The sequence below is a fragment of the Macrotis lagotis genome, chromosome 1 (genome assembly GCF_037893015.1).
Source record: "Macrotis lagotis isolate mMagLag1 chromosome 1, bilby.v1.9.chrom.fasta, whole genome shotgun sequence".
NCBI classification, from domain to species: Eukaryota; Metazoa; Chordata; class Mammalia; order Peramelemorphia; family Peramelidae; genus Macrotis; species Macrotis lagotis.
Genome location: NC_133658.1, coordinates 703,296,393 through 704,157,782, shown reverse-complemented (window position 1 = coordinate 704,157,782; position 861,390 = coordinate 703,296,393). Strand labels below are relative to the sequence as shown.

Here is an 861,390-nt window from a genome sequence, read left to right as displayed (position 1 = left end):
TAATTGTATCTAACATATTTACCTATCAGGTAAGTTGTGAAAGAGGAATTAGAACTAAGGGGGAAATACATGGAAAAGAAATTTAAAAAAGTGAACACAGCATGATTTGCTTTGCATCCAGACTCCATTTTTTCCTCTGAATGTGGAGAGCATTGTCCATAGCAGGTCTTTCAGGATTGTCCTTGATCATTGAACTACTGAGAGAAGCTGCTCCATCATAGTTGATTATCACACAGTGTTGCTCCTGACCATTCTCGAAAAGAAAGTCAAGCCTCTTGGTTTTTATTCTCAGTGACAAAAATATCAGCTCACTCAGCTAGTTAGCTGAATCCTGGTAACTGAGGTTAGGTAGAAAAGGATATGGAAAGTAACCAGATTGATTCAGTCACTGGTTTGGGGGACAAAGAGGGAAGATAGTTATACCAGAAGGGTAAAAATATTTGCTTTACAAAATTCCACAAATTTAAAAGGACTCTGAGTCATTCTAAATTTGATCATTTGGGTAAAAGAATTCTATCAGATGTAATTCAGTAATCAATATATAGAAAATGAAAAAAATTAACAGCTAATTGCTGAACAAACTTTAGATATTAGAGAAGGAAATAAGCATTTCATATAATGCTATGTGCCAGACACTATTATAAGCTCTTTTGACAAATATCATCTCTTTTATCCTCATTTTTATAGTTGAAAAAGACTGAGGCAAACAGAGGTTAATGACTTACCTAGGATCAAACAGCTAAATGTCTGAGGTCTAGATTTAAATTCAAATCTTCCTTACTCCAGATCTAGCCCTCGTTCCACTGATCCACCAGCTGCTTCTAGTTCATACAATTAAAAAAATGGCATAGCTACAAGACAAAATTATGCTAAATCATATTTAGTACAAAAATTATTTCTTATTTCTAATCATGCTATACTTTTTTATATTCTTTATATTATCACCAACTAAAAGGGGTGGAGTTCTATCTATATCTCACACTCATTCTTCCTTTTCAGTATCTCTGCTACATCATCTCCATTCTCTCTGCCACGATTCTAGGCTAAACCTTCATTAGCCTGTGTGTGAATTATCACAAAAGACCCCTCCAGGACATCTCTTCAATTTCTCCCTTCCTTTAATCCATCCTGCAAACTGCTGTGAAAATATTCTCTTTCTTTCCTCATATAATTTCCCTTCTCAAAAACCTACAGTGGTTTCTTATTAATACTGCCAGATAGACTTTTAACTCCTTAAGTATGCCATCTATGCTTTTCACCTGGTCTTTATCTATTTAATAATGATAGAGACATGATCCTAGAGAGATGAGCTGAACATTTCCACAGTGTTCTTAACACTCACATTGGCAGAGCTAACTCAATATTTGGGAGTCTCCAAACGAAAGTGTGGGAGAGAAGAGGTATTAGACCTGACAATCAAACTGAAGGTCTCAGAGCTGTTGTGCTGACCTCATTGCTCTATGCTTGTGAAACCTGGACAGTCTACCAGTGCCACTCCAGGAAACTGAATTGCTTCCATTTAATTGTCTTCCAATTAATTTTTTTTTTTGCAAGGCAAATGTGATTAAGTGGCTTGCCCAAGGCCACACAGCTAGGTAATTATTGTCTGAGATCTGATTTGAACCCAGTTACTCCTGACTCCAGGACCGGTGTTTCATCCACTGTGCCACCTAGCCGCCCTTTTCCATTTAAATTTAAATTCCGAGGATCACCAGGCAGGAAAAGATATCAGCCACTGAGGTCCCTACTCAAGCTAAACTGCTGACTGTCCCAACATTATATGGAGAGTGCAACTAAAATGGGCTGGACACATTAGAATGACGAAAGTAGGCTATTCTATGGAGAACTCACAGAGGGCAAGTGTTCACAAGAGGCTCAGAAGAAGCAATACCAGAACAACCTGAAAGTCTTATTGAAGGACTTTGAAACTGACTGTGCAGCTTGGGAGACAGTGGTACAGGACCACCCAGCATAGCATGCCCTCATCAGTGAGGAGAGCTGTGCTCTTTGAGGAAAGCTGAATCAAAGTAGCTCAAAGGAAATGCAACATCCATAAGTTTAGAGTACCCACCCTGGGTGTTCTGGACTATTTGTGCTCAACCTGTGGTAGAGCATTCTGAGCTAGTACTGGGCTGATCAGCCACAGTCTCAAACATGGTCTTCTTCCATAATGAAAGATAAGAACTATTTAGGATTATCTTCCAATATCCCCCAAAAGACCTCTGTTTGACCCTAAATCTTCCCTGCTTCCCTTCCAACACTGACACACTGTCCTCATGAACACCTTGGTCTCTTGCTGTTCATGTTTTTCCTTTTTCTTCTTCCATGTCCCTTCCCCAGGTCAACAAGTATTCTCTTCTCTGCCTAATCCAATTTCACCATTCTTTAAAGCCCAACATCTCATCTCTTCCACTAAGTTTTTCTCATGCCATCCTATCTCTTCTATTTCTGCTGTAATAATTAGTTTGTACCTCACAAATGGCATTATGCTTTACATTTTTGGGTAATTCATATCTCCTCAAGATTATACACTCCCCAGGGTCACAAACTTTCCTTTTTCAACCTTTATCTTTCTAAGCATGTAACTAACATTTCATAATTATCTATTGATTTGCCTTGGCTTACTTAATACGTAAGTATATCAGGTAATAGGGAGAGAAAAAAGAAAGAATTCACCCTAGAAAAACTTATAATTTTCCTGGAGAGAGTGGGAGAAGGAAGGGAGGAAGGGAGAAAGGAAGGAAGGAAGGAAGGAAGAGAGGAAGGGGAGAAGGGAGTGAAGGAGCGAAGGAAGAAAGAAAGGAAGGAGGGAGGGTGGGAGAGAAGGAGGGAAGGAAGAAAGATGGGAAGGAAGAAAGGAAGGAGGGAAGGAAGAAAGGAAGGAGGGAAGGGAGAAAGGAGGGAAGGAAGAAAGGAAGGAGGGAGGGAAGGAAGGAAGGAAGGAAAGGAGGGAGGGAGGAAGGAAGGAAAGGGAGGGAGGGAGGGAAAGAGGAAGGAAGAGAGGAAGGGGGAAAGGGAGATAGGGAAGGAAGGAGGGAAGGGCATAAATATACAAAACAAAGAACAATTCCATGCAATAATAATACTTTGCAAACACTTTTTCATCCTAAATAATAGATCATAATTCTGTTTTTTAGAATCCCCTTCACAACTTCATTGGACTCAAGTTTTTTTCAACAAAGGCTATCTACTGAAATGACAGGAAAGACTATAGTGAAAAAGTATTTCTTCTTAAATCAAGGATAAAATCTTCCAGAAATACACACACTGAGTCCAAGGGAGGAATAATGGACTCTCTTAAAGTATAGTTGATAGTGTGGCTACATGTGTAGGAGCAACTCTGGAGAGTCTTTGGACATTCTCTGGAGAGCATGGTAAGGATGATAAATGACTTGCTCTGATGCTCAGGTGAATTGTCTCTTTGAAGGACACAGTGTCTCTGAGACTCGTGGATCAACTGGATTTGCTCTTCCTCTATTTTAGTACTTTTTGGAAAGCATATGAATTTTTCATGTTATGAAACTTGGACATTCATGAGATAGGTGTAGAGTAGATAGAACATAGGATCTGGAATCAAATTTTAAAAATGGCCTCTGACTCTTCCTAGCTGTGTGACACATAGGTAAGTTACTTACCCTGTCTACCTAACCAGTCTGTAAAATGGGAATAATGAAAGCTCTGACTTCTTAGGGTTGTTGTTGGGAGGATAAAATGAGAAAACATTTGTAAAGCATTCTATAAACCTTAAAGCACGATGTAAATGTTAGTTACAATTACTGTAACATGTATACATATATATATATTTAATTTTTTAAACTATATTTGAGTACACTTGACAGGCTAATTAATTAGCAATATTGTGAGAGAAGTGAACTCAGAGGATTCTGCTTTTTGATTGCAGAATTTGTAAATTATTCTGTTCTAAGATCTGCTGTTTGTCTGGATACAGATTGTGAAATGATCTGGCTATCAAAATACATTTTTAAAGATTTTGTGGTTTAGAGTTGTTCCCAAGTTTTCATCTAGTTAGTGAATTGGCCATAGACCACTGAGTCATTTCCTTTTTGGAGTAAAGTACTTTTACATTAGAATAGAGAAATATTTGAAAATTACAAGTTTTCATAAAATTATTCTTTGTCTTTTGGTGCTATTTCCCCTTTGATGTTTTATTAAATTTTAAATTTTTATTTTATTATTGAATATCAATAGAATGAACTGAATTTTTTGAGTATTTAAATTTTAAAGTAATTACATAGATAAAGTATCATTTTTTTGATCAGTCATTCCAGGTCATTGTCAAAATTCTGTATCTTTCATTTTTAATAACTTTTCTTCTTCATAGTTCTCATGTACTTGATTATCCAAGTTCTGTTTTTTTTTAAACTTTGTATTATCTCATAAAGGTCTTTTTAGTTTTTTTTGTATTCTTCCTACTTAACAGTTTTAATGGAAATATAGTATTGCATTACATTAGTGTACCATGATCTAGGCAATAGTTCCCATATTTTATGTTGGACATTTGGTTGTTTCCAGATTTTTGCAATTATATATAATGCTTTTATGAAAATCTTTGGAGAGCGCCTTTTTAAAATAACATTTGCAGGCTATATTCCCAATAATGGAATTACTGGATCAAAGAATACATTTGTTTTTGTATATTTTACAGCCTAGTGCCAAATTGTTCTCCAAATATTTCATCAGAAAACATCTACTTCTTTTTCCATATCCCTAATTAACCCAATAGACATGTCGATCAGAGCCCAAGTTTATATTAAGAGATGCTGGAAAGCACTTACAGTTATGGAGATAATCCAGGTTTATTGTAATGATAAACAGGAACATGTTTCAACCAGCAGCCCAATCTGTACTAAATAGAATTCAGAGCAGGCCCAAATAGCTATACACCTTCCCAGATGCCAGATTCCCATTTAGGGAGGCACGGTGGGCTCCATAACTAAAATCTACTAGGAAAGCACTCTAGCAGTCCAGGTCTCCAGGTCTCTAAGCTGATACTGCCTGGGAAGGCAGTGGAATGGAAAGGCATGGAAAGGCCTTTATACCTTTTAGGAGCTAAGTGACAAAGTCACTGGGGTTTCATTGAAGCCAGTTCCCCCAAGGTAGAATGCAATCATGCCTCTGATGTTAGGCTTGTGGATTTATCTCTTTTTCAAGGCCTTCCTAGCTGGCCTAGAACAGGTACATGCAAAACAGACAAACAAAAGCAAGAAATATGGATAAAAAGTGAGGGATTCACCCCTACCCTAAAGTGGATGGAAAAAACAAGAACTGATTTCTAGAGCATGGAAAATAAGAAGCAAAACAGAGGAGAATCTAGCTGCCACATCAAATAAAGTACAGGCTCTGGGCCTTTCAAGAAATTTTATGGCTTAAAAATATACACTGTGGTCCACTGCATCCTGCCATCATTGAGTTGTTTTAAATTCATAAGATCAATCACAGAACTTGAGCTGTAAAAGACTTGCTTCAGAAACGGGATTTGAACTTACTATTTCTGTCTCCAGTGTCAGGGCTCTTTCCACACCATTGGAATTTGAAGTGCTACCTCTAAATTGTTTTTATTTGTATCTTTTTTGATAATTAATGAAGCAGAGTATTTTTCAAGGGGCTATTAATGACATGGTTTTTCTATGAAAATTGTCTGCTCAGATCCTTTGATTCCCTTGTTATTCTAGGTTTGCTGGTCCAACAGTATACAATATTCCCTACTTTTCCTTACCCATAGCAAGTTCATATTTTCTTAAAACCTTTCTTAAAGACTGCCCCTAGTTTGATCCAATCACGTTCCATGAGGACAATGCCTATTTCGTATTTATAGTTGCATGTCCTCTAGCATCTAATATAATATTCTACATATATAATTTATATAAATTATAACATATAATAATTTATTATATGTAGAATATCCATAGGCTTGAATTGGTGTAGCTCAAAGCTTAGTGTTTAATGCAAGTAACTATTTAATGAGAAATTTCTAATGTACATACTGACTTCTTTGTTTAAATTCATGACACAATTATCAGTGGCTACTTCCATTTATGCTAATATTTATTAGTTTTTTGCAAGGCAATAGGGTTAAGTGACTTGCCCAAGGTCACAGCTAGGTAATTATCAAGTGTCTGAGACCGGATTTGATCTCAGGCCCTCCTGACTCCAGAGCCAGTGCCCTGTCCACTGCCACCACCTAGTTGCCTCAATTTATGCTAATATTTGAAAAATGTAATATGGCTTAACAAATCTTTGGCATCAGTATTCCAAATTGTGACAAAATAAGATGATGTCTTGAGTCTCTGCTGTTTGTCTCTTTCAGTTTCTAAATCTTTCAGTATTTTTACTGTAATTATTTGTTGCTGACTATATATATGAAATTTTACTGAATCTGTCTTTCCATTTCTTTCTGGAAGAAGCCTATAATCTAGTTGATAAAATACAATAAGTTATTTCCAAAAGGACAGAAGTAGATAAAATATGAACAACATATAATAAGAGCTCATGGGAGAAAATTACCATGGGAAAAGGTAACAATTCATCAAGGCTTTGAAAGAAGATAGATTTACAAAGGAAGAGTCTTTTGGGCAAGAATAAAGTATGGGGTATAGGCTGTGATCAGACTTGAGCATTAAGGAAACTAACATCAGAGGGTATAAGATAGGTTGAAGGGAAGATTGGAAGTGGGGAGAGCTACTAAGAGCTAAGTGAGGGGCAGCTAGGTGGCGTAGTGGATAAAGCACAGGCCTTGGAGTCAGGAGGACCTGGGTTCAAATCCGGTCTCAGACACTTGATAATTACCTAGCTGTGTGGCCTTGGGCAAGCCACTTAACCCCATTTGCCTTGCAAAAATCTAAAAAAAAAAAAGCTAAGTGACAGTAGACAGTTTAGAGGTAATAATGGCCTGAACCAGGCCAGAACAAATTATTAAGAAAGAAAGAGCATTGGATGCTGAAGGATTAAGTATTTAGAGCTGAAAGGGACCTTAGATTCCAGATTCTAACCCTTAAATTTTGAAGTTGAGAAAACTGAATCACAGGGAGGTTAAGGGATTTATTTGAACCAGAGTCACTCATTTAGTAAATATCAAAGGCAGGATTTTTTTATTGCCAAAGTAAAATCAATAAGACTTGAGAGACTAAAGGGTGATGGTAGGGGAAAATCAAGGATGATTTCAAAGTCTCAGGATAGGCAAATGGGAGAAAGTCATTGAAAGAGTAAGTAAAAAAGAAAACACACACAAAACAAAAGTAAACATAACAAAACTATAAAGATCAAGTATGACTTAAATGAAGATATGAGAAGACAACCCCAAACCATCCTTTCATGGAAGTGGATCTTTAGGTTGCAGTGATTTTTCCCCCCTCTTTAAAAAGTACTATTTGCAATGAATCAAGACAATTCTGAAGGACTCATAAAAATTGCTAACCACTTCCAGAAAGAGAATTGATGAGCTCTGAATGCAAATTGAAGTATAATTTTCTTACTTTACTTTTCTTTTTTGGGTATCAGTTTGCCTAATCAGTGGGAAAGGGAAGGGCTAGAGGAAGGAAAGAAATTTGGAACTTAACATTTTAAAAAATGTAAAAAAAATTGTTAAAATTAAAAAAATTCCATGAGAGGGGAAGGAGGAAGGATATTGGGAATAACTATGATCATTTTAAGACTCAGAAGACACTAATGAAAATTTATTTTTTACAAAAAGAAAGGGATGGATAAGCTGGAAGGAAGATGATGACTTTAGTTTCAGATAAATTGGACTTGACGTTTCAGCAAAACTTCTGCAAGTGACTGATGAATTGTTACCTTTTCCCATGGTAATTTTCTCCCATGAGCTCTTATTATATGTTGTTCATATTTTATCTACTTCTGTCCTTTTGGAAATAACTTATTGTATTTTATCAACTAGATTATAGGCTTCTTCCAGAAAGAAATGGAAAGACAGATTCAGTAAAATTTCATATATATAGTCAGCAACAAATAATTACAGTAAAAATACTGTGAAATGGGACTTGATGCTCAAAAGAGTTAGTCCTGTTAATCAGAGATTTAGGAATCATTCACATAGCAATAACTTTTGAAGCCATTGCAGATGGTGTTATTAGGTCAGAAATATTACACTATTTTACAAATGAATAAGTGAAGATTAGAAATGTCTGAGGCATTATAGTTAGAGGTGAAAACAGACCTAATCCCAGGTCGTCTGCTCCCTCTGACTCTCAACAGATGAATAATCTTCACTATAAAGTGTTAAGCATATTTAGAAAGTGTTTAGATGGCAATTTCATAGCACCAGTAAATATTCCCCTCCCAAAGAATATTTCTGCTCTTGACTTTAAGGACTATAATGTAGAAATCAGTGGATCTGGTTTATAATAGGATTTTGCAACATATAAACTAAAAGCATTCTACTATGTCCAAAATCTATCCTCAAAGGAGATTTTTATGGAAAACTGACTAATATCATGGAAGAAAAGGATTTTATGATACATTTGGTAGCAAACATCTAAAAATTTAAAGAACTCCAAATCTTTTTTCTGTTTTTTATTATTATTTTTATTTTAATACCAATAACCTAAAAACAATGTGAAGTACAAAAACATATCAAAGACAAACAATCAAACCACAAGCTTACTGTAAATAAATGAACTCCTTGAAGTGGTCACATTAGCCTTGTATATTTCTACTGGGGCCAGAACTAAAGAATGAATGAATAATAATAAATGAATGAATTAATAAATGAGGAAGAAGTGAATTCCAGGGGATAGCTCACATAAAAGCATGAAGATCCCATTATCCCATTAAATCTAGGTAAGGTTGGTTTGGTTGTGTATGAATTAAGAACTGTGTAATAAAGCTGGGAAGGTAGTTCGGCATCATATTGTAGAAGGGCAAAAAAGATGCACCAAAAAGATGAGTTCCTGTCTGATCCTAAAAGCAGTAGGGAATTATTGGCCTTTATCAAGAAAGTTAGACTTTTACTTTGGAGAAACCTCTGGCAGCCATGTGGAGATTGGATGGAGAAGAAATCTGAAGGAAAACAAAAGGCAATTCCAGAAATCCACATGAGAGATTCTGTGAACCTGAACTACATGGACAAATTTCACTAGCTTGGGTGACAATGAGCTCTGTGCTTTAAAGAAATTTATATTAATACAATTTTCTCATATTGATCTTCTTTACCATTTAATATTTGCTTCCTTTTTAAAAGCTCAATGTTTTTTCATTACTACTGGATAGATGAACCAGTCATTGCAAGTATTGGAAGACAAGGAATGTGTCTAATTAAAAATTTTGCAGGCCCCATAGAAATAGCTACTATGGATGCTCACTAAGTATATATTATTGAAAGTGATAGTAGAAATTCTTCAAGTAGTGATCACAAAAGACAGGAATATGGAATTCCCTCCTGTGGTAGGATAAAATCTGAATAATAGCTACAAATGTGTAATGGCTGAATCTAGGAGTCAATACCCCTTTTGTGGATTACAGTTTCCTTTTGCAGTTTGAGGAAATCTATGAACCCTTTCTCACAAAAACTGTTCTTAAATATATAGGATTTCAAAGGAAATCAATTACATTGAAATGCTCTTATCAACATTACTTTAAAAAAACAAATACATAAATATCTTGTTTAGTTTATGGTATATTTTTTCTTTTAATGCGGGTAGTTCATTTAAATTCTATTAGTTTCTTGGGCAGACATCTGGCTTCTAAGTAAAGGAATAATTTGAAAAACAGTACCTGAACCTTGAATATCCCATGATAATTCAACACTGTTTGTTTCAAAACTAACAGAATAATAGAAATAATAATTCATTTTAATTCAACAAACATTTATTATCTATTACATAAGATGAAAGTAAAACAATCCTTATGTTTGGGGAGTTTTACTTTGCAAATATGTCCGAAGAGCATATGCTAGAGGACTGCATTTTTAGGCCAAGGATAATGCATGTTCATGTTTTATAAAGTGGCCAACGTGTTTCTAGGCATTTACAATTCAATAGCAGCAATAAAAAGTAAAAAGATTAATAAAATTTGTTTTTCTTTCTGAATAAAATGTCATTCATCATTACTCTTCATTTTTAAACATTTATTATAGATACAAATTTAGAAAATTCAAGATATCCTCAGATTTTGTAAAGGAAATGATTTTTGAATTAAAGAAATCACTAGGAAATCTCAATAAAAAAAGCTGATTTTTTTTGCTATTTCAAAAATACATAGCAATTCATTTAGCCATTTTTATGCTTTGGTATTCTTGAACAGGAACTGCAAGGTGGGGGAGTAGATAAGCCCTGGGCTTGGAATCAGGAGGACTCATTTTTCATAAATTCAAATCTGGTCTCAGACATTTACTAGCTGTATGATCCTGGGGAAAGTCACTTAACCCTGTTTGCCTCAGTTCTTCATCTGTAAAATGAGCAGGAGAAGGAAATGACAAACCATTGAAGTGTCTTTGCCAAGAAATCCCAAATGGAGTCATGAGTTGCATACAATTGAAACAACTAAACAACAACAACAACAAATTCTTGTACAGTTTCCAGATGCCACTTGAAGAAGCTTCTATTTTTCTCAGTAGTCGTAGGAGTTCTTTGGAAGCATTTTGTGGTTTTGTTTTGCTTTGTTTTGGGGGGGGAGGAGAAACATGAATAGATTGATTTGACTTTTTTTGCATTTCAAATGATAAATCTTGTTGATCTAGATCCAGAACTAGATACCATCAAAAAAAAGTTAAAAGAACATGGTGCTAATTCAGTTTAATTTATGTCTCTAAACTGAAACAGAGGAGAAGGAAGAATCTTCAATAAGTAGCCAACTTTTCTCTTCTTAATATATCAGGAAAAAATTGTACTCTTGTAGCAAATAAGCTGAAGGAATTCAGTAATCATTGTTCATTGATAAAGAGTGATTGGAGAATTTTAACTGGGCTTGCTCTGTCTACTCAAGGAATGCTCAGAGATTCACAGAACCAATGCTTGCTTGTTCTCATTGGCTTTTATGGAAACTAGGAAATATCAGAGTGGAAGGGCCAGAAGAAGGCTACCACTCCTGAAAAGAAAAAGACCAATATCTATTTGCTGCATGAAATACCAGAGATCAGGAAATGAAAATTGGAAATAAATAATAGCAATGACATATATTGGAATGTCTTATTTATTTAAATCAATTATTGAGGACTTATTTCTTTTCCTTCTGAGTTTCTGTCTTTTTTGTAATTTTCCTGCAAGTGAGTTTCAAACCAAATCTATACAAGCTTCTTAGCATTATATGGCTTTGTGAATTTTTTAAAATAACTGCTCACTAATAATATGAAACCTGACAGAGTATCCTTCCTCCAAAAACCTCAAAATCAATGTTCTCATTCATCCCTCAGTGCTCCTGTGCAATCATTGTAAAATATGACTATATTCTTTGTAAAAATATAAAGTTCAAAGAATTTAGAGAATATTGTCTATTATTAATCTTCATCACTAAACATACAATGTTCTGTGTAGTCCAGTTTTGGAAACATGATAGGCAATTCCACCCACTTTTTGTATTGTTTTTTTTGGGAATTATTTTTAAAAGCCACCACAAAATTTTTTATTTTGAGACAAGGTAAATCTAAACCTTTGTTCACCATCATAGTTCCCCAGGCCTGAAAAGAAAAAGAAAAGAAAAGAAATGGTGTAAATTTTATACATAGTATATGAAGTATCATTTTTTTTTTGGCTGAAAGGACAAAATCAACAGGCTTACCTGGCCACACTGACTGCAAATGATCTCACCATTGGTTTGATAGTCTGCAAATTTCTTTTGTAGTGATTTATTTTCTCTTACAATGTAGAGTTTCCTAAAATTTGACAAGGAATATCAATTAAGTCCTTTTGTATTTGCTAAGTTGGAATTGGAATTAGAATTTTGTCCTGTGAAACCAAGTATCAGGTTATACTGAATATCCCAGTCACTGGACTTCAATCAAGAAACACAACTTCATTTTCCAATATTTACTTAAGTCCTTCTGAATATTTCAAATGGCTATTTTTTCCCATTTTGCTAAAAAGCACCCCCTCCAATCTTAAAAACACTGCCCAAATTTCCTGAATGTTTTCTTTGACCAGTTTTGATGCTCATTTCCCTATCTGCAATCTATTCACACATACACTGGCCTTGAACTAGCTTCATGGCTGTGAATAACCATTTAACTTCTCTTGCCTCATGTTTAAACTGATGTGTTACACTGGGAAATCATGGTAGTAGCTGACATTCACAAAGCACTTTTGGTAGGTATGTCTGAGAGGGAGCCCATCCTAAATTTAAGGTCACTCTCTTGTTTGATGGAAAAGTAGCTTTTCATTTCCCAACTTCTGATAGTGGAAGCTCTAAGGACCTAGTTTCCAAGATTCTATCTTGGGAGGTATGGTTCTCCCCAGACCTCCCCATGAATGCTTGTACAGTAAGCATATTTAGAGAAATATTAATGAATGTGTATGTTAACCTAATTATCTAATTCTATTTTGTTCTGGAGGTTAAAGTTTGTACCTTATTTGGACAAACTTGGAAGGTGAACACATATTTAATTTATGTATTATATTTCATGGAGGTCCTCAATTCTTAATAACAAACATTAGATGCTTTGGGCAGTCATCATGTCTGCAACTTTCAAAGACACTGAACTTGATTTAGAGTAGGGGTGAGAGCCTTTTTTTTCTGGCAAGGACTTTTTAGATATTTATAAATCATTCATGGACCATACAAAATTATCAACTTAAAAATTTAGCCTGCTATATTTGGTCAAACATTTAATTGATTCATCCCTAAAAAGTGCCTAGATTTTTTTTTTTTTTGAATTTCAAGTCCTACTTGCTTTTTTGCCTTAGCAGTACCAGACCAAATGATTTCAAGGGCCTTATTTGGCTCCTGATTTAGCTTAAAGACTAGATGATCACTTGTTGGATAACCAAAAAAAAAATCTTCTTTGACTATTTCACTGTTCAAATGATTAGATGAAATTAAGATCACAACTAATGTAACATCTAACATAGTTCTGAAAAAAACAGGCAGAGATGTCGTAGGGCTATGATAATCTAGGATGATAACCCAGACTTTGGGGGGGGTGAGTATCATTGCATTGCTGTAATGACTGGCAGAGTTAAGTTCTATGTCAGTGTGAAGGGGGTAATTTTTCTTTTATCAGAAAAATTCATTCTCTAAAAGGTTGTTTTAGAATTTTGAGAAGGGTGTGAGAACAGAAAATAGAAGATCTTGCAATCAGTATATGTTGAATGAATTTTAAAAGTACCTACAATTAAAACTATAATACACCCTTTAAGAAAAACCTTAAATGTTAATTGAGAGCTTACTTAAATTCCTGTGTCATGTTGACATGATGCATATTCTCAATTACTTGGATGTTTTCTCCAGAACAAGCCAGCACACTACAATTTTTACAGAAGAAGGTTATTAATGATGGATTATCCTTGAATTGCTTTGCAAGACTTTTCTTAGTCTTCATTTTCTTTTCCATTATACTTTGCATTTGTAGCTCCAAAATCTGCACCAAAAAATAGAATTGAAAGTTGGATTTTTAATACCAGAATACTTTAAAACCTCTAGATTTTGGGTCACTTGGATATCATGAAAATATTGATATCTCTGTTGCTCTGACTGTAAGCTTTATATTTTAAAAACATATTAAATAGAGAACATAAACACATGGTTTTTGTGTCTCAGTATAATAATGTTCTGCACAGGGTAGATCTTTCCTGAATATTGTTAAAGTTGGTAAATTTGTGGCAAATTACAAGGAATGCTTACATGAGATGATGGATGTAAAATACTTGCAAACCTTATAGTGATATGTAAATAATAGTTATTATTAGCCTCTAGTATCCAAGCCTCCAGTCAGATTACATTCCCTGAGGCTTTTATGGCAATTCTGCAAGACTTTAGACAACAATACAGAAATGTGTTGGTAAATATTTAACAACTGGGCCCTCTGGGGGGGAAATGTATATATACACTTTTCTAAGTTAAATTCCTATTGTTAACATTTTTACAGTCTAGACCACCAATGATATCACAAATCAAATCCTGACTTGTATCAATTGTCAATTTCTGAAGTGTAAACATTTATCCTTAAATTTAACAATCAGCTCTCATAAGTGGTTGAAGCCTGTTCTACTATATCCTTGCCAATAACTCAAAGTAAAACTAAATAGGTCTAAACCAGCTAGACATAATAAGAGGATGATTGGTCTAGGAGTCAGGAAGTCAATAAGCATGCACTTTCTAAACATCTAATAATAGGCATCATGGTGATACAAAGACAAAAATGGAAAAGTCCCTGACTTAGCAGGATTCTGTTACATTAGGGGAAATTCTGTGTTCTGTCTGCCTCTCTCTCTCTCTCTCTCTCTCTCTCTCTCTCTCTCTCAGACATAGAAAATAAGGGGAAGTTAGGTGGCGCAGTAGATAGAGCCCTGGAGTCAGGAGAACCTGAGTTCAAATTTGACCTCACTTAATAATTACCCAGCTGTGTGACCTTGGGCAAATCACTTAACCCCATTGCCTTGCCCCCCCCCAACTGATTTTCTAAGACACAGAAAATAACAATTTAAGGGAGGGCTCTAGTAGTAGAGGAAGATAAGAATTCTAAGTGGTGGAAGTGGGTTAAAGTATATTTAGGCTTGGGAGACAGATCTGAGTTCTAGTCCCAGTTATAGTAGCCAGACTACTTAATAAAGGTACAGATTCAGCAAATTTCTGAAACTTTCTAAGCCTTTGCTTTCCCATCTGTGAAATGGAGCAGATCATAATGACTTTTTAACTGCTATCTAGTCCTAACATTTTAGGAGAATTAATATACTGGTTCATTATCTATTTTTAAGGACTAGCCATCAAAAATATTAATCCTAGACTGGGTTTTTCTTTGTCTCATGCTCCTGGGAGTAGTTCTCTCTGTAAATGAAAATCAATTTTAATGTTAGCTCAAAGAAAATTAAGAAGGTGTGATATTTAAAAAAGAAGCATAATTTCTGAAAATAATAACTAAATTCATCTGGAGGAATAAAAGGTCAAGACTATCAAGGAAATTAATGAAAAAGATGCAAAGGAAGGTAGCTTAGCTATAACAGATCTAAAACTATAATATAAAGTGGCAGTCATCAAAAACTGACTGGTACTGGCTAAGGATCAATGGAATAGATTAGTTACAAAAAAGATAGTAAATGACTATATCTTTGTTTTTTTATTTGATACTATTTGACAAAAACTGCTGGAAAAACTGGAAAATAATATGGCACAAACTAGGCATAGGCCAACACTTCACACCCTATACTAAGACAAGGAAGAAATGGGTACAAGACTTAGATATAAAGAGTGATATCATAAGCCTCACTTAGGAGAACAAGAAATACTCTATCTTTAGATCTATGGAGAGGGGAGAAGTTTATAACCAAAGAAGAGATAGAAAACATCGTAAATTGCAAAATAGATAATTTCTGCTATATCAAATTTAAAAAGGTTTTGCAACCAAGATTAGAAGAAATGCAGATAGCTGGAAAACAATTTTTCATAGTTAGTATTTGCTGATAAAAGAATCGTTTCTAAAATATATAGAGAACTGAGTCAAATTTAGAAGACAGTCATTTGTCAATTGATAAATGATCAAAAGATATCTATAGTCATATGAAAAAATGCTCCAAATCATTACTAATTAGAGAAATGCAAATTAAAGTAACTTTGAGGTACTACCTCACACCTATCAGATTGGCCAAAATGACAAAGTAAAATGATCAGTGTTGGGGAGGATGTCGGAATACACTGTTGGTGGAGTTGTGAACTAATCCAACCTTGATGAATGTGATGGGACACTATTGTTCTGTAAGAAATCATGAGAGACAGGACTTCAGAATAGCCTCGAAAGACTTGCATGCATTGATGTTGAGTGAGATGAGCAGAACCAGAAGAACATTGTACATATTAACATTGGGCGATGATTAGCTCTGATGGACTTGTTCATTTTAGCAGTACAATAATCAAAGACAATTCTAAAAGACTTGTGATGGAAAATACCACTCATATCCAGAGAAGGAACTGTGGAGTTTAAATGCAGACCAAACTTTAAAATCTTCAATTTTTAAAAGTTGTCTAAGGTATTACACTTTTCTTTTCCCTCCCTCTCTAATGATTTTTTCTGTTTCGATTCATTCTTTTTTCACAACATGATTAATATGGAACTATGTTTAGCATGGTTATATATGTATAGCCTGATTAGACTGCTTTCTGTCAGGGGAAGGAGGGAGGGAAGGAGGAAAAATGTAAAACTAAAAACCTTTCAAAAAATTGATTGTTAAAAACTACTGTTGCATGTAGTTGGAAAAACATATAAAGAAAATATTAAAAAAAATTAAAAAAGACAACCTAGGGGCAGCTAGGTGGCGCAGTGGATAAAGCACTGGCCCTGGAGTCAGGAGTACCTGGGTTCAAATCCAGTCTCAGACACTTAATAATGACCTAGCTGTGTGGCCTTGGGCAAGCCACTTAACCCCATTTGCCTTGCAAAAGCCTTAAAAAAAAAAAGACAACCTATTCTGATAGTGAAGCATGGGGGGGGGGGGGGAGAAATGCTTGTTCTAAGAGAAGGAAAATTATGCTTATATATCCCTAACAGACAAATAATTAGTAACATTTGTATTCTTGAGGCATAACCTATCCATTGGAAGCTTTCTACTCATTTTCTATAATAGTCAAGTGACTGTTAACAAGGGATTTTTTTAAATAAAATGATTCAATTCATAAACACCATTCCTACAAAGCACTGAAGAAAAAAGACAAAAACAGAAGAGAACAGGGGCGGCTAGGTGGTGTAGTGGATAAAGCACCAGCCCTGGAGTCAGGAGTACCTGGGTTCAAATCTGGTCTCAGACACTTAATAATTACCTAGCTGTGTGGCCTTGGGCAAGCCACTTAACCCCATTTGCCTTGAAAAAACCTAAAAAAAACCCAACCCAAACAAACAAACAAACAAACAAAAAAAAAAACAGAACAGAACAGACCCTACCTTTGCAGGGTTTTCTAGGAAAATACAGGAGTATACAAATTAGCAATTATGGGATTATATGAGGAGGGACATTAACTAGGAGACTTGAGGAAAACTTGAGAATTTTTAGGTTTTGTTTTCAGGTTTGTTTTTTTTTGCAAGGCAAACGGGGTTAAGTGACTTGCCTAAGGCCACACAGCTCACCCAGGTACTCCTGACTCCAAGGCTGGTGCTTTATCCACTGGGCCACCTAGTCGCCCCTTGAGGATTTTTTAAGAGATGAATCTTGAAGCAAGATAAAAATTCTAAAAGACTAGGCTGACAAAGAAGTACTTTTTAGATCTAGGGAATAGCCAACAGAAATGAAAAGAAGGGATAGAGTGAGTGTGCAGAACAGCTATAAGGGATAGAGTGAGTGTGCAGAACAGCTATTATCTAGTTTTTTTCAACAAAGAATATATGAAGAGGAGTCATGAAGAACCTTAATGGCCCAAAACTGAAGTTTTTTAATATCTCAGAGGATAGTTTGCTTATGAAGGCTTTTGACCAGGGAAGTGAGATGGTCAGACTTGTGATCAACAAAGGTAATTTTGGCAATGAGGTGAGGGAGTTGAGATTTGAAGCACTGGATATTTTATTAGAGAAGAGATAAAGACAAGAGATGTTGAGGCAGAATCAACAGGATTTGGCAATTGATTCACTCAAACAGTATGAAACAGAGGGAAGAGTCAAGTATTGCTCAGAAATAATCTATTTAGGAGAGCAGAAGATAATCAAGTCCTCAGTTGAAATAGGGAAATTTGGAGGTTTGGGGAGAATGATCATAAATTCTACTGCATGCTTTGTTAACATCTTAAAATCAACATGTCTTCAGGATAATTTACAAACATTCTTGATAAACCTCTAAACCTTCCTAGATCTAGAAATTTGCCAATGAAAAAGAAGGATAGATTTAAGACAGTTAGGAAAGTGGTAAAGTCAAATGAAGATTTTTTTTTTTTTAAGGATGGAAGGAAGTTTGAGCATATTTTTGGAAAGGATTCAATAGATAAAGGCTGAAGAGAAAAGAGAAGGAGTAATAAGAGCAAGGGAAAGAAAAGAGACACAATAGCATGAGTAGAGTAGTTAGTTTTGGTTAATTGATAATCCTCTTCTCTTCAAATTATCTGTATTATTTTTATAATATTTATAATTATTTATCTGGGTACATGTTGAAACTTCTCAGAAAAAGTTTAAGTTTCTTGAGCATAGATATTGTTGAGGTGACTGGAACATAGTAAGCCCTTAATAAATGTTTGTTGAATTGAACTGAATTGGCAAGGAATTAATTGGCCATGGGGAGTTCAATTTTCTGACATTAAATTATGTCTCCTCAGTGTAACTCCTCTTGGTGTGTTAAGTCCTGAGTATTTGTCATCTTTTGCCTTCATTGCTGTATGAAAGCACATGATTCCAGAGGAAAACTGAATCCACAGATGGAAGGGATTTTATAATGTATTGTTAAAATTGGGTATTTGCTTTTGGATTATTTCTATATGTGCCAAAGTTCCTATGATGGCCACAGTGTTGTGAGTTGACTATGCTGAACATATTATTTATGACTTATTTCATTTCATTGGACACTTATTTTTAGGGCAAGTATCACTTCTTTGATGGAGCCTTCACTGATTCATCTACCTAGCAATACCTTCATTTTGAATACTCATGTACTTTCCACCTCTTTAATGTACATTTCTTTTCCATATTATAAAGAATTGAGTTGAATACATGTCTATTATTATGGTCTATGCTAGACCATAAGTTCTCTGAAGGTATTAATCATGTTTTATTCTTCCTTGTATTCTCTTACAGTATCAGATAGATAAGTTAAATAAAAATAAAGAGAAACATATTTCATATGTGTGTATGTGTATAAAGTATTATATAGAGAATGTACCCAATATATTTGTTGTTTATTTTTGTTTTGTGGGTTGACTTGCCCAAGGTCATACAGCTTGGTGTTATTAAGTGTCTGAGGTCATATTTGAACTCAGGTCTTCCTGACTCCAGGGCCAGTGCTCTATCCACTGCATCACATAGCTGCCCCCAACTCAATATATTTGTTAAACAGAACTGGATTACAGAGAAATTCTGAGTATGTATTGATAACACACAATGGTAACAACTGTGAAATATATGGATCTTGGACCCATATTTTCAGTCAGTTAATCAACAACCATTTATTAAGGTCCTCCATAATGTTGGGCACTATGCTAAACTCTGGGATTACAAAGAAAGCTAAGAAACAATCCCTGCTCTCTAGGAGGTTATAGTCATATTCTAATGAGGAAATCTTGCCTTTCAAATCGGCTTTTTTAAATCAAATTGCTGTATAAGTCCTTCTTTTCAGTCATGTTGTGATATTGATTAGTGCTTATGGAATTCTGCTAAATGTCATTCTATCTACCCAAGCATTATTTTTCTGTATAGCTCAGGATATGTATTACATATATGGATGCATACATTACTACTATATCATGCTTGGGGGGCTATGGATGACAAAAATTAAATTTTATATGACTGTAGAGGACAAAAAGGAAAAAAACTCCAAATCAAAACCATATGCACATCACAAGCCTTTAGGTCATGGACTTAATCAATCAATTATAAACACCTTTTATATATATATATGGCAACATAATATGAAGAACTGAAGTATTATGTTTGCTAGGATGTTAGCTAGGCTAGTGATACTAGAAGTGAATATCAAGACATCTGCAGTTCAATGACCTGAACAGAGGAGGCATTCCAGCATAGCACCATGTTCATGTGGGTGCTTACAAAGGACTAGGTGATAAAACACCCACAGTAGGCAGAAGAAACATTTTAGGAGTACACAAAGACTATGTAAGATTTACATAAGAACTGAAAGAACAGTCTAGAAATATTACAAAGCTCAGAAAAAATGAGAACAAAAGGACAATAAACATTGTGATGATGAAGATGATGATGATGATGAGCATTTTTGCAATCAGATTATAAAGAGGAAGGTGCTGGATGAATTACAGAGAAAAAGGTAAATAGGTTTGGTTTAGGAAGTTTAAAGTCAGGAACAGAGTGGACTGATTGCTTCAGAGAAACCAAAAGAATGCTGAATTGATTCTGTGTCAGCTGTATAGACTAAAGCTTGGTCTAGGGAAGGCCTGGAGAATCTGAGTTTGAATTAGAAGTTGCTACCCTGGAGTTAACTTGAATAACTCACATGTTTAGGCAGGACTTTTCATTTTTCATTAAGAATCCAGTTTGTTAATTGCCAATGGAGTGGATTAAAAAGTCCATGAAGATAGGGGTCATCTTTTATCCAAATTTTTATTTTTTCTAACATCTAACATATCATCCTACATACAGCAGAAATTTAATAATTATTTTTCAAATGTCAGGACATGTTGACTGAAATAATAATTTCCCAATGACATTATTATTAGTCCTAGGGGTAGCTTAGCATGGTAGGGGATAGAGAATTGGGTTTGCAATCGGGAAGACTCATATTCATGAATTCAAATCTGGCTTCAGACACTTAGTAGCTGTGGTTAAATCATATAAGCCTATTTGCCTCAGTTCTTCATTTGTAAAATGAGCTGGAGAGGGAAATGGCAAACTACTCCAGTATCTTTGCCAAGAAAATCTCAAAATGGGGTCAAGTAGAGGCAGACACAAATGAATAACAATTGTCAGTTCACAGATATTTAGTTTGTTTCTGATCTAACTTTGGAAACTTAAAAGTTTCAAAGATAAGGTAGCATGTTATAGGGTAACACTGGATTTGGCATTAGAAGACCTGGGTTCATATCCTAATTTAGCTAGGTATGGATTCAGTTCAACAATTTATAAAATAAGGGGGTTGAAATAAAGTAACTCTTAGGCCCATTACATTTCTAAATCATAACACTGTGTGACCCTGGGTAAGTGTCTTAAACTCTTAGTGATCTAAGCAACTATCTATTACTCAAGTTGCAAAGAAAGTGTAGACCTTTACTGCAAAAGGGAGTTTCTACATCAGGAATTCCTAGCATTAATGGATAGAGATCCAGGCCTAGTCCTATGATCCTATGGTATTTAGAAGGGACATTAATCTGATTTAGTGGATTTGGACCAAATTAAAAAAAAAGAAAGAAATTATTCAGGATAGAACCAGATTCCATGTGTTTACAAAAAAACAAAAACACCCACATCTTTCCCTAAATTCTTCTTCAATAGTACATCTATCCTTCATTTTATTATTACTTATACCTTAAATTATATGTTGGATTATAGAGATACTGTCATTGCCCATGTGGGAAGGTTCACTATACTACAACAAACAGTAGCAGAACTGGTGAGTGACATGAGTCTCCCTGGGTCAGGATTAACATCAACTAATGCTGACAAGGCCCATCATTGGCACAATCTGACCTATAACATTCATTTGAGATTTCTTGCATCCTACAGAATTTAAAAATATTATTTCTAATGTGGATTTGAACTCAGGAAGTCACTATCTCCAGTGGAAATATAGCTTTCCTCCTCTATGCATAGAGATAGGTATCACAATTGCATGTGAACAATTTTTTCTTTTTGTTTTCTTGTTTGTGACTGGTTCTTCTTACCTCACACAGACCACTAAGGGATCCAACTCTACTCACTAATGAGTGACTCGGAATTTCTGACCTGATCTGTTTTTGACCCAGGCTGGTTTTAACATTCCCTAGATGGCCTGGTGGCCACAACTCCCAGGCAAATATCAAACTGATGTGACATATTGTGTACACATTCAACTGGCTGAACCTATTAGAGTTTAGAACTCCAGAGTCCAACGATCCAACAATCACCTCAGACTCTCTTTTAAAATGTAAAAGATGTTGACAAAAAGATTCCTGAAGGCACAGATGTGACTAGGGGTCCCTAGCCCTGGGATTCTATGATGCTCAATGGAAACTAAATGCAAAGTAAAGATGGCTTCTAGTAATACCTTATAAGCATACTCCTCTGGCTTCATATTTTGAACCCGGTCAATAGCTTTATGCATCATCTTCTCACGATACAAATTAACACTTTCACGTTCAACAACTCCCGAGCTACCACCTGCCACCAATACATAGGTGCTTTCATCAGCACGAGCTCGACCCCGGGCCTAAAAAAAAAATCAAAGAAATAATTATTTATGAAAAATCCTGACTCTAGCTACCTCCCTTTAAAACAAAATATAGGATGATACTATTCTTTGCCTCATGATCATTATGCTGGAAGCATAATATTGCAATAAAGTCAATAGAAGCAGACTATTGCATGTATTCCACAACCAATCTAACCACCATTAGGTACCTGTGTGCAGAGCACTGAGTTAGGGGAGACCTAAAAAGTAAATAAGACAATTTCTAGTAGCAAGTTATGACACCTGTTCAAACAACTAGAATATTAAATATTTCTCATCTAACAAGTCTTCATACATCCCATTATTTGCTCCTTTGAATTCACATTTATTTCAAAATGCCACCAACACAAAATACAATGAAACTGGTTTCTTTAGGGTACTTACAGTATTTTCTTAGCAATTTTAAACTTTTATATTTTATTTTTATACATTTTTTGGTACTTTATATTTTTAATTTCTAAACTGATTTTGTTATAGTTTATTTCATCTGTAGATTGGTAGATTCTCTTTTTGTCAGGTCTAGCCTTATTGAAAATGCTGGTATTAAATAGTTTTATTTATGTAAAATTGAACAAAAAGGAAGAAGAGGGTCTATGCAATACGTGAAAAATATTTGGAGGTTTTAGAGTAACAACAAATGGTGGAGCTGTGAACTGATCCAACTTTCTGGAGAGCAATCTGGAATTATGCCCAAGAGGCAATAAAAATGTGTAAACCCTTTGATCCAGCAATACCTCTACTGGGCCTGTACCTGAAGAGATCATGAAAAAGGGTAAAAAAAACATCACTTGTAGAAAAATATTCATAGCAGCCCTGTTTGTGATGGCAAAGAATCAGAAATCGAGGGGATATCCATCAATTGGGGAATGGCTGAACAAATTATGGTATATGTATGTTATGAACACTATTGTTCTATTAGAAACCAGGAGGGATGGGAATTCAGAGAAGCCTGGAAGGACTTGCATGAATTGATGCTGAGTGAGATGAGCAGAACCAGAAGAACACTGTACACCCTAACAGCAACATGGGGGTGATGAGCAACCTTAATGGACTTACTCATTTTATCAGTGCAACAATCAGGGATAATTTTGAGGTATCTACAATGGAGAATACCATCTGTATCCAAAAAGGGAATTATGGAGTTTGAACAAATACCAAAGACTATTACCTTTAATTTTTTTAAAAAGGTATATTATTATGTAATTTTGCTATCTCTTATATTTTATTTTTTCCTTAAGGATATGATTTCTTTCTCAACACATTCAATTTTTATCAATGTATAGCATGGAAGTGATGAAAAGACTATCAGACTGCCTTCTGTGTGGGGTGGGGGTGGGGGTGGGGGTGGGAATCAAAATTTGAGGGGAAAATTGTAAAATTCAAAAAACAATAAAAAATTCTTTTAAAAAAGAGTACCAACAAAAAAGCACAATTTAGCAGGAATGGCGTATATGGCCACCTTATCTCCACAGGTTTTTTCATAAAAGTTAAAATTTAATATCCACTCAAATAAAATACTCTCTTTTGTCTAACATTTTGGTCTTCTTACAATATAAGAGAAAACTGAATAAGAATTGAAAGGATTCTGTAATGAATATATAGAAACCAAGTCTAAGTTATGTTTTAGGTTAGAAGTCTTCCAAAGTTCTAGAAAATCCTGAAGGCTGAGTCAATGCCATGAATATAGTGCAGGCATCCTAAGAATGAAATGGCCTATATCTACCTCTGCAAAAGCATAAAGTAAAGTTTCAGTAAACAGAGACAAAAAAGATTCAAGTATTACATGCTGGAAAACTGGGCTGAAGCTTTTAATATGGTAACTATATTAATTAAGTAAAAAATAAAACTGTGTAAGTTTATGCTTCCTCTTTTACTAGTATAATAAAATAAAACAAATTTTGAATTCATTATCCTAGAGGATCTCATGAGTTCCCAACTGTTCAATGATCAACTCTAAGCAGCTAGATCTTGGATCCATATATCCAAACCCAATCTTTATCTTAAGCTCTAGTCTTACATCAGTAACTTTCTATTAGACATGGATATTTTAGAAGCCTTTCAAACTTAACATATCCCAAACAGAGCACATTATCTCTGTCCCAAAATCCTCCCTGATCTCCTCATAGTTTTATTTCTGTTGAGAACATCTCAATTTTTCCCATCCCCTCTCTCTCTGTCTCTGTCTGTCTGTCTGTCTGTCTCTCTCTCTCTCACACACACACACACACACAAACACACGCACACCCAACACTCCTATAAAGAACAGAGAAAGAGGACAGGAGAGGGACAGAGAGAGGGAAAGGAAAGAAAGAGACAGAGAGACACGGAGACACAGAGACAGAAAGAGACAGACAGAGAGAGGAGGTAGCCTAGTGTAAAGTGGCTAGGGAAGTGGTATCAAAGCTAAGAAGATTCAGGTTCAAGTGCCTCTCTAACACATACTACCAGGGTGGTCCTGGGCAAATCATTTAACCTTTTACCTCTCAGTACTCTGAGCTATTCTCTAAGACTCTAAGTTGTTGGAAACATGCCAACCTATACAGGCAAAGTATATTTCCTCATCTGGGAGTTCTTTAGACCAATTAAATCACAGGTCCAGTGGCAATACCCATCTCTATTAATCAAAGAAGACAGTTTTTGATATTAAATTATTGTCTGATTTGGGTTAAGACACTTTGTCTAGGCCTCAGGTTTTTATTTAGTGAAATGAAAATATCTATGAGAATCCTAAGGCCAATTTCAACTTTAATATTCTATTCTTCTATAAGTACTTTACACTATTTGAAGACAAATGGCAAAGTAAAACAGACAAAAAGAAAAAATGAATAGAGCATTAAAGAAATTAAAGTGGACTAAATATACCTGTAGCATGGCTATTTCGTTGGTGACGAGACCATAACGGATAACAATATTACATTCTTTTATATCCAGGCCTTCTTCAGCTACTGTGGTAGCAATAAGTAGGTTTATTTTCCCAGTTCGAAAATTATTAATTACTTCCTTTTGTTCATTCTGCAGAAAGAGTTCAGAAAGTTAATTTTATGTTGCTGAACATATTAAATGTTTTTCCATTGGAAGAGTTTTTATAAATTGAAGCTTGGTATAAATCAAATGGTGTCACTAGTTTTTGACTTTGAGCAAATTAATATCCAATTTTCATTTTGAGTATATATGACACATTAAAAAACATTTCCAACTTTTAGTCTGGAAATTGGAAAGCTATAATTTTAAGCTATGAAGATGAAATGGCGGGTAAACTGGAGGTGAAAAGGAAGTAACTTTGAATAGAAATATTAGATAATTATTTTTACAAATTGCAAATGATATTTTGCTTGGATTAACTTCAGAATTTTGTACTTTCAAAAGAACAGAATATATAGTGGCAAAATGTTGGTGCAAACCAGGTTTTCTTTGGTACTGCCACTTACATTTATATTCCCATAATTTTTGCAGGTTCCCTATGCCCTCATATGCTCACCATTCAACTTCCAAGGTAGGGCAAGACAATACCCTATCTAAGCCTTTCAGGATTATCTCCTGCTTTTATCCATAACTCGAATATACCAAAATCCTTTTGTTGTTGTTGTTGTTTTTTAGGTTTTTGCAAGGCAAATGGGGTTAAGTGGCTTGCCCAAGGCCACACAGCTAGGTAATTAAGTGTCTGAGGCCAGATTTGAACTTAGGTCCTCCTGACTCCAGGACTGGTGCTCTATCCACTGCGTCACCTAGTCGCCCCTACCAAAATCCTTTTAAATGATCCAAAGGAAATGCTGTCTTTTAGCTGGCAGTCAGTTTAATAAAATATTTCTGGAATAAATATTAAAAAATGATGAGAGCATATTCTATTTTTTTCTGGGGAAAAATTTTGAAATCCTTATAATCCCGAAGTAGAGGCAAAGAGGAAAGAGATAGTAAGAATGGCTCTTATTCATATTACATTTTTCAGTATATGGTGTTTTCAAACCTAAAATCCTTTAATATAAATTATTATCTGATTTTACAAATGAGGAAAATGAAGTCTCAGAGAGTTCTCATGACTTGCCCAAGAGCATGTCTAAAGTAAATGGTAGAGCTGGGGTTCCAAGCTAGGCTGTTTATTTCAGATTAAAGGCTCTGTGTGCCTTGACACTTCTAGGAATAGAAAAATCTACGTGCAACTGGTTGCTTTTCCTTTTGTTAAACACACTACTTTGGCTCCCAGAAGGCAGGGTGCCATTACACTTCTGTCCCTGTGTCTCCAGTGCCTGTCCCCGGCCATATTTCAAGAATAAAATTCAAAAAGAAAGTACAAAGAATTCATATAGATATACAATTATAATAGAGTCTTATTTCAGTTAATGTGATACCTGTGTCATGGGTTTAAATTCACTGCAATTTCCAGCCCCAATCAGATGGTGAGCTTTTACTCCTACTTCAGCGAATTTTTCAATGTCATTTATCCATTGAGAGAGAGCAAATGCACTTTGCCGAGTCTTGGTGAAGATTATTCCTCGGGCAATAGATCCATCAGTTTTGGTAAACTCTTCCATTATGGTGTTTCGTAATTTGGTCAGTTTTTCGTTTTCATGATCTGGAGTCATGGCCAGTTTTTTCAATTTTTTCTTATTTCCTTTAAGAAGCAATTAGTGAAAAAAAGTCAATGAATATACAAAAATATTAAAAAATCCCAAGATTTAGGGAACTTGACTACCCAAAGATTCAAAGTTGAGTTGATAAGACTCAGATGTGGCATAAAACCATCAAAACAGTCTTGCTAAAAACTGGTCAATTACAAAGCCCATACTACAGAAATTTCAGTCACATTATTAACAGGCTAAAAACCAAAGATTTCCCTATGTTAATTTTCTTCTGATTCTTTGAAAAATCCAGGATATACATGAATATGCAAAGAATTTGTGATCTTTTTTGGGGGGGGAATATGGAATTCCTGCAGCCTGCTTATGATTTAGTTTATAAATTACAGGAACTTTTCATGAAATAAAGGGGATAAATGAACTGCCAAGGGCTACAAAGCTAGTTAAGTGTTAGAAGCAAGATATAGTTCTATCTAAACTAATCAGAAGCAGGTTCTCTCCAAAGAGATAAGTAGTGTGAAGCAGGCTTGTAATGTAGTACAAATAGGTGGCCAAACAGAGAGTTCAAATCTAGCCTCAGACACTTACTGGCTGACTTGTTGGGCAAATCACTTAACCCTGTTTGCCTCAGTTTCCTCATCTGTAAAATGAGTTGGAGAAAGAAATAACAAACCACTGCAGTATCTTTGTCAAACCTGCAGCTAGGTGGCACAGTGGATAGTGCACCTGCCCTGGAGTCAGTAGGACCTGAGCTCAAATCCAGTTTCAGACACTTAATAATTTGCCTAGCTGTGTGACCTTGGGCAAGTCACTTAACCCCATTGCCTTAAATAAAAAAATTAAAAGTAAAAAAAAAGATGAGTCACAAACAGTCAGACATGACTGAAATGACTTTAACAACAACATATGGAATGTGTTTACTAGGTGCTAGACTATAAAGATAAAAAATGATACTAAAGGAAATATTATATAATAATAATAATAATATATACATATTCACAGATAATTATTATACAAGGTAGAATTTGGTAAAGGCAAAGAAGAGGTTCAAGCAAGGAAACAAAAGATTTTATGGAGGAAGAGGCATCTGAACTAAGAAAGATTTTGGTAGGCAGAGGTGCAATGTTCTTCAGGCATGGAGAAGCAGCTTGAATGATTGATTGTTCATAGTCAGGAAAGTAGAGTAAAAGATGGGAGAACAGGAAAAAAAGGTCTCTTAAGTTGAACTGGAAAATAAGATTGGAGCTATAACATTGGGGAATTTTTAAAAATAAATGTTAATTTTTAAATTTAATGTCTCTTCAAATTGGATATTTCTTCATAAATTCTGAAATATACCTGACTGGACTCCCTTCTTTAGCTTCTTCAACTGTAGATCACCTGTTCTTCAATAGAAGACATCAAATGAGGAAAGAAAACACCATTATCTCTTAAAGTATCTCATGCCACTTTTGGATTGTTTTCTAATTGTTAGGAAATTATTCTTTATATAAAATTTAATTCTACCTCTCTGCAATTCAAACAAAAATTGATTCTTACCATAAAATAAATCTAGAAGAAACATATCTGTTTCATCTAATTTCAATAGTTTCCCTTTATTGTCATCTTCCTCCTCCTCCTCTTCTTCCTCTTCACTATCATATTCTTGGGCTGCTACCTTCTTTTCCTTTTCATCATTATAGAAACTTTTGAGGTGGTGGTATGCATCAATCATTCGGATTGTGTCATTGATTTGTAGGGCTTCATTGTACTTCCTCAAATGCTCTGCACAAACACGTTCTTTCCGATTCCCTTCTTTTGCAGCTTTAAAGAAAAAAAATGACATAAAAGAAAATATTCCCTAGGGTCATGCTATACACATTCCTGTGTAAAATGCTACATCTTATCCAAATCTTCTCTTCTTAGAGGTCAATCCCCACCCCACTCCCGCCCGGGCCCCAATGCTGCTCCATATCTGATGTAACTAGTTGAAGGAGAGTATAAAGCACAAATGTGCATTAGTAAATCTTCTGATTCTGTAGCAGGCACGCCCTAAGGAAAGGGGTGGTATCAGGCACAGAATCTAAGGTAGTCATTATTCCCAGATAGTGCGTATTTTGCCAGTGGCTATAGGCACAAGGCACAACCTGAGAGTAAACACACACACACACACACACACACACACACACACACACACGCAACACCCATGAGCCCACTCTATTCATTTCTAACGAGGCCGGTGTGTCTGTAGAGCACACAGACAAACATGCACACCCAGTGGGCCTCAACACAATGACAACCCCATCTGCTGCCTTCTCCTGCTACTTTCACACTATAAAGCTCTACAACTAAGGCTTGTAAAAGGCTACCCTCACATATACAGAAAATGACTTTCCAACATATGGATGTATGTCTGTGTGAGTGCACACACATATACATATACAGGGCATAGATCTATAAATAAAATTCTGTTGTATGTGCGTGCACATATGTGTTTGTGTACACATGCACACACATACACAGCCTATATAATTCTGCTACAAGTGTATGTATCCATACATACTCACAGAGGCAGTCCTAGCTATGTCTATATCTATTTCTGCCTGTCTGTATCTGCCTCTCAGCTTCCATGCATGTATTGTGCATGTCTACATATATGTGGGTGGGTGCGAGCAGCAGGTGCCTCTGAATGGATGGAACTATTAGGCACTCTTTTCAGTGCCACTGCCCAGGCTTGCCATCTTCCTGCATTGATGATTCTGCTACCTTGTCTTTCCTCTTATGTGAACCCTCTGAACCCAGGAGACTATAACATGGCTGTTGCACTCCCCCAGAGACTCTGCTGCGAGGCAGGGTAGATCAGGGCAAGGGAAGCTGATTTTCTCACTGCCGCCACATACCGCTTGTGAGCCCTTGGTCAAGTCACAGCTCCCTAGGGCTCATTTCAACTTCTGAAAAATGAGTGGGGTAGACCAGATGATCTCAGTTATCATCCATTGAACATGGATTTGTAGGGACTGTTTAAGAATGAAGATACCCCAAACATGCCTACCATTTAACTGGTTGATGCCACTCCCAATCAAAAGAGAAACCCTCCCTGTCATTCCCAGGTTTTAGAATCCCCTGCTTGAAGCAGCTCAGCTATACTGCCTGCTTTTCTTCAACTAATACTGTGGAAAATGTGCTTGGTCTATTCATCTTTTTTTTTGTTTTGTTTTGTTTTTACAAGGCAATAGGGTTAAGTGACTTGCTGAAGGTCCCACTGCTAGATAATTATTAAGTGTCTGAGGTTAGATTTGAACTCGGTCCTCAAAGCTACCCCTCTATTTATCTTTTAATATTCACTTGTAATGTTTATCTTTTGGGGGAAGCATGATGAGACAGAGATAATGAAGAGGTCAAGATGCTGAAGAAATTGGTGATCAAATGTCAAGACATATTGGTCTTTATCCTGACATAAATTTTAGAAGATGAACATGAGTTTCTGAAACAGTAATACGATAAATCAAATGAAAAGGTACTGAATAAAAATGCAAATTACCTCTTTTTTCCTGATGAATGACCCATTGTTCATAGGTTTGTGTCCCAAAGTCAGATGTTGGATTCATTTGACAAAAGGTTTGAATGTTTGTCATTATTTCTAGAAGTTTCTCTCTAAATGGATTCTAAAAATAAAATAAGGAAAAAAGTATAACTTTTATATTGTGACTGACAGACCTTTGTTAAAATAATATCTATATTACCATGAACTTCAACAGAAATATTTGTTTATGAAAAGAAAAGGCTACATTCTGATGATCCAGAGTAGTAGTAAGTAGTAGTAGTAATAGTAGTAGTAGTAGTAGTGGTGGTGGTGGTGGTGGTAGTGGTAGTGGTAGTAGTAGCACCACCAGCAGTAATATAGTAGAAGTAGCAATAAAAAATAATAATGATAACAATTTAAAAATCTAGCATTTATATAGTGCCTACAATGTGCTAGGCATTATGCCAAGTAATTTATAATCAGTACCTCATTTTAGCCCCATGATAACTTTGTGAGGTAGATGCTGTCATTACTCCCATTTTGCAGTTGAGAAAAATGAGACAGACAGCAATTAAATGACTTGCCCGAGGTCACAAGCCTAGAAAGTGTCTGAGGCCAAATTTGAACTCAGATTTTCCTGACTCCAAATCCAGCTTTCTATATACTGTGCCAACTAGCTGTCCAATATATGTCTATATGTCCATGACCATATAAGTGCTCTTTCTCTTTTTCTCTCCCTCTTATCCTCTACTTTCCTTCCCTCTCTTCTTCCTCATTTCCCATTTTTCTGTGTGTGAACACAGTACCCAAATCAATGTATACTGCTCTTGTTGGAATTATAATAATTAGCAATCCAATAATTTCAGAGTAGAATTAATGAATGATAAATAACTTTCATATATGGTAAAAGAGTCTATAATTATATTTAAGGAAAACATTTCTCTTTGAAGAATTGCCCTCATTTTGTTTTTTTTACCAATTAGGTTGAAAATTAGTATAAAATCAAAAACAATTTTCAACTTCTTAAAATTCAGAAGCTATTCATACAAATGAGAAGCAGAAATCATAAACAACCAAAGAAAGGAAGAACAGTACTGTTAATTCCACTGTTTTATATGCTGGTATATTTGATTTAAGGATTTTTTGAAAATATTAAGTAAACCAAAATGGTTTTAAATAAAAGGCAAGAATAAGCAAATTTCAAATAGTGGCTCTAAGTAGACTTGGAAGCAACACAAAATATATCTTAGTCAAATATATCTTAGTTTTAGTTTTTAATCTTACACATAAATTTACTGACTAACTTATGGAATGCTAATGACCCAAACTGAGATATATATTTATACCTCAATGAATTGTAAAAGGAAGGGTAGAGGACAAATAAATCAATCAATTATTTATCTCCAGTCTAAAGAAAGTAACTAAGAAGCTAGCCCTTACAACACATCAGATGAGGATACCTCTCCTGATTAATCCATCACTCAAGGATATAAGGTCAAGTAACTGAAGAGTAAAAGCAAGTTGTTTGAAACTGAATGACACAGCACAGAAGGTGTATTGAGATTGGTTGAATGGATTCAATTATTGCTTGTGGGTCTTCTGTAAGATAATAAAATCATTCCAGAACTTATCATTTCTGTGTCTAGAAGCCTAGAGGAGAGAGTAGTTCTAGCTAAATTCTTGAGACCAAATCACTTTACGCAGAAGCCCCACTCAATCTGTTCAAAGGAAGGTCCTATGAGTTTGAACATTTGGAAGAATTAGATTTTTCATAGATATTCTATTTCCTCAATGGAACTGTTTGTATTTGGATCCCAGGACAAATATACATGATGAGGGAAGATAGCTTCAAAACTCAATGACGACCTCAAAGGAATCTATATGATGTGGAAGGGGAATTTACTGAGGGCTCCATGAAAGGGAGAAAAGGACTTCTAGCCAAAGAACTTCTAGGAGCTGTGAAAGTACTCATTGTCACATGTGATTTATTCTTGAGAATTCATTTTCTCCTAGACTTTGAATGAATCTATAGCTCCAATTTGGAGGGATGTCTTTACCAACTTTATACTATTTACTACCTTAGGAACCTAAGCCAGTTAAGGCTGGCTGGTTAATTGATATCAATGGATAATCAATAGGAAAACCATACTGGTAGGGTTTCATGAGCTATAGTGCTCTGATTACTCAGGTCTCCTAGAACCCTGAGGTAAGGAGTAACTGACCTATTTCTGGGCATTTGACCTGCCAGTGCACAGCAGTCCCAGAGCCTGTGATATACGCACCTATAACCCATAATAAATTCACAAATGAATAAATGCATTTATATTTTGCTATCAGTAATATTTTCTTCAATAAGTCAAAGCAGTTTGCAGTTATGTGACCCTTTTAAAATCATTTAATCTTTGTTTACTTCACTGTCTTCAAATGTAAAATGGGGAAAATAATAGCACCTACCTCCCAGGATCATTACCAAATTGTATACAAATTGTAAAGCCTGGCCCATATAAATTAGTTATAATTATTATTTTAGAATTTTTGGGAGTGTAACAGTGGTTTAGTTTAACAGTAATGGAATTCTGAACAATGAGTACAGTTAAAGTTAATTACTACCCTAATTTTTATTCTAACCTATCTGCAACAGAAAGTTAAAAATTCAGAAAAGAAAAAAAAATTCCTCTAGTTTTTTTTCTCTTGCTAGCAGTGTAAAACAGCAAATCTGAGTTTTTATTTTCTAATAGTTTTGGATAACAATGCCTAAGAAGGTAAGGGTAAAATAGCCATAAATTTTTTAAACCTGAAATAATGATTATTTTCAATTTTTTTTTTTTGGTTTTTGCAAGGCAAAGGGCTAACTGATTTGCCCAAGATCACACAGCTAGGTTATTATTAAGTGTCTGAGGCCAATTTGAACTCAGGTCTTCCTGACTCTAGGGCTGGTGCTCTATCCACTGTGCCACCTAGCTGCCACAGATAATTTTTACTTTTAAAAATACCATTTGTATCAACAAAGGCAGTATAGAAATGTCCAAACCTACTTCTCTGATGTCATCTGCAATCACAAACTTCTTATATGGTTCTTTCACTTGTTCCTTTAAAAGGGCAGCATTTTCTTTAACAGTGATAATTGTACATGCATCAAGATTAGCACATATCTGTAAAAAACAAAGTTTTCAATATTTAAATAATTATTCTTCATTTATATGTTGGGTTCAGTTTGACATAGAGGTCATTCTCATGTAAGAAACAGGTACTATTCCTTACTTGCTTTGCTCCAGACTGTCTCTCCCGCTAACCAAACCCACTGCAGTTGCCCCAGTCTGGGCACATACCCCTGCCCCTTTCCTCCTTGATATCCTGGGACAACTCCCCTCTGAGGCTGAACCTAATCATTCCTCAATGATTGGCATACTTTCCTCCTCATCACAGTGATTCTGAAACACATATTGCCAATACTCAAACTTTGCTCTTCTTTTCACTTCTTCTTTAACCCCCTCGACTGGGGAGGTGGAGTAGGGGGGTAGACATAGAGCCAGCTCCAACCAGCTTGTGAAAACTGACTGTAAAATTTTCAGTGTGAGCTTTTACAATTCAGAAATCAGTAAATGCTACAAATCAGAACTTCATATGTTTTGTTGATTGTCTAGACTTAAGAAAGTGATGGAGAAGTTGATAATGTAGACTAAACTTAATGGTGAGTCATAAGCATATTTTTTCCCCCAAAACCTAATTTGTCATAGATTTACCAGTATATCTCCACAATTTCTCTTATTTTCTAGTCCATAGTCATGCTGTAGAAAATAGAATACTCCTTGATCATCACTGCCACTTGAAGGCTCATTCTCTGCCAACAAAACTCAGTACCTCTCTACCTTTGAGATTCCATTCAATCTATATTTAAAATATTCTAGAGGTCTAATGACCTCCAGGATACCCTCTTTCCATTCTCAATAGATTCAGAGCCTGGTTTACAATTTTTGTCTTCTCCTACCCTTATACTAGGGGACTTCCAGATTCATACTGATTCTTCTTCAAATAATCCAAGCAATCAGTCCAGTCGACTCATTTACCATGACTTACTCTTCCAACCCACCACATAATACAATTGATTCATTTCCCATGACTTACTCTTTCCAAGCCACCACATGATACAATTGACTCATTTCCTATGACTTACTCTTCCAACCCACCACATAATACAGAGTTGGCCATACTCTTGATCTTGCTACCACCCATATATATGTACTACTTCCATGTTCATGAACTCTGGCATTCCTTTATCTAATCAGAATCTATTGTCAGCCCACTTCTTTTTATATGTAGCTCCAAAACTTGTTCTTCCTTACTAAGACATCTAGGTAGCTCATTGGATCTCTATTAAGCAGGGTATGGTGTCAGACTTGAATTCAGACACTAATTATGTGAGCATAGGTGAGTCACTTCACTCTGTTTGCCTCAGTTTTCTCAACTGTAAAATAGGGATAATAATAGTCCCCACTTCTAAGGTTATTGTGGGTGGGTAGGGGTGGGAAATGTGCTATTATTTATAAAAATGCTTTGTAAACTTTAAAACCACATAATAAATGCTAGCCATTATTACAATGATCTCCAGCCCTTCTTTCTGAGACTATCATCCTCTGCACTGGCTATACTCTCCTTCCTTCCCCATTTTGACAACATAATGAACCAGTTCAATGCTACACTGTCCTCTTCTTGTATCCCTTGCTCCATCAAACCTCAACCCTAGATCATTGCCTCCATCTACCGCCTTCATTCCAATAGACATGCTGACAAATGGAAATGGAGAAAATCACAATACTGTGTTGACTGTGTCCTCTAAAGATTTATTGAGAGCTATGCCCAGCAACTCATTGATAAAGATAGAAGCCATGTATGCGTATAAATTAAACATAGAAATAACCTGGGCTTGGGGATCAAAATACAGATATGTACACGAATCTGTGTTCCACTAACTTTACTGAGTTCAATTTATGATACAGAACTTAATCTGTGCTTCCTTAGTGCAAAGCCTTGAATGGAGCAGAATACTGAATGAACTGAATGTTTAGTAAACTGAATCTATGTCTGTCCATATGCCTTGGCACCAAGTGCTCCTTAGAACTCCTAAACACTCATATAGTGATAATAATATTAGCTAATAGCTAACATTTCTTTTTAAAATTTTAACTTATTTTATTTTTAATATATGGACTAAACAAGCATTTCCATAACACAGTATAATTTAAAAAAGAGAATGTACATGGAACTGTAAATCTACTATGTACAATTTGCTATTTCTTTTAAATATTTAGTAAAATTATGTAAATTTCCTTTTTTATATAGTAGGCACTATGTAATTATCAGCTATTAATAATACTAACAACTAATAGCTAACATAATATGACAGACACTTTACTAAGTTCTTCACAGACATTATTTCACTGTATTATCACAATAACCCAGGGAGGTAGGAGTTATTATTATCCCTATTTTATAACTTAGTTAACTGAGGCAAAGAGATCTGTGTCAAACCTCAACCCTGGATCACTGACTCCCTCTGCCTACACCTTCATTCCAATAGATGTGCTAATGAACAGAAATGGAGAAAATCACAATACTGTGTTGATTGTGTCCACTGCAAATTTATCACAAAGTCAGTGGATCTGAATTCAGGTCTTCCTGACTCCAGCCCTCTTTGGTTCTACAAATAAATTGAAGGACATCTCTTTATGGTCAGATGTTTTTAAAACATGGGAAGTCAGGAAACTGGCTTGTGATGGTTTGAAAATTTAATTTATGTTCATTTAATTTTTAATGAACAAAGAAGGTAATATGTACAAACAAAATCTGTATAGATAACCTACAAAATGTGGATTCACTTGTTCATATGTGAAAGAGAATACTGAATTAAGGAATACTACCATATTTAATAACCTGGTCTTTTTTTTTTAACAGAAAGGCACTGAGGAGTCATGGGAAGAACACTATATTTTTCATTAAAAAAAAGTTAAAATATGAGATCTGTCAGTTGCAGAATTTGAGGTTTGAGTTGCAGTTTCACTACTACTTATCCAAGACATTTAATTTCTTTAAGTTGCCACTTCCTCATCCATAAAAAAGGGATAATAATGCCTGCTTACCTAGATTATATGGTTTTTGTGAGACCCAAATGATCTGGCTGGAGAAGACACCAGACACTGAGGACCTTTCTTGAGCTAAACTGCTGAGCATTCACACATTACTACAGAGAATGCAACTCCAATGGATCATTACTACAGAGAATGCAACTCTAATGGATTGGTCATGCCCTTCCAACACCAGGTATACATTTGCCAAAAAAGACTTTTTTTTTAATGGAGAACTCACACAGGGCAAGCACTCATAGCAGGATCAGAAGAAGCCATACAGGGACACCCCTGAGGGTCTCTCTTAAGAACTTTGGAATTCAACAGAGAGGGTGCTGCTCTATGAGGAAGGCAGAATTGAAGTAGCTCAAAGGAATCATGAGATATATAAGTTTACAGTAAATACCCCATGTGTTAACCTGAACTATTTGTGTCTAATCAGTGGTAGATCTGATTGATCTGATCAGCCGTAGTTGGATACACTGTAATGGACACACTATAACTTGTCTCTATCACAGTGATGTCATTTTAGTCTTCTTAGATAATGAAGGACAAGAATCACAACCAGAACTTCTCTTTATGGTCACTGTCAGAAGTTTTGAAACATGGGAAGAAGCACTTCTGTCAGGAGAGATGGTCAATCAGGTATGAGTTTTTGCTTCTGTTCTTAGTTTTTTTGTGTGAAATTGATAGGTTCAAAGGTAGAAATCATAATACTGAAGATTATGTCAGATAGAAAGCAATTCAGAGGAAGGTTACATTTTCAGATATACATGTCACTTAGGAATAATACTATCCTCCCAAGGTAAAGTGGAAGCTTTAACATTTAATGAATTATACCTTTGCTGAGGCATTTCTATGCAAGGCTATTTCTGTATGTAGCTGTGGTGGGACGGAGAAGTAGGTCATGAGAAATGAGAAAATTGACCTGAGAGCTTAGGGTGATTGAGGAAATATCAGGCAGAGAAGAGAAAGACTGTGAACTAGGCATTAATGTTATTAAGTTTACAAAACTTGAATACACTTGAATAGCCTTTCAGATTTTGTAAAGCACTTTCAAAGATCATTTGGGTCTCATAAAAACCATATAATCCAGTAGGATGGGCATTATTATCCTTTTTTTTCCAGAGGAGGAAGTGGCACCTCAAAGAAATTAAATGTCCTGTATCAGGTCACAGAAGCTGTAACTCAAATCTCGAATTTTTGCAAATGGCAAATCTCAGATTTTAACTTGTCTTTTAATGAAAATTTCCATGACACCTCAATGCTTTTCTGTTTAAAAACAAAGAAGCGACTGCACCAGGCTATTAAATATGGTGGTATTCCATAATTCAATATTCTCTTTCAAATATAAACAAGTGAATCCATGTTTTGTAGGTATTTATACAGATTTTGTTTGTTCATATTAATTTCTTTTAAATATAAATCATTGAACACTTCCTTGTCCATTCCATCAAACATTAATGAACATAACAACATATTATGAACATTATTAATTAATATACATAATGAACATTCAAACATAATTAAATTATAATGTCAAACCAACACAAAATTACAATGTATAATTTATCTTTGAACTGGATTTGTGATTTCATTAAGATAGAGAATTCCCTTTAACAATGCAGCTCAGCACCTCCATCTGCAATTTATGGTCTAAGACAGTTGCTTTGGTTGGTGAGAGAATAAATGACTTGAAAAATAAATGAGGGAATAAATACCATAGCCAGTATGTCAGAGACAGTACTTTAACTCAAATTTTCCTGTCCATGAAGCTAGTTCTCAATTCTTTATATGACAAGGATTCTTCTATAGTGCACAATATCACTTTTAAATTGTTCACTTTCCTGATATCTTATTGTCTGATCTTACCATCTCTTTTACTTTATGTTTCTTCCTTAAGGATATTATTTCTCTCTCATCACATTCAATTTGTATCAATATATACCATGGAAACAATGTAAAGACTGGAAAATTGTCTTCTGTGTGGGGAGGGAAGGAAGATTAGGGGAAAAATTGTAAAACTCAAAATAAATAAAATCTTTAAGTACAAAAATAAGTAAATTGCTCACTTTCCACTTTAAACTACTTACTTTTAAAATATGTTCTTCCGCTTTAGCTTGCTTTTTGGCTCCTCCCACACCTGGTGAAGCTGTCAGTCCAAGTATTTGAGGTTGAGGTACCACTGTCTTATTTTCCTTCTTGAATCGATTGTTCCTAATTTTTTGTTTCAGATAACGTGTCATTATGTTATTATAAACAGCTTCTTTGTTGGTATGATGGCATTCATCAATAATGATAAGGGAAAAATCTAGAAAAAAATTAAAATTGTTTAAACTTTTCTTTCAATTGAACTCTGAATCGATAGGGTTCAACTACCATTTTTTAAAACATTAAATTATTTCTAACTTGTATGTCTTTTGGGAGAATGTTTTTGATTTTTAACTATAGAGTGGCAACATTTCATTTGTCACAGAATAACATTGTGATTTTTTAGGTAACAATTATTACCTCATAGGCTTCATAAGATTTAGAACTAGATGGGATTTTTATAGGTCATCGAGTTCAATCCCTTAATTTTATTAGATGACAATATAAATCTTAGAAAAGGGAATAGGGGCGGCTAGGTGGTGCAATGGATAGAGCACTGACCCTGGATTCAGGAGTACCTGAGTCCAAATCCGGCCTCAGACACTTAATAATGACCTAGCTGTGTGGCTTTGGGCAAGCCACTTAACCTCCTTGCCTTGCAAAAAAAATAAAAATAAATTTAGAAAAAAAGGGAATGAAACTTGCTCAAGGTCATACATATAGTAAATATTAGAATAAGCATGTCTTCCCCAAATCTTAAAATGATGGTTAAATTGTTTTATTTTCTCAAAATTTTAACGCTATTATGAAAGATTAATATTTAACATCTCTTTAATCTTCCATTTTGTTGCTTTAGTACAGTTCCCTTTCTCCCAACAACAATTCTGAGAGGGATTTTTTTCCACAGGTAGATCTAATAACAAGTCCTTCTATTATGGATAAAGAAAAATATAGTACTCCTCTAATAAAAAGACTGAAAACTAAATTGAAAGAATCATAAAATACCAAGATAAAGGTTTCTTTTTCCTTATATCAAAGTCCTCCTAACTTCTATTCACAATAATAAAACTATCTTATTCAATAACTACCTGATAACTGGACACCATCATCATCTCCATTCTCTGAATTCAAAAGGGAATTTTCCAAGATTTGAGCTGTACTGATAATAACATCATTTGATTTTACAACTTCTGGAAATGATATTTTCAGTTGGGAATCACCACTTACTCCAATAACACGATACCACTTCTTTAAGTAGGGATTAAACTCTTTGCGGAAATGTTGTTCAACTAATGGTACCTAAGTGGGGGAAAAAAGTTAACTTTAATATCAATCCAGCAATTACTGAGATCCTATTTTGTAAACTCCCTGTTAGAGACATTCACCTTTTACAAATGCAAACTGTTCTCCCTGAGAAGGTGAATAGGCTAAATGAATGCTTCTCTATGTATCATTTACCTAAAGGGGTCAAAAGATTCATAAATGGAATGAAAAAAAAATCAAATGCATAGTCTTCAGTAAACTTCAGTAAACTAGCAACATGTTTGTTATCACAGCCCTAAATGTGAAGAAAGTGTGATTGTTCTAGTAGACAGGAACTCTGATATCCATGTCCAGATGATAACCACTGAATGGTCCAATTCAGGTGCCATCTTTTTCATAAATCTCCCTGATCCCTGTCTCCTAGTTGATTTCTCCCTCAAATTGCTCATAGTATTTTTCCTGAAACTCTCCTTTGTACTTATCTCACTTTCTTTTGTATCATAGTTGCTAATTTCCTTATTCCTTTTGGATTGAAAGATCCTTGAGAACAAGGTTCATGTCATATCTATAATCAGACCTATAAACAATTATTGTTTGATGAATTAAATTTATTTGTATTGAGAATTACAATGTAAGCAAGGCAAGAGTTTGGCCGATGCTTTACTCTAATATGAGCAACAATTCTACCTCTAGACATACTGTTAAATGAACAAATGAATTAAGGTTAATTAGAATCATGAATGATAATGAACTTGAAAAGAGTTGAATGGTGAGGGGGTAGACTTTTGACAGAAAGATTAGTCAGGAGACTATAAATGAGAAGATATAAGAACTTTTAATGAACTTTTTTGGGGGAAGGTAGAAAGCAATAAGCAGATAAAAGAGATAACAAAAAGGTAGAAACTAGAATCTGACAGCTGATTTGGATAAGAGGAAATGAGGGGAAAGAGTTAAAACCTGACTGAGATTTTATAGTGGAATGACTGGCCTACATAAGACTGGGAATACCAAATATATAAATGGAGAAAATTTGTAATGGACATTTTTGGTCAGTAAAGAAAGAGAGTTTAGTTGCACGTATACTGAGTCAGGGGTGTTTGTAAGGATATCCTATGCAATAGACTAAGCAGCTGGAAATATTGAACTATAATGAAGACAGAGATGTAGATGTAAAGGTGATTGTATCTGAGAGTGGATGAGATTATCAAAAGAGCATATGCAGAGTGAAGAGAAGAGGTTCAAGAATAGAACTTTATGGGAAATTTAATTTCAAGACAAACAGTCAGCAAAGGAGACCAGAAAAAGATAAGGAAAATAACACCGAGAAAGAAATAGTTGGTGACATAGAAATTGATCTTTGGAAAATCATTTTTATTTTTAGACAAAGTCTAATTCCAATGATCACAGTTTACCTGAAGGTTCACTTATGCTATGCACTTAGCCATATCTTTTTCACATCTTTCTCAACAACTCACAGAATAAGACATGCTTACCAAATCTATGAATGACAAAAAGCTAAAAAGAAGCCAGAGCAAAAAATCAAGACTTTGTGGGAGATTTGAATTAAAGGATTTTAAAGTCTTTTCCAATGCTAAGATCCTATTATTATTATATAACTACATATAAGGGATGGATAAAATGGACAAATGAGTGATGAATGAAATCTAGGCTCTCAGTGAGTGGAAGAGTGTTGATATCATGGACAGGGAGAGAGGAAAGACTAGAAATCTTTCAGGAATTACAGAAAATCAGCTCAGTTTTGAACTTTTCAAGTTTGAGATGCAAGTGTAAATGATAAATTGGAGATAGAGGATTAGTTTTAGTTTAGGAATTAGGACCAGAGATTCAGAAAAGGGAGTCATCAACATGGAGCTGATTGTTGAAAACATGAGAACAGATAAGCTCATACAGTGAGTTTTTTAAAGAGAAAAGAGAAGAAAAAAAGGGAAAAAAAGACAATGAACTAGCCCTTGAAAACAGCAAGTTATTGGACTGTGGTGGAGAAGCAATAAAGCAAAATATGATTTTAAAAAAGTAGTTAATTTAGGTTGTGTCTCTGTAGTGTTTTTTTTTTTTTAGGTTTTTGCAAGGCAAATGGGGTTAAGTGGCTTGCCCAAGGCCACACAGCTAGGTAATTATTAAGTGTCTGAGGCCAGATTTAAATTTATGTACTCCTGACTCCAGGGCTAGTGCTCTATTCACTGTACCACATAGCCACCCCATGTCTCTGTAGTGTTAAAGAAACCAATGCAAGAAAAGATTTCAAGGAATAACAACAGTTTCACTAATAGAGTGGAAAGTCAAAAAGAATGAGAAATATGGTGAATGACTTCACTTATTAGTTAGTTGAAATACAAAATTGTTCCATATACTTTACATATTTCTCTTATACAACAATTCCCTGAATCCAGTGAACTATATGTACTATTTTTTGTATGTGTTGAGTAAAAAGCAGTGTAAATCAGTCACCAACTCCATATATAAAAAATTTATGCTTACCAGTCACATATATCATATAATAAGAGAATGACAAGCAATGTCTATTCCTGGCTATTTTACCCCTAATCCAGTAATCTGTTTTTTCCTCAGGGACCAAGGTCTGTATTTCCGTGCTCCAACAACTCATACCCATTCCCAATGAACCTCCAGAATTTTGGTTAGTTTCACACACACACACACACACACACACACACACACACACACACAAACACACATAGAAAAAAATTACAAAGGTGCTCCAATTCTTAATTACATTCATCTGAAATAGTAGGGAATAGGGTTAGGATAAGGAAGGGACTCATAAGGGCATGTAAGTTAAGAAATAACAGGGCATGAGACGGCTAGGTGGCGCAGTGGATAGAGCAACAACCCTGGAGTCAGGTGTACCTGAGTTCAAATATGGCCTCAGACACTTAATAATTACCTAGCTGTGTGGCCTTGGGCAAACCACTTAACCCCACTGTCTTGCAAAAAAAACCTAAAAACTTAAAAAAAAAAAAGAGAGAGAGGAGCAGAGTAGGGAGGCAGTGGTCAGAAGCAAGTTAGACATCAAAGGAAGGAGAGAATAAAAAAAGAGGAAAAGGAGGTGAGGAAAAAAGGATGGAAGGAAATACACAGTCAGTAACAGCTTTAAATTTGAATGGAATGAACTCACCCCTAAAATGGAAAAAATAGAATGAATTAAAAACCAGAAACTGACAATATATTGCTTGCAAGAAACACATTTAGAAATGAGAGATATGGGCAGCTAGGTGGTACAGTGGATAGAACACTGACCCTGGAGTCAGGACGACCTGACTTCAAATCCGACCTCAGACAGTTAATAATTACCTAGCTTGTGTGACCTTGGGCAAGTCACTTGCCTTGCAAAAAAAATGAGAGCTATACAGAGAATAAGAATAAAGGGCTGGAGTAGAATTTATATGCTTCTGCTGATGCAAGAAAAACTGGAATAGCAATCATGATCTTGGACAAAGTTAAAGTTAAAATAGATTTAATTAAAAAGAGATAAATAAGGAAACTCCATTATGATAAAAGGTATTATAAGTAATGAAATAAGCAATTACTATTATATGTACCAAATACTATAGCATCAAAACGTTTAAAGGAAAAGTTAAATGAATTCCAGTTAGAAATAGATAGCAAAACTATAATAATGGGAGACCTCAACCTTCCCCTTTTGGAACTAGATAAATGAAATCAAAAACAAACAAACAAACAAACAAATAAATAAATAAAAATGAATGAATGAATGAATAGGTAAGTAAGTAAATAAATAAAATAAATAAATAAAGGAAATGAATAGAATCTTAGATATGCTAGGTATTATAACTGGAGAAGATTGAATGGGAAAAAAAAGAATATGGCATTTTCTCAATTGTTTACATAAACTGCTCATCTATTAGGACTTTAAAATTTCATAGTTTTAAATGCAAGAAAGCAGAAATATTAAATATATTCTTTTTAGATCATAATGCAATAAAATTATACTTAGAAATTAAAAATTAATTAAAAACTAAATGACCAGGGCGGCTAGGTGGTACAGTGGATAGAGCACCAGCCCTGGAGTCAAGAGTACCTGAGTTCAAATCTGGCCTCAGACACTTAATAATTCCCTAGCTGTGTGGCCTTGGGCAAGCCACTTAACCCCATTGCCTTGCAAAAAAAACCACCTAAAAAAACCCTAAATAACCTATTTTTACAAAATGAGTAGGCTAAAAAAATAAGATATAGAAACAATAAATAATTTTATTAAAGACAGTGATAATAAGACCACATACCAAAACTTATGGGAAATAGCAAAAATCATAATCAGAGGAAAATTTGTATCTCTGAATGCTTACAAATAAAATGGAAAAAGAGTAGATCAATAAATTGGATATGCAATCTAAAAACAGAACAGAAAAAGAACAAATTAAAAAGTCCCAAATTAAATATCACATTGAAAATTGTAAAAATTAAAAGGGAGAATAATAAAATAAAGAAAATAATTTAAGAGATATCTAAAAATAGGAGTTAATATTATGAAAAAATAAAACAATTGGTTAATATGATTTAAAAGGAGAAAACCAAATCACTAGTGACAAAAAATAAAGATGAAATCAAAGCAATTATTAGGAGTAAATTTGCCCAAATAATGCAAATAATTTTAAAAATCTAATTTTTAATAACTTAAGCAACTTATAAAAATATAAACTGCCTAGATTAATAAAAGAGAAAATAGAATATCTAAATAAACCTATTTTAGAAAAAATAAATTGAACAGGTCATAAATGAGATTCTTATGAAAAAAGCATCAGGACAGTTATATCTACAAATGAATTCTACCAAATATTTAAAGAAATCTAATTTAAATATTAGTTAAATTTTTTGGAATAATAAGCAAAGAAGGAATCATTCTAAACTTCTTTTATGAAACAACTATGGTGCTAATACCTAAACCAGGAAGAGCAAAAACAGGGAAAGAAAATTATAAACCAACTTCACTAATGAATGTGGATATAAAAATTCTAAATAAACTACCAGCTAAGAGGCTACAACAATATCTCACAAAGATTTCACATTGTGACCAAGTGAGATTTTTATCAGGAATGCAGGGATGGAGGAAAAGATAATTGATTATATCAATAACAAAAGTGAAAAAAATCATATGATTATCTCATCAGATGTAGAAAAAAATTTCTGGCAAAATACAAGACTCATTCCTTTTAAAAACACTTGAAAGCATAGGTATGAATAAAATTTTTTCTTAAAATTATAAGAAGCATCTACATAAAATAATCAACAAGCATTATCTGTAATAGAAATAAGCCTTCCCAATAAGATCAGGAGTGAAACAAATATATCCATTATCACTAGTATTATTCAATATTGTATTAGAAATGCCAGCAATAGCGAAGAGAAAAAAAAGAAATTGAAGGAATCAGAATGGGCAATGAAGTAATAAAACTATCCCTTTTTGCAAACAATATGCTAATATACTAGACTTTCAGCTAAAAAGCTGTTGAAACAATAATTTTAGCAAAGTAGAAGGAAATAAAATAAACTCACATAAATCAGTACTATTGATATATCACCAACAAAACCCTGCTAGAAGAGATAGTAAGAGATATTTGATTTAAAATAATTGTAGGCAGCAGAGAATGCCTAGGAATATATCTGCCAAGAGAAACTCAGGGATTATATGAACATAATTATAAAATAATTTTTATAAAAATAAAGTCACATTTAGATAATTAGAGAAATATTAATTTTTCATGGGTGGGCAGTGTCAATATAATAAAAATATAATGCTACCTACTCTACTTATTTAATGCATCTCAAATTACTGAAAAATTATTTTATTAAATTAGAAAAATAATAAAATTCACTTAGAAGATAAAGGTAAAAAAAAATCAAAGGAATTAATGGGAAAAAAAAGTAAAGGAAGGAAGTTTAGCAGAACCAGATCTCATTTAATTATCAAAACTATCTGGTATTGGTTAAGAAAAAGAAAGATGAATTACAGGAACAGAGTAGAAATATAATACACAGTAGGAAATGATTATAGTTCATGTATCCATTTTAACTGTATCTTTGTAAACTGTGTAAGACATTGAACTATATCCAATTTCTACCAAACAGCTTTCCAGTTTTCCCAATAATTCTTTCCAAATAGTGAATTCTTATTCCAAAAGCTTAAATCTTTGCATTTGTCAAATACAAAATGACTAATCATTTACGGAGATATCACAAGTAAATTAGAAGAACATGGAACATATTACCTTGCAGACTTATGGCTAGGAGAATTTGTGAATAATTAAGAGATCAAGAGCATTATGAGATGTAAAATGATATTGAGCACATTAAATTTAAAAATTTTGTATAAATAAAACTAATGTAGTCAAGATCAGAAGGGAAGTTGAAAATTGGGAAAAATTATAGACAGTTTCTTGAATAAAGATGTCATATCTCAAATATACAGAGAACTTTGTAAAATCTATGAGAATGAGTCATTCCCCAATTGATAAAAGTTTAAAGGATAGCATTACTACTACTAGGTCTGTTTCTCGAGGTAATCAAGGAAAAAGGAAAAGAACCTCTATGTTCTAAATATTTAAAGTAATTCTCATTGTGATGGTAAAGAACTAAAAAGTGAAGAGATGCTCAACAACTGTAGAATGTTTAAACAAATTGTGATATAGGATTGTGATGAAATACCACCGTGCTGTAGGAAATGATGTTCTGGTTGAGTTAAGAAAAAAATATGAATAGGCTTGCACAAAATATTGAAGAGTGAAGGAGAAGAAGCAAGAGAACGTTGTATATAGTAAGAGTAAAATTGCTTTAAGAACAAATGTGAAGAACTAAGTTATTCTGAGTGATAGAAATAGTCAAATCAACTACAAAGGACCTATGAAGGAAGATGCTATCTACCTTCAGAGAAAGAACTGATAAACAGAAATATGCATAGTATCGTTTTATATCTGTCTATCTATCCCTCCCTCCATCCATCTATCCTTCTCTAGAGTTTATGTCTCTCTGTCTCTCTGTTAAAATGGGTACCCTTCTCCAGCTAGGGATAAAGCAATGAAGATAGCTGGATCTTAAAACATAATAAATAAATAAAAAAAATGATCCAGTCTATTTTAGATTGAATGTAATTTTATTTTCAATGATGTTAAGCTGATGGAGTCTATGGCATAACATTATTAAAATATCTCAAAGTAACACATAAATTCTAATTAGCTTTTATTTTTGTTAAAGCCACAGAATGAACTTCTTGCTCTTCCAATAGGTCATTAGTTTGTGAATGGAGCAACACAAATGTGTGTCTCTTACTGGGAGAAAAAATAACAAAAATCAAACCATATTCCCATGATTCTTTATATAAAGAACTCTTTATAAAAAGAAGACAAGTACAAAATACACTGCAGGCTACATAATGGAAATGACATAAAAATCTGGATTTTTACTGAACTTGGGGGACATATGTTTACTTTGGCATTGAAAATTGCAGTAGCAATATTACAAGGTTACATAAAAATTTTTATGTCATGAATTGTTGATTCTACATTTCACAGATATATCTTTTTAATAATCTCGAAGATTAAATAGAAAAATTGCTTCATTTTAGATTGGGTGAATGACATTTGGAGACTAGAACAGTACTTTTAATGACCTCAAGTGACTCCTTGTCAGAAAGAAGCATCTTTTTTTAACACCAATATTCAACCAGGAATCCAATAAGGTGATATCATATGGTTGTTGATCATAGAACCACAATTACCAAAGAATTAAAATTATAAGGCACTAGAGAGATACACACAGTTAGCCTTAAATTAACTACAATAATATTACCAATGAGGCATAGGAGAATAAAAAATATCCAAGGAATAAGTAATCAAAATACAAGGTGAATAAGTCCCTTAGCAAGAACAAGTTATTACATGTGGATGTTCTGAGTGCTACAAAAACTATACAGGCTGAGGTGTGGGTTAAGTCATAAACTACATTGTGAACACCTATGAGATCATAGAACCACTGAAATACTGATGTTAATATTAAATTACTTTATCCAGTTTACAGTCGGAATATGATGAATTCTGAGACTCTCTGAATTGTTGAATCTATGAATTGGGAGGGACCTTAGAAATTACCTGCTTTTGTGGTTTCACACTCAAAGAGAAACAGATAAATTATAATTTGCATATTGTCTTAGAAAAACCACAAATTTACAGTTTCTCTATTTTGTCATGTAATTTTATTTATTTTGCTAAACATTTCTCAATTATATTTTCATCTGGTTTAGGTCACACTCAGGAGTTTTGCAGATTATTGATTTGATACCTCTGATTTAGTTTAACCCCTTTATGGAGGCTGTAGGTAATATATCAGAAATTATCTGACAAACAAAAAAGTGAAAATGAGCATGTTTTTCTATAATCTATAATAAGATATATTGTTTTGCCTTCTTAATTATAAAATTGTTAAATTGACAAACCATTATAATCTGTAGCTAATTAGAACTTTCAGTTAGTGACGACAATCTATTCCCAAACCATTGCTTATAAATAAAATTTATTTACACACATTGTGTCCAAAGGCATAAAGTTAATCATCTCTCCAAAAAAAGCCCAACCTAATTCTAGATTACTGTTTCTCCCATTGGGATCATCTATATCAATCTATTATAACTTCTACTAGCACAAATTAACATTAAGTAATGTCAAGGAAAATGCATTGTACATTCATAACTCATAACTATTAAAATGTTAGATTTTGGTATTAAGAAAAAATTTTAGAGTGAAAAGTTAGATGTTACCTTTAGCTTCAGGTATAAGGGAGAGGAGAAAAATGACAGCATCCCTTTAATTAAACTATTTTCATGTGAGTTATTGTTACAACAACAATAGTGAGGCAATGTGTTAGATAAAATAAAAAGCAGTATTTTGGATGTGATTATATACCTTATTCACAAGCACCATAACTTTTCCAAGCTGTGATGTTTTTTTCCTCTTATCTAAGTGATCCTTGGCAATGTAAACGGCTACTCTTGTTTTCCCACTTCCTGTAGGGAGGCATATAATAATATTCTTCCCTTCTAAAGCTGGTTTGGCCACTTCCATTTGATAGGACCTGAGGACCAGTTCTGGCTCAGGAGATGCTCTTTTCTTCTCATCATCTTGGTCTAAATGAAATCAAATTGGGGAGGGGCAGAAAGGAAAGAGAAAAAAATAAGGGTCAAATAAGGTACACTAGTAAACACTGAATGAAATATGGGTCTTGTCTCCCATATTCCTTTTTGTGTACAGTCTAATTCAAACCTTTTCTTGCTCTGCTGCACAGATGGAGTTTCTGCTCTCAGTTTGCATTTATGAGATTAAAAAAAAAGGAGCTTTGGGTCAAAAAATTATTTAAATATCATTCCCTTTAGAAAGTTTTAAGGACCATCTGAGCTTGATAGTTGTTAATAGTGAATTTATTTATGTACTAATTCTCAAAGAACAAAAACAGCCTCATTGAGATAAAGTTAATACCATTCCAAATTAAAAATCCATCCAAAGTATTAAGAAATTTCTAGAGAAAAATGAAATTGTAGGACTTACCAGTATTACATTATAATAAGCAATAGGCACTCTCTTTCTACTACCAATGATTCCAATAAAATCAAAGAGAATCCATTAGCTAAAAAAAAGTTGCTGATGGTTCCATTTCAAAATGGTTTTTTAACTTATTTTGATAGTACTATTTGAACGGTAGGAAAATTCACACCAAACAGTGCTTAGTAATAGTCATCTACTAACCCTGCAGGAAGTTTGCCTTCTGTATGAATGAATACAAACAGATGCATTACATTTAAACTAACATTGGATCATCTGTCTGATTCATTTAATTTCAGTATCATCAAATTCTCATTCTAGCCCACCAGACTTTAAAATGCTATATTTTGAGTTCTTTTTATGCTTATTTTGCAGTTAGTTAACAATTATTAGTAATTCATTTAAATTATTTATATTAAGATGAACTCTTATCCAAGAACACCATTACTTCTTCAAAAAAAGACTCTTTATAGATCACCAAAATACTAACATTTCACTTATTTTAACTACATTCATCACTTTTTAAAAATACTTTTTTGCATAAGAACTAGTACATTTGTAAGAGAAGATATATTTTAAGCAGTGTTTAACTTCAAGATCAGTGTATTTACTTTTGCTAATTTGCTGTTTGAGCTAGACAGTTTGTTAAAAGGTATCAACAAGATCAGTTCTCTTTTGTTTTATTTCAATCTGCATACATTTTTGCACAGATTAAAAAAATGCTGCTTCCATCAAAATAGTTACATGTATTTTAAAATTTATTTATAAAATTGTTCCTCCTGTTGTCTTCCACTCTTCCTACCCAACTCATGCTACCCTATCTGTGGATATTAAGATTCAGAGAAAGACACAAGTCTTCTTTCCCAGAAAGGAGCATAGATCAAACTGACATAGAATGAGATTAGGGGAATAGAACTTGGAGAATATTGAGTCCCACCCTACATATTTTATAGATGAAATCAGTCTCAAAGAAAGTTATCCAACTGGTTCAACTGTTCAGTTTCTAAGGTCCTTTTCTGATTTTAATATCATATGATTCTATTGATTATTTTAAATTCTATAAATTAGTCAAAGTAGATTTTTTTAATTGCTCAAGTAGTCAGGTTTAAGTGTCATTCACAATTTTTATATAACTTTTTCCATTTGTTTCAATCTCTTTGAAGACCATGAAACTTGTTGGAAAACTGCAGCTATAAGAGGCAGGGATAAGAGGTGTATTCAATATTTACAGAAATTTTTTTAAAAAGCCCTGCTTCCTTAATAATTCCTAACCAATCAGCTTTATTCTTACCATATCATTTTTTTCTAATGTGAGTAAGAAAGAATTTCTCTATGTAGTCAACAGGGAAAGAATTTTCATCCTTCTGTGATTAAAAGAAGAGAATTGAGCTGATTTTCATCTAACCAAGCTACTAACCAGTTTCCTTAAAAAAATCACTCTTTGAATTTTATTTTATTGTGGATATTTCTTTTAAAAATCATTTGTTTCCCTTCAGGAAAGTGAAATCAATTAATGAAAATGACATTTAAATGGGTAAAGATTTTAAAAAATATGCTCCTGCTACAACAAATATTGAGTTTGAAAATATAAAACCCATTTTTCTTTTTAGAATTCTATAGCTTGTAAATGTCCAAATTAAAATAAAATATTCTTTAAATAATAATATGCGACTGGAACCACACCATGTGGCAAATTTCAGCCTCAAGTTGATTTTGACAGCTGAGTTATTCTTGAAGAAAAAGGTCTGTCACTGCATGTGTTAGAAATCCAAAAAGCATAACTCCACCTAAAATAAGTAATGATGGAAAAGTACACCATTCCAGCTGGACAAGCTGAAATGCATTATCTACAAATCTATGGGGAATAATAACTACGCTTTGAGCAAATATTTAAGGCCAAAAATATTATCATTTTGTGAGAAACATTTTAACCCAACATAAATGATTCAGAAAAAAATTTTTTTACGTGGGACTAGAAATCTTCAACTTCCAAAAGAACAATTGATTATATAGTTTTTGGGTATAATATGCATAGATACAAACAGATCATCACTAAGTTTTTCTATGGGGTGAACAAATCAAAGGTTCCTCAAGGAGTGAAAATTCTGATAGCTTCTCTCATGTTGGAAAGTCCCAGCAACAGACTAAGTTCACTTTTCAAGGACCATCCTAGCTAAGTATTAGAAACCCATCACCAGTAAGGCTGGCCATGAACAGTCTATGAAACAAATAAACATCAGTACTCTAAGCCTAATCTTCTGTTTCTTGTAGTGATGGCGCCAGTGCCAGGAAAGAGGGATAAAATGCTTGGAATCACATTGTTTCTGATATTTACTAAATTTGATATGCTTGATCAATTCCTAGTTAGGCACATATAGAGAATGGGTCAAGAGGGCTGGCACTCAAAGAAGATGAAGGACTGTGAGAATGCTTTCTCAGGATGTGTTAGCATATGGTTGAAGATACTAAATTTCATTAATCTTTATACTTTACTATAAATTAAAGCAGGAGTAAAAAAAAGTGGCAGCTAAATGGAAGAATGGTTTATATTTCTCCATGGACAGGCAAATAAAGGAATTTTGGTCTGTGCTCAAATACAACAAGAAATATTGCATAGGACATTTAGTCATCTTATATATAATAACAATAATAACACACCATTTTATGTAACTGAATCAAATTGGTCCAGATCCATTCTAAATAATTGCACTATGGGGAGAAGGCTATGGATACAGTGATGTGGTATCTGAATATAGTAGCTTAAACAATGTAAATCAGTTGCCATAAAAAATAAAACAAAAAAGCCTAAAAAGTATCTTTATCATCACTAAACATTTTACTTCTTAAGCAGAATATAATGGCTGCCATATGAAATTTGAGTTTATAATGCAAATTTGTTCATAAACTTTCACAGAGAAAGATAACAGATAATAATTATCCTTACCTAAAATGGAGAGAAAGAGCAAAGGGTAAAATCAATTTAAAGAAAGCTTGGCACCAGATCCAACTAAGACAATTCATCTTGGGAAATTTAAGGATAAAAATGTATGACAACAAACAGAAAAAATAGAAAGATCTGTAAAATTTTTATAACAAATCATTTTTAACCAACAACAACCAGTCAGTCAACAAATCTAGTCTCTAACATCATGATTCCCTGATGTGCTTAAAGAGGAGCTAGAAAGGATACAAAGGAAGAAATAGTAGGGAACCCCTGCCATACAAACATGGAAAAAAGAAGCTGGATTAGGCCAGTGTCCAAAGAAGAGATTCTTGCTTGAGGCAATACAATTGTGGTGATAGCGAAGGATTGTTTCACAATATATTTGAAAGAAGGGAAGATAATAAAAAGGAAAGAAAAAAATCTCAGATGATCTTATTAGTACCACAAAGGCAACCAAAAGAACAATTACTACTGTATTAAATTTTTATAACAAACTATTTTCTATTCTCTATATCATTTTTCTGCAAATAAATCAAAGGCCTCCTCAATGTGCATATTGGGAGGGGATAGATTAATCTGTATATAATATTTGATTACATGTTATTTGTTTACCATTACACAATTGACTGCATGATACCTAAGATACAAGATCTCACTGTGCCATCTTTTGATCATTTTAAAAAACCCATTTTACCCATACAGGAAAACACTATCTAAAGGCCTATCTTCTAACCATGTGTCTTCCATTGATATAATAAAATTATTCAAGAATTCTTGAAAGATCTAACATAGATAACCTTGTTTGATGACTCTTTGATTGCAAATATCAAACTATGATGAAATAAGAGATTTATAGCTTGCCAAATGTTTGGTCCCCGTCATGAAGGTGTTGTAGTCCGGAGTACAAATTGAATGCTCCTATTCTCAGATAACACTGCCCTTTACAACAAGCCCTGGAATGCTATAAAGACCCATAATGACTAAAGAGCTTAGTCATCCTTTGCTCAGAAAAAGTCAAGTGGATGAAGACCATCTATAGTCCAGATAATAAACTATAAAAATTATCCATCATTTTGCATGGATTTTGAACAAATATTAAAGTGAATGAATAATAGTTAAATTCAAAGTTAAATAAGAGGGGAATGAGATAGTTTACTTCCAGTAAACTGAAAAGTTTCTTTCATAATCTCAAACCTTTCCCTAGATCAAATACTCATCATTTTAAAAGCAATATTTTATCGGGTTGTCATTTGTCTATGGGTCAGAGAACACTAAAAATTAATTAAAAATGAACTGTCAAAACTATTAATTGAACTATTAAAAATGAGTACCAACCAGTGGTCAATGGAAGGGCACATGATATGTATGCAACATACAACAAACATCAAAAGATGAACCATAGTAAAAGTATGTCACAAAGGAAACATATGCCTGAAAAATATGGTAGGCTGGGAATGTGGTAAATTATTTCTAAAGTTCTTTCTCATTCTATATCTGAACAAAGACAAAATGCAGCACCTATGAATATGTGTCTTTATTTCTGTGACTAAAGAGTAGACCCTACTTCACATCTGAAATAAGGGGGGGGGACAGCAAATGTAAAAATTTGGAGGTTATTCTTTCCCCATTCCCACATTTAATATATGGAGGACCCCCAAAATCATAGTGCAGTTTAAATAGACTTATTTGAAATCTTAACAGACTTTTGGGATATTCCTTGTACTTCCTTTCCCTATTTGGTCCATCTGGAAGCTTCTCCAAATCTACTCCCCACATCACGACTTTACTTGATGATATTATTTTCTTTAAAATTTTCAATAGAAGTGATCTTCCCATCTCCCTTTATGCTTAAGATCAAGAAGTAGCTGCATTTTCTTACTCCCAGTTGGTAAGGCTAGGGCACTGCTGCTGCAATTACTCAATAACCTTTCCACTTTGGAACATATTTACCTGATTATACTATCCTATTCTCCGCCCACTCATTTATTCTTCATCCCCAACCTGAAATAATCATTACTTTTTTCCTCCTCTCTTTTAGCACTTTGACATTTATTAATAGAGTGATCTGAGAAGTACCAATCTCAATTTCTCCTGGTGGTACTCACAAAGTATGTTTGAAATATCGAATGTCTATGCAATTTCAATGATTTAGAAAACTCCCAGATGCAGAAACTCCATCTACCAATGCAGGTCAGCTCTTTCTCTTCAAATTATAGTCTCAAAGAGTTGACCAGAGCATTAAGAAACTAGGCAACTTGCCCAAGGACAGAACCATGCATCAAAGGTGAGATTCTGATCCAGCTTTACTTGATTCTACAGTTTTCCTTCTACAATACTCTTTTATCTAAAAATGAGAACAAAATTAAATAAGCATTAATAACAACTTATATTTAAGTCATTTTCAATTGATTTAAGACCCAATATGCCTGATATGATATGGGTAAAGTACAATCATCTCCATTTTATATATAACAAAATTGAGGTTGTTACTTGCCCAAGTCACTTCACAGATAAAGAAGTATATATATATATTAAAATATGAAACTGAATTATTTTAAATTGAAAATAGAAATGCTTTTTAAAAATTATATCTTAGCTTTATATTCAAAATTACATTTTTCCTATTGTGACTTTAGAAATAGGACTAGAAGAAAATGAAACTATTAAAAGAGAGCATGAATTTCCTCTTGAGATCTTTAAGAACAATGTACAATTATCTTTCTGGAAGATTCTATAATGGTATCTCTTCAGTACAATATTTCTCTGATTTCTCTAAAAATCTCTTCAATTTTTTATATATGGGATTCTTTTTAGTGCTTGGCAAGGAGCTCCCAAATATATACCGATTCTTTATTTTGTTTCTCCATCTCTAGGCTATAGAATCAAAAAGGACTGGAATATTTCACCTCTAATGTAGCCACTTTCCTAACTCTGAAATGGGAACAGCAGATAAATTTTACCAGTGGCTTTCGCATAAGCATTTAAAATGTTTGTCCCTATAACAAATGACCAAATCTCTTTTCATTCCTGTTTCTTTTGCAGTGATATTTACAAGAAAATTTTCCTTTCGACACACCCTTTTTGAATTTGCATTTTATTATTTTTTAATTTTTTATTATCTACAAAGCTATATACATTTTAACTCCTCTCATTAGCCAATTCTTTATTAATTCTTGGATTAAAAATATGCCCCTGGGCATTTGGGCACATGTACAAAAAAGGAATACAGAATCCAAAAGCATTAAATTAAATTATAACAGATTTCATAAATAAAATAGCCATGACTCTATGGAATTTAGAATGTGCCAGACCAAAAAGACAGGTTCTGAATCTAAATTAGATTATTTAGTTCTGAAAGACTTTTGTAGGTTACACTTCAAAAGAAGGTATATGGCAAAGTTCCAAGACGACCTCACAGTGAAAAAGAATTGTTTCACTTCCTTAAATACACTTAGTAGGGTATAAGCAGCAGCCCCCACTCTTCCTACTATATGTTGTCTTATTTCACACTTTTTAAGGTTTACACAACAGTTATGCGGTACCTGAATCACTTCCCATGGTGCCTGAAACACTGCCCATGTTGCTGTTATGTCCAAGACTTTCATCTAAGCAGCTGACACTTCCTTCTGCCAAACTTGTGTCTGATTCTGCAAAGGAAAACATTTTAAAATATTTTTAAAATATTTCCAAGCGTAAACGTATTTTTAACTGCACACCTCTACAATAACAGTACATACAGTTCAGTGTGAGTGGTGAAGGCACACCCAAAGGAGATACTGACAAGGTAAGGTAAGAGTTTCTGGCCAGACAAATTAAGAGAAAAATGACCATTATGGGCAAGTAACTATTGAATGGGAAAGCAATTATTGACTATCAATCATGAAACAGTGGTATCTTAGTAAGTGCAACATAGTGCATACCTACCACAGGAAAATAGGGAAGATCCAATGACATCACAACGTTGTCCCTGGATTTACTAGATAGAACACTCTTTTCCATCTGTGCAAGTTTTGCCTCAAAGGGAATAACTAGATTTGACATCATTATCATATCTACCAAAAGACTGTGATTCTAAACATATAAATATTGCAGGATATTATTCAAGTCAACTAATACACTGGCTGACTATGAAAATACTATAATTATGACAATAAAAACCCAATTTCAAATCACCAAAATGAAATTTCATTTACTTTTCATTGATAAGAAGACAGACTGATTTCAAATTTATACTAGAAGGAGGAATTAAGATTGGATATCAACCTAGCCTTTTATTCCTATTAAGCTAAATTTTAGTAAAAGAATGATGACTCACATGGATAGCCAACAAAAGGATTCATTGACATTACTTTAACCATTCTGATTTTCCTCCTTTTGGTTAAAATTACTTTCATCATCCCTCCAAAGATTCTCCCTTTATGTATTTCTGTTCAAGGGTTATTATGGAAGGGTACCGTTGAAGAATCAGGATCAATAATCAAAATCTCTTAAGATGCTAACAACATCTCGGATTCTCTGGTTTCCCTTCAAAGCTCTGTACAGAGACCACCTCCATTCACAAGATCTTAAAATCATGATATTATTTGTCTGTGTATACCCTTAGGGAAGTTATACTTTAGATGATCTTTCTTCATTTATATGTGCATATTCTCCTTCCCTTGTAGAATCCAAGCTCTTTGAGGGCAGAGGCCTTATGTTTGCCTTTACAATTTGAGGACCAGGACCAAGCGACTTGTACATGATAGGCACTTAATAATTGTCTATTGGATGAATAAATGAAGTCAATCAACTTAAATGATTGCATTTTGATAATAAAATGGAAATTACATATAATTTTCAATTCACTATGGAATTTTAAAAAAATTACACATGGTTTTTGGAGATTAAATCCTTTTTTTTCATTTTTATCTCCAGATAGTTACTATGATCTCTGGTTCCCTAGAGTTAAATTTTAATCCCAAATCAACAGATAAAAATTAAGTATAACCTATTTTTAAAAGATTAAGAATTATATAAAGATATTTTCCCTGTTTTATTTTATTTCTTGCCTTTTCCCACTAAACAGCATCTTCCCTTCATTGCTACATCTGCCCATAAAATTATCCTACTTGACAACTCTATCCCACACTCTCCTCAGAGCTACTAACAAGAGGTACCTCTGGGAATTGCAAAGTGCCATATTTAAAATCTCTCAGAGAGATGTATAGGTTTTCCCATGCAATCATAAGGGAGCCTTCAAACCTGAATTTTCTAGCTAATCTGTGACAACTGATAAGCACAGTATTTTCACATTTGTATATTTATGTTGTTCTAATATACTTAAACAATATGCATATTAGCAGAGAATTTTTCTATAAAATTCTTATCAGCACTCATTAATTTTCAAGAAATGTAATGTGCCTATTTTATTCACTCACACTATAAATTCTCCAAATTTCATAAGCTTAAAAGAACTCATTCAAAACTTGGAAGGGAGAGTTCAACTTAAATCAACAAATATTTATTAAATGTCCACTATTAATGTACAAGACCAGATGCTGGGAAACTAACCTAAAAAATGGCACAGTTGACTTACAAGGTAACGATCCACTTACCTCCTTAAATCAATTGCCATTCATGTTTTATTTTGTTTTGTTTTTTTGCAATGGGATTAAGTGGCTTGCCCAAGGTCACACAGCTAGGTAATTATTAAGTGTCTGAGGCTGGATTTGAACTCAGGTACTCCTGACTCCAGGGCCATTGCTCTATCCACTGCACCACCTAGCTACCCCCCTCCCATTCATGTTTTAATAGAGGATTATGGGTTTAAAACTGGAAGGAATTTTAAAAGTCATTTAGTCTAATCCCCTCATTTTATGGATAAGGAAACAGTTGGAAGTGACTTGCCCAAGTTCATACAACCTGGGACATAATTTGATCCTAGATCCTTTGAGTTCTCATTCTACTATAGCATGTTGCTTCCCTTATCAATCCCCAACCACTTACACATCAACCCTCAATCACTTACTTTTTCTACCTCTCCATGCATGCTGCTGATGATGCCAGAAGACCATCATGAATTTATTTATTATCTGTTCTAATTTATAGGTACTTGCAATTAAAATGTAATCATTTTACTCTTCTCTAATTAAGTCCTCACTGTGAGTGTTCTAAACCTTTTCTTTTTTGTTCAAGCTTTCCACACACTTTTCCTTTCTCTTAGCAAAGAAATTTTCCTCCTATGTTGCTAAGAGGCTATTCATGAATTCTCTCTACTCTATTTTGCATTCAAAACCCCCTTGACATTGTTTGCATTTCTTTTGCTCTAGTCTCTGATGACGAGGTGACCCTTCTCCCATGTGAAACCCTTTTATCCCATTCCATACAATCTTTTTCAGATGACTGACACACTATGATCACCACATCCTCTAATTTTCAATTTCACCTTATCCAATCCTAACCTGTCTCATCAATTGAATGAGATAGTTCGAATTAGATTATCTGTCAATGTCTCAAACTCAACATGTCCAAAACAGAACTCATATCCACCCCTACCCCCACCACACACACACACACACACACACCATACACCAAATCTATCTGGCATTAGAATTTTCTCATTACTGTTGAAGGTACCACCATTCTTCCAGTCCTCCGTTTGCAACTGTGGTGCCATCCTCATACCCTCACTCTCACTAACTTTCCATATCCAACCAGTTGCCAAAACTTGTCATTTCCATCTCTACATCATTTCTTTCACATGTCCTCTCCTCTCCATGTTGCCACCCCAGTTTGCTTTTCTTCTCACGAGATGATTGCAATAGCCTCCTGCCTGACTTCCTTGCCATAAATTTCCCCCCATTCTATTCTATTTTCACATAGTGATAGTCTTCAAATGACTTTCCCAAAATGCAAGTCTGACAATCCCAAAGGAATCATGAAAAAAGCACACTGCCACCAGAGCTTTCTTTCTTTTTTCCTTCATCTCTTTCTTTGTCTCTCTTTCTCTTTTCTTATTAGAATTGTCTTGAATAAAAAGACAAAATATTTTACATGATTGTATATGTATAAACTATATTAGATTGCTTGCAGTCTTGGGGGAAGTAGGGAAGGATAGAATTTGGAACCCAAAACTTTTTTTTTAAAAAAAGGTAAAATTTATCTTAACATGCAACCAAGGAAAAATAAAATATTATAAAAATATGGGGGGGGGGAAACAATCTCAGGTGGCTCCTTAATACTTCCAGAATTTTGTGTAAACTATATTTTTTTGATATTAAAAAAAATCTCTTTATATCCTGACCCTTTCTTATCTTTCCTATCTTATACATTACTTCCCTCCTAGGCAGTGAGGGCTAGTCATACTGTCATACTAAACTCTTCAAAACAAGATATCATTTCTTCTCTCTATGCTGTCACCCCATCTCCAGTGTCTTGAAGGTCTCTTTTTTATCACCACCTCTTGGTTTCTTTCAAGACTTAGCTCAAGTGCACACACATACACATGGAAATATGGAGAGATGCTGTATCCATCCTCAGCATAGTAATTTCCTAAAGCAGTGGCTCTGCGGCCTCAGCTATTAAGACGATTCCAGGCACCTATTGAGCACTTAAATTGTGGATTGATTAGTGGAGATATTTGTCCTTTATGTCTCCTCCCTTTCAAAGAAAAGCTGTCAATACTTGTCTCCTCAATACTGCCTCTCCTCCAATCTCAAATCCCACTGCAGTCTTGCTTTTGACCTAAAACTGCTATTTTCTATGATGACCTTTTATAAAAAAAATTTATTTTTCAAGTAATAGTATTTTAAATGTTTCTTTTTCCTCTCATTAACCATCTCCCACAGTTGAACAAATTTAAAATAAAACAAATCCTTTAATAGTTTGGTAAAACAAATTCTTCTATTAGCTACTCTCCAAAAATGTACATATCTTTCTATATTTTAAGTTCATCTGCCAGGAGGTGAGTGGTGTGCTTCATTTTCCTTTTTTTTTTTTTTTTTGGTCTTGGGTTGATCATTGGGTCAATTAGAATTTTTAAGTCTAAAATCACTTTTTTCCTAAAATTATATAAATTGTTTTCCAACTTATGCTCATTTTATTCTGCATCAAGTCATAAATTGTCCATTTCCTTATTTGTTGTGGCACAATAAAACTCCACGCTCTTCACATACCACAATTTGTTTAGGCATTCTCCCATAGGAAGACAACCTCTTAGCTCCAGCTTGGTGCTACTATGAAAAGAGCTCCTATAAATACATTTTTAAAAATATAGGTAATTTTAATCTTTATTTGATTTCTTTGGTGTATAGATCTAGCACAACTGGATCATAGTTTGGCAACTTTCTAGACATTGTTTCAAACTGATTTCCAGAATGATAGTACCAGGGCAGCTAGATGGGTGTAGTAGATAGAACATCGGCCCTGGAGTCTGAAGGACCTGAGTTCAAATCTGGACTCAGACACTTAATAATTGCCTGGCTGTGTGACCTTGGGCAAGTCACTCTTAACCCCATTGCCTTAAATAAATAGAATTTTTAAAAAAAGAATGGCAGAACCCTTTTACGGCTCAAATAACAGAGCACTAATGTACCTATATTCTCACATCACCTACAACATGTATCACGGTCCTCTTCTGACGTCTTTTTCCAGTTGTGGTTGTGACCTCTGACCTCTTACATGCGATACATTCTTCTTAACCTTGTTGTAGCAGTTGATGCCCTTGCTCATCCTTCCCCTTTCCAAGGGTCTCTCCTTTCTGGGCTCTGCTCCCATTCTCTGGGCAGCTCCTTCCCCATTTCTTCCACTAGATCCTCATTCACGTTCCCATGTTCCCTTGTTTCCCAAGGTCACACAGCTAGCAGCTAGGGCAGCATGGCAGACAAAGCACCAGGATTAGAGAAAGGAAGACCTGAGCTCAAATCTGACCTCAGACTCTTACTGGCTGTGCGACCTTGGGTGGGTCAGTCACACTCTGCCTCAGTTTCCTGAACTGTAAAATGGGGAATAAGGCCCTAGATACTTATTCCCTTCCCTTACTCCTTTCTTTTGGCTGTGTCTCAGAGTCTATCTTGGACCCTTTTCTCTTCTTTCCCCACACTCTCTGGAGAACTGCATCAGCACCCATAGGTTCTAGTATTACCTCCATACCTAGGACACCCATATCCATATTTGTCCACCACCATAGTTCAACACAATTGATTATTCTTAATATTCAGGTATGTACCTCTGAGCAAAAAATCTCCAGGGGCTCTATTTTACCTTTACAATAAAATAGGGACTGCCCTATTAGCATTAAAGTGCATCTGAATCTGGCTCCAGCCTACATTCCCAGGATTATTGCACATTATTATTCATATACTTTACATTCTAGTCATATTAGCCTACTTGCTATTTCCAAACATGCCATTCTACCTCCTCTGTTTCCATCCTTGAAACGGCTGTCCCCCAAGCCCAGAATTCACTTTGTTCTTACCTCTGTCTTTCAAAATCCCTGGTTAGAGTTTCAAGCTCAAATGCTTTCTTCCTACCTAATGACTATCTGTCCACTCCACACACACTCCATCCCAAGCCACAGATTACTTGATATCTATTTTATATCTGTGTTCATGTGTTCCCCTATATTCTTCCTTCTTCCCCCAATCAAATGGAATCTCCTCAAGGACAAAAACGATTTTTGTTTCTTTCCTTGTATCTCCAGACTTTAGCACACTGACTGGAACATAGTAGGTGTTTAATAAATTCTTATAAAATCAATCACTGTGCATTTATTAAGTGTTTACTGTGTACTAGTCATTGTACTAAGCCCAAGGATATAAAGACAAAAGTAACAAAAGACCTCAAGGAGATTACATTCAAATCAGATAGACAGGCATTGCCCATATTATATGGACAGCAAGGCGGTTCAGTGGCCTGGAATCAGGAAGGCCTGAGTTCACAGTCAGCCTTAGTAGTTGTGTGACCCTGGGCAAGTCACTAAACCCTGTTTAACTCAGTTTCCTCATCTGTAAAAATGACCTGGAAAAAGAAATGGCAAAGTACTACAAGATCTTTACTAAGGAAATCCCAGTGGGGTCACAAAGAGGCATAACTGAAATAATTGAAACAACTAAATACAATATCACCAATATTTGTGTATTTGTAAAATCAAAATTTGTGGATCCAATGAGGGGCTCACCCAGTCATTCAAACAGATGCAGTTTGATCTGTCTAGTGCCAATTCACATGAATGTCCAAGTACTCTGCTCTAGAAGTATATGGCATGGAATGAGAGGTCTTGTCCCACAATTTTGGATTATGTATAGGTATTCTGTGGCTGCTCTGTTACATGCTGAAGGATGAAGAAAAGCCTTTTAATTAGCTGATGGACTGAACTGAAAGTCTAAACAAAAGGAACTAATGAGCTAATTTGATCTCTTCATGTGGAGATCAATGCAAGGACTACTATTAACCTTTAGTCAGAAGAGAACAATCATGACCATTTTTTACTCTTCCCACCTTAAAGGACCTAAAGCCATGAGTTCAAAGCATTGTCTCTTCTATTTTCTAGTTACTTCTGTCTCTGTATCCCAGGGCTTTGTACAGTGATCTTTGTACATCATCTGCAAAACATAAATGCATAGTGATTGATTTTATAAGAATTTGTGTTTTATAAGAATTGTTGTGCTTTATTCTTTCTTGTTGATTGGTTAGCCAATGAGCTATCCACACTTCTGGGAAATTCATTTATTCATTAATTCATCCATCCATTCATTCATTTAGATTTTAGCAAGGCAATAGGGTTAAGTGACTTGTCCAAGGTCATGCAGCTAGGTAATTATTAAGTGTCTGAGGCCACATTTGAACTCAGGTCCTTCTGACTTCAGGACCAGTGGCAGAATGGATAGAGCGCTGGACCTGGAGTTAGGAGGATGGCAGTTCGAATTTAGCCACAGATACTTACTAACTGTGTAACCTTGGGCAAGTCACTTAACCCTGATTGCCATTGTATTCAGAGTCATCTCCAGGCATCCTGATTCATATTTAGTCACTGAAATTAGGTGGCTCTGGAGGAAAAAATGATGTTGGTGACTGCACAACACCCTCTCACTCAAATCCAATTCAGGTGCTTGTCATGGCATGTCCTTCAAAAATGAAGGACAAAACATTAATAATAATAATAATAATAATAATAATAATAATAATAATAAATTGGAATAGGTTACAATCTTAGGAACTTTGAAAGGTTGGACAGGCCACCAGAGAGGTCTATGAACTGGAGTCAATATGATGTTGCCAGTAATTGAACCTGATAAACCAGTGTAGCCCTGAAATCCAAATAGCCTACCAGCAGATCAATCAGCATCTGAGATGCCTGTCTTGTAAGTAAGGGAGTGATGCCATCTATCATTTATGCTACATTTGGAAGTGAACTTGGTAGACATGAATCCTTTGTAACAATCACATAAATATCACTCTCCCCAGGGGTTGAAAGGCAGGGGTGAGAACGTTTTATTTGGGGATGTATCTCTGTACTTTTGCTATATTTTTTTTTAGGAAAAATCCTTTCATAAAAGTTGATTGATGTTAATTGTCAATGATATCAAGAATTCAACTATCTGATACTAGGACAATAATCAATGCAGATTGATTTTGAATGTAGGCTAGTGCTGAGAGACTTAGAATGAACTCCATGGCCCCTCAGGGGTATTTCTAGAACCCAGGAATAAGTTGAAGAGAGTGGAGAAAATGATACTTTCTGATGTCCAGGTCTGTTTTGGTTGCATACTGAGTGATAAAAAAAAAAGCCTTTTAATTAGTTGATGGATTGGATTTGAAAGTCCATACAAAAGGAACTAACCAATTAATTTGATCTCATCAGTGTGGAGGAGTGAGAGTGGAGATAAAGTCTTCTAATGCTTATTTTAAAGTGCTATATAAAAGTTATCATCATCATCATCATTAAAAAGGAAGGACTTAAAGTAAGATCTTGAAGAGTTAGAGCATAATAGACTTTTTAAAATTCAAGGTATTAACTGGATCCCTTTGTTTCAAACCATTTTTCTATGACATAATTGGCTTAAGTGTTTTCCCTCTTATCTTTTGATCAATTCTGTCTAAAAGTATAACTGTCATTAAAATTTTTTAAATTAAAAATATTTGAAGACATTTCTATAACAGTTTATACACATTCACTCATTTAAATCATGCCATGACCCTGTCAGAAAAATACTAAAGATATATTATAAAGATGAGGAAACAGGTTCAGAGAAGGCAAGATCACAAGTCAGTGTTAGATACAGGATTCAAACTCAGGTCTCATCTGACTTTAAATCCAGTGTCTATACTATAAAACCAGAGTTAAAAGATATCAGTTTAAACAGTTGTGGTTCCCTTATAGAATTATAGAATGGCAAAAGAGAGAGAGTCAAATGGACAGAGACAGAGAAATAGAGAATAAAAGAGACAGAGAGGGGGATGGGGGATGGGGGTGCCACACTGTACTCTTCAATTTATAGTCTACTAAACTTCAAATTGTCATCTAACCATGCTTACCCTGTCCCTTATTTGAAATGAATTTCTAAAACTCAAATGGAAAACTTTATGTTTATGTATAATGAATTTCATCTGACTAGATTCAACCCAATACTCTAGTCATTCCTTCAAGATCTTTTGAATGTTGACTTTGTTCTTCAGTGGGTCATCCCTTTCTACTCTACATCATCTGCAAATCTAAAGCATCTACCTACTATGTCTTTTTTCATACAAGGATTCTCATACCTGCCCCTCTGAAGGATTTGAAATGCTCCAAAATATGCAGCAAATAAGATGCATCTACATATTGTCCATTTCTCAATGGACTTGACAATATTATCTGTTACATCAGAGTGTCCTTTAAAAAAAGGACCAAAAAAAGATGACAAAAATTAAAATCCAGTAAGAAATGAAATGGATGCTATTGATTTCATCTTACCTGAATAACACTACTACTTGATGTCAAAATTTAGTCAGTCTGCCTAGTTTTAAATCTATGATAACAGAAAACTACTTTTAAAAAGAAAATCATTTATATATCTTTCCTGTGCTTCATAACTTTCAAGTTTCCAAATATTTTGGATTAATACTAATTCCAAATGAATGAAGACATATGACTATTGGAGGAAAGACATAGGATCTAAAAAATTAACTGTCCTAATTGGATAACTACATAGTAATGCAGAAATTAGTTGTTAATATGATTTTCAACCACCCCCCTCTGCAAATGACTTTACAAAAAAAATAGTAAAATTGAGTCATTTCAACGATTCTGTTTGGCTTTTTTTTATTGTCCAAAATTTTCTTCGTGTTAAATATTCATGGTTTACAAAATACAGTTTAGTATCCCTACATGTCTGTGAGGCATTATTCATTAACAAAAGATTGGGAGAAAACCGCTTGGCAAGAAACAGAATACACATTCAAAGTTCTTTTATTTATTTTTATATGAATGTTTTACTGAACAGAGAAATAACTAAGTATAGTTTCTCCTAGGAAGCACAAAGAAATATATGAAAAGACTATAAAATAGCATTAGTTTATATTAATTTTTAAATGAAGTTGAGCAGATCATGTTCTATCGGATTTTTAAAAATCCAAATGTGTCATTTCATTGTCAAAGGAATACATTCTACCAATGCATATCAGCAAGTGCTCTCTATCAATTTTTAAAAATAGTTATCAATTTTATTTATTATTTTATCTTTATTTTATTTATTAGCAAGCCCAGGATCACACTCTCAGTTTTGATTCCAAGATCAACTTTCTCTATCTACTACACCATGCTGTCTCTTACTATATTGAAATAACAGAAATGAAATTTAAGTAATAAGAATTTCTGTGATATTTTATCAAAATAATATGCTATATCACACATATGTGGCATGACTATAAAGTAATAAGACTCATTTTACAAGCCATACACACAAATCAACCTAATCAGTTTATACTGGTAAAAAAAACACATTAAATGACAACTGACAAATTCAATGTGTGATTTAGTAATAGCTTATAATACCATATTGATGTATTAAGCCAATTAGAGACCCAAAGTAAAATGCAATACAGTACATTAAGTTTTTAAATGCCAAAGTTAACACGCATTCTCTCTCTCTCTCTCTCTCTCTCTGGCAGGAATTAATTTTAGATTTATCTCAATGTGAAGTGTGCCCTCTGCTGGACAAAAATAAAATAACAATAAGTTGATAATTGTGTACTGCATATTTTATGTTTATATTATAATAATAATGAGCAGATTCAATGTATTAAGGAGGAAATTCTTAAATTTAGACTTTCTGTTGTGCCTGTGTGTTCTCTCCAAGTCTTCTGAAAAAGCACATCATATTATTTACAAGACATCCCCTTTCCTTTTCCTATTCACTTCCTTACCTTCATAATCCCCTGTTCCCCAAAGTACAAGATAAAATAAATAAATTTAGGAATGGAGTAGATTTAAATGACTACTATAAAAGATGAACTTAAGCTTCAACTCCACTTTATATTACAGAACTGAACCTCAACCTTAAAATAACTGAATTTCCACCTTTCCCAGGAACTTGATTTCTCATCCAATTCTGATGACTGGCTCATTCTTGATGTCCTGAGGCACTACCTCCCCCAGATACACTTGTCTCCATATTGGTGCCATTCACTGTCTAGGATGAATCCCTCAAACTCATGAGTAAGAGTTGTAGTTTTTCCCTTTGCCAGAATATGGGAAATCCAATCATTTTTAATAACAAATTTTTTTGGGGGGGGAAATCCTGCCTTGTCTGACAAACATTTTAAAATTATTTGAGAATATATGTATATGTATCTACACACACACACACACACACACACACATACTTACTCACTCACTTTGGTCTCTTACATTTTTTCCCTCTATTCCAGGGAACATGTGTTCTATGAGTGCAGAAGGGAGAAAAGCCTCCTCCACCCACCTCCCACATTCTCTCCTGGATCCAATTCAATTTTTTAAAAAAATTATCAAGTATGCACTGCTAGTAAAGGGCCTGTTCTAGGCCCCAGGGTTGAATCAAAGATGAAAAAGACTAAAGTAGTAAAGATGATAGGGAAATAAAAATAATTTTGATACAAATTAATGTGAGGATAGATGCAAAGTCTCATAAGAAATTAAAGGGAAGAAAGAACACTTTCAACTGAGATTCTGGGGAAGATTTCATGGAGAATATCTGAGCTGTCTCTTAATGGTATTTCAAGGGGGGAAAAAAGGTAGGTAAGGGAGAAGGGGCAGAAAAGGAGCAGGAAATACTCAATTTAGAGCTGAAAGCGATTCGTGAGATCAACTAGTTCAATCCACTCATATTTCAGATGAAGAAAAATAAAAGCATCTCCCAAGAGTGGTGTGGGCCAGTCCACAAGCCTTTATTAAGGCTACTATGGGTCAGGCAATGTGCTGGGAATTCAAAGTAAAGTAAAAGGCAGGACCTGCTCTCAAGAAGCTCAGAATCTAAAAGGGAAGGATGTTGAAGCAGAAGAGGACAGGGTGAGTTGATTAAAAAAAAAATGAGTAGCTCAGTTGGGGCAGAATATGTAAAAGCAGTCTGGAGACAGAGTGTTACAGGTCTTGAGTACTTTCTGCTGGAGGGTTTGGATTTTATTTTGATGGGTGTCAAGTCATCTTAGCTTTTTATTTTTTTAGGGCAGAAAACTGATGCTGTAGAAGTGGTGTAAGACAGACTAGAGTATTGGGAAACTGGAAACATAGAAAACAAGAAACTATGGTAATCTATAGATCCAGTTGAGCCTCTCCCTCATGCTTCCTATTCACATTTTCATGTACCTATTGGAGATTTCAAGCAGATGTACCAGAGGTTGTCTAAATTCAGTGTATAGGATGATAATTAGCATCCTAAGTGATTCCTAAAATGGCCCATTCACTTCTTTTGATGACATGACATACCTCTCTATTCCATCATCAGTGTTCAAAATTCATCCTGTCCTTTTCCATCTCCTTCTATTTAGTCTGAAGTTCCTGTCAATCTAACCCCCTGGCATTTCTCTCTCTCATCTCCTTGTTCTAGACTCTCATTGCCACCTACATGATAGAATTGTCTCCAAGTTCTCTTCTATCTAATATATCCTTCAAACCATTGCCAGGTCTGATCACACTATGGGACCTTTCAATGGCTTTCATTTAACTGTCAAATACAGACCAAGCTCCTTAGCCTAGAATTCAAGATCTTCCCAAACTCTCATATCTCCAAACTTATCTTATATTGTTCCTATGCTCCAACCAAATTATACTACATGCATTATCATGTACATGCTAGGTGATTTCCTATGCCTTTGCTTGTCCTTGTTTATAAGTTTCCCTTTGCCTAGAATTGAAAACCTACTCATCCTTAATTTTTTGTCTGCTTCAGAATTTCTTTCCAGATCTCTATCAAAAGAAATAGTTTTTTCTTCCTCCAGTGTTACACAGTACTTTAACCTTAATATACTGAATCCAAATTATACTCGTATATTGTTTAATTTTTTTATATCTCTGTAATAGACTCCTTTTAGACTATTTGTTATCTACCTCAGTGCTTAGTATAATTCTTTACACACAGCAGACACTTAATAAATGGATATTGAAAGAATTTCTACAATTTTAAAGGTAATGAGGGCTTGAACTAAAGTGGAAATGATTTAAATAGAGAAGAATGGATGTGTGAAATGCTGTGAGGGTAAAAACCACAAATCTTGAGTTATCTAATTAAATGAGGATGGGAAATTAGACGTAAAGAGGATTCAAATATGACTTAGAGGAATAGGAGAGTTGGAAGGAGATACAGTTTTGGATTTGAGAGTGGGAGACTTGAGATTTTGGGATACAATGAGTAAGAAATGTCAACAGGAAACTAAAAATTCAGGGCTTAGAGAAGAATCCAGGACTGGATATAAAGAATTGAGAGTCATTCATAGAGTTGATAGTTGGAGTTTATGAGTGAAATCACAAAGGGAGACTCTATAAACACAGAAAAACAGCACAGGACAGAGTTTTAGAAAATTCCCATATTAAGAGGCTAGAGGAAGATGAGAAATAAAAAAAATAAAGAGAGCAAGACAGATCAACCCAAGTGAACAGATAACAGCTGAACTGGCTGACTGGTCTTTTCTCTTTGAGGCATGCCACATACAGCTCCTTGCCATTATGAAGTTTGTCTCCAAGCCCTGGAATGTACTCCATCTTCACCAACACTTTTTGTAATTTTTGATTGTCTCAAGATTGATGTGCGATCTTCAGGGGGAAGGCTTTTCTGATTTCCTTAACTCTCAGTGTTCATCCTATCTCAAATATATACTTATCTCTTAATATGTTGCATTATTTTAGTAGAAAGTTAGGGCAAGATCTGCTTTGGTTTTTTTTTTTTTGTATTTGTATATTCAGTAACCAGTATAGTGTTTTGTATAACTGTTATACACTGAAATTGTGAAATAAAAAATATGAACTCCCACATTCAAATATTAAAAGTGACCTGCCCCATTGGCCACCCTATAAGAAGAGGAAGAACAAGGCATTCATTGATTCTCTTGTTTATTAAGTACCTATTGCCATAAGGTATTGTGGAATTATTGGAAAGGCAACAATCATTAAGAATGAGGGACATGTTAGGTGAGAATGAGTCAGCATGTTTCCAATGCCAACAGATGAGAAGTGGAGAACTGAAGCTTTGGCAAGTTGGCTGAGGGAATCTGGGTTCAAATACTGATTCAAGTACTTTTGATAAAATAGTGACATTGAGCAAATAAGTTACTTAAGGCCTTTAGGCTTCAGTTTCCTTATCTATAAAATAATAGATTTTGACTGAATTACTTCTAAGGGCTCATCCAGCTCTGAATCTATGATCATATGAGAAATGCAATCTTCCATTTTATAAACTAATATTAGAAAATAAAATATATGAAAAGTTAGGAACATATCTTGGTATATAATTTGGTATTTAATTATCCAAATGATGCAATCTTTCTTGTACCAATTTCACTTTAAAATCTGCAGATTTAAAACTTAAATTTTAAAGCTATACTTCACTCATTATTTCAAAGTTGGTCACCTAATAAAAATTTTTAATTTAAATGAACACTAACCCTTTCAACTGAATTCAATTCAATTCACATTTCCTAAGAGCTACCATGTATAGTGAGTGTAAAATACTAGATAATTGAGATTTAAAATGAAAAAAAAAACTGAAGGATTTGACCTCAAGGAGCTTACAATCTAGTAGAAGGAAAAGGCATGTACACAAATAACTATAATACGAATCATAACTTAGTGTATGAGAAGCTTAGAGAACTAGTGGATGCAGCTGAAGGTGCTGCTACCCATCCTTCATTGTTTTTGATTTTTGGCAGTTCATGAAGTATGCTATCCATATTTTCTGGGTGGGGGAGTGGGGGGGGGGGGCAGAGAAGAAGGGGAATTGGTAAACTAGGTGATGATTTATATGGATAGATGAGAAAGAAATTTGGGTTTGGAAGGAATAAGGGAGATTTATCCAGAAATAAACAGAAACCAGACCCAAGATTGGACTTTGATATATAAAAAATGCAAGGGAAAATGCTACAACAGATGGGGGAGGGGGAAGGTATTTTCATAAAGGTCAATTTTTAAACTCCTCCTACAGAACACGATCTACTCTTTGCAAAATATATCTACGATAACTCCCAGAATATAATGTCACCAGATAAACCTTAGGAATGGAACATATGGGGAAATATGAAAAAGAAGGTACTGAAGTCTGAAAACAAGCAGGTTGGTGAGCTCATTAGCTGGGGTGGAATTTAAAAATCTTCACGTGAAAGAATATATAAATCAAAATAGACACACGTATTCAGATGCATGCGCACTAGGCATTCACACATAGCATTCTCATATACAAAAACTTAACTTTCTATCACTGCTGAATTATAAGGCTGCTACAATGGAGTTTCACTGTCTTTATAAGTGCAAAAGCACCCTCTAGTGGAAAATTCAGGGTATTTGTTATAGTGAGGAACTAGAGCAAACAATATCCACAGACAAAAAAGGGGTGTGTGGGGGGGTTTGCTTCATTTTGAAAATATGAAAAGGTTTTTTAACTACTTTTCCAAATTTATAGTCTTAATTGACTTTACTCTTAGTACCCTACATTAACCACTCCAAAACCAAGGCACAAAAAATGAATATTTAAAAATAAGCAGTCAGTTTTAATAAATTTAAGCAGCATTTTTCAGTGCTTAGTTAGATATTGAGATCTTAAATTTACTGAGACAAATGACAACTTACTTTTAATTATCCTGGTAGAGAGATTATGAAGCACAGTACAAAGTAGGGTTAGACTTAGAATCAGAAAGTTCAGAATCTGCCTCTAATACAAATATGGAAAAAAAGGTTAAGTTATTTAACCTGAGCCTCAATTTCCTCATCTGTAAAAAAGGGGGAAAATATTACTTGTAGTACCTACCTCATAGAATTATTGGAAGAAATATGCTATGTAAAGGTTCTAATTTTTTCTGCTCCCTTCAGGAGAGGTTGGTATATGAGGCAGAGATTTGGCCTTAGAGTCAATAAGATCCAGATTCAAATCCCAACTCTCATGGGTAAATATAACTTCTCTAAGTCTCTGTTTTCTCATCTGTAAAATCGATATGATCATGTCTTTATTACTTTTCTGAGAAGACTGTTATGAGGCTCAAGTGAAATGACATAGGTAAGGCACATTTCAATCTTCAGATACACACACATAAATATAAATATTTGTTGATAATATTCACTAGCAATAGAGAAATTATAGTTGGCTTTCTCTTGAGTTTCTGCTGAAGATGTCCAGAAATTTCAAAAAATTGTTTACTTCCTACTACAATTTTGATGGGGGGAAGGTTCACTCTCTTTAAAAATTACTTGGAAATGCTTTGGCTAGATATATGGGAAAAAATTCCAACATGCATCCTAGCCTGTCTTTTGACCTCCAATCTTATCTGTCTGCTGGACATCTTGAACTGAATGTTCTATAGAGAACATTCCCAAACTACTCATGTCCAAAACTGAGCTCTACAACTTTCCCCATCAAACCCTTCCCTCCTCCTAACTTTCCTGTTACTATTAATGACTCTGCCATCTTCCCAGTCCTTCAAACTAACAGTTCTCTTGCATCCTTGACTCCTCATGGCTCATCCTTCATTTCCAGTCTGTTGCCAAGGTCTGTCAATCTCACCTTTGCAACATCTGTTAAATATGCTTCTTTCCTTTGATGCTTCCACCATCCTGTCTCAGACCTTCATCCCTTCATATCTGAGCTATTGCAATTGCCATTTGATGGATCCACAAGCCTGAAGTCTCTCCCCACTCAAGTAGATCTTTCACTCAGTTGTAAAATTGATCTTCCTAAAACACAGGTCTGACTATATTCTCCTCTTACTCTGCATACTCCAGTGATATCCTATTAGCTCCAGAATCAAATAAGATATATTCTGGGTTTTATAATTTTTTCAAACCGGGTCCCTTTTTGCCTTTTTAGCCTTTATTACATTTTAGTCCTCCATATAATCTATGATCTAGTGACACTGTCCTCCTTGCTGTTCCTCAAACAAATTACACCATTCTTGATTCCAGGAATTTTCACCAGCCATCCTCCAAAACCTGGCACATTCCCTCTCTTCATCTCTATCTCCCAGTTTCACTGGCTTTAAGTTTCAACTGAAATCCCCTTTCTCCAGGGCTTTCCTGAGCTCCCCTTAATTCTAGTGTCCTTCCCTCTCTTGATAATTTCCAATTCTTCCCATATTGAACTTGTTTATGCATAGTTGCTAGATTGTTGTCTCCCCTATTAAACTTTAAGCACTTTAAGGGCAAGGGCTATATTTTGCCTTTTTCTGTATTTCTAGCATTGTTTTTAATGTCTAATATATAATAAACTTTTAAAAAATATTTATTGACTTAACTGATGTGCAAACCATTAGAGACTGAATCATGTTGCCAACCAATTCCAAATAATAGTTCACATTTATACTTAATGTGGATTAGAAGTATCATTCTAATCCAGTACAACACTAGCACAATGCCTGCATGTATTAAGTATTCGATAAATCTTTCTGGAATGGATGGATTCAAAAATACATATTAATGCTAAATCTGAACCTGCAGGTCATTTATAAAATTTTGCCATCCCCAGTTTTGTCTTTCTGCAAGTGAATTTAGCACATGTAAATATGCCAGATTGATGATTCTAAAAACTGAGGTCTTCTGTCTACTTACAGAATGAGTGCAGCTTGAGTAACAAGTTTTTTTTATGCTGCTTTGCTTTTACTGTTCGTGATATCTTCATAAAATACATTAGAATCTAAAATGAGGCCTATTCGGTATAGAGAAAAACTAAGGCAACAAGCAGGCAACAATGCACAGTAAAGACTCCAGAGAACTTGAATGTGGAATAGTGGGGCTTTGGAGTCAAGACAGCAGTTTGAATCCAGGCTCTGCTATGAATTAGCTGTGCAATTAGGGGTAAATCATTTAATTTCCCTAAGCCTCAGTTTTCTTATCTGAAAATGAAGATAAATATAATAGCACAGTCACTGTCAGTTAGTTTTGCTTAAGTGATTTTCTTTATTACAAGGAAGAGTTCTATGGGAGAAGGGTATATTGGGAAGTAAATTGTGTAAAAAAAAAGGAACCAATAAAAATGCTTTTTTACAAAGTTTGATTAATTTAATTTTTTTAGTTTTTATTCAATTAGCCAAGGACATATAGAAAGAGAAACAAATAAAAGCAAATACTTTTTTCTAAAAAGAATTTGAAATGTTTTCAAAAAGAAGGGAAGATATCATTTAACTATTATTGAATCTGCCAGTGGTATAGCAAATAAGACTTCTGGACCTTTAGTCAGAAAGACTTGAGTTTAAATTCAGCCTCAGATACTTATTAACCTTATGATTATGGGGCAATCACAACTTCTGTTAGTCTCAGTTTCCTCAACTGCAAAATGCAGACAATTGTAGGATTTACTTCACAGGGTTGTGAGGATTGAATGAGATCACATTTGTAAAAAGTGCTTACCAAAGGACCTGGCAGATAGTAGGTACTATATAAATACTTATTCCTTCAATCTTAAAAACTATATCTGATTGTTCATCTAACTATATACTTTGACTATCAGCAAGTCTATCCATTCATCCTGATCATGGTTCAACATCTAATACCAAGAAGATCTATAAAATGGGGTCAGTAGCAATTTCTATCAAAGTTGTTGTAAAGGTCAAATGAGTTAATACACATAAATTTCTTTGCAAGCCTTAAAACCTTATTAAAAACCTCTGTTATTTATAAATGTGCTAGTAATTATTATTACAATTATTAAATCTGATGGTTAAAAGAATAAATCCTTTAATTAAAAAAATTTATACTCCCAGGTGAGTTATTAAAAGCAGTTCATGAAAATAAAGGTAAGTTAAAGGACCCTAAAAAAAGAAATTGAAGGTAGTTGACAGCTAGACTCTCTGGGGTCTCAGGTAGTCCCCACAAAAGTCCTAGAAACAATTTCTATAAGTTCTTCTAGCCCAAAAGGTCCACAGCTGGTCATAAATCAATACAATAGGGCCAAGCTCAAACTACTCCAGGTCTGCTTTTCCCTTCACAACAGTCCCAGCTGTTATTGTGGGAGTGTAGGGTTATCTCACACCTATCTGGTGCCACCAGTGGACTGGTCAACAATACTCTACTCTCTTGACTCCAGACTGCCAACAACAAAGATAATGATACAACAGCTTTACAGTTCAGCTCATTCTCCATTTTTATAGCATTGATGATGGCAGGAAAACTGCAAAATAATTCAACCTTTATTGCTGGTCTGCTTAGCTGGCTAGAGCCTGCCCACAGCAGCTGGCAGAGGCTCATCTGGCCATTTGCAGGGAGGGATATGTGGAGCAGAATGAGGGCATGGGCTCTTGTGCCTAAAAGCTCATGTTTGTGACCACCTCTATATTATTGGCTGCTAGGAGTAAAAGGGTTGAGTATTGTGGATCAGGATATTGGTAGAAATGGGGGGTATGAGTTAACATTCACATATACACATACATAAACTTCCCTCCCAAGAGTTTTCTATTTCCTTAACAATGGAGTTTACTTTCTTTTACTTTAACAAAGTATCCTTTACATTAACAAAGTAAAAGTACAGCTTTTACTTAAGGGTATTTGTATATGTGTTTGATTCATTATTTAAGCTCTCTGGTCCTGAATTAGTCTTTGCAGCAGACAAGAACCATGATCAGGATCCAGGAAACAATGTTCTCTAAGTCTTTCATATCCAGTTCTCTGATTTTGACTTTTAGAAGTTTTAATAATTTGGTTCAAAAAACTGATAAACTCAAAACCCACAATACTCCTTTACAACTCTGATGTAAAACTGTTGCTTTTTTTTTTCATTTTGTCTCACTCTTATTTACAAGGAGAGGAATATGTAGTAGAATTCTGTTGTTGTCCTCAAATAACATATTCATACAAAGACACAAGTCCCAAATCCCTTCATGAGTTTTTAATTCTAGCCTTTGAAGATTATAATGTTCAGAGTAAAAGAAGGTAGTAAAAGAAAAGAAGTAAAAGAAAAATAGGCTTTTCCTTTGTTACTACTTTTTGTTATATTTAGGGGCATATCTTTTAAAAAAACAACTGGATATGCAAAAGTTAAAGGTACAACTGTAGTTTATCCTCCCTAACCATAAGAAGACTTCATAAATTACAGAGATTACAGTAGTTATCTAGTTTAGTTCACACCTGAACAAAAATAACTTCTACAATATCACTAACAAATGGCCAACCAGCATTTGAGTTCAGATTTTCAGTAAAGGGGACACTACTGCCAGATGGCATGGACAAAATTCTGAATGCATTGTCAAGAAAACTATATCTGACACAATAATTATGTGATTGTTCCAAAGCTTATTCCAGTCCCCAGAGGAGATGTGGTGATATATCTCATATATGCAAAACCAGTCAATACATGAAGAACAAAAGCTTGAATGAATCAATGTTAATTTGTATACTTAATCTATAGCAGACTGAGATAGGACTGGAAGAGATCAGAATTGAGTGAGAAATCCTGACCATGAAACAAATTAATGGCAACTATACACATATTGTTAAATTATTATTTCTGAACTTTAAAGTACTTCATTGAATTATAATTGTCTCTACAGAAGGGCTAGCCTTTGGCCTATGAAAAATTTATAAATATTTCAGAGTCTAACCAAAGTTATGAGATAGGATCTTATAAATCTATAATCAAGATTGTATCTAGTCAGTCTTCATCTTCCCTTACTTCTCTCTCCCTGATCTCGAAGCATACTTCTAAGAGTATAAGTAACACATACCTATGAAATACTACCCTAGAGCTATAGAAAAGCAAGGAAAACTGAAAGATTGTCCTTAGCACACAGAAGAGATGGAGGCAATGGTGTGAAAAAAGGCAAGGTGGGAAACCAGTGCTAGTGCACTTGTAGGAACTGATCTGATACCACATATAACTAGTGAAGGCCCGATTTGGAGCATCCTTTGACCAGTCTTCCTGAGGCTTTAGTTAAACTGAAAATAATGACCTTCAATAAATCTAAATTTAGAATATATTTGTACTTGGGCAATTTATTTATTTATTTGTTTGTTTGTTTATTTATTTATTTATACTTTTTGCAAGGCAATGGGGTTAAGTAGCTTGCCCAAGGCCACATAGCTAGGGAATTATTAAGTATCTGAGGTCAGATTTGAACTCAGGTATTACTGACTCCAGGGCTGGTGCTCTATCCATTGCAGCACCTAGCCACCCCAATTTATTTTCTTAAAGACACTGTATTGCAAATCAAGGAGGGCTGGGAGGGGGGGAAGTATTTGACCAGTTTTCTTTCAGACTCAAAATGGTATTAATAATAATGGGCAAATCTGACTCATAATAAGCACTTAATAAATGCAAGCTGACTTACTGACCTTTTCAAAGCCAGTTTTCTGATCTGTAAAAAGGAGATATATACACTATTTATCTCACAGGGCTATTTGTAACTCAATTGAGAAGACAAATGTAAAGTGCTTTGCAGATCTTAAAATTGTATATATGTGTCCATTTTTTAGTGGATTTAAGTCTTATAAAGATTTTTTCCCCTTTCTATAGAATAAAAATCTACTTCTCTCAACCTTCCACTCCCTGCAGAAAAGAACAAGATTTAGCTCTTTCATCCTAAAAAAGGTTTATAATGAAAGACTTTATTTTTTTTTCTTAGGATTTTGCAAGGCAAATGGGGTTAAGTGGCCTGCCCAAGGCTACACAGCTACGAAATGATTAAGCCTCTGAGGATGGATTTGAACTCGGGTACTCCTGACTCCTACTCTATTCACTTTGCCACCTAGCTGCCCCAAGAAAGACTTTGCATACCTGCCGGCCCCTGTTACATTCAATTGTTCCTTTGAAGTACTACCCAGGTGACATGATCTCTAGTGATGTCATCATCATGATTGCCTCCCTTGGCATACAATCTGGATAGTCAATGTCCTTGCTTTATAAAACATCTCTCCTATTTGCATTGCTGAGTGAGATGAGCAGAACCAGAAAAATATGGTACACCCTAACAGTAACATGGGGGTGATGACCAATCTTGATGGACTTGCTCATTCCATCAGTACAACAATCAGGGACAGTGTGGGCCTGTCTGTGATGGAGAATACCATCTGTATCTGGAGGAAGAATTGTGGAGTTTGAACAAAGACCAAGGACTATTACCTTTAATTTAGAAAAAAAAACCTGGTATCTTATTGTCTGATCTTGCTACCTCTTATACTTTATGTTTCTTCCTTAAGGATATGATTTCTCTCTCATCACATTCAATTTAGATCAATGCATACCATGGAAACAATGTAAGGACTAGCAAATTGCCTCCTGTGGAAGGTGGAGGGAGGGAAGTAAGATTAGGGGAAAAAAATGTAAAACTCAAAATAAATAAAATCTTTAAAAAAAAATCTCTCCTAAAACTGAACAAAGTACCATGGCTTTGATCTGACCATGGCAGAATCAAACAGTAGGGATGCGGGGCAGGTAGGTAGTACAGAGGAGACAGAGAAGGCAGGGAGATCAGAATCTAGCAGACCTGAATTCAAATCCAATGTCTGATCCTTATCAGTTGTATTACATTGAAGAAGTCACTTATCCTTTGTTTTCAATTCAGTAAATATTTATTAAGCACCTTCAATGTGTTAAGTACTGGGGAGTATTCAATTAGGCAAAAGAGAGTTCCTGCCTCAAGAAGCTTAAAATCTTTTTTTTAGTTTGTTTTTTTTTTTGCATGGCAAATGGGGTTAAGTGGCTTGCCCAAGGCCACACAGCTAAGTAATTAGTAAGTGTCTGAGGTTGGATTTGAACTCAGGTACACCTGACTCCAGGGCCGGTGCTCTATCCATTGCACCACCAAGCCACCCCAAGAAGCTTATAATCTAATGAGAGACAACATGAAAACAAATTAAAGGAAGCCAGGGAAGTTGATAGCCAGAGAAGACGAGGGGGAGCATTACAGGCATGGGGGACAGTTAAAGAAAATGACCAGCACCAAACTTGTAGGGTTGTCGTGAGGAACACATATTTGTAAAGCCTGGTTTCCTTCCTGCGTTCTTTACATGGGGTCACAGACAATTATAATGTAAGCCTAAATATAGCCTTGCATTAGCAATTTGACTGCCATGACATACTTATGACTTTTTTTTAATTACCCTCCACCCCAGGATTGTTTTTCTCAGAGAAATTATTATCTAGCCACACCTCCCTGACCCTGTACTTATATAGAAGAGGATGTAGGCGTTTAGGGAGGACTAGTATTTCTGATTTGAAGGCTGCTCATCCACTTTTGGTGTTTACCTATCACCCAACACTCAATCTGTGGCTCAAAGAAGATGCAGCATGCACAGAGGCCAAACCCTGGTAAAAGTGTCTTGACAGTCTAAACCAGGTTGAGGGTAACTAATTGGTTTCAAATCCATTGGGGTGTTAGGGGGATATCTTGATTTTCCCTGGTATAATGGGGTGGATGAAAATGATTTGTTCCAATGCCCATAAAAGAGGCTGAAGCAGGCACTTAAGAGCTTGGTCAGACAACAAAGATACCAAGGTCATCCTCTCTACCCCAGACCACTACCAGTCCTCTTGTCTTGCCACTGGATTTGATGACTTTGCTTCACTTACATCTAATTCAGGCATGAATTAAGACTTTGCCCTGTGGTGTCACTGGACAACTTGAAAAATGAATGAAAAACAACAACAATATCTTGTCCAAGAACACAAATATTAGTCCTTTTTATCCATATTAAATTTGGATTTATTTAATTCGTTCTGGTTTTTTTGTATCCTAAGCCTAATTGTTGCTGTTGTTTCACTCATGTCCTATTCTTTGTGATCCCTTATATGGGGTTTTCTTGGCCAATTTACTGGAGTGGTTTATCATTTCCTTCTCCAGGTCATTTTACAGATGAGAGGAATCAAGACAAAGGAGAAAGTGACTTGTCTGGGGTCACAGAGCCAGTAAGTGTCTGAGGCCAGAGTTGATGAGTCTTTCTGATTTCAAGTCCATTGCTCTACCTACTGCATCACCTACCTGCCCAAGCTATCCAATGTTAGTTATCCATTCCAGATTACTATCATCTGCAATATCTATGCTTTCATTCAAATCATTGAAAAAAAAATGTTGAAGAGCATGGGATCAAGGCATGTGTCATTCTTCTTCCTCATATTCCTTGACAATGACACTAATGATTATGCTTTGAGTCTGGTCAGCCAATTCCAAATTCAGCTCATTGAATTATTGGTATGTAGGTATCATATAACTTATAATCAATCAACTATAATTTTAGCTCTAATAATGACAACTAATATTACAATTGAATTCTCTTTTAGTTATGAAGATCTGACTTTTATATAGTTTTCATAGCTTTTATTCAATCATTTATAAATAAATGCTATAACCAAAATATGCAATTATCTTATTATTCCCCCCAATGTATGATTTTGTACAATATGCACAATATGAGGTGCTGAAGTAGTTCAAAAATTTTTTTCAAGTGAATCAAAACTCATTTTGTTTGAATCATAAAATGAATGAATTATTCATTAATAATGAATTATAAATCTTAAAATACCACATAAATTAGTACTATAGGCAACTTCATAATTACTATTTTTTACACCAAAAATTACCATTAATGATTTAAATTGTTTTAAAATCTTTTCAAATTCCTCATAGTTTGTTTTAATAACTTAAATAAGATATACATACTATTGATCAAAGAAAAGAAAGTTTGTTTCGTTCCTTTAAAGCAGTGGAGTCAAACTCAAAGGGGGGGGGCATTAAAGTACACTTGAGAACCCTTAAGGCCATATATAGACATAGAACATCACATATTAACACTATCTATGTTTTGCTGTATTTTTACTTATTCAAAAAATATTTCCCAATTACATTTTAATCATTCCAACCACTCCAAAGTATTGCTGGTTCATTTCTGCTTTAAAGGTTGATTCTAATTTTTGTAAATGTTCAGAAAAGCATGTAATACCAAAATAATTTCCCTTTTTTTTTTGTTTGGCTCTTATTTCCTCTATCCTAATTAGATGATTATTACTCATTGTGTAAAATTAGAAGTCTTTTTAATATTAAATACTGCTATGTTACCTGAAACCACGTAAGAGTCTGCAAAAGATGATTCCAATTCATCACTTTCCAGAGTTGGGTTATCATTTTCTTGCTCTTGTTGATCCAGTAAAGAAACAAGTGTCTCTTCAATGACATGATCATCCTTGGGGGATAATTTCTCAATTCCATTTTCCTCAATCTCTGTTTTTTGAACAAAAAATTAAAATACAAATATATTTCAAGAAAAGGTGCTTTCCATAGACACCATACAAATTTATATATCTTGCAAATGGAAACATTTCATTTTTTTAGGTTTTTTTTTTGCAAGACAAATGGGGTTAAGTGGTTTGCCCAAGGCCACACAGCTAGGTAATTATTAAGTGTCTGAGACCAGATTTGAACCCAGGTACTCCTGACTCCAGGTCCGGTGCTTTATCTACTATGCCACCTAGCTGCCCCTCAAATGGAAACATTTCTATTAAGTAACATTTCTGTTTAAAATGAAGTTAAGTTTAAAGTGCTTGTCTTACTCAACTTATAAAAGACAGGACCATGCATTTTAACCTTATAAACATTTATCTTCATAAAATCCTACAGAGGTTCCTCCTTGTGGCATGCATACAATCTGTGTTTTATAAGGTTCCATCAGTGAAGTGCATGTTCTGGAAGATGATGCTAAGATAGAAAAGTTTCAAGTAGGTTGTTGATAAGAACCTATTTCTTCCTTCCAGAACCAGCCTAGCAAAGTATAGTGATGCTCATTACCATTGGGTTTGGAAAAATTTGGTGGCATTACTTGAACCTAGCTTTTCCTGACTGAGAAATCAGATGAGTTTCTTAGAGACCAGATTTATTTAATGCAAAATTCAAGACTGAAGTTAAACTGACTAGAAACCCAGTCAGATCTGAAAATTGATCCAAGGAACAATTTCCTCTTGCTAAACATTTCAAGGAAACCTTGAGTTTTAACTGGCAACTGCCTCCAAACTGGTCAGTCAGTTACTATTTCTATAGGTCTGAAAGCTATATAATAACAACTCAAAGATCTATAGCTCCCCCCCCCCGTTGACTCTCCTCTATAGATAGAGAACGAAATAAACTTCTTTCTAAATTATTTAAGCTCTGGATGGTGTTACCTGACACCTCATGGACTGAAAAGTTTGTGATGAATTCTTTTGACACTGAAATATATGAAACAATGAAAAAATTTTAAAATGGCCCTCAATCCTATATGGCCCTCTTCTACCTGAATGGCAATTATGGAAAATTGGTTCTAAACTAGACAAAAACTATGCCTTTTTTTAAAAGATAATATCTAATGTCCTAGTACTCTAAATCTGAGATCCTGCCCAGGTACCAACAAGTTGACATAGTCCTAGAGTAACTTTATTCTAAATAACTGACATCATTACCAATGAAATCAGAAGACAATTGTACATTCCAGCTGAGTGGAAAATGATTTCCTAGGTTTTCTTGTAGAGAAATAAAGGAGTTGCTAATAAAGTTGATATTATTGTACAATCAGAGACAACAAGAAATATTTCATGTGACATTTTGTCATCTTATATTTCAGTGTTCAAAACGGATATTTGCAAAAAGCGCCATTAAAATAATTGCAGTTTGTGCATTAGTATTTTTTTAAGAAGCCAAGGACATTCTACAAAAAAGTTCCATAGGAACCTCCATATTTTGTCAACATTTACTTTAATGTTCAGTTGCTCCAGTGCCAATGCAGGCATAGGAGGGCAGCAAAAATTATATTGGAAAACATAGTTCAGGAGTAAGAAATAAGAAACAAAAAAAAGCTTGTAGAATATAAAGAATCCTTGTACCTACACATCATGAGTGGATTCTTCAAGAAAAGAGTCCAGCTGTTCCTTAGAATAATTAGCAGTATCTATCTGAAACCATCAACAAGCATTATATTCAATGGGGAGAGGCTAGAGGCATTCCCAATAAGATCAGGGGTGAAACAAGGATGCCCATTATCACTACTACTATTCAATATTGTGTTAGAAATGTTAGTTTCAGCAATTAGAGAAGAAAAAGAATTTGAAGGAATTAGCATTGGGAAGGAAGAAACAAAACTCTCACTCTTTGCAGATGACATGATAGTATACCTAGAGAATCCCAAGAAATCATCCAAAAAACTACTGGAAACAATTAGCAATTTTGTTTAACAAAGTTGCAGGATATAAAATAAACCCTCATAAATCCTCAATTTTCTATATATGACTAGCAAGATACAGCTAGAAAGAGAAATCCCATTCAAAGTAACCTCAGACAATATAAAATACCTGGGAGTCTATTTGCCAAGGCTGACTCTGAAACTTTTTGAAAAGAATTATAAAACACTTCTCTCACACAAATTAAATCAGATTTAAGTAACTGGACAAACATCAACTGCTCATGGATAGATAGAGCTAATATAATAAAAAATGACAATTCTACCAAAACTAAACTAACTACCTGTTTAGTGCCCCACCAATCAAAATTCCAAAAAATTACTTTAATGAGTTAGAAAAAAGTTGTAAGTAAATTCATATGGAGAAATAAAAAGTCAAGAATTTCCAGGGATTTAATGAAAAAAGTGCAAAAGAAAGGGACTTAGCCCTACCTAATCTAAAATTATATTATAAAGCATCAGTAATCAAAATTGTCTGGTAGTAGCTAAGAAATAGTGGTAGAACAGTGGAATAGACTAGGTGCAATAGCAGGAAACGATTACAGTAATCTGCTGTTTGATAAACCCAGAGTCCAGATATTGGGATGAAAACTCTCTCTTTGATAAAACTGTTGGGAAAATTGGAAGTTAGTATGGAAGAAACTTAGATCAGACCAACACCTCACACCCTATACCAAGATAAGATCCAAATGGATACAGGATTTAGACATAAAAAAACAATACTATAAGCAAATTAGAAGATCAAGGACTAGTTTACCTGTCAGATCTATGGAAAGGGAAGCAGTTTATGACTAAGGAAGAGATGGAGAACATTACTAAAAACAAACTAGATGGTTTTGATACATTAAAAAGCTTTGGACAGACAAAATGACTGTAAGCAAGATCAAAAGAAATGTAGTAAATTGGGAAACAATCTTTACAACTAATGTTTCTGACAAAGGACTCATTTCTAAAATATACAGAGAACTGAGTCATATTTTTAAAAAGAAAAGCCATTCCCCAATTGACAAATGGTCAAAGGATATACAAAGGCAATTTACAGATGAGGAGATCAAAGCAATCCATAGTCATATGAAAAATTGCTCTAAATCATTACTTATTAGAGAAATGCAAATTAAAGGTTCTCTGAGGTACCACCTCACACTTCCCAGACTGGCCAATATGATCAGAAAGGATAATGATCATTGTTGGAAGGGTTGTGGGAAATCTGGGACACTATTACATTGCTGGTGAAGCTGTGAACTTAGCTAACATTTCTGGAGAGAAATTTGGAACTACGCCCAAAGGGCAACAAAAATATGCATATCCTTTGATCCAGCAATACCACTACTGGGTCTATACCCTGAAGAGATGATGAAAAAGGGTAAAAACATCACTTGTACAAAAATATTCATAGCAGCCCTGTTTGTGGTGGCAAAGAATTGGAAATCAAGTAAATGTCCTTCAACTGGGGAATGGCTTAGCAAACTGTGGTATATGTATGTATGTCATGGAACACTATTGTTCTATTAGAAACCAGGAGGGATGGGAATTCAGAGAAGCCTGGAGGGATTTGCATGAACTGATACTGAGATGAGCAGAACCAGAAAAACACTGTATACCCTAACAGCAACATGGGGGTGATGATAAACCTTGATGGACTTGCTCATTTCATCAGTGCAACAATCAGGGACAATTTGGGGCTGTCTGTGATGGAGAATACCATCTGTATCCAGAGAAAGAACTGTGGAGTTTGAACAAAGTCCAAGGGCTATTTCCTTTAATTTAGGAAAAAAACCTGATATCTTATTGTCTGATCTTGTTATCTCTTATACTTGATGTTTCTTCCTTAAAGATATGATTTCTCTCTCATCACACTCAATTTGGATCAATGTATAACATGGAAACAATGTAAAGACTAACAAATTGCTTTCTGTGGGGGGTGGGGGGAGGGAAGTAAGATTAGGGGAAAATTGTAAAACTCAAAATAAATAAAATCTTTAAAAAAAATAAATAGATAATAGATAAAAAAGAAGAGAGTTCAGAATGCAAGATAACCAAGATACCATATTTGAATTCTAACACTATAGTTCATAACATAAGGTCCTATTTGAGGAAATAGAATTCCATTAAAGAAAACAAAAATAGAAAAAGGGGTTTGGCCAAAACTAAGATACTCAGAGTTGCACTGTGCTAGAAGCAACACAATTCTGAAAATTTTTGGGAAAGAAATTCTCAAAGAATATAGAAGGTTCCAAAGGCTTACCAACCCCCCCCCCCACAAAAACAGACCTTATTGCTGTCCCCCCAAAAAAGATGTCTAAAGAAACATCAATAATTGCTAACTCATAGCAGCTCTGTGGTGGGAAAGAAATGGAAACTGAAGGAATGTCCATCAATTGGGGAATAGCAAAACAAACTGTAGTATATGTATGTGTTAGAACGCTAATGTTCTATTAGAAACCAGAAGGGATGGGAATTCAAGGAAGCCTAGAAAGATTTGCATGAACTGATGCTGAGTGAGATGAGCAGGGCCAGAAGAACATTATACACCCTAACAATAACATGGGAGTGATGATCAACCTTAATGGATTTGGTTATACCAATAGGGCAACAATCAGGCACAATTTTGGGATATCTGTGATGGAGAATGCCATCTGTATCCTGAGAAAGAATTGTGGAGTTTGAACAAAGATCAATTTAAAATTAAAAAAATTTAAATTTAATAAATAAATAACAAATAAAGAAATAAAATAAAAATTAATTTTTAAAAATGCTGTCTTATTATGTAATTCTGCTATATCTCATGCTATATGTTTCTTCCTTAAGGATATGATTTCCCTCTCATCACATTCAACTTAGATCAATTCATACTACAGGAATGATGTAAAGACTAGCAAACTTCCTTCTCTGGGGGATGGAGGAGGGAAGCAAGATTGGGGGAAAAAATTGTAAAATTCAAAATAAATAAAACCTTTTTAAAATAAAAAATTGCTAACTCATATGCTTGAGAATAATCTACATGGGGCATCAAGATCTCATCCATGATCATGCTATAATAGTTATAAGATAAAGGCATAGGAATGAACTTATCAGGCTTTTTCACATGTTAATCTCTAGCAGATTGCATCTTTCTACAATTCACTAAAAAATAGAGAGATAAAGCAAACCACACTATTCTTAACTGTAAAAGATAACTTGCTTCAACAGAATAAAATGTCTCTTAAAGTCACTCTTCAATAAGTCAATAAACATTTATTAGGCACTTACTAGGTGCCTAGTAAACCAGACACTGTGTTAAGATGCTGAGGATACCAGACAAAAATCAAACATGGTACTCCTCCTGAGGAGTTTATAAACTGCTGGTGAGATAGAGTAGAAAATAAATAGAATAAATTAATGGTAGTTAAATTCAAGATAAATATAAAGTAGCTAGGGGGGCTCAGGAAAGTTTTATTTTATAAGATGCTTAAAAGTTAAGTCTTGAAGGAGGAGAGGGATTCTAATAGACAGGACAAGGAGGAAATACATTTCAGTCATGGGGGACAGCCAGTACAGTCACTGAGAAGGAGATGGAGTTCCATGTCTGAGGAACAAAAATGACCAATTTGGTTGAGTGGGAAGGGGTGTATTTTTAACAAGGCTAGAAATACAGATGGAGCCATGTTATAAAGTGTTTTTAAATTCAAATAGTTTGTATTTTATCTGACAGGCAATAGGATACCATGGAAATTGATTATGGGAATGATATTGTTAGATCTGAACTTAAAGAAAAACACCCTGGTATATACTGCTCTATAAATAATGCATTGGATTAGAGCTAGTCTTAGACAGGAAAACCAATTTAAAGGTTACTGTGTTAAATAGATCAGGAAAGAAGCGATGAACTAACTTGGTGGCTATTTAATAGAAATATGAAGATCTGGTAATTTGATATATTGAATGAGAGAAAAGGAGGGGCCAAACATAATTGAGATTATAAACCTGGTAAAATGCAAGAATAGTGATGCCCTAAATAGAACTAGGGAAATTAGGTAGGGGGGTAAGGTGTGAAAGATAAATGAATTTTGTTTGATGCCATCAGCACACTGTCAACCAAAAACAAGATCAAAATGAGTTTGAGATGTTGCCAGAGCTTCAGTTAGAAATATCCATCCATAGAGGTGGAGCCTGGCTGATCTTTTGAGCTGCAATACAGAACAGGTCAGAGCTGCCTCAGGGGTGTGTGTGTGTGTGTGTGTGTGTGTGTGTGTGTGTGCATGTGCACATAGAGTTAGTGATGCAGCACTGGAGTTTAGGAGAGTAGCAACTCATATCTGTGAGTTACCTGAATAGAGAGGATAATTAAAATTGCAGGAGCTGATGAAGTCTTCAAAAGAAAGACTGCAAATAGAGAAGTGAAGAAAGCCCAGGACAGATCCTTGGGCATCTACCTTAGGAGGCATGATATGAGGAGCCAGCAATGAAGTCCAAGAAGAAGCAATTAGGCAGGTAGAAGATGTGACATGAAATTGCAAAGAGAAGATCTGGTAAGAAGGGACAGTCAATAGTGTTGCAACAAATACGGTGGAGGTCAAGAAAGATAAGAATTTAGGAAGATCAGATCTGGCAATTGAGAGATCACAGCGTTTTAGAGAAGGCTGTTTCAGTTTAACAATGAAGTTGGGGTCAGACTGCAAAGATGTCCCTCATGACTATGTTGAAATTATACAGTATTCCTTTGAAACATTTAATAGCTATTTGTTTAAAATATCTCTGGACATGGATATCAAGCAAGTTATAGAAAGGGAGATGGCTCACCAGAGATTTTTACCATTGTTATTATGGATGACAGAAGTTTAATCTAAATACAAATGGAATTCCTTTTGGATGGGGAAATCTTTTTTATTTTCAATTGATATTGTGCTGATGGCACAAGGCTCTAGAAGATTGCAGAGCTTTATAAATGCTCATAATCACTCAAGAGAATTGGTCTAACCATCTACCCATGAAAAACCCAAGTGGATAAAAATAAATTTTTGCCCTGATGGAACATGCAACTAGAACTGATCCATCAAAACAAAATTTTAAACTATAAATGGAAAATGAAGTCAAAATGCTAGGGAGATAATTATTCAGAATATCTTTAGAAATTTTTGGAATGCTTTCCATGACCCCAATATTCTTCCAATGATGTTGTATGGGAGAAAGTTACAACAACATCCAAAGATTTAATATTATTTGTCACTCAAAGGATAATGGACAGATCTATGATAGGCATGAGCTTCAACATTTAACCAACAAATTAAAAAAAAACTGTACAAGAGAAGAACTGCAAAGGATACCACCAGAAAGATGTACAATAGAAAATGAGATGAGATTCAGGCACACTTAAATGTGACCTAACAGTATCCATTCAATGTCAAGTGATCTGAAGAAAAATTGTCCAATATGTCAGGTGGTCCTGTGAGGAAAGATTGGGGAAAGGAAATCGAAAGGATACAAGAAGTATGTAAAGTTGTGGTTGGGTTGCTACCTGTACTGCTGTAGGGAGCACAAAGCCATAAAAATGACAGTATTTATATTTTTAATAGGGATGTCCTTCATTAATGCCTTATTCCAGTGTCTCATTATGACATGGGTTAATGTCATGTCCTTAAAGGCTATGACAAACCTTTAGCTCTGGTAAGTTTTAACAAGATATTAAGGCCTGACCTAAACGATTGACCTATTGAGTATATGTCTTGTCCAAGGATAAACATAGCTAAATTGGTAGCAGATCATCACCATAAAATTAATCCCTCAATGATTATTTATTATTTGACTGCTAATTCATGGAAATGTGGAGAATCTGTGATCTGCCTCCATAGGACTGATAAAATTATGAATTCCATTTATATATGTATAAAGTTATACATATGCAATATATGTATGAATATATATATATAAAATCACTAATTGATATTTATACAATGAAAAAATATAAGATCATATGAGGAAAGGTTTAAAAGCAAAATGAATTATCAATTTTCACCTATACTATTTATCTATTATATAAGCATTACTATATACCTTTGTTAGTCTGTATGATTATGTAGCACTGTTTCTACAAGAAAAGTCAGAAAAATACTTGTTTATATTTTTGAAATGTAAACATATAAGAAAAAGTATCAGAATAGGCCATGAATACTTCTAGAAATAATCTAGAAGTAAGAAAAGTCCAAGTTCAAGGTACAGCTCTACCACTCAAGGTTTATGTGACCCATGGAAAAGTTAATTCCCTTTTATGGAACTGTTTCCTCACCTGTAAATTGTGGATAACTTTTTATTACCTAACAGGATTTTTATTAGGCTAGAATGAGATGATACATTTAAAGAGCTGTTTAAATTGATAAGGCACTATACAAAAGCTACTTACTATTTTCATCATGTGCTTAAATTACCTTAGTCACTTCTCAACATGAGAACTTTTTCTATAATATCATAAATTAAAGTCCATAAGACTTTCTTATCTTGTGTGAATCTCATACTTATCCTTCCAAAAAGTCATCATAGTGGATATAACCAATGCACTGGAGAACTTACTGTAAATTTCTAAGGGAAAGGAAAGATTCTAACAATTCCCAGAAACTGAATCAAGCTCTAGTCATATGACTAACCACCACCACCTGCTTTTCTAGTTATATATGTCCTTGATTGATTATAACTTTTTTTTGTCACTTATTGTATGAAAGTCATCATCAATAATATGTGTATTTGTATTTGCCATGTACCTTTTCATAGTCCTTTATGTCAACTGAAATTTGGATTCTTTTCATAGTGTGCTATATTTTATCATTTGCACCCATATATTCTCACAAATAAAATACTGATGTTAAGAATACAGATTTGGAAGACAAGGTCAAGATCACTGAAAGTAATTCTCAGTTTCTCAAATATAATCTACCTTGCTCTCATTTTCCTAGTTGATCATTGAATATATATATATATATATATATATATATATATATATATATATATATACACATATAATAGCACTAACTCAACAAACTACTCACATACTTGCATACCACAATTCAGGAACCAAATAATCTTTATTTGATTAGTTTTTTTTAATTAGGCCAATTTCTCTTAATAGAGCTCACTGAAAAGAACCTCTAGTATTCTAGAGTAATCAACACAAAATCATTCATGATAAGTAGATACTCAAAGAACCTCAGCATCTACAGAGAAATCTTTTTTCCATGTGAACTTTTCAAGGTATCCTCCTTGACATTGGTGGATATCTTTACTAGACCCTGATCTCCCTATTTCTTGCCTCCTTTGATATGGATCACCTTAAAGATTTATAAACAAAATTATTTCTGTGGATGCACCTATCAAGAAATTTTGAATAAGTATGCAAAACATCTTGTTGAAGAATAGCATTTAAGACTGATTTTTGATTGAGGCTCAGGCTCAGCCTTGAGTTGAAACTAAGGTTGACTACCTACTCAATTTTATTTGTGGGAGTTATTGACAAATAAAAATCACACCAGGATGCTTTTTTCTTTAAATCTTTCATTCAACTGTATAAATATGAAGATGTAGTCTGCTATAGTGAATTATCTACCAAAATTTGCTTGTTTCCACCTAATTCATCAAGGATATTTTAAAATTATCAGAAGAGATAGGAAGTAGTAAGATCAATAATACAAATGGAGAGACTTGGTTGCCACTTCATTATCAGAGACTGGAATAAAGGAGGTCAGAATTGGGAATAATATCAAGAGATTTTGCTATGTAGAACTTAGAGGGGTATAAATGTCTCTTTCCTCAACAAAGTATGAGATGAATTCTGCTTAAAGAGTAGAGGGAAGTGGATAAAGCACTAGCCCTGGAGTCAGGAGTACCTGCGTTCAAATGTGGTCTAAAAATTACCTAGCTGTGTGGCCTGGGCAAGCCACTTAACCCTGTTTGCCTTGCAAAAACCTGAAAAAAAAGAGAATAGAGGGAACAGAAGTTTGGGAAGTTATAATGGAAAACAGAAGGTGTGGAACAGCTACCCATGAAAAAAATCAATTAAGGAAGAGTAATTGCCTTTAAGTAGTGATGGCAAAATGATAGATAAACTTGTGGTGTATCAAGTATGCAAGGTTGTATGCCTTCACTCAGCATCATTTAGCAATCTATGAGAAATGTAAAAGATAGAGGGTAGGGATCCAGGATGGGGATAAGAGAGTTAAGGGCAGTGAAATACTGAACTGATTAAAGGATAGTGTAATACTGAACTGATAAACTAGAGGGTCAAGATTGAGAAGAGAGGAGGGAGCAGAACCAAGAGAACAATATACACATTAACAACAACCTTGTGGGGTAATCAATCTTGATGGAAGCAGCTCCTCTCAGCAAGTTTAGAGGGCTAGAACAACTGTATTAGGCTACCTATGGACAGTGTTATCCCCATCCAGAGGAAGAAAAACAAAACAAACCAAAAAACCCTACAGAATCTGATGAACACTATATGAAAATGATCACTTGTGTATTTCTTTCCCTTAATCCTAAAAATGACTAATCTATAAACTTGTCTATCAAAAATATGTATATACCATGTTAACCTGACTGTTCACCACTGAGGGGAGGGGGGTAGGAAGGGAGGATGGAGGGAAATTTTGTAACTTAAAATATGCATATGGATGAAAGTTGAAAAAATTTTCTTAACATGTATTTGGAAAAATAAAATCTCAATAAAAAAAAAAACTGAGAAGGGAGGGAAGTGAGGCTGTAGTAGACAATTGATATTCTTCATTTCCTTGAGGTTTTCATTAGGTGGCTCATTAGGTAAACTCTTTTGAATAGTTGTGAAGCTCAGTAAGGATTCTAAGATTCTTAAAGGGCTTCATGCAGTCAACATAGTGTCATGTGCAAACAGGTATATCAGGAAAGTTTTGGGCATCTATGGGAACTCCCCCTTCCATTTTGACTCAATCAAAAATCTTCTATGACAGTAAAGAATACCTTTGGTAAGCAGATATGTCTCCTAATTTCAAGTCTAATTGGATATTGATAATAAAGTTATCTCTATTATTTAATCTTTCAAAGGAACTTACATTATAATAATAATAATACACACAGGGAAAATACTTTTTTGAAGGAGAGCCTTTAAGGTGACTTTTTTTTTAAACCAAGTAAAATACCTTTTAATGGGACAAAGACTGGATCAGTTGTTTCATGTGAATGGAATATTACCTCTAAGAGTTAATATTCCTAGTGAAGTCCTCTCAGGGTTAAAAATCATTAAAACAATGACAAACTATTACTCCTAGACTATTCTTAGAAGAAAGAGGGAGAGAGACCTTGCATTCCAAGCCAGGCAGCCTCCCAACTCTGTTGGGGATGGGGGTGGGGAACTATCTTAACTGGGAGAACAGGAGACTTATGAGCTTCCAATGAAACTCATAAGACTCCTCTTGTTTGATGATAAGTAGACTGTTCGTAGACAAGTTTACTTCAATAAGATAGTTATAATCCTGAAGGTTATTCTCACCATCTGGATGGTGAGGTAATATTTTATGAAAACCTTTCGTTCTTTTCTTGCTAGGGTAGATTTGCACAAGTAGAATGTAACTCTGAAGACTAACCAATCAGTCAACAGAGAGGGAAGATGGGAAGGAAGAGGGGATTGCATTAGGCCATATATTCTTGCTTGACTATCAATTCAGGGCAGCTCCTTGATCTTCACTACCTTTGTGAGACTTGGAGTGTGCCCTTTACTTGAGAAAAGCCAAAATAAACTTTTTTTTTTTTTTTTTTTTTTTGCTCAGAGGAGTCTATATTTTTTTAAAGTGGATTTTTATACCATGGATAAAAAAAACTCCCGGAAGAGAAAATTTACTCAAGGTACAAGTCCATACCTTTTTTTTTTTTGCAATTTAAAGTCTTAAGAAATGTTCCTATCATTCATTTCTAAAATATACAGAGAACTGAGTAAATTTTTTTTTAAAAAGCCATTCCTCAATTGACAAACGGTCAAATGATATGCAAAGGCAATTTACAGACAATGAGATCAAAGCAATCCACTCATATGAAAAATTGCTCTAAATCATTACTTATTAGAGAAATGCAAATTAAAGTTCCTCTGAGGTACTACCTCACACCTCTCAGACTGGCCAATATGACCACAAAGGATAATGATCATTGTTGGAAGGGTTGTGGGAAATCTGGGACACTATTACATTATTGGTGGAGCTGTGAACTCATCCAACCTTTCTGGAGAGAAATTTGGAACTACGCCCAAAGGGCAATAAAAATATGCATATCCTTTGATCCAACAGTACCACTACTATATCTATACCCTGAAGAGATGATGAAAAAGGGTAAAAACATCACTTGTACAAAAATATTCATAGCAGCCCTGTTTGTGATGGCAAAGAATTGGAAATCAAGTAAATGTCCTTCAACTGGGGAATGGCTTAGCAAACTGTGGTATATGTATGTATGTCATGGAACACTATTGTTCTATTAGAAATCAGGAGGGATGGGAATTCAGAGAAGCTTGGAGGGATTTGCATGAACTAATGCTGAGTGAGATGAGCAGAACCAGAAAAACACTGTACATCCTAACAGCAACATGGGAGCAATGATCAACCTTGATGGACTCACTCATTTCATCAGTGCAACAATCAGGGACAATTTGGGGCTGTCTGCAATGGAGAATACCATCTACATCCAGAGAAAGAACTGTGGAGTTTGAACAAAGACCAAGGACTATTACCTGTAATTTAAGAAAAAAATTGACATCTTATTGTCTGACCTTGCTTTCTCTTATACTTTATGTTTCTTCCTTAAAGATATGATTTCTCTCTCATCACATTCAATTTGGATCATTATATACCCTGAAAACAATGTAAAGACTGGCAAATTGCCTTCTGTGGGGGGGGGAAGTAAGATTAGGGAAAAAACTGTAAAACTCAAAATAAATAAAATCTTAAAAAAAAAAAAGATGTTCCTATCCCTAGAACACAGAGGTTATGAGACTTACTTAGAGTCACACACTTGATTATCTTAGAAGTGGGTCTTGAGGGGTGGCTAGGTAGCACAGTGGATAGAGCACTGGCCCTGGAGTCAGGAGTACCTGAGTTCAAATCTGACCTCAGACACTTAACATTTACCTAGCTGTGTGGCCTTGGGCAAGTCACTTATCCCCCTTGCCTTACAAAAAAAAAAGAAGTGGGTCTTGAACTTTTATTTATTTCAAGATTCAAGGTTGGCTCTCTAACCACCATGCCTTGGCTGCCACTTCTTTAAAAATCAATTTTAAAAAACAGTGCTATCTTATACATTCTGCATTTTGTCAGTCAACTGTGAACTTGTAAAGTAGTACACTGTTAAAATATCATTTATTAAAGCCTGCCTGATGTTTTCTTATTATCTCCATCTAAACTCTATTTAAAATGTGTGTCAGTCATTCTATTATGGTTTTACAGAAATGAAGAAGTAGGAATGTAGGTGAGTAATTATAAATGGCCTCACAATCATCTTTTATGAAAAAGTAGTAATATAGAATGTATTATTTTTTCCAATTGTATATCTTTTCCTTTTGTTAGAGCATTGATCTGTTAATACTTTCAAAGTTATGCTTTCCTTCCCATGGATGCTTTTTGTGCCTTTTTTATCTAATCTAGCAGCTTTTCTTATCTTCTTTAGTAGCATTTTCACTAATCATAAGATTATAGCATTTGGAATTAGAAGGAACTTTAGAGATAATCAAATTCAATTACCTCATTTTATATATTTAAGCTGGCTGTGCACTGGACCTGGAGGTCCAAGAAGACCTGAGCTCAGAATTTAGCCTCAGAGCCTTACTAAGTATGTTATCTTGAACAAGTCACTTGTCTGCCTCAGTATCCTCAACTGTAAAATGGGATTACAAAGATACCTACTTCAAAGGATTGTTGAGGCTCAAATAAGATATTTTTAAAAGTACTTAGCACAGTGCCTATCATAAAGTTATTATTATATGAAATTGCTTAGCCCCTTCCTCATTTGAACAAACAAAATTACCTATCATGTGCAAGGCACTGTGTACTATTAGATTCTGGGGGATACCAATACCAAAATCTTCATCCTCAAGGACCTTACATAGTGGAGCCTGAAGAGGGAAGATGATAAAAGAATATACAGAAAACACAAAGCATTAAAAAACTAATTAATTTTCAAAGGTACAGAAGGGATGAGGAAAGTCCTCATGAAGGGAGGGGAGCATCCGATCAGGCGCTTATGAGTACATAAAGTAAAACTGAAGATTTCTAAGCTCTTGGGAATCCTTAAAAAAAAAAAGGATTTTAGTTTACCCTATCAACCCCCTCAAGCTATCATCCATATCTTTCTTCCCTTTCATAGCAAATTCCAAGGAAAAGTAATCTTCATTTGTTCCTCTCCTTTATCTCCTCTAACTCACTTTTTTTGGCTATTAAACATTTTTTTCCTTTACTTGCCACCTACTGTGAGAAATGTAGGGTGTTTGGTTTCCACAGTGTAAAGCAATGGAAGGGTTAAGTTCCCACAACAACTTGCTGAAAAAAAACCAAACACTGAACAGACCAGGTCAGGATGGTGTAAGTAAATAAAGGAGTTAACTTTTCACAGCAGCATGGAAAAACATCTAATCAGAAGTGGACAGGGTCAGGATGGGGGGGGGGGGGGCGGGCCTGGTCCTGACCTAGCAAAGACTTAGGCCTTTTTGACCTAAGAAAGAACAGCGTCTGCTTAATAAGGGCTATACATATTACTTTACATGACACATCATCCCTGACCCTGTCTGCTTCTAATTAGATTAGTAAGGCTCTGAGGCTAGATTCTGAACTCAGGTCTTCCTGGACCTCCAGGTCCAGTGCACAACCAGCTTAAACTGACAACTGTGACAACTCCCTGTAAAAGAAAGCTTCATTTCCATAACAAGAGAAGCATGAGGAAAGGCTTATCCAGAGGATTGCAACCTGGGAAAAGTTAGACAAGTCTAACTCTTGGAGGGGAGGGTTTGAGGGAATTGTATCATACTAATCCCATAAAAGCTTCCTCACTTCTGTACCCAGTGCTCTGATCCCTCCTCTTTTAAGAGTAGAGTCCACTTCTGGCCAGAATCATAGGATTTCTCTAATTTCTTGCTACAATATACTGCCGCTATTTCACTGTGTCAAGTGGGTTTCTAACACCACCCTTCTCAAAAAAAATTTCAAAAAAGGACAAAATTTTTGTAATAAATATGCATGGTCAAATAAAACAAATTTCCCATATTGGCCATGTCCCCAAATAAATCTTTTTTGACTTATTAGTTTACCACTTTTCTGCTGATCCTCTGAAATCATAATTAATAATCAAATTAATCAGATTTTTTCAGTCTTTCAAAATTATTTGTTATTTATGATGTTGATATATAGCATAAATTATTCTGGTTCTGCTCACCACTTGACAATCAATCCATACAGCCTAAGTTCTGACATCTAATTCAAGTCTTTTCAGAGGGTGGTGGTGTGGCTCATTATGATTTTTGCCAGTGGCTGTATCACTGAGCCAGTCACAGAAGACCACCAGGCCTCATGGAAACTGGTAAAGAAACAATGCTTTGGGTAATTGTCTGGAACTGAGCAGAAGAGCAGTGTGATCTGTTTCAGGTGAGGGGTGGAGTAAAGGTAATGACTTGTGGGAGGTACTGCATTAATTGGTGGGGTAGCTGGGGCCCCTGTGGGGGCCATAAGCTCTGGCTGCTAAGTGTGGTAGATGTCTGGGCAATGCCATGGTTGTAGTTGGTGACAGTGCTGGGCACCAATGTTTGTTCTGTGTCAAGTGCTGTAGAGTTCAGGATCATGACCTTGACTTACTATGGATCTAAGCATTCTGTTCCAACAGGACTTCATTGATGGCAACAAGTTGCCAATTTGCTTCTTTAGTTCTTCCACTCACTTCCTGAGCACAACATTCTCATCTTCTATCACCTGCAGTCCAACCCCCTGGAGGTGGGGCTGGGCTACTCTCAAATGTGTCATTTAGGGGCCATCCACCCTCTCCCTGATAATGACTGAGTTGCTCCTCAAACCTCCAGTTCAGAAGATCATATGTGTCAGAAATATCAAGGTGACAGTTGGTGGGCACTGGAAATCAGGAAAGAATGGAAAAAAGACTTCAGTCAAAGTTCAAAGATAAATGCATGTCAGAGTAATCTCACAGACAAGAAATCTTTTGAATATAATGTGCAAAAGTCTTCAATCACAACTCAGTCTTTATTCCCCACCTGAAGTTTTAAATAAGACAGTAGGAGGAGAAAGTTAAATATGGGGAAGATATTTCCCAGATCTCAAACACTGTGGTTTACTCACTCAGTCATGTCCAATATATTGTGACCTCATGGACCATGTTGTCAATGGGGTCTCTTGGAAATGATACTGAAGGGGTTTTCCATTTCTTTCTCAAGTTGATCCAGCATAGCCTTTTGTCAGACAAAGAGCTCGGGATCACAATACCTAGGATGTGTCTCAGATTGGATTTGAATTCATGCCTTCCAGACTTTAGGCTCAGTGCTCTATTCTCTGAGGCACCAGCCACCTCTGAATCACCACCAAAATCAATGGAAATAAAAATCACAAAAATAATTAGAAGAGAATGCTGCAGAATTACAAAGAACCAATATGACTTCCCAAGGAGAGATGAAGAAACATGCCAGTTCTTAGCAGAAGTCCAAATGTGTGGAGTGGTGCTTATGTTTTCAGACTCTTTCCTATAATTAATGGGGAATTGGGAGATTTGTTAAATTATTTAATTTTTAAAATATTGTTCATTTAAAGTTTTGAGTTTCAAATTCTCTCCATCTTTCCTTTCCTCCTCTTCCCTCTCTGAGAATGTAAGCAACCATATATAGGTGATACATGTGCAAGTTTTCAAAACACTTCTACATTTCTTACTTTGTACAAAAAGACCTGAATAAAAAAGCAAAATTTAGGAAAGTGAAAAAAAAGGATAAGGAGGGGATTGTTAACAGTGTCATCTTAAAGGTCAGGAAGGATATGGGCTGAGAAATGCTTCTGGATTTTGTATTGCCATCATTCATCAGTGATAACTAGATAGAATTTCACCTGGGTAGGGAAGCAAGAAGCTTTATAGCAGAGTTGAGAAATAAATGGGAAATGGGCAAAAAAAGAAAATGGCAAAGATTGGAGGTACTGATGGAAAATAGGCACATAGTTGAGCTGTGAATTGATATATCCATTTGGGAAAGTAGTTTGGAGCTACTCCTTCCACAATTATTAAAATGCACATACTCTTTGATTCCATCTACCCCAAGAAGTTAAATAAAACATAGGAAAAGAATTCACATGTACAACATGTATAAAAGTTCTTTTTTCTGTGGCAAAACCCCTGGAAACCAAAGGAGTACCCATAAGTTGGATGAAAGTTCAACAAATTGTGGTATATGAATATAAAGGAATATTATATGTTGTAAGAAATAAAGAAAAAGACACCCTCCTCCACATGATGACTTTTTTTTTCATGAATTTTCATGCTGCTATACTTTCTTAGCTCTCTTCATTTCTGTCTGTTTGCTCCTTCTCAAACTCCTTTGCTGTTTTATCACTCACAACTACCCATTAAATTGGGATGACTCATATGGCTCTCTCCTGAGTCTCCTCTTTTCTCTTTACCCTCACTGAATGATTTCATTAGCTCCCATGGTTTCATTTATCATTTCTATCTATCCAGGCCTAATTAATTTCCTGAGCTGTAATTCCACATCACTAACTCCCTAAAATCAATTAGGCATCTTAAACTTAACACATCCAGACCAGAACTCCTTTACCTCAAAATTCCTCATTTCTGCTGAATACTAATTCCTCTAGTCACTCTAGTTTGTAACTTCAGATGATTTTCAACTTTCTCATCTTCCTCATCTTCAACATTCAAAATGTTGTCAAAACTAGTTTATTTTTAGTTCAATAATATCATCATTGACTTTTCCTTCTCTAGGGCAAATTTTTTTGAAAATGAATAAAATATTTTTATGTTGTATTATATGTATAGATTTATAATATTTCTGCATTATATTATATGTATATTTTAGTTTTGTATAATGATTACTTATCAACAATATCCTCCACCACCACATCTTGCCTAGACTCTATCTAATCCAGTTTCTTCATTTTAAAGTTAAAGTTGAGACCTAGGGAGGTTAAGTGGTGGTAACTAAAAATTCTTCCAGCCTCAAAATCTACTATTCTAATATCTTAGATGATTGGCATTATATAAACATAAATTTCATTAACTGTGCAATGCATTGGTAAGGTATCTAGATTTGTCATGTGATATCTAAAGAAAAAAAAAAGAAATAACCTTCATTGCCTTCTAAGCAATTAGAGCCCGTAAGGTCTTCAAAAAGTTGAAAATATTCAGTTTCACGAAGAATACTCAGAAATGTAGAGAACCAATCTTCCTTTTGTACTATTCTACTCAGAAGTTCCCGGACAGCATGTTCATTTCCAGAATTTTCATCAAATTGAACAACCTAATTCAAAAAGAAAAGTAGAATTAAAGAATCAAAAACTTTAACATATCAAAAATGTTAAAAATTATCAGAAAAAAGTATGTAATTAGTCAAAGTATAAATAAAGGCTCAAACAAGGACAAGGAAACCAGAGATGTTCCTACCTAGCAAAGAGATAGCTCTCACCACCAAAAACAACAGTTTGTATGGAGCAATACTCTTCCTTTTTCAATAAATGAATGAGTAAATAAGTATAATAATAAGTATACTAAAGGAATTAATCATCACTTCATTAATTTTTCTTAAAATAACATGACTATTTCCTTAGTTCATATTTTGCTTAAACAATAGGAAAATTAAAATTTAAATACAAATGAGTAGATGTACAATAAAATATATAAAATACATTATTTCTGCAATCTGTAACATGAGGGATTCTAGTTCAGCTCTCTCATTTTACAGGTAACTCAGCTGAGGCTCACTTGTCCAAGTCTAGATGTTAATAACCAGGCTTTGAACTTGGGTCTCTCCTCTCCCAATCTAGCTTGCTTTCTGATGCATCAAGCTGTGCCCTAAAGAAGAAAGTGAAAATGAAAAAGTAATAGGCACCCTTTAACCTTCCATCCACTGCCACTCAACTTCTCTAAATCTTATCAGTATCTGGGCCTAGGGATGAAGAAAAGGCTATTATATCATTTAATCAAGCTCTTTGAAACTCTAATTAAAGTCTTATCATTTCAATAAATAATGTTTGTCCTTCATTCTCAAAGAAGACCACAACATCAGGGAGGTGATGCCATGACATGAATTGGATTTGAGTGAGGGGGATGCTGTGCTAAGTATCCAGTCTCACTTTTCCTCCAGAGTCATCTGGGATCAGTGGTCAGACATGAATCAGAGTGACTGGAGATGGCCCTGAATGCAGCTAAGTGACAGGGTTAAGTGACTTGCCCAAGGTCACACAGCTAGTGAGTATCAAGTTGGATCTGAACTGAGGTTGGATTGGAATTCCCATCCTCCTGACACAAAGGTCAGTGCTTATCTCATTCTATTATTATCCCCATTTTACAGATGAGGTTGAGAGGAGTTAACTTGCCCAGGGATACTGTTTTTTTAAGTGTCTGAGACTGAATTCAGGACTTCCTGATTCCAGTAGCCCTCTATTTACTGCATCACCTACAAATTTAAAAAATAACCAGCTTAATGGCAAAGAACTGGAAATTGAGGGACAGCCCATCAACTGGGGAATGGTTAAACAAGATGTGGTGTGAATATAATGAAATACCATAGTTCTGTAAGAAATGATGAGCAGGCAGATTTCAGAAAAACCTGGAAAGAAGATGAACCTATGCTTAGTGAAGTGAGCAGAACCAGAACACTGCACACAGTAATAGCAACATTGTGATGATTCCCTATGTTAACTGAGTCTTCTCAACAATACAGTGATCAAAGACAAGTCTAAAAGACTTGTTATGAAAAATGTCATCTGCATCCAGGGAGAGAATATGGAGAATGAATGCAGATCAAAGCATACTATTTTCATTTTTAAAAAATTTTGTTTTTTCTTTCTTGTGCTTTTCTCCTTTGGTTTTGATTTTTCTTTCACAACACGATCAATATGGAAATATATTTAACATGAATGTACATTTATAACCTATTTCAGATTGTTGCTGTCTTGAGGCAGGTTAGTTGGAAGGGAGGGATGGAGGAAGAAAGAAAAATTTAAAACTCAAAATTTTACAAAAATGAATATTGAAAACTATCTTTACATTTGGAAAAAATACTAAAACTGAAAAAAATTCCCTTAAATAACACATAAAAGATGAATTATTTTTACTACCATTTATAATTAAAAATCTCTTTTCTATATTACCTAACTCCCTGAAACTAACTGATACAAATGTTAAAATGATCAGGTTGTAAACCTTATTTTAACCCATGACATTCCCATTTTTCATTTATACTGTCCTTTGTTTTTTAATCCCTCTGTTACAAAAGCTAATCAGAAAGTGTTTTTCTAAAAAGAATGAATAAATAAAATGAATATTGTATTAAAAGTCTAGGCACATTAATCCTACTAATTTTCAGACTACTTATTTATCAGCTAATTTGATTTTTAAAAGCATTCACAATTGTGATTGTTTTGTCTTCCCTGAATTCAGGAAGATTAAGCATCAGAAAACTATTTTTCCATTAAAAAAAGAAAACTATTTTTCATTAAAGATTTTGTTTTGTTTTAATATTCATGTGAAACTCTTCATTACATTTGTATAACTTGGGTAGCCTACTCAACATCCTGGTAAATAAATCCTCCATTTTGAGTGTTGGCAAACATCAAATCCTTGGGAAGCAATAGTTTTACCTAATTATCTACTACAAAAGAGTCTAAAGAAATTCAATTTTCATATATATACATAAATATATGTATTTGTAATATTTATGCATAATTTGCCACTAAACTCCTGAAAAATTGAAACCCGAAGAAACAATAGTTAAAAGAAAAGAAACAACAAAAACGATTAAAAAGTAATCAAAGATATAAGGAGGCTCAAAAGAAGAAATGTCCAACAAACTATAATAACCAAACCACTGTTTGTAAGATGAATGCAAATCAAAATAGTTCTGTGGTTTTGCCTCACACCTGGCAAAATGAAAAAAAAAAATGAAAACTGTTAGGCCTGGTGTTTGGTTTTATGAATTGCTGGGAATGCCCCCCCCCCAAAAAAACCAAACCCTCAAACAAATCAAAAACAACTTTCTGATGGCAAGAAACCTTTTTGGTGATGAGTTCTATAATTAACTCGAATAAGCCTTGAACAATAAGCCCTCAGTCCTTCTTAGGATCTATACAAAGCTGCTAACATGAACCCAAGGGTTCTATATAAAGGTGGCATGGCAAATGTCAATTAACTATAAAAGCTTTGGTTCTTATCAGGATCAAGTTAAAGAAAAACTTAAGGAAATTTATAAGCCACAATTGGAAAAGAATATTCAACAAGATTACAGCATGAATTCAATTGGGCACAACCTCCCTTGCCTCTCTGTTAGTCATCTTGACATTCCAGATTATGCTCCTAAACTTTTTTTAAAGATGGGTTCATGATTATTAATATCTGGATTGCCTTTTTTCAGTAACTTAATCTGTGATTGTTTTTAAAAATTCCCTCCTGTTTTTTTTTTTTGTCTAGCTTTGGAATTGATCCTTCAATGACCTCAAAATCCTACCTCCTCCAATAAGTGTATCTTTGTAAACCCTTGGTTTTGTCCTCTTCCATATGGTTTTCTCTGTAACCTTCTATGAGGGTTTGTTTCCTCACATAGCACACTAGGGTTGATGATGTTGCAAAACAAATGTAAGAACTGGGATCAATGAGGGGGAAAAAAACTAGAAGAAACTCTCACACATCTGTTTTTGTTGTTGTTTTTGCAAGGCAAATGGGGTTAAATGGCTTGCCCAGGGCCACACAGCTAGGTAATTATTAAGTGTTTGAGACCGGATTTGAACCCAGGTACTCCTGGCTCCAGGGTCACTGCTTTAACCACTGAACCACCTAGCTGCCCCACTCTCACACATCTTTAACAATTGTTGTTTCTTTGTGGTACTGGTTTCAACCTTTAATGGATAGAACTTAATTAGGTACTTTGACAAACTTCTTACAAACTTGGAACAGTTAAAGGATTAGAATGTCCCAGAGTTAGATCAAGAAGGGAGCTCAGAATCTATCTAGTAGTCTTTTTTAACCAATAAGCAAGGTGAGACCCATGTTACTTATAGATATAGGTAATCAGTGTCAGAGACTTAATTAGAACCCAGGACCTCTGACTCCAGTCAGTAGCGTCTATACTGTAGCTTGCCTTTTGTATCTACTATATCTCATTGTTTTATGATGCAGTGTACTATAATATTTTGCTCTCTATTCCATCAGATTTTAAAGATGAAATTCTAAACTGGCATTGCCCTTAGCCACCATGTCTCTGAGCTTGGTAGCAGTTCCCTGAGCTCTTCAATTTCTCCTTCATCTTCAGGAGGATGTTGCCTAAGAAAAATATTATTTCTCATTACCTTATTCCCCCCCAAATAAGATCAGGTCTTATATAAATTTTTGTCCTAAAGATGCATTAAGGATTAATTTTCTCCCTTGCACAAAAATCTACAATTATTCAAGTACAGTCATGTTATCTTCTTCTGAACATCATCAAAACTATCCAAACCCTGAATTCCAGCCTGACTTTCTTGTGACTCCATTTCCAGTAGAACCCTTGGGCCCCAATCTCTTGTCGGTAATAGGGTTCTACTTAAATGAGAACTTTGTGTCCACGTAGCCTACTTATATGCATTTGCAACACAGCTGTCAGTGATTTTATCTCATGAATTCTTCACCCATGTCATTACCTCTTCCAGGTCATGGTTTCCACACTGATTTCTCTCCATTCTGTTTTCAATGTAGTCATTGATTTCCATGTGCACTATCAAGACTCTGGAGCGAGGCAGCTATTCTTGCGGAATCATTATTTGATCTGTTCTTCTCTCTGCAAGGAAGTTCTTCATGTCCTTAGTGTGGTTGAGTGCTGGTGGAATCCAGGACTAGTAGACCTCTTTGGCCACCTCAAATTACAAGGGGCCACAATATTGACTCACTGCTTGTGGGCACCAGGCTTTTTTAGCTTCAAGAACAGAAATGGCTGGAACATGTTCAGTGTTATCTTTCTTGTCCTTAGTGATGATTAGAGGTAGAGCTTTCTTTCCATCTGGACATTATCAAGTTCACACATTATTCGTCAGTCATGTCTGTACTCCGATTGATCATTCAGCAATAAGTTTCAAGTTCACCTATTTATATAGGCATTTACCTCTTGTCCTAGAAAGTCTACTTGGGTAACTATAAATACTTAATTATAATTTATATTATAATTTATTTTAATTATTAATGTCAATAACATTATTTATTTGTATTTCATTATATATTAACATTTTTATTTTATATTTCAATACATCCCTCGTGTGTTGTGCTAAATGCTTCCATCTGGCTGATGAACTTAATAGGGCTTATTTTTGAGGTAGGGCTTAGATTACAAACAATTGAAAAATAATCATGCTAAGGCTTATATTTGAGGAAATATGGCACTGAATTAGGTCAAAGGCTTTTCCCCCTTTTCTACTTTCTCATCCAGAAATCAACCAGTGTGGGGAATCTTGGGCAAAGACATATCCAGTCAGAAAGGCTAAGATTTAGTCATTTTGGGTTAGGGTCTCAATACCCTGCATACTAATTACCTAGAAAGATGTCTCTAAATGTCATATGCTTTTATCCTTTAATTCAGGGCTGTCCAACCTTACTTTTCAAAATGGTCAACCTTTTCTCAAAGGATTGCACAGACCTGGTGAACTAAGAGAGGGTCTCATCATACTGGACATTTTAGGAGTAGGCCAACTGGTTGAGGCAGTTTCTGAGCTACTTTACACTGTTTATTCTGGCAACTGATTTACATCAGCTAAACTTCCTAATATTTGTGTGTGTGTGTGTGTGTGTGTGTGTGCGTGTGTGCATCCATGTCTGTTGCTTTATCCACATCTATTTTTTGTCTTATGGCTGTAAATAACTTGTTTAAATTTATCAGGATGGAACTGTTTTAATTAAGTGCCATAGCGTCTAAAATTTTTCTTCTCGTTTTTGTTAAATGTTTAACTTTTCTTCAGCAAATCAATAGGCTAATTATATACATAGAGCTGATCTGAAAATGACTCCCACATCAGTAAGTACTACTTTCCTCTGCATTAAAATATAATCAGCTTCTGCTATAGTCAAAATGCTTACCTTCCTACATTTTTTTTAGGCTTTTTTGCAAAGCAAACAGGGTTAAGTGGTTTGCCCAAGGCCACACAGCTAGGTAATTATTAAGTGTCTGAGACTGGATTTGAACCCAGGTACTCCTGACTCCAGGGCCGGTGCTTTATCCACTGTGCCACCCAGCCACCCCTCCCCTTCCTACATTCTTGCTGAAGAAGGTACTCTTCATTATATGGGTGTGATGCTTCATTGTGGTTTACCCACTTTTGACTACTTTCATTTGTCAGTCCTGAGCCATATTTCCAAACATCTTTTCTATTCTCCCTTATGCTCACCTTTGCTTTGAAGTCATGGAGTATTAAAGTTAATTTAATTTGGAGGTATTGATGAGTTCTTTATAGAATTGCTTTCCCTACTTTCCATACTGTGCAATGGATGATGGCACATGAGCTACATACAACTAGTTTTTCATGTTTGGAAATATGGCCCAAGATTAACAAATGAGAATAGTCAAAATTATAGTTATAATACTGTTGTAGAGGCCAAGAATTGGAAATTGAGGGAATACTCATCAACTGGAAAATAGCTGAACAAGTTATGGTATAAGAATGCTATTGGAGTACAATTGTTCTGTAAGAAATCATGAACTGCCAAACTTCAGAAAAGCCTGGAAAGACTTTCATGAACTGAAGCTATGTAAAAGTGAGTAGAACCAGGAAGACACTGTACACATTAACAGAAACATTGTGAGATGATCAACTATGATGGAAGTAGTTCATTGATCAAGGATAATCCTGAGAACCTTGTTATGGAAAATTTCATCCACATCCAGACAAAAAACTATGGAGTCTGAATGCAGAGTAAAGAATACTATATTCACTTTTAAGTTTTCTTTTATGTTTTTTCTTTCTTTCATATGGTTCCTCCCACCTTAGTTCTAATTCCTCTTTCACAACATGACTACTATGGAAATATATTAAAAATGATTGCATATGCACATCTTATATCAGATTTTTCTCTGACATGGGGAAGGGGAAGGGAAAGGAGGGTGGTAGAAAAATGTAGAACTCCAAAATTTGCAAAAGGATGAATATTGAAAACTACCTTTGCATGTAATTGGAAAAATTAAATTAAATTTAAAAAAGAAAGGTACAGTTCTTTATTAGTTATGGTCCCTTTCTTTAGGAATGTTTATTTGGATGAGGTTGTAAATCAGTGTGACCCTGAGTCCTATTTGTACCCAAATGCCACCGAACTCTATATTGCCTTTGTGTCAGTCCCCTTGCGTTATTCCCAGCTGTCCTAGGGCTTGCCAGGAATCAGATCTTGGATGAAATCTCACTGGCAGAAATTCAACCCAGGCAAGACAAAAGTGATGCTGATAGGCAGAAGTATTTAGAGTAAATAATGAGAAGTGCCACTTCACTGGCAATTGGAAGAGTATACCCAGCAAATATAAACAACTTTGTGGTGTTACTGGACTCTGTTGCTTCTGGACTCCCTAACAGCTACCGTGGCTGGAAATGCCATCTTCCATCTCCAGCTGGCTTGAAGGCTGTGTACTTTCTTCCAAAATAAGATTCTGCCACAGTGATGTACACATTTGTCATATCCAGCTGGACTACTGTAATGTGATCTTTCTGGTTCTCAATACACAAAACAACGTGAAGATTACAGAGGAGTAGAATTAAATAATTTAGTTAAACTGGGCCATCAAATCTATATCTTGGCTTCAGTCTTTGCCAAGACTATAAAAAGTTGAATATGATACATAAGATGACCAAAATGAATTGACTGTTACAATGATTAATGCATTCCCTGGAACTCAGCAGTAGTGATGGTCCAAAAAATTACTCTTAAAAATTGCTGAAATGATGATACCTTCAAAACATGACTTCTGACTTTGATCATAGCACACATTGTTTAACATGAGTTTAGAACAAGATTTTGACTCATGACTAATTTTTCTTAAAGGTTCTTGTTCAGCATTTATTCTGACATTATGTTCTTGAGACAGTTTCCCAAGAAACAAGCAAAAAAAAACACCCAAACCCAACTATGTTATGTGATCTGAGGAATTCATTTGACTCCCTAAGCTGTCAAAATATCTATCATTAGTAAATAATTGTTCTTAATTTTTTTTGGTGACATGGATCCCTTTGACAGTTTGATGAAATTGACAGCCTCCGTTCTTGGAATTGTGCTTTTAAATGGACAAAATAAAATATCTATAATTACAAAGGAAACCAGTTATATGAACACTGTACATAGATCATAAGATTTCATTCTTATTATTTTTTTTTACTCAAAAAGTTTGGAAGCTACAATTAAAGTCATTCAACTCTTGTAGCTCTTCATCCAACTTCATTCTCAACTCCCTTCCATTCCTCATTCTCATAGCCTTTAATAGTCATTCTCCAAAGTTTCAACCATATACCACCCAGCCTTTCCACTGTGCCTTTTGGAATGCCAGTGTCATCAGTAACAAACTTATTTCATCTTAATCTTTTCATCTCCCACTCCTTCCATCTACTAGCTATTACTATTATTAAATCTGCTTCCTCCTATTGACACAGCCTCCCTGGTCACCCTTTCCCAGTACTAACTTCACTTTCACTTACTAATAGAGGAATGAGATTTGGAATACTCCTCTGCTATTTCAAACTTCCTCCTCTACCTCCATCACTCAGTAACTTCTCTTCCTTTGAGGGCTATGCTATTCTTATCTATTGTTTATCCTTCATCGTTTGAGAGGACCAGTGACATCATGATGATAATGTCTTGACTTGAGCATGGATTAGATTTAAATGAGTCAAAGTTGATCAAAGTCTTCAGCCTTACTCTCTCACAGGCATCAAAATCCAGGAGCAACACAAACATCAACATAACTGACAATGCCCTAAAATTCAGCAGATGACCTTGATGTTTACAGTGTCTGACTAAATTGTAAATGCTCCTCAGTGTCTTCTTCAGATACCTTCATGGCCAATGGAATAAGTTGTTCTCATCTGACCATCCATCAAGGGAAGTCTTCACATGCTTGGGGTGAACAGACCTCTAACTCACTGATGGGTTTGAGGTCTATGAGTTACTTTCAATTTGGTTCATCCTATATCTTGATTTGCTAGGATGTGACCCTATGCATGCTATAATTTCTTGAAGTTACAGATGAGATTTGGTTGACAAGGCATCAAAAATGAATGAGCATCCCTGAAAACAGTGAGCCATATACTGCATCTATAGATCCCCAGGTCACTCCCCTTCTTTTCTCAATAAATGCAGCATATGACACATTTTTTCTCTTCTTCCTCAGGTCTCATATTAGGAGATTTCAAAAATATACATGAACTTTCCCTCAATCATCCCAACCACAGTTCCTCAACCTTCTCACTTTCCATTAGTTACTCCTCCACTCCAACTCAACCACAAGCATGGTCATTAGTCCTGCCATCATCTACAAATGTACCATTCTATGTTTAAAATTCCAAAATCTTTTTATCAAATCATAATTTGCTGGCCTTTCACCTCTCCTAATGTCTTCCCTTATAAAATCCTACACTTCATTCATACTATGACCTCTAATTTCTTCAGCACTCAGTTTTCTCCCAGGCCATCAACCCTGCACTAATCATTCTCTTGTCTTTTCCCTATGTCAATCCCTTGATGAACCAACTCAACTCTACACTGACTTCCTCTCTTGCCTAGTTCCCCTTATCATAATGATGATTATGCCTGGCCAAGCTTCAACTTTGGACTCCCTCCATTCACTGCCCTTTTTCCTTTACTTATTTTCCCTGAACTTTTTGTTAATTTAACATCATTGACCACTACCTCTTCCTTGATACTCTCTTCTCACCTCACTAGTTTTCTAGGACACCATCCTTTCTTGATTTCTCAATCTACCTTTCTGACCACTACTCTGCCTTCTTTACTGGATCTTTTTTTCCATATCATGCCTTCTAAACATATGTCTCCCCCAGGGTTTGGTCTTGGATCCTTTTCTCTTCTCCCTCCCTTTACTTAATGATCTCATAAGTTCCCTTTTTGGATTTAATTACCATCTCTATGTTGACGTTTATCAAATCTTTCCCAAACTCTATGTTGACCTCAGTCTCACATTTTCAACTACCTTTCAAACATCTAATGGATGCCCAATAGATATCTTAAACTCAATATACCCCAAAATGAGAACTCAATTTTCTCCTCTAAACACTGCTTGTCACCCTTGTCACTTTCTCTTTATACTGTAGAATGCAAAGCCATATTTTTAATCCCACAGACTCCCAGTTCTGGACTCTTTATTTTGTCTCACTCTCCCAGTGAGTGAGACAACCTGCTACTAAGTCCCATCAATTTCACCTTTACATTATCTCTCAAATGTGCCCTTTCTCTCCCCTCATACTGCCATCACCCTGTTGCAGGCTCTTATCAAAAAACAACTTAATTAGTGTAATAGCCAGCTGATGGGATTTGCCTGCTTCAGTCACTCCAGTCCATCCTTTTACTCAGCTGTCAAACTGATCCTTCTTTCTTTTATTTCAATTTACATTTTTATTTATTTACACATTACTAAAATGGGCTTGTTGTAAGAGTAAGCATAATCCCCCTTCCCCCTACAAAAACAAAAAAAAAACTCCCAGAGAGACAAAAGGAAAGAAAGAGGGAAAAGATGTGCTTCAGTCGGTGTTCAGGCATCATCAGCTCTGTCTCTGGGGTGGTTAACATTCTTTATCATAAGTCCATCAGAGAAGTTACATCCATATTTTTTCCACAGTTGCTATTGCTCATTGTAATTTCCTCCATCTATTCCTCCCCACTATCATTTAATATATTTTTTTATCTCATTTTACTCTGTCCCTCTTCAAAAGTATGCTGGGAGCAGCTGAGTGGCACAGAGAACAGAGTACAAGCCCTGGGGCCAGGAGGCCACAAGCCCACATCCCACCCCAGAGACTCAGCAGCCAACCAGCCCCATGGTCCCAGAAAGGCCAGCCAATCCCTCCACCTTACAAAGAAATAAAGAAAATGCATTATATCTGACTATCCTCTCCCATGATTTACCCTCTCTTCTGTCCCCTACATCCCACCCCTCCTCCCCGTTCTCCCATTCCCTTTCTCTCCTTTTTTCTTCTAGATTTCTATGCCTTATTAAGTATGTATGTTGTCTCCTCTCTGAGCCATTTTCAATGAGAATGTAGGCTTCCCTCATTTTCCCCCTCACCTTCCCCCCTTTCATAGCATTGCAAAATCTATTTCTTGACTCTTTTACATGAAATATCAGCCCATTCTACCCCTCCTTTCCTTTTCTCCCAGTACATTCCATTTTCACCCATTGACTCCATTTTTACAGTATATTATACCTTCAAATTCAGCTCTCTTCTATGCCTGGTCTATATATGCTCTCTCTAACTGCTCTAATAAATGGGAAAGTTCACATGAGTATTATCAGTATCATCTTGTCATGCTGGAATACATGCAGTTCATCATCATTAAATCCCTCATAATTTACCCTTCTCATCCACTCTCTCTATGCTTCACCTGAGTCCTGTACTTGAAGATCAAACTTTCTGTTCTGAAATTTCCCTATTTCATTGAATGTCCATTTTTTCCCATAGAGGATGTTCAATTTTGCTTGGTAGTTGATTCTTGGTTGCATTCCAAACTCTTTTGCCTTCTGAATATTATATTCAAAGCCCTATGACCCCTTATTGTGGATGCTGCTAAGTCCTATGTAATCCTGATTGTAACTCCAAGATATTTGATTTATTTCATTCTGGCTGCTTGTAATATTTTATCTTTTACTTGATAGTTCTGGGAGATAATATTCCTGGGTTGTTTTTTTTTGGGGGGGGGGGCATTTCTTTCAGTGGGAGATAGATGGACTCTCTCAATTTCTACTTTGCCCTCTGCTTCTAGTATATCAGGGCAATTTTCCTGTAGAAATTCTTTTAAAATGAAGTCAAGGTTCTTTTCCTGATCAAGACTTTCAGGTAGCCCAATAATTTTTAAATTGCCTCTTCTGGATCTGTTCTCCAGGTCAGTTGTTTTTTCAATGAGATACTTTATATTTTCTATTAATTTTTCATCTTTTGGTTTTGTTATATTGTTTCTTGATGCCTCACAAAGTCATTGGCTTCCTTTAGCTCCATTCTACATTTGAAGGAGTTGCTTTCTTCAGAGAGCTTTCTTATCTCCTTTTCCATCTGCCATAACTGCTTTTAAAGATATTCTCCTCATTAACTTTTTGGACTACTTTTTTTTCCCCATTTGACTAAATTATTTTTTAACATGTTGTTTTCTTCAGCATTTTTTTGTACCACCTTGACTAAGCTGTTGACTTGGTTTTCATGTTTTTCCTGCATTCCTTCATCTCTCTCATTTCTCTTCCTAATTTTTCCTCTACTTCCCTTACTTGCTTTTTAAAATCTTTTTTGAGCTCTGCCGTAGCCTGAGCCCAATTCCTATTTTTCTTGGAGGCTTTGGATGCAGAAGCTTGAACTTTGTCATTTTCTGAGTGTGTGTTTTGATCCTCCATGGGACTAAAGTAATTGTCTATGGTCAGGTTCTTTTTTCTTGTTTATTCATCTCCCCAGCCTTTGCCCTGGTTTTGGAGTGCTTCCTGAGCTTTTAGGTATTATTGGGACACCCATGAAAGGACCTCAGTTCCTTCCAGGTCATATGAGGGGCTCTGAATACTCTTCTGCCTGGGCTCTTGTCTGTAGATGACCACAAGCACTCCCCTCTTCCCTGGAGCTGTGAGGAGGGTTCCTCCTCTATGGAAATGGGGTCTCAGACTGTGACTAGGGTCTGAATATGGACAAAGCACCAGAGTCCTGTCCCAGAAGAGAGACCTCAACAGTCTCCTCCCACCCCCACATCTTCTGGCTGAGTGCTCTAGAAGCAGGTGCCGGGTAGCTCCCTACTGGGGGGTTCTGTAGGCCTGCTTCCATTTCCTGAGATCCAGGCTGTGCTGAAGGTCCCACTGGCCTGAGTTTCATGTTCACTCTGGCAGAGGTTTCCCTGTTGATCTTCCAAGTTGTGCTTGGTGTTTCCTGGGTTGGCAGGTCAGTAGGCAGCTTCTGCTGCCAGGTACCAATGCTCCCTGGGACCCAGGTGTACCTCAGGCTGTTCCTGAAAGGCTGGTACTCCTTAGCTCCCGCCCAGTGATCCTGCCGCACCCTCCAACCCCATGGAGCAGAGTCTTTCCATGATCTTCCAGGTTATCTTGGACTGGCAATTGCCTCACTGGATCTTTCTGTGGGTTCTGTCTCTTGAAAACTTAGTTAGAGCCATAATTTTAAGGTTTTTGCAATATTTTGTAGAGAACTCTTGGGAAAGGTTGTTCTCATGCTTCCATCTTGGTTCTGCCCCCCCCCCCCAAATTGCTCCTTCTTAAAGCACAGGTTTGACCAGATTCCCCTTTTATTCAATAAACTCCAGTGGCTCCCTATAACTTCTAGAAGTAAATAAGAAATCTTTTGTTTAGCTTTAAAAGTTTTTAAAAACTGGTTCTTTTTTACCTTTATAGCCTTATCACATTTTAGTCCCCCTACATAATCCAAGTCAGTGAAACTGACAATGCTATGTCTGAAGAAGAATTCAATGAAAAATCACTCATTGGGCAAGTATCAAAATGGTCTAGAAATTGGACTCAAATACAAAAGTTCACTGAAGGCCTTAAAAAGGAATTAAAAAAATAAATATGAGAGGAGGAAGAAAAATGGAAAAAAGAACTGAAAATCATGGAGGAAAAAACTATAAAATTGAGCAGAGAATTCAACACCTTTAGAAAGAAAACACAAAAGGTAATTGAAGAAAATAAAACCCTAAAAATGAGAACTGAACAAATCATGAGGGATGGGATTTCAGAAAAGCCTGGAAAGAATTGCATGAATTGATGCTGAGTGAGATGAACAGGACCAGAAGAACACTGTACACAGCAATATGGGGGGGTGATGATTAAACTTAATAGACTTGCTCATTCTATCAGTGCAATAATCATGGACAATTTTAGGGGGTTCTTGATGGAGGATACCACCTGTATTGAGAGAAGGACTGTGGGGTTTAAATGAAGACCAAAGAGTATTATCTTCAATTTTTAAAAGTTGTCTTAGGTATTATGTAATCTTGCTATCTCTTATGTTTTCTTTCTTCCTTTTAGATCTGTTTCTTTTCTCACAACACATTCAGTTTTGATCTATGCATACCATGGAAATAAATAAAATAAAATAAAATAAAAAAATAAAATAAAAAACTATATCAGATTGACTTCTGTTGGGGAAGGGAAGGGTGGGAGGGAGAAAAAATTGTAAAATTCAAAACCTTGCAAAAAAAATATTTATATATTAAAAAAGAATTTTAAAAATCAAGTAAGAGCAAGGTAAAGGCAACATGGTGGCATGGAGGCAGGAATTCCCAGAATCTCTTCCCCCCAAAACTCCAGATGCTGTAAAATAACAACTAACCAAATTAAAGAGGAGCAGAACCCATAGAAAGACTGAGTGAAACAATTTTCCAGCACAAGACAACTTGGTAGATCAGTAGGAAAGGTTTATTCCACCAGTCCAGGGATGGAAAGAGCCACAGTGCAGCCTGCAACCAGAGCAAAATAGCTCTAGCCTTCTAGGAACAGTCCATGGGCACTTGGGTCCCTGGGGGCACCTGGGTCTGTGGCAGCAGGAGTGGTTTCTGTACCTCTTGGCCCAGTGATTGCTAGGGTCAACAGGAGACCTCTACCATACCTGAGCAAGCATGGAGCCTAGGCTAGCATTGACTTCAGGGCAGCCCTGGGAACCTGAAGAGCTCCCAGGAGCTGCTTACAGAGCACTCATCCCACAGACAGCAAAGAGGTGGGGAGAGACTGCAGAGGTCTCTCTCCTCTCCCTGGGGCAGGACTCTGTTGCATTGCACACACCCAGATCCAGGGCCTCATAGAGGAGAAGGGATCCTCCTCACAGCACTCCACACAGAGAAAGGTGCTTGTGATCATCCACAGACTGGAACACAGTCCAGAAGAGCAGTCAGAGCCTCTCACAAGACCTTGAAGATATTAAAGTTCCTGAGGGAGTATACCAAAAAACCCCAAAAGTTTTGGAAGTGCGATAATTCAGTCAGAGACTGAGGAAATGAACAAACAACAGAAAAAAAGAATCTGACTATAGACAATTACTTTGGTTCCATGGAAGATCAAAACACACACTCAGAAGATGACAAAATCAAACTTCTGTATCCAAAAACCTTCAAGAAAATTAGAAACTGGTCTCAGGTTGTGGAAGAGCTAAAAAAAAAAAGACTTTGAAAAGCAATTAAGGGACTTCTGGTCAAGATGGCAGAAAGAAGACAGGCACTGTGTTAAGTGCTCCTGTTTTCCCTCAAAAATAATATGAAGGAAACCTCTTAACAGAAATTCAATCAACAAAACCCAGAAAGAGAAGCTAGGAGAAGAACACTTATCAATAAGGTCTGTCTTAAGGGACCATGGGTGAACAGAGTTTCAGATCACACCTGGAGGAAGACCAGCTGGGTGGGGGACCTGAGCTCCATACTTTCAGCAGAGCCTCTTACCAGAAAGATCTGTAAACATCCCCCAAGCCCCTCAGACTCATATGTGGGCAACAGAGTTCACTCAACTGAAAGGGAGATTAACTCCCTCCCCTTGGGCTCAGCCCATTGTTCAAGGTCAACTCAGACCCTGCTGCTGAGGGCCTGAAACACTCCACAGAAAGCAACCATCATCCCTACAGGCTGGCCCTTGGAATTACTAAGCCAAGTGAATAAAGCCTCTAGGATCTTCAAAAGCACACCTCTGAGAGCCACTCCCCCCTCCCAACACAAGATCCTAGAAGGATGAAGAAAGGCCAGAAAAAGAAAGAATACATTGATCCCCTCTGGAAAGAGACCCTAAAATGAAAACAACAAGGAATGTTGTGGCCAAATTCCAGAACTATCAGATCAAAGAGAAAATCTTTTTTTCTTTTTTTTTAGGTTTTTTTTTGCAAGGCAAATGGGGTTAAGTGGCTTGCCCAAGGCCACACAGCTAGGTAATTATCAAGTGTCTGAGGCTGGATTTGAACCCAGGTACTTCTGACTCCAAGGCCGGTGCTCTATCCACTATGCCACCTAGCTGCCCCCAAAGAGAAAATCTTGCAAGGAGCCAGAAAGAAACAAACAATTTAAATACCAAGGAGCCACAGTAAGGATTACGCAGGACCTGGCTGCATCAACATTAAAGGATCAAAGGGCCGGGAATGAGATATTCAGAAGAGCAAGGGAGCTTGGAATGCAGCCAAGAATCCACTGTCCTACAAAGCTGAGCCTTCTCTTCCAGAGGAAAAGATGAACATTTAACAAAATGGGAGACTTCCAACATTTCCCAATGAAAAGAACAGAGCTAAATAGAAAATTTGGACATCAAACAGAAGGCTCAAGAACACATGAAAAGGGGGGCTGCTAGGTGGTGCAGTGGATAGAGCACTGGCCCTGGAGTCAGGAGTACTTGAGTTCAAATCCGGCCTCAGACACTTAACAATTACCTAGCTGTGTGGCCCTGGGCAAGCCACTTAAACCTATTTGTCTTGCAAAAACATTAAAAAAATACAACCCAAAACATGAAAAGGTAAAAAAAAAACCAAACCAAACTGCTCTCCAATAAGATGAAACTGGCTATATCCCCACTTGAGATAAAGATTCTCATAACTCTTGAGAACTGTAACTCTATTAGAGAGAATATACTTAGCCAGAAGTGATGGACATTCATGACTTATTCATGAGACTGTTATCCAATAAGATGAAATTGGCCAAATCCCTACCAGCTAGAAAGATTCTAATTACTCTTGAGAATTGGAACTCTATTAGAGAAAATATACTTAGCCAAAAGTGATGGACACTCATAACTTTTCTGTGACTCAGATAGAATGATTTAAAAACAATACCTCCTTAAAAAGGGGGACAGTAAGTAGATGGCAGGATGGAGGAGATTGAATGGGATAAATCTCATTATATCAAGAGGTACAAAAGACCTATTGTAATAGAGGGGAAGAAGGGAGGAGATAAGAACCACCTGAATATTCATCTCATCAGACTTGGCTTAAAGTTAAATTACACACACTCAGTTAAGAAACTTATCTTACCTTTCAAGTATTAAAAGGGGAAAAGGGGGAGATGGGGAGGGGGAGAAAAAGGAAAAAGGGGAAGTAACAGAAGGAAGGGAAGAAGGGCCAAAGGGAAAGGGGAAAGAAAAGGAAGGGGGGTTGATATAGGAGGGAAAACATACTGAAGGTGGTGGCATTCAGAAACAAAATACTGGGGAATATGGATAAAGGGGAAAAAAGGGGAAAAAATACAAACAGAAGGAAAATAGCATGAAGGCCAATAAAGTTAGTAATTATAACTTTGAATGTAAATGGAATGAACTCTCCCTTGAAACATAATCAAATAACATAGTGGATTAAAAACCAGAATTCTACAATATGCCACTAACAAGAAACTCATTTGAAGCAGAGAGATACATATAGAGCAAAAGTAAAAGATTAGAGCAAAATATATTTTGCTTCAGCTGAAGTGAAAAAAGTCAGTGTAGCAATACTAATCTCAGACAAAACAGCTGTAAAATAGATAGTTTAAAAAAAAAGATAAGGAAGGAAACTATATCCTCCTAAAAAGGTACCATAAACAATAAAGCAATTTCAATACTAAATATGTATGCACCTGATGGTATAGCATCCAAATTCTTAGCGGAAAAGTTGAAAGAGCTACAGGAAGACATAGATAGAAAAACTCTACTAGTGGGAGACCTCAACCTCCCGCTATCACATCTAGATAAATCGAATCATAAAACAAACAAGAAAGAAATTAGGGAGGTAAATAGATTGTTAGAAAAATTAGATATGGTACACTTATGGAGGAAACTGAATGGTGATAGAAAGGAATATACCTTTTTCTCTGCAGTACATGGAACTTATACAAAAATTGACCATGTACTAGGACATAAAAACCTAATGATCAACTGCAGAAAGGCAGAAATAGTGAATACATCTTTCTCAGATCACAATGCAATAAAAGTCATATGCAATACTGGGCCAAGGAGATACAGACTCAGAACAAATTGGAAACTGAATAACCTCATTTTAAAAAATGAGTGGACCAAAAAACAAATTATAGAAAGAATTAACCATTTTGTCCTAGATAATGATAATAATGAAACAACATACCAAAACCTATGGGATTCATTCAAAGCAATTCTCAGGGGATATATTATAGCTCTAAATGCTTATATGAATAAATTGGAGAAAGAGGAAATCAATGAACTAAACATGCAACTAAAAAAATTAGAGAAAGAACAAATCAAAAATCCCCAAATACCAAATTAGAAATTCTAAAAATTAAAGGAGCAATTAATAAAATCGAAAGCAAAAAAACTATTGAATTAATAAATAAAACCAAAAGTTGGTATTATGAAAAAACCAATAAAATTGATAATCTTTTGGTCAATTTGATTAAAAAAAAGAAGAAAACCAAATTGCTAGTATTATAAATGAAAAAGGTGAACTCACCATCAATGAGGAGGAAATTAAAGTAATAATTCAAAATTATTTTGCCCAACTATGCCAATAAATTTGATAATCTAAGTGAAATGGATGAATATTTACAAAAATATAAGTAGCCCAGGTTAAATGAAGAAGAGATTAAATACCTAAACAACCCTATCTCAGAAAAAGAAATTCAACAAGCCATTATTGAACTCCCTAAAAAAAATCTCCAGGGCCTGATGGATTCACAAGTGAATTCTACCAAACATTTAAGGAACAATTGGTTCTGATGCTATATAAACTCTTTGGAAAAATAGGGAAAGATGGAACTCTGCCTAACTCTTTCTATGAAACCAATATGGTACTGTTACCTAAACCAGGAAGAGTTGAAACAGAGAAAGAAAATTATAGACCTATTTCCCTGATGAATATAGATGCAAAAATCCTAAATAAAATCTTAGCAAAATGACTACAAGTCATCACTAGGATGATACATTATGATCAAGTAGGAATTATTCCAGGAATGCAGGGTTGGTTCAATATTAGGAAAACTGTTAGTATACTCAATTATATCAACAACAAACCTATCAGAAATCATATGATCATATCAATAGATGCTGAAAAAGCTTTTGACAAAATACAGCATCCATTCCTATTAAAAACACTAGAGAGAGTGTAGGAATAAATGGACTGTTCCTTAAAATAATTAGCAGTATCTATCTGAAACCATCAACAAGCATTATATTCAATGGGAAGAGGCTAGAGGCATTCCCAATAAGATCAGAGGTGAAACAAGGGTGCCATTATCACCACTACTATTCAAGACTGTATTAGAAATGTTAGCATCAGCAATTAGAAAAGAAAAAGAAATTGAAGGAATTAGAATTGGGAAGGAAGAGACAAAACTCTCACTCTTCGCAAATGACATGATGGTCTACCTAGAGAATCCCAAGAAATCATCTAAAAAACTACTGGAAACAATTAGCAATTTTAGCAAAGTTGCAGGTTATAAAATAAACCCTCATAAATCCTCCAACTTTTCTATATATGTCTAGCAAGAAACAGCAGGAAGAGCTAGAAAGAGAAATTCCATTCAAAGTAACCTCAGACAGTGTAAAATACTTGGGAGTCTATTTGCCAAGACAGACTCAGAATCTTTTTGAAAACAATTATAAAACACTTCTCACACAAATTAAATCAGATTTAAATAACTGGGCAAATATCAACTGCTCATGGATAGGGAGAGCTAATATAATAAAAATGACAATTCTACCAAAACTAAACTATCTGTTTAGTGCCCTACCAATCAAAATTCCAAAAAATTACTTTAATGAGTTAGAAAAAATTGTAAGTAAATTCATATAGAGAAATAAAAAGTCAAGAATTGCCAGGAACTTAATGAAAAAAAGTGCAAACAAAGGTGGCTTAGCACTGCCCGATCTAAAATTATATTATAAAGCATCAGTCATCAAAACTGGTATTGGCTAAGAAATAGAGTGGTGGACCAGTGGAATAGACTAGGTGTAAAAGCAGGAGAGGATTATAGTAATCTGCTGTTTGATAAACCCAAAGAGTCTGGCCATTTCTTTGATAAAAACTGCTGGGATAATTGGAAGTTAGTATGGAAGAAACTTAGGTTAGAGCAACACCTCACACCCTTTACCAAGATAAGATCCAAATGGTTACAGGGCATAGACATAAAAAACAATACTATAAACAAATTAGAAGATCAAGGACTAGTCTACCTGTCAGATCTATGGAAAGGGGAACAGTATATGACTAAGGAAGAGTTGGAGAACATCACCAAAAACCAATTAGATGATTTTGATTACATTAAATTAAAAAGCTTTTGCACAGGTAAAATCAATGTAATCAAGATCAAAAGAAATGTGGTAAATTGGGAAACAATCTTTACAACTAATGATTCTGACAAAGGACTCATTTCTAAAATATACAGAGAACTGAGTCATATTTTTAAAACAAAAAGCCATTCCCCAATTGACAAATGTTCAAAGAATATGCAAAGGTAATTTACAGATGAGGAGATCAAAGCAATCCATAGCCATATGAAAAAATGCTCTAAATCATTAATTATTAGAGAAATGCAAATTAAAAGCTTCTCTGAGGTACCACCTCACACCTCTCAGATTGGCTAGTATGACCAGGAAGGATAATGATCATTGTTGGAAGAGATGTGGGAAATCTGGGACACTATTACACTGTTGGTGGAGCTGTGAACTCATCCCACCCTTCTGGAGAGCTATTTGGAACTATGCCCAAAGGGCAACAAAAATGTGCATATACCCTTTGACCCAGCAATACCACTACTGGGTCTATACCCTGAAGAGATGAGGAAAAAGGGTAAAAACATTACTTGTACAAAAATATTTATAGCAGCCCTGTTTGTGGTGGCAAAGAATTGGAAATCCAATAAATGTCCTTCAATTGGGGAATGGCTTAGCAAACTGTAGTATATGTATGTCATGGAACAGTATTGTTCTATTAGAAACCAGGAGGGACGAGATTTCAGGGAAACCTGGAGGGATTTGCATGAACTGATGCTGAGTGAGATGAGCAGAACCAGTAAAACACTGTACACCCTAACGGCAACATGGGGATGATGTTCAACCTTGAAGGACTTGCTCATTCCATCAGTGCAACAATTGGGAACAATTTTGGGCTGTCTGCAAAGGAGAGTATCATCTGTATCCAGATAAGGAGCTGTGGAGTTTGAACAAAGTACAAGGACTATTCCCTTTAAATTTAGAAAAAAAAAAACAGATAGCCTATTGTCTGATCTTGTTACCTCTTAGACTTCTCTTCTCTTTAAGGATATGATTTCTCTCTCATCACACCCAATTTGGATCAAGGTACAACATGGAAACAAAGTAAAGACTGACAGAGTGCTATCTGTGGGGTAGGGGTGGGGGGGAGGGAAGCAAGATTGGGGGAAAATTGTAAAACTCAAATAATATCTTTAATAAAAAATAAATTTAAAAAAAGAAAAAGAATGAATGGATCAAGCAACAAGTTATAGAAAGAATTATTTCATCCTAGATAATGACAATAATGAAACAACATACCAAAACCCCCCATCGGGGGATATATTATATCTTTAAATGCTTACATGAATAAACTAGAGAAAGAGGAAATCAATGAACTAAACATGCTACTAAAACAAATAAAGAACAAATTAAAACCCCCCAATTAAATACCAAATTAGAAATTCTAAAAATTAAAGGAGAAATTAATAAAAGCAAAAGCAAAAAAACTATTGAACTAATAAATAAAAATAATAGCTGATTTTATGAAAAACCAATAAAATTGATAAACTTCTGGTCAATTTGATTAAAAAAAAGAAGAAAACCAAATTGCTAGTATCATAAATGAAAAAGGTGAACTCACCACCAATGAGGAAGAAATTAAAGTAATAATTCAGAATTATTTTGTCCAACTCTATGCCAACAAATTTGACAATCTAAATGAAATGGATGAATATTTACAAAAATGTAAGTTGCCCAGGTTAAATGAAGAGGAGATTAAAAACCTAAATAGCCCTATCTCAGAAAAAAGAAATTCCAACAAACCATTTTTGACCTCCCTAAGAAAAAATCTCCAGGGCCAGATGGATTCACAAGTGAATTCCACCAAACATTTAAGGAACAATTGGTTTCAATTCTATATAAACTCTTTGGAAAAACAGGTGAAGATGGAACTCTGCCTATCTCTTTCTATGACACCAATATGGTGCTGATACTTAAGCCAGGAAGAGTTAAAATAGAGAAAGAAAATTATAGACCTATCTCCCTGATGAATATAGATGAAAAAATCTTAAAATCTTAGCACAACGATTACAACAAGTCATCACTAGGATAATGCACTATGATCAAGTAGGCTTTATCCCAGGAATTCAGGGTTAGTTCAATATTAGGAAAACTGTTAGTATAATTACTTATATCAATAAAAAACCCATCAGAAGTCATATGATCATATCAGTAGATACTGAAAAAGCTTTTGACCAAATACAGCACCCATTCCTACTAACAACACCAGAGAGTGTAGGAATAAATGGATTGTTCCTTAGAATAATAAACAGCATCTATGTGAAACCATCAACAAGGATTACATGCAATGGGGAGAGGTTAGAAGCATTCCCAATAAGATCAGAGGTGAATCAAGGATGCCCATTATCACCACTACTATTCAATATTTGTATTAGAAATGTTAGCTTCAGCAATAAGAGAAGAAAAAGAAATGAAGGAATTAGAATTGGGAAGGAAGAGACAAAACACTCATTCTTTGCAGATGATATGATGGTATACCTAGAGAATCCCCAAAAAATCATCTAAAAAGCTACTAGAAATAATTAGCAACTTTAGCAAAATTGCAGGATATAAAATAAACCCTCATAAATCCTCAACATGTCTAGTAAGATACAGCAGAAAGAGCTAGAAAGAGAAATTCCAAAGTAACTTCAGACAATATAAAATACCTGGGAGTCTACCTGGCAAGGCAGACTCAAAACTTTTTGAAAACAATTACAAAACACTTCTCACACAAATAAAATCAGATTTAAATAACTGGGCAAACATCAACTGTGCATGGATAGGTAGACCTAGTATAATAAAATAATAATTCTACCAAAATTAAGCTACTTGTTTAGTGATCTACCAATCAACATTCCAAAAAGCTACTTTAATGAGTTAGAAAAAGTTTTAAGTAAATTTATATGAAGAAATAAAAAGTCAAGAATTTCCAGGGATTCAATGAAAAGAAGTGCAAAAGGCAATCAGGTTAAATGACTTGTCCAGGGTTACACAGCTAAGTAGATATCAAGAGTCTGAGACTAGATTTGAACTTAGGTCCTCCTGATTCTAGGACCAGTTCTCTATTCATTTAGTTGCCTAACAATATATGAATATAAATATATATATATATATATATATATATATACACATATACTTACATATATACATGTATGCATATAAAACCAATAAGGAAGCGATGAAAAAAGCTTAATAGATTTGAAAACAATGTATAGTATCAATCATTCAGGTTTTCTTTAAAGGGAAATTTATTATTTTATATTGAATCCTCTCATGATCTGCTATGCATATGGCAGTTTTTTTTTCTTTTCTCATTTTTGCATTTAAAAAGAGAGAGAGAGAAATGAGGGAGGGAAAGGTGAGGATTAATGACTATTGGTCAGCCAGGGAAAAGTATTAGATAGGGACACAGGGAATCAATAACTATTATAAAAAGAACTAGCTTGGTGCCTATGGATGAGGCATAGGTCTACAGGTATGAAGTATTAAATATATTGTCAGTTTTTTTTTAATTTCATTGTTCAGATTTGCTGCTTTTTTTCCTTTGAATTTTTCCCCAAACACATGTAAAAACCATTTTTAACATTAATTTTTTAGAAAATTTTGATTTCAGAGTGGCTAGTTGGCGCAGTGGATAAAGCACCTGCCCTGGAGTCAGGAGTACCTGGGTTCAAATCCGGTCTCAGACACTTAATGATTGCCTTGCTGTGTGGCCTTGGGCAAGCAACTTAACCCCATTTGCCTTGCAAAAACCTAAATAAAATAAAATTTTGAGTTCAAAATGTTTTCCCTCTCTCCCTCCCACTGTCCCTAAAAGGGTAAGCAATGTGATATAGCTATATATGTATATATATATATGTATATATATATGCAATTATACTCAATATATTTCCAATCATATTGTGAAAGAAAACCTTAGACATTCCCTGAACAGCACCACCACCACACACAAAAAGAAGTGAAAAAACAGTTTGCTTCTATCTGCATTGCCAGTTCTTTCTCTGGATGCAGATAGTACTTTTCATGAGTTCTTCGAATTATCTTAGATCACTGTATTGTTGAGAATAGCTAAGTCATTTGGAATTGATCATTATATATCATTGCTGTGATGCCGCTACTATATCCCATGTTCTCCTGGTTCTGCTCACTTTACTTTGCCTCAGTTCATGTGAGTCTTTGTAGGTCTTCCTGAAATCATCCTGCTTGTCATTTCTCATAGCACAACAAAATTCCATTAGGATCATATACCACAACTTGTTCAGTCATTCCCAATGAATGCTTTTCCTTTCTTTTTAACTGTTCAACAAGTTAGAGGGGAAAGATTGGGCAAGAAACAATTTAAGTGACATAAAATAAATAACGTATACAATTATAGAAGCCATTTGCTTCCATTCAGCAGAGTTCTTACCTAAAAGAATGCAGCATCTTTGACCTGTTAAAAGGCACAGATTCCTACAGAATGGGAACCTCTCCCTTTCAGTTTTTAAAATACCAAAAATTCTCCATCAAAAATGAGTTTTTCACGGCAGAAGCACTAAGACAGAAAGAAAAGATGGGATTGGATGGGACCGCAGAGATCTTGACAGCAGTCATACAATAAAATGTATATAGTGTATCCTCTTAGAAATAGTCGGTCCTCAAGGACCCTTCCAGTGTCATCGGACTTACTTGGCAGGAGGAGGAGGAGGTGCTGGGAGGAGCTAGGAGCACAGCCCGCCCCGTCAGGAGGAGGAGCCCCCCCTCGCAAGCTGGGGCTCGCTCCTTTGACAGATGGGGAAACTGAGGCCAGGGGGCTGAGGGGATTGTCCAAGGTGACAGAAGAGGACGCATTTAATCCCAGGTGCTCCAATTCTCCAAGTTCTCTTTTCCCCTACTAAGCTAGCTACCCTGTAGTCAAAGAATAATTCTGCCAAATTACGCCAGAGGATTCCGGGGCTGGAAGGCGCACCCGGGCGGCGGGCCGGGCCAGCCGTCACCTGTGGGACCCCGCCCCGCGGCTGAAAAGGCACCTACCCGACTTCGGTCTTCCTTGGTCAGCAGCGCCTTCTGCACGCAGCGGTCCACCACGTCGGCGGCTCGAAGCCGGGCCACCAGGGTGGGCTGCAGAAGGTCCAGCAGCTGGACGCACTGGTCGTGGTGCGCCTCCGCGGCCGGGGAGGGCAGGTCGGCCAGCTCCGGGGTCATGTAGCGCGCCGCTAAGGCGCAGCCCCCCTCCCTGAGCCCCGTGAGAAGCTCCTGGGTCCAGCCGGGCCCCCAGGCGCCCCTCTCCAGGGTGCCCAGCAGCAGCTCGGCCGCCGCGGCGCTGCCCTGCAGGGCGGCCGCCTGCAGAATGCGCTCCTTCTCCTCTCTCCCCAGGAAGCTCAGGAAGTCCAGCACCGGCTCCACGCGGATGTACCGCTTCAGTCTGGGTCGGAAGCACTGGATCAGATTTAGGAAATTCCTCTCCGGGGAAAACTCGCTCGACATCTTTCCCAGGTGTTTGGGGAGGGGACGAGGCGGCCCCTGGACTCGGCCTTCCTTCGGGGCTCCGGGGCGGGGTCAGCTGGGAGGGGCCGGGGCGCTCCGGGGGCTCGCGGCTCCGCCTGCCGCGGCGCTGGGGGTCCTCGAGCCTTGCCCCCCCACGGACGGCGGCTCCTGACTGGGCGGGTCGCGCTCCGCCGGCCCCGGAGGCTCTGCTCTGCGGCTCCCCGCCGCCAGGACACTTTATAAAGTTTGGATTGAGGCGGTTTCTGTTTCGATTCCTGACGCCAGAAGTTTCCTTCTGAGAGCAAGGGGTGGAGTTGTCGGGGGAGGAGTTCTCGCACACTTAACAAGGTCGTTCCTTTGTTAAATGAACAAAGGAGAAGCTGGCCTTGCACTAAGGACTTTCCAACTAGTGTCTACTTAGTGCACCCCCAGATTTCTAGACCCAAAGGACTGACCGGTCACTCGGACCTTCATTTTCTAGTGTCCCCAGATTTGCAGACCCAAAGGACTGACCGGTCACTTAGACCTTCATTTTCTAGATTTGCAGACACAAGGGACTGCCTGGTTCTCTGTAAGATGCAGGAGCTAGACAGAATGATCTCAAAAAGACACTTCCAAATTTAATTTAAGATTTTTGGGAAAACATATCAGAGTGAATTAACTTCAGTTACTTGCTTAAAAGAAGAAGGCTTCAACAGATGCAGTGCATTGGAATCCTTTGTCTGGGGGTCAGGAAGCCATCTCAAAGAGAAAGCATTTCCTTTTTTTTTTAAGACAGATAACTTTTAATTGGCTTCTGACTGGAGATGATTGGCTGGTGGGAAATCTAGGAAATAGAATCTTACCTGGAAAAGTTGCACGTGGTCTATGAAAATGCACTGAGAAACCAAGTATTTTTTATTTTTTTTCTTTGGACCTCTTCCCTATTAGAGATCAGAGTGGTTCATAGCAGATCAAGGCCGTATTCTTATTAGGGTGGTGTGGAGAGGGAGCAAGTGATTTCATCCAGTTGCCTCCCCTCTGGAATGAGTAGGGAGCCAGAACTACTTGCGCTTGACTACAGCATTCCGAACACAGGTTGTTAGACTAGAGGATTTTCCCATCCCTAGGGTGCTTAAATTCCTGCAGAAGCACATAAGGTTGATGTAATAGACCTCTCAGTCCAAGGGCAAAGTTGATGGACAATGCTCATGATCCCCTGTGACCCAAGTAGTGGGGAAGGGCATGAGATTAAGATCTAAAAAACAAAAACCTGGGACCAAGTCTCCTAACCAGGGAAGGAAGACTTCTTGGGCAGAATCCAATCAACTCTTGGTTGCCTCACTATCCATGGGGGCCTTTATTTTTTCCTCAAAAGGCAATGTTATCTGGAAAATTGTCTCTAGAAGATGAGGTTTCTCTTGAATTTGGCCTTTACCTTTGAGGCAACCAAGAGTTTTGTTTGGGATCTCCAGTGCTGCAGAGATCCAACAGGGAAACTGACTTTTCACCCAAGGATGAACTTCCAATCAATCTTAAGAAACAAATTCCTTTTAGAAAGAGTCCTATACATCTTGGGAGCTCATTATATTTTATCTTATTTGGGGTTCTTTTTAAGAGTTACCTTATCTGTTATAGCAAGGAATTAGAACATTTAAGAGAGACTAAGTAAGAATGTATTACTACAGAGATACAGCTTTCAGATTGATTCACCCAATGTTTTTCCTTTGAGAGGAGAAACTTGGTCTTCCCTTATTATTTTTCCTATTTTCTCTACTATTTTTAAGTGCTTGTTTTAGTTTTATTAATTTTTCTAATTAGTTTGGGAGAGGCTTTTAACAGCAGCAAAGGGAGTTATGAGCTTATAGGTCCTTTATATATTTTTGTTAGTTGAATTCATTTGGGTGTTGGTATAAATTTCTAAGCTGAGTAGCAATGGATACAGGCTTTCACAAAAGATTATTAATTTGGGGAGTGTCTAAGAAATGGTAATTAGAAAACAAAATTAACATTATATTCTATTTTAAATTTATTTTGTTAAATATTTCCCAATTATATTTAATCTTATTCTGGCTACATTCTGGAGGCATTGCAGTCTGTAAAACAGCCAAGCCAGTCAGATTTTTGACATCTCTGCCAAAGATATAACCTATATAAGGGTCCTCAATAATTTTTAAGATTTTAAAGGGATCCTTTGAAAAAAAAGTTTGAAAATTGCTAAAACCACTTTAAAGTTAAATAAATCTTAAAATTATAGAATATGCACGAGTGAAAGAAATGATAACCATATATATATATATATATATATATATATATATATAAAGCTATTTATAATATTTTGGCCAGTATCACAGCCAAATATGTGTCATACACAGACACATGTTGCACACATGTCACTTCAAACACTTAATATTACAGTAATTGACCACATCACTTATCAGAAATCTCATTCTTAATCCAATCACTTCACTCCTGGTACTAATTAAAGTTTCTTTTCTCAATATTTCTCTTCAACATTAGCCCTCTCTCTCTTTTTTGTTTTATTTTTAGTAATAACAGAAAATAGTCTTTCTAAAATACAATGTACTTGATAGTTCTTCATCAATCTTGACCTCTCTGCAGCTTTTGACACTATTAATCACCCTCTTGATACTTTCTTTTCTAGGTTTTTGTGATACTTCCTCTCCTACTTCTTATCTTACCTATCTGATCATTCCTTCTCTATCTTGCTAGATCCTAATTGGTCCCACTAACCACTAGTGTACTCTCTAGCTCTTTCTTGCTCCCTTTTCTCCTTTCCCACTATACTATTTTATTTGCTAATTTCATCAGCTCCCATGGATTCAATTATCTTTAAGTTGATGATTCCCAGTTGTACTTATCTACCCTAATCTCTCTCATGATCTCCAATTTCATATTTTCAACAAGTCTATTAGACATCTTGAATTGATTGTCTTGTTGACATTTAAACTCTACATGCCCCCAAAATGAAATCATCTTTCTCCCAATCCTCTCTTTTCCTAACTTTCTTATTTCTTTTGAGGGCACCACCATCCTCCCAAATATTTAAGTTTGCAACCTAGACATCCTCAGTTCCTCATTCTGTCTCAACTTCCATATCTAAATCATTGCCAAGTTCTACATTCCAAATATTTCTTGTATATATCCCTTTCTTTCCCTCTGACACCACCATCATTCTGGTCCAAGTCCCCATCATCTCACAGCTGGACTACTGCAATAGCTATCTGGTTGATCCCTATCTTAAAGCTCTTCTCATTGCAGTCCATCCTCCACTCCACCCCCCTCCAACTTTATTCAATAAACTCCACTGGCTACATATTACCTTCAGAGTCAAATATAAAACCATCTGTTTTTTTTTTTAATTCTTTATAACCTGGCCCCTTCTTTACTTCCCTTCACAAAATAAATAGAGAGGAATAAAATTTTTCTTTTCTTGAATATGATACTTCTAAAACTGTTTCCCCATATCTAGAATTTTCTCTTTCCTACTATTTGTCAAAATTAAACATTATAGATATGGAACCATTAACTATAAACTAAAATACTCTAGTTATGTCAATGCTCCAGACTTTATTTATATGTTTACCTTAAAAATACTTTTTTTTAATCATAGGAAATTGAGATTTCCCCATTAACTAATTCTCAAATTATTTCATATGAACCATTAGATAATATTTTAATATCTAAAACCTATGTAGTATAGTAAGTTTTACAATTTATTTTATGAATATTATTTCATTTGATCTTCATAACAATCCTTGAAAAAAGGTGTTATTACTATTCTCATTTTACAGGAGAAACTGAGACTGAGAGATAAATAGTATTTGAGGTGGGATTCAAACCCAAATCTTTCTGATTACAAGTCTGGCATTCCATATATGATACTACCTAGCAGTCTTTGAACAATAGAAGGTGCTACAACAGAACATCTGGCATAGAACTAGTACAAGAAATGAAATGGGTTATTTATTTTGGAGTGTTATATACTGAGTATAATAAAGTTCTCCTACATTAGGCATGTAGGACCTGATTGGGATGAAGTCTGTGGGGAAAGGGAATGAGGGGAAAGACATGACTGCTATTGCTCAATGAGGGATTGCCAAAGTCTTTTTAGAGATGCTCATCCACTTTTGCTGTCCACCAGTCACCTGTAGCTCTAAGAAGCTGTAGCATACACAGCAGCCACACAATGATAAAAGCATCTCTACAGATGGCCTACCAATAGGCCTCAAACCTGTTGGTGGTGAGTTAGGAGATATCTACCCTGTAATGGGTAGATGAAAATAATTTGTTCCTATGATCTTGAAGTCAGCTGAAGCAGGTGCTAAGGAGTGCTTAGAGCTTAGTCAGATAGCAAAGAAGCCCAGGTCAAACACTGCATCCCTGGGCCATCATCATTGTCCTGACTTTTGTCTTGCCACTGGATTTTGATAACTCTGGAAAAGAGAGACTGACAACTTTGTGCAATTCTGTCTCACTTAAATCCAATTCAAGTATGAGTCAAAGAAATCACTCTGATGTCATCGGAACTCTTGGAAAAAACAAAGACCCTAAACTCCCCAATGAACCAATTTGTCCTCTGTAAGTAAAATGCAATGGTTCTCTTTTACTGTGAATTTAGAGCATTGTTGTCTCATATCCAAAAAAACAAAACAAAAACAAAACAGCAATGGAAAGAGATAGAGCTGAAATGGACTTTAACAGTCATCTAATTCAAATTTCTCATTTTACAATAAGGAAACTAAGACCCAAGAAGATTTAATGACTTGCTAATCCTTTAGAGTAGGACTTAAAACCTGGTACTCTGACTACAGATTCAGTGCTCCTTCCATTGCGTTGTTGCTGTTCAGTTCTTTCAGTCATGTCCAACTCTTTCTGACTCCATTTGGGGTTTTCTTGGCAGAGATACTAGAATGGTTTTTCATTTCCTTCTTTTTAAAAATATTTTTAAATTTTTTTTTTTAGGTTTTTGCAAGGCAAATGGGGTTAAGTGGCTTGCCCAAGGCCACATAGCTAGGTAATTATTAAGTGTCTGAGGGCGGATTTGAACTCAGGTACTCCTGACTCCAGGACTGGTGCTCTATCCACTGCGCCACCTAGCCGCCCCTATTTTTCATTTCCTTCTGCAGCTCGTTTTACAGATGAGGAAACTAAGGCAAACAGCGTTAAAGTGACTTGCTTCAGACATCTAGTATCTGAGAATAGATTTGAGCTCAAGTAGATGAATTTTCAGTCCCATCTCTACCCACTATACCATCCAGCTGTCCCTTTCCATTGTACCAACTGCCTATTTGCATAGCTGTCCCTAGGACCCTAATGACAGTAACAGGGTGTTTCTCCCCCTTCATTTATATAGTGACTTTCAAGCTCAGACCTAACAAGGGTAAAGTTGCTTTATGTTTATCAGGAATTTAAGCAGGAAGGATTCCTGTCTCCTAGTATGCAGGTTCCCAGTTCTCTTTAATATAGAACTTTCCTTTTTTTAAATTTTATTTTTGATAAAGCTGCCATTCTTTTCTTGGATTCAATACAACAAATTTTGGCTGAAGCAACTAGCAACTTAATTAGCAACTAATGTACCAACTTGTAGTAAACATCAACATTTGTCTATGTCATAAGGGAAAAAAAGACACCCACATCAAGAAAATGGCAGCTACATTACAATATAAAACCCACATGAAAATAAGGTTAAAAGCTGCTACTAACCAAAGATCTTCAAATATCTCCCACAATTACTGATAGCAATGTTGTAGTTGAGTCATTTTAGTCATGTCCAATTTTTTGCAACCCCATTTGGGGTTTTCTTGGTAGAAATACTGGAGTGATTTGTCATTTCTTTCTCCTGCTCATTTTACATGTAAGAAACTGAGGAAAACAGAGTGAAGTGATTTACCCAGGGTCACTGCTACTGTCATGATTAGTATCACAAAGTTCAGCTTCACAGGAATAGGTTATCCTGAAATTAGAGACCTGTAAAAGATCACCACTCAGGTGTGATATAAACAGAATTCTGAGCAGGATGATCTCAGTCAATAAATAGTACATATTAAGTGTATACAATGAGTAACACACTATGCTAAGAACCAAGAGGGAATCACAGAAATATATAAAACATATCTCCTCTTCTTGAGGATTGCTACCTAGTTATGAATCATGAGAAGGGTTAAATTATGTATCAATTGAATCTAATATCAAAAACTATGATGTTATTTATGAGAAAAGACAGGAAAATGCCTAAAGTTTCATTGATGGGGCAGAGTTTATACTGAACTTGGCAGGGTAAGTAGCATTTACATGGGTAGTGAAGAGAAGGGATAGAGCTCTAAGAGTTCTTCACTTTGTTTTTGATCTTAGCTCTCTTTGATCATCTGAAACCTATGGGTCTCTTCTCAAATAATGTTTTTAAATGATTAAAATAAAATATAGTAGATAGAGAGCCAGGCCTGGAATCTAGAAGTCCTGAAATTAAATCTGACCTCAGATACTCACTATCTGTATAACCCTAGGCAAGTCACTTAATCCACTTTGCCTCAGTTTCCTCATTTATAAAAGGAGTTGGAGAAGGAAATGGCAAACCACTCCAATATCTTTGCCAAGAAAATTCCAAATGGGGACACAAAGAGCTAGACATGACTGAACAACAATAATTAAAAAAAATAAGTAGCCAATTTTATGGCAATGCAGTTTATCAAGATATATTTTTTAAAAATCACAGATTATACCTTAAGAGCTCTTCTAAGTGAATAAAGCCTAGGAGATAGGAGAGTCCAAGAGTAAATTTCAGGAATAGTGAGTAGTCACTGAAATAGTCTATTCATAATGGGGAATTACAGAACTTAGTCTGGAAAGATTAAACAATACCAAAATAAAGAGTGTGGATTTTATCCCATAGGCAAAGAGAATACTGAAGGTTTTTAAGCTGGTGGATAACAATGAAAGTGGTATATGAGAAAAATTAATCTGGCTTTGATGCTGCTGACTCTGCTGATACTGACACATGTTGATGACAGTCATTGTTTCCCAGTCTGCTTTCTTGAGCTCCAAAAATATTATTTTGCAAGATGCATTAAACTCAGATAATTTCCCAGATGGATTCATGGCCCAGAGCAGGTTCTCCTCACCCCCAATTTTCAGTTTCTTTTACTCTGTCTTCCCTTTAGATTGTGAGCTCCTGGAGACCAGGGATTGATTGTCTTTTGCCTTTGTATTATCAGCACTTAACACAGCACATCCTGGTACATCCATAGGAGGTGCTTAATACGTTTATGGACTCTAATGGACTCTGAACATAGGCTCTCAAAAGATGCCGAGTTGGAAAGGCTTCCAACATGGGTCTGCTAAGAGATTGCTGTGTGTCTGCAGCCAAGTTCCAGCCAAGTTAAAATTCTGAGAGGCTCATCACAGGGCAGACCATAGGATGATGTCATTTTCAACCACATTAGCTCTTAAAAACCCATTCACTAAAGAAGAGTTGCAGTCCCCTTTGGTCTACAAATCTAAACCTTCTTGAAATTACTTCAATACTTGGAGTAATTGGCTGGGATATATAGGAATATATTGGAAAGGTCAAAGATTAAGGTCCTTCAATCTGCTCTCATGGCACACCTCCACCCCTTCCCCACACCCATATCTTCCTTGAAACACCTGGAAATTCTACATGGGCCAGTTTCTGATCACTTCTCCTAGGGCAGGCTGCTGGAGGCAGCCCCAGTGGTAGAGAGGCTGTTATATTCAAGGATATTGGATACAGCTGCTGCCTTCCATTCCCACAGGTCATACTACTTGTAGTATTGATTTGTTTTTTGGGTTTGGTTCTACCATGTCCTGCGATGAATTGTGACTCAAATTTTGGAAAGAAAATAGAGATTTTATTATGTAGGGTGTTGGTCTTCACAGGGTGTGGAAGGGAACCCTTAGGGAATCCATTGCAAAGGGGGAATGGCCCAGCCAATCACAAAACTGGGAGAGTTTTCCTAATCCCATTCTAAGGATAGCAAACCCCAAACCATTTCTCAAACGGTTAAGAGAGCTTGACCTAAAGCTACTGAGTGAAAGTAGCAGAAACAAAATCTGAAATCTTTAAAGGCTGTTAAATCTAGTTAAATGGGTGGGAGTCCCCCAGTCTTAAGATGTAAATCAACTAGCATTGTTTCACAGTATCCTGACTTCCTCAGGCTACAGCCTTCTACCTAATTCTGGGTCCCATGGGGGAAGGAAGTGAATTCACCTTTTTGCCCTCTGGACAAGGGGCAAGACCATAAAAATCTGAGTTGGACCTCTGCTGGGCTATCTCTGACTCTGGCCCAGTCAACTCTGCTTGACCATTCTTTTATCTGTCTCTCTTTACCTATTACTTTCTTTTGGGTTGTAACTTTTTTTTAGGTTTTTTTGCAAGGCAAATGGGATTAAGTGGCTTGCCCAAGGCCACACAGCTAGGTAATTATTAAGTGTCTGAGGCCGGATTTGAACTCAGGTACTCCTGACTCCAAGGCCAGTTCTCTATCCACTGCACCACCTAGCCGCCCCTCCATCTCTGCCTAATGACAGGGATGTTTGAGAGGCTTGGGAGAGAAAATCTAGGTAATTAAGTGTCTGAGGTCGAATTTGAACTCAGGTACTCTTGACTCCAGGGCCCGTGCTCTATCCACTGTGCCACCTAGCTGCCCCAGGTTGTAACTTCTTTTAATAAATCTCAATTTTCTTCCATACCTGCATTCCCTGATTTGATTCATGATTTGTCACAGGCAATAATCAAACTCAAGCTAGCAGCTACACTGAGACACACACATTGATCCATGAAGGGAAAGAAGAAAGACCTTGGAATACCCGAAGGTCCCCCAAGGAGGTTGTCCACTCTTGTCCTTACTTTAGAAAATAGACTTTTTGGTAGCTGTCTATTTTGACTATACTCTATAACTAGGTGCTAAAATCATTGAAAGCTAATACTGGGAGGACAATAGAAACAGTGATGACTTTTAGAATAAACAGAAAGATAATGAAAGAAGAGGCCAGAATAAGGATATTGTGTAGGTGGAAAAACTGGGAATTTCTGGACCAGTTCTGTTTTATAGAAGAAGAAACTAAGAATCCAAAAAAGGGAAATTCATAGAGGAAGTTTATTCAGCTTTTATTGAAACTGTTTACGGGTAATCAAATACAGCTAAAATCTCACAAAGTACAGAGGTCAATCCCCTCCTTTTGCAGAGGAAACAGTTGATCTCACAGAAGGAATATGGTTTTCCTAACTCCCTGTCCCTAGCTCTTTTGGGCTTCCTTCAGGACACCGGACCTTCCAGGGTAGTGGTCCTTGGTCTCATGACCCAGGATGAGCAGTTGACTCACCAAGTTTCCATCCCATCCCCTACCCCACCTCCATCTCTTCCTGTCTTTTTTTTTTCTTTTTCTTGATTTTGCAAGGCAGTGGGGTTAAGTGGCTTGCCCAAGGCCACACAGCTAGGTAATTATTAAGTGTCTGAGGCCGGATTTGAACTCAGGTACTCCTGACTCCAAGGCCAGTTCTCTATCCACTGCACCACCTAGCCGCCCCTCCATCTCTTCCTAATGACAGGGATGTTTGAAAGGCTTGGGAGAGAAAATCTTAGAAAGGAAAAATAAAATCTCCTAGGATGGGAGAAGCAGAAGTATAACTAGGAAAGTATAGCCTTTAAGTAGAGATTGAAGATCTCCTTCCCTTCCTGGTCCTTACTTTGCCTAGAGTTAGTCTCAAAGAGCCACTATTTCCACCTTGCTCTCCATATTGTACTGAGATATATCCCTTTCTTTGTGGACTGATCACAGATTTGCCCTTTCCATCTATGGGCTTCTTGGATGTGGTTTTTCTTTTGGGGAGGGCAGAGAGGGAAATCAACTATGCACAATAATACTTAGGTTTATGTTGCTGGTAGACCCTGAGGTCCTTCTTGGCTCTGGCTATTCTGCCTTTAGTGCTTTTCCAGCCTTCTCTACTAGAAATGTCCGACTTCACAGAACCCCCAAGGGATCCTGTAGGATATCTTGTACTGTTGCTGGACAGCACATATAGAGTCAATAAGACTTGTTGATTTGAACTGAAGTTGTGGTTTGATTGCTGGAACTGATCCACTTCCGTACCCCCTGCACATCTTTATGACAAGCCAGGTTATCTGTTCTAAAGATATTTAGCACATTAGGTTGTCTTTAGTAACCAGGTATCTCAGAATTCATGATTTTAGTCAGACTGGGTCAAATAATCTTCTCTTCCAAAATGATTCCAAATTCTTGATTCCTCTTATACTCTTTATTGTATGTACCCTGGCTAGGCTGCTTTGGATGAAGTGAAGGAGTCAAGTCCAAGAGCGATATCTAGTCTAAACCACATCCTCTTCTACCAAAAGTTTTCTCTGAGTTTGAGAAAAATGTTTAAATATGATTGTGCATGTATAATCTATATCAGATTACTTGCTATCTTGGGAAGGAGGAGAAGGAAGGGAGAAAATTTAACAAAAATGAATGCTGACTTTGAGAATAATAGAGATTGGAATGGAGTCACTGAGCTAATTCTGGATTGATTGATTGTTTACTTCAAAGGAATGTCTGCCCTAGTGGGAGAGGTCAAAAAGCTAAAGTTCAAAGGTAGATGCTGTGTTGCTTTTGTAAACTATATTTAATTGACTATGCAGTGCTTGAATTCAAGTTGTTAGCCTAGGATGTAATGGTTTTTGGTAGTTGGTTTATTTTAAATATTTTCTTAGTATTTAAGAGCAAATAAGGGCAGTAATGTAATTTCATTCAAATTGATGAGGATTTATTAAATGCCTATAGGTACTAGGCATTTAGGTGTTAGGAATAAAAAAAGAATGAAAAGGCTTTTTTTTCTCAAGAAACTTACAATCTAATGACCAGTGAAAACTGATTTGATGAATGTGGTCCCAGTCCCCAAGGATGCATTAATGCAAAGGATAATACCAACCCTCCTACCCAGTAAACTCTTGCAAGATTGGCACAAAATGAGTTTGACTGAAAGTAGCTTTTCCAAACACAGAGTATGAGTGGGCCAAGTCAAGATTTTCATAATTTTTTAATATTTCAGAGTGATATTTCATTTCTTTACCCCTAGATTAAATTTTGAATCCAGCTAATAAGGACAATTAACCCTTTTCAAGTAGTGCCTAAGGTGGGAGGGAGCAATAGTCTAAGAGTTTGCAGGTGAACACTCTCAAATGATGAGGTTTGGAATTGATTGTAGTGTCCTCTCTAAAGAGTTATACGACTCAGACTGTCTCATAGCAAAGTAAGGGGCATTTATTGTGGGGGGGGGGAGATGTAACTTTTCCTATGGGACTCTGCTCCCTAGGGGAGGCAGGGTGCTGAGCTGGGTGAAACCTAGGATAAAAAAAATGACAATATGTTTACAAGTAGGCATTTATTGCTATGAGGGAGAACATAGCCTTGGCAGAACTACATATGTGGTTTCCCAGAATGTATACGGAAAAATCCACCAAGAGGAGTATTAATGTACAGTTATGAATATTAGAATGAACTCAGGGTAACTGTAAGGTAAACCAAGATTAATAGTATGCAGGCTCTGCTCTAGGGAAAATTTCATCTATGATTTTTTGGGCAACATTCTATATGGATTATGCATTCATTGGTTAAAAAAAACCCACAAATGTCACTAAACAAAATTGTTGTTAACAGCACTGCTATTCTATCAATAGTGCAGGCACTGAAAGCCCACAGGGATTCACTAGATGCTTTCTGACAGGAAAAAAACAATGGTAGGTGACTTAAGTGTAGTATTACCTAGTAGACAAACTATATATTATATTCCCTTGATGTATAATTAAGTTAACCTACTTATTTATAGATCATAGAAGGCAGAGCAATAAACTAGGTCTAGGTTATCATTTTCACTGCAGTACAACCCAGTAGACATCTAACTCTCACCAATAATCATATATATATATATATAAAGTAATTTTGGGGTGGGGGATTGGGAGTGCTAATAATTGGGGGGATGAGAAGAAGCCTCATGTAGTTGGTGATATGTGAGTAGTCTTGAATGAGTCTAAGGATTCCAAATGGCAAAAATGAGCAGGGAGAAGCATGGAGTCAACCTATGCCAAGACCTAGATAAGGACTATTCTATTTATTTCCAGCAAGTAAACTATCTTGGTTTCATTGTAAATCAGATGGAGAGAAATGTGGGATAAACCTAGAAAAATAAGTGGGAATCAGATTTTGAAGGGCCTCAAATGCCCAACAGAAAAGCTTATATTATTTCAGAGGCAACAGGGAGACAGTGAAGTTTACTTTAGGAATATAATTTTGAGCTCTCCATGAAGGATGGAACAGAGAAGAGAGACCAGAAGCAGCCAAATTAATTAGGAGGCCCTGGCAAGGCCTCTGGGCAAGAGGAGATGGAAGCCTCATCTAAAGTGGCAATGGGAGTGCAAAGAAGGGGATTCATGGAAAAGATATGACAGAGCTGGGATCAACAAAGCTCAGCAAATGTTTGGATATGGGAAGCGAGCTCAAGGGAAGAATAGAGCCAGACTCCAAGACTATGTATGAACCTGAGTGTCTGAAAGGATGGTGGAGTTCTTGAGAGGAGAAAAAAACACTGTTAGGAAGAAGTATGTATTTAGGGGACAAATAATAAATTCTGTTTTGGACAAGTTTAGTTTCATTTGCTTATGCTTCATGCAGATGGGGATGTCTAGTGGGCAGCTAATAATGTAATACGGGTGCTAATTAGAGAGATCGAGTGACATCATGGAATAGGCATGGGAGGCATCTACATAGAAATGATGATTAAACTTATGGAGAAATGGTAAGATCATTGAGAAAGAGATAAAGGGATGAAGGAAGAAGGATCAAGCCAGAGCCCTAGAGTACACCCACATTTAGAACATAAGATTTATAATGTTGTTGTTCAGTTGTTTCAGTTGTATCTGACTCTTCATGAACCTATTTGGGGTTTTCTTGGCAAAGATAGTGGAGTGGTTTGTCATTTCCTTCTCCAGCTCATTTTTACAGATGAGGAAATTGAGGCAAATAAGGTTAAGTCCATAACCAGGGGTTATGGACAGATTTGAACTCAGGAAGATGAATCTTCCTGACTTGGGACAGTACTCTAACTATGGCACTCTAGCCACCTGGCTATCCTAGGGTCACTTAGTGACTACCTGGAGACCAGGTCACCACTGGCTAAATGGAGAGAAGTCTAGAGTTAGGATTGTATGTATGTGAAGTTTAGGAAAAATAGAAGTGCTGTCTTTTAGAAGGTTCCCATAGTTATGGTATATCTCCTTTAGGAGATGCCTAGTTGTCCCTATCACCATTTTGTTATTATCTCTCCAATGTTTACTTTTTTTCCATCTTACTGTTTGTACACTGATTCCCTGCATTTTCTATTTTATCTTCTAATAGAGTTTCAATTTTGTTTCAGTTTCCTTTCCCCCACCACAAGGTTTCCTGATAAGTTTCATTTTCATCTTTTCTTCCCTTGAAGAAATTTGTTTCCTTTCCAAGTCTCTTCAACTTTTTTTTGAGGTAGAGAAAGCAAATCCTGCTGATTGAGTTCTCCCTTTCAAACTTTACCTATTCTTAGAGCCCAGAAGGAGAAAATCATTCTTAATGTGTTTCAAAGGCCACTACCATAAACATTTTGTTCTCTTAAATACCAATAGAGGGAGTTAGAATGCACTCAAAGGACACTGCTGTTAACTGACCTTTTATTCTCCAAAGAGTTTTCCACATTTAAGAAACAGAATAGCTGGCAGCTATTATGACTTTGATGAGATATGACTGCTAGATAAAAACTATGCTTTGAAATTAGATAACCTATTTAGGCAGTAATAACTTGTTCAAATGAAACTATAGCAAATTTAGATTAATACAAATAACTTCCAGATTTTCTCTTTCAGCAGGAAACTAGAATTACTTCTACACTTATTCTTATGACAAATGTCACAGTTAACACATTGGTTTAAAGCATGTTTTGTATCATTTCTGCCAGACAGCCTGTCCAGTAGCAGAATGCTCCCAAACTGGAAATTGGCATATTAATACTTTATTGTAAATATAACTATTTTCTAGTTTTTCAGCTGATAGCTATCCATTTTATGGATTTTTCTCATGTCCTTTCTTTTTCTGTTATTGTTTAGGGATTAATGAGGGTTAGTGAGTTCTCTAGAAAGGTTTGCTATAGTACTTGTTGCCAGGTCTAGATAGACTTAGACTAGAAATGAAGGTAAAGTTACTGTATGAATAATATTCCTTGATAACATTTATATAGCACTTTACAATTTCAAACTTTGGAGAAAGGGCTTACCTTCCTTGCCATCCCCACCATCACCACCAACTACCTCTGATAGACATGTAGGTCCAAGGATTATAAGAGTGGCAGTGCCACCCTCTATCACCATTCTTTGAAATCAAGCCCTACATCCATCAGCCAGTGGATTGTAACCTAGCAACTAGGTTAAGTGCTTCAGCCACAGCTCCTGAAAGCCCAGAAAGTTCTTGCCACCAAAGTTCTTAGCCCTCTTTAAAGAGTTCATCATAAAATAATATGATTTTAGTAGAATTAGTTGTGATGTAAATTAAAAGTGAGACATTATCAAATATTTTTCCATTGCCCTCAAAGATCACAAGACTTAGCCATTTGACTTGCACCTGAAATCTTCTGTGTTCCCCCATTAGACTGTATCTACCTGGCAGCAGGGATTAACTCACTTTTCTATAGGGATTATCTCTTTTTTCCTATTCCATTTCAAGCTTATTTTTCTTTCCCAGTCCCAGAATTTAACCTAGTACTTTGCAAATAATAAGTACTTGGTAAATTCTTTTTTATTCATGCATTCACTTATTCATTTATTCTAAGTGCTATAAATCCATTTTTTTTTTTACTATTTCATACTTTCTGACCACAGGTAATTTTTATTTGGATTTTTGCCATCTCTCCCCCTTTTTTTTTCCAGTTTCTGATACTCCTTATTCTGGTATTAAAGGCATTCCATAATCTGACCACAATTTACATTATTTAATCTTATCTCTTGTTTTGGTCTTAATTGAACTGTCTGCTCTAACCAGACTGGATCGTCAGTCAGATTTGGCATTGTATCTTAAAAACACATTTGTAGGGGCAGCTAAGTGGCACAGAGTACCAGCCCTGGAGTCAGTAGGATCTGAATTCAAATCACTTAATAATTACCTAGCGGTGTGACCTTGAGCAAGTCACTTAACTCCATTGCCTTGCAAAAACCAAAAGCAAAAGCGAAAACAAAAACAAGAAAAAAACCCCACATCTGTAGGAAGACCAATTAAAGTATACCAGGAGGGCAATAGCCTACAAAAATAAAACTTTCCTGCTCTCATGGACATTATATTCTACTGGGAGAGGAGTATAAATATATATACAGATAAGTTTAATACATTGTAATGTGAAGATAGAAGGAAAAAGAACCAATAAATGGGGTGGAGGTGAAGCTGGAGAGAGGGACAGCTGTGCCTACCCAGAGATGCCAAAAACATGCCAGAAAAACTGGGGTGGGGGGTTTGTTTTGGGGGTTGAAGAAGGTACCAATTTCTGACTCAAGGAGATAAGAAAGACTTAGACTTTAATTCACAGGTCGCAGGAAAGTTTACAAGTACTACAAAGTTCACAGGCTAAGTTCTTTGGAGAAGCAGCAAGATAGTGTGTTCCTTAAGGGACAGGTGATTAGCAGAAGTTTTGAGGTTAAGAAAGACTCAAGTGCTTAAAAAGAAAAGAACAGAAGCTGAGATCAACATGGATCCAGCCACATTATTTAGCCATATTATTCCAGCATTGTGGGCCAGATGATGGGGATCCAGTGGAGGGGAGGGGCCCAGCCCAGAGACAAGGAACAAAGGACTCCCCCCACCCAGGATTTTTGCTTAAATGCATTTCTTGTGATGAGTGGAGACAAGGTTGGTGCTGGAGCACCTGGCCCCTAGTATTCTTCAGTGTACATGTCCAGGGGCAGTCCCCAAGGAGTGGCTAAGACTGTACCCACTGCACTTGAGCAGCTAGTTATTAGGATTACTTTTTTTCCTGTCTCAAAGGGGTGACCAGAAAGTAATGGAGGACATTCCCACAGAACATGTCTGTGTCCAGAGGCCCCTGCCACAGGGGCCAGTCTTTGAGAAGAGCTCAGGGTGTCTGCTCTTTGTGACTCTCCTATGGGATTCTCAGCAGGGTTACTGGAGGAGTCTGCCATTTCCTTCTCCAGTTCATTTTACAGATGAGGAAACTGGTGCAACAGAGTTAAGTGACTTGTCCAGAGTCACTGTGTCTGAAGCCACATCTGAACTCAGATCTTCCTGATTCAAGTGCTCTGTTCATGGCTATCACTTAGTTGCCCTAAAGAAGATGAGGTTTCTAAAGACCCAGAAGAGTAAGAAAATGCCTCTAAAATAAATAAATAAATGGAGGTAAGTTCAGAGAAAATTTGATTAATAAAGGGAAGAAGTATGAAAATGAAGATGGAGAGGTAGGGAGTTTTCCAGTTCTCTCAACAATAATTAGGTTTCTCTGAATTCTCTGAATCACATAGGGAAATATTTGTGGCAAACCTATTGGACTTGAGGCAGCAGATGTTTTTCTGAGATTGCAAAGCCTTGATTTAGTGTCTATTGAAAAATCAAACTATATTCTTGGATTTTCTGAGTTTTTGCATCAAAATGAGCCTTTGCCTGCCGGATTTTCATGATACCACAACTCAGAAAAATTTAGTGAGCTTTGGGAGACTGCAGACGCAACTCTTCCTTCCTATTTAGTCTTGTGATTTGGCATTGTTTCCAACACAAAGGTTACCCCATATTAATGAAGCCTTGTTCCTCTGTAGTCAAGGAAAATGCACATTTTTTAAAGGATCAAACTAAATAAAGAATATAGTTGAAAGATGTTTGACTTATTTGTAAATTATTGGGTCAAGATCTAAACTTTGAGTACACTTTGAGTGCACCATACACTTGGAGTACACTATCTATATGACTCAGTAAATATTGCTGTTGTGGATGATGATGGCAAAAGACTTTCAAAGCTCCTAATGAAAGGGTAACTCCTCACCCCAAAGAAACTGGCCATTTTTGAAAAGGGTCTTTAAAGATTTGTAGTGTAAAAAGACTTCTTTCTTGGTATATATATATATATATATATATATATATATATATTATATATATATATATTATATATATATATATATAACTCCAACAGTTTTAAATTCCTTCCAAATATATATATATATGAAACTAACTCCAACAGTTTTAAATTCCTTCCAAACTGGTTTGACTCTTAAGTATGGAGTTAGTTCTTCATTGCATAAAATGTGGGAATTTTTATTTGGATGATCACTGGTCAGTGACCTTTTTGGTCATTGGTAAATTGACTAAATTATAACTTTCTGATCCACAGATTAATTTGTTCTTTATTTCTGAAGTAAATTTTCTCTTCATGGTAACTGTATTACCACATTTCTTTCTTTCTCTCTTTTTTAAAATAATGTCACTGAATATTTAATTACTCAGACTTTCCTTTTAAAAAATGGTCCCTGATATGAAATCCATCACTGAGTTCTAGGCATTTTCTTCAGCTGTTCTTCATGTTGGGAATACTCTCTCTTCTTGGTCTTCTTTTTTTTCAAAAGCAAATGGGGTTAAGTGACTTGCCCAAGGTCACACAGCTAGGTAATTATTAAGTGAATGAAATCGTATTTGAATTCAGGTCCTCCTGAATCCAGGGCTAGTGCTCTATCCACTGTGCCACCTAGCTGTGCCTACTCTCTTCTTATCTCTGCTTCCTAGCTTCCCTAGTTTCCCTCAAACCCAGCGCTTCTTAATTCTAGTGGTTTCCTTCTTTTATTTCCTACTTCCCCCATATATAGCTTGTTTGTACATACTTGTTTAGAGCCCTTGCCCTGGAGTCAGGAAGATCTGAGTTCAAATATATTCTCAGACACTTACTAGCTGTGGGATTCTGGGCAGTTCATCCTTTTTGGTCTGTTACTTCATCTGTTAAAAAAAAAAACCTGGAGAAGGAAAGGGCAAACCACTCTATTAGCTTTGCCAAGAAAACCCCCAATGGAACCTGGAAGAATCGGACATGACTAAAACAACAATAACATACTTGTTTGTGGTCTCCCCCATTACATTGTGAGCTCTTTGAGGTCAGGGACTCTCTTAGATCTCTTTTTTTTTTGTATCCTAAGCACTTAGATGGCACATAGTAGGAATTTAATAAACGTTATTGACTGGAATTGTGTTATGTTTTCCTTTACACTAATTTCACATTCCTCCATTCCTCAGTTTCTCTTCCCAGTCCATTTCCTTGTACTTCCTCTCTGTGATTGCATTTTCTAACAACTGTGTGCAATTTTCTTTAGCAATTTAGGAGAAAAAACAAAAACAAATAGCCTCCTCCTTAAAGGTTCCTGTTGCTAGGTAACAACTTCCTTCCCTCCCCTTTTCCTCTGGGCAGTCTGGTTGCCATAGTGCCCCCTTTTAGGGAAGACTCTAGTCATTACTCAGTAATCAAGGTTGTTGAAGAAAAAAGTAGGTTTTCTTTTTATATGGCTGAGTCAGTCTACTGAAAGCTTTAACATGGTATTCAATTCATTTCTGAAAAAAGATTCTCTAGTTTGTGTACTGTATCCTGCAGTCTTATTCAGCATAGTTTATTTAGTTTAAAATTGCATTTCTCAGAAAGTAACATGAATAGGGTTCTCCAACTGACAGAATTATTAAATACTAAAGTGTATTACAAAGGAATATTTTAGGTTCTCCTTTTTTTGGAATTAAAAAAACATAAAATGGCTTCTTAGTTACTTTTGCTAGTTTATGAATGGTCCTTTAAAATAAAAAAAGATTATTATTATTTTCTATTAAATTGCTTTTTTTAATATTAAGATTTTTTAAGAGTTAAGATCAATTAAACCTAAAAGATATAGTTAGGGAATAAGAATTAAGCTTCTAATTACATGTAGTAGGGTTGGTCAGTAAGCCTTTTATTAAGTACCTACTATGGGCCAGACAATGTGCTGAAAGCTGGGAGATACAAAACAGGCAAGGTTTACCCTGCAAATTACATTTGCCTTCTCATCACATCCCTAAATTATTCTCTACACTACCCCATTCCATTGTTCAAGTTATTGAGATGATGTCAATAAACTTTTGTAAAGTACCTTGTCCCTCCCAATCAATTATTAGTTACAAATTTTAATATTTATGAACTGAGTCCTCTTCGTTTATTTAAAAAACTCCAACACTATTTCAAGGCTGCTAATGTAGCATTCAGATCATAAACCTGTTATCTCTCATTGACTGGGGTGACTGGGTTCAAGATAGAAGTTAGAGGGAACCCTAAAACACTTCTTCAAGTCCTTCCCACTTTTAGATATTATAATTATAAATGACCTTGAAGGTTACTTTAATCTAAATTCCTTTCCTTATTCAGTTTTATAGAAGGGAAAATTGAAACTAGAAAGGTGACTTTCCCGAAGTCACATAGCAAATTGTTATAAAGCCAGTGCATGAATTGTATTTAATAGAGGCCAAGTTGCATAAAGTCTTCAACTTCACTCCCTCTTTGCCAGAGTTATCAGTCCAGTGACAAGACAAAAGTCAAGATAAATGTTGAGGGTCAGGATGCAGTGGAACATCTTGGCCTCTTTGATATCTGACTAAGCTGTAAGTAACTCCACAGCACCTGCTTCAGCTGCCTTCATGACCATAGGAACAAACTGTTCTCATCCACTCATTTGCCAGGGGACAATCTTCACATGCATGGGATAGACACCACCTCCCCCAGACCACCTATAGGTTTGAGGCCTTTAAGTTAACATCAACATGGTTTAGTTCTCTGGAGCTTCTTGGAGTCAGATGGTGAGAGTTGGGCGCCAAAGGTCGATGAGAAGCTTTGAAAAGGGCTTGACAAGTCCCCAAACTAGAGGTACTAGCAGTCCTCCTGAACATCTCATACACCAACAGAAGCAGCATAGCAAACAGAGGACTGGACTGGTGGTCTAGAAGATTTTGTTGTCAGATCCTTCCTCTGACATTTAGTTATGGGACTTTGGGAAAGTCATTTAACCTCTCTCAATTTTCCTTTCCTCATCTCTAAAATGAGAATAATAAGATCCATCTCACAGAATTGTGAAACTAAAATGAGATCTTGTAAAATAAGTTTTACAAACTTTAAATATCAGTTTTTTTAATTTGAAGCTATGCATTAGTTTATTCTTTTAGAGAATAAGAGTTATGATTTAAAGAGATTATAACAAAGTAAAATTGGCTACTAGGACTATGAAACTTGATGTTTAATTTGTATTTTTAAAAAGTCTGATTTGCTTGTTTAATACAGTTTATTAGTTGTTAATAACTGGTTGTTGTATAAGAAATGAATCCGGAGGTTCCCCTCTCCACCCCCCCAGCCCCCACCCCTGCCTGCCCCAATCAATATGATCCCAGAAAGCCCAAACATATAAGTTGAATTCTATGCAAAGTGTAAAATAGGTGTGAATAAGCAGATCTTAGATAAATTTGAGAGGATTATAGAATTTGGGGCAGAAGAAATAATAGATAACCCCCATACGGGGAAGATCTTGTAATTGACTGCAAAGTTCAAATCACATCTCTTAGGCTATCCATTAAAAATGGAAAGATTGATTAGTTAAATAGTGACTTATTCTAAAAAGTTTGGAGGATTTCAGTCCAAGAATTGGAGCTAAGTTCCAAGAGGAATTTGATCTTTGTTGTTGTTGTTGTTTAGTCATGTCCAACTGTTGGGACTCCATTTTGGGTTTTCTTGGCAATGAACTGGAGTGGTGTGCCATTTCCTTCTCCATTCATTTTATAGATGCGGAAACTGAGGCAAACACAGATAAGGGAATTTCCCAGGGTTTAGTATTTGAGGTCAGATTTGGACTTAAGAAAGATGAGTATTCTTGATTCCAAGTCCAGTGTTCATCCACTGTTCCTCCTAGTTATCTACTCATAGACAATATACTACAGCTCAATTATTCATGGAAAAGACAGACCAAGAAACTGGAGATCTGAAGAGACTTAAGTCCCAGCCCTGCTGCTTATTAGTTATGAGGGCAAGTTAATTAACATTCCTAAGCTGCCATTTCCTCATAGGCAAAATGTAGGAATTGAACTGTTTATCTAAGGTCCCTTCCAACCCTTACATTATGCTGTTATGTATATGCCTTCCCAGGAATCCTCACCTAGTGTCTCTAGGTGGGGTTATCGGAGGCTACTTTAGCTGTATTGCCAATAGTGTGGATTTCTTTGAGGAGCTATCAATATCCAAGAAAAACCTGGTTAGAACCCAAAGTTCTTATTTGTAGTTTCAGTCAGAAACACAACTCCCGGGCCATTCAATTCATTTACCTTAGACTCTCTGAACTCTATTGTACTGTATTTATTTTTCTGCTGCCACCTTGTGGGAATTAAATCATCATTCCCAATGAAATAATTTTATTGTTCACTTTGTCTTAGTAACTATTAAACAAAATTATACAGCATAATTTATACATTTTCCTTGGATTTCCTGCCCTCATCCCAGTCAGTAGATGATTGAGATTTTCAAATGAAAGGATTAAAAATGCAATTGCAATTTAGTTTTAACAAACTGTATAGAAACAGGAATCTCTAATTTTATGTACTAATTTTATACTATACCCCAGTTGTGATACTGACACAACCTTTTAGGAAGATGTACTTTGAGAAAACCAAATAGATTTCTAAGTATGCAATTTTAAACTACCTAGGTCTTCATCCCTGCTAATGGATAAAAATTCCTTCAGTGAATAAAGTGATATAAGTCAATAACGGATAAAGTGAATATAATTTTTTATTTATATAATAAATTAATCAATCAACAAATAGGTATTGCATTTCTGTAATTAGTATGACACTTTTCTGGTTATAATAGAGCATGAGTCCTTTTTTAAGAGTTTAGAATTGAATGTCTCTCTTAGGATTGTGTCATTCATAATGTGCTTCATAAATACTTTTATAACAATAGAATTTGTGCAAATATGAAAGAAAATATATTTCATAAAAGAATTACCTTTTATTACATTAGATTTAGTTACTAATGATGGTTAATTAATTAAAATTAATATCTACTGACAACCAGTTAGAGATGTTTGAAAGACAGCTGGAGATGGGATGTTGGAGGTCAACTGAGAGATCAGTAGATTTGAGAATTATCTGTATGGAGATGGTAATTAAATCCATGGGAATTAATGAGATCATCAAAGAAACTCTCCTCACCTCCTACCTTCCCTAATACTGTAGAGAGCAACACCACCCTCCCCAGTCCCTCAGGTTTCCAAGCTATATATCATCTGAACTACTCACTATTTCTCACCTCCCATATCCAATCCATTGCCAAGGCCTGTAGATTTCAACTTTCCAACATCTGTCAAATATGGCCCTTTCTCCACTCTGACACTGCCACAACTCTGGTACAGGCCTTCATCACTTGGACTAATGCAATAACCCACTAGTGGGTATGCCTGCCTCAAAACTCTCTCTTTTCTAAGCCACCATTAGAATAAGAATTAATATTAGATTAATTAGAATTAATACTAATAATGGTTAATAATGATTTAATTATGGAGAATTTTCTATAATAGAAACTTTTTATTCATCCAAATCTAAATGTCAACATTCAAATATTACTTTTTTTTCCATTGAAATATTCAAGAAGCACATTTGACTTTTCATAGATTTAGATGGAGGGACTTTAGAGGTCATCTAGCCTCTCATTTAATTTTGCAAATGAGGAAACTGAGATCCAAAGGTTTGCCTTAGTATTGCATAGTAAGAAGCAGAGCTAGGATTCAATCCAGTAAATGCAATTTGTTTGGAGTTCAGATGCAGACTAACTCGTTGTTTGTTCAAATAGTATTTATAATTATTACTTGGGTAACACAAGTAGTTTTACCCATCATGCTAATGGTTCTAAGTGATACTGAAAATGGAGATTCAGGGATCACATAAGAAGTTAAAAAGTCAAGTGATACTTTAATTTCATCTATATTTCATAACTCATTTGAGTTATACAAATTATTATAAGGATATGCATAGTATTTTTAATGTTTGCTGATTGAACGATTATAGAGTTAAATCTAACTGTAAGGTATATCTTGCTCAGGTAAGTTGTATCTGTCCAAATGGGTTGTCAAAATGACTAGATAGGTGACTCAAAGAAAAGCATTGATAGATTTCTCTGAAATCTTGCTCAACCTCATTTAAGGGAGACTGTGATTCCTATTTTGAGGGAATGGGGAAGATAAAGGAAGAGATGATGCATTTATTCAGTTCCTGCAGTATACCATTTTTCAGTCATCTTATTTGATTTACATAACAAGCCTGGGAGGTGGGAGCTACTGTTGTCCTCATTTCACAGTTGAAGAAACTGAGACATATAAAAGCTAATGGGTCACCCAACTAGTAAGTATCTAAGGCTGGACTGGAATTCATTTATTACTGATTCAAGGTCCAATGCTCTATTCACTGCACCCCTTTGCTATGAAATCAATATATTTCATAAAAGGAATTATCTTTTATTACATTAGATTTGGTTACCAATGATGGTGAATTAAATAAAATGAATGTCTAAGGTCATGAGGCTCTAGAAGAAGGGTATAGGGCTTGCTCCCTATATTTGCTACCATAAATGCTGCTGGTCTAGGGGCATAAATAGTTCAAAGTGAAAAGTATCTTTCCCAATCACTTTTTTTTAAAAGTTTTTTTGCAAGGCAATGGGGTTAAGAGGCTTGCCCAAGGCCACACAGCTTGGTGTGTGTCTGAGGCTGGATTTGAATTCAGGTACTCCCGACTCTAGGGTTAGTGCTCTATCCACTGCACCACCTAGCTGCCCTGCCAGCCAATCACTCTTTTTTTTTCTTCTAAGCTTTTTTTTCTTTTATTTTTTTGCAAGGTAATGGGGTTAAATGGCTTGCCCAAGGCCACACTGCTAGGTAATTATTAAGTGTCTGAGGCTAGATTTGAACTCAGGTACTCCTGACTCCAAGGTTGGTGCTCTATCCACTGAGCCACCTAGCTGCCCCTTAGCCAATCACTCTTAAGGGCAGGGCCAGGGTTACTCCAAGCTTGACCCTTTCCTTCTCATCTAACAATTATACAAAAACCATCATAGTGAATGAATGTGGAATAAACACCTTTAAGCAAATAGCAAAATCAAACTGAAGTTCTATGAATTAGAATATACCAGAAAATACACAAAAATGAATGAACTCTTTAGCTAAGAGTAGGATTAAAATCATTCCTTCCCGCATATGAGAAGGCCAGCTAGAAATCAGGGACATGCTGGGGATGTAACTTTCCCCTACATAACTGCAAGATCATCTTTTTCTTTCTCCTCTCTGTTGTTGGCCTCATACAGAGTCTGGTGCTTTGAATGTCCCTATGGAAAAGGATGAAACATACTTCTCCTTTCTAAAGCTCTTGCATCAAGCTCTGTCCCTGACATAATCAGTCTGGGTCTTATCAGCATTCTCTTAGTTTCATGCAAAATGCTTATCTGGGAAACCTGGGCTACACAACTTTGAAATACAATATGGATAAATATAAAGTTTTAAACGGGTTAAAACAATCAATTACATGAACAAATAAAAGATGGGAGAGGCATAACTAGCAAACAATTCTTTTGAAGAAAGACATGAGGCTATTAGTGGACTGTAATCTTGGAATGAGTCCACATTATGATATGACCATCAAAAAATTAGTGGGCTCTTAGGCAGTATTAATACACTTTTAGAAAAGGCAAGATTTCTGTTATACTCTGCCTTGGTTACAATACATTTTCGTGTGTTGTATGGTTTTCCCAGGATTAATGTGCTTTGCTGTACAAAGAGTAGATGAAGTAAACTGAGAAAACTTAACTTGAAGGAGAGAGGATCCAGTCAATTGTGCTCACTGTTCACAATATGTGAAAGTATGTCATGTGAAAGACTTGTTCTGAAAGGTCCAGAGAGAAGAACATGTATATAGGTTCAAGGGATATAGATTTTAGCTCATTATGAGGAAGAACTTCTTAATAATTTGAACTGCACAAAAATGTTGTAAGTTGTCTCTTGGGGAACCTGGGTTTCCCATCATCAGATGTTATCAAGCAGAAATTGAGTTACCTCTTTGAATGCTGTGGAAGAGATTCATGCTGTAGATGTGGGCTGGAACCATAATCTCTAAAGGGTCTTCCAACTACAAAATATTGGTGGTGGGATTCAGTTGTTTCTTCAGTAGTATATGACTCTTTGTGACCTAATTTGGGCTTTTCTTGGCAAAGATAATGGGACTGGTTTGCCATTTCCTTCTCCACCTTGTTTTACAGATGAGGAAACAAACAAACACAGGATTATGTGACTTGCTCAGTGTCACACAGCTAGTAAGTGTGAGGTCAAATTTGATAAGTCTTCCCGATTCCTGGGCAGGTACTCTATCCACAGCATCACCTAACTGCCCTCCAAAATATGAGTTACTTTTTCTTAGGTTAGTTCCTAATCTGTCAAAACGGGAATAAAAATCTATCTGACCTACCTTATAACTTTGGTGTTAAGATTAAATGAAATGAACTATAGGAGAAAAAACCCCATGAAATACCTAAAATCCTCTCTATTCAGATTATTAGCAGAAATGGCTAGCATCCACTGGTTGATTTTCTGCATCTAAATTTCCTGGATGCATCAAAAGGCATTAATGGTGGTGCAGTGGATAGAACACCAGCCCTGGAGTCAGGAGTACCTGAGTTCAAATATGACCTTAGACACTTAATAATTACCTAGCTGTGTGGCCTCGGGCAAGCCACTTAACCCCATTGCCTTGCAAAAACCTAAAAAAAAAAAAAAGTATTAATGCTGTTGTGATTGAGTCCTCTAATAATAGGATGAACTTAGCTGCTAGCTGGTTTACCTGCTAGATTTCTTTCTTAAAAGACCATGCCTTAAACCCAAATCACTCTGGCTCTCATTGATTGGCCAACAATTGCTTCCAGACCAAGCCTCATTTGCTTATTGTTTGGGTCCTGATTGGTTCAAAATGCATGCAAAGAGCAATTATTTCTGTTTTGGCTAGAAACCCTGAGTGTCTTCCCCTCCAGGTTGATTTTTTTTTTTTAAACTGGATTAAAGAGCTCAGTCTTTGCCTCATTTCTTTCTTACTTAGATTTAATCACTGGGACCTTGCCTCAGTCAAACTGACACCTGTTAAAGATCTCACATTAAAAAGGCCTACTTAGCCCCCTGCATCCAGAGCCATCTCCAGTCATCCTAATTCATATCTGGCCAGGGATCCAGATAACTCCAGAGGAGAAAGTGAGGCTGGTAAAGTTAGCACAGACCTCCCTCACTTAAATACATTTCACTTGTATGTCATGGCATCACCTTTCAACATTTCTAGAATGCTAACTTTCTGACTGTATTTTATCTATTATTTATTTACATTGATTTTTTGAATATGTACTGAAACTCAAGTCATCTGAGTTGTGGTTATCTGACTCATTTCATTTGAATAATATATTACTTCTTTTATGCTATAGGTCATCAAAGGTTTATTGCTATTAAGGATCGACAATGAACTCAGAATTGAACAGAAAATAAACACAGAGTCTCTATTCTCAAAAAGTTTGTGTAGCCTAAATTTTAATAAAAGTGAAAATAATAAATTGTTTCTTGTTTAGAAAGGATTTCATTAATATCATTTCTCTGGGTAAACTTTTCAAAGAAGTAGTTCACTAAGGAACAAAATCTTAGAGTCAAATTTCTAAAGTCCCTGCTCAAATAACTCCAGCGGTTCCCTATTACTTCCTACATTAGCGTTCTCTATTTGGCATTACAAGCTCTTCCTGACCAACCCCTTTCCCCTTTCACTCCAGTGACATTGACCTGCTACTTTTCCCTAAAACAACACTCTCTCTGGGCTCCAACCATTTTAATTTAGAATTCTCTCTTTCTCATATCTGCCTTCTGGCATCCTCAAGTCTCAATGAAACCCCTCCTTCCTACTAGAAGCCTTTCCCAATCCTGCTTAATTCTAATGTCTTCCCTCTGCAATTATTTCCTATTTATTCTGTACATAGTTTTTTCATATAGTTGTTTGCATGTGAGCTCTTGCAGGGCAAGGATTTTTTTTTTCTTCTTTGAATTAGAAGGTGTTTAGGACAGTGCCTGAGGCAATAAATATTAATAAATACCTATCAGAAAAGAGATTGAAGTCAACAAGCATTTACTATGTTCTAGGCTTTGGGCTAAGTGTTGAGAATACAAATACAAATGAAAAGAAATTCCTTGGTCTCATGAAGCTTATATCCTAATGAATGAAGGTCACACAGAAAAGGAAACTAAGAGAGGGGGTAATGGGGAGAAAGCCTTCTTGAGGGGCAGATCTGCTTTTAGGGCATAGAGAGAAAGTACAGAAAATTAGGAGTAAAACCTGGAGAAGAATAAGGATACGATTAACCAGGACACTTTGCTGGATCATACTCAGTCCTGGCCCCATCTACCTTATGAGGTCATTTTTCTCTAGTGTCTCTTGCTCATTATCTATGATTTATGCATTGTGAATAGACATTTTAGGTTATGACCTGATGACCATCCCCTCCTTTGGATTTTGTTGCTTGATTTTTGTCTCTTTAGTTTCCCTTCCTAAACTCTCTTCACCCCAAGTGCATCCTGGGAATTGCTGGCAAAGTAATTTTCAAGCAAAGACCTGAAAATTAGACTTTCCTACTTAGTCAATTCCAGTGGTTCCCTTTTGCCTCCAAAATTATAAATATAAAATTCCTCTCTTTAGTCTTTCAGGGCAGCTGGCTGGCATGAAGGCAGGGGGGTATCTCTTCGCGAGTTCAGATCTGGCTTCAGACACTGTCACCCTTAGCATTTCGCCTGAAGAAGACAAACAGAAGTAGGCTGTGTGTGTGTTTACTTCCCTGAAGCCAGCAGCTTGTATACATGGGATCTCCAGTGAGAAAACTGGGCTCTATTTGGGATTAGGTTTCACAGAACATAAAGGCAGAAACTGTAAAGCTGACTAGACATGGCCCAACACTGACATTTCCCAATGTTTGTGGTACTGTGTCTTGACTCCATCAGAGACTGCAATTTTCTCTGAAAGGGGTCACCTTGATGCCAGGAAAAAAATGTAGCCAGCTAAAGATTTAGGTAGAATATGAAAAAAAATAATGTAAAAGACTGATTCCGACTCAGAAAAAAGGTTTAAGTATTGATGTGGATAGCAGAAGCTGAGGGAAAGAAAGACTAAAAGCAGGAAACCACTGGGATCTAAGCAACCTAAGCCACCTTGAGAGGAGGAGCAATAAGGGAATGTTTACAAGAGAGGCTTGGTGGTAGGGCTGCCCTCCCAAAGGAGGACCAACAATCTACTGAGGGGTGGCAGGAAAATGAGGTAATTCAGTGGATATTGATGGGGGCAGTAACCCAGAGAGCAGAGATGAGGTAATTAGGGATTTGTCCATGAGGGATGATAGCTCAAAAGCTCAATCCTTTCAGACTAGGGAACAATACCAAGGTTTTGTCAATTGGGGCATGTCTTTTGCCTGCGAGGGGCAGGGATTTACTGAGTCCTTGCCAGGGAGGAGGGGCAGGATACTTTACTAAAGTTCGATGACCTCATTTCATAGCTTGGACAACAGCAGTGTTAATATAAGGTACAGAGGTCAGTGCAGAGGGAATAAATTAATGGGAATTAATGGGAATCTTGAGACACCTTAGGGTACATGGAACAAGGAAAAGGGTCAGGATGGAAAGCACCCAGGTGGGTGAATCCAGAACAGATTTCTAGAGAATATTCCCCGCAATGGTGGTCTTAAGGCACTGTTTATTTTTCCTTAGAGAATGAAAATGGGAGTCTAGTCACAATTAGTGACCCTAGACAAGTCCCTTAAAGCTGCTTGCCTCAGTTTCCTCAATTGTGCATCGGCCAAGAAAATGCCAAATGGAGTCACAGACAGGCCTGAATAATAACACAGCTTTTAAAGTCTTATGAAACTTGGTCCCAATTTATTTTTCCAGTTTGTTTCCTGGGATATTATTCCCTTACACACACCCTTTGGTCCAGTCAAATTGGCCTTCTCCGTGTTCCTCCACATAACACTGTCTCCCCTTTTTGTGCCTTGTTTTTGCTGTCCCATGTGTTTGGAACAGACTTAAATCCATGTCATGGAGCTCCTCTCCTTCTTTAAGATGCAGTTCAACCTTCTTCATGAAAATTTTCCTGATCCCAGTCCAACTATGAGTATATATTTGTATTGTTGATCCCTAAAAGCAAATCCTATTGTCTTAAGGGTCACTGGGTGTGTCCATAAACTGGAGGGGTAGGATTAGCATTGCTTTGTGGAGCTCTTTGGCATAATTGAGAAGATACTCCTTTTTTAATGGAATGTCTGATACCTTGCTCCTGCACCCCTCTCCTAAGTTGTGGGGCACCCCCCATCAGAGGTTGAGGGCCCTCCCTTCCTTGATAGACAGGCTGGAGGTGGCTTTTCAAATCTGGCCTTCTCAAAGTAGAATGTATAAGATTCCCATTCTAAGACTCCAGCCAGGTCTCCCTCCCCTCCAGGACTTGGACTTAAAGAAATATCAAAATATTAAAAACACGTATATTAACCTAATTCTAGTTTGTTCTTATTTGAGAGATCAAATCCTGGAAGTTAAGGCTTGTCCCTTATTAGGATAAACTCTGAAGGTTAATACATATTATTGTAAAGGCCAAACTCCCAGAAGTCCTAGGATTCATTTACTTAGTATTTATATTGTATAGGTACTTGTATACATGTTTCCTTCCCCTTTGGAATGAAATGTCCTTACCAGTATCTCTAATAGGTTCTGATCTAAAGTAGATGCTTAATAAATACTTGTTGGCTTGATGTTAGATATTGATTAATGGCCCCAAATTCATGAAATTAAGGGATTAAGAGAAAGAGATAAAGTTGTTTCCCTTTCAGACTCTAGCTTGTGTGCATATGAAAGGATCAGAAAACTAAGCAGAAGCCTGGCAGAGACACTGGATTTGCCCCAAGTGTGCCTTTTTTTCTTCCAATTTATTAACCTGAGAAAAGGCTCAGGCAGGAGAGAGACTGAGTTCAAAAAGGAGGGGGTGACCCTGCTAGTATTTGAGTTGCTGAGGAGAATGACAGCTATGGAAGAAAAATATAATTTGTTCTCCAACATTTTCCAGAAGATTTCTTTCTCTGTATTGTTGATCTCTAAAAGCAAATCCCATTGTCTAAAGGGTCACTGGGTGTGCCCATAAACTGGAGGGGGTAGGATTGCCATTGCTTTGTGGAGCTCTTTGGCATAATTGAGCAGGTACTCCTTTTTAATGAAATGTGTGATACCTTGCTCCTCACCCCTATCCTAAGTTGTGGGGCACCCCCCATCAGAGGTTGAGAGCCCTCCCCTGACTTTGACTTTATACTTTAAAGTTTTATGTGGTTGGCCAAAAGAATGCTTAACATTGCCTGAATAGAAATATAGAAAAATTTATTGTTGGTTCAGTGGATAGAGTTGTAAGTCTACAGTCAGGAAAAAACAGTTCAAATGTAACCTCAGATACTCACTAGCCTTAATTCACTGGAGAAGAAAATGGCAAATCATTTTAAGCATATTTGCCAAGAAAACTCCAAAAAGGGTCACTGAAGAGTCAGACATGACTAAACAAGAAAAAAAGGTGAAAGAAGTTTTGCTGAGAGGAGGGAGATATGTTTTATTATAAATTTTCTGGGACAACTACTCATTGTTCAGCTTTTTGGCACTGCCCTTTATTTTAAGGTAGTCTTTGTTTATATTATTCACTACTCACTAAACACATTCTGCTGTGTGACCCTGGGCAAGTCATTTAAGCTCTTCTGTCTCAGTTTCCCCAACTGTAAGATGAGAATCACAATAGCACTTACCTTCTAGCATGATAGTGAGGGTAAAAAGCTATATTTGTAAAGTGCCTAGTACATGGTGAGCTCTTAAAAAATACTCTTTTGCTTCCTTCCTTCATCTTGCTTTCCTAAGGCTCCTCCATTCTGCATGAATTCCTAAGTCTTATGTTTCTCTGAATTCCTCATTATTTTATTATATGGCATGTGACTTGATCATATTTCAGTGCTATTTTAAAGGGAATGCTTGGGTATTTCTTTGATCTTTTGCCCTTTAAAGTTTTTAAATTGAGTAATAGTCAATTTTTATAATATATATATATATATACATATATATTTTACTTAAAATTGAGAAAGCTAATCATTGTTCATACTATGAAAGAATGAGCTCCCCAAAATGAGAAGCTCTCATTGAATTTTGGTCAGCTGGAAATAAATAAGTTTTATCCTTCCCAGAGTTTGTCCTAATCAAGGACAAAAGTTTCCAGAAGTTTGGCCTTAAGAAAGAAAATGGAATTAGGTTAACAAGCATATTTAATGATATTTGTCTAAGAATAACATAGGCCAACAGGGTGGGGGGCTATGTATCCTGTTGGAGAGCTACACTCTCCCAAAATGGAGGCCACTGTGGTCCTTAAAGAACCCTAACCATCAGAAGGTGTGATTTGAAATATCACCCCCAGCTTGTCCAATCAAAGAAGGGTATGGTCCCCCAATATAGAATGGGGGGGAAGGGCAAAGCAAAATATAGCTGGAGGGCCTCTTGATCCCAGGAATAAGGCAAACCTTTATTCTTTTAGGATTAAAAAGAGTAACACTCTTTTCTTTCTTTCTTCCCCCCCCCCTTTTTTTTTTACATTTTTGCATGGCAAACGGGGTTAAGTAGCTTGCCCAAGGTCACACAGCTAGGTAATTATTAAGTGTCTGAGACCGGATTTGAACTCAGGTATGCCTGACTCCCGTGCTTTATCCACTACGCCACCTAGCCACCCCTAACACTCTTTTCAATTGCTAAATTGACTCTATTAAAGGAGGCTTCCCTTAGTATCTGAAGGAAAGTTTGCTAATACCCAAACTCTATTTTTACAGATTCAGAAATATAATTATTTAAAAGGGCAAAACTCACTGTTGACAAGTCCCAGTGGAATAGAAAAACTATCACATCCTCTAATTTGATGTCAGTTCACAGCCTCAATTGTGTATTGTATCTTTCAACTTTCCTTATGATGACTATCTGTTTTTTTTGTCTGGTATGGCCAATTTTATAAGAGTGAAGTGAAACTGAGATATTTTCATTTAAATTCCCCTCTGGCTTTGAGAGCATAATGAATTTTTCAAAGGATGGCAGGGAAGAAGGAGTTGCTATGAGCCTAGTCATTAAGGGGCATATGAGGTGTAGCACCTATCCAAAAAACTCAATTCTCTGCTGTGATTCTAAGAAGCTGCAGCATGTTTAAGGGCCATACCAATTTGGGGGTAACCAATGGGCCTCAAATCCATTGGTGAGTTGGTGGGGTGTCTACCCCAAGCATGTGAAAATTCCAATCCCCACCCCAATGGATAGATGAGAACAATTTGTTCCCATAGCCATAAAGGCAGCTGAGGCAAGTGCTGAGGAGTATCTAAAGTTTGGTCTGACATCAAAGATGCCAAGGTCTTGCCAAGGTCATCCACTGCATCCTGAGCCAAGACCAGTGTTCTTGACTTCTGAACTTTGGTGACCCTGTCTCCTTTGGAAACTCTGCCTCACTTAAATCTAATTCATGTACAAGTCAAGATGTTACTTCATGAAATCAGTGATCCTCATAACAATTATTATGAACAAGTGTAGAGTGCCATGATGCAATTTCCTATATTGAAGAAGCTGGGAAGCCCATTTTTGGGAGAAGTGACATATTAATAAAAATGCCATAGAGGAATTTGAAGTACATATAGACTTTTGGTGGCTGACTCTGGTCTGCCAACCACATGGTGGACATCAGTCTCATTAATTGACTGAAGTAGTAGAACCTGAGTTAAGATTTGAAGTGGGGATGAGTTCAAAAGGCCTGGTTTCAGCCTTTCCTTTTCTTTTAATCTTACTTCCTTGGAAGACTTCTTTCTTATTAAAGGAAGGAAAAGACAAAGCTATACAAAGAAAGTCTTCTGCTGGGAAGGAGAGCTCTTCTCATAAATTTAATTTGAACAAGGCACCTGGTTCAACCATCTCTTCATTTATGACTGGGTTTCACTCTTCCAGGTGATACCTCCACTCTTCACCACTTTTGGGTTGTTTTCTTTGTCTTCTCCCTTGGGTACATCCTCCAGGGATGCAACTCCCATGGATGCACTTGAGAGCAGGAACTGACTTTTTACTTCCTTTGTATCCCCAGCTGAGCTCAGTACCTGGCACTTTTTTAGATGCTCAAAACTGTTTATTTTGACAATAAATTTTATAAACATAATATAAAACAAAATTTCAATTTATATGACTGAATGAACATGGGCTTTTGTTCCCTGCCTAATTCTTCATTTTTTTTTTTTTTTGCTTTAGGCAAATAAAGTTGGAGATTGGAAACTTGAACTTATTAGTTTTGAAAGGCCAGAAGAACAGGCCATCTGGGAATAGGGGAGTTTGGGAATCAAATCCTTGCAAAGATTTTATAGCTAGCCCAGCATTGTCCTTGAGGCAATAGCTGAGATAAAGACTCATACTATAGCCAAATCTGGGCCCCTATGTAGAAATTGTGCTAATGTGAGGCCCATTGGTTACCCCAGAACTCAAAGTGTCATGGTAGAAAGTGAGGTATAGTTAGCATAACATGTAAGAGTGTGGCCCTTATATGTTGGAGAATATGTCTGTACCTGTTTTTTGAAATAAATATGCCTTTGAAAAGCTAAAAAAATTTTCTCTTAATGATGTAAGTTTTTCATGCCTGAGCGGTTAATATTTTTTATTTTGTCTTATTTTACTTTATCATTTGAAGCCTTTTATGAAAAACATTTTCTTTCTACTTCTTCAGAACCATCTGTTAAACTGCCACCCCAATTTCTATTAATAATTTAGCTTGAACTAAAAGTATAAACCTTTAATTGGGTATATTAATGAACTAGGTTTTACCAGTTGTTTCTAGAGTTTTGCTTGGACCATTGCCATGGACCTTTTTGCTTGTTCCTATTCAAAAAAGAACTGTTCCATGTTTTGAAGGGCTTATGTGTGTTTTATTCCTCTCTACAAAGTCAGAAAATCAATGAGAAGTTTTGTTTCTTTTAGCTTTTCCTTTAGTTTTGCATAATTAACATGTTTCAAGCAGGCTTACTTTTGTTCTTTGATAAAGGCTAGATATCATATTACATATGTGATGTATAGTATGAAAGCTATTCATTCCTCAATGGATTAATAGACAAAGGATATGTATAAGGCAAAAGAAGAAATCTAGGCAACCCAAAGAAAAAACTGATCCAAACACTAATAATTAGAGAAATGAAAATTAAAAACACTCTAAGATTTTACTTTAAAACCCATCAGATTTTCAAAGGTAACAATAAAAGAAAATATCAGTTGCTGAAATGGTTGGAAGAAGACAATCACACTTATACATTTTAAGTGGAACTGTGAATTAGTTAAGCCATTTTGGAGAACAATTTGGATCTATGCCCCAGTAGTTACAGAACTCTACATTTCCTTTAATCCTGTAATACTAATATGAGACTATAAACAGAAAGACCATAGAAAGAAAAAAGAAAAATGTATAAAAACATTTATGGGCAGCTCTTTTTGTCTTAGAAAAGAACTGGAGTCAATAGAGAAGCCCATTAATTTGTGGATAGTTGAATAAATTGTTATATGAATTTATTGTTTAGTTATTTTTTTCAGTTGTGTTGATTCTTTGTTAAACTATTTGGGATTTTCTTGGCAAAGATACTGGAGTGATTTGCTATTTCCTTTTCCAAACCATTTTATAGATGAGGAAACTGAGGCAAACAGGGTTAAGTGACTTGCTCAGGGTCACACAGTTATTAAATATCTGAGACTGGATTTGAACTTAGGACTTTCTGACTCTGGTCCTTGTACTGTACAGATTGTATATTATAAAACTTTAAGAAATAACAAAAAGAATGGTTGCAGAGAAAACTGGGGAAATTTATGAACTGATGCATAGTGAACTGAGCAAAACCAAAAGAATATTTGATTCAGTAATATCATTGTAAATAAAAATAACTGAAAAGTTTTAAAACTCTGATCACTCAAATCACCAACCACAATTCCAAAGGTCTGCTGAAAAAGTCTCCTGACAGAGTGATTAAAAGACAGAATTAGACATACATTTGTGAATATGACTAATTTGAAGATTTATTTTGCTTGTTTGCCCATTTGTTCAAGCATTATGTTTCATTAAAAATTTGGGTTTTTTTTTTGGATTTGGAAACTCTAATGAAAATGTTGATAAGTGTATGAAGAAAAAGAGGGTCACTGACTTAGAAACAGACTCTCTTAATTCTACTGCTCTCTCTCTTTAAAAAACTTTTTTCTTTATTTAAGGCAATGGGGTTGTGACTTGCCTCAGATCAATGGGGCTTGGTCATTATTAAGTGTGTGAGATGGAAGTCAAACTCTAGTACTCTACACTGTACTTTCTCTTTTTATTTATTTCCTATTTATTCTTAATATAGTTTGCTTGCCTCTGCATATGTTTGCTTATCCTCCATTAGATTGTGAACTCCCAGAGAGCTGGAATTGTCTTTTGCCATCTTTTGTATATTCAGGCTGATATCCCAGTGCTTAGGACACGGTAGGTGCTTAATGAATGTTTGACAGACTGACAGACAATAGTTTTGAAAGGAACAAACTGAATTTACTGTATACTCTAAAAAAAATAATCTGTACATAATAGAGATGTGCATTTTCATGCAACTCTTCTTCTGTTTCACCTTGTAGATGGAAATGTTTTCTTTTTTTCCCCTGGAAGTTGTTACATTTAGAATAAAAAATTTTAAAAAATCACTGGAATTTTAAATGAGACGGGAGAAATTAATTTGGGGAATAAATCCTTAAATTGTTTAAAGAAAGGAACACTTGGATCTTTTCATGATCCTCCTCCCCATTTTAAACAATATTCATCATTTATTTTTACTTGAAAATTGGAAAACTAGTCTTTTCTCACAGGGGTAGCAGGAAGTTCACCAAATGCCCCAGTTTGACAAAGGTTATTGGGAAGCAGTTCTAAACTCCATGTGCCTTTCGGCTGAAATGTTCTAAGATTGTAATGTTGATTAGAGGCAGCTGCGGGAAGAAGGCCCTTTGAAGTCCCAGGACTTCAAATAGAAGGATAAAACATCCCATGATCCGTGTCATGGAAATGAGCGAGGGAACACAATCTGAAGAGAAGGCCAATCACGTTACCTGAGGCTTAGTTTTCTCATCTGTAAAACAAAGTGATAGAGTTGGAATATCATAATCTACCTTTCCTCTGCGTGTACTGGTTCGGGGAAGATTTTTTTTTTTTGAGTAATTCCGTCAACTTGGCAAAGATGGACAACGTTCATCAGTCAATATTAAGGGCCTGTATGAGTCTAGGGTAGCTCACCTGCTTTTCCAGGTAACAGATTTCCTTCTTATCCAATCCACTTTGCCGGCCAAGTTCGGCGGCAGCTATCACTTCCCTGTACTCACTCAACTCCACTGACTCCCGGATGGCTTCAAGATTAAATAAAAGATACAGTTTGACCTTGAAAGCTCTTCCCGGGGCAGCTAGAGCACGGGCCCTGGAGTCAGGAGTACCTGAGCTCAAATCCGGCCTCAGACACCTAGGGTGTGCCCTTGGGTGAGCCACTTCACCCCAGTGCTTTGCTAAAAAAACCCCCAAACACCCAACAAACTAAAAAAAAAAGTTCTTCTCACCTGGCCTTCTCCCGGCTCCCCAGCTGTCTGACAGCTCGACTTTCTATGACTGTAGTCCCTGTAGGGCAGGCCCTGTTTCTGCCCCTTTCCTCCCCGCCGGGCCGGGCCTTGGGAAGGCGCCGGCGGGATGGTGTAGGGATGGGGCCGGGAATGGCGGGGGGCTGGGGCGCACGTGGAGCCCGGCGGAGCGCTTCGCCCCGCCGGCCTCGCCTCCCCACACCGGGGCCCCGGGGGAGGTCCGGGCCGAGCCCCGGGGCGCGCGGGGAGGCGCGAGGGGACGGAGCGGCCAGGAGCCGCCTCCCACCCCAGCGACCCCCCGCGACCGAGGAGAGGTAGGGCGCCCTCGAGCCCGAGGGGCAGGACACGCGCGTGTCCTCGCGGCCGGCCGCGGAAGTCTCGCGAGATCGCCGGCGGCCAATCCGGGGCCGAGGGGCGGGAGGCGGGGCCGGGCGGGAGGGGGGGTCGCGGGGCGCGGAGCAGAAGAAGAGTCGCGCTCGCGTCCTTCGGCCGCGCTTCCCGTCCCTCCGGGCCGTGTTCCCTCGCGCCGCTCGCCATGGCCTATCCCGGATACGGAGCGGGGGTAAGTAGCCCGAGCGCGGTGCCGCCGCCCGGGCCTCCGCCCCCCTCGGGGTGTGGCCGTCCCCAGCGGGCGGTGCCAGGCCGGCGAGGCCCCGCCTCCGGCACCTGCCGGCCGCGGGGGGGGGGGGTCCCGAGGCCGCGCCTCCTCCCTCCCCCCCCCCCAGACTGACGCGCCCCCCACCCGGGGAGCCGGCGAGGGTCCGGGTCCAGCCTCGGCCGGGGCGGTGCCCGCCCAGCTCCCCCAGGCCCGCCGCCCCCCGCGCCCTCAGGCCGGGCTTTGTCCGGATGCGGCCCGGCGGCGCCCTCACCCGTGCGGGTGCGCGTGCGGGGGCCCCCCGCGCCCGAGGGAAAGTTTCCCCGGAGCGACGTGCGTCCCCGCGGGCCGGGACAGTCGCCTCGCCGCCGACCTGTTGCTTCTTCCCGGGAGGCTGAGCATCCTTCACGCCCTTAAATCAGTGCTGGCGGCTGGAGCCCAGCGGGACCGGCCAGCCTCGCGCCACTGCCACGAGCAACACAAGCGCTTCTTTTTTATTAGTTTTTGCAAGGCAAATGGAATTCAGTGGCTCGCCCAGGGCCACACGGCTAGGCCATTATTAAGTGTGTGAGGCCGGATTTGAACTCAGGCCCTCCTGACTCTGGCGCTCTATCCACCGGGCCACCTAGCCGCCCCGAAAATACTCATTTTCAGTGTTATCTGGCTCTTTCGCCCTTGAGTCGCGGGGAAAAGGACTTCTGTTGTAATGTTATTGCCTTCTAGAGTGTTAGAGATAACTTCCCCAAATGATGTGGACCGGGATCCTTGCCTTCTTTTTCAAAACTCTTCATTTAACTGTTTGGAAAACCTTGCTATTCACGAATTGTACTTCATTACCGCGATTTAGTCTTTCTTGGACTTTCTTGATTGTACTCTTCTCTGCTTTTTCACTATTTCTGCAAGACCTGTCCTGGGTTACCATCTATTTCATTAGTGTTTCTCAAGCTACTACTTCCTTCAGGAAGCTTTCCTTGACGTATTAAAATACTAGAAATTTCTTCACATAGGAATGATGAAAGAATGTTTCCCCACTATTTGATCTCATAAATATTATGAGTTTATTGTACATTTTATCTACTTCTGTTTCATTTTTATTTTGATGTCTAAAATGTATTTGAATTATTTTTTTTTTTGAGGGAAATGACTAATTTTGCAGTAGTACCGAGTATCACTCCAATGCCTGTGGTTGCTTAAAGCACAACTTTTTTGGATAGAGCACCAGTCCTGGAGTTGGGAGTACCTGAGTTCAAATCCAGCTTCAGACACTAAATGATTACCTAGCCGTGTGACCTTGGGCGAGCCACTTAACCCCATTGCCTTGCAAAAAACAAACTAAAAAAAGCATAACTTTTTGAAAGTAATATACCACAAGGTTGTTTTGTATTACTTATTTAGTCTAATATTACAACTGAAGCAGTCATTAAATGAAAGTATAATAGGACTAGGCAAAGCCTAATAATTATAATGGTTTAAAAAGATGTTTTAGAATAGAAATAACTTCACAATATAGATGAAATTACAGAAATATTTTTAATTTCATGAAACATTTTTATAAGTTTTTTGGGAATGTATGATTTTTCTGCCTATTGTATCTGTTTAACTCTTGAAATATCTCATTTAAGGAGAAAAGGCCAAGCATATATTGACTTGATTTGTGAACAAATGTATAATTTTTAAAAAATTCTCATAAAAATGCCCTAAGGTGATCATAATCATAGCCATGTTAAGCCTTCTAACATGGTCTCTCCTAAAAATAGCTTTAAATGGACATGAAATTCTTGTAGTTGTTAGAGAATGAACTAGTATCATTCTTCAATTAAAATTATTTTATTTCTAAATATTTTATTTTTTCCCCAGTTATTTAAAAAACAACTTTTAGCATTCATTTTTATAAGATTTTGAGTTCCAAATTTTTTTCCATCCCTTTTCTCTTTCTAAAAAGCAATTTGATACAGAATATATATGGATATTATGTAAGACAGTGTTTCATGTTAGTTATAGTTGTAAAAGAAGAAACAGATCAAAAGAAAAAAAATCCACAAAAAAAGTGAAAAATCAGCTTTCAGAGGCCATAAGTTCTTTATCTAGATATCTTCCATCATGGATCCTTTGTCTTGGATCAGTATATTGTTGAGAAGTGTGAAGTTCATTCATAGTTGATCAGCACATAGTTTTTCTGGTTCTGCTCATTTTACTTTGCATCAGTTTGTACAAAGTCTTTCCACGTTTTTCCGAAGTCTGCCAGCTCATCATTTCTTACTGGACAATAATATTCTATTATATTCATATACCACAACTTGTTCAATCATTCCCCCATTGAACATCACCTTCAGTTTCCAGTATTTTTTCACCACAAAAAGGGTTGCTATAAATATTTTTTGTTCATGTGAATCCTTTCCCCTTCTTATGATCTCTTTGGGATACAGACTTAGTAATGGTATGGCAGGATCAAAGGGTATATTGCAGTTTGTCCTTTGGGCATAGTTCCAAAATGTTTTCCAGAATGGTCTGATCAGTTCAGAACTCCAACAACAGTGCATTAGTGTTCCAATTTAGAGCTGTTATTTTCAAAAAGATTTAGGTTTGCCAGATACTTAACAAAACTTAAATGCTCATATTAGATTTGGTCTCTCTCTGCCACAAATCAAAACCACAAAAATTTTTTGTTTGTTAAATGATCATCAGTGACACAAACATTAACCCCAAATTATTTGCAATAATTACTGGTATATTTGATTTATATGAAAAAATAACATCTAATCAAGTATGTTTTGAAATAGCTTATGAAATAATACTGATTTAGTTGGTATGTGGAAGATCATTCAGTTTAGAGTGATTTGAATCTTGTTTTAGTCTTCCTTTAGGTAATTTAAAATATTAGTTAAGTAGGTTAAAAATAGAGCATATGAGGATTTTAAAACAAGTAAACAAACCTAAATAAAGCATGGAATAGACCAAGGGCTGTCCATAAGAAGACCGAAGATATGTCCCACCTCTGTCTGATGTTAGCTGTATATAACCCTGGTCATGACTTCCAATTCTCATTTGGCTCAAGCAACTTGTTTATAAAACTTGAAGTCTGCAACATATCTCAAGTTAATTCTTTTTATTTTTCACATAAGCTACCATTCTATTTTAGATCCTTTATCATTTTTCACTCAGACTATTAAATGACTTTCTATTTGGTTTCCCTGCCTCATCTCTTCTGATTCCTTTTCCACTTTCACACAATTGCCAAAGTGATTTTCCTTGAGTTTAGATTTGAGATCACTTTTTTACTCAACCTTAGTTGAGTAAGGAAATATAGGAAAGATTGAGTGAGGAATTGAGCAAACACCTCTCTTTAACTTTTTTTTTAGGTTTTTGCAAGGCTTGCCCAAGGCCACACAGCTAGGTAATTATTAAGTGTCTGAGACTGGATTTGAACCCAGGTACTCCTGACTCCAAGGACGGTGCTTTATCCACTACTCCACCTAGCTGCCCCCCTCTCTTTGACTTTTAAAGCCCTTTTAATACCAGTCACCATCTAGGCATTCCAGTTTCTTTATATTGCTTCCCTTTTTGTACCCTGTAGTTTAGCTGAACTGATCTTTTTTCCTGATCCTCATACATGAAATTCCATCTTTCATCTCTATCTTTACACTGGCTGCCCCGCCCCCATGTCTGGAATGCATTTCTTCTTTACCTCTGCTTCATAGACTCTTATTTCCTTTAAGGTTCAGTTCAAAAAATACTTTTAATTAATCCTTAAGCAAAAATTACTGCATGTATGTCACTATCCTAGACGCTGGGACATAAATACAAAGAATGGAACAATTTCATTTTATATTTTAAGAGGAGTTGGCAAATATACATTTAATATAAGTATATATGTGTATGTATATATTAAATATAAATAGAATAAGTGCAAGGCAGTTTAAGATAAAGTCATCAGGAAGGAAGATTTTGCAGGGGTCAGGAAAGGTTTCATGTAGTGTAGTAGGTGTTGCTTGAACTGTATTTTGAAGGGTGAGGATTTTGTGAGAACAAGTGAAGGACCAGTGCAAAGATATAAGATGAAGCAAGTGATTGACTATGGTATGAGGGAGCGTGAGAAATTGAGCACAACACTGAGGTTATGAATATAGTGTTGCCTTCAGCAGAAATAAGGAAGCTTGGAAGAAGATGGAGTTTGGATAGAAAGATGAGTTCTGTGTGTGAAATGTCCCTGGGACATCTATTTCAACCATCAAGTTGCTAATGATAGACTGATGTTCATTTGAGCGTCATTTGAATAGAGATGATATTTAAATTCATAAGAGCTGATATCACTAAGACAGCATAAAGATAAGTGAAAAGAACTCAGACTAGAACCTTTGGGAAAGTCCATGGTTAAGGTTGTGATACACCTGATAAACCAGAAGGTAAGGAGAGGTTTGGTGGGAAGGAGAACCAGGAAAGGATCACAAAAAATTCAGAGAAGAGGGAGTATTCCAGAGGAAAGAATGGTTAATATTATTAAATGCAGCAGATAGAAGTATGAGACTGAGAAAAAACTATCAGATTTGGCAATTAAGAGATTTTGATTCACTTTAGAATAGTTTCAGTTGAAAGATGAATAGATTTAGAGGAGTTGAAGAAGAATAAGAAGAAATGGAAGCAGTGAGTATAGATAGTTTTTCTAGGACTTTGGGAGAGAACAGATGATAAAAGATTATAATAGGAGGGATTGGAAGGATATAGTGAAGGGTGTCAAGAGTGAAAGAAACTTGGCCATGTTTGAAGACAGTAAGTAAAGGAGATGTGGAAGACAGAATGATTTGAAGAGAGTATTAAGAGAATGAAATCAAGGACACATAAAGGATTTGGCCTAGACAAGAAAAAGGGACTCATCAAATAAATAGAGAAAGGAAGAGACAGTGTATGTGTATGTATGTGAAGTGCTGTCAAAGAATTTTGCGATGAAAAGAAGAGTGAACTGGCAATTTTCTCAGTAAAATTAGAGGTTAGGTTCTCGTCTGAGAGTCTGAGGGGGTGTGGATAGGAATAGGGAATAGTAGGAAAGGGAAGCTTGAAAAAAAGAAAAAATTTAGGATAGTGTCTATGAGGAGTAAGTCAGGGAGAACTTTAGGAGGGAATAAAAAGATTGTAAGGATGAAAGATTGAGTTATCTGAAGATTTGAAAGTTGATGACTGGTGAAAGTTGATTTAGGTCAGATCTAGAATTAAAATTGGGAAGGGAGGCAAGTAAAGTTATTACAGGTTGATAATCTGAGAAAATGCTAAGAGGTTGAGGGATTGATGAGGGTTGAAATGGCTTAGGAGGGGAGGAGAGGAAAAAGGGAGAGATGGAATAATAAGAATTTTGTCTTTTGTGTATATTGTTTATTAATTAGTCAAGCAAACAAGTATTTATCTTAATAAATATCTTAAAAACTTATCTTATTAAGCCTCACCTCTATTTTGTGCACTTGTGTTAGTTCCTGGGAATAAAAATACAATGAAATAGTCTCTAGAATCCCCGAACTGCCATTGGGGCTGGGGGTAGCAGATGTAAATAGGTTCTAAACATACAAAAAAACCACACAAATGGTATGTGACATCTGTGCTTATATGTGCCTTATATACATTGTAGGCGCTTAATAAATCCTTGTTTACTGATTGATAAGTTGTAGAGAAGGTAAAGATTTGAATTAGTTGAAGAAATTCCTTAAAAAGTAGTGAAATTACTAGTTCACTCAAAACATCACTCATGCCTTTCAATGGATGCTTCTTTATCAGAAGATTAATTCATTACTTTTTAAAAAAATTTTTTGGCAAAGCAAGGTTAAGTGACTTGCCCGGGATTACACAGCTAGTAAGTGTCAAGTCTCTGAGACTGATTTATTTTTTTTTTTAGGGTTTTTTGCAAGGCAGTGGGGTTAAGTGGCTTGCCCAAGGCCACATAGCTAGGTAATTATTAAGTGTCTGAGGCTGGGATTTGAACTCAGGGACTCCTGACACCAGGGCCGGTGCTCTATCCACTGTGCCACTTAGCTGCCCCATTTGAGACTGAATTTGAACTCAGGTCCTCCTAAATGCATTATTTTCTTTAAGTCATTGATATGTCCAGCTGCTTTTTAACTGAAGTAACTGTGCAAAAAAGGCTAACTTGAATCTGAATTTAGGGAATCTATACCAAAATTCCATGATTTTGTTTCCACTGCACTTAGTTGCCCTGGTTAAAAAAAACCAAAACCAGTGACTTGGAAAATCTCAGATTGAAATCTGAACCATTGTTTTCTATAAATGTGAGTATAAGCAATATTGCTTAAATGCTCTGAGATTGTTACCTCATCTTTAGATTGGTGAAAATTCTAGCACATAAAACTTTGAAAGGTTTAAAACATAAAAATATAAATTATTTAATATTAATGATGGAAAAACAAAGGAAAACATTTATGAGTCTTTTGCTGCAGAATTATCAGTGCAAGATGCAAGTAGTTTATTAAATTGTTGGGTAAAGTGCTAAGTTATGTTTTGTTCAACAAATACTAAGTATTTACCTGTGTAGCACACTCTACTGTAACTAATTATACAGGGTTTAGATAAGGAGCTTAATGTCAGGTTTTATCCAGACAGTTTTAAAGAAATATTTAAAGTAAGTGTGATTACAGTATATAGCAAAATATTTAAATGCAACTGAGATTGGCTTAATTTGTGAAGAAAAAAATGTGAGCTATATTTTAGAATATTATTTCCAAAATGATTAAACATAAAGTGTTGTCAGCATTTTGGAAGACTGATAAGAAAACTTTGTGGAACTGAATGTTTTCAGGAATGGTTTATTGGTTATTTTTAACCTACAGTGACTTAATATTGCTCTGACAATAACCTTGCCATAACAGTCTTGCTAGTTTTTGACAATGCCTCTGGGCATCCTAAAGATCTAGAAGCACTGAGTTTAGTGGAAATTCTGTTTTTGTCTTTCACTACAGCATTATTATTGCAGTCTGTGGGTCAAGGTGCTGTTACTATCTTAAAGAATTATTGTCATACTTTTTGCCAAACTGGTTCAGCTGAAAGAGTTGATGATAGACATATCAAACAATTTTGAAAAGAATTTCACATTCTCAAGACAGATGTTACCAGGGTGAAAATCTGTAAAGAAGTTTCTTAATATTGAATGGTGTCAAGGCAAAAGTTGTACCCAGGTAGTATTCAGGATTTCAGAGAGTTTTAGTATTGACCAACTGCCATCAAAGTAGAAATTGTATCCTTAGGGCTTTATGAATTAGACAACAAAGATTTTGAGGTCATAATTAAAATTCACAATTAGGAACTAGTAAATTAAGATCTCATTAAGTTGGATAATCAAAATAAAGAAAGGGAATAAAATTGAGGAGATACTCTGATGATTAACTTGAAAGAACTTTGAAGAGCTAACTATTGAGAAAGCTAATAAAATTTTTGAGAAGTGATCAAGTTGTAGAATAAAGATCTGAAATGCATAAAAGTGTTGCTAATGAATCAAGATGTTATAAATATATTTTTTTTGTATGAAAAGAAAAGAACTGCTGTTCAGGTATAATTGTATCACTATTTTACCCTTAAAAAAGTTAGATACCAAAACCCTGAAGTGACTAAGTAGCTAATCTCTAAAAATGATTAAAGAAGAAAACTAAAGTTTTGAAGTTGCCATTTTATCCCCTCAAAATTTAGTGTACAAACCAAAACTTTAGGCTAGTAAAGGTAAACTATTTAATGTTTTAATACATACTATTTTTCTGTAAACTTTAGAATAATATGAGTAACCATTGTCATTATATAAGGATAATGCTCTTTGTGCTTAAGCTCTTACAAAAGTCCTTCTTTTAAAATTTGATGTTATTTTTATTGCTTATATTTAATATTTACATGTTAACATAATAAAGATTACAGTTTCAGATCTCTCTAAAGACCTATTTTAAAATTTTAATAATTTTAAGTTTTGACCCTGTGGAATTAATCTCCCATGTATAATACTGTTCTTAGGAATATAATTGACCCTGTAACATTTTTAACCAATCAATCAATTGTGTTAGGCAGGATGTGCCTGTATCTCCTTTTTTTATCTTACTACAATCTTATTTAATGCTATGAATGGAGGGAGGACTGAATAAAGTTTTCTCAAATAAATTCCAGGATTTGATGTATAGAGCTTTTGTAATTGGTAAACCTAGTATTTTAATTCTTGGCAACTACAGGGAATTTAGCAGTGCAAATAAATTATAACCCTTTTCCTCTCAACCCCCTCTCCCCACCCTTTAACAATTAAGTTTAGTAGATAATGCAGTTTTTTTAATCTTTTTTTTTTCCTTTTACAAGTATGGAGGTTACAGTGGTCAGATGCCTGGAATGCAGATGCAAATGGGACAGCCAATGCCAGGAACAGTGCCAAATATGCCTCATGGTGGATACTCTGGATACCCAGCATATTCTGGTGGTTATTCAGCGAGTGACCCTATGTGGACTTACTTCACTGCTATTGCTGGACAGGTAAAAATGCCAAATTCTGTGTAATGATATTAGACTTAGAGAATTGGTATGACAACATTTATATTAAAAAAAACCCCTGAAACTCTTTATCCTAATCTAAATGTAAATTAATCTTAATTTTATTGGAAATAGTTCTTTTTGTAATTTATGAGGACCATTGTGTCAGTTGTAGATTGGTGAAAGGTGATGCTTAAGTTTATTTGACTAAGCCCAGTATAAATTTTTTTCATTTGAAATAAAAAGCTGATGAAGAATAGAAAACAAAGAAAAAGAAAACCCTCATAACAAATCTATGAAGTCGTACAAAACAAATTCCCATATTGATCATGTCCAGAAAGCAATGTCTCATTCTATATTTTAAGTCCATCCATCACCTCTCTGTCAGGAAGTGAATAGCATGTTTCATTTTTGGTCCTTTGCAATCCTGACTTGTTATTGCATTGATCAGAGTTCTAAAGTCTAATGTTGTTTTTCTTTGTAATATTGTTGCCACTCTAGAAATCATTCAAATTTTGTTTCCTTCACTGTGCATCATTTAATAGGAATCTTCTTCTGAAACTATTCATTTCATCATTCCTTATGGTGTAGTAATATTTCACATACCATAACTTATTTAGCCATTTCCAAACAGTTAGGTACCCCTTTAGTTTTCTTTTTGTCTACTTTAAAAATCTGCTATGAATATTTTTATATTTATGAATTCTTTTCGTCTTTCTTCAAGGCGTATGGCTTAGCAATGGTAAGGTACTAAGTTGAAGGACACTGACTTTTTGGGCATGATTTCAAATTGCTTTGCAGGATATTTGCATTAATTCATAACTTCATCAGTAGTGCATTAATGTGCCTATTTCCCCATAGTCCAATTGTCATTTTCTTCTTTTGTCATCATTGCCAACTTGATAGATTACATTGATAATATTGTAGAATTGTTTTAATTTCCATTACTTTTATTATTAGTGATTTGCAGCATTTTTTCATGTGGTTGCTGATAGTTTGAAAGCCTTTTGAAAAATGCCTATTTATATATCTTTTGACAGTAAGTTGGTTGAATTGGTTATGTATGTGTCTTGGATATGAGACATTTATCAGTGAAACTTGGTGCAGAATTTTTTTTCCCCAATCACATATTTCCCTTAATATTTTAACCACAGACAATGAAGAATTACAAAGTGGAAAAAATTTGTTCCCCATTTTTTTCTCAACTTTTACCTTTATATCTAGGAAATCTTTGCATGACTTTTGTAGATTTCTTGTTATTGCTCATACCTTTGAATGACTTGGTGAATGGAGGGCAGGTTAAGGCCTTAATTATAAATAATTATAAAATACATTTATATTTATACTTATATATTAAATATATACATAGTATATATGTATGTATGTATGTGTGTGTGTATATATATATATATATATATATATATATATATATATGTATATGTACACTCAATTATAAATAATTAAGATGGCCTTGGTTCAAATCCACTAAACTGTTTTCATGATTCTGGGCAAATTGTTTAACCTTTCAATGACTCTGGGAACTCTTTAAGACTATTAAGTTGCAGAACAGTTAATATTCTGCCTTAACTGGAGATCTTTGAATTCCTTTACCAGTGAAATCACAAGTCTGTACCTCCCTAGTCTTCCCAAATATTATAAATACTAAGACATATGAATAATAATGTCATTTTGTCTCCTTACCTTTTTCTAACTTTTCTGTGCTGCTTTCCTTTTCTGTATTTGAAAATTAGAAAAATCTTTATATTAGTGAGTGCTTTTAGAGTTTAGAATTAAAGCACATTTAACCAATTTACTTTTACTTATGTGGGGATAAAGTTGGTAAAATCAAGAGACAGGAAAGGGAGATAGGCTTTTGAATTCATTAATTATTATTTTAAAATCTTGTATTTAAATATTTAAATTGTGAATAAATATTCACTAAATTAGATCAATATAAGTAGACATTTTTTATAGAATGCTTTTTTTTTTTTTAGGTTTTTGCAAGGCAAATGGGGTTAAGTGGCTTGCCCAAGGCCACACAGCTAGGTAATTATTAAGTGTCTGAGACCAGATTTGAACCCAGGCACTCCTGACTCCAGGGCCGGTGCTTTATCCACTACGCCACCTAGCTGCCCCTATAGAATGCTTTCTTACAATACTTTATTTATTTTTCTTATGAGGTAAATTGGTAATTTATACTTTTTTCAGTATGAGGAACTTTGGTTATGGTAATTATTGCTTTATCAAGTTAGTCAGCTTTATCCTGTTCTTAGAAAAGGTAAACTAGAGTAAGGGTTTAGAGTTGCTTTTTTTTTTGTTGTTGTTGTTGTAAATTGACCTTTTGAATTCAAATCACAAATAAGAACCATTATCCAAGTTATAAGGTTTACCAAACAAGTCAACAAGCATTTACCTAATATTTGCAGTCTCTGATTTGCTTTGATACAGGGATTTAGGAGGCCCAGCTTATCAGGCAAAGCACAGGACTGTAGAAGGATATGGCAAACTACTCCATTGTCTTTGCCAAGAAAATCCAAAAGGGTGGGGGTGAGGAGAGTCAGATAGGACTGAAATCACTCAAAAATAACAAATAAAGAAATAGGCCTTATGGCTCAGATTCAGTATTTTGTTTATAAACCCTCTTAGTAACTTACTATGAGATTAATGATCAATACCTTCTTTGACTTTAAAAAAATTGCCAAGGAGCGGCTAGGTGGCGTAGTGGATAAAGCACCGGCCCTGGAGTCAGGAGTGCCTGGGTTCAAATCTGGTCTCAGACACTTAATAATTACCTAGCTGTGTGGCCTTGGGCAAGCCACTTAACCCCATTTACCTTGCAAAAACCTAAAAATAAATTCCCATTATTGAAATAGTAATAATAGTAATACAATTATATCTTAATCCTTTACATTATTAAAAGCACTTTCACATTTGTTGTTTCATTTTATCCTCCAGTTCATCCTCCCTTATATAAACTGGCTTAACTATTAGTTTTCTAACTATGATAATCTTATTTAGTGACCTTGTTCATCTTGGGATGAACTAAATCATATCAATATTCATATTTTGTTATAATTGAAACCAGAAGATGAAAGGAAATTGAAATTGTAGCAGAATACTTGATTTAGTAAGGAAGAAGACTTGGGTAGCAGTGTGACTCTGGGAAAATCTTTCACTTAATTTTTTCTGAGCCTCAGTTTCCTTTTTCAGAAGGTAGATTTAACAAAACTTCATTATCTATCTCACAGGACTTTATGAAACTTAATATGAGATTTAAAGCTACTGTTAAAAATACTGTAAATGTCTGCTAATTTTTAAAAGAATGGATATTTTTAACGGGTTTTTTTGAAGAGAAAAATGGAGTGGGCTTTATTATGTGTCTAAAGGCAAGTGAAAATGCCATTCAGTTCAACAGAGATCTGTTAAGTGATTTCTAAATATATTCAAGTTATTGTCCTTTGTGCAGTTAAGTAGTGGTGCAGTGGAGAGAGCACCAGTCCTGGAATCAGATATTTGACACTTACTCGCTGTGCGATCTTGGGCAAGTCACTTAACCTCATTGCTTCACATCCAGGGCCATCTCCAGTTGTCCTGATTCATATCTGGCTACTGGACCTAGATGGTTCTGGAGGAGAAAGTGAGACTGGTGACTTAGCACAACCTCCTCACTCAAATCCAATTTATGTGCTTGTCATGACATCACCTCCCTGATGTCATGTCTTTTTCTTGAGAATGAAGGCCAAATATCATCATCATCATCAGAAGTATTTATGAGGAGCATTTGCAAAATGAACACTGTGGAGAGAAGTGACAATTATTATGCCCCAACATCTGGTGCAGAAAATGAGGATGTAAAGAAAATTCTTGGAGTTTTTATGCCAGGTCTGGAAACTGCTACCACTGCCAGGGACCCAGGCTCCCTGTGGTCTGTTACTGGATGGCTAGAGTCTGTTTGCTCCGGCACAGCCTGGGTTGTGCTGTAGTCCCTTTCTAACCCTGGTGTAACAGACCTTTTCTGCAGATCTTCCCAGCTGACCTGGGCTGGAAAATTATGTCACTTAATCATTTTGTGGGTTCTGCAACTTTATAATTTGGTTAGTCATTATTTAAAGGTAATTGGAGGGGCAGCTAGGTGGTAGAGTGGATAGAGCATGGTTCCTTGCTTTTTTTCTTTACTTCTGCCCCTTTTGCCTCCACTATTTTCAAGCCTCAGTTCAAGTGCTATTTTATTCAAGCTATCTTTTTTTTTTGATTCTTATAGTATGTTCAGAGTAGTGTTGAGTAGTGTTTAAGAGGAAAATGGAGGAGATACTTCACATACTTTTATGTGCAGTTGATAGTCCATCAAGTCATAGGATATGACAAAGCCTAATAAGATCCCTCATCATCATCTATAAGCATTTATTTAACATCTGATATGTGCCTGGTACTGCTCTAAGTGCTAAGTGTTCTAAGGGGTACAAAAAGGCAAAAGACAGACCCTGCCCTCAAGAAAGAATCTAACTGGGGGGGGATATAATAGTTAGCATTAATATAGGGCTTTAAAGTTTATAAAACACTTTACACAATAGCCTTCAAAAACCAAGTGGATGAAGTATGCATGTTAGCTAAGCTATAATCACAGTTAAAATGGATAAACCCTAGTTAAAATGGTTAATTGGTACTAGTGTTCGGAGAATCATTGGAGTTGCACAAATAACAGGACTCAGAATTAAAGGTTGACTTTGGAAGGAAGTGATTACCAGTATTACCTTTATTGTATTTTAATAGCTAAAATAATAATAGCTACTATTTTAAATTTTTTATTTTACTTTTTGAAGGTTAATCTGCTTTATTAACATTTTCTTCATCACTTTCCTAAATCTTGACAATCAGTTGAGCAGTAAATCATATCCTGATTTTTAGTGTTTGCCAATTTCAGAGGTTCATGCTGAAAATTTAATAATTGTTCTCAAAAAATTAGTTCAAGTTGCCTCTAGGTTTGGTATTCCATTCATTATGCCATATCAACTCACTTCTCTAAATTTAATTCAGCAAAAATTAATTGAGTATGTATTTTGTGACCTAGAAATGATTCTTCACAACTTTGCTTCTGGTAGCAGAATAATCACAAATCTTACCTAAAAGTGAAAAATTATAACAATGTCTTTTTTAATCTATATTTTAATTTGGAACAAATTTGTGATGTTATCTTGTAGAGAGTGCCACATGATAAAACTCCTCTTCATATTGGCACCTGTTCTGTAATTTATAATCATAGATTATTTCTTTTTTTTTAAAAAAAGACTTGCGGGGCAGCGGGGTTAAGCGACTTGTCCAAGGTCACACAGCTATATGTCTGAGGACAGATTTGAAATCAGGTCCTCTTGACTCCAGGATTGGTGCTCTATTCACTGCACCACCTAGCTGCCCTGATTATTTCTTTTTTTTCCCTCCATATTTTTTATTTTTCTTTTCTTTTTTTTTTTTGCACATAACTAAAATATTCTTGTTTTAAGAGTGAACATGGGGTGGCTAGGTGGCACAGTGGATAAAGCAATGGCCCTGGAGTCAGGAGTACCTGGGTTCAAATCTGGTCTCAGATACTTAATAATTACCTAGCTGTGTGGCCTTGGGCAAGCCACTTAACCCCATTTGCCTTGCAAAAACGTAAAAAAAAAGTAAACATAATAACCCCCCCCCCCCCCACAAAAATATAAAATCTTATGAGAAATAAAGTAAAAGAAAGAGAAAAACAATCTGTTTTCAGTCTGTGTTCTGATACCATCAGCTCTTGTCTTGGGTGGTTCACTTTATCATAAGTCCATCATAGTAGTTACACCCATATTTTCTCACAGTTGTCCTTGCCAATTGTAATTCCCTCCATCCATTCCTCCCCACTACCATCTTTTATATTTTCTCTCTCCTTTCACTGTCCCTTTTCAGAAATGTGCTGTGGGGCAGCCAAGTGGCACAGTGGACAGAGCACTGGCCCTGGGGTCAAGAGGTCTGAAGCCCACATCCCACCCCAGAGAATCAGCAACCACCTAGCCTCATGGTGCCAGACAGACCACCCAATTCCAGCACCTTGCAAAAAGTTAAAAAAAAGAAAATGTGTTATCTGATTATCCTCTCCTATGATCTACCCTTTCCTCTATCATCCACATCCCCACATCCCCTCCCCTGTCCCTCTTCTCTCCTTTTTCTTCTGGATGTCTATACCCTACTGAGTGTGTGTGCTGTTTCCTCTCTGAGCCATTTCCAATGAGAATGAAGGCTCCCTCATTCCTCCTTGCCTTCCCCCCTTCCAAACCATTGCAAAACCTACATGAAATAGCTTAGCGTATTCCATCTCTCCTTTCTCTTATTCCTAGTACATTTCTCTTTCACCTATCGACTCCATTTTTACCATATATTATATCTTCAAATTTAGTTCTCTCCTATGTCTCATCTATAAAAGCTCTTTCTACCTCCTCTTTTAAATGAGAAGATTCGTATATTATCAGTATCATTTTTCTATGCAGGAAAACACACAGTTCATTATCATTAAGTCTCTCATAATTTACCCTTCTCTACCACTCTCTATGCTTCACCTGAGTCCTGTACTTGAAGGTCAAACTTTCTGTTCAGCTTTGGTCATTTCAACAGGAACATTTGAAATTCCCCTGGTTCATTGGAAGTTCATCTTTTCCCCTAGAAGAGGATGTTCAGTTTTTCTGGGTAGTTGATTCTTGGTTGCATTCCAAGCTCTTTTGCTTTCCAGAATATTATATTCCAAGCCCTATGAGCCCTTAATATAGTTCCTGCTAAGTCCTGTGTGATCCTGACTGCAGCTCCACAATATTTGAATTGTGTTCTTCTGGCTGCTTGTAATATTTTCTCTTTGACGTGGGAGTTCTGGAACGTGGCTATAATATTACTGAGGGTTGTTTTTTTTTTTTTTTTTGGATCCCTTTCTGGGGGAGATAAGTGGATTTTCTCAATTTCTATTTTGCCCTCTGCTTCTAGGATATTAGGGCAGTTTTCCTGTAGAAATTCTTTAAAAATGAAGTTGAGACTCTTTTCCTGATCATGACCTCAAGGTATCCCAATAATTTTTAAATTATCTTTCCTGGATCTGTTTTCCAGATCAGTTGTTTTTTCAATGAGATGTTTCACATTTTCTTCTATTTTTTCATTCTTTTAATGTTGAATTATTGTTTTGATTTCTTGCAAAGTCATCAGCTTCCTTTAGCTCCATTCTACATCCTCAGAGAGCTTTCTTATCTCCTTTTCCATTTGGCCAATTCTGCTTTTTAAAGAATTCTTCTCCTCAATAACTTTTTGAACTGTTATATCCATTTGACCTAAGCTGGTTTTTAACATGTTATTTTCTTCAGCATTTTTTGGATCTCCTTGACTAAGCTGCTGACTTCATTTTCATTTTTTTTCCTACATGTCTCTCATTTCTTTTCTCAATTTTTCTTCTATTTCCCTTATTTGGTTTTCAAAATCTTTTTGGAACTCTGTCATAGCCGGAGCCCAACTTCTATATTTCTTGGAGTCTTTAGAAGAAGAGGCTTGGACTTTTCATCTTCAGATTGAGTATTTTGATCCTCTATGGGACCAGAATAATTGTCTATGGTCAGGTTCCTTTTTTTTTTTTCCTGTTTACTCATTTCCCCAACCTGTGCCTGGTTTGGGGGTTCTTCCTGAGCTTTTGAGTTTTATTGGGACACCCCCCCCCACAAGGACCTCAGTGTGTGAAGCTCTGACTGCTCTCCTGGTCAGCACACCCCTCTGCCCCAGAGGCTGTGGTGGGGGGAGTCCCTGCTCTAAAGGGGCCTAGACTGTGACTAGGGTCTGAATGTGCTCACAACCCCAGAGTCCTGTTGCAGGGACAGAGGACAGACTTTAGCATTCTCCCTCCACTCCCCTACCTTCCTTGGGCTAAGCACTCAGGGCGCTGCTGCCTGGAGGCTTCTGTTGGATGGCTCCATGAGCCTGCTTTCATTTCCTGGGATTTAGGCTGTCCTGAGTGCCAGCCACAATGAGGGCCTGGGCTGTGCAGAGTGCCATGGCCACACTGAGTACCTGGGCTTTGCACTTATTCTGGCAGAGGTCTCCCTGCTGATCTTCCAAGTTGTGCTTGGTGCTCCCTGGGGTACAGGTCAGGAAACAGCTGTTCCTGGGAAACTGAAGCTCTTTTCCCTTGGGCATGGTGCAGCTCTTCCCATCTGGTGGAATAGAGCTTCCCACTATTTTCCAGGTTATCTTGGACTGGAAAATTGCTTCACTGGATCTTTCTGTGGGTTCTGTCTCTTGAAAATTTAGTTAAGAGTCATACTATTAAGGTTTTTGAAATATTTTTGAGAGCACCTAAGAGAGGCTCTTCTCTTGCTGCCATCTTGGCTCTGCTCCCCCGATTATTTCTTCTGAAAATTTTTATTTTTTATAAGTACATAAAAAGATAGTTTTCAGTGACTTTCCCTATCCCCTCTCCATGGCAGTTGAGCAATCTGATATAAGTTGTACATATATAACTTACATATTAGTCATGTTGTGAAAGAAGAATTAGAACTAAGTGGGGAAAAATCCATGAGAAAGAAATAAAATGAAAAATATTTTAGCAAGTTTAGTAGGAGGGGGTGGAGCCATCCATGATGGTGGAACAAAGGCAAGGTCTCTTGACTCCCGGACTGCTGCTCTATCCACTCTGCCAACTAGCTAACCCTCCAATTACCTTTAAATAATGACTAACCAAATTACAAAGTTTTCAGAACTCACAAAAAGACTGAGTGACATAATTTTCCAACCAAGGTCAGCTTGGAAAATCTGCAGGAAAGGTTTGTTACATTGGGGTTAGAAAGGGACTGCAGCAAAACCCAGACTGTGCTTGAGCAAACAGACTCTAGCCATCCATTAACAGACCACAGGGAGCCTGGGTCCCTGGCACCAGTGGCGTTTTCCACATCTTTCTGCCCAAGGATTGTCAAGGACAACTTGGAAGTTCAGCCAGAAAACTCTGCTATATTAGCATAGGTCTCAGTGTAGACCCAACCCCAGGGAACCAGGAGCAGGCCTAGGGAATCACCCAGCAGAGAACCACATGGCAGCTGCTTCCAGAGTGCTCCACCCTCAGCTATCCTGAGGCAGGATGTTGCTTCCCCCATATTCAGGTCCAAGTTGCATTCTGGAGCCCAAGTCTCAGGAGGAGCAGAAGTACAACAGAGCCTTGGAACTTGAAGGTCTCTGGAGGGGTGTTCCTGAAAACAGCTACAAAAACCCTCAAAAGCTTGGGGCAGTGTCTCCTCCACCCCGGAAGCACAGCCTGCCCTTAACAAAGAGTTAAAACCAGGTCATGCACTGCAAAAATGATAAAATGACAGAAAGGAAAAAAAAATCCAACCATAGATGATTACTTTGTATCCTATAGAGGATCAAAATATACTCTCAGAAGATAACAAAGTCAAGTTTCCTGTATCCAAAGCCTCCAAGAAAAATATCAATTGTTCTCAGGTTATCGAAGAGCTCAAAAAAGATTTTGAAAATCAAGTAAGGGAGGTAGAGGAAAAATTGGGAAGAGAAATGAGAGCAATGCAGGAAAATCATGAAAACTAAGTCAGCAGCCTGGTGAAGGAGATATAAAAAGTACTGAAGAAATAACATTTTAAAAACCAGTTTAGTTCAAATTGAAAAAGCAGTCCAAAAGGTCATTGAGGAGAAGACTTCCTTAAAAAGCAGAATTGTCCAGGTGGAAAAGGAGATTAAAAAAGCTCTCTGAAGAAAACAATTCCTTCAAATGTAGACTAGAGCTAAAAGAAGCTGATGACTTTGTGAGAAATCAAGAAACAATAAAACAAAATCAAAAGAATGAAAAAGTAGAAGAAAACATGAATTATCTCATTGGAAAAAGAACTTACCTGGAAAACAAATCTAGGAGAGATAGTTTAAAAATAATTTGACTACCTGAAAGTCATGACCAATAAAGACAGTAAACTTCATTTTTTAAGAACTTCTTCAGGAAAACTGCCCTGTCATTTCAGACGAAAGAATAGAAAGAATAGAATAGAAATTGAAAGAATTCACTATCACCCCCTAAAAGAGATCCCAAAATAAAAACTCCCAGGAATATTATAGCCAAATTTCAGAACACCCAAGTCAGGGAGAAAATATTAGAAGCATCCAGAAAGAAACAATTCAAGTATCATGGTGATATAGTCAGGATACCACAAGATTTAGTAGCATCTATGTTAAGGGTTCATAGGTCTTGGAATATTACAGAAGGCAAGAAAAAGAACTTGGATTACAAATGAGAATCAACTACCCATCAAAACTGAGCATCCCCTTTCAGGGGGAAAGAAGAACATTTAGTGAAATAGGGGACTTTCAAGCTTTCTTGTTGAAATGACCAGAGGTGAACAGAAGGTTTGATCTTCAAGTCTAGGTCTCAGGTGAAGGAAAGAGAGGGCAGGTCAAATTATGAGGAATTTAATCATGTTGAAATGCATGTATTCCTGCATGGGAAGAAGATACTGATAACTCATGAACCTTCTCATTTATTAGGGCATTTAGACAGAACATATATGGACAAGGTATGGGAAGGAGCTGAATTTGAAGGTAGTAGATATTAAACAGATAGAGTTAATGGGGGAAGAAAGGAATGCCCTGGGAGAAAGGGAAAGGAGAGGGAGATTGGAGCAAGTTATTTCACCTAAAAGAGGCAAGAAAAAGCTTTTTGCAGTGGAGTGAAAGAAGGGGAAGATGAGGGGGAGTGAGGGAGCCTTACTATCATCAGAAGTGGTTTAGAGAGGTAATCACAATCATGCTCATTTGAGTATAGAAATCTTTCTTAGGCTAGAGGAAAATAGAGGAAATGGATGGGAGAAAGGGAAGGAACATGGTTGCAGAGAAAGATAGGGAGGTGTAGGTGATAGAAGAGAGGGAGAATAGTCAGATATATAACACTCAAGGTGGGACAGGGTGAAAAGATAGAATAGATAAATGGGGGGTGGTGGTTAACAGGATTGAGGGAAGTACAGCTAGCAATAACAACTGGACTTAGGATAAAGAATGCTATCCATCCCAAAGACAGAGCTGATGGTTTCTGAATACAGACTAAAGCATGTTTTTTTTTCCCTCACTTATTTTTCTTTCATTGTGAGATGTTTAATTTTACAACATGAAAGTTATAATGTTTTTCATGACCACACATTTTTAACCTATACCAATACTATACCAAAACCTATACTTTCTAAACCGGGATAGTAAGGTGGGAGAGGGAATTGAAACTCAGGGTTTTGGAAATAAATGTTGAAATGTGGTTTTGTGTGTAGCTGGGGGGGGGAATTAAAAATAAAATAAATAATTTTTTTAAGAAGTGAATATAGTAGACTGTGCTCTGCATTCAGAGTCCATAATTTTTCTCTGGATACAAATGGAATTTTCCATCACAAATATTTCAAAACTGTCCTTAAGAAACTGCATCCATCACAGCTGATCATCTCTTTAGTGTTGCTGTTAATGTTGACTGTGTTCTCCTGGTTCTGTTCATTTCTCTCAAGTTCATGCAAGTATGTCCAGGTTTTTCTTAACTACAACCACTCATGATTTCTTTTTTTAAAAAATTAATTTATTTCTTTTATTTTTTATTTCTTTTATTATTATTATTATTATTTTTATTTTTTTTTGCAAGGCAATGGGGTTAAGTGGCTTGCCCAAGGCCACCAGCTAGGTAATTATTAAGTGTCTGAGGCTGGATTTGAACTCAGTTACTCCTGACTCCAGGGCCGGTGCTCTATCCACTGTGCCACCTAGCCGCCCCCATGATTTCTTATAGAACAGTAATACTCCATCACATTCATATACCATAACTTATTCAGTCATTCCTCAATTGATGGGTATCCATAATTCTTTGTCTCTGTAAAAAGCTGCTATAAGTATTTTTTTTCATATGAATCTTTTTCTCTTTTTTATGATCTTTGGGATACAGACATAGTAATGGTATTTCTGGATCAAAGGGTATCCATAGTTTTATTGCCCTTTGGGCATAGTTCCAAATTGCACTCCAGAGTGGTTGGATCAGTTCACAGCCCTACCAGCAGTGCATTAGTTTCTAGTTTTTCCTTCCAGCATTGATTATTTTTCCTTTTTTTTTTTTGTCATTTTAGCTAGTCTGATATTTGTGAGGTAATACTTCAGAGTTGTTTTAATTCACATTTCTCTAATTAATAATGATTTGGAGAATTTCTTCATATGACTATAAGATAGATTTAATTCCTTCATTTGAAAACTACCTATTCATATCTTTTGACTCTTTATAAAATGGAGAATGACTTGTCTTATAAATTTGACTCAGTTCTCTATTTTAGAAATGAGTTCTTTATCAGAAACGCTGGCTATGAAAATTATTTCCCAGCTTTCTGTGTTCCTTCTAATCTTAGTTGCATTTGTTTTATTTGTGCAAAAACATAGATTTAATGTAATCAAATTTATTCATGTTATAATTTATATTGTTCTCTATCTCTTGTTTTGCCATAAACTCCTCCCCTTTCAATAGATCTGACAAAAAGACTGTTCCTTGTTTTCCTCATTGGTTTATGGTATCAACCTTTTATGTCTAAATCTTGTACCCATTTTGACACTATCTTTGTACAGAGTATGGGATGTTCATCTATGCCTAGTTTTTGTGATACTATTTTGCAGTTTTCCCAGCAATTTTTATCAGAGTGAGTTTTTATCTCAGAAGGTGGAGTCTTTGGGTTTATCAAACAGTAGCTAATATAGCCTTTTTAAAAAAGATTTTATTTATTTTGAGTTTTACCATTTTCCCCCTGATCTTACTTCCCTTCCCCACCCCCACAGAAGGCAATTTGTCAGTTTTTACATTGTTTCCATGATATACATTGATCCAAATTGAATGTGATTAGAGAGAAATCATATCCTTAAGGAAGAAACATAAAGTATAAGAGATAGCAAGATCAGACAATAAGATATCAAGTTTTTTTTTTCTAAATTAAAGGTAATAGTCCTTGGTCTTTGTTCAAACTCCACAGTTCTTTCTCTGGATACAGATGGTATGCTCCATTGCAGATAGCCCCAAATTGTCCCTGATTGTTGCACTGATGGAATGAGTTAGTCCATCAAGGTTGATCATCGCCCCCATGTTGCTGTTAGGGTGTACAGTGTTTTTTCTGGTTCTGCTCATCTCACTCAGCATCAGTTCATGCAAATCCCCCCAGGCTTCCCTGAATTCCCATCCCTCCTGGTTTCTAATAGAACAACAGTGTTCCATCACATATATATACCACAGTTTGCTAAACCATTCCCCAATTGAAGGACATTTACTCAATTTCCAATTCTTTGCCACCACAAACAGGGCTGCTATGCATATTTTTGTTCAAGTGATGTATTTACCTTTTTTTCATCATCTCTTCAGGGTATAGACCCAGTAGTGGTATTGCTGGGTCAAAGGGTATGCACAGTTTTGTTGCCTTTTGGGCATAATCCCAAATTACTCTTGAGGAAGGTTGGATGAGTTCATGGCTACACCAACAATGTATTAGTCTCCTAGATTTCCCACAACCCTTCCAACAATGATCATTATGCTTTCTGGTCATATTGGCCAGTCTGAGAGGTGTGAGGTGGTACCCCAGAGAAGCTTTAATTTGCATTACTCTAATAAGTAATGATTTAGAGCTATTTTTCCATATGACTATGGATTACTTTGATCTCCTCATCTGTAAATTGCCTTTGCACATCCTTTGACCATTTGTCAATTAGGGAATTAGCCATTTTCTTTTGTACCCTAATCAGTTCCACTGATCCGCTTTTCTATTTCTTAGCCAGACAGGTTTTTTAAAAAATGTATTTATTTATTTTGAATTTTACAATTTTTCCCCTAATCTTGCTTCTTCCCCCCCCCCCAAAGGCTTTCTGTTAGCCTTTTCGTTGTTTCCATGGTATATATATATATTGATCTAAGTTGAATGTGATGCGAGAGAAATCATGTCTTTAAAGGAAAAAAATAAAGTATAAGAGATCACAAAATTACATAATATAACAGGTTTTTTTTTGAATTAATGTTAACAGTCTTTGGTCTTTGTTTAAACTCCACAGTTTTTTCTCTGGATGCAGATGTATTCTTCATTGCAGATATCCCCAAATTGTGCCTGATTGTTGCACTGATGAAATGAGAAAGTCCATTAGGGTTGATCATCACCTCCCATATTGCTGTTAGGGTGTACAATATTCTTCTGGTTAGCCAGACAGTTTTGATGACTTCTGCTTTATTTAATTTTAGATCAGATATGGCTAGGCCAGTTTCCTTTGCATTTTCCCCATTAATTCCCTTGATATTCTTAACCTTTTGTTCCTCTAGATGAATTTTGTTACCTTTTTTAGTCCTGTAAAATAATTTTTTGATAGTTTGATTGGTATGACACTGAATAAATAATTTAGGTAGAATTGTCATTTTTTTTTTATATTAGCTCTGTCTATCCATGCCCTATTGACATTTTTCCAATTGTTTAGATCTGATTTTGTGTGAAAAGTGTTTTACAATTGTATTCATATAGTTTCTGGGTTTATCTTGAGAGGCAGATTCCCAAGTAGTTTATGTCGTTTACAATAAATTTAAATGGAAATTCTCTTTCTACCCTTTGCTGTTGGGCTTTGTTGATATATATACGTATATATATCTATATCTATATATATATAGATATATATACGTATATATATATATATATACACGTATATATATATATATTGAAATGATGATTTATGAGGGTAATAGCTAGCATTTTTCAAGTTTGCAAAGTGTTTTATGCATATTATCTCATTTAACAGAACAACCCTGTGAAGTAGGTGCTATTATTAACCTTATTTCACAGGTAAGGAAACTTGTAGGTAAATGAGGCCAAATGATTTCTCCAGGGTCATACAATTAACAAGTGGTAGACTTTAAATCTGTCATTCAGTCTGCTACACCCAATATTTAATCTTTTTTAATAACACTAAGCTTCTTGCTGAAACAAAACCTGTCTTTTTAAATACAACTTCCTTATGATGCTTCATTAGTATAAATTATGAAATATCAAAAGCTCTGAAGAATTAAATTGCAAAGGGATATATTCAGAAAAATATGAGATAATTTTTTCTAATTTTCCTTTCCCTCCCTTGTTTCTCTCTTTCCATTAATGTTAAGCTCATCAAGACCTAGCAGAACTACTCCCACCTTCTGTCTAACTAGAGTCCCTCTATGACCTTTGATAGTAGGCTTCAGAGTATTTAAATATAAATAGTTTTTCCTTCTTTAGTCCCTTATGCTTTTTCATTTATGTTTACCTTTTAATGTTTCTCTTGCTTTGTAATCAGTAATGCTTAGAAGAACTCTATTTCTTTTTTCCTTTTTTTGGGGGGGATGGGGAGGGGTTTGTAAGGCAATGGGATTAAGTGACTTGCCCAAAATCACATAGCTAAGGAAGAGTCTGGGTCTGGATTTGAACTCAGGTTCTCCTGACTCCAGGGCTAGAGCACTATCCACTGTACCACCTAACTGCCCCTAGATGTCTGTTTTATTAAAGACCCATTTTCCCCTCTGTATATGTATATTCTTTGGTTAGTTTTGTTGGGTAAATTATTTAAAAATACTTTTTTTTGTTTGAATCTCCCCAAATCTTCACACTCCCACTCTAATCTTTCTTCCCCGTACCAGTTGATAACATAATTTCTTGTTTAATCTTGTACTTGAATAACTTTGTTTTCACAATTTGTTCCAATGTTCTTGGCAAATTCTGGTGCTTTCTGTAGTTTCAAGTGATAAAAATTTTTATTTTGTTTGATACATACTGTCTACTTTTTAAAAATAATATTTTATTTTTCCTCAGTTAAATGTAAAAATACTTTTAAGCATTCCTTTTTTTTTAAGTTTTTAGTTCCAAGTTCTATTCCTTCCTCCCTCCCTTCTGTACTCCTTTCCTGACTTGGTAAGCAGTGTGACTTAGGTTATACACGTGCAATCATATAAAACACTTTCCTGTTAGTCATTTTGTGGAAGAAACTCAAACTGAAAAAAAAAGTGGAAAATAGTAAGTTTCTTTCTCTGGAGGCAGATCGTGTTTTCATCATGAGTCCTTTAGTATTGTCATGGATCATTATATTGCTGAAAATAGCAAAGTCATTCACACTTGGTCATCATTCAGTATTGCTGTTAACTCTGTATTATGTTCTCCTGGTTCTGCTTACTTCACTTTACATAAGTTCTTGTAAGTCTTTCCAGATTTTTCTGAAATCATTCTAGTTATTTCTTATAGCACAATATTATTCCAATATAGTCTTATGACACAATTTGTTCAGCCATTCCCCAATCGATGGCCAACCCCTCAATTTCCAGTTTTTGGCCACTACAAAAATGAGTTGTTGTGAAATATCTTTGTAGAATTAAGCTGTGCACACTTTTATAGTCTTTTGGACATAGTTCTAAATTGCTCTCCAGAATTATTTGATCAGTTTATGACTACATCAGTAGCTCCTGTGAACCAGTTTTTCCATATCTCTTCCAATATTTGAAATTTTCCTTTTCTGTCATTTTAGCTAATTTGATAGGTGTGAGTGGTACCCCAAAGTTGTTTTAATTTGTTTTTCTCTAATCAGTAATTTAAAGCATTTTAAAAATATAATTATAGAAAGCCTGGATTTGTCTGAAAATACCTTTTACCTTGACCATTTATCAATTGAGGAATGACTTGTATTCCTCTACAATTGACTTAGTTCTCCATGTATTTATACCTTAATCAGGAGAAACTTGTTATAAAATTTTTCATCCAATTTTCTTCTTTTTTGGTTTAGACCAAACCTTTTTAATTTAATATAATCAAAATTATTCATTTTTTTCTTGCTGTTCTCCATATCTGTAGTCCTAAATTCATCCCTTACCTATATCTCTGACAGACAAAATTATCCATGTTCTTCTAATTTGCTTATGGTATCTTTCTTTATATCTAAATCATGTTCGTGTTTTGATCATATCTTGGTATCTGGTGTGATTTGTTGGTCTGTAACTAGTTTCTGTCATACTGTTTCTCAGTTTTCCCAGTTGTTTCTTGTATTTTTTTTGTTAAAATTCCTATTCTTGAATGGTTGTTATATTTTTTCCTTAAGATTGAGACAGTTTTGAGACAGTCTTGATTATGGATTGTAACTTTCATAGTATACTTAATTTCAGTTTTCTAATTAGATCTAATTAGTAGAAAATTAAACCCAGTAGAAATGGTATGCTACCATGTCATTCTAGCCATTTAAGAAGTATTTTTATAGTAATGATCCTGTTTTTCCAATAATCTGTTGGAAGATTGCATTTACTCAATAAGAAATTATTTTCTAACCCAGTTGAAAGTTTATTTGTGAGTATATATTTTTGACCATGTTTCCTTGAGATTTGAAGAAAACCCTCAGATTCTTTTTTTACATTTTGGCAAAATACAAGATTAGTGATGGATTTATAATAGAACTTTTACAAATAATAAATTGTTTCATTTAAGAATTAAGGAAAAAATAAAGGTAATGGAAGACATTTCTGATTGAGCAGTGAATATGAATTATAGGAAAAACTATTGAGTTTGTGGCTCTGAACACGAAAGTTGATTTTAAAACAAAAGTATAAGTAATATATTTTGTTACATAGTTTCTTTCAATACTTGATTTTGTAGATTCAGATTTAAAATTAATTATGAAATATTTTTATTGAGTTTTATTCATAAACTACAATATAGTCATGAATGTAAATCACCAACAGAAAAAGAGTCCTAGGAATATCTTATTCTTCTGTAAAATGATAGTTGGATATCTAACCACCTCTTCATAATGTTAGACTAGGAACTTTATCTTGGCCTATCTTTATGATTTATCACTGGTCACAATTTACTTCTCTTTAACTCTCTATTTAGCTCTAAAATAAAGAACTAGGTAATCTTTAGGGTTCCTTTAATTTTTTTTTAATATAGGCATATGAAATCTGGAAAACTGGAATTATTTTGTGCTTGTTTTGACTTCAAATATACTAAAGTATTTTGATTAGAAAAATGAGGTTAACACCCCCACATCTATTTAAGGCAATAATATAAAACATTGAGGTTCTTAATATCTTTGTTATTACAGTCCTTTTGATATTTTTTTAAGTAAGCTTTTTTAGTCTATAAACAGTGGTCACTTTTATTGTTTTTTTTAAACAATTTTTTATAGGAAAAAACCCACATGTACAAGAATATTTATGGTAGCTCTTTTTATGTTGGCAAGGAATTAGAATTTGAGGTGATACCCATCAATTGGGAAATGACTGAACAAGGTGTGGTATATGAATATAATAGAATATTATATAAGAAATGATAGTAGACAGATTTCAGAAAAACCTAGAAAGATTTATATGAACTGTTGCTGAGTGAAGTGAACCAGAGCCAGGAGAGCATTGTACACCTTAATAGCAGCTTTGTGACTTAGCTCTTCTCAGCAATTCAGCAATCAAAGACAATTCTAAAAGACTTGTAATGGAAAATGACATCTACAACTAGAGGAAAAAACTGGAATCAGTGCAGATCAAAGCATATTATTTTCATTTCTTTTAGTTTGTTTTTTTTTTTTTTTGCAAGGCAAATGGGGTTTAGTGACTTGCCCAAGGCCACACAGCTAGGTAATTATATAAGGGTCGGAGGTCAGATTTGAACCCAGGTACTCCTGACTCCAGGGCCAGTGCTCTATCTTCTGTGCCACCTAGCTGCCCCTATTTTCATTTTTTTTAAATTTGTTTTTTGTTTTTTCCTTGTGGTTTTTCCCTTTTTGTTTTGATTCTTAATTCATAGTGTGACTAATATGGAAATATGTGTAGCACAGTCATATATATGTATAATCTAAAAAAATCCATTTATGGTCAAGACCAATATTAATATCTTTTGTAAGTCCCTGGGTGTTTTCTTCCTACATGACATATCTCATTTCTTTTTTCTACCTTTTTCTTCCCTCCCCCCACCCAATTATTTAGAATGACAGACATATAGTATATGTATATATATATATATACCTATTGCCTACATAGTTTCAGGAGGGAGCTATAGGGATCATATGTAGTTCTGGTTTAGCATTAATTTACTGCGATTTCAGCTTGGTATCTCTTAAAATAGATAGCATGTTTATTCATTGAATTAAATCCATATCTTTTTTTTCCAGAGACATTGAAGTTTCATTCCTTCCTTACTTGTCCCGCAGTGTTACCAAGTTGTCATTTTGATTTGTCTCTGTTTTTGTTGTTTTTTTATCTTTATTATACATTTATTAACATTCATTACCATAGCCTTTGCCCCAGGAACCAGCCTTCATATCTAGGTCCTGATCTATTGGTTTTCCTTGGCAGGAGCTATAGCCCTTCATTATCATTATTTTTCTTCTCATTGCTGTCTAATTTATATCCTTGTTCTAGACAGGTAATCAATCAGGTGTCTTCTATTTCCAACCTTCTATATGAGGCACTAGGGATACAGAAACAAACATGAAATAATCCTTACTCTCAAGGAGCTTGAGTTATATAGATATCCAAGTATATGCAAAATAAGTCCAATGGTTTTTTGTTTGTTTGTTTAATGAAAAGGACATTAGAAGTGGTGGAAAGGAGTGAAATGGTGGTGGTAGAGAGGGGGTTTAGGAAAAAAAATTCACAAAGGAGAAAGCATTTGAACTATAGTTTGAAGGAAACAAGGGATTATAGGAAGTAGATTCAAGGAGGGAGTGCACAAGAGGCATGAGGGATAATTGGCACAAAGGTACTGAAATGGGAGGCGGAGTTTCATTTTTGAGAATTGCAAGAAGTTACAGCTGACTAGGATTAGAAAATTCAGGGAGGGTAATAATGATGGTAGGTTGTTGCAGCTTGGAGTCAGGAGGACAGGAATTCAAATTCGGCCCCAGCAACTTGACTCGCACTAGCTGTGTGACCCTGGGCAAGTCACTTAACCCCGATTGCCTCCCATCCGGGCCATCTCCAGTCATCCTGATCTCTGGCTACTGGATTCAGTGTAGTTCTGGAGAAGAAAGAGAGGCTGGTGACTTAGCACAATACCCCCCTCACTTAAAATCCAATTCATATGCTTGTCATGATAGCTCCCTTGATGTTGTGGACTTGCTTGAAAATGAAACACAAACATTATAAAGGACTAAAAGAAATTAACTATCATCCTTAGAATATAAAAGCAAAAGCCTAATATAGTAGTGAAATATTAAGGAGAGAACAGAAGAATGGCCTTTTACAGTTTACCTTAGACCAGTAGGTTCATAATTATTTTGGGTCCTTGCAATTGAACTGATTTTTGGGTAGGCACATCTCACACATGAGCACCCTAACATTTAAAATCTTGAGGACAAAGATTTGAAGGAAATTTTGATAATAGAATCAGCATTGTATTTATTTAAAGTTGTCCTGTTTATAGTTATCTACCTTAATAATTTAGTTCTGGAAGCAAAGACTTAACTGCAACCTATCTCCCTCATATCCTTTTGTTTTGTTTTTTGAAAGGCAGTGGGATTAAGTGACTTGCCTAAGGTTCACACAGCTAGGTAATTATTAAGTGTCTGAGATTTGAACTCAGGTCCTCCTGACCTCCCAGGTCCACCAGCCCCTCTAGGGCTGGTGCTCTATCCTCTGCACCGCCTAGCTGCTCTCTCATAAACTTTTGAAATAGATTTTCATTTAGCCCTAGAGATAGGATTTATTAATGTTTTGTGACATGGTAGTGACTGCTTCTTTACTAGCAAAATCTGTGGAACCTTCTCAGAATACTATTTTTAATTACATAAAATACATAGGCATATAAAGGAAGCCAATTATATCAGAATGTAGTTATTAAAATATTGAAACAGGTTCATGGCTGTTGACCCCAGGTTAAGAACCTCTGTCCTTTGAAATGATATCCATAATAATTAACCAAACAGCAAGGGCAAACATCTTTGACTGTAATAGGTATTAAAATGAATATAAAATCTATTCTTTTTCAAACTGGCCAAACTACATTTTTGTACTAACTGACATTGTTATAAAAACCAGATGGTTGCTTAGAAACAGAGTTAAGCTCAAATTTTTCATGTAAATCTATTGCTTTAAAATTAGATATTTAATCTTCAACGTAATTCTTTCAAAAAGAAATTTTTGAAAAATTCCTAATTAAGGCCTATTCAATATTAAATCTGGTTTATAAAGAGATAAAGTATGGATAGATATGCTATTAAGTAACGTTTTTTGGTTTGAGCTTTCTCTTCCTCCCAAATTGCCTTTTTCAATTGAATCTTTTTTAAAAATCAAATATTTAAATATTGCTTTTCTTTGTTTTTCATAAAGATATTTTTAACATAACTTTAAATAAATTTGTCTCCTATTTTGCTAAATAGCAAGAGCAGAAACTTTTAAGTCAAAAACTTGGTTTTTCATTTGACTCATCTCACTTAAATCTAGTGAATATAACTTAATACCTGAATTTTTCTCAGTGAATTTTCCTCTAAACTTTTGGGACATAATTCACAAGAAGTTCAAGCGATAGGGCTAGCAGAATGATTTATCCAACCAAATAGGAATGGAGGAAAATCATCACTTAATCAACTGTCTGCTTCAGTACAAAATACCATCACATCTAGAGAATGAACCATGGAGTCTAAATGCAATTTTTAAAATTTGTTTTATGTTTTATGACTTTTCCTCTCGTGGCTTTTTTTTCATTTTTTCCAGATTCTTTTACAACATGATTAATAGGGAAATATGTTTAACATAGTTATAAATGTATAATCTATATTAGATTGCTCTCTGTCAGGAGGATGGGGGAAGGAAAGGAGGGAGAGAAAAAAATGTGAAATCCAAAACTTTACAAAAAAGAATTGTTGAAAACTATCTTTTCATATTGGAAAAGTAAATTTAAACATTTAAAAATCTTATAATTAATATCTAACCCTTGTTCCTTATTTCTTTTTTGTTGTACCTCTTTTCCTATATTTGTACTTAATTTCAGCTTACATACTTAACTGACAAGAAAAACTATTATGGAAAAAGTCACCACCACCAACATGCTCATTTAGCATTTTTTAGCTTTTTAAAGTTTGCAAATCACTTTGAAATATGATCTCATTGGATCCTCACAACACAACAATTCTGTACAAGATGTGCTATTATTATTCACATTTTACAGATGAAGAAACTGAGACAGAGATTAAATGACTTGTCCAAGGTCACATAGCTAGTTAATATTAGATTCTGAATTGTAACTCAGGTTTCTCAACTCCAAGTCCAGCTTGGAGTATCCATTTTGCCACCAAAATAAGTTACATCAAATAGTTTTCTCTTGATTTAACATTTGTTGGCTTCTCTCTTGTTCTCAAGATGAACAAACACATTTTTAGTAGTTAGAATGTATTTAAGATATTTGCTTGAACAATTATAAGCTAGCAACCTGAAAGCATTTCTTGGGTTTCATTAGTCTAGTGAATATAAATGTCATTTTTTGCTTTAAAAGGACTTTGATGAATAAAAAATATTTAGCTAATTTTAAAGCAATATGTTTTCAGTACAGAAAATTTGGTTTTTTATTTCTCCTCTCTCTCTCTCTCTTTCCAATACTCTTACTTGGTGGCGTAGGGAATAGTGTCCTGGGCATGATGTTGGGAGCAACATCTGAGTACAAATAAGGCTTTGCACATTTACTAGCTGTGTGATCCTGACAGGTAACAATTTTCTCATATGTAAAATAGAGAACAACACCTACTTTCCAGGGTTGTTGTGAGTTTCAATGAGGTAAAATAAAGGCTTTACAACCTATAAATGTTGTTTTTATTATTGTTTTTGTCATTATTATGATACTCTTCTTTCCTAATTCTAAGACAGTACTTAATTAGGATGTAATTTTTGATTGCTGATGATATCTTGAGATTTATGGTCTAAATTTCTTTCTTAAGGACCTTACCATAAACACAGATCAGTCTGACTTTCATTGATTGACCTACAGTAGGTCCAAGACCAGGTCCTATTTAGTCATTATTTGGGCTCTGATTGGGTCAGAGTAACTATTAATAGCAGTTGTTTCAGTGTTTTGGTCAGAAACCCCGAGCATCTTCCCCTCCCAGATTGATTTTTTTTTTAATTTATGTTAAAGTTTCATTCTTTGCCTCATTTCTTCCTTACTTAACCTTAATCCCTGAATGAACATTGCCTGTCAAACTGAGATCTGTTAAAGACCTTAGCTTAAAAATGATAAGGTCTCCTACTGCATCTAGGGTCTCCAATTGTCCTGATCCTTATCTGACCACTGGTCCCAGTTGACTCCAGAGTAGAATATGAGGCTGGTTACTGCAGAGCCCTCCCTCACTTACATTCAGTTTTTTTGCATGTTTTGATATCATATCCCTGATATCACTGTCTTCTTCGAGAACAAAAGGCAAACAACAACATCAGCAATAACAACAATTGGGAGTCCCTAGAAAGATTCTAGGGTTGTCTTTCAAATTGATGTTGAAAATAAGTTACATTTTCATTTTATTTTCACTGGTCTCTAATTGAAATCTAATCTTTTCTGAAGTATATAGTGAACTAGTGGACTGCCTAAGGCATCTATGACCAAAAAGAAGTTAAGAACCGTTGCTCTATCTGACTCTAACCTGCCTTCTTGTTCTTTACACACTGTACTCATTTCCAGGCTCCAGACTTTTGCCTAGGGTCTTATTGTCTCAATGCCAGAAATACTCCTATTCTTCACCTCTGCTTTATAGAATTCTTTCAAGTAAGGGTCAGCTAGGGAGCTAATGGTATTGGGCCTGGAGTCAGGAATACTTATCTTCAGGAGTTCAAATCCCGACTCAGTTACTTACTGTGTGACTCCAGGAAATTTGTTTAATGCTGTTAATCTCAACTCTCCATTGGGAACATGAGTGGGAGAAATATAAATGGCAAGCTACTCTAGTATTTTTCAAGAAAATCCTAAATGGAATTACAAAAAATTAGACATGACTGAAAAAATGACTGAACAAAAACTTAGTTCAAGTATTTCTACCTGAAATCTTTTGTGCTCTTTCAGTGACAGTACCTTCTCTTTCTAATCTACTTTGAATTTTTTGTTTATTCTTTATATATTTATATATATGTAAATGCTGTCTCCTTTGTTAAGGCAATCACTTGGGCGAAGAGATTTTTATTTTTGTCATCATATTAACTAGTCAGCTAAGTGACACAGTAAACCACAGCGTGGGACCTGAAGTCAGAAAGGACTCGAGTTTAGATTCAGCCACATACACTTACTGTGTGACCCTGGCCAAGTCCCTTCACCTCTGGTTTTTTTTTTCTTTCAGTTTTCTCATCTATTAAATGGAGGTGATAATAGTAAATCTCTCCCAGTACTGTTGTGTGGATCAAATGAAATGATAGCAAGTGCCTCACTATATAATGCTACTGTTGTTGTAATTTATTGTCATCATCACATTTAACACAGTGCCTGGCATAGAGTTGACACTGCAATATGGGCTTTAACATAATGCCTAGAGGTAAGCAATATGAAATATCTAGAAAAGTAGACTGAAATGAAATTGTAAAGGGATTTGATGCCCAACTTGAATTTTATGTCAGAGAATTAAGGTACCATTGAAGATTTTTGAGTTGAGGATTAACATAATCCAACCTGTGTCTCTGGAGTCTTATTTTGGCAGTAATGTCGATTGGAAATTAGTGGATACCAATTAGAAGTTATTACAATAAAGAAGCTGGAGAAACTTTCTGAAAAGGGTTTTTCTATACAATGAAGAGAAACCAAGTCTGTTAGAGATGACGAAGACCTGAACTATGATCTAGTATGGTTGGCTATGTGAGAAGAAAAAAGTGGACCAGTACAATAAATGTTATTTATTATAATAGATAAGATTAAATATTTGGTGGGGGGTAACTAACTCATAGTCGTATACATAGGTGATTGGAAGAATGGTCTCCTCCTTAGAAATTGAGAAATTTGGAGAAGGGGTGGGTTTTGGGTTGAATGAATTCTATTTAGTTGAAATTTAGTTGAGATTCATGTGGGTTAAACCAGTTGAGATAGTTAGCAAGCAGCTGATTGGGCTATTAGTTAGAAGAAAGATTAGAACTGAATATAGAAATGGCAGTCATGTACACAGATATGAGTTGCACTTAGAGGAGATACAGAGTAGAAGATAGATGATGATTCAGGTAAAGAAATTGAAAAGGTATAGCCAGATAGGTAAACAAGTAAATCAGAAAAGATTTTGTCTAAAGACAAAAGGAATTGTTAAAAAAAAAAAACAAACTTGATTCTTAGGGAGCAAAAAAAGTCCAGATCAGGAAAAGCATTATTAAGGATCTAATAAGCATAGTGTATATTGGACTGAACTGGAATCTGGAAGAGCTAGATTTAAATTCTGCCTCAGACATTTACTAGTTATGTGATTCTGGATAAGTCATTTATCCTCTTGCCTCAGTTTCATCATCTGTAAAATAAAAATGATACTATCATTGGTTTCCCAGGATTGTTGTAAGGCTCAGATGACCGGTATTTGTAAAACACTCAACAGACTTTAATTTTATTAATTTTTTAATCATAGTAATATTATATTGTGAAAAGCTAGAGGAAGGATGGACAAAAGTCAGTAGAAGAACAGTTACAGGCCACATTAATTTTTTGTTCAAGTCACACTTGATATTGGGTGGGTAATGTACTCTATATTTAGACCTGTTCTTTATCTGTATCTTTAACTCTGCATCTATGAAATTTTTATTCAATGTGGGGAAAGTGGATTTTTTTCCTTCTGAGGTTTGGTCACTTCCTTTCCCTCCAAAAAAAGAATCCCACCAAAAAAAATCTTTTCTAAGGTCTAGTAATTAATCACTTAATTCAGAAGGACCTCCTTCCCACTTTGTAAAGAAATTTTCAGTTTTTTAATGTTCTTAGGGAACTGTACTGAGCCATTCCCCCCCCCAACAAAATAAAACTTTTTTTAAAAAACAAACTGCATTAGGTATATAGCTTTTCATAAAGATAAGAAAAGTATTTGAATAATATAGTACTAATCATAAGTGCCAATGGTTAGGCAAATGGCAAGTTCTAATTGCCACCACCCCAGGAGAAGTCAATACATTCATTTTTAGAAATTAGTAGTAGACTTCTGGCCAAGATGACAGAGAGAAGACAGGCACAGTTCTAAAGTCTCCTGATCTTTCCCCATATATGATATGAAACAAACCTCTTAACAGAAATGCAATCCACAAAACCCAGAAAGCAAAGCTAGGAGAAAGAAATGTACCTCAAGATTTGTCTTCCACAGCTGTGGGTGAGTCCGGGTGCAGAGGGCAGATCAGTAGATCAGCCTGATTAGTGGTGGGAGTCCCAGGAGCCTGAGGGCCCTAGTGCCAGACCTGCTTGATCAGTGGCGGGGCTAGACCACGGGGGCTTGGGTCTGCTAGGGAGCAGAGGCATTGGTTTGGTGCTGACCCTCTGGAGCTTGCTGACAGGGCTGGAGGGAGAGTTCCACTGCAGGAGAGCTGCAGACATCATTCCCAGGCTCCTCAGATCTGAGGAACTCTGAGTCCACACCTCCATTGCAGCTGAGGTCTCTTCCCAGAGCAAACACAAATATAGACTTCTGCCCCAGGCACAGGTGTGTGAGCAGAAGAACCTGTCCAAGCTGACAATAGGGAGAGGGATGATTCTCACCCCAGGCTAGAGCCCACCATTGATTGAAGGCAAAAGTATTTAACAGCTTCAATCACTCCTTCAGGCTAAGGGAGTAGGCCTCAATCAAGGTCACAGACACACCAGAGAAAGCAACCAGCACCTCCTACTGGCCAGCTGGAGAAATTGCACTCAGTAAAAAAATCCTGTAGGGATTCTAACACCAAACCTCTGTGAACCAGCCCCTCCCCAACTCAAGGTCTTAGCAAAATGAAGAAAGGTGAGCAGGAAGGTGGATCCATAGAAAAATTCTTGGAAGAAAAAGACCCTAACTCAGAGAGAGACCTAGAATGTCTGAGGAGAATATGATCTGGTCTCCAGCACAGAAAAAACTTCTTGAAGAAATAAGGAAAGAGTTTAAAAATCAACTGGAAAATTTTGGAGAGACAATTAACACCTTGCAACAAGAAAACAAATCATTGGAAAATACAGTTGGTCAAATACAAAATGAGAATAAATCTCTCAGATCCTCAATTGGGCAATGCAAAAAGAAAATAATTCTCTCAAAACCTCAGTTGATCAAATGGAAAGCTCTTTCAAAAGTAGAATTGACTAATTGGAAAAGGAGTTGCAAAAGGTAAATGAAGAAAACTCTTCCCTAAAAAAAAGAGTCTGCAGAAGCTAATGACTTCATGAGACAGCAAGAGCCTGTTAAAATCAAAAAATAGAAGAAAATGTAAAATACCTCATCAGCAAAACCAATGACCTGGATAATAGATCAAGGAGGGGCAACCTTAGAATCATTGGACTTCCTGAAAACATTGAAGAGAGAAAAAAAAAAGCCTGGACTTAATATTACAGAATCTAGCAATGGAAAAGTGCCCTGATATCATGGAACCAGAGGGCAAAGTAGTTTTTGAAAGAATACATCGATCCCCTCCAGAAAGAGATCATAAAATGAAAACACCAAGGAATGTTGTGGCCAAATTCTAAAACTATAAGATAAAAGAGAAAATCCTGCAAGCATCCAGAAAGAAACAATTTAAATACCCAGGTGCCACAGTAAGGATTGCGCAGGACCTGGCTGCATCAACATTAAGGGATTGAAGGGCCTGGAATGAGATATTCCAAAGAGCAAGGGAGCTTGGAATGCAGCCAAGAATCCACTATCCTGCAAAGCTGAGCCTTCTTTTTTCAGGAAAGATGGGCATTTAACAAAATGGAAGAATTGCAAAAAATTCCTGATGAAAAGACAAGAGCTAAATAGAAAATTTGAACATCAAACAGGAGATTCAAGAGACACATGTAAAGGTAAAAAGAAACGGTGGGGGGGGTAAAGGGAAAAAAAACTGCTATCCACTAAGTTGAAACTGGCTATATCCCAGCATGGGGAAAAAGATTCTCATAACTCTTGAGAATTGTAACTCTAACAGAGAGAATATACCTAGCCAGAAGTGATGCATGACTTATCTATGAGATTGTTATCCAATTGGATGAAACCCTGCTTGGGAGAAAGCCTCTAATAACTCTCAAGAATTTTAACTCTATTAGATAGAATGTAATTAGCTAGAAGTGACAATTACTCAGAATTTTCTGACTCAGATAGAATGATTTTAAAAACACTTCCCCCCCTTAAAAAGGGGGGACAGGAAGGAGGGAGGGAATTGAATGGGGGTAAATCTCATTACACTAAGCAGTACAAAATACCTATGGTAATAGAGGGGAAGAAGGGAGGAGATGAGAAACACCTCAATCTTCTTCTCATCAGACTTGGCTTAAAGTTAAATTACACACATGCTCAGTTAACTTACAAAACATCTAACCTTTCAAATATTAAAAGGGGAAAGGGGGGGATGGAGAAAGGGAGGGGGAGGGAAAAAGGGGAACTAACAAAAGGAAGGAAAGGGAAAGGGGAAAGAAAGGGGAGGGGGTAGATATAGGAGGGCAAACACTGAAGGGGGTGGTATTCAGAAACAAAATACTGGGGAATATGGATAAAGGGGGGAAAGGGGGAAAATTACAAACAGAGGGAAGATAGCATGGAGGGCAATAAAGAATTAGTAATTAGGGGCGGCTAGGTGGCACTGTGGATAGAGCACTGGCCCTGGAGTCAGGAGTACCTGAGTTCAAATCCAGCCTCAGACACTTAATGATTACCTAGCTTTGTGGCCTTGGGCAAGCCACTTAACCCCCACTTTCCTTGCAAAAAACAAAAAAAAAAAACCTAAAAAAACTGAATTAGTAATTATAACTTTGAATGTGAATGGGATGAACTCTCCCTTAAAATATAAGCGAATAGCAGAGTGGATTAAAAACCAGAATCCTACAATATGCTGCTTACAAGAAACTCCTTTGAAGCAGAGAGATACATATAGAATAAAGGTAAAAGGTTGGAACAAAATATATTTTGCTTCAGCTGAAGTGAAAAAAGTAGGGGTAGAAATCCCTATCTCAGACAAAGCAGCTGCAAAAATAGTATTAAAAGTGATTTCAATATTGAATACACAATATTGAATACACACACACACACACACACACACACACACACACACACACACACACACACACCAATGGGGATAGCATCCAAATTCTTAGAGGAGAACTTGAAAGAACTAAAGGAAGACATAGACAGCAAAACTCTACTAGTGGGAGACCTCAACCTCCTGCTCTCAGATCTAGATAAATCAAATCATAAAATAAGAAAGAAGTTAAGGAGGTAAATAGATTGTTAGAAAAACTAGATATGGTAGACTTATGGAGGAAATTGAATGGGGATAGAAAGGAATATGCCTTTTTCTCTGCACTACATGGCACTTATACAAAAATTGACCATGTATTAGGACATAAAAACCTAATGATCAACTGCAGAAAGGCAGAAATAGTGAATACATCTTTGTCAGATAATAATACAGTAAAAGTCATGTGCAATATTGGGCCAGGGAGATACAGACCCAGAACCAATTGGAAATTGAATAACCTCATTTTAAAGAATGAGTGGATCAAAAAACAAATTATAGGAAAAAAAATCATTTTATCCTGGATAATGACAATAATGAAACAACATACCAAAACCTATGGGTTTCACTCAAAGCAGCTGTCAGGAGATAAATTATATCTTTAAATGCTTACATGAATAAATTAGAGAAAAAAGAAATCAATGAATTAAATATGCAACTAAAGAAATTAGAGAAAGAACAAATTAAAAATCCCCAATTAATACCAAATTAAAAATTCTAAAACTTAAGGGAGAAATTAATAAAATAGAAAGCAAAAAACTATTGAATTAATAAATAAAACCAAAAGTTGGTTTTATGAAAAAACCAATAAAATTGATAAAACTCTGGTTAATTTGATTAAAAAAAAAGAAAACCAAATTGCTAGTACCATAAATGAAAAAAAATGAACTCACCACCAATGAGGAGGAAATTAAAGCAATAATTTGAAATTATTTTGCCCAACTCTGTGCCAATAAATTTGACAATACAAATGAAATGGATGAATATTTACAAAAATATTAAGTTGCCCAGGTTAAATGAAGAGGAGATTAAATACCTAAACAACTGTATCTCGGAAAAAGAAATTCAACAAGCCATTATTGAACTCCTTAAGAAAAAATCTCCAGGGCCTGATGGATTCACAAGTGAATTCTACCAAATATTTAAGGGGCAATTGGTTCCAATTCTATATAAACTCTTTGGAAAAATAGAGGAAGATGGATCTCTGCCTAACTCTTTCTATGAAACCAATATGGTGCTGATACCTAAAGAAGAGTTAAAACCGGAAAGTAAATTATAGACCTATCTCCCTGATGAATATAGATGCAAAAATCTTAAATAAAATCTTAGCAAAACAATTACAAGTTATCACTGGGATAATACATTATGATCAAGTGGGATTTATCCCAGGAATGCAGGGTTGGTTCAGTATTAGGAAAACAGTTGGATTTATCAGAAATTATATGATCATATCAATAGATGCTGAAAAGGCTTTTGACAATATACAGCACCCATTCCTACTAAAAACACTAGAGGGTGTAGGAATAAATGGGCTGTTCCTTAGAATAATTAGCAGTATCTATCTGAAACCATCAACAAGCATTATATTCAATGGGGAGAGGCCAGAGGCATTCCCAATAAGCTCAGGGGTGAAACAAGGATGTCTATTATCACCACTACTATTCAGTATCATATTAGAAATGTTAGTTTCAGCAATTAGAGAAGAAAAAGAAATTGAAGGAACTAGAATTGAGAAGGAAGAGACAAAACTCTCTTTGCAGATGACATGATGGTATACCTAGAGAATCCCAAGAATTCATACAAAAAACTACTGGAAACAATTAGCAATTTTAGCAAAGTTGCAGGATATAAAACAAACCCTCACAAATCCTCAACTTTTCTATATATGAATAGCAAGATACAGCAGGAAGAGCTAGAAAGAGAAATCCCATTCAAAGTAACCTCAGACAATATAAAATACCTGGGAGCCTATTTGCCAAGGCAGACTCAGAAACTTTTTGAAAACAATTATGAAACACTTCTCATGGGCAGCTAGGTGGTGCAGTGGATAGAGCACAGGTCCTGGAGTCAGGAGTACCTGAGTTGAAATCCAACCTCAGACACTTAATAATGACCTAGCTGTGTAGCCTTGGGCAAGTCACTTAACCCCATTTGCCTTGCAAAAAAAACCTAAAAAAAAACCACTTCTCACACAAATTAAATCAGATTTAAGTAACTGGGCAAATATCAACTGCTCATGGATAGGTAGAGCTAATATAATAAAAATGACAATTCTACCAAAACTAAACTACCTGTTTAGTGCCCTACCAATCAAAATTCCAAAAAAAAAATTACTTTAATTAGTTAGAAAAAGTTGTAAGTAAATTCATATGGAGAAATAAAAAAATCAAGAATTTCCAGGGATTTAATGAAAAAAGTGCAAGATAAGATCCAAATGGATACAAGATTCAGACATAAAAAAACTACTATAAGCAAATTAGAAGATCAAGGACTAGTTTATCTGTCAGATCTATGGAAAGGGGAGCAGTTTATGACTAAGAAAGAGATGGAGAACACTAAAAACAAACTAGATGATTTCGATTACATTAAATTAAAAAAGCTTTTGCATAGACATAACCTCTGGAACCAAGATCAAAAGAAATGTAGTAAACTGGGAAACAATCTTTATAACTAATGTTTCAGACAAAGGACTCATTTCTAAAATATATACATAGAACTGAGTCATATTTTAAAAAAACCATTCCCCAGTTGACAAATGGTCAAAGAATATGCAAAGGCAATTTACAGATGAGATCAAAGCAATCCATAGTCATATGAAAAATTGCTCTAAATCATTACTTATTAGAGAAATGCAAATTAAAGCTTCTGAGGTACCACCTCACACCTCTCAGACTGGCTAATATGGCATGAAAGGATAATGATCATTGTTGGAAGGGTTGTGGGAAATCTGGGTCACTATTACACTATTGGTGGAGCTGTGAATTCATCCAACCCTTCTGGAGAGAAATTTGGAACTTCACCCAAAGGGCAACAAAAATACGCATATCCTTTGATCCAGCAGTTACCACTACTGGGTCTGTACCCTGAAGAGATGATGAAAAAGGGTAAAAACCTCACTTGTACAAAAATATTCATAGCAACCCTGTTTGTGGTGGCAAAGAATTGGAAATCGAGTAAATGTCCTTCAATTGGGAAATGGTTTATCAAACTGGCATATGTGTGTCATGGAACACTAGTGTTCTATTAGAAACCAGGAGGGAAGGGAATTCAGGGAAGCCTGGAGGGATTTGCATGAACTGATGCTGAGTGAGATGAGCAGAACCAGAAAAACACTTTACACCCTAACAGCAACATGGGGGTGATCAACCTTTGATGTACTTGCTCATTCCATCAGTGCAACAATCAGGGACAATTTGGGGCTGTCTGCAATGGAGAATACCATCTGTATTCACAGAAATAACTGTGGAGTTTGAATGAAGTTCAAGGATTATTCCCTTTAATGTAGGGGGAAAAACCCTGATATTGTCTGATCTTGTTATCTCTTATACTTAATGTTTCTTTCTTAAGGATATGATTTCTCTCTCATCACACTCAATTTGGATCAATGTATCAAGTGTAAACAATGTAAAGACTGACAAATTGCTTTCTGTGGGTAGGTGGGGGGAGGGAAGTAAGATTGGGGGGGAAATTGTAAAACTCAAAGTCTTTAAAAAAAGAGAAAAAAGAAATTAGTGCTAGAATTTTTCATTTATGATTCATTCAGGATCATTGGAATCACTGCTCCAGATGTGAAAACAACTCATTTTTATTCCCTTGGTTTCTAACATGGTAGTAGGTCTTATTTTTTAGGTCAATGGTATTGTTATTAAGTACTTATTGTGCTATTATTGGACATACAAATATAAGAAAACAAGATAGTCCTTGCCTTCAGGAAGTTTATGTCCTAATAGGAGAAAAAACATATAAAGGGGAACTGTGAAAGTAAGGAGTACTCAAGGCATCAATAGTGGTTACCAGGAAGTGATGAGGCCTGGATCTGGGTAAGATGAGGAGGAAGCTTATCTATTGGAGTCCAAATTGAATCTAAGGACAGAGTCCAGACTTACTGTGGGAAGCTGAGAATGATGGAATGTAGGCTACATAGTTTGGAAGTGGTGGTCACGAAGATGAGGCAAAAGCTTCAAATCTTATTAGAGTTCAACATAGGTTAAATAAGAAGTCATTTGCTTCACTATTTTTCCAGCCTTCCATATACGTCTATTGAATGTGTGACTCAGACCTTTCACTTGCTTCCCATGTCCCAATAAATTCCAAGACCCTATCAACTATACTTTCATGCACACTTTTTCTTTCAGTTCTAATTGCTACTACTCTTAGCAGGTTCTCAGCCATCTGGATCATTTTGTTAGTCTCTTAGCTGTGGTCTCCTAGTCAGATGTATCTTCTGATTCAGTTTATATTACAATTAAATACATCTTTCTTATTAATTTGAGTGTATGAGCCATCTCAAACCCTTTAAGTTTCCCTACTATCTATTGAATAAAATATAAACTCCACACAAGACTAAACATAATTTTTCCATGCCCTAATTTGCTAACCTTAGCTGACATCATACTGGTTCACATGTGCTCTACTTTAGAGAAACTGTACTATTTGCTTTTGCATTTAAATTTCCTCAACTTTCCCCAAATCCCAGAATTTCAAAGTTGGAAGTCTCAGCAGCCTTCCAGTTACGAGATTTTTAAAATTTTGTGTCATGATCTCTTTTGGCAGTCTAGTGAAGCCTGTGGATCCCTTTTCCATTTTCTGTCCTTTGTTCATATCAAATTATATGTTTATATGTTCCTTATATCTTTCTCTTTCTCTCATATTTGTAACCTATTAAAATTGTACTTGTCTTCTAAGACCTACAAATAGTTCATATTTCCTCTGAATTTTTTCTAACTGAAAATGATCTCTTTCCTTTAAACATTTTTAGTATTTACTGTCTTATTAGCTATTTAACACATATTCCAATATAATTGCCCTTTTAATGTGACTTTGTTTCCTCTAAGTAAATTTTAAGTTTTTTAAAAATAGGGATTAATTAACTTGAATTCCTACAATGACTAGCACTTTGTGAGTATATGATAACTTTTGCTATTGTTATGGATAAATTTTAACAATAAAAAGTAGAAAAAATTTTTTTGTCAGAATCTTTAAAAATTGCTGAAAAATATTTTAAAGTTAAATAATCTCTTATTTAGAAAATAGGACTTATTAAGGACAAAAAAATAAGTATTCTTTTGGAACAGAAAAGAATGGGAATTCTTTTCAGTTGTTATTGTAACTAGGAATGTTGTTTTTTTTGTTTTTTGAATTTTGCAATTTTCCCCTTAATCTTGCTTCCCTCCCCCATCCCCCTCAGAAGGCAGTCTGTTAGTCTTTATGTTATTTCCATGCTATGCATTGATCAAAATTGAATGTGTTGAGAGACAAATTGTATCCTTAAGGAAAAAAGAAAATATAAGAGTTAGCAAAATCACATAATAAGATACTTTTAAAAAAAATTAAAGGTAATAGTCTTTGATCTTTGTTTAAACTCCACAATTCTTTCTTTGGATACAGATAGTATTCTCCATTGCAGATACCTTAAAATTGTCCCTGATTGCTGCACTGATGAACTGAGCAAGTCTATTAAGGTTGATCATCACCCCCATGTTGCTGTTAGGGTGTACAGTATTCTTCTGGTTCGGCTCATCTTGCTCAGCATCAGTTCGTGCAGATCCTTTCAGGCTTCTCTGAATTCCCATCCCTCCTGGTTTCTAATAGAACAGTAGTGTTCCATAACATACATATACCACAATTTGTTCAGTCATTCCCCAATTCCCCTCAATTTCCAGTTCTTTGCTACCATAAACACAGCTGCTATGAATATTTTTGATCAAGTGATTATTTTATCCCTTTTCATGATCTCTTCAGGTATAGATAGACCTAGTAGAGGTATTTCTGGATCAAAGGGTATGCACATTTTTATTACCCTTTGAGTGTAATTCCAAATTGCTCTACAGAAAGCTACACCAATAGCGTTTTAGTGTCCCCTATTTCCCACATCCCTTCCAACGTTGATCATTGTCCTTTCTGGTGAGGAGGGTGAGATGGTACCTCAGAGATGCTTTAATTGCATTTCTCTAATCAGTAATGATTTAGAGCAATTTTTCATATGACTGGATAGCTTTGATTTCCTCATCTATAAATTGCTTTTGCATATCCTTTGACCATTTGTCAGTTGGGCAATGGCTTGTTTTTGTTTTTTTGGTTTTTTTTTCCTTTATAAATTTGACTCAGTTTTCTATATATTTTAGAAATTGATCCTTTCTCAGAAACTCTAGTTGTAAAAATTGTTTCCCAATTTACTTTATTTCTTTTGAGCTTGGTTACGGTGGTTTTGTTTGTGCAAAAGCTTTTTAATTTAATGTAATCAAAATTATCTAGTTTGTTTTTTAATGATGTTCTTATTTCTTTAGTCATAAACTGCTTCCCTTTCTATAATCTGACAGGTAAACTCTTCCTTTTCTCCTGGTTTTCTTATAATATCATCTTCTATGGCTAAATCCTGCACCTTTTTTGATCTTATCTTGGTATAGGGTGTGAGATATTGGTCTAATTAAGTTTCTGCCATATTAACTTCCAATTTTCCCAACAGTTTTTATATGGAACAGAGACTTCTCCCAGAAGCTGGGCTCTTTGGGTTTATCAAACAGCAGGCTACTATAATCATTTCCTACTGTCTCTTTTGCACCTAATCTATTCCACTGGTCTACCACTCTATTTCATAGCCAGTACCAGACAGTTTTGATGACTGATGCTTTATAATATAATTTTAGATCTGGTAAGACTAAGCCACCTTTTTTTGAATCTTTTTTTTCCATTCAATCCCTTGATATTCTTGACTTTTTGTTTCTCCATATGAATTTAGTTAAAAGATTTTTCTAGCTCATTAAGTAATTTTTTGGAAGTTTGGTAAGACACTAACTAAATAAGTAGTTTAATTTAGGTAGAATTGTCATTTTCATTATATTAACTCAATGGAATGTTGATTGTTAATGTGAATAGAATTGGGGGCAAAATAGTAATACTATGATCAACTTTTAGTTATTCATATTAAAGAGTGGATGAAAGTGTTTCAGCAAATAATCCAAAAGTCATGTATATTTGATTTTGAAATGGTAGACTTTAATCCTTCCTCTCCTCTATTTCTCAAAAGGAAAGAGTCATTTTCTTGTTTATCTTTTATCTATTGTAATTTTAACATCAGGCTTTATTTTTTTCAGTGAAAATAGCAGGTAATCATAGGATAAAGCAGAGCAAAAGAAGATAATGTAACCAAAAAAAAAAAACACCTGAGGAAAAAAGGATTAAGAATTACTACATACAATTTTGCCTTTATATGTGTATTCCTCAGTTCTGTTTGGGGGAACAATGGAAAATAGAAAATACCTCCCTGGATTATAAGATGTCTGTAATTCCAGTAAATTATTGATCCTGTTTTCTAAAAGTAAAGTCTTTGGTAATATAAGATAGAAACATAATATGCATGCATTTTGCCACAGTTTTAAAAATGAACTGTTGAAAATTAAGTGGGAAGTTGTATTAATATTTCATATGCCATATATATATCATTATGTACAGTATAGTATGTCAGAAGTATCTGTAGCATAAAAAATCTCAAATTTTTTTTGTGCATGTCTCTCCAACCAGAAAGCTGAGATTCACACAGGGCTTATTCTTTCAGTAAGAGATACTACTCTCCTTATTACACATCTATTATATTCATGAGCCATTCCATATGTAGTTCACTGAATTACTATTATGTGTAACCTAATTATCACTTGTTTGAGAACTAAGTTTCTTATATTCAAAGGACAGAGGGTCTTTGAAATCAAGGTTTTATGTTACTAAGAACAACACTCTTGCCTTTGTCTTTTCTTTAGAGCTTTTGTTCACCTTCTACCAAGGTAGACAATGACTCAGTCATCTTTCAGCTTTGGATTTTCTTAAGATGATCCCAAATTGGAAAACTACTTGTATCTGTGCCCCTGATTAACCATGTAATTCTTCTACTCCTTTTCAAAGGAATGGTGAGGCTTTCCTTTGTAGAGGATCAATTCTGTTATTAAAAACAAGCCTAATTTTCCTGTAATTGCCAGGTCAACTTAATTTGGTTCCCATTTGATAGTGGACTCTTTTATATATGTTACATAAATTGAACCTATCTAAGAAACAGAAATTTATAGAAATATAAGTGTAATTGTAAAACTTTCAGCTTGCACTTATAGTATACTTTATTTTTTCTTTGATATGAGAAGCATGAGATAATAAATGTATGACAAGCAGATATACTTATTGGATTAGTACCCCTGAAAGCAAGGAATAGACTGTATAATTAATCCATTTATTTGCTTTTTTTAGTCATTCAAATTGATGCTAGAGGAGTGGATACTTTTCCATTTTTCTTCTTAGTTTTCATTTGTAAGTAAAAATTTTGAGAGAGAGAGAGAGAGAGAGAGAGAGAGAGAGAGAGAGAGTGTGTGTGTGTGTGTGTGTAGAATTAACATGTAGCAGAATTTTCTAACAAAATTGTTGAGGTCTCAAGAATTGTGAGCCTCACTTGTTGAATCTATAAACTGAAAGTCAAGTGCTTTTCTTTTTTTTAACTTTTGTCCTTTTAAAATTATTTTTTCTTAATAAATGAGAAATAGTATCTGAAAGTCTTTTCTGTTACTTTTTCTGTGCCAACTTATATTCTTTAAATTCATCAAACTCACTGAGATTATTTATGGATGATCTTATATTCATAGAAAGTAAATTAGCTGGTACATTTGTCCTGTTTTAAATGCTCACTTTTTTGATTGAGATTTTATTTTTCCAATTACATGCTATGAAAATTTTTCAACATTCATTCACTTGCATATTTGTAAAATACAAAATTTTCTTCCACTCTTCCCTTCCTACAATCCTCTCCTAAGCAGTGAACAGTCTAGTGGATATTGTACATGTACATTTGTGTTTTAACATGTTTACATATTAGTCATTTTGTATATGATGAATTAGGATTAAGGGAAAAGAAAGGAAAGCATGAGATAGGAAGGAAAAGCATAAGAGGAAGTTTTAAAAAGTGAACATAATGTTTATTCAGATTCTGTGGGGTTTTTTTTGTTGTTGTTTTATTTTGTTTTGGTCTGAATGTGGATGGCAACCCTAACAGTTCTCCTTGGGATATCCTAGCTCTCTACTGAGAACAACTATATCAATCAGGGTTGATCAACTCACAATGTTGTAAATGTGTACAGTGTTCTCTCAGTTTTGCTCCTTTCACTCAGCATCAGTTTCTGTAATTTGTTCCATGTTTCCCTAGGGTCCAACCATTCGTGATTTCTTATCAAACTCCATACATTCATATATCTTAACTTGTTCAGCCACTTTCCAATTGATGGGCATCTCCTCAATTTCCAGTTCTTTGTCACTACCAAAAGAGCTGCTATAAATATTTCGAAACATGAAGAACTTTTCTCATTTTTTAATAATTTCTTCTGGATAAAGGCATAGTTCCACATGGCTCTCCAGAATGGTTAGTTAGTTCAGCATCATACATCATAGTCCAGCAAATGCCTCAATGTTCCAGTCCTCCCACAACCTCTCCAACATTGATTGTTTTACCTTTTTGTCATCTTAGCTAATCTGATAGTTGTGAGGTAGCACCTTTTTTTTTTTTTTGATTTGTATTTCTCTAGTCTATAATGATTTGGAATATTTTTATGATTTTATATATAGCTCTAATTTCTTCATTTGAAAACTGCTTTCATATCCTTTGACCATTTATCAATTAGTGAATGACTGGTAATCTTATAGCTAAGTTTGATTCAGCTTTCACTATATTTTTAGAAATGAAACCTTCATCAGAACCCCTAGATGTGAAAATTGGTTCCCAGCTTTCTGTTTTCTTTCTAATCTTGGCTGAATTGGCTTTAATAATGCACAAACTTTTAAATTTAATATAATCAAAATTATCACTTTTGCAATTTATAATGTACTCTATTTCTTTGCTGGTTATAAATTTCTTCCCTTTTCATAGATAAGGCAGAGTATTTTTTTTTTGATCTGTTAATTGGTCTATGGTACCACCCTTTATGTCTAGATCTTGTACCCATTTAGACCTTATTTTGGTATAGAGTATGAAATGTGGGTCTGTGCCTAGTTTTTGCCATACTGTTTTTCAGTTTTCTCCGAGTTTTGTTGAATATTGAGTTTGTATCCCAGAAACTAATGTCTTTGGATTTGTCAAAAATAGTTTGCTATTTTTGGTCATTTACTACTGTTTCTTTTCAACCTATACCACTTCATAATATAGTGTTAGATCTGGTAGAGCTAGGCTACCTTCCTTTACATTTTTTTTCCCATCAGTGACCTTTTGTTGCTGAATTTTATTATTTTATTGTAATGCTGTAAAATAATTATTTGGTAGTTTGATTAATTTGGGTAGAATTTTCATTTTCATTATATTAGCTTGACCTAACCATGTACAATTGATGTTTTCCAATTGTTTAGATTTGTCATTATTTGTGTGAAAAATGTTTTGTAATTTTGTTCATGTAGTTTCTGGGTTTGTCTAGGGAGGTAGATTCCCAAGTATTTTATGGTGTTTGCAGTTACTTTAAATGGAATTTCCCTTTCTATCTCCTGCCCTTGAACTTTGTTCATATTTAGAAATGCTGACAATTTATGTGGGTTTATTTTATATCTTGCAACTTTGCAGAAGATATTTTTTTCAAGTAGTTTTTTAGTTGATTTTCTAGGGTTTCCTACCATCATATCATCTAGAAAGAGTGAAAGTTTTATATCTTCATTGCCAAGTCTAATTCCTTCAATTTCTTTTTCCTTCTTTTATTGCTAAAGATAATTATATCTAATACTATATTGAATAGTAATGGTGATATTGGGCATCTTTGTTTACTCACTGATCTTATTGGAAATGATCTTAGTTTATCCCCATTACATATATTGTTGATGGTTTTTAGGTAGATATTATTTTAAGGAAAACTCCATTTATTCCTATCCTATCTAATGTTTTTAATAGGAGTGGATGTTATATTTTTTCCAAGGCTTCTTCCGCATCTATTGAGATAAATATATGATTTCTGTTGTTTTTTAAATTGATTTATTCAGTTATGTTGTGTGTTTTCCTAATAGTGAACCATCCCTGCCTACCTGATCATGTATATTTTCCTAGTAATAACTTCTTTGTTAAAACCACTCCCTTTTTGAAAAGACATTCTCATACTCAGGATGAGTGTATCTTGACTCAGTAGGTTTTGTCTTAGGGATTTGTGTATTTTACATAAACCATAGAAGTTATATAATAAAGATCTTTGTTATAAATAAAATGTTCAATAACGATCTTTATTAATGGTTGAGGTGATAATATTTAAATTGCTAAAGATCTTTTGAAAAAATATGAAGAATTATTTCCTGATTTTTAGCATTTAATTCTCAACTATGAGAATATCATAGTAAATTTAGTTTTTTGTAGGGGGAATACATACTCATTCCTGGTGTACGAGGCACATTACCACAGTCTGTCATCTGCCATGTAGCAAAGCAGACCAGTGGGGTGATGGAAGCGCTGGCCTTGACTTGCAGAGAACTGAGCAGGTAGAAATTTGACACACAGAGTTTATTGACTTTTTTCTCTTCTTGCTTTTTTGGTGGGGAGGAGGGTAAGTGCTGAAATTGTGTTTTTGAGTTTATATTCCACTCTTAATATTCAACAAAAGACTCAGAAATGCAATGCTATTTTCCAACTCAAAATAAGTTTAATTTTGTCTCTTACTTTTAGATATCTATATCTATTAAACCCTCTTCCTCTTCTTTTAAAAACATTCTTACACTGTAAATACTTTTAGGGTTCCTTCTGTACTCTAGTGAGCATAAAAGTGCTTATGGATGCTGCTTCTATGAGCTGAAGTTTTTCCTCCCCTATTTTCATTAGCCTTAGGTGAAGGTAATAAAACAGGTTTGAGCCTTACTTATGATTTACACCACTGGATCAATCCAGATTCGTTTCCCTTCATTCTTGCAATTTAAAAAAGTTAATTTTTCCTTTTCCAAAACTTATGACTGAATGTGTGTTCTGTTTGCCTATACTGTTCATAGGCAAGTGTAAAATGAAATGGAAGGAAGCTGTAAGATTGGGATGAAGCCTAAAAAGTTCTTGGCTTAATAATTTCACTAAAGAGGTACATCCTTATTTCCTAAAAGAATAGTTGTTGGTTTCATATACTCTTCTTCCTCCTTTACTTTGCAGTTAATAAGAAAATTTAAGTAGAAATGGAAATATTTTCCCTACTTTAATTAAAGTAATGAATTAATTCAAGTAGTTAAAAAACAAACCAATGACTTTACATTTTTCTCTCTTTAGAAAGAGAAAAACCTTGCTGTAGTAAAATTTATTACTAAGGTATTAAGTGATTTTTAATATATTTGACTGCATTAGATTTGTTGTTATTGCTATTGATAATCTAAGGCATTTGTTGAGTTAGATATGTACCCAAGGGTTCTAAAGGGGGGGTTTTAAGTTTTCAAACTATTGCTCTGTGGCCCATATTAGAGAGATAATTGTTTCTTCTTGTTAAAATAGAATATATTACAATTTCTTCTTAACCAATTACTGTTAATACTGTTAATGCAATACTCATTTGGAGGTTAAGTTTTGCATTCTAACAATCTTAATGTAGTTAATCTAAAAGGGTGGTGTTTATGTTTATGGAATTTAAAATTTTATAGTTAAGAGCAGATAAAAGTATTGTGGGAACCAGTATCTTTTATAGAATCTGAGCAAGGAAGACCTGTATGCACAGTCTTTTGCGATGTTTCACAACACTTTTCTGTCTCTGCTTGAGCCATTTGAACTTGTGTTTGGAGGTTCATTTGCCAGAGACAAAATTATAATATATTTACATTATAAGTATTCATGTGAGTTCTAAGTATCAGATTTCCTGAAAGTTATTTAGTGGTCTTATCTTAGTTAAGAGATTCCTAGATACTTGGGGATGTGTATCTTTCAGATTTTTCCATCTTGTCTCCTGGTCTCATTTGATGTAATTGTGTGAAATATTCTTTTTTTATAGTTTTTATTTGGCCTAAGAATAGAATTGCAGGAATAGAATGAGGCAGAACAAGATTAGAGCATGGCTAAGGTTTTTAACCATAGGTTGATATTAACTCCTTTCCTTATTTTGATTTCTTAATTTGGATTGTTAGTTTCTTTGCCATAAAAAAAGTTTAGTTTCTGATTGAACATATTTAGGTAATAACTTGAAGAATAACAGCAAAACCGAGGGGAGCCCTGAAATTTCAACAAAGGATGGGAGAGTAAAAGTAAAATGTTTTTCTTTAATTTCTTTATTGTATTAAAAACTCCCCAAGAAACAAGAACTTGTTGTTTGAGATTTTTCAGGATAAATTATTTAATAATTTTTTTCTATTTGCTGTGTAAATGAATATATTTTGACTGCCACAAAATATAAATAACTATATTTTAAAGGAGGATGGCTTTATTGTCTGAATTAATGTAGAAACTTTTATTTAAAATTATGATTGAAACACTAGCATAAATTACATTGTTATTAGAAAAAATAGTTATGCTGATTCAACAAAATCTTTTATTTTCATAATCATTTTCTTGTGTTTCTTAATTGTTTATAAAGAAAAGCTTCGAAAATGATATAAAACATGTTGATTTTAGTACTAAATTGATATTTTTTATTCTTCTGTGAATATGAACCATTAACATATTTTGCAGGATGGTGAAGTAGATGCTGAAGAGCTTCAGAGATGTTTAACACAGTCTGGGATTAGTGGAACCTATTCTCGTAAGATTTGCATTTTTTACTTTTGAAATAAAAAAACTAATTTACTTTAAAACTAATTTTGACCTTCATTCCTTTTTTGCTTATTACTCTGTATATAGGGTCCCATATTAAAAAAGAAAATAAATTTATCACTTCTGTTAGTAGAAATTTTCTTTTTGGCTTATATTTTTCAGATTATTAAAAAACTCCATAATTTTGAGCTACATTAGCCCAGCAGAGCATTATTTAGTTTGCTGAAAGATAATTTTAATGTATTTTCCAGAAATTTCTGACTTGTACCAGAAATGAGAATCTTACAGGACCTTATAGGCTGTTCCACTCAAGAGTTCTGTGATTTTCCATAAACCATCCAGTCAACTAGATCTATCCCAAAGTGGAATGTAGTACCCAAGTAGGTAGTGGTTTGCCATTCATTTGAGGATTTCAAGGAAACCATAGATCATCACTTGTCAGTTAAATTGTAGAGAGGATTTTTTTTTCTAGGTATTGGGTAGATGCCCCAAAGATCTTCATGTCTTAATTTCAGAATTCTCACATACCTTTGAGACTGTTGAAGTGCTCCATCTTTACTGAAGAACTTAATTGCTTTCTCCTTGTCTACTCTCCCTTTCATATCCAACCCTATCCAAAGTGTTAGTATTCTCTGCCTCCTGCAGCCAGGTCCATTATTCTTCTATTCCTTAAGAGAATGTATGGACTTGGCATCAAGGATTGTTTCATTTCATCTTTATATCTTTAACATCTAAAGTAGTGTCACACTCATAGTAGGCTCCTAATGTTTGTTGAATAAACAAAGATCACTTTTAACTCAAAGTATATATTAAAATTTATATTCAGAGTGTTTGCATTCTTATAATTCATAATAATAATAATAGAGCATAAAATAGTATTTTAACAATGGTCCTGTTTGAGGAAAATATTAGTTAAAATTAGCAACCACGACTTTAGTTAGTATTTGTGATATATGTGTTGAATTATTAAAATGGATCATATCCAGCAAGCCTAAATGAATAATTTTTAAAAGGGAGATTTTTAGTATTTCATTAGGTATCTTTATAGCTAAATAGGATGTCTACTTTTATAGTTTCGAGTCTTGATTTTTTAAAATATATACTTAGCATAAGAATTAGTTGGCCAAAATATCACTAATGATATTGAGTAGTCTCCATTTCAACTTTTCATTATATTTTTCAGCCTTCAGCTTGGAAACCTGCAGAATTATGATATCTATGTTGGATGTATCCTTAAATAAGAAAATGTTTTGAATTGAAAATTGAATAATTTAGAGTAATTCCGTTTTTGAATATCACTTTAAGCCAATTAGTAGTTTAAAACTGCTATGGGAAACTAGTGTTTAAAAATATTTCATAACACCTTCTTTTAGTGCCAACCTTTTAGAGTTTTGCATAGAAATTATGCAGAATTTGGCTATGATTGCTGAACTCTTTTAGAGTTGAAATACTATGCGTTTTTCTTGTCATTGATTTAGAATTTTGCATTTAGTGAATTCTTCTTGACAGTTATTTTTGTTAAGAAAATAATATCAGAGGGATTTCACAGGGAAAATGGGATTTAATGAATTCAAGGAACTTTGGGCAGTTCTTAGTGCCTGGAAGCAGAACTTCATGATGATTGACCAGGACCGAAGTGGGACTGTTGAGCTTCATGAACTGAGTCAAGTGATTGCAGCTATGGGTAAGAAACCATGGAAATTCGAGCATTTAACTAGATGACTGTCCGTCTCTGAATAAATGTAATTCATTTCTGCATTAGGAACTGTTGAACTTTAAACTATAGGGGGTTTATTTTCCCTCAAGAGTCACTTATTACTGGTTTTGATTCTCAAGTTGCAGATATATTATAGATGAACACCTTTGGCAAAGTTATTTACCTATAATTACTAAATTTGGAGAATACATATTCATTATAGTTATAAAAGTTTACAAAAGAAATTTATAAAAGGGTGGTGTTTACCATATTTTTCAGGTTGTATTCTTTAATACATTAAAACATTACTTAATTATTCTAAATTTACATTGATTATTTATCAAACTCCTTTGTAAATTGTGTTGCTTTCAGAAGTAACTTTAGTTCAGCTCAACCTGACTTTTCACATGTCCACTGGTTGTAATAAATTTTAATTATTATAGGAATGCTGATAATTTTTATGATCAGTGATTTGAATTGGAAATTTTTATCAACACAAATAATTTTCATTCTTCTAAAAACATGTGTTTTCTGTAGTACATGAAGCTTAAATTCTTTTTATGATATATCCAGAGTTTGGAAAAAAAGTATGGTTCTTAATATAATTGTTAGAAAATTAATGTACCTTCCAAATTAGGCAAACATACAGTCTGTTCAATTGGATTCTTATAGTGGGTAAGATAATTGTGTTTTTAAATTAAGCAGGTTTAGCTGTATTAATGGACATGTTTATTTTGTTGAGAGTAATATAGGATATTATATAAATTAATATAATTAGTTTAAAGCAGTGTCTCCATCAGAGTTTTCCTGAAGAAGCTCATCTTAGCTATGACTGTAAAATTAGGAGAAGTCCAAAATGTATTTACAATTTTTTTATATCCTCATTAGCTAGTAGTTAATGTTTCTTGGTGAAGGCTTTTCTCTTTATTTGTAGGCAATTGTTTTTGTTTTTGCTTTTTTTTTTTTCGCAAGGCAAAGGAGTTAAGTGATTTGCCCAAGGGGTCACAGAGCTAGGTAATTATTAAGTGTCTGAGGCTGGATTTGGACTCAGGTCCTCCTGACTCCTGGGCCAGTGCTCTATTAACTGCACTACCCCCTTTTTAAAAAAAATTAAAAAAAAATTTTTGCATCATTTATTGACTTTGTTTTTTTACCTTGCATTTTTCTTACCTAGTTTCTCAAGTCTTCTGTCAGAAATGTATGGTGGCAGTGAGAATATGACAAAAAGCCTAGAGAAAATGTGAATATTCAGTAGCTACAGTTAAAAGCAATTGGGGAGAGCAGTGAAGAGACTCAGTGAGTGGGGAAATTAAGGTATAGGGAAAGAAATATAAGTTACCTGCCTATCTTTCAGCAGAGCAGTGAAGATTCCCTGGTCTCCCAGTGCTATACTAAGTTCTATTAAGTCATGTTTTCCAAGGTCGTTCCTATAACATTTGAGGAGAATTAGAGAGCATACAACTTTGTAGTAATATTAGTAGAAATAAATTAAGTATTGTGTATATAATTATTGTATTTTGAAATGAAGATGACACTTAAGTAGGTGCAATAATGTTCTTTCCATAAGCTATGCTATATTTTAAAGACAGGGAAAACATACTGATAAGTAATGCTAATACTTTCATCTGCTAAAATTCTGTTTGTGTTGTATTTAGTTTCAATTTAGCAAACATTTATTAAATGAAAACTTTGTTCAAAGCTCTAATAGACACATCAAAATGATCTCTTCATTCAAGAAGATGATTGGGGGTGGAAACATAATCATTTATATAGAAATATAAGCATAGGAGAGGGCAAATAAAGTGATCTGAGAAATTAAAGGGAAAAAGTGTTACTTCTAGTTGGTGGAGGTGGATCTTTAAATCATTATCAAGGAAATCACACTTTAGTTGAATTTTGAAGGATGAAGGAAGGATGTCTGTAGGCTGAGATGGGAAGGAGGTCTGTTTAAAGTATGAAAAGACTGGAATGGGTAGAAGATGTCAGATGGGATTTGGAGAAGAACTAAGTTCTCCAGTTCAGTTGGAAAGAAGATGGATATTACCTTAAAGGTAGAACCAGATTAGGGAGGGTTTTAAATCCCAGGGAAAGGAGTTGTCTTAATTAATGTTTACTCATTAAGCAGTGAAGATCCAGCATAAATGTCAGTGAGCCGGGAAGTGATTTTATTCAATTTTCATTAGGAAGATTACATTGGCAATGTGCTGTTAAAGGTAGATTGAAAAGGGTAGAGTTTGAAGCAGAGTTCATAACCTCTTTTGTGTCCTGTACCTCTCTGATGGTCTAGTGAAGCCTATGGATCCCTTTTCAGAATATTCTTTTTTAAATGAAGAAAATGAAGTAGTTTGTTTCACAAGGGAAGACATTTAGGTTGTAAAAAGTTATCACAGTTATGTACTTTTTAAAAGTTCATATCCTGGTTAAATACGTAGATAGGTCTTAGCAGCATATTGCATATAGGAGGTAAGGGGTGGGGCAAGGAACAAGAATGACTCCAAAGTTATATGCAGAGACAGATGATTGGGAGAGTGATTATGCTAAAAATAGAAGTTGTTTTTATAATACTGACTGTGGTATAGCTTTCAGTGACATTGATTTAAAGACCTATAAGATACCTTTTTTGAACACCCATTCTGGAATATAGGATACAGATGCAGAAGGCATAGTAAATAGAATAAATTACAGAGCAATTTGCTGATCTGCATTGATAGAGGGAATTTCTTCCCTGGAATTCTCTATGTGGATGAAATGACATCTGAATTTTTTTAATATTAGGAATCTCTTTAAGATCCAGAAGTTTTGTAGGTCATTATTTTTATCTCTTTCTCATTTAGGTTATAGGTTAAGTCCTCAGACATTAAGTGCTATAGTAAAGCGTTATAGCAAGAATGGCAGAATCTTCTTTGATGATTATGTTGCTTGCTGTGTGAAGCTCCGAGCATTGACAGGTATTGATTTAAAAATGATATTTCTTCTCTCTTTTTAAAAATGGTCAGTTCTTTTTGTGCTTAAATACTTACTTTTTAGGTTTTAAGCACTTTTTTCCTGTGTCATTTTTGATGTTTTCTCCTAGTTTGCTAACTGAACCTGTTTTCCTTCAACATAGGGAAAAAAGTTAAAATTTTAATTATAAAAAGTTTATTGATGTCTCTAAGAATTCTAAATGTCCTATTTAATTGAATGTATAGCTATTATATTTTTTAATCTGTACCATATATTTTAAAAATTTAAAAATTTTTAAAAATTGCTAAATATGTTTAAAAATTTATGATTACTTTCTGTTTGAAGATTTCTTTAGGAGAAGAGACAGTATGCAACAAGGTTTTGTGAACTTTGTGTATGATGATGTGAGTACCATGTTTAACATATTTAATATTCATATGCATTATATTGTAGCATTCTTGACAAAAGTCTAAAAAATTAGTGCCCTTAAAATGATATAAGCAATTGTCTTATCCTCTCAAAAATTGCATAAAACCTAAAACTTTTACATATAAATTAATATGTATGTTGAAGATGGAGAGCATACTTCTGGTTTTATGTACATTTTATTTTTCAGTAGTCCTGTGTCTTCTAAGTGTTTGCAAGAAAATATGATGTCATAATTTCTTTAAGTGGCATCAGTGATTTAGTGGATAGATAAATTTGGCCTTGGAGTCAGATATGACCTCTGACAGAAAATATTTAGATGCCTTGGGCAAATAAATCACATGACTCTATGCTCTTAAAGGTTGCTCTTTTAACTGTAAGCTAGAGAACAAATGTGTACTTGCATTGGTTAATTTTCTGTTATCAATGAAATCACAGGGCTGGCCCAGATTTTGTTCTTTGTTTTTTAATTAGAAATTGACTAGAAATTGGGTTCTTTCTAGGAGAAAAAAATCAGAAGAGTTCAGGTCTTGGTGTTAATAATCATTGAAAGATTTAGAAACTTAATCTTTTTGTACCTTTTACTATCCTTATTTTTGAAGTTGTGTATACACATACACACATATAAACATGTACATACACATTTGGTATATGTCTTTCTTGCATCCTAATATTTTGGGAATTTTTTATGTTGGCATGATTTATATTTATCAGTAGCTATACATACCTCAAAAGCAGCTTTAAAAATATATTTTCTAACATACAATTTTTTTTAATCTGAGAAATAACTCACTGTCTGATGGCTATTAACCATGATAAAATATAGAGATTGGTAAGATATGGTTTTTGTTGAGAACATTATATAGTAATAATTCATGAGTTACATATGCTTTTGGCAGCCTGGAGTTTGAACTCTCATGTTATTAGAAACTGGTTCTAATGGCCAAAATTTTGAGATTTTTCAAAGGGAAATTGTGAAAATAGTTCTATGGGAATATAGTGTAATGATTTAATTAAAATCAAAATACAAAACTCACAGAATGACACTGGGAATTTTGACATTTTGACAGGAATTGAGGGTTGGAGTTATTTTTGTATCTTTATTTTCTAGTTGCTAAGAAAGCTAATGGTAAGATATTTTTTAAGAATCATCTTTGAGGATTCTTTTCATTTTTACCAACTGGTAAATTTTGCTTTCTTCTTTAGTTTTTGCAGGGTACCATGGCCATATGATTTTCCAACTGATAAGTGATGTTGGGGAAGAGAGAGAATCCTGTGAATTCTTCTGCTCAGAACTATAACTGAACCTGTTGTGAACTCAAGCTCTTCTGGACTTTTCTTTATTCTTGCCTGTTATCTGTATGTTTTAATCTTAGTGCACAATAAAAATTGTTTTGTTTATGATGTCATAATTTGAAAAAGCATTTTTGCATATTTTTCATCTGTGAAATGTAAGAGAATATGTTATTATTGTTGAAAAGTAAATACCAAGCACAAGGCTGATCTTGTTATCTTTACAGTCTTGGGTGATTTTTGGCTTTAGAATGAATATATATAAATACATATATATATATATATATATATATATATATATGTATATATATATTTAACCAAAATGATCCATTGAGTAATGTTTAAGTAAAAAAGTCTAAAACTTGAAAATAAACTTTTTCTTTTAGTTTATGAACATTATCTATAAACATTAAGAAATTAATGAAAAGGAACTGGGTTTTTATACCTAGGTTTGTTGATCATGTAATTAGAAAACAAAACCCTAATTGTACCTAAAGGGGAAAAACAAAAGTAATAGTCTGATGATCTATTACTAATAATTACCACAGTATTTTCTTATGTGAACCAATAGACCTAAGATTTTATTTGCTGATCTTTGCTAACGCATTTTCCCATCTTTTTCATTTGCTTATTTTAGTGACAAGCTATAATTCACAGTTTTGTTTGACCTTTTCACTTTAATTAGTGAAAATAAAACCTGAAAGCATGAAGTTAAGAGAATGTGGCTTATATTCCAGTATCTGTAATGAAGGTACTTTGAATGGAAATGTCAGCATTTATTATTTACTGTAAGTTTTACATGGTGCCAAGATAATGGTTGAAAATTAAAAAGAAATCAGCCAGCCATTTGTTTTATTTAAGCAGTGTATAAAAAACCCCAACAAAAACCCTTTGACTGATTTTGATTTTTTTCGGCACCGGTTCAGCAATAAACATTTTAACTGTCTCATACTTTGCAAATCAGCATGCTAGGCATTATAAGAATTTAGAACTTCACTTAGCACTTCATATTATCATCATGTTGCAATAACTGATAATTGACTCCTTTTGGTCTACCATTAGTAGACAAATTAACTTTGGAGAGATATTTTATTTAGCTTAGGGTGGTGATAAAAACAAAGGACTAGGAGTCAGAAGACCTGGATTCTAGTCCCATTACTACCATTAGCTAAGTCACAGTTTCAGTGAGAGCAGTTTCCTTATTTGTAAAGTGAAGGAGTTCAACTATAATAACTCTATGGTCCCATTTATCTCTTAAGATTCTAGACCTTTTACTTCATAGACATTTCCAATTTTATTTTAAACATTTCAAGGAATTTGAAAATATATAAAAAAGGTTTAAATTATTATTACTTGAAAATCTTCTGAAGGTTAGTGGTATAACATGAGAACATAGTTAACGTGTGGTATATGAGCTAAGTGATATGCAGTTTTTTTCTCTAGTTTCCAAAAAGTAATTTAACATTTAAAGTTACAGTGGTTTAGGAGAAATAACAATTATCCATTTAAAGCATGAGGGCAGATGGCAGCATATTGATAAAAACTTTTTATAGCACAAATAGAAATTTAAATCAACATTCACTTTCATAATTTCTGAAAAGTAAAGTATAGCCAATTTGACATTGCTACTCTACAGTAACTGGTTGCCTTTAAATTTTGGTAAGTAATATGCATATTTTTAAACTTGAATGTTTAAAGAGGACTTTTCTGGAAACCATACACAGTTTTTAAATTTTTTCTACTCCCATAAATACCTTTCCTCTCTTAAATCCTGCCTACTCCCATCAACTGTTCAGTCTGCTTTCATATGATAACAGTTTGTCAGTGTGGGAAGAAGTTAACTGAGCCATAGTAAAATATGTTTTTCTGGTTTAGACTTTATAGAAAGAATCCTAAACTGTAGCTAATAGTAGAGGTAAGAACTAGATCTATTATTGCATTGGTATAGGGAAATCCCAGAAAATGAAACTTCCTTTCCCAATGCAGGTCTGTATCTCTCAGCAGCTGATAGTCTTAGAGAATTGCTAAGGCACAGAAAGTTAAGGGACTTGACCAGGTTGTTCCTGGCTTCAAGGCCTACTGGCTACCCACTATACCAGAGTTGCCAAACTTGCAGCCTACAAACTCTGCAGGGCTTCCTGAACCAGATTAAAATGCATTTCGAAAATTTTTAGTAACATAAAAATATAGTACAACATTTGCGGTTTTTTAAAGTCAATTTGTGTCCCACAGGAATCATTTCTGTTTGTTTGACACCAGTACTCTATACTATGTTGCCTCTCTATTTTAGCAATTACTGGCAACTGATTTGCTCAATTTAAGCATCCTTTGTTATTGAATGTGATAAGTCTATATTTCTCTTTTTTTTTTTAAGACGTGTACTCAAAGTCCCAGTGCCTTTTGCACACGATGGTCAAAGGTTGAGGCGAAAACTTAGAACTACATTAAAATCACCATTTGAATTTCTACTAAACACTTGGCTTTATAGTTTTCTTGTATGTTTAATTTTCATTGTAAATGCCAGATAATCATATTGCTTTTATGTTAATTTAAATATTTTCATAAAATATTAAGCATAATTACAATTTTATAGTATTTTTGATATTAAAATATCACCAGCTCTTGAAGTTTTTACTCTTTTTGTGTTATAGTAATTATAATATCTATAAAATACCCAAATCAGTGAATTAAAAATTAAGTATCTGTGTGCTCATGACTGGATTATAAGTGTGATTGGTTTGTTGGTTGGATTGATTTTTTGAAGTCAGTCCTGTTCTGTTTTCTTTGTTAGTATTATAAATTATTGAGTGATTTACGCTGTCAATGTACAAGTGCTTTTTATTTGTACAGTAAACAATTATCCAAGTCATCTTGAGAATTTTTTAAAGAAATAAACATCCAAATAGCTTCCTGTAAAGTTTTGCGTTATATAAAATCTGTTCACATACACATTATTAGATGCTACATTTCATAAAAACAGTACGGTAGTTCACCTAGGTCTAAAACTGCCAGATTATAGATGTCAGCATTGCAATTCTATGTTAAGGTGGTAGCATGGATATTGTCAATTACAAAGTTAAGGAAGTGTGGAGCCATCTTAATAAGTAGCCTTCATTTTATCTGTCTTAAACTTAATGCCAAGTAATTGGATTGTGCTCTTTTAAATTTCCTAAGCATGCACTCAGCAAGCAAAGTAGCACAAAATCAAAAATGCATTAATGAATTATGAGCATTTTTACATGTATTTGTATTTAGAAAAAAACATTTTACCTATGAAGTAAAAGTATGGGAATCATTGTGATTTATACTTTTTGCATCATTTAAAAAAGAATACTAAGATCATTTTTGCAATTATTTCTCTGAGTGAAATAGAGAAATCAAATCTTGCATGTTGTTATCACTCAGATTAAGCATTAATAAATTACCTGTAAGAAACTAGATTTTTGTCTTTGAAAGAAAATTCTTAAAGTCACCATCTCTAATAATATATTTTTGCCTATTATAGAATAGTAGTGCTTTGGAAATTAACAGGAATATTTAATATTTTCCCACAAATCCAGGAAATTATGTATAGAAAGTAAACTCATGAGGAAATTAAATCTTTTTCTTCCAACAGTTATTTGAAAATGCAGCAAAGTAGTTTATTGATTTCTCTTGAGACATGGAAAAAACCCTTTTTTCCCACTTGAGCTTAATATATAGGGAATGTTCTACAATCTATTTTAGTTCCTTCAAATGAAGGATATCCCCTCTTACAGTATTGGAAGTATTTCAGACTATTATGAACTTTAGTTGGGGCTTTAGTCTAATTATAATTGATTAATGTTTACATATTTTTCATGGTCCTAAAACCTTAGTAAGTTCATATTGCCATATATTGAGCTACTGAGTTATTCTTCACTGTAGTCAGTAATGCTCTAGTGACCTGCAATAGCTTTGGAAGCTTCCTCCAAAACCACACATCCTCTCTATGTGTTTCTGAACTTCTAAACCATCATTTACCTTTCACAATTTATTTGTTTTTCTTGGACACTAAGGGGAATGCCTGTCTTCGATATGTATTGAAAAGATTCATGATAGAATGTGATTTCTATTCATATAGTCTGGTAAAGACACCTTGGCTTTTTATAGTATTTGGGGGATAATGAGATTCATTAGCATGTCATCTATAATAGGGTTTGGCAATGCTTTCATATCACAGTACTCTTAGGAAATGAGTTGGGCAGGGTGTGGTAGTGAATCTTGTGATTTACTTGGGTAGCAATAGAAGCATTTCTCTATGGTTCCCATATTACACTAAGACATACAATTAAATAGGGCAACTTGGGAACCTTTTGGGTCAATGAAGTTACCTTTTAGTAACTTTTAGTAACAAAAAATAATTTTGATATTTGTGCCAGACAGAATGGCCTGATATTACCCTCCCAACATTTCTAGGCTTGCTAAAGTCTGCCCTATAAAATGTGAATACAAATATAGCTAGCCATGTGCCTTTACAAGCAAATGAAGTTTAATTAGATGGTACTACTTAATTATAAAAATATACATTGCTACAGTTACTGTAATTTCAAAGGAGTAACTAAATAGTGCTAGTAAACATGCCCCGGAGCTATACAGGTTAGAAATCCATTTTCTTTGATATTGTGGGTTAATTTTTGATGGACTTTGCTCTGGTATTCTTTGAATGCTGATCTAAAATTTTCCCATAGCTGTCATTCCAAAATTGTAATCCTATAACAAAAAACAAGTTTTAAAATTTGACTCTCTGCTCTTATGTACTCTAGAACCTAGAGTTCTCATTAATGTATGCTACTTTAGTATATTTTCTTTTGTTTCAACATTTATTTAAAATGAGAGTATTTTCCTTGTGCCAGTTTCTTGTTAAAAAAGTTAGATATCAAACCAAATAAATTACTAACATCCCTTTATTTCACTTTATATTTGAAAGATCTAATTGTCAGTAGAAGGGCCAACCATTTCTCTGTTACGTTTTATGTGTTTTATGTTCTATATTAGAAAACAATTTTTGCAAATGCAACATTTTTCCCTTAGGGAAGGGACTAAAAAATACATAGAAATTTAGGGAAATGAAAAATATGGATATTTTTCATTTTTCAACCAAAGGAAAAGAGAAATGAATACACAGTGCATTATTTAAAACTTTCAGTTTAAAATTAAATTGAATGTTTAAAGATTAGAAATCTTGTACAACTGGATAAATGTTTTTATAAAGAAAATTGCTATTTTAGTGAGTCCTTTTTGGGTGTAACAAAAACACTTAAAAAAAGATATTTTCTTAATTTTAAATGTAATAGTTAACATGCATCCACACAAACCTACTAATCAATGTTCTGATAGAACCCAGCAAAGTGCAGCACTGTTTTTATAATGAAGTGATTTTTTAAAAAAATAAATCAGCACCATCATGCCTCTATCTGGTGCTATACCTAATTAAAAATGTTGGAAATACAGTTAGCCCTCCAAAAGTTTCTATCTTAACTATCTAAAACACAGACAACCACCTCATATGCCTCCAAACAAGCCATGTATGTGTTTGAAATTGTTCAATTTTCTTATCAAATAGTCCAGAAATTATTTCCCTCAATCTTGAATCTATATGTACGTTATATTTTCAGTACAACTTTTGCAGTTTAACTCCCTGTATGCTTTTTAGCTACCAAAAATTTGCAATAATTTTTACAGTGCAATTTACATTTTTTCTATTTACAGTTATTTTCAGAGGATTATTGCAAAACTATTTGTGCAAATGGTTTATGCTGTCAGTATCACATAATCTTTGAAGAAAACATTTGCTAAAAAATAAATATTTCTGTACAGTTATTTCAAAGTCACCTTTGTGATTTCATGCTACATAGTATGAGTATAAAGATAAAGGGAAAAAGTATAGCATGTTTTGGTAAGCTGTTTCATTATGTTTGAAACATTCCAGGATATTTACTACTTAAGTAAACAAAGGTATAATCAATGAGATTTTCCCCTTAATTGTCTTATATGTTTGAAATATTTTAAATGATTAAAAAAAGCATTTCTTTCAAAATATACATTTCATTGGTCTTATCTCAGCATTAGAAAACATTCTAACATTTTTCAATTACAATGCCATTATTTCATATTTTAATCACAAATACTTACTTTGATATTATACCTTCCATTAAAATCAATGGGAACTATTACATGGTTGCAACTAGAAATTACTGAAAATTTTTCTTAAGGACTGCAACATTATTTTTAGAGGAGGAAAAAAATGTTTCCTTAAATCCAAAGGAATGGTATAATTGTTTTCTGATGACACATAGAGAAGCTACTAGTTAAAAATAGGGAATATGGAAATTCTGAGAAAGTAATAATTGTATCTTTTGTTTTGGTGTACTCTAAGAAGTATTATTGTAAAATAAAAATTTTGTTTTTATAATGATTTTGATAAATCATGACAAAAGACTATTAAAGGAATTTAGAAGAGTGAACAGAAATGACAACCATACCATTTCACATGTATACAAATATTTTTGGTTGCTAAGAGTTGTAAGGAAACATTTAAACAAATGCAGACATGCTTTAAAACTGAAAGTTAACTAAATGTCATCATTTAGCACAAGGTAAACAAAAAAATGGAATTCCTATGCTTATATGACCTTGGGATTCATTTAGATACTATTACAGTTTTTTCTGGTTTTGGATTGGTTAGCATCTCAAATGGCCAGACTGAGGCCTTTTATCCCTTGACCTGTGTACAAATCAAAAACATTTCAGAGACTTTACTCTTATAGTAACCTATTGTACACAATTAAGAACTTGATTTTTTTGAAGAAGTTACTGTGCTACTAATATTTAAATTAGCATGTGTTGCTGTACGCAATCATGTATTTCTGAAAAATTATCTGTAAATCAATGTATATTACTCCATGGATTTTTCATTGCTGCTTAATCTTCAACTGGTAGTTTGGTAGCATTTTTGCTTTGCAATTCTGTTTCCTTTAAGTGAGCATACTTAATTGTTTTCAAGAGAGATTCATCTTTAAAAAGTGCCCCTAAAGTTAACTCTTAAAATGTTACCTAGTTTGTGTTTTTGAAAATATGTATTTTTCTCTAACAGATTTGTACTGTATAATGGATTTTTGTATTAGATAAAAACAAGTCACTTGCTTTTTTAAAAAATACATTGCCCTGCCATTCAAGTATTTAAATATGTGACATCTTTTAAAAGAACGAAAGGATTAGATTACCATTTATTTAAGTTAGTGTAACTTAAGGAAGAAGATAATCTATTAGATGAGAGAAGCTTGTATTAAATTTAAGTATTAGTGAACACTTTGCTGTTGTCTTAGTGTTTTGTGTCAATGGGACAGATATTAGAGTGACAGAGTGAAAATGATTTTTTTTTAAGCCCTGAGCATTTAGTTTTACATTGTGGGGAGCCAAACAGGCAAGGTGAATTACTAGAAAGAGCACTCCTACAAACTTTTTGATGCAAATTAGCTCTGTAGATTAGATTCCAATTGATTTTTTTAAAAAGTCATTTGGATCAATAAATTTTCCTCAACATCTAGAATCATCATCTATGGTTGGGTTTTAGACTATATCATCTGAATAGCTATGGGACTTTGGACAAGGCGATTATCTGGACTTCATTTTCCTTGTCTGTAAATATAAGTTGAACTTGATGAGTTTGAAGTTCCATTTCAAGTATAATATTCTATACTGAAAGATAGGATTTGAGGTTAGACTATTAGAAACCTCAAGAATCCATATGATTTTCCATTTTAGTTAGTTGGTATTTACAAATAATGCATTCTGCAAAGGTGAGTTTTTGAGACAATTTTCCCATAAACCATTTAAATCAGAAAAGATGTTGGAGTCATTGAAGTTATTGCACCAAAGATATGTATCAAGAAATTTTATCCAATAGTTTTATCTCATAGTGTTGAAATTGCCTTCACACTTATGAATGTAATAATTACTTATTAGTAATATAATCTAAAATCATGGTTCTAATAGGTGTTGGGTGCCATGAAACAACAGAATAGACGTGTTATTACATTCATGAGAGAACACTACTTAATTGTACCCCATGCCAGTTTTCCTGATTCGTATTCAAGTTGAATATTATCTATAGATAGATTTAAAAGTCTCTTTAATTTCTCATATGACTGATAAAATTATGGACAATTTTGCCATTTTCCTGTTAGTTTTTTACAAGAAGTCTAAAACATGCTACTTTATAGGACACAAGCATTTGCATGCATATGATGCATGTGTTCTTAAAAAACTATAGATGTATAAATGGAAGTTTAATGAAAATTAATATTTTTATCATTGGGGAAATGTAAAAGTATTTTAGAAATATCTGAAATTCATTGCTCATCTACTTTTTGTCATGCAATTTAAGAACCCTTCTTAGTCAAACAATTACAATTAATGGTTAAGTATGTTATAAATAAACAGCCTAAATAGAATTCATATTTAGTCATAGCACTTTCAGCTTCCACAGAGCATAGTCTGTGCATGCTCATAAATGTGATTAAAATAACTTTTTAATGCAAATTAGCTCTGTAGATAAGGTTCCAATTTTTTAAAATGTCATTTGGATCAATAAATTTCTTCCAGAAAGTAACTAGAATCATCACCAACAGTTATACAACTAAAAGATAGCTTCCAACAGGCTTTCCCTCCAAAATAAGACAATTCTTGCACATAGAAAATCAAATTTTAGTCTAAAGTTGTACAATAATGGCATTGTGCACTAAGATGGAAGGGGAATTTTCCTTTTTTGTAGCCTTGTAATGCATCTTTTTTTTAAAAAAAATTATTTAAGGCAATGGGGTTAAGTGACTTGCCCAAGGTCACACAGCTAGGCAATTATTAAATGTCTGAGGCCAAATTTGAACTCAGGTCCCCCAGGGCCATGCTTTATCCACTGTGCCACCTAGTTGCCCCTACACTAGTGCATCTTCAGAAAAATGTAGAAAGCAGCTCCTAGTGTTTGTTGGGTGAGCATTTATGAAGTTTAAAATCCTGTCAGAACAATATTAATAGGTGTTTATTCATCCTAGGTTCGTAATTTAATAAGGGTAGAACACACCAGAAGGGGTTTGGACAAGGTAGGTAGGATAGCAATCCACTAGCAAGATGAAATATTAAGTCTAAGTATGTATAGGTGATCTCTCTATCTGGTGAGAAAAAGTAGAAAAGCAGAGCTAAATGAATTTGAGCATTATTTAAATAGAAATTTAGTTGGGTCAGACACTAAGTAGCATTTCTAATGTTATAAGAAAATCTAAAGGATTCTTAAGGACCAAGGAATAAACAAAGATTCTTAAAGAAAAAAAGGCTATATTAATGATGGAATTATGCTGGACTTTGGTGAGTCAGTTGTCTAAGAATGATCAGACTCGCCTTTTTGGAAAGGAAATGGAAAAGATGATTTTTAAGAAAATCAAACATTACAAACTCATTTCATATTCCTTGAACCACTTCACACTGCCTGTTAAATTCTAGATAATTGTAAATAAATTGGTGGGAGATATTACCAATACTCAGTTACTTTCCATCTATTAATCAAATTATATTACTCCTGCCTATTTTTATAATACTATATTAAAATGGGTTTTAAGTTTGCCTTCCAATACTAAAATGCAACAATTAAAAACCCAATAAGCTGCTATCTTAATTCAAAGGAATTAAAGTACAAAAGGTTATTTTTATGCAAACATTAATTTAAATATGGTAAAATTCTCTCACAATCTTTATAATTATGTCATCCCTCAATTATATTGAAAAAAATGTGTCTTTGTGGAAGACCAGATTTTGTGCTTGTCTTCACAATAAACATAATAAAGTATTCCATAGTCAAACTACCATGTTTAAGTTGCCTTACTTGGCAAGGAAATCTGTATTGTATAGTAAATTTTTAGGTGACAATATTCTAAGGCTCCTTAAACCAAAGATTGGTATTTTTTTTGCCAAGTCATTTTAGCTGATGATATAACAATAAAATGCCTATTGTGAAAGTTGTATAAACAACAACAAAGAACAGGTGTGATTTTTTAAAAGAAATTGTGGCATTGTAAACCAGTCCTAATAACTTGTGCTTCTCTGTTTTTCACAAATTAAGTAGAGTTACAAAATATAATCACCATCTGTGCAGATTCATTTTCCACTTCCCAACTAAAATTTAGAAAATTAACCAATAATCCAGCCATGTTGTAAAATGTAGGTCTGAATAGGATATTTGACCTATAATGTGTGAATCAGTCAGATATTTAAGAAATAAACCAAGGGAGTCACAAAGTGCTGGTCATGTACAATGTATGCAGAATTTGCAACTTTAGAAACAAGCTCTCAGATTTACAGGTAGTTAAAGTTGTACACAAAGATATATAACATATATATTATATATAACATATAATATATACATATACTAAAAAGATGATCATTTTGTAATACATAAAATACTAATATGCTTTAAATATCTCTTGATGAATGACAATATGGACTTAAAAACTGATAAAGAAAATTGAAAAGAACCACTCCCCCACCCTCACCTCCCAGAACTCATTTATGGGCACATCTACCCTAGTATTTTAAAAATTGATGTAGGGTACATTTTTAAATGAAAGAAAATCTCAGTTAAATGGAACTCAACTCAGAACCCTCCACTAAATTGGAATATATTTCTCCCCTCTGTTTTTGGGACAGACTCAAGAAACAGACTGTCATATTACTGGTATACTAAAAAATATCTTCTATCTAGGGTATGTTATTGTATCATGGGACCAATAAACATTTTGTTAAATCTCTATTATCTTCTATAGTTCTCTAAAATAACAAATGATATTTAGAATAATGGCCTTGTGTGAGATGGAGTATTCAAAGAAACAAGAAATTACTTTCAGTATATTTACCTTAAGGCAAGAAAATGTACTAATATATTTTAGAAAGTGTTCTATGGATTGAAATCAAATCTGCAAAATGAGATTTGATTGATGATCTTTAACTTTCCTGCTTCAAAAAGTCTAGTTGCAAACCAGATTTGAATTTAAGTCTTTTCTAACCAATATATTCTGTAAACATTGCATTTAACTAGGACAACTATGTGGTACAGTGGATAGTGCACTGGGCCTAGGGGCAGCAGGACCTGACTAGCTATGTCACCCTGGGCAAGTTGCTTAACTCCAACTGCCTTGCCCTCCCCCCCCCCTTCAAAAAAAATTCTACTTAACTGAGGATTACTGTGTTATTTTTGTCAAATAATGAAGATATTATGTACCACAAAAGACAAGCCCATGAAAGACTTCTAATGCAAGTGGGGGTATTTTAGAGGGAATGGGGATGAGGGTTATAAGATGGCAGTCTTTGAAAGAACAGTGGCATGAAAATAATTTGTGTCCTAAGGTTGACTAACAAGAAATAATTGTGTGAATTGCCTGTCAGTCAAGTTTTATAAGTTTTGAGGAGGGTCAAGAAAATAAAAATTAAAGAAATGTGTTCTTTTAAAGTCAAAGAAATATGTCAGTAGAAATTACTGAATTAATGTGTTTTATAAATGCAATTGGTGATAGTCCTTTAAGTCAAGGAGTTCAAACTTTTAAAACACCTACATTTATTTGGAAGAGATTATTACTCCTTTAGTGATTTTATAATATCTTAATGGAATAAGTGTCATTGAGTATAAAATACTCTTATGTACAGAAAGCTGATTACACCGTTTCAGGGTGTACAATTTTTTTGTACTTCTTTTAACTTCAGATGAGCTAATTTAATAAATTCTGAGTCATGTCCAAAAACTAGATCATTCTCTGGCCTCTTATTTACTTGGAAAGCATTTTACAACAAAGTATTCTTTTAGTGAAAGCAGTAAATGATATTGTTCATGCAACATGAGTAGGAATTTCCTAACATGCAGATGTTAAAAAATAAAAATAATAAAAATATAAGATGCCTTGAGATGCTGGCAGGTTTAACATTTGGAACATAGTTCATAAGTATATTTACATCTAACTGCTCAACTTTACCTTACAAGCTTTAATTTAGGAAAATATACAGTACTTTTGCATATAATGGTAACTTGTTAGCCCCTGAGTCAAGTATAGAGGATTTAAATACAAAAAAAAAACAAAAAAATCAAAAACCAAAAAAACCCAGCCATTAAAAGCACTTACATTTCATATGAAGTAAATAGTAAAAAAAAAATAATAATGATTATTTTCCAGGAAGACCAGGATCAGAAACATGCCTATGAAGACCCAAGATTCCTATATTGCTTAGGGAAGAATCTGGTAAGGAAGGATGATGCCTGATGGGATGAAGATAAGTTTTACTGTGCTGAGGATGGAGCTCTAAAGAGCGATCAGGTTCTTGTTCTAAAAGTGAAGTCAAGTTGTCTTCTGAGGCTGTGTTCAGGTGCACCCCACTGGAGAGTGATTCTTTGGATTTAAGTTTAGATTTTTCAAGGTCTAGGAATTCAGGACACTGATGGGAAGAAGAGAAAACAAGACAGTTTTATATATATCCCTTCAATAAGGGTCCAAAATATGTTACCAAACTTTACTTCTCAAATCATTCATAATTTTAAAATATTTTACAAATCAGTCTATATTTCTTTAGGGATATGGTCTTGCAGTTTCTCACTCCAAAAAAGTTGATGCAAGAGAAGGATGGGGAGTGAAGATCCAAGACCTGCCCCTAATATATTTTTTAAAATGTTTATTTATTTAAGGCAATGGGGTTAAGTGACTTCCCCAAGGTCCACAGCTAGGCAATTAAGTGTCTGAGACTGCATTTGAACTCAAGTCCTCCTGACTCCAGAGTCGGTGTGCAATTCACTGCTTCACCTAGCTGCCCCTACCCCTAATATTTAACATATAATTTCACAAAGCTCCAGGATTTAAGGAATCCTGAGCACGGGAAATTAAGCTAGAAAGCAGTCTTTTTAAAAAATATTTTTCCTATATTTGTTTACATTATAAATTCAAAGATAAGCTAAGTATGGAACTCCTGAGAATTTTAGTGCCTTTGAATGAGGGCAGAGGATGGGAGGAAGCAGAAAGGAAGAGAAAGGGAATAAAACTATTTGCTTATAAAGTAGAATTAAAAGGACTATAATTCTCTGGAAGCCAAAAAATTTTTACTGAATCATGTGTTTTTTAGCTATTAACCTAACTACAAAGACATTTCCCCCCCCTACTTTCATAATTTAGGTTTGTATTATTTTTTTCCTAAGCATATCACCACATGTTATAACATAGTTTTTCTGGCTAGAGTACACACAGTTAACTTTCCCATAAATTTTGTGAAATTTTTTCCAAGATAGTTCTTAATATTTACTAGCTATACTTGAAATATCAATTTTTTATAGTATTTAAAATATGAGTGCAATATGATTCAACCAATATTCATTAAACACTTGAGGGCTCCACTCCTTGTTATTTTAGAGGGAGCTTATATTCTCTGGGGGGGGGATAATATATAAATAAATATGTACATGCTGATTTGAGGTAGGAAAGAACATTTACAAATAGGGAGTTCAGGAAAGACTTCCTGTAGGAAATTACAATGATCTGAACCTTAAGGAAGCTAAAAATTCTAAGCAACTGAGACCAGGAAGGTACTGGAGAGAGACTATTCAAATTGTGGAAGTAGGACTAAAATAAAAAGTGTGGGGAAGAAAAAAGTACTTTTGGTTGGTAAAATCTTGCCTGATTTCTGGAAGGTCAAGCTGAGAAGTTGCCATTTTTATCCTTTAGACCACAGGGAACCACTGAAAATTATTAGCAAAGGTCAATGGCATGGTCATATTTCTGCTTTAGGAAGATGATAGTATGGAGAATGGTGGACACCATGAATCCAAGTAGGAGGGGGTTGCAGTAGTCTAGGGGTCCATGTAAAGAGGAAAGAGGACTTGAATATAGAGGTTGAGTCAGAGGGAAAGAGTTGGGTTTGGAACCATGAATATGAACTTGGGTAATTGGGGAATGGAAGTGTCTTTATCCAAAAGAGGAAAACTTGAAGGAAAACTTGATGGGTTTTGGAAGGAAGATAATGATTTCCCTTTTGGACATGTTGAATTTGACATGCCCTAGGGACATGTTGGAAATGTTAAATTAGAATTTAGGAGAGAGATCAGGGCTACATAAATAATATATATAATTATATATAACATTTCATGATTCTTCTCCCTTTTTCCCTCCTTCCATTTGTATATAGGTGAAATCAATTTGAAATTTGTTAAGGCTTAGGGGGGAAAAGAAGGCAATACAATTTTTTCATTCAACCTTGGAGATAAAGTGAAATTTTATATCCTCCTCTCTAACACAACTCGGCTAAAGGCAAGTCACTTTGATTCCCTATATTTTAAGGACTAGTTTTCCCAGAACCTTAGTAATTTAGTCTTCCAAAAGAGCTTTTATATAACATTGCTTTCAAATAACAAAGAATCAAATTGTGTCTGTACTTACTTGTGAAGGACTGAAGCTTCTGTCAGTTTTAATAGATGCTACATGTTGATGAGTTTTTATCACTTTGAGAGTTGGTTTTTGATATTCTGCCCCTGTTGTTACCATACTATAAGCCGGTGGGACCACAGGAGTTTGCCTCTGTAGTAACTGCAGAATAGTTTGAATATCAGTTGTCATTTGAGATTCAAGTCTGCAAGAAGGACAGAAATTGGATTATGATCTAGTGTTGAATGATTATTCTAAAGTAATCTGAAATTCATAAGTATTTGAGAAAAAAATTCAAATTCTACCCTCAAAATGGATAATGAAATAGCTGTGTTTGAAACAGGATGGACAGAAGGGGGAGCACTAAGATATGTGCCGAACCTATGCTTTCTTTTCTGAAATTTAAAGGATACTTCCCGAGATTCTTATTTTTAAAAAGATATGAATAGGTTATACATTTGGTGGAGAAAAATAAACAAGCACAACCACAACCCTTAGTTCAGGGGGTAATGTACCTCGAGATCCTTTCAATTCTGATTTATCTATTTTCCTTTGTCAGTGCATTCTGATAGACTTTGAAAAAATTTGAAAAAAGATGAGTGCAATTTAATCCCACATGCGTTTATTAAGAACTTACTAGGCACAAGAGAGGGTGCTAGAGATACAGTAAAAAAACAAATCAGATCAAACACTACCCCCCCTCAAATATAAACAAAACAAAACAAAATCGAAGTTTTGCCATCTCCAGAAAGTAAATTCTACTGGGGAAGTTGCGACACTCATGAAAGTAAATGTATGCTATGTAAAAGCAAAGTTGTATGTACTACCCTCTCCAACACCCTTAGGAGCTGCATTTCTTTTCAGTTTGGAAAGAGAGAGAACTAATGTCAGATCAGGACTAGAGGGCTGGATTTCTTCCCATATAATAAGAATTTTGAGGATCTTTCTAGGGAAGAAAAGGGGAGAAAAGGAAGATGGTGAGATCGTCTGAGAGATTTCATAGTTACACATCAAAGAGCAGAATTACTATGAAAATGAGCCATTTTAAAATCTGCAGGAGTATAACCTAATGACTGAGGATTAAGATATAACAATAATTTCCAACAACTGGGAAAGAGCCAGATCTGGAAAGGCCTTATATAGGAAGTGGCACTTGAGCCAAGATTTGCTTTGAAGGAGACTAAAGGGATTCTCAGTGAGGAGGGAAAATATTCCAGGCAGAGGGACCACTTTTGTAGAGGAAGGGAAGTGAGAGATCAATTAATCAACCAGTTGCGAAAATGTATAACTTGGTTTTCTTGAACCCCAATTATCCAGATAACTAGAAAGAACCATATGAGGACTGGCTGATTTGGCTGACCTATCAACACTCCTTTATGATAGAGAGTAAACCCAACTAGCTGGGTGTGTAGAAAATCAGCAGCTCTGAAACAAATTAAAGCCATGACAGTTTTGAAGCAGACCCTTGAACCAATGGGCAAACAGATGGACCTTCAAGAGACATTCATATCTTCAAAGACTTTGGAGACAACTGGCTCCAAGAATTATCCTGTTTCTGGAGACATCTTCTAATCAAGCCTTGAATGCCTTCATTCCCTCCTCCACTCAAAGATGAGGTCCATTGATTATTTGTTCTAAGTCCACCTTTCCCTCCACATTCCTTACCTTTCTTTGATCAAAAGATATATAAACTCTCCCCATCAATTACTTGGTGAACCATTAGCATAGGCTGGTGGTCCCCATATGCATCTGTTTAATAAAAACTTTTCTTTCATTTCATAGGCATCCTCTTCCTGTTTTTATTCCTCTTCTAGGGAAAGGGGGAATTTAAACCTCAAGAACTGGCCTTTGTGTTCTCTGGTTGTCTTCCCCTTTGTGGGAAAGAGAGATCTAAATTCCCCCAAGAGAGCATTTGTCTAGGTTTTACACAATGAACAAATAGTAGGAGGTTAATAATATGTTCTGGGCACTGTTCTGGGTTATAGGTATAAATACATATAATGAAACAATTCTTATTTTATTTATTTATTTATTTATTTATTTTGAGAGGCAAATGGGGTTAAGTGGCTTGCCCAAGGCCACACAGCTAGGTAATTATTAAGTGTCTGAAACCGGATTTGAACCCAGGTACTCCTGACTCCAGGGCCGGTGCTTTATCCACTACACCACCTAGCCACCCAGAAACAATTCTTACTTGAAACGAACTTACAGTCTAATGGGCAGACAGATGTATATGAATTAGTTAGAAAGGCAGTTTGAGTGTTTGAAGGAAGGTAATATAAAATTAGTTTTTCAAGGTATGTGAGAACCAGAATTGAAAGTTTTTTTTTTAGGTTTTTGCAAGGCAAATGGGGTTAAGTGGCTTGCCCAAGACCACATAACTAGGTAATTATTAAGTGTCTGAAACCGGATTTGAACCCAGGTACTCCTGACTCCAGGGCTGGTGCTTTATCCACTACACCACCTAGCCACCCCAGAAATGAAAGTTTTAAATGTCATCTTGCTTAAGAATGAGTGGGATAAGGCCTGAGATTTCTTGAGTAGACTATTATAGATTAGAAATAGTTGAACTGTGTGTTTTATCTCTATAACTGTGTGTTACATCTAGCTGACAGAGGTCAATGACCATTCTTGGTGTGGCTAACTGTTGGACTTGCGGTAATTCACAGCAGTTTGAGAATTGGCCTTGGGTGACAGTACCCCTGGGTCTGGCCTAGATTCTCAGTTCCTGGTCAGAGGTGCACTGTGGCACAGGATTCTTATCGAGAGGAGAGAAACACCGGTAGCATGAGACTGAGTCAGTTCAGGGTGACTATTGATTATAACTGACTGACCAGGATATTTGCCTGGGGAGTAGTAAATGTCTGGACATGCCCAGAAGCAGGGCACATATATTCTGGACTGTACAATTTAGAGATGGGTGGTCTCAGACTCATGTGAGATTAATGATGTTACCTGGATCTCTTGTAAAGATGCACAAACTGGAGTATTTGTTAAGGGAAACTGATTATGAGTTAGTATGGACTTGAAAGGAAAGTGCTGAAATGGCCATTTGCAAATAAAATAATTTAAGAAACATCACTAGGTATATTAGCTATTCTTGGGGTTGGTCCGATGGCACAAAATTAGGAATTTATTTTGATCAATTTTGGAGCTAGGAAGACTTTTCTAATGACAATGGTATAAAAACCTGCCAGAGGAATGAGGTACAGCAACTTTGGAAATGCACCTATTATCATGATGATTATATGGTCTATTTAAGGGGGACCCTTAGAAGTAAGGAGGAACAGTATTATCCATTTGTTGGAAACTATATTCTTGGAAGACCAACTAGCACTAGAGGGACATTATTGGATTTGTAGGACTACTGCCTAAACCTAGTTGTCCAAAGAGTTGGTCAGGGAGTTGCTATATATAGGGTTGATCAGGGAGTTGTTATCTGGATTTAAGGGCCTACTACCTGGGCACAGGATGGAAGTTGGACCCCTATATGTATGATAAACAGAATAATTAGGCTCCATGCTGTTGTAGAAATTATTACTAATCAAACAGGGCCCTAGATCTTTTGGCAGACAAGTCACCCAAACAAGAGAGGCAATGATTATTCAATACAGATTGGTAATGGACTACTTATTAGCTGAAGAGGGAAGAGTATGTTGGAAATTGAATCCATCCACATACTATATTAAGATCGATGATAATGGACAGTTGGTTAAAGGGATCACTAAAGACATTAGGAAGTTAGTCCATGCTCCTGTGCAAACCTGGAACTCTCCCTTTGGTAATTCTTGGTGGTCCTGGTTTAATGGGGGTTGGTGGAAGCAGATTCTTTTGTTAGCCTTAATCGGACTTAGTGGAATTATCTTACTGACAATTTGTCTACCCTGTTTAATTCAATTGATAACACAAGTGTCTCATGATAGTCTTAATAATGGTGACAATCACTTCCAATAAGACAAAAATGCTGATCCTAAAGGGACAGGGATGGATTCCTCTTAACAACATAACTTATGAGGATGATGACCAGATGGATCAACAATGTGAATTTGTATTACAGAAATTTGAAGAAATTTCATCAAAATAAAGAGGAAGGATTGAGTGGGACATGGCCTGATATTTCTTCAGTAGAATATTATAGATTAGAAATAGTTGAACTGTATGTTTTATCTCTTCTGCCCCTATTCCCTTGACAAGCAACTTCTAGGGGTTTCAAGACCAAAATGTAAAGAGTCAACTGACCCTGTCTTATGTGTTGAAGTCCGGATGTCTATGTATTCTCTGTCTGCATTTCTTGGGGCTGGAGGGTAATCCTGTCTCTGAATTATATGCTTTTTTCTTTAGATTGTGAAGACCACATTCCTCACTGTTGAGGATGAGTCAGTGTTGAGGAGGGAATCCTGTTAGGATATATGACCCTTAGGGTCTTTTGTCCCTTTGCCTTATTCTCTGTCTTTAAGGCTGAGTGGGGTTTGCTTCTGAAGAATTGAATAAAGCTTTTTCTCTTCATACTTTTTTTTAGGTTTTTCCAAGGCAATGGGGTTAAGTGGCTTGCCCAAGGCCACACAGCTAGGCCATTATTAAGTGTCTGAGGCCAGATTTGAACTCAGGGACTCCTGACTCCAGGGCCAGTGCTCTATCCACTGAACCATCTAGCCACCCCTTCTCTTCATACCTTGAGAAATCTCCAAAATTTATTTAAGTGGTTAAATTCATCCCACACAAGAACATTCATTTTATCTTAAAAGACAAAATTCCATCTTCAGAACAAATGAAGCCACTTAACTTCAAATGCCCTGGCAATGTGCTTCTTCTCATCCATTTTCTACTTTGCTGCTTCTCTTCCTATTCTACTTCTCACCTTTTTTCTATACCACTTACACTTCTTGTTTTGAGCTATATCTGACTCTTTGTGACCTCACAGAATTTTTTAAAGCAAAGATTCTGGAGTAATTTGCCATTTTCTTTTCCAACTCATTTTTACAGAGAAGGAAACTGAAACAAATGGGTCTCACAGCTAATAATTGTCTGAGATTGGATTTGAATTCCATACCTCCTAACTCCCTAGCACTTGAACTTACTTTCTTGCCCCTCCACTTACACAGAGAATTGTGATTAATTCAATTCATCATGGCCTTTTGAATGGGGTGGGTCAACCAGGGATTTCCATACCAAAACACCTAACCTTGACCATCACATCCTTATATGTGTAGTCTTTTCCTCTTAGGCTATAACCTCTTTGAGGCAGGGACTATCTTGATTCATATTTCTAGAACTTCACAGTTCTTGATTCTTAAATATCTAATAAATGTTTTCTTTACTCCTTTTAATTCTTTGAAGACCTATACTATTAGTTCTTGAAAAATAAACTTAAATAAACTTTAAAAATAAACTTAAACATTAGTCTTAAAAAATAAACATTATTGATACTTCTATTCATGACACCTCTGGTTTACAAACACTTCTCTGATAATTATATTTTGTTAAAATTTACAAATAGTGAAATGGACAGCTAACTTAATATTCCCTTAAAATTAAAATTAAAGGTAAAATTACAAAAAAAAATTTGCTAATCTGATTCACCAATTTTGAATTTGTTAGCACTAAAAATTCAAGAATTTTATGGGCATCTGGATAGGGAAATTGGATTATATGTCTTTATATAGACTTCTTTTTTTAAAAAAATTTAATTTAAATTTATTCCCTCCCCCCCCAGTTACATGCAAAAACAAGTTTCAACATTCTCTTCCAAAACCTTGAGTTCCAAATTCTCTCCCTTCCTCCCATTCCACTTGCCATGAGAAAGCAAATTATTTGGTTTAGGTGAAAAATGTGTAGTCATGAAAAAAACATTACTATAATAGTCATGTTGTAAAAGTAAACAACCTCCCACCCCCAACCCTCAAAGAAAAAAGAGAAAGCACCAGAAAAATTAAGTGAAAAATAAAAGCATGCTTTGGTTTATATTCAGACACCATCAGCTCTATCTTTAGGATGAATAGTATTCTTTTGTCAAAAGTCCTTCAGAGTTCTCTTAGTTCCATCATTGCTGAGAAAAGGTAGGTCATTCACAGTTGATCATCCTGTACTCTTGATGTTTCTTTATATAAAGTATATTTCCTATTGCACCTGCTCTTTATATAAAGTACATTTTCTTTTTTTTTCAGATTCCAATGGATCTGTCTCTGGAGTGAGTTGCTTTCTTTATCATAAGTCCACCAGAGCAGTTGCTTCAATATTTTTTCCCACAGTTGCTATTACTATCTGTATTTGCCTCCACTCTATTCCTCCCTACTCTCATTTATTCTATTCTTTCTCTCCTTTCATCCTGGCCTTGTCCAAAAGTGTGTTGTATCTGAGTACCTTCTCCCACAATCTTCCCTCTCTTCTATCACCTATCCCCCCCTTCCCTACCCCCATTCCCCCCTTATCCCATCCCTTTCTTGTCATTTTTCTCTAGGGTAAGATAGATTTCTGTACCCTATTAAGTGTGTATATTCTTCTCTGAGTCATCTCTGATGAAAATTAAAATTCCCCTTTGCCTTCTCCCATTCCACTCCATTGAAAAAGCTTTTTCTTGCCTCTTATATGAAATTTCTTAGGTGCTTCTTCTTCATCTCCTTTTCCTTCCTCCCAGTACTTTCCTTTATTACCCATTGACTACATCTTTTTTTTTTACTATTTTGTACTATTATATTCCACTCCTTCTTGTGTCCTGTCTATATATGCTCCTTCTAACAGCTCTTATAAGTGAGAAAGTTCATATGAGTTATCAATATCTTCTTCCCATGTAGGAATACAAACAGTTCAATATCATTAAGTTCTTCATAGTTAGTCCTTCTCATCCACCCCCTCTGTGGTTCACCAGAGTCCTGTACTTGGAGATCAAACTTTCTAATAGGAAAGTTTGAAAGTTCCCTGTTTCATTGAAAGTCCATCTTTTTCCCCTGAAAGAGGATGTTCAGTTTTTTTTTCAAAGTTTTGAGGATTTATTATACAGATGTGCTACACTTAGCCACAAGGAAAACAACCAGTCCGGAATGACAAGAGTCCTATAGCACGCAATCATGAGGCAGGGAGGCTGGATCTGCATTAAAAGATGGTATGTCCTTTTTTGCCAGGGAGGTGTGTCAAATAGAGTCCTTTATCAGATGGTAGAGCTTGTAGAGTCTTTAGTAGGGCGGATGATGTCTGTCTCCTGAAGGATTCTGCCTTCCCAAGAATGTCACCAAGGGGCGTTCCATCTCTGCTCCTGTGGCCGGCAGCGTCTGGTTACTTGGACCTCTGTCTCATCTTTCTCCTTTTGCGTTTCAGCCTATGCATTCGCTTCTTCCTCCACTTGGCTGTCATGGCGCAATGGAAGTCGACAAAATGGCACTAAGAAGAAGAGAAGAGGATGTTCAGTTTTGCTGGGTAGTTGATTCCCAGTTGTGAATCAAGATCTTTTGCCTTCTGAAATATCATATTCCAATCCCTATGGCCTTTAATGTAGATGCTGCCAGATCCTGTGTAATCCTGACTATGGATCCTGAGTAGTTGAATTGTTTTTCTGGCAACTTTTAGAATTTTCTCTTTGATCTGGGAGTTTTGGAATTTGGCTATAATATTCCTGGAAGTTTTTCTTTTGGGATCTCTTTCAGGAGGTGATGGTGAATTATCTTGATTTCTATTTTACCCTCTGCTTCTAGGATCTCAGGACAATCTTGCTGTATTATTTCTTGAAAAATGAAGTCTAGGCTCTTTTCCTGTTTGTGAATTTCAGGTAGCTCAATAATTTTTAAATTATTTCTTCTGGATCTGTTTTCAAGTTTGGTGGTTTTTTTTCCAATGAGATATTTCACATATTTTTCTAATTTTTAGCTTTTTTGGAAGAGTTTTATTTCTTCCTGATTTCTTGCAAAGCCATCAGCTTCTTTTAGTTCCATTCTGCATTTGAAGGAGTTACTTTCTTCAGAGAGCTTTTTTAATCTCCTTTTCCAGCTGGCCAGTTCTGTTTTTTAAGGCATTCTTCTCCTCATTTGCCTTTTGTTTTGCTTTTTTCCATTTGGCCTAAACTGGTTTTTAACATTATTTTCTTCAGTATTTTTTTGTATTTCTTTCACCAAGCTGTTGATTTGGCTTTCATGATTTTTCTGCATTGTTCTCATTTCTCCTCCCAATTTTTCTTCGACCTCCCTTAATTGCTTTTCAAAGTCTTTTTTGAGCTCATTCATAGTCTGAGCCCATTTTTCTATTTCTCTTGAAGGTTTTGCATGAGGAAGCTTTGATTTTGGTCATTTGAGTATGTTTTTATCTTCCATGGGACTAAAGTAGTTTTCTATGGTCAGATTCTTTTTTTTCCTGTTTACTCACTTCCTCAGTCCAAGACTAATTTACAGCACTTCCAAGGCTTTGGGGTTGTTTTTTGTGGGGGGACACCCCACTGAGACCTTTATTCCTCCAAGGTCTTATGCTCTCTTGCCTGTGCTTTGATACATAGATGACCATAGCACTCCCCTCTGCCTTGGAGCTGCAAGGAGGAGCCCTACTCAGCTATCTTAGTATGGAAGCCCAAACTGTAACCTGGATTTGAGTGTGGGAAAACAGAAGAGTCCTGCCTCCAGGAAGAGCAGAGAAACTTCTGCAGTTTCCCCTGACACCCTTGCTGTCTGTGGGCTGTGCTTTGGAGGTGCAGGCTGATTTTTCCCAATTCTTGGTGCAGGTTCTGCGGCTGATGCTCCTTACTTCACACTCATTCTGGTGTAGCAGAATTCTCTCACTGGCCCTACAAGCTGTTCCTGGGCTGAGCTGCAACTGGGGCTTTTTCCAACTCCCGGTCATGGTGAAACATATCTTTTCTGCGGAACTTCTAAGTTATCTTGAACTGGGAAAATGTATCACTCGGTCTTTCTGTGGGTTCTGCCCCTCTAAATTCTGACTAGAGTGATAATTTGATGGATTTTGGAGTTTTTTGGGGAAAGGAGTTCCTAGGAAATGTTGCCTTCACACTGCCATCTTAGTTCCCCCTATAAAGTACTTTTTCAATGACACCTGCTCTTTTTACTGAGGAGAATCCTGTTCATCATTTCCCAATGAAAAGCAGCATTTCATTTCAATCATATACCACAATTTGTTCAGTCATTACCCAATCACTGGTAATCCCTTCAATCTCTAATTCCCTTCTACCAGAAAAGAGCTACTTTAATATTCCTATACATATAGATTCTTTTCTTCCTGTTTATACAGACTTGTAACTCTACTTCTTATCATTTCTGTTTTTCCTATGACAGGAAAATAGAAATAACACTTAAAAGCATAGGGCTAAATTCTGTCATATTAATCACACTACCTTTTATAAAATTCTGGGGAGAGTGAAGAGACAGCACAACCTTTGATGTGGTAAAAGAATATAAGCCCATTGAAGGGAAGAAAACAGCTGGAATAAACTGAGAAGTTTCCATTCAAATAATAATTTTTAAAAGTTTTTTTTGTTTTTTCTTTTAATTTTATTTTTGCTGTCCATGCTTTCTAATATAGTTTATCCTCATAGACTCCATATTTCATGGCAAATATGCTTATAGTCCTGAATTACAGTCTATGGAGTTGTGTGAGACTGATTATGCCTTTACAATATGACAAGTACCCACTAAAAAGAGAAAATTTCAATTAATTAGCTGTTTGACATGTCTGTAGAATGGTAGTCAATTAGTGCTTTTTTTAACTGAATCACTTCTTGTCTGACCAAATTGACCATTTATGTTATTATTTTATAGCCATAGTCCCAAATTGTCATCTTTTTTTCTTAAAAGATGTTTTATTTATGACAAAATCTTCATCATTCACTAAAATTTTGGAATTTTAGATATCTCCAAAGGAAAGAAGAAAAGAACCAGAAGTTTCTAGCAACCTCAAGTCTCCAAAAGATGCCATCACTTACTCCCATATGCCCCTTATTTTTTTCTTTCTACACTTCTTCAGTTGATCTAAGGCTGATATACTGACATCAACTATGTTCAAAATGGGGGAAAATGTCAAAGTACAAAAAGTTTCTCAAAACTATATTCCTGGTAAAAGATTAATTACTTTAGAGAGCACTTAACCTTTGCATATCAGGAGGTAAGAAATGAAGACTCCTGAGTATTTTCCCTATGTTAATTACAAACTCTGGAGGACAATAATTTTATTTTTAAGAGTCCTTTTCTTTCTATTCAGAATCTAGTCAAGACTCAAAAATTGTCAGCTTTGTTTTACTCTCTACAATTTTGATGGAGATATCTTAAGCAGCCTCTGAGAACAGGTGTATTTTGATATCATAGATTGTATTGATGTAAGTATCATCTGTATACTTTTTTTAAATCTATTTGAAGGACAGGCTTCAACAAACACACCCAGAAAGTGTAGGCAGCAGTTCTACATTGTAGAATCAGATCAATGTGACATTGACACTTGTCTTTATGCCCAGGGACAAGTGATCACCTTGCTGATCAGATACACTCTCAGAGGGTGATGCTTTCCTACTGTTCCACTCCATATATTTAAATTACCTGCAGCCATTACCTAATTTAGCTTGAAACAATATCCAGCTGTGACTAACTAGTTATGGCTCAGATAGGAAGAAAAATGGGACAAGAATCTTTAGGATTCTAGTTTCTTCTTTAAAAGAGAAGTAATCTTGTTTGTATTGGATCTAATAATGCAGAATTTGGTGCTATGCATTTTCTTATTTTTTTTGTAACTTTGGTCTCTCCTGATTTTTTCTCCTATCTATCTAATTGCTCCTTCTCAGTATCCTTTAAAGAAATCATTATCCAGTTTTTAACACAGTCAACAGTAGATGTCCCTCAAGGTTCTGTCCTGGGCCCTCTTCTGCTTTTCCTCTATACTATTTCTCTAGGTAGTCTCGTTATCTCCCAATTATTATATTTAGGCAGAGGATTCTCAATTCTATTTGTCCTAACCTTCTCTCAGGAGTACTGAGGTAGTCATAAGTCACTGAAATGAATAAAATGATATACAGCCTTCCCTTGGCATGATTAAAGGATGCCAGGGAGAGCTTTCTGAGATTTACTAAACCTAATTACTGCTACCCACTTCTCACAGGGACAAATTTTCCTACCAGAAGAAAAGTACTTTTAAGGTGAGGAACCCTTGAAAAAGCAACTAGAGACCTTAGGAGCTGGCACTTTTGTTCCTCTTGTCAATAAGAAAAGTGAAAAGCAGATAGGAATTGGGGTGCCCATCAATTGGAGATTGGCAACAAATTATAATATATGAATCTAATAGAGGATGATTGTGTCATAAGAAATGATAAAAAACTCAACTTCAGAGAGTCCTAGGAAAACTTGAATTCATAGAGTAAAAGGATCAGAACCAGGAGAAAAATTTTTGCAGTTAACATTGTAGAGAAATTAGGAAGATTCAATGTTATAACCAACCGTGTCTCCAGAGGATCAGTCATGTCCTGGCAGAAAGGGCATTGATTCAAGGTACTTAATTGGACATATATTTTGGATAATACTTTATTGCCAGGGTTGAGTTTTAATTGGGTAAGAAGAGAAGGAGATGGGGTAAAAATAGTTAGTCATAGGGTTGCCCCCCCCAAAAGAGAGAGGAAAATAAAAGGAGGAAAGGGAGAGAGAAAGAAAAATTACTTACTTATTTCTTTAAATTCATAGAAGAGATGAAAATTCAGAAAGAAACACAGAAATACAGGACAGCCTTGAAAATAATATTGAATTTATTATATGCTTTAAAAAATCAAACTGTACATAATAAAAATTTGTGTTTTCTTGAATCATGAATCTTTTTCTACTCTACTGTGTATATAGAAATCTTTTGGGGGGAGATTATTTAAATAATAATTAAAATAAAATAAAAAATGATAGCTGACAATGGTATTTGGATTCTAGGACCTTGGCTTAAGATACACAGTATAGCTTTTGGTCAGAAATGGAATGCATCTAATGAAAGTTACCTATAATTAGGCAAAATATATTTGCATGAACTTTTGTAAAACTGAACAAGAAGACTTTAGATTGAATGAGATGGGAAGGTAAAACATTGTTCACACACATCTACCAAGTCAGAAACTAGTCTGGCATGGAAAGTAATATTGAAAAGGACCAAAAATTTATGGAAAATAATATTCATGAAGAAGGAAAATTGTGAAACCCATAGTCTCTGCTATCTATTCAACTCCCTAGTAATATAGTGATATCACAGTGAAGTAAAGAAGATAAAAGTCAAATAGTATTGTATATCTAGAAAATATAGATATTGAAATTCATGTTCCTGAGAAAGTTTGCTAGGAAGCATTTGGTTAAAAAAATTAATGGAGGGTCAAAATGGATAAATGATGTAGTTATAAAGGATATCATAAGTAAAATGAGGAATCATGGAAAAATTTATCTATCAGATCTATGAATAAGGCAAAAGCTTATCACTAAGAGATAGAGAGGATCATAGGAAGTAAAATGGATAATTTTGATTGCAAGACATTTAAAAAGTATTTGCTCATACAAAACTAATGCAGTCAAAATTAGAAGGAAACAATTTTTTTTTTCAGCAAAGGCCTCTTTTCTCAAATACATGGGGACCTGAGCCAACTTTAAAAATAAGAGTTATTTCTCATTGACAAATAGTCAGAAAATATGAACAGGCAGTAAAGTAATGAATAATCACTTGAAAAAATGCTCTAAATCACTACTGACTAGAGACATGCAAATTCAAATCTCATACCTATCAGATTGTTAGCATGGCATAAAAGGAAAATTACAAATGCTGGAGAGGATATGGAAAAATAGGGACACTAATGCCCTGTTGTGGAGCAGGGACATGATCTAACTATTCTGAGGAACAATTCAGAACTTTGTCCAAAGGGCTAGAAAACTATGCTTACCCCTTGACCCAATACTATTATTAGGTTTGTAAAACAAAGAGACTAAAGAAAAGGGAAAATAATCTATATGTACAAAAATATTTATGGCAGCTCTTTTTGTGATGACCAAGAATTGGAATTTTGGGGGGGGGTTCTATCTGTCAATTGAGAAATGGCCAAACAAGTTGTGGTTATATGATTGTAGTACAATACTATTGTTCTATAAGAAACAATGAACAGGATGGTTTCAGAAAAATCTGGGAAATCAAAGCAAAGTGAAGTGAGCAGAACCAGATCATTATACACAGTAACTGTAATATTATAACAATGATCCAAGAAAATTCCAAAGGACCTATGTTAAAAAATGCTATTCATTTCCAGAGTGGTGATTATAGAACTCTGGATGCTAAAGGCTGAATAGTTGATGGATATATCTTTTACTTACCCAAATTATAATTTCATTCTTTAAAAAGTAGAGGAAGTAAAGGATAAAAGTTGCTGACTTGGATTAGATTTTAGTAAAAAATCAATCAATCAATCAATAAACATCTCCTACTGGGCTGTCACAGAGTAGGAAGAACTTATTGAAATATAAATTATGGGAACATTGGAATTATACCATTTATGATATATGAGGAAGTGAAAGCTGGGCAAAAGCTATCATAGACCTTAGAGCAGAACTCAAATAAATCAATCAAACAGTATTTATTAAGTTGTTTAGGAAAAACAGGTAATCTTGTGACCAAAAATTCTACAGAAGTCAGGGAAAATATTATATGAATTTCTGATGATACAAATAAAACCAACTCATAAATGAGTAAAGGGGCATAATTAAGAGTTTGATGTGATTACTCAGAGAACTCATTGACTAATTACATTTTCAAAGGATACATACAAAGATGTAAATAAGGAAAACTTGTTAGGGATAAAAACAAGAATGATATAGTCCAGTTAAAAGGTGTTAAGAACTCTAAAGCTCAGAACAAGATGTGACTAGTGATGCTAGTTAGCTTTAGAATGTCAGTGACAACAAAATGAGCTTAGAATTGGCTGCCTGAGGAATAAGAGAAAGATCAAAGAAGGCACAGAACCATAGATATGAAGATGAAGAACAGGAAGGAGAGAATAAGCATATATCTATATATCAGTTATAGGCCAGACATTTGGCTAAATTTGCGGGTTTGTTTATGAGTGTTTCTATGGATATATTTTTAAAAATCTCATTTGATGAAGGAAGAAAAAACAAGGATAACAATCTTTGAATTAAAAAAAAATGAGATAGTTAATGGAGAAATTAAAATGCAAGATAAAAGGGAGCACTTAGCTGTACTCTGAGTTTGATTAGGACTGTCCAGTCTAAATTTTATTGTACTGTATGAAGTGGTAGATATTCTTGTTGAGCATATTAGCAAGCTTTGAAAAATTGTGAAGACTGAGACTTGTACAGCAAGATTAGAGAACAATAAACTTGTACCAATTTTAAGGATAAAAAGAAGAGAGGGGAGTTTTCAGTTTCAACTTGACTTCAATTCCTCTAAAATAAATTATAGAATATTATTAAACTAATGGTTTATTAAGGAAAGGAAAAGAAATAATAACACCATTATTTGATAGTATTAACAGCTATGTGATTTCATTAAGAAAATGGTTTCATAGTAACATAGTAACCAAAACTTTTTTTTTTGATGAGGTAAAATCTCTTGTTTTTCTTGTGAATTGAACCGTATGATAGCATATGTAGGAGAATTCATGAGAATTCATGAGAAATCATGAATGATCTGCTTTAAAAGACAGAAGGCATATCCTTCATTGAAATGCTTTAAGTAAAACTGAATAATTATTTTTCAAGTATGTTATAGAGGGAAATCCTATTTAGTTTTGAATTGAACTAGATGACCTCTGAAGTCCTTTCCAACCTTAGGACTGCATTTTTTTAAAACACTGCTATCACTATATATTTATTTTGTAAGTGGAATAATAATGGGGACCTAACGTTTAATTAATGTAGAGAATTCCCCAGTGTGGAAACCCCCTCTCCAGATGTGGATTAGCAACATTTTAATTTTTAATCCTAGAGAATTGGCTAAAGCAACTGAGAAGGTAAGTGACTTATCTACGGTCACATAGTATGTATCAAAGGTAGAATTCTTGATTCTAGGTCTTCCTGATTCCATTACTGGACCTCAATGCATTATATCACACTCCATGTCATGCTTCCATAGTAGGCGCATACAATTCAGTTTTTCCATTTCTGTACTAATAGAACTAAAATATAGTAGAAACAGGTTCAGACATGAAAATTATATATATTTGACTTTGAAGTGAATTTTCTTGTGCTTATTTATGATATATGTGCTTTATCCAATGAAGATCCAAACAACTAGAAAGCTTTGATTATGCTGCCAAGTTCCAGTTTGACATAAACTGTCCTGTTTCTTGTTGTCTAAACATAGGTAGATGACCAAGAATTTTGGAATTAACACTGAACATTGAATTAAAATTGAACATTAAAGTTTAAAGAGTACTGACTGAATAGTCAGAAAATCTGGGTTCAAATAATACTTCTGATAATTAATGTGTATGTATATGACCTTAGGCTAGTCACTAAACCTCACTAGGGCTCAGTTTTCTCATCCATAAATGAAGAGGTTGATCTAGATGGCTTCTGAGAACCCTTGCAATCCTTGAATTATATGATTCTTTGATCCTTTCTGTTTCTATGTATATTCTCTAGAATAAAATCTAAACTCTTCTGTCTAGCTTTTTAAAACCTTTACATGACATCACCCCACCGACCTTTCCAAATTATTTGTCAGTTACTTCCTCTTTTGCACTCTTGTGTTTAGAGAGCTAAACTGTCTTTCTCTCTCTATTCTCCACTCCTAACATTCCATCTTCCAAATTTGCTTCATTGGCCATCTCCATGCCTGTAATGTTCTTCTTTCTTACTTTTATGACATGGAGCCCCTCTTTTCCTTAAAGATGCAGCTCACACATCACCTGTGTATAAAACCTTTCCTGGTCCTCCCAAATGACAATAACCTCCCTCCCAAACTATCTTGTACCTTAATGTTCCATATGTATTTACCCACATTTTTTATTTATTAACTTTATACTGTATGTATTTTAATATGTACCTGTTATTATGCCCCATTAGAATGTAAACTTATGAGTAGGGATAATTAATGATTACTTGTCGATTTAACTGATTAATAACCCAAAATAAGAATGTTTTTCCTTTCCTGCTTTAGAAAAAGACATGTATATTTACTAGTTTTGAGTGAAAGTGAGCTTAATCTAAAACTAGCATATGAAAAGTTTTCTCTGGCCCCTAACCTAAGCACCATACTGCTCTTCCACTCAACCATAAGAGTTGAATGGCGGCAAACTCAAATATTCAATCTGACCTGTAAAAGAGGAAAGATGAAGCAGAAGCAGATGCTACTGACTACAAACTACTTGCTCTTTCACATGATCTAGAACTCATCTCTCCTTTCTAATATTAGACTCTTAAAACCATTTGAATCTTGTCTGACAAGAGTGATTATTTCTTTTAATGTAAGGTCTACCTACCTTCCTGAAATTAATTCACTAAGTTATCTTCCATGGAATCTCTTGACATTCTGGACTGATTGGTTGTTGTTTTTTTGTGGTTGGCTGCAGTACTTGTAAGATTAAGTCAAACAGTAATTATTAAGGACCTACTATGTACCAGGCCCTTGGAAAGGGGAAGAAAAACAAAAACAAAAAGAAAACCACAAAAATCTCAACGTGCCCTAAACCAAACCAATCAAGCCCTAAAATAAATACCCCACCTTCTCAGCAAAACCCTTCCAAAACCCTTTGCTCTCAAGGAGCTCACAATCTAATGTGGGAGACAACATGTACACAACGAGAAACAAAAAGAAATGTACAGCATACATTTGAGATAATGTCAGAAGATGAGAATAAAATGGCAAACAACTCTAGTATCTGTCCAAGAAAACCCCAAATGGGGTCACAAAGAGTCAAACACATCTAAAAACGACTGAAAACCAACAACTTCAGAAGCTGTGCACTAAGATTAAGGAGAATAATAAAAGTGTTACAAAAAGTTTAATTGACTTTCTCTTTTTTGTAACTTAAAATTGGTTCACCTGATAGATAACCACAAACCCCAGTATCCAGGGATTCAGGGCTACTATATACTTAGTGAGAATCAAATTCTGCCTCTCCTTTCACAGATGAGGAACCTGAAATGTAATACAAATTTTTATCTTCTGTCCCTGGTTAGAATGAATACAAAATACTCTTTGCAGCTAGTTAGGTGGGACTCTGGCTAGAGCTCTGTTTCTGGAGGCAGAAATATCTGAGTTTCAATTCAGCTTCAGATATTTCTAATAGTATGAACTTAGGCAAATCACTTAAATCTGTCTCACTTTTCTCATCTTGAGTGGTGTACCTTAGTACAATTTGTGGTTGTTGTTCAGTTGTGTCCTACTCTTTATGACCCATTTGGGGTTTTCTTGGCAGAGATAAGGAAGTGGTTTATCATTTCTTTCTCCAGCTTATTTTACAGATGAGGAAACTGAGGCAAAAAGGATTAAGTGACTTGCCCAAGGTCACCAGCTAATAAGTATCTGAGGATAGTTTTAAACTGAGGAAGATGAGTCTTGTTCCAGGTATGGCACTCTATCTACTATACCACCTAATGGCTCCTATGGAAATCCCACCTTAGATACTTATTACTTGTGACTTTGGTTAAGTCATTTAACCCCTGACTGCTTTAGTATTCTCTCCTGTAAAATGGAAATAATAATAGCATTAACCTCCCAGGGTGTGTTAGGACTGAATGAGAAATTTGTAAAGCATTTAACACAGAGTCTGGTGCAAGGTAAACACTATAACTAATAGCTATTGTTCTTGCTGTTGGAATTTACGGAACAAAAAATATTGGGAATTTTTGCAAGGATTGGGGATTAAATGACTTGCCCAAGGTCACATAGCTAGGTAATTTTTTAAGTGTCTCAAGTCCTCCTGACTCTAGGGCCAGCACTGTATCACCACTTAGCTGCCCCTGTATTTAGTTATTAATAGTTTGTGATCTTTATTGATGGAAGAAGTTGCCATGCCAGGAGGTCCCTAATTTTTGTTTTAGTATAGCAGGAAGCACTGTTAGTTCTAATATCTTTTGTTCAAATCCTGCCTCCTGTATTTATTGCCTCTATGGATTTCCTTATCTAAAAAGTAAGTGCATTGGTTTAAATCTCTTCTAGCTTTAAATCTTTTGACTTATGGTTTAATTACTACATGTTGTTTTGTATACATTATGTGACCTTAATTATCATTCTGTTCAATAATAATATAATAGCATTATCCGATATATTCCTCATAAGAACATTTAAGGCAGGACTGGTCAATCATTTCAATTCTGTGAATTCTGTGTCACACAATGAGTAAGTAGAAAATCCAAGGTTCAGGATCTCAGTCATGAATGAAATGACACGACAATATAGACCATAGGAATGAAGATCATGGTCATTTTATGAACAATTTTAATTTAATTTTAATATAGTACTAAATATGGTAATATAATACTAAAGTATACAGCTGCATCACCCAAATGTTATAAAAAGATGAGTAGAAAGAGTCTATTTATTTTAAACATTCCCCCAAAATCTATAAAAAAGGCAACTAGAGAGAGTTATTCCTTCTTTCAATGTTCTGTTCTCTGAGAAAAGACAACACATGTATTCTGGGTAGGAGAGAGACAAGATGGATTTAGTTTCTGATAGAAAAAGGGGAAAAAAAAGGATGCATTGTATTATTGCTTTTAGTCATGACCTTGTTTTTTGATACCTGTTAAGTTGTTCTTGAAGCAAATCTAACCGATGTTCCACTTCTCCATAGGTGAGATCACTTTCAGTTTCACAGATCCCCCAGGTAACTCGGTGGTATGCTGAAGGACTAGGCACCTCTTGGTGTCCCCGGGAATTTTCTTGTTCCCAATTTTTTGCATTGGTGATATCTATGGAAAATATCAAGGTTAATATTACCCTTATAGTTACACCTGATATAGCATTTCTTTGCATGAGTATCCTCCCTAAAAGCTAAGAATTGAGACTTGTTCTGTTTTACAGAATCCTTAAATATCATAGCGGAAAGCAACTTTACCGATCAAACATTTAGTCTAACCTCCTTATTTTACAAACAAAGAATCTGAAACAAAGAAAGATTAAAGTTAAGTGCTTTATCCAAGGCTACACAATTTGTGGCATGAGCAGAACAATACACTGCATCTTGACTTCTGGCCCAAAGTTAGTTATGGTAGTAGTCACTGTTGCCATTTCGCTGTCCTACATGCTTACCTCAGGTGGGTGAAAATGTGTTGTATATTCTCACCTAGGTAAAAAGATACAAGAAACAGTATCCTTTGAGGCACTTCAGCAGAACATTTCTAAAACTGGAGCAATACAAAGAAGATTAATATGGCTCCTGTGCAGTTAAGACACACAAGTTGGGGAAAATTCCTTATTAATTTTTTAAAATAAGGAATGTGGGGGCAGCTAGGTGGCGCAGTGGATACAGCACTGGCCCTGGAGTCAGGAGGACCTGAGTTCAAATACGACCTCAGACACTTAATAATGACCTAGCTGTGTGACCTTGGGCAAATCACTTAACCCCTCTACCTTGCACCCCCCCAAATAAAATAAGGAGTGTATTCCATTTATAAGTATAAAAGCCATTTCCCAGTTGATCATGGTCAATGGGAATGAATACTCAGTTTTTACAAGAAGAAATCCATGTTGTCAACAATCATAAAAGGCTTCAAATCATTAATAGAGATATGTAAATTAAAGCAACTCAGTTGATAAAAAGCTGACAAAAAAGGAAAATGACAAATGTTGAAGAGGCTGGGGAAAGCAGGAATATTAATGCCAAGTTGGTGGAGCTGTGAATTGCTCTAGCCACTTTGGAAAGCAGCTTGGAATTATGCCTGCAAAATTACCCCAGCCATATGACAATTAAGGTAATTCCCCAAAAATATTAAAGAAGGAAGAAAAGGACCTATACATATATATATATATATATATATATATATATTTGTATTATATATAATATTATAGTAGCTCTTTGTGGTGACAAAGAAAAGTGGAAATCAGGGGGTACCCATCAATAAGGGAATGAGAACAAATTATGGAATATGGATGTAATGGAATAAATCCTATTGTGCTGTGTGAGAAATAATGAAAGGATATTTTCAGAGAAATCAGGATGATTTCTATGAATTGATAAAGAGTGAAGGAACAGAGAACAGAGAACAATTTATACATTAACAACATTATAAAAAACAGACAACTTTGAGAGACTTAAGAACTATGACTAATGCATCAATCATGATTCCAAGAGACTGATGATAAGACTCCATGCAAACCACCTTTTGACATAGGGAAGATGGACCCTTTAGTTCATGCCAAATGAGATATATTTTTTAACATTGTCAAAGTAGGGATTTGTTTTGCTTTACTATGCTTATTTGTTATAAGATTTTGCTTTTCTCTTTTTTGCTAATGGGGAGGAGGTATGTGAGAGAGAAAATAAATGCTTGTTAATAAAAGAATTAAAAATGCAAAAAAAGCACTCTTCTAAAAATGTAGGCTTTCTGCCAACAACAAACAAACAAACAAACAAATATACATGGGGAAAATATAACTGACTAAGGACTAGGTTCATAGGATCATAGATTTAGAGATAGAAGGGATTTTAGAGTTTATCTAGTACTCCCTCATTTTACAGATGAAGAGATTGAGTCCTTTGTGCGTTAAGTGACTTTCTTGAGATCACACACCTGGGGAAAGAGATGGATTTGAACTCTTGTCCTTTGATCCCAAATCCACTGTTGAATTCACAGTAGTTTTTATTTATGTGAATTGAATTGTCCTAATTAAAGGAGTAAGACATTTCAGTGACTTTTGCAAAGGACTTGGATATGATGCTAAGAAGAAACAGAAAAAGTTGCTGCTTTAAAAACTAGAGAAAATCAAAGTGGCAGAAGTAAGAGAAAGAAATAGTTAATGTTAGTTTGACTACCAAATACCATTTTCATTGTTTGTGGAGTTATTAGTTGGTTCCACCATTATGAAAAATAATTTAGAACTATAGGAGAAAAGTAATTAATAGGAAAATATAATAAAAGCATAAAAGAGTATGCACATACCATCTTTTTCAGCATCAAAAACCTGGAAACCAAGTGGTTACCTACCAGCTGGGAAAGGGTCAAATATTTAATGAAACATTATCGCTTTATAAAAAAAGGATTAATGTGAGAAATTCATAGAAATATAGGAATTTTCATATGAAGCTATAAATAATTAAATTTGTAATATTAGGAAAACAATATACATAAATATAATATTGTAATTAAAACAAGACAAAAGATGAAAATACACAATTATCTTTTGGTAGGAAGGTGGGGAACTACAGGTAGAGAATATCATATATTAAACTGTCAAATATAGTCGGTCAGTTGGTTTTTCTTTGACGTTTTTCTTTGTTAAAAGTGGGGAATTCAATGGGGGAGAGCATATTGGGAAATTATTATCTTATAAAAATAAAAAGGCATCAATAAATTTTTTTACTTAATAATGAAAATATAATAATTCTAGTGATTTTTTTCATAAAATCTCTTTGGATCAAACCATCTGACTCATTTAAAGTTTCCTTTTCATACTTTGCTTTTAAAAAAAACAAAAACCCAAACAAAACAAAACAAAACAAAACAAAACAAAAATACCTTTCCAGTACATTTTTGTTTTTCATACTTTTATGCTAATATATTGCTGTATGCATTATTTAAATCACATTCCTTATTTCTCAGCTATTCCATAATTTTTAGAGCTCAGATTATTTTGTACATATTTATTTACAAAAGAGATACAGTGTAAAAGACATATCATCAATGAAATGTGTGAAGAAAAAGGATAGATTGCTTACATGTTGAAAAAGATGGAGAGATCTCCTGCATAACGCATTTGGCATCTGTATAATGTCAGAGAAAATGGGGAAGACCACTAGCATGATGAGTGGATCTTCAATGGTGAACTAACGGTTAGTTCTTGTTCTTCATTACTGAAGAAGACCAAAATAACATCTTTATTTCTGAGACAAATTACAGTGTGTTGGACTGTGGCTGATCAGACCAATATGAGCATGGAATGCTCTACCACAGGTTGGACACAAATAGTCCATGTGAACACCTGGGGTGGGTACTCTAAACTTATGTATCTTTCCTTTCCTTTTAGCTGCTTCAATTCCACCTTCCTTATAGAGCACAGCCCCCTCACTGATGAGGGTATGCCATGCTGGGTAGTCCTGTGCCAGTGTCTCTCATACAGAACATTCAAGTCTAAAGATCTTCAATGAGACTTTCAGTGTGTCTTGGTATCTCTTCTTCTGACCCACTTTGTGAGAGCAAGAATGATGCAGGATGGTCAGATATAGATGAGTTGAGAGATATTTTGCTGTTAGGTTTATTCATGCCAATGAGCTCACAGATTCATTTGAATATTTTCATTATTTTTCTTTAAAGTTTTACTCTTTCACAAAAGTCCCATTCCAATTGTATGGAATGGAATGGAAATGACTGTTTTCTCAAGAGTTAATATACAAGATTCATTTTCTGGTTGTCTTATTAAGACAAATCTTAATTTTATTTTGTTTATTTTGTTCAGGGTATGAATTGATGTGTAGTTGAAATGCATATAAAAAATCTCTCTTACTCCTCATCCTAATTCATAGAAGAATTTAAAAAATGATCAACTAGAAAGTAATTAGAGCCACCTATAATACTTAGAAGATGGGCACTTAAACTCACAGAAAACAATGAGTATTTTTTTCCTTCTCTTTGAGAAAATGATCATTATAATAAGGGAAATATTCCCAGTTGTTCATCATGCTTGAAGGCAATCATTTGTATTGCAAAAAGATTTCAATTAACCAAAACTGATTCAGTTTGATTCTATAAAAATTTATTGAGACTTCTACTTGTAGAGAATTAAAGGACACAAGGATTAATTAGATTTAAGCCTCTCTACTCTTTTTTTTCCTAATTAAAAAAAAATCTTAAAGATATTTTATTTTTTCCCCAATTACATATGATGATAATTTCTAACATTTATTTTTTTAAAAGTTTTTGCAAGGCAAATAGGGTTAAGTGGCTTGCCCAAGGCCACACAGCTAGGTAATTATTAAGTGACTGAGGCCAAATTTGAACTCAGGTACTCCTGACTCCAGGGCTAGTGCTCTATCCACTGTGCCTCGTAGCTGCCCCTCTAGCATTCATTTTTGTAAATTTTTCTACTTCATTCTCTTCCCTTCTCCCTCTTCAAGACAGCAAGCTATCTGATATAGGTCATACATGCACAATTATTTTAAATATATTTCCATATTAATCATGTTTTAAAAGAAGAATAAAAACAAAAGGGAAAAGTCAAAAGAGAGGAAAAAAATCTAAAAAATAATTAAAAGAAGTGAAAGAAGTGCTTTTTTTTTAAAGGCTTAATAACTTTAATAGACATAATGGATAACAATGATCCCAGAGGACCAATGTTATAGCATACTATTTTCACCACCTAATAAAGAGGTTATGAACACAAAGTGCAGAATATCATACATTTCTAGATGTGGGCAATGAGGGGAATTTGTGTTGTTTGACTGTCCCTCATAAAAGGAATGTATATAGCACCCCCAAGCATACCATTTTCCAGAAAGCTTTGTAATTAGTGAGTAAACTTTGTATTGCAAATCCCCAAATTTTCTTTTTTCTTTTTTTTAAATTTATTTTTTATTCTCATTTTGTACAAATGTTTTTTTCTTACATTAATAAAAATATACTTGTTTACAAGTAAACAAAATACCCCTCCCCCCATGAATACAGATAGACTTGCTTGGGTGAAAAAGTAAAGGGGAGAGAAAAAATTAAAATTAAAAAAAATAATAGTAATAATTGTAGGTATGGTCAGGTGGCTCAATGGATGAAGCACCAGCCCTGGAGCCACAAGCACCCGAGTCCATATCCAGCCTCATAAACCCAATAATCACCCAGCCATGTGACATGCAAGCCACCCAATCCCCACTGCCCTGCAAAAACCAAAAAGAAGAAAAAAAAGACCCCAAATAAAATAAAGTAGTAATAATAGTAGGGGTGGCTGGGTGGCAGACAGAGCATTGGCCCTTGAGCCAGGAGCACCTGGGTCCGAATCCGGCCCCAGACACCCAAAGATCACCCTGCTATGTGGCCCCAGGCAGGCCACTCAGCCCCACTTGCCCTGCACCCTCCCCCAAATAATAATAACAAAAAATGTGCTTCAGTCTTTGTTCCAACACCATCAACTCTGTCGTGAGTGGATCACATTCTTTATGATAAGTCCATCACAAAAGTTACTTCCATATTTTTCCAACGTTGCCATTGCTGATTGCAACTCCCTCCTTTCTTATTTCTCCACTACTATGTACTATATTTTCTCTCTCCTTTCACTCTGACTCTGCTGTAGGGTCACCGAGTGGTGCAGCAGACAGATCCCTAGTCCTGGGGCCAAGAAGCCCTGAGCCCCCATACCACCCCTTAGGCCCAGAATCCACCTGTCCCTATGGTCCTGGGTAGGCCTTCCAATCCCAGCCCCTTGCAAGGAGTAAAAAAAGAAAATGTGTTATATCTGACCACTGTCCCCCCATGGTCCATCCTCTCCTCCTTTATTCACATCCCCACCCCTTCCCCCTGCTCCCCCCTCCTTCTAACTCCAGTTGTCTATACCCCACTGAGTGTATTTGCTGTTTCCTCTCCTAGCCATCTCTGATGAGAGCAAAGGTTCCTTCATTCCCCCTTGCCTCCCCCCCTTCCATATCATTGCAATAGCTCATTGTATTAAAAAAAATCTTATTATGTGAGATATCTTGGACTATTCCCCCCTCTCCTTTTTCTTTCTCCCATTCCATTTCCCTTTTTTTCCTATTGACTCCATTTTTACACCATATTTTATCTTCAAATTCAGCTTTCTCCTGTGCATCAACTATAAAAGCTCCCTCTACCTGCTCTATTAACTGAGATGGTTCATATGAATATTATCAGTATCATTTTTCTATACATGCAGTTCATCCTCATTAAGTCCCACATATTTCCCCCCTCTCCTCCAATCTCCATGCTTCACCTGAGTCCTGTATCTGAAGATCAAACCTTCTGTTCAGCTCTGGCCATTCCAAAAGGAACCTTTGAAATTCCCCTGGTTTATTGAAAGTCCATCTTTTTCCCTGGAAGAAGACATTCAGCCTTGCTGGGTAGTTCATTCTTGGCTGCATTCTAAGCTCTTTTGCCTTCTGGTGTATTGTATTCCAAGCCCTATGAGCTTCCAATGTAGTTGCTGCTAAGTCCTGCGTGATCCTGACTGCAGCTCCACGATATTTGAACTGTGTCCTTCTGGCTGTTTGTAATATTTTCTCTTTGACTTGGGAGTTCTGGAACTTGGCTATAATATTTCTGGGGGTTGGTTTTTTGGGATCTCTTTCTCGGGGGGATCGGTGGATTCTCTCCATTTCTATTTTGCCCTCTGCTTCTAGAATATCAGGGCAATTTTCCTGTAGTAATTCTTTGAAAATGATGTCAAGGCTCTTTTCCTGATCATGACTTTCAGGTATTCCAATAATTTTCAAATTATCTTTCCTAAGTCTGTTTTCCATATCAGTTGTTTTTTCAATGAGATATTTCACATTCTTCTAATTTTTCATTTTTTTTTGGTTTTGAAGTATTGATTCCTGATTTCTGGTAAATTCATCAATCTCTCTGAATTCTATTCTTTGTCTGAAGGATTTGTTCTCCTCAGAGAGTTTTCTTATCTCTTTTTCCATCTGGCCGATTTTGCTTTTTAAAGCATTCTTCTCCTCCATAACTTTTTGAACTGTTTTATCCATTTGACCTAAGCTGTTTTTTAGCATGCTATTTTCTTTAGCATTTTTTTGGATTTCCTTGACTAAGCTGCTGACTTCATTTTCATGTTTTTCCTGCATCTCTCTCCTTTCTTTTCCCAGTTTTTTTCCTAACTCCCTCATTTGATTTTCAAAGTCTTATTTGAGCTCTATCATAGCCTGAGCCCAATTTCTGTTTTTCTTGGAGTCTTTAGATGCAGGAGCTTGTGCTTCCTCATCTTCAGACTGAGTATTTTGATCCTTCTTGGGCTCATTTGCAAAATGTTTCTCAATGGTCTTCCTCTTGTTTCTTTGCTTGTTCATTTTCCCAGCCTAAGCCTGTTTTTGGGGGGTGCTTCCTGAGCTTTTGGGACACTCCCATAAGGGTCTCAGTGTGTGAGGCTCTGTCCTCCCTCCTGGTCTGTGAATGACCATAAGCACCCCCCTCTGCCACGGGGCCGAGGTGGGGGGGCCCTGTTGTTCTATGGGGGGGCCTAGACTGGGTTCAGGATCTGAATGTGGTCAGAGCCCCAGAGTCCTGTTCCAGGGGCAGAGGACAGAGCTTGGCAGTCTCTCTCTTCACTCCCCTCCCTCAGCTCAATGGGCTCATGCCCTGGGGGCTCCTGCTTACCTGCTCCTCCTGCTTCTGTTTCCAGGTCTAGGCTGCTAAAGACCAAGCTGCTCGCTGTGTGCCCTGAGGGCTGGGCTCCACGTGCTCCCTCTGGCAGAGGTCCCCCGCTGGCTGTTCCCCCACTTTGTGCCGGTGCAGCTCAGGAGACTCCCCTGCTGCTGTGAGCCACGGCTCCCAGCGCCCTGGGGCTGCCTCCGGGAGGCTGAAGTTCTTTTGCTCTGGCAGGCCACCCCTCTGGTGGGCTGCCCCTCCAACCCGTGGAGCAGAGCCTTTCTGCTCTTTTCCAGGTTACCTTGAGTAGGAGAACTGCTCACTGGGTCCCTTTGTGGGTTCTGTCTCTCAAAAGTTAATTAGAGTCCTTAGTTTATGAGTTTTTATCAAAGAGCTCCTAAGACTCTATCCCTTCATGTCGCCATCTTGGCTCCACCCTCTGAAAGAAGTGCTTTAATCTACATTCAGACACCATAGGGCTATCTCTGTATATGGTGGCATTTTCCATCACAAATATTTTAGAATTGTCTTTGATCATTGTATTGCTGTATTGCTGAGAAAAGCTAGTTCTATCATTGTTGACATTACAATATGTTACTGTTATTATTACTGTATACAGTTTTCTGCTTAATTCACTTAATGTCAGTTCATTTAAGTCTTTCCATGTTTTTTTCTGAAATTTGCCTACTCATTATTTCTTATAGATCAATAGTATTCAATTACATGAATATACCACAACTTGTTCATACATTCTTCAAATGATGGGCATCTCCTCAATTTCCATTTTGTTGCCACCACAAAAAAGAGCTACTATAAATAATTTTGTATATATGTGGGTTCTTTTTCCTTTCTAATTATTTCTTTGGGATACAGACCTAGCAGTGGTAATGCTGAATCATAGGATATGCAGTTTTATAGCCCTTTCAGCATAATTCTGAATTTAGCCCCTGCCCTTAAAGGAACTCATACTTTGGTAGGGTTGGTTACTTATAGCTTTTTTCTCCTTTGCTTAACACCTTCTGGATTCCAAAATCTACTTTAGTTTTTTTACTGATAAATAATTTTTATTCATATATAATTGTATACTATTTTATATTCATACTGTTTGTAATCTGTTTTCCAAACTTCTCATTTAATTTCTCCTTCTGCCTGGGTTATCTACTTTATATGTATCCAGCAAAATCACTTCTTTTTCTCCCTCCCTTGATCCTCTTTATATATGTTCCCCACACTATTTCTTACCTTGGGCTATAGGATTCTTCACATGAATATAACTTTTTAACACACAGTGTGCCAAAGTCTCTACCCTTTTCTTTTTTCTCATTTATTTATTTTCACATTATTACAATAGTCTTGTTGTAAAAAGTAAACATAATCTCCCCTCCCCCCACAAACATAGAGAAACCTCACAAAAAATAGTGAGAAAAGAAAAAAGTGTACTTTACTGTGTGTTCAGACACCATCAGCTCTGTCTCTTTATCATAAGTCCTTTCATTCTTTATCATAAGCCCTATCATTCTTTATCATAAGTCCATCAGAGAAGTTGCTTCAAAATTTTTACCCCACAGTAGCTATTATTAGCTGTATTTCCCTCCATCCCATTCTTCCCCACCCCAATTTATTCTATTCTTTCTCTCCTTTCACCCTGACCCTCCTCAAAAGTGTGTTGTATCTGACTACCCTCTCCCATGATCTTCCCTCTCTATTACCTACACTTAGAGCTTTTGTTTAAAAATTTCTTTTGGAAATCTGGGCCATTGAAAGAAACTATGACTGATAAAAATCTTGATTGCACAATCTTCCTTCCTTTCAAGGTGCAATTTCAGAATTTTGGTTCAAGGTTTCTCTTCTGACTAAATCCAAAGCCTGACAATTGAGAGGTTGTTAAGTTGTCTTGCTGAATATTTCATGCTCTAACTTTAGATCATCTTGGATAAATAACATGTACTTCTGTTTCTTTTTTCAAAATTTAATTAGTTTTCTTTTCAGTGAACAAAATCGTATTTTCTCTTCTCAATCCATCCTCATTAGAAATAAAAATAAAAAGATAAATAAAATACTTCTAACAAATATACATAGTCAAGAAAGATGAATTCCTGCACCAGTCATGTAACAAGGTGTACTTCTGAGACAAGGTGTACCTTCTCAATTTTTTGGCAAGACAGTACAGTTCTTGGATTTTTTTGGGACACTTTGTATTTTAAGATGTAATATTAGCTGTGTTGCTATGCTTCAGCAGTCGTAACAGACTCATGCTTCGCTCATCTTAGATCACAGAATTGCTAAGATATTCAGAAATAAGATTCAACAAGATAAATTCTGTACTTTCCTATACCAAAGGGTGCAGAGGTTAGATATTATTAGGCAGAATTGAATAAATGATTTCTATATTCTTTTCCAGTCCCATAGACTAATTCTATGTGTGCCACAAGAGACTTTATTAAGGAGAGAAAACCTATATCAGAGAGTGATCTTGAGATGCTTTGATCTATTAGTAAAACTTCAGTGCTACCAGCAAAACAGTCAAAAAAAGATGAGGTAGGGTCATAGAAGAAGTTTACTCATAACAATCACATAAGATAATAGTATAAATATTATCATTCCCATTGTATAGCTAAGGAGACTGAGACTGAAATATTAAACAAGTTGTCCGTGATGAGGTAGCTAGTATTTAAGGTAGACTTTAAATCTAGATCTTACAGTACTAAAACAATCTTCATTATGTTGATTTTTTCTGCCTACCAAGTAACTCTGGAGACAGGGGCTAAATTAGATCATTGTTTGAAGTCTTTTCCATGCTTTCTATAATTCTATGCATATTTATTTCTCCAAAAATACAGGCAAGCAACTTAAAAACTTCTATTTATTTCCAGTACCACATGAAATTTTTATAAATTTTTGGGGACATTTTTTTCTCTTGCTTTCCTTTTATCATTGGATTTACACAAATTTCTCTAATGAGGGAGCTGCAATTTTGATAGTATCTCATATGAAATAATGAGCATATTCATAACCAGCCTAAAGAAAAAGATCTAGAGAAAAGTAAATCTTTGTGCCATGAAAGTGATGAATGGATCCCAGTATAAAAGTTTCTACATTTCAAATAGGTATTAATTTCTTTGGTTCAATCTTCTTTATTTTATGGATTGAAACTCTGGCATTTTTTCTAACAGCACACTAATTTTTTTAAGAAGATATTTTACCAAAGGAAACAAAATGAAAAAGTTTGTCAAAAAATAAGTGTTTGGGTGATAATTTAGTAACAGATTTCCACTATGAATTATAATTCTTTATTCATATGTCCTCTTTAAATGAACTTATTTAAAATTTAAGATAGCTGTTTTTCTGAGTTTGTCAACTAGCTTTTCAGCTTCCTAGAAAAGTCCAACTAAATTCAGAACACAGATATTATTTGGGTAATATAGTTATGTGAACTATATCAGTAATTACCTTTATTTAGTATGCCTTATGGTTACAGTGGGGATGTATTTAAAGATCTGCCTAATTGGACTCCAAATGATAATTCTAGGATTATTTCTTATTACTCCTCTTCATACACTGTCTTTTTGCCATTCTCTGAATTTTCTCCATATTTTTGCCCTGACTGTATCTTATATCTGGAATACTTTCTCTTCCTACTTCTGCCTCCTTATAATTCCCATCTTCTTTCTAGATTCAACTCATATGTCATAGAATATTTTTAGTTATTGTAAATATGAATTTCTGAAATCAGCATATTAAACTTATTTATTGAAATTAGCAATACATATTTTGTATCCCATGGGTATACTGGTTGTTAAATTTTCAGTGTGAATATTTATACCTCAGGAACTGGCCATTAATCAATTAATGGATACCTGCAGATTAGGACCTGATTCATTGCTTATTGATTGTGTAGGCTTAAAAAAGTGATGGAGAAAATGTTAATAATAATGGTTTGTTGTTAAACATTGCCAGCACATACCTGGTTATATTCCACAGAACATAAATACTTTGAGGGCAGAGATTGTTTAATAAGTGCTTATTGGATTGAATTTTTCAAGATAATACTAGAGAATGGTTATTATACTAGAGAATATTGAGCTAAGATAGATACATAGCATCTGCCTGTACTTAAACTGCTCTTGGTTCTATTATTTCCGCATTCATATGTTATCCATTTTTTTAAAGAGAAAACTTTGAATCACAGAATAATAAATTATAGGTGATGATAATTTTTAATACATTAAGAGAAAATTTTGATCTCTAAATGTTATTGCAAGACACTTCTGAGGAAGCTATATTGATTTAATTTTATAATTTTATTGTAATATAAAGAAAATTGACTTTCAATAACTGCAAAAATAATAACAATAGGAGTTCAAAGGGAGGAATGATGCCTTGTAATCTTAATAAAAATGAACATCCATGGAGACACTTTTAAAATATAGCTCAAAATAGAATCAGAACTTTGTTGCCTTGGAAAATGTTGCTATAGTTGCAAGGACACATTTCTGGAAATGAGTGAAAAGAAAGTAAACTTTCAGATGGCTGTGGGGACACAAATCTGGTAAACTTAACTTTTGACCTTTCTCCAAAGAGAAGTCTATTTAACTTTTCTTTTGTGAGGGAGAAGGATCAAATGTGCTATTCTCTGCTATTTGGCATGGAAAACCTTTGACTCGATGTCAAAAATTTGATCCAATGAAATGCATTTTTGTTGATGAAAATGCATTGTGTGAGAAATGGAACAATAACCAATTATCTTAAAAACAATTCTAACTGCAACTGCTATTAAGTGAATCTTCTAAAAAACAAAACTTTCAAAATAGTCAATTTCTTGGATGTTCCATTATATTCTCCTTTAAGAGTTACTGGGAAATAGGGGCAGCTAGGTAGTTCAGTGAATAGAGCATTGGCCCTGGAGTCAGGAGGACCCAAGTTCCAATACCATCTCAGACACTTAATAATTACCTAGTTGTATGGCCTTGGGCAAGTCACTTAACCCCATTGCCTTACAAAAAACCTTAAAAAAAGAGTTACTGGGAAATTAAGTAAGTTTGCTACTGTATATTTGGCTTATATTTGCTCCTTAATTATCTTTAACTATTTATACTAATTAATGCCACATGGCTTCAATTATTTTAGCCAATTATGGCATTTACTTTGATTTACATTTCTTAAGGTAATTCTTTTTTGAACAGTGATGAAACATTTGAAAAACCAAAGAAGTGTGGATATTAAATTTGTTGGTGGAATAATTATTTAGAATCGTGTGGGTGGGATGGGGAAGCTAAATATAATAATTAAAAGAAAAGAACAAAAGAAAATCTAGGCTGAAGGACAAGAAAATGTTCCTCATTGGTGATCACTCTTAGATAATAAAATTCCTTCCTAAAGAAGTTTGACATTTAAGTAATTGAAAATTGAAGTGGAAAAAAAGTCCTAGAACACATCCTATCAGGACCAATCCGAATTGACCTTTATAAGAGGTAGAGGTGACAAAGAGGTTTGCAGAATTGCCGACTTAGGTTATACAACCTGCTTCTATTTCTATTCTTAGAGTTCCCAAAATATCCACTTTTCATGAATAACTGAAATAAAACATTTAGTAGCCACAGCTAATATTCCATATTTCCACTGTGACAAATGAGGAACTATTTCATTCATTTCCTCAAGATTTTAGATTGACTGAAGAACATTTGCCTACATTCTTAGCATATTTCAGAGATAGCAGGGCAAAAGCTAGTTTTCTTTCATTTGTCATTCAACGGGGTTTCATTGACACTCTGCTACCAACTCTCTTCTTGAACTCAGATAAGTCACTTTATGCCACTGCTCAGTTTCCATGTCTGCAAAATAAGATATTTGTAAGTACATGGAATTAAAGATGACTTGCAGTTCTAAAGTTGCAATCCCATTACGTGCAAGATACTGGGAGATATAAAGATGAAGATATCATCTCTTCTCTTAAGCAGCTTACAGTTTCATATTCTGTTTGTGTGTGTGTGTGTGTGTGTGTGTGTGTGTGTGTGTGTGTGTATGTGTGTGTGTGAAGAGGGATAAAATACATACAAAAATACGGTACAAAGCAAAATATGATTAGTAGTTGGATGTTTATTTTTATTTGGGGAGGAGGGGCTTAGTAAGGCAAAGGTATTATGTAACTTGCTCAAGGTCACACAGCTAGATAATTATTAAATGTCTGAGGTTACGTTTGAACTCAGGTCCTCCTGACTCCAGGGCTGGTGCTCTATCATTGCACCACCTAGCTGCCCCCTAATTTTTATTTATTTTTATTTTTTGGGGGGTAGTACACTGGCCTTAAAAGAGTAAATGGGAGTAGAGAAGGATTAGAAATATCCTCTTTGGAGAGCTTCATTCATGAAACAGTAGAACCCTAGTTGTCCTCTTGCCATTTTTTCCCCTTCTATTGCACCTTCTAGACAGGTGGATCCTACTATCTGACCTACCATAGAGCTTCTTGGATCAGATCATATTCTGTAGGACTAAAACATCTTAGTTATAGGACTCCTTTCCTGGGGTTTTATTTTTTCCTATACAGTTGTACTTCTAGACCTCATTTGAATATCATCATCCTAAAAAAAAAATCACATCAAGTCTGAAATTCACTTCTTTAGTACTTCCTGCCCCTGGGGAATCTTCTTTCTCTTAAACTTGAGAGGGTGGAAGGAAGATGGACACTGGACAGCTAGTGGATTTGAGCACTGGGAATCTGGAAGAGACTCTTCTTCATGAGTTCAAATCTAGCCTCAGATCCTTACTAGCTGTGTGGCCCTGGGCAAGACACTTATCCCTGTTTGTCTCAATTTGCTCATCTGTAAAATGAGTTGGAGAAGCAAATGGCGAATCTCTCCAATATCTTTGCCAAGAAAATCCGAAAATGAGATTACAAAGAGCCAAACACAGCTGGAATGACAACAAAAAAATGAAAGGTAGATATTGGAGAGCTTTTCCCAGATCTTATATTTAAAGAGGATATCTGGGGCTATGCTCTCATTAGTCTCCTACAGTTTCATTTCTGATTTCATCATACTCTCACCTCAAATACCTAACCTATCTCTTCTTTTTGACTTGTTTTTATGTATTTTCTTCTTCTATTAGACTGTGACCTCCTTAAGGGCAAGGGACTTTCTTTTACTTTTCTTTGTATCCCTCACTACAAAGTATAATGCCTAACATAATGAAGGCTCTTAATAAATGTTAATAAATAATGAATAACTGAATTTATTACTGTCACACAGTCCTCTATATTAACAAGTCCTAGATATGTTTCACATTGTACACTACTTTTTGCCAACCAGTACATGACCTCTCCTACCAGATTGTGTTCTAGCTTTGGAACCACAAGAAAATTAAAAACCACCATTGGTTCTGGAAATGGCCTAACAATCAATTCCTCTATGACTTTTCAAGTCAACATACCCTTGAATGGCCAACCTGCCCTTGTGATATTGTTGAGTTGTTTGAAGTCATGTTGACTTTCTGTGACCCCATTTAGGATTTTCTTGATAGAGATATTGGAGTGGTTTGCCATTTCTTTCTCTGGCTTATTTTATAGATGAGGAACCTGAGGCAAACAGGATTAAGTGACATGCCCAGGGTCTCACAGCTACTAAGTATTTGAGATCAGATTTGAACTTATGATGATGAATCTTCCTGATTTCAAGCATAGTTCTCTATCCACTGTGCCACGTAGTTGTCCTTACACACACACACACACACACACACACACACAGATACATATATATATATATATATATGTATATATATACAAATTAGTGCCTGGTATAATGTAAGCATTTAATAAATGTTAATTGACTTTTTAACTGACTATTTACCATTAGAATGTCAATTCTGTGAGGGCAGGAACTGTTTCTTGTTTGTATATATTTATGTATGTGTGTGTGTGTGTGTGTGTGTGTGTGTGTGTGTGTGTGTGTGTGTATGTGTGCCCCCAGTTTGATATAGTTTTTGGAATATGGAAATTGCTTAATATGAGCTTTTTCATTCATTCATTGAAGTTCGGAGCTTGAAGGGTGTGTGGTATTCTGGCAGGCCAAGATCAATGAATCAGTGGGGGCAGAGTTCATAATGTACTGATGAATTTCTCTTCTGTTCAGGTTTTGATGACTTATATTCAAATGTTCCTTACTTTCAATTCATATGATTGCTCCTTTCACAAATATATTACATAACTATATTTTTTCTGATTGCTTTGTTATGCACAATACATTAATTTCAAATTATTTGTCTTGCTTTTATCATTCATAGCATCTTTCTTTTTTCCTCATAATTTCCACTAAACAGGAAAATATTTTTGATGTATTTGGAATATTGTTTTGACCTTTGTGAAGTAGGCATTAATGCTCATTTTTATCTATTCTTGCAGTTCTAATTACTTTCCTTTCCATGTCCACCACAGTGTCTTGAACTTGCTATGGAAAGCATTTAGGATTTGTTGAATGACAGCTCAGAAGGAATAAAGGATCTTCACAGGCTTTAAGGTGTCATGCAGCATAACAATAATAGTTAACATTATCATATCTATAATATGCAATGGTATTATATACATTATTATTATTATTGTTGTTGTTATTAATATTATAGCTTACAGGGGCAACTAGGTGGCACATTGGATAAAGTACCAACCTTGGAGTCAGAAAGACCTGAGTTCAAATCCATTCTCAGACACTTGACACTTACTAGCTTTGTGACCTTGGGCAAGTCACTTCACCCTAATTGCCTTACATCCAGGGGCATCTCCAGTCATCCTGATTCATATCTGGCCACTGGACCCAGATGACTCTGGAGGAGAAAGTGAGGCTGATGACTTAGCACAGCATCTCCTCATTCAAATCTAATTCATGTACTTATCAGGGCATCACCTCCCCAATGTCATGGTCTTCTTTGAAAACAAAGGAGAAACATCATCATTATAGCTAACTATGTGCCATGCTAAGCACTATACACTTTACAATTATTATCTCATTTGATCTTTACAGCTACTATAATTATTCTCATTTTATAGATGAAGAAACTGAGGCAAATAGGTGAAGTGATTTTCCCAGAGACTTGATTTGAACTCAGGTCTTCTTGACCCTAGACCAGAACTCTACACATTGCTCCACCTAAGTATATGGTTAATCATTATCTCAATGCAGAGATGGTGAAGTGGAAAGACCCCTGGGTCTGGTGTCAGTACAACCCAGGTTCAAATGTGACCTCAGACTAGCTGTATGATTCTGAGCAAATCACTTAGCCTCCATTTGCTTCAGGTTTCTCAACCATAAAATGGAATAATAGAAGCACCAATCTTGGAGGATTATTGTGAAGACCAAATGAGATAGTAATTGAAAAGTAGCTGGCACAGTGGCACATACTAGGTAGTACATAAAGGCTTCTCATCTTCTTTCAAGGTGATATAATTGGATGGATGCCTTTGTAGTCAATACCAAAGTCATGAATTTGTTAAAAAATTGAAGAAATATATTTAGTTTGCTAATTGGTAAATATCCCACTGCCTACTCTAATAACCAGTACTAAAGAAAGACAAATAATGAGGAAGTCAATTACCTTTGTAAGAATGACTTTTTTTATCAAGATGGAGTCTTTCTGAAGTGGTCATAGTTTGTTCCTCAAAATTCAAGATAGTTCTTTTCTCTGTCCCTGGAGCATAATCCATTATTCTGGAGAAAAGAGGTTTTTGTTCATCATCAATGGAAGAGATAAATGATGATGATCCACTTTTCTTCTCTTCAAAATGTTTCTTGGAACACTGATAACGTCTTGTGGTATCTACAGAGTCTTCAGGGTCATGTGGACTAGTCCCTTTGCGATAATCTATCAACAAGAAATGATTTTATACAAGATAATAAAATTGGTACAATCAAAAGCAGTCTTTGTTTCTACCATGTACTGTGCTAATGTATTGTTCATTGAAATCCTTGTATGCATTTTCTTTAAAGAACTTTAGCAATGACTCTTAAGAAATCACCAGCTTAAACTACCTTTATTTTTCTATAGAAAATGGAAAGCCTGTTATTCATTTCTAGTATATTGTCTTCTCAAGCAAACAAACTTCAGGAGCCATTAGATCCTTGATTACTCAAATTATTCATTTCAAAATCAAAATGTACCCTTATTAGGTGTTTTTAAGATATCCTTTTTTTGATAGGAAATTATAGGAAACTCAAAAACCTGTCTACCTAACCCAAGAAATATTATTAAGTTCTAAAAATTAATTTTCTGAAACTAATTTTTCAGGGAAAAAAGAGGAAATATTGCCTCTAATTTCAAAATCTTAATTGTACAAGCTTTTTTTTTAAATGCCTATGGTCTCTCTCTCGTGGGACTCCACCCTTATAAAAGCCATTATGTGGGATAATAGTCTCTCAACTGCAGACAGGTTGGATTTCAACCTCAATTACATGTACAAAATCTCCTTAAAGCCCTGGTCTGTTGGACAGTTTGGCTGTTTCATGACGTGAAAAATATAAAGCTTAAATACAGTAATTAAGGTACTTTTAAAAAACCTAATTACATTAAGGCCACTAGTGCATATTGCCTGTTTTCAAATGAAATGTCAAGATTATACCAACCCTGAAGGTTGAGTTAAAACATATTTCAGCAGGAAAAGCTCCAAGAGACAAATTCTGTGACTTGTTTCCATTAGTGTCCTGGGGAGACAGCATGATTTCCCATCTGGTTTCTGCTAATTACTAATCAACATAATTCCAGAATGCATAGCATTTTCTACAGAAATGGTTAAAAGTGTCCCCATATACTCTATGCTGTGTTCCCTAACATTATGCTTAATTGCTTATTCATAGAAGACCAAACTAATTGATTTAGGACCATACCACAGAAACTGTCAACAGAATCTTTAGTTCCCATATGGCAAAAGAAACTGTTAACAGAGCTATTTTTCTCTGTTATTTTAAATATAATTTCACCAAGAAAACAGCCTAGGGCAAAAAACGAGTTTGATTTGAAGTTTTCTACATGAGAAAATTATTGTTATTAAGTAATTAGTTCATGTTGTGCCCCCACAAGTTTAGTACAATGAAATCTGATCTTATTCCCCTATTTAGGGCCTCCCATTTTGTTAGCTACTTTATTGTTACTGGCAACAGACGTTTTCTTCAGTCAAGCTTTGGAGCGTCTCTCTGCACATGGATATTTACTTACTACTATTTGCTGGTTATCTTTTCTTCACATTATCTTTTTCAGTTGTACCCCCTTACTTTCTGGGGCTATATCACCACCTCCCCCCTCCCCATCTCTTACAGATCTAAGGAATTTTCTTCTCAAAAGCTTGCTTACCTCTAGGTCAACCTATCTCAAGAGTTACCAATGAACTTGCCTTAGTGAATGTTTTCTTTGCACTTAGCATTACTCACCTCAAAACCTTAAAAATGACTCCCAATTTTATTCTGATATAGGTTGAGCATTCCCCATCGTGGGACTCACCACAATCTACTGGTTTGCTTTAACTTATTTTCCTCACACCTAGTTACAGTACTTAGCACAATGTAAGCAATTAATAAATGATTACTGATGGACTCTGACTCATGAATTCTTTGCTATAAGTGAATGTATGAAAATGTCTTTATTTAGCACTTATTATATGTCAAATCCTATGGTAAATTCTGAGTGGAAAAATATGAAAACAAAGACAATTTTTGTTCTTAAGACACTTGGGAATGTAAACAAATCTTGAGATGGCCAAGGAGTAAATTTTGGTTTTGAATATTACAGGAATCATGTGGGGATCCTCAGGGGAATAAATTGACACATATCAGTATTTTACAGTATCTGTCATAGTATTAATTTGGAATTAATCTGGAAAGGGGAATGGATGGGAGAGGTAGAGGGTGTGCATTCAGTGATAAGGTGACAGGTGGAAAAGTGGTCCATGAATTAAGTGAAACATTTCCAGATCTTGCTTAGACTCCTTGTATGTCACATCGGTCACTCACCAAACAGGACAGGCTGAGCCTGCTTCATATTCCTCACCTCTGGGCACACATACAACTAGAGCAACACTTTCTTCCAATCCAATATCCATAATACCATAATACCATCCATATCCAAATACACCCTAGTCACTCTCATGAAGTATTTTTTTTTCTAAAAAAGATGTTAGGAACATATCATCAATCCCAATCAGTGTGGATACATGCTTAATAGCTGCATGTGTTTTCATTTGCAAGATGTTACACCATCTCATCTATTTAGAGTTTTAGATCTTTTCATAGAGAATTGCTAGAGCAAAGGATAACAGATGGGCATCTTGAGTGCTGCATGGGTACCCATTGATTGTTAAAGTCCTGGAGAAAGGCATACAGTACACTAAATAGCTTTTATATGGAGGATTTGTGTGAGAACACAGACAACAATTATACAATATGAAAAAGCATAGGTATGTTATAATCTTAATTATTCTTGGAGACATAAAAATATTATGGAGATCAAAGTTGTTCTATGTAATTTTAACTTGTAGTATATAATAGTGTGCTGTATAACACCCACTGATTATTCAACAAATAGACAGGGAGAGGGAAGGCACCATACTTTCAAGCCATTATTTACTTGAATGCATCCAGTGTTAGTTGATTTAATCCAAGTATTTACCAAATATATTATGAGAGTAATTCCTATCACTTAACCCCCAATAGTCATTGGGTTGATTTGGTACTAGATCATTGGGATAGAGACACCTTATAAGAGGAAACTTCCTCTCTCTTTTCTGCTCCTAGAGCCCAGGAAGTGCCCTGCTTAGGATCAGGCTATCAAGCAGGAGTAGGACTAGAATTCAGGTCTTATTGGTTTTAAGGCCAGATCTGTCATTATTGGACTATGCTGCCTTTCAAATGGAAGCAGGTAGATAATCTGACTAGGAAGTATACATAATCTAGGCAAATACAGAGTGCCAGTTAAATGAATGCAGTTACAGAATTAGGAAGTAAAGAGAGTGACTAAAACACATGTAATTCTATATTCAAGCCACTGATGATGATGATGATGATGATGATGATAATAATAATAATAATAATGGATTTTTCCCATTCTATGTTAATTTCCTTATTACTCTGATTGCAGAACATTTTTTTCGCTATTATTATTATATTTGATTAAAGCATCATTTGAAGATTCTTCTACTCAAAGAAGAGAATTAAAATGATCATCCATTTGTAAATTTAACAAGATAAAGATTTATATATGAATCATATGTAGTACTAATGGAGGATATGGAATTGGGTCTTTAGGTAATTATTTAGTCAGGATATGCCAATTTTTACCCATTTCTAATTAAACTCTGACTGAATTGAAATGTAACAGTTTTTTAGGTGAGAAGCTTGTTCTTTCCCTGACTCTGGCTCACTGCCTGCTAGGTGAAAATGGTACTGTGAATTCTCTGACTGTGAACTGTGAAGTTGTCTTGTCTCCCCACATTCTATTCTTCCTTTTTCCTTTTGTTTGGAATTGAGTTTGAATAATAACTTCAGATGGCAACACTCCTAAAAGATTTCTTTTTACCCTTGTTACACTGCCATAGACATCACTTTAGGATTCAGAAAACTGGAAATTCTCCCCTCCCCTCCCCTCCCCTCCCCTCCCCTCCCCTCCCCTCCCCTCCCCTCCCCTCCCCTCCCCTCCCTTCCCCTCCCCTCCCCTTTCCTCCCTCTCCCTCTCCCTCTCCCTCTCCCTCTCCCTCTCCCTCTCCCTCTCCCTCTCCCTCTCCCTCTCCCTCTCCCTCTAACTGACAGATAACCTCTTGTTTTCTCAAAGGGCCCAATTTAAACTCATTTTTGATTTGTTTCCTAACTGCTTGCCCAGGATCCAAATGAATAAAAGAGCAGACATATGTCCTGATATAACTACAACTGCATTTGCCCTCTAATCCTTGAAAGTTATAAAATAAAAAGTTCCTCCAGCTCCACCAAACAGGGGTCAAGTGCTGCTGTGCTGAGTTCTTATCCTAATGTTCTTTGTTTTCTCAGACCCAACTGTCATTTATATTTAGCAAATTTAGTAGATAGTCATAATGCTTGGTTGATGAATTTTATGTGATCTTTCAGCATTTTACTTTTAAATTTTATTCTGGTAATAATTTCAAGGTGTTTTTCAGGCAGGAATAGTTTAAAATAAAATAACTTCATTAGAAAATTCCATTAAATAGGTTGCTTACATTGTATCACATTTCCTTAGCCCCATTCCATTTCTGTAATTATTCTATGTAACTTAAGAGATACAACATGAAGTTTCATGGCCTGTGGCCTCAGCTTGTTTTCCTTACAACTGAGACCCAGAAGTAACTCGATAAATGATAGAGCTGATTTTATGGGTATATGAAATAGGTCAGTTATTTATGTACCATGATTTGTTGTTCCTCTAACACATACTTTCTCAGTTGCTACCTGAGAGAATTTATCCTTCAGTTAAGTAGCTTCAAAAATTACCTTTAAAATATAAATGTTCACTCAAGGATTAATATATTGTGGCTAATACCTGAGCATGAATGAATTTTCAAGATTAGAAGGTATATGATGACATCAAGTGGGGAGGAGAACCAGAGAGGGCAGAGACTTAGATCATGAGGAAGGGAAGCAATTCCAGAAAAAAAAGCAAAGACAAATCATAAGGATGTGAAAATGAGAAGTTAGAAGAAACATCTGGGCTTTCAAAATGCTTTTGATGCTTTTCAATCACTTTATTGATCAGTCAACAAGCATTTATTAAGTGCTCATAGTGGTTTAAGTATTATCGATGAAAAGAAGGATAAAAAAAATCAGTTCCTGCTCTCAAAGAGCTCATATCCTAATGGGGAGACAAGGAGTAAATAACCAGAACCTATATCATATACAGAGTGACTGGAGTCGGGGGGGGGGGGGCTGTTGTAAGAACCCCTGGCATGGAGATGAAAAACCTAGAAAAAGGAGACCCAGGACAGAGCCTTGGTTGATACTCATACTTAGTGAACTGATCTGAAGAACCAGCAAAAGAGACTAAGAAGTGGTCAGACAATAGGAGGATGACCAAGAGAGGGTAGTGTTATGAAACCCAGAGAAGAGAGGGTAGTCAACCATGTCAAATTGTCAAGGGAGGTCAAGAATTATAAAGCTCAAGAAGAGTCATTATCTATCTATCTATCTATCTATCTATCTATCTATCTATCTATCTATCTATCTATTTTCAGTTAACAGATCATAAGTGGATATAGTAATAATACAGCTATATTTTATTCTATTAATCTCTCCTACCACCACCCCTACCCAGAGAGAGAGAGAGAGAGAGAGAGAGAGAGAGAGAGAGAGAGAGAGAGAGAGAGAGAGACTGAGGATGAAAGATTGAATATGATTGTGAGGGCAGTTTTCTGGAATCAAGGAATTCATAGGATAAAATGAATAATAGTTTACCTTGGCAAGCAGAAAGGGCATCTTACCTTCAGAGACTGAAATGACAAAGCTAGAGGGGGCAATGTTAAATGGATGGGAGGTGAGAATGGGGAGAGGACGGAGGGATCTCTCAATGAATGTCCTTTTTTCCATTGAAGTATATGTGAGGTACTAAGTAAGAAGCAAAAAAAGGAAGTGGCCCATGAAAGTTTTGAGGGGAGAAATAAAGGTTTGAATTTGCTGTGTTGGGTTGTATAAAGAATAAGGGAAAAAGCAGAATTTTCTTCTGTAGAGTAAAAGTTCAGTTTACACTAGCTAGCATAAATTTATTAGCTAGCATGATTTGGTGATTTCTTCCAGTTCCATTCAGTATGATGAATAAGGAGACAAAGGAATTTAAGGGTAGAGAGACAGTGTACTGTTAAACTGCGGCACCAAGGGTCAAAAGTGGGAAAGGAAGAGAGTGAAGACAGGGACCACAGGTGTTTCAGGAAGCATGGGGAGAGATGGAAAATTATAATTTTGATCAGATAAAGAAAACTTGAATATGAAATTACAATACATGTGAGTGATATTAGGGTTAAGAGTATGACCTTGTTTAGCTGAGATAGAATGGAGGAGAAGCTCAAGAGATGATGATGATGTTTGTCCTTTGTTCTCAAAGAAGACCATAACTTCAGGGAGGTGATGCCATGACAAGCATGTGACTTGGTTGAGTAAGGTGATGCTGTGCTATGTCACCAGCCTCACTTTCTCCTCCAGATTCAGTGGACAGCTATGGATATGAGGCAATGATCAGGACCACTGGAGATGGCCCTGGATGTGAGGCAATGAGGGTTAAGTGATTTGCCTAAGGTCACACAGCTAGTAAGTGCCAAGTGTCTGAGACCAGATTCTATTTCCCATTCTTCTGACTCCAGGACTGGTGTTCCATCCCCAGCCTCATCAAGCTACTAAGGTCAAGAGATTGGAATTTTTGGAGGAACTGGAAGATTTGGTTTTAAAAGGAAGTATATACATATATATATATATGTATATATATATATATATATATATATATGTATGTGTGTATGTGTGTGTGTGTGTGTGTGTGTGTGTGTGTGTGTGTGTTGAAATCTACTAGAATGAGAGGACTTGTTACAAAAAGGAAGACTGAGCCAGGTACTTAACTCATTGTGAAAGGAGGGGCAGTGTCCCTAGATAACTGTTAAGGAATTCTGTATTGGGTGATAAATTTGGATTGAATGAATCTCAGAGAAGAAGTTTCTGAGTGATAGTGGTAGAAATAGAGTATGAAAATGGCTGTGTGAGCAGTGATTAAGGGATAGATTTGAGAGATATAGAGACAGAAAAGACAAGACTTGGCAAATGTAGGATATTTGGGTATAAAGAAGTGTAGGATCAAGGATAACACTGAAGTTGTAAACCTGTTAGATGTATAGAAGCTCAGAAGACAGGTGGCTTTAGAAGAAAGATGAAATTTCTTTTGGTCATGTTGAATTTGAGGTGTCAATGAAATATCCAGGTTGAAATGACCAATAAGTTGTTAATGATGTGGGTTTAGAGCCTTGTAGAATGACTGAAGTTCCTGTGATGGGTGTGTGTGTGTGTGTGTGTGTGTGTGTGTGTGTGTGTGTGTGTGTCTGTCTGTCTGTCTGTCTGTCTGTCTGTCTGTCTGTCTTTCTATCACTGAAAAGGTCCTTAGAAGTTATTTACTTCAATTATTTCATTTTTATTATTAGGGAACTAAGTGTTTAACGGACTTGCCAAGGTTACGCAAGTAGCAAATGGCAAAGGTGACATTTGAATACAGGATTTTAAATGTGATTCTATTGTTCCATGAAGCTTCTTTGTGAGATCTAGAATTCTTCTGATTCTAGCTGATAATTAGATCCATTGAAAATGATGACATTGCATACTATGTTCACTTTTAAAAATTTCTTTTATGTTTTTTCTTTCTTTCTCATAGATTTTTTTCCATCTTAGTTCTAATTCCTCTTTTACAACATGACTAATAAGGAAATATATTAAGCATGATTGTGTATATACATATATACATACATACATACATATATATATATGTATATATATATATATATATATATATATATATATATATATATATATATATATATATATATATGACTGCTGCCATAGAAAGGGGAAGGGCGGTAGAAAAATGTGGAACTCAAAAGTTTGCAAAATGATGAAAGTAGAAAACTACCTCTGCATGTAATTGGAAACAAATAAAATAAAATAAATGAAAATGATGATATCACTAAATGAAGAGTTATAGAGGAAAAAAAGCAACCATGACAAAGCTTTGTGTACTTACATAATTATGGGTTATGATATGATGCCCAAGTAAGGATTATTTGGAATGATCAAACAGGAGAACAAGGAGAATGTAATGTCCTCTTGAAAATTAAGTTCTATTCTAAAATTAGGAATCAAAATTCCAATAAGAAATGTCTGCATTTCATCAGAGTGTATAACTTAGAAAATTACTTAATATTGGGAAGAAATGAGCAACAGATAGCTCTCTTTGCTATTCATAACACAGGATAATATAATGTAGGAGTTTCTGAGTTGTAATCAACGATTAAGCATTTTCTTCCCATATTGTTGTGTCTGGAATTATCATGAGTTAACCAAATGTTTTAAATGTAGTTTTCTCTCAAAATCAGATTATTTTGAGAAAAAAAATCAGTCTTCATTTCTGTCTTGACATAGAAATGGGAAAGCTTTTAGGACTAAACAAATAAGAATAGGATAATTAACATTATATAGCACTTTAATATTTTCAGATACCACAATATGATATATCAAATTGGCACTCTTTGAAATATGTAGAATAAAGGGCATGAGATACTATTATCATTTCTATAATCTGAATTAAAGATTATTTCCAATGAAAAAATCTTTGCATTTTTATGGAAATATTATAGGTGCTGAAATCTAGAAAACTTGATACTCTTTAATGCACTATGCCCAATTAAAAAAATCTTTCATTTCTAATTCCTACCCCCTTAGCAAATATTATTAATTAATATTATTAATGTTATAATTGTGACAGGTCATTAGGCATATAGAAAGTTAGCATGCTGAATTAAAAAGACTCAGGTTTTGAAGTGAGTCTTTTGAATTGAATATTTCTATGTTATTATTTTTATTTTTTTAAGAAATCATATTATACTACAGATTAGGAAGGAAAGGCTGGAATTCTCTCTAATAATCTAAAAGGTAAACATCTCCTTAACCTGATCATCCACCAAATACAGTTTCCAGGGATCAATCTCATCACTCATCTATCTGATCCTGGTTATTTTCAGCAGCTGGAGAAGGGAAAGGAGCATAAATTTGCAGGGGCAGCGAACCTCCAATTTGCAGTGAAATCATGTGGTCTGGTGCTGCCATGGCAACTACAGGAGGGACTTGAAATTCAATAAATATAGGAGCTTTTTATGGTTGAATTACTTAAATGTTTAATCAACTATAGCAGGCTAATTTTTAAGTTGATAATTTTGTAAGGCCTGTGAGTGGTATAATACATATTCAAATGACCCTTAGCACAAAAATGCCCTATTAGAGGAAGGGGAGGGAAACCCTCCCCTTCATAACCTCATGGAAGAGGGAATGAGAGCATCTAATTCAAATGGAATCTCATTTTGAGGGATTTTTCCTTAGTGTTCCAAAAGAAACAGATGATGGACTTCAGCACTTTAATTTTTTATTCAAACTTGAGCAAAGAGGAAGACATGATCATATTTTCTCCTAATATTTGAGTAGCTCCCTTGAAAAACACATAGGTTGCCTACTCGAAAACCATAGATTGTGAACAGAAAACCATTATTTCATGATGCCTGGAAGTTCTTATTCTTCCAGAATTGAAAAATCTTATATATTGTATGTTTTTCTAATTTTTATTTTTTGGAGAGGTCAGAAGAAATGATTCTAAGATACCCTGTAGGTCTCTCTCAAGAACTTTAGATTGATTGCGCAGCATGGGAGACCCTGGCACAGGACTGCCCAGCATGGCATGCCCTCAGCAATAAAGGTGCTGTCCTCTATGGGCAAGGAAGAATTGAAAAAACTCAAAGGAAACATGACATACATAAGTTTAAACACCCAGGTGTTCACATGGACTATTTGTGCCCCACCTGTGGTAGAGCATTCCAAGCTCATATTAGTCTGATCAATCACAGTACCATATACTGTGATTTGTGCCAAACACAGTGATGTCATCTTGGTCTTCTTTGATAATGAACAATAAGAACCAACCAACCAACCATGCTTGGCACTATATAAAGCACATTACAAATATTATCTCATTTGATTTTCACAACTCTTGGAGGTAGGTGTTATCACTATCCCCATTTTACATTTGAGAAATCTGAGGTAAATTGAAGTTAAATGTCTTACCCAGGGTCCCACAGTTGTAAATATTTGAGGTCAAATTTGAACTCAGAGCTTCCAAACTCCAGGAGCACCACACTATCTATTACACAATCTCTCTATTGCAAGGTGGGGAGGCTGGGAAATATTAAATATAGATAAAAGCACTGGATGAAGAGCAATCGAAATGGGATTGTATATGAAAGCAAATTAGCTTAAATAGGATCAGAAGCATAGTGTGATGCCGACCTTGAATATCTAGCAAAGAAGTTTGAATTTTACAGACAAAAGGGAATCATGGAAGGGTTTTGAACAGATTATTGACATGGATAGTTGCTCATATTGAAAATGTGAAGAGCATGAACAACGAATGGCATAAACAGGGGAAAAGAAATGGGAAGATCCATTAGTATGATTTGTATGAATGAATGTGCCACTGAACTATTCTGGTGACAGTGAAAGTAAATAGGAAACATGCCAGAAATAGAATAAGTAGAATTTGCACCTAATGGGATGTGAGAAAGGAACTAGAGGGAGTAGTCACAAGGTTTCTAACATGAGAGGCTTGGTAAATAGTAAAGTCAGAAGGAAAAACAAGTGTTATGAGAAAGATGAAGAAAGTTTCAGATGTTCTAAATTTCAATTTTTTAGTAATAGTGACAATTGACATAAAGCTCTTCAAAGCTTGCAAAGTGCTTTACATACACTATCTAATGATCTTCATAAAAACTGTGTGGAATAGATACACAGGAATGATCAAATTCATTTTACAGGTGAGGAAACTGAAGCTTAGAGAGTTTTGGTGACTCTTCCATATTTAGTAAGCTGTTGTGAGAAGGTGGATTTAAATTCAGATTTTCCTGACTCCAAGGCATATTATCCACAATAACAGATTACCTCTAGAGACTAATTTAAAAAGAAGACTGAAACTGAACTCAAAAAATGTTTAGAAATCTTTCTTAAATGCAAGTCTACTTTTGTATAAATAGAAGAAATATCTATTAAAATGGTACTGTGTAGAAGAGGCAGCTAGGTGACTCAGTGATTAGAGCATTAGGCTTGTAGACAGGAAGACCTGAGCTCAAAATGGCCTTAGACACTCATTGCTTATATAAACTTGGGCAAGTGATTTAACCCATGTTTGCCTAATCCACTGGAGAAGGAAATGGCAAAGCACTCCAGCATCTTTGCCAAGAAAACTCCATCTAGGATCATGAAGACTTAGACATGATTAAACAACAACAAATAAGAACAAAAACAAACAAATAATAACAACAATGTGGGGTGCTAGGAAGGGAAAAAACCCACTGGATACCCACTATCAGATTGTGAGGATGCCTGAAGTTCATTGTCATAGATTTCAAATCAGAATCGTCAATATATATATTATCTAATTTGATTCTTTAATTTATAGATAAAGAAACTGTCCCTGATAAATAAAAGGACTTGTTAAAGGTATAAAAAGACAGATTGGTGTATATGGATCTTCTGACTTCAAAACTAGTACTTTCCCATTGTGCCACTGGTTTTCCCATTTTTGGATTCAGACATCAATATAATGATATTAATAATTGTCATTAAACCCCTTTTATTCCTAAAATTTATTAGTTTTTTTGCAAAGAGCAGGGGGTCTGCATTAATGGGATAAGTAAGTTTTGGTTTAGAAAAGAATTCTGGAAAGTTTCAGAAAATGCAGTCTAGGTAGGATAAGGAACTTGGGGCCTAGACAAGGGGAAATATGAGAGCCCTAGATGGGTTAGCAGTGCTAACTTGGCATTTCTCCCCAGGGTCAGCCTTTTTTTACTTGTATATGTTTCAGGATTTCACTGTTCCTGAGCAATCAAAGGGACAACAGAACCATGGAAACAAAATATTGTTTCACTTTGTCTGTTATATGGAAAAGATACATAGGCAGACTTTACTTATTCACTTTCAGTGAAGCAGTTTTTCTCTTTGACACATTGTTAACTGATAAGTAAGCTTTTGTTTGAGAAATTCTTGTCTAGATAGCCAACATGAATTTTCAGAAACCTAACTACAAGCAAGGTAGGAAAAAAGTGGACTTTAAAGATACAGCTGCTCACATCAATTTATATCTCTGCCAAAATGTTCATTTGCCACCATAACTTTCCTGTCAGTAAGATCTTTATTAGTCTTATTTTATTCTTAGTGAAGATAAGGAACAATTCATCACCATCTTCCAGATAATAACCCTTCGTGTACTTTAATTGCGACCCAGACATCTGAATATTATCCATGACCTTTTGACAGGTTATTTACAAGATATCTTTTTATCTTTAATCTGCTAAATGATATAATTTGATTTCCACCATAGTGAGAGAGGCATTTCTCTAGGCAGAACTCTAACCCAAGAGGGACAGCTTCTTGGCAGCTCAGAGCAGAACTCTGGGAAAGAAAGGGAATGTAAACCTCATGAAGACATTTTTAAGCCACATTTTGTTCCTTTTAAATTTACAATGGAAATGGTTACTTGAAATTCTGCAAGCAATATCAACTGGGAAATGGCTGAACAAATTGTGATACATGAATGTAATGGAATGATACTGTACCAAAAGAAAGAATGAATGCAGAGGTATATGGGAAGAATTATATACCTACTGCAGAATGAATTGAGTAAAGCCAACCCCCCCCCCCCCCAGTATATACCATGGTTACAGAAATATAAATGGAGAGAGCAAAAATAGAACCAACACTCCTTCCACTTCTTTCACCCTCCCAAAAAAAATCTAACCTCAAATGTCACATAATTATAATAGACAAGCTAGGCCCCAAAAAAGAGTTGAGAAAAATACACATCCTTTTTTTTTGAAAAGGAGATTGATGGGGCTGCTAGGTGGTGCAGTGGATAGAGCACCGGCCCTGGAGTCAGGAGTACTGAGTTCAAATCCAACCTCAGACACTTAATAATTACCTAGCTGTGTGGCCTTGGGCAAGTCACTTAACCCCATAGCCTTGCAAAAAAAAACAAACTAAAAGAAAAAAGAAAAAAGAAAAGGAGATTGATAATTGTTGTATAGAATACTATATATATATATATATATATATATATATATATAGTCAGATGTGGCTAATGTTTTTGTTTTGTTATATTTCCTTCTTTACAAATTTATTTTTCATTCTTTGTTATAGGAATAGCTGACTGGGTTGAAGAGGGGAAAGTATGTATTTGGAAATGAAGTTTATCCCTTAGCTACTACTGTCTTCTCCCCTAAGTTTTTCCCTATCATTTTTAATATATTTCCTTTGCATATACTTTGTATGTGTTTATATGTATATGCACGTATTGCTTAACCTAATAGAATATAAGCTCCTTGAAGACAGGGACTATTTTTTCATATATATATATACATATATATATATATATATATACATACATATATACCTATATTCACAATAGGAACTTTATAAATGTTTGTTCAATTTAAAAATCAAAATATAACAATAAAAATGATATAGTTTAAAATTCTACATGCCAAAAAACTATAAGATCTTATGAAGTTTGGGTGTATTTTCTTATGGGAATTTTATACAAGCAAGCTACCTCTGAGAAAAGATTAATGTTGAACTCAGAGACTGAATATTTCACAAGGCATGTCTTGACAGATTTGTAGATGCTATTGAGATTTTTTCCTTCAAAATGCAGCTTTGTCAGATTAGTAAAATGATTTTTACATAATCAATATATTTTATGGGAATCTTTCTTTCCCTCTAATTAGGCATACTCTATCACTTAATATTAAGAAATTTTTGTGCCCTCTTTCTCCCCCTCAAGTTATCTATGAATACTGATATTAGATACCGCTGCTGCAGCAAGAAGGAACAATTAAAAGTCAAATACAGTATCATGAATTGAGGGTCACAAGGCTTACTTCCCACTCATGGAGCATTAGTTAGGGGCAGTGGTATTAGAATTCTTTATTATTTGTGTTTGGGAGTCATATGGAGTTTTCTATTATAGAGATCCCTGTTGGGAATTTTTATAAATTTCTGAATTCAGTCCCTAGATATCTGAAGAACTGGTAAGAATTCACTTTCAAATGTACCATCTTAACCCTCTGAAAAATAAGAGAATCTCAAAAGGCTTGTAAAGGAGGCCATACAATAGTTAGATTTTGTGTCTATATTCTAGATTAAATAGACATTGGAGGAAAAAGTCTAATGCCAATTTCTAAGAATCTCGCAAGTCAAATAAATAATTAACTCTGCATGCTGTGACAGGTATTTTTAACATTAACAACATTTAGAAACATTAGGTCACTGAGAATTAGGGTAAAGTAGTAGGAAGAGTAATATATTTGGAGATAGAAAACATAAACTCAGATCCCCTCTCTATATGAGCTTAGTGACCATGAACACTTGACTTAACCTCTCTGAGCTCTCAGTTTCCACAATGAACTTTTTGTATTTTATTGCTGCCCCTGGGGAAAAATATCACTGTTATTGTTTAATGACAAACCCCCACTTCTTATAAATCCTTCCCTTATAATAAAGGAGTATAGTCAAGCAAAATAAACCAGTACTGTCAATGTATGCCTCATTCTATGTTTATAATCTATACCTTTGTACCATCATCTGTTTTAAAAAAGTCTTTTCAGCTTTACACTACCCTCTTTTCTTTAGTCCCTTGCCCCCTTATCTTGCCCTTCCAAGCATGATCTTCTGTCATCTATTGCCATCATTTCTCAAATACTGATGAATGAAGCTGGAGGAAATTACAAAACCATGCTGATTAGATCTACTACAACTTTATATTATTCAATTAGGCCTTCACTGAAGCAAGATTGTCCTTTTGTACTTCCCTAATTGATTTACTATTACGCTTACAATAGGGTTTTCCTGACCTTTTTATCTCTGCAAATTACCATAGGCTCCCCCTGTCCCCATTTTCTCCTCTGAAAACTCATATTTCATTGAAAAATATTGAAGCCATTTGATGAGATGTTCTTTTATTACCTTCCTCATCTCACATCACTCAGTCAAGTTCTGTGCTATCTTTTCCTTCACCCTGGTTTAATATGACGAGGTTGCCTTTCTCCTTGCTAAGAGATCCTATTGCATCATCTTCTTCAGAACACTGCCCCTTCTGCTATCCCTACTCCCTCACTAATCTTCAAGATTTCCCCATTTATTGGATGATTTCCTAACAACTCAAAAACATGCCTAGGTATTCTTAATCCTAAAAAAAAAGTCTCTCATGTCCATCCGTCCATATATATGAGGTACTATGAATGGACATGAGGAATTTTTCTCCTATATGACAGATCACTTCTCAGTTACATTTGTCTCTGACCTAGGTCTTCTTCTCTTTTCCCTCTATACTATTTCTCTTGGTCACGCATCATGGATTCATTGGTTATTTCTATGCAGATGATTCTCAGTTTTATTTATATAGCTCTTGATCATATAATGAATGCTAACTATTATTGATTTTCCAGCACTGTTATCAGATCATGTAACATCATGCCTTTCTAAAGTGACCCTGCTTTCTCAAGAGCATAGTATAAGCTTTGTCAGGCCACTATTTAAAAGTTTTAGGTACAGACTGTATGTGTACTTTATGAGGATCAGCCTAGCTAAGGTTGGAGAGGTTTATCACTAGAAGATTGCCTCATAAGATAAGGGATTTTTTTTCACCACTAAAATTTATATCACTTTTTCAACTCAAACAATTTTTCTTGGGATTGCAATTTGCATCAATGAAGTAAATGTCCACATCCATGAAACCATGAAACCACAGATCCTTGAAATATTCTTATTGCTCACAATTAAACTCTGTACTAGAACTTAATCATAATCATAAATGTAATGTGTGGTGTGTGTGTGGTACTATGTGTATGTGCACATGTGGACCATTAAAAGCTATAGATTACCTTTCTCTGTTTCACTTTCAAAAGACAATTTCCTTCTTCGAAGTTTACAATTCTCTCCATCAGAATCATTTGCAGATTGTGATCTTATTATGAGATCAGCCTTTGTTAATAGAGCAAAAAGAGGGAATAAATGATTAGACCAATTGGATATTAATATCTTGCTGTCGCATAATTTTAACATATAAAAATTTTAAATTATTTCAGCTTAATGGCAAATAACTATTATATATTATTTAATGTTCATCTTTAAATCCTATTATTGTTTTGTGTAGATCTGTGATTTCATCAGTGTAGGGAATTTCAAGTGTAGAAACTCCTTCCACTGGTGCAGGTCAACAAATAGCATGCAACTTTTAGGATGAGATTGTTGCTTGGGACACTGCGAGCTTAAGTAACTTGTCCGTGATCATTTATATGTTAGAGTTCTAGGGTATTGAAATCAGGTTGTTCTTACTCTGAAGTTGACCTCTTAGCCACTATTTCAGTCTGCCTCTTCTTTAAAAGAGAGAATAGCATAATTCTAATTACTTCATCCTAATATAAACAAATTCTCAGCTTTGAAAATAAAGCATTCTTTAGTGCAAATGGGCTTTATGATTTAAATAAAAAACAATCTATTTTTTTGCAGAAATTGTATTATAGATGGAAGAAATATATGAACTAATCATAATCAACTATGATATTTAGTTACATGGTAATGATCGCCAAGTTAAATTTCACAATAAGCAAATACAGGGTTGCTGAAAATGGGGATTTTTCAGGGAGCACCCTTTATTATTCTCATTTTTAGCATTATCTTATCTCATCTATTGATTCATTTTAGCAAAATGTTAATGGAAATTTTGTGGGAAAGTAGTTATTGATGGACACATCTATGTGACTATAAAACTTCTGTTTGGAAAAAAAATTTTGATTTACCAAAGTTTTCTAGAGAAAATTAAGAAGGAATTTAGTAACATAAAGAAGATTCTTAATTCACTAAGTTAAAATTTTTATATATAAAGTATACCTAATTCATGATTTTATCTTTATACTCTTGAAAATTCCTTTGACTTTTAATTTCTTAAGCAATAAAAAAAAGTAGTTTAGTGAATTATAGACCATTGGTACTGTCAGCTTTCAGGATACCATCCACACATCTTCCAGAGAATGACATTAGTGTTAGGGAGAACAAATAGTCCAATACCTTTAAGTTACACTCATGTCTTTCTTAGTAGAGGAACACTAGAAGCTCATGACTTTCTAAGTGGGGACAGTTTCAAAGCTTTCCATGAATTAAAGGGCATTGAATAAAAATTGATTTCTTCTAAACTCAGAAGGCATCTAATAAGAGAAGACATTTCTTTTTGATTTATTCAGTTTAAAATAAGAAAGAAGCCCATAAGGAGTAATCTTTTTCGATTCAGAAACAAAACATATTTGGCAAGAAATAGAGTGTTATAATGTCTACCACCATCCCCTTACACCCTCCCATAAAAGAATATTAGGTCCATAAAAGAATATTAGGTGAAAGATTGATATTAATATAAATCCACATATATGCCAATGTACAACTTGTAATACAAATAAACATAGCTGATAGTTAAATATAAAATATAGTTAATATTTTATTTCTAGTAAGCTGTTTTCCTTTGAAGAACTCATTAATTTAATCTAAGTAATGTGTTCTTTTCCCATTTGGAACTTTTGATCTTTTGGTTGAGGTTTTACTTGAAGTTTTTCAAAGCATTATTTATGGGGAAAGAATCAATAGAGCATACAAGAACAAGATTCCAGGGAGAATTAAACTTGCACCAAAGATAAAATATTTTCCAGCATCCTTGCAGTGCTGGGTAAAATGTAACTGATCCAGATCAAGTTGCTTCAAAGTCATGAAGCTGAATTTCTTGAACACATATATTATAATTTAAACATTTCCAAATCCAGGTAACCTTTTCCAATAAAAGCAATTATGAACAGAAGAAATAAGTAAAAAATAAAACCAACTTCATATACCTTTGCATTTTCATGCCTTAGATTAAAAGTCAACTCTAGATTAGTCAGAAAGTGATCAGAAAATTCAGGATACATATCCAAAACCTCTAACAAGTCTTCTCGCTGGATCTTATGCAAGTCACAGTATGTTAAAGCTCTTACATCTGCATTTGATTTTCCAGGTTTTGCATAAAGATGAACCATTTCTCCAAATATGTCATTTTTCCCTGTTAAAAAACAAACCCCAAACCCCCCCAAAGATTAGTGTTTTCTTCATGAGAAATCTTCTAAAAGTTAGTGGTCCTAAATGACTGTGCACAAAAAAATGGTACTCTCTAACTACCCATTAGAATAGCAAAGTGAAGTGATTTGCCTGATATCACTATTCCAAGAGGTATAAGAAAGACTGAGATAATTTCATTCTAAAATTCCATCCTTCTTTCAACTTATACACTATATATTCCAACCATATTAGTCTGTTTGGTGTTCCATTTTGTTATTGAGTTATTTTAGTTGTCCCCATTTGGTGGTTTCTTGGCAAAAATACTGGAGTAATTTGCCATTTCCTCCTCCAGCTTACTATACAGATAAGGAAACTGAGACAAACAGAGTTATGTAATTTGAACAAGATCACAACCTGAGGCCAGATTTGAACTCGGATATCAATGGTCTTCTTCACTCTCTACCTTCTATGTTGCAGTTTAGCCTCTTTCTCTTTTCATTACAAGTTCTGCTATCCCTTTGCCTCTGATTCTTTCTGGGCCACCTCTTTAGGTAGTTCTCCTCCCTCTCCATCTCTAGCTCTTATTTTCATGCTTTTGTATAATTCTTTATCACTAGCTCCTGAAATTCCTTGCTTACATCAAGGCTCAGTTCAGGTGACATTTCATAGATGATGCCTTCTTTCTGATGATTAATATTCTTCCTTCCCTTGAATTTGTTTCACATTTACTTTTACATATCTGTATTCACTCATCTATTTATCTGTTTACATATCTATGTCCTCATAGGCAATATAGTTTCCTTTTTTCCCCTTTTTGCTTTGGAGCCCTAGTATTTAGCTCAATGTTTGCATTAGAGGAAGAAAATGAAGCCAGAGTAGAGGTGATGAACTAGAAGAAAAAGATGAAACATGTAAGAAAAGTTGCTCCTTTGAACCTGATACTGCCCAACAAATAGGAAGTGGCTGCTAAATTTGAAATTATTTTAAGAATTATGAAATTATTTTAAAAGATGACCAGGAGAAGGAAGATATTTGGATAGGAAAGGGTAGAATAGAAATAATTACCATAGAACTAGTAAATGCTAAAAAAAGAACCTTGGGGGAAGTAGTCATTCTATCCTAGAATGGAGGGGAAAAGTACTATGACATGTACCCTGTGTTTTGTGAAAGAATATTTCAAAGGGAAAGAGAATAGAATAATGCCTTGTTCTAGATTCCTATAGAAATTTAAACTAGAATGGTAGAAAATCCTTAAAAAAGAAAATGATAACCTGAAGACAAAGGAAGAAATTATTCTTATGAGGAAGAAAAGGGTGCACTTTCTAAAGAGTAATTTGGACACAATAAATTCAGAAGATTAAAAAACATATGGAAGATGAAAACAATGGCAAATTCAAATATAATATAAAATTTTTAAGCATAATATAAAAAGGAGCAGCTGGGTAATGCAGTGGATAGAGCCCCAGACCTGGAGTCAGGAGGATTTGAGTTCAAATTTGACCTCAGACACTTAATACTTACTTACTTAGCTGTGTGACTTTGGGCAAGTCACTTAACCCCATTGACTTGCAAAAACCAAAAAAAAAAAAAAAGAATAGTACCAAAAGCACTAAAGTTCCAAAGGAGATGAAACTGTAGATGAATGCTAAAGGTAACTCAAAGGTCTTTTTTATTTATTTAGTTGTGTTACGGGCAAGTGGAAGATCAAAATGGGAGGATCATTGTTCATTGTTCTCATTGTGAATGAGAAAATTATTTTAAAAGATGATAAGGAGAAGGTAGATAGTTGGATAGGAAAGGGTAGAATGGAAATGATTACTATAGAACTGCAATTCAAGATAAATGAGAAGAGGATAACAGAGCATCTAGCCATTCTCAGTGAGTAAGAAGCAGAACTATATCTTAAGATAATGAAAAAAACTGAAGAATATCATTGTTCATTATTGTCAGTGATTTTTTGAGACTGTCAAAAATGGGAAATATGCTGTGAGACTTGAGAAGAGCAAATTTCTCCTTGATTTTGAAAAAAAAGTGAATCTGTGAGTAACTGAAAATTATAAACCTGCAAATTTGACTTTAATTCTTTACATAATTCTATACTTTTTAAAAAATGGAGTGTCACTATTTCATTCAGGATGGTAGTAAAGTGATCATTCATATGCTCAATTCCACTAAAAATTGTCATGGGAGTTTTGAACTATTGTTTTAGACCTGGGCTGATTGACTCTTTTTATGCAGTTTGTTAGTTCCTCCCTCATGGAGTTCATCATATTGGTGTCAGATTTAAGTGCAGACATACAATTGACTTAGATCACTACAGAAGAGAACTCCTTAGTTCAAGAGTTACCATTGACCTCCTCCTTTCCAGTAGATAATTCTATTACAGGTATGATTTATGAATATTTACACAGATTCACAGAATCTTAAGAGTTAGAAGGGAATTCAGAGAGCATTTAACTTAACACAGATCTGAACAAGAATTACCTGAAATACTCATTTAATCTCTGTTTGAAGACCACCAATGAAGAAGAATCCACCAAAAACTCTCAATAGCTCTTATTAAAATAGTTTTCCTTATAGTCAGTCTCTTTGGAACTGTCTTTTCTACTAGTTTCATCCTGTCTGGGAGCTGAGTAGAACCAGCCTACTTCATCTTCCTTGGGACTGCCCTTCAAATGACTTCTTCCTAAGTACTACTGCACAGTGATCATGTTCTCTCAAGTATTTTTTTCTCTAGGTCAAATATCAATCATACATCCAGCTCTCTTAAGGAATGATTTCAAAGCCTTTCACTATAATGTTCAATCTATGGATGCTCTCCAATTTATCAATACCTTTTCTCAAATGTGGCACTTAAAATTGAACAGAACTTGAGATGTGTTTTGATTAGAGCAAAATACAATAGAATTATCATTTCCCTGCACCTGACCACTATGTCTTCAATAATGACAGCCTAAGATCACAATAGGTTAATTGTCTGTCCCTTCCCACTATTGCCTCATATTGAACTTGCAGTCAGCTAGAATCTTCCAGTTCTTTTTTCAAATGAACTGCTGTCTATTTATGTATAGATTTATTTTGTAATTATGAAGAAGTTATATTTGAACCCATGTTCTAAGTAAGTTTTCACTTTTATTGTGATTAAATGTCATCCCATTTGATTTGGCTTAGTGTTTTTATTCTTTTGGAATATTGACTTTGTCATCTGGTACATTATTATTCCTTCTAGCTTTGAGGCATCTGCAAATTTAATGGACATATCTTTATCTAAGTCATTGACGAAAATATTAAAAAGAAGGGATCATGGACAGATACCCTAGGGGCACCTCATTAAAGACTTCCTTATTCATTAAAATTAAAAAAATTATAATTATTCTTTGGGTCCTGCCAATCAATTCTGAACATATATTATCTGGAGTATTGTTTAACCCACTATTTTCATCCTGCCCACAAGATTAGCATAAGAAATTTTATCAAATCTGTGACTAAGATTAGGTAAAGTGCATTTATTATATTCCATAGATCTATTAATTTTGTAATTCTTTCAAAAAACTGAGAAACTGTCATTCTGTCCCAGTTTGTTATTTATGAGATCTTTTTAAAAGAGATTATGAAATATGACTGTCATCATCATTTTTTTCCTAGATGACTACTAACTCTCCCTTTAACAATATGTTCTAAGATTTTTCTAGGGATCCAAGTTAAACTCATTTAGTCTGCAGAATTTTCTCTTTCCCCATTTTTGAAAATCAGGACAATATTTGTTCTTTTCTGATCCCTTTGTAGTTCATCAATTCTCTGTGACTTTGATAGTGATCGTGGACACTATCAGTGTACAAGGACAAGAACTAGAAAAATTAATTACTTGAATAAATATAGATGGTGTATTTATCACTTGTGTAGAAGGCACCAAGTTGAGAGGCATGGCTAATATACTAGATACCAGGGCTAGGTTTCAAAAAAATATCATTGACTAGTACAATGAGTCAAATTTGGTAAGATAAAATTCAATAAATTTTTTATACTTGGATTAAAAAAATCATCTGTACCAGGGGAAAGAGAAAGGGAAGAGAATTTTAACAAGAACATATTTTAGTTTCTACCACACGAGTATGTGGGGCTCATGTGAGGCTAGTGACTCCAACTCACTGAGGGCAGTATTGTCCTATCATTATCGCTCTGCTTATTTTTGGCATCAATTCCCTTTGGCATCAATTCTCTTTTTTTTTCTTTGTATTTTCTAGACCAAAGATCATTATTCTCCTTGGCAGAGAAAAAAGATAAAAGTTGACTAATTTTGCCTTTCCCTGTCATTTAAATAATCATACTTTTGAGCCAAGCCTATTCTTTCTTTGTTTTTATTTTCCCCAATAGAATAAAAACAAAAAATAAACAAAGTAACAAGACTCTTCTGTTGTTGTTGTTGTACTTAATTTCCTTGATAGTCTCAGTTAATAATGAATTATTACCTTTTCAGAGTTTGTTCTTAAAATTTGATGTTCCCCTTTTGTATTTATTCTCTCTTAACATGCCTTTGCTATATAATAGGGGAATGAAATTAAGAGGAATATTTAGGCATTTGAAGTTAAGAGGACCTAGCATTCTCTTTTTAACCATGAGAGTGATTTATGTCTACTTCCATCTTTGAGTCGAGGGCACTATTGACTCAAATACCAGAGTTCTTAGAGATACACACAATTTCTGAGAGAGATTAAGAAGAGGAAAGGAAATCTAAAGAGCAGCATTAGAAAGACTCAGTGGTTCAGGGGCAACAGTTCCTTTAAGGAAAGGAGAAAGAAAAAAGCAAAGTTTCTTTGCAATAGTGAAGGAAAAGATTTAGGAGGGGTCATCTACCCCCTATAGGTATCTCAGAGCATGACTCAGACTGAAATAAAAGGTTTAAGAAATGAGAGAAGTTCCAAGAAAAAGTTTGTTCTCCCCCCCCACCCAATTTCTCTCCCAAGGTCTATTACTCTAACATTTCTTATGATCTGGCATGATCCGAAAAGCAATTGATAGAAGCTTGATGTAAAGTGAAAAAGTGGAATCTAAGAAAAGTGTTCCAGGAACATGTTCTATGTATTATTTAATATTTTTAAAATAATTAATTACTTGGCTAAACATAGATGGTCTATTTATCAAATGTGTAGAAGGCATAAAGTTGATAGGGGTAGGTAACATACTAGATGCCAGGGCTAGGGTTCAAAAAAAAAGATATCAAGGGCTAGAATAATGGATCAAATTTGATAAGATAAAATTCAATAAATTTCCTATACTTGGATCCCAAAAAAATCCTCTCCATTGGGGGAAAGACAAAGGGAAGGGAACAAGCAGCTTTAAGTGCCTCTGATATGCCAACTGCTTAGAACTTTAAAGATAGGCTATTACCATTCTCATTTTATAGCTGAGGACACTGAAGACAATAGTTAAAAGACTTTCCCAGAGTCATAGAGGAAGAGTCAGATTTGATTTTAGGTCTTTTTGACTCTATGCCTGCTAGCAGTAGGATGAAGGAAGCATAACTAAATAAGAGTTCATGTGAAAAAAATCTGGGAGTCTTAATAGACTGCAGGTTCAATGAGTGACATGGTGACTAAATTCTAGGCTACATTAAATGAGGCTCATGTGAGAATAAGAGAAGAGACAGTCTTGTTCTATTCTGGCCTAAGCAGATCACATATGGAATACTGTCTTCAGATTGGGTGCTACATTTAAAGAGTACTGTGAGGGTTGAGCTTAGATAAGCACGATTTTGAAATTAAGTTATCATCCCATGTGACTATTGTTCCAAACTCTACCCCTGATACTGGCCTTTTGACTAAGCATATGATATTTAGCCTCTCTAGGTGCTTTAAAAAACTTTCCAGGATTTATCTACTAAGTTATTGACAGGTCATGATCTTCATCGATGAAAGCTATTTCTACACCTGGGTCATCAAATGCATTTCAGGAAAAAAAAAGAAAAATATATTTCAGTACTCATACTTGTATTACTGATATGAAAGAATCACAGGATCAGAAAATGTTAGAACTAGAAAGGACCTTGAAAATCATGAAATCATCTATTCTAGCACTTGTATTTACAGATACGGAAACCAAAGCTTAGAATGGTGACCTGGACTACAGTCACATGGCCTGTAACTAGTAGATGGATAGCTTATGCCCAGATCTTCAGATTATAATTGTTTTCAACTTCATCATATTTCTTTATTGTAAATATGTGAATTAGGCACTCGTATTTTAAGGGAACTGAATTTATTAATGTAATAGATAATAGAAACTTTAAGCTCTAACAGCTAAAAGGAGGAGGTTTGAAATGTATTTTTAAAATTCATTTTTATTATTTCCTCTGGGAAAAGTGACAATGGGAGATGAACTTCCAGGGACCCTGGATGCTTTCCAGAGAGGACAGAAAAAAGAGAAAATTTGTTATTTTCTGGATTCTCACCCCTGTAACTGGAGGAGAGGGAGACTGACTTCATTTACTCCTCTATTGCTTTGAATACAATAAATTATGTCATTATATATGACAAAACAGTTATTAAGTATCTAGTATATACTAGGCTCTAAGGAGACAGATACAACACATACCTTGATCTTAAAGAGCTTGCAATCTCAGGGGAAGTTTATTGGGAGTAAAGAAGGACAGCATTACAGTTTTTATAAGGAACAGTTCATTAAGTGCCAAGATAAGAGCTACGGTGCTGGTGAGACTTTTCCTATAAAAATGTATTAAAGTTTCTACTAGCTAAAATTAAATTAGCTTTTAAGGGTGTCATTAGCTATTGCTCTCAATCAGCTGATACTTTTTAAAAATTATCTTATTATCTCATATTTCTTCCACAGGTGATGTACATAATCTTACAAAGACACAACGAGCTTTACTGTGCTGAGGTTACAAAGCCCTTTCACCTTCTTGAGGAGCAGGGAAGAGACCAAATTCATTGAAATCCAAACTATCAAGTCATAAAATGATCATGGTAGGTTTATTTTTGCAAGGCAGTGGGGTCAAGTGACCTGTCCAAGATCACATAGCTAGGTAATTAATAAGAGTCTGAGGTTGAATTTGAACTCAAGTCCTTCTGACTCCAGGGCTGGTGCTCTATCCACTGAACCAACTAGCTGGTTCCAGGACATGATATCTTAATGACTTACAGGAACAACTGGGAATACAAAACCTGAAAACAATACTGATGAAAGACCATCCCCATATTTTGGCCTCACATCCCTAAGTAATGTCAAGAACAAGAACTTTTACATCGGTTAAACACACACAGGAAGAAAACCTAAAGAGTCTAAAATGAATTCAAGGAAGTGTTCAAATTACTCAGAATTAAAATCGTAATCATAAATGTGGGCCAGTCTTTAAAAATCATGGTCGAGAAGTTTTATATACAAGCTGTGAAATAATTTGGCAAAGAATTGACTTTCCACTACTCTCCTGTTCTCAATCACTTACCCAGAATAGCCACAACAATGTCGTCTTTGAGGATTTCAATGGAGCCTCTGGAAAGGAAGTAAAGTGCAGTGAGGACATCCCCACAATGAACTAGGGTGTCTCCTGGAGGTGCATGTGTTGTCTTAAACTTCATAGCCAAAGCTCGGAGGCAACCTTTACTGGCCCCCCGAAAAGCTTTGCAGTTCTGAAGTAATGTCTGGTTGAGATGCAGGCAAATGTCAGCTTGCAGACACTCTGGAAACCCCTTTAGGACCTGAGGGGGGAAAATGTAAAATGTTTCATACTACCAGTATATTGATTGTCTTGATCTGCACAAAATATAATCCTTGCCCAACAGGACATATAGTTATAACTATACTGTTAATTGGGAGGCTATTGGGAATCATTTTACTTTGCTGTGGATAAGGAATGTTTAGTTTTCTGAATGTGTAAAAAATTTCATTCAAATATCTATTCCTTTAATTAATTTCAAGCATTTAGACTTAGTATGTCTCATTAAACTGTAGAGCCTACAAAGCTTTAATGTCTTTCATTTCTCATGATGTCATATAACATCACACTCTAGTAAATATAATAGAATGTAACAATTATTCAGATGTAACTAATGAAAGGTAACACAACCAGAAAGGTAACCACCTTTCAGAAGGCATCTTAAGTGTCAATTTGGACTGCCATTGTTGCTCCATATATTATTTATAATTAACAGAAGTTTTACTCTGGAAATAGCCTTGGTATTTGTAAATGTCATATACTGCAAAGAGTTTGGAACCATACCCAGAATATTTATAAGTTGGTTTGCACATTGTTAATATTAAGTATTTTGAATTGGCATTAAAAACAGAGAAAGGGAAGGAGAAAAATCATGCTTTGAAACTCCTGAGTGTGGGTTAGTTTTCAAAAATGGGTATTATGCCATCATTAATTAATGCACATCTAATGACAGCTTTGCCATTCACTTAGGAATTAACTGTAACTAGGAGGGACAGATCAAATATCACATTTGGATAAATATGATTTGATTCATACTGAGTCAAATTTCATAGAGTTTGCAAAAATAGAAGTTGTCAAATTTGTACAAAACAGAACTAACTTCTAGCCAACTCCTGATTATCTGTTCATGTGTTATCTGCTTTGCAACTTATTGGCTAAAAAATTCAATTTGTGTCAATTTCCCTGACAGTGAGTATGAATTGCTGTCTCCTGCTATCAGCATTTTTCTCTCTCTGTGTGTACATAAAAATATATGCAAAATATATGTAATTGGTGATTGCAAACCAATATTAAAGCTAGCTTTAATATGAACTGAAAAATATTGGAAAAATATAAGATGAGTAATCTAATACAGGAGGAGAACATTGACTTTTGGAGTTTTGGGGAAAATTAGACTGGTTCATAGGCTATCAAAATATGAAGCATTGACAAAAGTAGCCCAATTTTGTTAAATATTAAATTTCTGATTTTGCCAATATATTCTATTTTCATTATCATTTATTTATTTTCCTAGAAAGAAATTTAAGGTCATTGTTTACTTGGCAATCTGTGCTTCAGTTTCTCCATCAGTAAAATGAAAATAAATCTTAAGTTAATCAATCCTTACTGTGCATAAGACTCTATATTATGTATTAAATGAGAAGGGGTCTATTCTTGGAAGAAATGGTGGCTGTTAAAGTAAAAAAATGATATGTTAGTGTTATGGCTCTTTGACTACATAGGCTCAAGAGGGAAAGCTAAGGAATTATATTATTGATAGGGACAAATATTAGATATTCTGAAGAGGGGAAAATCGTGCTTCCTTCTTATACTAGTGACAACTCAACTCAAGCTTATGAAATAGATGAAATATGTCTTGGGAACCCTTTCTAGGTTCTTTTCCCTGACCTTGATAGTAACCCTCTAGCACTTGTCAAGTTGACTTATTCTTTTCTATGTGTGTCTAATAAACACACTGACACAAAAGTATGAATGATGAATAGAACTTTTGTTTTTCTAAGTGTTTGCATGTCAACAGGGAACAACTAAAGTATTAGAAATAGATATGTATATCTGGAAAAGAAGAATCAAATACATAATCCCATATCATTTTCATAACAGTTCGAGTTAAGCAGATCCCATTTTACAAACAAGGAAACTGAGTTTTGGGGACTTCATCAAAGTAAGGAAGTAATGGAGCCGAACTTCCAACCTGTTTACTCTAGTTCTTTTCTCACTGTATCCGTATTGTGGAAGAAGCAGGGGTTAGGGAGAAGGGTAAAATGTTATGAAGGGAGCAGGTATAGGGAGATGACACTTAATTCTTTAAATTAGCTCTTTATTCCATAGGAAGGGTTTAACATATTAGAATACTTTTAAAAGTATATGTTGATTTGGGCATTGGCTGTATTCCTGAAAAGGTATAGTATGTATAAATCACTTTAGTATAGTATCATATTCCATGAATGTTAGAGAAAATATTAATGAATTTTTTTGGTATATTTCTTTTGGTAAGGAAAATTACAACCAGCAAATTTGTTTGTAAATTTGGATTTTCATTTTTTTTCTTTACTTGGAATCCAGGACATACTGGGAAAAAAGTTTAAGGTTATTATCAAAAATAATTATAATGACTAAAATCCCAGATTGGCAAGAAGGAAGTGTTTTACTTAAGATAAATTCATTCTTTTCTTTTTTGTAATTCTCTAGAAATAAGTTTTTTTAAGGTTTTTGCAGGGAAATGGGGTTAAGTGGCTTGCCCAAGGCCACACAACTAGGTAATTATTAAGTGTCTGAGGCTGGATTTGAACTCCGGTGCTCCTGACTCCAGGGCAAGTGCTCTATCCACTGTGCCACCTAGCTGCCCCCAGAAATAAGTTCTTGGAAAGAACTTGAAAGGTATAAAATATTGTACTTATATTACCTTTAAACAACTTAAAAAAACAATTAACATCTAAATGCCATCTGGGGAGGGGGTCAGGACATCTTGGACAACAATCTTTTTTTATTCTATGACCATATCTTTTCAAACCAATGGGAAAGTAGTCTTGTTTTTTCCCTTGCTGTTCTCATTATCTCTTATTCCAAATCTAGAATTCCTAGGCCAATCCCACTTTGTTATATCCCTTTAAAGTAGATTTTTGTTTCACATCTCATGTTGAGACTTAGGAAAGACCTTAAAAAAGTCAAGGTCTCCCATGGTATCCAAAGCCATCTCCAATCCTCTCTCTGTCTCTGTCTCTGTCTCTGTTATAGTTATCTATATGTATATATTTATCTCTTGGTGGTTCAGGAAGAGAAAGTAAGGCTGGTGACTTTGCATAGCCCTTCCTCACTGAAATCCAATTCACTTGCAAGTCATGGTACAATCTTCCTGATGGTCCTCTATGAGAATGAAAGACAATGAGAGGCTAAATTATTTTATTTATTGTCTAATGGAGGCAGAAGGATACACAGGATGTTGACACAAAATCCATGTTTATATAGGGGACATATGTTGTGACATTTCTTTCTTTCTTTTTTTTTTGATAAGGCAATAGGGTTAAGTGACTCACCACACAGCTAGGTAATTATTAAGTGTCTGAGGTCGGATTTGAACTCAGGTCCTCCTGACTCCAGGGTAGGTGCTCTATCCATTGCACTACCTAGTTGCCCCCTGTGGCATTTATTTCAAACAATCTTTTCCTAACCTTTATCCTTTTTAATATAGCTCAAAGGAAATTTTTGAAATAAAAAATACAAGTTATATATGCTGAACTCAATCAAGCTATCAGTTTTAAAATTGTCAAACAGGGATTCTTCACCTTTTTTTTTGTTATAGACCCCTTCTGTAGTCTGATGTCTCAGTATAATGTTTAAAATAATTTAAAGAAATGCTAAATTTCAGATAGGAGTTAGTGAAAACAAAAATGTAATATTTTTCCCATTGAAGTTTGTGGACCTCATGAAATCTATTCATGGAGGGGTCTATGTGCCCTAGGTTAAGCACTCTCCTAGACTACTGAAATATAGAGTTTTTCTAAGAAATAAGTTGGACAAAAATGAGAGAAAAGTTGGAGATAAATAGAAAGGAGGCATAAGGAGATAGGAAGTGTATTTAATATTAGACTCTAACCTGAAAACAAAAAGAAAATCACAGAAAGAGAACCCTGGAATATTTAATTCATTTCTGTGACTTTTTTTTAGGTTTCTTACTCCTTTCTCCTGTCAACCTCCCTATTTTCAGATTCAATTTCTTTACTAAATCCCCTGATTAACCCATATTTATAGTACATTTTTGTCCAGGGATAAGCAATAGAAACTGGGCATTCCCATCAAAGGGAGTTATTTTTTTTTTTTTGGCAAAAAGAACAAACACCAAGTAAATACTGTCACTGCATTTCAACTATAAATCAGAGGTGTGAAACACAAGGCCCCTGGGCCACATGTGGCCAACAGCATAGCCTAGTGAGACTGAACCAGATAATAATAAAATTAGGAAAAATTTTAAAAAATACAGTAAAACATAAGTAACATTGAAACCTAAGTCAATATGTTCAGGTAGATTTATGTGTGGATCAGTGGCCTCTGTTTCTATTTGAGTTTGCTATTGTTGCTCCAAATATTCCTCTTCTCTTTTTTTTAAACACAGTCTTTTCTGCCTAAATGTTTTGCTGATCTAAGGAATAGGAAAGTCATAGCTTTATCTACTTGTCTTCTACACAAGAAAACAGATTTAGTCTCAAATTTTCTTCTATTATCTTCCCTAATTAAGGAAAATTTCATGTAAGAAAAATAAAATTCAATTTTCCAAATGAGAAAATTTAAACATAAGGTTTCTAATAGTTACTTTAGAGATTGCTAATAAATATATAATCACCTTGAGATTTTTGTTTTATTATCTGGACTGATATAAGAAATTCCCATTTTAGAAATTGCCTCTGCCTACAGATAAACCACTGCTTGGTGACTTAGTTAAAGAAAACCACCTTGGGGCATGGGAAGGGTAAATAGCTTGCTCAGTCACAAAGTGAGGTCTTCCTGAATCTATTGCTGTCTCTCCTAACCATGTTATGTTGCCTTTCAGTCATGGAATAATAACAATAAAAACATTTTCAGAGCTATTAACATTCACAAAACACAGCATCTCATTTTATAAAATATTCACACATTACCAACAGGGTCAAACTCCCATAGACTTGGCTGAATAAAGGAAAGTTCTTTCCATTCATTTATTTTGTGTTCCACTAGACTCTCAGTTGGGGCGGGTGGCTAAACATTGTCAAAAGTCCAGTGAATTTTTGGTATATATTTTTAAATTTGGCATAAGCTTCTGTATGTTTCTGAATGTTAAGTATACAGACAGACATATGGTAGACTTTGTACTAATATTTATACTGAGTGTTAAAACTATTTTAGCACTTGATATAATTATAAACTCTTCCAAAGAGGCAACATTAAATGGCAGTTCAGAATAACTGCATGTAGCTTAACCTTTTCTAATGTAATTTCATATACTGAAATAATTCTAGTTGTCATAAGTATAGTTTCTCAGAGCCAGAGACTTCTCCTTTGTTAAATAAAGGACTTGAGTTTTGAGACTTCTAAAGTCCTTCTAGTTTTAATTCTAGAACATTCTCATCATTAGGTTTGTGATCATTTGGTGTTCCAGTGAAAGTTGAAGGTTATAACCTATATGGGCCCAATCACTCTGTAAGACTCTTATCCATGCACCCTCATAAATTTATCATATAGGATCTAGGGGATTGAGAGAAATGCAACATTCTTGCTTTCTCTTGAGATTTCAGTAAGGGCACATAAACACCATTTCATAAAAAATAATTTAAAATTTTGTTAATGTGAGATTCATTCCCTTTCCCTCAGCTTGAAGCATTCAATATCTGCATTATAAATAAAATGAGTACTTTAAATTTAATTTGAAATATGCTCTATGCTTATAAATAAGAATTACATTAGAGTTAATAGTGTACTGGAAAGATATAGAGCACATATTATTTAAAAATCTCAAGAAAAATGTCAAATACTACTTTTTTTTTTTTTTTAGATTTTTTCAAGGCAATGGGGTTAAGTGGCTTGCCCAAGGCCACACGTCTAGGTAATTATTAAGCGTCTGAGGTCAAATTTGAACCCAGGTACTCCTGACTCCAAGGCTGGTGCTCTATTCACTGAGCCACCTAGCCACCCCCAAAATACTACTTCTTAAGGTAAGTTTGTTCTTCAGAAATTTTTCAGTGAAAGTCTGATTCTTTATGACTCCATTTGAGATTTTCTTTTTTTGTTTTGCAAGGCAATGGGGTTAACTGACTTGCCCAAGGTTACACAGCTAGGTAATCATTACATGTCTGAGCTGGATTGGAACTTGGGTCTTCCTGACACCAGGGCTGGTGCTCTATCCTCTGTATCACCTAGCTGCTCCTGTTTGAGATTTTCTTGGTAAAGATACTGATGTGGTTTGCCATTTCCTTCTCTAGCTCATTTTACAGATAAATAAACAGAGGCAATCAGAGCTAAGTGACTTGCCCAGGGTCACCCACTGAACTCATGAAGATGAGTCTTTGTTTTTCTAGACCTGACAGTATCCACTGTATCACACAGCTATCCTTCTTATTGTGAATACTCTTTCTCATAAATCTTCAAAGAAAGCCATATAAAGCAAATTAAAGTATAAAAAATGGATACTATTAGTTTTTAAAATCAGCATTAGCCAAATATTATGAAGTATCATTTGTTAGTTTTAATTGATTATCTTTAGCTTCATGATGACTAAACTTTAGTAAAATGTATATATTTATTATACATTGAATTATGCTAAAATTTAAAAAGTGATTATTATTCATTATTATTTAAAAAGTCACAACTAGAAATGTTTAAGAGAATCTTTTTCTATCAATTTTAAAAAAGATCTGAGTTTATTTTTATTTTTCTGTAATATATCTGAAACATTTCAATTTCAGTATATTTGTTATTCATTAAAATTCCATAAAGATGTATGATATATTAAATGTTACTTTGCATATTTTTTTAAAGATCTAAATATTTTATTTATTTTTCCAACTTCATACAATAGTAATATTTACCATTTTTTGCAAGGTTTTGATTTTTACATTTTTCTCCTTCCTTCTCCCCCCCCCCTTCCTTACAGAAAGAAATCTAATATAGGTTCTACTTTTATATCCATGCTTAAACATAGATCCATATTGATCATGTTGTGAAAGAAGAATTAAATCCAAAGGAATAAAAAAATTGAAGAGAAAAAAATACATGACAACTTTTAAAATTGAAGATAGTAAGCTTTGATCTTTATACTATACAGTTTCTTCTCTGGATATCTTTTAAAATTGTCTTTGATTATAATGTTACTGCATATATTTTTAGGGTATAATATGTTTTATATAACTTTAATTATATAACTTTAACATTCTGCTTTAAACATTTAACATACTGTAACTAAGCCTATTTTAAGGGTCCAATGAAATTTTGGAATTGAATTTATAAAAGCAATAATAATAATAATAATAATAATAATAATAATAAATGTTTGTCCTTTATTTTCAAAGAATACCACAACATCAAGGAGGTGATGCCATGACAAATTTATGGATTGAATTTGAGGGGGGTGCTGCACTAAGTCACCAGTCTCACTTTCTCCTCTAGAATCATCTGAGTCCAGTGGTCAGTTATGAGTCAGGACAACTAGAGATAGCCCTGGATATCAGGTAATCAGGTTAAGTGACTTATCCAAGGTCATACAGCTATTAAAAGTTAAGTGTCTGAGGTAGGATTCAAACTCTCATCCCCTGAATCCAGGGAGACTCTAGTGCTCTGTCCACTATACCACCCACCTGCCCCTAAATGCAACAATAATAGTAGTGACCATGTGTGATAGACAAAATAACTAGATTTTTTATAGCTTGTTAGTATTATGGTAACTTATATTTCTGTTCATGCTATATTTTATCCCTAACACATCTCATAAATGTATTATACTCATTTTAATTTGATTATTCAATTATAGATACTATTCAAAAGTTTATCTCTTATTTTCCTGGTGGACATGTTTTATGTTTTATATTGACTAAACTTTTATAAAATGTACATATTTATTATTAGAACATTGAAAGGGATAATTGTGATTCTGATTATTTTTGCATTATTTCCTTTTTATTAAATATACTATAGGATGTCCCAAAAGCAGTTTTGAGCTATTAAAGATGAACTTGGAATAGAATATGGTATCCAATAACTCAGTGCAGTTTTAAGCTTTAGGTTGTTAAAGTTTATGAGAATAAATTAAAGCTTAGAATAGAATATATAGGGTATTCCTTAAGTCTTAGTGAAGGGTAAAGCTTTGCACTGAGGCTTTTGACACACTTCCTTTATCCTTATTATTATAACTTTATCTTAGGGGCCTATAGTATGGGACCTTCTGAGGTAAAATTTATAGTGAAGTTTCTTTGATATTTCTGGACCTAAACCATCTTAAAAACATCTAAGATAGACCAGAATTTGAATAAATACTCTTTTAGAGAAAATGTTATGAGAATTTTTAGTGTGATTGCTTCTCTTTTCCACACTAGCTATGATTAAATGACAGCGTTTGCTCCCAGTACTTCCTTTTTGCTTAAAGATAATAATTTTACATGGTTACCTATGAGGAAAGTATTTTATAAATAGGAAAGTTCTATATAAATATGAGTTATTATAATCATCACCATCATCTTTATGTTTAGTATGAAAGAAAGAAGAGAATGGGAAAAGTCAGAAGACCTCGGTTTGAATCCTAGTTCTGCTAGCTGAGTGATATTGACCAAGTCGCTTTATTTCCCTGGGTCTCAGTTTATAAAACTTTATTTTATTTATTAAAACTTATTTAATGTATTAAAATTTTATTTTGTTTATTCATCTATAAAATGAGATGGCTAGACCAGATTATCTCTAAGGTCTCCATGGGCTCTAGCTTTCTGTGATTCTGAGGGAAAGATCTAGCATTAAGAGGAATTGAGAAAGTTTTCTTCTAGAATTTTAGTTAGGATTTCAAGGAATTCAGGGAAGTGAGGAGGTAGAAATGTTAGGATGTCAGAACTCCAGACAGGATGGACTGTTAGTGAAAACGCACAGAATTAGAAGTATAATGTGCAAGGAACAGAATGAAGGTTAAAAAGGTAGTGCCACTGAATAGCAGATTATAGCCAGTACTGATCAGTAACTGATGATCAAAAGCAGGGATGGGATCACAAAAGTATTATGAATTCTGGTTATGATAACCTCTCTACTTGCCCTACCCCAACATAAATAGAAAAGAAGAGGGTGACAGGAAAGGAGAAACATTTTAAAAAGAAGTGAGACTTTAGTAGGTATGTATAATAATGCAATATTTGTGATACAGTCACAAGATTCCACAAGTTTAAGCTATATAGCTCTATTATAACTATTTAGGAGTTCTCTTCTATGATATGGATTGCAAGCTATCCATGTTTGCTCGTCCTGTGCCTATACCTTCAATTTATAGATTTTGTCTGCCTGAGCTATTAATTAAAAGGCCTTTAACAATGGACTATATATATATATATATATATATAATGTTTTGCTTCCATAATATTTCTGATCATTGGATTTTTTTGCAAGTCAATGGTCTTGTCCAAAGTCACACAGCTAGGTAAATTATTAAGTGTCTTAGGCCACATTTGAATATCCTGACTCCAGGGCCAGTGTTCTATTCACTGTGCCAACTAGCTGCCCATGATCATTGAATGTAATGAAATGATCAGAACTGACTGACTGTCTCATATATTACATATTCAAAGACTATCTGGAAGGTTTTCTATGTCACACAAAATAACTTCTGACCTATCAAACCTTGAACAGAATATAAAGAATAAAAGGGATCATTTATGAAAAAAATACTCTGTCAATTATTTGCAATGTGTAACTAAGAGAAAGAAATAACCTAAATGGAGTAAATATTCTAGAAAATTGATTAATTCCATGAAAAACTCTCTGATGACATGTTAAATGGCATTAGAAGATCTTCTAGGTAAATACTGATGGTCACTTAAGTGCGCTACTTGATAAATTAAGATTAATCAAAATATAAATTAACATTCTACATGATGTTGAATCTGCTTTAAAGCATATTTTTTAAATAGCAAACTCACTGACTAGCTCTTAATCTCTGTCTTAGAGTGCAAATTGTAGAGTATTTTCTAATTAATTCTCCTACGGAATTTGGATGTGTTAGAGTATTATAATAACAATAATAATAATAATAATGATGATAATAATAGTAATAACATTTATAATAATAAAAACATAAAATAAACTTGTCTCTGCACTAAGTCAGGATTCTCACTAAATTTTAGCATCCTCTATTAATTTAGGTCAATCGGATTATTTATGTAGCATAATCCCTATAGTTGAGTAAACAAGAAAAGACAATCTACACATAGCTATAATGTTGCCTTGTACCTTGGAAAACATATTTAACATATAATAGTTTTCTTCTATGTCTTTAAGATAGATGAGCAGTTATTATAATCTTAAAATTCAAATATGCGGGTAAACTCAGGGCTTTGACACTTATTTTTCTCTTCTATCTTATTTATGTTAGAACTTCTGAGTAATTTTGAATGATTTTAATATATGAATTGGAAACACCTTCTTGAAAAGTGTTTTTTATAAATCAAATGCTTTTTCATTATTAATAACTGTGGGATCCTATAGTCGTCACATCTTTCAATAAATTGTGAAATGGTAAAGATGTGGTTTACTTTTGAATATTACATCTAGAATTCTACTTTTTCCCCTATTAATTAATATGGGCATCCAGTATGCCCCTCAATACATGTATAGATGACTCTATGAAAGATCTTGTATAAATAGCAGTATCATAAGGTAAACTGATAGATACTATTTTTTCTTACTTGCTTTTTTAAATAAAATAAGGTCCGAGGTTTCTTATAAATCCCCTGATGCCCTCACAATTATATGATCTATATCTCAAATCTCCTCCCTATTCTGCTTTTTAAAAAACCTAATCTTTATTCTTTTTTAGTTCCATTTATACTTCTCCTTATAAAGCATATCTGGAAAGAAGATATTTATTCCAAGCATGGAAAATTGTTTTATTACCCTCAATGGAGAAAAAAAAAGTTTTTTAAAACAATTTTTGTGAATCAATTTTATTTTCTTTGTTCTGTCATTTTTTCCCCTTTAAATGCCCTTGGAATGACCTTTGCTTAGTTGAATGTCTTGTCAATCAGTTCTTTAAACTGATTTTTCACTCCAATGCTTCTCTTTGCCTTATAAGACAGTATTCTTCATTTTCATCCATCATCTTTCTTCATCAGATTTTAAAAATGATTTTATAAATATTATAGCCTTAGTTGCATTGACAGCTATTCCTTTCTAGTTGGTAAGTCATGTATTTTCTCACTTAGTCACCAAACTTCTTTGGTCTCCTTGTGGCAAACAGTATCATTGGCTACTTTTCTGTGTAAAGTTAGCACAACCAGTACTGATATTTTATTTTTGCTGTTCCTTCCCTAATTCTGAGTGTCAGTTACTTATCAGTACTTTCATGTTGTACTTTCCTGTGACATAAGCCTTCTTAGAAGCTTTTGGACTGTTTCTTGCACAAGACAATCCACTTCCTATCACAGACTGTCCCTCATGTCTAGAATTCTTATGTTTTTGGCATTTTTTTCCTTGCTTCCTAGATTCTTTGAAATTTCAGCTAAAATTCTATGTTTCAAGACTTTCTCAACTCCCCTGGAATTGAGAGCTTTCTCTTAGTGATTATCTCCTTTACATAGTTGGCATATTATTTCCTCTATTATGTGACTTCCTTAAGAGTGGGTAAAATTGGAGGTTTTTAAAAAAATTTTCTCCTCATATTTATCCAAATATGATATGTGTTTAATAAAATACTTCTTGATTTGTTTAAAGGTGTTTCTATTGTATGTAATATGTTTTCCCCCTATAATTATGCTTTCTTGTTTTTCAATAATTTTGATTTTAGTACTGATGAATATATGTTCTGATTATTCATAGACAGCTGATCCAGGGAAAATGATCAGAAAATTTTTTATCTGTTAAAATATAATCAATTGTATTTTGTAAATTTTATTTGGTATTTAGCATGTTTAGTTCTCGCTAGTTTTCCCCTCAAAGAAACAGTTCATTCTGTAAAGGTCTTAGCCCTGTCTATTGTCTTTCTCATTACTTTCTCCTGACTGTCCTTTCCATTATTTTGACTTTTTTACTCTTTTGCATTAAAGTCTTCAGGTGTCATAATGCAGGTTGATTTAATTTGGAGGACCTTATCAAGTTTTTGTAGAATGTATCTATCTCTCATATCACTCAGGAAAGTAACCAATGCTAGTTTATACACTAGTAATTTGTTATGGTAGACTATTTGCAAATTATTATCATTAATGTTACAAGAAATGATGACTAAATGTTCTGTGAAATGTTCCTTGTTGTCTTTAGGGATATGATAAAATTCTACCAAACATTTTCTTTTTTTTTTTTTTTTTTTTTTTTAGTTTTGATTCTCCAAAGAGTAGGTATATGAGCTAATTTTCCTTTTGCTTTTTAAGGTAATTTTATTTTATTTTAATTTTTTAATCAATAAGCATTTATTTTCTCTCCCTGTCACTTCCTCCCTATAGTTAAAAAAAGAAAAACAAAAAACCTTATAACAAATATGTGTTATCAAGCAAAACCATTTCCGTATTGGTAATTTCTATAAATATATGCATCATTTTCTCTCATCTGTTTTTCAGGAAGTTGTTTGATCATTATTGATCCTCATTAATATTATTGATTAGAGTTTTTAAGTAATTTAAATTAAAAGTTTTTACAATATTGCTAATGTATAAATTTTTCTCTTGACTCTGCAACTTCCTCTTTTTTTTCCTGGTTTTCTTTTTAGCAAAAATTTAAGATAAATGTTTCAGATTTTCCAGCAATTTTGCTACTTATGATCATTAGACCTTAGGGTCAGTTAACCACTAATTCCCTCAATTGCTAATACTTATCAGAGGAGAGGAAAGATATAGATAATTGAAATGTAGTATGGGAAGAATGTTTGCTGCAGAATAATTTTCAATTATCATTCCAAAAATGGGTTTTAGGAATTAATCCAGCATTATATATTTGTGGAGAGAAGGAAAAGTATAATAAACTACAGGATATTTGTACCTATATATTTGGACAACATAGCAGTATTAATAACAACTTCAAATTCTACTACCTCTATTTTCAGTAGAGCTTTTCAAAATATCTTCATCTATATGATCTCCTCTGAAAATGCTATGTTAAATAAATTAATAGGGTAAAATTGATTACTTTAAAAAATTTTTGGGACAGGGGATTGGGGATGGATGGGTGAATGGATGGGAGATTTGGGGAAAGGAGTCCAAGATATTAAGATAAGTCAGGGCCAAAGTTAAGAAAGAAATGAAGGTCTCTTGCTTTCTTTTTATTGTACTTCTCAAAATACTTCTCTGAATGACTTTTTGATATCTCATAACATTATAGTAGAGACAAAATACTCCCCAAATATTTTGTGATTTTTCATGTAGACACAGAAAGGTCAGGGAATAGTAAGGGAGCTTCTGATTGGTGCCAGTTTGTATTCATCATGTTGGGAATAATAAGGGATATACAAGATGGAATTTCTGAGGAAAGTCAATAAGGAAGTTGTCTTACAGAGATGACTATTGCACCCTCAAATTATCCAGTCCTTAAGGAAAAAACAATTAAAATTTTTTTTATTTTCTTTATTTAAATATAGCATATGATATAAAGCCATTGACCTTAGAATTAGATTATCCTAACATGGCAATCATCAGTATTAATTATATTCTTATTGAATTATCTTGTATTTAATTCTCTGTTGATATGTTGTATCTCTCAGTAGAAAGTAAGTTTTTTGAGGATAAGAACTGTTTTGGGTTTGGGTTTTTTTTTAGTTTTGCTTTAATGTTTCCCAATGACTAGGTCAATACTGAATCCAAATAGATACTTAACAAATGTTTATTGGATTTAATAGTACATATATATATATATATATATATATATATAATTAGGCATAGAATTAAGTGTAATGATGTAATTGCATAGAAATATAGAGTTCTACTTACTCAGGGGTATATTTGTGGCATTTCTACTGACCACATATCCGTAATTCAATGAATACAAAATTTCATCCCTCTAAAGATGTAGGTCAGAACCCTGCCATGCCTAACCATCCCTTGTCACACTTCTCCTAATCCTACATAAGTTCCCCATAAGCAGTCACTCATTATACTTGAGATCTTACTAGAATTCTTCTCAGAGATAGTTTGATGGTGCAGTGGATAGAGTTCTGGGTCTCAATTCAGGAAGAAGAATAAGAGAGGCTTCTTGTAGAAGGTAAGGCTTTAGCTGAGGCTTGAAGTAAGCCAAGGATGCCAGGAGGTAGATTTGAAGAAGGAGAGAATTCCAGACATTGGGGGGGAGCAGTTGGTGAAAATTCCCAGAGGCAAGAGATAGAATACCTTGTATGAGAAAAAGCAAGGAGGTCAATGTCACTGAATTGGAGAGTCTGTGGAGAGTATGTAAAGCATAAGAAGACTAGAAAGTAAACTTTGGACTTCTTCAAATAGTGGCATTTTGGTTACAATGGAGATTTCCTGAATATTGAGTTTGTTGTGAATTTGTACTGAATTGAGACGTATATAGATAGCGGGGAGCAAAATAAATTACCCAAAGATGTTATATAAGTTGATTTCATATAATTAACTAATTTGACATGTTTTGGGAAATTGTGAGAAATAATGATAGATGATTGATGAGTCTGGCCTAGGGTCTTCAGAAATGTAGTGTTTTATTTAGGGCAAGATGTTGGGCTGTTTATAGGGAGCAAGAAAGTCTTGCCAAAAGTGAGAGATTTAACCAACAAAGCTCTAGCTAGGAAACAAATCAAAAGATGTTCTTTAAGTGTATCCAATATGGAAAGAATTACTGATTACACATTGTTCTTTCTAACCACATTCCTACACATGTACAGCATCCTCAGGAGCAATAGAAATAGCAGTAGCATCTTTAAAAAGGAAAAATACAGAGTTATTTCAATTTTGAGAGAAATTTATGATTTTATCCAACTGTGGGATAATCCCATAGTTGAATATGATTCATTTCAACAAGTATTTACTAAACATCAATATGGGCAAAGCATCACTCAAAGTGTTAAACATACAGAGGAAAAATAGTCTCCAAAATCACTGGGGTTTATATTCTACTGACGTTGGGGTGGGGATAGGCTATTACATGTACATAGATAAAGTCAAGATAATCTTATGAAGAGAGTGTACTAAGAAAATGTGTGTCTGTGTGATTGAGGGGAAGCCATTAGAAAAGGATTCATATAGGAGATACCTTGAAGGAGCCTATGGAAGAGATTAGCAAAGGTCTAAAATGGGAGTTGGATTGTTCACTTTGGGCAATAGCTCATTGATTAATTCGACTAGACCCAAAGAGGAAGGAAAATAATATGAATAAAGTCTGGCAGATCTTATAATCCTTCCCTCCCTCCTCAGTATGATTTTTTTTCAAAATTTTTCATGTAGTTTCTCCATAGATGAGTTACACTATAATATCTATGCTAATGTTAATTCTACAAAATATTGAGTGACACTATGAACTCGGAGATAGAAAACCTGGCTTCAAATTCCCTGGAAAACATAAAAGAAAAACTAACTGCCCCCCAAAACCAAACCCCAAATAGTTCTTATCCTCAAAAAGTTTACCTTCTACTGGGAGATATAACATATCTGGGATTTAAAGTCAGGTTTTTTATCTTCGAGTTCACAGTGTCACTCTAATACCTTTCTGGTGTCACTCTAATACCTTTCTAGCTATGTGACCCTGGGCAAATCACTTTCTCTCTCTCTCTCTCTCAGACTAAATTTCCTCAGCCATAAAGTGTAGATAACAAACAGTTAGTTCATAATCCTCAGGATTGTTGTAAAGCTCCAGTGAAATAAAGTACATAAAGTGCTTTGGACACAGTAGTTAGAGAGCTGGGCCTGGAATTAGGACCTCAAACACTAAATGTATGACCTTGAACCCTTTGTCCTTCTTTGCCTCAGTTGTCTCATTTGTAAAGTGAGCTGGAGAAGAAAATGTCAACCACTCCTGAATCTTTGCTAAGGAAAAAAAACACAAGTGAACAACACAATATCTCTACAATGGCTAGTGAGAGATTCTCTTCACTGTAAATGCTACTCCAATATTTCCTTTATGTAAATACTATTCCAATATTTCTTCTATGTAAATGCTATTCCAATATTTCTTCTATGTAAATACTACTCCAGTATTTCTTTGTGTTGACTTTTAGGAAGTCTTTCCCCCCAAGTCATTAATGCTAATAAAGTTTATGAAACTGTAGAGCTTTTGAAGAAGGGCCAAGCACAGGGACTCTCTGACTGTATGATCAGAGGGCCAACCTAACCAAGCTCTGGATGTTAATAGAGTTCCTCATTAGATGTTGATTTATCTTGATCACAGCAACCCTTGAAACTAGCTCCTAAACGTGGAGGAGCAGCAATCTTCGCTTGGAGCACTGAGGTAAAATTGTTCAGCTTTTTTTTTTTTTTTTTCAGTGGTGCCTGACTCTTTGTGACCTCATCTGGGATTTTCTTGTTAAAGACCTGGAGTGGTTTGTCACTTACTTCTCCAGCTAATTTTATAGATGAAGAAACTGAGCCAAACAAGGTAACTCAGCTAGTAGTCTGAGGTTAGATTTGAAGTCTGGAAGTTGAGTCTATCCACTATGTTACTTATTTGCCTATTGAGGTAGAGATGATACACATTACAACTATACCATGTCTATTCATCCTGTGTGATTCTTTTATTCATTTTTGTTGCAAACTGTCTTTTAAAAATATTTTTAAAAGTTTTTATATCTTATTTTTATATTATATAGAGTTATAGATCACTTCCATTTCTTTATATGTTATTAGTAAAGCTAATAATACAAGGGTCTTATCTGAAAGTATATGCAACATGTAGCATGCCCCCACCCATTGCTTTATTAAAAAATTGATAGAAAACTTCTCCGACTTACTCCATTGGGGAAAAAAAGAAAAATAAATTTCTTTTAATAAATATGTATAGTCAAGCAAAACAAATTTCCTCAATGGTTGTAAAGAAACAATGTATTTTTTTCCCCTATGATATCTCACAAATACTTCCTAGATGGAGTCCTACTCAATATGCCTAGATTTTCTCTAGGCCTCTTGACCTTACACAGACCTCTTGCTCTTGCTAAATTATTGGTACATTTATTTTTTTCCTAGCACTATGTTTCTGATGCTATCCTTTATGTTATTTATTCTACATAATTCTTCATTAATATTTCTCAACTTACTCACACATACCATATACCCATGTTCATTTACTTTTGGGCATCCTCAACTTTAATTTTCAGAAGACTTAATTATAACACAATTCTTAGTCATGCAAAAGTCTCATAAAAGAATATTGTTAAATATTGTTAAAAATATTGGACTTAGAGAAACACTCAATTAATTTTTCAAGAAACCTCCACTTATTCTTGATATCTTCCTCGGGGATTAACTCCTGACCTTGCAAACAATAGGCATTTAATAACTGTTGAACTGAGCTAAGGAACAAAGAAATTTCTTGTCAAATTGGATGGAGCTTTGGTTACCAATTCCACTGAGCTTTGTTCTGTAGGAAACTGTTCACTTTTTATGTCAACTAAACTACTTCAACATCAACCATGGAATTTTAAGCATTATTATTTTGCCAAAAAGAATATTTTAAAAATGACTCCATCTAATCATTACTTCAATTTAACCTTAAATTAGAATATGATCCTAAACTAAGTTGGTTAGCAATTGGTCCCATGTCCTATGACTATAAAATGTTTAAAGACTACACTTCTTTCAAGGTAATATGATATAATTAGAAAGGGAACCTGGATTTGGAATCAGAAGACTTGGGTTCAAATCCTAAGTCTTCCACTTACTGTGTCATTTTGGACAAACCACCAAATTTAACTGAGTCTCAGTTTCCTCATTTGTAAAATTTAAATTAATTAAAATTAAATGAAAACTTAAATGGTTATTCTTGTGAATATATAGTTTTGTGGAACTCTGAGTATTTTCTTCATTTTTAAGTATCTAAGCAAAAGTTTTTGACAAAATTTAGTTTAATAGTACTATCAGGGGATAATTCTTAATCACAATTTACAAATAGAGAAACAAAGCACAAAAACCTGTGGCTAAAATGTGAAAGCTATATTTATAAAGTTTTCATTTATTCTTTTTCTGGTGATAACTTTTAAGTTTCATTTGTTTGTCACCACTAGTAATTGTTCTTAATTTGGAAATTGCATTTGCCATCATTTTATACAGCATGCACCATGGAGCCAGTTGCAGATGGGTACTGAATATTTTTGACAATGACAATGATGATGATGATGATGGTGAGAATGACTTGTTGAGGGTGACTTAGTGAGTACATCTTTGACCTAAAATTGCTCTAGGTTTATGGTATTTTAAATGTTCTTACTTAGTGTCAGAATAATTCAGATTATATTAATTTTTCTCTTCTTTAAAAATAACTAAAATGTTTCTAAAAGGTTCAAGGAAATGTGACAGTTTAGAGGACCCAGATTAGGAAAAATACTATCTTTTCTTAAACCACAGTTACCCTATAACTGTCATTCTAGTAGTCAATGATTGCATAAGACTCTGAGTAAACAAAACATCTTTGAAGAGAGTAGAAATCATGATGATAATTTTACTGTGTGCTTCTTATAAAGCTAGAGAATTTCTGTGAATTTATATAGTGGAAAGCTGTAGACAGCTGTAGCTTCAAATGCTGACTTTAGAATTTATTACTTGTGCTTTGTCACTTAATTTCTATATGCAGTCACCACAAAGTAGCTAAGTTACATACTTGTAATTTATTTTGGTGAAAAAAAGTTGTCCCTCTATGAGCTATTCATATCAACAAAATCACAGATCCTTCTTAATGTATGGTAATGTATGGTAAAATACATTATTTTTACATAATTAAAAAAATTATCCAGCATGTTCTGAGGAGGTAGTTCTTCCCTATGAGAAAAAAAAATTGTTTGCTCATATTGACCAATATGTACAAATTTTGTTCTTAGTTCTACTTTCTATTTAGAGTGTTACTTATTTGAGGTCAAATGCTTTCAAGGATACATCTATCTGCTTCAGCAAATGAAAAGCATTCTGTTACTCCATGGAACAAAATGCTATATTACTTTTTTAAAAAAATTTCAGGAAGCATTGGAATAAAATGAGTCCATTTCTTCTCACTCCAATACATCAAGGATCCATGATCTCAGAGTTTGGTGATTCAAACTGTAGAAGTGGATCTCAACCTCTCCATGCCTTAGCAGATAGTCTTCCTGAATTGTTATGGCATATACATATTCTATTAAGCAGCCTCTCTGCACTTAGCTAGGGTTATATACACCTATTGCCAAATATTCCAAGTTTTCCAGCACAGGAGGACTAGCCAGGGCTTGGGTTCCATTAGCATCACTTTTGTGAACCCCAGGTCACTTCCAAACTGTGCTAAAAAAATCAGAACCTAGGTTTAGGACATAGACTCTTTTTCTTTATGCTGGTTAACTGGCTATGACTCTAAGATTTTGCCAATTTTTGTCAGTCCACTTACTTGACCCCAGGACCAGTGCAAATCTGGAAATACTGGTCTAGCACACATGAAGACCTTCTAATGAATTGTATGCAGAGAACTGCAATAAACACATCTTAGATTGGATAAGGTTAGACCAAGTTTGAATGATTGGGTCAAAGGTATCATTGGATGCCATCCTGATTCAGGAGAAAATAGAAACAAGCATTGAAATAAAATTGATTTAAAGGCCTAGTAGACTCTTCTAAAAGATCTCACAAATCTCAAGAAAACATGAGAAAATTTGAAAAATCAATACCAACCACTTATAAATTCCTTTCTTAAATTCAACCAATATTTCTGGTAAAAAGAAAGAAATTCAAATATAGCTTTTTTGGGAAACTGGCTGTGGCTTTATAATAACTGAACTACTTAAAAGTTTCTGTTTTATTCATTTTAAGAAAACTTTTACTTTTTGAGATAGAATTTATTCTAAAGAGCCAACAAAACAATCATGGAAGGATTTGTTTTACCTCTACCTAAAATGTAGGGTTGGCCAGGGCAATTAAGTAATCAGGTTCCCTAATTAGTCAAGGGTAGTTTTAAATGAAGTGAGAATGACCCTAAGTTACTTAGTTACTAGGGATTTCACATACCTAATGGTTTCAATTCTAGCATTTTGGGGGGCTAGCATTAATATTTGGCACTAAAGATTGTACTCAAAATTTTCCAGACCAAGCCTTGGGAAGCCAGAGACTTTGACTTCACTCATGACAATCCCTTGAATGAGTCTCAGAGTTCCAAAAATGTCTTCTAATTTGAGAGACTCAATTATTCAGATTGCTAGTAGGGAAAGAACATCGCAGAACAGATTTGGAGATGGGATCATAAATCCTGGGTAACCTTGAGACAAACACAAACCCTCATGAACTGTGCCAGAATTCTGACACAATTTTGGAAATGAGCTTTAGGTTTCAATCATCTGACTGTGCTGACTCTGATGCCTGGATCACAGAAAGGAGTTTATTGAATTACTAATATCCCCTGGATATGAAGTTGAAGACTGACAGTTTTTTCCAGGATACCTTAAGTTTGTATACATTATAGGAGTGGTCCCTTAAAGAGGTAAAGGATCTTATAGGAAGGAAAAGAAGATACTATTATATTATTCAATATTTTTCCACCTTTTTTGTTAATTGCTAATGCAATCAAAAGTTTTGGCATGAAAGACTATTTTAGATCAATTAAATATGTACATAGTACGGTTAACAAGCTATAACATATTCTACTTAGAAATCTTATGGATATGGATTAGTATTGAAATTAGCTTTTCTGAAAGGTTTTCAGAGAAATTATGATCAAATTATGGCCTTGTAGAAATAAGAATATTATTTTGTTACTGTCTCACTCAACTTAAGTAATTCTCCCAAGTCACTCAAGGGCTAATTTAACAGCCTACATACTTTTTCAGAAGAAATTCACACCTCTCATTTTTTTCTAGTAAATATAATAATGTAGTTTTTAAATAAGTATTTTTTGGTTATTAGGTTTAATACTCAAGTATATGACATCAGATGTTTCAGAATTTGCTAATTAATCTCATATTATTAGTTTTACTCACTTGGTAATCACGAGATGAAAAAGGCAGACACTGTATACAAATAGAAGTTCGTGCAAGGTCAAGCTCTCAAAACCACATGCAAATCTCCTAAGCACATGGTTTAGAGCCCAAACAGCCCAACAGCAGGTTATATAGGCATGCAGATGATAGAAAAGAAAAGTGCCTACATAAGGAAAGTACAGGATGACCAGAGAGTGACATTTCTTCATGACAGCTATCTAATGCAAACCGTATACACATGACTTTTTGTTAAAGGTATGTGTTTGTGTATGTATGTGTGTGTTTGTGTGTGTTTGTGTGTGTATGTGTTTGTGTATGTGTATGTATGTGTGCATGTATCTGTGTGTGTGTGTGTGTGTGTGTCAATTGGGATCAGAGTACAGAAATGTGATTTGTTTTGGGGAATAATTAACTTAAATTTTTTCAGAGCTTTAAGCACTTTTTCACTTTAAAAATGTCTAATTTCTACTTTATTCTTCCAGAGATTTCGATCTAGTGTTGCCTACCACTCCATCATGCAAAAAAAAAGGTTAAAACTGAAATTTGAAAGCATTAAACAAGCTCTAAACCTGACAGATAACATGGATAGTCTCCACATTTTACACGATAATTAAATTATATATAAATACCTCCTGCTCTTACCGGTGGGTGTTGTGATTCCATGTATTAAGGTATGAAGCAGACAGGAAAGAGATAAATCTTTCATAAGTACATCATCAATTAGGCATGTGGTATATAAACCATAGTCATAGGTAATAGATTCAAACAATAATAAGTAAATAGTCACAAAAGAAGACTTGTGCTCACAAAATGGTCACAATACTAGAATATTTAGGGAGAAGAAATGATACTATATATGTGTGTTTTTTTTTTTTTTACTATTGTGGTGCCATAAATTAGCAGTATGGAAAGAAATTTTGTGATGCAGATTTTAGTTAAAACATCATTGTACTGCTTGATTCTATACAGCAGAAAGCCTCCAGTACTTTCTGAATGATTAAAAACTTGGTTAAACAATAAACTCTCACTGAAATGGAGGTTATCAATCAATTTGGGAGTATTCTTTAAAGTGATTTTTTTTTTTTAGATTTTTCAAGGCAGTGGGTTTAAGTGGCTTGCCCAAAGCCACACGGCTAGGTAATTATTAAGTGTCTGAGGTCGGATTTGAACCCAGATACTCCTGACTCCAAGGCCGGTGATCTATTCACTGCACCATCTAGCCGCCCCTCTTTAAAGTGATATTAAGGTGTTCTCTTAGCAGTGAGATTCATTCATCAAAAAAGAAAATGAATTTTTCACAGAAAACTTTGGAAGTATTGGAAAAAAAATTTAGAGTTCAATGAATATTTTAGATGAAATATATTAATCAGTATCTATAAGGACAGCCTCGATTAGCTCTTAAAATTAAAATGCTTTATGAACAACAATGACTTTATTTCTGATTAATATAGATTACATGCAGCTGTGAGGAATTTATTCACATATAAATGGATGACTTGCAAATTAGGCAACTGTTTTTTTTTTTGTACTCCGACTGATAAGTATGAATCTTTGTTCTTTTCCTGAAGATTTTTATTTTGCTCAAGCTTCTGGATCCATGAGCAAATGGCCATCAAGGAAGCACAAGCTTATCAATTAAAATAGGTATGACTGCCATTGTAAATTAAAATCATTTCCTTTTTTGGAAAGATTTAGAAACTGTGGCTGACTTTGAAATAGTGGCCACATGGATGAAAGCTTAATTCTGACCATTGAATAGAATGCCACAACAATGGCTCACTAGGTGACATCTGGTTGAACAATCAGTTCAAACAGCAAGTCAAATGAATATCATCATCATATTTTAAAATTTTCTTCTTATAAAAACTAGAGCTTATTGGGATAGCATATATTTAATTGTCTTTCACTTTGAGTCGTGGTGCAATAAGAAGTGGGCTAGGACAAATGATTATTTTGTGTGCTTTGGTTAAAAGGAATGAAAGAATACATACTTCTTCTTGAAAGAAAAGATTCATTAAACTGGGTTGGTTACAATAAGAAGGGCACATAAATTAATTGCTTACCAGCACTGAAAAAAAAAAGAAAACTGTACTTAAAAGAAAAATTAAACTTTCTATCACAGAATGCATATGAAATTTCTATGAATCCTGATGTTTGGCATGCATTCCCCAAACCATCCTGACTTTTAAAGTTTGTTAACCTTAGTTGCTATTTTAATGAGGACTCATTCTGACCTTACCCAGATCTGATAATGACCACTTGCCATAGCTTAATTTACATTGGCCCAGCTCTGTTTTGATTGCTGGATCCTATCTAAAACACTGATAGTATGAAGAGGGAATTCCTAGCACATAAAGTTATATCAGTTTGCATCACGTTATAATGCCTTTGCCACACAATATAACTAGATATAGCACCATGCAATGCCATGAATTGATAATGAAAGACTATCTTCAGGGCAGAAAATAAATATTTGAGAGAGGAAAAAACAAAAAAGCAGGGGATTTCAAGCTGGTGAGGCTTAAAAAAATTTTAGCTGTAGACTACAATGATGGATGTTTCACTCTTGAAAGCAGAGCTACATACCATATTCATGTCAATGCCATTGGTGTAAGTCCAAGCATGTTGGAAATATTCTTCAAGCCGCTGCCTCAGAGGGTTAGGAATTTGGTGAAAGCGAATGAATTCTTTTACTCGCAGCATCTGCATGTGGTACCTGGCAGTTCCTGAGTACAGTCTTTGGATAATTGCAGATACATTCCCAAAAATACTTGCATACATTAGTGCTAGATCAGATAAAAAACAAAGTTAGAATCACTGAACCTGTGAACATGTCAGATATTACCAGTACTTTGAATGATTTAGGCTGACTTTGGCCTTCTCAGATAGACAATGAACAGATTCTTTGAAGAAAACAATAAAAAAACAATTTTCCTTTAAATTTTAAATTTTAAATTGAATAGTAATCTCTAGAAGAAATGTAGCCAGTCTCCATCAAACTTTTAAGTGAAAGATTTTTCCTTGAGCTATCTATTAAAGTGTCTGTTAAAAACCCACTCATACCATTTACAATGTAAAATCTGCCAACAACAAATAGTATAACGACATCAATAAAATACAGTTCTAGTGGGCTAGAATCCAAATACACTATTATGCTAATAATTATAAAACTGCCTTAATTGGATATTTTAGCTATGCCATCAGGATAATATTACTGGGTATAAATGGTGCTTTGTTACTTTAAAATGCTCTGGACTTCTAATTCTGAAGCAAACATCACCTTATCCTCACTTCCAATACATCCATATTAAACAAAACCAAAAATCAAAACTTATTCTTCACCCTCCTTTTCTCTATCTACCCTTTCCAAAATTTTTTTCTAATCTTACCAATCTAAAAAATATTTTGAATTACTTACTATTAAATGATTAGTAAAGATATATAAATTTTTGATCAATAATTTTGATAAAGTCAATAGACTCCTTTAAATATGAATCCACTATTAATTGAGTTTGAATCTGGCTTCTGGATCTACTAAAACGTGTTTTAAGACATTTTTGCATTTTTTTATTCCTATGAAGAACAAGAGCGATATGGAAAATTCCATTGTGGGGGGGAAATAAACTATAAAGATGTTGCTTACTCTGAAATATCAGTTTCTATCTTGAGCTACAGTTACTAATAACCATGTTTCTCATGTAAAAACAAAACCGATCATGTGTTTTGTTAATTTATTTAATGCTGTAGGCAATGCTAAAACAATGTTTGATACTTCAAATTATTACTACTATTACTATTGCAAAAAAATATTCTTTCTTCTTAGTCTTACTCTCTACTAAGTTGGGTATGATACCTAAATAACAGCAGTGTTGCTTGACTGCCATAAAATCTCAAAAGAGGACTTCTGTTTGGTTCTATTTGAAAGATAGAAGGTTTAAATAACATTTAGATGCTAAAGATGGTAGGTGGTGGACAAAGTCCATGCTGGTGTTGATATAAGTCAGGGAAATATGATAACAGTGATGGCTGGGACACATTTTCCTCCTTTAGGGGAGGAGTTTAAGAAGAGCATTGAGTAGTAAGGACAAGGCAGTCCAAGAAAATAGCTTGCTTTATGCCTTAGATGCCTCCTGTGAACAAAACATATTTATATGAAGTGTATATTTCATGAACCCCAAGAGAATATATTTATGTATGCGGCTCATCCTAGATAATACTCTAGAAGAGAGGAATATTCTAGAAGATGATAGACAAAAATTTTCTTAAGATTAACTAATACTCCAGAACTTCCAAGTCAAGAATTTAATAAAGACTAAATTAGGTTGCTTCAATTATATTTTCAATTAAAATGACATCTTTACACATCAAAGAAAAATTTTAAAAATATTTCATTTTATTTCAAACAAATACTATATTGTGATTTTCTATTGCCATTGGGTAAAAAAAAACTTAAAAATTTGGGTTACAAACAAATTACACCCATCAGCAACATGGCAAATACTAAAATAAGGAGAATAAATATGCTAATCCCTAACATAGCTACAAAAAATCTCTGAGATTCAATCTTTATGACTTAAAAAATACAATAAAAATTCTTACCTAAATAATATTAGTTTTTCTCTTTAAATAGAGAAAAAGAAAAGGAGATGTTTAATATTTTAAAGGCTATAAAATGGAATAAATACAAAGATACTGAATTTAATTGATATATTTTAGCCCACTTATAATAGCAATATAAAGTATGTGGCATCATGAAAAGAGAAAGTTGATTTCAAATTCTGAGTCTTTCAGTAGATTCAGAACTTTGGACAATTCACTTAACCTTGCTGTGATTTTTCCTTATCAAATGGAAAGAATAATGATGTGCTACTTATTCCATAGGATGGTGATGAAAGAGCTTTGCACGTTCTAATATATATCATTGTCATTATTGTATATTAAGAATAAACAAATTAGTATATTGTATCCATGTTTTCAATTAAAATAAAAAATATTTAAAGACCTTTGTAGAGCAATTCCTTCCACACTCTTTCAGACAACCTATACTTGCTAATGTATTTGAGATCAGAGTTGCCTTCTTAGGGACTTTTTGAATAATATATGTGCATATACAACCAGAAAAAATCTTACTCTAATGACTCATCATGATGTGGTGGTGACCCAGTTTTGGAAGGCTAAACTAGTAGGGCACAAATTACATCAGTAAAGTTCTACTAAACCTGAGGGGAGTTAAACAAGATCCCTATTTTTCAAGGACTAGCTAAATCTGATGACAAATATCTATAGGCTTGCTAGTAGGTGATGATTTCTTAAACCATAGCAATGGATGAAAGAAAATAAAATTCAAAATGATACTCAGTCCTTGAAGATCTTTTCTTCTTCTTGGGTGATCAAAGCATAGTGGGAAAAAGGGAGGTGGAGGGTGCTAAGAACCTCAGTTTTAGACCATCTCTATAAATTAATTTAACCTGATTCTCTAATTGTGATGTCCTTAGCCAATGACCAACAATTAGACACATTACTTCAGGAACTGAATCACATCAATAGAATCACATATTGATTTTAGTGAAATCAGAAGAATAAAGAAAATAACTAAATGGAATGATAGTTCACAGGCTATTTTTAGAAAGGTAACAGGAGTGGATGGAACTGGTTTTATGAACCAATACCAAGAAAGATCACTGTGCCAGAATTATGCCTATTTCACCTACAGTGTCCAGAGAGGATGTAAAGAAGATAATTTTAGTTTATATGCTTTAGTTTAGTTTATGTTACTCTGTCACAGTAGATGAAATGATTGAGACAATCTAGGAAGAATTCCTAATTAAATCTATATATACTTTACTATTTGGGGACTTTAATGCAAAAGTGGACATGGGGAAGAAGATGGAAAATAAGTAGGAAGATATATTACAAATCTCTCAATGCCTTAAAGATTCTATTTCTTTCAGTACTGAAAGGGGATCATTGAATTGTTGTGGCAAATCATGTATTACTAGTTGGTGAAAGTTGCATGGACCCACAGCTTTTTTTTTGAATTTATCTTCAAAACTTTAGCTTACTTTCAAAGAAGGAAAGCTTATAAAATAAACAACTTTTAATGAATTTTGACCAATGGAATAAATGATCAAACATGATTTCATAGATCTGATACTGAAGAATGCTTTTCACTACTTGATAAAAAGTTGATAAATATGCAGAATGAGACACACTTTTTGAAAATGATCAGTATGGAGTTTTTCCCCCCACTGTTTTACAATGTAAATTTGTTATATAGGTTTTTTTCCCCCAGATGGTGGGAGAGGAATGTGGGAGGGAGAAAAAATTTCTTAAATAAAAAAATCATTTATAAATTATTTTAAAACAATACTCTCTAGTTATGCATTAAAAAGACAACAACTCACTTAAACCCCAAGAAATATTTATCTTACAATGAACATGGTGTCCTCAAAGTCTGACTGTAATTTAAGCTACTAAAGTATTAAACTTCACTGACTCTTAGGATACACTGAATGTTCTTTCTCTAAATGTAAATACCCACATATTAAGAGAAGCAAATGACAATTATGGAATCACAAACTATTGGAATTGGAAGGGACCCCAAGGATCATCTAATCCAGTTTATCCCTACTGAAAATGAAATTCCCATTATGTTGTAAATTGAGGAATAAAAATGCAAATTCTGTTTAAAATGTAAATTCTGTTTAAAGGCTTTCTATAAAGGAGCAATTCAAACCCAGAGTTTAGGAATTATGTTTTGTTTTGTTTTATTTTGTTTTTCTTGACCAAGCTTAAATTTGTCTCTCCTTCAAGTATTATTCTTAATAGACAAAAAGGGCAAGTCTATTCCCTCTTCCCTATGGTAACCCTTCAAATAATTGAATTTTCTTGGGAGGGGCGTTGGAAGGATGGTTCTCTCAGTTTTCTTCAATCTGAACATACTCATTTCTTTCATTGGATCCTCAAGACTTCTTTATGGTTGCTCTTCTTAAGATGGTTTATAGTTTGCTAGTAATTCTCCTAAACCTTGGTTCCTGGAGCTGACCATGATATTCAAGGCATTCTAATTTCCTAGAAGTTATATTTTTAAAAATTTGACTTAAGATTAAATTACTTTTATTAAGTGAGCCACATCATGGTGCTGAGACTCATTGAACTTTCAGTCTTTTAAATCTTCAGATATTTTTTAATTAAATAGTTGCTTTGTACTTTGTTTCTCACATTTTGCACTTATGAAGCCGATTTTTTTAACCAAACCTTAAGGCTTTACATTTATCCCTATTTATTTTAATCTTATTAGATTTAGCCCTTATCAGTCAATATTTGAAGATACAGATGGGATTGTGTTTTAGCTCTTCCTCCAAGACATGTCATTGGCACATTTGATAACCATTCCATCTATGACTTTTTCCACAGAGCTAGGCATAGATCCCCAGAGCACTCCATTGGAGATCTTCTGCTATTCTGATATTTTACCATTAGTAGCTACCCTTTAAGTTCTGTCATCCAATCAGTTTTGAATTCACACTTTGACTATCTGCCCCATCCCCCCAAATAGCACCAAATAGCATGGAAAATTTCATCAAATGTTTTGCTAAAAATTTAGGTAATTTAAAACTATAACATTTCTCTTATACACCAATGAACAAACTCTTTTTTAATTTTTAATTTTTTAATATTATTTTTGGTAATGGGGTTAAGTGACTTGCCCAGGGTCACACAGCTAGGTAATTATTAAGTGTCTGAGGTCAAATTTGAACTCAAGTTCTCCAGACTCCAGGGTCAGTACTCTATCCACTGCACCACCTAGCTTCCCTGATGAACAAACTCTCAAAAAATGATATAAACTTATCAGCACCTGTTTTGATGAAAGCGTAATGACTCTTTGCAACTACCACTTCTAATCACTACTCTTTTTAATGATTCTATTTAGAATTTGTCAGTTATTATTGATTCATCTATTCTAAGCAGTGGTCTTTTCTCTTTATTGATCCTTTTCCCTTGCCCAATATATATATATTAAGTGAACCATATTCGTTTTTTGTACTTGACTTTTTGAAATCAGCCTTAGCCTATTGTAAAGTTTAGTGCTCAATGGTTTTCATGTATTGTTTTATTTAGGTCCACCTGAATCATGAAAACTCTTATTAGAGGATCTTTGTTACATCTTGGATATATGACCAAGGAAGATATTATATTTTTTCTAGCATTTTTCCCAAGCCTTCAAATAACTACAGTGTCTCTGAAGAGGGATTTGCCAACTACCAATGCTACCTTTCTTTTCTTCCTCTGATCCTTATTGGATGATCTCTTGATAGCTTCAGTGTTTCTACTTTATCAATCTTAGGAGGTCAAACAGTTGCTTCTTCTTTACATTAGCCAGTTGCCTCCTCTTCAGAAAGTTTCAAATTAGAGGTTAGTTTTAAAAGCTCTAAATGTATAATTGTTCCTTTTCTTCCTTTTGTCCTATGGATCACATTCTTCCAGGCTTTTTAAAAAAACCTCTTGACAGAAGTTAAATTTGTCCTCAGCCACTTAATATTCTCCTTTTTCCCCATTGAAGCCTTGATTCAGATTTTGATTACTGAAAAGGATTCCTTGAGTCCTTTCACTTTCTCTTCTAGAATGTAGACCAATCTACACTTTGAACAAAGCAGTTACTTGGGACAATGGCAGAAATTTAAATATTACACACAAAAGTCAAGAAACTGCCCAATTCTACCTGCTTTTCATATTGATTTAGATTCTGGACCTTGTTTTTTGAATTGTTTTTGAGTGTTTATATTCCTTCCTAAATATCTGATACCTCTAAAGACTTTTGTCAACACTTAGCAACTTGAGAGCTAAAGCTAACTTTTTTCCTTTTCCTCAATAATACCTAGACAACCATATCTATATTTTTTGCCTCCTCTCGTTAGCTTTGTCTTCAACAATTTGTTTTACTTAACCAATTCATCTATTTGTTTTATTTACCTTTTCTGACTTTTGTGGGTCAGGGTACTAGAGGAATTGGGGAGGTATGAATTAACACTTTCCCTCCCCCATCCCAAAATATAAGCTAGGAATATTGTGAGGAGAGAAATCATGGTATTGTCTTGGTGAAACTTGAATTGACTTTGCCTCTAGATGGATTAATCTGAGATTCAAATATGGGTCCTTTAGGGAAGAAGAATATAAATGTAATTTCTCATTGGAAACTACTATTAATTTTTTTTTTTTTTGCTGAATGTTTTTGCTTGCTTTCATTTTCGTGAACTGCTTATATCTGAGAATTTATTTCCTTGCTGGGAGCTATTACTTTAACTGCCTTATGAACTGTTTTTAACTGAGAATATATAATTTTTTTTTATTAGACAGATTATTGATTTGAACCTTTAGATTCTGGGTGATCAACTGGAACACACAGGGCACCACTACACTTTCTTTTGAGTTCTTCTCTTCAATCTTTTTTTCTTCTTTTAGAATAAACCTTCCTTTATGCTGAGTTCTTCTCCACCTTTAGGCCAAGTTGTTCTCCTGTAGCTTTATCCTTAAGCTGAGTCAGACTTCTGCTCAAATTCAATCTCTAACTCTTTCCCCAAGGTTTTAAGTCCTTTAAAATCAATTAAAAATATTTTTTCTTAGTCATTTGACTCTAGTTCTTATCTCTTCTTCTAAAACCTTTCCCCATAGAAGCTAGAAGGGTTTTTTAAATCATATATAGTCAGCCTTAGATTTATAAACAGAGGAAATAAATTTAAATTCAATTCGTCACTATGCTTTTAGGAATTCTTATCAAATGAGGGCCTCAGTTTCCTCATCTGATTGGCCTAGATGACCTCAAAGTCTCTTCCAGTTCTACATCCTATGAGCCTGTGATCCACTGTGTTTGGACTCAGTTATGATCGCCAAGGTGGTTTATGAAGAAGCAAAATTCAATACAGTTAAATAACAAAGAAACAAAGATGAAAAGGACAGCTAAATCAAATTAAATACACAGAAAGAAATGAACACAATTGATTATCTGAATGAGGGAAAGGAACTGAATATTATTTTTTTGAAACTATAGATGTCATTATTTATTGAAAAGATATGACCAAGGAATTAGCAATAACTATTAATTCATATGCATATTTTCTATCTCTACAAAATACATGAGAATAATTTACTTATGTTTCATGAATATTTTGTGAGATGGGAATATGCAGGTTGTTACAAACCATATATTATAGCAGACTATAGCTTTACAATCTTAAAACTGACAGAAGGGAATATAAGAGAATAAAGTTTCTACCATGCTTTCTTTTTGTTAAAAAATTGACTTTGTGCAAGAAAGTCAAGGTTAAAGGCTCTTCTTTAACAAGGTATCTATTTTGCTTGCTAGAAAAGACTATAAAAGATTCCTTCATACATACAAATATATAACCCACTTTAGTGATCTTTGATTATTAGTGTCAATTGTGGCATAAAACAAGAAAATGCAAACCAGACAATGGAGAATTTTGTTATGGAGTCTGTCATAGTTGACAGATTCCCTGACTATCTAGTAAAAATTTCCAAATATTACTGTTAATGCAGTCAAGCCCTGGAAAACTGAAACATTCTGAATGTGGATCATAATCACTCAAAAGAGACTGGACAAAGTAGTCAAATAGAAAAAAACTAAGTGGAAGAAAATGTGCTTCAGTTTTGCAGCTTGTAGAATTAGTCTAGCAGCATATCTAGATTGGATAATATAAAAGGATAATCAACTAGGCCTAAAATGAATAAGATATAGACTATGAGCTGTGTTGTATTTGGAAAATTGCAGTTTTCAATGACTAAAAGCTTCTTCCTGAAACAAATGCTCACCTTTTATAAAAATATCAATATTCTTCTGTGGAAGGCAATCAATAATAAAATATTGCATCAAAATTGCAGCTTAGTCAATGGCATTGAAGAGATGCCTGGTGGGTATAAGTATACAGAAGATTTTTACCAAGAATGAAATGCAAGCAAAAAGCAGGGTAATATCTATCACCGAAGGGATTGACGACTGGGAAGGGAGGTGAGCCATCTATTCAATACAGTAACAATCAAGGTAAACAAATGGACTGCCTATTTGCTACATTGTTATCTATGTAACCTCAAGAGACCTAGAGGGAATTTCAGTGGGCTGATCATGGAGTATGTATAGGAGGGCTGTACAAGAGTCACACAGGGTGAGCTGACACGGATGATTTGTTTCTTCATTGTTGGAAGGAATGCCCACATTGATAAGATAACAGAACCACTGGAACATTTAGCTGGAGAAGAGCAAAGTACTTTTCAAAATGTTTATTAAATGCATGCTAAGCAGCAAAGGGGTTATAAAAATAAACCAGACACAGCCATTGACCTTGAAAGCAATTTATAACCCAGTAGGGGAGAGAAAATATCAATAACTATAAAACAAAATATACTATTGTAGGTCTATAAGGATTATAAAGTTCTGTGAGAGTTCAGAGAGATTAGATTTCCCAGTTGGATAAAAGGTTGGGACAGAGAAGGATTCTTTGAAACTTATCATTTGAATTGGATTTTTAAGGAGGATTTAGATCTCCATGGGAGGAAAGGGGGGGATGTAGGCCTCAGAAACCATTTGACCGAGAATGCTCACCAGAAAGTAAAGAGTTACAGTAGACAACTAGTTTGGCTTAAGAATAGAATATATGAAAGGAAATAGTTAAAAATAATCTTGGAAAAGCAATCTAGAGCTAGAGGACTGTTAATAGATAGAAGTCTGTAACAGTGTAGAGCAGAAGACCTTGAATGCTAGAATAAAAAGTTTTGACTTAATTCAGTAGACAGTCAGGAATCACTAAAGGTTTTTGGATAGAGTAGTAATATAATCAGAGTTGTGTAAAATTAATCTGATGAGTAGAATGGATTAGATCTGGGAAAGACTATAGGCAGGGAGATTGTTGTTGTGTAAGATTAATCTGATGAGTAGAATGGATTAGATCTGGGAAAGACTATAGGCAGGGAGATTGTTAGGGGAGAAGTATTAATTCTCTACTTCTTTCAATATTTTGCTTATTTATCAGTAATAAAGATCGAGGAGAGAGGCAGCATGCCTTAGTAGATAGAGAATGTCTTGGAGCCAGTTTCACCTGTGGCTCATACTGGTTGTGGATAATTACTTCATCTAGTCTTCAAGGGAATTCTCTATGGAAATAAATTTCAGAGAAGATGCTGGTTCTATATTGATAGAAGGAATTTCCTCTTCTGGGATTTTGTTATACCAATGAAATATAGGTCCAGTCTTTAGATGACCCTAAAAAGTAAGGATCTTAGTTCAACAAAAGTGGCTTTAAAGCCACAATTTGCCTGATTTTTTAAAAAAAGTATCACAATCATAAATTGTTATTGAGACAATTATTTATTGAGGCAAGATGGATAGAGTGCTGAGTCTAGAAACAAGAAGATCTGAGTTCAAATTTGGCCTTAGACATTTATTAACTTTGTGATTCTTGGCAAGTAACTAAACCTCTATTTGCCTCAGTGTTCTGAAATGTATAAATGGGGATAATAATAGCATCTATTCTTGGGTTGTTGTTATAGTGAAAGGAAATAATATTTGTAAAATGCTTAACACAAAGTATAAGTACTATGTAAATGTTGCTACTATTCCTATCATCATCATCATCATCATCATCACCACCATCATCATAATCCTCATCATCACCATCATCATCATCATCATCATCATCACACCATTATCACTATACCATCACCACATTATCACATCATCTTCATCATCATTATTATCATTACTACCACCCCTATATCACCATCATCATCATTATCATCATCATCACCACCACTACCACCATCACTGTCATCATCATCTTGATCATCACCATCATCATCACGACCACCACTACTATTGCTATCATCATCATCACCACCATCATTCTAATTCTCATCATTACCATCATCAATCATCATCATCACACCATTATCACTATCATCATCACCATCATCATCTTCATTATCATCATCAGTACCATCCCCATCATCACCATCATCATCACCTCCACCACCACCACCACCACCACCATTATCATTACCACCATTATCATCATCATCATCATCACCACCACCACCACCACCAACATCATCACTTTCAACATCATCTCTTGACTAACCCCTCAAATCCCCAATATTTCTTTTTGATCTAAGCGATAGTTCCTAATAAGGATAATAACTATTTCTTATTAGGTTATTGACATAACTTATTGACTATATCTTTTTTGCTTTCCTATTTATACTATAGCCTTTAAAATGTTAAGCTGCTCCTACTACTGGTTAATGATCTAAATCAAGGAAAATATTTAGATTTGTCTTTCTCCCCTCCCTTTATTCACAACAGACTTATCCTAGAGTTATCAATGTATTCAGACAGAAATTTTACTTACAGCCAATCAACATGACACAAATGGAAAAGATTTTCTCCGAATTGGTGTTAGGAGAGACATTCCCGAATCCTACACTTGTTAAACTGCTGAAGGTAAAGTAAAGTGCTGTAACGTATTTGTCTTTAATGGATGGTCCAGAGCTTGCATCACTTTGATTGTAACGTTTTCCAATTTGTTGTCCTAAGGTATCCAACCATCCAATTTTGTCAATCAGGTAAGGCCTTTCTACATTGCCAATGGCATACCAAATGCAAGCCAGCCAATGTGCAATTAGCGCAAATATGCACATGAGAAGCATGAGAACAGCAGCACCATATTCAGAATATCGGTCCAATTTCCGTGCCACTCTCACCAATCGCAGAAGCCTAGCTGTCTTCAAAAGGCCAATTAATGTTGTGGTCTGCAGAAACAAATATGCAACATCAGAAAATGTTACTACTCAGGAGGAGTCATGTTCCCAAATAGTAAATTCAAGTTTTTTTTTTAAAAATGCTTTCAAGTGCAAGATCAAATTATAGCAGTGAGTTTTAATTAAATATTCACTTTATTTCTTAGATAAGATTCTGAACCACCACATTGTGAAATAGGTTTCAAAGAGACAATTTGCTATACAGTAAGGAAAGGACATTCTAAAAACTAATTATACTGGAGACTATGCTTCACATTTTAGACTTCAATTGATAGCCTTTTAGTCTTGGACTAGGAACCTTTTCAGTTTGTGAACCTGTATCTTCATAAGAGAGTTAAAGAATATTGTTGTTTAACTGATGGAATTTAACGCTTCAACTTCAAGGTGTCACAAATAATCATGCATCTCTAACAAAGTAATTATTATTGACCAATATCTAATGGTAAGACAGGGTCATATAATAAAAGGACATGAGTAGGTATTTAGTTTTGAAATCTGATAACTACAAATGATTAATTTCTTAGATTTCCTAAACAATGCCAACTTTAAGTGCTATATATATAATCCATAGGGTATGTAATCATTCTATAGTTACATGGTAGTTACTAATCAATTATTAAGTCATTTTATATTTATACTATTATGAAAACTATTTCATAGAATATGAAACTGAATTAAGAATAATCACCACATGTAAAATAATGAAAGATGAATGCAAACATAAAAATTATCTTTACATAGTCTTAAAAAAAAACAAAACCCCAGTTAAAAGAAAAGCTAAAATATATTTCATTGTATATTTTCTTTGGATACTTTAGCACTATCCTGGGCAAGAACACTAGAGCTTATCTTAAGGAATCTCTCTGACAGACTACTACAGTTGAGGTGTATTCATTTTAATGGACACAGCAATTTTTTTTAAGGAAATGCAAAATCTGTAAAGTTGTACTCAGGAGCTCTGATTTTTATTACTCTATTACTTTCATTGGTCAGATACTGTGGGATAATGATGGGAGGCAGGGTAGTGAGAAGGAAATCAAAGATCTGAGAAGTTTTTAAGTTTCAGTGTGTGAAAGGAGAGACTGAGGTAGAATTGGCCTATTTCCTGGGCATTTCATTTATTTATTATTATTATTACTATTATTATTTTAGGTTTTTGCAAGGCAAATGGGGTTAAGTGGCTTGCCCAAGGCCACACAGCTAGGTAGTTATTAAGTGTGTGAGACTGGATTTGAACCCAGGTACTCCTGACTCCAGGGCCAGTGCTTTATCCACTGTGCCACCTAGCTGCCCCATGGGCATTTCATTTAGTAAGGTTTGGATTCTGAAATTAAATAGAACCTTTGAGTTCTGAAAAGAAGAAATATATCTTCCAATTTACCTAACTTTCCTCCCTAAGGCAAAACCCTTGTAAGAGGAGGTAACACTTGCCTTCCAGCTTCATGCACAAACCATCAGAGATTTTGAAAGACAGAGATTTGAACTGACTACACCTACTGTTTGTCATGTTGACAGGAATTTTCCTGACTCACTCACCAGTTCCCCTCTGCTTTTATTTTGAATATTTATCCTTACTTGTACTGTGACCCATTTATTTGTTTTATAACTAGAAAAAACATTTGAGATTTGTTTTCTGAACTGCTATATCTGTATAGTAGCTTGGGGGCAAATTGCTGCATTGACCTAAAATAAATAAAATATAATTTTGAAAAACATTAGGCAAGCAGTTATTTAAAGGAAATGCTTCAAAACAAATATGAAGTGTTTTCATAACATACTGAAGTGACCAGGTTAAAAAAAAAAACTCTCAAAGCTCCATACTAAAAAAAAAAGATGCTTCATTTATCAATGGAAAAGTCTCTTAAGCATGCAATATTACAAAAATTCATACAGTATCTCCTGTTTTAAGGTTATTCATAAATTAAAAGAAATTAATTTTAAACATCAAGTACACTAAGCCTACAAATTGACATGATAGCTATAACAAAGAAAATAAGGTGAATATGGTACTAGGAGGGATATAGTATAGAGTTATATATCTAATCATGAGTGCTGTTATTCATTGAAAATGATTATGTACAGTCTATCAGAGCCACAGAACTTATTCTGAAACCATTACCAAGCAATTGTTCTAAGTCTTTGTTGAATTATAAGGATGAATGAATATTGACTTCAATAATCAAAGAAGTTCTCTTGAGGTTCAGTAATACATGACCAAATGCTATTACTTAAGCTGTTTTGACAAGGTAAAAAATGACCCTGACTCATATCCATTGTTACCCCATTGATACCAATACACCTGAGCATTCTTAGTCACTATAGTATATAATACAATACCACCAAAAGATAATTACTTTTATATTATAGATCACACTTTGTATTAAAATATCACTTTTTATCTTCAGTGGTTTTAAATGCTTAATTCTCATAACACTCTGTCAGACTGGAAGTTTATTGCCCCAGTTTACAGATGAGGGCTAAGTGATTTTCTCAAAACCTCAGAGGGATACAAGGAAAGAACTTGAATTCTCAGATCCCTGCCTCATCACTCTAGCCACTTAACTGTGTCTCTTTCAGTAGACACATTTGGAAAATGAATATCCAGGGAAAACCAACAACAACTTTCAAAGTCTGCCCTGAACAGTTTTTTTCTTTGCTAAAAAAGAAAAAGAAAAAGAAAAAAAGACTGTCTAGTTGAGCCCATTTTCCATGGGGGAAACAAAGACAAAATCATTATCATATCACTATAAAAAATGACCTGTTCCTTCCTTAAATCTTATTGGACAAAAACCACCATACCTGAAAAGTTAAAACTGTTCTTACCCAGAGATTTGAACTGAGTAGAAGCTAGAAGTTATTCTTTACCCTAAACATTTTTTTTGAAGCTTCAGCCAATTTTTCTGGTGAACATTAACTTGCTCAGAATGGTGGAACCCATTTATATTTGCTTCATTTTATTTTTAATTTAATTTTTTATTTTATAATAACACTGTTCAAAACTGTTCATCTTTTTTTTCGCTTTCTTGTAGATTTTCTTCTGTTCTCTGTGGTGTACCTCCCCTCCATGCCTCCATGATGGCTATAATTAGGCATGTATATATATATATATATATATGTATATACATATATATATATATAAACATAGACATATATATACAAATATTCACATATACACTTCTACTTAATATATATAAAATCTACATAAACACACACCTATATTCAAATAGATATATAGATACATAGATACATATACACATACATATTCATACATATATATAAATATTATATATATCTTATAACAATTTCTAAAAGCAACATTTCCATGCAACTCTACTTGCTCTCCTATTCTGTAATTACCTGCCCTTCAAAAAACCCTTCCTTTATACACCCTAAATCTCCTTCCCCAATGACTTACACATCTTTCTACATTCCTCATTAATCTACATACCCTTATATATACCCTCTTATTACCTCACCCTCTAACTATAGTTCCCTCTTTAACCCATTTCAGAGTATTTATTTCCAGAACCACCAATTCTCCTTCCCCCATCTAATTTCTCTGGATCAATTCTTTTTTTAAACCTCATTTGTATAAGATGATAACTCTTTTAAAAAATCTTTCCCCAGACTAGTTTGCTTTTAAGAATTCCATCCTAACCAACTCTACCTCATCTTTTCTTCTAACTACCCAATTATTATTATTAACTCTTGGATATATGGTTTACATTTCGATGTATAGATAATAAACAATTTGGTTTTTTTATGTTTATCTTCTATTTTTCTGGTTTTGGTATGTTAAATTTTCCATTAAGTTCAGGTCTTTTTGCAACAAAATCCTGAAAGCTGGCAATTCAGTGAATGTCCCTTTTTTCATTCAGAATTATGCTTAATTTAGCTGGGTATGATATCAACTACAACTGCAGTTCTTTAGCTCTTTGATATGATTATTCCAAGATTAGCAGTCTTTTAAAATAGATACTTCTAGGTCTTCTGTAATTCCAATTGTGGTTCATCATATTTGAATTTTTTTTCCTTGTTGCTCTTAATATTTTCTCCTTAAACTGAAGGTTTTGGAATTTTGCTATGCTATTCCTGTCAGTTTTCATCCTAGGTTCCCTTTCAGGTAGTGAAATTTTTCTATTTCAACCTTGCCCTCTTGTTCTAACACTTCAGGATAATTTTCTTTAATTATGTCTTGTATTGTGTCAATATTCTTTTTTTTGAGCTTAACTTTCAGGTAGCCCTTATGTTTTCTGTTCTTGTTCTGTCCTCCAAATCTTTTTTTTTTGTGAGATATTCCATCTTCTCTTTTATTTTTTCTTTATTTATATTTTGTTTTATTATTTCTTGGTCTCTTATAACCTCACTTGTCCTATTCTAATTTTCAAAGAGTCATTTTATTCTTTAAAATTTTAGATCTCTACCTTTTTCTCTGCAGAACATGGCACATATACCAAAATTGACCATGTACTAGGGCATAAAAACCTTACAATTAAATGTAGAAAGGCAGAAATATTAAATGCATGGTTTTCAGATCATGATGCAATAACAAATTACAAGATTCTGGATATCCTTTTCCAGTTGGTTTACTTTCTTTTTCATAATTTTCTTGTTTTTCTTGGATTGTTCTTATTTTTTTTTTTAGTTTTTCCTCAATCTCTCTTATTTGGTTCTTAAAGTCTTTTTTTTGTTCCTCTGGATTCTTTTCAAGCAAGTGACCAGTTGATATTCTTTGAAGTAGGAGAGGCTTTTTTTGCTTCAGCATCTTCCTCTGAAGACAAAACCCTAGTCTTCTCTATTCTCATTGTAACTGCCTGTGGTTAGGTTTTTTCCCTCCTTTGCCAGTTTATTTTTAAAAAGCAGTGTTTTGTTATAGTCACACCTAGTCCTGCAGTGTGATGCCGTCTCTGATCTCAGGAGGTATGTTCTGGGCTCACTTCTGCACTCCTTTCCCCCTCCAAGCCACAGATGGAACCCTCAGCACACTGTGCTAAATATCATCTCATTCTCTGAGAACCCTCCAGTGACTATAAGCTTCAGTTCTCCCCTCTGGTCTGGAATTAAGATGAGAAAATTATATTGTAAGTGATCCCAAACAGCAGTATCCCTGTGCCACTGTCCCTGCACTACTGGGCATGTGCTATTCCTTCTGGACCAGGGCTTGACTTGGTGTTCCTTAGCACCAGAGTTTCCCTCTCTTCCCTAACTCACATGCCCAACACCCCACACTGTCTGGGAGGTAAAAATTCCTGTGGTTGAGGTGAAGATTACCTCCCAATTGAACTGCTCTGAGGGACTCGAGGGGCTCAAGGGCTTGCCTCTTGCTGATTCAAGAAGCTAGCTTGGAGATAGATGGTTGCACTTCACTCAGCCCAGATCTTTCTTTGGATCATTTCTGGATGTTTCAGAAAGAATACTGTTCTGCTGCAACTTTTGTTTGTTTTTGCCACTTTACTAATGACCTGAGGTTTTTTTTTTTTTTTTTTTTGATGTGTTAGTGGAGGAAATCTGGAGAGCTTAGAATTTTACCTTGATTTTAAAGGACATAATTGGCACTTAGCTTTCAAACTAATCATAGTCTATCAGCCTTTTGGTAAAGGCAATTTCATTTTAGGGATATAATTTATCACACAGAATATTCAAAGTAATGTAGTAACCAGTTATTTTATATTATGGTCTTCTGTATTTGTCATTTTCATTTAGGAAAACATTATCTATCTATCTATCTATCTATCTATCTATCTATCTATCTATCTATCTATCTATCTATTTAAGGCAATGGGGTTAAGTGGCAATTGTTAAGTGTCTGAGGCCACATTTGAACTCAGGTTCTTCTGACTTCAGGGTCGATGCTCTATCCACTGCACCTGGAAAACATCCTTTTTAAATGGAACCGTGATCCATATCTAATTGATAGAGAAGTTATGTACTGGAAATGAAGATTGGTATTCTTTTTCTTCACTTCAAGATTCAACTTAGGTGCCAATTCCTCCATGAAATCTCCTATAGTATCCCTGGCTATGAATAATATTCCACCGACAAATTTCTCAATAAACTTTGAACTTCTTTGCAATTATTACAACTCTGTATTGTGATTACAATTGTATCATGATTTATATTTCCCCACTAATAGATTGTGAATTGAAAGAACTGTCTTTTTTTTTTTAGATTTTTTCAAGGCAATGGGGTTAAGTGGTTTGCCCAAGGCCACACAACTAGGTAATCATTAAGTGTCTGAGGCCAGATTTGAACTCAGGTACTCCTGACTCCAAGGCCAGTGCTCTATCCACTGCGCCACCTAGCTTCCCCAAAAGAACTGTCTTAATTGAAAGAACTGTATCCTGTTTCATGTTAAATCCTCAGCATTTGGTCTTGTACACAATAGACCCTTAATAAAAATTTATTCAACTGTTGACTTTTCACTTTTAATTAGAATTCAGAACATATTCAGAACATGTACCTAAAGGTACAAGTTATGGTTCCTGGCTGTAGTTACTATACTTGATCCTTGTCAATAGAAATCCTCCTGGTACAATAGAAAGTAATAGTTTAAATATTGGGGGAAAATCAAGGAAATTAATTACTGCAGTGGCTGGAATAAATGAAGAAGTGAAAGATTAGGCAATCGAACAACACTAAACAAAATAAATATTTTTTAATCTCTTTGAAATGTATAAAAATATATAATGAATATGAATAATTCTCCAATTACAGAAACAATCAGAATGACCATTTAATCATAAGCATCTCATACATATTAGAACTAGTAATTCCTTTTAAATGATTAAGATTATAAACTTTCCATTCTACAATGTCAAGGACTTAAAGACTACTTAGTTAAGAATTTTATTTTAATGTATATATAATCAGAATTAGTTTTTTTTTCTGTGAAATGACTATTCTAGCTGTTCAATTCAATTTTCTGAATAGTATGTGGATTCTATTTTTCACAGTTTTAAATATAAACTGTCCATGTTTATATTTTCTAAAATCACAGATAGTTCTGTATCTTTGAGATAGAATTTTTATGAATAAAATAATCATAGAAATGGAAGAAAATTTGGAGTTCACTTAATCCAATTTCCATTAGTTCCCTTCTAGAGTATCTCCAGAAGTGGTGATATAACCATTGCTTTATCATTTGTTACATTTTTCTGCCTATACCTTTACTTGTTTTAGTGTTATGGACCCCTCTGGAAATTCTGTGAAGTGTATGTGCATGTATATGATCTCTCTCTCTCTCTCTCTCTCTCTCTCTCTCTCTATATATATATATATATATATAGAGAGAGAGAGAGAGAGAGAGAGAGAGATATCACATATACACACATAGATATACACTTACGTATATATATATATATATATATATATATATATATATATTCTTTTTCAGAATAAAGTTTCTAAGAGATTAAAATCAAATACATTGATTCCAAAGGAAACTAATTATATTGACCTCAGTTTAAGAAGTTCTGACTTAATGGAAACGTGCTATTTTAAGGGAAAGTCTGCTTCCTTTGTATACAGATGCCGATAATTTATGATCTTAGAAAATATCCTGGAGGATTGAAAGGTTAATTGGTTTGCCTAGTCACATATCTAACATGAATTAAAAAGAGGACTTGAACCCAGGTCTAATTCTAGGCCAGGTTCCTCTTTCTACAACATTTCATCACCTCTCTATCTAGAGATTGTAGGATTGAAAAAAAAATTTCCCAAATTAAGACTAAATGTCTTCTAAATCATGCTGAAGAAATACCATTTATGAAATAAAAATTATGCCCAAGAATATGCCAGTGTCCTTTACTTTCAAATACTCAATAAACTAAAATGCTCAAAAATCTATGGATGTGACAAATTTTGTAACTTCATTCAAAAAAAATTTCCAAAACTTTGTATTTCAAATTGAGTATTTTTGCTCTTTAAATCTGTTGCTCATTGTAGCTTCCCAGCAAGGGAACAGAAAAAAATAGAGGTTGTAACAGATTTTGAAAAATCATCAGTTTGATATAGTACAGGGTGCAGTGGATTCTAGGTCTGCTCATCTATTTCATATTCATGAACATATATGATCTATGACAAATGACTTCATATAGCCATGCCTCTGTTTCCTCATTTGTAAAATTAGAGAACTTTTTGGTTGGGTGATGCACATTCCTTCCATTTGACTTAGTCACAGGACATATCTTTTTTTTTTTAGGTTTTTTTTTTTGCAAGGCAAGTGGGGTTAAGTGGCTTGCCCAAGGCCACACAGCTAGGCAATTATTAAGTGTCTGAGGGCGGATTTGAACTCAGGTACTCCTGACTCCAGGGCCTGTGCTCTATCCACTGCACCACCTAGCTGCCCCCAGTCATAGGACATATTTTGAAGATACTTGAAAACAACTATAACAAAGACTCCCAAACAAGGAAATTTCATAACTTTCAGAAACTTATTTCAATATTTAATTATAAGTAAGCTAATTATTGAATTTAGAAAATGCTTATAAGGAAAATATTTGAGGAGAGTTCTTCAATAGGCACTAATTATTAATAAATAGGAGAAACTTTCCACTGGTGAGTCAAAATTGGAAAAGGCAGTTTGAATATGGAAAAAATTCACTTCTGTCTTCATGAACTAGTCAATCAATAAGGATTTGTTAATAATAACAGATATTCATATTTTATTAATTTATTCATTGATGTGAATAATAATAAAAGCACTTTTATATAGTGCTTTAATATTTACAAAGCGCTTTACAAATATTTTCTGATTTGATCCTTACAAGAACCCTGGGAGGTGGGTACTATTATTATTCCCGATTTATAGATAAGAAAACTGAGACTGAGAAAGGTTAATTGAATTGCCCAAGGTAACAAAGATAGTAATTCTCTGACTTTTATTCAGGATTTTTTGACTCCATGTCTAGTGCTCTATCCATTATGCCATTTAGCTGCACTAAAGATCTAAGTACTTATTATGTGCCATATACTCTGTTACATATTGGAGATATTAAAAAAATGTGAAAATAGTTCCTGACCTCAAGGAACTCATATTCTAATGGGAAAGACAATATGCAAGCAATTTTCTACACACATATTTGTATGTACATGTATATACATATATATGTATATATTTATTTATTTAAAGGTAATATTAGAGAGAAGGAACTAGCAGTAAAGAGAAGTGAGAAAAGCTTCCTCCAGAAGATGGGATTTTAATTGAGTCTTAAAGAGAGCAGAGAGATGGAGGTAGAGTTGAAGAGAGAGAATATTATAGGCATGTCACAACCAGTGAAAATACATGGAGTTGAGTATTCAAGTGTGTTATGTGAATATCATTTGAGACCAATGTTGTACATGGAAGGGAATAAAGTGTAATAAGACTAGAAAGTTATTAAGAAGCTGGGTTACAATGACCTAAATAATTTTGTATTTGATTTCAGAGGTAATAGGGAGCCATTGAAATTTGTTCAGTTAGGAAAAGAAGGTGACATGGTCAAATCTGAACTTTAGGGAGGAAACTTTGCTAGCTGAATAGAAGATGGACTAGAATTGTAAAATACAGGGAAACCAACAAGGAGGTTATTGCTCTTTTGGGTATTATGTGATAATGACTTGTACCAGTGTTTGGCAGTTGTCAGAAAAGAGAAAAGGGAATATGTGAGAGAGTTTTAAAAATTAGAATCAATAGGACTTGGAAACATTGTAGGAGGGTGATGAGAAAATCGAGTCCAGGAAGACACTTTTGATATGAATTTGGATGATTGTATAGATGATGGTACATTTGACAAAGAATAAGGAAGGCAAGAATAGGTACAGTTTTGGACATGTTTTGTTTAAATGTCAATGGGACACACTGAGATGTTCAATAGATTTTACAAGGGAGTGTTGGAGTAGACTGTTGGAATGGGATCACACTTGTAGAGTAATGGAGTTTACTTTGGCAAGGAGAAGGCATCTCTTCAAAGGAGAAGATACTGGAGGATGGAATTTGAGAGATATGAAATAGGAAGATGATATATAAGGGAGTTCTTGACAAATGTTCTCAATTTTTTTTCAGTCAAATATAAGACAAGATTTTTCAGCTGAGAGGGTAGAGGGAAGAAGAACCTTGGGATATTTGAGGAGATCTGAAAATTTTAGAAAAGCCACTTTGGTGAGTGTAATTAGAGAGATGTGAAAGGATTGCCTTGTTGCAGTGAGGGCTTAGTTGAAATTTAATAACATAAAGTTGTAGTGGATATAGTATGGTTTGTGATTTCTTTAGCTCTTTTCAGCAGTTTAAGAATAGGAGCAAAGGTGGGATGGTGGGGTGAATATAAGACTGGAGCTTAGTGAGGCAAGACAGATGAAAGAAAAAAGGTGTATGGGACCCAATTGTAGAAGACAATATAGAATTGAACTGATTCTTCAGGAAGTTAATATAGAGAAAGGATGAGAGTATATTATTGCTATTTAGTCATGTCTGACTCTTTGTGATCAGTTTTGAGGTTTTCTTGGTAGAGATACCATCAAGTATTTTCTTCACTTCATTTTACAGATGAGGGAATTGAGGAAACAGTATAGTTACTTGCCCAGTGTCACACAGCTAGTATGTGGCAGAGGTCAGATTAGAACCTAGGGAGATGAATTTTTCTCACTCCAGGTCTGGCCCTATCCATTGTGCCATTTAGTTGCCCCAACTGAGAGTATAGCTAGCACATGGGTGATGACTTGAAAAGAACAGGTGTGGAGAGACTGTAAGTCATAGTGAGGACAAAGAACAGAGTTAGGGATTTTAAGATAGAGTGAAAGGTGGACTGATAAAAGATTATGATCAGATAAAGAAATTTCATAGTTCATGAACATAGGAGAATATTTGTGAGTGATGGTAAGATTTAAAGGTATAACTATTTCATTTTGTTGTTGACATGTGGCATAGGAATAGGTCATGATAAATGAGGAAATTAAAACTCAGAAATTAGCATATTTAATCAATCTGTTCATTGACATATGATATGAGGGCAGGAGTTGGGAAGAAAACTCCTTAGCCTAACACTGATTTTCTTCAGGAAGGAAGGGTAATATCCTGGGCTTCAGAAGACAGAAACTACTGAGAATCTTGATTAGATAATTTGATATTAATTTAATGACCCTCAAAGAAGGAAAAATTACTGAATGATGATGATAGGGGGAGAGTTTGAAAGTGGTAATGGATACCAGTGGTGGTGTGGTAGTGGTGATGGGAAGTAATGAATGAAGTGCAACAGTGCTGTTCTGGAAGTTGCCCAGGATGGAGTTAGATCTTGATGAATACAAGAAGATGCAGGGAATAAGGAAGGAAAAAGTTTAAGATGAAAGCAATTTCCTAACTTTGAAGTGGGTATTTTGCAAAATAGAGTGGAAGGGTAAATAGATGTGCGGTGAGCCATTGGGGGATTTAGGTTGAAGGGCATGGGAGTAAGGATGCAGACAGGAGGGAGGAGAATAGTGTTTGTATAATGACATCTAGGAGTTTAGAATCACTGAGATGGAGAGAATAAAATAACGTGAAAGAATACTTCTTTGCAAGTAAATTGACACCTTTGAACTTCAGTTTCATCTGTATGATGATGACAAGCATATCTGTAAAAACTACCTTATAGAATTGTTGTGTTTCATATGAGATAATGGGTATAGAGTACTTTATGAACTTTAATATACTCTACAAATTATAGTTATTGTTGTCATTCATATTGTTACCATGTGCCAATGGTATTGAAACAAGTTTTCATGGGTAATGTGGTAGCTGGGGATGCAAAAATTAGAAAAATGGAAGATTCGTTCACCCGATTATCTGAATAGTTATTCACCATTAGGAAAATATTAATGCCTAGACCAATCCACTTAATGTCAGTATTCATTTCCCCAACATTTCTTAAGAGTTTCTACCAAGTGGTATGAAGTTCTTCAAGCTGAAAATGAAATGACAAATTTTAAAGAATTCAAGCAGCTTTGTTCACATTTCTAAATGTCAACATAATTAAACTTCTATTCTATTCATTGTTAATATAGCAATTATGCATGTAAAATAATGTGATTAAAAATTCAAATATTTTCCATTTCAAGAGCTGAATTCAAATTATAAAACTTGCTTGAAATAGCCTACAATTGAGGGCAATGTGGAAAAGGAAAACTTTAATTTTTAACTGGAATTAAACAAAATATTATTTCATGCTGATTGCCATTAAATGGGCACATTTCCTGTGAGTGAATTCACAATTCTGTGGTGCATGGAAGGATCATTTTGCCAACTAACTTGAAATTAAGTGAGTGTAGATGTTCTCATTTTCCACTGAATGACTTGAACAGTGTAGTCTTTTGAGTTAGAAGTCAGTCCGCAATATTTGTAGAGAATTTCAGGAATTTGAACATATGCATACATGGAAAGCTTATACAATACTGATGTTTAAATAACAATGTATAAATGAGGGATATAAAGGATTTAAAATGAACTGCAAAGGATATCAGACTAGGACTGCCTTTCTCAAAATTCCTTGGGAAGCAAGAATGACTCTTTATCTTTATCTTCATCGTCATCATCATCTAACTTTTATCTATCTGCCTACCTATCTATTATCTATCTATCTATCTATCTATCTATCTATCTATCTATCTATCTATCTATCTATCTATCTATCTATCTATATCTGTGGTCATTTAATCCTGTTAACCTCAGTTTCTTCATCTATAAAATGAACAGGAGAAGGAAATGGTATGCCATTCCAGAATTTTTGCTAAGAAAATCCCAGATTTAATCTTGATGAATCAGACATGATTGAAACACTCAAAAGCAATAGATCTATCTTTTCCCATGCCTTTGTACATCCTATTCCCTATATCTGGAATGTTCTTCACCCTCATCTTTATTTCTTAAACTCTTTTGGTTTTTTGTTTTTTTTCATGTATAGTAATAGCAGCAGCAGTAGCAGCAGTAACAGCAGTTGGTATGGGCTCTCCCTCCTCTTTTAATGTGTGTATAGATCATTGATAACTTCTCATCTTGTTTGATTTTTGTCTTGGTCCTTCACATAGGAAGCTCCACAGAGAAGCTAATCAAAATATTAGAGGACTTTCTCTGGCTATTTAAAAATTATTCAGCATTCAGTTTATTTTTCTGTTATCTTTTGTAATTATCATATGAACACTTAACCATCTTTTCTTATCATACTTTTTCTAATGATAGTATTTTACACTACTTCTCATATATATATATATATATGAATTATCATTAGTAATCTATTGTAGTTTATTTATATCCATTGTGCATCTTTCCAACTGTCCTATCTGCAACTTTGATCCTTTTGTAGTTTTGTTGTTCAGTTGTGTCTGACTCTTCATGACCCCGTTTGGGATTTTCTTGAGGGTTGCTATTTCCTTCTCCAGTTCATTTTACAGAAGAGGGAACTGAGGCAAACAGGATAAGTGATTTGCTCAAGGTCATATAGCTGGGAAGAGTCTGAGGTCAGATTTGAACTAAGAAAGACGAGTCTTCACTCTCTATCCATGGCACCACATTGCTGTCCACTCTTATGTAGATAAATTTGCTAATAAATTCATTTATAGTCTACTCTGATGCCTCATCATTGTGTGAAGCTGACTTTGGTATCTCAAAGACTAGCTAAGGAACTTGAGGTCAAGCTCTGGCAAGATAAAAAGTTCTGAGCATGGGTCTGATGACAGACTTCCATGGAAGGAACAGCCTAGCTAATTGTTAAGAGGCTTCCCTGGATATTTGGTTACAAATGATGAAATATATTTTTTGACTATTGCAACTCATGAAACAAATATAGAGGTTATTATTTAATGGAAAAAGGACATATTAATAAGACAAAGGATTTAATAAAAAAGGATTTAGTACTGAAATATCTCATGGAAATTGGGCAACTAGGTGGTCTAGTAGATAGAGCATTGGAACTGGAGTCAGAAAATCTGTATCTTCTGACCAGGTACTTACTAACTTTGTGACTCTAGGCAAGTCACTTATTCCTTTCTGCCTCAGTTTGCTCATCTACAAAATGAGCTGGAAAAGGAAATGACAAACCACTCCAGCATCTTTGCAAGAAAACACCAAATGGGGCCATGAAGAATCAGAATCAGACATGAATGAATCAAATTAATAACAATAAAATGAAAAATAGTATTCAGTGACTACAAAGTATTATCTACCTTAAAGTGTCATGATGAAATTCATGTTGTTAACCATATACATAAATGTAAACTTCAAGTAATACAATCTCTCTGATCCTCAGTTCCCTCATTTGCAATGTGGGAATAATAACAATAGTTGACATGCCTTTCTGCAGTCTCTTCTAGTTCTTGGCTTACTTATGATTTCAACAATGAGGTAAATCTACATTATAATTAGCCAGTCTTATGGACTACTACTGAAGAGGGAATTTCAAAGGTTGGAAATGATGTGGAAAAGTGCTATGAAAATGAGTTTGCAACACACAATCTCAGACTTGTAAGGAATGTCAGCAGCCAACTCAGTCCTTACATGAAAAAAGAATGCTCCCCACAACTTTCTTACAAGGAGTCAGGAATTGTTCAAATTGCTCAAATATTTCCTATGAGGGGAAAATTCACCACTAGCTTAGGTAGTCTGTCATCCTGTTGGGAGGCTCTAGTAGTTAGGAAGTTTTTCTTGACATTTAGCTTAAATTTGCCCCTTTGCAATTTCTACCTATGGATTTGCCCTCTGGAATCAAAAAGAACATGGCCAATCCCTCTATTATAGGATAACCTTCAAAATACTTGAAAATAGCAATTCTGTTCTGCCTATTCCCACTCTCCTTACTCTTTTTAGTCTAACCACTCCCTGTTACTTTGTAAATAAAGAAAAAAGGATCTATAAAAAAGGATTAAACTAATCGGAATCTTTTACTGAAAATCTAAAATGAATAAAATTTAAGTGCTACATGAAGAGTTTAGATTATAAGGAAGATTTTTGTGACTGAATATTGTTGTAAATGGACAAAGGTTATATAATAAGCTGAAAGAAATGTATTTTAAAATAGTATATATTATTATCTGACAGGCATGGCTCTGCCTGAAGTCAGAGGAACAGCCTTTAGGATCTCTCAGGTTCCCCTTTCAGTCTCCATATGGCTTTCCCTAGCCCATATGGTTCTCAATGCCTACAAGAAGAGTAAGAAGTAACATAATTACCACTTTATGTAAATTAGTAGCTATTATCAATAAAGATTAGGAAATATTATACACCTGGGTAGTAGCCAGGAGTACATTTTGCCTTTATTAAGCTTATAGTAAGAGGAAATAGGCATAACATATGAGAGAAGAAAATGAGGTTCTATACAAAGAAAAGCCAGGTAGGTTATAGAAACTTTTCTGAAGTCTTTAGAAATAAAAAAAAGTTAAATACTTGGAATAGGTTAAGTCAAATCCTGCTGAGCAACACAGAAGTAGATGAGCTAATCTCTCAAAGACCCTTCTAACATGATGATTCTGTGATTTGGTAATTTTATTCTAGACCAAATACCCAAAGAGCTATTTCTACATATGATCAAGCTTACCTGATTAGCCCATCTGAGCACATAATATCTTTCCATTGGAAGCACTTATTTGTACTTGTTTAGGATCATAGTGGATTGAAACTACATTAATAATTTTTAGGATCAGTCTAAGGCCCTGTCAGACTTGGTGGGAGACTGAGGGGCTAAAAGGCCACCGAAATTGGTTTAGTTTAATGACATAGTTGTGATGAATGTAAAGTCCAAGAGACACAGGTTTTGGATAATTAACCAAATTATTAATTAGTCTAGGAAATGTCAAATTGATAGTCAATGGACTCCACCATGGAGCTTCCTGAATGCTTAAATACCTTTAGAAAAAGAGGTGCCCCCTCAGGTAGAAATTAATCCTGATTAGTGAACAATTAATGAGGCATAGACTTTTAAATAAGGAGGTAGGCTAAAAGTTTGCTGCTGCTGAAAAAGTGTTTTGATCTTAAGACTCATCCATCTCCAACAATTTGGATAAAGGGATACATCTCTATTCAGATCATTCAGGTTGCTTTTCTCCTTCATAAGCTTGGTCCCCCTGGACTCTTGGATTCCTTGGACAATGATATGGGCTCAATGGTTTGGGGCTGAAATGCACCTAAAGTAGATACTGTTTAAAATATAAACAAAAGTAAAGTCTCCTAATTGAGTCTCCTGCCCAAGATCAAGAAGATGTTCCCAGAGAATTAGGCCAGTCTTAACTATTAAATATTAACTAAAGGACAACTTCAGAGACAAGTTGAATTATTTACAAGGTTTGGTCCCTAAATGAGGGGGAAAAAAGGAAAAAGAACACCTCTAGCCTAATTGAATAATTGTTTATTAATATATTATAGAAATAATCATTTCCCTTTATTAAAGATACATATATTCACTTTGCTTAGTGTACCAACAACACTAGGGTAATCCTTACATTTTTATAACATTGTTAGAAGGAAGTCCTTGGATAAATTATGGATCAAATAATGTAACCTGAAACAAAATTACACACAGAAAAGCATGATAGAAGGTTTGCTCATTAAAGGTGTCATTACTGTTTCCATGGTTAGCTGACCTTAGATGAAATTATGACATAGAATTCATATGAGATATCTCTCCTTCAATTAAAAAAAATACCAAAGCAGTCAGGTAATATAGTGAATAGTGTTGGAGTCAGGAAGATCTGAATGCTAATCCTAATTTAGATACTTGCTCTGTGACCCTAGGCAAGTCACTTATACTTTGAGGTTGTTATTTTTTTTAAATATGTAAAGTGGGTATAATAATAGCACCTAAATGACAAGTTTGTTGCAAAAATAAAATAGATAATATAGATTAAGCATTTTAAGGAAATGAACTATATAAATGTTAGTTACTATTATTATTCAGTGTCTCTTCCAATCTCCTTTCATGGATTTTCATACTTCATCAGATTGCTTATAATGGAGATCTCAGCAGCTCTCATGACTTTACCATCTCCTTGCTGAGATCAAATTTTCCTCTTCTGCCCGAATCTCTCTGCTGCTCTCCTCTCTTGCATCTCCAATTGCCCTTTCGATGTCTCAAACTGAATGAGCAGCTGATATTTTAAACTCAATATGTCTAAAGTGGAACTCATTATCTGCCCCCCTGCAAGATCTCTCCCCTCCCCACCCCCCACTATCTTCCATATTACTATAGAGGGCAACACTAGTCTTCCAGTTCTTTAGGTCCCTAAACTAAGTCATCCTGGACTCTCTCAGTCCTTCTGAATTCATACTACTACTAAGGATTTTCCCTTTGCAGCATCTCTAGGATGTGTGCCTTTCTTTCCTCTGACACCACCACCATTCTGGTGGAGGCCCCTAATCACCTCACACTTGGACTATTGGAAAAGTCTCCTGGTGGAACTACCTGCTTTAAGTCTCTCCCCTTTCCAATTCATCCTCCATTTTCTCAAGTAATATCCTACAGGACTTTTCACATCTCTCCCACTCAATAACTTTCAATTGACACAGGGAAAAGATGTAGAGAATTATGAATGTAGAAATTGGATGGAGATATAAATTGACTATCACCTACTCTTGAGATGTAAATTGATTAGAAGTAGAGAATTATGAATGTAACAGAAACAAAATTTGTAATCTTAAATCTTGTTAAATTGGGTGGAGATCCCCATTCTTGATGTAAATCAACTACCATTGATTCATTGTCCTGATCTCTTTAGACTTCACCCTCTACCTAATTCTGGGACCAGTAAGGGGAAAGGGAGTTCACCTTTTCCCCTCTGGATGAGAGGCAAGACATAAAAACCTGGGCTGGACTCCACTCAGAGCTTCCAGTCTTCTCTGACTTGCTGTTTTTTTTTTTTTTATTGTATTTCTTTACCTACCATTTTCTTATGTATTGTAAATTCTTTTTTAATAAATCTCTGTCTTTTTTCCAAAACCTGCATTCCTGAGTCTGGGTTGCGATTCATCACGAGGCAGAACTGAACCCAAGAAACAGGCCAATGGCTACATAATGGCGAGACAGCCAGGAGAAAATTCTCTGCCCAGAATTGTGAAACTGGATTGAGCTCTATAGATGAGAGAAGCACACTCCTTTTTTTTTTTAGCTCCTAGATTTTTAGAAAAGTAGGAAAATTATTGGACTTCAAGCCCTCCTTCTATGTTTCCGTTTTTCCCAGAAAACAAAAAAAAGTTGAGTTTTGTGGGTAGTCAGCTAAAGTGTGGCATCTGACATGGCCCATACACTGATCCTATGTGATATTTCACAGTAGCCCTTATGTGGGCCTGCCCTGTGTTGTTCCCACTGACCGGAGAAGGCAAATACCCCACTGTGGAATGAGGGTTGTTAAGGGAGGATGTTTGGCATATTTCCAATTGAAATATTTGCCTACTTATAAACTGACAGAGAATTAAAACATGGGGAAAAAACTTGGTACCAAAGACTCCCATCCCCTAGCTGTGTGCTAGATCCTTGAAAGGAATTAGATTTGATTAGCAAAATACCTGAGCTCCTGGAAATTATCTTTGGGTGGAAATTTCTCTCTCTCTTTGAAATTCTCTTTCTCTTTGAAATGCTCTTTCTCATTCCCTGCCACCCCTACCCTTTGTAGAAGGAGTGGGGAGGGAGAAGGAAAAAATCATCCGTTTTAGAACTTAGAAACTCAAACCTATGTCTCAGATGGTTTGTGTGTGTGTGTGTGTATGTGTGTGTAAAATTCAGATCTAAAATAGTTACAGTTATCTGAGTTAAATATTACTCCTTTTAGTTTGAATTGAATTTAATTGCTTAAAAGGTCTAATTTTAAGTAATTAATGAAGTTGGGATCTGAGCCTATCCCCTTATACCATTTGAAAGTTTTTAAGTGGCAAAGTTTATGAAATGATTTCAGCTGTGAGCTAAGCCTTGTTAAACTAATATTGATTGAAGGCTGTATTCAACTTATGTTAATTGAGACTTTAAGGTTTAGTAAATGTAGACTTCCTGCCCTCAAGAGGCTTTGAAAAAGGAGGGAAGACCTTTGATAGGAAAAAGGTCACCACCTTGTATTTAGAAAAAAAACTGAGAGCTAAATGGGAGTAATTTAGTCACTTTTGAAAGTTTTCTAACAAGTCTTGAGAATTTATATGTGTTACTAAGAAGGAAAATATAATTGGGAATAAATTGTATGACAAGGAATTTGGGAATATTGAATTATATATAATATATTTACTGATTTCTCTTGGGAAAGAAATATTTCACTAAATTTTGTAATCTGATTTGTTATATGTTATATCGATATTGATAATTGTCAACAATCTCATAAGGTCTTTTGTCTTTTATCACGTTTATGGAAGGGAGTATATATTGTTAATTGAAAATAAGAAAATGTATTAACATTGTCTAATATTTATAGCATTTTGATTTTGTTCTAAGGGGAATGAGATGTTTAAATAAGAATCATGTTCAATGTAAAATTAATAATGTATGCTTAATTTTAAAGAAGTCAAGAATATGGACTTTCTCATGACTGAACATAATAATTGTGTGGTCCCTCTAAGGTAACTTATGGATGAAAAGGATATATTTATCAGTTATGTAATATTCTTTTTTAACTTCAAAGAAATCATATTTACTGTGTTTGGTTTTCTTGTGAACCTGTACGCTATTTGAATACTGCAATGTTAAAGCCTGGAATTAACACGTGATTGCTTTGAAGGGGTGCTAAAAGTAATATCACAAATTATGACCCCCTTCTGGGATCCATCTGTGGATTCATGTATAATATAATTATGGAAATATTATTTTGTAAAATTTAATAATTCGTGTTGCTAATTGACTTGAATGCCTGGTTATTTTTTCTATTGTTTTATTGCATTGGAATCAATAGCACATGTAGAAATTTAAGGTTACCTAACATGATCTAATGTTTTTTTTTAAGAATTCTGAAAATAATAATTTGTATTCTGAAGATGGTTAGTAGTTAAAAGTTTATGTATAGAAGTTTCTAGCTCTTTCTCTCTCTCTCTATGTGTGTGTGTGTGTGTGTGTGTGTGTGTGTGTATGTATGTAAACTGGGACTAATCTGTGTTAATTGGCTTTTGAGGGTAAAGCACCAATGTAACATGAGGAAGATAAAATAATGATGATAATTTGATATTTCTCTGTGGCAATCTCTAGCCAATTGTTATGTGAGAAGTATGGAGATGATGGGCAATCTTCTAGCCAAAAGGAGACATTTAGTTATTTCACACACAGCTAATAACTAAATGGGTTCATTGCAAAAAGTGAATTTTATAAAAAAATTATGAATTAGGATTATTGTGTTTTTTATATCTCAATCTGTTTCTTGCATTTCATTTACAGCACTGTCCTTAAGTACATGAGCAACAATTGAATTATGATTTTTTCCTCTGGATCTCTTATACCAAATTACAGCCTGGCACACTCTCCTTAGTGCTTAAGCCACCTGAAGCTCTGGTTATAGGTAATTGCTATATTATCTGCCTGACATCAGGTATGTTAAAATAGAAAGACAATATGCCAATGAAGTCATTTAGCCCTATGGGATCTGGTGTTAAATGCTGCAGATGGAGTAAGTGACCCTTGAAAGAATGGTCCTAGCCTCAACTTGGGTAGGATTCTCTTAAAGGAATCCCTCACCTATTCATCGAAAAGGATTGTCTGTGTGACTTCATAAGGGAACATGTCCTCATGTCCCTCTCTGCTCTGTAATAGCGAATTGCTGTGATCATTCCAGGTGCATCATAATTAAATATGAGAGTGAGGCATTGGAACTCTATCTTCTAAATTTTAAATAATTGTCAAGTATTTTTTGTCTTGGCCTTTTAACCTAGGATGTGACTTTTTACCACAAGTTCCCTTAAGGAAAAGAAATATCAGTATGTCTGCTTATATCAGGACAATGCTATTGGTCTATTTTTAATTGCTTTAAAAGAGAGATCCATTCTTCAACTACAATCTTTGTTCATTCTGAACATGGCCAAAGCGAAATATAAAATTTTGTTGAAAATTACTTTTTAGACACATGAAGTTTTAAAATGCTTTTATAGTACATTTGTTTACACCATTTTTGAGCTTTTGTTTATAATTTATGTGGCATTCATCAATGATTCTGTGTTATATTGGAACCCATGTTCTTATAAAAGGTATTTTGATACTGGCTTAGGATCATAAATTATAACTCTTGCCCCTTATAAACCTTCTTGTTTTTTTCCCTAATTATTGGACCTCTGTTAAATAGCCTTCTCTGTTACAATATCTCTGGTTTTTGCTTGCTCATTTTTTTCCCTTGAGTTTTGCTTCTCTAGCTGTAAATGTCCAAGACCAGCCTCTGCAGGATGCTAACCAGCTGTCACAGCCAATCATTCTCTGGACCCTGCCTTAATGAAGTCCTTGCTAAATGGATTCTAAAACACCTAGAAGAATCTAGGTCCTGAATAATTTGAGGGGGGGAATGATACAGGGGAAAGATGAAGAGAATTATGAATGTAGAAATTGGGTAGAGATGTACATTGACTACCAGTTACTCTTGAGATGTAAACTGACTAGAAGTAGAGAATTATGAATGTAACTGAAACAAACTTTGTAATCTTAAATCTTGTCAAATTGGATGGAGATGCCCATTCTTGATGTAAATTGACTACCATTGATTCATTGTTTAATGTAAAATTTGTATCCTAATCTCTTTAGGCTTCACCCTCTACCTAATTGTAGGTCCAGTAAGGGGAAGAGAGCTCACCTTTTGCCCTCTGGAAGAGAGGCAAGACACAGAAACCTGGGTTGGACTTCACTCAGGGCCGCCAGTCTTCTCTGAATTATTGGTCCAGTCAAGTGCTACTTGATGGGTCTTTTGTCTCCATCTTTCTTTACCTACCATTTTCTTATGTGTTTTAACTTTTTTAAATAAATTTTTATTTTCTTTCTACCCTTGTTTTCTTGATTCTGAATAATGATACCTCATATGCAGAACTGAACTCAGTAGCCAGAGGCTACACAATAACTTCCTGTTGTTTCTAGGATCAAAAACAAAATTCTTTATTTGACATTGAAAGTCATTGATAACTTAACCCTTTTCCATGTTTCCAGTCTTCTTATATCTTACTCTTTTTATACTTTATACTTACTATCCTTTACCTTATACTTTTTGACCCAGTGACACTGGCTGCCAGACTGTAGCATGAACAAGCTACTTCCTCTCTTGTCACCAGGCATTTTCCCTTGCTGTTGTTCATGTCTGGAATGTTATCTTTCTTCAACTCTACCTACTGCATTTAAGTCCTAACTAAAATTCCATTTATTAGAAGCCTTTCTCAACCCATCTTCATTCTAATGACTTCTCTCTATAATTTTATTGCCTATTTGTTCTATATATGGCTTGCTTTGTGAATATTTATTTCCATGATCTCCCCCCCCCCTTGTACTGTAAATTCCTTGAGGGCAGGGAAGTCTTTTGATTCTTTTTTTGTATCTCCAGCACTTAGCACATAGTAGGTGCTTAAGAGATGCCTATAAATTGATTAATGACATATTGATGTCTGACTTTTGAGGGCCAAACATAGTTGTGATTCAATAAGGCTCATCTGGGCCAGTTAGGTGTTACAGTGGATAGATCACTGGATCTGAAGTCAGGAAGACTCATAATCCTGAGTTAAAATCTGCCCTCAGATACTTACTAACTGGGTGACCCTGGGTAAGTCACTTTACCCTGTTTGCCTCAGTTTCCTCTTCTATCAAAGGATCTGGAGAAGGAAATATCAAACCACCCCAGTATCTTTGCCAAGAATACTACAAATGAGATCACAAAAAGTTGGGCACAACTGAAAAAAAATAAGGTTTATCTACCCTCTTTTAAAGTTGGGAACCTCATCAAACATTTTCTGTCCCATCTCCCATTTCCTCAGGGCTCTAATTTTAAAGGTCAATTCATAAAAAAGTTAAAATATTAATGGATTAAACTATACTATTTCTCATAAGAAATAGATCTGCATTTTTTAAAAGGGGATATATCAAAGGAGAAAGGTTTTTGGAATACCTTTCAGGTCACATCATATTTAACTGTATCAAAGTTTACCAACCACATAAACAGAGTTTATATTTTTATTTACCTGAAAGCTTTCATCTCAGGTGACAGTGGGTGGATTTTTGTAAAACTTTGCTCTTGTCAACTAAGGAAGCTTTAGAAGGCTAGATATGTAGCAGAAAGCTGGTTTGAAACAGTGAAAGTCTGAATAACAAATACAGTGAAAATTTCAAAGGCCTGTGGCCCAGGGATTTACTAGAAGTTTTGCTTTAGCGAATAAAACAGAAAGACTTTATAATCACAACTACAGAACTAAGAATGCCAGAGAGTACCTTAGAGGATATTAAATACAATTTAATCTTTAATAAACAACAGTCCAAAAACATCCCCCATCCCCCTGCCCCATTCCCCCAGCTGTCTTTCAATATACAACAAATCCACTAAACTTTCATTCAGCCTTTGCTTTCTACTGAGTGAACCTACTCCCTTTTGAGACAATCCATTCCATTTTTATCACTGTTTAGTCATTTCGCTTGTGCCTGACTCTTCATGACCTTATTTGGGTTTTCTTGGCAAAAATATTGAAGTAGATTTCTTTTTTTGTTGTTGTTTTTGCAAGGCAATGTGGTTAAGTGGCTTGCACAAGGACACACAGCTAGGAAATTATTAAGTGTCTGAGGTGGGATTTGAACTCAGGTACTTCTAACTCCAGGGCCGGTGCTCTATCCACTGCACCACCTAACGTCCCCTGAAGTAGTTTTGTTTTGTTTGTTTTTTTAGGGTTTTTTTTTTTTTGCAAGGCAAATGGGGTTAAGTGGCTTGCCCAAGGCCACGCAGCTAGGTAATTATTAAGTGTCTGAGACCAGATTTGAACCCAGGTACTCCTGACTCCAAGGCTGGTGCTTTATCCATTAAGCCACCTAGCGGCCCCGAACTACCTAGCCGCCCTGTGAAGTAGTTTTGAAAACAATTTCTTCTCCAACTCATTTTATGGATGAGGAAATGGAGGAAAAATAAGTTAAGGGACTTGCCCAAGTTCATACACCTAAGTGTGGCCAGATTTGAATCCAAAAAGAAGAGTCTTCCAGATTCTAGGACCCACATTCTTTATCCAATATGCCCCCTAGTTACAATATTAGTTTTCTAGTTTTAGTTAGCTCTAATTATTATAGAAGTCTTTCCTTTCATTAAGTCTACCTTTCACAGTTTTTGATTTCAGCCTATGGCTTCTAGTTTTACTAACTGGGGCCAAATAGAAAAGAAAAATTCATATTTAATTCATATGACAGCCCTTCAAATCCCCAATTTATCAAATCCCCAGTTAAAATTTATCTTCTCCATGGTAAAGCAACTATTCCAGTTCTATTAACCAGTTCTCAACCCATGATTTTAAAGTCCTTCACTATACTAGTCACTTGTAATATGGTGCCTAGAACTAAATCTGATAGTTCTTTTTATTTATTTATTTATTTTTCCAACTACATGTAAAGATAGTTTTCAATATTCTTCTCTCCCTTGCCTCCCTCCCCCTTTCCCTTCCCCTTCCCTTGACAGTGACTAATCTATCATAGGTTATACATGTACAACTATGTTAAACATATATATATATCCATATTCTTCATGTTGTGAAAAAAGGAATCAGAACAAAAGGGGAAAACAAACTATGAGAGGGGAAAATCCATGAAGCAAAAATCAAATTTAAAAAAGGAAAATATTATGCTTTGGTCTGCATTTAGACTCCATGGGTCTTTCTCTGAATGTGGATGGTATTTTCTATCACAAGTCCTTTAGAGTTGTCTTTGATCAGTATGCTGCTGAGAGAGCTAAATCTATCATCATAACCTATCATTGCACAATGTTGCTGTCTATGTGTACAGAGTTCTTCTGGTTCTGCTCACCTTAATAGCATTAGTTCATGTAAGTCTTTCCAGGTTTTTCTGAAGTTTGCCCATTCATAATTTCTTACAGAACAATAGTACTCCATCACATTCATATACCACAATTTATTGTGCCATTCCCCAATTGATGGGCATCACTTCAATTCTGGTCCACTACAAAAAGAGCTACTATGAATAATTTTGTACATACACATGATAGTTCTGATGCAGTTTAACCAGATCAGAGCATCCCTTTGGTCCTGGATACTATATTTCTATTAGGATGTTCTAAGATCACCTTAGTTTTGACTTGTGCTTCATCCTTAGGACTCACATTGAGCTTGCATTAAACTTCCAGATTATTATCAGCTGATCTATTGACTAACCACATTGTTCCCAACTGGTACTGAAAACTTTATATTTCTCTACATTAAATTGCATCATTTTAGGTGTGGCTCAATCTTCTAGCCTGCTAAGAAGATCTCTTTAGATTCTGACTTTGTAATGTACTGTTAATTATTCTTCCAGTGCTATGCCTTGTGCAAAATTTTAAACAATGCCATTTATACATTTGGGCCAAACACAGAACTGAGATATTAATGATGAATCAGTCTAAACTCTGGTCATTTTCTTTATGGCATGCCATTCTTTCCACTTTCAAAGAACTTCCATCTCTGGTCTGGCCTTCTTCTTCACTTTGCTACCAACTCTCCTCAGGTCATTTCTTTCAAGGCTGATAGCCTGGTGCTTTCTCTCTTTCTTTCCTCCTCCCTGTATCCTCCTAGTTCCTTCGAGCTTCCAAAGCTAAGAACTGTGCTGCATTGTTTTTGGAGGGAGCATGTCAACCTTCTTCAGGCCTATCACAATTCCAGTAACATTCCAGAGCAAAGTTCCCTTCCCAGTCTACTGGTCCTCATTGTATGTATTGCTTTCATTAGACTCTATGCCCTAATCATGGTCTTTGCATCTTGTACTTGTATCCCCAAGTTTGGCATATATTAAAAAAAAAACTTTCATTCATTCAGGGTAGGTAGATGGTACAGTGGTTAGAATGCTTGGCCTGGAGTCAGGAAGACATTTTCCAGAGTTCAAAACTGGCCACAAATATTTCCTAGCTATGTGACTTTGAGCAAGTTGTTTAATCCTGTTTGCCTCAATTTCCTCATCTACACAATGCAATCCATTCTCTTTGTCAAGAAAACCCCCAAAGTGATCATGAAGTGTCAGACATGACTGAGAAACAACCGAACAACAGCTTTTCCATTTTATTTGCATTATTGAACTTGCCACCTCACCTTATCTCTAGAAAAACAACAATTCATTTTGTCAAATGTTTTTCTAAAATCTAGGTAAATTTTAGCATTCCAACCTCACAGATTTACAGCTCTAGTAAACCCGTCAAACTGGATATTAGATTTTTCTGGAAACACTTGTTTTAGATAAAGTTATCCTGGCTCTTATGCCCATTATTTCTATGACTCCATTCAGAAATGCTTAGGATGTGATGATATCATTTAAAGGAAAATTAGCAGTCTTATTTGTTTTCTTATAAGTTTTTCTATTATAATCTCATTTACATTATTCAATTTTTGTCAATCCTGAACATGTTTTTCAATAGGTAGTGCTAAACAAAATTTTCAGTTTAAATTATTACAAATTTTAGAGAGGTTTTACAGTATTTTTTTCATAGATTTATTTTTGTGCATAATACTTACAATCCAGAGCTTTTAACTAACACAATTACATTGTTTTATAGTTAGTACCTAGAGGAAGATTTAGGTTTCAGATGCAAATCAAGTAGAAAGGGTTATCACTTCCTAAGCTGTTACTTCCCTTACTACTTCTCCCTCCCCTAATCTTAATTAGCAGAGTGATTTTTGTCAAATAAATAGTATGACTCAAGGAGCGCTAAGAGCACTCTGAATTTCTTGTAATTCTGCCTCTGTTGATCCAGGGCAGTAGTCTCTTGGGTATAGGGAGCTCTCTGTACTTATGTACATCAGTAACTTGTACAATTTAGAGAGTTGCTTCAAGCATGAGAGATTGCCCACAGTTGAGACTTGTTAGAGGCAGGACCTGAATTTGGTTAGTCCTGGTTTAGAGTCCTGGCTTAGAGTTCTGCCTTCTACCTACCACCCATGCGATTTTTCTAAATTCGAAATACCCAGGAAGTTTTTTTTCATCAGTCTACTCACTTAACAATGTCAGTTAAATGATGTTTTTTAAATAGTCACTGGTGTGGATTTACCATTAGGTCTGTTAAATTGATGGGACTTGGTGAAGACAGGTTTTCCTCTCTGGAGACTCATTTCTTTTCACTTGGACCACTATAACTAGGGAACTATAAATGGGGAAAGGCTAAGATAGTTTTTCAAGTCTAGTCTAGTTTTCAGGAAGCCTTTCTTCTTGTCTTGATCAGCATTTTCTAGAACAATGATAATTAACCCAAATAGTATTGTGATGACAGACAATTTAGCTTAAAAATTCCCAGTTTTCAGGGCATTAACTCATTTTAGAAATGGGAAGGTTACCGCTTCTTAGACCATTAACTTCCTGTATTGACAAAGGCAGTAGCAAAGAGCAGCATTGTCCTGGGGCAGCATGGAGCTCACTTATTCTTTATCAACATTTCTATGCACAGCAGGACACTTGGCTGAGTCAGAGAAGGGGGGAGTAGGGACCACATGGGATGCTTCCCTGTAGCCTCCATATTGTTCAAGAGAAAGGATGTCATACAAGAAGAAATTTCAGAGGGGTTAGTTTTGGTTCTTTTCTTTCTTCCCACCACTCCTCAAATTCCTTTTGCCCCCACTCAAGCCCTTCAGAATGACAGCTTCGTTTTTTGCATTCAAACATATTGATGTGAATTTAGAAATTGAATTGCTTAAGCAGGAAAGAAAGAAAATGCTGCCATTATAGACTTAAAAAACCATCAGAGTCCTCTAAAAAAATCAGAAATTATCTTTCAGCCTTGCTGATATTTTACATTTTACATTTCACAGGTTAACTAGAAGCATCTGTGAGGTAAAATTGGCATTAAAAATCCTTCAAACTTTTAAAAATAGGTTATTATTCTAATGGTATTCTCATTCAGAAAGCAGAATTATAAAGCACTTCTTACCTCATCAGAGCCAGATCCAAAAATCAGCAAGTCAAAAGGTATTGCTGCAACCATATCAATCAGGAACCAGCCTTTGAAGTAGTGAATTGCAATTTTGGCTGGATCACTTACCACTTCTTCATTCTGGTTTACATAGGTTGTTCGAAAGTTTATTAGAATATCTATGATAAACATAATATCCACAATCAAGTCTACCACATTGAGGGGGCTGCAAGAATAACCACACTCTCTTCTCTTCTGTTCTTCTCTGTCATTCAGGAGAAAGGCTGCAGAATAAGGGGTAAATATAGCAGTGTATATGACCAGCAACAGGATAAGCCAGTCCCAGACAGCTTTGAAAGGACTATAGTGCAATATAGTAAACTTGTTGATCCGAGGTGTTTGTAGTTTATATTCTGGCAAGACATCAGCTCCTAAGGATAGAACCTAAGAACAGGAAAGAAAGAAATATATTTTGTAAAATATTATTTAGGTTGGTGAGACAGTAAAAAAAAATCTGTTAAATGAGTAATAATAAGATCATTTGTTGTTACTATTAAGCTATGGAATTTCAGCATGCAGAGTCTTAGAGCTATTTGAGATGGTGAAAAGGCAAGTCACTTGTCTAAGTTCCTGTCAGAGAGAATTTTTTCTTTCAGGTCTTCTAAACTTCCAAGACCTACCCTCTATCCATTAAGCCAAACTATTTCTCAATAGAATCAGCTATTTAGAACTGGAAGGAAATTTATTCCTTAAGAAAACAAGGGTGGGGGGAATGTTAATAATGCAGGTTAAAATTAAAAGTTTGTTGTGAGAGAGCCTACTGTTAACCTTTTACCTACACACTACTGATCTTAGAGGTCATCCAGTTGAATCTTCCCACTTTACAAATGAAGAAGATGAAGCCAGGAAGGTTTAGTTCCCCCCCCCCCCACCATGTATTAAATAAGTGGAAAAGGCAGTAGATAATCAGATTTCTAAAGTAAGCATACTCTCCACTGAACTATATTCAACATTGAATTTCACTTAGAAATACATATAGAGACATTTTCAAGATTAATAATAAAAATCCAATAGATTTGGGCTAGTTCTATTTCATAAGAGTAAAAAGGCAACTTTCTCAAATACTCTATGAAAAAAACATAAATAACAAATGTTACCATTTAGATGAAAAAGAGCTTTTGGGGGACTAATTGCAATTCTGTTAGGTAAATGTTCAATTTTGAGTCATAAACAATCTGATTCATGAATAAAATAGCCTAAGAAATTAAGAAACACAATAGAAAAGCATCTTGGGATCTCAGGTCACAAATTTTAGTTATCACTTAACAATTAAATTTTAATTAATAAAATGTATTTAACCAAAGCCTTCAATTTACTAGATTCTTTCCACTCTCCATATATATATATATATATATATATATATATATATGTATACATATATATATATATATATATATATACACACACACACACACACACACACACACACACATATATATATATGTATATATATATATATATATATGTATGTATATCCCATTTTGCATATGGAAGAGCCAAAATGAAAAGGATAATTTCACAGTTGGGAATTGATTTGATTTATTTGTTTAATGGGAAAGGTCTTGAAAGTTATATACTGAGATCAATATCCATTTAACCTCTGATCTGGCAAAGGAGATACATATCTACCAAGTCTTACCGAGAAAACTTATCATGGGATACAGGGGACTGACTTACTGAAGCAATACCAATAGAACACAATGGAACACTGGTAGGCTCTTCTCACATAGAAAGACATTGAGTACAGTCCCAGTGACAGCCTACTGTTCATGAACTAGCCTAGTTAGACTCTGATAGCTTCCTCATCAGAAGGTTGATGTAATAAGCCATGAAAGAGATATATAATGTGGTCCACAATCTTTTTGTAGTCTTCTTCCATTTAGGCAGTCATGACAGAAAAGGTGGGAGTGGGTTAAAGGAATCACATTTGACTATTAGATTTTATGACAGTTATTTTTTAAAAGTTCTATTATTCCCATTCCCTTCAAATAATCTGCTTAACAACTAAAGTCTCCTCCTGGTCATTTCCTGTTCTTATTTGGCCTTTTTTTTTTTTTACATATATATATATATATATATTTGTACTTTCTGTTTCCCCATACCTGGGACAGATTTCCCTAACTGTTGAAAGTCATTTGTTCTTCCAAGGTCTATCTCTGCTACCTTCATGCTTCATGCAAGCTTCAATGATTTCTCAACTATAAGTGACCTATCTAATCTCACATTTATCATGCCACTTTGTCTCCTCACTTGGATAATTGTTATTTGTATACATCCTTGGCCAGGTTTAGTCCTGCTGTGACAGAAAATTGTTAATATAATGACAGTAGTTGTTAATATAAAATGTCATATGGACTGCCACTCCCATAAATGATCTTTGTAATGACAGAATTTCAGTAATGTCCTTACATTCCTACTCTTAAGACATTTACTCTTGATTAGATTGAGCTGAGCCATATCCTCAGTCCCCCCACCCAAGTATTTTCTTTTTGGGGAACCCAACTCAAATTGGATCTCAGAGTCTAGTGTTCTTGCTCCTTTCATTGGGCTTCATGGAACGAAAGGTAAAACAGCCAGAATGAAGTGATTTTCCTTGCTGGGATTGTCAAGGGTCCTGGGCTTGCCACCACATACTACCTCCTTCCCTTCTCCTCTTAAAAGTATTAAAAGTTTTTGTATGAGTCCTGGAGTTGGGAAATACACTGGACAGTTTGCTACCTCTTATATCAAAGTCACTTTTTTCTCAACTCATGGCTTTATTTCAGGACTTGATAGCTGCTAATGTATCAGTATCTGTTGTTGAAGTTTTTTGGCCTCTATCTGTGATTTTTAGCAATATAGGGAGCTCCTGTTATAGGGAGGAAATTGCCTCCGATGATGGAGATCAGAAATTTTTAGGCACCTTAGAAAGTTACTTGGGGGCCCTAAGAAGGCAAGTGAATGGCACAGTACCACAAAAACAGAAAGTGTTAGAAGGTAGGTCATCCTAACTCCAAAACCATGCAGACGCTTTAAGTATGATTATAGTTTTCTCTTTATTTGTATAAACTATCCAAATCATAGATCCTCAGCTCTGACCTCATGGTACTGATGGCTTACCTGTGTGGTGTTCTGCAAATGCAAAGAATGTTAATGTGTCTTCTCCAAGGAAAGGTGTTACTCCTGTTGCCCTGTTTTGTGTCTCATGTGCAGAGGTTTTAAGTAGAGGAATTCTTCAAAGAATTGCCAAGATTCTTAAATTTAACAAATCTATAACATGATACTAGCTGACTTCAATATGGAAATGGACATAGAACACTATGAACATTATGTTAGGACATATATCCTGAGATTAAGAAATCAAAGAGGTCAAAAATATGTGGATTATTTAGAAGCCTCTGAGTATTGTCAAAGAATGATATTAAAAATAGTTAAAAAATTTAAATGATCAGAAATGGCTGGTTCCATATAGAATAATTTCAGGATGAGTTGTTTGTATTTAGTCAGATTACTGATTGATTAAAGTACAAGTTTAAATCAATACTAAATAAGAAGAGATGTTAAAGACAAGATTATGTGAATATAGTAGTTCTATTCCAACTTTAAAAATTCAAATTATGAACTCTGACAAATGAGAAATGGACAGTGATAAAGACATTGACTCTGACATCATTTCTTAGAGAAGCTGAACTGGTCCAAAACAGTTACCACAACAAGGAGAAAGAGAACTGAAACTACCTAGCCAGAAAATATTCCATTCTATCTTAGCGCAACTTTGAATCAGAAATATAATAGGAAAAAAATACCAAGGAAGCAGGATCATAAATTTAAAGCTAGAATGGATTCCAGAGATCATTTAGTTTATCACATTATTTTACAAAATAGGAAACAAGACAGCAATAGTTAAGTGACCTGTCAAGATCATAAAGCTATTTAAAAAAAAAAGCTACAAACTGGACCAGGGTAGAAAGAGGACATTGTAGAGAGAAAACTTTGAATGAAATAGCTTCATTAACTGGGATGATAAATTGTGAATATTCAGAGCATCAGAACATGTGAAAATATATTCCACAGGCAAATAAATACAAATAATTTTTGGATTATGTGTAGCTTTGGTCTTTCTGTTATCTAATCAAGTCCAATCCAACTAGAATTTTTTGAGTCAATATGTAAAACATTGTTCTACAGAATGAGTTATACCTATAAGCACTCTGGCCAGAACAAATTGGAACATTTCATACGGTACTGGAGAGATAAAAGGAGGAATGCCAAGAGGTTTATACTAGCCAATCTATCTATTAGTAGTGCTTTCAGGCAATGTTCTAAAAAAAATGAACTGATTTCAAAAAATGACTAGAAGATTATGCAATATTTACGCTATAAAGATGAAAAGTATGTTTGTGTATTGTTGACCAAAAGAAAAATGCTTCATTGGTATGTAGAGTTATTCTCTTTATTTGTGAAATAAAATATTTTAAAATAAAATTTATTTATTAAAAAATCTTATCTTAAGGAATAAAAAGAAAAGCAAATTATACTGTATAAATAGAGGAAATACCATAGATCCAAGGCTGTGTTATTTTCCTTTTTTATTTCTAAATCAGTAATTAAATGTAAAGTTTCCTATAGTACAAAATATGACTTCTTTTTACAAAATACATTTTTTTTCTCTTTGCCAACACATGGCTATTTGTTTAACCTGGAAGTTAAGTGTTACATAATACCTGAATACTTAGTAACCTAAACCACATTATTTATTCAATGAAGCTCTACTGTGAAAATTTTGCAAGAACACCAGGATTAATAACCACTCTTCTCTTTTGAAAAGTGCAATAGGGAACGATTAAGCCATCCAAAAGATTATACAGTGCTTTTGGCAGCCCTTAAACACCATGCTGAGGTGTTGGTAGGGAAAGCTCATTTGTTATTTATTCTTTACTTGGGGCTTGCACTTAACTAATGGGCTAGCTGTATTTTTGTATATAAGAAAGATTAGTCAGTAGCAAAGTGAATCAGATAGAATTATATAGCATCAGGAATGGATTTAAACCCCTCAGGTTTTTATTGTGAAACTTGACTAAATACAATAGAAGATTTAAAATTGTCATCCTAAACAGGTATTCTCTTTGCTAATCATCCAACTATTTAGATTAAGTTAAAAAGGAAAAAACCAAACAAACACCACATGGTGCACAATTTGAGTCTGCCCCATCCCAAGATGCTTTTTAAATTTTTCATTTGGAAGAAGTTTAAATTTAGACACGGTATTTATCATACTTTGCTCTGACGAATACTGTAGTGCTAAATAAAGGCAGAATAATTATACAATTTAACAATGTGTCCATAGAGAATCTCCATTTTGCTCCTTGTCTCTTCCATGTCCATGCCCTGAGCAGAATGTAAGTTTCTAAAGGGTAGGAACCATGTTTATTTTTTTCCCTTTTTAATTTTTTGTGTCCCCAACATAAAACATTTGTTGAATTTCTTATCCAATTGTCAAATTCAATAAGAGAATGTACTGGACAGTGGACTGAGCTCTAGGCCTTGGGAGGATCTTGATCCAAATTCTGCCTCTGACAGAGACAGTGACTAGTGAGTTCTGAGGTGCGTCCTCTGAGTATTAAAGGATTGTGCAGACCTGCATGAAGGTCTTTATCTATCTTAACCCTGATAGTTATATTCAAATATCTGGGGTCTGTTTACTACAACTACTCACTTTGTTTACTCTTTAGTCTAAAGCAGTGTAAGCAAAAATGTTAGGAGTAGCAAGTGAGTTTAACTCCAATAGATCATCACAGGCCTTCTAATGTCCTGGTATGGGCACAAAAGGGATCCTATTAGCCATCTCACAAGGCTGACCCATACAATTATTGCATAACTAGAAAAGTCTGTGAATTTGAGCTGGGTCATTTTTCTTTCAAACCTGAAAAAAAGGTAATTGTGGTTCATACTTTGTTCAATTTTGTTGGCCAGGTTTAGTTCATAGGCTTGTAGTTATAAAGCTGGAAGCCAATCAATCCAAGCACCTCATTTTGTGGATTCAATTATCATTTCTATGCAGATGATTCTCAGACTATCTATGTATGCCTATGAGACCTGGACAATATGCCAGTGCCATTCTAGGAAGCTGAATCATTTCCATTTGAATTATCTTAGGAAGATTCTGAACTTTACCTGGCAGGATACCAGTTACTGAGGCCATTTCTAAATTGCCAAGTAATCAAACTCTAGAGAGTGGGCACTCTGATGAGCTGGCCATATTGTTGAAATGCCAAAAATTCTTGCCCAAAAGACTATGTTTTTGGAGAACTCATACATGGTGGTCAGAAAAAGCAATACAAGGACATTTCAAGGACCTTCTTAAGAACTCTGGAATTATGTGACTTGGGAGACTTGGCACAGGACCACCCACCATGGCATGCCCCCATCAGAGAAGGTGCTATGCTCTATGAGCAAATGAGAGTTGTAGTAGTTCAAAAGAAATGTGAGATGTACAAATTTAGGGAATCTACCCCAAAGGTTCACATGGCTTATTTGTTTCCTGACCAGTGGGAGAGCATTACAAATTTGTATTGCTCTGATCAGCTAGTCAGTCTCACTGTAACTTGACTCTAACATAGTGATCCTAGGTAGGGTCATTTTGGTCCTCTTAGAGAACGCAGGACAACAACCAACCAACCAATGTCCTGGGGATACACCTGTTTTAGCGTCTGGTTCTGTAGCTTTGACCTGGTGCTCCCCAAGAAATGCTCATCATATTGGTGCCAGTGTATCTGAAGACACTCCCCCCCTGCCCAGATATCCTAATGACTTTAGCCCACTACAACTCAGAACTTCCAAGCTCAAGTGTTATACTAGGCTTATAGCCTAGGACTTATAGCAGGACTGTGCACCACCATGCCTGGTTCTTAGATCTCTTCATTCAGCTCTAATCTTTCTTCTGACATTTATGGATATCCCATATTGGTCACCCTATATTTGATGAACCCCGCTGTCTCCATATTACCTACAGGATCAAATATAAAATCCTCTGATTTTTTTAAGCCCTTTAAAGTCTTGTGTTTCCAGTATTCTTACATTTCATTTTCTTCCATATCTCTGTGATTCATTGATATTGGTGACCTTTATCTTCCTCACACAAAATACTTCATCTTCTGACTCTATGTATTTTCACTGGCTGCATCTCACACCTGGAATGTTATCTTTTTTCATGTCCCTCTGCAGACTTCACTGGCTTTATTAAAGTTGCAGCTATAATCCTATCTTCTGCAAGACATATTTCTCCTTCCTGTTTCACTTCTCTCATTCTTATTCTTACCCCTATTACTGCTCAGACCTTTGCTTAGTTTCTCTGTGACCCCACTTGGGACTTTCTTGGTAAAAATAGTGAAGTGGTTGCCATTCTATCTCTAGCTCATTTTAAAATGAGGATCTGGGGGGAAAATAGGATTAAGTGACTTGCCTAGAATCACACAGCTAGGAAGGGTCTGAAGCCAGACTTGGACTCAGGAAGATGACCCTTCCTGCCTACACATCTAGCACTGTGTTCACTGTGTCCCAATATTACCTTCCAGCTCCACCTTAATGAAATTTCCTCTAATTTAGCCTATATTATATATATATATATATATATATATATATATATATACACATATATATAATTGTTTACATGTTATTTCTTCCATTTTAATATCATCTCTTTGACTGAATACAGAAGAGGAAACAGGCCTAGTTTGGTTAAATGATTTGTCTAAGTTTTCATTCAAGGATTAATCATTGAATTGGGGAATATGAGCCCAGGTCTATCATCATCATCCTCATCCTCATCCCACACAAATACAACACCCATTCCATGTCAAAATATTTTAGATATTTAACTTTATTTTTAGAATTTGAGAAATTCACCATATTTTTAAGTTGCTTCACAATTTTCTGAATGTCTGAAAATTGAGACTTTTGGATTAATGAGCATTTGATTTCTAAATTTAATTTTGTACATAATGAATAACCAATAGTTCCATTCTGCCCTGGACTTATGGTGCCACCTGCTGGTTGAAACAGGAAATCACTTGATTATACCTTTTTCTCTTATCGGAGAACCACACATAAGTAAGTTTATTTGCACAATCCCTATTTTATTTATTTTTCAAAGTTCACAGCTTGGTGAATTCAACCTCAAATCATCTCTTTTTAAAACATATTCATATAATGATAATTCTGTTCTTTCTCCCTTTTTCTGCCAATTCTGAATTTACTTCTAAAAAAATCACTCCTTCCTAGTTTAAATTATGAGCCCCATCCAATGAACTTCATCAGGACATAAGAATATTGTTAATAATATTGACAGTATTAAGCAAAAAGAAAAGTCATACATCTTGATATGAGATTAAATAAAATAAAGTGTTCCATCAACCTTGTGAATATTTAAAATCAAAAAATTTCTGTGGGGGAAGGGTCTGCAGAAGTTATTTAGACCAAATGGTACCCAAAGAGGTCTCTCCTAAAAATTACTCCTCACAAATAATCCATCAGTCTTTGGTTGAAGGTATTGGTTGGAGTTCCATGGAGAAGGATTTCCTAATAACTTCCTTTCTGTAACCTCAGTTTTTATGAAATTACTCCTTATATTGAAGAAAAAAATATTTTTTCCAGGGGGGCTAAGTAAAAGCAGATAAACAATATATGTCTGCCCCTCTACTGTATGAAAACTCTCTATTTAACAACATCTCTCATGCCTTCTCTTCAATGAGCTAAATATCCCTCAGTCATCCCACTGAGCTTCCATTGGCAGAGTTTTAAGTCCTTTCACTACCCTCATTGTTTTCCTCTGACTATTCTCCAGCTGGTTAATGATTCTATGAATGTTACAACTCCATCAAGGTTGGCTGGAAAGGTTCCCTACCTGGTTGAGAGAATGCTACTGCACTCTGTGTGAGTGCAGAAGGAACATTGTGGAATGGTTGCAGAACATCAAGTGGAGTGATTGAGAGGATATAAAATAAAGGATGAACTCTACTAGGCAATGCTTAGTTTCATTTGATTTAAACTGTGATCGAAAGCTATTAAACCATATTTCAATTAAAATAAATAATTTTATATACCAACATTTCAAAGTAAATTAACTGTACATTGACTTAAGAGGGAAGGTGATAGACAAATCAATCAGGAGGCATTTCTTAAGTGCCTACTACATACAGTCCTTGTGCTAGGCACTAAGGATAAAGATGAAAATCATATAGCCCCTACCCTCAGGGAGCTTACATTCTCCTGGTAGAGACAACACATTCATTCTTCTAATCTTTTATTCACAAGTAAGATTACATAAAATAACTATATGGTAATTTAGAGAGCTGGAGTCACTTATAGCTTAAGTTCAAGTAGAACGTGAAATCTGTGTAGAGTTTTATAGGAATTAAAGACATCTTTAAGATAAAGATGAGGGGGAATATTTTCCAGATATGAGAGACAACCAGAGAAAAGATCTGGAGACAGAAGATGGAATTCATATATAAAGATCTGTTGGAAGTTTGGTTTTGTTGGATCATAGAGTGTGGAAAGAGGAGCAATATATTAAAAGTCATAAAAGTAGGTCTTTAAATAGGTTGTAAAAGTTTTTAAAAGTCAGAGTAATAGGCTATTGTACATTTTCTTGATCAGGCAAGTTTTGAGAAACTATTTAGATTATTTGTGATTATCTTATATTCTTTCAAAATATCATTAAGAGATGGGTAAATGTCGAACATTTTTTTTACCCTGGTACATATAAATTAAGAAGTATTTCTTTTTGTTTGTTTGTTTTTGCCAGGCAATGGGCTTAAGTGGCTTGCCCAAGGTCACACAGCTAGGTAATTATTAAGTGCCTGAGGCTGGATTTGAACTCAGGGACTCCTGACTCCAGGGCCGGTGCTCTATCCATTGTACCACCTAGCTGCCTCCAGAAGTATTTCTGAAATCACAGTCATTGTTAGTCTGATCCTGACCATATCTTTTGATGTGGTTTGGTGTTAGCTGTGGATTCCATTCAGTCACATTCTACTCTTTGTTATTCTATTTGGAATTTTCTTGTCAAAGATACTTGAATGATTGGCCATTTCCTTCTTCAGTTCATTTTATAGATGAAGAAATGGAGATAAATAGGGTTAAGTAACTTGTCTTACACAGAGAGTAAGTGACTTAAGGGGGTATCTAAACTCATGAAGATGAGACTTCCTGATTCCTAGTGCCCTAAGCCCTGCATCACTTCGCTGAACATTTATTATTGGCTGAAAATTACTGAATATCCACAGGATAGGAAACTGCTCCAGGGAAGTACTATTTCCTTGGGCTTAAAATATCTTTTTAAAAATGAGTTAATTTTGAGAATAGTTATATATACTACAAATCCTCCATGTTGTAAATGTTTTCTTGTCAGGGATTGGGCAAATTCCCTATAGTCAATGCTTTTCCTACTAGTAATTTAGTGGTATATGCCACAGTGGGTTTTGTTACAGAAGAATTTATTTCAAATATTAGAGGCAGCAAAACCTGTTCACACAGTCAGAAATGATGCCAGTCATTTACCTTAGCAATAGACTCCTGGAAACTTGCCATTTGCCCATTGGATATGCTCTTTACTGAAGTCTGACTGGCATTATTGCATCTCCCCAGAAGAGTAAGTTTATAGGAAATGTTACAATTTCAGCAGTCAGGTTAAGTCCAACAGAGTATAATTAAAATAGGAATGAGAGTAGGAACAATATTATTTGAATTAATTCTAATTTATTTAAAAAATAAACCAAGTATTGATTGAGCAATCTGTATTCTTTAATTAAAATTATAAATGTGCACTGATAGACTACCCTAATTGTATGAATTAATGAGAATCTGTTGTATTTACATTCTTAAAGTCTCAAGGCTTAATGATAATTAAGAGGAGAAGTTAGGCAGTTCCACATTTAGACTAGATAGGCCAAGGGGAAGCAGCATGTATGTATAGGGGAAAGGGATGCATAAAAACTAAAGGTTTGGGAAAAGATTGGGCATAACTCAGAGCTGTATGATAAGGAGTAACAATTTTGATCTGGAACTCCACAAAAATACTAATTTCCTTGGGGATCTTCTACCTTGCATCCCCAAACACCATTAATTTTATTGACTACCATAGAAGAGATGCCTTAAAAATTTTTCCTAGATGCTGCTTTACAGCCCAGTTTAAGCACTTACTTCTACATTAGCCTTTTCCTGATCTTCCAATCTTCTAGTGCCTTTCCACTTGAAATTATGTTGTATAATTACTATAATTTTGTATCTACTAATATTTGTATGCACAGTTTCTGACAATAGAATGTAAGCTACTTGAAGGGAGGACTATGATTTAAAAATAAATTCTTTTTGTTGTCTGGACTTAGCAAGGGACTTAAAATAGAGATGGCTCTTAAAACTGAGGCTGCAGGTGGCATAGCGGATAGAGTGTGATTCTGGAATCAGGAAGACCTCAGTTCATGTTTGATCTCAGACACTTAGTAGTTGTATGACCTTGGGCAAATTATTTAATGTTTATTTGCCTCAGTTTCCTCATCTGTAAACTAGGGAAAATAATAGCACCTATCGTTCCTGGGTGTATCAAATGAGATAATATTTGTATAAAGAACTTAGCACAGTGCCCAAACATAGTAGACAACAACAAAAACATAAGTATACTTTATTTCCTTTCAACTACTTATTGATTGATTTTTTTTAGGGATATAAGAAACTTAATTCTTACTTGTTTCATAGTCAAAAGCAGCTTTTAAATTAGATTTGATTTAAATTAAATTAAATTTTGTTTTTCAATAAAATCTATTTTCTCTCACTGTCAACATTATATTGAAAACCCTTGTAACAGATATTATAGTGAAGCAAAAAAAAAAAATTCCTGCAGTGACCTTTGTATTGGTTAATCTTGATCATAGTGCTTAAATCTTTCAAAGTTGTTTGTCTTGACAATTGTGATTGCATTTATCTCCTTAGTTCTGCTTACTTCCCTTGGAATCAATTCATAGAAATCTCCCCAAATTTCTCTGAAACCATTTCTTTCATTATTTCTTAAAGCACAATAGCATTAAATAGTATAGAATAATATTCCATACAGATAAATGCAATAAATTGTTCAATAATTCCCCACTTAATAGATAACTCCTTAGCTACCAGTTCTTTGCAAAGGCATACTTCAAAAATAATCTTTTAAGTCTTAGAACAAGATCATTTTACCCAAAGATGACAATGACATCTCATTTACCAAAAACACAAATAATTCAGTTTATGCACAAAAATTCAAATAGTACTAAAAACATTGGGAAAATAAAGCATTTTTAATTTTCTATCACTAGAAATCATCTTTAATAAATTCAATGGAAATAAGAACTTTTCAAAATACATTTAATGGTGATGATTGGCATTATATACTACCTATTTTATTTGAGAATGGAAACTTAAATAGCTTCACATTGGAAAATTAAATGGTTCCTCTAAAAATGGTTCTTAGTGACAGCCAGGTCAGGCATCTTGGAATTAAATCTGAGGGTTAGCTCCACTTCAGAAGAGAAATAGTTATGTGCACTTACAATTCATATTGGAAGATTTTTTTTTAAAGAAACTTGTTGAGATATAACTTCCACTTTGTGGTAGGCAAAACCAAAAACATGCCATAAGTGTTCTTCACATTTCACATTGGCCTAAAGTGGACATAATATATAGATTTAGAGTTGGAAAACAAAAGTTAAGCAGTTCAGCTCCCACTTTTTACAGTGAAGGAAAGTGAGGTTCTGAGAGATTATGACTTGCTTTTTATTACACAGTTAGCAAGTGTCATAGGCAGGATATGAGCATAAGTCTTAACTGACTCCAAATTTAGCAGCCTGTTTATCACATTCTTCCATGAGAATCACTTTTTAACTTTTAAAAATCACTTTAAAATGGACATATTCAAAACTCTACAAAGATGGAAGAAAACAATTATGCCCTTTGTTCAAATTTAGAAGGTTTAACAGAGAAGCATAATTTTGTGCCAGAGATTCATTAGATTACTATTTTTATGTACCACCACACACAGGGCTATCTTCCTACAAGGTAATTTCTCTTGATTCTTGTCTTGAATTTTATTTCTGCTGATATTGTAAACTATCTTCCACAGGGTCTTTGTATTCTTTTGCTAGACTATCAAAAAACAAAAACAGAATTCTTCATCTGTCCAAGCCTCCTAGGGGGACACATAAATCTTATATTCAAGACCTAAAACAATGAAGCCTTATAAAAGTGATAATGAACAAATGAAAATTAAACCAGTTTTTGCCCTCTGATCACAAGCATAACTATTTTTCTATCTAGCCTCTAGACTATTAGAGGCTAAAAATTGAAGCTCACACTTCAATCACCTTGATTTCTTCATTCTTGAAGCCTTTTTGTCTTCCTAATAAGACTATCCTGGCTCTGCGAAGACAAAAAATCTTTCACATTGTCTGTCTCCTCTGATTCCCTTGCTAAATGCACATTTAGAGAAACAAAAGAAACTTCTACTTCTTCAAGTTGAAAAATAGAAAATGGCATGAGGAAGTCAAGTAATATTTTTATGACAGTTCGTTTCATCTCCCCTCTTAATTTTAATTGTATAATTAATCTTATATCATATTACCAAAATCTGTATTAAAAGTAACTAATAGCATTTCCAGCATTTCTTGGTCATCTGTTTCTTTATCTGTAAAAATGCTGGAGTTGATTGACTGATATCTAAAATCTTTTTTTCAATTTTAACAAGCTCTCACTCCAGAATTTGAAGTTACTATATCTTTTTTTGTGGTATTATAAAAGTGAATAGTAACATTTTGCTTCTGGCACAGATTATTTGATGTAGATCTACCAATGAAAATTCCTTAGTAAAACAGATTATTTAAATTACTTTAAGCTCTCCAAAAACAAATCAATTGCTTGTCTTTACACTTATTTTGATAGTAAACAAAACATTGGTGATTTTTATCTGTGGGAAGAACTCCTAGTGTGGGAGTTCAGATAGATGCTATGAGATATAGGTTTACGTCTGGAAGAGCCTTTGGGGTCATTTAGTCCAAACATTTTATTTTGTAGATGAGGAAATTGAGGTTTAGGGAGATTAAGTGCAATATTAGGTAGGTAGTAAGAGGCAGAATTGAGATTTGACTTTTGATTAGAACCTAGCCATTAAAAAACCTTTTTATTTTCTTCCTTTCTTTCTTCTTTCCTTCTTTCTCTCCCTCCCTCCCTTCCTTCCTCCACTCTTTCTTTCTCTATTTCTCTCTCTCCTCCTTCCTTCCTTCCTTCCTTCCTTCCTTCCTTCCTTCCTTCCTTCCTTCCTTCCTTCCTTCCTTCCTTCCTTCCTTCCTCCCCATGAATAACAGGAAAATATTTCCCCATGTCTAAGACACACCCTTTTCTGAAAATTTGGGGTCTAAAACCTGGGAGCATCCTATACAGTAGTTGTAGATTTTTTTTTACTTGCATTTCCCACTTTTTCCCACTTGGTGTCTGGGTTCATTGTTTTGCATTTGTTACCAGTATATTAGGTTACATTTTGCCATGTTCTGCCCGGAAATGGCTCAGAAAAGATTTTCATCCAGTGCCAAGTTCAGGTTCAAAGTGATCCAGTTTGCAAAGGTGAATGGAAATTGTGTTGTTGAATGTCAGTTTGGTCCTCCTCCAACTGAGAAAACAATCTGAGACTGGCTACGGGGAGAAGAAACCCTCCTGAAAATGCCTGGGCTGAAGGAGGCTATGAGAGGCAAGTCAGCCAGGTGGCCTGAGTTAGAGAGGGGATTGAAGAGATGTATTGAAGAGCAAAGGGCCATTGGAATTCCTGTGTCCACAAAGATGGTTTAACAGTAGGCAAGAAGAATTGCTGGTGAAAAAGAAGTGACAAAGGAGGACACAATTGGTACTTCAGATTCATGAAATGGAATGGACTAAGCATGTGTCCACGCACCCAGCTTTGCCCAGGGAGTGCTTGTGGTCAACCAGAGCACAGGCAGGAGAGTGGTCAGAGCCTCTCCTGAGATAGTGATTCAACATCAAACACACATGAGAATGAGCTAATGGATGGGATTTTTGACAGTGATGAGGAGTTGTATCAATTTTATGATGAGTAAAGCTTGAGTTCAATGACTTCCTGCAATACATTTTTTTTTAAATTTTGGACCCACAGATTAAGGTGCATCTTATACATGGGGAATTATGGTATAACCTTTATCAAATTACTTGCCTTCTCAATGAGGGGAGGGAGGGTAGAAAGGGAAGGAAGGAATTTGAATTTAAAATTGAAAAAAATTCATGTTAAAATTTCTTTTTACATGTAATTGTGAAAAAATTTTAAACAAATATTTTAAAAGATTGAGGCTTTAAACTCCAAACCCAGGTCCTTTTTCACATCATTTTCACTGCACATAAGGGAGTATTTAGAGGTTGTCATTTGTCTAGGGTCATCTGACCAACTTGTGTCAAAGAAGAGACTTGAAGCCCTGTCTTTCTTTTTTAGAGGCCAGATCATTAATCCAGGGGGCAGATGAAGCAGACCTAGAACCTCTGTCAATCCTAGCCTCATTCTTCTCATATATATAAAGAGAAAGGGTTGGACTAGGTAGTTTTAAGATCCCTTCTTCATCTAAATGGAATTGTTTAGGGGTTTTCTTGTCAAAGATACTGGAGTAATTTGTTATTTCCTTCTCTAGCTCATTTTACAGTTGTGGAAACTGAGGGGAAAAAGGTTCAGATGACTTGCCTAGGGCAAACAACTAGGAAATGTTTGAAGTTAGATTTTAAACTTGGGAAGATAAGTCCAGGGCTCTATCCACTGGGCAACATAGTTGTCCCAGCAGCTCTAAATCCATGATCCTACTAATCTGGCTCATTGTATTATGCTGCCTCTCAGTGCTTCTATGGCAAGATAATATTATCATGAGATTATCTAGCATATTTTATTTCCTATCTTTCAGGATCACAAGATGCAGAACTTTAAGGGACCCCAGAAGTTGTGGAGTCCATAGTTCTCTAGCTCTGTTTTATAGAGGCCTAGAGAATTTAAATGATTTACTCAAGATAGTAAGAAATAGATCCAATCCAGATCTTCTGACTACAAATCTAGCTTGTATATTTCTCTAGACTGCTTATGAGGCTCAGTGTCTAGGAAAAGGTTATAAATAGTCCCCAGAAATAAAAATTAACGGGTATATTAGTCCTTGTTTTATTGGTCACAAAAAATCAAGGATACCTTTTTTGGAGGGATATATTACCTCTTGAATCATATTGTCCAAGTATTTAATCTGCCCTTATATTTGGTGTGTTAAATCTTTCAGGGCCCTATAGGTCTACTCATTACATTGACAATTTGGTGGACTTAGCCAAAGAAAGTTATAAGTCACAGGAATTTGATCTTGGCCTTGCTATTTTTATTGTTTTATATTAATACTATAAATTTGCAACTATAACAAAAATTCATGTTATCTTATATATATGAATAACCTAATGCATGATGTATCTTGATTCCTTTCTCATCTTTTGTGTATTTTTCAAAAATTCCAATATATTTTATTTTGTTTTAAATTTTCTCCCTTCTCTCTTTCCTCTCTTGACAAATTCTTCTTCCCAACCATGATTAAGTAGGCAAGAAAAACAAAAGCCATTACAAATATGTCAAGTCTTGCAAAACAAGTTTTCACATTGGTGATGTTTTTCAAAGAAAATTAAGAGAAAGAAAGAAACAATATGTTTTAGTCTGCCCTTTGAGTCCATCAGTTTTCCATTTGGAGATGGATTTCAATTGAGACTATGGTTAGTCATTGTATTAATAAGAGTTACAGTCTTTCAGAGTTGATTATTTTTACAATATTGATGTTACTATTAAATTGTTTTCTGGTTCTGCTCACTTCACTTTGCATTAGTTCATGCAAATCTATCTAGCTTTTTCTGAAACTATTTCCTTCATCATTTCTTATAGCACAATAGCATTCCAGCACATTTATATAACATAGTTGTTGGACATATTTCCAAATTGCTTTCCAGAACAGTTGGACTGATTCACACAGCTACCAATGTACTTTAATGTATCTATTTTTCCATATTTCTTCAAGCATTTATCATTTTCCTTTTTTTATCATCTTAGCAGTATGATGACCATGAATTAATACTTTACCTCTATGCATTTAATTATTTTTTATTTATTTAAGGCAATTGGATTAAGTGACTTGTCCAAGATCACACAACTAGGCAATTATTGTGTTGGAGGTCACATTTGAACCCAGGTCCTCCTGACTCCAGGGCTGGTGCTCTAACCACTGCACCACCTAGTTGCCCCACCTCTTTGCATTTTTAAGTAATCATAATGCTTGTCTCAAATTTTCTGTCAACCTATCACTAACCATAACTCACATCTTTCAAATCATTTCTAAGATTCATTTTTCCTGTAGAATTTACTTTGCTGTGTTAAATCTCTGTAGGTAATTGGAATCAATTTGATAATATACAGTTGAGCCTGAAAGTATACTTTTCCTTTTCTCCAGCCTTATATACATTTCACTTCTTTCTTGTGTGTGTGTGTGTGTGTCTTTTTTCTTGTTTCTCCTTATATAATGTCTTTAATTTCAGTTCTTAGGTACCCCATTAAATGTTGATTTCTTATAGCATAAGAAAATGTTAGCTATGTATTGGAAAACATAGAGAAAAGATGAATTTCTGAAATGTCTGATTCTGCTGACTCTGTCAGCACATGAAAAATCATTTGGTGACAACTGAAAAATAGTTTTGGGTGTAAATATTCAATGTGATTTGTTCTATTTACTCAATTACAAAATCAATAATTTTCTAGAATGGCAGACTGCAATGAATATGATTCAAGATTTCATCTGGATTAATATTACTTTACTAATAATTCCTCTTTTTAGTATCTACATACAAGAAATACATGGAATTCTTGAATTTGTGATAAAATGGTGGAGAAAGTGTTAGAATGGAAAGTATTCAATATGCATTCATGAAGAATTGTGTTAAAATACTCTTTTAACACCTGTGTAATCCTAGGCAATCACTTTGTTTTTCTGAACCTCAGTTTCTGTACTGACAAAATAAGGAGAATGAATGAAATGAGAAATCATATATTTTGCACCATGTACCAAATACTGTTCTAAGCTCTAAGATAGAAATAGTAAATAGGAAATTGAGATCGTAGGTACTATCTGAAATATCTCACATTTTAATTAGTGAGAAAATTTGTATAGGAAAGTTCAGTAAAAATGGATGGGAGGGGTGGCTAGGTGGCACAGTGGATACAGCACCAGCCAATCTGGCCTTAGACACCTAGCTGTGTGGCCTTGGGCAACCACTTAACCCCATTACCTAAAAGCAAAAAACAACAACAACAAAAAAATGGATGGGAACTTAAGAATGATGAAGCTGAATAGAAGATAAGATCTTTAGACTTGAAGAGTATGGTGTTATTTGAGGATCAAATGAAGTAAAAAATAACAGCAAAAATTGAAGTATTGTACAAATATAATTCTTATTATTAGTAGTATGTGATGCTTATCTTTTCTCAATAAGTTCTTTTTGGCATCAGTCCAGAGACAAGTTTTTATATTCCATTATTTAAGTATTAGGATATAAACTAATCTTCTGTCTGTTTCTCCTCCTCCCCCTCCTCCTCTTGGTCCATCTCCCCTCATTCTTATAGTTCAAGCTAAAATACTAAGGATTTATAGAAATCACTTAGAATAAAGGAAAGAAGTTGGATTTAAGAGACATGATCTTGATCCTGGTTCTCTTCTTTTATCAGCTTTGTAACCAGGACAAATCATCTACCTGCTCTGAGTCTCAATCATCTGAATAAAATCGTAATGAGGAGACTTGTATTATTTTCTTTCTTGTGAGAATCAAAAAAGATAATGCAAGAACAATTTTATATAGGTGAAGTCCTCTATAAATATAATATGACATTACTGAAATCATGTCATTACTAATCACTCTTAGCTGGAACAATTTGATCAGGCATTTACAAGTTCAATAAATCAGCATTAATAAATCAAGAGGTGATCAAGGGGTCTGTAATAGATTAGAAGTTAAAGGTGACATTTGAGTTATTTTAGAACAGTGAGGGTCATTTTGTAAAATGAATAGGTGACTAGTTATTTCAATCAACTCTTGATTATTTCCCCAATAGAGGGAACAATTGAATTGTTGCTAGGCAGTACAGTGGATAAAGAGCTGAAACCTGTAATTAGACAGACATGGGTTCAAATTCTACCTTAGACATTTACTTGATGTGTGATTCTGGGCAAGCCATTAACTACTACCTGCCTTGTCTATGAAATAAGTATTATAATAGCACTTGTCTCTCAAGGGTGTTGTGAGGATAAAATGGGATAATATTGCAAAGAGCTTTGCAAAACTTAAAGTGTCATATAAATATTACTTAGCTATAATTATTATTAGTTATGATTGTCTCAGAAAGCATTTAGATTCCAAATGATTTGTATTTTACTCACTGATAGGTTTTGCTTTTTGCATCCCAAAATAGAATGGTTCTGATAATTTATAAGATGTCTCAGCAATCATGGTACCCAACAGTGGGAGCCTCAGAAGTTGATCTTGTTTCCTATTACTGGAAGGGACCTCATGGTGTAGAAAACAGTATCATGCCATGGAAATGCTGAAAATAAAACTTATTCTTGATTTAAAAAAACACAAGAAACTCAGAGAGTTATTCTGTCACCAAGATTTTGAAGGTAACATTTAAACTAAGTTCTGAATTTTATGTACTGTTATCTGATCAACTGCAGAAACATTTGGGTGATAGATGTACTACATTCTTCAGTTTTTTTGCATCCTTTCTCCTACATCCCCTCCATTTTAAGAGTGTAAAGACATTGTTTCATATGCATATATAAGACTAAATGTTTATTTCTTGTGGATGAATCCTGTTGCTCTCAAATTTCTAATTAGAGTAGGAAAATTCTGAAGAAATATCTAAATGAATATCTAGAGACAATGATCAATGACTCTCTTCTAATGAGGGAACTTTGGTCCAGATCATAATCAAAGCTTGTCCCTCCTCCTTCCTTTCTCTCTCTCTCTCTCTCTCTCATTCTTTTTTTTAAATGGAAAGAACACCATCAATTTTCCTTTGTGCTTAAGTTACCCTTCTCTGAAAGTTCTTCTGCCCAAATTTGTCTAATTTCTAGTCTAACAATACCTTGCTTAACTATTATTGTGTGTATAAGTTCTTTTGATGCAGAATTGAGAGGGGGTAATTGGGAAAAAGTCTAAAACAGAGAAAGAGAGAGAGAGAGAGAGATTAAGAGTACTATTTTGGCTAGCATCTGCTAAATGGAGTCTAATGTTTAGAGGAAACAAAATTTGATTTCTTTATTTTTTAAATTTAATTCAGATGATAATGAGATTGGGGTATCTCTCACTGGGGTATCCCTTAGATCAAAATTTATCAGTGCAAGTACAGAAGCAAGCTGATTGATAGTGTCAGGGATTCACTATTGCCTTCTCTTTGTTGGGATGGTCTAAAAGGAAACTACTAAGAAGTGAGGGAAGGGAAGCTGAGAGAGTAGCAAGAGTCCTGGAGTAGTCTAGTTCATATAAAAGTAGGGGAAGTAAAGTGACTGGCAGTTCTGCTTATCTACATGCTAATCCAGCAGAATAAATTTGCAGTCTTTATACATTAATATAATAATTTTGGTGTTATGAAGTGTCAATGAGTAGTATGGATCATTAAAATGTTCTTAATGTAATACAAACTACTCTCTTGCTATTTGCTATATGACTGAATAATGGAAAACTGATTTCCTACAAGATACCATAAAGGTAGAAATATTGGAACAACATGGTCTCTGAAGAATCAGTATTTCCCAGATGATACAAAAGAGTGAAATTGAGAGATGTGTTCTAGTCACAAATACTCTGCAGCATATTGTCAGTGGTCAATTGTGTGTAAAAATATGATACAAGAATTATGGTACAAGGAATCTATGAATGGGAAAGAAGGTGACAGAATTAGGAAGATAATTGATGAATAATCCATATTTTTTATTGTTCTACACAGAATGTTAGAAGTCTTAAAAGGTCTTTAGTGCACTTGGTAGGTCTTCTATAGTGGATTTGTGAAAGACCATGCACAACAACAATGGATGAATAATAATGCAAAAGATGTTTGCATTCTAAAACTTAATCAACTTTATAAAGGAATTATTTTATCCTCTTGTGCAATGGTGTTATTAGTACAGTAAATATTAAAGGAGTATAGCAGGATAATGAATTGTCCTCATACCAGTTCTATCTGCAAACCCTCAGACAAAATGAGATAATAGTAATAGTTGTAGTAGTATAGTTGACATTTACAGAGTGTTTTAAGGTTTAAAAAGAGCTTTTTATATATTATAAAAAGACATGGATGAGATGATATATATACAATTGGAAGAAATATTCACATCGATGAGAGCATAGATCCAAGGACATATTAAAATAAGTATTTGTAGATTACCCAAATATACCATCTGGCTTAATATCTTTATTGCATCATCTGGATGGACTGCATCTGTGGACACATGAAATCTGAGGCTTTAAGGTCAATATTTTCTTACTTTTGAATTTTATAAAGGCATAAATGACAAATTCGAGCAGTTTTTTTAAAGGGCATGAAACTGACAATAGCCAATATGGAGAATTAGCAGACCTGGGATCTACAAAGATAGCAGAAACAGAGGACTTAATAAAATAATTTAATATTTCTTTGGGCTAAAAATAAATTCCTGATTCCAAATATCAGCCATTCATGTGAAAAAGACCTGGGGTTTTACTGGATTGAAAAGTCAACATTAACTACCTTTGTGAAATACTAGCCAAAAAATGTTACTTTTATCTCAGTCTGTTCAAAGGAAGAAAAGAGTTGTCTTAGCAGGTAGTGATGTGATATAGCTCAATTGAAAGAGCACTGAATCTTGAAGGAGGACCTTACCACATCTTACCTAGGATGATCTTGGGTAAGTCACTTCCCTTCCTTCCTTCCCTGGGACTCAGTTTCTTCATCCTTAAAAATGAAGTGGTGGGACTAAATGAACTCTAAGGTCCCTTCTAGCTCTAGATCTGATACAATGATGATCCCCTTATCTAGAAATCCTCTAGGCAAGGACTGATTACCACTAGAGATGTTATAGACTTGGGGGTATTTTATACTAGCATATGTTGTAGAATAGCTTCTAATTTAGATCTGTTGTTCCTGCTTTTGTTATTTTGGACTAGGCTCCTTTCAATTTTATACTTCTGTGATTCTAAGTTTGTAGCATGCAGAGACTCTGACTGCTTAATACTAGGTGAAAAGAATATAATCAGGACAATGTCTGGCTCTCAAGAGTCCTATAGATGCTTTTTGAAGATGATAATAATATATGCTCTTTACCTTTATTACATTAGGACTTAGCTTATTGATAGTTTAAATAATCTCCATTCATTGTGTCATCTCCCCAAGCAGTTAACAAAGCAGAAGCAAATCCCAAACTGAAGTTCCCAAGGCCTGCCCCCACACCTATGCGTATTCCATCAGGCACATGAGTCACCGGCTTCATGCATACAGCCGGCTGCAGATGAGCTTGGCACCCTTGAAAGTGAAGCAGCTGCACTAAACAATTACTGGGTTCTGACCGAGAAAATTTCCCATGGGTAACAAAGAACCAGCTGGGCATTTCTGGTGCTTGCCTGGTGGACATTTGTTAGTTTGTGTGAACACTGAAATTCCCAGGGCAGCAATCAATGGATCAGATAATGCAGTCAAAAAAAAGCACCAACCCAGAAACTGTGAAGGGAAGCTGGTCCTTTTTGCAGGAGCACGTTGGGTCTTCAGTTGAGCAAAGGGACAAGAATTGTCCTTCACATTTCAAGCCAAATATAAAACTCTTTGAAGTGTGGCAGCTCATTAAATGAGCCTGGCACCCTTTAATGAAACTGCTAATCTAAAAATCCCCAGATTGATCAATATAACTGGCTCATATTAAGTATTTGAACTTTCTAGTGAAGGGCACTCTAGGAAGAGACACATAGAATAGAACTTTGTCTCATGTGACTTACAAGTTCATTATTAATAGTGGCTGTCACCAAAATATTAATATTTTTTCTTGGCATTATTGTTGAATCTTTGACACAATGTATCAAGACCTTCTTAATATAGTCAGTAATTTAGGAAAAAATCATTAAGCCTACATTATCATTTACCTTGTGATAAATCAGATGGCAAAACAGGGAATATTTTATCATATTTTTAAATGCAATATGATTTTAAAAACAAAGCTTCACTATTTTAAGCCACAGTTTCATTTTCTTGCCAGTCAGTTTGAAATTATATTCATATTATTGAGAAATACATCTTAATCTAAAATATATCACTAGCCTAGTGTCTTTAATCTCAGAGATTTATTGAATAAGTTTCAATAGACTCTAAATCTTCTACTAATTCATAGATAACCAATGCTGCAGAGGTTAATTACTGCACTATCTTTAGTAAGTGGTAATAGGAAGAAAAAAAAGCCCTGAAGGCTGACTCATTTACTAATGAGTTTAAGGGCGGGGGTGGGGGGGTGGGGGGGAGATGCCTTTCTGAAGAATATTTTCAAAATTGGAGCTTCTAATTGGAAAAGAAAATTTAGAACTATTGATTGCTGTCCAAAAGAACATAACCTCTAAGACATAAAGAAATAGAGATCAATCACCTGACAAATGATTAACTCCTGTTTTTAGGGCATGAGCTGAAACTGCATTTGTGGAAAGAAACAGCCTTTTGTATTTAAGCTATTGCTGTGTAATAAAAATAACATCTAAAAGTATATATCTGTCTGTCTATCTTTCTGTCTATCTATCTTTCTATCTCCCTTCTGTCTGTCTGTCTATCATATTCATATAATGTTTCAAACACTTTATAATTATTATCTCATTTGAACCTCACAACCACCTGGTCCTAGAAATGGGAGACAATGTGTATTCAGACAATGCATACAAGCTTTTTCTTTCATCAGCTCTAAAAGAATTGGTTATTTTGAGAAGTTTCATAACAATCAGTGAACAGAAATATAATAATGACAATAACAACTAACATTTATAGAACACTGAGCTCAGTGCTTTACAACTAATCTCATTTGATCCCCCTTGCAATCCTGGGAAGTAGTTGCTCTTATCAAACTCATTTTACAGATGAAGAAGTGAGGTAAACAGGTTAAGTGATTTTTCTAGGGTCATTCAGTTAGTAAGTGACTAAGACCAAGTTTGAAATCAGGTCTTCTTGACTCCAGGTCCAGCCCTCTAAACACTCCACCATAGAAAATTCAAGGAGTTTGAAAATATAGGCAGGCATTGGGTGACTTGTGAGGGCTGAAAGGCTAAGTTGGAGGAACTTAAGATCATGTATTATCATTCTACCACTTTTGAAGACATTTATTTTATGTTAAGTATATCATTCTAGTTTGTGGTTTTCCTGGGAAAGATTTAGAAAGAATACCTCACAAGCATTTTCTAAGGAAACATTAACAGTGGGCTTACTTGAAGGGATGGGGAAAGGCCACAGAAAGCTATCTAGCTTTTCAAATTATCCTCTTTTCTTCTATATTCTTCCCTTATTTCTTTCCCTGTCAGAAGGGCTTTATGGTATTAGGGTTTAAAGCAGGAGACAAGATGAAATGGGATCATTTGAACTTTGCATCTTCTGTTCTGCCTGGTTTCAACTCCATGGGACAAGATGCCCTAGCAGGTACCCACTCCTTTCCTTTTCCTGTCTCCTTTTGTACCTTGTCTCCTCCTTAGAGTGTATGTTCCTTGAGGGCAGGAGCTTTCTTTTTCTTTCTTAATTGTATCCTCAGCATTTATCTCAGTGCTTGCACATATCATAGGCTCTTAAGAAATGTTTATTGGATCAGGACAAGTAGAAGGATTAGCCATGGTAAAGAGTAAGGTCATTTCATCATGTGAGATGGTGTGAAGGTGGAGATAGGGAAGAAGGCATCTGACTGAAAGAAGATGAAGGGGGATAGGAGTGAGCTCTGAGCATTTGGGCTCATTTTTCTTCTGTAAAATATGAAGCCAAGTTCTTAGCTGAGAGAGTGGGAAAGAAGAAAGGAGGGATGAAAATCTTTGCAAGGGCTGCTGTGGAGAGTCAGATAGTGAGTTGACAAGGGAGGTATAAAAGGATTGCCTGGCAGTAGTGAGGTTCCAGTTGAGATGCATGACATAAATGTGTATTGGATCCACTCAGAAGGGTTACATGATTTTCTCTATATCCATTCAGTAGCACATGTGAGTGGAGGCAGAAAGTGGTGGGAATTTTGGAGAATGAGTGATGAAATGTGATCTGTGATATGATAAGGGGCTGAGGATTCAAGAGAGAAAGATGGTGTAGAGTTTACTTGCTCCCTAAGAAGTCAAGGTGGGGAAAAAAGAGAAGAGTGCCTGGTGCAGGGGAGATGGCCCAGGAGAGAAGAGAAGAGAAGGATCAAGAGTTTGGAGGTCAAGCTGGGGAGAAAGAAGAGGATTTTTAAATATGGGAGACAGAGGGAGAAGTGAAAAGCAGATAAGATAAGGGTAGATAAGGCGATTTTGAAATTTTTGAATATGGATGTGATGCTTTTGTGGATGAAGGCAAGACTAAGGGTACCATTTTTTTGTATGTAGCTGAGGAGAGGTGGTGGAATAGCTTAAGGAAAGTGATTAGGTTGAGGAGCTGAATCATTGAAGAGTCAAAATGTATGTTGAAGCCCCCCTATATAAGGAGAAAAAGATAAGAATTTCTCTTTCTGATTTATTGTCAAATTTGATGACTTGATGAATTATTTGAAAGATACATAAGGATGATGAATTTTAAAACATAGCAAAACATTTAAGAATTATATAAGATGTGAAATACTATGAACCATAATATTCACTGTAGTACTTTTTTGCGATAGTAAAGAATTGGAAATAATTGATGCCCATCAAATGAAGAATGGTTACAAAAACTGTGGTACATGAGTGTAATGGAATATTATTGTGATGTGAGAAATGGTGAATGTGACTAGTGAGAAACATGATCTAAAGCAGAGTGTAGTAAAAAGAGATGAAAATATAAACAACTATAACAAGGTAAATGGAAAGAACAATCATAAAACAATTAAAAATTAAATGTTGAAAATTTACAAAGAATGATCTTGCTTCCAAAGAAGAGACATAAGAAGATTGCTTCCGTTCCTAAACCCCCTTTTGCAGGAAGATCTATGAATGTAGTACAATGCACATATTTTCAGACTTTTTAATGTATTGCTCAGTTTTGCTGATATTTTTCTTTTGCTTTTCTTCTCTGAAAATATTATTTACTATATAACATGACTGTTTTGGAAGGGAGAGAGGGAACGGACTGTGGAGGAAAACAACATATATCAATATGATTCATTTTTCAGAAGAATACTGTAAAATGTGCAGTTACCATCTGTAGCAAACTTTACTTATTCACTCTAACAGGAAAGATGATCATGACTAAGTAGAAAATACAACAGTATCTTACAATCTGTCAAAAAATTTAGTTTTATTACTTTCTTTCAATAGAAGGTTCAAAGAATAAAGTTATCAGATTCTAAGTTAGTAATAATAATGCTAATAAATGACAATGGCATTTATATAAATAGCAATACATAACATTTAGATTGAAAAATAAATTTTATTAGATCATAATATCCCTGTTTACATATTACCCCATTTGTCATTTGTGTTCACAACAACTCTGTGACACAATTGTTATTTTCCCAACTTGTCCAAGAACAAACAGCCAGTAATTTATTGAGGTATGATTTGAACTCAGGTCATTCTGTTTTGATAGTCAGTATTTTATCCATTATGCCATCTAGCTGCCCCTAGGACAATTCTTTGTATGGATTTCCAGCCTTTACTTCTCTCCTGAGCTGTGGACTTATACTTCCTTGGACTTACACTTTCAAATGGGTATCTTTGCATGGAAGCCATTTTGATCCTTCAAAATCAGTACATTAAAAACCAAAAGGCCAAGGCACTACAGAGATGTGAAAGGACCCTAGAAATCATCTCGTCCACTCCTCTAATTTTATACATGAGAAAACTGAGACCCAGAGATCAATAAAGAATTTGCTAAAGGTCACACAACTATCAAAGGCAGGTTCTGTGACTTCATGTTCAGCAGAATTTCTACTATACCTGCTATTTATTATCTAGATAATGGTCAAGTTCAGTTCCAGTTATACATCTAAGATCTGATGACTCACATTGCCTCTAAACAATCTCCTCTTTCTCCCCAAAAGATCAGCTTCTCCTTATAAACTAAATTTTAGTTAATGGTACTAGTAATTTCCCAGGCTCCTTACCCTCACCTCGGAGATTTCATTGACTTGTTCTTTTTCCTTAATGCCTAGGCAGTTAGATTGCACAGTGGGAAGATCGTAAACCAGACCTGGAGACAAGAGTGCAGCTCTAACTTCAGACTCTTAGCTCTGTGACCCTGGGCAAGTCAGTGAAGTCATTTGTAAAATGGGGGTAAGGATGATACTTACTCCTTCCCCAAGCCACCCCTCTTCCAACCCTCCTACCCATTTTCAGCTCAGGTTTGTTATAAGGATAAAATGAGGTAATATCTGTTAAATGCTTTGCAAACTTTATTGAAGTCCTAGCTATATATAAAACCATCAGTTCCAAATGTTAATTTGTTCATTCTATTTTAGAAGTCTCCTGAACTTTTTTTCCTATTTTCTCAGAAAAGAACTTTAATCTTCAATACCTATCATTTGGACAATTCAGTTTAACTCAATAAATATTTGTTAGACTTCTTGCTAATAATTAATAGGATAAAATTACAAAAAATGATCTCTTTGGCACTTTCATATTAATAAAAATTTAACTCTGGTCTAGATATCTCTACGGTTGCTTGTAGATCTATGTCGTTCACTAGTTTTAGACTGTCACTCGAAAATAATAAAGCATAATTTGGATTGTATCCACTTAAAAACATTCCAAAAACATTCTGAACAAACTGTAAACTTCATATTCTCTTATTTTTAAATCTCTATAATTTGACTGTAGCCTAACTTTATATCTTTACCTTATATTATTTCCTTTCACTTCTGACAATCTGAATTATTGATCATGGCTTCTGAACATGTCTAGTGATTTCCCATCTCCATGCCTTTTCCTGTTATGTCTTTCTGTTTGAGTCTTACTTATTTAAATCCTGCACAGTCTTCCAAGCTTCATTCAAAAGCAATCTTTTTTTTTCACTAAGCCTTTACTAATCTCCCCACACTTGAATAGTTGGCCTCATGCACTTAATATAGTATTTAGGACCCAGGAAACACTTAATAAATGTATTTAAATGAATTCAATCCCAAACTCTTTCATAACTATATTATATACTTGCAGAGCTCTATTTGGCATTTTTTGATCTTTGCTCTTGTCTTTTCTTTTTTGCTTCTCAATTATGAGCTCTTCTGTGCAGGAGATGTAGTTGCTGTTGCATTATATCAACATCTCACAAAATGTAGATGTTCAATGAATGTTTGGGACATTGATTATTTGGAAAAAACCTATTAGAGAAATGATTTTAAATAGATTATTAGAAGTAAAATATAAAGACAAACTAGCTGCCCATGTACTATGGGATGATTGAACCAAACTGTGGCATATTAATTCAAAGATCAATATATCATAATAATGTCAAATACTATCTTTATGTTATTCAGGAATTTTTCAGTTATATCTAACTCTTAGATCACATGTAGAGTTTTCTAGGTAAAGATACTGGATTGGTTTGCCATTTCCTTCTCTAGTTCATTTTACAAATGTGGAAACCAAGGCAAAATGATTTTCCTAGAATCACACAACTAATAAATATCTGAAGCTAGATTTGAACTTAGGAAGATGAGTCTTCCTGACTCCAAGCTTGGTACTCTATCTATTGCACCATCTAGCTGTCCTTATTCATAGATTATAAACTGGGAGTATGATGATGCCTGGGCATATAAACAAATGCCTATGAACTGATATATACAGATTAATAAGAAACCAGGAATATATATACACAATGGCTACATTGTGTAGTAATAAAAATATCACTTAAATGAAGACAAAACCTGAGTAACTTGTGACCAATTTGACCTTAAAGAGAGATAGAGGGATAAAGAAACATCTCCCACATTTTAGTAAATCAGTGAGAAATTGTTATATATCCCAAATGTTATATACACCTTTAGTCATGATTATCTTAACAGCTGACTTTGTCTATTTTTTAAATATTCAAGGAGATAATTGGGGGTGTATCTGGAAATGACTGAGTTATAAAAAAGGCATAAATTAAATTTATTTTTAAAAATAGAAAATCTGTTGGTCGTTAGGCTAAATATTTTCTTGGTTTCTATGCTAATTTGCTTAACAAATTCTGCTTTGCTCCTAGAAAGTGAAGTTTTGCTTTAATCCCTATCCAAATTATCAGAAATTCCAAACTGATTTTCTGAATTAATGAGGTTTTAAACTATATTATTATAATTGTTAATTTCCCATCTCTCTAGCTAATACTGAGGCATAAAAATATGATATAGTGACATATCTGGAACTAATTTAATTCCTAACCTGCTGTCCATTAGGTTAGGGTAGGCCCTGGGGCAGTTTCAAGCTTCTGACCTACTTCGATGTTTCTTTTGTACTTCTAAATGTAGCACATTTTATAGACCAGGTTAAATTCTAGAATGGATCATTAATCATTGTGGCTTCCTGGGCTTTCCTGATATTATAGTAGATGGAAAGGAGATAAAATTGCTACAGTAAAATATGTGGAAACTTTTCTTTCAAAAACTTTGGTTCAGTTTGCAGAAATAGTCGGGGAAGGCAAGGTGAGATCACTTAAATTGTGTAAAATATTCCTTTAAAAAGTGAGCTCTTTTGATGGAGTAGAAGACTCAGAAATGATGAGACAAGACACATATGCAGATAGTCTCTAGAATATATAGAACAAGTTTTTCTAAAGCTTATCTTTAATGACACAGATATTAGACGTGAGAGTCAATCTGAGTGATTAAGCAGTTCAATGGCTGGCTAGGTAGTGAAGGGAATAGTGCACCGGCCCTGGAGTCAGGAGTACCTGAGTTTAAATTGGCCAAACGTATTAAGACTATACATTTGACCAATTTGAAATTCATTTGTATTAACAAGACTTTTAAAAAATGAAACTGAATCCCAAAGAGGGAAAAAAAAACCCCTATTGTTCATTCAAAGTCTTAGAATATATTAGTTTAATCTGCTCCTTAAAAGGTGGAGCTATTTCATTTTTGACTTTTAGTTTTAGTGCCTAGTACAATGACTTGTACATACATAGTAGGCACTTATTAAATGGTTTTAATAAATTGATTTTAGGCATTAGCAATATTCAGAAAAAGAGAGTTTTGATGAGAGTGGGGAGAGATATATTTTTGAGATGGATAGGTCCAGGTAGAATAGAACCCTTTAGAGAGATGGGGGGAGTTTGAAGAGATTTGATATTTGATGACACTTTTTGGTTGGTTAACTCATCCATAAAAATAGAGTTAATGAAGGCACCTATCTTCAAGGGTTGTGAGAATAAAATGGGAATACAATAATATTTGTAAAGAGCTTTGCAACAAACCTTTAACTATTATATAAATGTTAGCTATGATGATTATGATGGTGATGGATAAAAGAGGTAGGAGAAAAGTTGAGAAAAATAGATTACAAGGTAAAACACTATCTACTTTGCAGTTTTTCCTTGGCTGATGGATTGTTATTAAAATAGGAATCTTTACTGAAAGATTCCTAAAATTGGGAAACAATTTTTATGACTAGTATTTCTGACAAAGGACTAACTTCTAAAATATACAGATTACTGAGTCAAATTTTTTTTTAAAAAGACAATCCATTCCCTAATTGACAAATGGTCAAAGAATATGCAAAGGCAATTTACAGATGAGGAAATCAAAAAGATCCATAGTCATATGGAAAAACTGCTCTAAATCACAAAATTATTAGAGAAATGCAAATTGAAGCATCTCTGAGGTATTATCTCACACCTCTCAGGCTGGCCAATATGACCAGAAAGGACAATGATCAATGTTGGAAGGGATATGGGAAATCTGGGACACTAATACATTGTTGGTGGAGCTGTGAACTCATCCAACCTTTCTGGAGAGCAATTTGGAATTATGCCCCAAAGGTAACAAAAATGTGCATACCCTTTGATCCAGCAATACCATTGCTGGGTCTATATGCTAAGGAGATTATGAAAAAGAGTAAAAACCTCACTTGTACAAAAATATTCATAGCAGCCCTGTTTGTGGTGGCAAAGAATTGAATTAAGTGAATGTCCATCAGCTGGGGAATGGCTTAATAAACTGTGGTATATGTGTGTGATAGAACACGATTGTTCTATTAGAAACCAGGAAGGATGGGAATTCAGGGAAACCTGGAAAGATTTGTATGAAGTGATGCTGAGTGAGATGAGCAGAGCTAGAAGAACAATGTACACCCTACCAGCAACATGGGGGTGATGATCAATATTAATGGACTTGCTCATTCTAACAGTGCAACAATCAGGCATAATTTTGGGATATCTGTGATGGAGAACACCATCTGCATCCTGAGAAAGAATTGTGAAGTTTGAACAAAGACTAAAGGCTATTACCTTTAATTTAAAAACAAAAAAAGTTATCTTATTGTGTAATTTTGCTATATCTCATGCTTTATATTTCTTCCCTAAGGATATTATTTGCCTCTCATCACATTCAACTTAGATCAATGCATACCATGAAAACAATGTAAAGACTAACAAACTACCTTCTGTGGGGGTGGGGGGGAAGCAAGATTAGGAAAATTGTAACATTCAAAATAAATAAATAAAATCTCCCTAAAAAATTAAAAAAGTAGATGAAGGCAGTTTAATAGTAGCAGATCTCAAACCATATTACAAAATGGTAATCATCAAAACAGTCTAGAACTAGCAAAGAAATAGTGGTAGATCAGTGGAATAGATTAGGTATAACACAGTAGCAAATGACCATTGTAATCTCTTATTTAATTAACTTAAAGATCTCCCCAAAAGAGAAAGATTCCTAAATAGGGAATGCTCACAAAATTCAAGATACTAGCTATCCCTACAGCCCAGTCTTGATTGTCCAGTCCAGTTTCTCTCAGTTTAGTTAATAGTATCCCTAAAGAATACTTAACTTTCCTCCACTTGGCAAGAGAGAAAAGGAAGAAAATAAAAAGAAGATTCAAAGGATTAACAGGAGGGGATAAGTATTCTTCTAGTGCCTTCTATGAACCAGGTCCTGTGCTAAACACTTTATGGGAGTGTGCATGTGTCTTCTCATACCCCACCATTTCTTTCCTTGTTACAATATTATCACTATAGAACACTATAATTAGTGGCTGCCTCATTTAGTCTGATTTTAAAAATAAATCAATAGGTACTTAGTAAGTAATGTGATAGGTACAAAGATATATGATATATGTTCTATATATGACGTAATTAAATCATTAAAGTTTTGTACATACATACATTTGTACATACAAATAGTATGTAGTTATCTGGAAAGAGATGGTAAGAGTTTTAGGTGACCAGGAAGCATGTGTGGACATTATTACTAGCACTAGCTAGAAGCCAAGGCACCATGAAACTGGTGGTCCCTGGGAATGTCTTTGAACTGCTGAGATGGAGACGTTGGTTTTCTCTATTAGTCCATGAATCCAAGATGTAAATGGAAGCTTCTCACCATCTTGTGTACATTCCCTATTGTTTTTGTCCATAATTCTGAGAGATGGAACTAATATTCCTTCCCTATTCCTTTTTTTACAAACCTTGGGTATGTTGTCAGGATTTCCTGTCTAACTCAAAGGTAAGGGAGGGCATCTGGGAGAAGGATGTGAAGGAGGATAAACATGAGGATTATGAGTTTTAGGGAAAATATTTTTCCCCAGACAAGATAGCTTCTAGAAACCAAGACTACATAGGGATGTATAAATGAAGACCTTCATTTTTTTCTCATTTAACAAAAAGATCAAGAATGATTCTATTTTATTATTATTTTACTCAGTTTTCTCAATTAATGCAGAGATAATTTTCAACAGTCATTTTTTGGTAAATTTTTGAGTTTCATATTTTTCTCCCTTTCTTCTTTTCCTCCTTCCCCTAACAGAGAACAATCTAAGATAGGATATATATATATATATATATATATATATATATTTATATATATATATATCTGTTAAACATATTTCCATATTAATCATATTTGAAAGAAAAATGATTCTATTTTAAAAGAGGCCTTTACCATTTCCTGTCAACATAGGGGGATTTCTGATAAAACTAACCACAGAGAGATGGGTTTCATACAGGAACAAACCTAACCTTTCACAACTCGGCTTGAAGTTTTCTTGCACACTTCTCCCAGAAATACTGCAGTCTGTTAGGGAAGAGCTAAATGTGCCAGAGAGAAACTGATAAGGGAAGGTGATAATTCAAGAAGAAGCCACCTGGAAGATAGAAATTGCATTTCCTTGTTTGCTTAAATAAGTTAATATTTAATCCAATGAGCCAAAATGTCTCAAAGTGAGAAACAGAGCCATTGGTTAGATTTTGATTAGTAGGAGAGAGAGAAGACCATTGCAGTGAGATTAAAAATAATAGTTGGGTGAAGACACAGGTTGAGCATGAAATGGTGACACACAAATCAGCTTAACTCTAGTTGAGTATTCCTATAGAGAGGTAGTGGGAAATGTTGGCTAGCCAGAATGAGTCCCAATAATATGGGCCTTGGTAAACTGAATAGATCACTGAGCTTGGAGTTAGGAAGAACTGAGTTCAAATGTAACTTGATACTTATTAGCTTTGTGACCCTGGGCAACGCACTTAATCTCTATTTGTTCCAATTTCCTCACCTGTAAAATAGAGATATTAATAGCTTCCAGTGTTATTTTGATCATCTAATGAAATAATAATTGTAAAGTATTTAGCACATAATAAATACTTGATAAATGTCATTATAATTATGATATTTAAGTAAGAACTGGTTTCCAAAGTTATTCTTTTTGAAAGTTATTTCTTTCTTTTGAAAATAGCAAGCATATCAGAAGGGCTAACTTTTCTAAAGTTTTAATTCTGTTCTATCTTGGAAAGGGCTAAGGATCATTTCCCCAGGTTCTTATTTCAAACCCCACCTGCCAGTTCTATTTGATGCACTGGTTGAATTAGACTCAAAGACAATGACTTAAGTAGCCCATGTCGTGTGCTCCAGTCAAAGCACAGAAGATTTTATAATTAGAACACTTTGAGAACATGGAAAAAATCACAAAAATCAGGTCTTCTAACATGTACAGCCTAATTAAGATTTTTTCCCAGTATCTGAGCCAAAAAAAATTACAGATATTCCAGGGAGTAGGAAGGGATTCTGGAACACCTGGTTGCCAAATGTCAGCATAACATAATTATGCCATAGTTAACGGCAAGTTGATTTTCACCTGTTTTACCTGAAAATTACTAGCGTTCCAATGATCCAGAAAACATATTCTGTTTTTGAACCCAGTGACTAACTCAAATGCCTTATAGTTCTTCCACTTATATTCCCTTATTTGTAAATGCCCTTTTCTCTTTTTTAATTCACACATATTCAAAATAGGATGTAGCTCTCTAATAAACTTATTGTGTAATAATTTATATTATAGTTATCTACATATATGCTATAGTAGCCTATTTGACTGCAAATTCCCTGAAATCAGAGAGATTATATCGTCAAAGAATCAGAGAATTACCACCATTTGTCAAAAGTTCCTTCTTTTCACATTATTCAGACATCCTCCTCTACCATTTTCTCTCCTCACAAGAGGAGGTTGCCATCTTCCTTGCCAAAGCAAGTCCCTCTAAATGTTCCCTTGCTCTTATCTCCTCCCATCTTCTCCAGATTTCTCCCAGTCTTGTCCTCACCCTCTTGCTAATCCTCAATTTCTTCCTCTCTGCTAGCTCCTTTCTTGCTGTCTATATGTTTCCATCTTTAAAAAATTTTTAAACTATTCACACCATTATTATATTCCTCTTAGCAAGTCTGTTGAAAAAACTGCTTACAATAGATACATTTACTTCCTTGCTAGTTATATACATATATATATACATATACATATATTTCCAAATTCATTATTCAACTAGAACAGCTTTTCTCTTTTTTTGAAAGTCATCAATGATCACATCGGTGGCAAGGTGGCACAGTGAATAGAGTGTTGAGCCTTGAGTATAAAGATTGATCTTCCGAGATTCAAATCTGGCCTCAGACACTAGCTGTGTGACCCTGGGCAAGTCACTTAATCCTGTTTGTCTTAATTTCCACATCTGTAAAATTAGTTAGTCAAGAAAATGGCAAAGATACTGAAGTATCTTGGCCAAGAAAACCCCATTCTTCTTCATTTCAACTCCTTCCTTCCAGGATTTCCTTCAAGATTCAGTCACAGAATGAAAATAGTCTGATCAGGGAAGAGTAGAGGACTATCACTTCATCTCTGGAAGCTTTGCCTCTCTTAAAATAGTCCAAGATCCTATTAACTTTTGTGAATGCCACATCACATGGTTGACTCCTGTTGAAGTTTCAGTGTGCTAAAGCCCTCTGATTTTCAGTTGAATCTTAACCAAGTCCAAGGCTACTTTCCTGTACTTGCAAGGTTAATTTTTTGAAATGATGTTTAATACTTTACATTTATCTTGTTGGATTCAGTACAATACTCCAAACAAGGCATCAACATATAATATATATATATATATATATTTTATATATATAATATATATACATATATATAATATTATGTTAACCACCTATATATGTAAAATATATATAGGTGGTTAGCTTATATATTTTGCAGATATATATTTTACATATATACATAGGTGGTTAACATAATGTTATTTATAAAGTAGGAAGGTAATAAATATTTTCTGAATCTAATTGAATGGAATCAGTAACCATTAAAAGCCCCATTTTATCACAATAGTCAATTTTTTTTCAAGGCAATGGGGTTAAGTGGCTTGCCTAAGGCCACACAGCTAGGTTAATTATTAAGTGTCTGAGGCCGGATTTAGAACTCAGGTACTCCAGACTCCAGTGCTGGTGCTCTATCCACTGTGTCACTTAGCTTCCCCCTCAATAGTCACTTTTTAAAGAACAGGAGACCAATATTAATTTTTATCTTTTATTTGTGTTCCTAGAAAGAGTTACTGCCTCTTACCCCAATAAATACCTTTTGAAGCTGTTCTCATAAAAAAGTGAAGTTTTTTTTGCGTGTATATAAAGACTATCTGAATAGATGAAGAAGAAAAATCTAATCTAAATTATAATGCAAATAAGTTTGAAGACTATTAAATCATATAGTTAAAAAGAAGAAGCAGTGTGGTAAACTAGGAAGAGTTATTATATTTGGAATATTCAAACTTGGGTTTAAATCCGATCCATTTCCTACTACTTGTGTTACCTTAGACAAGTTTCCTAACTTCCTTGGCTCTTCCTTTCCTCACAAGAATCATAAAGTTATTTTACCTATAAAATCTTGTCTGCAGTATAGGTTAACTTGTTCTTTATAATTCTAAGAAAGTTCAAGGAAACTCATAAAAAAGAAAGAATAACTCAAACTCAGGGAATATGGATGGATATTTTATTTAAAATAATGGAGTGACCAACTTTGATGGAGACATTTTTAAGTTGTTGGAATGAAAAGTCTGACACAACTGCTAAGATACCTACTGATCATGGGAAGTTTCACAATCTATTAAAGGCAGAAGAATCCAGGGGAAACTACTGTCAGTTCAAGCTTCAATTCATCTACAGATTATATAATCATTCTTTTCTTGCTAGCTTGATGTGCCAGAGAGGTTCACAGAATAGAATTGAAATAGGAACGAAGGCATCTGTTTCTCTCCTGGTTTCTCTTAACTTAAAAAAAAAGATCTTTCAAGAGTCACAGAATAAAACAAGCTATCTCTAAGGGGGGAGGCAGCCATTCAAGGAGCACACAAAATTTTTTACCTTCTCTTCCATAATATTTTAAACTTAGTGGTAGGCATCCAAACATGACATTTCTAAAGATAATGCATACAAGGGTTGTTCTCAGAAATCCTATCATAACTTAAACAAAGAAGGAACATATGGATCATCTCAGCAAAATATTCTGGATGTCTAAAATAGCAAGAAATAATTCCCATTTTTAATACTCAGTAAAACCTTGTTGAGTTGTAAATCCAACTCCTAGCATTAGATAGGATAGCAGAAGGATTTGTGAAATTTGTCAATGTAGGAAAAAAAAGAGAAGACCAATTTAAAGTACATAGCCTTGATGTCACCCACAGTAAATGGGCATGACATGGGGAAAGATATAAAACAGACTGAAAAGGAGTGATCAGATCAATAAAAAGAGTCAATAGAGAGCAGTGTCATAGAAACCTTGAGAGTAACTATAAGGAGAGAGGATGTTCAAATAGTGTTAAATACTTCTGAACGTTAAAGAAGGATTAGAATTGAGAAAAATCCATTAGATTTCACAATTAGTAACCTTGGAGAGAGCAATTTTAGTTTAATGAAGATAAAAGCTGTGGTGCTGAGAGTTTTGAAGAGAATTAGAGGAGAATAAGTGGAGGCATCAAATGCAAATAACTTTTTAAAGCAGTTTACTGAGAAGGGGTGGAGAGTTAAGAATGATAGTTAGCAATCATAGATTAAGCAAATGAGAGGTTTTTTTTAAAGAATGGGGGAGGCTTTTAGAATTTTAGACAGCGTGGAGGAAGAAGAAAGAATCAAGATTAAAGAGAGATGATAGTGAGGGCAATCTATTAGAAAATACTTTGCTGACTGTGCAGGAAAACTGGGATGGACCTCTCCTTATCTGGTAAACTAAAGTTTATCTCTCGCAAAGGGAATGAATGAATTAAAGATTGGTAGTGACATCAGAAAGTATATCTTAAAGGGTAAGGGATAGGAGGGCCCAGATCTAAGATTTTGATGCAGGTTATTGAACAGAAAAGAAACTAAAATTCATTTAGCCCTACTTAAAATGTTCTGAAAAAGGAAATGACAACTACAATATAGTTGCCAGGAAAACACCAAATGGGGTCACAAAGAGTCAGACATGACTGAAAAAAGACTGAAAAATAAGAAAAGTCCATCTAAAGCAGTATCTATTGGACCTCTTTAGGGTATTATAGCAATCATTACCTGTATTATGTGTAAAATAAAAATAGTATATTGAAACTGCCTCTGGGATGAAAGAACTTGTTTACTTTAAGAGGAAATATCACCAAAACCAAAAAAACAAAACCCCATTACATTTTATAATCTTAAATGTTAAATAAGATTTTTAAGCCTTACATTGACAAGATGAAATGAACTTAAAAACAACTTTAAAATGGGAGCAGAGGCAAAATTTTTGTTACTTAAATAATTAAATTCATATTTCTCCTAGAATTAACAAATTCAAAGGTTATGTTTATCACTGTCTCTCTATCTCTATCTCCATCTATCTCCAGCTCCATCTATCTCCATCTCCATCTATCTCCATCTCCATCTCCATCTCCATCTCCATCTCCATCTCCATCTCCATCTCCATTATCTCCTTCTCCTTCTCCCTCTCCCTCTCCCTCTGCCTCTCTCTCTCTCTCTCTCTCTGTCTCTCTCTCTCTCTCTGTCTCTCTCTCTCTCTCTCTCTGTCTCTGTCTCTGTCTCTGTCTCTATCTCTATCTCTATCTCTATCTATCTCTCTGTATCTAAATATATAAAAGTAAGGGAAATATTCTAAAGTCCAAAATATATGTACACTTTGAGAGAAGGGCCCTTATTTAACTTTAAAATGGAATGTCCCTAGAGATTTTTAATAAATGTTTATAGAATAGCAAATGAATGAATGAAATAATGAATGATTGAATGAATTCTCATCAGGGTACTTCAAGTAGAAACTGTTTGCTGTTGCCTGAATTATCTTTGTAGCATGATTCAGTTTTCCATTGTCTTTCCATGTATAGACAAAGAGAGCTGACCAATTTTTCTTCTTATATACCAAATGCTAGAGAGAATATTTGCACAAAAATTTCTGGTTCACTCAAACCAGTTTGAGGAATTGTATAAATGACAATAAACTAATAGACACAAAAAGTAATGTCAAATTAAATTGGAAATGTTCAGAGACATTTTTAAACTTTCACATTGCTTTTCAAATTTAATTTAAAATTTTGTGAACATCACTGTTTCTGGCAGGTCAAGATGATCTGTATGGTTGCAGTTGGAGCTTGCATAATGTTTAAATTGGGTAAGACGACAAAGCAGGTTGACAAAGCTGCTACCCATATTGTAGTCATTTTGCATTTTCAAAAAAGTGAAGTGAGTGAGGATCAATTTATTTTCTAAAACTTTTTATCGTTTCTTCTATTCTCTCCTCGCACTCTCCCATAACTGTCCTTCCTTTCCATTTCCATTGCTAACACCCTAGTTCATATTCTCATTAGTGCTCTCATAAGTTATTGCAATATTATTATTGGTTTCCTCACCTCCAGTCTACACTCTCTTCGATTCAATCTTACCAATGCACTGAACATTATTCTGACACTGTTGCTGAACTACCTTCAGTGTTTCTTTCCATCATCCCCTTTCCTAATCTCCTTGGCATGATATTCAGTGTCTTTCACAATCTGGCTCCAACCCACCTTTCCAGATTTAACTCACATTACAATCCCTCACATCCTCTTAACTCTAGTCAAATTGTTCTACTCACCATCCCTTAAACACATGCAATCCCTTTCTGTCTCTGCTTCTTTTTTCTTATGCTGTTTTCTTTGTTTGTAATATCTTCTTGGACATATCTCCTACCTTTACTGCCTGTTTTTTATTATCTCTTATCTGATAAGTAAAGCACAATCAATAGAATGCTGGACCTGGAGTCAGAAAGCCTAGGTTGTTGTCCTGCTTCTGGAGCTCAGTAGATGTGGAAACCCAGGGAAATTATTTAATTTCTTTGAACCTCAGTTTTCCCATCTGTAAATTACGAATAATAATGATTGTGGCATTTATCTCATGGGGTTATTATGAGGCTATTATGAGGTAATTATTATTCATTAATATATTCAAAATACTTTTTAAAGCTTTAAAGTTCATAGAAATATCGTTTATTCTTATTATCATTCTTAGGAACGCAAGTAAAATTCTTTTCCCTCCAGAATGTCTTCAATGACCTTATGTCTGCCTCTGTCCTGCATTTTCAACCTGTCAGTGATCTTTCACTCCCTCAATTAATCTCAGAGTGCTTTGAGGCTCTATTAGACACTGATCAGTCTGCCAGGAGAGTAAGAGTTGATGCCAAGAAAATGACTTTAAATCTTACTCCAGACACTGACAAGGTGTATGTCCCTGGGTAAGTCACTTAATCTCTGTCTCAAACTACTCAACTATAAAATGGGGATAATAATAGAATATAATAATTGAGGTTGCTGTAAGGACCAAATGGGATAATATTTGTAAAGTACTTTATAAACTTTAAAGTATACTTTATTTATTTATTTATTTTGGGCTTTTGTAAGTATATAAGGCTAAGTGACTTGCCTAAGGTCACACAACTAGGGAATTATTAAGTGTCTGATTTCAAATTTGATCTTCCTGGTCAGATCCTCCTGACCAGTGCTCTAGCCACTGCACCACCTAGCTGCCCCATTTAAAGTACATTTTAAATGCTAGTTATTATTGTTATAATTTTTTTCAAAAATTTATTTATTTTGAATTTTACAATTTTCCCCCATTCTTGCTTCCCTCCTCCTACTCCCCACAGAAGGCAGTCTGTTAGTTTTTACATTGTTTCCATAGTATATCACATTCAAAGTTATAATTTACATTATAATTTTTTTATTTTTTTTTGCAAGGCAAACAGGGTTAAGTGGCTTGCCCAAGGCCACACGGCTAGGTAATTATTAAGTGTCTAAGACTGGATTTGAACCCAGGTACTCCTGACTCCAGGGCCGGTGCTTTATCCACTACGCCACCTAGCCGCCCCTACATTATAATTTCTAATGATTTGTACCATGGTTATTTAGGTGCATGCCATATCTCCCCTTTCTCACTGTAATACTTATAGCTGTCACTTTTATAGTGCTTTAAGGGTTGAAAGCACTTTCTGCATATTATGCCATTTGATTCTCATAATAAGCTCCCCACAAAGTAGATTCCATCAGCATTTTTACTTCCTATGTACAGACAGGAAATAGAAGTCTAGAGAGGATTATGCCCATGGTCATATAGGAAACAAGTGTTATTATAGACTGGAATAGAACTCAGGGTCAGCTTTTAAATGCCAGGTCCAAGAGGGCCTACTAAATCATATTGTCTTTTGAGAACACTGAATTCCAGGCCCGTGTTTCAATTATTTAATCCCAAGAACCTAGCCCAGTTATTTGCATATAATACCTAATTAATATATATATATATATATATATATATATATATATATATATATATATTTGCCTGTTAACGAATAGAGATGAACAAAAAATGACATTTTTGGCATATGACATCCATCCTTAAAAACACACACACAGATACTTTGCTAAACATAAAGCTAGTTTGTATGTCTAAATATGTCTGAAGATGTAATTTTTTTATAACTATCTTCCTTGGTTGAAGGCTGAAATTGCCTTTTTTTGAGAGAAGCATATAAAAATAGCAATATTAAGTAAAGCTTTTATAAGTTTTAAGCAATAAATAACATTTTAAGCCTTAGATAATATTGTAAGATCAATGCAATGCATCTTAATTTACTAGCAAGCATAGTCAATAAATTGTTTTGGAGAAAATGAACCAAGTAAAATACCTTAACAAAGAGGTGGTAAGCTGGTATTATGACCAAAGTCAGGTCAATGGGAAACAGTAAACCATATTCTATAAGATTTTTCTTATGCCATTAAAACCTGTTGTGTACTTCCCTGACAAAGGGGTAATGAATAACATGTCACTGATTAAAAGAAAAAGATCATTCTCAGCTTTTCTAATCTAAAAATTACTCAAGACACTGGAAAGTAGCCTTGAACAGGAGATAAAGCAGTAGATAAAGTATCCCTCTTAAAATGATTTTTACCAAGAATTTGAAAAGTAAGTTTTAACCCTGGTTGGTGAAATTCATTACAGTTATGTAATCATTTTAATCTTATGAAATATTCTGAATATATCCAAAAGCACAGGTATTTATTCTAATTTCTCTGAGTATGTGAAAGCCATACATTAATTTCAGTGAAGATGATCAGGGACTGTTGGTCTAATGAAGATAACCCTCTGTGGGGCAATGGATAGAACACTGGTCCTGGAGTTAAGAAGACCTCAATTCAAATCCAGTTTTAGACCGTTATTAGTTGTGTGATCCTGGCAAAGTCACTCTACCTTTATCTGACTCAATTTCCTCATCTGTAATATAGGAATAACAATGACACCCACCTCCCAGTGGTGTTTTTGAGTATTAAATAAGACAATAATATTAAATTGCTTGGCAAACCTTAAAGCATTAAATAAATGCTAGCTAATTTTATTACTTAATATGACTGAATGGTCCAGGAAGATCACCAGGTTCATTTTTTTCTTCAAGGTTTTTGGTGTGTAAATCTTCTCAAATGAATGGGAATCACTTTTTTTTTTTAAAGAGTAACATAGAATTAATTCCAGAATACTTAGTCCTATAAACTCTTCTTGTTTTTAGCCTTTGTAATGCAGTGTAAACTAATTTCCCTGGTTGCTCATTACTTTAATACTCTCATAGTAAGTAAAGTGTTTAACGACATTCCATTCTAATGAGTTTAAAAATCCTCCTTCCCCATCTCTTCTTTAGGTGAAGTCCTTGTTATTTTAACTTCCTATATACATATAACTTCCTGGATTTTTAACTTTGTAGCATCCAACTGAGTTCTCTTTCCATTCTTCTCTTGGCTTGCTCTGACTTTTCAAGTTTTGTCATCATGATTCAGTTACAATCTCACAATGGAATTTTTCTCAGTGCCTCGAGACTCCTCGTTGTGATATATCCAGGCTCCACTAAAATTCTCATTTTAAATATCCCTTTACTATGCCATTCACCTTCTTCTACCTGAGAATTCCTATTAGAGCTGCCATTTGGGACAAATGCTCAAATCGGTTAACCCTTCATTTTCTTCCTTTCTCTGCTTTTGACTTTCCATTAGTACCTCCCCATTCTCCCTAAGCTTTTCAGCTCTTTTTTTTGTATAAATTTCTCCCCCGCATTAGAATGTAGACTCCTTGAAAGCAGAAGTTGAATTTATTTTTGCTTGTGTTTGTATCCCCAGGACTTAGAAAGATTTGGTAGATAGTAAATATCTAATAAATATGTTTTGTTACTAAAGGGCTTTTAAGTTGTAATGGTCATACTCACATATAGCAATCTAGTTAAATTTGACCCCTAGTGAGTCTATTAAAAAATGAGCAAGGTACTTTCATGAAATGCTACAATAAAAATTATTGTATATACCAGTTAGTTGACATGGAGCATATACTACTTTGTATAGCTCTTTATCATTATTATTATTACTATTATTATTTTATGTATATAATCTTTTTTCAATGACATTATACACCTCTTAAGGACAGAGTCCCATTTTTAAAAAAAATTATTTAAGGAAATAGGGTTAAGTGACTTGCCCCCAGTTCTTAGGTGTCCGAGGCCAAATTTGAACTCAGGTCCTTCTGATACTAGGGCTAATGCTCTATCCACTGCACTACCCAGCTGCCCCCAGAGTCCCATTTTTTTAATACTACTTTATATTCAAAGTACTTACTTTAGGGTCCTGAACTGAATATTCACTTCATAAATACTTGTTGCTTATAATGATGATAATGATTGTTTATATCCCAATTCTTTATTTATATGCCTCTATCTTATTCTCTCTCAATTAATAATAATATTTCATTCCTATCTTTGTATCTATAATTATATCTTATACTTTGCATGAATTTGTTATCCTATGCAAATTACTCATTTATTGATTCATTTATTCAATCAACATTTAGTAATCTATGTAGCAAATTGTATTAGGGAATTGAGAAGGAACACTGATGAATAGCACATGATTCTGAATTTCAAGGATTGTACAATTCAGGAAGTAATGTCAGAAAGGGACTTAGGACTTGTCATGAGTAAATAAACAAATGGACAGGGTTTTATGTTTATTGACCTTGAGTTTTGTATTTTTGTATTTACTGGATAAATAGATAAGGATAATTACAAAAGATAATCACAAAAGGATGGGAGAGGACCTGGAGCTGTTATTCAATTAACACAGGGGATGATTCCTTCAAGTTATAGTTTTATAGATTTACCTGGAATTCTAATATGTTAAATGATTTGACTCAGGATCATATGGCCAATATATACATATGATGGGACATGATCTCATGACCTCTTACTTTCAAGGTTAGTCCTACATTTAGAAAAGATTAGTCTGCCCATGATAGTGGTGGGAATAGTGGCATCTACTCCTTCTACCTAGATCTTCCCCTAACCTGATTTGTTAACTCAGATCTCCTACAGAAGGTTTGGAGATGGAGAGGTAAATTCTCAATACATAAATATTATTTATTATAAAACAAATTTGCAAATGAAAAAATAAGTTTTTGGACCAAAACTTCTTACAAATTCACCCTATTATACTTCTTGTAATAGGACTGATGAATTCTTATTAGATATGAATCACTACTAGATAACAACTATCTGTTAGTTACTCAAAAGCATTGATATTCTTGTCAAATACATTTCACCTATTCCACTCACCTAAATCCCAGGCTCACATTGTCCCACTCTTTATAAATTATCACAGATATAATTTAGGGTTATAGAAAGGTTAACTTATAGAAAGTATCAATAAAGGCAACATTTAAAAATATAGTTTGTAATGTGAAACTTGTAAAATCTGAAAATAAAAGCTGAAAAGGTACGCAATATGCAGGGATGTGATAGAACCAAGTATTATAGACTTGAGATGCTTGTTAAATGTTCAGTGTGAGCCTTGGGAATTGACAAATACTACAAATCAAAGGCTGAATTTTTGTCTAGACTTAAGAAAGTGGTGAAGGAAATGTTAATAGTCCAGATTAAACTTGAAATTCTATAAACATTTCCCTGAAAGCCAGTATTACATATTTACCAGTACAACTCTGACTATAATCTTATAATACTCCTATACTGCCGGCTAGAAATGAACCAGTTTCAAGAACTCAGAAGTTCAAGTTGCGTCTCAATTTTCTTTTTGCTTTATTGTGCCATTCCTGGTGAGGCAGTTACAGTTGGGGCTTCTTTTGTCCACTGAAGAGTTTCAGCACCATGGAGTGGATAGCAAACAAAGTAGTCCCCCCCAGTTCTTTCAACTCTTTCCATATGTTTTTGGTTCTTCTGAACATGAGAGTAGGAAAAAAAATAACAACTAAAGAGCTTTTTATCCAAAGGTGTATAGATATAATTAAATTTCATTGTATGTGAGCTTCAATACCGGAGAAAAATAAGACTAACAGAATCACAAATCTAGAGCTGGAAGGTACCTCAGAGTCCATCAAGTCTGAAACTCTCATTTTTCAGATGAAGAAATTGGGATTCAGGCAAATTTCAAACCTGCTGTTTCCACTGTATCAGTTGGCTAGAATTTAGGAAACGGATTCCAGTCCTTGTTTGATAACTTGCTATATGTGAGACTCATGGACAAGTTTCTCAAATTCATTCAGTCTCACTTTCCACATATTTGAAATGAGAGTGATTCTTGCTCTGGCCTACCTCACAAGCTTATTTTGAGGCTTAAATTAAATACATCTGTGAATGAAACATTAAATGCTATGCAAATATTAGACAATAATTTTTCTTGTACCTTAAGCAAGGTCATATGAAATATGATGAAATTCAGGGGAACATTTTCAGAACGTAAGTCCAAGATCAAAGATGAGAGTAACATAGGTGGGAATATCGAGGGAAGAAAACTGAAAATGAAATCAAAGGACTGAGTTCAAAGGATGACTTTGCTAATTAAAGCCTGTGTGACCTTGGAAAAATATATAACTTCATTGGTCTTCAGTTTAATCATTTGGAAAGTGAAAAAGTTAGATTAGATAATCTCTTAATACCATATGCCTTCACTAAGAAAATGTTAGCAATTCTAAAAAAAACAAGGACTTGGATAGGGTGTGCTAAATGTAGAAATTATTTCATAGATTTGTTCATGCTTATTCTCCTTATGTTGTATCTACCCTCTAGTTTCTTGTTGCCTTTTCTTATTTAACAATCCTCCTTTTTTTTGGTCTCTTTTTTTTCTAATTCATTGTTGCAGTTTGGGAATGTTTAAAATTCATTTTAAATTGTATTAATAGATCCTTCAGATTTTTGAAGAAATGTAAATCCTTTGTGATAAAAACAATGATAACTGAATTATTATTTGAAGTTATAATTATTAAGCACATCAAATAAGTAAATACAATAAATAATACCACTAGGCTAAAATAATGCTCCCGTAAATCCTTAGGAAATATCCTTAGAAATCCTTGACAAGGGTAAGCAAAATAAGAGTTGAAAAAAGATGAATTATTTCTGATCTTCATTTGATTTCCTTCACTCTTAACTGATTACCATACACATTCAGGCATTCATCAGTTATATGTAAGAATGTGGGCTGGTGATTTCCCAAGACTGCATAATAGGAATCTAAGAGCTAATTAATAATTGTTAACATTTCTATAGCTATATAGTATTTTCAAAGCATTTATTTTATCTCATTTGAACCCAAAACTGGCCCTGTGATCTCCTTTATACTCAGTTCAAGAGACTCTATGTACTTGGAAGTTATAGAACTCTATTTTAAAAGAAATATATAATTATTTTAGGTTTTTGTAAGGCAAATGGGGTTAAGTGGCTTGCCCAAGGCCACACAGCTAGGTAATTATTAAGTGTCTGAGACCGGATTTGAACCCAGGTACTCCTGACTCCAGGGCTGGTGCTTTATCCACTTTGCCACCTAGCCACCCCCGAAATATATAATTTTTAAACTAAATTATTTAATGATGAAATGTGACAGTACCTATAATGTTGCTTACAGTAGCAAAAAGCAAAGTTTGTATGTCTCTCTCTCTCTCTCTCTCTCTCTCTCTCTCTATATATATATATATATATATATATATATAGATACACATAGATCTGCATATGTATGTTGTATATGTGTATGTAAGTCTTAGATTGAGAGCTACTGTGGAGAGCTGCCATTAACCATCTGGATCAGTTGATTTCAGGATCTGTACTAACACATGTATTTCCCAGGGGAAATCATTTAATTTCTCAGTGACTCAGGAAACTCTCTAAGATTGCAAGTTTCAAAACTTTTGCCCATCAACCTTGGCAGATGACTAGGGATTTACTTCACTAACAAACTAAATTGGTCTGGTACAAAAACAAGTGTCTAATTAGTTAACTAGATTTATGTAGAGAAATTTATAATACTAAAACAGAATCCTTTTTAAGGACAATTGGGAGTAAAACAATACATTTAAAATTGATAAGGACCATATTAACTACACATTCCACATCGATTCCTAGTTAAACTTATTTTGCCTTATTAGTTTTATAATTGATAAACTCTCACTACATAGAATCATTTATTGTGGATCATCCAATATTTAAGATAAATGTGATTATAGATGCATCTGCTGCTGATTCTTATTGTGTTAGGGAGAAGTGTATTTCACATACAAAGAAGCAATGAAAGAAGAGAAAGAATAAAAACTCAATAGAAAATGATTGTAAAACATACCTACCTGGGTAACTTTCTCTGTCACATTATGTGTTCGATCTTTAACCTTGGGTGCAATAATTGTTTTCTCAGAAGAAGGAGGGGATGTGTTCTTTTTTTCAGTTTTGATGTCTGAAAAATTCAAAGTAAGCTGAGGAATCTTGTTGATGGTGCTGTATTTGTTGAGATTTGAATCAGATGTGGATCCCAGTAGACTTGACTTGATATGATTAAAAGGCCCTGAAAAATCAGAAAGCATTTAAAGTAGATGATATTAGGAAGGAACAGAAGAATAAATGAAAAATGGTTCTAAATGATAATACCATTTAGCTATGTCACATACATACCTAACTCAGAAAAGACTAAACCCAATTAAATCCAATTATAAGACTTTGGGTCACTTTCTTCTATCCTGCCATATAACATCCTGAATGTAACATGTTTCATGAACTAGAATTTGATCCTGTGTCTATACCTAGATAGCAGATGACAGGTTTAGTTCCTCCCTTCATTAAAGGTTGGAAAAAAATTAAAAACACCAATAAGACTGTCATTCTTCAAATTCTGAATTCAAATGCCCTCCTGAAATGAAACTCCCATTATAATCCATGTATATCTTGGATATGATTCAAGGAAGAATTTGCTTATGGGAAAGATATACCAACTATGAAAATTCCAGACATGCAACAACCCCGGGTCAGATTTGTATTCCTTTCCTCTTATTATTCCATGGCTTTTATGCCCTGGATGCTTATTTGATATAGCTTCCCATTCTAAGTCTGAGGTGAAATGATAAGCTGATTGGACCCCTTACATGTTTTTAGCTTTGCATATAACAAGGCTTTAATGCCTTCAAGTCTCCTGAGAAGAGTATGTTATCCTTTAAAGGATGGGTTAACTCAAAGTATCCAAGGGCTAACAAGATGGGTTGAGTACAGATGAGGTAGAGGATGGGGTGCGTGTATGGAATAATTGGGATTCTTTTAGTGGAGAATTTTTTTCTTCCCTTTTTATTATGACTTCATTCTAGCTTAGGATTGAAACTCCTTGAGGCCCTGTGCATCTGAGAAAATGAGATCTATGTTTCTGCCACCCATTCCTTCTTATCTTGGAAATAAGATTTTGTAATCTTGGAAGATTTGCCTGAATTGAGTGTCATATATATACACCCTCTCTCTCATCCCCCTTGTGCACTAAGACAAGTTATTAAGAGAACATTGTCTCATTGCTCATTTGCTTCCTCCTTTCCAATGTGTCCTGATATACTTTCCTCTGTCATAGAACCCACTCTGATGTGAAATTCAAAGCCCATTCTTATTTTTCTTAATTAGCAAAGAGGCAGTAAGGACTATTCAAGAATATTGCTTTAATGGTGTCGAGGAACATGTATCATTCATTATAAAATCCCACAGTGTCATATAGCATATATATATATTTGAGGACAATTCTAAGTCTGCTTATCCTGCTTTATATAACTAGCTTTCCCTTTAAGAATTATGCCATAACTTGCATTTTAAGTACTAGTAAGTAATAGTATAAATGCTTCTTTAGTTTCAAATGCTCATTAGCAAATTGAGTATTTTAGAACACAATGAACACCCAATTCTATATAAATATGCTGTTAAGAAATAAAAACTACCTATAAAAGATGAGTTTATAATGAAACTCAAAGGAAATCACAAGGTATTAAACTATGAAAGGTTTAAATAATTTTAACAGAATAGTTGTTTATTAAAATAAAACTATATTTCTTCTTCCTTGCAACTCTTCACTTATGGATTTTCATTCATGGTGACAGTCAGGACTGTCACTGTGATGTATTCCATTGCAATATCCTGGCACATATTGCCTAGAATGTCCTAATTTGAATATAGATTCTGACTCTCGTTTCCATTCATATGACAAGGATTGTAATAAGAGGAGAATGGTCCCAAATTAATCTAGTCTTATGACAGGCTGCAGATAATAATCTCATTCTTATGGTCTTTACAGAAGTCCCCACTACACATTACAAATTTATTTTCATTAGATGCTAAAATTAATATGTATATATGTAAATACACACACACATACATGTAAGCACTTTCCTAAGACCAAATTCAAGAATACTGACAACTTCCATCACAAGTCAAATTGTGACATTTGTGGTTTTTACATTTTTTCTTTGTGGTTAATTTTCTAGTCCCCCCAAACTTCTAGTCTGCAGTAAAAGAAACTTGGTTATTGATAAGGATTTTGACCAGGTTTTATGAGAGGGTGGGGTGTCCAAGAAAATGTTCTCTTTTTAAAAAATAAATAACTTGAAATTCTTTGATGGAATGTTATAGTGGCTATCTAGCACCGACTCCTTAAAGAGTTCTTTTGTTAATATGAATCAGGACAGTGTTATTTAGATAGGATTGTCTCATATGTGAGTAAAAAGAAGCATGACACTCTCAGTCTTTCACATTATGCTTTTTTAAAAATTAATTTTGAATTCAAATGTTTATATTCCACAGCTTTTGAAAACCCATAGGAGGAAATGAGCATATTTAATTAGGGCATATTTAACTTTCAAATTTTTTTCAGAAATGAGAGTATTCCTCCAATTTGAGTCTCTGTAACTTTATTTTTTTAAATTTTATTCTTTTTTAGGTTTCCTCAAGGCAAATGGGATTAAGTGGCTTGCCCCAAGGCCACAAGGCTAGGTAATTATTGAGTGTCTGAGACCGGATTTGAACCCAGGTACTCCTGACTCCAGGGCCGGTGCTTTATCTACTGTGCCACCTAGCCGCCCCTCTCTGTAACTTTATAACCCTCATTTCATAAATGAGAAACTTTAGACAGAGAGCATGTAGCCACAAAGCAATTGGATTCAAAAGCTAGCAACCAGAAATAAGAGCTTGCTACTTCCTTTTTCTGTTTTCAGAAATAACTTGTGCACTGAAAGGTGAAAGGCAGCCTCACTAAAAACTTAATCTTGATCACTTGAAAGCAATTAAGATTTGAGAGGACTATGATGATAAAGAAAGAAAGAAGAGTAACCTGAGAAGCTGAGGAGATGAAGTCAAACAAAATGAACTCCTACCATCACAGGGCAATAATAAGATGAGTTCATATTTAAAAGACAAAGAAATATGGGAGAGTCTGATATTCTTAGTGAAATAATTACCAGTTTAAAAGACTCAATTACCAAAAGTATTAGGAGATGTTGAAAAACAAGAAAATTAAAAATTCAAAAGCAGGAATATGGTAGAAATGACTAACGAAATATAAAACTAGACCAGATTCAAGCGTTTGGGTACAAACACCCTAGATATGCTTAGAAAAACCAAATCTAAAGGTTTTGGGGGGGACTCTAATAGGACATTTGATGATGTTTGTACTTCATTCTTGAAGAAGACCATGATATTAGGGAGGTAATATACACATGAATTGGATTTGAGTGAGAGAGGTGCTGAAACAAATCATCAGTCTCATTTTCTCATGCAGAGCCATTTGGGTCCAGTGACCAGATATGAATCAGGACAACTATAGATAACCCTGGATATGTTAAATGACTTGCCTGATGTCACACAACTACCAAATATCTGAGAGTACATTTGAACTCAGGTCCTTCAATTCCAAGGCTGGTGTTCTATTCATGTACACCTAGGTGCTCACTTGGTTAACCAAATAATTTGCATCAAAAATAGAAACTTGTACACCTTCTACCATTGCAGATTGGAACCTCTTTGCAATTTATAGTCTTAGACTACAATACTAAAATGCTACTTAAATTCACTATGCTTTGAAGGAAGACTAAAAACAATATCCTCATTGTATAAGAAAGGAAATAGTCTAAGACATGGTGCTACTTTGAAGAGAAATTAGTTTTTCTATAAGAAATAAACTGCAATCAAAATCAAAGCCTGTGCATGGTGATGGAATAGAAAGAAATCAAACTAGGACAAGTATTCACATCAGCAGGTTTAAGGTGTCTCTTAGTAATACAGAGGTTTTCCCCTGTATTATTTTGCTGAGTAGCCTTAATATTTGAAAAATACAAATAGGTCCTTTTTAAAAAAATGATCACGGGATTATAAAACACCTCTAAAAATCACATGCCAATCAGGTTAACACTTGGAAAGTTGCTAGAAGAAATGTCTATGCATTTATTATTGAATTTTATTTAGGCTAAGTAGTGTTTAATATATTAAGTGTAAGCATATAAAATATCAAAGAGCTTATGTCATTAGAGAATCAATTTGCAACTACTTTAACAGCTTTTGTGGTCTAAAACAGCTTGTTTCTATTGAAGATAGTCATTATATTCTTAGCTAGAAAAGGTGAATATTATAAGCAGAGATTTTGTTTTTGTTACATGGTAGAGACTTATACAAGTTTGGGACAAGGTTATTCCATTGTTGAATGGTGCACATTCTTATCACATACAGTGATAAGAACTCCAGATCATATATTTTATCAGTAATTCAGATAATAAACAACCAACATGGGTATTGATGTTGCAGAAATTATAGAAGGAACTGAATAGTTTAAATGAATTAGAATTTGAATAGCCTGTGACATGTTACAGTAATGGTTATAATATCGATATAGTTATATTCAAAATTAATGAATTAATTCTTCCATTTGTTTTGATAATGGCGAAGTCTTCCCTTATAGACCATGGCCAGTTATTTTGAGGAAATGTTAGCATCAAGCATTTAATTTTATTTAAGAGGATGGATAGATTTTATGAGAAAAGGTTAAGTTAGAATGACTTAACTTTGGTAAATATTTCTGGAATTGATAGTTATAGCAAGCTACTTCATGATATATTTGAATAACCACTTGAACATTATCTAGCAACTTTCAAAAGTAGTGCTATGATGATTCATTTATATTTAACTTTCAATTTTCACATCTGAAGATTAAAAAATTATTTAAATAAAAATTTTCCATAAAAACGAATTAAATACAAATCTCTCACATAATGTAGCTATAGAGTCAAATCTATATGTGAAACTTTAAATTTTATTTAAAATAGGGAATGTAATTAAATAATACTGAAAAAATTTTAGAGAACAAAACAAATTAGTTGAAAAACAGAAACAATATTAAGATGGAGGTCTGTGGATATTGAATATCTGAACTATATTTTCTTGAAACAATAATGAAGATATGTTTCTTTTTTACTGAGGAAAAACAAAAGGCTGAAAAATTGCTCATGAACTTTTAGCTAATTAATAAAATGTAAAGGAGATGGTTGTTTCAAATATAGTTCAAGTTGACAGGCACTAAAAGTTAATACTATCTGCCTATACAATATTGGTAGCAGGATAATGCCTGAATCATAGTCACAACAAACCCTTATCACCATAATTGACACTAATTGGCCTCCTTGTTGACAGTTACTGTGAATAGGATGAGGACTGAATTCACCATAGAGACTGAAACACCATCCTACCATTACAGGTAATCCTTTCGGTTCAAATTGTAAGGTCTCTGGATAAAATCAAAGTGAGGGAATTCTGCCCTGTTTTCATTTGCCTGAAATTAGCCCTTTGTAGTAAGGTCTTCAGTATGCAGTTCTGTTTATTCAAAATCTTTACTAGCAGTGAAAAATAAACAAAAATACACACCATACGGAACACCACTGATATTCACAAGAAGCCAAAATAGTGAATTTTTAGCAAACCAGGGATGGTTGCTTTACAAAATTCGCGCATGCTTACACACGTGCATCATAATATTTAGTTGCATGCATGGTTTCACAAAAATACGACAAAACAGTTTTCAATTTAACATTAAACGATGCTGTTCTTATCTTTTATGACTCATATATCTAATGGGATATTATACAAAGTAGACAAAACAAATTTCATTTTTTAATCAAATCCAAATTCATTAGAAGGTGTGGCAGAGTAGCCTTTCCTTTTTGCTGTTCCAGTTAATATGTGTGATTTGAGACTAATTTTGGATGCAATTAAAAACTATTTAAAGGTGATATTGATATCAAGAAATGAATATCATGCATGCACATTTTATTACTACAGTAAGCTTGAAACCATACCCCCTGCCATCCAGGAACGTGAAACTAGTTTTAAGGAGACAAAAGAGGAATAAATGAAGAGACTACTATGGAGCTCTGTTCCCACCATTTAAGTCTACTCATCTGTTTCATATATGTGAAACAGATCTATGGGCCTCCTTCCCAGTGGAATTAGATTAAATATCTTAACTCTTTCAGATGCACCACTGTCAATTTATCCTCATACTTCTTCCAGTAAGTACTGGCTTACAGTAACTTAGTGGAGTGCATTTTAATGTCTCTAGTAAAAACAAGCCAAACTCCAAAATACATCAATAACATGCCCGGCCCTATAGAGGTCAGCATTAGAATGGGATATTATATAGATCATATGACAGGCAAGGTAACATGCCAAATAACATGGTACTTTAAGCATCAGATAACAAAATTTATACTTGTACATTACCTTTGACATGGCGACCATTGTCTGTATTCAGCATTGTAAAAATAAAGAAAAGGAGAGAAAGATAAAAAGGAGACGAAAAACTGCATTTTGTTCTCAGTTACCATTGTATAATATTTCAAAGAAACAGAATGCAAAAGATTAGAATGTGGCATTGATTGGAATTAGCACAAATCTTATTCTTCAACCATGCAAAAGGATAACTAATTTAAATTAAATTCATTTGATGTTGTAAAGGTTCCATTTTAGAGCACATTAAAAAGTCATCTTGACTTTATTTTTTTAATGATGTTCAATTATGCTAATATGAAAAATGGCAATAATTTCAATGCAAAAAACATTAATCCAGTTATGTGCTAAATTCCAATATTTCCTGAAGTAGCACCTAAAAGATATGTGAGAAGAAAGACCATATAGTATTATAAATTTCAGACTAATTTTCATTTTGGCGATTATACTTTCTTATTAAAAGTGCATTGCAAACATTTGTTAAGTATGGATGTAGTCATTTCACTACATATATGTATCCAATCATAGTGACATTCATTTTTTCAAGAAACTAAGTAGATCCAAAATACCCTAGCAAATGAACTTATATCAAGTGTTTAATAGACAATATGTTAATAGTAAGAACATATAAAACATTTGGCTATCACAAAATACTTATAAAATAATTTTTAAAAGTCTATTGTGATTGCTTAATACATTTGATTTCTTAATATTAATTAAGTTCCCACCATGTTGTAGGTGCTAAATTCAGTATATCAAGATACTGTAAATATGAAGATTTCAAACTGCTTTCAAACAGGGAAATCTTCAATTGATATTATAGCATTTATTTTGCCTAAGTGCCACAAAATTACACTTGAAATAATTAGTTATTTCAAAATTAGAGAAATATATCCAAGATTTTTAAAAAAATGATTAACATTTTGGCACCATCTATACTACAACTAAGCATGTGGGGAAAAAAAACTTGAGATATATTCTAATTGTTTCAATTAACAAAATTGAAACAATTTCAATAGCAAATGTTCAGTTTATTGAATTTTAAAACTAAACATGTCCTTGGACTCCAATAAACAAATAGAATTGAGGCATATCTGAACTCTTTTCCTCTCTTTTTGGACTACAAGTTGCAGATATATAGGACATTTAATAGAGTGTGAATATATGGGTTATACAGGATGATCACTTCCATTTGAACTGTGTCCATCCAAGATGCTGGTGTGCATTTAACTTTCGGTTCTGAAGTTGCTTTAAATGATTTGAAAATCATTTATGTATTTTCCAAGACCATTTCATCACTCCAACAGGAGTGAAGAAATGAAAACACCTAACATATAAGCAGATAAGTCTCTTGTTGCAAAGTCAGTTATCAGAATTAAAAAGCAACTCTACTAGGAGATTTTACAACATAGTTTTCTATTATATAGAATATATAATTATATGTTATATATTATTATAACATATATAATATAACATATTATATAGAATATATAATTATATTGAAAGGATGAAACATTGATCCACAAAAAAGTGTCAGTAAAAAATTTTTCTATTTCATTTAGAAATGAATCAGTTTCTAAAAGATTTCAGAGAACATATTCCTATGAAATCTGGACAATCTTATTTTTATCTACTTGGGAGTGGTTACAAATGCACAATAGCACAATAATAGAATGAAATATTTGTTATCATTCCATAACAGATGATTAAAGAAAGATTCTTGCAAGTAAAAGATGTACCTTTGGGGAGTGATTGGAAAGTTCTAGAAGGGGAAAGGGAGGAAAAGGAAAGGAAGCTCTGAATGAACTGGGGAAAACCTTGGCATTGAGTTTCTGTTATATCTGCAATTTTGTTTTCAAATAATGGTAATTACCTGTTTTTTGCAGAGACACATATGAAATATTAAATCAGTTGTTAAATAGATAGGATTGAGTTATGTCAATAACTTAACAAAAATGAAGGCCCCAAAGATCTAAAGAATAGATTTTAATCAAATCTTCCTTACATTTTTAAAAAAGTCTGTGGTTATGCACTGCTGTTTGCTCAATTTGATTGTTTCAGACACTAGGATTCTAGACAATGAATTTGACTTCTATTTGCCTGAATATTTATGTTTATTTTGGTCACTTAGTTTACTAAAGTGATAAATTGATTGCATAGTCCCTGGTTCTGTGATTGATCTCTATAGATTACTGTATTTGTTTACAGTTTGTGCATTATCTATGAGCTTTACAGCAGAAATGAGTAGTTTCAATGTCATGCCATTAGGCATGGTTATTATCTTTTCTGCAAATTCTACCTTCCCTCATTTCCTGTGAAGATGGAATTTTCTTCTCTTCTTATCCTTTGAATGAGGTTCCTGTCTCCTCTGATTTTCCAATTTCCCCTAGTTTTTTCAATGTTCTACAGCTGTTAATTCTAAATTTGTTATTTATAAGGTTTCTGCTCTTTCCCCTTTACTCTTTGAGTGTGTGGGATGTGGTGATCTAATCTACTTAGATTATTTTAATGAAGTTTTCAAGGATTGTTTTGCAGATTATTCTCATTCCAATACTCCAGTTTGTCATTTTTTTCCCTCCAGGATTAGATCTCAGCTTTTGAACTTCTGTATTTAAACATCTCGTCAAAATTTCAAATGTATCCTGTCAAAAATGATACAATGATCAATTTTCTTTCCTTACCAACATACCTTTCTATTTTCCCCATTACTTGTAACATTACTATGAAGTAATCCCCTCTCTACCAAACTCAGGCTTGATTTTGAATCAGTAACTTTGAAATCCTTTCTGTCTTCTTCCATCACTTCGATTTATCATTAAATTTGATTTATTTCTTATAAATTGCACAGTTCCATTTTTCCTCACCTTTCTAATTGTTCTTATTTAGGTTGCTATCCCTTTATGCCTTGATGCTTTAATACCATGCTAGATGATCAAGCCACTTATAATCTTTTGGAAATAGAGTACTTAGGATATATATATAGCGTCTATTTCTTTCAATGTCATTTCCTTTATTAAACAAACCTAAGTCATCAACATTTATGACCCTTGATGACTCTGAATTAGTGAAGAATTTCAAACTGTTTTAATGGAAAATAGTTTGAATTTTACCAAATATATTACTAAGCTAATTAACAAAACAGTCATGTTGGTCTTTTCAATAGAAACACTATAAGACTTAATTTAATTAATATAGAGAAAAATCTTATTTTTACTAGTGTAGTAAATGTATGTAAATTGTCAATGATAAAATGTTTTTTAACAGTATTTTAAATGGGGACTTAAGCCAGGCAAAACTGAACTGCTATATCTATTATGTATAATATTTTACTTGCTTACTAATTTTTTAAAAACTTAATTAGTACTAGTTCTGTTTATATAAGAATTATCACAAATTCTAAATTTATTAAATTGGGATTATGTTTTAAGTTGTTAATTTGCATTTTAGTAGGATTTTGTTGTTATTGTTGCTAAGTGCTATTATGCATTTGTATGTTTTCTGACTTTGCAATTAGATTATGAGTATCTTGGTGGAGAGAGTAATAGGCTTAATCTTGTATTTTTATATCCCCTAAAGTAATTAAAAAGTATCCTGGACCAAAGGAAATATTTCTGTCTGGTTCAGATTAACTCTTTTGAATGAATTAGAGTATACCAATAATTAAAAATAATTCATTTAAAAAATGACAGCATTTTATCCTACTATGAAATACAGTATAAATTTTATGGCAGAAGAGTTTATATGATTGACATATTTAGGCCATTATATTATTAAAAACCCAGACTTTTCTAATTTGATTAAAAGTATTAATTACTTATTATATGCAAGATGCTATGTTAAATACTAGAAACATAAAGATGAAAATAACTCAATTCTTTCATTAAAGAGATTATAATCTAATATAGGAAATAAGAAATATGTACTATAGATAGATGATAAACTAGGAAATGGAAAAAGAGTGTTTAAAATAGTGTTCTAGGATCATTTGAGGAGGAAGAAATCACTTTTTTTTTTTAGATTTTTCAAGGCAATGGGGTTAAGTGGCTTGCCCAAGGCCACACAGGTAATTATTAAGTGTCTGAGGTTGGATTTGAACCCAGGTACACCTGACTCCATGGCCAGTGCTTTGTCCACTGTGCCACCTAGCTGCCCCCAAGAGATCACTTTTTCCTCAGGGAATTACAAGTTATCAGAGAAGGTTTCATATGGGGGGCACCTAATATGAATTTTGACAGAAGAAATGAACTTAAATTATAGGGAATGCATTCTAGATATAAAGGGTGATTTTATGCATGACAAGAGGAGAAATATACAACAAAATTAGGCTTATTTTCAACTATTTGATTATTTCGGTGAACCTCTTTGTACTTAGTATTTTTCTTTAGAAATAATTGTTTAATAGAATGCCTCTCTATTCATAGCAGCTATCTCTGAACTCTTTTTTCCTTCCAGGACATACAATGATCTGCTAAATATAATAAAAATGAATGATATTGTACACCACTACTGTTTATCACCTAAGAATGTCTCATAAGCAACATCAATTAATTAACACCAAATGGGGTACATAGAGAATACCTGTTGTAATACTGGAGAATTAAAAGCACAGAAAGTCAGGTCATCCATTTGGAGTTACAATAGGAATAGTTATGAAAATCAGCCTTAACACTTTCAAAACTCTACTTTTTGTCAAAGTTTTTCCTCCTAGCCTAAAGGTCCAACTTAAAATCAACCACAATGAGGAAATGATCTCTCAGGATATATCAAAATATACTTAATTTTTTTTTTTTCAAACATACCTTCACTTGCATGTCGGTCCCTAAACACATTTTTGGGATGGACACTGAATCCTTCTATATCATGCACTGAAGATGCCCTTCGTATACTACAAATACTTTCCTTTGATCTGGAATGGGTCAATTGGGAGCTTGACTGCAGCATGTCAGGATAGAGTCGGTCCCATTGCCGTTTTGGAGAGGAATGATCAAGTGGCCCTGATATATTAACCAGAGGAGAACATTTGCTAGGTTGTATCAGTGCTTTTGTGTCGTCTGCTTCAGAGGGGCTGCAGCTTTCTTTTGTAGGGGATTTAAAGTGCTTCATGGCCACTGAGTCATCACTATGCTTGGACGAATCAATCACCACCACATCTGGATCTTCTTGTGGTAAGGATTGCTTTCGGTAAGTTAGGAGCCTCAAACCAGGTAACTTGAACCCAAAAAGCTTACCTACAGATAAATGCAAAAAGAAAAGGAAATAACAGATAAGAAAAGAAAAAAAATTATAAGTCATTTTTTGAAAAATGAAACATTTCTTCAGCCTGTGTGTGTGTGTGTATGTGTATAGAAACAGCCAATAAGTGTTCACTTACATCTATATCAACAAGATGAGTTATAAATGAATGGACTGTTAGGTAGTTCAGTGGGTAGAGAGTGCCAGGTCTGGAGAAAGAAAGAAATATCCATTTTCCTGAGTTCAAATCTGGCCTCATATACTAGCTATGGGACCCTGGGCAAGTCACTTAACCTTATTTACCTCAATTTCCTCATTTGTAAAACAAGCTAGAGAAGAAAATGGCAAATTAGTCCAGGATCTTTGCCAAGAAAATCCCAAATGGGGTCATGAAGAGTCAGGACTGAAAAACAACTGAAAAAAATAAATTAATACCTGAGTCATCCATATCTGGAACAACTCTGCTGAAGAATTCTATAAGAATGACAAGGAGTATAATTATTCCAAGTAGGAGGTAAAAGAATACATGTTTTTGAATATCAGAGTTGCCTAGTCACATTGAAAATAAACGATAATATATTAAAGTATATATAATTAATTGTATTATATTAAAGTATGCTATATTATTGAAATTGAATACACAAATCAATTTTATTTCCATAGGTGCCATATTTATTATAGGCATTAATAAACTAGGTGAATATGGGAGACAGGAAGAGGACAGTAAGAAGTACAAATAAAGGGAAAGATAGAGGAATGATCATGGTAGTACAGTGGAGAAATATTAAGGAGATGAACTTGATGGAAGTAGTAGGCATATTGGAGACTACTGAGAAATTTGATTATATGTGGGAGGGGTTCAAGTAATGCATTAGATCACTCTCCGTGTCACTATGAAGTTCTGCAAACGTTTTGGCCTTTAATTAGGGAAGGAAGTAGTATGGTCTATTTCTCCACCTGTGGAGAGAACATTGTACTGATTATCTTTGTTTTTTCTTTGACTTTTGAAACGATCATTCCAAATATATCCCAGAGTGTGTAATATAAATAAAGAGAACAAGAAAGAAGTCTGGGTGCAGAAAATGAAGAGATTAGGGAAAGCATCCAAGTCAATTTTTTATGATACTCTGGTGCCTCTAAATACTACAGATTTTCTAGTCCATTGGTTTCTTTTTTTTTTTCTTTTTTTTTTTAAGGTTTTTGCCAGGCAATGGGGTTAAGTGGCTTGCTCAAGGCCACACAGACAGGTAATTATTAAGTATCTGAGGCTGGATTTGAACTCAGGTACTCCTGACTCCAGGGCCGGTGCTCTATCCACTGTGCCACCTAGCCGCCCCTCTTTTTTCTTTTTCAATTGAAATTTTATTTTATTTTTCCAATGGCATGCAAAGTTTTTTTTAACATTCATTCATTTGCAAAATTATGAGTTCCACATTTTTCTACCACCCTTCTTTCCCTCCACCCTTCCCATGGCACGAAAAGTCTAATAAAACTTTTACATGTACAATCATGTTTAACATTTCCATATTAGTCTTATTGTGAAAGAGGAATTATAATGTTTGTCCTTCATTCTTGAAGAAGACCATGACAGCAGGGAGATGATGCCATGACAAGTATATGAATAGAATTTGAGTGAGGGGGTACTGTGCTAAATCACCTTCTCCTCTGGAGTCATCTGGGTCCAGTGGCCAGACATGAATCAGGACGACTGGAGACTCTAGATGGTGCAGTGGATAGAGCACTGGTCTTTGGATTCAGGAGGATGGGAGTTCAAATCTGACCTCACACTCTTGCCACTTACTAGCTATGTGACCATGGGCAAGTCACTTAACGCTGATTGCCTCCCATCCAGGGTCATCTCCAGTCATCCCGATTCATATCTGGCCACTGGACTCAGATGACTCTGGAGGAAAAGTGAGGCTGGTGACTTAGTACAGTACCCCACCCCACACCCACACACTCAAATCCAATTCATGTGCTTGCCATGGCATCACCTCCCTGATTTTGTAGTCTTTGAAAATGAAGGACAAACATTAGAATGAGGAACTAGAACTAAGGGGACAGAAGGAAAAAAATACTGAGAAAGGAAAAAAGTTTTTAAAAAGTAAATATAGTATCCTTTGCTCTGCATTCAGATTAGTTTTTCTTTAGATGTGGATGGCATTGTACTTTGCAGGTCTCTCAGGACTGTCCTTGATCTCTGAACTGCTGAGAGGAGCTGCATCCATCATAGTGAATCATCTCATAATGCTGTTGTTAATGTATACAATGTTCAAGTTCTATTTACTTCACTCAGCAACAGTTCTTGCTAGTCTTTGCGTGCTTTGCTAAAGTCTGATTGCTTATGATTTCTTGCTGTTTTTCTTTTTGTAAGACAATGAGGTTAAGTGACTTGCCCAAGGTCACACAGTAACTTAATTATTAAGTGTCTGAGGCTGGATCTGAATTTAAGTCCTTCTGACTTCAGGGTCGATGCTCTATCCACTGCGCCACCAAGCTGCCCCTACTCATGATTTCTTACAGAACAATGGCACTTCATAACATTCATATATACCAGAATTTGTTCAGCCATTCTTTTTTTTATTAAAGATTTTATTTATTTTGAGTTTTACAATTTTCCCCCAATCTTATTTCCCTCCCCCCCCCCACAGAAAGCGATTTGTCAGTCTTTACATTGTTTCCATGTTGTACATTGATTCAAATTGAATGTGATGAGAGAGGAAATCATATCCTTAAGGAAGAAACATAAAGTATAAGAGATAACAAGATCAGACAATAAGATATCAGTTTTCCCCCCTAAATTAAAGGGAATAGTCCTTGTACTCTGTTCAAATTCCATGGTTCTTTATCTGGATACAGATGGTATTCTCCATTGCAGACAGCCCAGAATTGTGCCTGATTGTTGCGCTGATGGAACGAGCAAGTCCATCAAAGTTGATCATCACCCCCATGTTGCTGTTAGGGTGTACAATGTTTTTCTGATTCTGCTCATCTCACTGAGCATCAGTTCATGCAAATTCCTCCAGGTTTCTCTGAATTTCCATCCCTCCTGGTTTCTAATAGAACAATAGTGTTGCATGACATACATATACCACAGTTTGCTAAGCCATTCCCCAATTGAAGAACATTTACTTGATTTCCAATTCTTTGCCACCACAAACAGGGATGCTATAAATATTTTTGTACAAGTAATGTTTTTACCCTTTTTCTTCATCTCTTCAGGATATAGACTCAGTAGTGATATTGCTGGGTCAAAGGGTATGCACATTTTTGTTTCCCTTTGGGCATAGTTCCAAATAGCTCTCCAGAAGGGTTGGATGAGTTCACAGCTCCACCAACAGTGTAATAATGTCCCAGATTTCCCACAACCCTTCCAACAATGATCATTATCCTTTCTGGTCATATTGGCCAGTCTGTGAGGTATGAGGTGGTACCTCAGAGAAGCTTTAATTTGCATTTCTCTAATAAGCAATGATTTAGAGCAATTTTTCATATGACTAAGGATTGCTTTGATTTCCTCATCTGTAAATTGCCTTTGCATATCCTTTGGCTATTTGTCAATTTGGGAATGGCTTTTTTTTTAAATATGACTCAGTTCTCTGTATATTTTAGAAATGAATCCTTTGTCAGAAACATTAGTTGTAATGATTGTTTCCCAGTTTACTACATTTCATTTGCTCTTGGTTACAGTAGTTTTATCTGTGCAAAAGCTTTTTAATTGAATGAAATTGAAATCATCTAGGTTGTTTTTGGTGATGTTCTCTATCTCTTCCTTAGTCATAAACTGCATCCCTTTCCATAGATCTGACAGGTAAACTAGTCCTTGATCTTCTAATTGGCTTATAGTATTGGTTTTTATGTCTAAATCCTGTATCCATTTGGATCTTACCTTGGTATAGGGTGTGAGGTGTTGGTCTAATCTAAGTTTCTTCCATATTAACTTCCAATTTTCCCAGAAGTTTTTATCAAAGAGAGAATTTTTATCCCAATAGTTGGACTCTTTGGGTTTATCAAACATCATATTACTATAATCTTTTCCTGCTATTGCATCTAGTCTATTCCACTGGTCTACCACTCTATTTCTTAGCCAATACCAGACAGTTTTGATGACTGATGCTTTATAATATAATTTTAGATCAGGCAGGACTAAGCCCCCTTATTTTGAACTTTTTTTGTTAAATCCCTGGAAATTCTTGACTTTTTATTTCTCCATATGAATTTACTTACAACTTTTTCTAACTCAGTAAAAGTAATTTTTTGGAATTTTGATTGGTAGGGCACTAAACAGGTAGCTTAGTTTTGGTAGAATTGTCATTTTTATTATATTAGCTCTACTTACCCATGAACATTTGATGTTTGCCTAGCTATTTAAATCTGATTTAATTTGTGTGAGAAGTGTTTTATAATTGTTTTCAAAAAAGTTTCTGAGTCTGCCTTGGGAATAGTATCTCAGGTATTTTATATTGTCTGAGGTTACTTTGAAGGGGATTTCTCTTTCTAGCTCTTCCTGCTGTATCTTGCTAGTCATATATAGAAAAGTTGAGGATTTATGAGGGTTCATTTTATATCCTGCAACTTTGCTAAAATTGCTAATTGTTTCCAGTAGTTTTTTGAATGATTTCTTGGGATCCTCTAGGTAGACCATCATGTCATCTGCAAAGAGTGAGAGTTTTGTCTCTTCCTTCCCAATTCTAATTCCTTCAATTTCTTTTTCTTCTCTAATTGCTGAAGCTAACATTTCTAATACGATATTGAATAGTAGTGGTGATAATGGCCATCCTTGTTCCACCCCTGTATTGGGAATGACTCTAGACTCTCCCCATTCAATATAATGCTTGTTGATGGTTTCAGATAGATACTGCTAATTATTCTAAGAAACAGTCCATTTATTCCTACACCCTCTAGTGTTTTTAGTAGGAATGGGTGCTGTATATTGTCAAAAACCTTTTCAGCATCTATTGATATGATCATATAATTTCTGATAAACCCAACTGTTTTCCTAATACTGAACCAACCCTGTATTCCTGGGATAAATCCCACTTGATCATAATGTATTATCCCAGCGATAACTTGTAATCATTTTGCTAAGATTTTAATTAAAATTTTTGCATCTATATTTATCAGGGAGATAGGTCTATAATTTTCTTTCTCTGTTTTAACTCTTCCTGGTTTAGGTATCAGCACCATAATGATTTATTTCATAGAAAGAGTTAGGCAGAGTTCCATCTTCCCCTAGTTTTCCAAGAGTTTATATGGAATTGGAACCAATTGTTCCTTAAATGTGTTGTAGAATTCACTTGTGAATCCATCAGGCCCTGGAGATTTTTTCTTAGGGAGTTCAGTGATGGCTTTTTGAATTTCATTTTCTGAGATAGGGTTGTTTAGGTATTTAATCTCCTCTTCATTTAACCTGGGCGACTTATATTTTGCAAATATTCATCCATTTCACTTAGATTGTGAAATTTATTGGTATAGAGTTGGGTAAAATAATTTCAAATTATTACTTTAATTTCCTCCTCATTGGTGGTGAGTTCACCTTTTTCATTTATGATACTAGCAATTTGGTTTTCTTCTTTTTTTTAAATCAAATTGACCAGAGGTTTATCAATTTTATTGTTTTTTTCATAAAACAAACTTTTGGTTTTTATTAATGCAATAGTTTTTTATTTTTATTTTATTACTTTATTACTTTAATTTTTAGAATTTCAAATTTGGTATTTAATTGGGGATTTTTAACTTGTTCTTTCTCTAATTTAGTTGCATATTTAATTAATTGATTTCCTCTTTCTCTAATTTATTCATGTAAGCATTTAAAGATATAAAATATCCCCTGACAGCCAATTCGAGTGAATACCTTAGGTTTTGGTATGTTGTTTCATTATTGTCATTATCTAGGATAAAATAATTAATTCTTTCTATAATTTGTTTTTTGATCCACTCAATCTATAAAATGAGGTTATTCACTTTCCAATTGGTTCTGGGTCTACATCTCCCTGGCCCAATCAGTCATTCTTCAATTGATGGGCATCCCCTCAAATTTCAATCTTTGTCACTCCAAAAAGAGCTGCTATGAATATTTTTGAACATGTGAATGTTTTCCTATTTTTTATGATTTCCTTAGGATATAGACCAAATATCGGTATTGCTGGGTCAAAGGGTAGGAAGAAGAGTTTTATTGCTCTTTGGGCATAGTTCCAGATTGCTCTCTAGAATGGCTGGATCAATTCACAACTCCACCAACAGTGCATTAATGTCTCAATTTACCCACATCCTTTCCAACATTGATCATTTTCTTTTTTTGCCATCTTAACCAATTTGATAGGTATGAGGTGGTACCTCATAGTTGCTTTAATTTGCATTTCCCTAATCAATAATGATTTGAAACTTTATTTTTAGGTTTTTTTGCAAGGCAATGGGGTTAAGTGGCTTGCCCAAGGCCACACAGTTAGGTAATTATTAAGTGTCTGAGGCTGGCTTTGAACTCAGGTACTCTTGACTCCAGGACAGGTGCTCTATCCACTGTGCCACCTAACTGCCCCTGAAGCATTTTTTAAATGACTATAAATATCTTTAATTTCTTCTTTTGAAAACTGCCTGTTCAAATTCTTTGATCCATTTATCAATTGGGGAATGATTTATAATCTTATAAATTTGATTTACTTCCCTATTTTAGAAATGAGCCCTTCATCAGAAATATTAGCTATGAAAATTGTTTCCCAGTTTTCTGCATTCCTTCTCATCTTGATTGTGCTGGTTTTATTAGTGCAAAACCTTTTTAATTTAATATTGTCAAAGTCATTCATTTTTCAATTCATAATGTCATCTATTTCTTGTTTGGTCACAAACTTCCTCCCTCTACATAGAGCTGACAGATTATTTCTTTTTCTCTTAATTTGTCTATGGAAGGGCTGTCCAACCTTACTTTTGGAAGATTTTATTGAAATAATAGACAACATATTTTGATTTGCCATTTTTAATGAGAGTTCTGTGGTAATTAGGCTTTGTTTGCTAAAACAGTTAATAAACCCATAGGTCACCACATAAAATCACACTGTAGGCTGCGTGTGGCCTGTGGGCTGCATTTTGGGCAGCCTGGTCCATGTTATCGTCCTTTATGTCTAAATCCTGCACCCATTTTGACTTTATTTTGATATAGGGTGTGAGATGTGGGTCTATGCCTAATTTTTGCCATACTGTTTTCCAGTTTTCCAATCATTTTTGGTCCAATAGTGAGTTCTTATCCCAGAAGATAGTGTCTTTGGATTTATCAAACAGGAGATTACTATATCATTCACTACTACTTCTTTTGTACCTATTCTATTCCTCTGGTCCATTTCTCTCTTTCTTAACCAGTAGCAGGCAATTTTGATTACTGCTACTTTATAATATAGTTTTAGATTTGGTACAACTAGGTCACCTTCCTTTGCATTTTTTCATCAACTCTCTTGATATTCTTGACCTTTTGTTGCTCCAGATGAATTTTTGTTAGTCTTTTTCTAGCTCTGTAAGATAGATTTTTGGTAGTTTGATTGCTATAGTACTAAATAAGTAATTTAATATGGATAGAATTATCATTTTTATTGTCAGTCTTGCCTAATCATGAACACTTGACATGTTTCCAATTGTTTAGATCTGACTTTACTTTTTTGAAAAGTATTTTGTAATTATGTTCATATAATATTTTATGTTATCTATAGGGAAAATAGCTCCAAATTATTACTTTAATTTCCTCCACATTGTTGTTGAGTTCACCCTCTTCATTTTTGATACTGGTAGTTTTATTTTCTTTTTTAATCATATTAATGAAAAGTTTGCATATTTTATTTTTTCATAAAACCAGCTCTTAGTTTTATTTATTAGTTCAATGCTTTTCTTACTTTCAGTTTTATTAATTTCACCTTTGATTTTCAGAATTTCTAATTTGGTATTTACTTGAGGAATTTAATTTGTTCTTTTTCTAGTGTTTTTGGCTGTTTGTGCAATTCATTGATTTCCTCTTGCTCTACTTTAGTCATATAAACATTTAGAAATATAAAATTTCCCCTAAAATTTGCTTTGACCAAATCACATGTATTTTGGTGTGATGTCTTGGATAAAATTGTTGATTATTTCTGTGATTTGTTGTTTGATCTATTCGTTCTTTAACATTAGGTTTTTAGTTTCCAATTAATTTTTGGTTTATCTTTCTGCATTTATTACATGTAATTTTTATTGCATCATGATCTGAAAATGGTGCATTTAATATTTCTGTCCTTCTGCATTTGATTGTAAGGTTTTTTTCCCCCTAGAACACAGTCAGTTTGGGTATAGAGGCCATGTACTATGGAGAAAAACATATATTCCTTTCTAGGGCCATTTAATTTTTTTCCAGAGGTCTATCATATCTATATTTTCTAAAATCCTATTCACTGGTTCATTGGTTTCTAAGCTTTTTGAGTTTGTTGATCTCTTTTAAATATATATTTTTATTGTTATGGTAGGAGCTTGACTCAGGATAGTCTCTGGTAGTTTGTGATTAGTATTGGAATAAGATGAGACCCTCATAAGTCATTTAATAGTTAGCAAAAAGAATTTACATTATGCTACCAGGAGAAGGTTATTCAACAAGGATAGGCATTGAGGAACCCTAAGTGTAACTCCTTTGACTTAATTTTCCCATTGTGTTACATTGGCCAAGCATCACAGAGAATGCCAGAGTTCCTCCTGACTTGGATACATTCAAATGATGAGGAAGCAAAGTCAAAAGCTTGAGCCACCTAAAGCAAGTCATTCATAGCAATTCCACTCCTTGGTCCTCTATGCTTTCCATGGGTAGGATTTGTATAATAATCATTGAATGTTGTTTTAGAAGCAATGTAGAGCCAATCAGCTCAGAATTAGAATAAATGAGGGGTTAGAGTTGGGTTAATCTTATGTCCTGTGCATTCCGGTGTCTAGCTTTCTCTACTGGACTACCATGTTTCTAGGAGCCACTCTTCTCTCTGGGGCTCACATCTCTGCCTACTGTCATTGATATCTGTTATTACCAGGGTCTTCTCCATTTGTGCTCATTAACCCCTACCTAGAGAACATGACCTGGATCTTATCCTCTTGACCCAAGTCAAGACCACTGGGACCTGAGTCTGCACTTCATGCGTGCCATGTATTAGAGAAAGCATTCTAGTTTTTTAGTATTCAAGTGACCAGGAATTGATAGGATATCCTTAACCTTTTAGACCCCTGAGCCAGTCAAATCTTGAGGATGGTATCAATACCTTTTAAAGAAGAACAAAAAGAATTATTTTTTCTTTCACGAGGGCAGGAATTAGGATATTGTTCCTATCATATTCCCACTCACAGTAAGTTGGAGTATGATCAGAAGAACCCTTGATCAATTTGATGAACATTTCAATAGATTTGATGAGATTGTAGGTTGTAGACTTTTTTAGACAGGTATTTCCCATGGAGGTAGACATGCATCTTAGTCTTCTAACTAAGTAGAAATAGATAACCCTTCTGATTGGTTCCTAGTAACTGGGGTTGCCCCTAAAGGGAAAAGAGGATAGATTATACTTTGAAGAGCTAACCTTTTTGTGATCTATATGATCTGATCCTTTTTTTTTGTATCTCCTGTACTTTCTTTCTATTAGATTTCCAAATTTGATCACAGCAAGGTGGTGGATGGGATTTCTTCTATTCACTTCTCTGTCCTCAAGGCAAAAAGTAAACTTGCAAGAGAAGAAAATGAAAGGTGACCTATAACTTCTCACCTTAATCTTGAAAGGAGAGTTTCTGGGTCTGTAGATACTGAATCTGAGCACAGGTAAGAGATTAGTGATCCTGAGAATGGTTATTTCAAGTCTTTACCTCGTGAGTGATTTTCAGTTCCTGGGTGAGAGTTTCTGAGTTTGAAAGATTCCGAATTCTTAGAAGGAAAATATTTCTTCACTAGAATGCTTTTTGGATAAAAAGAATAATTCTGTAATTGGAGGACTAAAACCATCCTATAGGATGAGTCAAGAAGCCAGGATCTTATGAAACTGCTTTATGGTGAGTTGTTCAGATGATCCAGGTGAATAGAGAATAACTTTTCAACAGTCTCCCAAAGTATCTTTATCTTTTAGAAAGGGTCTAAAGGGTTTAGAAGAACTTTAGAAAAAGTTATTTGCCAGTTCTGTGTTTCATGCATTTATTCACAAGCACCTATGTTGTTGCAGTCATGTATTTTCTGTGGTGGGTGAAATAAAAGATATTCTTTACTCATTTATAAAATCAGATGATTGGACTAGTTGTCAGGTAGGATCTCTTTTTAGCTCTAAATGTTTCTGTGGCCCTGTGAACCTTCAGTACCCATGGGTTTGTCATTCATTTCTTTTTGGAAAACAGACATGCTTAAGCTTAATTACAGAAATGTTTAAAAGTCATACCCCAGGATCCAATACTGAATCTTCAATGATATAGGTGTCAATAGCAACTTAATGTTGCTGTTGTTTGTCCTTCATTTACAAAGATGATCATGACATGCAAGTGAGTTGGATTTAAGTGAGGGGGTGCAATGCAAAATCATCAACTTCACTTTCTCTTCCTGAGCCATCTGAGTCCAGTGACCAGATATTGACTTATCAGTATCTATTGATTCATCATATGAAAAAATGCTCCAAATCATTATTGATTAGAAAAATGCAAATTAAAACAACAATGAGATATCATCTCACACGAATAGCCAAGATGAGAAAAAGGAAAAATGATCAATGTTGGAGAGGTTGTGGGAGGACCGGGACATTGATGCATTGCTGGTGGAGTTGTGAACGGATCCAACAATTCTGGAGAGCAATATGGAACTATACCCAAAGAACAATAAAACTGTTCATACTCTTTGACCCAACAATTCCAATTCTAGGTCTATATTCAGTAGAAATTATAAGAAAGGGAAAAGTCCTACATGTTCCAAAATATTTATAGCAGCTCTTTTTGTAGTGGCAAAGAATTGGAAATTGAGGGGATGCCCATTAATTGGGGAATGGCTAAGTAAGTTATGGTACTTGAGTACTATGGAATATTATTGTTCTATAAGAAATCATAAATGGTTGGACTCTAGAGAAGCATGGAATGATTTATGGGATCTGATGCTAAGCAAAGGGATTAGAACCAAGAGAACAATGTATATATCACTAACAACATTGTGAGATGGAAGCAGCATCTCTTAGCAGTCCACTGAGCTAGAGCAACTGTATTAGACTGGTTATGGACTATATTATCCTCATCCAGAGGAAGAAAAACACAACACAACAAAACACACACAGAAACACCCCTTCAGAATATGCTGAACAAAAAAAATTGACTCTTATTTATCTCTCTCCCTTAATCCTAATTCCTCATATCAAAATTACATACACATGTTTATCAAAATATGTATGTACCATGCTAACCTGACTATTCGCCACTGAGGGCAGGGGGTGGGAAGGGAGGGTAGAAGGAAATGTTGTAACTTAAAAATATACATGTGCATATGGATGAAAATAAATAAACTTTAAAAAGTATCTATTGTTTGAGGAAATTCATGACAAAGAGGTATTATAGTTATTATTTTAAAATGAATTTGTATTTTGTTAATTATAACAGGGCCAATATAAGGGATACCATGGTGTAGTGGACATTAAGTACTTGCCTTAGGGACAGGAAGACCTGGTTTAAGTCCTATTTTTTAGATATACTAACTGCAATGTTCATGGATAAATTGTTTATCATTTAAACTCTCAGGAATTTCAGACAACTCTCTAAGAAATGAATTCTAAAATTGGATCCATTAACTTGTTTTAAAAATGTTTTAAAAACTATATTTCAATATAATTGCTTTCCTTGCTAATCCCATGTATTTTTAATATCTTTGAAAATATTTTTCTGATAAAAGGTTCATAGGCTTCCCCATATCACAAAGTAAGCCATGATACAAAAAAAGGTGAAGACCCTTCAGTCTGGATGATTTCTTATGTCTCCTGAACCTCTAAAATTGATGATCCTGTTTTCCATTTTCCTAACCAACATTTTAGTTCAGTCCTTCTTCAATCACCTCAAGTTTGAATTATTACAAAAGTCTTTTATTTGATAAATATACTTCCAGCCTTTCTCCTTTTCCATATTACTCATTAGTTAATTACCAGAAAAATATTCATCAAACATTTAAATTATCAGGACACTTCTTTCTTTTGTTAACTATACTGATTCAACTTTGTCCATTATCATACTTCACAATGGCCTTGTTTATTCTAGTAGGACCTGAGTGTTATCTAAAACTATTCCTTCTCTGTATGGAACTATTGTCTCCTTTCTAGCAAACTGTCCTAAAATGAGAAATAAACACACTAATATATGATATGTATGTCCACATAGGTTGTCCAAATATATAGATGTGGCTTCTGTATGGCCTAGATAGATAGGATCTGACGCCTTTCCTTAAGCCCTGGTTAAGATACAACTCCTCTAGCAATTTTTTCTTATGATCTTTCAATATTTAAATGATGAGTGGTTCTTATATTTCATTACTGAAGAAGACCAAAACGGCACCACTATGCTAGAGACAAGTTAGAGTATGGCTGACTGTGACTGAGCAGACCTATATGAGCTCATTTTGCTCTTCCACAGGTCAGGCACAAATAGTCCATGGGAACACCTGGGGTGGGTACTCTAAACTTGTGCATCTCATGGTTCCTAAGAGCTACTTCAATTCTGCCTTGCTCTTAGAACACATCATCCTTTCTGATGAGGGCATGCCATGCTGGGAGATCCTGTTTCTACATCCTTGTGTTCTCTAGTTATTTTATTTATGCATGATTTTCCAAACTACATTATTATTAATTCTTGAGGCAGAAGCTATATCTTCTATTATTTATTTTTCAAAAGCTCTACAGAATTTAATCCTATGTTATTATGTAGTCAATGGATTCTCTGTAAACATGTGCTGAATTAATTCAAGATTAAATTTTCTGGGTGCCTATAAACTCCCTGTGTACTCAATTTACTTACACATTAGAAAGAAGAATAGACTTTTTTCATTGTTTTGATATTTTGGGAAATTACCTTCCAGTAATGTGAAATATTGGGGCAAATTGCCCTAAAATGAGAAATTAGCACATTTACTAGTATATAGTATGTATTTCCACATAGGTTGTCCAGATGTATAGGTGTGGCTTATGTGGTCTGGATAGATAGTATCTGATACCTGGTCTGCCTCTCCATAGAAGAGGATAGCCAGGGGCAGTGCTGATACTGTTGGCATGCTAGTTGGGTTAGAAGGGACGGTGGTACAAGGAATACAGAAAGACCAGGCTCTCTTTACTTTCCTCTCCTAAAGGGTACTGGGGTGGGCTTAATAAATCTGTCTGCCTTCTTCATAGGTCACTCTTCTAGGAGTTCAGGTCTGAATTTAGAAGGAAAGTCACTTTCTTGTTGCTCTTAAGGGTAAGATAGAGTCAGCTTCTTCCTATGAGTTTAACTGTTTCCTCCAAAATATTGTTTACACAAAAGACCATCAAAAATAAAGCCTATCAAATAAGTCAATTTATCCAATCAAAACACTAAATAGAAATTGGAGAAGTCCTACTGATTAGACTATACCAGAAATACAGAGGGAATGAACACTGACACATGGGGCAAGAAAATATCTCAGTTCAAACCAAGAGAGAGGATACAATCTCTTCCAAGGTGGTCCATTCTAGCAGTTTTGGGGGTAGTAAGCTAGAAAATCAAAATCATGTTGATGTGACTGTTGACTCTCTTGAGGATTCTCTGGAATCATGTGCCTATCAAAAAACAAAAATAAAAACAACTCTGGACCCAACTTGGTAAATCCCTTAAATTTTGTTAAGTAATGCAACATTATATCCTGTTCAGCATTTTCTCTGCCAATTTGGAGCCACATATCCCTTCAAGTTATTGGGCAAGCTAGGTGGTGCAGCAGATAGTGGGCTGGACCTGGAGATCCTTTCTGGCTGTGTGACCTTGAATAAGTCATTTAATTCTGTCTGCCTCAGTTTCCTCACCTGTAAAATAAGTTGGAGCAGGAAATGGCAAACCTGTCCAGTATCTCTGCCAAGAAAATCCCAAATGGGGTCATGAAGAATTGACATGACTGAAAATGACTGAACAGCAGTGTTGTTCATACACAACATGCCTGACAGTGATGGACTTCTCTTACCATGCTTGGGTAGGAGCTTGGTTACACAAAAATCCATTGTTCCATCAGGACCAGGGGTCAAATAGGGAGGATAGTCAGGACGAATTATTCCTTTCATTATTGCTTTTTCTTTTCTTCTTTCTTTTCCCATGAGAGGGGGATTATTCCTTCTCTGATTTAAGATATGGACTTGGAGTGTTTTGAATCAGAGTGCATTTCAGTAAGGTACCTGCACAATAGGCAATTTGGAATAATAACTCTGCTAAATAGGCTATTTTATTTTTCTAATCAAATGCTACAATTTCATCACTAACCTTTTTATTTGTGATCTAACAACCAGCAGTGCTGTGCATAGTTTAAGTAGAATGTAGCTATTTTATCTTCAAAAAAGATGCCAAAGGACCCCACTCCCACCCAATCAAGTGTATTCACCAATAAGCCACAGATAAACAGGATGTAGACAATAGCTGGAGGTTACCTATTTCCAATCTGTACAAAAAAGATTAAATAGAAGCACATCATGGCAGCCGTTTAGGAAAGAGCTCTTACATAGTTCTCCTAACAAATTACATATACTTGAGTCAATTGCCTACAGTTAAAACTTAGTGAACTGCAGCAAAATCAATTGATAAGTTTTTTTTAATGCATATGAAATTGAGTTTTAAAACGGTTTATAGATCTTTTTAGCAAACTTATTACTATATATCCATGGTCAGATGCCTGCTATTACTCATTTGTCATTGATTACATTATACCCCCTTTAAAAAGCATTTGTAGGATTTCCTTGAATTAACTGTTATACAAGACTTTTCGCCTGCTCCCTAGTTTAGTCATATTTATGATGTTTCAGATGGTCTTTTCTGCACCACTGAGCTAATATGACCATGTTACTGATTTAGCTGTCTAGCTTCAGTTCATCTGGAAAGAATACACAGTAAGAATTTTGTTCATTGCTAGAACTTTAAGGTATGAAGTAGAAACATAGATGAGTACTATATTATTCCTTTAAAGTTAAATGGTAAGAAATGGTGACAAGATAAATCCTTATTTCCTAGAATGCTTTTTTAAAAAACCTCATAAAAACCATCTGTGTTTGGATCACTGGAGTTTTTTTTATTAAAATTTTCAGTTTAAGGAAGGAAAGAAGAAAATAAACATTTATTAGGTTTCTACTCTGTATCAGGAACTGTGCTCAGCACTTTACAAATATCTCTTTACAATAACATACCCATCCTAGAATTAAGTTTTATAATTGTCTCTATTTTAATAGACCAAATTAAGTGAGTTGACTATGTTCACATAGCTAGTTAGTATTTGAGGCTGGATTTGAACTCAGAAGTTTCTGTCTCCAGAAGCAGTACTCCATCCATCACTACATATCTGGTTGTAGCATTGAATCTTTTGTTGTTCACTTGCTTTCAGTCGTCTGACTTTTTGTGACCCCTTTTGGGGTTTCCTTGAATGGTTTGCCATTTTCTTCTCAGTCCATTTGACAGAGAAGAAAAGGATTAAATGATGTTCCCAGGCTCACAGTCTTCCTGACTCTGACCCTGTGCTCTAGACAATGTGCCATCATTGAATCTCTAAGGACAGCAAAAAAAAAAAAAGAAATTGGATATTACACATTTCCACCTTTTTCATGTAAAATTGCAAATGCCATTTGCCAGTCAGCATGATTTTTTTCTAGTGTCTTCTTTTGCTCACAGCAGGTACAGGGGTATTATGACAACTGGAATTATTCTTTGTAATTCATGTACTATAGCTTTTATTTTCTTAAGACATGGAGCACTTAGCAACTTGCATCATTGTATAGTCTGGCCTGGACCAATTCTAGTCTTTTCTTATTCTACCCTCATAAGATTATAAGATCATTGCTTCTAGAGACTCCTGAGGTATCTAAGGAAAACCTTATTTTACAGAGAAGGAATCTGAGGTTAAGATCTATTAAATGACATGATGATGGTAGTAGAACAGAGTCCTTTTATTTTCCTATGAATCTCAAGAATTCTCTCTAACTATTTTTGAAGGGGCAAACAATAAAATCACCCATCTGCATAAGAAAAGCAGGGGTACAGGAAAAGTCATAGATTCATAAATTTATAGAATGATTGTTTTCCATCTAGTTCAATACACTCTCATTTTACAGATAAAGAAATGAGATAGCGAGGGCCACATGGGTACTGGTTAACAGGGCTGGGATTTGAACCATGTACCTTTGACACTAAATGCAATGCTCTTTTTACCATACCAAGATAAAGTCATAAGGCAAATTAAGGATGAAGTAAAAAAAAAGACCTAAAGTTACCCAAATTTTAAGCCAATACCTTTGCTTCTAAGACAATGTGCTTCTGCTGTTGCTTGGCTCAGCAATAAAGCACTGACCCTCATATTATTATGTCACATTGTCTAATAAATGTACAACCCAAGAGTCTGTGACTATATTTCTGGTGCTTATTAAAATTTAAATAATCACAAGATCATTTTCTTCCCTACCTGCTATGGTAATAGGGTTTTAGACAATGGTTTTTACTAACCACTTGCCCAAATTATATAACCTCAGGTGACTGCACTTCTCTGTTTTCAATAGATAATTTCCTAAAGATCTTGACTCCATAGCTGATATAAGAATGATCTTTTCTATCTAAATCTATCTAAATAGTCCTATCTACTTTTTAGCAATGTGCTGGTAAAGTTTAATGATTATAACTCTGGGAAAACCAAATTGAACAAAGAACAACAAAAAACCCAAATAAAAACTCAAAACATCTATCCAGGATACACTTTTAAGTTGAATTTACATTATTGATATTTTCTCTACATCTTTATTCTATCTAGACAATCAATATATTAGTAAATCAAGGTCTCATATGGTAGCTTTGCTTATTCCTCCAGGGGAAGATGCTCATGAAAATCATCTAGCCATCTACTTGAAAGAGTTTCTTCAAGCTGGCTCTAGCACACTTTTACTGCTGTATTTATCATGGCCCTGCTGCTCGTTTCTAAGCAAGTGAGCCCAGAGCTATGATTTACCTAAGCCTCAGTTGAGATCCTTTTTTCTGTAAAAATGATCAGGTGCCAAACAAACAAAAGAGTAACAACCTGGGAATCAGGAGACTTGGATTTTAATTCTGGTTGCCTTTGGATAATATAATTATGTGTGATTACAATTATATGGTTGTGAGAAGGTTATCTGTAGTAGTCTATGGTTAATTTACATCAAGTTCATATATATATATACACATTGGGAAAAAACCAATCAATCAATTCAGAAACATTTATTAAAAACACCTACTATATTTTAGGGTCTTTGCTAAACTCTTTGTTAATGACAGAATAATTGTCTTTTTCTTCATTTAGTCTTTAAAACATATGTAGTTTATGACCAAATTCAGTTACTTAAATCATTACAAAGACTTGTTCCCTCTCTCCTCCTCATCCTATCTGCTTCCTGCTCCTACCATGGATGCAGTGAGAAAATTTGGATTCACTTAACATGGAGTAAGGAAAAAGTTTTTTTTTAAAACATTCTCAAACATGGGGTTTCTGGAAACATATGGATTAATATATGTTAAACTTTCTTGTTGACACTGTAAACATGGTAAAAACATATCCTGGAATTTTAGAGATAAAAGTGATTTCAGAGACTATTTTCCTCTCCTACCCCACCCCAATAAAAGAATTATCTGTACCAAATACTTAACAATTGGTTATCCAATCTAAACTTGAAGATCTCTAGTGGGGGCAGCCTTCTACATTTCAAGGCAGGCTCATTACACTTTTGTAATGGCTAATACACAGAATAATTTTTGGCACAAAGTATTAGATAAAGTGTTGTATTTGGAGTCAGGAAGACAAGTTCAAATCCCACCTATGATATTTATTAATAATATGATATCGGGGAAGTCATTTAACTGTATTTGGTTTCAGATTCCTTATGTATACAATGGGGCTATAATATCAGTATTATAAGGTTGTTGTAAAAAATCAAATGTTAATGCATAATTAAGTACTTTGCAAATCCCAAAGTGTTATACAAATGTCAGCTGCTATTGCTATAAGCAAATAAAAATTAGAATAGTATTCTTATCTTTTGATGGCTCAAGGTTGCCTTATAAAGTTGTTGATGATGATGATAATTGTAGTTAGCATTTTTATAATGCTTATTATGTGTTGGACATGTGTTCATATGGGTGCTAGGCATCTAATAAGTATTATCTCATCAGATCTGCACAACAATCCTGAGGTGGAAGAACAAACTGAGGCAAACAGGTTTAAGTGATTTGTCCTGGGTCATATGGCTAGTGTCTGAAGTCAGATTTGAAATTAGAACTTTTTGACTCTAGGACCAGTGCTCTATCCATTGTAACATTTAGTTTATGATTTTGAAGGGATACTTAAAAATTTTTTTTGGGTTACCTACTTAGTTGTATAAGAGCTAACTCCTAGAATAAGGGCCTCAAATTTCTCTAGGCATTTTTATGGTAGATACTGATCCAGAGCTCAGGAAAAAAGCTATCAAATCTGACCTGCAACCAGACACCAAATTAAGTCTTAGGAATACTTCTCTGGTTGTCTACTTGTGAATATCATCCTGTGAATAGAGAGAATGAGACATTGCTTGTCTCATTGACTGGTGTTAGAGCAATGTGAACTTATACTTTCTTCCATGAGTTATGCTGTGAAATTATGATTAGAGATCCAAAAAACCACCAGTCGTTCTTATATATTGGGCTTCTCAATAGCCTGGGTTCCAAGGGGCATAACTCATAAAATATTTTAAACTGATTCCTTCCACAAAGAATGTATGCACCATACACTTTTGAGTTTAATCTGAATTATTAACATTTTTCTCCACTAATTTCTTAAGTCTTGACAATTAAATCAACATGTATGATGATTTCCAAAAATGTTCACATTGAAAATTTAATAACCTGATTGTGAGAATCCCTTTGAGCATATTCCTGACTCCAATCTTCTTTTTTCTCCCCACCTTTTTCCTCCCCTATTCAAAAATTTAATTGTAAATACACTTTAACTCTTCTATTGTTTTTGTAAGCTAAAACTTCAGCTGATCACCTACCTGTGATTAATCCACAAACTTATATTTACAATATTAAAATAGAAGAATTAGGGGAAAGTAATAAAAGTCAAATCAGAATAAAAATGAAGAGTTATTTCCTGTCATGTGTGTCCTCCTTTTCCGAGGATATATGATACTTTTCTGCCTGAAAGTATCATGACTCCTGTTTCTATGTCAAATTCATCTTTTACAAAAAAAACCCAAAACATGATGATGGTAAACATTAATTACATGATAAAACCCTTAATTAAATCTTATCTAAATAATAGATTGTTTCTAAAGTAATATCCTCTGGGTGGTTAAAAACTCTTCATTAGTATTGCAGCTCTTCATCTTTGAATTAAAGAATAACTTTCAGCTCCAATGGAGAACACTAAAAATATTATGAGCATCCTTTCTATATATCTTTGTACATTCTCCTTTTAAAAAAATCTGTATGGAGTTCTACATTTGCAATAATAATATAGATAATTCTGGTCAAAAATATACTTCAGAATTATTCAGAAAATTGAGCCTATTAATAATAATAACCTTGTTATGATCAGTATTTGTTTTTAGTCAGATAATTGCCTCAGTCTCAGTGATACTTAATATTTAGATATTTAGAGACTAGGCTCTAGATGCAGTTTTTGGAATGATCAAGCAATTAAGCATTTATTAAGTTCTTATTGTGGGTCAGAACCAGTACTAGACCTTGGGGATGCAGAGGAAAAAAATTACTAACTTCTATCAGGGAAACAATATGTATGTGTTGTGTGTGTGTGTGTGTGTGTTTGTGTGTGTGTGTGTGTGTGTGTGTGTGTGTGTGTATAATGGTTTCAGAATATATGTGAAGCATGAAGCAATCACTGAGTAATTCTTTGAGTGGAGAAGCAATATTTGACTGGGGAGGAATCAGATGAGGTCTCAATTAGAAGGAGACATTTAAACTGAGCTTTGAAGGAAACTAGCTAGGGATTCATTACAGTAGGTTATTATTTTAGCAAACAAAAAATGAAAATTCTCTGGTTTCAATAAAAGGATGACTATGGGTAGTAGCATTAATTGCTTTTAGAGAATGAGTAGTAACATGGCCAGCTTATAGTTCTTTAATTTATTTCTTCTTATTCTATAACTTAGGCAAAAAGCTCTACTTCTAGAAATGTTTGTAAGAACTGGAAATGAGAGTTTAAAGTGATATACAATGCTTAATTATTGCCCCATATTTTTCATTACTCTAATGTGTCTGCTTGAATTGTTTGCATATTGGGGGAAAGAGAGACAGAGAGAGAGAGAGAGACAGAGACAGAGAGAGACAGAGAGACAGAGAAACAGAGAGATAAAGACAGAGAGATTGAGAGAGGAAGGAGGAGGGAGAGAGAAAGAGGAAAAATAGAGGTAGATAAAGACAGAGAGAGAGAGAGAGAGAGAGAGAGAGAGAGAGAGAGAGAGAGAGAGAGTGTAAGGAGTCCGGAAGAACAATTTCTGATGATGCTTTAGGAGCCTAGCAATGTGTAACCCCAAAGGACCCTTTGTTAATGTGGCTTGAGGCTTGCCCTCTTTAAACCTATAGGAAGCCACTATGTTACTGTCAATTATGTGGTAATTCTGTAGCAATGAACATATTATCTAAATTGGAGGCTCCTTACTTGAGCTACCAACTTAGGACTTGCCAGTTACTCTGGGAGACTTTTTAGAGGCATAGTTCTTTCCTGAGCATTTCCTCAAACCACCAAGGAGTGCTAATCATACAAACCTTAAGGTTTCAACCCTTTTGGGATGAGCCCATGAACCCAAACTCATGCTTGGTCTAATTCCCATTTAATCTAGGAGATATGTACATGATAAAAACATGAAACATATACAGACTTTAATATATAACAAAGACAACATATATGTAGACATACACACACACATATATATGTATATATGTATATATGTATATATATATATATATATATATATATATATATATATATATATATACAACCATACACCTACACACATACATATTTGTATACAAACATACATACAAACAAATTCACGAACCCCATCCTAATCTAGGAAACGAACTGGGCTGTAGCTCAAAAAACTAAAATACTAGATCCATTATCTATACCTGGCACTTTCTCTGATCATTTCCCAATATATTTGTGATTCAGAAGCTTGGCCCACTGTGATCACACAGTTTAATTAATTAAAACATAAGAGAAACTTGACCAGATTCCTGTATGAAGTTATTTGCCTCCAGCCATTTACTAGACTTTCTACTATTCCCCTCTCACATTTTTGGGTTCAGATGAGCTGAAAGAAATGAATGGAAGTATGTGAAGTTCAAATTTCAGTCTTCTGAATTAATAAAGGAAAACAGAGAAGACAATGAGAGACTTTCATGTCATGTCTTGGGAACATAGAGGCTAAATGAGGAAAAACAATTTCTCAGAGTTCATCAGATGGATAGGATTCATTATAAATGACAATCTCAGCAGCTCCACGTTTCTTCTTTTCTTCATGGCTCCTGGTCATTGACTTTGCTCTAAGATTAGAAACTCTGCTAGATGGGCTAACTTTCCCCTGAAGTCACCCTATTCTCATGGTATCACGGACTTCTGGGCAATGATAATAATGATGTAAAAGTACCTCTCCGTGTGGTCCCAGATTCCCCTGGCCACTCCTGTCTGTCTCCTTTCCCCAGAGTCTAAATGACAGAGTCAGAGGAAGGAATGGATGAAATGAAAAAGGACAGCAATGCACAAAGCAGATTGCTTTTGTTCCTCAAGACCTCAGATGGTGTGAGAAGGACTGACTAATCATTGACTTCTAAGATATAAATGATCACAAAAAAATTGCACAGTCTGCTTGAGTAGGATCATCAGAAATTGCCTTGATAGCCTGTTCATGAATCAATCTCTTCAGATGTAAAGGAAGCAGATCATTGAACTGCATGGTATTTTACTATATAATGAAACATTAGATTCTTAGTCAATTTGAATGATAGTGAGGGGGACTAGATCTATAACATTGGTGGAAGAACAACCTGTGAGGTACTACCAATGCAGGCTAGCAATTTCTCTGAAATTTGTAGGTTTAGAGAGTTAACTAGAATACCAAGAAATGAAGTGACTTGCCCAGGGTCATATAGTTATTATGGTCAGAGGTGGGCTTTGAAGCCAGATTTTCCTTAGTCTAAGGCCAGCTCTTTGTACAATGGAATATTGTTTATAGTAGTTTTTTTGTGGAAAAAAAGGAAGTGATAAATTTAGGGTAGCTAAGTGCCACAGAGGATAGTATGCCTGGCCTGGAGTCAGGAAGAGTTATCTTGCTGAGTTCAAAGCTGCATGATCCTGGGCAAGATCCTGTAAAATGACCTGGAGCAGGAAATGGCAAACCACTCTAATATCTTTGCCGAGAAAATCCTAGATGGAATCACAGAGGGTCGAACACAACTGAAACTACTGAATAACATTAATAACATGAAATTAGCTAGCTAGGTGGCACAGAAGACACAATGTTGGGTCTGGTTTCAAGAAAACTAGCTTAAATCAAACCTAAGACACTAACTTGTGTGGGAAAGTCACTTAACCTGTTTGCTTTAATTTTCTTAACTATGAAGTGGAGAGAAAAATAGTACCTACCTCCCAGAGTTGTGGGAATCAAATGAGATATTTATGATTGGCATATAGAAGCTTTTATATAAATTAATTCTTCTTCTTCTTAATGTAATTTATCCCCTGAAATCTAAATCAGTGATGTAGATCATACTTCTATGATAGAAAATAGTCTATTTCTGAATTCTTGTGAATTCAAATACTCATCTTGTTGATAAAATCAGTTTAAATAAATAATTGCCTTTAATTTACATGAGGACATAATTATGACCCAATTAATTTGTTAATAGTTGCCCTCTGTTTAGGAGTATAAGCTCAAGTTGAGTCTTTTGTGGTACTCCAAGGGAAAACACAAAGAAAAAATAAACCTATTCAATAATTTTGCTTCTATTTATTTTTATATTCAAGGCAAATTATCTTTTTGATAACCTATTTAGGTAATTGTTAATTTTTCTCCCTGATAGATAATGCAAGTAAAAACATTTGTGATATTGCCAAACGACTTTTCTTTGCTTATCAAGGTAGAAGTTGTGCCTTAAAGTCAGCAATTAACTTTATGATTAAAAATACATTTGGAAATATATTTTCCCCTTAACTTTTTAATGAATATCTATTTTCTTTCCGTCCCACGTCTTCCACATTGAAAAGAAGAAAATAAAACTTTTTAAAAATGAACATGTAAATTCAAGCAAAACATAGTCTTGCACTGGTTATGTCAAAAAATTTCTCAGTTGGGGTGACTAGGTGGTGCAGTGGATAGAGCATGGGCCTTGGAGTCAGGAGTACCTGAGTTCAAATGTGACCTCAGACATTACCTAGCTGTGTGGCCTTTGGCAAGCCACTTAACCCCATTGCCTTGCAAAAAAACCTAAAAAAAATTCTCAGTCTTAAACCTGAGTTCAATACCTCTCTCTTAGGAGGTAGGCAGCATTCTTTATCATGAGTCTTCTGGAATTGTGGTTTGTTTTTATAATATTGTTGTCATTGAATAAATTGCTATCCTAGTTTACTTCAGATCATACAAAATCATCTCAGGTCTCTCGCAAATCATTCTTTTTGATTTTTTTATAGTATTCTATTATGGAGTGGAATTGTAGTATTCTATTACAATTCCATTCCATAATTTATTCAGCCATTCCCCTTAATTTCTACTTTTTTGAGAGCACAAAAGATTATTTTGAATTTTTTTGTATATATGAATATTTTCCCACTAATTTTGATCTCTTTGGAATATAGACCTGATATGGATATCATTAGGTCAAAAGGTATACAGTTCTGTAAATTTTGATATATCTCAAATTATTCTTAAGATTTCCTAGACCAATTCTTGTCTTAACCAACAGTGCCTCAATGTGCCTGTTTTCCTACAGTTCTTGCAACATTTGCCATTTTTATTTAAGTCATCTTTGGCAGTTTAATGATGATGATGATGATGATGATGATGATACATATAGTGACTTAATATTTGCAATGTGATTTTAAAAATATTTTCTCATTTGATTCTCATTATAACCCTAGAAGTTAGGTGCTATTATTATTATTATTATTATGCCCATTTAACAGTTGAGGAAACTGAGGCACACAGCTGCTAAATAACTTGCCCATAGTCAGGCAGATAATATGTCTGAGGCTGAATTTGAACTCATGCTTTCTAGTATCCAGCTCTAGGCTTTAACCCACTGCATCACTTCTCTGTCTTTGATGAGTGTGATGTAGAACCTCAGAGTCACTTTAATCTGAATCTTCCTAATTATAAGAGAAGTGTAAGACCCCTACACTATGTGGATTTTGGCTGTCATATTCTATTTCTGGATTCTACCTATAGCTCATATAAAGTTCCATGTTATGGAGGCATTTGATGAAATGAATCCCTACTTTTCTTGCATTATATTATATTATAATATTATAATCTAGTTTCCCCTTATAAAAAATTGTACACTGAAGCTTCATTGAAATAGGGACATAGCTCTGGATTTTCAAGTTATGCCAGTGGATTACTAGCTCTTGCAAGTTCTATGAAGTGGAGGAAAAGGAGAGTGGTTTGTGTTTCTATTGCCTGAAAACCAGTCTAAGTTAATAAATGATGATAATCACCTTCTTCCCTCTGAATTAATTACTAAATGGCATATTTTTCTGTTATACAAATTGATGAAGACTATCTCCTTAACAATGTCTGCCTTGATGGTTGCTGAACTTTCCTCCAAGGAATCATGGAATCTTGTATAAAAGTGAAGAATCAAGAGCCTAAAAGATCATTCACAATATTTAGTTGCACCTTTTTGTTTTATGGCTAAATAAAACAGAGCGTGGCTGGCCCAAGATTATCAAGATAATTAAGAGGGAGAACTAGGATTCCAACCCAAGTCCTCAGATGCCAAAATCCAATGTCTTATCACATCATCAAACTGAGGAATAAAAATAACTGTTCACATGTGTGCAGAGTTTTAAGTTATAAGACCTTTCTTTTTTTATAGACCTATCAAATTAATATTATCAGTCTTATTTTAGAGATGAAGTTGAGATTGTGACCTGTGACATGTCCTTGTTCAGAGCTGAAATTTGAATCTAGAGTTCCTGACTCTAAAGACAATGCTTTTCCCATTACATCACAATGAAGAAAAAAAAACAACCCACCTACATTTAGATTGAAGATATGAGAACTACTATCATTTTATTATTTTAATAGGTATTTGCATTTGGGTTGAGAGCCAATCTGGCATGGTAACAAGGGAACTGGACTTGGAGTCAAGATGCCCTGAATTCAAGTTCTCTCCCTGATCCTTACTCACGAGCTTTGGGTAGAGGCACTGTGAATACCCTAGGAAACTTTCTAAAACCATCAATTATGTTTCCCCATTGATATATCCTTTTAGGAATGAGATTACAAGTCCAAAAGAAACAAGTAAGCAAACAACAAACATTTGAGTAAGGAGGATATGGTATTCAGTGTCCATTATTTAAGCTAGAATAAATCTTTAAGTCACAATCCATCAGAAAGCACTGATCTTAGACTCAGAAGATCCAAGATCAAATCCCATATCTGACATTTGGTAAGTACTTATTTATGCTTAAACAAGTAACTTAATGTCCCTGGTCTTCAATTTCCTCATCTGGAAAAAAACAGGGGCTTGGACTGGAGGGAATCTGTAGTTTCATTCCACAATAGGGCTATGATTCTATTTGAATAGTGAAGATACGATGGAAAAAAATAAATGAATTAATAGAATAAATAAAACCATATTTTAAAAAAGAACTTCAGTGGTAAGGTTTTAATGTACAGCACAACTTGGAGTATAGACAAGATAGTACTGGAGGTGACCAAACATAATTTGTCTCCTTTTTATTTTTCTACTTGATATGAAATAAAGATGAAATGCAAAAAGCTATCAGCCATTTTTCTAGCATGACAGGGTAATCAAGGGAAATTTTGAATAAATATAAGTCTGCATCATATTATGATTGAAGGATGTAATCAAAGACAATACACTGGTTGTGAATAATAGGGCTTTTATATAATGTTCTGGAAAATGTTATCTCCACATTTGTACTCACTTTCAGCCACTCCTTTACGAAATGTGTTTCCCTGATCAGAATGACAGCTGAAGTACAGGGAAACCTCTTTTGTTCAAAGACTAAAGAATGGAATCTTTATCAAATCTGCAGCCACATAGGCAAAAGATTTTATATTTTTAGCACTGTTTAATTATAACAGAAATGCATAGAAACCATGCTTTCTATCCTGGGAGACTGCTGTGTAGATTATGCCCCATTCAGAGGTTGAGATTCCAAGTTTCCATGTCTGAAATTAGTGCTTTACTAAATAGGAGGCATTTTTCCAAATCTTGATGGACTGGGCAAGAAGATTGCTCCAGGGGGAGGAGATGGGGAATTTTAAAAGAAGAAAACCTCTCTTTCTGACAGCACATGCTGTGCCAAACCAGTAGTTGGCATTACCAGGGCTTTTCTCTGGGGAATCTCACCGGAATGGCTGAATTTGTCTGGGGAGTATATTACAGTTAAAGAAGAGAAAACAACAAGTGAGTTAAGGGAGTCAGCCTGGGCTTTAGCACATTCCTTCTTGGTGACTTAATAATCCAATTTCCAAACAATGTCATGTGTAGGATTGATGAATTGGAGAATATGATAGACATTAGCCCCAAGTGTGGCATTGTTAAGATGCAAAACAGTCAAAATACTGGAAACCAAGTACATTAGTACACAAGACCCAATAATACTTTAATAGGCCATTAAATTGTCTCTTGGATATAGCCAAGAAAGCACCTTAGACTAAATTAATATTTACATCTACTGAAGGTTTGATTTCATGTCCTTGCCACTTAATCTTAAAATAGGGCCTTTTAGGATCAGAGATGCTTTTCATATTTGCCATATTTTAATATATTGTGCCATTTTCTTTCTTTTCCTTAACATATTCTAACACGCAAATATTAGAATATTGTAATTAAGTAAAAAAAAAAAAACTTTGAGTCTGGCTATAAAAGACCTGGCTTCAAATGCCAGGCCAGCCACTTACAACTTGCTTGACATCACATAGGGAATTTAAACAATCTCTAAGACCTTTTTCCTCCTAAATCCCAGGATCCTATGAATTGGGAATCGGGAAATGAACAATTTCTTTTACAAGGAAGGTAGCATCTTTGTGGTCATTTAACAAAACACATTCCTCTCTTCAGGTTGTACTTTGGACCTTCTCTGACATGTCCCACAAATTTCTTCTTCCTAGAAATTCACTCCAGTCTTGGAAGTAACCTCCTCCCATGTGACCTCTTACTCTGATTGGATGAACCTCCTTTGAAGGAGAATATTCAGAAAAGTTATGTTTTCTTCTTTTCTAAACTATTCCATAATTCCTCAAGGCAGGGATAGTCTTTATGTTTGTATTTGTATTCCTAGAGCTTAGCACAGTTCTTATTACTACTACTACCACTTATATTACTACTACTACTACTACTACTACTACTACTACTACTACTACTACTACTATTACTTCAGTATCAAAGAGACCACACCAACCAACCAAATGATTGAAGGTATGAGTTACACAATTATGTTTATTATAGCAAGGGATATGATATGCAAGGCATCCTTCCACTTGCCTTTACCAGAATTGTTCTATCCCATGGCCTAATTTCTAGGAAACAGGATTATTGGAGATGGTCAGACAGCTACATGAATTTCTTGACCTTAAATCGATTCACTTCCTCCCTTATCAGCAAAGCATCACAGCACTTCATCAATACCAGACATTCTGGTGACAGAATGTGACAACCTGCCATATCCAAAGAAAACATTTACTAAAAAACATGGGATTGAGATATTTCCAATTGTGGACAGCTAGGTGGTATAGTGAATGTCAGTGCTGGGTCTGGAATCAGAAAGACATGTCCTGCTGAGTTCAAATCTAGCCTCAGTCCCTTACTAGTTGTGTGACCCTGGAGAAGTCATTTAACCTTGTTTTCCCTCAGTTTCTTTATCTGTAAAAGGATCTGGAGAAAGAAATGACAAATCATTCCCATATCTTTACCAAGAAAACCCCAATTGGTATCATGAAAAGAGAAACAGTGAAAAGAACTGAGCAACAAAAAAAAATTAAGAATGTCCCCATTATTGTTGGAGAGTTGTCATTTTGTAGCCATTCAGTTTTTTAGCCATGCTAACTGCAAGGAGTTAGCAAAAGCATAGATTGGATGATGAGATATATATATATATATATATATATATATATATATATATATATATGTATATACCAAAACCAAAACACAAATTAATAATAATGCTATCCTTGAACACCAGTTTATTTTTGGCATCTTTTAATTGAAGTACTACCCTGATGCTTCACTGTGGCATGTGAAGCTAACTTTATGTACTTTAAAAATTATCTTAAAAAAAGCAGTTCAATAAACCTAGGAAACTCATGACATGTTTGACAATATAGACAATGATATTTCTCCACCTCTGCAATGAAGGGAGGGAGGTTCATTTTCTCAATTCTCCTTTGGGACCAAACTTTGGATTGATTCTTGAAAGCTATTACAGTGAAGTAAAAGTTTTGGTGGGCCCTATGAAGTGAGATGAGGTTTGGCCTTCATTCTCAAAGAGAACCATGACATCCGGGAGGTGATGCCATGGTAAGCACATGAATTGGATTTGAGTGAGGGGAGACACTGTGTAAGTCACCAGCCTCACTTTTTCCTCCAGTTAGCTGGACCCAGAGGCCAGATATGAATCAGAACTACTGGAGATGGCTCTAGATGTGAGGCAATCAGGGTTAAATGACTTGCCCAAGATCACACAGATATTCAGTATCAAATGTCTAAGGCCAAATTTGAACTCCTGTCCTCCTGATTCCAAGGCCAGTGCTCTATCTAATGTACTTACCTAACTGCCCTGGGTCCTATGAAGTAAGAAAATTTTGGAGTACGTAGCTCAATACCTTCTGCCCTCCTCTTCCATCTCCTTTTTCTGTGTTGTCTTCTTCATTTAAATGTAAGTTTCTTGAGGATATTTATTATTGCTTGTATTTGTATTCAAGCCTTAGAACAAACAGTACCTCATACCTAAATACATACTTATTAAATTCTTTTTGACTGAGTAATTAACAGAAGATACTCTAGACATATGAAAATTGATCCATTTAGCTAAATTTTAGAGAGGTATATACCCAAGACGTTGGTCATGAGGTGATGAATTGTTTTGACCTCAGTAATTAATCCAGATAACATGCTGATCTTCATTGGTAGAAGGTATAACTACACTGATGAAATTCCAAAATTCTTGAAGTTCTTTTCTCCTCTTTTTCATTCTTCTACTCATCAATTCAGAATAGAATTTCCTGATAGCAGATTGTTTCATTTTTATCTTTATACTCCAGTATTTAGGACCACTTTGTTTTTGTTTTTAATAAGTATTTGCTTGATAAATAGCAAGAATGTCTGTCTACAAGGGATATGTTTTCTGCCTTTGATCCATGTAGAAATATTATTGGAGAGTTTGGGATCTGAATAATCTCATCTGACTATTTAGGATGGGGATAAAGGTTCAACCTTCAATTTCTGGAGCTCCCAGATGAGGAACTCTCTTGACAAATTTGGGCAGAGTATACGGTATTAGAGTGACTCTAGAGCACTTAGAAGTTGAATGATTTGCCCAGGATCCTTCAGGCAGGAAATTTCAAAGGTAAGATTTGAACCCAAATTGAGGTTAGCTCTATATTCCCACGACTAGTCTGCATTTAATCTGAATATTTCCCTTGATCAAATTACCCATAAAATGACCAAATCTCTAGTTCAGTTTGTGCTCTGAAAATATGGATGAAGTAAGGTTGCAAACTGAAAGTAAATCCTGTTTTTAAAATGTTAAGTAAAAATAATTATGTCTTAGAGAGAGACTCTAAAATGGTAGATCATTGGAAGGCTTGGGAAGCCCAAGGACTCCATATGAGAATAGTGTGAGTTTTTGGGGTTTTTTTTGAAATTACAATAGACAAAAATCCTAAAATTCAGTTACTTGCTTGTAAAATAAAGGTGTATTATTTTTCTTCTTCCAAGTTTATTGATCCCCAATTTGTTTTGTCATTTTTAGTCTTCAAGACTCCATTTAGGATATTTTTGGCAAAGATACTCATGTAGTCTTCTATTTACTTCTGCAGCTCATTTTACTGATGAGAAAGCTAAAGGTAAACAAGGTTAAATGACTTGTCCAGGGTCACACAGCTAGTAAATGTCTTTGGTCAGATTGATCATGACTGCCCAATTGCTCTATTCATTGAGATGTCTAGCTGCTTCACTTTAAGAATAAACCCTTAAGTAACAGTCTCATAAGAAATTGTGTTCTTTCACAATTAAAACATAATTTGAAACTACTGGAGATGACAGATGACAGGGAAACAATAGTAACATTAAGAATATTTTTGTTCTTGCACTTACGATTTACAGGTTTTGTAGGTAATATTGGGTTGAATCTCTCTGGGGAGGTAGCGTTCTCCTCATCAGTCACATATTCAAAATTGATGATGAACATCATAGCCACTCCTTCTTGGTTTTTCACTGGAATTATGTGAGTGTTACAAATGAAGGTTGACCCTAAGGATAAAAAAAAGACAAATTTTAAGCCCATAAAAATGCATAGCTACAAGATCATAAGATATCTCCATGAATTTTTCTCTTTGAAATAATTACCCAAATCACAATATATATATATGTATATATATATACCATATTCAATTTTCTATTGATCTGAATTTCATTTTATAGCACATTAACTATATATAATATATATAAAACACATATTTTTTGAAAATATTTTGTAGACAAATCTGTCATCATATCCTATATAATAAATATGAAATTTCATTTGCTTTTTCTTTTACTACTAATAGTTCATCCCCCATTATATATATATATATATATATATATATATATATATATATATATATATATATATATATATATATATATATATATATATTAAGATTTGAGACATTATTTACAAAAATTGACTCAATTTATCCTCATAACAAATTTGGGAGACAGGTATTATTATTATTATTATCACTATTTTGCAAATAAGGAAGCTGAGACTGAGGGAAGTTAAAAATAACTTGCACAAAAGTGTTTAAGGCAATATTTGAATTTAATTCTAGTGTTCTATCCACAATGCCACCTAAAAACGAAACAAATGGATGCTAAAATTTAAAAAATGTATTTTTAAATATTAATCTAACATATAAAATCTAATTTCTTGAAGGCAAAATTTTAGGAGAGACATTCTAATAGCCAGAATTATCCCAAAGTGGAATGGGCTACCTTGGGAAGCAATGAGTTCCTCCTAAAGTGGAGTGGTCTTCAGGCAAAACCTGGATGACCATTTGGTTTTGAAATAGAGGGCATGCTTTCTATAGGAGTATGGGGATCTCTTCCAACTCTGAAATTCTGTGTTCATTCATCTAACTCATTTATTTGTTCATGCTTGAAGTTAGCACCAAATTTGTGATCATTAATAGCTTACCTTTATAAGTCATTTTTAACAGATTATAAAATGTTTGAAGTTTGTTTTCACAATGCTTTTAAACAGAAGTATCATCACATCCATTTTGCAGATGAAACAGATCTGAGAGTACATACAACTACTAAAGGTCAAAGCAAAGACTTGACAGATATACCACTACTCAAAGGCTACCCAGAAAACCCACTTCATCCTCTTCATCTGTTTAAAGTTTACAATGCATTCTGAAGTTCTAATATGCTATCACAATTCTTTCCCAATTATTATTATTTTTTCTTGGCTCTCATGTAGTTTTTTAAAAGTCACATAATCTTAACCATGGGGGTTGGGAGGTGAGAAAGGAATCTTTTATTAAATTAGAAGGATATTAAATTTTTGATTACATTCACTATAAATTTAAAATAAAAATGCTAATTTGATCTTTCCAGTCAACAAGATAAGCTTCTGATGGAAGTTTTACACAACAAAGTTAATTGGGGAAACAAAACAATATTTTTATACTCATTACCTGATACTGATTTAATCTCAGTCATCCCTGTACATACAAATGGTCACTTTTATCCATGCCACAGACCAATCTGCTGGAAGAATCCACTATTAATGTTATGGTAGACATTGTAGAAAACAGGGGAAGATACAGGAAATCTTTTGGGTCATAAATGACAGGAGAGAAATTGCTTTGAAACACTTGAATACCTTAGGGAATCAGATTCCTATGGAAGGATTTATATGATTACCATCCTCATTCCCACCCCCCCCACCCCCAAAGAAAACCATCTCCCCTCAGGTGATAGTTTTTTTCTCACTTTTCTGTACTGCCTATAAGTTCAAATCATGAAAGATTCATTTGGGTTAACAAATACCCTGTTTAAAAAATGCAGATTGCCTCTAGGAGGGTTATGGTGTTATCCATCATCCATACATTATTATGTATTAGTTCAAATTATGCTCCTAACTTTGGGAGAGATCAGTTGTTCTAAATGTTTATGGGAATTTTGATGGGGGGGTGGGAAAGTAGTGTGCGATACCCAATATGAGACTTAAAGATAACATGATGGTACAGGGGAGCTTAAGAACTTGGGGAGGGCACTAGGGGGTGTTAGAGGAGCACAAAAATGATGTGAGAGGTCATCAGAGATAAGTTTGATTTATTTCTAATTTTTTCCTGGGATGACCAAGCCCACAAGATAGAAGAAATTCTACCTCCTACTTCCAGGACCCAAAATCACAGAATCTTATGGTCAAGAATAATCTGGCTCAACTTGATCCATGGGCAATACCTCAATTTACTTTCTTTTCTCTTCTTCCAACTCACAAAATGGAGCAGGCTATGACAAAGGGCCCTCGAATAAAGTTAATACTCTCTTGCTTTGGCCTCATGGAAGAAGTCATAAGATAATTCAAATGCAGTACTTTGAAAGTATTAAAGTACTCCATAACTATTAGTTAATATACCCTTCTTCTGACAAGTTCTAAAACTCCTTGGCCTGGCTGCTTGACCTACATCTCTAATACCAATTGCCATTTTAGCTTAGGAAATCCATGTGCACTACGGTCAGGTTAGTATATTGCTAGGTTTTATGCTTTAACTCCATTAACAGATATGAGTTTTGTAAGCTAACCCAGAAATCTAACCCTCATTTATAACACTGACTCTATGAGAAAATGTGTTCTGCATTACAAGTAATCAGTTTAATAATGAACTTTTAGAATGCAGTCTCTGTGTAGGTTGAGGATTGCTGTCAATTGAAATCTAGACAGTCAAATACTAGAGCCTCCCAGATCCAAAAATGTAGAGTACTTCCTTTATAACTAATTTCACATTTTCTATAAATCTGAATATTATATTTATGGAAGATAATGCTATATGTATTAAAAATGACATGTTACACCTTCAAGTTTTCCAGCTGGATCTTCACTCCACTTAATAAAACAGTTAGCTATGGCACTTGTCATAGTTTCCATGGTAACAAATTGGATGACTTTAGTAAACAGAAAATAAGCAATTTAAGACTGTTCCATTAGAGCTAAAAATAGAAATGCTTTAGGCCAGGCATTGCTACACAGTCTGGTTAAACAGAGGGTCTGAGTAGATGCTAGAAATAGCCATTATGTACTTGGCTAATGAACCAAAATATATATTGATTTTATCTCCTAAAATGACATTTCTTGGATCATTTAGAAGAGCATTATGAATTCACATGTGTTATTAAGTGGTTTTGATGTTTTCATCATGTGGGGTATACTGCTGACTCTACATGAAAACATTAATAATAGCATTAAGAGCACAAGCCTAGACAAAACTGTGTCTCCCTCTCCCCCATGACATTTTAATGGAATTAGAATAATGAAATTAGGATGTAAGAAGATGTTGTAGTTAGAAGTTATTCCTCCCCCCACATAGATTCTCAAACAGAAAGAAATAACAGAATTTCAGTGTTAAAAACAATTTCAACCTTGCTATAATATTTCCATCTTGACATCATTTAACCTTTGCTTAAAGACTTCTATGATATGGAGCTTACCTCCTTTGATAGCTCACACTACTTATTTTTGGACAGCAACAATTGATTAGGAAGTTTTGGTTTTATTGAGTTTGAATCTGTATATCTACAACTTTGATTCATTAGTCCTGGTGGTTTTATGGATCCAAGAAGAACCAGTTTCAAAATTTCCACACATGATTGCCCTTCAGATACTTAATGGCAGTCGTTTAGTTCCCTATTTACTCTTCTCCCTTCCTTCCCTGCCCCCCCACTCCCCAGTCAATTTTCTTTTCTGGGCTAAATACACAGACCTGACTCACCTATAAAGTACAATTTATATCTTAGAAATTGGGGAAAAACATTGTCTACAGCACAAATGTTACTAGAATATTTAGCAGCATGAAAGTCATGGAATTATAGAAATATCGAGTTTGAAGGGACCTTATATTAGAAAACCAAAATTCAGAGTAGTGTGATGAATTGCTCAAGTCACAAAGCAAACAAATTAGCAGAACCTAAGCTAGAAAGAACCCAGATCTCCCCACTGCTGCCCCAGTGAACTATATTGATGTTTATGAATATTTTACTGTGAAAAGTTTGCAAGACTGAAAATGTGAACTAACTGCCTAGACTGGTGAATAATAGAATTAAATGTGGAAAGTTTCTCTTTCAATATTTATTTTAGTTTTTGTGTGTGGGCAATAAAGCCCAAACTAAAGTCATTAGAATAAAAAATTCATTGTTTTTGGTTTATAGATTTATTTTCTGTGACTATCATATACTGAATTTTGGGAAAAGATGAAATATAAAAGGGATATAGAATTTAACAGGATGAAATCAAAAGAATTTTAGCTCAGCATTTCATTCCATCACCTCTAAAATCAACTGTTTTTTTTAGGTTTTTGCAAGGCAAATGGGGTTAAGTAGCTTGCCCAAGGCCACACAGCTAAGGTAATTATTAAGTGTCTAAGACGGGATTTGAACCCAGGTACTCCTGACTCCAAGGCCGGTGCTTTATCCACTACACCACCTAGCCACCTCTAAAATCAACTGTTTTAAGAGAGGTAGAATTATAAATGGTCTTGATTTTTATTTTTTAAATTCCATATCTAAGTCATATAGTTAGACGACTAAGCCCAAATTTTTATCTTATAAAAAAGGCATTTTATATCCCTTTAAGGTATTATAAAATCCATTAGTCTCTCTCCATGGGGAAAGTTCCAGGATAGAAACTCCCTTCACTCTTACAGTTCAAATCTGCAATGCTTCATAATTCACTTAGAGAGCTGCCCAGGGCAAAGTGGTTAAGTGATTTATCTGTGATTATACAAGTTATGTAGGCCAGAGACTGAATTTGAATTCAGGTCTTCTTGATTCTGAGACCCAGTCTTCTATCTCCTGTTCTACGTTGTATTATTTTGAGAGATTTAAGGAGAGATTTTCCAACAGAAATATGTTGCCATAACAGATCTTTAAGCAAAAATATGAAAAAAACAAAAATAGAACCTTTTAGCCCACACAGCACAGTTGGGATCCTTTTTCAAGGATAATTTGGATTCAAATTCAGGGGCCCTTAATCTGGAGTTAATGAACTTGTGTTTTTTTAAATTGACAACTTTAATTCAATATAAGATTTTATTATAACCTTGCATATTTTATTTCATGCATTTAAATATTTATGCATTAAAATATTCTGAGAAGTTTGACACGTACCCCCCCCCCACACAGTTAACAACCCCTTTACCAGATGACCTATAAAATTCATTCCAGTATTGAAAGTTTGTGATTTTTGTGAAGTAAATGAACCTGTGTGACTGGACTGTCACAACTATATCAACCTAAATGTTTATCTTAGAAGTGAAATTAGTAAACAGTGGAAGTACCCAGAATTCTACCAACAGCTGGCAAATTCTATAAAGGGAAAATACATTGATGGGATTAACTAAATATGGAAGAAAGTAGAATGGTTGTTAAAATTAACCCAATATTCGAATGAAGTTAATGTTGTTTAAATAAGCCTCAGGCAATAACTTATTTACAATAGCATTATCCCATATTTACAGAATTAGACATGCAATCATATTAATATTAGTATGACTTGGATACATTTCCATGTTGTATCTTCTGAGTGAAAACACTCTGAAAATGGAAAAGCTCTCTTATGAATGTCACACATTTTAATCAAGTTTATACATTGTTTAATTCTTAACCACAGTTAAAAAATGAGCAATAGGGAAATAATTTGAATAGTTATGGAAATTATACCTTATTAATGAATTGATGAAATGTTCTTTTTACATTTAAAAATAGAATTGTAAACTGAAAGAACTGTGCTCATCAAAACTGAAATTTTTTTAGAAAAAGCTCTTTTTTCTTCCTAGCTAATTCTTCTCTGGTGCAGCAATATGCCTCTGGGATATCCTTCAGGAAAGAAAACTCTACTTCTCACACATTATTTATTGAAGGAATAGGATAAAGATGTTGCTTCCATACTCCAACTTTTGCTTCATATGAAAGTTCCTAATCTTTCCTAATTGGCTTATGCCACTCCATGCAGATCCTAATTCCTGACTCAAATTTTATTTTGTGGTATGAATAATATTAATATGAATGCTATTAATAATAGCTAGCATTTATACAGCAATTTAAGATTTGAAAAGTACTTTATAAATATTATCTCATTTTGTCTTTATAACCACTCTGGCTACTATTCTCATTTTATAGCTGAGTCAGCATGCATGCTGGAGTTTGAATTTAGGTCTTCCAGATAACCAGTCCAACAATCTATCTACTTCTTCATTTAGTTGCCTCAATATGTATGTAGATAAAATGTTAATATTTTATCATATATAGTATATATATATATATATCCATATATATTTCTATACTCATATAGGTTATGTATATTCATTATACATAAATGCATATATATATATATTATTCTAATTTTAATGCATAACAAGTTCAGTAAACATGGTCACTACTTTACTGTCCAGCCTAGCTCCTTCCCCATTCAATGATTCAGCAGATAATAGAGAAACTGGAATTGCAAATCTAGCAGTTTCATGTCTCATATTTGTCAACAAGACCTTGACTTCTGGCTCATTGATATTCATGTATTTCAGGAAAAAAATGAAATGGTGGATATGACAGTGAACAAAGATGTCAATTAATGAAAGTCACTCAGAATTCAGGTTTGGGTAGGTAATTTTAAGTATTGTGCATATTTGAAGAGGATGGAAAGCATATACAAACAAAATTAGAACTAAAGTATAGTCATATCAAGCTACCTATGTATAAATATATCTACATTTTGGGGGGGATGTTGGTGGTGGTGGGGAGGATAGATTAAAGGAGGCAGTGGTCAGAAGCAAAACTGACTTTTAAGAATGAACTGGATATAAAAATAGATAAGGATATACCAAAGAAAATTGGATAAAGGGAAATACATAGAAATCATAACTGTGAATGTTAGCTAGAGTAGCTTACCCATAAAATGGAAGCAGATAGCAGAATGGATGAGAAACCAGAATCTAACAATAGGTTGTTTACAAGAAACACATTTGAAACAGAAAGACATACACAGAGTTAAAATAAAGGGTTAGAGCAGAATCGAATATACTTTAGCTGAAGTAAAAAAAGGCAAGTGTAGCAATAATGATCTCAAGCAAAATAAAAAGCAAAAATAGATAAAAAAGATAATCAGGGAAACTGCATTTTGATAAAAAGTATTATAGATAATTAAATAATGTTAAAAATATCAGTTTCTCTGATAAAGGCCTTTTTTTCAAATAAATAGGAAACTGGAGTAGCATTTCTAGAGTATTCCCCAATTTATAAATTGTCAAGAGGTGTGAACCGTCTATTTTCAGAAGAATAAATCAAAGTTATCTCTAGTCAAATGAAAAAAAGCCCACTCTATATAGCTATTGATTTTTAAATTAAAACAATTCGCAGGAACCACCTCACAGCTATCTGAAATGATTAATATTGATGGACATGAGAGAAAATAGGCATTAAAGAATTGTTGGTAGAGTTGTGAACTGGTCCAAATATCGTGGAAAACAATTTGGAACTATGCCCAAAGGGCTACAAAACTGTGCATACTCTTTGATCCAGAAATTCCACTACTATGTCTGTACCCACAGAGATAAAATAAAAAGGAAAAGACTAACATGTGCAAAATTATTCATAAAAATTTTTGTAATGGAAAAGAATTGGAACTGATGAAATGTACATAAATTGAGGAATAGTTGAACAAGTTGTGCTAGGTGATTGTGTTAAGTACTATTCTGCAATAAGAAATTATGAGCAGGATGATTTCAGAAAAGGAGGGGAAGTCCTATATGAACTGAGGCAAAGTCAAGCAAGTAGAACCAGGTGATTGTAGACAATAATAATAATAATAATAATAATAATAATAATAATAATAATATTGAATTGATAATCAACTCCGTAAGATTTAGGTTGATTCATTCACCACAATGAATCAAGACAATTTTAAAGTACTACTCACAATGAAAAATTCTATCCACCTCTAGAGAAAAAACTGATGAACTCTGAGTACAAATTGAAGTATAGTTTTCTCACTTTATTATTTTTTTGCAATATGACTAATATAGAAACATCTTTGTATGATTTCACATGTAAGATTTTTATCCTATTACTTGCTTTCTCAGTGGGCAAGGGTAGATAGGAAGAAGAGAATTTGTAACTCAAAATAAAATAAAAGAATGTTGAATTTAAAAAAAAATAGAAAAAATTAGAGGAGTATAATAATTGCCTTTGCTTTCCAAAGTTGTTGTGAGGATCAAATGAGATAACTTATGATAAGTACTTTGGAAACCTTAAATGCTAGAAATAATAATAACAGAGCTTCCAAACTGTAGAGCTTAACTTGAAATCATTGAAAAAATTATAGAATCTATTATTTAAAGTGATAGAAACATTTAGAAAAAGAAACATTAGTCACATCAAGAACAGGTCATTATGGAGTAATCATTTTTTCATAGATCTATTGAACTGGGGTCTCAGAGGATTGCTCTAAAATGAAATTTACATGGATTTTAGTGAAATATTTGATAAATTATTCTTATAGGAATGATAATGAAATATTGGCTAGTTGACAGATCTCAACTTAGTTGTAAGACTAGTAGTCCCAAAGAATTGTTATTAATGCTTCAGTGTTAACCCAGAAGTATGTCTCTAGTGGAAAGAACTACAGATCTGTTCTTGGCCTTGTTCTGCTTAATATAAATAGCAGGTTTACTAATCATATTGTCTGGCACATAGTAGGTACTTAATAAATGTTTATTGATTGATTGATTGCAAAGTAGGAGATATAATTAGATCTCAGAATCGGGATTCAAAAAGATCTCAAGGTTAGATCCTAGACTGAATCTGAATTTGCTAGAGATAAATATAGTGTCTTATATGGGTTCAAGAAAGCAACTTCACAAATATAAAATAGAGGAAAATGTGACTAGTAAGTAGTTTGTGTGAAAAAAAGAAATTGGCCCTTTTAGTGGACTATAAGATTGATATGAGTCAACCGGGTGATCTGACTTCCTCCCCACCTCCCTACTGAGATATTAGACTATATCAAGAGAGTCATTGAAAACTGAACTAGGAAAGTTATAGTCAGGATGTATTCTGCTCTGGCTAGGCTGCATTGGGGGTAATATGCTTAGTATAATATCTGGTACACAAGCAAGCATTTAATAAATGCCTGTTTATTTCTTTAATTCCTGGATGTTGCATATTGAAATATTTACAAAGTAGAAAGCATACAAAGTAGAGCAGTTTATATGGTGAAGGGTCTTAAGAGCATACTTAAGATCATACATGTTCTTATAACAGCTCATTGAAATTTCAAGGTTTAATCTGAAGAAATGATTTAAGGGGAGGGGAGAGGAATGTGATAATAGAAAACTGTATATGAAAGACTCTTCCCCTGAAAGAGGATTACACTTGTTTTGTTTGTATCCGGGAGCAGAACTAGGTGCTTAATAAAACCTGGTTTACTAACTGACTCAAGGAGAAACTCTTGAACAATATTTTCAGACATGCAATGCTTTGAGAGAGAATAGTTTTCTCTCTCCCCAAAAGTCTCTGACTAAAGAGTAGAAAACAGGATATGTTATAGAAGGGATCCTGGGTCAGGCTGGGCTAAATGGCCCCCAAGGACTTTTCTAGCTCTGAAATTCTCTCTTCTCTAACTTGCCCGAGGTTGTGCGTCATTGAGGGATGATATGAAATTAAGATGAGAAATCTGATTCTATCTTTTGCTAGTTATGTAGCCATTAGTAAACCAATGGGCTTCTTAGAACCTGAGTCTCTTCATCTATAAAATGGAGAAATTTAAATCAGAGTGGTCAGAGGATCAAATGAGATCATGTTTATAAAAAGCTTAATAAACCTTAAGATATTTCTTTTAGTTTTTCTTAGGCAACAGGGTTAAGTGGCTTGGCCAAGGCCACACATTTAGGTGATTATTAACTGCCTGAGGTTGGATTTGAATTCAGGTACTCCTGACTCTAGGGCTGGTGCTCTATCCACTGTGCCACCTAGCCGCCCCTCCAAGGATATATATTTAGCATATGGAATACCTGGAAATAGAACTCAGTCCTTCTGATCCTAAGCCTCTTTCTATTTATCTACCTAGATGAAATGTGGCATGGTGGACATAGGGTTGGTTTTAGAATCAAGAAGACCAGTGTTTAAGACTCACCTCTAACAAAGACAATCTATGTAACCTTGGGCTGCTCTCTCAGTATAAGATTCTAACTTCTAGGATAGTTGACAAGCTGTACTGGAAGAAGCTATTTCATCAGGGAATTCTCTTTACAGTGGAATTGCACATTGTTACAAAAAACAAAACTATCTACCCATTTTATCTGTTTTTACCTATCTTATATGAGTGTGATCTTGGCCCTATGAGATAGGCATAAGAAATCATTGGAGTCTTCCTATTTAAACTCTTAGGAGAGGCAGATATAATATAGTGAAAAAAATAGAACTGAATTATAGTCCTGATTCTCTCATTTACTATCAATACAACCTTAACAAAAATCACAGTATCTTTTAATTTCATTGTCTTCATCTGCAAAATGGAATTATTTGCACTAATTACCTCACAGGAGTATTTGTGAGGAAAGCACACTAATGAAGGTTTTTTTGAAACTGTTATTATTTCTTCAATCTCCTGCATATTGAAGCCTAGTAAATGCAAATAGGAGGAAATCATGTAAGTGAATGAAAAAATGCTTTATATATAGAAGCATTATAAAGACATGGAATAAACTGGCAAATTTTTGGCAGCATATCTTAAAATACATGAGTTACCCACATGTCCCAAAGTACTTACTCTGATAATCACCATCCTATCTGGCGATTGAGAGTAGGAGTTTGATAGAATGGACGGACTGGAGCAGAATTATTCCTTCACTGTTCTTTTTTTTTTAGGTGTTTTCAAGGCAAACAGGGTTAAGTGGCTTGCCCAAGGCCACACAGCTAGGTAATGATTAGGTGTCTGAGACCAGATTTGAACCCAGGTACTCCTGACTCCAGGGCCAGTGCTTTATCCATTACACCACCTAGCCGCCCCCCCTTCACTGTTCTAAGGGAAAATATATGCAAGCCCTTCTTTTAAAATACAGTGAACAGAACTGTTTTAAACAAGCCTGATTGTCATGTTTATTCTCTGTGTGCTAGAATCAGTATTAGGCAGTGATGCCAACATTGTGAATGATTTATATAAAATGTCTAAGTTTTTTTTTTTTTAAGTATTCAGAGAAAGAAGAGACAATATAAGCTAGTGGGAAAGACACAAAGTACCTAGTGAATAATTCTTAAATTTTCTGAACTCTTGGCCAGTGGCTACCATCCATTCCACTCAAGTCTGCCCCTAGGATTGAGGAAGGGTACATGGCCAATGAGAAACTTTGCCCTTGCGTAGGCTTTAGGAGATACTGTGGTAAAGTAGAAAGAACATTGACTGAATTCAGAGGACTTGTTTTCAAAAACTCCCTCTGATGCTTAGTGGCATTTGGGAGATTCTGGGAAAATCATTTAACTTACTTGAGCTCCAGTTTTATCATCTGTAAATTAAGGAAATGCTCTAGATGGTTTCTGATATACCTCCCAGATCTAGTTCTCTGATACTAGAATTCCTTGAGATGGGATGATTACATTCATACCCATTGTCTTCAGGAAAAATGATTGTGAAGGATTTCTTTGAGTCATATGTTGGGAAAATCTTTAAATTTAGTGAATAAAATTTAAGTAGGTGTGGCCAAGATGATTTTTTTCATCCTTGTATATTTAGCATGTGAAAGCCTTAATCAACTTTAAAATATAAATTATTAATCAAACCTTCATGAAAGAAAATATAAATGTAATTTTTGTTATTTTTGTAAGCTAATGCATTATCCATGGAATTTTGTTTTCATATAACTCCCTAGGAACAAAGAAAAGCTTTAAATCACTTTATGGGTAACTTATTCTAAGAACATCTCAATTGTCACACTGTACTCTGAATTCTAATTCCTTCCCTTTATAAATAACTACCTCATGCCCAGCTTTCACATTTCCTGACCAGAAAAATGTTGAAGTTTGTCTTATTCAAGCCACAGTTCAATGACTGATTCCTTTCTGGGGTCATTTTCCATTCCTCCTGCCTTCATGGATAGGGTAGGATTGTTATATCAATATAATTTTATCTGAGTAGTCCAAATCTCCAACTGATCCTTTACCTACACACAACTAGTTTCTTTCAAACTTCTCCAGCAAATTCTTTTTAAGGTTGTCATATCCTTCAATGATAGTTCAAATATTCCAAATAATCTGATGTCTCTTGTATTGTCAGGGTATGGGTTGGATTTTAGGAGTATTTTAATTGTGAGCACCTCTGGCCCCCAAATATTATCTTTTCTTCATATTCTCCCACTATTAAATAAATTGATTTTATTTTATTAATAAGAATTTAGGATTATTCTTAGATTAGTCTGATCTGGGATGGCCTCGATCAAGGGGTCAATTATTAAGGCATTAGGTGCAGCAATAACCAAAGATGGTCATGAAGTAAGCAAGACTGGAGTTCATTTCTGGTTTGGGGTACTTAGTAGCTGTGAGATCCTGGCTAAGTCACTTAATCTTCAATTGCTTCAGTTTCCTCATCTATATACTATAAAAATAAAACCTTTCCCCTAAGATTGTTGTAGTTGCATAGTTGTTTCAGATGTTTCTGACTATTTGGGGTTTTCTTGGCAGTAGTACTATAATGGTTTGCCATTTCCTTCTTTAACTCATTATATCTATGAGGACACTAAGGCAAATATGATTAAGTGACTTGTACAGGGTCACATGGTTAGTAAGTGTTTAAGGCCAGACAGTACTTATTTCTTAATATTGTTTCTGAAAGACAATAGTAGGCATTAAAATGAGGTAATATTTTTAAGGTGCTTTAAAAACCAGAAAAAGCTATATAAGTGTTAGTTATGTGGTGGTTGTTCTTATTGTTAATGCTCTCAACCACATGGTTGAGCACAATCTTTGGAACAACTAATGAGAATTTCCTATTAAATTAGACCACAAATGAAATGTCCACTCTGGACAGAATGCTTTTATTGGAAGTCTTCAAATAAAGGCTAGATGACCCTAGAGAGACAATGTAGAAGTGGCCTTTTTTAATTCATTGACTTTAATAGATGATAGGTTTTAATAGAAGGCTAAGGTGCCTTCCCTCTCTGTGCATCTGAATCTTAATTCTTAAAACAGAGCACTGAACATGCAAATGTACCAGTTATACAGTAAAAATGCCTTAATTCAATAATCACTTTAAAAACCTGCAGGAGAAAATGTATTGGAGAAGTATTTTTAAACACCACCCAGTAACATTACCCCTTTAAAAATGCTTTATTTTAAAAAATGAGATTTTAATGCCCACTGAGATCATGTGCTTATTCATCCTCACTGACACATTTGCTTTATCATTTGTGTTCTGCTTCTAAGTTGCCTCCTATAAACTTAATTACAGAAAAGAATTATTTTAATTTTGCTTTCCACATTTGGCAAAGTGTGTAGGGGGTTATTTGTAGATCCTACAGTTCATGAGAAAAACAAATCTTAGAATCTGACTGAGTCAGAAAATAAATTGTTTATTTCTATGTCAGGTTGTGATGGGCTTTTTCCATTAGGGGATTCTTGGGCTTAAAATCTTGTGGTGGAATAGTTAGGAACTCTTCCATAGCAGCCATATGTAAATCCTGGAAGCTTGTGGCATAGAAAATAGAGTGCTAGCCCTGGAGTCAAGAAGAACTGAGTTCAAATCCAGCCTCAGGTAATTGCTTGTGTGACCTTGGACAAGTCACTTAATCCCTGTTTCCCTCAATGTAAAATAGTGATGATAGTATCTACCTCTCAGAATTGTGGTGAGGATCAAATGAGATACTATTTATACATCACTTGTCGTAATGAATGGCAGATAGTAGGAATTATATAAATGTTTTTCCCCTCCCTCAGTCTCCTCCTAATATACTTCTATTTTTAGGGTCTTTGTTGTGACTTTTATCATTTTTACTTATTTGTTAATATGAAAATTTTTATAATTTTCATTTTAATTTTCCTCACTAAAAGTGCCTTTTATGTATAGTATATGTATGATACATATTTATATATTTAATTAACATATATTAATAATATGCTAATACACACACATATGATAAATGTGCATTTATATATATTTACAAGAATATGTTTTTGGTGGTGTTCAGTTATTTTTAGGTGTATTTGACTCTCTGAGACCCTATTTGTGTTTTCTTGGTAATGATACTACAGTGAATTGCCATTTCCTTCTCCAACTAATTTTACAGATGAGGAAACTGAGATAAACAGGGTTAATGGCTTGCTCAGGGTCACACAGCTAGTAAGAGCCAGAGACCAGATTTGAACTCACAAACATGAATCTTCCTGGCTTCAGGTCTGGCATTCCTTGCAATGTGTCACCTAGATGCCCATGTATATGTGTATATATGAATGTGTATGCATATATATTTGTGTATATGTCTGAATAAAGTTAAATTCTAATTAAAATTAAACTAAACTCCCTTCTTAGTTCAAACCAAAACTCAAACTCTGGTGTAGTGGAAAGAATCTTAATTCCAATTTGGAAGAACTGTGTTGCATCTGGTAAGGCTTTGTAAACCTTTCCTAGTTATATGAGGCAAGACAAACCATCTCTTTGGGCTTTAGTTTCCTGTATCTATAATGAGGGAATTAGATGACCTTTAAGCTTTCTTCCATCTTGAATGTTTTGAAACTCTATAAAATGAAAAAACATTCATTCATTCAGGGGGCAAACTGATAGAAGCAAATAAAAATATAGGAAAACATAGATATTATAACCAAGGTCAAAATGTGATTGACTTATGGGGTCAATCATCCCCAGACTTGTAGAATCAGCATCTGAATAGTTCTTATGCACAGACACAAAGTTAGACAGATTATGGCTGATACAGGATTATTGGAAGGTCTTTGTTCTCATTCCGTTTTCAACATTAAAATGTTTCATGATTGACCCTGCACTCACTGTTTTACATTTTTATGAATGACTCATATAAAGAAAGGTATGGTTGGCATCCTTATGAGATTTGAAGATTAAACAACACTTGGGAGGATAACCAAAACATTGGAAAACAGAGTCAAGATGAAAATACAACAATAAATCAAAGCAAAACTAAATAGACCTCAACAGGAGACCAGATTGGATACGATGAAATTTAAAAGAGATAAATTAAAAGTCTTGCATCTGATTTGGAAAAAACAACACAATAAAGTTCTTAGAGGACAGCAAGCTCAGTAGGAATCAACAGCATCCCAAGGAAGCTAATGCAATCTGAAACTTCATTGAGAGAAGTTCAATGTCCTGTGCCAAGGAGATGATACTCTCATTATATTCTTCCTTGGTTGGACCATATTTTATGTATCATTATTTTAGTATGAGCACACTGTTGGGCTGAGTAGTCTCCAAAAGAGGATAACTGGGATTATATATATAATGCAGTCTGGCTAAAGAAATGAACTATGAATGGCTTGAGAGAAAATAAAACTTGAGGGAAATAACATAAATGACTTCAAGTATTTGGAGGACTCTCATGTTGAGGTATGTCCTGCCTGACATCATTGGGTGGAATTATGAACAATGGAGAGATGCTGGAAAACAAGGCAGACAAACAAAAACGTTAATAATTAGAATTATAGGTAAATTATTAATATTAAATAAATAATTATTATCACTAATAATGTAGACTTTCTTAGGAGGTTGTGGTTCCTCTCCTTCCTGCTCTTCCCAGAGCCCTTCTCTCCTCATATTTTTCAAGCAAAGGGCTAGATGACTACTTGTATATGTTATAGAGGGTATTCACAATCAGATGCAATCTGTCCTAAGATCCTCTCCAATTCTAAGATTTTATGATTCTGAAAAATTCTGAACAATGCAATTTTGTTTCAAAAATTAAAATAATTATATGTGAATTCCCCCTTTCACATTTATAGGCAGCCATCTATACATACACACAGACAGCCAGAGTATCCAAATACCATTACAACCAATATTACTTTGGATACCTTAGTAATTAGAATTGAGCATGACTGATTAGCAGGGACAATGCATAAGAATGAACCAATATAGAAACATAATTAAATCTTCAAAGCTACATAGAAGTTAAAATAGTGACATATATAAATAATTTCTGTATTCAAAATAATAGCTACTATTTATATATGATTTAAGGGTTGAAAAGGACTTTGTATATATCAACTCATTTGATTCTCACAGTAATCCTGTTAAATAGCAGGGATATAAGTAAGGAAACAAGAATTTATTAACCCCCTACCAGGTGTCAGACACTGTGCTAAGCACTTTAAAAATATTTTCTCATTTGATTCTCACAATAAACCAGAAAGGCAGATGTTAATTTATTATCCTTATTTAACAGATGAGGAAACTGAGGGAAACAAAAGTTAAGTGACTTGCCTGGGATTATACAGTTTGCAATTATCCTAGGCTGGATTTGAATTCAGGTATTCCTGGCTTCAAATTCTGCATTTAAAATGTTGGCCTTGAATACAGCGAGTATAATCAATTTCTTTCTTTCTTGGGGTTATCAGACTTTAGAAATCTGGTAGGAAAAATTCATTTGTGCTGGGGCCAGAGTAGCAAATTCAAATGTAGAATTAAGATAATTATCCTGATAACCCATATCAAAACAATATTGCACTCCTATTTGGTGCTTAAAATTTACAATTTTTGAAGTATAAAGAATTATAATACAACAGAGAGAGAGAGAGAGAGGGAGAGAGAGAAAGAAAGGACAGAGAGAGAGGAGAGAGAAGGAGGGAGAGGTAGAGAAGGAGATAGAGACAGAGAGAAGAGATAGAGAGAAGAAGGGAGAGGGAGGGAGGGAGGGAGGGAGGGAGGGAGAGAGAGAGAGAGAGAGAGAGAGAGAGAGAGAGAGAGAGAGAGAGCAAGTCAGAGAGAGACAGAGATAAAGATAGAGACAAAGACAGAGAAAGATAGAGACAGAGAGACAGAGAGAGAGAAGAAGAGTGCCAGAGAGAGTGACACATACAGAGAGAGAGAGAGAGAGAGAGAGAGAGAGAGAGAGAGAGAGAGAGAAGAGAGAGAGACCCAAGAATGAGTTTGGTAGCAAGAGGTCATTCATGTCATCAGTGGTTCCAGGGTGAACAGCTGCAATGATGAGAGTGACACCCTTGATGCTCTGGGGGACTCTGTTCCTACAGATATTCTCTGGTTGAATGCAGAAGTCTGGCATTTGCTGTGATGAGTTATGCTGTCAGAGCCTGCTTTGCAATGGCTTATTTTTATGTCCCCCCATTCTACACACCCACATATACAAACATTTGTATAAATAAATAAGACTGTAAGTTCAAAGGATGTAAAATTGGTGAAACAGCATGGTACAGCTGAAAGACTAATATATTTGGAAATAGAGAATCCAGTTTAAATTCCTTATCTGTCACTATCTAAGTGATGATGGGCAGATATTTTACTTTTTTTGGCATTCATTTTCTCATCTGTAAACATTAAGGGGTGAGTCTAAAAGATCTCTACTATCTCTAAATCTATGATCCTATGACCTTAGATATTATATATTACAAATCTCTTCTTTTTTCATTTTCAATTTACAATGAACCAGTTGATGTACCCGAAGACAAAAAGATATGCTATATACATGATAAGGTAAAATTTATTCTTCAATACTTCAAAAGATCCAATATTTCATCCATACTACTGCGATGGATGCAGAACACCACTCCATGCTTTTGTAAATGATTTCATGAGTTGGACTGCTAGGTTGCATAATGGCTAGAGCACTGGGCCTGCAGTCAGGAAGACTCATCTTCCTGAGTTCACATCCAGCCTCAGACACTTAATAGTGTGACCCTGGACAAGGAACTTAACCCTGTTTGCCTCAATTTCCTTATAAATGATCTAGAGAAGGAAATGGCAAAGCATTCTAGTATCTTTGTCTAGAAAACCCCAAATTGGGTCACAAAGACTTAGTATGACTGAAAATGTCTAAACAAAAAATCCAGAATGTGGGTAGCCTATTGGTGAGGGGCTTCTCTGAACTCAGACTGCTCTTTGGGTGATAGATATTTATGTTGTAGAGGGTCCATTCAAGTCCAGCCAGATCTTGTATCTCACCAGGACTTGTCTGGGATGAGCTTTGTTCTTTTGGGATAGTAAGAAATTGCTAAAAACACCCCTGTATTTCATATCTGAAAGTAAGTCAAGCACATATGAAATGGATGGTCAGCTTCAGACAAGAAAAAATGAAGTAGAAAGTGTGTTATTTTTAGTCTTCTACTTTTTCTATATGCATTATAATTCTCACAATACTGGCTTCTACTTTCCCCACACAATAATGTAAAACCCTTGGCCTTTTTATCTTTGTCCTCAGTTCAATTACTTAAAATTCATCCTCACTGCCTGATGACAAGTGTCAAATTACATACCAGTGGAAACAATGTGTTCCAGAGAAATCTAGCAGGAGGAATTAGAGTTGAGCAGAATCTCTAGATTATAGATACAAGCAAGAAGGACCCTCAGAGAACATTTATTCTAAACAACTTATTTTGCAAATGTGGAAACTAAGGTCACTAGAGATTATATGACTTTCCCAAGATCATACAAGTAGATTATATATATATATATATATATATATATATATATATATATACAATACATATATATATATATCAGAGATTATTTAAATGTTAGTTATTGTCTTTTTATAGTCTTTTAGATTTGTAAAATGTTTTTTATAAATCAATCCTCCAAAGAATTCTGTAAGGTAGGGATTATTATTTTTACCATTTTACAGATAAAGAAACTGAGGCAGTTTCTTTGCCCATTGTTACATAACTAATAAATATATAGGAGAATTCAACTTCAATTCTTCTTTACTTTGTCTGGCACTCTATCCACCTTGCCACCTGAACCAAAAGATTACCAAAATTACAGACTCAAAAATTAGTTTTTAATCAAAAATTGAGGGAAAGATAATGAGCATGTAAGAGAAAAAGGATAAGTTTAGCATGATTTATCAGAGGATTTAATAGTAAGTTTAAGAAAAATAGGAGTGATAGTTGACAGGTGTAGGAAATGGCAGAGGAGCCTAATTAGAATATGAAAGTGCATCTATCTTAATGTTAGAAACCTAAAAAAACAATCTGAATGAATTGGAAAAATGAGTGGTATATAAGAACCTTGGTATCATGGGTATCTCAGAAACATGGTGAAAAGATAATGAATGAGAATCACTTCTCCCCAAATGAAACTTCTATAAGAAGGATAATTTACGATAAATACTAAGTCATGGAATACAAGGGCAAGTGTAAAAATAATGGTTCAGGAAAACAATCATATTAGACAAGGGTATAAAGCCTAAACTAAAATAACCAAAACAAAAATAATGGAGGAAAAATTAAATAGATCTCCCTGTTGCAATGAAATTGAGAAGTAAAATATTTGTTGAGTCTGAGGAAGCATAACATTTTGCCAGGTACCAATAATGATGTCTTTGTTGTTCATGGAGAAAGTTTCAGAGTATCTCATCATCATAAAATTTGGCAATAAAGTTTGTGGATAAGATAGATGATTGCTTCTAGAAAATATAGTTGTAGAACCCATTAGGAAATGTTATTGAATAAAATTTGTTCTAAGGAGTGGACAGGACACAATGCCGAAAGTATCTGTGGGAATGCTGAGTGATCACACAACAACATATTTGATGTAAGACACAAAGGAAAGGTGATAAAATCATTGTAGAGTTTTTAGGAAAGCATTCAATGAGAAAGTAAATGCAGTCTTTCTCCTATCCTATCTATCCTCCATATCACTTCTGAAATGATATTCTTAAAATCCATATCTATGTCATTTATTCCCAATTTGGCATTTAGTCTTATGGTCTGGCTTCTACCTCACTATTCAAGTTTATTTATACTATTTTCACACACTATCCATTTGAGAACTACTGCACATTCCTTTTGTATAGTAGATCCTGTTTTTAGCTTCCTTGTCTTTCAAAGATGGCAGTCTACGATTGAAGCTCTCCTCACCTTTACTTCAGATAATCGCTAGCTTCTTTCAAAGTACAGTTGCCTCCTAAGGAGCATTTACCTATCTCCTCAGCCTCCCCCCCCCCCCCACCTTGGTAGGACTGTCTCCTTTGTGAAACTTCTTTGTATGTGCTTTTGGTTTCCCCTTTAGTGTCCAAATTATATCTTCCTTATAAAATATAAATTCTTTGAGGGTAAGGACAATTTGACCCTTGTTTTTGCTTCCTCAGAACTCGTGAGACAGGATGATAGAATGGGTAGATGTCAATCTTTAGAGTAAGAAGGACTAAGTTCCTTTTTTGAAATATGCTGATTTGGTGAGTGGAATATTCCCTCTTAAGAGTCCTAGTGAAATCCTCTCAGGGTTAAAAATCATTAAAACAATGACAGACTATATTACTCTTAGACTATTCTTAGATGAGGGAGAGAGACTTTGCATTCCCAGTCAGTCACCCTCCCGATTCTGCTAGGGAGTGAAACAGTGGACTATTTCCAGAAAGACCTTGCATCAATTCTGTTAGGGAGGGAAATAGTGGAATACTTTCAGAGAAGAGATTTTGCAGCCTTATTTAGCCACCTATTTGATAAGAGACTGTGAGAACAGTAGCCTGGCTTCTCTTGTTTGATAAGTACTAAACTAAGAAGATAGTAGAGTTCCTTTAGAGTTCCTTGCATTAATTCATTTACCAAAAGGCCATTAGAAATCTTCTTCTGATACCCTTGCCATCTGGATGGTGAGGTAATATTTTATGAAAACCTTTTATTCTTCTCTTTGTTGCTGGGTAGATTGTTTTGCATAAAGATTGTAACACTGAAAACTTTAACCAATCAGGTTGGAAGAGAGGGGGCTGGGTGGGGGGGAACATGCTCGGCCATATAATCTTGCTTGACTGTCGCCTCTGGGCAGTTCCTTGATCTTCACTACCTTTGTGAGACTTGGAGTATGCCCTTTTCTTGAGAAAAGCCAAAATAAACTTTCCTTTTTGCTCAGAGTCTTTATATTTTTTAAAGTGGATTCTTATCCCATACACAGGGATAAGTCATGTAGCTTTTCAGTGTCCCAAGTAGGCTAGAAATTGATGAGAAGTTGCAGTCTACATTGTTAAAAGGAATTTTTTGACAAGAAAAATCACAGATATGTAAAAAAGAAAAATCCTAATGCTTATTATCTGATACATAGTTGGTTGTCAAGAGTGGATTGTAGAAAGAATTGCTAAAAAAAAACCCAAACCAAACAAAAAACACAAACCTGAATAATCCCAACCTAGTGTTTAAATCCCTTAAAGTTGCTTTGAACTTTTTCCTCTGGACATTTTGAAATATTGAACATAACAAAACTATTTTGAAAATAATTCATTTTGGGACCATTTATTTGGCTAATGGTTCTTTTGCTTATAAACTTGAATCATGCTGTTCATTATACAGAGGTGAAAGATTTGGATGTAGAATGGGAATTTACTTGCCTAAGTTATACATATTTATTATTACCTTTTTAATGGTATTGAGGGAGGGAGGGAAAGAAAATAATTTCTGTTAATCTTAAAAAATAAAGAGAAGTGCGAAGTTGAATGTACTTTCAGAAGAAATTATTGCATTGAGATGTATTTAATTGTTTTATTTTATTACATGCTTGGAGAGTGATCTAAATGTTTGTAATAAAAAAATTCAATAAAAGTTTAAAAACAAAATAAAATATGTTCCATAATAAGTTACCTATATATCAAAGCCTAAAATGATTAATTCCAAATATTTTATTAATGTAAGAAAAATATGGTCTTTCATAAGTGGAGGGGACTTCAGTTTTGTGATTCATCTCAGTTAAGTAATCCACCTCAAAAAGACACTAATATGAAGTGATTTGTGCAAGACCACCCAACTAAGACTTGGAAATTCTAGTTCAGTGTTTTCTTACTACTACTATTATACACTACCTCATTCATAAGCCATAAAGCAAAAAAGATATTCTCACAAAAATTCTTTCTGGTTAAGTGAAGTGATAATCACTGGGGGAAAATACATTAAAAATAAAATGGTTTTGGTAATAAGAAATGGGAATGGGGGAATGTAAAACAAATTGTGGTATATAATTGTGATGGAATACTACTGTGCTATAAGAGATGATGAGTTCAAAAATTTTTAGAAAAAAATGGATAGACTTGCATGAAATAATTGAAGAGCAAAATGAGCAGAACCAAGAAAACACCATGTATAGTAACAGCAATATAGTTTTAAGAACAACTTTGAGTGACTAAGTCATTTTGAGTATTATAAATATGCAAATTAACTACAAAGGACACATGAAGGAAGAGATTATCTGCATATAGAGTAAAATCTGATAAATAGAAGTATGTATAGAATAGTTTTACATATATATGTATGTGTACATATATATAGCTATGCATTTACATAGGTATATATATTTATATACATAAATGCATAATTTGCATTTAATGACAGTCATCTCTGATATGAGAAAGGGAGAAAAGAGAAAAGAAAAATACATCATAATTTTTTTATATATTTAAAAGGAATAGTAAATTGTACATAAAAGATTTACAGTTTATATTCAATCATCTTTTTTCATTTGATCATGTTATGGAAATTCTTGTTTTATTTCTTAAGTTCAGAATAAAATTAAAAAAAGGTTTCACTGTTTAGGCTTGGAAAGCATGAATTCTGGGGGGGAAGACTAGATACAAGGTAAAAATTATATGAATCTACAAAAAAATGTAAAATAGTACCTTGCATGGGAATATAGAACTGATAATTAAAAGATTTTTAAACATACCAAAACCAGAAAGATAGCTTGAGAATATGTTTTTCCATTTAAATAATATTTTATAATGTTCTAAAATAATTATTTAAACTATAAATAATTTAGAATATAAAACAGGAATATTCTGAGATAAAAGGAGGTTGTTAAGAACTCAGAAAACTGATGTTTCTATTGAGAATCATGTACGAATTTTTCCACTCTCAATTTATCTTTTGAAACAGACGGGTCAGAGATGGGGTTAGAACAAACAGTAGTAAATGTACAGGATGTTCTAAGTCTAACGGATAAACCAAATTTAAAGAAATAATCAGACTATTACTAGTTGTGACAGACCTAAAATGAACTCAGAAAACTGTATTTCAAAATATCTTGCCTGTTGTCAAAAAAAAATAAATCAAAGGAATCACCATATGTAAGGTGCTTGCAAACTTTAAAATACCATGTAAATGCATTAGTGAGGATGATGGTGAGGATGAATGTGATCTCTGTACTTGAATACTCTGCTTTGCTAATGCAGCTCCCAAAATGAAAAATCAGGGGTTCAGAGAGAATAACAGTCTAGACTCTCCTCTTTGCACTTGGCAAGCTAGGGAATCTAATTTCTTTGATTTTAGGGTTTGTTTTTCTTTTCTCTTTATCCTCCAGGTGCTTGAAAATGATAAACTTTTAATTAACGTTTGTTGATTGATTAGGGGTTATTACTAAATTAATTTATTATCATGAAACAAGGTTGGTCCACAAGAGTACTCCACTGCTATCCATGAAATTTATTTGAAAAAAAAGACCAGGATAGATGAACATGGATTTCCTGTGGGAAAACTATGGTGCAGGGAGTGGAGAGGTGAAAAACATTATAAAGAATTATGGAGTATGAGAAAGCATGTGTATATGTGTGCATGAGTGACTGTGTATGTATGTGTGTGCTAGCATGCTTGTATGCTCTTTACTCTTCATTTTCAATAACAATAATATGGCTCTTTAAGGGTTACTCTTATGGTAAGTAAATGGTGCTTTAAAATATTTTCATTTTATTCTCACAACAACCTCAGGAAGTAGGTGTTATTATTATCCTTGTTTTATAAATGAGGAATCCGAGGCAAATATGTTAAGTGATTTGTTCGGGATCATACAGCTAGTAAGTATGAGTACAGGTTTGAACTCAGATCTTGACTCCAAGTTCAGTGCCTTATATATAATCATTATAATCTACCCATCAATGAGATCACATATCCATGGAAATACAGAAGTGTTGCTGTCTGTATAAATAAATGAACATATACAGAAAGAATCCCAGAGTCATGGGGAAATCATATTTTCTGATTCACCATGTGGGGAATGAAGGCACCAGAACTTTTTATACAGGGTATCTATTTGGGGGCCCCAGAGGCAACAGAGAACTCACTTGGATTTTTCCTGTTGATAAACTCAAACAACACAATTTAAGTAACAGAATTACAATAGGATTAGAAAAATATTTTATCATGAATAGGAAGCTGACTCAGAGAAATAAAATTATAAGTAGGTAATAAATAAGCACTTATTTTTGTTATCGTGGACAGAAAACTGGAATTGGAATCAAAGGATTATAGATTTAAAGCTAGAAGGAACTTTAGAGGTCATTGAATCCAATTCTCTTATTTTAAAAGAAAGGTCACTGAAGCACATAGATATCCAGAGGCATAAAGTTAACATGTCTGAGGTGGGATTTATTTTTTTAAAAAAAGACCAGGACAGATGAACATGGATTTCCTGTGGGAAAACTGTGTATGGGAGAAGTGGGGAGGAGATTAACATTATAAAGAATTATAGAGTGTGAAAAGCATGTGTGTGTGTATGAGTCTTTCTGTGTGTGTGTGTGTGTGTACATGAGTACATGCATGCTCACATGTGGGATTTCAATATAGATCTGAATCTAAGTCCAGGAGTCTAGTCACTATGGCTTCTTTTAGAAGACTTGGGTTCAAATTCCAATAATAGCTGTATGATCCTGGGCAAGCCACATCAACCTAAGTCTGTTTCTTCAGTAAAATTACTGTTGTTCAGTTGTTTTTCAGTGATCCCATTTGGGAATTTTCTTGGTAAAGATCTTGGAATGACTTGCTATTTCCTTCTCCAGCTCATTTTATAGATGAGGAAACTGAGGTAAACAGGGTTACATAATTTGCCTGGAGTCACACAGCTAGTATCTAAGGCTAAATTTGACCTGAGGTCTTCCTGACTCCAGACCTGGTGACTCTATTCACTGTGCTACCATAACTGCAGCATTTATTTTACAGGTTTATTATGAGAAGGAAATAAGGTAATCTATATAAATCAGTTTATAAATCTTAAAATGCCATATGAATGCAAGTTGGTTTTTATTACTGGAAATGTTAAGATTAGGAATTCCTATCAAATCCATGCATGTTTAAGGTTCTTACACATGATCTAGACTAGGTGTGCAGTGAAATCTCCAACTTTTCGTATGACACTAAGTTCCCCAATGTACTGAAATGCTAATCCCAAGAATGATAAAATAAGGAGAAAGTATTGTGAATTTCTGTGAAAGGCCAAATTTGTAAATGAGATTCAGTGTGGACAGAAGGAAATTAATGCAGCAAATGAAAATTAATCCTAATTCTCTTTATCATGTAATAAATAGGCCCATCAGTTAACCCACTAATTAAATCTCATAGAGGTATATGATAGTTATTGCTCATTGTTCCCTGAAGGCATAGATTCAACATATGACTCTTGACCAAATAGACCAATAGAATTCTGAATATTGCCAGGAAGGTAATGGAAATACAACTGAAAAATATGTGAAATGGTTATAAAATCATTGCTGCCTGTAAAATTGTTTGTAGCACTATGTCCTCTGCCTACCTAGACAAAACTATAATAGAGCTCAAGGAAGACCACAGAAGGGCAAGTGAAGTTGAGAATATATTTTTCAAGGTTAGATTTCTTTAATATGGAAAATCAAGGGCTCAGGACAATTGGCTCCAAATATGTAAAATTATGAAGGGTACGGATAGATCAAATTATTAGCTGTGTGACATTGAATAAGTCACTTAACATCTATTTTGCCTCAGTTTTCCTACTTGTGAAGCACTAGCTATTTATTATTTTTGTGGCAAATGAAGAACAGAGAACAACATTTATTTATCTGTCTATCTATCTATCTATCTATCTATCTATCAGCACTTTCCTATCTTATGGATATTCATGTTAATCAAAGAATACTATGACTGAGAAGATCTCTTGCATATTAAGAGAGTAAATAAATAAAATTGAGTATCATTTTCTCAATGGTTGGTATAAAACTTCTTAATTTAAAAATTGGTTATGACTAAAATGAAATTTACTTTTAAAAGATGCATAATGTTTATATGCTAAATTAAAACAAAAATGGAAAATTAGAGATCTTTGAGGGTCATGCCCAAACTTCTTAAGTTGTATGGGGAAAGGGGAGAAGACTATGTCCTCTCATGAATTGTTCTTTAATGTCATTGAAAAATGTTATATTTTACACTACCTCTTTGCTCTATTTGCAATAGTATTGTGGAATGAATACTGGATTTGGAATCAAAGGTCCTGGGTTTAATTCCCATCTTTAATATCTGTGTGACCTTGGACATGTCACTCTCTCATTCTCTTCAGACCTCAGTTTCCCCCAGCAAAATGAAAAGATTGGATTGGATGATATCTAAAGTTTCTTTCAGCTCCAAATCCAAATATGTATAATTCTAGTCATTTATTAAACAAATAGTTACTGGAAGTCTTTTGTATTCAGAGTAATGTGCACTGTACAAGAAAGACCATTAGTCTGATATATTATATGTGAAAAATTCTGCTAAGAACTGAGGTTGCAAAAACAAAAACTAAGATCTTGCCCAAAAGGGGTTCACATTCCACTGGGAAGGAAAGAGCAAGCATATAGATAGTCAATGTGATATTGTAGAAAGAATGCTGGTTTTAGAGGTAAATGAAATTAGAATGCTGACTTTAATTTACTTTTTTTGCTATGTAACTTTTGGCAAGTAACAGCCTTATTGACCTCTCTTATCTGTAAAATTTTTAACTTGGACTAGATGACCTCTGGCAGCTTAGGTGGCATAATGGATAGAGTCTTGGGCCTATAAGAAGTTTCATCTTCCTGGGTTCAAATCACCTCAGACACTTACTAGCTGGGTGATCTTGGGAGTGTCACTGAAACTTGTTTGCCTCAATTCTTCTTTTGCAAAATGAGATGGAGTAGGAAATGTCAAACCACTCTACTATTACTGCCAAGAAAACCCCAAATGGGTTTCAAAAAAGAATAGGACATGACAAGCTGACCTTAAGATGATATTAAGATCATTTCCCATCTCTAGATCTATGACTCTATGAGATATTGATATAATTTATGGAAGGGAAGGAAAAGAAAGAGACATGAATATTTCAGTGTGAATATGTTTATTAGGAGGTGGGAAGGGGCATTAGCAAAGGATTCCTAACGAGGTGACACCTAAATGAAGTCTTGCTGTTCTAAAATCCAGAGATAAGTAGAAAGTAGATTTAGACAGGGCAAGCAGTGTATTCAATGACATGAAGAAAAAAACGCCTAAGGAAAAACTAGTTGGGTGGTTTATTTGGGCTGTGGGGTGCATGAGAAATATTATAAACAACAAGTAGTATATTTTGGAGGCCGATTGTGGAAGGTTTTCTGTGGCATTCTGAGAAGTGTATAGTTTGTCTTAGAAGCCTTAGGGAGCTCCTGAAGACTTTTTGAGCAGGATCATTCTCTGATCAGAACTATGTTTTAGGGACATGAAGTTAGCATCTGCAAAGAAAATGAACTAGAGAAAGGAAAAAAACTAGAAGTAGGGAAACAAATTATAAGGTTATTGTAATAAGCCATAGAAGAGGTGATGAATGTTTGAAGTAGGGTTGTGGTTCTGTGAATGGAGAAAAGTGAACATAAATGGCCTGTTATGCCAGAACTATAATGTGTCTCCCCTTATTCATCATTAAACTGATAATGATTGTTTCTAATTACCAAAGGTCTTGATATAGTACATGCTTCTTTGATTTCAGAATTCTCCAAGGAAATTAGCATTAGCACCTTAATTGATTAAAAGATATGAAAAAAGTTAATGGTGTTTCTTACTTAAGGAGACCTAACAAGACAATGACAGAACTAGGTCTAACGTGTGGAAGGTTAATTGACTAATTGACCATGTTACTCTGTAAGAAGCCTCACACACATGCTCACATGGGCAAATGGAAGAATGAAATAATCTCAATTCTCAGCTCCATTTAATTTGCTTCACCTTTAAAATGGATTTAACAGATGGTTATGATTTCTTCCAGTAGGGATTCAGGAATAAAGGTGAATATTGAATAAATCCCACCTGAGTCCAATTATTCCTCCACTCTGCATGCCTTTAGAACTTACAGGTTCAGTTAGTATCAACTGTGTTATTTTATGCTGGTGGATAGGTTGATTTTTAAAGTTATTGTGTCATTATAGGATATTATATCTCTCAAGGTAGAAAGCTAATTCAGGGCAAAGCCCACGTCTTATTATTCTTATGATACCAGTAGTGATTTTTTTTTTTTAATTTAAGGCAATGGGGTTAAATGACTTGCCCAAGGCCACACAGCTAAGTAATAATAAGTGTCTGAGGTCACATTTGAACTCAGGTCCTCCTGACTCCAGGGCAGTGCTCTATCCACTGTGCCACCTAGCTGCCCCCAGTAGTGACTTTTAAAGAGAACTGTACACAAAAGGCATTGACTGAAACTTGTTGAATTTGAAGTTAAATACCTGTATTCAAACCCTCTCATGGTTACTTAACACCTTAGGATCTTGGGCAAGTTCATATCAGTGAGTTAAGTGATATTTTGAGTTATCAAAAAAAGTCTCCAAATCTTGTCTTATTTGTCCTATTTGTCCCTGATTTATTTACAAAGTGGCTAAGAGCAGTTAGATTGATACAGTGCCAGTACTAGAGTCAGGAAGATCTGAATTCAAATATGACCCCAGAAATTTATTGATTTTGTGACCCTGAGCAAATCACTTAACCATGTTAGCCTCAATTCCCCAAGAAAATACAAAATGGGGTCATGGCAAGTTGGATACAGCAACAATGACAAAAATGGCAATAACAATCCAAACAGCAACAGCAAAATTTCATTTGTGAAACAATTCAAAATAAAGGTGAAGTGTTGAAGTTTGATTCTTTTGGCTCATTTGTACTGCATATTTTAAGTTACCATTTTGGTAACAAGATTACTTTCAAATTTTGTCAAGCAACAAGACTGATTTCTATATGTTAGAATATTTTTTATTGCAAGGTAGGTACAGGGAGTAGAGTTCTAGGTGTAGAGTCAGTAAGATCTGAGTTCAAATATTGCCTCAAATACTCACTAGTCATATAACTGGTCAAGACATTTATCCTTCTTGAATATCAGTTTCTTAATCTTTAAATGAGGATGTTGTACCCTTTCTGCTGGAAATCTTACAAGAAAATTTCATTCATGTATAGTTTTTCTAAGGCTGGATGAAGTACCCCATGTCATCTAGAATTGTTCAGATTTTATAAATTAAAGTTCACAAAGTTACTCCTCAGAATTGACTTGAGTAGAACTGAATCTATAAATTTCAAGATATGGCATGTGTCAGCAATTTTTTTAAACCATAAAATATTTTAATCCAAAACAAAATTTTGATGATGGAGATGAGTGGAAAACACCTATTTGTAATTTACCCAAAATGATAATTACATAAAATGAAAGGAAGGTAGCATTTGGAAAATGTATTTTAAAAGTTTTTTTTTTTAAATCTAAGTTTTTCAGGGCGTTTAGGTGGCACAGTGGATAGAGTACCAGCCTTGGAATCAGGAGTACCTGAGTTCAAATCCGGCCTCCCTAGCTGTGTGCCCTTGGGCAAGCCATTTAACCCCATTGTCTTGCAAAAACTAAAAAAAAAAAAATCTAAATTTTTTGTAAAAAGGGAAAAGAATTCAAACAATGCTATCATATTTCTTAAGTGTTCATGTACAATTTCAATGTCATCACAAAGATCAATTCCCATTGCAAGCTGGAGAAGAGATATGATAATACTAACTTTTTATTATTCAGTTTGTATAATGATATAAAAAGAAATCTGTAGAACCATTAGAAGAAAATAATAATATAATTTTGTTTAAAACCTTTATTCTGTCCAAATTGATTCAAAATGTCCATGGGGAAAAAGGAGAATTAACTTTTAAGAGTTTTGGAAAAGAGTGAACTTGTTAAAGTATATTTCAGCTAGTTAATGAAAAATTTGTCACCTACCCAAAGCTGAGTAGGTCAGTGGGGGAAGAATAGTAAATTTAAAGATATGATGACCTGATTTCCATAACCAACTTCCTTATTGATTTAAGACCTTTATAAGGGGTTCACAAGTAATTTCATATTTTTTCCAGTATTAGGATGGAACAGAACTAAGAAGGGAAGAAGCCCAGACTCAAAAAGGGACAAGGTCTAGAGAAATTTTTCTGCTCTGACCATTAAAAGCCAAAACCCAACATATTTCTGTATTGTTTAACATTATTTCTTCTATATAATTTGAACACCAAATCTACTTAGATTTGAAGAAAAAATCCAAAAATAAAAAGCAGAGTTCTAAAGAGGCCAGAAGCAACATAAGCATGAAAAATGGAGGTTTTTTTTTTAACTGAGATTAGAAGGAGATTCAGTTCCAAATCCCCATTCCCAATTCCATTTCCCTGACACCTCAGGCTCAATATGTGCTGAATTTAAGACATCATCATCCTCTTTACAATTGTTTCTGTTCCTAATTTCCCTATTTCTGTTAATGGTACTTCCATTTTCTTCCTCTTCCCCTCATTCTTTAGGCTCAAAAACTCTATCACCTTTGACTCATCCTTCATCTTCCACCATCGTGGCAAAAAGTTGTTAAGTCTTATCTAATTGCCTGTCCCCTCATGACGATTTCTATTATTACTGTTATAGATAAAAACCTCATTTCTCCTCACCTGAATTATTATAATAGCTTTCTAATCATACTCTCCATCGCCAGTCCTCTTCTCTCTGATGTGTTCTAAAGACCACTGTCAGATGGATCTTTCAGAAGAATATTTACTTGCTAAAAACATTCACAGAATTAAAAATCATCAAAAATTTATTAAGGGCATGCTAAATATCAGGAACTGTGCTAGACATGGAGGATAGACATGGAGGATATGAAATAAAAATGAAACAGTTCCAGCCTTTGAGAAGCCTGTAATTTACACTGAGGTGACAATGCATACATATTTAAGTATATGCAAAATACATACTCACTCAGGTATACTTTGAGTATGTATTAGTGCATGAACATGCTCACATTGTGGGCATGTTTGGTTATGGATGTATGAGTGATAATGATTCCCCACTGCAAAATTTCAGTTCAATCACTTTTACCATTTATTTATTTATTCATCTATCCATTTATTTATTCATTTATTTATTTGTTTATTTGTCTATTTATTTATTCTTATTTTGTACAAATAATGTTTTTTACATTACTAAAATATTCTTGTTTAAGAGTAAACATAATACCCCCTCCCCCCAAAAAAATATAGACCCACATGGGCGATAAAGTAAGGGGGAGAGAAAAAAATTAAAATTAAAATTAAAAAATAATAATACTAATAATTGTAGGTATGGCCAGGTTGCACAGTGGATGGAGCACCGCCCCTAGAGCCAGGAACACCTGAGCCCAAATCCAGCCCCAGACACCCAACAATCACCCAGCTGTGTGACCCTGTGCAAGCCACCCCAACCCTATTGCCCTGTAAAAAATAAAAACGACCCAAAATAAAATATAATAGTAATAATAATAGTAGGGGCAGCCAGGTGGCAGACAGAGTACTGGCCCTTGAGTCAGGAGCACCCGAGTCCAAATCTGGCCTCAGACACCCAACAATCACCCAGCTGTGCAGCCCCAGGCAAGCCACCCAACCCCATTTGCCCTGCAACACCCCCCAAAATAACAATAATAAAAATGTGCTTCAGTCTGTGTTCCAACATTACCAGCTCTGTCGTGGGTGGATCACATTCTTTATGATAAGTCCATCACAAAAGTTACTTCCATATTTTTCCACCATTGCCATTGCTGATCATAACTCCCTCCATTCATACTTCTCCACTACCATGTACTATATTTTCTCTCTCCTTTTACTCTGTCTCTGCTGTAGGGTAGTTGAGTGGCACAGCAGACAGATCCCAGGCCCTGGGCCCAAGAGGCCCCGAGCCCACATACCACCCCTTAGTCCAGCATCTACCTGACCCTATGGTCCCGGACAGGGGCATCCAATCCCAGCCCCTTGCAAGAAGTAAAAAAGAAAATGTGTTATATCTGACCACTCTCCCCAATAGTCCATCCTCTCCTCCATCACTCACATCCCCCCCTCCCCCTGTCCCCTTTCTCTCCTTCTTACTCCAGATACCTATAGCTCATTGAGTATATATGTTGTTTCCTCTCCTAGCCACCTCTGATAAGAGCGAAGATTCCCTCATTTCCCCTTGCCTTTCCCTTCCATATCATTGCAATAGCTCATTGTAATAAAGAAAAATCTTATTATATGAAATACCTTAGCCTATTCCTCTTCTCCTTTTCCTTTCTCCCATTACATTTCCCTTTTATCTATTGACTCCATTTTTACACCATAATATATCTTCAAATTCAGCTTTCTCCTGTGCTTCATCTACAAATGCTCCTTCTACCTGCTCTATTAAGTGAGAAGGTTTATATGAGTATTATCAATATCATTTTTATACAGGAATACATGTAGTTCATCATCATTAAGTCCCTCATATTTTACCCTTCTCCTTTACTCTCTGTGCTTCACCTGAGTCCTGTAATTTGAAGATCAAACCTTCTGTTTAGCTTTGGTCATTCCAACAGGAACATTTGAAATTCCCCTGGGTTCATTGAAAATCCATCTTTTTACCTGGAAGAGGACGTTCAGTTTTGCTGGGTAGTTGATTCTCAGTTGCATTCTAAGCTCTTTTTCCTTCCAGAATATTATATTCCAAGCCCTACGAGCTTTTAACGTAGTTGCTGCTAAGTCCTGTGTGATCCTGACTGCAGCTCCACCATATTTGAATTGTGTCCTTCTGGCTGCTTATAATAATTTCTCTTTGACTTGGGAGTTCTGGAACTTGGCTATAATATTCCTGGTTGTTTTTTTTTTATTTCTTTCTCGGGGAGATCTGTGGATTCTCTCCATTTCTATTTTACCCTCTGCTTCTAGGATATCAGGGCAATTTTCCTGTAGTAATTCTTTGAAAATGATGTCAAGGCTCTTTTCCTGGTCATGATTTTCAGGTATTCCAATAATTTTTAAATTATCTTTTCTGAATCTGTTTTCCAGATCAGTTGTTTTTTTCAGTGAGATGTTTCACATTTTCTTCTAATTTTTCATTCTTTTGGTTTTGAAGTATTGTGTCATGATTTCTCATAAAATCAGCAACCTCCCTCCATTCCATTCTTTGTCTGAAAGATTTGCTTTCCTCAGAGAGCTTCTTCCATCTGGCCAATTCTGCTTTTTAAAGAATTTTTCTCCTCAGTAACTTTTTGAACTGTTTTATCCATTTGACCTATGCTGTTTTTTAACATGTTATTTTCTTCAGCATTCTTTTGGATCTCTTTGACTAAACTGCTGGCTTCATTTTCATGTTTTTCCTGCATTGCTCTCATTTCTTTTCCCTATTTTTCTTCTGTCTCACTCACTTGATTTTCAAAGTCTTTTTTGAGCTCTGTCACAGTCTGAGCCCAATTTCTGTTTTTTCTTGGAGTCTTTAGATGTAGGAGCTTGTACTTCCTCAGCTTCAGATTGAGTGTTTTGATCCTTCTTGGGATCACAGGCAAAGTATTTCTCAATGGTGTTCCTCTTTTTTCACTGCTTACTCATTTCTCCAGCCTGTGCCTGGATTTGGGGTGCTTCCTGAGCTTTTGAATATTATTGGGATGCCCTCCACAAGGATCTCAGTGTGTGAGGCTCTGTCTTCCCTCCTGGTCTGTGAATGACCATAAGTGCACCCCTCTGCCACAGGGCTGAGGTGGGGGGGCCCTGCTGTTCTATGGGGGGCCTAGACTGTGATCAGGATCTGAATGTGGTCAGAACTCCAGAGTCCTGTTCCAAGGACAGAGGACAGAGCTCCGCAGTCTCTCTCCACTCCCCTCCCTAGGCTCAGCACTCAATGCCCTGGGGGCTCCTGCTTACAGGCTCTGCCTACTTCTGGTTTCTGGATCTGGGCTGCTGTGGCCAAGCTGCTCTTGTTGTGTGCCCTGAGGGCTGGGCTCCATCTGTTCATTCTGGCAAAGGTACCCCCCACTGATACCCCAAGTTGTGCTTGGTGCTCCCTGGGTTTTAGATCAGGAAACTGCCCTTGCTGCTGTGAGCCGTGGCTCCCAGCACCCTGGGGCTGCTGCCAGGAGGCTGAAGTTCCTTTGCTCTGGTGGGCCACCCCTCCAACCCCATGGAGAAGAGCCTTTCCACTCTTTTTCCAGGTTATCTTGGGTTGGAGAACTGCCTCACTGCATCCCTCTGTGGATTCTGTCTCTTGAAAATTTAGTTAGAGTCCTTAGTTTATAAGTTTTGAGTGAGAGCACCTAAGAGACGATCTTCTCCTGTTGCCATTTTGGCTCTGCTCCAGTTAAATCACTTTTAAGACATGCTTGTCTCTTAGTGACCCCATTTGGAGTTCTCTTGGTAAAGATATTGGAATGGTTTGCCATTTCCTTCTCCAGCTTATTTTACAGATAAGGAAACTGAGACAAACAGAGTTAGGTGACTTGTCCTGGATTACATAGATAGTAAATCTGAGGCCACATTTGAATTCATGAAGATGAGACTAACTCCAGGTCTGATACTCTAACTTTTCACTGTGCTATCTAGCTGCCTGATTCTAGCATTCATTGTCCTTCACAGTCTGATCTCCAATCTACCTTTCCACTTGTATCTTACAGTACTTTCTTTCATTTACTGTACTGGATTGTTCACCTTTCCCTGAACTCATCCTCAGCTCTTCTGCATTTGCTCATACTATACCTTGGGTTAGGAAATCATTATACCCTTCCCTTCTCAGTCTCTGTTGGTTAAAATACTAACCATATTTCAAGTCCCAGTTATAGTGCTACTTCTTCTGTTAAGCTTTCTCTGATGGCCCTGGTTTCCTTTCTTTTAACTCTCATAGGTACTATGACACCTTTCTTAGACCCTTCCATTGTATTTGTATTATAGTTATTTATATATTTGTCTAGAAATAACTATTTCATAATGGAAATTAACTTTTTTCTTTTTGTATCCCTAGCATCTAAAACAGTTTGCGGAAAATAGTAGGTGCTTACTAAATGTTTGCTGAACGGAATAGAAAAATGGACATTGTTTTAAAGAAACCAGACTGATTCTTTCTCTTCTTACTTTATTCCCATTCTAACCCCACCAACTGACTACATGGAATTTAAAAGAAAAGTAATAGTACTTGTAATAGAAATAATAGTCCTGTATATTTATATGTATTATTATTTTCAAAGAATTTTCCTATGTATTACATCAGATAAAATGGATGTCTAATTAATTTCAAGATAAAAATGAATAACTGATTTTCATTGCAAGACATAAATACTTAAAAAAAATTTTTTTTTACTGAAATGAGAGTGAGAAATGCCAGTGATGAAATTGCCTTTATCAATGTGGACTATCAATTGGTCTACAACTTAAAGTTTTAGAGAGTTATCTTGGGACACTAAGAGATTAAAATGACTTTTATCCTCACAACAACTCTGATATTTGCTATTATTATTATCCTCATTTTAAAGCTGAGTAAACTGAGGGAGACGAGGTTAAATAACTTGTCCATGGTCACACAGCTAGTGAGTAACAGAGGTTGCATGTGATCAGATCTTCCTGACTTCAGTCCTAGGTCTCTATCCACTGTACCCACTAGCCATAGTTGGCCTACTGTCTACTACAATAGAATGATTTTTGGAGGAAATGCTCTGTAATCATTAGAATTTGTTTCATTTTCTGCATTTATAGTGTGTAGGCAAGGCTTCTACCTGAATAATGCAGGCCTGAATAATTATGATTCAATTTTTAGACAAGTTCAATATGAATATAGCAGAAACTAGATAACCCGGGAAACAGCCATAGAACTGGTTACTGCTAGCTAATTTGTCCACTGCCCGGTTTAGTCATTTCATTAAGAAAACTTACTGTGGGGGCGGCTAGGTGGAGCAGTGGATAGAGCACTGGCCCTGGAGTCAGGAGGACCTCAGTTCAAACCCGGCCTCAGGCACTTAATAATTACCTAGCTGTGTGGCTTTGGGAAAGCCACTAAACCCCATTGCCTAGCTAAAACCTTTAAAAAAAAAAAAGAAAAGAAAACTTACTGTGACTCTATTAATCTTTTTTGACCTTGTGTTCTAACTTTGAATGCACACCATTAAAACTACAGAAATAAATGACTCTGACTCCTCATTTGAACATATGGCACATAAGTGCTTACAGATTTCACTTTAGGGCTATTCCAGATTGAATGTACTTAATAGTAGGAAATGCTAAATAGAAAGCTACCTGAATCAAACTTATCAGTTCTTTTTTAGATTTAAATTGTTTATGCAGTATGAAGCTAAAACCCTCTGAACTAAAATTCCATAGATATCCTGTGATATGCAGGATGGGGATGGGTAGACAGAGTATTCTAAAAAAAATATAATTTGAAGTTAATAACGTCCTAAACCTAGAATTGGAAGGGGTTGTAGGAATTAGAAATCACAAATACATGTGTGAATACTTGGTTTTGATACATGAAGATGACTGTTGTGCTAATCTGTGCTGATGATGTTTTTATTTTGAGGAGTGAATTTCTCGTATTAAAATAGAATTCCAACTTTTCTACAAGGTCTATGATCTCAAAAAATACTTGAAAGGAGGATAAAGTACAATCACATAACACAAATATTATGAGGAAATATGTGATAATAGAAATTCAAATGATCTTGCTATATTTCCTAGCAATGCTACTTGATTTAGGTTTCAGTTTCCTCAACTGTAGAAATAAGAAGGTTATGACAATTTAGTGAACTTAAGTAACTTACTCCAAGTCATATATGAATCAATGATCCTGTATATTGGATTGTATTTTCCTCATATCCTTTAGAAATACTATTGTGTCAAATAAATCAAACAAAAAATCCAACAGCAGCCACAACAACAAACCATCAGCCCCAAGAAAAGTTGGAGTGTGAGAGATTTCATTTTCTCATATTTTGTTTTAACCTTATGATGATTACTATTCATCCAGAAATTACTTTGGCTTTCTGAATCCTTCTCACTTAGAGAGATGCATTGTCATTATTAGGATCTCGGAGAAAGGAAATACAACTGAACCTTGTGAACAGAAAGGAAGGAAATGAGTCATTATGGTGGCTCATAGAGCCTTCTGCCCATTCTGGGACTCTATCAACCTCTATATTTAGTCTAGGACTTTAGGGATGAAAGGAGACTTATAAGTAATTAAGTTCAAAAACAAAAGAACCAAAATCTAAAAGTGAAACGACTTGTCTAAGATCATACAGGTCTTACTATCTTATTATTCTACTTCCTTTGAAGAGCCAGAATTTGAATTCAAATCCTCTACCTCAAAATTTTAAATGGGGAGAAAGAATACTATAATCATTTCAGATCACAAGGGAGGGAAGGAGAAAAGGGAAAGAAAAAGGTAAGGGAGAGAAGAGGGAGAAGGAGAGAGAAAACAAGTTACCTGTTATACCAGCAATACTGAATCAGTACAATTCTGGTCTAGGGTCCCTCTTATGAAGTTCATAGCACCCTGAAAGTCTGTCTTCTAGGACTTTGTATGCCTAGAAAAATCTCGTATTTATACTATTATTAATCTATCTTGATGTCTAGGCATGTAGAGAACCAATGAGGCTGTAAAATTATAATGGGCTTTGATTTAAGGTCAACAACAAAAAAAGCCAGAATCCTGACTACTTTTTTGGCCCACTCAATTTTTAGAACATCTTTCTTCATAGATTCAGAATTCAGAGAGTCATGATGTTTTTATTGTTGTCCAGATGTGTGATTTCATCATTCTTGAAAACTCCTTGTTTAGAGACTCCCTCTATCAATACAAAGCAGCAACTGAATCAGAATTATTAATAATAATAATTAATAATAAATTAAGTAATTTGTCTATAGTTCCACAGATTAGTAAGTGTTAGAGACTGGATTGAAGCCCAAATCTTTTTGTTTCCAAGGCACACATAGTCATGAAAATAGTTAATAATGATGAGAGAAGCTGATATGGATTGATATAGTACTTTCAGATTATATAACACTTCTCAGCTCTATCCTCCTTCATCCTTCCCTCTAAACATTGTGATGTAGGTAGGAATTATTATTCCTCTTACAGATGAGCAAATTAAGACCCAAAGAGATTAAGTGATTCAATTAAGGTTATAATACTAGTAAGTGCCAGAGCTGGGAATTGAAAGAAACTATTTGATGTCAAGAGTCTTTCCAATATTATCCTTAAAAATTTGATATAATATAACATCGTGGATCTTTTAAATTAAGTAATTATAAGATAGGTGTTCCTTACCTTTTTTCATGTCATGGGCCATCACTGGCAGTTTAGTTAAACCTAAAAAAACCCACTTCTCAAAATAATTTTTCCAAATGCATAACATAATATGATTATGTGGGGAATACAAAGACAATAAATTATATTAGTTGTTTCATACATATATATAAACATACATTAATTTTATATATATATGTATACACACACCTAGTTATGAGCAACAACCCCTCCCCCCAACTCTATACCTTCTTTGCATTTGCTTATATATATATATATATGTATATATCCCATTAAAACATTATTTCATTATTTGTTTTTGTATCCCCAGCATCTCACATAATGCTAAACACATAGTAGGTTCTTTAAAAATGCAGGAAATCCTCAGCTGTGATTCAGTTTACTTCTTGTATTGGGGCTATCTCTGACGTCATTTTGTATAAACTTCTTTCCAGAAGTCCTAGCTATCGTGATTGGTGACCACCTCTACTGCCTGAACCACTGTTTTCATAAAGTGCCATCCATACTTCACTGAACTCCTACACTTGAGATATTTCCTCAAACTACCTTGCTGCTTCTCACTCCTTACTTCCAGTTATGGAGTCATAACAAGTAATGATCAAATCAACTCTGCCATTTTTTTTTGGGGGGGGGGGGATGTGGTATGCCTCCTGTGAACATTTAACATTTGTGTAGCTTTCTGACCAAATTTCCCCTCATTGTCTACTACTTATGGAGTGTAGTTTCTCATTAGAATATGAGTTCCTCAGGGGCAGAGAATATTTTTACTTTTGTGATTGTATATCAATACTTAGCATGGTGTTTTACATACTTAATACTTTTATATTGACTCAATCATTCAAATGAACTGAATCATTTCCCTCCCAAAGTATGGGAGGGAAAATTTATTTGGAAACTCTCTCTAGTAACTTAAATTTCACACTCTATTCTGAAAAAACCACTTTTGTGAGGTGAAGCTTCCCCCATTCCCCAAATCTGTTAACTACCGGCCACCCTTTTAGCAATGAGCCTCTCTGAATGTAGCTGGTTGAGTTCTTACATAACAGACAGAGATCATCACTGGGCTCCAACTTGAAGCCTTTTCATTTCTTTAAGCCTTGCCATAACTTGTAATCGTGTGACAAAGCTTTTGAGAGCCCAAGGTCACCTCTTTGAAGCAATGAGGCTGTAGAATGATCCTTAAATGGTAGCACTTCATCAATTAAATGATCAAAAAGAAGATAGTTACTGACTTCAAGGAAAAAATATGATCCATGGTCAGATTCTTTATCAGTAAAGGTCAAATGTCAGTATTCATTTACCATAGAATGAGATAGCAGATCTGACTTAACAGACAAGATAGAGTTGTTTATCCAAAAAAACCTTTTTGATGTAAAACATCTCTTCTCATAGACTCATATGACTTTTGTGCCTGCTTATTGATGTGATATTTGACTATAGAGAAATAACAAACAGAACAGTGGAATAAGAAAAAAATATAAAAAATCAAACTTAGAAAAATCATATTTTACTTCTATTTAATATTTGCTTAATGTTACAAGTTAAATAGGGAAATGTTCTTTTTTGTTTTTCCTCTTCAGCTAACACTCTATACCCTCATTAGGCATGGAACTCCTCTTGGCCATATAACTAAAAAATATCTTGTTATATTGAGAAGGAAAGAAAATGGAGAATTTTTGAATATCACATTGCCTCTTATGGTGAAGAATGGGCAAATAAAGATATTGAGAGAAAACAGATTTTTTCCCCCTCTCTAAGGGTACATATAACTGACACAAACATAACTCAGCATTTACCATGTTTCCCACTAAGAATATGAAGTGTTTGGTGTAGGAAATGTTATGTTGATATTTTCATAATGTAGTTACACAACACTATATATGTGGGTATAGAATGGAGTTGTTATTTTCTATGTAATTTTCTATATTTTTTTGGCAGCTAAATGGTTCTATATCTAGTGCTCTGGATTTGAAGTTAGGAAGATCTGTTCAAGTTTTACTTCAGCTTCTTACTAGCCTGACCTTGGGCAAGTCACTTAATCTCTCTCAACCTTAGCTTCATCATGTTCAAGATGGGAATAATAATAACATTTACTTCTCAGGACTGATGTGAGGATAAAATGAGAGAACATATGTAAAGTGCTCCATAAATCTTAAAGGTGCATGTAAATGCTGACTATTTTTATTGGAATTATTATTATTATTATTTTTAAGGATGGTGTTTTAGTCTATAACCTATAGGGGATTCTTGCTAGAAGACAATTTATTAGATTAAGATACTGCCTTTTTTTGTTAGTTCATTTGAACTGACTTCTAATATGTGTGAGTGATATTGGTTGAATCTTGGCAACTATCTTAGCTGTAATCACTATATTTTAATCTATTAAGTGTAATAGCTGTATTCAGTGATCTACAAGCTCTTTTCCAGATCCAAAAGTCTGAACTTTTTCTATATGGTTATAGTGAATGGAATTATGTCCTTCTGTGTTATTGAATCTTTTACTGCCTAGCACCAGTGCTGGCATATTTATTTATACATAGTTGAAACTACTATATTAATTCCAATTTTAGGTTGGAATGATATGTGGTACTCATTTATGTGGACTCATTCTTTGAACATTGAAGATTGTATCCCATAGGCTCATCATGTGTGACTTTTGTTCCATAATTTTGCAAATGAGAGTATAACCAACATGCCAGAAGCCTTTTTTACCTTCTTCTGTTTGTCTTGAGGATACAGTGGAGTACCTTGGCTACTCACATGTCAATTCTTTTCCCCTGGCTATCGTCTCTTTTCACTGTATATTTATGTATCTGATACCATCCTTAGAGAGGATCTCTTCCCTAAGCTTCCCCCAACCCTTTACTTCTTGTACAAATGTTCCATTCTTTGCTATGTAAACCAAAATAAATCAGCTCCACTGATGACTTCTGGAAGAGTTTTCAATCAACTTTCCTTTGTAATAAAAGTAGGACTCCCTTCTCTGGGCAAAACTTCCCATTTATATATATTTTCTCTATTTGTTTTAATTTAAAGTCTCTGTTTTTTTTACCACTAACCTTTAGCATAATCCTTGACATATTTACTACTTATAAATCTACACTATACTGGAATATAAAACCAGAGGTTTCCATTGATTCTTTCTCAGTTGTAACTATCTACACACTGATAATGACATTCAATAATATACAAAATATCCATGCATTCATTGGTGTGGGAACTTCTATCTCCTATGCTGATCACAACCAAATTCACTCTTTAAGTTGGTTAGCCGCTATATCCTCTAAATTATACAAACTGATTGGTAATAAAGCTACTACCAAAGAAATAATAGTTTATTTACAATTTTTGTCTAAACATTATCAAGGTGACTAGTATTTTAACTTCAAGCTAATTCATCTTTATTACCTGTCAACTTTTCTGCTACAAAAATTGTTATTTTCATTTCTACAAATACAAGAAATGCTTAAGCACTTAGTCTTTTGAATATCTGGCTAGAAGGAATGAGTTAAGGAGTCATGTTAGTCTTAGGCAGTATCTAGCAACCACTCATTCACTCATTCAAAATGTTTAATAATTGTCAACTAGGGACAAAGGCTCTAAAAGTGCTTCATCATGAGGTGTAGATGACTTTAGGCTCTAAAAATAATTATTAGAAGAATCCAAATTTTGAAAGGGTTATACTAAGTTGGAAGGACTTTGAATCTAGTACCAGAAACCATATATAAGTAGCATCTAAAGTCCAACTAGCTAAGAGAGACTTTCATCACCAGAAATTTGGTCAAATGATGATGATATTTTTGGACATAGAGATTTATAAAATAATAAAAAAATCTGACTCTACCTTTGGGTTTGTATTGATGATTTCTGCTTCACAGCAACAGTAGTGTAAGCAGCAGAAATGGGATAACAAACTTCCCAGAATCATATAGATGTCCCATATGTAAAGGAAGGTCAGTCACACATTCTTGGAAAAATGCATTAACTAGTTTGTATTCCAAGGCATCAAGAAACAAAGTTAATGAAATACTTGATTCTCTCACACTGCCATGTTTAAAAAAGTAAACAGCTTATTATGAAGATAATTGCAATTGAATTACCAAAGAGTATAGAAAAAATAGAGAAATTCTACAAAATTCTTTACTTTTAAACTCTTCTTCCCCAATCTACCTTCTGTAGACCACAGTTTTGACACATAGTAAATTGTTGATAAATGATAATTGAATGCCTTCCAAAATAATTTTTTAAGGCACAGTTCTATTAAAAGACATAAAGAAAGGCATAAATCAGAGGGATGCCTTAAGTGGAGAAAAAAAGGGATAGGAATGAGAAAGATATGGAATGAGAAGGCATGTGGGGATTTATATCTTTCTGTTATTGAAGGGAATGTTCACATTGACTAGATCCCACATTTTTTGCAGTATCATCCTGTTAGAAGTCTGACCACGTCACTCATCTAATGAAAAGTCTTCAGTGATTCTCCACTGTCCGTAGGTTAAAGTTCAATATTTTTAGCCAGGTAAGGTCCTTCATAATCTATCCTTCCAGTCTTTTCCACCTGCTTTGTGGTAATGTTTCTAGTTTCCTGCTCATTCTCTCAAGATGTTAATTCTCTTTCCCTCCTCTAACAGTTTTGCAATTACTTTTCCATTTACTTTCAGTACTTTTCCAATATTTCCAATGGCATGCAAGGGTTTGAGTCATAGTTAGTTTTTGATCTTTTTTTTAATCCCTAGCACAAAGGACAGTGACCAAGTTCATGCTTTAAAATGTTAGTTGGAATGTGTTTAAGGACCAGACCAGAGCTTCCAATTTGAGATAACATATCCTTTGATGCTTAATAACTTCAAAGGGAAGGTGGGTAAAGGAAAGAAAGGAAAAACAGGACACAGATTGTTTTTTTTTTTAGAAAAAATGAGTCTTATAGAATTCACAGAAGCTTCAAGCTTCTTGTTTTTGTAGAAGTGAAAATAATTATTTTTTAACTGAAAAGTAGACAAGTAGTAAAGATATATTAGTTGGAATTTGCCCATAATTTGCCCACCTTTAATATTTTTGAAGTTGCAACACTTTGTACAAGTAAAGCACTGAACATCATAAAAAATGGAAACTATAACAAAAGTTACATGTCCTGAACAGAGAGGTAATAACTTGTTACTGATATGGCAGTAATCTTTTTGAGTTTAGTAAGATCACTAATTGATAAGAGAAAAGGTCAAAATCAATATCAAATAAGAAAAAGGGATTAAAAAGTAAAGTGAATAGTATAGCATCTCTCACTCAGCCTATTTAAATAAGCTATTGGCATTGATTTCTTAGAGAAATTTAACTAATGCTAGTAACCTTATCTCCCTCATTCCATAAACACTTGATTTTCTTGCCAAATGGGTTGAGTGATTAATCCAGGGCAATACCGATTTAGAATATACATTCATGGGATGGCTAGGAGGTGCAGTGAATTGAGCACTGACCCTGGAGTCAGGAGTACCTGAGTTCAAATATGACCTCAGACACTTAACAATTACCTAGCCGTGTGGCCTTGGGCAAGCCGCTTAACCCCATTGCCTTGCAAAAACAAAAACAAAAAAATAAAAAATAGAATATACATTCATTTGACAAAACATTGAGAAGGAGATTGATCGATCATTAAAGAGTGGTGGGATCTCAAAAATTAAGAAGGAGTTACCAAGGGGAAAATAAGCCTGTGGAAAAATTTAGAAACCCAGCTGAATCGTGTCGTCTTAAGCACACATATTGCTGCAAATGAAGAAGGACAACAGATATGAGAATAGTTTTGTTCTTACTGTTGCTATTTTTTGTTTGTTTGCTTATTTGTTTTTGCAAGGCAAATGGGGTTAAGCGGCTTGCCCAAGGCCACACGGTTAGGTAGTTATTAAGTGTCTGAATCCGGATTTGAACTTAGGCACTCCTGACTCCAGGGCAGGTGCTCCATCTACTGCACCACCTAGCCACCCCTGTTGCTATTTTTTTGATAGTGATTGATCTTAATAGACAACAGTAATAGGACTATGGTATTGGCTAGTACCATCTCAGGATCTGATATGCTTTGTAAGGAAGTGCAGAGTAATGGTACTTAAGGAGATGAAAGATAGAGGAGCAGTTGGACCTACATACTCAGAAGAAATTCATGATGCTTACAGAAAAATTTTAGATACTCAGGAAATAACATTACAATTCTAATTAATGCAGCAAACAATTATTACTTGAGAGACTGACTGTGAAGCATTCCTCTCTCCTTTAAGCAGAAAGGTAGTGGACTGGAGGGGCAAAGTGAGGTATACATACTACACACACACACACACACACACACACACACACACACACACACACACACAAACACACACAGTCAACTCGTAGATGTGTTTTGCTTAAATGTGCATCTGTGTTATAAAAGAGGGTCTAGGGGTGTGTCTGGAAGTGAAAATGATCAACAAAGCTTTTTGAAAAATCTCCAAGAGGAGAATATTGTATAATGATAGAAAAGTTATAAACAATATTTTTTCCAGCTCTCCTAGAAGGAAATTAAGAACCACAATTTTATATGGCTATTTTTAATCTATATATAAAACCTTTATGAGAAGAGTCAATGCAAACACTGATCAACTACAAGAGAAGGGAAGAGAAAAACTGAAAAAAAAAGATAATTTGTTTTGCCAAAATTGCCATAATCCCACAATTTAAAGATACAGAGAATATAAAATTTTATTTTCTGCATCATTTTTTTTAAAAAAGGATTTTGCTTCATTGAACAAAATATTGCTTTAAAGCATTCTTCAAACAAGTATTTCTAAATACATTAATACATTAGATAATGTAAGAGTCTATGATAGAGTAACAATTGAATGAACTTTGGGCTATTCTCTGCTCAGCATCAACATGAAATGAGGTATAAATAATGAAACAGATCCTACCTAAGTGTCTGTAAAAATTATCATGGATATAGGGCAGCTAGGTGGCACAGTGTGCATCAACCTGGGAGTCAGGAGGATATGAGCTTAAGTCTGGACACAAACTTACTAGTTGTGTGACCCTAGACAAGAATGTCCTACACAAACTTCAACAGATAATGCTAGTGATGGATTTTTTTTTGCGGGGGGGACTTGGGAGAATGAAGGATTCTCACAATCCATGAATCACAGAATTTAGAGTAGGAAGGGACCTCAGAGACCATTTAATCAAATCCACATTCCAAAAGGATCCCAACTGTAGCATTGACAAGTGGTCATCCAGTGTCTTCTTGAAGGCCTCCAATTTGAGGTAGTTTGTTCTACTTTCGGACTGCTCTAATCATTAGCAAAGTATTCCCTGTCATTTAGGTTTCAATTCAGTCATACTAATTTTATCCTCTAGGGTGGAAAAACAACAAATTTATCCCTTTTGCCACATGACAGCTCTCCAGATTCCTGAAGATAACTAGCCTGTTTTCTGTCTTCAGATTAAAAAAATTCTAAATTTCTGCAAGAATGCTCATATTTTATGCGCTTGACAAAAATAATAACTAGCATTTATATAGTGCTTTAAAGTATACAAAGCACTTTAATTATATTGTCTCACTTGATTTTTATAAAAGACCTTATAAAGCAAGTATAATTATATATTATTTTCATATTAATTGAGCCTGAAAGATTAAATGATTTGCCTAGGGTCACACAGCTAGTACTTTAAGTTCGATTTGAACTCAGTTGGGTTGACACAGATACTCCTAGATCAGCAGAGGCACTTCAGTTGTGGTATTGTTCATATTTATAAAAGTTTCTAGAAATTTAATGAGGTTTTCTTACCAAACATATAGAGTTGAAATCCTTTTATGCCCTTATCATTACTTTCTTTTTTTATTTAATTAATTTATTTTTAATTTAACAATTTCCCCCCTAATCTCACTTCCCTCCCCATCCCCCACAGAAGGCAGGCTGTTGGTCTTTACAGTGTCTCCAACTTATCAGTAGGTTCAGTCTATATTTATATTAATGAGTTACTAGAGGGTTTATACCATATACATATATGAACATATATAACATATACTGCCTTTACTGATAGGATCACATAATATAAGATCACAGATCTGAAAAGCTATTCCATTTGCCCTCTTCCTTTGAACTTAAAGTACCTATCTCATGGACAATCTTGAGAGTCATATCTTGTTAAATATAAAAATGAAGTTTTCATGAGGAAACATGTATATGAAAATAAGAAAATGGATAGTGTTGGGCACTTGATTTTATTGATACTAGAAACTGTAGGATAAAGAAACTCCTTCCCCAAATTTTCCAAATCAAGAATGATTAGGGAAAGTAAAATCAGAATAACTTCCTCTTTATACTATTAGAATGATAAAAATAAGAAAGGTAAAAAATAAGCAATTTTTGAACATTTGTGGGAGTATAGACATTTCAGTATATTGGTGAGCTGTGTGAATTGGTTCAACAATTCTGGAAAACAATTAGGAACTTATATCCTCATTCACTAAGCTGAATATACCTTTTGATCTAAAAACATTAATAGGTATATATCCCAAGAAAATTAAGGACAGAGGAAAAGGACTCTATACAAGAATCTTTGTAGTTGCACTTTTTATAGTAGCAAATAATTGAGAACAAGATAATTCATCATTTGGGAAACGACTGCATCAACTATGGTTTGTGCATGTAATGGAATATTATAGAGCCATAAGGTATGATGAATATGATGGATTCAGAATAATATGAGAATATTTGTACCAATCATTGAGTAAAATAAGCAGAATCAAGAGAATAATGTATATTATAATAAAATAATATAAAAATAATTTTGAAAGACATCAGAACTCTGATCAAAGTAGCAAGCAATGGTGAATTCAAAAGAATTACAGTGGAATATGTCCCCATGGACAATGTGGTAAACTTGAGATGTAGTTTGAAATATGCAAGATCTGATATGGTCATGTTGAATGGCACAAATATATTTGTTACAATGGAGGGTTTCTAAAGGGTGTGGGGGTATTTGGGAGACCACCTATTAAACTTTTTTAATACATAAAAGACAACAAAAAGCACACAAATTGAATAGATTTTTATAACTACTTTGCTAAATTAATACCTGTTTATATATATATATATATGTATATGTGCATTTCTTTAAAAATATGATTCACAGCAAAAGTTCACAGTTTCTTATTCAAGCTTCTTTATTATTCCTCTTTGGATATAATAATGTTTGAATTTCTTAAATTTAAGTCAAAAATTTTTTAAAGAAAAAAGGATGGTGGGAGATTAAGGAAAAATAAATGTGTTTTGGTAGATAATGTTATTCTTATGCATATAATTTTGATCTGAAGTTCATATGAAGATATAGATTATACAACTTTTTTTCCTATATCAGATAACTTACTAACATTTCACAGACTTGGAAACTTCCATGATAGCTCTCTAAATTTCCTCCCAAAATGTAACTTCCTCTCATGTCTAAACCATTTTTATTCATGATGAATAATCCAGCTCAGAGATGGATTAGCAATGGTGTATCCCCTTAACCTTCACAGAAAATCTGTTTTCATGTTCTCAATTTGGAATCATGCCCTCACCATTCATATTTCATACTTAACAAGTAGGGGCCTAGATATGCCCATCTGCTAAACTGGCTCAGTGCCCTTCCACCACTGTATGAACACTTTTCCTAGGAATGAACAGTGACTTTCAATATGAAGTTCCCTAAAATTGTATTTAAGACCCTTAAAAAGAACCCTTTGGGGGTGGCTAGGTGGCGTAGTAGATAAAGCACTGGCCTTGGAGTCAGGAGTACCTGGGTTCAAATCCGACCTCAGACACTTAACAATTACCTAGCCTTGAGGCCTTGGGCAAGCCACTTAACCCCATTTGCCTTGCAAAAAAACAACAACAACTAAAAAGAACCCTTTTGGTAAGAAATTCATTTCCAACAAAATGTATTTTTTCTACTTTATGAATCACATGTTTAATGTCATGGCATATTGCAAGTGAGGCCCAGATCACAGGTTCAATTACTTTACCCAACTTCATGACTGGTCATATACCTGCACCCCTAATCTTGATTAGTTGTCAGTCAGTTATACCAATTTATCACCAATGGAATTGAAGATAAGTGTGGATATGTCAGCAGAAGTCCAAACCCAAGGGGCAGCTAGGTGGCGCAGTGGATAAAGCACCAGCCCTGGAGTCAGGAGTGCCTGGGTTCAAATCTGGTCTTTGACACTTAGTAATTACCTAGCTGTGTGGCCTTGGGCAAGCCACTTAATCCCATTTGCCTTGCAAAAAAACCTAAAAAAAAAGTCCAAACCCATTAAATTAAAAATATTATTTTTAAGTTATTAATTTATTTTAATTATGAATGATTATACAATTATAATAAATTTAATTAATATTAAATTAATGAAAATAACTCTAGTGAGGGAGGATATGTATTGTCATCTTTGAGAATAAAGAGAATGTTAGTATTATTAATGAAGTAGGTATGCACAAAACATGAACAGGGAAGCAGGAGTAATGAAAAACAAAAGGATAATATATATGGAAGTACCCCCAAATCAATAAACAAATGTAATCATTCATGAGCTTCAAGATGCTGCTGCTGCTCCTGTCACAGATAATGATAATGTTGATGACGATGGTGATGGTGATGAAGATGAAAGTAGCATTTTATCTAAGAATATTGTTCTAAATCATGTTTTCATATATTATAACCACAAAGCTTGGAAATTAAATGTTCAATTAGTAATTTAGATCAAATAAGGCTTAAAATTTATTCAGAAATTATGAATATTCACATGAAATCATGAGTCATTTATTTCAGGACACATAAAAGGTGTTAAATTATATGCTTCAAGTATTTTCCATCTTTAGTTAATCAAACATTTTTAAAAAGCATAACCATGAAGTAAACTTTAATAGAACTCTAGTAAACACTTTTACTTGGTTTAATATTCTTGGGCAACATGGTCAAAAACCTAATTTACTTAGGGATGCATAAAAAACTGGAAAAGTATAGAGTTGCTAAGATCTTTAAAAATAAAATTCGAATTGAGGAATATATATATGTATATATACATATGTGTGTGTGTGTGTGTGTGTACATATCAAAGAAAAAGACCTAAACTCCTTCAGTACAGTATTTAGAATTAAAGTGCTTGAGGATATGTTTGTCTTTAGTAAATAACTACAAGTCTTCAAACACTTATAGGAGGTCAATAGGTGAGGTCCATGTAGGATTTTTGGTTTCCTGTAGAGTACAGATATTTTTGCTCAGATATTCAATCCCATGGGATATAATTAAATTACAATTGAAAGAGGATTATTGCAGGTCCATTCTGAAAAGTAGTACAGTCATGAAAAACCACTCATCTAAGTTAGTGATTTTAATAACTGATGTTGATATACAGAGTAGCTCTGATGATCCTAAAAGCTCTTATGAAATTCTTTTTAAAAATCAGGATAACTCCCATTTGGATACTACTTTGTATCCTTCATTTATTTATTTATTTTTTGTGTGTTGCAAGGTAATGGGGTTAAGTGACTTGCCCAAGGTCATACAGCTAAGTAGTAAGTGTCTGAGGTGCGATTTGAACTCAGGTCGTCCTGACTTCAGGGTTGGTGCTTTATCTACTGTACCACCTAGCTGCCCTTTACTACTTTGTATTTAAAAAGAATATTTATATACATTCTCTTAGTAGATCTTCACAACAGCTCTCCGAAGTAGATAGGATAGATTCTATTATTACCATTTGTGATTCACAGGACCACAGAATCAATTAATCAAGAAGCAGAAGGAACCTCTGGGTCAAGTGGTGATGAGAAATATCTGGCCTAGGTAGGGCAAATGACTTTCCCAAGGTCATACAACAAGTAAGGAGCAGAACTTGGATATGTCCTCAGGTGTTTTTTTTTTTTTTTTTTACTTTGATTGGTACCTTTTCCCTTTCTTCTACTTAAGCCAGGATAAAAAGGGCTGGAGACAAGAGATAATGGTTTATAAAAAACAAACAACAAAAAAAACCAAACCAAAGCAATGATTTGCATTTTGTAACTTCCAAAATGCATAGAGTTCATGTAAGTAGAATTTAACCTACAACACACTTGATGAAACAGAAACATTTGTAATTAGATTGCTTCAATGCAAATGCTATGTAATATTAATGTTTATGAGTTTTGTTTTGTTAAAAGAGTGATGTTATGGGGTGGCTACATGGTGCAGTGGATAGAGCACTGGCCCCAGAGTCAGGAGGACCTGAGTTCAAATCCGACCTCAGATACTTATTATTACCTAGCTGTGTGGCCTTGGGCAAGCCACTTGACCCCATTGCCTTGCAAAAATAAACCTAAAAAAAGTTATGTTATGAAAATGTCTATCATTTGACAGTTCCTTTGATTTTGCTGTTAGTTGAGTGCCAAAGATCTCTACCTAGTTTTTATTATGTAAAATGCCTTTGAATTAAAAGTGTGAAAATTACTTTGGTTCCTGCTTTTGAAGAGTTTTTCTACATGCTACTAGAATAAGCAGTCTTAGCACCTACCACTTTAATAGCAATATCGCTACATATTTTATTGATAAGCCACTTCTATTTTTAAACTGTTATAGAGAAACCAAGAGGGATTTTTGCTTCATAGTTCAATATGGGTGTAAATAACTTGCTTCATATACTCATTAGAAAAAAGAATGTCCTGTAACAGTAGGTTATTATATAAAATGTCTGTTATATAAATAGAAAAATTGAGATGCTCCTACATCTTATAGCTGTAAATTGTGTTTTTGACATTATTAGTTGCCATCAAGATTACTAAATTCTTTGAGGGATTTTTCCTTGTGATATGAATTTAATTTAAATATTTGGTTATTTATTTACTTAAATTATTATATCCACTGAACCAACAGACTATGGGTATATTCTGCAAGCAAAGATGTGAAATGTGTTTTTTCTCAATTTAAACTGCAAAATAAATACTCCAATGCATTATAACCGCATCAAAATGTAAACAAAAATGCAGCCAATTTCAAAGTTACCATTCAGATTTCAGAGTACTACTTTGGTCATCTCTAAATTGCTGGTTTCTACTGTAGTAAATTCTGCTACTGAAAGTTCTTTTAACATGGAGAATCCTTTGTCTTAATTTCTTCTTCTTTGTAGTTAAAAAGCAAAACAGGAACAAAAACTCAATCATATAAATACTATAGTTAACAAAATAGAACATAACTGTTTCTGTATTATAGTCTTTTAATGCAGATGTTTAAATGGTGAAATGTAAGCTATTTAATACCTTGTAATGGCTTTCTTGGAGCTATTGAAGGTCATATTATCTCATTTAAGCAAACAGTGCTATAAAACTTTGATGAAAATTGAAGCATAGTAATTTCTGGCCAGAGCCCTAATTAAGCAAAATAGCACCCGGGGCCAACTCAGTTGGGATGGGGGGCTCAGCATGACAGTGTAAGAGGACAATTTGGAGAGAGGACAAGAAGATAGCTTAATAAGGAAGGGTGATAGGGTGCATCATGCACTGAGGGGGTAACTGTCTATGTCTGTGTGTCTGAGGGACAATGAAGGTGTTGTCACAAGGAGACGCCCTTGTTCCCTGAGTGTTAGTCTGTCTCTAGTCAAGTTATTAAGGAAAGGGGTTGGGGTCTGCTATGTTCAGCAGCTTTGTTTGAAAGCTGAAGAAAATGAGACCCAGAGAGCTCACATAACTTTTTTCAGAGACACACAGCTAGTTCAGTTAGTGGCAGATAAGAATTTTTAAAAAATAAAGTTTCTTGACAGTTTGTTTATTGACCTCAGTCTTTTCTCACTTTACCATGTTGTCAATTTAGTTTTGTAAAATTAAAATCTAATTTCTAATATTATTAAAGAAATATTCCAATATTGTAAAAGTATAGGAATAATCTTGTATTATATTAAAATATAATCTTCAAGTAATAAAATATTTCTTGGATTATAACGGGTTATGTAATATTGGACATCATATATATATATATATATATATATATATATATATTGTCTTTTGTACAGAAAAATGAAAGTGATTCATTATCAAAAGGGTCAAATACTAAGTTTGTAGTAGTGATGCTTTTGTCCTATATTTCTTGAGGAAAGATGATAGATGTTTGAGGGAAGGGCTATTTTAGACAGAGGTATAGCTTATGGCCATAAAATTGGGTAAATTGAATCTGTGTGAGGGTCAAATGGGGAAGATATATATCATAAATCTTAAAAGACATTCACAAAAGCAAAAGGAAAACTTTGTTCTACAAATCTCCAAAATGTATCATAGAAATATTTGACACAACTTCCTACTGTTTTCATACTGAACTACAGAACTAATTTTTTTCCTAGAAAAAGATATACATATATATATATATATATATATAATTTGTGTGTGTACAAATATACATATATATTTTAAAACATTTTTGAAGCCTTCTGAATGATCTTCAAGAGAGCTGACTCACTATCAGGAAATAGGATTTTGCCAAGCATAAACAACTCAGAGCACTATCTAATTTAGGTTTGATTTAAAATTGAACCCATCAATATTGGAGGAGGTCTAAACTTGGCAAATGTGCCTGTCCCTAATAACAACATCCATTCTTGTCTTTAGTCAATAGTATGGCTGCAAACCAAGTGACTTGCAGATTTTATTGATGTGAAGTTCAAAAACTATAATAGAACTTTAACCTAAAACTTTTTTTCTTGTTTAAATTTCTGTTTTTATTCTTTGGTGATGGGAGTAGAGCCAGTGTACAAACCTATAATTTATGATAAGGAACAAGAATTCTTGGTGCAATTTAAGAAATGCTTTGACTTTTATTAGTTTTGTCACCTTGGGCAAGTCACCTTGCTTCTTTATGTTTTTAGTGGTCTCATCTGGCAAGTAAGGGGATTGATTTGATGATATCTAAAGCCCCTTCCTTCCAGCTCAAATAGTCAAATGATAGCACATATTAATGTGATAAGGATAAGTCCATAATATAATTGCCAGTTTTTATAAAAAAGTGAGGTTTGCAAAGAACTATACATATGTTATCTCATTTGATCTTCACAACAACCACGTGTAATAGGAGCTATTATTATTCCCATTTTGTACATGAGGAAACTGAAATAGGTTAAATGATTTGTCCTAGGATCACACAACCTATAACTGTCCAATGGGTATTTCCTATCTTTAAATCCAATATTCTTAGTCACCATGCCACCTAGCTGCCTTAATATATTACAATAGAAAAAGAAGTTTGACTTTCCTGAAATAACCCTGTGAAATCCCAGGCAATTAATGAATGATTTCAATTCATAATCCAAAGAAAAATGCTATCATTGTTCTATAAAGAACAAAAACATTGTTGTCAATTCTGTCTCCAGATGTCACATGCTGGTGCTTGCTTGGTGTTGAAGGAAGAGAAACCATTTCAAGGCCAAGGGAACAGCCAGGCTATCACCAGGTCATAGGGTGGAATAGTTCACATAAAGGCAAGTGAGAAGGACACCTTGCACAGCAGACCCTCTCATGATGATAAACACAATTGTTTTAACATTCATTTTTAAAACTTTGAGCTCCAAATTCTCTCCTTTCATATAAACGTAACTGTGTTAAGTCATGCCACCAATCACTTGGCTGGTTGGTGTGGTCCTCATTGATAACAAAGGATGATTACTACTAGTAGTACTACTACTACTAGTGGTAGTAGTAGTACTAGTAGTAGTAGTAAAGAATGACTTCAAAGAATTTAAGACCTCCCTTTCACCCACCTCTTTATGATAGGCAACTCCCCTCAAACACAAATAAACATAAAGAGAGTAAAAAAAGTTCCTTGATTTTTTTCTCACTTTCTCAATCTCATATAATCTTTTTATTTAAAATTCCTTTGACATGTAGGTCATAAATTAGACAAGAGGATTGTGAAAGAACTTGGATTATAGAAGTAAGGGAAAAGGATAATAAGGTAGAAAAGACAACAAAAGAGTGAAGATGGGAAGCCTGTGGCTATTTCATCTGACATAATTTATAATCAAATTTCAAATAACTGCTGCTGCCCCTTCTATCCCAAACTGCCTCCTCTACTCTTGTGAAGCCAAAGATAATTATTCACCATGTTGTTTCAAGTGGAGAGGAGGAGAGTAAAGGTGATACTGATGAACTCAGAGGAAGCTTCTAGGCCAGTGAATGAATGAATGAATGATATAAGCCTTTATTAAAAGCTTATTATGTGACAGTATAAGCCTCAAGGAGCTTACATTCTAAATGGGGGAAAACATCATGTAAAAAGAACTAGAAATGGAGAAGAGGTAATGATGGTAAGGTTAAGTTCTAATCAAAATAAAGTGAAATTGTATGTAGGACCAGGATCCCACAGAGTTTAGTGTGTGTGTGGGAAGTGAATTAAGAGGTTGGGGAGTACAGGCAGTTTGGTTTAAAAATGATTGGGAAATTGCTAAGTTGTCTTTCCCTATATCTGGCTGTAACCCACTGACCTTGCCCAATTTCTCACAAATCTATTAAAAAGAGGAATATTGCCTAGAATTTTCCCAAAGGAACACATAAAATTATATGAAATAGTTAGGATTACCCATACCATATTTACATACTCATTTGCATGAAATTTATGTATGAATCCCCTCTACTCATTTAGATGTGAGTTTTATTCTTGAGATATTTTAAACATTTTATGACTTTTGCCAGGGGCATTGGCAGTTCTTGAATCTTCTCTGTTTTTATTAAAAGAATTAGAGGCATATTTCCAGTGCAGTGGGTTAAGTAGTCTATGGAGGACATATCAAAGGACACAGACAAAAAGGGATGGGGAAAGGAAACTGGCTTTTGTTATGTACCAACCACTGAGCTAAATGCTTTACAAATAATCTACCATTTGATCTTTAAAACAAACGTGTTTTGCAAGGTAAGTGCTATTATTATCTTCATTTTACAGTGAGGAATTTGAGGAGAGAAAGGTTAAGTGACATATCTGGCATCACAGAACTTGCGTCTGTTGGATTTGAATTTAGAGCTTACTGATTCCAGCACAAATCCTCTCTATAAATTCACTAAGCCAGATAGTCAGGTATTCAATAAACATTTCTTGCCCACTATGTGTCAGATATTCTGCTAAGAATTTAAAGAAAAGTAAATAAGACAAAGCTGGCTCTCAAGGGTCCACACTTAATGGAAAGGACAATATGTAATCAACTATATCCAAACAAATTACACATAGGATAAGTGATTAATAAAGGGAAGATGATCGAATTAAGGGCATTAAGAAAGACTTTTTGTTTTTTAACTGGAACTTGAAAGAAGCCAAAGAAGCCAAGAGGTAGAGATGCGGAGGGAAAAATATTCTGTAAATAGGGAACAGTTATGAAAAATGTTCAGAGTTAGTAGATGGAATGTTTTGGGAGAGAAGCAACTAGGATTGCAGAGTACATCTGTGGGGGTAGGGGTGGTGAGTGGAGTGTATGAGAAGATTGGAATGATTGGTAGGGTGAGAAAGGTTATGAAGGCCTTTGAATACCTCACAGGATTTTGTATCTGATCTTGGAAATGATGGGGGGTTTATTGACAGGGGAGAAGCAGGTAATGGGGAAAATGTTGTCAGACATTTACTTTAGAAAGATTACTTTAGCTGCTGAGTGGAAGATGGATAGGAGTGTGGAGAGACTTTTGGCAGTCTCTTGCAAAAGTCCAGACATGAGGTGATAAGGGACTGCACCTGGGTGGTAACAATGTCAGAGGAGAAAAGAAGCATCTACAAGAGATGTCACAAAGGTAAAATCAACAGGGCTTGGTAACAAACACATCAGATACAGGAGTGAGGGAGAGTGAAGAGTAGAGGGTAACAAAAACAAAGATTGTGAACCTAGATGACTGGGAGCATTGTGGTACTTTCAACATGAATGAGAAAGCTAGAAATAGAGGGAAGGTTTGGGATAAAAGATGATGAATTCAGTCTCAGACATGTTGAGCTCAAGATGTTTACAAGATGTCTGAATTAAGATGTTCTACAGGTGAGGGCTGGATAGATTTGAGAATCATCAACATATAGAAGATAATTGAATTCAGGAAATGAAGAGTTTAATAAATGAAACAGTTTAGAGAGAGAGAAAAAAGAGAGCCCAGCTCAGAGGTCCATGTGATACCCACACCATTAAGAGGTGTGAACTGGGTGAAGATCCACTGTCAGAGACTTAGAAGAAGGGGTCAGATAGGTAGAAGAATGGGAGAGAGAGAGACAGAAACCTAGAGAGAAGAAAGTATCAAGGACAAGAGGGTGACTGACTGTCAAAGGCTACAGAGAGGTTAATATCAATGAGAGGATTGAGAAAAGACTATTGCATTTGACATTTTAAGAGATCTGAGGGGCTGTGGATAACAAAGAAATTCAACTCAAGAAGCAATTATAAAGTAGCTGCTGAGCTGTCTTTAGCCCAACACCAAGGTAGAATGCTTTCAAAATAATTTTATGGATCCATCTAAATATTCCTTTTCATTGACATAACCCTGTCATTGACTTCTATTCCTTCTTCAATGACTGCATGAAACCTGGGAAAGGGTTTAGGGAAGACAGAATGAGGGCCAATAAATGAAAAACTAGGAAGTAAAAGGATAAGTTCAGCCTTTGGCAATTTTATGAAGATGTACAGCCCCCCCTCTTCTACAACAGACCATTCTACAACTTTCTCCAATTCTCTGAAATATTTGCTCCATTTCAGAAGTTCAGTCCTCTGGTATTAAACTATCAAAACACTCTTTTAAGAAAGGCAAGGGTGACATACTGGAAACAGACTTGAAGTTAGGAAGTCCTTGATCTGAATCCTATCTGAACCATAGCAGCTGTGTGATCCTGAACAAGTCACGTATTCTTTCTTGATTTTAATTTCCTTACCTACAAAATAGGAATAATAAAAGCAGCTCCCTCACAGAATTGATGTGAGGATCAGATGAGGTAATTTATATATATTAAGAGTTTTGTCAATCCTTTGTCAACCCAATTAGCTATTATTGAAATCTTGGTAGGAACTTAAGCCAACCAAAGTGTTGTCTTTGCCCCCTCCTCACATTCTCCTTTCATATCCAACAGTTGTGAAACTTGGTTGTCTTATCTTTCATCATCAAATCAAGTTTTATCCTGTGTTAAAGGAGAATCCACAAATAGAATAGAGAGAAGTAGAAATGGGGCTCTTTCCCTTCTCTTTTTACTAAAATTATTCCATATAAGGAGTTGTCTACCCTATTTATAGGTAAGGTTGACCCTGAGTAAGAAGTGTAGGTGATAAAATTGGAATAATTTCCTTCTTTGTCAAAATCCTTCTATTTCTCACTTCTTGGGTACAAGTATCTGAAGAAACCAGCATGGTTTAGTGGAGAATTTATTGCCTTGGAATCAGAAGCCTACCTCTGCCATTTACTGATTCTGTGACCTTGAGTGAGTTGCTTTGCCTCAGGATTATAATAAAAGAGTTGTGCAGCTCAAAAGCTTACTATCTTTGTCCCTAAAACACATTCTTCCATCTGACTTCACTCTTTCTATGGTATCATCATTTGCCAAGGTGCTATTTTCTTGAAGGGTATCTTTAATAGCACTTTCACTCCCTTTTCACAATCAATCAGTATTGATTCCACCTCCACAATATTTTTCATACCTACAATAGAGAAGAAATTCTCTGGTTCATTTGCTACCACCATAGTACAGGCAACTATTTCCACATGTCTGAACTATGGTAAGAGCTGGACAGTTCTCTTTATTTCATCCATTCCTTATATGACCAGCAAATTAATTTTCCTTATGCACAAATCTAGTTGGAACAACCTTTTGCTCAAAAATTTTCAATGATTCCCTTTGTTTAAAATCCAAACTCCTATGTCTGGCTTTCAAGGCCCTGTACAATTTTATTTTGTACTCTTTATTCAACTTTACCTGATATTAGTAACCTATACATACTATTTAATTCATCCACCACTCTTCCACAAACCCCAAAGTTGCCTAAATACTAACAAAGTACTTTGTGATTGCATTTAAAAATCCTTTAAAGTCTAGCCCCAGGCTATCTTTCCACATTTTACTTTTCAGTTCAATTGGCTTCCCCACCCCCTATCTTTCACTTCTGAGTCTTCACAGACTTGGTTTCTTCTTAGAATGACCATTCACCTTTATGTCTTGAAACCCCTAGCTTTCTTCAAGGCTCAGCTCAAGTGCCACCTGAGGTCTTGTCTAGTTTCCTAGCTGCTATTACTTTTCCTTTTCCCCAATTATTTTAATGTTTACTTTCTATATATTTTGTGGATCCGTATCTGTACTCTGTTTCTGAATCTTCTCTTTTTCTTCCCTTAACAGAATGTAAGTTTCTTGAGGGCAGGGATTGTTTATCTTATTATTGCATTTTCAGTGCCTCACATATAGTTTAAATCTAATAAATGCTTCTGTTGCAAAAGCATATTTTTAGCTACTATTATATGAAGGTCCATTTTAAGTACTTGGCCATTATAGCCTTAAGTGAATCCCTTAGCTTCCATATCCATTGAAAGACTGGTAAAGCCTTCCCTGCTTGCTTAATACACTATACTTTTAATCCTTTCACGTTTAGGGTCATTTTAATTTTCATAACAAGGTAAGTAGATCTGAGACTATGATCTCCCTTTGAAAGATGCAGAAGCTGATGGAAGAAACTAATAAATTTTCCCCAAGGTATTTTAAAAGTTATAGTCAAGTCTAAAAAATCTTAGTTCCCTGACTCTCAATTTTCTTCCATCAGATCATGTTGCCTCTCAGATATGAAGGAGAAAGTGGAATGGTGACGAGTAAGGATCAATAGATAGAGCACATTTAGGCATGCCATTGTAGACATGATCCAAGGAAGTGGCATGAATGCCTTAGACCTTCATTAAGAAGATGAGGGAGATGAGAAGAAGTAATGAAAGGAAAGGAAATTTCATAATTTTCTTTATACCTGGCCTTCATGTTGATTCATAAAAGTCTTATTGCACCAGTTTAGAGAACAATGATTTAAATAAAAAGAAAGCAGAGAGAAATCCAAGGATATGTGGGTGGCATGTTAACTGTAGCATTTGTTAGACTGAAAACAAATGTATGTTATGTTGAAGGTTCCTCCAGAATTCAAGAATAATTAACATTGCATATTTATTTTTGTTTTCAAATCTTATATGAGTGTCTATCCATGACTGAACCGAGGTCCAAAGATATCATCAGTTATATGTCCTGCCTCCTGAAACATCTAAATGTAAATTCACTAGGCTGTAAAATAATTCTATTTATTAGTGAGATCCTTGCATAGTGTAAAGAAAAATCCGTGCCAATGGGGCTTTCCTTGCGCTCATTCCCTGAGTCCTTGTGGGCTGGGTAAGTCCTTAAAGAGTTCTATAAATAAATTGTATGGAATGCCATTTCATTTCTCATTTGTGTTGGCTCTAAGTGAGGGGGTAAGGAAGAAGGGATTTGGCTGTTTCAGGATAGGAAGCTGCAGATCTCTACCCAGGGGGTGAGGAGCTCATTAAAATGATCACCTACCTCCCCTGCAGAGCAGGCCAACTCGTTCCTCCCTCTGGGGAAGGAACAGGCAGTTTAAAGGTTGGATTAATTTACCCTTGGTGACTCCAGAGGGAGATGCAGCTTTTCTTGGCTGACACAAACAGCCTATAGAAAGCAACTCAATGATCCCATTTTCAAGGGGTGGTATCTTTCCCTGCTTCAATAGAAGAAGTCTGTTTACTTTGAGTTGCTAGGAGCATCTGACTTGTCCTGACAGATTCAGAATACAAAACTGAAGGATTTCTAGTGTAAAAAAAAAGGGTAAGGATGATGCTTATGATCCTGGACATGGAATCAAATCCTAAAAATCATAAATTTAAACTTAGGGAGGGACCTTAGCGGTCATGTAATCCAACTCCCACCTTTCCCAGAAGATGAGAAAAACAGTCTCAGAGAGGTTGACAGGTCAAGTGTATGATGCTCCTGGGGCTAGAATCCAGGACCAGTGCTCTTATTACTAAAAAATGATACTGGAAAGGTGCGGAGGCGAAAGAAATTCCATTTACTTCATTGATATGAAATTGATACTTCTTTTGGGGGCAGCTAGGTGGTGGTGGTGGCTGGGGGTGGGGACTAGGTGGTGCAGTGGATAGAGCACTGGCCCTGGAGTCAGGAGAACCTGAGTTCAAATGTGACCTCACACACGTAATAATTACCTAGCTGTGTGGCCCTGGGCAAGCCACTTAACCCCATTGCCATGCAAAAAAAAAAATAACCCTAAAAAAATACTTTCACTAAACTCACCCACTTAACCACCAATTTATGATTAAAAAATATTTAGGGGTTTTTCTGCCACAGATAATGTCCTCGTTCCTTTAGAGCAGGGGTTCTTAACCTAGAAAGTACAATTTTTTTGCATTGTATTTCAATATAATAATATTGGTTTCCTTTTGATGTCTTATGTATTTAAAAAAATTCATTTAAAACTATAATTCTGAGAAAGGATCCTTAGGCTATACCAGAATGCCAAGGAGGCATAAGACACACAATAGGTTAAAAACCTCTTCTTAACCAGTGGAATGTCAACAGGGATATTTTCTATGCTTAGGTATGGCACTTGACTACTTTGGGCCTCAGTTTCCACATTCATAAAAGGAGATAACTACCTGTCAATCTCACAAGGTTGTTTTTAAGGCACCAGTGAAATGTCTATGAAAATGCTATGAAAACTAACAAGTGGTAAAGTGATTTATAGGGGTCTTTGGTGTAATGACTCACAACCTACTGCAAGATACTCATTATACAAATACTTGTTTCTTTATTGCAAAATTACATAATAGGAAAAGAGAATCAGTAGAACATCCTGAGTTTTATGCATATGAAATCTCTAGCTTCCCAGGATCATTTCCTTTATGTGGAGTGTTTTATAACCTCAGAAGTAAGATGCTAACAGGGACTTTAGTGGCAATCCTTTCCTCCCCCTCACCTCCCACACTGCTTCTGGGCAGGGCTCCAGCTAAACCAGACTAGACATACTCTGTTGTTGTAAATATTCGGATAATGCAATTCTATAACCTTCATGGGTAAGGTATTTGAAAGCCTCAACTCTCAGAATTAAAATTTTTTCCCCTAAGTTTTATGTCAATCTGGTCATATTGAATAACCCACTGGCTTTTTAAATTTTCCTATATGTAGAAAAAATAGAGAATAGTGATCATCACTAAAAGAATATAAAGGACTATGTTTGCATATTATACTTTTTCAGGTACCATATTAGTATTTTAGGATTATATAGACAGTACGAAAATTGCTGGTAAATTCTAAATCTAACAGAAAAGAACTTATTCACAATCTTATAGCATACAAGTAAATGAAATATAGAAAGTAAAATAAAAGAATGACTAACATTTTTCTATTATCATAGGTTATTTCTTAGAAGGCAGCTAAGTTTAAGAGTTAGAAATAAAAATCTATTGCATTTTTTTTGACAAGGCAATGGGATTAAGTGACTTGTCCAAGGTCACCCAGCTAAGTATTAAGTATCTGAGGTTGGATTTTAACTCAGGTCCTCCTGACTCCAGGGCCAGTATCTCCATCCATTATGCCATCTAGCTGCCTCCTATTGCATCTTTTAATAGTAATGTTAAAACTATTTAAAACTGCTTTTAAGAGTCACTTTCCTGTATTTCCTTTTAGGCATTCACTCACTGTATTATACGAATTATTAGAGTTCCGGATCTGGAATCAACAAGAACTGAGCTCAAATCTAGCCTCAGACTCTTACTAGCTCTACTCTTACTATTATTATTATTATTATTATTATTATTATTATTATAGTTGAATACCTTACTTATTTTTATTTCCTTCAGAGTTCTGAGTATAATGCCAGCATGCTTAATAATTCTTAATTAATATTCATATAGTTTGATTCAATTAACTACCCAGTAAGATGGCAAGCTCTTTGAAGGCAGTATGTTTTATACTGCTTTTTAATCCCTTCACTTTCTTCTTACATAGATGGATTATTTTTAGTATATATATATAATTCCTTTTGAATAAAATGCACCTTAAAATGATATTAGCTTACTTATTGAGGCTGTCTCCCACTTAGTAAATTACTGGTCAGACATGAGGAACTAAGAGAATATTAGAATGAAGACAGTTCCCTTGTCTACTCCCAAAGCTACATTTGGGAGATGAAAGACGATTAAATACTTAAATCTTACTGTTTTAGGTTTCTGTCATGATTCTTATTTATGGCAAATAGGAAAAACAAAATAAAACATCTAAAAACACACATACTATTGCAAACTTAATGGCATTCAGGGTCTGCAATATATTAATTGCACTGGTGTGCCTATGAATGACAGTAGAAATTTTAGATGTTTTAAAAACATTGGGGTAATTATTTCTAGTTAGATTGCATGAAGTATGCAAATGACAGAATAATGCAACAATTACAACTCCAACTACTGGGCCAAAATAGATTCATTGTTCTATGATTTCCATTGTTGTGGTATTTGGGACAAGTTCCAGGGGTGGTAATAGCTTATTCTTTCATATATTACAAGATACCTCACAGGCCACATCAGTCCTTTCCTGTTCATTCTTGTCTAGTCAGCTAGAAATGCTATAGAGTTGGTCAGTTGAATGCAGTTGTCTATCCAAATAGACTATAAAATTTTTACTCATAGCAACTCCAAAGGGTTTGAATATTTAATTTTTTAAAACTAAATCTCAATCTTGACTCTGCTGAAATTCAGCTAATTTTAATTTAACAAAATTTATTAAGCAACTAATGTATAGAAAACTGTACTAGAAACTGGGGGAAGTAAAAGCTTCAAATAAAGCATGGTCCTAGCCTCAAGGAGCTTAGAGCTTTGTGAGTGACAGCCAATTCTCCTATTTCTCCTAATGGAACAATCCTATTTAAAAAGAACATAGATTTAGAACTAGAATAGACCTTAGAGGTTACCCAATTCAAACCCCTCATTTTGGAGATGAAGACATTGGTAAATTTTAATAGTATTAGAGGAACCAACCAGATGACTAAGTTGATCCAAAATTTATATTTGTTTTGTTGAATGTGTATGCAAAATAACAAGAGGAACAGAAGTAGGCCAAATACAGAGTCAAATAAAGAAACTCAAAGTATAGTGCAACTTTACATGCAGTACTGTATTTGGAATGAGTAGCATCAAACATGATCAAGTTATGAGAAAGGCAACATAATTTAGAGAGGTTTCTCAAGACCTTTCCTTCCATGAGGAGGCTAGAGAAATGATACTTCCTTTCTCCCAACCTATAAGCTGGGAGTCTTTTTTTTGTCATGTGCATAAGATTAGAAGGTGCTAGATTTCATTATGAACCAAGTCTTATGAACAAGCTCATGAGACAACATTCTCTGAATTTTTTGGGGGGTGTTTTTTTTTAAAAATTTAAAATTTATGGAATAAACCAAGCATTTCCATAGTACAGTAAAAAGTTAATTGTATATGAAACTGCACAACTTGTTATTCCTTTCAAATATACAAATAAATTATCTACATTTTTCCTTTTTTCTTCCCTTTCCCTTTCCCTCATGTAGCTACTATTAGACACAAATAGATAGACACACACCCACAAACACAAACACACACACACACACACACACACACACACACACAAAAACACAATTGTTCTATTTAATAGTTCTTTCTCTGGATACAGATAGTGTCTTTTTAAGGTCCTTTTGATATAGAGAATTATAATGTAGCAGAAACAAAATCTGTTAAATGGGTGGAGGTTCCTGCTCTTGAAATTCTGCCTCCCTCGGACACTGTTGTTTATATCTTGTCCCTATTTCTCTTTCACTTAACCTTGGCCTGAATGCTGGCAGGCAGGAAATGACATGTTGAAATTGTAGATCAAGCACCTTGAGACAGGAAGGACCAGCGCATGGCTTGCTATTGGGAAATACCTAGCTCCAAGGTATTGGAGCGCTCTATCCAACCTACCCCTATTTAATAGGAATTACCACCACTTTGGCTCTCTTGCTTCTTCCAGACTCAGCTACAGAAGGATGGGGGTTTCTCTGGCTCTTCCTTAATCTACCTGGAGTACCATGGACCTCACCATGTGGCTTGGTTAAGCCAAGCCTCATGGCTACCTGCCCTCTCCTCTCCCTCTCCCCTCTCCCCTTCTCCCTCCCCTCTCTTCCTCTCCCTCTTCCCCTCCCTCTCCATATCCCTCTCTTCTCTCTCCCTCCCTCCCTCCTTTTCCAGACTTCTGAGCCTGGCAGCTGGCTTGCCAAGATTAATTAACAATCCACAGTGGCTTTTCCTTAAACTCTTTTTTAACTTTTCCATTACTTTCTTTGTGTTGTAACTTCTCTGAAAAAATCTCTGTTTTCTTTCTACACCTGCATTCCCAGGTCAGAGAGTGATTCTTTACAGGAGGATAATTGAACAAAATCAGCAACACTTTATAGTTAATTTAGGAATTGATAATAATCAAAATAACTTAATTGCTCAAAGTTGTTCTTTTACACAATACATCTTTAACTATATGCAATGTTCTCTTGGTTTTGCTCATTTCACTCTCATTATTTCATGCAAGCCTTTCCATTTTTAAAAATCATTGAGCCCATAATTTCTTATAGCAAAGTAAGATTCCAGCACAAGCATATACCACCACTTGTTCAGTCATTTCACAATTGATAGGAATTCCTGCCATTTCCAGTTCTTTGTCATTTCAAAGAAAGCTGCTATAAACAGGTCTTTGGGGAGTTTTTTAAATATGGAACAAAAGTTGTTGACTGGATCCAGATTTGTCTGAACACCACGTCTTATGAGGAGATAACTACCTACTTGCTCTGAATGTTTGGGGGTACCAAGCAGTGACCGGGTCCACAAATTTCAAAGTTTAACATTTGCATTCAGTCACTGTAATAATTATAATTCCCATTGAATAGAGAACACTGAGAATTAGAGGGATTACAGGTTATACAAATGGGGAGAGTTGGAGCTGCAACTCAAACAGTGGTCTGCCTGCCAACTTCAAGGGTAATGATTTTTCCTTTGTAGCTTTGTCCTTTTGAGACTGAGAGAGATTTTGTACAGCAGGAGTCCCCTATTAAAATAGAGACACCCAGTGGGAGAGGTCACACCTGAAGTTGTTATCAGCTAACACTTTATTTATCAATTAACACTTTGGTACTTTTTGCCATTCTGATGGGATGTGGGATGTGGAGTCTTAGACTTCATTTAAAGTGTATTTCTCTAATTATGAATGATTTAGAGAATTTTTTCTTAAGTTTGTTAATAGTCAGATGTCTTTCTAAGAGAACTTCCTGCTCACATTTTTTTTGACCATTAACCTATTGGGGAATGGTTCTTGGTTTTATAAATTTGCATCAATTCCCTATAATCTTAGAAATAAAATCTTTAGCAGGCAAACTTGCTGCAAAAATCTCAACAATTTCCTTTTTAATTTTAGTGGAAATAAAACATTTAAAAATAATCTCACCACTTATAAATATAATATTTTGGAACAAAGATATGGATGGAAATAATTTGAAAGTAAAACGATTGAATAACTAACCTAAAAAAACCCCACTTTTACCTTAAATAAATAGGATTGAGACAGAGAATAAGGACTAATAGGAGACAGAAAAAGAAAGGAAGATAAATACTAGGAGAGTATCCTTCTATTTCTACTTCTTTTTCAATTTTCAGTTTCAGCCAGCTGCTGTCCTCAACTTCCTTTCCTCACTGTATAGTAGGCAAAAAATAAGAGATTCTTATTCACTCAGAAACTTATCTCTCTCTAACTCAACTTCTGATATTCTATTCTAAGGAGAAGTGAACTGACCCACACTCATCTTTTCTTCCCTCAACTAATGTTTATGTTTTCTTTCCCACAGAACATCAGCTTCTTGAGGGAAGAATTCTTACAGTTTTGGTCTTTGTAACTCTAGTTCCTAGCACAGAGGCTGACACATATTTTTGTGGACTTGAATTGGATAAAATTTTCTCTGTTTTGAGGATTGTCAAATCTATCTTTCTGCTGGCCTCCAGTCTCATATCTCCGATTGCTTTTTGTATCTCAAACTGAACATCTAGCAGACAGCCTAAATTCAATATGTCCTAAACTTAGCTCATTATTTTTCCCCCAATCCTTCCCTCTGTGGAAATTTCCCTATTAATAAGGTACCATCATCTTCCTATTCCCCCAACTTGCAACCTAGATGTTTTCCTTGACTCTTTACTATCTTCACTTCCCATATTGATTCTTTGTCAAAGCTTGCCAATTTCAACTTTGCTATAACTCTTGAATATGCCCCATTTTTATCCTTTGATACTGCAACCGCACTGCTATAGACTCAACATTTCATGCTTGAGGTATTGCAATAATTATCCTGCTTCTACAAGTGTCTCCCTATTCTTCATTCAATGCCAAAATGACCTTCCTAAAGCAAAAGTGGAACCATAGTATTCTTGAATCCATAAACTCCAGTGGTTCACTATCACTTCCAGCTCAAATACAAGATACTCTGATTGGCTGATATTCAAAGACTTTTATAACTTGTTTGCTCCCTCCAAAGTTTTCCATGTTTTATACTTTACCATATTCTCTTTGATCCAGTGATATTGCTCTCCTCATTCTACCAATAAGACACTGTTATCTCTCAGCTCTTGACTTTTTTTCTGACTGTCCTCCATGTCTGGAATTCTCTCTCTCATAATCACCTCCTGAATTCCTTCAAGTCCCAAGTAAAATCCCAATTTCTGAGTTTCCCAATCTTTCTTCATTCTAGTGTCTCCCCTTAGTAAATTTCCATTTTAATCCTCTGTGTGACCTTTATGTACATATTTGACTGTTTATTGTCTCCCTGTTTTAGATAGTGAGCATCTAGCCTTTTTTTTATCCTCAGTGCACATCATTGTTTGATTCTTTTCCTTTGTTATCAAAAAAGATCAAAATGACATCACCACATTAGAGACAAATTACAGTGTCTCTAACATGGTGATGTCATTTGGTCTCTGGCTGATCAGACCAGTACAAGCTTGGAATGCTCTAGCACAGGACAGGCACAGATAGCCCATGTGAACACCTGGGGTGTGTAATCTTACATTTTTTTTTTTGCACTCACAGAGTGGGGGAGTCAGAAAAAGCAATACAAGTACACTCTAACAGTCTCTCTTAATAACGTGCAGCCTGGGAGAAACTAGCACAGGATTGCTCAGCATGTAGTACTCTCATCAGAGAGGGTGCTGAGCTCTATGAGTATATAGCATAGTGCCTGGCTCATAGCACATGATTAATAAATGCTTTCCTTTGACTGAATATGGCTTCTTAAAAATTACATGCTACTAATTACTGGTATCTCAAGAGATAGTGAAGTATATTGAAAATAAAACAAACTCAATTAAAACAAGTTCCTGACTACAAGCCAGTCATTTTCCTAGATGTTGGGATACAAAGATAAACAACTGTCAAAAAACCCAAACAGAACTCTAGGATGGTTCCTGCTTTCAAGAAGTTTGCATTCCACTAGGAAAGCAATATAAACACAAATGAGTCAATACAAAATCTCTAGGTAACAGTTTCAGTGCTCACCATCACAAATCCCACTTAAACTGGCAAGTCAGAATCCTGAGAGAATGTACTACTTCTACCCTCAGAGTTGAAGACTGGGGGTGATTTTTGTAGTAAAATAGCTCATGAGTTTCCATTGAACTTCTCTCATTATTACTTAATATAAATTGTATAGTCAAACTTAACTAGTTTTTAGACAGGAGTATTTAATAAGGTGATATAAGAACAGTTGGCATAGGATAACCACCAAACCAGCGGGGCACATTTTCAGAGCTATAATTCATTGGAAGTAAGCTCAGACTTAGAATTTATGTGGAGTAATGCATAGCCCTTGGTTGCTAGACAGTTTTTTTCCCCTTTCTTCCTTTTGGGGAGTACTTGAAAAATTCACCTTAAGCATGGCATGATTTTCTACTTGGGGTCCTTGTAGAGTCCTAAAGTTGTCTTAATAGTTCTGGTTTGTCCTCAGTGGTTGAGGCAATAATCAGTCACAGCTGATCTGGGGATACCTCTAGAGAAATCCAAATCCTTCAAGGTTCTGAAAAATTATCCTCTGGTCAAGGGAGGAAAGGAGGAAATGGAAGCTCTTTTTCTCCTCCCCTCTTCTTCCTCCCCTCAAAAAATTCTTTCTTAGGAAATTGGTTGGATAGCAGGGGATGACGCTAGCCAAAATTAAAAAAAGAAGTGAAATTTGTCTTCCATACCTGAGCTAGTTAAACACTTGAATTCCAGAATCCAAACTAGTTTGTATTTTTATAAAAAAATTCATGAAGTGCTTTTAATCCAATCCAATATACTTTCTATTTGATGCTTATTTGATTTCATCAATGGCTTTTATTCCTTCTAAATTCCTTCTATTTCTTACTCATAAGGAATTTTCAAATCTCTTTGAAATACATTTTAATTCAACAAAGACATTCTCATTTATTAAAGATATTAGGACTAGAATATTTTGCTAGTTAAGGGTGAGAGTTGATGGAATCAAGCCTCACAATTATACCTACAAAGCAATTTGGGTAGAAGGAGCATTTACTTTATAGTAAAAAGCCCTAAATGCCACTGAAAGTGGTATTTTTAGAGGCACCTTGATGACAGTAGGTTCTTAATTTGTTTATTTATTGTTCTCACTATGTGCAAAGATGATTTTCAATCTTTGTTTTTTGTAAGATTTTGAGTTCCACATTTTTCTTCTTCCTTCTCCCTCCCCCCCCTTGGATATAGGTTATACATGTATAAGTACCGATGAAGGTCTAAGATAATAAGATGAGGATAGAGGACATTCCATGCAGGAGAGAGTTGGAAAAAAGGCATGGATAAGAGGTGGATTATAGAATCATTGTTTAGCATTAGGAGGGATCCTAGAAACCTTCTAGTACAATAATCCCATTTTATCAGTAATGAAATTGTGACCCAAGGAGTTTAAAGGATTTGCACAGGTAGTTATTTCAGCCCAATTACTCTGAATTCAAATCTAGTTCTCTTTCCATTGTTCATGTTTTGTTTTTTTGTTTTTTTGGAAAGAGCAAATACGTAAATTTGGCTTCTTTGTGAGTATAGATTTATTTGTCAATGTGGACAATGGATTAGAGAGGACTGGAAGTTAGGCAAGTAGGGCAAATGGAATAGAAGCAGGGAAAGGGAATCCAATTAGGAGATTACTGTGAGCTGATAAGGATCTAGCTAGGGTGGAGTCATTTGACTGGAGAAAAAGACACAGATAAGAGAGACTTTTTGGAATTAAAATTAGCATGATGACAATTAGTTGAAGATAATTATAAGATTGTGAACCTGGGAAGTTGGAAAGATGATAGTAAACTAGACAGTTATTAGGAAGTTAGAAAGACAGATGAGTTTCAGTAGGAAGACAAGTTTGATTTTGGACCTGTTGAGATATGTGAGCACTTAGTATGTTGAGACTGTAGTTCAGGAGGGATGTGAGAAGTGCAGATCTGGGAGTAATTTACAGAGAGATTATCATTGAACCTATGGGAAATGATGAGATCATATGAAGATCATGAGAGTACACAGAATGGATTGCCCTAAAACACAAAAAGTTATATACTTATGAAGAAAATACATTTACTTAGAATTAGGTGACCTGCGTTCCAGTAATTGATCTGCTCTATGTGACTTTGCACAAGTCATCTCTAGGGGTCTCAGTTTCCAAAACTATAAAATGAGGAGGTTGGATTGGATGATTACTGAGGAACTTTCCAGCGAGTTTACACACACACACACACACACACACACACACACACACACACACACACACACACTATATTGGCTGTTAGCACATAAAATTATGTCAGGGTGTTGGCTTTTTGTTAATCTATCAACTGAACTCCCTTCTAGAGAAGATGAGAGAATTCATCTATCTTTGTGATGAAATCATAAAATCATAGAGGATTCCAAATGGAAGATTATTTATTTCTTTCAACTTCTTTCTTATTTTATAGTTGAGGAAATCATTCTCAAGGTTAGATAGCTAGCTGGCTGCAGAATTAGAACTTGTCTTTATGACTTCCCATCCTCACTGACTCTCTTTTTTTCCCCCAACCCTGTTCTCTACTCCCTCTTCCCATGGAAAGGATGAACGTAGGTGATATTTGCCATACTAGATGTATAACTTCATTTAATTTAAATTTAACAAAAAGCAAAAGACAATTTGTTTTAATTATTCATTATTGTCCTGATACTTTTAATCTGCTCTAAATGCAGAGCAATGTAGATGAAAGGTTATGAAAAACTAAATGAAAAGTAATTAAGACTGACAAGAATCCAAATGTTCCCCTAGGGCTTAGTGCTGCCTAACCTTACAGTAGTTAACTGTTAACTGCTCTTTCACTAGAGGAAGAGTTAGGAAACCTAAGGTCTGGTATTAAAATCACTGGGTGCCATAGTTTCTTCATTTGTACAAATAGACAGCTATGTGGTATAGTGGATAAAACATTGCGTTTGAAGTCCAGGGAAGTCCTGAATTCAAATTTTGCCTCAGACACTTAGTAGCTCTATGACTTGGGCAAATCACTCAAGCTTTATTTGCTTCAGTTTCCTTATATGTAAAATGGGGAAAATAATAGAAACTATCTCCCAGGGTGTTGTAAAGATAAAATGAGATAAAATTTGTATAGAGTTTTGAAAACTAAAGTACAATATGAAAAATAACTATTATTATTAGAGAGCATAATTAGATTACCTCTAGGGTGTCTTCTTGTTCTAAATTTCTTTAATTGATTTATATTTTGTATAGTAACTGTGTCTAGGCAGTGAGGTAAAACTATCACTCTTGAATTCATTTAGTAGAATTGTTTGCTTTCTTTTCTCATTTAGTAGTATTTTTTAAAATGTTGTATTTTGTAGTTGCTTGGTAATAGTAAGATAATTCTTACTATTTTGGAAGAAGGATAATTAAGAAACCTTCTGTGGCAAATGCTAAAATTCAAATTTTTATACATGTTTTTATTTCTGAAGTTTTTTAAACACCCCAGACTATTTAAACAGGTTTGTTTGGCCAATAGCTGTAAATTGTTTGTAATTAGTTGCTATATGTCTGAGGTTTTTTTTGGATCCCAGAATTGTACAGCCGTCAAGGGTGTGGCAGAAAGCCCTCATTTGATACTACCATCCCCTCAAACTATCATATCACTTCTCCTTTCAAACTCCTAGAAAAAAGAAAACACAGCTGTTTACTCTCATGGCTCCACTTTCTCTCCCCTCAATTATTCTCATCTTCTTGCAATCTGTCTTCCAACAGTATCATTGGTTAACTGATACAGCTCTATTCAAATTACCAATTACTAAGCAAAAGTCAAAAACAACATTTTCTCAGTTATCACCCTTCTTTATCTCTCTCATTTGACATTGTTAGCTATCCTGGTCTCCTGTATACCTCTTTTCATTGATTTTAAGTCACTGACTTCTCTTAGGTTCTCTTATCTAGCTGTCTTATTTCTTCTTCTTCCTCTTTTTCTTCCTCCTCCTCCTCTTCCTCCTTTTTGTACCTTCTCCTCTCTCACCCACTTGACTATACCTCAATATTCTGCCTTTAGCCCTTTCCTCTTCTATCCTTTCCTGTCCTCTCTTTTCTCTTCTACTTTCTCTCTTTCAGTGTCCTGATTATATCCTATGGGTTTTATTATCTCCATGGAGATCAATTAAAAAATAAAATATCCAACATTAGACTTCTTGGAGCTCTTTTTTATTGGAATGTTTATTGCAAATTTTGAACTAGATCTTTTGGAGACAACTTAAAACAAAACTTGTCCAAAAAAAGAATTTTTTATTCTCCTCACCCACTTCACGCTACTTCCAGATTTCCCATTTTTTTGAGAATCTCACTATTCTTCCAGGCATGTTAGTAATCTTGAAATAGCCTTATCTTTCATTCCTACCTCATACATAATTAGTTGCCAATTCTTTGTTGAACAAACTTTCACATTTTTTCCTCACTCTACTGCTTGACATTAAAAATTCTGACCAAATTACCTACTTTTTCAGGTTTATTATATGTTACTCCTTCCTCTGTTCCCCCCAACATACTTCTTGGTATGGCCAAAATGCTATTCTTCACATAACATTCCAACTTCCATATTTGTGTTATTTCACTGTCTATTCCCCATGCCCCCCCGCCATCTCTAATAGTTGAAATTCTAGCAAATATTCTAGGTCTAGCTGAGGTATAAAATTTTCCAAAGGAGCCATCATTTTAAAACATGAACTCTTCTTCTACCATATATCCCTGAAAATAAGACCAGGTCTTATCTTAATTTTTGCTCCAAAAGATACATTAGGGCTTATTTTCAGGGTATGTCTTTTTTTTTTCATTTAGAACACTATGCAAAATTATTCATTTATTCATGTAGAAAAAATGCACATTTATTCAAATACAGTCATGTCATCTTCTGGAACATCATCAAAGCTCTCCAAACTCCTATTTCCAGCCTTACTTTCTTGCAACTCCATTTCTTGAGAACCCCCAATCTCTCATGTCCACCAATAGAACTCTCCTTAAATGAGTGTTTCTTTTCCATGTAGCCTGCTTGTAGTACATTGGCAAAACAGTGATTTTATCCCATGAATTCTTCATCCACATCACCAGGCTCAGTTTCACAAAGTGTCCACAGTGATTTTTCTCCATTCTATTTTTATCTTAGTCATTGATTTCCATGTGCAAATGGTCCTTGAATGGCTTGTTTATTGCAATATCAAGAGTCTGGAGAGAGGCAGTCATTCCCATGGAAATCATTATTTGATTTATCCTTCCTTCTGCAAGGAAGTTCTTCATACTTTTGATGGGGTGAGTGCTGGTGGAATCTCAGGCCAGCAGAACTCTTTGGACACCTCACTTAAAACGTGGCAGCATTAAATACCCTCACTTCTTTGCAACTTTGTGTATACCAGGCTTTTTTGGTTTCATGAACATAAATGCTAGAAACACATTCAAGCTTATCTTTCTTGCCCTTAGGGATGATTAGAGGTGGGGCTTTCTTTCCCTCCAGATAAAAGTGAATATGTTATTTCTATGTTGTATCTATACTCTGGTCATTCAGCAATAAATTTTTGAGTTTATCTATTGTTATATTTATATCTCATCCAAGTAAGGTATTTACAAATAATTATAATTTATATTATAATTTATTTTAAGTATTAATTTCAATGATATGATTTATTTCTATTTAATTATATATTATTTTATTATTTTATAATTCAATATATCCAGCATGTGTTGAAACACATACACTAAATACATCATTCTGGCTGATGACCTTAACTAGACTTATTTTGGGGGGTAGTGCTTATATTACCAACATCCTGAAAAAATCATGGTAGATCTTATCTTCAGGGAAATATGGGACCAATTTCTTGGAGTTCTTTACTTTGTATCTCTCCTATCCCAGGTGACCTGACCAAAGGATGGTTCATGTCTAAAAGATCTTGTAATTTTAGAGGGTTGCATGCTCCATATGGGCTAACAAAGCAAAGGGGCAATCCAAAACACTAATGCAATCCATTGTGCTTATATCATTTGTATAAGGAATTCTTAGAGTTAAAAGTTTCTCCCAACAATACAGAACAACAACTTGTCTATAGCTTAGAGTCTTACAGAGTTAGCTGCCTGGGACACTGAGGGGTTAATTATTTTATTTATGGTCACATAGTACATGTCAAAAACAGAACTTGAATATGGGTCTTCATGACTCCAAAAAACTATCTTTTCCACTAGAGGCTCTTAGCCTTCTTTGTATCCCAGACTCCTTTGGCAGTGTCTCTTTCTTAGTCATTTTTGGTAATGCCTTAATAGTCTCTCTTCCCTGTTAAATGAATAAGCTGGGAAACCTAAATTTCTTGAGTGATGACCTCCCCCACCTTCACCCTACATCATGCCTTTGGTAATAGCCCAAAGCACCCTTTTCCTAGTAGTTTGAATATCAGCTATCCTCCAAATACCTGGGTGTTTCTCTCATCCCCACCCCCCCATCATGAATCAGCACCAGCACCTGAACCCTACAAACTGCTTCCTTCTCCCATTATGAAGTCATACTTGACCCAGATAAGAACCCTGTACAAACTCATCAGGTTTTGAGATTTTGTTGCCCTTCTACCAGGCACCCCACCAGACCTAGACCATCTCTATCCTCCCTTTCAGCCCCTCTGATTTTCCCCTTCAATCAAACTTTTCTATTTTATTTTCTTTCTGTTAGTTCTTATGTTTTGTTCTGTTAACAGCCATGAAAATAATTCTAACAGTCACTGAAGTTTACATCTTATGAGCTATCATTTGCATATTTCCTTGAAGTATCATTCATTCTTAAGATACCCAGAATTAAACTCATAATAAAAGAGAGCAAGTAAAACACATTTTAATGACCTGAGACCCAATACTCATCTGATAGAGAACTAACTAGGAAAATAATACCATTTGCTTTGATGAGATTAAAGACAGATTTCGAAATAAACTATTTTACGGTCACAAAATGAAATAATAAAACAATATTGAAGTGATTAGATAAAATAAGTCCCTGACATATAATTTTGTTTCATATTCAGATTTTATTGAAATAGGCATCTCTCAATGAGGAAGTCCCTTTGACACCTAAGCACAGAGAAATTAAGTAACTCTTTCACACAGCTAGTTGCCTTAAAGCCAGCCTTTCCTAGCTCCAAGGCTAGTTCTCTATCTACTATGATAGCCATACATGGTCTTTATAAAATGAAACCAGATCAAATTTGTTGTTTGTTCAAAGTAATTTAGACACTACTATAACTAGCAGTAATCATCCTTTTTTTTTTTAGTTTTTTTTTTTTTTTTAGTTTTTTCCTAGGCAAATGGCGTTAAGTGGCATGCCTAAGGCCACACAGCTAGGTAATTATTAAGTGTCTGAGACCAGATTTGAACCCAGGTACTCCTGACTCCAGGCTGGTGCTTTATCCACTGCGCCACCTAGCTGCCCCAATCATCCTTTTTCTAACACAATGTAATAATTTTATATTAGGTCAGTGTATGTTTTCTCCATATGTTCAAGCCACCCTAATCTACTTCTTGCTTTTCACTGTGGAAATGACTAATTATATTGTTTGAGATGAAGCTAATCCATTTTTGCCTCAATCATAGCAGGTTTGGCTTGGGGATTATGACTTCATCATGGGGGAATATATCCAATTATGACTTCTAAAATTTTAATAATTTACAATAAATTGAGAGAGAAAAATGAATTAAATTAATCCTTTAAAAAAGCATAGAATTCCTTTAATATTCAACTGAATTAGAATCTTGACTTTGCATGGGGTCTATACAAAATGAAGCAAACTGTTGTGAGAAAGGGAAATACTGGTCCACACAGCTCTTTATAGTTTAAAGACCCAGACACTCAGAAATATTTGTCATAACACTGATTGTATATGCTTATTAAGGTATCTGAAATATTACCTTACATTCTTTTATTTCTTCATTTTTGTCTGTATATAGGGGATTTATTTGTATCAAATTTGTGATTTCATCATTTTAGAAGACTTCTAATGAGAAACTTCTTTCACCTGTTGTCATCTTTCTTGTAAATTATAGTTTTAGAAAGTTATCTGGGGACACTGAGAGATTAAGTAAATTGTACACAGTGATGTAGTCATTATATGGTAGGGATGTGATTTGAAACCAGGACTTGACTCCAAGATCAGTTCTTTATCCACTGAACCAGGCTACCTCTTTAACTTAAATTTATATGTTACTTTAAGATTTGCCAGACATTTTCCCACAATCTTGTGCAGGAGGTAGTGACTGCTGTGATGCCAATTTTACAGATGAAGGAAGTGGTTGATCTTTCCAGCTTCTTCCTGCATTTTTGTGAAAGCTTAAGAACTGACTTTCTGTAAATGTTCTCTTTGTGTTCATTCCTATGAAGTAAACTGCAAAGTACAAGTGGATGAAGTCAGAAAATAATTTCTTGTCCATTTCAAATGATTATTTTTAACATTTGTTAAAAACTAAAATGGATTTTCACAGGTTACTTTCTTCTTTAGAATTATTTAAATTTTCGGGGCAGCTAGGTAGCACAGTGGATAAAGCACCGGTCCTGGAGTCAGGAGTACCTGGGTTCAAATACGGTCTCAGACACTTAATAATTACCTAGCTGTGTGGCCTTGGGCAAGCCACTTAACCCCATTTGCCTTGCAAAAACCTTAAAAAAATATTTTTAATTTTCAAAGAGATTTGTTCATATTTTATCTCCTTGGTACAGATTCTTCTCTGAGTTGTTTAGGAAAATCTTATTAATGTTTAAAGAAACTTTAAAAAGAAAAATAGAAATGCTCAGTAAACTAATGTCTATATTAGTATAAAGAGCTTAATCAGTTGATTGGGAATTATATGGAAAAGAGTACTAGATAAGGGATTCAAAGGCTTCTATTTGGAATTAAGTATTTTGTTGGATATTTCAATTTATTGCACTGAATATCGATCTCCTCATTTACAAAATAAATACATTGGACTTCTAAGGTTTCTTTCAAAACTTTGACATGCTAAATGGAATTACTCTGGTTTGTTGAAGCAGGAATTTGGGCTTTGGAATCAAACAATATAAAAAAAAGTACTTGTCACATAATTTTGTATCAAATTCAGACATATGGAATGTGGATCACATAGAAAACAAAACACATTTTCTGGGTTTTTTTGTCATAAATTTCTATACAGATGAATTATATGAATATTCTTTTAAATTATAAAATGAGAATAAAATGAGATTTTTTAATTTCCCCAAGACTATATGAGGTATGTCTCTGCTACAAATGTATGTATCTTCATTGCGAGGAAAAGTTAATCCAGAACTCAAGAGCTGGCTTACTTTTAAGTCATGATATATTAGCTACCTCCAGAACCTATCTCCATCATCTTCTAGAAGAAACAAGTATAGGATTTATCCTAACTTGAAAGTGTTCTAAATCTAGTGCTAAAAATGTACATATAAGGAATAGTTCTAATTTTTTTAAAATTTGTGTGTACAATTGATAACTTTTCCCAAGTAGCCTTCATTTTTTCCCTTATGTGATTTGTAAATTTAATTTTCTTCTTTTTTTTTGAAAGGCAATGGGGTTAAGTGATTTGCCCAAGGTCACATAGCTAGGCAATTATTTAAGTGTCTGAGGCCAGATTTGAACTCAGATTCTCCTGACTTGGGCCGCTACTTTACCTGTTGTGTCATCGAGGTTGCCCAATTTTCTTCTTTTTATTGTTTTTTTTTACTTCATGTTTATAAGGGACTTGCTTATATATCAGAAAAAACTGGAATCTGCCTCTTCAAATAGTGCCCTGCACTCCTTCTCAGTAGGCAGATAATTTTACTGCATAGATCTCATTTTGCTATGAATAGAATTTGCAGCTGAGATTTTTGATTCTTGCAAGCCAAAGGAAAGGAGACATAATAAAGTTTCCCTTAAGGACTATTTTTCTTCACCTCAGACCTCTATGATATACAGGCTAAACAACTTTTGACTTGTGGAGGAATCACTGCAAAGTCTGTGATGAAAAAGGGTGAGGTGGGAAGGGGAGGATATAAAACAAAACATTAATTGCCAAAAATGCTTTTTTAAAAATCACAGTTTTATTTGGAAGTGTTTGTTCTTACAGTATTTTCGAATGATTTTTTTTTTGAGATGAAATAACAGCTGAAGAAAATGTGGTTTATTTTTAGAGGAGATTAAACACTTCTGATGGTTGGTTCTCATCTCATCTCTCTCTCTCTCTCTCTCTCTCTCTCTCTCTCTCTCTCTCTCTCTCTCTCCTTTCCTCCCTCCGTTTCTCCCTCTCTCCCTGTCTCTCTCTGTCTCTCTCTCCCTCTCTCCCTGTCTCTCTCTGTCTCTCTATCTCTCTCTCTCTCTGCATCTCTTTCTCCTTCTGTTTCCCTAGTTTCCTGATACTTTGTAAACTTAGTGTCTATTTTTTCTTCTTCTTTTCCCCAGCTTTGTCAAGGAAAATCATTCAACAATGCAATAACAAATGGCAAATAACAAAGCTGCTCACTTGTTGCACAATGCTTCCTGGCTATCTCTGTGCAGCAGTCAGAATAGTGGTTTGAGTATGGCTAGATATCATCATTCACGGGCATCGTCTTTCCTTTTGTTGTCTTCAAAATGTCCAAATCATCCAGCTTTGTTTTGTGGTTTTTCCTACACTAAGGACACATGAGGATACAGCAAGACAACATAGCCAAGACACATGGAAGGGCTGCCACTTACAATGAAAAGAGCATTTCCCAAGGAACAGCCTTGCATCTGTAATTGCTGCCAGCATGGGAAACCAGTCATACTATTGAATAGCACCAACGGTTCCACTGGCAATCTGTCCCCTCTTCCTCCCACTGCTGTAAGCACTGAGTAAGCTATTAAAAGACCAAGAGACAGGCAATTTAAACTAAGGAACATTCAATAGGTACCATATGTAGAAGAGGCAGGAGTGCTGACAACTCAATTCCTAACCATCCGTCCTCTGAATCAAGCCTGAATTCTGACTCTGAGGGAGAAGTTTGGGATAAAAGGAGAAAAATAAGAAGAAAATTTGAAGAGAGGGAATGCAGAATGAGAAATTAGCTGTTGCCATCAGTCCTCTGAATCACACCTGAATTTTGACTCTGAGGAAGAAGTTTGAAATAAGAGAAATGAAGAGAAGAAAATTTGAAAAGAAGAGAGGGAAAGCAGTATGGGAAATAAGCTGTTGCTTTGGCAAAATGCTATATAGTTGATGATTTCATGCGAAGCCTAAAATGTTTGATTAAAAGAGTCAATGTGAAGTAAATTTAGACCTAAAAAATATCAAAGTACACACACACACACACACACACACACACACACACACACACACGCATATATTAAGAGATTATTCCAGCAATTTTGTATTCATGAAACATACATTATAGATGGGACAAGTCAGTCCACTAATAAACATTTATCTAGTGCTTTCTATGTGTTAGGCACTGCAGAAGCAAAAAAAAAAATGGCTCTGGTCCTTGAGGATCTCATAGTCTAATAGGAGGAGAGGGCAACAACAGACCAACAACTATATTCATATAAAGTAAATAGAAGGAAATCTTAGAACAAGATGTTTGGCTACTGGGAGATGTTTCCTGCAGAAGGTATGACATGAGGTAAGAGCTAAGGGGAGAAAGCATTCCAGGCATGGGAGGCAGCTAGTGTAAATTCATGGAATTGGGGGTTGGGGTGTTGTGTGTATTGGTAAAACTGTCAGTGTTGGAATAAACCAGAACTAGAAGCAGAATCAGAGATTTAGGAACCAACTAGCAATTACTGAGTTGCCCAGCAAGGGAACTTCACCCATGTGAGTGGAGACTCTCCAAGGAACAAAAGGACAAAGATTATATAAGTTTCAATTAGGCAAGAACTAAATAGGGTATAGGTAGCTGGGTGGCACAGTGGATGAAGTGCTGAAGATTTATCTTCATGAATTCAAATCTATCCTCAGACAAAGTGGCATGTCATTTCCCCCTGTTTGCCTTAGTTTATTCATCTATAAGATGAGCTGAAGAAAATGGCAAACCACTTCAGTGTCTTTGCCAAGAAAACCCCAAATGAGGTTGTGAAGAGTCAGACACAAGTGAACAACAAGTAGGGTACAGAAACTTCTGCATTGGACAGAGCTTGTTTGGACACTGCTTATGGATAAGATTAGTGTGACAGGAGAAGCAGTTATTCAAGTTTTCTGTAAGGAAGGTCAAGAGCAAAGGCAAGGGCCATAATACAAACAGGGTTAGAGACAAAATAGAACAGCCACAGATAAAAGGAGGTTGCTTTCATTTTCTTAGTTATCGACATGTATGAAGAACGTGAGTAGAGTAGGAAGGACATGAAGGACTTTAAAAATCAAGTAGAGGGGCAGCTAGGTGGTGCAGTGGATAAAGCACTGGCCCTGGAGTCAGGAGTACCTGGGTTCAAATCTGGTCTCAGACACTGAGTAATTACCTAGCTGTGTGGCCTTGGGCAAGCCACTTAACTCTATTTGCCTTGCAAAAAAAAAAACCTTAAAAAAATCAAGTAGAAAACTTTAGATTTGATAAATGGAGGTAGGAGAGATCACTGGCATTGTTGAACTGGGGCGGGGTTGTTAGACCTACACTTCTGGGAAATCACTTTTGCTATTGAATGAAAAATGGATTAGAATGAGAATTGTCTTGGGTGGGGTGTAGACTAATCAAAAGGCTTTTACAATGGTCCTGCTGTAATGTGGGATTCTATTAGGGTGGGGGCTGTATCAATGGGATACATATGGAAGAGATGTTGTGAAGGTAGAAATAAGACTGAACAATAGATTGCATAATAACAACAAATGAGAAGTCAAAGATGACTTAAAGGTTGTGAACTTATGTGACTGAGAATGATAGTATTCTTGACAAAAATGGGAAATTTGGGAAGATAGGAGAATTTTGGCAGGATAATGAGATCTCTCTTAGGTATGTCAACTTAGGCTAACCAGTTTCAGATTTATGAAAGGACTAGAATTCAGGAAAGGGGTTAGGTTTGCATGAATAGATCTTAGAATCATCTAAGATCTATTGAACTCACGGTAATTGATGATATCAAGTGAGATAATATAAACTAGGGAAAGAGAGTGGGGTCAGAGCAAAGATTTAGAAGACATCCACAGTAAGTGAGAGGTCTTGATCTGAAAATCTAGCAAACAATATTGCAAAGGACAGGACAGACAGGTTGAAGGAGAAACAGGACTACAATCTGAGGAAGAGAGTATCAAAGATTGTAGAGTGCTCAAGAGCAAAATAAAATAAGACCATAAGATCTGACAATTATGCGATCATTGGTAACTTTGGAGATGGAGTAATGAAGTCAGAAGCTAGATGATAGAGGGTGTCATTCAGTAGTTTCAATCCTGTCTGAGTCTTCATGACCCCTTTTGAGATTTTCTTGGCAATTATACTGTAGTGGTTTACCATTTCCTTCTATTCATTTTGCAGAAAGGAAAATGAAGCAAACTTTCCCAGGACAACTTAGCTAATAAGTATCTGAATCTGGATTTGAATTCAGGTCTTCCTGACTCTAAGCCTGACTCTTTATCTATTCTGATGGGCAGATAGATGGTGCAGTGGATAGAGTATTGTCTTTGGATTCAGGAAGATGGGAGTTGAAATCCAGCTTCAGACACTTGACGCTTTATTAGCTGTGTGACCTTGGGCAAGTCACTTAACCCTGATTACCTCACATCCAGGGACATCTCCAGCTGTCCTGACTCATATCTGACTCCACTGTGCCCAAATGGTTCCAGAGGAGAAAGTAAGGCTGGCAACTTAGCACAGCAACCCCTCACTCAAATCTAGTTCCATGACATCATCTCCCTGCTGTCATGATCTTTTTCAAATAGGAAGGACAAATATCATCACCATCATCATCATCCACTGTGACACCTAGCTGCTCCTATTTTGTATTAGTCTAAATTTGGCCTCCTTTGCATCAAGGCAATTGTTCTATATTTTTCTATATATCTCTTTATATTACATTTACTGCAGAGGCTTTTCTAAATTTTTCATCCCTCCTCAAACCTCTTTCCTCAACCCTCTCAGGTAAGAACCTTGCCTCATGTTTCAATGAAAAAAAATTGAGGTCATTCACTCAAATCTCCCTCCTCTCCTTTATTCCTCATGTCACATTATTAAGATTCCTTGTGCTACCATCTCCTCCCTCACCCCTCTTTTAAATGAAGTGGTGACCTTTCTCCTTGCAAAGGCTATTCCTTCTACATGTAACATTCCCATTCTCATTTTATCCCATCTTAACTAATTAATTACTCCCTTTTTCATTCTTATTTTCCTATCATCTTTACTTATTTTGTATGGTCTACAAACATGCCCAGGACTTACTCATCTTCAACACTCGATCCTTCCATCCTTACTAGTTATTGTTCTATATCTCCTTCCCTTTTGTGGTTAAGTTCTTTCAGAAGACCATCCACAGTGGATGCCTCCACTTCTTTTTCTGTCTTTGTTTTCTCAAATCTTTGCTATTCTGATTTCTGATTCATCATTCATCTGAAAATCCTCTTTCCAAAGTTACTAATGATCCCTTAATTACCAGAATTAATGACCTTTTCTCATTGGTCATTCTGCTTGATCTCTGTGAAATCTCAGACATTGTAAATCATCTTCTTAATCCTCAATACTCTCTTCTATTTAGATTTTGGTGACACTGTATTCTCTGTCTACCTCCATATCCCCTGATGAGTTTTCCTCCTACCTATCTGACCTATCTGATCCTTTGCAGGATCTTCATCCACTCTAACAAGGTTCTATTTTATTCTATTATCTCATTAGACTTAAATGAAGACTTCTTAATTATCATTAAAATATCCATCAAATATCGATGCTCCTGGTGTGAGGATGATTCTGGGTTATCTAAAGTATTGTGTAAGCTCTGGCAGTTCCTACCAAGCAAGAAAAGGTCCAAGTAGAGTCTAGGCAGGAGATTGTGTGTTGTTCAAGGATCAACCTGGCTTAGTACAGAGATGCTTTTTACAAGAAGAATGATTTCTAGATGATGAATTCTTTAGTCTTGACATCCCATGAATATAAACAAATTAGAGGGAGGACCAGTGGAGGAATACCCATAATTTACATATGATGAAGTCATGGAACCATAGACATATCAAAGAATTCTTCTGGATAGTCAATGGGCACTTTTTTGAGGGACTGAGCTGCTACATATAGCAGCCATATCACAATTAGGAACCACTTTTGGCAAGCTGTACTGTTAGAAAATGTTTACGGTAGATCATCATGTTTGACTTTGATATATAAATTTCAGTGGTGGAGATAACACCTTCTATATCATGGCAAATTGTCAAAATCTGCTTGTACCCTGAAGCACTGAAAAAAATAGTCAGAGTCTTCCTCTCCTCCCGTCCCCAAACCCTTATCTAGAAGTTTATCTCCAAGACATTGAAATTTAGGGTACATCTTTAACAGCCTTTTTCCCCCCTCCTTTTCTCTCAGCTGAATTCTTTTAGGAGTTTTTTCTTCTTTTCCTTATCTTCTCTTATATTCTCTTCCTTCATAGCAGTGTTTTAATGCTACTTTAGAAGCCTATGGGATACATCCAGTTAATTTTCAGAGGAAACTTGTTTAAAGATAAAAGATGTAAACTATAGTTTCAATTTTTTTTTTTTTGCATGGGGGGTGTTAATCTATTCTCAAAGTAACTGGGGAATTCCTTTACAAAACTGGTGCATGAGATTCCACTTTTAGTTTTCATTCTAATAAAATGACCCCATAAAAGACAATGGGGGGGACAGGGCTGCAATTGTATCCCTTCTCTTGATTTATTTTTCAATAGTTAAGAATAGTGTGCACTAGGGTGATGAGGTGATTAAAGTCTTCCGCAGCTGGAGCTTCGACCAAAAGGTTACTTAATTCAGAGCTGCACTGAGTTCAGTGATCTATTCCTAGACCCTTAATAGACAAAGACTTCACCCACAGTCTGCAATCAGCACTAGAATTATATTAAGCTGACGCATGGGTAACACTACCCTGTGGGTATGGAACTAAAGCTGATCAGTACGTGCCACAGGGTTCTATGCCTCAGTTGAAAGCCAGCCCAAGGAACATTGACCTACCCTGCCTGTGGAAAACTGAAAGGAAGAAGGCACACAAGCTTTTCCATAGCCTCTCCCTGTCTCCTGTTTCTTTGTAATCCAGGATGCTTATGGAAACAGGAATCTTGGCAAAGGGGAGTAGGCAGGCTCAGAAAAGTAATGGGGGCAACAGGTGTCAGGAGTTAGGTGATCTAGCCAAGTTTGGATAAAGCCTAATAAAACTGCATGATATGTCACTCATGAATGAATTTAACCTATGACTGACTAAAGTCAACTCCATTTACTTAGCAGAGATTTCAGTTCTAGTTTATTCCATAGTATATTCTCTCTTTCATAATTTTTTTTAACATTACAATTCCTGCTATTGAATATGCTGGTAGATAGAGCTTTCAACTGTCTTATGTTTTCAAATAGAATGTCTCTTCTTCTCTCATTTCACAGTATTGATGTATTTTTGACATCTTGATTTTTTTTTTATTTGGTTACTACACCCAAAAGAAAAATTATGCTGTTAAACTTCAAAAAAGTAATGTTTCACTAGCTCACCTCTTCTGGGTCTAGATGAATAATCATTACGCATCTGTCCAGCAAAGTAAATTGTTTAATTCTGAAATATATCATGTTTTTGAGTAGCATAAACAAGGAATTCGGTATTCAAGGACTTGCTTTGTGAACCAAATGTATTCGAGGACCTTTCAGCTCTCAAATTTTATAGTTATAAAAGACAAATACCCTGACTTTGCCTCATCTGTATAATGGGGATAAATAATATAGGCAGATAGAACTAACAGGCAGGTTGTATTACAGCAAACATATGGTTTCTCTTTGTCAGCACAGGTGTTAAATACTCCAAAATATCATAGAAATATATAACTAAAAATAGTAAAATGTAGTTTAATTTAATATCTATAAGAAAATTTTCCATTTTTTTGAGAAAGCTCTTAACCATGGCTTAAACTTCCATTTCTGGTAGTGCTATCTTGTTATTTAGGTTAGAGTAGTTATAAAAGAAAAATGTCTAAATTGCTGCATTTTCATATAGTTATCATGTAATTGTCTGGTTTTTCTTCCTGCCTTCAGGTCAGGTTCATTATAGGTACCTGGTAGTGGTAACATTAATAATAATGATAAAACCTTGGCTATTATATGCAAAAAATGTGTCCAGGATAGGCATAATATATTTTTCTTGGGAAACAACATTCCCCGTAAGATTATGGGTTAGTTTTGTAGTGTGTTATCTACTGTTTAGCTTTGATAGTGTTGAAAATAAATTATAATGCTGCTGAACCAAAGAATTTGTGTTGGAAGAGATACTAGTGACCATCTAATCCAACATAAGAGGAATTTCTACATTGCCTAGAGAGAAAAGGGATTTTTGTGTATAACTGAAGAGCATAAGAGACAGAATTGGGTCTGGTAATGGTCTCAGAAGTGCAGTGACCAAGGTTTAGGCACTGTGAAGAGTAGGCAGAAAGTGGGTAGTAGCTTAGCAAGGTGAAGTAACTATAAGTTGTTCATAATCATAGCTAGAACATGCTGAGAAATCCAGTGTTTTAAAGAACTGTAGTAAAGTTCCTTTCCACCTCCTGTTAGAGACTGAGGTACTCTTCCTAATCTCCCATAGTGTTCAGGTAACAGAAGTGTTATTGAGAAATGGAGAAATTGCCTGTATATCTCTCCAGTTGTGATGAAGATAAAGCCAGGAATGCAGATGGAGTAGAATTGCACACTTTTCCAAACTTACAGTTTAAAGCAATAGGGATGAGTGGGCTCCTGGCTTCCAGTCCCAGGACCCTTTGAAGGTGGTCAATTGATGGAGAGAGTGTGTTGATTCGATTTTATTCTTTGTTATTTAAGCTTCATTGTTACAAGTAAATATACTTTTTAAAAACCATTTTAATGCCCGTTATTTCATTCAGGCTGACTAGGAGAGAGTCAGAGAAAATGAAAGTGGTTTTCAAGTTTCCAGGAATCTGAATATAATAATGGAAGGCTACATATATAGTAATTTATAAAGAATTATCACTTGCATAATCTCATTTCTAATCTTAAAAATTATAAATGTAGATGATTTTATCACCTTCCTTACTGATCTGTTGAAATGTCTGATCATTTTTCCAGCCAGAGTTTCATGGAGGCTAATTCTTTTTTACATGAGGAAATTGGACTGCTTAAATGAATACTACGTGGCCAGTTCATAGGTCTGCACAGGCTGTCCTGGGAGTTGCTGGAGCAATTGGGTGTCAACCAGATTAATTTGGACATGGCAAAAAAACCCAGAAAAAAACTGGGTTAGTTTCTATGTTTAGACGTTGGAGATAATGTAATACTGGCAGTTGCTTAGGGCACTAACTCTCAAAAGACACAGGATTTTGTAGCCGATAAAGAGGAATATTCCCTTTAGCTACCCTGGTAGTCACCTGAAGGACCCTGGTTCCCACTATTTATAAATTTACAAAGATTGAAAGTCAGAGAATGCCTTAGAAGTATCCTTTCAATACTTCTTATGGAGAAGGGACTTACTTATATTTGAAAAATAAACTTTTTAAATCTCTAGTAGCAGTTTTAAGAGGCCAATAGTCCAAAGAAGAATTTTAGGTGTACATACTTAGATTGTACAGTGACTGATTTAGTCAGTAAATGAGGGTTTTTTCTTTTTTTTGAAGTGAATTTTTCTTCAGCCTAGAAATAATTTCTTCAAAATTCCTTGTTTTGAATGAAGGCATTAACATCTATCTCCTCACTCAGACTCACAACCTTGGAGTCATACTTCTGTGAATTTTCTCTCCTCCTCACTCCATCCTTCCTGGGCTCATTTAATCAATGACCATGCCTTGTTGATTCTCCCTTCACAGTATCACTCCCATCCATCCATTTCTCCAGGCGAAGTTCAAGTCCTTATTACCTCTTGCCTGGACTATTGCAAAAGCCCCCAAACTAGTCTTCTTGCTCCTAATGAACAATATAGCATTTAACAGATGCCAGATTAATCTTCCTACAGTACTGGTCTGACATTTCACTCCACTTTTCAAAATTTTCTCTTGGTTTCCAATTGCCTCTAGAATAAAAAACAAACTTTCCAGAAAGCAATTAAATCTTCCGTGACCTTAGCTGAGTTATTAAACCTCCATGAGTCTCAATCTGGTTTCAGTCTGTAAAATGAAATGATTGAGTTGGATGACCCTTAAGTTCTGCCATAGTTCTGTATCTATGACATTACATTTTCAAATTTATATTGAATTTACAAGATTATTTAAAAAATTGTGAATGCATCAATTTGGGAGTTTCCTTCAGTGATACAGATTGCAACTTATTCATACCATCCTATTCTCTATGATCCTTGTCCATGTCCACTCCATCCATTGTAGTCAAATTTTCCTACATACTGTCCTCTAAACAGCATTCCAACTCCTGATTCCATACCTTCCTATAGGCTGTCTTCATGTCTTCATTTCCACATCTTAGAATTCTTTTCATCCATCTAAGTTTAGCACTAGTGGACTCTCCTAAGAAAAGCCTTTCCTGAACTGGTTTGTGCTGTCCCCCTCCTCAAATGATCTTTTACTTATTTATTTTCATACATTTTAATCCCTAGTAGATTGTAAGCTCCTTGAGAGCAGTATCTTGTAAGTAATAAATGCTTATTGGTATTAATGGAGTATACTTTGAGTATTATTAATAGTACATCTCCAATCAGAAAATATTTCATGCCTTCAGTGACCTTTCCCCTCCTTTTTGACTGCTGCTTCCCTGGCTTTCTTCAAGACTCAGGTTAAACGTCACTGTTGACAGGAGAGCTTTCTTGGTATCTCTCTGCCTCTTTTCCCTCTAACAATTATCTCCAATTTAGCTGACATCAATCTTTTTTATGTGTAATTACTTGCATTTATCCCTGCTGCCTATTAGAATATGAGCTCCTTGAGATCAGGAGCCATATTTTTCCTTATTTATTCTATCCTATGAGCTTAGCAGAGGCTTGGCACATAATAGGTACTTAATAATAAATTGTTGGTTAGCTGACTGAATTCTAGGTATTGGGCATATAAAGACAAAAAATACCAAAAAGCAGTTTCTACCTTTGAGGGACATTGATTCAGATAAAGAACTACATGGGGACATTTAGAGTAAATGCCTCTTTTGGGTGTATAATCATACACCATTCCACCACCTGGATATTCTGAAGCTGATTGATAGTTCTGTCAGTAAATAACATTGTTAGAATGGAGATGTGGTTGATTTTCACTATTTTTTAAAACTTATTTCCCATTAGTACCTTCTTATGAGTAGTCCTAAATTAACAATGCTTATTCTTTAATTTTCTTAAAAACATCTTAGAAATTTTAAAGTATATAGCGTTCAAAGTTTCTTCTAGCTCTGAAATTTTACAATTAAAATAAAAGACATACCTTTTTCTGGTACTTTTTGAAAGAAGGATTGGTGTTGTATTAGTAAAGGCATCCCATAGATAGCTTGTGTTTTTTTAGTGAATTATTTAGAGGATTTAATTGTCTCTAGTTATCCGAAATAATTGCTTTTAATTATTTATTTTAAAATTCACCTAACTTGTTTTCAGAAATTATCATCCAATATAATCCAAATCTAAAACTCACAAGTCCTTGTATATCCATAAAGAGTCAATGCAACCCCTTGAATTTAAGCAATGATACCAATTATTTTTACTAGACAGTTATCTCGAAGAAAAAAATTAGTTTCTGTAATCTTTACTAATAGCCCATTGAGGTATCTTTAAATATTTGAAGTTTATAAATTTTTTATTCTTTTTTTTTTAGTTTTTTTTTTTCAAGGCAATGGGGTTAAGTAACTTGCTCAAGGCCACACAGCCAGGTAATTATTAAGTGTCTGAGGCCGGATTTGAACTCAGTTACTCCTGATTCCAGGGCTAGTGCTCTATCCTCTGTGTCAACTATCCTTCCCTAAATTGTTTATTCTTAAACAAAATCCTGCCTGTTGCGATTTGTTTGTTTTGTTCTCTCTAAAGTGGGGATTGTGACCTATTTGTCATCATCAGTTCTACAAGATAGATTTCTCTAGGGAAAGTATGCATGCCCTTAAATCCTTCTTTTAACCTTTCCTAATAGGTCCTAATTTCTAATTTTTTAAATTGATTTCATCCTCTGTGGATTTCTCCAAGTCTCCCACCTCTATATTTAGGGTTACAATTTGGTTACACAATTAGTTATACAATTTGGAGATTCTTATATGCTTTTATTCATTTATCTGATATTGGTTATGTTATATTTTGTTGTATTGGGTTATTATATCACATGAATCATAATGTGTACATTTCACATGTGACATATTAAGTACTGTTTTATATATGTGTGTATATATATATATCTATATATAAACACATGTGTAATATGATGGATGTAATGTGGTCCTCTCATATTTATACAGAATAGCAAGAGACTAAAGTACATCCTGGGATTCAATATAGTGTCTAGACTTTTTATGCTATACTGACTCATTTCTAATTGAAAGATGGAAGTCTTTTTCTAAAGTATATTACTCAACAGATGAATTGACTGAACTTGATTTTCTTGACTTCTAATCATTTTTCAACTTGTCAAGGTCATTCTGAATTCTAATTCTGTTCTCCGAGATGCTTACCCTTCCTACTAATTTGATGTACTTGGCAAACTTGGAGGTCCATCATCAATCACTTAAGGAGATATTAAATAGTAAGTCAGACAAAATTGAACACTGAAGAATATGAACTATTATATACTTTTCTTGCTTCTTACTTCTATAATGGTGATCTCAGACAAGGATGTGGTAAGACTCATTGCTGTAGTGGGCATAGCTTTCAAGAACCACCTTCTTCTATAAATAAAGAAGAAGATCTGAACCAAGTGAATAACTAAATAAGAAAGCCTTTTGAGGAAAGAAGAATTTCTCTTAGGATACCTATTACCATTGTTGTACAGAGGGAAAAATTGGGACCCCCACTCTGTTTCTACACTCATGAATTGATTTATCTATTTGATCTAGGATTATAACAGAAGAAGAACTTGCTAAATAAAGATGATTTCTCTTAATGTTAACTTACTGTCCTACTCACAAGAAGAAAAATACTGGGACAGTTTGCCAATCTGGTCTAGGATTACAATGAGCAAAGGTAGGGTCCTATACTGGAGTGATTTATGAAGAGAGTTTACAAACTAGTATGCAGCTAGCTATATCATTAAAATGAAACTATTCTCCCCAAAATTAGTGATCTTTTTATTGCCAATTTTTAAAAAATATTACTTATTTTTATTTAAGGCAATGGGGTTAAGTGACTTGCCCAGGCCACACAGATAGGCAATTATTAAGTGTCTGAGGCTGGATTTGAACTTAGGTCCTCCTGACTCCAGGGCCAGTGCTCTATTTACTGTTCCACCTAGCTACCCCCTTTTTTGCCAAATTCAATGGAGTCTACATATTCCTTATCTGCCCTGGTCTTTCTGTAACATTTGAATCTATTGAACATCTACTTTTGAATATTCTCTCTCTCTGCATTTTATGACATGCTTCTTTCTCCTATTTCTTCTCAGTTTTCATTCTGAGAATCAAGCCTTCTAATTGTGGTTGTACTCCAATGGTCCTGGGCCCAATTCTACATACTATTTTGTCTTATCTCATTGATTTTGGTGGATGGGCATCTCAAACTCAACATATCAAAAACAGAACTCCATCATGAAGTGGTCATAATACTACACTTGAATCAAGAAGACCTAAGTTTAATTCCTGTCTCAGACATGTACTATGATTGTATGAGAATGGACAAGGCACTTAACATCTCTCAGTCTTAGTTTCTTTATCTATAAAATGAGGGCAACAATAGCACCTACTTCACCAGATTGTTGTGAACATTAAATGAGATGACTTATATAAAGTAATCTGTAAACATTAGACAATTATATAAATTTTAAATATTATGATTATCACTGAAACTTACTCATCTTCCAAATTCATCTATTAATGTGGAAGACATCATCATACTTTCAATTACCTAGGATTTCCACCTAAAATATCATTTTTGACTTCTTACTCTATCTCATATCATATTTTTAATCATTCATCAAGTCTTGTCATTTCAAACTCCAAAGCTTTGTGCACGTTCCTTTCTGTCTACTTAAACAGACATTACCTTAGATCAGGTCTAATTTTTACCTAGACACTTTTTACCCAGACAACTGTTGTTTCAGCCTTTTCCAACTGTCTGTGATCCCATTTTGGGATTTTCTTGATAAAGATACTGGAGTGATTTTCCATTTCCTTCTATTTTCTTCATTCATTCATTCATTCATTCATTCATTCATTCATTCATTTGTTCGTTCATTTGTTTGTTCGTTCATTCATTCATTCATTTATTCATTTGTTTGTTTATTTATTAAAGACAAAGAACTGAAGGTTAAGTGACTTGCCCTGGGACCCATATCTAGTAAGTTTCTGAAGCCAGATTTGAACTCATGAAGCTAATAATTCTAATTCCATCTTGTTCTGTATAATAGCTTCCTATAAGTTTCTATGCCTCATATCTCTCCCTACTTTAAGTCATACTCCATAGAATTGTAAAAGTTAATTCCCTAAAGAGCAAATCTTAGCCTGTCGCTGTTCTACTCATTTAAGTCCCCTGGCTCCCTATTGAATCTAGGACCAAATAGCAACTCCTTTTTGCCAGATTTAAAGCTCTTCAAATCCTGTCCCCAGACCAGGTTACAAGCCTATTTAATTGCTACTTTTTCCTACATGACTGTCTACCTCCCCACCTCTGTGCCTTTGCTTTGGCTACTCTTGGTTCCTGGAACTCTCTTTCCTTCTTTCCCTTTTTTCTTTCCTTTGAATCACTCAGTACTGTAAAGACTCAAATCAAATGCCACCTTTCTACTTGATTCCTCAAACTTTCAGTGCCTTCCCCTAAACAATTACATTGCATTTAATTTCATGTTTTTATTATGTACCCGTATATTATGTAAATATAATACACACCTATAACACATATGCATATATTCATAAAACATACCATGCATATGCATGTTATCTTCCTTATTCATATGTAAGCTCATTGATGCTTACTAGAATGCTATACTTTTGTCATTATATTTCTTGTATTTGTCACAGTATCTGGGCTATCCTAGGAACTTAATAAACTCTTACTAGTATAGTTGATGGGTTATACTAATAACACCATGATCAGCAAGTTTACTTAATTCTTTAAGGTTTTAAAATGTAATTTACCTACATTAACTCATCCAAACCTCCCATACTAGCTGGGCCTCATTGGCTAAGTATATTATCTTCAGTTCACAGGAAAGAGGTATAATATGCTCAGGGCCACATGGTCAATAAGTCAGAGGTCAAATTACTATATACAATTCAATGTAAAATAAACTCACAGGACATAATGATGCATATGCCCACACTGATTTGCTGCCATTTGGTTCTCAATGTTGGTTGTGAGTCTAAGAGATAAAGCACCATTTGTGACTATCTCTGGATATCAACCTGCTCAGAAATGCAGACTGTTCCTAAGTCATGCAAGTCAACACTCATAAAGAAAACTTGAATCTTTTTTTTTACAAGAACACCAGTAAAGTTCACTTTTCACCTTAGTGATTTTTAGTAGTTGCTTAAGTCTAGTGCTGGTTTCCATTCTTTCTCTACTCTATGCTGGTCTCCACAGAGCAACCATAACAATGTTCTTAGAGCATGTCTGACTGTACCACTCCCTATTCATTCATATTCAAGGATGCCTGTGGTACCAATTTGAGGCTTATTTCATATCTTTTCTCTACAACCTACCAAACAAATTGGTCTTCGACTGCCCCTAGTCCTGCAGATGAATTTTTTCTCTTAACAGTAATCCTAATAATGAATAAACCTTTAAATAATCTAATTGATTAAATTGAATTAAATTAAATTAAATTAAATTAGGACACTGAAGTGTCCTCTGGAGTCAAGAGAACTTGAGTTCGAATCTAACCTCAGACACTTACTAGCCGGATGACCTTGGGTAAATCATTTATCACTGTTTGTCTCAGTTTTCCTTGTCTGTAGAATGAGTTAGAGAAGGAAATGACAAACCACTCCAATATCTTTAACAAGAACACCCCAAATGGGGATACAGACAGTTGGACATGATTGAAACAACACAACAGCAATGCAGTATCCTCCCTTCCTCCCTGAGCTGCTGGTCAGTTTTCAAGTGTTATTTGAAACTTCTTTCCTCCCACAGATTTTTAAATGGTCTACTTGTTCTGGTAATTTACAGAAAACAGATAAGATTTTGTCCAACTCCTGCAAGTTTTAATCCCACTTCTGCATAGAGAGCTCTTTAAATGCTGCATCAGACACTCACCAAACCTTCTCAGTCCCACAGTATTTTTGCTTTGTTTTTTTTATAAACTTGCTATTTTTCTCTTCTTTAACATTTTGTTTTGGCTTTTGTGTTATCTTTGTGTTGTTAATTTTTAAGGTTGTGTGAATGTATATTATTTCTACACCAAAAACATCACAAAAAAATCAAAGAATGTTAGATGTTCTTCATTATGTCTTTTAAAAGTAAAGAATAAGTCTATGACACATATTCATTTAGTTACAATTAATCAATTTGGAGACATTTCACTCTGATGGCTAACTGACATAGCTCCACACATGCAATAAAAATTTCCTCCTCCCCGCCTTCCTCCCTTTCCCTCCCTCTCCCCTTCTCTCTCCTCCCACGCTCCCTCATCTTCTCCCTCTCCCTCTCTTCTTTCCCCCTTTCTCTTTCTTTCTCATATGCACAAACAATACACGTTTTTATTCTCCCTTCATGTACTACTTAACTTATTAAGTGAACATGTAACCATTTAGTCTATACTGAATATATGTATTTAATAATATTATTCAGCAAATTGATAACTAAAGTGGATTGTAGGAATAGTTGAATACAAGTAAAGTAGATAAGGATGACAAGGTCCAGAATAGTAAAATAATTTAATCAAAGTCCATTATGGCTAGACTCTAAACTGCCCCTTTCCCCAAATATTTTGAAAGGACTATAAGCAGTTAATAAACAAAACCCCCTTTGTTCACCAACTGAAATCATATTATCTCAATAAATGCTAAAAAAGTCTTTGATAAAACACAACATCCATTCCCATTAAAAACACTAGAAAATTTAGGAATAAATGTTTTCCTAAAAGTATTAAGTAGTATTTATCTAAAAATCATCAACAAATATTATATGTGATGAGGATAAACTTGGAGCATTTCCCATAAGATCAGGGTTGAAACAAGGACACCCGTTATCACTATTACTATTCAATATAATTTTAGGAATGAAGAAATTGAAGGAATCAGAATTGACAGTGATGAAACAACACTTTCACTCTTTGCAGATGATATGATGGCATACTTAGGGAACCTTGAAACAATTAACAAATTCAGCAAAGTAGCAGGATATAAATAAACCCACATAAATCATCAGCATTTCTTATATGAACAACAAAATCCAAGAGCAAGAGATAGAAAGAGAAATTCCATTTAAAGTAACTGTAGGCAATACCACTACTGGGTCTATACCCTGAAGAGATGATGAAAAAGGGTAAAAACATCACTTGTACAAAAATATTCATAGCAGCCCTGTTTGTGCTAGCAAAGAATTGGAAATCAAGTAAATGTCCTTCAATTGGGGAATGGCTTAACAAACTGTGGTATATGTATGTCATGGAACAATATTGTTCTATTAGAAACCAGGTGGGACTGGAGGGATTTGCATGAACTGATGCTGAGCGAGATGAGCAGAACCAGAAAAACACTGTACACCTTAACAGCAACATGGGGGTGATGATCAACCTTGATGGACTTGCTCATTCCATCAGTGCAACAATCAGGGACAATTTTGGGCTATCTGCAATGGAGAGTGCCATCTGTATCTAGATAAAGAGCCATGGAGTTTGAACAAAGTTCAAGGACTATTCCCTTTAATTTAGAAAAAAAAACTGATACCTTATTGTCTGATCTCTCTTATACTTTATGTTTCTTCTTCAAGGATATGATTTCTCTCTCATCACACTCAATTTGGATCAATGCAACATGGAAACAATGTAAAGACTGATAAATTGCTTTCTGTGGTGGGGTGAGGGGAGGGAAGTAAGATTGGGGGAAAATTGTAAAATTCAAAATAAATAAAATCTTTAATTAAAAAAATAAAAAATAAAGTAATTGTAGACAACATTAAATACTTGGGAATCTACCTCCCAAGACAAACCCAGAAACTTTATTAACATAATCCTAAAACATTTCTCACCCAAATAAGGTCAGATCTAAATAATTGGAAGATTGCTTATGATTAGGTCAAACTAATATAATATAAATGATAATTCTATCCAAATTAAATTACTTATTCAGTATCATACCAATCAAACTATCAAATAATTATTTTATTGAGCTAGAAAAAATAGTAACAAAATTCATCTGAAGCAACAAAAGGGCAAAAATAGCAAGGGAATTGATGAAAGAAAAATGTAAAGGAAGGTGGCCTAGCTCTACCAGATCTAAAAGTATACTATAAAGTGGCAGTCATCAAAACTGACTGGTACTGGTTAAGAAAGAGTAATGGATCAGTGGATTAGGATGGGTCCAAAAGAAATAGTAGTAAATGACTATAATAATCTACTAGTTTGATAGACTCAAAGTCATTAGCTTCTGGGTTAAGAACTCACTATTTGACAAAAATTGTGGAAAAAGTGGAAAATAATATGGTAAAAACTAGGCATAGATGCACATCTCATATCCCATACCAAAATAAGGTAAAAATGGGTACAGGATTTAGAGAGAAAGGGCATCACCATAGATAAATTAATAGACCAAGAATTATTCTATCTATTAATCTATGGAAAGGGGACAAATTTGGAACCAAACAAGAAATAGAATAGGTTATAAATGGCAAAATGAATAACTACATTAATTTTGACTATATTAAATTAAAAAGTGTTTGCACTAATAAAATCAATACTGCCAAAATTAGAAGGAAAGGAGAGTGGGGTGGCTAGGTGGTGCAGTGGATAAAGCACCGGCCCTAGAGTCAGGAGTACCTGGGTTCAAATCCGGTCTCAGATACTTAATAATTACCTAGCTGTGTGGTCTTGGGCAAGCCACTTAACTCCATTTGCCTTGCAAAAACCTAAAAAAAAAAGGAAAGGGGAAGGCTGGGAAACAATCTATACAACTAGGAATTCTGATAAAGATCTCATTTCTAAAATATAGAGAATTACATCAAATTTTCAAGATCGCGAGTCATTCCCCAATTGACAAATGGTCAAAGGATATGAACAGTTTTCAAATGAAGAAATTATCAAATGAAAAAATGCTCCAAGTCATTATTGGTTAGAGAAATGCAAATTAAAACAACTCTGAGGTATCACCTCTATCAGATTGACTAAGATGATAAAAGGAAAAGTCATCTATGTTGGAGAGGTTGTGGGAAGTTTGGGACATTGATGTATTGCTGGTGGAGTTGTGAACTGATTCAACCATTCTGGAGAGTAAAATGAAACTATGCCCAAAGAGCAATAAAACTGTTCATACCCTTTGACCCAGCAATTCCAATTCTATGTTATATCCAGAAGAAATCATAAAAAATGAGAAAAATCCCACATGTTCCAAAATATTTATACCAGCTCTTTTCATAGTGGCAAAGAATTGGAAATGGAGTAGATGCCCATCAGTGGGGATATGGTTAAATAAGTTATGGTACATGAATATTATGGAATATTATTCTTTTGTAACAAACCATAAATGGTCAGACTCCAGAGAAGAATGGAATGAATTATGGGATCTGATGCTGAGCAAAGGGCACAGAACCAAGAGAACAATGTACACATTAACAACAACATTTTGAGATGATCAACCCTAATGGAAGCACCTGTTTTCAGTTCAGAGATCTAGGACATGCTTATTAGACCGACTATGGACAATTTTATCCCCATCCAGAGGACCAAAAACAAAACAAAACAAAATCCTTCATAATCTGATGGATGAACGCTAAATTCATTAAAAAAACCCTCATATTTCTGTCCCTTAATCCTAACTCCTCATACTGAAATGACTAATCTGTAAACATGTTTAACACAAATATGTATGTCCAATATTAACTTGACCATTCACTGCTGAGGGGAGAGAGTGTGGGAAGGGAGAGTGGAAGGAAATTTTTTAACTTAAAAATATATATAGGTAGGATGAATGTTGAAAAACCTTCATAACATGTATTTGGAAAAATGAAATATCAATTAAAAAACAAAAAAAATTCATCTTATCTTTTCCTTTTAATTAGAGGATTAGTGAAAAAAAGTAAAAGTTAGAAATCTTTTTAACTTTAGTAATCTATCTGGAACTTTGGCTTATAATATTCTCTGACAATATTTTTCAAGCACCAGGATCCAGTCACCTAACTCTACCACTTTTAAATTACTGGGTTAATTGATTAATTTACATTTCTGTTGGCTACTTGAGTATTGAGAATAGACCTAGCATAGGATAACATGGCATTAAACCATATATCTTCCCCTTCCAAGCAACTTCCTTCCCTCATGTGGCTCAAGGTTGCCTTTTCCCCTGCCCTCAGGGTAACAGTGGCCAGCCTGACTGGTTTGCCTATGTTTTCCTATTTTCACTTGAATCAGTAACTGCTCCTTATGGAGTAGCACTCTGTGTTTGTTGGTATGTTTCCTGTCATATGAATAATCCATCCCTTCAGTCACCTTTGATAGTAACTGAGGTTGTTTTTCAGAGTCAAAATCAATAGAGATTTGTTCAAGATTCAGAATAGAACTAATTTAGCTTCTTTATATTTTTTGGTCCCCATGAAGTTTAGCTTGACCAATCTGGAATTTTGCCCTTTGATCCAGCAAGACCACTTCCTTGTTTATTTCCAAAGATGATAAAGTAAAAAGGAAAAGAATCTACTATATTTTCTATAATGTTTATAGTAGTTCTCTTTGTGGTGGTAAAGAACTAGAAATTACATTTGAGGAATGACTAACCAAGTTGTAGTATATGAATGTGATAGAATATATTTATATGATGCTGTAAGGAATGATGAGCAGGTCAGTTTTAGAAAAACATAGAAAAACACATGAAATAATGAAAAGCAAAATGAGCAGAACCAAGAGAACATTGTATATAGTAAGAATAAAATTGTTTTAAGAATGACTTTGAAGGATTGATTTTTGACAATAACCAATCCCCAAATTAAATATTAAAGGATGTGAAAAATATGCTATCTGCATCCAGAGAAAGAAATGATAAATAGAAGAATGTATAGAATAATTTTACATGCATATACATATGCATACATACACATAAACAAACATATCTATTTGTGTGTAATGACAGCCATCTCTAGTAGGGAACAGAAGAGGAAGGAAGGAAAAAAAAAGAAATTTACATGATAATTTTGTTGTATATTTGAAAGGAATAGCAAGTTATGCATAACAGACTTGCAGTTTCATGTGCAACCATCTTTTTATTGTACTATATTGTAAAAATGCTTATTCTATTCCATAAATTAAAAATAAATTAAAAATACTCTTCAATGGCTCCCTATTGCCTTTGAGAAAGAAATAAAATCTTCTGTTTAGTTTTCAAAGCTTCTTACAGCTTGATCTCAACCTATCTTTTCAGGCTCATTGTATCTTACTGCCTGAGATCCTGGCAATTGGTCTCTTCTTTTCTCATCCATGGCACGCATCTTACCTTCATAATAGCTATTCCCACAACTGGAATGTACTCTCTTCTTTCTTCTATTGCATAAAATACTCCTCTTCAGAAAGTGTCACTTTCTATATGAATCCTTTTCTAATCTCCTCAACAACTATTGTTCTTTCACTTAACATTTAAATACTAAGTATTTATTACACAGTACACATGAACATGTGTGTATGCATTTATGTGTATATTATATATACACATCTCTCTCTCTCTCTCTCTCTCTCTCTCTCTCTCTCTCTGTCTCTCTCTCTCTCTCTGTCTCTCTCTGTCTCTCTCTGTCTGTCTCTCTCTGTCTGTCTCTTGATCTTTTTTTCTCTCTCTCCCCCTCTGTTAGGGTATATAACCTCCTTGAGAATAAAATTGTTTCATTCATGGTGTTTATATTCTCAGTGCCTCGCAATATATTTAGCACATACAAAATCCTTGTTCATTGGTTTTTTCCCCCCATTGTCTTTCCCCACACTCCTCTTTATCCAACTCAGCTTTAGTCTTCTCTAGTCTCTATGATCTATTCTCCTTTCTATCTTCCTTTTAGAATTATCCTCTATTAAGAAAAGCTCTTTCATGCTTAACCTCATCTGTTCACATTTCTTCCATCTTTTGGGCTTAATGGAAGCCAGACTTTTTCCATAAGACACTATATCTTTTTGAACCCTCTCAAATAGACTGATTCAAGGGTGAGGAGATAGGTTATCATATCTTGCTCTTCCTGCAACTTTTCCTCTCTCTCTGACACTAATTCTCACTCAGTAATCAGGTTATCTCATTTAAAACTCTCCAGGGCCACTCTCCTTTCTCCTCAGATTTGGTGCCTATCTTACTGAAGTCTTTAATACTATGAAGACCTGGATTTTCAAAAACCATCACATCCTCAATCTCAGCAATCAATAGGCTTAATTTAACCATAGAAAATGCCATAAACTCCTTCCCAATTCAGTTTAATTTATTCTATGTTAAGAATTCTTTGTGGAAATCCTAGTTAGGAATGTAAATAGAGCAGTGCATATGGCCCTTGCCTATGAACAAATTACAATATTGTTAAATATTGATTTTGTTATTCATACTCTAAAAACATATGCTTTTAATTAAAAAGAACAAAACATAAGTTAGAAAATTATTCTATTATTTAAAACATCAAGCCAGTTGAGATTATAATCTTTGACATTCAGGGATGTGTCATTTTTAGTGGAAATAATAGGACTTGAATATTTTGGTAACATTAATTTGTTTCAATCATCACATAACTCTTTTTTATTGTGTAGATATGATAAAATACATATTTTACTATGAGAACACTATTATGGGGATCCTAGCACTAAATTTGATTGTTACAAATCATTTAGTCTTATGATTGTACATGTTTGACCTTATGAGATTGTTTGTTGCCATGTGGAGGGGCAGGGAAGAGAGGGTGGTAGAAATATGTGGAACTCAAAAGTTTGCAAAAGGATAAATGTTGAAAACTGTCTTTCCCCTTGCTTTAGGGAAAGATAATAGAATCATACAATTTTTGACAAGTAAGGAACATAAGAGATTACATTTAGAGCATTTTAGGAATAAAACTAAGCAAACCAAAACCGATGCTAATTAATTGCAGGTCAAACTACAGTTGTCCAGCCATTAACAGGCTGGAATGAGTCAAGAGAAGGGCAAGAATGAAGAGGGGACTTGGGCATCATTCCATCTCAGGGAAAACTGAAGTAATTGGTGACATTGAGCCTAGAGAAGAAAAGATAGGAGTAGGTGGGGCAGGGGAAGAGATTTTGCACACAATATATTAATAGCTAACATGCATATAGTGCTTTAAGGTTTATAAAGCACCTTATATATATTTTCTCATTTAACTCCCATAATAACTCCATGAGGTCTACAGACCATTATCCCTGTTTTACAAGTGAGATAATAAAGTGAGGTTTAGTGCTGTATGGAGTTGCTCAACTAATAGGTGTCTCAGCCAGCAATTGAAAAATTGCTACCCAGAAATGGGATTACAGTTCTTGTCTTTATAGAGAACAGAGTTAAGACCAAATGTGGTAATGACAGGGAGAGTGACTTTCAGAAACAATTTTATAATATTGTGAGCTCTTCTCAATGAGAATGAATGACCTCAAGCAGTAATGAGTTGCCCACCATTGGAGATTTCTGCTTTAAAACAGTCTTGGTGACTTATATTTTGGTGATGACATAGAAGAGATTCCAGATTGAAGTAATGGTTAGCTTGGATGACTTTGAGGTCTTTTGAACTCTTGGATTCTATCCATTTAAGACTCTAGAATCTATGCTGTTGAGAATGATTCCTACAGGATGTTAGATTACTTCCTTTATTTTTGACTCCCAGGGTCAACAACGTCAAAGCGAAATTTTGAGTAAATAGAACACCTTTATCTTGAAGCAATAATTGATTTCTTCTTTTTCCCATGAGATAAGCAATACCTTTTCATATTCTTGCACTGTGACCTAAACCTTCTCTTCAGCTACTAAAATAATCATATTTTTAAAAGTCTTTACTCAGGTTTTATTTGGCAACCCTTAATTTTTCCTCCAGTGAAATCCTTCATAAAATCCTCTGTTTAACTTTTTAAACTTAGTCCCAGGCTATCTTTTTTTTTTTTTAGGTTTTTGCAAGGCAATGGGGCCAGCCTATCCTTTTCAAACTCACTGGACGTTGCTTCCCTTCATGCACTTGGTAATCTAGGTAAATTGGATTTTTCTCCTTTCCTTAGGCTTGATGCTTCTTTCTCTTCTCTGTGCTTTTTCTCTAGTCAACCTATATATATATATATATATATATATATATATATATATATATATATATATATATATATATATGCCCTCTGTTTCATTTAGGTACCACCACCACCAACATTATCATTGTCATCATCACTATAATCATCATCACCATCACCATCATCATCATCATCATCGGTGGATATGGCATTCATACAGTACTTTAAGGTTTACAAATTGCTTTACCAATATCTCACTTGATTTTCACAACAATGAGATAGTTGCTATTATTGTCTCTTTTACAGATGAGGAAACCGAACCTAATAGAGGTTAAGTTACTTTTCTAGGGAGACAGCTAATGTCTAAAGTCAGATGAAATATTTCTTGATTTCCTCTAGCTACTTACACCCTCCTCCCAAATAACTTGTATCTAATTACTTTGTATGTAAAGTAGTTTTATATATAAAGCAGTTTATATATAGTTTATATATATACATATGCTCATTTCTTTATCTTGTACTTATTTTGTATATTGATTGATTCTAAAGAATCCAGTTTTATAAGAAAATATAATTCAAATTATTCAGGAGATTTGAATAATTGATAATAAAATAATGTTTGCAAAATTCTTAGTACCTTTAGTGTTATATAAATTTAGTTGTCTTCATCATCATCATCTCCATCACCACCACCACTACCATCATCACCACCATCATCTTTTTACAGCTATCCTACAAATCTGTGAATAGAAAATATTATCAGGGTGGCTAGGTAGTGCAGTGGATAAAGCACAGGCCCAGGAGTCAGGAGTACCTGGGTTCAAATCTGATCTCAAACACTTAATATTTACCTAGCTGTGTGGCCTTGGGCAAGCCACTTAACCCCATTTGCCTTGTAAAAACCTAAAACAAAAGAAAATATTATCATTTGGAACATAATTACTTTCAGTGTTAACTGAAGGATATATTTTTAATTTTTTTTTTTTTTTTTGGTTTTTGCAAGGCAAGTGGCCAAGGTAATTATTAAGTGTCTGAGGCTGGATTTGAATTCAGGTCCTCCTGACTCCCAGGCTGATGCTCTACACACTGTGCCACCTAGCTACCCCAGGATATTTATTTAAAAGCAGAAATTCTGTTATGAGTTTGATTATTTTAATAAAAAAGTCAGTAATTTTTAAGTATATCTTTTGGCTTGAATAGCTACTTCTAGATCTTGACAAATTCATATACCTTTCTAACTTCCAGTATCAATGAATCAGAATAAAAAAAGGCGGAGAGGAAGGTATAAGAATCCTGGTGGAAAGTCCTCTGAGTGATAGCCCATATATAGAGAAAATAACTTATGCAGAGCTTAGCCTTTAAAATCAGAATCTTTGGCTCAATGTTTAGAATTAGGCTATATGACAGAGAAAAGCAAGCATAACAGTGTGATTCAGGATACTTGAATCCCAGGTCTCTCACTAACTTACTTTATTACTATGGGCAAGTCACTTCATCATTTTGGAGGCTATTTCTTGAATTATAAAGAAGCAGAGTTGGACCTGATTAAGAAGTTACTAACCTGGGCGGCACAGACATCTGTGAATAGATTTTAGGGGCTCTAGGAAATTGGATGAGGAAAATGATATGTTATTTTTACTAACCTCTAACTGAAATTTGGCATTTCCTTCAATTATTTAAAAATAGGGATCACCAATCTTCCAAAAGGGTCTATGTGTATATGTATGTGTGTGTGAGAAAGGGAGGTAGGGAGATAGAGGGAGAGAGAGGGAGAGAGTGAGAGAGAGGGAGAATCTTCATTCTAGTTTATCTCTAAATGAACTTGCAGATCTAACATTCTGCAATCCTAAGTGAAACAAAATGACATTAACTGGGGAAAAGAGTAAAAACTTATGAAATAAGAATTAAAAGTATTGATTCTACATGTGAGAGGTAACAATAATCCTTGTTGAGAAAATGAAAAGGGTTTCAAAGATTTTGATGAGGTTAAGAAAGGAGAGTTGGATAGAATAAGTATCCTGATATTAGAATAGAGGAAATTTTCTTGTCTTTGTAAAGTGAAGAAGGACTTATTTATACTTTCTATGTGCCAGACACTGTACTAAGTGATGGGAATATAAATATAAACAAAAAGAAAGACAGTCCCTGACTCAAGGAACTTACATTATAATAAGGAAAGACAACACATCTAAGGCAGTTGTAAGGTGAGGGAGAAGATTTTCTATGGGGTGCTTAATGATGAAATTCAGAGTCAGTAGGCAAGCTGGGAAGAAACTAAGAGATGTTTAACAAAGAGACTTCTTCAAATGGAGGTTCTAGGAGGAACTCAACAATGGCAGGAAGGACTTGCAGGGGTGGAAATATCTTCCAAGGTGTGAAGGTATTGGTGGGAGATTTGTTTTAAGAAACAAAACAAAATTAAGAAAGACTTAAACTTGCTTTTTAATTGTTTCTTGAAACTGTCTTGAAAATATCAAATTGTTCATATTTAGAAATTATACATGAAAACCTTCCATGAATTATTCTTTTGATTTCTTCACTTATCCTTTCTTATTCCATACTGACAAGAGAAAAGTACTATAGAATCATAAACAGGAAATTCCTATCAGAACTCTTACAGTGAAGAGTTGAGTATATGCAAACATGTCAATCTCCCAAATCTTATGTCTTTGTAATGAAATCAAATATAGCTCTCTCATATGCTTGAATTACCACTATTGCTTTCTTGGGCTCTGTCTGACAGTGAAACTAAACCATACTAATTACATCCACAGCTTACATGGCAGATTCAGGTTCCCAAAGTTCAACTCTGAAGAGATAGACAATTTTTACTTTCTTCAATGATATTTTATAGTAATGGTAAGATAAATTGTTCTAGATGTGTTCACAGTGGCTAGTGAGAAGGCAGATGAAATTTTCCTCATGAATTTTCCCAAACTCATCAGTCACCAAAGACAATGAGAGAAACTGGCACTCCAATTTTTAGCTTTGGCATAATTTTAAATTTTACTTGTAGGAAAAGAAGCAACAAACATATTCCCACAACTTTTTTTTTTTTTTTTGTGGGAAAAAACAAATAAACTGGTTGTCATTTTCTGTAACTGGGGAAATGGTGGAAGTGAATGTAGGAATTGGAAGTTTGTGTGAATTATAAGAATATCTTTTCATTCATACATAGTTTTGCAAAAAATCAACAGATGAATAATTTTGAATTACTAATAATAACAACCATAATAACAAATATTTATACAGTGCTTATTATGTGTTCGGCCTTGCCCTAAGGGCTTTATAAATATCTCATTTGATCTTCACAAAAACCTCTTGGAAAGAGATACCTCATTTTACAGATGAGGAAATCAAGGTAAAGAGGGGGTAATTGACTTACCTACATAAACTAATAAATGTCTGAGGCAAGATGTGAACTCAGGTCTTCTTGTCTGCAGACCCAAACTCTATCCACTGCACCACCTAGATGCATTTTTTAACCTCTTTTACTCTCAACTACCCATAATTTACTGTAACTGATTTTGACCATTTGATGTCAGTGGTAGTCTAGGACTATTCAAATACATCAATCTCAAAAGGTATAAGATTCTGCTATATCTGAGAAGCTTTTAGGAGTCAGATTACTTATCCAAAACTTTAAAAATGAATTTGTTAAAATGATGGCTAGGACATATTTTGGGTTTTTCCCTCAAATTTTACCCCTAGTATTTTTAAAGTTTTTTTTTGTTTCAGAAGACAGAATTCCCCCCCCCCCCACTCATTTGACACTCATTTATTAAATGCCTATTATATACAAGGTAATGTAACTAGAACTGAGTTGAAGACATCGAGGAAGGAAAAGGATATATAAAGATTAAAAAAAATGTTCCTTCTATCAAGAAGCTTACTTTCAGGAGATACAGAGCTTTCACAGCTAATAAATACAAATTGGAGAAAGGAAAACACTAACAGTTTGGTGGGTGATGGTGGTGGTGGTGGTGGTGGAGGGAATTGAGAACAAAAACATTTTCCATTCAGAACTGACATTTTAAGTTATGGTTACCAACATAGTATATTTTGAAGGGTAATAGGAAGACAATTTTACCAAAATATATATTCTTTCTCTATACTCAAAATGTTTGCTAAGAGATTCTACTATATGGGTCTTAATTCATGATCCCCCTTGTCCCGGATTTTAATAGTCCCCTGATAAAATGCAGATACATATTGGGACCTTGAAGGGAAAGATACACAGGCAAATGCAGCCTTGAGGGAGTAGAGAAGAGGTGTGTTGAATGAGAATTTGACTGACTTTAGTAAAAAATTTATTGGGGATTAAAAAAATAAAGTTAATTTAAAAACATCTGTAGTTGAGTTAAGAAACCATTCTTTTAATTAAGAAGGAACTATGTTGAGTTAACTGATATAATTAAAAGACAATAAAACCTAAACATTTCAAAAACTAATTAGTATTTTATTACCTTAAATTATTTAAAAATTCATTATTTTCCTCTAGCTCATATCTTCCCCCTTCTCTTCTTTGTTTCCTCTCAATAGAGGATCTTTCCTATTTAACAGAAAAAGATGGGGACATACATAGTGAACTTTCTTCCCCTCCCCAATTCTATACTTTATATTCTCTTAGCATCATCTACCATACTATGCCTTTGCTGAAGTTTATTTACTTATTTATTTACTTATTTACTAATTAATTAATTAATTTACTTAAGGTTTTTACAAGGCAAATGGGGTTTAAGTGGCTTGCCCAAGGCCACAGAGCTAGGTAATTATTAAGTGTCTCAGGTCAAATTTGAACTCAGGTACTCCTGACTCCAGGGCTGGTGCTCTATTCACTGCGCAACCTAGCCGCGCCTTTGTTGAAGATTTTAAAAAAAGACATGATTCTTTCTTTGCCAATACTAATCCTTCTACTCATACTCTTGATCTCATGATTTCTCGATTGCTCATTTTTTGTTTTTAATCCACTGGTTCAGTTTTTCTTGCTTGCATGTATGTACAGATTTCTCCCATTCTTACCAAAACCTTTGAGTTTGCCCTTCTCTGAGGTATCATTCCTAGGCTTTTCCATGATCCTGATTTTCTTCTTGATTTACCATTCTCTATGAAATCTTACAATCATGTCTTAGTAACTTTGTAGGTCATTTCTCCTGTCTCCTAGCCTCTTCTCCATCTGTATGAATCCTACTTGTCTCTCAAGGACTATTCAAATCCTACCACCTTCTGTGGAAATGCTTTTTTAATTCTCTGATTTTTATTTTACACTATATGAACTAAACCTTAATCATAAGCTGACTTATGACATCTCCTGTACTGTCTTGTACTTCTCATATTATTTAACTCTTGAATTCTTATTTGCTGTTTCATGTGTATAGGACAAGTTTCTTTTTTTCAATTGATGTTATTTTATTTTTATGGTTACATGTTATGAAAGGTTTTCAACATTTACTCATATCCATATTATTTTTGTTACATAATTTCCTTCTCCCCTCCCTTCCCACCCTCTTCACTCAGTGGTGAACAGTCAGGTGAACATTATACAAGCATTTGTGTTAAACATGTTTACTGATATTGGTATGAGGAATTAGGATTAAGGGAAAAGAAAGAAAATCATGAGGTAGGAATGAAATACATAATTTTTTTTAAAAAAGTGAATACGGGGGGGTAGTTAGGTGGCACAGTGAATAGAACATCAGCCCTGGAGTTAGGAGAACTTAAGTTCAAATCTGACTTCAGACACTTAATAATTAACTAGCTGTGTGACCTTTGGCAAGTCACTTAGCCCCATTGCCTTGCAAAAACTAAAAAAAGTGAATGTGGGGTTCATTCAGATTCTGAAGGTTTTTTGTTTTGCTTTGTTTTGGTTTTTTTTGTCCTCTAGATGGTGATAGCATTGTCCCTAGTCAGACTAATGAGGTTATCCTAAGTCTTTGAACTGCTAAGAGGGAACTGCATTCATCAAAGTTGATCATATCACAATGTTGTTGTTACTGTACAATGTTCTCTTGGTTCTGCTCCCCTTTGCTCAACATCAAATCCTGTAATTCATTCCATGCTTCTCTAGAGTCTGACCATTTATGGTTTCTTATAGCATAATGGTAGTCTATAACATTAATATACCATAACTTATTCAACCATTAGGACAAGCTTCTTCAATCAAATCATTGAAGGCAGGGCCTCAAACCAACATTTTTTTTTTTTTTGGTATTTGCTATAACTAAGTGTTTCAAACTTAGTTATTGTTCAGTTAATATTTGCTGACTGATTTTATTTTAAAAGACAGAATCTGGGTTTCCTCTGCATTTTTGCCTTCTTAAGGATTCACTGGTATTTCCTGTGGATTTCACTGTGAAGATATTTTAGGTATTTTGGCCCAGAGGCAAGATAAGCTAGTTAGGGTAGAAGGTGCTAACAAGGCACAAGTGATGATATGCATGCATGGCAAGTCCCTTTGCAGCTTTTTTTTTTTTATTCTATTTCCTCTTAGAAGCTAGAAATTTGACAGATAATTTAGTCTCCCAGCTAGGGTTATTCTCTATGGCTTAAGGTGACTCCTGTATGGCCTATGGCCCAGTGAACATCATCTATACTTTGGATTCTTTTTCCCTCTGCTTGCCCTTCATACAATTGTGAACAAATCATTTAACTTCATATACTTCAGGTTTCTCATTTGAAAAAATGATCTAATTGGATTAGATTGCCTTTGAGACTGCATTCCCAGTTCTTGATCTATGACTCTATTATCAAAATGAACAATTAAGGGCATCCTTGAAGGTAGTCATAAGAACTTCAGCCCAAGAAGAATGTGGAAGTGGGAAGAGGCAATCTTATCTATTTGACTTGATGTTGGTAGCAACAGGAAAAGATGAAGGTGTATAAATCAATCCAATTATGTACCTATGTACCAGTTGTCTTAGGTACCGGAGATTCAAATACCATTCACAGGTTCTTTTACTTTTTTGGCATCAGATGACATAGCTCATTTTAACCTCCTCTCCCACACCCCACAGTAGTGAACTATCTATATCCCTGTCTAGTTATTGTAGTGTGGGGCTCTCCAGAATACATGACCTGAGATGAACACATGATTTCCTCAATTCAGTATAACTTGCATTAGTTTTGGCTCCAGAATTCATGAAGGGAAGTAGTAAGTCAAATGGACAAAAACAAAGCTAGTGTTGAGTTGCTTACAGTTATTAGTTCTCTGGCTTAGTACAGGTCTACAAGAAAATAGGTATAATCAACATTATTCACCAAAGCCACTGGAATCCATATGAGTTCATACCCATGGCAGAAATTTATAAAGGAAGTTTGGGGGTAGAGTTAGAATTCCATGATTCCATTTATTAAATGCATAATTTCTTGTGATCAATAACTTAAAAAATAGCTTCCAAATTGGTAAATAAACAATTAATAGAAAATACTTTTTATAAGAGGAGAAGAGATAGAGAACATTACATAAAACAAACTGGATTATTTTGTTTTCATTAAATTTAAAAATTTTGTCACTAAGATTAAAAGGAATGCAGTAAGTTGGGAAACAATTTTTACAATGTTTTTCTGACAAAGGACACATTTCTAAAATATGTAAAGAATTGAGTCAAATTGAAAAAAGCAAATCATTTCTCATTTGATAAATGGTCAAAGGATATGGAAAGGCAATTCTCAGACAAAGAAATAAAAGCTATTTATAGTCATATGAAAAAGTGCTCTAAATCATTATTGATTAAATAAATGCAAATTATAACATCTCTGAGGTACCACTTCACATGTATCAGATTGGCCAGTATGACTACAAAGAAAAAATTATCAGTATTGGGGGATGTGGGAAAACTAGGAGATTAATGCATTGTTGGAATTTTGAATTGATCCAATCATTTTTGGGGAGCAATTTGGAATTATGTCCAAAGGGTAATAAAATATGCATTCCTTTTTATCTAGTAATACCACTATAGGGTCTATATCCTGAAGAAATTATGAAAAAAAGGGTAAAAATACCACATGTACAAAAATATTCATAGCAGTCCTTTTGTAGTGAGAATAAATGGAAATTGAGGAAAGGCCCATCAATAAGGGAATGATTGAACAAATTGTAGTATTTGCATGTGATAGAACACTATAAGAAATCATGAGGGATGGAATTTCAGAAAAACCTGGAAAAACCTCCATGAATTGATGCTGAATGAAATGAGCAGAACAAGAAGAAAATCACATACACTAACAACATGGGGTGTGATCGACCATGATGGACTTGTTCATTTCATCAGTACAATAATCAAAGACAATTTTAAAAGACTTGTGATGGAAAATGCCATCCATATCCAAAGAAGGAACTGTGGAGTTTAAATGAAGTCTAAAGCTTATTATCTTCAAATGTTAAAAGTTGTTATATGTTATGCCACTTTTTCCTCTCTAATGTTTTCTTTCTTCCATTTGGATCTGATTCATCTCTCACAACATGTTCAATATTGATCTATGTTTAGCATGGTTATAAATATAAAGTTTATATCAGATTTCTTTCTTTCAGGGGGAGGGGAAAGGGAGGAGAAGGAGAGAGAAAAACTCAAAGTCTTGCAAAAAATGATTGGTAAAAACTACCATTGCATGTAGTTGGATAAACAAATAAATAAAAAATTTCAATCTAAAAAAAAAGAAAATACTTTTCATATCTTGTCTTGAATTTTTTTACTCCATTTATTGTTATCTTTGATAAATTACAAACCAAAGTGTTTCAACTATACCATCTAGGAAACTCATTCTTTGATGATGAAGAGAAGGATGATGATGATGATGATGATGATGATTGATGACAATGATATTTTGTGAACTTTTCAGATCATTACTTAGATTTTTCAAATATTCTACTCACTTGGAATAGAAGAGGATATCTATGAATGAGAATTAGATTGCTGGACCATATTTTAAAAATATAGGGCAATGATGAAATCAGATGGAATTCAAATGGAAAAAGATAAGGGGAAGGAAGAAAACTATTCATGTAAATCAAATTAACCTAGCATAGTGTGTAGTAAGTACAACACAGAAGGAAAACTAACCCAGGATTTTGCACAAAATTCAGGAGAGAGACGTAGGCAAATATGGTTACTTTAAGAGCCTAAATTTCACCATAGAATACTTGGAATAATGTAAGAAGTCTGAAAAGACAGAAAGGGAATGGATTGTAAAGATGTTTAAATGGCTAACAAGAGATTTGACCCTAGAAGCCATTGAAATTTACCCTGAGAGGGCATAAGTCACATGGTGAGACCTCACTTAACATCTTCTCAAAGATTAACTCTTGTTATTTCTGCCTTCACAATATATCTCAAATCTGATTCCCTGGCCACCATATTAGTTCAGCTCTTATCATCTCTTGCCTAGATTACTTACTGTAGCAGCTCCTAACTGATTTCCTTGTCACAAATTTTTATCACTCCATTTTTTCTAAACACTTCTCCTGAAATAATTTTCCTTAAGAGTAATGTGACTTCTGTACATGAACAATTCAGTGGTTCCCTATTGCTTCTAGGATAAAATTTAAACTACATTTATCTTTTAAAACCTTTCACATTCTAACCCCAATTTCTCTTTCCAGTCAAATTGACCTTCTCTTTGATCCTCCCATGGAACTCTCCATCTTCCATCTTTGGCTGGTAGTTGGAATGCATTCTCTCTTTACGTCTACTTCATAGAGTCCTCTCTTGATTTGAGACACAGTTCTTAGAGAACGTTAAGGGGCAGCTAGAAGGTAGATAGAGGGTTGAACCTGGAGTTAGGAAGACCAGAATTCAAGTCTGGTCTTTTAAAATGGTAGCCTTGGGACACTTGGCAAATAACTTAAACCTTGACTGACTTAGTTTCCTGTAAAAAAATGGGGACAATGATAACATCTGTCTCCCAGGGTTATTCATATAAATGAAATAATATATTTAAAGTTCTTAGTATAGTATCTGGCACATAGTAGGTCCTTAATAAATTTTGTTTTCTCCCTTTCCTTTCCTTCCTTCCTCCAGTAGTATTTGCTGCATGATGACCTTCCAGATCTTCTCAATAGCCAGTAACTACCCGTCTAAACAAACTGGTATTTAACTACTTTGTATTTATGCTATACATTTTTATTTGTATTTATTTCCCCTATTAAAATTTAAACTCCTTGTGAGTAGAAAAATTGTTTTATTTTTTGAACTTGCATGCTTGGATGGCTTATTAAGTGATTAATAAATGCTTGTTGATTAATTGCTTGCTTTAGCAAAAACACCTTGATAGATGTGTGAAGAATGAATGAGAGTAGGGAGACTTGAGGCAGGGTAGGGGATATTGTAACAGTTTATAGGTGAGATGATGAAACCTGTACTAGAATGGAGATATGAGTACAAAAATCTAGAATGACATTGAAATTTTAAAACTCATTGCCTGGGAGGATGGTAGTAACCTTGACAGTCATAATTTAGAAGAAGGATTGGTTTTGGAGGAAAGAAAATGAGTTCTGTTTTAGACACTTGTTTTGGAGATGCCTTTGGAAAGGTCTTTTAAATATCCAATAACTAGTTTTTGAGGTGGAAATTGAGATCTTAGTCTAGATATCTTGGAAGAGTCACAATATAGATAATGAAGACTATAGAGAAAAAGAAGAGCGTCTAAGACAAAACTTGGGATTTATCTACAGATAATGGATAATGCATGGATAATTTTTCAACAAAAGGACTGTCCACTAAGTAGGAGAGGAATTAAGCCATATGAAATTCAGAGAGAAGAGAATTTCGAGGAACAAGTGATCAACAATTTCAAAATTTTTCTAAAAAGGTTATTAGATTTGGGAATTAACACAAGATGGGCAATATCAGTTGACTAATGAGATCAGAAATCTGATGGTAGAGGGTTTAGAAAATAGTTAAAGGAAAGTAGAAATATCTGGTTTAGAAGGTTTTTTTAAAAAGTAATTTTACTGAAAAAGGGAGAAGAGATATTAGCAGGGTTATATCAAAGTCAGCTTGAACCAACTCTGCTGACTTGAATTATCAGTGTTTGCATTTACACCTTAGAAATCAACAAATGCTATATCTAGGCTTAATTTATTATTTTTCTGATTGTTGAGACTTAAGGCAGAGTTAATATTAGTAATACAGATTAAGTTTAAAACTATGTGTATACATTTTTTCCCCTCTATAGAGCTGGTTGTTAAACTCACTGAACTCCTGGTTATAAGGCAATAGTTAGCTTAGGTGGTAGAATCTATTGAGGTTTTTTTTTTTAAAGAGTTGGGGGTAGAGAGGCCTGAACATGTTTGTAGGCTACAAGGAAAGAGCCTAGTAAATAAGGAAATAATTATCTACATTGGAGCTGATGAGGTCACCAAGTGGAAGACTTTGGAGAGAAAAAAGAGAGTCCAAGACAAAGCTTGGGATATATCCGAAGATAATGGACAATGCATGAATGATAATTCAACAAAAGAGCAGTTCAATCAGTAGGAGAAGAATTAAACCACATGAAACTCAGAGAGAAGAGAATATCAAGGAAGAAGAGGTAGTCAACAATGTCAAAAATGTATAAAAAAGTCACTAGATTTGGTAGGAGAAGATGGACAATGTTGGAGAGCAATATCAGTTGACTGATGAGATCAGAAGACTGATGATGGAGGATTTAGAAAAGAATTAAAGGAAAATAGAATTGTTTGGTTTAGAAAGGTTTTTCAACTAATTTTACTGAAAAAGGGAGAAAAGATATACCAGCAGGATGCAGCATTCCTGAATTAAATTCATTCTCAGTTTAACAATCCTTTATTTGCCAGGCTCTATGTTAAAGCTAAGGATATAAGATGCCCTCATGGAGCTTACATTCTACTAGACAGAGGATGGAAGAAGGGTGAAGAGGAAAGTGAAAAGTAGAAGTCTAGAAGCTTCCCATTTTTCACTATCAGTACAATTCCAAATTGTTGCTGTTTTCAACATTTAGTTATAATTGCTATTACAACTTGCTCCATATTGTTAGGTCATGCCTAGCTTTTGCCTTATGAAATAAACAAACAAATAAATGCAAACAAAGATACATGGTATAAGGGAACTATTGTGCCATCGATTGTCAACTTTTTTGAGCATCAGACAACTGTTAGGTCTCTAAAATTCACTTTGTATTTTGTCTTATCACTATAAGAATTTGAGTGATGAGAAAATTCAATTTCTGGGTTGACATTTCCAAAACTTTCTGCATAGATACGTTAATTATAAATAAATGGGGCAAACGTTCTACTTAGGTATATGCCTGCATAAAAGAATACATGTTAAAGTATGTAACCCAAGGAAGTTAATTAACAACTAAAATCTAGTCAGGTTTTGTTTCAGTGGTCAGGTGAGTTTCAACGATTTTTTTCTGTAGCTTACTAATTGATATTGGGCCTCAAATGCTCAGCAGCAGTACTGTCAAAATCCTACCTTAAGAATCTAGTAACTACTATGTGCACAGTTGTAAGCATTATTTATCTATCATTACCTTTTAATTATAATTATTGTTTATGCAACTCTATGCAAAGCACTTTACAATAATTTTGTTCATTTCTAAGGTACTAGAACAAGGTTATTAAAATTCTTTCGAGTGTTTAATTACATTTGTTTTTTTGTTTATTTTTTGAAGCATCTCTAATAATCAGCAGGAAAATCTTAGAAGATGCTTATGAATGTAATCATTATCAAGAATGAAAATGGGAAAATGTCAAGCTTTTTCTTCCTCCTCAGGATTTAGCCTTTAATCTGTCTTTCCAACTTTCTGTCTCTCTATTTCCTCCCTAACATCCTTTACTTTAGTCAAACCAGATGACTAAATATTTACTAAATATGCCTTGCAATTTTCTGCCCCAGTGTCTTTGCTCACACTATAACCTCAGTCTGGAATGCCCTTTCTAGCTTCCTCCCCAACCATGTCATTATTTGCTCAATGGTGCCCAATTTTTAAGACTAAAATGAAATGCTTCCTTTTCCAGGAAGTTTTTCTTTAACTCTCTGATAGCTGTTTGCTTTCTGAACTCAAACTGTGTCTTTCTTATTATGGTTCTAGTTATTATTATTAGTAGTAGTATCCTTATCTCCTCTCTTTAGCTAAATCATTAAGTATTTTAGTGAAAAGTATGTCTTCATCTCTGTAAATATACTGTGTTGCATGTAATGGAAACTCACCAAATGATTGTAGAAGAGAATAAAAAATTGTCAGACACTTTGCCTAGGATATTTGTAGCTACATGCTAGGGCTATTTACTAATAAAATTTTCAGTAACTTAACAAAATATATCTCTGATTCAAACTAAATTAGAAATCCAGATGCCTGATCTGTTTAGAAACAGAAGGAAAAGTTGATACAATTCTCAAATTCTATGATCCTATTGACCCCAAAGCATTTCTAGAATGACAATGAGATATGTTCGATTCTATTCTAAATGCCAACAATTCCATTCCCTGACTGTGACAGGCCCAACATATTGCTTTGAATTTTAAAAGAAAAATTCCCCACGGTTTCCATCTTCTAATTCAGCATTTGTCTCACTAAAATGAAGAAGACCTAATTCAAGACAACAAATATGCATCAAGTCCAAGGTTGGGGGGCTGGGCGGGGGAGGATCCAGACATGATTCTTGGCCTCAGGAAGAAGACATATTAGTATGAATTTCATGTAAGTAGTGGAATTCAACCACATGGAAGAAAAACTGGATTTAGCTCAGAGGGTCTCAGAGTCTGACTTTGCTATTTACTTTCACTTTTCCTTTGTTCTTAGTTTCTTCATCAGTAAAATGAGGGTGTCCAATTATCTAAAGCCCTTATCAATTCTCTAGCTGTCATCCTGTACTCTTATGAGGGTGGCATTGGGATAGAATGCTGGTTTTTAAAATAAGGAAGACTTCTCTTCTTGGGTTCAAATCTGATCTTAGATTGTTCCTGGGTAAGTCCCTTAATCTGGTTTGCCTTAGTTGCCTCATCTGTAAAAAAAAAGAGCTGGAGAAGGAAATGGCAAACCATTTCATTATCTTTGCCAAGAAGAGTCAGACAGGACTGAAAACAACTCCTATGAGAGGAATTGACGTCAGATGAGAAAGAAAGAAGGATAAAGAAGAAAATTCCCGTGTTGGCCAAGGAAGAGGAATAACATGAAAGCACTGGAGTAAGACAATAAAGAGGCCTTATTCATTAGGTCAGAGAATACATGTTGTTAGGAGATAAGGTGAATCAAACTTTTTTTCCTTTCTGTAATACTACTCCTTTCCATGACTTTATTAATGCTAGAGGATATTTCTTGGCTCTTTCTCTATTGATGATTGTAGGGAAAAGAGACAACAAATCTATCTCTTACTAAGTCTATTTACTCATCTATAAATGGGATAATTGGTTGTAGGAAAGGCTGATACACCCAGCATGATTTATCAATCTCTTTAAGGAAGCCTATATGTGAGGGGTTTTGCTAGAATCAGTTCCCAAATATTGGGAATATTGTTGGTTGAAAATAATTTTGTGTCTATTTCTTACAAAGTTAAATTACTTTTTTCCCCCCTCCACAACTGAAATACTATGACTTCAATATAGCTACATCATATAAATACTATAACTTCAATATAACTCCATCACAGTGAAAGACAGCATAGAAACTCATGATATAGGAAAAAAAAACCTTTTCAGAGTTCTGGCAGTAACAAGGAATTTCTTTGAATGGTTAATCTTGGTACAAGCTTCCTATGTAGATGGAAATATATTTAATTCTAGGACTTGAATAAAATATTTTTGTACTTTAGTTTCTCCAGTGAAAATGGGTGAGTTGATAATTATGTTAGAGAGGTAGCATGATGTATGAAAAGATCATTGTACTTGACTTTTGGAGAAACTAGATGATAGCTTTTGGGACCATGAACAAGTGTTTGAGTCTCTTTCCCGATCTATAAAAAAATAGCACATAATCTTTGCCCCACCTACACCACAGTTGTAGAGGTAAGGGAAGGACTTTGTAAACCTTAAAGTGTTATAAAAGTCTGTAATGGCTATGCCATAAATACAACATGTGCAAGGCATTGTGCCAAATTGAGGAGTGTGTACAAAGACTAATAAAATAATAAGAGTGAAAGGAGAAAGGAAGAGGCATTTATGGAATGTAGATGCAATTACAGTTTTACAATTAAGGTTTTATTTTTACTTTTTTATTTTTAATAGTTAAGGAAATTGAGACAGAGAGATTAAATAAAATTTCTGAGATTAGTTTTGAATTCAGTTCTTCTGAATCTAGACCCACAGCTACCTAAGCAATAATACTGACAGCAACAATAACAACAATAATGGCATTAATAGCACTTTAAAGGGGGAAATCAACAAAGTGATGTTTTTTGTTCTGTTTTGTTTTTGAACAGCTTCTAGGCAACACCATGTATGCTGAACTTAGAGGTAGGACAATCTGACTTCACTTCCTGCCTCAGACACTTACTGCTATGTGACCCTGGAATAGTCACTCAACCTCTTCCATCTGTAAAATAATGAGAATAATAATCTTACTGGGTTGTTTTGAGGATCAGGTGAAATAACATGTATGAATACTTTGCAAATTTCAGAGTGCTATATAAATACTAACTTAATTCAGGAATGACAAAAAGAAGCAATAAATTAGGAAGATCAGAATTCAGCCAGCAATGTGAAAAATAGAGTAAAGGAGAAATAGACTAGAAGCAGAAGACAAATTACAATAGTCCAGGCAAGAGGTGATGACAAGTCTGAACTAGGAGCTTGGCAGCATGTATGAAGAGGAGAGGACAATTATCATGGAAGGGAGGTGGAACTGGCACAGACTGGCAATGGGGTAAAGGTTAAGTTGAAAATGATTTTAAGGTTATGAACCTGAATTGATGATGAACAGAAATAAAGTCAGAGAAAGGGGAAGGGTTTGTTTTTTCCTTTGTAAGTTGGTTGGTTGGTTGGTTTTATTTTCAATTTTTGGATGTGTTTTTTGAGGTGCTTGTATTATTATGAAAGGCAACCCTGGGGGTGCAGTGAGATGGGACAGTGGCTAGATCACTTGCCCTGGAGTCAAGGGAACCTGAGTTTAAATCTGACCTCAGATACTTTATAATTACCTAGATGTGTGACCTTGGGCAAGTCATTTAACCCTCACTCCCTGCAAAACAAAAAAAAAGGAAAAAAAAGGCAGCCCTTTTATAGATGAGCAGCTTTCTTACTAAAAGGGCAAAAAATCCCAACCCTTCCTCCCTCCCCCCCATCAAATTCAAAACAATGTTTGTGTAAAGAAAAGAAAATTAAATCAACTTGTGAGTAGTGTAAAATCAAATCCTTTTCATAATGATTGGTTGGATAGTCAAAAGAGAAAGATAAAGAACAAAAGGCTCTTTCTGAGTTGGTGTTCTGGATAAAGTTTTGGTCTGAATATACAGATTGTGGAATCATCTGGAAAGGGGATATTTGTAGTCAACATGATATATGAGAATGTCAAGGGATACTGTGTTGCCAGTGGTGTCAAACTCAAGTAGAAATAGGGGCTACTGATTCATACAGAAGGAATCTTGAGGAACAAATATTGACTTGATTTTAAAATGTGATATTATCATTATTTTTTATTTTTTACTTTTTAGTTTTTTTGCAAGGCAAACTGGTTAAGTTACTTGCCCAAGGCCACATAGCTAGGTAATTATTAAATGTCTGAGGTCAGATTTGAACTCAGGTACTCCTGACTCCAGGGTCGGTGCTCTATCCACTGCGCTGCCTAGCTGCCCCAATATTATCAATATTTTACTACATATTTATTTATTTTCTTAAGCACATATTATATTCCAGGCACTATGTTAAAACTAGTGTCTCAAAGAAAGGTAAAAGTCAATTCATGCTCTTAACTAGTTCATAATTTAAAAGGAAGAGGCAACATACAAACTATAGATAATTGAGTTATATATAAGAAATATAAAATAACAACAGAGAAAAGGCACTAATTAACGGATACCAGGAAAGATTTCCAATGGAAAGTGGGATTTTAACTGGGATTTGAAATCTACCACAAGACAGAGATGGAAGGGAAGTTCAGGCTACCCTTGGGAATATTGAGGGCTGCCTAGGCAGGTCATGCATTTGAGTCTTTCCGGGTATAATATTCTGGATTTTCCCTCTTCCTGTCACAAGAAACTTGGTCCCCCCTTTTCAGCAATTTCTTATTTAGAGGCATGAAATCTGTCTTTGTTGGTTGAAGTACTACAATTAAATATGATCATATTTGGGTGATGGTGGTGTTCTAGAAAATATTTTATTTGATCATACTGCTCTTTCATTCAATTTCTTTCTTCCCTATCTTTCATAACCAAGGCATACCAGCAACTTCCATCACTCTCCATTCTTCTTCAAACACCCAGCCTCCAGTTCTTTTTTTAACCCTTTGAGATATACCATTATGACACCACAGATAATGTTTTATTACTTTCTTCTGCAAAATATCTACTTTGGTATTTCTTTTCTCTTCAGGTATCATTTGTCCTCAGTGCATCTCAGTGTATCTTTCTGGATCTCTCTTTCTTTTACCAATTAACTAACTCTTTCCCTCTTACCCTTTTCCCCCTTTTTCCTTTTGTGGCTCAATTCTTGGTTTTCTGTTCTTTCATTTACTGATACCATCAGCAACTTATCCATAAACTAGGTTCAATCCCTACCTGAGATGGGGAAAAGAAAAACTGCTGCATTTGACCAGAAGGATCTTGGCTTTTCAGATATTCAGCTTGCTAACTCTTTCTGTCCTACTTCCTTTGCCCTTATCTGTTGAAGGATGTCACTGAGACATAAATTAAAGGACTTTCTGGCAAGATATTTCTCTTTGATGAAATCTTTTTACAACTTTTACTTGCCAATAGTTAATCTTGGAAGTTTGTGACTTCCAAGAAGTTTAGCATACTTTCAAGATATAGTCCTTGATACTGCCAAGTAATATTCAGTTCTATAACTTCCTGATTCTCCCAATTTTGAGTCTAAACTCTATCAAGCAAAGATTTCATTGACAGGTACCAATTTTGTTCTCTTATTTTGTCTTGGAAATTCCTCCTTGAGCACTTATAACATGTCTAAAATTTAGGATCTTCTTACCTTACCAATAATAAACTTGTTACTGTTATTTTAAAAATTATCTTACTTATGTTTTGCTCTTAATACAATAAAAGACTCAAGTTTTTATTTTATCTTAAATTTTTTTGCATTTCAGTTTTTAAATAAGTTTTTGCTTTAAGTGATTTATATTTATAATTTTTATAATGTTTTGATACCATTTTCTTACTATTAAAAAACAAAATAAAGCAAAACAAACCACTGTAGGGGGTACTAAGTAGTCAAAAGTTAAAGCACACTTTAGCTCTCCAAATTTTTCCTCAAATAACAAAGACTACCATACTTCTCTCAAATAGATATGGTGGACTAAATGTGAAGGAGACATTCTGAATTCAGAATGAGGATATAGAGATTTCCAATAAGTAAGGCACTCTCAGAAGCTTATTGATAACTTTGATAAATTAGACCAAGGCCTGGATATTGGTAGTTGTGACACACTGCTTTTGTATGGTAGCATAATCCTTTTTAATTATAAAAATTTAATTCATTTTAGATTATATTTAGCCTATCACCATTCAATTAACAGTGCTAGCAGGCTAGGGCCTAATTTAATCAAACCTCCTTCAGGTAAGATGACTCATATAAAAGAGAAGGATGAAAGGAAATTAAAGACCACCTACTTGGCCCCCAGAAAATATGAGACAGCATGAGTTTGCCTCAGTGAATGATTATTGGCAGGACATTTAATGTTTCTAATCTTGTTTCTTCACCTATTAAAAGGAGATGACAAAACTCAATTCAATTCAATCCAATCAAGAACCTACTATATGCAACACATTAGTGACTGAAGGACAAAACCCCCTCAAAATATGTCCTGGGCCTTAGTATTTTTACATTTGATTGTTTTTCTTTTGGGATTGTGAAGAAAATAATCTGTAAAATTTAAAGAATTATAGATATGAAGATTACCATATAATACTAATCCCAAATCCACAGACCATTTCTATTCATCATCCATGACCACTCTGCAGCTCTGGATTCTATTAACCATCTCCTTTTTTCTGGACCCCTCTAACATTCCTTGTCAGCCATCACAATGCTCTCTGTTGCTATGTCTCCAAACTGTTTGGAGACTCCTCATTTTCGTCTAATGAATTATTATCTATTTCCTCTGCCTAGAGTTGGGATGCTCTTTAGGGTTCTTTATATTTAGATTTATCCCTTCTTTTTCTTTATTTATATCCCTATTCTTGGTGATCTAATTAGCTCAACTATCTTAGAATCCTCTAAAATTTCTTGAAAGGGAGCTAAAGGAAGTTAAACTTTGAGGAAGTCTATTTGGATTCAAAAGAAGCTACTTGGCTATGTCTTGGACCCAAATCACTCTGCCTTTCACTGATTGGCTGGTCCCAGCCCAAGTCTCTGCGGGTCATTGGGTTTCGATGGATCAGAGAAAGTGGAAAGAGCAACTGTTTCTGTTCTGTCCAGAAATCCTGAAGGTCTTTTTTTCCTGATTGATTTTTTTTTAACAAGGTAAAAGAGAACTTTTTTTTTGCTTCATTTCTTATCCAGTTTTAATCACTGAATGGGCATTGCTTAAGACAAACTGAGACCTTTTAAAAACATTAGCTTAAAAAGATCAAAATCTCCCATTGCTTCTAAGCCATCTCCAATTTTACTGATCTATGTCTTGTCACTGGACTTTCAGAGAGTCCTCACTCTCTAGAAGAGAGTGAGGTTGGTGACTTTGCACAGCTCTTCCTCACTTAAATACAATTTATTTGCAAATCAATACATTAACTTCTTGACATCATTGGTCTTTTTCAACAGTGAAAGACAAATAACAACACTCCTCAAGGTTTAGCTCTGGTAAGACCTTTTAAGGAAAGCATCCCTGATCCTTTCAGTCATTAGTGATCCTTATTTTTTCAAATTTCCCTGTCATATGCTTAATAGTATACAACTTTTACCCTCCTATTTAGTAGAATGTAAATTCTTTTGAGAGTAGGCAAAAGAATAACTGCAAGTAACTTAGAAACTCCAGCTTTTTGACTTTCGGCTACATTTCTATAAACATGAGGTCATCTATGTCTATGAAAATAGATAAAAGAATTTCCCCTTGTAGATTCTTCTATTTGAAATTTCCTTTTTTGCATATTTTATTTCCTTTATCCCCTATACCTAGGAGATAAGATTGCTCATGGGAGGTGCTTAATAAAAGTTTGTTGAATTGAACAGAAAGTTGAATTTGAATTGTGAATGGTTATATAAAAAGGTTGAGAATGAGTTTTACATTTCTGGATTACTGTTTCAAATATATGAATTATAAGCTTATGGCCAAAGATGGAGTACAGATAACAAAGTAAGAATGTATTTGTCTTGTAATCTTAGAACAATAATCAAAAGGGTTTTTAAAGTGAAAAGGAAAAATTAAAGGGAAAAACTCCCAGTATTTATTCATATGAAAAATACCTACCGTAAAATACAAGAGCTAAGAAACTTTGACTTAAAAGTGCTTAAAATTCAAGAAAGGAGCCAGTTATAAAATCAGTAAGGTCTCCAATGTTTTACATAGAAACACAAAGTGGAGACAACAAGTAAGATCTAGAGATCCTAACATAAGAAGGCAATTTTGGCTCTATGAGAGTTATTAATAAGATTCAATGGGATATTCCCCATGACTTAAAGATAACCCTAAATGGGTAAGTTTATTTTTTTTTATTTTTTTATTTTTTTGATAGGTTTTTGCAATGCAAATGGGGTTAAGTGGCTTGCCCAAGGCCACACAGCTAGATTATTAAGTATCTGAAGGCCAGATTTGAACTCAGGTACTCCTGACTCCAGGGCCAATGCTCTATCCACTGCGCCACCTAGCTACCCCCTGGGTAAATTTATTTCAAAGGAATTATATTAATTCTTTTTTCACAACATTGCTAACATAGAACTTTATTAAACACAATTGTACATATACAACCTATATCAGATTGCTCACTGCATGAGAAGGGACAGGGGGAGAAAAGTAAAATATAGAACTCAAAAGCTTTGTCATTGTAAATGAAGAATGGATGTTGGAAACTATCTGCATATATTTGGAAAAATAAAATAAAATAACAAAAAATTAAATAAAAAAATAAGCATTAGATTATATTAGAGTCAGGATGGGGTAGGTACTAATGGTATTGGGAATCTTATTAAGCAAACACACTCATAGAGAAATCCAGGAAACACAGGGGGAAAGCACAGAGGGTACATTAGGATAAAGAACATTAGAGTCATAAACAAAATGATTTTGTCATTAACATATACCACAGAGCTCTTGAATAGATATAGAAAATAATCAAAGAGTTGACAAAATATCAGCTTTTCATAGTGGCATAATATAGTGGCAGTAGGAAGTTTGAATGATCTGGACATCCATGGAGTTTTCTCTCTCAAAATTAAAGAAGTGAAACATTTACTGACATCACAATAATAATTTCATATTTCAAAAAAGAAGAATCAACAAAAGGAAATTCTTTTCTCTATTTTCATAGACATAGGTTACCTCATGTTTATAGTAATGTAGCAGAAAGTGAAAAAACTGGAGATGGCCTAGAAACAGTGGGAGATGTTGACCTTTTTAAGCTAAGGTTTTTAAAAGGTCTCAGTTTGTCTTAAGCGATGTCCATTCAGCGATTGAAACTAGATAAGAAATGAAGCAAAAAAGCTTATTGCCTAGTCTGATTCTCAAAAATAGGAAATAATTTACAGAAGGGAAAATGTTGAGAACCTCAAGGGGGGAAATGATCATGTCAACTCAGAGTCTGAAATAGATGAAAGGAAATCTGTACTGTTTTAATATGAAACCTGGATTTTGGGAGAGAATATTTCAGAAAGTTCAGGGAAGAATAAGTTGGGTCCCTATGTCACATGGATTAATATGCTACAGGCTAGGTCAGCATAGGAGGGATGAGAAGTGGTCAGAGATACAAAGATAAATTATTTCATTGAGTCTGAAAAAGAAGAGAATTGTATGAAGAGATCTAGGTATATGTGAAACTCTATAACCAACTGAAATTTTAAACAAAAACAGTGGAAGCAAAGGCAGAGAACAGAGGATGGATACATAAGAGAATAATCAAAGGAAAGGGTCACCACTGAGGAGGGATGCAATGATGAAAATTATCAACAAGGAAAGTAGAAAGGTAGAATTACTTCATTCTTACTTTAATGCTAGTTTCTTTGTCATTGGAATGGAAATCACAAAACAAAGATGGTTAATAGAGATTTGATTCCCAAGAAAAGTAAGGAAATAGTAAGAGAGCATGCAGTGCCTCTTAATTAATTCATATTACCTGTCCCATGCTTAAGGAACTGGCAAATGTGAGTTTTGTCCCATTGTCAGCGATATTTGAAAGTTTCTGGATGGAAGAGATATCATAGGATTAGAGAAGAGCAAATGTCAAACTGATTAAAAAAATGAAAAACAATGGGATCTGTTGATGATTTATGCTAGTAAATTAAAATTTAAGTCTTAGGAAAATTCTAGAATATATTATTAAAGTGACCATTAGTGGGGCAACAGGTTGGGACAGTGGATAGAGCACAGGTTCTGGAGTCAAAAAGATCTAAGTTCAAATATGTTTTCAAACAATTACTAGATGTGTAGCTCCAGGGTTACAGGCAAGTCACTAAACTTTCATTTCCTTCATGCTTAAAACTGTAGTAATAATAGCACTAGCTTCCCAGGGTTATTGTAAAGATCAAATTCGATTATTGTAAAGCACTTAGCAAAGTGCCTGGCACATTATTCTCATTATTATTTAGTAAAGGATGATAAAATTAGCTTAAGTAGTTTCAAGAACAGCCTTACTAATCCTATTTCCCTTTTTGAAATGGTGACTAATGTGCTATATATAATGTGCTATAGATGTAACTTATTTTGGGAAATACTATAGATTCTGTTTACCTAGATTTTAACAAAATGTTTGATAATTTCTTCTTCTATTGTATAAAAATGAAAAAAAAAAGTGGTTTAGATAATAGTACCATTCAATGGAAGTAGTACAACTTGAATAGAAGGCATTAGGTATCATATTTATGATTTAATGACAACATGTAAGGAGGTATTCAGTCAAGTACACTAGAGAGTTGTGATTGATCCTGGAATGTTGAATATTTATTATCAATGACTTGTATACAGAAGAGATGGTATAAGTTGTTTGTTGGAAGCAGCTCATATTGTCAATTGGTAAGTTCTCTGTGTGAGTTTTTACACCTTGGAAATCAGTAAATGGCTACAAATAAAGGCTTGATTTATTGTTTTATTGATTGTCTAGACTTAAAATGTGATGGAGATGGTGTTAATGATGTGGATTAAGCTTAAAAGTATTTCTTGTTTACATTTTTTTTCAGAGAATAAGTTGCTAACCATTTACCAGCACACCTGTATAATGGCATCTTTATAGTCTTACAAGTGACACAAAGCTGGAAGGGATAGATAATGTGCTGGATGATAGTCAGGGTCTACAATTATCTTGACAGGCTAGAAAATTGGGCTGGGTTATTGGGAGAGTACATTTCAGAAGTAGTCAGAGAAAGAATAGGTAGGATCCCCATGTCCCATGGAATAAAATTCTATAGGGGATGTCAACTCAGGAGGGATAGGAAGCTGTCAAGAATGAAAATTCTCAGCTCACCAACTTCCTGTCTTATTATTTCCCAGCACAGATGCTAGATTCTTAACAAGCAAATCATCTGACATTTTCTCAAACATGTTTAACCCCTTAACGGGAAAAGAAGTTATTTTAAACAGATTAATCAGGTAGTCAATTCTCAAGAAACTAAGAAGCTCTAATTTATTTCAATTTTATAAACATCCATGTAATGAATATCTGAAAACAGAGAAAAGAAATGGACCAAAGGCATTTGGTAGTGAAAGAATTCACAGAATTCAGTGATAGCTTGGAGATAGCTTGGATCTGGTAAGGAGTTAAATATGGGGTCTGCTCTAAGGATTCAACATGAAAAGATAATATTCTATGAATTTACATTAGATACTAGCAGTTTCCTTCTATGGAGAAACTAGTTATCAACAATTATAAGCAAGAACAAAATAATTTGCCGTGTTTTTAAAATGGGTGGCCTAAAATTGGAAATTGCTAATTAATAAATTCCCAACCTGGAAATGCTTTATAGCAGTTAAAGTAGCCTAAACGTTTAGAATCCACTTGTCATTTTTAAGTTAAAACTTTAGACTATTAATATTTGAAACTATCCATTGTCAGGGGCTATCTTGAAAACTAGGTTCTGTTGCTACTTTGGATTATAAATAGATTTAAAAGTCAGAATCACTATTGATTCTGTAGGACCTGTGGAAATACTATCTGTAAGAGAATGATTTCCAAAATAATCTTTCCAAGTTTTATTTCTCACCATTTCTTTAATTCTTATGAATCAAAGTGATCATGTCCAGTTCGAGTTTCTACTAGATAGAGGGAGGAAATATATAACTAGGACAGGGCAAGCAGAACTTTGCCCCAGGGAAGACAATTTAAAGAATGTAATTTAGAGAATGCTTACAGCATTATTTTATTTTATGCTTTTCCCCCAACAGCTGTACTGTGATGGCTGGTACATTCTCAAATATTCTTAATCTTACCCCCTACATATAATTATCTATCTATCTATCTATCTATCTATCTATCTATCTATCTATCTATCATCTATCTAATAACTACACATATAATATCTCTCTGTTCTCTATCAATTATAGATATTCTCTATTTTCAAAACTAGATTATAAGCTACTTCAAAACACTAAATACAGCAAATACTTAATGAATTTTGTGAAATAACTGGAGGGCAATTAAGCATGTGATAAAATAGAATATTTAATCATAAATCTTGGGTGATTAAATCTCCAGTATGTATATTCATGTCAAACCTCAAAATCTGTTAAAGAGTTTATTCAGTATATATAAGCTTTCATTTTATTTTTTAAAACAAAATTGAACCTGAATTTCTTTCTTTACCTTTGAATGGAAACATTTAATAGCTTTGGAGCTCAACTATATGTATATTGCAAATATGTCTTTTATGGTAAAAATTTGCAGAAATACCAAAGTACAAAAATTGCTTCTAAGGGTATTTTTTCCTCTTGCCCCTTTTCATGTATATCTCTTGAAAGAGTATCCAGTCTAATTTCTCTCCTGAGATAGTTTGCTATTCTATTTCTGCAAAATGAGAACATTCTGTTCTATTCATTCTCCCACTTACTTTTAGAAACTGCAAAAAAAGCTTAAATTAAACTCCTAATGCAATTAACTGTCATTCCTAGGCATAGTGATCAAATATACAATGCTTCTGTGTCTGCTGCTCTCTGGAGTTATGCATTCTGATCATCACAACCACCTATGCATTCCTCTAAAATATCATAGGTGAGGGGGTGTGATTGGAGAAGGTTTGACTCTGCCTTTATCTTACAGTCTTTTAGGTTCCATTTGTACAATCATTGAATAAGAGAAACGAACCACCAGTGTAACATGAAAGAATATAACAGAATGGTGTCTTGGCATTTTATTAATTTGCCTAGTTGGTCATCGCACCTTAAACTTGACCATCACCTGGAACTATTTGACTTCACTCCTTCACTCTGAAATACCCTTTTGAATCATAGTAATTTCTATCTCTGAAATAGACCAGTGCTTTTAGGATGATCAGTATGGCAACCGTATGGAAGATAGTTTGGAGAAGGGAAGATGAGAAGTAGGAAGAGGAATAAGGATGCTATTGCAATCACTCAGGCAAGTGGTGACTAAGGTCTGAAACAGGGTGACCTTCATGTGACTGGAGAGAAGGGGATCTAAATCACTTTGCACTTGCTTGATATATAGCTTATTTTCACTTATCTGGGTTTTTGTTTTCCCAATAGAATATAAGTTCCTTGATTTCAGGGGAAGTTTTGTTTGTGCTTTATATTTTCTTTGCCTGCTATGGTAGCCTGCACATAATAGGGATTTAATAAAAGCTCATAGGATTGTTGAATGGATTTGGGAGTTTGAAACACTAAAGAGTTGAGGATGACTCTGAGTTTGTGAATCTGAGTGACTGGAAGGATTAAAGTACCACCAATGACATAGGAAAGTAAGGAAGATAGCTGGATTTAAGGAGAAAGTGATCCTTAATCCTGAGTAGCACTTGATTCTCTATTCTTATTCTTGCTTCTGTGCTCTGCTGCTGATAATTGAGTTTTAAAAGTCCTAAAATTGTTTTATTTCCTCTCTAATCTTGTTTTTTTATCTAATCTTGTTTATCCCTCCCACTAACATATTCAGAGAAAATTTTAAAGAAGGTGGTAACTTAGATGGGTTTTGAAGAATGGATGAGTTAAGTGACTATGGGAAGATAAGAATAAAGAACAAGATGGGAAAATATTTGGAGGCAGTAAAACAAGGAATGTGACCTTCAATTGGTTCTTGGATAGGAAATGTGGAAAAGACTTTTTCAAAAATATCGTACTTGTCAAAGAGAATAGAAATATATAGGGTAGAAAGGAAGATTGTAAGCTAGGTACTAAAGGAAAGAAGGGAAATGAAAGAATGTCATTTGCATTGTTGCCAACAATAGTTTGTGATAGAGTTGGGTATCATAAACTTAACAGAAGGAAATAATAAATTATAATGGAAGAATAATAGTTTAGAAGTCAGTGTGAGCAAAGATTATACCAGCCTTTCTCCTAGTTTAGCAACGTGATGGAGGGAAGAGATGGCAAGAGTGGTAGAAATATTCTCTCTTAGAATTGTTTAGAATGGTTACAATGTTATCAGGGACAAGTCAAGTCAAGAGAAAATAAGGAGTACTTGAGAAAAAGTTTGGGTGAATAGGAGAATTACACAAAACTGGGGATTCCAAGGGTCTCAGTGACCACCTACACATTTAGTTCCTCAAAAGTTTCTCTCCATTCTTTGGACTGGATTTATTCACTTCTCCCCTACAGCAGTTTTTTGAGGTCCTTTTAAGGTTATATTTTTTTAAAATATCTCTATAGCTGCAGGGTTTCTTGCTACTCAGTCCAAGCTAATACTGTTAACTTCTACAAAAGTTAGGTCACTATTTCAAAAGGTCACCAGTGACCTTTTAATTGTTAATCCAAGGACTTTTTTTTCTGAATACTCATTCTTCTTGACATGTCTGCAACATTAGGCAGGGTTAATTAGTGCCTCCTTCTTAAGCTCTTTTTTCTTGGCCTGTTTGACACTACATTATCCTGGTTCTTGTTCTCCCTCTTTCTGCTCCTCCATCTCATTTCCTAGTCATCAAATCTTCTTCCTGCCATTCCCCAGCTGTGGACAGCTCTCAAGAATAATTCTTGATTCTATTTCTAATCTTAGAGTATATATGTGTGTGTGTATATATATGTATATATATATATATATATACATATATATATACCATATATATGTATGCATGTATATACATATGTGTCTCTCTTTATAGATACATACAGACATACATACACAGACACACACACGCGTGTGTGTGTATATATATGTATATATATATATATATCAGTATTAAGATAAATGAGTAGGTATTAAGATAGCACTAAGCTGCTCTCAATGATTGTCACAAGACCAAGATAAACTATTATGGTATTTTGAGAAATCTGTGGTCTTTGCTTTGCTTTATTTGTTTTTTATTTCACCTCTGAGTCCCATACGGAAGCTGTGTGCTATCTAGACGCTAAATCAAATCCCAATGTCTGACTGCTATTCTATTTTCTGTAATCCCCCACCACATTCCATAACATATGGAAACTTCCTTGTCTCATAGTAGAATGGAGATTCACTATTATTGGCATTATTCTGCCTATAATGTCAGAGATAGGAAACAAATCAGAGATAACTACTAGAGACTAATACTTTCTGGCCTGTACCATTAACTTACCAGATGAATGGGAAGGGAAGGGAATGGGAAGGTAATCCCATACCCAACTAGAAAGAATGAAGAAAATCTGAAATATCCTCTATGTGTCACTTTTAGGGAGTAGCCTCTTAGAAGAGGTAAACTTAATTCCCTTTCTTTTGTTGTAGCATAAAAATCATCATGTTAAAGGTCTTTCCCAATTTCCCAGTTGTATTGATTCCTTCCCCCTATACCCCCAACCCTCAATAATCCTTGGCTATGATTATTCTGGAGGCTTCAAGTGACTTGCCTTTTGCTATACTTGAATTTTCATGGGTGACTTATTTTAGACCTCAAGTCTTCCTTTTGTGAGTTGAAGTGCACCCATAATTATAGCACAATGTTACCAGCATCATTAGACAGCCTGACTCTTCTGTGAAAACCTTCTAATTCCTCAAAGAAGATGCAACAGGTTGAGACATGTAATTGATGAGCCACTTGTGATGAACATAAGACTTTAACTTCAAGACTATTAATAGAGCACCCCACTTCCTTTTTCTCCTCTCCTCCTACTTCTTCTTCCTTTTTCTTATTTTACTTCTCATCATCCTCATGTTCCTACTCTTTTTCTTCACCATCCCCCCTCATTTCTCCTCTTCCTCTTCCTTCTTCATAGTCATCATTGTCATCAATATTGTTAATGGAAGAGGGATTCTGGACACAGGTTAGCTTGACTTAAATATTGGGCAACATTTTAGAATGAATAATTGTAGGAATGATTTGTATTGACTTAAAAAGAGAAGAAGGGATCACAAAGTATCAGTGTGTGTGTTTGTGTGTGTTTGTGGGATCAAATTATATGGCCACATTAATTCTTTGCCAAATCTATATGACCAAATTAGTTCTTTGGCAAAATTGATAAAGACAAGGAAATAGTCAATGTTGAAGGGATTGTAGCACTCTAATAAATCAATGATGGAAATGTAAATTTGCATAATCATTTTGAAAGCAATTTCACATTTTGCAAATAAAGTGAGGGAAATGTCTAAACGCTTTGACTCAGAGACTCCATTATTGTACTTAAACCCCAAAGAAGCCATTGGCAAGCTCTTTATATGAAAATATTTATAGCAACACTTTTTGTGATAGCAAATAATCAGGAAACAAAGTAGATATCTAACAATTGAGGAATGGCTAGACAAGTTGTACATGAATTTAATGTATTATAATGCTGTGAGAATGTTGAATGTGATTAAATATAAAGAAACATAGAAAGATTTATATGAATTGATGCTGAGTGAAATAAAGTCAAGAAAACAATATACATAATGACTAAAACAACATAAATGGAAAGGATAAACACACACATCAAAGAATCAAAAGTGAATTATGGCAAAATTATAAAGATCAAATATCAATGAAATGAATATAAGAAGATACTTCTTTTTTATGTGGGAGGTTCACAAATGTCTTGCACATTATGCAAACATATATTTTTGTATTTTTTTCAATGTATTGATCAGTTCTATTAATTTCTCTTCTTTTTTATTATCTCTTTAAAATGCACCATGTTATATGATATGACTCTAGAGGAGTAGGAGAGGAAAGATAATAAAGAAATATTATCATTTTTTTTTTGTTAAGGTAGTGGGGTTAAGTGACTTGCCCAAGGTCACACAGCTAGATAATTATTAAGTGTTTGAGGCCAGATTTGAATTGCAGGCCTTCTGACTCCAGGGCTGATGCTCTATCCACTGCACCACCTAACTGCCCCTAAAACTATGATTAAATAAAAAAGAAGGCATTAAGAAACATATATAGTAAAATTAAAGAAAAATTTAACTTTTTTATGAAGCTCATGTCATATCAGACTGACCTAATTTCTTTTGTTTTTCACCTCTCTTTAGACAGGTTCCTGGCACTAGAAAATTAGGTGAATCTTATGGATAAAATGTACTTAGATTAATGCATTTGATGAAGAATCTTTTATCTTTGTGAAAATGATAGACTGGTATAGGCAAGTTAATTTTGAAATGGTAGAAAGACTAGATGAAAAGAGTAGTGATAAAAGAATCAATGTCAATTGAGAGGGAGGTTGTATCCCAGGGATCTGACCTTAACCCTCTCCTATTCCAATGTATTTACACTTGATTATATGTAGAGTATTGTGTTCTGCTTGGAAATTATATTTTAGTAGGGATGTTGACAGACTAGACTATATCCAGAAAAGGGTTTCAGGGTGTGAAGGTCTGGAAGATATATCATATAAAAATGAATTAGGAGTAATGATGATGATGATGATGATGATGATGATAATAATAATAAAAATAATAATAATAAAATATCTAGGATGTTTAGGCCAGAGAAAAAATAATTTTATGCCTGTGTGAGTAGGGAAGAGGGTTCGTAAATGGTAGATATCTTCTAATATTTAAAACATTATTATTTTAAAGAGAAATTAGATTAAAACATTCTTTTTAATTCACCCTAATATAATCTGAACTTTGTGCAGGTGGCAGGGGTAGGGGCGAGTGGAAGGTAAGAAAAATGTTTTGTTGGATCCAGTAGATGGTCTACCAAGGCTTCTGGATCTTTTTCTATTGTACTTGTTTGTAAGAGAATCACTTTCACATTTGTATTTGTTTAATACACTATGTGGAACAGTATATTGTTTTCCATAAACTATTCATGGAGACACTTTAAAGTGATATTTTACTAAGTTAATGAAATTTTCATTCAGTCACAAACATTTATTGAGTACCTATCATATACAAGGACTTGAAAGTTTAAAAGTTTTTAATAGTTTATGCTAGGAAAAAATACTACTTTAATTTACAATCACAATTTCATTAGGTAATTGCTTAGTTATGTTTTTTCTTCTCCATAAAGAAGAGAACAAACATGCAGATATGCCCCTCTCGACCATTCCTGTTCCAAGTTAAGATGTATACACTCGGTCACACAATATAAAAGAAAACAGCATTTGACTTTGAAATAATAAACACACCTATAATATCATTGTAGACAAATGGAACATCTTTAGAAAAGGCCACTTCAAGTGAGCTCATTCTGTGTGTGTGAGTTTGACAGATACAATTTTATAAGAAAACAAAAATTCAATTGCTCATATAACATCTAGAAAGGGAAAAAATGAATTCAGTGTCCCTTCATCTGAATATAGAAATTGAATCTGTAAGCAGATGCTTGTTTGTGCTAGGTGATCCACCAGGCAGGATGTTTTAAAAGAATAAGAAATCATATTTACATATTTATAACTCAAACTTCCAAAGAAAATTACCTTCAAATTCCATGGTACTCAGGACCACAATCACAGAAACACAGAAATAGAACACAATGATTCTCTCTCCATATGAGATTGGAAGAAGAGAAAAACTAAAGCATGGAGTGATTTGAATTTTCCAATTTAGCAGGACTACCTTACCTGCTGAAAAGTTCACTTGGAAGCTGCTCACCCTGTGACCTGATCTTCCCTCCACTCAGTTGCCAAAATGATATTCCTAAAGCACGTTTCATCATGTCACTTTGCTTAATGGTTCCCTTCCCTACCTTTGATCTTTTCCCCATTATTTTGGCCTTTTCTTCCTGTTCCTTACACATGAAACTCCATTTTTATTTAGACTGTGCCTTTACACTGTTATCTCCCATTCTGAGAAGATTCTATCTCCTCACCTCTGCTTCATGGCTTCTCTGGCTTCTTTCAAGACTCAGTTGAAATTCTGTCTTCTGAAGTAAAGCTTTCCTGGTTCCTATTTCCTGTCCCCCCCCCCCCCTTCCTTGTGCCTTTTCTCTCAGATTACCTCTTATTTATGCCACATATATCTTATAGGTACATAATTGTTTGTGTTATCTCTACTTTTATAATGTGACCTCCTTGCAGATGGGCACCCCTTTTTCTAACTCCAGCAATTACAATAGGGTCTGACATGCAGAGAGTATTTTAAAATGTTAGTTGAACAATTGACAACCATAAGAACAGGATGCTGGCAGTGGGATTAAGACTCAGGGATGGTTGTTACCAGGAAGAGGCATTTCCCCAAAATGGTACGTATTTGTTTTGCATTATTTATATCTCTCTGGTCTTTTTTTGCCATTCATTTTGACCAGTTTGGTCTCTGATATGTCTTTGTTATTGTTCAGTCATTTGTCTTTGTGAATCCATTTAGGGTTTTCTTGGCGAAGATATTGAAATTGCTTGTCATTTTCTTCTCCAGCTCATTTTATAGATTAGGAACTGAGGCAAACAAGTTTAAGTGACTTTTCCAGGTTTTTGTAGCAGATAAATGTTTGAGGTCAGAGTTGAATTTAGGAAGATGGGTCTTCCTGACTCCAGGTCCAATACCCTATCAACTATCCCACCTAGCTACATCTCTTAGGGGCCCTGGTTTTGGGTTAGTTAATATTGTGTATATTGTTCCTAATCTAGACCTTTTACACAGACCTCATTTCCTATATGACATCAGTGGTTAATTCTTCATTTCTTGGTTCTAAATCCTATCTCATAGGATCATAAATCGTAAGATCATTGATTTAGGGATCTCAGAAACCATCTAGGTCAGTTTACAGATGAGAAATTGAAGGAGAGAAGATTGTGGCTTGTACAGATTCATAAAAGTAATACATGTCAGAGGTGGTGTTTGAAACCAGGTGCTCTCACTCCAAAGCTAGTGTTCTCAGGCAGGGTTGGGACCCATCTTCATACAGTCTTAGATGATAACCCTTAGCAGCTGTAGCTTCTTGCTCAATGACCTAGAATTCATTCTCATCTCTTTATTTCCTTCACCTCCAAAACTGAATTTATTTCTGTCTTGTTGGCTCCATTTCCTCAATATTATTCCAGTTCATCCCCTTTTATTGCCTCCTTGCTATTCCTTTACACAGCCTCTGCTCCTCTGCATGAATGTTTTCCCCCACCCCAGTTTCCACAATGCTCCCCCTTCTCACTTCTACTTCATGGAATCTCTGGCTCCCTTCAAAGATCATCTCAAGTTCCAAGTCCTTTGAGTGATGTTTTCTGATTTTTTTGATACCTCTTTAATATTGTATTCATTTTTTTAATCTTAGCCAATTTCATCTTCTTTAAAGTGGATATAATAATAGCACCTCTTTCCAGAGCTGTTGTGAGAAAGATAGTACATTAACTGACATATAGTAAGTACTACATAAAAGCTATTATTATTAGCTATTATTATTAGTTTATATATTTTTTATTCATGTATGTGTAGCTAAAGAGAATGTAAACTCCAGGAAGGCAGGAATCATCTCACTTTTGTCTTTGTAGCTTGGATAACTAAGATACTATTTAATACACAGAAAGGGCTTTGTTGTCCAATTTATTGCTTATCACCCTGGATCTAAGGGCTAGATGGGATTTCAGAGCCTATCTAGTTTATCTCCTTCAATTTATAAATGAGGACCTTTGGTTTCAGTAACTAACCCAAGGACAGTCCAGAACTAGACCTCATTCTACTCTATCATTTCATCTCCACAGTTACATCTCTCAGAACCTGTGTTTAGTTTTAGTATTAAACAAACAGGTTTGGGATAGCAATTGATAAATAACCTGGGATATAATTGGGTAGAGGTAGGAATGAGAGGACAAAGAATGAAGTGAGGCAGGAATCACTTAAAAACTGCTTGGTCTCAGGTGCATGTTCATTCAGCAAGCCTGGAGTTATGTCTGGCTAATTAAAGAATCAAATTGTTTCCTCTGAGTGAAGAGATGAGTTACTTACATATCCCTACATAACCTTTCAATACTAGAGATAGATGTGTATTGTTGAAATTTGGTTTTGAAGATGATACTGACAACAGTTCAAATAACAATAAAAGCCATTTATAGAACACTTTACAGTTTACAAAGCATTTCAAATCTAATTTGATTATCAAAACAGTCATGTAAAGTAAGTACAATTATTACCTCATTATTCTAATTAAAAAACTGAGAGTGAAAAATGTTTAGTGACTTGCTCAAGGTTATACAGTAGTGTTTGAGGAGGGATTTGAACACTGATATTTATGACTCTAAGTCCAATGTTTCTTTTATCCATTACTTCTTTTTTGGTTGCTTTATTTATTTATTTATTTTGCAAGGCAATGGGGTTAAGTGACTTGCTCACACAGCTTAAGTAAACATTAAGCTTCTAAGGTGGAATTTGAACTCAGGACCTTCTGACTCCAGGACTGGTGCTCTAACCAGTGCACCACCTAGTTACTCCTTTACTACTTCTTGTATGATGTGTTACTAGTATTTTTTTAGGCTATTTGCAAGGCAATGGGGTTAAGTGGTTTGCCCAAGGCCACACAGCTAGGTAATTATTAAATGTCTGAGGTCAAATTTTAACACAGGTACTCCTGACTCCCAGGGCCAGTGCTCTATCCACTGTGTCATCTAGCTACCCCATTACTAGTACTTTCAGCCAAAATATAAAACTGCTTCAGTTTCCTTGTGTAATTTGAAATGATAAAAAAACAAATTCCTTTTTCTTTTGTGAACTTTTTTATGTATGCATATACTTATGGGCAAGATGAGGATCAAATAACAATATCCTAATTTATGGATTAAATCTTCATTTAGAAGACTTGAATTGGGGCAGCTAGGTGGTGTAGTGGATAAAAGCATTGACCTTGGAGTCAGGAGTGCCTGGGTTCAAATCTGGTCTCAGACACTTAATAATTACCTAGCTGTGTGGCCTTGGGCAAGCCACTTAACCCCATTTGCCTTGCAAAAAAAAAAAACACCTAAAAAAAAAAAAGAAGACTTGAATTTATAGACTCATATCCATTTTTTGGAAAGCTAGATGGTACAATGAATAGAATGTTGAGCCTGGAATTAGGGAGTCTCATCTTTCTGAGTTCAAATGTGACCTTAGACAGTTACTAGTTCTATGACCCTAGGAAAGTCTTTTAATCCTAATTGCCTCAGTTTCCACCTCTGTAAAGTGAATTGGAAAAGGAAATGGCAAAACACTCCAGCATCTCTGCAAAGAAAACCTCAAATGAAGTCATAAAGAATTAGACACAATTCAAATGAACCAACCACAAAATCCATTCTCTAATCTGGGCAAATACAGTATAATAGATGAGACAAGTGCCTTTATGGCTATCAAATAACAAAATTTTCAAATAATTTGCTTTAGATATGAAGTAAAATGAAATCTTGAATGTTAGATTTTAAGCATCAGTGGCTAAGGTAATGACTGTGCAAAAATCTTGAAAAATATTAGTAAGCAAGCCAGTTATAAAATGAAGATCTTAATATTTGGACTCATAAGACTCAAATAATGGTTTGAAATATCTGTATGAAAAGTCCTATATAAACACATTATATAATGTTTATAACTCACAGGCAAAGGTCTCAGAAAAAAAATCAGTCTTCTAAATTGAAGAAACTTCTGTGAAGACCCCTGGGAATAATGTTACCTCGGAATGGGCAGACTTAGCATAATGAAGGGAAATACAACAAGTATTAGAATTATTGTGGTGTGAACTGGGAACATGAAGCAAGTTTGGTGACTAATGATTGCTATAAGGCACATGTTCAGTCATAAGATCTGGAAACTGCTTTCAGTACTCAAGGTTGTAGAAGGTGAACAGCCCCATCATTATGTGCACATCTTAATCACTATGCTCTTGTGAATAGCCAAGTTTAATCCTCAATTATCTCTGTATCTGTTATTTACATCAGTATTTATGACTTTCATGTTTGAAAATTTACTTGCAATAGTTTTTTTAAACTATATAATGTCTAATATAGACACTATTCAAGGGGAGGGAGGTGACCAGTATACTTTTATTAAATATATTATATTATTTATATTCTATAATGATATTTCTGTATAATATAAAAACAAGTTCAATGTAATTTTGATAGTTGATGTTGTATTTCTTTTCTACTTTTGCTAGGTGAGCTTCATTCCTTTATTCTCTTTTCCCTCTCTATACCAAACAAACCCCCCCCCCCGAAATTATTGTTTCCAACCTTTCTAGAAAACTTTTGTAATTGTAAAAAAAATAACTAAAGCACGTCACTTCTTTTGATCCAAGGATCCTACTTTGGGGATATATAATCTAGGAAGGTTAAACAAATAAAGACCCAATATACCAAAATATTCATAGTTGCACTTTTTTATGTGGTAGCAAAGAGCTAGAAACAAAAAGAGGTGTTCATTGATTGGAGAATGGCAGAGCAAATTGTAGTTATGTTTGTAATGGAATAAAATTGTTCATATAAAGAATTACATAAATATAAATTTTAAAGACTTAGAGAAAAGGAACCAATGAAGAATTAAATAAGCATAAACTGAACAATAAACAACATGACTACAATGTCAAGGATAAGATCATTAATGGAAACAAAAAGAAAAATGAAATAAAGGCCAGTGATATGTAATTACATTGACTAATATTAGCTCTGGAGAAGAGATAAGGAAATTAATCTCCCTTCATTGGAGGAGTAAGGAACTAACTGTAGTTGTAGAATGTTGCATATACTATTAAATGAGGTCTCTATACTAATGATTTCCTTAATTATTTTTCTTTATCACATGGGAAAATACATTGGAAGCTACATAGTGGGAAGGGATAAACATGGAAATTTCCATAATGTAAGAAACAAAAAGCATCAATAAACTAAAAATAAATAATTTTTAAAAAGAATAAATGATCACTAAAACAAAATCAGACTCCGAGTAACTGAAAAAAATAATAATCGTCCCTGAAGACAAATGTAATAGAGTATTTGCCTTTGAGCAGAAAGCTGTTGTTCAGTCATTTCTGACTCTGTGATACTAGTTGAGTTTTTTTTTTTTTGGCAAAGATAGTGGAGTGATTTTCCATTTCCTTCTTCAGTTCGTTTTACAGATGAAGAACTGAAGCAAAGAACATTAAGTGACTTGCTCAAGGTCACATAGCTAGTAAGTCTGAAGGCAGATTTGAACTCAGGGAGGTGAGTCTTCCTGGCCCCAGGTCTGGCACACCATCCACTGTGGCACCTAGATATCCTTATTGTAATAAACGATACAGCATCATATTGTATTTATTGTCAAACAATTATTTACGCTTAATTATTTTTCATTCTTTTAAGAGCGATTCATTCCTGGGGATGGAATACAGGGAGCAGGTATATTTGAAAATTACTGTGCTACAAGAATCAAAGGCATCAATCCAATGAATTTTTAATGGATTAATTTAGTGACATTTAATTTGATTAGTTAATAATTTAATGGATTAATATTAATTAGTAAATTAATGGATTAATTAATGTTTCTTGGGTTACCTCCACAGAAGAAATTCCCTTGAGGGAAGATATTTCTGCTTGCAGAACACTGTTCTTATTGAACTGAGCCCCAGAATACTAGAGAGCATTTTTAGTGACATCTGTGATGACTCATTATCTCTTCCACACTGGAAAAGCCAGGTAGAAAAAAGAATTGTGATTACTCAATGTATGATGTGCAGTTGGACAGGCAATGAATTGATGATGTAGTTTGACAGCATATTTATCATGAAAAATCTTATTAAGGGACAATGAATCTATGCTGTAACAGAAAATAAGACTTTGGATTAGTTCACATTTGTAAAATTATGTGGTACTTTTAGTGATTCCAAGCTGCTTGCTGATTCAAAAGTTTTTTTTTAATTTTTCAATATCATTGATAATAGCTTCCAATCATGGAATACATACAATATTCTTAGAAAATTTAGAATTGTAGATAAGCCAAAGAATAATAGATGTGAGTGATCTATCACCATAGTTTTCAAAAAAATGAAATTGTATCAAAGGCATCATCAGAGACGTTTATGATTGAAAAAGTAAGTAGGTAGGGCAGATAGGTGGGTGCAGTGGATAGAGCACTGGCCCTAAAGTGAGGGAGACTTGAGTTCAAATCCAGCCTCAGACACTTAATAATTATCTAGTTGTGTGACCTTGGGCAAGCCACTTAACCCCATTACCTTGGAAAAACAAAAAAAAGTAATTAGGAAAAATCATACATGGCAAAGGAAGGATATCAATAGATGAATACTCAACTATATATGGTAACCATGAATTATGAAAAGAATCAGAAGATTTATTGAGTAGTTCCCATGTGGAGAAGTTATAGAAAGGATATAGAAAGAATTCTCCGCACAGGATGAGGAAAAATGGATGGGTGTTGACTTTTTTTTTAGATTTTTGCAAGGCAATGGGGTTGCACAAGGTCACACAGCTAGATAATTATTAAATGTCTGAGGCAGTATTTGACCTGAGGTCCTCCTCATTCCAGGGCCAGTGCTGTATCACCACATCACCTAGTTGTCCCAGAGTTGTGACTTTTACAAGTAGAAGGAGGTACTAAACTGCTGACATCATGAATTCATTGAAATATTGAAAGATAATTTCTAAAAAATGTTCATTCCTAGTGCAAAATTAATGAATTAAACACTGAAGAAATATTTATTGCAAGAAGAGAAAAGAAAGGAAAAAGAAGGTGAATAAAAAAAGGAAGACTTTAAAAAATTCTTTCATGACTTAGTCATGGGCTCAGAATGCTGAGTCATATTACTTATACTATGTCTATGGGGAAATGTAAATATTTCTCACATCTTTGTGCAGATTTACCCTGGAGGTATATGACACATGAAGCCAAATTCCCTTAGTACACTGATTGCATTAAATGCTATATAATCTCATGGGTCTCAGGGCTCAGATGCTTACATCATGGCAAAGATTTATGATTGGCTGGTTGGTCCATCTGTTTGTGCTTTAATTGATTTGGCAGGGGCTAGATATATTGAATGAATCAGAATGTCTGGCATGGAAAACTCACTGGCATATTAGCAGATTTCTGTAGGTGTATCATATGGTGGATATGATGAAAATGTGTTCATAGTGCTACTGAACTAAAATTGTTTTCTTTTGGTTTTTCTCAATAAAATTGTGTTCATATTTACTGATTATAGTGGAAATCTTTAAAGCAAGCTTTGAAATGAATATGAACTTTTCTTATGAATATTAAATAATATAAACTAATTTTAAGAGGCATTATCAGTAATAGGTTGTAGAATTAGTGACTATCAATATTAACTCATGTTTTCCTTTTCATAGACCATAAAATTCATCTATACCTAGGAGACATGAAGGGATGCATGATTTCTTAGTAGTAAATATGCAAAATATTTTCATTTCATAGTTATTTCAGAGGAGCCATTTTATCCTGAAGTCTATGTCTGCTTGCTGACCCAGGTCGGGTTGTGGATCTAACTGCCTGAAGATATACGGCAATGAATTAAAATTCTTTAAAACCCCCCAAAACTGAAAAACAATAGCTGTTTCAAAACTTTTTTATTAGAGTATCTCATTTCAAAGGAAAATAAGTTTACTTCTCAGTTGTTTGAATTATTTAAATCTCTATTAGATCTGACCCTTTCCTATTCAGCTATTTTAAGCATTACACCTCTCTTGTACCCTATTGTCCAATCAATAAATATTTATTAAGTGACTACTATGGGTCCAACACAGTGCTAAGCATCCATGCATCCCACTTAACTTGTTCCTCACACAAGACATGCCATCTCATCACCATTATACTGGCTGTCCTCTCTACCTGGGAGCCATTCTTTACTTATTTCCACTTTTTGGTTTCCTTCAAGTCTCAGTTCAATATCTACCCTCGATGTAAAGTCTTTCCTGATAACTCCTGCTATAGCCCTTTCTCCCCAAATCACTGTGTTTCTTTGATCTAGGCTCTGTATTTACTTATACATGTAGAAGTTCTTCACCTAATTTCCCAATATACAATTCTCTTGAGATCAGAGCTATTTCTGTTTTTGTCTTCATATCCTCAGAGTTTAGCACTTTATCTGTCACATTAGAGATAGTGAATTTCATTAGGATAGGGAATTCATGACTGAGAAAACATTTTCTCCCATTAAAGTTCACCTTATCTTTTTTTTTATAAATTATAATCTTAGAGACCTGCCCAGGACATGGAGAGGTTAAAGAACTTGTTTAGGATAACTAATGGTCAAGGCTGAGACTTGAACCCATGTGGCTTCTATTCTACATTTCTATTAACTAAACCATGTTGCCTATCTCTTGACATATTATAGACACTTAATAAATATTTATTGATTGAAAGACACACAATGATGATATTATTGAGACTTTAGCACTTTTAACAATTTGAGAAGTAGAATGGCTAAGAGGAAGGAAAATAATATTTAAAATCAAGTATTTTCCTAATTTTCATATTTCAGCATCAATGACCTGTATTCTGGCTAACCATCATTAGATCTAGATGTTCTTTAGTCTCTAGAACCGGTGGTTTTGGTAATGTGTAAAACAGATTTTTAACTTTGGGATGCAGCAATTAAAAGGCACTAATAACACTCCAAGTAGCAAGAAAAAGGATTGGTACTGAACATTGCACATTTAGGGAACTGTCTTGTCATGAGTTCTTTTTCCAACTAAATTTGTCTCAAAAATGATTTAAAGGCACTTTTCTTCCTGCTTTTCTCTGGCATCAGAATCAAGTTATATCCATTTCTTCCTTGATTTCATTCTCTGGGTTTTCTTCTTGCCTTCTTATCTTGAAGGTGGTGTAGCTAATATAATAGATGTATGAAGAGCTTGGTTAGACATCTCAGCGTTAGAGTGGCAATTCTTTTCAAAGGTTCTTAGGTTTAGATTTAGAATTGGGGGAAAAACATTATCAGTAATCTAGTCCAATCTCTCATTTAATAGATATGTAATAGTTATGAACAGATTGATTAAGAGGCTTGCCTACTAGGTATAGACTGAGTTGGAATTCAAAACTGAGACCCCTGATCCATATCCATTGTTTCCCCGCCCCCCCCGTGTTTTACTAGGGACTGAGGTAAAAGCTGCTAAGGGAGTAAAGGAATCTCTATTCCAGAGATATCAAGCCTTAACTTTTCTGGCTCTACATTGACCCTATCTCCCCAGTAGACCTTCAGTTGTACACAAGATTATGTAGGCAAAGCAATCTTACATGATGGTTACGGAGAACTATTTTCCCTTGTGGTGCTCTTGAGAATAGTTTTAAAATAGACCTACAAGAATTCATGAGTTAAAATCATGTTTACATTTCTAAATGTTACTCATTTTAATTGATAATGTATAAATGAAATTTGATGCATCTTTCTTTTATTCTTTCATTTATATTCAACTCTTCAACTTCTTTTCTCTTTTTTCAGGTTTTCCTATTCACTGTTGGGCTTGACTCCCCCCCCCCCCTTACCTTTTGTGACATTCTTTCTATGATTCTCTGTGGTCTAGTGTTGTTTTTCATCTATTTTTTTTCCTGACAGTTTCAGATATTTTTTCTGTTGCTATAGCAATGCCTACCAATGCAGGTGAGCCAGAAATGAATTCAAGCGATTCTATTTCCAGAATAAGCTTTTGCCTTTTCACATTTGCTTTGTAGGGCTCAATGTTTTTAAACAGCCTATCTTTTAAAATAATTATTGAAAACTGTGCAATAATATTCCATGAATTCACTTTCTGAACTCACTCATAGACAAGAAAGAGTACATTTGCTTATCATTTGAAAAGGACTACTGTCAATAGGTTCTCCAAATTTACAAAAAAAGCCCAACCATTTTTATTGACTTTAATTCTCCCAATTCTCATTGATGTGGTATTTAGCAACCACATACCAGTTATTGGCTATGTTGTCTTTCTTTTTGTTTTCCTAACAATGTTAGGTTCTTTTTTCATTGCCCTTCTTTCCTTCCTTTTCTTTTTTTTCTGTTGGTTGATCTGATCTTTTATATACTTTCCACTTGTAGTATTTTGGGGTTCTCTGACCTTAATGTTTGCCTTCAAGTTTGTGTTTTCAGAAATCAAATTTACTTTACATTGAGAATTTATTCTTATCTCTTACTCTTAAAATGCATCTGCCAGGGTATCTTAACTGTTACAGAATTTTTCTACCAAATTGGCTAAAGCTCCCATCCTAATTAATCCCATAGAATAACTCCTAAATTCTAAGTAGGTTTCTGGAGTGTAAACATATTGCCAAGATCTGATTGATCTTTTGAATTTAAATTTATATATTTTTCTACACAAACACTGAAATTACTATTTTCCCCAACAAAATGAAGTCAGTATAACATGTCTTTAATCATTTATCCAATGTATGCCAAAGAGTGCATGCTACTTAGAGTTGAGAGGAATTATTTCTATATTTATGCTATTTTTATGCTGAAGGAGATCTTAAGTACCAATGGAAAAATCATGAGACATCAGTAAGCAACCAACAATACAATTGTGATACTTTTTGTATATCTTTTTAGACATGAAATGCTGAGTAGGCATTTTCGTCACTTTTCAACCTTCTGGTTTTCCTCTCCCCATTTTGAGTTTTTTCACTATTTCACAGTAAAAGAGAGGAAGGGGAAAAAAAGGTAGGGACTGGGAGAGCAAGGAAAGAATTTAAATGCACATATGGATTGGTCCACTACTCCAGTGAGAATTTTAGAAGATGAATTTACCAGCCTCCAGCAGAAATCTTGAGAGCTAAGATGCTAAGCCAAAAGTCACAATTATTTCCACACCAGAGAATAGGTGATTAATCATTTCCTTAACCTTTCCCTGTGTGAAAGTATTAAGAGTTTCCAGTGCTTGAATCTACAAAGTCAGAGAAATTTCCCAAGGGAGGGGATAGAAGTGGGTGGAAAAGAAGAAATAGGCAATGAATAAAACCAAAAAAGTGTAATTAATTTCCACTGTTTACATATTTAGTATTGTCTGCTATTGTATTGGGTAGTATTAATGAATGATTTGATCATCTGAGAATTTAGTTAATCATTTCAGTCAATTGAGAATTAAATCCCTAAATCTTTATTGATATGTATATATATATATATATATATATATATATATATATATATATATGTATAAATGACCTTGAGGATGTGATAGATATATATATCTATCACATCCTCAAGGTCATTAATTTACTTGTTTTGGTAAAGAAGTGAAGTTGTTTTTTTATAATGGATAAATTCCAAAAAGGTCTAGGACTAAGTTTAAAATCTATCAATGATCACATAAATCCAAAACAACAGATTCCAGGGATCAAATAGAATATGTGAAAAATACTTTTTTATTCACCCTGACATTTTAATTTTTGAAGTCTCTGATGATAGGACAGTGATCATGAAAGTTGCATATCTTTGTGTTTAGCAAAGTGCTTGGCACTTAAGAGGTGATCAAAATAATTTTGTTGAATGAAAGAAATGTTCATGGGAGCTACATCAAGCAACAATATCTATATATTTGAATATCTTTCCTTCAGATTAATATTTTAATTTTAGCTTATTATTACTATTTTGGGAAAATCTCAAATTATTAGATAAATGTGATAGTGGTTCAGAATATAAGCATCTTACTTTCCTCCCAGAAAACCCACAGTTAACACAAGATTTTCAGAGATACATGGTTGGGGGAGGGGTACATTCAAAATAGTACCTTAGTATATAAAAGAAATCAACACCACTGAAATTATTTCACTTCTTCTGGTCCCTTCCCTGGGCAGCTGTATAATCATTGTCTATTCCAGGTCAGTGTGGGATGCTCTGAGTTCTCAATTACATTGATATTCTGTGGCTCTGCACTCATTTTTAGTCTTTAAGTTTTGAGAATTTCCCTTTTGATTTCCCACTCCCCCACAGAGACAGAGAATGACTGCCTTTGCTCTGTACATCTGAATCACCATTTCTACTAATTCTTTTGGCATAACTGTATCTATGATCTTTAAATGCTATATCAATGTGGGTTATTGTTATTGTCATTATATTCTCATTGTCTTTATCTAATGAAAATCAGCAATTCTTGGCCAGGAATGTCTCCAGTTTTATTTTTCTGCACAATTTTGTTCACTGATAAATATAATAGCAGCACCTAAAATGATATATTTCTAGACTGCTTAGTGTTCGCTATGGCCACATGAATGTGAAATATTTGGAAAATCCCTGTTGTTCTTTTAATAAAAGACTTTATTTTCCTTATTTCTTTCATCCATAAATCTGAGGGTTTTCTGGGAACATTTTTTTCTATCAAAAAATGCTATCAAATGTGCCTCCTACATCCTTCTTTCTTCATTCACAGTTAACAAGAATAGTTCTGTTTCCCACATTTAAAAAAGAAAAAAAAAGCACTCACTTCTATCTTTCCTGTAAGATCCATTTCCATTTTATTTTAACCTTTTGTCCTCTACTCCCTGGTCCTAGATCTTAAAATTCATGCAGGAAAAAAATTCTCTTTTCAGTACTTATATTTTCCAAAGCAAATTTTATTCACTGAGGACCAGGGAATTTTAAGTCTTTATTGTATGTAGAAAACCTAAAAGCTGTTGTTATTATTAGTTTAAAGAAGATATTAGAAGCTGAAATAAGGTTAAGGATCAGAGAAGAGTCAATACTATTTAAATGTTTAGCACACTGCTTTGAACACAGTGAGTACTTAATAAATACTCATTTCCCTCTTCAATTTAGGGGAATAGTTCTTGAAAGTCGATGACATAACAGTAGAAAAGCATCTTGAAAAAGGTCTTAAACTAGCTAGAAAATTCAGCCACACCAGATGACCCTTTTATGAGAAATTCAAAAGGAAGGAGAGAGATGGATGTCAAAGGAGGAAGTAATTGAAACAAAGAGAACAGAACTCTGGCAGCAAATTGTTTGGGTCAATCAGTTACAAGAAATATAGAGATAGATGATTTTTAAACAAAAAAAAAACTTTTTATGAAACCCTATTCTATAGACACCAAGGAGGTAATCATGTATTTCCTTTTGCTCTGTTCTCCTATATGATAGCCGGAAACTTTTCCTTCTGTGTATAGTGTAAGTCTGTTTGCTTCTCTTTGATTTAGACATTTACTTTGTCTTTATAAACAGCATTGGTCTTGGGATTTTGTTAGTCTGGGTATGCTTAGTGTGAAGGAGGAAACAGAGAGAAATATCTCCAGAGAAGAGATATAGATCTGGTATTGATGGGTTTTGCCAGAAGTTCTATCTTGGTGGGGAACTCAGTTAGTACAGGGTAAAAGAGAATGACAGATCCTTTATTGCTACTTTTAAAAACAAACCCCAGGAATTATTATAGTTCCAGAACTCCCAAGTCAAAGAGAAAATATTACAAGAAGTCAGAAGGACACAATTCAAATATCATGGAACTGCAGTCAAGATCACACAGGACTTAGCAGCATCTACATAATATTCTGGAAGGCAAAAGAGCTCGGAATGCAACTGAGAATCAACTACCCAGAAAAACTGAACATCCTCTTGCAGGGGAAAAGATGAACTTTCATTGAACCAGGGGAATTTCAAATTGTTCCTGTTGAAACAACTAGAGCTGAACAGAAAGTATGACCTTCAAATACAGGTTTCAGGTGAAGCATAGAGAGTGGAGAAGGATAAAATATGAGGGACTTAATGATGATGAACTGCATGTATTCCTACATAGAAAAATGATACTGATAATACTCATATGATACCTCTCATTTAATAGAGCAGGTAGAAGGAGCTTTTATAGATGAATCACAGGAATTAGCTGAATTTGAAGATATAATTTATTATAAAAATTGAGTCAATGGCTAAAAGGGAAATGCACTAGGAGTAAGAGAAAGGAGAGATGGAGTAGGCTAAGATATTTCATATAAAAGATATATATTTTATTGCAATGACCTATTGCAATGATATGGAAGGGGGGAAGGTGAGGGGAATGAGAAAACCTTCACTCTCATCAGAGGTGACTTGGAGAGGAAACAGCATACACACTCAATGGGGTATAGACATCTAGAATAAAAAGGAGAGAAGGGGAAAAGGGGGAAGGGGGGATGTGGGTAATGGAGGAGAGGGTGGATCATGGGAGAGACACATTTTCTTTTTTACTTTTTGCAAGGGGCTGGGATTGGGTGGCTTGTTTGGGACCACGGGGCCAGTGGTTGCTGGGCCTTAGGAGTGGTATGTGAGCTCGGGGTCTCTTGACCCCAGGGCTAGTGATTAGTCAGCTACCCTACAGCACATCTTAGAAGAGGGAAAAAGTTAAAGGAGAAAGAAAATATAGTATATGGAAGTCGGGAGGTATGGATAGAGGGAGTTGTGATCAGCAATGGCAAAGGTGGAAAAATATGGAAGTAGCTTTTGTGATGGTCTTATAAAGAATGTGATCCACCCGAGATGGAGCTGGTGGTGTCAGAACACAGAATGAAGCACAGTTTTTTCTTTTTCTTTTACTTTATTTCTCATGAGGGTCTATTTTTTGGGGGGGGATGGGGGTATTATATTTACTCTTTTTTTTTTAGGTTTTCCAAGGCAAACAGGGTTAAGTGGCTTGCCCAAGGCCACACAGATTATGTTTACTCTTAAACAGGATATTTTATAAAAAATCACTTATACAAAATAAAAAAAATAATAAAATTACCTGGAAAAAAAAGAGTTGAGAAGGATTATTTTTGTCAGGAAATGGTTCTAAACCATGAAGGAATAGAAGGGTAAAACAAATAGGAGTGGATGAATAGACCTAAATACTCTTATCTCACCATCACTGTCACACACATTTTCCAACTTTTTTTTTGAGGAAAAAAAAGAAATTAAGATTATCTAATTCCTTCATCAAAATAGATATGCTTCCACCTACCTCAACTTTGCCTACTATACAATTATAGTTTTGTAATAAAGATTATTTAGTTAAATACTTTACATTTTTATGCCTGTTAAATTTCTCTTATATCCTCTAAGATTTTCTTCTCTTCAAACTATTTCAAGATCAATGCTCCAGGAGACTTGGGTTTTAGTTTTGGTTCTTCCACTTTGCAATCATTTGACCTTAGATAAATTACTTACCCTAATATACCTCAGTTTTCTCATTGGTAAAATATGAGTAATCATTCTCTGAATTGCCTAATTTGCAGGGCTATTAAATTGGATAGTGGATGTGAAAACATTGTGACCCAAATACTGCTTATAGTTTTCTATTATTAGCTACAGTAAAATATAAAATACCCACCATTGGTTAATTGATATCTACATATGTATTTATTGTATGCTTACTCTATATCTTGTCTGCTGCTGGGCATGCATAAAGGTTTTTACCTTTATCTCTTCTTCAGAGAAACTTTAAAACAAGTTTGGGCAGAGAAGACTAAAACATATAGAATAATTAGATAATATCTAAGGAGGGGTTTATACCTATGTGATGATGGTTATAAATTAAATGCAAATGATTAATAGTTGCTTTCAAAGCTCTACTACATAGCCCTGAGACATATGTTTGCTGTCATCTCTAGTTATGTGACAACTTCTATACCAGTAAGCATAATGCAAAAATCACTTTCTAAATCACAAAAGATTTTATAAACATGAACTGTTACTAGTATTGTGGATTGTTTTTTCCACTAGGGGGCAAGGATCTGGACCAATGATTTTATCAGTGTAGAGGACTCCCAGTGTGGGAATTTTTGCCCCCCGCCCAAGATGTAGATCTGCCAATTCCTATAATAATCTTGGAGAATTGCTTGGGGACCAGTACTAACCCACAGGCAATATTCGCTAGTCTGAGTATACAGCATTTGACTCTGAAGCCAAAAGTCTATTTGTTCTGTGTCATGCTGCCTTCCTAATACTAGTATTGTAATTTTCAGTCTTGTATTTCAATCAAGTCTGCCATCTTAATCAGCTTCACATTAAGAACATTGTCCTCTGCCTATTAAATGAGATCTTGCCTTTGGCCTGCTGCCCCTTCCTTCCTCTCCCACCAAGTGACTTTCCTCTTTTTTTTTATTTGCAGGGCAATTAAAATACTCTCTTTCATACTCTCTTCAATACTCAAAACCTATCCATTTCCCAATCCATCAGCATTAATTTCAGAAAAGTTTTGCCTTTTATCCTCAAAAGATACTTGTGAAGATTCTTAGTTAAAACAAATATTGTCAGTCAGTTTTAACTAAATTCTTATGCTCTGGCTCCTCAACAGAAAAAGAAGAAGAATCTTCACCCCTTTCTTTAAGATTAATAATAGAGGACAAAGCCAAGATGGTGGAATACAGGCAACAATCCAGCTGAACTCTTCTAACATTATACTCCAAATTTTAAAATAGCTAATCAAATAAAATTTTGGAGAGGCAGAGTCACCAAGAGATTAGAGTGGGTTATTTTTTAACCCAAGACAATTTAAGAGGTCAGCATTAGATGTTTGGAGCACTAGGTGGGAGCCAATTTGGAGAATAGCAGTACCTGTAACAGACTTTGGAAGCAACAGAGGCAACTTTGGGAGCTCTCAGTCCAGAGACAGTACTGGGGAGTAGGACAATTGGTTGAGAGATTACAAGGGACTTGGTGCTGAATAGCATCACCATTTCTCATAAGCAGTTCTGGATTGTGTATCCAGGGCAGAGAGGCCTGTTGCTCTTTGGTCACAAGGGAGCAGGTTGGTTGCAGTTCCAAAGCTAAGAGAAACATGAGTAATTGTAGCTGCAGGAGAAGAAGGAATCAAGTCACAGTTGTAGGTTCTAGAGGAGCTCTAGTACTTACAGCTTCAGGGGACTAGAATCCCTCCAAGATAAAGATGAGAGAGTAATGACCAAACCTCTCCTTTGCACCACACCAATTTGGAAGTACAGAAAACTTGCAGACCCATAGAACTACTTATGAAAACAACAGTACCAAAATGTCTGAAGCTTGGGATAGTGCCTGCTCACCCCAGGTGAGCAGAGCCTATCTTTAACATAAAGTTGAGAGATTGGCTGGGAAAATGATCAACAACAATAATAACAAAAAGAAATTGATCAAGAAAGACTAAGACAAAAACTTAGAAGAAAATATCAGTGTGAAGAGAGTCACAAGCAAAACCTCAAAGACAAATGTTAATTGGATCCAAGCTCAACAAGAAAGAGTCAAAGAAAGGTAAGAGTGGTAGAGAAAACTGGGAAAAGAAAACAAAGTGATATAGAAAATTATGAAAAGACAGCGTGTTAGGATGAGATAAACTTTAAAGGGTGAGAAAGAGGAATGCATTAAGAGAATGGAAAAGAGAGGGAGGTAGAATGTAGAAAATTTTCTCACATCAAAGAGGCATGCAAAGAAGAGCTTTTATAGTAGAGGAGAAAATGGGGGAGGGTGTAATGGGCAATGCTTGGATCTGTCATTGAAATTGGTACAAAGAGGGAAGACTCTCTCTCTCTCTCTCTCTCTCTATATATATATATATATATATATATATATAATTATATGTAATTATATATGAATACAAACTCAGTTGGGTATAGAAATCTGTCTTGCTCAATAAGGAAATGAGAGACAAGTTATAAAAGATAGAGGAATATAACAAAAGGGAGGATAGATTAAGGATGGTAATTGTCAGAAGCAAAATAAACTTTTGAGGAGGAACAGGATAAAAAGGGAGAGAAAGGAAAAAGAGAAGAAAATATCAAAGAGGTAAATGCACAGTTAGTAAACATAACACTGAATATGAATGGGATGAACTCATATCCACAAAACCAGAATCCAACAATATGTTCTTTGGAAGAGTTGCATTGAAATAGATACCATCACACAGAGTTGAAATAAAGGCCTAAAGCAAAATCTTTTATGTTCTAATTGAGATTATAATCTTAGGCAAAGTGAAAAGCAAAAAAGATGCTTAATTAAAAGAAATAATGAGAGAAACTATATTATTCTAAATGGCACTATGGTCAGTGAAGAAATATTAAAAAAGTTTACAGCAATTTCCTCTGATAGAGGCCTTCATTTTTTTTTTAGGTTTTTTTTTTTTTTTTTTGGCGAGGCAAATGGGGTTAAGTGGCTTGCCCAAGGCCATACAGCTAGGTAATTATTAAGTGTCTGAGACCAAATTTGAACCCAGCTACTCCTGACTCCAAGGCTGGTGCTTTATCCACTATGCCACCTAGCCGCCCCCGAGGCCTTCATTTTTAAAATGAATAGAGAACTGAGTAAAATTTATAAAAAAAAGCACTATTCACCAATTGGTAAATGAATAAAGATTTTGAACAGGCAATTTTTGGAAAGAGAAACCAAAGCTATTCATAGTCATATGAAAATTCTTGAAATGACCATTGATTAGAAAAATGGAAATTAAAAATAATTGAGTTACTATCTCACACCTATCAGAAATGACAATTGCTGGGATGGCATGAGAGAAAGTATATACACTATTAAACTGTTGGTTCAAATATTCTGGAGAACAATTAGAGACAATTTCCCAAAGGATGTAAAACTGTACATACTTGTTGATCTTTAAATACCAGTACTATCCGAAGAGATGGAAGTTAAAAAAAAGGACCCATGTGTAAAAATATTTCTAGCAGCTCTATTTGTGGTAATTTTTTCCCAATTTTTAAGAATTGGAAATTCAGGGGATGATTATCAATTGGAGAATGACTGAGCAAGTTGTGGCATATGATTCTGTAAGAACATTATTATGCTAAGATAGCTGAGGGGGAGTGGTTTCAGAAAAAAATAGCAAGACCTATATGAATTGATGAAAACTGAAGTGAGAAGAAATAGATGACTGTAGAAAGCAATGTTGTAATGATGATCAACTGTGAAAGGCTTGACCGTTTTGATCAATTCAGTGATCCAAGATAATTACAGAGAACTCATGATACAAAAATCACCTCCAGAGAGAAAGAGAACTGATGAACTCTGAGTGCAAACTAAAGTATAATTTTCTCATTTTCTTTCTTTTTCTTTGTGATCTGTCTAATATGGAATTGTGTTCTGCATAATTCTGCATGTATAATTGATAATCTTTGCTTGCTTTCTCTGTGGACAGGGGAGGGGGTTTAGGGAGGGGGAGAGTGTTAAATTCAAAATTAAGAATAAAAGAAAGTTATAAATAAATAATACATTTATTAAAAATAAGAAATGTAGTTAAGAGAAGTCCTTACTTCATTTGGGTAAATAATATATTTTAGGGGTACCTAATAGCATAGCTCATGGGTCATCTTGGTTATATATTGTGAAATTTTCCTTAGTCATGTTCTACTAAAGCTGTATTTTGCTAAATCGCCTTTTATTGCTCAGTGAACAATTTCATGTCCCTACTACTCTTAACTTTTGTGCTGAATGTCTAGAGAGTCCTTTTCTTCTTCTCCAACAATACAAATCACTCCTGAAAATAAGATAGGTATGTAGAGCTTTATCTGCTAGGCTACTTGCTTCTTACTATAAAATGGCCTATTTGGTTCTTCCTCTGTGACCTCTGTGGGAGCCTAGTCTCAATTAACTGTCACATTATAGTGATGAAACTTTCACCTGCATCATTCTATCTACTTGTAGGACGTTCATTATAGATCTGACCAAGGGGATGTCAATTGTGAAGCCAATGCTGGGTGGTTGATTGATGTTTTTTCTGCCATAGTATTCCATGCTGTATTTGCCTGCTCTATGATTATGCTTCCTAATCCTTATAAAATCAGACTTGACTGATTTTACTCTTACTTTTCCTATTGCCTTGATCATAGTTTGTTCTTTCATGATGGAGCCTGCATGATTCAAGACAGTAATTTCAAAGAAAAAGATCAGTGTTTGTTAATCTTCCTGAATAGATATTTCATAACAACTAACGTTTATCTTTAAGTTAACTGGTCAGAGTTCAATTCAATTATAACTTTAAGCATATTTTTGGGTAGAAATTACTATGGCAGGCCAGTGAGGGAGCCTGTAGTGTGGAGGTTTTACATTCCTCACATGATATTATGTAGGTCTGTCTGCCTTCAAATCATTTCAAACAGGGCCATCCCTCAGCATTATGGAGCTAATATTACAAGCTCCATGTTATAAGTCAGATAACTATTAAGGACATTTATAGTTACATTCAAAAGATTCTATGAGCATAGTACTGATGTAATCCCAAGCTACCAGACAGAGGAACATCACTGAAAGAGCATTGGCTCCAGAGTCAGAGGATCTTGGTTCAAATCCTGTGATTCAGTTTACTGCCTTTATGACCTTAAGCCTGTCACTTAACCTCCCTGAGCCTCAGTTTCTTCATATTAGTGATGGTTATCACATCATAGGTAACTGAATCACGAAGGGCATACCAAATATCCAGCAGAGCACAAATGGATTTCAGTCCAGGCTGGTATGGTGAGGACAGTTTCAAGACAGAGATTAATTACTAGTCAAATCATAGATATTTTGAGAAATATAAAGAACAGCTAATTGGCACAGAGGATAAACAGAACACTGAACCTGGAATCAGGAAGACTCAATTTCCTGAGTTTAATCTGGCTTCAGACAGTTTGTAACTGTATGTTCTTGGGCAAGTCACTGAAATCTGCTTCAGTTTTCTAATCTGTAAAATAAGTTGGAGAAGGAAATGGCAAACCACTACATTAACTTTGCTAAAAAACAAAACAAAACACACAAAAACAACCTCCTAAATGGGGTCACAAAGAATTATACATAATTGAACCAACTGAGCAACAATAACAATGCAAGGAAACTGCATTTGGTTTGAGAAGTTTTGGGGAAAGAATCTGATCTGAGAGTATTGGGAGCAAAACAAAATTTTTGTGCAATGAATGAATCCAGGTAACCACACATATTGAAAACCATTAGAATGAAGCCACTGAGTTAAAGGAATTGTTTCCTTTGCATTAAGATATTTGATAACTGTATCTAAAATATTGTATATAGATTTTTTAAATTAAAAAATAATACTTGTCAGTCTAATTTCAAGAGTCTCTGAATTCATTGAGACTAAAGAGTACCTTTTGAACATCCGTGATAACTATTGCTTACTTCTTAGATATTGGGTTGAATATTTGTCAGTACTCATGTACAATGACTTTCCAAAGCATGCCTCATCAGGCACAGCAATTTAACCACAATATGCTATAAATTAGATGCAAATCTCAGTGACCGAGCATATAAAATTTAGCAATCCTAATATAACTAAATTTGGTAAAACAAAACAATGTAAAAAGAAAAATGTTTGACAGAAATTTCCTAGTAAGAAAGAGATTGAACATGGGCTGTCTATTATAGTTTGATGCTAGTTGAACTTTCTTTCACTGTCAAAATTTATTGGTTAAGTTTTCACTTTTCAGGGATTCTGGAGAATTTCCAAGGGAATTAAAGCAATGAAAGCAGAAGATTCCAGGTAGCTCCTCAGGGGGAGGTATAATGTAGCTTATTAATTTTATTGCCCCATTATATTTAGCACATACTATCTTTTCCTATCCCTAGCTTCCTATATCTGATACTTCCCTGTTAAGAAGACCTTAAATACAAATATAGAGTGAACACAGTGTGAATGATAATATAACTTTTAAAATAAATTTCACTTAAATTCACCAAAATAGTACCATTCTGAAAGAAAATCTTATTATAGGTTTATTAATATAATAGAAAATGGGCTGAGTGTGGTGGAAAATGCATGCACCATATTTCCCTATGTATAAAATGCACCATAATTTTGGGAACCCAAATTTGAAAATACATTTATTATATAAAGTTATTGAACTCCAGTTTTATTCATCATAAATTCATACAATTCCTCATCACTATCAAAACTCCCATCCATTAGCTCATCATCTGTGTTTGATGATGAATCCCTATCTCGGGAGAGGCTCTGAATGCTCTCCTACCTGTGCTTTGGTCTCCCTGGGCAAGTTTGGGGGTGGACACATGCTTAGACCATTCAGGTTTCATGAACCTGAAAAACCAGTTGTCTCCTCCTTTGAATTCAGTCACTTCTTTTTCGTTAACAATTCTTAGGCCAATTGCTGAACTATCTTTGTGGACATAGTATTTCCACTTGCCCTTTGCTCTTCCATCCATCTCTTCAATTCCCTCTCTTACTCAGGCCACTTGGCTTACTTGCCTCTCCTGGCCTTCTTCTGCTAGGGTGTTTTCAGGAGCTTTTCTTCTTGTAGCCAGTCTTTGTTTTCTCAGTTAGAGGAGGACCACCTGATGTTCAGCAGCATGATTTCCATTCACTTTTGCAAACTGGATCACTTTGAACTTGAATTAAGCACTGTATGAAAAGTTTTTCTGAGCCATTTCTGGGCAGAATGTGACAAAATGTAAATGCGAAACAATGAATGCAGGCAACAAGTGAGAAAAGCAGGAAATGCAAGTAAAAAAATCTACAATTACTTTTAAATGCTCCCAGTTTTTATAACCTCACATTTTTTGAAAAAGGATGTATTTTATACATGGTGATATATGGTATGACCTGCTACCAGGAATGCTAAGGTTGATAGACCTCTTGAACTTGGGAATCTGAGCTGCAGTGGGCTAAAATAAAAAAAAAAAGATATCTCATGATATCTTGTTTGTTATTGGTATGACGAGTTCCTAGGAATGAAGGTTATCTATAAAGGGTAAACTACTTGAGGTCAAAAAATAGAACAGATCTCTCAAGTTGAATGGAGTGGGATCAGGTTATGAGTGACTCCTTTGGATGGAATGATTTGAAAGTCAGAAAGAGAGATGGAGACAGAGATTAAAGAGGGAAGAGGGAAGGAAGAGTGGAAGGAAGGGTAAAAGAAAGGAGAAAGAATGAGAGAAAGAAAGAAATGAAAGGCACATGAGGTCATTTTAAGGAAACAAAGTTATTTTTATTTTTTCCAATGCATGCTAAATATAACATTTGATGAATATAGAGGTTTACTGGTAATATTTCAATGACCATATATATATATATATTATATATATATATATATATATTATATATATATATGTGTGTGTGTATATATATATATGGCAGTGAACTTAAACTTCTTCCTTTGCAGAGATTGGAGTAAGGAGGAAGGGGTAGGAAGGAGTGTGGTTTAGGGGATATTATGCCCTTGAGGGGTTTATTATTGTAATGCCTTTTAACTCACTTTAATTCACTTTTTAAAAGTGAATCTGGCTTTTAAGTCGTTAAAGGAACTGTAGTGCTTGAACCACTAAAAGTGAGGGAACATTTGAATCAATGGTAGCAATGAGAGACACCTCCCTTTAACCCCCTAAAAGAATTACAAGGACCATTTCTATTTCTCTCAGAGTATGATTTACAGTTCTTTCCTAATGAAATAACAAGTTATGCTACTCTCTTATTAATTCACTCTGAATATAGTAAAAAGGGAGTTTTGATGGATTAAAATCTTCTCCAATTTTATGACAATGATAAATGTTTCTTTTGATGACTTTCCTAAATATAGAGGATGGTGATCTGTGTAAGAAAAAAAGCTACTTCTATGACAAAGGAGGAAATGTGACTAACTAGGAGCCAGGAGCCCTGGGTTCTGGGTCTGGCTCTTCCACTAATTAGCTACGTGGATAGTTTGAATAATAGATCAATGTCAACCTAGAGGGATCTAACAATGTGCCATAAAGCCCAGTATTTGGGTTTGTCCTGGTCAATATTTTTTCAGTGACTTGAATGAAGACATGTTCATCAGATCTTTATATGGAAGGAGCAGTTACTGAAGTAGATATAAAGTCAGGATTTAAAATGATCCTGGTGACCTAACTAATACAAACTAATAAGAGGAAATGAAGCAGAGATAAACATAAAGCTCTCCTCTAAGGTTAAAAAGAAAAAAAAAGGCTACATTTAAAGAGACTTGATTTACCAGTTCATTTAAAAAAGACTTGGGTTGTCATTGACTATAAGTATGAGTAACTCCTAAGAATGCTAATAATATGACTCAGATGGCACATTGCTATCAGCAGTGGCTACTACCTCACCAATGCCGATCACAAACCCTCCATCTTCTACCATCTTGTGATCTATTTCCACTTCTTTTTTCATAAAACCTCCATAGAGTGCCTCAAGCACTTACTTATTCTGTCCATTCATTTTCTGCATTTCATGTTTGATACCAGGTTCTGTTTACTTCTTTTTCTCATTATAAAAATCCAAATAATATCTTCTATGTTACTCTTTGCTGAAAAAAAATGGCATCCATGAAACACCATCTTAGGATGAATTAGTAGGAAAAGAGTATCCAGATCCAAGTTCTTTTGATCTGGACAATATATGCCTGAGCAGTCATGGATGGGTTTTAGTCTGATGCATTGGAGGTAATATTTACATTGATGATGTTCCAGATATACTGGGGTATTAGAGTATTCAGATTCTAGGAGGTAATTTTATTATTATATTCTACAAATATCAGACAACATAAGAGGGAATTATATGTGATTTTTAGTGCTATATTTTTAAAGGAAACATTGACAAAGCTGGGTATACTCAGAAGAGAGAAATCAAAGGTACATAATAATAATGATAATAATAATGATGATGATGATAATGATAATAATAATAATAATAGATTTATATAACTAGCATTTATGTAATGCTTAAGATTTGCAAGGTGCTTTATAAATATTACCTCATTTGATCTTTACAAAAATTTGGGAGGGTATTATAATTACCATTTTATCCTCATCCAAGAATGAGGGAACTGAGGCAGACAAAAATTAATGATTTGCCTGGGGGCACAAAGACAGTGTCAGAGGCTGTATTTGAACCCAGGTCTTCCTGACTCCAAGCTCAGTGCTCTATGCACTAAAAAGGCATCTTTAAATATGTAAATGACTGTCATATAGAACACAAAGAATAGATATTCTTTGCAACTCGAAAAGATATAATGAGGGCTTACAAGAATACATTACAGGAAGACAAATTTTGGTTTGGCATGAAGAAGTCTTTTCTAATTGAACTATCCAACAAAGGAATGAATAACAAAAACAATTAAAAGGAGACAAGAAATACTATAGAGAGAATTCTGATTTGAGTAGCCAAATGGCATGTTGAATAGAATACTAGGCCTTGATTTAGGGAGGTTTCAGTTCAAATCCAACTTCAGATATTCACTAGCTATGTGATCTTGAGTTAGTCACTTAACCTATTTGCCTTAGTTTCGTCAACTATAGAATGGAGATAACAATAGAACTGACTTCCATAGGATTGTGAAGGTTATTTTTTTATTTTTTAATTTAATATTTATTTATTCTCATTTGTACAGATTAAATTAAATAAAATGTATAGAAGGTCTAGTGTTATGTCTGGTTCACAGTAGGCACTTAAAACGTTCTTGTTTGCTTCCTTCTTGATTCTGGTTCATGATTGAATTTGAGGCCTCTAAGACATGTTTAAATTCTAAGATTTTCTGATTCTGTGGTTCTTTAACTTAGATTATGTCATTTGAACTCTATGGTCCACTCTCTCCTTATTTATAAAATCAGGTGAATAAAACTTTACAATCACTGATGACTTAGAATTTTGTGAACATTTAAATAGAAATATTGTTTTTTTTCAAATGTGTTTCATCAATATCTCTAAACCATACTGATTTCTCACAACATGTGTTATTGAATATAGACTGTTTCTGAGTATTTTCATAAGAGGAACATTATCTTTTTTCATAAGTACATTTTTCTCCTACCAGCTTTATTTTTTCATTTAATTAAAGGATTTTGTATCCTCTTAGAAACTGGCAAAAAAAAGTCCACATGTATATTATTACTGAACAAGTTTTCTAAGAATTCATAACCTTATGAGGTATGCTCATCTCCACTGCTTTTAAGATATACCTTTGAGATTAAGAGAAGAGAAAGCTAATTTTGTTGAAAAATAAAAAAGAATAGCAAATGCTTCATATTATCAACATATCAATCAGACGATTCTAGGAAACTGCCAACACAATGATTAGGGCATAATAAAGGATAATAAATATAAAGTTCATGTTTCAGGATAATGGAAATTTCATTAGACTCGATTTCCAATATCAATTATTAAATAAACTCACCTGAGACTTTTCCTCCCTCCCAACCCATCCAAGACAAAAACCTCTGGGAAAGTACACAACCTTTGTTATGCATGAGTGGATTTCAAACTGAAACAATCTGTAGATTCTCTGTATTCTGAAAATTTCCTAGAGATTACACCCTAAGAATTGTCATAAACTTTTTGTGTTTCACAGAAAAATAATGCTAATCAATGCAAATTTTAAACAGCTAGAGAATAAGCTCATATAAGAAGTATTTGAAAGCATTTCTAGAAAGAACTAATACTTTCAGCTTTCCAGTAACATTTGTATGACACAGCAATGCATTCCATGTTTCTTTATTTTAGTCAGTTACTTCAAAATACTTAATAGTTAATGAAAATCTGTACTGTCCTAGACCTGTAGTTGTATTAAGATATCTATCTTCTAGTTATGGAAATTGAATTTCAGAAGGGAGAAGGGATTGCTTACAGGCACCAAATAAAGCAGTGATAGATCTGAGAATAGAATCCATGACTCCCGACTTCACGCTTCACTGACTCAACACCACCTTTCTACACTTGTTATATATTTGAGTACTCACATAAACTAGGAGATAAAGGCTTCTGCTATATGTATTGTGTTAGCATCAAATACCTAGACCAAAAAAATAGCCTTGAGCATTTTCAGAGGACAATATCTAAGATCCCCGAGGAGGAAAAATCTATTTCAAGAAATAAGGGATTTTGCTACTTCACTTTCTATCCTTATTGTATGCTTTGCTTTGAGAATGACTCAGTAATGCAGCAAATTGAACAGATTTATATTGGTATCTTTATCTAGACACATGTTTTAATTCCTACCCATATCTATTTTCATATCCAAAAAGCAACATATCCCTAGCCAGATCTCCATCCAGCTACATCTCCATTATCTATGCAAATGATGGTTTACTTGGCAATGTGCTTGAACATCAAATTAGAGGTTCAATAGAAGCCTAACAAATTGGACTTTCAGGTAAAAACCAAATAATCTCCAAAACCTTAAAGTCTTTGTTTTCATAGGTGAAATTTTGTTTATTGCTCCCAGATTTTACTTACTGTTTAATCTTTCCAAACAGTAGTTAGGCAAATTTTACAATCTTGGGTGGGTTTCTGTCTCAAATTCTACTGATCCCTATTATGAACAGCTTTAAAATCATAGATTTTTATGATTCTTGGAGTTTTTAAAAATGAGTTTGTGTTTGAATATCCAAAGACATCTCTTGGTAGATTTTTCTTCATAGTTCAGCATTCAGGTTTTAAATGTCACTCTGACATTGGCCTCAGCCATCATAGAAAGAGGACTGAATTTGGAGTTTCAAGATTTAAGTTTGAATTCCAGTTCATTTAACCTTTCTAGGTTCCAATATACTCAGTTGTAAAAGGAGAGGTGAGATCAAATTTCCTTTAAGGTTCCTTATGGTTGAAATTCTATAGTTCATATATATATATATATATATATATATATATATATATGTATATTGCTAGACATGCTTTAATAAATTAATATGTTACAATATGGATTGGAACTCATAACAGTTCCTGGAGAAGAAAAGAAACCAGGACATAATAAAGATAGTGATGGATATCACATCTGAGATGTGAAAGGAATTGTTTAGCATCTTATTTCAGAATTCATCTCAACCTATTCTTTTAAACATACAATATATGTACTCTATAATACTTCAGTCACTCAGCAATATACATTTGTTAAATCATTTAAAATGTTCCAGGCACTGTGTCCTTGAAGACCTTTTGTGTAATCAATATGTATAATTCATTTAATATCCATTTTATAAGATTTATCATAACTTTTTATTTGAGATTCATAAAACAGATATAAATGTACTATACTCATTGTTTAAATTTATTGTTTATGCACACAGAAATGTTGGATCACTGGAAACATTTTAGATTGTGACATGTCAGTAAAGGAAAATAGATTTCAATCCCCAAAAGACCATAAGAACTGAAACTCTAGAAGTTGTTCTTGAAAGAGCTTGAAAATAGAGTTGGAATAAAGATAATGGTGAAAAACTGTGTTTTTTTCCCCTGTACATTCCAATAATTTAGCGTGAATTTAGAAGACACATATAGGCTAAGTGATCCTGCTGGGTCACTAAATGTAGTAACTAAATGAAGAGTAATGGCCATTCTCCCTTTGACAGAAGGTTTTAAGCTCCACTTTGTAGTTTTATTCACAGATTCATCAATGAAAGCACTCTTCCTTCACCACATGAAGATTGAACAGAGATAAATAGACAGACAGAAAGATAGATAAACAGATACATAGATGATAGATAGATAGATGATAAATAGATGATATATAGTTAGATAATTGAATGACAGGGAAAAGGATATGATTTCTAGCTTGTTTTAGTTTGTTAGACTAGAAAGGATTTTAGAAGTCAAATAATCTAATACTCTCATTTCATGGATGAGGAAACAAGAGTCTCAGAAAGCCTAAGTGACATGCCTAGTTAACCCACACTGAGGAAGGGTAAAGCCAAATAGTATCCAGGTTTCTTGTCTGAGCTTAGTGTTCTTGTTACAACACCTTACCACCCTCAGATCCATTTCACCAGCTGTCCTTTATGCAACTGCTGTTCCTTTACCACTATATCATGTTATGAAGATCTTGCATTATTCCTTTTATTTTAGCCTTTCCTTTATGCTTCCCCCATTATGGGAAATGAAACTAATAATTATTTAATCCCACTTGAGGCCTTTATCTTACAATCTTCAAAGAAATCTTATAATTTCAAACATTTTGACTGATTGGGGTTCGTTTTAATGATTTTCTCTTTACTGTCATGATTCCAACTTTTATTTTGACAGTAAGGGTTCTGGATTACACCCACCTACTCACACACACACACACACACACACACACACACACACACACACACACGAGTGTGTCTATGATTCATTCAACTTGATTTGAACTTCCATCATTTCCTCTTACCCTCAGCATAACCTGTAACTTTCAATTTTACTAAATGCAAAGAAGCACTATCCAGTGAACATAATTCTTCTTTTTCCTATTGTTATTTGGGAAAACCAATAAATTTGGATTTTAGTATTTATACTTGATGTAGTATTTTGTGCTAAATGGTACCCAAAGATCTCATATTGCATTAGCCTCCTTTCCTTTCTGAATGGAAGGCTATGGGATAGAGCTGTAAACTTCACACAAAGTCTTGCTTCATAGACAGAGGAACTGAATTTTCCAGATAACTTTCCACTTTCCCTCAGCATAGGTCTTCCTTACTCTAAGGTCAGCTTTCTTTCCAATATTTTACACTTGCTGCCTCTCATGGCATATAATATAATTAAATTAATATAAGAAAAATGATAATGCAGAGAATGAGTAGAAAAATAAATACCAAAGGAAAGATGAGAATTGAATAAAAAATGGAGATGCTATTATTATGTGATAGTTTTTTTTTTTAAAAATGAGATAACTTTTTCAGGATAAATGATAATTAAAATATAAAACAGAAGTAGTGATTCACATTGACTGTCCAACTATAGCTCCAAATTTCCCTCCATAGTTGTCCCTGTTACTACTCCTTATTTCAAATTTGTAATAACTCCTTTTCTTCTTATCTCTGATCTTAATGGCTCTCCACTGAAAAGCTTGAGAACATCACAAAATCTACATAAGCTTCCATCTTTGATTTCTTCTCCACTTGTTATTTCTATGTATCTAACCAATTATAATCTCAAACTGTCCCCTCTAAGCACCAGTTAAATTAATCAATACATAGAAAAAAGTTGAAAAAATATGTAATGTTCCACATCTGAGGTCTCACATCAATAATCAATAAAGGATTGGGTCAGGGTAACTTCTATTTCTCCTCCTTAGGGCCATGCTTATTTTTATCTTTTCAGTTATACTTTTGATTGCTTTGGTTTTGTTCTTTCTATTTCCATTTCTATAATCACTGTACATATTATTTTCCTGTTTTAACTTGTTTCACTTTGCATCAGATTATGAAAATCTTTCCAAGTTTTTCTGCAATCATATTTGCCATTTGTCACAGCATAACAGCATCATATTGCTTTTATTTACTACAATTTATTAAGCCAATCCATAAGTGAGGGACAGCAATTGATTTAATTTCTTTGTTTTCACAAAAGTTCTACTTATTCTTACAACTAATTTTAATATATTACATTTATTTCTAGGAAGACTTTGTTAAAGACTGAAAAAGAGAAGTCAGTATTCTGTTCACAATTTTAATACTTAGGTCTAAATCAAATTCAGAGAACCTTAACCTAGGATCTGTAAACTTGGATTTTGTTTGTTTTTGCTTTGTTGTTGCTATTTTGATAGCTATATTTAAATATAATGAGTTTTCTTTGTAATCCTATATATATTTTATTATTTGTATTCAGAAATATTTGGATGAATCCATAGATTTCACAACACTACCAAAATTGTCCATGACACACAGAAAAGGTTAAGAACCACTGATTTAATTCCCCAATTTCACCTTTGTTCAAACTTTAAAATTGCAGGGATATACTATTGTTTTGTAAAAATGTTTTAAATGGTAAAAGAGAGCAGCCATTCTCTCTCTTCTTCAGTGCTATGCTTAAATTAAAAACCTCATTACTGTTATGTGTAATTTGAGTACAGCTACAGTCACAGTGAAGGATTCTGGCTCATTTACACATTAGGAGGATATTACTAACCTTAAGGTATAAATTTTTAAACATCCTTGAGAGAATCTAATGACAAGAACAGAACATCTGAAGTGCATCCATGCCCTCTAATTGTACTTCATGCCTTGCTGTAGTATTTTTCACTGAGGTTTTCCAGTGTTTTACTTTTTAAAGCTTTACTTTTTCCTTTGGGAGAAAAATATGAAAATTTATAGAAGGAATTAATTAATTATTTCTAACTAAGAACAAGAATAATTCAGGGATGAATTTTCCTCTCCTCTCTTCTCTCCTCTACTTTTCTTTCTTTTCCTTTTCTCTCTCTTTTTTCCTTCCTTCTTTCTTTCATTCTATTTCTTTTTCTCTCTTTCTCCTTCCTTCCTTTCTCTCTCCTTCCTTCCTTCCTTCCTTCCTTCCTTCCTTCCTTCCTTCCTTCCCTCCTTCCTTCCTTCCTTCCTTCCCTCCTTCCTTCCATCCAAAATTTCCATTGATAATCATTAGTAATTTAATATACTGGGACAAGGACCAGTTAGAAAACCAGGCTAACATTCTACCCTGGCTGGGCTTGATAACTGAAGTTTTTCTTGGAAATTCTTTTTTGCTGTTTCTTCCTTTTAATTTCTACAATCAGATGATCCAAAAACTTACTTATATGCATTTCCTTTAATTAATACTTCCATCATGGAGAACACAAGCTATTCTTTTTTGCTATGTATTCTCACTTCATTAGACTGAAATACATACTTTCCTTCATTTTCTCTTATGTCTCTCTGTCTCTCTGTTTCTGTTTTTCTCTGACTCTCTCTCTCTCTCTCTCTCTCTCTCTCTCTCTCTCTCTCTCTCTCTCTCCCTCCCTCCCTCCATCCTTTCTCTTTATTTCTCTGTTTTTATTATTGTATCTTTCTTCCTACTCCTGAATGAGACTTAACAATTAGAACTTTGCATTATATTTTTGGTCCTTTCTACTTTGTGACTATACTGAAGAGGTGGCTAATAGCATCTTCAAAACAGAGATTTTGAAGTATTACTAAGTGAACTATTCTCCTTCAATTTGCCTTGGTCTGTGTCTGATGTATTTTTCTGATCTGTGCCCTCCTTCACCTTTCCCCAGCCAATTATCAAATAAAATTAAACCAAATGGTTGAAAACAAGTCAAGACCTGTTTAAATACTTCTGCTAAATCCAGGTCGCTAATGGGAAAGGAGTCAAATGCCATCAGAGCAATTTGCCATCACAAGCCCTGATCCTCCTTTAAGAAATTCTTCTGAAATATAGGAAAAAAATTTCCTCAGGTGAAAAGTGAAAGGATTAAACTAGGTGACTTCTCAAGCCTCTTGCAATTCTGATATTCTTTGACTGTACAACTCTGCTAAAGACAACAATGAAAAAATATACAGAGATTTCACATGGCTCAGGAGACAATATGTCCATTTCTGAAGCTACTTCAAAATCTCTAGAGTATCTAGGTAGATGACAGTCTTTCCTAAAAGCCATATTCAGGTTATATTGCAAATTTAAAAAATCTCCAGTGAACATTTCACATTTTTACTTAGGGATACTAAATGCCTAAATGCTAGCTAGCTAGGTTATGAACAAATAATTAGTAGAGATGCTTATCTCTGATATGGCCACTGATATACTTCACAAAAATTTCCTTCATATTCAAAAGACATATTTATGAGCATATTAATTTAATTTTGATGATTGCAACCTTTTTGTAATTTCAATGATGAGAAATGAATACCACGGTCAGTAATAAAGTGAGTAGCTGTTAGAATTGATACTTGAATCCAAGTCTTTCTGACTACAAATTGAGTACTATATGGACCAGACTATATTAGGAAGTCATTATCTTTGGAATATGGGACATAATGGGAAGTGAGTCTTGGATTTCCATTGGCAATAATGTACTTCTAAATTTTGTTTGTATATTTAGGAAATATATGAGGATGGGAGCCCTGAAGAATTTGATGTAATTTCAGAGGAAATTGAGAACAAAATGTTGAATTTGTGAGTATGCTTTTTCATATAAATATGATTCTGGTAGCTATTACCTACCAACTCTCAGAATACATTTTTCCCTTTATCATTGAATTTAGTGCTTGGGACAGAGTCATTTTTTCCACCCTAACTCCTGTCCTTCATGCTAGGGAGGCTTTAGCATACATATTGATATCCGCTTACATATCCTAATATATAGAGAGCTGTATTCTTGATTAACAATAACACTTACAAATATTCTACTTCAAAGTCCATAAACTCTGAAATTCCTTTATCTGATAGTAATCATTCACATTTTCCTCTATGCCTTTTTGTTGTTAGTACCCATTCATGGAATGCTCTTCCTCCTTACCTCAACAACTTGCCCTCCTTGAAATACTCCACGACTAATGACATCTTTTTCAACCCCCCTCCCCCTCCCTTATTTCTAGTGACTTTCTTCTGTGATTATCTTCAATTTATACTGCATACATCTTGTATGTACAGGTGTATGTTGCCTCCTCTATTAGAATTAAGGGACTGATTTTTGTTTTAATTTTCAAATGTGCATCTCCAGCCAGTCCAGTACCTGGCACATATTAGGTGATTAATAAATGCTTCATTGATTGACTAATTGATCTCAGAGGTCCTTTAATAATTATTCCTAGGACTATAATTTGCAGTAACAATGAAGTCTTGGAAAAAAGTCATACCAGAAGCTAACTTAGAGTATACCTATTGTTTTTATTGAGTCATTAATAGGAATATGATAATTGAAGAACAATTCTATTGGGTAGCAAGTGATAAAAGAATCATTATAAAGATTTTTCAGCCCCTCACTACATAATTAGTGAGGCAATTAATAGGTGGGGCAAATAGGTAGTTAGTTGGTAGTGTGAGATGGAGAAGAGTGAAGACCAGTTGAATCTGTTGAAATTAAAAATTGTCTGGAATTTTACACTACTTAATATTTCTTCTGGAATCAATTAACAATTATTTGTGTGCAAAAATACAGGCTGAGTTCCTTTCTATAGGAGAAAGGAAAAGAGCTAGGAAATCCTTAGTAATTTCTGTCTTAACCAGAAGAAGGAAGGTTATTCAGTGGGATGGAAAGATATGTTTTCATAATAAAACAAAGAGGGTAACTATCAGGAAACTGCAGCAATCTAAAAGAAGTCAATTATTTGAAAAAAGATAATTGGAAAAATACACTTCTATAATCAGTTATATAATATGTTTGGGTACTTCTGGCTAAGATGGCAGAGAGAAGACAGTGTTAAGTGCTCCTAATTCCCCTCATGAAAGAAACTCTTAACAGAAATTTGATCCACAAAACCCAGAAAGGGAAGATCTGTTTCAGGGGACTATGGGTGAACTGGGAGTGGAGACCAGAGGAACAATACAGAGACAACCATAGGACCAGCCTCAGCTGCAGAGGCTTTGGTGAGTGGTGGATCTGAGAACCAACTTTACCTATAGAATCTTTGGCCGAGGAGGAGAGGAGCTCTGGTAAGCCCCAGTTGTTGGGAAGGTGAATTCCAACACAGAGAATCAAAGAGCATGCCTGGAAAATGACCAGCTGGGGAAGGGACCTGAGCTCCATAGTTTCATGGAGCCCTCTTCCCAGAACAAAAGGTAAATGGTGCCCCTACACCCCTGGCTCAGGTGTGGGCAACAGAGTTCACTCAGCTGAATGGGAGATTAACTCCCTCCCCCAGGGCCCAGGCCAGTGTTCAAGGTCAACTCAGACCCTGATGCTGAGGGCCTCAAACACTGCAGAGAAAGCAACCAGTGGCTGCTACTGTCCAGCCCTTGGAATTACTAAGTGAAGTGAACAAAGCCTCTAGGGTTTTCAAAAGCAAACCTCTGAGAGCCAGCCCAACACAAGATCCTAGGAAGATGAAGAAAGGCCAATAAAGGGTGACTCATGGAGAAATACTTAGAAGAAATATCTAACCCAGAGAGATCTAGCTCTCTTATGAGGAGAATATGACTTGGTCTCCAGCCCTGAAAGACTTCCTTGAAGAAATCAGGAAGGAGTTTAAAAATCAATTGGAAAAATTAGGAAAAGAAACTCAAGAGAAAATTAACATGTTGCAAGAGAAAATTAACATCTTACAACAAGAAAACAAAGCCTTTGAAGATACAATTAGATGAATACAAAATGAGAATAATTCTCTCAGATCCTCAAATGGGCAAATTGAAAAAGAAAATAATTCTCTCAAATCCTGAATTGGGCAAATGCAAAAAGAAAATAAATTTTCTCAAAACTACACTTGGGCAAATGGAAAACTTCAAAAATAGAATTGACCAACTGGAAAAGGAGTTGCAAAAGGTAGATGAATAAAATTTTTCTCTTAAAAAAAAGAATGGAATAGGTGGAAACTATTGACTTCATGAGACAATAAAACTCTATTAAACAAAACCAAAAGATTGTAAAAATAGAGAAAATGTAAAATACCTCATAAGCAAAACCACTGACCTTGAGAATAGATCAAGAAGGGGCAACCTGAGAATTATAGGCCTTCATGAAAACACTGAAGAGAAAAATAGCCTGGACTTAATATTACAGGATTTAGTGATGGAAAATTGCCCTGATATCATAGAAACAGAGGGCAAAATAGTTATTAAAATAACACATTGATCCCCTTCCAAAAGAGATCCTAAAATGAAAACACCAAGGAATGTTGTGGCCAAATTCCAGAACTATCAGATAAAAGAAAAAATCCTGCAAGCCGCCAGAGAGAAAAAAATTTAAATACCAAGGAGCCACAGTAGGGATTACTCAGGACTTGGCCACAGCAACATTAAGGGATTGAAGGGCATGGAATGAAATATTCCAAAGTTCAAGACAGTTTGGAATGCAGCCAAGAATCCACTATCCTACAAAGCTGAGCCTTCTCTTTCAGGGGAAGAGTTGAATAAATAAATGGGAGACTTCCAACATTTCCTGATGAAAAGATCATAGCTAAATAAAAAAATAGACATCAAATAGGAGGTTCAAGATGTAAAAGGTAAATAAAAGGGTAAAGGAATCCAATTTGCACACAGTCCAATAAGATGAAAACACCTGGGAGAAGGATTCTCATAACTCTTGAGAATTGTAACTCTATTGGAGAGAACAAACTTAGCCAGAAGTGATGGTCACTCAAGACTTATCCCTGAGACTGTTATCCAATAAGAAAAAAAACTGACTATATCCCTACCTAGGAGAAAGACTAATAAATCTCAAGAATTGTAACTCTATTAGAGAGAATATACTTAGTCTGAAGTGATGGACACTCATGACTTTTCTGTGACTCAGAAAGAATGATTTAAAAAAATACCTCCTTAAAGGGGGGGACAGTAAGGAGATGGGAGGATGGTGGAGATTGAATGGGGTAAATCTCATTACATTAAGAGGTACAAAAGACTTACTATAATAGAGGGGAAGAAATGAGGAGGCGGGAACCATCTGAATCTGCATCTCATCAGACTTGGCTTAAAGTTAACTTACACACACTCATTTAAGTTAGAAAATTATCTTACCTTTCAAGTATTAAAAGGGGAAAGGGGAGGGGGAAGAAAAGGGGATGGGGAGAAAAAGGGGGAATTAACAGAAGGAAGGTAAGGAAGAAGGGAAAAAGGGAAAGGGGAAAGAAAGGGGAATGGGGTTGATATAGGAGGGTAAACACACTGAAGGTAATTGTATTCAGAAACAAAATACTGGTAAATATAGATAAAGGGAAAAAAGGGGGGGAAATACAAATAGAAGGAAGATAGCATGGAGGGCAATAAAGAGTTAGCAATTATAACTTTGAATGTGAATGGGATGAACTCTTCCTTAAAATGAAAGTGAATATCAGAATGGATTAAAAACCAGAATCCTACAATATGCTGCTGACCAGAAATTCATTTGAAGCAGAGAGATACATATATAGTAAAGGTAAAAGGTTGGAGTAAAATATATTTTGCTTCAGCTGTAGTGAAAAAAGCAGGGGTAGCAATCCTTATCTCAGACAAAGCAACTGAAAAAATAGATTGCATTAAAAGAGATAAGGAAGGAAACTATATACTCCTAAAAGGAAGCATTGACAATAAAGTAATTTCAAAGATAAATAGGTATGCACCCAATGGTATAGCATCCAAATTCTTAGAGGAGAAGTTGAAAGAGCTACAGGGAGACATAGAAAGCAAAACTCTACTAATGGGAGACCTCAAACACCTACTCTCAGATTTAGATAAATTTAATCATAAAATAAATAATAAGGAAGTTAAGGAGGTAAATAGATTGTTAGAAAACCTAGATATGATAGACTTATGGAGGAAAGTGAATGGAAATAGAAAGGAATAAACTTTTTCCCTGCAATACATGGCACTTACACAACAATTGACCATGTACTAGGGCATAAAAAACTAATGATCAATTACAGAAAGGCAGAAATAGTGAATACATCTTCCTCAGATCATAATGAAATAAAAATCATATGCAATATTGGGCCAGGAATATATATATATATATATATATATATATATATATATATATATATATATACCTAGTATACCTAGACCCAGAACTAATTGGAAACTAATTAACTTCATTTTAATGATTGAGTGGATCAAGCAACAAATTATAGAAAGAATTATAGATAATGAGAATAATGCAACAACATACCAAAACCTATGGAATAAACTCAAGGCAGTTGTCAAGGGATATATTATATTTTTAAATTCTTAAATGAATAAGTTAGAGAAAGAGGAAATAAGTAAAATATATATGCAATTAAAAAATTAGAAAAAGAACAAAATAAAAACCCCAGATTAAATACCAAATTAGAAATTCTAAAAATTAAAGGAGAAATCAATAAAATTGAAAGAAAGAAAATTATTGAACTAATAAATAAAACCAAGAGCTGGTTTTATGAAAAAAGAAACCTCAACAATTGATAAACCTTTGGTCAATTTGATTTAAAAAAAAGAAAGAAGAAAACAAAATTGCTAATCTCATAAATGAAAAAGGTGAATTCATTGCCAATGAGGAGGAAATTAAAATAATAATTTGGAATTATTTTGTCCAACTCTATGCCAAAAAGTTTGACAATCTAAGTAAAATGGATGAATATTTACAAAATATAAGTTGCCCATATTAAATGAAGAGGAAAATAAAAAACCTAAATTATCCTGTCTCAGGAAAAGAAATTCAACAATTCATGATTGAACACCCTAAGAAAAAAATCTCCAGGACCAGATTGATTTACAAGTGAATTCTATCAAACATTTAAGGAACAATTAGTTCCAATTCTATATAAACTCTTTGGAAAAAGAGGTTAAGGTGGAATTCTGCAGCACTCTTTTTATGACACCAATATAGTGCTGATACCTAAACCAGGAAGAGTTAAAACAGAGAAAGAATAATATAGACCTATCTCCCTGATGAATATAGATGCAAAAATCTTACATAAAATCTTAGCAAAACAATTATAACAAGTCATCACTAGGATAATACATTATGATCAAGTAGGATTTATCCCAGGAATGCAGAGTCGGGTAAATATTAGGAAAACTGTTAACATAATTAAGTATATCAATAATAAACTGATCAGAAATCATATGATTATATCAACAGATGCTGAAAAAGCTTTTGACAAAATACAGCATTCATTCCTACTAAAAAACCCTGGAGAGCATAGGAATAAATGGATTATCCATTAGAATAATAAGCTGTATCTATCTGAAACTATCAATAAGCATTATATGTAATGGGGATAGGCTAGAGGCATTCCCAATAAGATCAGAGGTGAACAAGGAAGCCCAATATTACCACTATTATTCAATATTTAGTTGAAATGTTAGTTTCAGCTATAAGAAAAGAAAAAGAAATTGATTGAATTAAAATTAGGAAGGAAGAGAGAAAACTCTCACTCCTTGCAGATTACATAATGGTATACCTTGAGAATCCCAAAAAATCATCTAAAAACTACTAGAAATAATTACCAACTTTAGCAAAGTCGCATGGTATAAAATAAAACCTCATAAATCCTCAGCATTTCTATATATGATTAGCAAGATACAGCAGAAAGAGCTAGAAAGAAAAATTCTATTCAAAGTAACCTCAGATCAATATAAAATACTTGGGAGTCTACCTGCCAAGGCAGACTCAAAAACATTTTGAAAACAATTACAAAACACTTCCCACATAAACAAAATCATATTTAAATAACTGGGCAAACATCAACTGCTCATGGATAGGTCGAGCTAATGTAATAAAAATGACAATTCTACTAAAACTAAACTACTTGTTTAGTGCCCTACCCATCAAAATTACAAAAAATTACTCTAATGAATTAGAAAAATTGTAAGTAAATTCATATGGAGAAATAAAAAGTCAAGAATTTCCAGGGACTCAATGAAAAAAAAGTACAAAAGAAGGTGGTTTAGCCTTACCAGAACTGAAATTATATTATAAAGCATCAATCATCAAAACTGTCTGTTATTGGCTAAGAAATAGAGGGGTGGACCAGTGGAATAGACTAGGTGCAATATCAGGAAATGATTATAGTATTCTGTTGTTTGATATACCCAGAGTCCAGCTATTGGGATTAAAAACTCTCTTTTAGATAATAACTGTTGGGAAAATTGGAAGTTATTATGGAAGAAATCTGGATAAGACTAACACCTCACACCCTACACCAAAATAAGATCACAATGGGTACAGACTTTAGACGTGAAAAACAATATTATAAACAAACCAGAAGACCAAGGAGTATTATACCCATCAGATCTATGAAAATGGAAGCAGTTTATGAGCAAGGAAGAGATGGATAACATCATTAAAAAACAAAACTAGATAATTTTGATTACATTAAATTAAAAATCTTTTGCCCAGACTAAACCACTGTAAACAAGAACAAAAGGAATGTAGTAAATTGGGAAACAATTTTTATAACTAGTATTTATTTTTTTAGCTTTTACAAGGCAATGGAGTTAAGTGGTTTGCCCAAGGCCACACAACTAGGTAATTATAAGTGTCTGAGACCAGATTTGAACTCAGGTATTCCTGACTCCAGGGCTGGTGCTCTATCCACTGTGCCACCTAGCCATCCCAACAACTAGTATTTCTAACAAAGGACTCATTTCTAAAATATACAGAGAACTGAGTCAAATATTCAAAAAAAATCATACTATTCCCCAATTGACAAATGATCAAAGGATTTGCAAAGGCAAATTACATCTGAGGAAATCAAAGTGATCCATATTCATATGAAAAACTGCTCCAAATCACAAGTTATTAGAGAAATGCAAATTAAAGCATCTCTGAGGTATTATCTCATGCTCTCAGACTGGGCAATATGACCAGAAAGGACAATGATCAATGTTGGATGGGATATGGGAAATCTGGGACACTAATACATTGTTGGTGGAGCGGTGAACTCATTCAACCTTTCTGGAGAGCAATTTGGAATTATGCCCAAAGGGCAACAAAAACGTACATACCCTTTGATACTGCAAAAGCACTACTGGGTCTATTCCCTAAAGAGATTATGAAAAAGAGTAAAAACATCACATACAAAAATATTCATAGCAGCCCTGATTGTGATGGCAAAGAATTGGAAATTAAGTGAATGTCCTTCAATTGGGGAATGGTTTAACAAACTGTGTTATATGTATGTCATGGGACACTATAATTCTATTAGAAACCAGGAGGGATGGGAATTCAGGGAAACCTGGAAGGATTTGCATGAGCTGATTCTGAGTGAGATAAGCAGAACCAGAAGAACATTGTACACCCTAACAGCAACATGGGGGTGATGATCAACCTTGATGGATTTGCTCATTCCATCAGTGCAACAATTAGAGACAATTTTGGGCTATTTGCAATGGAGAATACCATTTCTATCCAGAGAAAGAATGCTGAAGTTTGAACAAAGACCAAAGATTATTATCTACAATTTAGAAAAAAAACTTATCTTATTATGTAATTTTGCTATCTCTTATACATTCTTTTTCTTCCTTAAGGATATGATCTCTCTCATCACATTGAACTTAGCTCAACGTATACCATGAAAACAATGTAAAGACTAACAGACTACCTTCTTTGAGGAAGGGAAGCAAGAAGAGGGGTAAAATTGTAAAACTCAAAATAAATAAAATCTTTCTTTATATAAATAATATGTTTGAAGGTTTCCATTGAGAGAGTGGACCTGAATTTTCTAGGAAAAGGAAAAACAGGCTCCTTTGTACCACAGAATAGTGATAAAAGTTTCATTGATTTCACAGAAAGCAAAAGGACATTAGGTTTTGGTCACAGAAAGAAGAGAAAGAATGTGATGGTCAATGGTTCTCAGCTTAATTGTATGGAACACAATAAGTTGACCAAATGTGAAAAATTTTGCAACTTTTGCCCAGGTATTTAAAATTTAAGTAGAGCCCTGAAGACTACTCAGTATCCACATCCAATTGTGATTCATGTGAGGATGGCACTGTGAATAAGATAAGCATATCTAAGAATTACAAAGCTCTGGGAAAGATTCTGAAAACTTTAGGGGCTCAGGTGACATTTCCTTCTGTGTTAAAGATTAAATGTGGACCAAATAAGTGAAAAGAGGATATGGGAAGTGAACATCTGGCTAAGAAAATGATATAAATTTATGGAATTTGGTTTGCTGTAACATGGTTCAAGGCAGAGCAGTGATGGGCTCTTGGCCTGTGATGGAATATATAAATAACTTCAATAGAAGGAAAAACATGATATGTGCAAAGGAGAGTTCTTGGGAAAACACTATAAAATTTGATTAAAGGAGAGTGTAGTTTAAATGGGAGAGGAGTAATTAGGAGAGAAAATCAGAGGGAATGACAACTATGGAGGAAGAGACTTCAGTAAATTCAGATGCAATGATTTGAGAGTAATTGAAAGAGAGGCAACTCCCCACTAGATATGGGGATTTTATAAGAGAAAATATGGAGATGGGAGAAAGCAGGATAATGGGAACAAATAATAATTTGTTTGGTACACAGATCATATCATGGTGAACATTTTGAGATAATTATGGACAGTTAGGTTGGAATCAGATTTTTGAAGGTATAGATAGATAAGAAAGAAAGAAATGGAATTTTACACTTATTTGGATGGTACTGGAGAACCCTATAAGGTGTTTTGATAGAGGTGATATGATCCTAGCAATTTTTTAATAATAAATCATAGTAATGTATATATCAGTATACATTACTTCAGTACACTCACCACAGTAGGGCTCAAGGGGATCTCTGACATCATCTAATCCAATCATTTCATTTAATAGATGAGGAAACTGAGGCACAAGAAGGTAAAGTGATACACTTAAATTATCAGAAAGGATTTGAATCCAGGGCCTCAGAGTGTAGAAAGAGCTCCATTTCTATTGTATCACATTTTCTCCTAGTATTCTCTCCACTTAACAGATGAGGGTTTTGAAGCTCAATGAAGTTACAGGACTTCTCTCAGGGGTTCATAAAGGTAATAACTACCTAAAATATGATTCAGATCCATGTCTTTCTGATACCTATCCAGTATCCTGTCTACTTTATTATTATGCATTTTTCAAATTAATAAGGAGGAAGATGTATGAATTGTAGAGGTAGAGAGAAAAGCATTTATGAAGATATAACAATAATCTAGGGGAGAAGCGTCTATTGCATGAACTGATGCTGAGCGAGATGAGCAGAACCAGAAAACCATTGTACATCCCAACAGCAACATGGGAGTGATGAACAACCTTGATAGACTTCGAACAAAGACTATTACCATCAAATTAGGAAAAACAAAGCATTATTATGTAATTTTACTCATACTTTATTTTTCTTCCTTAAGGATTTGACTTCTCTGTCATCACATTCAACTGAGATCAATGTATAACATGGATTTACATGTTTACATTGGTGAACACTAATAGAATGACTTCTGTGGGGGGTGGGGAGAGGGAAGCAAGAATGGGGAAAAATTGTAAAACTCAAAATAAATAAAATCTTTCTTCAAAAAAATATGATGTCTAGGTAAGGAATGGAAAGAAAAGATCAAATATGAGAAATTTCATAGAGGTAGAAACAAAGACTTTTGCCAACACAGATGTTTGGGGTTAAGGAGAAATAAGGGTTATTGATTACTTGATGAGAAGATGATGATCCCATCAGATTGGCTAATATGACAATGAAGGAAAATGAAAAATGTTGGCAAGAATGTGAATAAATGGAATACTAATGCATTGCTGAAGTCCTGAACTAGTTCAGTCATTCTGGAGTATAATTTGGAACTGTGCCCACAAGGCTATAAAATTGTACATAGATTTGATTCAGAAATATCACTACTAGATCTAGATTATAAAGAAATCAAAGAAAAACAAAAAGGACCTATATGTACAAACTATATATAGCAACTCTCTTGTGGTGGCAAAGACTTGTAAATTGAGGGGATGGTCATCAGTTGGGGAAAGGATGAGCAATTTGGGGTATATGAAGGGATGTAATGTGATTGTGCTTTAAGAAACAATGAGTAGGATGGTTTCAGAATAAATCTGGGAAAACTTAAATGAGCTAATGCAAAATGAAGTGAACAGAATAAGCAATATTGTAATGATGGTCAACTGTGAAAAACTTAGCTATTCTGACCAAGACAATGATCCAAGAGAATTCTGAAGGACTTAGGGTGAAAAAGGCAATCTGCATTCATAGAGATAACTAAGGAAGTTTGAGTGCAGATTGAAGCATAGTTTTTTTCATTTTCTTTATTTTTCTTGCATTTTTGTTAACATGACTAATATGGAAACATATATTAACATCAGTTCACATGTATAATTGATGCCATTGTTTGCCTTCTCAATGGGTGGGGGAAGGGTGTGAAGGAGGAAAAGAATTTGGGACTTTAAAAATATGAAAATCAATAAATTGTTTAAAAAGATATAGCAAAGTAAAAAAGAAGAAATATTTAGTGAATATCAATATTTTTTAAATACACACAGGTAAATACATTCTGAAGTTAAAATAAGAAGTAATAAGAGATTGGAAATGGAAGTATGTATTTGAAAGTCTTTGCCTAGACTTGATAACTAAAGTAAGACAATTATTGAGATAACTAAAATAGAGAATTCATAGAAGAGGTAGGAGGACAGAAACTCTGTAAATAGCCATGTTTAAAGGATGATGAACTAGCTAAGAGATATTTTTTTACCTGGACAGCATAAATAAAGCCTGGATAACAATACTATTAAATAGGTCAAGTTGTACATAGAAGTTCATAAAGATACTAAAGCTATTTCATGATTTTATGGTTAATCATATTTATTACAGGAGTGAGAATGAATAATCTCTTCCCAAACATTGGTACTGGTTTGAAATAATAATCTATGTTGTTTCATTTGGTCCTCTTCCAACTCATCTTGCTCTTCTTCTTTTTTCCTGCATACAAAGAAATTCCTTCAAAATTTTGGGTGTTTTTTTAGGAGACTTAAGAGATGGAAATTTATTTCAAAGTACATTGCTAACAGACTCTGCTCTGAAAGTTCATGAAAAAGAAATGTAAGAGTATGGAAAAGATTTAATTTTTAAAAGTCAGAACATTATTAAGAATTATTGATAACCCTGAAAGAGAATAGTGTCATATATTAATTGCATTAGAGAAACCCTCTAACCCACCACAAATTTTCATTAGCAACACACACACACACACACACACACACACACACACACACACAAATACACATACATATTTGCAAGTAGTCACTGAATTCTGTTTCAAACTGCAATTTATAGCAATAATGCAGAAGGGGAAAATCAATATATTGAGTATGTCCTTTGGGATCCTGGAAGTCAGGGAATAAGAGTTTCATTAGTATCACTTTTGATGTTAGAAAAACACGAATGGCTATTTCTACTGCAATTTGTTTGGTTCAGAGATTTATATCCCTTTCCTGTCACTCATATCTCTGCATTATACCCCACTCCACTCCACTCTAGAGATGTGTCAGACAGATACAACATGAGACTGACTATGGTGATTATTCTAGGTTGTATATAATATGAATTGATTCCCCAAACTCTTAAGTTAAGATGTTTTATTCTTTTCAAATTCTAAAGTCATCCTTTAACAAGAAAAGGGCTACGAGGGGCCGTCTGGGGTACTCTCTCCACCTTTCAATTTCATGTGTGATACAGTAAATTACATGTAAGTGGATAGAGCCCTGGCCTCAGAATTAGGAGGATGGGAGTTCGAATTCAGCCTCTGACACTTACCAGCTGTGTGACCTTGGGCAAAATACTTAACTCTGATTGCCTTGTATCCAGGGCCATTTCCAGCCATCCTGATTCATATCTGGCCACTGGACCCAAATGGCTCTGGAGGAGAAAGTAGGACTGGTGACTTAGCACAGTACCCCCTCACTCAGATCCAATTCATGGGCATGCATGTTATGATATCGCCACCCTGACAGTCTTCTTTGAGGATGAAGGACAAACAACTTCCCAAGTACTATGCTAAATGCTGGAAAATGTAAATTAAAAAACCGAATCCTTTCCTTGAGGTAGTCATATTCTGCTGAACTTGTGGACCAGAAAAGTTCATAGAATCTGATAATTGAAATAGGCCTCAGAGACCATTTGGTTCAACCCACAGCTGAACAAGAATACTATCTACAAATACCTGACAAATGGACCTGTGCCTGCAGAATTCCAGTGAAGGGAAATCTACTGCCTCTTGACACCTGTTAAGATTGTCTTTCCCTGCATTCACCCTCAAGCAAAGTACAACTTCCATCCAATTTTCTTCTTTCTGTTCTCTGTTGCCAAGCAGAACAAGTTTAATCCTTCTTTCATGTGATAACCCTTCAAATACCTGAAGATTGCTATCATCTTGTCTCTAGGCTAAACATCTTCATATCTCTGTTAAATCCTCAAGTGGCATGACCTTGAAGTTTTTCTAGTTCATAACTGCTTTCCTTAAATATAGTGCTCGGAAATGGATTTAATTCTCCAGCTATCATCAGGCCAGGGCAGCATATAGTGATGGTGATTGCAGTGGGTTTATCATCTTTCTAGTTCTAGACACTAATCATTTGAATGTGAACTAAAAGCAAATTCGCATTCTTGATAGTTATCTTCTGGAGTTAATATGCATTTTTGCCTCTTCAACTGTTACTTCACTAGTATATGAAAAAAGGATCCATAATTTTGATTATGATTAGCACATTCAAATTACAATCACTATTTTTAGATGTTTTGTGAAAGCTTTTTTTTTTTTCAGCTAATGCTGCAATTTTACCATCTCCCAATATCCTTCTCTCTACTCCCCGATAACCCCTGGAGTAATAATTAGAAATGGAAAATGTGAATCAGATTTATACTCCAAACACTGGCATACAGTCTCTTAATACAAGCAAAATTACTTTGCTAATGAAATAGCAAGGCATTGTTACTCCAGTAATTGCTGTATTGGCTCACATTCTACTTTATCTCATTTGAGTTTCCTTCCACATGAACTTAGATATTTTACAAATGACTTCTTCCAAATAGGTTTCATAATTAATTTTGAACTTAAGCCAAATTTCATGAATGGTTTCTTCTTTCCGTGATACCAGGAGCAGCATTCTAACTTTCTGTTCTTTACTGATTTCCTCCTTTTACATCTCCTTAACAATTGTCTTTTTATTAACTAAATGCCCCTCATATCTTTTTTTTGCTTTCATGTACCTTTATTTTCCCCACTTCCATTAAGTGTCTTAAAGAAGGTGCTGAATAAATATTTGTTTAATTGAACTGAATTTTCATTGCTAAACTTTCAACCTGAACTCTACTTTTTACATCCAGCATATCACAAATCATCAAGTAAAATAACACATGATAAAATATCCAATTTCAAATTGAATTATATGTTATTTATATCTTCATAATCTTTCTACTACACTATTGTAATAGATTCTGATTAAATCTCTCCTCTTTCTAGTTTCTGTCCTTTCAATACATTCTCCACATGGTTACCAAAGTGGCATTTCTAAAATTCATATCTAATGATTTCACAACTTACTCAAGAACCTCAGTGGCTCCCTATTGGCTTTTGTCTAGAAATTCTTAATGTCTTTTTGTATCCTGTACCCTTTGGCAATCTGGTGAAATTCCTGGATCACTTCTCAGTATAACATCTCTAAACATATAAAATAAAATATGTAGAATGAGAAAAGAAGCCAATTAAGTTGAAATAGAGTTTTAAAGTATTAAAAAAAGTTTCATGATCTCTAGATTATGAATCTCTTCTCTAGGATAAAAGGTCATCACAATCTCTCTCCAATTTATAAGTCTGGATTTATCATAATAATATTACTTTCCTTCATGTATTGTATGGATTTTGCCATACTACTCTATTTAATTTCACAATGACATTCAATCTCCCTGTGCCTTTGTAAGGGTTCTCTACTATGTCTGAAATGCATTCTTTCTTCACCTATGCCTCTATAATCCTGGACTTTTTTGAAGCCTTACTTCAAAAATTGCTTTGATTTCAGATTCTCTATATAAATGCATAGGAAGATAACTGTGGAATGTAACAGAAGGACAACAAATCAAACAGCAGTGGAATCCCAAGGAACTATCTGCAGATGAGCTTCTAAGGTTTATTAGTTTCACCAAAGCTCTTCCTGGTATTCCAAAGCAGAGGCAGCTTGGGGTAATGGGAAAATTTGGATTCAGAGGGCCTAAATTAGAAATCTGACTCTACTGGTTTAAAATTGTGATCTTGGACAAATCTCTTAATTTCTCTGGGCCTCTTTCTTCATCAATATAATGAGGTATTTTAGCTTATTGCTCCCTAATGTCTGTTCCATTTCTAAATCAGGGATTGAAAGACTTTTGATGGAGATGCAGCCAAGTTAATGTATTTTATTTTGTTCATTTGCATTGACAATTTTGCACACAATTAAGGTTTTGGCCCCTAAGAGATTCTAGGGGCTATACTAATATCTTATCATTTTAAGAAGAAATAGGTCTACCTGTATTGTAGGCATTACTTTGTCATTACTTGGTCATAATTTATGTGGTGAAGTCTTCTGATCTTGCAGGGCATGACTCAAATAGACTGAGCTTAGATGAAGGTAGAGACATTAGCCTATTTCTTTGCAGTTTGCAGGCCTTTCCTTCTTTAGTCTTAGAGCTTTACTCCTGTCTTTCTTTGAACTACTCAGATTTTCACATTTCTGTTTAGTAAGTTACTTTCTTTCCCAGTGCCCTTTCTTCTGGAGCCTTAAAATCCACCCCATAATATCATATCCACTATCATATCTCAAGACACAGCAGAGTTGAAGAGGTAACCAGAAGTGTTGTCCATTTTTCACCACCCACCTGCATTTCTCAATTTGCCTTTAACAAGTCTCTTCTTGTGATTTTTTGCCAAAGTTGTATTCCTTAATTGCAGACCTGACTATCTCATTTCTCTACTCAATCAACTCTAGTGACTTCCCACTGCTACTAAAATCAAATATAAAATCTTCCATTTAACTTTTAAAAGTCTATATAATCTAGACCCAATTTATCTTTACAGTATTATTGGATATTACTCTTCCTGTTGCATTCTGCAATCTTGCCAAACTGGCCTTCTCCATAGGTGGTACAAGGCAGCTAGGTGGCACAGGGCAATGAGGTAATATAGTGGATAGAAAGCTCCCTCAAGTCATGAAGAAGTGAATTTAGCTTCAGCCTCAGATACTTACTAATCACCCTGGGCAAGTCCTGTAAGCTTTGTTTGTCTCAGTTTCCTAAACTGTAAAATGAAGATAATAGTATCCCATACTTCACAGGGTTGTTGTTTGGCTCAAGTGAGATAATATTTGTAAACACAATATAGTATGCCCTGGAAAATAATAGGTACTTTATAATTGCTTGGTTTCTTTCTTCTTTAATTCAAAGAATCTTTCTTCAAAATATGGTCCATCACTATCTTCTTCTAGATGAACCTTTTCCTATAAAATTATCTTGTATTTATATATTGGTATTTATTCTCATTAAAATTATTCTGTATATATCATCCTTCTAATCTCCTCTATTAGAACTCCTCACCTATAGGAATTGTTGCATTCATTTTATTTGTATCTATAGTATCCATGCCACATATCTGGCACATAATAGGCACCTAGCAAATATTTATTGATTGATTAATTTGTATGATTCCATCTACAAACCTCTCCTATGCCATAATGTATTTGTACCCCTCTGCTTAAGAGAATAATTTAAAACATATGAACAATTGAAAAAATGGTCCATGGAGAGCTTGCTTGGCTCCCAAGGTCTCCTATAGGTTAATTAGACTGTTTGCTGAATCTAGTTCCTAAGGTAATTGCTGACTCCTACCTCCTAATCAGAATTTTATGGTTCCCTACTATAAAGTATTCATGACAATAGGAGTTGATACATATATTAACTGATATGGAAAAGCTTGGCATTTTTTCATTTATCAAAGATTCTTCCAAGATTTTTTAATGGCCCATGAGTACATGTTTTCTTTACTCACCTTGGTTCCCTTCCCTAAGCTATACATTTTGCAAACTTCTCTTTTATATTTCTAGAACTTCCCTAATTACTTGGTCCCCTCCCAATGAATAAGTTGGCTCTCCTTACTTTGAATTCTTTTCTGCCTAAGAAATTTGTGGAACTTTGGCTGCAACTGATTGATTTGTAATCAAAATTCAAAGTAGCTTGTCATATATCTCTGTTAGAGTTGATGTATGTTTGTCTACATGGTACTGGATTTTGAATTACTACAAGGTAGTTTCCATTTTGCTCTAATTCCAGATATTAATGTTGTGATATCAATCACTGAGTGCCCTAACAGTCTTACATTGTTTCTGAGAGTAAATTTTCATTTGTTGGTTTATATCTAACTCAGTCTGTCTCTATATTATCTTTGCCTGCTTTTGCTACTTCAACCTTCCAAGGGTTCCATTTTCCACTGTTTGCTCAATCCTTTTAAGGGTTTCACAAGGTATAGAACTGGTATGGGACATCAGAAATTATCTAGTCCAATTCCCTTATTTTACAAATGAAGACAGTCATGATCCAGAGAGTCTATGACTTGTTCAAGTTATACCAGTAATAGAAAAGAATCTAGATATGAATCCAGTTTCTCTGAAAATAAATCCTAGACACAATGAGGTGGACAGAGCTCTGGCTTCAGAAAACCTAATATCAAATCTGGCCTCAGAAATAGAGTAATTCTGTGACCCTGGAAAAGTCACTCAACATCTATCTGCCTCAGTTTTTTTAATTGTAAAATGGGATTAATAATGATGATGATGATGATGATGATGATGATGATGATGATGATAGCAGCACATATATTCCATGGTTTTTATTAAGGTAAAATGAGATTAAAACATATAAAGTACTTTGATAAATTTAAATAATTATACAAATGCTAGTAATAATAATAATTATAGCAACAAAACAACAATAAAATTGGGATTTTTTTTATTACTCCTTTCTCCTAAACTTATCTCCTTCACTTATTTAATTTGCTTTACTTTCAACCATCTACCTGGAAGGTTCTTACCCTTACCTACTTTTAATGCTTTCCCTTTGCCTTTTTTCCATCTCCTTTCACACAGTGTACTAGCCCAAATCCAAGAGGTCGTTTCACTTAACCTTCTTCCTTACTTTCTGTTTTCCAGGTTAAATTTTTCAACTCCACCCCTCTATTCTAAAGATGGGTTCAACTGGAATTGTCATGCCGAGGAGTTGTCCAGAAAGCACATGCTCAGGTCCTTGGGCCCTTCTCCTCAGGATTCCCCCAAATTCTTAATTGGGACTTCTCAGATGCTAAATTCAATGCTTAGTTTCTGTTTAGGTCAAAAAAATGGATTAATCCAAACAAAGCACGTGTGCATGCAAGAGAAGCAAGTCTATGAAACAAAAAATGATTTAAGGAGGCTTATCATTATAGTACTCAGACTCACCTCAGACCCCAGGAGAACACCTGTGCTTTTGGCCCCAGATATAATCTAGCTATCTCGACAGCTATCAAACCAAGGCAAGATGAGCTGACAAAGCAAGTATGCTATAGACCCCATGGAACATAATTTCAAGCAGAATGTCCTGGATGTAAAATGCCAGGGAACAATGACAACAGACAGTTTGGATATTGGAACAAGGCAACTGTTTTAGCCCAGAAAAGAAAGACCTTGATATGAAAAGGAAAGCTGACAAAAAGCTCTACAATTAGACACAGTTTCCAGGAAATGATGGTTGACCTTCAGTCCCTGTTCCCCAATATATGGACTAGTTTTTCATTCCCCTCCCTTCTTCATCTGTGGAAGTCCTTCCCTTTCCACAAGGCACAACTTAGGTGCAACCACCTTCAAAAAGCTCATTGAAGACCATCTAGGGAGATGGAGTCAAGATGGCAGAATAAAGGTCAGGACTCGCTCATGCTCTCCCCCAGACCACTCCAAATACCATTAAATGATGACTTTAGCCAATTCTAGAGTGGAAGGACCCACATAAAACTGACTGAGTTAAACAATTTTCCAACCCAAGACAACTTGGAAGATTGACAGAAAGGATCTGTTGTACCAAGGTTAGAAAGAACTCACAATGTAGACTCCTAAAGGTTAATTAGACTGTTTGCTGAATCTAGTTCCTAAGGTAATTGCTGACTCCTACCTCCTAATCAGAATGTTATAGTCCCCTATTATAAAGTATTTATGACAATAACAGAGTGAACCAGCCATTCAGGAACAGACTTGGGGGTGACTAGGTCAGAGGAAGGCAGTTTCCAGGCTCCTCAGTCCTGAGATGCTAAGAACAACTTGGAAAGTCAACAGGAAAATGTGCCATACTGGGTTGAGATTGGAGCCCAGTCTAGCACAGGCCTCAGCAGTGCAGTCCCAACCCAAGTTGCCCAAGAGTTGTCTTAGGAGCCACTGGATCATCATTATCAGCTACTTCCCAAACTCTCCAGCAGGAAGGGGGTTGGAAGGAGATTTCATGGGTCTCTGCTGTTACTGAAGCAGGACTCAGTTGCTTTGCCCATATTCAGCTCTGGGTTGCAGTCTGGGGCCCCAGTCTCAGAAACAGGAACTGAACCACCACAGAGCTTACTGTCATAGCAGAGCAGGGACCCTCATCATAGTTTCAAGGCAGAAAGGAGTGCTGGTGACCATCCTCAGATCAAAGCACATATCCTGTCATAAGTTACATCCTGTCATAAGACCCTGGAAGAATTGAGAACTTGCAGGTCCCTGGAAGTAGCTCTGAAAACAGCTACAAAAATGCCCCCCAAATTTGGGACAATGCATCCTTTATCCTGGAAGCAGAGTCCCACCTTAATAAAGAGTTGAAATCAAATTACAGACTAGGAAAAATGGGAAAACAATAGAAAAGAAAATCTTCCATTGACAGTTACTATGATCCTATGGAAGATCAAAATACAACTCAGAAAAAGTTAACAAAGTCAAAGTTTCTACATCTAAAGCCTCCAAGAAAAAAAATATGAATTGGTCTCAGGTCATAGAAGTGCTCAAAAAGGATTTTGAAAATCAATTAAGGGAGGTAGGGGGAAAATTGGGAAGAGAAATGAGAGTGATGTGGGAAAATCATGAAACTAAGTCAGCAGCTTGATGGAGATATATAAAAAATACTGAACAAAATAACACCTTAAAAACCTTACTGGAACAAATGAAAAAAGATATACAAAAAATCAATGGGGAGAAGAATGCCTCAAAAAACTAGAACTGGTTTCTGAAAGAGATCCCCAAATGAAAACTGCCAGGAATATTATAGCTAAATTTCAGAGCTCCCAAGTCAAGGAGGAAATATTGCAAGTTGCCACAAAGAAGCAATTCAAAAATTGTGGAGCCACCGTCAAAATAACACAAGATTAAGGGATTATAAGGTTCAGGGTATGATATTCCAGAAGACAACAGATCTTGGATTACAACCAAGAATCAACTACTTGGCAAAACTGAACATACTATCTTTCAGGGGGAAAAGATGTACATTCAATGAAAGAGGGGACCTTCACACATTCCTGGTAAAATGACCTGAGCTGAACAGAAAATCTGATTTTAAAAAGTAAGACTCAAATGAAGCAAAAAATGTAAACAAGGAAAGACAAATCACAAGGACTGCTTATATTTCTGCAAGAGAAGATGATACTGAAAACATATGAACTTTCTCATTTATTAGGGCAGTTGGAAGGATTAAAAATAGACAAGGCATAGATGGGAGTTGATTATGAAAGGATAACATTTTAAAAATGGAGTTAAAGGGTGAGAGAAGAAAGTATTGGGCGGGGAAAGGAAAGGGAGAAGAAGAATGGGGTAAGTTATTTCACATAAAGAGACAACAAAAATACTTTTGCAGTAGACTAGAAGAAGGGGGAGTTAAGAGGGAGTGAGAGAGCCTTACTCTCATCGGGATTGGCTCAGAGAGGGGAATAACATACACACTCAATTAAATATAGAAATTTATCTTATACCAGAGGAAATAAGAGAGAAAAGAGATGAGAGAAATGGGAGGGCAGATTTGGGGTAGGAAAGAACTGGGAAGGTGATAGAAGGGAGAAGACTGTGTGGGGGGGTAGTAGTCAGTTGCAAAACACTTTTGAGGAGAGAGAGAGAGGGTGAAAGGAGACACAAAATAGAATGAATAGGGATGGGGGAATAGCATAGAGGGAACTACAGTTAGCAATAGTAACTGTGGGAAAAATATTGAAACAAGCTTCTCTGATAAAGACCCCATTTCACAAACATAGGGAACTGAGTCAAATTTATAAAAAAATAAGAGCCATTCCCCAATTGATAAATGATCAAAGATATGAACAGTTTTAAGATTTAATATTTAAATCATTTTTTAAAATGTCCTTACTACTGATAGGTATTTCTCCTATTAGATTGGCGAATAGAACAGAAAGAGGGTCAGCTAGGTGGTGAAGAGAGAACCAACCCTGGAGTGAGGAGGACCTGAGTTCAAATTAGGCCTCAGACAGTTAATAATTACCTAGCTGTGTGACCTTGGGCAAGTCACTTAACCCCATTGCCTTGCCAAAAATACCAAAAATAAAAAAGGAAAAGAAAAAGAAAAAAGAAAACCTAGAGAACAGAAAGAGAAAATAACCAATATTGGAAGAGATGTAGGGAAAATGAGACATTAATGTGCTGTTGGAAGACATGAAATAATTCAACAATTCTGTAATGCAATTTGCAACTAGCAGTGCCACTACTAGGTCCATATTCCAAAAATGATGAAAAACCAGAAGGAGAAGGAGATATAGATATAGACATATATATTCTTTTCTGGGGCCAGGGAGCTGGAAATTAAGGGGATGTCCATCAGTTTGGAAATGGATGAACATATTGTGTATGTGATTAACATGAAATTCTGTTCTATGAAATGATGACCTGAATGCTGTCAGTACAAAATTTACATGAGCCAGATGCAAAGGGAAATATACTATAGACACATTAACAAAATATAGGATGATCAGCTGAGAATGAATTAACTTTTCTTAGCAATGCTGTGACCCAAGAGTATGCTGGAGGTCTTAAGGATATAGAATAGTATTCATGTGAAAGATAGAGCTAATGATGTTGGAATACAGATGGAAGGATACTATTTTTAAACTTAAAATAAAGAACATCTCATTGGATCCCATCTTATGAAGGTGGGAAACTTTCTTTTAGCCCTTTCTCTGAATCTTTCCCTTGAATTTACTTCTCTCTCTCATGTAGTTGTGTATTGTACTTATCTCTCCATCTTTTGCCCCTTCTCTTTAGTCCTTTAGAGTAATATGGAATCTCTATATAGCATTTATATATTAGATACTATAATAATAAACATCCTATAAAACATTTAATAATGAATATCTAATAAAATAACATTTAATAAAATAACATCTGATTAATAGAAGCCTGTTTGAGTCAAAGAGTAGTAATGTATTCAAAATGAAAGACTACTATTATTTAGTACTTGTTTAATAAAAAGAATAGTAACTCATAGGAATGCTTTATAGTATAATATAATTTCTTTTAAACAGCATTGTGAGATAGGTAGTATGAGTTTTATTAACTATTTTATGCATTATTAATGTATTTAGGTTATATATAACTCATCTGAGTTCCACAGATTGATATTTTCTTTCCTATTTTATTTATTCATTTCATTCTTCATTCTCCACAGTTAACTGTTCAAAATCTTCTCTACCCTCATTTACTTTCTTTTTATTTCCTCCTTTAATTTCAAACCTACCCCTCATGTCATTTCACTCTTCTTTTGAGAAGTAGAATCAAGATGAATACTGCCATTGCTACTGCAAAGGGAAAATAAACACCTATATACCATTAATATTTATGAATGTTCTCTCTTTTGATCCTTATAACAGCCTTGTGAGATGGGTGCTGTTATTTCCCCCATTTTACATATTAAGAAACTGAAACAAAGAAAAATTAAGTTACTTGCTCTGAGTATTTAAACTTAGTACTTCATTACTCCAGGGAGCGCTCTATCCAATGCATTGCCAAGTACCTAATGGCAAGAACTGTTACTTAATAACCCTATTGTTTCACTCGCCATTTTTATGACTTCCCTAATTAAACCAGCTCTTTCTGGTCACCAGTCCCCGCTATTTTATTGTTTCTTCAATCAAGTGTAGAAATTGTCTTGCTTTGTAACTCTTAGCACAGTGTCTGTCAAATAGTAAATGTGACAATTGTTTTTATCATTTATTCATTCCTAGATGATCACTTCTCTCTTTTTCTTCTGTCACAGAAGAGGAAATCTGCTTTTCATTAAAACTAATTTGTGCTATTACCTATGTTTTACAGATGAAGAGACTGAAGCATAGAGGGGTTAATTGTTTTCCCAGGATCACACAACTGGCAAGAATTGGGAATGAAACCTAGTTCTCAGATCCTGTTAACATGGAACATCAGCATTATATCTAACATACAATTGTGTAAACAAATTTCTTGGTGCATATGTAGGCATGTAATTAATTAATACATATGAGTTGGGAAACGTCTCTCTCAGTGTGGATCTGCCCTTTCTCTGCAATGTATAGTCAGAGAGTCACCCAGAGCACTAAGAGCTTAAGTGATTTGTCCTGAGTCATACAGCCAATATATATCAGAGGTAGAGATTAGAACTCATGTTTTCCTGGCTTTTTCCTATCTGCCTCTATAAAAAGAGTACAACTTTAAAATAATCTGCATTGAAGTTCTTAGAGAAAGAGGGTTTGTTTTTTTAATTAAACATTAAGTCTATCATTCTATATTAATGCATCCCTGATGTAATAATTACTGAAGCACTGAGTGATTTTTTTTTCTAATATAGAAGTAATTTAGTGAATTAAGTAAAGAATAAAGGGATCTCGGAGTACACATTTCCTTCTTTTATTTTATGAGTTAAATTCAATTTCCTCCTTTTATTATTATTATTGTCATTTTTGCTTCATTCAGTAACCTAAAAGTCATATGAAAAAATATTTCACCATGTTGTTTCTAATTATCCTTCTTCTGGGGGTGAAAACTGAGGCAAGGTTCAGCTTTTTGTTAATTAATGTATTATTCTTTATTCATTCTTCCATCCCACATTTCTCAGTGTTAGTGGCCTTTTGAATATCTTTTTGAATTTGATTTAATTTAGTTCATAAAAGGAACTTAGAAAAACTTGTTTGGAGATCATTTAAAGTTTGAGATATCTTTGGAATTTAAGAAAACAAATCATTAAAATTTGTTCACTGAAACAGAAAATATTCTGCAGTTAAAATTATCATAGAAAGCGTTTAGTTTTTTGACAAATAAAAAAGCATAATTTAAAAATTTTAAAGAACATAGATAACAGACATGATGTATACACATGTATACATTATGCATCTATGTATATATTATATATTATGTATATGAAATATGATATATATTATGTATATGAAATAAATTATATATATATATATATGATATATATAAAACAATTTCCAATAAGCCATATAAAAGCTTCACTTTGAGAAAATTTACTTTTAAAAATGTAAATTTAAATGCTCCTTCATTTTAATTGAATAATAATTAGTGCCATCTTCAGTGTGTTTGATGTTGGAGAAATTAGTGGAAAAAGGGTGCAATAGGGATGTTGAACATATAAATTGGCAGAAGGGTCTGGAGTTTGAGGAAATCCAAATATGAAAACTTCCTGTGCTAATATAGATCAATCCCAGAGAGGTTACTGGTAGCTATTGAGAGGTTAAATGACTTGACCATGGACATGGCTTAGTCACATGTAGGAATGATGGAAAGTGGTGCTGGATTTGATATCCTAGAACCTAGCCTCTAAAACTGGTTCTTAATTCTTTGGTCTTTGTATGACTTGGATAAGTTATAAATTCTCTGGACCTTAGGTTCATCATCTGTAAAAGAAGAGGGTTGGAATATGTTTATGTTTCTTTTTAGCTCTTAATCTATGACCCCATCTGTTAGAAACAAGACTTGAAGTCTGGTCTCATGATGCCATACTGCCTTTTAGGTAGGTGGTATAGTGGCTAGAGTACAAGCCATGGAATCAAGAGGACCTGAGTTCAAATCTAGCCTCAAATACCTTCTTTTTGATAGCCTCAAATACTTGACACTTACTATGTGACCTTGGGCAAGTCATTTACCCTAATTGCCTCACATCCAGGACCATCTCTAGTCATCCTAATCCAAATCAGGCCACGTGGACCCAGATGACTCTGGAGGAGAAAGTGAGGTTGATAACTTAGCACAGCACCTCCAAACTCAAATCAAATTCACTTGCTTTCCATGACATCACCTCCATGATGTCATAGTCTTCTTTGAGAGAAAGAGCAGACATCATCATCATCACCATTAATGATGTTATTAATTCAGGGGAAACAAACATACATATATACACAGAAGCTTGGGCATTCCCCTATCTTTGCTATTCCATAGAAATCTTGACTGATTAGGAAATATCCCTAGCATTAAATGCCAGATTACCTTTCAGGTGTACTATACTTTGACTGAATCAAGTATTCATCCAGTAATTTGGGAAAATCACTTCAACAAGAATTCGACTAATTCTCTTAAATATAAATCTACTGGACAATTCACCTTAAGAGGAATTTTATAAACAAATCCTAGAATCTGGAAATAGTAGAAAGGTTGTCAAGCCCCCCTAGTATTTCCCAGTGTCATAGAACTATCTTTTCCTTTTAGTACAAATCCCAGAACTGATTTTAGTGACAGAAAACTCAATCTAGACTGCATCTGAAACAAAATGAATTTTGCTTTGATTCTGGTTGCTCAAAGCCCTTCTAGTGAATATGTTTGTGGGACCTCACCAGTTTCCCAGTTATAAACACAAATAAGATTTTGCAAAATGAGATCTAGAGGTGATGCTATTTACTCCTTTGTGAAGGGGCTATTTTCCCCATCTTCTTTCCCCAAAGAAGACCCTCACTTCCAACCTAATCCCAAAGATTTATTTTTTTTCCTTACAAAAGGGTCTTCAGTGGTAAAATGTTAAGTTGGAAGGGGCCTCCCCATTCCACATAATGTTTATCATTTACTACTAATCTCTGGCTCATTTCTTTTAGGGGCCCTTGAGAAGAGTTCCTTATCCCTAGCCACTATCTCAACTTTTTCCCTAGAGACCTGATATGCTCTCAAAAAGTTCTGCTTCAGCTGTAGCTCCTAGGAAAAAGAAATTAAACTTTCCATAGTCTATTGTTTGACTTTATGATCATAATATTGGATCTAGAATGGTCCTTAATTCAAACCTTTCATTTTTCAGTCCAGGAAACTGAGACTCAAACAGGTTAAATGATTTATGGAAGCCCACAACCATAGCTAGTTAGAACTGGCACTTATTTTAGTTCCTCTTGTTTCCAAATCCATTACTTTTCACTTCATCCACATGGTCATTTTTATTGCAAAGCACAACTGTTTAGCAGCTATGTTTAAATTCACCTTTCACTAACAGGTCTAAAAAAAGCAATATTGATTATGTAGTGGGACAGAGAATTAAGAGAAAGCATCTCCCTCTCTCTCACACCTTCTGTTTGTTATATTCCATCTGCATAATTAAATGAATTGAGAGTAAATATGGGCAAACCTATGGCATCCATGATAAAAAAAAAGTCAAGAGCTCATCTCCTGATGAGTCAAGATAATATATATATGCATCAACACACATATATGTACATATATACATGCATACATGTATACATATATATGTTTTCAAGGTTGGCAGGTCACATAGCCTCATGTCCTGATAAAGAAATGAATCGTCTCCCTCAATTCTGGTTTCTATCAGCAAAATAAAAAGAAAAGGACCGGAACTTTTATATACCACAAGTTCTATTAGATTTTGTACTGGAACAGGAATTCAGAGTTCACCTAGTCACAAGATCATAGATTTAGAAGTGTAAAAAATTTTAGACTACTGATTTGTCTTCCCTTCTTTCTCAGATAAGATAACTGAGGCATAAAGGGGTTAAGTGCCTTATTAGGTGATATGCATAAGCCTCTCCCATCATTAAAACCTCTTTTAATGAAATTCCAGAATACTATCAAGCTATCAACCAATATTACTCTCACCTTTAATAACAAATACCTACAAAATAACAATGGCTATTTCAGAACAATAAACATTCAGTTCATGCTGTATTGTTCAGTTCTAGGTTTCCCTCATTATTTTTCTCTTTCTCTATCTCCTTCTCCTCCCTCTCCCCTCTCTCTCACACACAAACACACACACACACACACACACACAGACAAACAGAATCTGTCTTTTTTAATATACAATCTCCAACCCATCACTAAGTGTTTATTATTTGAAATAGCCATTGTGATTCTCCCCTGCTCCCCTATCCCCCTGTGTATCTATGGTATTAATAGATGGAAAATCAGTCCTAAAACTAGGAAAATCTGAATTCAGTAACAATTTTTACACATAGTAGCTGTGTGATTCTGTGTGAATCATTTAATCTTTAGTGCTCTCAGAAACTCTCTGAGACCACATGTTGCCAAAAAGGTGCTGAACTGCATAGAGTATGAGATTTCCCTATAGCATTGAAATTATAGTTCCAGTCCCTACTCCTATCTATATGCATAAAAAAGAGGTTTATATATATATATCATTTAAAATGTATAGACAGGAATAACTATCTAAGAAATTATTCAATGAGTCAAAATGATATAATATAAAAAAGCAAACCAAATCAATAGAGCTTAGTTTTGTCTGGTCTAGGGAGTTTCACTAACCACTTGTCTAATTCTGGTAAATCTTTAGTCTTGGTTTCTTCAACTGGAAAATGAGGGGGCCGAACTTGATGATTTTGTCACCTTCTAAAATGCTATGATTTCTGATTGAGGAACATCCAAGGCTAAACACACAAACACATATGGAAAAAAAATCAAAGGATTGTTTTTCCCTTGAATTTCTCTATCTTGATACAGAAAACCATATTTTTATTTATTATCCTGCCCCAAATAACAAATGTAGAAGGGAAATGATAATAACAATTGCTTATATTTCTATACTACTTCAAGATTTGCAGAAGCCTTAACATAGATTATTTTATTTGATTCCAAAATGTCACTTCTCATTTGGATTGTTGTAATAGTCTTCTAATTGATTTTCTGGCACCAAACCCTCTCTACTTTAATCTCTTTACTTCCACAAAGTTGCCAAATTGATCTTCCTAAAGTGCATGTTTTACCACACCATACCATTATTGAACACCAGGGCCTCCCTGTTATTTTGGGGATTAAAAATAAACACCTGTGTTTATCATTTAAAGTTCTTCCCAATCTGTCCTGTTCCAACAATGCTGGTTCTGTTATACATGACCTCCCTTCATACATTCTCCAGTTCATCCATGGTGTTCTACTTTTCTTCCTCACCCATGCACCATCTTCTGTCTCTCTGTTTTTGCACTGTTTTGTAGTCTTCTGTGCCTAGAATATCTGTAAAGTACTTAGCATTGTGCCTAGAACATAATAAATGCTTGTTCTCTTTGCCTTACCTGAATGCCCTCCCTTCTCACCTCTGTCTTTTGGAATCCCTAATTCATCACATTCTACAAGTTTTTGTTCCACCTTCCTCCTCCCCCATGCTCAGCCATATCACCAGATCCCACCCTCTGGACTCCTGCAGTGAGAGGGAGCAAGCATTGGTATATATATTTGCCCACAGTCATACAACTACAAATTGGTGGTGCCTGGATTCTGATTTCAATAGAATCCTTTCATTACCTTAAATTATCATTAGATCTAACAGGTTAGGTAGAGTCATGCTATAAGGTATTGTAGGCCCTATCTTCTTAAATTCTGGGTCATAGAATGTGATATTGTGCATGATAACTTTCATTTTGATATTTGCCAATATTAAAATCAATGGATCAGTTTTATGCTCTTTGGGGCAAAGTTCATTTAAATAAGGACCTCTAAATAAAAGTACCTTATTATCATTTTTTAAAAAAATGTTTTTCATGGGGCAATGGGGTTAAATGACTTGTCTAATGTCACATAACTAGTAGGACTGAAGTAATTGATGCCAGATTTGAACTCAGGTCTACCTGCTTCAAGGACCAGTGCTCTAAGATTCACTATGCCACTTAGCTGCTCCATTACCATTCTTATAAGAAAAAATCTATCTATATCTTTTTTTCTATACAGTGCATGTGGTTTTTTATAAATCATCTTATTCAGGAAATTTAGTGAAAACATTTGATTATATGTTGTACTAAAAGTGTTTTTACTAAATGTAATAAGTTAGTGATAATATTAAAATAATGCATGTGCATTAAAGCTTTTTAAACTTTAAGTATATGCATGTTGTATAAAAAATGAAACTACTTTAGATACAAACATCTGGCTAACTCTATTTAGGGAATCCCATTTCAAATTTATTCAGAGGTTTTCACAGGACTTATGATTTATTGAGCATTTTAACCAAATTCATGCTTTTGCTACTGTGAATTTTAATGATGTGGATGAAGTCACCAGGGATATAAAAGACAAACTGCCTTGCCTGTCAGATTTATTTTTGAACATATGTCCTGTTGCCATTGTCAAATTCAAGTTAAGGGAAAGGTTTCGTAGAATCTGAGTCTTCTCTAACATGTTCCATTGACAATACATGTGTTATATGGCTCTGCTCCCACTCTTAAAGGACTTCCTAGAAATGTTATATGTAGACCCCAGAATCTTAGTCAATATGGGATATGAGTGATTAAAATATAACAAAATATCATCTATTTATGATCAGATTGATCAATGTGCTCTGCAATTAAATAAAAAAAGATACATACTGGCAAATAACATATGTGCTCTAGGGGTTGCCTATTCCCCCTATAGGTTGCCTTCCTCCTGTGCTGTTATTAAAGAGGAGAAAATAGTTCTATAAGGATGTTGAAATCATATTTAGTATAAGGTAGTTACAGAGGGAATGGCTCTAAATATAGAAAATTAGAAAATGGAGATCATGATCCCAAGTATGGGAAGCTGGAGAATTTCTTTTAGCTTTCATAAAAATAGGCACATACACAGAAGCCTATATATTTCCATAGATTTTTAAAAGATCTACTGCAAATTCTACATATTCTGAATCTGATCTGGAACCTTAAAACCAAAATAGTTTCTATCAAAATTGAATAAAGCTTTTAACTGTCATTATTTTCCAATGTACTTCTTTTAGTGATGCATGGTGGTGTATATATGACGTCACACAATACAATGTTGCAAGGACAAACAATGATAAATGACAAACAAGAGCAACACAACACAATGACAAAACTAGAATTATAGTGAAGTATGCAACCCACTTATTGATAGAAATGTAATGAACTTAAGATGTAGAGTGAGAAATTTGGATATGCCTAATTTGATAATTTATTTTGCTTGATTGTGCATATTTGTTATAACGGTCTTGCTTTTCTCCTTTATTTTTCAATAGAAAAGGAGAAAATGTGTTTTTCATTGAAAAAATAAAATTAACCTGAAAAAAGCTACGTGAAAGGAGAGTCAACTGGCACATTAACCATACACTCATTTCGTATGAACTTTTCTGTATGGTTTCCTTCAGGATAAGCTCATCACTTGAAAATCTCATCATCATGAATACTGATTCAGCTTTGATACTCAATACCTCCTCATCACCCTCAGTTTTCTTTCCCCTCTGGAAATCTGGAGGGTAAAAGCAACAAACTCTTCCAAAGATTTTTCTTTGTAGAGGGATCAGAATTTTCTGATCAACTATCTCCCATTAACTTCTCTGCTTGGTTTTAACTACAAAAACATCATACCCCCAAGTTGGTCACCCACTGGTGGTGCCTCCCCTTCCTTATAATATAAACTCCCTGAGGGCATTTCTTTTTCTTATTTGCATCCCTAGTTTTTGAGTATGAGCACCTAGGTGGCACAGTGGATAGAGTACCTGGCCTGGAGTCAGGAAGACTCTTCTTCCTGAATTCAAATCCAGCTTCAGACAATTACATACTTTGTAATTGTGGGCAAGTTACAATACTGTTTGCCTCAGTTTCTTAATCTATTGTTTGTCCTTTGCCTTTGAGGAGGGCCAATGACAATACAGGGTAAAATATCAACTTGTGGGTCAATTGGATTTAAGTAAGGTAGAAGTGCAAAAAAACATCTGCCACACTCTTCTAGTGACCAGATAGAACTCAAGACAGTTGGTGATAGCCTCAGATGCAGTGAATGACACAAACATCTTTGTTGTCTGACAAATCTCTAAGTGCTTCAGATGCCTTCAGGGCCATTGTTCAATCATTCCACCACAAAAAAGTCTTCACAAATGGAGTAAACATACTTCTAGTTCACCAATGTTTGAAGTCTATTGATTTAATAGGTTTAGCCTTGTTTAACTTGTCTCTAAGACAATTTTACCAGAGTGTGACTGCTCCACATGCTATAGCTTCTTGGAGTCAAAATGAGAGGGGGTGACAGGAGGACAACAAAGGTAAATGAGCAGCTCTGAAAAGGACTTGGCAAGTCCTCAAAACCCTGAACATGCTATATGACCCAATCATAATGGTTCTTTTTTTTTTTAGGTTTTTGCAAGGCATTGGGGTTAAGTGGCTTGTCCAAGATCACACAACTAAGTAATTATTAATGTTTGAGACCGGATTTGAACTCAGGTACTCCTGACTCCAGGGCCAGTACTCTATCCACTGTGCCACTTAGCTGCCCCATAATGGTTCATAAGTGTTAAAAACAGTTTCTCTGGTTTCAAGGTTATTCCTCTTTCTGAATTCATCATATTTACCTTAGATATGTATGTGTAGATATCTTAAATGCAGTTGAGAGGTATAAACCTGCAACTTGCAGTGAATATTCATGCTTAGGAATATAAAGACTGGGATGTTGTCATTTTAGAGGTGATGGTGGAAACTATGAGAAGAGAATGGATTCTCAAGAAACAAAAGCATGTAGAAGGAAAGAAGGATAGGAGATTGAGTCATGAGAAATTCTAGGTTACATGATGAAAGGAAGAACTGATGTGACCTCAAGTAATGGAGAAGCAGTGAACTGGGCTAGTCTATTGTCAACAGGGTCAAAGAAGAACTGAAAGAATGAATGATTAACAAAGTTAAAAGATTCAAAGAGTTCAAAAAGAAAGAGGGTCAGAAACCATATTTGGCCTATATATAGTTATAAGAACTAAACCCATATTAAAGACAGAAGTTATAGAAGCAAAAAAAAATTGCTAGATGACCCAGTGGACAGAGTGCTGGACCTGAAGTCAGGAAGGCTCATCTTCCTAAGTTCAAATCTGGCCTCAGACACTTTCTAGCTCTGTTACCCTGGGCAAGTCACTTCACCCTATTTGCCTCAGCTGCCTTATCTGGAAAGCATTTCAGTAATTTTGTAAAGAAAAATCTAAATGGGGTTAGGAAGAGTCACAAAGAACAAGATAAGCTTTTGAGTATAGTGTGTGGCACATAGCAAACACTTAAATATTTTTGGTTACTAAATATTTATTGACTAAAAAGGTTTCAGGTATGGGCCTGGTAACAGTCTGTACCTGCTTTCAGAGTACCAACTTGATGAGTACTTTTAGGTTCATCAGTAGTAGTTCAGTGACTTGGTGATCCATTCTTTGGGCATGGCCATCCATAGAAGGAATAAAAATATACAATGAACTTAATTCTATTTATTGTCCTCTATTTATTGACTCTGAAGATACAGGAATCCCTGCCATGTTGTGATGAAATATCAGAGAATTTTAATGAAAGAAGAACTTTGCAATAAGAAGACTATTGTTGGCAATAATGTGAAAGATTAATTATAGGGGTGAGGGTAGAGTGGAGAATACTGGAGACAGGGAGATTTTTTTACATATGAAATAAGTAATATAGTAAAAACAATAAAATGGAAGCTACAACCAGTGGCAGAGTGAATGGAGAGAAGAGGACAGATGCAAGACATATATGAAGAAGGGATTTGCCAATTAATTGAACATAGAGGATGAGAGTTCAAAATGACTTAAGGTTTTGAGTTTGGGTGATTGAAGGGATATTCATGTAATCTCTAAGGAAGTGAAAAGGAATAGGCTTTGAAGAGATAGGATGAGCTTGAATTTGAACAGGTTGAGTTTGGATTATCAATAGGACACCTAGTAGAGATACCTCCAGGCATTTATGTATAAAATATTTTCCTTGGAGTTCTTCCATCATTATTTTGGTTTATGTTGATCTCTCCCCAACTAAACTTCTAAGGCATTTTTTTCCTGTACTATTAGTTTTATGAGTTATTGTTTTCTATCACTACTATTAGCTTCTTTTCTAAATTTCTAGTAGCTTCTGAATATTTCTATATAAGTAGCCAATTGACAGCTCAGACTCAATATCATAAAAACTGAATTTACATCCTTACTAAAACCTGTTTTTCCTCTAACTTTCCTATTTCTATAAATGACCCCTTAAATGTATGATCATACTTTATATTTCTTTTCTTCACATATGCCAGCCAAATTACAATTCAGTACCATGCTTCCCTCTTGTATCTTATACCTTTACTTTCATCATTCCCTAGCCATCCAGTGAATTTTTCTTTCGATTTTTTACTGGGCTTTCCTTTACTTTGGGGTCCAAGCCAGTAAGCACTATGCATATGTATCTTCTTATCTCATTTTTGTGTCATAGTTCATTCTTTTGCTCATTAATATAAAAGTTTCTTGAGACCATAGTCTGTGTTTCATCTGTCTTTGCTATCAATATCTATTAGTAGTGATTTGTATACTTGCAAAATGTTTGTTAAGGGCAACATGTTACACACACCACAGCTTTAGACTTGGAAAGGATCTCAGAGGCCATCTAATTTGGTTAAAAAGGGAAACTGATTCTCAGAGATGTAAAATGAAGTACTAACTGTCATACAGGAAGTAGCAGTTAATAGCTATCTTTTCACTTCACTGCTCTTTCACTCTTGTATTATTATTTTAGCTATTTCAATCATATATCCTTTATCCTTGACAAGATTACAGATTTCTCCAGGAGCTCAAGGAACTTATCTTACATTTGTTTTATATCCCACAGAGTGCCTAAGCAAACACACACATAGTAGACCTTTAATTAATACTTGAGGAATTGACTTATTATTGCCAATTTTGGATGTTTTCCTCTTTCAAGTATAGCAATGAACAATAATAGCAAAATCTCCTTCTGCAAAGAGAAGAAAGGTAGGGCAGTAATCTTCCAAATAAATAGTGAAATATGCTTATATTGTTCTGACTTAAAATGTTTTCCTGTATATAATGATATAGCACATACACAAAAATAAACGAATGGGTGCTACTGAAAATAGAAAAAACATCAATTTGCATTGTTTCCAATTTAAAAAATCAAATGTAATAATGATTTTTAAAAGTAGCTAAAAGGAAAACAGGCTTTTGAAATTATGAAGTACCTTTTAATGGAGAGGGAGAAAGACCGACCTAAAATTCCTAGGCTTCTCACAGAAGAACAATAAAGGTTTCTTAAAATATCTGTTGGGTGAGAAACTGTGGGAGGAGGGAACCATGACTGCATTATTCCTCAGCTTTAATGGTTTGTACTATCCTTTTGCCCTTTCAGGACCAGGGATCAGCAGGCTAGGGGAGTGTTCTTTCAAGAAGCAGCAGAGTGGGGCTCTCATCTGCAGTGGAGGATAGACAGTTCAGCATTCAGTCAACAGCAAGTTCTCATCTGATAGATATTTTAATAATGTTTTGATCTGTGATGAATTAACTTTCACTGAAAGGTATAAAGAACCTTGTTTTTCATTCAGCCTTGGGGGAGAGCCTGCTACTTTCTATAAACTCCCCAGACTTGGCTTTCCAAAAAAGAAGACTTTCATTATTCTAGAGTGAAGTTGAGAGTGAGGATAGGATTGTGATTCGCCTCATTCCACCCACCTCCACCCCAATCTAAATACATCTATATCTGTATCTATATCTATCTAATCTGTCTATCTATCTATCTATCTATCTATCTATCTATCTATCTATCTATCTATCTATAAACTGCACATACATTATTAAGACAATATCGCCTCTTTCTAAGGAGCAGATAGGAAGTGCCCTCAAAGCTCACTAATTTACATAAACCAAACAAGCAGTTCTAGCTCAGTAGTATAGGGAAAATCTTGATAGAATTGAGAATAGCTCCCATGCCTTCTAGTCTATCAGACTTCAGGCAAGGCTGAAGATTAGTACATATACTGTAGATGCTTTCCTAAATAAATTTATTTAATATTTTTATTTTCTAGAAAATTTGATATTTATTGGGTTGGGATGCAGTGGATGGGGGTCCATAGTGAATTAGCGAAATGCTCAAATGTGTCTACACACATATCTATCTATCTATCTATATATATGCACATATAAATCATTTTATATATATAAAAATATAAAATATCTTGTTTTCTAGAAAATTGTTACCCAAAATATAAAGGAAAGTCATTTAGGAAAACATTTCATATATATATGTATATATATATATATGTATATATATAATATTTATACAAAAAGCAGTCTCCATGCACAAATACACCTTAATCTCATCAATTTGGAATTTCCTTCACCTCCTGTTTAGATTATTATTGTGATCTCTGAGGCCTTCATGACTCAAATATATCACTATTTTAATTCACCTTCTACACAACCATGAAAGTGATTTTTTTTAGGTTTTTGCAAGGCAAATGGAGTTAAGTGGCTTGCCCAAGGCCACAGAGCTAAGTAATTACTAAGTGTCTGAGGCTGGATTTGAACTCAGGTACTCCTGACTCCAGGGCTGGTGCTCTATCCACTGTGCCACCTAGCCACCCGAAAGTGATTTTTCTTAAGTGAGAATCTGATTATGTCACTCTTTTCCTCAAACTCCACTGGCTCCCCTTTACTTCTAGTATAAAAATATAAACTGCTCTTTGCTTTTGTAGCACATGATCACATGATCACAATCTATCTTTCCATTCTCATGTATATTTCTCCCTTTTCTCCTTTTATGAAACAGCCAAACTGGCCTTCCCTTTCTGCAGCTATCCACTGGTCCTCCAGATCTTTTCTCAGTGCCTTTGCAATGGCTGTCCCAGTAGTTCTAGTACCCTTGCCTTCTCACCTCTACCTCATATCATAGAAACCTCCTCAGCTGTCCCTTTTCTGAATTACCACCAATTCCATTTTAGTGAAGATAAAATTAAAAAAAAAAGGTTTCATGGTTCTGCATTTTGGTATCATGGCAAGAGAACTAAATTTGGAATCAGCAGACTTGGATTTGAGCTTTTACCATTTACTATATATTTTACCTTGAGCAAGTTCCTTAACTTGACTTTCCTTATTGAAAAAGCGACAATACTATTTGCTATTTTCAGGAAATATATTATATATTCTAAAGGGCTATACAAATGTAAATTGCTATTACTAGCATTACTACTACTATTGCTATTGCTGTAGCTACTGCTATCGCTACTATTGCTCCTACTTCTCCTCCTCCTCCTCCTCCTATTACTACTACTACTACCACTACCATTAGAATCATTACTGCTACTACTATCACCACTACTATTACTATTGTCACTAACACCACCACCACCACTACTACTACTACTATTACTATTTCTCCTCCTCCTCCATTTCTTTCTCCTCTTACTACTCCTTAGTCATTTGTTGTATAACTTAGAATTAGCAACTGCATAATGAGGGGTTTAAATTGCATTTTATATAAATTCAAAATTCTCCTGCTATTCATATACCATGGTTTAAAGTTGGAAAATATCATAGAGATTATCTAGTATAACCTCCTTATTTTTCAGATAAGAAAGTTGGATTACAAAGAAGTTAAATGAATTTTCCATTCAAATAGAAGTCATACAAGTAGAGGCAGAGACATGTTTTGAACCAAGTTATTGTGTAACCTGACCTAGTACTCTTTCTATTATACCACTTGTAGTAATAAATCATTAAAATGATCTTCTAGCACATCGAAGTCATCACAAATTCACAAATATTAAATGTCCCAAAGCATGAGATTATGCAAAAAACCAAACAACGTTAACTAATGATTAATCAGGGTACAGCTTAACCACCTACAATGGATGAATGCCTTAGGGATCATTTTTCTTGATTCTGGGTTGATGAGGTATGAAGCTGCACAATATTTCAAGTTAGTTGGTTCTTGTCCTTCGTTATCGAAGAAGACCAAAATGACATAACTATGTATGAGACAAATTGCAATATTTTGGACTGTGGCTGATAAGATCAATATGAGCTTTGAATGCTGTATCACAGGTCAGGCAAAAATAGTCCATGTGAAAACCTGGGATGCTTACTCTAAACTTATGTATGTATGTATGTATGTCATGTTTCCTTTGAGCTGCTTCAATTCAGCACCATCACTGAGAGGGCATGCCATGTTGGGTGGTTCTGTGCCAGTGAATCTCATGTTGTACAACCAGTTCTAAAGTTCTTAAGAGAGACCTTCAGGGTGTCTTAGTATTGCTTCTTCTGACCCCCTTGTGAGTGCTTGCCTGTGTGAGTTCTCCATAAAATAGTCTTTCTGTCTAACATTAAAAATGTGACCAGTCCATCATAGTTATGCTCTCTGTATTAAGATTTGAATGACTGGCAGTTTAGCTTGAGAAAGAACCTCAGTGTCTGGTTTCTTCTTCTTTCTGGTGGTCTTTAGAATCTTCCTGAGACAATTTAAATGGAAGCAATTCAGTTCCTGGCATGGTGCTGGTAGACTATCTAGGTTTCACAGTCATATAGGAATGAGGTTAGCACAATGGCTCTGTAGACCTTCAGTTTGGTAGTCAGTCTAATAGCTCTTCTCTCCCATACTTTTGTTTGGAGTCTCCCAAATACTGAGGTAGCTCTGGCAATGTAAGTGTCAACCATATCATCAATATGATCCTTCCTGGAAAGAGGACTGCCAAGTTAAGTGCACTTATCCAAAGTACATAAAACATTTTCATTTGCTGTAATCTATGATTCCTCAGCCTTGTTTCACTCTATTGATGACCAGGAAATCTCAAGAACATTGTCCATTATCCAGAACCGAGACAAGCATGGCCTTATGGAACTGAAGAACAATACTGATGAACTTCTCTGGGCAACCAAATTTTGACATAATTTTCCATAAGCCCTCAGGACTGATAGTATCAAAGGCCTTGGTCAGATCTACAAATGTATGCTTTGTTCTGCTTCTTGAATTCTTGGGGGTTAACCTCTTCATGTCATATAATGGAAAAATTCAGTCATTTCAGGAATATTTCAAGTACTTGAGTTCCTTAGTACCAAGTTGCCACATGATCAAGTTAGGAGAATTTTGTATCAGATTTGTTATTGCTATCAAAGCTTCCCTATTCATAATTGAAGATAATTGCAAGTTAATTTTATACCTGAGGTACTGTGTGTATGTGTGTCTGTGTTTGCATGTACACACACACACACACAAACACACTCTTGACCGCACATACAATAGACCCATTTAACCAACCAGTTTTTTCATAGGAAGTTTAATTCATGTTCCCATGGAATCTTAAGAAAGATCATAGTTATTTGTAACTTTAAATTCTTTAAAAAAGAATGAAATCTCTTATAAGAGGAAATGATACTTCTCAAAATATACTTTATAATTTTATTTAACTCTATATTAAGTCTATTCTAACATATTCAAGAATGATATGATTGCTAATATTATTTTAATACGTGATATTAACAGCATGGAAGTTATTCTCCCCACAGTTAGTAGAGAATGTAGCTAAAAACTCTATTATACTAAAGTTTAAAAAAGAAAATAAAAAAAAATCTCGAGCTCTATGCTTCCTTTCCACCCTCCCAACTTTGGAAACTCAAAGGCAGAAGTCCTACTTGTATCTGGTAGAAATTTTATGATTTAATTTGATTGTTTTTTATAAAAATAAGTCCTTTTATTTTGTCAAAATCCACTGATATGACTTGTGACCAAGATGGGCACCCTAAGAGATGGCAGACTGCCTAACTCTCACATATCTACTGAGGAAAAACCCTGAAGTTCAAACTAGAATGAATCATTATGAATAAATCCAATGAGAAACCATGCTAAGTTATATATTCCATCCCAGAATTGCAAATTAAATAAACTCTCTGCCTCATAAGCAAAGCCAGTGATACAGTACTGAGTAGTCTTCCAATGAGACCAGAGATAGCCTCTGGCACATTCAATCTGTAATTTTGTGTTTAGAGAAAAACAAGAACATAGGTCTTCCTTGAGAAATCAGCATAGTAAAAAGAACTGTAAATCCCAAGGAGCAGGCAAACAGTTTGATACAAAATAGATTGGCCTGGTTTTGCACTGCTCAGATATGGTCAACCCCAGCTCAGAGGCTCTAAAGGTTCTAAATATGTTATCTTGAGACACTAGAGAAAGCCCTGAAAATCTAGTACTCTGAAACTTAAATATATACAAAGGCTTAAACCTAGGAGGTGGAGGTTGGTACAAAAAATATGGAGATTCAGTGTGAGACAGCCCCACCGAAAATAAATTCCAGTTCTGAAATAAAGACCCAATTCTGGAACTAAAGCTGGAGAAAGGATAGAGAATACTATTCAATGTCAAAAATTATTTATAATTTTTCTTCTTAACAATTACAAACAAAATCTAAAAAGAAAAATAAAGATTGTCCACCAGAAGTCATGAATACCTAGAAGAAATGAAGTAAGAAATAAAAGATATGAAATAGAAGTTCTTGGGGAATGAATGACAGAAGAACTATCAGCTGAGAATAAAAAAAAAGTGGTAAATCATACCCTTGAAATGGAAATTCAGGGAAACTAGAATAGAAAAAATAAACAATGACTCCATCAGATAGTAGGAAATATTAGAACAAAATCAAGATAATGAAAAAGAAGAAAATACAAACTATTTGATATTTAAAAAACACCTGACCTGGAAAAAGGTCAAGGAGAGGTAATTTAAGAATTATTAGGCTCTCTGAAAACCATGGTATACAAAAGCTGGATTGTTTTAAGAAATCATAAATAAAAACTGCTCAGATCTATTAGAACCAAAGGGTAAAGTAAAGAGAGGAAGAGTCTACCATTACCTTCTGAATGAAAAAACAAAAAGGAAAAAAATCCCAGAAATGTCATAGACAAAATACAGAGCTCCTAGTCCAAGGAAAAAAACAATATGAAAAATGTCAAACACTGTGAAAAAGGGTTTAAGTACAAAAAAAATTACAGAATTACATAGTTCCTACTAAAAGTCATGTTTTTTAGAATAAGAATTCAAAAGAAGAATGATATAGGCTACTAAAAAACAATATTTTACCCTGCAAAGGTGAGTAAAATTGTGGAAGGGAAGAGCTGGGTTTTTCATGTAATAGAAGCAAAAGTTTTAGTGAAAAGACTAGAACTGAGGAGGCATTTTGAAATACAGAAATTTACCTGAAAGGTAAATTTATTTATTTTTATTTTTTTAGGTTTTTGCAAGGCAAATGGGGTTAAGTGTCTTGCCCAAGGCCACACAGCTAGGTAATGATTAAGTGTCTGAGGCTGGATTTGAACTCAGGTACTCCTAACTCCAGGGCCGGTGCTTTATCCACTGTGCCACCTAGCTGCCCCAAAAGGTAAATTTATTAAAACAATTTGAAGTAATGCAAAGATGATATAATGCTAATATCTAATTGGAGGAGAATAAAAAAGAAGAATCTTGATATCTTTAAATGGTATTAAGGGAGTTAACTAAGAAATCTTGATATTTTAAAATGGTATTAAGGGAGTTTAAATAAGAAAAACAAAAAGGAAGAAGGGATTGAATCTGTTCTGAATGTTTTTAACAGGGAAAAGAAATGTGAGGGTTAAATGAAGACATTAGTATATAACAGAAGAAAGAGGTAGAATTTGTTTCTTCTTATAACTGAGGTGTGTGAGAAGAATCATAATGAGTAGGAAACGAGTGGAGGAAGTGGGAATGAACCTCTCACTCTTACAAGAAAGGATAAAAAGAGTATGAATATACTAACAGTTTGGTGAAGAAATATATCAAACTTAACAAGGTTAGCAAGGATAAGATAGTGGGTTAAGAGGGAGCATAATTCAGGAAGAGAATAGGCATAAGCAAAATAAACTTTTTGATCCTGAAGGGTAGATTAAAAGGGAGAGATGAAAAAGAAAAGAACTAGGAACTGAGAAGGTACCTTAAATTATTTCAGAACATTGGAGAATTGTTGAACAACTTACATATGAATATAAGAGAATTTAAAAAAATGTAGAGACAATATCAGAGAATCTTAAGCAGCATGAACTGAAGCAAAATAAAATGTGAAGAACTAGAACAATTCATGAGGAAAAATACTGCTAAAAAAACCCCCTAAACAATAAATCAAACTTCCCCAGATTCAAAAATTCTGATCAAAGCTCCTAAAGCCAGCAGATCTTCAGGGGAGTTATGTGGTCTGTTATCTATCTCTGACAGAGAAGTGATTGACACAAGAGTCATACATTTTTGGTCATAACCACTGCAAGGATTTATTTTGCTTGACTGCTTATTTATTACAAGTGTTTGTTTTCTTACTCTTAATTAGGATGAAGGAGAAGAAAAGGGAAGAGAGGCTAGCAATAGGAATGCCTTCCCTCTCCCCTTCCCCCCCCCAAAAAAGGTCTTGGCAATTTAAAAAATTCCTAAATTTTTAAAAATTTAAAAATTTCTGTACTTATAAAGTACAGAAAAATGGAAGTTCAGAAGAAAGCATAAATATGTTCAATTTTGGAAAAAATATATAATTTACTACAAACTTTAAAAAAAAGTGTGAATTAGAGATTCTTGGTCTCATATAGAACCCTCTGTCCTCTGTACATATGTAAATGCTTTTTTAATATTAAAATTACAAATAAAATATAAAAATTATTAAGACAAAAATACAGAAGAAATTTTCATAAGAACACCTATAAAAGGCACATTTAATCCTCATTCTCAAAAAAGTAAGCTTATTATCTTATAAAAGGAAAGAATGCACCATTTCATTTTGGCATTACCATTCTAAAACTGACCATGGTAACAACCAGAATTTTTTGCCTTCTCTATGTTGACTTCATAAACATCTTTGTAATCACTCTGTGCTTTATTCACTCTAGGCAATTTAAAACATATAATTTTTTTAATTGGATCTTTGATTTCATTGATATAGTGAAGAAATTCCTTCTGAGAGGAAGGCTTCTAATTCAGATTGACTTCTGCTTTGAAATTTATAGTTTTAGGGAGAAGCCTGGGATACCACGAGTGATGTGCTAAGGATTTGCCAGGTTCAATGAACTAAGTATTCTTGACTTTACCACTGGCTTTGTATCTGCTATGATATTCAAAATACCTTTCAATTCCAATTTTTTTAGGGTTGTTTTTTTTTTTTGCAAGGCAATAGGGTTAAGTGGCTTGCCCAAGGCCACAAAGCTAGGTAATTATTAAGTATCTGAGGTCAGATTTGAACTCAGGTCCTCTGACTCCAGGGCTGGTGCTCTATCCACTGCGCCACCTAGCCGCCCCTCAATTCAATATTTTTTGATGACTCATTAAGGAAAAGAATGCATATTACCAGATGCTAAAGCAATTTAGATCTTTCAATAGAATTAAAATGAAAAATTCCTGAAAAAATAAAATTTCCATGAAATGTCTTCCTTAAGTCCTTCTTGCAAGAAAAGTGAGATTTTTTTTCAGTTTACTGAGACTTGAGTTATATAGTCATTGTAACTAAGGTAGTTCCACTTTTATTTGGTTCCAAAATTATATCCCATTCTAGTTATTAGAGGTACATCATAAACCTCTAAACTACAAATTAATAGAATTGTGAAATACTAAATTCTTCATTTAATTTTCAGTGACAATAAAGACTTATGAATCATGTAGAATTTCTAAACGAATTATCATGACAATGAAAGAGATTTGTTCTTTAAGAAAAGACAAACATGAAATGTATAATAAGTATTCAGAAGAACATACATACACAATGTGTGCAGTAATATAAATGGAAAGAGTAAAATCATAATCAATAGAAATTGAAATGTTGTGAAACAACAAAGAACACACATCCTTCCTATTTTGCAAGTTACAGCTAGTGACACTCCATAGTGTGGAATGTTGCAAATGTCATATTTTTTTTTCAGTGAATGAATACAAGATGTATACAGTGTTCAGGAAGACTGGAAGCTGAATTTGGCCTCAGACACTGCCTAGTTGTATAATCCTGGGGAAGTCACTTCTTCACTCTGTGCATCAGATTCCTCATCTGTAAACTGGTGAGAATAAAAGCTCCTTTCTCACAGGGTTGCTGTGGGAATCAGAACAGTTCACATATATAATGTTCCTTGCAAATCTTAAAGCATGATATAAATCTTAGTTATTATTATTGTTGTTATTTATGTGTTCATTAGTTTTGCTTATTTTTCCTTTTTCCTCTTAAAAAATTCTTTATTATATTGAATGATTTACTCAGAGTGAAAGGGAAAGGAAGTCAGGGGGAAATCTAAGCCATGTTATAAAAAATATGATTCCAAACTTTTTTTTTTTAGGTTTTTGCAAATGGGGTTAAGTGGCTTGGCCAAGGTCACACAGGTAGATAAATTATTAAGTGTCTGAGGCTGGATTTGAACTCAGATACTCCTGACTCCAGGGCTGGTGCTCTACACACTGTGCCACCTAGTCACCCTTTTTCCAAACTTTTCTTAAAAACAACAAAAAAGGAGCATTTTCCCCTTCTCCCTTCTCAGAGGTCTTTGACTATTCCCCAATTCAAAATTTAGATATTTGAAATATCAGGTCAAGTGTTTGAGTGCTTTAATAATATAGCTTCTTAATTTTTTTTGAAAAGCTACTGTTAGAATAGGAATGGATTGTTTATCACTTTAGTTTTCTACTGACAAATTCAGGAGGAATAGAGAGAGTCTCCAGGTAATTTTATTTTTTTCCTGTTGATATCTTACAGGCAACATTGACATAACTCTGATAAGAACAAAAGCAATATTTGAGATGAGCAGCAAAGGGTGGAGAAAAGTTGATACTCATGTGTATTATTTTCAGTCATCTAAAAAGAAAACAAATACTGGTGTTGAAGTACTAAAGAAGGGTTCCATTCCACATGGGAAAACTTGGGAGCAACTTTAGAAATAGCTGTATAACAATAAAAGTTAGCACTGAAAAACATTCAGTAGGTTGCAAATATTCTGCTAGAATAAAAGTCTGGAAAAGGAAGGGAAAAAACCCAAGTTGAGTAGTCCATTGAAATGAAATCAAATTGGAAATTGAAAGAAATGTGGCATTGTCACCCTTTAAATTACTCTTCTAATATTGGAAAAGGTAAATGCTTTGGATCATGACTATCAAAAATGTGTATACAATTATTCACATTTATTTTAGCAAGAATATTTTTGAAGAAAAAAAGTACTTTATGCTGTTCATTAATCTCCTTAGCTTATCACAACTTTTTCCTCATTTTTTCCCCCAAAATAATTGCCATAATACTACTGTGCCTTGCTATTAAGTAGGGTCATTGTGAGAATCAAGAAAGGAAATATCTATGAATGTGAACTGCTACATGAAGGTAATTTGTTAGCTAGTTGGCATGGAAAGAAATTAAAAGATGAAGCACAGATTATTGAAAAGGTAGCCCCTTTTATTATCCAAAATCTTTAGTGAATGGCATTTCCTTTAACTCATGCTTTTCTATCTGCTATATATGTGATCTGGCGAACGTGCCTTTTGCTGTTTTTGGACTTTTCCTGGAAATAACTCTATGATGTGGGTAGTATAGATTCTATGTATGAGAAAATAAAATGCCCTCATAGTGACTTGTCCAGACTCACATAGTTAATAAATGAGAACTGGCATTTGAACTCAAGAGAATCTTGATTCAGTCTGGTACTCTTTCCAATAAAGTAAGAAACTATCCCAATATAGACTATTTTGTCTTAACCCTGCATCTAGACTCAGGAAGACATGAGTTCAAATTTTATCTCAGACACTTACTAGTTGTGTGATCTTGTACAAGTCATTTAACTTGTTTGTTACAGTTTTCTCAGATGTGAATTAGGGATAATAATAGAATCTACCTCTCAAGGTTGTTATCAGTATCTAATTAGGTATTATTTGTAAAGCATTTAGTAAAGTATAGGCACATAATAGGTCTTAATAAATGTATATTTCCTTCTATCCCAGACTATTTACCTCCTGAGAGATGTTACAAAAGATGGAAAGGATAGAGTTTATCCAAATCTGTAATCTAGAAAAAGGAGTAGGGGAAGACTGGTGAGCAAACCTGTTAGGATGATAGAACTGTGTGAGATTTCTCTAAAAGTTCCTTGACATGAGAAAGTGAATATAATTAATTTATATGTTCTTTTGGTCTCCCAGAAAGTCCCAATTCTACATCAGCTAGCACCATTCCTTGGAATGACAAACAACATGATTTGACGAACACTAACACTGTTAATATCAGAAAGTTAGAAAAGGTAGATTTTCCTAAAAGACTTGCTTGATCACATCAATCTTTTACTAAAATTCAAATGACTCTTGATCTTCTGTGATGTTGTTGATGATGATGGTCTTTGCAATGTTTGTCCTTCATTTTTGAAGAAGGCCACAACATCAGGGAAGTGATGCCATGACAAGCACGTGAATTGGATTTGAGTGGGGGGGGGGGATGTACTGTGCTAAGTCACCAGCCTCACTTTCTCCTTCAAAGAGTTCTCTAGGTCCAATGACCAGATATGAATCAGGATGACTGGAGATGGCCTTGGATGTGAGGCAATCAGGGTTAAGTGACTTGCCCAAGGTAACACAGCTAGTAAGTAGTGTCTGAGGCTTGATTCAAACTCCAACTCTCTTAACTCCAAGACCAGTTCTCCATCCACTGTGCCACCTAGATGCCTGGTGTCATTTGACCTTTGTTCTCAAAGAATGCCATGAAATGCAAGTGAATTGGTTTGGAGTGAGGGGGTACTGTGCTAAGTCAGCAGCCTCAGTTTCTCCTCCAGAGTCATCTGGATCCAGTGACCAGATATGAATCTGGATGACTAGAGATGGTCCTGGATGTGAGGCAATGAGAGTTAAATGACTTGTGAAAGGTTGTTCAGCTAGTAAGTGACAATTGTCTGAGGCCACATTTGAACTCAAGTTCTCTAGGTTCTCCTGACTTCAGAGCTGTTGCTCAATCCACTGTGCCACCTCTGTACTACTTGGAGGATCAAATAGAAACCCCCTAATGGCATTTTAAGTTTGCAACCTGGTCCTTCCCATCATTTCAGTTCTCCCATGTTATTTTTACTTTATGTACTCTACAATCATTCTGCTTGTTTGGCCCTCACATGCAGTGCTTCATCTCTTATGGCTTTGTCTTTGAGCTGCCCCTCATTCATGCTCTCCCTTCTCATCCCCTTCTCTTACAGTTTCTGACTTCTGTCTAGATCACAGGGAACCTCTCCAGGACTACTTTGCTGGTAGTGCCTTCCTCTCTTAGGTTATCGTGTAGAATACTTTGTATCTACTTCATCTTTGCAAATTGTATTCTCCATTAAAATTAAAACTTTCAGTTCTTGGAGGGACAGGACTGTTTTTGTTTTTGTATTCCCAGTGATTAGCATAGTGTCTTATAAATAGCAAGTGTTTAACAGATGCTTGAAAGATTTCCTTTTTAAGAGTAGTAATCTCTTGATAGAATGCCATTTACTCAGCAAGCTGTTTCAAAAAATCTTAGGGTGATTTTAAGCTTTTAAATCTTAAATGAAAGTTTTAAGTTTTGAATTGTAATTTTAAGCTCCTAAAACCTAACAATGCACTAAGACTCTTGGGATACCTGTATAATGACAAATGTAATTCAAACTGGAATGGTTAAGAACAAGAAGAATAAAAATGGAGGGAAGCAGCTCTATCTCCATAGCTCTTGATGTGTTGGCAATAGATATCTTGGTTAGAAAGTTAGTACAAAAATTGGAATTTATCCAGTGTGTGGGTAGGAAAATATGCCACAAAAGTCTTCAGCAGATGACGTTTCTTATTTAGTGTAAGGAAAGAATAAGGACAATATCCAAATCTCTGGGAAAAAATGTGAAATCTAACTGAGAAGAATAAGAAAGCTATACTCTGGTTAAAAATGGAGGAAGAAAAGATTAGCTGATATTTTAAGAGATTGCATTTAATAAGGAGTGAAGAGATTAGGGGTTAAAAACAGTTTATATATTTTTTGCTATTATTAATTTTGAATGTTGAATAAAAAAAGCTTTTGAGAATGAATGAAATACTATTTCCAATGTCACTTTGATAAAAGAACAATATAAGTAAAAGCTTTGTTATTAGCAATGATCACTTAATTTTAAAGATAATATATGTTCTCATTTAAAAAGGATATTTGAAACATGATAATTACTACAGTTATGTTTCTTTTTTCCCTTTTTGAGGAGTCTCTGTTAGAAGATAGAACTAGGGATAGCAATCAATAATCCTCTTGAAATCTAGGTAGAAAATATGAGTCCAATTTTATATAAAGTTTAAAGAGTGTGCTTTTGTAATTTATATAGAAAATCCATGTTTAGACTTTAAATAGGAAAGGCATGTATATAAATGATGAATCATCTTTTCCTTTATTTAGGCCACAGGAGCCTTATGACTCTGAATATCATTCCACTCTCAGGTTTTGACTCACTAAGTCATTTTTAGTACACTCTCAGTATTTGTCAAAAGATATAGAGGAACATCCTTAAGAACATTATTATGTGTTCTTCTGATTTTATGATTCTCAGTTCCATTGACTAATTGAGGCTAATTAGATAGCTTAATAGATCAATTTAAGCACCTAAATTCAGGACGAAATAAATTTCAATCTTATTGGAGTTCCTTACTAGCTATGTGATCCTCAGCTTAAGTTCTATATTCCTTATTGATTTCATTGATATAAAGGAATAACAATAATACATGTCCCACAGGCAAGGAAAACTTAGATAATATTTTCAAGGAAATCTGTAAAATTTAAATTGCTATATAAGGACTAGCTAATTACATTGGTGGTTTTGCAATTTGGTACTGGATAATACATAGAGCAATTTATCATTGGAATAGATAAGGTACATTAATATAAGGAAGACAAGGTACACAGTAACATAGTGTTTGATCTCAGCTTCTGAAGGAAGAACTCACTATTTGACAAAAAAAAAAACCCGTTGGGTAAACTGGAAAAAAGTTTGGCAGAAACTAAGTAGAGGCCAACATTTCACAATATTTTTTATACCAAAATAGACTCCAAATGAGTGTGTGACTTAGACATAAAGGATGACATAATAAACCCACTTAAGGAGCAAGTAAAAAAATTGACTGTCAGAGAGTTTTTGAACAAAAAAGAGATAGAGAAGATAATAGAACATAAAATGGCCAATTTTGATTAAATGGATTAAAAAAAGATTTTGTACAAACAAAACAAATGCAGCTAAAATTAGGAGAAATAGATGAATGGGAAAATTTTTGCAGCAAATTGATTTAATAAAGATCTCATTTCTTATATACTGGGAATTGATCCAAATTTATAAAAGAAAGATTGATAAAATCAATTTATCAATTTATCAATTAATAAAATGACCAAAGGATGAGAACAGGCAGTTTTCAGAGAAAAAAGCCCAAACTATAAATACCCATATAAAAATGTCTTAAATTGCTAATAATTAGAAAAATGCAAATTAAAACAAATCTAGGGTACCATACCTATCAAGTTGACAAAGTTGATGGAAAAAGAAAATCACCAATGTTAAAAAGGACAATAGTAAAACAAACAAACAAAAAGATATATTAATGCATTATTGATGGAGTTGTGAACTGGTCCAACCATTCTGCAAAATAATATGGAACCAAAAAAACTTCTTAATTCTGTATACCCTTTGGCCCTCCTATGCTACTACTAGATATACATACTAAAGAGATAAAGAAATCACTTATATGTTCAAAAATATTTACAGGAACTCTTTCTGTAGTGTCAAATAACTGGAAATTTAGTGGGAAGCTATCAATTAGGGTATGATTGAACAAGTTATGATATACTATGTGATGGTATTGTACTGTAAAACATAATGAAAGGAATGATATCAAAGAAACACGAGAAGACTTTTGTGAAGTGGTGCAGAATGAGCAGAACAGTTTATAAAACAGATGAAAATTATAATAGAATATTGCAAAGAGAAAAACTCTGGTCAAAGCAATGAACAACCAAAATTCCAGAATGCTAAGAATGAAACATGCTACCCCTCTCCTGATAGACAGATGATAGAATCAGAATACATTTTGACACTTTTTAATTTTGTTTGATTATACATGTTTGTAAGAATGGTTTTATTTTTCTTGCATTCTCAATTGGAGGTAGAAATGGTGGAGAGCATTGGCTGTATGCCAAGGAATGTTAATTGCTTTTAAAGTATTATCTTATTTGATGTTGGAACAAATCTAGGAGGTGGCTGCTATCCTCATTTTACAGTTGAGGACACTGAGGTAAATAAAGGCTAAGTAACTTACTCAGGATCACACAGATAGTAAGGAAAGTGGGAGAATGAAGATCTGAAAATGAAATAAAATTTAGTTTAAAAATGAAAAATTATTCTTTTATCTTAGAGCCAAGTAGGGAATATTCAAAACTTCATGGGTACTAGAAAGGAATAGACTTGGCTTATATGGTAGAGTAGAAATAATAAAGGACCCAATTCACTGCTAACTAGATGTGTGACTTGATGTATGTAATGTCACCTCTCTGGACTACAGTTTCCTTACCTTTAAAAAAGGATTGAACTAGATTCCTTCTATTATAGATTCTATCTCCAGTGGTGTGTGATATTATGATTCTCTTGCTTTTATTCAAAGAAATGTATATTCCACAGAATGAGACAGACTAAATAGTAAACAGGAAACTCTAGAAATGATTAATCACTTATAAACCACAAGAATCCTTATCACTAATGATGACGCTTAAAATTTGAAATCTTTGAAAGGAATTTGACTCAATAAAGGAAAGAAACTTTAAAAAAAATCTGTCTGTTCTTCATTTTTATATATTATTTTGTTTTAACACCTGAAAGTACTGTTTGTTTTAAAGAAAGAATACAAAAAATCCCAACCTAGTGTCTTATATGTAATATAACATTTTCCTGTTACCTTTAACTGGAAGATTTTTCTTAATTTATATTTAAATTTTCTTAATTTAAAAATACATCCTTTGTTCAGGTAAACAGACACTAGTCAAGTAATACATTGCTTGATATAAAATTAAATATGCAGTTTTCCTCCATTTCCTCCAAATAAAATATAGAACTTGATAGATTATTTATAAAGCCTCATTATAGTATAGAGATGACTTGTTTCTTTCAGATCATAATGGTTGATCATAAGCTCTGGTAGTTTTTACCAAGCTGAAAAATCTTCTAGTATGATCCAGGGATGAACTGATTTTGTTATCTGCATACTAGCCTAGCTAAATTTAGGGATGCTCATGGCTAGTTTGGCCTTAGGAAAAACTTAATTTTTGAACTATAGAATATCTCAAAAACTATTTCCTAAGTGTGAGAAAGGTTATAGCATGCACAACTGGAAGCAAAATCCACAACAGTGGATGAAATAATTCATCCTTAATGTATTAATGCAACTACAGTAATGAAAAGTTAGTGGGTTATTGATTTTAGCCTACCTCAGATTCTCTTCAGCTGTTTTAAACTCTATTTCTGATTATGTGATCCTGAAAAAAAATCAAGTACTTTGTGTTTCAATATATCTGTTCCAAAAAAGTAAGAATTTTGTGATTTCCATAGGGTTGTTTTAAAATTTTGAATGGAAATAATTAGGTTTTTAAATATTAATGCAACCTGCTTATCTTTAAGTATTCAACTATATGATTTTATTTTTGCCATAACCAAAAAATGAATTTAAATCTAGTTTATTTCAAGGTTTGTAAATTATATATATATGTATATATATATATATATATATATACATATATATATAGACTTCTAATCAAGGACCATATTTTAACACCAGTTCCAAAAATCCTCTGAGAACTTTATATTACAAGATATTTATGAATAAAGAGGGCATGATATGGCAGCCCCCCCCAAAACCCCCAACAAACTCACAAAACCAAAAAAAAATTTTTCTTTAGATATAATAAAAGAGGCATAGCATCCAGAATAGGGGCTATATTAGTTTTGGAGCATTTTGACTTTGTCAAGCCAAATCTTGATGTAGGCTGAAACTGCCCAGTGATTAATTATAAACTAAAAGTAGGACACACTGCTTTGGATGATAGTGGGGATGCCACTTCTTTAGTTAGATAAATTGTTACTTGTTTGGTCAGGTTGGAGAAGATATTCTTAGTCATTTGTGCATTGAATTACATCATATCAAGTTTCCTTTCCAACTCTGAGATCCATGATTCTTATATCCAATTTTCTTCCTTCAATCAATTGCCCATTTATTCTGCATGTCTTTAAAGAATGTTGTCTTAAAAAAAATACTGACCCTGTAGTCAGACGAAAGTGATTTGATTACCTGTGGGATCTAGGGCAAGGCACTTAAATACCTTGGACCTTAGTTTTTTCAACTGTAAAATTAAAAGTTTGTACTCAATGGTTTCTGAGGTCTCTTCTATCTCTAGATTTATGTTCCTATGACTAGATCACATTATCAAATAGAAGGCCAGAATCTTCTCTGCGACTTAAAATCAGTATAAAAATTTGTAAATTAAAATACACACTGAACAAAATATTGTAAATAACATTTGAGATAGCCAACAATTTATCCAGGCAAATTAGGTCAATTCCTAGAAAAGGATATCTTCTCTAGATTGCACATGAACCCACAGTAACTTATAATCATTAAATGGCTCTTTCAAATTGTTCTTCTTGGGGCAGCTAGGTGGCGCAGTGGATAGAGCACTGACCTTGGAGTCAAGAGGACCTGAGTTCAAATATGACCTCAGACACTTAGTAATTACCAAGCTGTATGGTCTTGGGCAAGTCACTTAACCCCGTTTGCCTTACAAAAACCTAAAAAAAAAATTGTGCTTCTCAGGACAAAGATTTCATCGAAGAATATTTTAAATACAAAAAATGAGTAAATAAAAACCTTGGTCTGATTGAAAAAAAATAAAATTATCCTTCTCTCTTTGATTCTCTTCTCTTGGTCAGTCAATATAGTTTTTATTTCACAGGAAAGTTCCACTCTGCCTCTATTCAAACTAAATTGTATAAGTTTGTTATTCCTGAGCAGAAAGACCTCTTAGTAAGAGCCATTAACAGTCTGTAATTACTATAATTGGTTTTGTATTTCATATAATTATTGTTACATTTTTTAAAAAACACATTTTTCAATCAAAGATTTCTAAGATCAAATAATAGTTCAATTAAGTTTAAGGAAAAACTTAATGAGGATTTTGAGCTAGATAGATCTGTGCTATTTCTAATGTTTTAACATTATATTTCATGCTGGACTATATTCAATTACATTGTGAACTCATGAAAGTCCAAAGTAGTTACCATGGAGGAACATACTTCTTTTGTGACCCAAATTTGCAATTTGAGGCTCTTTGAATTATCTCCCTCTACCATAGTCCCACATATATTACTTATGGTTAGAAATGACACAAGAAAAGCAAAGCAGGTGCTCATAGAATATTTTTAAATGGACATTTAATTGAAGAATTATTTTCTTTATGTTAGACTGAATCTTTTTATAGAAGCTAAACTCTCAATTTGCCAATTGCAGTACCTGCTGGAAAGGTATCACTACTAGAGGCCTATTTTTAGTTTTTTTGTGCATATTCTGTAATAGAAAGAATACTAGATTGGGAATCAAAAGTCCTGAGTTCTTATACTAGCTTAATTACCAACATGTCTTGTGGCCTTGATGGAATCACTGCCCTTTCAGAGGCAAGCAGGATTTAGTGCAAAGAATATTGATCCTGCAGCCAGAGGAGCTAGGTTTGTATTTACTATTTGTGAGACCTAAGACAAGTCACTTAAATGTGTTGGCGCTCAGTTTCCTCAAATGTTAAATGATAAATTTAAACTAGAGGCCTCTGACTTAATCTTTAACTCTAGATCTATTATCCTATGATTAGGTCACATTATCAAGTAGAAAGTTAATGTGCTTTCTCTGCAAGTTAATACCAATATAAAAAATTTCAGAGATCTACCCCAGATACTAGATTTAATCTTACTATCTATGGATTAAGAAAATATAAAATGACAATGACAAAAAGTTACTAAAAATTCATTTACATTTCAAAAGGAATATATTAGCCAGAATAGTCTCTCTACATGTTTGGAAACTAATAGAATGTATATGTATGAGATATCATTTTTTTAATCTACAGAAGGTTCTCTAGGTCCCTGCATATTTTGTTTGGTCTAAAAAAGACCAAAAAACCCAAATATGACTTTGTTTTTGCACTTTTAAAATAAGTTGTATTAATTATATTTGGTCTTTGAGTCATCTTTTTAAAATACAAAATACCCTTACTGTGTGTTTCACCATAACCCTTATAGGCTAACACTTTTGCTGGGATTAGTTAATAATTAGCTGAGAGAAAAAATGGTGAGAAAAAGGAGGGAGAATTTGTTAAGAGAAGACAAGTTTGAGAAGAAAAGAAGACAGAAGACCAAGCAAATGAACCTTTTATCCATCTCGAGTTTTTGCTTAGGACCATGTTGAGTTAAAAGAACTTATTCTTAATGTCATCATGCCCATGCAACAGTCCTTTTCACTGATGTGTTGGACAATTTCAAAGCAGGGGTTCATGTACAAAAGACTACCAGTGCATTATTAATCCAAGGAGAAATTTATATCTCAGTTCCTTCTTTCCTTATCCAAACTGTAGTTTTCTATTATACCTGATGTTATTACTTGAAACTGATGATTTCTGTATGCATAGAAAATATAAGGTTGAAATATATATATATATATATATATACTTTACTGTCATTACCAACTCCCATTGCCAGTATTTTGTTTTAAAATTTTTAATTTTTTTTTAGGATTTTACAAGAGAAATGGGGTTAAAGTGGCTTGCCCAAGGCCACATAGCTAAGTAATGATTAAGTGTCTGAGGTCGGATTTGAACTCAGGTACTCCTGACTCCAGGGCTGGTGTTCTATCCACTGCACCACCTAGCTGCCCCTAAAAATTTAAATGTCTTTTGAGAATTTTCCTTTTAAGAAGATCCACTGCTTTCTGGCTGTTGGAGTATTTGGGAAAATAGTGATCCTTTTCAGTAGCTTCTTTTTGAAGTTAACAAAATCTGTTTCTTAGTGATTGTGTCAGAGGTTTAAAAACTGTTGCTCTCAGTTTTTTTACTTAACATTTAAAAATCTGTTTCTTTTCTGAGTCTGTCAAAGACTTTTAGGAAAAAATGAAAAATTTGTTGCTCATTCAATTTGATTTTTTTTCCGGATGAACATGTTAAAACAAATCTGTTTTTCTCCCTTTAAAAACAGAGGTTTGGCTTATTAAAGTAGTTAAATATTGGTTGCTCTATTTAAGGTTTCCAAAATTGCTCTATAGAAACTGAAATGTCCTTGTAGCTTCCCTGTAGAGTAGTAACTTCATTATATAAATATACTGAACCAACAAGAACCTTGATAACCAAATCCTGTATTAATGAGGAATGACAAGCAATATTGTATTCAGTCTTGTATTAAGGACACTTGTCAGGACATAATAGTCAATAATGAAGAGAATTTTTAAAGCATGATACTCATGATTAGATGCAAATAAGTGGGACCCTATTACTTTCTTTGCAGGTAGAATATACATTTCATTATTTTACTCTCCTGCTTGACCTTTACATTGCTAATGACATGAATAATAAAGATGTAGATCAATGATTTACATATAGAATTAATTATCTGCATCAGAACCCTCAACCTGTAGCTATTTAGGAATGTATCAATTATCAAGTAACTTTAATAGTTCTAGATATTGAGGTTTTTCTCAAAAATGCTTAATGTTTCCCTGTACTCAATCCTAGTTTGAACATATTAAGACTAGCATGTTTCTTGTATTTTCTATTCCCCATCCCTTCCTCAAATGTTCAAATAAAATGGAGACTCATGAAAGTGGGGCTTAGAAGATTGATCCATCGGTTGAAAAAGATCTGAGAACCTTGATGGGCATAATGTTACAGATTAGTATGTCCTGACCCTATATAGCTTTTGGTTTCTTAATTTGGAGAATGTAAACTTAATTTTTTTCAATAACTGCATTTCAATATAATTAGTTTTCTTTACAATTTTACATATTTTATTTTATGCATCTATACAGTTTATTCTGAGGACTTTAAAGGTTTCACCAGACTTCCAAAAGGAAGATCCATGGCACACAAACATATTAAGAACCTTACCTACAGCAAACCTTCTAAAATGTTCTAACAATAGTATAGAAATGTTTTTCATAATTTCACATCTATAATGGATATTATAGTGCTTGTTTTCTCAATGAGTGGGGGAGATTGCTAGAGGGAGAGACAAAATTTGGAACACAAAATGTATATTAAAAATAAAGAAGAAAATATTCTTCCAAGTTAAATATTTTTTGCCTAACTTTGTAATTTCAACTTCATAAATATTTTTTTAATCAATTCAAACTACTTTTTATTGACAATGGAAAGGGACATGTAGGTTATAGGATGCTATATTCAGCCTTGAGTTAAGGATACTGTTCAGAACATAATAGTTCAACTAGTGGCAAGAGAGAATTTTTAAGACATCACACTCTTGATTTGATTGAAATAAGTGGGACCTTATAATTTCCTTCAGCTGATATAATATATATTTTGTCTTCTTACTTTCCTGTTTGCATTTTACATTGCAAATGACTGTACAAGAAAGCTGTTAGACACATATGGTCAACTTTTAGGACATTTCTAGCTCTATGTCAATGATGTCCTATCATTAAAGAATTCATGAAGGCCATCATTAAGGACATGAGTACACTGGACTTAGATGTGAGTTCAAATCTATCTTCAGATATTTAGTAGCTGTGAGGCCTTGTTACCTAAACTCTCTCTGCCTCAGTTTCTTCATTATAAAATGAGGATAATAATTAGCACCCACCTTACAGGATTGTTTTCAGGATAAAATTATTTTTGTATTATATTACTACAATTAGTACAACTTTCAAATACAAATATATAAAATTCTTTGCAAAAGTTTTATTATTATTATTATTATTATTATTATTATTATTATTATTAATATATTTGTTCTCAGAAAGAGAGGCAGAATGACAGGGTGATTAGAGAGCCAAGAAGAGACTAGAAGAAAATAAAGTCAGGAAGTTTTTAGAGTCTGGAAAAATCTGTATTCGAGTACTGCCTATAGCCCTTGCTAGTTATGTGACCCTGGTAAGTCATTTAGCTAATGTTGCTGTTCTTCAGTCATTCCAGTCATGTCTGACACTTCATGACCCTTTTTGGAGTTATCTTGGCAAAGAACTGGTGTGGTTTGCCATTTCCTTCTCCAGCTCATTTTTTTAAATGAGGAAAATAGGGTTAAGTGACTTGGCCAAGATCACATTAGCTAGTATGACAAGATTTTAGCTCAGGAAGATGTGTTCTTGCTGATTTCAGACACAGCACTCCATCCACTGTGCCACCTAGCTTCCCCATGCAAAGTAGGCACCTGAGATTCTTTAGTAGAGGAGGTTTCCTTACTAGGAGTACCTTATAGCCAAATAATAATTCTGATTGCATTTAAATAACTATCTTTAGAGCAGAAAAAGCTTTGGTTAGCTACAGCAAGAGTGAGGACTAGACAATCTGAGCCATGGTATCCATGAAACATTCAAAGAGCCAGAGAAATATATTCAGGACACTGTGAAGAAATTATAGGAAAGATTAAAAAAAAAACAAACCATGGACCAGATCACCTGCAATCAGAAGCAGAAAGGTCACCATTTGCACTGATATTGTGAATAGACTCCCAGATGAGATCTCAGACTCTTTCAAGTTTTAAAAAAATGTGTTAGGGACTGTCTCATTCATGAACTTGAAATCTTTAAAAAAAATAACACAAGACTAGTGAGAAATTTCAAATACCTCAATAGTTCACTGTATTGTCAGAAGTAAACAGTAATATGTTACTCAGGGTCTAGAGCTGATTTTCTCAAGTGATCAAAATGAAAGTTCTTGATATGAAAACTTCTCTTTTTCATATTAATGACTTCTTTTAACATTTCATTATTCATAAATAACTACAATCACATTGTACAAGGATGATGAGAGGAAAGCGTTGCAGAGCAGTTTTATTTTTCTTATTTATGTGACAATTTGAGAGACTTGGCAAGAGTGCACGTTGAATTTACTTCCTCTTTTAAGCTTCAAAGTGATTTGGACAGCCTAAAAAGAGAAAGAAACTTAACAGTTTAGACTTTGATGAAAGCTACTTAGGCTTAGAAAGAAAGTGGATAGAGGATGTAAGGGTAGATGGTGAAGTACATTAATAGAAATAGAATAATTGATGAGTTCATATATATATATATATACATAGGATAGAGTTCATATAATGATATGTTTATATATAATAATTCATATTTAATATAGTTCATATATATGACCATAAAATTATAAGTACCTTCTCCCCACAGAGGTATACATCTCTTTTTTCATTTTTTCATTATAGGAAAGATTAAAAATGGCTTCTTACCCTGGATTGGTGGCATATTTACTCTGGAAGATAAAGCAACATATTGCCTTCACTCTCATCTTGTGTTCTCAGAATAGCAATTTAGTCACTGTGTGAAGTATGTATAGAAGAAGAACAAATTGGAAGTGAGGATACTAATTACTATAGAATTGAACCAATACCCTAGATTTGATCTGATGAGAGCAGGAAATGCAAGTATCACTGCCCTTTCTTTATACTGTTGCTTCTTAGTATCATCACTTTTCTTTAAAATTTTGCTATTGCATCTTTTACAATTTCTGCATGAAACTTTTCTTGACACCTCAGCTTTCAGTGACTTATCTACCCTCAATATATACATATATATATGTATATATATATATATAATTTATACATACATATATTTGTACAAACATCTATAAGTACATGTCTTCATATTATATAGATTCCTTGAAGGAAGAATACCCTTCATTTCTGTCTTTATATCCTTAATGGTTAGCCTAGCACTTGGCATATAATAGATGCTTAATAAATGCTTATTTATAGATACTAGTAAATTATATGTAGTTCTCTGAGTGTGATCTTTTGAACTCTATTTTTAAAAAATTATATTATTATCATAGAATGAATTTTTATGCAGTATAAAAATCATGGATTCAGATTGTCATATGAAGAACTGATGATTTTGTTGCTGTTGTTCTCTATAAAGATAGATCTCAGTCTAATCATTATTAAATTAAAAATTTTTTTATTAAAAAATCTTGAACTCCAAATTATTTTCTTCCCTCTTATTCCTTCTGCATCAATTGGAATGGTAAGAAATGTGATATGAATTATATAAGTGAATCTTAATTCACTTATAATTCTGTATTAGAAATTTGATAGAAGAAGTAGAGTATGGTATAGAGGATGGTGAAATTAAAGTGAGCATTTTTGCTTAGCTCATCCAACATGCCATTTCCACAACAACATAGAAAACATACCAGATTGAGTTCTGATTAATAAATCTGACAAAAAATCAGAATTAGTCATTTTTTCAGATCAAGGAAATTTAAGGAGAGTGTTTTTTGGACACTTGGATAGGGTTGGCAGCAGATCTGGCAGCAGAAGCTAGTGGAAAACACTCACATGTCCATGGATAATAAAGGGGATAAGGTTAAACTTAAATCAGATCAGGAAATATTGAGGCAGAGAAATCCTCAGAGATTCACTGGGAATGGGAACAGGTACTAACTAGTTGCTATGCTCTTGGTTCCCACAGTTCCTGGGAGCTATTGCGAATGAGAGAGACTGGTTGAAAATGGAGTAAGAAATAAGTTTCAAAAGGTTAATTGTGTGGCACTATTCCCAGAGGTAGAATGGGGGAGTCAGTTCTAATGTTTAGCTTTAAATAGAAGCTTTCAGTGGACTTGTTAGGGCAAAAGATCAAGTAAAGGGGGAGCTAGCAGGTTATATGCTCTGAATCTGCAGAAATTCCCAGCTGGCTTTTAGTTACTGAGTCTGGCAGCAGTCTATTGAAACTCAATCATACCCAATCCAACAAACCTGAACCTGGGTCAGTTACTTGTAGTACTCTAATCATAAGCACAGTAACAGATTTCTCCCTGAATCACATCACTTCAAAAGTACTGAATACTTGAAGACTGTAGACTGACCTATAAAAAGAGTAGAACATAAAGGAAAAAAAACCCTAGAAGCTCAGATCATCACTAGTCCCCCAGGTCAAGAAGTAAACAAAGGCCAACTCTAACAAAAGGTCAAAGTCAAGAGATAGGCTGGAAGAATGAACAGACACACAATGGAGCCTGATCATAAAACAGTATTGTGGTGGCGGAGAAAGTTAGGACATAAACTTAGAAGAAAATGACTTGAAAATACTCACAAGCAAATCCTCAAAGGAAAACACAGAAAGGACACAAGCTTAATAAGAATACTTAGAAGTATTAAAGAAAGAGATAAAAAAAAGAGCAAAAAAAAATTTGAAAATCAAAAAGAATGATAGAGGAAAAAATGAGAAAAGAAATGAGAAGTATGGAAAAGGTATGAAAGAATTAAACATTTTGTTAAAAAACTATGACTGATGAAAATAACTCTTTAAAACCTAGAATTGACCAATGATAAAAGGACAAAGTATTATTATTGAGGAAAATGACTCCTTAAAATTAGAATTGGCAAAACAAAAGATAATAGAAACTTGAGATATCAATAAATCATAAAAATAAAATAAAAAAGGCTCCAAAGCCTTTTTCTTATGAGATCTCATCAGAAAAAAAACAACTGATTTAGAAAATAGATTTGAGAGATAATTTAAGAATTACTGAACTACTTGAAAAATCATTAAAATTAAAAGATCCTGTTATCTCAAAAAATTATAAAGGTAAATTGTCCAAATAGCTTAGAAGCAGAAAAAAAGTAGAAATTAAAAGAATCTATTGGTTTAACTCCTGAAAAGAACTCCAAAATGAAAACTACCATAGTAAAAACCCAGAGAAGGAAATACTTCAACTGACCTGAAAGAATGAATTCAAATATTGTGGACCTACAGTCAGGATCATAGAAGATTTAGTAGCTACCACTCTAAAGCAAAGGAATATGATATTTTTGGAAGAGAAAGAAGCTAGTACTACTATAGCCAAGAATAATCTATCCATCAAAACTGAGTATAATCCTAAAGGGGGGGAAAAGGGATTATATAGACTTTCAAGCATTCCTGACAGAAAGATTAATGCTAAATAGAAAATTGACCATTTAAACATAGGACTCAAGAAAAGCATAAAAGCAAAACATCAGAAAGACATTATAAGAAATTTAAAGTTAAACAAATTACCTTCTTACATAAGGGATGGATATATGTAAGGACAAAGAACTTTATCATTATCAGGGATCTAAGAGTCTAATTAGGCAGTGTGATTTAATTACACTGAGATGATTTCAAAAGAAGAAAGAAAGGGTAGAAAAGAGGCATGTGTTAGAAAAAGGGTAAAGAGGAAAAGAGAATGAGGAAAATTATTTCACATAAATGAGGCATGGAAGGAAAAAATTTACAATGGATGGGGAAGTGATGGGGAATAAAAATTGAACCATGTTATTGCTCAAGAAAGAAATTGAGTCAAGGAGGGTAAAATAAATATTCAGACAGAATTGGTATAGAAATTTATCTTATTGAACAAGGAAGTAGGAGATAAGAGTTAAGTGATAAGATCCATTAAGGGAAGCAGTAGTAAGAAGCAAAATAGACTCTTAGGAAGAAATCAGGGTAGAAAGGAGAAAGATGAATAAAAGAGAATAGGATAAAGGGGAAAATATAGTTAGTAATCATATCTATGAAAGTAAATGGGATAAGCTCATTCACAATATGGAAAAGGATAGCTGAATGAATTCAAAACCAGAATCTAACAATATGTTGTTTTCAGAAACACACTTGAAACATAAAGATACATAAAGAAACAAAGAATTAAAGTAAGAGAATGAGCCACAATCCCTTATGCTTTAGTTTAAGTAAAAAAAGCAATTGTGAAAATAATGATGTCAGGTGAAACAAAAGTAAAAATAAATTATTAAAAGAAATAAACTAGAAGCTACATTTAGCTAAAACAACGAATTAGTTTCAATATTGAGCATACATATTTAAATATATTAATTAGAATTAAGTGAAAAATTAACTTCAGTAAAGTTTTCAGGACAGAAGTCATCAGAATTTCTATTTATTATGAATAAAACCCACCAAGAAAAGATAGAAAGAGAAATTCAACTTAAAAATAACTACACTCAGTATGAAATCTTTGGGAATCTACTTGCCAACATACACAGGAAATGAATAAATTATAAAACAATTTTCATACAAATAAAGAAAATATAAATAATTTAAAATATATTAATTGCTTATGGATAGACTCAGGCAATATAATAAAAATGTCAGTACTCCCTAAATTGGTTTATTTAGTGCCAAACAATAAATACCAAAAATAATTTTTAGACCTAGAAAAAATAAGATTAAGAATATCAAGGAAATCAATGAAAAGAAAAGGAAAGAAGGGGGCCTAGCAATATTAGATCTGGGTTGTTGTTTGTCTTCCATTCTTGAAGAGGATTACAACATTAGGAAGATGAAGCCATGACAAATGAAGTGGATCTAAATAAAGTGAAGACTCATTTTCTCCTCTGGAGCCAGCTGGGTCCAGTGGCAAGATATAGTCATAGACTTTGATAAGATCTAAAACTTTACTATGAGCCTCCAATCATCAAAATAATTCAGCATTGTTTAAAGAATAGAGAGATTGATAAATGGAATAGATCAGATATACAATGTATAGAAGTAATTGAGCACAGTAACCTAGAGTCTGGCAAACCCAAAGATTCCAGATATTGCTGCAAGAATTTGCTGACAAAACTGGAAAGTAGACTGGAAGAAGTTGGACAAAAACAAATGTGTTACATTTTATATGAAGAGAAGGTCAAAATGTATATGAAATTAGACATAAAGGTTGATAAAATAAGCAATTTAACTTGTCAGAAAAAAGAAATGACTTGAGTTCTTAACCAATCAAGAAGTACAAGTATTCATAGAAAGCAAAATGCATAATTTTGATTAAATAAATTCTAAGAAATAAGTGCTTTTTTAAAAGTGCAGTTTAAAGAAAAACTGATGCAGACAGAAATTAAGTATCTTCTCAGGGTCACACAGCTATTATCTAAGTTTTGATTTGAATTCATGTCTTCTTGACTTTAGGTCCAGTCCTCTATCCACTGTACCTATTTGAATTTTGTCTTTGTATGGCCATAAATTGACAAATATATAGAATAGTACCTTGAAATAATATATTCTTAATATTTATGGAATGGAAATCAGATTGAATTTATGTTTGACTTCTCTATAGTATCTATTATTTTCCAATGGATATTTAGGCAACTATTAAAAAGTTACCTCTTTGCTATTACTTGATTGAATATTATTTCTTCATAGTGGAAAGAATGTTAAGGCAAGAAAGATTAATTCAAATTCACTAATTTTAACTAACAATACTAAGATCAGGAGAGAGATATTTATGCATTTTTCTTCTTTTCAGGCAAGCTTTATAAAAGGATTTTAGTGGCAAGGGCTATGCCATACACAGAGATCAAAGATACTGATGTCAAGGTGCTCAAAATAACTGTTTGAAGGTTACACCAAATGAATTTCATTGAATTTTGTGGAGAGTTCAGCACCTTCTCAATTGTATGAATAAATTTTTTCTCTTCATGTACGTAAAAAGTAAAAGAAATAGTGATAATATTGCTCAAATTGTAGCACAGAATTATAGAATCTTAGGGTCTGAAGGGATTTCAGGTGACTAAAGATATATCTTGTTTTGGATGGATCTTTTCTATATATACACAAAACCAATCATCTAATCTCTGCTTTAAAATCTCCAGTGAGAAAGAGCCACTTTAAGTAACCCTTTACACTTTTAGTTAGGAAAGTTTTCTTTATATTAAGTCCATATCCTCAGGTATCTGAAAGTTTCCATCATGCTTATTCCGACCTTCCCCTTCCCCCTCTGTCTGCTTTTCTTCTCAAATCTGACCACTACCAGTTACTTCAAACTATTCTCATGTTGCATAATTTCAAGAACATTTTCCATTTTGGTAAATTTCCTCTAGATGCTTGCCTGCTTATCAATTCAATTAATAAATGCAATATTTATACACAAACACTACGTACATAACCTGATCAGGGCAGCAAGATTTTTATCTACCCAGTCAGTACTGGAAATTTTATGTCTTTCAGCCTCAGATCATTTTGAATTCCAATATTTATCCCTGTTAAGTGTCATTTAACTAAATTTAGGTAAATTTCTAATTTGTCAAGATCCTTCTGAATTCTGATTATTTCATCCAGTATATAAGAAATACCTTTCTTTAGAATATCAGTAAATTTGATAACATTTATCTTTTGATTCAAGTCAATGATAAAATATAAATTAACTCAGGACTAAGCATAGCTTCCTGGGGGCACTCGACTTGGCAGTCTGTCAAGTTATTCCATCACTATGAACATCTTGACTCGGTACTCTAAATACGCAACATTCTGGAACCACTTTTGAATAGGAGAAAGTGATAGAGTGGATAATTCTGAGAAGGTAGCTAGGTGATTCAGTGGAGAGAGAAAAAAAGGCCTGAAGCCAGGAAGACTCATTTTCCTGAATTCAAATCTGAACTCAGACACTTTGTAGTTGTGTGAGCTTGGGTAATGCACTTGACCTCATTTTACCTTAGAGGTAGCTAGGTGGCTTGGGAAAAAGAAAGCCAAGTCTGGAGTCAGGAATATTTGACTTAAAATCAGACCTTAGACACTTAATAGCTGTGTGACCATGCATAAGTCATTTACCCTTTAGTTGCTTTAATCTAATGGAGTAGGGAATGTCAAATTATTATAATATCTGGGGTCATAGAGAGTCAGATAGACCTGAATGATTGAATAACAAGAAGGCACAGATCCCTGGGGCATCCAACTTGGCAGCCTACCAAATTAGTTTATCATTCTGGAGCCATTTTGAATAGGAGGAAGAAATTAGATTAGGTCACATTTGAGAAGTTCTCTGGCACTTTCCACAGTTCTATATTAAAAAGTATTACATACTTTTCTTTAATATCAATATTGTCTTTTTCTTAGTATTAGTGTAGTGTTAAAATTACTTGATGGCTTATAAAACCCAAGGCAAGATTTAAATCTTCTAATCCACTTCTAAGTAATAGAACACTACAATCTGAAAGAATAAAAATTAGGAATCTTCTGATGGGAAATGGAAATAAGTAACATGAAAGACTTTTAAAATGGTACTGGGGAGCAGCTAGGTGGCACAGTGGATAGAGCACTGGCCCTGGAGTTCAAATCCAATTTCAGATATTTAATAATTATCTATCTGTATGACCTTGGGAAAATCACTTAACCCCATTGCCTTGCAAAAAAAACTAAAAACAAAAAAGTGTCATGTGCATATTAAAAAAAGAAAGAAACTAGTACTGAATCCGTTTATATAGTTGGTTGATTGGTTCTTATCCTTCATTTATTGAAGAAGACTAAAATGATATTATTATGTTAGAGAGATGAGTTATAGTATGTACAATTGTAGCTGATCAGACCAATATGAACTCAGAATACTCTACCACAGATTGGGCACAAATAGTTCTTGTGAAGACCAGAGGCAGTTATTCTGAATTTATGTATTTCACAGTTCTTTTGACCTGCTTCAATTCTGTCTTGCTCAAAGAGTGCAGCACCCTCTCTAATGAGCAATCCTGTGCCAGGGTCTCCCATCCTGCATAATCCATTCCAAAATTCTTAAGAGAGTCCTTCGGGGTGTCTCCTTTTGGCTTCTTCTGATCCTCCTGTGAGCACATGCCCTGTGTGAGTTCTCCGACTGGCATTCTAACAACATGGCCAGCCCTTCATAGTTGTGTTCTCTGTAGTATTATTGGAATGCTTGGCAATTTAACTCAAGAAAGGACCTCAGTGTCTAGTGTCTTCTGCCAGGTGATCTTCAGAATCTTCTTAAGACAATTAAATGGAAGCAATTCATTTCCTGGCATGGCACTGGTAGACTGCCCAGGTTTCACAAGCATAGAGCAATGAAATCAGCACAATGGCTCTGTAGACCTTCAGTTTGGTTGTCAGTCTAATGCCTCTCATCTCCCACACTTTCTTTTGGAATCTCCCAAACACTGAGATAGCTCTGACAATGCTCATTTTCAACCTCATTATCAATATGTACTTCCCTGGAAAGGATACTGCCAAGCTAATTGAACTTGTCCACAGTATCTAAAACTTCTCTATTTGCTGTTATAAAATAAGAATAAATGATAGTAGATGGATACCAAAACGTCTAGGACTTTAAAAGAAGCAGAGGAATGTCTCTAGTGGTAGGTCAGCTCACCTATGAAGAATTTATGAAAAAAGATTTGGGTAAGAATAGTGGAGCAGGAGGAGTAGAAAAGTTGTAACCCACACATCAGTGAAAAGAGAATTTATAATGAAGAAACCATGGAGGTAAAAAATGATTAATGACAACAACATAGAAATAAGAAAACCCGACCATATGTAGATATATATAACTTTGACTACTAGAGTTTATAAACATTTTTAAAATCAAAAATCCACATCACAAAGGGAAGCACCACTAATATAAGAGATGAAAAAATCATAGTCTTTCTGTATTTTAGAGGACTACAAATTCTTTGTTAAACTTTTTTTACACTTCTGCTGAGAGACATATTTGAAATGGAGGTAGTAGGAAAGGAGGAAGGAGTAATTTAGAATGGAAAAGGGAAATTATTTTGCTATATTTTTTTTTTGCTCTGTTTTTGGTGGAATGATCTAGGGTGGCTTAAGTCATTTGATGGTTTGTTTACTTTTTGAAAACAATCTTGAGATGTTTCAGTAAGCTTCAGAGTCTCCCTAAATGACAGAAGTTACAATATTATTTTCCAGTTGAAGTCTTCTTTTTCTTCATAAACATGTCTAGTCTAAAAAGAGCAAACCTTATAAGTTCAATAACAGCTTTTTATAATTCTGTGATAATTGTATAAATTTTTCTTCTGGTTCTGCTCACTTTATTCTGCTTCAGTTCATATAAGTCTTCTCAGGTTTCCCCAATACTGACCTTTTTGATAATTATGTATGATACAATAATGTTATATTCTATTCACATAATATATTATTTTAAAAATACATATATGTATATCTATATATTACATTCATAAGGCTTACAGGGACTTTTGATTTGGTGGGCATTCACTAAGATATTAGTTCTTTGCCATCACAAAAAGAACTGCTATAAATACTTTTGTACATATAGTGACTTTTCCTCTTTCTTTGCCCTCTTTATGGTTTTGCTGGGACAAAGAGAAGGCATAATTTACTGACTTTTGGGATATAGCCCCAAAATGCTTTCTAAAATAGCCTAAATAATTCATAGCTCTATCAATAGGGCACTGATGTGCTTGTTTACAAATAGCCCCTTCAAGAGATGTCATTTTTCAATGTTTGTTATTTTTGTTAATTTAATGGGTATGAAGTAGAGCATCAGATTTTCTTTAATTCACGTTTCTCTAATTATTATTGATTTGGAACATGTTTTTATCTCATTGTTGATGTTTCTTTCTTTGAAAAGTACTTATTTATATTTATAGCAGCTCTTTTTGTAGTAACAAATAATTGGAAAATGAGGGATGTCCATTAAACTGGGGAATGAATGAGCAAATTATAGTATATGAATGAGATGGAGCTCTATTGTTCTGTAGAAAATCATGAGTGGGTAGACTTCAGAAAAACCCGAAAAGACTTGCATGAACTCATGCTGAGTAAAGTGAGGAGAACCGGAGATCATTGTCCTTAATAGCAATATTATATTGGTCCATCAACTATGGTATACTGAGCTTTTCTCAGCAATACATTTATCAAAGACAGTTCTAAAAACCTGTGATGAAAAATGCTCTGGAGCCTGAATGCAGACCAAAGTATGCTATTTTACTTTTCAAAAATTGGTTGTATATTTTTTCTTTTTCAAAAATTTTTCCCTTTTGTTTTGATTCTTCTTTACAATGTGACTAATATAGAAATATGTTTAATATTATTATACACATTAATATATATATCAGATTACTCACTATGTGGGGGGGAAAGAAGAGAGGGGGTGAGGGAGGGAGGGAGAAAAATGTGGAAATCAAATTGTTACAAAAATTGAATGTTGAACATTATCTTTACATGTAATTAGAAAAATTAAAATTAGAAAATGTAAACTTTTTGTTTATATTCCTTGATCATTTATTAATTGGTAAATATTTCTTATTCTTGTGAAATAAATCCTATTATATATATATATATATATATATATACTAGATTTTGAGACTTATTTCAATCAAACTTACTGCAAAGATTTTCCTTTTAGTTAATTATTTCCTTTATATTTTAAATACATTGATTTTATGTGTCCAAAAGGTTTTAAAATATTATGCATCAAAATTAGTATCTCCAATTATTTTATGCACTACCTTGCACATAAACTAGGAGACTCAACAAATAATTGTTGACTTAAAAAAAGCACAACAAGGAATTATCCATTACTATAGCATAAGAAAATTAATATATATATATATATATATATATATCAAGGTTAAATTATTAATCATTTAAATGAATAAAACAACAAATAAAAATTCATTTTTACTAAATTAATATAAAAAGTAACCCAATCTATAATGAATATATGATGAAGAGTAAAAATTAGTGTTATTTTCATTTATAAAATAGAAATTCTTTTTTTTAATTCATTCATGGGTGATTATTTCTTCAAAGAAAACTAGTAAATTATTTTCTATTCCCAATTATGCATTTAAAAACAATATTATTTTAAGCAATCCCCAGGGAAAGTTTCTACAGATCATGGTGTCCTAGGGTAAGAAAGAAACTAAAGGAATTGTTTTTCTCTATCCTTTGTCCTTAAGCAGGACCATATACTCTAATACATATATTTATCAAGAATTTTGAGGTTTGTAGAACACTTTTTTTTAACATCTTGTAATATAGACCCTCTCTTATTGCATATTTGAGGAATTGAGGCTCAGAGGTTTAAGAAACTTGTCTCTAGTCAGACAAGTAGCAAATGTCACAGAGGTTATTCAAAACCAAGCCATTTGTCTCTCAGTCCAGAAATGTTTCCACTATTATTCAAATGAAACCATTTCAGACAGGAGAATAGGTAGCCTGACATCTAACAATGAGAATTTCTCTTCACATTGCCATGCTTACTCCTCTCCATCTTTAATATTCAGTAAAGAAATTCTTTATATTTTATCTGCACCCCTTATGCTGCAAATTTAGTTTTCTTTCCTCTAGCTCTATCTTTAGGGTAAATGAGAAATAACTAATTGTTTGTCATCCTCCTAGCAAGAAATCTTCAGGGATACACTCTAGGTAAAATTATTAAATAGATGAAATTTGACTGCCAAATCCCTAACCTCATCATTCTTTTTTCCTGCTTTTCCTGGTTTTGTTAGAAAGCTCCTAGGACCCTGAGTAAAGTTTCCTCCATTCCTTTAACAAGGATTGCTTTAGGGAAAATAACTGAATTTCAGTCACTTTAAAGTATAAATGACTAGTAATGCCATAAAATACTATCCTTCTTAGAGGTAGTGACATTTTAAACTGACATTAAAATTCTAAACTGCAACAATGGTACCCTAACAGCAAAATTCCAGGCCCAAAGTAATGAATGGGGGGAGGTGGTATATGAAGGGATATGGGGCCTTCTAGACTTATGCAATATACTTAGTTGGCAATGCATAAAAATAACTGATCCAATATTATCTTATCTCTGAGTATTTTTATTTCAAGGCTAATTATCTCATTTTTTTTCAGAGTTTTCCTCTAAAAATCCCTATGCTCATCCTTCCTAAATGACTTGAAAGAAAGGGTGAATACTGGGTGAGTTTCCAGTGAAATCTCAAATTTGACAGATAAGAAGGAAAACTTAAACAGAAATGGAATAAATTAGAAAATGTCCTCAAGTCATATGGCCCTAGATTGTCCTCTGGGGATTTCCAAAGATGAGTAGCAAAAATGGCTTTGTTATTTGAATGTGAACTCTGTCAGGACAATTATGTTCTGTTGCAAGTTATATCAAATGTGAAGGCATGGTCTCATGTGGTCTTAGGAAACAAGGTATATCCAGAGAGGCACTGTGCCTTTCAACATGAAAAAGTTTACCATGCTAAACTGTGCTCATTAAAGGTCTTGAAAGGACAATGCATAAAAAATATAAGATAGTACTTGCTTAAGTGGCCTTCTCAAGTTATCAAATTGCATTTTTAAATAGAAATACTGCTAGTCAATAATGCCTATATGGATAGGCAATATTCCTATCCTCTCCCTTCTCAGAGAAAGCTATGTGTCAGAGGTAGAAATAACTTTCATGTGGATAAAATTCAATTATTCAATTAAATGAATAACTTGGAAATGCCTTTGAACAAAAACACTGGGGTAGGTATTGATGGAGATAAAAACTTCAATGGGGAAAATATCATTCCTCTTGGAATTTATAATTTAGTTTGAAAGTTATGATATAATTGTCCATGGTTAAAGGTAAGGTTAATATTGTCCTTTATTCTTGAAGAAGATCACAACATCATGGAGGTGATGCCATGACAAGTACGTGAACTGGCTTTGAGTGATGCGGTCCTGTGCAAAGTCAACAGACCCAGTTTCTCCTCCAGAGCCATCTGGGTCCAGTGGCCAGATATGAATCAGGACAAGTGGAGATGCATGCCCCTGGTCGCAAGGCAATCGGGGTTAAGTGACTTGCCCAAGGTCACATAGCTAGTAAGTGTCTCAAGTCACATTTGAACTCAGTTCCTCCTGTCTTGAGAGCCAGCGCTTTACTTACTACATCATCTAGCTGCCCCTTATAATATAACACAATAAAAATATCAGTATTTATATAGCATTTTAAGATTTAGAAAGTCCTTTACATGATATAAATGCATCTATATAATATTTATGTGTTATCTCATTTAATTCTCATGAGAACATTGAAAGATAGGTGCTATTATAAGCATTTTACTGATGAAGAATCTGAGTCTGAGAGTTAAAAATACTTGCCCTAGATCACAAAGAAAGATTCTGATCAAGATTTGAACTAAGTTCTTCCTCACTCTCAGTCTAGTGCTTTAGCTGTCTAGGTACCATTTATAGATATAATACAAAATAAAATAGACAAAGGCTAAGACAGATGAAACAAAAGTGCTTTTAAAGGTCTAAAACGGAATAATATCTGTTCTTAGAACATCAGGAAAGGACTGTTTATCTGGGTGGTTTTGAACTATGTCTTGAAGAATTTCAACATGGAGAAAGAGCTGGAGGGAGAGCTATTAAGAGGGCATCAAAGGCATAGGAAACACTATGTACAAATGTAGGAAGGTAGGTCTAATCAGCAAAATATTAAGTTTATCAAGGATTTTGATTTGAGATGGCTTGTATCATATATGTAACAGTTCTTTATTTGTTGGGTGTGAGTGTACCTATTTCTATTATTTTGCAATCCATCTTTTTTTGGTACAATAAGAACTTTGTAAATTATGATTTCTATACATTAAAAAGACTCTTGTTGAGTTAAAAGTCAACATAAAAATTAAACTTCCTAAATCCTTTACCACCTCAGATATTCAGTTCAAATAGACGGCCGCCAATGATGAAAATTAATGACATTTTCTTAAACTTGTCTAAGGCTAAGATAAGTGGACACAGAAGGTTTCTCATTTAGCAGAATATTCTCTTGTGACCCAACAGCCTATCTCTGTGGACACTGCACAGTAGAAATTTAGCAGAAGTATAAGCAAATTTGAGATGTGAAGTTTAGTTTAAATCGAGCACATTCCTGTTAAGGGTGTTTTCTTTTTGGCATTCTAATTTTGTCACATCAAGAACGTTCCAGCTGGAAGGATAGTCTAACAGTTGGTATGGGGTGTTTTAATTTAATTTTTAACTCTGATAGAAACAATTTTAGTTGTAGGTCTTTGCAAATTTGGATTTCATAAAGTTCATTGATGAGAAAAAGGTTTGACTGGCAACTTTACAGTTTTTCAACACTGTGATGTGGTATGCTTTTAATAGATGAATGTCAATTTAAAATGTCTAATTTATTTGATTTGGGTCTTGATGTTCATTCATAATGTAGTTAAATCTGCCTTATCTGCTGGATGATAATAATATGTTCATTAATTGGATAGTTTTCTTCAGTTCAGTTCAGTGAGTCTTAATGTGCATAATAGATAACATTGAGAAGACACATAAGAGTTGTGTCTATACTTAATTTTCAGCAGTATGCAGTAGTAATGGATAAACCTATTTATTGTTATGAGATTCATATAGAGGTGGTAGATCATATCAGAATGGTAAATTTTCTGATATATTTAGATACCATAAATATAACTTTAGTAATAAAGTATCATCTACTTCAAAGCTTTATTGTTAGGATCAAATGACGATTTATTTATAAAGTGTTAGTCCAGTATCTGCAACATAGGAGGGGATTAATAATTTCTTATTCACTTTCCCTGTTGATTCCCATAATAATAATTATTAGTATGGCAAGTCTTACAATTAAAGATATTTAGGAATTTCTCAAAGTTATTTTTAAACAAATATTCTCATGTTTTATATTATCATATATATATTATCATATTCCAGATGATTTAACTGATTCCTGATGAATTTGTTACCTTTTTTGCTTGCCTGATATGAATATATTATTGAGAGTGCACTGAGGTTTGCAGACTATTTCAACTAGTACAAATGCATACTATGCCAGAATTATTTTTTTCTAATTGGCTCATATTTATGGACATGATTATTTTGCAAAAAAAAGTATGAACTGTGATCAAAAATATAATCTCAGATTGATAACTGATTTCAAGTTCTAAGACTTTTAATTCACTTATTCTAGGCATAAATGTCAGTTCTGCCTAGGATATTTCATAAAAGACACGAGATGGTTGTTTTGTTTTTTTTTTTTTGCTCCTTGGTAAACTTATTCTCTCTCTCTATTTGTTCCCCACTTATTCTCTCTCTATTTGTTCTTGGTAAACTTATTCTCTATTTGTTCCCCACCCCTAACTTCTAAGGGAGAAAGGATGACTGAAGACAGTGTGATAAGGAAAAGACCTAGTATAACCATTAATTTACATTCAGGGTATTTTTCCCTTGACTCTTTGTTGTGTCTATAGGATATTTTGTCTGCTACCAGAGAGAGTAGCCATTAGCAATATAGACTCGGATTGATAGTTGGGTGAGAGCCTCATAATGATTGATTAAAAGCTCCAACAAGGCAGGAAACCTGGGCAAAGCTGGGATTCTATTTTCCTTTGCATGGAAATCTTTTTTTTCCCCTTTTTTCATCTCTTCTCCATTTTATTTTATTTTTTTACATTTCCTTTTAAAAATTGAACTGAGTTATACAATAGAATTTGTAGTTATATATTAAGCCACAATAGCTCTGCCAAGGGACATAGAAACTTCTTTAATTTTGACACTTCCTTTTTTTCTGAATCAAATGCAAATTTATTGTAGAAACTTTAAAAGGAGCTTATGAAACAAAAATTGTAATGCATTCACAAATTAATATTGTATTTCAAGTTACTTCAAGTCCATAGGAGAAAAAAATAAGCCGATTGCTTCTCTAATTGGTTCACTTTTTTCAGGTTGGACAATTAAAGCAAGTTTAATAAGAATAATGTCTTGTGATTTCTAGCACCTTTTTAAATTCTTTTCTTTTTTTTTTTGGCAGCTCTAATTAATCAAGTCTTACAACACTTCATCCCATAACCTCATTTCCCTTGAAGGAGATAAAGATCTTTATTTCTTGGGAAAACAATGCCCAATAAACAAGTGCCCTGTTTGATGTCACCTATCATTCCCCTGTTGGAGTCCCTATACTTGGATACCAAAGAATAGTTCTCTAACTATCAGCATCATCTCTTTCAAAGAGCTAGCAGAGATTTCTCTTATATTGTCATATAACCCTCACTATTACCTAATAGAACATTACATAAATATATTATTGCAAAGGAAAGCAATGCCTACTTATTTTGAATATCCATTATTCTTTCTAATGTTGGACTCTCACCCATTTCCTCTTATCAATTTGACACATGAGGCCGATCCAAATACTCTGAGTTATTTTTTTCATTTGTCAAATGGGGATAAAGATACTTCACCAGATGGTTGTGGGGATTTAAATGAGACAAAGGTTTAGACTTTTTTGGTGTACTTTAAAGGGTTATTCAATGTGTTTAATAATAATAATAATTATCATTGTTAGAATGGGAGCCCCAGGAGGAGTAGCTCTGACAATATTCCTCAATATCACTTTTAGGAGCCTTAATTGAAAAAAAAAATGTCAAAATGAAATGTTATCCCATGGGGCCTTTATCAAGCAGATGATTGCTGAGGTCTCTCATGAGATCAATAAGTGCTTTAGTGTTATGCATAAAGTAGATGCTCATTAATATTAATGCGGAGAACCAATGAAAACTTCAAATTAAAAAATATCTAAGATAACAGACTTACAATTGGAAGGGATCTAAGAGACCATCTAACATGAACTCCCCATTTTACAGTTAATGAAACTAAGACCCAGGGAGATTAAGTGACTTGCCCAATATCACACAGTTAGTATTAGAGTTGGGATCTGAACTAGAGGTTGCTGACTCCAGGCTATTTCATAGTATCCTTTCTACGTGGCCTTGCTGCTTCTTTATAGGTAATACAACAAGCAGGAAGTCAACTTGAACTGACCACCCCACCTAAACTCTGATAGATTATTTTAGAATATTGAACAGATTATCCTTGAATTGCTTTAAAATTGAGCTCATTAAAAAATAAATTAGTCTTACTTTTTAGAAGTAATTTTAGAAATGCTGTGACCAGGCAATTTTCGTTTAAAATTAAGGAGCAGAAATCATGGTCTACCCATATTTCATCTCCTTCAGAGCCTAGCACAGTGTTAAAAATCATAGAAAAAATGAAATGTTAAGTCAAAGACAAAGGAAAAGTAACAGAAATGTGTTGAATTGATGTAGCAGAAAAAGCATAGAATGAACATCCTGAAAATGGGGTTCAAAATGCTGCTCAACTATTTATAAGCTGAGTGGCTTTATATCTCTGTGCTTTAATCTCTTCATTTTAAAACAAAAGGATGGGGACAGAAGATAGCTAAGTTTTCTTCCAAAACTCCACAATATTAATGTAACATGTATACAGACATATATATATATATATATATATATATATATATATATGAATATGTACTTTTTGCTTATATTCTTATAACAAAACAACAAACAAATAAAAAATAAAAACAAAAACTCCTAAAGATAAATTTAAGAAGAGGAAGGGCATAATTGGTCCAGATTCAGCTATATAGCATGCTATTCAGTCCACAAACATTAAGTATTCAATGGTTTCTGCTCTCAATGACTTCACAATTTAATGGGGGAAACAAGAAGCATATTAGTGCCTACTATAAAAAGCTCATACTACAGACATATATCAATGAGTTTGTTATTTATAAAAAAAACCCAATAATTTGGAATAAATACTAGACAGATGGACTTGTCTTTTCTGTGCTTTTGGAGTGGTAATATATTCTATTTTTGAAGTGTTGGGAAGTCTGTTTTTATTCATCATGTAAATCTTGTTTTTCCCTTGGTTAGGAGGAAGGGAAGTTAAAATTATTGATCTGTAGGAGTATGAATAGCACAACCAAGAGTCTGCAGTCCAATTAAGATGTTTCTTAATTGGCTAAAACTGATGTTGTAACAGAAGAGTTCAGGTCAGTGTTTATGAGAGTTGGACCCAATTTAGCAGGTGATGTTGTGAGATAATACATGTCTTCTAAGGTCACTAGGGAGCTGGACACATTCCTAGTCTACAAAGTGACAAAGACCAAACTGTTTGGGGGAATTTATATGGGCAGAATAACTAAATATGTTTAAGTACTACCTAACTTGGAGCTAAATTAATTTTTCTTTATTATAACTTAATCGTATTATCTTACTTCCAAATTTGTAAAACATTTTCCCTTGTAAATAAATCCTAGATTTTGTGATTGATGCTGAGAATAGTAAGGAAACTGGGAGTAGAAGTTAAAATTTAGTATGTAGTTGTGCTGATAGTGGTAAAAATAATGGGAAGAAGGTAACTATCAATTAAGTTAGAGCTGTGGTCTGAACCAAGGATGCTTAGAAGACTTGGTATCTCAAGTTGGAGACTCAATAATCAAAGCAGGTTAAGAAGGTAATGAAAGCCAATGCTGTTACAGGCAAAACTGCCCCTTCTGGATGGAATCTAGAGAAATCCTGAAATCTCTAGGAAAATTTTGGTCATATAAGTAACATATAAGATGCATGACTTGATTATTTACTGACATATGTTCTTTAACACATTTAGTCACATATTTCCATTTAAAATCCCATGTGGAGTCCAATTTGGAGTAATGTAAAGTTCACCACCCATGAAAGTCTTATCTTCTGTTCCTAAATGGATCCATGAAAATATCAGTGTGAATATTCACTCTAATGATGCTAGTTAAATCCATTCTTATCAATCTTGCATTACTATTGCTTATGTCCTACTATAATTTCACGACTAAGGTGATGTTAACAACTTCTCCTGCTTTCTGGCATAGCAAAAATTAGAGTGGATTCTAAGGATTTGTCTACTGTTATTTTTGAACTTTCCATGTGAACTATCCTATGGTATAGGGATAAGCATTTCTTAAAACACATGAACAAGCAAAACACTAATATACTTTTCAAAAGGTATGCTCAGTGTCTTTGGAAAAAGGTTCCATCATAAGCCAATGTAATTAATTGTTCATGGGAGTTATTGAGTCAATAGCTAATACAGAACTGAAAATATCTTTCCTTTCTTCATGGAAACTCTTTCAAAATCATCTTAGGGGATCAGCAGTATATTCTTTATAAAATTTTATCACATGAGTAGCAAATTATAAAAAAATAGTAATTTTGACTTTGTCAGTGGAATTGAACACATAGAAGTTAAAGATGAAAGGACTGGTTTTTAAGTTTTTATATAAAATGCAGATTGTCCTATATTCTTGCTCCTATTTTATATATTGCATGCCCTCCTTGCTGAATATTTTCCTAAAGCAATAATCTAGATGTCATCTCTGTGCCTTTTGAATCAGTACAGATTTGAAACAAGGCTAATTTTTAGAACATTTTTTTCCAAAAAGGCTTCTATTGCCAGCATTTATCTATTGGTCTCTTGCTTTGCTAGAAAATATGAAAATATTCCCATGAATACAGTAGTTCTTAGACAGCATATCTTGAAAAAGTATAAATGGGATGAATTGGGGGCCTTTTGGGTGCCTGCTTAACACAATAAATTTTTTTTATTGTTGGTTAGTTGGTTAAAGTTACAACATATTGTCCTTTTCTACCTATATCCTATATTCTACCTATATACCTATATTTTCAGTTATAGAAAGAATCTGGTTCACATTATTTTCAGCCAGAAAAAGTTTTCTGAGTTTTTTCTATGCTCCTGAACCTCATAGGAACTTTTCATAAGATCCTAAAGTCATGCTTTCTTTCAATAGCCTATGTAACTTTAGGAGTTACAATGGGCAAAACTGAGTTTTTCAAAAACCTAGCAAATTCCTATTCCTATTAAAAAGGAATGTTCCACAGAGACTTTAGGTTCTGCAATGAAGAAAGTTTACACCAGCAATTTCTAAAGGAGAGAGAAGAAAAATAAGAAGGTAAAGGGACCAAAGTTATCCAGGTGCTCAAGAAAACAATAATACCCACCACACCCACAACAATAAAAGGTTTAAAATAATATAAATAATATAAAGACAAAAGATGCTTTATCCTTTTTCCTATAATCTGAACTCATTTTTCCTTGAATTTAGAATTGTTCTCAAGGAAATAGATTTCTTTTGATTAGGTAGATCAATGAATCAATATATCAATCAATAAGTACTTATGAAATACTATATCATAGATACTATTTTCAAGAGAGAAGTTCTAGTGGGTGGCTAGTTATTTTAGAGGCAGAATTTAAACTAGATTTTTCCTGATGCAGTTAAGTTAATCTACTCTACTACATGGTCTCTCATTTCAAAATTCAAAAGAAACTATACATTTTATTTTTATTAAAACATGCATGTTGTCACCACCTATTGCTTTCAAAAGCCAGAATAAAAGTGATTAAGCTAAAATTTAATTTTGTCTTTTTCTATCTGTTTTCTTTAGATGACATTTATATAGATATAGAGTTTTTTTAACAAGAAAAATGAACTATTTTTTAAACTTTTATAAGGTAACTACTATGTGCAAGGTATTGTGGTAAGCCTTAAGGATATTAAAATGAAATAGTCCTTGCCCTCAAGATACTAACATTCTGAGAGTGTGGCAGTGTATATCAAGTATAAAAATAATCAAATACAAAACAAATGCAGAATACTATCAAGGATGGGGGTGTTGCTAATTGCTAGGATGATCAGAAAAGACTTTGGGAACAGGTGAATTACTGAAGAAGACCAGAAATTCTAAAAGTTAGACATGAGTAGTAAGTATCTCCCAGAAATGGAGATCATGTAAGTAATGGCATGAGCAACTGTGGATAAATGAATAAGTACTGAGATACTGTAATGTCACACAAGGAAAATTGGGAGACCTAGGTTTAAAATCCTACTTCTCGTACTACCAGTGCAAACTTAGATAAATATTTAATCTCCCTGGGTCTGTTTCCTCATTTGAAAAGGATAAGAATGGAATAATTGGTCTTTCCTGGTCTCTCTTTCAGGTCTAAATCTATAATTCCATAATTCTATGTATACCTACCTACTTACTAATTGACAATGATCTTGGGATCATTGCTACACATCTTGGTAATACCTTTCTCATTTCCTTTAATATTCTTATATGTTTTCCTTTGGATGATGATTCTTAATCTTTTTTTTTCTTGTGCCTTGGGTCATTTGACTGTCTGGTGAAATCTATGGACCCTTTCCCAAATTATTTTTGAATCTATAAAATAGATAATACAATTAGAAGGAAATCAATTATTTTGCAATACAAAACAAAATAAAATTCTATTTGTGGGTCCAAGATTAAGAATTCATGCTTTATAGAGGATCAATGAAAATTATTCAATTGAGTCTACTCTGCAGTTTCTATCAGACACTTTAACCTTTATCTCTTTGTTTAGGGAACTTCCCTAAACAGGGAAAAAATGGTGTTTTTTATTAAGTGGAAAATTCATCAGCTACTAATAACTTTGATTTCTTCTTCTGAAAACTGCCTATTCATATCATCAAATGAGAAAAAAATTCTGATTTTTATAAATTTCTTTCCAGTTCCTATATATTTGAGAAATGAGAACTTTATCAAAGAAACTTATAAATATTTTTCTAGTATCCTATTTTCTTTCTAATTTTTGGCTGAATTAGTTTTGTGCAAAAGAGTTTTTAATTTCAGATCATCAAAATGATCTATTTTACTTCCCATAATTTTCTCTGTCTGTTGTCTGATCATAAGTGCTTCTCATATCCATAGTTTAACAGGTACATTTCCCCATGCTCCTTTAATTTATTTGTAATACTCTATTTCTAAACCATTTATTCATTTTGATCTTATTCTGATATGCATTGTGAAGTGTTGGTCTATGCCTAATTTCTTCCAAACAGCTTTCCAGTTTTCCCAGCAATTTCTGTCAAATTGCTATTTCTTATCCTAAAAGCTTGGATCTTGATTTTAAAAACCTCTAGATTACTCTGGTCCTTTACTACTGTGTATTGTGGGCCTAATCTATTCCCACTCATCAATCACTATTTCTTAGCCAGTAGCAGGCTGTTTGATGAAACCCTTTTTCTAATATAGTTTGAAATCTGACACTACTAGACCACCTTCCTTAACATTTTAAAAGTATATATTTCTTTGATATTTTCAAGCTTTTCTTTTTTCCAGATGAATTTTCTTATTATTTTTCCTAGCTCTATAAAATAATTATTTGGTAGATTAATCTGTATGGCACTGGATAAGTAAATTAAATTTGGTAAAATTATCATTTTTATTATATGACTCAACCTTCCCTTGAGAAATAATATTTCTCGAATTGTTTAAATGTATCTTTCTTTGTATAAAAATGTTTTGTAGTGAGCAGAATAAGGAGAACATAGTACACATTAATAACAACATTGAAAGAAGATAAACTGTGATGGATGCAGCTACTGTCAGTAGTTCAGAGATCAAGGACCTGCTGTAGACCCTGAGAGACCTGCATGGACTCTGAGAGACATGGACAATGTCATATCCATCCAGAGGAAAACACTACGGAGTCTGAATGCATATTACGTTCACTTCTTTGACTATGGAGTCTGAATGCATATTATGTTCACTTCTTTGAAACTTCTTTTATGTTTTTCCTTCCTTTATCATGACTTTTTCTTTCCTCTAAGTTCTAATTCCTCTTTCACAATATGACTAATATATGAATATGTTTCACACAAAATGTATATGTACAACTTTTTTTAGTTTTTTTTGCAAGGCAATGGGGTTAAGAGACTTGTCCAAGGTCACACAGCTAGGTAATTATTAAGTGTCTGAGGCTGGATTTGAACCTAGGTACTCCTGACTCTAGGTCAGGAGTCGCCCCTATGGGGAGAGGGAAGGGATAGTGGTAGATAAATGTGGAACTCATAAATTTGCAAATGGATTAATGTTGAGAAACTATTATTACATGTAATTTGAAAAATAAAATAAAATTTCAATTAAATAAAAAAGAGAAAAAAATGTTTTATAATTGTGTTCACAAAGTCCCTGAGTTTGTCTTAGTGGGAAGACTACCAAGTATTTATGTCTACAGTTATGTTAAATTCTTTCTATCTTCCTATCTTAAATTTTTTCTATCTCTTCTTGCTGGTTTATGGTGAGAATATATAGAAATGCTGATGATTTACATGGGTTCAATTTATAACTGATAACTTTGCTAAGTTATTAATTTCTTCAGCTAGGTTTTTTAGGTGATTCTCTAGGGCTATCAAAATACCAATATATCATCTGCGAAGAGTGATGGTTTTCTTTCCTCATTGCTTATTTTTATTTCGTCAATTTCTTTTTCTTATACTAATACTATTGCTCATATTTCTAATACAATATTGAATAATGGTTATAAAGAACATCCTTGCCTCATTCCCGATCATGCTGGGAAGGCTTCAAGTTTATCCCAATTACAGAAAGCACTTTCTCTTGGTTATAAATTCTACTTATTTTAAGACAAGTTCCAATTAGTCCTATGATTTTTAATGTTTTTAATAGAATGGTTGTTATGTTTTGTCAAATGTATTTTTTGCATTTATTGATATAATCATGTGATTTTTTTATTGCTTTTGGTACTGATGTGATTAATTATGCTGATAGTTTTCCTAATATTGCATGAACTCTGCAATGCTGGTATAAATCCCCTTTGATTTTAATGTATGATATTTGTGATATATTACTCTAATCTTACTAGCATTTTATTTATTTTTTGGCATCAATATTTGCTAAGGAAATTGGTTTATAGTTTTCTTTCTCTGCTTTTGCCTTTCTTGATTTAGGTATCAAAATGATGTTTATGTCATAAAAGGAATTTTATGTTGTCAGATTTATTGGCAAATAATTGGGAAAATTGCTTCCAATAATTGTTTTAATTTCATCTTCATTCGTGGTAGATTCTCCCTTTTCATTTTTGATACTGGTAATTTGGTTTTCTTTCCTTTTTTGTCAGATTAACCAATAGTTTTTCCTATTTCAATTGTTTTTCCATAAAACTAGCATATTATTTTCTTTATTAATTATTTTTTTAACTTTCTATTTTGTCATTTTGATTTTCAGAATTTTTATTTAGTGTTTATAATTTGGAATATTTAATTTATTAACTTTTATAATTTTTTATTAGTTGCATGCCCAATTCATCAATCTTATCTTTCTTTCTTTTACTGATGTACATGTTAAGAGATATAAATTTTACTCTTATGAACTGCTTTTGCTGCATCCCAAAACTTTGGAATGTTGTCTTTCTAATAAAAGTATTGATTTTTGTGATTTGTTCTTTGAAAAAATTCCTTAGGATTAGACTATTTAGTTTCCAATTAATTTTTAGTCTTTGCTTTCATGGACCTTTATTGAATGTAATTTTATTGAATTATGGTCTATAAAAGTACATTTAATATTTTTGTTTTTTTACATTTATTTGTAAAGTTTTTTATGCCCTAATATGTGGTCAGTTTTTGTGCAAGTTACATGTACAGCTGAGAAACAGGTATATTCTTTTCTATTCCCATTCATTTTTCCCTAGAGGTCTAACATATTTAACTTTACTAAGATTCTAATTCATCTTCTTGACTTCTTTTGTGATTAGATTTATCTAGCCCTGAAAAGGGAAAATTTGAGGTCTCCCACTAGTCTGTCTATTTCCTTGGGAAATTCATTTAACTTTTAAGAATTTGGATGCTATGCCTTTTGATCTATTTATGTTTAGCATTGCTATTACTTCATTATCTAAGGTGTCTTTTAGTAAGATGTAGTTTCCTGGTTATTATTGCTTTGTCTGAGATCATGAACCCTGCTTTTGTTTTACTTCAGCTTAAGCATAATTGGTTGCTTTATACCCTTATTTGAACTGTGTGTCTTCTGTTTCAAGTGTATTAAAACAACATATTTTTGGATTCTGATTTCTAATCCATTCTACAATATGCTTCTGTTTAATGGGCAGGTTCATCCCCCTTCACATTTTCAGTTAAGATTCTTAACTGTGAATTTCCCTCCATTGTCTTTTCTTTGGTTTATCCTTCTCTAGTTCTATCCTCTAGAGTCTGTTTTGCCTCTGATCATTGCATTTTTTTTATTCTGCCCTACCTTTTTTATCATCCTCCTTTCTCTTGTCTTTTTGCCTCCCTTCTATATTGGTTAAGATACATTTCTCTTATCAACTGTTTATATATTTTCTCTCTCTGAACCAATGTAGATTTGAATGTAGTTCAAACATTGTCTGCCTGCTCACATAATTTCTTAATCAGTTTTAAAAGTGGCATCTTTTTTTTAAACTTGACTGGCTTTAACTCAAAGAAAAAATAAAAAATATGTTAAATTTATTGGAAATGCTTAAATTGGGGGTAGAGAGTGCTATGGAACATTGAAAAGCAAATTCTTGATTTAAATGGTCTGAATTAAATTCATTATATATATATATCTACATATATATATCTACATATATATATATATATATATATATATATATATATATATATATATAATTCCTAGCAAATTCAATCATAGGCTACTTATATAAATCTTCCAATAAGTAAACTAGGCAGACAAAATTTTTGATAAGCTTATGCTGCTTAGGGTACATATGTATGACTCTAGCTCTTAAATTCATTGGTGATATTGAGAGTAAATGAGCTGTAAGGAATAGTATACTGTGAGGAAGAAAAAGCCTTATAGAATAAAGTTTTAAAGAAAAAAAGAATATGCCTAAGAGAGCAATTCTCCTTCATTTATGGGGAAAATTGTATAGCTGTGTGGGTAGAATATAGTCAAAAGTCACCATACTTACAAGAGTTAGTCTGAGTACATAGGTTTTCAGATAACATAGGATGTGTTTACTGTAAATAGGAAAGCATCTGTGGTTTAGTATTATTTAGGAGGAGAAAAACAATCACAACTGTACTGAGTTTTTAAGTATAAAGACCCATGGAAAATGTCCAATATATGAACCTCAAGTTCCCTGATGTGTTCAAACTTTACATGATCTTGGTATCCAGAGAACTACAGATGTTGTCATATGTGTATACATAGAGTGCTAAGATTGTTGGGATACACAAATAGTTTTGCCTTTTTTATGTAGGGTCAAATAAAGAATGACATATCATTTATCTCTGTTTATCTATCTATCTATCTATCTATCTATTTATCTATCATCTATCATCTATCTATCTCTTCTTATTCTTTATTCCACCCTTTAAAAGTTCATGAGGCACTTCATACATTATCACATTTAATCCTCAGAACCCTCTGAAATATGTGCTATTGTCATCCCCATTGTATGGAAGATAAAACTGAGCCTGTAGGAGGTTAATTGCACCGGGTCACACAGCTAGTAAGTTTCTAAGGTACTGGTATGGGCAAAATCACTCAAATGATAGCATTCCAAAGGAAAAGTCTTGGTGGGGGCATAAGTCTAAAAGACTAATTTTGGGGAAACATTGCATCCATTTCTTCATTTTGGCATTGAATTCATTTTTGAAGGTCCAGGGCTTGAGGCTTGGGACCACAGATGATATGTGTTATTTATAATAATAATATATTAATATATCCTAACTCACCTCTGTCTCCTTAAAAACCTTGCTTCTTTCAAGGATCAACTCAATCTTTTTAGGGCTCTCTAGTAGTTAGCATCCTCTTCATTCTTAAATTATCTCATGATTGCCTGTCTGTGTACCTGCCATATCATTTAAAGTAAAATATGAGCTTCATGAGGCCATGTATATGCATGTCCTCCTAGAATAATTTGTATACAGGACAATTCTTATTGAATAAATGATGACTAGAACCTCAAGTATTTTGAATTTCTTTAAGTTTTAGAGATTAAAGGAACAGAAAGGGATGCTCCAAATTTAGAGTAATTGGGCAGGGATATGAGAATTGTGTTTTAGAAAGAAATTGAGGAATCCTTGTTTCTTGTTTTAATTTTTCCTGAACTTGTGATGTTCACAAGGATGAACTTTCTTTATGGAGTCAGTCCAGCATCTTCTTTGCAACTTAGAGACTTAAGGAGCTGCCTCTTCTGGGAGAGGCTAAAGTATTTCTTTTGCCTTTTTTATGGGAAGACGGATCTCAAGGAGAAATCTCATTTTTTCCTGTATCTCATGCAGGATAAGGGAATCAAAATAAAAAAAAATAAATTCCTACTAGTGGTGAGATAAGTGAATCCATAGGCAGAAAGAAGTTAACTCTGGTGACAAGAATACCACAACACATTTATCAGGTCTAATCAGATATTTCCTTTGCCCATAAGATATCTGTGGTGCTCTGTTATCTTAGAATAAAAGACAATTGGCTCCATTTGGCATTTGAATACTTTCATAAACTTGCTCTATCCTATCTTTCTGGTATATTATCCAAATACATCCAAACTGATCTAAATACTATTCCCCAAAATGATATTTTTATTACCTGTCTCTCATGTTTGGGGCAACTAGGTGTCACAGTAGAAAGAGCATGGGCCCTGAACTCAGGGAGAACTGAAGTTCAAATTCAACCTCAGACTCTTGATACTTAAGTGTATCCTTGGGCAAGTCACTTGACCTCATTGCCCCACAAAAACAAAAACAAAAAATCTCTCATGTCTAGGACGTTCTTCCTAACTCACCTATGTCTCTTGAAATTCTTATGGTCTTTTAAGGATGAAAGGGTCATAGTCTTTAGGAGAAATGTTATAGTACTTGTAGAAATGCAGTGTACAAGGGGTGGCTAGGTGGTGCAGTGGATAAAGCACCAGCCCGGGAGTCAGAAGTATATGGGTTCAAATCCAGTCTCAGACACTTAATAATTAGCTAGCTGTGTGGCCTTGGGCAAGCCACTTAACCTCATTTGCCTTGCAAAAACCTAAAAAAGAAAAAAGAAATGCAGTGTATGTTCTACACACACACACACACACACACACATGTATAGTATATATATATATATATATACATATACATATATATGTATATATATATATATATATATATACATATATACATATATATGTGGAGGAGGTGTGTGGAAATCATTTACCAAATGAACAATATAAATATAAATTATCTTTATTGTAAGATGAGTTCTAATTAAAATGTTAAGGGCAATATTTAAGAATGATATTGGTACAATGTTTTCTTTGTTTATTTTATCTTTACCTGGTTTAGACATCAGGATTACATTTGTCTCCTATTAGAAGTTTGGTAGAACATTTTCTTTCTCAAAAACAAAATATAATCTGTGCCTCATAGATAATAATTTTTCTTTAAAAGTTTGATTCAATTCATCCATAAATATATTTGAATTAGAGCATTTTAATATATATATATATATATTATATCCTTTATAGTTCAATTTCCTTTTTTTACAAATTCAAGTAAAATCCAATGTTCTGTTAATTTGGGTATTCTATAATTTTGTAGATATTCCTCTATTTTAAATTCACAGTTTTTCTGGTTTACAGTTATATATATATATATATATATACACACATATATACACACACATACATATGTATGTATACACACATACATGTGTGTATTCTCTTCTTTCTTTTTACTGTCTATTGAGATATTACCTTGTTCAGTTTCTTCTGTTGGCAATTTGATTTTCCTGTTGTGAAAATATGAATAGTTAAATGTTTCTTGATTTTGTTAGTCTTTTCAAAGGACTGGGTTTATTTTTGTTAATCACTTTTGTAATATATTTCTCTCCAAATTCATCTACTTCTCTAATTTTCAAATGTAGAGTAAGTTTTTTGGACAGTTTGGCAGTCTAACTTCACACTACGTTGATCCATCAAATATTTGTTCTAGAAGAAGTGAACCAAGAGTTGTTTTACAAATAACTCTCCATTTCTACTCTTTTATTATCTACACCTAAACCATCCTCTATGCAAGGAATTTACTTTCTTACTAACCTTGTCTCTCAGAAACCTTTTCTTTCTCCAAGGCTCAGTTCTGGTTTCACCTCCTTCTTAAGTCCTATCTTAATTCCCCTTAGTTGTTAATGTTTGTTTCACCCTCTATTTAACTTACATTCAGTTCTCCTAAAATATGAGAACCTAGAGAAAGGACTTTTGTTTTTGTCATGGTATCCCCTGCACCTAATATAGAACCTTGCATATAGTAAGCACTAAAGAAATGTTTGCTCTTTTGAAAAGCAATAGTTTGACATCCACTATGTAAAAAACAGGAGGAAATTTTCCATCCAATTCTGAATAATTAAGACAATCACAAATGTTAATAATATCTCTCTCATCTACCATCTTCTCTGAATTACTACTATAATCAGACACTCAACCTCTCATTTTGATTGTTACCATAATCTAATCTCTTAACTTCAATATCTCCTCTTTCTAACTACAAAAATACTTCCTAATTAAGTGACTTATCCTTGTACGTTCTTCCCCACCCTCTACTTAAAACTTTTCAGTTCCACTATGTTGCTTAACATATTCTATGATTTTCTAATTTTATTTTACAGACTCTGTTCCAATAAAGATTGGCTTTTTCTTCTGAAATCTTCCACCTAAACAACAACAACAATGTTGGCTCACATTTTTATAGCATTTTAAGATAGGTAAAGTACTTTATACATTATTTCCTCTGATCCTTATAATCACCCTAAGAATATCTCCATTTTATAGATGAGAAAACTGAAACTTGAGAACTTCATTTTCTGAGACTAGACTTGTCCATGATCACACACACATACATGTTAGAGACATAATTTTGGACCCAGTTTCTCCCTTTTTCAGGTCCCCCTTCTTATCTTTATATCACATTGCCTTTCAGGTACATTCATAATTGTCAACTTTCCTTCTCCCCCTTGCTAGGAATATATTCCTTATCTATGCCTATTATAACTCTTGTATTCCTTTAAGCCCCAGCTCAGGTATCAACTTCTCCATGGAGCTTTACCTTATTATCATGCCTGCCAATTGAAACTGATCTCTCCCTCCTCAAATTTTCTTTTAGCAATTTAGATCTCTCTTTCCCATTATCATATTCTATTCTGTATGCATTCATTCATAATGCATTCATAAGAGGTAGTATGATACAGTACAGAAAGAACACTTGCTCTGTAGGACCTGGGTTCAAATCCTAATGGCTACCTACTCTATGATTTTGAGCAATTTATTTCCCTTTTAAGGAATCCTATTTCCTCATTTATAAAAGGGGACTGGAATAGATGGTCTCTAAGACTCCCCACCTCTAAATTTATGATCCAATGATCCCATAATTATGTAATAACCCCCTCCCATATTAGATTGTAGACTTTTTGAGATAAGGGACTTTTTATCTTTATATTTCTGGTGTCTTGCACAGTGTCCTATATGAATAAAGTTACTATATCTCTTAATTGGGAAACATCAGTCACAGAACACATTTTAAATGCGAGAAAGAAATTATAAGATCATAAATCGAGGTTATAACTCAACCAGATCACACTATTAAAAATAAGTATTTCTGGAAGTCTACTCTTTTCATAGGGCCCTACTGATTTCTACCTAAAGTCTATGTAAGCAAACATGGCAAAAAAGTACAAGAAAGTCAGCATGACAGGCCAACACCTCTAGTTTAGGTGTAGAATCTTAATTATCTTACATTGTAGACTAAAGTATTCAAATATTCCTATCCAAAAGATTGTTAATGATTTGACAAGTAGACAATGGACATTTATTTTAGATTATATATCGATAGAACAGCTGAATTAAAGGAGCATAATATAATAGATGTTTGTTTCTATACAAGAGTATATTGTAGATATCTGAGTAGGAGCCTAATTAAAGATAAGTTCAATATCTCTAAGAAGTACTCAAGGAAACCCAGAGTTGGACATAAAAATGTGGTTCAAGAAGACATCAAGAAAATATTATTCTAGAACTTTAAATTATAGAATTCACTGGTCCTGTAATTTTCACCTTTCCAATTTAGACAATAAAAATGGGGAGAAAGAAGAAATGGGCAAAGATTAATAGAGTCCAGAATGATAGAGTTGCAAGGACAATGGAGATCATATAGCTTATGCCTTTCATTATGCACATGAGACTATAAGAATTAGAAGCATGTATCAAATGCTTGGGGATGTCAAAAACTGAAGGAAAGACCTTTCTTTTTTAGTAGCTGCGAATTTAAAAGAAAGTGACTACCCATTAATTAGGTAATGACTGAACAAATATATTATTATTTTCCTGCCATCCCTAACAAATGTTAAGAATTAAGATAAATTATATATCCACCTCTAACTCACATGTATATGACACTTTAAGATTTACAAAGTATTTTTCTTACAACAACGCTATGGAGTAGGCGGAATTCCAGATATTGTTGCAAGTCATTTTTGGAAATGAAGAAATTGAGGCTAAGAGATGGACTTATCTTTGATCAGTGGCTAAAAGTGTCAGGGTTAGGGTGATACATCTATTAGCATAATGAGTTCACAGATATTTTTAGAAAGAAAATCACTTGGCTCACTATACTATAAGGTAAAGGAGATAATCATCCAATTCAATTACTACTTGACAAAGCAAGTTGGAAAGCATTAGGTAACATCGCAAGAGATAGACAAAGGTGTTAAACTTTAGGGTTATCACACCTTCTTCAAGTCCCTAGTTTCTCTCATAGTCTTTTCAAAATTAGATAGTGCAACTAAATATAGTGTGTAGCATAGAAAATTCAATTTGATAGCAAGACTTGATATGGATACCTTGCTTGGAATTGATGCATGAGTGGATACTTGAGGGAGTCCTAAATTACCTCAGCTATTATTGATTAATGTAAAAAAGACTTTTTAAAAAAATTAAATAACCTTGGATGTGGTTATTACCTTTTTATCACAGCCTAGGTACAGATCATAATATCTTCTATTGCAGACTAAAAGATTCACCTTGTTTCTATCCAAAAGATTGTTAATGGTCTGAAAAGTAGACGATGGATATTTATTCCAGATTATAAATTGATAGAAGAGCTGAATTACAGGAATATTTAGAATACTCTATCTAGGTAGGGAGCTAAGTAAAATATGAAAATCTATTATTATGGTATAATTTTTTTAAATGTTAACTTGAACTTTCAGAGATGAAATATTGATGAAAGAAGGTTGTAAAATGAATAAATCCTTCATGGTTTAGAGCAAATTATATGAGATTGTACAGACCATCCTATTATACATTCTCTGTCAAGTCTTTTGGGGGTATTAGTAGTATTCTGCCAAAAATATATTCATGGTTTTGTAATCATGACAGCTGACACAGCAGAATATGAAATACCGGGCTTGAAATCATGGAAACACAAGTTCAAATTCAGATTTACACACTTAACTATCAGTGTGACTTTAGATAAACAACAATAATAGCATCTAACAAGTTATTATGAGAATCAAGAAAACATGCTTTCTACAGTGCCTAGAACATACCAGGCATTATATGAAAGTTTATTTCCTCTCCTTCCTTCTCACCATTGCCTGTGACTCTTTCTGATTTAACCTTATCAATTGTTCTACATCAAATGGACCATAGAGAGTCAATGAGTTTTAGAAAGGTTGAATTAAATTCTCATTTCTTTACTAGTTTGAATATCCCAGACTTTTCTCATATCTTTAATCATGGCCCCAACACAGTAGATAATGTGTTAGATATTATCTTATAAACACTGGAAAGTCCCTGGGACTTGGAATGAAAAGTATACTGATTTTCCATCTATTAAGAATGTGATATTGGGTCACTTTAATTTTCTGGTTTCAGTTTTTTCACCTATAAAACAAGATATTGGACAACATGATCTCTATACACTTTTATAGATCTAAAATTCTAAGACATTGAGGCCTTGAAAATGTAAAATCATTTCATGTTTCTAAGTATCAAATTATTTCAGAGGAAGGAATTAATCTACTAATCAATCTACTAATCAACTAGTTAATCAAATAAAATGTTTGATAATTGTCTAGCTTTGGGATTAATTTAGACCATAGTTTGAGGTGAAGAATTCACTTCATTTACTATGTTTAATTGAAGATCTCCCATTGACAAACTATTTAAATTCAACAGCAAGCTACAGAGATGGTTGTGGAAAGTTTGGGACAGCTAGATGAGCATTCAGTATATTACTGAAAGAGATAACATCCTGCTTACTGAGCTTTCTCAAATAAATGAAAAGAAAGCATGAAAACCAAGCTTCTCTTAGACATTTCTTATCTGGATAAACATTGAATTCTGAAAATATTAAGATAATAACTAGAGAAAGGAAGATGAGAAAATATGAAATCATTGAACCTATCTGTTTAAAGTTGTTTTGAATTTTCCCTTACAAGGTTGTTTCAGAGTCCTTTCTGTGGGAGAAGATATAATCTCTTTAACTAAGAGGACCTATAAAAGAATTCATGTGGAATTTGTTATTAAAACGATACTAAAAAGAATCATCATTTGTCAATTTGAAATAATACCAAGATTAATTAGAAATTTCTTTGGGGGGCAGCTAGGTAGCACAGTGGATAGAGCCCTGGCCCTGGAGTCAGTAGTACCTGAGTCCAAATCCAACCTCAGACACTTAATAATTACCTAGCTGTGTGGCCTTGGGCAACCCCTCCCCCCCAAAAAACCCCCAACAACAACAAAAAATAAATTTCTTTGGGAAAACGTTCCTCTTTACATATTGTTTCTCCATTAGAAGGTAAATTCCTCATCGATAGGGACTATTTTTCCTTCTTTCCTTGATTGTTTTCTTCTCCCTTCTCTTCTTCCTTAGTGAAATGTTAAGAGAATCTCCCCTCCCCTCCTGGCCCAGCCAAACACCACACATGTCTCCTCTCCTTTATTTGGATCTCCCAGTAAATATATATTAGAAGCAAGATTTGAAATCAGGTACTTTGACTCTAAGGTATGGTCATTTATTCTCTACATTTTTATTATTTGGTGGGAGAATATAATGAACTTCCTAGGAACTACCAATTAATTTAATAGGATCTTCATAAATGCTTTTCAAAGGAAGGAAGGAATAAAGGAACAAAGGTAAGATGATAGGAGGGATGAGTGAAGAAAACTATCTCCATGATGAGAAAAAACAGTTGGAAAAATATTTAGAGCTAGACCTCAAAGGTCTAGGAAAATGAGAGTCAGATTTCAGATCTAAAACTTCTATGCTATTGTGGCCTCAGTAAGTAAAACTGAGTAGTGGGTAGCCAAGACAATCTCTCATATGTCATTAAAAAAGTTACAGTTCAGACTTTTGACCACATATCTTGGTTAAGGAATTCTAGTTATTTCTAGCTAATATGAGGTGGGATTTAAGGAAATTTAAGGAATATTGAGCTGTTTTGGATTTGACCCTCCAATGGGGGTCTTGAACACAAACAAGTGCTTTAGGTAGCATTTCTCTAGGGGAAGAACACTGGGAAACCTGCTTCTAGGAAAATCATGATAATGTGGAAAGGAAATGCCTTGGAGAAACTTGAACATGTGTAGACATTCTATTATTGGCATAGGTTGGTTGACATGTGGTGAAGAAGATGCTTTTCGACTTCCTATGAAGGCATTTAAAAAGACCCATTAGCTTTAGTCAGCTCTTCTTCACTTCCTGTGGTGATTATTTCACTCAGAACTTACAGTAAGAACTACTGCTATAATTAGAGAGACTGAGATCATTTGACTAGTGAAAGGATCTCAGTCCTTGGCCTTTGTATTTGCTTTTTTTGTTCTAGGATAAAGTAGTGGAGCATTCATGCCCTAATGAGATTTTAAAAGTCTGTATCACATTTTAACAATTTAACACCTCAGAAGATGGATATCCTTGTCAGGGCGACATCAATGCCCTGAGGAGCCAAGAGAAAATCTTTGGGATCCAAGTCCAGTAGAGGATGAGAAGTTTTCATTGGCACCAATTCTACCATTAACTATGAACCTGATAATACTGGTAGTACTTAGGAATGAAGCTAAGTTTTGAGCCTATTTTCCCTTTTTTTCCAGAAACAAGTGAGATAGGGGAAATGTTTGTTCCTTTTCTTTGTTACATCTTCTAAATAAATATCCATTTGTGAAAGCTAATAAATAGTAAGTGGTTACATGGGACCAGGGAAAAAGTAACTGTTCCCTAAGCAAGAGAGAATGTTAGAGAATGGAAGGGGGAAAAATGCATCCCTGGGCTCAAGTCAGTGTCAGAAAATGATGCCTCCCAACTCAGGGTTCTCTCTTAATATGGGAGACCCAGCTGTGTGTGTGTGTGTGTGTGTGTGTGTGTGTGTGTGTGTGTGTGTGTGTGTGTGTGTGAGAGAGAGAGAGAGAGAGAGAGAGAGAGAGAGAGAGAGAGAGAGAGAGAGAGCCTCATTAAACAAATCACACACATAAATACTTGAGATATTAGAGCCAGATGAACATCATTCTCTTCAATGTTGAACTTGGGAGGATATAAACTTATTTCAAGGATTTTTCCTTTTCCCTTTTTGGAACTCATTTGTACATTTTCTTTAATATCTTCCATGTTTATTCTTTGAGTGAATATAAATTTGAAAATAGCTATAAGGCATTTGGATCTCTTAAAATTTTGAATGAACTGGTTTATACTGATATTTCGTCAAAAATGATATTATGGCTATTCAACTAGTGATTTTTCTAAAGAGAACACATTGCATCATAGAGCACTAGACTTGGAATTAGAGGACTTTTTAAAAATTAAATTCTTATCTCTTTGAGCTTCAGTTTTCACATGTGAAAAATGGGGATGATCTATCTCTATTTTTAAAATATGACTCATGAGTTTTTTGATTTAGGAATCTATTGTAAGAAAATTCCTTCCAATACCATATTGACTCTTTCTCAAATTCCCTAATCACTAAATTTCTTAACTCACTCATTTCCCTTGACAATATCTTTCCTCCTAAGCCCTTCCCTTCCCCTCTCCCCTACTTCATCCATACACAAAGAGAACATAACCTTAATTTTGCCATTACCCACAAAAAAATTACCTTCGTGTTCAAGAATTCTGGTTGCCTTATTTGACTATAACCTACTGATTTTCTACTTGTTTTTCTACTTTTCTTTATGTTGTCTACAATATGACTTCCAATTACTTGAATTCTCAACTTTTTCCTCACCATCTCCCAAGCATGAGCCACTCTGTTCTTTTTTTTCATGTGTATATCTTTGTGAACCAACTTAACCCTATATTGTTCTCCTTTCTTGAACTTCCAACTCTGCTATTTCTCCCTATTTTGTTCTGTTAAGCCTCAGAATTGGATTATTCTTGCTATTTATAGCCTTCTTGTACATCATGCTACTGAATAAAGGTGAAGTAAATCATACAACTGTTCTGACTGGATTCTCTATAAATTTATGTTTCATAATCTCAAATGGACCTGCATTTCTGCTAGGCAATCCTATAATACCTCCCTTAACAACTCACCATCCCATTCTCAATCGACTTTTCCTGGTTCCCATTGCTCCCACACTGTCAGCTGAGAACTTTCATATTTATTCTGAAAAAAAAATCAAGGCTCATACTGTGAACCATGCATTCTCTTCCTTATAAGTCTTTTGCCATTATCTCCTCCTTCACTGCTACATCACATGCTGAGGTTGATTCTTCCTGTGGAGAGTTTGGGAATGAAGGTGAGAACAAAGCTATTGAGCACTCAAGACAAATGCAGAGAAGAAAGACATCTTAACTCCTCAGGGTTATCCATTAATTTAGATGACCTCATCCTGTGAGAGTTAGGGTTGCTTATAAATACAAAATACTAGAAATATAGCCAGATGAATATCATTCCCTTCAAAGTCACATTGGAAGAATATGTACTTATTTCAATGATGCCATCATTGCTCACTTATTTTCAGAACTCTTTTACACATTTTTTAAAAATATCTTCAGCAGTGATAAGTCCTTTATTCTGTGAGAATAGACATGAATTTGGAGACAGCCAGAAATCATCTGCAAGGCTCATAAATAATTGTCCTCAATAATTAGCTTTACCTAAGCTTTACCTGCTCAAGCAATCCTTTTCATCTCTAATAGAATGCCTCCTTTGTTAGCCCCACTCTAGCACTTCTTTTCAATCTCTCTCTGACTACTGGCCTCTTCCGTATCACTGACAGCCATGCTCATGTCTCCTCCATCTTCAAAAGACCTTCACTTGATCCTTCCATGCCCACTATTACCCTCTATCCCTGTGGTCTTTGTGACTAAACTCCTTGAAAAGGCCATCTACAATAAGTGCCTCCACTTTTATTCTTTTTTACCCTCTTTTTAGGACCCTTATAATCAGGTTTCTAACCACATCATTCCACCAGAATTGTCCTTTCTACATTATCAGCTATTTCTTTGCCAAATCCAATGGTCTTTTCTCAATTCTCATCCTTTTTGGCCTGTGAAACCTTTGACATTGTTGAACACCTCCTCCCTGAAACTCTTTTCTCTTTAGGTTTTTGGAATACCATTCTCTCCCAGTTTTCCTGCCTATCTGACCACTCCTTAGTCTACTTTGCTAGATCATCCAGATCATGCACTTAACTGTAGGTATCCCACATGGTTCTGTCCTTTTTTGTCTTCCTTTATACAACTTGGTGATTTCATCAGCCACTATGAATTTAATATACCATCTCATGTTGATGAATCTAAAATTCACCAACTTTCCCTATCCTTTTTGCTGACCTCCAATTTCACCTCATAAATCTGGTAGGGTGGGGATGTCTAGTACACATTTTACTCTCAAAATGTCTAAAACAAACATTATCTTTCCTCCTAATCCCTTCCCTTCCCATCTTCCCTCAAGGTATCATCCTTGTTGACTTACTATCTCTTATCCCCCATAGGTAATTTTGTAATTTTACCAAGGCCTGTTGATTTTGTTTTCCTAATATCTTGTGAATATGATGCTTTCAGTCTGCTGATACTGCCACTCCTCTGTTGGAGGTCTTTATCATTTCAAATCTGGACTCTTGTTACAGCCAGTTAGTGGGTCTGCCTGCCTCACATCTCTCCCCACTCTAATTCATCCTCTATTCAGTCAACAAAGTGATTTTCCTAAACTTCACTTCTGACCATCCCTTTGCTCAATAAATTCCATTGTTTTCCTATTGCCTTCCAGATCAATTAAAAAATCTTCTGGCATTCAAAGTCCTTCACAACCTACCATTTTGTTGCCCTTCCAGTATTCCACCTTACTACCTTTCATATTGTCTTTGATCCAGTTATACTGGTTTCCTTAATATTCTAAGGTAGTACATCTCTTGACTTTCCCTTGCATGGAATGGTTTACCTCCTCATCTCCACCTACTGTCTAATTTAAGATGCAAATAAAACCATATATTGTATAGGAAATATTTTAAAGCAAATTCTAGTGTTTCCCTATATCAATTATTTCCTATTTTTCATATATGTTTGTATATATATATATGTATATAGTAATTATCTTCTTTTTCCATATTTGTTTGGATTCAGCAACCAAGAAATCATTGATAATTTAGAGAGAGTGATCTCTCCAGTTAGACTGTGAACTCCTAGGTTTCAGGGATGATCTTTTACCTCCTGTAGCACAATGCCTATACATTGTAGATATTTAATAAGTGTTTATTACCTGACTTCCAATGCACATTTGTATTTGTTCTGAACTTTAAAGTCTTAAGAAAGTTACCTGGGGACACTGAGAAGTGAAATACCTTGATCATGCCATTATATGGTGGAGTTAGTATTTGAACCCAGGTCTTCCTGATTATAAAGATGACTTTCTAGCTATTAAGCCACACTACCTCTCATAATACATGGTTTTACTTATGAAGTTCCTTTGTATGTCTTGGTGAGGAAAGAGCTTTGTAAAATAGAAAGGTTTATATAAATATGGTTTTTATTGTATTGATCATGAACTAGATCCAGAGAAAACTAACAGTTGATCTAAAGAGGATTTGAATAGCAACAGTGATATTGGAATAAGAATGGTTATAAGGTGGATGCAATAATCAGAGTAACCACTCATTTGTTTTTTACAGTTCTTAATTTACTTAATACTCTCTACACAGAGTGCTCGTTATTTGGTTAGGATAGTTCTATTCTCCTGTATCATGGAAGACAGAACTGACCCTGGACTCTTGAAAGCAATGCCAGTCCATAAACTTTGGAAATCCAATCAATCAGGAAAGACTTCAGGTGTCTGTGAATGTATGATATACTGTCTAGGGACCAGTCTTGCTAAATTTGGAAAAACTTATCACCAGAAGGTTAGACTCTAAAATATCTTCTTTTATTTTTTTACTACAGCAATTTATAAAGTTACTACTAAGTTACTCTAGATTTCTACTTAGATGTGGTAGTATTGTAATTTGCCTGGTGAAGGAATTATTTTTATCAATGAAACCATGAAAGTTATTTATGTTTTGATGTATTTGTTGTTGTGTTAAGAACTAATGAAAGACTTCCGGCCAAGATGGCATAGAGAAGACAGGCACAATTCTAAAGTCTCCTGATCTCTTCCCCATCTATCACATGAAACAAACCTCTTAAAAGAAAGCCGAACCAAGAAACCCAGAAAGAAAAGCCAGGAGAGGAAGATGTACCTCAGGATTTGTCTCTCACAGCAGCCCTGGCTGAGTACCAGTGGGTGAATCTGGGCTCCGAGGGAGACGCAGCCTGGGATCAGCCAGATTAACATCTGAATTGGAACTAGGAGTCTGAGGGCCTGAGAGCGGATGTGCTGGATCAGCGGTGGGGCTGGATGAAAGGGGCTTGGGTCCCGGGAAGCAGAGGCGCTGGTGTTGGTGCTGTCCCCCTGGAGCTCCAGGACCAGGCTGGGGGAAATAATCTGGTGCAGGAGAATGGCAGACACCATCCCTAGGCTCCTGGGGTCTGAGAAACTCACGCCTCCATTGCACAAAGGCCTCTCCTCAAACAAAGGCAAATTACTTCTGCCTCAGGCCCAGGTGTGTGTGCAGAAGGACCAGCCCAGCTGAGGAATAACCTCAGGCCAGGCTAAAGCCCACCATTGAGTGAAGGCAAAAGAATTCAATAGTTCCAACTCCTGCCTTCGGGCATAGGGAGAAGGCCTCTCCACTCAGGTCACAGACACCCCAGAGGGGGCAACCAGCACCTCCTACTGGCCAGCAAGAGAAACTGCACTCAGTAAAGCCTTCAGCGATCTCAAGCCCAGGTGAACCAGCTCCGCCCCCCCCCAACTCAAGGACTCAGCATAATGAAGAAAGGTCAGCGGAAAGGTGGATCCATAGAAAAATTCCTGGAAGGGAAAGACCCCAACTCAGAGAGACCTGGAATCTCTGAGGAGAATACAATCTGGTCTCCAGCACAGAAAGACTTCCTTGAAGAAATAAGGAAGGAGCTTAAAAATTTGGGGGAGACAATTAATACCTTAGAAAGTACAATTGGACAAAGACAAAAGGAGAATAAATCTCTCAAATCCTCAAACGAGCAAATGCAAAAAAAGAAATTAATTCTCTCAAAACCTCAATTGGTCAAATGGAAAGCTCTTTCAAAAGTAGGATTGACCAATTGGAAAAGGAGTTGCAAAAGGTTAATGAAGAAAACTCCTCCCCCCAAAAAATAATGAAGTCTACAGAAACTAATGACTCCATGAGACAGCAAGAGTCAGTTAAACAAAATCAAAAAATAGAAAAAACAGAAGCAAATGTAAAATACCTCATCAACAAAATCACCAACCTCGAGAATAGATCGAGGGGGGGCAACCTGAAAATTATAGGATTTCCTGAAAACATTGAAGAGAAAAAAATCCTGGACTTAATATTACAGGATCTAGTGATGGAAAACTGCCCTGACATCATCGAATCAGAGGGCAAAGTACTTATTAAAAGAATACATCGATCCCCACCAGAAAAAGATCCTAAAATGAAAACATCAAGGAATGTTGTGGCCAAACTGCAGAACTATCAGATAAAAGAGAAAATCCTGCAAGCAGCCAGAAAGAAACAATTTAAATATCACGGAGCCACAGTAAGGATCATGCAGGACCTGGCTGCATCAACTTTAAGGGATCAAAGGGCCTGCAATGCGATATTTCGAAGAGCACGGGAGCTTGGAATGCAGCCAAGAATCTACTTTCCTGCAAAGATGAGCCTTCTCTTCCAGGGAAAAAGATGGACATTTAACGAAATGGAAGAATTCCAAAAATTTCTGATGAAAAGACCAGAGCTAAACAGAAAATTTGGACATCAAACAGGAGGTTCAAGAGACACATGAAAAGGTAAAAAAAAAAAGGGGTGGTGGTGGTAAAAGAAAAAAAATACACCTAGCCAGAAATGATGGACATTCATGACCTATCCATGAGACTACTATCCAATGGGATGTAACTGGCTTTAACCCCACTTGGGAGAAAGACTCTAATAACTCTCAGGAATTTTGACTCTATTTGACAGAATGTACAGAACTAGAAGGGACAGACACTCAGAATTTTCTATGACTTAGAAGGATCTAAAAAAAAAAACACTACCGCCCTAAAAAGGAGGACAGGAAAGAGATGGGAGGAGGGAGGGGATTGAATGGGGTAAATCTCATTACACTAAGAGGTACAAAAAACCTATGGCAATAGTGGGGAAGAAAGGAGCAGAGGAGAAACACCTGAATCTTCTTCTCATCAGACTTGGCTTAAAGTCAACCTACACATACTCAGTTAACTCATAAAACATCAGGTATTAAAAGGGGAAAAGGGGAGAGGGGATGGAGAAAGGGAAGGGGAGTGGGGGAAATAAGGGGAAATAACAAAAGGAAGGGAAGGGGAAAGGGAAAAAGGGAAAGGGGAAAGAAAGGGGAGGGTGTGATATAGGAGGGCAAAAACACTGAAGGGGGTGGTTTTCAGAAACAAAAGACTGGGGAATATGGATAAAAGGGGGGAAGGGGGGAAAATACAAACAGAGGGATGATAGCACAGAGGGCAATAAAGAATTAGTAATCATAACCTTGAACATGAATGGGATGAACTCTCCCTTAAAACGTAAGCAAATAGCAGAGTGGATTAAAAACCAGAATCCTACAATATGCTTCTTACAAGAAACTCATTTGAAGCAGAGAGATACATATAGAATAAAGGTAAAAGGTTGGAGCAAAATATATTTTGCTTCAGCTGAAGTAAAAAAAAGTAGGAGTAGCAATCCTTATCTCAGACAAAGCAGCAGCAAAAATAGATAGCGTTAAAAGAGAAAAAGGAAGGAAACTTTATCCTCCTAAAAGGTACCATAGACAATAAAGTCATTTCAATATTGAATATATATGCACCCAGTGGGACAGCACCCAAATTCTTAGAGGAGAAGCTGAAAGAATTACAGGAAGATATAGACAGCAAAACTCTACTAGTGGGAGACCTCAACCAGCTGCTATCAGATCTAGATAAATCGAATCATAAAACAAACAATAAAGAAATTAGGGAGGTAAATAGATTGTTAGAAAAATTAGATATGGTAGACTTATGGAGGAAACTGAATGGGGATAGGAAGGAATATACCTTTTCCTCTGCAGTACATGGAACTTATACAAAAATTGACCATGTATTAGGACATAAAAATCTAATGATCAACTGCAGAAAGGCAGAAATAGTGAATACATCTTTCTCAGATCACAATGCAATAAAAGTCATATGCAATACTGGGCCAAGGAGATACAGACTCAGAACAAATTGGAAACTGAATAACCTCATTTTAAAAAATGAGTGGACCCAAAAACAAATTATAGAAAGAATTAACCATTTTATCCTAGATAATGATAATAATGAAACAACATACCAAAACCTATGGGATTCATTCAAAGCAACTCTCAGGGGATATATTATAACTCTAAATGCTTATATGAATAAATTGGAGAAAGAGGAAATCAATGAACTAAACATGGAAATAAAAAATTAGAGAAAGAACAAATCAAAAATCCCCAATTAAGTACCAAATTAGAAATCCTAAAAATTAAAGGAGAAATTAATAAAATTGAAAGCAAAAAAACTATTGAATTAATAAATAAAACCAAAAGTTGATATTATGAAAAAACCAATAAAATTGATAAGCCTCTGGTCAATTTGATTAAAAAAAAAGAAAGAAGAAAACCAAATTGCTAGTATCATAAATGAAAAAGGTGAACTCACCACCAATGAGGAGGAAATTAAAGTAATAATTCAAAACTATTTTGCCCAACTTTATGCCAATAAATTTGATAATCTAAGTGAAATGGATGAATATTTACAAAAAATATAAGTTGCCCAGGTTAAATGAAAAAGAGATTAAATACCTAAACAACCCTATCTCAGAAAAAGAAATTCAGCAAGCCATTACTGAACTCCCTAAAAAAAATCTCCAGGGCCTGATGGATTCACAAGTGAATTCTACTAAACATTTAAGGAACAATTGGTTCCAATCCTATATAAACTCTTTGGAAAAATAGGGAAAGATGGAACTCTGCCTAACTCTTTATACGAAACTAATATGGTACTGTTACCTAAACCAGGAAGAGTTAAAGCAGAGAAAGAAAATTATAGACCTATCTCCGTGATGAATATAGATGCAAAAATCCTAAATAAAATCTTAGCAAAACGATTACAACAAGTCATCACTAGGATAATACATTATGATCAAGTAGGATTTATTCCAGGAATGCAGGGTTTGTTCAATATTAGGAAAACTGTTAGTATACTCAATTATATCAACAACAAACCTATCAGGAATCATATGATTATATCAATAGATGCTGAAAAAGCTTTTTGACAAAATACAGCATCCATTCCTATTAAAAACATTAGAGAGTGTAGGAATAAATGGACTGTTCCTTAAAATAATTAGCAGTATCTATCTGAAACCATCAACAAGCATTATATTCATTGGGGAGAGGCTAGAGCCATTCCCAATAAGATCAGGGGTGAAACAAGGATGCCCATTATCACCACTACTATTTAATATTGTATTAGAAATGTTAGCATTAGCAATTATAGAAGAAAAAGAAATTAAAGAAATTAGAATTGAGAAGGAAGAGACAAAACTCTCACTCTTTGCAGATGACATGATGGTCTACCTAGAGAATCCCAAAAAATCATCTAAAAAACTACTGGAAACAATTAGCAATTTTAGCAAAGTTGCAGGTTATAAAATAAACCTTCATAAATCCTCAACTTTTCTACATATGTCTAGCAAGAAACAGCAGGAAGAGCTAGAAAGAGAAATCCCATTCAAAGTAACCTCAGACAATATAAAATATTTGGGAGTCTATTTGCCAAGACAGACTCACAATCTTTTTGAAAACAATTATAAAACACTACTCACACAAATTAAATTAGATTTAAATAACTGGGCAAATATCAACTGCTCATAGATAGGTAGAGGTAATATAATAAAAATGACAATTCTACCAAAACTAAACTATCTGTTTAGCGCCCTACCAATCAAAATTCCAAAAAATTACTTTAACGATAGAAAAATTGTAAGTAAATTCATATGGAGAAATAAAAAGTCAAGAATTGCCAGGAGCTTAATGAAAAAAAGTACAAAAGAAAGTGGCTTAGCCCTACCCGATCTAAAATTATATTATAAAGCATCAGTCATCAAAACTGTTTGGTATTGGCTAAGAAATAGAGTGGTGGACCAGTGGAATAGACTCGGTGTAAAAGCAGGAAATGATTATAGTAAGCTGCTGTTTGATAAACCCAAAGAGTCTGGCCATTGGGATAAAAACTCCCTCTTTGATAAAAAATTTCTGGGAAAATTGGAAGTTAGTATGGAAGAAACTTAGATTAGACCAACACCTCACACCCTTTACCAAGATAAGATCCAAATGGTTACAGGACATAGACATAAAAAAACAATACTATAAGCAAATTAGAAGATCAAGGACTAGTCTACCTGTCAGATCTATGGAAAAGGAAACAGTTTACGACTAAGGAAGAGTTGGAGAACATCACCAAAATCCAATTAGATGATTTTGATTACATTAAATTAAAAAGTTTTTGCACAGATAAAACCAATGTAACCAAGATCAAAAGAAATATAATAAATTGGGAAACAATCTTTACAACTAATGATTCTGACAAAGGACTCATTTCTAAAATACACAGAGAACTGAGTCATATTTTTAAAACAAAAAGCCACACCCCAATTGACCAATTGACCAATTGACAAATGGTCAAAGGATACGCAAAGGCAATTTACAGATGAGGAGATCAAAGTAATCTATAGTCATATGAAAAAATGCTCTAAATCATTAATTATTAGAGAAATACAAATTAAAGCTTCTCTGAGGTACCACCTCATACCTCTCAGATTGGCCAGTATGACCAGGAAGAATAATGATCATTGTTGGAAGGGATGTGGGAAATCTGGGACACTATTACACTGTTGGTGGAGCTGTGAACTCATCCAATCCTTCTGGAGAGCTATTTCCAACTACGCCCAAAGGGCAACAAAAATGTGCATCCCCTTTGACCCAGCAATACCACTACCTTGAAGGGATGAGGAAAAAGGGTAAAAACATTACTTGTACAAAAATATTTATAGCAGCCCTGTTTGTGGTGGCAAAGAATTGGAAATCCAGTAAATGTCCTTAAATTAGGGAATGGCTTAGCAAACTGTGGTATATGTATGTCATGGAACACTACTGTTCTATTAGAAACCAGGAGGGATGGGATTTCAGGGAAACCTGGAGCGATTTGCATGAACTGATGCTGAGTGAGATGAGCAGAACCAGAAAAACACCGTACACCCTAACAGCAACATGGGAGTGATGTTCAACCTTGAAGGACTTGCTCATTCCATCAGGGCAACAATCGGGAACAATTTTGGGCTGTTTGCAAAGGAGAGTACCATCTGTATCCAGATAAGGAGCTGTGGAGTTTGAAAAAAGTGCAAGGACTATTCCCTTTAATTTAGAAAAAAACCCAGATAGCTTATTGTCTGATATTGTTACCTCTTAGACTTCTCTTCTCTTTAAGGATATGATTTCTCTCTCATCACACTGAATTTGGATCAAGATACAACATGGAAACAAAGTAAAGACTGACAGAGTGCTCTCGGTGGGGGGGGGGAGGGAAGCAAGATGGGGGTAAAATGTAAAACTCAAATAATATCTTTAATAAAAATAAATTTAAATTAAAAAAAGAAGTAATGAAAATAATAATTAATGGTAAATGGCCTATTAAATTATAGTATATATATATATATATATATATATATGTAAGGAAATATTACCCTATTTTTAGAATTGAATGGGATGAATAGAAAGAAACCATAGGAAGATTTGGTGAACTGGTACAGAACAAGGAAATAGAACCAGGAAAACAATATACACAATGACCACAACCATGTAAATGAAAAGAACAAAAAAAATTCATATAATCATGATCAAGTTAACTTCAGGAGCATGGATGATATAATGTGTCTCTCCTGCTTTGTTGGACAGGAGGAGAACTATGGGTATAGAACACCGTCAGATTCAGCTGATGTTTTTAGTTTTACTAAAATCCAACCCTCCCCCCATTTTCTATTTTATTCTTTGTTAAAACGAATAACCTTCTGAAACAATATTAATTCAAAACAAAAAATCAATAAAAATTAAACAAAATTATACCTAGTAAATGTTTTGAAATTGAAAACCTCTTTCATAGCATCTGGTTAGAAAATGCCAGTAATACTCACTATAGCTGAATACAGTTTTTATGTTTGCTGCAGAGACATCTACCTTATAAGGTAAATAGAAGTATCTCTATTTATTAGGCATGTAGCTGAAAAACTTTATGTAAACCTAATTATATAAATTGAATTTTATTTTTCAAGTAGAAAAAACTATTCAAAGATCTTATAGTAAATCTGTTTGTAAAACACATCATCATCTCACCCTCATTATATCATTTTTGCCTTCAAATGGTCTATCACAAGGTTTGAATAAAAGAAAGTACATATGTAGTTAATTTTCAATGTAAATATATTACAATTTTAAGCTTCAGGAATTTCTTTTGTAACCGAGATAATGATGATCCAAAGCTATGTTTGTGTTTTTTTTTAAAAAAAAGTAAAACTAAGCAGCTAAGAACAACTATTGCTGAGGGGACCTGTTCCCTAAACCTTGGTAAATTTGGAAGTGAAGTGAATTGGACTAAAAAAAATCTAATATCCTGAGAATAAAAAGTTTCACTGTGAGTTGTACTAAGCAACAGTTTCATATATTTAAAAAATACACAACAAAACACTCTGACTATGCAAATACCACTTCTAAGCAGATGGAGCCCAAATCCTAATTTCTGCAATGTTGTTTTAAAATAGGAATGTGTGGGCTAGCCATATATACAAAAACATGATTCCAACCTACTCCTGGTCTTAAACTGTTGACTGTTTTCAATCACCAAAATTGGGCTCTATAAAATAACCAAGGCAGGTATTGTTTTACCAAAATTTGTTATCACTGTTCCTAAATCTCCCCTAAATCTGATGATGAGAAATCATTTCTATTACTGTTCAGTGCAAGATCATTTATAACACTATCTGCATTGGTGGATATTTCAACCATGTTTAAAGTCCTCGGAGCTATTAGCTTCTGCCAAAAAAGTAAGCACAGAATCCTGTCACTATATGTTTGCATAATCTATCATTGCTCAGAGAATAGCCACAAATCACACACTGAGTAACATGGCCTTCACTGCTATTTTGTGTCATCTCCTTCAAGAAGATTGTTATGAAGTTGAGATTGCTCATAGAAAGAGGGGCCTCAGTCCCAGAACTTGATATTTAAAAGCAATTGATTCTAATCAAAAGTAGTGTCTTAGAGATTATCAAAGTAGGCCAAAACAAAGTCACATAATTTTATATCAGAAAAAAAATGAACTGCTTTCTAACAACTGTTTTTTTTAGCAATTCTAATTCTTGAATTTGTATTTTATCTGATCCAAATCAAGAAAAATTTATTAACTGCCTATTATGTTCCAGACAGTATGCAAGGTGCTGGAGAACTAAAGAAAGAGAAAAAGAAGTAATAGACCATGCCCTGAAGGAGTGTACATTCTACTAGGAGAATATAAAAATGTATAAGAGAAATTTTAACCTTTAAATTAAAAAATCAATACCTAACTAAATAGAAGCAATTACATTTTTTTTAGGCAATCAGGGTTAAATGACTTGCCCAGGATCACACAACTAATGGGTGTCTGAAGTCAAACTTAGGTCCTCCTGAATTCAAGAGCAGTGTTATATTCACTGTATTACCTAGCTTAAAAAAAAGCCAACAACTTTATTTTAGTTCAGAGCTGTTCTTAACCAGTCAATTTCCTCATATCCACACAAATCCAAATAAATGAATGTTTTTTTTTTCTCAAACTCTACAACGTTCATGGTGCTAGCAGTATTCTAGGCATTTTGAAAAGGAAGTGTCTTAAGGAAGTTTTCACTCAGGTAACAGCCTTCCCAGTACTCTAGAAAAAATAATGGGAATACGTTCACTATAGGATTTCTATAGGACAGCAATATGTGAATGAGGAGAAACATTAAGACTCTTGACTGAACCATGACCTCATTCTACCCTAGTTAGAATCAGGGAGTTTGCCATCAACTGAAGGCTTTTTGAATCACCATAATTTTGATTTCAAAGATTACAAAAACAATCTCAGAGCAACAATCAAAGTAGAAGCTTGTATGACTTCTAATAACTAAAAGCCTTTCCTCTCCTTCAGTTCTTTTTCAACTATTTCTTTTTTGTCAACAAAGTTTATTTTATTTTATATTTCCAATCATATGTAAAGGTAGTTATCAACATTTATCCTTTTGCAAGTTTATGAGTTCCCCATTTTTCTACCACCCTCCCATATATCTTCTATCTTTCTGGCAGTAGATAATTTGGTAAAAGTTGTACATGTGCTATTGTGTTTAATATATTTCCATATTAGTTTGAGAACTCATTTAAGAACCAGTAAGCAGATGCCCTTAACAATTCTGTGAAATGGCTTCTACAAGCACTATCATCACAATTTTACACTTAAGGAAACTAAGGTTCACAATGGTGAAATGATTTGCCCTTAGCATAGAACTAGCAAAAGTAAAAGGTAAAGAACCCAGAGGTTCCTGAATTCCAGCCCAACAGACTATTCACTCACCCCCATGCTGTATGAAAATGAACTTGAACTTGAATTATCTTGGACCAACCTTTTAACTTCTTTGGCAAGTCCTCCATCTAAAATCACAAATATAATGAGAAATGGGCTCCCCTATCTCCCTTCTTAAACAGGTCTACTCTCTGAAAGCAACATAAATTTCTTCAGAGCAGAAAATAGATCTAAGACTTAGAAGGAGTAATTAACATTCTTTAAATGTCAACATTCTTGAACACTTTGATTTTAAAAACTAAATTATGACAAATAGTTCTTGTTTCAGGGATAAAATTTTAATGGACCCAATCTGACTGACAGCATACTTTTATATTCTCTGTAATGATATGCCATAATACAAATAAAAGGTAAAAATAAAGTTAAATATATATGGTATAATCTTTCCAGGAAAATGAATGATTAATAGAACCATTAAACATTATAATTTTCTTTCTGTCTATGTAATACCCATCCATTATGCTCTACTTTTTTGCTTCATGTTGACTGTAAGCTATAATGAAAAGACTATCCAGATAGCAAAAGAAGTTTGAGTCTACATGTGATATCAATAAAGAACAATTTTTCAATTATACAATGAATTTGATCAATATAAATAGAAAGGATATTTCTAGGTTGAAAAATGGATTTTATTTGAATTTATTTGAATTATTCATTTTGATGGTGACTATGCCTCATTTTCTTCAGTTGAGAAATCAGATCAACAATAATAAAGTACTCAGCAGAGTAGCTGGCATACATTTGGTGCTTAATAAATAAATATTTTTTTCATTCTTTTTTGATGTTTGTTAGATAGATTGGTGTATATATTGGAATATACCCATTATTAGATTCTCACTTTGAGAAATACAGCTAGAAGAATGAGTTTGGCCTAGGTTATGGAAAAGCCTCTAGAAATCCTGAGATGGAGAAAAACAATAACCGGAGTCAAACTGTAGGAATTTTTGAGGTATTGGCTCTTAGATAATATGAATCTAAAGAAGCCTAACTTTCTAAAGAATATCTTATTACTAATGATTACCAAACCAGAGCAAGCACCACTCACTGCTCCTCCCCCCATCAATGTAATCTGCAGATAAATCTTATACATTCTTCCTTTCTGTCTCTTCTGTTTTTTTTGCTTATATGGCTTCTCATCCCAGTGTAGACTCTTATCATTTCTTATTTCCAATATTACAATGGCCTTCTATTTTCCCTCCTTCTCCTAGTCTCTCTTATCTCTAATTTATCTTTATTTCATACAGTTGCCATATTGATCATCCTAAAACATAGATAAGACCATGTTATTACCCTATTCAAAAGACTTCAGTGGGTCTTCTTTGACTTTAGATTATGTATAGGAACTGAACCTGTGTTTCCATCAGCAGACAGAATTGATGGATGGGAAATGTACTCTATAAATGGACACTGGTACTTTCTCCACAACTTAGAGTCTTAGAGAGTTTTCTAGAACCTTAAGAGATTAAATGGCTTTCCAGGATTATATAGTCAACACATGTCTTCTTGGTTCTCAAGGCAGCTCTCTAACCACTACTCCAAATAAACACATGCTATTATTATTTAAAGGCTTCCACAATATTACTTCAACTTGGATTTCTAGAATTAGTTAATGATACCTCTGCTTCTTATGGATAGGGACGGGTACTGTACCTGTGCTTTCTTTGGTTTAAGGAACACCTTTAAATTGGTAAAGCTTTACCACTGAAGATCAATATATTCTTTGCCATTTGTCTTAGAAAATTGCTGAGTGCAGTGAGAGATTAAATGACTTTTCCATGGTCTTATAACCCATAAATGACAAAAATAGATTCTGAACCCAGGTTTTTATTGTATTTGAAACCAGGACTTCATTTATTATGTATTCTATGTTGCCTCACTCTAACCTCTATACTCTCTTTCATATATTCTTCCTTCTAATTAAAGTGACCCAAGAGATGCTCCCCATACATGTCATTCTGTGTTCTATTTGTGCGGGTGCCCAGGCTATTCCTATAATGCACATCTTCTTCATACCTTCATATCTACTTTGTAGAATCCCCAGCTTCATTAGTAAAGTTCAAGCTCATCTCCTACAATAGGCTTTTCCTGACTAATTAACCCTCTTTGTTCCCTTGCCCTTGCTCTGCTACCAACTTGTTGGTGCTCTCTCCTTGAAATTATGTTTACTTGGATAATACTTTGTACTTTTTAACCATGCAATTTATTTCCCCCTCTTCCCCCTGCCCCTAGATGAATGTAAACTTCTAGAGGAAAGTGATTATTAGGTTTTTTGTCTTTATATCCTTAAGATAGTACCTGAAAAAATATATTTAGAAATTAATTGATCATTAATTAATATTAATATTATCACTTGGGCTAACCATGTCCTCCACTTTCAACATGTGATCAACACACTGAATTTTTTCCATTTAAACATATGCTTGAAGAAACCTTTGGATTAACTGAAATATTGATTCTTTGGAAATAGTATTGTTTGCTCTTTTGTAATCCATCTTGCAGGGTCAGCAACAGAGATGAGGACTAGAACTATTATTTTCATCATAGAGTAAGTTAATATTTTCCCTGTATAGAGCTTATGTTTACAGAGATGTCAATGTGTTATATCCTCCATTAGAATATGAAAACATTGAGGGCAAGTACATACATACACCCATAATACATATACACCTGCATATACATATTATATATATATATATATATACACATTATATACATATATATATGTATATATTCACATACACCTTTCTTTGTAGCAGCAGTGCCTGACTCAAGATGAGTTTAATAATTTTTTCAAATGACTTGAAGAAACTCCATCAACCAATTCTAGCTGTTACCTTCACTACAACTTGACTTAATAGAATTAATTGCCCTGAGAGGTTAATTGGCTTGCCCAGGGTCACAAAGTTCAGAAATGTTACATCAAGACAAACTCAGATCTTCACAATTGGAGTCTTGTTCACTGTCTACTAAAACAAATGACTAAACTATGATTAAAACCATAGTGATCAAAACTGTGAAGACCCTTTGATCCAGCAATTTCAATACTAGGTCTATATCCCAAAGAGATCATTAAAAAATGGGAAAAGTCTCACAAGTTAAAAAATATTTATAGCAATTTTCTTTCTTCATTTATTTGTGGCAAATATTATTATTTTTGTAGTGACAAAGAATTGGAAACTGAGGGTATTCCCATAAATTGTGGAGTGGGTTAATAAGTTATGATATTTGAATGTAATGGAGTCCTGTTGTTCTGTAAGAAATGATGAGTAGTAGGACCTTAGAGAAGCATGGAAAGAACTGATTCTGAGTGGAGTAGAACCAGGAGAACATTGTATACAGTAACAAAAACACTGAGATAATCAACCATAAAGGATGTAGTTCCTCTCAGCAGTTCAGGGATCAAGGACAATCCTGAGAGATCTGCTATGTAAAATTCCATCCACATCCAAAAAAATTCTGTGGAGTCTGAATATGTTTGAACAGAATTAAATGCTAAAGTTTTTGATAGCACATTAAATTTTTAATTTGCTGCTTTGAAATATGTAAAGAATACCGTGTTCAATTTTTCAAAAACTTCTTTTATGTGTTTCCTTTCTTTCTCATTTCCTTTTTTTCTTTCCCCTTAGTTCAAATCCCTCTTTCACAACATGACTAATATGGACATATATTAAACATGTTTGTATATGAACAACTTTTACCAGATTGTTTACCACATTGGGGAAGGGAGAGGAAAAGAAGAGTGGTAGAAAAAATGTGGAACTCATAAATTAGAAAATGAATCAATGTTGAAAACTATCTATGCATATAATTGGCAAAATAAAATTTCAGTTAAAAATCATATTGATCTACCTATGATAAAATCATGGAGGATAAATTATTAATCAATCTTTCCATTGAAGACTATGTCTTTGATAAAGATCCTAGGTAGAAAATTGGAATGAAAAGTCATAGTAATAAATTTCTCAAATAATAAACTCAATTCACAAGCATTGATTGGTTACTATGGGTAAGACACTCTCCTAGTAGTACTTAAAAAGACAAAAATTAATGAAACTCATCCTCCAGGAGTTTATATTCTATTGAAATGTTAAAGATAAATCAGTATAAGTAAACTAATTTTCCCTTGCTTGAAGCATTTCATGTTCTGATGATTCAAAATCGTATCCATTAGTTAGAGAGATAGCATGAAATAGTGAGAACTGCTCACAGAGTCAGGAAGATCTGGGTTAAGATCCTAGCCTTTGACACACCGACTCTAAGATCTCTGAGAAAATCATTTGAACTTACACTGTCCCTAGATCCCAAAGAATATATGTGGCAAAGCAGAAGTTGCTCTGCATTGGAAGAAGATGTTTCTTACCTGGAGCTTGCCACAACCTATAGCTCTAATCCCCTTTCTACAATAAATACCCCAAATCAAAATCCTAACTTACATGTCAGATTGGATAATACCTGCACATATAAAAATCTTTAGAGATTTTAAGATATTAAAACTAAACTAAAAATAAAAATGACAGAGAAAATACTTTGGCTATCAATTATTTTAAAATAATACAGGAATTTCTTTTCTTAAATCTTATATCTGAAAGATATAATTTATTTATGATTCACTTGAATTATGTTTTATTTTTGGCACATCTGCAAAGCTAAGGTCATGTCAGCCAACTGCTAGCTGATCAACAATTTGACAATTTGAAGGAAAAAATTCATAAAACTAATTTTAGTTACACATTTTTTTTCCATTTCAATTGTTCTTTGAACAGAATTAAATGCTAAAGTTTTTGATAGCACATTAAATTTTTAATTTGCTGCTTTGAAATATGTAAGGCAAATGTCAGGTTTCTTACTGGTCACATGAATATGTATGTATATATTTGAAAGTATACATTTTTGTACATATGTTTTTATATACATATAGATTGCATTGTTTATTGAATCTAAGCTTCAATGTATAGTTTAATGTTTTGTATATATTGAATGAGTAAGAAACATAGTTTTCAGTGAATAGATCAGGAAGAGACCTTAGAGATTATCTAATGTAATTCCTTTACTTTGTAGATGGATAAGCTGGGAATTAAAGGACTTGTCCAAGGTCCTTGGGAAGTCTAAGGAATAGAATTTGAACTCATGTCCTTTGCCTGTAAATCCTGTTCTCAGTTTTATTTAATATGTAAATTTGGAGAAAGCATGTTGAATACCACACTTGGCATTTGTTTCACAATGAAAACTTTTGAAGGCTTCAGATTTCTCATTTAAAATTCATAATTATAGTTTGACAATGGGGTTAAGTGACTTGCCCAAGTTCACACAGCTAGTAAGTATCAAGTGTCTGAGGCCAGGTGGAATTCCTACTCTAGATCCATGCTCTATCCCCTGCACCACCTAGCTGCCCTGCAAATGCAGTCTGGAAGATAATTTCAAAAATATTTATTGATCCACATAAGTCTTACTAGGTACATAGATTTTTGACTACAACTAGATAAAAAATGCTACCCAAGATCTTCTAGACAGTGTTCATTTTATTCATTCCACTCCTTCCCATTTCATCAGACTAGAAAAATTTAAGGAAAAGATTCAGTAGCTTTTTATAAGTATAAATTTCCACAAGAAAAAAGGAGAATTTTAGTTTACTATATTTCTTAGACCAAATGATTTTGGGACTAGGTTATTGTTTTATATCCAGTATATATAAGAACAAGCTAATGTCAATATATGTGTATAAGTCAAGTTACATTGCAGGCACCTTGCCTAGTCCCAATTAAATTCAGATTGGAATTGAAAATCATACTATCATTCATCAGTTCAAATATGGGATATTGTAATTTGGCTTAAGAAAATGTTAATTTGGAACCATTAGGGGACACAGTGAATATAACACCAGCCCTGGAATCAGGACAACCTGAATTCAATCTGGTCTCAGACACTTAATCCTTACTAGGCTGTATGACCTTGGGCAGGTCACTTAACCCACTTTCTTACAAAAATTCCCCCCCCTCAGAAGAAAATGTTAATTTATAAACTAGTCTTTAAGAATAACTTGATTTCAGTGATATTCAGAATAGTAGGACAAATATCAGAAATTAACCTGAATCTTGAGACATAATAATGTGATCTTCCCCTAAGAAGTGAAAAACTTGTGATGGTGAAAGGCTAAACACGCTAAGGAGTGGATGTGACTTTTTTTCCAACCACTTTCCCTCCTACTCTCCCTATTGCATTGCCACTTTTTGGCAGAAATTAAATCAGCAGAGAGGCCATTTCATTTTGAATTTCACCCAGGTATTCAGGGAAATGATGGCAACCAGGTTGGTGCTAAAGGTGGTAAGACTTGACTTGGAATCAGGACTGCAATTCTAGCGCCAACATTTACAACTCTTACAGCCATGGACTTTGGACAAATCACTTGGATTTCAATTCATTCATCTGTAAAGTAAGGGAGTTAGATTAAATAACTTTTAAGGTCTTTTCTTCATATGTACATTATTACTACATTTTCTTGATTATATTGATAAGTAAAATATTTATAAACATTAACATGACCATGTCCACTCAGCTCTTTTGCTTCTGTTTGCTCATTCAGAAAATAGTGAATGTGTAAAAGTAAATGAATGTTTTTTTCAATGATTATTTTTTTCTTCTTCATGGAACAGTAATTATTTCATTCCTCAGTGAAGGTCACTAATAAGTTGTTTTAGATGAGCTCCAACAAAATCTCTTCACTGTTCTAAATGTAAACCTTACCAAGTGAGGGATCCCTCTGATGCCTCATTATGATATTATAATTTTTCCAAAGTTGAGGATTAGATAAGGCAAGTCCTACTACATAGGAAAGATTTAGAGTCAAAAGCTGGTGATTTCTGCTGTCCAGCTACCAAACTAGCTAAGTTCAGAGAAAGACATTAATAGAATGTTGGACACCAAGAAAGGGCAATTATCAGACAGAGTCCCTCATAAACATCATTTTCTATATTATAGACATGTTGAAATACATATCAGTGGAAAGAAAACCTACAGCAATAAAATCATTTAATCTTAAATTATTGAAATTAATATGTCAGGATTATATTCTTGTCCAATAGAAATTTTTAATAGTTAACCTGAATTAAATCTTCAAATTAAAAGACTTAAATCTAGTTATTCAACTTAAAATAATATCAGCTAAATTAAAGATATTGAAAATAAGCAGGTAAGTCAAGAGGAAATATATTAGTAACACAGGAATATGGTGTCTTAAACCAAATTAGTCCAAGTACCTAAGTTAAAATAAATCAATGAAGCAGGGGACTCTGTAGATTCTTTTTTTAAAGAAAGCAATGGGGTTAAGTGACTTGCCCAAGGTCACATAGCTAGGTAATTATTGGGTGTCTGAGGCCAGATTTGACACCAGGTCCTCTTGACTCCAGGACTGATGCTCTATCCACTGTGCCACCTAGCTTCCCCTGTCTCTATAGATTCTTAAGAAAATATTGGGGGCAACTAGGTGGCACAGTGAATAGACCAATGGCACTGGAGTCAGAAGGACCTGAGTTCAAATTTGACCTCAGACACTTAATAATTACCTAGCTGTGTGACCCTCACTTAACCCATTGCCTTGCCAGAAATAAAAATCCTTAAAAAAGAGAATACTGAATCATAAAAGGAGTTACTGAATTGTTAAAAGAAATGATAATTGTAAAAGTAAAATTTTTTATTTAAATAACAGAATAGACAGAATTCATGACCAAAATTGACAGAATAGAAAACTCAAATCCCTAATGGCTACTCACACCAAAGAAACATAATAGGAGGTATTATTAGGAATGTAAATATTAAATAACAGAATAGACAGAATTCATGACCAAAATTGGCAGAATACAAAACTCAAATCCCTAATGGCTACTCACACCAAAGAAAGACGTATTATTAGGAATATTATATAAGACGTATTATTAGGAATGTAAATATAAAGACATAAAAGATAACCTGGTAGAAAATTAAAAATCAAAAACATTTAAAGACATCATGATTTCCATTTAGGCAAAACACATTGATTTCAAAAACAGGAAGCATATAGACAATGTAAGGATTACTAGTTTCTCAGAACACAAGAAGAAATAAGCATTTGAACATGCTATTGTAATAAAACATGAAATGATACCAGAACCTCTGACAATACAACATCATAGAATATTAATCAAAAAAATTCAGAGATTGAAACAATATGATGCAAACTTTGACACTCATAGAGGTAAAATTTAAGAATTCCAATAATAAATGAAAAATTCTTCAAGATACTAAGAGAAAGAACTTTACGTATAAAGGATATAAGTTCAAATCACATAAAATTATTCTGCGCCCACAAGAAAACAAAGAAGGCAATAGAATAATGTGCTTTGATGAGAAAAATAATTGAAGACAAAAAAAGTTACATATCTTGCAAATCTGAGCTTCAACCATTAATGAAAAAAACATGAATAATAAAAAAGTATGTGAAACCATCTTGGAGATAAAATTACATTAAAAATTATTTGTTTCTCAAGTACTCTAGCCAATCAATAGAAACACAAGAAAGATAAACAACATAACTAAATAAGACAAGCAAAAGAATAACAGCAAAATCTGTAATAGACTTCTTTTTAAAAGTATATTGGGAGATACAAATGAAAGTGGTAGTCAAATAGAAGTGATTGTGGAAAAATAAGATCTGAAACATAGACCAAAACGCACAATACTCTACTTACAGGCAAACCAATGTTTTTGAGCAGAATAGGAGAGCACAAACAAGAAGTCAGAAGAATAAGAAAAAGGGGAAATATGAAATATATCTTAAATCAAAGGTTAACAAGTAAGGAGAGAAAAAAAGCAGTCGTTAAGGAAAAAAAGAGTTTATAGGAGAATGTGCAAGGGAGAGATTGAAACAGGAGGAAAGAATTAGGGGAAATTTTGTTTCAGTGGTGGGAATGGCATGATAATTGATGCTTTTGTTGGAAGAAAAGAGATATTTTTAAAGAGACCCTTCAATAGGAGTAATCTATGGGGATTTGGTGCTTAGAGATCATTCATCTAGCTTTAGATGAAAGGAAGTCAAAATTTCTGGGGTAAATGACTTCAAGAAGAGTATGAGAATATAGATCTAGAGAGATTCCTTGGCAAATGGTTGAAGACATGAACAAAGGGAAGGTGAGAGATAATAATGAATTGTACAAATTGAAACAAAGGAAAAATCTTGCTCTGGGTAAACATCCTTTCTATTACCTGTAGGAAAGAGAATTTCTAAGTGTGTGGCACAACTGAAAAAGTGTTCCAAGGATCAAGATTTAAAAGCCAAAAAGAAATTATTTAAGAAATTCAAATAGGTTTTTATTCCATGAGGAATACAAATGCTAAAGTAGGACTTAATAAATATAAAGGTCATGAATCAAAGAGTAAAAATCTATAATGGAGAGAAAAGAAAGATTAAATAATGCAGAAAATATAGGAAAAAATCCTTTTATAAGAAGAAAGAGTATAGAAAATGAGAAAAAAAACACAGTGATGAAAAAAAAAAGTTGAAAGGAGTGGGAGATTTTACTTTATTACTTAACCCAAAGGGGAAAAAAGAAGAGAACTAAATAACTAGAAATTAGGAAGAAAGAAAATGGAACTAAGTTAAGCTAAACTCTAGAAGTAGGAAAAGGGGTAAAACAGCATGGGGAAGGGTTGAATGTGGCTTGAAAGTGAAGGGGAAAAAAGTAGATGGGAATACGATTGCCTTAAAATTGCTGTCCTCAGATCATGAAAAAGAGTAAAAATATCACTTGTGCAAAAATATTCACAGCAGTCCTGTCTGTGGGGGCAAAGAATTGGAAATTGAGTGAGTGTCCATCATTTGGGGAATGGCTGAACAAATTGTGGTATATTCTCACAAAAGTAAAGCATAAGAACAAAATATTAAACAATAATTCAGTAAGTAGTTTAGTGAAAGATTTCTAAAGCATGGCTAGACATTTTCCCAATAAAGATTTCAATTATTTTATTCTAGCATTCCCAATGACTCAATAGTCATTTTTATCACCAAAAGACTATCCTTTCCTGAGCACAGAGGGGAACACTACTGTTCTATTAGAAATCAGGAGGGATGGGATTTCAGGAAAACCTGGAAGGATTTGCATGAAATGATGCTGAGTGAGATGAGCAGACCCAGAACACTGTACACTCTAACAACAACATGGGGGTGATGATCAACCTTAATGGTCCTGCTCATTCCATCAGTGCAACAATCAGGCACAATTCTGCAATATCTGTGATGGAGAATACCATCTGTATCCAGAGAAAGATTGTGGAGTTTGAACAAAGACCAAATACCTTTAATTAAAAAAAAACTTGTTATCTTATTATGTAAGATATTATCATATATTATACTTTATATTTTTTCCTTAATATGATTTCTCTCTCTTCCCATTCAACTTAGATCAATGTATATCATGGAAACAATGTAAAAACTAACATGTTACTTTCTGTGGGAGGTGGGGGGAGGGAAGCAAGATTAGGGGAAAAATTGTAAAATTCAAAATTCAAAATCAATCATGTAATAAATAAATAAATAAAATTGTTGTTCAGACATTTTAGTAGGGCTCATCTCAACTCTTGGAGAAGTTTGTCCTTTCCTTCTACTGTTCATTTTAAAGATAAGGAAGTTAGGGATGGCTAGGTAGCACAATGGTTAGAGCACTGGCCCTGGAGTCAGGAGTACCTGAGTTCAAATCAGGCTTCATACACTTAATAATTACCTACCTGTGTGGCCCTTGGGTAAGCCACTTAACCCCACTGCCCTGCCAAAAAAAAAGATAAGGAAATTAAGGAAAACTGGGTTAAGTGACTTTCCTAGTATCATACAACTAGTGCTTGAGGCTAACTTTGAACTCAGTTCCTCCTGACTCCAGGTTTCTGCTATCCACCATACTATAATCTGCCCCAGCCTTAAAGTAGATGACTGAAATAAATGAAGAGACAAAGCACCGTATACACAGAGGAAGAGGAGAAAATTCTAATTCACTAAGTATGTCTCTTAACACCAACTTGCTCAGACATACCTTCCCCTCCCCCACTACCTGGCAGCATTATACTTTAATGGAAAGGAGCCAAAATAAGAAGTGGGTAACTCTTCTCTGGTTCATCTAGAGTCTAGCCCATATTGGTGGTTATTAAGAGTTCAAAGAAAGTTTTCTCCCCTCTGTGGTCAGGAAAGGATTGTCTTTTGGTGATAAAAATGACTATTGAATCATTGGGAATGATAGAAAAAATACTTTAAATCTTTATTGAGAAAATGTCTAACTATGCTTTAGAAATCTTTCACTAAACTACTGAATTATTGTTTAATGTTTTTTGCTTATGCTTTACTAGGAATAAAATGAAGTTAAGTAATAATATTATTCAAATGAATTTAATTCATTTTTCCCAGTTTTGATTTTTTGAATATTTACAAACTAAGCTTTATACACAACAGAAAATGTCTATTGACTATTATAAACAATATTTAATTCTTTCACTATTAATATTTGGGGTCATGGAAATAGGCTTGGGTTTTCAAAGCAAAATGTTTCTAGGCAGTTTGTAAATTGTATCAAGATATGGTACCTGTCTGTTAGGAATTGACATTCTAAGAAAGGGAAAAAAAAATGATATAGTTATTTACCAAGTTACTCTTTGACAACCTGCCGAATTCTTCCCACTCAATTCTTCCTATTTAGGAAATGGCTCAGATTCTTCATAGATCATCATAGTTACTTTCTTCCCTGGGCTGAGGGTAGAATGAACTGAGAAGTGGACAGCTGCTACAGAGCTCCAGCTATGCTGTGATGGATGGGCTTGTCTTTCAGTACTTTCAGAGCTGTGTTGTATTCTATTTTTAAGGTGACAAGAACACTGTATCTCTCTGTATTTCCTTGTCTTTCCTTAGGTCATAGGAGGAAGGGAAGTTGGAGAGCAAGTGATTAAGGAGGAATGTGGGTGGAATACCCTCAAACCTGCCCAGCATCCAGAAAACTTCCTGATGGGCTAAGAGAAATAATAGGATAATAGAATGAGCCAATGTAGTTGAGCCAAGAACTCAGGAAGGCCACTACCAAAGGCCACTACCAATGGGTATAGGAACTGTATTCTTTTTTGAAGCAAGAAAGCTAGATGCTTTGGTATGAGGTATTCAGACTAGAGAGAATGTTGAAGGACAAGCAAAACTTTTTTTTTATTCAGAAAATATTATTCATTCTAGGGCTTTGTAGTTTTATTTCATCTAGACTTTAACCATACCATTTTCAACATTAATTCTGAATTTGCATTTTCTTTTTGCACTTGTAGATAAAACTTAGAAAAACTACTTTTGGTCCTAGGAGTTTGTAGTAGATAGGAACGAAGAGGGAAAGAAATACGTAAAAAGATAAAAGAATCTACTTCAAACTGGCAATAGTAAGAAAGATATTACTTTCTCACTTACTCTTACTCACTTCAAATCTGTGAAGTAGATGAACTAAAAAGACTTAGGAACCAAAAAGAAAAACAACCCCAAATAAACAAACAACAGAAAAGAAACCTCAGAATCCAAAGTACTTTAAAAGGGAATTTAATCATAAGAGCATACTTAGAATTTATTTAGTGCTTTAAAAATCTCCTGGATTGGCTCCTGGGAGGAGATGAAAGATTAACAAGGATTAGGACAAAAGAATAGATTTCTCACAAATGATTGGTGGTAATAGGATCCCAACCATTATGCCTGTAATGCCTGAAAAGGGACAGTGACTTTAGAAAAAAAAAAATGATAGATATTTTAAATATACCTGTCCCTGAGTCCCATTATTTAGGGCTAGTACATAAAATATGGAAAATAACTAGATTTTAACTTCTCATTTCAGTGATATAGAAATGAGAAATTTGCATATCTTGTAGATTACTATTATTTGTTCTTTGATATTGTTGAAGAATGTATATTTCACTTATGAAAATAGAGGATTTCCTGTTTAGAGTGATTATTTAAAGGTATTTGGAGAGGTTTGAGGGAGAGCTTGATTTGGCCTTTACTCTGCCGTTTTGGCTCCTCCTTGAAAAAAGAAGTTTCTCTGGAAGATTTTTACAAATTTCTCTCAGTGAAGTAATATCTTCCAATTGAATCATCGACTTTGAGACTTTTCCATGAAAGTAAAGGTCCTTAAATTCAATGTCACATTATATAATAGAGCTAGTTTTGTACATGTCAGATCACTTAATATGCTACTATGCTTCTCTCAAATCCTCTCCCCGTATATTAGATCGGCTTTATTTTGATTGTCCTTAAAAAAATACACACCCAGAAGATTTGCACTCTTTTCTATAGAATCCAGATGGTGATCACATTCAGTTTACTCACAGAGAAAATGCCATGAACCGAATCAAGAGTGAGTGACTTTGAGAATTAGAACTAGAATCTGTTTTTTTTTTTTGTTTACATAGCTGCATACCAGAGCACCTGGGGGAGGGCTGCAATGTATACCTTGCCTTCAGATAATAGTATTAAATGTTACATTTACAATGTAGAAAAAATTCAACATGAAATATTTGAAAGAAAAATAAATTTTTGATAAATTAGGAGTAAATGAGATGGAAAAATGCAAATTGAATCTATGTGGTTAAGTGAAACTGATTAAAAGAGTATAATGGAAATTGCATTATCTTTGGGAAGATTATGTAAAGGCTTTATAATCACCTGATTGTTTTAGCAGTCTGGACAAGGAAAGGCATGCTCACTAGTTCTGTAACTCCCTTCTTTCTAGGAATAAGGTAGAATCAAGCAAGCATGTAAACCTCAAATTAAAAATGATGGCAACTATGTCAATGTCTGGATTGTTTATGGAACAAAAGATTTTGAATTATGACTGTTAGCATGTCTCTGAAAATGTCTCACTTGCTCCTTTTGCTCTGTGGACCCAGGAGCAGCAGTGTCTTACAACACAGTTACCTACTAAGTCAAGTCAGTTTCCTAACTGAATGTTTTCTGAAGTATAAAATCTCATTTGATGGTTTTATTTTAAGCCAGATTAACATACAATTTTTTTCAAGTTTTCCTATCTGAGGCATACAGATCAAAAGTCAGAAGGTCTCTGGATTGCATGGATGCTCTATAATCTGACCAGTATCCTGGAGTTTTAAAGGAAATGTTAGAAGGCAAAAGTTGCCAACATAAATTATTGGGCACAAGTTCAAAAACAAGACTAAGAGATTCCTGTTTTCTCTTTCCCAAGCTGATTTCTTTTTTGCTAAATATAGTTTTTATCAAGGTTGTTCTTATGTTCACTATTTTCATATTGGATTATGAAGGATGGAATAATATTCAAAATGTATTCAAAAGCTATCTTACATACCTAAGTATAGGAGAAAGTGTTTTGGATTTGGAATGAAAGGACCAAGGTTTCAGCCATTCAGTATTCCTGTGGCCTGAGGCAAGTCACTATACTTCTCAGGCTTTTAATTTCCTCATTTGTAAAATAAGGGGGGGGGGTTAGACTTAGTGTTTTTTAGGGTTTTATTCTAACTACAAATCTGTCCTTGGATAGTGCTTCCTACATAAGATGCCAATGAACAAAATCAATGAATTATCTGTTAAAACACTATGTTCTAATATTAGAAATAGTGATTATTTGCTTTTTATTTTTCTGATATGATTTATAAAGTTGATTTTTTGAATGGCAACAATTTATTAAATTGATCCTATAGTATACAATTTATTTAATTGATATAATATCTTCTCCAGTTGAGAACATCTGGAGATCCTTTTTATTTTTACATAAGGATTCCCTCTTGCATTTGGATCTTGTGTGAGTAACACTTTCAGTAATCATGCTTTTATCTAGTTAATTCATTATAATATTAATAGGGGATCCTATTAAGTAATCCATGGTTACCTCTTTCAAGCAATCATTTTTGTTCTTAAACATGAGGGACAATGTTGGAAAATAACTTTTAAGGCTGCATTTTGTTCTAACTTGTCAATTTTTTGTCTATCTGTGTGTGTGTGTGTGTGTGTATGTGTGTGTGTGTGTAATCAAAAATACATTAGGATCTTGTAATCTTGTATTCTCTATCCTCTTCACTAGATTTAATAAGAAATTTTATCTGAATATCTACTGGAAGTTTCTTTTTAAGAAGTCATCTGATAAATTTTTTGCTTGGTTTGTAGATAATTCCATCTCCTAGAAGTGGGAGAAGCAAGAAAGAGTTTAATTCGGAATTGAATCCTTATTTATTTAATTCTGATAAACAAGATAGAACCAGTTGGTGAAGATAAAGTGCAAGAAAACTCTCAAGAAAGTGATTGTGTAATCACAGACTTTGTGTTACCCAAGAAGAGAGTATACTGGCATAGTCACATATGTACTCTTGGATACAACATTCAAATATTTAATTAAAAAGACAGACATGATCTTCTGTACAGTGATTCTAAAATGGTAGAATATTTAATCAAAAAGAATTAGTTAAGCATCCTTTCTATGTATTAGATATTGTCCTAGGTGCTGGCTATAAAAGTACAAAGAAGGGAAATTCTAATTCTCATGGAGCTTACATTCTAATGATAGCCCAAGAGTTAGTTATGAGATACTCTTCTAAAAAAATAAAGAAAAAACAAAGGAAACTTCAAATGCACTAATATAACTCCCACATGGAACTCTACAATGAATTTAGCTATTTAAGAGATATGTACAAAAGGTGAAAGGATAGATTAAATGCAAAAGAGTAGCCTGAAACTATGAGTAGTATAGATAAATCTAAAGCAGATAATAAACTGCTGCTTGAACATATGAGGAAAAATGCTAGTGAAAAGGGAAAAAAAGGTATTTCAGGTTATACTGATGCAAGGAAATGGACAATGAAATGATAAACTCAATTCATGTGGCAAATGTGCAAGAAAATAACAAGAATGGTTAAGAAGGAAATTAATTAATGAAAAATGAAGAGATAGTATGGTAAATTCCAGCTGTTTTAAAAAATCTAGATATCTATACAAGATTAATTATATCCCCACACAGAGAACTTTTAAGATTTTGAACTTGTAATCATATAATGAGTAATTGTAATGTTCAAGGAACTATAAAATTATTGAAGGCTTTTGAGCAGAAAAATCACATAGTCAGATATGCCTCTGGGAAAGGAATTTTGGTAGCTATGCAGATGATGGAGAGGAGAGAAACTGGAAGCAGAGACCCATCAGGAGGGTATTGAAATAGTTAAGGGTGGGGGCCATCAGTTGTTCTGCTTTGTTCTGACACATATGATGCCTCGCCCAGGATAAAGCCATTACCTGAAATCTCATCATTATTGGGTTGATTCAGCTTTAACACTCACTACCTTCTTAGACCCTCAACTGCTTCTCTCTGAATGGAAAACCTTGAAGGCAGAATAATGAACTTCTTCTAAGGTCTTCCTTATAGAGTGCTCAGTCTTTTTCAGATAACTTCCTTTTTCATCAGCTTCTCTGCAAATCTTCAAACATTATACCCCATGTACTGGGAACCTTCCAGTACAACTACCCAATTTTAGTTTCCTTTGGAGAATTGTCTCCTCCCCACATTAAGATAGATTGTAAGTTTCTTGGGGTCTGGAACTTTCTTTTTCTTAATGGTATTTCCAGTGTTTCCGAAATAATTAATAACTGGATAGTGTTGTTGTTTGTCCTTCATTATCAAAGAAGTTCATGACATCAGGGAGGTGATTCCATGACAAGCAGATGACTTGGATTTGAGGGAGGTGGGGCTGTGCTAAAGTCACCAGCCTCACTTTCTCCTCCAGAACCATCTGACCCAGTGGCCAGATTTGAAATAGACAGCTAGAGATGGCCCTGGATGCGAGGTGGACATCCTGTGGCTAGAAATTAAAAATTAATGTCATATGTTTCCAAATTATTTTTTCCCTTTTAAACCTAAAACAATTAAAAAGTCATTGGGGGAGAGGAGAAGCAGCTAAGCACATCAAAATAACAACAGGATTATAGTAGTTTTGGTTCTTTTCATTTTAGATTTTTTTCTTTCATCGGACTTGACTTTAATGGTACAATATTTCCTGATAGAAATGTTACATAACAAAAAAATAACAAGACCTCTCTGATGTTCACAGCTCCCCTGAAATAGCCAACAGTACATGTTGAACTTATGCTATAATAGAAAAAAATAGCACATGAGAGAGAAATTCCCAAATGACAGACTTATACAAAGAAAAGATTCAAATGAGTATAAAAGGGTGGGAGACAGTAGTGAAGGTAAAGTATAAATGGGTCTGATATTAAATAATGATAGGTCAGAGAAAATTTTGACAATTATTATATTCCAATGATATAGAATGTTGAGGAACATGATAAAAGACTAGAAAAAGTGATAGACAAAAATACCGAAAGATGAAAGGAAGATGAAGATGGAATAGAAAGTTTCACTTTTAAGTGGGAAAAATTTCATCAACACTGCTCCCCATCTTGACTTTTATGTAACTCTTTGTACAGAGTAGTACATAGATGATCCAATGAAGAGTAAACTTCAGCATGTCCCAGTAAAGTAGTCTTTAATTATAAGCCTGATCATGCACTGTATCCATTGTCCAACAACCAGCCCAGCTCAGTGGGGACAGGCTCTTTATCTGAGGACTGGTCATCAGGTGGTGAATTTCTCAGATACAGCTTATACTTACATACTTGCAATATGTACCAGTAGAGTGAATACTCATGTTGCTGAGATTATTGATCTTTCAAAGTATCAAATAATTAATCTTTTTTACTTTTTGCTTATGTAAGGAGAATTTTTCATAGATTTTTAAGAGACAGGAATATAGATAGTTCAATGTAATGTAATAAAATATATATGGGATAAATATAGACAAAAGTTTAAAAGAAGAATCAAAGACTCATTTGATAAATAGGTCAAAAATCAGTGTATATATAATCTAGGAATATAATGCCATAGTTAGATTTCTTAACCTGTGGTCTAGTAACCACATGAACTTGGATATATAAAAAATTGTATCTATTTTCACTAATTTTAACTGAATTTTAGCATTCCCCCCAGTTATGAATGCAGGCAACAAATCACAGATAGATTAAGCTTCAGAAGACTTCTAATATGATCCAGGACATAATACTATTATGAACACTATAGCCAAGATAGTATTCATGGTAATTATGCACATGCTATAATTTCCACAATTTGCAGGATTTGCAGAAATCTAACAAAACATAAGAAAAGAGTAAAATAATTCCCTGATATAAGAAACTATAAGGGAATGATACAGTCCTCTTGCCAAAATAAGAGGAAGTAATTTTATTATTGAGAGTGATTGGCAGGGACCTTATTGTTAATAATATTCCCATCTACTCTAGAAATAGTCAAATAGTAAGGGAAAGTTCGGAGCTTTTCCACTTCATTTATTTTGCATTTCAAATATCCCAAAGATGATGCTTATTCAGAATCAGGAACTTAGAAGGGTTAAGAAAGGCATGCAAAAAGTCAAACGGCTAGTTATTTCAAATATCTTGTCCTGTTTGAGGCTGTCCATGAGCCTGAAATAAATGCATTAGTTTTAGTTTCATTGACAAACATTACCTTTATTTCTATTAGTCAAGCCAAGTGCCTTTCCCTTCTCTTTCTGTTCTTACTATATAAGAGAATATATTTACCATAGTAAATACAAACCAAACTCTCTAAACATGAAAAATTGTGAAACAAAGCGAAGAGGGCTAGGTAGTGTGGTATAGTGGAAAGACACACATTGGACTGAGGGTCTTGAAACCTGTAGACTTAATGTCCAACTAATGAGCCTCATTACCTTAGGCAACTAACTTCTCTTGACCTCAGTTAACTCCTCAGTACAATGATCCATTTTGCTTCAAGAAGTTTGATTCCATAGAATTAGAAATGAGAAGCAGACAATCATAGGATCAAAGAACTAGAGTTAGAGGAAAACTCAGAAATTGTCAAGCCCATCCCCACATATTAAATTATTTGAATTTAATTTCTCTCTCTCTCTCTCTCTTTCTCTCTCTCTCTCTCTCTCTCTCTCTCTCTCTCTCTCTCTCTCTCTCTCTCTTCTCTCTCTCTCTCTCTCTCTGCCTCTATTTCTCTGTCTCTCTATAGGTCTCTTTATTCCCCCCCCCCCCCATACACACAATTGAATAAAAAGAAAAAGAAAACTTTCCTAATAAATATATAGTAAAATGAAGTAAATTCACTTATTGGCCATATCACAAAATACATGTCACTTTCTGTATTTTGTGTCTACCACCTCTCTGGCATGAGATGGTTAGAGTGCTTCATTTTCAGTTTTTTGAAATCAAAGCAATGGTGGAATTCAGCCAGTTCTCGCTGGTTTGGTAGAAGCAACATCTAATTTTATGGTGAGTTCAGTGAATTGATTGTTAAAATGGCACTTGTAATCAGGGTTCTCCCTAAGGTGGGCGTCTGGGCAGCAGTCCAATGTGGAAATCACAAATTTACATTCCTTACTCTTTTTCAACATTCATCTGCACAACAACGTTTTCTAAGCACCCGAAGTAATGTTCAATCTCTCTACAGGTGAAAAAAAATGATGTAATATTTATTGATCATTTTTTAAAAAATATTATACTTTTGATGAAATACTACATTTTAATCCCCTCATTTTTGTTACTTCAATAAAGAAAACTATAATAAGAAAAAATGCCAAACTACCAGGGGGTGACTAGCTGTCCTTTGTTTCTGCTTTGTGTTATATCCAACATTCCCTGGAGATATTATGAGTGTGTTGATGTTCCCTGAATGGTGAAACCAATAAGAAGCTGGGACATGTGAGACAATAGAAATATACATTTCAAGGGTTATCTTATTGCCCATTTTGGAAGCCATGGAAGTAGAAGGAAAATAAAAGAGAGCAGATCAAATGAATTTTGGTTCTGCATATGTACCAACATTGGCTGCTGGGGTCACACGGCTACTTTTGCTCCCCAGGATTTGTTTTTTTACTCTGAGTAAAAATCTAGTTTTGCGTTGCTCTTTTTTTTAAGGTTTTTGCAAGGCAAATGTGTTTAAGTGGCTTGCCCAAGGCCACATAGCTAGGTAATTATTAAGTGTCTGAGATCGGATTTGAACCCAGGTACTCCTGACTCCAGGGCCGGTGCTTTATCCACCATGCCACCTAGCTGCCCCCCTCTTTTATTGTTCTTACTTGAGGGCACTTAAGATAGAGCACTGGCCTTAGAGTCAGGAGTATGGGAGTTTGAACCTGGCCTCAAACACTTGCTACATATGGGCTGTGTGACCTTGCCTAAGCAAGTCACTTAATCCTGATTTTCTTGCATCTGGGGCCATCTCTAGTCATCCTGATTCATATCTGGCCACTGGACACAGATGGCTTTGGAGGAGAATGTGAGGTTGGTGACTTAGCACAGCCCCCATCACTCAAATCCAATTCACGTGCTTTTCATGTGCTTGTCCCTGATGTTGTGGTTGATGGAAAATCAAGGACAAACATTATTATTGAGCATTAAAGGCATGAAATATTGACCTACCTTTTGGTATATCTTTTTGTATACTTAGAATGGTCATTAGAGCAGAGACCTGGTTGACAATTTATTTGAATTCCACCACTAGATCAAAGTTAGTTATAGCACTGATTAGATTTCTAAAGTCTGCCAAAGTTCTTTGCAGTAACTACTCATTTTATAGATAAAGAAACCAAGACCAAGGCTAGAGAAGGAATTTGCCAAGATAACTCAATTAAGGTTATAAGAAACAAATGAAGTTAGGCCTTCTCCCTCCACAGCTCTGTGGTGCAGAGGATAGAGCGCTGGCTTCGGAAACAGGAGGGTAGGAGTTTGATTCTGGCCTCAAATATTTGCCACTTACTGTGTGACCTTGGACAAGTCACTCAATACTGATTGCCTCCCATCCAGGGCCATCTCCAGTCATCCTGATCCATGTCTGGTCACTGGACCCAGTTGACTCTGGAGGAAAATGTAGGACTGGTGATTTAGCACATCACCCCTCATTCAAATCCGATTCATATGCTTGTCATGACACCACCTCCCTGTTCTTCAAGAACCAGGGAAAACATGACTAATTCCAATAGACCATGCTGCCTCTCTAGTTGACTTCCTTTACTCCTCAAATCTGCTTCCCTTCTGGTCTTGTGTATTAAGCATAAGATTATTGGTTCTATACATGAGTACTAGCTGTGTGATGCCAGGCAAGCAACTTAATCCTGTTTGCCTCAATTTCCTCATCCTGAAAACGAAATGGAGAAGGAAATAGCAAACCACTCTAGTGTCTTTACCAAGAAAACCTAAATGGAGTTACAACAAATTGTACTTGACTGAAACAATTGAACAGCAGCAACATTGACTTAATTATCTTAAGATGGCATTACTGGGGCAATGATTTATCAAGGAAAAAAACACTTGTTAAGTAAGCCACAGTAACCTGTTTATTTTTTCTTCTTATGGTTCTGTTATTTCCCCTTTACTCACTATAATTAAGCTCTCCCCAGGCAGACAAGCTTCCCTACTAGGCAGGTATTCCCAATTCCTCCTAGCTCTAATCAAAACATTCTCTCTATCTCTGTCTTGACAACTTTAATTCTACACATTCATTCTAATTTACAGAACTTTTAATTACCATTCTAACCTGTGATTCCAGGAACAAGACCAATGTGGGACCCCTGCTGATCTTTAGATCATTCTTAACTCTCCCAGAGAATTATCAGAACTAACTAAAATCTTTGCATTGGAGATAGTATGTATCCATTTTTAACTATCTTACCACTAATTTCAAGTTACCATGAAATTAAGCAAAAAAGCTCCCTTCAAGAAAAGTCTCCTTGAGCCTGATATTCAATACAGATCTGTATATAGGTAGATGTATAGTATAATGACTGAACTCTAAGAAGACACCAGAAATGATTCCTTGACTTTTTGTGAATGTGCACTCTGGTAAAATTCATCTGTAAACCTCTGGGTTATTTATAGGTAGAGGAAATACATAGAAATACTTTAAATAGTCATAAAATGTGCACCTCTTTGATGTAGAGGACATTATTCTGTCTTAAAGTTCATTTGTTTCAAAGAACTGCAAGACAATTGCATTTGACATGTATTTTATAACTCTTGAACTACAACAATTAATTTGGCCCCAAATGAGAGTTGGGCCTTCTTAGTCAAAGACCTATGTTCTTGGAATAAAACACAAGATAATAGTATGATGTGATATAATATTTATCACCTAGATTAGGTCTTTTCTTTGTTTGACCAAAAAAAAACTTCCTGGAAAAAGAAGATCTTTGATAACTACCAAAAAAAGGTTTTTGCATGAGTAGGATTAGAATTGTTATATTTCTATATTTAACTCAATGAAATACTTTTTCAGTACATAATATTTTTAAATAGTTATCTTTTTTTAGGTTTTTTTTTTTTGCAAGGCAAATGGGGTTAAGTGGCTTGCCCAAGGCCACACAGCTAGGTAATTACTAAGTTTCTGAGACCAGATTTGAACCCAGGTACTCCTGACTCCAAGGCTGGTGCTTTATCCACTATGCCACCTAGCCGCCCCTTAAATAGTTACCTTTATCGAGTTTTAATCATAGTATGCAGTTTAAAATCTTAATATTCAACTATATATATATATACATTTAAAAATTCAATTATTGATTTTTCAGATATATTTTAATAAAACACATTTTGGGTCCCCAAAACAATAAAATGGAGTTGGAAATGCATATTTTAATTCTAATTTCATCATAAATTCAATAGTTATCTTGGTGAGTTGTTTTTTCTTGAATTTATTTTTAAGGAAAGTAGTTTTTTAATTACCTAAAGAAATTAGAAGCAGCTTGGTGATTCAGTGAATAGAACTTGTGACACTAACTAACTGGAAAATCACTTAACCTCTGTCTACTTCTTTCCTCATCTGGAAAATGTAATGAGAACAATGTCTTTACATAACATTTCTGTCACTAAGATAAACATAATGATCACGTCATATTATTATGTATATGATGACATGGTCCTCTTTGATTATGATGGACAACTTACATACCTGCTCCTTCTAACACAGACTTGTTAGTAAGTTAGTGATTTAATGGTCACATTTAAAATCAGGAGAATAAACACTTGTAACAATTAATGCTTGTAAAATACTTTGTAAGTCTTAAAACACTATATAAATTCTAATTAACTATTATTTGAATTTGTAGTTTTACCTCATTTGTTGGAGGCTACATTTTCCCATCTTGCTTAACATATTAGCTTTTGAAGTTATCTTGATTCTCTTGAAATATCACTTTCATTTGACTTGTGAAGAGAAATCCTTCTCACATAATCTTTCTATATCCTAAAGTCATAAATCCAAGGAAATGAGTACTCATCCACTGTTGAAAATTTCATTTTATATCAGAATACCATTTACAACTAGTGCACAAGTACCATTTTCTATTAAGTACTTTTCCCTCTAAGATTTGGTAAGATTTTCATTACAAATCTGTAATGTAAATATAGAATATAATGTTGCTGGAAAATGTGCTCAACAATTGCAAATCTCACTAGTTTTGACACTTAGCAAAAATTATTAGATATATAGAAATATCTTCAACAAAATTCCAAGTCGTTGATTTTTTTTTTTTTGTTTGCCATCTTGACCTATGAAAGGACAACTGATTAGGGCAGTAAAGTTATGAGTACCAATATATAAAAAGGAATCTAAGTGAAAGGTCAGAAGATATTTTTATCTTTAAATTATTTATAGAGATTTTTGCTTCAGTTCCTGTGGGTTCTTATCCCTTGAGAATTTCCTTGAGTTTCAGGTATAAATGAACCAGAAAACAAACTCAAAACTCATCTCACACTGCCAAGCTTTACATGGTTGCTGCCTGAAATAATAAATCAGATTTGAAATTCAGCCCAGATTTGTTCAAAACTCCAATCTGATGAAATTACTAGGCTTTGGAAACTTTAATGAAAACTGCAACAAACTTAAACTGAGTTAAAGTATTTGTGGAAACAAGAAGTCAGGCAGATTTGCAAAATATCACATAGCATAGTCTGGGAGAAATCTTTAGGTTGTCTTGGACAAAATTGACAGATGGAGAAGAGAATGGCTAGAGAGACAAGGACACACCAATCACATCTTGAAAACAATAAACTACAATTATCATCTTCCATTTATTTTAAAAACAAAAGAGAAAAGAAAGCTAGACAATACACCCCCCCTGTCCCCAATCTCTCTGAAGTATCATGAAAGTCCTAAGTGCACTTTCCTTCAACTATTTCCATTCTTAGTCATTTAGACCATCCTGTGAATGGAGGGGAAAAAAATCACCTTGGTAGGAATTGAAAACCCAAACTCTTAAATATCGTAATAGATGTACATATTTTCAGCATAAAGTTCATTTAGTCTAGTATGTTGGCTAACTGTTTACTACCAAGGTCTCAAGGAGTGATAAAATGTGGTCAAAAGAGGCTAAAGAGAAAATAAAGAAGCCTAAAAAAACCCTCTAATGCAAAGCAGCAAAATCTTAATGAAAAGGATCTTGACCTGAGTGGGAGTTAGAAATAGGGTGATTAACAGGTGAGAGTTAGAAAACACTAAAGGGAACTATTAAGAAGTTTGCTTAGCTGGTTTCAAATAGGAAAAGAGCCAACAGCCTTTTAAAAAAATTTTTGAGTGAGCTGTCTCCAAGAGTTTACAATGGCAAGCATCTGTTCTGTGCTCTTTGAGTGGCTGAGAACAAAGTGCTTATATTGTGAGCTGAGTGTTTTTAAAACTAGTTGCTGATTGGTTCAAAAAGCTTTGTTTGTATACTCTATTTGGGTGTGGGTTGAACAGCTGGGAATGTGTAAGTGGCTGTAAATGAGTAGGCTGAGCAGAGCTTCAGATACCAGCCAACAGGTGAATTCAAGAATGAACAACTTTCTAATCAAAATGACTCTTCTAAGCAAGGATTGTGGCCTCATGAAAGTGGAGAAAGTAAAAGAATCAAGATGAAGCCACTGGAGACATTGGCATGTGGTTCACAGCTCACATAGGGCAGTGAGATGGTACAGTGGATGGAGACCAAGCCCCAAAGTGAGTAGGACCTGAGTTCAAATTTAACATCTGACACTAGACCCTTACTAGTTGTGTGACCTTGGGCAAGTAACTTAACCCTGATAGCCTCCCAATCAGGGCCATCTCCAATCATTGTAATTTATAGCTGGCTATTGGATACAGATGGTTCCAGAATTAAAAAGTTAGACATTATTTAGCAAAGCAACCCCCTCACTCAAATCCAGTTCAACTGCTTGTCACAGAATCATCTCCTTGATGCTGTGGTCTTCTCTGAGAATAAATATCATTGTCATAGTTCACAACAATTCTCTTGGAGAACTCTTGGACTTAAGATCCAAGGATCCAATCATTTAAGTTTTGAAAGGGAACCTCTTATACCTTCATTCCCTATTTTCTCTAGAAAGAAACTACTTTTTGAGGGGAGCTGTGATGATGCTTAACTAAAAGAAAATGTGACTTAATAAATACTACTTATGAAGCAGCTATATAGTATAAAGGACAGAACATGGGACCTGGAATCAGAAAGAACTGAGCTGGATCCTGCCACAGACACTTAAAGCTCAATATCAAAAGCTTTCTCAATCTCAGTTTCCTCATCTGTAAAAATGGAGATGATAATAGTACATATGTTACAGTGTTGGTTTGAGGATCAATGGCAATAATATATGTAAAGCAATTTTATCTTTGTTGTTGTTGTTGATGATGATGAAAAAATATTGGTCTCCTAGTCAGAAAGCCCTGAGTTCAAGATCTTTCCTTAGTATATACTGGCTATGTCACTTTGGGCAAGTCACTTAACCTCAGTTATCTCAGACAAGTTTCATGAATCTAAGATGTGGGGTAGGTGCTGATCTGCATAGGTAGAGTTTTCTCATAGGATTTTCTTTTACCAAGAAATTAGATACAAAAAATTAGCAAAAATGTTTTATTATATTTCCCCTCAGTATGAGACAATGGTAAAAACTGTGTTATCTTCTTCACTGCCTTTTTCCTCTAAACATCCCTTCCATCTTTATTCTCTCACTTCCCTCAGACCTTACCTGTTGTAGAGTGCTGGTGTAGGGAATGTAAATCAATGGGTGCTTGAGAAGAAATATACAGAAATGTTAATCTTTTTAAAGTTCACAATATTATTTTAACTTGAAAAATGTTTTCACCTTGTTTCTCACAGTCTATTTGGTAAGCATAAATTATAGTCAAACATATATAACCTAATTATTTCATGAATGAAACTCTCAGGTAAATCCTAATAGAGACTTATACTCTAAGGTCACTAAAAGACAGTAAATTAGACATTTCAGGCTAAATACATATGCCTTCACCAATGTGGAACTGCTTCTCTAAGTGAAGTATTTGTGGTTTTAAGCCATGTATTAGATTAGTAAATTCATGTTCATATTAAGTGTAAATAATAATTACTTGTTTTCTGACCAGTAACTCTGAGGGTCTTCCCCTCCCACATGGATTCTTTTACAAAGACAAACCTGGTTATCTTTTGCCTCCATTCTTACCTAGCCTTTAATTACTGAATGGATGTTTCCTCAGTCATTCAAGATCTAGGAAAGATCTAACTTAAAAAGACCAATGTCTCAAATTGCCTCTAGAGCCATTACCAATTGTGCTCATCTATATCTTGCCACTGGAATATGATGACTCTGGAGGAGAGAGTGAGACCTATGACTGCACAGCTCTGCTTTGCTTAAATCCAATTCGCTTGCAAGTCAATATATCACCTTTCTTCATAATGCTGTTGGTCCTCTTTGAAAATGAAGGATGAACTACAACAAAAATAAATTCAAGTTATAAAAGTTTTTCATGCAAATGAATAGTTCTTCCCCTACTCCACTTCTATCCCACCTTAGGTTAGATTCCACAAATTCATCAAATCAGCATATCACAATTTCATATTACTCTTCCTCATTCACTCACTAGTGACATTGTCCAGTCTATTGATTGAACTTGATATAGGTATGTGAATTTTTTTTTAATATCTGAGTCTCATTATTTTCACGAGTATTAAGTCCTATATCACCATGAGCTTCATGTAGGCAAGGCAAATTGTTTATTTAATTTTGAACTTTGGAACATCAACACTCTCCCAATGAAGCTCTTTGCTTGCAAATCTTGGAAATGCAATCACATTGCATTTGGAGGGTGGAGAGAAGCATAGCATACATGCATAAGTGAATATGGCATATTTTCCAGTGATTACCTATGCACTAAAAATATCATATAAGGGTCATTTCTTTTCAGAAATATGGGCTTGAAAAAGGAGGTATTCTGGTTATGTAAAAAAGGGTACTAAATACTATATGGTTAGCCATGAAATGTTTTGAAAAAAAGACTTGGAGAAGTCCTCTCATTATTGTGATATATTCTTTGGAGCACGTATTAGAGAACTTGGGAACTTGAATAGGAATCACAGAGGATAAGAAGCTATGAATTGGTTGTGATCTGTGCTGGTGGGAAAATATCCAGATCAATACAATTATGTACCCACTGGTGTATTAAAATGTCTCCCTATTGCCTATAAGAGTTCTCTCTGCATATATTAGATATTTAGTTAATTTTGATGAATTTGACTCACGTAAACAAAAGATATAAATTATAACATTGATTGTATGTTGAGGGATATGACTTTATAAAGACATAGTCAAAATAAAACTTTCATCTAAAAGTTTTCTAATGGAAACTATTCTATAAGAATTTGTTAGATACTATACTATACTACATTGGGTAGTGTAAAATAGGTGGCACAGAGTATAAAATAAAAAGAAGAAAAAGGTGTTTTTTCCTAAATTTACACTATAATTTGAACAATGACACAGAGACCAAATGACAGAAAAGCATTCTTTAGAAATGTAAAAACAAAAGAAAAACCCCCAAACAAATCATAGAACACAATGGGAATAAGGTGATATAGGACTTAAGAGTTATTAGGTACTGGGCTCTATATGAAGTGTTGAATTTTGTTTTAACTTAGAAGTTAAATTTTCCAAATAAAAAGAGGAGATGTGTAAAGTCAAGAAGATAGGCACAAGAAATTATGTGATATGAATGACTAAGACCTCCCAGTAGGTACCTATTGAATACTGAGAGGCAGCTGTAGTGTCATGGAAAGAATGGTGCTTTCTAATTCTAACTCTGGCATTTACTATCTTGGTGACCTGGGAGAAATCACATAAATCACTTTTCTTGCCTTCAGCTTCAGTTTTATCATCTATAAAGTGAGGTGGGAGGGGTTCATATTTAGTTGTTGTTCCGTGGTTTCTTATAACTTTAAATCTGTGATTCTATGATAAGGACAGGCCTTAAAGTAGGTCTTCTCTGCTTTCATGTATGACATTTTCATTTCAGGGACCTGATAAGGCTAATCATGTTTACCAAAAAGAGATGAAAACTGAAGACGAAATCATCAAGGAGAAGGGAGTCAGAAGAGAGCCTAAATGTCATTATTGACAGGTATCCTATCTTAGAGTCAGTAGAGTAAACTAGACAACTCACCTTTCAAGGTGTTATACTGAAGAAAGTAGTACTGTGTTTAAAATAAAGAGAACAAGATATAACTTTTTCCCTAGAAATGCAAAGTTACAATGAAATTTGCTTTGAAATTTTGATGAATCTCTTTTAAAAAACACTATAACCATGTGAATAATGGAAACAAATTGGATAATCTTTTTGCTGACTGATGACACTAAGTGACTTAGTAATAAAAATGCATTTTGATACTTGCAGCTACAAATAAGCCTGAAGAAAAATGTTAAAATATTCTGGGGATTCTACAAGGCATATACTGAAATAAATAAGACTTAAAGCATTCAGAGAATTATGTAGCCCATAAAATGAGCTGAGGGGAATTAATCTATTCTATAAAACATAACCTCAAATTTCATTGGCATTCAATGAATGAATTTGCATAACATACCAATATAACAGGAATAATTTAAAGATAAGACAATTCATATTTAGTCAATTTTAAAGTTGGATAAAGTTAGATAAACTGAAATATTTAACTTGGAAGACAGATTGGTTTATGTAATTTTCATCTGGGTTTATTATATGCTAGTCTTAGATTTTGTCAGGAAAAGGAAAGAAGCATTTATCTCCAGAACTATCTTTTCCAAGTTCTCTCATACTAATGAATTAGATAATAAGAAAAATTACTAACTCACATGGAGACTATGCTAATAAAAAGGAAACCTAATGAGCCACTTCTTACTTTTGATTCTATAACTTGTTTCCCCACATTCATAGAGTTGTTATGCTTTACATGAAAAGAAAAATGACCGGCTTTGGACACTTGTTTTTCATATGAACTGATTTCTTTTTTTTTTTTCTCAAATTCAACTTCTTAGCTAACAGTAGATGGTTGAGTCAGGATTCACCCTGCCTGCCACTTCTCTTATATTACTGTATGATACACTCTTAGAATCCTTAAGCATGACACATGGACTCTGTGGGGGATTGTCTTATTATTAATTTTAAATCATTCATCCATGTTGGTATTTCATTACCCCTTCATGAGTAAAATAATCAAATTTTTCCAAGAATGATTTCCAATGGAAGTGAATATTCATTTCATTTGTATTCTGTTATCTACAAAATGAGAGGTAACTCTGACATAGTAGAATAGAGAACTTGCCTTGGAACTGGGAAGACCTAAGTTCAAGTTTTGTCTCTGACACATACTGGCTTTATGACTCCAGGTGAAACAATCTCACCCTACAAGTTACAGGAAAGTTTCCTTACTAGGGATTCTCTACTCCAATGAAATTACAGGTACAGTCCTCATGGAACATGAAGAAAAGACTTTTTTAAAGGTTAACAAGCATGTTTATTGATATTATTGATCATAGGCCTGCAAGGTGGTCATGGAATCTAACTGGATAGCTAGACTCCCTGAAGAAAAGGCATTTGAAAAGTAATGAATGAATTCTTTTTCATTATACTACAACCAAGACCATATGAAACTCTAGTCATCCTTTTGTCTTTCATTCTACCAATTCCTATTTTCATATTTCTTCCCATACTTGCGTAAAGGTTAAAAAATCAGTTCCCTTTAATTGATAAAAGTAATTGACCTATTTGAAAATGTATTCATTATTTGACATTTAACCTGAATGTTCTTACCTTGAAGCAAAATGATTTTGTCATAGACTAAAACTTCAGGGGAGGGACAAACAAACTACATATTTTCCAACATTAAAATAAAAAAAAATGTGATTCACAACAGATAATCAAATTCATTAATTTTTTTAGGACCATTGAGACCTCAGAGATTATCCTGTGGGGGGGGGGAATTAACTTCATTTATCCTGTTACATGGTACATTGTTACATGGTAAGAATTTGTTTTGTTTTGAGGGTAGTGACACCCTTCTTACTTAACAACTCCAAGAGACAAACAGTTCACCTTTTCTTTTTAAAAATCCCCTATGTCTTTTGCTTCTCTATTGAGCACCTAGGAAGAAGTAATTTGATTGTTTGCTTTTAGGAAGGACTGGGACAAAAAATATGCTAGAGAGAGGAGAATAATTTTATGTTGAGACCTTCCAGAATTGTAACATTTATCCTGACATTTCTCAACTTAGTTGCACCTTTCTTTTAATTCCTTATAAGAAGAGGACCATTCAAAAGAGGACTTATATCTTCTTTTTCCTCTCTTGGGCTTTTGCTACTATTAATGTGTTCTTGAATTTATTTTTTAAACTTGACCTTGATGCTGATGGTTTTCAAAACTTCTGTCTTCCTCCAAATATATCTGCTTCACAATCCTTTTCTTAACTATGTTTTGAAATGCATCTTATGATCTCAGAGGCAAAAAAAGAGAGATAATAAATAACATTAAAACTATTTTAGCCATTGTGCTTTTGTGGGATGGAATAGCCTTTTTTATACAAGTCAGGTCAATTTCCCTTTTATATTTAATGGGAACTCTAAACAGCAAAAAACTCTATGCTATCTTAGAAAATTTAAATCAGTTCTGGAGCAAGTGTTTGCTCAACAAGATTTCTTGGATGTAAGACCATGGTTTTAAGTATGACAGTTCACTCTTAGACCCTTGTCTCTTTTATTCTCTTCAATTTGTTTATCTTCTGATATTCATAAATTAATCATCTAAAATCACCTTTTCATATGTCATAAGATTCTGAGAATAAAATTTCTGTAGAGATAGACATATATTTCATGTTTAAATTTGTAAAATTGTCAGAGATTAGCCACTCATTTGTGCAGGCAGTTTTACTCTGTTTAACCATTGAATTTAACCAAAGTCATATAATGTGTTTTTGATTTAAAAATGGAAAATAGAAAAAAGGTAAAGATCTTAATGTTGAAATTATTATATTGACAAAGCCTCAGTTGATCTAAACCAGTCATCACCACCAAAAAGAAGATGAAGGGTCCCAGGAAATTGCCTTAAATAGCAAATATTTGATTCTCTTGCCCTCTGGAGAGATAAAGCAGGCAATGGCACATGAGTTTTTAATACATACTCACTTGCAAAACACTTCAAAGGAAAGCAAGGAGAGCAGCAGAAGATTATTAACCGAATTTCTTGATAAAATAGAAGCAGAAGTAGAAACTTGAATGCAGAAAACTTAAAAAGACCCAATTGAGCCATATCATTATCCCAAAGACATTATTCATTGATAAAACTGGCAGGGCACCAAAGAGATAGAACATGGAAAAATTTGTCAACATTTTAAAAACTATTTTCATCAACTGAGAAATTCAAGAGGAAGATGAAATAGCAATTGAGAAGATGAAGTTAGAAATAAAGGCAGGAGAAGACAAAGCATACAATAAGTAATTCCATGTGACCTGTTTTGAAAGCAATGAATGACTGTTTTGCAAGAAGATATGGAATGAAGAGTCAAAACAAATGGAAATATTATCTTAAATAATCTACTTAATGCTCAAAGGGGATAATTTTAATATTTTTATGAAAAATATCAACAATTGCAATTATGTGATAGAACAGTAATGCTTTGTCATAGTCAAACTACATCTAGAGTATTATGCTCATCTCTGGGTATTCCATTTAGATTCTGATTCACTGGAACATACCTAGGCATAGGCAAGTAGGATAGGCCTTAATGGCATACTATCTGAAAAGCAATTGGAAAAAAGTTCAAATTAGAGAAGATAAGATTCAGGGGAGACCATTATATTTATCTTTAAGTATCTGATGGACCATCATGTTGAAGAGGGGCTAGCTTTTGTATATGACCATATTGGGTATATTTTGTAAGAGAATATGACCAATAGCTCCATGGATGAGAAGGGATAGATTTGTTATAACCTACACCAAAAAAGGGAAAATCCACATTGATAACATTTGAGATATGAGTCATATGAAATACTATCATATAAAATGTCTATGTCTATATAGATCAAATGAGATCATATTAAGAAAAAGCACCATAAGAAAAATAAGACAATGTACAAATGAATATAATAATTATTTATTCCAGTACTGCCTCTGCCCCTACAGTGTATGTTCTCTAGGCATTTTTTCAAAACCCACAAAACCAATTTAATTATAATATAAATCAAAATTCATACACCTGTGTGAGATATGCTGAGTTATAAAGATTTAGATTAATAGTGTCACCTTTTCATAAAAAGAGGATTTAAAACTATAAAGAGCCAAAATTTGTATAATTTTGGATTGCTACTATGGTCCATGTGACCACTCACATGAAAAAGGTTGAATTAAGTCAAGTTGACTTTTTATCATTCATTTATATCAGATTCTTCATGATTCCATTTGGGATTTGCTTGACAAAGACACTGGAGAGGTTTGTCATTTTCTTCTCCAGTTCATTTTTTAGATGAGGAAACTGAGGCAAATAGGATCAAGTGAATCAGGGAAATTCAGGTACTAAATGTCTGAAGCTAGATTTGAACTCAGTAAGAGTCCTTAGGACTGTAGTCCCAGCACTCTTATCCACTGTGCCATCTAGTTGCTCCAATAGCTAATTATATTGAGGCATATTCTGCCTCTCTAAAAAATTTACCCATGATCTTTATTCTCTACTATCTTCTCCCAAAAGCAACAGAGAACCAAAAAAAGTATGGTTCCAAATTCAAATGAACTATTTCAAGGTTTCAAAGACAGTGGCTGAGATATCTAGTCAGTATAATGCAGTGGGAAAGAGCATGGGAGTCAGAAGATCTAAGTTCAAATCTTTGTGTCAGACAGTGACTGTGTGACTCTGGGCAAGTCATTTGAACTTTCTTGTAATTAAATGTAAAATGAGTATATCTAATTTTCCTTCTCTGGAGTCTAGCCTGACCTGAAGGTTCTGGGACAGAGTCATTCATCTCTTTCTTTTCAAACTTTTTATGGGTTTTCTTTTCCCTATGAGAAACAGTATCCTTGAAAACATGGGGATGAAGATGGAACTAGGGCACAGGCCTATATGGGGACTACTTATCTGGGGCCAAGGGAAACACTATTGATACTATTATAAAATGGTTTTAAAGTAGACATTCATCATCATCATATTTAGAGAAAAAAGTGTTCATTTACTTATTTCATTATTTTATATTCAATGGCAACTAAGTGACTCAGTGGATAGAATATTCACTGGGTCTGGAGTCAGAAAGACCTGAATTCAAATCCAACCCCAGACACTTACTTTATGACCCAGGGTAAATTGCACATACTCTGTCTGTTCTTAAGCTACTGGAGGAGGAAATGGCAAATCACTCTAGTATCTTTGTTAAGACCGCATGGGCAGTATTAGCTTGCTATGGTTCGCAGGGTTATGAAGAAGCAGACATGACTGAGCAAGAATAACAGTAGCATTTAATGGTCCTTTGGAGAGAATGACTGACATTTTTCTTAATGACATATTTCAATTTGGCAGTGTTTTAAGATCTAATTTGGAGTTAAATATAATGAAGCAAAAATACAAAGAATAGTTCTAAGAGCCTATTTATTTAAGGTAACATGCTAGGTACTAAAAAATTGATTTAAGCAAATTTTGCTCTTGCCTAGAAGGATTTATTTTAAAATATAAGTCAAATGTTTTAAACAAATATTTAAACAACAGTCATTCTGAAGCCCAATTTCCTTTCCTTTTCATTTTTTTTTGTCAACAAGTTATGGTTTGATTTAGGAAGAATTGGTAATAATTTGAGATACCTCTCTGCAGACAGAATAGAATCAGAAAAGTTTAGTGACTTCCCCAAAAGACATTTGAATCAATTATGAGTTTCTAAAGCAAAATGAATTCTCTCAGGTTCAAAAAGTCCTCCTTTCTTAAATGTCATTACATTAACAAATGAAATTTAATACGGTTTCTTTGATTTTGAATGAGAAATGACCAAGAAGCCAGAAGTCTTCCTTTTGATGTTATATTCACATCTACTCTCCACTATGAATTCTCTTTTGTTGGATAAAACAATTGTTATGTTCATAAAAAGCAATTCCCTTAAGTGCCTACTTTGTGCAAGTCACTTTGTTGGGGCAGGGGCAAATGAAGTTTAGGTCCTAGCTGTGAAAGAACTTACAGTCTAATGGGTTACTTCAGCAATGTGACTTCTCTGAGGTAGAAAAAGTATAGAATTCACCCTGAAGGTTTTTCTAAGCTAAGCCATTTTTATGGCTTCTCCACAGTATGAATTCTCTTCTGTGCTGCAAGAGATGAGCAATATCTAAAACTTCCCCACATATATTACATTAATAAAGCTTCTCTTCAATGATGATAAAGATAGAGCTCTGATTGAAAGCTTTTTCACACTTGATGCATTCACATAGTTTTCCCACCAGAGTATGCACTCTCTGATGTTCATTATGGACTGACCTTCCAGTTGAAAGCCTTTCAACATTCAATACCTTTAAATGATTTCTCTTAAGTGAGAGAGAACCTTTCAAACCTTTCAATTCATAATATCCTTTCTCCACAATTGTATTCTTATAATAGGGTCCTTCAACAGAGTTCTGCAGAAAAGAAAGCCCTTTTGTTAACACTAATATGGAAATCAACATCTTTTTCATTAGAGTCTATTTTCCACAGACACTGCTTCCTTCCCATATGATTCTGTTTGATCACATACTTACTACAAAACAAAAACAACCACCAAAGGGCTACAAAGCCTTGCTTTTCTTTCATATCATATCAGTGGCAGTTCTTTTCAGTATTGTTTTCTATGAATTGCTATATTTGACATTGTTCTTGAGCACTTTTGAACCTCCAAACTTTCCCAAGTAAATCAATTTCAGAGATAGAAGTGGAAATGACATCTGGAACCAACCTTATAATAAGTTGGAGTGAAGGTAGATTCATTTAAATGACTTCAAGCATCATTTGATCTATCGAATCAAGTAACATTTGGATATTTGCAATTATTATTTAATTATTTATTTAATTAATTATTATTTAAATCATTTTCTTTCTGTTTTTCTCATGTATCATATTTATCTCTATTGTGTGATCTATCTTGACATTTTAGAGAATAAATAATGTAAGACATCTTTTAAGGAAAGGATCACCAAAGTAAATTCTGGTGATATCTCAAAATACTTTTTTAAATTTTCTATACTGAAATGATAACCTTAATTACCTTAATAACATTATTTTGTTAGCATGGATAAATTGAGGTCAAGGTGAAAACAATGCCCTTGAGAAAACTTAAAAAGAGGACAATTCTTGAATGGAACAGTTTCTACATGTGTAGTGGCTATAATGTGTAATTCTGGTCACATTTTCTTTTTTTTCTTTTTTTTTGTGCAAGGCAATGGAGTTAAGTGGCTTGACCAAGGCCACACACCTAGGTAATTATTAAGTGTGTGAGGTTGGATTTGAACTCAGGTACCCCTGACTCCAAGGCTGGTGTTCTATCCACTGTGCCACCTAGCCACCCCTCACATTTAATTTTAGAAAATATATTCATTCATAATTATATTGATAAATGAAGAAATCTATTTAACTTTTTATGAATTCATTCATCAACTTAAAAATAAATTGCAAGGCAAAATGATTGCATTATTCAATATAGAAATAGGGTGAGATGAATGAAAGGTTTTATATTATTTTCAAAGATATAGCAAAGTCTCACTAATTTGGATTAGAGGGAGGTACAGTCTGAATGATTAATGCTATTAGGTTGAGATAGAAATTTACAGTTTTCTAAGTGCCTTAATGTGTATTATCTCTATTAATTTTTAATAGAATCCTGAAAGATAGGCAATGGAGATCTAAGCATTCCTATTTTATAGATGAGAAAACTGATTCTGATTAGATGAACTACCTTAAGTCATTCTGCTCTTTAAATTAAGGAACCACAACCACAACCAAAGCTTCTTATTCCTGATGGAGTTTCTGTTACAAAAAAATCCCAGGATTTCGATTTATAGCATGTTTTTGTATTAAAATGATTTATAGATAGTATAAAGGGTCTTGATTGTGCATCAGTAGTAAGCGATTTCACATTGTTAGCAAGATAGATTTATTGCAGTTTCTAAGGTTATTTATTGGAATATTCGACCCTCTATGTTTTTAGTGGATCCATTTTTAAAGAAAAATGTATACCTAGAATATCAAACTTTTATGTATAAATGGTTATTTTTAAAGTGTTTCAAGGTGAATAGTATATATTTTTTTCTTTATGGCAGCTAAGGGGCTAAAATCAGCATAACATAACTAGAAAATTGAACACATCTGATGATTTAAGGTTCTAAAGGATTTTATGTTCATTGCTCTACCCAACATTCCTTCTACTCCTAACCCTTGCTTGGTGGTAATATCCTCATTTTCATCCTCATCCTCACCATCATTAACAACAACAATTCACATTTATTTGGTATTTTATTTTCCAACAATTACATGTAAAAAACAATTTTAAATGTTTGTTTTTAAAACTTTGAATTCAAAATTCTCTCCCTTCTTCCCTCTCCAGTCTCTCCTCAGCCCCTCCCTGCATTGAGAAAGAAAACAATTTGATACAGGTTATAAATGTATAGTCTTGCAAAACATTTTCATAATAGTCATATTGTGAACTAAGACATAGACTACCCCCCCAAAAAAAAACCCAAAAGAAACCTTAAGAAAAATAAAGGGAAAAAAGGATGCTTCAATTTGTAGTTTGAAAACCATCCTCTGGGGATGGAAACCATTCTTCATCTTAAGTCCTTCAGAGTTGTCTTGTGTCATTGTATTGCAATATGAACAATCAACATTTAAATAGCATCTTTAGGTTTGGTTAGTGCTTTGATAGAGAATATTTTAATTTTCTAGGGATTCTATATTATCTAGCAGTAGGGCCTTTAGAGCTGGTGAAGGGAGGATAATTAAACAATGGAGGAGAGACAGACTTTAGAAGTGGATTATCTTGGAAGACTTATTATCTGGTTCCTAAGAGATAATAGAACTTGTGCTTTAGAAACAAAGAGAGGAACAGCCTAATGAAAAGTATTATTTTGATCTTAATTTAATTACAATACGTAGACTAGCTACAGGAATTTAGAGACCAGGCAGAGTGGATGCCCATTAAAAAAAGAAAGAAAGAAAAAAAACCACACTAAAAACCAGAGGGGAAAAAATCTTCTTAGAGGCTCTTAGAGAGCTAATACCTTGTGTTTAAGGATCTCTCAACAATTTAACTATGAACAAGGTCTTAGAAAGTAAAGAGGAAATTTGTGTTTAAGGGGGAAGAAGAAACAAAGGCAAAAGGGAAAGAAATCTAGTCAGTCTTTTGAAGTGGGGTAGTTAGTCCCAGAATATAAGAAAGATTTTGCAAAGTTTAAAACTGTGCAAATCTAATAGAAATTCTCTTTAGGAGCTAGGGGAAAAATTATGCAGAAGGAACTTTTGCTTTCAGGGATCTGTATATCATTGAAAATGGAAAGAATTTTTAATGACAGGAAAGTTATATTTCACTGGTTTTAGGAGATTAACATAGATTTAGGATACATGGCTAAATTAATTGTCCTGAGGTACTAGCTAGGTTTATTCATTTTTGAGAGAACTGACCATTTCTCTCAGATAAATAGTTACCTTGAAGCTTTCAAGGTTCAATATTGCAAATGTCAAGTATGTGGAAATTTCATTGTTTTAACTATATTTTCCCTCTGTGGAATGAATTTTATTTATTTTGAATAGTCTTAAATTTGATTTTGTCATTTATCATTTTTTTCTCTGAATACATAGTCATTAGAAATATGGATAAATTCCTATGGATATAGTTTTCTACTCTACCATAGGGATGCTGGTGCATCCTGTGAATAAAATGAGAATATTCGTGTTTGGATATCTGAATTTTAGGCATGATTGATTCTGACCCCTTTGAGAAAGGGACTCCCAAACAGAGTTTACTGAAAAAGCAGTTGATTAATGATGACCCTTCACATACTACAATTAGCTAGTCTTTTTCCCTTTTCCAAAATTGCCATTTTATTAGATTTTTGAAGAAATCTTTTGCCTTAGCTAACATCAATACATTTATGTTTAACTCACTGAATAATAAACCAGAAAACCAGAATATGACCATGGTCCAGACCTCTACAATTTTGTTTTAAAAATTTAAAAATGGTGAAAATCATGTTTGCACAACTTATACTTTTGATATGAGGACAGCATTTTGCAAGCATAATAGCACTGTAAAATTTATGTCATTATTTGCTTTTTGTGTTTTCACTATAATGCTCTTAAAGTCTAACTCAAATGCCCCAGGTGGTATAGAGATTATGCCACTAAGTAAAAGTTATGGAAGGTTCTATTTTGCTGTAAAGGCTTTGGGTTTGGGTCTAACAATGAAATAAATTCCTGTATCCTGAGCACCAGACTAACATAAGTCCAGAAGAACCCAGTATTATGTTGGTAGAAATGTGACATTTTGGGTGGGGTAAAAAATCCAACAGAAGACTAGCTGTACAAGAATTAATATCTGTATAGGAAATTTCTTTCATATAATATCATAAACTTTGAGATTTTGCATGTATTTTTACCATGTTAAGAAAAATATATTGTTGCTAAAGCATATACATATATATATATTTATATGTGTATATACACAAATATTATATATATATACATATATATGTAATATATGTCCTTCATTCTCAAAGAAGATCATAACATCTTGTGTGATGCCATGATAGACATATGAATTGGATTTGAATGATGGGCAACTGTGCTAAGTCACCAGTCTCACTTTCTCCTCTGGTGCCATCTGACTTCAATGGCCAGATATAAATCAGTATGACTGTAGATGGTCCTGGATGTAAGGGAATTAGGGTTAAGTCACTTGCCCAAGTTTTCATACGAATGTATTTATGTACATAAATGATATACACTCTGAGATGGAAATCAAAATTTTCTACCTTATAGGTACCAAATTTCTACCCAGACCATTACAAACCTTAGAAAATGATGTGGTTTTCATATTCTAAAGCCAGTATTCTATGATTCTTTTCTATCCTATTTATATAATGTGTATGTGGCAAGCAGTATGTTGATTTTGAAAGTGTATGTTCTGAACCACATGTTAGGTATTAGATTATTCACACATTTGTAATTGAGTGAACACTGGTAACTAAATATGGCAACATGTTTTTTTTTTAAGAAAGAACATCTTGTTCCAAATTACCTGTCCTAGTCATTCTCAAATGACTTTTAACATTTGATTTTAGTTTAGCAGCAAATGTCCAAGGTGTGATAAACAAGGATCAGAAATACACACTCAGAAAAATCTCTTCTGATTTAAACAGGAGATATGTGTCATGAATGTATTAGCCTTGAGTAGTTTATTTACTTATCTAATTTATTAAAGATGTATCAATTCTTTAACCAAAACCTAAAGCTGAAAAAATCTAGATTTATCCAATAGAGAAGTGGAAGAGGAGAGAAGGGAAGGGGGAGTGCCTATCCATTCCATAAAAACATTTTCTACATAAATCCTTTAAAGAGTTTAACACAGTGAAAAATGATACAATTTGAAAAAAAAATTGAAATGCTTTTCCTCATCTGTAAGATTAGGCAGATGAACTAGAAGGTTTCCTAGAGGTCTTCCAATTCAAAATCTTTTATCCTAAAATTTTTTAAATAGCATATATTTTGAAGCTTATTTCTGCATTGTTTTTATATATAAACTTTAAATTGTTTGTACAAAATCATAGATTTGAAATTTATACTTCAAAATAAATAGGAATGAATAAACACAAAAATTAAAGATGAGAAAATGAATTCTAAGAAATAATGAAACTTTATGGGAAGACAAAATTAAAAAATATTGTTCGCATTATGCTTCTAAATTTTCTTTGATCTTTGGACTCATTGCTTATAAGCACTTGAAAATGATATTTGAGAATCCTTTATTAGAATATTAAACTTCATTAGAATATTAAAATATGTTATAATCAACAAGATGGACTTACTGAAACTGGTGACATATCACTTCCCTGCAATGTGGAATACAGTGTAATGCATCATGCAGAAAATCCCTACTCAATTAGTATTTCACAAATTAATGTGTGACAGCAAGATGTGACAGCATCTTCTTTGAATGACTTTGAATGACTATTATAATACTGGACAAATAATTTATTGATATTTATGTTACAAGTTAGATATTTATGTGATATTTACTATTTTAAAATTTTCTCAGTGGGGAGGCTAGGTAGCACAGTGGATAGAGCACTGGCCCTGGAGTCAGGAGTACCTGAGCTCAAATCTGGCCTCAGACACTTAATAATTACCTAGCCATATAGCCTTGGGCAAGTCACTTAACCCCATTGCCTTGCAAAAAAAAACCTAAATTTTTTTTTTCTCAGTTATATATCTGGATTCATGATAGGTTCTTGGGTTAGGGCTGAAAATAGATATAAGTAGAGCTAGATCTACTTACAAAGTTTAAAATATATGCTTTTGTCTTGGCTGTGTAATAATCAGATTCATACTTTGATTTTTCCTTTTCATGACAACAGAATTTTCAAATCACAAATCAGTATTTTGAAACTTATTCAAATATAATGAATCAGAGTCCTTTGAATCCTTATTACATGATGAATGTTCATCTAGTTTGCATAAAACAAAACTGAGCTTTAGTGTCATGACCCACTGCAGCATCTGCTCTGCATGACTTTCCCCCTTTAAATATACATTTCTCTGAAGATATAAATATGTTGTTCATTTTAAATGTCTCCAGACACACATGCTAATAAAACTTTCTTAGAAAGATCAGTATAGAGTATTATCCCACTAAGTAGCAATGTATAATTTACATAAAGAATTGAGATTAAGTTATTATTCTAATCTCTTAACACTGATATCAGAGTTTCTAAGTATTTCACAGTTACCTAGCTTAGAAAGACTTCATGAGAAAAGACAACAATTTTAAGATAGGAAAACTAATCTGCTGCCTTAAAAAGATATCTAGTTCTTCCCTGAAGACCACTCTTCAAAGGTATCATTGTCTTTTTCTCCTTTCAAATGATCATCTCAATTCACTCTGTGTTCATAATGAAAAATTAGAAAAAGTAGATTCATTCAGATAAGTGATAATACTCTCATTAAGATATGAATTTTGTGAAAGTGATCAATGTTAGGATTTGTTTTGTTTGTCTGCAAATTTACTTCAAGAGATCATTTTCTCCCCCATATTTGGGAACATGGGAGAGAAAATAGATTATTATTCATTGAAAAACATTAATTTAATATAAAAATATTCTCATAAGAGAATAAAGATTTGTATTTGAAAATTACCAATTGTTAAAAAAATCAAAAGGAAGAGTCTAGAAAAAGAATGCTTAAGTTATCGTTTTAATAGTTCTGGTATGTTTAATTATACCTCCCTTTTTATAGTACAGGGAAAATTTCTAGTATGGTATTGTTTAATGATTAGAGATTGGGGCCCTGAAGTTTGGGAAAGAAGGAGGACAGGGAGTGGGAGATGGGGAGGGGGGAAGAGGGAGGAAATGGAGAAGGAAAAGATGAAGAAGATGAAGACAAAGAAAAAGAGGAAACAAAGAAGATGGAAAAGGAGGAGGAGGGGTGAAGAAGGGGGAGGAGGAAGTAGAAGAGGAGGAAGAGGAGGACAAAAAACAGCAAACAGCATTGCTTTGGCAAAGACAAACATCTAACGTATCAGAACTGTTTGATCCTTCCGTGGTCCCATTAGAATTAATAATAGTCTATCCATAAGGAATTGCATCCTGGATATTACTTAGGTTCACAGCCTTTATTGCTACAATTTAAAATATTACATTATCATTAGAGCATTGTGTTGTTGCCAATGATCATTTTTAATAGGCTTAAACTTTTGAACAACTATGTGCTATAATCAAAGACTAGACTTTGGAAAAATGGGCTAATCTTAATAGGCAATATAATAAAAATGTGGTTTCATAATGCAAAATTAAATCTATCAGAATTCTGTGACTTTAATACCAAATCTTGAAAACAAGTTATTTTAGAAAAAAATATGTATTCCAAGTGACTTTATTTATTCAAGGCAATGGGGTTAAGTAACTTGCCCACGGTCACATAGCTAGGTATTTAATTATTAAATATCTGAGGTCAGATTTGAATCCAGGTCCCCTTAACTCCAGGGCTGGTACTCTATCCACTGCACCACCTAGCTGCCCTCCAAGTGACTTTTAAGATGTATAAACTTAAATGATTTTGTGAGACAATCAATTTAATTATTTTATTTTGACCAAAATAATTTGCACACTGATGTAGAAGAGGGTCATGTTCTAAATATGTAAAATATATTTAGAAATCAAATGGAGGAGTTTATTCTAAATGCAGTAGTGAGTCATTGGAGTTTACTAAATAGGGGTACGGCAAGAAGAGACCTATATTTTAGGGAAATCATTTTATTAGCTATGTGAATGATGGCTAGAGTGGGTTGAGATTAGAACCAGGGGGAACAATTAAGAGGTTAATGCAACAGTTCAATTGAGTGGTAAAGAGAACATTAAATTGTATGGTGACTATGTGTAGAGAGACAGGTTATATGTAAGAGATATTGTGGAAGTATAAAAAAATAAAATTTATTAACTACCTGTCTATGTGGGGATGATGTAAAGTGAAGAGTTAAGGAAAATATTAAGGTTAAATACTGCAATACCGATTATGCCCAACACAGGAACAAGAAAGAAGTATGGGCTTGGGATGAGGTAAAGAATGAGTTCTGCTTTAGAAATGTGTAAAATGCTTACCTACCATCCTGTCTGAAATATTGAATGGGTAGTTGGAGATGGAATTCTGGAGAGGGACTAGGGAATAGATGGAAGGATAATGGAGTCATCTCTTTAGATCTGACAGACAAACACAATGAAACTGATTAAGTTACCAAATGAGAAAGTAGAGTGAGAAGACAGTCCACAAAAGAAGTTTACGGTTTACTTTAAGAGTTAGGTGGCCTTACATGAGCTTCTACCAAATTTCTTTAACCCCAAATATTCTTTCTTTAGGTTAAAATTCGTGGTTTCTTCAATGAATCCTATTATAAAATGAGACTAATTTTCTTCTTTGAATTCTCTAATGTCCCCTGATATACACCTTTTTCTGAACCCTATAGTAGGTATAATCTATATCATAAATTACTCATAAGCTATTTCATATTATTATCTAATTGCCTCATGGGTTTCCTCAACTAGATTATAAGCAATTTAAGAGAAGTTGCATCCTCTTGATCACACTTTTCAACGCAAAATAGGTAATTAAATACCCAGTGATTGATTTACTAAACTGTTAAATGCATCATTTAGGTTGTCTAGAAATTCAAGTATATTGTCTCTTAACCATCCCCTTTCTATGTTGTTTCCTGTTCATTTTATATTGAATGGACATCAATATATTGTCCATTTTCATATTTTTAAAGTACTGTCTATTGCAAGCTCTTGTACTATGATTGATCCAATATTTAAAATTTTTTTAATTTATTTAAGGCAATGGGGTTAAGTGACTTGCCCAAGGTCACATAGCTAGGAAATTATTAAATTTCTGAGACTGGATTTGAACTCAGGTCTTCCTCACTCCAGGGCTGATGTTTATCCACTATGCCCCCTAGCTGCCCCAACATGATCCAATATTCAGGAAACAGTGAAATTTGCACATGACTTTCTCTCCTTCCAAGCTCCCCCCAAACATGTACTTCCATTCTTTTTGGTCACCTGATGTCATACTTCTTGTTTCATGTCCTCTCAGCTAGCTGCCTAATAGATATGAAAAACTTCCATGAGTGTTAGAAAGTGAGACTAAAAGAGATGGTCCAATAACAGAAAGCCAATGCACAAATGACTATATAGACAAAGGGTTAAGGACAAAGCAGACTTGAATGTACCGGAAGTAACTTGATGAGTTAAGTAACTTAAGAGTGATGGCTAATGGTTATCAAGAAGAATTATTATTAAAAGTAGTAGAAGTAAAATTTTTAACAGTGACAAACTAATGTTTTCTATCATTTGTGTATGTTAGTAAATAAATATCATAGATTTTTAGAAGTGCCTAAAGGCAAGAATAGTTGATTTTTCCCCTAGCTTATATTTTCCACCTTAAGAGTAGAAAAAAAAAATTTCTGCCTATTGATATTACTCATTATATTGTAAATCTCAAGTTACAGCATTGATTTAACTAGAATTGGAATATCTAGAGTGAGTATGAAGCCTTTGAGATTTTCATAAAAATCACCAACAAAACAAATGTTACAACAACGCTTTGATTTTAGGTCATGATTCTAGGTTTTATGATCTGTGTGGCTTTTTATAGGGGTCAGAAAATTGTATTTTAAGTATATGTTTGAAAAGAACTCATTCTAAATCATTATTTTAGCCAAGAAACCTTTTGGGGATATCTTTATTTAAAGATACCATATTTATATGCTTTATAACTTAAATGCAGATAAAATTTAATACGTGTTAGTAATAACAGGCTTTTTTTAATCTTGTAGCAATGTAGAGTGATATAAGTGTATTTAAAAAATAAACTATAAAATGAAAACTGCTTCTACTATGATTATCTACTATGTCCAGAAATATATGATATAGAGAAAAGAGTAGTGAATTTGGAATTAAAAAAAGCTTTAGCTTGAATCTTAGTTTTATCACTTATTGTGTAATATTGGAGGAATCACTTAACCTTTGGGGACTTCAGGTTCCTACTCTGTCAAAATGATATGAGTGATAACACTGGCTGGATTTATTATAGTTTGAGACCTTTTTGTGAATGGCTTGGACTGAATGGCCACTTAAAACCTCTTGCAACTCTCTAAGATCTTTAAGGTTGCATTTAACTCTAAATCTAGGATTTGATTGTTTTTTTCAAATACAATTATTTCCTCTACAATCCAGTAGTTCAATGCAGGTATTAATAGATATTAATTAAATTGCCTTTTGTGAGAAAATTTATAGCCTTATGCCATTATGTCAGTTTCAACTAAAAACTGATACTTGAAATTTTACAGGACTGAAAATGCTTTTCATAATATTTAGTATGACGAATAAATGAAAAATCAATAGGCATTTAACTTTAATTGTCATGAATTTGTGTCTGAATAGATATGAACTCTATTATTAAAATGTTTTGGTTAACTAACACAAAGACTTTGAACATCTGTTTTTCTCACATTATACATACATATCTCATTTATAGTTAAATACAGAGATAAATTATAAATATGTAGTAATATAAAAATGTCCTAACACCCACATGAAAATTTACAGCAACTTTATTTCTGTTTCCATGTGATGAGGAGAGAGCTGAGAAAGAGTAATACAAAAAAGTAGATGAGAGTGGAAAAATAGGACAATCTCCTGCTAATATCAACATCACATTATTCACAAAGAAAAACAACAGCAACAACCCAGAAACGGATCAGAGGAATAACATAGTGAGGAAAAGGACAAATGAATTCAAGCCATATAAAAATGGGCACGTTCCTTAGCCCCCTGAATGTCACATAGTTACCACCATAGTGTATCACCCCTCACCTAAATTTCTGGGCACATCATTTTAATTGTTTTCCTGCCTCAAGCCTCTCTCTGCTACAGTTTATTCTGCACTGTTACTGTGATATTTTTTCTAAAACCCTGACCTTTGTCACTATTCAACCAACTTCAATAGCTTTCTGTTATCTGTAAGAGCAAATATAAATTCCTCTTTTTAGCTTTCAAAACCCTATGAAACCCTGAACTCAACCTGTCTTTTCAACCTCATTGAACACCCTATAATTCAGCTAAATGGATCTTCTCTCAGTTCCTCTCACACTTTTACTTCTTTTCCCATCTCCATGCCTTTGTACTGGTTGTCCCATTATTTGGAATACCTTTCTAGATTTCTACATCACAAAATTAGTCTAACTCTGTTCAGATGTCATCTTCTTATGAAGTCCTTATTAATTTTCTAACTACAATAGCCTCCCTAGCAAATTTCTGCATATTTAACTCTTTTTACAGTTGCATCTATTCACTTCATATTTATGCTGCATATGATTATATAAACATATATATACACATTTATATACATATATATATGTATCCTCCTTGACTCCCTCATTAGAATATGAAATAAACAAGTATTTTTTAAGTGCTTGCTGTGTACTACAAACACAAGGAGAAAGAGAGTTCTTGTCCTCAAGGAGCTTGAATTCTAATGGGGAAAGACAACTCATAAAAGGAAAATGATGAGAAACTGAGAGTAGAGGGAGAAAGGGAAAAGGTATAGAAGGTCCTTGCAAATAAACTCCTTGTATTCGTTTTCCCAGTAATCACTTAAGTATCAGGCAGGGAATAGGGTATTAATAAGTGTTGAGATTGGTGTCAGGAGCATTCATCTTTCTGATTTCCAATCTGGTCTCATAACTCACTAGTTTGTGTGACTCTGGACAAGTCAATTATCTTTGTTTTTCTCAGTTTCCTCATCTGACAACTCAAATGTCAAATTACTTCAATACCCCAGTTGGGGTCAGGAAGATCAGAATGTGAATGAAAATAACTAAACAAAAAATTTATAATTATAATTGGCTACAAGCCAAATTAAGACAAAACTCAATTTCAACATTAATAGCTGATATTAAAGTTTGTTTTCATTTTTTCTCTAAAACTGTCTGGTCTTTTCTAATACAAATTAAAACTAATTTTAATACAGAACTTAATTAAACTTTTTAGTTTATGTAATTATCTGTGTATTGTTCATTCTTTCTTGATATTTACAGAAAATGTGATCCCCCTGCCCCACAACAATTGTATCCAACTGATTTTATGTAATCACATAATACATAGTCACATAAGCCAGAACCTTTTAATCAGTTATCCATTCAAGCAAAAGAACCCTGATGTAACAATTTAAGTATCTGATTTAAATGCTAAGCATCCAGTATTCTTTGAAAGTTCTAATCTTTAGCCTCAGTGTTAATACTGACCAATGTCTATCTTATATGCAATGCTATATAAAATATTTACCTGTCAGCATTGCCTTCCAATTCAAAATACGCTGTACCCCTCTCTTCAGCTGAGCCGTGGTTCATTTACATGCACATCCACTGACTTCAAGACCTTTCAGGGCTTCAGAGAATTCAAACATTCGCAGGTACTGGGAGAATGTCTAACTTAAGAACTGGGGTCTTCCACCTATTTGGGATCATTCAGACATGACAAAGGCAGAGGCTGAGTTTATGCCCCCAATAGCTCTCCACTGATGTACAATCTTTTACTCCAATAAATTTATATAGGGTTTCTTTCTTCATCTCAGATTTATGTAAATCTACTCTACAACTTTGGCACTGAAGAACTAGACTTAAGAGAACATAATATTTACCTTTGAAGGAGTTAGACCTGAAATTAGAAGTTTCAAATAGCTCATTGTTAAAACTTAAATGATATTAAGTATAAGTAGAGATTTTCAGATTATATTTATTATTAATAATAGTAGATATTAACATCATCTTAACATCACTATGAATTGATATTTTAATATAATACTATAACCAAATATTATTAATAATGAATTTTAATTAAAATATCAATACTAATAGAATACAATTATTATGGCTAATAATAATAGTTACCTTTTACACAGTGCTTTAAGTTTTACATGTTATCTCATTTTTATCTATAACAACTTTGTCTGTCAGGTTCTGTCATTATGCTCATTTTACAGAAGAGAAAAATCAAGTGTGAGAAATGTGAGAGATATATAACTTAGAGTCACATAGCCAGCAATTAATTATCTGAGGGAGGAGTTGATATTCCTGATCCAAACTCTTTTAAGATACTACTTAGATGAATGACCACTTGGCTTGGGAATGTCCTATACATGAAAAAAAAATTAGTGATAATATTGTATAGAAGTTAGAGAACTAAACTCTGATTCAGGAAGTCCTGGGTTGAAGCTGTACTTCTGAGACATACTTGCTATTTAATTCTGAGGAGATAACAGGTCACTATAGTTGCAGCTACTTAGAAACTGATGCAAAAAATCAATAAAACAACAAAAAAAAACCACATGGACCTACCAAATGGTTCAACATAAGAAACAGATATGATTTTACCAATAGAAATGACATTAAAGAAGATATACTTTTATCTGTTTTCCCCTGTCCCCTAAGGAACCTGAGATCCCTAATCTCTATTGGAATGTGACCTCCTTAAGAGAAGGAATTTTCTTTCTTTTTATTTGAATTCCCAGCACTTACTACTGTAATGCTCATTCCTTCATTCATTCTCAGTTCCCTCACATGACTTCCTATAAGTAGCCCATTTGGATTAGTACAGTGCATCTCCTCAATGGAAACTTCCCTGCCCCAAAGAAGTCAGGACAAAGCAGAAAACAAAACAATCCTCTGGTTTGGCAAAGGGGATGGGTCAGTGGGCTCCACTCCCATTCCACAGAAAGAAAATTGAACTCTTAAGTCTTGTCAAACTCTGGGGCCAGTAGCCATAACATTGTGCAAAAAGCACTATTGTGCTATTCATCTCCTTGATAGATTTCCTATAAGCAGGTTTTGTCTGAATACAGAAAAATGTAACCACTTGTAAAAATTGGGCTTCAGGTGGTGCAGTGGATAGAGAAAGGGCGCTGGAATCTGGAAGACCTGAGGTAAGCCTGACCTCAGACAATTACTAGCTGTGTGACTACTGGCAAGTCACTTAAGTTGTGGTCTGCCTCAGTTTCCTCATTTGTAAAATGATGATAATAATAGCTTCTACCTACAAGGGTTGCTGTGAGGCTTAAATAATTTGACAATTATAAAGTTCTTAGCACAATACCTCACACATAATTAGCACTATATAATTGTTAGCTATTAGTTTTTATTATTAGTCAAAACCTTTAGTGTGCCTCTCTGTATCACAAGTGAGAGATAAAAGCAGAGTGGCATAAACTGGTAAGAAGGAAGAAGGTGGCCATGCTGGAAGTATTTAATACCATTATATGAGAACCGGATAGAGATTCATATTTAGACAAAGAAACTGCCATCCCCCCCATATAAGGTGGAATGCTTGGTGGAGACAGGGATCTCAATCAATCAGGAAGGCAAACAATCTGTCTAATGGGTGTTATCTATTTTGGACTTGCAGAAGTCCTTACCCATATTTCACTCATTCTCTACTCCCATTTTCATCTGTGTGTTCTGGATCCTCACTTTGGGATCAAAACAAGAGTGAAAATATCACAGGGAGACACCAAACTCAAAATAAATGAAGGGTAGGTGATGGAAAAGCACCTCTTAGGTGCTCAGGAAAAGTACCACTTTTTTACTCTTCCCCAGACTCTCTTTAATCAGAATGCAGTGCTTCTTTGTATTAGGTTTCAGTTCTATCAAGTCACTAACCATTTACATTTTAGATATAACTTTCAGGTTAGAATTGACTGGGACAATTTATAGTCTCTTACAAATTTTAATAGTCAGAAAACTCAATGTAATTGAAGTACTATGTCTTGTATGTGCATTTTCGACTATTTTTCCCCACAGAATAAGCCTGCTATTTTAGTTACTTTTTGAATTAAACAAATTTTGTGGGGTCAACTGGGAACTTCACCACTGTATATACTATTTTTTCTGTAGGAAAAGTCATTTAGAGTTACAATCTACACCTTGGCTTAGAAAATAGCTTTTGGTATCATTCAGTATCGTGTAGTAGATGGAGCACTGAGATTCCAGTTAGAAATATCTGGGTTCAAATCCCACCACAAGTTTTATGATCCTAGGCAAGTCACTTGGCCTCACTTGGGTGTTTGACTGAAGATTCCCTCAACTTCTAAATCAATAGTCCTGTAAAAATAGCATAGCAGAACTGAGTAAAGCAGTGTTTTCTATTTAACAAGAATTAAAGGTTTGGGGGAAATGATCCCAACAATACAATCCGATATTTACTATTTGAAGTAAGTTTTTTCCTGAATTAGGGTTAAAAGTCAAGAAAAATTGCTACATAAATGTGAAAAAAATGTCCATATGCTGTAGCAGATGTATCAGAGGGGAGAGAGAGAGAGAGAGAGAGAGAGAAGGGTAGAGAATTCTGCATCACTCAATTACTTCAGAGGTCAAACTCTATTTTTTTTTTTATCTAGGTAAATAGCAACTACAGTATCACTAAAGTACACAGATATTATTCACCCATGCCAGTTTTGTTTTGTTCTTAGGACAGTAGTAGGATGTAGTGGAAAAAGGAGGGGAAAAATAAGGAGGTGGTAAATCCAGAAAGGAAGGACAAAAAGTGTAAGACATCAACCATTTAATTGAATGGAGAATGAATAATGCTAGTGCTATTCCTGAGAGGGAGGTAAAAGAAAGTTATCTAATCAAGCAACCATCAGACTCAATAGAGCCTGACATGCTTTGACCAAGTGCAAAGTCTTGCTGACTTGCAAGGTATAAATGTATTCAGGTCCTAGCTCACTGGGTAAATTCAAATCATCATTTTCATCCAAGGGCAATCACAAAAGAAAAAGTGGGAAAGGTGGGGAGGACTGAGGAGAGTTGCAGGGAAAGCCTTTTCCACATGGTTCTATGGTTGCTATAGTAACTCCTTCTTTTGTTTGTACATATTCAGAACAGCTGCCTCCTTTGGAGACTGGCACTGATATTGTGGCATTACAGCTAGAAGTAAGGCTCATTGCCTAATCCATGGCCAGGAGTTTTCAGATAACATTTCCCATTACTTAACTGTGTTTAGTTTCATAGGTTTCTGTGATTTTTAAGAAGGGAAATAACACAATCAGGAAACTTCAGAAAAAAAAATATTTTTATCATTTGGATAATTGAACCCTGTGGTCAAAAGACTCTGACCTTGAGAAATGAATCCCCAAGTCCATTATATGTGAGATAGCCCAGTACCAAGTCGATTGCACAGTCAAGATGTACCTGTTTCAAAAGGAGAAAGGTATCTATCCTAAATACTTACAAAACCCTACAAAACTTTCCAAGTACTGATTAATACTTCTAATTACACTGTTCTTGGTTTTACTGTTCACAAAGTTGAATGACTGCCTGAAAACAAATTTAATGAATATTCATGTAATAAAAATATTCACTGGGTTCTCATTACTTTTGCCCACAAACTACCATTCTGGTCTACCTGGGTCATAAGAAATAAATCCAAAGGGCTAAATTGACTGAAGTAAAACATGAGCAAATGCAAACTGATTAGTCAAATTTATAAAATATGCAAACTTATAATGCAAATAAAGAATTTAGAAAACACAGCTGTTCTTAAAAACAAATCAGCACACAACATTGATTGTAGTGTGCCTAAACTCTTGGGGTGTTCTGAGAAAAAATATTCATTGAAAGTGAACTAATGATCTCATTATTATGATCTTCCCTCATTGGGCTTGCTAGAGATTCCAACTAAATTTTTAGGGAAAACTAGGAAGCAGTTAATCCAATTTATCCAAAACACATAATATAGCCATGGTCATTTTCTCACATATTTAAATTGAATATTCTCCCATCCTCAATCCCTACCCCACCTTACCCCAACCTTAGGATTTTATTCATTCACTAAACATAAATACAATGAAATGACTTCATTTACACAGCTAGTAAGCAAGCTTCATTGACAGAATTTGAGCCTAGTTCTTCTGATTCCAAACTATGACAACATGTCACCTATCCCTCATTAAATTTTCTGCAGCTAATTCCAGTTGGTTCTGGTCATCTCAATAATTCTACTGTGTTTTTTTTTTTGGCATTTGTTTACAACTAGAAATGTCTGTGTAGATTTGATTTACTTTCATACCTAAATCACATTTTAGTCCTTGGCAAAACATATATTTAATAAAAGTATAGGCAGTATACATATACCTGTTGGGGAGAGGGAAGGGGGGAAAAGAGAGAGAGAGAGAGAGAGAGAGAGAGGAGACAGAAGGAGGGAAGGAGAGGAAAGGGAGAAGCAAGGAAAGCGATCACATCTATCAAAATGTGTGTTTCATTGGCTATATAGAGAATCAGAATTGATTTTAAATCATTCTAATTAGGAAAAAGGTGATGTTTATGGAATCCAAATTTACTACTTTTTGAGTTGATTAATTAAGGGATTTTTGAGACTTTTAGCCTTGTCTATGCTGAATTAAAAAAGAAAAACATTTCACTCTAAAGTCAAGGGTATTTTTTAACATGGTAACTAGCCAAGATTAGGAGGGTGGGGGTGGGGAGGAAAACAAAACCACAAATCTTAAGATGATGCTTTAACAGTTCTGTCACAACAAGGATGGGCTTCTAATGCAAATATTTGTGACATACTAACTGAGGCAAAAGCAATAGTCATTTTAGCCAGGACACTAACTTTTTCTTTATATCTGAGCTCTGATGAATTAGTTACATGTTATAATGGCAATGACAATTGTGTTTGGTAGATATGAAGAGTAGTATTCATAAAGAAGTGTGGTTATGAATTCTCACATGGAAATTGGAATGTGAAAACATTATTTACATTAAACCTCTTCATTCTGTAAAGGTACTTAGACCTCAAGAGAACTTTTCTGTCTTTCAGACTGGATAGCAAGAGCCCAGAACTTCTCCCAAACTATTTAAGGAAGATGTTATCTCTTCATTGGTCACTTGGATGCAGTCCCCCTGAACCTCTCCATCATGAACCTTAGGTGCTCCTCATCCTCTGTTTTTTTCAGATTGCTTTTATGTGTTGTCTTCCCATTAAATTTAAGCTTCTTAAAATCAATAATTGTCTGTATTTTTCTCTATTTGTATCCCCAAGTGCTTAGAATAGTGCTTAGCAAAAAAAAAAAAAAAGACCCTTCATTATTGATTGACTATTATAAAGCCTCTGTTCTTGCCATGTTGAACTTGAGATGTTGGCATATGGCACACGGTTACTAGGAAAAAATGAAGTTAGATTATAAAAAAAGACCTTTTGAGATCTATTTGAATACTCATATTTAAAAAAAATCACATAATTCTTACTAGAACTTGGAAACTTAAAAACATAATACTGAGGCCTATAGTAGATGTCAAAGGAAAGAGAGGAACCAACAAAAGAAGTTTTGATTAAGTAGACAACTTAAGGAGGAACCCAGGAGATTAGAGTCCTTTGAAATCTTCAGTGAAATTCAGCATGAACCAATTCTGCTCAGGAAATATAAAAGCTAATCTCTTCACATTTACATCTGTAATCATTGTTCCATCCAAATCAATGGTCATGTCATTTGACTGAACGGAATTTGCTGTCTTTAATAGTAAAATTTTATCATTATTATTTGCTTATTTTTTAAAAAGTTAGTTTTTGAAATAAAGCTTTATTTTTACTACATGTTTGAAATATTTTAGGAAATTGGTGTTGAAGTATTTTTTGTTTTGTAGTCATATTCTTTCTGCACTCTCCCTCCTCATCTTAATGATCCTATTTATCTATATGCTGTCTGTCAAAAATACTTCTGAAGCTTGTGGTTTCAGAATCCAGACTGGTCATATGACTGACGGCAGGGGAAGTGATAAGAGGTATATCTCTTGATGGCAGCATGAATGAATTCTTAAATAAATAGAACATTTTACTAACATTCAATGTGGTAGATGGATGGTAAAAGTGTTCTTTTTCATTTCCTTTTTTATTGGGAAGTTAATCATCAACAATCATAAACATATTAATATACAAAAAGTAGGAAAATTAATGTACTCTTGGTGGCATTGCTGTTTAGATTAATTGTTCTGGAAATTAATCTGGGCCTATACCCAAGCTACTACAGTATTTTCTTTGATCCAGTGATTTGTGAAGAAGGGCAATAGAGGGCAAGAAGTTCTAGGTACAAAACTAAATACAGATCTTTATTGTTATCTTTTACCTTTCTCCCTACCATGTTCTCTTTGATCTTAGCAGCACTGGTCTCCTGGCTATTTCAAGAATGAAGTATTTCCTGTCTTGGCACTAGGTATTTTCTCAGGTTCTCCCCCCATATCAAGAATTCTCTTCTTCCTCAATTTTATCTACTGACTTCCCTTAACTTTCTTTAAGTCACAATTAAAATCTCATCTTTTACAGGAAATCTTTATCAACTCAATTTAATTCCATGCCTTGTCTGTGTTATTTCTCATTTAGTCCCGTCCCCAATTATTTGTATGTTGTCTCTCTCATTATATTGTAAAGTCCTTTACAGAGATTGTGTTTTACTTCTTTGGATATCTCCAGAGATTTTAGTACAGTGTTTGATTAATGTTTATTGATTGATTTATGACAGCTTTGGTTTATATTTATTTTAGTGTAATAAAAAATTAAAGGAAGTAGAAAAAATCAGAGTTCAATCATCAGGAGTACATTCTAATCTCAGTTTTTTTAAGAGAAGTTGTATATAAATTGGAAAAGTTTTAGAGATGTCATTGAGTTCAAATGGATAGAAAAATTATATGAAAAGACAATTAGAAGTAGAAAGAAGAGAAACGAAAAAGGTGTGAGAAATCTAGGGATAATTTCTTCAAAATGTAGAACTTTTCAAGCATATCTGCCTTCACTGACACCTGCAGAAGCTTTTGTAATATCTCCGAGTGCCAAATTTTACTGATAATCATGGTTAAAATGATGGTATCAATTTTCAAACATTTATTATGTGTTTTCTTTGTGCCAAGCTTTGCTTGAAGCACTTGGGGGCAAAAAACCCCAAATATTAAATAGTTCCTGTCTTCAAGGACCTTTTATTTAGAATTTATTTAGAAGGGGATAAATGACATATGTGTGTGTGTGTGTGTATATATATCCGTATATTCATATTATATATGTATGTGTATATATATATATACATATATATATATATATATATATATCCATCTATCTATCTATCTAACAAATAAAGTCAAGTTAAAAGTTAACATGGGGAAAAGATGGAATGAACAGCTGAGGCACTATGAAGGGTTTCATGTGGCAATATTAGTACTGAGTTTTGATGAAAACAAAGAATTTTAAGTTAGAAGGAAATATATAATTGAGAAAAGGCCAATGCTGTCACAGAGATGTGGGATGGCATATCATGTGTGGAAGAGCAAGAGGATCAGTCTTTCTCCAAAGAACACAGAAAGGTGAATGTATGATAAAGTTGTAAATATAGATTGGGATCAGATTGTTGAAATTTTTAAAAGTCAAACTTAGCACTGAAATATTTTATCAAAATAAGTGTCAAGCACAATTCTAGAGGGCTAATAAGGAATCATGCTACCACCTCTTACACAGAGAAATAATGGACTCAGCATACAGAAAGAGAAATATATTTTTGGACATGTCCAAATGAGGACATTTATTTTGCTTGACTATAGATATATATTTTTTACAAGGACTCTCCCTCTTGCAATTGGTGAGAGAAGGGAGAGGTAGTAAACAGTGAAAATAAATTGTTGTTAATAGAATAACTACAATTAAATTAAGAAAGCTAATATAAATATATTTTAAATTTAGTGAAGGAAATTGTAAAAAGTCAAACAGCAGAGACAAAGGGAGCCAAAGTCAAACTATTATCCCAAAGATAATAGGGAACCACTGGAGTTTATTGAATGGGGGAGTGACATGGTCAGGTTTAAATTTCAGAAACTTCCTTTATCAGCTATGTGAAGGATGGATTAGAGTGGCTAAAGACTTTAGAAGGGGATTCCTATTAGGAATAAATTGCAATAGTTCAGATGAAGGTTGATGAGTAACTAAACTAGGATAGCAGTTGAATGAGCTGCTGCTATCCTAGCTATGGGATGAGAAAGGAACAGATGTTTTATAGAAGTAGAAGTTAAAATATTTTGCAACTTCTTAGATTATGTGAAGTGAAGTGAGGGTGAGTAATGAAGAAAACTTGAAGGGTGAAACTAGGTAACTGGAAGGAATGTGGAGTTCTTAATCAAAATGGGGAAATCTAGAAAGAGAATGGATTTTGGGTGAAGATAGGGGACTCTTTTTTTGGATACATTTTGATTTCAACTTGTTTATAGGAAATCTAGTTTGAAGTATCAAATTGTTGGTTGCAATTACATTAGTAATGCAGAAGAGATAGACTAGGGTTGCTTTTAAAGATAGATATAGGAGCAATTTTCAAAGACATAATAATTAAACCTATGGAACCTAACAAAGCCAGTGAGAGAGAGTGTGTCATAACTGATATGTAGCTGGGCTTGACCAAGATATATTTTTCCCCTTTCTTTAAAAATAAAAGAAAACAAAAGAAAACAAAACAAAAACTTCCCTGGGTACAGGGAAGATTTGGTCAAAAATTAATATAATGAAACAATAAAAGGTATCAATAAAAATAAAACTGACAAAGAACATAAAGCAAATCTCATAAAATTCCCATACCCTGATTATATAGCATCACAGGTCTTTAAACTGAAGGGATCTTTGATGTCATTGATTTCAATGAAGAGGAAATTAAGGAATAGATCAGTTAAGCAATGTGTCTAGAATCATATAGCTATTAAATGTGTGAGGTAGGACTTGAAATCAGATATACTGATTCTTATCAACTGCATCTTATCAACTATAGCATGCTATCTTTCTATGTTATCCTTCATTGAAGCTAATTAGTAAATCATTAGCTACATATAAAATACTATGAGGAATACAAAGGAAAATAAGAGAAAGCCCTTAGCCTCAATGAACATGATAAGTAAGCGGGAAAATAAAACAAACACATAAAAAGTTATATAAAAGTTCAATACATGATATGTCACAAAATTGCACAAGATTAATTGGCAAATGGATGGTATAGTCAGTAAATGGACAGAGGCAGTATATATTTCTAATTACTATGACTTTTATTCCTTTTAAATTTAAATACATTATGATCTTATTCAGATCCAGGTTTAGGATTTCTTTTTTCCCCCTTTTATTTATTTATTTAAGGCAATGGGGCTAAGAGTAACTTGCCTAAGGTCACACAACCAGGCAATTATTAAGTGTCTGAGGTAGGATTTGAACTCAGAGCCTCCTGAATCTAGGTCAGTGCTCTATCTACTGCACTATCTAGGTGTAGCTAGGTAGCTGCCCCCTAGGATTTCTAAAGTAGGCAAGAAACTACGTAAATTCCAATTCTAGAATTAGAAATTCTAATCTTTTTTTTTGTTGTTGTTAAGCAAAATCATCTAGTAACAACAAATTTTTTACCTTTTTACCAATAGAGAACTGTGGTTTAAAATATCCAAAACAAATGTAAACAAAACCAAAACTGGCAATAAAAGCAGCATGGAATTTAAAGTATTTATATGAGGATTAGAGATAATCCAAGACTAGTTATCAACCTTTCCTTTAATTTCATCAACTAAAGTAACTAGGTTTTCAAATAATAAAACTAGTTGTTCAATTAAAGTTCTTTCACTTAGAATTATACAATGTTAGAACTGGACAGGATCTAAGTTATTATTTTACAAATTAGTTACAGGAAAGTTTTCTTAGTTTACTAAAGATTACACCATTATTAATAGGCAGCAGAGCAATGACACAATCCCTTACTACCTCTCCCATTATAACACAGTACTTCTTTTTCATTATGAAAATTCAAAGAAAATAAAATTGCAATTCTTATTTTTTGAAGGTCAAGATAAAGCTTGAGACCTTTTTTCCTCTCACTGATCTGCCTGGAAATCAATATGTTTAACCAATATAGTAAAGAAGTAAGGAATTAAATCAGTGTAAGGATTAGAAATATTGAAAGGAAAATATTTAAAACTGGAATTAAAAAGACGGTTACAGTATTGAGATTTTTTAAAGATAAAAACTATAATTAAATTAAAGTAAAATACTTTAATCTATGTTTCCTAAATGTAACAAGGAGACTAATATATTACCCCATTATAGTGAATTATTTATTCAGCAATTTCAGGAAAGTAATGCTGATTTTTCAAATGAATTATTAGCTTAAATTTATTTAACACTTTCTAATTTCCAAAAACACTTTACATATTTTATTTAGTCTTCATAACAACCTTGTGAGGTAAGTGCTAGTGTTATCCCCATTTCATAAATGGCTAAACTGAGGCTCAAAAAGGTTAAATGACTTTGCTTAGTCATACAGTTTGTGTTTGAGGTAGGCTATGAAACATGACCTCCATGACTCAAGTGAAGATTTCTGTCAGTTACTGTACATAGAATATACAAATGGATATTTCATTTTTTTTTCGTATGAAAATGATTTCCTTAAGAAGGTAAGATCCTCCAGATGTTCCAATTTGTTATTGACCTGCATTGATATCATACTTCATATACATACTGCTTGTTTGACTTTGGTCAAGTCATTCTATCTTTTAATTTCCTACATCAATTTCTAAGACAATAAATTCCAGAGGAGTCATCAATCTCCATTTATAGGTAGAGCGTAAATTGCCAATCCAATTAATAACTCAGGAGTATGCTGAGAGACTTCCAGCCAAGATGTCTGAGAGAAGACAGGTACTGTATTAAGTGCTCCTCTTTCTGCTCAGAAACAACATGAAAGAAACCTCTTGACAGAAATTTGATTGACAAAACCCAGAAAGAGAAGTTAGGAGAAGAATACCTATCGAAACGCTTTGTTACAGGGGACTGTGGGTGCACCAGGAGATGAGAGCTGAGGGTCAGCATGGAGTCAGCAGCTGGGGGAAGCCAGAGGGCCAGCCTCAGCCTTAGAGACTTTGGTTAGTGGCAGGTGTGAGATCCAACTTTAGCTGTGGAGTATTTGGTGTGGGGGGGAGCTTTGGGAGGGTGAATTCCAGCACAGAGTTTCAGAGAACAACCAGCTGGACCAGCGACCTGAGCTCCATATTTTCGGTGAAGTCTTTTGCCCAGACAAATGACAGACATCCCCCACCCCCTTAAGGCTAAGGCATGGTCAACAGAGTTCACTCAATGAAAAGATATTAATTCCCTCCCCCAGGGCACAGTCCAGTGTTCAAGGTCAACACAGACCCTGCTGCTGAGGGCCCCAAACACTCCAGAGAAGGCAACTAATGCCCCCTACTGGTCGGCCCTTGGAATTACTAAGCCAAGTGAACAAAGCCTCTGGATATTCAAAAGCACACCTCTGAGAGCTAATCCCCCCAACACAAGATCCTAGAAACATGAAGAAAGGTCAGAGAGAGGGAGGCCTATGGAGAAATACTTGGAAAAGGCAGATTCTAACCCAGAAAGATCTAGCATAGCTGAGGATATTACGACTTGGTCTCCAGCTCAGAAAGACTTCCTTGAAGAAATCAGGAAGGAATTTAAAAATCAATTGGGAAAAGAAACTCAAGAGAAAAGTAACACCTCAAAACAAGAAAACAAATCATTGGAAAATACAATTGGACAAATATAAAATAAGAATAATTCTCTCATATCTTCAAATGAGCAAATGCAAAAAGAAAATGTTTCTCTCAAATCCTCAACTGGACAAATGCAAAAAGACAATGACTCTCCCAAAACTAGACTTGGACAAATGTAAAACTCCATCAAAAATAGAATTGACCAACTGGAAAAGGAGTTGCAAAGGATAAATGAACAAAAATCTTCTCTTAAAAAAAAGAATGGAATCTGAGGAAACTAATGATTTCATGAGACAACAAGATTGTGATAAACAAAACCAAAATATCAAAAGAATAGAAGAAGATGTAAAATACCTCATCTGCAAAACCACTGACCTCGAGAACAGACCAAGAAGGGATAACCTGAGAATTATAGGCCTTCCTAAAAACATTGAAAAGAAAAAAAGCCTGGACTTAATATTACAGGATTTAGTGATAGAAAATTGCCCTGATATCATGGAACCAGAGGACAAAATTGTTATTGAAAGAATGCATAGATCCCTTCCAAAAGAGATCCTAAAATGAAAACACCAAGGAATGTTGTGGCCAAATTCCAGAACTATCAGATAAAAGAAAAAGTCCTTCAAGCAGCCAGAAAGAAAAAGAAATTAAATACTAAGGAGCCACAGTAAGGATTATGCAGGACCAGGCTGCATCAACATTAAGGGACTGAAGGGCATAGAATGAAATATTCCAAACAGCAAGGGAGCTTGGAATGCAGCCAAGAATCCACTACCCAGCAAAGCTGAGTGTTCTCTTCCAGGGGAAAAGATGGATATTTAATGAAATGGGAGACTTCCAATATTTCCTGATGAAAAGACTAGAGCTAAATAGAAAATTTGGACATCAAACAGGAGGCTCAAAAGACACATGAAAAGGTAAAAGAATGGTAAAGAAAAAAAAACTGCTATCCAATAAGATGAAATGGGCTATGTACCTACTTGAAAGAGTCTCATAACTCTTGAGAACTATAAATCTATTAGAGAGAATATACTTAGTCAGACATGATGGACACTCATAACTTTTCTGTGACTTAAATAGAATGATTTAAAAACAATACCTCCTTTAAAAAGGGGGACAGTAAGGAGATGGGAGGATGGAGGAGACTGAATGGGGTAAATCTCATTACATCAAAAGGTATAAAAGACCTATTGTTATTGAAGGAAAGAAGGGAGGAGATGAGAACCACCTGAATCTTCATGTCATCAGACTTGGCTTAAAGTATACTTAGACACACTCAGTTAAGTAAAGAAACTTATCTTACCTTTCAAGCATTAAAAGGGGGGAAAGGGGGTGCAGAGGGAGGGGGAGAAAAAGGTAAACTAACAGAAGGAAGAGAAGAAGTGGAAAAGGGAAAGGGGGAAAAGGGGGATTTGTTGATATAAGAGGGCAAACCCACTGAAGATTGCAGTATTCAGAAACAAAACACTGGGGAATATGGATAAAGGGGGGAGGGAAAAGTGCAAACAGAAGGAAGATAGCAAAGAGGGCAATGAAGAGTTAGTAATTATAACTTTGAATGTGAATGGGATGAATTCTCTCTTAAAACATAAGCAAACAGCATAGTGGATTTAAAACCAATATCCTACAATATGCTGCTTATAAGAAACTCATTTGAAGTAGAGAGATACATATAGCGTAAAGTTAAAAAGTTGGAGCAAATTATATTATGCTTCAGCTGAAATAAAAAAAAAGTAGGGGTAGCAATACTTATCTCAGACAAAGCAATTGAAAAAAATAGATAGCATTAAAAGAGATAAAGAAAGAAACTATATCCTCCTAAAAGGTACCATAGACAATAAAGTAATTTCAATATTAAATATGTATGCACCCACCCAATAGTAAAGCATCCAAATTCTTAGGAGAGAAGTTGAAAGAGCCTCAGGAAGACATAGACAGCAAAACTTTACTAGTGGGAGACCTCAATCCTCCCACTCAAATTTGGATAAATCTAATCATAAAATAAACAAGAAGGAAGTTAAGGAGGTAAATAGATTGTTAGAAAACCTAGATATCATAGACCTATAGAAGAAATTGAATGTGGAGAGAAAGGAATAAATTTTTTCCCCTGCAGTACATGGCGCTTACACAAAAATTGACCATGTACTAGGGCATAAAAAACTAATGATCAATTGCAGAAAGGAAGAAATAGTGAATACATCTTCCTTAGATTATAATGCAATAAAAATCACATGCAATACTGGGCCAGGGAGATACAGACCCAGAACTAACTGGAAACTAAATAACCTCATTTTAAAGAATGAATGGATCAAGCAACAAATTATAGAAAGAATTATTTCATCCTAGATAATGACAATAATGAAATAACATATCAAAAAATATGGGCTATACTTAAGGCTGCTTTCAGTAAATATATTATATTTTTAAATTCTTACATGAATAAATTAGAAAAGAGGAAATCAGTGAGCTATATATGCAACTAAAAATTAGAAAAAGAATAAATTACAAACCCCAATTAAATATCAAATTAGAAATTCTAAAAATTAAAGGAGAAATTAATAAAATTGAAAGCAAGAAAATTATTGAACTAATGAATAAAACCAAGAGCTGGCTTTATGAAAAAACCAATAAAATTGATAAACCTCTGGTCAATTTGATTAAAAAAAGAAAGAAGAAAACCAAATTGCTAGTATCATAAATGAAAAAGGTGAACTCACCACCAATGAGGAAGAAATTAAAGTAACAATTCAGAATTATTTTGCCCAACTCTATGGAAATAAATTTGACAATCTAAGTGAAATGGATGAATATTTACAAAAATATAAGTTGCCCAGGTTAAATGAAGAGGAGATTAAAAACCTAAATAACCTTATCTCAGAAAAAGAAAGGCAACAAGCCATTACTGAACTCCCTAAGAAAAGATCTCCAGGGTCAGATAGATTCACAAGTGAATTCTCTCAAATATTTAAGGAACAATTAGTTCCAATTCTATATAAACTCTTGGAAAACAGGTGAAGACATAACTCTGCCTAACTCTTTCTATGACACCAATGTGGTGCTGATAGCTAAGCCAGGAAGAGTTAAAACAGAGAAAGAAAATTATAGACCTATTTCTCTGATGAATATAGATGCAAAAATCTTAAATAAAATCCTAGCAAAATAATTACAACAACTTATCACTAGGATGATACACTATGATCAAGGAGGATTTATCCCAAGAATGCAGGGTTGGATTGTTTCAATATTAGGAGAATTGTTAGTATAATTAATTATATCAAAAACATACCTATCAGAAATCATATGATCATATCAATAGATGCTGAAAAAGCTTTTGACAAAATACAGCACACACTCCTACTAAAAGCACTAGAGAGTGTAGGAATAAATGGATTGTTCCTCAGAATAATAAGCAGTATCTATCTGAAACCATCAAGTATTATATGCAATGGGGATAGGCTAGAGGCATTCCCAATAAGATCAGGGGTGAATCAAGGATGCCCGTTATCACCACTAGTATTCAATATTGTATTAGAAACTTTAGCTTCAGCACTAAGAGAAGAAAAAGAAATGGAATTAGAATAGGGAAGGAAGAGACAAAACTCTCACTCTTTGCAGATGTCATGATGGTATACATAGAGAATCCCAAAAAAATCATATAACAACTACAAAAAATAATTAGCAACTTTAGCAAAGTAGCAGGATATAAAATAAACCCTCATAAATCCTCAATATTTCCATATATATAATATGTGTGTATATATATATATATATATATATATATATATATATATATATGTATATGTATATCACTAGCAAGATAGAGCAGAAAGAGTTAGAAAGAGAAATCCCATTCAAAGTAACCTCAGACAATATAAAATACCTGGGAGTCTACCTACCAAGGCAGACTCAAAAACTTTTTGAAAATAATTACAAAACACTTCTCACATAAATAAAATCAGATTTAAATAATTGGGCAAATATCAAATGCTCATGTATAGGTCAAGATAATAGAATAAAAATGACAATTCAACCAAAGCTAAACTACTAGTTTAGTGCCCTACAAATCAAAATTCCAAAAAATTACTTTAATGAATTAGAAAAAGTTGTAAGTAAATTTATATGGAGAAATAAAAAGTCAAGAATTTCCAGGGATTCAATAAAAAAAAAAAGTAGAAAAGAAAGTGGCATAGCCTTAGCAGATCTAAAATTATATTATAAAGCATCAGTCTTGAAAATTGTCTTGTACTGGATAAGCAATTGTGTGTTGGACCAGTGGAATAGCCTCAGTGTAGTAGCAAGAAATGATTATTATAATCCGCTGTTTGATAAACCCAGAGTCCAGCTATTAGGATAAAAACTCACTCCAATAAAAGCTGTTGGGAAAATTGGAAGTTAGTATGGAAGAAACTTAGATTAGACCAACAGCTCACACCTTATACCAAGATAAGATCCAAATGGCTACAGGATTTAGACATTAAAAATCAATATTATAAGCAAACTAGAAGATCAAGGAGTAGTTTACCTGACAGATCTATGGAAAGGGAAGCAGTTTATGCCTAAGGAAGAGATGGAGAACATCATTCAAAACAAACTAGTTAATTTTGATTACATTAAATTAAAAAGCTTTTGCACAGACAAAACTACTTGTAACCAAAATCAAAAGAAATGTCATAAATTGGGAAACAATTTTTGTAACTTTTATTTCTGACAAAGGACTGATTTTTAAAATATACAGAGAACTGAGTCAAATTTTCAAAAAAAAAAAAAAACCAAGCCATTCCCCAACTGACAAATGGTCAAAGGACATACAAAGGCAATTTACAACCGAGGAAATCAAATCAATCCATAGTCATATGAAAAATTGCGCCAAATCATTACTTATTAGAGAAATTCATATTAAAGCATCTCTGAGATACCACCTCATACCTCTCAGACTGGCCAATATGTCCAGAAGGGACAATGATCAATGTTGGAAGGGATGTGGGAAATCTGGGACACTAATACATTGTTGGTGGAGCTGTGAACTCATCCAACCTTTCTGGAGAGCAATTTGGGATTATGCTCAAAGGGCAACAAAAATGTGCATACTCTTTGATCCAGCAATACCACTACTGGGTCTATACCTTGCAGAGATTATGAAAAAAGGGTAAAAATATCACTTGTACATAAATATTCATAGCAGCCCTCTTTGTGGTGGCAAAGAATTGGAAATCGAATGAATGTCCTTCAATTGAAGAATGGCTTAATAAACTGTGGTATATGTATGTCATGGAGCACTATTGTTCTATTAGAAATCAGGAGGGATGGGAATTCAGGAAGCCTGGAAGTATTTGCATGAACTGATGCTGAGCGAGATGAGCAGAACCAGAAAAACATTGTACACTCTAATAGCAACATCCATCAGTGCAACAACCAGGGACAATTTTGGGCTATCTGCAATGCAGAATACCATCTGTATCCAGAGAAAGAACCGTGGAGTTTGAATAAAGTTCAAGGACTATTCCCTTTAATTTAGGAAAAAAAAAACCTGATTATCTTATTGTCTGATCTTGTTATCTCTTTTACTTTATGTTTCTTCCTTAAGGATATGATTTCTCTCTCTAATCATATTCAACTGAGATCAATGTATACCATGTAAACAATGTAAAAACTAAAGGAATTCATTATGTGGTGGTGGGGGGAGGTGAGCAGGAATGGGGGGAAGGAGCTCAAATAAAATCTTTCTAAATAATTAACTCAGAAGACTTGATCCAATTCTCTTCAAAGAAACCAAATTAATGAAGAATGATTTCTGCAGTTAGATGGAAGTCTACATTGGTGTTCCAAAAGGTATATATATTTTCGAATGTTGTTGTATGTAACTGACTCATTGATTACCATAGTAACTGAAGAATTGTTTTGCATGGACACTGACTCTTAAAAACTCTTTCTTAAACACTTCCCAGAACTCAACAATCTTGAATTTCTTACAGTTGTCTGCTGGATATCCTTACCTGGATATTAACTGACCCCCTCAAACTTACTGTGACACAAACTGAATTTATTATCTCTTCAAATCCTGACTTTTCCCTTTCTTACTAACTTCTCTATTTCTATTGATCATATCACTATCTTCCCAGTTTCTAAAGCTTAAAACCTTGAAAGTATCTTTGATCCTTCCCTCTTTTTCTCTTTCACTTTAAAAATTTAGTTTCTAAGATCTAGTGATTTTATTGCAACAGTATTTCTTGCAACTATACTCTCCTTTCTACTTTTATTGCAATAAGTCTAGTTTAGGTATTCGTCTTTCCTAACCTAGACTATTCTTTTTTTTTTTGTTTTAGGTTTTTTTTTTTGCAAGGCAAAGGGTGTTAAGTGACTTGCCCAAGGCCACACATTTAGGTAATTATTAAGTGTCTGAAGCCAGATTTGAACTCAGGTACTCCTAACTCCAGGGCCAGTGCTCTATCCACTGTGCCACCTAGCCCTACCTAGACTATTCTAACAGACTCTTAATTATTCTTCTTGACTCCAGTTTTTGTCCTATAGTGAACCCACTATTTGTATCACTGCCAAAATTTCCCAACTCATAGTTGATCACATAACTTTTCCATCCAAAAACCTTAAGTCATTTCCCAGTGACTATAGAATAAAGCATAAATCCCTCATCCTAGCATTCAAGGATTTTCACAATATGATTTTTTTCCTTGCCTTATTTCATACTATCTTCCTTCTCTCAATTCAATCTCTTTTGTAGCTAGGCATTGGCAAACTATGACCTGAAGGACAAATTTAACCCCTTGTCTTGTTCTTGTGCATCCCCATCTCCCCATTAAAAAAAAGGTTTTTTAGGAAAAAAAAAATCTTAGGTACAAAGCAGGTTCAGGTGGACTAGGTTTCTTCTCATAGATGCTACAAATTAAATGTTTTACCTTTTCTCTTCTGTTCTTATCCTGGTCTCTCATATTCCCATATCTTTGTTTACCATATCCCCCACACCTAGAATGGAACTTCACTGTCCCCCATTTCTCAACTCCATTTATCAAAGTCTCTTCCTGAAAGATCAAATTTAGAAACCAACACTTCCATGAAATCCTCTGCTATAACTCACTTCTCCAGTGAAAGTGATCACCCCCTTATTTTCTGATTATTCCTGATATTGAAACTGGACATTTTTATATATTTCAATCATAGTCCTCGTGATATGATTATTGATGAAATGTCTTTCTTTCCTATTAGATTTTAAGTTCCTTGAAAGTAGTTTCTTGCATTTATGTATATGTTCTTTGATACTATTACAGTACCTTATAAATACATTTTTTTTTAGTTTTTACATGACAATGGGGTTAAGTGGTTTGCCCAAGGCCACATAGCTAGGTGATTATTAAGTGTCTGAGTCCAGATTTGAACTCAGTTACTCCTGACTCCAAGGCTGGTGCTCTATCCACTGTACCACCTAGCTGCCCCATAAATACATTTTTAATTGAAATTTGCAAAGCATAATCACATAATACGTTCTAATCTATATCCAGCCATTCCTTGTTTTTGAATTATACTTTCAAAGTAACTCCAGTAGATATTATAAAAGCCATTTCCAGAAAAAAAATTATCCTATTAAAGTCCTTCCTGCTGAGTCTTTAGATACTGGGGGGGATTATGATATCTTTGATAGTAGCCCTGATGCAAAATTTTAAGGGTAAAATTTTTCACAGTGAAAAAATAGAAATGTATAGGACTGGCCAAATGAAAACTGTAGGGAAAATTTTTTTTCAAAGATTTAATTTATTTTGCGTTTTACAATTTTTTCCCCTAATCTTGCTTCCCTCCACCCTGCCCCCCACAGAAGGCAATTTGCCAGTCTATACATAGTTTCCATGATATGCATTGTTCCAAATTGCATGTGATGAGAGAGAAATGATTTCCTTAAGGAAGAAAAATAAAGTATGAGATAGCAAAATTACATAATAAGATAACTTTTTTTTCCCCTAAATTGAAGGTAATAGTCTTTGGTCTTTGTTCAAACTCCACAATTCTTTCTCTGGATACAGATGGTATTCTCTATTACAGATAGTCCAAAACTGTCCCTGATTGTTCCACTGATGGAATGATCAAATCCATCAAGGTTGATCATCACCCCCATGTTGCTGTTAGGGTGCACAGTGTTTTTGTGGTTCTGCTCATTTCGCTCTGCATCAGTTCATGCAAATCCCTCCAGGCTTTCCTGAATTCCCATTGTAGGGAAAATTAAAAAAAACAGTACTTTTTCTTTTATTTTCATTGAACCATCATTTATTGTTCTTTGAAAACCATCATTACCTTTCATTTTACAAAGGATGAAACAGAGAGGTTAAGAATTATTACTAATGTTTTTAATGAAGATCACCAAGAGCACAGACCCTGACACACTATTACATAGATAATAAGCTGCATTTTTCTTCCTAATGATGCAGTAGGATAAATCATTTTAAACTTTCCCCTCAAATTCACTACAATAGTAAAAAAGAAACTATATAGACAGCAAAGGATATGAGGTATGTTTGAGAGGAAAAAATAGTCATGTTAATTTTTCAAACATGCTTCAATTGTATGATTTCTAAATTTTTTTATCAAATTATTTTAGGAAAAACAAGTCTTATTCTTAAGTTACAAAGGCATAAAAATTAATGTTGTCCCAAATATAAATATTTAATAAAATTTTAAAATGCTATGCATCCATTTTTAAACTTGTATTTTATATTAAGATGAAAAGAATTTAAATTCAGCCATTCAAAATTATTTGGTTCATTCAAAAATATTTCCTAACAAATTACAAAATTATCTCTAATGAAAACTCTATTGTGTTGAGAAAAAAGTTATATAATTCTCAGTTCTTGATTTTGTAGAATTAATCTCATGAGGTAATTTAGGATTAGAAAAAAAGTGATTCATAAGAATATTTAGCAGTTTTATTAGTGTATTACAGAGATTATAACAAGAATCTCACAAAATAAAATAGGAACTGGTACCTTGAGAAATTGAGGGAAAAATAACTACATTCTATCAGTTCTGGAGCACTCAACTGCGACCTGAATACAGGGAAGGGACTTCATAGCTGCTATCATAAAACAAGGTAAGGAGTCTACTCTTTGCTTTGGGAGGGAGAAAAAATCATATAGGAGGAATGGATCATGTATGGGAGAAGATAGGTCTCTGCACAAGTCTAATAAGGTGATTTATTTTGTTAGCTAAACTTAATTCATGTAAATTAAGTCCCTCTCTATCTTCCTCTTCCTTGGTCCCCTTACTCCTCCTATACACCCCTCACATTTCCCTGCCAGTCTCTATGTCCCTCTATTATCTACCTTCCTGTCCTACCTTTGTACCTTTTAATTCTTTCCCTTTCATTTTCTCTATGACAAACTTTTCTTCTCTTTTTTCACTCTTTCCATCTCCTTTTCTCCTCTTCTGAGTTCTAAATTCTGAATTACTTTCTTGATTGACTTTGCATCAAGTTGAGAATCCTAGGAGGTGGACATAGTATCGCAACAGAGTTGCCTCAGTAAGCTAGAGCAGAGTTCTGGGGAAGATTCTGATTCTCACTGAATCATCACCAGCACAGTAATTTTCCCTGTTCATGTTCTTTTCTCACTACAGCAACCACAAAACACAGACAAGCATGACTCTGGCTAAGCCATAAGTTAATGGCCCAGAGATGGAACTCTCAAGAGTCTCTGGCTGTTATGTTGTCTTCTATGTGCCATATCATACTCCAGTTGAACAATAATAAAGATTGAAAATGGTAGAGTATTAATCTAAATCAATCCATAACTTGTGAGGTAATCCTGCCAATCTAATTAATATTGTGTGATAGCAGCTAAAAGACAAAAGGTGAGGTCAAACCAATTTTTAAAAGGAAACATAAAGGTGAAATTAAGATGTTAACTTTTAAGTGGAAAGGAGTAATTTGATCATGACCTTTCATTTGAATATCATTATGCCTATTATAAAAAATAATTTTGTAAAGTTGGCTTTGTAAAGCTTATTTCTTAATGACAAGGAAATTGATACTATCCTGGGAAGGTCCCTAGTCAAATATAATAATGATTCTCATTGATATAGTACCTTATGGCTATGAAGCACACTATACAAGTATTATGTCATTGAGAATTACTGATGCCAACATATACTTGAGCAGAATCATCTCTAAAATATCTATTTCAAGTGGTTCACAGATTTTGAGTTGGGAGGGTCCCTCCAGTCTGTATAATAAAAAATCTCATTTTTCCAAGGCACAAAGGGAAAATTCCACCTTGCTGTAATTTCAGCAACAAATTAGGTCATCTTTCTGAAGTTGGCTAACTACAGAAAGATTCATCATCAGCAACAGACTGGCAACTTGACAAATTGCCCATATCTATAAAACTGTATATAAAGCAATATATATGGAATAATGCAAACTACCCAACAGACCCCAGTTTTATAAAAATCTCTCCTATTTCTTCAGTCAGAATTATACGTGAAAGAATGGAGAAAAGGGGGTGTAAGGTATTGCTAAGAATATAATTTTAGACCCTCAATATACATTAACTTCATTGTCTGTATGCTAAATATAAGATCATTGTCTGTCTAATGACCAAATATATGTATGGACAAGATATTAGAGAAATGGAATCAAATCAGTTTGAAGACATGACAGACTGGGATAATAATTAATATGCTTTTTAAAGTAAAAAGGTCTAGTTAATAGTAAAATAATTACAAAAACACATCTCATTTATATTAATATTCTCCTGGTAAATCTGTTTAACTAAATGTCCTGAAGGACTTTTTGCCATTTTTGATAAATTAGTAGAAAATGGAAAGGAGACTGATAGGCAGGAGAAAGCTGCAATGGACTTTTAACAAGGAGTCAGATAAGAGAGGAAGATTGGAGGATATCAAGCTAGAAAAAGAATGATTAGTCATGAAGTCAAAACAAACAAAAAAACCAGCTGGTTTGTATGAACTATTGGTAATAATATAAAGTCAAGATTATTAGATGGACCCCTGTTGGAAGATTAAGAGGACCTTGACCAGAACTGCATTATGACCACCAGGCATGAAAGAGATATAATAATTTAATTAATGATTACTTTAGCTGCAAGAGTGAGGACAAGTTATTTTATTTAATACAGATACACTGGAGGGAGCACTAGTATTCACACTGATGAAGACATAGGTTCATCAAAGGACTGGCAAACAACAGAGAGCATTATGACTCAAGGTGAATTTAAATGAACAGTGGTCTGTGAACTCTATTATTAGGCCAGTGACTTCCTGGTGAATTAGTCAATCCAGGTTTTGACTCCACTGTTCTTTAATCTCTTAAACAATACTCTGAGTTGTAGGTTTAAAAGAGAATCTCATTCCCTGAGTATGTGGGATAGTTCTACATCTGACCAAATGTCAGCATCACTGGCTAGGTGTATGTGAGATTTGGAGATGGATGTAAGGAGGTAGATGCATTCGGAATCAGTGGATTTGAGTTTATATCCCAGCACTGTCACTTACTACCTAGGTAGACTTGGGCAAGTCCAAGCCTCTCTAGGCCTCATATTTCTTATTCTATAAAATAAGATTAAATCAGATGACCTTTTACACTAAAGTTTTAAATCAATGATCCCATGTTTATGTATCTTTTTGGGCCCTAAAGGGGTTTGAAGTGAGTATATGCCTATTCTTTTGAGGCTGTTACAGGTACTTGTCTCAAGAGAAACATAATCTTCAGTTTGTGAGTCAAAAATTCTCGGGTAATTAAATGTGTTTAGGGAGGATGGTGATGGGAACTGGTTCACAAAGAGGTTATGGGAGAAAATTCAGTACTAGAGTCAGAGGATCAACATATTGAGTGGTACATAATCCAAGTTTGAAGTCAAAAATTAAATAACAATTTACTAGAATTTTTGTTTATAAACAGTAGTTGAAAAATCAAGAGAGATCTTAACAGTATAAAGTCAGAAAAACATGAAGGTGGGATAGTTTCTGCACCCCCCCATCAAATGTTCAGGACAAGGTAGTGTTAATTTATGGCAGGTGGCATGTTAACTATATTTACTCACTCAGCTGAAGACATTGGACTTTCTAATTACTTGGGAAGTTGGAATATACTTGGGAAGTTGGAATATACATGTGTATACTCCTAACAAATTGTGCACTGTAAGACATATCCTTGAACACCCTTTTTCTTTTTCCTTGAATACTGTTAAGGCTTCCATTATAAATGAAATACTTAGCCTGCTGAAGAAGACTTAGTAAAAAAAAATCATCCAAAGATAGACCTTACCTTGTTGGATGCTGGGTCTTCTTTGGTCTCTGAGAAGTGGGGGGGTGGAGAACTAAATAGGGAGAGGAGAATAGAACCACTTATATCTTAGCTACAAGAGTGATAATGGTTTACTTTTTAATTACAGTAGTCTAAGATAAATTTCAGTACTCTAAAAGGTCTTGCTTGCATTAATATGGATTCAGGGTATTCCCACAAATAATGCAGATTGCAACTTGATATTATAGAAAAAAAGAGTCAGAAGACCATGGCTCAAATCATACCTTTGATGATTGCTATATTGGTGATCTTTGGCAGGTTACTTTATCTCCTTAGATCTAAGTCGCCTCACTTTCAGAGGGACTGGATGAGAATTAATGACCTCCAAAATCCCTTTACCTTCTAGGCCTGTGATCTTAGGAATCCACAATCATAGCAATCAACAGAAATGGAGAGCAATATTAAAAGCTATGACAGGATGATTGTGAATTGTGTACCTTATGGTTTTCCTTTTCTAAGGATTACACTTGCTTCACAGTCTCGGTCAAGGCCCACCTTCTTCATAGAAACTTCCTCCAAAGCTTTCCATTCCTTCCATTACTGCTGCCCCAACTCAAGCTACTGCATATCCATATCCCTCAATAGCCACAGTTAGTTACACTCTGAGGTCACAGACAATGCCACCTGGTCAGTAAGAACAAGTAGGTTACTTAACTTCAATGGAAACAAAGCCCATCATTAACTTATCCAAAATATTAAGCAATTGTGTATTTTCAGAGAATGAAACTACAAATACAGAATTAATGAGAATTAAAATAAATAATAACCATTTCAAGGTGCTACTTTTCTTTCATCACTTCCTAGGAACATTTTAAATTATTATTTTAGATATTTTTACTCTGTACTCAGGTCATGGTATTTACTTGTCAGCTCTTGCTAACTTAGATCATTATGTATAGTTTTGGATCCTAATCTGTACTGCCACTAGTACTGTTCATGCATCTGCAAAGGCTGTGATTAAAATTTCCCTTAAGCCACTGGCACCTGAATACTAGGCTAAGTATTATTAATTAGTTCTTTATATTTTATCAGAGAAGGTAAAAAAACTACAATATTCAACAACAACACAAAATTCCTTTTCTCCAATAAGTCTATAGAGAAAAGAGTTGATTTTTATGATTTCCTTTCTTTCCCTGCACAAAAGGTAATATCCACTACCAGTTCTCTTTAATGTCCTCTCCTTGGGGACAAAGATACTTTGTTTTCCACATTATAGGGTTAGACAAGATTGAACATTTGATAGTGGAAAGAGCACTGGATGAGAATCAGGAGCCCTAGATTTGAGACTGCCCTGCCACTAACTAATTGGCTGTGTGACTCAAAGTCATATTACTCTCCTGACTTCAGATCCCTTATCTATAAAATGATGCAAAGTGAAAAGGTTAGAATAAATATTTTCTAAAGTTTCCTCTAACTCTTATGTTTAATGATTCTATGATTTTTGTAAATTTTTCCTTTTCCAGCAGACACTTTATAGGGTTATTTTGAGAATTAAGTAAGATGGTATATGTGAAGTGCTTTGTGAATATCAAAATGTTTATTATTATTATTATTATATTATTATTATTATTATTATTACACTTTACTATATGAGAAGGATGAGAAATTCCTCTAGTTCAGGGGCTCAAAACATCAATAAATTACAGATTGATGATGATAATTATGATGACTAGCACTTATATAGTGTCCAATCTGGGAGTAGATACTATGTTAAGTGTCATTCAAATATTATCCATCTACAAAATGATAGGGGTTGTATTGGGTAAGAGTTAGATTAAATGACTTTGATGTTTGTTTCAAGTCTCTCTAGACAAAGTCAACTCATGGCCTTCAATTATAAAGAACAACAATCAAGCAGATTTAATCAACTAAACTGCTCAGCCAAAAATAGATATATACATCAAAAATTTTTATAAAATTGATATCTATTAGAAGAGTAAGTCAATTTAAATAATTTGACCAATTTTGCTTTGTTTGAAGAAGCTGTACTATTTTATTTATTTCAAAAGTTTTTATGTTCTAGTTTTTATGCTCAGACTTTTATATTTTATTCAAAGAATAAATTTTCCTTAGGAAAAAAGGAGTATGAAGAATTATAGGTAAAAATTTTGAGGGGCAGCTTGGTGGCACAGTGGATAGAGCACCGGGCCTGGAGTCAGGAGTACTTGAGTTCAAATTCAACCTCAGACACAATAATTACCTAGCTGTGTGGCCTTGAGCAAGTCACTTAACCCCATTGCCTTGCAAAAAAAAATGGTTTATAGAAACCAGAAATCTATCCAGGGCTTCAAGATTCATTTAGTTAAGAAAATTATTAAGGATATACTATTCTCCAGGCACAAGGTTAAGCCCTAGCGATACCAAAAACAAACAAAAATAGGCAAAAGACAGTCCTTACTCTCAAGGAACTCAGTCTAAAAGGGAAAGACAGCATATAAACTAATATGAACAAACAGAATATAAATAGAATAAATTGAAGAGAATCAACTGAAGGAAAGCACAGAATTAACAGGAATCAGGAAAGGCTTTCTGAAGAAGTTGGGATTTTAACCAGGAACTAAAAGGCTCTATTTGGCAGTCTGGTGAAGTCTCTGAACTTCTTTTGAGAATAATATTTTTAAATACTTAAAATATATAGGTTTGCAAAAGAAATTAATTATGTTAAAATAGTAAAACATTTTTCCTAAAGCCATAGACAACTCGGTATCACAGTTTTATGGAGCCCTTAAACTGAGGTCTGGAAGTCCTGAATTCAAGTTTAAACTCAGACACTTACTAGCTATGTGATTCTAGGCAAGTCTCTTAAACTTTCTTAGCTTGCTGTTCATCTTCACTATCAATCCTGAAGATTCATTTATTTTTAGGGACAAAAAGGTTTATTTAAGCATATATGTAGTATAGCAGAAGCTAAGGGAAATAAAGAATACAGGTGATTGGTAAGTCAGCAGCAGCAGCTACATCAAAGACATAAGGGTGAGCAGTAAGGAAAGGTATAGGAGCGTGAGGGATCACACCCTCTAAGAGCATGTCCTGAATATTTAGGAATGGGTGTTTCCCATTCCAACCATATTTAAACCCGACATTGAAAAAATAAGATGCTTTCAGTTTTGAATGTATCCTTGGCATTTATCAAGGATGTGAGAAAATGGTCAGTAAGAGAATATAGGCTGGTGAGAATTATATATTGAATATTGAGAAGCAGAGATGACAGGTGCATAGCCATGTGCTGCTCCTGCTACCATAAGAAGTTCAGGAGAAAGCAAGGAAAGTCTCCAGGATGTTGAGTATATTGCGTGAGTACTATAGCATACCTGGGATAAGGAAAACTTGAGTTCAAATCCAGATTCAGACATGTACTAGCTGTTTGACTCTGGGTAAAACACTTAACTTTTGTTTCCTTCAGTTTCCTCAACTGTTAAATGAGGATAATAATAGCACCCCCCTCCCAGGGTTGTTGTAAAGATCAAATGAGATAATGTTTGTTAAGGACATACAAATGCGGGTTAGTGAGTAATAAATCTCTATCAATGAGGAGAGTCCCATGCAGATGGCCTTTGAGCCAAGGAATATGTTAGCATTATTATTCCCTTTTAATTGATTGATGTTTTAAGCAAGATTCACATGGTTATATATTTAATAGGGGTCTGGGGTGTAGTATCACAGATTTAGAACTAGAGAGAACTTTTAGTTGGACAGTTTAGTTGATTGTTGTTCCCACCTCCCTATTTTATAGATGTTATAAAATGTATCAATTTACTAGTTACTATGAGTTCATTTTATAGAAAAGGAAATTGAGGCACCAAGCAATTAAATAATTTGACTAGAGGTAGCATCTGAATTCAGGTCTTCATGACCCTACATCTAAAACTCTCTTCAACAAACCAACTAGATTGCTATCAGTTTCCCTTTCTACTCTGTCCTTCCATCACACTGCCTTTTTAAATTAGACTTTAATTTACTGATAGTAATTCATGAAGTCATCTACTAAGATGTGCTGGGGAGCAAGGAGCCATATTGACAAAAATACAAAATTTTCAATTTTGAAGTGATAGAAATATGAAATAGCCCCCAACAAACAAGGTGAAAATGGTGACAATGATTTTGTTTTCATATTCTGAGAACTGTAAAATAAAGGGGAAACACTGAAAAGGTGTCTAAACAGAGAGAGTGACTCTAGAGATGAAATATATATGACCCATATGCCCACACCTGCCTATTTGCCAAAATATTTGAAAAATATGGAAAATGTTGGCAAGCTTTTAAAAATGGTGAAAAAAAATAAGATCTTTCTTTGGCTCAGGCCAACAATGTTTTGAGATGTTTTCAAAAAGGGTTTTTTTTTTAAACAGACAGTTTGTAGCTTTATATCTTGATCCAAGGTTTAAGAATAACATTTAATCCCAACTTTTACTTCCTAATGCTGTCAGGGTGGAAAATGAGAACAGATGTTGACAGAGATGTATTTGCTAGTCTGTTGCTTCAGCAAACACTCTGAAGAAAAGACAAAGTGTGACTAGACTGAATAAATATCCCTTTTTTTTACAGATCCATTTTATAGCATCTCCTATAAATGTCATTTCTGAGCTGATGAATGCAAAAGGGTGTTGTCATTAAAACTCAGCAAAGTTTCACTACTTTATTATTCCCCTTCTCTTAGAATGATGGAAATGCATAGAAGAGAAAATCCCTTTGTATATTTGCTTTGGAAATACAAATGAACATCTGTGTTAGTCATCAATGACTCTTGACAAGTATTTCAGGGATATTTTTTTCTTCTAAGCTCTTATTGTACTTTATGTGAAGTTTAAAGAGTGGCTACTAATAACTAGTAAATTGAATAATAGGAATGCTGGATTTGCTTAGAAACTCAATTGAAGAGAAATTATTTTCTCAATCTTTATTCAGGCAAAACTCCCATTCAATTGCAATTCTACCACTCTATCACATTCTATTAATGAGTTGGGAAAGTGAAGGTGCAATGTAGGAATAGTAGAAAATATAGAGTGGAAAGAACATTGGACTCGATATCAGTACACCTAGAGTCTCCTCTTTACCTTGCCACAAATTAGCTGGAAAACCAGAAGGAACATCAATGAATGTCTCAGTACCAGTTTCCTTATTCATTAAATTGGGGACTTAGAGTAGGCAATTTCTTACATTCTCAGTCAGTTTTAAAACAATTTTGATTCCATAGAATGAAAAAAGGGAATGAATAACTTGAGTTCCATGTTTCTTATTCTGTTGATAGACTTGTTAGATCAGATCACCTCCTCTGACATTTGATCCATTTGTCCTTCAGTTAATCAACAAGAATTTATGAAGAGATTATCACATACTCAAGCAATGGGCAAACAGGAAACAGTTCCTTCCTTTAAGAAGCTTACAGTCAAAAACCCTTCAAAATCTGATGAACACTTTATAAAAAATAGAGTTTATGTATCTTTCCTTTAATCCTAATTCCTCATACCGAAAATGACTAATATGCAAACATGTTAAATACAAATGTGCATGTATATTTGTTTGGCACTGCAAGGAGGAAGGTGGGAAGGGAGGGTGGAAGGAGATTTTATAATTTAAAAATATACATATGAATATGGATGAATTTTGAAAAACTTTCATAACATGTATTTGTAAAAATAAAATATCAATTAAAAAGGAAAAAAAGAAACTTACAGTCTATCAGGGGAGACAGCACATGTATATATATGATATATATATACATAAATATATATCCATACACATAGATAGATATTGATATTGATTTATTGTTTATATATAATTATAACTGTAGCTATACAAATAATTGTTTTTCAACTGTCTTATGACTACTGTGTGCAGTTTATTTAATTTTTTTTTATTTAATTAAAGCAATGCGGTTAAGTGACTCGCCCAAGGTCTCACAATTAGGCAATTGTTTCTGAGGTCACATTTGGATTCAGGTACTCCTGACTCCAGGGCTGATGCTCTATCCACTGCACCACCTAGCTGCCCCATGGTTGCAGTTTATTTTAATATAACTCATGTTCCTTTGAATTTGATGTTATTCTTGCCTTTGACCCATAAGTTAAATAAACAGGAAAAAAATGTGCCTTTTATTTCTGGCTTTTGAGGAATGTCATACTTTTCTCCTCAAAATTACTCATATGAAACTCTTTTGAGATTAGGCTAAACTCCAAGGTTAATTCAAAGGGTCCACAGCAAGTCAAAGAAAAGACCTAATTTTGCCCAATCATTCCAGCTTAACTCTTATTATGTAGTTTTATTAAAAAAAGATCTTTCAGAAATATGGAATACTTATTTTTTTTGAGAAGCAAAGGCATAGAGGGAAAAACACTGCATTTGTCACTAATTCTGTGACCATAGGCAAGTTGATTGATGTTTTTAGACTTTAATTTCCTAATCTGTAAAATTTGGATATAAGACTAGAAGATCTCTAAAATTCCTTCCAATTCTAAAATTTTAGAAAAATCCTGTAATTTCTCTAAAATTCTTATTCCTCTTTAGAGACAAACTTATTTTTTCCAGAAGTAATAGTGATAGAAAAATAAACAATGCAACATTGAACAAATACTATTATTTTCACAAAATTTCAAATCTGGATGCAACTTTTAAGCTCCTCTAGACCAACTTCTGCTTAATGTAATATAAGTTCCTTTATATCATAATGGACAAATTATTTTATAACACCCAACTTTTGTCTGATGGCCTCTGAGGAGGAGGCACCAACTAAAAGCCACCATTCTCTAGCTGTTTGGATGTTTTCTATATCAAGCCAAAATTTACCAATTTGTAATTTTCTCTCTATAGCTCCTAATTCCTCTCTGGGGCCAAGCAGAACAAAGATAATTATTTTCATAGGTGGAAACCATTCAGATAATTGAAGATATTTGAGTTATCTCCAGGGTAAATATCTCTCATTCCTTTGACTAATTTTCAGAAGGCATAAAGGCACTTCCTCATACTGATTTGATTGTCTTCATCTGATTACTCTTCAGCTTATCAAAGCTTTCCTGTAGTGCCCAGGACAAACCACAACATACCAGATGTCTTCTCAGAGAGGAATACAGTGGGAATATCATCACCCAACTCCTGGAAACTATACCTCTTTAGATACTACCTAAGATTAAATTATTGTTTTCATCACCACATCACACAATTGACACATATAAACCCCTTCAGTCCGCTAAAATCTCCTCAATATTTCTGCAATCTCATCTTATAATTTGAAGCTGATTTTTTTTTCAAGGCAGTGTGGTTAAGTGGCTTGCCCAAGGCCACAAAGCTAGGTAATTATTAAGTTTCTGAGGTCCGATTTAAACTCAGGTACTCCTGACTCCAGGGTCAGTGCTCTGTCCATTGCTTCACCTAGCCACCCTGAAGCTGATTTTTTTAAAAAAGCATATTTAGTACAATATTCTAGTCTGTCAAAATCCTTATCCAACTCTGCTATGCACTGTTATCTATCCCTTTCAGCTTCATGTCATTTGAAAATTTTATAAACATGATAGCTAGAAGTTTATCTAAGTAATTGATAAAAATGTTATACAGCAAGATACTTTATCAATAGTTATTTTGATAGTCTCCTTTTCACAAAATATTTAATGGAAAATCTAGGAAACAATAAAGTCTACTAAATATAAATTGTTTTATACATATTTTTCTTAACAATACTCCATAATTTGTTAAACACTTTTTCATTAGCTGCTTATAATTCAATGGAGCCAAGATAAATAAATACTGGTATCTCCTCTTTTGGTACTAAGCACAACATATCCCTGCCTTCTCATTCTATAAACTTCATCACTCTGTCTTTCCTTAAGTCTTTTACTCCATTCCTTGGAGGATTTCCTTTAGTTCTTATGATATTTCATGAATATGAGTGTAACATCTGGACTGCCATCTGTTATCTTTATCTCTTGCTATATGGCTAACTTACCTCCTTTTCTGGCTGCTCTTATACTTCATCTTTCCTTCATTTTTCCCTACCTTATTTTTGCAAAATGATTTATGAGAAATGATTGAGCATTTCTTGAATTTTTATTTTAATATTAAATAATCCCTAAATGGTTAAGGACTACTATTATTTCTGTGCTATGCTTTTGTACAAGTTTAAGTATTATCTATCAAGTGTTAGACACTACGACACATAAATTATGAACATAGTATTTTTGAAGCCCATATCTTGATTCTACCTTCTTCTACCAGGAGTACTATCTTCACTAGCCCTAAACATATGATCCAATCTAGTTATATACAGTTTCATTTTGGATAGGTTAGGAGAAATTACTTTCTTTTAAAAATTCATTTAGCATACCAGAAAACATACTGTCAGTACAAAATAAACCAATCTCATCAATATCTATAAACATTTCAAAAATATCCAACTGTGCTGTCTTTCTCTCTCTCTCCTTTCATCTTTCTCTCTCTTTCTCTATCAATCCAGCTTCTTCTCTCTTTTTCCTCCTCCCCTTCCTTCTTTTACACTACCTTCTCCTACTCTTCTTCTAGTTGTTGTTCTTTCTTCCCTTTCGTTTCTCTTTCTCCTCTATCCTCCCTCCATTTGCCCTCTGAGGTTTTTTTCTACCATAATTAAAGAATTTTACAGCTGAAATGGGCCTTATTAGCTCACTTAATCTAACACTCATTTTGCAGATGAAGCAACTGACAATTAGAGGATGTAGTAAGCAGCAAACCTGGTTCATAGGATCATAAATTTAGTGCTTGAAAGGACCTCAATGGTAACTCGATCTTCACTTTACAGATGGAAAATCTGTCCAAAGAAGTTAAGTGATTTGTTCACAAATCATGGCAACACTGTCCAGGTTTGAACCAAACACCTCTGACTACCTGTATTTTCTATCACACCATCTTGCCTTCATGTAACAATGTGCTATCATTTCTCCCATTTAGTCCTCTTTTGGGGCCAGCTAGGTGATACAGTGGGTATCTTACTCTAGAGTAAAAAATACACAAATTCAAATCTGACAGATACTTTTCTCAGTTTCCCCATCTGTAAAATGAGTTGGAGAAGGAAATGGCTAATCATTCTAGAAACTTTGCCAAGAAAACTCCAAATAACATCATGAAGAGTCAGACATGACTAAAATGGCTGAACAACAGCAATAATTTCTTGCTTAAAATAATGTTGTTCAGTTTTGGGTAGAAATTCAGCAGGATAAGAGAAAAAGTCATCTTTCTCCAGTCAAAGTTTAATTTCAGGTTGATTTTAAATTGCAATCTTTAGTTCGGTGGCTGGTAATGGAGTAAAGTTCTTTTTATATATGCCACTTAGAGTTTTGGTCAATGTCTTACGAAGCAGAAGAATTATCCTTTGCCAATTGGGCTGGTAGAATTTTGGAGATGAAAGAGAGCTTGGAGTCATCCAGCCCTGAACTATAATCTCTACTAATCTCTGACAGGGATCATCTAAAACTGTTTGCAGATTGGGAAATTTATTGTTTTTAGTCAGTACATTCTTCTTTGGATATCTAGTATTATCAAGAAGCCCTTTAGGGTCTTGATTCCATTGTATTTGTGATGAATTGGAGGTTCAGAGGAATTTAATCCTAGTGAAAATTATCTGAAATCATATTCTAATTACACTTAGGTTAACCACATGTAATATGTCATCAATGTATTTCTTGTTTGTTTTACTAAAAGGTATTAAAATTGTTTTCAAAATATGTTCCAACAGAAGGAACACTGACTTTGAAATCAAATGACATGCTTTAAAATCTTATCACTTACTACCTACATGACCTTGGACAAAAAAACTTAGCTTTTCTGGTCATCAGTTTTCTTCAAATATTTTTTGAGGGGGATGGATTATATGATCTCTAAAACTTCTTCCAGCTTTAAATCTATGATCTTATTTAAGGTAAATATCAGACAATAGAGTCATCTAGATGGTTATTAAAATACATATTTATTAACATTTATGAGAAAATTTTATCTTATGATATAAATTTTTGTGATATATAGTGATTATATATATTTTTCATTCTTTTATTTTATTGATTCAAAAAGTTATGCAATGATAATAATCATTAACATTTGCATAGTTCTTTACTGTTACAAAATTCTACTCTCTATATATCACATATCACACATCTGTGAGGTAGGTAGAGTAGTTATCACTATTGTTATCATTATTATTATTATTATTATTATTATTATTATTACAATGTTTTAAGCAAACGAGGAAACTGAATTCAAAGAAATTTAACTACATGTTTGAAGTCATACAACCCATATGTGTTGATTAGAACTCATATATATGTCCTAGTTAAATGACATTTACCATGCATATTAGTGAACTAGTAAAATTGTACCTTAAAATCTATAAAAGTAGATTTTTGGCAGATTCTCTGCTTGACTAGAAATATTTCAGTAGCAAGGAATAAAGGAAAGGGATAGGGAGTAGATTTGTAATTCTATTGGCATAAGGGGGCGCATGAGCTTATGGTATCAGTGAGTTCCCAGAGCACTGAAAGGTTGAGATTCACTATATTTAAAAAAGAAAAAAATTAGAGGTGGGAAAATTATCCTATGTCTTTCTGACTTCAAAACCAGCTCTGTCTCTATACAACTCTTTTTCTGCTTTAGTAATGAAGACAATTAAATTGAACAATTAAACAATCCAAATCCTGAGATCTTTGGTAAATACAGCTTTAGTAAATACAATTCATTAATTAGCTGCCTTACTGCAATATGAATAAAGATTTAATGTGTTATGGAATGCAGTATCCTGACTCATGGATCTCTTCTAATGAAGAATAAATGGCAACAACAATTAGATTATATAATGATTTTTTAACTGTGAAAAAAGTATTATTTTAAAAAAGAAAATGTAAGAAGTATTTTAAATTGTTCTGTTGTTTTTTACAGGGTTTTTTTTTAGGTTTTTGCAAGGCAAATGGAGTTAAATGGCTTGCCCAAGACCACACAGCTAGGTAATTATTAAGTTTCTGAGGTCAGATTTGAACTCAGGTACTTCTGACTATCCACTTCGTCACCTAGCTGCCCCTGTTGTTTTTTAGTTTATTGATTCATAGTGAAAATTATATTTTCCCAGTGGTTAAATGGTCTCTTTTCCAATAAGTCATGTATCTTAAATCCTAGTGAGACTAAAGAAACTGGAAGAGAAGTTTTGGAAACTCTTATCTTTTCTTTTAGTAACCAAGTATCATAAGTGTCCTTTTGGTTTAAATGAAGAAGAAATTGATTAATTTTAGATGAATTCCCTAGAAATCATGAAGTTTTTCTGTTCATCTCATCTTGACTATGCCCTAAATAATATAGATATGTGACTTTTGCCCAAGAATCATTTTTGGATGATAATAATTTGATTTTTCCACTACAATAGGGAAATCAAAGACTGGAGAAATCTAACTTGATGCTCCATAATTATAGCAAGAGGGAACAGTTTCTAGTTTGCTAAAGGAAATCCAAAGCAATAATGGCTAAAGAGCAGACTGTGGTGTAAAGAAAGTGCTAATAGAAGCTTCAAATGTTGTTTCTCTGAGGTAGCAGAGAAGAGGAAGGAAGGAAGAATGAAGGAAAATTAGAGAGAGTTGGATTCAGTTCATTAATTAAAGTCGAGAAAATCCCAGAAAATGTCAGAATGTGAGAAAGAGTGAAATTGAGGTCTATAATAAGCATTTTCACCATTATTTATCTATTAGAATTTTATATTTGATAAAATATTTCCTATATGCAACTTCATTTAATCCTCACAATAACTCTTTTAAGTAGGTGATATAAGCATTACTTATATTTTACAGAGAATAAAACTGAGGATCAGAAAGGATGTAATGCCTCCAAAATGGTAGACCCAAGATTCCAAATCACGTATTTGTAATGTAAATCTGGTGCTCTTTCTACTACATCACACTTTCTCTTGTGTTGATTTAAATTTCTTTTCTTTTTATGATTTCTCTACTTTTTACATTCCCTCCCCTCTCTTTGAGGGAGCAAGAAAACCAAACCCGATTACAAATATGCAAATTCCCATATTAAAAACCAAAATAAAATATGCCTCAATTTCTACTCTTAATTACCTCAGCTTTCTATCTGGAAGTAGGCAGTCAAATTCCTACTTTTTGTTAACAAATTTGTTAAATTTCATTGAATCAGTCACAGACTAAATTCTTAACTGGTTAGGCATCATAAAAATGTCATTTTTTTTTCACAAGAGGAATTGTTGTGTGTGTGTGTTAATGTGCACCTATGTAGACCTATGTAATGTGTCACTAGTAAAAGAAAAAAAAAACTTTTCAGGGTGCTTCAATGGTCTTTTAAAAATAAGACCAATGCTTGTTTTAACTTCAACATAAGACCAATATATTCTTAACAATACCATGTATAGATTGACAACTTTTTTTGCTGAAAGTCCAATATGATAAAAATACAAATAGTAAATAATTTTGTATGATAAGGAAGAAGCATTTATTAATCCCCTAGTATGGACCAGGAACTGTGTTAAATGCTTTAAAAATATCGCCTCATTTGATTCTTTCAATAACTCTGTGAATGAGTTGCTATTATTCCAGTTTTACAGTTGTGAAAATTGAGACAGAGAGTAAATGACTTGTCTAGGATCATATAGTTAAGAAGTGTCTGAGAATGGCTTTGAAATAAAGTCATCTTGACTTCATTTCCATGCCTTTTCTGCTGTGCCACCTAGGTATACATTTTAAGTATAAAGAAGCTAATTTTTATTTGACTTAATCCAATTCTGGGGTCGTTTGTTTGTCATTGGGGTTTTCAGATTCTATTTGTGTTGGATTCACTTTCTGTGTGTGTGTGTGTGTGCATGTGTGATTCTCTGATCTCTCCCTGTATGCCAGTGTGATCCTACTTAGGTTGATAGAGCAGGGATATTCCAATATGTTATATGTTGAAGTACTCTATTATACTCCAGTCAACCTCAAAACAATTCACTTTCAATAAAGCAATATTTGATTGAGTTCCTACAATGTGCAAGGTTTGGGGGAAAAAAGTAGAAAGTAAAGTTGTTCTTGATCTAAAAACAAGTTTCAGTTATATTAGTAAGGTGGCAGGAAGATAATATGTTTACAAAGATAACATGTTTACAAACATATATACAAACCAGTATAACCTGATTTGATCCAAGTGAGGAAAAAGTTCTGAAAATTGAGGGGTTACTGGACAAAGAAGAGATGACATGATTATACCCTGAGGGTTTGACATGACATGGTGGAACTTGTTGGATATCTATTCAGGAGAGAACTTCCTTTAATATGGACTAGTTATTTTTCTGTGATGGAGTCATATAATTCACCTGATTCTCATTTTCCTCATGTACAAAATGGGGATGCTGCCATATGTAACTCTTTATCCCTTATGGCTATTGTGAAAATCAAATATAATAATACAAACAAATTAAACTCTAAAATTTTGTTTGTGTTTTATTTATAGTAAATTATAGTTCATAAATGTTAATTATCATTATTGGAGAATAGCGTTTTGATAAGAAAAGATGACTACATTTCAAGTCATGGCAGGAGGAGTGTGTGAATATATGGAGCCAGGTAATGGAGATAATTAATATTATAGTTTGACTAGAATGTAGAAATCTGAAGGGGTAGTTAGACTAGAAAAGACCATAGAATTAGATTGTGATGGGATTTAAACAGAGGACTGAAGAGTTTGGAATTTTCCTAAAGGCAAAAGGGAACCACTATCAAAGAAGTTTTTTGGTTTGTTTGTCACCCCCCCCCCCCAGCAAGGAAATATAAAGTATGTAGTTAGGTGGAGAGTAGAAAGATGATAAACTGGGAGGACAATAGGAGGCTACTGAACACCTAAGACAAAAGGTGTTTGAAATGATTTCTGAGCCAAGAGAGAATAAAGTGTGAGCTCTTTGAAGGCAGGAGATGTTTCCTATATTTTTTTATATTAACAGACTTAGCATAGTGCCTTGCATTTAATAGAGACTTGATAAACATAGGCTGAACTGGATTGAATTATTTGAATAGATGAGAAAAGTGCTAAGCAGGTTGAATTGATAAAACAAGAACTGAATATACAAGTAAATCTCTCCTTTAACAGGCTGTACAGAATACTCTCTATTTGGTTCCAGGGAGGAGACAAGAGGTGAATGGTAAAATGTAAGTCACTGAGAACCTCTATAAAAGTATACCTGAATAATGCAGCATATGGCATGCATTAACTGACAAAAGTTAGTTTCACAAAAATAGTTAGCTATCATCTAATAAAAAAAAAGGATTTTGAACAAGTTAAGAGGAAGCATTGATGGGAGTCAATAGACTAATGGGTCATGGGCCAGGGAAGTGTACCAGGCAGTCTGGGGAAGAAAGCCCTGAGTACAAGTGTAATTCTATTTCACAAGTTTGCCTTTGGACTTGGACAATATTAAAGCTTCCAAGTGCAGGGTCAAAGAAGCACAGCTAGAAGCAGGACTATATTCCTGAAAAGTTGTTATGGGAAATCTACCTCATCCTGAGAAAGATCTGTGATTTTATAAGGTTTTGTTAGCAGTAATTGCTCAACATAGACTGTGTCCAATTGAGGACAGTTAAGTTGAATTGACTAATTTGTTACCTTCATTAGCTAGTGAGTTCTTCCATTTGTTGAATTAAGAAGAAGCCTATGACTTTATTCCTTTTATTTGTTTGAGTATGAAACTGGGAAATTCAGACATTTCTGTGATTAAAAAAGTCACTTAACAAATGTGATTTCAAAAATAGCTTAAAATCCACATAACGTTTTCTATTTTGAGCTAAAAATATTGCCTCGCTTACTTTCCTTGTTCTATATGCATATATCATGACTGTGGTACTTTTCAAATTAATTGAATTTGAATATAAAATTCCTGACTATATTAACAATGAAATAAAATAAAATGGTTGGCCCTCGGGTTTTACAAAAATCTTCATTTATTTTCCTGTGAATTTGCTCTTGAGAAACCTGCTGAAGCAATCACTTTGTAGTTCGGTTTTCTTCAGGTTTCTTCAGAAAACTAAATATTTTCAAAAGTCTTATGTTTTTGACTTCTTAATGAGATACAATTGACTAATACCCCCCATGTGTTAATAATATGTATATTTTATTTATGTATCCAATTCATTTATTTTCATTTTATATCATAAAATTTAGATGGGTCATGTAATATTACCTAACTGACTCTCTTAAGACATCTTATAAACAATTATTATTTTTTTGATTTCCCAGAGCTAAGAATGCAACTGTCATGCTTATTCTCAATGTTCTCATTATTTTTTTCCTGGTCCAAGTTTTTGTCAAAAACCATTTACTGAATTCTTTTTAATGCCTATAATTAACTTTCTCTTTGTTCTTATGTATTCAAAATAAAACAATTTATAAACTTCTATATGATTTTCTGAACTTTTCCTCTGGGTATTAACAGTATTTTTTAAAAAATCCATTTTTTTCTGGCCCAAAATTCATGCTACTTAAATCTTGGGTGTTATATACAATGAGCTCAACACAATATTAGTCCTTTGGATTTTCTTTATTGTAGACAAATATGCAAAGATTGCATAAGAATTTAAAACAGAGGAAAGTATATTTTAACATTTAATGGAAACTGTTTTGATATATATATATATATATATATATATATATATATATATATATATATCAGAATACTAACTGTCTTGGGAAGGGGGAGGGAAGGGAGAAATGTAGAAAAATGTGGAACTCAAAATCTTACAAAAAGATGAATGTTTTAAACTACCTTTTCATGTCATTGGAAAAAATAAAATATAATATTTATAATAAAAGAAAATTATGTTGAATATCATTGCAATTATTTAATAAATACCACTGCTAGAATTCCCCCAAAGTACATCCATAATAAAACCCAGACAATCACAATCAAATTGAAAATTTTGAACTGGGTTTTTTTTGGAGGGGGGACTTGTAATGACAATAGAGGAAACTCCCTCTGTGAAGGCAAATGGACCTTTCTCTGCACCTCACCTTATTAAAAAGTTAAATGAGGAACTGAGAGGATCAAATGATTTGCCATGTTCACTCAGGCAGCATGTGTCAGAGATGGAACTTAAAAGCAGGTTTTCCTGACTTCAAGGTCAGTTTTCAAGTATATTAAATTATCTCTCAATATTTAAAAAAAATAAAATTATAAGAAAGTTGAAAATTCTGGAGTTAACAGACTTCATGAAAAAAGTTTCTAGATTTTCAGATAATTACAAAATGTGAATACAACTTGAAATGCTCATGTAAATTCAGAGGGTATTTTATTTGGATTTCATTCTTTTTCAACATGTCTCCAACTCTGCTCTATCATTTCTGGCAGTCTGTAGCATGAGGGGCTTTAAAGAGTCAAAACAGCTGATGGTAAAATATTAGTGACTAAGACCTGCTGAGAGAATGAGCAAATTCACTTAAAATAGCTGGATGCAAGAATGGCAAAAATGTATTTGTGTTGCTTGTGGGTGTATATGTTTATATCTATATACATTCACATACATATACATGTCTTGCCTTCCCAGCCAAAGACATTTTTTACAATGAAAACAGATCATTTGTCAAGGTATTAGGGCGACAAATGCTGGCTTATAAAAATGACAGTGCGCTAGGACATGAACTGAATCTTACCACTGAAATGAAGAAATGAAGAAAACAGGAGTCATTCTGAAATAACTTAAATTGTTTAGAAAAGTGGCCAAGTGTTTTATTGTAATTCAAGAGAGTAAATAAGGGACCTGGAGCTATTACTGTCTCATTATTCTAAAAGTCAAACATAACATTTCCTCTGCTATTCCCTTTATTTCTTTGAACAAGTAGAGAAACATTAACATCTATACCATAAATGTTTGTAAGAAAATACTGTGACTCCTAGTTACCTCAAGCTAAACTTCAATCACTTCCTTAAGTGCCCTTGGAAGCACATGACCCACTTGCCAAGGTAAAAAATATTATTTCTGTATCCTCCAACTAGAATAGTAAAGAACAGTATTATGTCAAATTACCAAGTTTTAAGAAAGCATTAGTCACACAAATGAGCAAGAATAGAACTTGCTGTAAATGTTAACTAGGAGAAAATTGCCATGATTATTATTAATCCATTTGCTTTAGGTTATAAAAAACAGTAGTCATCAGTGCTGACATGGATAATCAAAAAGGCATTTCCCTATTTAACAGAATTAGACAACTGCTATCAAGGTACTTTAAACTTTTGTAAGACAAGTGATCGTTTTTGAATATGAAATACCATAGTAATTCTGTGCTCTTTTTTACAAAAAGCTTTACAGAACTAGTCCTAATTATTATTGGAGCTTGGACTGGAATTGTGATTTCATTGATATTACATGGTATTATGGGATGAAGAAATTTCTGTAAATGCAAGCCTGTATCTTTTATGCACCTAATTGTCTCAGAGAATTACCAAGGGCAAGAAGTCTAGGTGATTTTCCACCAGTTATACAACTAGCAAATATCAGAAGCAGAACTTGAACTCAGGTTGTACAGGGCCAAATGTTAACACACTAATTATTACACCAAGCTCCCTCTCAAATGTTATTATTTTTCTTTGGTGGATTTGCTTGTGACACTGTGTTTCTCAGAATTTCTCATTTTTTTTCTCTTCTGTAAGAAAGTAATATTAATTGCTACTTGTCCAAGTAGCCAAGTAGAATTCTCCATTCTTCCTCAACTTGTTTTGATTTTTCCAATCATCTGACAATTCAGATGTCATTTTTAAATAATACATTGAGCTATTTCCTACTTGACCTTTCATTTCACCTTTTCAATTGAAATACAATGTTTTATTTATTTTAATCCATCTTTAGATTTGTAAAATGATAGATGTAGTTCCTGTGTTTTTTTAGGTTTTTGCAAGGCAAATGGGGTCAAGTAGCTTGCCCAAGGCCACAAAGCTAGGCAATTATTAAGTGTCTGACGCCAGATCTGAACTCAGGCACTCCTGACTCCAGGGCCCGTGTTCTATCCACTGTGCCACCGAGCTGCCCCATACTGTTATTTTTTTACATACAAGAAGGAATTAGTGTGGATATATTTGACTTGACTTTAAGGTACTAGAATTGTTAAGAAAAAGAAACATGCAATATTTTACAGACTAGAGAAGAAAAACATTTAAAAAAATCAGCAAATATTTAAGGATAACATATCTGAGAACTTAACGTATTAATGACTTCATCAACATTTTGCATTTTAACATAAAGTGTTAGATTTAGAGTGTTTCAATTTATTACTGCTTTACAAGTTCTCTCCTAAATAGTAATTTTACACACAATCACTCTTTATTAATTTCAATTTATGTTGTATATATTTGGGATAAAATGTCTAGCAGATTTCTAAAGAAGTTCCCCTTTTTTAATACTAAGAAATTTCAAAACTAACAGAATTCTGGCTGTTGAAATGTTGTTTAATGATTCTGACATTCATGAAAGGGAACCTCTCATTTTTCATTACAAATGGAGTGAACAGTATAGAATGAGTTTAAGTTAGCTTATTACACAGATCAACTAGCCCATTCATTCCTTTATGCGAATTATCAAATAGGAAGGCATTTCATGGAATTAGAGTTTTTCATATTACAGTACTTTGGGAATTGCTTAAGAATACCAAGCAAGGAAACTCAATTTAGTTTCCACTTATTTCAAATAAATAATCTGGAAAACTGCTGGCTTCAACTCTTCCCGAATACATATAAAGTACCATAGAATGTTCTTAAAACATTGTCTACATCCACATATCTTTTTAGTAGCTGGTTCACAGCTATAGATTCTGTGGTCATTTCAAAAATGCTTATTCTATGATGTTGGTTTATACATTCATTGGTTATTATTGTTGATTGGCATCTATAAATATGACACCCATGTTTGTGCTCATCCTTGAATGAAAAACTCAGACTGGGTTGATTTCTTGATTCTCCAAGTTGCTTTCCATACTCACATGATGCTTGAAATATTAGGAAACTCTTCAACCACAGACCTTGACCTGATTCAACATTCTTACCACAATTTCACTCTCCCTCTAGGGACACTGGCAATGTCAGTCATAAAGTGCTACTATGTGTGGGCAGATATTAGGTGTGTAATGTAATTACTAAACCAGTTAGCAACTTCAGGAAAATATAACCTTGGTAATAAAAGAAGCAAATATTCTGGAGTCTCCTGTAATTGGACTCTAATCTGGAGATCTTAGAGAATCATCTGGTCTACCCCTGATAAAAAAGAATAGACCCAGAAAGTTTAAGGGACTGATAATATATTTCTCCTGACATGTAGTTCAGCATGTTTTCCTTCTTCAAAAATTTCAGAAAGCACAAGTTAATAGAGTACAAGCAGCAAGTCCAGTCTCTTATCCAGTCAACAATCTATTCTACTATATCCCTAAGAGAATATTATTACTTCAGACCTTTTTATTGCATTGGATCTACCTGCCCATGAACAATGAAAGCCTGTCCTATCCAATTATCTAGGACTTTATTTCAGCAAAACTGGTTCTAGGGATGGAGTTGACTGTTTCGTGTAACAACCTATAGAATCTATTAGAAAATCTATTAGAAATCTATTAAATCTATTAGGAATAGTTTAGAAATTCTATTAGAAAATAATTTCTTTTGTTTAATAAATTTAAATTTCATCTTCTAACACTTAACACAAGTCAATATTTCTTCCACATGAAAGTTATAGTAAATCTAAATTTAACTTGAAGAAAAAAAACTTCTTCAATCAAGAATGACAACAGGAAAAGCTAACCTTCATTATTAGTTTTAGTAAGGTAAAAAAGGGGACAAGGGTAGAAGAGGAAAAGAAATGGAAAATGAGAGATGCAAGGAAGGGAAAAAAGGGAAGTACTGCATATAGTAGTAGGTATGTAGGTAGGTAGGTAGGTCAAATTCCATCATTTGTATAACTTTCTTAGGCACTTTAATAGAAACCCAAGCACAATAACATGCAATTAAATCAGGTGAGCATTATTCCCATAACCCTGAGATAAAGATGATGGAACCCTGGAGGAAAGTCAAAAATCATTGAGTTGAACCAACCATCAATTGAACCCTGCTTAGCCTTATGTACTTTGTCCAAAATAGATTACAAGTGATCATTTTCGCTGAAATACAAAAAGTTAAATGAGTTGGGGAACCGGAGAAAACATGCTATGGGGACATTTCCAATTGAATAGTTCATAATATAACTAGATTATTCCTCATTGAATGGGTTATGTTCACCAGAAATGTTTTTACTTAGCCATTTAGTTCTTGGATTAGTACCTCAGCTCTTTTGAACCGTGCCAAGCATTTCTTTTGGAGAAGCCTCATCCAGTCCCAAGTGATCCCACAGAAACTCCTGCTGTCACTGAAATTATTGTTCGTTTAAAAGTGAAAACACAGCTGGCCTCAAGAAACTTAAATGAAACCACGTGAGGTCATTTTTTTCCTTTTATTAATTTTCTTCTTTAAAAAATAATTAACTTGGGGCAATTAGGTGGTGCAATGGATAGAGCACTGGCCCTGGAGTCGGGAGTACCTGAGTCCAAATCCAGCCACAGACACTTAATAATAATAATAATAATAATTATCCAGCTTTGTGACCTTGGGCAAGTCACTTAATCCCATTGCTTTGCAAAAACCAAAATTTAAAAAAAAAATTAAAAAAAAACATTAACTTGATACATTGATACATCAACAAATGATCAGTTCCATGGACAAAGCAGAGCAAGAAAGAGACAATTGGGGGTGGGGTGGGGGGTAGAGAGAATATGTGTGTGTGTGTGTGTGAGAGAGAGAGAGAGAGAGAGACAGAAAGAGACAGAGAGAGAGAGAATGAGAGAAACAGAAACACAGAGACAGAGAGAAAGAGATGGAAAAAGAATTGTAAATTTACCAGGTCATATTCTTTATGACGTTACTTATGATTTATTGATTTTTTTATTTAATAAAATGAAATCGTGAATAATTCTTATTAAAATTTTTGAGGAGCAGCTAGGTGGTGCAGTAGTTAGAGCACTGGCCCCAGAGTCAGGAGGACCTGAGTTCAAATCTGACCTTAGACATTTAATAATTGCCTTGTTGCATGATCTTGGGCAAGTCACTTAACACCATTGCCTTACAAAAACAAAAAAATGTAATTTATGTGGAAATTACAGTTATGAAAAAAGAAGCAAATATTCAAATATGAAAAATCAATCTTTTATTTTATTGATTTGGGAATTTTCTAGCAACCTCAATACCTGCTTATCCCTTGTGGCTATCATCCATATCCTTGCAATGATTCACTACAGAAAATCAACCTGACATTGATTAGATAAATTAAAAAAGTTTTAAAATGCTATTTATATCAAATGAAATTATTTATGCTAAACATTTGATAGAACTATTCATAAAGAAAATGCCTCAAATATAAAGAAAATTTACCCTAAAATGAACTAAACCTCTTTCCAAAAATGAACTGATTCATTGCAATCAATTTTTAAAGATGAAAATGGTGCATTAATAGTAATTCTGGGATATTTGTAGCAAAAAACACAACTGTAGTTATAAATCAAATTTATAATTCAAGCTATAAGGAAATTAAGCAATGAGTTTACTATTACTATTCAATTGAAGTATGAGATCAACTTTTCTGAGATACTGGCAATGGGATTTATATATTCAGTTAAGGAGTTTCACACAATAATCTCTTGACTCTCATATTCCAGAATTCCACACTGAAAGTTTAAGGTTTAATAATATTAGTGATTAAAGCTAGCCTTTATATTGTGACAATGCTAATTACTTTACAGGTATTTTCTCATTTGATTCTCAAAACAATTGGGAAGCAGGTGTTATTATTGTCCCCTATTATAGTTGAGTAAACTCAGTCAGATAGATGTTAAGTGACTTTCCCAGGGACAGAATTTGAACTTACTTCCCTACTACTTCAGAACCAGAACTCTGTTCATTGTGCCCCCTAACTGACTCTAATATCCTACACCCCAAATAAATAATATGAAAAAAAAATTCACATGCTATTGGGCATCAGATTAATATAACAAGTGATCCATTTCCCCTTTTTAGAATATCACTAGTGGTAATGTCAATATTTATAAGTTTGGACATTGATAAGATAAACTCATTGAAAAAGTGAAAAGACAGGATTTGAGATAATTTACATATACAAAGAAAAAAGATGAATTTGCCAAAATTCTAATGTATGTCATAGCTAAGCCTGTGGTCACAAACTATGTCTGCTATTAATATTAAAAATATAAAGGGAGGAATTTTCATCTCTGATTTTTCTGACATCTCAAGTGATTCCAATTAGGCAGTTTGGCAGTACAGTAAATAGAGTGCTGGATAGTCTCAGGGAAACCTAAGGATAAATTCTGCCTCAAATATAAAGCTGTGTGACTCTGGACACAGGATCTCAGATTTTTCCTCCACTATAAAATAGAGAAAACAATGGGGTACCTACTACCAGATTTGGTGAGAGAATCAAATGATATATATATATATATATATATATATATATATATATATATATATATATATATATATATCACTTTGCAAATTTTAAAGCACTATTATAAAACTATAAATATCTAACAGAATCTCAATCTGAAAGGGACCTTTGATTTCATTTAATTATACTTCCTCATTTTTATAGAGAAGAAAACCTAGACACCACAAGGGGAAATGATCTTCCCAAGGTCACACTAGTAGTAAGTAGCAGAACTGTGTGAGTGGAACCAATCTCTAAATCTCTAATCTTACAATCATATTATCTGGCACTGGTCAGATGTCTGACAAAAACCAATGCTCTACCTGTCTCTCAGGATACTGGGAAATTTTCCAACCTTGTTCCTAGTTTCCAAAAAAAAAAATCTTAAGATTAATTGTAATTTAATTTTGATAAATAATTTAATCAGCCTTTGAGAACTTAAAAGTCTATTATGATGTGTTTCTGAAAGCAGGGAGGGGGAACAATTTTTCTTAAAAAGATAATAGACTACTACAATTCCCCGTATCATCAGTCTGTGGAACAACTCAGGATCACTAAAAACAGTACCAGATCTCTTTCCAAGTACTGCTAACAACTTGCATATGTTTTAGAATATTTTCTGAAAACAAGCAATAAAAGCAATGTTCTAATAATCATATTTTCTACTATGATAATAGTGTTTAAAGGCAATTTGCCATTTTAGCAAACTGAAGTGGTAGAGGGAATATTAGAGGTTTTTTAAAGAAACCAAACCAATGAAGGAAAAAAAAAAGATAAGAGGTAAATAGATTGACACTTAAAAGAAACTAAAAAACTTGTACTACAATTAGTTATGCAGACTATATATAGATTTCTATGCACATGATGTAATAATTAAAATTAAGTATGAAACAATTAATAAAATAAATGTTATGAATTTAGTTGCCATATCACTTTTAAATATCAGAAATTTCAAAGCATCATCATCAAAATTATACATGGTCATTCTGATTTTGAGACCAGCTTTCTTCCTGTACTACCCCATTCTGCCATATCAATGTAGACTAGTACAAATACAAATTACTTAATAGCTATACTTGAAACAGAAGAATAAAGGGTGGGTAGGTAAAGATGAAACCCTTGTAATTTATTTATGAGCAATAGTAGGGCCTCAAATCTTTTCAGTTTCTTAGAACTTATCAGGAACTAAATTGTTCATGAGAAATTCTTCACAATTCAAATTAGAATCATAACATTTTGTACTGACATTTTATAAATTCCCATTTTGCTTCTTGGAATAAGGAATTCAAAGTAAACCTAACTTAACCTCAATAAAGATTAAAGTTTCGTTCATTACTTTTGACATTTTACCATGCTTCATTTAGTCACACAGAAAGCTTGACATGTACAACATAATTCAAGAATATTGGTTGGTCCTCCATAAACACAAGAACAGAAGAATGAAAAAAAGAATAAAAGCTCAAGGAAATATCAAGAGCTTCCCAATGAAAGCATCAAACAGTTTCTCAGTGAAATGAGCATCTAGGTGCACCATGAGTAGAGTGTGGATCATCAAGAAAATCTGTGTTCAAATCTGACCTCAGGATTTATCTGTGTCACTTTAAACCTGCTTACCTCAGTTTTCCTCATGTCTAAAATGAGTTGGAGAAGGAAATGACAATATCTTTGCCAAGAAAAACCCCAAATGAGGTCGTAAAGATTTAGACAAGACTAATCAATTAAACAACAATGAATCTCAATGAAAGACAATTTCAAGACTATTTTTTAGTTTTTGCTTAAAATGTCTCTCCATTGTGCACACACCTTATATTTAATTATTTGTATTAATGAAAAGGAACACAGAATATCTAAAACAGGAATAATTTAAAAATAGTTTATATATGAGATAATGATGTTCTACCTCTCACATTAGCCATGTAACCAGGGACAAATAATTTAACTTCTTTGACTCTCCTGTCTCAATTTCTTGGCTTTAATTTGGGTTGAGTTTTTGCTCTTGTCTTTTTGCTTGGCTTTGATATCCAAGTAGTTCACTCTTGAGTTTCAAACTCACTTGACCTTGGATTGATAACAAACAGCATGAATGAACCTCTACTAACAACAACAAAAAACTCTTGCCTTGTCTCTCCTCTAATGAGTGACTATCACTTACTCCCTTCCTTCTAACAAGCAGATTTAGGGACTCGATGACTGTAAAGGATGAAGGAGGGAGATAAATAGAGACGACTCAAAGATTTTGAACTAGATCAAAAGGGAAAATTGTAGTAGTGTTGACTGAGGCAGGAGCACCTATTTTGAGGAGAAGAATTAGCTTTTGGCTCTTTTGATTTTCAGGTGACAATGAACATCTCATTTCTTCAAAATGAGGATGAAAGTCTCATATATATATATATTATTTGCACAAATATGTGCAAAATGCTTTGATATTAAGAATACTATATAAATATCATTTATTACTATTATTATAAGAATTTTCTGAGAGAAAATGTAAAGGTTAGAGGAGTACCATGGGTTATAGTGGTAAGAGAAAGAAGATTAATAACTGGATAATGCAACAACATGGAGGAAGTACAGAAACTGAGAAATGGAAGTGCTAAAATTTGCTCGGAAGAAAGAATTAAAAGATATCGAAGTCCATTGGTGATCTTCAAGAGTGAAGTTTTAGTAGAGAGCAGATTTAAAAGACTTTGCTGTTATTCAGAGGTTTTCAGTCATGTTTGACTTCTCATGATTCCATGAAGGTTTTCTTTTCACAGATTGTGGAGGGGTTTTCCATTTTCTTTTCCTGCACATTTGAAAGATAAAGTAACTGAGGTAAACAGGGTTAAGTGACTTGCCCAGGGTCCCAAATTTGAGGCCAAATTCGAACTCGGGAAGATGAGTCATCCTGATTCCGGGCTGGTTACTCTATCAGCTATTCCATTTAACTGCCCTTATAAACACTTGAAGAAGAAGAATGAGGAAGGAATCAAAGAAGCAGCATGAATAAATAACATTCCCAAAATTTGGTATTGAAAGGAAAGAGATAAATCATATGGAGTAGGTAGTAGTGAAATACAGCCCTTTTAAAAATAGAAAAACATTGTAGAAGGAATAATGGAAAGATGGTAGCTAATAGAGAGGGACAAAATAAGTGTAAAAGCAAGTTCAATATGTGTAAATATGTGTATACACACATACACACACACACACACACACACACACACACACACACACACACACACACACATCTTGTCAACATTTGACTACTATTCCTTCTGAAACCCAAGAAAATCAAAGGCATTCTTCCATCCAAAGAAGCAGAATACAATTGAAATCAAAGTGGAGATTATTCTTTTTGGCTTTTCCAAGTCATTGCTCCTCATCATATTCACTGATCTTTGGTTTGTCTTTTTTGCATCTTTATCACTAAGCTATCTTACATATTTTAGACAACTAGGTAGAAGAGTAGACATAGGGCTGGACCTGAAGTCAAAGAAGGCATGAGTTCAAATTCTGTCTCAGACATTTATTAGCTGTCTGATATGACAAATGAATTAACAGCTCAGCCTCAGTTATCTCCATTTGTGAAATGAGCATAATAATATCTACCTAATAGGACTGTTGTAAGAATCAAAATCCATGTTCATCCTGTTACAAATTTTAAAATGCTACATAAAAGTTAACTGTTATTAGTTTGTAGATTTTTAAATGAGTTATTTGACAATTTTTTAGGTGCACTATTTCTTTTTTCAGGTTTTTGCAAGGCGATGGGGTTAAATGGCTTGACCAAGGCCACATAGCTAGATAATTATTAAGTGTCTGAGGCCAGATTTGAACTCAAGTACTCCTGACTCCAGGGCCCATGCTCTATCCACTGTGCCACCTAGCAGCCCCTAGGTATATTATTAAAAGAGCAAACTATTCCAAAGGATGATTGGGCAAGGCTCCCTGGGATTTCAGAAGATTGTTGCTTTCTCCAAGGTACACTGTTTTTATTATAGCTTGAATAACATTTGATAAATATAAAGACTCTGAGAGTCCTAATTATTTCCCATTTACTATCTAGTCTGCCTTCAAGAAAACTAAAGGGCTAGACATAGTGAAATATAAAATTATCAGCTTCATAAATTAATAAAAAAGAGAAAATTATTCCTCCAAATTCTATCATTAAGGAATTTCATTTGGTATTTGTTTGCATACTATTTTTAAATTCATTCATTTACATTACATATTACAAGAAAATGATATGTCATGTGCTTACCATTGCAGAATTATGCATTTGGAATAAATGAAATGAGACTGAATTTTATGCCACAATTAGAAAGACAGATTAATTAAGCTGTGAGTGCAGAAAGGTAATACCTGTTGCCAGTTGTCATAGCAAGGTAATTAGACTTTCAATCTAAATCAAGTCCAAGACTGCATATAAAAACAGAAGAAAGAACCCAGGTTTCTTGGCTTGTGTTTTCTAAATTGACCCTTTGCTGGTTGTGTTGTCAGAAAGAAAATCAAGAAAGTCACATGAAAACTCTTTGTGCCAAGTAGTATAGCTCTCAGGGTTTCCTGACTGAATTTCCTTATGTGTCTATCTTCCCTTTTCTGTTAGATCCCTGGGAAACCCTTGAGTCTTTAGTTATATATCATATGTATGAGATTTTAAGAACAGAATTGGAACTTGTTAGGAACTTTAATGGTCTATTTAGTGATAATCACAAGGTCACAAGATCAGTAATAGTTGGAACCTTGGAAATTCCTTTGAGCCTTTCCATTCTTTTATGGTCATGTCTATGTAAGAGGTCATGGGATAGTTCCCATAGGTGGTAATAGTACTTTGATAAAAGTGACCTATTTTTTAAATACCATTAATTTGATCTAAGAATATGCTAGCAAATTGCAATACTTCTTCCACTAACAAAACTCCTGGGAGAACATAGAGAAAAGAGGATATGAATAGATAGAGTAACAAAGATTCAGATGATTTTTCCCCCTGAACGGGTGACATTGCTTTGGAATTCAGGTATATCATAGTTATTCAATTAGAAGGGGAAAAAAATAGTGAATCACTTTATCAATAACAGCATGTCTTTTCATTCATGACAAAGAATCACTAGGAATATAGAAACCTATTATTTCCTATGTAGGAGGTATAATCTTCCACAGCTCTGCCTAACTAGTAACCCCTTCTCACATAACTTTAGTACAGTAAAATTTCCACATCAGTGAAAAAAAACAACATACTCTGTCTCTGTTCCTGTCTCTTGTTGTCTCTATCTCTATTTGTTTCTATTTTTTTTAATTTTTATTTAAGGCAATGGGGTTCAGTGACTTGGCCAAGGTCACATAGCTAGGCAATTATTAATTTGATTTGAACTCAAGTACTCCTGACTCCAGGGTGTTGCTCTGTCCACTGCTCCACCTAGCTCCTCTCCTCCCCTCCCCTCCCCTCCTCCCCTCCCCTCCCCTCCCCTTCCCTTCTCTTCTCTCTCTCTCTCTCTCTCTCTCTCTCTCTCTCTCTCTCTCTCTCTCTCTCTCTCTCTCATTTATGAACCACTTATGTTTGGAATAGAAGATTTGACCTTTAGTTTTGACTTGGGTTGTTAGTCCCTTCATAGGCATTCTGGTGACCATCTGCTTTCAGGTACTTACCATGTTAGTATCATATTTAGTGAAGGCACCAGAATGGCTTTAGCAATATTTCAGTTCAGAACTCCTGATCAATCCACCAGTCTCAGCCTCTCCCAGGAGTAAAGAGTACCAGCACATCAGACAAATTAAAAAATCTAACATATTTCTTAAAGCTACATTGCTAAAAATAGTTTCTTATGTGAACATTTTGTATATATCATTCTATAAAATGCTGTTTGTTTTGTGACTTTGAATGCTTTTTTATGAATTTGGAAATGGAATCCCCTAATGAATTTTAACATCAGTAAAAATTTGAGCTATTATCTTCTTAGAACTCTCTTTGTAGAAACAGAATAAATAAATAGAATAGAAAAAGCATCAGTAATCCACAATATATGTGTAATGGACACAAACACCTAATAGTAGAAGTCATTTCCTAATAGATAAAGGAAAATAACAAATGGTATTCAAAAAAAGAGATACAAATGATAAATAACCAAATGAAAAATGCTCTATATCACAAATAACATGTGGAAGTAAAACTGAATAAACTGAAGGTTTACTTCACTCTAATCAAGCTTGAAAATATGATACAATATTGTTAAGGGAGTATGAGAAGAAAAGCACACTAATATACTGTTGTTGGGAGTGAAAAAAATTGGAATTATACAAGTAAAATTATGAAATTGCTTCTATTTTTTAATCCAGAGATCTCACTATTCAATATGACCAAAGAAACCAGAAAGAAAGGTCATATATACATATATATTCAAAACAACATTTCTTGAAGTAGCAAACAACAACAACAACAAAACTGGTAACAAAATGGATGATGCCAATCAACTGGGGAGCAGCTGAACAGAACGTGATATATACCTATGTATCTATTTATGTAATAGATTACTGTGCTTTAAGAAATGCTAAACATTTATAAAGAAAAATGAAAAATATATATGAATTGCAAAAGACATAATTACAAGGGCTGAAATAATATAAATAAAAATAGCAGAAGGTGTTGTTGGTTGACACTTTCTTCCCCAGATCATTTTACAGCTGAAGAAGGTGAGGCAAAGAGGGTTTTTAAGAGTCATACAGCTTGTAAATGTCTGAGGACCTTTAGGAATATGAGTCTTCTTGATTCCAGTGCAACATAATATATTTGTTATATATTTATTATATTGGTAAACTCAAATCAAATGCGAAAGCAAATATTATTCTGAGGCCAGATGCTAAAACATATCATCATACTCTTGGTAAAGTGGTAAAGAGAACCACAGGTGCTGATGCTGTATTATACTATGAGGTATAGTTATCCAGTCAGTTAATTTTGATTAACTGCTTTTTTTTTCTGTCTTTCAAAGACTACTTTTTTTAGGGAGAAGAACAGTATCAGGAAGTGACCAGGATGTTAAAAAAAGGATAAAATAATGCAAAAACTCAGGATGTAAATTATCTATTAAATGTATTATATTTATAAGGTTTTCTTGCATATAGTTTACTTTTTAAATTATGTATATAGTTATGTACATCTCCTCTGACAGAATATAAGTTACTTGAGGGTAAGGGTTGTTTAATATTTTATCTCTGTATTCCTGGTACCTAGAGAAATGCTCAGCATATATTTTATTCTTCTTAAGTTACTTAGAGTTACTAGGTTATTAGACTACATTAGAATCATATGCATATAAAAGTCATAGTCTATTATCACAATAAATGCATCTGTTTTCTAAGAATTTTTTGAGATAAAGATTATTAATAAGTCATCCTTCCAATTAACTGTAATAGTTAAAAATTGTTCCCAAGCAACTGAACATAATACTAAGAGTATTGAAAAATAATTGTTGATTTCTGAGGGAGAAAAGATGAACTAATCACCTCTCCATCAATTAATTTACATTTTAAAATTCTTAATCATTCTTCATAAAATCACACCTCTAGATCTGAAAGAGACCTGTGGGCCATCTAGTTCACATTTTACATATGAGAAAACCGAGGTCCAGAGAGATTATTTGATTTGGCCAGTGTTTAGTTGTTCAGTCATTTTTCAGTCATGTCTAACTCTTCATGACCCCTTTGGGGGGTTTTCTTGACAAAGATACTGTAGTGGTTTTTCATTTTCTTCAGATCATTTTTCTGAAGAGGAATCTAAGGCAAACAGGATTAAGTAACTTGCCCAATTAAATGACTGAGGTCAAATTTGAACCCCTGGGTTTCCTGACTCCAGGTCTGGCACTTGATCCAGTGAGTCAACCAGCTGCTCTTTGTCCATTGTTACATAGATAATAATTATCAGAGGTGAGATTTTCATTCAAGCAACACCTTGGTCACAGTCAAGACTCATTCTCTGATTTCAGGTTTTTTTCCTATTTGATTAGCAAAAATTGAATTGGCAAGATACCTAAAAACCCATTTCACTTCACTTAAAAGTAAAAATTTAAGTTCAAAGAAATGGATAAGGGAAAAACTCATTTCTTCCACAGTATCTCTTATGTAACAATAGAGTAACTTAATTTTAGGTTTCAAGAAGTTTAACATTTTTCCCAAGTTCTAAATTATTTTATAACAAAAAGTTGATATTTGTTCTTTAGCTTTTGATCCAATTTAGAATGTTTCAACATCTTAAAGCCCATGAACCATATGCATTCCTATAGAAAGGTGAATTCATGTAAATTTGCCTAATAGACAAAGTATAGAAGTTTTCCACCTGAGCTGAACTTAAAAGTGCTCTTAACTTCTTCCCACTTCAAGGAACACAATCTCTGCCACATGAGAGGGGTTTTTTAATTGCTTTTTCTGGACGACAGGAATGGACCTAGCTAGATTACAGTCTCCTTTTCTTCAAGCCCGGTGCAGTCTGAATTTTGTGGCTGAACTGAGTCATTATCTGGCATTTTATGCCAGCTTAGATGATGATTGAGTGGGTGTTATGGGATGTTTCTTCTATCTTAGAGTTTCCTCACTTTGAATGATGCTACCCCCAGGCAAAGCAATGCGAGTTCCCAAATCCCTCTAACTCTTATAATTTCCCTATCTCTGTATAAAGTTAAGGTCTTGCTTATTGATAGGGCTAAAGATTTAAAGGCATGGGCAGTGTGTGTCAACACAGTTTGAAGTAGCATCATGGAAATTGCTGAGTAGATCTCTGAATCCAAACCATTGGGTGGCCTCTGTGTACTGCATAAGTGTGGAGGTTGGGGAGGAGTAGCTGAGAGAGAACCAGGAATTAGGAATCACCACTGTTAATTTGTGAAGCTGTTACCTTATTAGGATATTTGCATTCATATCCTGTAAAGTGAGGGGAAAATGCCCTACCTCTGAGTTATTTTTTTTTCGTAAGTGGAGATTTGATAAAGTATCCTTCATGTTATCTGGAATGAGAACAATTTTACCAGATTAACTTTATAGAATCTTAACTAATGTTTACTTATTTGAACATGATTGACAAATACAGTTCTTTGTGGTTTAGAATGGGTTGCTGCCTGAATTGGTGATATGTGTCACTAATATTAATTCTATTCAATGGAATTCAAAGAAAATTAGGATATTTCCCAACATTGATGCTACTGTTATAATAAAAATTCCACACATTCTGATAATATTGTTATAAAAGTCTGCTCATAAATTTGGAAATAAAATAATTTGATTTGTTAATTGTCCATTAAAATTCATGCACTAAAATATTATATTGGAAAATTTTTAGAATTATAATTTAAATTTAATCTAACTTTAATATCATAATAATCAGTTTTATAATTAAGGCAGAATTCCTAGGGACAAGTTGAAAAATGTCAGAATACATGACTTAACGTGACTGAAATCACAATAGCAATAGATGAAATCACATTTTTTTAAATTGCCTTATGGTGTCAGTCAGTAAGTACCATTTTATTTTTTCAAAATTATTGTTATTTCATTAATTAGTTCCCAATCATATGTAATTTTAAGCTGTTATTATTATTATTTTAATTTTGAGTTCCAAATTCTTTCTCTTCCTTCTCTTCTTACTCCTTCCACTTTGAGAATGCAAAAATTTGCTTTCAATTATGAAATCATGCAAAAAAATATTTCCATATTAACCATGTAGCAAAAAATAAGATAATAAAAATACAGTAAAAAGATATGATTCAGTCCACATTTAAAGTTCATCAGAGTTTGTGTCTTGATCTTCCCTGTCACCATGGTAGCTTTTTATGGTCAGGATTTTTTCTTAATCCTTTTTCCACACTATTTCTTGATTTGGAATTTTATGTTAAGGATGGAGTCTGTTCCTGGGCACTGTCTCACGCTACAGGCTTTTTTTTTTTACCTGTTTTAAGAGTTAGTTCTGGGGATAAGGAATTTTTTATTTCAATGGAAAGTAATTGTCTCTGGCTTGAGAGTTTCCAAAGCAGCTTCTGTTGCTTCTGTCACCACCATCTAGTCCCACCATTAGTGTTTCACCCACTTGGGTTCTGGGCCAGCCTTTAACCCCATGTCACAGAACTCTGATTTTTCTAATTTGTTTTGGACTAGAAGAATGTCTCACTCTGACCTTTTGTTCACTTTGCTACACTAGATTTGATTTGTTATTTTAGATTTGAGGTGATACTTTAAAGGTTTTTGAGAGGAATGTGGGGAAAGCTTGGCTGACTGCTTCTTTACTTCATCATCTTGACTTTACCCCAGAAGAGCTATGTTAAAAAAAGATAAACATTACATTTTCCCAAGATCTGCCATATCACTTATTTATCCAACAAACATATGAGAGACACTTTGCTAGATACTGAAAGGAGATAAAGTAATGATGAGTAGAATAAGACATAATTCCCTATCCACAAGAAATCTCTTTAAATTAGTTGATATTTATATACCAGTAGGTAAGATCTATATATGAACAAATGTTCAAAGTACAGTGTGATAAAGGGAAGCAACATAGTTCAGAAAAGAGAGAACTGACTGAACTCAAAGTGTTTAAATCCAGTGACTGATGTGAGTCACTTAACCTTCCTGGGCCTCAGTTTAATCATTTTGTAGAATCAGATTCTAATTGGTCTCTAAATTTCCTTCTGGCTCTTAATCTATAATGCCATGAAACATCTGAGAGGTTTCAATGGTTTTTGTGTTCAGAAGATGAAAAGAAATAGATAAAGCATTTACTAAGGCAAAATGCGAGTGATATCATTTGAATAAGATTTGGAAGGATGCAAAGTAGAATATTAGAGGAGAAAGTGAATGAGATTTGAAATCAGAGGATGTGGGTTGGGTTCCAGCTCTACCATTGGTACAAAGAAAACTGAGGAAAAGAAAATGGAAAATTTTGAAACTGATGAAATGTTAGGAATGAGGTACCCTTCGTATGCTAAAAATCAGAGAGTTTTCACCATTCTTTGCTGATCATCAAAATCACAGCTAATAAGTGTAGGAGATTGGATTTGAACTTGTTTTCCTACCTCCAGACCTGGCAGTCTATCCACGGTGCTACCTTGTGTAGGAAGATACTTCAATGACTATCAGGAAACATGGATTATAATTCTGGAATTCAGAATTCTAGAATTGAAATTACAGTTATTCTCATTTGAGAATGATCCTGTAAAGTAGGTACTATTATTGTCACCATTTTATAGATGAGGAAATTGAAATTGATGGTTAAGTGATTTGTTCAGGGTCATATAGCTAGCTAATTACACTTTCATACCTACTGTGCCACCTAATGGATAAGATGATCTCAAAAGTCATTTCTAGGACTGTTGTACTTATACCTCCAAAATGTAGGTACATAGTAGACTCTTGATTGATTGATTCTTTAACATTTTACTTAAGAAAAAAACTTTTAAACTGACTCATTAAAAAGAGAGAAGAATCTATTGAACTTCAGACATTTTGACTGTCCTTTCCAAGGCATGGAGTGTATTTATTTACTTATATGTGAAAAAAAAGGAAAGAGAAGATAAATTCTTCCATTAGCTTCTACTACTGGCAATCTAAAACTTTTGACTGGAACAAAGAAATATTAACAAAAGGATAAAAGTTCTTTCACCTTCACTCCAGTTAATCTTGGTTGCCACACAATTAGGTACAAAGGATCCCAACACTCCTGTCACTCTTATGGTGATAGTTATGGTGTCTCTGCCATTCATTATTCATCACTCATGCCACAGTTACAAGCAAGATAGCAAATAGATCTTCTAATGAACAAATATTATTCACCCTGAAGAATTCATCATTCTAAGTTCAGAGTGTCTACACTAAGATAACCCCCTTGTGCTTTTCTATTAATATTTTATTTATTTTTTCAACTATATACCAAGATAATCATCTTTTTATAAGGCTTTGAGTTTCAAATTTTTCTCCCTACCACCCTTTCTTCCCTCACCTCTCCCCATTGACAGAATGCAATCTAATATTAGGTTATAGATGTATAAATCTGTTATACATATATCCATATTAATCATGTTGTTAAAGAACAATCAAATCAAAAAAGAGAAAAAATAGAGAAAAACATAATACATATTTTACTTTTCAGCCCTCACTAGTATATTATTTTTGGTGGGATGCAAGCAATAGTGTTTATTCTACATTGTGTCCATTTTTTTAAAGATAATTCCTTATTATTATTTTCAACATGATTAACTTTTCCTTTTCCCCCCTACTTAAATCCTTTCCTTTTTTTTCCTCTTACATTTCTTCCTCTGTCACCTTTCCACAAAACTGAGAAACCAAAACTTAACTTTCTTTAGAACCTGAGTGCTACTTTTTTAAAAAATAACATCGTATCATAGGGGAAAATTGCATTTAAAGTTAGAAGACCTATATTCCATTCCTTGTTTATTCTTTATTGACTCTCTGATGTGACCTTAAAAAAGTCATTGAACTTCTTGGAGCCTCAATTTTCTCATCTGGAAAATGGGAAAAATAAGGCTCTGCATTTCTCCCTCTTGTTGCTACCACTTCAACAAGTTGCCCCCCCAAAATATATTTAAATAGAATGTAGTAAGTTCTTAATATTTATTCATATAACTGATAATCCAATGTATTTAATGATCTTGAGTTAAAAATAATGAATAAAATAAGGAGAAAGGCATATCTCCACAAATTTAGACATATATTTTCTTTCCCTTGACCTTATTTAACCTCTTTTGCATTTCCTCTCCTCCCCCTAACTATTTTCAGGATAAATAAGTGGAAACCAATATTCATTATGAAAGAATTGTAACAATATCAGGGTTTTTCCCAAGACATAGATTTTTCCCCCAAGGAAGAACATTTAAAGGATCATTGATGAGGTTCCACAAATCTAAGGGAAAAGAGAGAAATGAAACCCTTTGGTGGTGCAGGGGAGGAACTATGGCCAGGCTGAAGAGGAAGTGGAATATCAGAGTTGGGATGGGCTTTAACTGAGGGAACAGCTCAGCTATTACCTTTGACAACCTCAGTAAATAAGTAGAAATCACAACTATCAGGAGTTTGGGATGAAAGTTCTGACTTAGTTTAGGAATGAGAAGGGAGATCTGACTGGATGAAGTTAGTCACTTCAGTGCTTTCAAGAATCACTTAAAAATTTTTTGCTTTGCAAGGGTGGAGGACATCATATATATTTGGCAATCTAGAGATAGCAATAAACCATTCCACAACTGAATTCTAATATCTTATTTAAATAAGGAAAAAAGAAATATTGACAATTTTAAAGCCAATTCCAAACCTAGTTTTCATATATAGTTGAACATTTGAGGAGTAAAATTGATAATAAGGAGCTTGCTACTTTTATTTTTGGATTAGTTTCAAGTTGCTTCAAAATAACGGGAAAGCGGCATGACAGAATGAGAAACATGATTTTCCCTCCCAAAATTTGCAAAATACTTGTATAGGAAATCACAAATCAACTGAGATGCATTTCAAATTATCATGATGGGGGAGGCTAGGTGGCATAGTGGATAAAGCACTGGCCTTGGAGTCAGGAGTACCTGGGTTCAAATCCAGTCTCAGACACTTAATAATTACCTAGCTGTGTGGCCTTGGGCAAGCCACTTAACCCCATTTTCCTTGCAAAAAAACCTAAAAAGAAAAAATTATCATGATGAGCATGATTAAATTCATTCTGTCATGCATAAAATGTCTGTCATCTCATGATAAAATCTGCAATCCCTTCTCTATCTGGCTCAGCACCATCTCTCTATTCTTATTTCATATCATTATCTTTCACTCTGTGTTCTAACCAGACCAACCTACTTGCTATTCTTTGATCTTGGCTTTTTTTCTTGCTAGCCTTTGGACTTTCAGAAAGGCTATCTTTCCTGCCTACCTGGTACTCACTTCTAACGTTTTCCTAATAGAATCCTTCACTTCCTTCAAGACTCAACCCAATTCTGCCTCCAGTGTGAAGTTTTTCTTGATCTTAAAGCCACTGCTCCCCTCCTGTAGAAAAAGTACATCTTTTTATATAACCTATTTTGAAACTCTATATTAGCTGTCCTTTCATCATATTTACTACTAAACATTCTAAATTCTGACAACTTTCTAATTTGTAGAATAAAGTAGTTGTTTTGACTATATTATATATATATATATATATATATATATATATATATATATATATATAATTAAAATGCAATGGAAAAAGAAAGAACTGTATTGTTAAGTGCAAACTAGAAAAGCTGCGAGTACTGGTTTTCTCAGATATCCAAAGCCACTAACTACATTTCTATTTCATGCATGCACATAAATTTTTCCTTTAAATAACTGGAACCTGATTTTTTCAGATATGACTGTCTCCTCCCATTTACCTCCCTCCATCTATGTAGTTAGTCATGCAGTTGCCCTTATCCAGCAGTATGATGGTAAATACTTAACAAGCAGTTGGGGTCAGGGTAGGGTTAAGGAAGTATATATGTATGCCCAACAATTTTTGGAGGGGTTTTGCAAGGCAATGGACTTAGTCACAGAACTAGGTAATTTTAGAGTGTCTGAGGGCAAAATTTGAACTCAGATCTCCTGTCTCTAGGGCTGGTGCTCTGTCCACTGCACTATCTAGTTGCCCCCCCCCCAACAAATTTTTAATCTTTGGCTATTTACATTTTCTCCATCACTTTCTTAAATCTTGATGATCAACACAACCACAAATCACGTTTTGATTTGTAATATTTGCTCATTGTCAAAGCTGGAATGTTCATGCAGAAATTTTATCAGTTAGCACCAGTACACCCTTGTAAGTCTTTTCTTATCTAGGTAACTAAATTGTATAATTTTATCTGAAACCCTCTTCTGTTCAATTCAGTTTCCCATGCCTGTGGACCCCAAAGTAAGTGCCAAATATTCTTTGAATATCCTTCCATCTGCCTATTCCTTAACCTCACTGATGTCTGTTAGCTTTTTATTTTTAATTCCCTATTATTTGTCTCTAACTATTAATGTGCCATTAAATTTACTGACATTCTAGGATACATTGTTGTGAAAAAAGGGAAAAATTGTAGCTTTAACTGTTTTCAATAAATGAACAATTTGTTAGCTAAGTCATATAGAGGTTTTTTTTTCCTGAGGCTCCTTCAAATTATTTTTTACATATTTTTCCGTGTAAATGTTGTATACTTAAAAGAGTACCATCGTTCCTTTTCTCTCATGGCACAGTCATTAATGCAGTACCTTGCAACAGACAGTTAATACGCGTTTATTGAAATTAAATTAAATTAAATTAGAATCTAACTTGATGGTTTGGCATTTATTTGTAGTCAGAGGATAAAGAGGATAATGTAAGAAGTTAAGAACATTAAAATCTTTCTTATTAGGATGATACTGTATCCACCAATTGTTGATACAGGCAAGTTTTCTTTAAAAGCTCATAAAAGCAAGTTTCCTTAGCCTTTTTTTTTGTAATCATGTACCCCTTTTACAATCTGATGAAGCCTTTCTCAAAATAATTTCTGCAAAGGCATAGAAGAAAATACATAAGATCACAAAAGAAACCAATTTCATTGGAATATAATTATCAAAGTAGCAAAAGAACAAATTCACATACTCAGATTAAGATGGAAAGTTTCAACCTCCAAAAGTTAAGTGCTAACCCTAAGCATTCCTCTAACCAAGATCAAATAACTAAGTAATTTTAGCCTATTGATATTTCTAGTCTATTGTATTTCTTTTATTTTTTTAATCTACTATGTAACTAGATATTTATTTTCATTTACCTAAAGCAATTACCTTCAAGCTTAAAGGAATGGATTTAGGTCTTGGTTCTGACATTTCTGATTTCTTGAGGTTGACTCTGAGTACAATCACTATACTCCTCATGATTTTACAATTATATTTTCCCATAGTGGTTGCAGTACATCAAGTGGGGTACAGGTGCCTAGAATCAGTAATAGCCCTTCAGATCAGAAAATAAAAGTAACTATTGGTAAAGAAGATATAATGAGTTAGAAAGTAAAAGATGTTTTTAACACTTCTACATCCTTGATCTTGTCCTTTTTGTTCTTAAAGCCTATTTAGCTTTCTTTGATATTTGGTCATTGCTTGAGAACTATTTTTCTTTATTTGGTCTGGACCTTCTGTGCTTGTTGGTTTTCTTGTAAACTTCCAATATTGTCCCTGATTGCTTTCTAAGTAGCTGTTTTTGAGGTTTAAGTTGAATGGACTGATAGCCTATCTGTCTTCACCTTGTCAGGTAAACAAATTAATCTCTAAACAGCAGACTTGCATTATCTCACACTCAATCTTCCACATATACTCAAGTCAGAGTTCTCATGGCCCAGTCTTAACTACATGGGGAGAGATAAAAATAAAACAAATGAAACTTTAAAACAATTTGACTTATCCCTATTTTATAAAGGGTCAAATGTTCATTAAGACAATAGAAAGAGGGGTGGCTAGGTGGTGCAGTGGGCAGAGCACTGGCCCTGGAGTCAGGAGTACCTGAGTTCAAATTTGACCTCAGACACTTAATAATTGTGTGGCCTTGGGCAAGCCACTTAACCCCATTGCCTTGCAAAAAAATCTAAAAAAAAAAAAAGAAAAAAGACAATAGAAAGACATAATAACTTAAGGGTACATCCAATACTTAAGAGATGGTTGACTTCCAATTAGTGCACAGGAGAGTTTATCTATTTGCAGTATTTCTGAAAGCATCTTCAGATCTAAAGAAAGAAAAAACTGAGTCTCCCAAAGAAGTTAGTAGTACAGACTGTGGCCATTATATCTGAACTTTGTTTGTCTACATCTTAAAATGGAAAATACACTCACTCATATAGAAAGAGAAGATTGCCAGGGAATCAAGAATTTGTTTACAGAATAATGTGTCCATTTAGCACTCATTGAAATCAGTATGAAACTTTTATTTTTATACGTAAAATTGCATTTCCCTCCAAATGATACAAGCCTTTTAGTTAGAACCGATTGTCTACTTTTCACATGACTTTAATTACTATTTTGATTTGTCAAGCCATGTAAAAATTGACATGGAAAGGAAGTAAAATGACACATTCTCCTCCTTCACTCAACAGGAACCATCCTGATTGCACTGCCATTTGGCAAATAGCAGAAACGATGACATCTTAGAATAGTTAAGACAAGTCATTTGTATGACCCAGTCAAGTTTTGCAAAATGTACCCCCTGGCTTTGGACACCTGGTTGATTATGCCTCTACATAAGGACATTAGGAAGACTAGGACAAGAGCAAAAAGAAACCTACAGCCTTATTACCCTTAAGGAGGGAGAAGAAAACCTTCTCTATTGGCACTGCTAAAACTGGGTCCTTCTTTGAAAATTTCAGAATATCTTGGAAAGGACTGTGAGTCAGTCAATGAGTATTATTAAGCACTTATTCTGTGCCTTTGCAGTGCTAAACTCTGAGGATACAAAGAAAAGCAAAACAAACAAATTCTAATAAAATCTAATGAAGGAGATAAACATGGAACTATTGGAACTATATATAAACAAGATATGTATGAGACAAACTAGTAGGAATTTCAGAGGGAAAGCAATAAGTTTAAGGAAGACTGAGAAAAGATTCTTGCTGAAGATAGAGCTTTAGATGAATCTTGAAAGAAACAAGGGGAGGGAGAAAATGCATAGAGGACAATCAGTGGAAAAGATTGGAGTTGGGAGATGAAGCTTCAAGTGAAAGGAATAACAATAAACTTGATATCAAAGAGGGAAGAATAAGGTGTAAGAAGACTGGAAAAGGAGGGGAGGGCCTGATTACAAATGCATTGAAAGTTAAATACAGGAGTTTATATTTGGTCTTCATGCTAATAGGTCACTGATGAAGATGATTTAATTAGGGAAGTGAAAAGGTTGGATCTGCATTTTAAGCAAATCACTTTGACAATGGAAAAGAGGGTGGATTAGAGAGATGGGAGATCTACAGCAGAGCAACCACACCCATTAGTCCAGACAGCAGGTTATAAAAGGCCTGCTCCAGAGTGGTCCCAGTATTAGGGGAGAGAGAAGGGTGCAGAAACAAGAAGATGGCACAAAACTCGAAATGGCAGGAATTGACTAATGTTTGGATTTTGAAGGAGATGAGAGAGAGTGAAAATGATATCCAGGTTTTGAATCTAGGTTAGTGAGAAGATAGTGGTACCTTCAAAGTAATGGGAAAGCTAGGGAAGAAGGAAAAGGTTTTGGTGAGAGACAATAAGTCCAGTTTGGGGCATAATGAATGTCTACAGATATCCCATGAGTTCAGTGAAAGCTTTGTATGATATAGAAGTGTGCCTTTGAGGATCTGTTATTTCTAATTGTTTATTTGCTTTAAATATTGGATCTCAGATTTGAAAGGGATTTGGGTATTCATCAAGTTAGTTCACACCCAAATGGGAACCTCTCTATATATCTATTAAGTGGTTATCTAACCTTTGTTTAAGGACTCCAAGGAATGGAGAGTCCAGTCTATTTAATTTAGACAATCCTGTTTGTTGGAAATATTTACCTAATATGATGCTGAAAATTTGCATCTGTGTAGCATCCATTCAAAATTTCTAGTTCCAAACTCAGGGATCAAGCAAAATTAGTTTAAACCATTTTTCACAGAAATGTCTTTCAAAACCTTGAAGAGAGCTATCATATACCATCACCACTACTCCTCTCCACAAATTTTCTCTTCTCCAGGCTAATCAGTTTCATATTTCTTCAATTGAACCTTAATTGGAAGAAACTCTAGGCCTCTCAAATACTAGTTCTCCTCTACTGGACACTCTGCAGTTTGCAATCAATACTTGAATACTAAGAATAAATTCAGCAGCCAGAATAAGTTAAGGTTAACAGTCCCTTCTCTGAGGTTCTTCTTGCCCTAAACATAGTGGTGAATGACCCCCTTTCTGGCCTTGCCATTCACTGCCTACCTAAGTTTATTCTAAATTTTAGTACTAGGGTATCCAAGTTTTAGTTCTTTTGGAACATATCTCCCCCAACAAACTCTCAAGGGTAAGTATACAGAATTCAATATCCATTCATGAATACAATGCAACCCACAGCACCAAGGAGCAGAACAACATATGCTTTAGGGCTTCTAATAACAATGTGAAAAAATTGTATCCATTTTCAATTGATAGTTATTGCTTCCATGTTCTTTAGATGCCTTGATGCTTCCCTATGCTGTATGTATCTCTGGATTCATCTTGTGTGACAAGGTTTGCTGCAAGATTTCCAAGGTCTTAGGTATAGAGGAGACCAAATGAAACTCTACCATGGGGTCACTAATAACTACAACATGGACAACAAATTAAATTCAACTAATATTTACCAAGAACAAATGATGTTAGAAGGCATTATGCTAGTTACTAAAGATTCAAGAACTAAAATTTCAAACAAATCTGGCCCTCAAGGACCTTACATTCAATGTTTAACACACATTTTAAAAAATGGAAAATGAAGTATAGTGATTAGGGGAGGCTTCCTTTAGGAAGTAGCACCTGATCTGAGTCTTGGAGAATACTAAGGATTCTAAGAAATTAAAGATTCTAAGAATACATTTGAGGAGAGAAAGAGAACAACCAAGAGACAGAATAAATTCCAAGTAAGAACAACAACAGAGCACCCATGGGTAGTGGTGATAAAATGATGAGTTTAGAGAAGTGCAAAGAGAAAAGTTGGGCTAGAACATGGAGTGCAATAAAGGGAGTAATGTTAAATATTAATGAAAGATAGGTTGGAGTCAGATTATAAAAGGCTTTAAATAATAATCAGAAGAGTCAGCATTTTCCCCCAAGAATAACTGGGAGTCACTAAATATTATCTAGCAGAGATATGGTCAGATTTGTGCTTTGGGAATTTTATTTTAGTAACTATATAGAGAACTGAATTGTAAAAGAAAAGATAAGAGACTTAGAAACCAATCTGGCTGTTTGAAGGGTCCAGGAAAAAGCCTGGTAAAGACATGAACTAGAGAGGTAATTCTGAGAAAAAAGAGAGAGGGCAGATAACTATGGAGGAAGAAATTGCTAAGACAAATTATCAAGCACATGGAACAATCCAATTCTCCCTATCAACCTGTACCCATTTAATTTAATTTGCTATCTATCTACATCTAGATAGCATAGTGGATCAAATGCTAGAAATGGAGTCAAGAAGATCTGAGTTTGATTCTTACCTTAGATAATTGCTAGCTATGTGACTCCGGGAAAATTCCTTCATCTCTGTGTTTCATCTTTCCCTACTGTAAAAGGAGGGTAATCCTAATACCTAGATTATAAGATTGTTATGAAGATCAGTTGAGTTAATGTGTGACATACTTTGAATATCTTAAAATGCTATATAAATGAGAGTTATTACTAAATAGCTTGCAAATAGAGAGTAGACTGCTGAGGAAGAATGATACAGCCCATGACTTTCCAAACTGACAGCAGTTTCATAGTGGGCAAAGACTTCAAATAATAAAAGGGGGTCAATTTTTAAAGAATAGTTAGTTCTGGGTGTTGTAGAGAAAATATCAAATTCCAATTACTATAATTAACAGTTACCATTTTGAAGAGTTGGCACTGTACCTACTAAATTTACAAACCAAATTTTCACAGAAAAGATATTTTTTTCAGTTAGGAATAGAAATAGAGATTCAGATAATATGACAGTGCTATGTTTTCATTTAACCCTTTCCTCCTAAAAAGATATTTTCTCCTCTTTTACTTTTGAATTTTCTCAAATTTTATTTCTCTTATTCAGTCTTTTAGATTTAAATATTATTTTATTAAAATCTTCTCTTTAATAATTTTCTTTTATTAATGTTTTATTCTAACTTGGCATTGTATTTTTAACTAGTTTGTCCCAGATTTTTTTCTTGAATCAGTCCTCCTGCAAAATTTTCCTCTAAGAAAAAAAATTTGTATGGGTCATGGAAGTTACTACATATTAGAGGCAGAGTAAGAAGTGAAAGAGAGCATGGAGAAAAACAACTAAAAAATGTCAGAAAAGAACTAGAAATCAATCTTGCTTTTCTAAGATATCCTATAAATGACTGTGAGTATTCATCAAAGAATTCAATCTTTCTACCTTTCATTCAGTATTATATTCATGATTCAATGTAAGGCCACAAAGAGGGAAAGGTTAATTCCCTTTACTGAAAACCTTAGAAATGATATTTATAGTTGAATTCATTTTTTGTTTTTTTTTCAAGGGGTCAGGAGATATGTTTCACATTTTAGAACAAGCCCAACTCACTTTCTCCAGACTCCAGAATATTGCTTTTGTTTACAAATTACACATTTTAGCCACCAATGCTGTGTAGCTCGTGTGTAAAAACTGATTATTGTTTGGAAAGTCAGCATATGGTTGCACTCAAACTTTTAAAGAACATTCTGTTTTTAGCTCACTATAGGCTCTAAATCACAGGTATCGAGATCCAAAATCATTCCCCAAATAAATATCTTTAATTTAATTACTTTTTTATCTTTGATAAAAATTTTTTAACCCGAATAGTCATTAAACACAAGAAAATTCAAATGTTATACTTTGTTTTAGTAACTTGGAGAATTTTAATTTTGAAAAAATATACTCATGTTAAGGAAGGGCATTATATGGACATGAGTTTTTTAATACAGCATTTTGAAAATTGTCTTTTTATGTTTTTAGAATACTGGAACATAAAACTAGTCCCTAAAATATTTTTACATGTAGACCTGAAAAATGCAGATAGGAAACCATATATTGACTATTTTTGATGACCTACCTCCGGCTTTGGAGAAGAGATGAGGAAGCATGTCTTCTCAGAACAGAGATCTGTATTGTGGAACCACATTTACTGTCAGATACAGTCACTATTGCTTTGTTTGATTTAGTTGTTTTTCTTTGTTGCAAGGGAAGTTTTATTAAGGATGGGGATATTTGAAAATGACTTATGACATAACAAGAAAAAAAAACAAAGCAGTAAAACTTATTTCCCTTTAAAATAAATGAATGTGGAAAGGAGAGTAGAGGAAAGAAGTAAATTGTAAAGCATTTTGTTGGAGTCACAGAAATAGAGTGAGATCTTCATAGACAGTTTAATTTTAAAATTTTCAGAAAAAAGTTCATTTTTGACTCTTCATTTACTAACATCAATGTTCAGAGACATTCTTTTCTAACCTATCATCCATCATTGACAACAATACTAGATGGTTCCTGTGCAGTTATTTTGAGAATAATAATTAACAAACAGACTCATTTTCAAGTGTATTTCTTCAACACATTATCCCTATAAAGTGGGTATTGGACAAAAACTCAGAACTCCAGTATTATCAATGAATAAATTGAGTCACAAAATGGTTTAGGGATTGATCAAAAATGCCTACATGATATTCATGACTGATTTGATTGTTTAATTTCTTGAATATTCCCCAGAGCTCCTGCTGAATGCAAATATTATAATCAAATCACTACACACTGCTGAAACTAGATGTTATGATAGAATTGCCTATCAATGTACAGCTAGAAACCTATCAGTCTACAGACAGAAACTTATCAATGTACAAATAGAAAAAACCAATTCAATTTAATAGACATTTAAGGATCAGCTGCTGTGTGTTAAGTATTGTGAAAGGTGAAGTTACTTGCCTAGAGTCATATAGCTAATTTAAAGCCATGACTCACCAAAGGCAGAACCATTAATGAAATCTAGATATGTCTACTCTCAATTCTCTACTCTCTCAGGTTCCTTCCATCACTTCATGTGGCTACTGGATGAAAAGCATCTGTTATATTAACATAATTTTGATAAGATGACCTGCTCATCACTGTAACACTGCTTCCTGATTATAAGTAGGATTTAAGAGTTTTCAATAAGAGTCAATGACTTTGGGTATTTCTCCAGGTGATATTCTCTTGCAAACTATTCAACCACACAGATGAAGAGGAAGCCGATTTCAAGCATAGTCCCATAACAGAGGGTCAAGGAAGATAAAAGTTTTGTTTTTTTTTTTTAAATAATAGTTGCCTCTCAGAATTACATACTTTGCTATGTTTGGTCTGTCATGGTTTGTCAATAACTATTAGATTAAGATAGTATTCTCTTGAGAAAAATTTTCTTGGGTGCAAGGGATATCCTGAATTTAAGTAAAAATGAGAATTCTTGTTCATAATCACTTCTGTTGTCCTGCTAGTATATAGTACTGCTAAGATTATTTTGTCCTTCTAGACCTATTTTTGGCTAGAAGACTCACTCTTAGTAACATTAAATGTATCCATTTTGTCTGATTGACAACTGTGGCACAGAACAAGTAGTTAATAGTCCTCTGAGGGTCTGGAAAAGAAGATCTCTTTGACCAAAGAAAGGGCTATTATAAATAAAGCTGGGTCAAAGTTACAAAAACCAAACACTTCCTCTCAAAACGTTGCTCCTCCTTTCATGAGTGAAAAGGGAGACTGTAGCTATTTTTGTTGTTATTGTTTGAGAAGTTGGTCCTCTCCATTTTATGTCTTTAAACCCCATTCAGTTATTTTAGAGACATAGACCTTACAACCATCCTGATGTCCTCTGACTACACATTCTTACTAGGGTACTAATAACTTCTTGGACTATTGAAAAAATAGTCAGGATTGTCTAGGTGGAGCAGTAGATAGAGCATGGACCCTTGGAGTCAAGAGTACCTGAGTTCAAATCTGACCTCAGAAAGAATTACCTAGCTGTGTGGCCTTGGGCAAGCCACTTAACCCCATTGCCTTGCAAAAACCTAAAAAAAAGAAAAAAGAAAAAGAAAAGGTAGTCTCCATCTTTCCTCTTAATGACCAAACTAGGGGAAATTCTTAAATCAAGAAAATCCTTAAAGTACATGACCAAAGAAGTGATATGCTTTGAAATTGGCATGAGGAGTCTAACTGAAGTTAAGAAAGCACTGTATGATTCCTGGGGTACTAAAGAATCTAGCTCCTGTCTAGCAAGTGGTCTTTAATCAATAGAGTCAGGTCAGGGAAACAAAAAATCCAAGTCATCTAAGTACCTCTTTAAGTCCAGAAATGATCATATATTTTAATTTACATATAGGGACGATTTCTACTTATAAATGTATACGTACAGATATTTTGTTGTGTTTGTGTGTATGTGTGCTTTAAATGACATCCTCAAGTCACAGGACTGAATGAGAACTGAAAACCATTATTATCTAATTATTTGCTTCCAGAAAGAACAGCATTTAACCCATCTCAGAAAGTCTAATCCTTAACATCTTTAAGTGATTTTTGCATATATACAGTATACATATGTAAAGAGCTGTGTGTTCAAATGGAAGCAGAACAGAACAGCCCAGGCCAAGGAGAGTACTGGAATATAGAGCCACAGACTCCCTGGGATTGCTCAATCCCACGCAAAGTAGAAAGCTCCAGAGGAGATCAGGGTGGGGATGCAGGGTAGAGAACCTCTTCTCTTAAAAGGAGCAATGGCCTCAAGTCCAGAAGACCAACAATGTCTCCTATGAGCAGCATGCATAGAATCCCACATTCAGGGAACTGGGACCATTATCAGACTGGTCCACTCCAGAAGCTTTCCCAATCTTTTCTCAAAGTTGAGAATTCAGGAGCAATTTCTGGAGTGCCGGGGGGCGGGGGGAGACTGAGAGGGATGACTATGATGGCAGCCAATGAAAGTTGAAGACTCATTTCCTTTAACAAGGGACCCTAAACTCTCTCAATCCAGGGGCCCTAAAAATCCCATAGCAGTGACCCAAAGAGCAACACCTGTGCAGGTCTCAGACAGAGTAATTTATTCTTCCCAGAGTAAACCCCCTTCAGAAAACAGCTTTAAGGAAAAGATAAAACACTTTCTTCACTGGCTCAGCCTCCAGAAAAAAACCTTAATAGGCAGAACTCATATCACACTTTCCCTTGGGCTGGAGTGACACCAACCAAGCCGATCCTGCCCTTCAGCTAAAGGCTCCACAAACAAGAAACACAGAAATCCAAGAAAACATGGAATTCAAGGAGCAGTACCAACCTTTCACAAGAAAGAATTTTCTGGCCAGTACTGACAGCCTTCCAACGTGTCAGGTTCACCATCCTGATTGCCACAAGAACCATCAACATCTGGAAATTGGAATTGTACCAGTGTTCCAGTTGCTATTCAGATATGTCCATTCTGCAGGAAAATGACCCTGGTTCCCTCTTGCCTTCTGAGGAAAACTTTTGGTTTCTCAAAAAACAAAAATTTCAGTTCCAAAAGAGAAAGTAAGTTCATTCTCATAAATGTATAGCCTCTGATAAAGGAAATATTCATTTCTATTAAAGAGATGCCACCTTCCTTCCCAAATACATTCTATTCCTCTAAAAAAGAATAAATAAAATGATATTAGAAGACTGATGATGATGATGATGATGAAGCCTGATCACCAATTAACAGAGAAGTGATCAATTAATATGCAAATTGAGAGACATTTTTGGATATAGTCAAAGTTGGAACTTGTTTTGCTTGACTACAATTATTTACTACATTGGTTGTATATTTTATTTTTATTTTCTGTAAGGAAAGAGAAAAATAAATATTTGACAATTTAAAAAAGAATAAATGAAGAATAAAAAGGGCAAAGATATTGGATCTTATTTTTATTATAGCAAAGATTCTCTAGGAAGAGAATATATATATAGATCATAGGTCCAACTTTAGCATGATTTTAAGAAAATTTATTTGGTCTTTTGTGGCCTCTATGTCATTTGATGATATTTTTTGTCATGCAGCCAAAACTTGAGATAATGCTATCTTCTACAATCTATGTAGCTCTTTTAGTCATATGTAATTTCAGTTGAAATGACTATTAGATGACAGACACATAATGTTGGCATTCTATGTTTTTATATGTTATTGTATGTATGTCATCCTGAAGCTAAAAGAATAAAATGATACAATTTCATTTTCAATCTTTACATTAAAAAATAGTCCCAAATTTTCTGACTACAAGCAAAAAGCCTTATTGTACTTTCCTGAAATACAAAAAGGATTTTGTGATAGTTTTTTGAGTGCCATATTAAAAAGGACCATTGATTGTTCTTTTCATATTTCCTACTAACTGCTGAAGTTTTAGCAAAGCCATTTGAGATGCTGTTTTATTTTACATTACAGAGGAATATGGACAACTAGGAGGCACAGCAGATAGAGCACTGACCCAGAATCAGGAGGATACAAGTTCAATTCCAGACTCAGACACTTGCTACTTACTAGCTTTTTGACCTTGGGCAGGTCACTTAACCCTGATTGCCTCACATCCAGGGCCTTTTCCAATCATTCTCAATCATCTCTGGCCACTGGACTCAGATGGTTCTGGAGGAGAAAGTGAGGATGGTGACTTAACATAGCATCCTGTCACTTAAAACCAATTTACATACATGTCCTGGCATCACCTCCCTTCATGGTCTTCAAGCACAAAGGACTAGCAATGAAATTATTGAAGAAAAAATCAGGAAGATACAATAATATGCTTAGAATATAAATATATGAAGAATATGGGCTAATTAATAAAGAACCTTTCTTGTAAATTCCTTAAAATGGTGGAACTGGGGATCAGAAGCTAGGTAATGTTTCATTGAAGAATTTGATATTTTCTAATTATCCAGTAAATAAAATGGAAAATTCTGTAATTCATACCATACTTCTATTGTTGAGAATATATTTAAAACATTGAATTCTTATAGGTATAAAAGTTCTCCAATGAGGGTATATTGGTATATAAAGTGTATATATATAGGTGTATATGTATATATATATATATACACATATATAATATATATATAATATATGTATATATATATATATATGTATGCATATAAAGTTCTCCAAAATTTTAGGAAGGGGTCCACTCATATTGGAAATATGAACCATGGAGAAATAAGCCCTTCCAGTCTGGGATGCAACAATGTAGAAAAACAATTGAAGTTAGGGATAGCTTTGTTTAGATCTTCAACTCTGGAAGCTAATCCTAGAAATTCATAAATCCTGTGGAACTTTGGTTACGTGACATTCATTACCAAAGAACACCTAAGGAAAAAAACTTGAAAATTGAGTCACAGAGAGAAAGATCAGATTACCTGAGCTACACACATCTCTGCTTAAGTGAGGGAAAGGATAGTTGGAAGATTATTTTTCCTTGCAGTTATTTTATAGAATCATCTTATGGTAAGTTTGGGTCTAAATAACATTATATTGAGTTTATGTTACCTACATCCTTTTCCCAACCTTGAAAGAGAATATGTCTGATCTTTTGATAACATTTACAATGTATAAAGAATGTGTATCTTTCATATATACTGTCCTAACAAAAGACATTATTTATTATTTTTTATAGGAAGAGGTTCAAAAATTAAAATATTTAATATAAAGGTAACTGAATAAAAAATGTTCCCTTAGTCTTTCTTTCTGCTCCCTTTAGTGATAAATCATATCACAGTTTATGTAAACAGTATGACATCATTTGAACATCCTAAGAATCTCAGGCAAGGTCTTAAAAGAACAAAAAGATAAAAATTAAAGGATTTCTACTCACTCGGAAAAGATGGGTAATAGTTGTGAAATAATTATCCTTATTTCTTCCAGTGTAGACTATTTAACAGGAAATCCTGTTAGCAACAGCTTGCCTAAAATGCTGGAGGTGGGGTATTCATTCAGCCAAATTGGGTGCCTCTGGAGCATCCAAAATCAGTTTTGGACTTGGGTCAAAATGGGCCAGGTCCAGAAAGCCTGCAACCTCCCAGGAGTGAGAGTTCTCCAAAAGAATAAAACTAGGCAATCTGCTCTTTACATGTGCTTTTTATGTTTTCTAAACATATTGGGATTTTTGGAAGGATTTTCTTTGGCCTAAATGGATGTTCTGGTGTTGCTAGACAGTGGCAGGAGGTAACTATAGTTCTGAGATAAAAACTGAGTCCAGATTAGTATAAGTATTTTGTATGGGTCAGGTTCCAGTACAAATGAAGTAGTGTCCAAGAATAAGGGGACCAAGAATAAGGGACACTGTCAGAATATTTAGGAGTTTCAAGGAACTAGTATGAAGTCTCTGATTCTATCTTTTCGTATATTAAGGATTTTCAGAAAGGCTAGGCAAGTCTAAAAACTAGTAGACTTTGCTCAGTACCTCTAACATTGTCCCTTTATGGCAATAAAAATAATAGTTTACATTTATAGTATATTGCATAATTTTACAAAATGTATTTCTAAAAAAACTACAATGAAGTAGATAATATAAGTATTATCAAAGTTTGTATTGTAATTCCAAGGCCATGCAGCTGATGGTGTGTATTCTGTTCCCCGAAAGACTGCTTACAGTATAGGTAAAGAATCCTAGGATTGAGAGACATAGAGAAAGACATAGAGAGAGACATAGAAAGAGAGAGAGAGAGAGAGAGAGAGAGAGAGAGAGAGAGAGAGAGAGAGAGAGAGAGAAAGACAGAGACAAAGACAGAGACAGACAGAGATAGAGAGAGACATTCATTTCAAGTAAGGAAACTTTTTTTTTTATCAATATAGATTTACAACTAGCCTACAAAGACTCCTCTTGGAGAACTCTCTGGGGGTGGTGTACTGTGAGATTAAAACACTTTCATAGAGTCAGAAAGACACTATGTGTAAAAAGTAGAACCTAAAGTTATCAGAACATAAAGTCTATTTTCACAACCCAACTTTACCTCTCATATATAGGTATATTTGCCACCTGATATATTTTTTAACCAACTAAAAGATTAATTTGAATTTGCAAACAATTTTTCAAAAAGTTAAATAAACTTTACAAATCTTTTTCGCAAGGAATTTCTTTAGTCTCAGAATCATATCAGTAAGCCTCACCATTGATATTTGATTAAGGAATAGAAGCAAGACAATAATTCCAAGATATTAGTTGTTTGGGGGCCTTGAATTAGAAGGTGGAGAGCTATGTTTATTTTCCTCTCTTATACTATTTTTTTTTTATCTTGCAATGCATTTGAAGATTTCTTTGTTTGGGGGAAATATAAGAAAATACTCTATTGCCAATTCCTGATGATTCAGAGGCTGATTATATACCATAGATGATTTTTCAAACTTTATATTTTTTTTATTTTGCATGTTCTTTATCCATTTCAACATTTATTAACATTTCCAGCAGAGATATGAGAAATCAAGTGATTGAAAAAATATCTTGCAGGTTGCCAGTAGAATTTTTTTAAGAGTTATCATTTTTATCAAGATAAAACTAGTCCAATTTATTCTAAAAACAGATGTCCTTCAATGGAATTATGAGCTCATCAGTGTGGGCATTTTCTCTAATAGTATATAACATAATGCATTCTATAGCTTATTCTGTGCACACTTCTTTGTGTCCCCACATAAATACTATCCAGTGGGCAAACATAATGTGCTATGTGATTTTCCCGTCTCACTTCAACATTGTATTCATATGTGTAGCATGTAAATTATCTATTTGCTATATCCCTCTCCTATTATATACCAACCCACCTCATTTTGCATTCATTCAGTCAAAAAGCATTTAACCGGTACTTACCAAGCATTTGAAACTGAGATAAATGTAGGGGATATGAAGAAAGTCAGAACAGTCTAAACTGCTTTCTTTTTTTAAAACAAGTCAATGGAGTTAAGTGACACAGCTATTTAATTTTTAAGTCTTTGAGGTCGGATTTGAACTCAAGCCCTCCTGACTCCAGGGCTGATGCTCCACTGTGCCACCTAGTTGCCCTAAACTGTTTTTTTTCATGAATTTCATCACAAACAAATTTCAGTAAATTAAGCATGCTCAACACATGTATACCTATTGCACTTTGGACACCTATAAATCTGATTTTTCAGAATGTGTGTTAATCTATTGTTCAAAGACATAGAACATGACTGGAAGAATACCATGTATACATATATGTATGTGTATATATATGTATATAATGCACATGCACAAAGATATATACCACACACATTTTATATATTTTATAAATAGGCTATCCATAAACACACACATTTAGAGATTTGTTGCTCAAGTCTGGTTCTGCCTGACTCCTTTTGGGATGTTCTCAGATATACACACTCATGTGTCTATGTATGGGCACAAAAATAGGTGTTTATGCCAATGCAGAACTGCATATAAATATATACATATATGCACATGTGTGTTTATGTATATGAACATATACCTATGTGCATGCATGTATATGTGGATGTGGACATGTAGCCATACATATACAATTTGTTACAGGAAGAAACTTGGAGGTCATTGAAAGTTGCTGTATAATTTCTCAAATATAATCCAGCTCATCATCTTGCTCCTACTTAATTTTGGGTCTAGTTTATACTGATTATTTATGATATTTCAGGACATAAGAATTGATGGATCAAATCAATGAGCTACTAACCAATTGAATAACAGAATCTGTCCAATAGGTATGATTTGTTCACTTATTTTACTTTTTTGTAAATTTCAAATTGGTTAATTTTTTCTGAACAGTTGTGGATCTTGTTTAGGAATTTTGTAGTATTTCAGTGCTTAATATAATGCAATTCATAAACAAAAGTACATAAGGAGTACCTATTTCATTTAAAGTCTCTGCTTAAAACCTTCTATGACAAGGCAGATACATTTGGTGGGCATCTTATCTCTCTACATTATGACTCACTTGATAGTCATTTCTGTTATTCCATCTGTTTAGGAGAATTGGATGATCGTGGTTTATAGTTGGAGATGCCCTTTAAGGGTAAATTTTGTTCTCTTGAATAATACATATGTTTAACCATCAATCAATTATAAACAGTGGAATCATGTACTTCTGGCACACCCAGTAAATTGTGCAACTAAAGATGTGGTCTGCTGTGAAAGGCTGTCTTCTCACATTTTTAACAAAGCTGAAACCCTTTTATGAATGAATTATTCGCATTAAGATTGTGTAGACAAGAGAAAGACATTTGGATCAGTAGTTATGTCATTTCTATTACTTTCATCTTAATCTCATCTATTTTCCCCTCAATTATTTGGTATCTTCTTTTCTTGCAGGCATCTTAAAAACTGATCTTCAGTGATTTCAAAACAGTGTCATCACCAGCATAATTTCCCTCTGCATAAATTTATTCTTCTTCAATTGCTCTTCCTGACTTTAATTTCCTTAGTGATATATCTACTTTCTCATGTAGACTATCATGGACTTTGGTGTAGCATACATATGTGGTGGCTCTATCATCAATGGAAAAAGGTATTTGTTAAAGGAATCTTAGCATATATTTTTGAGTTTTCATCTGTTTATTGTTCTTCCAGTTTATTTATTTATTGTTTGAGGGATAATTTAAGTGCATCTCATACCAAAAATTCTGAAAAATCTCTTTTTCCTGATATAGTTTTTTACTGTTTGGAAGTTAATAATATCATAATTTACTATACTTGATCATTTGAAAATAAATGAAGAGTAATACAATTGCATTGAATTGTATTATTTAAAAAACACTGAGGTTGAGTCTAATTAAAAATGTATGGGGTAGGGATGGCTAGGTGGTACAATGGATAGAGCAACGGCCCTGGAGTCAGGAGTACCTAGGTTCAAATCCAATCTCAGACACTTAATAATTACCTAGCTGTGTGGCCTTGGGCAAACCACTTAACCCCATTTGCCTTGCAAAAACCGAAAAAAAAATTATGGGGTAATGAAAAGGGCAATAGACTTGGAATGAAATGATCTGGGTTTAAGTCTCTCCTTTCCTCTTTGCTAATTTTTTGCTCAGTGGCCAACTCACCTTTTCTGAGCATTAGATTCTCACCATTAAAATATAGCTAATAATCAATGCACATTTATGAAGTGTATACCATATTTCAGTTAACATGTTAAATAACAATAATATAAATACAAAGACGAAAGCAAATTCCAGATTTATAGAAGAAAGGACAATTACAATTGTTGGCAAGGAGGAAGGATCAAGAAGGGCTTCTAGTACTGACTAGTACAGAGGCATAGAGAGGGGAGATGTTTAAGTTTAAGTGAAGTCAAAAGAGAAAGCCAATTTCATTTGATCATAGGTTTGGAAGGGAGTGTGCTATATGGAAAGTTATTTGAGGGAAGGTTTGAAAAATTTTAAAAATAATTATTGTGAGGAAATTTGTATTGTAGACATTATTAATTTTCTGCCATTTGTCAGGATCAACAATGAAAAAAGTAAATCTTAGTTACCTATCACAGAAAATAAGCAAATAAGCTTGTATAAAACTAATTTATTGTTATGAACAAATAAAAGTGATTGAGGTATAATTGTCATTTAAAAACTGCTTTTAAATAAAATAAAAGCAGTTTTAAAGCAAAATAAGTAGAAATCATAGTGAAACTGACTGAGAAACATCAGAGCAGAACATCCTGAAAAACTCTACAAGGTACACAAAACTCAACAATTTAACTCCATGATATTACATATTAGCATTATTTTAGCCAGTTAAAGCAATTCATTTAATATGAAGTTTTTACTGATCACTTTTAGCAACATGAGTAAAGCAATACCTTAGGTATATGGTATTAAGTCTCATGACAACAAAATTCAACAAACATTTAATGAACACTTAGTAGAATTAAAAAAGAAAAATATTTTCTGTCCTCCTGGAGTTTATTTTCTATTTCATATCAAATTTATGTATAGAAATAATCATTATAAAACACTATTATTTTCATATCCCAATGTTGTTTTTATCAAATAGATAGGTTTGTAATTTGTTTTATTAAATAGAATAATCAGAATTTCTCCTAATTAACATGACGGATTGTCTTATTTCAATGATTAATATTCAGTGGATGAGTTCACTTCAATTGACAAATGGGGAAGGTAAAAATCAAACTTGCTTCAAGAGAAATTACTAATGCTACCTATTTTGCTATTTTATTATTCCATCATAAAGGCATTCTGGGACCCCAACATGTTATTTTGGGATTGGTTTTCTATAATTCCATGAGCTAACAATGGTTTTTTGCATTTTAAAATATAATTTATTATAACAAAATTATTTAAATACAATTTATCTAAAAGTATAAAAATTTTTCTTAGCTCACTGGCCATACAAGTAAAAGGGCAGCTGAACATGGAACTGTTTGACATACTGGCCATAGTTTGATGACCCCTTTATAGAAACCAAGACTCCATAGAAGCTGCTAGAGAGATAATATTTCATTTAATACTGAAAAAGGGATGAATAATACATGTTGTAAGTAGTTCAATAATATAGCTTATTGAACTTAATGCAAAAGCTAAAGTCATCAATGGGTTACCTGCTGCTAACTTGTCATGAGGTATTGCTGGAGCAAGTTAAAATCTACATGATGAAATAGAATCTACATTCTATATTGACATAAAGGGTCAAAGCTTTTTTAAAAGAAGTATAGCCATTGAAATTTGAGGGAGAAAATTCTGTTTTAGCAGAATGATATTGTGCTTTTGTGTAAAGAGATTCAGATTGTAATTTATAAGACAGGAATTCTTGTCCTAATTATTACACAATCTAGTAGTCTTTTCATCTCTGGGAGAATGTTACTTTACCTTTAAAATGGAGATTCAGGTCAATTTAACAAAAAATTATTAAAGGTAAGGAGTGGGATATAAAACAATAATAGTTTTTCCACTCTTAGGGATCTTACTAGCTAATTCATCCAGAAGACTGCAAAAATTGTTGTGAGGAACAAATGGGATGATATGGACAAAAGGATTTTGATATTTAAACAGAATATAAGCACCTTGAAGACAGGTACTGAAACCTCTTTGCTTTTGCAGCTTCAAAATTTATTGCAATGGTTTCTGTGCACAATAAACACTTTAATACAAGTTTTCTGAATTGAATTATAAAACTATAAATCTATTGTTAAGCTTCATAAAACTATCAATTTTACAAGAAAAATTTTTCAGAAAAACTCTCCTTTCCCCCCCCCTTTTCTATGCTTTTCTGTTTATTGTTTGTCCCCTTTCATCATTACTTCCTACTAATCATTTCTTATGCCTCACCTCAAATTACTTTTTCCCTGGGCTTCAATTCCTCTGGGAATCTAGCTATTAATATATTGCTATTTATAGCACAGATCTCAGAGGTCAAATTGAAATGGGTCCCACCCATTTCAGCCTTACCTATAGGCCTAAAGTGACCTTATTTTTAAATCCCTTGGGTAAGAAAATAGTTCACAAAATAATAGTCAAGGTCAATATTTTTTGAGCAGCACCAGGGGAATTCAGAAGTAGGGCCACTTCAATTGTAGAGCAGGAATGAAGAACAAATCATTTACATCCAAGAATCTTTCTTTGGGCTTCACTTGGGCCCATACTAAAATGAAAACTTTGAATTATAGACAGAGGATCTGAAAGAGTTTTGTTTCATAAAGGATATTTGTGAAGCATATTCAATATAATAAAATCCCTAAATCTTACCTATGATCCATAATATAAAGAGCAGGGGTTGACTATAAAATGGCTATAATATGAATAATCTGAACATACATGTTAAAAAGTGTAATTAGATAGAATATTTCTATTCTGTGATTTATTTATTTTGAAGTCTAAATATTATTATTATGTAAATAATGTTTATTGTATGTTCTCTACTAGATTTAACATCCAGGAATATGGAGAGCATTTTATAAAAAAAAAGTATTTAAAAAACATTTTATAAAACAAATTTTATAAGTTACCTTTTATAAAATAACTTTTATAAATTATCATGGCATATTTTTATAAGATTATGAAAATATATACAAATACATACATAAATTATAAAATTATGAAATTTATTATAATATATAATTGTTGCAAATATACATGTATTTAAATTTAGGGTGTTCCAAATGTCTTAGTGTGAATTTAACATTTGATAAGTTACTATTAAACCATTCAGAGTTTGATATTAAATATTAATAACAATTATATAAATAAAATATTAATAAAAACTTCACTAGAGCTTCTGGGGCAAGCTATATTTCATGATTTTACATATAGATATGTGTGTGTGTATTTATATGTGTGCTTGCATTCATCCTCTATTACTATGGGTATTTATTCTATCAGTTCAGAAAACAGCTTCTTATTTGGTTAATGACCACGTATTTTTTCAAAGAGGAGATTGAGATAGAATGAGAAGAAAATCTTAGGCAGAATTAGGATTCCAAATTCAAATTACTTTTTTCAACCAAAAGACAATACTCTTACCTGCCAATGTTTTAAGACTGTCCAAATTTTGAAAATAAAGGAATATTTGTCACCTTTAAAATATAACTACCAACTATGTAGGCTTTAAGTTTCTTCAAGATGGAAGCCATATCTCGTACCTTTGTGAATTCCACCATCCTATGCGGCCAAGTTTACCTACTTGTACCAGTAGGGGTTAGTCAATATCTGTTAGTTTATTTTGATCTCTATTCAGAAAAAAACCCAAATGATATTTTAAACTAAATCCTCATAGCCTAGGTCATTGCCATTGGTATTTAGCTAGCACATCAAATAATAGATTTGGTACTTTGAAACAAAAAAACAGTGAACTGAGATAACTTTACTTATTTTCAATCAAATGAAATAATAGCACAATTCCTACCATACAGCTGATGCTTAATGAATATTTGTTCTCCTTTCTCTTTCCTCTCGTACTGTCAAAATTTGCGAATCTCATAAAAAAGTCATCTTTAAGAATCAACCATCTCTTCTAAGTTCACTAGTTCAAGGGCTACAATAGGAAAGAACTTTTTCAGTCCAAGACCTTTAACGTCTTCAAAGTTTGACTCTAGCTTAGCGAAGAGAAAATCAAATTCATCTAGTTCCAACTTGTTGCAAGTTCCCCTTTACATTCTCATTGAAAGAACTATATTCCTAACTTTTAAAAATAATCTCTTTACTAAAGCCTGATTTCCAAGTGGCATTGGCTGTTGTTTTTCTTTTTTTTAAGAGAAAATTATTTTGAGCATGCAAGGATTTGCTATTGGTTATAAATTTTAAGTGCATTCAAATGTGTATATCTGAATATATCTGAAAGAGTTCAGCTCTTTTTTTATTACTTTTCATATTAGCAATTATTTAATAGACATTTCCTCCTATTTCCAAATTCCATAGCTGAGTGGGAAAAATATATGTACACTGAAATTCTAAGAGGCCTCAGTTGTAATTTGCTTCATTGAACTCTATGGCATGTAGAAATTCAAATTTACTTTACATATAGTTTTATTATTTCACAAAATTTGTATCAGTAAGTACCAAATTTGGAGGTTCCTACTAATATAAAAAAATGATCACCAAAAACAATTCATTCTAATTGGATTATTATCACTATAACCACCAACATTAGCATCATAATCTCCACTAGGCAGTCTGTAATAGAACTATTTTCTTTTCTCCAAATGGCATAGAATTGGGGATTTTTTCCTACTGACCACACAGAATTATGCTATTAATATATAAATCCACTCTGATTTCCAGCATAATTATAATTTTATGTCAAAAGATTTACAGCTTCATCACCCCTAGCAATATTTCACAGCTGTCAAGAATGATTTATGCAATAATGATTTAAACTGTGAAATGAAATCCTCAAAGGAAGGGCTGTCATATATTCCTGATGAAAATAACTTGCTTTATTTGTTTTTTTTGTTTTTTGTTGTTTTACAAATTGATACTCTGATAAGTAGCAATTCTAATTGAAGATAGTAAATTCACACAAAGAGAGATTTGGTTAGAATTTGTTTTTTCTTGATTAATTTTAATGGAGAAACTTATAGATTTTGGAGTAAATAGGAAGTTCATGCAATACATATTTGAGTTTGCGTATCTTTTAACGACTATGGACAACTTTGTAAAAAAGCTCTTAGAAATAATGGTTCACATGCACAACCTTTACCATCATTTTGTTCCCCTGTTCTGACTGAACATGACAATAACACTTTTTTCCTTCTTTACGTGATTTGTTCACTTGGTTTCTTAACCTCACTAATGCTTTTCTTAAGATGTTAGCTTTTAGCTGAAAATGACTGGAAACTAACAAATGGAGAATAAATCAAGAAAACATAGATTGAATACACTAAAGGAAATAAGCCTCAGTAATAAAGAATTAAGGAATCATTAGGGAAGCAAAACTATGTGTTTTCTACCCTACTGTCAAATGACAGAATGTCAAGAATTAACCATGGTGTGCTAGCAGAGCTACAAGAGGAAAGAATTTCAAAGTATTTTCAAAACCATTGAGCTTCTGAGTACTCATTGATTTTTGTGGGAATCTTGGGGATAAAACTTATATACTTTGTAGAACACACCCAAAGCTTCTTAACTAGCAGCCAAAATGTGAGCTTATAGCATTCAAGGCATAGATATCAAGTCAAATGAGCATATTTCACTCTACTGGTATCTTCACCACCATAGTTCAGTATGGAGTAAAGTGGTTATCCTGATACATTCAAGCTATGTAATTGAAAAGACTTATTCTTCAGGGAAAAATTTACAAGATTTACTTTTCTTTCCACTTAACCTGTCAATATGGGCAAAATAGCAAGTCTCTCCTTAAAACAGAAAGTTCTTTAAGTACTGACAATTGAGTTAAAACGGAAAAGGAAAATAGCAGAAGTAGAATTGTCATTCTATACAATTATATGTGTGCACATATTCTGAAATAAGGACTCTAAGGACTCACATTCTTTAAAAACACAGCACATAAACACACAGAGAGGCATGCATGCACTAGGCTAAATCCACATAGTTAAACAAAGCACCCACATGGATGCATCCACATTAGCCACATTCCCATTGTAGGCATTTTAATAACCACCTTTGTGGCTACATTTAAAATATCTTATTTGGGTGCTTTTTTACTGAAGGAAAAATTCTACATTACAGAAGGCAGCTACACCCCCTTCCCCTACCCATAATATGTGCATTCCTGTCTGAAATTTAGTTACAAGTAAATTGAGGAAATGCAGGCTATTAAGATAGACACTATTCAGGGGGGATATGAAATTCCTGACTAGTTTCCTTCTTGATTCAATAGATGAAAGGAAAATAAAAACAATTAAAGAGAATAACTAGTATGAATAAACTTTTACAGCAGCAATTGAAATAGCACCTACATCTATATGACACCAAACATTCAGGAAGAAAGCAGTGGGAAAGGACAGGGTAGAAAATACCCTCAGAGGGGAAAAAAAAAGAAAAGAAAATACCCACAGTTAAGAATCCAGATGCTTTCAGATATTCAAATACCATGTCGACAGATCATTTGGGTAATTTGCTGAATTTACCATTTTTTTTTAATCCAGGTGTTTTGGTCCTGTATGGTTGGAACAATAGTCTACCAATTAATATATGCAAGAAAGCTCATGTTTCTTAATGCCAGCAGCAACTTATTAAAAACATAAACATATTCATTTTTAAAACAATGACTCTTAGACTTCATGACCCAAAAATAACCATCAGAATGAAACTATCATACAACAGAAGGACTGACTGTTGGCCAAAAATCATCTAGCTTCACTAGATATTTTTCAAGAATACCATGCGAATGTGGATATGGATTGACAAGTTGTCAAAGCATAAATCAGTGAAAATCTAATGACAGTTTTACATCATTCAATTTTCACATTACAAGAAGTTAGAGGGAAGAGTGAAAACTTTCTAATCTGATTTTTTTCCTCCACTGTATACCAAACAATGAGTCACATAGCATGATAGAAGACATTAGCACATCAAACAGCTCTAAAACTTTTCATTTAGCAATTTGGTAATAATCTTAATAGACAGCACTCTCCCAAAGACTTCCAGTGGAATCATCATAAAGTCATGTGAATATGCATTAACTTATATTAGCTTTACATATAGCATAGTGTCAATTTTATTAAATGTATGTGGTTTGAAAAAATATAATTTGACTTGACTATATCAATACCTACATGAACATGTGTAACTATTCTATTAAATATCTATTAATCAAGGAACATATATGTATGCATATCTATTTCATATCAATTGACTTTCACTAGCAAGGATTGAAAACTGTATGCCCTTGAATTTAACCTATGACCTTACAGTTTGAAAGCCACTCAAATTTTCATTAGTTGTAAGATATAAAAAGTAGTTTCCATGGTGCCATGTTTCTAATTCCAATTTAAAAACAAAACTTCAATAAATGAATAGCCTGTGTTCTTTGAATGCACATTGACTGGAAAGGTTTCAGTATATCCTATTTATATACTACTCAACTTTGGATATGAAGAAACAAAGATAAAATGAAGTACTTATTAATAAATACAGCTGAGTAATCTAAGAAATTTAAATAGCTAGCTATAAATAGTTTATAGTTCAGAAACATAGTTTCCAGGGAAGATTTTAATTTTGAAATATTTTCTTCTAGTGTAGAGACTATGGTACTTATAAAATATTAGATAAGCTTTGATTACTAAAAAAAAAAAGCAAACAGAAAAACAATTTCCCACCAGATCATTAGGTTACTCTATTAACTAAAAGATTTAGATGCAGTAAATTGCCACATGAGATGAAATAACTTATATGATTTTAATTCAGTCAGCTTGGATTGAAAAGTCTAAATACCATACACAAGATGGAGCAATCTTGCTGCAGTCAAAGTGTCTGCCTATACTTATCCAGTTGGAATTTGAATACTGGATGTGTTTTTTTTTTTTCACATATGCACATAAGAAACCATTTCAATGGACACAAATAATGAAATTTAAGGGATATTCAATAAAGAGACTTTACCATTTTTATGATAGTAGGTGACCTCCACTTTCCTTTCCTCTGAACCAAGTAACGCCTGGGCAATTTGGGCAATATCATGCCTCTTGGTCTCTGGCCCATGAAGGAAATCACAGGTGCATGGTTTCTGCATGACATCTGGCCTGGAGAACCCAGTCATTTCACAGAACCCATCATTGCAGTAAATGATAGCACAGTTCTGCACTCTGGCATTTGCAATGATGAATTTTTTATCTGTTATAGAAAGACAGTGATGCATATTTTTAATAGCTTCCATAGAACTCCCATAAACAACAGGAACAATTTGTTGCATAATAGATCTTCAGAAATGCAAAAAATACTCCATAGTGAAACTAATCTACACTTTACAAAAGCTTTAAACTTGAAAGCAACATTTTTGGGTCATTTAATGAAGATAATGAAAAATCATTCCATCAAATTATATGAGAATAATTTAATCTGATAGCTAATTCTCACCTCCTGTAACTCTTAGAAACCAAAATCTCACATGCGAGGAGCAGCTGATTCTATGATATTTTGGGGATACTACTTCATTTCAAGGTAAATACTTTTGAAACCCAAATAGTGCAATATCCTTTAACTGGAAGATCACTTTCTCTCTTTTAAACCTTGATGCTTAGATAACCTGCTAAACTTTTACATAATATCTATTTTTTCTTTAGTTTTCTGCCTGAACTTATCACATATCACATTAAATTTTTTAAAAATACTTTAAATATTTTAAAAGTGCACCAATTATCACATTTCTGGTATTTAATAATAAAAATTAATACCTTTTAAAACATAGACTAGAAACAACACAACTAATATTTTTCTTTTCTTTTGCTTGATGTATTTTTATGAAAAGTTAAGGATGATAATGTACACATTTCAGTTTAAAAAAAAAACCCACAGAATCAGATTCCTTATCCCTGGGCAAAATGCACAGCAGCAATCTCATACAGAGTGCAAGTTTCTTCCTTACATAACTTTATACAATATCAAGTTAAATGCATTTATTAAATGGGTACTTAAGATGGTGGTTTTTTAAAAGTGTCAAGTATAAGTTAGCAAGTGTAGGTTTTAAAATTAGTGCAACTGTGTAACCATGAGACTATCGCCCACTCTATAATCCCATATGAGACCATTATATTTCCTGTGGTTGTGGGTTTTACCTAATATAATTTATTTTCTAGTTAAAAAAAACAAATGCAAGGATAAATTCAGAGCTTAAAGCTGAAATCTTTCAGGTAAGTCAATAATTTGCATTAGAATGCATCTAGATCAGAAACCTGATCATGCAGAATGTCCTGCTAGGACTATATTTGCATTGATTTAATGCAAAGTTTAGCCATATGAAAACTAAGAAGCAAAAATCACTGTCATATTCCAGTTTTGAAACATATTTAAGTTTAAATACTTAAATACTTCAGATTATTTCACTTAATCACAGCATATTGTTCCATCCCTGATTTTTGTAAATCTTTAAAATAAAACAATATCAAAAAATAAAAAAGCCATATTATACAGACACGTTCCCTTTAAGATAGTGAAATAGTAGGACATGAAGTAGCAGGCAGAGAATGGGGCAGGGGGAGAGGAGGGATCAAATTGCCTCTTATAATGGAGACAATCATCTAACATGTAAATCAAAATTAATTCCAGAAAGGGTATCCTCTCTTGTCACCCAAAGCTTTCGGTTTGATTTCACAAGTCTAACTTGAAACAACCAGGAGTTGTTCTTTACAGATCTTACGAGGCAGCTAAAACAAAGTACTTCTATGAAAACAGAAAGAGAGGGAGAGAGAAGAGAGAACAAATGAACTTACTTTGCCCTTCAAATTTCCGTATGATGGTCCCCAAAAATGTATTTTGTGGTGCCACATGACCTCTGCGAACAGGCATGTTTACACCGATCTTCGGATCACTTCTCTCCCTGAACACAAGAGTTCTCCAGTGATCTACACCGCTACAGCCCAGACCACTGAGCGAGCTTCTCTTTGTGACAAATCATCCTCTTTTGAAACACAGAAATCTCTTCCCATTAGCACCGCTTCTAGACTCACGCTTTTCCCACTGGAGCAAAATCCATTCCCCACACCTTCCTGAGGGGGACCTCGCACCGGACTGTCGTTTGGTGAGATGGTTGTGGGGAGGGGGGTGGGGGAGAAGGAAGGAGGGCAGGAGGCGGGGGAGGGGGAAAGCGGCGGGGTGGCTGAGGGGGAGGGAGGGAGGGAGGGAGGGAGTCACAAGTGCAATCGATCTGTTTCTTTACTACCAAACACTGCCAATTTCCCAGAGCAAATGGACTTAACCTGGCGGTTTCCCCGAGCCCTGGTGATGTTTAAGTAGATAGGCGACTTCAGCCTGTTTTTGATAAAGGGGAAGAGCCAAAGGGACCAGAGTCAGCGAGGTTGACGTCCCACCCCCCACCACCTAAGCGCGCGCGCACACACACACACACACATACACACACACACACACACACACACACACACACACACACACACAAACACAATACACACACACACTTACACTCGTGCAGATAAACTCCCTTTATCCTGGGCTTCACCACCATACAGCTCCGATAGTTCCTGTGGTTTAGGGGAAACCAGACAAAACACCTCCCAAACTCAGTGACAGACCCCTACATTAGGAAGTACAATGTCCCGGCTCCCGGGGTCACTTGCTAGATGCCCCATCTCCTAGCTCCTCACTCTGTGACTGCTGAAAACACTCAAAGAGGTGATAAAAAGATGGGAAAGTAAGCCAGGGAGGAACATCCCTTGCCTCTGATGGTACTTAAGGGATGAGTTTCAGCAGTTAGCCTCTTTACCAAAGAATGCTTAACATGGGAATGGCAGGGATTCCTAGGGAGCAGAAACGTGCGTTGTTGGGGGGTGGTGGTGGTAAAGCTCTTTGGCGTGTGTATTGTCACCACTGCCTGTCCCTGCCTTGACTCCGGGCGCGGCGCCACTGTATCTTGCAAGGGCTTCCTCTTTGCAAAGACTGCCCCCCGCTACAGAGCATGCCCAGCTTCACTGCTCGAGCCTCCAAGGAGTTGAAATGCGCGGGTTTGTTGCACTTCTTCAGGTGTTAGTCTCTGTGGACACTAGGAAAAGACAAGAAACCACCAGAGCTTGTGGTCCAGAACAGAGATGGAGCCTGGGAAGGGTGAGGCAGAATGAAAGAGGGAAGGAACAAAAGGTGGGCGGAGCACAAGAATTATCCTTGGTGTGGCTTTTTCAGGGCCATTCCTAGTCTGCTGCACATAAAGCTTATGTCCTCTCATTTCCTTGACTTCTTCTACGCCCTAAACCTGGAGAAAGAGACAGAACAGAGATACGTTTACCTTGACCACTTTGACCGACCTCCACCCCACTGTCCAAGAAGGCAGATTCACTCTCCTGTTCTGAGTTTCTTCCTTTACATTCTCTCCCTCTTACGCCCACAGGTACTCCAACCTATTTGATTTTCTGGACTAAACTCCCCCCCCCCCCCCATAAGGAAACTTGGTAACAGCGTTGTGATTTATTGATGAAGAGACATACTATCCCTATTATTTAGCAAATCAGATCTGCTCACATCTCTCAACGGAGGATTTGATCTTTTGATGATTCCAGATCACAACTCCTTCCATTTTTGTCTTGTACCCTTTCTTCCCTCTTCAGCCTACTCACAATCTATTTTGATTGAAACTCATGTCTTTTCCTCTATCCTTGCTACTTTTCTCTTAATAGAATCTACTATCACTAAAACCTGGCGAAGTGGAGCACAAAATCAAAACAAACAACATAAACACTTGCCTCTAGCAGGGAGAGAAGCCTGTTCAGCAGTCATCAGCAGAAACTGATATTTGTATGTTACAGTTTTGGGGGAGCCAGTTTTATTCTTTATTCATTTTGCCTGTCTCTAGTGTCATTCCCAGTTTTGCAAAGTCACACACTCAATTCTGAAGTGAAAAAAGGAGAAGGAGGGGTAAGGTGAGGAAGGAGATAAAGAGTTATAATGGTATGGGGAATTGTGTGTGTGACAATCAATAAAGATGAAACAATGTTTGGAAAACAGGCCCGTTGAAGTTTTTTATTTTTACTTTTCAGAGAACCAAACCAACTAAGTCAAACACAAAAATCCTAAGAATTTCTGTTAGTCTCCTACCTATTATTAAGTGATCGGAAATGCACGAGTAATTCCTTAACTCCCTAGAGATGTTTTGTTCTGATTTTTGCTTCTTTAGACTTAATTTGCATAGAAGTAATACATGACAGACACTTCTTGGAAGGGGGAGAGAGGCTGTCCTTTGACGGCTTAAGCTTTCCTGAATTTATATGGTTCCCTGGAATATGGTTTCCATGCTCCCAACTCACAGCTTATTTTCCCTTGTCTCTACTCCTATCCTTTCTTAAGACATTTCACTCTCCAATCTTCCTCCCTAGATTTCTCTCTCTGTGTCTCTGTCTCTCTCTCCGTCTCTCTCTGTCTCTCTGTCTCTCTGTCTCTCTGTCTCTCTCTCTCTGTCTCTCTCTGTCTCTCTCTCTCTCTCTCCCTCTCTCATTCTCTCCCTCCCTCTGTCTCTTTGTTTCTGTCTCTGTCTCTGTCTCCCCCCCAACCCCCCAATCTGTTAGTGGTTTAAGGGCTAAGCCGCAGCTTGCTTAGGAAAGAAGCAAGCGTTCTTTCCCCAGGTGCTGGACCCGTGGAGCTATCCGTGACGCTGGTGCTGACTCCGCTATTAGTAATTGCTGCCTCAATCCAGCAATAGACAATAGAACTGCAAACTCAGGCAAGCTGAATTGAGATCTTTACACATCAGCCGCCTCGTATGCTTACTGTTCCTGAAACACTTCCCATTTATACCCCACCCAATCAACCCCATCACTACTCCTCAGTGTCTATCTTAAAGGAGATTAACAACTTGGGAGGAATACTGGCAGACAAAATATTGTGTGTAGATTGTAATTAAAGCTCCATAGACAAGAGGAAAGCAGGGTAATAAAACACTAAGTTATATCGAGGTTAGCTTGATAATATTGCTCTGAGCAATTAAAGGTAGCAGTTAAAACTCAACCACTATATACTGCAGTATGTGAAATTGGTATTTCCCAATATTGTTTGAGGTAGGTTATTTATACCTGTCTCCTGACATGATTTCTTAATAGGTAAGAAGCAACAGTAAATGTTTTCTCTAGTGATGAGTTTGATACTAACTTTCACAGATTGTTGAACCTAGAAACCTTTGCCTTCCACCTGTTCTTCCTCTACATGATCAGGTATTTTCTTATTCCCTGGGGTGTTTTCCCTGTCATTCATTTTAACCTTTTTTTTTGTTTTGGTTAATTGCTCACTTTACATTTAAATTCTATTATATGTGCTAAAAATCTATAT

At 34.4% G+C, this 861,390-nt stretch overlaps 3 protein-coding genes, 3 long non-coding RNA genes and 1 other non-coding gene across 10 annotated transcripts; 4 read left to right on the top strand and 3 right to left on the bottom strand.

Annotated features, from left to right (window-relative positions):
• Positions 1-6,485: 6,485 nt before the first annotated feature.
• On the bottom strand, positions 6,486-125,257 carry IFIH1 (interferon induced with helicase C domain 1). 3 transcript variants are annotated; one of them, XM_074215840.1, is made up of 16 exons: positions 124,720-125,257; positions 99,414-99,585; positions 80,951-81,112; positions 55,825-55,929; positions 48,706-48,926; positions 39,583-39,793; positions 38,497-38,714; positions 33,317-33,433; positions 30,300-30,423; positions 28,319-28,582; positions 26,552-26,814; positions 25,068-25,217; positions 22,023-22,184; positions 13,356-13,546; positions 11,752-11,845; positions 6,487-11,650 (listed from the first exon to the last, which is right to left on the bottom strand). In XM_074215840.1, the coding sequence occupies exons 1-16, from the start codon at positions 125,170-125,172 to the stop codon at positions 11,471-11,473; spliced, it is 3,087 nt and encodes a 1,028-aa protein (XP_074071941.1). In that variant the 5' UTR covers positions 125,173-125,257; the 3' UTR covers positions 6,487-11,470. The 3 variants fall into 3 exon arrangements, with proteins under 3 accessions (XP_074071942.1, XP_074071941.1, XP_074071943.1); XM_074215842.1 differs by lacking the exon at positions 124,720-125,257 and adding an exon at positions 103,958-110,430 and having other exon boundaries at positions 6,488-11,650; XM_074215841.1 differs by lacking the exon at positions 80,951-81,112 and having other exon boundaries at positions 6,486-11,650.
• A 35,227-nt stretch (positions 125,258-160,484) lies between these two features.
• LOC141507829 (uncharacterized) lies at positions 160,485-162,358 on the bottom strand. The gene is made up of 3 exons (XR_012474278.1): positions 161,973-162,358; positions 161,659-161,768; positions 160,485-161,494 (listed from the first exon to the last, which is right to left on the bottom strand). It is a non-coding gene; the product is annotated as an uncharacterized LOC141507829 (long non-coding RNA).
• A 60-nt stretch (positions 162,359-162,418) lies between these two features.
• Positions 162,419-224,344, top strand: GCA (grancalcin). The gene is made up of 8 exons (XM_074215838.1): positions 162,419-162,552; positions 170,911-171,081; positions 214,080-214,149; positions 215,344-215,387; positions 215,697-215,844; positions 218,691-218,804; positions 219,145-219,203; positions 220,432-224,344. Exons 1-8 carry the CDS (start codon positions 162,526-162,528, stop codon positions 220,456-220,458), a joined length of 660 nt encoding a protein of 219 aa, XP_074071939.1. The 5' UTR covers positions 162,419-162,525; the 3' UTR covers positions 220,459-224,344.
• Positions 224,345-232,204: 7,860 nt separating this feature from the next.
• Positions 232,205-858,132, bottom strand: KCNH7 (potassium voltage-gated channel subfamily H member 7). The gene is made up of 16 exons (XM_074215839.1): positions 857,838-858,132; positions 856,012-856,242; positions 450,159-450,314; positions 418,961-419,389; positions 414,156-414,176; positions 407,723-407,937; positions 359,844-360,269; positions 331,424-331,823; positions 320,592-320,791; positions 296,732-296,984; positions 289,071-289,276; positions 287,076-287,175; positions 270,965-271,231; positions 253,669-253,837; positions 234,993-235,182; positions 232,205-233,007 (listed from the first exon to the last, which is right to left on the bottom strand). Exons 1-16 carry the CDS (start codon positions 857,911-857,913, stop codon positions 232,738-232,740), a joined length of 3,609 nt encoding a protein of 1,202 aa, XP_074071940.1. The 5' UTR covers positions 857,914-858,132; the 3' UTR covers positions 232,205-232,737.
• LOC141510646 (U6 spliceosomal RNA) lies at positions 254,241-254,349 on the top strand. Its single transcript, XR_012475078.1, has one exon. It is a non-coding gene; the product is annotated as a U6 spliceosomal RNA (small nuclear RNA).
• On the top strand, positions 318,122-673,791 carry LOC141507830 (uncharacterized). Of its 2 annotated transcripts, XR_012474279.1 has the most exons (5): positions 318,122-318,260; positions 429,023-429,195; positions 616,265-616,338; positions 658,921-659,052; positions 673,447-673,791. It is a non-coding gene; the product is annotated as an uncharacterized LOC141507830 (long non-coding RNA). The 2 variants fall into 2 exon arrangements; XR_012474280.1 differs by lacking the exons at positions 658,921-659,052; positions 673,447-673,791 and adding an exon at positions 633,963-638,185.
• Positions 746,659-774,982, top strand: LOC141507826 (uncharacterized). The gene is made up of 3 exons (XR_012474277.1): positions 746,659-746,903; positions 750,243-750,347; positions 774,828-774,982. It is a non-coding gene; the product is annotated as an uncharacterized LOC141507826 (long non-coding RNA).
• Positions 858,133-861,390: the final 3,258 nt, after the last annotated feature.

Bases quoted from the DNA above. Each gene is read 5' to 3' on its own strand.
- KCNH7 (XM_074215839.1), bottom strand. From the start codon at position 857,913: ATGCCTGTTCGCAGAGGTCATGTGGCACCACAAAATACATTTTTGGGG. The intron at 289,277-296,731 runs GTAAGTGATTGA...GTTTTTTAACAG, and splicing joins CATTGTTGTGGCTATTCTGG to GGAAAAATGACATATTTGGA. The intron at 233,008-234,992 runs GTAAGTACAGAC...TCTTCCCATCAG, and splicing joins GAAGCTTCAGTCCTTCACAA to TGTCCTGAATTCCTAGACCT.
- GCA (XM_074215838.1), top strand. From the start codon at position 162,526: ATGGCCTATCCCGGATACGGAGCGGGG. The intron at 162,553-170,910 runs GTAAGTAGCCCG...TCCTTTTACAAG, and splicing joins ATCCCGGATACGGAGCGGGG to TATGGAGGTTACAGTGGTCA. The intron at 219,204-220,431 runs GTGAGTACCATG...TTTCTTCTTTAG, and splicing joins TGAACTTTGTGTATGATGAT to TTTTTGCAGGGTACCATGGC.
- IFIH1 (XM_074215840.1), bottom strand. From the start codon at position 125,172: ATGTCGAGCGAGTTTTCCCCGGAGAGGAATTTCCTAAATCTGATCCAG. The intron at 25,218-26,551 runs GTATCACATTAA...CTCTTTCTGCAG, and splicing joins AATTTAAACCCATGACACAG to AATGAACAAAAGGAAGTAAT. The intron at 13,547-22,022 runs GTATTACTAGAA...TTTTTGGTGCAG, and splicing joins CAGAGGAGTATGCTTATAAG to ATTTTGGAGCTACAAATGCA.